The 968,811-nt window shown below is 44.8% G+C and overlaps 9 protein-coding genes and 1 long non-coding RNA gene across 42 annotated transcripts; 4 read left to right on the top strand and 6 right to left on the bottom strand.

The window, feature by feature from the left end:
• Nucleotides 1–5,813: 5,813 nt before the first annotated feature.
• ETS1 (ETS proto-oncogene 1, transcription factor) lies at nt 5,814–217,164 on the bottom strand. Of its 8 annotated transcripts, none has more exons than XM_075839141.1 (12): nt 216,736–217,164; nt 214,015–214,060; nt 207,564–207,650; nt 85,196–85,278; nt 68,382–68,508; nt 21,170–21,289; nt 20,818–21,018; nt 20,494–20,571; nt 19,969–20,217; nt 15,012–15,272; nt 10,002–10,120; nt 5,814–9,056 (listed from the first exon to the last, which is right to left on the bottom strand). In XM_075839141.1, exons 4-12 carry the CDS (start codon nt 85,265–85,267, stop codon nt 8,841–8,843), a joined length of 1,443 nt encoding a protein of 480 aa, XP_075695256.1. In that variant the 5' UTR covers nt 85,268–85,278; nt 207,564–207,650; nt 214,015–214,060; nt 216,736–217,164; the 3' UTR covers nt 5,814–8,840. The 8 variants fall into 8 exon arrangements, with proteins under 8 accessions (XP_075695256.1, XP_075695257.1, XP_075695258.1 ...); XM_075839142.1 differs by having other exon boundaries at nt 216,916–217,164; XM_075839143.1 differs by having other exon boundaries at nt 20,494–20,568; nt 216,736–217,162.
• Nucleotides 152,223–210,863, top strand: FLI1 (Fli-1 proto-oncogene, ETS transcription factor). 2 transcript variants are annotated; one of them, XM_075839149.1, is made up of 9 exons: nt 152,223–152,583; nt 174,871–175,082; nt 182,537–182,685; nt 183,238–183,441; nt 188,188–188,256; nt 201,724–201,789; nt 203,745–203,807; nt 204,352–204,399; nt 207,578–210,863. In XM_075839149.1, the coding sequence occupies exons 1-9, from the start codon at nt 152,551–152,553 to the stop codon at nt 208,102–208,104; spliced, it is 1,371 nt and encodes a 456-aa protein (XP_075695264.1). In that variant the 5' UTR covers nt 152,223–152,550; the 3' UTR covers nt 208,105–210,863. The 2 variants fall into 2 exon arrangements, with proteins under 2 accessions (XP_075695264.1, XP_075695265.1); XM_075839150.1 differs by lacking the exon at nt 152,223–152,583 and adding an exon at nt 152,838–152,962.
• KCNJ5 (potassium inwardly rectifying channel subfamily J member 5) lies at nt 216,693–280,047 on the top strand. Of its 3 annotated transcripts, none has more exons than XM_075839153.1 (5): nt 216,693–216,917; nt 221,387–221,554; nt 222,005–222,048; nt 262,288–263,237; nt 279,386–280,047. In XM_075839153.1, the coding sequence occupies exons 2-5, from the start codon at nt 221,534–221,536 to the stop codon at nt 279,667–279,669; spliced, it is 1,299 nt and encodes a 432-aa protein (XP_075695268.1). In that variant the 5' UTR covers nt 216,693–216,917; nt 221,387–221,533; the 3' UTR covers nt 279,670–280,047. The 3 variants fall into 3 exon arrangements, with proteins under 3 accessions (XP_075695268.1, XP_075695266.1, XP_075695267.1); XM_075839151.1 differs by having other exon boundaries at nt 216,694–216,917; nt 262,285–263,237; XM_075839152.1 differs by lacking the exon at nt 216,693–216,917 and adding an exon at nt 216,934–217,002 and having other exon boundaries at nt 262,285–263,237.
• KCNJ1 (potassium inwardly rectifying channel subfamily J member 1) lies at nt 238,446–239,594 on the bottom strand. Its single transcript, XM_075840615.1, has one exon. It carries the CDS (start codon nt 239,571–239,573, stop codon nt 238,446–238,448), a length of 1,128 nt encoding a protein of 375 aa, XP_075696730.1. The 5' UTR covers nt 239,574–239,594.
• LOC142661695 (uncharacterized) lies at nt 262,958–285,701 on the bottom strand. The gene is made up of 3 exons (XR_012850791.1): nt 285,617–285,701; nt 285,254–285,338; nt 262,958–263,637 (listed from the first exon to the last, which is right to left on the bottom strand). It is a non-coding gene; the product is annotated as an uncharacterized LOC142661695 (long non-coding RNA).
• Nucleotides 285,702–297,811: 12,110 nt separating this feature from the next.
• ARHGAP32 (Rho GTPase activating protein 32) lies at nt 297,812–821,682 on the bottom strand. Of its 18 annotated transcripts, none has more exons than XM_075839129.1 (29): nt 821,609–821,682; nt 719,561–719,636; nt 656,180–656,287; nt 575,331–575,387; nt 567,771–567,938; nt 479,376–479,441; nt 454,748–454,856; nt 432,946–433,052; nt 431,887–431,974; nt 330,287–330,373; nt 327,774–327,911; nt 326,816–326,908; nt 326,607–326,729; nt 326,407–326,484; nt 323,892–323,973; nt 322,181–322,231; nt 321,602–321,676; nt 316,798–316,947; nt 313,636–313,738; nt 313,406–313,550; nt 309,653–309,735; nt 308,691–308,798; nt 307,967–308,112; nt 307,203–307,404; nt 306,604–306,758; nt 306,455–306,529; nt 304,075–305,052; nt 301,864–302,282; nt 297,812–300,382 (listed from the first exon to the last, which is right to left on the bottom strand). In XM_075839129.1, exons 7-29 carry the CDS (start codon nt 454,853–454,855, stop codon nt 298,142–298,144), a joined length of 5,835 nt encoding a protein of 1,944 aa, XP_075695244.1. In that variant the 5' UTR covers nt 454,856; nt 479,376–479,441; nt 567,771–567,938; nt 575,331–575,387; nt 656,180–656,287; nt 719,561–719,636; nt 821,609–821,682; the 3' UTR covers nt 297,812–298,141. The 18 variants fall into 18 exon arrangements, with proteins under 18 accessions (XP_075695244.1, XP_075695245.1, XP_075695246.1 ...); XM_075839130.1 differs by lacking the exon at nt 821,609–821,682 and adding an exon at nt 821,509–821,593; XM_075839131.1 differs by lacking the exons at nt 719,561–719,636; nt 821,609–821,682 and adding an exon at nt 709,375–709,786.
• BARX2 (BARX homeobox 2) lies at nt 590,367–644,101 on the top strand. The gene is made up of 4 exons (XM_075839155.1): nt 590,367–590,553; nt 630,443–630,749; nt 642,074–642,158; nt 643,429–644,101. Exons 1-4 carry the CDS (start codon nt 590,367–590,369, stop codon nt 643,723–643,725), a joined length of 876 nt encoding a protein of 291 aa, XP_075695270.1. The 3' UTR covers nt 643,726–644,101.
• Nucleotides 821,219–852,589, top strand: TMEM45B (transmembrane protein 45B). Of its 3 annotated transcripts, none has more exons than XM_075839156.1 (7): nt 821,219–821,282; nt 834,556–834,811; nt 847,253–847,444; nt 848,077–848,289; nt 851,022–851,206; nt 851,352–851,497; nt 851,731–852,589. In XM_075839156.1, exons 3-7 carry the CDS (start codon nt 847,261–847,263, stop codon nt 851,846–851,848), a joined length of 846 nt encoding a protein of 281 aa, XP_075695271.1. In that variant the 5' UTR covers nt 821,219–821,282; nt 834,556–834,811; nt 847,253–847,260; the 3' UTR covers nt 851,849–852,589. The 3 variants fall into 3 exon arrangements, with proteins under 3 accessions (XP_075695271.1, XP_075695272.1, XP_075695273.1); XM_075839157.1 differs by lacking the exon at nt 821,219–821,282 and adding an exon at nt 821,753–821,777; XM_075839158.1 differs by lacking the exons at nt 821,219–821,282; nt 834,556–834,811 and having other exon boundaries at nt 847,108–847,444.
• Nucleotides 852,590–853,776: 1,187 nt separating this feature from the next.
• On the bottom strand, nt 853,777–880,080 carry NFRKB (nuclear factor related to kappaB binding protein). 2 transcript variants are annotated; one of them, XM_075839119.1, is made up of 26 exons: nt 879,873–880,080; nt 875,946–876,087; nt 874,257–874,458; nt 873,144–873,271; nt 872,872–873,046; nt 872,687–872,788; nt 871,244–871,317; nt 868,472–868,556; nt 866,207–866,393; nt 865,958–866,066; nt 863,339–863,465; nt 863,166–863,231; nt 863,004–863,083; nt 862,824–862,867; nt 862,681–862,741; nt 862,323–862,497; nt 862,134–862,240; nt 860,868–860,991; nt 860,708–860,787; nt 860,029–860,234; nt 859,696–859,951; nt 859,424–859,612; nt 858,324–859,001; nt 857,398–857,504; nt 856,595–856,730; nt 853,777–854,631 (listed from the first exon to the last, which is right to left on the bottom strand). In XM_075839119.1, exons 2-26 carry the CDS (start codon nt 876,078–876,080, stop codon nt 854,506–854,508), a joined length of 3,759 nt encoding a protein of 1,252 aa, XP_075695234.1. In that variant the 5' UTR covers nt 876,081–876,087; nt 879,873–880,080; the 3' UTR covers nt 853,777–854,505. The 2 variants fall into 2 exon arrangements, with proteins under 2 accessions (XP_075695234.1, XP_075695235.1); XM_075839120.1 differs by having other exon boundaries at nt 860,029–860,231.
• Nucleotides 880,081–885,928: 5,848 nt separating this feature from the next.
• PRDM10 (PR/SET domain 10) lies at nt 885,929–915,245 on the bottom strand. 3 transcript variants are annotated; one of them, XM_075839115.1, is made up of 23 exons: nt 914,973–915,245; nt 904,916–905,098; nt 902,620–902,784; nt 901,509–901,568; nt 901,282–901,389; nt 899,096–899,348; nt 898,707–898,948; nt 897,928–898,131; nt 897,706–897,778; nt 897,175–897,292; nt 896,752–896,881; nt 895,950–896,180; nt 893,605–893,952; nt 892,981–893,136; nt 890,977–891,156; nt 890,776–890,886; nt 890,476–890,676; nt 889,485–889,616; nt 889,188–889,358; nt 888,942–889,082; nt 888,675–888,813; nt 887,791–887,891; nt 885,929–887,293 (listed from the first exon to the last, which is right to left on the bottom strand). In XM_075839115.1, the coding sequence occupies exons 2-23, from the start codon at nt 904,982–904,984 to the stop codon at nt 887,105–887,107; spliced, it is 3,522 nt and encodes a 1,173-aa protein (XP_075695230.1). In that variant the 5' UTR covers nt 904,985–905,098; nt 914,973–915,245; the 3' UTR covers nt 885,929–887,104. The 3 variants fall into 3 exon arrangements, with proteins under 3 accessions (XP_075695230.1, XP_075695233.1, XP_075695232.1); XM_075839118.1 differs by having other exon boundaries at nt 888,981–889,082; nt 914,973–915,243; XM_075839117.1 differs by lacking the exon at nt 914,973–915,245 and adding an exon at nt 914,881–914,959.
• Nucleotides 915,246–968,811: the final 53,566 nt, after the last annotated feature.

The raw sequence follows: 968,811 nt of genomic DNA, 5'->3' as shown, positions 1-968,811 counted from the left end.
TTTCTTCTGTTGTATATACAGAGCTAAAGAACCCATTTAGTAACTCTGCCTTCTCTTGATCCCCTGTGATCAACTCCCCATTACCATTATCTAGGGGTCCTACATGTTCAGACCTTGGCTTTTTTGCATTTATATGCTTGAAGAATTTTTTAGGATTTGTTTTACTATCCTTGGCCACCTGCCTTTCATTTTGTATTTTTGCTAATTTTATTACATTTTTACAGATTTTATTAAGCTCTTTATATTTTACAAAGGCTACAGCTGTACCCTCAGATTTGTATTTTTTAAATGCCCTTTTTTTGTCATGTATTGCCCCTTTCACAGAAGGTGTAAGCCATGTGGGGTTTAATTTGAGTCGTTTATACTTATTACCTGTAGGAATAAATTTTGCACTATAATAACTCAAAGTAGATTTGAAAATCTCCCATTTATCATTTGTTCCATTATTTGACATTAGTTCTTCCCAGTCTATATCCTGAATTGCAGCCCTCATCCTGGGGAAATTGGCTTTCTTAAAATTAAATGTTTTTGCCCTCCCAGCCTGCGTTTGTTTTTTACAGTATAGGTAAAATGTAACTATATTATGATCACTGTTACCGAGGTTTTCACGAACATTGACATTCCCAACAAGATCTGCATTATTAGAAATGACCAGATCCAACAGAGCTTCACCTCTAGTCGGGTCTTCCACAAACTGGCCCATAAAATTTTCCTGCAACAGGTTGAGGAAATGTCTCCCCTTTGCAGTTGAAGCCGAACCATGACACCAATTAATATCCCGGAAATTAAAATCTCCCATTATCACTACAGTACCCGCCTGTGCAGCCCGCTCCATCTGTTTATATATCTGACCTTCCATCTCCTCAGTTATATTGGGGGGTCTATAGATTACACCAAAAGTAATTTTTTCAGTGATCACCTCCCTTTCTAGTTCCACCCACAAGGTTTCAACCTCCTCACAGTCTTCACCCACTATTGTCTCTTTCACACTCGCCTTCATATCACTTCTCACATACAGACATACACCACCACCTTTCCTATTTGTCCTGTCTTTACGAAAAAGTGTAAAACCCTGTAGATTTACAGCCCAGTCATGTGAAGAGTCCAGCCATGTTTCAGCAACACCAACTATATCTATATTTTCTTCCAGTATCAAGGCCTCCAGCTCCCCCATTTTGCTTGCTAGACTTCTGGCATTTGTGAACATACACTTTAACTTGCCTGTCAGTTTTTCACTTTTATTATCAGAAATGTGATTTGACATTAATCGGTCCTTTTTATTTACACTGATGTTTTGTAACGAAAGGATCTCCTTATCTTGTTGTCTAGTCCTCTCCCCACATTCTGTTTCTCCCCCCACCAATATAGTCTGACCCCTCTCTAACCTGGCTACCCCTTTTTTTTCTACATTGACCTCCCTCCTCAGCCCTAGTTTAAAAACTCCGCCACCCCAGCTAGAATTCTCTCCCCCAGCACAGCGGACCCCCTTCCATTTAGGTGCAAATCATCTGCAGAATACAGTTTGTACCCCAATGAAAAGTCAGCCCAGTGCTCTAGGAACCCAAATCCTTCTCCTCTACACCAAGACTTCAGCCATGCATTTAACTCCCTAAGCTCCCGCTGTCTTTCCTGTGATGCGCATGGCACAGGCAGTATTCCTGAGAATACAACCTTGGAGGTCCTTCCCTTCAGCTTGTAGCCTAGTTCTTTAAAATTATTCTTAAGGCTCCTCCACCTACCATTTATTCTGTCGTTGGTACCGACATGGACCACGACAGCTGGATCATCACCAGCCCCTCCCAGCAATTTGTCCACCCGTTCCACCACATGCCGAACCCTGGCACCAGGGAGACAGCAAACCATTCGGTTGAGGCGGTCTTGGCGACAAATTATTCTATCCGTCTTCCTGATTATAGAATCCCCTACGACTATCAATTGTCTTGGCTTGCCTGCATTACCATCCCGCCGACTACTAGCTGGGCTGTTCTCCCGGCTGTTAGGGAGATCAGTATCCACTAGGGCTGCCTTTTCTGAGACTGACACCCTCGCATCATCACCCAACCTGGCAATTTTGCTTGGAATACCAGAAACCGGATCGGCCTTCCTTGTCTTTGACCCCTTTCTACTGCCCCTAACTACATTAACCCAGCTACTTACCTGATCCTGCTCACCCATGTCTTCACCCTCCAGTTCTAACCCACTAACTGCATGCTCTGTGAGCAGCAAGCTCCGCTCAAAATTGTCTATCCTCCTCAGTGTTGCATTCTGCTCCTCCAGATCTCTAATACGAGCTTCCAGGTGAACAACATGCTCACATCTGCCACAGAGATATTCACCCTGGAACTCCGGCTCCAGTCGTGTATACATATGACAAACTGTGCACTGAAGAAAACCTCCAATCTTGCTATCCATTATCCAAGTTACACCAAAACAGCGAATAATTGTCAAAGAAAAAGAAGAGTACTTACTGGGGCTTCAACTCCTCTTTTCAACTCCGGTTTTAGAACTCCACTTAGTTCACAAGCCACTTAAACCACCAAGCTCAGAAATATGTATATGTGTGTGTGTGTGTGTGTGTGTGTGTATATATATATATGTGTGTGTGTGTGTATATATATATATATGTGTGTGTGTGTGTATATATATATATATGTGTGTGTGTGTATATATATATATGTGTGTGTGTGTATATATATATATATATGTGTGTGTGTGTGTGTGTGTGTGTGTATATATATGTATATATATATGTATGTGTGTGTGTGTATATATATGTATGTGTGTGTATATATATGTATATATGTATATATATATGTGTGTGTATATATATATATGTGTGTGTGTGTGTGTATGTATATGTATATATATATATATATATATGTGTGTATATATATATGTGTGCGTGCGTGCGTGCGTGCGTGCGTGCGTGCGTGCGTGCGTGCGTGCGTGTATATTGTGCGTGTGTATGCATAATATATATCTGCGTGCGTATATATATATATATCAATGCGTGCGTATATGTATGCGTGCGTGTGTGTGTGTGTATGTATAATATATATGTGCATCTGTTATTATACACACATATATACATTTAATCTATCTATGTGTATGTAGTTTCATATATATACACATACATGTCCTATTTGTACGTTTTTGTGCTGTGGGAGGAAACCGGAGTCCCCGGAGGAAACCCACGCAAACACGGGGAGAACATACAAACTCCATGCAGATCCTTGGTTGGATTTGAACCCAAGACCCCAGAACTGCAAGGCAACAGTGCTAACCACTGAGCCACCGTGCTGCCCAGACTTATGTGTTTCTGAATGTGTATATATAGATAGATCTCTATCTAGCTATCTATCTTGGAGCTTTTGCCCTGAGTTACGCACCTGGGTGTGTCGATGCGTCACTTATGAGAACCAGCAATGCAGCTGAAAGTTACAGGCCGTCGGCCATGAAGAGGTTAAGGGGGGGGGGGTCTTAAGAAGAACTTTTGCATCGCGCCCATGAGCCTTTAGCTAAAGCACTGGCAACTTGTCTGCGCCAAAGTGGAAGTAGTGAAGTGGCGGATGCTCTGGTACCAGGTGTCCTGTCTGCTGCTGTTGTTACAGAACATTAGGGAGTCTCATAGTCATCGTGTGGTGTAAAATATATTATTAGAAGTCTCCAGAATCTGCGGACAGTTACAGAAATGCCTGAAAATAAACTGTGGCCGTGTCATGTTGGGAGTCCTATCCTCTGCACCCTACGCTACAATAGAATTACTAGTGCCCTGTGGTCCATAGTTTTGGGCTGCTTTGTATAGAAACGTTCTTGCAGTGCTGGGAGCTATTTCTGGTGGTGTTGTGTCTTCTGCTCCGGATACATTGTTGCACGTTCCTCAGTAAGTTTGATGTTTATCAGTTCCCATAGTGAACAGTTTACGGTGAATGTAGCACTTTTTGTAGGTTGATTGTTGGCGGGCGGCATAACATACCTAAACAAGGGGCTGCCGATAAATGGATCTGATTTACTGGAAACATCCCTCCTATACGTAGCTGCGTTATCCCTCCTATACGTAGCTGCGTTATCCCTCCTATACGTCGATGCGTTATCCCTCCTATACGTAGATGCGTTATCCCTCCTATACGTCGATGCGTTATCCCTCCCATACGTAGCTGCGTTATCCCTCCCATACGTAGCTGCGTTATCCCTCCCATACGTAGCTGCGTTATCCCTCCCATACGTAGCTGCGTTATCCCTCCCATACGTAGCTGCGTTATCCCTCCCATACGTAGCTGCGTTATCCCTCCCATACGTAGCTGCGTTATCCCTCCCATACGTAGATGCGTTATCCCTCCCATACGTAGCTGCGTTATCCCTCCCATACGTAGCTGCGTTATCCCTCCCATACGTAGCTGCGTTATCCCTCCCATACGTAGCTGCGTTATCCCTCCCATACGTAGCTGCGTTATCCCTCCCATACGTAGCTGCGTTATCCCTCCCATACGTAGCTGCGTTATCCCTCCCATACGTAGCTGCGTTATCCCTCCCATACGTAGCTGCGTTATCCCTCCCATACGTAGCTGCGTTATCCCTCCCATACGTAGCTGCGTTATCCCTCCCATACGTAGATGCGTTATCCCTCCCATACGTAGCTGCGTTATCCCTCCTATACGTAGCTGCGTTATATTCTAGGAGGATTCTGCTCATTACGTCCGTCCTTCCGTGTTCCATCAGCGCATTGGACTTCACCACCTATAAACTGAGATCAGAAAACATTGAACGTGAAAGTCGTCACCAGCTGTAGAAATATTTGTCTTAATTATAAAGCGCTCTTCCGATTTGGCGCCGGGACTTAGGAGTGACGACCGCGTCAGTGACGTATAAGGCGGAGTTCACACTGTGGTTATGTTGTGTTTCTTACATGCACTCTTTTGGTTGATGAGCTGCCATTTAGAGATATTGGAATTTATTTACCCCCCAAAAAACGCTAAAACGGCAGCAGTGAAACGGTAAGGTTATCGTATGACAGGATAGTGTACTCTTGGCAGAAGTCTGTGCCATATTTGTTGGTCTCATTTTTGTTCTGCATTCAGAAGTGGTCAAAATATATAATTTTTTTTTTCTTAATGGGGTCAATGGCACAGTCCAGTGTATATGATGAATGTAGGGAAGAAGTAAAGTGTGAACAGAGCCCGAGGCAATGTCCGCACGCTGAAGGAAAGGCTCTTACATTGTAAACCCATTTAACCAAATAGATGAAATATGCAAATTCACAGTTCAGACCCTTAGACACTGAGCAGAACCTTTTTACAATTAGATCTATGAGAGACCCGAGGGGTCGTATGCACGGGTGTTAACTAGAACGGGACTCCTTGGACCTCGTATGGTTGCCTTGGTAACTGAGCCACCCAGCGTGCACTTGCTTCTCTCCACGTCTGATATAAGATCGAGCAGAACATCGAAATTATGTGACTCATTTGCTGAAAACATTATCTTGGAACTTGTTCACAAGAGCATTCTGGCCTGTAATAAGATGCACAATACTGGGGCCTGCATAGTGTGAACTGGGTCCGATATCCGGAATCTGATGGCGCGTGCTGCAGACGCCACATCCACCTCCATGTAGCTGTACACACAGGCGTGGCCCTATAGGAATGCATTAACACTGGTATTTGGGATCCATGTGATATCGATCTCTTATAGGGTCGTGTACATGGTCTTATTGGACAGATTTACAGCTGTGAACATAATATATAGTTGCACCCCTGACCGAAGGCCACGAGACCCCCCCCCCCCCCCATACAGAACAATAATGAAGGAGCCAGGACTTTCGTATAAATGCTTCATTTAATTAAAACATTTTTAACAGTAAGAAATGAAATTGCAGAATATAGATTCACATACGTAGAAAAATATTTATCAGAATTGATGTTCCTGCATCAGTAAAAACCACAGGGAAATAAAAAAAACAAAACCTCTATTCTAGAATCTGGGTCTGGAGCCCACGTTGTGCTGCAGCACATCCCAGCAGGACCCAGACCCTTTATATCATCATGTTATTCCAGAACATAGAACAGTACATCATGAAATGCTACATTGTCAGTAAAGAGACCGCAAGTCTCATAAATTACAAAAAGGTAGAAATGAACACTAAGAACGACGGATCCACGGAGGAGACACGGAGGCCGCGAGGGGTTCAACACAGAGAGGGGCAGATCAGCCGACACACAGAAAGCTGTTGATCCCTATCCCTGGTATTGGATTGGCGGTGGGACCCGTCTGCCATAGGTTCCTGCTGCAGTTTATTCTTCGTGGCGGCTCGTTCTCTGGGGTTATTTGCTACCTGATAATAATATACACCCATCACTAATATTAATCATCTCCTCGTGGCTCCCGATAGGAAAAGTGCTGCATCCCCTCATGGACATCTGACTAGAGCTGGAAGACCCCAGAGACCTTCTGGGAGGGGGTTGTTGGCACTAAGTCTGTTCTATATAATCAATTATGGATTTGCCATAAAGTGAAAGACTTCTGTGTACTGCGTATGGGCCCCGGGAAAACGAAAGGGACGATGCAAACTGTATGTGGATGAACGACTGTAGGGGGACAGTTGGCAGCACATCCTCAGTTTTCGGTATCACATCTCCAGGTGTAAACAATTATTTTATAGGCTGCATAAAAGATCTGATCAACCATCAAATAAGCGTTTGCCCGTTTGTTGGTGGATCGCGGACATATTTACACAGGGCAATGATTGGGAACGATCAGAAGTTGAACCCCGACCTCCTCTATACGGAGCTCCACAAAGATTAAGAATCGACCATAATAAACGTTCATATAAGGCACCTGCAGCCTCTTATACACGCGATAGTGAAAGGCACAGGAGCCTCCCGATAAACATTCACACGTCAGACTGTGTCCATTGCTGCTACAACCTTCCAAAAACAAGACGCCTGCAGATAAGACGTACGCTACATAAGGAGAAGTCAGCCGCGGCCTCCCTGGGGGTTCACATACTTTGAGTTGTGCTGTGGGGTCTGATAGTCCTCTATGTATGTTCTGCAGGGACCTTGATGTCATTCGCCTCCATATGCTGGACATGATTTGGGCTTAACGTTGATTTGTTGCATAGTATAAAATAAACACTTGATTGTCGTGGGTTTTGCGCCGCTGGGGGAGTTTGGGGAGCCCGGATTATTCCACAACCTGTAACTAAAACATATTTACCCGGCTGGACCCCCCAAAATGGTCCGCTAGTGTCCTGTTATGGCTCCTGCATGCAACCCTGGAGCTGGCGCCCTCAGCAAATGTTTCTCTTATGATTTGTCAACCCCGCTGCACGCAACCCAGTGACACTCGGCCCGTTAGTTTTCACGGACCCATTCACTTTAGGGGGTTTTCACGGACCCGACTTTCCGATCCGCAGAACGATAGGACATGTCCCATCTCTCCATGGATCACGGACGGGACACCGTCGTGTACATGACGCATAAGCATCGTCTTATTAAATGGTGGAGCTGCCCCCTGATCGTCTCTGCAGGAATGGCGGCGTTGCCTTCGCTCTCTATGTTCTGCACTGATACTTAAGTCTAAATGAATCCCCTTTAAAGCACCAGTTTACTCTCATCCCAAACCTGAGGTGCCGACCAAACCAACTAAGGGATTATACAGAGAAAAAGGGAGATTTAAGGAGACAAACATTAATGTCTGAACGTGGAGCAAGTGCGTTATCCGCTGGAGTCATAAGAGGAACTGGTGCTTTAAATAATCATCTTTATTTCTCAGATAAAAAAAAAAATATACAAAAATTACAAACTCAAGTATTCCCGATGCCTTTCAGTCTGCAAAGGGTTAACTGCGGAGGATGCGTGGAATGTATCAGCAGAGCTGCGTTTGTGTCCTCCGTTCCCAGAAGACATTGCAGCAGCATCCACAAATAGCCGCCTCCTATGGAGTGTCCCTAGTTCTGCAGCCCAGCTCCCCACCTTTATAGGGACACCCTGGTCCTCTCATAGACGCGGCTGCCCAGACAGTAAGAAATGGCAGTGTCCTCGCTGCATCCATCAGCGACTGCACAGGATTGTCATAGCAGAGAAATATCGCACATATTAACCCTCTTTGGCACAATGAAAAACCAAAGCAATTGAAATCTGTACAATTAACTTTTACAAAACTTTTTTTTTTCTTTTATAAAACATAAACATATATTTTCTTTTCTATAAAAATACAATCTGGGAATAGGTAAGATGGCAAATAGGACGTGGGTGCAACCATCGTCTCAGAGGCTCAGCAGAAGGCATAAATTAGCGAGTCAGAGTGTCATGGGGGGTGGGGTGCGTTTGGTCCCTACAATTGTGAATTGTGTCCTGAGAAAGATTTGCAACGTTTCTGTAACCTGAAACACTCAGCTTGTGATAAAAAAAAAACATGAAAAACTTAAATATAATACTCCTCGTGTGGCAGCAGCGCTCCTCTGCGGCTAGGACCCCCCTCCACCTGTAGCTGCTTGTGCAGGAATGACCGGACGCTGGAGCTCATGGTCTCCGATTTGCTCTTTCCAGCCGTCGCCTTCAGCCGTCCAGACACAAAACAAGAAGGAAAAGATGAGAAATACTGGCACAAGGTTAGGAATGAATCTGCTCGCTCAGAGGCCATCATGTCGCTGTTCTTCCACTTTATCCCCAAGGAGAGGAAACGACTGACAGATCTTCAGTAACTGAGTCTCTTAGTCAATTTCCACCTCGCAATTGACGGAAACTCCTATTCCCAGAATCCTCTGCGTCCGACTGGGTGTGGGGGGTGGAGTTTAGGTCCCTAGGATTTAGTCTGTTTTTCGCCGTCCCCGGGCCGTGTTCTTATTCATCAGTATCTGGTTTCACATCCAGCATTGCATGAAGCTCTTCCGGCACATATCCCAGGAGGCTTTGCAAATCGCATACAAAGCGGTAGACGTATCGCTTCCCCGCCGTCTTGTGAATGATGTTCTTATCATAGTAATATCGCAGACCACGACTCAACTTCTCGTAGTTCATTTTAGGTTTGTTTTTCCTTTTGCCCCAACGTCTTGCAACCTGTAATAAAGGAAGACGAGTGTAAACCAACCGCAAGCAGTAAAATCACAGCAACTTATAGGAGACCGAGCAGAAGACACGTACAAAGGCATAATCATCATTTATCATTATCCACGGCATGTCTGATCAGCCGGGGACGACTATTGGGACGCTCGGCCACCGCTCCATTCACTTCCTATGGGGCAGCTGGAGAGAACTGAATAGAGTGGTGGCCGAGCATGCAGAGTTTCTCTCCCTTCACATAGGACACTCCGGGACCCTGTAAATAGGTGATAAATCAGGATTAAGAGAAAACACTAATGTATCGTTTTTATTAAATATTTCGTTGAGTTACAACAAATACAACAACGAACCCCACAGACAAAACCCCCATCATTCACAAATGTAGAATCACTTATTGCAATTAACAACGGCCCGTTATATACACAATGCAATATAGAGGCGACGGCGAACAGGAGAACGGACCCCGACGCAGGGAACTTTGGCCTTAGACAACTGCGGAGGGAGAATGCTAAATTTACACCAATGAGTTGCACCCGTGCGGGTCCCGTTTTCACGGATCCCCATAGACTTGAGTCCATCTGTGAAAACGGAACAAAATGGGACATGTTCGATCTGTCAATGGACCCGTCACACGGCGTATACCACGGTCGTCTGAATTCGGCCTAAGAGCACCAAATGGAGACCTCTGTATATGTGGTGACAGCAGTGCCGGAGTATCCGCTCAGGGGCCTCAAACTTGGTGTCCCGTGTGAATCCAGCCAAAGGCTTTGGGCCTAGAACTTCTTCTGGTCAGATGTCTGCATTGAAGGAATTGATGAAATAACAGCAGAATATGCCGTCCTTGTGGCTGCAGGAAAGACAATTCAGGCCCCGTTCACATTTTATTTAAGAGGCCGATCACTGGTCATGTCCATCATGGAGGTGCAGTTTTTGGTCACTTACCTCATCTGGGTCTGAGAGTTTGAACTCCCAGCCGTCTCCCGTCCAGCTGATGAAGGACTGGCAGGACTTGTCTGTAAGGAGCTCTAAGAGGAACTGCCAGAGCTGGATGGGTCCGCTGCCTGGAGAGAAGAGACAAACAGTAAGACCCGGCTGTTGTAAACCCGCAAGATAAAAAGCAATGGAATGTGTTACAACCGTAAATCCAAAATGATAGCCCCGCACCCTCCAACAGATGCAAACATTTTATTGGTTCCACAATCTGGATTTCACGTGTTTCAATAGGAAATATTGTATTGTATTCTGCGACATAAATAACAAACAGGTGCGGGTAGCGCTGGATCTGGCGTATCCTGCACATCAGATAACATCAGGGATAAGTAGTAGTCAGGTGCTCGTCTATGTGACAGGGGCGGCCGCTATTCTATATAGGCAGTGCGGGGGGTGACTATGTATTAACCAGGCAGATTTCTCCATGAATAGGCGACGACCTGCAGAGGAGCTGATTGGACGATCCTCCCGCTGTCACCAAAACAAGAAGAACTAAGAAACTCTTTACCCTCCAGGTGTAAGCGCTGAACGTCTCTCCTAAAAAATAACCAGAGAGGAAACCACAAGGTTTTTCTTTTCCTTTCTAATTTGACAGGTGGACATGTGACTATGATGTCGTGCACGCAGGGGCCCGGGGCGGTTCAGTGCTGGTGCAGTTGAGCTCACACACTTAACACCACATCATCATATCAGTAACGCTGCTCACAATATACATAGAAGTAGAAATCCGTGGACAATCTGCACAGCAGCTCTCGTGCGGCGGCGGCAGAAGATGTAGTGAGATTAACATCAGCACCGGGCTAAGATTTCAGATAAAACATCACACAAGTTAAAGTTCATCTTCCAGGTACATGAGGAAATCGCATGTCACATCAGCGACGTCTCACACAAGCGGCACAGTCGCGCTCAGCTATAGATCGTTGTCATATTAAACCCAACAACAGACCCCGGATCATAGACATAATTCATGTATCAGAATTCATATCCCACGTGATGGACACACAAGACCTCTAGACTATGGAAAGGTTTCCTGACCGGTTTTGCGCATTATATACTGTATACGAGCTCCTCACTCCTGGGAAAGGGAAAATGATAAAAACTGATGCCGCAAAGAAATCCACCTGCACCACAAAGGGGTCAACTGAGAGTTCTCATGGGGAATAAGACCACAACTACTATGGGCAGCTGGAGATGAGGGAAACAACGCTACAAATAATCCAAGATTGTGGCCGGTTGTAACACGATGACATCACAGCCCCTGACGGGATCCTGTCCATTCCAGTTGGGCAGAACAATGCGTCTACTGAACACCAAGGCCATGAACGTCTCTTCACTTCATTACTTAAACATGTGATTGCTCCACGGACCAGACTGGATTCCTGCGCCCTGGTGGTGGTAACTGGCTGGAAAGTCCCCGAGCGACCAGACTGGCTGATAACAGCACACTTGTGTCCCCCGCCTCAACCTCATGACCCCGAACCTGAACAGGGTTCAAAGACTACACGCAGTCATTGGGACTCGCATGCTATCCGTGCACAATGCGGCCTCTGTCACAGAGCAGCCAGGAATGGCGGCCTGATCGAGTAAGTCACATGATAGGAATGTGCCAGCCTCACTGGGGAAAAATGTCGCCCCGTTCTGTAACTGTGGGGAAGGGAACCCGGATTCTAAAAATAAAGCGATACTAGACAGACCCCTCTTCTGTCCCCTTCTTGGGACACTGTCTTGTCTGCAGCTACATAATGGCCACCTTATCATGGAGCCAAACACAGCGTGCTTTAATGGGGAGGCCAAGATGGCAAACAATCACATTCCCAGTGGGGGGTGAGAAGTCTTAAGACCTACAAGGCAGCAACCAATCAGATTGCGCTGCGTCATTAATTGACAATGTGGAGGCCGTTGCTCTACGCGAGGACCGAAATGAATTGTGACCTGTGAACACTTTTGGCTTCGGCCTTCAGGCCACAGCTGTGAGCGCAACGACCCCAAGTCCACGGAGCGCTCGGAGGAGGGAACGGTTCCCAGGCTCACGAGTATTTTCTGTTTAAATAAGAAAATATTTCTTCAGACATCGAGTGCCTGACATGGGCTACACTCCGTCGCCCCCGATGACTCTTACCCTGGACTCCATGTTGAGTTGTTTTCATTTTAACAGCAAAGTGGAAAGTAGAACCTTCCACTATCTACACAAGAGAACCCGTCTCCTGCAGCGATCACAGCGCTCGGGGTTATCCCTGAGATGCTGGTCCCTCATTCCTGATGTACACGAGGACTGAGCATGGGGCAGCACGGTCTCCGATACACAGCGACTATATACAGAGGCACAGCCCAGATTGTCTGCTTCAGGATCTATGTAAACACAATGTCCAAATGTTCTGCTCCATCTGGTGAGAGGAGGCGCAGAGCAGCTTCAGGCAGGGGAAGGAGCCGTCGCAGCCGCCTGGGAATTATATCCACATCCCCATTGTGTACATATTTGTGGCCTGGGAGAGTATATGGATGTATAGTTTGTGTATCTCTGTTGGAAATGTTTAGGAAAAGATTGGTAACCTTGTGTGGTCAGAGGGAGGAGGAGGGAGGAACGCTCTGCAGTTAGTCCAGAGGAGTCCATGATAAATGTGTGTGTCGTACAGAACGGAGACCGGGACGTCATCCTTGCTCCCACTGTGATCGCTCAGAAAAGGAATTATGCAGCATGTCATGCAAGAGAAGACTGGCGATAGAGTAACGAGGGGGCTACAGCGATACACTAACGAGGGGGCTACAGCGATACACTAACGAGGGGGCTACTGGGATACACTAACGAGGGGGCTACAGTAACGAGGGGGCTACAGTAACGAGGGGGCTACAGTAACGAGGGGGCTACAGTAACGAGGGGGCTACAGTAACGAGGGGGCTACAGTAACGAGGGGGCTACAGTAACGAGGGGGCTACTGGGATACAGTAACGAGGGGGCTACTGGGATACAGTAACGAGGGGGCTACTGGGATACAGTAACGAGGGGGCTACTGGGATACAGTAACGAGGGGGCTACTGGGATACAGTAACGAGGGGGCTACTGGGATACAGTAACGAGGGGGCTGCTGGGATACAGTAACGAGGGGGCTGCTGGGATACAGTAACGAGGGGGCTACTGGGATACTCTAACGAGGGGGCTACTGGGATACTCTAACGAGGGGGCTACTGGGATACTCTAACGAGGGGGCTACTGGGATACAGTAACGAGGGGGCTACTGGGATACAGTAACGAGGGGGCTACTGGGATACAGTAACGAGGGGGCTACTGGGATACTCTAACGAGGGGGCTACTGGGATACTCTAACGAGGGGGCTACTGGGATACTCTAACGAGGGGGCTACTGGGATACTCTAACGAGGGGGCTACTGGGATACTCTAACGAGGGGGCTACTGGGATACTCTAACGAGGGGGCTACTGGGATACTCTAACGAGGGGGCTACTGGGATACTCTAACGAGGGGGCTACTGGGATACTCTAACGAGGGGGCTACTGGGATACTCTAACGAGGGGGCTACTGGGATACTCTAACGAGGGGGCTACTGGGATACTCTAACGAGGGGGCTACTGGGATACTCTAACGAGGGGGCTACTGGGATACTCTAACGAGGGGGCTACTGGGATACTCTAACGAGGGGGCTACTGGGATACTCTAACGAGGGGGCTACTGGGATACTCTAACGAGGGGGCTACTGGGATACTCTAACGAGGGGGCTACTGGGATACTCTAACGAGGGGGCTACTGGGATACTCTAACGAGGGGGCTACTGGGATACAGGAGCGAGGAGTAATGGGGGACTATGATGATACATGAACACTTTTGGAGAGAATATTCCACTAAACACCCCACACGCAGCAGACGCCACTTATCGTTTCCTGCCTAATAAAAAGAGATTGGGAGGTGTGAGAATATTTGCAGCCGGATGATACAGTTCACACGGCATATTCTCAGGCGTAACGTGCCGAAATACACTTAAAAACCGCCGGCAAACAGCATCCGATTTATTTAAATAGGAAACACGCTGTAACGCCACTGAAATAAAAAATACAGCGTAAAACATCACGTAGTACAAAAGAAGCTACAAGTCACTTTAAGAGACAAGTTTTCCCATCGACTTCAAAACACGTTCCAAAAATACGTCTCAGATACAAACTGGAAAAGCGCTCGTATTTTTCAGCCTTGACATTTGCCGTGAGAACATGGCAGGAGACGGATCCGGCACAATTACAGCTTATGATTTAATTTGCATATTCGATGGAACTAATAACTCAGGTCAGAGGGCGACCACTTCCACCAATGAGAACAGATAAACGTTTGCTTGCAGGATAGATCAGAACCGATAATTGCGGCTTGTCGACATTTAACACCAGCTCAGAATGGCTGAATATGAGAGTACAGCGTCACCAGCAGCCAATCAGATTGTGGGATGTGACTGGTTGCTATGACGACTCATCAGTTCTCATATATACGGACATAAGCTGCGGTTCTATTCTGTGATATTCTGCAAACATCTTGTGCGTTCTCCATGGCTAACACCTCCGCGCTCCACTTGGGTCTCAGCGCCTCAGATGCTATCACCTCAGTCACACAAAAGGTGTGAAAGTGTCTTACAACGGAAAAAAACAAAAAAACCCTAAAGTTGCTGTTGATGTGGTCTCAGGCGCACCCTCAGGTTTCCTTATCAGAGGCAGAAATCAGGACCTAATTTAAGAAGCTGCAGCGGGGCGTGTGACGCGCTCCTCACCACCCACTCACTACCAGGCAGTTTGCAGCCTCCAGTTCTCGTCTGCCACACAAACTGCAGCTGGAATTTCAGGCATTTAAACATCACGCAGATGAAGCAGGTTGCTGTGCGGCTCACGCCCCATGCCCTGGCATCTTACAGCATTTTTCTGCTTCACTGCACAGCTAACTTTCCCAATATAAGTGCTGGTATGAGCTGTACCTGTGTATCCGGCCAGGGCAGCGGCGGGGATGACCGGCTTGTCCTTGTTCAGCTCGGCTCGGTCTCTCACATAGTCCTTGAATGTCCCTTTGGGTTTGTGGTTGGGCAGTGCAGGTTGGTAGTCCTCTGAGTCAAAGCTGTCGTATGAGGGAACGCGCTGCAGACTGTTATAGGATGACTGACTGCTCCAGGACTGGGTGAGACGGTCACAGCTGTCATGACTCTCAATGCTTTCAAATGACTCCTGTCCTCCGAGCTTACCTGTCCGGATAGAGGAGACCAGATCAATACAGTGTAAATCTCAGACTCCAGGTAACCAGCAGATCCTGAGTCTATGACAGTCGAGAATATGATCATATATAGATTATACAGAGGATGAACTGATATTGAAAAACTGACATTCCAAAAGACACATAGTTTTACATAGGGGCTGCATAGACAAAACAAAAGGATATTTTTAACCTATTTGCAAAGTTGCCATCTCCACTCATATTTGTTACAATTTCACACTCTTTTTAAAATCACAAATCCTAAAAATCAGTAATTCTAGTGTTAAAGAGGCTCTGTCACCAGATTTTGCAACCCCTATCTGCTATTGCAGCAGATAGGCGCTGCAATGTAGATTACAGTAACGTTTTTATTTTTAAAAAACGAGCATTTTTGGCCAAGTTATGACCATTTTCGTATTTATGCAAATGAGGCTTGCAAAAGTACAACTGGGCGTGTTGAAAAGTAAAAGTACAACTGGGCGTGTATTATGTGTGTTACATCGGGGTGTGTTTACATCTTTTACTAGCTGGGCTTTCAGCTTTCAGCCACTTCTCTTCAGAACGCCCAGCTTCTGGCAGTGCAGATCTGTGACGTCACTCACAGGTCCTGCATCGTGTCGGCACCAGAGGCTACAGTTGATTCTGCAGCAGCATCAGCGTTTGCAGGTAAGTAGCTACATCGACTTACCTGCAAACGCCGATGCTGCTGCAGAATCATCTGTAGCCTCTGGTGCCGATGTGTCCTCGCTCGTCTGACACGATGCAGGACCTGTGAGTGAGGTCACAGCGTGATCTCTCGAGAACACGCTGTGTCTGCACTGCCAGAAGCTGGGCGTTGTGAAGAGAAGTGGATGACACTTCTATACACAACGCCCAGCTTGTAAAAGTAGTAAACACGCCCAGATGTAACACATAATACACGCCCCGATGTACGCACATAATACACGCCCCGATGTACACACATAATACACGCCCAGTTGTACTTTTACTTTTCAACACGCCCAGTTGTACTTTTGCAAGCCTCATTTGCATAAATACGAAAATGGTCATAACTTGGCCAAAAATGCTCGTTTTTTAAAAATAAAAACGTTACTGTAATCTACATTGCAGCGCCTATCTGCTGCAATAGCAGATAGGGGTTGCAAAATCTGGTGACAGAGCCTCTTTAAGTGCACAATTATTTACCATGACTAATCTGAATTACATTACTACAATAAGAACAAACAAAACTTCTATCTAGAAATATTTACTAGATAGAAGTTGATCTTGAGTTACATCTTGTGTTATACTCCAGAGCTGCACTCACTATTCTGGTGGTGGAGTCACTGTGTACATACATTACATTACTTATCCTGTACTAATCCTGAGTTACATCCTGTATTATACTCCAGAGCTGCACTCACTATTCTGGTGGTGGAGTCACTGTGTACATACATTACATTACTTATCCTGTACTAATCCTGAGTTACATCCTGTATTATACTCCAGAGCTGCACTCACTATTCTGCTGGTGGAGTCACTGTGTACATACATTACTTATCCTGTACTGATCCTGAGTTACATCCTGTATTATACTCCAGAGCTGCACTCACTATTCTGCTGGTGGAGTCACTGTGTACATACATTACATTACTTATCCTGTACTGATCCTGAGTTACATCCTGTATTATACTCCAGAGCTGCACTCACTATTCTGCTGGTGGAGTCACTGTGTGCATACATTACATTACTTATCCTGTACTGATCCTGAGTTACATCCTGTATTATACTCCAGAGCTGCACTCACTATTCTGCTGGTGGAGACACTGTGTACATACATTACATTACTTATCCTGTACTGATACTCAGTTACAGCCTGTACTATACTCCAGAGCTGCACTCACTATTCTGCTGGTGGAGTCACTGTGTACATACATTACATTACTTATCCTGTACTGATCCTGAGTTATATCCTGTATTATACTCCAGAGCTGCACTCACTATTATGCTGGTGGAGACACTGTGTACATACATTACATTACTTATCCTGTACTGATACTCAGTTACAGCCTGTACTATACTCCAGAGCTGCACTCACTATTCTGCTGGTGGAGTCACTGTGTACATACATTACATTACTTATCCTGTACTGATCCTGAGTTATATCCTGTATTATACTCCAGAGCTGCAATCACTATTCTGCTGGTGGAGACACTGTGTACATACATTACATTACTTATCCTGTATTGATCCTGAGTTACATCCCGTATCATACTCCAGAGCTGCACTCACTATTCTACTGGTGGAGTCACTGTGTACATACATTACATTACTTATCCTGTACTGATCCTGAGTTATATCCTGTATTATACTCCAGAGCTGCACTCACTATTCTACTGGTGGAGTCACTGTGTACATACATTACATTACTTATCCTGTACTGATCCTGAGTTACATCCTGTATTATACTCCAGAGCTGCACTCACTATTCTACTGGTGGAGTCACTGTGTACATACATTACATTACTTATCCTGTACTGATCCTGAGTTACATCCTGTATTATACTCCAGAGCTGCACTCACTATTCTGCTGGTGGAGTCACTGTGTACATACATTACATTACTTATCCTGTACTGATCCTGAGTTACATCTTGTATTATACTCAAGAGCCGCACTCACAAATTTATTGCTTCAGTGTCTGCACTGAACTTATTCTGGAGATTGTCATTCAGCAAAATGTTATCTTTACATTAGGCTCTGTACAGTTATCTGATGTAGAAGAAACTAACTGTCCCCCACATTATAGGAGCTCACGTGTTACAGATGTGTCTGTCCACAAGCTTGCTGACTGTGTCTCATAACAACCAGCAGAATAGTGAGTGCAGCTCTGGAGTATAATACAGGCTCTGATTTAGGATCAGCAAATATATCACTTATTTTTTTAAAACATCTTGTATAAAATCTTGAATTTCACTAAAGCACATACAAAAGGCTCAGAAATGCGCCTGATACAGAACAGGGTACAGTGTATAATATGTTACAGTTCAGACGTTGTTCAAACAATGAAATAACATTACATCAAAAACATCTAAACCCCCCTAAGTCCAGGGACATATTTTTCAAGCAATGCGTCGTGTACAGTTCTATACGGAGTTTAAAAAAGGAGCGCCCACATAACTAGACACCGATTCTTAGCAAGTTTGAGTAACATTTCAAGTTACCAAGCGAACCAGCGACATCCCTGGTCAAGTACCATGAGGTGTAGGTAAAGGGCGCCGTCAGGCTGGAAAAGCTTGCACAAGGCTCCGCGGTGCGTTCTACTTCCAACCTATCCATATAAATACATTTTTCCAGTTGTAGGATGAGGTCCGGAATTGTTGACCTTTGGAGTAAACCAACGAGCCAATATGCTGCGCTTACCTACAACTAAAAACGCATGTAAGGCTTGTGGAGAACTAGTCAGGAAACGCATGAAATAGGAGAGATATTGGGTCTCTATCTGAAGTCAATCCCCATGTGCCTGTTGTGAACACTGTCTTGCCAATACTGAACCAGTTTAGGGCTTGTCCATAACCCATGTAGGAGGTCTGTTTTAGGAGTGTCGGACCTTGGGCATTAGGGTGAGGGGGTATGTTGAAACCACAGATGGCTTTATGAAGAAACTTAAAATGGGTTTCCCATCATCGCTCATTAATATCGGCGTTCCTCACCTTTGACCAGCCTTCAAGAATCTTTTGCGTCAGATCATTGTCTGCACTCCTTATTCCAGGCTTCGAACATTACAGATGTTGTGGATTTGGCCTGCTGATCTCTCAATTTGCCATATAATGAGGACAGGGGTGATTTGATTGGAGGAGAAGCAATTAGGAGATCAAGAGAGTTTTCAAGGCATTCCGTAGATACGTCATGCAGTTGCGATCAGCTATAAGCCGGGTAATGAGGAGTTGGGACATTTTTTGTATCAACTAGTTCTTGAAAAGCCATATAGTGACCTTCAGAGGAATGTATAATGTGATTCAGTTGGAATACGCCCAAGGCGCGCCACTTGCGAAAATGAGGATTCTCCCTCCCTTGCGGAAACTCTGGATAACCTCATAGGCTCATATGTTTAGATATACGTTGCGGGAGCGGAAAAGGGGACCTGATGGTTTTCCAAGCCATGATAGTATCTCAAAATATTACTCTGCGTCTTACAGTGAGTGGAAGTGACCCGAATGCCGTATGTAATGAGGAGGATAGATGCCGGGGAGCCCCCGTCCCTGCCTCTAGGGAATAGTTAGAGTAAAAATTGGAACATTGGAACCAATCAAGGCCGTGTCGGGCAAGACCTGCTAAATTATAACTATGGACATCAGGAAGATTAAGTCCTCCCATATCCTTGGAAACCATAAGTTTCCTCAAAGCTATTCTCGGAGGTTTTCGGGGCCCAATGAAAGAGGTTAAGGCCGATTACTTGGTGTTCAGATCTGGACTAAACCTCCATTGTCTGGGCCACATCACTGGACGACATGAGTCACATGACTACCTTACAACCAATCACATAACACTCATTATCCAGGAAGACACGAGGCCTCGGTTCCCAGCAGCTGATCTAAACTTTCCAAACACATTAATGCACAGGATTCTTTTAAATGGTTTATGTATCTTATGAAATTGTCAGTGATCACCTGCAGACCCTCCCGTCATAAATACTATCAGAATTTCTTACCTCGACTGATCCGTCCCACACACATGTTATCTGGAGACACGACCTCCTGCTTGATGGTGAAGTAGTCTCCCTGAAGCGAGTCGGGCTGTGAAGGGTCTCGGAGGAGGGGAGAAGGGTATTCGGTCTCATATTTCAGAGACAAGAGCTCCTCTGAGCTGATGGGGTGCAGGGTCTGGTAAGATTCTGTGATAAAGCTGGGCTCTGAGAACTCAGATGGTGGGACGCACTGCGGGTGTTCTATGCCGTAACCTGCGATACATGACACTACATCAGTCACATCCTATGATACTATGGAGACTCACGGTTCTGTAGAAGGGGCATGTTGTGGGTGACTGGTATGGAGTTAATGCTCGGATAGGATAGATTCACCCATACAGAGAGCGACTGCCACCTCACAGCAAAAACTGCATGTCAATATGGGTGCTTATAATCTGCATTGCCACTTATGGAAACCTCTATGGACGGGGCATGAGCAAACCTGCAGCGTTCTAGAAGCAGAATCAGATGGACTCCAGTAATACTCACTGATGAAGTAGTCGGAGCTGTATCTGGACTCCGGGTACCCTGGGGCCAGCTCATTCATTTGGTACAATTTTGAGTCTTCTGGGCCAAATGGTGAAAAAGAGAATAAAGAGAAAGAAGGAAACATATTACTGACTATGAAGGGACACAGTGAAGCAGAAGCACTCCTCCGATCTGCATGACATGAGCGAGAATACACCAATTATATCTAAATGACACCAGTGGCCGAAGTTCATACAATGTTTGAGTTCCTACTCCAAGTGAAACCATTATAAGCTCAAAAACAGGGGCCGGGTACACGACCACGGAAATGACATCATAATTTACCTTTCTGTAAGATTTCTATGTGTTCCCATAAGATGTCTCCTACAAAATCTGGCGCCAATTCCAGGAAACATTCCTTCCCGAGGGCGCACAGCGCTGCCCCGCTCATGCGGAACTTCTGGAAGTCGAGACCCTTCAAGGTGAACTCGTTCACTGCCCACGACACCCAGTCCCTGACGTGAGCGTCCGTCCATTCTCGAGGGTCTGGTGGAGAGACAGAAGTGACAATGGTCATAAAGAGCTCTGAACTATGACCGACCCAACGCCCTACCCCAGAGCTGAAGGGAAACCCCACAAAACCTCTTCATTTCTGTTCCATTCTCATCTATAATATGGCTAATAATAGACGTCTCACCGATGGGGATGCCCAGACGTTGCTGCTCCTTGGTGAAGCCGCTGAAGGTGGCCCGGAGAGCCTGAGACATCATCTCCTTACTGCTGGGCGTCAGCAGCGGCACGTCGCCGCACTCCATATCTGCAAAAAAAGAAATAGAAGACTTTACACCCCCTGCAATAATCACTAGCCCCTCCGCTATGGAGAGCTAAGTATCGGCCGAAACCAACAATCTCTGCTTGCTGTCTGTGAAAACCTGTATAGACCTAATACTTCTCACCGCTGTTTGCTTTTTTTTTGCGGTTGTATTGTTTGGACAATCCCCTGTGAGCTAAACACATAAGCAGCACAAAAGTTCCCGAAGTCCCGTTTGTTACTATGTATCAGTGCAGGTAAAACGTCAGCCTGGAGTCCAAGCTGTTTAGCTCGCAGGATGATGCGGATGAGATAAAACTGTAACAAACCCGCACCTGTGACAATTATTAGATCCGTATGGGTTTCCAGAATGTTCCCATTCTCTGGCAGCAAGCAGAGATCTTGGAAATTAGGAATTGAAAGACAAAACATGTGACAATGTTGCAGAATGTTTCATTATAAGATTAAGCTTTATTTACATAAGACTGGAGCCCCTTAATGATACTTTAGTTTCAGGTCTAAGGCTCACAATATAAGCGGATTAGAACATGTGGTATTCGGATGGTAACAGAACGGACTGTAGAGAATGGACTACATCAGGTCACAGATAATACAGTCCTATACACCAAGTGAGAACGTCTTATGAAGACATTGTATCGAGGCCTCGGTGACGCGTCTAATAATAGAGACTCCTTCCAGGAACAGTCCGGCTGCCAAATGTCGAGCGGCTTCTACACAGAACATAACAAACCAGATTTACCTCTAGGAACAAACAATTTGCCAAATCTCAGAGCCAAATCCGGAGTGGAGCATCCTGACACTGCACAGCGCCAAGTACACGTCAGTGCCCCTCACTGTCCAGACTATGCAGGGTTAACCCGAACCTCATGTTTAGGGGGTAAATAATCCACAAGGACTCACAACAAGTTGTCACCACAGTCAGATTATTGTCGCGCCTGCAGCAAACTCCATACAACTAAAGGGGCCGTGTACAAGCGCCGATCTGACCGGGAGGGACAATCAATAATGATCGTTATCTGCGACACACAAGATGGAAATGTCCAATAGAAAACCGTTCCATCGGACGTCACTAATCAACGACTTTACATGTTCCACTGAACAAACACTAGACCAGGCGACGTGCAGCAATCCGCAAGAAAATGATCCCCGGTAGATATCAGCCAGTGGGTAATAGATCGCTGGGGGATCGGGACGGGTGTCCAGTGAGCGGCCTAAAAATTACAAGAAATATAAAAATATGGCAACTTTAATGTCCCCCCAAGAAACCCCCCCCCCCACCCACGAGTATAAGAGACGCCGCACGGTAAGTCTGGAGAGAACAATCTGATTATTACTCGGCTCCGGTCGTGTCTCATCCGCTGCAGGAGAGACCGGTCCTTAGTCAGAGGTCTCCAACATAGGCCATGACCACTGTAGAGAAACTACAAGTCCCAGCATTCCCAACGTGGATCAGGATGGAAAATGTTGATGAGGGGCTTGGGTATAAAAAAAATAGCACATATTTTATAGGGCCGGTCACCCGAACAGCCCAAAACGTATAAATCTCCAGCACTATTATAAGAGGAGCGGCTGATCTCAGTCACACACATAGGGAGCAGCTACACCCCCAGCCTGAAAGGTCATATACCACACACTGTCCACAGTGGGGGTCCCCCAGACATCAGCTAAGATGGACATCACGGCCTCAGACAGGACCAGTCCCCGGAGCGTTGTGGACAGTCGATCTGCAGGATTCCTGGGGAGCGGCTCAGGATCTTCCCGCGGAGCAGTGACTCAGGGCGGCTGCATTTTATCGGTATGAACATGGCACCAGGAATGTTCCTTTGTCCTTAATTAGCCCCTTAACTGTTCTGGACGAGTTTTGAGGACACTGACCCCGGACTGTGCAAAGAATAATCAGATCTGGAGAGACGACTGGACTCTGCAGGAATAAGCTTTTCGGGTTTTCACCCACCCACCTACCTAGTAAGTATGGCCTTCTTAGTGGTTTTGATGTTATCTATGTCCCATTTTTTCTGCTTGTGTTTTTAAATTAGGAACGAAAAGTTCTAGTTCGGGACTCGCAAGGCACTGGGGACCCTTGACGTTGGGTTGCGAGCTTTGCGTATTTCGGCCAAAATAACAACTAATACCCCATGTTTCGTGGATATAGTTTTTACTATGTATACTACTTTTTTTCAGGACGCAGCCGGGTCTTATATGCTGGGAGGGCATGATGTGCTGGCGTTTGGTTTGGCATGCAGAGCAGCCCGCTTTAGCGAACAGTAGCGGCGTTACAAATAGGCTGTTATTCGGCAAGATATGCCATACCTGACGACCGGTACATTATCCCTCCACGTATTACACCTAGTACTGACCCCCCATGTACTATTCACAGCACTGACCCCCCATGTACTATTCACAGCACTGACCCCACACGTACTATTCACAGCACTGACCCCCCATGTACTATTCACAGCACTGACCCCCCCACGTACTATTCACAGCACTGACCCCCCACGTACTATTCACAGCACTGACCCCCCATGTACTATTCACAGAACTGACCCCCCATGTACTATTCACAGCACTGACCCCCCATGTACTATTCACAGCACTGACCCCCCATGTACTATTCACAGCACTGACCCCCCATGTACTATACACAGCACTGACCCCCCATGTACTATTCACAGCACTGACCCCCCATGTACTATTCACAGCACTGACCCCCCATGTACTATTCACAGCACTGACCCCCCCATGTACTAGTCACAGCACTGACCCCCCATGTACTAGTCACAGCACTGACACCCCATGTACTATTCACAGCATTGACCCCCCATGTACTATTCACAGCACTGACCCCCCATGTACTATTCACAGCACTGACCCCCCATGTAATATTCACAGCACTGATCCCCCGTGTACTAGTTACAGCACTGACCCCCCCATGTACTATTCACAGAACTGACCCCCCATGTACTATTCACAGCACTGACCCCCCATGTACTATACACAGCACTGACCCCCCATGTACTATTCACAGCACTGACCCCCCATGTACTATTCACAGCGCTGACCCCCCATGTACTATTCACAGCGCTGACCCCCCATGTACTAGTCACAGCGCTGACCCCCCATGTACTATTCACAGCGCTGACCCCCCATGTACTATTCACAGCACTGACCCCCCATGTACTATACACAGCACTGACCCATGTACTATACACAGCACTGACCCCCCATGTACTATTCACAGCACTGACCCCCCATGTACTAGTCACAGCACTGACCCCCCATGTACTATACACAGCACTGACCCCCCATGTACTATTCACAGCACTGACCCCCCATGTACTATTCACAGCACTGACCCCCCATGTACTATTCACAGCACTGACCCCCCATGTACTAGTCACAGCACTGACCCCCCATGTACTATTCACAGCACTGACCCCCCCATGTACTATTCACAGCACTGACCCCCCCATGTACTATTCACAAAACTGACCCCCCCATGTACTATTCACAGCACTGACCCCCCCATGTACTATTCACAGCACTGACCCCCCATGTACTATTCACAGCACTGACCCCCCATGTACTATTCACAGCACTGACCCCCCATGTACTATTCACAGCACTGACCCCCCATGTACTATTCACAGCACTGACCCCCCATGTACTATTCACAGCACTGACCCCCCATGTACTATACACAGCACTGACCCCCCATGTACTATTCACAGCACTGACCCCCCATGTACTATTCACAGCACTGACCCCCCATGTACTATTCACAGCACTGACCCCCCATGTACTATTCACAGCACTGACCCCCCATGTACTATTCACAGCACTGACCCCCCATGTACTATACACAGCACTGACCCCCCATGTACTATTCACAGCACTGACCCCCCATGTACTAGTCACAGCACTGACCCCCCATGTACTAGTCACAGCACTGACCCCCCATGTACTATACACAGCACTGACCCCCCATGTACTAGTCACAGCACTGACACCCCCATGTACTATTCACAGCACTGACCCCCCATGTACTATACACAGCACTGACCCCCCATGTACTATACACAGCACTGACCCCCCATGTACTATTCACAGCACTGACCCCCCATGTACTAGTCACAGCACTGACACCCCCATGTACTATTCACAGCACTGACCCCCCATGTACTATACACAGCACTGACCCCCCATGTACTATTCACAGCACTGACCCCCCATGTACTATACACAGCACTGACCCCCCATGTACTATACACAGCACTGACCCCCCATGTACTATACACAGCACTGACCCCCCATGTACTATTCACAGCACTGACCCCCCATGTACTAGTCACAGCACTGACCCCCCATGTACTATTCACAGCACTGACCCCCCATGTACTATACACAGCACTGACCCCCCCATGTACTATTCACAGTGCTGACCCCCCATGTACTATACACAGCACTGACCCCCCATGTACTATACACAGCACTGACCCCCCATGTACTATTCACAGCACTGACCCCCCATGTACTAGTCACAGCGCTGACCCCCCATGTACTAGTCACAGCACTGACCCCCCATGTACTAGTTACAGCACTGACCCCCCCATGTACTATTCACAGCGCTGACCCCCCATGTACTAGTCACAGCACTGACCCCCCATGTACTATTCACAGCACTGACCCCCCCATGTACTATACACAGCACTGACCCCCCATGTACTATACACAGCACTGACCCCTATTCATCACATTTATTTATTACATTATTACACAGTTCTGACACTTTCATACATTCACACCCTAGCACTGACACTGACACTGACACTCATTTATCGCACACCTTTGAGCACTTAGTTCGCCCCTCCCCTCAAGACTAGTGGGAGGAGCCATCACTATTTAATGCACCTCCTTCTGCAGCATTTTTTGACCTGTCTGCGTCCTGCTGGGAACGGGTTTTCACCCACCCACCTACCTAGTGAGTATGGCCTTTTTTGTGGTTTTGAGGAATAAGCTGCAGACTATTACACACAGGATATCGGCAGTGTGTGCGCCGGCTATAAACACTATGGTCAGGGGGCGCCGTCCGCCGGGCACAGTCAGAGCTTCACCTCAGGTGGCACCTGTGCCAGGAGCATGTATATAATCCATCCCTTCACATCTGTAATTGGAACAATGGGGGCATTTCAGACAGCAAAAAGACTATGAATGCCACGGACTACGGTGACTATTGCAGGAGACGGGAGGAAGTGGCTGCTGAACTAGGACAAAGTTACGCCCCCTGGTGGCCGCTACTGTGAACATGAATGATTATATACACATTAGATTTAGGATTTTACTTTATGTAAATTTCTTATATACTTTATTTCAATTTCCCACCGTTTTCATCATATTTGCTAGCAGTCAGTGAATAGAAACATTGTCTACAACCACATCTGCATGGCTCCTTATGAGAGATCCGATACACTGTAACAAGTCATGCACCTGTATCATATTTACTGGCCTTCCAATACCAAGCACTGACCCCGGCACAGTATCACATCAATAATTGGTCGCTCGTCGCAGTTCTTCTTAGGCCCTGTTCACACTGGGTTTTTGCAGGATGAAAATTCAGCCTGGAAAAATCAGCTCCATTTTTTTTAAATTGTTTTTTTTTACCTTTCTGCTGCGTTTATTTTTACCTATTTCTTCAACAGACATCGGGAATAACCGTGAGCGTTTTTTTGCTGAAAAATGCGTAAAAAAACGCAGCAAAAAAAATGCATTTATTTCCGTCTCCCATTGATTTCAATGGGGTTTTTGAGGTGGAAACCGCCTCAAGATAGGGCATGACGCTTCTATTTTCCACGAGCGTTCTTTTTTGCTGTGGGAAAAAAAAACCGCCTTCACCTCCCATTGAATTCAATAGTAAGAAATTTCGGCCGTTTTTGCCGCAGTATACTTATACTGGCGTCTTTGTGAGTCCACCCTCACTACACAATGGTCAAGGAAGGGTCATTGCGGGGGGTTACGGTCCTGTCTCAGCTCATCGGGGCTCCTCTCACAACGCTCAGTGGGATTAGAAGATATTACTGGGGATTATCACGGCAGTCGGGCCGCCACTCCATGCCGGATATGAGGAAGCACTTCAGATAAAACACAATGGGTGAGACATTGCTACAAGTGGCTCATGTGGACTCGCCCCCGGCTCCGCGCTTCTCCCACCATGACGGGCCGGGCACTGCCTGCCTCTCGTATACAGACCACTATAACTGACCCCCCGACTCCATATCATGGGCTGATATTGACTGCATTTTGGGGGGTTGGAGTTACCACACGATTTAGAAATAGAGATGATTAAATAGATTCTCTTGTAATTCTAATTCACCCCAAATATTGCAACGACAAGTGAATTGATACCTCAGATGCAGCAATCACTCCGGGGTAATCACAGACAAATACCGGAGGATACGAGAATAATCATTACATTAACAGTACAGTCCACCAGGACCAGAAATAAATATCATTGGTGGCCCCTAAGTCTCGCCGTGCAGGGCCCGAGTCTTGGAGTCCAGTGTAGTCAAGCTTGGGGCCTGCAAATAAAATGTGTTGTGAGCAGCGCTGGTCCGGCCAGACACGTCAGGGTTAAGGTCCGCGCTCTCCACCTCCTATCATTGAGTCATACCCGTGTAACGTGAGACCACCAGTTTGTCGTCACAGCGTGTATGGGAGCCCAGTCACTGCTCCGTCTTCTGCAGCCAGATTGACTGCACTTCCCAAATATTCCCACACTGCCCCATTAACCTCCTCCCCGCCGGCGCTCCTCACGCACAGCACACATGACACATACACTTTAGTAATGTGGGAACCAGATTGGAATGTTTCAGCGCTGGCGCAGCTGAGAGAGGGTTAAAGGGTCTTGTTGGCGGCCCTCTCACATGTGGCTTCAGAAGAGGCAGATTGCAGCACCCAACACAAATTTCTCACACCCCCAGCGGTGCCCCCTTTCATATGGAAGTCATTTCAGTTAGAAGAGCGGCCCCCGTACTGGAATTTCTTCTCACAGTCTTGTTGTGCTGCTCCCTCAGGGAACCAGGGAAAATCTTCTCACCCCCCACAATCAGGACGCCAATATCACAACATCCCATCATGTGGGAAAAACAGACCCGGATATACCCAGGCCCCTCGTCAGCTGGCAGCGGCCGCATCGCTCCAGCCTGGCCGCCATTAATGTCCCATCACGTCTTTCCCAGGATTCAGACTTTGTCATCTCTGGGCTTTGCTTTTCTAAACTGTAAATTGATTGACGTGACCCGGTACCCCAATAACTGAACTCCACCCTGAAGATATTATGTGAATATTGGGGGGGGGGGTTCTCTGTGCTCATCTGCTGCCGGAGCTGACCAGCCGAGGATAATATTCTAAGGCAGATAAACCAATCAATGATATAGAAAGTCGATTGGCGCTCGTTACGTGCTTTTATAAATTATAATTTTTCGTGAATAGTCATTCGTGCGGTCGTTCGTTTCCCCCCTCTCTACGGTTTCCATCACATGATGTCTTTTTACACAAGGGGACGACAAGCGATGACTTTTAGGTCAGCGTTAAAAGATGCGACTGGAAAAAAAACGAGAAGATGACGGTTTCATGCGTTTACACCGTAATTATTGTGTAAGTAATAAACATGGCGGCACAGGGAGGAGAGCCGGAGATTTCTTCGTATACGGACAAAAGATGCCTAAAAACTACAGAACCAGGAGAGGAATTACCACGATTGTTTAGCGACCTGGTTACAGAACCAGGATAGACATCAATGAAAACCTGCCAAAGACACGGCACCGCTCCTCTATGGAGTTATTGCAGCTCAAACTATGTCAGACGTTGCACAATTCTCACGACGCAGCTATAGCCGGCCATACACGAGACGCCATCTTCCCCTCCATTAACAGGACCCTTCACCTCGGCTAGTGGGTCAGGCTGAGCCCAGAGATCGTAGGTAGATCCTGCCTAGAATTACCGAATGTCCACGGCTGACACCCATCACTCCATACTGGACATTACACGAAGTTCTGAACTAACCGACACAAGGGGTTAACGCGGAGGACTGACCGTCAGCGTCTCAGTATCTACAGCATCTCCGACTACACCAGAATGGAAGAGCCGGAAAGATCCCAGGCGCCTGGTGTGTCACGTATGTAACGTGTGCCGGGGGTGAGGTTATTACTCATGTCACAATCAACATCTGTGAAGCGGGCACGGTGAAGCGGGCACGGTGTTGTGGGCAGACGCCCGTCTGACTTCTCTGATATTACAAAGGACGACTCAAAAGGTCCCAAGTTCAGCAGAATATTTTCATGCTTTGTTGATCCAGAAGAAGCTCAGCAGCCGCTCGTTCTCAGATCTCCATCACATAAGGAGAAATTTACATTCAAACTAATTTCTAGATTTCCAATGTGTCGTTTCTCAGGAGTGCAGAAAGTGCTGACAGAGGTCACAGTGGGGGGCAGATAGTTTCTCCTACAGCAGATACCTGTACACTGACTGGTATTAAGAGGACACTTCCCAGAATGCAAATCACCAGAAAAAGCTCCGTACAGACACTGAACAAGCAGGGAGTACTGGAAGATTTCAAGGGTTGTTGAGTATTCGAAAAACACGGCTGCTTTCTTCTAGAAACAGCGCCACACCTGTCCATGGGTTGGTAATGCAGACCAGCTACATTAAAGTGAATGGGGCTGAGCTGCAATGCAGAACACAACCTGTGGACAGATGTGGCACTATTTTTTTAAAGAAAGCGGCCATGTTATTCTATAGAACCCTTTAACGATATTCATTACGTCTGTGTTACTTGGTCACTACTAAAGGAAAGCAGCACTTGTGTAATTCCAGATTTAATATTTCAACAAAATTACTCCATATGGTTTTTATAGTCCCAAAGAACAGTGACCCCGGTGACTGAGACACGTCTGAATCCCAATATACAGTAGACCAGACAGAACAGCCTGAGAAAGAATGAAGCCAGGTGACGACACTTCTCACCAAGGATGAGGATGATGATGGTGGTGAGGACATTTGTCAGTGACACAGAGATGACAGACACGAAGCTCCAGCTCTGTCAAGGTGTGAAACCGCTCCAGGGACGGCCCGGCTCCTGCACCCTCACCCTGACCACAGAGCATGCAGAGCCGGGGACTCTTCTGAGTCTCAGCCCAATAACCCTAATTAAACACCCACACAAAGACTCAGAGCCCATTATACTGGTTGAGTGCACTTTATTGCTTTATTGTACTGAGTAAAAGCCATGAGCCAAGATTCAGGGAAAAGACACAAAGCACAAGGTTTTAAGACCCCATGCACCAAGCCTTAGTCATGTCCCCTTCCAGAGTCACTTGGGGGAATCGTGTTAACTCTATTACCCTGTGCAAATAATTACAAGGTGGTGTCTGCCTCATGGTCTCTTCAGTAGAAAGCGCGGGTGCAAATACTTATGTGGCCACTTCTGCTAGATATAAAACAAATTTTTCTAATCAGACCCCATAGTGATTGCTGCCCCCAACGCCACCATCTAAGGAGGGAATTCTGCACTATTGGGGATGAGCTGCATATGATACAGGGGTCACCACTATATACAGACTGGAGGCCAAGCGTAAAGCTTTCTAAAATAAAGATGTGAGACTGTTCGGGAGGGTCTGTGTAGTTATGAGGATGACCAAACACTGACCAAGAATAGATGACACACATTATACAGAGATCACGGTCCTGACCTCACTGACATGTGCAGATATGTTGAGCAATCCCTGTTCTGGTGGGGAAGATAATGATGACGTCATCAGATTCCGAGATTCCTGAGGAGCGAAATCTGCCCAGTGTTTCCCAATCATCTGCTCCAGCCCCACAGACAGATTAGTGACATAGAGGCGACATAAACGTAAATATAATATCTAGAGCCGAAAATAAATATTATACCGTAAGTAGTAAACCAATGGAGAGTGACAGCCCCTTCATCATCCCAACTACTGCGCCAAGACTGGAGAGTGACAATCCCCTCATCATCCCGACTACTGCTCCAAGACTGGAGAGTGACAATCCCCTCATCATCCCGACTACTGCTCAGAGACTGGAGAGTGACAATCTCCTCATCATCCCGACTACTTCTCCAAGACTGGAGAGTGACAATCCCCTCATCATCCCGACTACTGCGCCAAGACTGGAGAGTGACAATCCCCTCATCATCCAGACTACTGCTCCAAGACTGGAGAGTGACAATCCCCTCATCATCCCGACTACTGCTCAGAGACTGGAGAGTGACAATCTCCTCATCATCCCGACTACTTCTCCAAGACTGGAGAGTGACAATCCCCTCATCATCCCGACTACTGCGCCAAGACTGGAGAGTGACAATCCCCTCATCATCCCGACTACTTCTCCAAGACTGGAGAGTGACAATCCCCTCATCATCCCGACTACTGCGCCAAGACTGGAGAGTGACAATCCCCTCATCATCCCGACTACTGCTCCAAGACTGGAGAGTGACAATCCCCTCATCATCCCGACTACTTCTCCAAGACTGGAGAGTGACAATCCCCTCATCATCCCGACTACTGCGCCAAGACTGGAGAGTGACAATCCCCTCATCATCCAGACTACTGCTCCAAGACTGGAGAGTGACAGCCCCTCATCATCCCGACTACTGCTCCAAGACCGGAGAGTGACTATCCCCTCATCATCCCGACTACTGCTCCAAGACTGGAGAGTGACTATCCCCTCATCATCCCGACTACTGCGCCAAGACTGGAGAGTGACAATCCCCTCATCATCCCGACTACTGCTTAGAGACTGGAGAGTGACAATCCCCTCATCATCCCGACTACTTCTCCAAGACTGGAGAGTGACAATCCCCTCATCATCCCGACTACTGCGCCAAGACTGGAGAGTGACAATCCCCTCATCATCCCGACTACTTCTCCAAGACTGGAGAGTGACAATCCCCTCATCATCCCGACTACTGCTCCAAGACTGGAGAGTGACAATCCCCTCATCATCCCGACTACTTCTCCAAGACTGGAGAGTGACAATCCCCTCATCATCCCGACTACTGCGCCAAGACTGGAGAGTGACAATCCCCTCATCATCCCGACTACTGCGCCAAGACTGGAGAGTGACAATCCCCTCATCATCCAGACTACTGCTCCAAGACTGGAGAGTGACAGCCCCTCATCATCCCGACTACTGCTCCAAGACCGGAGAGTGACTATCCCCTCATCATCCCGACTACTGCTCCAAGACTGGAGAGTGACAATCCCCTCATCATCCAGACTACTGCTCAGAGACTGGAGAGTGACAATCTCCTCATCATCCCGACTACTTCTCCAAGACTGGAGAGTGACAATCCCCTCATCATCCCGACTACTGCGCCAAGACTGGAGAGTGACAATCCCCTCATCATCCCGACTACTTCTCCAAGACTGGAGAGTGACAATCCCCTCATCATCCCGACTACTGCGCCAAGACTGGAGAGTGACAATCCCCTCATCATCCCGACTACTGCTCCAAGACTGGAGAGTGACAATCCCCTCATCATCCAGACTACTGCTCCAAGACTGGAGAGTGACTATCCCCTCATCATCCCGACTACTGCGCCAAGACTGGAGAGTGACAATCCCCTCATCATCCCGACTACTGCTCAGAGACTGGAGAGTGACAATCCCCTCATCATCCCGACTACTTCTCCAAGACTGGAGAGTGACAATCCCCTCATCATCCCGACTACTGCGCCAAGACTGGAGAGTGACAATCCCCTCATCATCCCGACTACTTCTCCAAGACTGGAGAGTGACTATCCCCTCATCATCCCGACTACTGCTCCAAGACTGGAGAGTGACAATCCCCTCATCATCCAGACTACTGCTCCAAGACTGGAGAGTGACTATCCCCTCATCATCCCGACTACTGCGCCAAGACTGGAGAGTGACAATCCCCTCATCATCCCGACTACTGCGCCAAGACTGGAGAGTGACAATCCCCTCATCATCCCGACTACTGCTCCAAGACTGGAGAGTGACAATCCCCTCATCATCCCGACTACTTCTCCAAGACTGGAGAGTGACAATCCCCTCATCATCCCGACTACTGCGCCAAGACTGGAGAGTGACAATCCCCTCATCATCCAGACTACTGCTCCAAGACTGGAGAGTGACAGCCCCTCATCATCCCGACTACTGCTCCAAGACCGGAGAGTGACTATCCCCTCATCATCCCGACTACTGCACCAAGACTGGAGAGTGACTATCCCCTCATCATCCCGACTACTGCACCAAGACTGGAGAGTGACAATCCCCTCATCATCCAGACTACTGCTCCAAGACTGGAGAGTGACAATCCCCTCATCATCCAGACTACTGCTCCAAGACTGGAGAGTGACTATCCCCTCATCATCCCGACTACTGCGCCAAGACTGGAGAGTGACAATCCCCTCATCATCCCGACTACTGCTCAGAGACTGGAGAGTGACAATCCCCTCATCATCCCGACTACTTCTCCAAGACTGGAGAGTGACAATCCCCTCATCATCCCGACTACTGCACCAAGACTGGAGAGTGACAATCCCCTCATCATCCCGACTACTTCTCCAAGACTGGAGAGTGACAATCCCCTCATCATCCCGACTACTGCGCCAAGACTGGAGAGTGACAATCCCCTCATCATCCCGACTACTGCTCCAAGACTGGAGAGTGACAATCCCCTCATCATCCCGACTACTGCTCCAAGACTGGAGAGTGACAATCCCCTCATCATCCCGACTACTTCTCCAAGACTGGAGAGTGACAATCCCCTCATCATCCCGACTACTGCGCCAAGACTGGAGAGTGACAATCCCCTCATCATCCCGACTACTTCTCCAAGACTGGAGAGTGACAATCCCCTCATCATCCCGACTACTGCGCCAAGACTGGAGAGTGACAATCCCCTCATCATCCAGACTACTTCTCCAAGACTGGAGAGTGACAGCCCCTCATCATCCCAACTACTGCTCCAAGACCGGAGAGTGACTATCCCCTCATCATCCCGACTACTGCTCCAAGACTGGAGAGTGACAATCCCCTCATCATCCAGACTACTGCTCCAAGACTGGAGAGTGACTATCCCCTCATCATCCCGACTACTGCGCCAAGACTGGAGAGTGACAATCCCCTCATCATCCCGACTGCTCAGAGACTGGAGAGTGACAATCCCCTCATCATCCCGACTACTGCTCCAAGACTGGAGAGTGACAATCCCATCATCCCGACTACTTCTCCAAGACTGGAGAGTGACAATCACCTCATCATCCTGACTACTTCTCCAAGACTGGAGAGTGACAATCCCCTCATCATCCTGACTACTTCTCCAAGTCTGGAGAGTGACAATCTCCTCATCATCCCGACTACTGCTCCCAGACTGGAGAGTGACAATCCCCTCATCATCCTGACTACTTCTCCAAGCTGGAGAGTGACAATCCCCTCATCATCCTGACTACTGCTCCAAGTCTGGAGAGTGACAATCTCCTCATCATCCCGACTACTGCTCCAAGACTGGAGAGTGACAATCCCCTCATCATCCTGACTACTTCTCCAAGACTGGAGAGTGACAATCCCCTCATCATCCTGACTACTTCTCCAAGTCTGGAGAGTGACAATCTCCTCATCATCCCGACTACTGCTCCAAGTCTGGAGAGTGACAATCTCCTCATCATCCCGACTACTGCTCCAAGACTGGAGAGTGACAATCCCCTCATCATCCTGACTACTTCTCCAAGACTGGAGAGTGACAATCCCCTCATCATCCTGACTACTTCTCCAAGACTGGAGAGTGACAATCCCTACATCATCCTTATTACTGTCCAGACACTGGATCGGGTCACGTAGTGACAACTGAACCACATTTCTTGCTCCAAGTCCATACAAAATTAAACAGAAGCCTCTGTCTGCTGCGTAATGTCCAGGGAGGAAGAAGCAACATGAACGGGGCCAGAACAGACGGGTCCGGTTCTACTGACGGAAACAATGGAGAGTTTATAGGATGAAAATGAAGTGACCAAGCTGACAGGACTGCAGAGGAATGGGAAGTGGAGTCACTTTATCTGGGACTCAATCTGACTTGTAATGAGGACAAAGAGAAGCAATGAGCCCTGTCATCACCCTCTTATCTGCCCCAGGACCACAGACCGGGCGAGGCCCTGATCAGCTCTCATCCACAGATTCTTTACACCTTCCCAGCCCCCACCACATGGACAAAAGACAAAATTCAAATGACGTTCATTATCTAAACACGGCACATTGTAAATTCTGTGACATCATAGAAACAACTAGAGCGAAAATATAAATAATTCCATAATGTAGCGACACCGCTGCAGTTACTGGACCACTCCCATCATCTCCAGCCAGGAGTGATCGAGAACTCTTCCCCATGTGCAGGTGACAGCTCAGGTCTATATCTGTGTGGTCAAAACCTGAAGACATGAGGGAGAAGAGGCCACCACTGATCACACCTCAGAACCCGGACCCTCCTCACTGCCCCAAAACCCTCAGAACCGACGTACAATAAAAAGCTGCAGAGCCTTCAAGTCCCCAGTACACGGAGTGTGAATCTAAGAGGCCCTGCAGCATCTCAGCCATTACCCAGCGCGGACTCTGATGTATCCATGTCTTGTAACATTCAGCCGATCACAAAGAACTAATCAGATTACTGTAATCTCCTTATCTGCAGCCTGAGATTCATGACCCCCACCCCCAGGCAAAATGTGCAGGTCACCCACCAGCTGGAACCACATTCATTACATCCAATTACTGCAAAGACTGGGACCGCAAATGACAGGGGGGGGGGGGGGGATACTCTACACCGTGACCAGAGTCCCCTGCACTGTACCAGCCCCTCATAGGACCCAAAGGGGAGCAACAAGCATCTCAAGAACTAAATGGTGGTGGGAGAATCAGGGCAGTGATGGGTTAATGATGTGTGATGGTGGCAATATCTGGGCAGTGAGGGGTTAATGATGCCCGGTGGTGGCAGTATCCGGGCAGTGAGGGGTTAATGATGCCCGGTGGTGGCAGTATCCGGGCAGTGAGGGGTTAATGATGCCCGGTGGTGGCAGTATCCGGGCATTGAGGGGTTAATGATGCCCGGTGGTGGCAGTATCTGGGCAGCGAGGGGTTAATGATGCCCGGTGGTGGCAGTATCCGGGCAGTGAGGGGTTAATGATGCCCGGTGGTGGCAGTATCCGGGCAGTGAGGGGTTAATGATGCCCGGTGGTGGCAGTATCCGGGCAGTGAGGGGTTAATGATGCAGCATCAGGGCATTGGGCAGCCGGGAGTCTCTGATCGAGTGGCCCTGTGTGTGGGGGATAAGTTTGGGCGCTAGGAGCGGGCACTCACCGGCACAGGAGTACGTCTCATACTCCGGCTTCTCGGTCTTGATGATGGTCAGGGTGGGCTTGATGTCTAGCGCCGCTTTCATGGCTGTGCTCCGGGTGTAGGGTCAGGAATGTGCCGCCCGCCCGTCTATTGTGATCCGCTCTTCTGAGCTCTGTCCTGCCCGAGAGAGAAGAGGGAGAGACGGGCGGGGAGAGGGCGGGGCCTGGTCCTGACATCGGGGCGGGGCTGACACCATGCTAGCCAATGGGCGAGAACACAAACCCTCCAACACTTCTACCATATAACTTTAGAAATACCTTCTAATATCTATCTATCTATCTCATATCTATCTATCTATCTCATATCTATCTATCTATCTCATATCTATCTATCTATCTCATATCTATCTATCTATCTCATATCTATCTATCTATCTCATATCTATCTATCTATCTCATATCTATCTCATATCTATCTCATATCTATCTATCTATCTATCTCATATCTATCTATCTATCTCATATCTATCTATCTATCTATCTCATATCTATCTATCTCATATCTATCTATCTATCTCATATCTATCTATCTATCTATCTCATATCTATCTATCTCATATCTATCTATCTATCTCATATCTATCTATCTCATATCTATCTATCTATCTATCTATCTATCTATCTATCTATCTATCTATCTATCTATCTATCTATCTATCTATCTATCTATCTATCTATCTATCTATCTATCTATCTCATATCTATCTATCTCATATCTATCTATCTCATATCTATCTATCTATCTATCTCATATCTATCTATCTATCTATCTCATATCTATCTATCTATCTATCTCATATCTATCTATCTATCTATCTCATATCTATCTATCTATCTATCTATCTATCTATCTATCTATCTATCTCATATCTATCTATCTATCTCATATCTATCTATCTAATATCTATCTATCTATCTATCTCATATCTATCTATCTATCTATCTCATATCTATCTATCTATCTATCTATCTATCTATCTATCTATCTATCTATCTATCTATCTCATATCTATCTATCTATCTATCTATCTATCTAATATCTATCTAATATCTATCTATCTATCTAATATCTATCTATCTATCTATCTCTATCTATCTATCTATCTATCTCATATATATCTATCTAATATCTATCTATCTATCTAATATCTATCTATCTAATATCTATCTAATATCTATCTATCTATCTATCTCATATCTATCTATCTATCTATCTATCTATCTATCTATCTCATATCTATCTATCTATCTCATATCTATCTATCTATCTATCTATCTCATATCTATCTATCTATCTATCTCATATCTATCTATCTATCTATCTATCTATCTATCTATCTATCTATCTCATATCTATCTATCTATCTATCTATCTATCTATCTCATATCTATCTATCTATCTATCTCATATCTATCTATCTATCTATCTATCTATCTATCTATCTATCTATCTATCTATCTATCTATCTATCTATCTCATATCTATCTATCTATCTCATATCTATCTATCTATCTATCTATCTATCTAATATCTATCTAATATCTATCTATCTATCTAATATCTATCTATCTATCTATCTCTATCTATCTATCTATCTATCTCATATATATCTATCTAATATCTATCTATCTAATATCTATCTATCTAATATCTATCTAATATCTATCTATCTAATATCTATCTATCTCATATCTCTCTCATATCTCTCTCATATCTCTCTATCTCATATCTCTCTCTCGTGGCTCTCTCTCTCTCGTGTCGCGCGCTCTCTCTCGTGTCGCGCTCTCTCTCTCGTGTCGCGCTCTCTCTCTCGTGTCGCGCTCTCTCTCTCGTGTCGCGCGCTCTCTCTCGTGTCGCGCTCTCTCTCTCGTGTCGCGCTCTCTCTCTCGTGTCGCGCTCTCTCTCTCGTGTCGCGCTCTCTCTCTCGTGTCGCGCTCTCTCTCTCGTGTCGCGCTCTCTCTCTCGTGTCGCGCTCTCTCTCTCGTGTCGCGCGCTCTCTCTCTCGTGTCGGGCGCTCTCTCTCTCTCGTGACGCGCGCTCTCTCTCGTGTCGCGCGCTCTCTCTCTCTCGTGTCGCGCGCTCTCTCTCTCTCGTGTCGCGCGCTCTCTCTCTCGTGTCGCGCGCTCTCTCTCTCGTGTCGCGCGCTCTCTCTCTCTCGTGTCGCGCGCTCTCTCTCTCTCTCGTGTCGCGCGCTCTCTCTCTCTCTCGTGTCGCGCGCTCTCTCTCTCTCTCGTGTCGCGCGCTCTCTCTCTCTCTCGTGTCGCGCGCTCTCTCTCTCTCTCGTGTCGCGCGCTCTCTCTCTCTCTCGTGTCGCGCGCTCTCTCTCTCTCGTGTCGCGCGCTCTCTCTCTCTCGTGTCGCGCGCTCTCTCTCTCTCGTGTCGCGCGCTCTCTCTCTCTCGTGTCGCGCGCTCTCTCTCTCTCGTGTCGCGCGCTCTCTCTCTCTCGTGTCGCGCGCTCTCTCTCTCTCGTGTCGCGCTCTCTCTCTCTCGTGTCGCGCTCTCTCTCTCTCGTGTCACGCGCTCTCTCTCTCTCGTGTCGCGCGCTCTCTCTCGTCGCGCTCTCTCTCCCTCGTGTCGCGCTCTCTCTCTCTCGTGTCGCGCTCTCTCTCTCGTATCTCTCTCTCTCGTATCTCTCTCTCGTATCTCTCTCTCTCGTATCTCTCTCTCTCGTATCTCTCTCTCGTATCTCTCTCTCTCTCTCGTATCTCTCTCTCTCGTATCTCTCTCTCTCGTCTCTCTCTCGTATCTCTCTCTCTCGTATCTCTCTCTCTCGTCTCTCTCTCGTATCTCTCTCTCTCGTATCTCTCTCTCGTATCTCTCTCTCTCGTATCTCTCTCTCTCGTATCTCTCTCTCTCGTATCTCTCTCTCTCGTATCTCTCTCGTATCTCTCGTATCTCTCTCTCGTATCTCTCGTATCTCTCTCTCTCGTATCTCTCTCTCTCGTATCTCTCTCTCTCTCGTATCTATCTCTCTCGTATCTATCTCTCTCGTATCTATCTCTCTCGTATCTCCCTCTCTCTCGTATCTCCCTCTCTCTCGTATCTCCCTCTCTCTCGTATCTCCCTCTCTCTCGTATCTCTCTCTCGTATCTATCTACATAATATCTATATATCTCTCTCTTTATCATCTATCGTGTAATACAATACCACTATATATACCCTGTGTAATAATATAATATTGCTATATATACCCCGTGTAATGAATGACGTCGATTAATTGTGCTGAATTTCAGTTTCGGTTATTTTTCGATTAATTGCCAGCCCTAATATATACCCTGTATAATAATATAACACCACTATATATACCCGTGTATTAATACAATACAACTATATACACCCTGTGTATTAATACAATACAACTATATACACCCCGGGTAATAATATAATATCGCTATATATATCCCGTATAATAATATAACACCACTATATATACCCGTGTATTAATACAATACAACTATATACACCCTGTGTATTAATTCAATACCACTATATATACACCTCGTGTAATATTATAATATCGCTATATACCCCCTGTATAATAATATTACTATTTATAATCCTCTTGTGTAATAATATAATATTACTATATACCCCATGCCCTGTGTAGTGAAATCACTCTATACACACCCCTACATAGTGTAATACTATAACACTGCTTATACACCCTGGCTATTATCATAGCTTGTATATATTCACTCCCCGCCCTATGTTATATAATATACAGGTATCACACATGATAGGATTTGATACAGCAGCTCAGAAATCTTAAGATTCACTAGACAGTAGAGACGCACGATGCATCGAAACTTCGATACTGTTTCGATATCGTTATTTCATGTATTTCGATACCAAGCTGTGCGACCGCAGTATAGTAACACATGAATGTATGAGAGCGGAGCTGCGGCCACAGTATAGTAACACATGAATGTATGAGAGCGGAGCTGCGGCCGCAGTATAGTAACACATGAATGTATGAGAGCGGAGCTGCGACCGCAGTATAGTAACACATGAATGTATGAGAGCGGAGCTGCGACCGCAGTATAGTAACACATGAATGTATGAGAGCGGAGCTGCGACCGCAGTATAGTAACACATGAATGTATGAGAGCGGAGCTGCGGCCGCAGTATAGTAACACATGAATGTACGAGAGCGGAGCTGCGACCGCAGTATAGTAACACATGAATGTATGAGAGAGGAGCTGCGACCGCAGTATAGTAACACATGAATGTATGAGAGCGGAGCTGCGGCCGCAGTATAGTAACACATGAATGTATGAGAGCGGAGCTGCGGCCGCAGTATAGTAACACATGAATGTATGAGAGCGGAGCTGGGGCCGCAGTATAGTAACACATGAATGTATGAGAGTGGAGCTGCGGCCGCAGTATAGTAACACATGAATGTATGAGAGCGGAGCTGCGGCCGCAGTATAGTAACACATGAATGTATGAGAGCGGAGCTGTGGGCGCAGTATAGTAACACATGAATGTATGAGAGCGGGGCTGCGGGCGCAGTATAGTAACACATGAATGTATGAGAGCGGAGCTGCGGCCGCAGTATAGTAACACATGAATGTATGAGAGCGGAGCTGCGGCTGTGTAACACAGTCATTGCCCCGCTCCTGAGTCCTGACAAGCGTGCGCTGTACTAATGAGCGGCGGCACTGAAGACCGCACTACAAAACACCCCCATGTTCTGTCTTCAGTGCCTGAATCGCCGCTCATTAGTGCAGCGCCAGCCACATCACCTCATGCTGACCGAGCACGCACTTAACGTCAGGAGCAGGGCAATGGCTATTACACAGCCGCTGCCCCGCTCTTTAACGGCGGAGATCAGAGAAACCTCTCATCTCCGCCGCTATTCCCCTGAATGCTTCGATCATAGCTGACCGAGCATTCAGGGGAAAATGAGAAGGGGGATGCCCCTGGATCGCATCACAGGGAATTCCTGTGACACGATTGAGGGCCATACCATATATGGGTAGACAGCCCAGGGTCCATTGAAGGACCCCAGGGCTGTCTTACCATATTTCCTGTTAGGACATATCTCAGTATGCCCTAACATCTGCCTGTGTACTATCCGCACACAGGCTAATGTACTGGTATATAGATATATACCGGTACATTACATAGTTACATAGTTAGTACGGCTGAAAAAAGACACATGTCCATCAAGTTCAACCAAGGGAAGGGAAAAGGGAAGGAAAAATTTCTACACATAGGAGCTAATATTTTTTTGTTCTAGGAAATTATCTAACCCTTTTTTAAAGCTATCTACTGTCCCTGCTGTGACCAGCTCCTGCGGTGTCTACTGTCCCTGCTGTGACGGCTCCTGCGGTGTCTACTGTCCCTGCTGTGACGGCTCCTGCGGTGTCTACTGTCCCTGCTGTGACGGCTCCTGCGGTGACTATTCCATAGATTCACAGTTCTCACTGTAAAGAAGCCTTGTCGCCCCTGAAGCTTGAACCTTTTTTTCTCCAGACGGAGGGAGTGCCCCCTTGTTTTTTGAGGGGGTTTTACAAGGAACAGGATTTCACCATATTTTTTGTATGTGCCATTAATATATTTATATAAGTTAATCATGTCCCCCCTTAGTCGTCTTTTTTCAAGGCTAAATAGGTTTAATTCTTTCAATCTTTCCTCATAACTTAAATTCTCCATGCCCCTAATTAGCTTCGTTGCTCTTCTTTGTATTTTTTCCAACTCCAGGGCATCCTTTCTATGAACTGGAGCCCAGAACTGGACTGCATATTCTAGATGAGGCCTCACTAATGCTTTGTAAAGTGGTAATATTACATCCCTGTCCCGCGAGTCCATGCCTCTTTTAATACACCACAATATCCTGCTGGCCTTTGAAGCAGCTGATTGACATTGTGCTGTTATTGAGTTTATGATTTACAAGTACACCCAGATCCTTCTCAACAAGTGAATCCGCCAGTGTAGCTCCCCCTAGGACATATGATGCTGCAGGTTGTTGGTACCCAGATGCATAACTTTACATTTATCTACATTAAACTTCATCTGCCAAGTGGACGCCCAAACACTTAGTTTGTTTAAATCTGCCTGTAATTCATGAACATCTTCCATAGTCTGAACTATATTACATAGCTTGGTGTCATCTGCAAAAATAGAAATAGTGCTATTAATCCCATCCTCTATATCATTAATAAATAAGTTGAATAATAGTGGTCCCAACACTGAACCCTGGGGTACACCACTTATTACCGGGGACCATTCAGAGTAGGAATCATTGACCACAACTCTCTGGATACGGTCCTTGAGCCAATTCTCAATCCAATTACAAACTATATTTTCTAAACCTATAGTCCTTAATTTACCCATTAGGCGTCTATGGGGGACAGTGTCAAATGCCTTTGCAAAGTCCAAAAACACTAAATCCACAGCGGCCCCTCTGTCTAGACTTCTGCTCACCTCTTCATAAAAACAGATTAGGTTAGTTTGACAACTTCTGTCCTTAGTAAAACCGTGCTGGCTGTCACTTATAATGCTATTTATTGTCACATAATCCTGTATATAGTCCCTCAATAGCCCCTCAAACATTTTCCCCACGATGGATGTTAAGCTTACTGGTCTATAATTACCCGGGGAAGACATAGAGCCCTTTTTGAAAATAGGCACCACATTTGCCCTGCGCCAGTCCCTTGGCACTATACCAGTCACTAGAGATTCTCTGAATATTATGAAAAGGGGGACAGAAATAACTGAACTAAGCTCTTTAAGAACTCTAGGGTGTAACCCATCTGGTCCCGGGGCCTTGTGCACATTTATTTTATTTAATATAGCTTGGACCATCTCTACATTCATCCAATTCAGTATATCAACTGATATATTAACAGCACTGGCACCGGCTACATCAGCTGCTCCTTCTTCTGTTGTATATACAGAGCTAAAGAACCCATTTAGTAACTCTGCCTTCTCTTGATCCCCTGTGATCAACTCCCCATTACCACTATCTAGGGGTCCTACATGTTCAGACCTTGGCTTTTTTGCATTTATATGCTTGAAGAATTTTTTAGGATTTGTTTTACTATACTTGGCCACCTGCCTTTCATTTTGTATTTTTGCTAATTTTATTACATTTTTACAGATTTTATTAAGCTCTTTATATTTTACAAAGGCTACAGCTGTACCCTCAGATTTGTATTTTTTAAATGCCCTTTTTTTGTCATGTATTGCCCCTTTCACAGAAGGTGTAAGCCATGTGGGGTTTAATTTGAGTCGTTTATACTTATTACCTGTAGGAATACATTTTGCACTATAATAACTCAAAGTAGATTTGAAAATCTCCCATTTATCATTTGTTCCATTATTTGACATTAGTTCTTCCCAGTCTATATCCTGAATTGCAGCCTCATCCTGGGGAAATTGGCTTTCTTAAAATTAAATGTTTTTGCCCTCCCAGCCTGCGTTTGTTTTTTACAGTATAGGTAAAATGTAACTATATTATGATCACTGTTACCGAGGTTTTCACGAAAATTGACATTCCCAACAAGATCTGCATTATTAGAAATGTGTCACTCGATAGCAGGAGACGGGATGATGCCGCACGCACAGCACCAGTATGTCATATATGTGCGATGGGAGCGACCGCCAATGATAACAGGAACGGGGAGCCCTGTGCCTCATTCACTATAGGCGGCCGCATTGCTCCATTCTCCTCTGTTATCAGGAAGAGGTTGGGGCGCAGCCTCCCTTATCGTCCTGCTGGATCATTTCGGGGGCACAGGAGGAGCAGTCGGATCGGATGGAAATGTGATAAAAGTTCCACATGGGAAAAAGCTATAACAAGGCGGGAGCAGCGTTTTCTCCAGTGTGAAATTCAAAGGTGATTGTCTGGACTGGAATAAGTGGTAAAATCAGGACGGTGCCTTCCAAATAGTCCCTGTGCCCTCGATTTACAAGGGGCATCACATCTGACTGGAGAGAGGGGGTCCTATCTATTACCCCAGCACGGGGCAGGTCTGCTGCTCTCCTCAGTCTTTCAAGTGAGAAGCAATTGCTGAGCGAGGCAGCGCAGGGCTCGGGTCACTGTTTTCCTTCTCTAAAAAATCCACTAAATAAGCAGATGGGGGGGGGGGAAACGTTCTGTGAAGTTTGGCAATTGGAACGGCACAAGAGAAAACTTTTCATTTAGTGCCAAGTCTTTTAGCCAGATGCTGAGTACGAGGGAAGTCAGGGCAGCACTCCGACCATCTACACTGACTAAAATAGAATGGAAGGATCACAAGACAGAGGCCGGCGACCGCGATTCCAGTGCCCTGACAGCAGGCGGCGCTGCAGAAATGTCAGGTGACAGCGCATTGTTATATCCAGGTGCATGTCCCAGGAGATCAGACCCAAACCCACAGGTAAAACGCCCACATATCAATACCCAATTATTAATAAACATGTCGTGCAAGAGACAGACATATACACACACACACACACACACACACACACACACACACACACACACACGCACACAGACACACACACACACACACACGAGTTATGCAATCACAGTTATAGGATATTAATAAATGTCTGATCAGTGGGGGTCTCCACCTATCCCAAAAAAAGGGCTCATTCTTAATTATAAAGAATGGAAAATACAAAGAGCGTTTTCTTTCAGTCTCATTCACATATTCTCGGCTGTGAATGGGGTAGGTGTCGTTCTCATGATATAAGGGGGTCCCAGCAGTCAGTCCCCCATCAATCAAATATTTGAAGGATATGCCAAAAATATTCTTAAACTCACCTATACGTGAATTTTCCACTCTGCCATTTTTATGTGGGGGTGGATGGGGAGATAAGCAGCTGCATCTGACGCAGCTGATCTCATGAAAACCGAAGCATTAGATAGTTTATAACCTAAGCTGTGCAATTTACGTTCCCCCTGAGACATTGGATCGCACGCTGACAGTATGTAATGTGTATGTTCCGCATCACTGTGCTGCCGGCCGTATACAATGCGCAGAGAATGTGGGCGATCATCATACAGACAGCTCCACCTCAACATGTCTCAGGTCCAGTGTGGAGAACGAGCGGCAGGCGGGAGGAACATATAGAACATTCTTCCACCTTCACTCCTGCTCTGTTTATGGTTTTCGGGTGGAGGGATCTTTAAATCTTTGCATTCTTCAGTGTAAATCAGCACAAAACTAACACTGGACCTGAAGGAAATATTGCAGGATCAGCTGTAAAACCGTCTGTCCGAGCATTTCATGAGAGCTCCAGCCACAAAATGCAAAACACTGACTCCACCTAATATCTCCAGTGACCCCACAGAGGGAAGGAGCCTAATGTGCCCCACGTGATATACAGTAACTGAGCTCTTCTTGATAATATTGGGCGAGATCTAGGGGGGGGGGGGGGGTCTCACCCAATACCTCCTAACTTTCAAGTATTCGAAAGATGGACGACTCATGCGGCCCCCGAAGCACGCCGTAGCAATTTTTTTTTTATATTTACAGCGCCGAATCGCTGAGCATACACACCCATTTCCCATTGTGCCCCCACACTGTATCATGTCCCAGAAATGACCCCACACCGTATCCTGCCCCCTGTAGAGTATCCTGTCTTCATAGTGCCCCCCACACAATATAATTCCTCCATAGTGTCTCCACACACAGTATAATGCCCCCATAGTGTCCCTGACATAGTATGCCTCCACAGTGCCCCCCACACAGCATAATGTTCCCATAGCACCCCCCACAGCATAATACTCTCATAGTGCCCTCCACAGTATAATACTCCCATAGTGCCCTCCACACACACAGTATAATGTTCCCATAGTGCCCCCACACAATATAATACTCCCATAGTGCTCACACACCGTGTAATACTTCCATAGTGCCCCCACACAGTATAATACCCCCACACACAGTATAATGCCCCCCATAGTGCCCCCACACAGTATAATGCCCCCATAGTGCCCCCACACACAGTATAATGCCCCCATAGTGCCCCCACGCACAGTATAATGCCCCCATAGTGCCCCCACGCACAGTAGAATGCCTCCCCTACACAGTATAATACTCCCATAGTGCCCCCACACAGTAGAATGCCCCCCATAGTGCCCCCACACACAGTATAATGCCCCCACACACAGTATAGTGCCCCCACACACAGTATAATGCCCCTCATAGTGCCCCCACACACAGTATAATGCCACCCATAGTGCCCCCACACACAGTATAATGCCACTCATAGTGCCCCCACACACAGTATAATGCTACCCATAGTGCCCCACACACAGTATAATGCCCCCATACACAGTATTATGCCCTCCATACACAGTATAATGCTCCCATAGTGCCTCCCAAAACAGAATAATACTTCCATACTACACACGCACGCACACACAAACAAACACACACACAAACACACACACACACACACTATAATGTTCCCATAGTGCTTCTCCACACAGTATAATGCCCCCATAGTGCCCACACACACTGTATAATGCCACCCATAGTGCCCCCACACACAGTATAATGCCACCCATAGTGCCCCCACACACATTATAATGCCCCCATAGTGCCCCCACACACAATATAATTCCACCCATAGTGCCCCCACACACACAGTATAATGCTACCCATAGTGCCCCCACACACAGTATAATGCCCCCATAGTGCCCCACACACAATATAATGCCCCCCATAGTGCCCCCCACACACAATATAATGCCCCCCATAGTGCCCCCACACACAGTATAATTCCACCCATAGTGCCCCCACACACACAGTATAATGCCCTCCATACACAGTATAATGCTCCCAACACAGAATAACTTTCATACTACACACACACACACACACACACACACACACACACACACACACACACATTATAATGCTCCCATAGTGCTTCTCCACACAGTATAATGCCTCCATAGTGCCCCCCCCACAGAATAATGACCCAATAGCGCCTCCTAGAAATAATAAAATACTTACTCCCATGACAAATGGAGAAGATCCCTCCGCTCCTCCAGTCTGTGCTGTGTGTGGCTCGGTGCAGACAGACACGATGACATCACTGCATCGGTCCGGTCTTCGCTAAGCCGCTCACGGCAGGTGTTGTAGTGTGAATGGTGGAGCTGGTAGCGGACAGCTCCCTGCTCCACCATTAGATTCAACTGTATCTGTGTCCTGAGGACGCAGATACAGTTGAAACCAGGACGTGCTGCCAGGGCTGGTGGGACATCGCAACATCACTCAGAATACAGGATTGTCCTGCTGGATCTGGGCTGGTCGGGAGGCATGCAATTGTAGCATTTATTGTTAATGACCTAATAAAGAAGACGTATCATATAATTTTCAGGAGCTCAAGACTGCTAACACAACTGAGGGTTTGTTACAATGTATCAATCTAGACAATGCTCTGTAAGCCAAACACATTAGCAGCACAAATTTCTCTTTTGTTCTGATACTTTGCTACAATGTGTTAGTGCAGGTAAGGCTAATCACTTTTTTTGTCTTCATCTAACTTATGCGCTAGGACAAGCTCCCGGGTACACATTAAATGGAGGCTGTGACTTTATAGAATATGGGTAACGGATGCCACGATTAGGCATTGGTTTAATGCATCCGTCACCCATAGACTATAACGCCGTTCATTTAACATACACAATGAAAAAGCTTTTGAAAAGCTCATGACGTGTACGTTTAAAGAATGCTTGTGACAGATGCGGCTGCCATACTGTGGCATCCATCACCCATAGGTTCTCATGTTAAAAAACATATTTCGAGCTTTCCCCAATGTACATGCTCAATGTAAACAAAAGACGAGATGTGAACACAGCCTAATCGTGTAGGAGTGAGTGTCTAGGCTGATTGGCTTCCTCTTGGATGTAAACAAGGAGATTCCATTCACTGACAGCAAGCACAGATCTTAAAAATGATAAAGAGTTGATATAAGAAAGTTGCAGAACCGAACACCATTTTCTCTTTATGGAAGATTTTTTTTAGCCCATTTATATATATTATAATAATAATAATAATAATAATAATAAAAAAATGAATGATGAGGAGAGTTCTAATAGAGACCACCCATCAGATCACCCATCAGACCACCCATCAGATCACCCATCAGATCACGCATCAGATCACCCATCAGATCACGCATCAGATCACCCATCAGATCAGGGTGGGTTCATTTGGAAATATTCAGGATTTCTACAAGGTTTTTACAGTATCTTTGGGTCCAGTAGTAGTAGAAATGCCTCCCCCATCAGCAGGGTCGTGCCCCCTCTCCAATACATGCTTGTTACATTACTGAAAGCAGCCCCCTGAAAGGTCATCAGCAACCCCTGCTCTTCCACTCCCCATCATCTGTTTCTTTGCTGCAGGCTATTTAAACATATGGAGGAGGGATGCTTTTGCAGGCAGCAATCAGCAGCCAGGGGGTTAAACGAGATTCCTCAGCTACAACCCCCTGCAGGGCAGGTGATTAATAGCACTCAGGACTGGGGTCTTATGTGAGGCAGCCCTCCAGCTAATCTTATTAAACCGCCACCAGAAAAAGGCCATAAAATCCTCCATGTGCCCCTCATTCTCATTGTAGTCAGGAGAAGCTGGAGGAGGAAGATCTGCTGCAAGTCACTGGAGAACTGCTGCAAAATTTAACAGAAAATCTTCCTTCACCCAAAACACTCCCAATCCCCCCCCCCATCCAAATCTAAGCTGGACATACACACTGCAATACTTAGCCATGCAATGACTGCCTGACAACGGAGCGTGGATGTGTGTGCCTGACAACGGAGCGTGGATGTGTGTGCCTGACAACGGAGCGTGGATGTGTGTGCCTGACAACCGAGCGTGGATGTGTGTGCCTGACAACTGAGTATGGTTGTGTGTGTGCCTGACAACTGAGTATGGTTGTGTGTGTGCCTGACAACTGGGCGTGGCTGTGTGTCTGACAACTGGGCGTGGCTGTGTGTCTCACAACTGGGCAGAGATGTGTGCGCCTGACATTTGATATGAGTTCTTTTAGGGCTCAGATTGGGATCACTTTTCAGCAATAGGAAATAGTCGCGGTGTCTTCACATGGTGCAGTGTTGGTGCATATTTTTGATTGCAGATTTTTCAGTAGATATAAAGTCCTTTTCAGATGTGTGTGAACATGGACCAAAGCTTTACTCCTTCTTATAAAATGTAGTTGCAAGCGCCAATTGTAGGCCGTTCTCCCATTTATACAGTATACGTGTAATCTGCGCAGATCTGCATTGTGTACTTTGCTTTGTATTTTTTGTCAGTGACCTGCACTGCGTACGGACGACGTTCTCTGAACTAAAAACCATTTATTTATAGATACAACTATAGAACGTCTGCGTCCTGAGAAGAATCTATAGTCTGTCTGCAGGGTCTCCCCAGACAATAATCAGGGAATTATTCTTCGCCATTAGCTCGTCTCTATGGTCCAGAGTCGCGCAGCATGAATGGGGCAGGATCCGGTACAGAGCGTGGAGTGAAAGTGACGCACAGATAGAAATAAATAAAAGGATGAAAGATTTCCCTGTTCGTCACATTACAGCCCTTCAGTGAGGAGTCCAACAATGGCGCACACACAGGCTGAGCCGGGAAAGAATCTATTCTTGTTCCATGTCCCAGGGCGGTGGGGTCTGTGCCCCCTCCTATGACAGGCGGACAATGAATCCCACCCAGACACAGATCACAGACACCCCACCAGGCCCAGAGAAAAGGCTCCGCTCTGCCCAGACAATTAGAGCAGTTGAAAGGACATTTGTTAGTGCCCTCACCAGGCTGCACGTGCCTCCCCAGCAGCTCATTGCCCAGTTAATTAAATAACATGCTCGGCCTAATTACCCCCCCCCCCCAACCGTAGCATTTATCGCACTTTGTGAAGGCCGGACTCCTGGGAGCGCAGAACTAACAAGGTTTCCCAGAGACGGGATTACACCCGATATTAATGATGTGCACGCGACTCTCAGGACGCTACGGCGCGCTAGTGACTACGGTGTGGTGAGCGCCATTTTCCCCAGGTAGAGCACCATTCCAAAACAAAATACAATACATTTCAGAGTTTTTGATGCGTTTTAACGTCTAACTTGCAAATTCAGTGCAAAAGATGTTTAGCAATAAACACAGGAGGAAAGGAATATTCTGGCGCTGGTCGAGTAACGAAAAACGTATCAACCCAACAACACGACGTCTGGCAGCGACGACACAGACTTCATGTCATTTCTTGTACAGAGCTCGATATCATTACATCACATCAGGTAATAGGGGGATCGACAGCCATACAAATCAATCATATATCATCATATATATATATGGCAAGGATGTGGCGTCCAAGGCACAGTTAGCTCCGCCCACAGCCCAACCTGCAAGAAGCCTGTGAGGAAGGAGATGTGAGCGCTCTGTCTGTCTGTTCCTCTATTTGTCTGCGTGTCTATATGTATCTGTATCTGTATATATTTCTGCGCGTGCACCTACTACATTATCTGTACTCAGAAAGTTATCAGTGTCTTATTTGTGGTGTTACATAGGACTGCAGGTAACATCTACTACATTATCTGTACACAGAGTTATCACTGTGTTATCTGTGGTGTTACATAGGACTGCAGGTAACATCTACTACATTATCTGTACTCAGAAAGTTATCACTGTGTTATCTGTGGTGTTACATAGGACTGCAGGTAACATCTACTACATTATCTGTACTCAGAGTTATCACTGTGTTATCTGTGGTGTTACATAGGACTGCAGGTAACACTACTACAATATCTGTAATCAGAGAGTTATCACGGTGTTATCTGTGGTGTTACATAGGACTGCAGGTAAGATCTACATTATCTGTACTCAGAGTTATTACTGTGTTATCTGTGGTGTTACATAGGACTGCAGGTGACATCTATTACATTATAGGGTAACCAACGGAAGGAGGTCCACATCCTTTACCCTGGGTTAATAATCTATTATTCAGCAAACGCTTCCACATTTTTCTTAGGTTTCAAATTTTGGTAATTAGGTTTTAAAATACACTTATATTTTTTTACAAATACTTATTATTTCTTTTGCTAGCAAACCTGTGTAACGGGTAATAACCGAGCAGTCCTGTGCCTCATGGTTGGTATAAATCCCATGTCTATGGCCGGACAGAGGAGGGTTTCACACACTAAGGCCTCATGCACACGACCGTAAAAACTCCCGTTATTACGGGTCGTAATTACGACCCGTAATAACGGGCTCATAGACTTCTATTGGCCACTGGTACCTCCCCGTTTTCTCACGGGAAGGTGCCCGTGACGTTGAAAAAGATAGAACATGTCCTATTTCAGGCCGTAATAACGGCACGGACAATCCATAGAAGTCTATGGAGCTCCCGTAATGACGGGTGGCTACATGTGTGCACCCGTCATTACGGCAGCGTTGCTAAGCGACGTCAGTAAATAGTCACTGTCCAGGGAGCTGAAAGAGTTAACTGATCGGCAGTAACTCAGCACCCTGGACAGTGACTACCGATCAGAATAAACCTGTAAAAAATAAAAATAAAAGACGTTCATACTTCCTGCTTCCTCCAGTCCGGTCTCCCGCCCGTTGCCTTGGTAACGCGTCCCTCTCGACATCCGGCCCGACGTCCTGGAGAAGGGGCTGCCGATTAGTGCAGTGCTATTTTGCCGCCAAAAACGTGCCCGTAAATACGGGTGGAATACGGGTGACACCGGACCCATATTTACGCCAGTATTTACGGGTGGGAAAAAAATACGGTCGTGTGCATGAGGCCTAAGTTTTTGGAATAATGCAGCTGCGGTTTTTGATGCGGTTTATAAAGCCAGAAGTGGATCCAGCAGGGAGGGGAAGATCTTCCTTTATATTTCCCATTCCTTTTAAATCCAATTTGTCTTTAGCTAAAAAAAACAAAAAAAAAACTGCCACAAAAACTGGGATGTGTGAAACCCCCCTATAGGGACTGTGCGGTCAGTACACCCCCTTCATTATACTGCTAATCAGACCTACCAACACCTACAGTCAATGAGGCCTGATAAAACACATGATCTTGTCAGCAGAATTATGCCCCGGCTCATGAGTGGCCCCCCAATATGATGTCTGTATGACATATTGAGCATATGGACTGGGGTGGTTCTGATAGGACATCGCTTTTAAAGGGGCTGTCCAGACATTTATTGATGGTCTATCAATATCAGATCGGTGGGGGTCGGACTCCGCTGATTGATGGGGTAGTGGCGTTTATGGCCGCAGCCTTTTACCAGTTTACCAGTCACAGCGCCGCACATTTCTGTAGTGGCTGTGCCTGGGATTGCAGTTTCGGTCCCATTCAAGTGAGCCGCAATCCCAGGCACAGCCGCTACAGATGTGTACTGCGCTGTGCCTGGTAAACACCGAAGAGGCCGCAGCGACTAACACCACGGCACCATCAAGCAGCGGATTGTCGGGGGCGCCGGGAGTCGGACCCCCACTGATCTGATATTGATGACCTGTCCTAAGGACAGACCATCAATAACAAATGTCCAGACAAGCCCATCCTCTAAATATCAGAGCTACCCTCACATCGTTCCTTTATTGATTATTATAAATAGTTTTTTGGAATCAGATTTATTTATGTTTGGATTTATTAGGTCTGTCTGTTTTTTGTACCTGTCTAATGTACCCACCACCTCTTCCAAACATCTGCGCAATTTAGGACAATTCGAGAGAAGATGTAGAAGTCGACGTGGACCCTTTACAAGTTTAGGGCAATTGTCTGGATTCAGTGTGGCCCAGAGGGAGAATAATGTGCCCCATGTACAATGTATGGTCCAGATTCTGTGGGATGAATAGGCGCGCGGTTATTCGTAGCGGAACGAGTTCCTTTACATTCTGCCAACTTTGCTAATACTTCAGCTTACACTCCCGCAGCTTTTACAATAAGAGATTTATTATATATGAAGATCGAGGACTAGCAGCGAATGCAGAACGTAGAATCTGCAGTGCCATGAACTTGTGCTGAAGATTTGATCAAATACTTTACCCCCTATGAGCGGATGTGACCATCACTGTGATAACATGAAGCTATGGGAAGGTATTGATCCCGTCTGTGAAGACACTTAGTGGACGAGCATTGAGCGCGGCCCCTCTCAGGAGACCCCCAGATTTATCCCAGGCTTTCAGACTAATGGAGTCCTGGCCTCCTGGATATAATGTATGTAAAATACACAACATTGTAACCGCCTGAGATTACCGGACGATGCCGTTATATGAACAACACTACACGACTGACATCACTCCTGTTCTAGACCGCGGAAAGGAGCAAAAATCTATTCATCCGGAACGCTCGATCCCTTGTCTGATACAAGAATCTATTACATGTTCCGCTGCGTCTCCTCATCGTATGCACAACACAAGTTACAACATCTCATCATGACTGGGCAGGAGGGGGCACCGGAATATGAGACGTTATCAGGGGTGGGATAAGGTCGCTAGTGATGGCTCCACAATCAGTGTCTCACGGGTTGGTATAGTTTTATGGGTAATCTGACGGGTTCTGTGGCACCGGCTGCCCTGTGTGCTGTGGCATACATATATATATATACACACACTCAGTAGTGACGTACAGAATAACAGCGAGCGGCTGCCATGTGACGCTGTGGACGTGACACTGGACGTGACGCTCAATGTGAACAAGAACTCGCCAAGAATCACGATTCTTACATTCCTGGGGAACGGAGCCAGGATCGTGTCTGAAGTGAAGCCGCCTGCAGCTATCTATGAGGTGACGGCGGCTCCTGTGTCCTGTACACGTATTTCCAATGTCACCTTTGAGGATCGTCACATTACAAATTATGGGGAAAATTCCGGTATTAATAGAGATGCCGCCAGGGGCAGCAAAACAGCAAGTAAAATGTGTGGGGACATTCCTCGCCAGCGTCATACAAACCACAGATTATAACGGTCCGCACACAGGACTATAAATTGTTGTATAACGTTCTGACGCCAGCTGAGGGGGGGGGGGGGTGCTGCACGTACACGGTAGATGACTCGGACATTGGTGGTGTAGAAATATTGCGCTAATCTGCTGGCTGTCTGATTGAATCCCGTCGGCAGTCTATGGTCCGGAATGATAGGTCTCTGGCGCTGGTGGCTGAACACATGCAATCATTCACTCACATTTTGTTGTTTCATCCGTTTTGTCTGAAAATGTAGAACACGTAGATCCCGCGATGTACGAGTGTGGGGGAGGGGGGTCATTTGTATGATCGGTGCCGTCCACTTTTTACCAATGTGTAGGACCATCTTCAGGTTCTCCTACTGTATGCGAGGATTACTCCCACTGGCAGAAATTCCATTCAGAGTTTATATTTCCTATTGCTTATAGAGCACCAACATATTCCGCAGCGCTTTACAGAGATTGTCAGCACTCACATCAGGCCCTGTCCTCAGTGGGACTTGCAATCTAATTTCCATGAAAAACAATAGTGCTAATTACTGAGCCAACGTGCTGCCTACAGATATATATATATAGTGCACAGAATATTCCCTCATAGCTCACATTATATAGATTATTATACGGCTGGATGCTCCATGTTCTTGCATCTACCCATATGGATAACATATGTGTTACAGGTTCTTGTTGCTTCTAATTCAGTGCTCGATCTATAACATTATAATAAAGTGTTCCCAGGGTCAGTCTGCCCCCCATTATTAGTAAAGCCTGCAATCACTTATCATATAACAAAGAGAAAATACACTGGGAAAAAAAGACGAGTAACGGTAACAATGTATCAGCCAAGAGATAGTGTTCCCCCCCATGGGGATTCCACATCCCCCTGACAAATGAGAGTTTGTGCAGAATATGTGGGCAGTAATAAGATCAATCAGCATCACCCACCTCCAGTCTTATGTGACCCCTGATATTCACTTCCCTCTCATTCATTTCTAGGATATCTATCTGGACAGAAATCTCATGTCCCTTCCAAACTATTGAGCGACTAATGGATTCATTTTTCCCCCTTTACCCAAACCACAATATACCATATATGTACACAGTGACTCTACCAGCAGAATAGTGAGTGCAGTTCTGGAGTAAAATACAGGATGTAACTCAGGATCAGTACAAGATAAGTAACGTAATGTATGTACACAGTGACTCCACCAGCAGAATAGCGAGTGCAGCTCTGGAGTATAATACAGGATATAACTCAGGATCAGTACAGGATAAGTAATGTAATGTATATACACAGTGACTCCACCAGCAGAATAGTGAGTGCAGCTCTGGAGTATAATACAGGATGTAACTCAGGATCAGTACAGGATAAGTAATGTAATGTATGTACACAGTGACTCCACCAGCAGAATAGCGAGTGCAGCTCTGGAGTATAATACAGGATATAACTCAGGATCAGTACAGGATAAGTAATGTAATGTATATACACAGTGACTCCACCAGCAGAATAGTGAGTGCAGCTCTGGAGTATAATACAGGATGTAACTCAGGATACGTAATGTATGTACACAGTGACTCCACCAGCAGAATAGTGAGTGCAGCTCTGGAGTATAATACAGGATATAACTCAGGATACGTAATGTATGTACACAGTGACTCCACCAGCAGAATAGTGAGTGCAGCTCTGGAGTATAATACAGGATGTAACTCAGGATCAGTACAGGATAAGTAATGTTTGTACACAGTGACTCCACCAGCAGAATAGTGAGCACAGCTCTGGAGTATAATACAGGATATAACTCAGGATCAGTACAGGATAAGTAATGTCATGTATGAACACAGTCACTCCACCAGCAGAATAGTGAGTGCAGCTCTGGAGTATAATACAGGATGTATCTCAGGATCAGTACAGGATAAGTAATGTATGTACACAGTGACTCCACCAGCAGAATAGTGAGTGCAGCTCTGGAGTATAATACAGGATATAACTCAGGATACGTAATGTATGTACACAGTGACTCCACCAGCAGAATAGTGAGTGCAGCTCTGGAGTATAATACAGGATGTAACTCAGGATCAGTACAGGATAAGTAATGTTTGTACACAGTGACTCCACCAGCAGAATAGTGAGTACAGCTCTGGAGTATAATACAGGATATAACTCAGGATCAGTACAGGATAAGTAATGTCATGTATGAACACAGTCACTCCACCAGCAGAATAGGGAGTGCAGCTCTGGAGTATCAGTGCAGGATAAGTAATGTAATGTATGTACACAGTGACCCCATCAGCAGAATAGTGAGTGCAGCTCTGGAGTATAATGCAGGATGTAACTCAGGATCAGTACAGGATAAGTAATATATGTACACAGTGACTCCACCAGCAGAATAGTGAGTGCAGCTCTGGAGTATAATACAGGATATAACTCAGGATCAGTACAGGATAAGTAATGTAATGTATGTACACAGTGACTCCACTAGCAGAATAGTGAGAGCAGCTCTGGAGTATAATACAGGATGTAACTCAGGATCAGTACAGGATAAGTAATGTAATGTATGTACACAGTGACTACACCAGCAGAATAGTGAGTGCAGCTCTGGAGTATAATACAGGATGTAACTCAGGATCAGTACAGGATTAGTAATGTAATGTATGTACATAGTGACTCCACCAGCAGAATAGTGAGTGCAGCTCTGGAGTATAATACAGGATGTAACTCAGAATCAGTACAGGATAAGTAATGCAATGTATGTACTCAGCGACTCCACTGTTCCCGCTGCCTAGGCCGAACATTTCCATAGGGCCCTATTGACCAGACGTATGCCAAAAGAGTGTCGAGCATAAGTCTCTGACATAATGTGAACATAGTGTTACGATAATCCCTTGCTCAGCTTCAGAGGGTTGACTATTTTGTAACTCCCAGTTTTCAGGTGACAATAATAAATGAAGCTCGGTACAGGAAAGAACAGATTGTCCTCTGACATGGTGATGACTTTGCACTTTATCGGTAAGACTTTTAGAACATAAATCGCAGACGTAATAGTAAAACAGCCGGTAAAGACAAAGTCCTTGATAATTTGTACCATTCATAGCCTGAGAGCACAAGATTATTAGTACAAGATTATGATTGCCATAAATCTGGGCCTGACAGTGCCCCACTGGGGTTAAAAGGGTGAAACCCCCGTGGGTCAAGCGCACATTTCCCACAGTTTATATAACCCCTTTCCCAGCTCCCCCCCTCACGCCCTGTTCCAAGGAGGAATCTGCCCTAGCGACCGTAAGCCGGAAACTAAAAATATCTCTTGGTTTATAAACACATCTTAATGAGAGCAGAGACAGCCGAGCTCCACCGATAACATCACGTTCATACTTCGGAGGGGTGAGGGGTCTCGGATTCTGATACGGGGCCAGAGCCAAACTGAATAGAAGCTAAATATACAATGGGGAAGGAGCAGGGATCCAGCAGACCGTCCATGTAACAGGCCAACGAGTCCCACCGTGGGCCATGAAACGGAAATAAATGCCAGTATAGGACGGGGATGCCATAAACCACACACCGGCCCCATGAAGCTCAGCTTTATGTCCCCCTCTTATATTACAGGATCTATGGACATACGTAAACCCCATGCGGCACGGACAATGATGGCGCAGAATCTGTATTGTGGGTATAATGGAGTGAAGGCTGCAGATCTAGATACAAATCATACTGTGAATTTACTATTTCTAATCCTAAATAATTTCTTCCCTTCTTATATGGAGGAACTGGTTTACATTAGAAATATCCGTTCACGTGCGGCCCCGTATTTAGACGTTTAAGCAAATTGTAAAAACATAAATGTAAATCTTATCGGGCAGAATCTTCACGTCCATGGCAGCGAACAGAGGGACACGGTCACCGGGCGTCAGACCAAACTTTCCAGGTTCTGTCCTCTTAAAGGTGCAGTGTAACAGTACAGGCGGAGCGGCGTCATGCAGCTGGCCTGGCAGGGAAGGGGTTAGGCCGGAGGTCGGTCTTCGTGTTTATACTGTGTGTAATAGCAGAGCTGGCTTTTGGCAGGCTGATGTGTGAGTGGAGTGCGCACAGCTGGCCGTTACACTGTACCTGTGTATGAATGGGAGATGCTGCAGAGCTCAGAGGGTTCCAGGCGTCGTCCTGTCATGTAAATCTGCACAATGTTAGGAACAGACCACGTTCCAGGCACAAAGATCCAGGTTTGTGTCAGTCAGAGGGAAAGAAGCCGCAATATACCGGAGATTCCAGGTAGACGGAGGAGAGAAGTACAAATGGGAATAACACCAAAGATGCCGTACAGCGGCGTGTGCACCAAGTGTAGAAGATCCGCAAACCATAGGTCTAGTAACTGTGGCCCCTGCACGATCCATGACCTCCCATACAACCAGCTCACTCCTGAAATGCTCTGTGCTGCTGGGAGAGGATGCTGCTCCATTCATTATGTAACTAGTCTAAAAAGTGACAGAATAACAGATCATGAAACGCTTTTCTGCCCCTAATTCTGAGGCCCTAATCTCTGATTCAGAGCTGCACATGGTATCCTGTATCTTGGCCATATGATATTAGTGACGGGATCTGATATTAGTCTGGTACAGGTTATTGCCGAGCGCTCGGACGTATAAATGAATTGGTAGTCACCAGGACAGGCCCCGGAGTCCCACGGTCCGGCTGATCTGGGGGTCACAGCTGATAAAACACGGTCCTATGAAGAAGCGGCAGACACGGCACTACAAGATTATTATCATTACTGCGTGTTTATAAAGCGCCCACATATTTCCATAGAATACATGGGGGGGGGGGGTCTTACTAGAAATGTAAGGATGGGATGTGATAGAAATCATTGTGGGGTGGTATGTAATGGGGGAGGGGTGCAGGCGGTCACAGGGGGTCCTCCTGGTCGGGGTCTTTACGAGCTGTAGTGACATTCCTTCTGGTTATTTCATACATGGGAAGAACTGGAACATGACAGACGACATCTGGAGGCCCCAGTGGCTGCCCGGCGTCTGGAGGGTTAACGTTCCGGGGAGCGGTGGCGGGACACGACTCTCTGGCTTGCTTCAGCGAGGGAAGTGTGTGCTGGGCTGATTAGAGGGAACGCTTCCTTCTTTCCCATAACCTCCAGACCCCCAGTGGCCTGAATGTTTAAAGCCGCGTGCCATGTTTTTCCCTTTATTTTATGCCTGTTTATTTTTGGGGAGGGAGTAGACAATAGATGGGCGCCGCTTCTCTCCCCCTCTTTCCATAAAGCTGAACCTCTGAATTCATGGAACGGTCAAATATTCATTAATTTAATCTGATGTGGAAGATTCCCCCAATATGTACAGATAGTGAGAGTTATCCTCCCAGGCATCATTCAATCACATCAACCTGATATATAGTAGTAAGCGTCTGAACGTAACCCAAGGACCACTCCACCCATCATCAACGTGCCGAGCCGCACAGAGCTACAAGTCTGTTCCGTGTGGGCAGAAATGTCGCATTTATAGGGGGACAGAAAGAATAAAGTGCTGATGTTCGGCCTTTTGTAAATGATGGTGCAATAAAATGTTGTGCAACTTTATATTCGCTCACAAGCTCTGCTTGCTGTCTGTGAATGGAAATATTTTGTTTACATACAGAGGCTAAAAACTGTCCTGACCTAGTCCTTGTCTCACTGCAGCATGGCTCGTTACGTGTCGGGGCTCTTTCTTATAACAACCCCTCCGCTGTTTGTGCCGGGATAAGACAGGACGGGTTGTAAATAATAATGGAATTTAAGCACAAATTCTAGTAGAAAGTTGCAGGACGTTTCCTCGTTCAGTGGATACGTTTCATTTACATAAAACCCCAAAATCTGTTGAAGCTGAAATTCAGAAGACGTTCGTTCTGTGTCCGAGAACAATTCTATTACTTTGTGTTTCCACGTTGAGCTCCAGTTCGCACGACGCGGCAGGGAATGAGGCCCAGGATTGTAGGATGATCTTCCACGTCTCCTCTATTTGGAGAGTCATGAACAATAAGAGGCGGCTGAGGAGGAACATTCGGACATTTTCCAGATTGGGGCTGCTGATTGGATGGGAGTTGAAGAATGCCCCGTGTGGATCAGACGGCCATTATCCTCCTGGAAATCCCATTTTTCATTTAGGGGACCATAAGCACGATCCCGGCTTCATTACCCCCTCCCCAGTCCGCTGAGCGGTCATAGTGACCTCCACAATCACCAGCTGGGACCCGGCACGATCGCGGATTGTGCCCCAGACTATAGTACCTGCCACTGAACTCGACTTCTCTCAGCAATGGCTAAATCCCTAGACATTAGTTATTCCCCGTCGTCCCTCTCAGATTATGGGGCTTTTTATGCTGTATAAGATGAGGGGACGCAGAATGCATCTGTTCCCCGCTCTGTGCGCTTCTTGTGCCAGGGTGATGGGCGAGCATGGCGATGGGGTCACTGCCGCCACATTGGTCTATTCTTGGCCGTGTTCAGATGTGGGAGCGAGTGACGTCCATCTTCAGCTTCAGGTCTATTATACTCAGCGGCTGAACATTTGTGTTGGGATGAAACTTCTCCTCTCTATTATAGCTACATTTTGTACCCCTTCCGTTTGACGTTTCCATTTCTCAGAGTGTAATTTAATGTAACGTTCATAGTCTTGGAAAGTGAAGCATTTTTCTCAGCTTGAACTGTGCTCATTTATATCTTCCCCTCCCCCACACAGGTGTCAGGTGTATAATGGTCCAGTGTCGTACTTGTCAATGATCCATCATGGGACCTGAGTGAGGTCAAAACACGGACTTATATCGCTCCACTTAAGAAGTGTTCAGCCTTGTCCCATGATATATTGGGGTGACGGACTTTATCCTCATGATGCCTGTACCCTCACAGATACGGATGTGATGTATCTGGAACCTTCTATCACTATTCCCTGACTGCTCCTCAATGTCTCGGTGACTTCTGACCTCACCCTAAACCTATCAGCACCCCCTGGTCTGGTTTTCTAGATGGTCCCAGCCCTGTGAGCATCTCGTGTCCTCAGCCCTTCACACAGACTCCCTCCAGCTCCTTCACATGGCTTCTTTCCCACCAGCAACCCCCACTCCTATTCTCCTCACAGCTGCACTACTCCCAGATGAAGCCTCTAATGGAGCCTGCGTCACTTCTAAACACGGCACATCTGGAGAGGGGGCTCAAGTTGAAATGAATGAGCTGCGTGTAGTGTCATCCCTATGGCTGGGAAAAGTCAGCAAGAAAGAGGGGGGGGGGGGGCTTCCATATCAATTTACTCCACCAGCGCTGAAAGGGTCCCAGAAAAAGAGCTGCGTGTAAAAGTGATTCTGCAGCGGTTCACAATTCTCAACTCGCTTACAAGGAGGAATATACCGGAGAAATGACATATAACCGCAGCTGGAGCCAGAGAACGCACGCCTGCGCCCGGAATACACGGCTTACATAAAACATGGATTCCATCAGTCACGTGTGCAGCGTGTTATGTGGATAAATTATCCGATATAGAAACATATGAATAGAACGGAACCACCATTATAAAGTAGATGTGCATACTGGGAAATGCCTTTAGTCCAGCACCCAATAATCCAGAAAATCCAATAATCTTGCACTTGTTTTCAGGACAGACCTGGAATATAATATGGAAGGACTAGTGCGTTTTATAGGCTTTTCTATGGCCATCAAAAAATCCTGAATATTTGATAATCCAGTGCCTATCGGGTCCCATTGATTCACAACGAAAGAAATGTTCTTATATATATATATTTCTATCACAACATGAATGAGGTCTGAGAAGGATCTATATGCAGCGTATATACAGTATATATAATATCAGAAGCAGGAGTGGAGCCGAACTCCTAACACCTGAGCGGACTTTGCTGCGGGTCATCCCGGGCTCCTATAATTCAATGGGCTCAAAAAGTAAAACGTGTTCCAACAAACTGCCCAAAAGTAGAATATGTCTGGCATGAATCGCTCTACTACTAGAACCCGCTCGTGTATTGCACTGAATAAGATGCCGCCACCATAGACGGGCTATAAAAGCTTATAAAGGGCCACAAGATCCAACATTTATCTGTAAAATCACGTCTGGAATCCACTGCCGGTCACGGGCAGCTCCTCCGCTCTCACTTCTTAGGCTCTGTTCACATCTGCGTTGGAGGCTCCAGCCGCAATATTTTTTGTGGTAAAATCACGGACACCACAGCGGAACCCAATGAACCCCGTTATACCTCGATGGGTTCCATTGGTGTCCGTTGTGATCCGGCATTTCATCAATTTTGTTGCTCTGCTACTATAAACAAACGCAGATGTGAACGAGGCCTTATAGATTTTATACTTGCAAGGAATCCACAGGACAAATATAATCTATCGTACGCGCCCCGTGTGTGGCAGACATATACACTATACATATACACTATACATATACACTATACATATACACTATACATATACACTATACATATACACTATACATATACACTATAAATATTGGATTTTACAGTCAGATCCTGACCATTCTAATGAGCTCTGCTGAGAGTCTGTTACCGGACTCTTGTTCTCTCAGAGATAAGCGGCGCCATGTTTAGTGAAAGGTCATATTAATGGGGGGAGTCCAGGAAGAGAGCGGTCAGCTCAATGACCGTGCAGCAATCGACTATCGTATCTATGGTCAGATTATATCCGTGCCCGTGGTTGCTCTGCCTTATGTTGGCATCACCCTCAGTAATTCGGCTAATAACCCTAGTGCCACTCCCTCGTACATTACATGAAGTATTGTGCTTTGTGTAGTCCATGCACTGCCCCAGTCCCTCTTCTGTAATGTCTCGCTCTGCATGGGCCAGGTCCCTAAACTACTCGTCCTGTTTTCTTGGTATTATAACGTAGTATGAGACGATGCTGTGAAGTCATGAATGGGACACAAAGCCTGTGTGTATGAAGCCAGAGATGACCCACTTACAGTCGCCCCGGGCCTTTCCCTCCCCAAAGCCAAACTGATTCATAACCAGTCTTAATGAGCGCACAGAACGGCCCCATTCATATAGCAGAGCCGGGACCCACAGCCTAAACTGCAACAGGCAGAACTGGAGGGGGCTGGGCGCTGGACATCACACTAAAGACAAGAAGAATGGACACTCAGAGATGGAGATGTGACTCTTGTGAAGTCATGTGCAGCTGGATGAGAATCTATAAGGAATTGTCTGCTCGGTCACGTTAACTCCTATAGAGGCCGAGACTCTGAAATCTCATTATCCGCTCCCCACGAGGACTGGCGGCTCCCTGCAGCTATTCCTGAAGACGCTCCACTGGGGGTAACCACAAGCTCCGAGACAGACTCCCCGCACTCTTCATGGTGAAGCTGCAGCTCAATCTGTTATATAGCAGCTTCTAAATGTTTATGGGACGAGTCCTGAAGACCATATACAATGGAATAACGTAGGTCTGCGCAGAAGGAGCGGCGCCCAAGGTCGTAGAGAACCTCCCAATACTGTCCCTAACGCAGGACACCGACAGACAAGTGTAAAAATACGAAATCACCCAATAATAGTTGAGGCAAAGTTTATCTATACAACTGACTATATCTGTTTCTGGGAAAGCAGAGTGACAATCAAGAAGGCCAACAGCTGTCCTAGCATCTAACCTAGTGAGGCGGCTGTAGATCAGGCCACTGTATAACGAGGCCAAGACCGGCCTCACATGGAAACCAAGAAATCGGGAAAGCTGGGTGACGTCCCCTGCAGAATCTGTGCTGGGTGCCAGCGAGATTGTATGGAAGGAGATAAAACCAGGAATCATCCATATAAAATAAGAAGTAACTTGACAATAGAGGACAAAGCCTCAGGCAATGCTGGGAGTTGTGGTATTTACAACCGCTAAAGACAGATATAAGTTGTGACTGTCAAGGAATGCTGGGAGTTGTAGTTTTACAACCATTGGGGAGACCTAAGTTGCGGATGTCGGGGAATGCTGGGAGTTCTAGTTTTACAACTGTTGGAAAGACATAAGTTGTGGCTATCGGAGCATGATGGGAGTAGTAGTTTCACAACCGCTGGAGGGCTGCAGGTTGAAGGCTTCTGTGTAGATGTTACAATTGGAAACATTCTCAATGTGCAGCTGATATGACTAAGTATTAGGAAGCTCAGACCCTCCAGCGACCGCAGGAGATGCTGCTCGGAGAATCTAGGAGATCTGGAAACTCAGAAAAGGAATTGGACGAGTTATAAATAGGATAAAAGGAAAGGAGAAAATTCCGGGTATTTGGCAAGAGCGTCAATGAATGAGTGTGGATGAGTGTGGAGCGTATGAATGAGCGTGAATAGCCGCCATGTCCGGTGTGTCAGTGTGTGACTCGTCTTCGCATGTTAAAGATCCCACTGCTGATCGGGAGAAGCGCGATATTATAGAGGATCCGTGAGAGGATGTGCAGCGGCTTTATAAATAAATGTATCCTTTCAGCAGCCGCTAGAAAGATGGCGATCCCAGATATATTCAGTAATATGGAGGGCGGGTGGAGACGCGCCAGGGAGGGGGGTCTATTAGCGCTTTCTCACAATTGGCGATAATGGTGCATTTTTTTCCCACTGATGTTTTTTCTATAGGAAATCTGCAACTAAGCGTCCATTCCGATGCTGCGGCACGTTTAAAACCGCATGGAAAAACATGCACCCGATCATGTGTTTTTACCGTGCTGCATTTTTAGTTTGCTTTACCTCATTGGACCCTAAGGAGCCCCACACATGAGCGTGTTCGGTCCGTACGTCGGCCGCATTTCCAGGACCGAACACACTGCAGGGAGCCGCGCTCCTATCATCAGTTCTCTATGGCGCCAGGAGTCGCTGCCTCGCTGCGGGAAAACTGTCCCATACCGAATACATCATTACAGATAGATAACTGCGATGATAAAGCCCGGCTCCCTGCAGTGCGTTCGGTCCGGGAAATGCGGCCGACGTGCAGACCACATATCACGGACCGAACGCGCTCGTGTGGGGGCTCCTTGGTTGCAGTTTTTCTATGGAGAATAATAGCAGTGGGTAAAAACATATTCAGTAATCAAAATGACCGCAAAAGAGCCGTGACTAAAAATAAAACTCAGTAGCCCCTGTGCACGTCACTCAGGACACGAGCTGCGTCACGCAGGTTATATACGTTGGTATTTCTTTTTTTTCACAATCGTACGTGTGAACTTCTCTTCACATTTGTCCCCAGGTCCCTGCGGTTTGACGTCGTCTCTTTTCATTAGAACGCTCCGATTTGATACATATCATAGTATCTCGAGGTGACGCATCATTCCGTATATTACCTGGCGGTCAATATGAAGAGAATAGACGTCAGTGCTGTCGCTGCAGCAGGTTCTGCGCTCTGTACAATCACCGACATTACAGGTGCCGGAGACGGATTTAAAAAAAATTGCGGAAATAAAAAATACGAAGGGTTTGGATGTGGTGGGGAATCCTCTCATTCAGGTGCATGTAACAGACTGTAGAAGCGCTGGCATCAGACCGGTCCTCACTATTATATAAAAGATCATACGCTGACGATTCGTGTGCTGCAAAATCCACAAAGCTTTTTATTTTTACAATCATTTTGATGCTGGACCAGCGACGAGTACTTGATAAAGACGATACGTGCAACATAAAAACCGGTGTGGATTTTACAGCACACGAATCGTCAGCGTATGAACTTTTATATAATAGTGAGGACCGGTCTGATGCCAGCGCTTCTACAAGTCTCTATCCGGAGTCTGATAAATGTCTGTAACCTCACGCACCGTTCCTACACCGAGGAATCGTCCACCATGAGGCTTCAAAACGACAAAATGTGGAAGCAGCTTTGTTATCATTGGGAGTTGGATCCAGAGGGGGCACAAGAGCAGCGGCAGGAAAATCACAAACCAAAACTGCCACACAAAAAGACAATAGGGGAGATTTATGAGTACGAGGCCGCAGGAGTAACATCAACCCACCTCTTCATGAATTTTGTGTGCTACAAAGTGACATTGAGACGAGCTACGATTTGGTGCTGATTTCGGCTAAAACTCACGACAGTTTCTGGTGTAAATCATGGTAAATATGTTGAGCCGTGCGTGGCCACGAGACGATATATAATGATAATAATAATAATACTACGACGTGAGTGGCAGAAACGCATCAAGTCACTTTTTTTTGTTTGAGCAAATTGCAAGTTTGATGCATTTGAACATTTTCTACACTGGAGAAAAGCTGATAAATTCCCCAAGTGAGGTGACGCTCATATCCAGAAGTTTTACCAGTTCTACAGTCTGAGTTACAGAACATATATTTTTTTTGCCATTCACATCCAGAGTGATGTTCAAAATGCTGCTGGTTGCCCTTGGAAACAGACATCGGTTTAGCTGCACCCCCCGTCAGCCATGACATTCAGGATTACAGCCGGGTTCCTGTGTGGGTTTGCTGTGTGCCTGATGTAGGATCTGCTCTCGCTGCTGACTGTGACGCTACTTTTGCAGTAGTTCAGCAACGATAACACACACACAACGAGGTAGAAAGAGGAGTAAAACCGAAATCTGCTTTTACAGCGGGAGGACTGACTCACTGACCACAAGATGCTGTTCTGGTGATGAGCGGCTCTGACAACACACAGACAGTACAAGCGACTCCCAGCACGTTACCGCACACATCCACTGCACTGGAATGGACATATAAACGAAGAGGGTCTGACGTCACTACTCCAAATAGATACCAGGCGAGGTTCAGGGAAGAAGAGCCCGATCCTGCACATATTGGGGCATGTGTACCGGGGGGCATGACATCCAGTGCCCACAGTCTTACATACTACAAACAGTTATACACATCACATTAATGTGGGTTATGGCCCTTTAAATATAATTTATGCATAAAGGATTTTTCTGAAAATATATATAAATGTGTCGCTTTATGTAAATGATATAAATATCTGTAATAAAAGCTGTAGGGCAGTACACATAGAGAGCCGCTGGATTAGGCAGCCATGTGACATAATGGTTGAAGCCACTGTGGGAAGAACCTCTGAGCCCCCATGACAACACTCCTTGCTTCGGTACTCTGGTATCTCAGTGTTATCATAGGGCCTGGGCAGTGGCTTACTTTATGGACGAGCCTCATACATAGATCTTTTTTTCATGGACGAGCTGTGTACTTGGCCCGTTGATGCCGGAGATCTCAGCTCAGAGTCCCAATTTTGGCATTATTGATAGCAAATTTATTGAACATTTACTATTTAGTAAAATGATTAAAATAAATAAAAAATAATAATAAAATAAAGTACTTGACGGGAAGAAATGATATCCAATGATGACAAGCAATGTCCCGCTTAATAAAAGTCTGACAATCGTCCCTTTATAAGAATGGATCGCTTATAAAGGGACGCAACTCAATATAAAGACTATGATTAAACTTATTATACACCCCGGACATTGAACATGATCCATTAATATTTAGTGACACATAGGGGCGGGGCTGTGACAACTTCACGTTTGTTTTCATGACTAGGATCGTATTGTCACCATGAGCTGAGCTGCATTGTTGTCTACACTCAATAAGTTTTAGGCTCCGTCAACAGCACAGTGAACAATGAGCCTTCAACTGTAAAACACAAAGTACCAGCACCACAGAGCAGCTGCTGTAAGAAGACAACTAAACCCTAACATGTCACAGTCTACAGTGCAGATCTTCAGCCATCAGTGTTACACCGGCTGCAAACATAATGCACATATGTAACACGTACCTGCTACGTCTGCTCCACATGGAACCTCCTGGATTGTCAGCTCTCTCCACAATGGATCACTCCACTTATGCGAATCGTCATGCAGCGGAAATCCATACGGGATGTAAGGATCCTGGAAACTGGTATTCTGCGAAAACAGAAGAAAAACGGTCATTAAAGGGAGAGGTCCTGTCCGGGGGCCACAGTACAAGACACACCAGGAGGCCACACGTAACAAGTGCAGACATTTATTATGATCAATAAGCTCGTCTGTCATTCAGCACTGGGACTACAGTTTCACGTCCCAACAAGGACAAAGTTTTAGGTGTCACCCCCTCATGTGTGTTTATTCTGAACACTGCAGACCAAATACATAACAGGTGGTCAATGGATTCACTATTTAAATACATATTGTACTTATGTAAACTTCTGGAGTTACAGCCTGCATTATACTAAAGAGCTGCACTAACTACTTATCCTGTACTGATCCTGAGTTACATCCTGTATTATACTCCAGAGCTGCACTCACTATTCTGCTGGTGGAGTCACTGTGTACATACATTACTTATGATGTACTGATCTTGAGTTACATCCTGTATTATACTCTAGAGCTGCACTCACTATTCTGCTGGTGGAGTCACTGTGAACATACATTATATTATCCTGTACTGATCCTGAGTTACATCCTGTATTATACTCCAGAGCTGCACTCACTATTCTGCTGGTGGAGTCACTGTGTACATACATTACTTATGATGTACTGATCTTGAGTTACATCCTGTATTATACTCTAGAGCTGCACTCACTATTCTGCTGGTGGAGTCACTGTGAACATACATTATATTATCCTGTACTGATCCTGAGTTACATCCTGTATTATACTCCAGAGCTGCACTCACTATTCTGCTGGTGGAGTCACTGTGTACATACATTACTTATCCTGTACTGATCCTGTGTTACATCCTGTATTATACTCCAGAGCTGCACTCACTATTCTGCTGGTGGAGTCACTGTGTACATACATTACTTATGATGTACTGATCTTGAGTTACATCCTGTATTATACTCCAGAGCTGCACTCACTATTCTGCTGGTGGAGTCACTGTGAACATACATTATATTATCCTGTACTGATCCTGAGTTACATCCTGTATTATACTCCAGAGCTGCACTCACTATTCTGCTGGTGGAGTCACTGTGTACATACATTATATTATCCTGTACTGATCCTGAGTTACATCCTGTATTATACTCCAGAGCTGCACTCACTATTCTGCTGGTGGAGTCATTGTGTACATACATTACATTACTTATCCTGTACTGATCCTGAGTTACATCCTGTATTATACTCCTGAGCTGCACTCACTATTCTGCTGGTGGAGTCACTGTGAACATACATTATATTATCCTGTACTGATCCGGAGTTACATCCTGTATTATACTCCAGAGCTGCACTCACTATTCTGCTGGTGGAGTCACTGTGTACATACATTATATTATCCTGTACTGATCCTGAGTTACATCCTGTATTATACTCCAGAGCTGCACTCACTATTCTGCTGGTGGAGTCACTGTGTACATACATTACTTATCCTGTACTGATCCTGTGTTACATCCTGTATTATACTCCAGAGCTTCACTCACTATTCTGCTGGTGGAGTCACTGTGAACATACATTATATTATCCTGTACTGATCTTGAGTTACATCCTGTATTATACTCCAGAGCTGCACTCACTATTCTGCTGGTGGAGTCACTGTGTACATACATTATATTATCCTGTACTGATCCTGAGTTACATCCTGTATTATACTCCAGAGCTGCACTCACTATTCTGCTGGTGGAGTCACTGTGTACATACATTACTTATCCTGTACTGATCCTGAGTTATATCCTGTATTATACACCAGAGCTGCACTCACTATTCTGCTGGTGGAGTCACTGTGTACATACATTACATTACTTATCCTGTACTGATCCTGAGTTATATCCTGTATTATACTCCAGAGCTGCACTCACTATTCTGCTGGTGGAGTCACTGTGTACATACATTACTTATCCTGTACTGATCCTGAGTTACATCCTGTATTATACTCCAGAGCTGCACTCACAAATCTGCTAGTTGTTACAAAAAAAGTCAGCAAGCTCGTTGAAATACCTCCTAACAGCTTAGCTGAGCTCCTATAATGAATGGGGAAAGTTTGTATTTCCTATATCTGATTACCGTACAGTTACTGCTGTGAAGATTAAACTTCCCAGAATGCAAATCACCGGAGAAAGCTATGTGCAAGCTATGGACAAGCAACAAATACTTAATTTACATTTTTTCATCTCGTGCCGTGTTTAAAGTCAAAACATTATTGTTCCAGGAAGCTAAATTAAATTATGACACCCCCCCCCCCATAACCTGCAGCGACCAGATATGACTATATACCAGTACTCATCTCAGTACCAATGCACTTCTTCTAGTGTAGCAGCCGAGCAGAAGGCTCCATCACGCTTGTGGTTAGGGGCCGGTGTGCAGTGATGAAGCTTTCATCAGCAGCTCACACAGCGCACAACAATTCACACAACACAAGAGAAGCGGCTTCCTGTTGTTCTGCAGGTGCAGAGGCGACTGATCTGCAGTTTCTGTTTGCCTGACAACTATAAAGCTTCTTTTGGTTACTGTAAAGTAGGTCACTTGTTCTTACAGAGATCATAAGAGGCAGGAAACAGTCAGTGTATTTCTAAATATTAAATGACTGTTATAGAGGTGTGAAGAAGATAGATGTGCCCTCCTCATCTCTCTAATATATATATATATATACACACACACACACACACACACACACACACAGTGAAGGAAATAAGTATTTGATCCCTTGCTGATTTTGTACGTTTGCCCACTGTCAAAGACATGAACAGTCTAGAATTTTTAGGCTAGGTTAATTTTACCAGTGAGAGATAGATTATATTTAAAAAAAAAAAAAAAAGAAAATCACAGTCAAAATTATATATATTTATTTGCATTGTGCACAGAAAAATAAGTATTTGATCCCTTTGGCAAACAAGAATTAATACTTGGTGGCAAAACCCTTGTTGGCAAGCACAGCAGTCAGACGTTTTTTGTAGTTGATGATGAGGTTTGCACACATGTTAAATGGAATTTTGGCCCACTCCTCTTTGCAGATCATCTGTAAATCATTAAGATTTCGAGGCTGTCGCTTGGCAACTCGGATCTTCAGCTCCCTCCATAAGTTTTCGATGGGATTAAGGTCTGGAGACTGGCTAGGCCACTCCATGACCTTAATGTGCTTCTTTTTGAGCCACTCCTTTGTTGCCTTGGCTGTATGTTTCGGGTCATTGTCGTGCTGGAAGACCCAGCCACGAGCCATTTTTAATGTCCTGGTGGAGGGAAGGAGGTTGTCACTCAGGATTTGACGGTACATGGCTCCATCCATTCTCCCATTGATGCGGTGAAGTAGTCCTGTGCCCTTAGCAGAGAAACACCCCCAAAACATAATGTTTCCACCTCCATGCTTGACAGTGGGGACGGTGTTCTTTGGGTCATAGGCAGAATTTCTCTTCCTCCAAAAACGGCGAGTTGAGTTAATGCCAAAGAGCTCAATTTTAGCCTCATCTGACCACAGCACCTTCTCCCAATCACTCTCAGAATCATCCAGATGTTCATTTGCAAACTTCAGACGGGCCTGTACATGTGCCTTCTTGAGCAGGGGGACCTTGCGGGCACTGCAGGATTCTAATCCATTACGGCGTAATGTGTTACCAATGGTTTTCTTGGTGACTGTGGTCCCAGCTGCCTTGAGATCATTAACAAGTTCCCCCCGTGTAGTTTTTCGGCTGAGCTCTCACCTTCCTCAGGATCAAGGATACCCCACGAGGTGAGATTTTGCATGGAGCCCCAGATCGATGTCGATTGACAGTCATTTTGTATGTCTTCCATTTTCTTACTATTGCACCAACAGTTGTCTCCTTCTCACCCAGCGTCTTACTCATGGTTTTGTAGCCCATTCCAGCCTTGTGCAGGTCTATGATCTTGTCCCTGACATCCTTAGAAAGCTCTTTGGTCTTGCCCATGTTGTAGAGGTTAGAGTCAGACTGATCATTGAGTCTGTGGACAGGAGTCTGTTATACAGGTGACCATGTAAGAGCTGTCTATAATGCCGGCACCAAGTTGATTTGGAGCGTGTAACTGGTCTGGAGGAGGCTGAACTCTTAATGGTTGGTAGGGGGTCACATACTTATTTCTCTGTGCACAATGCAAATAAATAGATATCATTGTGACAATGTGATTTTCTGTTTTTTATTTTTATATATAATCTATCTCTCCCTGGTAAAATTAACCTAGCCTAAAAATTCTAGACTGTTCATGACTTTGACAGCGGGCAAACTTACAAAATCAGCAAGGGATCAAATACTTATTTCCTTCACTATATATATATATATATATACACACACACACACACACACACTTGGCAAAATGTTTCATTTAAGGAGATGAGATCGGAAGTGTGGGTTTCACCTCATTAAAGGGTAACTAAATGTTCGACAAACTTCTGACATGTCATATTTTAGATTGTTGGGGGTCTGAGCACTGAGACCCCCGCCATTTGCTAATATGGAGCGGCAGAAGTGCTCGTGTGAGCGCTCAGCCACTTTGTGTCTGTTCGGCTTTTTCCGGAAAGCCGATATATTGCAGTACGGGCTCATAGAATTTCTATTGAGCCCGTACTCCGCTACATTGTTTTACGGAAAAAGCCGAACAGAAACAAAGTGGTTCAGCGCTCACACGAGCACTTCTGCCGCTTAGTTTTAGCGATTGGTGGGGGTCTCAGTGCTCTGACTTCCACCAATCATAACTTCTGACATGTCACAAGTTTGTTGAACGTTTAGTTACCCTTTAAATAAAGGCACACAAAGCCGGGTTACTGACAAATCTTGTTAATCTCAAGAAATATTGGTTAGTGTGTACTAGGATTGTACGATGCATCAAAATATCAATACTATTTAGATACCGTGCACAATCAAACGGTTCAATACCGTTAATTAATATATTTCGATACTATGCTGTGCGGCCGCACAGCTTAGTATCGCGACGCATGAATTTGGTCAGAGCAGGGCTGCGGCTGTGTAATATAGCCATTGTCCCGCTCCTGACAAGTGTGCACGCGTGGTCAGTATGATGTGATGTGGCCGACGCTGCACTAATGAACGGCAGCACTGAAGACAGAGAACATGGCGGGTGCACTGCAAAACACCCCAATGTTGTCTTCAGTGCCGGCACCTCCGCTTATTAGTGCAGCACCGGCCACATCACCTCATGCTAACCATGCACACACACTTGCCCTGCTCTAACGATCAGAGAAACCTCTCATCTCCGCCGCTATTACCTTGAATGTGGAGATCAAAACTAACCACCACCGCAGCATTCAAGGGGAAAATGAGAAGGGGGATCCCTGTGACACGATTGAGGGACATACCATATATGGGCAGACAGCCCAGGGTCCATTGAAGGACCCCAGGGCTGTCTGACCATATTTCCTGTTGTTAGGGCATACTTAGGTATGTCCCAACAACTGCCTGTGTACTATCAGTATATAGATATATGCCAGTACATTAAAGTTAAAAAATTAAAAAAAGTGAAAAAAAAAATATTCAATAAAAAAAATACACCCATTTTTTTTTTTTTTTTACAGTAAACATTCAAATAAAAGTCTCAATACATAAAATATACACATATTCGGTATCATTGCAACCGTCATAACCTGCACAACAAATGTATAGTGTAATTTATGATGTGTACGCTGTAAAAAACTGCTTTCTTTCACTTATTAATGTGAGGCACGAGGTGTGATGAATTTTGAACCTCCATGTGCCTCATGAATAGTTACATCATCATGTACCTCACACCTTAACCAAATGTTATCCATTATGACTGAGGTACATGATGGGGTTAATTACTATTAATGTGAGGCACATGAAGGTTCAAAATTCATCATCATCATCACACCTCGCGCCTCACATCAGAAAACGGAAGAACTTATTTTTTTATCATTGTTGGCAAAGTATCAATTTGGTATTGAGAATCACAATATTACACAAAGTATCGGTATCGAGGTCCAAATTCTGGTATCGTGACATCCTAATGTGAACCATATCTAGAGGCAAAGAACGGTCAGAAGACGTGTAGACGCATGAAGCTGGACTGCCAACATTATTATTACTATTTCAGCTGTGGAACAATTATACACCGCAGCCTCATCACCAGCTGTACCCATAATATACAGGGACAGAGCAGTCAGTGGGCACCCAACTCGTACCCCTGAACAGATAGATGAGAAAATGGATCAGAACAGAAGTTTGCACCTAAACAATGACTGCGACTACAAGTCAGGGGAAAACAAGGAACCAAATTGGTACATTTTAACATGTCCAATCTTCTTGCATCCATTATGATAAGTGGCAGAAGAGATCTCTGGTGGCTGCTTATCTCCCATTCCCTATTGAAATAACATGCCCCCTAGGCCAAGCTATATTTTATTTATGGGAGAGTTGATACTAATAGCGGTCAGGTGACCAAGTCCCCGTCCCACAGCTATCGCTAGATCTACGCCCAGATCATGTCCCTATACTCAGCGTCACTACCAGGGACAGGGGTTGATCTCCTGGAAACATGAAGTCAGGGACGGCAGGAACGGCTCATATAATAAACCATGGAGCCCAACACGACAGAACGAGGAGGATTCCTGAGACCCGTGCCGTCATCAGCGCTGAAAGGGAAACTCCATTTCTGCCGGCAGCTTCCTGTAGTCTTCCCTGTGCAGAGTCATTTGCTTATATTACAGTCACTGATGCGATAACCCAGATTAATACTATTATTAGGTCATACTAATACCCTGAAACCCAGCGTGTAACTGGTTAATATACAGAAACGGTAACATATCTCCATATTACATCCAATCACAGGCTATAAATCATGAAGGGCTCCGCTCTCATCCTGCAGTGGTCCACACACAGTCCCTTCTGGAGGACGGCATTTCCTTCACATCTCCGGGTTACTCAGCAGATGAAATGCAGCAAAGAGCCCAATCCAAACATCTCCTGCCCGGTGTAGACATCTCATCCAGGCTTCGTTCTGTTATCTGTGATACTGATGTTTCTTCACCAGTGACGTCTGAGGTGGTTGTGATCATTACCTGCAGAACTGCAACGCCATAAACCTGTCCCGGTACATTTCTAGGACGGCTCCTGCAGTGTAATAACATTGATATCGCTGCGTTTCTGCACGGCGTGCTCACACTTCGTATTACGATTAGAATCATCCACGTTGGAGGGTTACAGAATCTTTGGCTGTGATTATCCACTTGCGGTTAATGAGACGCTGAAATGCGGCCTTGGAATTGTGGACGTGCTTATAATAAAGACTATGGAACTGATTGAGCAAGAGTCCCAGGGAGCTGCTCCCCCATTTGGGAATCGTGCCAGGTCCTATACGGTGGAGAAGGCGGCCGTGTCCAGCCAAAGTCAAACAACACAGAGGCAAAGAATCTGAACAATGAGCAGCGAAGAATTGGAGCAATGTTTGGCTGCGTTCACATCTGCGCCAGGGTCCTGTTCCAACAGAGCTTTCCATCAGAACGGGACCCTGACTGACACAAACCAAAGGTTGATTTAAATGTGACGGATCCGGTGCCAATGGTTTCTGTTTGTCTCCGTTGTGCAGGGGCTCCGTCATTTTGCTAGAACGAATAGAGCAGTAGACTGCAACACTCAGACAAACGGAAACCATTGGCACCGGATCCGTCACATTTAAATCAACCTTTGGTTTCCGTTTGTGTCAGTCAGGGTCCCGTTCTGACGGAAAAATCAGACGGAACAGGACCCTAGCGCAGATGTGAACCAAGCCTTAGAAGTGAGTCCTGTGGAAAACACTGAGGGGTCAGGGGACAGATCATCTCTCAGGGAAAACAATCAGTGAAGAAAACAGAACAACTAAAACCAGGACAGAGAACGCCCTCCAGGCCTCCGCAGAGCATCGCGGCCGTCCATAAGGTAAACAATGAAGCATCAGGAACCTGAGGACACGTCCGACATGTTCAATGATAACCAGAGATTACAATGCAATTAAATGGATGTGAGTGTCCGGTACAGCAGTACGCTGGGGTCTCATTGTCTCCGGTGACCCCCAATGTCCTCAAGTACGACACAAAGACGTGAATTTTCCTAACCAAATATTTATTGACCAGATCTTATGGCATTTCAGTAAAAAGTGAGGATACATGGGTGTGTGAATTATTCCACCACGATGAATCCTACGTGTAAATTGTTCAATTGCCACCGAATAACCAGACTGAAGAAAATGGCGCCAGAAAACTGATCTTAAAAAGACAAATAAAGACATAGGGCTCTTTTTCACGGGCCAATTATCGGGCAAACGCGCGTTCATCGGCCGATCGTATCGTTTATGCAGCAGAAAAAATTATCGTTATCGGCAGCTCATCTTGGTGTGTAAATAGGGAGAAGCGCTGCCGACATGATAAAAATGTATGGGGACGAGTGATCCGGGTAATGAGCGCTCGTCCCCATACATTACTGATGATCGCTCCTTGTGAAAGAAGCAAGCGAGCGCCGATCAATGAGCGGTCTTGTTGATCGACACTCGTTGTTACAGTCAAAATAGGGCGGTTTAAAAAAAAACTTAACGTTTGATTTCATGGTCCCCAATTTTCAGTTCATGATGCATTGTGGCCATGTTCCCCGCAAATTCCCTTCAAACCCAACATAAAATCGCAACTCTTTCGACAAGCGGATTACCTGAAGTGTTCCTTTCAAATGCTGGCCCAAAACCTCCCCTAAACAATGCAAAACTATGTATTCCCCCCTTCTTGTATCTACCGCCTTACTCAATATAGATGTATAAGTAAATTCACTGTTGCTAGCTAATGGGGCGTGAACGGCAGTGAATATTGCCGGGTGGAGCCGTCTTCACAGCCTCGGACGGCGTCCTATCGGCATATGACAAGTCTTGCTGAGCGTTATCTCGCGTGACCACGCTGGGAGACATCGGCAGGCAGCAGCGGACACCAGAGCCCGCCCCATTGGCTAACTAAAGTGAATTTACATATCGGGCACCAAAAGAACAAGGGGCAATAACTTGGGGGGGAAGGGAGCGGAACAAAAAAAAATGACAATAGAAACAGGGAGGGAGCCGGCTAAAGGTAACGTGTGAAAAATTAGATTTTAGGGCCTAGTGACTGGTTCTTTTTAAGGCGATTTGGTTATTTCTGGAAGTTATAAAACATACGTCTCAGTATAGCGCCGGATAACACAGGGTAGAACACGCTCAGATCCCACCATGACATTGGAGACCACCTGCCCTCCCCCACCTCTATTACCGATGCTCTCAGCCAGGAGAAGAGATGAGATGCTCTGGAAATATTCTGCAGAACATGATTTATCAGTGTTGGTCAGACAGGGGCCGGGTTGACCTTGAGGTTATGCCAATCATTAGTGGTGCAGGTCTACTCAATGGAAGTGTTCGCTAGGTACTGACACAACCCAGGGCCGGACAGAAGGTACAATGTATTTCCTGATTCACTTAAAAATATAACCAAATTACGCAATGGCCAGGAAAGGGTGAAGACGTCTTACTGTGCAGAAATGATGAAGAATCTGCGATTACACAGTAGACAAGTCACCAGAAAGACACGTACAGCACGGCGTGCCCCTACCCAGCGTGAAGAGCCGCTCAGATGTCAATAGAAAAGCTACAAAACTTTACTCACATTCAGAGCCAATTCACAGATTTCTATCTAGATGCCACCACTCCACAATAACAACCACCGCACAGGGAAAAAAATCACTAAACTACAGGTAATAAAATCAATTGTTTTCCTACAATGGACAAAGAATGTTGAATGGGTCATTGTAAGTTACATGATCTCTATGTCTAGGTCAGGTTGGGCAGCGAAACCATCATATCTACTCAATATGGTAATTTCCGATATCGTAATCCACCCCCCTCCACACACACTTGGATAATATCAGCTCTGTTGTTCCCACATTGACTTACGTGACATTACTTATCCTGGACTGAACCCGAGTTTCATCCTGTATTATACTCCAGAGCTGTACTCACTATTCTGCTGGTGGAGTCACTGTGTACATACATTACATTACTTATCCTGTGCTGATCCTGAGTTACATCCTGTATTATACTCCAGAGCTGCACTCACTATTCTGCTGGTGGAGTCACTGTGTACATACATTACATTACTTATCCTGTACTGATCCTGAGTTACATCCTGTATTATACTCCAGAGCTGTGCTCACTATTCTGCTGGTGGAGTCACTGTGTACATACATTACTTATCCTGTACTGATCCTGAGTTACATCCTGTATTATACTCCAGAGCTGCACTCACTATTCTGCTGGTGGAGTCACTGTGTACATACATTACATTACTTATCCTGTACTGATCCTGAGTTACATCCTGTATTATACTCCAGAGCTGCACTCACTATTCTGCTGGTGGAGTCACTGTGTACATACATTACATTACTTATCCTGCACTGATCCTGAGTTATATCCTGTATTATACTCCAGAGCTGCACTCACTATTCTGCTGGTGGAGTCAATGTGTACATACATTACTTATCCTGTACTGATCCTGAGTTATACTCCAGAGCTGCGCTCACTATTCTGCTGGTTGACTCACTGTGTACATACATTACATTACTTATCCTATACTGATCCCGAGTTACAGCTTGTATTATACTCCGGAGCCGTACACACAATTCTGCAGCTTCACAGCTGAAACACTCCAGCATTTCCTGGATATTGAGCTTGCTCTGGTTAATGAGCCAAACCCTGAAGAATAAGTATCCCCAGTAACTGACCGATAATGAACAAGGTTTTTCATGTTTGAGAAAACAACTTTTATAAGAATTCCAGGTAATGAAATGTACAAAAAGGAAAAATATGAAGGGACTTTTTTGATCATTTACCATTCCCTGAACTGACATCAGAACTGTATGAGAGGGCGGCAGCCACCTCGTACAAAACCCACTTCAGTCTCAGCGGAGAATATTAGGGGAATGTGAAAAAGATTCTAAATAGAAACTTCCTGGAAACATTTTTAATGTCAGCAGGAAAACACAATAAACGGTGTTCGGGAATAGGATTATTAAATATGACAGGGGTTAAAAAAAAACATGAGATTTAGTGGCCAGTGTGTTGAAGCGTATATAGACTTTTGCAACCAATTTTCTATTGCTTTAATGTAACTAAAATGAATAATGAAGCAACTTTGCAAATAGTCTGGATTAAAAACCTCCTACAGCTCGTATACAGAGCTGTGTGTCTCCATGGTTACAGACTACAAACAAATGCTGTGTGTAGTCTGATCCTGCAGTCTTGTGTTACTCCCTTTCATCTGTCCCCCAAGTGTGTGCTAGCAATACACATGGGAAAGATGGAAGGGAGTAAAAGCTTTTTAAAAAAGGCTGATGATCGGATGAACGAGCGTTTATACTAACTTAATATAAACGCTCGTTCCAATCGCTGCGCTGTATAAACAGGGCAAAGATCAGCCGATGGACGAGCAAACACTAGTTCATCTGCTGATCGGATCGGCCAAAAAATTGGCGCTAGTCGGCAGCACATCCCCATACTGAACAATCAGTGCTCCGTTTGAAGGGAGCAAACGAGCGCTGATCAACAAAATGTATTGCCTGTATAAAACCACCTTATGTCTTCAGAGTCAAACAACACTGGGAGCCGTTTCCCAATTCTATTATCCGGATGGTTCAGTGTCTGCACAAATTTGAAACTTTACAGTCATCTGATATTGGGAAAACTAACTGCCCCTCTGCATTATAAGAGTCCAGCAAAGCCGTTGGGGTGGTGTCGGTCCACAAGCATGTGATTTTCAATAACTAGCAGAACAGTGAGTACAGCTCAGGAGAATAATACAGGATATAACTCAGGATCAGTACAGGATAAGTAATGTAATGTATGTACAAAGTGACTCCACTAGCAGAATAGTGAGTGCAGCTCTGGAGTATAATACAGGTTGTAACTCAGGATCAGTACAGGACAAGTAATGTAATGTATGTACACAGTGACTCCTCCAGCAGAACAGTGAGTGCAGCTCTGGAGTATAATACAGGATGTAACTCAGGATCAGTACAGGATAAGTAATGTAATGTATGTACACAGTGACTCCACCAGCAGAATAGTGAGTGCAGCTCTGGAGTATAATACAGGATGTAACTCAGGATTAGTACAGGATAAGTAATGTAATGTATGTAGACAGTGACTCCACCAGCAGAATAGTGAGTGCAGCTCTGGAGTATAATACAGGATGTAACTCAGGATCAGTACAGGATAAGTAATGTATGTACACAGTGACTCCACCAGCAGAATAGTGAGTGCAGCTCTGGAGTATAATACAGGATGTAACTCAGGATCAGTACAGGATAAGTAATGTAATGTATGTGCACAGTGACTCCACCAGCAGAATAGTGAGTGCAGCTCTGGAGTATAATACAGGATGTAACTCAGGATCAGTACAGGATAAGTAATGTAATGTATGTGCACAGAGACTCCAGGGTTAATGGAGATTGTCTTTACATGCACGATGATGAGAGGTGGGCACTCGATTTAAGTATTATTCATAATAGACATCTACGTTATAGTAAGATTTTATGTTCCCTATTATTTTTGGCTCAGGTTTCGGTCTGTTGCAATCAGCAGACATCATTTACGGCTTATAACTTTCTTTTGACTAATGACCCCAATTCAGCGGCTGTAATAAACTGGGCTTATTAATATCTCCCTGCATCATTGCTACATAATGAACATTATTATTTATGGGATATTTAACATTTCCTCAAGGCTCAACAGCTGCAAATAAAAGCCAGCTCTTAGATCATGACTTTATAGCTCTTACACTTAGGCACGAAACTACAGATGCTGCAGGACCACTGCTAGGAAAAGCGCCCCCTGCCTCACGTGTCGCTGGACTGTGGTTCCCATGTAACACGTGATAATTTGTGGTGAATTCCGTTAAGTTCTCTCTGATACTTCCACTTGTGTGAGGCTCAGTATAACGTCTCCAGGTTTTTTTCTAGGACTGCATGTTCGTCTCCGATCACACTGGGGTCATGGCTTCCATATTTTTTTTTATCAATACACATGAATGGACAGATGTAAACGTGTGGCATATATCTTTCTGCCATCTGAAGGAGTTAGAAGAGAGAATCACACTTGTATAGCCCAAACACAATGTGAACAGCCCCTCAGGAAGAAATCCTACATATTGGTGAAGGAGAAATGAGAGTGACAGCCAATGCTCCTTAAAGGGGTCATACACTTTAAAAAACCCTGGCCCAAAGGCGGCAATCTGGAAGGTGCAATGATATCCTGCACCGATCATCATGCTCTCCTATGTACAAAAGTATCAGTGTGACATTCTCCAGAGGCCCTAAATATCATTTTCTCACTTTTATAAGAATCCAAAATAGGAGGATTATTACATATCTGGTAATCGAGGATGAAAAAATCCCACCGAAAGTTAACCCTGGCCTTATAAACTATAGAGCAAACAGAAAGGGTAACGGCGATGACAGAAGCATCGACAATAATGTTCCAATAACATCTAAATCAATGTCTTGTGAATTTATACTTTGGGGTCCGTGGCTTCTGGTTTGACTAGGACATCCCCGTATGACATCACATCTGTGAATCATAGGGCTTTAGATATATTGTTCTGCCTATCGGTACAGTCAGGATATGAGCTGAAGGCCTTTTAGTGATAACCTATTATGAACTGCCCGGATTACTCAGTGTTAAACCGCTGTAAGTATTTACACTTTGATTGGTCCGGTCATCCACACGACACGGGGACACGCAGCCAAATACAACACGGCCAATAATGTGGCAGACGCTGGTCTATTTTTACACTGCTCCGAACTTCAATAGTTTATACAAATACACCCTGCCAAAGAAAGCGGTGTGCTCAGACTCAGGGCAGCGTACTAATCTAAACATCATGTGTGTGTGTGTATAGGTATATATGTATGTATGTGTATGTATGTATGTATGTATGTATGTATGTATGTATGTATGTGTGTATGTATGTATGTATGTGTGTGTATGTATGTATATGTGTGTATGTATGTGTGCGTATGTATGTATGCATGCATGTATGCATATGTATGTGTATGTATGTGTATGTATGTATTCACCAGTGTGTGTGTGTATGTATGTATGTATGTGTATGTATGTATGTATGTATGTGTATATGTGAGTGAGTGTGTATGTATATATATGTATATATATATGTATATATATATATATATATATATATATATATATGTGTGTGTGTGTGTGTGTGTGTGTATATGTGAGTGTGTGTATATGTATGTGTTTATGTATGTATGTATGTATATATATGTATGTATGTGCGTACCACACAGCAGTAGCCCTGTACGTGGCGGCCAGAAAGAGCCTGATGGGAGGAGGACAGCTAGCCGGAGCCTGTATAACATGCCAATTTCACCCTTTGCAATATAACAGAAATCTGTGGCAATTCCGCAAGATAATAGGCATGAAGCAGATTTGAAAATCCACAGCCTGTCCTGGAAACTGGGACTGAAAAACTGTGGGAAATACGCCAGGTCTGAACATCTCCTAAAGGGTTTTATATAACTACAGCTCATTCCTTGTATACTGCAAAGTTCTGCAACTTTCTAATTTACTTTGTGTTTTAATTCTTCATCTTTGCAAGATTTCTGCTTGCCGTCAGTGAATTCTTGCTTACATCCAGGGTCTGTAAACCAATCCTGAATGTGTCCAACTGAGACAGCTGCAGAGCTTGATTAAAGACAGAGCACTGATACACTGTAACGAGACATGTAAGCAGTGATGTTTCAGGACAGGTTGTCAGCACAAATGTTTCCATTCACTGACCACAAGCAGATATTGAATACTGCGAGGAACTGAAACACAAAGTATTTAAAAAAGTTTCTGAACTAAAGAATGTTTAAGTCTTATCTACATAAAATCAGAAAACTCCATTAACGTGTACAATCCCTGAGTTACCATCATTGTCCACATATTGTCCTGACATCTTCACGCGTGACCCCGAAATATATAAATAATGCTGGAATACAGGGGATCAATACTGATGATATTTGGGCGGAAACCCCATGAATTTGACCATGTACTATTGGGGTAATAATATTCTTATGGGACAGGACGCTGCTCTCCCCCAGGTCTTAGTAACCCAGTACATAAATAACCTTTATGAGAGAGAATACGGACCCCTCGCCCTCGGCCGGCTATTCTCAGAGCAGAAATAAAGCAACGCTCCAATAATGGAAGAACCGCCCGGACTGAGTGACAGAAGGATAACCAGGCTGTGCTATTACTGCTGCAGGTTTTTAAACAAGACCAAAATATTATCCGCATGACCCTCATAGTGATCCCGGGTACCGGAGCATATTTTATTGGAGCACAATTAATCCTAGACACAAAGGGCATCACCCAGCTGAACTCATCTAGTCTATCATTCTTTACATCTTGACCTAGTCCAGGCTGTATATAGCTCTTATCCACAACCCCAGCAGCTCTGTGACCAGAACTAGATAAGGAAGGTCCTATTCACTGACAGCAAGGAGAGATTCTGAAAATGGCAAAGAATTAAAACACAAAATTATAATAGCAAGTTCCAGAACTCCCATTATACGATGATTCAGGAATATGTGCAGATGATTGGAGGAGCCCTATAAACGTGATTAAATGCCCTCCCCAGTATTTCGTTCAGTCAAACATACCACAAATAACTTAATAAAATCAGTGGCCCCTCCACACAAACCAATGCAAAGATAAGTAATGCCAACCCATTCCCTGCAGTCACTGTCATCACAGCAACACGCACGGCACACGCTGTAAAGGAAGCGTAACCCTGAGGTGTACTGCCCCCTCCTGGATCACAAGTGTAGCGCACACCCTGGAGATCAGACTACATCACCTATGGACTTGTTTGCCCATTGTCTGAATGCACCACATTTCTATGTCACACCCGTGAATCCACATCCAGTGAGCAGAAGAATGAACGATCCAAAAAGCAAAACACAGGACGGGGATGAAATCCCTCTGTGCATGTCGAGTTAATAGAAGATGAAAGACTGGAGCCTCCTGCATGTTACAAGCCCCACCTATGAGGAGCACTGACAAATACCATCATTGCCCAATAGCAGCCATGTTTACTGCCTGTACCCAATGGGCACTAGAATCACCCACAGGTCCCGTCAGCACTAGGGGTAATACAGCAATAAAGGAGTATTTATAGGGGAGCTCAGGCCACCGCACCATCAATCATCCCAGGTCCCTTATATGTGAAGAGGAGCTGCCCCGTGTAGGTTTACACCGCCCATGGCAAAAGTCCCTACAAAAGGCTTTATTTCCGGGGGGTGCACCTATACTGCAAGATACTGATGTGCACATTTGTTTGCGTAGCTACATAATAATATAAACTCCCATAGACATGAGCGGGGAGGTGGATTGTCTTCTGGGGTTCACAGAGCTCTAGGATTGCTGAATGGTGTAAACTAGGATTTCATGTATGCACACAGCGTCTCCACCGTTTATGTAAATGGGGGAAAGTCTTCTCGTAGATTTACAACATAAACATACAGAGCTACAAGCTCAAGTCCTGCTACAGGTAAAGCAAGTTTCCACAGTCATTTCGGGATAGGAGACGCTCACCTGTCCACATTATGACTTGTAAGACTTTGTTATGGGAATCTAATAGTTTTGCACTTACCACGACCACGGAAGGCGAGAGCTGGGACATGGCAGAGCCATCAGCGGCCGAGGAGCTGAAGTCATAATTCATTGCTGGATCACCTGTAGTCAAACAAACCCCATGAGAACCAGCCACAGATGCCTAGAAAACCAGACACACAATCCAAAAAGGACATCAGCCATAAACAATGCCCCCCCCCACATTTACCCCCCCCCCCCCCGCCGTCCTGACTTACACGGCCTAGAATGGAGCTGCTATGGGAGATCCCTCACGGAGCAGTCAGGGAGACAGTGACTCTCATACAGGGAGACGGGATCCCACATCAGACGCCACAGCAGAGAGGAAATGATATTAAATCTGAAGAGTTTTCCTTCCTTCCCCCGTGTCTGACTCGCCTTCCCTCTCCTAAAATACAGGGGGAAGAGGCGCAGGGAGAACGTGCTATCATCACACGATGAGGGTTGTAGTCCACCAGACCAATATAAGGGAATTAAAGGGCAATTGAATATATAATCCAGAATTTCTTACACAAAAGAACAACTAGTGTGAATACGACTTCTCCAGGACTGAAGACATTGAAGATAAAGCTGTGATTGTGGAGGGAAGGTATTTTCCTGCGTACAGAGGACGTCCTGTGGCCGAATTTCATTTAAAAACCTCACAATCATCCTCTCTGCTACTATTAAAGTATCTGAATCTGTTAAGTTGTTGAATTTTTACTGACGTTTGCAAAAAATAAGTCTGTTTCGCACAGGGAAATAGACATTTTGCCTTTACAGTTTTCTCCTATTGAGGTCAATATAATAACTCAGCAAGCCCTAAAAAACCTTTGTATTTGGTGATGCTATGCGTAAATGGAATTTTTCTGTAATAACTACGTGCGGTAAGAACTACGAGCAAACTAAACGGCGTTAAAATTTCCTTATAAAAGACAACTTCTGTGTGGTGCACTGGCCCCTTAAGAGCCCAGTATAGAAACACACATATATATACACATATGACAGTAGAAATAATAGTATATTTATCTTTTACAGTTTTGGGACTGGGGTCACTGTATTTTGTTTGGTCTCATTAACTCTCCACCTATATAAGCTCGCTGGACACCCCATGTCACAACCATGGGTGTCAATATGGAGTTGGCCACCTGTAGGGGTATACTAGTCCTTCTCAATTAATTAGCATATCATCAAAAAGTTAATTTACTTCAGTAATTCCATTCAAAAAGTGAAACTATATTCTATAAATTCATTACATACAGAGGGATCTATTTCCAGCATTGTTTTCTTTTAATGTTGATGATTATGGGAACAGTTACTGAAAACTCAAAATTTAGTCTCTCAGGAAATTAGAATATTATAGAAGCCCAAATTCAAAAATGCTTTTTAATACCGAAATGTTGTCCTATTGAAAATTATGTCCAGTATCTGCCCTCAATACTTGGCCAGAGCGCCTTTTGCATGAATTACTGCATCAATGCGGCGTGGCATGGAGGCGATCAGCCTGTGGCACTGCTGAGGTGTTATCAATGCGACGTGGCATGGAGGCGATCAGTCTGTGGCACTGCTGAGGTGTTATCAATGCGACGTGGCATGGAGGCGATCAGCCTGTGGCACTGCTGAGGTGTTATCAATGCGACGTGGCATGGAGGCGATCAGTCTGTGGCACTGCTGAGGTGTTATCAATGCGACGTGGCATGGAGGCGATCAGTCTGTGGCACTGCTGAGGTGTTATCAATGCGACGTGGCATGGAGGCGATCAGCCTGTGGCACTGCTGAGGTGTTATCAATGCGGCGTGGCATGGAAGCGATTAGCCTGTGGCACTGCTGAGGGGTTGCCAATGCGGCGTGGCATGGAGGCGATCAGCCTGTGGCACTGCTGTGGTGTTATTAATGCGGCGTGGCAAGGAGCCGATCAGCCGGTGGCACTGCTGAGGGATTATAAATGCGGCGTGGCATGGAGGCGATCAGCCTGTGGCACTGCTGTGGTGTTATCAATGCGGCGTGGCATGGAGGCGATCAGCCTGTGGCACTGCGTTGTTGGGTATTGGGGTCTCATCTCCCTCTTGACAATACCCTATAGATTCTCTATGGGGTTTAGGTCAGGCAAGTTTGCTGGCCAATCAGGCGCAGTGATACTGTGGTTATTAGTACTTTCGGCAGTGTGGGCAGGTGCCAAGTCCTGCTGGAAAATGAAATCAGCGTCTCCACAAAGCTTGTCATCAGAGGGAAGCATGAAGTGCTGGGAAATGTGCTGCTAGACGCTGCGCTGACTCTGGACCTGATATAACACAGTGACCAACACCAGCAGATGACATGACCCCCAAATCATCACTGACTGCGGAGACTTCACACTGGACACTTGGATTGACGCCTCTCCACTCTTCCACCAGATTCTGAGACCGAGATTTCAAAATGAAATGCAAAATTAATTTTCAAATGAAAACAGGACTTTCGACTCCATGCCACGCCGCATTGATAACACCTCAGCAGTGCCACATGCTGGTGCCAAGCCGCATTGATGCAGTAATTCATGCAGAGTCGGAGCCCCGAGCAAGTATTGAGGGCAGATACACCTCCTCTGTAGTATTATACCCTCCTCTGTATTATATTCTCCACCTCCTCTGTAGTATTATATTCTCCACCTCCTCTGTAGTATTATATCCTCCTCCACCTCCTCTGTAGTATTATATTCTCCACCTCCTCTGTAGTATTATATCCTCATCCTCTGTAGTATTATATTCTCCTCCTCCTCTGTAGTATTATATTCTCCTCCTCTGTAGTATTATATTCTCCTCCTCTGTAGTATTATATCCTCCTCCTCCTCTGTAGTATTATATTCTCCTCCTCCTCTGTAGTATTATATCCTCCTCCTCTGTAGTATTATATTCTCCACCTCCTCTGTAGTATTATATTCTCCTCCTCCTCTGTAGTATTATATTCTCCTCCTCCTCTGTAGTATTATATTCTCCTCCTCCTCTGTAGTATTATATTCTCCTCCTCCTCTGTAGTATTATATCCTCCTCCTCCTCTGTAGTATTATATTCTCCTCCTCCTCTGTAGTATTATATCCTCCTCCTCCTCTGTAGTATTATATTCTCCTCCTCCTCTGTAGTATTATATTCTCCTCCTCCTCTGTAGTATTATATTCTCCTCCTCCTCTGTAGTATTATATTCTCCTCCTCCTCTGTAGTATTATATTCTCCTCCTCCTCTGTAGTATTATATTCTCCTCCTCCTCTGTAGTATTATATTCTCCGCCTCTGTAGTATTATATCCTCCTCTGTATTATATTCTCCACCTCCTCTGTAGTATTATATTCTCCACCTCCTCTGTAGTATTATATTCTCCTCCTCCTCTGTAGTATTATATCCTCCTCCTCTGTAGTATTACATTCTCCTCCTCCTCTGTAGTATTATATCCTCCTCTGTAGTATTATATTCTCCTCCTCCTCTGTAGTATTATATTCTCCTCCTCCTCTGTAGTATTATATTCTCCTCCTCCTCTGTAGTATTACATCCTCCTCCTCCTCTGTAGTATTATATTCTCCTCCTCCTCTGTAGTATTATATTCTCATCCTCCTCTGTAGTATTATATCCTCCTCCTTCTCTGTAGTATTATATTCTCCTCCTCCTCTGTAGGATTATATTCTCCTTCTCCTCTGTAGTATTATATCCTCCTCCTCTGTAGTATTATATTCTCCTCCTCTGTAGTATTATATCCTCCTCCTCTGTAGTATTATATTCTCCTCCTATGTAGTATTATATTATCCTCCTCCTCCTCTATATTATATTCTCCTCCTCCTCTGTAGTATTATATTCTCATCCTCCTCCTCTGTAGTATTATATTCTCCTCCTCCTCTGTAGTATTACATTCTCCTCCACCTCCTCTGTAGTATTATATCCTCCTCCACCTCCTCTGTAGTATTATATTCTCCTCCTCCTCTGTAGTATTATATCCTCCTCTTCCTCCTCTGTAGTATTATATTCTCCTCCTCCTCTGTAGTATTATATTCTCCTCCTCCTCTGTAGTATTATATTCTCCTCCTCCTCTGTAGTATTATATTCTCCTCCTCCTCTGTAGTATTATATTCTCCTCCTCTGTAGTATTATATCCTCCTCCTCCTCTGTAGTATTATATCCTCCTCCTCCTCCTCTGTAGTATTATATTCTCCTCCTCCTCTGTAGTATTATATTCTCCTCCTCCTCTGTAGTATTATATTCTCCTCCTCCTCTGTAGTATTATATCCTCCTCCTCCTCTGTAGTATTATATCCTCCTCCTCCTCTGTAGTATTATATCCTCCTCCTCCTCCTCCTCTGTAGTATTATATCCTCCTCCTCTGTAGTATTATATTCTCCTCCTCTGTAGTATTACATTCTCCTCCTCCTCTGTAGTATTATATTCTCCTCCTCCTCTGTAGTATTATATTCTCCTCCTCCTCTGTAGTATTATATCCTCCTCCTCCTCCTCTGTAGTATTATATTCTCCTCCTCCTCTGTAGTATTATATTCTCCTCCTCCTCTGTAGTATTATATTCTCCTCCTCCTCTGTAGTATTATATTCTCCTCCTCCTCTATAGTATTATATCCTCATCCTCTGTAGTATTATATTCTCCTCCTCCTCTGTAGTATTATATTCTCCTCCTCCTCTGTAGTATTATATTCTCCTCCTCCTCTGTAGTATTATATTATCCTCCTCCTCTGTAGTATTATATTCTCCTCCTCCTCTGTAGTATTATATTCTCCTCCTCCTCTGTAGTATTATATTCTCCGCCTCTGTAGTATTATATTCGCCTCCTCCTCCTCTGTAGTATTATATTCTCCTCCTCCTCTGTAGTATTATATTCTCCTCCTCCTCTGTAGTATTATATTCTCCTCCTCCTCTGTAGTATTATATTCTCCTCCTCCGTAGTATTATATTCTCCTCCTCCTCTGTAGTATTATATCCTCCTCCTCCTCCTCTGTAGTATTATATTCTCCTCCTCCTCTGTAGTATTATATTCTCCTCCTCCTCTGTAGTATTATATTCTCCTCCTCCTCTGTAGTATTATATTCTCCTCCTCCTCTGTAGTATTATATTCTCCTCCTCCTCTGTAGTATTATATTCTCCGCCTCTGTAGTATTATATTCTCCTCCTCCTCCTCTGTAGTATTATATTCTCCTCCTCCTCTGTAGTATTATATTCTCCTCCTCCTCTGTAGTATTATATTCTCCTCCTCCTCTGTAGTATTATATTCTCCTCCTCCTCTGTAGTATTATATTCTCCTCCTCCGTATTATATTCTCCTCCTCCTCTGTAGTATTATATTCTCCTCCTCCTCTGTAGTATTATATTCTCCTCCTCCGTAGTATTATATTCTCCTCCTCCTCTGTAGTATTATATCCTCCTCCTCCTCTGTAGTATTATATCCTCCTCCTCCTCCTCTGTAGTATTATATTCTCCTCCTCCTCTGTAGTATTATATCCTCCTCCTCTGTAGTGTTATATCCTCCTCCTCCTCTGTAGTATTATATTCTCCTCCTCCTCTGTAGTATTATATTCTCCTCCTCCTCTATAGTATTATATCCTCATCCTCTGTAGTATTATATTCTCCTCCTCCTCTGTAGTATTACATCCTCCTCCTCCTCTGTAGTATTACATTCTCCTCCTCCTCTGTAGTATTATATTCTCCTCCTCCTCTGTAGTATTATATTCTCCTCCTCCTCTGTAGTATTATATCCTCCTCCTCCTCCTCTGTAGTATTATATTCTCCTCCTCCTCTGTAGTATTATATTCTCCTCCTCCTCTGTAGTATTATATTCTCCTCCTCCTCTATAGTATTATATCCTCATCCTCTGTAGTATTATATTCTCCTCCTCCTCTGTAGTATTATATTCTCCTCCTCCTCTGTAGTATTATATCCTTCTCCTCCTCTGTAGTATTATATCCTCCTCCTCCTCTGTAGTATTATATCCTCCTCCTCCTCTGTAGTATTATATTCTCCTCCTCCTCTGTAGTATTATATTCTCCTCCTCCTCTGTAGTATTATATTCTCCTCCTCCTCTGTAGTGTTATATCCTCCTCCTCCTCTGTAGTATTATATTCTCCTCCTCCTCTGTAGTATTATATTCTCCTCCTCCTCTATAGTATTATATCCTCATCCTCTGTAGTATTATATTCTCCTCCTCTGTAGTATTACATTCTCCTCCTCCTCTGTAGTATTACATTCTCCTCCTCCTCTGTAGTATTATATTCTCCTCCTCCTCTGTAGTATTATATCCTTCTCCTCCTCTGTAGTATTATATTCTCCTCCTCCTCTGTAGTATTATATTCTCCTCCTCCTCTGTAGTATTATATTCTCCTCCTCCTCTGTAGTATTATATTCTCCTCCTCCTCTGTAGTATTATATTCTCCTCCTCCTCTGTAGTATTATATCCTTCTCCTCCTCTGTAGTATTATATTCTCCTCCTCCTCTGTAGTATTATATTCTCCTCCTCCTCTGTAGTATTATATTCTCCTCCTCCTCTGTAGTATTATATTCTCCTCCTCCTCTGTAGTATTATATTCTCCTCCTCCTCTGTAGTATTATATTCTCCTCCTCCTCTGTAGTATTATATTCTCCTCCTCCTCTGTAGTATTATATTCTCCTCCTCCTCTGTAGTATTATATTCTCCTCCTCCTCCTCTGTAGTATTATATTCTCCTCCTCCTCTGTAGTATTATATTCTCCTCCTCCTCTGTAGTATTATATTCTCCTCCTCCGTAGTATTATATTCTCCTCCTCCTCTGTAGTATTATATCCTCCTCCTCCTCCTCTGTAGTATTATATTCTCCTCCTCCTCTGTAGTATTATATTCTCCTCCTCCTCTGTAGTATTATATTCTCCTCCTCCTCTGTAGTATTATATTCTCCTCCTCCGTAGTATTATATTCTCCTCCTCCTCTGTAGTATTATATCCTCCTCCTCCTCCTCTGTAGTATTATATTCTCCTCCTCCTCTGTAGTATTATATTCTCCTCCTCCTCTGTAGTATTATATTCTCCTCCTCCTCTGTAGTATTATATTCTCCTCCTCTGTAGTATTATATTCTCCACCTCTGTAGTATTATATTCTCCTCCTCCTCCTCTGTAGTATTATATTCTCCTCCTCCTCCTCTGTAGTATTATATTCTCCTCCTCCTCTGTAGTATTATATTCTCCTCCTCCTCTGTAGTATTATATTCTCCTCCTCCGTATTATATTCTCCTCCTCCTCTGTAGTATTATATTCTCCTCCTCCTCTGTAGTATTATATTCTCCTCCTCCGTAGTATTATATTCTCCTCCTCCTCTGTAGTATTATATCCTCCTCCTCCTCTGTAGTATTATATCCTCCTCCTCCTCTGTAGTATTATATTCTCCTCCTCCTCTGTAGTATTATTCTCCTCCTCCTCTGTAGTATTATATTCTCCTCCTCCTCTGTAGTATTATATTCTCCTCCTCCTCTGTAGTATTATATTCTCCTCCTCCGTAGTATTATATTCTCCTCCTCCTCTGTAGTATTATATTCTCCTCCTCCTCTGTAGTATTATATCCTCCTCCTCCTCTGTAGTATTATTCTCCTCCTCCTCTGTAGTATTATATTCTCCTCCTCCTCTGTAGTATTATATTCTCCTCCTCCTCTGTAGTGTTATATCCTCCTCCTCCTCTGTAGTATTATATTCTCCTCCTCCTCTGTAGTATTATATTCTCCTCCTCCTCTGTAGTATTATATTCTCCTCCTCCTCTGTAGTATTATATTCTCCTCCTCCTCTGTAGTATTATATTCTCCTCCTCCTCTGTAGTATTATATTCTCCTCCTCCTCTGTAGTATTATATTCTCCTCCTCCTCCTCTGTAGTATTATATTCTCCTCCTCCTCCTCCTCTGTAGTATTATATTCTCCTCCTCCTCCTCTGTAGTATTATATTCTCCTCCTCCTCTGTAGTATTATATTCTCCTCTTCTGTGTTATTACTTTAAAGAACTTAATATCATCTTCAAATACTGAAATTATATTCAGTAACCCCTTTGTCAGGTAACGTTCCCCTGGCATCCGCTATACCCAGGTTTCTCCATCAGACTGCCAGATGGTCACTACAGGGTGGCCAAATTACTCATTTGTTAATTTTTTTACTGTTGTAAATATATAATTTTTATCTTTTATTATGTTTCACTGCGCACAGAAGACTTAGCTGGGATCGTAGCTGGAAGGTCTTAGTGCAGAAACTTTACTAGGACCCCATATCCAACAGGTGACACTCTTACATTTAATATAAAACCCACAGTATAAACAATGTAAACATCAACTCATCACTGCAGAGGTAGAAACCCCACAGAAGTGCTGCACCGAAGACGGCAACTCAGATCTTCACAATACCCAGACTTACTAACCGTTATATACTCGCCCTTTATAAGGGTATGGTCACACACGGCAGATTTGTTGCAGAAACTTGTTCCATACATCTGAATAGGGTTTGCACATGCTGCGGAAGCAACACCATTCATATATGGAAGAGTCACAGAAACGTCTGCAGCGTGTGAACGCACCCTTATGATTGCTTAGACTTTCACTGCAGGATGAAACGCTTCCCCGGACATTTGCGGATGGACTGGTCAGTGTTACCCGGGCATTGTGTTCTCTGTTCTTATTCAATAAGCGGACATTGTATAAAGAGGCTGAATCCAGATAAAAGCCAGGCCGGCGGCTGACGTGGGGGTTGCAGGCGGCTGCTGCTCGTGTGTATACGCAGGGTTACCAGCCCAGGTTGATGGTTTTTCACTGTATATTTTCTCGTCTTTTGCTTATTTAAACAAAGAAAACGTCTTGTAGATTTACGATGTAATGGACGGTGAGAGAGACTGGAGCCTCCTGTCCATTCATAAATGACTGCTGCCCAGAAGCCAGCGCCGGACGGGTAAACAGAGGGCCTGGAATGTGCCCAAGCCTCTGTATACTAGCCCCTCAAACATGGAGATTGCCAGCTGGGCAATGGCTGCAGGGGGCGAGCATTGCCAAGTATCATCATCTGCCTCCCACTAAGGGTCCAGTACGGGGTAAAACGCGGCCTAAACATAATCTTATGGATCTTATTCTTAGTTCTGTAACTAAATGCAACGAATAAAAGTGATTCTCTTCTTGTGTCACAATTTATCAGTGACATGGCAGAATCACGTCAACGAGTGCTCCAGATAAAGCGCCAGCGCGAGATTGTATAAAGTGCTACCCCTGATAATTGTGGACTACAGATTTACAAGAACAAGAAGAAACCTGAAAAACAAAAACACATGACAATCACACGAGCCGTCTAATAAGGGATTTTATTTCAGTTCTTGTGGTTCTAATGTCTGGGCCCTGATAGGTCTGAAGTGGAGCTTTGTTTTGAAGCCATTTTCTTGTAATAAGGAAATGCAAGGTATTTTTGTGTTTCACAGGCAGCAAGCAGAGATCTTAACAGAAGGTGAGGAATTGAAGCATTAAGTCTAGGAGAATTATAAGCAATACTCTGATATATAACGGGAGGACATTCTCCCTGATAATTCACCTTGAGTGGATGGTGGAGCTGCTGACAGGTCTCTTGGCGGTCACATCCTGCCCGTCAGCTCCTCTGCCCATGTAATGACGCATTGTCATCCCCTGAGCGCTTATCGGGTCTTATCTCCCTATTGTGAGTGGTGGGTGTTGTGTATTGTAGCCCCGGGATGTGCCCTGTGTCAGTCATTTCTGTGTGTGTGTCAGGAAGCGAGCTGCATTGTGCTCTGCACATTGATGGGCCCTATGAATACACCGCCTGGCAGTGTGCATCTCTCCCTCCATCTTCCCCACCTTTTCCTGCCTCTCTGAACGTCATCACTGCCCCAAACCTCCAGTGCAAAGGAAAATAAACTCATATTAAGTGTCTTTTGTGCCTTTCGGCTCAGACAGCCGGACCCCCTGAATGCTCGGAAGCCCCGTCTGTCTAAAAATAGAAGCGTTTAACTTCGCCTTAGATCCTTGTAGCAGTTTCAGGGCAACATCTGCCGACTGACTTCCTCCATCGAGAGTTTTCTTGGCCTCTGTATCAAAGGCAAAGGGAACAAAAGTCCAAAATTCACATAGAATCTGCACCTTCCGGTGCAAACCTTAACCCCTTCAATGACAACTACAGGATGAAACCTCATCCAATACAGCGACCCCCACTCCGCACCGCCAGACTCCCTCCAAATACAGCAGAATAATGAAGATGTAATGAGGCCTCGTATAGTACCCGGCTCATCTTATGTGTAACTAGATCTGACCACTTATAGCTCTCTGGAACTATTACCATGGGATCCTGGGGAGAGGTCAGACTGTGGAAACTTCTGTGAATGTGGCCCCCGGGAATCCCTTGTGGACCCGTAATGGACGTGTTCAGGGCTGTGGGGAGTGCATGATGCTTTTATTTGCTTTCCATGAGTGATATGATGGTTAACAAGTGGTTAATTGAGAAGAAAAGGGTTAAGAAGTCCTCAAACTTTATCCCTAAACTCTAGAGCCACATTTACCTATAACCTGTTTGGCCACATGAAATGTGACCCGCAAGTCCAGGACTTAAAAACTGCAGTTGACCCATATTTTCATTTCTCCGGTTTGTTTGGCGGGCGTGTGGCGCTGGATCCGTACCTCTTACGTTTCTTCTTCGGGGCGTTGTCGCCAGCAGCAGATTCTTAGCTGTTTTGGATCATGTCTTGTAGAAGAATTCCACAATATGTCATTTACAATGTTCCAGATAAATAGGGGTCATTTCTTCTACCGCAGGTTCATAGTCCCCACTTTACCTCCTCTCCGTCAAGCCATAATTCTGGGCCACATTCCACACTTTATGACAGCAGAACATGTGGATGGAAACACATGTAACGCTGACATATAAACTGACAGAATGTGAAGCGGAGGGGTGGAGGGGTCACTGTACTCCGCAGGGACACAGAGGAAGAGAAACATCTGGGTTTAATCCGCAGATGAACCTCCTCAGCTGACACTTCAGTCTGGCTGGGGTTTGGGATGCTCCTGTATTATTTCATGTGATGTTTTGCAGGAATAGGAGAACCCCCCCCCCCCCCATGGACCCTAAATCCCAGGGTTGACTCTTGTCCAGATAATGAATTCTCTACAGATTAACCCCTTTATGCTCCTGATTATGCAGTACTGCCTTGCACCCATGCAGGAGTTAAACAGTACGACCCTAGAGAGGATCCCATTTCCTCCTAACCTGCAGTCCGTGCCTGGAGCGAACATGAAAATGAAAGACTGAAGCCGTCCCCTTCATTGTATGTCAGCGAGAGTTGTGATATGACCGGTGGAGCAGAGGACCCCCAGCAGCCATGACAGCTTGTTATGATGTGTGGTCAAACCTACAGGTCTGCAGGGGTCTAGTGTCAGGACGTTCACTATAGAAAAGCTTGACATCTGCAAGCCACTGCTCTCAGAGATAAGCGGCACTCATAAACCGAGAACAACCTCCGGCATCTACATTCCCATATAACATAATAATAATACATGCACAGCACATGAGGCTTTCTAAACGTAGAATAATATACAGAGTAATTATGCCCAGATAACAACAACCCTCATCAGTTGGTTGCTATGGGCATCACCTCCACATTTCCTTTGCACAAGTTTTCAGGGTGTTTGACCAGAGCAGAGGTCACATTGAGGTGTTCAGATTCAAGTCATCGTAAATGCAAAGATCAGTCAAAAGACGTCGTCAAAGTACGGACAGATTCATCGGGAAACCACAAGCATGTTCTTACTGGAGCAGTGATGGGAATAATATGATACCAGAGACCCGTCGCTTCACAATACCAAATACTTCATCACATGTTGAGGGAAGGGAAATTTGAATCTACTGTGTTAGGTGAAAAAATCCGCCACTAGGAGGTAGAGCTGGGCAACTAACTGAAAAAAAACTAAATTCAGTGCAATTAAATCGACGTCATCTTGCGAATTTTACCAATAATTTTTTTCCTGGTTTAAACTGTATCTGCATCTTTAGGACGCAGATACAGTTGAATGCAATGGTGGAGCAGGGAGCCGTAAGATCCCTGCTCTACCATTCACTATGTATCGCTGAGCCGCATAGACCAGAGCAGCAGAGCGATCTCCTCCACTCGTCACTGGAATGGGGTTAGGTGAACATGTATATTATTTTTATCAGGCACTATTGGGGATGTGGCGGAAGCGATCGGGCATTATACTGTGAGGGGGCAGCTATGGGGGGCATTATATTGTGTGGGGCAGCTATGGGGGGCTTTATAATATGTGTAGGGCAGTTATAGGAGCATTATACTGTGTAGGGGCAACTATAGGGGGCATTCTACTGTTTGGCGGCAGCAGTGGGGCATTACACTGCGTGGGGGCAGCTATGGGGGCTTTATACTGTGAGGGGGCAGTTACAGGGTCATTATACTGTGTGGGTCGCACTATGGGGGCAATATTCTATGTAGGGGCAGTGTCAGGAGGTATATTTTGTACAGTAGTATACAGCAGGCTCAGGTGATAATTATTAATTCAATGGCGTAGCATTCAAATAGGGGGTGTGGCATGAAAAGGGGTGTGTCCCAAATAATCATTCAATAATAGTAAATCAAGGTTACATGTTCAATTAATCGTAATTTTGATTTAGGCCATAATCGCCCAGTCCTACTAGGAGGCGCTCAGAAGCTGATCGAAGACAGATTTCTAATGGAGCAAAATTGACAGTAAGTCTGTACATCCGTATTTCAGGCCCAGAGAGCAGTCCCGGTCCCTCCGTATGGGTCCGTGCACACAGAACAACCGCATGCAAGAGACCTAAAGAGAATTCTAATACACTCCGCTAGACAAAATTATAAAAGGATCATCCTTGTATTATATTAAATACTGTGAATGACTAAGTTTCCTAATATACAGAGTACATGCAATGTGTGCAAGAACCAGAAATGTGACCGGGGACCTTAAAGTGAACTGAATTTAGTTTCTGGTTACAGTGTGATTTATACTGCGTTTCCAGGGATCAATGAACCAATGAGATGATAGGAAATAACCTGTTCGCTAGGATTCCCGCGTTATGTTCTCACTTGATATAATCCTCATGTACGGATGTGTTCCTGGACAACTTATAATACCAGAGGCCTGAGAAAGTGTCGTGGAAGGCAGTAAAGTGTAATACCAGGAGTAAAATGGAAATGATCTGGTGATGAGGTCTGGAAAGAACAACAAACACTATGGAGAGGAGACATTGTAAAGAATATACTCAACACCACTTTACAGTTCATGTATTAATATAAAAAGTTACAGCACATATTATACTGCAATCACAATTCTTCTGGATGTTATTAAAGTCAGCAAACCTGTGGAAAGACAGTAATGTAATGTATGTACACAGTGACTCCACCAGCAGAATAGTGAGTGCAGCTCTGGAGTATAATACAGGATGTAACTCAGGATCAGTACAGGATAAGTAATGTAATGTATGTACACAGTGACTCCACCAGCAGAATAGTGAGTACATCTCTGGAGTATAATACAGGATATAACTCAGGATCAGTACAGGATAAGTAATGTATGTACACAGTGACTCCACCAGCAGAATAGGGAGTGCAGCTCTGGAGTATAATACAGGATATAACTCAGGATCAGTGCAGGATAAGTAATGTAATGTATGTACACAGTGACTCCACCAGCAGAATAGTGAGTGCAGCTCTGGAGTATAATACAGGATATAACTCAGGATCAGTACAGGATAAGTAATGTAATGTATGTACACAGTGACTCCACCAGCAGAAGTGAGTGCAGCTCTGGAGTATAATACAGGATATAACTCAGGATAAGTAATGTATGTACACAGTGACTCCACCAGCAGAATAGTGAGTGCAGCTCTGGAGTATAATACAGGATCAGTACAGGATAAGTAATGTATGTACACAGTGACTCCACCAGCAGAATAGTGAGTGCAGCTCTGGAGTATAATACAGGATGTAACTCAGGATCAGTACAGGATAAGTAATGTAATCTATGTACACAGTGACTCCACCAGCAGAATAGTGAGTACAGCTCTGGAGTATAATACAGGATGTAACTGTGGATCAGTGCAGGATAAGTAATGTAATGTATATACACAGTGACTCCACCAGCAGAATAGTGAGTGCAGCTCTGGAGTATAATACAGGATGTAACTCAGGATCAGTACAGGATAAGTAATGTAATGTCTGTACACAATGACTCGACCAGCAGAATAGTGAGTGCAGCTCTGGAGTATAATACAGGATATAACTCAGGATCAGTACAGGATAAGTAATGTAATGTATGTGAATAGTGAGTGCAGCTCTGGAGCATAATACAGGATGTAACTCAGGATCAGTACAGGATAAGTAATGTAAGTACACAGTGACTCCACCAGCAGAATAGTGAGTGCAGCTCTGCAGTATAATACAGGATATAACTAAGGATCAGTACAGGATAAGTAATGTAATGTATGTACACAGTGACTCCACCAGCAGAATAGTGAGTGCAGCTCTGGAGTATAATACAGGATGTAACTCAGGATCAGTACAGGATAAGTAATGTAATTTACATAGTGACTCCACTGTTTATGTATAATCATTGATATACACTTAAAAATAAAATGGACTACAATAAATATTATGTACTTGGTCTATGTGGGGCGATCCTCCCCCAGACAAGTGATTATCAGGTCGGTGCAGAGTGGCAGGAACAGAGCAGTATAAGGGATTGAGATCTGTACTTTGTGTCCTCAGTAACTCATACATTGTATCTGAATGTTAATTGTAAGAAACACAAACAAAATATTGTTGAAAAAAAACACGTTCTCGTCTCATGAGATCCTCAGATTACTGAAGCTTTCCAGCATAAACCACTTAATTGAATTGTCTTTGATGAAAGACGGAGAATAAACCTATGGTGGAGGTGAATTCAGGCCACCCAGAGTACAGGAAAATAAATAGGAGGACGAGGACGACCGCTCAATGCTGGAGCTTATTTGTAGAAGAATTAGGCGGGCGCAGGGCAGACACTCGAGAACCTCATATACTCGGCATCAGCTAAACCTCTCCGGGTATAAAGCAAATATTTATTATTGTTATCAATACCTGCGCCATAAAACGTCAACGCCAGTAACGAAGAATCGAGCCAGAGAGATCATACAATGTAACGGACCCGGGCATCACATACAATTATTTACTGGACAAACCCCGTTATACTATATAAATTAGGGCACCGGCGGGCAATGAGTGGGTCAGGACATCCCTCTTGGTCCATTAGCTCAGATGAAAGTGCTGCTTTGCATACAGAGCGTGTCTGACAACCTATAGTTGAACGGATGCAATTAATATAATACATTATATTAATATTTATACTTATTGGGCTTGAGAAAGCGTTGTACGCGAAACGGCTGTAGCCAGACACGGTCCTCGTCCCCCCCCCCCCACACACCGTTTTTATAAAGCATTAAAGATTTTTTTTTACGTCAGACCGGGTGAGTTTTCTCTCTACTTACATTATCTTAATATTTATACTGTATTTGTTATGTGTATGTAACAACTTGTTACTACTATTAATTTCCCTTAGGCCCTATGAACACGAACGTGCTTTTGCGGCCGCAATTCCCCCAAAAATGCACGGGTGAATTGTGGTTCTATTCATTTCTATGGGCCCATGCATGGTTTCCACGGTCCGTGCATGGCCCAGGAGCCCGTACCGCAAAAAGAACGGAGATGTCTTATTACGGCCGTGTTCTGCGGTCCAGGCTCATAGAAAATAATGTACGCGGCGATACACACGGCCAGCGGTTTGCGGGCGGCTCGCGGTTGACACTCCGCTGCCGGCCGACCTGAAAATCACGGCTGTGCACATGGCTACGGTCGTGTGCATGAGGCCTTAGGGGATCAATAAATTTGTTCTGATCTTAAAAGCACCAAAGGGGTTATGTGAACTTCCTGATATATATATTTTTTCCATTCCTCACTATTTTCAAGATCTCTGCTTCCTGTCAGTGAATGGATATGCTTGTTCAAGAGATTAAAAATTTGCATAAACCTGAGGGTTTGTTACAATGCAACAGTAAAAAAACAAAAACCTGTGAGGTGAAAAGCCTCTGGACTCCAGACTAATACATTTCACCTGCTCTGATACATTGTAGCAAACTATAAAGACAGGCAAGAAATGTGTGCTGTTGATGTGCTTTGCTCACAGGATTGTGTAGACTAAATACAACTGTAGCAAACCCTCAGCTGGGAGTTCATTAGGTCAGAATGGGTTCTCAGCTTCCGGATGTAAATAATGAATGTGCACAGATAAAATGCTGAGGAGTTGAGCGAGCCTGCGTCCCCCTCATTGTGCACATAGACACAGAGACTCATCCGTAAAAATATCTGTGCCCGTTACTGCAGCTCGTCCCATTCACTTGCATCGATTGTGCAGCCGCTGTGGATATGTAAACAATGAAGGGGAAACGGCGCTCGCATGATTACCGAGGGCCCTTCATTGTTCTGATCTGCAGGGATCCTCGAGTTCAAAACCCCACCAATCAAACTATTTAAAATATTTGAATCTAATTTTACCTCCATAAATGTAACAATGGTCAATTTTATGGGTTGGATTTGTAACCATGTAACATAAGCGCTTGTGTTTATAGACCAGACACAATACCAGAGGGTCGGGAGCACTTGGCCAATAGTGACCACAATATGGGAAGTTTTAACATAATATCAATAAAACAACACGAAGGGGAGCAACAAAAACCTGGAATTTTAGGAAAGCAAAATTCAAATGGACTGAGGGAAGCGCTGAGTATTGTTGACTGGGATCACGTAATGGTAAATAGGAGACTGAAGATAAATGGGGAGATTATAAAGACATATGACATGAATCGTGTAGTAAGTTTATACCCTCCGGTAACAAAATGTCTAGAAATAAAAGGAGACCAATATGGATGAATATAAAACAGACAAAAACCAAAAACATGCAAAACATCGACGGCTGAGGGCTCAGAAAAGCATTCCAGACTAAGGCCCTGTTCACATCAGCGTTACTTTCCGTTGAGGGGTTCCGTCTGAGGTTTCTGTCGGGGGAAGCTTCCGTTTGCATCATCATTGATCTCAATGGTGACGGAAACTTTGCTAATGGTTTCCGTTTGTCACCGTTGTGAACGGGTTCCGTTGTTTTGACGGAATCATATAGCGGAGACGACTACTCCGCCGGAACCCCTCAACGGAAAGCAACTCTGATGTGAGCACAGCCTTAGGCTCAGTTCACATCTCGTTTCTGAAAAGACTAGACTACGCTTTTCAGGACATGGAAAAAAAAAAGGATAGACCGTCAGCACACAAAACGCATGCACAAACTACACCATTGTGGCGTCCGTCCTGACCATAGAAATCAATGTACACGCTGTGGTACAGGCTTTGACGCTTTTTTCAGTCAAAACGTTCACGTCAGACGTAAAGTAAAAACGAGATGTGAACTTCGCCTTACAAAGATCTCAATAGGAAATGTAAAAATGAAATCATGTTAGCAAAGTGATCTACAAAATTGATTGTCTATCCTCAGGATGGGCCATCAATAGCTGATGGGTCGGGTCCGACTTTTGGGACCACCACCGATCAGCTGTTTTGAAGGGGCTGCAGAGCTCATATGAGTGCTCACTGGGAGTCCTCAACACGTATTTAGCAGCGATAAACAGATATTGCAGCCCTTTCTCCCATTCACTTTGTGGTAAGACCGAGATAAACTGGCAGCATGGGCAAAAACATGGCAGATGAAATGTAATGTTGATAAACGTAAAGTAATGCACCTAGGGCGCAATAATAGCAGCAATGCATATAGATTAAATGGAATAAAACTGGGGATAACGAAACAAGACAAGGATCTGGGTATTCTGGTAACAAATAAGCTGAGCAGCAACACTCAACGTCAAGCAGCAGCTGCAAAAGCAAATAGGTTTTTAGGGTGTATAAAGAGAGATAAAAACTTGTGATTCAAATGTAATACTACCCCTCTATAAATGTAATATCACCTCTGTATAAGTGTAATATTACCCCTCTATAAATGTAATATCACCTCTGTATAAGTGTAATATTACCCCTCTATAAATGTAATATCACCTCTGTATAAGTGTAATACTACCCCTCTATAAATCCCTTTCAAGGCCACATCTTGAATATGGAATTCAGTTTTGAGCTCCACATTGTAAAAAGGACACATGAGAACTGGAGAAGGTTCAAAGGCGGGCGACTAGGTTATTACATGGGATGGGAGGTGTCGCTTACAATGAAAGGCGAGAGAAATTGGGCTTGTTCAGCTTGGAAAAAAGACGTCTTAGGCCTCATGCACACGACCGTATTTTTTCCCACCCGTAAATACTGGCGTAAATACGGGTCCGGTGTCACACGTATTCCACCCGTTTTGCACCAGTATTTACGAACCCGTGCTCGTAAATATGGGTCCGGTGTCACACGTATTCCACCCGTATCTACGAGCACGTTTTTGGCGGCAAAATAGCACTGCACTAATCGGCAGCCCCTTCTCTCTATCAGTGCAGGATAGAGAGAAGGGACAGCCTTTTCTGTAATAAAAGTTAAAGAAATTCATACTTACCCGGCCGTTGTCTTGGTGACGCGTCCCTCTCTTCACATCCAGCCCGACATCCCTGGATGACGCGGCAGTCCATGTGACCGCTGCAGCCTGTGATTGACCTGTGATTGGCTGCAGCGGTCACATGGCCTGAAACGTCATCCAGGACGTCGGGCCGGATGTCGAGAGGGACGCGTCACCAAGGCAACGGGCGGGAGACCGGACTGGAGGAAGCAGGAAGTTGTCGGTAAGTATGAACGTCTTTTATTTTTATTTTTTACAGGTTTATACTGATCGGTAGTCACTGTCCAGGGTGCTGAGTTACTGCCGATCAGTTAACTCTTTCAGCTCCCTGGACAGTGACTATTTACTGACGTCGCTTAGCAACGCTGCCGTAATGATGGGTGCACACATGTAGCCACCCGTTATTACGAGAGCTCCATAGACTTCTATGGACTGTCCGTGCCGTTATTACGGCCTGAAATAGGACATGTTCTATCTTTTTCAACGGCACGGGCACCTTCCCGTGAGAAAACGGGAAGGCACCCGTCGCCAATAGAAGTCTATGAGCCCGTTATTACGGGTCGTGATTACGACCCGTAATAACGGGAGTTTTTACGGTCGTGTGCATGAGGCCTTAGAGGGGATCTTATTAACATGAACAAGTATGTGTGTAGCCAATACAGAGAACTGGCACATGATCTGCTCCTTCCAAGGATTCTACAAAGGACCAGGGGACATTCATTGCATGTGGAAGAAAGACGTGTCATATCAATAGAGGAAAGGGTTCTTTACAGTTAGAGTAGTCAAACTATGGAACGCCCGACCCCAGGAGGTAGTGACGGCAGATACTATGCCAGCATTAACAATAAGGGCGAGATGATTATTTATTGACCAATGTCATTGAGGTTTATAATTAATCGAGCAATGAATGATGGGTAATTGATTGAGAAAGGTTGAACTGGATGGACTGGGGTCTTTTTTTCAACCTGTGTAACTATGTTACAGTGTTAATCTTGTGGCTGTATCGTGGAATCCTGTCTGACCCCGTCCTCTCCTCCATGGCCACTTGTTCCTCATCCCCCTGTATTTCCTTTGTCCTCCTATCTTTCTAACATCTTCTTTTTCCTGATGTTATTTTTAGACTCCTGGATGCTCTGAAGATGCCAAAGAATCTGTGTGTAGAATCTTCTTGCAGGATGCAGGCGGCTCCCCCAAGTCATCTTGCAATACATAACCCATTATCAGTGGTGAAGAACCAGAGGACCTTATCTAAGAGCGTTGACCCAGGCGCTCTCTCGTCATGCATTCAGGAAGGCAATCCATTTTTGCATGGCTCAGATAAGGTTATTTGTGCTTCCGTGACTCACAGCACATGAGACCCCTAAAGTTACAGACAAGATAGAGAAAGAGCTGGAAATAGCGACTGTGAAATTCCCGCATTTTACTGCTCTGTCCAGGAACTTTGCTCCATAAAAATGCTGAGTAACAAAGGATCAAAACCGTGAAATCAATCCTGGACTAACTTCTCACGGGACACGTTCTGATGATTATAGTCCGGCGCTCAGCGACCGCGAAGCCGGGGAACTATCACCTTTATTATAACCGTGTTACCGGCTCTCAGGCCTATATGAATGTGACTGATGTGTGTGATGTGTTCACATTATTATCTCCTTGGTCTTATCCCACATGACATTGGAATGGTAACCTGCTGGAAAATCTCCGGCCTAAGGCAGAGAACAGTCATGTGAGTTCCTCCATCAATGGGCATCCTGCTATGTAATCTGACCCACGCAGAGCATTTCATGTCTGTGAAGTAATAAACGGCCATTAATACATTTCAGCAGATGACATCTCGGGGGGCTATGAGTGGGGGTCCCCGCCGTGCTACGCTGCTGGGTAATACTCCTTTGGTGCTGGTTGATTTCTGTAACTTGGAATCTCTGGCACAGCGCTCACTCCCAAGTGCTGCTGGTTAAAGTGGTGTTCATCAAACGGCAAGAGAGAATTAAAAGAGGAGTTCCCCTTTAAGACTACAGATCTCTATCACCATTTGTGTTTTTGTACTTATCCAGCGGCTGTAGATCGCAATGCTCTGCCTCCCCCCCCCCTTATCAGGGGGCAACAATCAGTGAGATCTTTCTCAATGGGCAGTAAAACTGAAGAAATGGACATCATGTTGGGTATTTGGCCGTTTGTTTTTTATCTTAATCCCATGAAACCAGTCACTGGTGACTTCTTGCCTCATCCCATTACATTCCCTGACTCTGCACTGTATTTACCATCCTGCTTTCCCTACTGCAAGATGAGGATGACACAAATATTGAAATTATGATTTTCCAATTCAAAACCAACATTTATTTGGTCAGGACACTTGTTTAGAATGTGATCAGCGGAGCATGAAAGTGAAACATGTGACAATGATTGACAACTGGTAGAATATACCAGGCAACCAATGATGGAACCGCAGGCGCAGAAAGCGATCATGAACGCTCACCACCATGAGAAGTCAGAGTATGATTAGATTACACCAATTAAAATCTGTCCAATCAGAAAGAAAATTGAACGTAGTTTGTTTTTTTACCATCAGTCATGGGGCAAATGCAGATTAATCGGACTGGAGAAGAAGGCATGCGACCCATAAATCCAGTTATAGACCAGCAGATACCGGACAGTCAGTTTGGTTGGGTTTGGTGTAGCGCCGGCAGTCTGGCGGGAGGAGCAGAGGATACAGCCCACCCATGCCGAGTCCCGGCCCTTCACACAACTTTCTGTAGGGTTTATGAGCGCGCTCCAGATTTCTCCCCGTTCTGTAACAATGACCTTGTGTACACAGAACATTCACAGAAATGGGTTAAAAATTCTTCCAAGAAAATCAACACTCAAAAAAAAAAAAAGGAATTTAGGGAGTTCACATTTCTAGAAGCAAAACACTGTTTTCTCAGATAAAGGTTTCCTGGGCTGCGTCCAGTTATTAAAGAAAATGCCAAAGAGGAAATTGTAATTACACAAACTAAAAAACTCGTTAATGCCGTCGGGCTGAGATAGAAAAAAACTTCTTCAGTGAAAATTTAAGAGGATTTTCTTTTGGAGACTCAACTACTAGAACATACTGGCGGTGACGGCGATGACACTGCACAGAAGATTTAAGATCCCTGGCAGATCCCCAATGCAATATCAATGAAAGAAAATGGCTCTGGACTATCCTAGCCTTGAATAAAATGGAGAGCGCTACATAGGGCATTATATGTGTTAATGTTAGTTTAAAACAGTGTAACACATGTCGGAGCGGAACCTGCAGACATTAGGTGCCTGAGGAAGGATCAGGACCTGCAGACATTAGGTGCCTGACGAAGGACCCTGGACCTGCAGATATTAGGTGTCTTGAGGAAGGATCAGGACCTGCAGACATTGGGTGCCTGAGGAAGGATCAGGACCTGCAGAAATTAGGTGCCTGAGGAAGGATCAGGACCTGCAGACATTGGGTGCCTGAGGAAGGATCAGGACCTGCAGATATTAGGTGTCTTGAGGAAGGATCAGGACCTGCAGACATTAGGTGCCTAACGAAGGATCAGGACCTGCAGAGATTAGGTGCCTGCAAAGATTAGGTGTCTGGCAAAGGATCAGGACCTGCAGATATTAGGTGTCTGAGGAAGGAGCAAGACTTGCAGATATTAGGTGCCTGAGGAAGGAGCAGGACCTGCAGATATTAGGTGCCTGAGGAGGAGCAAGACTTGCAGATATTAGGTGCCTGAGGAAGGAGCAGGACCTGCAGATATTAGGTGCCTGAGGAGGAGCAAGACTTGCAGATATTAGGTGCCTGAGGAAGGAGCAGGACCTGCAGATATTAGGTGCCTGAGGAAGGAGCAGGACCTGCAGACATTAGGTGCCTGACGAAGGATCAGGACCTGCAGACATTGGGTGCCTGACGAAGGATCAGGGCCTGCAGATATTAGGTGCCTGGGGAAGGATCAGGACCTGCAGATATTAGGTGCCTGAGGAAGGATCAGGACCTGCAAATATTAGGTGCCTGAGGAAGGAGCAGGACCTGCAGATATTAGGGGCCTGAGAAGGATCAGGACCTGCAGATATTAGGAGCCTGAGGAAGGAGCAGGACCTGAAGATATCAGGTGCCTGAGAAGGATCAGGACCTGCAGATATTAGGTGCCTGAGGAAGGATCAGGACCTGCAGATATTATGTGCCTGAGGAAGGATCAGGACCTGCAGACATTAGGTGCCTGATGAAGAATCAGGACCTGCAGAGATTAGGTGCCTGACGAAGGATCAGGACCTGCAGATATTTGGTGTGAGGAAGGATCAGGACCTGCAGATATTATGGGCCTGAGGAAGGTTCAGGACCGGCAGACAATAGGTGCCTGAGGAAGGATCAGGAGCTGCAGACATTAGGTGCCTGAGGAAGGATCAGGACCTGCAGACATTAAGTGCCTGAGGAAGGATCAGGACCTGCAGACATCAGGTGCCTGAGGAAGGAGCAGGACCTGCAGACATTAGGTGCCTGACAAAGGATCAGGACCTGCAGATATTAGGTACCTGAGGAAGGCTCTGGTCCTGCAGATATTAGGTGCCTGAGGAAGGATCAGGACCTGCAGATATTAGGTGCCTGGGGAAGGATCAGGACCTGCAGATATTAGGTGCCTGAGGAAGGATCAGGACCTGCAAATATTAGGTGCCTGAGGAAGGATCAGGACCTGCAGATATTAGGTGCCTGAGGAAGGATCAGGACCTGCAAATATTAGGTGCCTGAGGAAGGAGCAGGACCTGCAGATATTAGGTGCCTGGGGAAGGATCAGGACCTGCAGATATTAGGTGCCTGAGGAAGGATCAGGACCTGCAAATATTAGGTGCCTGAGGAAGGAGCAGGACCTGCAGATATTAGGTGCCTGAGAAGGATTAGGACCTGCAGATATTAGGTGTCTGAGGAAGGATCAGGACCTGCAGATATTAGGTGCCTGAGGAAGGATCAGGACCTGCAGATATTATGTGCCTGAGGAAGGATCAGGACCTGCAGAGATTAGGTGCCTGATGAAGAATCAGGACCTGCAGAGATTAGGTGCCTGACGAAGGATCAGGACCTACAGATATTTGGTGTGAGGATCAGGACCTGCAGATATTATGGGCCTGAGGAAGGTTCAGGACCGGCAGACAATAGGTGCCTGAGGAAGGATCAGGAGCTGCAGACATTAGGTGCCTGAGGAAGGATCAGGACCTGCAGACATTAAGTGCCTAAGGAAGGATCAGGACCTGCAGACATTAGGTGCCTGAGGAAGGAGCAGGACCTGCAGAGATTAGGTGCCTGACAAAGGATCAGGACCTGCAGATATTAGGTACCTGAGGAAGGAGCAGGACCTACAGATATTAGGTGCCTGAGAAGGATCAGGATCTGCAGATATTAGGTGTCTGAGGAAGGATCAGGAGCTGCAGATATTAGGTGCCTGAGGAAGGATCAGGACCTGCAGACATTAGGTGCCTGAGGAAGGAGCAGGACCTGCAGAGATTAGGTGCCTGACAAAGGATCAGGAACTGCAGATATTAGGTACCTGAGGAAGGCTCTGGTCCTGCAGATATTAGGTGCCTGAGGAAGGATCAAGACCTGAAGATATTAGGTGCCTGAGGAAGGCTCTGGTCCTGCAGATATTAGGTGCCTGACGAAGGATCAGGACCTGCAGATATTAGGTGTCTGAGGTTTGTTCAGGACCGGCAGACAATAGGTGCCTGAGGAAGGACAACTATCCCTGGGTTTCTCATTATTTCAGCCACCACTACTGCCCAACCAATCTCGAAGCTTAGAGTCCTAAAGGTACCCTATTGTTGTAATACATCTTCTAAGACCCATCTCATTGTTGTCCTCTTTATTGAAATGTAAAATGCTATCTAGTGGCTTCTTAATGAGATCTGCTCTTGGGAAAGCTGAGTGATCCTCAATATATTCACCATTATAGCTCCCAAAGGTGTTTTCTTGCAGTTTTCCAGATTCTTGAACGTAAAATCTGCCCAATATTGCATTGCTTACATCTCATAACTTGTATCAGTGCCTTAAATCGGTATTGCAGTATATTGTTCTATTGACAGGATCATATTAAGCTCAATAGGAGTATAAAGATGGCAGACCCGCTGGCGTCGTGGGGGGGGGGCGGGGTGTTGTCGAAGGGGGACACACAGCGTGACGTCACCCACAGGTCCTTCAACATTGTCATCGGACAAAGAAGATACTTCGGCTCCAGGAGTCCAAAAGGTTAATATGCTCGTCTCTAGGGAGTTTGCTATGCTTACCTGCACATGGAGATGCTGCAGCTGATTCAACTATACCCTCGGACGTCTGGAGCTGATGTGTCTTCTCTCTTCCGACGCCAAGGTTGAAGGACCTGTGGGTGACGTCACGCTGTGTGTCTGCAGTGAAAGAAGCAGGGTGGGAACGATGAGAAGTGCATGACGCTGATTTGTCAGCATCATACACTTCTATTCACAACGCCCAGTTGGTAAAACCAGTAAACACGCCCAGTTGGTAAAAACACAATACACGCCCAGTTGGTAAAACGAGAAAACACGCCCAGTTGACCATTGAAAAGCTCATTTGCATAAATATAAAATTGCTCATAACTTGGGCAAAAATTATCGTTTAAAAAAAAAACCAAAAACTGCTGTTATCTACATTGCAGCGCCGATCACATTCAATAGGAGATAGGGATTTGATAATCTGGTGACAGCCTCTTTAAGGCGTTCATGGTTTTACGTAAATTAAGATTAATTATTGTATCATGAACTGTCTTATAGACTTTGGGAAAAGCGGCCAGTGTAGGGGATACAGACCTCCTCATAAATTTGATGCATCTTCGTCTGTCAATTGCGTCAGAAATGCAAATTTATGCCTGCGCAGGTGTAGATTTGTGCCACAACTTACTCCAGTTTCTGGTGTAAATTATGGTAAATATGTTGTTCCCTCCGAGGCCTCGTCCCTCCCACTAAACCCCGCCGTTATTTCTCACCACTATTGGAAAGTAGAGAAAAAAATATTTAAAAGCACAAATTTTAGTGCAACTATGGTGTGTGCCAAATTTGTGACTTTTTGACGACAGAAAAAACCTTTTGATATATTCTCTGATTAATTTCCTCACCATTTTCAAGACCTCTGCTTGCTGTTTGTAAATGGGAACATTCTTGTTTACATTCATGGCTTGTTACCGTGCATCAGAACTCTCTTGAGTAGGACTAGGTTAGGACTAGGTTAGGACTAGGTTTTCAGCTTCTGGAGGGAATTAAAAAGGTTTCCATTCGCTGACAGCGCAAAGAGAAATTGTTGGGGGGATAAAAATAAGGTTTGTTTGAAAGCTGCAGAACTTATCGCACAATTAGGATTTTATCTACATTGAGCTGAATTCAGACGAACGTGGGGAAACTCGGATGTGAAAAACTGCAGTTTTTCACGTCCGAGTTGCCCCATGTGGGTCCCGTTTTCACGGATACCCATAGACTCGAGTCTATCCAGGGACCTGTGAAAAAGGACGAAAATAGGACAAGTTATATTTTTCAACGGACCCTTCACACGGTCTATTGAAACAACGAGCGTGTGAACGGCCCCATTGAAATACATGCGTCCATGTGACTGCTCTTGTTTTAACGGCCGTCACATGGACGTATACTACGGTCGTCTGAATTCGGTCTTAGATTGTAAAACATCTTCAGGCTGGTTTCCCAAAAAATGTTGCAGTGCCTTCAACGGTGGGGTTGTTGTTTTTTTTTTTGTGGTTTATGATCTATAGTGAAATGTGAAAATGTCTACACACATAACGTTTCGTTTTATGCCGTTTTTTTGGGTAACTGGTGTTTTTATCGAAGCAGCAAGCACTGGGTATACTAGAAGAGCTTTATGGCTCCGTCCAGGGATCAAAGCCTCACAATTGTGTAGAAGATGAAGAGACTTGTGGCCGCGAGAACTTCACTATCCAACATCTCCACTAACAATCAGAAACTAAAATAAAGAGAAGAAAAGGAAAAGCACCAGAGACCAGAACAAGCAGAGGGAACGGGCTACATGAAGGGCTCAGGACTCCGGCCCGTAACTCTGCACTGTACACACCGGCTTTCATCAGGACGGGAACAGACGTTTGACTTCTGTAGGAAAGATTGATCAACGTCTAAACTAAACCGACTTCTAGATGGAGAGAAAGCGGCTTCACCGAGTAGAACCACAGCACCCCCCACTGACCACTACAGCAAAGTACAAATCTACAAAACAGAGGATTTCAGCACTACGGCGATACATCTATATAACGGCTTTTTATTCCGGATACAAATGCACTTAAAGGGGGTGTCCACTAGAAGCGCAACAATGGCCATACATTAGTAAATCAAAAGCGGGGCAGTGAGAGTGAATAGATATATATATACACTTCTTACATACACAGAGTTTATATTCGCTTCTCTGTAATCGACAACAATCTTCCGGATCTCTCGGTGACCACTGCAGATAGCGCAGGATGATGGCGATGTTCAGGGGTCACCCGAGGCATGGACTGTATTATGCAATGGTGCAGGCAGATTTCAACAGAGATCTTATAAACCAGAAAACCAGAAGAAACCGCACAAGGTCCAGATGATTTGAGGTGTGAATTCCACATTGTGTTTCAGTTCCTCTTTAAGACAACAAATACACAATAGTCAGTGAGAAGTTACGGTATAAAGGGGTCGGAGCCGCCCAGTAGAGGACAGTCCTGAATGGAAGGAAACGGTTCTATGTTTAGAAGTCGGAGTCGCTTCTCTTGATGTTCATGGGCCAGACGTTTGTTAGCGCTGGGAGGAAACGTTCCGTCTGAGATTTTCACTGATACGTGAGGTTATGAGCTGCGGCCTGAACCACCAGGGACTGGACGCTCAAGAAAACAAGACTTCAACATCCAGGATTTGTCCCAACTACAAAATTGTGGATTATTTATAGGGCCGGTGGATATCTCTGCAGGAAGCAGAGCATGCGCCTACATATTTATACCGCACAGGGGTCAATAGTTTCTCTTCACAGACCAAACACTCACGTCTCGTCCATACAGAAAGAGAAAATGTCGTCCCCTCAAATTAAAATGTTTTTTATTTTTTTCCATTCAAGTCGCATACTAGGATGTCACGAGTTACTAACAGAATCCATGAAACAGACGGGCCGTAGAACAATACATGATGTGGGTGCAAGACGCAGGATCCTGCCGGAAGATCTCATCCACGATCCTGCCGGAAGATCTCATCCACGATCCAGCCGGAAGATCTCATCCACGATCCAGCCGGAAGATCTCATCCACGATCCTGCCGGAAGATCTCATCCACGATCCAGCCGGAAGATCTCATCCACGATCCAGCCGGAAGATCTCATCCACGATCCAGCCGGAAGATCTCATCCACGATCCAGCCGGAAGATCTCATCCACGATCCAGCCGGAAGATCTCATCCACGATCCAGCCGGAAGATCTCATCCACGAACTAGCCGGAAGATCTCATCCACGATCCTGCCGGAAGATCTCTTCCACGATCCTGCCGGAAGATCTCATCCACGATCCAGCCGGAAGATCTCATCCACGATCCTGCCGGAAGATCTCATCCACGATCCTGCCAGAAGATCTCATCCACGATCCAGCCGGAAGATCTCATCCACGATCCTGCCGGAAGATCTCATCCACGATCCAGCCGGAAGATCTCATCCACGATCCAGCCGGAAGATCTCATCCACGATCCTGCCGGAAGATCTCATCCACGATCCTGCCAGAAGATCTCATCCACGATCCAGCCGGAAGATCTCATCCACGATCCTGCCGGAAGATCTCATCCACGATCCAGCCGGAAGATCTCATCCACGATCCAGCCGGAAGATCTCATCCACGATCCTGCCGGAAGATCTCATCCACGATCCAGCCGGAAGATCTCATCCACGATCCAGCAGCTCTCAGTATATCCAAATATCACAAAGAAGTTTTATTCGCCCAGAAGCAATAATGTCCCAGCACCTTCTACGGAGCCTTTCATTACTTACAGATATTTGGGGGTCCGATCACCCCAACAATTCCTAATATGCAGGTGCCTGTGCGGTGTAAAGATTTGAATCTCCAGTGATTGGAGCCGAGTCTCAGGGCCATGATCTCATTAAGGGTCTATTCACATTTTGCCTTTTTTTGCAGAAATTTTCAAAATAGATCCTTACAGTTCTTGTTAATAAAAAATGCTGTGGCGGTTATGGTGCTTACGTGCCGCTTACAATGTTGTAGTCTGTAGCAAAACCTAAATGTGCAAAATGTGATTGAGAAATAAAGGCTCCCCTTATGTCCCTATAAGTGGGGACGGGTCCCTCAATATGGAGCCAGGTGATGGAACGACCATTGCACAAGGACACAGTCCAGGGGGCTTCATCTTTCAGGGTTCAATACTAGGAATATATCAATAAAACGTGGCTGCAGATACAAGTTACAGCCCTGACGAAGTGTGGAGGACAGCGCAGGAGAGCGGAGGACGGACAGCGCAGGAGAGCGGAGGACGGACAGCGCAGGAGAGCGGAGGACGGACAGCGCAGGAGAGCGGAGGAAGGACAGCGCAGGAGAGCGGAGGACGGACAGCGCAGGAGAGCGGAGGACGGACAGCGCAGGAGAGCGGAGGACGGACAGCGCAGGAGAGCGGAGGACGGACAGCGCAGGAGAGCGGAGGACGGACAGCGCAGGAGAGCGGACGACGGACAGCGCAGGAGAGCAGAGGACGGACAGCGCAGGAGAGCAGAGGACGGACAGCGCAGGAGAGCGGAGGATGGACAGCGGAGGACGGACAGCGCAGGAGAGCGGAGGACGGACAGCGCAGGAGAGCGGAGGACGGACAGAGCAGGAGAGAGGACGACGGACAGCGGAGGACGGACAGCGCAGGAGAGCGGAGGACGGACAGCGCAGGAGAGCAGAGGACGGACAGCGCAGGAGAGCGCAGGACGGACAGCGCAGGACGGACAGCGCAGGAGAGCGGAGAACGGACAGCGCAGGAGAGCGGAGGACGGACAGCGGAGGACGGACAGCGGAGGACGGACAGCGCAGGAGAGCGGAGGACGGACAGCGCAGGAGAGCGGAGGACGGACAGCGCAGGAGAGCGGAGGACGGACAGCGCAGGAGAGCGGAGGACGGACAGCGGAGGACGGACAGCGCAGGACGGACAGCGGGGGCCTGTGATGCACATGGTCAGATTGCGCTGTCGGCTGTGAACATTTAGGGTATGTTCACACAACTTAGCAAAATACGTCTGAAAATACGGAGCTGTTTTCAGGCGAAAACGGCTCCTGATTTTCAGATGTTTTTGTAACAACTCACGTTTTTCGCGGCGTATTTTACGGACATTTTTGGAGCTGTTTTTCAATGGAGTCAATGAAAAACGATTCCAAAAACGTCCCAAGAAGTGACCTGCACTTCTTTTTCGTTACCCTGACGCTGGGTTCCCACGGTGCAGATTTTGCATGCGTTTTTTTTTTTAGCCAAAACCAGAATGTGATCCTGGAGAGCGGACCTATACGGCCTTACTTTATCTATTTCTTCTGTTTAGGTTCCGTTCCTGGTTTTGGCTAAAAAAAACGCATGCAAAATCTGCAGCAAATTTGCACTGTGGGAACTCGGCCTTAGAAACTTTTCCCAGACTTGCTGGTTTTGTGGCATCATGCTGCACACCAGAAAGCTTAGATATACCCTTGATGTGTGTCCCAATAGAGAATTGCAGGGGGGGGGGGGGGGGGGGGTTATCCTACAGCGGTTCAATACTTCCCCATCCCCCATATAAATAAAGCTGTTTAGTCATGACAAACAACAAAAGTCACAATGTAGAAGAAAACTTTATGGATTTCAGTCAATTCTATGTAAACGTCCGAATCATTTATAGTAGTAAAAAAACTATGTAAAAACTACAATTCCCAGCATGTCCTGGCAGCCGCAGGATCTACAGCGTGTATTTTTGTGGCTCTTTTCTTCTCCCAGTGAGGATCATATGGACGAGAAGAATGAGAACACTTCGGCTTCATGCACACGACTGTAGTTTTGTGGCCGTATACTATTCGCCATTGCAGTACGGGCTCATAGGAATCAGTGCACATCATCCGTGCACACAGTCCATGAATTGCGGACGGGCCGCGGATGTCACTCTGTGGCCGCCCGTGCCGTAATCACGGACCGCGCACACGGATACGGTCGTGTGCATGAGGCCTAAAGCAACGATAACAGATGCAAATCACTTTTCATCCAGACCACGGACTGCAATATCAATGATATCAAAATATAATGAAGTAAAGATATCCGTAATATAAGTGACAGCAGCGCCTCCTACTGAGGTGCAGGGGCACTGCTTCTCCCGATATCCAGCTCTGCTACGCGGATTCTGAATGGAGAACATGGATCAATAGCACCGTAAGAACCTACATGTTCATGTCAAAGGGACGGAATAAACTGCTGCCAGACCCCTCTGTCTCCTCCAGACCCCTCTGTCCCCTCCAGACCCCTCTGTCCCCTTCCAGACCCCTCTGTCCCCTTCCAGACCCCTCTGTCCCCTTCCAGACCCCTCTGTCCCCTTCCAGACCCCTGTCTTCTTCTCCAGATTCCTGTCCCCTCCAGTGGCCCAAACCTTACCCCTTATATCTGCCACCCAGGGGTGGGTCAGGTGGCCAATTGTTTCGTCCCATACCTTACATTCTCACAAGGTGTACACTTCACTCCTTGACATGGTCTCTCCACATCTATAACCCAGACGACCACTAGATGGCAGCGCAGGAATAAAAATGGTAAACTGATAACACCAGAGACCCGCAGCCGCACGTTTAGTACATTGAGCACCAGGTCAGTAAAGTGACGGCGCCAATGTCACAGGTTCATAATTAAGATTTAGAAGTCAACATTTTTTTCTGTCTTTCATTATGAGGGTCCGGTAATAAAATAAAACAAATATTTGCAGTGAACCTTCAGTCACTGCCTATAATGACCTGCGGTACGATATATTAGTACATTAGGGCATATGGACGTCATAGATGGGACCCCCTATTATATGACAGAAAGAAGAGCTGCTCTAGCAGGACAAGGTGCGTCCATCCAGTACACAGACGGCCTTCCATTTGAATGGCTGCCATGTAATGCTACATTGTCTCTACAGCTGATCGCCTGGAGCTTCATGAGACGATTTATCTACACAGTCCTGCACAGATGATGTCACAGATGATGTCACAGATGATGTCACCAGAAGCCGCCTGTGGATGTACCCAGCATGTATTTTACTTCATTCTCTCTGGACTTTGTATTACTAAGGCTAAAGGGCCTTTACACCGGACGACAGTCGGCCAGTGCAGTGAGCGCCGATCAACGAGACATCACACGGAGCTATGGATGGGGACGAGCAGTCGTTACTCCGATCACTTGTCCCCATACATTTCTATCATGTTGGCCGCACGTCTCCCTGTTTACACACCAAGATGAGCTGCCGACAACAAGAATATTTTACTTTTTTAAAACGATCCGATCAGCAGACGATTGAGTGTTTGCTCGTTCATCTGCAGATCGTTCCCGTTTACACAGCGTTCTATGAACGATCGTCTGTGCGCGCACGTTTACTCTACGCCTGACGTGCCCATTATGACATGGAGAAAACCGCGTCAGAACGTGCGCCACAGCGTTTATATTGATTTCTATGGACGACGGACGTCTTAATAATGTAGTTTGTGCTTCCGTTCTATCTTTTTTTATTCTCCGTGTCCTGAAACGCGTAGTCTACTAAGCTTTTCAGTACTCTTCCAAAACGTACACCACACGTATGCGTTATTATTTGTATTGAAGTCAATAGCGACGACGCATGAAATCTTAAACCCTTCGTTTGCATAAACCATATACGTTTTTATCACTATATGGAAAATGTGGACTTTACAAAGTTTGATTTAGCTCAAGAACAAAAAAAACGTATACATTTGTGTCCATTCTTCCAAAAACGTATAGAAACTTATACGACGTATACTACAAAAAAAGCGTATGTTACAAAGGCATATGTTTTTGTAACTTTAAAAACGTATACGTCGTCGTATACCACAAACATATGCACAAAACGAGATGTGAACTGAGCCTAAGGTTAAATGCCCTGAAAACTCACACAGGAGTTCTGGAGAGAAGCTGCAGCACAAAGCACCCCCCCCCCCCTCCTCAATCGCGTAGTCTGGGTCACTGAAGGGATCTGTTTGACCACATAGGGTAATAGGGATGCTGGGTAGTGGTCAACACACACGATTAAAGGAGATTTGGGGCTAGTCCTTGTCAACCAGACATACCAAATTAAATAGGAGGAGTTACAGCAGAAGAGCTGCTGCAGGGTAGAGCACAGTGGAAGGGCATAAACACACATAGGGACTTAAAGGGGTTTTCCAGTCTTTACAAATTATTTGCAGGTGGTGTAACTGCAGTAAGATTAGTCACATACAAATGTATGGTCTGTAGCTGAGAAGTCTCCGTGAGCCACATGACCATGTTCCTGGTGTTTATGACCTGGTTGTTTCACATGCTGGGCAGCAGATAGTGCAGAGTAGTGTCAGTGGCAGACAGTGAGAAATTACAGCACTATTATTAATTACACCTTGTAATGGAGGGGCATCTGGCAATATATGTGAGAGGAATCCTGGGAACTGTAGTCCTTTACATAGTAATCCCACTCACAGAAACCCTGGCAGCGTCCACACAAGGACACTGCACTGAGATGGGTAAGATAATGAAGCATCTACGTCTGCACTATGGTGGCATCACCTGGTGACCATTCAGACACATTTAGGTACTTTTCTTTGTTTTTCATAAGCTTGGAAAACCCCTTTGGGCCGGGTTCCCACGGGTCAGATACACTACGTAAAAACTGTGCATCGTATCTGACCCGAACCCTGCAGTACATTCCATCCGAAATAGCGCACAACATTGCGGAGCGGTTTTTAGAACAGAATTTCTGCTGCGGAAAAAAGCGCCGGGGAAACAAAAAAAAAAAAAAAGATCATACTTTCCCCCTCCCTCTTCTCCGTGCGTAGCCGGCCTTCCTGGATGACGCTGCAGCGGTCACATGGGCCGGGTTACGCTCAGAACAGAGGGACGCGTCGCATGAAGGAGGGACTTCTGGGTAAGTTTGATATTTTTTTCTTTCCTGATTTGCGATTTTCACGGCGGATTTGCTGCGACTCCGCCGCAAAAGTCGCAAAGCTTGGCTTTCTGTTGCGGGTTTTGCATCCCCATTGAATTCAATGGGGAAAACCTGCATCAGAAAATCAACCAAAATGCAGCATAAATTGACATGGATTTAAATTCCGCACCGCAGGTCAATTTACTAACGTTTCTGCGTTTTTTTTTCCGCAGCGAGGGCATGAGATTTGTAAAATCTCATCCACTTTGCTGCTACTATATATGCTGTGGAATTTCCAAAGAATTCCGCAGCATTTTCGCTACATGGGAATCCACCCAAGGTGTACGCACGCACGCACGGCGATTCCTCCCTTCCACATTTAAAAATCTCATGAAACAGTATTTCACTCGCAAATCCGATACGTGTGCAGGGGGCCTTAAAGGGGTTGTCCGAGATAAAATGACTGTGTTAATACTTGTAATTTATTAATGTAAATACATTTGTAATATCCTTACGTTTTCCAAAGACGGGTGACGTCACTCTCGGGCCGCTGTGTTGATCTCCAATTATTTTCCGGGTATACAAGTCACTTGTGACGTGCCGTGTATGGGCTGTTCTGTTGTAACACGCCTGCGCGATCCCCGCGGTTATCTTGAGAACAGCAGGGACCGCGCATGCGCGTTACGGGCTGTACAGCCGAACAGCCCATACACGGAAAGTGACGTGTCGCATGCCCGGAAAATAATTGAAGATCAACACAGCGGCCCGAGAGTGACGTCACCCGTCAAGTTCCCCACGGCCGGATCTGGAAACGGGGCCACTTTGGAAAATGTAAGTATATTACAAATGTATTTACATTAATAAATTACAGGCATTAACACAAAGTCATTTTATCTCGGACAACCCCTTTAAGGTCAGACTTTTCTGAGCCTGAAATTGATAACAGGAAACAATGGATTGAAGAAAAAAAATACAAAGTGGGGCTAAAGGTCCAAAAATGCCCCCCTCCCCAGGCTCTTAGCGGTAAGTGCTGAGGCCCGTTAGTCCTGCTTACACAGCTGATGGTCTAAATACCGTGTCAATTTAGATAATAAGGTATTAAACCCCTCGTGCACACGATTTCCCGGCCCGCTGGGACTTCTGCCGTCACTGACATTTATGAAGCTCGGAGTCTCTGCCTCCCCACGGATCTGCTGTTCTGTATCGTATCATTTGGTTCAGCACTAAACAGCAGTTCTGTGAGGAGGCAGAGACTCCCAGCATCATAAAGGTCTAGGACACCTAAGTCTGTACAGTTTTTCAACCTCTGGATATAAACATTAATGTTTCTACTCACTGAAAGCAAGTATAGATCTTGAAAATGTTGAGGAATTGAAAAGCCAAGTGTATTGGAAAGTTCCATAACTTTTCATAAATAATTGATTAAGCTTCATTTACAGAAGACTGGACGAGCTCCATACGAGGCCACAGCTCCGAGTGCCTCATCCCATGGGAAGAGATGACGGGAGACGTCGTCCAAACATGTAAATAAAGGTAATGACGCGGCGGTGTGACGGCTCAGCGATCTCCCTGGGCACAGTCTGTGTTCAGCTTTTGTTGTGGTCTCTAAATCCTGGTAATAACTTAATCCCCATGCAGAATGTGTAAGGGGCTGCGGAGACGTGTGCCGGGGATTAGCTCCGGGGAAAGGGAGGGATGCGGTTTTCTGGCGCGGCAGTCACTCGTCTGCGGTTATAGGAAATGTCCCTTCACTTAATACTCGGCAGAATAAACGTGTCCTGTGTGGCGGGCGCAGCAATCAGAGTTGAAGCCGAGTGGCCAGGCCTAGCGCCCACTGCTGTCCTCTGGTCACATTTAATACTTATTATAAATTCTTAAGAAGCGACATAAAACTATCAATCCCATTATGCGTTACTTCAGGCTCCTACATCGGATAACAATCTGGGTAACCACCACTGATCGCAGCCTATAGGGATTGTCACTCCACTTTTCCCAGACCATGAACGGTAGATTCTGTCATGCAGGGTTACCCATCTCTCCCACCCTGCTACCACTACGTGTTTGTGTCAGTCTTCACTGTAGTTTTGTCATTTGATTTACCAATCAGGAAGTTTAGAGTCAACTCTAATATTCATCAGTCCCCCTGGTAGAGCACGCACCATCAATGCTCCCGGTCAATGAGCGTGACAACAGAACTGCTTAAAAATAACGAAGACGGACTTCACATTTGCTCTCGTATTTCCATTTTTCAGTTCTGTCATAGGAACAGAAAAACGAAAAAAAAACAAAAAAATGCTGCATCCATCATATGACGGACACAGCGACTGAGGGACCATGTTGACTTTAATGTGGTCTGTTGGGTTTCCACCATGGTGTCTGTCATTTTACCGGAAAAAAATAGCGCTGCCTCCAACACAGATGTGAATGAAGCCTAAGGAATCTGAGCGACTGATGAAGAATTACAATGGAAACAGATCTTTTCACCAGAGCGGGTCTGATGCAGGAATATTAGTATTTAGTCTTCCAGCCGTAACGGCCTCCGCTGAGGGGTCGCAGTGGGGTGTTCTGTCTATCACCAGCGTCCGACCTCTGTGACCTGCACGGATCCCAAGAATGACGGAGCCCGGGGGAAGTGGCCACCTCTCCATTTATGGACTACTATTTCTTTTTTTTATACAGTTTATACCCAGAAATCTCCATTTGGAGCCGTATCTTATATCTGACACTTGCTCCTCACCTTCCAGCGGTATCTTGTTAGTTTCGCTCTTGTCCTATTACAAGGTGCACGTCCCCTTTTGATCAGCAGCGTCAATTCATCAACCTAATGATGGGCGACATTAGCAGAATGACAGCAGTGAGGAGATTGTATCCGTGTGCGACCATTTCCTCGTGACGGATCAGAGACCTGAGATTTGATCTCTTTGATTACCAGGATCCAGTGTGGTGCTCCCCTCACATCTCAGCCAGTGAACACATTTCTTCCAGGTTAACATTTCCTGTTGCTCGGGCTCTTGTGTAATTTTTGTGGCACAGACTATTAGGGAAACGTGTGTGAGTGAGATAAGGCAGGAAACTTGGGAATCGGAGGTCCTATAATGTTCCCTGCGGTGCTGAAGAGGCTGCTCTGTAATTAACCCATGAGACCAGACTTCCTCCTCAAGGTGATGTCCAGAATCTCTATCTATCGGAACAACTTGTGCATGTTGCTAAATCCACCCGAGACACTGACGAAATGTAAGAGAAGTCGCTCAGGCAAAACAGGGACAATGGCGAATATGGAGATAACAGATCATTATAATCGCACGGATCTAAGACACAATCATGTATAATGCGTTACTCGGGTTTATCCTTGTGATTTGCCCCCAGTGTACAGAACTGCGTCTCTCTGAGTGGCACAAAACCTTCCAGCTTTATAATATTGTTAGTTTTGCTGTTTTATGGAAACTTTTCTACCAGTTTAGCTCCAAATTTTTGTCCACGAGGCAACTCAGTAGAGCCTATATTGTAATACTCCATACATAGTGTAATTAGGTGCCACACATAATGCTGCCATACAGTATCTATATAACACCATCATACAGCACTCCCATAATACTGCCATACAGTATCTATATACACTACCGGTCAAAAGTTTAGGGTCACTTAGAAATGTCCTTATGTTTGAAAGAAAAGCACAGTTTTTTGTCAATGAAGATAAAATTAAATTAATCAGAAATCCCCTCTATACATTGTTAATGTGTAAATGACTATTCTAGCTGCAAACGTCTGGTTTTTAATGCAATATCTACATAGGTGTATAGAGGCCCATTTCCAGCAACCATCACTCCAGTGTTCTAATGGTACATTGTGTTTGCTAACTGTGTTAGACGGCTAATGGATGATTAGAAAACACTTGAAAACCCTTGTGCAATTATGTTAGCACCGCTGTAAACAGTTTTGCTGTTTAGAGGAGCTATAAAACTGACCTTCCTTTGAGCTAGTTGAGAATCTGGAGCATTACATTTGTGGTTTCGATTAAACTCTCAAAATGGCTAGAAAAAGAGAGCTTTCATGTGAAACTCGACAGTCTATTCTTGTTCTTAGAAATGAAGGCTATTCCATGCGAGAAATTGCCAAGAAAGTGAAGATTTCCTACAACGGTGTGTACTACTCCCTTCAGAGGACAGCACAAACAGGCTCTAACCAGAGTAGAAAGAGAAGTGGGAGGCCCTGCTGCGCAACTGAGCAACAAGACAAGTACATTGGAGTCTCTAGTTTGAGAAATAGACGCCTCACAGGTCCTCAACTGGCAGCTTCATTAAATAGTACCCGAAAAACGCCAGTGTCGACGTCTACAGTGAAGAGGCGACTCCGAGATGCGAGTGGCAAAGAAAAAGCCATATCTGAGACTGGCTAATAAAAGGAAAAGATTAATATGGGCAAAAGCACACAGACATTGGACAGAGGAAGATTGGAAAAAAGTGTTATGGACAGACGAATGGAAGTTTGAGGTGTTTGGATCACACAGAAGAACATTTGTGAGACGCAGAACAACTGAAAAGATTCTGGAAGAGTGCCTGACGCCATCTGTCAAGCATGGTGGAGGTCATGTGGTGGTCTGGGGTAAAGTGGGAGATTTGTACAAGGTAAAAGGGATTTTGAATAAGGAAGGCGATCACTCCGCAACGCCATGCCATACCCTGTGGACAGCGCTTGATTGGAGCCAATTTCATCCTACAACAGGACAATGACCCAAAGCACCTCCAAATGATGCAAGAACTATTTAGGGAAGAAGCCGGCAGCCGGTATTCTATCTGTAATGGAGTGGCCAGCGCAGTCACCAGATCTCAACCCCATAGAGCTGTTGTGGGAGCAGCTTGACCGTATGGTATGCAAGAAGTGCCCATCAAGCCAATCCAACTTGTGGGAGGGGCTTCTGGAAGCATGGGGGGGGGGGGAAATGTCTCCCGATGACCTCAGCAAATTAACAGCTAGAACGCCAAAGGTCTGCAATGCTGGAATTACTGCAAATGGAGCGACGAAAGCAAAGTCTGAAGGAGAAAATCATTATTTCAAATAAAAATCATTATTTCTAACCTTGTCAATGTCTGGACTATATTTTCTAGTCATTTTGCAACTCATTTGATAAATAGAAGTGTGAGTTTTCATGGAAAACACAAAATGGTCTGGGTGACCCCAAACTTTTGAACGGTAGTGTAATACCATCATACAGCACTCACATAATACTGCCATACGGTGCCTATATAGCACCATCATACAGCACTCACATAATACTCTCATGCAGTACCTATATAATACCATCATACAGCACTCTAATGCTGTCATACAGTGCCTATATAATACCATCATACAGCACTCTAATGCTGTCATACAGTGCCTATATAACACCATCATACAGGACTCGATAATGCTGCCATACAGTACCTATATAATACCATCATACAGCACTCACATAATACTGTCATACAGTGCCTATATAGCACCATCATACAGCGCTCACATAATACTCTCATGCAGTACCTGTACATTACCATCATACAGGACTCACATAATACTGTCATACAGTGCCTATATAGCACCATCATACAGGACTCGATAATGCTGCCATAGAGTACCTATATAATACCATCATACAGCACTCACATAATACTGCCATACAGTACCTATATAATACCATCATACAGCCCTCACATAATGCTGCCATACACTGAACACATAACAGTCACATAGTTATCCATACATTGCCTAAATAATATCACAGCGGGCAACATGAGGTAAACGCGTAATGTGTCACTCAGGAGGAGAAGCTGGATGTCCGGGGGGGGGGGGGGTTCTCCAGGATTCATATAATGCACTGCGGCCCTTGACCAGTAAAAGTAGTGGATTTCTTTAGTCCACAGTAATCCGTAGCACATATAGATTATATACATGGAGTAAAGGAGCCACAGCCAGGAGGGAATGAATGTAGTTACACTCTGTAGTGGGACAAGCTCTTGTGGTAACAGAAGGGTGAAAATACCAGAGAAACACGATCCGCGCTCAGTAATTAGACGGTTAATTTTGTAAAGTCTCGTTAAATGAAATGAATTGAATAATTCTGGGCTTTGGGAGTCGGTGCAGCAGTAACCTGAGGATTTGGTAGCTGGGATGGTTTTAATCAAGTTCAGATGCAAACACTACAATGTCTGTGTGTAGAGGATGTAACCCCTTCATGTCCAGAGATCACAGCCTGAAACGCGCTGCTGGAACAACAGAACCCAGTAGATTTGTACCAGAGCCTCCGGCCGGAGCGCCCACAATCTCGTTATGTGCTGACCACACCACAAAATCACTGATATACACAATAATACACACACCCATATATATTCACACACACAATCATACACCAATAAATACACACACAATCATACACACACACACACACACAATCATACACCGATAAATACACACACACAATCATACACCGATAAATACACACACACAATCATACACCAATAAATACACACACAATCATACACACACACACACACACAATCATACACCGATACACACACAATCATACACCAACACACACACACACAATCATACACCGATAAATACACACACACAATCATACACCGATAAATACACACACACAATCATACACCGATAAATACACACACACAATCATACACCGATAAATACACACACACACACAAAATCATACACCGATAAATACACACACACACACAAAATCATACACCGATAAATACACACACAATTATACACCGATCAATACACACACAATCATACACCGATATACTCACACACAGTCATACACCGATATATACACACACAGTCATACACCGATATATACACACACACCGATATATACACACACACACCAGTATATATATATATATATATATATATATATATATATACTCATACACACTCATCATCCCATATATATTCACACACACACAATCATACACCGATAAATACACACACGCAATCATACACCGATAAATACATACACACAGATACACACAATCATACACGATATATATATACACACACACACACGAAATCATACACCGATATACACTCACACACAATCACACACTGATATATACTCACACACACACACACACACACACACACACACACACACACACACACACACACACACACAATCACACACTGATAAATACACACAATCATACACTGATAAATACACACACACAATCACACACTGATATATACTCACACACACTGATATATACTCACAATCATACACTGATATATAATCACAATCATACACTGATATATACTCACACACACAATCAATCATACACTGATAAATACACACACACAATCATAAACGGATAAATATACACACACACACAATCATACACGGATAAATACACACACACACAATCATACACAGATAAATACACACACACACTCATATACAGATAAATACACACACAATCATACACGGATAAATACACACATTCATACACTGATAAATACACAATCATACACTGTTAAATACACAATCATACACTGTTAAATACACAACCATACATTTTGCACCATCATACACTAATACACACACAATCATACACCGATATATACTCACACACAATCATACACTGAAATACACACACAATCATACACGAATACACACACACACACACACACACACACACACAATCATACACCGATATATACTCACACACAATCATACACTGATATATACTCACACACAATCATACACTAATATATACTCACACACAATCATACACGAATACAAACACACACACACACACACACACACACGAATACACACACACACACACACACACACAATCATACACTTATATATATTCACACACACATTCATACACTGATAAATACACACACAATCATGCAAGAATACAAACACACACACACACACACACACACACAATCAAACACGGATAAATACACACAATCATACACTGATAAATACACACAATCATACACACACAACCATACTGTTAAATACCCAACCATACATTTTGCACCATCATACACTAATACACACACAATCACAGAACTGATACACACACAATCATACACTAATATTGCGGTCGAAATTAATTTTTTTGTTGCGATTCGCAAAAAAAAAAAACGCCGCCGAAGGTGCAGTGTTTTTGGCTAAACGCTTCTGCCCCTTTGTTTGAATGATGGTGGGGGTCTCAGCACCTGGACCCCCATGAATCAAAACCTCTGACATGTCTCTATGACATATCAATATTTTTGTTAAAGTGCAGATATTCTGTAACTGAGCAGTAAGGGATCGTTCACAGAACGTTTCAGTGTTAACATTTCGCATCCAATATTCTAAGAACAGATAAAATACCTACATTTTCTATTTAAACAATAATTTGTCGCAGAGGTAACATTTATATTCAGGGAGCGGTTCCAACTCACAGACCTTGCCCCCCCCCCACTTATCTGTTCACTGATTTTGCACATTTGTTTTGTTGCCAGTCTATTTTGCACCATTTTTGCAGCCAAAAAGCCTGAATCTGCCTTAATGTAATTGTAAGATTCATCACAAGTCTTACAAATATCTGGTGGCCACGCACATCCCAGATCGCTGCGTTATGATTGAGGAAACTAGTAAGAGGGTGTGAGGCAGTCAGAGGAGCATGAAATAATTCTCCAGGAGAACACAAACCCTTCCTGTGTATCTTGTACTTTCTCCGCTCGCTGCCCTCAGATGGTTTCAATCAGGCAGTAATTTTCTTTTGGCTAGTAAATCCACATGGGAATGATGTTAGCCACAGGCTTGCTGGCAGCCTGGACCAGTCTAGCTGGGGGGACTGGGAGGCTGGTTTACCTTGACTTATAACATGACATGGGATAACTTTTCAAACTTCTGGGGGACTATGAAGTGCACACAGTGAGGGGGGCAGAGGCGGCGGGACGAGGTCTGGGGGAGATTTCAACAAAAGGTCAGAAATGTCCAGGAAAAAAAAAGGACGTCAAAACACAGATGTGTGTAAATAAAACCATACACCGTCACCGGACGAGCGCGGCCTACCTGACGCTACGCAGCCCCATCAATGCTGCCGGATAATAACGACTCCCACACAACGTCATGGTCTTCTATTACATTATAGTCACTAAGCTGCGTTGTACTTCATCACTGGTATTCTCTTGGCAGACAGTAAGCCATGGCTAATAACATAGTCTGACCGGCCACCAGGTCACATAGTAAGGCCCCATGCACACTGCCGTAACTTTGATCAGCAATTGCGGACCGTATGACACTAGTCTGAACGGAGCCTTAGACCGTAATATTTACGGACAATACCAATTTCTATAGATATTAGGAGTCAGTATATATATATCCTGGGGCTTTGGTGTCCGGGTTCCTGGAATTTGTCCAGCCTTGGGGTGAGAATAATTATACAGGGGAAGAGAGGAGATATAGATATAGTGGGGTGGATACTGGGGGTTGGAGTTCTAATCGAACACAAGCCAATGAGAGCAGCACATTTATCACACGGTCAGCTGATGAACAAGTCCCGGGAACAACTATTGATCTTTTTTCCCTTATTTTCTGTGAAATTTTGCTCCAAATCTGCATTTCGGAGTGTGTGATGAATGTTCGTATGAACCGTCATTAGCTCAGAGGCCTCAATAAATAACCTCATACGCTGCCCCTGACACCCTCCTGCTCAGTCACGTTCAGTGTCTGAAAGTTTAGGAGACCCCAAGAGGAACTGGATATCTGGAATATCTGATGTAATTACAGAAGATCAGTGAAGGGGAAAAAAAATATTACAATAAAAATAGCAATTCTAACAGAAATATATTATATATCTAGCGCCATCACTGTCCGTGGTGCAGTACGCCATGGGGGTTACACATACAGATACTCCTACAAATACACAAATCAGATTGACCCTACATTAATAAGTACAGTAGGAGAGGGGCTCAGCCCTTAGGAGCTTACACTCTAAAGCATTGGTCTCCAATCTATGGTTCTCCAGCTGTCCTAAAACTACAACTCCCAGCATGACTTGACAGCCGGCCACTGGTCTAAGGGAAAGTTCTAATCGAGCTAGAATTCACCGAATATTCTAGACCCATCATCTGCTGATGTGCTTCACACCCCTGATGGAAACAGGTTACATGGTTTGTCGGCAGGTTTGTCGTTTGCCTTTTTCTGTTGGGTAAATCACACTGTCACCATTCACTGCCCTAGCAGAGGTAGAGCTCACAGGGCGGCAGATGTGCATGCAGCTCTCCGCTAATAGAGGGGAGTCCTGAAAGGGGATAAAGGGATTAAAGGTGACAATACACCGTGGAAAGTCGGCCAAATTCTACAACTTCTGCAGGACCAGACAACTATCTAATGTGAATGGGGATGTCCCAACCCTCGGGGAACAAACCTATCTGTGATAAGCGGCTGCCAGAGGAGTCTAGCAACTACTTATTTCCTTCTTCCCATTGAGCCGAGCGTGCACGTGTATGGGGGTATCAGGAGGAATAGATGTCGGCTGAGCTTGCGTATGGAGGAATCGGGAGGAACAGCTGTCGGCTGAGTGTGCACGTGTATGGAGGAGTCAGGATGAACGGCTGTCGGCTGAGCGTGCACGTGTATGGAGAAGTCAGGATGAATGGCTGTCGGCTGAGCGTGCACGTGTATGGAGGAGTCAGGATGAATGGCTGTCGGCTGAGCGTGCACGTGTATGGAGGAGTCAGGATGAATTGCTGTAGGCCGAGCGTACGTGTGTATGGAGGAGTCGGGATGAATTGCTGTAGGCTGCGCGTACGTGTGTATGGAGGAGTCAGGATGAATTGCTGGAGGCCGAGTGTGCACGTGTGTATGGAGGAGTCAGGATGAATTGCTGTAGGCCGAGCGTACGTGTGTATGGAGGAGTCAGGATGAATTGCTGTAGGCCGAGCGTACGTGTGTATGGAGGAGTCAGGATGAATTGCTGTAGGCCGAGCGTGCACGTGTATGGAGGAGTCAGGATGAATTGCTGTAGGCCGAGCGTACGCGTGTATGGAGGAGTCGGGATGAATTGCTGTAGGCCGAGCGTACGTGTGTATGGAGGAGTCGGGATGAATTGCTGTAGGCTGCGCGTACGCGTGTATGGAGGAGTCGGGATGAATTGCTGTAGGCCGAGCGTACGTGTGTATGGAGGAGTCAGGATGAATTGCTGGAGGCCGAGTGTGCACGTGTGTATGGAGGAGTCAGGATGAATTGCTGTAGGCCGAGCGTACGTGTGTATGGAGGAGTCAGGATGAATTGCTGTAGGCCGAGCGTGCACGTGTATGGAGGAGTCAGGATGAATTGCTGTAGGCTGAGTGTGCGCGTGTATGGAGGAGTCGGGATGAATTGCTGTAGGCCGAGCGTACGCGTGTATGGAGGAGTCGGGATGAATTGCTGTAGGCCGAGCGTACGTGTGTATGGAGGAGTCAGGATGAATTGCTGGAGGCCGAGTGTGCACGTGTGTATGGAGGAGTCAGGATGAATTGCTGTAGGCCGAGCGTACGTGTGTATGGAGGAGTCAGGATGAATTGCTGTAGGCCGAGCGTGCACGTGTATGGAGGAGTCAGGATGAATTGCTGTAGGCCGAGCGTACGCGTGTATGGAGGAGTCGGGATGAATTGCTGTAGGCCGAGCGTACGTGTGTATGGAGGAGTCAGGATGAATGGCTGTCGGTTGAGCGTGCACGTGTATGGAGAAGTCGGGAGGAATAGATGTCGGCTGAGCGTGCACGTGTATGGAGGAGTCGGAGGAATGGCTGTATTAGAGACCATAGGACTGTGTCACATTGATGAATAGTATTACACTACAGGTTATAGTGGAGGAGGGGTGACTTCAGGGGGGATTGTTACTGTATATTCCTTATTTCTGTATAGGGCACTTTCTGATATTATTGGGGCAGGTCAGGGTGGGTTCTCTGCTTTAGACATGAATGTATCCCCCACTTTTACGTTATCTTATAATCTGTGCAGAGGGAGGATTTTCTCTCTCCCGCTTTCTGGTCATTTAGCCCCTTCAGAATATTTTTTACATGCAATATGTTGAATCGTCAGACTCTGCAGCTTGTAAGGGATTTCTCAGCTCGCCCCACTTCCTACAAACTGGAGAAGGGGTTAATAATAATGTCCTGAAATGCAGAGGAATGTATAATGTTTTCTTTCCCCCTCAGCTAGCGGTTTTCCTTGCCGAGAGATGGAGGCTGCAGGCGCTCAGACTGACCTCTGACCCTCTCCCCTTAAACACTCTTATTAAGAAACAAAATGTTTCAATATGTTAGAACCAGGCGGAGCAGCAGAGGGCGGCGGGAAGGGGCCCCTCATTTTACACTCCACATTCCCAAAATGTTGTGACATTTCCATATATAATATTTTCATCATCCGCCGCCTCCTGTTCCTTAAAACTAATAGAAATAAAAAGAATCTCAAAAAATACAAACCCTCCATTAGCTGATGTCATATTTTCAGCGGTCCTCATAATAGGAGACCCCCCCCCCCCCATGTTGTGCAGATGAAATTGAACTACAAAGACTTTTTCTTTTTTTTTTCTTCATTTTTCTAGGTTCCAATTTTAGAAATATCAGAACATGAGGTTTGGAGGATTGAAAAATGCCACACACAGCCCTGACCTGGTGTCTCCAGCCGGCACAAGGATCGGAAAGGGGGGAATATACTAAACGTATTACGGTTTTCTGGCGTAACAAAATTGCAACTTTTATTGCTTGCCATAGTTGCGCTAAGATTTGTGACTTTTTACTTCTCTTGGCACTTTCCAATGGCAAAAAAAGTGGATGGGGTTTAGCGGAGGGGGGGGGGGCCTCCAATGGAACGACAGATTTTACCATAATTTATGCCAGAAAATGATGGCGCAAATCTACACCTTCTCATAGCAGGCGTAGATTTGCATTTCTGACGCACGGACAGCCAAAGATGTGCCAAATTTATTCCGAGTACTGAGAGCTGTGCGTGTCTTAATACATTTGGTGCATTTCCCACCGAAGTAAATTAGTTTGACACTTTGAAACGTCCTCATATACGCGCCCGCTGTCTTTATACACACAAAGATGGCAGACTTCACGGACCTGTAGCTTCTTCTATGTTTCTGGACCTTTCTGCTTTTGGATTTCTGCGTGTATTCGGTCTAATAGGGGATCCCACTATTGGGCCTCATTAGGACACTGCAGTTGTTACGACTTTCCTCTTGCCATGTGTGAACTGGACCTACTGTACATATCCACAACTTGCAATTCAATAAATACCTATGAAACATAAATGATACAATAAATCTTATTCTGGGTAGCGCAGTCACGTCACATGCAGAACACCAAAAAGAGAAATCCCACAATAACCCCACATGGAGGTAAAACAAAACTTCATTCACTAACCCATAGACCAGGAAAATGCCATAAATCACAATCCCTCAATAATATAATGTAATGGCTTCAGGAGGGTCCTATTTCCTCACAGACCTATGAGCAGTCCTGGTCACCGTCCACAGACTGAGGCCCCATGCACACATAGCGGATCCGTTGTGGATTTTATGTCTGGATTTGCAGACAGAAAATCTGTAGCGTAAGACTATTGCGAGCAGGTGGACGCAACATAAAAAATCTCATCCACATGCTGCTGACAATTTACCCCACGGAAATCAGCGCATGTTGTGGATTTTCAGATCGGTGGCGTGTTATGGGTACTCTACCTGTGCAGGACAGATATTTGGGCTGGTGCTGTATTTTCCTCACAAAGAATTGCCCACTATGATACATTGATACAACCCCACCGCTGTGCGAGCAGGACTAGGTCAGACAAGGATTTTAGTCTCCAAAGTAAACATCAATTTCCATTCACTGACAGCAAGTAAAATTCATGAGATATAATCTATAATAAATAGGTTTTACTAACATAAGACTGGACACCCTTTGATGTATTGATTATAAATGGGTGGCTTCTCCAGTAAATAGCTTCTACACTCCTAACAAACCCCCCCCCCTTCCAATAAAAAAAACTAAAAAACTAACACACCTGATTCTCAGTTCATGTATGGAAATGCTTTGTCTGTTTTGTGTCCATGGTTAACCCAATAAGACACAGGGGACATTATCTGTGTGACCTGTTGATGTTCGGATATCCTCATTGTAAGCACAGTGCCAGAAGTATCCTGAAAGCCGATGGTTCAATAAGCCAAGTTAAAGGACAAGCGGTTACAAGATTTCCTGTGAGTCTTGCATATTGTTGACAAAGAGAGAGATTAGATGGTTTAACTTTACACAGCGGTCACGCTTGTTGTCCCTACCGAGAAAGAATCAAAGAAACAAAGAACGAAAGACCAGAGAAGACCGGACCCAGAAAGAGTGAAGGGACGGAGAGGTCAGAGCCTGAATCACAGCGCAAAAATGGAGGAATGAGAATCCTTCTTTACATGGACTTAATAGAGAATATACATGTCATCATTTTAATTCTTAAAGGGGTTGTCTAGTTTAGAAATCCTTTTTCCATACACCCTATTAGGGAATTAATGGAGGGGGGGGGGGGGTACTTGCTTCATCTCTTGTAGTGGAGAGCGGTTACATAGAGCGTCTCTCTCTGGAGGACCAGTCCTGTCCGGTATTACACAAACAACAACTTGATATGAAGGGACACTGTGTAATGCTTCATTTCCCCTGTGGTGGCGCTGCAGGAAAAATTGTCCACAGTGGAGAACCCCTTTAAGAATAGGGGGATATTTACTGTACAAAATGTCTCAGAATTGTTACAAATTGTGACAATAAAAATAAATGGATACATTGCGTGCGCCAAATGATGTTATTTTTATACTTGACCGCTTAGAGGATTTATAAAATGTGTCACGTGCATTAAAGACATGCACCATTTTTGGCATAAAGTATCGGTGAATAGTATCTCAGTTATGAGGTGCCATAAGGAACACGCCTAGTGAGAGGCAGCAAATGTATTATACATTGTGTGGCGTTTTATAATAATCCAGGACACGATGTCGCCGCTGTTCATACAGACATTATATTGACTTATACGATAGATACGAGCAGGTCACGTAGAACGTAGTTCAGGGTAGTTCCTGCTAATAATAACGCAGCGATCAATGCTCTTGGGAGAGACGACCGATATTACAGCCGTAGAACTGACTATAAAAGCAGCAGGTACATTACTCACCAATAAGAGATTTTACTACATCAGGTCAACTAGAGACAGGTGTATGGCCGACTGGCGGGCCTGCTCTACACACCGCGCCACCTCTCATCTCATGACGGAGATGTGGAGGGGATTTTAGCTGAAGTTCAAAAACAATTCCACGTATGAAGTTGTGTAATAGATTTTTGTCAATTAGGTTTTGCAATCAAGATGCTTGTTGAGAAAGGGGCAACACTATAAGAGACTATGGAAAAAAAAATCCGAGATCCTGCAGAAAAGAGCAATATCCTGGCATTGCCCCCTCCCCCGCAGTTTACTGGTACACTAAAAATGTAAACGCTATGATCGTAGCATCATCACCAAGGATCTAGAACAAATTTGAAGCAGGAACAGAGCAGATTTCTATATGCTTGAACCAATCATTTTCTATCAGTTTTCACTCCAAATCCCCCGCTTCTATAAACACGGTCATACAGTGTTTGTCTGGCTGCAGCCACCACTAGGGGGAGCTCCCTGCATTTATGGTAATACAGCTACTGTAACTCCCATAGAGGTGAATAGTGAGAGCACATGGGCGGCCACCACTCCATTCATTCTCCGTCTGGATGCAGCGGCCGCGTGATCACATGGGACAAGGACCGGGGATCCCCGTTCTAGAGATAGGTGCAGGTGCAAGAGATGGGACCCACAGTTCTAAGACCTTTATGACATATCCTGCGGATTTCTATGATGGGAATAACCCTTTAAATGTTGTCCTCCTAATGAGATTCCAGTCCTCATTCAGTAGCAGGAGGACGGGACCTTTATATCAGACATTTATGGGGATAACCCATTGAGTGGATGCGCCCCTGTCCACGCTATATACTCACAGAGTTACTTGTTGGCTAAGAATTGACTTGGAGTCTGTATGGGGATTGTTTCTGATTTCATTTTGTAATCCGCCGTTTGGCGCAGGGTTACTGTGCCATTTCCACCCATTGTCATACGGTAAACAGACGACCGGTGCAGAAAATAAACTGGAGGTTTTGTTCTTATGAATGTAAAACAAACACATTGATAACGCAAGTCACATCCTGTTATTAATGTGATTCATTCTGCTTTCATGCCTTCAGTTCGGATTTCGGATTCCTGGACATTATGCAGTCGTCATGTTTCTTTAAATTCTTATAGCGATCAATATTCCCATATAAAAGAGTTCACAAATGCATGAATATACCAAACCAAACCAATAAAAAGTCACGCATGACAATGACAAGGAGTTCAATAAAAACATCAATGTTTTAATAGGTACGTCATTAAAAAACACAGTAAAAAAACCAGAAAACCACGCACAGACCCACAAATCGGAGGATCACCCTGGTAAACTACAAACCGTGCAATCAAAATACATAAAGTATCAGAGAATAGCGCAAACACCGGATATCTGAAAACATATCAAGAACGTCACCAACAGTAACGACCGGGGTAGAAGGAATCAATCCGCGGGAGAGGGATAACGCCCAGGCTGTAGGTGTAAGACAGAAAGGAAAAGGCAACGTGGGAGAAGAGGGAAAAAATGAAGTACCAGGGGATTCACCACGTACGTACGTTTCGCACAAAGTGTTTTGTCCGGACAAAAATTGGTATACTGTTTTTTTTTTGCTGGATAGAATAACCTAGTAGACTACGCTAATCTAGCCAAAGGCATCCAGTAAAAAAACCGTACACTTTAAAAGGGGTTTTCACAGAATCTAATTATCATCTATGAACAGGATCTGTGATCTTTTTCTGAGTGCTGAGACTTCCATTGATCGTGAGAACGGGGATCGGGCGCCGTACTCAACTGTTTCCATCATTCCCATAGACTGCCCATGGCCACTCCATTCATCGTTTTTCCCACTGCGGTTGAGTAGTGAGGAGGAATGAGGGGCTTGGGAACCCCATTCTCATGATCGACGGGAGTCCCAGCACTGGGGCCCCCAATCAGAAAATTATCGCCTATCCTGTGGATAGGTGATAATTTATGATTCTGGGAAAACCCCTTTAAACTTCTGTTTTGTTTTTTTATGACTGATACCACCGTTAGGCATTCATCAAACGGAGACCATTAAATGCAGTGTGAAAAGAACATTTGCGTCACTCACAAGCAATAATGGAATTAGTTGAACATATACATAATAAAAAGCTCATGACGTGTACATTTAAGGCTTCGTTCATATCCGCGTCATGACATGGGTTCCGTCTGAGCTTTCCATTAGGGGAACCCATGAACGGAGCCCTGACTGAAACAAACGGAAACCATAGGTTTCCGTTTGCATCACCATTGATTTCAATGGTGATGGATCCGGTGCTAATGGTTTGTCACCGTTGTGGAAGGGTTCAGTCGTTTTGACGGAATGAATAGCGCAGTCGACTACAGTATTGATTCCGTCAAAATGACGAAACCCTAAAACGACGATGACAAACTGAAACCATTTGCACCGGATCCGTCACCATTGAAATCAATGGTGATGCAAACGGGAACATATGGTTTCCGTTTGTTTCAGTCAGGGCTCCGTTCATGGATTGCCCTGACGAAAAGCTCTGACAACCTCCGATCAGACATTTTGTCAATCCTTAGATGACACCTTTAAGTTATCCATAGAAAAATACAACCCAAAGTTATTCCATAAGCATGTGATATGTTCTCCTGCCACTTCAGGTCACTCGTCAATGGCCAGAGCTGGACAGATTAGTTCTTTTGTTGGACAGATTAGTTCTTTTGTTGGTCTCAAAAACCTGTGTGGACAAGGAGCATTTCCATGGTGCTGTGTGATGTGATGTCATGTGATCCACCGCACTAAGAATAGTCCAGAAACACATAAATCTGCCACCGATTTACCATCCACACACTTATGAATTTATTTAAAGAGGCTCTGTCACCAGATTTTGCAACCCCTATCTGCTATTGCATGTGATCGGCGCTGCAATGTAGATTACAGTAACGTTTTTATTTTTTAAAAACGAGCATTTTTGGCCAAGTTATGACCATTTTTGTAGTTATGCAAATGAGGCTTGCAAAAGTCCAAGTGGGTGTGTTTAAAAGTAAAAGTCCAAGTGGGCGTGTATTATGTGCGTACATCGGGGCGTTTTTAATACTTTTGCTAGCTGGGCGTTCTGATGAGAAGTATCATCCACTTCTCTCCACAACGCCCAGCTTCTGGCAGTGCAGACACAGCCGTGTTCTCGAGAGATCACGCTGTGTCGTCACTCACAGGTCCTGCATCGTGTCTGACGAGCGAGGACACATCGGCACCAGAGGCTACAGTTGATTACTTCTCATTAGAACGCCCAGCTAGTAAAAGTATTAAAAACGCCCCGATGTACGCACATAATACACGCCCCGATGTACGCACATAATACACGCCCACTTGGACTTTTACTTTTAAACACACCCACTTGGACTTTTGCAAGCCTCATTTGCATAACTACAAAAATGGTCATAACTTGGCCAAAAATGCTCGTTTTTAAAAAATAAAAACGTTACTGTAATCTACATTGCAGCGCCGATCACATGCAATAGCAGATAGGGGCTGCAAAATCTGGTGACAGAGCCTCTTTAACTGCAAAGATGAAAACCAAGATGTTTATAAAGGTCTCCATGTTCAAACAGGTTTTTATGGAGTAGACTGGTCCTCCATATATTCTTATCAAAACCATAAGCGGAGATATCGCACACATGGCGCTGCAAAATGATGGGGAAATAGTCCTTCATTCCCATACAGGATGCAGCAGCCAGTAATAACAAATAATTGTTTGCAGCCATTTTCTGTATTGATATTTGTGCTCTCCGGTTGCCAAGTTTAGATGCAGCTATGATTAATGGCATCAGGAGTGGAGTCCGGGCTTCTATGGTGTAAGTTACATGTATGTCTCTAGGTAAGGTTTAAAGGTTCCAGATTTGCAGACATGGGAGGGGGGGGGGGGGTGCATCTTTCTCAATGGCGTTGTATAAAAGCGCATTGTGTTAGCAAGTGATACAGAGAGCAGTTTTATGGTGTAATAGTTGTGCTCGTTGTACAAGTGTGACCAGATGAACATCAAACTGTCTCCCCGGCTGCAGCTGCATTGAATCTGAGAATCTTGTTAATTCATTTTCTGGAATGAAAAACATCTGTTTATATTGAGGTTTCCCCACCTAGGACCCACTTGACTTTTCATTTGAGATAAAAAGAGAGGAAACTAAAAAAGTGACATAGTCCCCGGCCTCATATATCAATAAGACCGTGTTCACATGGGGCGATAAAGTGCCGGCTCTTAACCCCTTCCCGACATTTGCCGTATCCATTTGACGAATGCATGGCACCAGCTCAGAAGCTGAGCCAGTGCCATCATCGCCGGATCTCAGCGGTGTATTACAGCTGACATCCGGCTGTAATAGCGGGGACCGAAATTAGCTTTGATCCCTGCCAATAACCCCTTAAATGCAGTGGTCAACAGCGATCGCTGCATTTAAGGTGTTTGCAGCTCATCGGCACCCCAGCAATGAAATCGCCGGGGTTCCGGGGGCTGCAATGGCAACCGGAGGCCTAATACTGGCCTTCCGGTCTGCCTAGCACGGAAGCCCTTCAGGCCCCGCCCGATAAGAAGTGATCAAAAAGTTGCATGTACCCCAAAATGATACCAATAATAACTACAGCTCGTCCTGCAAAAAAACAGCCCTCATACCGCTACGTCTATGAAAAATAAAATTAGTTAAGGCTCCAATAAGCCAGGAAATAAAAAATATGCAGTTGTGCCGGCCCGAGGGGAACATTTCTTCTGTTTGAAGAGTCAAATTATCTAAATTAGGGAACGGTGGGGCCCAAACATATCTGCTGGAAGCAAGGGCGCCCGTATTATACCAGGACAACACTTCCCAGCAAAAGTCCCCAAACTGCAGAGGTACAGAGTGTGGATCAAGAGGGGGATAAGAAACGACACCATTTATCAGTGCGACACCGGCCTGTGCAGAAAGGATTCCCCACAGCGTAACAAATATTTATGGGTTATTTTATTGTTTTTTTTACCCTATTATACCACCTGACTAGGCCCCTGATATACTCCGCCCAGCTTACATGTACCCCCACATTATAAACTGAAATACCAGTAACACTCGAAACAAAACTACTACCAAGCAAACCCACGCTCCAAAAGCCAAATGGCGCTCCCTTCCCTCTGAACCCTACAGCGTGCTCAAACAGCAGTTTACTTCCACATATATGGAATCACCATACCCGGGAGATCCCGTATAACAATATTTGGGGTGTGTGTCTCCAGTCGCACCACATATTTGCCACTGAAATGTCATATCTAGGGAAAAATTCAGATTTTTTTACTTTGCATCATCCGCAGCGCAATCATTTATGGAAAAGACGTGGAGTGAAAATGCTCACTATACCCCTTAATAAATGCCTTGATGGGTGCACTTTCCCAAATGGGGTTACTTCTCAGGGGTTTCTTTTATCATCATCAGAGCCTCTGCAATTGTGAGCAAATACTTTGTAAATCGCCAAATTAGGCCTCAATTTCACATGGTATTCTCTCACTCCTGAGCCCTGTCAAATGTCCAGGCAAAAGATTAGTGAAACACAGCATAATAATTAGAGAGCTGTCTTGTTATGGTGGCACAAGCTGGGCACCACACATGGGGCATATCTATGGAAAAAATAAAATTTTCACTCTGCAACATCGAGTGCACACTAATACCTGCAAAACACCTATGGGGTTAACATGCTCACTACACCCCCTAGCTGAATACCTTGAGGGGTGTAGTTTCCAAAATGTGGTCACTTCTAGGGAGTTTCCTCTGTTTTGGTCCCACAGGGGCTTTGCAAATGCTACATAACGACCAGAAACCAATCCAGTAAAATCTACACTCCAAAAGCCAAATGCCGCTCCTTCCCTTCTGAGCCCTACTGTGTGCCCAAACAGCAGTTTATGACCACATATGGGGTATTGCCGTACTCGGGAGAAATAGATTTACAAATGTTGGGGTTCATTTTTTCCTTTATTTGTTGAGAAAATGAAACATTTTAAACTAATGCTACATCTTATTGAAAAAAAGGGATTTGTTTTTATTTTCACTGCCCAATTCTAATAAATTCTATGAAACACCTGTGGGGTCAAAATGCTCACTTCACCCCTAGATGTATTCCTCAAGGAGTGTAGTTTCCTAAACAGCGTCACTTTTTAGGCGTTTTCACTGTTTTGTCCCCTCAGGGGCTTTGCAAATGTGACCTGGTTTCTGCAAACCATTCCTGCTAAATTTGAGCTCCAAAAGCCAAATGGTGCTCCTTCCCATCTAAGCCCTGTCGTGTGTCCAAATAGCTTTTTATGACATGTGGGATATTCTTTTACTAGTGAGAAATTGCTTTACAAATTTTGTGGTGCTTTTACCCCTTTAGTCCTCGTGGAAAATTAGCTAAACCAACATTTTCTTTGAAAAAATTTAGATTTTCATTTTCACGGCCTACTTTCAATAATTTCTTCAATAAACCTGTGGGGTCAAAATGCTCACTATACCCCTAGGTAATTTCCTTGAGGGGTGTAGTTTCCCAAATGGGGTCACTTTTGGAGGATTTCCACTGTTTTGGCACCACAAGAGCCCTTCAAACCTGACATGGTGCCCAAAATATAAAGAATACCCCAAAATCCTCTAGGTGCTCCTTTGCATCTGAGCCTTGTGTTTCAGTCCATTACCGCACTAGGTCTACATGTGGGATATTTCCTAAATCTGCAGAATCTGGGCAATAAATATTGAGTTGCATTTCTCTGGTAAAACCTTCTGTGGTACAAAAACAAAATGGATTACAAATAAATTTCTGCAAAAAAAGGAAATTTGTAAATTTCACCTCTACTTTGCTTTAATTCCTGTGAAACGTCTAAAGGGTTAAGAAACTTTCTAAATGTTTTGAATACTTTGGGGGTGAAGTTTTTAAAATGGGGTGACTTATTGGGGAGTTTCTAATATATAAGACCCTCAAAGCCACTTCACAACTGAACTGGCCTCTGTAATAATTGCCTTTTGAAATTTTCTTGAAAATATGAGAAACTGCTGCTAAAGTTCAAAGCTTTGTAACGTCCTAGAAAAATAAAAGGATGTTAAAAAAAAAAAAAAAAAAAAAAAGAATCCATGCCAATCTAAAGTAGACATATGGGGGATGTTAATTGGCGACAGTTTTGGGTGATATAACGGCCTGTCTTATAAGCAGATACATTCAAATTTAGAAAAATGCACATTTTTGCAATTTTTTGCAAAATTTTGGTGTATTTCACAATTAAATACTGAATGTATCGAGCAAATTCCAATGTATCGAGTAAAGTCCAATGTGTCACGAGAAAACAATCTCAGAATCGCTTGGATAGGTAAAAGCATTCTGGCGTTATTACCACATAAAGTGAAACATGTCAGATTTGAAAAATGAAGGTCAAAAGTGGCCAAAGAGGGAAGGGGTTAGTTAATCACACCCCAAACAAGACTTAAAAGAAACGATCGGACTGCTACAATGTACCGTATGCCTTCTTAGATTTATTTCTATTGGAATTGCATTCATGGTAGGACATGAAAACTGTACGTAATACTAAAATATTGTCTAATTTCCCACTGGAGTAAAGGAAGAGTGACAGAAAAAGCCCCCAGTAAATTGACATAGTGGACTGAAGCTGCTATTATTATTACTGCAAGTATGGATATTATACTCCAGAGCTGCACTCACTATTCTGCTGGTGGAGTCACTGTGTACATACATTACTTATCCTGTACTGATCCTGAGTTACATCCTGTATTATACTCCAGAGCTGCACTCACTATTCTGCTGGTGGAGACCCTGTGAGCATACATTACATTACTTGTCCTGTACTGATCCTGAGTTATATCCTGTATTATACTCCAGAGCTGCACTCACTATTCTGCTGGTGGAGTCACTGTGTACATACATTACATTACTTATCCTGTATTGATCCTGAGTTACATCCTGTATTATACTCCAGAGCTGCACTCACTATTCTGCTGGTGGAGTAACTGTGTACATACATGACATTACTTATCCTGTACTGTTCCTGAGTTATATCCTGTATTATACTCCAGAGCTGCACTCACTATTCTGCTGGTGGAGTCACTGTGTACATACATTACATTACTTATCCTGTACTGATCCTGAGTTATATCCTGTATTATACTCCAGAGCAGCACTCACTATTCTGCTGGTGGAGTCACTGTGTACATACATTACATTACTTATCCTGTACTGATCCTGAGTTACATCCTGTATTATACTCCAGAGCTGCACTCACTGTTCACTGGTGGAGTCACTGTGTACATACATTACATTACTGATCCTATACTGATCCTGAGTTATATCCTTTATTATACTCCAGAGCTGCACTCACTATTCTGCTGGTGGAGTCACTGTGTACATACATTACATTACTTATCCTGTACTGATCCTGAGTTACATCCTGTATTATACTCCAGAGCTGCACTCACTATTCTGCTGGTGGAGTCACTGTGTACATACATTACATTACTTATCCTGTACTGATCCTGAGTTATATCCTGTATTATACTCCAGAGCTGCACTCACTATTCTGCTGGTGGAGTCACTGTGTACATACATTACATTACTTATCCTGTACTGATCCTGAGTTATATCCTGTATTATACTCCAGAGCAGCACTCACTATTCTGCTGGTGGAGTCACTGTGTACATACATTACATTACTTATCCTGTACTGATCCTGAGTTACATCCTGTATTATACTCCAGAGCTGCACTCACTGTTCACTGGTGGAGTCACTGTGTACATACATTACATTACTGATCCTGTACTGATCCTGAGTTATATCCTTTATTATACTCCAGAGCTGCACTCACTATTCTGCTGGTGGAGTCAGTGTACATACATTACATTACTTATCCTGTACTGATCCTGAGTTACATCCTGTATTATACTCCAGAGCTGCACTCACTATTCTGCTGGTGGAGTCACTGTGTACATACATTGCATTACTTATCCTGTACTGATCCTGAGTTACATCCTGTATTATACTCCAGAGCTGCACTCACTATTCTGCTGGTGGAGTCACTGTTTACATACATTACATTACTTATCCTGTACTGATCCTGAGTTACATACTGTATTATACTCCAGAGCTGCACTGACTATTCTGCTGGTGGAGTCACTGTGTACATACATTACATTACTTATCCTGTACTGATCCAGTCTATTATATTCTTTACCATTTTCTATTTATGTTTATTTTTATTCTCTGCAGTGAAATAATCCACTGTCTTTAGCTGGAAACCACCAGTAAGTTTTGTTGATGGATACTTTTCATATTAGAGGTCATAATGAACCGTGGGTCTGACCAGCTAATTAACACCTTAAAGGGGTTTTCCCACGAGGGATATTTATGACATATCCACAGGATATGTTATAAATGTCGGATAGATGCGGGTCCCACCTCTGGTACCCGCACCTATCTCTAGGTCAGGCCCCATAACTCCGTTCTACCTCAGTGTGTGTCAGCTGATTTCCGACCATGAAGGTGAAAACAGCGTAGCTCGCTGAGCTACGCTGTTTTCGTAAGCCCCATAGAACTGAATGGTAGTTACGAAAACTTAACTGACATTCACTACTATAGGAGTTACGGAAACAGCGTAGCTCAGCGAGCTACGCTGTTTTCGTAACTCCCGACCATAAAATCAGGAAGTAGGCGGAAGTCAGCGATAGCAGACAAAGCTAGAACGGTGGTTTTAGGGGCCCCCGTTCTAGGGGCCCCAGAGGTGGGACCCGCATTTATCTGACATTTATGACATATCCTGTGGATATGTCATAAATGTCCCTCGTGGGGAAACCCCTTTAACACTCAATGTAACTGGATGATATAGTAGGTTTTCTTATGTTTGCCAAATTATTTAAATACTCATGTTTCTTGAGCTGTACAGTTATGATTAAAATAAACATAGGATCACAATAAGATCTGTCAACAGCACATAGCAAAAAAAACAACACGTTTTTATTTCCAGACTGTGCAGAAAAAAACACACTGAAAAATAAGTTAATGGAACAAATCATGTAATAAAGATAAAGGACACTGCTGACTGTAGAGCTAATGTTACTCTTGGCCAGGACGTCACTTTACGTCTGCAGAAAGTCCTCCCTGCTTCAGTGGAATATATCTCCATGCTAATGTGCAACCTCCGACTCATATCCTCAGCTCTGGCTGTGATCATTTATTTACATGATAGGAAAACCGGGACACAAGAAATCTTCTCCTGTATTCACGGATAGGTGTCCTGACGATCCCGCACAATACACGACAGAGATTCTACATCCGAAATCAGCTCAGGACCCTTCACTGTGTCACTAATATTAACCTCAGGGCCAGACTTCCCAAGACACCCCCTGTCCATATGCACTATTAGGGTGTACTCACACTGGACGAATGAGCTGTGGAATTTCTGCAACGGATGTCATTGCGGAAGACCCACAGCGAATTACCTTTACAGCAAAGAATAGGCACCTACTACAGGCTGATATTGGACAGTCTCTATAGCTGTATAGATAACCGAACACAGTAACCTTATACTACAGTAACAGCTGTTCATCTATCACTACTGACAACCTGCCTGTATATCATGTGTGAGAGGTTGTCACAGCCCCGCCCCCTGTTACTGACATCACTGATATATAATATAATGACATTGTGATCAGACATGAGATCCACACATCTTATATACAGTAGCAGCTATTCATCTATTACTACTGACAACCAGCCTGTATACCATGTGTGAGAGGTTGTCACAGCCCCGCCCCGTCACTGACATCACTGATATATAATATAATTACATGTGATCAGACATGAGATCCACACATCTTATATACAGTGACAGCTATTCATCTATTACTACTGACAACCAGCCTGTATATCATGTGTGAGAGATTGTCACAGCCTCGCCCCGTTACTGAGAGGTTGTCACAGCTCCGCCCCTGTTACTGACATCACTGATATAATATAACTGCATTGTGATCAGATATGAGATCCACACATCTTATATACAGTAACAGCTATAACACCTATTACTACTGACAGCCAGTCTGTATATCGTGTGAGAGGTTGTCACAGCCCCGCCCCCTGTTACTGACATCACTGAACAGTAATTTGTTCTGGATTTAAGTGCTGACCCATAACAATACTAATTCCAGCCAAAAACTATGGGGGATTGGGTGGACACCCAAAAAGTTTCAGGTGTAGCGTATACATCATGTCACTGCAAGCTTTGGGCCGGATATTCACCACCCAATTATCTTACTATGTAGTGTCTGATTGGCAGGGAGTTCGATCCAAATCAAACAAGTTGTATATAACTCCCAAGACATAGGCAGAAGACGCCGGTTTCTTCCCATTTAACACCCCTGCTGGATTGTACATTATATAGTTTTTCCACAACAGTTGCAAAGAATGTAAATAAAGCCGAGTTCGGGGCAACATCTGGATCCCATGTTTGCTGCTTCCAGCTCCAGACTGAGTAAGAGGAGAGCTGTTACCTCCATCTGTCAGATTTCCAGCCCCTCGCAAGTCAGCGGATTGGATTCATTTCCAGAGAACGTGCTGGTTACGTGACCTTTCTGCAAGGATGACAAAACTGATGTAGAAGAAGGAGATTATTTATCTGAGCACGCTCCTCACATAGCTGCTGGAGGGAGGCCTGGAAACATGCACTATAGTCATTATCCCAGAGAAATACTTCTACATTGTGACGGAATTATTTGGTGAACCTCGTAGAAAATGAAGTTAATGAAAAGATATTTAATAAGACAAATGTTATTACGTGTTCCATCAGCACAGCTGGCTTTACACGTAGCGATTCCTCATCCCATTTGAGCAGTTTTTCAGGGTTGCGTGCACTATTGAGTGTTTTCGATAGACCATTGTTAATAAAAAGGACAATGAAATCGAAACCTAATTGTTCCTTTACACAGGGTCGTACAATAAGGGTATGTTCACACGCTTAGCAAAATACGTCTGAAAAACCGGAGCTGTTTTCAAGCAAAAACAGCTCCTGATTTGCAGACGTTTTTCGCGGCGTATTTTACGGCCGTTATTGGAGCTGTTTTTCAATGGAGTCAATGAAAAACGCCTCCAAAAATTTCCCGAGAAGTGACATGCACTTCTTTTTCGAGGCGTCTTTTTACGAACGGATTTTGACAGTGACGCGTAAAATTAAGCCTCGTGGGAACAGAACACCGTAAAGCAGTGGGCAGATGTTTGGAGGCGTAATGGTGCCGTTTTTTCAGGCGTAATTCGAAGCGTAAACTGCCCAAATTACGTCTGAAACCACTGCGTGTGAACATACCCTAAAAGTTTGTAATTTAAAGAAACTGCTTTTCAAATGAAAATTTTCAGCAGAAGAGAGATTTCTGATGCCGATTTTTTGGCTTTCTGGCGATTCTGTAAACTGTATACAACTGTAACAAACCCTCAGCTGTGAAAAGTGTTGTGTCTGCATGGGTTCCCCACCTCTTGATGTCAACTGCTTAAGTGCTGGCGGTCATCTAGACCCAGCACAGTCCTAGCAGAATGGTCACTATACCACGTGGCTGAATTCCCGTCACTGCGTGCAGCCCCAGATATGGTGGGAAAACAGAACATTTTTAAAATGATAGAATCAAATAAAAAACAAATAAGGAAAACACTACTTCCCCCTAAAAACCACCCCACCAGACATTGCCGTAGCACCAGCACCGACCCAATTACCCTAAATTGCACATGTAATTTATCCGAATAAAAGTTAAAAAACCGCAAACTTAAAAAAAAAAAAAAAAAGACGTATTGTGACTTTTGCATTTTTACGTCGTTTTTTGTGCTGTTCCCGCCGCTTACTTATTAAAAAGAGTGGGCGAAGCTTAGCAGAAGGGGACAAGCCGTGATAAGTTTACCGTAACAAATACCAGAAGCTGGTGTCAATTATGGCACAAATCCACACCAGTTCATGGCTGGCTTAGAATTTACTTTCTAGCGCACGGACGGCCAGAGAAGTTCCTAATTTATTAAGAGGTGTGTGCCTCTTAACAAATTAGGTGCATCTTACGCAAGCAATCTTTCTATTAGACTGGTGTATAAAATGCCAGTTCCAACAAACTAAAAAGGCAAATGTGATCGAACAGCAAGCAGAGGTCTTGAAAAATGCTAACAAATCAAAACACAAAATCTATTAATAAGTTGCACGACACAGAAGTTAAGATTCGTTGACTTATAACTGGTTTGGCAGTTTTCCGAATACTTTGAAGACGCCGGATTCCCACCGTCTCATCTTCTTTGCAGGATGGGGAACCTCCTCCCCATTCAGCTGCTACTTTCTTCCAAGTTCGACTCCTTTTATCCTGATATTCACACCCTAAACTCCACCTAGTAATAGATTATAATCTCCCCTGACAGCATGGAACCTGTCACATACATTTCATGAAACAGAGCTACCTGTCCCGTACAGTAAGAGTAAGGTGTGTTCCCCATTAATAGTATTCTAAAAGTATACCCCATACCATGTCTAATCATTAGCAAATATTATGTAAATCAGTCGTTTGGAAGAGTCATGTGTATCCATCAGCTCGGGAAGCAACTCCACCTTCATCTAGTTGATTGGCACATCCGTCCTCAGAGGCTGCAGACGGGAATTGGGCAGAAATAAGGCTGTCAATCAAGAAGTGAAAGGCGGAATGACGCAGACCAGCTAGTTTACATACGGCGCGTCCGCTCTTAAAAATATACCTCATACCTGTGCAATTCCTATTTAAAGAAACAATTAATGGTGATCGACTATCACTACTTTAGTTTACATGACAAGCCTAGCGGTTTGGGGGCAGAAACGAACGTGACAGGTTCCCCCAATCCCAGGTGATCACTGCATAACAGAAAAAGGAGTATTCTCCAGACATTTATTCTCCAGACGTGTATGGCTGAAGAAAAGACACGTGACAATCAAGATTTACGGAGTATTCCCAACTCCAAAGGACATGCCATAAATATTTTAGGCTCTGCTGACATCTGTGTCGGAGACTCACTCCATTGCAATTCCAGCGAAAAAATCTGGAAGAAATAGTACAGCATGATACACTATTTTCTCCGGTATAAAGACGGACACCCTCGCGGAAACCCAACGGAACCCATTTAAGTCAATGGGTTCCACTGGGCGCCGTTAGTGTCTGTGATGCAATGGCACTAGCACTTCTATAAGCTCAGCACGATTGTGAAGTGCTATAGATGCAGGTCCAATATGCCATAAATGTCGGAGTTGTGAATACCCATTTAATCTTGGTGGCTGTCTATCCATTCTTCAGCCTCATATGTGTACACTGCGCATGGTAGGAGTCCTTATATTAACTAAATATCACAGTCATACTTTGGAGTTCTCGTTATTGTGCTAGGACTAGATGACTGAAGACAATACACTAGTTTCCTGCTGCGTACGGGTTATCTAGTAGTGCCCGGTCGCTGCTGCATGATTATCGTGTAAAGCCTCGTCTGTGTGTACAGATTACTGTTAGAAAGATTTCAATCGTTTGTATAGATAATTTTATTTTAAATGCACAAAACTTTGAAGTATCAGGGTATGTTCACACGCTTAGCAAAAAACGTCTGAAAATACGGAGCTGCTTTCAAAGGAAACCAGCTCCTGATTTTCAGATGTTTTTTAATTAACTAGCGTTTTTAATGTCCGTTTTTGGAGCTGTTTTTCTATAGTCAATGAAAAACGGCTCCAAAAACGGCTCAAGAAGTGACATGCACATCTTTTTCGCGGGCGGCTTTTTTTTTTAACGCGCCCGTTTTTTAGAACGGAAAAAAAACGCAGAGTCGGAACAGAACGCCGTTTTTCCCATTGGAATCAATGGGCAGATGTTTGGAGGCGTTCTGCTTCAGATTTTTCAGTCATTGTTCTGCCCGAAAATAAGCCGTGTGAACATACCCTTAGTGTGAAATGGTTCAAATTTCCCATCTATAAATAAAAGAAAAAAACTAAAAGTATTCAGGGTCGCACTTTATTGACAAGGGGAATGGTAACTCCAAGTTGCCAATTTATTCAATTTCCAGGAGGAATAACAGAGGGAAAGCACAATGCAGTGTTCTAATATAAGATGCTCCAAAATTGTTATATTATGAGGAATGCTAAAACAGACATGTCAGGAGAGCTCCTCTTTACCAACTGAAGGGGAGAAGTCAATGCTTCTCTTTACAGAGGACTGTCGTATTGCTATAATGTCTTCTATAATTATAAAATGCAGCATGAAACCCTAAGGGCTTATTCACACGAACGTGTAATACGTCCGTGATACGCGAGTGATTTTCACGCGTGTCGCACGGACCTATGTTAGTCTATGGGGCCGTGTAGACTGTCCGTGAGTTTCACGCAGCGTGTCCCCGCTGCGTAAAACTCATGACATGTCCTATATTTGTGCGTTGTTCGCGCATCACGCACCCATTGAAGTCAATGGATGCGTGAAAATCATGCGCAGCATACGGAAGCACTTCTGTGTGGCGCGCGTGATTCGCACAACAGCAGTAAAAAGTATGAATGAAAACAGAAAAGCACCACGTGCTGCAAACATACAGAGTGTCATAATGATGGCGGCTGCGCGAAAATCACGCAGCCGCGCATCATATGGTGATGACACATGGAGCTGTTAAGTACCTTTAGCGCGCGCAAAACGCAGCATTTTTTGCGCGCGCAAAACGCAGCATTTTTTGCGCGCGCAAAACGCACACGCTCGTGTAAATCCAGCCTAAAGGAGGGAAAATTATCATCAAGTCAGCTCCACATCCCTGCATGACCATGAAGTCACTGAAATGTAGAGGGACAATTCTAGAGCAGACAGTGGAGGTAAACACTCTGGGGGAACTGGTGAAGCCCCTGCTACAGTCCTCAGCCTTCAGAGTACGGATTGTATGATCACTCATCCCTGCAGGGGGTTACAGAGTGGGGGGGGGGGGGGGCTTCTCATTCATATTCTCTGACTATTGTTTTATTAGATACCTGGGTGATCATCATGCACGGAGGCTGCATCATAATGGCAAATACTGTGCAGACAGGTAATACAAGTGATCCCCCCCCCCATAACAGGACTGCTCCCCAGAACCCTGCAGAGATACTCCCCGGGACCCGGAGGTCGCAATACAAGTGCTGCTCCCCAGGAACCCGAGGTCGCAATACAAGGACTGCTCCCCAGGGCACTGTCTCAATACTTGGGCTGCTCCCCAGGAACATGAGGTCTCAATACAAGGGCTGCTCCCCAGGACCCCGAGGTACAAGGGCTGAGGCTGATGTGTTCTCCATCTGAACTACTTCTTGTTTCCAAAGCATCTTCATACAATCTAAACCCTGTGCCCGGGCACAAAGAGAAGCATTCACATACAGGTTATTACACAGCCGGGCCGGCTCTACACACACAGGAGGGGGCTGTACCACCAAACTACAGGAGTCAGCGAGGGAAGAAGAACTGTATCCATCACAGCCGATACAACGATACAATGTATCTACCGCAAGCAGCAATATTTATACCAATGAGGAGGAAAAAGAAAACAAAAAAAACGGATGTCATTCTGATACATGAAACTGCGGAAGATGATCGTGAAAACATTGTGGACGTTTGTTATTTTTAGTAGTAAAGCACCTTTTAGGATAATGATATTAACACTTCATTGTCTGCTTATTCACAAACCAGAGTCTGAATTAACGGTAGTACAGATGGTGTGTTGGGTGGGGGTTTTGCAATGATTGGGGTTTCCTGTTACCCCGATCTTTTCTATATAACCACTATGACTTTACCCTCAATAACCCCGTGTGAGAGCGGAGACTGCCATCAGTAGAGAACCCGGGGTAAAGCTGACAAGGCCCTGAATGATGATCTAGTACAATGGATGGACTGCGCCAGGACGCTATTAGCTCTGTGTATTACAGGTTCAGAACACGTGATTTCATATTATTGAAGAGTTAATAATCCCTGGATCGCCCCCTGTTTGGTGAGGGGCAGGAATTTGGGGGTAAATTGGAAGCAGACCCGCATCAATGACTTCACAGCATCCATTCAGGCGCATCAATGACCCGTGAGCTGCGTCGTTTATGAGCTCCGGGGACATTTCACTACTTTCAGTAAAGAATAAATCTCAGATTTAATTGTAGCACCAAGCGAGGGGCCAAATATCTGGGTAAAGCGCCCTCAGAGGGGGTCAGGGTAATAAGCAGCCCCCAATATAAGTGAGCAGTCATGAGGAGGGGGCATCTTCTACTGGGTGATCAGGTTTATTCCTCCTCATCGATCACTCTATGGGGTCATGAGGGATCCACAAGACAGGGAGGAAAAACTCCTGTCACCGCTGCACTGAAGAACTATAGAGCAACTGTTCTCTGCGACATAAAGATCTTATCGTATAAAGACCACAGATCCCAGCACTGAAAGTGTCAATCATGGGGTCTCCGAGATTTTATCTTATTTCGCCATTTATAATCACTTTTTCTGTTTAATACATATATCTCTGATCATCCTAACCCTCCTGGTTCATCAGTCTTCTCTCTTTCCTGTAGAGCTGCTGAGTGGTGAGGGGGTCCATATGATCACACCTCTGTGTATCGGTCTAGAAAATATATATATATATATATATATATACATATTCTTTAGGGAGTCCCTTCGTGTGTGGGACTTTGGCATTTAAAGTCTGTTCTAATATGTTTTATGACTCCATTCCCCTCAGACACCCACATAACCTCAGAGCGACCTCCATCACCTCCAGATATTCGACCATCAGGCTGAGACTTGTAGTACTTCACAGCTATGTATTGCCTGGTTTTATTATAAACCTTCACAAGCTGCTGAAGGGTTAATGGGCTTTGACTCCACCGTTGATGCTCTAGTGGCCCCAGGCAAGAGGAGAAATGACCCCGCAAGCAGCATCCAGATGTGGCGGACTCTGGGGACCTGGATGCAGACCCCTGGATTGTGGAGCAGACATAAGGAGGGGGGCTGAGTCCCCTTTCCATCTCCCTCCTCCCCCAGTCTACATGGATGGAGACAGACCCTCCCTCCCTTACCTACAGCGACCAGAGCCCCCACACCCCCTGCCCCGCAGCTGCGCTGGAAATTGCACTAGAATTGATGAGGTTAATTTCATGCAGAGGCGGACGAGAAAGAAGCAACGAGAGGCCCAGACCCCAGACAAATGGGTACCTGATGCCCTGAACCCGGAGGACCCTAATCCTATCCCCCTGTACCTGATCCTCGAGGATCTCACCTTATCCTGCACGATCATCACCTTGTTCCTAGTGCCTGATCCTGGAGGACCCTCACTTTGTCCCCTGATCCTGGAGGACCCTCACTCTGTGCCCTGATCCTGGAGGACCCTCACTTTGTGCCCTGATCCTGGAGGACCCTCACCTTGCCCCCCTGTACCTGTCCTGTTGGATCTAACATTGTGGATTACACTGGACAGATATAATGCATCTGAAGAAACTGGTGGAGCACAGAAAGGTCGGTGAGAAATAATAAGAGATCGCGTCCCGTCCACCTCATGTCTGGAGCTTCCACTATAGATCAGGGGGCCACAAGCTTGTACGGGGAGTGATAGAAGTTTCCTTGTAGTTGTAGTGGGGGGGGGGGGGCACAATGCTGCTGATGTGGGGGCTCTTATCTCCGGGCACATATATCCTGTCTGTATGTGATGTAGATGCGCAGGCAGTGACTTCACTTCCCAAAATGACCAAAAAAAGCTTTCATCCGGTGAAGAGTCAGGGGAGGCAGAGACAGAAGGCAGAGGAACAGCGGGGCTGGGGCGCCGTATAACCGGGTCAATGTGCGGGACATCACTGGCCTCTTCTGTATTCAGCTCCCCATGGACGGGACCATCAAGGTAAGAGAGCGCCACGTCTCTGCCGGACCCCCATCACTGACCCTGTACCCCCCTCCTCCGCAGGCTGCCTGTGTACCGATTATTCCGCCTGCCCCTCTCCAGCACCTCCCTGAGGCTACAAGCCCCCGCTTTCCATTAACACCTCCAAATCTGTTGCTCCTCCATCTCTCTTGAACCCCTGACACAGTAATTAGGCAGTCACAGTTTTGTGCAACCCGGCCACTGTGTGGGCGACACACTCCATACACAGCTGGGACTCCGGTACAATGCAACCTCCAGAGTTGCTGTACAAGGTCTGTGCTTTGCTATGTATATAGGTTATGTCCTCTCTCTCAGGTATAGGTCATCACTAATATCTATCAGATTATATATATATATATATCTCTATCTCAATATCATCTATCCCAGATGTATTTAGACTAGATCAGCTGTCCCCTAGGTATATGTCACCATCCTTCTGTCCTATGTATATAGATGATCATCCCCTATATATCTACATGGGGTACAGTGTAGATTAGTAGGACATCACTCTCTTGAGCTTTCTATGCGTTGGTTCTTACATTACTGTATTACTTCTTATATCTTGTGGCATCTCCAGGAGATGAGGTGGGATCATGATGTTCAGTAAAGATCTTGCTGCTCTGAGAACCTATATAATCCCCTTGCGTCGTAAACCATTGACAAGGACAATACTTCATATACCACATCAAATGACTGGTGAGGTTTGTAAAATAGCCACTGGTCTTCAGCCCTAGCAGAATGTGGGCACAACAGACCGCAACGAGCACAAAAGAGGTGGAGAGCAGAGAAGACAAAAAGGGGCAGAGGGCAAACAGTTTAGTAATGGAGAAAAGTATTGGGCCTGGCAGTCAGAGGGGGTGGGGGGGGGGGCAGAGTGCTGCTGGGCCTAGCTAGAAGAGAAAGCAGGACACTGGCACCACTTGCAGGGAGACAGGCAGCACTGGGCATTATTATTATAAGGGGCTGACCACTAAATGTAGTGAAAAGAGGGAGTAGAGCACTGGGCATAGCCAAAAGAAGGTATGGAGTGAGCCCTAGCTACCAGAAGGCCAAAACACTGGCTTAGCAGAGTGGGAGCATAGCACTGTGCCTAGGATAGAGTGGGCAGAACACTGGGCATAGTGGGCAGAACACTGGGCATAGTGGACAGAACACTGGGCATAGTGGACAGAGTGGGCAGAACACGGTACAGAGGGGGCAGCATATTAGGCCTAGGGAAGAGTGGGCAGAACCCTAGGCATAGTGTACAGAGTGGGCAGAACACTGGGCATAGTGGACAGAACACGGGGCATGGTGGACAGAGTGGGCAGAACACTGGGCATGGTGGAAAGAGTGGGCAGAACACTGGGCATGGTGGACAGAGTGGGTAGAACACTGGGCATGGTGGAAAGAGTGGGCAGAACACTGGGCATGGTGGACAGAGTGGGCAGAACACTGGGCATAGTGGGCGCAACACTGGACATCGTGGACAGAACACTGGGCATAGTGGACAGAACACTGGGCATAGTGGACAGAACATTGGGCATAGTGGACAGCATATTAGGCCTAGGGTAGAGTGGGCCGAACGCTGGGCATAGTGGACAGAGGGGGCAGCATATTAGGCCTAGGGCAGAGTGGGCCGAACGCTGGGCATAGTGGACAGCATATTAGGCCTAGGGCAGAGTGGACCGAACGCTGGGCATAGTGGACAGCATATTAGGCCTAGGGCAGAGTGGGCAGAACGCTGGGCAGAGTGGACAGAGTGGGTAGAACACTGGACAGAGCGGGCAGCATATTAGGCCTAGGGCAGAATATGGTTTCTCTTGGCGGTTTGGTGTTTCAGAGTGGGCTGAAGTGCAGGCAGCAGCCCCAGAACTGATGTAGAGCATCAAGCTCTGTCTGTTTCTTTGAGACAAGCAGCAGAGGAAGTTGTCAGTGTAACACATGGCTGTATGCCCACAATGGGTGTGTGAGATGGGGACTCACTGCTGCTTCACCCAGAGCACAATTTACCGTCTATATGAAGCGTACAATAACGGGTCTCGTGATCGCAAAGAAATATTAACAGTCTGTATGTACCTTCATGCACAGCAAAAAGAACCATGTAATGACCCCGACCCGGTTTATAATAACAATACATCCAGATGTGTGCCACAGAAAAATGATCAGAAATGAACCTGCGTTGACATATATTGGGTTTATTTGTGCGCACTGTGTATGTAATTCTGTTTCTATCATAATGAAATCATTTTATAAATGATTAACGTGATAAGTGAGCAGGTGTGGGGTCTGCAGAGGTCATCAGGTTTATTTCATGGTTTCTAAGTCCGTTTACTATGGCAAGGAAATGGTTACGGGGATCTGCATCTAAAAACGCCTGTGCCCACAGACTGAGCTGATGAGAATTGGGCTCGTCTGCGCCTCTGGTACATTGAAATCTGCTGACCTGATGGAAAATACAGTTAAGAAATAACAAACTGCACCAAGTGAAATGTGTGATTAGATCAGTAACTGCAGATATCTCTGAATGACAAAGTGATGTTTTCTTTTAGAAAGTAGCAGATGTGATGGGAGGAATCAGTAAAGGGGGGGGGGGTGCATTTTGGGTAACATTTCCTCAGAAAGGTTTAGGTGCAATGCAGAATGTGTGTTTTGTTCCGTATAGATAAAACCGGTGATAAAATCTCATACATGAACACGTAGTTGACCCTTCTACTTCAGCGGTGCTTAGTCAGCAGTCACATGGGGAAGTTGTGCCGCCATGACTCTTGAGGTTGAGAAGTCCTTGGGTGCAGTCACACACGGCAGATTTTGTTGCAGAAACTTCTGCAACTGAAAACTAGTTAAATTTGTCTGCATGCGGTTGTTTCTGCAGCAGGTGCATCGATTTCTACAAGTTACATTCAGTTGAGTAGAACAGATTTTCAGGTGCAAACATTTCTACAACAAAATTTGTCACATGTGAATCCACCCTTTAAGGACTGCTAAACCTCAAGAGTCATGGCGGCACAACTTCCAATCACTAATACTTCCTCTGGTCAAGGCTGGGATAAAGGATAAATGGATATACCGCTGCCTTGGGTGCCATTAAAGGGGCAACATCTTATGGATTTAGAAAAAAAAAAAAAAATAACCAAACAATGTTTTACCTACTAAAGAAATATAGGGTGGTCAGCCGGCCTTGCGTTAAGAACTACAGATGTCTAGAGGAGGGAAATGTGGAGTATGTATTGTAAATAACACCAGGGATTGGCAGGGAAGAGGCACTTCAGTGAATGACAGTTCATCTGACAAATCCTCCTTCATGGAAGTTATTGAACTTCACGGACCGGTGGTAGTCGTGTCCAGTGTCCTGTCTCCTGCTTCTGATTCATCTATTTGCACCCATGGATGTTTTTGAGGGTTTTATGCAAATGTCTCGCATCTTACATCTTTATTGCACGGGTCATTTGCATGGAACTCACTTAAAAGGTCAATAAATCTGGGCAGGAGAGTATAAATGGCTGCCATGAGTCAGGAGCTACATCTGGGCTCCCAGTCCACCCATGGCCAGGATGCTCCTGTACTCCTGAGCTCATCTTTGCTGCTCACTGAGGATTTTTCTACAGTAAAGGCCCATGTGCAGAGATTATAGAACAACCAGTTTGGTTTGGGTAAGCGCTGATGGAAATATCCTCAAATGTTAAAATTAGAATTTTTTGCTGTGCACACTGGTCTTCAGGAAAAAGGGGGTCCCCTATTTTAGACACCACTAATGGCCATTCTAAGCACCTCACATAAACAATAAAAATGTGTGGACGTAGTGACTCGTCATTGGATATTTGGTTCCATTAAAACTACTTCCAGAGTAAACTCAAGACCCAAATATTCCCACATATCTAGAGACTCTTCAAATGTGTTACTGCAGGGCTGGGATAAATAATTGTAACTGGCCATAAAAGGTCTTAGATTTTGGCCCATTGCAACAATAGGTAACAATTATGTATTGGGAAATATCACGCCAAAAGGTCCTGGGCCGTGTAAACGAGCACCGATCAACTAGACAGCTCGTTAATCGGCGCCCGCTTGCTCCTTTCACATGGAGCTAATATAGGACGAGCCGTTGTTACTCCGATTGCTCATCCCCATACATTATCATCATGTTGGCAGCACGTCGTTGTTTACACAGGGTGATGTGCCACCGACCACATTAATCTTTTACTTTTTAAAAACAAAAACGATCAGCAGATCAACGACTGTTTGCTCATCCATCTGCTGATCGCAGTTATCAGCGACGAGCGTTGTATGAATAATTGGCCTGTGTAAAAGGGGCTTTACTGATGACCAGTAGTTCTTGAAATCACAGAGATTTTCCAGCATTTTGACGTGATGACATGAACAGTGAAGGATTAGACCCCCGCTGTGCTGGTGATGAAGGAGTAGGCCTGGCTCCTGGCCTAAGGTGCAAGATCTGTGTCAGGGCCCCCAACCATCATGTGACATTTATAGTACTGCGTTTTTTTTCATGATGCAGACGACTCTATGGACCCCCCATTGGTAACAACTCCAATCTCTGTACCCCATATAGATGTGCTATTTGCCAAGTACAAATGCAGGGAAATCAGAGCATGCATGTCCTAGTAAAGGACTTTCAGCCCACCATGTAATGCCTATGGCTAGAACAAGAGCTGCAGGATCTAAAGGTGAACAGACATGGAGCCATTTTTACATCAACAGTAACACCTTGCAAGGATTAGACATTAACAATCACAAAAACTAGCTGCCTGGCTACGAGGGGGTCGGGGGCCCTCTGTTATTACCACTAGGACTAGAATGAATAGTCCTATATTGTACTGCAGGTTGAGTGAGGAACATAGATGTTGTACAGGTTGGAACTGTTATAGTCAATAATGATGCTTTTGTTTTACGATGATCCTCACCTTCCTTGAGCTGATGTTCTGTCTTAACGCAACATCTAATGGATGAAGTTTACCAAGGGGCTGCTAAAGAGACAAGCGGCATTCCCAAATTGTTGAGTTCTGTTTCAGAGAAAGACTAGAAATGACACGGACCAATATAAAGCCACTTATCCGGATCAGGATCGCTGAGGTTTCATAATCACTACATTTGGACTTGAGTCAGAGACAGAAGTTTTCCCCACACACTGATTCTAGGATGATGAACTCATCTGAAAGGACTGGAATTGTAAGTTTACATTCTGGAAAACAAATGGAGATTAATTTTTGGTTGTTGGACTTGGCGCTTTAGTCGGGGTGAAAGGGAAAATCTGTAGGAGATCAGCTAAATATAAAATAAAGCTGCAAGAAACTTCTTGTTGTTGGGGAGTGAATGAGAATAATTCACAATCGTCTAGCAGAGTTGATTGTATGAACTGTATGTCCCCCATAGGACCCCTATGAGATCACTGAGCACAGTAGGATATCCAGTAAACCACATGAGAACCTGCAGTATAACAACAGTCAACAAGTTGGAGTTCACAGGTTCTGCGGTTTCCTTTTGTACAGTCTCTACGTTTACTGTTCCATGTGGGACTTTTGGGAATTATATGAATATAAATTAAGAGGTCCGCCACCTCACATACAGCATACACTTTTTTGAAACTTCATTATCAACAATATACACACATATATTATCACTCTATATATATATATATATACACACACACACACACTACCGTTCAAAAGTTTAGGGTCACTTAGAAATTTCCTTATTTTTGAAAGAAAAGCCCAGTTTTTTTCAATGAAGATAACATTAAATGAATCAGAAATCCCCTCTATACATTGTTAATGTGGTAAATGACTATTCTAGCTGCAAACGTCTGGTTTTTAATGCAATATCTACATAGGTGTATAGAGGCCCATTTCCAGCAACCATCACTCCAGTGTTCTAATGGTACATTGTGTTTGATAACTGTGTTAGAAGGCTAATGGATGATTAGAAAACCCTTGAAAACCCTTGTGCAATTATGTTAGCACCGCTGTAAACAGTTTTGCTGTTTAGAGGAGCTATAAAACTGACCTTCCTTTGATCTAGTTGAGAATCTGGGGCATTACATTTGTGGGTTCGATTAAACTCTCAAAATGGCTAGAAAAAGAGAGCTTTCATATGAAACTCGACAGTCTATTCTTGTTCTTAGAAATGAAGGCTATTCCATGCGAGAAATTGCCAAGAAACTAAAGATTTCCTACAACGGTGTGTACTACTCCCTTCAGAGGACAGCACACACAGGCTCTAACCAGAGTAGAAAGAGAAGTGGGAGGCCCCGCTGCACAACTGAGCAACAAGACAAGTACATTAGAGTCTCTAGTTTGAGAAACAGACGCCTCACAGGTCCTCAACTGGCAGCTTAATTAAATAGTACCCGCAAAACGCCAGTGTCAACGTCTACAGTGAAGAGGCGACTCCGGGATGCTGGCCTTCAGGGCAGAGTGGCAAAGAAAAAGCCATATCTGAGACTGGCTAATAAAAGGAAAAGATTAATATGGGCAAAAGCACACAGACATTGGACAGAGGAAGATTGGAAAAAAGTGTTATGGACAGACGAATGGAAGTTTGAGGTGTTTGGATGACACAGAAGAACATTTGTGAGACGCAGAACAACTGAAAAGATGCTGGAAGAGTGCCTGACACCATCTGTCAAGCATGGTGGAGGTCATGTGATGGTCTGGGGTAAAGTGGGAGATTTGTACAAGGTAAAAGGGATTTTGAATAAGGAAGGCTATCACTCCATTTTGCAACGCCATGCCATACCCTGTGGACAGCGCTTGATTGGAGCTAATTTCATCCTACAACAGGACAATGACCCAAAGCACCTCCAAATGATGCAAGAACTATTTAGGGAAGAAGCCGGCAGCCGGTATTCTATCTGTAATGGAGTGGCCAGCGCAGTCACCAGATCTCAACCCCATAGAGCTTTTGTCGGAGCAGCTTGACCGTATGGTACGCAAGAAGTGCCCATCAAGCCAATCCAACTTGTGGGAGGGGCTTCTGGAAGCATGGGGGGAAATTTCTCCCGATTACCTCAGCAAATTAACAGCTCGAATGCCAAAGGTCTGCAATGCTGGAATTGCTGCAAATGGAGCGACCAAAGCAAAGTCTGAAGGAGAAAATTATTATTTCAAATAAAAATCATTATTTCTAACCTTGTCAATGTCTTGACTATATTGCCTTGCAGCACTGGGGTCCTGGGTTCAAATCCAACCAAGGACAACATCTGCATGGAGTTTGTATGTTCTCCCCGTGTTTGCGTGGGTTTCCTCCGGGTACTCCGGTTTCCTCCCACACCCCAAAAACATACCCATAGGGAATTTAGATTGTGAGCCCCAATGGGGACAGTAAAAAAGTGGACCTCTGTACAGCGCTGCGTAATATGTTGGCGCTATATAAGTAACTGAAATAAATAAAAATAAATAAATAAACGTTTCCCCTGTCTGTACTGGCTGGGAGGGCACTAGAGAAGAAGCCAGGAAGGCCAATGGTGCTCATAATGAGTATCAAGACACTAAGTAACTGCACACCTTTGAAGATATAATGTAATATGGTGTTTAATGCAACGGTTAAAATTTTATTTATTTAAAAAAAATGTTAACTTGAGATACAGCTGCTTTGTATCCTAGATATACAAAAAAATGGGACATAGAATATAATTAAAACCACAGAAAAAGGCCATACTCACAGATTAGGTGGTGGGTAAAATACCCGTTCCAAACAGGACGCAACCAGGTCAGAGAATGCTGTTGATGGGAAGTGCCCAGGTGTGTTTAAATAATGATAGCCACTCCCACTAACCTTGAGGGGAGTGGTGTGTTGGGCATGGAAGTAAATGTGTAGTAATAATAAATAATAAAGTACTGTGTATAGTGCACATGTGAGGTATAGGGGACATGATTAAGTGTAGTGTGTAGAGATCAGGGCTGTGAGTGAAACAAAAACGTGAGTGTAGTGTGTAAACATGGAGGCATAGTGTTTGGATAGTGAGGCACAGCATATATCGCCGAATAGCAGCCTATTTATAACGCCCATATTGTAAGAGAGCGGGCTGCCCTGCATGCAGTGCCAAACATCCGCACACCAGGCTATCCCAGCATCATAAGACCTGGGCGCGTCCTGAAAAAAAGTATATACAATGTAAGTAACCATGAGAAAACATGGGGTATTAGTTGTTGTTTTGGCCAAAAAAACGCAAGCTCGCAATCCACGTCACGGATCCCCACACTTGCGAGTCCCTACCTGGAACTTTTCGTTCCAAAATCTAAGAAAAAAAAAAAAAATGGGACATAGAATATAATTAAAACCACAGAAAAAGGCCATACTCACAGATTAGGTGGTGGGTAAAAATACCCGTTCCAAATCCGTACGATCAGCGGGACTGACGGTAAATCGCTGCCTCTGATTTTGTACCTCCAACGAATAGTGATTGATAACAGGTGGATCTTGCATGTCAGAGACACACAGGACCCGCTGTCACCGAAGCCGTCAGTCCCGCTGACCTGACGGATTTGCTTTTCAGAGCAAGATGCAGCTTCTATGTATACAGGATATACAGAAGCTGTATCTCAAAAAGTTTAATTTTTTATTAATAAAAATAAATTACAAAGTTGCACTAAACACCATGATACATTGTTTTAGTAAGTAAACATTTTCAAAAGGTTTCCATAGACTTTAAGCAAAAGAAAGAGTCACTTAAGTTTTATAAATTATTGTTAATCTGGATGTTATAAGTCATTATTGAACTGTTAGGCCCTGTTCACACTGAGTTTTTTTGCAGGCAGAAAATTCTGCCTGGAAAAATCAGCTCCAGTTTTTTTAAAGATGTTTTGCACCAGAGGCATTTGACACGTTTTTTGCCGTATTTTTTTATAACCTATTTCGTCAATAGGCAAAGGAAAAAACCGCAAGTTTTTTTTTTACATAAAACTCGCCAAAAAAAAAGCGTAAAAAACAGTGTCGGCCATTCGTGGCATTTTTTTCAATGGGGTTTTTGAGGCGGAAAACGCCCCAAGATAGGGCACGTTGCTTCTTTTACCCGCGAGCGTTTTTTTCTGCTAGCGAGAAAAAAACCGCCTCCACCTCCCATTGAAAACAATAGGAGGCAATTTCGGCCGTTTTTTGCGGCGGTAATGTAATGTATGTACATAGTGACCAGCAGAATATTGAGTACAGCTCTGGAGTATAATACAGGATGTAACTCAGGATCAGTACAAAATAATATTCTGCGTTGTGAACTCCGTTCATCTGTTTTGTCATAGGATGTAAAAAACGGAATTCAAGGTGTAAAGGATCGGTCACACGATAAGAAAAAAGGTGCCATTGATTTATAATGGGGTACATTGGGTGTCGCCATGGCTGCTGGGAAAAATAGCTCTGCATGCTGCAATATTCTTTCTGATGGAATATGTGATGGCTGCTTTGAATGTGGCCTTCAACGAAGATGTGAACAGAGCCCAAGTAATGTCATGTATTTACAAAGTGCCAACTTTTTACATGGAATAACATAGTAATTTAAGGTAATTTTGTGTGAAAATCTGTTACATCTATGACCATTTTTACACATGGCTATTATGTCTATGATTAATGAACGTCAATCAATAATACAGAGTGCCGATCGGCGCTCATTTGCTCCATTTACATGGAGAAATAACCAGAATATATGGGGATGAATAATTTGGTAATATGATCGCTTGTTCCCATACATTCACATCTAGTCGGCAGCTTATCCCGTCTACACAGGAAGATGTGCTGCCGACAAGCGACCATATTGCAGGCTGCATAAAATAATCAAATATCCGTCAATGGAGCGTTTGTTTGTTTGTTAGCTGATGACTGACCTGTTTACCTAGGACAATGATCGGGAGCGAGCGTTCGTACGGGTTCGCCCAATCATTGGCCTGCGTAAAAAGTGTCTTAACACTCAATAGGAAGTGTCCACCTTCTGATAGAGAAGCTTTTCAATGACACTTAAGTTCCCTGGAACTACAAGGATTTATATCATATTTAGTGCTGCGTCTGGTTGTTCTTTGGCCTGTGTTGTAGGTTACTGATCTATTTCTTATGGGTGTAAAGTGCCGGGTTTTGTGCTGTTTTGGGTACAGAATGTCTCTAGAACCAGAACTGTGGCGCACCCCGGCATTTACCATTCTTGTGAAACAGTCTGTCCGATCCTGAACCTCGCGCAGTATTGAGCATAGAAAAAATTCATCGGGTAGAAAATACACATGGCCTATGGTTTATTAGCGGACCTATTCATGTTGTGTAGCCCATGTAGGGGTTAAACTTCATACGATGAGGCAGGAATTGGCAATTGAAGAGTTAATGTCACTTTAGAAGTCACATTTGCTCTATTATAGTTTGTTCTTCTAGAGTTTGATAGTCTTCTCGCTGCATCCCATGCCGCCTCAGCTGGGTTCCCTTATCAGCAGCAGCGAGACTTCCGCAAGACACATCCAGCTCTTCCTGATCTACTTCCTCTGACAGAACAAAAGGGAACATTTGACCTTCTTTTCCTATGTCCCATCCCATATTAGTCCGACCGCAGCATCGTGAACAATAGGGAGCGAGATTACAGAGTGGCGTCTGCTATGAAAGGAGGCGCAGAGTTTTCGTACCCTGTACATTTTCTATAACAGATGGATGCCTATATATGAATAGGATACTTTATGTGTATGGCAGGACTGGTATAGAAGGAGCAGCGGTTTATGGTGTGAATGGTGGTATAGAAGGAGAAGCGGTAAAATCCGTACTGGATTTTAACCTTCTTAATTCAAACAGCAAGGAAAAAACATTACATATATTTATAGACTCACGCCAGCGTCTGCCACATTGTATGAACAGCAAAGAAGGCGACAATTACAGAGTTTTAATGGTCAAATAATGTAAAAAAAAACAACAAAAAAACAAAAAACGGTGGACAAAATTGTGTGAAAGTTATTAAAAGCCCAATATGTTGTATCAGCCTGAATAGTGGGGTTCAAAAGGATGGGCAGGGGGTTCTTGCTTCAGATATGGGATTCTAATGGGGATGTAAAACCAGGATACTATTACTATGAGACACTAACTCTTCCATCCTTTTCCTGCTATAAAAAGAAATGGTCGGGACCTAAACCACCCCCTTCGCATAGCAATCAGGGTTTCATGACCAATACTATAAGGCTGGGTTCACACTGAGTTTTTTTTACGCGGAAACTGCGCCGAAAAACTCGTCAAAAAATATGCCAGACATTGATTTCAATGGGAGGCAGAGGCGGTTTTCTCGCGGGTAAAAGAAGGGACATGCCCTATCTTCGTGCGGTTACGCCTCTGACCTCCCATTGACATCAATGGAAGGCAGAGAAAGCGTATTTCGCAGCGTTTTATGCCCGCAGCAATCAATAGCCGCGGGCGAAAAACACCGCGAAAATCGGCGTGCAGGCGACTTCCAAACGGAATTTTGAGGCAGATTATCCACCTGCAAAAAACTCTGTGTGATCCCGGCCTAGAACACAACTTTGAGACAATTTGGGTAAGATGCATTGACAAATCCGACCTGTGTAACTATATCACTACAACATTTACATGTAGACTATTTATTGGTTTATATTTGGTTAGACACTTTACTGTTGACTTTTAGGCTAAATACATGTTCATTGACGTCGCAATATTAAGACTTTTTACATTTTTTTCTGATTGGCCAAAATTCTGAACAAAAAGACCCCCCCCCCTCCGTCTATTGCTGAAACAAGAGGACACAGAATATTCAAGCAACTTTTTTTTACTTTTACCTGAAACGGTTGATCAACAGGAAAGTAAATTCCAAACTGGCAACTTCTAAAAACCTTCATTTAGCAAATAAGCCAAGTTTACAACATAAACCCCATCAAACCATTCAACGCAGTCACAATCTATAAAACAAAGCTGCTCTTTTCCATCAAGTGTCAACCAATCACGCAGAAGTGGCCACAAAATGTCACAGATTTACAGCACCTCTAAACCTACTGATAAAGCTGCCAAATACTTGTATGAATTGGTGTTGAGATGATCATTCCTATTCTGCAAGTGAAATTGTATGCAATGACTGGACATTTGCTTCACATGTGCAAAAAGGAGCCAATAATCTTCACCTCAAATCCTGCATTGCAAAATGACACAGTGACTCTGACCGGATGTAAACTGGGTGACATTGTGCAATATGGATGTTACAGAACAGCAGCAAGAGAGATCCCCCATAGAGGCTCAAAAAGTAACGGCTGTCCGAGTAGGGATGACGTCTAGATATGGAGCCAAGAGCAGGATAAAATATCACTGACATTCCTGCTGGAAATGCCCTTTTCAGGGTGGTACCCACAATTTACAGACCTGATCATGGCAAGTGTATAGGGCGCTATATACCTGCAGCTAAGACGCCAGTTGTTAATTATTGTGACTGTAACTGGAAAGCAGTTGTGAAGTTTCTGCTTTCTCACCTCAGCTACATGGAGCAGTGATTCTGGAGTAGATTTGTGCTCCTTACTACGTCTCAAGAGCCAGAAATACGAATAGCTTTATATCCTATTGGAAGCAGCGCTACAGTTCTCTATAGAAACCATGTGCATGTTTACAGACCCTCGCTGGGTTAGGCTGATATGTAGTTGGATCACCGGCCCCATCTGTATGTATTTGAGGTATTTGGATCTTGGTGGAGTTCAAGCAGGGCTACAAGCCCAACTTAAAAATATGAGTCAGTAACTGGAAACGTTCAGCAAAATTATTAGTTATCTTGCACGGAGAGTAACCGCGGCCTCGGATCGTCCTGAAATTTCTAGACTGACGTTTGTGGTTTACAATATCAAAATAACTATCTGCACCATCAACGCTTCACAAACTAGTTTCTCGCTCTCTCTTTTTTCTTCTAAAAATATCAGAGCCACTTCCTGTTTTTTCACCCGACATCTGTAGTAGAGCCATGCACTGAACACAGTTTTATATTTAGCCGCCACTTATGAGGGAGAAGTGTTCTAAGTCCTTAGTTAATACAATAGTTATTCTTAAGATCACAATAAACGTTAGTCTTCTAAGTACAGGAAGAGGCAGGACACCATTAAGTATGAAGCAATATTAGTAATCATCATGTCTGCTCTGCTGGCGAGAATCACATACAATACAAATATCTGCTAGAAGATCTTCAGCCAACAATTAACACCAACAATTCTCCCATTAACATGCATGTTCCCCTTATCCAAATGTGCGAATTAATCCCAATGGAAGAGGGATGGGGGTGCCCGACATTTAGTGCCGCATATTTCATAGGAAGATTACAACAGTCAGATAAAATCCAACCTGCCTCATCTGGGCTCCTAAGAGCCACCCAAGACCCGAGCCACCCAAGACCCGAGCCAACCAAGACCCGAGCCAACCAAGACCCGAGCCAATCAAGACCCGAGCCAACCAAGACCCGAGCCACCCAAGACCCGAGCCAACCAAGACCCGAGCCAACCAAGACCCGAGCCACCCAAGCCAGCCCCTACAGATCTCAGCTTATTGAACAGTTTCATAGATATACCCATCTCAGAAAACTTGTTCCACCCATACTCCATGTGTCTTTATTGTGCAGTGGCAGGATTGATTTTTTTCTAAGGAAAAATGCTGTTCACATTTTCCAGTTGTACTAATTTGAGACATCTAAAAAGGGACAGCAATTTATATACAAAAACAACTTGTGCAACATCATTCAGTCTTAGGCCCTGTACTCTTTTTGACGCGGAAGCCACAGCAAAAAAACGTCCGAAATTGCCTCCCATTGTTTTCAATGGGAGGTGGAGGCGTTTTTTCCCGCAAGTAGAAAAAAACCGCCAGCGGGAAAAAGCAGCATCATGCCCTATCTTGAGGTGTTTTCCGCCTCAAAAACCCAGTTGAAATTATTGGTAGATGAAAAAAAACACTGCGACCGGCCGACGTGTTTTATGTCAAAAACCGCTCATGGTTTTTCCCTTTCCCTGTTGAAGAAATAGATTAAAAAAAAAGGTGTCCCAAAACGCGGCAAAAGCCGCAATATAAAACCGCCTGTGGTGCAAAACCACTTTAAAAAAAAACGTTGCAGATTTTTTCAGGCAAAATTTTCTACCTGCAGAAAAACTCAGTGTGAACATACCCTAACAATGCGGCCCATGTTGTCCTGAGCTTCAGCTCACACCGACATTACACATTAGGGAGACTTGTGCAACATCTTCGTCCTCACAGCAAAATATAGCCGGCAGCAGTGAGACTACACCGGGTGTTATGCCATAGACTCAAATGTATACTGCATAGCAGAAGCCATTATCTGCTGCCTCATCACATACCGTCATATAACAGTAGAATATATCTCATATAAAGGACATGCAGGAGCTCTGTCCGCAGCCTGAACCTCTGCCTATAGGATGGGAGGAAGCGACTGCTACAACTGTATCCCAAATGCCCGAGCCAATACTTCATCATGGTCAGAATGGATGTTCTGAAGGGAATGACATCACCAGGTTTTGTTCTGTGATCGTCCTAATTAAAAAAACATTTATGTGACATTTTTTAGCCATTGTTGCTCAGATCATAGCTGAACCATTGGACAGGCTTTAGTTGGTTACTACACATGCATTATCTGTACGAGTGTTACTACATGTATTAGTCGTAATGAAAACCAAGATAATACCCACGGAGGGATGATCCAATAGTGATAGTACAGTAAATAACATCAAGGTATAATTACACTGTTTGCCTTAAGTTGATAACACTATGAAAAATCTGTAGTAATGACCAAGTAAAACTTGGTGCATTGATCATATACACAGCTAGAAGAACACGACAGAGTGAAAAAATGATCAACTTCAGCAACAAATGTTGAGATATAAACATATATAAATTTTATTATAAATAGACATAACAGAATAAAAAGATGACCAATAAAAAGATGAGTCACACAATGAGAAAGGCGTCAACCTATGCTAGACCAAGAGAATGAATGAGTATAATCAGCATGGTAATGCATATTTACAGCAGGACACCCACAATGTATATCAAAGCCCAAGGGAAACAGCCAAATCATATACGAAGTACATCAAATAGTTGCTGGATGTGAAGTGGTAATCAAGAAGTACAATACTAAATGAAATAAATACATGGTGAATACTCCAGATACACATCACTGGAGAAACGGAGATGAAATGCTGTAAAAACCAAAGGACTGGATCATATCAACCTGCCAATGTAAAATAGCTAACAAATGTAGGAAGGCACATACCAAAGGTCATGCTCTCACAAAGGAACAACGCCCACACCCGACGCGCGTTTCGGCAAATGCCTTCGTCAGGGGTTCTCTTGGTCTAGCATAGGTTGACGCCTTTCTCATTGTGTGACTCAACTTTTTATTGGTCAACTTTTTATTCTGTTATGTCTATTTATAATAAAATGTATATATTTTTATATCTCAACATGTATTAGTCGTAATAGACGACTTGCGGGGTCATTTACAGGGGATGGGAATCTGATCAACGATCGGGTAGAATACGCATCTTATAATGGAGGAGAGTAAAGCCAAGGCGAATGTCTACGTATGCTGCATGCGTTGAGAAAAGCTCCTGACATATAAAAAAGGCATTTATCACCCTTAGGCCGGATTTACACAAGCGTGTGCCTTTTGCGCGCGCAAAAAACGTGGCGTTTTGCGCGCGCAAAAGGCACTTAACAGCTCCGTGTGTCAGCCGTGTATGATGCGTGGCAGTGTGATTTTCGCGCAGCCGCCATCATTATGACACTCTGTTTGTATGTTTGCAGCACGTGGTGCTTTTCTATTTTCATTCATACTTTTTACTGCTGTTGCGCGAATCACACGCGTCACACGGAAGTGCTTCCGTATGCTGCGGGTGATTTTCAATGGGTGCGTGATGCGCAAACAACGCCCAAATATCGGACACGTCGTGAGTTTTACGCAGCGGACACACACTGCGTGAAACTCACGGACAATCTGCACGGCCCCATAGACTAACATAGGTCCGTGCGAGGCGCGTGAAAATCACTCGCGTTGCACGGACGTATTACACGTTCGTCTAAATAAGCCCTTAGGCTATAATGGTATCCGTTTAATAGATACGCCGTGAACTTTCATAAACCTTTTCATGATGTATTCGTTTATAGGAATACCATTATAGACTATAAAACACAGACGCATCCGTCACCCATAGACTATAATAGTGTCTGTTTAACAAATACGTCATGACACGTCGGCTATACTATTCCAAGTTTTTTCCTATTTTTGCGATATATTGGCACATGCCGACCAGAGTCCAAAAGGACACAATAGAGCCCTATGGACACGTGTCGTGTGTACGTCAAGAGCTTTGCCAACGTCCTAAACAAAAAAAGGGACGTGAACCGGACCTGAGCAGCAGTTGTGGCCTCCTCTCTGGTTATTGCCGTGTCCTGGACTGGACGTTGGATTCTTGTAAACATTTCCACATTTTGGCAGAACCTCAGACATAGAACAATAGCTTAAAGTCCACCGAATAAAGAATATCAGGGACTTATCAGCCACTTTAGACTTAGGGCACTTTTACATCTGAACATATGAATACTCGTTCCCGAATGTTCATATACAGGGCAACAATCAGCCGATGATCAAGCGAACGTTTGTTCATGGGCTGATTGTATCGTTTATGCTGCAATAAATATTATCGTTGTCGGCAGCACATGTGTAAACAGGGAGACGTGCTGCCGACATGATGGAAATGTATGGGGACGATAGATTGTAGTAACCTGTCCCCGTACATTACTGATCATTGCTTCTTGTGAAAGGAACAAATGAGCGCCGATCAACAAGCTGCCTTGTTGATCGGCGCTCGTTTTCATGGCCCATTTGGGACCATGTAATAGGGCCATTAGAGGCCTCACACATCAGTCATGTCTGGTCAACACCAGACCGGCCCGTTCTTATCTAAATTCTATGGATGGGATCACCTCCCTTTTTCATGGACTTTTATCCTGAGCAGAGTAAAGAACTCATTTATTGTTTGCCAAAGTCACCCGGGGATATTACATAATATTATAAATGGGAGGAAAACTACAAGTCCTCATAAAAAAAACAAAAAACTGAGGTTGGGAGAAGGGTCAGAAAGAGAAACATTCCCTTTATTTCAATGTCAATTTTTTTTTCTATGTAAACGATGATGGGGGTTATAATCAATCAGCGGTACACTCAGGTGATCGGGGTCACTTTATTATATATACACTTGCCATTTCCCTTTAGAAAGATCTGATTATCAGGAGTCATGTTTTGTGGTTTTGTCATGTTTTAAATTGTATTTAAAGGGGTGCACCATCACACACTATATCCTAAATAACCTTACAACAGGGGACGTGGCAAAAATCTCCAAAATAAAAGTGATCCTTTTATTCCCACATGCAACGTTTCAGCTCAGTGTTAGCCTTGTGAAATGCTTGAGAAAGGCTCACATGGAGCTGAAATGTCACACGTGGGAATAAAAGTATCACCTTTATTTTGGAGTGCTGCCTGACTCTCCATTGTGTACATACATTACATTACTTATCCTTATACTCCACAGCTGCGGTCACTATTCTGCTGGTGGAGTCACTGTGTACATACATTACTTATCCTGTACTGATCCTGAGTTATATCCTGTTTTATACTCCAGAGCTGCACTCACTATTCTGCTGGTGGAGTCACTGTGTACATACATTACTTATCCTGTACTGATCCTGAGTTATATCCTGTTTTATACTCCAGAGCTGCACTCACTATTCTGCTGGTGGAGTCACTGTGTACATACATTACATTACTTATCCTGTACTGATCCTGAGTTACATCCTGTATTATACTCCACAGCTGCGGTCACTATTCTGCTGGTGGAGTCACTGTGTACATACATTACATTACTTATCCTGTACTGATCCTGAGTTACATCCTGTATTATACTCCAGAGCTGCACTCACTATTCTGCTGGTGGAGTCACTGTGTACATACATTACTTATCCTGTACTGATCCTGAGTTATATCCTGTTTTATACTCCAGAGCTGCACTCACTATTCTGCTGGTGGAGTCACTGTGTACATACATTACATTACTTATCCTGTACTGATCCTGAGTTACATCCTGTATTATACTCCACAGCTGCGGTCACTATTCTGCTGGTGGAGTCACTGTGTACATACATTACATTACTTATCCTGTACTGATCCTGAGTTACATCCTGTATTATACTCCAGAGCTGCACTCACTATTCTGCTGGTGGAGTCACTGTGTACATACATTACATTACTTATCCTGTACTGATCCTGAGTTACATCCTGTATTATACTCCAGAGCTGCACTCACTATTCTGCTGGTGGAGTCACTGTGTACATACATTACATATCCTGTACTGATCCTGAGTTACATCCTGTATTATACTCCAGAGCTGCACTCACTATTCTGCTGGTGGAGTCCCTGTGTACACACATTACATTACTTATCCTGTATTATACTCCAGAGCTGCACTCACTATTCTGCTGGTGGAGTCACTTTGTACATACATTACTTATCCTGTACTGATCCTGAGTTACATCCTGTATTATACTCCACAGCTGCGGTCACTATTCTGCTGGTGGAGTCACTGTGTACATACATTACTTATCCTGTACTGATCCTGAGTTACATCCTGTATTATACTCCAGAGCTGCACTCACTATTCTGCTGGTGGAGTCACTTTGTACATACATTACTTATCCTGTACTGATCCTGAGTTATATCCTGTATTATACTCCAGAGCTGCACTCACTATTCTGCTGGTGTAGTCACTGCGTACGTACGTACGTACGTACGTACGTACGTACGTACGTACGTACGTACGTACGTACGTACATAACATTTCACTGTGTACATACATAACATAACGTCAACTGATGCGGAGTTACATCCTGTATTACACAACAGATATGCAGAGACTATTCTGAAGGCTTCAGAGCTAAAATCTCCTTGTTCAGTGTCTGCACATAGCTTGATCCGGAGATTTGCATTTTGGGAAGTGTTGTCTACTGTGTACCGTCATATGACATAGAAAAGACTAACTGCCCTTTGGATTATTAAATTTGGCCAATTTTGTTAGGGCCGTGTCTGAAGACAAGCTTGCCGACTATTTTTTTTATTAGCAATCATCAGAATAGTGAGTGCAGCTCTGGGGGTATATTACAGGCTGTAAGTCATAATCAGCATGAAATCAAAAGGATCAGTACAAAAGTAATGTCATCTATTTACAAAGTGACAACTGTTAACATATGTCAAAATATAATCCACACAAACCGTGTAGACTATTATTCTTCATATAAAAAGCAGCATATTCCACTGGAGAACATAGCGTAGAGTCACAAAAACAGACAAAAAATGCAATAAATGATGAAATAAAAAAGGGGAGAGAGTCCTGCTACTGAGTGCAATAGTGAGTCACACCATACAGTTATTGGGTAAATTGTATTAAAACCGCAAGTTTTTAGCAAGCATTACACAATACATTCATAGTGGGAGTGAAGAGCTTTGCAACTTCTTGACACAGGATCAAACAGAAGTGACTCTAGAAGAGCAGAATACTGAAGATTTAATAAAAAAACTTTATGTTTTTTTTAGTGTAGCTGGAGATTCTTCTGGTTTAGTAGTTAAAATGTCCTGACAAAAAAAAAATAATTGTGAACTTCTTGTTTGTGATGGTAAGATGTACAGCACGGTCAGGGCACTGGTAAAATGTTATTTTTTTTACATTTATGTTTGTACTTTTCATTAATGAAGTAACAATTTCTATGCAATGATGACAAATAAAACGACTCGTGCAATGCATGTATTTATTCTTCTCTAATTACAGTCCCCTTCTTTTACACCTACCTGAATAGTGTTAACATATTTAAAGGGTAACTAAACTTTCAGAAAACCTCTGACACGTCAGAAGTTTTTTTGAAAGTTTAGTTACACTTTAAATTATTTATTTAGCATTAGGCTGGAGGTTCTTGCCCAGCAACAGACCTTGTGACACCAAGATTAGCAAGACCTCTGAGCTTTGGTGTCAGTGTAACATGGTGGTCAACCTGCTATGGGAACAGATAGAGGTACAGATAATACTGCAACCCCATCTCTTCCTGTAAATTATGTAGTTCTGATAGTATTGCCTCCCCGTCTCTTACTGCAAACTATGTAGGTACAGACAGTACTGCCTCCCCCTTTTAAGGCTATGTTCACACGGGGTATTTTGCCGAGTTTTTTGACGCGGAAACCGCGTCGCAAAACTCGGCAGAAACGGCCCGAGAACGCCTCCCATTGATTTCAATGGGAGGCGTCGGCGTCTTTTTCCCGCGAGCAGTAAAACTGCCTCGCGGGAAAAAGAAGCGACATGCCCTATCTTCGGGCGCTTCCGCCTCTGACCTCCCATTGACTTCAATGGGAGGCAGGAGAAAGCGTACTTCCCGCTGTTTTATGCCCGCGGCGCTCAATGGCCGCGGGCGAAAAACGGCGTGCAGGGAGAGGAATATCTGCCTCAAAGTTCCAAACGGAATTTTGAGGCAGATATTCCTCCCCCAAAATACTCCGTGTGAACATAGCCTTAATGTTGTAGGTACAGACAGTACACCCCCCCCCCCCCTAATGATGTAGATACGGATAGTATTGCCTCCCGGTTTCTCATTCTAAATGTGGTAGGTAAACATAGTACTGTCCGACTGTCTCTCCCTGTATATGATGTAGTTCGGATAGTATTGCCTCCCTGTATCTTACTGCAAACTATGTAGGTACAGATAGTACTGCCTCCCTGTAAATGATGTAGGTACAAATAGTATTTCCTCAGCTGTCTCTCCCTGTAAATGTTGTAGGTACAGATAGTACTGCCTCCGTCTCACCCTGTAAATTTTGTAGGTAGACAGTATTCCCGCCCCGTAAATGTAGGTACGGCTAGTGCTGCCTCCCTGTTTCTCATTGTAAACGTGTTAAAGCCAGTACTGCCTCCCTGTAAATTATGTAGGTACAAATAGTACTGCCTCCCTGTTCCTTCCTGTAAATTATGTAGGTACAGATAGTACTCCCTCCCTGTAAATCATGTAGGTACAGATAGTACTGCCTGCCTGTTTCTCACTGTAAATGTGGTAGGTAAACATAGTACTGCCCCAGTGTCTCTCCCTGTAAATGATGTAGGTACAGATAGTACTGCCTCCCAGTCTCTCCCTGTAAACTACGTAGGTACAGATAGTACTGCCTCCCAGTTCCTTCCTGTAAATGATGTAGGTACACATAGTACTGCCTCCCTGTCTCTCCCTGTAAATCATGTAGGTACAGATAGTACTGCCTGCCTGTTTCTCACTGTAAATGTGGTAGGTAAACATAGTACTGCCCCAGTGTCTCTCCCTGTAAATGATGTAGGTACAGATAGTACTGCCTCCCAGTCTCTCCCTGTAAACTACGTAGGTACAGATATTACTGCCTCCGTTTCTCATTGTAAATGATGTAGGTAAACATATTACTGCCTCACTGTCTCTCCCTGTAAATGAGATAGATAGTACTGCCTCCCTGTTTTCCCATGTAAATTATATATTGACAAATAGTACTGCCTTCCTATTTCTCCCAGGTAAATTATGTAGCCACATAAATAGAACAGGGGATAGTATAGCAACATGTGTCTGTGTACTAGCACAATTATGTACAGGAAGGATGTGGGTGACTGAATTTTGATTCTATCACAAAATTCTAAAGCTCTTTCCATTATACTTGGCATTCTGAGAAATCTGGTAATGACATATTGAGATAAAAGGTTGTAAGCTCTACGGGACAGTATTCTCTCTCCTTTTGTATTCTTCGAAGTACACAACATCCAGAAAGTGTAAAGAGCAACAAAACTTATTTATATCAGACACTTGCTGAAGATCAAGAGTGTATAAACCATCTAAACTCTTTGTGCCACAGGAAGCTCTGGCGGTGGTGAGCGACGACCAGTCCCTCTTTGAATCAACGTATGGAGCAGCATCCCATTTACCGAAGGCAGACATGACGGCCTCTGGAAACCAGGACTATGGTCAGCCCCATAAGATCAACGCGATTCCCCCGCAGCAGGAGTGGATCAACCAGCCAATGCGGGTCAACATTAAAAGGGAATATGAGCACATGAATGGATCCAGGTAACACAAGAGTCTTCAGGCCTCAGTATGAGATGATATACAATGTCCATAAGCGTACAGTACTGGGGGTATATAGTACATCTGGAGTTCATAAATAGTAAATATGGTTTAGAGTAGGAAAGATGATTTAACTTTATATATACAAGAGCGACAATTATCTTAAGAGCAGATTAGTTACTGACACGCCAATACGCTCTTACATTCTATCTTTAGACGTTACTGGCCACCATATTAACATGTCACTCAAAACCCTCCAAAGATTACATTCTACGCATAAAGGAGTTCTTAACACTCATCTACCTGCGCACACAGGTTACACTTTATCAACATCAATGTGGAGACTCCTGAGCCTCGTTTAGATAAAGAAAAAGAAAGAGCAACGATTTGTATTACTGAAAAAGTTATTAACGCAGAAATGATAAATAAAGGAATTAAGTCTGTTCCACATAATAGGAAATGCATTTCCAGAATATATAAATGTGTGAAATCAGCAGACGTTAACCTACGCTTTAAAGGATATACCTCTGAGCAGCGTACAGAACGATACTACATTAGAAGTTAAATCACTTTGTACATACATTACATTACGTATCTTGTACTGATCCTGAGTTATATCCTGTATTATACTCCAGAGCTGCAATCACTACTCTGCTGGTGGAGTCACTGTGTACATACATTACATATCCTGTACTGATCCGGAGTTATATCCTGTATTATAGTCCAGAGCTGCACCCTCTATTCTTCTGGTGGAGTCACTGTGTACATACATTACTTATCCTGTACTGATCCTGAGTTACATCCCGTATTATACTCCGGAGCTGCACTCACTATTCTGCTGGTGGAGTCACTGTGTACATACATGACATTACTTATCCTGTACTGATCCGGAGTTACATCCTGTATTATACTCCAGAGCTGCAATCACTATTCTGCTGGTGGAGTCACTGTGTACATACATTACATATCCTGTACTGATCCGGAGTTATATCCTGTATTATAGTCCAGAGCTGCACCCTCTATTCTTCTGGTGGAGTCACTGTGTACATACATTACATTACTTATCCTGTACTGATCCTGAGTTACATCCCGTATTATACTCCGGAGCTGCACTCACTATTCTGCTGGTGGAGTCACTGTGTACATACATGACATTACTTATCCTGTACTGATCCGGAGTTACATCCTGTATTATACTCCAGAGCTGCACTCACTATTCTGCTGGAGGAGTCACTGTGTACATATATGACATTACTTATCCTGTACTGATCCGGAGTTATATCCTGTATTATAGTCCAGAGCTGCACTCACTATTCTGCTGGTGGAGTCACTGTGTACATACATGACATTACTTATCCTGAGTTATATCCTGTATTATACTCCAGAGCTGCACTCACTATTCTGCTGGAGGAGTCACTGTGTACATACATACCAGCACTGCATTTTTTGAGGGCAAAATTAAATTCCACTTGGTTGTAATTTTGCCCAGCTGTGCAGGGAACTGCAGAAGGTCCCATTCACCTGAATGGGTACGTGTTCCAGTTCGCTGCACAGCAGATGGAGAAGGTGTTCCTGTGCAGGCAAAAACAGTGAACGGGCAGCAGCGCTAAAACAGCACTGCAGTCCCTTTATTTTCAGGACTGTGGAGGTCCTAGAGGTCGGATCCCACCAATCAAAGTAAAGCAATATTCGATCACTTTATAAGATGAGAATACCCTGTAAATGATTGTTTATTTGAAGGGGCTACATAGGCTTAGTAGCCAGCTTGTCTGTCAATCTGTACATGACCAGAATTAATTATAGATTTATTTAGAAGTCCGCACTGATACAATGGCTGTTTGTTCAAGTATGAAAGTGTGGGATATCCGCTCTGCGTGTAATCACAGCTCCACATCATCATCTGCCGGATTTGCAGGATATTTTTATGGTCTCTGTTATTTACTCATTTGTACTTGGCTGCTCTCTTGCTATATGGGGGAAAGTTTTGCTTTGACTGAAGAGCACTTATAAGAACGCTTGGTTTTGTCCATGCTGGTGACTGGCAGCTGCCTTTATTACCGTACCCAGATCTTACCACCAGCTCATTGTCCGCGTGGAGCCGTCAATTCAGCCCAGCTGTGGAATTACTATGGCATTGTTGATCGCTTGGCGACAGGTGATGGCTGAAAGTGCCCATCACACTATAAAGCTTATGGGTTAGATGTGTCACGTAAAACATAATGCACAGGGCCGGAGATAGAACGAGGGTCTTATAATGAACAAAAAGCAGGGTCCATGTACCGGGGATTCTAACAATTTAACATCGCTCTATAAAATGCCAGTATGAGAACATATTGTCAGATTAGCCTCATACAATAGGCCGAGTACTATAAAGGTTTACCATTTCCAGTGAATTCATGGGGTGTTGCATTTTTCTGTATTTCCATATGATCCTAGAAAGGCCAAATGAATGAAGATAAAACGGCTGTGATTTGTCGGGCTCTAGTTTCTGGTTATAATGTGAACACCAGAGGTCCCCAAACTTTTCTAGCTCATGAGTCCCTTTCAAATATGAGAGGTGGTGTTGAGCCATACTGAGTAGTTAAAGGTAAATAGTCTAAAACAGGTACGACCAAGGCTAAAGCCACTAGTGTACAATAGTATCTGCAGCTGCCAACTGCTGGGGAGCCACATGCAGGGAGAGGGAAAGCCGTATGTGACTCCCAAGCCACTGACAGGGGACACCACTTCAGACCAATAGAAATTTGCTTGGTTGAAAAATCAGACATGAAATATTAAGATTCAAGAAAGCCTGGGGGACCAGATTCAGGACCCACCACAGACGGCAGGCGAACCTTGCAGTATATTGGCTCCATGCGCCCCAACTGCTAATTTGATAAGAGTGAGGAGCTTAATCACAGATCATCTCCCTCCTGGCACCTCACTGGTGTGAGCTATGGAAATAGCCAGTACATTGCATGTAATCTAACAGACGCTAAGCAGTGTCGTATTCTGTACGCCGTGAGCCCCTAGCAGCTGCACAGTTGCTCATATGGCTGATCAGGGGCGGACATGCGATGTCAGAATGTGAAGTTCTTGCTTCACAATAAAATCTTAAACCCTCTGTAGAAAGCAGATCTCAAACACACTAAAAATACACGTGGAAAAGTGCACAGTACAAGCCTGTGATTTCCAAACAGAGGCCGTCATTGGTAATAGGCTTGCCAAAATATATTAACTTTAACCACTTCCGTGTACAATGTTATTTTGTAGTTGTGTCTCTGCACACCCCGAGAATGGTTCTTCCATAACCCTGCAGGGAAGTGACAAGAGATCTTTGGTCAGCTGCCTGGAAAAACAGTAGCCAAAAGATGAAAACTTAAATTCAAACACATGTTAGTCAACATCTCCTACCCATTGTGCAGATTTGCAGACTAGCACAGACATTCGGAAAAAATTACAGATGAACTGTTAACCCTCTGGAGAGATGAGAAACACATTACAGAGAGAAATCCGCAGCGCTCTGCAGAACAGCTTAGTGATGATGCTGGTGACGAGAACAACTCCATGCAACAAAACGCAGCTGGAGCCGTTCTGACCCTGGAAAAAACCCCACTAATAATCCGCCAGTGACCCTATAACATGACCATTATTCATACACATTCAGGACAGTGTCCTAGGTAGAAAAGTATTCAACTTGTGGAAAATGAAATGGCCATTGTGCAGCCGGTTGTTCTGCAGATTTTTATAGTTTGCTTTGTAAGTGAACCAAGAAAACGTAATATAAAAAACAAAAACAAACATGAATGTGAGATCCGCAGAAGAACTATTGAAGACAAGAGACTTCTAGGATATAAAAAAATATATATAATAACCTAATACACACGAGAAAAGTTTCAAAATAAATGATTCAATTATTACTGTTCAGCACTGCAATGACATTATTAGAAAGCATATTTCTGTGCCATAGTTGTACACTGAACAAACAAGGAACGCTGAGAGCGCACAGATCTGGGGTATTAGGCTACGATCACCGAGCTGGATTTGCAATATGTAATATGAGTTTTTTGCAGGCAATTTTCTGCCTGGAAAAATCAGCTCCGGTTTTTTTAGAAGTGGTTTTGCACCACACGCGTTTTTTGAGGCGATTTTTCCCCGCGTTTTTTTTTTAGCTATTTCTTCAACAGAAAGATGTAATAACTGCAAGCGTTTTTTTTGTCGAAAAACGCATATAATAAAAAAAAAGTGTTTATTTCCGTCTCTCATTGATTTCAATGTGGTTTTTGAGGCGAAAAACGTCTGAAGATAGGGCATGTCGCTTCTTTTTCCCTCGAGCAGGTTTTTTTTTGCTCACGGTAAAAAACCGCCTCCACCTTCCATTGAAATCAATGGGAGTCAATTCCGTGTGAACAGGGCCTAATATTCCAGATGAATATTGCAAATCTAACACAAATTCTTGCCTGATCCGTGGCAGAAACGAAGCGAGTGTCTAGCAGTTCCGCATGAGGATTAGCCTCATTGTCATCCAATAGGGATATACCTCTGATTTATCATGCGGAATCCGCAGACACATTTTTTTTAAATATTAGATATTATTATTGTAATAATTTATTAAATACATAGCTGGTTGGCAACACCCAAGCTCTGCCTGACAACCGTTATCCCTGCTCCTATATCCTCTTCCCCCTCGGCACACAGCCTATCCGCTTAGCTGGCGTGGCACTGCTATATCACCTTAGTACTGGGCTCCACCAGTAGAATAGTGAGTTCAGCTCTGGAGTATAATACATGATATAACTCAGGATCAGTACAGGATAAGTAATGTATGTACACAGTGACTCCACCAGCAGAATAGTGAGTGCAGCTCTGGAGTATAATACATGATATAACTCAGGATCAGTACAGGATAAGTAATGTATGTACACAGTGACTCCACCAGCAGAATAGTGAGTGCAGCTCTGGGGTATAATACAGGATGTAACTCAGGATCAGTGCAGGATAAGTAATGTAATGTATGTACACAGTGACTCCACCAGCAGAATAGTGAGTGCAGCTCTGGAGTATAATACAGGATGTAACTCAGGATCAGTACAGGATAAGTAATGTAATGTATGTACACAGTGACTCCACCAGCAGAATAGTGAATGCAGCTCTGGAGTATAATACAGTATGTAACTCAGGATCAGTACAGGATAAGTAATGTAATGTATGTACACAGTGACCCCAGCAGCAGAATAGTGAGTGCAGCTCTGGAGTATAATACATGATATAACTCAGGATCAGTACAGGATAAGTAATGTATGTACACAGTGACTCCACCAGCAGAATAGTGAGTGCAGCTCTGGGGTATAATACAGGATGTAACTCAGGATCAGTGCAGGATAAGTAATGTAATGTATGTACACAGTGACTCCACCAGCAGAATAGTGAGTGCAGCTCTGGAGTATAATACATGATATAACTCAGGATCAGTACAGGATAAGTAATGTATGTACACAGTGACTCCACCAGCAGAATAGTGAGTGCAGCTCTGGGGTATAATACAGGATGTAACTCAGGATCAGTGCAGGATAAGTAATGTAATGTATGTACACAGTGACTCCACCAGCAGAATAGTGAATGCAGCTCTGGAGTATAATACAGTATGTAACTCAGGATCAGTACAGGATAAGTAATGTAATGTATGTACACAGTGACTCCACCAGCAGAATAGTGAGTGCAGCTCTGGAGTATAATACAGGATGTAACTCAGGATCAGTACAGGATAAGTAATGTAATGTATGTACACAGTGACTCCACCAGCAGAATAGTGAGTGCAGCTCTGGAGTATAATACATGATATAACTCAGGATCAGTACAGGATAAGTAATGTATGTACACAGTGACTCCACCAGCAGAATAGTGAGTGCAGCTCTGGGGTATAATACAGGATGTAACTCAGGATCAGTGCAGGATAAGTAATGTAATGTATGTACACAGTGACTCCACCAGCAGAATAGTGAGTGCAGCTCTGGAGTATAATACTGGATATAACTCAGGATCAGTACAGGATAAGTAATGTAATGTATGTACACAGTGACTCCACCAGCAGAATAGTGAGTGCAGCTCTGGAGTATAATACATGATATAACTCAGGATCAGTACAGGATAAGTAATGTATGTACACAGTGACTCCACCAGCAGAATAGTGAGTGCAGCTCTGGGGTATAATACAGGATGTAACTCAGGATCAGTGCAGGATAAGTAATGTAATGTATGTACACAGTGACTCCACCAGCAGAATAGTGAATGCAGCTCTGGAGTATAATACAGTATGTAACTCAGGATCAGTACAGGATAAGTAATGTAATGTATGTACACAGTGACTCCACCAGCAGAATAGTGAGTGCAGCTCTGGAGTATAATACAGGATGTAACTCAGGATCAGTACAGGATAAGTAATGTAATGTATGTACACAGTGACTCCACCAGCAGAATAGTGAATGCAGCTCTGGAGTATAATACAGTATGTAACTCAGGATCAGTACAGGATAAGTAATGTAATGTATGTACACAGTGACCCCAGCAGCAGAATAGTGAGTGCAGCTCTGGAGTATAATACATGATATAACTCAGGATCAGTACAGGATAAGTAATGTATGTACACAGTGACTCCACCAGCAGAATAGTGAGTGCAGCTCTGGGGTATAATACAGGATGTAACTCAGGATCAGTGCAGGATAAGTAATGTAATGTATGTACACAGTGACTCCACCAGCAGAATAGTGAGTGCAGCTCTGGAGTATAATACATGATATAACTCAGGATCAGTACAGGATAAGTAATGTATGTACACAGTGACTCCACCAGCAGAATAGTGAGTGCAGCTCTGGGGTATAATACAGGATGTAACTCAGGATCAGTGCAGGATAAGTAATGTAATGTATGTACACAGTGACTCCACCAGCAGAATAGTGAATGCAGCTCTGGAGTATAATACAGTATGTAACTCAGGATCAGTACAGGATAAGTAATGTAATGTATGTACACAGTGACTCCACCAGCAGAATAGTGAGTGCAGCTCTGGAGTATAATACAGGATGTAACTCAGGATCAGTACAGGATAAGTAATGTAATGTATGTACACAGTGACTCCACCAGCAGAATAGTGAGTGCAGCTCTGGAGTATAATACAGTATGTAACTCAGGATCAGTACAGGATAAGTAATGTAATGTATGTACACAGTGACCCCAGCAGCAGAATAGTGAGTGCAGCTCTGGAGTATAATACAGGATGTAACTCAGGATCAGTAAGTAATGCATTTAGAAAGTGACTCAGCTGTTTTGCGGACTTTAGAAGTTGGGCTGGTCTTCATATAACTATACGTCTGCAGCCAGATACTAGCCAGTGTGAAAGACAAACTTATTGTTGCTTGCACAGTCACTGAGCATTATTGTGTTTAAGATCTTATATGGATGGTTTCTTTTCTCCATCTCAGGGAATCTCCTGTCGACTGCAGTGTGAACAAATGCAGCAAACTTATCGGATCTGAGAATAATGGAATGACTTACCACAGCTACATGGATGAAAAGAGCGCTCCTCCACCCAACATGACCACCAACGAGAGGAGAGTCATTGTGCCAGCAGGTAGCTCAGTGTTAGAGGTCACTCCACCAATTTCTCTTCTCTAGTCACCAGATATTATAAGTGACCTGGATACAGTAAAGTAATCCAGTACTAGTATATAAATTAGCAAGAGCCCCTCTCTCTCTCTCTCTCTCTCTCCGGAGGACCGCTGGCATCTATGTATTACACATAGGAACCCACTGATTTAATGGAGGTTGAGTAATACGTTACAATTCTCGCAGTTGTCAGGTAATTCTCCATGAGATAATAGCTGGTTACGGGGGGGGGGGGGGCCACTTTAGAGAGACCCTCGCCATAATCTGGACGCTGGGAGACCTGTCCTGGAAAGTGGTCAAAGTGAGCAAATCTTAATAATTTAGCAGCCAATAACCATCAAAGTATGTTGGGAATATTGGACATGTTTCTCCACCTGCTGCTGAGTTAACCATGAAACCCCCAGTCATATTTATTGTGGTATTATATTTGACACTGAAATTCGTATTTATACTTCGTAATGTTAAGTAATATTTACCTGGAGTCCATCATAAATGTATTTCCACCCTCCCTTCACAGATCCCACCTTGTGGAGTCAGGAACACGTGCGGCAATGGCTAGACTGGGCGATCAAGGAGTATGGACTGATAGACATTGATTCATCCCTTTTTCAGAACATGGACGGCAAGGATCTCTGTAAAATGACAAAGGAGGATTTCCAGCGCAGCACAACTCTCTACAACACAGAGGTCCTACTTTCTCATCTCAACTACCTCAGGGAAAGTAAGTGTTCGCTCCAGCGACAGTCATTTTTTGTGAATTTGTTGCATGTCACATACATCTTGCGCCCTTTATGCCAGTGAAAAACAGATGGCAAATTGACACGTGTTCTAAATATTTCCCATAGTCTACAAGAACTTGTTTATTTATGCTTTATTATATGTCACACCTGAACTCGTCACCTCCAGTAATAGTCTGAACTGCTGGGCTTGTCGTTAGACCGGCTACTGGAGCTGCTCATTGAGATTGAGAGCCTTATAGAAAGAGAATACTGTTATTTTCCACCCCTGTACACTGCTGCTGTTAGGTTTGTTATATTACAAATTATTAAAGCGTATCTAACTTTTCACATGACTTTCTCAGAGTCAGCGGTCATATGTGTGTACATGAGGATTAACGCCATTTCTGGCCATTATATGACTTGTATTCTGCATTTTTAGCAGTTTTCCCCCCTGCAGGCTCGAACTCAAATTCTCAGTGGTCTCCGAGCTAGTGGTCAGAGCCTAACTACTATCATGTCTTCTATACACTGCACACATAGAGAGGAGCATCCTGCTCCTCTCTATCTCTATCCATCACATATATAAAAGCTACATCAGCATGGAGGAGATTAAAGAGCAGTAATGAGAAGTGTAGCTGAGAATCCAGCACTGGGGTGAGATAGAACACTCGATGCACACGACCATAAAAATCATCCGCAATTGGGGACCCATTCACTCCTATTGACCGCGGACACCTTCCCCTATATTTATGGGAAAGTGTCTGGGCCGTAGAAGCGTACCGCAAAAAATAGGACATGTCCTATCTTTTGCTTTTTATTGACCATGCTCCCATACTTTGTATGGGAGCACGGTCCAAAAATGCAGGTGGCTGTCTGCGGCCGTCCGTGCCCGCAATCACGGCCTGTGATTACAGGCACAGCCGTGTGCATAAGGCCTTACTAAAAGCTGCAGCAGCGTCTTGGTCTCTGCCTCTCTCTCCTTTCCTCTCAGACTTATGGGCAGCTGTAACCTGATCCTTCAGTAAGTAGATAGTATATCTCCTTTTGAGGAGACGGAAAAAGCAGAACGTTCATTGTAAGCAAAAAGTTAGGAGGGGAGAGCCTGATAATTGGAGAAAGAGGCATTTTTCTCTAACAGAGAAACCTTTACAAGACTGCAAATACATGGCCGTTAAAAACTGATCAAAAACTGATCAACTGTCAGTTTTTCATGGCCATTTTACATCAGTGTGTCTCTAAATTTTTATCCATTTCCAGTCCATCTGTCCGTTTTTCATGGGCGTTAAAAAAAAAAAAAAAACAACAAACAAAAAAAATGGACTTCATTTCTCAGGTTTATGTTTTGTCCCCGACCCCCCTGAAAACACCACAGTGCCCATGTAGATAGTGCTGCAATGTCCCTGTAGATAGTGCCACAGTGTCCACATAGTACCAGTGTCCACATATAAAGTGCCAGTGCCTAACAGTGCCCATTGTAGATAGTGCCACAGTGCCCATGTAGATAGCGCCATAGTGTCCCCTGTAGATAGTGCCACACCCCCCATATAGCTCAACCACCCCTGTAGATAGCACCCCACTCACGTAGATAGCGCCACTGTAGGAGTGGAATCCCTCTGCCCGGGGATTCCTCATAGACTGTGCCCCTGACGTCTCTGTCCATATATGGACAATGATGTCAGGAGAGCAGAATCCCCTGCCAGAGCGTACCAGGGATTCCGCTCCAGGAGTAACCCCTTGACATCACTGTCCACCGGGGTCTGGCAACCGGGGATTCCGCTCCTACAGGAAGCTACAGTGGCGCTATCTACGGGGGATGGGGTGATTTGCTATCTACAAGATTAAAGGATTGTTTTCCTAAAAAACGGCCAGTAAAAACGGATCCATTGACTTCTATGGGAGCCGTCTGGCCGTGAAAATGGACAAAAATAGGACATGTCGTATTTTTTGACAGCCAATATTCACGGGCAGTTAAAAAAAAACGGCCATGTGAATACACCCATAGAATTTCATTGTTCGAAAAACCGTGTGACAGTAAAAAAAATGGCCATCATTTCGTGTGAATGTAGTCTAAGATATATTACAAAGTTACTTATATACACTTGTACTATTGATTTATGCAGTTTGTATAAATTGGTGACCATTTAAGTGATGAGATGCTAGAACAAATGATGGATCTTCTAAAATTATTTATACTAGCATGCTGCAGTCGATTTGCAGTTGTGCCACAATTTTTACAAAACTGGTTTTTTTTTCTAATTTGCCATGATCCGGACATAATCCTGTCATGTGAATACCATCATCCTTGTCACCATCTCGGAGTCTGGTTCTGCCAAACAATTCAACAATCTGTCCCTCTGCTTGATTCAAACATCACATTTTTGCACTTCACCCACCCACACAAAGAGAGCAGGAAATAACTGTGTCTGCCCCCTACTCATGGGTCAAAGCAGACATCTGTGTCCCATGTGCCACAGGTCTGACCAATGTCAAACACTGCTCAACCACTAATGACCCCTGACCTCACTGGGGTCGCCATGTATTGGCAGCAATGTCTGGTGGCACGGTGTACAGATTAACCCTTATGATGATGAGCCTTCGTCTGCAGACATCTCACTAATAATTAATACTTTCCGCTGTGGCATAACAAGTTAGCATTATACTGGCAAGTGTAAAGTATTGGATTATGTTTGGGTCCTTCCTATTCTGTATATATCCAGGACCATATAGATATATATACACATACTCTCCTTGGCTTAGAAGTTCCTTATAAGTTACAGTGGAGATGACGTCCTCTCTCTCGCATAGATGTGCGGCGCTGTAGTATTGCCGACTCCATATTATACAGCAATTACTTCCAGATTTTAGTTTGTGAAATACTGGTGTGACCCAGGGCTCTGCAGTTTCATCTCTTGGGAGGTAGAGCTGTCCATCACAGAACGCTTGTTGGGGCTGACACAATGTCGGGACGTTCTTCCTTATTTTTTCCTCATTTTTGCTCTTTGCCACCAAATCAGATTGTTTTGTAACATTTTCTAGCAATCAGAATGATTTGTAATATTTGTGAACATTAATCTAGCAGACACCCTGAAATGCGTTGTGTACACGGGGGTGGTTACCAGAACAATCACGGCCGTCGTAGTTTAGCTGAATAATCCCATAAACGAGAAACAATATTCAATTAGGATTTATATTTAATTTAGACATTTCGGAGCCCACAATAATTTGTTTCATTTTTTTAAAATTATTTAAAGCGGTAGTCCCATCTGGAAAAAGGCAGCTATATTTAATCTTATTATTGGTTGATCTACTGAGTAGAGGGGAGTCCCGTCCAGGACACCCCCTATATGAGCAGAGCGTCACTTCTGACTCAACGTAACATGGTCACCTATGCATGTGAATGGGCTCCACGTAATACATTTCTCCTGCAGTACTCAGTTCATTCTAAGAAGGGGTAGTCCAGAGAGACCCCCGCGTTAATGTAACTATAACGCTTCCTTTACGTACACGTGAAACGACTGCATTATTTGTCACTGAATCATCATTCAATTATGTATAGTGAATAATCTATGGTGTAGAAGTGTGTGTACAGTGTGTAGGACAAATAAAGCTTTTAAGTCACAAAAAAAAGCAGGCGCAATATAAATATAAAGCTCAGTTTTATTTTGCACCTTTTTGTAAATACAACCGCAGTGTAAAGAATGGGGGTCATCATTATAGTTGTTAACGCAGGGTCATATTAGTGCCATCCAAGCAACAGACATAAAATGGTATCAACTTAAAACATTTATAGACTCAGGCTGTGCTTCTTATGGATCAATAGATATGAGATAGATAGATATGAGAGATAGATATGAGATAGATAGATATGAGAGATAGATATGAGATAGATAGATGGATAGATAGATGGATAGATAGATAAAGATATGAGATAGATAGATATGAGATAGATAGATATGAGATAGATAGATATGAGATAGATAGATATGAGATAGATAGATATGAGATAGATAGATATGAGATAGATAGATATGAGATAGATAGATATGAGATAGATAGATATGAGATAGATAGATATGAGATAGATAGATATGATAGATAGATAGATAGATAGATAGATAGATAGATAGATAGATAGATAGATAGATAGATAGATAGATAGATAGATAGATAGATAGATAGATAGATAGATAGATAGATATGAGATAGATATGAGATAGATAGATAGATAGATAGATAGATAGATAGATAGATAGATAGATAGGATAGATATAGATAGATAGATAGATAGATAGATAGATAGATAGATAGATAGATAGATAGATAGATAGATAGATAGATAGATAGATAGATAGATAGATAGATAGATAGATAGATAGATAGATATGGGATAGATAGATATGAGATAGATATGAGATAGATAGATATGAGATAGATAGATATGAGATAGATAGATAGATAGATAGATAGATATGAGATAGATAGATAGATATGAGATAGATAGAGAGATAGATAGATAGATAGATAAATTAGAAAATGATGCAGAATAAATATGGGTTTATATCATATAGCGTCTACTTTTTCTTATGGCTCAACAGTTTTATCTATAAGTTTTAGGGTCATTAATGGATCAGCATATTATAAGCCGGCAGTGTTCATGACTGGTCATCCTTCTCTAAACTGCCTAATATTCAGCATCATGCATTGCGCTCCTCATCATTAATATGTACATATACTTCCTTTACATGCAGGTAGTTCATCATTGGGCTATAGTGCCCCGCCACACTCAGACCAGTCTTCACGGGTGACTCCTAAGGAGGGTAAGTTAATTCTGCTCTTTCTTCTGATCATGAACTTTGTTGTTGCTTTCGATGCAGAGAACGTCTTACATCAGACGGCAGCTCCGATCTTTCTTCTCTGATCTTATAGTTATTAGTGCAGGTATTGGGAGCTACATCTGAGCGCCGTTTGTAGCACTCCCATGTATCTTCCATGTCAGAGAGAAGCAACAAGACTCCTATCCTCTGGACAGTTTGAAGCATCAGAAGTGGAACCCCAACTTTTTAGACTTTATGATAAGGGGGCCGCCCCTCAGTCTGGAGAAAATATGGTTCAAACTGCACAGATGACAAGTCTTCTTTACTGTGAATCTGTGGAATAGCCGATCGCAGGAGCCGTCACAGCAGGGACAGTAGACGGCTTTATAAAAGGCTTCGATAATTTCCTAGAATGGAAAAGTATCAGCTCCTATCTGAATCCCTTCCTTGGTTAAACTTGAAGGACATGTGTCTTTTTTCAGCCGTACTATGTAACTATATATACTCTTGCTATGCCATAAATATCGTAGATGGGAATACGGCTTTCAGTTTTAGCTCAGTCCTTGGGAGTGCTACTTTCTGACAATGTGGCCCTCGAACGAGAAAAGGTTGTGCAGCCCTGATCTAAAGTCCGTGAGCAGCTCATGAGTGTGGAGATCGGGGCTATTAGATGAACATTCGTCACGTTCATGGTAAAGTTGAGCGCAGACTAAATTTGCAGCAGTTTTGTGTCCTAAGCTTTTTGGTTATTCCAGATCAGCTGCTAAATATGAATGTTCTTGCATTACCAGCGCTCTTTACTTCATTATTTATCATCATAAACTGCAGATTATTGCAGGGACTGCTCTCCTGAAATCTGCAGAACATCTCCATCTATCCCGCATTGATTGACATGTTACAGAACTGAACAGAGATGTCCATCGTGGATAGGAAACGGATAATGCAACGTGCGGCTTGTTTTCAGTCTTGACTACTTCCTTGAGGGTAGGGACACACGTAGTGACCTCCGGGGCGGCAGAACACAACGACCCACCATACAATTATACCACAAATTGTCTTTTTTTTTTAATGATTTTTAATGCATGTAAAGTAATAATCCTTCAAAAACTGCGCCAATGTGTGGTAAAACTGAATGGCAGCACAGTGCTTGGTGGTCCGTGTGTCCCTACTCTAAAACACCACAGTTACTCATGTCATTGGGTTGCAATTTAAGTGGTATTCTAGCAAAAAACATATTACCGATCACTGGATTAGCGATCAATGTTAAATTGGGATCCCCACCTATTGCTAGAACGGGGCATCCTTGTCTCCCTAGTAACACCCAATCATGGTGAGGAGTAGTTTGTATGGCTATTTATGCTACTCTTGTAGCGATCTGTATGATCAGCCGAGATTCTTGAGCAGAATGACCGGCCTCTCATCAGGCAGGGAGACTCGTCCATTGAAGAGAACTCCGGAAGAACAACTCTTACCACATCCTGACTGGTAGAAGCTGAAATCTGCCGGCATCCCCTGCTTGTTCAGTGTCTGTACAGAGCTCGATTTGCATCCTAGGAAGGGTCATGATCCTGAGAATGTATAACATTTTAGCAGAGGATCCTGTGTTCCATTGGATGATTGTATTGTTGGATTTGGGTTTGCATTTCTATGATGTTACACTGTTTATTCTGTACCTGTAGCTGGCATACGTCTAAACCATTTTTTCTTGCAGTTGTTAGATCACAAAGTTTTTCAGAATAATTTTTTCCTCCTTAACCGTCTTCAATAAATCTCCCTACGGTCTGACAGTACGGCTTTGTTAGTAAAAGTAATGAGCCTCTAGCTCTGGATGAGAGCTGAGACTGTGGTCGGGGGGTGGTAAAATGACATCAGAAGATGTCTGGTTCTGTACAGGAGTACAAGCCTCAGGGGAGTCCATAGAGCTGAATTAATAGTGTTAGCTGGCCATGAGAAACAGAACTACCTTCACACGGGACCAGAGGAAAGGAACGAACTTTATTACTAAAAGACTAAATACTTTTTGACAAACCAGGCTCTATCCAGCACGATCTCCCATTATAGGACCAACGCTGCAATATATGCAAACAACCTAGATGGCCACCATAGGGAGAAGTGGCGGGAGCGAATCCTGGAGAACTACGAGCTAATAACTTAGAAAACTTCAGATACATTATCCAGAGTTGCTGTGTCTGGATAGGATCTATTATTTAGATTGAATCCGATGTAAAGGATTAATGGTATTTTCAGCAATAGTCTGCGGAGAGCAGTGCATGTCTGGAGCAGATGACCAGGGAACAGAACATGCCGGGGTTTTATGGTCAGTCACATGAATCTTTGACATTCAATATGGGATTCTGTAATAAAATTGTGTTGCTTAATACAGAGCAGATACAAAGACATTGCTCTGCACCTTCCAGATATTAAACAAGTAATCAGGTGCTTCACGGCTGCAAATAACAGTCAAGCACCGGAATACAAGAGGGATATGTGGTTACAGGTGATAGGATGGAGATCCAGGTCCTTCATAGTAAAAGCTCAGTGTAAATCTCTTCATTAGAACATATCCGTGGCTGATTTTTTGTGGCGGTTATTGCCGCAATTTTGTAAATCACAGAAAAACACAGTGGTTTTTCCACAATTGTGAAAACTGTTGCAAAGACCGCCACAAAAAAAAACCGACTCATGTGAACATATTCTTCGATATCTCCTCAGGGATATTTATCCTGCCAAGTGTGAATAACACTGACCTGCTCTGACCATAGAGGACTCTGCAGTGTTCAGGAGAAGGTGAGCGACAAGTAGGGAAATAATTCCAGGATTGCAGGTTCAGACTTCACACAAGGTTTGTTTGTAGTCAATAGAGACAAAGAAGAGCAACAAATAAAGGCTGTGATCACAAACATATGACATGTAAAAAACAGGCTACAATAATCACAATTTTGAAACGAATACAAGGGGTTAATTCTGAGCTATACGAATGCACAATTACAGTAGCACGAGGTAAATGTGCAGACAGAGGAACCCGGACCGTATGGAGCAATAGTCGCTAACCATCATAAGGGGGCGATCAGAGCACTGAAGGCTGAGACCGTCTGCAATCCGCGCTGTAAATGGGTACATTGTGCTGAGCGCTCAGCCGGCTTCCTGGTTTATAGGGGTTTGTATGGTGCGGGGGTCTTATAACCCGATGTCTCACATAATCACAGCTTATTCCAGATTTAGCGCAAGTTTCTCTTTTGATGCCAATTACAATGCAACTCATCAGAACCTTTAGGGCTCGTCCACACGTAGCGGAATTGCTGCGTATTTTCTGTCCAGAATTACAGATGGAAAATCCGCACCAGAATACAGTATGAGCAAAGTAGGTGAGATTTAAGAAATCTCATCCACACGCTGCGTAAAATTTCCGAGCATTCCGAGTATTTTTCATACCACAGCGTGTCAATTGCTGCTGCGGAAAGTGGACTGAATTGCTGCATTTTTCAGATGTCGTCACCAACTCCCAACATTGAGAAAAATGCAGCAAAATCCGCACCATTTTCTGCAATACAAAATGCAGGAAATGGTGCGGTTTTTCCACAGCGGAAACCCTGCTAGTTGCTGCAGCAATTCCGTTACGTGTGGACAAACATTATGTCCCCTGCACACAGGACGGAAATACTGCGGATTAGAGTTACGGTCATGAAATAGGAACGCCTCATCCACACGCGAAGATGAACATTTTCAGCGCAGACATCGGAGCACGCTGCGTGCGTTCAAACCCCCAGAAGGCTAATTCTCTCTCATTCACTGTGGATTTCACCCTTTTGAATATATAAGGGGCGAAATGCTCCGCACGGGACACGTTCAGATGTTGCTGCAAGTATCCGGAGTGCAGATTTTAGCCTTAAAAAGATAAAAAAAAAAAAAAAAAAAAAAAAGAGACACACCAGAAATCTGCGTAAACTATGGACAGTGAGGAAACGGCACCTAAATCTCCAAACCAACTTTGTAGCGAATGTCCACCATTTAACACTGTAACATTTTTTATTTCCAACATCCTGCGCTAAGGAAATATAGATTTATAGGGGTCGGAGCTCGGTTTTATAGACACAAAGTTCCAAACCTCCTGCTCAGACATGCACCTGGCAACAGCCAAAAAAATACAACACGGCAGATCAACGTTTCCACAAATGTGTCTTTGGTCGGTGCCTGTGACACTTGTTCGTGTCCTGAGAAGGTGCCGACAGTTGGCAGAAAATTGTCTAAGTCGTTCCTTTTTGCCAACCAAAGTCTCAAGTGTGTGGTCAGCTGAACTCAATGGGAAAAAAGCCTGCCAAATAGCGATCCAGATTCACAAAGGGGGCAAATACTTAGTGTTATGACAAAGAAATGGCTGAAGGGACTATGAATCTGTCCTGAGTGGGAAATAGTCCTGGAGGTCTTGGGAGATTATCTTGCCAGTAGAAATACATCCTTAACTTGTACTCATGTCTTCCAATAGTAACTGACGGTTTACGCACTGACAATTGATCACACAAAATGGAAAAAGAAAAAAAATAATTTTACAATTTCTGTTTAACCCCCTAATGACCTGCGATAAGCCTTGGGTGCCATGTATACCACCTGAGAGGCAGCAATGTTGCTTCCATTATTACTCCTGAGCTCCCGGGGTATAGAGAGAAGTCGGGTGTTATTGAATCGGGCACGGCTCTCTTTGTGGCACATGCCATTGTGTGGGGACATTTTCCCTAGTAACGGTGGCCGCTATGTGTGACCATCACCTTTTATTAATGACAGGAGACCTCTCATGCTTCTAAACATATGAGAGGGACTCTCTCCCCGTCATCTGGTTTGGCTACATTTGTGCGCCATTTTCCTACCATGTGACACTTTTGTCTGTTGCAAACTTTCTAGGAAATGAGTATATAATACTAAACGTATAACCCCATCTTTGTGATGGGCATGCACCCTGTGGGTTACTTCATATCGGCCCACCTCTCCTGCAGATTAATCTTTGCCATAGTATTGATGCTGTGAAGGAAACACAATAAGAGCTCACCATCTGTAGATGGAGCCGGCGGAGGGTTTATCATTGCAAATGGTTAAAGAAAAAAAAGAACCTCACACTTGGCCTCATTGCAGGTGCAGCTTTTGTGCCTCACATAATGGGCTCGTGAGCTGAAGTGCCGGCACTCATCCCTCTCCAGCCGCCTCTGTACCTGGATGTGCAGGAGCCCGCACCGTATCAATCAAGGTGCATTAGCAAGACAAAGCTCATCCGTCAGCGTTTTCTCTGGACCAGGCTTTGATGACAACCGACAAAAGGTCCCTTTAGATTGGCCGCATTATGCTTCAGAACATACACAGGCTGCAGCCCGTGCTTTTGTTTCTCGGTGTCCTAGCCCGTCTCCCCCACTATTCTCCGGTCTCTCCTCCATTATGGACCTGTACATCTCTTCTCTTTTGCATTTTAATAGTAAATGACAGGTGCTGAGCGATGTGGCAAATTCAGCTCACAAATTCACCATCGCTTGGGGCTTCATATTGCAGACCGGTCTATTGAAGTAAACTAAATGTTTATCCATCATCGATAACCAAACCTGCCCAAAACTAATGATGATCGGGCAGACACTTGTTATTTTTTTTTACTTTAGTTAAAGGGGTTTTCCAGGACTGCAATATTGATGGCGTATTATTCGGATTGGCTATAAATATATTTGACAGATGAGCAGCATCAAGGGGTCACGGTCCCCTTCATTGTTTACTCAGTCACAGCGCTGTTAGTGGTTGTGCCTGGTACTACAGCTCTGGCCCATTCACTTGAAGAACCGCACTGTCACTAGGACTGAAGGTGAATAGAAATACATAGTATTGGGAGTCCTTTAATTTTTCTGCAGGAAATAATTAAAAAGTTGCCTGGGATTTAATAACTTTCTATGGGGCCAACTTGTCACTGGAGCAGCAGTCAGATCTCATTCACAGCAGCCATTGGTCATAGTAGCGTCCTCCTAGACTGCTGCAGACATTTTCCATCACGGATTTCACAGCATAATGCGGATATTGGTGAAGATTGCATTGAAAAGGGTGAAATAAATGGGGGAAATCCGCAATTTAAACGACATGCTGCAGATTAGAAAATTCGCAGAATCCCTCAATTCCGCACAGATTTTTTTCAGCTCCACATTTATTGTACTGTAAATTGTGGCCGATTTTTAGGTGCAGGATTTGCATTTGAATTGACACTTAAGAGATTGAAGGAAGCTGCTACGTGCCATGTTTTACGAACGTGTCATTGGCTGAGAAGAGAAAGGATTTGAAGTTGAAATAAACCTTTTTCTAAAGGAAAATATGAACTGGTTTTAATTAAAGCGTTTTCTTATAATAAAGCAATAAGACTTCTTTTTTACTTGTGTTATCACCTTAGTGCGACGCACGGTCCGTTCAGTGGAAATACAAGGTCATAATGTACTGACTGGTCACGTCTCCAATGGCACAAACTTGAGAAAAGTGTCCAATACAATAAACTATGCGCCAATCTGCAGAATCACGCGCCGTAATTGTGAGAACGTTTGCTCAAGGCCGTGGATAAGCCAGTGAAGACTATGGTGAGAGGCTACTAGAGGTCTATAGTATCTAAACCTGCAGAACACAGACATCCTATGTGTAACAGCAGGAGGAAAAAGTGAGGTCACCACGTGCAGTCATCGGAGAGGTTATTTTTACCCTGGAAATAACACTCTTCACCGGACTTCGCATTCCACGGGCCGCTATTTGCGCTGTACCTGTTCTATCAATATCTTGCGGTTTGGCAGACTTGTTTATGGGTGGGTGGAACCACTACTTTTGGTAATGCACATTTTTGCCTGACGGTGCCAGCTAAATAACAGATCCCACAGTTTAGAGATTTAGGCCAAAGAGCCACAATGTGCTAAACAGTTGGAGAGGGACTTATTTTCACCAAGAAACCCTTTAATTACAACTGCAGAACGACCAACCAGGAGTAAGAAGCTTTGCCCATGGCGGTTCTCATCTACAGTTACACAATCAGCGAGAGGGGTTTCCTTTACTAATAGGACAAAATCTATTGCGGGATGACAAGAGACCCCCACACAGTTCTGCGACCACTGACCTTACATCACAACCAGTGGTGGGCAACAGGTCACATTATGGTGGTCTCATATGTGGCACTGACTCCATTAATGGGCCACAGATCCCATTCAGCCAACGTGGAGACCGGTGTATGTATAGATATACACATAGGGCTTGTATACAGTCCTATTCATAGTTTGAGTTACTGTAATTCGCCGATCAGCGACTCCCTCTAGTGGCAGGCAGCAGAGAATAATGCCGCTATATCCTGGCCCGCGTGCAGTAAAGAGAGAACACAAGAGTTGTGAGATAATGTCCCCTCTGTTCTCTGTGATCAGTCAGCGCTTCGTATACAGAGGTGCCCCCACCCCATCAGTAACCTGTGTAAGGGCCTGCACCCACTATTCTGGACCTCACAACATGGACGTTAGGCATCTACCATGGAGAGGACACACACTCGGCGAGGACAGCGTAAAAAGAGTCTCACATTAAATTTGCCATACGCCATGTACTGCGCTTCGCAACTAAATCCTCCATTTAAATCGATGTTCATTACAGGAAGCCCGGCCGCGAACCTTCATGATGTCCTCCCCTCTGATTGTAGCTGCGCCACTCGGCATCATACTGGATATAAGCGATGGCAAAACTGCAATTGCACAAAGTCAGACGTCAATCAAACTTTTATTTCGTGTTCCTTTCAGCCGCTCTGCAGTTTTCAGATTACCAGAATACCAATGAACAGCATACAATTATTATCTGCCGCAAATCTCAGGAAACCACGGTGAATGGTTCAAGGTCCATGGGGATAACGTTATGGACTCTGCTCCACCAAAATATGAATGAATATATTTTCCCTGGCTTGACCCCCCCGCCCTCTTCGCTTATTGCCCTAATTTATAATTTCAACCATTCATACACTTTTATCTTCCTTCTTGCCTATACCCCTCCCCCCCCCCCCCCTTTTTGGATCTTTTCGCTCTCCATTTTAATTGTTTTCCTTTGAAATTCCACTGCTAATGTTTTGTCTGATTTCGCTCGCTGACCCACCTCAGCGGCGGGCCACTGTGTTTTTTCACGGGAAGCTGAAAACAAAGACCGGTTGTGTTAAAGTTGGGGGGAGGCAGGAAACTTAACTCACAAGGGACCCTCCCTGTTCTGCCTGTCCCAGAGTCCGACTCCAGCATGTGGAATTAAATCTGACAGCCTGTCTGGGACACGTTCTAAGTAATGATTATCTATCCCCTTTTACCAAGTGAAAGAACCGCTATTTTATTAGGTCTACGCGAATCTTACAGCCAGTTGGGTTCGATTCTCCATTCTTTAAAACAAATCCTGGATCTGCCACTGCCAAAAAAACAATAACTCTGCAACGAGATCTCATTTCATGAACTTTTGTTATATATAAAAAAAAACAAAAAGAAGTAGGATAAAAACTGATGCTACAGAAGCAGAATTACATACCATCATATGTCCGCCTAGACCTAGATTTTAGGAGATCATGACACCAGGAAATGCAGCAAACTACTCAGAATGCCTCCTCAATCTCTGCTTGCTCTCAGAGAACGGAAACATTACTTAGATTCAGAGGCTCAACACGAGTCCTGCTTACACAACTGATGGGCTCCTTTCAATGTTCCATGGTAGGGAAACAGTTTGCTATAAAAAAAAAAAAATTGTACAAATTTCTCCAGTCCTGATAGTTGCTACAATGTATCAGTGACGTTACAATGTATCAGTCTGGGGTTTAGACTGTTTAGCACACAGAGGATTGTGTAGACTGGATACAATTGCAGCAAATTTACAGCTGTGAGAAGTATTAGGTCTGTTCAAGTTTTCAGCCTCTGAAAGCAATAATAATGTTTCCACTCTAACAGCAAGCAGAGATTTTGGAAATAGTTTAGAATTGAAACAAATAGACAGTTGCAGAATCTTTGTACATAAAATCTCTAACATGTCATGTAGTGGTGATATCTGCTCTTCACAAGAGATTGTTTGCACTTTACTAGTCTACATTTATATCCTCACACCATTATAGTGATTATGAATGCACACATCACAGGTACTTTGCCCTTTACATTTCACAAGGGTTAAACCAAATGTGTACGGGTTTTGTTGCTGCAGATATTTAAAATTCAAAGTAAAATGAGGAGTGGATATTTTCCCTTTATTTATGATAGAATTACATTGCCCAACATATGGAAACAGTTCGGTGAGAGCTGGTTGTAAAACACAGAGGCTCTATTCATCTCCCCCTAACTAAAACATATTCTAGCGTTCGCAGAACAGTGGCTCTGAGGGGAACCGCTCTCCTGCCAGCAGTAAGTCCACTGCCCAATAGAGGTTCCTGGGTGGCCAAGTGACGCAAGTAAAAACTGGCCCGAAATGTACCAAATTATCAGCAATATAGTGTCGAAAAATCAGAACTATTAACAATTGACAAGATTTCTTGACTCCGTCCTAAATAGTCAACAGTGCACATAGTATACGGCATGCGTCAGCGAATACTTCTGACATGGTAAAGGTAAAAGACTCGTCCACTCGCTGTTTACAAAACCCATCGTGACATCTTACTCCCCAAACTTGTATCCAGTCTAAACAAGAACAGCATGGAGTCCACAAATTACAGCAGATAAATTGCCACATTAGCTGTAAATGTAATATTGTGTAGTGAATAGTAGCAGCGGCAATATTTTTTTAAAGTTATTTTGCACAATTAACCCCTAGAAAATAAATTCTTATAAAATACTATAGGAAAGTATTTAAAAAAACAGCCGTATGTGTCATGAAAAAATACAACGCAAAAATGCAGGATATTGCTTGAAATCCGTGGTGGATCCGTGGAGAAATTTGCACGATACATTTTTTACAGATTTGCCACCGATTTGATAGCAAAGGTCAAAATCCGCTGTGAAAATCTGTGGCTTCTCGGGACAAGAATGAGAACGCTGGGGATTTAAAAATCTGCAGAATGCTCGGATTTCAGCGCAGGTTTTCATTGCGGTGTTTTATACTGTAAATAGATGCGGATTTGTGGCGCATAATCTGCACCGCAAACCCGCCACGTCTGGTCCCAAGTTATTTAGGACCAAAACGCTCTGGTTGTTAAGGGGTTACACTTAGTTTTGGACTTAAATTATTTTATTTGCAACTTCAGCAAAATCATAAAATGAGGAATCGATCACAAAGGATGAAAAACTGCTGCTGAATCTGTAGTTGTGGCATATAGACCAGCTTATACATCAGACAGCGCTGACCCAGTCACACACTTTCCCACCTTACGTCTCCACTCAAACATTAATTCACACAGGTATTTGGGCTTTTCTTGGATAGGGAGGACGATACCCCATAAGATCACATGCATACACACTTGGTCGTCTGGTATAGCAGTGCTATGTAAGTGGCGCTGCCAGTGATGATACTACATTTCATCAGTGACATGATAAGGATCAGCAGTTTGTAGGGGCTGTGGCATGGCAGAATAAGTTGTCTCCATGCCGCAAGGGCATTGCTCAGTTCTGCATTATACACTACGAGCTATGAAGTGGACATTTATTTAGTGCGGACTGAAGAGTTATGAAGGCTTTAAAGCACAAACACTCATCTTTGATCACTGTGTAACACCTCTCAGGTTTGAGGGCCTCAAATAAAAATTGTCCTGCGCCCCATATTATCCCCCACCCCATAATATAATCAAAGTGCCCAAGAAAAATGTTTTAGAACCAAGGTCAGGACTTCCAATAGGACAGAAACTAAAATGTAGCGCCATCTGCTGGTCATACGGTGCTAGCTCTACGCTCACCACTGCTACAAGCGTCTGAGGGGCCTCAAAGAAAGAATGATTCTACTATGGTGCAGACCGCGGTATTTCGCCAAGCGGTATCTGATGGAAATGTAATCTCACACGCTCTTGTAGGAATTAGAAACAGATGACAACATATGAAATGCTCATTTCTGTTAAAGGAAAATGTAATGCTTCCGGGGAGACATCAAATCCCCCTCTCTCTTGTGCTGCAGCACGTTCCTCAGCGCAGACACTAGAAGCTGCCTTTCCACGGAGTTTGGCTGCCGTCCCTGGCTGTGTCAGGCAGAAACGTTATTTTCTTAAAACGCTCTCTATTTACGTGGGTGGTGTCTGACTCTTTGGCACGGCATGTCCAGTGTATTCTGGCAATTTTCCGTCCCCATTAACTAACTCATTTCTGGATAAAAGAACCGATTGTGGCCATCAGACATACTTTAAAGACATTAGTCTACGACTCGACGTGATCAGTCGCCAGCCATAAGGCGAAGAGCCCGGTCACAAGGACGTACTGTAACTCGCAGTCAGAACACGATGCACAAGAGCAGAAATCCTTTAGGCCTTGGTTTCATTTATAGTAAGATCTAAGCGTTTATGATGTGAATCTCCAGAGTGTTTCTTTCGGCCTCATTGACATGACTGCTTTTAAAATAAAAACCTAAATACGGAGGAGACCAGTGTCGGTGTCCGCCTGCAGTTTTATGACTATTTTCTATAATACATATAATAACAATGAAGGACAAGGCAGATTTTGGCGTTAAGACCACAAAAATATTTTCGTTTTTGCATTGCAGCATACAGAGCCATAACGTCTTTACTGTTCTGTCAGCGGAGCCGTATGGGGGATTGTTTTTTTGTAGGACGAGTTGTATTTTTCACCGTCACCATTATTATAGAATATATAGAACTTATTGATTTACTTTCATCTACTTTTTATTGCAGGTGGGGCTATTACACCTTTGCTTTTTATCCTTTTTACGCTGCTTAATGTGTGCCATAAATAATGAATAAGGCCTCATGCACACGGCCGTGCCCATAATCACGGCCGGCCGCTGACGCCCGCATTCTCGTGCCGTGCACCCATGCAAAGTAGCACAGCTCGTAAAATCTGAAAAGTAGAAACATGCTCCATATTTCCCGGCACGGACACCCTTCTGTAGCTCTAAGGAAAGGTGTCCACTGCCAATAGAACCGGGTGGGTCCGTAATTGTGGACCGTATTGTGGTCCGCAATTACGGCATTTTTTACGGTCGTGTGCATGGGGCCTTACCTTTATTTTATTGGTCAGTACGATCACGGCAATACCAAATATGTAACGTTTTTTTACGTTTTTCTACTTCTGCACAATAATAGCACATTTCGTGGGACTTTTTTCTCCATGTTACCGCATTCCAAGGGCCATAACCATTTCCTTTTTCGATCGCTGCAGCTTTTTTTGTGTGGCGTGAGTCATTTTTTAATAAATTCCTTTTAGAGCACATATAAAATATGAATTACCTTATATTTTTTGTGAAGGAGGAATGAGGAAAAAAAATAATGTTTGGTTATACTCCGTACATAAAGGCATTATTGCCTGGCAGTAATAAACTTTGGCATGGCCTAATAAGCCTATAGCCATGGCAGGCCTGGAGACCTTTGTTAGGCCCCCGGTTGCAATGGGAATCCATCATTGCCGCGCCAATTTAGTGACAGAGGGAGTCCCCTCCCTCTATCTAATCACCTAGATGCCACAATTGCTCTCAGCCGTGGCATCTAAGGGGTTAAACAGCCGTGTTCAGAGTTATCTCCCATCATCCTGGCCATTGCAGCGGGATGTTTGCTATATATTACAGCAGGCTCCTGTGCCCATGTCACCCACTGGTCAAACCAGTGCAGTCAGAATACCGCAACTCGGATGTAATGGTACGTCCATTTGCAGGAATGAGTTAAACATTAAACCAGTTCACCAGGCCCCCCCTCTTATTGAAGCTCCTCCCCTCAGTCTGTGTGTGATCGTTCCCTGATCATCTTTTTCTCACTGGTGATTTGGTTACTTGTAGTTTATAATCATTCTGCTCTAGCGGTAAGGGAAATCAGATCTTCATGCTCCAAACATCTGCTGAGCATGTAAGTATACACAGCATTCAACTTGAACAAGCAGAGCTGCAGTGTAAAGCACAAAGCAGCAGCTAATGCAGACGAAGCAGAACAGTTGATCGTAGCTGTGCACCAATGGAGAAGAGCTAAAAAACAGTCCAGACAGAGGACAATAAACAGAAATATCACCCATGGGATTAGTGGCCTGAATAATGTTTTTAGACATCAACTGGAATTCTTTTATAAGGAAAGTGGCCCCGACATAAGACAGAGGGAGCTCGAAGCTGTGACCCGAATCCATCAGACATTTATAGTGTATCCCAATAACGACAAAACTACGTTATGTTTTCTGTTCCGAACTAATCATATCCTAAGCTTTGTTTCCCTGACAGTGAAAGTTTGGAGTTTGGAGTTACGATACATAAAAGTATTTTGTGTTACTGTAAATTAATAAGATGTTTCCAATCACCTGTAACTAATCCAACAAAACAAAGAGGTCTCATCATGATTTATCGACCCCACAGATCCTTCCTACGATGCTGCCCGGAGATCTGGGTGGGGAAATAACGTCAACTCTTCTGTCACAAAAAGTAAGTGAACCCGCATGGAAACCTGAAGTTTGTGAATAATTAGAAAGAGGCCAGAATGTGGAGATTATATGAGAAATAACGGCTACTAATTTCCAAAGCCACTTCCAAAATAGTCTTAACTTTTAGGGTAGGAACACACACACACACACACACACACACACACACACACACACACACACACACACACACACACACACCGCATACATTGCAGATAATCCGCAGCGTATTACAGTAGCAGCAAAGTGGGTGAGATTTGAACAAATCTCCTCCACACACAGCGGAAAATTATCACCCAAGAAACTTTTCATAAATTGACCTGCGGTGCAGTTTTTTTTAATCTGCAGGATATCATTTTATGCTGAGGAATCGCTGCTCCTCTGTTGCGGGTTTTCCCCCTTTGAATTCAATGGGGAGATAAAACCTGCAACCAACCGCTACGTGTTCTGGATTTTGTGGTGGAAACGCTGTGATTCCGCTGCAAAAATCGCAGAGAATTTGAGGAAAAAAAAAGGTTTTTATTAAATGTGAAATAAATTTAAAAAAAAGCTTATACTTACCCCCGTCCGTAGTCATGGCGACACGTCCCTCTGTTCTGAGCGCAGCCCGGCCTCCTGGAATGAAGTTTCGTCCCATGTGACTGCTGCAGCGATCACGGACTAGTGTCATCACAGGAGGCCGGGCTGTGCTCAGAACAGAGGGACATGTCGCCATGACTACAGCCGGGGGTAAGTATACGTTTTTTTTCCCCTCTGCAGTATTTCCGCAGCAAACATTCTGCCCGAACAACTGAACCACAATTTGGTGCGGTTTTTCAGGCGTAATGCTCTGCAGTTTCCAGGATAGATACGTGGTGTACTTTTACGCAACGTATCCACCTTGTGTATTCCTGCCCTTACAAAGTGAAGCCATTTAGTCCAGTTCCTGAGAGCAGCCTGCAGAGAAGCCCTCACACACAGCCAGATGTTAGCATAAGGTCAATAGGAAGATATTAAAAGCACTACTACCTTTTGGTGGCTTTCCTTTGTCTTGCATTTTTTGGGTCAGTGGTGTTTTTTTGCAATTACAGCATGGGGTGGGTTGAGCGGTTTTTTTCAGACAGTTCGTGGCGTTTCTCTCTCTCAAAGACCTGAATTGTTGTTTTTTTCTATTTAAAAAACAAAACAAAAAAAAAACGCTTCTGTAAATGTGTCTTGCGGTTTTTTATGGCGTTTTTTCATAATAAATCATGTGTTGCAAAGAGGAATATTTAATTCACATGATCTACAATGTGAAAAACGCCACAGAAAAAAATGCATGTCTCAATGCAAGTACTAAAAGTGACTATATTGAAAAAAAAAAAGCTCCATAAAAAACGCACATGCCATTAAAAAAAAAAGCCGCCAATTTTATGCAATAGAAAAAAAACACTAATATTGGTTTTAAATATTGTGCGATTAAAGGGGTTTTCTGTTTTTATATAAAGTTTAATCACTGCTTAATGAAAAGTTCTACAGCTTTCTAATAGGCTTGGTTTTAATTCCTCTCCATTTCAAGAGGTTTGTTTGCTGTCAGCGAATGTGTACACTCTTGTTTACATTCACAGGCTGCAAACGGGTGTATACCTAGTCTTGCTGTCAGCCGAGAAGCGGATATAGTTGTATTCAGTCTAGACAATGCTCTGTGAGCTAAACAGCCCGGACTCTAGACTGATACATTGTAGCAAATTACGAGAGCTTTGTGCGGCTGCTGATGCGGTGTGTAACTCACAGAACATTGCCTACACTGAACGCAACTGTAACCACTACTCAGCCGTATATGCAGGACTAGGTATGAGCTCATTCACTGACAGCAAACAGATCTTGAACACTGATTAATTGAAACACAAAAGTCTATTAGAAAGAACATTTACAGTGATTGAGAAAACCCATTTTAGTATTTGCCTATTTTAAAACATTGATCTCCGTGTTATCTCACAGGTCCCCCTGTGGAAGGAACCCCAAATGTGAATAAGAATGCAGAACAGCAACGTCCACAGCCAGGTATCAACCGCAGAACGAGACAAAAGCGAAGCAGAAGAATGTCCTTACATTCACATGGTTTTCCAGGACTTCTGATATTGAGGACTTATCTTTATGATAGGTCATCAATATCAGATCGGTGGGGGTTCCAAACCCTGGCACCCCCACCGATCAGCTAAATGAGCGCTATGCGACTAAAACTGAGCTGCAGTACCAGACATAGAAACTACTGATTAACCAGGCGCAGCGCCAGACAATCAATGAAGAGGCGGAATCACTCACCACAGAACCGCGACCCCTTCAAGCAGCTGATCTGTGGGGGTGTTGGCAGTCGGACCGCCAGTCTATATTAGCTTCTGCTCCCACCACGTGTAATGGCAGAGTCTATATCCAGACCTCCTGCTGTGTCTGTAGCCAGGCCTTGGATATCTCATTAATAATGATCTTGTCTCCTGTCTGGACAGTGTCCATCTTCAGAAATCACTTTTTACATATTCAGGTAATCTGCAGTAGATGGGGCTGTGCATTCACATTAAACTGATATGTTGCTTGTTCTTCCTTTCAGATCCCTATCAAATCCTGGGCCCCACAAGCAGCAGGTTGGCTAATCCAGGTGAGAATATTCCTAGTGCAGATCCTGGTCAGTAATCACTGGTGTCCTAGTGACCAGTTCAGCCTCTGCTATGATCTAGGCGGATGGTCTGCTGTCATATTTAGAGGGGTTATCAGAGACGTCCCCTCTCCGAACGAAGCCGCCACAGCAATCAGCTGATTTTGCGGGGGAAAGCCGTGGCCAGCCAGACATTTCCCTTGCATCGACCACAGCAGATTTTTAGCCAATTTCGACCGATGCAACGAGCGCCGATCAACAAGACGGCTCATTGATCGGCGCTCGTTTGCGGAGATATGTATAGGGACGAGCGGTCGTTACTCCGATCGCTCTTCCCCATACATTATGCAGCGTTTGCTCGTTCATCTGTTGATCGCTGCCCTGTTTACACATGAACGCTTGTCTGCCCGATAATTGCCCAGAGTAAAAGGGCCTTTACATTAAATGAATGGCTCGAGGCCCCCAGAACAGGCGCTGCTTTTACAGAGAGACTCTCCGCCCTGGCTTATAGAGGGGGTCCCAAGCAGGAGACCTCCACTCAATGATATCCATATGCTGAACAGGACATATAAAGAAAATCCCTGTTTTATGAGGCAACACTTTTAATCTGGAATCAGATGCCAGATTATCAAATGTGACGTATTATAAAACTATACAATACTGTGCAAAGCCCAAAATAAAATGTCACCCCAAAATCTGTTTCTGTTAAAGGGGTTTTCCAGTTCAAGAGGTTGATGGCCTTTCCTCAGGATATCAATATCTCATTGGTCGGGGTCGACTCCCAGTACCCCCCCCCCCCCGCTGATCAGCTGTTCTGAAGGAGCCGCAGCTTTACCTTCATCTCTCACGCTGCTTAATACTGTCAAATGCCAACACTCTCGTAGCGGCGCTTCACAGTCAATGGGAGACGGCTGTAATAATGTGAACTGCCGCTACAAGTGTGTCCGCGATTCACAGTGCGAGCGGTGATGCCTCATGCACACGGACGTGCACGTAATCACAGTTCGTGATCACAGGCACGGCCGGCCGCTAGCGTCCACAGACAGCCATCCGCATTTTCACCCGTGCTCCCATAAAAAGCAGAAGATAGGACATGTTCTATCTTTTGCGGAGGCTTTTTACGGCCCGGACACTTTCCCGCGAATATACGGGAAGGCATCCGTGGTCAATAGATTGCGGACCGTAATTACGGTGCATGGGGCCTAAAGGAAATGAAGGGAAAGCCGCGCTCGTATGGTATGGTGCCGGGAGTCGGACCCCAACAGATCACATACTGATGGCAGAACCTGAGAATAGGCATCAATGTAAGGACTGGAAAATCCCTCTAATCAGAGTAATTTCAGGTCTAGTGAGAGTCCACATTATATTGCAGTTCTATGCTGAAAACAAGTATTTTATTATCAGAAATTCTGGATTATCAAATGCCGGATAAGAGGAATATATCTAGGACTTATAATTTTATCAATTTGTGCTTCTTAAATGACCGTACTTCCGATACTAATCTCTAGAATTGATATCACGTCACCAATGTTTCCAGTCTTATCAGACCTGCATTCTTACAGAGTAATGGACGGGGATTACAGGATTTTTTTCCCCCATGCTCTCAATTTTTATCCAAATATAAACCGGTTTCCCACTATCTGTAGTCCAAATCAGGAATTTACATGAATTAATATTAGGCTTGGACGTACTTCACCTGCTGCATCTGTGCAATACCGGCCACTTCAGGCACTACAGTGTGCAGGCTGCCTGTCTGGAGTAACCAAAACCTTATACTGCCCCCTAGTGACTGCACTGATTTCTGCAGCTCTAGACGTGATCATCTTGATAAAGCGACTACAAGGACAACGAACATACAAGAGCAGCGGTCACGGACGAGGAATACTCACATAGATCCCTATATAAAGGTTTATTTCTCAGCACATCGATGCTGGAAATTTACAGATTTCATTTTCAATAGTTAAAAAAGCAAAACAGATTAAAACCATAGTAAAATCAGCAACAGATTGTAAGCGGTGTAATTACATGGTGAATTATAAAGGGTTTTTCCGGGACTCCCACAAAATGTTTTTTTTTTTTTTTTTTATACCAAGAAGGTGGTGTATACCCACAACGGAGGAGATGAGGCTGCCCTTATTTGCTGCTGCTGAAAGGCGCAACCTTATCTAAATATAATGTCCCCTGCGACATTCTAATATCAAGGCAATCATGTGACCAGAGCACAGGGACAATGTGGTCACATGATGACATCACATGACCCCCCGGTAATGACCTCTACGGCAGGTGACGGGGGAGTTTCAATCTCATCAACAGCGTCAAATATAATATTTTAGACTTTGTAATATTTGTTTTAATATTATATTGTTATACTTTATCCTCTCATATGTAAATAGTTTCTCTATAGTAAGGCGCTGTTCACATCTTGGAGGCTCCGTCGCAGACTTCTGCGGAAACCCATTGGTACTGATCAAAGAAAATGTGCTCCGTCGGCACCGTTGGTTTCCGTCACGTGACTGATCCAGCGGCTCCGTTATTTTGTTGTTCTGCTCCTATGACAGAGCAACAGAAAGCCCTAACACAGATGTGAACAGAGCCCAAGACTGACAAATCATCCCATAACGCCTCACGCACACGACCGTTGTGCCACTCGGGACGTTTTTGAAGGCATCCGAGTGGCACCCAATAGTCTTCATGGACCCATGCACTTTAGTGGGTGAATCTGATCCGTGAAAAATGATCCGAGTCTCCGATCCGAGGAAACATAGGACATGTTCTATCTTTCCTCGGTTCGCTGACGGGACTCGGCTGGCGCACTAAGGCCCCATGCACAGCAACATATTTTTGCGGCCGCAATTCATTTCAATTGGCCCATGCACGCGACCGTGGTTACCACGGTCCGTGTATGGCCCAGGAGCCTGGACCGCAAAAAGATAAGACATGTCTTATTACGGCCGTGTTCTGCGGTCTGGGCTCATAGAAATGAATGCACGTGGCCATGTGCACGGCCCGTCATTTACGGGCGGCTCGCGGGCGACACTCCGCGGCCATCCGAACCGAAAACCACGGCTGTGCTCATGGCTACGGTCGTGTGCATGAGACCTGTGTCTTCTTACTACAACCTGAATACGGAAGCTCATTGATGGGATCGATTATATTACTAAGTGTACCTTGTTTCTTGCAGGGAGTGGTCAGATCCAGTTGTGGCAGTTTCTTCTCGAGTTATTATCGGACAGCGCCAACGCTAGTTGCATCACCTGGGAGGGAACAAACGGGGAATTCAAAATGACAGATCCAGATGAGGTGGCGCGGAGATGGGGTGAAAGGAAAAGCAAACCCAACATGAACTATGACAAGCTGAGCCGGGCACTGAGATATTACTACGACAAAAATATTATGACTAAGGTCCACGGGAAGCGATACGCTTACAAATTTGACTTTCACGGCATTGCTCAAGCTCTGCAGCCCCATCCCACTGAGACGTCCGTGTACAAGTACCCGTCAGAGTTCTCATACATGCCAACCTACCACACTCATCAGCAGAAGGTTAACTTTGTCCCTTCGCATCCTTCATCGATGCCAGTCACGTCTTCTGGCTTCTTCGGTGCAACCTCATCTTACTGGAGTTCTCCAAATGCAAATCTATACCCCAACCCCAATGTCCCACGGCACCCCACCACCCACGTACAGCCGCACCTGGGCTTCTACTAGACTCTATGGTCACCTTGGTGGAATACATCTCATTTTGGGGGGAATAATAAGTGTCCTTAAAGACTAAAGAAATTGAACTCAGCACCACATCAGTATTAATTGTTCTGGTCTCCTCTCCCGGCCTTAGTGGATCTTTATGAGCCAGTATTATTTCAAGCTTGATCCTGCCAGGAAATGCAAGAGTAATTGCTTGGACCCAAGGATGTGATATGGAAGTGGTTTAAGCAGCACACGACATTGATCCGCACAAGCAAATGACTTGCGTCACGGACCTTCTTATCATTTTCTTCGCATTTCTGATCTTTAAACTTTTTGTTGTTGTTGTAAACAGACGACGCACTGGACGGCAATAAGGAAAGACTTCAACCTAACTGGAACGGCATCAATATTAGCGGGTGTATTGCCCATGAGGGAAATGAACGTTCTCCCTTTACTGTAAGGGTCTCCTCCATCAGACTGCACACAATATACACTGCAGGTCACACCAACCAACACGCAAAATAATATACAATATTCTAATTGATTGAAAAGGCTCTAAAGCTTTTTACAAATAAAGCTGCTCGGTCATAAACGAAGAGGATTCACTTTGAAATATAAACCTTATTTCAAAATTTCAGTGTCCTTGAGTTGTCTGAATGCAGCCTGCAGTGTAAAGAATGGTGGATATATAGTCTTGTTGTCAGTGCTACGTCCGGGGTCCTGCCTTTAATCTTTACTAGATGTACTATTATACACCTACATTATATCAACGTGTGAAATTTTGCAAATATTTAGGTTTTTTTCAATAGCGTTACATTCCTTTTCCTGGACATAGTCATGAGAACCAGAGTAACAACCTCCATTCTTTACACTGCAGGCTGCATTCAGAGCATGATACAACATGGAAGTAAGGTTTTTATTACATATCGGTAGTTCTTTTTTTACTTCATGACAAATTTATAAAAACTGGCTTAGAATCTCCTCCTGATTGCTGGATTCAGGCAGGACGTCCCTGGATTTTGTATACAGTGAGGATAGATTTGAAAAGGTTTTGTCAGATGGCAGTAAAAATAATCAAAGGGGAATTAAACACCTAATAATATTTGGGCACAAGGACAGGGAACGGACTGCTAGACTGACGGACACGCACCACACAGAACCTTTATTATCCCAGGCATTTACCTTGTAACATTTCAAAGGATAACTGGGGGATCTGAGGTGGCGGAGATTTGTACACTGGCCTCCTTATAACGTCTATTCAGGACATTGAACACATATTAGGGCCAAAAAGTAAGTTCTGAACCTTGTAAATATGGATTTTATTGCCTTATAAACCAGGACACATTCTGCAGCCACATCATATACTGTACAATCACATTAAATACTGTGGAAACTGAAATTATCGGAACAATTTGTAACAAGAGACACTATGGGGCTATGGGAAAACTGGTGCACAAGGATTTGACTATATTTAGAGAACTGGTTGTTTGTCGGGGATACAGAACATTTTCACGCTCCGGTATGTAACTTTCCGCGGACAGAAGAGAGAACACGCACAATGTTAGGATCAGTTACAGGGACCCCTCCAGTCATCACATTATGTTATGTCGCTGACTTCTCTGTAGGACACCGGTGATGATCGCAACTAATAATTGCAAAATGGAAACATATAAATATATATTTTTTTATGTTATCTGCCATGATGTACCAAATTTTCTAAGTCTCCCCACCTGGGTTGGCGCTTAGTAGCCACGACCGCATTTACCTGCATAACGATTCCTGTATATGGAAAGGGAAATAAAGGGGTGGAGCCTGACAACTAACGGCTGGCGCGGGAAACAGATCAGAATGTAAATTGTGACTACAGGAGGCACAAGCCAATACAATGTGCAGGTGAGGAGCCCGTACAAACACTGTGTGATGACTCAGGGCGCAGGCATACAGCGGAGCCCTGGCCACACAGACTGTAGGGAGTTGTATAGCGTCCGTCAGATTGTGTATGTATGGAGATATTCTTCTCTACACTCCAACAGGAAAAAAAACAAACCTCTGTCCTGTATCCTTCCATATGAAATCAGTGGCATACAGAAGTACAGGACTCATGGACCTCTATGGCGGAATAAAATAGAGCCGTAATACAGGCGTGTGAATGAACCCTAACATTTCATTCTTAACTGGAGTCTTCCTTTAAGTTTCTCAGAACCGGTTTCAAGCGATTTAGCCATTTATCAAAAGGAAATGACATTATTTGCGATGGTTGTTTTTTTATTGTTTTGTTGCTCAGATTTTCACTTGTATTTTATACTGTTCTAATGATTTTGACTATTTGAGCAAACTCAGACCTTGCATATAAAGTTGTATCATGGATGGGTGGGACTGATGTAAGAGTGTTGTGTCCGATGCGCCTCCCCTCCCCACCTCCTCGGATTCACAGACGCTGAGCGTTTGTCAGTGCTGCATCCACACGTACTACAGAACAGGTTTACTGTATAAATTATGAATTATTTTCCTAGATTTCACATCATGAACTTGCTCGCCGAGCCCTCAGAGGTGAAGATATATACAAAGCATATAAACTAAACGAGTAGACCTCGGTCACAGAAATGCAGGATTTTTTTTTAGTTTTCTTACAGAACTGTATTTTGTATTTTGTACAGATGTTCTCAGTTATTTTTCTAATGTTTTTTGAGCGTTTTGTACATTTTGGCTTTTACCTTTGTATGGACATCTACTATTTACAATGAAAATAAGATATAAAATAAAGTATTTTCATATCGGTAGCCGACCTTTGTCTGTTTCTGTAGATTCAACTCAATAAGAGATTTACCATGAACCCACAGGAGTTTACGATGGATATAATCACGTTATCAGATGTATTCATTACTGGAACGTTCATCCTGGGAAACAATCAGCTATAATATATAATATAATAAACTATAATCAGCAATTCTGGTGTAAAGGGAATGATGTGTTCACCAGCCATAATAATGGAAATATGTAGAAAATATTTTATACTCAGCAAGCAGAAAAAGTCATGTTGATATTCCAGGAAAACACATCAAACAAGTATTGATGAGCATTGAACCCTAAAACTAGGAAAGCCCCAACATGGTTTCTGGGAAAGCTGGGTGTCACATAGCGGTCATTATAGCGCCCACAAGGGTTGTCACTCAGCTTTCCCAGACTCCTGAATGTAAATCAGTCTAGTCATGCAATGTTCTGGAAGTATAAGGCCGGAATTGTGTGCGGAAATTCCGCAAAGTTTACGGGAGCAGCAAAGTGGATGAGATTCTGAAAATCTGATGCCCACGCAGCGGAAAAAAACCGCACTGTAAACGTTAATAAATTCACCTGCGGTGCAGAATTTCATTCCGCAGCACGTCAATTTATGCAGCGTTTTTCCTTATTTTCCGTTGCAGGTTTTTCCCATTGAATTCAATGGGGACGCAAAACTCGCAACAGAAAGCCCAGTGTTGCGACATTTGCATCGTATTCACAGTGATTACGCCGCAAAAATCGCAGCTACAGAAAATAATGTGGGCGGTTTTCGGACAGAATGTACTGCGGTTTCCAGGTCAGATACACAGCTTGGTTTTTATGCAGCGTATCCGTCCCGTGGCAACCCGGCCTTAGGATTTGTCCACACGTAACGGAATTGTTGCCGAAAATGTCATCCACCTGCTGCAGAAAAAATCTGCATAGAAAACGTGCATTAATTGACCTGCGGTGCGTTTTTTTAAATTTGCAGTGTCTCTGCACTTTTGTGGGGAGGTAAAAGCCGCAACAAATAGCAAATGTTGCAATTATTACAGTGGAAAAGCTGTGATTTCACCGTAAAAATCACAAATCTGAAAAGATTAAAAAATAAAATTGTTTAAATTTAATTTAAAAAAAAAAGGTCTATACATACCCCCCCTGGCATGGTCATAGTGACGACCCCTTGTTCCACCAGCTGTTCTCTGTGCTGCCCGGCCTCCTGGGATAATGTTTCATCCCATGTGACTGCTGCAGCTAATCACAGGCTATAGCGGTCACATGGGCTGCAGCTAATCACAGGCTGTAGCGGTCACATGGGCTGCATCATCATCACAGGAGGCCGGGCTGCACCGAAACCAGAGGGACATGTCGCTATGGTACCGCCAGCGAAAGTAAATACTGGAATTTATTTTTTTCGTTTTCCTGCTCTTCTTTCCGTAACCGCGACTCCGGACGAAAATCTGCACCACAATTTGGTGCAGTCTTTCGATCGAAATTCTATGTGGGTCCTAGGTCGGATACGCTATGTACATTTACGCAGCGTATCCGACTTCTGTGAACCCTTACTCCATTGCCATATGTAGCTTTCAGGAGCCTAGGACTCCAGCGGGAGCTGCACTTTTACCAACCATGCTGCGAAAATAATCAAACCCAGAAACAGATGACGACTCAAGGTCTTGTCTTTACTGGGGAGGTCCTTGTTTTTTTAATATTAGAGGGGAACATTCTTCAGTACAGATGACCGTGTTGTGGGTCACAGCTGGAAACCAGATGAAGAAGAAAAAAGCGACATTCCTGCATGACCTGATGAAAACCAATCACAACTCACAGCCCAGAACATCATATTTATCAGCTGCTCCTTCAGCGTCTCATCATTTTACCCAGAATTCATACAAGCAGAGGTGGCATCAGCGTCATACTCCCGACAAAAACCGCCAACAATCTGCCGAAATGCACGTGGACGGGGTATATTACGGGGTATATTACGGGGTATATTACGCCCCATTCACATGCTACAGGAGAAATTCCATGCTGAATAATAAATATTTATAGCATGTTTACCTCTATGGGGGTACAATGACGCAAATCCGCGTGCCAATCCACTGGGAAAATCAGAGTTTCACTTGCAGATTTCTTTCACTGATTTGCCAGGTGCAAATCCTGATTGTGTGAACAAACCCTTAGGGCCTGTTCACATCAGCGTTCGGGTTCCATTGAACCTTTTCATCAGAGGAACCGATGAACGGAAACTATCACTTCCGTTTGTATTACTACACCAATGGTAATGCGTCAGTTGCTTTGCGTTCTGTATCGTTTTTTTTTTCCACGGAAACAGTAGCGCAGTCGACAGCACTATTATTATGGTAAAAAAAAAAAAAAAGGGACACTTTAATTAACGGAAACATTCCCTTTGAAATCAATGGTAATGCTAACGGTAGCGATAGATTCCATTCATCGGTTACTCGGGTTGAATGATACCCCAACTCTGGTGTGAACAGGCCCTTACAGTGGCAGGTGGATTTTATGTAGCCAGTAGATGAAATGTAATAGTAATGGATGTGTGTATGTAAAACCTCTGCCACGTGAAGTGAATAACATGGATAGTCTGGCTACAATGGCACCTGACAATGGGATATATTAGGAATGGGGGTATATTAGGGGAGGGGATAAATTTGGCAGCAAGTTATCAGTCGGTTCTTGAAGCTGATGTTGGAAGTAGGTAAAATGGGCAAATGTGTGGATCTGAGCGACTGTGACACGGGATAAATTGTGATGTCTAGACGACTGGGTCATCTCCAGAACGGCCGGTTTTTGGGGTGTTCCTGGTATGCTGTGGTCAGTACTGGCCAAAAGTGCCCCAAGGAAGGACAACCGGTGACTGGAGACAGGGTCATTAACGCACAAAATGATGTACGTGGGAGAGTGGAGGCTGGTCCGTCTGGTCCGATCCCACAGAAGAACCACAAATCACTGATAAAGTCACTGCGGGCTGCGATAGACAGGACACGCAGAGCATCGCAGATCGCTGTATATGGGGCTGTGTAGCTGCAGACCAGTCAGAGCGCCTGTGCTCACCCGACTTCAATGGGCACGTGATCATCAGAACTTATAGATATTATATATAGGCAGATGACGCAGACTACGTGCAGGATACAGGAATTGACAAGCTCTTACCTCCAGCGACCTCGTTCTCCACAATCCGGGATAATTCAGCAATATTCTACAAATAAATAAGTCATTATTAGGAGACAAGAACTAATTACCAAAGATAAACTTATAAAGAAATATTAATGATCACATCAGCCGAGTCACAGCTTTCCATGGTAATAACAGTTCTGTTGTGGGTGTCAGACATGGAAGACTTGACGCCAGTGTGAACAGAGCCTTATACCAGCTAATATTATTTAGCCGGGGCTACATGGCGACTCTGGCCAGGCGACAATAAGTCGCACACAAGTCGAGCGACAAAATAATGTTTGCGATTTGTCTGTGATTTGCTGTTGTACGACTATTTGAGGATGCGATTTGGTCTTACATTAAAGTCGATGCAGGCAAAGTCTGGTCGAAAAAATCCAGCGTGTACGTTTTTTTGCAACTGTTGTGCCGCGGTCTAATTAAGTCACGTGTCATAACGCAGCCACATTCACTACTTGTGATGTCACATTGCGACATTGATTGCGTTACGTGAAGATTGCCAAGTCGCTCTGTAGCCCTAGCCTAATACTGACGGGTCTAATGTCCAAAACAAACAGCGTCACGGCTCCCTACGATGCCGTCAGTTTGGACAATTAGACCCCCGATCAGGCCGGGATTTACGCCCATATTACGCTTGTGTGAAACTGGGATTACTGCCAAATACTAACATTAAGGCCTCATGCACACGACCGTGTTTTTGCGTCCGCAATTCCCCCGCAAATCCACGGGAGAATTGCGGACCCATTCATTTCTATGGGCCCATACACACTATCCGTGTTTTCACGGGTCTCCGCATGTCCGCAAATCCGTGCCGCAGAAACTCAGGACATGTCTTATTACGGGCCGCAAATTCGATGCGGACATGCCAATAGAAGTCAATGGGCCCGTGTAAATTGCGGATACACCTCCGTGTGTCATCCGCAGTTTTGCGGATTTGCGGAAGTGTTGCTAGGCGACGACCTGGAATGAGTTCTGTCGTCATCCTGTTTTACCTAGGCTTTTTTTTTTTCATCCGCATTTTGCGGATTACATACGGATGAACTGCGGATGACATTTCACGGAACACGGTCCTGGAATTTGCGGACCAGAAAAACACTACGGTCGTGTGCATGAGGCCTAAGGGTCCGTTCACACATAGTAGTTCAGGTGCAATTAAAGCCGCATTGAAGAAAACACGATTTGGTGCGTTTTTTGAAGAGGTTGCGTATTGTACCACAACAAAAATGCATCAAATCACAGTAAAAATGCACGCGGGTTTTGGATGTGTTTTTTCAATGCCCTTCTAATTGCACCTCAACTGTAAGTCTCCGTTCACATCCGCGTCAGGGCCCCGTTCGCATCCGCGTCAGGGTTTCGTTCACGTCCGACGGAGCTTTCCTTCATAATGGAACCCTGACTGACACAAGCGGAAACCATAGGTTTCCATTTGCATCACCGTTGATTTCAATGGTGACGGATCCAGTGCCAAGGGTTTCCGTTTGTCTCAGTTGTGTGAGGGTTCCGGCGTTTTGATGGAATAAATACCGTAGTTGACGCCGCTATTCATTCCGTCAGAACCCTTGCACAACGGAGACAAACGGAAACCATTCTCACCGGATCCGTCACCATTGAAATCAGCGGTGATGTGAAGAGAAACCTATGGTTTCCGCTCGTGTCAGTCTGGGCTCCGTCCTGATGGAAACCTCCAATGGAACGTCAGAACGGGACCCGGACGCAGATGTGAACGGAGCCGAAGACAACTACGTTCTACACGACTGACAGAAGGTCTTAGATTGTTCTATTCCCGTCTCTCCTAATAATGAAGATGACCGTTATTAAACGCACACAGACGATATTCTAAAAACAAGCCGCGAGGCCGGAGACGCCATCACTCGTCTACACGTAATGGTAGAATTTATATACTGGAGAGGAGCGTCTGTAGATTGCTATCCCAAAATCCATTCTGATAGCTGATCGGTCGGGGTCCGACTCCCGGGACCCCCGCCGATCAGGTGTTTGTAGTGGGTGCAGCGCTGCGGCCCCTTCGTTTCCTGCTCGCTGGGAGTCGTCCACGCGGATGTAGCGGCGATTCACAGATATTGCAGCATTACATTGAAGTGAATGGGAGAAAAGGCTAAAATACTGAGAATCGCCGCTACATCTGCGTGGAAAACTCCCAGCGAGCGAGAAACGAAGGGGCCGCAGCACTCGTACCAGCGCTGCCCCCGCTACAAAACAGCTGATGAGCAGGGGTCCCGGGAGTCAGACCCCGACCGATCAGCTATTCATGGCCTATCCTGAGGATTTTTTTAGGGACTGGACAATCCCTTTAAAAACATTCAACAAAGCCCCAGACAGGTTTGGCGTCCTCAGGGGTATAACGGGGCAATGGCGATATAGACGGTATATAAATTCTACCATTACGTGTAGACGAGTGATGGCGTCTCCGGCCGCTTGTACGTAGAATATCGTCTGCGTGCGTTTAATAACGGTCATCTTCATTATTAGGATAGACGGGAATAGAACAATCCAAGACCTTCCGTCAGTCGTGGGGAAAATGGGGGTAGTTGTTTTATAGGCTGTTATAGGACGGTGTTTGGTCATAAAATGTACAAGGGCCAATATTTCTATGTCTATTATATTCAAGGTGACATGCGGATTGTGAGATATATCCGTGTGATAATGATGGAGGCGACACATTACCCGCAGCGTTATTCTCACCTCACACTTTACTGTCAGGAGGCAGACACGGCGGCTCACCCGCCAAACCAACCAGTCACCCGCCGCACCTTTCCCGCCAAACCAGTCACCCGCCGCTCCTGATAGGACATTATTAGCCGCAGCTGAGGAGCCGTTACCCAGCAGTCAGTGCGGCAGAGCAGCTCCCGGGCCCGGACTCACCGGTAAGTTCACAGGACGGGAGGGGGACGAGTTCTGGGACTTGTGGTTCTACCTCAGGATGAGGAGCGGCCATTGTGTGTTTTCAGGGTAATAACATTATAATAATCACCGTCACACCCGACAGACAACGCGGCAACAAGCGCCCCCTACCGGTCACACAGGGGAAACCCTGACCACTCATGACTGGACCCCCGATATCCTCATTATCCTGTGACTGGACCCCCCAATATCCTGTGACTGGACCCCCCGATATCCTCATTATCCTGTGTCCGGACCCCGCTATCCTCATTATCCTGTGACTGGACCCCCCAATATCCTGTGACTGGACCCCCCGATATCCTCATTATCCTGTGTCCGGACCCCGATATCCACATTATCCTGTGACTGGACCCCCCAATATCCTGTGACTGGACCCCCCAATATCCTGTGACTGGACCCCCCAATATCCTGTGACTGGACCCCCCGATATCCTCATTATCCTGTGACTGGACCCCCCAATATCCTGTGACTGGACCCCCCGATATCCTCATTATCCTGTGTCCGGACCCCGATATCCACATTATCCTGTGACTGGACCCCCCAATATCCTGTGACTGGACCCCCCAATATCCTGTGACTGGACCCCCCAATATCCTGTGACTGGACCCCCGATATCCTCATTATCCTGTGACTGGACCCCCCGATATCCACATTATCCTGTGACTGGACCCCCCAATATCCTGTGACTGGACCCCCCGATATCCACATTATCCTGTGACTGGACCCCCCAATATCCTGTGACTGGACCCCCCAATATCCTGTGACTGGACCCCCCAATATCCTGTGACTGGACCCCCCGATATCCTCATTATCCTGTGACTGGACCCCCCGATATCCACATTATCCTGTGACTGGACCCCCCAATATCCTCATTATCCTGTGACTGGACCCCCCAATATCCTGTGACTGGACCCCCCAATATCCTCATTATCCTGTGATGTTGGTCGTTGCTGCTGCAGGTGTAATGAATTTGGTGCCACGTATGATCCACGTGAGCGCCCGGCATGTGGCCTGTGTCTGGCGTGTACGTGGATCCGGCCAGGTTCAGCAGACATCACACGGCCCCCCATATACCCTGCTGTAAACCTATGTGGATTCTGTCCCGTTTCCTCAGTGATATTGGGGGAGATTTTTCCAGCGTCTTGTCCTTTGTTGCCCATAGCAACCCCACAGCTTTCATATATTAATGAGCTGAGGTAAAATGAAAGCTGAGCTCTGATTGGTTGCTTTCGGCAACAAAGGACATTCTTATATATGGAAGTTGTTCCTGATAGAAGTGCTGATCCCCCCCTCCCCCCCTCCTCCTCATCATCATTCGCCGCGTGGAGCGCCCGGGTACGACGGCGACGCCTGCGCTCCCTACAACAATATTCAACCGCCACTGAATTCGTATCATGAACGTGTCAATCGCAGTGATCCCAACTACCGTTTAATTTCTCCAACTGTTGCCACACGCAACATATAGACTAAGGGCTCGTCCACACGTAACGGAATTGCTGCAAAAAAATTCTGCAGCATTTCCGTTAAAACTAGGCGACATTCTGCGGAAAAAACGCCCCACGTCCTGTATTTTTTTTACTGCAGATAATGGTGAGGATTTTGCTGCGGTTTTTTCTCGCCCGTGTAATGGTGATTTCTCCTCTGAAAAACACAGCAATTCAGTCCACTTTCCGCAGCAGGAATACGCACCGCAGGTGAAATTCTGCTCTGAAGTTTTACGTAAATGTGTTAAATCTCACCCACTTTGCTGCTGCGTATTTTCCAACCGCAATTCTGGACAGAAAATATGCAGCAATTCCGTTACGTGTGGACGAGCCCTGACTAGAATAAGAGCTCATGCACACGACCGTAGTGGTGTGCCCGGCCCGTGATTGGCGGCTCGGACAGCCACGAAGTGTCACCCGTGAGCCCGCCCGCAAATCACGGGCTGTGCACATTCATTTAAATGACCCTGGCTCCCGGGCAATGCGCGGACCGTGGAAACTATGGTCGTTTGCATGGGCCCATAGAAATGAATGGGGCGGAACTTACAGATTTGCGGGTGAATTGCGGCCGCAAAAACACATTAGTGTACGGCTCATATCAAGACAAAACGCCGCTTCGTGATTTGCTTCCTACAGATCTTCAGAACTCCTGGAGAAATCGTTTCGGCAAAGCCGCGTTTTCCTCTGGATTCTGCGTATCACAGATCAGCTTCCTGTTTAGGATCATGCGGCAGGATTAGGATTATAAATAATTAGTTAACAATAAAGATCTTGACAGGGGACATAACCTTCTTTTGTGTTAGGCTTCGTTCACATCTGCGTCAGGGCTCAGTTTCGTCTGAGCTTTCCGTCGTAACGGAGCCCTGACTGACACAAACGGAAACCATCAACAGTAATAAAACGCATAAAATGATGTGGAAATTTTCTGCAGCAATTCCGTTGTGTGGACAAGCCCTTACTGATGGCTCCTCGTCAACATCTTAACCTGTAATAATATTTGTGTAATGAACGGCCTTTTTAAACCAAAAATATTTGATTGAGTTTTAATTTGAAATTTTGGCAGCGTTGGGGCTCGTCCACACGCTCGACTTGCCGCGTTTCTTCCGGCCGGAGTTTCAGCCGGAAAAACCGCAGCAGTATACAGTAGCAGCATAGTGGATGAAATGTAACAAATCTCATACACACGCTGCGAAAAATTTCCGAGCCTAAATTCACCGGCGGTGCGTAATTGTCAGACCGCAGACTGCCGCGGAAAGTGGACAGAATTGCTGCGTTTTTCATAGGAGACGTCTCCATCTCCTAACATTGGGATAACCGCAGCAAAATACGCACCATTTTCTGCCGCAAAAACTGCAGGAAATGGTGCGTTTTCGACGCAGCAGAAAGCCTTTGACTTTCAATGGAATTGCTGCAGCAATTCCGTTGTGTGTGGACAAGCGTGTTTCACAGATGTGACCCAGCAAATGGATAAGGACCTAACCGCTCAAATTGTGGATTTTTGGTATTCCCTATAGGGTTTATTTGCATGCAATGTCTAGCGCAGCTCACATATTTCTCTTTTTAGGCTCTGTTCACATCTGCGCTATGATTTCCGTTAGTCTGTTACATCAGAGGGACAGAATAATGAGAAGAATGGGAACGCGAGACAGAAGTCAACGGCGCCTGACTGAACCCATTAACTTTTAATGGGTTCTGTCGGGTTACTGTAAAGGTTTTTGCCTTTTTTCGTCAGACAAAATAGCGATGCATGCCGCACTGTTTTGTCCAGCGCAAATTACGGAATCTGCGACAGGGCCTCCGACAAAGATGTGAACAGGGCCTACGTATTCTGGAAACCTCTCCCTGTGCTGTAATGAGTCTCTGACATTATAGCATGTTTTGCAACAGCAAAATTGCTGACGCTTTAAATAGCATGTACACTGAGACCAATAAGGCACAATATTACGCTGCGATCTAGTGCAATAATCACCATGTAACCCAAAAAAAAAATGCATCTTAACACTCTATTAATCTCCCCTTTGTGTGAATTCAAATTACAATTCACTTTAAGATTTACTTTCTGATTTGATATGAGTACCTGGCACCTCACTGATCAGCTGACTGAAGGGCTCCAGCATACGCCACGTCATCTTCATTGTGTACCAGGCATAGTGGCATACGTTTGGTAGTGGCAGTACGTGGTATTGCAACTCGGTACCAGGCAAGGCCACTACTAATGGTACGGCGTTGTGCCTGGTAAACATTGAGAGGGATGCTGAGGTCCGTCAGCTAATCAGTGAGGTTGCCCAAGCAAAGTCCATCAATATTATAGTCCAACTAAATCCTTTTAAGGCTCTGCTCACATTTCTGGTAATGGGGTTTCCATTGACCTCTCCGGTTTTGTTGATGGTAAATATGTACAGTAGAGCCTTATGCACTTGAATGAAAGTTCACACGTTGCAGATTTGATGCAGATCTCACCATTTTTCATTGCAGTTGTGTGCACGAGGCGCTAGTAGTAGAGATTTTCTTTGAGGACGGGTAAATAAGGAACTTTAGGTGGTGTTAAGGATATCTTTACTTGGCACAGAATTATTTGACGTCTTTAGAAGTTTGCAATGCACACGTGTATTTGTACATACATGACGTACTGATTTCAAATCGACCTGAATTTTTTTTGTTGTGCTCTTATTAATTTTTTCATATATAAATAAAATATGGCCAAGATTTACTAATGTATTATGCCAGTTTTCTGATGTAAATGCATTGAAAATATGGCTTTTTGTCCGAACACCCTATTTATAAATGTTTTGAGATGGTGGGTTAGGCTACAGGTAAGTTATTTCTCGACGCCAGTTTCGGCCTGTCCATGTTTTGTGACTACGGCAGACATATTAGCATGGTGTGATAAATTTGCTGCATGCTGTCCTGTCTCTACTTGATTTTAATCCATATTCTTGGCTTTTCAGATCTCAACACAAAGTACCAAAACCAGTGGAGTGGAGTCAGCCAGTCGTGTTTTAGTCAGACTGAACGTGGGAGCGATGTTTATCTGATATGTGTTATAAACTAGAATATGACAAACTGTGGCAATCCCATTACTGAGAGTCCCACTGATGAGAAGCTGCGACCAGAAGGTATGAAAGCTATTGCACAATGACCGTACATGTTACTTTGTGTCTCTGTAACCACTTCACTTACAGATACTTATAGATGTACATAGTAATCCTTCAAATTAGTGGACTTGGTGTGATCCGGAGTCAATAAAGCTGGGGAACCCCAAAAAAGACCTACTATAACAATGCAAATAAAATGGTATATCTTACTTGTGACTCCTAAGTCAAGAATATGGTTGTCTCTGTTACTGAAAGACCTCTGCATGCGGTCAGTGAATGGATACATTCATTGTTTCAATTCATAGATCTTGAAAATGGTGAAGATTTGAAGCACAGTCTATAAGGAAGTTGCAACGATGAAGCTTTATGTATAATCGGAAAAACACTTTTTAAATAATATGATGAAATGTGTCTCCGGTTAATATTTACTTTTTACACCTTTCCTTTTTTTTTTTCTCTCCCCCGTTTTAGAGAATGAAACCACACGCACCGAAACCACTTGGGACCCCAGAATTGTGAGTTGCTATTTTTGATCTTTTCCCATATTTGTAGGTTCCACATAGCAAAATTTAGGGTGTGATAAATTTACCACCTTTTTTAAGATCCATTCTTTATGTAACAAAATTTCACAATAAGTAATCTGACGACGTATGTTCTTCTAGCGTACACCAGAAGTGCTGGTTATGATTAGACTTTATGATTATAAAGCGTTATATAATACAACCCTTTCATGTGCACTTCTGTTATTAAAACCCTTCTAATACACGTAATATATTGCTGCACCTGTATTTTTACATTCATTGTAACTTTTTATTCATGGAAGCCATTAATGTTCATAAGTTGGAAGCCTTAGGCCTCATGCACGCATACCAGATTTTCTGTCCAGAATTGCTGGCAAAAAATCCACAATGGAAGATTTTTGTAGGCAAGTGGATGAGATTTAAAAATTCTCATCCACATTCTGCTGAGCATTTTCTGAGGGGTAATCTGCAGCAAAGTCCTCATGTAACGCACGCAGATTTTGCTGCGGAAAAGCTGCAACAAATCCACTACATGTGTTTGACTGTTCTTAAAGAGGCTCTGTCACCAGATCGGCGCTGCAATGTAGATAAGAGTAACGTTTTTTGTTTTTTTTATAAAACAAGCATTTTTGGCCAAGTTATGACCATTTTTATATTTATGTAAATGAGGCTTTCTAAAGTACAACTGGGCGTGTATTGTGTGTGTACATCTGGGCGTTTTTACTTATTTTACTAGCTGGGCGTTGTGAATGATGCTGACGAATCAGCATCATCCACTTCTCTTCAGAACGCCCAGCTTCTGGCAGGGCAGACACACAGCGTGTTCTCGAGAGATCACGCTGTGACGTCACTCACTTCCTGCCCCAGGTCCTGCATCGTGTCGGACGAGCGAGGACACATCGGCACCAGAGGCTACATTTGATTCTGCAGCAGCATCGGCGTTTGCAGGTAAGTCGATGTAGCTACTTACCTGCAAACGCTGATGCTGCTGCAGAATCAAATGTAGCCTCTGGTGCCGATGTGTCCTCGCTCGTCCGACACGATGCAGGACCTGGGGCAGGAAGTGACGTCACAGCGTGATCTCTCGAGAACACGCTGTGTGTCTGCACTGCCAGAAGCTGGGCGTTCTGAAGAGAAGTGGATGATGCTGATTCGTCAGCATCATTCACAACGCCCAGCTAGTAAAAGAAGTAAAAACGGCCCGATGTAACGAACATAATACACGCCCCGATGTACACACACAATACACGCCCAGTTGTACTTTTACTTTACACGCCCAGTTGTACTTTAGAAAGCCTCATTTACATAAATATAAAAATGGTCATAACTTGGCCAAAAATGTTCGTTTTTAAAAAAAACAAACGTTACTCTTATCTCCATTGCAGCGCCGATCTGCTGCAATAGGAGATAGGGGTTGCAAAATCTGGTGACAGAGCCTCTTTAAAGCGGTTTCCATTACATTTCTTTTCTCAAAGGTTTAATTTTTGCAATTTTAAACAAAAGTAATCGGACCTAAATATGGCAGTTACAACGGGAAAATCACATTCTTTTGACCTATGTGCAGATTATATTCATTCTTTCCACCATTGCCGGCCACCGTGTTCTTCTCTTCCATTTAGATGGAAAACATTGGGGCGATAGACTAATAAGTTAGAACAGGCAGTTAGAAGATTGATCATAATGGGGCAGAATGTATGATAACTTTGGTGCTTCTAGCTACCCATCAGACACTTCTTTTCCTTATACCACCTCTTGGTTGTCTTGGTTTACAGCATTTTTTTGCACCAAAGTGTTACGGCTTTTTTTTGTGCACGGTGGCATGTTTGATGCCACACCTGTTTTTTATAGACCACTCCCCCTTTTGAAGCGAGGCACAAAAGTGTCTAAAAAGTTAGTAAATGTGCTGCACAGCATGGACACCAGGATTCTGGCACATTTTGGATAGTAAATCTGCCCTATTGTCTCTTGGCTGCCAAAACCTGTCTCAGCCGGGCCCAATGACCTGCGTTTCTTATGGATTGAGTATTAGTGTAGCCGGCTCACTGCCTCGTGCGTTCTCCCTGATGTCGATTTAGGGACTGAAATAGCCGACAAAACCTTCTTTGCTGCTCTGCAGTTTCATGATACCGTGTCATTCTAGCTCAGGCCGTATTATCCTCGTAATCTCAAGCCACAGTCTCTCCCACACTAATCAATGGTGCACGTTGGTGATGTCTAATATTAGTTTGGTTGCTGGTACATTTGATTGACGCTTCCTGTAGTTGTCTGACTGGTAATATTCCTGCCATTGATATGTGCTCGTATAATCACACTGAAGCTTTTTTTAAGTATTTGCATTGAAGGAAGTCGTTAAATGTCAGAATGTAATCTATAAAGTCTGACTGCACTATGAGCGCAGGTTTGTCATTAGGTTTACAGACTATCCAGTCATCGGAATTAAAATGATTATTGCAGCTTTCGTGGCTCAAATATTTTTGTGAATTAAGGCGCAGTCACACAACCAATTTTCATGTATTTCGTGCTACAAACTATGTAAAAGTTTTCTTCATCGGAGGAGAAAGGTTGATGCATTCATACAGCTTTAGGGGTCATGGACATGAGAGAGGCCTGTGCATGAAGTCTACACTAGCTCACGGAGCCTCGACGTGTGTCGCTGCTTCCATACAGCACCATAATAGGAGATATTTTCCTCTAGTTAATGCTTCTAGGGGAGAATCCTCCTTATTACAGCGTCCGATAGAACATGCCGTCATTTATTAATGTCAGATTCTGGATTATGGAAGTACAGGCCGCCCACACCTCTATGGCTGCCATATTACTATTCTGTAAAACGTAAAGCTGCTACTGGGCCATAATAGAGCGATGTGCGTGTGCGCCTTGTTGTCGGTCTGTCTTACATCTGTATGTTTCTTGATAAAACCGAAGCTGATTCCATCATTAATTTGTGTTTGATTTTTTTTTATTACCATTTTTTTTCATCGTGGGGCCCATTTTTGTAGGAAGTGCAGTCATATTGGTTGTCTCTTTTTAAATTATCTTCTCCGGAACATGGTAAAATGTTATTAATTCAACTTGCTGATTCAAAAGTGACGAGAAATATGGCTGCACTTCCAGGACTAAGGAAATAGACCGACATATAACTGGAGCGATCACCAGGATACAGAATCACCAGCGAGCTGGCCGCGACCGTGGGATGTCTGTGCGAGCTGGCCGCGACCGTGGGATGTCTGTGCTTAGCCGCTTGACCTGACTACGTCGTTGGGCCACACCAGTTGTCCAGCTCGTGCAGTGTAACTGATGCAGCTTATATCAGGGTAATGTCCTGTCAGAATTAGAAGCCAGTGGCCAGAGGACGGCATTGGCTTTGAGTTCTCGCACCTTTTTATCCACCATAGTTGTAGCATTTACTCTATATCGTTTGGTCACTTCCACGGTGGTGTCTTTCTCCCTTGCTTCATTGGCGCACAGGACATTGCAGATAATATAGCCTTTGGCACACAACACTATTTTTTTATTTTTTGTTCTTTAAATCTTATCCGGTCAGGATCAGTTGTGTGCTGTGGACACATTAGAATTTTTAGAGGGTCCAATGCATACAAAGTACCCACTTATGTGTAAACTAAATATTATTGTTACATGGTGCTTATCGCTCGTCTTCATCTGTAAGTCATAGAAAGCGAGTTTCCCATCAGATAAACGTAACCAGTGTGTATAGAGCGGGCTGAATATTCTGGTAGGATCCAGTTACATCAACTTCTGGCACCGTCTGTAACTGATGTTTGCTCCCAGCTCCTAATTGTCTTAAGGTGGTTTTACATTTGGTAGATATCGGCCTTGTTTAACCACCTATGACATCAATTGGTGCTCGTTTGCGCCTTTCACAAAGCGCAACAATCGCGAGTATGGGGACAAAATATCGTTACTACGATCATTCGTCCCTATGCATTTGCTTTATGTTGGCGTCACATCTCTCTGTTTACACAGTGCTGCCGACTAGTGACCATTTTTTGGGCTGCATGAAAGATGCATTTAGCCGATGAACAAGCATTTTCTCGCTCATCATCAGATCTTTTCTCTGTTTACACAGGCCAATGATTGGAAACATACGTTCATACGAATGCTCATGCACCAGATCATAGGCCTGTGTAAAAAAGACCTTTACTGTCTAATGGCGTTGGTATCTCCATACAGATAGGAGAAACCCCCACCTCTGCTACATACACTAAAGGTAGTATTACACGGCCTGACGTGGGCCGTATAAACGAGCGCCGATCAATGAGACCGCTCGATGATGGGCGCTCGTTTGCTCCTTTCACAAGGGGGACAAGTGCTCGTTACTCCGATCGCTCGTCCCATACGTTTCTATCATGTCGGCAGCGCGTCTCCCTGTTTACACATCAAGATGAGATGCCGACGAAGAGAACGGTTTACACATTTAAAACGATGCAATCAGCTGATGAATGAGCGTTTGCTCGTTCATCGGCTGATCGTTTCCCTGATTACACAGGGTAATTATCGGGAACGCTCGTTTGCCCGATAATTGGCCAATGTAAAAGGGCCTTAACCCCTTCCCTCTTTGGCCACTTTTGACCTTCCTGACAGAGCCTCATTTTTCAAATCTGACATGTTTCACTTTATGTGGTAATAACTCCGGAATGCTTTTACCTATCCAAGCGATTCTGAGATTGTTTTCTCGTGACACATTGGACTTTATGTTACTGGCAAAATTTGCCCGATACATTCAGTATTTATTGTGAAAAACACCAAAATTTAGCGAAAAATTGCAAAAATTAACATTTTTCTCAATTTAAATGCATCTGCTTGTAAGACAGGCAGTTATACCACACAAAAATGTTGCTAACTAACATCCCCCATATGTCTACTTTAGATTGGCATCGTTTTTTGATCATCATTTTATTTTTCTATGACATCACAAGGCTTAGAACTTTAGCAGCAATTTCTCACATTTTCAAGAAAATTTCAAAATGCTATTTTTACAGGGGCCAGTTCAGTTGTGAAGTGGCTTTGAGGTCCTTAGATATTAGAAACCCCCAATAAGTCACCCCATTTTAAAAACTGCACCCCTCAAAGTATTCAAAACAGCATTTAGAAAGTTTCTTAACCCTTTAGACATTGCGCAGGAATTAAGGCAAAGTAGAGGTGAAATTTACAAAGTTCATTATTTTTTTCCAGAAATTCATTTTGAATCCATTTTTTTTGTACCACAGAAGGTTTTACCCAAGAAATGCAACTCAATATTTATTGCCCAGGTTCTGCAGTTTTAGGAAATATCCCACATGTGGCCGTAGCGTGCTACTGGACTGAAGCACCGGCCTCAGAAGCAAAGGAGCACCTAGTGGATTTTGGGCCTCCTTTTTATTAGAATATATTTTAGGCACCATGTCAGCTTTGAACAGGTCTAGTGGAACTAAAACAGTGGAAACCCCCCAAAAGTGACCCCATTTGGGAAACTACACCCCTCGAAGAATTTATCTAGGGGTGTAGCAAGCATTTTGACCGGCCAGTTTTTTTGCAAAAATTTTTGGAACTAGGCCATGAAAATGAAAATCTAAATTTTTTCAAATAAAATGTAGGTTTAGCTAATTTTTTTTCATTTCCAAAAGAACTAAAGTAGAAAAAGCACCACAGCATTTGTAGAGCAATTTCTCCCGAGTAAAACAGTGCCCCACATGTGGTAATAAACGGTTGTTTGGACACACGGCAGGGCTTAGAATGGAAAGTGCGCCATTTGGCTCTTGGAGCTCAAATTTAGCAGAAATGGTTTGCGGAGGCCATGTCACATTTGCAAAGCCCCTGAGGTGACAAAACAATGGAAACCCCCAACAAGTGACCCCATTTTGGAAACTATACCCCTCGAGGAATTTATCTAGGGGTGTAGCAAGCATTTTGACCGGCCAGTTTTTTTGCAAAAATTTTTGGAACTAGGTCATGAAAATGATAATCTACATTTTTTCAAATAAAATGTAGGTTTAGCTAATTTTTTTTCATTTCCAAGAGAACTAAAGGAGAAAAAGCACCATAAAATTTGTAAAGAAATTTCTCCCGAGTAAAACAATGCCCCACATGTGGTAATAAACGGCTGTTTGGACACACGGCGAGGCTGAGAAGGGAAAGTGCGCCATTTGGCTTTTGGAACTCAAATTTAGCAGGAATGGTTTGTGGAGGCCATGTCGCATTTGCAAAGCTCCTGAGGGGACAAAACAGTGGAAACCCCCAACAAGTGACCCCATTTTGGAAACTACACCCCATGAGGGAATTATCTAGGGGTAGAGTGAGCAGTTTTACCCCACAGGTTTTTTAAAGAACTTATTGTAACTAGGCCGTAAAAATGAAAATCTACATTTTTTCAAATAAAATGTAGGTTTAGCTAATTTTTTTTCATTTCCACAAGGACTGAAGGAGAAAAAGCACCACAACATTTGTAAAGCAACTTCTCCCGAGTAAAATAATACCCCACATGTGGTCACAAACATCTGTTTGGACACACGGTAGGGCTCAGAATGGAAGGAGCACCATTTGGATTTTGGAATGGTTTCTGGGTGTCATGTCATATTTGCTGAGCCCCTGTAGTACTAGTACAGTGGAAACACCCCAAAAGTGACACCATTTGGGAAACTGCACCCCCTGAGGAATCATCTAGGGGTATAGTGAAAATTTTGATCCCAAAGGTTTTTTGCTGAATTAATTAGAATTAAGCCATGAAAATGAAAAATATTTTTTTTTTCCAACAAGATGTAGTTTTAGATACACATTTTTCATTTTTACAAGGAATAGAGAAGAAAAAGCACCCCAACATTTGTAAAGAAATTTCTCCCGAGTACGGTAACACCCCATATGTGGTTATAATCGACTGTTTACATATATGGGAGCATTCAGAAGAAAAGGAGCGGTATTTATCTTTTGGAGCGTAGATTTTGCTGGAATGGGTTGCGGATGCCATATTGCATTTGCAAAACCCCTGATGTACCAAACAAAAGTGACCCCGTTTTAGAAACTACACCCCTAAAGGCATTTATCAAGGGATGTAGTGACAATTTAGACTCCACAGGTGTTTTTCAGAAATGAATACGCAGTGGATGGTGCAAAGTGAAAATTGCAATTTCTCCACTGATCTGCCCATTCACCGCACAAGATGTTGTGCCCCTAGAGAATCTTACCCCATAAATTGTTAAGCGGGTTCTCCCGGGCATGGTAATGCCTTACTTGTGGCCATAAATTGCTGTTTGGGCACACTGTAGGGCTAAGAAGGGAAAGACCGCCATTTTGAGCATGGATTTTGCTTGGTAATAGTTCTGTTTGGGGTTTTGCTGGTATTTCAGCTTATAATGTGGTGGCATATGTAATCTGTGCGGAGAACATCAGGGGTATATGTAATCTGTGCGGAGTACATCAGGGTATATGTAAGCTGGGCGGAGTACATCAGGGTATATGTAAACTATGCGGAATACATCAGGGTATATGTAATCTGGGCGGAGTGCATCAGTGTATATGTAATCTGTGCGGAGTCCATCAGGGGATATGTAAGCTGTGCGGAGTCCATCAGGGGATATGTAAGCTGTGAGGAGTACATCAGGGTATATGTAAGCTGGGCGGAGTACATCAGGGTATGTGTAATCTGTGCGGAGTATATCAGGGGTATATGTAATCTGTGCGGAGTACATCAGGGCATAATAGGAGGGTATAATCATGGGGTAAATAATACAATTCTCCATAGGTGTGTGTTACGCTGTGAAGCGATCCGTTATGCACAGGCCGGCGTCACACTGATAAACGGTTTTCTTTCTTATCCCTCCTTTGTAACGCTCTGCACCTTTTGGGGACTTTTTCTCCTTCGTAGTTTGGGAAATATTGCTGGGAAAGTTTTGCGCTGGTATAATACGGGCGCCCTCGCTTCCAGCGGATGTGCTATGTCCATTCCCTTTCCTAGTTCCTAAATACTAGGGCCCTGAAACTGAAGGAATGTTCCCCTCCGACCTGCGCATTGAGATGGTTTTTTCATCACCGCATTACTAGTGCCATAACTTTTTTATTTTTCAGTTGATTGAGCGGTGTGCGGGCTTGTTTTTTGCGAGACGGGCTGTAGATTTTATTGGTACCATTTTAGAACACATACGACTTTTTGATCACTTTTTATTTCATTTTTTGGTAAAGGAAATTACCAAAAACAAGCAATTCTGGAATAGTTTTTTATTGTTTTTTTTTCTCTGCATCCACAGTGCGCCCTAGATTACATGTTAGCTTTATTCTGCGGGTCGATACGATTACGGCGATACCAAATTTATATAGTTTTTTTTATGTATTGCGGCTTTTGCACAATAAAATCACTTTTTTTATAAAATCATTTGTTTTCTGTGTCGACATATTCTAAGACCCATAACTTTATTATTTTTGCGTGCACAAAGTGGTGTCAGGGATTATTTTTTGCGGCACGGATTGGCGTTTTTTATTAGTACTATTTTGGAGTAAATGTGACTTTTTGATCACTTTTTATAGCATTTTTTGGAAGGAGATGTGACCTAAAAACAAAGATTCTGGCGCTGTTTTTCATGTTTTTTTTTACCGCGTTCACCGTGCGGGATAAATTACATAATAGTTTTGTAGTTTGGGTCGTTACGGACGCGGCGATACCAATTATGTATAGTTTTTTTTATTTTTACGGTTTTTCCCATAATAAAATACTTACTATGGGAAAAAAGTCAGTTTAGCTTTATTTTTATTTGAAATGTGTGTGTTTTAATTGTTTTACCACATTTTTATTTACTTTTTTTTACTTTTTTTACTTGTCCCACTAGGGGACATGAGGGCCTGATGCCCCGATCGCTACTCTAATACACTGCACTACATACGTAGTGCAGTGTATTAGCGCTGTCAGTTATTCACTGACAGCAAGCCTATGAGGACTCGCCGCAGGCGGGTCCTCATCGGCTCCCGTACAAGGCAGACTCGGACGCCATTTTCTGGCGTCCGATTGCCACAGCAACCCAGCGATTGCATCACTGGGTTGCCGATCGGGTGAAAACCTATCAGATGCTGCGCTCTATTGAGCGCAGCATCTGAGGGGTTAATCTGCCGGATCGGAGAGTAGCTCCGGTCCTGGCAGTTACAGGAGGGTGCCAGCTGTATAATACAGCTGTCCCCCCGCAGTGATAGTGCCGGCTCTGCTTCTGAGCCCGCACCATCACTGCGCCGTATATATACGGCGCTTTGCGGGAACCACCTCCCGACAGCGCCGTATATATACGGCGTATGTCGGGAAGGGGTTAAGGGTAGGAACACACAGCGTAAACACTGCAGATTTTCTGCAACGTTTTTCATTGCGGCAGCGTGGGGGAGATTTGAACAAATCTCGTCAGCACACAGCGGAAAAAATCAGTCAAAAAAACCATTCATAAATTGACCTGGTGCGTTTTCTTTAAGCCGCGGCATGGTATTTAATGCTGCAGAATCCTTATCTTCTATTGCGGGTTTTCCACATTGAATTAAATGGGGAGGTAAAACCCGCAACAAAGAGCTATGTGTTGTGACTTTTGCAGAAGAAACTGATTCCTCCACAAAAACCGCAAGTGAGAATTTTTTAAATATATTTTTGATTTGCGTAGTAGTCATGGTGACACGATCCTTTATTCTAAGCGCAGCCCGGCTTCCTGGAATGACATTTCATCCCATGTGACTGCAGCAGCGGTCACATGGACTACAGAGTCATCTCAGAAGAGAGGGACGTGTCGCCATGACTACGGCCGGGGTTAGTATGAACTTTTCTGTTTATCTAGTGCCGCTTTACGAAGCTAAAAATTCCGCCCGAAAAACTGCACCACAATTTGGTGTGGTTTTACGGACAGAACGTGCTGCGGGTTCTAGGTTGGATACGCTGTGTAGTTTTGCGCGTCATATCTCACTAGTGTGTTCCTATTCTTATGATCTAAGGTTTCTCTTATTGATCTATAATGTGCATCCTTGGCAGTAAAGTGGTAGTAAGGCTTCCTTCACCTCCTGCTCCAGGGTCCTGTTCCGTCTGAGCTTTCCGTCGGAACGGGACCCTGACTGACACAAACGGAAACCATAGGTTGATTTCAATGGTGACGGATCCGGTGCCGTTTGTCTCCGTTGTGCGAGGGTTCCATAGTTTTGACAGAATCAATAGCGTAGTCGACTGCACAACTGAGATAAACGGAAACCATTGTCACCGGATCCGTCACCATTGAAATCAACCTATGGTTTCCGTTTGTGTCAGTCAGGGTCCCGTTCCGACGGAAAGCTCAGACGGAACAGGACCCTGGCGCAGATGTGAACGAAGCCTAACCTATAATGCAAGGTAAAAAGTACTATGAGATTAAGATATAAACCTGATACCACAGTGAAATCCCGTTCAGTCTGGCGCCTATGGTCCGGAAATCAGGATTTATGTTTTTACTGAAAGGGATCTCTGGTTTCTGTAAATTTAATGTTTTGTTTGTTTTAATTGCATAGTGCAAATGTTTGCTGTTTTTCCCATTTACTTTATGTATCATTTCCTCATGGTTTTCAAGATCTCTGCATGCACCATTGAATGTGACTCTTCATTGTTTACATTTTAAGGAATTATTTCTGGTCATGTGGCGATCAAACTGGTAGATGACTTATGAGAAAAATCTCTTATAAGGGTGCCCATACACGATGCGGCAGCAGCCGAGGACCACATGGCAAAAACTGCATGCTCGCCGCAGATTGCCATGGTTTTGAGGCAAGTACTGGGTGAAGCACATGACCGAGCACCACACTGCTATTACGGCTCGTATACGGGCACCCTCCCTGTGCTACGTGCCGTGCACCTGTGCGATCATCAGGACTAAGGCCCCATGCACATGACCGTAAATGCGGACAGCAATACGGTCCGCAATTACGGACCCGCCCGGTTCTATTGGCCGCGGACACCTGCCTGTATCGCTACGGATAGGTGCCCGTGCCATATAACCGTGCCGGGACTTATGGAACATGTCCTACTTTTCGTTTTTTTCTTTATATGGGAGCACGGCCCGAAAATGCGGCCCGCAGCCAGCCGTGCCCGCAATTGCAGGCCTTGATTACGGGCACGGCCGTGTGCATAATATTGTCCTCTGAAATTTTGTAGCTTATATTGTGGCATCTTCAGTATGGAATCTCCACCATACATCCACACCAATCGACAGCATGCGACCCCGGCTGTAATGTCGCTTTCTTTTAAAACTACTCTATGTCTTGTGGAGGATCTGTAGGCGATGAGAGTCCTTGCTCTTTTTTTTTTCCTGAGCATGCTAGATTATCTGACTGTTATTGGCAACATATTACATGAAAATATTTATTAAACAGGAATATTAAAAGGTAAATTCAGTTCCTATAACATGAAAGTGGTGAATGTAGCATCGTATGAACAGATCAGATACAACCGCAAAGTGTCCTTGAAAAATATTTAACAACATTGGAAACTTTGCTGTCACGTTGAAAAAGAATTGCGCATTTCTCTGCTGACATGCAATGAAGCAATACAGTTATTAGCATTTATTATATGTGTACTATGATTGATCTAGGAAATATATTACAGATATTTGCATGTTACAATGTATACAACTCTTCATACTCAGTGCTACAGCTGCTCTTGAATTTGTATTCACCTTTTTCCAAGATGTCTTAAATTTTTCATCTTCTTGGCATCTTTGGATATTCATGATGCTGGTGTGGAATGGCATGGTCTTGGCTGGAGCGTGCTTATTGTGCTTAAATACATCAAGCTTAGGCCTCATGCACACCAACGTGCTTTTGCAGCCGCAATTCCCCCGAAAATCCACGGGAGAATTGCGGCCCCATTCATTTCTATGGGGCCATGCTCACGACCGTACATGGCCCGGGAGCCCGCACCGCAGAAAGAACGGACATGTCTTATTACAGCCGTGTTCTGCGGTCCGGGCTCATTGAAAATAATGGCCGCGGCCATGTGCATGGCCCGCGATTTGCGGGCGGCTCGCGGCTGACCGTCCGCTGCCAGCCGACCCGAAAATCACGGCCGTGCACATGGCTACAGTCGTGTGCATGAGGCCTTAGTTTTTATTCTTGTTTAGTAATGCCATAGGTATTTGACAGATGGAGATTTGTGACTTAGATCTATTATGTTATCAGTATTGGTTTTGTATATTCTGTACGTTGTATTTAGGCACAAAAAATTAAGAAAATCTAAAAGGTTGATAACATCCGAACACGTTCTGTCATTAAGGTAGTACACCGAGATGACAAATTAATACTTTGTCAATTTCCTTTTGTCATCATTAGTCCGTTTATGGATTAGCAGTCTTGTAGTTTGCAGCGTATTCTACTATGGGGCTATATATATATAAGTAATTACAGAAGTGTAAAATAGATGCAGAGACCTTAGGTTTGCTTTACTCTTTATGACTATAATATTGAATTGTTTAGGTTACAGGTACCATACGTGGCTGACTGTCTCAGCACCTCAAGGTGTAGACGAGATGTGAAGCAACGTAATAAAATCACAAGCTGCTGACCGTGGGATTTCCAATCATGTTTTCGGGTCCTGAGGGCAGTGAAGTCTCTCAAGCTTCTCTTTGTGGCTGTAAACGCCGGTCAATTTGTCAAAACCATTCTAATCATGTCATTTTATGGTGCGTTACTGATCGCACTGTACTAAGAATAACCATTATGGCAGTACATTGAAAACAACGTGATGGCACACAGATGTTCAGATATGATTTTATAGCCACACTTTCCATACAACATCCGTAATGCAATGGCATAAATAATACATAAATGTTAACCTGGGTACAGAACTCCCATAATAACTGAATAGAATGGTTCGTTGGTTTAGAACATTGCGGGACACGAGGTGTTTGGTTTATTAATAATAACTTTTATTTATATGGCGACATCCTGATCTGCAAGCAACTAAAACGACAAAAACAAATGAACAATGAGACAAAAGAAGAGAGTACCCTGCCCATAAGAGCTTACACTCTACAGGAGAGAGGACCATGTTGACCATAAGAGCTTACACTCTACAGGAGAGACCCTGCTGACCATAAGAGCTTACACTCTACAGAAGAGAGGACCCTGCTGACCATAAGAGCTTACACTCTACAGGAGAGAGGACACTGCTGATCATAAGAGCTTACACTCTACAGGAGAGAGGACCCTGCTGACCATAAGAGCTTACACTCTACAGGAGAGAGGACCCTGCTGACCATAAGAGCTTACACTCTACAGGAGAGAGGACCCTGCTGACAATAAGAGCTTACACTCTACAGGAGAGAGGACCCTGCTGACCATAAGAGCTTACACTCTACAGGAGAGAGGACCCTGCTGACCTTAAGAGCTTACACTCTACAGGAGAGAGGACCCTGCTGACCATAAGAGCTTACACTCTACAGGAGAGAGGACACTGCTGACCATAAGAGCTTACACTCTACAGGAGAGAGGACCCTGCTGACCATAAGAGCTTACACTCTACAGGAGAGAGGACCCTGCTGACCATAAGAGCTTACACTCTACAGGAGAGAGGACCCTGCTGACCATAAGAGCTTACACTCTACAGGAGAGAGGACCCTGCTGACCATAAGAGCTTACACTCTACAGGAGAGAGGACACTGCTGACCATAAGAGCTTACACTCTACAGGAGAGAGGACACTGCTGACCATAAGAGCTTACACTCTACAGGAGAGAGGACACTGCTGACCATAAGAGCTTACACTCTACAGGAGAGAGGACACTGCTGACCATAAGAGCTTACACTCTACAGGAGAGAGGACGCCGCTGACCATCAGAGCTTACACTCTACAGGAGAGAGGACCCTGCTGGCCACAAGAGCTTACACTCTACAGGAGAGAGAACCCTGCTGGCCATAAGAGCTTACACTCTACAGGAGAGAGGACCCTGCTGACCATAAGAGCTTACACTCTACAGGAGAGAGAACCCTGCTGACCATAAGAGCTTACACTCTACAGGAGAGAGGACCCCGCTGACCATAAGAGCTTACACTCTACAGGAGAGAGGACCCCGCTGATCATAAGAGCTTACACTCTACAGGAAAGAGGACACTGCTGACCATAAGAGCTTACACTCTACAGGAGTGAGGACCCCGCTGACCATAAGAGCTTACACTCTACAGGAGAGAGGACCCCGCTGACCATAAGAGTTTACACTCTACAGGAGAGAGGACCCTGCTGACCATAAGAGCTTACACTCTACAGGAGAGAGGACCCTGCTGACCATAAGAGCTTACACTCTACAGGAGAGAGGACCCTGCTGACCATAAGAGCTTACACTCTACAGGAGAGAGGACACTGCTGACCATAAGAGCTTACACTCTACAGGAGAGAGGACACTGCTGACCATAAGAGCTTACACTCTACAGGAGAGAGGGCACTGCTGACCATAAGAGCTTACACTCTACAGGAGAGAGGACGCCGCTGACCATCAGAGCTTACACTCTACAGGAGAGAGGACCCTGCTGGCCACAAGAGCTTACACTCTACAGGAGAGAGGACCCTGCTGGCCATAAGAGCTTACACTCTACAGGAGAGAGGACCCTGCTGACCACAAGAGCTTACACTCTACAGGAGAGAGGACCCTGCTGGCCATAAGAGCTTACACTCTACAGGAGAGAGGACCCTGCTGACCATAAGAGCTTACACTCTACAGGAGAGAGAACCCTGCTGACCATAAGAGCTTACACTCTACAGGAAAGAGGACCCCGCTGACCATAAGAGCTTACACTCTACAGGAGAGAGGACCCTGCTGACCTTAAGAGCTTACACTCTACAGGAGAGAGGACCCCGCTGACCATAAGAGCTTACACACTACAGTCGACTGCGCTAGTGATTCCATCGAAAAAACGGAAACCTGCAGGAATGGTGACAAACAGAAACCATTAGCAATGTTTCCGTCACCATTTATATCAATGGTGATGCAAACGGAATCTAAGGTTTCTGTTTGGCTTTCCGTTGAGGAGTTTATTCCAACGGAACCCCTGAATGGAAAGCCAACGCTGATGTGAACAGGCCCTTACCACTATTTATGATTGAAACGAAGAAATTATTGGGGGTTTTGTTTCCTTTTGGAGTTTATATTGCTGCTTCATGTTTATGCATTAATGAAATTCCTGATGATTCATGAGGCCAATGATAACTTTGCACTGCTGCAATCTGTAGATCCAGAAGTATTTTGTGTTATTCGTTGCTTTTAGTCGCCATTTTAAATTGAGTGCTGGTTGAGCATGCGTAATGCTGCTGCGGCGTCGTTCACTTTTATATGGAGCTGAGAGAGATAGCAGAGTACGGAGCTTGACTATCTGTCATTCCCATAGAAAGTGAACAGCGCGGCAGCCCAAATTCTTGACCGCCACTCTATTTAAATGGGTGAAACGGTACATTCGTTTTTTTTTTACAATTTGACTAGAAGCCATCAAACTCCCATATGGCATTTTCTAACACTTTCTTCCCTACAATCTCCTCTCACCTTGGGATATAACGGAACAGGGATTTTCCTATATAATCGTGTTTTGTTTTTTGTTTATTTGTGGGATGGGGGGCACGTCCTGCAGTTAGGAGGCTGTTATCACCGATGTACAAGGCTGCAGGATTTCTAAAGTGCTATGGTTATGCATCCCTCCAACAGAAGTGCAGAACTTTGGATCTTAAAATACTGAGACAGGGAAGATGTTTTCCTTTTTACAACAAATATGTTTACCGTAGCTTGAAGTAACTGCGAAATGAATAGGACCAGCATAGGAATAAATATGTGATGATCTAGGGCATGTAATGTAGTATATGAACACACTATGGCCCACGTTTACTAAGCAGTTTACACCAGTCTTTGGTGAAAACTGCGGCAAAAAAGTTGCACGTTTTAGTCAAACTTATTAAGAAAGTTGGAAAATGGCACAAATAGCAGATGTAGATTTGGCACAAAACACAGTGCGGACCTATATATATATATTTTCCCGTTTTGTGTTCCTTTTTAAAAGAAAATGCCATTGTGTGTCCCTTGTGCGATCACTGGCAATAATATAAATAAATAGGTATCCTGTAAAAAGACGTAACAGTTTTACTCGGAGTATAAATATATTTTGCTTAGCAGATATTGTATCGTTTATTTTGCAACCGTCTTCTCTGCAGTGACTCATGGCCTCTAAGCGCCTGTTCACGCCATACAGCTAAGATCCGATCTATTTAAGTGACAGATATTTATAAAAGCTTTGTAAAGACCTGTCTTGTTACATTTTTGCATTCTCACAGAGAAGTTACACAAATAATCAGTCCTTGCGGACTCTAATAAGTGATTTCTTTTAGCCCCTCAAGGACCTTCTCACACACACAAAAGACACAAAAACTATATAAAATCAAACCTTTTACATTTTAGTTTCATTGTCTTCAGTGGTTTCCGAAATCTCTGTGACCGTAAAGGCTGGGTTGTCATAGCCCCTCTTAAGTTTGGCTTTGGTGTCCTTCTCATTATAGAGACAAAATGCACAATGTGGAGTCTCCACCTCGACAGTCTTGCTGAAGTTACTGAAGTCTACCCGATATTTGCCTTCCTTGGTTTTTGACACGATTGGGGCAAATCTGAATCCCCAGAGCACTTCTTCGGGAGTGTAAGATGTACGGACCTGACAGGTAGCACTTGTCGCCTCCACGGTGCCATCTAAAAAGACCACAAGCTCAAATTCGTGTTGTAGTAAAGTCTCCACGGACATCTCAAAAAAAGGACTGTTTTTATCAATGACATGGTAGATTGTCAGTGGAGAAACAAAAAAGAGGTTCTCGTTTCCAGCATCCACTATGAACTCAATATTTACTTGATCCAGAATAATCGTCTCTCCTTCTGGGGTGAGGGTTGTTTTTAGAAGTTTTCCATAAATATGACTCCCTATCAAAAGGCTCTTCCTTAGATTTGCTACTCTAATGAGTAGACACAGCTTTCCTCCTCTCTTACTTATGACCGCATTCTTGCTGAAAGTTATGGTCTTGCCTCTCTTTTTGGGTCTGGAGATTTTAGCTAGGATGGCTCCACACATGAAAGAGTTAATAATGACCCCCAAAATTGACTGGGCAATCAGCAGGAATATAGCTGTAGCACACTGCTCCGTCACACAACGGTACCCGTAGCCAATGGTCACTTGAGTTTCCAAAGAGAAGAGAAATGAAGAAGTCAGGCCGTTAATATTTACAACACACGGGGTGTGATTAACAGGGGGGTCAAACTCTGGAAGGTCTTTATGTAAGTAGGCGACTGCGTACCACAGCAAACCAAACAGGAACCAACTCCCCAAAAAGGCAGAAATAAAAATGGTCATCTTGTACCTCCATTTCAAGTCCAGAACTGTGGTCCAGATGTCAGCCAGGAAAGCCACCCTAGATTGTTCTTCCACATTCCCAAACTCAATGTTGCATCTTCCGTCCTTGGATACCAGCCGTGCCCGCCGCCGCTTGTTCTCTTTAAGATGGATATTTAACTTCTTCCCCAGGTAAGCGAGCATTCTGGAATGAAGTAACCGCCACCTGCAATGAAAGGGACAATATCAGTCTGATATATTGCTACTGGAAGATAGTACTGCAGATACAGTGTTGACAAAGATTGTGATGGATCAGCGATTGCTTCATGCAATATATAATCCACTGGGATAGACGCCAAAGGAAAAAAAGGTGTTGGATATTGCAGCTCGTCCTGTTTATCCAGAGATTGTTTAAATAAATATCACTTCTCTTTCCCTATTGGGGACGGTATCTGATCTTGTTGGATCTCAAGTGTTACTTAATAGTATAAAATCTATTCTTAATATAACAAGTCACTTTTTGTTCTCTTATTTTATTGTTGAGTAGCAATTTCCATGTAGAATTTGCAATTCTGGACTTAATAGCAAAGTCCGTCCTCAGATCATTTCTCTAGTTACATTATTACTATTCTGTGTGTCCTGGGCATCAGGGAGGGCCGGATAACCAACTGTTGATGAACATCCAAATGATCGCAGAGAATAGTTAAATGAGGGGTGTGTTAATTGACGAGTCTGAGCTTACATAACCTATTTATCATTAAGCTATAGAATGTAGATGTATGGCTTTACCACCAGCACTTCCAGTTTCCTTATCACCATGAGGTGTACCTATAACTATGCACCTAGTGCCACAACACCATCGCCTGCATTCTCCTGCCTGTCCCTAAGGCCATCCGTTGCTGATCTTTCACTGGCACAATCTCATATGGTTTAGGCTTAGTATAGTTCTGTAGCTGCACACAGACTATCTTTTATATTATAATTTCCTTAAAAGCTATGTACACCTTTTGAAAACGTTACTTTTTTTAATTTTTTTAAATAAAAATAATCTATGTTTGGTGATTTTATTTTTACTTTTTGAGATACAGCTTTTTTGTATCCTGTATGCAGAGTTATGAACTTAGATGTGGTCGGTAACAGCTTGATCCTGCTTCTTCGAGAAACACAGGACTCGCTGTCACTGATCCTGTCAGTCCAGCTGACCTGACGGATACAGGTTTCAGCGCAAGATACAGCTGCTCTGTGTACTGTATAGAAAGCAGCTGTATCTCAAAGTAAAAATAATTTGTAATAAAAATGTGAAAACTGCACAAAACACGCTGATACATATGCCATAGCTATATATATATATATATATATATATATATACATACATACATACACACATGTTTTCAAAGGTGTACATAACCTTTAAAGCCAAGTTACAATGCTTTTAGAATATATATATATATATATATATATATATATATATATACATACACACACACACACACACGGGCATGCAGTGGTTTCCAGTCGTTCCCTCTGATACGGGAAAGTATAAAAAGTTCGGTATAGGGGAACACACCCTAAATCCTTTGTTGGGCCACGCTATAAACAGTATGATATAGTGGCCAGGACGACCCGAAAAACTAGCTGAGCACTGATGTCAGTTACCCACCAAATGGGTAGTGTGATACTGTATCACCCCTAGTAGTCTGTATAGAAAACTTAAATTGCCAACTTAAGAATATCATCTGAAATGTTTTTTCTTTATTGTATGTGGCACCCAAAATAAGGCCGCAATAGTATTACAACCGTGGTTTGAGTGAGTAAATCTAGTGTGTTGTGGCTGTATCACCACTGGGTGAAACTGGTCTAACGTGGAAGATTGTCTTAATTCTCAAAGTGAACCTGTCACGTTGATCTTGCGGTTCTATTAGCGGGCAGCATGTTATACAGAAGGATATGTATATTGTATAAAGTGTAAATTACTGCTATAATTCTTATGGGGTTTATATGGAGATGTGCACTCGGGGACCGGTATAAACATTAGAGACACTTCCTTATAACCGACACTAATTACAATACATTATAATTCCTTATGTTATAGTTACCATACATGAACATTTCACACGCTCCGGTCTCTCTCCTGTCAGTGTCTACTCCTCAATCAAGTGCCCCAAGTAAGTTCCCCCTTTACTCTGCCCGGCTCAGGTCTTTTATACCCTTTTGGTGGCTACAGCTGTTTGATCTTCCCTGCTGGAAGACGCCCAGTCTCATCTCCACAATCAAATTAACTTTTAATGAACAGATTAGGCTTCCCCCTCATACAACTTTCTAAAGAAGAATTATCAAGCCAGCTCCGTATCATCCAGTTTTAGCATATCATGACATCCTGAGATTGTCAATTTATTTACTGTTGTCACTTCAAGATGGAGACGTAAACACTATTTAGCATCTGTACCTGCGATACCCCAAGAGCTTTTGATGTGAGAATCCGTATAAACAATGAGTATTTTACATATTGATGAGGTACAATCCACTCAGACATACAACCAAACCCATGACTCTCTCCATCTTGAATTCACATAAATGAAATCGCTTATATTAGGGGTGTCAAACTCATTTTCACCGAGGGCCACATCAGCCTTATGGTTGCCTTCAAGGGGCCGATTGTAATTGTGAGACTGTATAAATGTAACCGCTCGCTTAACTGTTAAGGAGTCGTTACACTTATATTAATCCACAGTGCCCCAGATGGTAATAATGATCACTTAGTGCCCCCTCAGTCACCGTGATCCCACACAGTAATAATGCCCTAGTTGAGCCCCCTGTCGATAGCGCCACACACACAGTCCCCTGTAGGTAGCGCCACACACACAGTCCCCTGTAGGTAGCGCCACACACACAGTCCCCTGTAGGTAGTGCCACACATAGGGCCCAGAGCTCCCCAGGCCACATAGGCCCCAGAGTGGAGAGCAGTAGCTTACCGCACTCCACTCTGCCTGACGTGACTCACATTTAGCAGGTCACGCGGCGGCGGTCTGAGTGAGGTTGGTGCTGGCTTGGGAATTAACCAGTTCAGTCACTGATGTTAGGTCAGGTGACTGGAGTGGTCCACTCCCGGCACTGACCACACTCAGGCTTACTCACTTGGCCACGTCCTTCATATTTTCAGATTGAAAAGATGCTCGTGGCTGCCTACTCTGCCCTTTGAACTGCGCATGTCCTTTTTGGCGCATTCACAGTGCAATGTTTCGGGAGAACTAAATCCCAGATGGTGCTTTTTTTCTGCCGGACACTACGGGCAGCAGAAAAGAACACCTGTAGAAGTCCTGCTGTTGTGGCGCTGAATGTAAAAACCTGATTCAGGTTTTTAGATGCAGCGGACATCGCAGGCACATAAAATGGGGCGGTGGGCTGGATTCTGCCCATGGGCCTCATGTTTGACATGTGTGGCTTATATTATAACAAATATAACATACTATAAGATTTTCACTACTCTAAGGTCTATATTTCTTATACAGTTCTGATTCGTACAGCTCTGATTAATCCTAATTGGCCAATGTACATTGTTTCTTCTTGGGGGTTGTCCAGAAAGTCATTTTAAATTTTTCTTTTTTTTCTTTCTCATCACCTGCCATTTTCCCCCCCTGCAATTTGAAACAGAATTCTGGCGCATTTTGTTTAGTAAATCTCCCCCAATGTTGCTCATATATTCAATGGTAACGTCATCACTACATGTGATTGTTTGTTTCTTATTGAAAACTTTTTGTAAATAAGCGATTAAGAAAAAGGGAAACACAGGATTCCTCTGATTTAAACAAAACGGAACATTATGGTAGACTTAATAATTTTGGCATTAAAGCCCATGTCCACATTTGACCAATTTTCAGTTAAAATAAAATTAATCTACATAAGAGGCTGTCGCTCTTCATGACATTACCTATCCTGTACGAAGTTACATCCTGTATTATACTCCAGAGCTGCACTCGCTATTCTGCTGGTGGAGTCACTGTGTACATACATTACATTACATTACTTATCCTGTACTGATCCTGAGTTATATCCTGTATTATAATCCAGAGCTGCACTCACTATTCTGCTGGTGGAGTCACTGTGTACATACATTACTTATCCTGAGTTACATCCTGTATTATATTCCAGAGCTGCACTCACTATTCTGCTAGTGGTGTCACTGTGTACATACATTACATTACTTATCCTGTACTGATCCTGAGTTACATCCTGTATTATACGCCAGAGCTGCACTCACTATTCTGCTGGTGGAGTCACGGTGTACATACATTACTTATCCTGTACTGATCCTGAATTATATCCAGTATTATACTCCAGAGCTGTACTCACTATTCTGCTGGTGGAGTCACTGTGCACATACATTACATTACTTATCCTGTACTGATCCTGAGTTACATCCTGTATTATACGCCAGAGCTGCACTCACTATTCTGCTGGTGGAGTCACTGTGTACATACATTACATTACTTATCCTGTACTGATCCTGAGTTACATCCTGTATTATACTCCAGAGCTGCACTCACTATTCTGCTGGGGGAGTCACTGTGTACATTACATTACTTATCCTGTACTGATCCTGAGTTATATCCTGTATTATACTGCAGAGCTGCACTCACTATTCTGCTGGTGGAGTCACTGTGCACATACATTACATTACTTATCCAGTACTGATCCTGAGTTATATCCTGTATTATACTCCAGAGCTGCACTCACTATTCTGCTGGTGGAGTCACTGTGTACATACATTACATTACTTATCCTGTACTGATCCGGAGTTACATCCTGTATTATACTCCAGAGCTGCACTCACTATTCTGCTGGGGGAGTCACTGTGTACATACATTACATTACTTATCCTGTACTGATCCTGAGTTACATCCTGTATTATACACCAGAGCTGCACTCACTATTCTGCTGGTGGTGTCGCTGTGTACATACATTACATTACTTATCCTGTACTGATCCTGAGTTATATCCTGTATTATACTCCAGAGCTGCACTCACTATTCTGCTGGTGGAGTCACTGTGTACATACATTACATTACTTATCCTGTACTGATCCTGAGTTACATCCTGTATTATACACCAGAGCTGCACTCACTATTCTGCTGGTGGTGTCGCTGTGTACATACATTACATTACTTATCCTGTACTGATCCTGAGTTATATCCTGTATTATACTCCAGAGCTGCACTCACTATTCTGCTGGTGGAGTCACTGTGTACATACATTACATTACTTATCCTGTACTGATCCTGAGTTACATCCTGTATTATACTCCAGAGCTGCACTCACTATTCTGCTGGGGGAGTCACTGTGTACATACATTACATTACTTATCCTGTACTGATCCTGAGTTACATCCTGTATTATACACCAGAGCTGCACTCACTATTCTGCTGGTGGTGTCGCTGTGTACATACATTACATTACTTATCCTGTACTGATCCTGAGTTATATCCTGTATTATACTCCAGAGCTGCACTCACTATTCTGCTGGTGGAGTCACTGTGTACATACATTACATTACTTATCCTGTACTGATCCTGAGTTACATCCTGTATTATACTCCAGAGCTGCACTCACTATTCTGCTGGTGGAATCACTGTGTACATACATTACATTACTTATCCTGTACTGATCCTGAGTTATATCCTGTATTATACTCCAGAGCTGCACTCACTATTCTGCTGGTGGAGTCACTGTACTTACATTACATTACTTATCCTGTACTGATCCTGAGTTATATCCTGTATCATACTCCAGAGCTGCACTCACTATTCTGCTGGTGCAGTCACTGTGTACATACATTACATTACTTATCCTGTACTGGTCCTGAGTTACATCCTGTATTATACTCCAGAGCTGCACTCACTATTCTGCTGGTGGTGTCGCTGTGTACATATATGACATTATTTGTCTTTCTGCAGGCTCAATTCTGTAGGCTTCCCACCATTTTCTGCTGTCCGTATAGATTCTCTATATATAAACTATGGTGTTCAGAGGTGGACGTACTCTTTTAGCTGCCCATAGACATGCAATAAATAACCATTCCATATTCATGTTATTTTAAAGGGGAGGAGGTGGAGAGAAGTAAAATCCAACCTGTTCGATCATGACATACCTGTTGGGACAGTTCCTACTGTGATTGTTAAGGGATCTCTGCAAAATCAATACCGACTGACATGAAGTGTCCACTGACAGGACGGGTGCAGCAGCTTACACTCCCTGCGTCTTTGCATCTTCCATTCCATATTATCCCATCTTTCCCACTTGTAAAGGCAGTGATTCTCTTTATGATTTGATACAATAAGGAATAGCTGGTTATGCAAATCCCCGGTATATTATACTTAAAACTTATGCGGATACTCGAGCAAGTTCAAGGTGGAAGGGTCAATCTAAAAATGTATAGCAAAAGTATTAACCACGCCGTGTTTGAGTCTAATCATTTCTGTCATATGTAGTCCATTTCAGGGTATCCCGTCCAGACTGTGAACCTCCTAAAACATTTGTGAATGTCCTGATATGTCATTTGTTAATTGTGCCCAGTGTCGGATGCCATTCCCTGCTCCCGTGATGCCCTCTGTCCTCACATGCACATTAATTAATAATTGCATTCAATTGTAAAAGTCAAATAAAACCATAACAGCCACAAAACCCCTCAGTGCAAATTGTGAACAAGATACTTATTAACCAAGTTAATGTTGCATGCTTTTTCTTGGTAAACCTCATTTCTAGTTCCATTCTGCCATGGAAAATTTCTGTTTGTAGCAGTTCTGCGTGGTCTGTCTTATGTTCGCTGCCCCTGATCTGAGTATTGCGGGCACTCCCAGAAATGTAAGAAGCTGTAGGAGGGAATCTGCAGAGACTGTTTTTTCCACCTATGTATTTATCCAATGTTTTAGTCTAGGTTTCAAAACGCCTATCAACATAAATGAGTCAAATAGAACAACACATACCGTAACAACACATAAGCTGAAACCCGCACAGCTAGTTAACCCATCAGGTCAGAGATACGCTGCATTGACGATATCCCTGCTGTTTTGCTTTTTGTCATTGCTGATACAGATGTGTGATTTAATGATGAGTTATGTTTACTCTTCTCACAGTTTATCTGCAGACCTGACATGAGATAGTGAAGCTTGTGTGTTCCATTATTCCCTATGTTGTGTGATATTGGAAAATGTCATTAAATTAGCAGGTACTTTTTGTATAAAAATGCTTTAATGAGACTTAAAGTGAATCTCCTCCCTTTTTATTACCGTGTTTTTAGGTCCAACATTGTGCAGCTCCTCATCCGCTTACATGATAAAATGCTGGTTGCCTGCAGGGTTATAGAATTATATATATTCTGTTACCAAACCTTAGGGGAGAAATCTATCTGTATGGCACGTGTATTTATTTCAGTACTTGTGTTTTAGTTTTATATGTGGAAGGTAGTGCACTATTGCGTAGCTAAAAAAGAAACTGAATGCGCTCCTACAATACTGAAATACAGAGAGAGAAACCTTTTTGTCTTTTTTCCAAGATGTCAACCCCCCGACCTATTGAGGAATTGCAATACAACATTATTCAAGTTTTATTAGATCCAGCACCGTTCCAGGGCGGGAGTGTCGCTAACTTGGGGAATATGATGATGGGTGCTGCTGTGCTTTCCTGAGCCCCCTAGCCTCTTCATTGTAGGCATCATGGGGGTCTCCGCAGTTGGACCCCCAAAAATCAGACGTTTGTGTCTTATCCCATCTATATTTCGTCATCTTTATGGTGGGAGTTTTCCATTGTAATTATTTTTTAGGCAGTCTAATCAGTTGCTCAGCAGCTTCCATATTTTAAGGGCTGTTGCATGACGACGCTGACCCCGACTTGGGGGTGACACGGGCAGATCTCTACAAGGAGGTGATGATGTCACCGTTATTCACTGGCAGCGCGCGTTGTTACACCCTTCATAGAGGGAGTAAGAGGCGTCACAGTGATGCAACCAGGAGTTCTTGTTTTTTTTAACATTTATGTTTTTAAGAATTATCCAGCAGGAAACTTTTTTTTCCTTGATGGACTTCCAGTTATTGTCTTAATGATTTCATCTTATTCTCTTAACAATGTTCACAACTCTGTGTTACTGTGTGCTAAGAAATAAATGTTAGTAATCACCATGAGCAAAGGTGAGCGACCTCTCTGGAAGGTGTACCAAGAAGAAAAACCTCTGCAATCATTAAATTACCCCCTCCCCAAAAGTAGACTCCCAAACAGGGGAAAGGGTGATCTGATTCCTGAAGGAATTTTGAGACAGATTTTTTTCTGCCTGCAAAATACTCCGTGTGAACAGGGCCTTATTATCTTCCCATTGGGAGGCGCTGCAGGAACAATGCTCCCCTTATCGGTAGATTGGGTGACCTAGTCAGACCAGAGTTGGACAATGTGCGGCTAGCCTCAGAGCTGAAAGCAAGTTAAACCTTTTTTTATGCCAACACAAAATAATCCTAACAGCTGTATAGATCTAAAGCAACTGAATCACCAGTCTCCTCTATTATATAAGGTTCCTGCACACGATTTCACTTATCTGAACACATTCATTAAAACACACACATCCTTGTGGATCATCCATTACTCATTGAATTTTTTATTTTTATTTTTTTGGGGCTCAATCTGAAATCTGAAAATACGGCGAATAAAACATTTGATTTGTCTTATCTCCAAGCTTAAAGTGACGAGCGATGGGATTGGTAATGTTGTAGATTCATTGTTAAAAGAGGAATAAGAAGTTTACCAGGTGACGGGTTTGAGGTCACTTTATAGAGAAACTTCATTGTAAAAGTTTTCATCTTAAAATCCTGTCTCCAAAGCTTCTACTAGACGGGTTTATTAAATGTAGTAATTCAGTAATGGCGGCATGTGGAAGACCTTGGTGACTATTTTTTCACTTCACCAGATATTTTATTGATCAGATACACGAAGTTCTAGTTTGGAGCAATGTTAAATGTTATATAAGGATAACTAGGAATTCATTGATGAAATGTTATTGTCAAAACTACTGTAAGGGCTCATTCACAAGGCCGTATTGCAGTTCTGTACAAGATTTAAGTAGCATGAAGCCTCAATACAGCACCAATGGAAGTTTATAGGGCCCTACTGTACCTCTGTATGACTCCTACAGAAGATATATCAATGGTCCGTATACGGTCTACTGTAATCCGCTGTATAATGATCATACCATGACTACCCCCACCATCATCGTCATGACTAATATTAGTCGTCCGTGTATAATCTTCATTGTGACTCCTGCATTGTTATCTTATTTACTTCACCATCAAATAAAACCTTAAAGGCCGTTATGCATCCGTGTGCTGTGCGGGATTTTCACGCACCCATTGACTTCAATGGGCGATAGGTGCGTGAAAAACGCACCAATATAGGACATGCACTGAGTTTTACGCAACGGACACGCGCTGTGTGAAAACTCCTGCATGTGTGAACGGCCCCATTGAAATCAATGGGTCCGTGTGCTGCACGCGATTTCCCTGATTCGCGTTCGTCTGAATGAGCCCTTACAAGACGACATGTCAGTGCTCGGGGAGTGTCACCTGGCCACATCCCTTTATGAGCTGGTGCAGGACTCTTATCTGTGGCCACATGTCCGCTTTAGAGAAGTTGGAAAATACTTCTGTAACTTTATAAGATGACAATTAATGACTTCTCTACTCACCTGGTGATAAGGTTTTTTTTTTGTTTCCTTGATGCTTTTTCCTGTTGTGAATTATTTTTCTTTCCTAGGTCTGTCCTTTTATATACGGGTGTCGGCAAGGTCTGGCTGCTTTATATGCTGGTCCATGCCTAATGGGTCTGGCTCTACAAGAGAGGGTGGAGGTGAAGGGCAGTAATAAACGTTACGGCCTTAACATTAACCATTTCATTGTAGCAAGCTCCGCTGATCTTCACTGAATAATCTGGCAGCAATAACCGCCTTGTAGCACAGGCGGAGTATTATTCTAGTCAGTAGTCCCTAGATGACTGCAGTTTTGAGTTTAGTCTTGCATGTCTTCTGTGCCCACCTTTTATACTCTTATCTGATTCTCTCCATGTATAGTCTTTTAAGGGCCCATTCATACGAACGTGAATCTTGTCCGTGTGCTGTGCATGGAAAACATGTCCTATATTGGTGCGCACCATTGAAGTCAATGGGTGCGTGAAAACCACACACCGCACATAGATGCACATCCGTGTGCAGTGCGTGATGTGCGCATCAATCCCATTTTTTTCTTAAAAATGCTTTGCGAGTGCATGAAAAACTAATGCCGCTCGCAAAGCGCACTTATTTTGTCACGCTCATGTGAATGTAGCCTAAAGATGTGGGTCTCACCAGAATTAGATGCGTCCTAATGTTCTGAAATGCTATTTGCTGGACCACAGATGTCAGTGTCTTACCTCATGTATTCAATAATAATAATCACAATTGAAAGCTGAAGATGTGGTGAAGAGCCGATCTGCGTTTTTTTTTGTTTTTTTTAAAGCATAGAATGGTCTCTGTATCTGCTGCAGCTCAGGATAGCCCCTCCGCATACACTACAGTAAACAAAGAGGGGAGGATTGGACCTGGGATGGATGTTGACCAACGGCGGAGGGACAAAACCCATTCTGCTGCTTCTATACATTTTACTTGCACTCCTTTCTTGCCTTCACCTGGCTTCATAAATATAAAGATCACACTTCTCTTCGGTTTTTTTGTGCTCAGTATATTTGTTGGCCTGGGATAGAGCTATAAACTGGTCTCCACTGTATTCGGTACTTCCGAGGCAATTATGTAAAACTCCGTAAGGATTGTTATTAAGCTGTAGAACGCCGGATGTACGCGGGTCACCTGATGGTAGAACGCAGCAGTTTTTTTTCCAATAACGTTTTTATTGGGTTTTAAACATTAGATTTACAAAAAAATCAAAGGTAAAGACTCCAACATGGAGCAATCTCATATGAAGCTTACACCGCGTATCAAGGGAGTTAGAGATATAAAAACAAAGTCTAACAAAATAGTCAAGAAAATGTAACCACATCCATTCTGCAGGTGAGTGCGACAATCAACGTGTAAGTAGCCCAATCTAGTAATGGAAGTATATTGACAGAGCTATAATTGTATGAAAATAAAATAAGAAGACAAATACTAGACACTCCATTAACCGAGGATTGCGGGCGGAGGAGAAGTGGATGTGGGAGTACGTTTGATCCTGAGCGTAATGTCCAATCTTGCCACTGAAAGTTAAATCTTTCCAAAGTGTGTGCCCTAATAGCCCAGGCTTTTTCCATGAATGAAAAATTAATCTCAGAAGCACAACTAGTAAACCAGAAGACATCAGCACATTTCCACTTACGGGCAATCGTGAGTCTAGCAGCTAAAAGTATATGACAAGTCACAGTTCTACTATGACACGGGGTAAGGTTCATAAAGCATAGGGCCAAACCAGGATCTAAAGGAGCGCGCATATTTAGAACCCGGGTTCCCAATTGTAAAGCAATAACTCAAAGTTGCGGACTAGTCCACACTCCCACCATGTGTGTAGGTACGAGCCTCCCTCTCCACATCCCCCTCCAACACAAATCTGAAATAAAGGGAGAGATTTTTAAGAGGCGGACGGGGGTGAGATACCAACGTAAAATAAGCTTCTGCGACATCTCCCAGTGAACCGAGCTTTTAGAAACTTTTTTTTAAGAAATGCCATAGCTTTAAACTAGCGTTGCACTGGCGATACAAGGTTCAGTTCTAGTTCCCATTTAACCAAATAGGGAGGTTTAGAACGCAACATTTTATTGTCTACCTGCTGCTCTTTAATTCCATCGACGCACATACACACCCAGTACACAGGAACGTGTTCCCCAGCTGAGTGACTGCAGCTATGGACGAAATCTACAACCCTGTACAACGATTGCAGTCTGTGTAATTGTTCTGACTTTTTACATAAAGAAAAGTTTTCTTACGGCCGGTATGGAACTTCGATTTTGTTATTTATGGAAGATGTTGTAACAAAGTCATGATTGTAAAATCTGAAATCACTTTATTGCCAACCTAAGATACCAATACTACAGAATTTGGTTTTCCTTGAAAGCAAACGCACAGTTGCTGCAATATTGAACCAAATTTATTGGGGGTCATCAATCAAATAATCACTTCTAGGCCTATGATGCTGCTCTGTGCTGTTCACACCACCCGTAATACTTAGTGCTGACATTTTTATAAAAGCGTACGTTTTCTTAATAGCAACCAATCCGACTTCAGCTTTTGGTTTTCCAATACAAGTCTAGAAATAAAAGAAGGGATCTGATTGGTTAATACGGAAAATACAAAAACCTTATGCCTGCTCTTGTTTTATGCACGAAGCCTAATGCGTATGCCCCATATTGTCTTCTAATGCCGCCTGCAGCTCTGCTGCCAGCATTGGTTCTGCAGACTTTACAACATGCATTGGTGCCACATCAGTGGGACTGCACCCTTGTTATTTTCTTTCATCGTACTTATACCTGATCCTTATTCTCTGATAGTCGGCATTTAGTTGAACTATGCCATTTATAAATTTCCCATGTAGCCCTCTATCTATCATTCAGCTGTTTTGGGCGCTTGGGTCCACAGTGATTTTGCTTGATAAAGTGTCTGGATAGACATTGCAGTCACTCCACATCCAGCGCTAACAGTGTCAGCAGCTGGGGGAACACGGCTGTCAGTTTTTGATAATAATAGTTGAGGGGTCTCAGTGGGTACCTGCCTCTGCTACATAACATGCTCCTAAGAGTATAGACACGCAACTGCTTTAACTATCGGGGGACTCCGGGCTGTCCCATACAAAGCTACCTTACAAATGTTATACCCATGTTGCTCTGTGACTCTACAAATCCACTTTGGCATAAAGACCGAGGGACTAGTTGTACAGTCTAAGGCCCCATGCACACGAAAGTGCGTTTGTGGCCGCAAATCCCCCGAAAGTCCACGGGACAATTGCGGCCCCATTCATTCCTATGGGGCTATGCACACGACCATGGTTTCCACAGTCCGTGCATGGCCCAGGAGCCCGGACCAAAGAAAGAACGGGCAAGTCTTATTACGGCCATGTGCATGGCCTGCGATTTGCGGGCGGCTCGCCGCTGACACTCCGCCCTGGCCGACCCAAAAATCACGGCCGTGCACATGGCTACGGTCGTGTGCATGAGGCCATAGGATGCCCTGCATGTTTCTGCACAGTGAGAGGGATGGAAAGTAAGAGTGTTGGAAGGGCGTCTCTGACTGCCAGAGAGAACAGAGAGAGGTAGAGGAGCATCTAAGTGACTGGGTGACCGAAAAGCAGCCACATGAGCTGGGAAAATGTCTGACGTTGGTCCTACAACTGAAAGCAGGAGAAGCTTGGATTACACTGGACTGCTTACAAGATGAACATCGCACACAGTTACATCACGTAAAAAGTCCGGCACACATCCAGGCTTTAATTTTTGTCTTGAGGTATTCATTTAACCCTTTCACTGCCAAAGACGTTATAATACGTCATGACTTAAGCTCTATGTGCAATGTTTGTGGTGCAGCACTCATTTGAAGTCAGCAGGATTCAAGGTTACTTGATGGTTCTGTGCCACTGTAGAGGAAAGGGGTGGGGGGGGGGTCTGCACGTGTCCTCTCCCCCTGTACAGCCTCCAGTGACCCTAATGGGGTGATGAAGGAACGTCATGTTCTCACTCCTCTACCCAACAGAGGGATTATATGTTCTCAATCACATTTGAAGGTGGAAAGTTTTTTTTTAATGACCTAGTTAGGCCCCGTGCACACGTCCGTACAGTATATAAAGTCAGTAAATACCGCACAGATGGGCCGCAGAGTGTCTCCCGTATTTGCTGACTGTGCTCACACTAATAAGTATAGGAGCACGGTCCGTAAATGCAAAAAATGGGACGTCCTGTTTTTGGCGGCTTATTTCTACGACCCGGACACACACCTGCAAATAAACGGGATGGTGTCCGAGGCTGATAGAAATGAATGTGTCAGTATTTAATACAAAATTACGGATCCGTAATTGCGGATAAAAACTACGACGTGTGCATTGGCCCTGACTCTTCTAATTACCCCAGGACACTTGTTGACTCTGTGACTCTGATGTTTACCGGCATCTGGACTGCAAAGCTTTTTCCTCTTTAGTTCTGGTGATTGTGCATATACTCGGGCTCTGCTTGGGTCAGACTTTTAGCTGCAAATGTTTTATTTTTGTAGGTAAGAAGTATGGAATTTGTTACAGCAGCGAAGGGGTGTAATAGTGATCTGCTCGGCACCTTTCCTCAAATACACCAGTAATTTCCATAGTTCTTCTCTTTAACTACATCCATGTGGACACTCCAAACTTGGGGGAAAATTTAAAGGGGTTTTATGGGCGCACAATAATGTCCCAACCTTGTTCATTGCGGTGTCTTGGTATTCTCCTGAATGGGGGTGTAGCTGGGTGAGGGGTATGTACTGGGTGATGGAGGTTTAGGTGATGGCAACACACCAAGTTACTCTTCCTTGCCATCAGTATTTAAATACAAGGTTATGACCGCAAACTGAATCTTTTATCCGGGTGAAGGAAGGCTAGCCATGACTCCGGACACAACTATGGTCCAAGAGTGGCGCTGTTTCTGATAGATAGTTGTCCTTTCTTTACGATCATACACAACACCTTTAACCCCTTCCCGACATTTGACGTATTCATACGTCATTGCTGAGTAGAGGGAAGTATGGAACGGGTTCACGCTCGTTAAATGCCGCGGTCAATAGCGACCATGGCATTTAAATCGTTAGAAAGAGGGGGCGACCCCCTTCCAGCAGCTCATCATGCCCCCCATAATGCAATCGCGGGGTGGCGATGGTTGCTATGGCTGCCTGGGGGCCTAATGAAGGCCCCCAGGTCCGCCATCTTTGTGCTCCTACTAAGCCCTGCCTCTGGCCTGTCAGAAAGACGATATACTGCAATACATTTGTATTGCAGTATATAGTGCAAGCGATCCAACGAGCGCTGGTTGTAGTGCCCTTGGGAGACTAAAAAAAAAAAGTTAAAATTAGTAAAAATAAAGTTGTTTATTGTTAGTTTTTTTAATGTAAATTTATTTTATTTTTTTTAAATATTAAGGGTATGTTCACACGACAGCGTCCGTAACGGCTGAAATTACAATTTCAGCCGTAACGGCATGTGCAGGCGCTTGAATGCCGCGTCCATTACGGACGTAATTGGCGCTGCTTTTCATTGGAGTCAATGAATAACGGCTCCAAATACACCCCAAGAAGTGACAGGTCACTTCTTTGACGCGGGCGTCTATTTACGCGCCGTCATGTGAACAGACAAACGTCAGCCCATTGCTTTCAATGGGCAGATGTTTGTCAACGCTTTCAAGCCGCATTTTTCGGATGTAATTCGGGGCAAAAACGCCCGAATTACGTCCATAATTACTGTGTGTGAACATACCCTAAACGTTAAAAAAAAAACTTTTCCAATTTTCCCCCTAGAGCATTTTAAAAAATAAACCTAGTTGGTATCTCCGCATCCATAAAAGTGTGAACTATTACAATATATCATTATTTAACCCGCACCGTGAACGTCATAAAAAAAAAAAAAAAAATGTAAACGCCAGTATCGCTATGTTCTGGTCACCTGATCTCTCACAAAAAATTGAATATAAAAAGTGATTAAAACGTCGCATGTACCCCAAAATGGTATCGTTAAAAACGACAGCTTATCCGGCTAAAAATAAGCCCTCCCCACTTAATCGACAGAAAAATGAAAAATTTATGGCTCTCAGAATTTGGCGACACAAAATAAGTTACATTTTTTACACTTCGGTTTTTACTTGTAAAAGTAGTTCTGGCTTTTGGAAGGGGGGGGACGACAAAAATTAAAATCTGAAAGTTGTTTACGACGGGAAGGGGTTAAATCTTGTTGCACGTGTAGTTCACTTCTGTGCGGTCTTGTATTTCTCAGTCTAGCTTCATTGGGGAAAACATTTTTTGCTAAACTTTTTTACAGCCTCCAACATGGAGGAAGAGCCATCGTGACTAGGAGGCCATCATCTTGGTAAGGATTATGTGCTGGGATAAATGAACACCTTTTCTATGACTTTCCTTCTACCCATGATTTTGCTTCCTGCCGTGGCTCCGGTGCTCTGCGTGTGATGTGTAGTTAGACTTATCACTTCAGGTTGGGAACCATGGAAGCCACACACACCTTTCCCTCGGCAATCACAGGTGATGTGTTATTGAAGGCTGCACCAGGAGTAATGGCCTTCCCCAGACCTGTATAAGGAAGCAAATCATTTCTCATATACTGGTTTGTATTCCTTCAGAAGTAAGGACGGCCTGTCTATGGTTGTGTAATGTGACGTATATTGCTAAATGCTTTCCCAACCTAGATAAAAAAAAAGAGCATGCAGCCCATGTATAGAAGGTTCTCCCATCTCAACCATTGGTGTTTCCCTACTTTTATCTATGTGGAGTTATAAGGCTCAATGTGAAGACCAAACTTTCCATGTATCTTGTGACCCAATTCCTCAATTTGCTTCATGAATTGTGAATGACTTGTTGGGAGTGACCCGTCATGTCCTAGTAGGTTGAGCGGTATATCACGAAGACTGTAACTGTAGGAGGAGGTTCTGGTGCTGATCAGTGCAATTTTTTTTTAATTCAAAACCAAGAGTGGAGGCTGAACAGATGAAAAGTATAAGGATTGAGAATTCTCACTGCGGATGGCTTGAAATCCGCAACAAAAGCTGCACATGTAGAAGTCACTGCAACAAACCTGGAAGGAATCTGCAACAGATCATCTTTAAAAATCGCCATCATGGCCTCAAATCTGTGCTTTTTTTTGTTTTTTTCCTGCAGAGTGTGAGTGGAGCTTTGTAAAACGCCATTCACATGCATTGCACGGGACTTTTGCTGCAGAGTTTTGTTTTTTTTTGTTTTTTTTGTTTTTTACAACAAAAAGGCCATTCCAAAATGAAAAAGCGCATTTTACATTTTGCACTACTGTTTCTACAGTTTAAAACCACTAAGGGTATTCAGGCGGTGCCGTCAAATAATGGGTTTTGCGTTCATTGCGGTAATTAACAGCTATATGACCGCACGGTCTGAATATACCCGAAAGGCTGATGAACCAGGCAGAGCCATTATTGCAGCTTGCAGTTCTGTATTATAGATCTATAGTCACTCCATGTACCGCCATATAGTGCCTCCATACAGCACCATATAACAGATCTTCTCCCCTACATCCATAATATGAAGTCCAATGGAACATGCCACTTGGTGAATTGTGAGGCGTACAGAGGTTCAGTAGGGTCCATGAGTGCCGGATCACAATCTGAGATTCTTCTGAGTGGTAATATGGCTGCGTGCATGAGGCTTTCGTTTTTAAACTCGAAATTATTCACCTGATGAGTACAGTCCCTTCTGGTCTTTAGATGATCGAGTCGGTCTCTGTCCGGTTACAATGTTTACTACAGAACAGATGTGCATCTTCCGGAGAAAGCGCTGACGGGTCACAATTCTCAGTGGTTTTTATGTTTTAGAAAAGGTTAAAGGTGAAGTAACGCACTTGTGAAACATAATATATGGAAGGTCTTGACCTCAATAAATCCAGGATTATGTATAGAAGATGTGACAGTACAGGTGTAAATGAATGCCTTGTTTTTTTGCAAGAGTTTCAGTAAAGATTTCATATCCAAATTTTAGAAGAGGAAAAAAAAACCTGAGAAAATCCCGGCTCTATGGCTATGTTGTCCTTTTATAAAGTCTCGTCGTCTGATGACCGATTCATTTTGACGGGTTGTCTATTTATTTATTTTAAAAAAAACTTCCATATATTCTGTTTGTGAATTCTGAGTTAATAGAGGGGGGTTCTCTGTTTCCTCATCTCTTGGTGGAGACCGGTTACATAGATCGTCTCTGGAGGTCCTGTCCTGCACAGACAACACAGTGATATGAATGGACACTGTGTAATGCTTCATTTCTACTGTGGTGGCGCTGCAGGGAAATTGAACACTTAGGCCTCATTCACACGAGCGTATCCGATTTACACGCGTGAATCGGGTCCTTGTGTGTGGCGTTTTGCATCCAGTGTGCTTTGCGTTATTCACGCACTCGCAAAGCACATTTTTATTTTTTCAACTTCAACGGGCGCGTAGGTGTGTGATAATGCACCAATATAGGACATGCAGTGAGTTTCACGCAGTGGACTCTCGCAGTGTGAATAATCACGCATGTGTGAACGGCCCGATTGAAATCAATAGGTCCGTGTGCTGTGCGTTGTTTCGGCGCACAGCACACGGAAGTGATTCACGCTCATGTGAAGGGGGCCTTACTGGCAGGTCTCCCCACAGATTACAGGTGATCGCTGGGGGTCACAGCAGGGGGACACTTCGTGATCAGCTTATTGTCAAGGGACCCTTCTAACAAGCAGAGATTGTCAATAGAGAACTCCCATAGCGTCTATCCTACAGCCATGTTGTTAGTTCTGGCATTGTTCTCAGGAACCAGGGAGCTCAGGATGAGCAATGCAGGTTCTTACAAACAGAAGAAGTTAAAGTTGTAAATTGTAAGATGCATTTATGCAATAAAATAAAACCCATGAGAACAATGTGACATCTGTGGATGAAGTGTATGGCGCTCCATTGGCCTCGACGTGTGTTTCTGACAAATCCTTGTTGGATCCATTTTTAATGCATCATATTGGAAGCCCAACAGATCTTATGGATTCCTTTTGATTTTAAATAAATCCATTCTTTTTTATTTATTTTTTTTAAATATAATTTTTTCACAGAGTCGAATAGTGTAGCAGAATGCGCATTTCTACCCACCAAAAGCAATGAAAACCTGACACAACGGTGGTAAACGGCTATGTGAACAGAGCCGAATATATGAAAATCAAGAAATGATAAAACCATCCGTAATAGTCGCTCACCTAGATTACTGCCTGGTGGGGAAAAAAAAACCAACATTTTATTTTTATCATTTAGCAAAAAGTGCTGGTTTCTGAATGTTCCCCGCAGGGTTGTGGTGTTTCTGTTTTGTGGCAGGATACAAGGGGGGATCAGACACACAATGTGCTCGTGTTCATACTATCAGCGTGACGCTTATCTGTGGCGCGTGGTCAGGAATGTTCTGCTGTGACGCTGTCCTGGCAGCAGCGAGGACCGGCCTTAGGGTAACCCTTTCACCTCAGGGGATCTGCCGCTGGAGAGGGACAAAGTAAAGGTCCCTCAGGCCACAGGGGGCAGTTAAATCTTTTATTTTGTGTGAATCCTCTCCCATTGTTAACATTTCGCCTCCTTGCTCTCTATGGAGCCTCCTGGGGAAGGGGGGGAGTAGGGAGTGAAAGAGTTAATCCTGCTGCGAGAGGGAGAGGATGGGAATGTCAGAGCAGTAGAGACTGGAAACAGAGGAAGAGACCTCCTGTCACACTTACACCTGTGACACCCCTGCATCCCGCATGTAGGTCTTGTTTACAGTAACTTATTTTGAATGCGTGTGAATGGCACCACTGGCTGATGAGGGCACCACTGACAGGCACCTGCTGATGAGGGCACCGCTGTACCAGCTCTCCTGAATGACAGTAAGCAGTTCCCATAAGGCTGGGTGAGGACTGATTTTATGATTCTTGTAATGTTATATACAAAGCTTTGTGATGTATTTGGGAAATGTGTCCTTGCTGGACAGAGCTGCTTCTTTCTCTCAGCCTTGTACACTGTGTATATGAAGTTGGGCTCTGTTCACACCTCCGTTAGTTCCTTTCCGTCAGGCTTCAATTGCTTTTTGACTGTCAGAATAGAGGAGCAGCCTGCAGTATTGTATCCAAAGATATATATACCTGACGGAAACATGACTGATCCATTATAAGTCGACAAGGAAAGGAAACGGATCAGTCATAACTGTCATTGTTCCCGTAAATCAAGTGTGAACAGAGCCTTACATTATATAATAACATAGGATTCATTTTTCGTGTAGTTATCACATCCCTCCCTCTCCTCTGATCCTCTGGTTTATATAGAATTTCCTCTTCTCTTCTCCTCATTCGAAAAAAGAACCGAGCAAATCTGTCCTGATGGGAGTTTTGCCGCGCTCCCGACCAGTGGAAATAACTCTGCCGTGTACTTGTACTTGTGGTTCACTTTTGGCAAATCAATGTAAAACCGTTGTATTCTGTAGGTGTGGACGGCGGGGCTGGATTTCCTCCTCCTCAGTGATTCTGTTACTGCTGCAGTGATGATGATTCTAGTAGAGCGACCTGTGCGCATTCATTGCTATGAGTGGTGGATGTGTGAACCTCATGAATAATATATATATTCTGTACAGGTAAATGCGAGGCTTTTAGTAAGACTTATCTGCTCTACAGTGTTTGTTACCAGAAATAAAAAAACCTCCTCCTGTATATAGTGGCAGCCCAAGTGCGTCTCCCGGATATCAAGATACTTTGTTTCCTCAGGAGATGATGATCGCTGCCGAGTGACTTCTCTCCCCGCAGTCATTATGTTCACTTGGCCGATCCCAGCACGGATTTTTATGGGGTGTCAAAGGTCAAAATGCAAAGTGGTGTTCTGCTGATTTTTGTTTTTATGTGAAGATTTCCGTGATAAACATATCATTTCCACTTTATGGTTCTTGTCGGTTCCATCATTTTATTGTCTGATGGGTTTTACGTCATTAATGATATTCGTCTTTTGTCTGCTCCGTTATAAATTTTCCATTGTTCCCGATAACCTGTTATCAGCGACTTCTTGTCGATATTCTATATACTACGTACCGCCGGTTTGTGAGATACATTTGTGATGCAATAAATCTCTGCAGGAATGTTTTGGCGCATGAACCAAGGAACCCTTATTTCTTAATATTTTTATTCACACAGGATGACATTTTCCAATTTCGAACATCTTCATCCAGAATATAAATTAAAAGTAAAGGTTAAAAAGTAATAATCAAGATGAGTCCATTGCTCGGTGATTGAGGCCGGTTTCTGCAGTCCTGTAACAATCCATCGATGCCGATATTCCTGTAAATATTCCCAACTGTAATCCGTGCTCCTAAATAACCTACTACAATGAAATGCCTCTCTGTGCCGCCCGTAATATACACGGGTTATGTCTGCACGGCAGATTTCAGCATTTACCGGATATTACTCGATGGGACAGGCAGAGATTTGTCATTTCTGCTCCATAAAGTATAATGCACACAACCGTATTTTCAGCTATCCGTAAATACGGATCCGTAGTCATTGCGTATATGGAACGGTATCCGCAATTACGGTCTGTAGTGCATCCGTATTTGATCCCTACATACGGATCCCTTAAAAAAAGGGGGGGCTGCAAATTATGTCACCAACATGTAGCATAGCAACGCTTCCGTAAATACGCATGGTTTATGGGTGCACATCCGTAGCTGCCCATATTTACGCAAGCGTCCATAGGCTTCTATGGGAGAGTCTGTGCCGTAATTACAGACAAGTATAGGACCGGTTCTATCATTTCAGCACGGACACCCATCGGTAAAAATACGGAAAGGTGTCCGGGGCCAATAGAAATAAATGGGTGCATAATCACGGATGAAAAATACGGTCGTGTGCACGGGGCCTAACTCTGCCCTCACACTGACAATCACACCACAGGGTGGAAACGCGAGACCTATGTATGTGCACGGCTAAAGTTACGCTGCTATTTCTATGGACTTTTTTTAATGTCTGTCAATATATATTTTGTATTTTATTTATTGATTAATTTGTGTAACTGGATGTACTGTAGGAGGGAGATGTTTCTCAATAGTTTTATGGGGTTTTCCTGTCTTATGTGAATAAACCTTAATCCTTGTATGTTTACCAGTTCTGCAACTTTAAGATCTTCAAGTTCTCTCATTGCTGTCAGTGACTGGAAAGCTCTACCTTACGTTGCCTTTGCTAGTTGAATATGATCAAATTTCATTATATCAATGATGTCTTCATTTACCAACAACAAGCAGAGATCTTGAAAATGCCTTGTTACTTTTTTTTATGTAGTCTTTTGTACACATAAGGGTATTGAGTCCATGTCATGGGTCTCTGCAGGTAATGTGAGGACCAGATTTTAATTAAATTACAAGACTTAGGGCCTGTTCACATCACCGTTCGCTTTCCGTTCCGGGGTTCCGTCTGAGGCTTCCGTCGGGTGAGCCCCGCAATGGAGAGTGAAACCACAGCTTCTGCTTCAGTCACCATTGATATCAATGGTGACGGAAACATGGCTAATGGTTTCCGTTCGTCACAATTCCAGCAGGTTTCCAGGTTTTCCGACGGAATCCGTAGCACAGTCGACTCCGCTATTGATTCCGTCATTAAAACGGAAACCTGCCGGAATGGTGACGAACGGAAACCATTAGCCATGTTTCCGTCACCATTGATCTTAATGGTAACGGAAGCTGTCATTTCAGTTTCACTTTCCATTGCGGGGTTCACCCGACAGAAACCTCAGACGGAACCCCGGAACGGAAAGCGAACGCTGATGTGAACAGGCCCTTAGACACGTAAAATGCTAAAATAAAATACAATAAGAGAACGTCTGTTAAATCTGTATGTTGTGTGCAGCCTAGGAATATAATGTTGGCCTCCCCTATAGAACAGCTGCTGTGCGGTAATTACATTCTTTGTTAGACCTAGAAGAGTTGTGCCCCATCGATAATTTGATTCCATCATGTTAGACTTGTTTTTGGTACTGGGGAAATGCAGTTATCTCTGACATCTCAGGAGTGACCATGCTTCAGAATACATTACAGAGATTAGTGATCACGCCGAATCCCTCTGTCATGTATATGTATTAATCTACCATTGACCCGGACACTGAATAAAGATGATCTTTCAAACATTGGTTTCAGTGAATGTTTTCTCTTCTCATTCAGCAGCTACACACCCATCATGGCAAGAGACTTAAGAGTTTCCATGGACCAGGACTTAGACGTTGACATAACTCCCAGGGAGTCTAAAAAGTTACCCAAACGGGCACGAGAAGACGCAGCCTTGACCGTCGATCGATTCCATCCATTCTCTGAGCACAGAAAACCTCGGCAGAGATACATGGAGAAAGACGGCAAGTGTAATGTACACCATGGCAATGTCAAAGAGACCTACCGATACTTCAGTGACCTCTTCACTACCCTAGTGGACCTCAAGTGGCATTTCAGCCTGTTCATCTTCACCCTGGTGTACACAGTTACTTGGCTATTCTTTGGACTGATTTGGTGGCTTATTGCATACATCAGGGGAGATCTTGAACATGTAGATGACAAAAGTTGGGTCCCTTGTGTGGAAAATCTTAATGGCTTTGTGTCTGCGTTTCTCTTCTCCATTGAAACCGAAACCACCATTGGTTATGGATACCGAGTAATAACCGAGAAGTGTCCTGAAGGAATTGTCTTACTGTTAATTCAAGCCATTCTGGGCTCCATAGTTAATGCCATGATGGTTGGTTGCATGTTTGTAAAGATAAGCCAACCTAAGAAACGAGCAGAGACCCTCATGTTCTCGAATAACACAGTCATTTCCCTCAGGGATGGGAAACTATGTCTGATGTTTCGTGTTGGAGATCTCCGAAGTTCTCATATTGTGGAAGCCTCTATAAGAGCCAAACTCATCAAATCCAAGCAGACAAAAGAAGGAGAATTTATTCCTCTGAATCAAACGGACATCAATGTTGGCTTTGACACCGGGGATGACCGCCTCTTCCTCGTCTCTCCACTCATCATTTCACATGAATTCAATGAGAAGAGCCCCTTTTGGGAAATGTCTCGCTCTCACCTGGAAGCTGAGGACTTTGAAATAGTTGTGATTTTGGAAGGCATGGTGGAAGCCACAGGTAAGTCATGTCTGAAGTCTTGATTAAGGATATATAAACCATTACATACACGTTATTAGGGGGAACGGAAGAGCCGATTATAGCACGCGAATTATACGACACGTAGGTTTGAATTCCAGCAGGTCTGATCTTATTTTAGAAGATTTTACGGTTTTCCATTTCTGTTACTTGTATTTAATTCCCTCGACACTCTTGGATGGAGGTCGCCGGCCCTCCTGCAATGTTAGGACTTAGAAACTGTAGTCAATATAGAGGAGTTGAAGAACATCCAGCAAAATATACTAGAACTTCATGATGCTTCTAGGTAGATGTTGCTGTTTTATTATTTTTGTACTTGCCACAAAACGCCTGGATAGTGGTCATTGGCCAAACTAGAAAGCCAGGACTTTGAGGCTGTCAACTGTGAAAGGGAAAAGTAGAAGCAAGAGGTGAGTCATTTGGCTTTATCGGTCTGTTAATAAAATATATATTATAGCGCTGTATCAATCAGATCCCGACTTTGCGTTCAACCTCTTGGAGTGCTGCCTCTCTATATATTTTTATTATTCCACATGATGCATCTTTTAAGCAGAGGTGAACACCCACCGTGTAGTATTTCAGGCTATGTTGTTCAGTATCTAGACGTAAACCTACTAAATGTATGCAGAATGACACCTATTGGCCGTACCATTGCATATGGGGTCCTCGCAGTATTTGGTCATATACTTTTTTTGGCCTATAACTGTATACATCAGTTGTATGGGCCAAATGTGATGTGAACAGAGCCTACAGTCAACCTATATATAACCCTGCTACCTATTACTACTATCGTCACTATATAATAATACTACTATCGTCACTATATAATAATACTACTATCGTCACTATATAATAATACTATCGTCACTATATAATAATACTACTATCGTCACTATATAATAATAATACTATCGTCACTATATAATAATACTACTATCGTCACTATATAATAATACCACTATCGTCACTATATAATAATACCACTATCGTCACTATATAATAATACTACTATCGTCACTATATAATAATACTATCGTCACTATATAATAATACTACTATCGTCACTATATAATAATAATACTATCGTCACTATATAATAATACTACTATCGTCACTATATAATAATACCACTATCGTCACTATATAATAATACCACTATCGTCACTATATAATAATACCACTATCGTCACTATATAATAATACTACTATCGTCACTATATAATAATACCACTATCGTCACTATATAATAATACCACTATCGTCACTATATAATAATACTACTATCGTCACTATATAATAATACTACTATCGTCACTATATAATAATACCACTATCGTCACTATATAATAATACCACTATCGTCACTGTATAATAATACTACTATCGTCACTATATAATAATACTACTATCGTCACTATATAATAATACTACTATCGTCACTATATAATACTACTATCGTCACTATATAATAATACTACTATCGTCCCTATATAATACTACTATCGTCACTATATAATAATACTACTATCGTCCCTATATAATACTACTATCGTCACTATATAATAATACCACTATCGTCACTATATAATAATACCACTATCGTCACTATATAATAATACTACTATCGTCACTATATAATAATACTACTATCGTCACTATATAATAATACTACTATCGTCACTATATAATAATACTACTATCGTCACTATATAATAATACCACTATCGTCACTATATAATAATACTACTATCGTCACTATATAATAATACTACTATCGTCACTATATAATAATACTACTATCGTCACTATATAATAATACTACTATCGTCACTATATAATAATACTATCGTCACTATATAATAATACCACTATCGTCGCTATATAATAATACTACGATCGTCACTATATCATAATACTACTATCGTCACTATATAATAATACTACTATCGTCACTATATAATAATACTACTATCGTCACTATATAATAATACTACTATCGTCACTATATAATAATACTACTATCGTCACTATATAATAATACTACTATCGTCACTATATAATAATACTACTATCGTCACTATATAATAATACTACTATCGTCACTATATAATAATACTACTATCGTCACTGTATAATACTACTACTATCGTCACTATATAATAATACTACTATCGTCACTATATAATAATACTACTATCGTCACTATATAATAATACCACTATCGTCACTATATAATAATACTACTATCGTCACTATATAATAATACCACTATCGTCACTATATAATAATACCACTATCGTCACTATATAATAATACTACTATCGTCGCTATATAATAATACTACGATCGTCACTATATCATAATACTACTATCGTCACTATATAATAATACTACTATCGTCACTATATAATAATACTACTATCGTCACTGTATAATAATACTACTATCGTCACTATATAATAATACTACTATCGTCACTATATAATAATACTACTATCGTCACTATATAATAATACTACTATCGTCACTATATAATAATACCACTATCGTCACTATATAATAATACCACTATCGTCACTATATAATAATACTACTATCGTCACTATATAATAATAATACTATCGTCACTATATAATAATACTACTATCGTCACTATATAATAATACTACTATCGTCACTATATAATAATACCACTATCGTCACTATATAATAATACCACTATCGTCACTATATAATAATACTACTATCGTCCCTATATAATAATACTACTATCGTCACTATATAATAATACTACTATCGTCACTATATAATAATACTACTATCGTCACTATATAATACTACTATCGTCACTATATAATAATACTACTATCGTCACTATATAATAATACTACTATCGTCACTATATAATAATACTACTATCGTCACTATATAATACTACTATCGTCACTATATAATAATACTACTATCGTCACTATATAATAATACTACTATCGTCACTATATAATACTACTACTATCGCCACTATATAATAATACCACTATCGTCACTATATAATAATACCACTATCGTCACTATATAATAATACCACTATCGTCACTATATAATAATACTACTATCGTCACTATATAATAATACCACTATCGTCACTATATAATAATACTACTATCGTCACTATATAATAATACTACTATCGTCACTATATAATAATACCACTATCGTCACTATATAATAATACCACTATCGTCACTATATAATAATACTACTATCGTCACTATATAATAATACTACTATCGTCACTATATAATAATACTACTATCGTCACTATATAATAATACTACTATCGTCACTATATAATAATACTATCGTCACTATATAATAATACTACTATCGTCACTATATAATACTACTATCGTCACTATATAATAATACTACTATCGTCACTATATAATAATAATACTATCGTCACTATATAATAATACTACTATCACTATATAATAATACTACTATCGTCCCTATATAATACTACTATCGTCACTATATAATAATACCACTATCGTCACTATATAATAATACCACTATCGTCACTATATAATAATACCACTATCGTCACTATATAATAATACTACTATCGTCACTATATAATAATAATACTATCGTCACTATATAATAATACTACTATCTCTATATAATAATACTACTATCGTCCCTATATAATACTACTATCGTCACTATATAATAATACCACTATCGTCACTATATAATAATACCACTATCGTCACTATATAATAATACTACTATCGTCACTATATAATAATACTACTATCGTCACTATATAATAATACTACTATCGTCACTATATAATAATACTACTATCGTCACTATATAATACTACTACTATCGCCACTATATAATAATACCACTATCGTCACTATATAATAATACTACTATCGTCACTATATAATAATACCACTATCGTCACTATATAATAATACCACTATCGTCACTATATAATAATACTACTATCGTCACTATATAATAATACTACTATCGTCACTATATAATAATACTACTATCGTCACTATATAATAATACTACTATCGTCACTATATAATAATACTACTATCGTCACTATATAATAATACCACTATCGTCACTATATAATACCACTATCGTCACTATATAATAATACTACTATCGTCACTATATAATAATACTACTATCGTCACTATATAATAATACTACTATCGTCACTATATAATAATACTACTATCGTCACTATATAATAATACTACTATCGTCACTATATAATAATACTACTATCACTATATAATAATACTACTATCGCCACTATATAATAATACCACTATCGTCACTATATAATAATACTACTATCGTCACTATATAATAATACCACTATCGTCACTATATAATAATACCACTATCGTCACTATATAATAATACTACTATCGTCACTATATAATAATACTACTATCGTCACTATATAATAATACTACTATCGTCACTATATAATAATACTACTATCGTCACTATATAATAATACTACTATCGTCACTATATAATAATACCACTATCGTCACTATATAATACCACTATCGTCACTATATAATAATACTACTATCGTCACTATATAATAATACTACTATCGTCACTATATAATAATACTACTATCGTCACTATATAATAATACTACTATCGTCACTATATAATAATACCACTATCGTCACTATATAATAATACTACTATCGTCACTATATAATAATACTACTATCGTCACTATATAATAATACTACTATCGTCACTATATAATACCACTATCGTCACTATATAATAATACTACTATCGTCACTATATAATAATACTACTATCGTCACTATATAATAATACTACTATCGTCACTATATAATAATACTACTATCGTCACTATATAATAATACTACTATCGTCACTATATAATAATACTACTATCGTCACTATATAATAATACTACTATCGTCACTATATAATAATACTACTATCGTCACTATATAATACTACTATCGTCACTATATAATACTACTATCGTCACTATATAATAATACTACTATCGTCACTATATAATAATACTACTATCGTCACTATATAATAATACTATCGTCACTATATAATAATACTACTATCGTCACTATATAATAATAATACTATCGTCACTATATAATAATAATACTATCGTCACTATATAATAATACTACTATCGTCACTATATAATAATAATACTATCGTCACTATATAATAATACTACTATCGTCACTATATAATAATACTACTATCGTCACTATATAATAATACTACTATCGTCACTATATAATAATACCACTATCGTCACTATATAATAATACTACTATCGTCACTATATAATAATACTACTATCGTCACTATATAATAATACTATCGTCACTATATAATAATACTACTATCGTCACTATATAATAATACCACTATCGTCACTATATAATAATACCACTATCGTCACTATATAATAATACCACTATCGTCACTATATAATAATACCACTATCGTCACTATATAATAATACCACTATCGTCACTATATAATAATACCACTATCGTCACTATATAATAATACCACTATCGTCACTATATAATAATACCACTATCGTCACTATATAATAATACCACTATCGTCACTATATAATAATACCACTATCGTCACTATATAATAATACTACTATCGTCACTATATAATAATACTACTATCGTCACTGTATAATAATACTACTATCGTCACTGTATAATAATACTACTCTCGTCACTGTATAATAATACTACTATCGTCCCTATATAATAATACTACTATCGTCACTATATAATAATACTACTATCGTCACTATATAATAATACTACTATCGTCACTATATAATAATACTACTATCGTCACTATATAATAATACTACTATCGTCACTATATAATAATACTACTTTCGTCACTATATAATAATACTACTATCGTCACTATATAATAATACTACTATCGTCACTATATAATAATACTACTATCGTCACTATATAATAATACTACTATCGTCACTATATAATAATACTACTATCGTCACTATATAATAATACTACTATCGTCACTATATAATAATACTACTATCGTCACTATATAATAATACTACTATCGTCACTATATAATAATACTACTATCGTCACTATATAATAATACTACTATCGTCACTATATAATAATACTACTATCGTCACTATATAATAATACTACTATCGTCACTATATAATAATACTATTGTCACTATATAATAATACTACTATCGTCACTATATAATAATACTACTATCGTCACTATATAATAATACTACTATTGTCACTATATAATAATACTACTATCGTCACTATATAATAATACTACTATCGTCACTATATAATAATACTACTATCGTCACTATATAATACTACTACTATCGTCACTATATAATAATACCACTATCGTCACTATATAATAATACTACTATCGTCACTATATAATAATACTACTATCGTCACTATATAATACTACTACTATCGTCACTATATAATACTACTATCGTCACTATATAATAATACCACTATCGTCACTATATAATAATACCACTATCGTCACTATATAATAATACCACTATCGTCACTATATAATAATACCACTATCGTCACTATATAATAATACCACTATCGTCACTATATAATAATACCACTATCGTCACTATATAATAATACCACTATCGTCACTATATAATAATACTACTATCGTCACTATATAATAATAATACTACTATCGTCGCTATATAATAATACTACTATCGTCGCTATATAATAATACTACTATCGTCGCTATATAATACTACTATCGTCACTATATAATAATACTACTATCGTCACTATATAATAATACTACTATCGTCACTATATAATAATACTACTATCGTCACTATATAATAATACTACTATCGTCACTATATAATAATACTACTATCGTCACTATATAATAATACTACTACTATCGTCACTATATAATAATACCACTATCGTCACTATATAATAATACTACTATCGTCACTATATAATAATACTACTATCGTTACCATATAATAATACTACTATCGTCACTATATAATAATACTACTATCGTTACCATATAATAATACTACTATCGTCACTATATAATAATACCACTATCGTCACTGTATAATAATACTACTATCGTCACTGTATAATAATACCACTATCGTCACTATATAATAATACTACTATCGTCACTATATAATAATACTATCGTCACTATATAATAATACTACTATCGTTACCATATAATAATACTACTATCGTCACTATATAATAATACTACTATCGTCACTATATAATAATACCACTATCGTCACTATATAATAATACTACTATCGTCACCATATAATACTACTATCGTCACTATATAATAATACTACTATCGTCACTATATAATAATACTACTATCGTCACTATATAATAATACCACTATCGTCACTATATAATAATACTACTATCGTCACCATATAATAATACTACTATCGTCACTATATAATACTACTATCGTCACTATATAATAATACTACTATCGTCACTATATAATAATACTACTATCGTTACCATATAATAATACTACTATCGTCACTATATAATAATACTACTATCGTCACTATATAATAATACCACTATCGTCACTATATAATAATACTACTATCGTCACTATATAATAATACTACTATCGTCACTATATAATAATACCACTATCGTCACTATATAATAATACCACTATCGTCACTATATAATAATACTACTATCGTCACTGTATAATAATACTACTATCGTCACTATATAATAATACCACTATCGTCACTATATAATAATACTACTATCGTCACTGTATAATACTACTACTACTATCGTCACTATATAATAATACCACTATCGTCACTATATAATAATACTACTATCGTCACTATATAATAATACTACTATCGTTACCATATAATAATACTACTATCGTCACTATATAATAATACTACTATCGTCACTATATAATAATACCACTATCGTCACTATATAATAATACTACTATCGTCACTATATAATAATACTACTATCGTCACTATATAATAATACTACTATCGTCACTATATAATAATACTACTATCGTCACTATATAATAATACTACTATCGTCACTATATAATACTACTATCGTCACTATATAATAATACTACTATCGTCACTATATAATACTACTATCGTCACTATATAATAATACTACTATCGTCACTATATAATAATACTACTATCGTCACTATATAATACTACTATCGTCACTATATAATACTACTATCGTCACTATATAATAATACTACTATCGTCACTATATAATAATACCACTATCGTCACTATATAATAATACTACTATCGTCACTATATAATAATACTACTATCGTCACTATATAATAATACTACTATCGTCACTATATAATAATACTACTATCGTCACTATATAATAATACTACTATCGTCACTATATAATGATACCACTATCGTCGCTATATAATAATACCACTATCGTCGCTATATAATAATACCACTATCGTCGCTATATAATAATACCACTATCGTCGCTATATAATAATACTACTATCGTCGCTATATAATAATACTACTATCGTCGCTATATAATACTACTATCGTCACTATATAATAATACTACTATCGTCACTATATAATAATACTACTATCGTCACTATATAATAATACTACTATCGTCACTATATAATAATACCACTATCGTCACTATATAATAATACTACTATCGTCACTATATAATAATACCACTATCGTCACTATATAATAATACTACTATCACTGTATAATAATACTACTATCGTCACTATATAATAATACTACTATCGTTACCATATAATAATACTACTATCGTCACTATATAATAATACTACTATCGTCACTATATAATAATACCACTATCGTCACTATATAATAATACTACTATCGTCACCATATAATACTACTATCGTCACTATATAATAATACTACTATCGTCACTATATAATAATACTACTATCGTCACTATATAATAATACCACTATCGTCACTATATAATAATACTACTATCGTCACCATATAATAATACTACTATCGTCACTATATAATACTACTATCGTCACTATATAATAATACTACTATCGTCACTATATAATAATACTACTATCGTTACCATATAATAATACTACTATCGTCACTATATAATAATACTACTATCGTCACTATATAATAATACCACTATCGTCACTATATAATAATACCACTATCGTCACTATATAATAATACTACTATCGTCACTATATAATAATACTACTATCGTCACTATATAATAATACTACTATCGTCACTATATAATACTACTATCGTCACTATATAATAATACTACTATCGTCACTATATAATACTACTATCGTCACTATATAATAATACTACTATCGTCACTATATAATACTACTATCGTCACTATATAATAATACTACTATCGTCACTATATAATAATACTACTATCGTCACTATATAATAATACTACTATCACTATATAATAATACCACTATCGTCACTATATAATAATACTACCATCGTCACTATATAATAATACTATCGTCACTATATAATAATACTACTATCGTCACTATATAATAATACCACTATCGTCACTATATAATAATACTACTATCGTCACCATATAATACTACTATCGTCACTATATAATAATACTACTATCGTCACTATATAATAATACTACTATCGTCACTATATAATAATACCACTATCGTCACTATATAATAATACTACTATCGTCACCATATAATAATACTACTATCGTCACTATATAATACTACTATCGTCACTATATAATAATACTACTATCGTCACTATATAATAATACTACTATCGTTACCATATAATAATACTACTATCGTCACTATATAATAATACTACTATCGTCACTATATAATAATACCACTATCGTCACTATATAATAATACTACTATCGTCACTATATAATAATACTACTATCGTCACTATATAATAATACTACTATCGTCACTATATAATACTACTATCGTCACTATATAATAATACTACTATCGTCACTATATAATACTACTATCGTCACTATATAATAATACTACTATCGTCACTATATAATACTACTATCGTCACTATATAATAATACTACTATCGTCACTATATAATAATACTACTATCGTCACTATATAATACTACTATCGTCACTATATAATACTACTATCGTCACTATATAATAATACTACTATCGTCACTATATAATAATACCACTATCGTCACTATATAATAATACTACTATCGTCACTATATAATAATACTACTATCGTCACTATATAATAATACTACTATCGTCACTATATAATAATACTACTATCGTCACTATATAATAATACTACTATCGTCACTATATAATGATACCACTATCGTCGCTATATAATAATACCACTATCGTCGCTATATAATAATACCACTATCGTCGCTATATAATAATACCACTATCGTCGCTATATAATAATACTACTATCGTCGCTATATAATAATACTACTATCGTCGCTATATAATACTACTATCGTCACTATATAATAATACTACTATCGTCACTATATAATAATACTACTATCGTCACTATATAATAATACTACTATCGTCACTATATAATAATACCACTATCGTCACTATATAATAATACTACTATCGTCACTATATAATAATACCACTATCGTCACTATATAATAATACTACTATCACTGTATAATAATACTACTATCGTCACTATATAATAATACTACTATCGTTACCATATAATAATACTACTATCGTCACTATATAATAATACTACTATCGTCACTATATAATAATACCACTATCGTCACTATATAATAATACTACTATCGTCACCATATAATACTACTATCGTCACTATATAATAATACTACTATCGTCACTATATAATAATACTACTATCGTCACTATATAATAATACCACTATCGTCACTATATAATAATACTACTATCGTCACCATATAATAATACTACTATCGTCACTATATAATACTACTATCGTCACTATATAATAATACTACTATCGTCACTATATAATAATACTACTATCGTTACCATATAATAATACTACTATCGTCACTATATAATAATACTACTATCGTCACTATATAATAATACCACTATCGTCACTATATAATAATACCACTATCGTCACTATATAATAATACTACTATCGTCACTATATAATAATACTACTATCGTCACTATATAATAATACTACTATCGTCACTATATAATACTACTATCGTCACTATATAATAATACTACTATCGTCACTATATAATACTACTATCGTCACTATATAATAATACTACTATCGTCACTATATAATACTACTATCGTCACTATATAATAATACTACTATCGTCACTATATAATAATACTACTATCGTCACTATATAATAATACTACTATCACTATATAATAATACCACTATCGTCACTATATAATAATACTACCATCGTCACTATATAATAATACTATCGTCACTATATAATAATACTATCGTCACTATATAATAATACTACTATCGTCACTATATAATAATACTACTATCGTCACTATATAATAATACTACTATCACTATATAATAATACTACTATCGTCACTATATAATAATACTACTATCGTCACTATATAATAATACTACTATCGTCACTATATAATAATACCACTATCGTCACTATATAATAATACTACTATCGTCACTATATAATAATACTACTATCGTCACTATATAATAATACTACTATCGTCACTATATAATAATACTACTATCACTATATAATAATACCACTATCGTCACTATATAATAATACTACCATCGTCACTATATAATAATACTATCGTCACTATATAATAATACTACTATCGTCACTATATAATAATACTACTATCGTCACTATATAATAATACTACTATCACTATATAATAATACTACTATCGTCACTATATAATAATACTACTATCGTCACTATATAATAATACTACTATCGTCACTATATAATAATACCACTATCGTCACTATATAATAATACCACTATCGTCACTATATAATAATACTACTATCGTCACTATATAATACTACTATCGTCGCTATATAATAATACTACTATCGTCACTATATAATAATACTACTATCGTCACTATATAATAATACTATCGTCACTATATAATAATACTACTATCGTCACTATATAATAATACTACTATCGTCACTATATAATAATACTACTATCGTCACTATATAATAATACTACTATCGTCACTATATAATAATACTACTATCGTCACTATATAATAATACTACTATCGTCACTATATAATAATACTACTATCGTCACTATATAATAATACTATCGTCACTATATAATAATACTACTATCGTCACTATATAATAATACTACTATCGTCACTATATAATACTACTATCGTCACTATATAATAATACTACTATCGTCACTATATAATAATACTACTATCGTCACTATATAATAATACTACTATCGTCACTATATAATAATACTACTATCGTCACTATATAATAATACTACTATCGTCACTATATAATAATACCACTATCGTCCCTATATAATACTACTACTATCGCCACTATATAATAATACCACTATCGCCACTATATAATAATACTACTATCGTCACTATATAATAATACTACTATCGTCACTATATAATAATACTACTATCGTCACTATATAATAATACTACTATCGTCACTATATAATAATACTACTATCGTCACTATATAATAATACTACTATCGTCACTATATAATAATACTACTATCGTCACTATATAATAATACTACTATCGTCACTATATAATAATACCACTATCGTCACCATATAATAATACTACTATCGTCACTATATAATAATACTACTATCGTCACTATATAATAATACTACTATCGTCACTATATAATAATACTACTATCGTCGCTATATAATAATACTACTATCACTATATAATAATACTACTATCGTTACCATATATTACTATTATCATTACTACTGATTACTATTATGACCATTACTATATATATATTGCTATCTTTCCTATATATTACTATTATTATTATTACTATTATGACCATTACTATATATATATATTGCTATCTTTCCTATATATTACTATTATTATTATTACTATTGATTACTATTATGATCATTACTATAGATATTACTATCATTACTACAGATTACTATTATTCTCATCTTCTTGCACATGATTTGGCCGGGATGTCCTGCTGTCACCTGGATAAATTCCCCCAATCCTTGGCTGCCGGCAGTGTTCATATTGTGGATCATGCAGATTTCTCTGTTTTCTCCGCACGGTGTTGCCGTATTCTGGACATTGATTGTAATCCCCTCTATATGTCTGAAAGCCGCAATTACTTGTTTTATGTTTCTGTCTTCCGAAGTTTCTTAGTTATGAGCAATAGTTTTACATTCTTTTTTTTTATCTTCTCTTATTTGACATACAGAATTATATTATTTTTTTTTATTGATAGACGGTTATTTACCAAACGGATGCTTTACAGAATAACAGGGGCAAATGTATATTGGATATATTATAGGTTTTTATTTTCTGGGCCAGCAATGCGTCGTTATTATGGGGGTGTAAAGCTTTGGCGGCTGGCACGATGCTGATGAGCCACGTGGGGAAGACGTGGACAGGACAGGACAATGCGTGGTCATTATTTCAGCCTGTTTATTGTTGTAGTTCACAATAATTGCAGGAACACGTCCATGTCATCGGCTTTTACCCAAATAGACAATTGTCCAAAGAATTACCGGAGGTCCGTCTGAGCTGGACAGTCACACTCCACAATATTTTGCTAGTGAATATTTGACTATCGGGACCTCATGATTTTTCACGATTCTTTTGGCACTGCGACGTTACCTTTTTGAATTATTTTGTCTCTGTTTATTACTGTTTTTTATATTGCGCTGGTTTCAATCTTTTCTACTTGTTATTGAATCACTGGACTTTACTCTCTGTTATCTGTCGGTCCATCTCGATATTTAGTGAAAGATGCCCTGTCTGTAATGGCGTAATCCTCATTATTAGTCATCATTAGCATTTCCTAATCCGATTATGTTACTCCAGTTTATCAACCGTGAAATCAATCCTGACTGACCTCACCTGCTGCAAGAATGACCAACGCTTCTCCTGGTTTATTGTGCTACAGAACTTGACATTTAACCCCTTAATGACCAGGCCATTTTGTGCGTTAATGACCAAGGATTATTTTTTGTTTTTTCACTGTTGCATTCGAAGAGTCGTAATAATTTTTTTTTATTCCGTCAATATAGCCGTATAAGGGCTTGTTTTTTGCGGGACGAATTGTGTTTTTCAATTGCATCATTTTTGGGTGCATATAATATATTGATTAACTTTTGTTTTAGGAAAGAATTGAAAGTAAACGGCTATTCCAGCATTGTTTTTCACGTTCTAAATTTACGCCGTTCACTATGCTGCATAAATAACATGTTCCCTTTAGGCTGTGTTCACACAGAGTTTTTTGCAGGAGGAAAATTCAGCCTCAAAGATTTTGCCGCGATTTTCGCCACGTTTTTCGCTCGCGCCCATTGAGTGCTACGGGCAAAAAACTCCACGAAATACGCTTTCTCTGCCTCCCATTGATGTCAATAGGAGGTCAGAGGCGTAAACGCGCGAAGATAGGGCATTTTCGGACAGTTTTTGACGAGTTTTGAGGAGCGGCTTCCGCGCCAAAAAGCTTGTCAAAATACTCCGTGTGAACAGGGCCTTATTCTATGGATCGGCACGATTATGGGGATACCAAATATGTCGAAGTTTTACGTTTTCCTACGTTTGCAAAACAAAAACCCTTTTAAAAAAAATAAAAATACTTGTTTTTGCAGCGCCGCATTTTAAGAGCCATAACTTTAGGTTTTTTTCCGTCAATGTAGCCATATGTGAGCTTGTCTTTTGCGGGACAAGGTGTAGTTTTCATTGGTAGTCATTTGGGGTACATGGGACTTATCGATTTACTTTTATTTTATTTTTTATGGTGGGAATGTGAGAAAAAAATGAATTTTGCCATAGTTTTTAGCGTTTTTATATTGGCTACATTTACTCTACCTGTTACTCCACTGGTACATTTCCATTACTTTTATTGTGACATAGATACTAATGTGAAGCAGGGAACGCGTCTGCGGTGATTTTCATATAACCTGGTTTAGGCACAAGAACCTATAAATCATTATTTGACCCCCCCCCCCCCCCCCCGGGTTAGCTCTAAAACTAACTTTATTCCCTGTTTCAAGGGACATTAAGCAGAGCAATAAATAACCTGCGCAGCACAGGAGCCGGACAACCAATGCTTAACCCCTTCTTTACAGGCAGAAGATTAGACGCCCGTTACATGGAGGATCGATGAGTGGTTGAATAAAAATCACTCATTTATTGCAGTTTGCCTTGATCCAGACTCAAGACCAGTTTATACTTCTAATAGCAGATCTGATCCTTTTCTGGAACCGGCATGTCCCTATATATTATACCGGCTGCTGGAAATGCTATCACTGCCCGCCAGTCCTGACTACTGGTTGGCCATTTTACCATACCCAATAGTCAACGACACTCGTTAAATCTGTCCATCTTGCTGGGTATACCGCGTGCAGCATTTACGGGAGCAGTTTTTGCTTCCATGTTCTGGGCCTGCAGCCTGGGATCTGACCCCAGAACCTCCTTAAATGCCATAGAAATAAATCTTACAGAACTTTGCCAGTAAGATGTTACTCTGCTGGGAATCCCTTCAGCCATAGGTGACAGACATATAGGGACTTTTGTGCGTTGCCACTTTTTAAATGTTTTTTAATTTTTTTTATGATCCTTGTAGGCATGACTTGCCAAGCACGCAGCTCCTATGTGGCTACAGAGGTTTTATGGGGACACCGATTCATCCCAGTCCTTACTCTGGAAAAGGGATTTTATGAAGTGGATTATACAACCTTTCACGACACTTACGAGACCCCCACGCCCACCTGTAGTGCTAAAGAGCTGGAGGAATTACAACGAGGGGATCGTCTCTTCCACCAACTTCACACGCTACAGAGGAACGAGAGAACGCAGAATGGGGCCCCCAGGTCAGAGAAACACAACATGGGAACACAAGCGGATTAAACTGGGAGAAGCTGAATGACTTGTGCTCAAGGACGCTACAAGTCTCCAGCTGGAGGAGATGTGATCTGGTTTCTAGTCTTGGATCCTGACAATCTCTGTCCTGATAGATGCTGGAGAAGACTTGTGGGTGGATGACGTGGACAGCGGAGGTCTTACATCCAGCGGGTCTTCTGTATCCGGACGCCATACATCACGTGGTGACCTCTTTTTTTCTGCTCGTTTTCTTTGCAGCGAGAGGAATAGTCAGTATTTGTACTTCACGAGCACTCAGAAATCCAGTATTCTGGTCCCGATGTTTTTCACTGCAGGAATAGTGGGACGTGTATATCGGGGTAACTTTCACTAATGTTGTAACCATGACAGATTAAAAATATAAAACTTTGCACATTGGAAATAGTTTTTTGTCTTCATGTTGATTTGATTGTTCCCGTGTCCAGGAGATTAGGACGCGGTTCCCAGTCAATGTTTCCTATAAAAACGCCGTACTCACGGAATACATCAATACAACATTATATTTCAATGGTTACATTGTTTTGTTTATTTTTTTTATAAAAAGTAATATTCCAGCTCTCGACGACCTGTGCATTCGACGGGTAACACCATTTTACTTTAAATTCTGCTCCTTTTCATGTTTTAAAAGTTACATTTTAGTCTCTTTTCAGATCTTAGAGATTTTGATACTACAAAGTGGCATACTATGTCATCTGTTCAACAATTTGGCTGTTATTTTCACTTGTTTGGCCCTTTATCCCTATATACATGTAGGACTCTTGATGATGTGATCTGCGGATGATGGGAGGCGTCCACTCTCGCAGGGAAGTTGTTTCAGCCGTGCGTCATTTTCACTGCTCGTTCTAGTCTCATCAACCTTCCTAAAACCACCAGCCAATCTCCTCCTCATAGGGATGAACGGGCACAAAGCAGATATTCATGTTAGTGGAGGGATCTGTAGGTGACAAATATTCATCAAGTTCTATTATAGGTTATTAAATCTCCTTGTTTGTGACCATTTTATTTGCTTGAGTTGACACTTAACAGGGGAGTAGAGATGAGCACATTTTTTCCTTCCGTTTTAGGCCATTTTACCATGATCATAATACGGGGGCTTTTTTGGGCTGGTAAAACCGCCGCAACACCTGAACCTCCTGCGATTCAAGAAAACCGTTGTTTGGCTCCATACACGTTACATTTTTGTCCCACATTTAACATATACGCCAGGAAAAAGCTCCCGACGTATATGTTAAATGTAGGCTGTGACTGACGCCTAACAGTGGCATTCGTGAACTCTCATGACGTATGCATTATAGCCTATGGGTGACAGATGCCACTGTAAGGCATCTGTTAAACACATTTGTTACTTTTAGCCTATAATGGTATCCATGAAACGAATACGTCATGAAAAGCTATTGATAAGATCATGGCGTTTGCAGTGGCATCAATCATCATCCATAGGCTACCATGTTAAAAAAAAAATCCATCCCGCAGATTCCAGTACAAAAAAAATATATATAATTTTTATTTTTTTTGTAATGGAATAACAGAATATACTTCACTGTTCTAATTGTAATTATTTTGTTTGGCAGTATACTGACATGCCGACCAGACGAAGACCGAAAGGACACTCTTTTGGTCTCTGTCTGACAATGGAGTCTTCTGGACAGGTTTGGCGTAGACACCGGGAGCTGGGTAGGTCCCTAACGTTTGTAATACGGCTGCGTAAAAAAGCAACTGTAGTCCGCTCGTGTGAAGTGGCCGTAGAGTTTCTGCTAATTTGCAAATTGGGTCACATTTTCCCAGCCATTTGGATGCATTGTGCAAATTGAGATTGATTTATGGCGAGTTTCAGAGAATCCAAGGCAATCCATTCTCTCACTGTATTCTATGGACTGGCAAACATGCCAATCGGCAAATATGGCAAAACCATTTGCTCCATCTCCTTCATGGGTGTAGCTTTGACAACATAAATGAGTTCCTGCCCCATCACAAGGAACTTCTTGAAATATGAAACCATCAAGGGGTCAACCAAATCCTAGGATCTTCTGTGGGCCGCCTGTGTACCTTGGGTTTTATTTCTGGCTTTGTGCTAGTTGTACCCCTGTCTTCAGGTGTAATACCGTACTGCTTAATAATCGAGTCCTCCAGATTTGTATGTGTGGAGGGTATGAATCCTGCTGAGGATGATGGGGGCTGGTGAGCAGTGTGACAATAAGGCTGGATTCACACGAGCGTGGCGTTTATGCGCACGCAAAAACGTGGCGTTTTGCCTGCGCAAAAGCCACTTAACAGCTCCGTGTGTCATCAGCATTTTCGCGCAGCAGCCATCATGACACTCCGTTTGGATGTTTGTAAACAGAAAAGCACGTGGTGCTTTTCTGTTTTCATTCATACTTTTGACAGCTGTTGCGTGAATCACGCTGTTCGCACGGAAGTGCTTCCGTGCAACATGCGTGGTTTTCACGCACCCATTGACTTCAATGGGTGCGTGATTCGCGCAAAACGCCCAAAGAACGGACATGTCGTGACTTTTCCAGCAGACTCACGCTGAGTAAAAATCACGGACATGTCTGCACGGCCCCAAAGACTAATATAGGTCCGTGCAACTCGCGTGAAAATCACGCGCGTTGCACGGACGTTTTTCCTGTTCGTCTGAATAAAGCCTAACTTCCATCGGCTGTAATGCTCCTACTTGACATTGAGCACCGCAATGTGTATCGTACAATAGGGAACGTTCTGCAGAACACAATCTTATTGGGAGGATGTCTATTTTTTTTGCTGTAAATAGACAAATGTCATCACATGTGGGTGAAATTTATCCATCCGAAACAATTTCCTCCTGTTTGTCTCGCCCACCTCTTGTTTTTTTTTATTGTGCATTTAATGGCATTGAGCCAACCTGTCTATAAGATCTAGTGTGTTAATGGAGGCACTTAAAGGAGGTGGACGGTGACGACCTTCATCGCGGCTGCATCCAGCAATAAGACATGTGCAGGGTTTACTGTGGTGATCCCGGCTCAGTGCTGTGTACACTATATGGTTCTGTAGAAATGACTACGTAGAGCTGGAATATCCTGAAGGACGAGCGGCTTTGTGAGCACAACATAGACCGGATGTGTCCGAGAAAGCTAGAGACGTTTAAGACATGAAAGCTGAGCTGTACTTGGTTGCTACGGGCAACAAGACCAATTTAACCATTCGACTGTTTCGATAAATTAGGTCCAATATCAGTCTAAGTAAAAGGAGAGGGGGGAGTGATTTGCACCTTTTAAAGACCACACTCACTTTTCTCGTGACTCCCCAAATTTTGAAGAGATACAAGAAAAGTCGCAAATTTTACCGCTAAAATGTTTCAAGTGAGGACGAAACCTGCGTACACTGCTTCATAAATGCGGGCCCGTGTCTATATGGATACGTTTTTCTTTTTTTTTTCACCTTATCGTTACATGAAGTAAATTTTGTTTATTTAGATGTTGTTCAAGTAACCAAAATACATAGGGGCAAACTTCTAAAGTGCCATATTGATGAAGCCCCTGCGTCACTTTCTCCGACGCTCATAAATGTGGACGGGGTTTCAAAGCCAAACCAAACACGGCTCCGTTATCAAAGGTGCACTGATGGGTCGTCCTTTGTCTATAATGATGATCGGCCCAATTTTAGCATTTATTCCTCCACAAATGTTTCTGCCGTTGTCTTGTGCACATGAGATGTAGGAAAATGAACGTCTTGTTAGCAGGGAAGAGGCTGCGACGTGCGCGCGGAGCAGATGTTACTATAGTGATGAGAAGTCCTTCATCTCGTCTCGCGGCAGATAATGGATATTAATGTGGATTTTCTTGGCGCTATGTAGTGTAATACTTCACATTCATTCTCGTTGATCGCTGCCGGTTTACACGGCCCACGTCCCGCTGTGTAATAGGCCCCTCAGACTGGCGTCTCATACACCAGTCCTTATCCTGTCTTCATTGCAATAAAATGCGCTACGTTTATTAAGCGTTTCACGGCTCCTAATAAATTTGGCTCATTGTTGACTGTCTGTGCACCAGATACTAATCTCTAGATTTATCTTCTAAATTTATGTGAATTTCCGGCCTAAATTATAGTAACTCTGTTGGAATGACGATGGTCCCTCCAGCATAACTACATCCGCTTTTTTTGCCATTTAAAAGTGGCGAGAGGAGTAAAAAGTTCAACATTTTAGTGCAGATTTAGTCATAAAATTTGCAACTTTTACATGCAAGAAATCTGGCGTAAGTCCCTTAATAAATTACACCCTTTATGTTTCAATACGTCAACTTTTTAAAATCTTTGCTTGCGGTCAGTGAATGGGAACATTTCAATTTACATTCAGAGGCTAAAGACTTGTTTGATGATCTGACTTTGCATAGCTGCAATTTGTTACAATGTATCAGTGTAGGTAAAAGCTGTCAGTCCGTAGTCGGAGCAATAAAACGAATGTTGCTTTGTTTAGCTGGCAGAGCATTAGCTCCGCAGCGACTGACAATCTGCAACATCTGCTTTATGAAGTCAAACGTACGGTTGTTATTGGAGCTGATGTGGAAGGATGGACGCAGAATCTGTAATAGGGCCCCAAACTGCACTAAGCCTCTGGCATTTACAACTACTAAAAATAAAAGTAAGATTTCTTCAAAAAACTTCAGATTTGTGCGCCGAATACTTATTTTTCATTTCAGGGCCCCCAAACTATCATGTCACTTATAGTACTGGTCTCCTCATTTGGGGCAGTGATCATTTAGGCTCTAGGTCCCCACTGAGACCCCTGGATAGAATGTGTAAAATATCATATTTGTGCAGTTCTAGACGTTTCTGATGCATCTTTACATTATAAAGGTTTATATTGCTCTTGTATTTGTATATTTCAGTCCTCGCACCTTCCGCGCAGAGTTACAGCCGCCCCGTATTGCGGTGGGTTTTTCCTAGCGCTGTGAGGAGTTGTGGCAGCGATCCTCAGGACAGATCTGTCTTGTCTTCCTCCCACCTCCCGGTCCACAAGAGGTGTTAAACTTATCTGCAAGTCTGTTAGGAGACATGAGGTGTCACTGCCAGCAGAATGGAGGCACAAAATTCACCCGGGTTCTGCTTTTATAGATTTAAAGGCACAGGCGCACACATCTAGGAATTCTTCAATTTTATTTTTGGGAGGCAGAAGTGGAGCCAGCTGTTTTATTATGTTGCTGTTGAATGGTTTTACCCCTCATGACACTGTACCTGGTCTTTAAGGAGTGACAAGTCACATGGGAATGTTATGGAGGTGCCCGCATGGCAGGTTACCAGTTTATCTCCAACCCAAGGTCATCGCTAAAGAGGGGGCTGAGGTAGCAGTCGCAATGGGCCTGGTGCTTGAGGGGGGCCCAAAAGGTCCCTCAGCCACATAATAAGACACCAGTATTACACATGCCACATGGCAGGTGAGTGCCTGGTATAGATTTTGCGTTGGGGCTCAGGAGCTTCAGGTCACGTCTCTGCTGATACCAGAAGATAAAATAACAGCATTTCTAGAGAATGACGGCGCCTCTTTAAATTGAGAGGATTATTATTGGGTGTAATGTGCGAGCGGACTGCAGTTTACCTAGGAGTGATCGCCGCACTTCTTCTTGTATCTGAATGACCACGTCTTATCTTATGCTTTTTCGGATCCAATTTTTTGCCTTTACCTGTGAATGGCGTTAGAAAGACTTAATTTGCTTGCATTCATTTTACCTTTGATGTGAATCTGCCCTAAGTGTTCCCTTTATACTTCTCCTCTATGTGGAATCCCCTCTTGGGCACCACATAATCTGTACACTTGACTCCTAATTATTTTCCCCTTTGTGCCCCTCTCTTCATGGACTGGCATTATATTGAGTTATGTATTGTTTGCAGTAAAGGTCACACAATGAATGTCTTTCCAAGTCACTGATTTTTACTGCTTCCTCGCCTGTAGGTATTTTACCTGCTCCTGGAGTTTTGTGACGGCTCTTAAAGGGAAGAATTTAGCAAAAACCCTCAGCCCTGGATGGTTCTCAGCGGCGCATGTCAGGATGTCCTTGACTGCGTGAGAACTCGTCTGACCTCACAGGAACGACAAATGTTTCCATGGAAACTCCTGATCCGTGAGCCCAGAACTAAAACCGCCGTGCGCTCGACATCTTCCACTTCACTTTATTCCCATAGAGCGGCTTATTTTATAGACTGAACTGTGTGGTGTTGGGGTTAAAGTTGTCATGCAAAGACTTGTATGGACCCCGATATTCATCCGCACTCTTCTCCATGTCTGGTATTATATTGCCGCCTCATTCAGATGAATACCAAACACAAACCACACGGACAAGGGTGTTAATGGAAAAATTCAGAAATGATGTACCCCTCTAAATACAGAGGAGTGGACGAAGAGCCACCACGTGGTGTGCCAAAATGTAGAACACGGTCCCCTCATCTTCTCTACAAACTGGGACCAGATTGCATCTAGATTTGTTGGGGTTTAAAGTCCACCCAAAAGTGACGTTCTGAAATCTTCCTGAATTCCAGCGTAAGGACATATCCTGTCATCCTGATGCCGTCCCGCTGGTTCGAGTTGTGTCTCGTATTTGGAAAGGTGCGCGGCCAGTCACCGTGATGATTGATCCAGAGTGACATCACCACAGAGGACAGCAACTGGCAGGCGACATGCAGTCCTTATGGACTACTCCCCATAACAAACTCCTCCTAACATTGAGCCTCAGGGGATGCAGTAGACCAGCAGCCGGAGTGAAGTCTATTGGAAAGCTTCTTATTATATTGCCGTTTTAGGCCTATAGAAACCAGGTTTTAGAAGTTTTGAGAACCCGCCTTAAAATGTTGCATCACAGATTTGTAGTATAGGGTCGGGGGTATTCTGTAAAGCATATATAGTCCAAGCTCCCTGACTCCACCGATGGCGACTTCATGCACCTGTAACATAACAGAAGACCATAGACCAAAGCCAAAACAGCATCTTCTATGAGAGCGTAAATGTGGGGGGGGGGGGAGGGGGGACTGTTCTAAAAATGGTGCCGTGAAGTGATGACTTGTACCTCAGTAAACCCCTCACGTTGCTCTGGCGGTCGTGTCTTGGGTGTTATAACCGCTACTTATATTTAATTCTGTGTTTGCCCCTTGATCTTAATGTGAGAAGAATTAGCAGAGATGATGTTTTGCTGAGGGAGACGGGTGTTTTGTGAGGAGGATGATTTGAAGTGTCAGAAGAGAAGGATAAGAAGTGGTTCTAGATATGATATCTGCAGTATATTCCTGATAACAGCCGGGACACTCGTCTCTGGAATGTGAGAATTCGTGGCACCAGCCTCCTCTATCTGACATCGAATCCCAGACCATGAGTGGTGCAAATGTATTAGAATAATAACCTGATAATATACTGGAACCAATAGTCCCATCCAGTGTCGCCATATTCAGTCTGACCCAATGAGCTGGAGCAGTTCCGTCAGTCCAGTGTAGTCTGGTGCAGGATCTTCTGCTGTTTGCTGAATGTGAAGCTGATTTTAACCAAATGTATTAAAGGGATTGTCCAGGATTAGAAAAAAAGATCTGCCGCATCCATCCAGCTGTATCTGGTACTCCAGCGAATAGGACTGAACTGCAATACCAGACATAGACAGACGTGGCGCAGGTTCTGATCCTTTAGGCCTTATTCACACAAACGTGTTTTACGTCCGTGATACGCGTGTAAAAATCATGCGCGTCGCACGGACCTATGTTAGTCTATGGGGCCGTTCAGACAGTCCGTGATTTTCACGCAGCGTAAAACTCACGACATGTCCTATACTTGTCCGTTTTTCACGCATCACGCACACATTGAAGTCATTGGGTGCGTGATAACCGCGCACGGCACATGGAAGCACTTCCATGTGTCGCGCAACAGTAGATAAAGAAATGAAGGAAAAAATAAAAGCACCTCCTTCATTTATTTTTCTAAACTTCAAAACTGCGTGTCATAAGCATGGCATATGCGAGAAAGCCAGGCAGCCAACACAGATGACACACGGAACTGCAACGAGCGCAAAACGCTGCGTGTCAATCCGGCCTTCTTTACAGAAAACTGGAGGACCCCTGTAAACTGTCCGGGGAGATGTTCAATGATTCTGTGTATTTCTTCACAATCTGGTCCAGGCCCAAAGACCATTGTACGGCCTGGAGATGCTGTGACTTGGGCCACCGCTTGTATCTCCGGGGCCTTCGTGATAGGAAATGCTGCAGACTTCTCCTTATTACAGCAGGACCATGGACAGCAGCAGCAGCGGCGTCTCCTCCAATAATGAAGTCTCTGTCACCACCGCAATGTTAAGAGCGGCCACAAGTGTAAGAATCTGTAACTAACGGTCATACCTCACATCTAATGCTAGGACTTCGTTCACACATATGGATTGGACGCAACTTTCACCCCCTTTTACATGACGGGTTAAAATCTGCATTGAAAATCTGCGACATGTGAACTCAATCCAAAGCTTCATACGAGATCAGATAGATCGGCGATTATAGACCGGACAGTCAGTGGAGGTGAATTTATTACAGTTGTGCAGGCGCTAAAGTATCACAGACAACAACGTTCTTTCCGCGGGGAGAAAAGTCCTATTGATTAGTTTGTATTGGATACCAGCAATGTATTCCGCAGCAGTGATCGTAGATTGTAATCACACCCATCATCCCTCCCACCAAACTATTACCCCTATCTCATATACAATGTATTTCTCTCATCCCTCTGTCCACAGGAGCTTACAATGACATTTTTAACTCTCGCACATAGGCCTTGTTTACACAGTGCAGATTTGATGTTGGTTTTGCATGCATTTTTTTTAAGCCACAACCAGAATTAGATCCAGGAAATCAGACCTATAAGGCTAAGGCTTTCATTTCTAAATTTTTTCCTGGTTTTGGCTTAAAAAAAGCAAAATCTGCTGTGTGAACAAGGACGTAACTGGGTCCAGTTTCAGGGAAAGACAAATAACCTATAAATCTGTATGTGGAGTGTAGGAGGAAAACCACCTGAACGCAGGGAGATCATACACGCTCCATGTAGATGTGGCCCCCGGTCAGACTCTGATCTAGGACGCCAGCGCTGCAAGACAACAATTGAGCCACCCACATCGAGTATATTGGTGCCGGTGCCATACAACACAACAAAGCTGCCCGGGAAGTCAGCTGGGCAGAGGCGGCAAACCTCACTATATTCTACAGCACTGCACACAGATGGTAATCACTCCCATCATCACCTTCTAATCCCCCTATATTACTCCCATTATCCCTGTCCCCAGAAGATCACAATCTAGTCTCCCTATTACACACACTGCGACCAGTTACCCTCAGGCTGGATTCACACAGTGTTTTGCTGCGTTTTTGATGCCGATATGAATTCCTTTTTTTTTTTTTTTTTGGTGTGGCCAGATGTTTCATTAACCGGTTCAGGACTGCGCTATTATGAGCATTCCGAACCAGACACGTTTAGGGCCGGTTCCCATCAGCTCAGGCTTTCCGTTCAGGGGTTCTGTTGGAGATTTCCATCGTGGAACCCCTCAAAGGAAAGGCAAACTGAAACCTTAGCTTCCGTTTCCATCACCATTGATATCAAAGGTGACGGAAACATTGCTAATATCGCTGCTTTTATCTTCTCTTCAGGGTCCACGGTAGTCACTGACTGCTGGGACTTGACATTCAGCTGCCCGAACGCTCGGACAGCCACTTAGAACCTGCGCTGTAAATACCCTATGGCGCGGGTTTTAATGCCCCCGACCGCCGTATGTTTATATACAGCCGGCGGTCGGGAACCGGTTAAAGTCTATAGTAAAATATGAAATGCACTACACACAACTGCGTTTTGGTTTGTGGCGTTTTTTTTCCCAAACGCAGCGTGTTCTGGGTATGGCGGTTTTTCAGGTGGTTTTCCCATAGGCTTCTCTATGGAAATTAAAAAAGCCAGAAAATAATTAAGTGCAAAATGACACCGTATAAAAAAACACCACTAGAAAAGCATGTTTCATTTGAATATTTCTGTGTGTGAATGAGGCCTAAGGCGAAGCTCACATGAATCTCCATATTACAGTAGAAGCAGATTGAACAAATCTCATCCACACGCTGGGGAAAAAAAGATGTGCGGAATCTGAGCGGCAGCGCTTATTCTCCGTCTGCCGCGTGTCAATTTTGTCTTGGAAAACGCTGCAGAATGTCCAGATGGAAATGCCACATTATTTACGCTGCGTGTGAACATACCCTTATTCTACCAGTATGTGGTTTGCAGCGTAGTAGGAAATTGTACAACCCAGTGGAAACTTATGAGGACACAGGAGGAACAGAGAAACGCCAGGCAAATGTGAGCGTCCGGGGCGGCTGTGGTTACTGATGGGATGTGACAGCTCCGATACAGACGGACATTCATCAGATAATGGAGCGAGTCCTGGACTTGTAAGTCAATGCTAAACTGCGGCTGAACATCAGGGAGAGGTTGATGAATGAGCGCAGCTCTGAACTCTGATCCGGCTCAAATCACAGGATTCTTATTCATGTAACTGGCAGGATCCTGTGCAGAGGTGACGTCTACTGATGAATATCAAGTGTGCCCGGCTCCTCGCTGCAGTGCTGGCTCCATGTATTGCGGACGCTTCAGTGCAGTGATGGGATCCCAGAGATGAGCGGAGTCCGAGCTACAAAGTACAAAGCTCCGAACATCCTACAAACCGGGGTTATATAATGAACCCGACCTAAAGGCAGCAGAAAGGTGCCAGGTGTTATGTTCCAGCTTCAGTAGTGTAACCGCAGCCTTGGCGAGATGTTTGGGTGGAGTTCTCCTTTATTATGCACATATCATTACTAGTCAGGACTAAATCACTGATGACCGTAAGGGCAAAGCTGCACGCAGAGACCCTGCAGTACCAATAACCTGCTCTGCTGTCCGCCTTATGGTGCCTACATGATGCACCGTGTGTAATGCTTGTAGGGGAGAATACCTCAATAATATGGCATCCAATGGGGCAGCCCGCTATTTTCTGCGATCTGTGAGGGAAAAAAACCTCCATGTGCCCCGTATAGAATCAAAGGCACACAGAGGTAGCGTGGGTCCATAACAGGCTATGGGCCTCATATTATGGATCTGCAATGTGTATGGACCCTAAGGTCTTAGAATTGTGAGAACTTGCATTATAGGGCACATTATAAATGGACGGATCCTATTTATTAGGTTATCTACAAAATACCAAAATGGTTATTCCCATCGACATTTCTGATATATCCATAGCATATGCCACAGATGTCTGATACCTATTTTGAGGGTCACCCCCGAAACCCATCTGGCCTGGTGAGGCGGCCACTGCATCTAGGAGGGGAGTCCATGGAAAAGTGGCCACATGTTACCGAAACCGCAGAGGCCACGTGTCCCTAATGGCAGATCGAGGCAGCCAGAGTTTTATTGAGTACTAGGAGGCGCCCTGCTGATGGTATTGATTGATTGAGATACGCAATCTACTGGTTATGGGGGAGGGCACTCCGGTGGAAGTATTAATTGGGGGTACTTTTCTTGTACTGTTTACGGGCACAGTCTCTTGTCAGTATTGTAAATAAGAGGAACCCTACTTCATGTGTTTATGGGGTGACTCTTACAACACTGTTAACAGGCCACGATGCTTACAAAGGAAAAAAAGTTTGTGTCGCTCCCCAAGTCGGGCTGTTTTCTTACAAGTAGGCAAGATGGAAAAAATATCCCCTGTAACCAACACGTCAAAATCTGTCAGCAGAACCAGGCCTGAAACACTCGGTCATTAAGTGGTTAATACTCTTAGGGCTCATTCAGACAAGCGTGTTCCTCTTCTGTGTGCTGTGTGTTGAAATAACTGACACCACCCGGACCCATTCATTTCAATGGTGCTGTTCACACACGCAGTGACTGTCTGTTGTATGAAACTTACCGCATGTCCTATATTGCTGCGTTTTTGCACAGCTAGTTGCCCATTAAAATCTATGGGTACGTGAAAACCACGGACAGACCACAGTCGTGTTTCACTCATCAGATGCAGAGAAAAGCAGCAAAATAAAAAAATAATTAAAATGTGTTTGCCTGGACGTGAAAAACGCATGCCACACGCAAAGCACATGGACACTAAATGTAATGCTGTGTTTTTTACGTGCGCAAACGACACGCTCGTCTGAATGTAGCCTTAGGTAATGCTCCAGCCACACGTATATAGATCCCCTGCCATTCACGCAGTCTTGTGCAAAGCTGTGTAATACTAAATTGTGGCCAGAAGGTGGCGCCAGAGCACTATAAATAACCAGCCAACCATTTTAGTCTGCTACCATTATATTTCATGACGGGGGTGTTACTATTCTAATCACGCGGCTTAGGCCTCGTGCACACATCCGTATTTTGCTTTAGTATTTAGAAGCCAAAACCAGGAGTGGGTCTAAAACACGGAAGAGGTGCAAATCTTTCCATTATAGGTTTTCTCTGTTTAGGTTCCACTCCTGGTTTTGGCTTCCAAATATTGAAGCAAAATACTGACCAGAATACGGACGTGTGCATGAGGCCTAATATTGCAGAATCAGGGCAGACCTCCCGGCAGTGCAGGCGAGTGTCCCACATAGCTGCGAGTCCGTCCATCCACTGAGGTCAGTCTGAGGAATCTCTTAGGCTTTATGCACACACAAAATCAAAAACGTCTGAAAATACGGAGCTTCAAGGGAAAACCGCTCCTGAATTTGACGTTTTTTAAGCAAACTCGTGTTTTTCACTGCCATTTTTGGAGCTGTTTTTCTATAGTCAATGAAAGAAGTGACATGCACTACTTCGTGGACTTTTTTTTACGCGACCGTTTTTTCAAAACGGCCATGTAAAAAAACGGCCCGTCAGAACAGAACGCCATTTTTCCCATTAAAATCAATGGGCAGATGTTTGGAGGCGTTCAGCATCCGATTTTTCGTCCGTTTACGGCCAAAAATAAGCCGTGTGAAAATTCCCTTCTGGTGGATGAGAGCACTACAGAACTGGCTGCACTTGGTGTGTGAATGATTGGGGTGCCGGCCCTCATTTATGGGGCTGAGCTTATACATGAGCATGTAATGTTATAATAAATGCATATTGAGTCGCTGAAGAAGCAGAATCATAAGTTGGTGTCCGGTTACATCCTGCGCTATATTACATTAGAATCTGTTCAGAACAAAAGCCACGGCGCCATGCTGTATCTGTGGTACAATAAATCCCGACAGACCCCACTGACTTATAATGGGGTCCATCAGGGGTTCTGTAATGGTTTCCTACATTGGCAAGAATAACGCCGCTGTTGCCCTCAAATCTGACTGAACTTCCAATGCAAATGTGAACAGAGCCTTAGATACAAAATGTTATTTCACGTTATTTACGGGAGCTGCTGCTGCTGCCGCCGTATTTTACTGGTCATTAATTGGCCCTGCTCGCTTCTTTCAATAACGCAGCCAGTGGTCATGGGAAACGTTTAATACTGGAGGGGAAGTTGCACTGGATGATGATGGCGCTTTTTTTGAGAGATTTATTTCTACCTATATTCTTAGTTTTTTATTTTCATATTTAAGTCAATGGAGTTAGATTTCTAACATATCAGTTGCCCAAACCCCTCCACACATTCCCTAATATCAGTATTTGGAGCGTTTTCTACACCCTCCCATTGACTTTAATGGTAAAATTACACCTCATGTAAACTACACCGTTTTTAACTTTGAAATCAATGGAAAGCTGTTTGCAAATGTTTTTGAGGTGTCAGGCTGGGTTCACACGACCTATTTTCAGGCGTAAACGAGGCGTATTATGCCTCGATTTACCCCTGAAAATAGGGCTACAATACGTCGGCAAACATCTGCCCATTTACTTGAATGGGTTTGCCGACGTACTGTGCAGACGACCTGTCATTTACGCGTCGTTGTTTGACAGCTGTCAAACGACGACGCGTAAATTGACTGCCTCGGCAAAGAAGTGCAGGGCACTTGTACACATTACATGCGGGGCACTTGTACACATTACATGCGGGGCACTTGTACACATTACATGCGGGGCACTTGTACACATTACATGCGGGGCACTTGTACACATTACATGCGGGGCACTTCTTTGCAACGTAATTTGAGCTGTTCTTCATTGAACTCAATGAAGAGCAGCTCAAGATTTACGAGCGTCACAGACGCCTCACATAATACGAGGAGCATTTACGTGTGAAACGAGGCAGCTGTTTTCTCTTGAAAACAGTCTGTTTTTTCACACGTAAATGCCTGCTATCGTGTGAACATACCCTTATTCGGAGTGTAATGCGATTGTTTTACAAAGGAAAAAACTGCTGTGTGAATATGCCCTTACAAAGAGCTTCTCTTTCTGGGGACCTGCCCTGCATTACACAGACAGCACATATATGAATGGACAATGTGTAATGCTTCATTTCTCCTGTGGTGGCGCTGTAAGGAAATGAAACATCTGGGTCCCAATAACGTTATTCTGCAGGTCAATATGATTACAACAATACCAACATTTATATACATATATATTTTTTTTACTACATTACTACTTAAAAATAAAAAATAAATGACTAGTCGCCATATTGTGAGAGCCATAACCTTCTTTCTTTTTTGGCGATGAAGTAGCGAGTTTTTATTAGTAAAATTGAGGGGTACACATAACTTTTGTGCGTGTGATGGAGTGACATGGCTCCTTCAGATGCTGCCGTTGCTATTTACCCCGGCATCTGAGTAGTTCAATGGCTGGTATCTGAATTATCAGCTGACACCCGCGGCATATGGAGCTGGCTCAGCCTGTGAGTCTGCACAATGCCCCTCTTCAACCTTAGTCAGAAAATGACCTATTGACTTCTATAGTAGTGGGCATGCTCTGTGGCTGAATAAAGCGTCCAGACCAATGTTGCCGTTTCCATCATCAGAATTGATTTGTTTTAGGATCGTAAACAGAATGGATTTCATTATTGATGATTTTTTCTCTATGGGCAGCTTGAGCCTGATGTCCAGGGCATGATGGAGGCTTTCGGCTTTATTGGCTTAGTGTTTACATTATTCCATGCTAGCTCATGTTTTACATGGTTACACCAGACTGAATAATTATTGTTGTGCGATAGGACACTGGGATCCACTGGCGTGAAAAGCAGACTGTAGGATAATGTGACATAGCGCTGGTCCTGTATGTATAGAGCCCGATACGTGATCCATAACAGAAGCCGTCAGAGGAGATCAGTAAATCATGTTGTGTAATTTTCATAGTCCTACATAAGGGTGCGGCCACGTTGCGTTTTTTAAACCTCAGCAAGTCATTTTTCAATGGAAGTCAGAGGTGAGATGTTTCTTATGGACTGACGGCTGCTATTCTGTTACAATGTGTTTTTTGTGCTGTTAGCCGCATCTTCATGATGTCCGACCGCATGCGACTAATGACCGCGCTGCCAATGTTGTTGCTGAGCTGCTTGTGATTTTGCTGACAGTTCTGCAATGCCTTGTAATGACCGATATACCGGCAGCAGCGAACAAACTCCAACACGGGTGAAAACGATGTCCATAAACTGGGCGGAAAACACAACAGAACTGCCGCATTACAGAGACAAAAAACGCAACAGAACTGCCGCATTACAGAGACAAAAAACACAAAAGAACTGCCGCATTACAGAGACAAAAAACACAACAGAACAGCCGCATTACAGAGACAAAAAACACAACAGAACAGCCGCATTACAGAGACAAAAAACACAAAAGAACTGCCGCATTACAGAGACAACAAACACAACAGAACTGCCGCATCACAGAGACAAAAAACACAACAGAACTGCCGCATTACAGAGACAAAAAACACAACAGAACAGCCGCATTACAGAGACAAAAAACACAAAAGAACTGCCGCATTACAGAGACAAAAAACACAACAAAACTGCCGCATTAGAGACAAAAAACACAAAAGAACCGCCGCATTACAGAGACAAAAAACACAACAGAACTGCCGCATTACAGAGACAAAAAACACAACAAAACTGCCGCATTACAGAGACAAAAAACACAAAAGAACCGCCGCATTACAGAGACAAAAAACACAACAAAACTGCCGCATTACAGAGACAAAAAACACAACAAAACCACGTCAATGACGCACCGTGCGGCCTTACCCTAAGATTTCCAATTCCTCACCATTTTTAAGATAATTTTGCATGCTGTCAGTGAATAGTGCTTTCTTGTTTACATCCACTGGCTGAAAACCTGCTCTGACCTAGTGTTGCTTACAAAGCGGTTTGTCAAAGATTAGCCAATTGTCGTTTTGCTAGTAGGAGCAATAAAATACCCCAGACTCCGTTATCAGGGAGAGGAGCGCTCTCCCCCCTCCTCAGTGACTGACGGGCCGCTATGTATGCAGATCCCGAGAGCTCCCCACCTGGATACGCTGTGATCTTTCACTGCTCATATTAGCCAAACAGCACAATATGCGGTCCTGGAAGAAGGCGTAAACGATAATCAATTAGACGAAGCAGGCACCAAATGCGCCAGAGTGGAGCACGCTGTATACTTGGCGCATCGTGTACGACCTGTTAGACACTTTTCTCTTCCTTATACCACTTTTAAATTTGGCTTATTTTGCATCAGAATGTTTCCCAGTATTTTTGCGCATTTTAAGCCACACCCCCTTGTCTCCAAAGGGATGTTCAGTTTTTGGATCAGTATTAAAAAGCGTCTAGTGAGGTACAAGCATCAAAACTGCTTCAAACTGGATCTACAGATTGTACACATTTTGTCAGTAACTCTGCCCCGCTGTTATCCCCAGTTCAGTGCCTGAGGGGTTTGTGTCATGACATGGGTTTTCTTTGGTGTTCTTTGAATCCGTGCCACCCCCTCAGATCCTGCACCCATGTTCTAATTTTACCTGGATTGTTCCTTTAAGCGTTATCAGGAGAGAGGACAGGTCCACTTTAAAATATTTCTACTTTTTAGTAAATACTTATATTCCCCTGAAATACTTATGGAACACTTATCCTAATCCTTAGAACTCTACGTTGTGCCATTCCTCTGTTATTCCTCCTAGAAATTTATGAATAAATTGATAACTGGATGTTACGTGTCCCTACAGTTGCAATATGTCAGCACTGATTGGACTTTGTCTGTAGGGACACACCCCCTACTGGTAACACCCAGTTGTCAATTTATTAATGAAATGATAGGAAGAATAACAGAGGAACCGCACAACACAAAGTTCTAAGAAAAGATGCTCCAGTATTATTAGTACAATGTTTTACTACAAGACATGTCAGGAGAGGCGGCAGCTCAACCTTAACCAAATGATCCCTTTTAAAGATGCTGATCTTGATTTTGTATTGTCAGGATCTTAAGTTGGTAAGAAGTGTCTAACACATTAGGAGCTGTTCACATCCGCGTTGAAGGCTTAATTAGGGCCGAACATATTTGCTCAGCATGCTGCGCTATTGTTTCCAGTAAAACCACAGACTGAACCCATTAAAGTCAAGGGTTCTGGTCGCACATCGGAACTGGCACTGCCAGTATTTTCTGCTCGTCTGACAGAACAAAACTGAAAGACCGACACAGGTGTGAACCTGCCCTTATAAAAACTGCAGCTGCAACATTTCCTCCACTGGGTCCAACAGTCATGAATTATTCAGGCGGAACGTAATAATTGTAAAACTCTGCAATGAGGAGAACTTTATTCCAAGAATACAACAGTCAAAAATAAAGACTTTCTGCAAACCTGATGCCTAAGAAAGAAATAGTCTCTAAATAAGTGGAGTTTAGACAGTAACAAACGATACACAGAACGTTGGTAAGACTTCTTAGTTATGGCTGTTACCTTTGAAAAACTTAAATCGGGGGACAGCTCAGTGTCACCGTTCACTCTTCATTGATCCTTTGCGATCACCAAGGGAAGCCATCATTAATGATCACAGGGTTGTGTTTGTATGATATACACATATGGTGAACGGAGAGAGGGACCGGGACCGGGACCATATCCATCATCCTTCATAACAAACCGGCTATACAAAAGGAAAAATAATCTAAAAATGGGGGGGGGGGGGGGGGGGGGGGGCACGTCAAGAGGCAATAACATGAGACGTACCACAGCGTTAATTATCATCATTATAAATGTCATGTCATATTCACAACAAACCCAATATGGATTAAATAGCAGTTCTTTATTCCTCTGCGTTCCTCCTCACATTTAGGAAGGACACCAATGGGGACGAACGTTACAGGATTAGGACATCACTGTTTACAACATAAAAACGGTCATCTAACGACGGAGTGCAGGAGTGTCGTGTCCATGTGTATTGCTAGTTGTGTATGTACTGAAGTTATTGTGTCGTAATTAGGATTTGGTTTCTTTTTTTTTTTTATTTTGTGTCTTTTGAAAAAATAAAACAGTCCACTGTCCAGCAGGGGGCTGCCTAATACGAATGAAGCTTTCTTTCCATCTTGAACCCTCCCATTATCCCCGGGCAGCGCCTCACTCCGCATGAACTTTTGTCTCTTGCCTCTGCAGGGACAACTCCGCAGCTAGGAAAGCTCCCTGACCCAGTGCAGTCGCATAGGTCCGGCCATGTGGAAGGGGAAAGGCATTTGGGTTAGATTGGCTTGTTGATCGATGGTGGGGTATGGAATGGTAATCTGCCACATTATCGTACTGGGACAGTGCACTGATGGAGCTGTGCAGCTTTCCATGGAGGGTTTGGTAGGGATAGCAGATGGCAGGGTCTCTCTCCAAAGTCTCTGGGTTGTGGCCTCGGAGGCTGTGGCTTCTCTCTGGTTTAGGTGGAGCAGTAGCAAACGGAGTGGCGTCCTCTCTGTAACCGTCTCTGTGCGAGCTGTCAGGGGGTCTGGCAAGTGACCGCTCTTTGTCCTCGGACTGTCTCATTTCTTTGTGATTGAGCCTGAATGGTTCCTGTAGATTCACATTGTATTTACTGTTTGAGGACTGATATGTGGGTGCAGAAGGCAGTGGCATTGTTTTCGAGCTGTATTCAGCAGGAGGGAACGGGGGACCGTTCCGTCCATCAGATGACGGTCTATGTCCAGTATCCTGTTGCGGTGGTGTCCGATGCTCCGAGGTAAAGTCATGCTGTATCCGACTCCTAGTCCCTCCACTCTGCTTCTGGGGTAGGGATGGTTTATCCTGGGGCCCATTTCCATAAGGCGGGAGAGGATGCGCCAGACGTTCATCGGCCTCTGCTCTGGCAGGGTAGCGGACATCTTTAGATTCAGCAACACTAAGAAGCCCGGGGGTTTTTCCAGGGTCAGACCTGCTTCTCAGATGTAGGACATCCAGTCCTGTTATGTCCTCCACTAAGGACGGAGTAACGTTGTCGTACTGAGACATCACAGGTCCCTTAGATCTTTGACGTGTTCGGTTCTCGCGTCTCAGGGACTGTAATCTGTACCGGTCCATATCCTCCATATCCCAGGAGATGTGAAGAGGTCGAGGATGTTCAGGGGGTAAAGCAGGGGGGACGTCTCGGCTAATAAAATTGTGCTCATGCAGACTTCCTCTGGGATATGGTGCCAGCGCTTGTGACCGATACGTGGACTTGGGCTGTAGTCTTGTAGTATAAGAAGCAAAGTCACGACTAGGATAGAGGTGGTACTGACGCAACCGTAATGTGCTGTATGGGTCCATATCATAGAAGGTGCCATCTGAAGAGTAATATGTGGTGCTCCCCGTGAATGGACTGTAGCGATAATGTACCCGTCCATTCTCAAAGTAAGGCTGCAGCTGAGTGACATGATAATCGGAGGAAGAACTGACTGGTGGGCATGGTTTGTACTGGTAGACGGGGCGCGGGCAGTAGGCAGACTCCTCATCTGGAGGAACCTCTGTTCTGGAAATAGGAATTGTACGCATTGGAGGTGGTGGAGGCTGCATAGGCACATGCATGGATTGGACCCGTCTTATGGTCGGATATGGTGGAGCTTCCTCTGAATAAGTACGTTGACTTGGACTCAAGGATGACATATAATCTGGGCGACTCCTTGCACGAGCATGCTGCAGTCCCGGGTGCTTGGCCTGGTTGATGTAGGTGCCATAGAGTGTAGAATTTGAGGCAGGCGTTTCACAGCGGGACATATAGGGTTGTGTTGGCATATGCAGTGGAGCACTGTCCGCCTTGTAACACTTGGGGACTATACATGGTTTAGGATGCACAAAAGCATCAAATGCCTCATTAGGATTCTCTGGTTCCACCTGAGAAGGATATGGGCTTCTGTAGGCAAGTTCTGCGCTCTCAGGCGGAGCAGAGGTTTGATATGAGTGTCTGTATCCATCCCCAATTTCAAGCTTTTCTTCGGTCTTGGGCTGGGAATTATAAGGATGTCGGTAGCTAGCACCTTGCTCCATCAGGCTTTCCGATTTTACATGAGCGGAATAATTGTGCCTGGGCAATGCGTCCTCCAGAGACGATGGCAGGGTGATTGTGCTCAGGAAGGAGTGATAATTGTTGGCCGTTATTGCATCATTATAGTTGGAGTGTAGGGCAGTGGCCAGTCTACTTTCCATGGTTCTCACCGGTGGGGCTGGTGGTCCGCTACTGTGTGTAGGATGGGATGGAAAAGACTCAGAACGCTGGTGAAAGTGACGTCTTGGACTGGGTCGATCCGAGGAAGAGGGTGGAGTACAGAATTCTACAAGGTAGCTGGAGTTGGTCTCACATGGCCCAGAAGGCGGCATCTCTTCAGGGGGAATGGATCCTGGCACCTTGAACACAAATAATCCAGGTGAGAAACATCCAAAAAACTAATCATTTGTATGAATTAAAGCGTACCTAACTGTTCAAAATAAGCCGTCATGATGTGTACATGAGGAATAACACTATCTCTGGCCATTATAGGACTTGTATACGGCTTTATTTAACAGTTTTCCCTTCTGCAGGCTCGCTCTCTAATTCTCTGAGCTAGTGGACGGAGCCTCAGGGTCTGTTCACACGCAGTGTTTTCAGGCGTATTTCGGGGCATTTACGTCTCGAAAAACGCCTGAAAAAAACGGAAGCTGAACGCCTACAAACATCTGTCCATTGAAAGCAATTTGAAAAACAGCATTTAGTTCATATGGGGTGTCTTTTTACACCTCTTTTGGGCTATGTTCACACTGAGTTTTTTGATCAGTTTTTTGACGCGGAAACCGCGCCGCAAAACTCGGCAAAAACGGCCCTAAAATGCATCCCATTGATTTCCATGGGAGGCGGAGAAAGCATATTTTGCGGCGTTTTATGCCCACGGCGCTCAATGGCCGCGGGCGAAAAACGCAGCGAAAATCGGCGTGCAGGGAGAGGAAATTTGAGGCAGAAATTCCACCTGCAAAAAACTCTGTGTGAACATAGCCTAAAAAGAAGTAGCATGTCACTTATTGAGGCGTTTTTTGGAGCGGATTTTCCATTGAACACTGAAAAACGCCTCAAAAGAAGCTCCAAATTAAAAGCAGCTTCATTTTCAGCTTCAAAAACTCCTGAAAATCAGGAGGTTTTCTCTAAAAACAGCTCCGTATTTTCAGACGATTTTGAGTTTGCGTGTGAACATAGCCTCATGGTTATCATGTCTTCTATACACTGCACACATAGAGGAGACTCTGCTCTAACTATCACATATAAAGAAGCTGCTGCATCAGCATGGAGGGGATTACACCACAGCCGTAATGAGCAGTGTAGCTGAGAATCCAGCACTGGGGGGTAATAGAACTCTAACCGGCAGCCTGTGTCGCTTCTCTGTTCCTTCTCCTGCTTCCTCCCTCCCCTCCATAGACTTCTATTGGCAGGTTGTGAAGACCCCTACCTCCTGCAGTCCGTCTCCCCTGCTCTGTAACTAGGGATGGATTTTGCGCGACAACAGGGGTGGGAGAGCAGCGTACAGACTGGGAAGCAACTAGATTTTAACAGTAAATAAAATTGATGGACATCAGGTATACTGTTCGTTGTTTAAATGTACACTAGCACCTCAAACAAGTTTTCACCAAATAATAGGCATATCTATGTGTTCCCATTACACACCCCTTGACTGTTCTGTATCCTTGCCATTGCTCTGACATTACACACTGGTTCTGGTCAGGACTAATATAAAGGTAGGGTAGCATAAAATGTCAATGGCTGCTATGGGCAACGTCCCCATTGATTTCATGTATGACCACATATGTAAAGATCTAATAATACACGGACATGGTGCCAGGACATATGTGCCACACTGTACCTGGGATGAAGGGCTCAGTCCTGGGGTGACCGCGGACGGGCTGTCTCCTGGTAAAGTGCTGAGACTCCTCACTGGACTGTACTGGATGGTGGTGATGGAGAAGGATGATGTGCTGGGGGTGGTCGCTGCAGTGAGGACAGGACTGGTCTCCGGGGATACAGCTGCCGGGGCTGGCATTAGTACAGGAGATGCTGTCTGTGGCAGGAGATCTGGGGGGGGCTCCTCTTCTGGTGGGGGTGGCAGTGGTAACTCCATGAACTGCAGGTAGGGGGATCTCTTTTGACTGGTAGCTTGTTGTGCAGATTCCGCTAATGCCAAAGCCAGCATACGGGCAGCATTTTTGGGAGGAGGGGGAGGAGGAATGAAGGAACCGCTGGTAATGTGGGCAGGATCCAAAGGAGACTCCGCAGCGGATAATCCTGTTAAATAGAAAGAAAAGCGTCATGTTTCATAGCCACTGAAAACATCTGTCTGAATAAGGCCTAAGACTAACATGGAAATTGTCAGTGTGACGGCTGCATGTATTTCTATGGGACTGTTCACACGGCCGTTGTTTTAATGGAACGTGTGAAAGGCCCATGAAAAAAATAGGACAGGTCTTATTTTTGTCAGTTTTCACGGATCCCTCAATAGACTCAAGTGTAAACCGGTCGTGAAAAATTGCAGTTTTGACACCCGTTCATCTGAATCAGGCCGAATACGCAGAACGTTACATAATACATCATATTGCACCGGTTCAAAAACATCCAACCCTCCACTTGCTGTGAATTTAACTAGTTAGAGTGCCTAAGCACCACGTGCAGCAGGGATCTTGGCTCTGGATGGGCAGCAGATGCAGCCGTGGGAACAGAGAACTGTAAATAGCACAGGGTCTTTTCTACTCTAATTCAGTTACTAGTGGAAGATGTAAGAACTCTGCTGTAGTCACGTGATTTCTGACCTGGAGCGGTGGGATGTGCAACCTTTACTAATGACTAATTGTCCGGAAAGAATAAAAACAAATAAAAAATAAAAAAAACAGTACTCCCCTAGCCTTTCCACTGGCGATCCAGCGGCGATGCTCCGGCGGCCCTTCTGCTGATTGCTTGTAGGCAGCGTGTGACCGCTGCAGCGGAGGCCACCGTAGCATCAGCGCTGGAATAAGGGATGGGTGATTCATTAATGCCAGATTAAACTAATTCCACTGTAAGGCTGAATTCCCGGGTGGCATATTTTGACCTCACGGATTTCGACACAGCAAATCCACTACAAAATCTGCATGTTAAGGGCAATCATTTACACAGGAGGGTGTCTCAACTCATTGGGAATTGAATTACACAATATAGTAATACTAATAAAAATACTATATAAAATACATACAAAAAAAATATATATATTAATAAAGGTATTTTGCCAGTGCAATTGAAAGGGAACACTGGATTCATTTCCTCTTCCCTATTAATTGTCGGTATCAATTTTTACACCCATTGAAGGCGACCTAATATATAACAGTCTTGCCCCTTTTTCCTCTTTTCCAATACCCATAACTTTTACTCTTTTTAAATAAGTCGCAAAACTTTATCCGCCAAAAAGTGATTGACGCGCACGGTTGTCCTGGAATAATGAGGATCTTAAAAACAGACATGAAAGTTACTGAAACGTTTTCCTGGCTCGCTGTGCTATGATTTTTCTGTGAATCCTGTTCACTTCTACGGGAGTTCCCGGAAACAGTTTAGCTAAACATTCTCATCTGTTTCCGGAAGACGCAGCCACCCCGTCAGAAAAGTGTTCTGAGCCCTGCGACAGAATGTAGGACGGAGGCCAATTGTAGAGATAAGTGCCGGTCCTAGAGTTGGGACTCGCATCTATAGGACTGTTATGGCATATCCTGTGGAACCCCATTAACTATATACGAATAAGAAATCTCCACGGTCAGAGAAGGTGCTGATGAGCCGCAGCTGCTCCTCTGTACAATGGTCGGTGTGAGGTTTCTGCTGGAATCCTAAATAACTGATCATCGCGCCCCCCCCACGCCAGTCTGTATTACTTTAGAATGAATGTTACATTGTAATTGGTCTGTGTATCCGCTAATGTTACAAAGTACAGAAGGTTCTATCTTCCTCCTGCCGCTGGTTTCATAATTTTGCAGCGTCCTAATAATACAGTTACGTAACAACATAATGACTATACACAAAGTGACCCGGCAGGTTTGGTGCATGAATTACGACATACCTGGGGGTGTAGGTGAGCCGGGGACAAACGTGTTCTCTATTCCTGACAATTCTGCCTTCTCCTGGGATGATCCCGCTCCACGGCTGGTGATGAACTCCTGGTTGCAGGTGTCAGTGAATGAGATGTCCGTGCTGTACACAGCATGTGCGACTTCTGGATAAACTGTCCCTGCAATGTCTTCACTCTCTAATCCAGGGCTGCTCCACTGAGAAGTTACAGCGGTGTCCACAGTCCTGGACGATTCTGCAGCTGCTGATAAAGGAAGGAGCACAGGGGCCATGTCCACAGATCTGCAGGTAACATCGGGAAGAATCCCCAGGTCTCTAGAGCAGTTCTCCTTGCACCATACAAGAGACTGAGCAGCTCCAACACTTCCAATCATTTCTGATACCCGGCTAGGCAGTGAGATAGTGACAGGTTCTGAAATGGTTAATGGTGGAGAGCGGATTGCTTTGCGGCCCACTTTTGGAGAGAAGGCTTGCACCACTTTTTCGGCAAAGGACGGGGCTTTCGGAATCTTCTCAGCGCTGGGACTACGATCAGGTGTTAGAAAGGGACTTCTCATCCGATCCTGGTAAGGGGACATGGGCTCCGAGCTTAGGCCGCTGGCAGAGCGTTGGGGTCCACCTTGTAGCCACTCTCTGCTGCTGCTCAGTGCGGAGTCTAAGCGGAATGTATTGAGAATATCCAGCCTTTCACGGTCTAGTTTGGGTGGACTGCACTGGAAAGACATTGGGTCAAAATCTAAACTGGCCACCCCAATATCGGGGGGACTCAGATCTTCATCTTCATGAGATCGCATGGATAACATGGCGGGCACGTGAATCAATCCCTCATCTCCGTCGCTGTCTTGATCATGAGGCAGATTATCGTACGAGTTGCAGCGGTTACAGCTTTCCAGTAAATCCCCATTATACGAAGCAGAAAGAGCGTCACTACTGGAGCGTGGGCGCCGAGGACGGAAAAGCTTGGACTCCACTGAGAAATGAAGACAAAATCACGGTCAGATCTTCCCAACAATAACCGTAAAGACTTGTCATTTACCCCTCTATCCGGCGCGGAGGTCTGATCACATCACACACAGCAGGTTTGTTGATCCCTCACTGGTCAACCTAATGTTTTCCGCTCTTATGTAAATAAAACCTTCTTGTTAGATACAAGGGCTAAAAACCTGGACAGGGATATCGCCTCTGAATGTTAATAAGTGTCAGATTTATCAATACTAACAATAAAACGGTCTTTGTTGTCCCTAACAATCAGAGCTCAACTTTCAAGTCTTCGGCCCTGTTCACACAGAGTTTTTTGTCGCGGAAAACGTGCCGAAAATGCCTCTCAATAATTTCAATGGGAGCCGGAGACGTTTTTTTCCCACGAGTGCAAAAACTGTCTCGCAGGTAAAAGAAGCGACATGCCCCATCTTTGGGTGTTTATGTCTCTGACCTTTCATCAATAAGAGGCAGATGAAGTGTATTTCGCTGCGCTTATGTCCGTGGCGCTCAATGGCCGTGGGCGAAAAACGCAGCAAACCGCGTGTAGGCAGATCAAAATCTGCCTCAAAATTCCAGATGGAATTTTGAGCCAGAGTTTTCTGTCTGCAAAAAACTCTGTGTGAACAGGGACTTGTACTGCTCAGGAAAAATGAAAAATTCATGGACAGAAAGCAGAGATCTTGAAAATGGTGAGAAATTAAAACACATTAGAGAAAAAGTATCAAAATAGGTGCAAAGGAAAAGTGTTGTTGTTGTCCATAGCAACCAATCAGATTGCACATTTTATGTCTGGGGCCCTTTGAGAAACGACCGCAGCGACCGGATTGGTTGCCTTTGCACCACTTTTGATAAATCTCACCCAACGTATGTTATAAAATATCAGCCCTGTCCCTCGTGGAGTGACATTTACACATGAAGAACAGAAGGTTATTATTCAGGATAAACTAATGAGAAAACAACGAGGGGGGAAGGTGGGGTTAGCAGCAAAATTTACCATAGCAACTAATAAACTGGATGAATCTGTCCTGCAGCGATCACAGTCATATTGGCAGTCGAACCCGGGTGTATGTTGTGCCGGTGACTTTATAATATGTGGATGATGATGTGCGGGGGCAGCACAGACGTGCGGATGATGTGATGTAGGAGAACGCTGCGCTCAGTGCAGTTCTGGTTCAGTCCCTGAATGTGGAATTTTGTTGCACTTTATCCAAAATACAGCACCCCCCACACCCCAAAAAAAAAAAAAAATTCCTTCATGTAACTGCACATTACAGGGTTATTTCTATACCAGGTGAGGTGGATGTCTGTCTGATAGGAATACCCCTCTAACACCAATTATTCTGTTCCTGGGTAACATGACGCCTACGAGAGCCGTGTCAGGGGTGACGTACCTTCAGCAGCCTGCAGGGAACTAAGCGACTCTTCACTTTTGGCCGAGCGCATGGTCCCGGTGTCTCCTCTTCCACCTAAAGAGATGAAAATCCATATTACATAAAACTTTCTTATAGCCCAGATCCCAGCTGAAGCCTCCGGCCCTCACCCGCTAACGCCATGGCCTTCATCTCAGATGGTTCACTTGGGTTCCGGGTCAGTTTCCTCTTAGACATTGAAGAAGACGATGACGACTTTCCAAGGTTGAAGAAGGAGCGCCAACTGCCCACCGGAGACTTCTTCATCTTGGGGGGTGGTCTTTTTCTTACAGGAAAAACAAAGTCACGGTAACTGGATGACAGACATTATACAAAGGAGAAATTTCTATTTCATGAACAATGAGGCTCATTTATAAATACTGTCTAATAGAAAGACTGGCCGTGTTGCCCATAGCAACCAACTGCTCTCTGCCACACTGTGATTGGTTGCTATGGGCAACATGCGATCAGAATCTTTCTATGTTCTGTGGAAGGATATATGGTCATTATGGATATAACAAGTCTATAGTGTTTACATTTTAAGAATCGCCATCATAGCTTTCCTGTAAAGCTGTGGTCTGAAACAAGCTTTTTGGAAACCCCAGCGTGCTTAGAGGTCAGGACATGCTGGAAGTTGTAGTTTCCCCGCTGCTGGTTCCTTTCCTCTACCACTAGGTGGAGCACCGTCCCCATAAGCTACAATGTGTCAGCGATCATCCTGGGTTCTCACCTCTCTGATGGGAAATCAATGACTGTGTGAAACTTGCCCTGCAGAGCGGCTGGTCCTTCTCCCACCTCTATGTATTTACTGTCTGCCACCACGGGGGAGTTTATTTGAGCCTGTGTCCGTGCTTGGGCCTCTTCAAGGCTAAGTAGTTTTGTGGAGGGTGAAGACACAAGGAGAGACTTTGGCCGTGACAGAGAAGTGTGACCTAATAAAAAAAGAGGCAAAAAATAAGATTACATTTCTAGGCATTTACTGTGGAAGAATGAAATGTCATTCAGTATGAATCTGATTTTGGGTGTGTTATGTCAGGGGGAGTAAAAAAGGCTTCAACACAATGTATTGCTAGAAACAGGTCAGGTCTTTTTTTGCTTTCAGTCTTTGGTTTTTGTAGATAAGACAGTGCAAAGAGAGGAGCCGTCCCTGGCTGACCCTCTCCCGACACAGCAGCGTATTCAGGGACTGCACCTATTAATGTGAAGAAATGACATTTCAAGGTAAAACTGTGCTAATAAGCAGCCAATATGAGCAAGCAGAGCTGCAGTGTATAGCATGGGGGAGGTCTGGGCAGCAGCCTCAGTCTCTGAAGTGGAGGTGGATTTCAGACAATAGACAATGCAGCTAAGCTGGAGTCACTGATCATAGCAGAGCTAATAAGCTGGTGTGTATCTGCACATTATATAGAACATACATGTCTGTCATTCCCTCCCCTCCCCTCCCCATCGATAAGTCAGTACACGTCTCCATAGTTTTGTCCTTTATTCAGTCACCTGCTCCTTCTCGTATCACGGAGCTCAGCTTGGCGCTGAAGAGCACCTCCACATGGTTCAGGATGAACTCCACAACCACAGACTGGATCCGCACCTCCATGAAGGCTGCCGTCCCACTGAAACACGCCGACTCAATCTGCTTTGATCTAAAAAATAAAATATTAATGGAAAATCTAATCAGCAAGTGAGATTCACTGCCTGTGGTGACGTCCCCCTCCCCCACCCCAAGAAAGACAAAAGGTTTATGAAAAGATCATTATTTGGCAGAAATGAGTGTTACGTTCAATATTCCCTCGCATCGCCCCATTATCTGATCCTTCTGCCACCCCATAACGGTTATAAAAAATATTTCTAAAAATTTATTTTCCAGAGCGCCAATGAGAGACTATTGATGAAAGCAAACAAATCCCGTCATCACAGGAAGCGGAGATCTAATTATCGCTTGGTTTGGCTGGAGGTGGATCCGCTCTGGGGTTAGGTCTCGGCAGTAATCATATTCTTCCCTGCTCATAACCACATCCCCCATTATTTGACACAGATGTTGTTATAAATCAGCTGCTCCCGCAAAATCACCCGTCACCAGCAATTGTGTAAAATGTGTCATCCCTGCAGACATGGCCTAAATATCACCGGCATAGGAGGAGAAGGAAAGAGAAGGTTCAGAGACGAAGGGAGCCCATCGCCATCCTGCCATGTACCATACCCGGAATTAACGGTCCCATACCGGAGCAGGTTTGGTGCCCAGACGATGGCCAAGTTCTTGGTGTGCATGTTGGTGATGGAGCAGTAAGTTGCCAGTCGAGAGAGGTGACGCATGAGAAATTCCAGTGTCCTGCAAATAACACAAGTGACCGGCGTGTGAGCCTAAATACATTATCCTGCTGACCAGTATGTGTGCCAGGAATATTCTATTGGAGAAATTGGACTTCATTATACGAACTCGCCCGGATATCTGTAAATAAAGTTTAACCATTGCAAAATAAAAACGAACAAAGTACAATTCTAACAAACGCTCTGCTGTGAAAAGTCTTCAGTCAGTACAGATTTTCAGTTAAAAAAAAAAAAAAAAAAAATTCACTGAAAGCAAGCATGGATCTTGAAAATGTCAAGAAATATTAGAAAGTTGCAGAACTATTCATTATCCAGTGATGAAGCTTCATTTACAGGGGACACTGGCCCTTTAACAACATACGTATGATATAACAATATAATCTCAGAAACGGACTCATCTATCAAGAAAAAGTGTCACATGATGTCGTTACATCGTCTAAGTATAAACAATGTCCGAAACCAGCACCGGACGTTATAGGCGACGATTTCCCCAAACCCTTATTACAATGTAACAAATCCTCTGATTGCTCCACAATAAGAGACTCGTCCCCTGGGTGCAATGACTTCTAATGCCTGAGGGGCCGCACAGAGAAGTCGGAGGGGGTCCGCTGATAATAAGGGGTTGAATTCATCCAGTCACTCAAAGGAATTTGCTGCATTTCTGGAGTACGAGGTAGTCACAACATCCGACAGACATGTCCTTTCACGACTGTCCCCCCTCCCCCACATTCCTTCATGCTGAGGGGCCCGCTGAGACGTGGGATGCAGCACCAGCCTCTTCCCTGCCCCCAATGTACAGTAATGTGATAATTACATACAGATCTCCATCATTGACAGGGTGAGATAGGAACTGACCGGTAATGCGGAGGAGGAAGCTGCTGGATGACATCATGGATTTTCACGAGTCGCTCTTCATCAGTTGCAGCCGAGACCGCGTCCTGTAATGTGCAAACAAAAAAAACAAGGCTCAATAACACAGACCTAAACTGCACGACCCCCTTTATGCAGCGTACAATGTTATATTTGCATTTATCAATTAGTACGACTAATTAAACCATCAGAATACTCAGTAAGACGCGATCAGATGGTCAGGGGCCACACACAGTAATATCCCTTCTAAATGCAGAATGATGGGAGAGTTGTGTTTCGTATGCCGGCAGCATCACAGGGAAGATTGAGCCAGAACAACGTCCACCAGTAAAGCTGCAGCCCAATCATCCGCTCCTGGTATGTGGACCGCTCACAGCGCTGGAATCTGCTGCTCCCCCACATTGGATACGAGAATACTTCCAGAGTCGCTCCACTCCTGTTGCTGCCCTGGTGTCTGGATCCTGACTGGCCGACGCTGAAGACGAGTCCAATGGGAGAGGACAGGGAAGATCGCCCTCAATTCCAGAAGATTGATCTGTAAGGTCATCTCCTCCTGCGACTAAGTGCCCTGAACCGTGTGGAAATCAAAAACTTGCCCAGAGAGACTTGTCCCAGCGCGAGAAGATTGCCCCCTGGACAGACCTGAAGTGGCATTGTGATTATGGAACCGCCTCTAAGGTTGAGACCATTCTTTCCCCTGCACCCCCATGCAAAAACGAATAGACAAGCCTACGCTATTCACTGGAAGGAGGACCCAATGGTATAGGGCTAGGAAGATTGCCATCAATCCCGGGAGGTTGATCTGTAAGGCATGGTCTTTGCAGAATAGAATGACGGAGGGCAGTCAAATTATCCACTGCAGACAGAGTCTTCCCTCAAATCAGCCGGCTTCAAACAGGAACTTTAAATCTTGGATAACCTAGGACGTGAGACTTGGTGCAGCGAATCCTCCAAGATATGACGATGCGGCTGTTTACTCTAAACCGAGAAAGACCATACCCAGGCGGATGCAAAGGCTGAGCGCAGAACAGAACCTGCAGATATGAACGTAGACTTAGGCCTCATGCACACTAACATATTTTTTCCCTCCCGCAAATACGGGTCCGGTGTCACCTGTATTCCACCCGTATTTACGGGCACGTTTTCGCTCTATCAGTGCAGGATAGAGAGAAGGGACAGCCCTTTCCGCAGTAAAAGTAAAAGAAATTCATACTTACCGGCCGTTGTCTTGGTGACGCGTCCCTCTTTCGCCATCCAGCCCGACCTCCCTGGATGACGCGGCAGTCCATGTGACCGCTGCAGCCTGTGCTTGGCCTGTGATTGGCTGCAGCCGTCACTTAGACTGACACGTCATCCCGGGAGGCCGGACTGGAGGAAGAAGCAGGGAGTTCTCGGTAAGTATGAACTTCTATTTTTTTTTACAGGTTGATCTATATTGTGATCAGTAGTCACTCTCCCTGGTGCTGAAACAGTTACTGCCGATCAGTTAACTCTTTCAGCACCCTGGACAGTGACTATTTACTGACGTCGCCTAGCAACGCTCCCGTAATTACGGGTGCACACACGTAGTCACCCGTAATTACGGGAGCCCCATAGACTTCTATGGGCTGCCCGTGATGTAATTACGGCCTAAAATAGGACATGTTCGATATTTTTCAACGGCCCGGGCACCTTCCCGTAAGCATACGGGAAGGTACTTGTGGCCAATAGAAGTCTATGGGCCCGTAATTATGGCCCATGATTACGGGCGTTTTTACGTTCGTTTGCATGAGGCCTAATCCTGGGAATCCACTTTCTTGTCCAGAGGGTCACTGAGTAATGCCACATCGGACAGTGGGATTGTGGTGAGCCCTCCTGAAAAGGAAACCTAGAATAATGCATCTTGAAACAGGCAAATTCTCAGCATGCGTCCATAAAATCTCCTCATACTCGCTACTGGCATGAAAGCAAAGCCTGATCCTGAGAAGGGGTAACGGGTCCATCCTGTAGATGAAAGGTGTCCCTGACAGCACGTATGAACTCCTGCATGGCAGCGGACCGTTGTGAGTCCTGCTCAGTTTCTTAATCAGAATCGGAGGTTACATTGGAGGAGGGGGCCTGGTTGGAAAAGTTTCTCCATGGAGGACAAACAGGGCACCCTTGGAGGGAACCTGAAGAGGAGCGTGACTTGTCCCTATGATGTGGCCTACCATGAGGTAGATGGTGTGTTATCAATGAAAAAGGAAGGGACGCGATCTGGGAATTCAATAGACCCAAAGACTAAACCATGTTTTGGGAGAGTCTGGAAATGTCACTTGGGGTCTGAGCAAAAGACCTGATCTATTCAGAAGGTGCCACATCCTGGGGTGGTATTGTGGGTTGCAGACGTTGCGGACAGATGGGGTAGACTGACTGCGTGTTAACGGTTTATTGCAGCCGCTACATTTACATATGGTAGCCGAGGCCGTCTGTGCCAACTGGCTAACGAAGGCAGAGTAACTTGGGGGAGCTGCACCAGTGAGAAATAAATATGAGACCCCTTACAAATAAAAACAAATCAATCAGCCCCTAAAACTGGCTGCATACACCCTTAGTACTAAGTAGCGCCTGTCAGGAGACAGAGGATGAGTTCACTAGATATGTCGGTCTCTGTATCCCTGGAGCGAAGGCAAAATAAAGAAAAGCTCCAAGATGGTGCCGGCACCCGGAATGAGGCAAGCGATGGCACGGTAAGTAGGAAGGACGACTCCTCCAAAACCCAGAAGCCGCGCTTTTGAACATCTACGCCCTCCCTCTCAGGGGGACCTTCCTCAGGGCAGCCTTTAACAGTGGAGGCTGATGGGACGCAGGAGTCATGAGACAGACGGGGGTGGGGCGAGTTACAGAATGTGCAGCCCAGGCCACGGACGAACCGGGCGATCAGCTGAAACATTCAGGCTGCGGCGTTGCCAGAAGTGGCGTAACAACGATAGTCTCGCCACCAACAGGAACCGCAGGAAAACGTCTAAGTAAAGGTGAAAGGTTCCTGGGAGGAGAAAAATAAATGTTTCTCAGGGAGAAAAAATTAATTAAAAAAATCGGTGTCATCATGTTCAGCAAGAAATAACCGCAGTGCCGTTACTGCAATAACGACATGGCCTTACACATACAGGGTCTCCATCCATAGAGAAGGCTAGGCTTCTGCTGGCCCCGTATAGATCGGGTCTCCATCTATAGAAAAGAATTGGCTTTTTAGATGGAGGAGATGGGGAATGGATTTTCATACTCGCCCTCCGCAGTCCTCCTGTTTTTGGGTCATCGCCTCAGTAACCTCGCACCTATAGTGGGGTGACTGGCACTCTGCCTTCAGATGCAGAATATGAGTTAGGTGACCAGCAGTGAGGAAAGTTCAGTCCAGAGCGGCCGCTTTCCCCACACACACGGGGTCTGAACAGGCCGACAACCCACCTGCAGCTAAGAAACAGAGTATTGTACGGAGGTCACGTCCGCCTCCTGCGACAAAAGGCGAAGAACTGAATTATCGAGTGTCCGTGGGAAGTGTATGGCCTGTCAGGGCAGAGCCAAGAATTCTTTGCTGCCTAGTGTCGCCTCCTAGTGGCCGGGCCATGGCATCCCCCAATGATATTAACAAAATAACTTGAAGGTCACGAGCAATATGGCTGCACGTCCATCGTCACTTGTTGCAATAATCGAACAATGTCAGAAAGTAAAAGAAACCTAATGAGCGCTCTGTGGCTGGAACGTCTTGGTGACACTTACTGAGAATTTCTCGTATAACTGGTAGGTGAGGAGAGGATTGGGCAGCTCGCGGAAGTAGAGCTTACAGAGGGAGCCCACGCAGTGGATGTCCTGGATGTAGACGTCTTTAGTCAGGTCTGGGATCTGCTCCGAGTCAAACTCGTGTCTAGAAGGGAGAAGCACAATGGTGAACGTTAGTGGTTGTGAGATCATCTGCAGCACCATCATGTTCTACAGCGACCAGAACTGACCGTAACTTCTGAATATTGGAGGCGATGCCGGACAGCCGGTAGATTCCGTCCACAATTCCATGTTTCTCTATAAACTCTGTGCAGCTCCGGAGGACCTGGGGGACTTAACGGGGGAGAGGAGGAGGAGGAAGACATTAGCGGGAAGAGCAAGCGAGAACAATTCTGTAAATCTTCTCTCTGAAGTCTTCAAAGTGAGACTGAATCATTAAGAGGATTATTGTCCCTCTCCTCTCTCCGTGCCTTAAAGGAACATTAAACTGGCACCTTCTCTACATTTCCCTGGAGGCTTCATTTTCCATTCAGGGTTTACAGGTGGCAATAGATTTTGTAGGCTCGCGCTTCTCTCCTTTGGCTCTGGCTGGCAGGAAATTTGTAATAAAGAGCCTAAGGCTGGATTCACACGAGCACATTACGTCCGTAATGGGCGGAACGTATTTCGGCCACTAATAGCGGACCGAACACAGTGCAGGGAGCCGGGCTCCTAGCATCATAGTTATGTACGACGCTAGGAGTCCCTGCCTCTCCGCGGAACTACTGTCCCGTACTGAAAACATGATTACAGTACGGGACAGTTGTCCGGCAGCGAGGCAGGGACTCCTAGCGTCGTACAGGACTATGATGCTAGGAGCCCGGCTCCCTGCACTGTGTTCGGTCCGGGACTTGCGGCCGAAATACGTTCCGTCCATTATGGACGTAACATGCTCGTGTGAATCCAGCCTTACAAGTCCCATGACGTGATTGCTTGCTCAATTCTGCTCAGAAAATGTTTGCTACAATGTATCAGTGAAGGTAAAATGTATCCAACTGTTTAGCTCACAGAGCATTGGATACAATTGAAGCAAACTCTCAGGCCCAGTTCACACAGTCTTTTGGCGTCGATTTTGATGAAGAAACCACGTCGGAATCAGTGCCAAAAAAAACTAAAATCACCTTGAGAATGAAGTGTTTTTTTTCCCCAGCCACTTGCGGGAATAAAAAGCTGCATGTCCCTTCTTGCCGCGGTTCTGCCTCTGACCTCTCATTGAAATCAATGGGAGGCAGAAAACGCGTTTTTTGCCCACGATCCTTATTGGACGCGAGTGAAAAACGCAGCAAAAACTGCGGCAAGAAAGTGCAGGCAGGTCAAAATCTGCCTCATAATTTCTGCCTGCAAAATATTCTGTGTGAACTAGGCCTTAGGCTCGGTTCACATCTCGGTCGCCATTTCAGTTCTTCTGCTCGGTCTTCGGGGCAGAACAATGAAAATAACGGCAGTGATGGATCCGTGGCCCGACAGAACCCATCGACTTTAATGTGTTCCCTCGGGTTTTCGTCATTGTGTCTGTCGTTTTGTGGCATTTTGGACCAGATCTGTGACGAGCCTCTAATGCAGATGTGAACATCGCCTTATACAGGCTTTTCTGTCATAAGATTGACTAGAATTTTTCTTATGCGTAAGGCTGCGCTCACACCAGCTCTTATATCTTTATTATTTTTCTCTCACAAATATACGGCTGTAGTAACAATGAGAAACATGAAGATCTCAGCTTTACCTATACATTCCCCTACACAGTGTCAGGGCCGTGTACAGCAGTGACCAGGCAGACAAGCGGCTTCTATGGCTGCCATCACAGGTGACAGGTGGTAGCATGCACGTAACAAGTCTGAGCTTTTCCCATTACCCCTGAGGACAAATCTGCGGAGAACAGGACAATGAGTGACTGTGCCCCCTCCCTGTGTCAGCCGCAGGTCTCCAGCACGTGGCAATGCAACAAGGTAAACATGACATCAGATTCCCTCATTACTGTCACCCCAGGAATCCTGCCGAGTGCACGGCCTGACAATGCTGGCGACAGGAGGAGACGCTCCTCTTCCAGGTGTAACTCTCACACCTGGTTTCAGGTTTTCTGCATGTCCCTACTGAAAGCTCCCAGTGATTCTTCCCACAGGGTCACACCCCGTCCCAGGCAGCTCTGCCCTGTAATTACACGTGCGGCTCCAGGTGTTTACCGCTTCTCAACCCTCCTAGTTCCGGCCAAATCACAAAAGATTTGACAACTTGAATGTGGTCACTGCCGCCGCCATCATCATCATCATCATCACTGTGTCCTATCTACGAGGGGTGCAGCCTAGATTACGAGAAGTTGTCAGGCACTGGAAGCTCCGCCAGAGAAACACAAGTGACAGCTCCATTACATCCCAAGACTGCATTATTACTAATTACAGCGACTATTTCTCGTAGGAAAGGCATCGGACTTGTTCTAAATCCACTTCAGAAATCAGCGGTCGGCACCTCGGGGTGCGCAATTCCATTACCGGATTATCTTTACTCCACTGTCCCTTACATGGATATTGCTCTGCCCCTCCCCCGCCTCAGTTATTTCATTACAATGTTTTAGCTCAAGTAAAGTATATTTACCGCATTACATCTTGGGATTCCAGATACTTTCAATTATTTATACTCAAAATTAAAAAAAATAATGAAAATATCGAGAAAGGAAATGTTACAGTACTAAAACCTACACAATGTAAAGGTTCCTCCGTTATAAAGATTCATCATTGCATAACATTTCCGATATTGTATTTCAAATCCAGACCAGGTTCAAGACCTCTGTTTGTGGTCAGTGAATGGGAACATTCTTCTTTATATCAAGAAATTGAAAATCCATATTGACAGTCCTGCTCACGCAGCTGCATTGCTCGTTACAACAGAGAATTCAGATAATCGGTGTCTGCAGCACCTCTGTCGGTTTCACATGATTAGCACAGGTTTTCAAGTGTTTGGATATTAAGTGTTCTAACATTCACTGACAACAAGCAGAAATCTTGAAAAGAGAATTGAATAGACACCCAGAAGCTATTAGAAAGTTGTGTGACGTTTCACGATACAATGACGACGATTTATTGAAGGAAAACGCTTAAAACTCAATGAGAAGAGAAATCAGCGGCTCGATGCTAGGACTGTGAACATGAACTGACTATTATTTTATCTTCATCTGATAATATGAGTTTTGTCCCACCGGCAGAGCTCGCAGCATCGCAGCCCAACCAGGAGAGTAATAATATCACACTGGGATGATAGTAACACCCCCCCCCCACACACACACACCAAAAACCAGACAAAACATCAATGATGCCTGTGCATGGGACTCCTCATCTACTACAACCCCCAGAAGATCTTACCATCCTGGCCAGAGTTCAGCAGATGCTCTCCGAGGTCGCAGCCGAACACACGTTCCCTCAGGATCCCGCGCTGCTTCAGCTTCTGTTTGCTGGGTCTGGACTTCATGAAGGTCCTGAGGAATGTGATGAGTTTGCCGTGTTTTCGGGACACTGCACAGAAAGTATGAAATCCACTTTAGTTAAAAAACCTGGACTTTTACAGACACAGACAGAGATTGTGCAGATGGATGGACAACCCCCCTCCCCCCATTATCAGTTTATAAAGAGTCAATGATTCCAGAGCGGAGGACCCGGCACATCTTATTATTAGGCTGAATCAGGGATATCGCTGGCGGCCGCACATGGGAGGAGGACAACCAGCTATTCATTCATTACCCAAATCTCAGACATGAGAGGCCACCCAGAGCATGTCACTACCAATTACTATAATGAAGAGACCAATATAACAAGTTCATTATCACAGAAATGTCAACACCACATCCAGGAGTCACCAAGACAGGAGCCCGGCGAGACACGAAACGGACAGATGTGAAGGAGATATCAAGGGGTTAAACCATAGGGCCAAACCTGCAATCCACATACGCTAATGTCACAATACTTTATATCCGGCATCTATGAGATTTACCAGGTTTTCATTTTCTAATGTGCACTGTCAGAGTATAGCTACCTGGAAACTGTCAACAAGCAGGTTAGTGAATGCCAACAGATCATATTGTGTGTTCATTATTACTTTTAGCTGGGAGGGCGAACACAAATACCCGAATAGTCGGATCTGAATACAGTATAAATAATGTTTTCGGTATTCTGGCACTAGTGAGCCGGGCTGCAGGGTGGCACTAGTGAGCCGGGCTGCAGGGTGGCACTAGTGAGCCGGGCTGCAGGGTGGCACTAGTGAGCCGGGCTGCAGGGTGGCACTAGTGAGCCGGGCTGCAGGGTGGCACTAGTGAGCCGGGCTGCAGGGTGGCACTAGTGAGCCGGGCTGCAGGGTGGCACTACGTTGTTGGACCGTGCGCCTATTCTTATTACTGTGAGCACGGTCAGCAAAGGCGGGTGACACTCCGCAGGCCCGTCTGTGCGGTATTTACGGACATGTGCATGGGGCCCAAAAGATCTGTAAACAGCAATTTTCTGATGGATTACACAGTGGAAAAATAAATATAAAATAAGTAAAAACAGCAAAACAATGTGATGAAGATCTAGAACAGATGATGATGGATCTGATCACTCCTCCGATTCTGTGGACGAGGTTACAATACACTGATTTAGGGCTCATTCAGACGAGCGTGTTAAAACAACGGCCCTCACACGGACTCCTGTATTTCAATGGGGCCGTGTAAAGGGCCCGTGAAAAAGTAGAACACGTCCTATTTTGCTGCGTGTCACACATTTCCCCACATAGACCCAAATCTATGGGGGATCCGTGAAAACGCATCCCACACGGGTGCACCTCCGACATTAAAAAAAATGCAGTTTTTCACGTGCGAGTTTCGCTCTGCTCGTGTGACTGTGACCTCACAGATCCTTCTACTGCTCTTTGCTGCGGTTTCTGGATAAGCACAGGACATTACAGCCATGACATCTGTGCCCTGCGGCTCCGCTGGGACTTATCTCCTTGTTAATCTTCTGTTGGTTCTTTGTTTTCTGCAGAATGTGTAATTAGTCTTAATGCTGGGGCAGATCGTGTCCTTGGTGCTCGTCACCTGACAGGCGGACACTGACCACACCGGATTACAAACCAAAATGTCCTGAGCTCAGTGATCGCACCGAGGCGGCAATAACTGCAGCGCCGAATCTGTCATTTCTATACCGAGGCAATAAACATGGAAAGGAGATCAAGTCTATGGACGTCCCATGGGATAAGCTACACACATTCTGCCACTTCAATGTCAATTCAGAAATAATTATGCCCGTCCAAGCAAATACACCCCGTCCATAACATCAGAATTATAATAAGTCTGCTGCAGGTCATTGCCGGCACCACAGGAAACATTCATACGTAAAGTTACGACAGGACACATTCTTGGAGCGTGTAGATGTCCCTAAGTGTCTGTGCCAACAGCTGCCATCATAGAAGCCTGGCAGAAGCTGGCACAACGTCACTGCTGGAATCCTGCCCAGTGTCTGGAATCACAGAAACTCCCTCTGTACAATAATCTCATTTAGATCCAGGTGTCTCAGACACGACCCAGAGCCACACTGGAAGCAGCGAGGTATGAAGAGGCGCCCACCACAACCAACCACAAGAGATCACACAGCGGCAGCAATGAAAGTGAAATACAGGAGGATTTACAGCGGGATCAGCCAATGTCGGGGGAGCTGCCTTGTACACGCTGGAATAACGCGCTCACCTGTCCAGCCACAATCATCCTTTACCCCAAATTATTTACACGCCGCGCAGCAGGAGCGACACGTTCCGAGCTCGACAGCTTATAAATAGAATCATCCTTTATTCCATTGTATCTACACACATTCACATCGTGAAAGATTCAAGATGGCTTCTCCCTCCTGGGCTTCTACCAGGCATTGTGGCCCAGTCAGGGGGAATCACTGCTCACATCTGAACCTCCTGGTGAAGATCTCAGGATCATTAGGAGCTGCCTGATATTCTGGAGACTATTCAGTAATGACGCGCTGGTGTAACGACTGCAGCGCAATGTGCGGGGAAAATACTTTTTAGGCTCAGTTCACACTTTGCTGAAGTTTTTGCATGAAATTATTTTTAGCCGAAACTGGGAATTGATCTAAGAAGGATAAAGCATTTCTGCTACGAGACCGGACCTCGTTCACACACGGCAGCTTTTCAATGTAATACCCCCGAGTGGATCTTAAACAGAGAAAGTTTAATAAACCCAATCCCAGTTTTGGCTGCAGAGTGTGCCCACCCCCGGCTCTTATCTCTCTCGGCCCCCTCCTCCGTCTCGCTTTGTGAGCTGCCGTTTATATTCAATTAAGAAACAAACAAAGAGAAAGATGGGAAAAGTTCACAGCAACTTGGAGATCGTCGTCGTACACATGGAAGGGACTTGTGGTCTTACCTGGTCCTTTGTGAGCCGAGTCCCACAGGTAAATCAGCCTCGTCTACAGCACAGACATGCACCAAGTGAGTGACTGAGGGGCTTCTCTCACCTCAGACCCCTTGGACTATGACCGGTCTATCACACACAGTCCCCCTATGCCAGCGGCTCCTCCTGACTTCTGATCACAGCATTTTCCTGTTTCTGGTCTCCACTGCACCCGGCTCAGGTAATTGCTCCTCCTCAGCGCGCGCCCCGGTCACACCTCCGTCTCTGACTCTGCCTTTCTCTTTACCAGGTGTAACGTCTGGAACCACCCCCACCCCTGTGCTGTCTGGCATGGGTCTCCCTGCGCACCCCACCCCCTCCCCAATGAATGGCAGTAAGACAGAGGGCCACTGTTACATCAATCAGAGCGGGTCTGCAGGTTTTATAGTGAGGACAGAGGTTCAGATGTGTCTGTGCCTCCTGTGCATTGTCCTGATCACAGATGCCTGACATTCCTACCTCCCTGTCCATACAACGGCCGGGGTCCAGACATCAGGAATAGACTGAACAGAACCTTACAATTCTCCTGTACAGAAAGTCTGGCGCGGCTAGAAAGGTCAAAGAACAGGGTCCCCTTTAAACTGTAAGCTCTTCCGCCAGGGCCCCTTGTTGTCTTATGTTTATTTCTATATATCGGTTATCAGTATTCGATTTCTCCCTTTTATAAGGTTATAAACGCTCAGATGATGATGGTCATATCCCTGGTGCAGGACTGTGAGGGGATGAGACTTCTGTACAGAAATGAATCAATAGCGGGGCTGAGATAATCACACTGGTGTATAAGACTTCCCTGTATCGTCTATGCTCTAGATAACGTGTCACAATCCGGAGCATGTGAATGGGATTTACATTTGATCTTGTTAGGTTATATTCACACAGTGCAGTTTTGAATCCACAACCAGGAGTGCATTAAAGAAAGTAGAATCTTTCCTATATACTTTCTCTCCCTTTACGATCCACTCCTGGTTGGGACATAAAAAACTGCAGGAAAAAAAACTGCACCAAAACTGCACTGTGTGAATAAGGCCTTAAATTGACCCAATAATCATGAGAAGGAAGGCAGCCTAGTAATTAACTAGAAATTTAACAAAAAACTCTGTCACCCGTCCCCCGTGGATATCATCAGAGCCCATTCTCTCCCCACTATCTCACATACAGGGGTCCTGCAACGTAAATACAGAAACCAACGGCCCCGTGCGGCATCACACGTCTGTTCTGATTTCTTATATAGGAGATATTGTCAGAGCAGAACAGACTCACAGGGAACAGACATCTGTATTATCACGTGGAAGGACATTGACAAAGCCCACGTACATAAAGCAGCCGGCCAGGGCTTCACCGGTCTCTGGCTACTTGTTAGTAGAAAGTTCTAGATCTAGACTATGTCGAAGTTAGAAACTCAGCCCCTGTCCAGAGTCCTGCGGGGAATATGTGGCTCTAGTTCTACAAATGTATTTCCATAGAATCCCATGTAAAATGTCTCACGGACACCTGGGTCGGGGAAGATGGAGACCCCCCCCCCACCTGCAACATATCGGGGGTCAGAAGAATCCATGTGCGAGACCGATGGTCGGCCTTATATGCCATGAACACAACCTCTAGACGATGAAGAGAACGGGGGAACAGCTACTTATTATGCCAGGTGTAATGGGGGACGGACACCATTTCTAGCTCTAGAGGAGCCCCCGCAGGACTCTCAGGGGCTGGTTGTAGAGATACAAGTATATACATGGAAGCGATACCTGAGCTGAGCTTGTAGGGGCTCGGTACCTCAGAAAGGCATTCTAGCCCTGGCCTTACATTATCCATCTCCAAATCTGCAATTGTTTGGGGGAAGGGAGAGGAAGACACATGAGATAATGAAAAACGATGAATATGGAGAAAAAGCAGAGAAACAGATGGAGAGCATGAAAGTGACGAGTGCAGGACAGCCGGACCACGTGTGACACCCCCCCCGGTCATGATCAGTGCAGCAATGTGATCGCATGATGATCTGCATAGAAATGAGTGATGTGTGTGATCATTATCTATGTCTGAATGGAGAGCTACAGCCGGCAGCGTTTATGGGAGACGGTGGAGCAGTAACAGACCCTGCAATTGTTCGGATGAGGACCCCGTGATGTGACACCGCGCAGCATAGCCTATAAGCTGCAATGAAGGACAGGATAGTCTGCAGTCTGCCATGGTCTCCATTCTGCATCCTACCTCTTAATGTCCCCTCTTATAGGTGATCGCCTGCAGCAGACCTGACCCTGGATTCTGGAGCACATGCATTAAAAGAGAGAAGGGGAAAGGGAGAGAGAAAAGACATGGAACCGTACAGGGGGGGAAGTAGCTCCAGGACGCCGGCCTCATTCCGTGTGCAGGGGAGACTGGAGGGAACAGATCACAACAAAGGATTAAAAAGCAAACAAAGCAAAGCAGAACTTTAACCTTTCCTATTGTAGTTTCCCCTCAGAAACAGATCATTTACTGATGTTAATGCAAAGAGCAAAAGCCACAAGAGATTACGAGACAAACCCCCAGAGACATCGCACTACAGACAACACAGAGGGACGGGACGACAGCGGTCACAAGCAAAACGGCAAAAACAAGACAAACGTGGAACACAACCTGCTCCGCTGCTTCTGTGTTAGTACAATGAGGTGCGAGACAAGACACATTCCGGGACCCCGTATAAACTACAGCCGAAAATACACAAACCGCAGCCGCTGCGCCCTATAATCACACGGACAGTCACGCACCCGGGAATTCATCACTCACATTTATCTCCGCTACAATATTTGCTGCAAAGATAAACAGTTACCGGAGAAGTCGTCCTACAGAAGATATTGTGGGGTATTGTGCCGCTCAGGTCTGGCCGGGGTTCATTCTACTAATACCACATACATCCCACCGAGGGACAAAGGGAGTAAATCATTTCCCACAATGAACATTTGTCACATATCCACAGTCTAGGTGATAAATGTATAATCGCTGGGGGCCCCACTACCCACAATCTTCTCCTAACTGCTATCATGCAGTGTTTTAAAAGGAGTGGCGGCGGTGGTGGTGCACGTGCGCTGCCACTCCATTCAAAGCCTATGGGAATGACGTAAACAGCCGAGCGCTGAACTCAGACAGACATTGAATGGCGCGCCCCCAGTGATCACACATTTATATGCTGTGAATAGGTGATAGATATGAATTGTGGGAAAATCACTAATGGTATATTTTTAAACTTTCTAAATGCCACTATTTTCAAGATTTCTACTTGCTGTCAGTGAATAGAAAAATATTGGACCCAAAACAACCCCTCAATTTTAGTCTTGCGCATACAGGTGCAATGATCGGGCACAGTGAAAAGTTGCAGAACTTTTCATTGCACACTAAAGAAGTATCATTAAAGGGAACTGGACACTAGATTTTGGGGCACTAAACTACCAATATGTCGTTATACTGCCGAGATTTAGCGCCCTAAACATGCCCCTCCCAAAACTGTCTAGAAACAAAAAGTTATAAAACAACAAGCGCGGTCTGTAAGTTACCAGAGAGGAGTCCAGAAGTGTCCGGCACATGCTCCGTGCTGACATGAAGCCGCGGCCGCTACACTTCTCGTAACTTACATACAGCGCACGTTGTATTCTAACTTTTTTTTTTTTTGACAAATCGGTCGTTACATGATGGATCATCTTTGAACAAGTTCTGTAATATACGTAAAAAACTGAGGACAAGTATCTGCTATATGACAGGTTCCTGGCTGCCCCTATAACGGCTCCAAATCTACATGGGCTTTCCTACAGACACGCAGGCTGGATGGAGAACGCACCGCAAGATGATGTTTGTGTTTGGTTAGGACTGTAGACTTGTAAGAACACACAACATCACGGAGCACCACAAACATACATGACTTGCGGCGCCAGCTCTGCTACATCCCGACACTTACAAGTATAGGGCACGACCGGCTGAAGACAGGACAGTGACGGACATGTTATAGAATAGGTACAAGACATGTGTTAATACAGACACGTTAACAACACCACAAGCACCCACCTGGTTTGGGGACGGAATTGGTCATTGATTGGGGAACCTTGTCATTGATTAATTCCACACATTCACTGGGGAAAAAACCAACCTGTAGAAAAAAGCATCATATGAATAAGATAAAACGTCCCAGCATTCCCGGCTTCATCAATTATGGAAAGCATCTTCATTAAACCAGGATCAGTACAGGATAAGTAATGTAATGTATGTACACAGTGACTCCACCAGCAGAATAGTGAGTGCAGCTCTAGAGTATAATACAGGCTGTAACTCAGGATCAGTACAGGATAAGTAATGTAATGTATGTACACAGTGACTCCACCAGCAGAATAGTGAGTGCAGCTCTGGAGTATAATACAGGATGTAACTCAGGATCAGTACAGGATAAGTAATGTAATGTATGTACACAGTGACTCCACCAGCAGAATAGTGAGTGCAGCTCTGGAGTATAATACAGGATGTAACTCAGGATCAGTACAGGATAAGTAATGTATGTATACAGTGACTCCACCAGCAGAATAGTGAGTGCAGCTCTGGAGTATAATACAGGATGTAACTCAGGATCAGTACAGGATAAGTAATGTATGTACACAGTGACTCCACCAGCAGAATAGTGAGTGCAGCTCTGGAGTATAATACAGGATATAACTCAGGATCAGTACAGGATAAGTAATGTATGCACACAGTGACTCCATCAGCAGAATAGTGAGTGCAGCTCTGGAGTATAATACAGGATGTAACTCAGGATCAGTACAGGATAAGTAATGTAATGTATGTACACAGTGACTCCACCAGCAGAATAGTGAGTGCAGCTCTGGAGTATAATACAGGATGTAACTCAGGATCAGTACAGGATAAGTAATGTATGTATACAGTGACTCCACCAGCAGAATAGTGAGTGCAGCTCTGGAGTATAATACAGGATGTAACTCAGGATCAGTACAGGATAAGTAATGTATGTACACAGTGACTCCACCAGCAGAATAGTGAGTGCAGCTCTGGAGTATAATACAGGATATAACTCCGGATCAGTACAGGATAAGTAATGTAATGTATGTACACAGTGACTCCACCAGCAGAATAGTGAGTGCAGCTCTGGAGTATAATACAGGATGTAACTCAGGATCAGTACAGGATAAGTAATGTAATGTACACAGTGACTCCACCAGCAGAATAGTGAGTGCAGCTCTGGAGTATAATACAGGATGTAACTCAGGATCAGTACGGGATAAGTAATGTATGTACACAGTGACTCCACCAGCAGAATAGTGAGTGCAGCTCTGGAGTATAATACAGGATATAACTCCGGATCAGTACAGGATAAGTAATGTAATGTATGTACAAAGTGACTCCACCAGCAGAATAGTGAGTGCAGCTCTGGAGTATAATACAGGATGTAACTCAGGATCAGTACAGGATAAGTAATGTAATGTATGTGCACAGTGACTCCACCAGCAGAATAGTGAGTGCAGCTCTGGAGTATAATACAGGATGTAACTCAGGATCAGTACAGGATAAGTAATGTAATGTATGTACACAGTGACTCCACCAGCAGAATAGTGAGTGCAGCTCTGGAGTAGAATAGAGGATGTAACTCAGGATCAGTATAGGATAAGTAATGTAATGTAATGTATGTACACAGTGACGTCACCAGCAGAATAGTGAGTGCAGCTCTGGAGTATAATACAGGATATAACTCAGGATCAGTACAGGATAAGTAATGTAATGTACACAGTGACTCCACCAGCAGAATAGTGAGGAAAGCTTTGGAGTAGAATAGAGGATGTAACTCAGGATCAGTATAGGATAAGTAATGTAATGTATGTACACAGTGACGTCACCAGCAGAATAGTGAGTGCAGCTCTGGAGTATAATACAGGATATAACTCAGGATCAGTACAGGATATGTAATGTATGTACACAGTGACTACACCAGCAGAATAGTGAGTGCAGCTCTGGAGTGTAATACAGGATGTAACTCAGGATCAGTACAGGATAAGTAATGTAATGTATGTACACAGTGACTCCACCAGCAGAATAGTGAGTGCAGCTCTGGAGTATAATACAGGATGTAACTCAGGATCAGTACAGGATAAGTAATGTAATGTACACAGTGACTCCACCAGCAGAATAGTGAGTGCAGCTCTGGAGTATAATACAGGATGTAACTCAAGATCAGTACATAATAGTCTGAATAGGATTCAGTGTTGAGCAGACACTTTCATTAGTTGCCCTGTTCATATCAGCGTTTCCCTTCCGTCTGAGGTTTCTGTCGTGTTAACCCCTCAACGGAAAGGCAAATGAAAACCTTAGCATCCGTTTGCATCACCTTTGATCTCAATGGTGATGGAAACTTTGCTAATGGTTTCCGTTTGTCACCGTTGTGAACGGGTTCCGTTGTTTTAATGGAATCAATAGCGCAGTCGAGTGCTCCGCCGGAACCCCTGCATTGGAAGGGCAACGCTGATGTGAACAGGCCCTAATGGTGACAAATAATTGAACATGAAGATGGATGTATCATCACCTGGAATCCATGCTTTCCCCTCCACCACGTGGTCAGTTCTTTTGGTGGCATATCAATAACAGATACGATGTCTCCAACCTGAAGTAAAATGAAACCATTAATGCTAAAACTGACAAATCTGGAATAGAAGCATCTGCCCCGTTTACATGGGATAGACTGTGGTCCCCACTTGGACCCTGCACCCCAACATCTCCTCTCACCTCAAAGGACAGCTCATCGGCAGCCTGTGCGTTGTATCGCTTGATGACGTGAGCGGCAGCGATGGCCGGAACATTGATGGAGGATTCTTCGTGCACAAGCAAGTGGTTCCCTTTATTATCAATCTAGTGAAGAGGAGAGAGAATGATTTCTGTGTATTCAGCAGAAAGACTTATGCAAATATCAGGGCTGAAAGTCTCAGATTTTCTACCTCCATCCACGTCAGGGCTGGTCCACAGTTGATCTTATTCCCGGCAATGGCTGACAGGCGTGAAAGGTACGCCATCAGCATCTGCGTGACCAGCTGAAACCAGACAGAGAAGTACATAGTATAAACCAATGGACAGCAGTGGCAGGCGCTGGGATCTTCAGAGGGGGGAGGTGCGCTGGGCTGTTCAGAGGAGGGGGAGGGCTCAGCAGTGGGGTGGGGGGGTGCTGGGATCTTCAGAGGGGGGGGGCATTCTGGGATCTTCAGAGGAGGGGGGTGCTGGGCTCTTCAGAGGGTGGGGTGCTGGGATCTTTAGAGGACGGGGAGGGGCGCTGGGCTCTTCAGAGGAGGGGGAGGGCTCAGCAGTGGGGGGGGGGGTGCTGGGATCTCCAGAGGGGGTGCGCTGGGATCTTCAGAGGGGGGGCGCTGGGTTCTTCAAGGGGGGGGGCGCTGGGTTCTTCAGAGGGGGGGGGCGCTGGGATCTTCAGAGGGGGGGGTGCTGGGATCTTCAGAGGGGGGGGGGGTGCTGGGATTTTCAGAGGGTTGGTTTCCCTTACGTCTCTATCCACATTATACATGAGCCCCTCGCTGTCCTGCCCACCCCTCCTGTAAGTGTGACATGAACACTAAGGTCATGGATGTTCCATATAAATGAGCGGCCACGGACGCTGTGAGGGAAATGCAGCCACGTTTTCTTAGTGTGTGGTGTTTACTAACTGCACCGAGTGTGACACAAACAAGAAGGAGACGCACCCACTGACATTTAACCACAAATAGGATTCTTCTCATTAAAAGATCTAAATATAAAGCCGGGTCCTGATGAATAACCGTGTTCTGCAGGTGGCGCTAACAATCCCTGCAGCTGCTGCTCATGTCCATGTGTGACTACTCCACTCATCATTTTATCTGGGGAATATAGATCTAGTGGTTATTACAGACCGCCAATCTGAAGGATCCTTACCTCTGGACTATCCTTCACGGAGTCGGACCGGGGCAGCTCTGAGAGCTGAGAGAAGCGGCGGTCATATATACAGAGATGAAGGTGTTTGTCCAGCACCCGGAAATCTTCATAACTCCGCTTCACTATCCAGCTGCGACCCTGAGAGACCATGGAAATGGGAAAAAACAACATCACAAATGATAAAGTGTTCAAAGACTTGGAGTCCCTAAGAGCGTTTGACCCAACTGGTGGCATTAAGGGTTAAAGATAGGGTTGGTTTTGGCAGGAACAGCACCCCCCACCCCTCCCAATATAAAATTCTTAAATGCTTTCCCATCTGCCCGGTGTATGGCCCTTCTTATAGGGCTGAGGTGATGTCGGCATTTTCATTCCTTCACCAGCGACAGGTTCTCATTTTCAGGGTGCAGTCAAGTGTTCAGTTCTCGGCAGGTGTAAGGGGGTCTCGTTCTCCATAACAGAATTCATAGAATAAACGTCAGGAATATCTGCAAAGCTCAGCACAACTGACAGGTAGAGAATGGAAGAATCAGCGAGCATCGCCCGCATCACACGTGGAGACGGCCAATCCTCCCACCTCCGATCTGACGTGCACGAGCCGCGCAGGGAGAAGAACTGCTCCAGAATCTCCACTGACAGGAGGGGGAAGAAAAGAACCCGAGACTCCACATCTCCGAGCACCCAGCGATCACCGGACAAGGCGGCTCCGCTGGGGGAGATATACACACAGTATATATATATATAGTACAGGGCAGGATACACCGCCTATGCCTCAGCAGCGCTCCTACATACTCCGCCGTCTCCTGCTCAATCTTAGCCCGACTGTTTTTGTCATTATCCACAGAATTACTTTCCGTTATAGATTACCCAGCATGCCACTGACCCACTCACACTCTTCCCATAAGAATAAGTGGTGGCAGACAGGGAGGATGAAGGGTGACAGCGTGTGCAGCAGGGGGTGCTGGGGCTTCCCGACCGTTGTGGTTAGAAGCCAAATAAGACATTAGGGGATTGGAGAAGTCACGTCCGGTAAATCTCGCAGCCGGGTCACCTCAGGAAGGCGATGTCATGTGCTCCTGCATCCCGGAGGAGGTATTGATCTGGCAATGAAGATAAAAGCCTAGAAAAATGGCCTTCAACCTGTCGATCTGTAGCAAAACTACAACTCCCATTCTGCAGCTGTCAGGGCCCGTTGGGAGTTGTAGTTTCTTCACAAGTTGACAGCCACAGATAGACTACCGGCTTAGAAGATGACTGGGCGGCCAGGATGTTGTAAAATAACTTTTGTTCAGTGGCGCCCCCTGCTGTCTCCACAGAATGAGCCAATACAGATGACAGATTTACCAGCTCATTTCAGAGCACAGGATAAAACAGCTTCCAGTGGACAGAGCCCTGTAGAGCAGCACAGAGTATTACCAGCAGCTGTATCTCCGGTGGGTTTTCGGAGTTAACACTTTTATATGTCAGTGCTTTTACCCTGGGAATGTGATTACATTTGTAATGTATTTACCGTATCAAAATTGGCCCCGATTCCCGATGTTGCCATGGGGCACATGACTGGTGACGTCACTCTCTCTGCCCGCTGTGTTTACCAGCCGTATACATATCACGTGATCAAACTGTGGGCGGATTTACACGAGCGTGTGCGTTTGCGCTCGCTAAAGGTACATAACAGCTCCGTGTGTCAGCCGCGTATGATGCGTGGCTGCGTGATTTTTGTGCAGCCGCCGTCATTATGACACTCCGTTTGTATGTTTGCAGCACGTGGTGCTTTTCTGTTTTCAATCATACTTTTTACTGCTGTTGCGCGAATCACGTGCGTCCCACGAAAGTGCTTCCGTGTGCTGTGCATGATTTTCACACACCCATTGACTTCAATGGGTGCGTGATGCGCGAACGCCGCACAAATATCGGACATGTCATGAGTTTTACGCAGCGGACACACGTATATAATATGTATAACAGAACAGCCCACACACGGCATGTCACTAGTGACGTCCCGTATACCAGGCAGAAAATTTTAACAGTTTGACCACGTGATCGGTATACGGCTGGTAAACGCAGTGGGCAGAGAGAGTGACGTCACGAGTCATGGGCCCCACGGCAGCATCAGGAAACGGGGCCAATTTTGATACAGTAAATACATTACAAATGTAATCACATTCCCAGGGTAAAAACTCTGACACATAGAAGTGTTAACTCCGAAAACCCCTTTAGAAACATCTGTGGTATTTCTCCACATACTGTATGGGGGCTGATGTTTACATTGGGGGAGGCCATAAGGGGAGAAGAATATTCCTAAATGATAAAATGGACTTTATCTGTAGACACGGCCACTGATGGTCAACACTAAAAGGCAACGTCATCCTGAACAGCCCCTTTAAGTGAGGAGTCGAATGGATTATATTATATTCAGTCTCTTTCATCACACAAGGTGCAGAAATGGGGCAAGTAGAATAAATGTTAGCAACTGATTTGGACCAGATGGGGGCGCTCTGCTACCTGTCCACCATTACCTGACATGCGACTTGTACCAGGAAGACCAGCTCCTTAGATTCACAGCCGTTTCTGCTTTGTTCACTTTGTTCTTCCGTCAGCGTGAGCTGGAAAGACCAGAAAAGAGACGACAAAGAAAATACAACAGTGAATAATAGGATCAAAAGAGAAATTCATACAAATAAATAAGCCAGCTCGACCTATGAGCTGACACTCTACCAGCTGCTCCCTGCACATGCAAATCATCACTTTATAGGATCCTTAGACGCGGGATGAGGGAGCGCCGGGGCCACAGGTCAGTGGTCTCTTTAGTACAGGGCAGCCGTCCTTTTCTTCTGATACAATGTTACAGATAATGGTGCCCTCTGGACCATCTATATACAGGGGGGGCAGTTTCTATGACAAGTTTATTAAGCTGGTACACGTCACAATATGGTGGCTCCCGGCACCTCACGTGCGATGCTTCATAGAAAGAAGATCCGGACTTCTGCACAAGTAGAATCCAGAGATAATAAACACATTGTAGGGTTTATTAATAGGGATTGGAATGACAAAGTCTGAAAATAATGCGTTCTGGGCGACGTTCCCCTTCATCAGATCACATGGACATTGCAATATTTTTAGACTTGTAAATTTGATCCCGATGAATAAATTCCACAATGTATTTACCACCTCTGGATACGACTTGTGCTATTATTCGGGTAGCGCAGAAGTCCGGGACTTTTTTTTAATGAAGTATCTTCCACGTACAAGTCATCGGTCGCACTGTTACCTCCTACACCAAGTCACGAGGCGGCGGTTGTGTTTACTCTGCATCATCGGAAGCCTTCAAGGAGATCGTGTCACATCTCAAGTGCTTTATTATGCATCTACGTCTTAATAAGAACATCACAGTGAAGTAGACTTGACATCCCCGCCATCTCCTAATAAATGTCAGAGAGAAGCAGCAACGGCTCATCACAACCCGTGCGCTCCATTAAACCCCATCCCACGCGGCTTCTACACACCAAGTAGGTCAAACAACATGACACAAAGTGAACCTCGACCCCCCGAACCCCCAGCACAATGTACAGAAGATCCAATAAAGTCCAGTGAGGACCATCAATGGCTCCAGTGTCATGTAGAGGAGGTCACTGAAGGATGAATCAGCCTATACAGGGTAACAGGAGGTAAGAGAAGTGATGGAGACTTGAGGGGGGTCTATGGAGAAAAAACATAGACCATGTAGTAGAATTGGACCTAAAGGGGGTCATGGGGGAATGAAGCCTTTATACAACACCGTATGGGCACGTGAGGAGCTAAAATCGCACTAGTCTCATATTATAAATTCTACATTAGATGAATCTGGGATCTCACGCTGCGGCTCAGACATTAATGCTGCGCAGCGAAGGAACGAGGACGTGACCCCGGCCATCAAGAAGTCCTGCAGGGCGGCCCTGATCTTAATGAAGAAGCCACATTTACAGAACGTCTCTTCTGACGGAGCTCAAATAACGAAGGGGGAACATTCTATAAACGTGGTTGTGAATATTAAATACAAGGCCGACAGACCGTCCGTACAGGAGAGCGGAGCACAGAATGCAGCTGTATGAGGAGGAGAATCGGACTACATCTCCCAGCATTACCAGTGCCGCACATCGGAGGTCCGGCTTGTTTACCATCTCATTGTGGTCGGCGGATAATGAACCTTTCACTTCCCTTTTTAGGACAGAAATGTTATTTGACTGTAACGATTGTTCAGATGCAGCTGTTGACCAGATGTTGATACCTCCCTAATGGCGGCGATATCTGCGGAGGAGCGGCCATGTTTATATTCAGCGCTATTCATGCTTAGAGCATTGGACAACGCTCCATCTATAATATTATACAGAGATATTACAGCTCACATCTGTATGAAGTCCTGACCACATCACAGTCACTATGGCTGAGGGCAGGGACGGGCCCATCCGCAGATGATATTGGGGTACGTGACTCCCTTATGATTTTAAGAATTGATCAGTGACTGCAATAAGCTGCAAGCAGGGGAAAAACAGATGTTATCATGTCACTGGTTCTCCCATTCTCACAGGAGACCTGACACAGGGAACGGCCAATGAATGGTTCATATTAACTGACCAAACCCCTAATACAAATGTGTTCACACAGCTGCGGAGACTACAACTCCAAGCGGCCAAGAAGGACGAGTCCTGAGCCGGAAGAACAGGCGAAAAGTCAACACAGAGCTCAGTGTCCAAGACAAACTTCCAGTATGGAGGCCCCGGGGAGTAGAGAACAACGAGCCTGGAAGTCAGGTGCAATAACCGGGGTGTATCCCGCCGGCCACGGACCGTCCCATGGATCTATGTACAGAAACGTGTGAGAGAATGTGGAGAGAAGACTTTACACACCAGCTTCTCCCTCACTGTATAGGGGACTGGCCCAGACCACCTACTGATATCCGCAGAATCAAGAGCACAGAACAGATCCTCAGTAACACCCTGGGACTTAACGTTCCCTAGATCGAGAGCGTGAACCTCATCAGTGAGGAGTCCAGACCCTGCATATCATGAAGGCGTTCACATAACGTCAGAAGTGTCAGAACGCGAGCACAAGACGCATGTAGCGCTATGAATACACCATATATATCTATACCACTGCATTGACTCAAGACACGAAGCCCGAGATCCTTTTTTTATTGTAAAGTGGAGTTATTTTCAACAGTTAAAAAAAAAAAGGTACCAACATATATCGGCGGAGCGTTTGCCACATTGATATCTATGGGCTCGTCTATTTATATGTCAGGAAATGCTCCGGACATATGTGATGAACGTTTGCCACATCAAATAAACAGAGTCAATCTCTGACCTACCAGACAAGGCTGTGCCAAGCAACCTCCCGAAGCTGCAAAGATCCAACATTTTAGACGCAAGGGGATGAGAGCAGAATGATAAATGAAGCGCGTTCACAGATCAGATGTTCTCATCATCTCTGCTCAGTGCAATTTTTACACCTTTGATGAGTAATCTCCATCTACAGGCTCCTCATATCACCAACGTCACCTAGAAAGCTGCATCAACAAGCGGGGGCAGGGTATCGAAGGCGAGCGACCTCTCTGCTGTTTATGAGTGGACCCGCATTCTCCACCAAACAAGAGCATTAAGGGACCAACTACACACAAACTGCTGCCATAAAGGATGCACGGCGTCACGTATAGAATTGATATTATCGCGATCCGTACATCTATGTTAACTGACCCAAATAATCCGGCCGGTCGTACACGTATTGTCATATATTAAGGAAAACGAACAGACAATAAGACGACACATAATTACGAAAAGAAAATTGTGGGAAAAGTGCGCAAAGCCTTAATAAATAAGGGATGTTATAACAGGTCCAGATCCATAGAAGAAGCCCTCACACTGAACAGCGAGCCCCTTAACCTTGTGTCCGGCACCATACAACGCGCAGCAGCAGCTCAGCTAGATCATATTAACATTGTGGCCGATTCTACATACAAGGACCTAAGAAACCACGGCGGAGCCGGACACTTGGAGAAGTCGGCTGTGAAAATCAGCTGATTATAGAAGATGAACAACTTTAGAGTAAGGGGTGTATCAGTCCCTCTAATCCGTCTCCCCCCCAGCGTGGTTTCCAGTCATAGATGCCACCAGCAGGGTATGCCTTTACCCTTCCACCCTTGGCCGTATCACTTATTTCCATGAATGGGCTTCAAAAAACAATGAACCCATCATGTAACCCGGCGCTGAGAACAACAGGGTTTTGGTCCATACACAAGAAGTCGATGTCAAACTTAGAGCAAACTGTGTGACAGGACTGGTGGGTAAGGGGATTAACACAGATCAGGTTTGTCCTCAGTGCGGGGGGGGGGGGGGGGGGGGGGGGCTGCTTCTAGAAATCCCAGCGTTACAGAATTAACCTGTGATGTCCTGAACCATCTGATGTGGCAGACACCAGACTAGCGTGACGGTGGAGATGACGTCCTGCTTTGCCTTTACCTGGAGACGTCAGTTCTGACATTGGTTCAAGTCCTGAAGGGAAAGAACGGAATCACTGCCTGCAATAAACCGCAAAAGGCGGAGAATCGACAACCGTGCCCGACATGAAGAGCGTCACCTCCATGTACCAGCAAGTGAAACCAGATGGGCTGTGATTAATGTCCACACGGCTCTTAACGCAGAGGTATAAAGGTATCGGCCCTTCCTCTGACAGCGACCACTGCTCCTTCTACTGATTTGTTTCTTGCTGTGGTATTAGGGGCAAAGCGGATTAGGTCAGAGACTTAAACCAATAAAAGCCGCCCTGCCATAGCCCGGTAAGGTGTTGGTGCGGCCGCTGCTTCTGCACGGCCAAATTCACTGCCCATCAACTGACCCTAAACGTTCCTGGGGGATCACTGGACCAGACACCAAGGTTAACCAGACGAAGCCGCCAATCACATACGTTATATCCATCATTATTAATGAGCACAAACAACGGTCATGGACGCACGATGCTGCAGGAATATCTTACAGTCACACGGTGCAGGACGAGAGCAGATACATCAACACCCCAAAGTTATGAGTGACTGTACCCGAAAGAATAATGGATTTACTTAAGAAACCTTATAGAAGATATCTAGTTGTGGAACACAGAGGGGGGCAATCCAAAAAAACTAAAAACCCAAAGCAAAGGGTTAACAAGACTCTTAAGATGGCACGGGACCCCGAGGTCCATATGGCAGCACTCCGTGTAAACTTCCAGTCTGAAGCACAGGAAATGATGACTAAATGGTTTTAACCCTTCTGAGGTTACAGAGAAACGAGCACATTCCAGAACATTCTCTGGGGCGACAGAAATAATCAAACACAGACGATATCTGGGATCTGTACAATGTCCTGATGATTAGTAGACAGCGATCCACATACAGCACCATTCACACACAACAGATAACGGCACAAGCAGAGCGGTGGCGGATGCGTTTTGCCGGGGTCCAGCGGATGCCGTAGCCCTGGAGATGAATCCTTTGTTTGCCGGGACTCGCATTCTGCCTGGAAGGAGGAGTTTTTTTGTTTCTGATCATTGTCAGAATAAGACAAAGGCTGAGAGGGATGTCACTCACCTCCGGCACAGAGCGCTACTCCCGGTCTGAAGATGGGGCCCCAGGTCTACAATCTGTGTGTTCCCGGTTACAGGAGACATGGAGGAAGCTGAAACCCAATGAAAGTCACGTAACAGAATCTTCCGTTGTGTTAACCCTTCGATACAAGTGGACGGCAGATTGTAGCTTTGTACCTCCTGTGTCCTGCCGGCTGCTCGCACACTGGAAATTTCATGCTCAATTTGTACTATAGAAAATCAGCAGTGATCCCTTTTCTCTTCTAGTCGCTGGCTGCAGGGGTCCCAGAGGACACTCTCCGGAGCGGAGGGAGGGAGGATGGGAGGCGATAGTGAGGATGCTTCTCTGCTCCATCATCTTAGGATGCAGAATATGAGCGGATCCCTCCATCTAGTGACCACCCAGAACACATTACCCCATCGCAGCTTTACATTTCATGAGTATTTAACAATCGCAGATTTGATTTTCATTGGTCTCATGAGCTCATACTCGCTGGAGACGGGTTGTACACAATTACTGGACCAGATCTGAGCTTCAGGCGACGAGAACAGATCTGGGGGGCGCAGGCGGCATGTAGCGGATCACTGCCATTTTTCATTACTTTATTTGACCACTCACACATTGATTATTCGGTCTATAACCGGGTGCTCACAGGATTTCTAGGAAAATAAAAGCTTTAACGTCTCCTGTTTACACGACAACTGGTGATAAATTAGAAGATAAAATCATTAGCAATTTTTCACCAATTTCATTGTAGTGTTGAGTTATTGTGGTCATAGGTGAACTATCTACACGTGATTTATATGTTCAGAACTTATCCCGAGCAATTCCTCTGGGCTGAGTAATGTACGGGGGCTCTCCACACGCTCAGGTACCCGCTGCCAGACTCAGGTGTGCTGCAAAGTAGCACCAGTATAATGCAGCCTAATATCTGACCAATGGGGAGTGACGTAGCAGAGTGAGGTTGGGCTACATGGCGATTCCTCGGTGACCGCCCAGGCGATACCGTCCCCATCACCTTGTATCTCGCCAATTTGCAGCATCAAACTCAGAGCTCAGACGTTGGAAAGTTTTATATGAAGAAATGTTCCATAATCTCTACATGTTACTGCGGCTCCTTCAGGGCTAGAATATGAACGCACGTGCAGCCCCCTCCAACCCAAATCTCCATCCAGGCCTTCGCTCACTCCCAGGGTCTCATTCCAGGTCTTATCCCCCAGACTCAGATCTTTGCATTGTTCTACGGCTCCTGACACCTCCGTCTCACCTTTCTGCCTCCATAAGGCGGCTCTCACCACAGTCCAGACAACGCTAATGTTCTACCTGGTGAAAGTGTCCGGTGGTCTGCCAGGACGCTGCCTCCTTGACTGACTTCATTGTTGGATCTGTTCCAGGTGGAAACACTGAGCGTCTGAGAATTTACAATATAATTGTGAAGAAAAATAGCGTTCTGCTAAAACCATTCCTGAAATAATGCTAAAAACCCCAAATTCAACAACTGCTTTGTCACCAACCAGCGAAGCCCAACAAGGGGGCCGGGTGAACGTGCACGGTAGAGACGCTCCGGCAGTCCGGCAGTCGGTGAGTCACCCGCAGATGATTTTCCACTCTTGGTGCCACGTCAGCTCCGGTGGTTTTGCTCTCTGGAGTAGAACGACGTTACTTTACATCCAGTGCGGATTTGCTGCTTGTATTGTCACTTACACTATAGAAACTTCTCCAGAAACGCCGCGCTCCGACCAGGACCGCACCAATGCGCCGCGATAGACGGGTGACAGGGGAGGTGGACATTTATACAAACACTGAGACCTCTGACCAAACATTGCATTAAAAGTGTCCCCTAGAGGGGGTGGTGGTCTCAGAGGGGTCACTGAATATCTGCAGAGCAATGGAAGAGGCCGTGACGAGTTTCTGCAGCCGGACCCGGGTTACATATATATCCCACCACTAGATGTCACACGTCTGACAATCATCTGATCAGGTCAATATCGAGGGGGGTCACAGCTCAGAGGGTCTCTACGGATGAAGCGTCCACACACGTCACCACGGCTGATAAAATCCACGTTCTCGCCATGTGGATGTCACGAAGATTAGGAACTTGCTTTAACATTTTTCTCATTCGTTACTGATTGTCGCTACAACTGTGGAGTTCAGAGGCGACATCTACAGCCATGAAAAAATATTTGCTGCCCCCCCATCGCAGATATTATTACCGTCCCGATGAAATAATATAGGACTGCTGATTGGGGGTACATTGCCACCGCAGGGGAGGGGGTGTCCCTGATTTGGGGCGTTTTTACTCTACATGTTTAGTGATTTGCGTCCACAACTTTTCTCGTCATTTCACTCTTAGCAATGACTAAAACAAACTTCATTTAAAGTGACGACATGAAATAACAGAACATTTGTAGACAGAGTTTTTGGATTCGGCCTCCTGCGAGGGGATCACTGTGGACCGATGGGAGACGTAGGACAAATGAATCTATTGTAGACACATCTTGATTTTCCTGCTTGGTGCAACATGACCCCAAGATCCCTCCAAAGAGATGAAACTGGAGCCGGAGACCCCATAGATGTGCAGTATACACGGGACCCTCGTAACCCCGTCCTCCAGTCCAGTATAGGGGACACCATTACCTGTAATACATTCAAGATGCCGGCCATAAATATACAGCGCGGTCTCGTCACGGGCGGCTCATCCTTCATGACGGTTCTTATTCTTAGAGGAGTCATTTATGAAACAACAGTCCAGACGGAGGAACGGATCGCAATGGACATACAACAAGCCCAGACTCCCCCTGCTGTGACCGCGCACCCCTGGAGTTGGGTTACCCCGGCGTTAGGTTGTGTGTGACATGAAGTGGTTAGTCATGGACCTCCACCAATTCCACATGGCACCGAGATTGTAAATTCAGAGATGCAAAAGTATTTCATGCGCATCGACAAATCAGCTCAAATTACTCAGAGCGGCGGGGGAGGGGGAGGGGGGGTCTGAGCAGCGGAGATGAATATGATGGAGCACAACCAGGTCGGCTGCTACTAAACTAAACCGGCATACAGTGTGTAGGGGGAGGGGACGCTTAATAATACGGCACACAGTGTGCGGGGGAGGGGACGCTTAATAATACGGCATACAGTGTGTGCGGGGGAGGGGACGCTTAATAATACGGCACACAGTGTGCGGGGGAGGGGACGCTTAATAATACGGCATACAGTGTGTGCGGGGGAGGGGACGCTTAATAATATGGCATACAGTGTGTAGGGGGAGGGGAGGCTTAATAATACGGCAGTGTATGGGGGAGGGGAGACTATTAATAATACGGCAGTGTACGGGGGAGGGGAGACTATTAATAATACGGCAGTGTACGGGGGAGGGGAGACTATTAATAATACGGCAGTGTAGGGGGAGGGGAGACTATTAATAATACGGCAGTGTACGGGGGAGGGGAGACTATTAATAATACGGCAGTGTACGGGGGAGGGGAGACTATTAATAATACGGCAGTGTACGGGGGAGGGGAGACTATTAATAATACGGCAGTGTACGGGGGAGGGGAGACTATTAATAATACGGCAGTGTACGGGGGAGGGGAGGCTATTAATAATACGGCAGTGTACGGGGGAGGGGAGGCTATTAATAATACGGCAGTGTACGGGGGAGGGGAGACTATTAATAATACGGCAGTGTAGGGGGAGGGGAGGCTATTAATAATACAGCAGTGTAGGGGGAGGGGAGGCTATTAATAATACAGCAGTGTAGGGGGAGGGGAGGCTATTAATAATACGGCAGTGTACGGGGGAGGGGAGGCTATTAATAATACAGCAGTGTAGGGGGAGGGGAGGCTATTAATAATACAGCAGTGTAGGGGGAGGGGAGGCTATTAATAATACGGCAGTGTACGGGGGAGGGGAGGCTATTAATAATACGGCAGTGTACGGGGGAGGGGAGACTATTAATAATACGGCAGTGTACGGGGGAGGGGAGACTATTAATAATACGGCAGTGTATGGGGGAGGGGAGACTATTAATAATACGGCAGTGTACGGGGGAGGGGAGACTATTAATAATACGGCAGTGTACGGGGGAGGGGAGGCTATTAATAATACAGCAGTGTAGGGGGAGGGGAGGCTATTAATAATACAGCAGTGTAGGGGGAGGGGAGGCTATTAATAATACGGCAGTGTACGGGGGAGGGGAGGCTATTAATAATACGGCAGTGTACGGGGGAGGGGAGACTATTAATAATACGGCAGTGTAGGGGGAGGGGAGACTATTAATAATACGGCAGTGTACGGGGGAGGGGAGACTATTAATAATACGGCAGTGTACGGGGGAGGGGAGACTATTAATAATACGGCAGTGTGGGGGAGGGGAGACTATTAATAATACGGCAGTGTACGGGGGAGGGGAGGCTATTAATAATACGGCAGTGTACGGGGGAGGGGAGACTTAATAATACAGCAGTGTACGGGGGAGGGGAGGCTATTAATAATACGGCAGTGTACGGGGGATGGGAGACTTAATAATACAGCAGTGTACGGGGGAGGGGAGGCTATTAATAATACGGCAGTGTACGGGGGAGGGGAGACTATTAATAATACGGCAGTGTACGGGGGAGGGGAGGCTATTAATAATACAGCAGTGTACGGGGGAGGGGAGGCTATTAATAATACGGCAGTGTACGGGGGAGGGGAGACTTAATAATACGACAGTGTACGGGGGAGGGGTCTATTTACACGACTGACCCTTCATCTCTTCGGTTTTCGTAGTGACTTCTTCCAGATTGCAGCGTTTGCTTTGTATATTGCGGCCCTCCTCCTCTCACGATTTATAGTCTATAATGTCACAGCCGCCCGTTGTCCACGTCATAGAACAGAATTTGAAAATGTGCAATATTTTTAAGGGTGACATTTTTCTAACAGACATTATACCGCTCTTCTGGGGCATTTCGTTTCAGCCACTTTATTAGAGACGTCGGACGCAGCATAAACGTTTTTGACGATCAGTGTCCGTGTAGATCCACAATTGCATTTGATAACCAGGATTCGCTCCATTTTTGTTTCCGTGCTTGACGAGCCGGGGACAGGATTTCAGAAACGGAGACCCTTGTAGGTTTTCTCATATAATGGTTGGAGTATACGGAGAATGGCGCGATCGAGGAAAAACATCCAGAGAGAGGGATCAGGGGAGGACGCGAAGAATCGTTATATGCCGATGTTGTAACGCTAAATCTGGGAACAGATGAAAAAAATAGATAAAGTGGTAGAAATGATCATCAATACGGGGAATATTCCGGTATAAATCCGTGACATTGAAGCTCCGTCTAACAAGCAGCGGGCGGCTCCGCGGGGTCAGACCTTTAAATATTTAGGTATTGAGGTCTCATCCAATATGTAAAAGACTTGGTAAAAAATAATATCGTTCCACTGATACATAGATTTAAGGGTAAGATTAAAATTTGGAAAAAACTAAAACTAAACATGGCCGGTAATTGCCTTATTAAAAATGGTAATTTTGCCCATTCTATTATATGTTCTCTAATTTTCCAATAAAGGCACCCAAAAAAATATTGAACTCCTCTGTATAGACTTTATTTGGAGAGTATAACTTGGTATTCAGAACCGGACGGTCCGGCCGCACCACATACAGGCGAAGTCCTCGGCAATGTTGGGGGAAAATCCCAGATTTACAAAAAAAAAACTGAAAAAATAAAATCCCAAAATGGTAAAATATAAAAATCTGGGAAATTCTGGAAACAAGATATTCTGGAGAGAGAAAGATATGAAGTCGCCTTCTTATGACGCTGCATCAGGTGTGGGGGAGGGGGGAGAGATGTGGAAGGCCAATAACATCTTCAAGATTTCACCGATTTGGGAAATTAAATGAATATCTTAATTGGTTAAACATTGGAATATATAAATGTCGTCAGTCCTACGGGGTTCTCCTTCACGGAAATGTTACAAAGATTATCGCCAACTCAGGCGGGATGTTAAATATGTTGGGGATATTGTCCCAGGATATGAAGAGATAGAGAAAAACGGGGCTAAAAGAAAGAGGTCCTAATAGGAAGGAGCAAAAAATCCGGCTGATTGGATCGCTCAATTATTTATTTATTCATCAACTTTTGTTTTAGCCAGTGCGGGACATGAGGGGTTAAGGGAGACGATAGAGGAGAAAAAAGATTGGAAATGCTTAATATGTTATAAAAATAAAAAGGATTCTAAAAAAAAAACAAAATAAAAATTTGTATTGTTCTGATGAGCAGGCGGCGTGCCGTTGAAGTCGCCGTTCCTCAGCACGGATGAGATATAACCGCAGACGACTAGTTCCAGCGTCATTACTTCAAAGAAAACAGAAAGACGAGACTCCAGGGGGAAAATAGCGCAAAACTTGGATCACTGAGGAATTGAAAACATCGCCGGGTCAGATGAATCTGGATTTCTGCGGCACCACGCTGATGGGTGGGTCAGAATTTGGCGCGGGCCGCATGAAGCGATGAACCCCCTCCTGTCAGGTCTGAACAGTTCAGGTTGGGGGAGGTGCAGTAATGTTGGGGGACGTTTTCTCGGCACCCCCGGGCTTCTCTGATCCCTGCGGACGGATGTCTGAACAGTGGGGCTTACCTACGCATTGTCAAGTTTATCCCTTCATGGCAGCGGTTTCTGGCAGGACACTTTGGTGGCAATTACGAGCATCAATTTTTTTTCCGCATTGGCCAATATTCTTGCAGAACGACTACAACACCTAGTGGAATCTATGCCACAGAGAATTGCTGCGGTTCTGATACCAAAGGAGGTCCAACGCGCTACTAGTAAAGTATAGTAAAGTGGTCATACCGTGTACGTGCCCCACTCTGAACATCGGGCAGATCCCAGGCCTTAGCCCCTAAAACTGACAGGATCATCATTCCGATCAGTGACGAGATCTTGCAGCGCTGGCCCCAATAATGAAACAGATCACGGTTGGAGGCAGATGGACTTGTGTTGCGCTGATAAAGATAGAGCAGCGGAGGAGGATAGAATTGGGCAGCACATGAAGTAGCCAAGTAAAAAATAGCCCCAATTAAGCGCATAAGATGAAGGAGCAGAGCGGGGGTTCCCTGAAGGGGTTAATGGAGCCAGCCGCAGAGTTAGTCAGCAGGGCTTGACGGCGTGCCGATGGTGGAGTAGGAAGCAGGAATTCCCTGGCATGGAGCACGGAAACCGTTTCACTGTGAAATACTTCCCTTTCCTGGCTGCGGAGCCGTGAGATCGGAGTCCCTCCCTGGATCTTTGCAGTAAATCATCTCTTCTCGCATGGAACAGACGTGATTCATGATGATCGAGGAAACCACATCAGGAAGATTTCTCTCTGTAGGAATGAATGGTTTCCCTGGATTCACCAGTTCATAGAAAGCAATGGGTGAATCGATTCAATTGGTGAACAGACAAAACTTGAATGGGGCAAAATATTCTCTACCCGGGATTTAAATCAATAAAGGCTTTTTTTTTGCAGAAGCCGCTCTAGGACTGCGTCAGGCAGCAGCAATTCTGTAGAGAATCTGCAGCTCATGCTCAAATCCTCCCAACATGTCTGAATTATAGCGGCGGCGGCAAAAAAATCCCCCAACAGCGACATGAAAGAACGAGAGCGAATGATATGAGGCGTTCGATGCAGTGGAGCAAACAGTTAAGTTTAAGGGTTTTTATTTCTCCACCTCTGGACGGGTCACTGCACAAACCTCTATAATAACCCAAGAATCATATTAGAAGCCGTGAGGTGGGAATGTCGCATGCACTGGATATATGACCAATGGAGACTGCGATAGATCCGTCACTGTCCTGTAAGTTCAGCTTCACGATTCTGCATTACAGACACCAAGTCTCCCACTTGTGATGGCTGCGGCACAATATATATTCATTTCCGGGAGTTTAAACAGTTTCCAAGGGATCATTTCCATGTGACAACTATATCTTATCATCATCATCATCGGTCGTGTCACCATAAAATCATTATTGCTCATAGCGACATTTACTTGTACAAAAGCGTTTTTTGCCTTAGCATTTGGCTGATGTGAGAGCGGTCACTGGGTGACAATGAGGGTTCCCCTGGAAATGTTCATCAGATACCATCGATCCTTAGTTGGTGGTTTAAATAATTGTTGCATGTAAATGGGCCAAAATAAAGCAGATAGAGAAGAGATGCTGATGCCAGAGATAGTAGATGCATTTATTCTATACTTCATTCCCATCATACCAAGGATGAGAAAATAAGAAGTCAATATCAAAGGAAATGAGAAGCAAATATCAGAGGAGAAGACGGGATGAGATAAAGAGGAGAGAAGCAAATATTAGAGGAGAAGACGGGATGAGATAAAGAGGAGAGAAGCTGATATCAGAGAAGACGGGTGAGATAAAGAGGAGAGAAGCTGATATCAGAGAAGACGGGTGAGATAAAGAGGAGAGAAGCTGATATCAGAGGAGACGGGAGAGATAAAGAGGAGAGAAGCTGATATCAGAGAAGACGGGTGAGATAAAGAGGAGAGAAGCTGATATCAGAGAAGACGGGTGAGATAAAGAGGAGAGAAGCTGATATGAGAGAAGACGGGAGAGATAAAGAGGAGAGAAGCTGATATCAGAGGAGAAGACGGGAGAGATAAAGAGGAGAGAAGCTGATATCAGAGGAGAAGACGGGAGAGATAAACAGGAGAGAAGCTGATATCAGAGGAGAAGACGGGTGAGATAAACAGGAGAGAAGCTGATATCAGAGGAGAAGACGGGAGAGATAAACAGGAGAGAAGCTGATATCAGAGGAGAAGACGGGTGAGATAAACAGGAGAGAAGCTGATATCAGAGAAGACGGGTGAGATAAAGAGGAGAGAAGCTGATATCAGAGGAGACGGGTGAGATAAAGAGGAGAGAAGCTGATATCAGAGGAGAAGACGGGAGAGATAAAGAGGAGAGAAGCTGATATCAGAGAAGACGGGTGAGATAAAGAGGAGAGAAGCTGATATCAGAGAAGACGGGTGAGATAAAGAGGAGAGAAGCTGATATCAGAGGAGAAGACGGGTGAGATAAACAGGAGAGAAGCTGATATCAGAGGAGACGGGTGAGAGAAAGAGAAGAGAAGCAAAAATCAGAGGAAAAGACGGGTAAGAAAAAAAGAAGAGAAGCTGATATCAGAGGAGACGGGTGAGAGAAGAAGAAAAAAAGCAGATATAAGATTAGAAGATGGATGAGAAACTAGTGTAGGGCGGAGTAAAATATAAAAAATGACGGCAGTCCCAAGACCTCTGTGGGATTCACGGGTGATAGTTGCCGTTTCTTGGCGGATCAGTAGCACAGAACGTGCCCTCTTTAGAGACACAATAGGAGGATCAACCTCCAGGTGTTTTCTACATCAGGTGACTGTTCTATAGACAAGTCTCACACAATGAGGACTACATGTGAGAAGATGACATCTCTGGGACTAAACCTGTGATGAGGAAATTACCCTCACACTCCTATAATACAGAGCAAAATAAAATATTCTGGACCAAGAACAGAACGGATTACTGAGACACCCATTGCTAAAACCCACAACAACCTTCACAAAAAAAGGAACCACAACCTCATGTTCACGGAAGACTCATCACATTCATCTGGACCATAATCTATCGAGTCACTGAGTGCACAATTCTGCTGATCAGTTCTGGAACGCTAGACACAAAGAACAAGATGGGGGGTGAAAGGACGAGCGTCGCCTCCATCTGTCAGGTGCGGCCAGAAAAGTCCCATATGAGAGGTGTTCAGCAGCAGAATTACATTAGAGGTCTATCGACCTTACCCATCGATCTAACCATCATCCTCGAGACGCATCGTGAAAGAAATTCCCCAAGAAAATGGAGTCACTGAAGAACATGCAGAAGCGTCCCAGCCCCTGTACAAGATCACGAGCCTGTTATTTCCATAAAGTCCCTGGAAGTCCCCGATGTAGTTAGGCCTGGTCACTACAATGGGGTTTTTAGAAAACTTTACTACTCAGGACAAGCAATTAAAATGAAGCTTTAAAACACACGATGGCGGGACATGCAGCAGAAGGAAGAGCAAACAAATCAGTTCCTGGTCTCTAGTTTAACCCCTCACTTCTAATATGTTGATAAACCCAATGTAGAAGTTCATCGTCACGTGAATCCCCGCATGAAAGAGAAACTGAGGGAAAATGCAGGACAGACCAGAGGTCTGTATTCCCTGTATAAAGATCCCCGAGTACTGACCTGAGTACAGATGGACAAGACCCGAGAACCTGCCCTTGGCTGCTAGTGCCTAACTTTTCTGGTTGTGGTATGGATTATTTATTTACCTGGCGACTCAAGAACTCGGGCTAATATACAGATCAAGGTTACCTGCGATCCTTATGCAGGGAAGACACAGATCACGCCTTCCCTGCTACACCCGGCCCAAGAATAGAAAAAGGGAAAGAAAACAATATATGTAAATAAAGGTGAATAATAAAAGGATTAAAAGTGAATACAATTGAACCGCACCATCCCCTGAAAAGAGAGGAGACTGGGATATATTTTGTAGGGGGATGGGGTCACAATATTTCAGGATCATCTCGCATCACAAAACCACCGAAATTGAACCACAGCCCAATTTTCATTTGCCCGACCCTCCAACACCTGATGATGGAATTCCGTATACGGCTGCCCAGCACCTGTGTACAGAAGGGAAGCTCCAGCTTGGGAAAGGGCGACTTTTTAAAACGACAACAGAATCTGATGTTGAGTCCGACATATTTTGCATTTTTTTGGTTGAACCAACAAGGGAAACAATGGATGAGAATGTTCGTTCTGCAGATTTCCCTCCAGATATTGGTTCTATCTGGTATAATATGAAAGGTCCAGATTGTAATAAATACAGCGCTCTGTTGGAGCGGGTCCTCCGATGTGCGGCGGGGTCCTCCGATGTGCGGCGGGGTCCTCCGATGTGCGGCGCGGCCCGCTCTGGTTGTGTTCGGTTGATGGTTATTACTTTTCCATCTCAACTTATGCAGGAGCAAAACACAGAAATAGATCATTGTACGTGAGCAATAAAACCGCGCTGCAAAGTACAGACACGACACGGCCAGATTGCAATTTGATCTTTTGTCTCCATTTAAAGGGCCCAGCACACTTATAGCTGAAAACTCCAATCTGAAAACCAGAGGATAAAAGCCAAGTTATTTATGGTTTTCCGATATTTTCTGCGGCTTCCCATGACCCAGAGAATTAAAGAATAAAATAGTGGGACTCCTTCATTGTAGAGGAGGGGGCAGGGAAAAACTCTATCATTGACACCCCCTGCTCGCCCCAATAACATAAAAATGATTAACCCCTTCAGGACACAGATGATTTTTTCATATCTGACACGTGTCACTTTATGTGGTAATAACTCCAGAATGCTTTTACCTATCTAAGCGATTCTGAGACTGTTTTCTCGTGACACATTATACTTTATGTTAGTGAAAAACTTTGGTCGATAAATTCAATATTTATTTGTGAAAACTTAAAATTTTAACGAAAATTTGCAAAAAATTGCATTTTTCTAAATTTAAATGTATCTACTTGTAAAACAGATAGTAATACCACAAAAATAGTTACTAATTAACATCCCCCACAAGTCTACTTTATGTTTCGATGTTTTTTGAACATTATTTTATTTTTATAGGACGTTACAAGACTTAGAACTTTAGCAGCAATTTCTCATATTTTCAAGAAAGTTTCAAAAGGCTGTTATTACAGGGACCAGGTCAGTTCTGAAGTGGCTTTGGGGGCCTTAGAAAGTGCCAATAAATCACCCCATTTTGAAAAGTGCACCCCTCAGAGTATTCAAAACAGCATTCACAAAGGGGTTTTACCTTTTAGGCGTTTCACAGGAATTAAGGCATCGTAGAGGTGAAATTTACAAATAATTTTTTTTTGTGCTGAAATTCATTTGGAATAATTTTTTTTCTGTAACACAGAAGGTTTTACCCGAGAAATGCAACTCAATATTTATTGCCCAGACTCTGCAGGTTTTAGAAATATCCCACATGTGGCTCTAGTGCAGTAATGGACTGAAGCACCGGCCTCAAAAGCAAAGGAGCACCTGGTGGATTTTGGGGCCTCCTTTTTTTAGGAATATATTTTAGGCACCATGTCCGGTTTGAAGAGGTCTTGTGGGGCCAAAACAGTCGAAACCCCCCCAAAAGTGACCCCATTTTGGAAACTACACACCTCAAGGCATTTTTTTTAGGGGTATAGTTAGCATTTTGACCCAAAGTTTTCTTGCAGAATTTAGTGGAATTAGTCTGTGAAGATGAAAATCACCTTTTTTTCTTTGGAAACATAGAATTTTTTCCTTTTTTACAAGGAGAAAAATCACCCCAACATTTGTAAAGCAAGGTCTCCCGATTACAGCAATACCCCATATGTGGTAATAAACTGCTGATTGGACCCACAGCAGGACTCAGAAGGGAAGGAGCGCCATTTGGATTTTGGAGCGCAGATTTTGCTGGATTGGTTTTCAGTGCCATGTCGGGTTTGCAACGCCCCGGAGGGACCAAAAGAGTGGAAACCCCCCAAAAGTTACCACATTTTGGAAACTACACCCCTCAAGGAATTTTTCCAGGGGTATAGTTAGCATTTTGGCCCCAATAGTTTTTGGTAGGATTTAGTGGAATTAGGCCGTGAAAATGAATATCAACATTTTTGTCCACTAAAATGTTTCATTTTTTAATTTTCACAAGGGATAAAGGAGAAAAAGCCGCCCAACATTTGTAAAGCAATTTCTCCCGAGTACGGCGATACCCCACATGTGGTCATACACTTTTTCATTAGAAATTAATTAACCCTTTCAGGACAACCTTTTTTGCGTTCTTATTTTTGTTTTTCACTCCCCGCCTTCCAAGAGCCATAACTTTTTTCTTTTTCCGTCAATAGAGTGATGTGAGGGCTTATTTTTTTGCGGGAAGAGTTGTAGTTTCTATTAACACCATTTAAAGTGCCATAAAATGTACTGGGAATCTGAATTTTATTTTATTAGCGGGTTGAAATTGGAAAAAACTGATTCCTCCATTGTTTTTGGGGTTTTCTTTTTACGTCTTTCACCGTGCGGTAAAACTACAACTTTATTCTGCGTCTCATTACGATTACGGTGATACCAAATTTATGTAGTTTTTTTACATTTTACTACTTTTACAAAGAAAAGATTATTTGTTAAAAAAATAAATTGTTTTGTATCATCACATTTTGAGAGTCAGAACGTTTTTATTGTCACGTGGATTGAGCGCTGCGGGGGCTTATTTTTGGCGGGACGAGCTGTAGTTTTTACTGGTATCATTTTACAACTTCTTGATCACTTTATGAATTTTTTTTTTTTTTTTTTTAGAGCTAAGGTGACCAAAAAACAGAGATTTTGGCGTTTAAAATTCTTTATTTCTTACGGTGTTCACTGTACGCAATAAATTAAGTTTTACTTTATTCTGGGGGTCGGTACGATTACGGCGATACCATATGTAGATCTTGTTTTATGTTTTGCAGCGTTTGCACAATAAAATTACGTTTCTATAAAATAATGTATTTTCTGAGACACGATATTCTGAGCCGTAACTTTTTTATTTTTTAGTCAAAAAAGCTGTGGGCAGTCTTGTTTTTTGCGGGACGGGTTGTAGTTTATTTGTATTATTTTGGAGTAAATGCGACTTTTTGATCACTTTTCATTCTATATTTTGTGAGGAGTGGTGACCAAAAACTAGCGATGCTGGCATCATTTTTCGTTTATTTCGTTTGCGGTGTTCACCGTGCGGGAAAAATAACATTATAGTTTCATAGTTTAGGTCGTTACGAACGCGGTGATACCAAATATGTGTACTTTTATTTAACGTTTTCATTTTTTGCCTATAATAAATTACTTATTATTGGAAAAAAAGCAACCTTATTTTTACATTTTTATAAACTTTTTTGTACTTTTTACAGCTTTTTTTTACCTGCAGCTTTGATCGCTGCTAGAATATACTACACTACCTAAGTAGCGTAATGTATTCCAACGGTCAGTGTGACGTCACATTCACTCTGACAGTAAGCCTACATGGCGGACCCGGGGGCAGCTGACCTCCCGGTTCCCGATGCACACCTTGTCGCTGACAGTGTACATCGGGAACGACACAGTGAGTTCCTGTCACTGACAGGAAGCCAATCAGGACCAGCCGGAGGTTGGTCCTGATGGGCTTCTGTCCATGGCAGAACGGAGGCAATTGTTTGTCTTCCGTTTGCCATGCTAACGATCGGCAAACCCCGCGATTTCAGATCAGGGTCTGCCGATATGCTAGAAACCCCTAAAATGCGGCGATCACAACCAATTGCCGCATTTAAGGGGTTCATTTGCCAAAATCAGCGGTGACAGCTGACCTCCTGGCTCCCAGTGCACACTGTCGCCAACAGTGTGCACCGGAAACAACTCAGTAACTATACGTCCTCGTGCGGGAAGTAACCTCCGTATAGTTACTTACTCGTGCGGATAGGGGTTAACTAAAATCTGAAGACACACAAAATAAAAGTCTAAAAGGATTTTGACTGTCACTAATACTGAATACCATAAATGTAATGATTGTAATAAACAGGCAGATCATGGAGACAATCATTACAAGTTTGTATAAACAATTAGCAAAACCGCATGTGAACTGTGAAGGACGCGTCTGACGAATGGTTTTTCTAGGAGCCTCATAAATGATAAAGTCCCAACAGAAAATCTGAAAACCTTCTGTTCATGATTCCTCTACATACTCAGCTTAAGGCTGGATTCACACGAGCATGTTACGTCCGTAATGGACGGAACGTATTTCGGCCGCAAGTCCCGGACCGAACACACTGCAGGGAGCCGGGCTCCTAGTATCATAGTTATGTACGACGCTAGGAGTCCCTGCCTCTCCGTGGAACTGCTGTCCCGGACTGAAAACATGATTACAGTACGGGACAGTACTGTGGGAATATGAAACATGCAACTAATTGAATTTGTTTTGCGTCTATGAAACAGAAATGAAATTAAACAGGATTCCTACAAGTCTTGTGTATACAGCGTCCCTGCAGACCTGTGTGTCTCTATGGACAGAGCAGGTCATACATTCCCGAGTATTCTGAGCTATCAGAGCAAATACAATCATGTAATAAGAGAGAGATGACACAGGCCCGAGCATGGAAAGACGAGAGGAGAGAGCAGCTTCACAGAGAACACCCACAGAGCCCTGAACCTGCAGCTCCACAAGTAACAAGCCCGAGAAAGTCGGTCTAGAAAGTAAAAGCAGCACTAAGGATGGAGGACTACCAGTTCCCAACCCGTGGATCTACGGACTTGCTTCCAAACTACAGGTCATACTATCTAGGCTACACAGGCTCACAAATGTAAAAGGTCATACTATCAACTATCGGAGGACCATACAGGGACTTGAGGGCTGCTCCCCCTATACGTCTACATGATATACCCCATGGCTTTGGTAGTTGTTCTGTCTGGATGGCATGGGGGATAAAGTGTAGCTAAACATTTGACAAGCTTCTGACATGTCATAGTGAGATATAATAGTGACATGTCAGAAGTTTGGATTGGTGGGGGTCCGAGCACTGAGACCCCAAACCAATCGCTAGAACGAAGCAGCTGAATCGCTCGTGTGAGCGCTCAGCTGCTTCGTGTCTTTTCGGCTTTTTCTGAAAAGCCGATGTATCGGAGTGCGGGCGCATAAACTTTCTATGGAGTCCATGAACCGCTACATTTATTTCCAGAAAAAGCCGAACAGACACGAAGAGGCCGAGCGCTCACTTACAGTGGAAAAACAAGGTGTAAAAGAAATGTAAGAAAATAGAACATAATAATAAAAAAATAAAAGTAAAATAAAGTGCAAAAAAAACAATACACAAAATACCCACCCCAAAAAAAAAAACGCCCCCCCCCCCCGCCGATCCTTGTCGTAACGCTAGCCCTGACCCAATTACCCTAATATAGACATGTAATATATAACAATTTGCTGTAGACAAGGACGATCACAAATAAAAGGTCTATTTTAGGGTAAAACTATGTTATTACCAGAAAAAAACTGCTAAAAAGTAAAAAAGCTTATTTTCTTACTATTATTTTTAAACTTTAAAGAGGCTCCGTCACCAGATTCTGAAATCCCTATCTCCTATTGCATGTGATCGGCGCTGCAATGTAGAGAACAGCAAAGTGGTTTGTTTTTTTTTGAAAAACGATCATTTTTGCCCAAGTTATGAGCTATTTTATATTTATGCAAATGAGCTTTTCAATGGACAACTGGGCGTGTTTTCTCGTTTTACCAACTGGGCGTGTCTTGTGTTTTTACCAACTGGGCGTTGTGAACAGAAGTGTATGACGCTGACAAATCAGCGTCATGCACTTCTCATCGTTCCCACCCTGCTTCTTTCACAGCAGACACACAGCGTGACGTCACCCACAGGTCCTTCAACATTGTCATCGGACAAAGAAGATACATCGGCTCAAGGCGTCCAAAAGGTTAATAATGCTCGTCTCTAGGCCCCATGCACACGACCGTAAAAAACTTCCGTTTTTGCGGACCGCAATTGTAGCCCGCAAAAATGGACCCATTCACTTTCATTGAACGCGGCACCTTTCCGTAGCACTACGGAAGGGTGTCTGTGCCGTGGAAATGTTCCGGAAATTATGGAACATGTCCGTTCTTTTGCATTTTGCGGGCCGTGCTCCCATACTTTGTATGGGAGCACAGCCCGAAAATGCGGCTGTCAGTCGGCGGCCGACCGTGCCCGCAATCGCGGGACGTGATTGCGGGCACGGTCGTGTGCATGGGGCCTAAGGGATTGTTATTTGCACAGTAATAATCTCGGGGTGCGTGTGACGTCTATCACTAGGTCTGTAGATCGCGGCCCATGTTTATAGGTCGTCGTGCATTATATTTTCTCTGATAAACTTGCACTTATGCTTTAAGATGACAAACTGCTCACAAAGTTCATAAAGATGATGTAATATAATCTACCCCTCCCCCTCATGGCATACTTGCACCTTATTACGGTGTTTCCACTTTAGGACCAGCTATCAGTACACCGGCCGCTCATTACAACGGCTCCTTGGAGCCAAGATCTTATAGAGTCATCTACCAGCGGACAAGACTTGGGGGCTCAATTACAAACATCAATCTACACTTGGATCAATACTTCAGTAAAATTAATTACATCCACAAATTGGCAAACACGGATATCCACACGAATACAAATGAGACTGGGAATGCAGAGAGAAAAAACATCTACAGAAAATGCAGTGAAGAAAAAGATAAACAGGTGAACACGGATCTGACACACTGCCCCCTATTATTACACGCTGGATATAATACAGGAGGGACTGTACACACTGATCTGACACACTGCCCCCTATTATTACACGCTGGATATAATACAGGAGGGACTGTACACACTGATCTGACACACTGCCCCCTATTATTACATGCTGGATATATAATACAGGAGGGACTGTACACACTGATCTGACACACTGCCCCCTATTATTACACGCTGGATATAATACAGGAGGGACTGTACACACTGATCTGACACACTGCCCCCTATTATTACATGCTGGATATAATACAGGAGGGACTGTACACACTGATCTGACACACTGCCCCCTATTATTACATGCTGGATATATAATACAGGAGGGACTGTACACACTGATCTGACACACTGCCCCCTATTATTACACGCTGGATATAATACAGGAGGGACTGTACACACTGATCTGACACACTGCCCCCTATTACACCCTGGATATAATACAGGAGGGACTGTACACACTGATCTGACACACTGCCCCCTATTATTACATGCTGGATATAATACAGGAGGGACTGTACACACTGATCTGACACACTGCCCCCTATTATTACACGCTGGATATAATACAGGAGGGACTGTACACACTGATCTGACACACTGCCCCCTATTATTACACGCTGGATATAATACAGGAGCGACTGTACACACTGATCTGACACACTGCCCCCTATTATTACATGCTGGATATAATACAGGAGGGACTGTACACTGATCTGACACACTGCCCCCTATTATTACACGCTGGATATAATACAGGAGGGACTGTACACACGGATCTGACACACTGCCCCCTATTATTACACGCTGGATATAATACAGGAGCGACTGTACACACTGATCTGACACACTGCCCCCTATTATTACATGCTGGATATAATACAGGAGGGACTGTACACACTGATCTGACACACTGCCCCCTATTATTACATGCTGGATATAATACAGGAGGGACTGTACACACTGATCTGACACACTGCCCCCTATTATTACACGCTGGATATATAATACAGGAGGGACTGTACACACTGATCTGACACACTGCCCCCTATTATTACACGCTGGATATAATACAGGAGGGACTGTACACACTGATCTGACACACTGCCCCCTATTATTACATGCTGGATATAATACAGGAGGGACTGTACACTGATCTGACACACTGCCCCCTATTATTACACGCTGGATATAATACAGGAGGGACTGTACACACGGATCTGACACACTGCCCCCTATTATTACACGCTGGATATAATACAGGAGCGACTGTACACACTGATCTGACACACTGCCCCCTATTATTACATGCTGGATATAATACAGGAGGGACTGTACACTGATCTGACACACTGCCCCCTATTATTACATGCTGGATATAATACAGGAGGGACTGTACACACTGATCTGACACACTGCCCCCTATTATTACACGCTGGATATATAATACAGGAGGGACTGTACACACTGATCTGACACACTGCCCCCTATTATTACACGCTGGATATAATACAGGAGGGACTGTACACACTGATCTGACACACTGCCCCCTATTATTACATGCTGGATATAATACAGGAGGGACTGTACACTGATCTGACACACTGCCCCCTATTATTACACGCTGGATATAATACAGGAGGGACTGTACACACGGATCTGACACACTGCCCCCTATTATTACACGCTGGATATAATACAGGAGGGACTGTACACACTGATCTGACACACTGCCCCCTATTATTACACGCTGGATATAATACAGGAGGGACTGTACACACTGATCTGACACACTGCCCCCTATTATTACACGCTGGATATAATACAGGAGGGACTGTACACACTGATCTGACACACTGCCCCCTATTATTACATGCTGGATATAATACAGGAGGGACTGTACACTGATCTGACACACTGCCCCCTATTATTACATGCTGGATATAATACAGGAGGGACTGTACACACTGATCTGACACACTGCCCCCTATTATTACACGCTGGATATATAATACAGGAGGGACTGTACACACTGATCTGACACACTGCCCCCTATTATTACACGCTGGATATAATACAGGAGGGACTGTACACACTGATCTGACACACTGCCCCCTATTATTACACGCTGGATATATAATACAGGAGGGACTGTACACTGATCTGACACACTGCCCCCTATTATTACACGCTGGATATATAATACAGGAGGGACTGTACACACTGATCTGACACACTGCCCCCTATTATTACATGCTGGATATAATACAGGAGGGACTGTACACACTGATCTGACACACTGCCCCCTATTATTACACGCTGGATATAATACAGGAGGGACTGTACACACTGATCTGACACACTGCCCCCTATTATTACACGCTGGATATAATAAAGGAGGGACTGTACACGGATCTGACACACTGCCCCCTATTATTACACGCTGGATATAATACAGGAGGGACTGTACACTGATCTGACACACTGCCCCCTATTATTACACGCTGGATATAATACAGGAGGGACTGTACACACTGATCTGACACACTGCCCCCTATTATTACATGCTGGATATAATACAGGAGGGACTGTACACACTGATCTGACACACTGCCCCCTATTATTACATGCTGGATATAATACAGGAGGGACTGTACACACTGATCTGACACACTGCCCCCTATTATTACATGCTGGATATAATACAGGAGGGACTGTACACACTGATCTGACACACTGCCCCCTATTATTACACGCTGGATATAATACAGGAGGGACTGTACACACTGATCTGACACACTGCCCCCTATTATTACACACTGGATATAATACAGGAGGGACTGTACACACTGATCTGACACACTGCCCCCTATTATTACACGCTGGATATAATACAGGAGGGACTGTACACTGATCTGACACACTGCCCCCTATTATTACACACTGGATATAATACAGGAGGGACTGTACACACTGATCTGACACACTGCCCCCTATTATTACACGCTGGATATAATACAGGAGGGACTGTACACTGATCTGACACACTGCCCCCTATTATTACACGCTGGATATAATACAGGAGGGACTGTACACACTGATCTGACACACTGCCCCCTATTATTACACGCTGGATATATAATACAGGAGGGACTGTACACTGATCTGACACACTGCCCCCTATTATTACACGCTGGATATAATACAGGAGGGACTGTACACACTGATCTGACACACTGCCCCCTATTATTACACGCTGGATATAATACAGGAGGGACTGTACACACTGATCTGACACACTGCCCCCTATTATTACACGCTGGATATAATACAGGAGGGACTGTACACACTGATCTGACACACTGCCCCCTATTATTACACGCTGGATATAATACAGGAGGGACTGTACACACTGATCTGACACACTGCCTCCTATTATTACACGCTGGATATAATACAGGAGGGACTGTACACACTGATCTGACACACTGCCCCCTATTATTACACGCTGGATATAATAAAGGAGGGACTGTACACGGATCTGACACACTGCCCCCTATTATTACACGCTGGATATAATACAGGAGGGACTGTACACACTGATCTGACACACTGCCCCCTATTATTACACGCTGGATATATAATACAGGAGGGACTGTACACTGATCTGACACACTGCCCCCTATTATTACACGCTGGATATAATACAGGAGGGACTGTACACACTGATCTGACACACTGCCCCCTATTATTACATGCTGGATAAAATACAGGAGGGACTGTACACACTGATCTGACACACTGCCCCCTATTATTACATGCTGGATATAATACAGGAGGGACTGTACACACTGATCTGACACACTGCCCCCTATTATTACATGCTGGATATAATACAGGAGGGACTGTACACACTGATATGACACACTGCCCCCTATTATTACACGCTGGATATAATACAGGAGGGACTGTACACACTGATCTGACACACTGCCCCCTATTATTACACGCTGGATATAATACAGGAGGGACTGTACACTGATCTGACACACTGCCCCCTATTATTACACACTGGATATAATACAGGAGGGACTGTACACACTGATCTGACACACTGCCCCCTATTATTACACGCTGGATATAATACAGGAGGGACTGTACACTGATCTGACACACTGCCCCCTATTATTACACACTGGATATAATACAGGAGGGACTGTACACACTGATCTGACACACTGCCCCCTATTATTACACGCTGGATATAATACAGGAGGGACTGTACACTGATCTGACACACTGCCCCCTATTATTACACACTGGATATAATACAGGAGGGACTGTACACACTGATCTGACACACTGCCCCCTATTATTACACGCTGGATATATAATACAGGAGGGACTGTACACTGATCTGACACACTGCCCCCTATTATTACACGCTGGATATAATACAGGAGGGACTGTACACACTGATCTGAAACACTGCCCCCTATTATTACACGCTGGATATAATACAGGAGGGACTGTACACTGATCTGACACACTGCCCCCTATTATTACACACTGGATATAATACAGGAGGGACTGTACACACTGATCTGACACACTGCCCCCTATTATTACACGCTGGATATATAATACAGGAGGGACTGTACACGGATCTGACACACTGCCCCCTATTATTACACGCTGGATATAATACAGGAGGGACTGTACACACTGATCTGAAACACTGCCCCCTATTATTACACGCTGGATATAATAAAGGAGGGACTGTACACTGATCTGACACACTGCCCCCTATTATTACACGCTGGATATAATACAGGAGGGACTGTACACACTGATCTGACACACTGCCCCCTATTATTACACGCTGGATATAATAAAGGAGGGACTGTACACGGATCTGACACACTGCCCCCTATTATTACACGCTGGATATAATACAGGAGGGACTGTACACACTGATCTGACACACTGCCCCCTATTATTACACGCTGGATATAATACAGGAGGGACTGTACACACTGATCTGACACACTGCCCCCTATTATTACACGCTGGATATATAATACAGGAGGGACTGTACACTGATCTGACACACTGCCCCCTATTATTACACGCTGGATATATAATACAGGAGGGACTGTACACACTGATCTGACACACTGCCCCCTATTATTACACGCTGGATATAATACAGGAGGGACTGTACACACTGATCTGACACACTGCCCCCTATTATTACACGCTGGATATAATACAGGAGGGACTGTACACACTGATCTGACACACTGCCCCCTATTATTACACGCTGGATATAATAAAGGAGGGACTGTACACGGATCTGACACACTGCCCCCTATTATTACACGCTGGATATAATACAGGAGGGACTGTACACTGATCTGACACACTGCCCCCTATTATTACACGCTGGATATAATACAGGAGGGACTGTACACACTGATCTGACACACTGCCCCCTATTATTACATGCTGGATATAATACAGGAGGGACTGTACACACTGATCTGACACACTGCCCCCTATTATTACACGCTGGATATAATACAGGAGGGACTGTACACACTGATCTGACACACTGCCCCCTATTATTACACGCTGGATATAATACAGGAGGGACTGTACACACTGATCTGACACACTGCCCCCTATTATTACACGCTGGATATAATACAGGAGGGACTGTACACTGATCTGACACACTGCCCCCTATTATTACACACTGGATATAATACAGGAGGGACTGTACACACTGATCTGACACACTGCCCCCTATTATTACACGCTGGATATAATACAGGAGGGACTGTACACTGATCTGACACACTGCCCCCTATTATTACACACTGGATATAATACAGGAGGGACTGTACACACTGATCTGACACACTGCCCCCTATTATTACACGCTGGATATAATACAGGAGGGACTGTACACTGATCTGACACACTGCCCCCTATTATTACACGCTGGATATAATACAGGAGGGACTGTACACACTGATCTGACACACTGCCCCCTATTATTACACGCTGGATATAATACAGGAGGGACTGTACACTGATCTGACACACTGCCCCCTATTATTACACACTGGATATAATACAGGAGGGACTGTACACACTGATCTGACACACTGCCCCCTATTATTACACGCTGGATATAATACAGGAGGGACTGTACACTGATCTGACACACTGCCCCCTATTATTACACGCTGGATATAATACAGGAGGGACTGTACACACTGATCTGACACACTGCCCCCTATTATTACACGCTGGATATATAATACAGGAGGGACTGTACACTGATCTGACACACTGCCCCCTATTATTACACGCTGGATATAATACAGGAGGGACTGTACACACTGATCTGACACACTGCCCCCTATTATTACACGCTGGATATAATACAGGAGGGACTGTACACACTGATCTGACACACTGCCCCCTATTATTACACGCTGGATATAATACAGGAGGGACTGTACACACTGATCTGACACACTGCCCCCTATTATTACACGCTGGATATAATACAGGAGGGACTGTACACACTGATCTGACACACTGCCTCCTATTATTACACGCTGGATATAATACAGGAGGGACTGTACACACTGATCTGACACACTGCCCCCTATTATTACACGCTGGATATAATAAAGGAGGGACTGTACACGGATCTGACACACTGCCCCCTATTATTACACGCTGGATATAATACAGGAGGGACTGTACACTGATCTGACACACTGCCCCCTATTATTACACGCTGGATATAATACAGGAGGGACTGTACACACTGATCTGACACACTGCCCCCTATTATTACATGCTGGATAAAATACAGGAGGGACTGTACACACTGATCTGACACACTGCCCCCTATTATTACATGCTGGATATAATACAGGAGGGACTGTACACACTGATCTGACACACTGCCCCCTATTATTACATGCTGGATATAATACAGGAGGGACTGTACACACTGATCTGACACACTGCCCCCTATTATTACACGCTGGATATAATACAGGAGGGACTGTACACACTGATCTGACACACTGCCCCCTATTATTACACGCTGGATATAATACAGGAGGGACTGTACACTGATCTGACACACTGCCCCCTATTATTACACACTGGATATAATACAGGAGGGACTGTACACACTGATCTGACACACTGCCCCCTATTATTACACGCTGGATATAATACAGGAGGGACTGTACACTGATCTGACACACTGCCCCCTATTATTACACACTGGATATAATACAGGAGGGACTGTACACACTGATCTGACACACTGCCCCCTATTATTACACGCTGGATATATAATACAGGAGGGACTGTACACTGATCTGACACACTGCCCCCTATTATTACACGCTGGATATAATACAGGAGGGACTGTACACACTGATCTGAAACACTGCCCCCTATTATTACACGCTGGATATAATACAGGAGGGACTGTACACTGATCTGACACACTGCCCCCTATTATTACACACTGGATATAATACAGGAGGGACTGTACACACTGATCTGACACACTGCCCCCTATTATTACACGCTGGATATATAATACAGGAGGGACTGTACACGGATCTGACACACTGCCCCCTATTATTACACGCTGGATATAATACAGGAGGGACTGTACACACTGATCTGAAACACTGCCCCCTATTATTACACGCTGGATATAATAAAGGAGGGACTGTACACTGATCTGACACACTGCCCCCTATTATTACACGCTGGATATAATACAGGAGGGACTGTACACACTGATCTGACACACTGCCCCCTATTATTACACGCTGGATATAATAAAGGAGGGACTGTACACGGATCTGACACACTGCCCCCTATTATTACACGCTGGATATAATACAGGAGGGACTGTACACACTGATCTGACACACTGCCCCCTATTATTACACGCTGGATATAATAAAGGAGGGACTGTACACGGATCTGACACACTGCCCCCTATTATTACACGCTGGATATAATACAGGAGGGACTGTACACACTGATCTGACACACTGCCCCCTATTATTACACGCTGGATATAATACAGGAGGGACTGTACACACTGATCTGACACACTGCCCCCTATTATTACACGCTGGATATAATACAGGAGGGACTGTACACACTGATCTGACACACTGCCCCCTATTATTACACGCTGGATATAATACAGGAGGGACTGTACACACTGATCTGACACACTGCCCCCTATTATTACACGCTGGATAGAATACAGGAGGGACTGTACACACTGATCTGACACCCTGCCCCCTATTATTACACGCTGGATATAATACAGGAGGGACTGTACACACTGATCTGACACACTGCCCCCTATTATTACATGCTGGATATATAATATAGGAGGGACTGTACACTGATCTGACACACTGCCCCCTATTATTACATGCTGGATATAATACAGGAGGGACTGTACACTGATCTGACACACTGCCCCCTATTATTACACACTGGATATAATACAGGAGGGACTGTACACACTGATCTGACACACTGCCCCCTATTATTACACGCTGGATATATAATACAGGAGGGACTGTACACTGATCTGACACACTGCCCCCTATTATTACACGCTGGATATAATACAGGAGGGACTGTACACACTGGTCTGACACACTGCCCCCTATTATTACACGCTGGATATAATACAGGAGGGACTGTACACACTGATCTGACACACTGCCCCCTATTATTACACCCTGGATATAATACAGGAGGGACTGTACACACTGATCTGACACACTGCCTCCTATTATTACACGCTGGATATAATACAGGAGGGACTGTACACACTGATCTGACACACTGCCCCCTATTATTACACGCTGGATATAATAAAGGAGGGACTGTACACGGATCTGACACACTGCCCCCTATTATTACACGCTGGATATAATACAGGAGGGACTGTACACACTGATCTGACACACTGCCCCCTATTATTACACGCTGGATATAATAAAGGAGGGACTGTACACTGATCTGACACACTGCCCCCTATTATTACACGCTGGATATAATACAGGAGGGACTGTACACACTGATCTGACACACTGCCCCCTATTATTACACGCTGGATATAATAAAGGAGGGACTGTACACGGATCTGACACACTGCCCCCTATTATTACACGCTGGATATAATACAGGAGGGACTGTACACACTGATCTGACACACTGCCCCCTATTATTACACGCTGGATATAATAAAGGAGGGACTGTACACGGATCTGACACACTGCCCCCTATTATTACACGCTGGATATAATACAGGAGGGACTGTACACACTGATCTGACACACTGCCCCCTATTATTACACGCTGGATATAATACAGGAGGGACTGTACACACTGATCTGACACACTGCCCCCTATTATTACACGCTGGATATAATACAGGAGGGACTGTACACACTGATCTGACACACTGCCCCCTATTATTACACGCTGGATATATAATACAGGAGGGACTGTACACACTGATCTGACACACTGCCCCCTATTATTACATGCTGGATATAATACAGGAGGGACTGTACACACTGATCTGACACACTGCCCCCTATTATTACACGCTGGATATAATACAGGAGGGACTGTACACACTGATCTGACACCCTGCCCCCTATTATTACACGCTGGATATAATACAGGAGGGACTGTACACACTGATCTGACACCCTGCCCCCTATTATTACATGCTGGATATAATACAGGAGGGACTGTACACACTGATCTGACACACTGCCCCCTATTATTACACGCTGGATATAATACAGGAGGGACTGTACACACTGATCTGACACCCTGCCCCCTATTATTACACGCTGGATATAATACAGGAGGGACTGTACACACTGATCTGACACCCTGCCCCCTATTATTACATGCTGGATATAATACAGGAGGGACTGTACACACTGATCTGACACACTGCCCCCTATTATTACACGCTGGATATAATACAGGAGGGACTGTACACACTGATCTGACACCCTGCCCCCTATTATTACACGCTGGATATAATACAGGAGGGACTGTACACACTGATCTGACACCCTGCCCCCTGTTATTACACGCTGGATATAATACAGGAGGGACTGTACACACTGATCTGACACACTGCCCCCTATTATTACACGCTGGATAGAATAAAGGAGGGACTGTACACGGATCTGACACACTGCCCCCTATTATTACACGCTGGATATAATACAGGAGGGACTGTACACACTGATCTGACACACTGCCCCCTATTATTACATGCTGGATACAGTATAATACAGGAGGGACTGTACACACTGATCTGACACACTGCCCCCTATTATTACACGCTGGATATAATACAGGAGGGACTGTACACACTGATCTGACACACTGCCGCCTATTATTACATGCTGGATATAATACAGGAGGGACTGTACACACTGATCTGACACACTGCCCCCTATTATTACACGCTGGATATAATACAGGAGGGACTGTACACACTGATCTGACACACTGCCCCCTATTATTACACGCTGGATATATAATACAGGAGGGAATGTACACACTGATCTGACACCCTGCCCCCTATTATTACACGCTGGATATAATACAGGAGGGACTGTACACACTGATCTGATACACAGCCCCCTATTATTACACGCTGGATATATAATACAGGAGGGACTGTACAAACTGATCTGACACACTGCCCTCTATTATTACACGCTGGATATAATACAGGAGGGACTGTACACACTGATCTGACACACTGCCCCCTATTATTACATGCTGGATATAATACAGGAGGGACTGTACACACTGATCTGACATACTGCCCCCTATTATTACACGCTGGATATAATACAGGAGGGACTGTACACTGATCTGACACCCTGCCCCCTATTATTACATGCTGGATATAATACAGGAGGGACTGTACACACGGATCTGACACACTGCCCCCTATTATTACACGCTGGATATAATACAGGAGGGACTGTACACACTGATCTGACACCCTGCCCCCTATTATTACATGCTGGATATAATACAGGAGGGACTGTACACACGGATCTGACACACTGCCCCCTATTATTACACGCTGGATATAATACAGGAGGGACTGTACACACGGATCTGACACACTGCCCCCTATTATTACACGCTGGATATAATACAGGAGGGACTGTAAACACGGATCTGACACACTGCCCCCTATTATTACATGCTGGATATAATACAGGAGCGACTGTACTCACTGATCTGACACACTGCCCCCTATTATTACATGCTGGATATAATACAGGAGGGACTGTACACACTGATCTGACACCCTGCCCCCTATTATTACACGCTGGATATAATAAAGGAGGGACTGTACACGGATCTGACACACTGCCCCCTATTATTACACGCTGGATATAATACAGGAGGGACTGTACACTGATCTGACACACTGCCCCCTATTATTACACGCTGGATATAATACAGGAGGGACTGTACACACTGATCTGACACACTGCCCCCTATTATTACACGCTGGATATAATACAGGAGGGACTGTACACACTGATCTGACACACTGCCCCCTATTATTACACGCTGGATATAATACAGGAGGGACTGTACACACTGATCTGACACACTGCCTCCTATTATTACACGCTGGATATAATACAGGAGGGACTGTACACACTGATCTGACACACTGCCCCCTATTATTACACGCTGGATATAATAAAGGAGGGACTGTACACGGATCTGACACACTGCCCCCTATTATTACACGCTGGATATAATACAGGAGGGACTGTACACTGATCTGACACACTGCCCCCTATTATTACACGCTGGATATAATACAGGAGGGACTGTACACACTGATCTGACACACTGCCCCCTATTATTACATGCTGGATAAAATACAGGAGGGACTGTACACACTGATCTGACACACTGCCCCCTATTATTACATGCTGGATATAATACAGGAGGGACTGTACACACTGATCTGACACACTGCCCCCTATTATTACATGCTGGATATAATACAGGAGGGACTGTACACACTGATCTGACACACTGCCCCCTATTATTACACGCTGGATATAATACAGGAGGGACTGTACACACTGATCTGACACACTGCCCCCTATTATTACACGCTGGATATAATACAGGAGGGACTGTACACTGATCTGACACACTGCCCCCTATTATTACACACTGGATATAATACAGGAGGGACTGTACACACTGATCTGACACACTGCCCCCTATTATTACACGCTGGATATAATACAGGAGGGACTGTACACTGATCTGACACACTGCCCCCTATTATTACACACTGGATATAATACAGGAGGGACTGTACACACTGATCTGACACACTGCCCCCTATTATTACACGCTGGATATATAATACAGGAGGGACTGTACACTGATCTGACACACTGCCCCCTATTATTACACGCTGGATATAATACAGGAGGGACTGTACACACTGATCTGAAACACTGCCCCCTATTATTACACGCTGGATATAATACAGGAGGGACTGTACACTGATCTGACACACTGCCCCCTATTATTACACACTGGATATAATACAGGAGGGACTGTACACACTGATCTGACACACTGCCCCCTATTATTACACGCTGGATATATAATACAGGAGGGACTGTACACGGATCTGACACACTGCCCCCTATTATTACACGCTGGATATAATACAGGAGGGACTGTACACACTGATCTGAAACACTGCCCCCTATTATTACACGCTGGATATAATAAAGGAGGGACTGTACACTGATCTGACACACTGCCCCCTATTATTACACGCTGGATATAATACAGGAGGGACTGTACACACTGATCTGACACACTGCCCCCTATTATTACACGCTGGATATAATAAAGGAGGGACTGTACACGGATCTGACACACTGCCCCCTATTATTACACGCTGGATATAATACAGGAGGGACTGTACACACTGATCTGACACACTGCCCCCTATTATTACACGCTGGATATAATAAAGGAGGGACTGTACACGGATCTGACACACTGCCCCCTATTATTACACGCTGGATATAATACAGGAGGGACTGTACACACTGATCTGACACACTGCCCCCTATTATTACACGCTGGATATAATACAGGAGGGACTGTACACACTGATCTGACACACTGCCCCCTATTATTACACGCTGGATATAATACAGGAGGGACTGTACACACTGATCTGACACACTGCCCCCTATTATTACACGCTGGATATAATACAGGAGGGACTGTACACACTGATCTGACACACTGCCCCCTATTATTACACGCTGGATAGAATACAGGAGGGACTGTACACACTGATCTGACACCCTGCCCCCTATTATTACACGCTGGATATAATACAGGAGGGACTGTACACACTGATCTGACACACTGCCCCCTATTATTACATGCTGGATATATAATATAGGAGGGACTGTACACTGATCTGACACACTGCCCCCTATTATTACATGCTGGATATAATACAGGAGGGACTGTACACTGATCTGACACACTGCCCCCTATTATTACACACTGGATATAATACAGGAGGGACTGTACACACTGATCTGACACACTGCCCCCTATTATTACACGCTGGATATATAATACAGGAGGGACTGTACACTGATCTGACACACTGCCCCCTATTATTACACGCTGGATATAATACAGGAGGGACTGTACACACTGGTCTGACACACTGCCCCCTATTATTACACGCTGGATATAATACAGGAGGGACTGTACACACTGATCTGACACACTGCCCCCTATTATTACACCCTGGATATAATACAGGAGGGACTGTACACACTGATCTGACACACTGCCTCCTATTATTACACGCTGGATATAATACAGGAGGGACTGTACACACTGATCTGACACACTGCCCCCTATTATTACACGCTGGATATAATAAAGGAGGGACTGTACACGGATCTGACACACTGCCCCCTATTATTACACGCTGGATATAATACAGGAGGGACTGTACACACTGATCTGACACACTGCCCCCTATTATTACACGCTGGATATAATAAAGGAGGGACTGTACACTGATCTGACACACTGCCCCCTATTATTACACGCTGGATATAATACAGGAGGGACTGTACACACTGATCTGACACACTGCCCCCTATTATTACACGCTGGATATAATAAAGGAGGGACTGTACACGGATCTGACACACTGCCCCCTATTATTACACGCTGGATATAATACAGGAGGGACTGTACACACTGATCTGACACACTGCCCCCTATTATTACACGCTGGATATAATAAAGGAGGGACTGTACACGGATCTGACACACTGCCCCCTATTATTACACGCTGGATATAATACAGGAGGGACTGTACACACTGATCTGACACACTGCCCCCTATTATTACACGCTGGATATAATACAGGAGGGACTGTACACACTGATCTGACACACTGCCCCCTATTATTACACGCTGGATATAATACAGGAGGGACTGTACACACTGATCTGACACACTGCCCCCTATTATTACACGCTGGATATATAATACAGGAGGGACTGTACACACTGATCTGACACACTGCCCCCTATTATTACATGCTGGATATAATACAGGAGGGACTGTACACACTGATCTGACACACTGCCCCCTATTATTACACGCTGGATATAATACAGGAGGGACTGTACACACTGATCTGACACCCTGCCCCCTATTATTACACGCTGGATATAATACAGGAGGGACTGTACACACTGATCTGACACCCTGCCCCCTATTATTACATGCTGGATATAATACAGGAGGGACTGTACACACTGATCTGACACACTGCCCCCTATTATTACACGCTGGATATAATACAGGAGGGACTGTACACACTGATCTGACACCCTGCCCCCTATTATTACACGCTGGATATAATACAGGAGGGACTGTACACACTGATCTGACACCCTGCCCCCTATTATTACATGCTGGATATAATACAGGAGGGACTGTACACACTGATCTGACACACTGCCCCCTATTATTACACGCTGGATATAATACAGGAGGGACTGTACACACTGATCTGACACCCTGCCCCCTATTATTACACGCTGGATATAATACAGGAGGGACTGTACACACTGATCTGACACCCTGCCCCCTGTTATTACACGCTGGATATAATACAGGAGGGACTGTACACACTGATCTGACACACTGCCCCCTATTATTACACGCTGGATAGAATAAAGGAGGGACTGTACACGGATCTGACACACTGCCCCCTATTATTACACGCTGGATATAATACAGGAGGGACTGTACACACTGATCTGACACACTGCCCCCTATTATTACATGCTGGATACAGTATAATACAGGAGGGACTGTACACACTGATCTGACACACTGCCCCCTATTATTACACGCTGGATATAATACAGGAGGGACTGTACACACTGATCTGACACACTGCCGCCTATTATTACATGCTGGATATAATACAGGAGGGACTGTACACACTGATCTGACACACTGCCCCCTATTATTACACGCTGGATATAATACAGGAGGGACTGTACACACTGATCTGACACACTGCCCCCTATTATTACACGCTGGATATATAATACAGGAGGGAATGTACACACTGATCTGACACCCTGCCCCCTATTATTACACGCTGGATATAATACAGGAGGGACTGTACACACTGATCTGATACACAGCCCCCTATTATTACACGCTGGATATATAATACAGGAGGGACTGTACAAACTGATCTGACACACTGCCCTCTATTATTACACGCTGGATATAATACAGGAGGGACTGTACACACTGATCTGACACACTGCCCCCTATTATTACATGCTGGATATAATACAGGAGGGACTGTACACACTGATCTGACATACTGCCCCCTATTATTACACGCTGGATATAATACAGGAGGGACTGTACACTGATCTGACACCCTGCCCCCTATTATTACATGCTGGATATAATACAGGAGGGACTGTACACACGGATCTGACACACTGCCCCCTATTATTACACGCTGGATATAATACAGGAGGGACTGTACACACTGATCTGACACCCTGCCCCCTATTATTACATGCTGGATATAATACAGGAGGGACTGTACACACGGATCTGACACACTGCCCCCTATTATTACACGCTGGATATAATACAGGAGGGACTGTACACACGGATCTGACACACTGCCCCCTATTATTACACGCTGGATATAATACAGGAGGGACTGTAAACACGGATCTGACACACTGCCCCCTATTATTACATGCTGGATATAATACAGGAGCGACTGTACTCACTGATCTGACACACTGCCCCCTATTATTACATGCTGGATATAATACAGGAGGGACTGTACACACTGATCTGACACCCTGCCCCCTATTATTACACGCTGGATATAATACAGGAGGGACTGTACACACTGATCTGACACCCTGCCCCCTATTATTACATGCTGGATATAATACAGGAGGGACTGTACACACTGATCTGACACACTGCCCCCTATTATTACACGCTGGATATAATACAGGAGGGACTGTACACACCGATCTGACACACTGCCCCCTATTATTACACGCTGGATATAATAAAGGAGGGACTGTACACGGATCTGACACACTGCCCCCTATTATTACACGCTGGATATAATACAGGAGGGACTGTACACACTGATCTGACACACTGCCCCCTATTATTACACGCTGGATATAATAAAGGAGGGACTGTACACGGATCTGACACACTGCCCCCTATTATTACACGCTGGATATAATACAGGAGGGACTGTACACACTGATCTGACACACTGCCCCCTATTATTACACGCTGGATATAATACAGGAGGGACTGTACACACTGATCTGACACACTGCCCCCTATTATTACACGCTGGATATAATACAGGAGGGACTGTACACACTGATCTGACACACTGCCCCCTATTATTACACGCTGGATATAATACAGGAGGGACTGTACACACTGATCTGACACCCTGCCCCCTATTATTACACGCTGGATATAATACAGGAGGGACTGTACACACTGATCTGACACCCTGCCCCCTATTATTACACGCTGGATATAATACAGGAGGGACTGTACACACTGATCTGACACCCTGCCCCCTATTATTACATGCTGGATATAATACAGGAGGGACTGTACACACCGATCTGACACACTGCCCCCTATTATTACACGCTGGATATAATAAAGGAGGGACTGTACACGGATCTGACACACTGCCCCCTATTATTACACGCTGGATATAATACAGGAGGGACTGTACACACTGATCTGACACACTGCCCCCTATTATTACACGCTGGATATAATAAAGGAGGGACTGTACACGGATCTGACACACTGCCCCCTATTATTACACGCTGGATATAATACAGGAGGGACTGTACACACTGATCTGACACACTGCCCCCTATTATTACACGCTGGATATAATACAGGAGGGACTGTACACACTGATCTGACACACTGCCCCCTATTATTACACGCTGGATATAATACAGGAGGGACTGTACACACTGATCTGACACACTGCCCCCTATTATTACACGCTGGATATAATACAGGAGGGACTGTACACACTGATCTGACACACTGCCCCCTATTATTACACGCTGGATATAATACAGGAGGGACTGTACACACTGATCTGACACACTGCCCCCTATTATTACACGCTGGATATAATACAGGAGGGACTGTACACACTGATCTGACACACTGCCCCCTATTATTACATGCTGGATATATAATACAGGAGGGACTGTACACTGATCTGACACACTGCCCCCTATTATTACATGCTGGATATAATACAGGAGGGACTGTACACTGATCTGACACACTGCCCCCTATTATTACACACTGGATATAATACAGGAGGGACTGTACACACTGATCTGACACACTGCCCCCTATTATTACACGCTGGATATATAATACAGGAGGGACTGTACACTGATCTGACACACTGCCCCCTATTATTACACGCTGGATATAATACAGGAGGGACTGTACACACTGATCTGACACACTGCCCCCTATTATTACACGCTGGATATAATACAGGAGGGACTGTACACACTGATCTGACACACTGCCCCCTATTATTACACCCTGGATATAATACAGGAGGGACTGTACACACTGATCTGACACACTGCCTCCTATTATTACACGCTGGATATAATACAGGAGGGACTGTACACACTGATCTGACACACTGCCCCCTATTATTACACGCTGGATATAATAAAGGAGGGACTGTACACGGATCTGACACACTGCCCCCTATTATTACACGCTGGATATAATACAGGAGGGACTGTACACACTGATCCGACACACTGCCCCCTATTATTACACGCTGGATATAATACAGGAGGGACTGTACACACTGATCTGACACACTGCCCCCTATTATTACACGCTGGATATAATACAGGAGGGACTGTACACACTGCCCCCTATTATTACATGCTGGATACAGTATAATACAGGAGGGACTGTACACACTGATCTGACACACTGCCCCCTATTATTACATGCTGGATACAGTATAATACAGGAGGGACTGTACACACTGATCTGACACACTGCCCCCTATTATTACACGCTGGATATAATACAGGAGGGACTGTACACACTGATCTGACACACTGCCCCCTATTATTACATGCTGGATATAATACAGGAGGGACTGTACACACTGATCTGACACACTGCCCCCTATTATTACACGCTGGATATAATACAGGAGGGACTGTACACACTGATCTGACACACTGCCCCCTATTATTACACGCTGGATATATAATACAGGAGGGAATGTACACACTGATCTGACACCCTGCCCCCTATTATTACACGCTGGATATAATACAGGAGGGACTGTACACACTGATCTGATACACAGCCCCCTATTATTACACGCTGGATATATAATACAGGAGGGACTGTACAAACTGATCTGACACACTGCCCCCTATTATTACACGCTGGATATAATACAGGAGGGACTGTACACACTGATCTGACACACTGCCCCCTATTATTACACGCTGGATATAATAAAGGAGGGACTGTACACGGATCTGACACACTGCCCCCTATTATTACACGCTGGATATAATACAGGAGGGACTGTACACTGATCTGACACACTGCCCCCTATTATTACACGCTGGATATAATACAGGAGGGACTGTACACACTGATCTGACACACTGCCCCCTATTATTACATGCTGGATAAAATACAGGAGGGACTGTACACACTGATCTGACACACTGCCCCCTATTATTACATGCTGGATATAATACAGGAGGGACTGTACACACTGATCTGACACACTGCCCCCTATTATTACATGCTGGATATAATACAGGAGGGACTGTACACACTGATCTGACACACTGCCCCCTATTATTACACGCTGGATATAATACAGGAGGGACTGTACACACTGATCTGACACACTGCCCCCTATTATTACACGCTGGATATAATACAGGAGGGACTGTACACTGATCTGACACACTGCCCCCTATTATTACACACTGGATATAATACAGGAGGGACTGTACACACTGATCTGACACACTGCCCCCTATTATTACACGCTGGATATAATACAGGAGGGACTGTACACTGATCTGACACACTGCCCCCTATTATTACACACTGGATATAATACAGGAGGGACTGTACACACTGATCTGACACACTGCCCCCTATTATTACACGCTGGATATATAATACAGGAGGGACTGTACACTGATCTGACACACTGCCCCCTATTATTACACGCTGGATATAATACAGGAGGGACTGTACACACTGATCTGAAACACTGCCCCCTATTATTACACGCTGGATATAATACAGGAGGGACTGTACACTGATCTGACACACTGCCCCCTATTATTACACACTGGATATAATACAGGAGGGACTGTACACACTGATCTGACACACTGCCCCCTATTATTACACGCTGGATATATAATACAGGAGGGACTGTACACGGATCTGACACACTGCCCCCTATTATTACACGCTGGATATAATACAGGAGGGACTGTACACACTGATCTGAAACACTGCCCCCTATTATTACACGCTGGATATAATAAAGGAGGGACTGTACACTGATCTGACACACTGCCCCCTATTATTACACGCTGGATATAATACAGGAGGGACTGTACACACTGATCTGACACACTGCCCCCTATTATTACACGCTGGATATAATAAAGGAGGGACTGTACACGGATCTGACACACTGCCCCCTATTATTACACGCTGGATATAATACAGGAGGGACTGTACACACTGATCTGACACACTGCCCCCTATTATTACACGCTGGATATAATACAGGAGGGACTGTACACACTGATCTGACACACTGCCCCCTATTATTACACGCTGGATATAATACAGGAGGGACTGTACACACTGATCTGACACACTGCCCCCTATTATTACACGCTGGATATAATACAGGAGGGACTGTACACACTGATCTGACACACTGCCCCCTATTATTACACGCTGGATAGAATACAGGAGGGACTGTACACACTGATCTGACACCCTGCCCCCTATTATTACACGCTGGATATAATACAGGAGGGACTGTACACACTGATCTGACACACTGCCCCCTATTATTACATGCTGGATATAATAAAGGAGGGACTGTACACGGATCTGACACACTGCCCCCTATTATTACACGCTGGATATAATACAGGAGGGACTGTACACACTGATCCGACACACTGCCCCCTATTATTACACGCTGGATATAATACAGGAGGGACTGTACACACTGATCTGACACACTGCCCCCTATTATTACACGCTGGATATAATACAGGAGGGACTGTACACACTGATCTGACACACTGCCCCCTATTATTACATGCTGGATACAGTATAATACAGGAGGGACTGTACACACTGATCTGACACACTGCCCCCTATTATTACATGCTGGATACAGTATAATACAGGAGGGACTGTACACACTGATCTGACACACTGCCCCCTATTATTACACGCTGGATATAATACAGGAGGGACTGTACACACTGATCTGACACACTGCCCCCTATTATTACATGCTGGATATAATACAGGAGGGACTGTACACACTGATCTGACACACTGCCCCCTATTATTACATGCTGGATAAAATACAGGAGGGACTGTACACACTGATCTGACACACTGCCCCCTATTATTACATGCTGGATATAATACAGGAGGGACTGTACACACTGATCTGACACACTGCCCCCTATTATTACATGCTGGATATAATACAGGAGGGACTGTACACACTGATCTGACACACTGCCCCCTATTATTACACGCTGGATATAATACAGGAGGGACTGTACACACTGATCTGACACACTGCCCCCTATTATTACACGCTGGATATAATACAGGAGGGACTGTACACTGATCTGACACACTGCCCCCTATTATTACACACTGGATATAATACAGGAGGGACTGTACACACTGATCTGACACACTGCCCCCTATTATTACACGCTGGATATAATACAGGAGGGACTGTACACTGATCTGACACACTGCCCCCTATTATTACACACTGGATATAATACAGGAGGGACTGTACACACTGATCTGACACACTGCCCCCTATTATTACACGCTGGATATATAATACAGGAGGGACTGTACACTGATCTGACACACTGCCCCCTATTATTACACGCTGGATATAATACAGGAGGGACTGTACACACTGATCTGAAACACTGCCCCCTATTATTACACGCTGGATATAATACAGGAGGGACTGTACACTGATCTGACACACTGCCCCCTATTATTACACACTGGATATAATACAGGAGGGACTGTACACACTGATCTGACACACTGCCCCCTATTATTACACGCTGGATATATAATACAGGAGGGACTGTACACGGATCTGACACACTGCCCCCTATTATTACACGCTGGATATAATACAGGAGGGACTGTACACACTGATCTGAAACACTGCCCCCTATTATTACACGCTGGATATAATAAAGGAGGGACTGTACACTGATCTGACACACTGCCCCCTATTATTACACGCTGGATATAATACAGGAGGGACTGTACACACTGATCTGACACACTGCCCCCTATTATTACACGCTGGATATAATAAAGGAGGGACTGTACACGGATCTGACACACTGCCCCCTATTATTACACGCTGGATATAATACAGGAGGGACTGTACACACTGATCTGACACACTGCCCCCTATTATTACACGCTGGATATAATACAGGAGGGACTGTACACACTGATCTGACACACTGCCCCCTATTATTACACGCTGGATATAATACAGGAGGGACTGTACACACTGATCTGACACACTGCCCCCTATTATTACACGCTGGATATAATACAGGAGGGACTGTACACACTGATCTGACACACTGCCCCCTATTATTACACGCTGGATAGAATACAGGAGGGACTGTACACACTGATCTGACACCCTGCCCCCTATTATTACACGCTGGATATAATACAGGAGGGACTGTACACACTGATCTGACACACTGCCCCCTATTATTACATGCTGGATATATAATATAGGAGGGACTGTACACTGATCTGACACACTGCCCCCTATTATTACATGCTGGATATAATACAGGAGGGACTGTACACTGATCTGACACACTGCCCCCTATTATTACACACTGGATATAATACAGGAGGGACTGTACACACTGATCTGACACACTGCCCCCTATTATTACACGCTGGATATATAATACAGGAGGGACTGTACACTGATCTGACACACTGCCCCCTATTATTACACGCTGGATATAATACAGGAGGGACTGTACACACTGGTCTGACACACTGCCCCCTATTATTACACGCTGGATATAATACAGGAGGGACTGTACACACTGATCTGACACACTGCCCCCTATTATTACACCCTGGATATAATACAGGAGGGACTGTACACACTGATCTGACACACTGCCTCCTATTATTACACGCTGGATATAATACAGGAGGGACTGTACACACTGATCTGACACACTGCCCCCTATTATTACACGCTGGATATAATAAAGGAGGGACTGTACACGGATCTGACACACTGCCCCCTATTATTACACGCTGGATATAATACAGGAGGGACTGTACACACTGATCTGACACACTGCCCCCTATTATTACACGCTGGATATAATAAAGGAGGGACTGTACACTGATCTGACACACTGCCCCCTATTATTACACGCTGGATATAATACAGGAGGGACTGTACACACTGATCTGACACACTGCCCCCTATTATTACACGCTGGATATAATAAAGGAGGGACTGTACACGGATCTGACACACTGCCCCCTATTATTACACGCTGGATATAATACAGGAGGGACTGTACACACTGATCTGACACACTGCCCCCTATTATTACACGCTGGATATAATAAAGGAGGGACTGTACACGGATCTGACACACTGCCCCCTATTATTACACGCTGGCTATAATACAGGAGGGACTGTACACACTGATCTGACACACTGCCCCCTATTATTACACGCTGGATATAATACAGGAGGGACTGTACACACTGATCTGACACACTGCCCCCTATTATTACACGCTGGATATAATACAGGAGGGACTGTACACACTGATCTGACACACTGCCCCCTATTATTACACGCTGGATATATAATACAGGAGGGACTGTACACACTGATCTGACACACTGCCCCCTATTATTACATGCTGGATATAATACAGGAGGGACTGTACACACTGATCTGACACACTGCCCCCTATTATTACACGCTGGATATAATACAGGAGGGACTGTACACACTGATCTGACACCCTGCCCCCTATTATTACACGCTGGATATAATACAGGAGGGACTGTACACACTGATCTGACACCCTGCCCCCTATTATTACATGCTGGATATAATACAGGAGGGACTGTACACACTGATCTGACACACTGCCCCCTATTATTACACGCTGGATATAATACAGGAGGGACTGTACACACTGATCTGACACCCTGCCCCCTATTATTACACGCTGGATATAATACAGGAGGGACTGTACACACTGATCTGACACCCTGCCCCCTGTTATTACACGCTGGATATAATACAGGAGGGACTGTACACACTGATCTGACACACTGCCCCCTATTATTACACGCTGGATAGAATAAAGGAGGGACTGTACACGGATCTGACACACTGCCCCCTATTATTACACGCTGGATATAATACAGGAGGGACTGTACACACTGATCTGACACACTGCCCCCTATTATTACATGCTGGATACAGTATAATACAGGAGGGACTGTACACACTGATCTGACACACTGCCCCCTATTATTACACGCTGGATATAATACAGGAGGGACTGTACACACTGATCTGACACACTGCCGCCTATTATTACATGCTGGATATAATACAGGAGGGACTGTACACACTGATCTGACACACTGCCCCCTATTATTACACGCTGGATATAATACAGGAGGGACTGTACACACTGATCTGACACACTGCCCCCTATTATTACACGCTGGATATATAATACAGGAGGGAATGTACACACTGATCTGACACCCTGCCCCCTATTATTACACGCTGGATATAATACAGGAGGGACTGTACACACTGATCTGATACACAGCCCCCTATTATTACACGCTGGATATATAATACAGGAGGGACTGTACAAACTGATCTGACACACTGCCCTCTATTATTACACGCTGGATATAATACAGGAGGGACTGTACACACTGATCTGACACACTGCCCCCTATTATTACATGCTGGATATAATACAGGAGGGACTGTACACACTGATCTGACATACTGCCCCCTATTATTACACGCTGGATATAATACAGGAGGGACTGTACACTGATCTGACACCCTGCCCCCTATTATTACATGCTGGATATAATACAGGAGGGACTGTACACACGGATCTGACACACTGCCCCCTATTATTACACGCTGGATATAATACAGGAGGGACTGTACACACTGATCTGACACCCTGCCCCCTATTATTACATGCTGGATATAATACAGGAGGGACTGTACACACGGATCTGACACACTGCCCCCTATTATTACACGCTGGATATAATACAGGAGGGACTGTACACACGGATCTGACACACTGCCCCCTATTATTACACGCTGGATATAATACAGGAGGGACTGTAAACACGGATCTGACACACTGCCCCCTATTATTACATGCTGGATATAATACAGGAGCGACTGTACTCACTGATCTGACACACTGCCCCCTATTATTACATGCTGGATATAATACAGGAGGGACTGTACACACTGATCTGACACCCTGCCCCCTATTATTACACGCTGGATATAATACAGGAGGGACTGTACACACTGATCTGACACCCTGCCCCCTATTATTACATGCTGGATATAATACAGGAGGGACTGTACACACTGATCTGACACACTGCCCCCTATTATTACACGCTGGATATAATACAGGAGGGACTGTACACACCGATCTGACACACTGCCCCCTATTATTACACGCTGGATATAATAAAGGAGGGACTGTACACGGATCTGACACACTGCCCCCTATTATTACACGCTGGATATAATACAGGAGGGACTGTACACACTGATCTGACACACTGCCCCCTATTATTACACGCTGGATATAATAAAGGAGGGACTGTACACGGATCTGACACACTGCCCCCTATTATTACACGCTGGATATAATACAGGAGGGACTGTACACACTGATCTGACACACTGCCCCCTATTATTACACGCTGGATATAATACAGGAGGGACTGTACACACTGATCTGACACACTGCCCCCTATTATTACACGCTGGATATAATACAGGAGGGACTGTACACACTGATCTGACACACTGCCCCCTATTATTACACGCTGGATATAATACAGGAGGGACTGTACACACTGATCTGACACCCTGCCCCCTATTATTACACGCTGGATATAATACAGGAGGGACTGTACACACTGATCTGACACCCTGCCCCCTATTATTACACGCTGGATATAATACAGGAGGGACTGTACACACTGATCTGACACACTGCCCCCTATTATTACATGCTGGATATATAATACAGGAGGGACTGTACACTGATCTGACACACTGCCCCCTATTATTACATGCTGGATATAATACAGGAGGGACTGTACACTGATCTGACACACTGCCCCCTATTATTACACACTGGATATAATACAGGAGGGACTGTACACACTGATCTGACACACTGCCCCCTATTATTACACGCTGGATATATAATACAGGAGGGACTGTACACTGATCTGACACACTGCCCCCTATTATTACACGCTGGATATAATACAGGAGGGACTGTACACACTGATCTGACACACTGCCCCCTATTATTACACGCTGGATATAATACAGGAGGGACTGTACACACTGATCTGACACACTGCCCCCTATTATTACACCCTGGATATAATACAGGAGGGACTGTACACACGGATCTGACACACTGCCCCCTATTATTACACGCTGGATATAATACAGGAGGGACTGTACACACGGATCTGACACACTGCCCCCTATTATTACACGCTGGATATAATACAGGAGGGACTGTAAACACGGATCTGACACACTGCCCCCTATTATTACATGCTGGATATAATACAGGAGGGACTGTACACACTGATCTGACACCCTGCCCCCTATTATTACACGCTGGATATAATACAGGAGGGACTGTACACACTGATCTGACACCCTGCCCCCTATTATTACACGCTGGATATAATACAGGAGGGACTGTACACACTGATCTGACACCCTGCCCCCTATTATTACATGCTGGATATAATACAGGAGGGACTGTACACACCGATCTGACACACTGCCCCCTATTATTACACGCTGGATATAATAAAGGAGGGACTGTACACGGATCTGACACACTGCCCCCTATTATTACACGCTGGATATAATACAGGAGGGACTGTACACACTGATCTGACACACTGCCCCCTATTATTACACGCTGGATATAATAAAGGAGGGACTGTACACGGATCTGACACACTGCCCCCTATTATTACACGCTGGATATAATACAGGAGGGACTGTACACACTGATCTGACACACTGCCCCCTATTATTACACGCTGGATATAATACAGGAGGGACTGTACACACTGATCTGACACACTGCCCCCTATTATTACACGCTGGATATAATACAGGAGGGACTGTACACACTGATCTGACACACTGCCCCCTATTATTACACGCTGGATATAATACAGGAGGGACTGTACACACTGATCTGACACACTGCCCCCTATTATTACACGCTGGATATAATACAGGAGGGACTGTACACACTGATCTGACACACTGCCCCCTATTATTACACGCTGGATATAATACAGGAGGGACTGTACACACTGATCTGACACACTGCCCCCTATTATTACATGCTGGATATATAATACAGGAGGGACTGTACACTGATCTGACACACTGCCCCCTATTATTACATGCTGGATATAATACAGGAGGGACTGTACACTGATCTGACACACTGCCCCCTATTATTACACACTGGATATAATACAGGAGGGACTGTACACACTGATCTGACACACTGCCCCCTATTATTACACGCTGGATATATAATACAGGAGGGACTGTACACTGATCTGACACACTGCCCCCTATTATTACACGCTGGATATAATACAGGAGGGACTGTACACACTGATCTGACACACTGCCCCCTATTATTACACGCTGGATATAATACAGGAGGGACTGTACACACTGATCTGACACACTGCCCCCTATTATTACACCCTGGATATAATACAGGAGGGACTGTACACACTGATCTGACACACTGCCTCCTATTATTACACGCTGGATATAATACAGGAGGGACTGTACACACTGATCTGACACACTGCCCCCTATTATTACACGCTGGATATAATAAAGGAGGGACTGTACACGGATCTGACACACTGCCCCCTATTATTACACGCTGGATATAATACAGGAGGGACTGTACACACTGATCCGACACACTGCCCCCTATTATTACACGCTGGATATAATACAGGAGGGACTGTACACACTGATCTGACACACTGCCCCCTATTATTACACGCTGGATATAATACAGGAGGGACTGTACACACTGATCTGACACACTGCCCCCTATTATTACATGCTGGATACAGTATAATACAGGAGGGACTGTACACACTGATCTGACACACTGCCCCCTATTATTACACGCTGGATATAATACAGGAGGGACTGTACACACTGATCTGACACACTGCCCCCTATTATTACATGCTGGATATAATACAGGAGGGACTGTACACACTGATCTGACACACTGCCCCCTATTATTACACGCTGGATATAATACAGGAGGGACTGTACACACTGATCTGACACACTGCCCCCTATTATTACACGCTGGATATATAATACAGGAGGGAATGTACACACTGATCTGACACCCTGCCCCCTATTATTACACGCTGGATATAATACAGGAGGGACTGTACACACTGATCTGATACACAGCCCCCTATTATTACACGCTGGATATATAATACAGGAGGGACTGTACAAACTGATCTGACACACTGCCCCCTATTATTACACGCTGGATATAATACAGGAGGGACTGTACACACTGATCTGACACACTGCCCCCTATTATTACATGCTGGATATAATACAGGAGGGACTGTACACACTGATGTGACATACTGCCCCCTATTATTACACGCTGGATATAATACAGGAGGGACTGTACACTGATCTGACACCCTGCCCCCTATTATTACATGCTGGATATAATACAGGAGGGACTGTACACACGGATCTGACACACTGCCCCCTATTATTACACGCTGGATATAATACAGGAGGGACTGTACACTGATCTGACACCCTGCCCCCTATTATTACATGCTGGATATAATACAGGAGGGACTGTACACACGGATCTGACACACTGCCCCCTATTATTACACGCTGGATATAATACAGGAGGGACTGTACACACGGATCTGACACACTGCCCCCTATTATTACACGCTGGATATAATACAGGAGGGACTGTACACACGGATCTGACACACTGCCCCCTATTATTACATTCTGGATATAATACAGGAGGGACTGTACTCACTGATCTGACACACTGCCCCCTATTATTACATGCTGGATATAATACAGGAGGGACTGTACACACTGATCTGACACCCTGCCCCCTATTATTACACGCTGGATATAATACAGGAGCGACTGTACTCACTGATCTGACACACTGCCCCCTATTATTACATGCTGGATATAATACAGGAGGGACTGTACACACTGATCTGACACCCTGCCCCCTATTATTACACGCTGGATATAATACAGGAGGGACTGTACACACTGATCTGACACCCTGCCCCCTATTATTACACGCTGGATATAATACAGGAGGGACTGTACACACTGATCTGACACACTGCCCCCTATTATTACATGCTGGATATATAATACAGGAGGGACTGTACACTGATCTGACACACTGCCCCCTATTATTACATGCTGGATATAATACAGGAGGGACTGTACACTGATCTGACACACTGCCCCCTATTATTACACACTGGATATAATACAGGAGGGACTGTACACACTGATCTGACACACTGCCCCCTATTATTACACGCTGGATATATAATACAGGAGGGACTGTACACTGATCTGACACACTGCCCCCTATTATTACACGCTGGATATAATACAGGAGGGACTGTACACACTGATCTGACACACTGCCCCCTATTATTACACCCTGGATATAATACAGGAGGGACTGTACACACGGATCTGACACACTGCCCCCTATTATTACACGCTGGATATAATACAGGAGGGACTGTACACACGGATCTGACACACTGCCCCCTATTATTACACGCTGGATATAATACAGGAGGGACTGTAAACACGGATCTGACACACTGCCCCCTATTATTACATGCTGGATATAATACAGGAGGGACTGTACACACTGATCTGACACCCTGCCCCCTATTATTACACGCTGGATATAATACAGGAGGGACTGTACACACTGATCTGACACCCTGCCCCCTATTATTACACGCTGGATATAATACAGGAGGGACTGTACACACTGATCTGACACCCTGCCCCCTATTATTACATGCTGGATATAATACAGGAGGGACTGTACACACCGATCTGACACACTGCCCCCTATTATTACACGCTGGATATAATAAAGGAGGGACTGTACACGGATCTGACACACTGCCCCCTATTATTACACGCTGGATATAATACAGGAGGGACTGTACACACTGATCTGACACACTGCCCCCTATTATTACACGCTGGATATAATAAAGGAGGGACTGTACACGGATCTGACACACTGCCCCCTATTATTACACGCTGGATATAATACAGGAGGGACTGTACACACTGATCTGACACACTGCCCCCTATTATTACACGCTGGATATAATACAGGAGGGACTGTACACACTGATCTGACACACTGCCCCCTATTATTACACGCTGGATATAATACAGGAGGGACTGTACACACTGATCTGACACACTGCCCCCTATTATTACACGCTGGATATAATACAGGAGGGACTGTACACACTGATCTGACACACTGCCCCCTATTATTACACGCTGGATATAATACAGGAGGGACTGTACACACTGATCTGACACACTGCCCCCTATTATTACACGCTGGATATAATACAGGAGGGACTGTACACACTGATCTGACACACTGCCCCCTATTATTACATGCTGGATATATAATACAGGAGGGACTGTACACTGATCTGACACACTGCCCCCTATTATTACATGCTGGATATAATACAGGAGGGACTGTACACTGATCTGACACACTGCCCCCTATTATTACACACTGGATATAATACAGGAGGGACTGTACACACTGATCTGACACACTGCCCCCTATTATTACACGCTGGATATATAATACAGGAGGGACTGTACACTGATCTGACACACTGCCCCCTATTATTACACGCTGGATATAATACAGGAGGGACTGTACACACTGATCTGACACACTGCCCCCTATTATTACACGCTGGATATAATACAGGAGGGACTGTACACACTGATCTGACACACTGCCCCCTATTATTACACCCTGGATATAATACAGGAGGGACTGTACACACTGATCTGACACACTGCCTCCTATTATTACACGCTGGATATAATACAGGAGGGACTGTACACACTGATCTGACACACTGCCCCCTATTATTACACGCTGGATATAATAAAGGAGGGACTGTACACGGATCTGACACACTGCCCCCTATTATTACACGCTGGATATAATACAGGAGGGACTGTACACACTGATCCGACACACTGCCCCCTATTATTACACGCTGGATATAATACAGGAGGGACTGTACACACTGATCTGACACACTGCCCCCTATTATTACACGCTGGATATAATACAGGAGGGACTGTACACACTGATCTGACACACTGCCCCCTATTATTACATGCTGGATACAGTATAATACAGGAGGGACTGTACACACTGATCTGACACACTGCCCCCTATTATTACACGCTGGATATAATACAGGAGGGACTGTACACACTGATCTGACACACTGCCCCCTATTATTACATGCTGGATATAATACAGGAGGGACTGTACACACTGATCTGACACACTGCCCCCTATTATTACACGCTGGATATAATACAGGAGGGACTGTACACACTGATCTGACACACTGCCCCCTATTATTACACGCTGGATATATAATACAGGAGGGAATGTACACACTGATCTGACACCCTGCCCCCTATTATTACACGCTGGATATAATACAGGAGGGACTGTACACACTGATCTGATACACAGCCCCCTATTATTACACGCTGGATATATAATACAGGAGGGACTGTACAAACTGATCTGACACACTGCCCCCTATTATTACACGCTGGATATAATACAGGAGGGACTGTACACACTGATCTGACACACTGCCCCCTATTATTACATGCTGGATATAATACAGGAGGGACTGTACACACTGATGTGACATACTGCCCCCTATTATTACACGCTGGATATAATACAGGAGGGACTGTACACTGATCTGACACCCTGCCCCCTATTATTACATGCTGGATATAATACAGGAGGGACTGTACACACGGATCTGACACACTGCCCCCTATTATTACACGCTGGATATAATACAGGAGGGACTGTACACTGATCTGACACCCTGCCCCCTATTATTACATGCTGGATATAATACAGGAGGGACTGTACACACGGATCTGACACACTGCCCCCTATTATTACACGCTGGATATAATACAGGAGGGACTGTACACACGGATCTGACACACTGCCCCCTATTATTACACGCTGGATATAATACAGGAGGGACTGTACACACGGATCTGACACACTGCCCCCTATTATTACATTCTGGATATAATACAGGAGGGACTGTACTCACTGATCTGACACACTGCCCCCTATTATTACATGCTGGATATAATACAGGAGGGACTGTACACACTGATCTGACACCCTGCCCCCTATTATTACACGCTGGATATAATACAGGAGCGACTGTACTCACTGATCTGACACACTGCCCCCTATTATTACATGCTGGATATAATACAGGAGCGACTGTACTCACTGATCTGACACACTGCCCCCTATTATTACATGCTGGATATAATACAGGAGGGACTGTACACACTGATCTGACACCCTGCCCCCTATTATTACACGCTGGATATAATACAGGAGGGACTGTACACACTGATCTGACACCCTGCCCCCTATTATTACATGCTGGATATAATACAGGAGGGACTGTACACACTGATCTGACACACTGCCCCCTATTATTACACGCTGGATATAATACAGGAGGGACTGTACACACTGATCTGACACCCTGCCCCCTATTATTACACGCTGGATATAATACAGGAGGGACTGTACACACTGATCTGACACACTGCCCCCTATTATTACACGCTGGATATAATACAGGAGGGACTGTACACACTGATCTGACACACTGCCCCCTATTATTACATGCTGGATATAATACAGGAGGGACTGTACACACTGATCTGACACCCTGCCCCCTATTATTACACGCTGGATATAATACAGGAGGGACTGTACACACTGATCTGACACCCTGCCCCCTATTATTACATGCTGGATATAATACAGGAGGGACTGTACACACTGATCTGACACACTGCCCCCTATTATTACACGCTGGATATAATACAGGAGGGACTGTACACACTGATCTGACACACTGCCCCCTATTATTACATGCTGGATATATAATACAGGAGGGAATGTACACACTGATCTGACACCCTGCCCCCTATTATTACACGCTGGATATAATACAGGAGGGACTGTACACACTGATCTGATACACAGCCCCCTATTATTACACGCTGGATATATAATATAGGAGGGACTGTACAAACTGATCTGACACACTGCCCCCTATTATTACACGCTGGATATAATACAGGAGGGACTGTACACACTGATCTGACACACTGCCCCCTATTATTACATGCTGGATATAATACAGGAGGGACTGTACACACTGATCTGACATACTGCCCCCTATTATTACACGCTGGATATAATACAGGAGGGACTGTACACTGATCTGACACCCTGCCCCCTATTATTACATGCTGGATATAATACAGGAGGGACTGTACACACGGATCTGACACACTGCCCCCTATTATTACACGCTGGATATAATACAGGAGGGACTGTACACTGATCTGACACCCTGCCCCCTATTATTACACGCTGGATATATAATACAGGAGGGACTGTACACACTGATCTGACACACTGCCCCCTATTATTACATGCTGGATATAATACAGGAGGGACTGTACACACTGATCTGACACACTGCCCCCTATTATTACACGCTGGATATAATAAAGGAGGGACTGTACACGGATCTGACACACTGCCCCCTATTATTACACGCTGGATATAATACAGGAGGGACTGTACACACTGATCTGAAACACTGCCCCCTATTATTACACGCTGGATATAATAAAGGAGGGACTGTACACTGATCTGACACACTGCCCCCTATTATTACACGCTGGATATAATACAGGAGGGACTGTACACACTGATCTGACACACTGCCCCCTATTATTACACGCTGGATATAATAAAGGAGGGACTGTACACGGATCTGACACACTGCCCCCTATTATTACATGCTGGATATAATACAGGAGGGACTGTACACACTGATCTGACACACTGCCCCCTATTATTACACGCTGGATATAATAAAGGAGGGACTGTACACGGATCTGACACACTGCCCCCTATTATTACACGCTGGATATAATACAGGAGGGACTGTACACACTGATCTGACACACTGCCCCCTATTATTACACGCTGGATATAATACAGGAGGGACTGTACACACTGATCTGACACACTGCCCCCTATTATTACACGCTGGATATAATACAGGAGGGACTGTACACACTGATCTGACACACTGCCCCCTATTATTACACGCTGGATATAATACAGGAGGGACTGTACACACTGATCTGACACACTGCCCCCTATTATTACACGCTGGATATAATACAGGAGGGACTGTACACACTGATCTGACACCCTGCCCCCTATTATTACACGCTGGATATAATACAGGAGGGACTGTACACACTGATCTGACACACTGCCCCCTATTATTACATGCTGGATATATAATATAGGAGGGACTGTACACTGATCTGACACACTGCCCCCTATTATTACATGCTGGATATAATACAGGAGGGACTGTACACTGATCTGACACACTGCCCCCTATTATTACACGCTGGATATAATACAGGAGGGACTGTACACACTGATCTGACACACTGCCCCCTATTATTACACGCTGGATATATAACACAGGAGGGACTGTACACTGATCTGACACACTGCCCCCTATTATTACACGCTGGATATAATACAGGAGGGACTGTACACACTGATCTGACACACTGCCCCCTATTATTACACGCTGGATATAATACAGGAGGGACTGTACACACTGATCTGACACACTGCCCCCTATTATTACACCCTGGATATAATACAGGAGGGACTGTACACACTGATCTGACACACTGCCTCCTATTATTACACGCTGGATATAATAAAGGAGGGACTGTACACGGATCTGACACACTGCCCCCTATTATTACACGCTGGATATAATACAGGAGGGACTGTACACACTGATCTGACACACTGCCCCCTATTATTACACGCTGGATATAATAAAGGAGGGACTGTACACTGATCTGACACACTGCCCCCTATTATTACACGCTGGATATAATACAGGAGGGACTGTACACACTGATCTGACACACTGCCCCCTATTATTACACGCTGGATATAATAAAGGAGGGACTGTACACGGATCTGACACACTGCCCCCTATTATTACACGCTGGATATAATACAGGAGGGACTGTACACACTGATCTGACACACTGCCCCCTATTATTACACGCTGGATATAATAAAGGAGGGACTGTACACGGATCTGACACACTGCCCCCTATTATTACACGCTGGATATAATACAGGAGGGACTGTACACACTGATCTGACACACTGCCCCCTATTATTACACGCTGGATATAATACAGGAGGGACTGTACACACTGATCTGACACACTGCCCCCTATTATTACACGCTGGATATAATACAGGAGGGACTGTACACACTGATCTGACACACTGCCCCCTATTATTACACGCTGGATATAATACAGGAGGGACTGTACACACTGATCTGACACCCTGCCCCCTATTATTACACGCTGGATATAATACAGGAGGGACTTTACACACTGATCTGACACCCTGCCCCCTATTATTACATGCTGGATATAATACAGGAGGGACTGTACACACTGATCTGACACACTGCCTCCTATTATTACACGCTGGATATATAATACAGGAGGGACTGTACACACTGATCTGACACACTGCCCCCTATTATTACATGCTGGATATAATACAGGAGGGACTGTACACACTGATCTGACACACTGCCCCCTATTATTACACGCTGGATATAATACAGGAGGGACTGTACACACTGATCTGACACCCTGCCCCCTATTATTACACGCTGGATATAATACAGGAGGGACTGTACACACTGATCTGACACCCTGCCCCCTATTATTACATGCTGGATATAATACAGGAGGGACTGTACACACTGATCTGACACACTGCCCCCTATTATTACACGCTGGATATAATACAGGAGGGACTGTACACACTGATCTGACACCCTGCCCCCTATTATTACACGCTGGATATAATACAGGAGGGACTGTACACACTGATCTGACACCCTGCCCCCTATTATTACACGCTGGATATAATACAGGAGGGACTGTACACACTGATCTGACACCCTGCCCCCTATTATTACATGCTGGATATAATACAGGAGGGACTGTACACACTGATCTGACACACTGCCCCCTATTATTACACGCTGGATATAATACAGGAGGGACTGTACACACTGATCTGACACCCTGCCCCCTATTATTACACGCTGGATATAATACAGGAGGGACTGTACACACTGATCTGACACCCTGCCCCCTATTATTACATGCTGGATATAATACAGGAGGGACTGTACACACTGATCTGACACACTGCCCCCTATTATTACACGCTGGATATAATACAGGAGGGACTGTACACACTGATCTGACACCCTGCCCCCTATTATTAGACGCTGGATATAATACAGGAGGGACTGTACACACTGATCTGACACACTGCCCCCTATTATTACACGCTGGATAGAATACAGGAGGGACTGTACACACTGATCTGACACACTGCCCCCTATTATTACATGCTGGATACAGTATAATACAGGAGGGACTGTACACACTGATCTGACACACTGCCCCCTATTATTACACGCTGGATATATAATACAGGAGGGACTGTACACTGATCTGACACACTGCCCCCTATTATTACACACTGGATATAATACAGGAGGGACTGTACACACTGATCTGACACACTGCCCCCTATTATTACACGCTGGATATAATACAGGAGGGACTGTACACACTGATCTGACACACTGCCCCCTATTATTACACGCTGGATATAATACAGGAGGGACTGTACACACTGATCTGACACCCTGCCCCCTATTATTACACGCTGGATATAATACAGGAGGGCTGTACACACTGATCTGACACACTGCCCCCTATTATTACATGCTGGATATATAATATAGGAGGGACTGTACACTGATCTGACACACTGCCCCCTATTATTACATGCTGGATATAATACAGGAGGGACTGTACACTGATCTGACACACTGCCCCCTATTATTACACACTGGATATAATACAGGAGGGACTGTACACACTGATCTGACACACTGCCCCCTATTATTACACGCTGGATATATAATACAGGAGGGACTGTACACTGATCTGACACACTGCCCCCTATTATTACACGCTGGATATAATACAGGAGGGACTGTACACACTGATCTGACACACTGCCCCCTATTATTACACGCTGGATATAATACAGGAGGGACTGTACACACTGATCTGACACACTGCCCCCTATTACACCCTGGATATAATACAGGAGGGACTGTACACACTGATCTGACACACTGCCTCCTATTATTACACGCTGGATATAATACAGGAGGGACTGTACACACTGATCTGACACACTGCCCCCTATTATTACACGCTGGATATAATAAAGGAGGGACTGTACACGGATCTGACACACTGCCCCCTATTATTACACGCTGGATATAATACAGGAGGGACTGTACACACTGATCTGACACACTGCCCCCTATTATTACACGCTGGATATAATAAAGGAGGGACTGTACACGGATCTGACACACTGCCCCCTATTATTACACGCTGGATATAATACAGGAGGGACTGTACACACTGATCTGACACACTGCCCCCTATTATTACACGCTGGATATAATAAAGGAGGGACTGTACACGGATCTGACACACTGCCCCCTATTATTACACGCTGGATATAATACAGGAGGGACTGTACACACTGATCTGACACACTGCCCCCTATTATTACACGCTGGATATAATAGAGGAGGGACTGTACACACTGATCTGACACCCTGCCCCCTATTATTACACGCTGGATATAATACAGGAGGGACTGTACACACTGATCTGACACCCTGCCCCCTATTATTACACGCTGGATATAATACAGGAGGGACTGTACACACTGATCTGACACCCTGCCCCCTATTACATGCTGGATATAATACAGGAGGGACTGTACACACTGATCTGACACACTGCCCCCTATTATTACACGCTGGATATATAATACAGGAGGGACTGTACACACTGATCTGACACACTGCCCCCTATTATTACATGCTGGATATAATACAGGAGGGACTGTACACACTGATCTGACACACTGCCCCCTATTATTACACGCTGGATATAATACAGGAGGGACTGTACACACTGATCTGACACCCTGCCCCCTATTATTACACGCTGGATATAATACAGGAGGGACTGTACACACTGATCTGACACCCTGCCCCCTATTATTACATGCTGGATATAATACAGGAGGGACTGTACACACTGATCTGACACACTGCCCCCTATTATTACACGCTGGATATAATACAGGAGGGACTGTACACACTGATCTGACACCCTGCCCCCTATTATTACACGCTGGATATAATACAGGAGGGACTGTACACACTGATCTGACACCCTGCCCCCTATTATTACATGCTGGATATAATACAGGAGGGACTGTACACACTGATCTGACACACTGCCCCCTATTATTACACGCTGGATATAATACAGGAGGGACTGTACACACTGATCTGACACCCTGCCCCCTATTATTACACGCTGGATATAATACAGGAGGGACTGTACACACTGATCTGACACCCTGCCCCCTATTATTACATGCTGGATATAATACAGGAGGGACTGTACACACTGATCTGACACACTGCCCCCTATTATTACACGCTGGATATAATACAGGAGGGACTGTACACACTGATCTGACACCCTGCCCCCTATTATTACACGCTGGATATAATACAGGAGGGACTGTACACACTGATCTGACACACTGCCCCCTATTATTACACGCTGGATAGAATACAGGAGGGACTGTACACACTGATCTGACACACTGCCCCCTATTATTACATGCTGGATACAGTATAATACAGGAGGGACTGTACACAATGATCTGACACACTGCCCCCTATTATTACATGCTGGATACAGTATAATACAGGAGGGAATGTACACACTGATCTGACACCCTGCCCCCTATTATTACACGCTGGATATAATACAGGAGGGACTGTACACACTGATCTGATACACAGCCCCCTATTATTACACGCTGGATATATAATACAGGAGGGACTGTACAAACTGATCTGACACACTGCTCCCTATTATTACACGCTGGATATAATACAGGAGGGACTGTACACACTGATCTGACACACTGCCCCCTATTATTACATGCTGGATATAATACAGGAGGGACTGTACACACTGATCTGACATACTGCCCCCTATTATTACACGCTGGATATAATACAGGAGGGACTGTACACTGATCTGACACCCTGCCCCCTATTATTACATGCTGGATATAATACAGGAGGGACTGTACACACGGATCTGACACACTGCCCCCTATTATTACACGCTGGATATAATACAGGAGGGACTGTACACTGATCTGACACCCTGCCCCCTATTATTACACGCTGGATATAATACAGGAGGGACTGTACACACGGATCTGACACACTGCCCCCTATTATTACACGCTGGATATAATACAGGAGCGACTGTACTCACTGATCTGACACACTGCCCCCTATTATTACATGCTGGATATAATACAGGAGGGACTGTACACACTGATCTGACACCCTGCCCCCTATTATTACACGCTGGATATAATACAGGAGGGACTGTACACACTGATCTGACACCCTGCCCCCTATTATTACATGCTGGATATAATACAGGAGGGACTGTACACACTGATCTGACACACTGCCCCCTATTATTACACGCTGGATATAATACAGGAGGGACTGTACACACTGATCTGACACACTGCCCCCTATTATTACACGCTGGATATAATAAAGGAGGGACTGTACACGGATCTGACACACTGCCCCCTATTATTACACGCTGGATATAATACAGGAGGGACTGTACACACTGATCTGACACACTGCCCCCTATTATTACACGCTGGATATAATACAGGAGGGACTGTACACACTGATCTGACACACTGCCCCCTATTATTACACGCTGGATATAATACAGGAGGGACTGTACACACTGATCTGACACACTGCCCCCTATTATTACACGCTGGATATAATAGAGGAGGGACTGTACACACTGATCTGACACCCTGCCCCCTATTATTACACGCTGGATATAATACAGGAGGGACTGTACACACTGATCTGACACCCTGCCCCCTATTATTACACGCTGGATATAATACAGGAGGGACTGTACACACTGATCTGACACCCTGCCCCCTATTATTACATGCTGGATATAATACAGGAGGGACTGTGCACACTGATCTGACACACTGCCCCCTATTATTACACGCTGGATATATAATACAGGAGGGACTGTACACACTGATCTGACACACTGCCCCCTATTATTACATGCTGGATATAATACAGGAGGGACTGTACACACTGATCTGACACACTGCCCCCTATTATTACACGCTGGATATAATACAGGAGGGACTGTACACACTGATCTGACACCCTGCCCCCTATTATTACACGCTGGATATAATACAGGAGGGACTGTACACACTGATCTGACACCCTGCCCCCTATTATTACATGCTGGATATAATACAGGAGGGACTGTACACACTGATCTGACACACTGCCCCCTATTATTACACGCTGGATATAATACAGGAGGGACTGTACACACTGATCTGACACCCTGCCCCCTATTATTACACGCTGGATATAATACAGGAGGGACTGTACACACTGATCTGACACCCTGCCCCCTATTATTACACGCTGGATATAATACAGGAGGGACTGTACACACTGATCTGACACACTGCCCCCTATTATTACACGCTGGATATAATACAGGAGGGACTGTACACACTGATCTGACACCCTGCCCCCTATTATTACATGCTGGATATAATACAGGAGGGACTGTACACACTGATCTGACACCCTGCCCCCTATTATTACACGCTGGATATAATACAGGAGGGACTGTACACACTGATCTGACACACTGCCCCCTATTATTACACGCTGGATAGAATACAGGAGGGACTGTACACACTGATCTGACACACTGCCCCCTATTATTACATGCTGGATACAGTATAATACAGGAGGGACTGTACACACTGATCTGACACACTGCCCCCTATTATTACACGCTGGATATAATACAGGAGGGACTGTACACACTGATCTGACACACTGCCCCCTATTATTACATGCTGGATATAATACAGGAGGGACTGTACACACTGATCTGACACACTGCCCCCTATTATTACACGCTGGATATAATACAGGAGGGACTGTACACACTGATCTGACACACTGCCCCCTATTATTACACGCTGGATATATAATACAGGAGGGAATGTACACACTGATCTGACACCCTGCCCCCTATTATTACACGCTGGATATAATACAGGAGGGACTGTACACACTGATCTGATACACAGCCCCCTATTATTACACGCTGGATATATAATACAGGAGGGACTGTACAAACTGATCTGACACACTGCCCCCTATTATTACACGCTGGATATAATACAGGAGGGACTGTACACACTGATCTGACACACTGCCCCCTATTATTACATGCTGGATATAATACAGGAGGGACTGTACACACGGATCTGACACACTGCCCCCTATTATTACACGCTGGATATAATACAGGAGGGACTGTACACTGATCTGACACCCTGCCCCCTATTATTACATGCTGGATATAATACAGGAGGGACTGTACACACGGATCTGACACACTGCCCCCTATTATTACACGCTGGATATAATACAGGAGGGACTGTACACACGGATCTGACACACTGCCCCCTATTATTACACGCTGGATATAATACAGGAGGGACTGTACACACGGATCTGACACACTGCCCCCTATTATTACATTCTGGATATAATACAGGAGGGACTGTACACTGATCTGACACACTGCCCCCTATTATTACATGCTGGATATAATACAGGAGCGACTGTACTCACTGATCTGACACACTGCCCCCTATTATTACATGCTGGATATAATACAGGAGGGACTGTACACACTGATCTGACACCCTGCCCCCTATTATTACACGCTGGATATAATACAGGAGGGACTGTACACACTGATCTGACACCCTGCCCCCTATTATTACATGCTGGATATAATACAGGAGGGACTGTACACACTGATCTGACACACTGCCCCCTATTATTACACACTGGATATAATACAGGAGGGACTGTACACACTGATCTGACACCCTGCCCCCTATTATTACACGCTGGATATAATACAGGAGGGACTGTACACACTGATCTGACACACTGCCCCCTATTATTACACGCTGGATATAATACAGGAGGGACTGTACACACTGATCTGACACACTGCCCCCTATTATTACATGCTGGATATAATACAGGAGGGACTGTACACACTGATCTGACACCCTGCCCCCTATTATTACACGCTGGATATAATACAGGAGGGACTGTACACACTGATCTGACACCCTGCCCCCTATTATTACATGCTGGATATAATACAGGAGGGACTGTACACACTGATCTGACACACTGCCCCCTATTATTACACGCTGGATATAATACAGGAGGGACTGTACACACTGATCTGACACACTGCCCCCTATTATTACATGCTGGATATATAATACAGGAGGGAATGTACACACTGATCTGACACCCTGCCCCCTATTATTACACGCTGGATATAATACAGGAGGGACTGTACACACTGATCTGATACACAGCCCCCTATTATTACACGCTGGATATATAATATAGGAGGGACTGTACAAACTGATCTGACACACTGCCCCCTATTATTACACGCTGGATATAATACAGGAGGGACTGTACACACTGATCTGACACACTGCCCCCTATTATTACATGCTGGATATAATACAGGAGGGACTGTACACACTGATCTGACACACTGCCCCCTATTATTACACGCTGGATATAATACAGGAGGGACTGTACACACTGATCTGACACACTGCCCCCTATTATTACATGCTGGATATATAATACAGGAGGGAATGTACACACTGATCTGACACCCTGCCCCCTATTATTACACGCTGGATATAATACAGGAGGGACTGTACACACTGATCTGACACACTGCCCCCTATTATTACACGCTGGATATATAATACAGGAGGGACTGTACAAACTGATCTGACACACTGCCCCCTATTATTACACGCTGGATATAATACAGGAGGGACTGTACACACTGATCTGACATACTGCCCCCTATTATTACATGCTGGATATAATACAGGAGGGACTGTACACACTGATCTGACACACTGCCCCCTATTATTACACGCTGGATATAATACAGGAGGGACTGTACACTGATCTGACACCCTGCCCCCTATTATTACATGCTGGATATAATACAGGAGGGACTGTACACACGGATCTGACACACTGCCCCCTATTATTACACGCTGGATATAATACAGGAGGGACTGTACACTGATCTGACACCCTGCCCCCTATTATTACATGCTGGATATAATACAGGAGGGACTGTACACACGGATCTGACACACTGCCCCCTATTATTACACGCTGGATATAATACAGGAGGGACTGTACACACGGATCTGACACACTGCCCCCTATTATTACACGCTGGATATAATACAGGAGGGACTGTACACACGGATCTGACACACTGCCCCCTATTATTACATGCTGGATATAATACAGGAGGGACTGTACACTGATCTGACACACTGCCCCCTATTATTACATGCTGGATATAATACAGGAGCGACTGTACTCACTGATCTGACACACTGCCCCCTATTATTACATGCTGGATATAATACAGGAGGGACTGTACACTGATCTGACACACTGCCCCCTATTATTACACGCTGGATACAGTATAATACAGGAGGGACTGCACACACTGATCTGACACCCTGCCCCCTATTATTACACGCTGGATATAATACAGGAGGGACTGTACACACTGATCTGACACACTGCCCCCTATTATTACATGCTGGATATAATACAGGAGGGACTGTACACTGATCTGACACACTGCCCCCTATTATTACACGCTGGATATAATACAGGAGGGACTGTACACACTGATCTGACACACTGCCCCCTATTATTACATGCTGGATATAATACAGGAGGGACTGTACACTGATCTGACACACTGCCCCCTATTATTACATGCTGGATATAATACAGGAGGGACTGTACACGGATCTGACACACTGCCCCCTATTATTACACGCTGGATATAATACAGGAGCGACTGTACTCACTGATCTGACACACTGCCCCCTATTATTACATGCTGGATATAATACAGGAGGGACTGTACACTGATCTGACACACTGCCCCCTATTATTACACGCTGGATACAGTATAATACAGGAGGGACTGCACACACTGATCTGACACCCTGCCCCCTATTATTACACGCTGGATATAATACAGGAGGGACTGTACACACTGATCTGACACACTGCCCCCTATTATTACATGCTGGATATAATACAGGAGGGACTGTACACTGATCTGACACACTGCCCCCTATTATTACACGCTGGATATAATACAGGAGGGACTGTACACACTGATCTGACACACTGCCCCCTATTATTACATGCTGGATATAATACAGGAGGGACTGTACACTGATCTGACACACTGCCCCCTATTATTACATGCTGGATATAATACAGGAGGGACTGTACACGGATCTGACACACTGCCCCCTATTATTACACGCTGGATATAATACAGGAGGGACTGTACACACTGATCTGACACATTGCCCCCTATTATTACACGCTGGATATAATACAGGAGGGACTGTACACACTGATCTGACACACTGCCCCCTATTATTACATGCTGGATATAATACAGGAGGGACTGTACACACTGATCTGACACACTGCCCCCTATTATTACACGCTGGATATAATACAGGAGGGACTGTACACTGATCTGACACACTGCCCCCTATTATTACATGCTGGATATAATACAGGAGGAACTGTACACACTGATCTGACACACTGCCCCCTATTATTACACGCTGGATATAATACAGGAGGGACTGTACACACTGATCTGATACACTGCCCCCTATTATTACATGCTGGATATAATACAGGAGGGACTGTACACTGATCGGACACACTGCCCCCTATTATTACATGCTGGATACAGTATAATACAGGAGGGACTGTACACACTGATCTGACACACTGCCCCCTATTATTACACGCTGGATATAATACAGGAGGGACTGTACACACTTATCTGACACCGTGCCCCCTATTATTACAAGCTGGATATATAATACAGGAGGGACTGTACACTGATCTGACACACTGCCCCCTATTTTTACATGCTGGATATAATACAGGAGGGACTGTACACTGATCTGACACACTGCCCCCTATTATTACATGCTGGATATAATACAGGAGGGACTGTACACACTGATCTGACACACTGCCCCCTATTATTACACGCTGGATATATAATACAGGAGGGACTGTACACGGATCTGACACACTGCCCCCTATTATTACATGCTGGATATAATACAGGAGGGACTGTACACACTGATCTGACACACTGCCCCCTATTATTACACGCTGGATATAATACAGGAGGGACTGTACACACTGATCTGATACACTGCCCCCTATTATTACATGCTGGATATAATACAGGAGGGACTGTACACTGATCTGACACACTGCCCCCTATTATTACATGCTGGATACAGTATAATACAGGAGGGACTGTACACACTGATCGGACACACTGCCCCCTATTATTACATGCTGGATACAGTATAATACAGGAGGGACTGTACACACTGATCTGACACACTGCCCCCTATTATTACACGCTGGATATAATACAGGAGGGACTGTACACACTGATCTGACACCCTGCCCCCTATTATTACACGCTGGATATAATACAGGAGGGACTGTACACACTGATCTGACACACTGCCCCCTATTATTACACGCTGGATATATAATACAGGAGGGAATGTACACACTGATCTGACACCCTGCCCCCTATTATTACACGCTGGATATAATACAGGAGGGACTGTACACACTGATCTGATACACAGCCCCCTATTATTACACGCTGGATATATAATACAGGAGGGACTGTACAAACTGATCTGACACACTGCCCCCTATTATTACACGCTGGATATAATACAGGAGGGACTGTACACACTGATCTGACACACTGCCCCCTATTATTACATGCTGGATATAATACAGGAGGGACTGTACACACGGATCTGACACACTGCCCCCTATTATTACACGCTGGATATAATACAGGAGGGACTGTACACTGATCTGACACCCTGCCCCCTATTATTACATGCTGGATATAATACAGGAGGGACTGTACACACGGATCTGACACACTGCCCCCTATTATTACACGCTGGATATAATACAGGAGGGACTGTACACACGGATCTGACACACTGCCCCCTATTATTACACGCTGGATATAATACAGGAGGGACTGTACACACGGATCTGACACCCTGCCCCCTATTATTACATTCTGGATATAATACAGGAGGGACTGTACACTGATCTGACACACTGCCCCCTATTATTACATGCTGGATATAATACAGGAGCGACTGTACTCACTGATCTGACACACTGCCCCCTATTATTACATGCTGGATATAATACAGGAGGGACTGTACACACTGATCTGACACCCTGCCCCCTATTATTACACGCTGGATATAATACAGGAGGGACTGTACACACTGATCTGACACCCTGCCCCCTATTATTACATGCTGGATATAATACAGGAGGGACTGTACACACTGATCTGACACACTGCCCCCTATTATTACACGCTGGATATAATACAGGAGGGACTGTACACACTGATCTGACACCCTGCCCCCTATTATTACACGCTGGATATAATACAGGAGGGACTGTACACACTGATCTGACACACTGCCCCCTATTATTACACGCTGGATATAATACAGGAGGGACTGTACACACTGATCTGACACACTGCCCCCTATTATTACATGCTGGATATAATACAGGAGGGACTGTACACACTGATCTGACACCCTGCCCCCTATTATTACACGCTGGATATAATACAGGAGGGACTGTACACACTGATCTGACACCCTGCCCCCTATTATTACATGCTGGATATAATACAGGAGGGACTGTACACACTGATCTGACACACTGCCCCCTATTATTACACGCTGGATATATAATACAGGAGGGACTGTACACGGATCTGACACACTGCCCCCTATTATTACATGCTGGATATAATACAGGAGGGACTGTACACACTGATCTGACACACTGCCCCCTATTATTACACGCTGGATATAATACAGGAGGGACTGTACACACTGATCTGACACACTGCCCCCTATTATTACCCGCTGGATATAATACAGGAGGGACTGTACACACTGATCTGACACACTGCCCCCTATTATTACATGCTGGATATATAATACAGGAGGGAATGTACACACTGATCTGACACCCTGCCCCCTATTATTACACGCTGGATATAATACAGGAGGGACTGTACACACTGATCTGACACACTGCCCCCTATTATTACACGCTGGATATATAATACAGGAGGGACTGTACAAACTGATCTGACACACTGCCCCCTATTATTACACGCTGGATATAATACAGGAGGGACTGTACACACTGATCTGACATACTGCCCCCTATTATTACATGCTGGATATAATACAGGAGGGACTGTACACACTGATCTGACACACTGCCCCCTATTATTACACGCTGGATATAATACAGGAGGGACTGTACACTGATCTGACACCCTGCCCCCTATTATTACATGCTGGATATAATACAGGAGGGACTGTACACACGGATCTGACACACTGCCCCCTATTATTACACGCTGGATATAATACAGGAGGGACTGTACACTGATCTGACACCCTGCCCCCTATTATTACATGCTGGATATAATACAGGAGGGACTGTACACACGGATCTGACACACTGCCCCCTATTATTACACGCTGGATATAATACAGGAGGGACTGTACACACGGATCTGACACACTGCCCCCTATTATTACACGCTGGATATAATACAGGAGGGACTGTACACACGGATCTGACACACTGCCCCCTATTATTACATGCTGGATATAATACAGGAGGGACTGTACACTGATCTGACACACTGCCCCCTATTATTACATGCTGGATATAATACAGGAGCGACTGTACTCACTGATCTGACACACTGCCCCCTATTATTACATGCTGGATATAATACAGGAGGGACTGTACACTGATCTGACACACTGCCCCCTATTATTACACGCTGGATACAGTATAATACAGGAGGGACTGCACACACTGATCTGACACCCTGCCCCCTATTATTACACGCTGGATATAATACAGGAGGGACTGTACACACTGATCTGACACACTGCCCCCTATTATTACATGCTGGATATAATACAGGAGGGACTGTACACTGATCTGACACACTGCCCCCTATTATTACACGCTGGATATAATACAGGAGGGACTGTACACACTGATCTGACACACTGCCCCCTATTATTACATGCTGGATATAATACAGGAGGGACTGTACACTGATCTGACACACTGCCCCCTATTATTACATGCTGGATATAATACAGGAGGGACTGTACACGGATCTGACACACTGCCCCCTATTATTACACGCTGGATATAATACAGGAGCGACTGTACTCACTGATCTGACACACTGCCCCCTATTATTACATGCTGGATATAATACAGGAGGGACTGTACACTGATCTGACACACTGCCCCCTATTATTACACGCTGGATATAATACAGGAGGGACTGTACACACTGATCTGACACACTGCCCCCTATTATTACATGCTGGATATAATACAGGAGGGACTGTACACTGATCTGACACACTGCCCCCTATTATTACATGCTGGATATAATACAGGAGGGACTGTACACGGATCTGACACACTGCCCCCTATTATTACACGCTGGATATAATACAGGAGGGACTGTACACACTGATCTGACACATTGCCCCCTATTATTACACGCTGGATATAATACAGGAGGGACTGTACACACTGATCTGACACACTGCCCCCTATTATTACATGCTGGATATAATACAGGAGGGACTGTACACACTGATCTGACACACTGCCCCCTATTATTACACGCTGGATATAATACAGGAGGGACTGTACACTGATCTGACACACTGCCCCCTATTATTACATGCTGGATATAATACAGGAGGAACTGTACACACTGATCTGACACACTGCCCCCTATTATTACACGCTGGATATAATACAGGAGGGACTGTACACACTGATCTGATACACTGCCCCCTATTATTACATGCTGGATATAATACAGGAGGGACTGTACACTGATCGGACACACTGCCCCCTATTATTACATGCTGGATACAGTATAATACAGGAGGGACTGTACACACTGATCTGACACACTGCCCCCTATTATTACACGCTGGATATAATACAGGAGGGACTGTACACACTTATCTGACACCGTGCCCCCTATTATTACAAGCTGGATATATAATACAGGAGGGACTGTACACTGATCTGACACACTGCCCCCTATTTTTACATGCTGGATATAATACAGGAGGGACTGTACACTGATCTGACACACTGCCCCCTATTATTACATGCTGGATATAATACAGGAGGGACTGTACACACTGATCTGACACACTGCCCCCTATTATTACACGCTGGATATATAATACAGGAGGGACTGTACACGGATCTGACACACTGCCCCCTATTATTACATGCTGGATATAATACAGGAGGGACTGTACACACTGATCTGACACACTGCCCCCTATTATTACACGCTGGATATAATACAGGAGGGACTGTACACACTGATCTGATACACTGCCCCCTATTATTACATGCTGGATATAATACAGGAGGGACTGTACACTGATCTGACACACTGCCCCCTATTATTACATGCTGGATACAGTATAATACAGGAGGGACTGTACACACTGATCGGACACACTGCCCCCTATTATTACATGCTGGATACAGTATAATACAGGAGGGACTGTACACACTGATCTGACACACTGCCCCCTATTATTACACGCTGGATATAATACAGGAGGGACTGTACACACTGATCTGACACCCTGCCCCCTATTATTACACGCTGGATATAATACAGGAGGGACTGTACACACTGATCTGACACACTGCCCCCTATTATTACACGCTGGATATATAATACAGGAGGGAATGTACACACTGATCTGACACCCTGCCCCCTATTATTACACGCTGGATATAATACAGGAGGGACTGTACACACTGATCTGATACACAGCACCCTATTATTACACGCTGGATATATAATACAGGAGGGACTGTACAAACTGATCTGACACACTGCCCCCTATTATTACACGCTGGATATAATACAGGAGGGACTGTACACACTGATCTGACACACTGCCCCCTATTATTACATGCTGGATATAATACAGGAGGGACTGTACACACGGATCTGACACACTGCCCCCTATTATTACACGCTGGATATAATACAGGAGGGACTGTACACTGATCTGACACCCTGCCCCCTATTATTACATGCTGGATATAATACAGGAGGGACTGTACACACTGATCTGACACACTGCCCCCTATTATTACACGCTGGATATAATACAGGAGGGACTGTACACACTGATCTGACACCCTGCCCCCTATTATTACACGCTGGATATAATACAGGAGGGACTGTACACACTGATCTGACACCCTGCCCCCTATTATTACATGCTGGATATAATACAGGAGGGACTGTACACACTGATCTGACACACTGCCCCCTATTATTACACGCTGGATATAATACAGGAGGGACTGTACACACTGATCTGACACCCTGCCCCCTATTATTAGACGCTGGATATAATACAGGAGGGACTGTACACACTGATCTGACACACTGCCCCCTATTATTACACGCTGGATAGAATACAGGAGGGACTGTACACACTGATCTGACACACTGCCCCCTATTATTACATGCTGGATACAGTATAATACAGGAGGGACTGTACACACTGATCTGACACACTGCCCCCTATTATTACACGCTGGATATATAATACAGGAGGGACTGTACACTGATCTGACACACTGCCCCCTATTATTACACACTGGATATAATACAGGAGGGACTGTACACACTGATCTGACACACTGCCCCCTATTATTACACGCTGGATATAATACAGGAGGGACTGTACACACTGATCTGACACACTGCCCCCTATTATTACACGCTGGATATAATACAGGAGGGACTGTACACACTGATCTGACACCCTGCCCCCTATTATTACACGCTGGATATAATACAGGAGGGACTGTACACACTGATCTGACACACTGCCCCCTATTATTACATGCTGGATATATAATATAGGAGGGACTGTACACTGATCTGACACACTGCCCCCTATTATTACATGCTGGATATAATACAGGAGGGACTGTACACTGATCTGACACACTGCCCCCTATTATTACACACTGGATATAATACAGGAGGGACTGTACACACTGATCTGACACACTGCCCCCTATTATTACACGCTGGATATATAATACAGGAGGGACTGTACACTGATCTGACACACTGCCCCCTATTATTACACGCTGGATATAATACAGGAGGGACTGTACACACTGATCTGACACACTGCCCCCTATTATTACACGCTGGATATAATACAGGAGGGACTGTACACACTGATCTGACACACTGCCCCCTATTACACCCTGGATATAATACAGGAGGGACTGTACACACTGATCTGACACACTGCCTCCTATTATTACACGCTGGATATAATACAGGAGGGACTGTACACACTGATCTGACACACTGCCCCCTATTATTACACGCTGGATATAATAAAGGAGGGACTGTACACGGATCTGACACACTGCCCCCTATTATTACACGCTGGATATAATACAGGAGGGACTGTACACACTGATCTGACACACTGCCCCCTATTATTACACGCTGGATATAATAAAGGAGGGACTGTACACGGATCTGACACACTGCCCCCTATTATTACACGCTGGATATAATACAGGAGGGACTGTACACACTGATCTGACACACTGCCCCCTATTATTACACGCTGGATATAATAAAGGAGGGACTGTACACGGATCTGACACACTGCCCCCTATTATTACACGCTGGATATAATACAGGAGGGACTGTACACACTGATCTGACACACTGCCCCCTATTATTACACGCTGGATATAATAGAGGAGGGACTGTACACACTGATCTGACACCCTGCCCCCTATTATTACACGCTGGATATAATACAGGAGGGACTGTACACACTGATCTGACACCCTGCCCCCTATTATTACACGCTGGATATAATACAGGAGGGACTGTACACACTGATCTGACACCCTGCCCCCTATTACATGCTGGATATAATACAGGAGGGACTGTACACACTGATCTGACACACTGCCCCCTATTATTACACGCTGGATATATAATACAGGAGGGACTGTACACACTGATCTGACACACTGCCCCCTATTATTACATGCTGGATATAATACAGGAGGGACTGTACACACTGATCTGACACACTGCCCCCTATTATTACACGCTGGATATAATACAGGAGGGACTGTACACACTGATCTGACACCCTGCCCCCTATTATTACACGCTGGATATAATACAGGAGGGACTGTACACACTGATCTGACACCCTGCCCCCTATTATTACATGCTGGATATAATACAGGAGGGACTGTACACACTGATCTGACACACTGCCCCCTATTATTACACGCTGGATATAATACAGGAGGGACTGTACACACTGATCTGACACCCTGCCCCCTATTATTACACGCTGGATATAATACAGGAGGGACTGTACACACTGATCTGACACCCTGCCCCCTATTATTACATGCTGGATATAATACAGGAGGGACTGTACACACTGATCTGACACACTGCCCCCTATTATTACACGCTGGATATAATACAGGAGGGACTGTACACACTGATCTGACACCCTGCCCCCTATTATTACACGCTGGATATAATACAGGAGGGACTGTACACACTGATCTGACACCCTGCCCCCTATTATTACATGCTGGATATAATACAGGAGGGACTGTACACACTGATCTGACACACTGCCCCCTATTATTACACGCTGGATATAATACAGGAGGGACTGTACACACTGATCTGACACCCTGCCCCCTATTATTACACGCTGGATATAATACAGGAGGGACTGTACACACTGATCTGACACACTGCCCCCTATTATTACACGCTGGATAGAATACAGGAGGGACTGTACACACTGATCTGACACACTGCCCCCTATTATTACATGCTGGATACAGTATAATACAGGAGGGACTGTACACACTGATCTGACACACTGCCCCCTATTATTACATGCTGGATACAGTATAATACAGGAGGGAATGTACACACTGATCTGACACCCTGCCCCCTATTATTACACGCTGGATATAATACAGGAGGGACTGTACACACTGATCTGATACACAGCCCCCTATTATTACACGCTGGATATATAATACAGGAGGGACTGTACAAACTGATCTGACACACTGCTCCCTATTATTACACGCTGGATATAATACAGGAGGGACTGTACACACTGATCTGACACACTGCCCCCTATTATTACATGCTGGATATAATACAGGAGGGACTGTACACACTGATCTGACATACTGCCCCCTATTATTACACGCTGGATATAATACAGGAGGGACTGTACACTGATCTGACACCCTGCCCCCTATTATTACATGCTGGATATAATACAGGAGGGACTGTACACACGGATCTGACACACTGCCCCCTATTATTACACGCTGGATATAATACAGGAGGGACTGTACACTGATCTGACACCCTGCCCCCTATTATTACACGCTGGATATAATACAGGAGGGACTGTACACACGGATCTGACACACTGCCCCCTATTATTACACGCTGGATATAATACAGGAGCGACTGTACTCACTGATCTGACACACTGCCCCCTATTATTACATGCTGGATATAATACAGGAGGGACTGTACACACTGATCTGACACCCTGCCCCCTATTATTACACGCTGGATATAATACAGGAGGGACTGTACACACTGATCTGACACCCTGCCCCCTATTATTACATGCTGGATATAATACAGGAGGGACTGTACACACTGATCTGACACACTGCCCCCTATTATTACACGCTGGATATAATACAGGAGGGACTGTACACACTGATCTGACACACTGCCCCCTATTATTACACGCTGGATATAATAAAGGAGGGACTGTACACGGATCTGACACACTGCCCCCTATTATTACACGCTGGATATAATACAGGAGGGACTGTACACACTGATCTGACACACTGCCCCCTATTATTACACGCTGGATATAATAAAGGAGGGACTGTACACGGATCTGACACACTGCCCCCTATTATTACACGCTGGATATAATACAGGAGGGACTGTACACACTGATCTGACACACTGCCCCCTATTATTACACGCTGGATATAATAAAGGAGGGACTGTACACGGATCTGACACACTGCCCCCTATTATTACACGCTGGATATAATACAGGAGGGACTGTACACACTGATCTGACACACTGCCCCCTATTATTACACGCTGGATATAATACAGGAGGGACTGTACACACTGATCTGACACACTGCCCCCTATTATTACACGCTGGATATAATACAGGAGGGACTGTACACACTGATCTGACACACTGCCCCCTATTATTACACGCTGGATATAATAGAGGAGGGACTGTACACACTGATCTGACACCCTGCCCCCTATTATTACACGCTGGATATAATACAGGAGGGACTGTACACACTGATCTGACACCCTGCCCCCTATTATTACACGCTGGATATAATAAAGGAGGGACTGTACACGGATCTGACACACTGCCCCCTATTATTACACGCTGGATATAATACAGGAGGGACTGTACACACTGATCTGTCACACTGCCCCCTATTATTACACGCTGGATATAATAAAGGAGGGACTGTACACGGATCTGACACACTGCCCCCTATTATTACACGCTGGATATAATACAGGAGGGACTGTACACACTGATCTGACACACTGCCCCCTATTATTACACGCTGGATATAATAAAGGAGGGACTGTACACGGATCTGACACACTGCCCCCTATTATTACACGCTGGATATAATACAGGAGGGACTGTACACACTGATCTGACACACTGCCCCCTATTATTACACGCTGGATATAATACAGGAGGGACTGTACACACTGATCTGACACACTGCCCCCTATTATTACACGCTGGATATAATACAGGAGGGACTGTACACACTGATCTGACACACTGCCCCCTATTATTACACGCTGGATATAATAGAGGAGGGACTGTACACACTGATCTGACACCCTGCCCCCTATTATTACACGCTGGATATAATACAGGAGGGACTGTACACACTGATCTGACACCCTGCCCCCTATTATTACACGCTGGATATAATACAGGAGGGACTGTACACACTGATCTGACACCCTGCCCCCTATTATTACATGCTGGATATAATACAGGAGGGACTGTGCACACTGATCTGACACACTGCCCCCTATTATTACACGCTGGATATATAATACAGGAGGGACTGTACACACTGATCTGACACACTGCCCCCTATTATTACATGCTGGATATAATACAGGAGGGACTGTACACACTGATCTGACACACTGCCCCCTATTATTACACGCTGGATATAATACAGGAGGGACTGTACACACTGATCTGACACCCTGCCCCCTATTATTACACGCTGGATATAATACAGGAGGGACTGTACACACTGATCTGACACCCTGCCCCCTATTATTACATGCTGGATATAATACAGGAGGGACTGTACACACTGATCTGACACACTGCCCCCTATTATTACACGCTGGATATAATACAGGAGGGACTGTACACACTGATCTGACACCCTGCCCCCTATTATTACACGCTGGATATAATACAGGAGGGACTGTACACACTGATCTGACACCCTGCCCCCTATTATTACACGCTGGATATAATACAGGAGGGACTGTACACACTGATCTGACACCCTGCCCCCTATTATTACACGCTGGATATAATACAGGAGGGACTGTACACACTGATCTGACACACTGCCCCCTATTATTACACGCTGGATATAATAAAGGAGGGACTGTACACGGATCTGACACACTGCCCCCTATTATTACACGCTGGATATAATACAGGAGGGACTGTACACACTGATCTGACACACTGCCCCCTATTATTACACGCTGGATATAATACAGGAGGGACTGTACACACTGATCTGACACACTGCCCCCTATTATTACACGCTGGATATAATACAGGAGGGACTGTACACACTGATCTGACACACTGCCCCCTATTATTACACGCTGGATATAATAGAGGAGGGACTGTACACACTGATCTGACACCCTGCCCCCTATTATTACACGCTGGATATAATACAGGAGGGACTGTACACACTGATCTGACACCCTGCCCCCTATTATTACACGCTGGATATAATACAGGAGGGACTGTACACACTGATCTGACACCCTGCCCCCTATTATTACATGCTGGATATAATACAGGAGGGACTGTGCACACTGATCTGACACACTGCCCCCTATTATTACACGCTGGATATATAATACAGGAGGGACTGTACACACTGATCTGACACACTGCCCCCTATTATTACATGCTGGATATAATACAGGAGGGACTGTACACACTGATCTGACACACTGCCCCCTATTATTACACGCTGGATATAATACAGGAGGGACTGTACACACTGATCTGACACCCTGCCCCCTATTATTACACGCTGGATATAATACAGGAGGGACTGTACACACTGATCTGACACCCTGCCCCCTATTATTACATGCTGGATATAATACAGGAGGGACTGTACACACTGATCTGACACACTGCCCCCTATTATTACACGCTGGATATAATACAGGAGGGACTGTACACACTGATCTGACACCCTGCCCCCTATTATTACACGCTGGATATAATACAGGAGGGACTGTACACACTGATCTGACACCCTGCCCCCTATTATTACACGCTGGATATAATACAGGAGGGACTGTACACACTGATCTGACACACTGCCCCCTATTATTACACGCTGGATATAATACAGGAGGGACTGTACACACTGATCTGACACCCTGCCCCCTATTATTACATGCTGGATATAATACAGGAGGGACTGTACACACTGATCTGACACCCTGCTCCCTATTATTACACGCTGGATATAATACAGGAGGGACTGTACACACTGATCTGACACACTGCCCCCTATTATTACACGCTGGATAGAATACAGGAGGGACTGTACACACTGATCTGACACACTGCCCCCTATTATTACATGCTGGATACAGTATAATACAGGAGGGACTGTACACACTGATCTGACACACTGCCCCCTATTATTACACGCTGGATATAATACAGGAGGGACTGTACACACTGATCTGACACACTGCCCCCTATTATTACATGCTGGATATAATACAGGAGGGACTGTACACACTGATCTGACACACTGCCCCCTATTATTACACGCTGGATATAATACAGGAGGGACTGTACACACTGATCTGACACACTGCCCCCTATTATTACACGCTGGATATATAATACAGGAGGGAATGTACACACTGATCTGACACCCTGCCCCCTATTATTACACGCTGGATATAATACAGGAGGGACTGTACACACTGATCTGATACACAGCCCCCTATTATTACACGCTGGATATATAATACAGGAGGGACTGTACAAACTGATCTGACACACTGCCCCCTATTATTACACGCTGGATATAATACAGGAGGGACTGTACACACTGATCTGACACACTGCCCCCTATTATTACATGCTGGATATAATACAGGAGGGACTGTACACACGGATCTGACACACTGCCCCCTATTATTACACGCTGGATATAATACAGGAGGGACTGTACACTGATCTGACACCCTGCCCCCTATTATTACATGCTGGATATAATACAGGAGGGACTGTACACACGGATCTGACACACTGCCCCCTATTATTACACGCTGGATATAATACAGGAGGGACTGTACACACGGATCTGACACACTGCCCCCTATTATTACACGCTGGATATAATACAGGAGGGACTGTACACACGGATCTGACACACTGCCCCCTATTATTACATTCTGGATATAATACAGGAGGGACTGTACACTGATCTGACACACTGCCCCCTATTATTACATGCTGGATATAATACAGGAGCGACTGTACTCACTGATCTGACACACTGCCCCCTATTATTACATGCTGGATATAATACAGGAGGGACTGTACACACTGATCTGACACCCTGCCCCCTATTATTACACGCTGGATATAATACAGGAGGGACTGTACACACTGATCTGACACCCTGCCCCCTATTATTACATGCTGGATATAATACAGGAGGGACTGTACACACTGATCTGACACACTGCCCCCTATTATTACACGCTGGATATAATACAGGAGGGACTGTACACACTGATCTGACACCCTGCCCCCTATTATTACACGCTGGATATAATACAGGAGGGACTGTACACACTGATCTGACACACTGCCCCCTATTATTACACGCTGGATATAATACAGGAGGGACTGTACACACTGATCTGACACACTGCCCCCTATTATTACATGCTGGATATAATACAGGAGGGACTGTACACACTGATCTGACACCCTGCCCCCTATTATTACACGCTGGATATAATACAGGAGGGACTGTACACACTGATCTGACACCCTGCCCCCTATTATTACATGCTGGATATAATACAGGAGGGACTGTACACACTGATCTGACACACTGCCCCCTATTATTACACGCTGGATATAATACAGGAGGGACTGTACACACTGATCTGACACACTGCCCCCTATTATTACATGCTGGATATATAATACAGGAGGGAATGTACACACTGATCTGACACCCTGCCCCCTATTATTACACGCTGGATATAATACAGGAGGGACTGTACACACTGATCTGATACACAGCCCCCTATTATTACACGCTGGATATATAATATAGGAGGGACTGTACAAACTGATCTGACACACTGCCCCCTATTATTACACGCTGGATATAATACAGGAGGGACTGTACACACTGATCTGACACACTGCCCCCTATTATTACATGCTGGATATAATACAGGAGGGACTGTACACACTGATCTGACACACTGCCCCCTATTATTACACGCTGGATATAATACAGGAGGGACTGTACACACTGATCTGACACACTGCCCCCTATTATTACATGCTGGATATATAATACAGGAGGGAATGTACACACTGATCTGACACCCTGCCCCCTATTATTACACGCTGGATATAATACAGGAGGGACTGTACACACTGATCTGACACACTGCCCCCTATTATTACACGCTGGATATATAATACAGGAGGGACTGTACAAACTGATCTGACACACTGCCCCCTATTATTACACGCTGGATATAATACAGGAGGGACTGTACACACTGATCTGACATACTGCCCCCTATTATTACATGCTGGATATAATACAGGAGGGACTGTACACACTGATCTGACACACTGCCCCCTATTATTACACGCTGGATATAATACAGGAGGGACTGTACACTGATCTGACACCCTGCCCCCTATTATTACATGCTGGATATAATACAGGAGGGACTGTACACACGGATCTGACACACTGCCCCCTATTATTACACGCTGGATATAATACAGGAGGGACTGTACACTGATCTGACACCCTGCCCCCTATTATTACATGCTGGATATAATACAGGAGGGACTGTACACACGGATCTGACACACTGCCCCCTATTATTACACGCTGGATATAATACAGGAGGGACTGTACACACGGATCTGACACACTGCCCCCTATTATTACACGCTGGATATAATACAGGAGGGACTGTACACACGGATCTGACACACTGCCCCCTATTATTACATGCTGGATATAATACAGGAGGGACTGTACACTGATCTGACACACTGCCCCCTATTATTACATGCTGGATATAATACAGGAGCGACTGTACTCACTGATCTGACACACTGCCCCCTATTATTACATGCTGGATATAATACAGGAGGGACTGTACACTGATCTGACACACTGCCCCCTATTATTACACGCTGGATACAGTATAATACAGGAGGGACTGCACACACTGATCTGACACCCTGCCCCCTATTATTACACGCTGGATATAATACAGGAGGGACTGTACACACTGATCTGACACACTGCCCCCTATTATTACATGCTGGATATAATACAGGAGGGACTGTACACTGATCTGACACACTGCCCCCTATTATTACACGCTGGATATAATACAGGAGGGACTGTACACACTGATCTGACACACTGCCCCCTATTATTACATGCTGGATATAATACAGGAGGGACTGTACACTGATCTGACACACTGCCCCCTATTATTACATGCTGGATATAATACAGGAGGGACTGTACACGGATCTGACACACTGCCCCCTATTATTACACGCTGGATATAATACAGGAGCGACTGTACTCACTGATCTGACACACTGCCCCCTATTATTACATGCTGGATATAATACAGGAGGGACTGTACACTGATCTGACACACTGCCCCCTATTATTACACGCTGGATACAGTATAATACAGGAGGGACTGCACACACTGATCTGACACCCTGCCCCCTATTATTACACGCTGGATATAATACAGGAGGGACTGTACACACTGATCTGACACACTGCCCCCTATTATTACATGCTGGATATAATACAGGAGGGACTGTACACTGATCTGACACACTGCCCCCTATTATTACATGCTGGATATAATACAGGAGGGACTGTACACGGATCTGACACACTGCCCCCTATTATTACACGCTGGATATAATACAGGAGGGACTGTACACACTGATCTGACACATTGCCCCCTATTATTACACGCTGGATATAATACAGGAGGGACTGTACACACTGATCTGACACACTGCCCCCTATTATTACATGCTGGATATAATACAGGAGGGACTGTACACACTGATCTGACACACTGCCCCCTATTATTACACGCTGGATATAATACAGGAGGGACTGTACACTGATCTGACACACTGCCCCCTATTATTACATGCTGGATATAATACAGGAGGAACTGTACACACTGATCTGACACACTGCCCCCTATTATTACACGCTGGATATAATACAGGAGGGACTGTACACACTGATCTGATACACTGCCCCCTATTATTACATGCTGGATATAATACAGGAGGGACTGTACACTGATCGGACACACTGCCCCCTATTATTACATGCTGGATACAGTATAATACAGGAGGGACTGTACACACTGATCTGACACACTGCCCCCTATTATTACACGCTGGATATAATACAGGAGGGACTGTACACACTTATCTGACACCGTGCCCCCTATTATTACAAGCTGGATATATAATACAGGAGGGACTGTACACTGATCTGACACACTGCCCCCTATTTTTACATGCTGGATATAATACAGGAGGGACTGTACACTGATCTGACACACTGCCCCCTATTATTACATGCTGGATATAATACAGGAGGGACTGTACACACTGATCTGACACACTGCCCCCTATTATTACACGCTGGATATATAATACAGGAGGGACTGTACACGGATCTGACACACTGCCCCCTATTATTACATGCTGGATATAATACAGGAGGGACTGTACACACTGATCTGACACACTGCCCCCTATTATTACACGCTGGATATAATACAGGAGGGACTGTACACACTGATCTGATACACTGCCCCCTATTATTACATGCTGGATATAATACAGGAGGGACTGTACACTGATCTGACACACTGCCCCCTATTATTACATGCTGGATACAGTATAATACAGGAGGGACTGTACACACTGATCGGACACACTGCCCCCTATTATTACATGCTGGATACAGTATAATACAGGAGGGACTGTACACACTGATCTGACACACTGCCCCCTATTATTACATGCTGGATATAATACAGGAGGGACTGTACACACTGATCTGACACCCTGCCCCCTATTATTACACGCTGGATATAATACAGGAGGGACTGTACACACTGATCTGACACACTGCCCCCTATTATTACACGCTGGATATATAATACAGGAGGGAATGTACACACTGATCTGACACCCTGCCCCCTATTATTACACGCTGGATATAATACAGGAGGGACTGTACACACTGATCTGATACACAGCCCCCTATTATTACACGCTGGATATATAATACAGGAGGGACTGTACAAACTGATCTGACACACTGCCCCCTATTATTACACGCTGGATATAATACAGGAGGGACTGTACACACTGATCTGACACACTGCCCCCTATTATTACATGCTGGATATAATACAGGAGGGACTGTACACACGGATCTGACACACTGCCCCCTATTATTACACGCTGGATATAATACAGGAGGGACTGTACACTGATCTGACACCCTGCCCCCTATTATTACATGCTGGATATAATACAGGAGGGACTGTACACACGGATCTGACACACTGCCCCCTATTATTACACGCTGGATATAATACAGGAGGGACTGTACACACGGATCTGACACACTGCCCCCTATTATTACACGCTGGATATAATACAGGAGGGACTGTACACACGGATCTGACACACTGCCCCCTATTATTACATTCTGGATATAATACAGGAGGGACTGTACACTGATCTGACACACTGCCCCCTATTATTACATGCTGGATATAATACAGGAGCGACTGTACTCACTGATCTGACACACTGCCCCCTATTATTACATGCTGGATATAATACAGGAGGGACTGTACACACTGATCTGACACCCTGCCCCCTATTATTACACGCTGGATATAATACAGGAGGGACTGTACACACTGATCTGACACACTGCCCCCTATTATTACACGCTGGATATAATACAGGAGGGACTGTACACACTGATCTGACACACTGCCCCCTATTATTACATGCTGGATATAATACAGGAGGGACTGTACACACTGATCTGACACCCTGCCCCCTATTATTACACGCTGGATATAATACAGGAGGGACTGTACACACTGATCTGACACCCTGCCCCCTATTATTACATGCTGGATATAATACAGGAGGGACTGTACACACTGATCTGACACACTGCCCCCTATTATTACACGCTGGATATATAATACAGGAGGGACTGTACACGGATCTGACACACTGCCCCCTATTATTACATGCTGGATATAATACAGGAGGGACTGTACACACTGATCTGACACACTGCCCCCTATTATTACACGCTGGATATAATACAGGAGGGACTGTACACACTGATCTGACACACTGCCCCCTATTATTACACGCTGGATATAATACAGGAGGGACTGTACACACTGATCTGACACACTGCCCCCTATTATTACATGCTGGATATATAATACAGGAGGGAATGTACACACTGATCTGACACCCTGCCCCCTATTATTACACGCTGGATATAATACAGGAGGGACTGTACACACTGATCTGACACACTGCCCCCTATTATTACACGCTGGATATATAATACAGGAGGGACTGTACAAACTGATCTGACACACTGCCCCCTATTATTACACGCTGGATATAATACAGGAGGGACTGTACACACTGATCTGACATACTGCCCCCTATTATTACATGCTGGATATAATACAGGAGGGACTGTACACACTGATCTGACACACTGCCCCCTATTATTACACGCTGGATATAATACAGGAGGGACTGTACACTGATCTGACACCCTGCCCCCTATTATTACATGCTGGATATAATACAGGAGGGACTGTACACACGGATCTGACACACTGCCCCCTATTATTACACGCTGGATATAATACAGGAGGGACTGTACACTGATCTGACACCCTGCCCCCTATTATTACATGCTGGATATAATACAGGAGGGACTGTACACACGGATCTGACACACTGCCCCCTATTATTACACGCTGGATATAATACAGGAGGGACTGTACACACGGATCTGACACACTGCCCCCTATTATTACACGCTGGATATAATACAGGAGGGACTGTACACACGGATCTGACACACTGCCCCCTATTATTACATGCTGGATATAATACAGGAGGGACTGTACACTGATCTGACACACTGCCCCCTATTATTACATGCTGGATATAATACAGGAGCGACTGTACTCACTGATCTGACACACTGCCCCCTATTATTACATGCTGGATATAATACAGGAGGGACTGTACACTGATCTGACACACTGCCCCCTATTATTACACGCTGGATACAGTATAATACAGGAGGGACTGCACACACTGATCTGACACCCTGCCCCCTATTATTACACGCTGGATATAATACAGGAGGGACTGTACACACTGATCTGACACACTGCCCCCTATTATTACATGCTGGATATAATACAGGAGGGACTGTACACTGATCTGACACACTGCCCCCTATTATTACACGCTGGATATAATACAGGAGGGACTGTACACACTGATCTGACACACTGCCCCCTATTATTACATGCTGGATATAATACAGGAGGGACTGTACACTGATCTGACACACTGCCCCCTATTATTACATGCTGGATATAATACAGGAGGGACTGTACACGGATCTGACACACTGCCCCCTATTATTACACGCTGGATATAATACAGGAGCGACTGTACTCACTGATCTGACACACTGCCCCCTATTATTACATGCTGGATATAATACAGGAGGGACTGTACACTGATCTGACACACTGCCCCCTATTATTACACGCTGGATACAGTATAATACAGGAGGGACTGCACACACTGATCTGACACCCTGCCCCCTATTATTACACGCTGGATATAATACAGGAGGGACTGTACACACTGATCTGACACACTGCCCCCTATTATTACATGCTGGATATAATACAGGAGGGACTGTACACTGATCTGACACACTGCCCCCTATTATTACACGCTGGATATAATACAGGAGGGACTGTACACACTGATCTGACACACTGCCCCCTATTATTACATGCTGGATATAATACAGGAGGGACTGTACACTGATCTGACACACTGCCCCCTATTATTACATGCTGGATATAATACAGGAGGGACTGTACACGGATCTGACACACTGCCCCCTATTATTACACGCTGGATATAATACAGGAGGGACTGTACACACTGATCTGACACATTGCCCCCTATTATTACACGCTGGATATAATACAGGAGGGACTGTACACACTGATCTGACACACTGCCCCCTATTATTACATGCTGGATATAATACAGGAGGGACTGTACACACTGATCTGACACACTGCCCCCTATTATTACACGCTGGATATAATACAGGAGGGACTGTACACTGATCTGACACACTGCCCCCTATTATTACATGCTGGATATAATACAGGAGGAACTGTACACACTGATCTGACACACTGCCCCCTATTATTACACGCTGGATATAATACAGGAGGGACTGTACACACTGATCTGATACACTGCCCCCTATTATTACATGCTGGATATAATACAGGAGGGACTGTACACTGATCGGACACACTGCCCCCTATTATTACATGCTGGATACAGTATAATACAGGAGGGACTGTACACACTGATCTGACACACTGCCCCCTATTATTACACGCTGGATATAATACAGGAGGGACTGTACACACTTATCTGACACCGTGCCCCCTATTATTACAAGCTGGATATATAATACAGGAGGGACTGTACACTGATCTGACACACTGCCCCCTATTTTTACATGCTGGATATAATACAGGAGGGACTGTACACTGATCTGACACACTGCCCCCTATTATTACATGCTGGATATAATACAGGAGGGACTGTACACACTGATCTGACACACTGCCCCCTATTATTACACGCTGGATATATAATACAGGAGGGACTGTACACGGATCTGACACACTGCCCCCTATTATTACATGCTGGATATAATACAGGAGGGACTGTACACACTGATCTGACACACTGCCCCCTATTATTACACGCTGGATATAATACAGGAGGGACTGTACACACTGATCTGATACACTGCCCCCTATTATTACATGCTGGATATAATACAGGAGGGACTGTACACTGATCTGACACACTGCCCCCTATTATTACATGCTGGATACAGTATAATACAGGAGGGACTGTACACACTGATCGGACACACTGCCCCCTATTATTACATGCTGGATACAGTATAATACAGGAGGGACTGTACACACTGATCTGACACACTGCCCCCTATTATTACACGCTGGATATAATACAGGAGGGACTGTACACACTGATCTGACACCCTGCCCCCTATTATTACACGCTGGATATAATACAGGAGGGACTGTACACACTGATCTGACACACTGCCCCCTATTATTACACGCTGGATATATAATACAGGAGGGAATGTACACACTGATCTGACACCCTGCCCCCTATTATTACACGCTGGATATAATACAGGAGGGACTGTACACACTGATCTGATACACAGCCCCCTATTATTACACGCTGGATATATAATACAGGAGGGACTGTACAAACTGATCTGACACACTGCCCCCTATTATTACACGCTGGATATAATACAGGAGGGACTGTACACACTGATCTGACACACTGCCCCCTATTATTACATGCTGGATATAATACAGGAGGGACTGTACACACGGATCTGACACACTGCCCCCTATTATTACACGCTGGATATAATACAGGAGGGACTGTACACTGATCTGACACCCTGCCCCCTATTATTACATGCTGGATATAATACAGGAGGGACTGTACACACGGATCTGACACACTGCCCCCTATTATTACACGCTGGATATAATACAGGAGGGACTGTACACACGGATCTGACACACTGCCCCCTATTATTACACGCTGGATATAATACAGGAGGGACTGTACACACGGATCTGACACACTGCCCCCTATTATTACATTCTGGATATAATACAGGAGGGACTGTACACTGATCTGACACACTGCCCCCTATTATTACATGCTGGATATAATACAGGAGCGACTGTACTCACTGATCTGACACACTGCCCCCTATTATTACATGCTGGATATAATACAGGAGGGACTGTACACACTGATCTGACACCCTGCCCCCTATTATTACACGCTGGATATAATACAGGAGGGACTGTACACACTGATCTGACACCCTGCCCCCTATTATTACATGCTGGATATAATACAGGAGGGACTGTACACACTGATCTGACACACTGCCCCCTATTATTACACGCTGGATATAATACAGGAGGGACTGTACACACTGATCTGACACCCTGCCCCCTATTATTACACGCTGGATATAATACAGGAGGGACTGTACACACTGATCTGACACACTGCCCCCTATTATTACACGCTGGATATAATACAGGAGGGACTGTACACACTGATCTGACACACTGCCCCCTATTATTACATGCTGGATATAATACAGGAGGGACTGTACACACTGATCTGACACCCTGCCCCCTATTATTACACGCTGGATATAATACAGGAGGGACTGTACACACTGATCTGACACCCTGCCCCCTATTATTACATGCTGGATATAATACAGGAGGGACTGTACACACTGATCTGACACACTGCCCCCTATTATTACACGCTGGATATAATACAGGAGGGACTGTACACACTGATCTGACACACTGCCCCCTATTATTACATGCTGGATATATAATACAGGAGGGAATGTACACACTGATCTGACACCCTGCCCCCTATTATTACACGCTGGATATAATACAGGAGGGACTGTACACACTGATCTGATACACAGCCCCCTATTATTACACGCTGGATATATAATATAGGAGGGACTGTACAAACTGATCTGACACACTGCCCCCTATTATTACACGCTGGATATAATACAGGAGGGACTGTACACACTGATCTGACACACTGCCCCCTATTATTACATGCTGGATATAATACAGGAGGGACTGTACACACTGATCTGACACACTGCCCCCTATTATTACACGCTGGATATAATACAGGAGGGACTGTACACACTGATCTGACACACTGCCCCCTATTATTACATGCTGGATATATAATACAGGAGGGAATGTACACACTGATCTGACACCCTGCCCCCTATTATTACACGCTGGATATAATACAGGAGGGACTGTACACACTGATCTGACACACTGCCCCCTATTATTACACGCTGGATATATAATACAGGAGGGACTGTACAAACTGATCTGACACACTGCCCCCTATTATTACACGCTGGATATAATACAGGAGGGACTGTACACACTGATCTGACATACTGCCCCCTATTATTACATGCTGGATATAATACAGGAGGGACTGTACACACTGATCTGACACACTGCCCCCTATTATTACACGCTGGATATAATACAGGAGGGACTGTACACTGATCTGACACCCTGCCCCCTATTATTACATGCTGGATATAATACAGGAGGGACTGTACACACGGATCTGACACACTGCCCCCTATTATTACACGCTGGATATAATACAGGAGGGACTGTACACTGATCTGACACCCTGCCCCCTATTATTACATGCTGGATATAATACAGGAGGGACTGTACACACTGATCTGACACCCTGCCCCCTATTATTACACGCTGGATATAATACAGGAGGGACTGTACACACTGATCTGACACACTGCCCCCTATTATTACACGCTGGATATATAATACAGGAGGGAATGTACACACTGATCTGACACCCTGCCCCCTATTATTACACGCTGGATATAATACAGGAGGGACTGTACACACTGATCTGATACACAGCCCCCTATTATTACACGCTGGATATATAATACAGGAGGGACTGTACAAACTGATCTGACACACTGCCCCCTATTATTACACGCTGGATATAATACAGGAGGGACTGTACACACTGATCTGACACACTGCCCCCTATTATTACATGCTGGATATAATACAGGAGGGACTGTACACACGGATCTGACACACTGCCCCCTATTATTACACGCTGGATATAATACAGGAGGGACTGTACACTGATCTGACACCCTGCCCCCTATTATTACATGCTGGATATAATACAGGAGGGACTGTACACACGGATCTGACACACTGCCCCCTATTATTACACGCTGGATATAATACAGGAGGGACTGTACACACGGATCTGACACACTGCCCCCTATTATTACACGCTGGATATAATACAGGAGGGACTGTACACACGGATCTGACACACTGCCCCCTATTATTACATTCTGGATATAATACAGGAGGGACTGTACACTGATCTGACACACTGCCCCCTATTATTACACGCTGGATATAATACAGGAGGGACTGTACACACTGATCTGACACACTGCCCCCTATTATTACATGCTGGATATATAATACAGGAGGGAATGTACACACTGATCTGACACACTGCCCCCTATTATTACACGCTGGATATAATACAGGAGGGACTGTACACACTGATCTGACACCCTGCCCCCTATTATTACACGCTGGATATAATACAGGAGGGACTGTACACACTGATCTGACACACTGCACCCTATTATTACATGCTGGATATAATACAGGAGGGACTGTACACACTGATCTGACACCCTGCCCCCTATTATTACACGCTGGATATAATACAGGAGGGACTGTACACACTGATCTGACACCCTGCCCCCTATTATTACATGCTGGATATAATACAGGAGGGACTGTACACACTGATCTGACACCCTGCCCCCTATTATTACATGCTGGATATAATACAGGAGGGACTGTACACACTGATCTGACACACTGCCCCCTATTATTACACGCTGGATATAATACAGGAGGGACTGTACACACTGATCTGACACACTGCCCCCTATTATTACATGCTGGATATATAATACAGGAGGGAATGTACACACTGATCTGACACCCTGCCCCCTATTATTACACGCTGGATATAATACAGGAGGGACTGTACACACTGATCTGATACACAGCCCCCTATTATTACACGCTGGATATATAATATAGGAGGGACTGTACAAACTGATCTGACACACTGCCCCCTATTATTACACGCTGGATATAATACAGGAGGGACTGTACACACTGATCTGACACACTGCCCCCTATTATTACATGCTGGATATAATACAGGAGGGACTGTACACACTGATCTGACACACTGCCCCCTATTATTACACGCTGGATATAATACAGGAGGGACTGTACACACTGATCTGACACACTGCCCCCTATTATTACATGCTGGATATATAATACAGGAGGGAATGTACACACTGATCTGACACCCTGCCCCCTATTATTACACGCTGGATATAATACAGGAGGGACTGTACACACTGATCTGACACACTGCCCCCTATTATTACACGCTGGATATATAATACAGGAGGGACTGTACAAACTGATCTGACACACTGCCCCCTATTATTACACGCTGGATATAATACAGGAGGGACTGTACACACTGATCTGACATACTGCCCCCTATTATTACATGCTGGATATAATACAGGAGGGACTGTACACACTGATCTGACACACTGCCCCCTATTATTACACGCTGGATATAATACAGGAGGGACTGTACACTGATCTGACACCCTGCCCCCTATTATTACATGCTGGATATAATACAGGAGGGACTGTACACACGGATCTGACACACTGCCCCCTATTATTACACGCTGGATATAATACAGGAGGGACTGTACACTGATCTGACACCCTGCCCCCTATTATTACATGCTGGATATAATACAGGAGGGACTGTACACACGGATCTGACACACTGCCCCCTATTATTACACGCTGGATATAATACAGGAGGGACTGTACACACGGATCTGACACACTGCCCCCTATTATTACACGCTGGATATAATACAGGAGGGACTGTACACACGGATCTGACACACTGCCCCCTATTATTACATGCTGGATATAATACAGGAGGGACTGTACACTGATCTGACACACTGCCCCCTATTATTACATGCTGGATATAATACAGGAGCGACTGTACTCACTGATCTGACACACTGCCCCCTATTATTACATGCTGGATATAATACAGGAGGGACTGTACACTGATCTGACACACTGCCCCCTATTATTACACGCTGGATACAGTATAATACAGGAGGGACTGCACACACTGATCTGACACCCTGCCCCCTATTATTACACGCTGGATATAATACAGGAGGGACTGTACACACTGATCTGACACACTGCCCCCTATTATTACATGCTGGATATAATACAGGAGGGACTGTACACTGATCTGACACACTGCCCCCTATTATTACACGCTGGATATAATACAGGAGGGACTGTACACACTGATCTGACACACTGCCCCCTATTATTACATGCTGGATATAATACAGGAGGGACTGTACACTGATCTGACACACTGCCCCCTATTATTACATGCTGGATATAATACAGGAGGGACTGTACACGGATCTGACACACTGCCCCCTATTATTACACGCTGGATATAATACAGGAGCGACTGTACTCACTGATCTGACACACTGCCCCCTATTATTACATGCTGGATATAATACAGGAGGGACTGTACACTGATCTGACACACTGCCCCCTATTATTACACGCTGGATACAGTATAATACAGGAGGGACTGCACACACTGATCTGACACCCTGCCCCCTATTATTACACGCTGGATATAATACAGGAGGGACTGTACACACTGATCTGACACACTGCCCCCTATTATTACATGCTGGATATAATACAGGAGGGACTGTACACTGATCTGACACACTGCCCCCTATTATTACACGCTGGATATAATACAGGAGGGACTGTACACACTGATCTGACACACTGCCCCCTATTATTACATGCTGGATATAATACAGGAGGGACTGTACACTGATCTGACACACTGCCCCCTATTATTACATGCTGGATATAATACAGGAGGGACTGTACACGGATCTGACACACTGCCCCCTATTATTACACGCTGGATATAATACAGGAGGGACTGTACACACTGATCTGACACATTGCCCCCTATTATTACACGCTGGATATAATACAGGAGGGACTGTACACACTGATCTGACACACTGCCCCCTATTATTACATGCTGGATATAATACAGGAGGGACTGTACACACTGATCTGACACACTGCCCCCTATTATTACACGCTGGATATAATACAGGAGGGACTGTACACTGATCTGACACACTGCCCCCTATTATTACACGCTGGATATAATACAGGAGGGACTGTACACACTTATCTGACACCGTGCCCCCTATTATTACAAGCTGGATATATAATACAGGAGGGACTGTACACTGATCTGACACACTGCCCCCTATTTTTACATGCTGGATATAATACAGGAGGGACTGTACACTGATCTGACACACTGCCCCCTATTATTACATGCTGGATATAATACAGGAGGGACTGTACACACTGATCTGACACACTGCCCCCTATTATTACACGCTGGATATATAATACAGGAGGGACTGTACACGGATCTGACACACTGCCCCCTATTATTACATGCTGGATATAATACAGGAGGGACTGTACACACTGATCTGACACACTGCCCCCTATTATTACACGCTGGATATAATACAGGAGGGACTGTACACACTGATCTGATACACTGCCCCCTATTATTACATGCTGGATATAATACAGGAGGGACTGTACACTGATCTGACACACTGCCCCCTATTATTACATGCTGGATACAGTATAATACAGGAGGGACTGTACACACTGATCGGACACACTGCCCCCTATTATTACATGCTGGATACAGTATAATACAGGAGGGACTGTACACACTGATCTGACACACTGCCCCCTATTATTACACGCTGGATATAATACAGGAGGGACTGTACACACTGATCTGACACCCTGCCCCCTATTATTACACGCTGGATATATAATACAGGAGGGACTGTACACTGATCTGACACACTGCCCCCTATTTTTACATGCTGGATATAATACAGGAGGGACTGTACACTGATCTGACACACTGCCCCCTATTATTACACGCTGGATATAATACAGGAGGGACTGTACACTGATCTGACACACTGCCCCCTATTATTACACGCTGGATATAATACAGGAGGGACTGTACACACTGATCTGACACACTGCCCCCTATTATTACATGCTGGATACAGTATAATACAGGAGGGACTGTACACTGATCTGACACACTGCCCCCTATTATTACACGCTGGATATAATACAGGAGGGACTGTACACACTGATCTGACACACTGCCCCCTATTATTACATGCTGGATATAATACAGGAGGGACTGTACACACTGATCTGACACACTGCCCCCTATTATTACATGCTGGATATAATACAGGAGGGACTGTACACACTGATCTGACACACTGCCCCCTATTATTACACGCTGGATATAATACAGGAGGGACTGTACACACTGATCTGACACACTGCCCCCTATTATTACACGCTGGATATAATACAGGAGGGACTGTACACACTGATCTGACACACTGCCCCCTATTATTACATGCTGGATAGAATACAGGAGGGACTGTACACACTGATCTGACACACTGCCCCCTATTATTACACGCTGGATATAATACAGGAGGGACTGTACACTGATCTGACACACTGCCCCCTATTATTACATGCTGGATATAATACAGGAGGGACTGTACACACTGATCTGACACACAGCCCCCTATTATTACACGCTGGATATAATACAGGAGGGACTGTACACACTGATCTGACACCCTGCCCCCTATTATTACACGCTGGATATAATAAAGGAGGGACTGTACACACTGATCTGACACACTGCCCCCTATTATTACACGCTGGATATAATACAGGAGTGACTGTACACACTGATCTGACACCCTGCCCCCTATTATTACATGCTGGATATAATACAGGAGGGACTGTACACACTGATCTGACACACAGCCCCCTATTATTACACGCTGGATATAATACAGGAGGGACTGTACACACTGATCTGACACACTGCCCCCTATTATTACACGCTGGATATAATACAGGAGGGACTGTACACTGATCTGACACACTGCCCCCTATTATTACACGCTGGATATAATACAGGAGGGACTGTACACTGATCTGACACACTGCCCCCTATTATTACATGCTGGATATAATACAGGAGGGACTGTACACACTGATCTGACACACTGCCCCCTATTATTACATGCTGGATATAATACAGGAGGGACTGTACACACTGATCTGACACCCTGCCCCCTATTATTACATGCTGGATATAATACAGGAGGGACTGTACACACTGATCTGACACACTGCCCCCTATTATTACATGCTGGATATAATACAGGAGGGACTGTACACACTGATCTGACACACTGCCCCCTATTATTACACGCTGGATATAATACAGGAGGGACTGTACACTGATCTGACACACTGCCCCCTATTATTACATGCTGGATACAGTATAATACAGGAGGGACTGTACACTGATCTGACACACTGCCCCCTATTATTACATGCTGGATATAATACAGGAGGGACTGTACACTGATCTGACACACTGCCCCCTATTATTACATGCTGGATATAATACAGGAGGGACTGTACACACTGATCTGACACACTGCCCCCTATTATTACACGCTGGATATAATACAGGAGGGACTGTACACACTGATCTGACACACTGCCCCCTATTATTACACGCTGGATATAATACAGGAGGGACTGTACACACTGATCTGACACACTGCCCCCTATTATTACACGCTGGATATATAATACAGGAGGGACTGTACACTGATCTGACACACTGCCCCCTATTATTACATGCTGGATATAATACAGGAGGGACTGTACACACTGATCTGACACACTGCCCCCTATTATTACACGCTGGATATAATACAGGAGGGACTGTACACTGATCTGACACACTGCCCCCTATTATTACATGCTGGATATAGGTTGAATATTTGTAGTCACAAGGATTTTTCTAACACAAAGAACTAATGATTTAATCCTTACCAGAAATGCTACAACCGTCTATAAATATTCAAAAGACAAATCAACCCATCATTACATCCAATGGCAGATCGTTCCATAGTGTGACTGCTCTTACTGTGAAGGAGTCCCTTCCCTCTGCTCTACATGTAGTGGACAGTCCTTGTTAACCTTCCATATATTTATTTTTATATTTCACAAGGATGAAATAATGAAAACCTTCCTCAGGTTGAAATCCTGATGTCGCGGTGACAGTTTACAGAACTTTGTATTCACATGAAATCTTCCTTCCGGTTTGATTTATCATCAGCTTTCTACGCGTTTACACTGCTCCCTAATGGTCACTGGTGTAACTACCAGCAGGACTATCTGTATCTCAGTGAACCTTGGGATTGTAGATATTCCCTATCCTAAGCATTTATGTAATATCCACAGCGTACGTGATAAAGAGTGGACGGTGGACGGGCTCATCGACTTCCTATTGTACCTGTACAGGAAAGCTGATCAGAAACAATGCGGCACAGCGATCATTTGAGTGTTTCTGTGGGGGTCTCAGTGCTCGGACCCCCACCGATCAAAACTTCTGACATGTCACTATAACATGACAAATGTTTTTTACAGTTTAGTTACCCTTTGAGCGGAGGGGACGGCCACATCTGAATTGTATGCCGAGTGCAGCCGCTGAGAACAGGACCACGGATTCCATCACTTATTATTTTTATAGATCAGATCATTCGTGTTGTGAAGAGCGGAGGGCTGAGACCGGTATATACTCCATGGTCATATATATGGGAAGTGCACGTGTAAACCTTGTACTGTCCATACAAACAGCCCCTTAGGAAACAGTTTGTACTATAAAATCCCATAAGAAAAAGTTCAAATTCTAAAGGACTTCCCAATAAACTCCCAGCATGCCCCGAGGCCGAGCTTTAATGGAAGTCGGATAATTATAATCCACATTAGGGGCAGAGGGGCGGACAGGTCGCAGCTCGCTGCAGCTCTGAGGGGATTGATATCAATGGAAAGCATTCCATTTATTTTCCCTGCACTGCCCCCCCCCCCCCCCATATAAATAACGTCCCGCTCGGCTACAACCCTGGTTCCCGGGAGATCAGGCGATCACTTCTCTCAGGTCAGTGGTTGGTTTAGGAGCCGCTCGCTGTGATTTCTAGATCACTCCTCTCTATTAATCCACTCACTGTAATCGGAGATTTGCCCACTAGCGCAGAGATGCCGCCGGGGTGAGACTTTACTGTTATTTGTTTGCACCTTTGATCTGTCAGTTTCTTACGGAGGGAGAAGCTTAAGAAAAAGTCCAATCTCCAGCTGCATTGTCGGCTGCCTGAGGCCGGGGATTTTACTATAAGCCGCAGTGAGATGACCTTGTGGAATGGACTAGATATGAAGCAGAGGACGCCGGCTGCACGGGAAACACTTCACACCACTTACAGGGGATTTGCCATGAGCGACATTTATGATATATCCACAGAATAAGTCATAGATATTAGATAGGTGCGGGTCCCACCTCTGGTCCCCCGTAAACCTCGTTCTAGCTTCTGGTTCCCACGCTCCCCCCCCCCCCCCGGCCACTCTCTGATTATATGTTCGGGAGTTACGGAAAGGGAGTAACTCGCTGAGCTGCGCTGTTTCTGTGACTCCCATAGAACTGAATAGTAGTTACGGAAACAGCGCAGCTCAGCGAGTTACTCCCTTTCCGTAACTCCCGAACATATAATCAGAGAGTGGCCGTGGGGGGCAGCGTGAGAACAAGAAGCTAGAACGAGGTTTACGGGGGCCCAGAGGTGGGACCCGCACCTATCTAATATCTATGACTTATTCTGTGGATATATCATAAAAGTCTCTCATGCGAAAACCCCTTTAATAAATACAAGATGGCGTCACACGTGTCCGGGAGAGAGTGTAATGTCTGCTGCACTGCGACAGATTATTACAGACAGGTCGGGCAGAGTGCGGAGGTCACAGCGGACGTGGTCTTACCGTCAGTACTGGACGCAGTTTCTTGCCTTATTATTTATTACTCAATTATAGCACCAACAAACTGCACAGCACTGTACTAATGTGTAATCACTGTCCCCAGGAGCTCGCAATCTAATCTTCATATCTCACACACATTGTATCACTCCCATCATCCCTGTCCCCAGGAGCTCGCAATCTAATCTTCATATCTCACACACATTGTATCACTCCCATCATCCCTGTCCCCAGGAGCTCGCAATCTAATCTTCATATCTCACACACATTGTATCACTCCCATCATCCCTGTCCCCAGGAGCTCACTATCTAATCTTTATATCTCACACACAATGTATCACTCCCATCATCCCTGTCCCCAGGAGCTCACAATCTAATCTGCCACACACAGAGACCAATTAACCAATCAATATGATTTTGCGTGCAAGTATACAATAAAACAAACCCTATGAACCATCATGACATTGCGTGCGGCTCGTTCTTACCTGAATGCTGCCGAAGTCCACGTTCTCGTAGTGGAAGTGAGCGCACTCTGCCAGTTTTGGGAAGTGTCCCCTGGTGAAGGATATTCTGCTTGGAAGAGAAATGGAGGATGGAGAGTGAGTGACGTCTCCTGCCCGCAAACAGCAATAGCCTCTAAAACAATGGGACTAAGTCGCGGAGTCGTCCTCGTCTGTAAAACGGCTAAACCTTCACCAGCTGTTTCTTAACTAAATCAGGCTGAGCGGCCCCATCACAGCTCCAACAGGGGGCGCCACCAACATTCCCAGGCTGCTGAATGGCAAATCTGCCAAGTTACACATTAATACAGGAACAGAAGATTTGCTGAACTGGAGGCCATATTGGTGATCACACAACTTTCCCAAGGACAGATCTAACTAAGAAACAGCGGACGACTCCAGGACGGAGATTTGTAGGGGATGTTCAGCGATTCTACCACGTGTGATTCGGAGCGCCCCCATGTCCCTGCGGTTATCTTTTAATCCCAGTGGCCATCTTGCCCTATGTATGTTACTGATCTTCTCTTACAATGTCTGTATCCTTAGGGCATGTTCACACGGCAACGCCAATTACGTCTGAAATTACGGAGCTGTTTTCAGGCGAAAACAGCTCCTGAATTTCAGACGTAATTGCATGTACTCGCGTTTTTCGCGGTGTCTTTTACGGACATAATTGGAGCTGTTTTTCAATGGAGTCAATGACAAACGGCTCCAATTACGTCCCAAGAAGTGACAGGCACTTCTTTTGACGAGCCATCTTTTTACGCGCTGTCTTTTTACAGCGACGCGTAAAATGACAGGTCGTCGGCACAGAACATCGTAAAGCCCAATGAAGGTAATGGACAGATGTGTGTCGGCGTAATGGAGCCGTAAAACGCCCGAATTACGTCTGAAACTTGGACGTGTGAAAATACCCTTAGAGTTCAGCCTCCTCCAGCTTACATACTATAAATGTCGCTGATACCGTTCCATTCACCCGCTGCGCTGCCGGCCAGGAAATACACCGCTGCAATACAGAACGGAGGAGATGGACGCGTGACTCACTTTTTGACGTTCTTGACTTTCATGCTTGCGGTGTGACTGCAGGATCTCATTGGGAGTTCTGTGGCAATGGGAATCTCTCCAGGAACCGGAATATCAGCTCCTCGCGCCTGCCAGGAAGAAGAAACCGCTCTATTAGAAACAACTGACGCAAATTATTTAATATCACGTAATTAACAGACAAGAACTTGTGGTTTTTGAAAATCGCCTGCATCAGGAGGGTGAGAGGCTGAGGGGGACGCATGACGATGACTGGATGCAAATGATAAAACACACAATGTACGAACCATGAAGAAAAGAATGGAAATCTATAAGCACAGGACATAAAGGCCGACCCGGTCACTGCTGCTCCAGCCAGGTCTACAGCTCCGTCATGGTCTGAGGGTACCCCATGTGCAGACACCCTGACAGCACTTCACGTGTTGAGTCCCAGATCCCAATAGATCCTATTCTATGAGACGGAGTGATGTGAACGTCCATCACACTACACCAGGCGGTAAACGCCATAGTGATCTGCTATTTATCATTGAGGTCCACGGGCGACGGACTCAAAAACAAATGCAGAGGATGTCCGTTCTACACTGAATCCTAAATTGTGTTCTTTTCCATGAGGTTCCTTTACAAGATGCGCTAATCTATCCAGTAATAAAATCTGAAACCATTATAAGGAGGAGATGGATCGGAACAGATTATAACGGATCCTGAGAAAGTGGAAGCCGTGACTCCAGAACAGGTTTTAAAATACATTATTGATTGTATTTTATGTATCGTCCCAATGGCCTCAGATATGAAAACGTATCGACAGCAACCAATAAGATTCATACTTTCATTTTATAGCATAGAAGACTTAACACCAAATAGGATGGATTCAGTTTCAATAATCTGCCAGCAGAGGGCAGCAGAGCATCGCATCACAATCAGCGTAGCAGCAATCACGGAGATCGATTAGGTTGCGGGTTCACAGCTGTAAAGTTATAACCACCGATAACATCTCAATTAGAAATACCGCAACGTTGTCTTAGGCCCCATGCCCACGACCCTGGATTTCATCCTTCCGTAAATACAGATCCGCAGTCACTTATAGTCATTCGTAAATCATCCGCAAATACGGAATGGTGTGCGTAAATGCAGTCCGCAGTTTTTCTTTTTGCTTCCGTAAATACGGCTGCATTACGGATGAAGAAAACCACGAATGATATGTAACCTCTGAAATCCTGGCATCACCCAGCATTGCTTCCGTAATTACTGACGCGCCCATAGACTTCTATGGGGAGTCTGTGCCGTAATTACGGACAAAAAAAAGGACATGTTCTATCATTTCTACGGCATGGACACCCAGCCGTAAAAATACGCAAAGGTGCCAAAGCCCAGAGAAATTAATGGGTCCGTAATTATGGACCAAATCTACGGTCATGTGCATGGGGTCCAAATCCACACGATCGCTCGGCAGCGGATAGAACACAGAACCTTCCCTCATCACAATGAAATTGTATCTCAGTGCATCGTGAGATCGGCGATCATTGTCCACCAGGTAGAACCGCCACCCTCAACTTATTTTTTTTCTTAAAGGGGTTTTCCACTTTCTGAAAACTGATGACCTAGATAGGTCATCAGTATATGATCGGTGCGTGTCAGACATCCGGACCCTGCACCGATCCGCAACTCCGGCTGCCTCCGTGCACCGGATATTTGGAACGTGATGCAGTAGTTGGAGCTGGCAGCAGATGGCTCTGACCACTGCAGATCGGCCGCTATTCTTTGACCGGAGCTATCTGCTTCCGGCAACATTGTCCGGCGCCCGGAGGTAGCTTGAGTGCCGGATCGGTGCAGCGCCATGATACAGCGGCCAGCCGCTATCAGCACCACTAGCGCTCGTCAATTCAGTTGCCCAGCACGGCTCAGTGCCTGATGAAGGTCACCTAGACCGAAACGTCGCACTCTGCCACTGGCATTAAAAACAAACACAAAATAAAAAAAATACCTTTTTTTCAAAATTGGTGTGCCGGATACTGTTTTATATTTATGTTTGGGTTGGGCCCCTATCCGTGCAAAACCTCACCCTTCCACGTATCTGGTGCTATCTGAACCTATACACACACGGATCGGTGCAGGATCTGGGTGTAGGACACGCACTGATCATATACTGATGATCAATACGGTGGATAGGTCATCAGTTTTCAGAAAGTGAGAAACCCTTTTAAACTGAAAGTCAGGGAATGCTGGGAGCCTCAGCGGAGTCACCCATGAGAGGGAAACCAGCGCACAGCGACATCACAGGTGGGACAGTCCAAAGACATAACGTGTCAGATGAGAAAACCCAATATGTGGAGCTGCAGGGGATGTGCCCCATCATGTCCATTAGTCAGGACTGGAGGATTATAGAGGACTGGACAGACGGGGAATGAGATGATTTCAGGAGACCTCTATGTTCAGCAGTCACTACAATCATCACTACAGGGACAGCAGCATGTTGTGCTGCAGAGACGTGGACATGTTTACCGTGGCGGCAGTGATGGTAGAGCTGGGGACCGGGGACACGCACCGTTCTGGAGGATTTGATGTAACTCCACAACGTCTGAAGTCTCAAACACAAAGCAAATTTACTGGCCAACAAACCAAACAGAGGAAAATACAGAGAAGAAGAGCCGACACTGCAACCCGCAGTAGAACCAAGACAAAGACCAGCGCACAGTATTAATCCGTCTACATATGATCGAAGAGGTCACTAACCCCACAGTCCAGAGCAGTGGCCGAGATCTGTCTATAATAGTGCTGGAGTGTTATAAGAGGAGCGGCTGATATCAGTCACATATGATGTAATGTCTCTGGAGGATATAATAGTGCTGGAGTGATATAAGAGGAGCGGCTGATATCAGTCACATATGATGTAATGTCTCTGGAGGATATAATAGTGCTGGAGTGTTATAAGAGGAGCGGCTGATATCAGTCACATATGATGTAATGTCTCTGGAGGATATAATAGTGCTGGAGTGATATAAGAGGAGCGGCTGATATCAGTCACACATATGATGTAATGTCTCTGGAGGATATAATAGTACTGGAGTGTTATAAGAGGAGCGGCTGATATCAGTCACATATGATGTAATGTCTCTGGAGGATATAATAGTGCTGGAGTGATATAAGAGGAGCGGCTGATATCAGTCACATATGATGTAATGTCTCTGGAGGATATAATAGTACTGGAGTGTTATAAGAGGAGCGGCTGATATCAGTCACATATATAATGTAATGTCTGGAGGATATAATAGTACTGGAGTGATATAAGAGGAGCGGCTGATATCAGTCACATATGATGTAATGTCTCTGGAGGATATAATAGTACTGGAGTGATATAAGAGGAGCGGCTGATATCAGTCACATATGATGTAATGTCTCTGGAGGATATAATAGTGCTGGAGTGATATAAGAGGAGCGGCTGATATCAGTCACATATGATGTAATGTCTCTGGAGGATATAATAGTGCTGGAGTGTTATAAGAGGAGCGGCTGATAACAGTCACATATATGATGTAATGTCTGGAGGATATAATAGTACTGGAGTGATATAAGAGGAGCGGCTGATATCAGTCACACATATGATGTAATGTCTCTGGAGGATATAATAGTGCTGGAGTGTTATAAGAGGAGCGGCTGATATCAGTCACATATATGATGTAATGTCTCTGGAGGATATAATAGTGCTGGAGTGTTATAAGAGGAGCGGCTGATATCAGTCACATATATGATGTAATGTCTCTGGAGGATATAATAGTACTGGAGTGATATAAGAGGAGCGGCTGATATCAGTCACATATGATGTAATGTCTGGAGGATATAATAGTACTGGAGTGATATAAGAGGAGCGGCTGATATCAGTCACACATATGATGTAATGTCTCTGGAGGATATAATAGTGCTGGAGTGATATAAGAGGAGCGACTGATATCAGTCACACATATGATGTAATGTCTCTGGAGGATATAATAGTACTGGAGTGATATAAGAGGAGCGGCTGATATCAGTCACATATGATGTAATGTCTCTGGAGGATATAATAGTACTGGAGTGATATAAGAGGAGCGGCTGATATCAGTCACATATATGATATAAATGTCTGTAGGTTATTACGGTGCTGGAGTGATATAAGAGGAGCGGCTGATATCAGTCGCATATGATGTAATGTCTCTGGAGGATATAATAGTGCTGGAGTGATATAAGAGGAGCGGCTGATATCAGTCACATATGATGTAATGTCTCTGGGGGATATAATAGTACTGTAGTGTTATAAGAGGAGCGGCTGATATCAGTCACACATATGATGTAATGTCTCTGGAGGATATAATAGTGCTGGAGTGTTATAAGAGGTGCGGCTGATATCAGTCACATATGATGTAATGTCTGGAGGATATAATAGTACTGGAGTGATATAAGAGGAGCGGCTGATATCAGTCACATATGATGTAATGTCTGGAGGATATAATAGTGCTGGAGTGATATAAGAGGAGCGGCTGATATCAGTCACATATGATGTAATGTCTCTGGAGGATATAATAGTGCTGGAGTGATATAAGAGGAGCGGCTGATATCAGTCACACATATGATGTAATGTCTCTGGAGGATATAATAGTGCTGGTGTGATATAAGAGGAGCGGCTGATATCAGTCACATATGATGTAATGTCTCTGGAGGATATAATAGTGCTGGAGTGTTATAAGAGGAGCGGCTGATATCTGTCACACATATGATGTAATGTCTCTGGAGGATATAATAGTGCTGGAGTGATATAAGAGGAGCGGCTGATATCAGTCACACATATGATGTAATGTCTCTGGAGGATATAATAGTGCTGGAGTGATATAAGAGGAGCGGCTGATATCAGTCACACATATGATGTAATGTCTCTGGAGGATATAATAGTACTGGAGTGATATAAGAGGAGCGGCTGATATCAGTCACATATGATGTAATATCTCTGGAGGATATAATAGTACTGGAGTGATATAAGAGGAGCGGCTGATATCAGTCACATATGATGTGATGTCTGGAGGATATAATAGTACTGGAGTGTTATAAGAGGAGCGGCTGATATCAGTCACATATATGATGTAATGTCTGGAGGATATAATAGTACTGGAGTGATATAAGAGGAGCGGCTGATATCAGTCACACATATCATGTAATGGCTCTGGAGGATATAATAGTGCTGGAGCGTTATAAGAGGAGCGGCTGATATCAGTCACATATGATGTAATGTCTCTGGAGGATATAATAGTACTGGAGTGATATAAGAGGAGCGGCTGATATCAGTCACATATGATGTAATGTCGCTGGAGGATATAATAGTGTGACCGCTCTTACAGTAGAGGTTCCATAGTGTGACCTGACCGCTCTTACAGTAGAGGTTCCATAGTGTGACCGCTCTTACAGTAGAGACTCCATAGTGTGACTGCTCTTACAGTAGAGGTTCTATAGTGTGACTGATCTTACAGTAGAGGCTCCATAGTGTAACTGCTCTTACAGTAGAGGTTCCATAGTGTGACCGCTCTTACAGTAGAGGTTTCATAGTGTGACCGCTCTTACAGTAGAGGTTTCATAGTGTGACCGCTCTTACAGTAGAGGCTCCATAGTGTGACTGCTCTTACAGTAGAGGCTCCATAGTGTGACTGCTCTTACAGTAGAGGCTCCATAGTGTGACTGCTCTTACAGTAGAGGCTCCATAGTGTGACTGCTCTTACAGTAGAGACTCCATAGTGTGACTGCTCTTACAGTAGAGGTTCTATAGTGTGACTGATCTTACAGTAGAGGCTCCATAGTGTAACTGCTCTTACAGTAGAGGTTCCATAGTGTGACCGCTCTTACAGTAGAGGTTTCATAGTGTGACCGCTCTTACAGTAGAGGTTTCATAGTGTGACCGCTCTTACAGTAGAGGTTCCATAGTGTGACCGCTCTTACAGTAGAGGTTCCATAGTGTGACTGCTGTTACAGTAGAGGTTCCATAGTGTGACTGATCTTACAGTAGAGGCTCCATAGTGTGACCGATCTTACAGTAGAGGTTCCATAGTGTGACTGCTCTTACAGTAGAGGTTCCATAGTGTGACTGCTCTTACAGTAGAGGTTCCATAGTGTGACTGCTCTTACAGTAGAGGCTCCATAGTGTGACTGCTCTTACAGTAGAGGGTCTATAGTGTGACTGATCTTACAGTAGAGGTTCCATAGTGTGACTGCTCTTACAGTAGAGGCTCCATAGTGTGACTGCTCTTACAGTAGAGGCTCCATAGTGTGACTGCTCTTACAGTAGAGGCTCCATAGTGTGACTGCTCTTACAGTAGAGGCTCCATAGTGTGACTGCTCTTACAGTAGAGGCTCCATAGTGTGACTGCTCTTACAGTAGAGGTTCCATAGTGTGACTGCTCTTACAGTAGAGGCTCCATAGTGTGACCGCTCTTACAGTAGAGGCTCCATAGTGTGACCGCTCTTACAGTAGAGGTTCCATAGTGTGACCGCTCTTACAGTAGAGGTTCCATAGTGTGACCGCTCTTACAGTAGAGGTTCCATAGTGTGACCGCTCTTACAGTAGAGGGTCCATAGTGTGACTGCTCTTACAGTAGAGGTTCCATAGTGTGACTGCTCTTACAGTAGAGGCTCCATAGTGTGACTGCTCTTACAGTAGAGGCTCCATAGTGTGACTGCTCTTACAGTAGAGGTTCCATAGTGTGACTGCTCTTACAGTAGAGGTTCCATAGTGTGACTGATCTTACAGTAGAGGTTCCATAGTGTGACTGCTCTTACAGTAGAGGTCTCTATGATGACGGTGAACCTTTCTTTCCTGTAGACGTGGTAGTCGCCCGTTGTCATGGTTACAGGTATAATAAGATCATTCGACGCTCTCTGTATTTCTACATTGTAATTTGATCGCCGCTCAGCGCCTTTTTTTATAATCCCACAGATCTTGGACGTGATTTGCTGCTTTCCCTTTATTCAGATGATTTGATATTGTATAATAGAAGCTCGTCACTATGCGGAGGTAGCAGATTCATCATGGCGGCCGCGTTTCTTCTATTATAACCAGTGACTGTGGAGGGAGTCAATAATGTGAATAACAGGGGATACCGAGACATTACGGGCCACGTATGAGTGGGATCGCAGGGTCCGCACTACTACACGCGTGGCTTGTGACACTGCAGGACACGACGTCACTGGTCTGGCAGCCATCTGTAAAAACGTTCATAGACAAAACTAAAAACAACCCAAAAAGTGGGCATGAAGGTGCACGGACTACCCAGAAGACACCAGGCCCAGAAGATCAGAACCAGTATAAAGATGGGCTGGGGCCATGTTCCCGACATCGTGCAGCTACAGGATTACCAGCGGCCCAGTATTGAGTCTACACAATCACGACCCTCGAAGTGTTAATCTCCGCCTCGCCATGAACAGCTCCCGATGCCAATAAAACGGAATGTAAACCGAACGTGTGTAAAATGCGGCTTTATCACCCTCCACTATGGGCATCGCCCGTCCCACCTAGCAATTAACCACGCGGGGGCGGAAATGTTTATTACAGAATCAAAACACAAAGGACGGAGGAGATGACAGACCACGCTCTACAGACAACTCCCATCATTGTCAGGACTCCGCACCAGTGACACCAAACCAGAACCATTAATCATACATGATCAGAGTCCAATTCTATTATACTGTATATAAAAGTACACTACAACCCCCAACATGAGCTGACCGCAACCAGAGTGCAAATACATCATACACAGAGCACTACAACCCCCAACATGAGCTGACCGCAACCAGAGTGCAAATACATCATACACAGAGCACTACAACCCCCAACATGAGCTGACCGCAACCAGCGTGCAAATACATCACACACAGAGAACTACAACCCCCAACATGAGCTGACCGCAACCAGAGTGCAAATACATTATACATAGAGCACTACAACCCCCAACATGACCACAACCAGAGCGCAAATATTACATAGTTACATAGTTACATAGTTACATAGTTACATAGTTACATAGTTAGTACGGCTGAAAAAAGACACATGTCCATCAAGTTCAACCAAGGGAAGGGAAAAGGGAAGGAAAAATTTCTACACATAGGAGCTAATATTTTTTTGTTCTAGGAAATTATCTAACCCTTTTTTAAAGCCATCTCCTGTCCCTGCTGTGACGGCTCCTGCGGTGTCTACTGTCCCTGCTGTGACGGCTCCTGCGGTGTCTACTGCCCCTGCTGTGACGGCTCCTGCGGTGTCTACTGCCCCTGCTGCGACCAGCTCCTGCGGTGTCTACTGCCCCTGCTGTGACGGCTCCTGCGGTGTCTACTGCCCCTGCTGTGACGGCTCCTGCGGTGTCTACTGTCCCTGCTGTGACCAGCTCCTGCGGTAGGCTATTCCATAAATTCACAGTTCTCACTGTAAAGAAGCCTTGTCGCCTCTGCAGCTTGAACCTTTTTTTCTCCAGACGGAGGGAGTGCCCCCTTGTTTTTTGAGGGGGTTTTACAAGGAACAGGATTTCACCATATTTTTTGTATGTGCCATTAATATATTTATATAAGTTAATCATGTCCCCCCTTAGTCGTCTTTTTTCAAGGCTAAATAGGTTTAATTCTTTCAATCTTTCCTCATAACTTAAATTCTCCATGCCCCTTATTAGCTTCGTTGCTCTTCTTTGTATTTTTTCCAACTCCAGGGCATCCTTTCTATGAACTGGAGCCCAGAACTGGACTGCATATTCTAGATGAGGCCTCACTAATGCTTTGTAAAGTGGCATTATTACATCCCTGTCCCGCGAGTCCATGCCTCTTTTAATACACGACAATATCCTGCTGGCCTTTGAAGCAGCTGATTGACACTGCATGCTGTTATTGAGTTTATGATTTACAAGTACACCCAGATCCTTCTCAACAAGTGAATCCGCCAGTGTAGCGCCCCCTAGGACATATGATGCATGCAGGTTGTTGGTACCAAGATGCATAACTTTACATTTATCTACATTAAACTTCATTTGCCAAGTGGACGCCCAAACACTTAGTTTGTTTAAATCTGCCTGTAATTCATGAACATCTTCCATAGTCTGAACTATATTACATAGCTTGGTGTCATCTGCAAAAATAGAAATAGTGCTATTAATCCCTTCCTCTATATCATTAATAAATAAGTTGAATAATAGGGGTCCCAGCACTGAACCCTGGGGTACACCACTTATAACCGGTGACCATTCAGAGTAGGAATCATTGACCACAACTCTCTGGATACGGTCCTTGAGCCAATTCTCAATCCAATTACAAACTATATTTTCTAAACCTATAGTCCTTAATTTACCCATTAGGCGTCTATGGGGGACAGTGTCAAATGCCTTTGCAAAGTCCAAAAACACTAAATCCACAGCGGCCCCTCTGTCTAGGCTTCTCCTCACCTCTCATATAAACACTAAATCCACAGCGGCCCCTCTGTCTAGACTTCTGCTCACCTCTTCATAAAAACAGATTAGGTTAGTTTGACAACTTCTGTCCTTAGTAAAACCGTGCTGGCTGTCACTTATAATGCTATTTATTGTCACATAATCCTGTATATAGTCCCTCAATAGCCCCTCAAACATTTTCCCCACGATGGATGTTAAGCTTACTGGTCTATAATTACCCGGGGAAGACCTAGAGCCCTTTTTGAAAATAGGCACCACATTTGCCCTGCGCCAGTCCCTTGGCACTATACCAGTCACTAGAGATTCTCTGAATATTATGAAAAGGGGGACAGAAATAACTGAACTAAGCTCTTTAAGAATTCTAGGGTGTAACCCATCTGGTCCTGGGGCCTTGTGCACATTTATTTTATTTAATTTAGCTTGGACCATCTCTACATTCATCCAATTCAGTATATCAGCCGATATATTAACAGCACTGGCACCGGCTACATCAGCTGCTCTTTCTTCAGTTGTATATACAGAGCTAAAGAACCCATTTAGTAACTCTGCCTTCTCTTGATCCCCTGTGATCAACTCCCCATTACCATTATCTAGGGGTCCTACATGTTCAGACCTGGGCTTTTTTGCATTTATATGCTTGAAGAATTTTTTGGGATTTGTTTTACTATCCTTGGCCACCTGCCTTTCATTTTGTATTTTTGCTAATTTTATTACATTTTTACAGATTTTATTAAGCTCTTTATATTTTACAAAGGCTACAGCTGTACCCTCAGATTTGTATTTTTTAAATGCCCTTTTTTTGTCATGTATTGCCCCTTTCACAGAAGGTGTAAGCCATGTGGGGTTTAATTTGAGTCGTTTATACTTGTTACCTGTAGGAATAAATTTTGCACTATAAAAACTAAAAGTAGATTTGAAAATCTCCCATTTATCATTTGTCCCATTATATGACATTAGTTCTTCCCAGTCTATATCCTGAATTGCAGCCCTCATCCTGGGGAAATTGGCTTTCTTAAAATTGAATGTTTTTGCCCTCCCAGCCTGCGTTTGTTTTTTACAGTATAGGTAAAATGTAACTATATTATGATCACTGTTACCGAGGTTTTCACGAACATTGACATTCCCAACAAGATCTGCATTATTAGAAATGACCAGATCCAACAGAGCTTCACCTCTAGTCGGGTCTTCCACAAACTGGCCCATAAAATTTTCCTGCAACAGGTTGAGGAAATGTCTCCCCTTTGCAGTTGAAGCCGAACCATGACACCAATTAATATCCGGGAAATTAAAATCTCCCATTATCACTACAGTACCCGCCTGTGCAGCCCGCTCCATCTGTTTATATATCTGACCTTCCATCTCCTCAGTTATATTGGGGGGTCTATAGATTACACCAAAAGTAATTTTTTCAGTGTTTACCTCCCTTTCTAGTTCCACCCACAAGGTTTCAACCTCCTCACAGTCTTCACCCACTATTGTCTCTTTCACACTCGCCTTCATATCACTTCTCACATACAGACATACACCACCACCTTTCCTATTTGTCCTGTCTTTACGAAAAAGTGTAAAACCCTGTAGATTTACAGCCCAGTCATGTGAAGAGTCCAGCCATGTTTCAGCAACACCAACTATATCTATATTTTCTTCCAGTATCAAGGCCTCCAGCTCCCCCATTTTGCTTGCTAGACTTCTGGCATTTGTGAACATACACTTTAACTTGCCTGTCAGTTTTTCACTTTTATTATCAGAAATGTGATTTGACATTAATCGGTCCTTTTTATTTACACTGATGTTTTGTAACGAAAGGATCTCCTTATCTTGTTGTCTAGTCCTCTCCCCACATTCTGTTTCTCCCCCCACCAATATAGTCTGACCCCTCTCTAACCTGGCTACCCCTTTTTTTTCTACATTGACCTCCCTCCTCAGCCCTAGTTTAAATACTCCGCCACCCCAGCTAGAATTCTCTCCCCCAGCACAGCGGACCCCCTTCCATTTAGGTGCAAATCATCTGCAGAATACAGTTTGTACCCCAATGAAAAGTCAGCCCAGTGCTCTAGAAACCCAAATCCTTCTCCTCTACACCAAGACTTCAGCCATGCATTTAACTCCCTAAGCTCCCGCTGTCTTTCCTGTGATGCGCATGGCACAGGCAGTATTCCTGAGAATACAACCTTGGAGGTCCTTCCCTTCAGCTTGTAGCCTAGTTCTTTAAAATTATTCTTAAGGCTCCTCCACCTACCATTTATTCTGTCGTTGGTACCGACATGGACCACGACAGCTGGATCATCACCAGCCCCTCCCAGCAATTTGTCCACCCGTTCCACCACATGCCGAACCCTGGCACCAGGGAGACAGCAAACCATTCGGTTGAGGCGGTCTTGGCGACAAATTATTCTATCCGTCTTCCTGATTATAGAATCCCCTACAACTATCAATTGTCTTGGCTTGCCTGCATTACCATCCCGCCGACTACTAGCTGGGCTGTTCTCCCGGCTGTTAGGGAGATCAGTATCCACTAGGGCTGCCTTTTCTGAGACTGACACCCTCGCATCATCACCCAACCTGGCAATTTTGCTTGGAATGCCAGAAACCGGATCGGCCTTCCTTGTCTTTGACCCCTTTCTACTGCCCCTAACTACATTAACCCAGCTACTTACCTGATCCTGCTCACCCATGTCTTCACCCTCCAGTTCTAACCCACTAACTGCATGCTCTGTGAGCAGCAAGCTCCGCTCAAAATTGTCTATCCTCCTCAGTGTTGCATTCTGCTCCTCCAGATCTCTAATACGAGCTTCCAGGTGAACAACATGCTCACATCTGCCACAGAGATATTCACCCTGGAACTCCGGCTCCAGTCGTGTATACATATGACAAACTGTGCACTGAAGAAAACCTCCAATCTTGCTATCCATTATCCAAGTTACACCAAAACAGCGAACAATTGTCAAAGAAAAAGAAGAGTACTTACTGGGGCTTCAACTCCTCTTTTCAACTCCGGTTTTAGAACTCCACTTAGTTCACAAGCCACTTAAACCACCAAGCTCAGAAAGAGCACTACATAGAGCATACATAGAGCACTACAACCCCCAACATGGCCACAACCAGAGCGCAAATACATCATACATAGAGCACTACAACCCCCAACATGACCACAACCAGAGTGCAAATATATCATACACAGAGCACTACAACCCACAACATGAGCTGACCGCAACCAGAGTGCAAATACATCATAGATAGAGCACTACAACCCCCAACATGACCACAACCAGAGAGCAAATACATCATACATAGAGCACTACAACCCCCAACATGAGCTGACCACAACCAGAGTGCAAATACATAATACACAGAGCACTACAAACCCCAACATGACCACAACCAGAGCGCAAATACATCATAGATAGAGCACTACAACCCCCAACATGAGCTGACCACAACCAGAGTGCAAATACATCATACATAGAGCACTACAACCCCCAACATGAGCTGATCACAACCAGAGTGCAAATACATCATACACAGAGCACTACAACCCCCAACATGACCACAACCAGAGCGCAAATACATCATACATAGAGCACTACAACCCCCAACATGACCACAACCAGAGCGCAAATACATCATACATAGAGCACTACAACCCCCAACATGAGCTGACCGCAACCAGAGTGCAAATACATCATACACAGAGCACTACAACCCCCAACATGAGCTGATCACAACCAGAGTGCAAATACATCATACACAGAGCACTACAACCCCCAACATGAGCTGACCACAACCAGAGTGCAAATACATCATACACACAGAGCACTACAACCCCCAACATGACCACAACCAGAGCGCAAGTACAGCATACATAGAGCCCTACAACCCCCAACATGACCACAACCAGAGCGCAAATACATCATAGATAGAGCACTACAACCCCCAACATGAGCTGACCACAACCAGAGTGCAAATACATCATAGATAGAGCACTACAACCCCCAACATGAGTGCAAATACATCATAGATAGAGCACTACAACCCCCAACATGACCACAACCAGAGAGCAAATACATCATACATAGAGCACTACAACCCCCAACATGAGCTGACCACAACCAGAGTGCAAATACATCATACATAGAGCACTACAACCCCCAACATGACCACAACCAGAGCGCAAGTACAGCATACATAGAGCCCTACAACCCCCAACATGACCACAACCAGAGCGCAAATACATCATAGATAGAGCACTACAACCCCCAACATGAGCTGACCACAACCAGAGTGCAAATACATAATACACAGAGCACTACAAACCCCAACATGACCACAACCAGAGCGCAAATACATCATAGATAGAGCACTACAACCCCCAACATGAGCTGACCACAACCAGAGTGCAAATACATCATACATAGAGCACTACAACCCCCAACATGAGCTGATCACAACCAGAGTGCAAATACATCATACACAGAGCACTACAACCCCCAACATGACCACAACCAGAGCGCAAATACATCATACATAGAGCACTACAACCCCCAACATGACCACAACCAGAGCGCAAATACATCATACATAGATCACTACAACCCCCAACATGAGCTGACCGCAACCAGAGTGCAAATACATCATACACAGAGCACTACAACCCCCAACATGAGCTGATCACAACCAGAGTGCAAATACATCATACACAGAGCACTACAACCCCCAACATGAGCTGACCACAACCAGAGTGCAAATACATCATACACACAGAGCACTACAACCCCCAACATGACCACAACCAGAGCGCAAGTACAGCATACATAGAGCCCTACAACCCCCAACATGACCACAACCAGAGCGCAAATACATCATAGATAGAGCACTACAACCCCCAACATGACCACAACCAGAGAGCAAATACATCATACATAGAGCACTACAACCCCCAACATGAGCTGACCACAACCAGAGTGCAAATACATCATACATAGAGCACTACAACCCCCAACATGAGATGATCACAACCAGAGTGCAAATACATCATACACACAGAGCACTACAACCCCCAACATGACCACAACCAGAGCGCAAGTACAGCATACATAGAGCCCTACAACCCCCAACATGACCACAACCAGAGCGCAAATACATCATAGATAGAGCACTACAACCCCCAACATGAGCTGACCACAACCAGAGTGCAAATACATCATAGATAGAGCACTACAACCCCCAACATGAGTGCAAATACATCATAGATAGAGCACTACAACCCCCAACATGACCACAACCAGAGAGCAAATACATCATACATAGAGCACTACAACCCCCAACATGAGCTGACCACAACCAAAGTGCAAATACATCATACATAGAGCACTACAACCCCCAACATGAGATGATCACAACCAGAGTGCAAATACATCATACACAGAGCACTACAACCCCCAACATGACCACAACCAGAGCGCAAGTACAGCATACATAGAGCCCTACAACGCCCAACATGACCACAACCAGAGCGCAAATACATCATACATAGAGCACTACAACCCCCAACATGACCACAAACAGAGCTCAAATACATCATACATAGAGCACTACAACCCCCAACATGACCACAACCAGAGAGCATATACATCATACATAGAGCACTACGACCCCCAACATGAGCTGACCACAACCAGAGTGCAAATACATCATACACAGAGAACTACAACCCCCAACATGACCACAACCAGAGCGCAAGTACAGCATACATAGAGCCCTACAACCCCCAACATGACCACAACCAGAGCGCAAGTACAGCATACATAGAGCACTACAACCCCCAACATGACCACAACCAGAGAGCAAATACATCATACACAGAGCACTACAACCCACAACATGAGCTGATCACAACCAGAGTGCAAATACATCATACATAGAGCACTACAACCCCCAACATGACCACAACCAGAGCGCAAATACATCATACATAGAGCACTACAACCCCCAACATGAGCTGACCACAACCAGAGAGCAAATACATCATACATAGAGCACTACAACCCCCAACAGTAGCGGACCACAACTCAATTACACGTGAAAAACTACAATGACAGGCGGCTTACAGACCAACAGGACGGGCAGTTGGACACATGCAAATGACGAGACACGGAGAACAAAGTGTAACAGAGTAAACAGCTGACAGTGTACACAGGACATGAAGGAGCGGGGAGGGGGGTGTCACGTCCAGGACTGCACAGCCAATTCACCCTACAAGGCGCCCGACCTCCTAGAAAACCCTGAGAACTGGCGGGGAGTCCCATTCACTACACGGTCCCGGGTCACACTAATATTTTTCACTATTTTTTTTAATACAATTAAAAAACTAGGAAATCTGGGTGGGAGTCTCCGCTTTTATGGCTTTTAAACAGTGACACTCAGGACTTAAAGGAACACACCGCAATACCAGGTGTCAGAACCAGGACAGGGACCTTGTACGGATTTTATTTTCTTGTTTAAACGTATTCAAAGGAAATGTAAATATTCAATTCGTAGCTTATTGGCACCTTGCAATCCACTGCGATCTGATAACATAAGACAAGCAGGACTGTGGATGCAGCTTTAGATGTGACTGGAGTATAAATTATGATGTAAATCAGTGCAAGTGAAGGAATGTATTTTCAAGGTTCTCCAGCTTTCTATGCAGAGTAAGGCTGGATTCGCACGAGCATGTTACGTCTGTAATGGACGGAACATATTTCGGCCGCAAGTCCCGGACCGAACACAGTGCAGGGAGCCGGGCTCCTAGCATCATAACTATAATGCTAGGAGCCCGGCTCCCTGCAGTGTGTTCGGTCCGGGACTTGCGGCCGAAATACGGTCCGTCCTTTACGGACCGAACATGCTCGTGTGCGAATCCAGCCTGAGGCCTCATGCACACGTCCGTAGTTTTTATCTGTAATTGCGGATAAAATACTGACACCTATGGTTACGGGAAGGTGTCCAGGCCGTAGAAAGGAGTCACAAAAAATAGGACATGTTCTATTTTTCACATTTATGGACCGTACTCCTATACTTATCACTGTGAGCGCGGTCAGCAAAGACGGATGACACTCCACGGCCCGTCTGTGCGGTATTTACTGTGTATAAAGCACGGACGGGTGCACGGGGCCTAAAATGGTGAAATATTCTTATGAGCGATCAATACTTAAAAAGCAGTGGACACTGGGAGTAGATTCAAACATCATTGAGAACTAATCTAAAAATCCTAAAAACCACAACTCTACAGTACAGAGATACATGACCAAGAACAAACCTCACATACATGACCTGTCCAAGAACAAACCTCACATACATGACCGAGAACAAACCTCACATACATGACCGAGAACAAACCTCACATACATGACCGAGAACAAACCTCACATACATGACCGAGAACAAACCTCACATACATGACCTGTCCAAGAACAATCCTCACATACATGACCGAGAACAAACCTCACATACATGACCTGTCCAAGAACAATCCTCACATACATGACAGAGAACAAACCTCACATACATGACCGAGAACAAACCTCACATACATGACCGAGAACAAACCTCACATACATGACCGAGAACAATCCTCACATACATGACCGAGAACAAACCACACATACATGACCTGTCCAAGAACAAACCTCACATACATGACCTGTCCAAGAACAAACCTCACATACATGTCCTGTCCAAGAACAATCCTCACATACATGACCAAGAACAAACCTCACATACATGACCAAGAACAAACCTCACATACATGACCAAGAACAATCCTCACATACATGACCTGTCCAAGAACAATCCTCACATACATGACCAAGAACAATCCTCACATACATGACCAAGAACAATCCTCACATACATGACCAAGAACAAACCTCACATACATGACCAAGAACAAACCTCACATACATGACCAAGAACAAACCTCACATACATGTCCTGTCCAAGAACAATCCTCACATACATGACCAAGAACAATCCTCACATACATGACCAAGAACAATCCTCACATACATGACCAAGAACAATCCTCACATACATGACCGAGAACAAACCTCACATACATGACCGAGAACAAACCTCACATACATGACCGAGAACAAACCTCACATACATGTCCTGTCCAAGAACAAATCTCACATACATGACAAAGAACAATCCTCACATACATGACCAAGAACAAACCTCACATACATGACCAAGAACAATCCTCACATACATGACCTGTCCAAGAACAATCCTCACATACATGTCCTGTCCAAGAACAATCCTCACATACATGACCAAGAACAAACCTCACATACATGACCAAGAACAAACCTCACATACATGACCTGTCCAAGAACAATCCTCACATACATGACCGAGAACAAACCTCACATACATGACCGAGAACAAACCTCACATACATGACCGAGAACAAACCTCACATACATGACCGAGAACAAACCTCACATACATGACCTGTCCAAGAACAATCCTCACATACATGACCGAGAACAAACCTCACATACATGACATGTCCAAGAACAATCCTCACATACATGACAGAGAACAAACCTCACATACATGACCGAGAACAAACCTCACATACATGACCGAGAACAAACCTCACATACATGACCTGTCCAAGAACAATCCTCACATACATGACCAAGAACAATCCTCACATACATGTCCTGTCCAAGAACAATCCTCACATACATGTCCTGTCCAAGAACAATCCTCACATACATGACCGAGCACAAACCTCACATACATGTCCTGTCCAAGAACAAACCCCACATACATGAAAAAGAACAATCCTCACATACATGACCAAGAACAATCCTCACATACATGACCAAGAACAAACCTCACATTCATGACCAAGAACAAACCTCACATACATGACCAAGAACAAACCTCACATACATGACCAAGAACAAACCTCACATACATGTCCTGTCCAAGAACAAACCTCACATACATGACCTGTCCAAGAACAATCCTCACATACATGACCTGTCCAAGAACAATCCTCACATACATGTCCTGTCCAAGAACAATCCTCACATACATGTCCTGTCCAAGAACAATCCTCACATACATGTCCTGTCCAAGAACAATCCTCACATACATGACCAAGAACAAACCTCACATACATGACCTGTCCAAGAACAATCCTCACATACATGACCAAGAACAAACCTCACATACATGACCGAGAACAAACCTCACATACATGTCCTGTCCAAGAACAAACCTCACATACATGACCTGTCCAAGAACAATCCTCACATACATGACCAAGAACAATCCTCACATACATGACCGAGAACAAACCTCACATACATGTCCTGTCCAAAAACAAACCTCACATACATGACCTGTCCAAGAACAATCCTCACATACATGACCAAGAACAAACCTCACATACATGACCAAGAACAATCCTCACATACATGACCAAGAACAATCCTCACATACATGTCCTGTCCAAGAACAAACCTCACATACATGTCCTGTCCAAGAACAATCCTCACATACATGTCCTGTCCAAGAACAATCCTCACATACATGACCAAGAACAATCCTCACATACATGACCGAGAACAAACCTCACATAAATGACCGAGAACAAACCTCACATACATGACCGAGAACAAACCTCACATACATGTCCTGTCCAAGAACAATCCTCACATACATGACCAAGAACAAACCTCACATACATGACCAAGAACAATCCTCACATACATGTCCTGTCCAAGAACAATCCTCACATACATGTCCTGTCCAAGAACAATCCTCACATACATGACCAAGAACAAACCTCACATACATGACCTGTCCAAGAACAATCCTCACATACATGACCGAGAACCAACCTCACATACATGACCGAGAACAAACCTCACATACATGACCGAGAACAAACCTCACATACATGACCGAGAACAAACCTCACATACATGACCGAGAACAAACCTCACATACATGTCCTGTCCAAGAACAAACCTCACATACATGACCTGTCCAAGAACAATCCTCACATACATGACCAAGAACAATCCTCACATACATGACCAAGAACAAACCTCACATACATGACCAAGAACAAACCTCACATACATGACCAAGAACAATCCTCACATACATGACCAAGAACAATCCTCACATACAAGTCCTGTCCAAGAACAAACCTCAAATACATGTCCTGTCCAAGAACAATCCTCACATACATGACCAAGAACAATCCTCACATACATGACCGAGAACAAACCTCACATACATGACCGAGAACAAACCTCACATACATGACCGAGAACAAACCTCACATTCATGACCAAGAACAAATCTCACATACAAGTCCTGTCCAAGAACAAACCTCAAATACATGTCCTGTCCAAGAACAAACCTCACATACATGACCAAGAACAATCCTCACATTCATGACCAAGAACAAACCTCACATACATGACCAAGAACAATCCTCACATACATGTCCTGTCCAAGAACAATCCTCACATACATGTCCTGTCCAAGAACAAACCTCACATAAATGACCTGTCCAAGAACAATCCTCACATACATGACCAAGAACAAACCTCACATACATGACCAAGAACAAACCTCACATACATGTCCTGTCCAAGAACAAACCCCACATACATGACCAAGAACAAACCTCACATACATGACCAAGAACAAACCTCACATACATGACCAAGTACAAACCTCACATACATGTCCTGTCCAAGAACAATCCTCACATACATGACCAAGAACAATCCTCACATACATGACCAAGAACAAACCTCACATACATGACCAAGAACAAACCTCACATACATGTCCTGTCCAAGAACAATCCTCACATACATGTCCTGTCCAAGAACAATCCTCACATACATGACCTGTCCAAGAACAATCCTCACATACATGACCGAGAACAAACCTCACATACATGTCCTGTCCAAGAACAAACCTCACATACATGTCCTGTCCAAGAACAAACCTCACATACATGACCGAGAACAAACCTCACATACATGTCCTGTCCAAGAACAAACCCCACATACATGACCTGTCCAAGAACAAACCTCACATACATGTCCTGTCCAAGAACAAACCCCACATACATGTCCTGTCCAAGAACAAACCTCACATACATGACCGAGAACAAACCTCACATACATGACCGAGAACAAACCTCACATACATGTCCTGTCCAAGAACAAACCTCACATACATGACCGAGAACAAACCTCACATACATGTCCTATCCAAGAACAAACCTCACATACATGACCAAGAACAAACCTCACATACATGTCCTGTCCAAGAACAATCCTCACATACATGTCCTGTCCAAGAACAATCCTCACATACATGACCTGTCCAAGAACAATCCTCACATACATGACCGAGAACAAACCTCACATACATGTCCTGTCCAAGAACAAACCTCACATACATGTCCTGTCCAAGAACAAACCTCACATACATGACCGAGAACAAACCTCACATACATGTCCTGTCCAAGAACAAACCCCACATACATGACCTGTCCAAGAACAAACCTCACATACATGTCCTGTCCAAGAACAAACCCCACATACATGTCCTGTCCAAGAACAAACCTCACATACATGACCGAGAACAAACCTCACATACATGACCGAGAACAAACCTCACATACATGTCCTGTCCAAGAACAAACCTCACATACATGACCGAGAACAAACCTCACATACATGACCGAGAACAAACCTCACATACATGACCTGTCCAAGAATAAATCTCAAATACATGACTAAGAACAGTCACGAGAATTGCAAACATCCACACAGAGGAGCAATGTGTACAAGACAGTCTGGAGAAAGTTACACAAGGTCACTCTCAGAACAGAAAAAGATAAAGCTACAATACAACCAGCTCTGCTACATGGAAAGAAGAGCTACAACGTATCACAGCCAACTGTGCTAAAAAGATAGAAGTTCCACTGTATTGCCAGCTCTGCTACATAGAGACTGGGTAGGTAGTCAGGGCTATGCGGAGTATCCCTTTTTCTCCGGTGTTTGCAAAGAAAAATATTTAATTTCCTTGCAGCCCAGAAATCTGAACAATTTCCCCAAAGCGATCACTGTGCCGCCTCTTCCCACCACGGTCCTGCTCAGATTTAATTCAGGAAACCAGATGGCAAACTCCAGCACAAGAACAATTTGTGGTATGTGGCTGGAATTATTTGAGACGCCCGGACCCCAACACTGAAATGATGCGGCAGAAGTTATTAACGGATGAACCAGGGGAACGACTTATACAAAAGCACAACTGTGGGGACGGACATGACTTACCATGGCGCTGATGGTCTCCTCCCAGTCCGGCCTCTCCCTGGGGTGAATACTGCGCGGCAGCTCTGGTACAAAGTCATCTTCCTCTAAATGCAGCGAGGACCTCATCATTCTGCAACACGTAAGACAAGTGACGGTTACTGACAAATTGGAGGAGAACGTTCAACGGTTTCATAGGATGCAGGAATTACTCAAGTGGTCAAAAACGGCACAAGTTATAAAAATGGCGCACATAGAATAATACTGTTGGCGTCAGTCGCTAGGATGTTAGATGTGTGGCCGGGGCACATATACACCAGTATTCTGCTTAGAAAACTGCGCACATCTTTCTCTAATTTTAAGACTTCTCTTAGCCACGGTCCTTCCTTTCTTTCTTCACTTTCCAAACTGTTGGGGTTGTTGGGAAAACGTCAAAAATGTAAATTAAATTTGGCGCACTTCATATACAGGATTCTACTTGGCACATTTTTCATACTAAGTTTCCCCCACCGTTTCTCATGTCTGCTGGCAGGGGGCTTCTATGGCGGACACATCCTTTACAACCTGTACCCTTCAGTAACAGGAGTCACCGCTACTACAGGCCCCCAGCTGTCCCGGACTGAACCGCCACTGTGTCCTGACAAACACCCCGTCTGTATCCCCATAAAACCCTGCATGTACCCTGTACCCTCACCACAGGACCCTGTTCAGGGGGTGCATCGATGCTTCGCTCCATCGCACAGTGACCAGTTTGGCCGCTCTTCCCCCAGAGGTTCATTATCTCAGGGTCAGGGATGTTTACAGCTCATCAGAATATTAATATGACAATAACCGGCCCGTCAGGCAGGTGAAGACTCGTAGCCCCTTCCCCAGACTGCAAATACAAGAAATAGCTAGAAATGCTGAGCTTAGCAAAAGAAAGGATCCACGAGAGAGGAGCCCAGAACACCCGACAGAGAGAGGGGCCCGGAACACCCCACAGAGAGTGGGACCCGGAACACCCCACAGAGAGGGGGACCCGGAACACCCCACAGAGAGGGGGACCCGGAGCACCCCACAGAGAGGGGGACCCGGAGCACCCCACAGAGAGGGGGACCCGGAGCACCCCGCAGAGAGGGGGGCCCAGAACACCCCGCAGAGAGGGGGGCCCAGAACACCCCGCAGAGAGGGGGGCCCAGAACACCCCGCAGAGAGGGACCTGGAACCTCTGCACTAAGAGAATAGTGAGTGACCAGCAATACAACCACAGGTAACGGAAACCCATGTGCCATACACACAGCAAGTCATTACCAGCTGAGATCAAGATCTAGATGTAGAAGAGCTTATGGTGTCCCTTCACTCAAAGGCTGCATTATAACTCGGAGTACAGATAATGTAGTAGATGTTACCTGCAGTCCTATGTAACACCATAGAAAACACACAGTGATAACTCTCTGAGTACAGATAATGTAGTAGATGTTACCTGCAGTCCTATGTAACACCACAGATAACATAGTGATAACTCTCTGAGTACAGATAATGTAGTAGTGTTACCTGCAGTCCTATGTAACACTACAGATAACACAGTGATAACTCTCTGAGTACAGATAATGTAGTAGATGTTACCTGCAGTCCTATGTAACACCACAGATAACACAGTGATAACTCTCTGAGTACAGATAATGTAGTAGTGTTACCTGCAGTCCTATGTAACACCATAGATAACACAGTGATAACTCTCGGATTACAGATAATGTAGTAGTGTTACCTGCAGTCCTATGTAACACCACAGATAACACAGTGATAACTCTCTGAGTACAGATAATGTAGTAGTGTTACCTGCAGTCCTATGTAACACCACAGATATCAGGGATTACTCTCGGAGTAGAGATCATGTAGTAGATGTTACCTGCAGTCCTATGTAACACCACAGATAATCATGATATCCCACAAGTTATCCTGGTGTAGCAGAGCTGATTAGTTACCTGCAGTCCTATGTAACACCACAGATAATCATGATATCCCAACAAATTATGCTGGTGTAGCAGAGCTGATTAGTTACGTGTACAGTAGACTCCATGGTCTAGTAGACTCGGGAGGTGACATTATACAATTTTTGTGAGTCACCTGTGGATGTGTCTAGCGTGGAGTCTACAATAACAATAAACATTTAGGAGTTTACTGTCCCTTTAACAAGACGCAGGTGAAGCCACAAATCCAACAACAAGCATTGATGAGATCTCCACCCAAAGGCCTGGAGCAATCACCCCCACTGTTTACGCCTGATGAGTGGAGTGATCCATTCTCTGCTTTTTTTTCATACAAGATCAATTCCACAAATAAGAAACAGTCACTTCTCTGGGTCAGGACACAATGAAGGGTCCAGGTCATATAGTAAATAACCGGTGCTGGTTGTGAACTCGCTATGAGGCCTATTCTTCTGCGCCTCATCCTATTGGCTTTCATGGTTGTATATGGTTTCTATATCATCATTAGCGGAGAATAAGCTTATGGGCGCATAAAGAGGCGACTTCTGTCCCGTGGATTATTCCCACTACAGATGAATAGTGGGCACTTAGTGTTCGGATAATCACCTGCCCAGCGAGGGCACCGCACGCCGCCATCCGTAACCCAGCGCTGGATATGTTTTAGTAGACAACGCGCCTAGAAACGTTTCACTGCTGCTCAAGGTTTACAGTCGGACTTTAAAAGGTCCCACCCTGGGCAGACTGTACGCTGGTCACCTCACACCAGGGCAGACTGCGCGCTGGGCACCTCACACCAGGGCAGACTGCGCGCTGGGCACCTCACACCAGGGCAGACTGTGCACTGGGCACCTCACACCAGGGCAGACTGCGCGCTGGGCACCTCACACCAGGGCAGACTGCGCGCTGGGCACCTCACACCTGGGCAGACTGTGCGCTGGGCACCTCACACCTGGGCAGACTGTGCGCTGGGCACCCTGTGCGCTGGGCACCTCACACCTGGGCAGACTGTGCGCTGGGCACCTCACACCTGGGCAGCGAAGACAAATGTGGAAGAAGTCTGACAATCATTTTTGGCAAAGCCTTTACTACGTACATATAAGAAGCACAAGTTCCCAGCAGTCAGTGGCGCTGTGGCCTCATCTGACTTCTGGGCACGGGGGGCATTTTCCATGGCATCAGTAACTTCTTTTCTAGTGACCACTTTTATCCGGAGAAGATATCTGCTGCTCCCGGAAAACTTCATCTGTGAGTGAAGTCAGGGCAGGAAACACACAAGGTTACCCCCCCAGCATTTATGGGGCGATCAGCAGCCGAGCCCAACTAACTAAAGGGCGAGATTTATCAAAACTGCTGCTAAGGAAAATAGGAGCTTTGTCCAATCACGTTGTTGCTTTGATTTTCTAGAGGGCCTTTAGCAAATGAGGTGGAATCGGTTGCTATAGGTAACTGCGCCACTTTTGCCTTGCGCTAGTTTTGATAAATCTCCCTCAGTGTATGTGCCAGGTGACCACCATCGAGGAGACAGACCAGTGTTCGCAGCTACCTCTAGGACCCTCCATGTAGACGCCGATCATCCGCTGATGACATAAATATCACGTGAAATGGTTTTCATTCATGGACCCTGTGAGGAGCAGTCGGCAGGGAGCATCGAGCCGCCTTTGTCCTACGACCTGAATTGCTTTTGTATTAGAGGGACACAAATTCCACCGTCTCCTCCTCAAATTCCTTCTACATTGTGTGTGAACAAGGCCTCATTGTTGGATGCTGCATTCTGGGTGACGGCTGGGACTGGGCTGTAGTGGCTGATCTGGGATTTCATGCTGGAGGACGAGCAGCTGGCGATCGCTGCTGTACAATGGAGCGGCCGTTACATGCCACACGTCACAGCTGCTCTATGGGCCCCTCCACCTCAGTGACTCATCCTGCAATGCGCCACTTCTAGGTACAGAATCAGGGTAAACGGGTATAAAGGCTGGCACGCAGCGGGCGCCCCGGATTTGTACTCCTGGCTCTGGTCTTATAACCAATTTACAACAAGAAGATCTCAAGAAAATAACCGGAGCCCCACGGGGGATCCAGTCTTGTGTAAGGGTTATCTGTATACGAGCAAAGAATCCCATTATTCTGCATCCAGACAACGAGCCCTCAGCGTAATATTCCTGTCTAGTGACAAGACAGATCTATGGATCCGGATACTCCAGGACATCACCCAGGACCGCAGCACTGGGTGCTAGGGACAAATGCAAAGCAGCCGGTCCCTGGAAGTATTAAATGATGTCTGTGCAAATTGAACAATCTTGGTGGAGAGTATTTTTAAAAGAGACTAGAGATGAAAAAACGCTCCTTAATGTGCATTAAACCTGTGAGAACTTTTTCTTCATCTTTTCCCTCTGCGCTGAGATCTGATCCTTCATGTTGCAGGCCCAAAGCCTGAGGCTGCACCACTGAGAGATTCTGATGGCAGCAGGTCCCCTTCTGGTTCCAGTGTTGTCATGAAGACCTGGTGTGGATCCAGATGACCATCCACATCAATATCCACGTCCTGCCTGGCATTATACGTATATGTGCGGGCGTTGATGTGTTTGGTGCTCTCCGTCTCTGCAGTAAGAGCACGGCAGCGTTTAAGAAGTTCTGTCTCTTTACCCATTTCTGCCGTCCAGAGCCAATGCCGAGTAATCAGAGAGAGACGGGTTCATAGCAACGAGACCGTCAGCCAGGACTCAGCTGAGAGCTACCCCCCCCCCCCCTCATTACGAGGCTTTATATTAGGAGGTTTCTAGGCTTCTTCAGATCACCAGTTATAAAAGGGTTAAGTCTTCCTGCACCCCATGATCTGTGCGGATAGCGGTAACCACAGGGAACACGTTGTGGGGGTGCAGGGTACACCGCTAATTAATGACAATGCGCTATGAGCGAGGACTCGTTATATTCCAGAGGTGTTAATTGAATTAGGAAAGTTTCCACACACATTAGACGGTGGAGCCGCGCGGGTCACCCCCGCGGGTCACCCCCGCACCAGAGGAGAATTATGTTCCTGGAACAGCAGCATTCTGGGTAAATAGAATGGCAATGCACAAAACTGTTCAATAACCGTTGTCGTTAGCCTGAGCGCCAGGAGTGTCTATAGAGGTCCACGATGTGCGGAATATGGAAGACAGGCCACCGAGGACAGAACACGAATACCCCAGGACGAGTCAACAGTCACGGACCACCCAGACATGGACTAATGGTTAGACAGATACCGGTATTTTGTAGCTCGCTGGGTAGCACTACTACGCCGGCGGCGCTGCCAAGCTGAATGGAGCCATCGCAAGTAAAAAATTAGATACAGGAGGGATCCGGCTCCTGACTTCTTTCTGCACTCGATTATTATGGCTGCACGGACGACACACACGGACGGTCAGGGACCAAGAGATACAACTGGGACCACAATACAGCTGGGATTTTCCTGCCATTACAACGTGATCGTTGTTGGGAAGCGGCTTCAGTGACGATGGGGGGGGGGGACACCGAAGAGAAGGGGGGGGGACACCGAAGAGAAGGGGGGGGGGACACCGAAGAGAAGGGGGGGGGGGACACCGAAGAGAAGGGGGGGGGGGGACACCGAAGAGAAGGGGGGGGGGGACACCGAAGAGAAGGGGGGGGGGGACACCGAAGAGAAGGGGGGGGGGACACCGAAGAGAAGGGGGGGGGGACACCGAAGAGAAGGGGGGGAGGACACCGAAGAGAAGGGGGGGAGGACACCGAAGAGAAGGGGGGGGGGACACCGAAGAGAAGGGGGGGGGGACACCGAAGAGAAGGGGGGGGGGGGGACACCGAAGAGAAGGGGGGGGGACACCGAAGAGAAGGGGGGGGACACCGAAGAGAAGGGGGGGACACCGAAGAGAAGGGGGGGGACACCGAAGAGAAGGGGGGGGGACACCAAAGAGAAGGGGGGGGACACCAAAGAGAAGGGGGGGGACACCAAAGAGAAGGGGGGGGGACACCAAAGAGAAGGGGGGGACACCGAAGAGAAGGGGGGGACACCGAAGAGAAGGGGGGGACACCGAAGAGAAGGGGGGACACCGAAGAGAAGGGGGGACACCGAAGAGAAGGGGGGACACCGAAGAGAAGGGGGGACACTGAAGAGAAGGGGGGACACTGAAGAGAAGGGGGGACACTGAAGAGAAGGGGGGACACTGAAGAGAAGGGGGGACACTGAAGAGAAGGGGGGGACACTGAAGAGAAGGGGGGGACACTGAAGAGAAGGGGGGGACACTGAAGAGAAGGGGGGGACACTGAAGAGAAGGGGGGGGGACACTGAAGAGAAGGGGGGGACACTGAAGAGAAGGGGGGGACACTGAAGAGAAGGGGGGGGGACACTGAAGAGAAGGGGGGGGACACTGAAGAGAAGGGGGGGGGGACACTGAAGAGAAGGGGGGGGGGACACTGAAGAGAAGGGGGGGGGGACACTGAAGAGAAGGGGGGGGACACTGAAGAGAAGGGGGGGGGACACTGAAGAGAAGGGGGGGGTGGGACACTGAAGAGAAGGATCACAAACCAAAGAAAAGTCCAGGCCTAACCTCCATTCCTGACAGTCTACAAGTGTAATCCAAAGGAAAATACCGGGGTTGACCGCTGCCATTTCTCAGATCTCCAATTACAGAGGGATTCGATTGTTCCATCAGAAAACCGGTTATTTTTCTCACATACTGAATAAACTCAAGTAACAGAGTACTGATCATACACAACCTGTCTGACACCCCAATACTGCCCCCCTATAGTCACCCGAGAGTCTGACACCCCCAATACTGCCCCCCTATAGTCACCCTAGAGTCTGACACCCCCAACACTGCCCCCCTATAGTCACCCGAGAGTCTGACACCCCCAATACTGCCCCCGTATAGTCACACCAGTCTGACGCCCCAAATACTGACCCCCCTATAGTCACACCGGAGTCTGACCCCTCCAATACTGCCCCCGTATAGTCACACCAGTCTGACGCCCCAAATACTGACCCCCCTATAGTCACACCTGAGTCTGACCCCTCCAATACTGCCCCCTATAGTCACACCAGTCTGACACCCCCAATACTGCCCGATAGTCATCTCGCCCAGGGTACTAGCCCCAGGTTCTGTTCTCTTCTAGACATCCTGCCTCTTCTGTGCCGGCCTCTGCAGACACTGGCAGCGCATCACACACAATGTCCTGGCGGTGGAATGTGCTGCTGAGGTGGGCGATTAAGAGAATCTCCGGGCTACTGTGGAGCAGGTGCCCGCACATAATGCCCCGGCTGAGCTGCCCCCCATGTGCACGACCCCCAGCACTGACCTCTCCAGCTCCTGCAGACGCTCGCTGCTGCCTGATGCCATCCTGCCGGCTGAGGACGGAGCTGCCCGGAGAGCGGGGAGCGCTAGGAAGGCTCCGGTCCCTCCCTCCATGCTGCCGGCCACTAACCCCCGGGGCCGCTCATAGTGCGCTGCCGCCTGCCAGGATCCAGGTGCGGGGCCCGTCCGCTCGGTGTGGTCGTCGCTGCGCTTTCAGCTGCTCGTGTCCGGGGCAGGGAAGGCAGTCAGGGGGCGGGGATCATTGTTCTCTATTACACCACGCGTCCGACCGCACAGCCCGGGCACAGCGGCCGAGAACCAGCGCTCTCCAGGCTCTGCCCCTCACACATACCTGCCCACAAGACGACAAGCCCGGGCAGGCAGAGGCTGCAGCACTAACCCCTCCCGCCGGAGAAAGGAGCTCAGTACAGGAACGAGAGAGGAACTCAGTACGAGAGAGAGGAGCTCAGGAGAGAGAGAGGAACTCAGTACGAGAGAGAGAGAGGAGCTCAGGAGAGAGAGGAACTCAGTACGAGAGAGAGAGAGAGAAGCTCAGTACAGGAGAGAGAGAAGCTCAGTACAGGAGAGAGAGAGAGCTCAGTACAGGAGAGAGAGAGAGAAGCTCAGTACAGGAGAGAGAGAGAGAGGAACTCAGTACAGGAGAGAGAGAGAGAGAGAGAGAGAGAGAGGAGCTCAGTACGAGAGAGAGAAGCTCAGTACAGGAGAGAGAGAGATGAGCTCAGTACAGGAGAGAGAGAGATGAGCTCAGTACAGGAGAGAGAGAGATGAGCTCAGTACAGGAGAGAGAGAAGCTCAGTACGAGAGAGCGGAGCTCAGTACAAAAGAGAGAGAGAAGCTCAGTACAGGAGAGAGAGAGAGAGAGAGGAGCTCAGTACAGGAGAGAGAGAGAGAGATGAGCTCAGTACAGGAGAGCGAGAGAGGAGCTCAGTACAGGAGAGAGAGAGGAGCCCAGTACGAAAGAGAGAGAGAGAAGCTCAGTACAGGAGAGAGAGAGAGAAGCTCAGTACAGGAGAGAGAGAGAGAGAGAGAGAGAGAAGCTCAGTACAGGAGAGAGAGAGAGAGAGAAGCTCAGTACAGGAGAGAGAGAGAGAGAAGCTCAGTACAGGAGAGAGAGAGAGAGAAGCTCAGTACAGGAGAGAGAGAGAAGCTCAGTACAGGAGAGAGAGAGAGAGCTCAGTACAGGAGAGAGAGAGAAGCTCAGTACAGGAGAGAGAGCTCAGTACAGGAGAGAGAGAGAAGCTCAGTACAGGAGAGAGAGAGAGAAGCTCAGTACAGGAGAGAGAGAGAGAGAGGAGCTCAGTACAGGAGAGAGGGAGGAGCTCAGTACAGGAGAGAGGGAGGAGCTCAGTACAGGAGAGAGGGAAGAGCTCAGGAGAGAGAGAGAGGGAGGAGCTCAGTACAGGAGAGAGGGAGGAGCTCAGTACAGGAGAGAGAGGGAGGAGCTCAGTACAGGAGAGAGAGAGAAGCTCAGTACAGGAGAGAGAGATCAGAGAAGCTCAGTACAGGAGAGAGAGAGAGAGAGAAGCTCAGTACAGGAGAGAGAGAGAGGAGCTCAGTACAGGAGAGAGAGGGAGGAGCTCAGTACAGGAGAGAGAGAGGGAGGAGCTCAGTACAGGAGAGAGAGAGAGAGGGAGGAGCTCAGTATACAGGAGAGAGAGAGAGGAGCTCAGTACAGGAGAGAGAGACGGAGGAGCTTAGTACAGGAGAGAGAGACGGAGGAGCTCAGTACAGGAGAGGGAGGAGCTCAGTACAGGAGAGGGAGGAGCTCAGTACAGGAGAGAGAGACGGAGGAGATTAGTACAGGAGAGGAGCTCAGTACAGGAGAGAGAGACGGAGGAGCTTAGTACAGGAGAGGAGCTCAGTACAGGAGAGAGAGAGGAGCTCAGTACAGGAGAGAGAGACGGAGGAGCTCAGTACAGGAGAGAGAAGCTCAGTACAGGAGAGAGAGAGGAGTACAGGAGAGAGAGAGGAGTCACTGTGCACGTACATTACGTGTCCTGTACTGATCCTGAGTTACATCCTGTATTATACTCCAGAGCTGCACTCACTATTCTGCTGGTTGTCATGAGAAAGTCAACAAGCTTGTGGACAGGCCGCTTCCTAACAGCTTAGCTTCTATAATTGTGGCCACAGGTAGTTTTCCACACATCAGGGTTTAGGATCACCACATTGTGACTGGGAGGGCTGTCTGCTGGAAGACAGGACCTAAGAGGGTTTTCCAGGACTTAGCGCAGGGTGGTCGCAGGTTTGTGGGCTGTTGCTCGGCAGTGGATAATGAATCCATGATAGCAGATTGTGTGTGGAGGAAACAGATGATTGGACGAGCTCCTGATAACGTTTATGAAGTTCGGACAGTTGTTGGGTCCTCACAATACCCCTGGTAGCAATGGCCAATCTTATTATTAGAAGAGGGTGCAAATACTTTTGGCCAGGCAATGAACGGTGTTGCCCCCCTCCCCACGACTACAGCCTCAGTTTTGTAGAATTGTTGCATTTTGTCGGCTTTAGTTTGATCACTGAACAGTTCACACAAAGCAAAGATGGAGAAATTGCTCCTTCCCCTTTAAGGTAAAGTTCCCGGGATTATCCGCTCAGAGTCACCTTGTCCTGTGATTATCACAATCCTCTCATCTCCTGGGACATCAGCTCAGAATGACCCCCCCCCCCCCCCCATATTGTCTGCTGGGGACAGTAGTGGAATCAAGTTTCATGTTACAAAATATCAATAAGCAGAGGACCAATCACCTCATCATCCGCACCAGATCTTCCGGGCACAATTACCACCACTGACCGGTCGTTTATAGGTCATTATAGAGCGTATGGACAGGAGCTGTGCGTCTCCATATTATATCTGTGCTACATGTGGGGGGAGGTGGTGGGATCGGAGATTTCCCCAGTCTTCGTTCGCTTTGTCATCAGGTTGCGTGTAGAGATGGTGGCGGATGTGGTCACATGGAGTAGCTTCAGTCAGGTGGTCGTCTGCTGGGATCGGTCGCGGTGATCAGATCAGGGTTATGCAGGAACTGATGCGATCGTGTGAATGTGATCATCGTGAGTCACCGCTCCTCCACCGACACGCAGAATGACAGGGAGCGGCAGCGTTGACTGCCTCTCTACAAATTACACCCTCATAGACTCATGTTCAGAGCAAATTACGACTATTAAGTGTAACTGGCAATTGTGTTAGAGCCGGCGGGGTGCAGCGGGCAGCCTGGGACATGTAAGACACCGGGGCGAGGGGCCTCACTGACCGCATCATAGGATACCATGCAACCAGCTCCACCATACAATGTGCTGGACGAAGAAATCGTTACAGTCCCGGAGGAGCTGGACAAGTGTCTGCTCACATTTCTGAGAGGATCAGGAGATTGATCGTACAGCCTCAGGAGCGCCCCCTCCAGGCAGAGGGATGTTGGTGTAATTTAGTGGTGATATTCTGTACTTATTGACTGAAGTAATTTTGGGATGTGTTCACATGCAGCAGATATCCCCTCCAGACATCTGAATGGGGTGGTTTCTGCTGGAATATAACACAGACCGGGTTTAACGCCTCACTAAAGGGTCCGCCTGTGTAAGCCCTTATGCACACGACAGGGTTTCCCGGCAGTGTGACGGCCATTCAAAAAACATCCGTCACACGGCTGCAGTAGGAACAATAGACCCCAAATGGGGCTATTCACACGACCGATTTTTTGACAGCCGGGAAACCCGGCCGCCAAAAAATGGGACATGCCCTATTTTCGGCCGTTCTCCAGGCCGCCCGGCTCCCATAGAAGTCTATGGGGCCGGGTAATACACGGCCATCACTTGAATGTGCTCCAAGTACGGCTGTGTCTTCCGTCGCTCGCGCTCTCCTTCTCCTCCTCACAGTGCAGAGTGCATGTGAGGAGGGGGAGGGTATGTTTTTGCTCCCTGTAGGAGCAGAATCCCCAATTCCTGGGCACTGCTGTGGCCAGGGATTGGGGATTCCGCTCCAGCAGAAGTCACTGACTTCACTGTGTCCATATATGGACAGTGACGTCAGGCACTTCTGAAGCGGAATCACCGGCGATGTGGCCAGGGATACCGATCGAGGAGAAGTCCCTGCCTTCACTGTCCATATATTTCCCTACAGGAAAGTGTGTGTGTGTGTGTGTGTGTGTGTGTGGGGGGGGGGGGGGGGGGGCATCTATGGGGTGTGACTATGTACACGGGTTCTGTGTAGCACTACCTACAGGGGGGCTGTGTGGCATTGCCTACAGGGGGGGTCTGTGTGGCATTACCTACAGGGGGGCTGGTGGCACGTGGCACTACCTAGAAGGGGGTCTGTGTGGCACTACCTACAGGGGAGCTGTGGCAGTATCTACAGTGGGCTGTGTGTGGCAAAAAATTGACAAATGAAATTCATCCGATTTTAAAACGGACAGGGAAAAAAACGGATGCAAAACGGGTCAAAATTGTCCGTTAAAAACGGACTGCCGACACTCGGACCCCGTTGTGTGGATAAGGCCTAAGACCACTCCTTCATTGTGCCCCGCATGGACCCCCTCACTGCCCTATCACTACACCCAGCACTAGGTCCCAGGCAATTTACTGGGGTTGTTTTGTGATTTCTGTAAAAAAAAAAAGAAAAAACATTCCAACCTCCATCCGCACCGCCATCTGCTGAAATATATGGGTGGTCTTATTTACCCCTTTTCACAGACATGGATTTAGTACTGAACACGAGATCGGACCTGATAGGACATATGACAGGGGTCCAGGAAGCTGAGATCTGAGGAGCTGTTTGTTGTGGTCCTCATACTGGCCATATACTTTCTACCTAACAAAATAACCTCTGTAGGGTAAAGGGGATCCCATCAATAACGGGGGGAGATGGGTCACATGATGGGGGTACATGGTCTTATACGTCACATCAGAGCATAGGATTTATCCACCCCCTACTTCTGCCACATTCACCTGCCAGGAAGATCTTCTATCGTTCCACATTTACATCTGCTCCTGGGAAAGCTGGGTAACAAACAACAAAGACTGGGATCTGGAGGTTAGAAATGTTACCCTGATAAGAGGGCTCAAGATCCAGGAGGAGCAACAGAGGGATGCAGCTCAGATACGGTCACTCCAATACATCATCTTCTCTCCGCTCCTGCTCAGACGCCGCCGGGTAAATCTCTTCTTGTAAAATGAGAAGAAAATGGAACATTTCTCCAGGGAAATCGTCACCACAAGGATCCCACCGGAGCTTCACCTGCTGCAACATTTTTTGATGTTTATTTGCTTGGGGGAGGGGGTGGAGCGGACATGAAAATCAGCGCAGGTCAAACTGGCTGTCACTCAGCTTTCCCAAACTCCTGAATGGTACATCTGCCTAGTGCTGGGGAGGGGTAGATGGTGCAGACACATTGGGTTCACCCTGCTATGCCAAGAAACAGAAATAAAAATAGAATGAATACAATTCTGCACAACCCGACTGGAGACGACGACTTGAAGACTTCGTTTTTTTCCTTTGGGAAGAATTTAAAAAAAAAAGATGACATTCCTTAACCCGGCAGTGAACAGCGGGCACCACATGACATCACACCGCTGATCATACATGGGTAGAACTGCATGGAGATATCACGATGTCACAGCCGCCACCAGAACCGGACACATAATAGTACAGGGGGGTAAAACACATCTCTGCCCGTCACAACCTGGAACCGACGTAACGAGCGAGAAAAAGGAGAGAAAGATGAAGAACGAGTGAAAGCAGCCACACAAATGATCCCGAAAATACGAGGCTGCTGACTCATCCGTGAATCCATGGCATCCCACCGCAAGACACCCACGTCCACGCTCTTATTAACCATCAGCGCCATAGAGCCTGTTACTATGACAATACCGGTGACACGCCAGGAGCGGATCCAGGTTTCATTGATTGTCTCATTGTTTATATTCCATTTACTCTAGAGCGATGGCGGTTCTCAGATCACACACACAGTGTATCACTCCCATCATCTCTGTCCTCAGGAGCTCACAATCTACTCTGCCGGTGTGCGATCACCTGCTCAGGGGATTAAGAGCTCATGGTGTCTTTGAACGTCCCGGTTTAGATGGAGCTCCAGTCCTGAACCCGCAGAGCTCCATAGAGGATCCCTGACTCCTGCAGTTCTGAGGCTCACAAGACGTCACTGTGAGCAGCGAGATGTTCAATTCTAGCTCTGGGATTAGCAAACATTAGTACTCCAGCCCATGGGAGTGTCACCAAGGCCACACATCAGATCAGGTGCATGCCCTTCGGAGCACAGCGGGGAATAACGAGGAGCAGGAGGAGCAGAATTTAGTTCTGGATTCGGCTGATCTTTTCAGGAATGCAGAGGATCATTATAATGGAGATGTGGAAATTGCAGCAGAATAGGCAGCACAAGCCGGCAGTCAGGAGCTGCTCGCACTACAGCCGGCAGTCAGGAGCTGCTCGCACTACAGCCGGCAGTCAGGAGCTGCTCGCACTACAGCCGGCAGTCAGGAGCTGCTCGCACTACAGCCGGCAGTCAGGAGCTGCTCGCACTACAGCCGGCAGTCAGGAGCTGCTCGCACTACAGCCGGCAGTCAGGAGCTGCTCGCACTACAGCCGGCAGTCAGGAGCTGCTCGCACTACAGCCGGCAGTCAGGAGCTGCTCGCACTACAGCCGGCAGTCAGGAGCTGCTCGCACTACAGCCGGCAGTCAGGAGCTGCTCGCACTACAGCCGGCAGTCAGGAGCTGCCCGCACTACAGCCGGCAGTCAGGAGCTGCCCGCACTACAGCCGGCAGTCAGGAGCTGCCCGCACTACAGCCGGCAGTCAGGAGCTGCTCGCACTACAGCCGGCAGTCAGGAGCTGCTCGCACTACAGCCGGCAGTCAGGAGCTGCTCGCACTACAGCCGGCAGTCAGGAGCTGCTCGCACTACAGCCGGCAGTCAGGAGCTGCTCGCACTACAGCCGGCAGTCAGGAGCTGCTCGCACTACAGCCGGCAGTCAGGAGCTGCTCGCACTACAGCCGGCAGTCAGGAGCAGCTCGCACACCAGGAGATTCTATATATATCCACAATCTGCTCTTCCTCTCCCTTCATGCGGTAAAGATGAGAGGAAATACCAATGTGTGCGGGCAGCGCGGCTCATCACCCGCCCACAGACCAGAAGTACACGGTCCTGTCCAGGACAGGACACACCCCAATAGAGAAGTTCGATGTCAATACCTCAAGATCAATGCTTGCAGTCAATAAAAGAAAACATTTTTTTGGCACATCCAGAGACTGAAAACTTGTACAAACGTAATATTCTCTCACAGCTGAATGTTTGTAACAATTGTATCCAGTCTGTACATCATCTGTGAGATAAATACAGCAGCAGCACAAACCGCTCTCCTGTCCTGATAATTTGCTACAATGTATCGGTGCAGGTGCCATGTATAGTCTGGAGTCCAGACCGTTTTATTCACAGAAGATTGTCTAGACAAGAAGCATTTGGCCTCTGGAAGAAACCCAAAATGTTCTCATTCACTAGCAGTAAGCAGAGATCTTGAAGTATTTCAAGTACATTGTTGAAAATGATCACAGAATTGTCCCAATGATTTCATTGTCTGATGGTGATGTCATCAGAGCGACTTCCAATGGAAAGGATTTTTTTTCCCCCACGCGTTTCTCTTTCCATTTTTACTTTACAATCAATGAAACAAGTTTAATATTTCTCCATTCTGTTCCATTGATACATTTATCTCAGGACAATGTTATAGATTCTCCTCTTCCAAGTCTGATCCTCCTGGACTACTTACTAGTGGCTGCAGAGTCGTGTATGTGGCCCCGGGGCCCCCTGCAGATACAGGCGCAGAGCCCCATCACTGCCGCTTGGGTCAGGGTCATAGAGCAGACGCTCGGTACTACGGGCAGCACCGGAGATCTGCAGACTATCACTCCACTGGACGTGCTAGTTATGGAGGGCTCACATATTAGTGGTGTCCAGCCAGCTGTTTTACACAAGTGATGACATTTTGTGCACCGGTCCAGCGTTCATGAATGACCAGGAAACCGCTGCATGTGATGTTCTTCTGTCCGCCGAAAGTAGAAACGTGGCCATAAAATGTCTGCAACTGATGCCAGAAACGATCCTAAAGGAAAGCATGGGATCAGTTTCCCTCCAGTGTTTCTCTACCACGCCGGACAGATGGGACGGGGACATTAGTGGTTATTGCCGTTACCAGCAGTCTAACATTTCTTTCATTTGGGAGTCTTTATATCATTGATCCTTAGGCCTCGTTCACATCAGCGTCAAGTTCCATTTGGGATTTTCGTTCATCCATTTAGTCAGAGGAAGAAATGAACGGAAAGCCAAACGGAAACTATCGCTTCCATCTGAATTACCATGGATTTCAATGGTAATGCTTCTATTGCAAACGGTTTCCGTCCCGTAAGGTTTCCGTTTTTCCAGCGGAAGCAATAGCATAGTCGACTATGGTTTCCGATCTGTTCCTCTGACGGAATGGACAAACGGAACCCAACGCTGACGTGAACGATGCCTTATAGTCTCTCCATCGTCTCATATCAGTCCGTCAAGGATTATCATATCATTATTATATTGGGGGCCAGTAAATAAAGAAGGGAGGAGCAGTCACCCCCACTTTACTGCCACCATTGAGGATGAGGTCTAGGGCTGGTCTGTGACTTGTGAGTGAATCTCCCGAAGCAGAGAAGAAATGAAATCTCAGCAGGTAAACAAAGTATTTGGAGGAATGCGGGGCCCCGAGGGTAAGGGCCGCACCCTTATGTCTTGTAGATTGTACTGACTTTCTAGCAGCAGACCAGCACCAATGAGAACAGGCTCCTGGGAGTAATTACTTAATATCGCTCCAAACATCAAGTCAGTGACACAAGTGAATAGACGGCGTGTAATGGAGGGGATGGAGCGCTGACTGCCGCCTCCAATCAGCGGGGCACTGACCATGTACACGGTGCTGTACAATCAGTACAAGGTACACAGGACGCCCTGTAATCTGCTCAAAGAGGCTTGAATGTGGAATAGCAGAATAGGTAAATGTGGGGAGGGGTATAAGGAAAGGAAAAAAGGACCTGGGAAACCCAGAAACTCTATTGCATCCTCTGAAGTGACTGATAACAGAGAGCAGCTGCTGATTACAGTATTCCTGAGGTCAGTTAAAGGGCCGGTTAAGTCTTCTGTAATAATACAGAACGAAAAGTTGCCATTTTTTGACAGACCTTGTGCCTTAATTTCTTACCATTTTTTGTTTGCCGTCAGGGAATTAGAACACGAATTGTTTACATTCAGAGGCTGAAAACATGTACAGACCTGGTCCTGCTCACACAGCTGGTTTGCTATAGTGTGTTGACAGGAGATTATTTTTTCTGGAAGACACCAAAGGCCCCTCTCCTGCACTTATGTGTATATCAGCTGTGTGATCAGGACTAAGAGTGAATTTCAGAAATTAAAATACTTCTATTCACTGACAACAAGCCGAGATCTGTGAAAACAGCAGGAAGAAAAACAGTCTGAGAAAGTTGGAGGTGGTTTCATCTGGTCTCCTCCGACCCCTCTCGTGATGTTACATTCCTTATTGTTGTGATATTAGGACGTCACATAATACGGGCGTTGACATTTTGCGTTTCGCCCCCAGGATCTCCTCACAGCCCTCGTTTCACCTCCGTTAATGACATCTAATAGAGCAGGTTTTCCAGGTCACGTGCTGCAGACAAGAGTATTACGCGCCACAATGGATGCTATTCACTGACAGCAGCTCCACGAAGAATCAGGGTCACATCACAAGAAAGGGAGAATCCGCCAGATAAGCGCACGTTCCCAGGCAGCGGAGGCAGAGAATTCTCACCCCCTGCCGCACACATGGATCACGAAAGTGAGAAACAGACCCAAAGATGTTCCAGCAAGTAAGAAGCGGGGGAGCAGAAGAGGCCGGAGCACAGAACGGTTACTGGTATATCATCTTACATCTCATTATATATACTCACTGTGTCATCAATCCCATGCACTGCAGCACCAGCCTATTCTTGGTTCATGAACGGAATACCAGCACTGCAGTGAAGACTGACAGTTATACAGGTGAGCCAGTAGAAATGAGGAGGTGTTCATTCTGCAAAAACTCCTGAGAAAGAAAAAGTGGTTTGTAATTTACATTGGATTCTGGGAAAGCAGGGTGACTGCCAACATGGCTGCCATTCCAGCTCCCACAATGCTCTCTGCTTTCCTCCAGGCAGCTGGTTGGAGTCTTCACGGCAGACATATTGGTTGTCATCCGGCTTTCAAAGAGAGAAAAATAGAAAGAGCGGAGAAGAAGTAACAACAATTGTCAGAATAGAAGGACTCGGGGAGCGGTGTTTACTGGGGGAGGGGAGGCTGTCCCAGCAGTCAGGCATCACAGGGACATGTGAGTGACCCCTCCATGAGCTGGCGGGGTGTTACATCCATGGTAATGCGGTCCCGGTTGTCCCTCCGTCTAGTTAGCGGTGGCGTGATCGCTCGGACGTCAGCTCCATGATGAAGACGTCCGGGAAGTAACAGCGGCCTCAGCTACACAAACGCAGATTCCATTTATTCCTCCATCTTCACTCCCTCCCGCGGCGTGCGGCTCCCGGTCCTGAGATGTGAGGCAGGGGAGACGCTTCAATGCGACAGGCAAACTCCATCTCATCTGTTGCTATAGCAGCCGCCCAGCAATGCACAGCAGCCTGCCCTACCAACGCCTGTCAGTCATGATGGCCTGCGCCGGGCGAACACGAAAAACAACCGGCAACATCCTCCAGCATTCAGTAATATACAGTGTGAAGACCAAGAACTACTACAACCATCATCCTCCAGCATTCAGTAATATACAGTGTGAAGACCAAGAACTACAACCATCATCCTCCAGCATTCAGTAATATACAGTGTGAAGACCAAGAACTACAACCATCATCCTCCAGCATTCAGTAATATACAGTGTGAAGACCAAGAACTACTACAACCATCATCCTCCAGCATTCAGTAATATAGTGTGAAGACCAAGAACTACAACCATCATCCTCCAGCATTCAGTAATATAGTGTGAAGACCAAGAACTACAACCATCATCCTCCAGCATTCTGTAATATACAGTGTGAAGACCAAGAACTACAACCATCATCCTCCAGCATTCTGTAATATACAGTGTGAAGACCAAGAACTACAACCATCATCCTCCAGCATTCTGTAATATACAGTGTGAAGACCAAGAACTACAACCATCATCCTCCAGCATTCAGTAATATACAGTGTGAAGACCAAGAACTACAACCATCATCCTCCAGCATTCTGTAATATACAGTGTGAAGACCAAGAACTACAACCATCATCCTCCAGCATTCAGTAATATACAGTGTGAAGACCAAGAACTACAACCATCATCCTCCAGCATTCTGTAATATACAGTGTGAAGACCAAGAACTACAACCATCATCCTCCAGCATTCTGTAATATACAGTGTGAAGACCAAGAACTACTACAACCATCATCCTCCAGCATTCTGTAATATACAGTGTGAAGACCAAGAACTACAACCATCATCCTCCAGCATTCTGTAATATACAGTGTGAAGACCAAGAACTACAACCATCATCCTCCAGCATTCTGTAATATACAGTGTGAAGACCAAGAACTACAACCATCATCCTCCAGCATTCTGTAATATACAGTGTGAAGACCAAGAACTACTACAACCATCATCCTCCAGCATTCTGTAATAGTGTGAAGACCAAGAACTACTACTACAACCATCCTCCTCCAGCATTCTGTAATATACAGTGTGAAGATCAAGAACTACAACCACCATCATCCTCCAGCATCCTGTTATATACAGGCTACAATGTGAAAACCAACTACAACAACCATCATTATCATCCTCCAGCATTATGTTATTTACAGGCTACAGTGAGCAGGGGGAGGGTGGGGGGTACCCCATATTTCAGGGGGGTTTGTGGTTACTGGGGGGGGGGGGGCAGGTTTGCAGTATTGACCACCCCTCCGGATACGTCTCCTGCTCCTCTATTCTCGGGGGGGGGGGGGGGGGGTTCTCGTTCTGGGCCGCGGTTCCTGAACTCCGACTCTCTCACCTGCACGGACAGATCTGAGGAGACCGGAGTAGGGACTGCAATGCAGCAGCCGTGAAATATTTATCTGATGGTGCGGCTCCTGCATTTGTCATACCTGGTACCAGACACGATAAACCGCATGGACTTGGCGCACGCACAAATCACGGCTGAATACGCAGTTGACTGCACAGACGGGGACGCAGCATCTTAGATTTTTAGAGCGTTCTCTAAATACAACTTTGTGTTTCAATTACTCACCATTTTTTAGATCTCTGCTTGCTGCCAGTGAATAGGAACAGAACATTCTATTATTTACATGCAGCGGCTGGTAACCCGTCCTGACCTAATACGTCTCTCTAAAAGATAAATACATCAGCAGCACAAACCTCTCCTGTCCTGATCCGAGCAGGAAGAGACCAGAACAAGCTTTGATGGACTGTTCCCATTCACTGACAGAAAGCAGAAATCTTGAACATGGTAAAGAACTGAAAAAGTATATGGAAAAGTTGTAGAACTTCACCACATGCAGAAATGACGTTTTCAGTAAATAACGATTACTAAACAGCAACATTTCTGAGGACATGAGATCTTATGAAAGTTCCCTGCTCGCCGGGGTTACCATGGTAACCTCCCACAGCAGCACTAAGTGCCGACATTTTTGGTACTAATGATATAACAGTGAGGGGATAGCGATGTGTCACCCCTAATAACCTCCTGGCGGTTAACGCTGCGTTCTCTGACCGGATCTGCTAGAACTGCAAAGTCCAGATAGTCAGTGCTGTGCGAGGCTCCAGGACACTGACCCCCAACATTATATAGAAGAAGGGGTACAATCAAATATGAAGTGGTCTTGTGTGGTGTCTGCGCCCTCCTGCAGCTTTGATTTCTTTGCCTTCACACATTTTTGGTACTCGGGGACTCGATTTGTCTTTACTGTTCATATAAGCGCGGCGCTGCACAGACGCCATTCATGCGTTTACACGGGAATCACAGAGTAACGCTGCCCCTCATCCGCTCCCTATAGACCGGTTATGCATGATGAGATCTGTAGCTGCGGCTTTGTAATAACGCTGAAATCCTCTGCGCTCTGGATTAGGCGCAAGGACTGGAGCATTTCTGGTCACCAATGTAGCGAATGACGATTAGAGAACTACAAGCAAATCTAAGCAATCAAAACCGGAGGACCGCTCGCCATGCACATGATGATGGTGGAGAGGACGGCGGCGTACCGTTATAATCATTCCCATGTTGCTAAACGATCCGCTTCACCCAAAAGAAAAATGTTCCATCGGAGAATTGACCCGTGTGGCGGACGTCATGACAGACTTCAGAGTGCAGGAGGCCGCCATGATTGACCAGAGCCTGAAGCTGCTGCCAAGGCTGGCGGTGATGGCCGTATATCAGTACCTCGGTATTCTTACACAACAGTGAGCTGGCCCTTTAAATGAGCGCAGCCGTCCATATAATGCACGTGTACAGATTTCTGTATTTCGCCGCGGTTCTCCTCTAACCTCCCCGGTCTCAGAACTTAGACCTGTAATTGACAGGAGGCCACTGTGGGAAGGGGACGCATCCTCCATGTCTGTGCTGGGAACGCTCCCCCCCTGTGAATCCCAGGATCCGGCTGAGCCCTTGGGGTTTACACACAGCAGCGGATTCCTCTTCCTTCCATGATGGATAATTGAAGGCCGTGACATTGATATTCCGGGGAGCGGCTCCATCTCTTGCCTGTAACCCCCGATCCTTCACCCCGCCGGGGCCGCTGATCTGTTCTGGGTGGCGAGTCCCATGACCATATTCCGTCTTATAATTCATTCCTGTCACTTTCCTCGTCCAGAATCCTGAAGAGAAAGTCGAATCATTGTAGAATGGAAGGTTCTGCAGCCGTGGCCCCAACGCGTCCACGCCACCAACTACAACGTATTATTAAAGCGATCAGGAGGCTGGATATTCAAACCGCATGGAGGGACTAAAAAAATTCAACAAAGTTTATAAGAAAATATGTAAAAAAATAAAAATCCCAAGAAACAACAAATAACGACACATAATTGGTATTACCGCATTCGGAACAACCCGTAGTATAAAAATTCAGCGTTATGCAGCACGCATTGAACGCCATAAAAAAAAAAAATTCAAAAAACAACGCCTGCGGCTTGTTGATCATTCCACTTCACAAAAAAAAAAAAATATGGAATTAAAAAGTCGTATGTAACCCAGAATGGAACCAATAAAAACCGACAAGACTAAAAAGACTAAAGACCAGTTCACACAGACAGGCAGAAAAAAATCTGCCTTAAAATTTGCGAAGGAATTTAGAGGTAGAATTTGAATCTCCAGCGCAGTTTGAGGCTTTTTCCGCATTTTTGCGGCGTTTAAAAAAAATAAATAAAATCACTCCGTACGAGCGCCGCAGGTATTTTCTGCCTCTCATGGATTTCAATGGTCGGTCAAAGGCAGAAACCACTTGAAAGAGAATGACAATTTTTTTTCTGCGAGTGGCCAATGAGGGAGTTTTAGGGCGGTTTTTGGCGCGGATTCAGACATGGTTTCCACATCAAAAACGACGCGGTGTAAACGGACCCAAAAACCATTTATTGAAGTGATTGTTTTTTAGCAAGAGAAGCAAAGTATGAAAAAGCGATATCAATGTTGTTCAGCTGTAATCACATCGGCCCAAAGAATAAAGTTACATGTCGTTTGTACCGCACGGTGAACGCCATAAAAACAACCCAAAACCAACGGCGTACTGGAAGAAGCACTACGGGGAATCTTTTTTATTTCTTCTCCGCTTGTAACGCAGGTCCGGTAACCGGAAGTGAAAGGGATTCTCTTACCGGGGGATTTATTCTAATGTTATTCGCTCTGAAACCTACAGCGTCTGCGGTGTGGACCGGAGGGCAGTCTCTCTAGACCTGCCCACAGGACACCTCCCACAGGACACCTCCCACAGGACACCACCCACAGGACACCTCCCACAGGACACCTCCCACAGGACACCTCCCACAGGACACCTCCCACAGGACACAACCCACAGGACACCTCCCACCGGACACCTCCCACAGGACACAACCCACAGGACACCTCCCACAGGACACAACCCACAGGACACAACCCACAGGACACAACCCACAGGACACAACCCACAGGACACAACCCACAGGACACAACCCACGGGACACCTCCCACAGGACACATCCCACAGCATAGAAGGAAGTTGCAGAACTTTTCAAGATACTTATCAAGTGCGATTTACATGAAGTCCCATAAGAGATCTATCTGGCCGCAGCCCTCAGAAAGGCATATAGTGGCAGAAAAGTCACAAAAAGTCTTGGGGAGAAAGAAAAGTTGTGCACAAGTTGCTAACGAACCTGTCAGGAGATGACAGTCTGTGTAAAGCCTCAGCCTTAAAGGGGCAGTACACGGGTCAGAGCTGCGGTACAGGTTATGGCTCTTCTGCAGAGCACAAAGTAGTCGGAGCTCCTCCAGCCGGTGAGATTCACATCACGAGATCCGAGGAGCCGCAGCTTTCAGCCAATGTTCTCCACATAAAGGCTCAGCTGGAGGGCAGATTTTCAGCAGCAATTAACTGAATCTTTCCCTGTGAATCGTCTTTCTGAAACACGTGATGAAGAGACCGCGGCTTCCCGATCAACAAGAAACGAATGACAGCAGCGAGAAAACTCAGCCGAAATACTTCAAAGCAACCAACTCTCACAAGTTACCCCACAATGTTACCCCAAATCCCCACAAAATACGCTGAGGAACTTTACAAAGTATTTCCCGTTACCTCAGGTCTTATACACATGCTGAGTGCTAATCACAATTCTACTATTACACCATCATGTATCTCCAGTCACATCCAGAGCTGCAGACACAATTCTACTATGACACCATCATGTATCTCCAGTCACATCCAGAGCTGCAGACACAATTCTACTATTACACCATCATGTATCTCCAGTCACATCCAGAGCTGCAGACACAATTCTACTATTACACCATCATGTATCTCCAGTCACATCCAGAGCTGCAGACACAATTCTACTATTACACCATCATGTATCTCCAGTCACATCCAGAGCTGCAGACACAATTCTACTATTACATCATGTTACTCCAGTCACATCCAGAGCTGCAGACACAATAGCGTTGGTCTCCATGATAATATCATATTCATGGGCTTCACCAGAAAGTATAAATTTCGGTAGGGAAATAAAAAGTACCCAAACATATACTGTGACGTCTCGATAGCTTTCTATGGGCCAAACGTATAACAAAAGAGACTATAGACATCTGGACCCTGGATTCTGATAGCGTTGAGAAGAATCGACTGCCGTTCTATCCTGTGCGGGTACGGTGCACATTATCTTTACGATGAGAGGCGACGTCAGTCTTGCGCAGCTGCGCGCGTTCTTTACGTACCGTTGAGCATTTGTTTTTTCAATCAGGAGTAAAGTGGATGAGCAAAATGTCATGTGACTGGGTCTTTACTGAGTAAATTCTTTGCTTTACACCATCTTGTAGTGACTGTACGTTACATCATGTCTTCTACTCGAGTCACATCCAGAGCTGCATTTATAGTTCTGCTGGTATATTCACATACAGCAGATTTATTGCAGACATTTGTGAATGTCACATCCATCTGAATGGGGTTTGCAAAAATCCCGGCACCTGCTGCAGAAACAGCCCCAGTCACATGTATGGAAGGTTTTGTTTTTTGTTGATTTTTAAAAAAAAAAAAAAAATTCTGCTATCAATCTGTGTGTGAACAGACCCCAATGTGGAATAACTTTGTAAATACTTTGCTTATTCTGTAGTAATCCTGAGTTCCATCCTGTATTATACTGTAGTCACAATGGTAATCTGAGCTCCCACAATGCACTTCACTAACTAAAAAACTGGAGAATTAAGAGTTCAGCTCTGGCTGTGACCGGAGTCTTCCTTTAAATCTGCAGCCAGTTCCTAGGTGGAGTCAGCCTCTTTAGATCAATGGTTCCTAGACTACATCCAATGTAACGCAGCCAACAAGCCTCGGATCGGACAACCTCAGCAAAGTGAGCCCCCACCTGCACGATCAGCCCCCACCTGCACGATCAGCCCCCCACCTGCACGATCAGCCCCCCACCTGCACGATCAGCCCCCCACCTGCACGATCAGCCCCCCACCTGCACGATCAGCCCCCCACCTGCACGATCAGACCCCCACCTGCACGATCAGACCCCCACCTGCACGATCAGCCCCCCCACCTGCACGATCAGCCCCCCACCACGTCTTTAATACGGAGGCACTTACCACAGCTGAAGGGTCCGGCCTCAGCGCTGCGTCTTATTCCTTCATATCCACAAAAATCTCCCACAGCTGAAAAACAAGAAAAAGAATTATCAGAAAAGGAACATTCCAGAGACGTCGGCACAAATAATCATCTCATCTCACCACAAAAACATGAATCTGGACTCCAGATCTGAGAAAAGACCTAAATACGGAGCTGGAGCCGAGAAACCCGCCGCCTGACATCCTGCATTGTTTTCTATTGAGAGGAAGGACATGCGGCTACCGACGGGCCCTTGGAGACAGGGGCCCGGCCTGGTTGGCCATGTCCCCTTTACTAATGGGGGCAGGGGGTCTGGTAGGATTCCCCTCTGCAGAGGAACTGCATGGTGAGCAAACAATGGGTTAAAAGGCCCTAAAATTACCGGTCTAAATGATCTGTTGTATGGAAGATACTTGGCACAGATTCTGCTATACAGGTACAAAAACTGGCGCACGTCTTGAATAAATGCGGAGCATTTTACGCCCGCTCTTGGCCACGCCTCTTTATTGATGTAAATCTCCGCAATGATGGTTAACCCTTTACTTTCGTACCAGTCTCCGCTCAGCGAGACGTATTCCTTCTTTGCCTAGTACATCGTTATCGGTGGATGGTAATGATGGTGTAACGAGGTGACGAGCGGATCGCGTCGCTGGAGGTTCTCCCGCTCCACTGGCGTTTAACAATAACCTTATACTTCAGCGAGCGACCCATCTGCGGAGCGGAGGAGAGGTTAAACGGATGCTTTTTCGTGGCAGCGCTTCAAATCCTCTTGGCTCGTGTCCACTTCAGCAGTCTCCGTCTTCTCATTCGACGACTGCCAAAGGCTGGACTGTGATGTAATGCGGTGGAATAATACGAGGCCAGATTCTGGCAGCGCGGAGCATCCTGTCTGCATATGGGGATTATTCTCGGCTTCTCTCGACCGTCTTTTCTCACGCTCGTAAGGTCACACACAGGGTCCAGGAAGACGTTCTGACAAGTCATCGGGGGTCATTTCTCCTGGTACCACATCTGTTTGTTGGAACATACAAAAAAGAATCAAAAAAAAGAAAAACCCGAAAAAAAAAAAACCTGGAATCAATTTAAAGTTGTAGATTTAGTCAGAAAAAATAAATAAAATGAAGGAGAAGCCGGAGTTCCTACAATAAGACACTCGCTCTGACGTCTCCGGACAGAAAGGTCCATGTAGAATGTAGGACACCCCAGGTGGCCGATGTGCCGAGAGACCATCTAACGGTGCCAGAGATTTTGGAAGATTTTTACTGAGTTCTATGGAAGTTCTTATTCCTGTAGTTCTTCTTTACTCCTTCTCTTCACTTCTCTACTTTCTGGTCTGGACTGGTGGAATCTACACATCAGTTGACCGTGGGATCTTTCTTCGGTCAGATCTAATCATAAACCCCTGAATCCTCGAAGATTGTGAATAACAGTCTGGATCCTGCAGGCTCTGAGCGGCTGCAGTCATTGGTCCACGCTGCTTACTAGTCCTAATGATTATCAGGACCCCATTCTTCCAGGGCTGGATGGAGCCGCAGTCCTCAGGTCGCACAATGAAGGGGCCGATGCCTTCAGACCAATTCTCTGGCTCTCGTATTGGACCAGTTTAAGCCTCCAGGCTCTTCTGCTCAAAACACTTTGTCATCAGACACTTCTAAATACATTTATCCATTTGTCAAGGTGATCTCCGGTGGTGGAAACCGGTTCCCTGGGTCATTTCGGCATATTGCAGCCTCAGCGTGTTACCCGTCATACACAGGGCACAGATGGACACCGCATCCTTCTCCTCATGTATAAAAAGCTTCCGGCTGCTCCACAGTTGTTGGTGGCAATAACCACTGCCCCTCACATCCGATTGTGAGACTGCTCTGCCCATACACAGTGATTGGATGCAAACATTGGGGACCCTCGGGTGGAAAGCCCTCAAAATACAGCTCATCGCACCGTGCACACTTACATGCCAGGTCTGGGCCACTTCCCCTACAAGAGACATTATAACCTGCAGTCTGACATGTGTAACTAACGCCAGCAGCTCCTTCCATCACTACTGCAGGGTTATACGCTTCCGATAGCACGGGATACTGATGCCTTTGTGTTTACTAGTACATTGGAAATCCAAAAATTATACACGGCTGGGAGTTGTAAATTGAGAGCGAACCTAAAGAGCAAGTCCACCTCTAAACACCATATTACAGGTTATATACAGAATGAATCGACCTGAACAGACCAGCAACTATGTAAATACATTTCAAGCCCCATGCAGACAATGAACAAGCAGGGAATGCTGGGAGATATCCGTTGTGAAGCCAGTAGAATAGTGAGTGCAGCTCTGGAGTATAATACAGGATGTAACTCAGGATCAGTATAGGATAAGTAATGTATGTACACAGTGACCCCACCAGCAGAATAGTGAGTGCAGCTCTGGAGTATAATACAGGATGTAACTCAGGATCAGTATAGGATATGTAATGTATGTACACAGTGACCCCACCAGCAGAATAGTGAGTGCAGCTCTGGAGTATAATACAGGATGTAACTCAGGATCAGTACAGGATATGTAATGTATGTACACAGTGACTCCACCAGCAGAATAGTGAGTGCAGCTCTGGAGTATAATACAGGATGTAACTCAGGATCAGTACAAGATAAGTAATGTAATGTATGTACACAGTGACTCCACCAGCAGAATAGTGAGTGCAGCTCTGGAGTATAATACAGGATATAACTCAGGATCAGTACAGGATAAGTAATGTATGTACACAGTGACTCCACCAGCAGAATAGTGAGTGCAGCTCTGGAGTATAATACAGGAGGTAACTCAGGATCAGTACAGGATAAGTAATGTAATGTATGTACACAGGGACTCCACCAGCAGAATAGTGAGTGCAGCTCTGGAGTATAATACAGGATGTAACTCAGGATCAGTACGGGATAAGTAATGTAATGTATGTACACAGTGACTCCACCAGCAGAATAGTGAGTGCAGCTCTGGAGTATAATACAGGATATAACTCAGGATCAGTACAGGATAAGTAATGTAATGTATGTACACAGTGACTCCACCAGCAGAATAGTGAGTGCAGCTCTGGAGTATAATGCAGGATGTAACTCTGGATCAGTACAGGATAAGTAATGTATGTACACAGTGACTGCAGCAGCAGAATAGTGAGTGCAGCTATGGAGTATAATACAGGATGTAACGCAGGATAAGTAATGTATGTACACAGTGACTCCACCAGCAGAATAGTGAGTGCAGCTCTGGAGTATAATGCAGGATGTAACTCTGGATCAGTACAGGATAAGTAATGTATGTACACAGTGACTGCAGCAGCAGAATAGTGAGTGCAGCTCTGGAGTATAATACAGGATATAACTCAGGATCAGTACAGGATAAGTAATGTATGTACACAGTGACTCCACCAGCAGAATAGTGAGTGCAGTTCTGGAGTATAATACAGGATATAACTCAGGATCAGTACAGGATAAGTTATGTAATGTATGTACACAGTGACTCCACCAGCAGAATAGTGATTGCAGCTCTGGAGTATAATACAGGATATAACTCAGGATCAGTACAGGATAAGTAATGTAATGTATGTACACAGTGACTCCACCAGCAGAATAGTGATTGCAGCTCTGGAGTATAATACAGGATATAACTCAGGATCAGTACAGGATAAGTAATGTAATGTATGTACACAGTGACTCCACCAGCAGAATAGTGATTGCAGCTCTGGAGTATAATACAGGATATAACTCAGGATCAGTACAGGATAAGTAATGTATGTACACAGTGACTCCACCAGCAGAATAGTGAGTGCAGTTCTGGAGTATAATACAGGATATAACTCAGGATCAGTACAGGATAAGTAATGTAATGTATGTACACAGTGACTCCACCAGCAGAATAGTCAGTGCAGCTCTGGAGTGGGTGGAGTAGGACGTGTGGAGAGAGCTGCTGAGACTAACGTGCAGGCCTTGGATCCAGGGACTTTCCTTATCCTATCTGCCAAGGCCTCATACCATCTGCCTGGGCTTGGAAAGTACCCTGAGGGGGGTTCCATCCTAGGATGGAGCCTCAGACCTCTACCTCCCGGAGGATGCCAGCGGGGGGTAGAGGGTCATCCCAGCTGGCTGGGAATATGCAAACAGTCGCGGGGGTGAGGAGATCATCTCGGGGCAAGGCTGTCCTGGCTCCCCCTGAGGCTGGAACCCTGGATAAGGGTATGGAGACGCGGTCCGGCAGGGTGATCGAGGTGTTGTCGTCTGGAGAAGGACCAGCACCGTCCGGACATTTGGATGACGGTCGTGTGGAGGAATGGGGACAGCTGAGGACCGGAGAGACGGTGGAGAACTTCAGCTCCCGTCTGGCTATGCGGTTGGAGGAGTATCGGGACCTCAGGAAGTCGCTGCAACGGCTCCGTGCGGACTTGGCGGTCGCCAGAGGAAGGGCTGCAAAATGCACAGGAGGTAAGAGGTCCCGATACCGTTTAAATGTGAAATCCTTGTTGGAGGAAATAAAAGAAGTGGAAGAGAGACGTGAGGAGATTTTGGCAGGCGGAGGGGTGTTTGGAGAAAAGTTAAAAAACGAAGAGAGGTTTGCCGAGATGGCAGCACCTATAAAAATAGAAAGTATGGAGGAAGATACAGCAAAGGAAAATGTGGGGGAGAAAATGGAGCATGAGAATGTAAAGTCCAGAGAAGGCTCAGATTCTGAGGCACCCAGGAGCAGTGAGGAGGAGGAGGGTGGACTCACAGCTGGGAGAAATCAGGAGTGTTTTGAAAATGACAGTGAGCGGCCTCCAGGATTACTCCCACAGATCCGTAATGTGGAGTCGCCGGTATCCTTCCAGGGATTTTTTTTCGGTGCGGAGTTACCCGCAGAGGAGGAAAAGCAAAAGAAAAAAAAATTTAAGAAGAAAAACAAGGAAAAGGAAAAAAAATCTGCTAAAGGTTCATTTAAAATGGTGTATACAGCAAGATCCTTCCTGTGCTCTGAGCCTGATGAAAGTCAGGATCAGAGCGCAGGTCCCGCAAGACCCCCAGCTCAAGCCTCTGCAGTGGGGCTGGAGCGGGAATGCGGGGAGAGTGTTACGGGTCCGGCATTAGAACACGTGGTGGTCAAAATGGCGCCGGACGCCAACCCCTGCAAAGGGGGCGGTACTGGTGGCCTGGTGACGCCAGGGGGTGTGTCCCCGTGTCCGGTGAATGGCGAGCCCGGGAAACTGGTCTTTGATGCGAGTCAGGGGTCGGGAGAACGGGTAAACCAGAAACCGGATGTGGTGTCTGAAAGCCGGAAGTCTGTCGGTGTCGCAGTAAAGCCGTCAGACATTCCGGACAAGGGCGGTCACAGAGGGGGCTCCGGCTCTGTTGGCCACTCCTCTGTGGGAGGGGGGAGTGGTCCGGCGCCGGAGGCGGCTCCAGTGACGTCAGTGGCTCCTTCGTCCGCATCGCTGAAAAGTGGTGTAGGCGACAAGGGGGCTGCTGGCGTCGGGGGCGACGGTGGCCCCTTTCCCAAAAATGTTCAGCACTTAGAACAGATGGAGGTTAATGAGGCGGAGGGCACAGTGGGGACACCGCTTTCTAACATCTGGTGGCGTCCCTGCAAAGGTGCCTGATGATGCGGAGACTGAAGCAGTGTCTACCCACACAAAAAGTACAGAAAAAATACATAACATAGAACCAGGCCTGGCCAGAAGGATGACTGCAGGGGGACCTGGTGGGTTAAATGAAAAAGTTGCGGCTGTGGATGTGGAAACTGCTGGGGGTATGCAGGTGTCTGTAAATAAAGTTGCTGGAGTGTCTGCTGGTAATGGGGTGTTGAGTGCTGTGTCTGTGGGTGGTGGGGATGGGGTATCAACCAGGGGCAATGGGCCTGGCGCTCCTCTTGCTGTGACATCCGGCAGGTCTTATGCTGGTGTGGCAGCGGGGGGACAGCGGGCCCACCCACCTTCATCCTCAAGGTCCGGGGACGGTAACTTGCAACAACGTCTCTTGGACGCTTTAAGAGAGGGAAAGCAAACCCTAACCATAGGGGGAGTGCAGAAGGACCTGTCTTTCTGGATAGACAGATATGGTCTAAATGCCTTCCGAGAGCAACGAGGAGATCAGTGGTCGCTCCCAACAGCCGGGCAGGCTGTAGCCAGGAGGAATGTGGTCCGTCTCCGGTGGCGTGGCAATGATGCGTGCCCTCCCAGAAAGAGGGTGGTGGAGCTGCTGCTGGGGATGGGCTTCAAGGCGAGTGACATCTTTGCCTTGATACATCCTCATGGCTCGGTCGAGTTCGACATCAGCTTTGTTCACCTAGGGGGCCTTGAGGTCTTCTGGGGGAACTACGAGCTGGTGAAGGACGAGCCTGGCTGGCGAGACTTTGCTGCACAAGCAATTTCTCGCCAAAGTGGTCCCAAGAGAGTGACCGTTCTTACCCGTAACGAGTCACTCTCTTGTATAGATATCATGACCTGGTTGGGAAGGTACGGAGAGGTAGTAGAGATGCCACGGAAGAACATGGATGAGTTTGGCATCTGGTCAGGGGCCTGGACGTTCATGGTTAAATTAAAGCGTCTGGGACAGACGGTGTCCCACATACCATCGTCTGCTTTCCTGGGAAGAGATCGGATCCTTGTCTTCTACCAGGGGCAGCCGAAGTTGTGTCACCGGTGTGGCGACCCCTCACATTTGAGTGCAGGCTGCAAGGTGCAGAAGTGTGCTCATTGTGGGGGGATTGGTCATCTAGCCGCATCGTGTGACCGTATTCGCTGCAACCTGTGTGGTGACTTAGGTCACCCGTTCAGTCGGTGTCCTCGCTCTGTTGTCAATGCTTGTTCCAAACCTGCAGAGGATGAGAGGAGGGAGGCCTCCGTGGGTGAGGGTGCGGGCAGGGATGATGGGGCACAGGGGCAAGGGAAGAATGCAAAGAAGGGTCCCCCTTCTCGCCAGAGAAGGGCGGAGAAGCGAAGGAAGGAGAGGATTCGGAGGGCGCTCCAGGAAACTGGGACGACCTCTGATTCGGATCTGGATGCCCCCCCTGAAGCTGATGCCCCTGGGGAGGTCGAATTGAACAAGGAGATGAGGAGGATCCAAAGGGAGCAGAGGGCTGAGGACTCTCAGTCCTCCCACTATGAAAGTGTGGGAGAGGAAGAGAGGACTCAGCCTACAGCAAAAGGGACACCGGGCAAAACCCAAGGGCCAAATACATCTGGCCCCGCCCTGGCCCAGGAAGGTAAATCCTGTACCCCCCTGGTGCGCTCTACTAATCGATACCATGCTCTCGTGGACATTCCAGCCTCTCATACTAAGAGGGAGGGCATGGTAGGGCACCCTAGAGTCGTTGAGCCTCCCCTGCTGCAGGGGCCGTTGCCCCCAGAGGGGGAGGTTGACCCGGTACTTGGGGATGAAGATGGGAATAGGGTGGTGAATATGGACTCCTCAGTTTGCAAGAAGCGAGGCAAAGAAGGGGGGTCCTCATCAGATAGAGGGGGGGGTGGGAAGAAGAAAGCCGTCTAACTCAAACATCCATGATGGCGGCACCCACTCCGTTGACGCTGGCATCAATTAACGTTGCCAGCATTAAGTCAGATAGGGCGAGATTTGCAGCCTTTGATTTTCTTGGCCGAGTTGAAGCCGACATTTAGTTTTTACAGGAGACCAGGCTGTCACTTTTGGCAGACGTCGTTAAATCTAGGAGGGAGTGGCGACGCGGGCCCTCCTACTGGTCTCTTGCGGCTGAGCCCTATAGCGGAGTGGCGGTCCTTTTCACCGCACCGGTAAAATGCCGACGGATGATTGAGTTAGAAATGGGGAGGTGCTTGATCTTAGATGTCCTCATGAGGGGACAGGAATTAAGATTAATCAATATATACGGACCCCAGAGCAAATGGGACCGTAAAAGTCTCTTCATGAGGATTAAGCCTTTCCTTTTTTCAGGTCGACAAGTTATCTTTGGAGGGGACTTCAATACTGTCGTGAGGCCCCGAGATAGAGGAGGTTCCGGAGATAAAAAATTGACCTATGATAGTGTAGCATTAAAAAATATAGTTAGCGATGCTCGCCTGGTGGATATCCACATCAGGCATACCCCAGGCCACTCGGGTTTCACCTATCGTAGAGGTAGTTGTAGGTCTAGCATAGACAGGTTTTTTTTGAAGGAGGAAGCCATCTCTTCACCAGTGTCCGTTGTTGAGGTGGAGTTCCGATCACTGTATGATTATTTTCTCTTTGAACATTGCAGAGTCCCTCCAGATGGGAAGAGGTATATGGAGGCTGAATTCTACTCTCTTGGAAGAAGCGGAGATAAGACAGGCCTTTGAGGATTTTCTTCAGAGCCAGGTACCTTTGTTGGATCTCAGTGGTACTAAGTCTGAGTGGTGGGAGTTGTTTAAAGTCCGGGTGGCAGGATTTTTCCGCAGGCTCTCGAGCCTCAGGTCCATGAGTAGGTACCGCCTATATCAGGAACTGAGGAGGAAACTCGAACATCTGGTCTCAACCGGGGGTAGTGGGGAGGAGATCTCCGTGGTGAAAGCTTTGCTCAGGAGGTGTCAGTATGATAGGCACACATCTTTAGTTCTTGAGAGGGATTTCGGGAGGTACCGCTCGCCCGACCCCTACAGGAACTGTAAGATGTCAGTGAGTCGTAAGGTTGTGACAGGACTGATTGATAGTACAGGATCTCTGAAGAGATCCAAATCAGGGATCTTGGAGGTCGTCAGATCCTTCTACTCGCACCTCTTGGGGAAGCAAGATCCAAACCGAGACGAGATGTCGGCTTTCCTGGCTGAAACCATCCCTGAGCCAGGGGTAGACCCCTCTCTCGGTGTTTTGATAGACTCGATCAAGGAAGAGGAAGTGGGATTGGCGATTGATGGGCTTGCCCTCAAAAAATCGCCAGGGCCGGATGGCTTAACATCCGAGTTTTATAAGACTTTTAAAGGAACCCTAGTTCCCCTCTTGACTGAGGTGTTTAATGAGTGCCTTTCCTCGGGTACTTTGCCAATGTCAATGAGGAGGTCGGCCTTGATCGTTTTATCGAAGGGTAAAGACTCGACCCGTATTGAGAATTGGCGTCCCATAGCGCTGCTCAATACGGACAGAAAGGTTCTCGCAAAGGTGCTGTTTAATCGGCTGGTGAAGTTTGCATCCCGGCTCCTTTCGCCGGTCCAGCATTGCTCTGTTCCAGGCCGCAGCACAATTAGTGCTGTCCTCAGTGTCAGAGAGGCAGTGGAGCAGGGAAATTCTGGTCGGTGGGAGGGGTACATCCTGTCCTTGGACCAGGCCAAGGCTTTTGACCGGGTGGACCACGAGTACCTCTGGTCGGTCCTTCTGAGGTACGGCCTACCGGGGGGGTTTGTCAATTGGCTACAGACCTTATACACTGGGGCTGAGACTTTTGCGCTGGTGAACGGTTGGGTTGGAACCCCCTTTGAGGTTGGGTCTGGTGTCCGCCAGGGTTGTCCCTTGAGCCCTTTGCTATATGCGTTCGCAATTGATCCTTTTCTTAAAAGGATCGATCGTGGGCCATTGGCGGGAGTCGGGGCCGGCCTGGAGGGGCCGGAGGCCACTCAGAGGGTGGTTGCGTACGCAGACGACGTCTCCATTTTTGTCTCCTCGAGAGGGGAGGCAGAGTGGGTGATGTCGGAAGTGGAGCGTTACTCATTGGCATCTGGGTCCAAGATCAACCGGGATAAGTGCAAAAGTCTCTGGCTGGGAGGAGGAGATCCTGGTTTTGATCTCCCGGACACCCTTCCAGAGCCTCAGGGGTCTGCTAAGATCTTAGGAGTCGAATTTGGCCCGGGTGATTACCCAAAGAAGAACTGGGAGGATAGGCTGAATCTAGTTGCCCAGAAGGTCGACCAATGGAAGGGTTGGTCCTTAACCCTGAGGGAAAGGGTTCACTTGGCCAAGGCCTACCTGGTGCCCATGTTGCTTTACCTGGGCAGTGTGTGCATCTTGCCAGAACCTCTCTGGACTCGGGTCTATAGCCTGTTCTTCCAGCTGTTATGGGGGAACAGGCTCAACCTAATCAAGAGGGAGGTTACTTACCTACCAAGGACACTAGGCGGGTTAGGTATGGTTAACCCGGTGGTGTTCCTAGTGAACACCTTTGTTAAGATCAACCTGGCAAACCTCTGGCAAGAGAGGGCTCCTTGGTGGATATCCTCCTGCAGGGGGTGGTTTCGGCCTTTCTTCCAGGAATGGGAGAGAGGAGGGCAAGTGAAAGACCTGCGTACACCTCACGGACATCTCCCGGCTTATGCCACCCTGGTGCTGAAGATTGTTCGCCGGTGGGGTCTGGAGGTGTGGGAGATCAGGACCATGTCGAGAAAATTTCTTGACAGGAGGGTCCTGATGACCCACTTCCAGAAGCCCCTGGCGCTCAAAGACTGCCCAAGTAGTGACCTCGGGGTGGGATTAAAACTTTTAAATTCAGCGAGGATTCCCCAGAAGTTTTGGCATCTGGCTTGGCGTTGCTTCCATGGGAGACTGTATGTGAGGGACAATCTAAAGTGCAGAAGCTCTGATGATCGGGATTGCCCCCGGGAGGAGTGTGGCGGAGTGCTGGAAAGCATGGAGCATTTCCTGCTTCATTGCCCTTTCAATACAGAGGTATACAAAAGGGTGGGAGCCTCCATTGGTTGGCCAGGCCTAACCAGCCTCTCCTATGCTGGGTGGGCCTATGGAGTGTTCGGAGACCTCGGTGGTAGGGACCATTGCACCTTGTTTCTAGTCAGTATAGTGGTCAGGCACTTTATGTGGAATGCACGATGTCTAGTTTCTACCCAGAAGAAAATCCTCCTAGTGGATGAGGTTGTTAGCAATATCATGGGTGACCTGGTGAAGGTGCATTCTTTGGAGGTTGGCAGATTGGGAGCATCCAAAGCCTCTCGTCTTTGGAGGGGCTTTTCCTTTAGGGTGCCTTAATGTGTCTGCCTTCATGAGGGAGGGGGGGGGTCGTCACCGGTGCTCAACTGGAGGTGGGGGTCTGCGTTCCGCTGAGGCACCAAAAAAAAAAAATATAGCGATAGGGCTCGGAATAAGGGAAAGGTGAGGGTCAGCATAGGGTCAGCTTTCAATAGGGTCAAGAAAGGGCTAGTAATAGGGTAAGGAGATAGGGCAAGCGATAGGGAGGGTGCAGCGGTGGACGTGGTACCTTGGCCTCTGGGGGGGTGCTGGGGGGGGCTTTCCCTTCTCTCTATCTGGTAATGGGCTAGGTAAGCACTGGAAGATTTTTGTTTTGTTTAGGATTGAAATGGCAGGAAAAAGGTTTACAAGCGACCGAACTTGGTGCTTTCGGGTACGGTGTATTTTGTATATGGTTTGGTATTTGGACAAGTTGGTGACGTGTATTGTATTATATTGTAGAAATGTTGTTAGAATAGGGATAGACTTAAGGGGGTTAATAGATAGGTTGGGAGGGGGTCGGGGGGGGGGGTTTGCCTGACCCAGCCCCGGACTATGCGGACATGGGAGGACATGGGGCGGGGGGCTGGGCTGGGGTGTTGGGTGTGGTGGTTGGGGCCAGCATCTGGACTATGCGGACGTGAGAGGACATGAGGCGAGATGCTGGCTGGGGTGGTGGAGTTTAGGTAAGAAGGGTAAGGTTAGGGAAAGTCAGGATGTGTATAGTGTGTTTAAAAAAAAAAAAAAAAAAAAAATATTATAAAAATAAAAAATTAGAAAAAAAAAAAAAAACAATTGGGATTAGTATTATTATATTTTGGATTTTTTTGGTTATTATTATTATTATTTTATTATTATTATTATGTTGTTTGATTATTATTATCATTATTATGTTGTTTCTTTAGGCCCTCGGGTGACGCGGGTCGGGGGATTTTCTGTTGGTACTTTTGATTACGTTTATATGATGTTTGTATATATATTCTAGTTATTGTTTAGTTTCGGATGAAGTGTAGATGTAAGTATATAAGAGTGGGGTGTATGTGGCCGGGTCTGGTATCGTTTTCTCTTCTCATATACAGAGATGTATATAAGAAAATTTGTTTATAAGAATTGGGTTGTGACTTTTTGGTTATATGGAATTAGTTATGTATTTGTTTTTCAGTTTATGTTTTGTAAATTTATATAAAATAAAGAGATACAGGATATAACTCAGGATCAGTACAGGATAAGTTATGTAATGTATGTACACAGTGACTCCACCAGCAGAATAGTGAGTGCAGCTCTGGAGTATAATACAGGATGTAACTCAGGATCAGTACAGGATAAGTAATGTAATGTATGTACACAGTGACTCCACCAGCAGAATAGTGAGTGCAGCTCTGGAGTATAATACAGGATGTAACTCAGGATCAGTACAGGATAAGTAATGTAATGTATGTACACAGTGACTCCACCAGCAGAATAGTGAGTGCAGCTCTGGAGTATAATACAGGATATAACTCAGGATCAGTACAGGATAAGTTATGTAATGTATGTACACAGTGACTCCACCAGCAGAATAGTGAGTGCAGCTCTGGAGTATAATACAGGATGTAACTCAGGATCAGTACAGGATAAGTAATGTACACAGTGACTCCACCAGCAGAATAGTGAGTGCAGCTCTGGAGTATAATACAGGATATAACTCAGGATCAGTACAGGATAAGTTATGTAATGTATGTACACAGTGACTCCACCAGCAGAATAGTGAGTGCAGCTCTGGAGTATAATACAGGATGTAACTCAGGATCAGTACAGGATAAGTAATGTATGTACACAGTGACTCCACCAGCAGAATAGTGAGTGCAGCTCTGGAGTATAATACAGGATGTAACTCAGGATCATATTTGTTAAACTACCTATTTAGATATATTGACCGAGCGCGCACGCACACAAAAAAATAGGACGTCTGATTTTTCACGGACCCTTCACACGCTCCGTTGAAACAACGGCCGTGTGAACTGCCCCATTAAAATACGTGAGTCCGTGTGACGGCCGTCCTCTACGTTGGTCTGAATTTGGCCTAAAGTTGCAGCTTGATCTCTTTAAAGGTTTGGAGAACATGACACAGAACGACGACCTCAGAAGGGATCCGAGCAAGGAGGCATAAGGGACTCTATGCTTGTCCCTTAGTTTTATGGTGGCAGACGCCTTTTCTGCAGCGCCGGCAAGTCTGGGGTGGAAGGGAAGCCCACCTGTAGAGAGTAAGGGACGTTTTGGTGTGAAAAGCCCGCAGAGCATTTAGTAAGCCAGGTGAAAGGGGTGGGTGGTGAGCGGTAGAGAAGGGGCAGCTAGGTAGTTAGTCCGCTAGGAGAACAGAGATCGCGACACTACGCTCTGAGAAGGGCGGATTGAGTTGGTTAGCCAAAGTGAGCAAACCACGAGCCATATGGCAGGGTGACCTTGCTAATGGGGAACACGAGCCGTACGGCAGGTTCTCAGGTAAGATCACGGCCCTGGTAGCTGACCAGGATGGCTAACTGTTCCCGGATGGGACCTACCGATGGCAGGCGGGCCTGGTCGGTCTTGCAGTAGGAGGGCCGGGGGAAGCCATACCCCGGCTCAGAGTTTGGTGTTGTGATTGGTCGGGCGCCCCTTATCATGGTTTGTTTATTTGATTAATAAAGCTGGCTGAGATGTGTGGTTATTGCTGGGGGTGGTCAAAGAGTCTAAGGGGTGATCGCATGTCACAGCCTGTCTCCAGCAGCAGCGGGCAGGGATCCCGCCAGTCCTGATCTCCAGGTCCCAACATGTCCTGTTCTGCGCCACGATGAGGTATCAATCTCTAAACTTCTGGGAGGATTTACAAAAATCATGAGAGTATTTATAGCAATGTTATGGGGAAACCACTGTGAGCTCCGCTTCCTTTAGCGGCTTCTGACCCCAGGCCGCGTCAACAACTTCTGCTTTATATTTGACATTAAGAAATCGTCAATAAGGCTAAAAATAAACCTTAAGTGCACGTTAAATAGTTAAACAGATGCGGAGACGTTGTAGACGTGGAATGTGACGGGTCAGCGCTGCGGCTCGATCACAAGGTGCAGCGCGCTCATCACTCGCTAAATACACGGCTTTCTATTAGGGAAAATTGTCCACATCTATAAAAGGCGCATTTTGAAGTTTTGCGTTGAGCGCACAGATCACATATAGGAGGCAGGACAAGGTGAAGCAGACATTCATGGAACATGCCAGAAATATAAAGGACCGGCAGCTCGAAACGTTCTTGTTCTATGAAGAAATGGTAGAGAGACTGTCGTAGAGCTGCCCAAGAACGGCGACTACGAAGAAGAGAGCCAGATATGCCCCAACGCACGACACCCTGGACAATGAGGCCACCGTCCGCCCGGCTATGTGCTGCATACTTTCAGGCCTCAGGTAACGGCAGAGCCGCACTGTGTCGCTGTATGATGCTCCGTCAGGTGCCGTATGGGGAAGCTGCCCCCCTCCCCCACAGCAATGGTTTCTTATTCCTCATACACACAGAGTCCGGTGGAGCAGCCACAATTGCGTTCGTCAGATTTTTACGGAATCCGAAAGAAAAACTACAATATGCGTCTGTATGAAATCATCGGATACAGAGGTGCAGTATAAACGCTATGCACCGGCAGCCCTATTACACTCCATACATTAAAGAGCCGTAATACGGCCGAGCGCATGACTCATCTATTCATCATAGTAATAAGGCCTCATGAACACTTCCGTCAGCCGTTGTACGGCCGCTACTGACTGTTCTGTGAATCACGGGCCGCACGTGGATGGCTTCCGCGTGCAGTCCGTTGTTTCACGGACAAAATCAATAGAAAGGCCGAGACTGTTCCGTCAAAAACGGGCAGGAGTAGGAGCTGTCCTATTTGTGACGGAACGGCCGCACGGTTCCGTTAAAACAACAGAAGTCTGCATGGCCCCATTGTAATGAATGTGTCAGGGGGCAATCAGTTAAAAACAACGGATAACACCCTGACGAAAAACCGTGCGGCCGTTCCGTCACAAATAGGACAGCTCCTACTCCTGCTCGTTTTTGATGGAACAGTCTCGGCCTTTTCATTGATTTTGTCCGTGAAACAACGGACTGTACACGGAAGCCATCCACGTGCGGCCCGTGTTTCACAGAACCGTCATTAGGGGACGTACAATGGCTAACGGAAGTGTTCATGCAGCCTAAGGCCTCATGCACACGACCGTATCCATCAATCACTTCAGAGTGTCACTCGCGAGTCGCCCGCAAATCGCGGGCCGTGCACATGGTCGTATCCATTATTTTCTATGAGACTGGAACGCAGAACACGACTGTAATAAGACATGTCCGTTCTTTCTGCGGACCGTGGAGACCACAGTCGTGTGCATGGCCCCATAGAAATGAAAGGGGCCGCAATTCTCCCATGAATTGTCAGTGGAATTGCAGTCGCAAAAGCACGTTCGTGTGCATGGAGCCTAACAAGAACGACCTAAAAGTAACGAATGATTTGGTATGATGGGTACGCACTGGGTCATAGAGGTGGGTATGTATTGGGGCACACAGGTGGGTATGTATTGGGGCACACAGGTGGGTACGCATTGGGGCATACAGGTGGGTATGCATTGGGGCACACAGATGGGTATGTATTGGGGCACACAGATGGGTATGTATTGGGGCACACAGATGGGTATGTATTGGGGCACACAGATGGGTATGTATTGGGGCACACAGATGGGTATGTATTGGGGCACGGCACATCAAGGTTGCATTTGTTTCTGGACATATGTTATCTGTTTGTTGCCTCTCACCCGGGCTTCTTTGCACTTCTGAAACTTTCTGTGATTATTTATTACTGATCTGCCCATCATCTACGGCAACCAGCACGTTCCACTTTATCTAGGACGTGTGTCTAGAAGTTTTGGACATACGCCGTCATATTTCACTTTATGCGACGCACTCGTCACTGGTCCTTATGTAGTTGCATGATCTATAGCTGATGTTAGATTTAAATACTATTGCATGCCTTTCTAGTTATCTATATACTAGCATGGATACAATTGTGACAACCCCTCAGCTGTGAGAAGTATTAGGTCAGAACAAGTTTTAGATGTGAACACAAGTATCTCACTAGCAGTAGGACTTCCCATAACCTAAAATATATTCTGATCCAGGAGCAGACGATTTACATCACATTGCGAGTCCGCAGGAACCCCCACTGGTGGTGCAGACTGCGCCTTCTCATCTCCTCCACGAAGAGAGACAAATGGTACAAGGGGAGCGCAGGAAAGAAGCACAAACTGTAGAGAGAGCGCTCAGCGACCGTCCTCCAGGGTCAGGACAGACACCAGGACTGGCAGAATCTACCCATTTATTCCATATTCTGAATCCTGACAAGGGCGATATCCACCGCAGTAGTGTACGTGACAGAAGCTGCTGTATTCTCCCTGTCCCGGCCGCAGGGTGACGGATGGAGGCGTCCTGAACAAGGTTAAATGTCTCCCACAAACAAAGAATATTACAGGAGCAACAGTGTGGAGCGAGAGTCTATTCATCTGTTCTATTGTCCCCCTCTCCTCGCCATGAAATGTCTGACAACAGAGAACAATAGATTGTATTCACCTGTCCTACAGTCATCCTCCCCCAGCCTGACATGTCTGATAACAGAGAACAATAGATTGTATTCACCTGTCCTACAATCATCCTCCCCCAGCCTGACATGTCTGATAACAGAGAACAATAGATTGTATTCACCTGTCCTACAATCATCCTCCCCCAGCCTGACATGTCTGATAACAGAGAACAATAGATTGTATTCACCTGTCCTACAATCATCCTCCCCCAGCCTGACATGTCTGATAACAGAGAACAATAGATTGTATTCACCTGTCCTACAGTCATCCTCTCCCCAGCCTGACATGGCTGATAATAGAGAACAATAGATTGTATTCACCTGTCCTACAGTCATCCTCCCCCAGCCTGACATGTCTGATAACAGAGAACAATAGAATGTATTCACCTGTCCTACAGTCATCCTCTCCTGGATTAGCTGATAACAGAGAACAATAGATTGCTTTAAAGCACACAGCAAATGTAGATGATTTAGACTTTAGATTTCAGCTCATGTTTGCTGCTTCGTTATCGGATAATGATCATAGTAACCAGACTGCTCATTTCATTGGTTGCGATCGGTAAAAAAATTTTGCCCCTCATACTGAACTCAATACCCCATAATGACAAGGTGAAAACAGAATTTTATAAACTTTTACAAATTTATTAAAAACTCAAATTTGGAATGGACATAAGTATTCAGACGCTTTGCTATGACATTAAATTTAGCTCCGGGGTCTCCCGTTTCTCTAGATCATCTATTAAATGCTTCTTTACTTTGATTGGATCCACCTGTGGTAAATTCATTTGATTGGACATGATTTGGAAAGACACGCCCCTGTCTATATAAGGTCACACAGCTGACAATGTATATCAGAGCAGAAACCATGCTAGGAGGAGGAAAGAACTGCCTGTAGAGCTCAGAGAGAGGATTGTGTGGAGGAGCAGATCTGGAGAATGGTACAAAAAAACATTTCTGCTGCACCGAAAGTTCCCAGAAGCTCAGTGGCCTCCATAATTCTTAAATGAAAGAAGTTTGGAACCACCGGGACTCTTCCTAGAGCTGTCCGCCCCACCAAACTAAGTATTCAGGGGAGAAGGGCCCCAAAACCAAATGATCACTCTGACTGAGCTCCAAAGATCCTGTGTGCAGATGGGAAAAACTTCCAGAAGGTCGACCGTCACTGCAGCACTCAAACAATCTGGGCTTTATGGCAGAGTGGCCAGAAAGAAGCCTCACCTCAGTAAAAGACACATGAAAGCAGCCTGAAGATTGCGAAAAAAACACCTAAAGGAGTCCTAGGGTATGTTCACACGGCTTATTTACGCATGTAATTCGGGCGTTTTACGCCTGGAATTACGTACGAAAATACGGCTTGAAAGCGTTGACAAACATCTGCCCATTGAAAGCAATGGGCTGACGTTTGTCTGTTCACACGAGGCGTATATTTACACGTCACTGTCAAAAGACGGCGCCTAAATAGACACCCGCGCCCGTGTCATGTCACTTCTTCAGACGTAAATGGAGCCGTTCTCCACGGACTCCATGGAAAACCAGCTCCAGTTACGTCCGTAATGGACGCGGCGTTGAAGCGCCTGCACATGCCGTTACGGCTGAAATGACGGGGCTGTTTTCTCCTGGAAACAGCCCCGTAATTTCGGCCGTTACGGACGCTGCCGTGTGAACATACCCTTAGACTGTGAGAGACAAGATTCTGTGGTCTGATGAAACCAAGATTTAATTTTTGGCCTCAATTCTAAGCATCACGTCTGGAGGAAACCAGTCACTGCTCATCACCTACCCAATACCATCCCTACAATGAAGCATGGTGGTGGTGGTGGGTGCAGCGTCATGTCAGGGGGAAACCAGTCACTGCTCATCACCTGCCCAATACCATCCCTACAATGAAGCATGGTGGTGGTGGTGGCGGTGGGTGCAGCGTCATGTCAGGGGGAGACCAGTCGCTGCTCATCACCTGCCCAATACCATCCCTACAATGAAGCGTGGTGGTGGTGGTGGCGGTGGGTGCAGCGTCATGTCAGGGGGAGACCAGTCGCTGCTCATCACCTGCCCAATCCCATCCCTACAATGAAGCGTGGTGGTGGTGGTGGTGGCGGTGGGTGCAGTGTCATGTCAGGGGGAGACCAGTCGCTGCTTATCACCTGCCCAATACCATCCCTACAATGAAGCATGGTGGTGGTGGTAGTGGTGGAGGTGGTGGCAGTGTCATGCTGTGGGGGTGTTTTTCAGCGGCTGGGACAGGGAGACTGTTGAGGGAAAGATGAATGAAGCAAAGTACAGAGATATTCTTCATGAAAACCTGATCCAGAGTGCTCTGGACCTCAGACTGGGCCGAAGGTTCACCTTCCAACAAGACAACGGCCCTAAGCACACAGCCAAGACAACACAGGAGTGGCTCAGGGACAGCTCTGTGAATGTCCTTCGGTGGCCCAACCAGAGCCCTATCGAACATCTCTGGAGAGACCTGAAAATTTCTGTCCACCGACGTCACCATCCAACCTGACAGAGCTGAGAGGATCTGCAGGGAAGAATGGCAGAAAATCCCCAAATCCAGCAGTGCAAACCTTGTGGTATCAAACCCAAGAAGACTGGAGGCCGATATCACTGCCAAAGGGGCTTCACCGGAGTAAAGGGTCTGAATACTTATGTCAATGCAAGTTTTTAGTTTTTCCTTTTCAATCTTTTCAATAAATTAGCAAAGAACTAACATTCTGTTTTCACTTTGTCATTATTGGGTATTGAGCGCAGAATAATGGGGAAAACTTGAATGTGTTTTTCTTTTAGCACAAGGATCAACGTAACAAATTGTGAAAAAGTGAAAGGATCTGAAGACTTTCCAAATGCATTATTTTTTTGTCAATTCTTTTTTTATTAGAAATTATTACAAATTTTAAAGGTGGTTCCAAAGGGGCAGGACATTTGTCTGCCAAATTGAAAATAACATGTCAACATTTTACACTATGAAGGCAAATGTCAAAAACAATGACATGTATGAAAACTATAAGAATGAAATCCTGCGCCCCCCACCACCCGTGGATCAGAAAAATAAAGATGGGGGGTAGGAAAAGAGATGAAAGTGGAAAAAACGAGGAGAGAAGGGAAAGAAGGAGAGGAAGAGATTAGTAAATCCCGTCATGGCTCCACAACTATGTCAAGAGAGCAATATATTCTGCAAAATTTTGGAAATCCATCCAGAGATGTCAGGTCTTGTAAAATTGATCATGATCATCTGAGAGAGAAGACGACAGGTTTTCCATGGTCATCAGGTCATTGACCTTCGATAACCAGAGTGAAACGGGAGATCTCTGCAGTTTCCACAATTGTATACACATCTTAGCAAATGCAATTAGATGAGTAAAGCCCCTATTACAGCGGCCGGTGCAGCGAGCACCGAACAACGAGATATGGCTGCTCGTATCCTCCTGTCACACGGAGCTATGGATGGGACGAGCAGTCTTTTCTCCGATCACTCGTCCCCATCCATTATCATCATGTCGGCAGCGCGTCTCCCTGTTTACACATGAAAACTATACGACCAGCAGATGATTGTTTGCTCGTTTATCTGCCGATCGCTGCCCTGTTTACACAGCGCAATGATCAGGAACGAGCGTTCTATGAACTAATTATCTGCCCGATGATCGCCTTAATAATTGAACGTTTGTATATCGGCATTGGAATCTCGCACTGATGGAAAAGGAACAATGCAGGGCCCGTTTCCACTGTTAAATCCGTAACTGTGCGGATAACCCGTGTCGCTGTCTCCCAGAAAGACGCCAGAACCTCACAAGACCAAAAAGTATGAAAAACACGTGCCCTCCTCAGAGTTCCATCTGCTACACATGGAGGATTCGTGTGGGAATAAAGCATGTACGCGGATACTGGATGGCATTATATCTGGTCGGCACATCTCACACACTATTCCATGTACTGCAGGTTACCCCCTGGGGCGGCCATCACAGTTTGTATTTTGCAGCTTTTGATTTGAAGTCGGTTGGAAACAAGTCCGGGGTAAGTGCTATAAAAAGCTGCAAATCATACAATTCTGAAGTCACAATTAAGAGGATTTGAGAATTAGCGTCGGGTTGTACATTTCTTGCAGATTATCTGTGTAGAGCTCTGATGAACGCACTGCATCAGAATGAAGATCGGCAGCTGGCCCGGAAAATCATCCAAGATATTCAGTCTTTAAAAGACGACTCAATGGCGCTTACATGACTTGTTACCAGACCGGTGTCTATAATGAGGCCACCAGAGACAAAGATCTGGAGACACAAAGCATGGACGCTGCAGAAAGACATGAGATAAAGAAATTATTTTCTTCTTAATCGGTTTTCACAATTTCATAGAATTCTCTGTAGTCTCAGTGACCTCTGATCCCCAAGTTACATGTTATATAGAGAGAATCTCCAGAAACAGCAGTGTCTTTGTACATACATTACACTTCTCCAGAGCTGCACTCACTATTCTGCTGGTGGAGTCACTGTGTACATACTTTACATTACTTATCCTGTACTGATCCTGAGTTACATCCTGTATTATACTCCAGAGCTGCACTCACTATTCTGCTGGTGGAGTCACTGTGTACATACATTACATTACTTATCCTGTACTGATCCTGAGTTACATCCTGTATTATACTCCAGAGCTGCACTCACTATTCTGCTGGTGGAGTCACTGTGTACATACATTACATATCCTGTACTGATCCTGAGTTACGTCCTGTATTATACTCCAGAGCTGCACTCACTATTCTGCTGGTGGAGTCACTGTGTACATACATTACATTACTTATTCTGTACCGATCCTGAGTTACATCCTGTATTATACTCCAGAGCTGCACTCACTATTCTGCTGGTGGAGTCACTGTGTACATACATTACATTACTTATCCTGTACTGATCCTGATTTACATCCTGTATTATACTCCAGAGCTGCACTCACTATTCTGCTGGTGGAGTCACTGTGTACATACTTTACATTACTTATCCTGTACCGATCCTGAGTTACATCCTGTATTATACTCCAGAGCTGCACTCACTATTCTGCTGGTGGAGTCACTGTGTACATACATTACATTACTTATCCTGTACTGATCCTGATTTACATCCTGTATTATACTCCAGAGCTGCACTCACTATTCTGCTGGTGGAGTCACTGTGTACATACTTTACATTACTTATCCTGTACTGATCCTGAGTTATATCCTGTATTATACTCCAGAGCTGCACTCACTATTCTGCTGGTGGAGTCACTGTGTACATACATTACATTACTTATTCTGTACCGATCCTGAGTTACATCCTGTATTATACTCCAGAGCTGCACTCACTATTCTGCTGGTGGAGTCACTGTGTACATACATTACATTACTTATCCTGTAGTGATCCTGAGTTACATCCTGTATTATACTCCAGAGCTGGACTCACTATTCTGCTGGGGGAGTCACTGTGTACATACATTACATTACTTATCCTGTACTGATCCTGAGTTATATCCTGTATTATACTCCAGAGCTGCACTCACTATTCTGCTGGAGGAGTCACTGTGTACATACATTACTTATCCTGTACTGATCCTGAGTTATATCCTGTATTATACTCCAGAGCTGCACTCACTATTCTGCTGGTGGTGTCACTGTGTACATACATTACATTACTTATCCTGTAGTGATCCTGAGTTACATCCTGTATTATACTCCAGAGCTGCACTCACTATTCTGCTGGTGGAGTCACTGTGTACATACATTATATTACTTATCCTGTACTGATCCTGAGTTACATCCTGCATTATACTCCAGAGCTGCACTCACTATTCTGCTGGTGGAGTCACTGTGTACATATATTACATTACTTATCCTGTACTGATCCTGAGTTATATCCTGTATTATACTCCAGAGCTGCACTCCCTATTCTGCTGGTGGAGTCACTGTGTACATACATTACATTACTTATCCTGTACTACATCCTGGATTATACTCCAGAGCTGCACTCACTGTTAAGCTGGTGGTTATTGGAGTCACTCCGCAAGCTTGTGGACACACACTCCCTAACAGGTTAGCCGAGATGGTGACATCATAGAACGCCAGCACCTCCAGTAACCAGGGATCCCAGAGCACTGAACCAGTTCTAGCGTCAGAGCAGCCATTATACGGATACAACAGGTAAGACGTTCGTATGTGACATGAGAATGGCAGAGAAGAGGGACACGTCCACCCTTGACTCCAGCGCTGCAGAAATCGTTTCTTCTAATTGGGAGTTCCATCTATAAGCAGCAATTCTCGTCATTCCTTAGCGGCAGCACGTGTTATAATGGTGCATTCTTCTTCATGTAGGGCAAACTACTGCTGTAGGAAATGCGATGTTGATACAGCAGTGATTGTAATTGCAAATTTATTTAATCCACTTCACGACAGAAAAACCACTCTAATGTTGCCGGTTATACAACGTCTGATTATGGTTCAGGGGCTTTTTATATGATTGCACGTTGCTGTAAGTGGATGAAAAAAAGCCGAACAGCAACTAGGTATTGAGCAATGAACAGCCAGGAACCAGGTCAGCATAGAGGAGCAGCAGGAAAGAGGCAGGTCAGCATAGAGGAGCAGCAGGAAAGAGGCAGGTCAGCATAGAGGAGCAGCAGGAAAGAGGCAGGTCAGCATAGAGGAGCAGCAGGAAAGAGGCAGGTCGACATAGAGGAGCAGCAGGAAAGAGGCAGGTCAGCATAGAGGAGCAGCAGGAAAGAGGCAGGTCAGCATAGAGGAGCAGCAGGAAAGAGGCAGGTCAGCATAGAAGAGCAGCAGGAAAGAGGCAGGTCGACATAGAGGAGCAGCAGGAAAGAGGCAGGTCAGCATAGAGGAGCAGCAGGAAAGAGGCAGGTCAGCATAGAGGAGCAGCAGGAAAGAGGCAGGTCAGCATAGAGGAGCAGCAGGAAAGAGGCAGGTCAGCATAGAAGAGCAGCAGGAAAGAGGCAGGTCAGCATAGAGGAGCAGCAGGAAAGAGGCAGGTCAGCATAGAGGAGCAGCAGGAAAGAGGCAGGTCAGCATAGAGGAGCAGCAGGAAAGAGGCAGGTCAGCATAGAAGAGCAGCAGGAAAGAGGCAGGTCAGCATAGAGGAGCAGCAGGAAAGAGGCAGGTCAGCATAGAGGAGCAGCAGGAAAGAGGCAGGTCAGCATAGAGGAGCAGCAGGAAAGAGGCAGGTCAGCATAGAGGAGCAGCAGGAAAGAGGCAGGTCAGCATAGAGGAGCAGCAGGAAAGAGGCAGGTCGTTGGAGGTGGTCCATCACAGCAGGACCGGCACCTTGTACCCAGTGTCACATGATCCCATAAAGAATTGCTGCATCTATATCAGCACAGCGACTTAAAAGGGTAACTAAACGTTCAACAAACTCGTGACATGTTAGAAGTTTTGATCGCTGGGGGTCCGAGCAGTGAGACCCCCACCAATCGCTAAAACGAAGAGGCAGAAGTCCTCGTGCGAGTGCTCAGCCGGTTAGTTTCTGTTTGGTTTCTTCCGGAAAGCTGATGTATCGGAGTGCGGGATCATAGACTTTCTATGGAGTCCGTACTCCGCTACATTGATTTCCCGGAAAAAGCCGAACAGAAACGAAGCGGCCGAGCGCTCACATGAGGACTTCTGCCTCTTCGTTTTAGCGATTGGTGGGGTCTCAGTGCTCGGACCCCCAGCGATCAAAACTTTTGACATGTCACTGTGACATGTCAGAAGTTTGTTGAATATTTAGTTACCCTTTAAAGAGGACCTGTCACTAGGAGTGAGTACTGAGAGTCATTAGTTTCATCTGATAGCTACGGTGTCTGAGTCCAGCGGTGTTTGCCCTGTACTTGTGCGTCCCCCCGTTGCTGAGCTATGGACCCCTCTTTATTTAGCAACAAACATGGAAATGACCCGGCGGCTAGCCAAGTGCATTTGGCCATCAGCGATTCTAAATGGGCGGAGCTACCACTGAGCCTCTGACCTATCAGCGTGAGGCGGTTTCCAAACGACAGTCCTAGACCAGCGTCATCGCTTAAGACCACGCTGGCTGAAGACGGACTCCGTGCAGAGGAAGGGGGCCAAACAAAAAACATGAAACGGTCCTGGTTGGTGGTATTAGGCCCATGAAAACGAGCCCCGGCCCAAGACCTGAGGGTCACCGAGCACCAAGTAGAGCCAGGACTATCTATAAAGGGGGCACTGCAGCACTTTATGCCATCTATATAAGCCGTATTTACCACTATGCTTGCAAACTAAGGATGAAACCTCCGACGGAACCCCGGAATGGAAAGCCAACGCCGATGTGAACAGGCCCTAAGATGCTGTTTTCACCTAGGGCAGCATATTCAGCTGACGGATCCGCTTAAAGATGTCATTCAATATACAGGGGGCAAATAGATTCTGACAGATTTCCTGCTGAACATATTTGGCTGTCGCCTGTATGGGGGGGGGGGGGGGCGGAATCAGAATTTCTATGAATGGCCAAGAGGAGAACGAGGTTTCATTGCATAAGGGTTAACAAGGTACAAACATGTAGCCCTCCTCTGCTTAAAGGGGTTTTCCGTAAGTCAAACATTGATGGCCCCTTCTTAGGAGGATCCAACTGCACTATTCAGCGGAACGAAGGGGCTGCGGCTCCTTGAAGGCCCCTTTAAGACGCCATTTTTTGTTTGGTATTTCGGCTTACTGTAAACCCATAAATACCTTATTACTCTTACAGCTGAGGGTCTGCTACAATTGAATCCACTATATGACTCCTGAACTAAACACTAAAAATGTTACCTTGACTGATCTAACAAACTGTTGAGAAATGGGACAGATTTGTGCTGCTGATGTATTTTGCTCACATAGGATTTGCTAACATAGAGTGCAGCTGTAGCAAACCCTCAACTGTGAGTAAGCAAGAATGTTTACATTCACTGGCAGCAATCAGAGATCTTAAAATGGTTCCAAATTACAATATAAAGTATTAGAAATCTGCCAAACTTTCCCTTATGCAATGATTAAACATAAAACCCTTCTTTTGATGCACCAGCCCCTCATTCTCCGGAATCTAAGTATGGACCCATGAGATTAGCTGCCCCTCGCTGCCAGCCGGCACTATGCCAGGCACCACAAGCTGATGAGAAGTGAGATCCCCCCTCCGCCAGTCTAATGTGGCATAAACAATGTGTGCCTGTCATTCTCAGTGGCAGTCACTGGTGCCAGCGTCCCCCCCCCGCACATTCCTGCCTCTGTAGAAAGGACGGTGGGATTTTCTCACAGATTATTCAGGACCTCAGACTCTATTAATCCATTCGCCTGGAGCGTATAAAGTTCTGCTTGTGGTAAGTATTCACACCCGGCGTGATCACACAAGGAATGAACGAAGAGCAAACCATGTGACCTCGCAGTGAGATCATGAGATCCGCCGGCTCATCCCGGACATTTCACTTGTTGTCATCACTTGGTGTAAATATGAGGCGGCTGCCGGGAAGAAACTTATTGTAGTTTTTAGATCATGCCGTTTCCTTGAATCGGTCTCCATCACGTTAATATTTGCCTAAGGCATGGGTGACGAAGTCCAAAATGTGAAAAATGGAATTTTTCAGAGAAATTCTCTCGGGTGAGAAGGTACCAAATCAGATTAGGACAATAAAGAGAAATTAAAAACTGCAAAAACCCTTACACTATTGAAGAAGCGTCCTCAGGGCGCCCCTATAAGTGACCGCAACGTGGCAGCAAGAGGAGCCCTTATATACAGCTCCAGCCACAGGACACTCATAATACAGGTAATAAAAATAAAAAAAACTATATTTCTCATTGTTGTGGGCCCCACCTCTTTGACCCAAACTTATCTTGAGAAAAAGCGTTCCCCCGGCCCCGTCCTCCGTCCTACCTGGCGAGGTGGCTACTGCATCCAGGTGGAGAATGACGGTAGTTACGGAGACAGTAGAGCGCGTGGGGGGGGGGGGGGTATCTCATAAAAGTCTTAGGCCTCACGCACACGGCCCTATTTTTGGTACTCAGTACAAGTCATTTTACGGTCGGGATTTGCGGATTCACCAATACTGGTAAATTGTTGTGGATCATCGAGTCTGGATGACACAACGAATGTGTTTTAGGGGACCTGTGGTTTAGCAGACTGCAAAACCAATACGGTCGTGTGCATGGGGGCATAGATGGGAATACACATTTCGGTGGGGATTTTCCTGGATTGGAGAATGCAACCACTGTGACAGCTCTGGTGGATAGCAGCAGGAAGAGCAGTCAGAGGCACAGGTGCTTGCCACCCACCGGAAGTCCCGGCCACCCAATGATGCGGTGCGTGATAGGAAAATTCTCACGTGTACCACAATTAGCACGCATGTCAAGGGTTCGTCACCTACGGGGTCGCAAAATACGATAATTACAGTGAAAACATGGGAGGAACTGGTCAGCTGGCAAAGAAACTCAGGAGCTACTAAAATATTTCAAATTGTAGAGAAGCAGAAACCCCTCCCCCGCTGTGAAGCCATGTGATCGCACGTGTAGTTGTAGATATGGCTGCCACATGAGGATGTATGTATGTTATACATACATATATAAAATCAGGACTATTCCTGACATTTACATATTCGTCCTCTGTTCACACTGGACTGCACGCACACGGTCATGAACGCTGTCAGTGAACATCTACACAAAAGACGCGCAATCATTTATCAGATTATCACACGTATCGCATCTCCTCCCGGAGTCTGAGCGCTGCCTGTCACCAAGATCACGGATAACGTCCCATGAATTAATACGTCCTGATCGGTTTCTCTGTTACACTTGGAAGAAACAGCCGAGAACGTGCGCAGGATCAAGACGAATCCTAATACTTGTTGGCAGGAAAATGAAGAGATGTTAAGATGATGAATAAAGGAGGACGCGGCGGGAAGCTACATCCAGCTTTTTGTTTCAGGCGAGATAATAATAACTTTCCCTTAAAAAATAAATTGAGAATAAAAGCCAGAGGCGTAAGGAGTGAGCGGCAGAGAAGTGTTTGATGGGAATCATCATGGACAACGGGTCGGAGACAATACGGCGGATCTACAGACAACAGGGACTCCCCGACACCCAGCGGGCAGAACACATTACAGGGGTTGTCCAATCTAATGGAAATAGAACTTAAAAGGCTCCTGTACAAACAAGTAACGCAGATCCGCAGACTATACATTAATATAACGCCCCAATAATCAATATCCCACTTGCTCCCCATTCACACACGACACTTCCTGTTATGCGGCACATCTGTCATGTGTTCGGATGAGTGGAGGTCACATGACAGGAAGTCCATGAGATTCGTCAGGTGATGCTACCGTGGCAACCCCAGAGCAAGCACAATATTCCAATGGCTGCAGTGAGAAGACATAGGACACTTCCCCAAGGAGCAGCACTCAACAATTCAGTCATCCAGAGTCTCGTCTAAAAGCAAAACCAGAATCTCAGGAGAATCAACAAAGTGCAGATTTGCATGGAGCAAAGTAACAAGAAGCAATTTACCACCGATGTTCATGACATTCTGACCGTACTGGTCACCCAGGTAAAAAGAGGACCACGAGGAGATGGAGAAAGACACAAGATCTGACAGATGAAACGATTAGCTGTATATATATCTATCTATATCTCATCAGCAGGTTCATAGTAACTTTCCTAATTATATATATTCGAGAAACACTTTATATATTTTGAGTTTCCCGGTAGGTGACAGGTCATATTTTATTAAAGCTTCTCGGAGATATATCCACAACACGGCGATTTTGTCCGATGGAAAACTTTACGTTTTGGTACCAATTTAATATCAGTTCTTATCTAAAAAGGAGCAGAATCTGTTATATTCACAATCACAATAGTAAAACTACATTTACATGAGGCGACAGAGCAGCAGCATTAGTGACTCCACCAGCAGAATAGGGAGTGCAGCTCTGGAGTATAATACAGGATGTAACTCAGGATCAGTACAGGATAAGTAATGTAATGTATGTACACAGTGACACCACCAGCAGAATAGTGAGTGCAGCTCTGGAGTATAATACAGGATATAACTCAGGATCAGTACAGGATAAGTAATGTATGTAAACAGTGACTCTACCAGCAGAATAGTGAGTGCAGCTCTGGAGTATAATACAGGGTATAACTCAGGATCAGTACAGGATAAGTAATGTAATATATGTACATAGTGACTCCACCAGCAGAATAGTGAGTGCAGCTCTGGAGTATAATACAGGATGTAACTCAGGATCAGTACAGGATAAGTAATGTAATGTATGTACACAGTGACCACCAGCAGAATAGTGAGTGCAGCTCTGGAGTATAATACAGGGTATAACTCAGGATCAGTACAGGATAAGTAATGTAATGTATGTACACAGTGACTCCACCAGCAGAATAGTGAGTGCAGCTCTGGAGTATAATACAGGGTATAACTCAGGATCAGTACAGGATAAGTAATGTATGTATGTACAAAGTGACTCCACCAGCAGAATAGTGAGTGCAGCTCTGGAGTATAATACAGGATGTAACTCAGGATCAGTACAGGATAAGTAATGTAATGTATGTACACAGTGACTCCACCAGCAGAATAGTGAGTGCAGCTCTGGAGTATAATACAGGATGTAACTCAGGATCAGTACAGGAGAAGTAATGTATGTATACAGTGACTCCACCAGCAGAATAGTGAGTGCAGCTCTGGGGTATAATACAGGATGTAACTCAGGATCAGTGCAGGATAAGTAATGTAATGTATGTACACAGTGACTCCACCAGCAGAATAGTGAGTGCAGCTCTGGAGTATAATACAGGATGTAACTCAGGATCAGTACAGGATAAGTAATGTAATGTATGTACACAGTGACTCCACCAGCAGAATAGTGAGTGCAGCTCTGGAGTATAATACAGGATGTAACTCAGGATCAGTACAGGATAAGTAATGTAATGTAGGTACACAGTGACTCCACCAGCAGAATAGTGAGTGCAGCTCTGGAGTATAATACAGGATATAACTCAGGATCAGTACAGGATAAGTAATGTATGTACACAGTGACTCCACCAGCAGAATAGTGAGTGCAGCTCTGGAGTATAATACAGGATGTAACTCAGGATCAGTACAGGATAAGTAATGTAATGTATGTACACAGTGACTCCCCCAGCAGAATAGTGAGTGCAGCTCTGGAGTATAATACAGGATGCAACTCAGGATCAGTACAGGATAAGTAATGTAATGTATGTACACAGTGACTCCACCAGCAGAATAGTGAGTGCAGCTCTGGAGTATAATACAGGATGTAACCCGGGATCAGTACAGGATAAGTAATGTAATGTATGTACACAGTGACTCCACCAGCAGAATAGTGAGTGCAGCTCTGGAGTATAATACAGGATGTAACTCAGGATCAGTACAGGATAAGTAATGTAATGTATGTACACAGTGACTCCACCAGCAGAATAGTGAGTGCAGCTCTGGAGTATAATACAGGATGTAACTCAGGATCAGTACAGGATAAGTAACATCAATATTTACAAGGTTACTAAAGTGGAGATCAAAGGTGATTTAACCTAACGTCTGGCCCCGGGACAGACACAGATATACTCTGCAAGAACAGTATATGGGCCTCCTGATCTCCAATATCTAATCATAAATCACTCTTATTTCTTTCTAACAATCAATCACAGATTCACAGATCTTTAGCTCAGGCATTTACATGCAATCTAATAGACAGGAGGGCTGTTTTTGGTGGAGCCCCTTACCTACTGGGAATTGTGCTGCTGCACAGGTTGCACCAATGCTATGTCCGTCCCCGGTCCGGCGTACACTAAGGAGAACTAATAGGAGTAGGAACAGGCTGGACTCCTCCTTCACTCGGTCAATGTAGAACGACTGAACCGTATACAGAACATATGAAGCGTTGCTTATTTCCAGCAGCTGTCCAATTAGTTTGATTGTCACTCTATGCAAATCTCATCAAGTAAAGATCTTTGAATGGCGGCTTCCTGGGCTCGCTCGTGATGCCAGCTACTCACACTTCTCTTGTTATTTTTCTGGGAAATGCAAAAAAAAAAAAAGAGACTTTTTAAAACAAAAACGTGGTTTCCAGCAACAAGTCCTTGAGTCGTCTTCTTCAGTCAAATTGTTACGGTTCAGACGTAACGTAGAATATATAATGTGTCATCCAGCTCTCCCGGGAACAGACATGACTAAGAAGCAAATAAAAAGATTATATAAAACAGCTCAGCGGAAGACAACGACTCAAGAACTTGTATTTATTGGCGATTTTAGAAAAAAAATTAGAACGGAGAGACTCCACTGACTCTGCCGCAACGAAAAGGGTAATGAAATGCGCCAAACAGGCCGCGCACTGGTCATGCATGTAGGGAGCAGAGTTACACTATATGGAACGATAATGTAATGTGAAGTCAGAGCATGAAATGTAAATGAATTCATGTCTGGAAGCAGCCGCTGCAGAGGGAGGAGCGCAGAGGATTTCAGCTGTGGGAGAACAAGAGACAAATGAGGCAAAAAAACAAAAAAAAAGAAGACTCTGGAACAGAATGAGAGCCAAGACTAGGATTAAGACAGCGAGCCAAGGAAAGTCCAAGAGGAGCGGCCGATATCTGAGGTCCAGGGGCGGCCGATATCACTGCATGGCGTGTTGATTGAAATGGCCACCAATACGGTTCCCATGGGGGTTGTTACTCAGGTTTTCAAGTCTCCTTATTGGCAAGTCTACCAAATTATGAGGCAGGTTTTCCGAGCAAATGCCTGGGAAAGCTGGGTGACAACCCCTTGGGAAGCTGTAATGGTGGCCATATTAAGTTGACGAAATGGTACCAAAGATATGCAGACGTTTGGTCACCTGTGAATGTGACTTTGATTTGACTTTTTGGCTAGTTATGAACCTGGATAAACTTTGTTACCGCTACGTATCTTCATGTACCTCCGGCACAGTCGCCTCCGACATTAAGCTTCACTTTACAGTAAGAGGGAAAATCAAACACATTATAATAACGCAATTCAATATCCAACTGCCGACACTGAGGGCCGATGCACCGGATACGCTCGGCATGGATGGGATTGGGAGGGAGGATATCAGATGAAATCAGCAACGTTCCCGTTACGAGGTATCTTCAGCCTGTGCGCCTTCCCTGACCCTGAAACGTGCAGCCGGCAGGGAAGAGGATTTCGATAAGAACATTATAAATTCTCTATTGTTCTCATTGGCACGATCCTACACTCCTGCATCACTCACAGAAACACCGAGGACTGTGATTCAGCAGATGAGGGGCGTCAATCCACCGCCGAGCTCAGAACGTCGGCTCCAAAAGCCAAAGTCCGACCCTGGGACCCTCAATGTGGGTGATATGTAATGTCAGTGAACAGCAGACTGGACGTATTCTCAATGGCCCAGCGGTTGGTTGGATTCCCACTATGTATCTGGTTTATTTCTTTTTTTGCTCAGGAAAAACCCCAGACCTGGTTATTACGAAATCCCACTGCTGTGAATACCTGCACGCTGCTGGAGCCGCTGCCTTTTAGTAGAAGGGTGTCATGAAAACTGCATAAAAATCCCATGATGGTGTCCTACATGTGGTGCTGCCATGTGGTCTCAAGAGAAGCAGAGCCATTTCCAAAAAACACTTCCAACAAAAAAAAAGCAATTGTTCACCGGCTGCGTAAAGTTGCGCCAATACCTCGTGTATCAGACTAGAATTGTCTCCGTGCTGCGCCACGGCCTTAGACATTTACCTGCCCACTGACTGCTCCCCCTCCAGCATCGGGGTCACACAGGAGCCAAGAATCTACTGCGGAGGGGTCTAAAAATCAAGACCTGAACATTCCCTCCTACAGGTCCCGATCCTTCAATGTGTCTTCTGCTGAAAGTTTAAATACACTCCAAACCTGAAAAGTAGGACTGCAGATCACCAGTCGTCGCTCCCCCCTCACCAAATCCCAATGCCGGGACTCCAGGAGATAAACGCTGCTCTTCTGCAGGGTCCTCACACGATGTAGCGCTAACTTTATAACCATCGCATGATCATCTTTCATGTGCTGCCGGTCTTTAGTCCTGTTCCCGCCGGGGACACAGAGAGGACAAGGGGATGGTTTCTGCCACCGCAGCGGTTTTTCTTAGTATTGGTGACCACCTTGTTCCCTCTTTGTCACAGAGCTGCCTATGGGCAACTAAATCAGATATACAATGTGGGCCCAACAAACAGCTCCCCATATCACAGCTCCCCAAAAAAGAATGGGAATTACAGAAGAGTATGAGCAGCAGGGCCACTGAGATCCCAGATACCAAACATCTGACGACTAGGACCTATGAGCTGTTTCTTAGGACAACCTCGCAGGCAAGAAGGCCGACACGCCAATGATTGCCGACACGACCAAAGGAACAGATAAACAGAATCCCATGATGATTTGGTCTTGTGATTGTGCCACAAAGTTTTGCAAAATTCATCCTTTTAGCCATCTGGGTGCAGGAACCAGACAACTGCCAGCGCCATGATCGGACACGGTTTGCAAATTCACAAAATTGGGGCCAAGTGACCAAATAAAGGCGACATATGCAGATGGATGGTGACTGACACGTACCAGGCCGTCTATGGAGGTGGAAACATAAAATACCTCTATAGGGAATGGTCCTGTATATACTGTGTAATATTTAAGACGTGTCCCAGATTTTTTAGAAGATGTTTGAGACCCATCAGAAGAATTCTCGTCCGGATCGACAGCTCCTCACATAGACAAGTGCGTCTTATAAAAGGTCAAAACTGTCTGTACCTTTCATGTGAAAGAAACAGAAGCTTCCCGGGAGCGCTGTCCTAGAAACTCTCCGGAACGCAGTCATGTGGAGGCTGATCAGAAGCGGACAGGTAGAAATATCCAATTAATTAAGACGGTTCCTGTGGGAGACGCTGAATGAGAGCAGAGCGAGAGGAGACGGGATCCGGAACATCGGTAGTGCCGGCCTGCGGTCACGGATGACCTGCAGCAAAGACCCAGGCACGGCGGACAGTCCGAGAGGCCAAATCCAAATGAATGTCATGAAATAAAAGTATTCGACCTCAGAACAATGACAGACAAGACGGGATATAGAGTCCAGGGTAACGCAGGAAAGCGAATGCTCCGCGATCTCCCCACTTCCTGCTGTAACAACGTGCGGTTATTATAGGTCTTTCTGCGCGCCCGCGCCAATGATCCCTATTCAGGTCCATGAGGGTAGAAGTGACACGCAGTCCGGAAATGTGGACTATAAAGTGTATACAGAGAACTCCCGAACACCATCGGGTTATAAATGGCGCTGCCTCGAGTCCTGACGCCCAGTGTGAAAAGTTCTGACACAGCGGGATCTTCAGTATAAGGCCGGACTCACACGGGCGTGGTCAGTCCGTGATATACAGTCCGCAGGTCGGCCGCATTTCCCGGACTGAGCACACTGCAGGGAGCCGGGCTCCTAGCGCCAAAGTTATCTATGATGCTAGAAGTCGCTGCCTCTCCGCGGAACTACTGCCCCGTACTGAAAACATGATTACAGGACAGGACAGTTGCCCCGCAGCGAGGCAGCGACTTCTAGCGTCAAAGAACGATGACAATAAGAGCCCGGCTCCCTGCAGTGTGCGGAGTCCGGGAAACGCGGCCGACCTGCGGACTGTAGATCACGGACTGACCACGCTCGTGTGAATCCAGCCTTATTAGATGAACTTTTGTACATTGTTTCGTGGCGGCGTTTTACTCGCTGAGCTGAGTCTGCGGGAAGTTGCGTCAGGGATTTCCTGGTAGTAATTGTGTCATACACGGACGCGTCTGTTTATAGGCAGCAGGAAGTGAACGGCTCTGAATGAATGACGGCGTTCTGTGGCGCAATCACATGACGGGAGGGGCAGCATTCCAACACGGCTAATCAGCATTATACTAGAGGTCACCGATCAGACGTATTGTGTAAATAAGAGATAATCATTGTATACGAATGCTGCCGTTTTCTCATTCAATTCCTCATCACTTTCAAGATCTCTGCTTGCATGCATTTTTTTTAAGCCAAAACCGGACTTGGATCCAGGAGATCAGACCTATAAAGCCTTCCATTATATATTTCTTCTGTTATAGCTTAAAAAATACATGCAGATCTGCACTGTCTGCACAAGGCCTTAGGTTAGATTCTCACCAGACAGAAACGCCGCAGGAAAACATGTTGCGTGCGGATTTTGCGGCACATTTAACCCCTTCTACATTGAAAAGGGTGAAATCTGCAGATCCAGGACAGAATGAGCGCGCTCTGATTTCCATTCATATAACGTTTAGTATCGTGTGGAGATTTGTTAAAATCTCATCCCCGCGGCTCGTCCCCTGTGAATCCATTTCTCACATATGTAAACTGGCCGGACTTATTAGGCCGGGTTCACACTGAGTTTTTTTGCAGGTGGAAAATCTGACTCAAAATTAAGTTTGGAATTTTGAGGCAGATTTTGCTCTGCCTGCACGCTGCGAAAATTTAGCGCCATTGAACGCCGCAGGCAAAAAACACTGCAAAATACGCTTTTTCTGCCTCCCATTGAGGTCAGAGGCGTAGGGCATGTCTCTTCTTTTTCCCGCGAGACGGTTTATCCGCTCACGGGAAAAAAAACCGCCTCCGCCTCCCATTGAAATCAATGGGAGGCATTTTCGGCTGTTTTTTGGCGCGTTTTCCGCGTCAAAAAACTCAGTGTGAACTCCCCCTTATAGTAATGGAAACTTCCACCCTCCCCACATCCCTCCTATTGTACGTATTTTTATATCTATGCGACGTCGCCGCTCGCCATTCTCCGCTCATTTATTAGTAAGTCCTGTCCATTCACTTCTATTGGATGAGGCCTGTACGGGCGCAGTCACACCTGCCGTATTTGCTTTGTATTTCCGCAGTGTAAAAATACATTACATTGTAATTCTAGGGGAAAATATAACACGACACAAACGGAGAAATCTGTCTGATCTGCGGAGTATTTCTCCCATAGGACATTATACAGTTTACTCTAGCAGATTTTTACGCCACGGAAATAGAAGACAAATATGCCACGTGTGACTGCACCCTGATACTTTGCAGCGCCTATCTGGCAGTATGGGGGCAGCGTGGCCGCAGAGCTCTGTAGTCATGAGACCTGTGTCCCCCGCCGTGGAGGGAGCGCCTCGTATTACGTACTAATGACTGCTGCCACTTCCCTGTAATGTAAGACGCTCGTTCATAATTTACAGCCGTTATCCATTCCCAGCCCAGGGGTCAGCAGTGCATGCACCAAAACTACCGCCGGGAAAGACGGGACTAAAGCATCTTTGGCTCTAAGGCTGGGTTCACACGAGCACATTAACGTCCGTAATGGACGGACGTATTTCGGGCAGAAGTCCCGGACCAAACTCAGTGCAGGGAGCCGGGCTCCTAGCATCATAGTTATGTACGATGCTAGGAGTCCCTGCCTCGCTGCAGGACAACTGTCCCGTACTGTAATCATGTTTTCAGTACGGGACAGAAGTCCCACGGAGAGGCAGGGACTCCTAGCGTCGTACATAACTATGATGCTAGGAGCCCGGCTCCCTGCACTGAGTTCGGTCCGGGACTTCCGCCCGAAATACGTCCGTCCATTATGGACGTTAATGTGCTCGTGTGAACCCAGCCTTACAGGGACCTCTCTTTTACGGGATGACAGGTGAGTGCGGCCGGACCTCTCGCTGCTCGGGAGTATAACAAGATTCTAAACATTTACCAGCCGCGACCTCGCAGTATCCTGGACGGACCGCGACTGGGCTGAATCACGTAATCTCCGGGGCGGTCGGACTGCAGCCCCTCATTCACACATAAACCCCTGACCATCTCGTCACTGAGGGGGAATTAACCCAAATCAATGCACAAACCGTATCCAGGTGACACCGGGACTCCACACAAACCAGAGACAGTCTCCCTAACAGTTCATGTCATTCATAAAACATTGAAGATTTGTAGACGACGCCGGCAGCGACTGTAATTAGAGGCAATTATCACTAGCAGAGGTGCGAGTATCCCGCGTCACACGTCATCAGGGGGTCCACAAAGGGGCTTTTCCTTCATTAGAAATGAGAACGCATGCTCTACGTGTAGCAGATATTACACATGGAAACCTGATGAGATCCTACAGAAGAAAACGGCCATAGCGTGAAAGAGGGACCGGTCATCGCTACCCACCAATACATTAATAGTTAGATGGAGCAGATCCCTTAATGAGGCCCCCACGTCAGACAGGCCACGGAATCAGAGACCACGGCTGACGTGTAGAATCTATCAGCTATAAGACCAGGTGAGATGGAGACTGTAGCGCTGCTGATGGACGTTTACTCTGGAGTGACAGCTGCAGGCCACAGCATTACATACAACCCCCCGCTCTCATCTGGAGCGTCAGCAGCGCTGCCAAAAGCCTCAGCGCGGTCCTGGCCTACGAGGGTCTCACACAGGGCTGTTTTGGCGGCAGGTGAAGGGATTTCTGCAGGATTAATTCAGATGAATAGGACAGTCGCAGAATCCACCCCAAGAAGCACATAATTCACTGTAAATCCACTGCCCAAAGAACAAGGGCGCATATGTCCCCCACCACGTTTATGAAAGGCCTTCACTACTTTTCATCTTGCTCTGTGAAATATTTAAAAAAGAATCATCAAAAAAAAAAACATAGGAAACTCCTCAGAACGGCCGCGGCAGAATTGTCACGAATACCAGCCATGGCAAAGCGTAAGGAAGGGAAGCGCGTCCAGCGCGACACCTCTGTCCGTGGCCTGAGGTCGGTGTGGACGGAGCGGTTCTCATATGAATAGTGGCGCGGTGCTGAGCAGTACAGCAGTATGGGCGTTTAGTGTAACGTGCGCCACATTGCAGGCCAATCAAGGAACGCAGCTCCGGTTTACCTGGTGTGGCTCACCGCCATTATTTGATGCAGGAAAGCGGCGGAAATGTTTTGTAAACCTATAATTTACCCATCAGCAGCCGCACACACAGCACAACGTCTCATATACCAGGTCAGCTCACCCTGTAATAAACACCGGAGACGACAGCGTTGCTGTAAATTATATCACCATATGGAAAAAAAATGGGGAGCTCTGCTCCCTATAAAACCGAGAGCCCCCCAGTGATCAGCCAGGACTGACGGGGAGGGGTACCGGGCTGGTGATCCAATGCGGAGGAGGCGGTAGGGGCCGCCCGGGGCCGTCTCTCTGCCAGCCTGATCAATATCTGTTTAGCAATGAGGAGGATGAAGCTTTGCTGCTGTAAAGAGGCTTTTAACAGTCAATGCAAGTAAATGAGCGGTCAACAGAACGCAGCTCTGAGGTCAGTGAAGCGAGGACGCGCCGCAGCAATTAAACGCTCACTAAACGATGTTCTGGAAGCAAAAAATAGGACATCAGCAAAAGCGGAAGCCGAATCCCTGCCAAGAAGCAGCTTTTATGTCCTGGCTCCGCGTCTCTGTAGAGGGCTCTCCACAATAATAAAATCTTTTTTTTTTTTTGTCCTCAGGAGATTAGAGTGAGAACGTGACACACCGGCCCCTCCCGGTTTCAGACGTAATTCGGGCCGTTTACGCCTCGAATTCCGCCTGAAAAAACAGCACCATTACATCTCCAAACATCTGCCCGTTGCTTGCAATGGAATTTACGATGTTCTGTTCCCACGAGGCGTAACTTTACGCATCGTTTGCAAAATACGGCGCGTAAAAAGACGCCGCGTCAAAAGAAGTGCAGGTCATATTTCTTGGGACCTTTTTGTAGCCGTTTTTCATTGACCCCTTTCAGGCGAAAACAGCTCCTGATTTTCAGACGTTTTTTTAAGCCACTCGCGATTTTCGCTGCGTCCTGCACTTCTATTGACGAGCCGTCATTTTACGGCCCGTATTTTGACAGCAAAATAAAGGCTCGTGGGAACAGAACATCGTAATTCCCATTGAAAGAAATGGGCAGATGTTTGTAGGCGTATTAGGGGCATTTTTTCAGGCGTAATTCAAGGCGTGTGAACATACCGAGGCTTCACCTGTCTGATGCTCCGTGCTTTATATCACAAGCTCACTGGACACCCATGTGATCACACCACTGGCAATATCCTGGATGTCTTATCTGGTCCCCAAACTATTACTAAAAAAATCTTCAAAAGTCCCTGAGGAAAACTGGGCAGAGGAAGAGATCAGTGCAAGAGCACAGGAAAAATCACCTGTACAGGGTCACTGCTCCCCCTAATTTCCTGCTGCTTCCTTGCTCCCCCTACGTCACCGCTGCTTCCTAGCTCCCCCTACGTCACCGCTGCTTCCTTGCTCCCCTACGTCACCGCTGCTTCCTTGCTCCCCCTACGTCACCGCTGCCTCGCTGCCTCCCTGCTCCCCCTACGTCACCGCTGCCTTCCTGCTCCCCCTACGTCACCGCTGCCTCCCTGCTCCCCCTACGTCACCGCTGCCTCCCTGCTCCCCCTACGTCACCGCTGCCTCCCTGCTCCCCCTACGTCACCGCTGCCTCCCTGCTCCCACTACGTCACCGCTGCCTCCCTGCTCCCACAACGTCATCGCTGCCTCCCTGCTCCCCCTACGTCACCGCTGCCTCCCTGCTCCCCCTACGTCACCGCTGCCTCCCTGCTCCCACAACGTCACCGCTGCCTCCCTGCTCCCACAACGTCACCGCTGCCTCCCTGCTCCCCCTACGTCACCGCTGCCTCCCTGCTCCCCCTACGTCACCGCTGCCTCCCTGCTCCCCCTACGTCGCCGCTACCTCCCTGCTCCCCCTACGTCGCCGCTGCCTCCCTGCTCCCCCTACGTCACCGCTGCCTCCTTGCTCCCCCTACGTCACCGCTGCCTCCTTGCTCCCCCTACGTCACCGCTGCCTCCTTGCTCCCCCTATGTCACCGCTGCCTCCCTGCTCCCCCTATGTCACCGCTGCCTCCCTGCTCCCCCTACGTCACCGCTGCCTCCCTGCTCCCCCACTATCCAAGATGTCTGGAAATAAATGATTCTCCTATGAGCACCGAACCTGAATGCAGAAGGTGGACGGGCTTAACCCTCTCCACTCCAGAAGAGCCTGGCCCAGCTGCACGGTCTCATCTGTCACTGTGTGTACGTCGTCCTCCTCCTCTGCCTCTGTCCAGAGTGCTGCATTCTGATGCTGCTGCTACCGGAGAGGCTTTATTATTGGATCTCAATGCATTTCATTGAGAGGAAGTGAAAAGAGCCTGGAAGAGGCTTTACAAGAGAAAACAGATATGACGGAGGGGGAGCACATTACAATGGGGTCTGGAGAGGAGGGAGGTCAGGTCAGCCAAGAAGCAAAGAAAGACGAAGGTTCCCACAAACTGTGACTATGGAGCACGATGAGTCGGAAAACACGGAGGGGGTGGGGGCCTCGGGAAAGGGGAGCCCTAGCCTTAACCAAGCTTCAGAAATCAAGAGGCCCAGCTCTGAATGTGACTGATGTTCTGCAACATTTACTACACCACAACGACTGTCGGGCAGGATCCTCCAACACATAGAACGGGCACCAACATCTCACACATCCGGCAGTAAATTATGCACCATTGCTGCTAAAAGGAGTAATCCATTGTGTCATAGCTAGAAGGGGTGCGGAGGCTGAAACTACGGGGGCACAGAGGTCACACATAGGAGGACAGAAGTGATTGTACTCACACACAAGATCTCATTCTAAATTCAAATCTTATCCCCAAAAAGCGTAACTGATCAGTGTCTGAATGAGAGCCCGGCCCGGACACTACAGGTGACTGATCAGTGTGCAGAGGAGACCCCGGCCCTGACACTACAGGTGACTGATCAGTGTGCGGAGGAGAGACCCCGGCCCTGACACACCTAGGTGACTGATCAGTGTGCGGAGGAGAGACCCCGGCCCTGACACTACAGGTGACTGATCAGTGTGCGGAGGAGAGACCCCGGCCCTGACACTAAAGGTGACTGATCAGTGTGCGGAGGAGAGACCCCGGCCCTGACACTACAGGTGACCGATCAGTGTACGGAGGAGAGACCCCGGCCCTGACACTACAGGTGACCGATCAGTGTGCGGAGGAGAGACCCCGGCCCTGACACTACAGGTGACTGATCAGTGTGCGGAGGAGAGACCCCGGCCCTGACACTACAGGTGACCGATCAGTGTGCGGAGGAGAGACCCCGGCCCTGACACTACAGGTGACCGATCAGTGTGCGGAGGAGACCCCGGCCCTGACACTACAGGTGACTGATCAGTGTGCGGAGGAGAGACCCCGGCCCTGACACTACAGGTGACCGATCAGTGTGCGGAGGAGAGACCCCGGCCCTGACACTACAGGTGACTGATCAGTGTGCGGAGGAGACCCCGGCCCTAACACTACAGGTGACTGATCAGTGTGCGGAGGAGACCCCGGCCCTAACACTACAGGTGACTGATCAGTGTGCAGAGGAGACCCCGGCCCTGACACTACAGGTGACTGATCAGTGTGCGGAGGAGAGACCCCGGCCCTGACACTACAGGTGACTAATCAGTGTGCGGAGGAGACCCCGGCCCTGACACTACAGGTGACCGATCAGTGTGCGGAGGAGAGACCCCGGCCCTGACACTACAGGTGACCGATCAGTGTGCGGAGGAGAGACCCCGGCCCTGACACTACAGGTGACCGATCAGTGTGCGGAGGAGAGACCCCGGCCCTGACACTACAGGTGATTGATCAGTGTGCAGAGGAGACCCCGGCCCTGACACTACAGGTGATTGATCAGTGTGCGGAGGAGAGACCCCGGCCCTGACACTACAGGTGACCGATCAGTGTGCGGAGGAGAGACCCCGGCCCTGACACTACAGGTGACTAATCAGTGTGCGGAGGAGACCCCGGCCCTGACACTACAGGTGACTGATCAGTGTGCGGAGGAGACCCCGGCCCTGACACTACAGGTGACTAATCAGTGTGCGGAGGAGACCCCGGCCCTGACACTACAGGTGACCGATCAGTGAACATTGTATCTGACATGCTGAGGCCACAGAACTCACTGTTACCGTGTACACACTAGGGTTGCACGATGCATAAAAATCTCGATACTACTTCGATGTTGTGCACCCGCAGACGATTCAACACGGTGAATTCATGTTTTTCGATACTAAGCTGTGCGGCCGGACAGCTTAGTATTGTAATACATGAACTTATTTAGGGACGAGATGCAGCCGGAGTTGCACTAATGAGTTGCGGCCCTGAAGACAGAGAACATGACGCGCGCACTACAGAACACCCCCCATGTTTTCTGTCTTCAGTGTCTGCCGCTCATTATTGCAGCGCCGGCCGCATCAGACCTTTGAGCCTGTGTGATCAGGAGGGGGCCACGGCTGTAATACCCGGATGATCCATTCTAAGGGTGGGGGCCCTATGATCACATCACGAGGAACATAACTTATATGGACAGCCCGGGGTTCATTGAAGGACCCCAGGGGTGTCTGACCAGATTTCCTGTTAGGGCATACTTAGTACACAGGCAGTTATTACCCATCAGAATATAGATATATGCCAACAAAATAAATGTATTCAAAAAACATCATGCACATCGTTTACAATAAACATTATCAGAATAGAAATCCCAGTGTATAAAATATTACACATATCGGGTATCGTTGCGACCGGAAGAACCAGCACTTAATAATTAAACATTAATGTAAATGAACCAAAAACGGCACCTTCATAAAGTCCAACTCGTCCCGTGACAAACCGTCTCATGCGGCTACGTCGAGATAAGATAAGAAACGTTATGAACGCCGGGATGAAAAGAGGGAAAAATACAAAACGGATTCTGTCCTCCTGGATCGTTTTGGTATCGAGAGCCCCAGTATCGGTATCCAAGTCCTAATTCTATCGTGGGAACCCCGGCCCACACACCCAGCGGCTGCACCCGACACTCACCCCTGTGGTTACAGACGTAGAATCTCCAGGGCCTCAGACACGGTAGAAGCTTCTATAAAACCAGTTCTCCGGCTCCCGGCAGCAGATCCCCCCTGGAGGCGGCAGGCGCAGTGCAGCTGTGAGCACGTCCTACATGACAGCCGCGAGGTCCCTGGCACAGCGATCATCACCGGCCCCAAACTCCTCCGTTACAGACGAACGAGCCCATTATCAGAGGACTTCTCCAGTCTCTGCCCTCGCACTGTCCCTGTAAGACCGTTCAGCGGGAGAGAAGGGAAACAATGGAGGAGAGACGGCTCTGCCGCAGATCCTGTGAGGGGGAGGCTCAGGTGACTGCTAAAGCAAACGCTCCGCACCTCTGTTTATCTTCACGGCTTCACCTCTGCTCCATAGGAAATGAAAAACCCTGATAGTTCCTACAGCCTCAGCACCCTCATCAGCACTACTCCAGAGACGCAGGATGCACATGTAGCAGAGCTGGATTTACTGTTTAACTGCTTGGCCCTCCATATATTGTGTATCCTGATAAACCTCTGAGTACAGATAATGTGGTAGATGTTCCCTGCAGTCCCATGTAACAGTGATAAGGCTGAGTACAGATAATGTGGTAGATATCACCTGCAGTCCTATGTAACACCACAGATAACTGAGTACAGATAATGTAGTAGATGTTACCTGCAGTCCTATGTAACACCACAGATAACACAGTGATAACTCTCTGATTACAGATAATGTAGTAGTGTTACCTGCAGTCCTATGTAACACCACAGATAACACAGTGATAACTCTCTGAGTACAGATAATGTAATGGATGTTACCTGCAGTCCTATGTAACACTACAGATAACACAGTGATAACTCTCTGAGTACAGATAATGTGGTAGATGTTACCTGCAGTCCTATGTAACACCACAGATAACACAGTGATAACTCTCTGAGTACAGATAATGTGGTAGATCTTACCTACAGTCCTATGTAACACCACAGATAACACAGTGATAACTGAGTACAGATAATGTGGTAGATGTTACCTGCAGTCCTATGTAACACCACAGATAACACAGTGATAACTCTCGGAGTACAGATAATGTAGTAGATGTTACCTGCAGTCCTATGTAACACCACAGATAACACAGTGATAACTCTCTGAGTATAGATAATGTAGTAGATGTTACCTGCAGTCCTATGTAACACCACAGATAACACACAGTGATAACTCTCAGTACAGATAATGTAGTAGATGTTACCTGCAGTCCTATGTAACACCTCAGATAACACAGTGATAACTCTCTGAGTACAGGTAATGTAGTAGTGTTACCTGCAGTCCTATGTAACACCACAGATAACACAGTGATAACTCTCTGAATACAGATAATGTAGATGTTACCTGCAGTCCTATGTAAGACCACAGATAATACAGTGATAACTCTCTGAGTACAGATAATAGTAGATGTTCCCTGCAGTCCCATGTAACAGTGATAAGGCTGAGTACAGATAATGTATTAGGTGTTCCCTGCAGTCCCATGTAACAGTGATAAGGCTGAGTACAGATAATGTAGATGTTGCCTGCGGTCCCATGTAACAGTGATAAGGCTGAGTACAGATAATGCAGATGTTCCCTGCAGTCCCATGTAACAGTGATAAGGCTGAGTACAGATAATGTAGAGGTTCCCTGCAGTCCCATGTAACAGTGATAAGGCTGAGTACAGATAATGTAGATGTTCCCTGCAGTCCCATGTAACAGTGATAAGGCTGAGTACAGATAATGTAGATGTTCCCTGCAGTCCCATGCAACAGTGATAAGGCTGAGTACAGATAATGTAGATGTTCCCTGCAGTCCCATGCAACAGTGATAAGGCTGAGTACAGATAATGTAGATGTTCCCTGCGGTCCCATGTAACAGTGACAAGGCTGAGTACAGATAATGTAGTGGATGTTCCCTGCAGTCCCATGTAACAGTGATAAGGCTGAGTACAGATAATGTAGATGTTCCCTGCAGTCCCATGCAACAGTGACAAGGCTGAGTACAGATAATGTAGATGTTCCCTGCAGTCCCATGCAACAGTGACAAGGCTGAGTACAGATAATGTAGATGTTCCCTGCAGTCCCATGTAACAGTGATAAGGCTGAGTACAGATAATGTAGATGTTCCCTGCGGTCCCATGTAACAGTGATAAGGCTGAGTACAGATAATGCAGATGTTCCCTGCAGTCCCATGTAACAGTGATAAGGCTGAGTACAGATAATGTAGATGTTCCCTGCAGTCCCATGTAACAGTGATAAGGCTGAGTACAGATAATGTAGATGTTCCCTGCGGTCCCATGTAACAGTGACAAGGCTGAGTACAGATAATGTAGTGGATGTTCCCTGCAGTCCCATGTAACAGTGATAAGGCTGAGTACAGATAATGTAGATGTTCCCTGCAGTCCCATGCAACAGTGACAAGGCTGAGTACAGATAATGTAGATGTTCCCTGCAGTCCCATGTAACAGTGATAAGGCTGAGTACAGATAATGTAGATGTTCCCTGCGGTCCCATGTAACAGTGATAAGGCTGAGTACAGATAATGCAGATGTTCCCTGCAGTCCCATGTAACAGTGATAAGGCTGAGTACAGATAATGTAGATGTTCCCTGCAGTCCCATGTAACAGTGATAAGGCTGAGTACAGATAATGTAGATGTTCCCTGCAGTCCCATGTAACACTGACAAGGCTGAGTACAGATAATGTAGTGGATGTTCCCTGCAGTCCCATGTAACAGTGATAAGGCTGAGTACAGATAATGTAGATGTTCCCTGCAGTCCCATGCAACAGTGACAAGGCTGAGTACAGATAATGTAGATGTTCCCTGCAGTCCCATGTAACAGTGATAAGGCTGAGTACAGATAATGTAGATGTTCCCTGCAGTCCCATGTAACAGTGACAAGGCTGAGTACAGGTAATGTGGAGCCCCTCTTATGTATGAGCCCTGTGCGGAGGCTCCCGGTATTCACCGCCACTCTATCATTACACCCCATTGCGGGCTGTCACCCTGGAGGGGGAGGAGCCCTCTGCTCACCCGCTGACTTCACTGATACACTGCACCGGCCAGGCTGATGCGTCATTTTCCGGGCAGGGCTCACCTGACAGCGGCGGCGGGGCTCTCTGGTCCGGGATGCTGCAGTGTCGTCACCGCTTCATCTCCGCCGTTCTCCCGGTTACACGATGACAGGAGCACGGAGGAAGGTCCGCAGCCAAAATCCTCCCCCAGGGCGGGGGCACGATCCCGGAACACTCCCACAGCGGCGTCCAGCGGGAACCGGACCGATGGGGAGGGAGAAAACACCGGGCACCAGGAGGCTCACTGCGGCCGACGTAACCCCGCCCCTCCGAGCGTCACCTGCGGGGGCCGGAGGCGGTTACCTAGCAACAACGACCTCCCCCCTCCACTGCCATTATAAAGCGTCTGTATATAATGTACAATAACCCCCATCATCATCATCATCATCATCACTACACCCTGTATATAATGTACAACACCCCCATCATCACCACTACACCCTGTATATAATGTACAACACCCCCATCATCACCACTACACCCTGTATATAATGTACAACACCCCCATCATCATCACTACACCCTGTATATAATGTACAACACCCCCATCATCACCACTACACCCTGTATATAATGTACAACACCCCCCATCATCATCATCACTACACCCTGTATATAATGTATAACACCCCCCATCATCACCACTACATCCTGTATATAATGTATAACACCCCCCATCATCACCACTACACCCTGTATATAATGTACTACACCCCGATCATCATCACTACACCCTGTATATAATGTACAACACCCCCCATCATCACCACTACACCCTGTATATAATGTACAATAACCCCCATCATCACTACACCCTGTATATAATGTACAACACCCCCCATCATCATCACTACACCCTGTATATAATGTACAACACCCCCCATCATCATCATCACTACACCCTGTATATAATGTACAATAACCCCCATCATCACTACACCCTGTATATAATGTACAACACCCCCCATCATCACTACACCCTGTATATAATGTACAACACCCCCCATCATCATCATCACTACACCCTGTATATAATGTACAATAACCCCCATCATCACTACACCCTGTATATAATGTACAACACCCCCCATCATCATCACTACACCCTGTATATAATGTACAACACCCCCCATCATCATCACTACACCCTGTATATAATGTACAACACCCCCCATCATCATCATCACTACACCCTGTATATAATGTATAACACCCCCCATCATCATCACTACACCCTGTATATAATGTACAACACCCCCCATCATCATCACTACACCCTGTATATAATGTACAACACCCCCATCATCATCATCATCATCACTACACCCTGTATATAATGTACAACACCCCCATCATCATCACTACACCCTGTATATAATGTACAACACCCCCCATCATCACTACACCCTGTATATAATGTATAACACCCCCCATCATCATCACACCCTGTATATAATGTACCACACCCCCCATCATCACTACACCCTGTATATAATGTACTACACCCCCCATCATCATCATCATCATCACTACACCCTGTATATAATGTACAACACCCCCATCATCATCACACCCTGTATATAATGTACAACACCCCCATCATCATCACTACACCCTGTATATAATGTATAACACCCCCCATCATCATCACTACACCCTGTATATAATGTACAACACCCCCCATCATCACTACACCCTGTATATAATGTACAACACCCCCATCATCATCACTACACCCTGTATATAATGTATAACACCCCCCATCATCATCATCACTACACCCTGTATATAATGTACAATAACCCCCATCATCACTACACCCTGTATATAATGTACAACACCCCCATCATCATCATCACTACACCCTGTATATAATGTATAACACCCCCCATCATCACCACTACACCCTGTATATAATGTATAACACCCCCCATCATCATCACTACACCCTGTATATAATGTATAACACCCCCCATCATCACCACTACACCCTGTATATAATGTACAACACCCCCCATCATCATCACTACACCCTGTATATAATGTACAATAACCCCCATCATCATCACTACACCCTGTATATAATGTACAACACCCCCCATCATCATCACTACACCCTGTATATAATGTACAACACCCCCCATCATCATCACTACACCCTGTATATAATGTACAACACCCCCCATCATCACTACACCCTGTATATAATGTACAACACCCCCCATCATCACCACTACACCCTGTATATAATGTACAACACCCCCCATCATCATCACTACACCCTGTATATAATGTACAACACCCCCCATCATCATCACTACACCCTGAATATAATGTACAACACCCCCATCATCATCACTACACCCTGTATATAATGTACAACACCCCCCATCATCATCATCACTACACCCTGTATATAATGTACAACACCCCCCATCATCATCACTACACCCTGTATATAATGTACAATAACCCCCATCATCATCACTACACCCTGTATATAATGTACAACACCCCCATCATCACTACACCCTGTATATAATGTATAACACCCCCATCATCATCACTACACCCTGTATATAATGTACAACACCCCCATCATCACTACACCCTGTATATAATGTACAATAACCCCCATCATCACTACACCCTGTATATAATGTACAACACCCCCCATCATCATCACTACACCCTGTATATAATGTACAACACCCCCCATCATCACTACACCCTGTATATAATGTACAACACCCCCCCCCATCATCATCATCACTACACCCTGTATATAATGTACAACACCCCCCATCATCATCACTACACCCTGTATATAATGTACAACACCCCCCATCATCATCACTACACCCTGTATATAATGTACAACACCCCCATCATCATCACTACACCCTGTATATAATGTACAACACCCCCCATCATCATCATCACTACACCCTGTATATAATGTATAACACCCCCCATCATCATCACCACTACGCCCTGTATATAATGTACAACACCCCCCATCATCATCACTACACCCTGTATATAATGTACAACACCCCCCATCATCATCACCACTACGCCCTGTATATAATGTACAACACCCCCCATCATCATCATCATCACTACACCCTGTATATAATGTACAACACCCCCATCATCATCACTACACCCTGTATATAATGTACAACACCCCCATCATCACTACACCCTGTATATAATGTACAACACCCCCCATCATCATCACTACATCCTGTATATAATGTATAACACCCCCCATCATCATCACTACACCCTGTATATAATGTATAACACCCCCCATCATCACCACTACACCCTGTATATAATGTATAACACCCCCATCATCATCACTACACCCTGTATATAATGTACAACACCCCCCATCATCATCATCACTACACCCTGTATATAATGTATAACACCCCCCATCATCATCACTACACCCTGTATATAATGTACAACACCCCCCATCATCACTACACCCTGTATATAATGTATAACACCCCCCATCATCATCACACCCTGTATATAATGTACAACACCCCCCCCCCATCATCACTACACCCTGAATATAATGTACAACACCCCCCATCATCACCACTACACCCTGTATATAATGTATAACACCCCCCATCATCATCACTACACCCTGTATATAATGTATAACACCCCCCATCATCACTACACCCTGTATATAATGTACAACACCCCCCCCCCATCATCACTACACCCTGTATATAATGTATAACACCCCCATCATCACTACACCCTGTATATAATGTACAACACCCCCCCCATCATCACTACACCCTGTATATAATGTACAACACCCCGCCATCATCACTACACCGTGTATATAATGTACAACACCCCCCATCATCATCACTACACCCTGTATATAATGTACAACACCCCCATCATCATCACTACACCCTGTATATAATGTACAACACCCCCCATCATCATCATCACTACACCCTGTATATAATGTATAACACCCCCCATCATCATCACTACACCCTGTATATAATGTATAACACCCCCCATCATCACCACTACACCCTGTATATAATGTACAACACCCCCCATCATCATCACTACACCCTGTATATAATGTATAACACCCCCCATCATCACTACACCCTGTATATAATGTATAACACCCCCATCATCATCACTACACCCTGTATATAATGTACAACACCCCCCATCATCATCACACCATGTATATAATGTACCACACCCCCCATCATCACCATTACACCCTGTATATAATGTATAACACCCCCCATCATCACCACTACACCCTGTATATAATGTACAACACCCCCCATCATCACCATTACACCCTGTATATAATGTACAACACCCCCCATCATCACCACTACACCCTGTATATAATGTACAACACCCCCCATCATCACCACTACATCCTGTATATAATGTACAACACCCCCCTCATCACCACTACACCCTGTATATAATGTACAACACCCCCCATCATCACCACTACACCCTGTATATAATGTACAACACCCCCCATCATCATCACTACACCCTGTATATAATGTACAACACCCCCCATCATCATCACTACACCCTGTATATAATGTATAACACCCCCCATCATCATCATCACTACACCCTGTATATAATGTACAACACCCCCATCATCATCACTACACCCTGTATATAATGTACAACACCCCCATCATCACTACACCCTGTATATAATGTACAACACCCCCCATCATCACTACACCCTGTATATAATGTACAACACCCCCCATCATCATCATCACTACACCCTGTATATAATGTACAACACCCCCCATCATCATCACTACACCCTGTATATAATGTACAACACCCCCCATCATCATCACTACACCCTGTATATAATGTACAACACCCCCCATCATCATCACTACACCCTGTATATAATGTATAACACCCCCCATCATCATCACTACACCCTGTATATAATGTATAACACCCCCCATCATCACTACACCCTGTATATAATGTACAACACCCCCCCCCATCATCACTACACCCTGTATATAATGTATAACACCCCCATCATCACTACACCCTGTATATAATGTACAACACCCCCCCATCATCATCACTACACCCTGTATATAATGTATAACACCCCCCATCATCACTACACCCTGTATATAATGTACAACACCCCCCATCATCATCACTACACCCTGTATATAATGTACAACACCCCCCATCATCACTACACCCTGTATATAATGTATAACACCCCCATCATCACTACACCCTGTATATAATGTACAACACCCCCCATCATCATCACTACACCCTGTATATAATGTATAACACCCCCCATCATCATCACTACACCCTGTATATAATGTACAACACCCCCATCATCACTACACCCTGTATATAATGTATAACACCCCCCATCATCACTACACCCTGTATATAATGCACAACACCCCCCATCATCATCACTACACCCTGTATATAATGTACAACACCCCCCCATCATCATCACTACACCCTGTATATAATGTATAACACCCCCATCATCATCACTACACCCTGTATATAATGTACAACACCCCCCATCATCACCACTACACCCTGTATATAATGTACAACACCCCCCATCATCATCACTACACCCTGTATATAATGTACAACACCCCCCATCATCACTACACCCTGTATATAATGTACAACACCCCCCATCATCATCACTACACCCTGTATATAATGTACAACACCCCCCATCATCATCACTACACCCTGTATATAATGTACAACACCCCCATCATCATCACTACACCCTGTATATAATGTACAACACCCCCCATCATCATCATCACTACACCCTGTATATAATGTATAACACCCCCATCATCATCACTACACCCTGTATATAATGTATAACACCCCCCATCATCACCACTACACCCTGTATATAATGTACAACACCCCCCATCATCATCACTACACCCTGTATATAATGTACAACACCCCCATCATCACTACACCCTGTATATAATGTATAACACCCCCCATCATCACTACACCCTGTATATAATGTATAACACCCCCATCATCATCACTACACCCTGTATATAATGTACAACACCCCCCATCATCATCACACCCTGTATATAATGTACCACACCCCCCATCATCACCATTACACCCTGTATATAATGTATAACACCCCCCATCATCACCACTACACCCTGTATATAATGTACAACACCCCCCATCATCACCATTACACCCTGTATATAATGTACAACACCCCCCATCATCACCACTACACCCTGTATATAATGTACAACACCCCCCATCATCACCACTACATCCTGTATATAATGTACAACACCCCCCTCATCACCACTACACCCTGTATATAATGTACAACACCCCCCATCATCATCACTACACCCTGTATATAATGTACAACACCCCCCATCATCATCACTACATCCTGTATATAATGTACAACACCCCCCATCATCACCACTACACCCTGTATATAATGTACAACACCCCCCATCATCATCACTACACCCTGTATATAATGTACAACACCCCCCATCATCATCACTACACCCTGTATATAATGTACAACACCCCCCATCATCATCACTACACCCTGTATATAATGTACAACACCCCCCATCATCATCACTACACCCTGTATATAATGTACAACACCCCCCATCATCATCACTACACCCTGTATATAATGTATAACACCCCCCCCATCATCATCACTACACCCTGTATATAATGTACAACACCCCCCATCATCATCACTACACCCTGTATATAATGTATAACACCCCCCATCATCATCACTACACCCTGTATATAATGTACAACACCCCCCATCATCACCATTACACCCTGTATATAATGTACAACACCCCCCATCATCACCACTACACCCTGTATATAATGTACAATAACCCCCATCATCATCACTACACCCTGTATATAATGTACAACACCCCCCATCATCATCACTACATCCTGTATATAATGTACAACACCCCCCATCATCATCACTACACCCTGTATATAATGTACAACACCCCCCATCATCACTACACCCTGTATATAATGTACAACACCCCCCATCATCACCACTACACCCTGTATATAATGTACAACACCCCCCATCATCATCACTACACCCTGTATATAATGTACAACACCCCCCATCATCATCACTACACCCTGTATATAATGTACAACACCCCCATCATCACTACACCCTGTATATAATGTATAACACCCCCCATCATCACTACACCCTGTATATAATGCACAACACCCCCCATCATCACCACTACACCCTGTATATAATGTACAACACCCCCCATCATCATCACTACACCCTGTATATAATGTACAACACCCCCCCATCATCATCACTACACCCTGTATATAATGTACAACACCCCCCATCATCACCACTACACCCTGTATATAATGTACAACACCCCCATCATCATCACTACACCCTGTATATAATGTACAACACCCCCCATCATCATCATCACTACACCCTGTATATAATGTATAACACCCCCATCATCATCACTACACCCTGTATATAATGTATAACACCCCCATCATCATCACTACACCCTGTATATAATGTACAACACCCCCCCATCATCATCACTACACCCTGTATATAATGTACAACACCCCCCATCATCACCACTACACCCTGTATATAATGTACAACACCCCCATCATCATCACTACACCCTGTATATAATGTACAACACCCCCCATCATCATCATCACTACACCCTGTATATAATGTATAACACCCCCATCATCATCACTACACCCTGTATATAATGTATAACACCCCCCATCATCACCACTACACCCTGTATATAATGTACAACACCCCCCATCATCATCACTACACCCTGTATATAATGTACAACACCCCCATCATCACTACACCCTGTATATAATGTATAACACCCCCCATCATCACTACACCCTGTATATAATGTATAACACCCCCATCATCATCACTACACCCTGTATATAATGTACAACACCCCCCATCATCATCACACCCTGTATATAATGTACCACACCCCCCATCATCACCATTACACCCTGTATATAATGTATAACACCCCCCATCATCACCACTACACCCTGTATATAATGTACAACACCCCCCATCATCACCATTACACCCTGTATATAATGTACAACACCCCCCATCATCACCACTACACCCTGTATATAATGTACAACACCCCCCATCATCACCACTACATCCTGTATATAATGTACAACACCCCCCTCATCACCACTACACCCTGTATATAATGTACAACACCCCCCATCATCATCACTACACCCTGTATATAATGTACAACACCCCCCATCATCATCACTACATCCTGTATATAATGTACAACACCCCCCATCATCACCACTACACCCTGTATATAATGTACAACACCCCCCATCATCATCACTACACCCTGTATATAATGTACAACACCCCCCATCATCATCACTACACCCTGTATATAATGTACAACACCCCCCATCATCATCACTACACCCTGTATATAATGTACAACACCCCCCATCATCATCACTACACCCTGTATATAATGTACAACACCCCCCATCATCATCACTACACCCTGTATATAATGTATAACACCCCCCATCATCATCATCACTACACCCTGAATATAATGTACAACACCCCCCATCATCATCACTACACCCTGAATATAATGTACAACACCCCCCATCATCACCATTACACCCTGTATATAATGTACAACACCCCCCATCATCATCACTACACCCTGAATATAATGTACAACACCCCCCATCATCATCACTACACCCTGTATATAATGTATAACACCCCCCATCATCACCACTACACCCTGTATATAATGTACAACACCCCCCATCATCATCATCATCACTACACCCTGTATATAATGTACAACACCCCCCCCCATCATCATCATCACTACACCCTGTATATAATGTATAACACCCCCCATCATCATCACTACACCCTGTATATAATGTATAACACCCCCCATCATCATCACTACACCCTGTATATAATGTACAACACCCCCCATCATCATCATCATCACTACACCCTGTATATAATGTACAACACCCCCCCCCCCATCATCATCATCACTACACCCTGTATATAATGTATAACACCCCCCATCATCATCACTACACCCTGTATATAATGTATAACACCCCCCATCATCATCACTACACCCTGTATATAATGTACAACACCCCCCATCATCATCACTACATCCTGTATATAATGTATAACACCCCCCATCATCACCACTACACCCTGTATATAATGTACAACACCCCCCATCATCACCACTACACCCTGTATATAATGTATAACACCCCCCCCCATCATCACTACACCCTGTATATAATGTATAACACCCCCCATCATCATCACTACACCCTGTATATAATGTACAACACCCCCCATCATCATCACTACACCCTGTATATAATGTATAACACCCCCCCTCATCATCACTACACCCTGTATATAATGTACAATAACCCCCATTATCATCACTACACCCTGTATATAATGTACAACACCCCCCATCATCACTACACCCTGTATATAATGTACAACACCCCCATCATCATCACTACACCCTGTATATAATGTACAACACCCTCCATCATCATCACTACACCCTGTATATAATGTACAACACCCCCCATCATCATCATCACTACACCCTGTATATAATGTACAACACCCCCCATCATCATCACTACACCCTGTATATAATGTACAACACCCCCCATCATCATCACTACACCCTGTATATAATGTACAACACCCCCCATCATCATCACTACACCCTGTATATAATGTATAACACCCCCCATCATCACTACACCCTGTATATAATGTACAACACCCCCCATCATCATCACTACACCCTGTATATAATGTACAACACCCCCCATCATCACCACTACATCCTGTATATAATGTATAACACCCCCCATCATCATCATCACTACACCCTGTATATAATGTACAACACCCCCCCATCATCACTACACCCTGTATATAATGTACAACACCCCCCATCATCATCACTACACCCTGTATATAATGTATAACACCCCCCATCATCATCACTACACCCTGTATATAATGTACAACACCCCCCATCATCATCACTACACCCTGTATATAATGTACAACACCCCCCATCATCACCACTACACCCTGTATATAATGTATAACACCCCCCATCATCATCATCACTACACCCTGTATATAATGTATAACACCCCCCATCATCATCATCATCACTACACCCTGTATATAATGTACAACACCCCCCATCATCATCACTACACCCTGTATATAATGTACAACACCCCCATCATCATCACTACACCCTGTATATAATGTACAACACCCCCCATCATCATCATCATCACTACACCCTGTATATAATGTACAACACCCCCCATCATCATCATCATCACTACACCCTGTATATAATGTACAACACCCCCCATCAGCATCATCACTACACCCTGTAAATAATGTACAACACCCCCCATCATCATCACTACACCCTGTATATAATGTACAACACCCCCATCATCATCACTACACCCTGAATATAATGTACAATAACCCCCATCATCATCACTACACCCTGTATATAATGTACAACACCCCCCATCATCATCACTACACCCTGTATATAATGTATAACACCCCCCATCATCACCACTACACCCTGTATATAATGTACAACACCCCCCATCATCATCACTACACCCTGTATATAATGTACAACACCCCCCTCCATCATCATCACTACACCCTGTATATAATGTACAACACCCCCCATCATCATCACTACACCCTGTATATAATGTACAACACCCCCCATCATCATCACTACACCCTGTATATAATGTACAACACCCCCCATCATCATCATCACTACACCCTGTATATAATGTACAACACCCCCATCATCATCACTACACCCTGTATATAATGTACAACACCCCCCATCATCATCACTACACCCTGTATATAATGTACAACACCCCCCCCATCATCATCACTACACCCTGTATATAATGTACAACACCCCCCATCATCACTACACCCTGTATATAATGTACAACACCCCCATCATCATCATCATCACTACACCCTGTATATAATGTACAACACCCCCCCCCATCATCATCACTACACCCTGTATATAATGTACAACACCCCCCATCATCATCACTACACCCTGTATATAATGTACAACACCCCCCCCATCATCATCACTACACCCTGTATATAATGTACAACACCCCCCATCATCACTACACCCTGTATATAATGTACAACACCCCCATCATCATCATCATCACTACACCCTGTATATAATGTACAACACCCCGATCATCACCACTACACCCTGTATATAATGTACAACACCCCCCATCATCACCACTACACCCTGAATATAATGTACAACACCCCCCATCATCACCACTACACCCTGTATATAATGTACAACACCCCCCATCATCACCACTACACCCTGTATATAATGTATAACACCCCCCATCATCATCATCATCACTACACCCTGTATATAATGTACAACACCCCCCATCATCATCATCATCACTACACCCTGTATATAATGTACAACACCCCGATCATCACCACTACACCCTGTATATAATGTACAACACCCCCCATCATCATCACTACACCCTGTATATAATGTACAACACCCCCCATCATCACCACTACACCCTGTATATAATGTATAACACCCCCCATCATCATCATCATCACTACACCCTGTATATAATGTATAACACCCCCCATCATCATCATCATCACTACACCCTGAATATAATGTACAACACCCCCCATCATCATCACTACACCCTGAATATAATGTACAACACCCCCCATCATCACCATTACACCCTGTATATAATGTACAACACCCCCCATCATCATCACTACACCCTGAATATAATGTACAACACCCCCCATCATCATCACTACACCCTGTATATAATGTATAACACCCCCCATCATCACCACTACACCCTGTATATAATGTACAACACCCCCCATCATCACTACACCCTGTATATAATGTACAAAACCCCCCCCCCATCATCATCATCACTACACCCTGTATATAATGTATAACACCCCCCATCATCATCACTACACCCTGTATATAATGTACAACACCCCCCATCATCACCACTACATCCTGTATATAATGTATAACACCCCCATCATCACCACTACACCCTGTATATAATGTATAACACCCCCCATCATCACCACTACATCCTGTATATAATGTATAACACCCCCCATCATCACTACACCCTGTATATAATGTACAACACCCCCCATCATCATCATCATCACTACACCCTGTATATAATGTATAACACCCCCCATCATCACTACACCCTGTATATAATGTATAACACCCCCCATCATCATCACTACACCCTGTATATAATGTACAACACCCCCCATCAGCATCATCACTACACCCTGTATATAATGTATAACACCCCCCATCATCACTACACCCTGTATATAATGTACAACACCCCCCATCATCACTACACCCTGTATATAATGTACAACACCCCCCATCATCATCACTACACCCTGTATATAATGTATAACACCCCCCATCATCATCACTACACCCTGTATATAATGTACAACACCCCCCCCCATCATCATCATCACTACACCCTGTATATAATGTACAACACCCCCCATCATCATCACTACACCCTGTATATAATGTACAACACCCCCCCCCATCATCATCATCACTACACCCTGTATATAATGTACAACACCCCCCATCATCATCACTACACCCTGTATATAATGTATAACACCCCCCATCATCATCACTACACCCTGTATATAATGTACAACACCCCCCCCCATCATCATCATCACTACACCCTGTATATAATGTACAACACCCCCCATCATCATCATCACTACACCCTGTATATAATGTACAACACCCCCCATCATCATCACTACACCCTGTATATAATGTACAACACCCCCCATCATCATCACTACACCCTGTATATAATGTATAACACCCCCATCATCACCACTACATCCTGTATATAATGTACAACACCCCCCATCATCATCATCACTACACCCTGTATATAATGTATAACACCCCCCATCATCATCACTACACCCTGTATATAATGTACAACACCCCCATCATCATCACTACACCCTGAATATAATGTACAATAACCCCCATCATCATCACTACACCCTGTATATAATGTATAACACCCCCCATCATCATCACTACACCCTGTATATAATGTACAACACCCCCATCATCATCACTACACCCTGAATATAATGTACAATAACCCCCATCATCATCACTACACCCTGTATATAATGTACAACACCCCCCATCATCATCACTACACCCTGTATATAATGTACAACACCCCCATCATCATCACTACACCCTGTATATAATGTACAACACCCCCCATCATCATCACTACACCCTGAATATAATGTACAACACCCCCCATCATCATCACTACACCCTGTATATAATGTACAACACCCCCCTCATCATCACTACACCCTGTATATAATGTACTACACCCCCCATCATCATCACTACACCCTGTATATAATGTATAACACCCCCCATCATCATCACTACACCCTGTATATAATGTATAACACCCCCCATCATCATCACTACACCCTGTATATAATGTACAACACCCCCATCATCATCACTACACCCTGTATATAATGTACAACACCCCCATCATCATCATCACTACACCCTGAATATAATGTACAATAACCCCCATCATCATCACTACACCCTGTATATAATGTACAACACCCCCCATCATCATCACTACACCCTGTATATAATGTACAACACCCCCCATCATCACTACACCCTGTATATAATGTATAACACCCCCCATCATCATCACTACACCCTGTATATAATGTATAACACCCCCATCATCACTACACCCTGTATATAATGTACAACACCCCCCATCATCATCACTACACCCTGTATATAATGTACAACACCCCCCATCATCATCACTACATCCTGTATATAATGTACAACACCCCCCATCATCACTACACCCTGTATATAATGTACAACACCCCCCATCATCATCATCACTACACCCTGTATATAATGTACAACACCCCCCATCATCATCACTACACCCTGTATATAATGTACAACACCCCCCATCATCATCACTACACCCTGTATATAATGTACAACACCCCCCATCATCACCATTACACCCTGTATATAATGTACAATAACCCCCATCATCATCACTACACCCTGTATATAATGTACAACACCCCCCATCATCACTACACCCTGTATATAATGTATAACACCCCCCATCATCATCACTACACCCTGTATATAATGTATAACACCCCCCCTCATCATCACTACACCCTGTATATAATGTATAACACCCCCCATCATCATCACTACACCCTGTATATAATGTACTACACCCCCCATCATCATCACTACACCCTGTATATAATGTACAACACCCCCCATCATCATCACTACACCCTGTATATAATGTACAACACCCCCCATCATCACCATTACACCCTGTATATAATGTACAATAACCCCCCATCATCATCACTACACCCTGTATATAATGTACAACACCCCCCATCATCACTACACCCTGTATATAATGTACAACACCCCGATCATCACCACTACACCCTGTATATAATGTACAACACCCCCATCATCACCACTACACCCTGTATATAATGTATAACACCCCCCATCATCATCATCATCACTACACCCTGTATATAATGTACAACACCCCGATCATCACCACTACACCCTGTATATAATGTACAACACCCCCCATCATCACCACTACACCCTGTATATAATGCACAACACCCCCCATCATCATCACTACACCCTGTATATAATGTACAACACCCCCCATCATCACCACTACACCCTGTATATAATGTATAACACCCCCCATCATCATCATCATCACTACACCCTGTATATAATGTACAACACCCCCCATCATCATCATCATCACTACACCCTGTATATAATGTACAACACCCCCATCATCACTACACCCTGTATATAATGTACAACACCCCCCATCATCACCACTACACCCTGTATATAATGTATAACACCCCCCATCATCATCATCATCACTACACCCTGTATATAATGTATAACACCCCCCATCATCATCATCATCACTACACCCTGAATATAATGTACAACACCCCCCATCATCATCACTACACCCTGAATATAATGTACAACACCCCCCATCATCACCATTACACCCTGTATATAATGTACAACACCCCCCATCATCATCACTACACCCTGTATATAATGTATAACACCCCCCATCATCACCACTACACCCTGTATATAATGTACAACACCCCCCATCATCACTACACCCTGTATATAATGTACAACACCCCCCCCCATCATCACTACACCCTGTATATAATGTATAACACCCCCCATCATCATCACTACACCCTGTATATAATGTATAACACCCCCCATCATCATCACTACACCCTGTATATAATGTATAACACCCCCCATCATCATCACTACACCCTGTATATAATGTACAACACCCCCCATCATCACCACTACACCCTGTATATAATGTATAACACCCCCCATCATCACCACTACATCCTGTATATAATGTATAACACCCCCCCCCATCATCACCACTACACCCTGTATATAATGTACAACACCCCCATCATCACCACTACACCCTGTATATAATGTACAACACCCCCCATCATCATCACTACATCCTGTATATAATGTATAACACCCCCCATCATCATCACTACATCCTGTATATAATGTATAACACCCCCCATCATCATCACTACACCCTGTATATAATGTATAACACCCCCCATCATCATCACTACACCCTGTATATAATGTACAACACCCCCCATCATCATCACTACACCCTGAATATAATGTACAATAACCCCCATTATCATCACTACACCCTGTATATAATGTACAACACCCCCCATCATCACTACACCCTGTATATAATGTACAACACCCCCCATCATCATCACTACACCCTGTATATAATGTACAACACCCCCCATCATCATCACTACACCCTGAATATAATGTACAATAACCCCCATTATCATCACTACACCCTGTATATAATGTACAACACCCCCCATCATCACTACACCCTGTATATAATGTACAACACCCCCCATCATCATCACTACACCCTGTATATAATGTACAACACCCCCCATCATCATCACTACACCCTGTATATAATGTACAACACCCCCCATCATCATCACTACACCCTGTATATAATGTACAACACCCCCCATCATCATCACTACACCCTGTATATAATGTATAACACCCCCCATCATCATCACTACACCCTGTATATAATGTATAACACCCCCCATCATCATCACTACACCCTGTATATAATGTATAACACCCCCCATCATCATCACTACACCCTGTATATAATGTATAACACCCCCCATCATCATCACTACACCCTGTATATAATGTATAACACCCCCATCATCATCATCATCACTACACCCTGTATATAATGTACAACACCCCATCATCATCATCATCACTACACCCTGTATATAATGTACAACACCCCCCATCATCATCACTACACCCTGTATATAATGTACAACACCCCCCCTCATCATCACTACACCCTGTATATAATGTACAACACCCCCCATCATCATCACTACACCCTGTATATAATGTACAACACCCCCCATCATCATCACTACACCCTGTATATAATGTACAACACCCCCCTCATCACCACTACACCCTGTATATAATGTACAACACCCCCCTCATCACCACTACACCCTGTATATAATGTACAACACCCCCCATCATCATCACTACACCCTGTATATAATGTATAACACCCCCCATCATCATCACTACACCCTGTATATAATGTACAACACCCCCATCATCATCATCATCATCACTACACCCTGTATATAATGTACAACACCCCCATCATCATCACTACACCCTGTATATAATGTATAACACCCCCCATCATCATCACTACACCCTGTATATAATGTACAACACCCCCCATCATCATCACTACACCCTGTATATAATGTATAACACCCCCCATCATCATCATCACTACACCCTGTATATAATGTACAACACCCCCCATCATCATCACTACACCCTGTATATAATGTACAACACCCCCCCTCATCATCACTACACCCTGTATATAATGTACAACACCCCCCATCATCATCACTACACCCTGTATATAATGTACAACACCCCCCATCATCATCACTACACCCTGTATATAATGTACAACACCCCCCATCATCATCACTACACCCTGTATATAATGTACAACACCCCCCATCATCATCACTACATCCTGTATATAATGTACAACACCCCCCATCATCACCACTACACCCTGTATATAATGTACAACACCCCCCATCATCATCATCACTACACCCTGTATATAATGTATAACACCCCCATCATCATCACTACACCCTGTATATAATGTATAACACCCCCCTCATCACCACTACACCCTGTATATAATGTACAACACCCCCCATCATCATCACTACACCCTGTATATAATGTACAACACCCCCCATCATCATCACTACACCCTGTATATAATGTACAACACCCCCCATCATCATCACTACATCCTGTATATAATGTACAACACCCCCCATCATCACTACACCCTGTATATAATGTACAACACCCCCCATCATCATCACTACACCCTGTATATAATGTACAACACCCCCCATCATCATCACTACACCCTGTATATAATGTACAACACCCCCCATCATCATCACTACACCCTGTATATAATGTACAACACCCCCCATCATCACCATTACACCCTGTATATAATGTACAACACCCCCCTCATCATCACTACACCCTGTATATAATGTACAACACCCCCATCATCATCATCATGATATGAAGCTGGGAGGGGGTAGATTCAGCAGACATCCCTCGTACATAACTGCGCTGCCTTCCGGCTACAATCGGCCTTTTCCGCCTCCTTCGTCTGATACTTTCTGACACACAGAAGGGTCGGATCGTTGTCTGTCGGCACCTGCACCCCCAGATCTGACAGACGACTCCCAGCGTGTTTCTTTCTGATTCATTGACCCAGTTGTCTTACACCAATGTGCTGATGGATTCCGTTCATTCCTATAGGATTGTCAGGTCCATATACATTTAATTGATGCCCGATCCCACAAAAAATGTCAATATGCAGCATAACGGGGGGCTAGGTGGGAAATTCATATTTTATTGGGGCCATTAGTAAGGAGAGGGCAGAGGGAGGCTCAGTGCTGAGAGACAGGCACAAGAAGACAATGGATCTGTGGCTCAGGGCACCGATCGAATCACTGGGCGGAACTTTCCTTATTGGTCAGTGTTTGGCCCTTGGTTGGATGAAAACATCTTAGTCCTCCCGCACAAATAATGGACCCATTTACACCCTGTCACTAGGGGCTTACAATCTACTTCTATTATTCTCAGTGTACACATAGTATGGACTGCGCTATTGATGCCAACAAAACAACGGAACCCTTTCACAACGGTGACAAATGGAAACCATTAGCAAAGTTTCCGTCACCATTGGGATCAATTGTGATGCAAACGGAAGCTTAGGTTTCCGTTGAGGGATTCCCCCGATAGAAACCTCAGATGGAACCTCTCAACGGAAGGGCAACGCTGATGTGAACAGGGCCTTATATACTTATCAGGACACAGGAGCACCTGGAAGAATCCCTGCCGGTGGCCACCACTAGGGGGAGCTTTATGAAGAGAGATTCATTATTGAGGGCAATGTATATACTATATACAGTGAGCTCCACCTAGTAGTGACTACAGGCAGCAGAATCTTATGGAACTCTATGGGAGCTGTGTATATCTGTATGTAGTGATTGCAGGCAGCAGAATGTTATCATGTAACTCTATGGGAGCTGTATATATCTATATGTAGTGAGCTCCCCCTAGTGGTGGCTGCAGGCAGCAGAATGTTATCATGTAACTCTATGGGAGCTGTATATATCTATATGTAGTGAGCTCCCCCTAGTGGTGGCTGCAGGCAGCAGAATGTTATCATGTAACTCTATGGGAGCTGTATATATCTATATGTAGTGAGCTCCCCCTAGTGGTGACTGCAGGCAGCAGAATGCTATCATGTAACTCTATATGGGAGCTGTATATATCTATATGTAGTGAGCTCCCCCTACTGGTGGCTGCAGGCAGCAGAATGTTATCATGTTACTATATGGGAGCTGTATATATCTGTATGTAGTGAGATCCCTCTAGTGGTGACTGCAGGCAGCAGAATGTTATCATGTAACTCTATGGGAGCTGTATATATCTATATGTTGTGACCTACATCTAGTGGTGACTGCAGGCAGCAGAATGTTATCATGTAACTCTATGGGAGCTGTATATATCTGTATGTAGTTAGCTCCCCCTAGTGGTGACTGCAGAATGTTATCATGTAACTCTATTGGAGCTGTATATATCTGTATGTAGTGAGCTCCCCCTAGTGGTGGCTGCAGGCAGCAGAATGTTATCATGTAACTCTATGGGAGCTGTATATATCTGTATGTAGTTAGCTCCCCCTAGTGGTGACTGCAGAATGTTATCATGTAACTCTATGGGAGCTGTATATATCTGTATGTAGTGAGCTCCCTCTAGTGGTAACTGTAGGTAGTAGAATCTTATCATGTAACTCTATGGGAGCTGTATATATCTGTATGTAGTGAGCTCCCCCTAGTGGTAACTGCAGGCAGCATTTCATAATTTATGTTTTTAATCTATGTAGGAGATTTAGAGCTCTGTATTAGGAATACAGATCCGGCCGCTATAAAGACATGAGTTTGATTCTAACGTCAGACCTAAAAATGACCTGATGCCTAAAAGTTGCATGGCGTCGTCTAATGTACGCCTCTGTTTTCAAACAGCTTTTTCTGTTGATTTTCATGGAATGTGACAGAACACAAATCATGCCATATTCCATCGTTTTTATAGGGGGAAATTCTACCCCAGAAGCATTCCACCATAGTATAAAGCTGCAGGAACTCAGAGTGCTTCCATACAGGCTTTCTAAAGAATGCAGAGCCAAAAGTCAAGCACTGCCAACAACAATAGTAGTCAAAACTCCTTAGAACATTTCGTAAAAGCACGCAGCGCAGCCACCCTGTGCGTCGCAGTGAATTCTGGGCGAAAAACCACAACAAACTGGTGCAGTTTTATCGCCCAGAAGGTCCGCTGCGGAAAACTGCGGTCTCCTGGGATAACGTTTCATCCCAGGAGACCGCTGCAGTCCGTGATTGGGTATAGCAGCGGTCACATGGGCTGAAACGTCATCCCAGGAGCCTGGCCTGGATGAAGAAACAGACTCCTGGGTAAGTATAAGATTTTTTTTTTCCCTGTGAATAAAATTCCACACCGCAGGTCAATTTCTGAGTGTTTTTTTGCTCAGTATTTACGCAGCGTGTGGATGAGGTTTGTTTTATCTTTGCTGCTACTGTATTTGTTGTATGCAACGTGTGAACTGACCCTAAGGAGGCTTTCTGGTTTTATGTAATTAACATTGAATAATTGTGTAATGAGAAGTTCTGCTACTTTATTATTTATTTTGTGTTTCAATTTCATCATTTTTGGAATCTCTGTTTCTTATCAGTGAATGAGAATTTCTAAAGACTGAAAACCGATCTTGTCCGAATACTTCTGCTGAGGGTTTGTTACATTAATACCGAGGCTAGACCATCCTCTATGTTACCTGCGGTGATACATAGTAACATAGATACATAGTGTAGCAAACTTTCAGGACAAGAGATATTTTTGCTTTTGTGTTTTTTCAGACTGGATACAATTGTAACAAACCCTCAGCTGGCCAAAGAAATAAATATCTGAATAATTTTACAATTATTAGGGTGTGTTCAAATCAGCGTCGGGCTTCCGTTCATCGGTTGCGTTAGACCTTTCTGTTGGAGGAACCGATGAACGGAAAGCCAAACGGAAACCACAGCTTCCGTTTGCATTACCATTGATTTCAATGATAATGTTTTTGTTTAAGTTGGTTTCCGTTCCGTAAGGTTTGCGTTTTTTTCGCGGAACCAATAGCATAGTCGATGTGAAAAAAATGGAAACCTTACAGAACGGAAACCAACTGCAACGGAAGCGTTGCTATTGTAATCAATGGTAATGCAAACAGAAGTTATGGTTTCCGTTCATTGGTACCTCAGACAAAAAGTTCTAACAGAACCCATGAACGGAAGCCGGACGCTGATGTGAACAGGCCCTTAATGATTCTGTATGTGATCTGCGGCTGGTAAATCTGTCCCCTCCAGTGCCGGGCAGCCATTATATGTAAGAACAGTAATCTGTGCAGAATGAGCCGCTCACTGGAGAGCGATTCTTATAAGACTAGGACGCGCATTGCTCCCCCCTTGTAACTCTGATAGGAATCTGAGCGATGGCGCAGCGGCTGTGATGTGGCAGAGGAATCACATTATAATGAGTCACGTACGGCACACAGGATCGCTGCCCACAGACGAGGCTTCCCAGCTGCAGCAGAGATGATTCCACACAAGGGACTATGAGGACAGGAGACGAGCGGCATCATGTAAAGCACAGTTCAAAAACAGACTGAAATCAGCCCCTGTCCCCAGGGAGACAATACAATGACTGCCACAAATCATTGCCTCACACAGACCATACATACAGAGAAATTCCTTTACTCCAGCAGTATTGGATGTGACGGATTATCAGATATTTTAGATTATTGGATGGTCATTGGAGGGATCGAGTACCTCCGGGAAGAAAGGCTTTAAGAAATGTTCTTATGGCAAATCTCCTGTGAGTAAGAGAGCGACAGCCCAAATGTCCCCCTGATGCTCGCGGTATACGCCGCGACCATAATCCCAATTCTATTATTATATTGTGGCTGCAGCGCAGACGTCTTCACAGCGGATTCCTCCTGCCGTCCCTGTCCCCATGTTATACATTCCCAGTCGCCGCCTCTTCACACGGAGAGGGATTCCTGTGGGAATGGCGGTTATGGAGCGTTCTCGGCAGATCACATTTATACATGAATTATTTCTCTCGGCGCTGGTCGCTCTCATATTCCGACAATGTTCGGTTTCTGACAGGCAAAATGAGCAGAAAAAAATGTGAACAGACGACGTCTCCAGTGACTTCGCATAAAAGAAGCGGAGGAGACGTCATCCCCATCTGTGAGGAGCGACACTCTGTATCCATCTGTACGACTGGCCCCGGCTATCTAGAAGCGCGACACCCACGTGACACGAGCGCTGGAAATGTCACATCCTTGGGTGACGGATACAAAGAAAATAATTTCACTAATTATCAATTATTAACACACGAGGACGCAACATTTAAGAAAAACAAATACTGTGAACAGAATGAGACGCATGGGAACTCTCCTACTAGCCTCTATATACAGCTAGCCTCTATAGTCAGGTGATAGCCTCTATATACAGCTAGCCTCTATAGTCAGGTGATAGCCCCTATATACAGCTAGCCTCTATAGTCAGGTGATAGCCTCTATATACAGCTAGCCTCTATAGTCAGGTGATAGCCCCTATATACAGCTAGCCTCTATAGTCAGGTGATAGCCCCTATATACAGCTAGCCTCTATAGTCAGGTGATAGCCCCTATATACAGCTAGCCTCTATAGTCAGGTGATAGCCTCTATATACAGCTAGCCTCTATAGTCAGGTGATAGCCCCTATATACAGCTAGCCTCTATAGTCAGGTGATAGCCCCTATATACAGCTAGCCTCTATAGTCAGGTGATAGCCTCTATATACAGCTAGCCTCTATAGTCAGGTGATAGCCCCTATATACAGCTAGCCTCTATAGTCAGGTGATAGCCCCTATATACAGCTAGCCTCTATAGTCAGGTGATAGCCTCTATATACAGCTAGCCTCTATAGTCAGGTGATAGCCCCTATATACAGCTAGCCTCTATAGTCAGGTGATAGCCTCTATATACAGCTAGCCTCTATAGTCAGGTGATAGCCCCTATATACAGCTAGCCTCTATAGTCAGGTGATAGCCCCTATATACAGCTAGCCTCTATAGTCAGGTGATAGCCCCTATATACAGCTAGCCTCTATAGTCAGGTGATAGCCCCTATATACAGCTAGCCTCTATAGTCAGGTGATAGCCCCTATATACAGCTAGCCTCTATAGTCAGGTGATAGCCTCTATATACAGCTAGCCTCTATAGTCAGGTGATAGCCCCTATATACAGCTAGCCTCTATAGTCAGGTGATAGCCCCTATATACAGCTAGCCTCTATAGTCAGGTGATAGCCCCTATATACAGCTAGCCTCTATAGTCAGGTGATAGCCTCTATATACAGCTAGCCTCTATAGTCAGGTGATAGCCCCTATATACAGCTAGCCTCTATAGTCAGGTGATAGCCCCTATATACAGCTAGCCTCTATAGTCAGGTGATAGCCTCTATATACAGCTAGCCTCTATAGTCAGGTGATAGCCCCTATATACAGCTAGCCTCTATAGTCAGGTGATAGCCTCTATATACAGCTAGCCTCTATAGTCAGGTGATAGCCCCTATATACAGCTAGCCTCTATAGTCATGTGATAGCCTCTATATACAGCTAGCCTCTAGTCAGGTGATAGCCTCTATATACAGCTAGCCTCTATAGTCAGGTGATAGCCTCTATATACAGCTAGCCTCTATAGTCAGGTGATAGCCCCTATATACAGCTAGCCTCTATAGTCATGTGATAGCCTCTATATACAGCTAGCCTCTATAGTCAGGTGATGGCCTCTATATACAGCTAGCCTCTATAGTCAGGTGATAGCCTCTATATACAGCTAGCCTCTATAGTCAGGTGATAGCCTCTATATACAACTAGCCTCTATAGTCAGGTGATAGCCCCTATATACAGCTAGCCTCTATAGTCAGTTGATAGCCTCTATATACAGCTAGCCTCTATAGTCAGGTGATAGCCCCTATATACAACTAGCCTCTATAGTCAGGTGATAGCCCCTATATACAGCTAGCCTCTATAGTCAGGTGATAGCCTCTATATACAGCTAGCCTCTATAGTCATGTGATAGCCTCTATATACAGCTAGCCTCTATAGTCAGTTGATAGCCTCTATATACAGCTAGCCTCTATAGTCAGGTGATAGCCTCTATATACAGCTAGCCTCTATAGTCAGGTGATAGCCTCTATATACAGCTAGCCTCTATAGTCAGGTGATAGCCCCTATATACAGCTAGCCTCTATAGTCAGGTGATAGCCCCTATATACAGCTAGCCTCTATAGTCAGGTGATGGTATTCATGGCCACGAACAATCTGCTGCTTTCAATGTTTAGATGGAGTTCTCCAGGGGTTATCTCAGAAACAAATGGGGGGGGGGGGGGGGGTAGAGATTTGGATTTTAGTCATAAAACGATCTCCTGCCCGCATTATGCTGGGAAATTGCAGATTGTCCGGAGTGACATCACCAAGAAGAAGTGGCAGGAGGCTCGATACGTCATGCAGGCTGAGGGCCAAATACTAAACTGTGGCCCTTCCAAGTAAGATCTCAAATATTCCGTGTAAACAGCGGTGGATACAGAAGGAGCCCATAGCAAAGAACAAAACAAGACCTCTGCTGGTCACACTCCTGGCCTCACACGGGGGCCCTAGTTGGCCCCATCACATACTTTCTAGGTATATTGAGTTGCCTGGGGGAAAAGAAGTGCTGCACATGAGAGAGATGTGGCCTCATAGCAGACCCATTCTAACCACATACAGAAGCGGAAACCTGTACAAACCCAACACTGCTGAAGGTTTGTTACAATTGCATCCAGTCTAGATAGTCCCCTATGAGCTAAGCACATTAGCAGCAGAAATCCCTCTTCTGTCCTGATGTCCAGGGCAGATAGGCTCACAGAGGATTGCCTAGTCAAACCTTCAGCTGGGAGAAATATTAGGTCAGTACAAGAATATTCTCATTCACTGACAGGAAGCAGAAATTATACAAATGTTGGAGACCCATAAAAGAAAAAAAAAACCTTTGATATCTCACAAAATAACTCCGTAGGAAATGTTTCTTGCTCGCTGGGGAGGATTGAGCGTCTGTCTAACGTTAGATCACCCGCTGCCTTTTCCCAACAATGAAAGACACAGGAGAGGAATCAGGAGACAATCGCCCCGTGTGCACGTAACGGCACCAGAAACGGAGAGTCCGTCGTGGGGAGTGCCGGGCTCCTGGAATGTACACGATCGCGTCCTCGCTGTGGTCTCATGTGTGCGCCAAAATCTGAAAACTTCTTCCAGGCCACATGAAACAAGGTTACAGGGAAATAAAACTGCTGACTGAACACGGAGTGCGCCCGGGGCCTGCACAGCATTAACCCCTAAGGGCCTACACTCATCTAATAGCACAGGAGTTTTTTAAGGTCAAGGCTCCTGGGCGAGATTTGACTGCCCCCGTCACAGTAAAAGGTGCCCGACCCCCACCAGCGATGTCACAGTAAAAGGTGCCCGACCCCCACCAGCGATGTCACAGTAAAAGGTGCCCGACCCCCACCAGCGATGTCACAGTAAAAGGTGCCCGACCCCCACCAGCGATGTCACAGTAAAAGGTGCCCGACCCCCACCAGCGATGTCACAGTAAAAGGTGCCCGACCCCCACCAGCGATGTCTTCGTTTCTGGCATCGTCCAGACTCCTGTAAATAAATCTTAATCCTGCTACAATGCAAAGTTCTGAACCTTTCTAATATATTTAGTTCCACATTATTTTCATAATCTCTGCTTGATGTCAGAGAATTGAAACATTCTTGCTTACATCCAGATGCTGTGAACCTGTCCTAACCGAGTCCTGCTGGCACAGCTGATGGGCTCATTACAATGTATAATTTAAATAGAATGTTTGTATTCACCGATAACAAGCAGAGATCCTGACATTTATGAGAAAATCGCATAACCCTTTAATATACGTTGATAAAACTTTATTAACAGCAGGAGTTTCACCCAATAGACAGAATCCGGGAGAATAAAAGGAGCTGCGTTTATCGTTATTTCTGTATAATGTCAGGACCACTGCCCTGTGACAGCGACGACGGCAACTAAAGGAATCCAGGGATTTTCTACAGGAGAAATCTGGACATCAATCTAATGTACAATAATGTTAAGGAGGAGAGCGCCCCCTGGTGGAGAATCAGCACTATGTCCTCCTATTATGACGATGTACCCTGTGTAGGAGTCACCAGAGACATTAGGAGGCTACAACCGTTACATGGAGCAAATTTATATTTAGGAAAAACTATTTCCGCTGTGTGTGATGCTTTTTTATGCCATGAGCTGAGGTCCATCTAAAATCCACAAAAAAGGTGATAAAAGCAGGTCTGTGCTCAGTAAGGGGTCGCCTCCTGCTACTCACTAATTTTCACACTAAAGTCAGAATTGAAACACAGCATATTAGAAAGTTGGAGAACATTCTCCTGCCTGCAGTAACCACTAGGGGGCGCTCACTACATACAGATATATATACAGCTTTCATAGTTACATGATAACATTCTGCTGCCTGCAGTCACCACTAGAGGGAGCTCACTACATACAGATATATACAGCTCCCATAGACTTACATGATAACATTCTCTACCTGCTGCCACCACTAGAGGGAGCTCACTACATAGAGATATATACAGCTCCCATAGAGGTACATGATAACATTCTCTACCTGCTGCCACCACTAGAGGGAGCTCACTACATACAGATATATACAGCTCCCATAGAGTTACATGATAACATTCTGCTGGCCAGACACAGATATAGTCAGCTTTTATTTAACTCAATAATACTTTCGTCTTTAGTGAGCTCTCTCTAGTGGTGGCTGCAGGCAGACAAAATAGTTTAATGTAAATGTATGACTGTGTGAAGGGGCAGTGGATATAAAGGGAATTTCTGGTCTCTGTTTAGAAGGTGCAACTGCAGTAAGATGTGTAACTTACTAATGTGCTGTCTGCAGTCATGTGACCAGGCTTCTGGTGATTGTAGTCATGTGACCAGGCTTCTGGTGATTGTAGTCATGTGACCAGGCTTCTGGTGATTGTAGTCATGTGACTAGGCTTCTGGTGATTGTAGTCATGTGACCAGGCTTCTGGTGATTGTAGTCATGTGACCAGGCTTCTGGTGATTGTAGTCATGTGACCAGGCTTCTGGTGATTGTAGTCATGTGACCAGGCTTCTGATGATTGTAGTCATGTGACCATGCTCTGGTGATTGTAGTCATGTGACCAGGCTTCTGGTGATTGTAGTCATGTGACCAGGCTTCTGGTGATTGTAGTCATGTGACCATGCTTCTGGTGATTGTAGTCATGTGACCAGGCTTCTGGTGATTGTAGTCATGTGACCAGGCTTCTGGTGATTGTAGTCATGTGACCAGGTTTCTGGTGATTGTAGTCATGTGACCAGGCTTCTGGTGATTGTAGTCATGTGACTAGGCTTCTGGTGATTGTAGTCATGTGACCAGGCTTCTGGTGATTGTAGTCATGTGACCAGGCTTCTGGTGATTGCAGTCATGTGACCATGCTTCTGGTGATTGTAGTCATGTGACCAGGCTTCTGGTGATTGTAGTCATGTGACCAGGCTTCTGGTGATTGTAGTCATGTGACCATGCTTCTGGTGATTGTAGTCATGTGACCAGGCTTCTGGTGATTGTAGTCATGTGACCAGGCTTCTGGTGATTGTAGTCATGTGACCATGCTTCTGGTGATTGTAGTCATGTGACCAGGCTTCTGGTGATTGTAGTCATGTGACCAGGCTTCTGGTGATTGTAGTCATGTGACCAGGCTTCTGGTGATTGTAGTCATGTGACCATGCTTCTGGTGATTGTCTACTGCTTGTGTGATGTCTTGTACACTGAACACATGATTATCTCCACTCTCCTCCTCCCTGTAGTACGGGACATCCCACATTACATGCCTCTTATGTCCACTGCTTCCTGCTCTTCCCGCCCACAACAATCCCTAGAATAATAAAATCAACAGGGCTGCACAAAGCTGGGTAAGGTATTAAAAATAAAAAAGAACTACTCCTGAACTATTGTGGCCTCACCTGGTGACCATTCAGACACATACAGGTAGTTTTCTGTAATTTTTTTAATAAGCTTGGAATACCCCTTTAAGCTATTTATCAGTAGGGCACTCCCGTTTAATATATGATTTTTAAGAGAGTAGAAAATTCATGTTTCCTGTTCTTGTAGATATAGGTATATACTGTATATATCAATGTAAAATCGGATTTGTAGCCAACAGAATACATACAATGCTCTGCAGGAACTGTCGTGCCTCAGCGGGCAGCTAGAAAAACATGGACGATCAGCAATGAAGTGACATGAAAATGATTTCGTTAAATAGTTGAACGTAATTGAATTGAGCTGAAAGCATGACGATAAACGCGCTCACAATCAATGCAGTAATTACATTACTTACAAATATTAGATTACTGCAGCTGTCTATGGGGGATAAAACTCTCCATCCAATCTCACAGGAGGTGGCAAAATAAAACCAGTGATAAGGAAATATTTGCAAGTTAAAACCTGATTTTATAATGATTCAGAAGTATTAATATCATGGCTGCAGTACTGCGTGTGGCCAGCAGATGGCTCTTAACCATCACTTATAATAGAACTATATAGGCCTGATTCACACGAGCGTTGCGCATCTCCGACATGAAAAACTGCAGTTTTTCACGTCCGAGGTGCATCCGTGCTCAGCGCTGCGGGACGCGATGTTACGCATCCCCCATAGTTGAGAGTCTATGGGGGATGCGTGAAAAGAACGGACATGTCCTATTTTCACACGGACCCTGCACACGATCCGTTAAAACAACGGCTGTGTGAACGGCCACATTGAATAACAAGCGCTCACTTCCACTCCGGTCCGCTCGTGCCTTGGCCTTAAAGGGCCAGCGCGTGCACATGGGAAACCATCATCATTAACTGCCAATGATTTCCTGGACTATAAGAAGGGCCCTGCCCCTTTGCTCATTGCCTGAGTGTTGTTAGTTTATCCCATGTCAGTCTTGCAAATAGTCCCTTTGTGTTATCCTGTTCCTGCCCTGCTACCTGTATCCCGTATCTGGTGCTGTGTCCTTGTTCCTGAGCCTGTTAGTGTTGGAGTCGTGTCCTACTGCACCAGTGTCATCTGCCACATCCAGTGTTATCCGCCATGCCTGGCGCAACCTGCTGGACCACCTCCATCCGTGCTGAAGCCTCGGCCACTGTCTGGACTATTTCAGATACCCGTGTGCTACAAACTGTTATAAACTCTTGCATAGACTGTGACTAGGCCAGCTGCCTCTCCGCTATAGCGGAGCGGCCTAGTGAGTCCACATACCCTGTGATCGTGACAAATACCACCATACACTGTCCATATAATACCACCATACACTGTCCATAATACCACCATAAACTGTCCATATAATACCCCCATACACTGTCCATATAATACCGCCATACACTGTCCATATAATACCACCATACACTGTCCATATAATACCACCATACACTGTCCATATAATACCACCATACACTTTCCATATAATACCACCATACACTGTCCATAATACCACCATACACTGTCCATATAATACCGCCATACAATGTCCATATAATACAACCATACACTGTCCATATAATACCACCATACACTGTCCATATACCACCATACACTGTCCATATAATACCACCATACACTGTCCATATAATACCACTATACACTGTCCATAATACCACCATACACTGTCCATAATACCACCATACGCTGTCCATATAATACCACCATACACTGTCCATATAATACCACCATACACTGTCAATATAATAACGCCATACACTGTCCATATAATACCACCATACACTGTCCATATAATACCACCATACACTGTTCATATACCACCATACACTGTCCATATAATACCGCCATACATAGATAAATAAGATGCACATTATACCATATTTTCCAAAATTATCATAGTTTTTCCTCCATTTAAAACATGGGCCCCCGTGATTATAGCTCAGCAGAGGCCCCCACAGTAAATACTTGTTCCCCGACATCTCCTTGTTTTGTGATTCAGTTGATGCAGGTCTATGGAGTCCTGTAGATGAAAGGCTTATTTACACGGGCCAATAGATGGCAGAACCAGTGACCGTAAGAACGCCCGTTACTGATTATTAGCTCGTGTAAACATGGCAGCGAACAGTCGATAAACGAGCAAATGCTTGTTCGTCAACTGATTGCATCTTTTATTTAACCCTAAAGTGACCCACTGGTCCCGCGAGAACATTTTAAATATGACGGGGTATATGTAGTAATATAACCTAGTGCCCTCCAGTTGTGCCCCTCTGCTGTGGATCTGCCGCTTTGGGGTCCCCTCTGTGTTGTCCCAATATGTCCTCAGTGCTTCACGGACTAAGACACTAAGATTAAGAGTCTAAAACACTCCCATTGTTCTCAGATTAGCCAGAGTTGCTCATGTGATCTGAGTACAATGGGAGTGTCTTAGACTCAGTCTGTAAAGCGCTGCGGCCATTTCGGGACAACACAGAGGAGACCCCCAAATCGGTAAATCCACAGCAGAGCGGCACAACTGGAGGGCACTGGGTAATATAACTCCAAATAGCCCGTCACATTTATAATTTTGTTCTGGGACTGGAGGCTCGCTTTAAAAAAATCATCGTGTTAGCAGAACAACTCCCTGTGTAAACATGGGATGTGCTGCCGACAACATGAAACAGTAGGAGGACAAAACGATCATTAGCCCCTATACAATTTGCACTGGCCCGTGTAATGTGTCCTTTAAATGAGCACCGATCGACTTGTTACATCTTTGATCAGCGATTGGTATGGGCAGAAATCTGCTTGTGTAAACTGAGCTTAAATGATATTGTCTTAGCCGCCTGGATAAGGGTATCGGTGTTATTTATGTAGGAAGCCGCTTATCTCTGAGGAACCTCACACTACAGGCTTATGCTTAAATAAACATTTGTCTAAAATAGCCTTGTTCCTGCAGATTTCCCCAGGTGAAGGTTTGCATACTGACTGCTACACCTATGTGATTCCTATATATCTATAACAATAGCGAGGGCGCGGCTGGCCTCATGACGAGGAACGTACCAGGACATGGCTCATCACAAATCATCATTAGAGCTCGTGTCACAGGAGCCGACCATATGAACCTGATGGCGATCCCCTCAATCTATGACCTGCAGGAATCAAGTACCTACAAGCCAGACAGATGATCGGCCAAAAGAGGATTTATACGAAGGATCGTTCCCAGTCATTGCCGCGTGTAAACATGGCAGCAATCAGCCGATATACAATAAACGCTTATTTGTTGGTTGATCACATCTTTTATGCTGCCAAAAAATGTATCCTTCGTCGGCAGCACATCTCCCCGTGTAAAGCAGTGATGTGCTGCCGACAAGGCGCAAAATGTATGGGGTCTAAGAATCATATTAAACGACCGCTGCTGGGTTTAAATGACGAAAAACTAGTACTGACATATTATTATCAATTAGCACTTATTACTAGCCGGAAATCTCCTCATGTAAAATAACTCAGGATAAGTAATGTATTGTGTGTACACAGTGACTCCACCAGCAGAATAGGGAGTGCAGCTCTGGAGTATAATACAGGATGTAACTCAGGATCAGTACAGGATAAGTAATGTATGTACACAGTGACTCCACCAGCAGAATAGGGAGTGCAGCTCTGGAGTATAATACAGGATGTAACTCAGGATCGGTACAGGATAAGTAATGTAATGTATATACACAGTGACTGCACCAGCAGAATAGTGAGTGCAGCTCCGGAGTATAATACAGGATGTAACTCAGGATCAGTACAGGATAAGTAATGTAATGTATGTACACAGTGACTCCACCAGCAGAATAGGGAGTGCAGCTCTGGAGTATAATACAGGATGTAACTCAGGATCAGTACAGGATAAGTAATGTAATGTGTGTACACAGTGACTCCACCAGCAGAATAGTGAGTGCAGCTCTGGAGTATAATACAGGATGTAACTCAGGATCAGTACAGGATAAGTAATGTAATGTATGTACACAGTGACACCACCAGCAGAATAGTGAGTGCAGCTCTGGAGTATAATACAGGATATAACTCAGGATCAGTACAGGATAAGTAATGTAATATACGTACACAGTGACTCCACCAGCAGAATAGTGAGTGCAGCTCTGGAGTATAATACAGGATATAACTCAGGATCAGTACAGGATAAGTAATGTAATGTATGTACACAGTGACTCCACCAGCAGAATAGTGAGTGCAGCTCTGGAGTATAATACAGGATGTAACTCAGGATCAGTACAGGATAAGTAATGTATGTACACAGTGACTCCACCAGCAGAATAGTGAGTGCAGCTCTGGGGTATAATACAGGATATAACTCAGGATCAGTACAGGATAAGTAATGTATGTACACAGTGACTCCACCAGCAGAATAGTGAGTGCAGCTCTGCAGTATAATACAGGATGTAACTCAGGATCAGTACAGGATAAGTAATGTAATGTATATACACAGTGACTGCACCAGCAGAATAGTGAGTGCAGCTCCGGAGTATAATACAGGATGTAACTCAGGATCAGTACAGGATAAGTAATGTAATGTATGTACACAGTGACTCCACCAGCAGAATAGGGAGTGCAGCTCTGGAGTATAATACAGGATGTAACTCAGGATCAGTACAGGATAAGTAATGTAATGTGTGTACACAGTGACTCCACCAGCAGAATAGTGAGTGCAGCTCTGGAGTATAATACAGGATGTAACTCAGGATCAGTACAGGATAAGTAATGTAATGTATGTACACAGTGACACCACCAGCAGAATAGTGAGTGCAGCTCTGGAGTATAATACAGGATATAACTCAGGATCAGTACAGGATAAGTAATGTAATATACGTACACAGTGACTCCACCAGCAGAATAGTGAGTGCAGCTCTGGAGTATAATACAGGATATAACTCAGGATCAGTACAGGATAAGTAATGTAATGTATGTACACAGTGACTCCACCAGCAGAATAGTGAGTGCAGCTCTGGAGTATAATACAGGATGTAACTCAGGATCAGTACAGGATAAGTAATGTATGTACACAGTGACTCCACCAGCAGAATAGTGAGTGCAGCTCTGGGGTATAATACAGGATATAACTCAGGATCAGTACAGGATAAGTAATGTATGTACACAGTGACTCCACCAGCAGAATAGTGAGTGCAGCTCTGGAGTATAATACAGGATATAACTCAGGCTCAGTACAGGATAAGTAATGTATGTACACAGTGACTCCACCAGCAGAATAGTGAGTGCAGCTCTGGAGTATAATACAGGATATAACTCAGGATCAGTACAGGATAAGTAATGTAATATACGTACACAGTGACTCCACCAGCAGAATAGTGAGTGCAGCTCTGGAGTATAATACAGGATATAACTCAGGATCAGTACAGGATAAGTAATGTATGTACACAGTGACTCCACCAGCAGAATAGTGAGTGCAGCTCTGGAGTATAATACAGGATGTAACTCAGGATCAGTACAGGATAAGTAATGTAATGTATGTACACAGTGACTCCACCAGCAGAATAGTGATTGCAGCTCTGGAGTATAATACAGGATATAACTCTGGATCAGTACAGGATAAGTAATGTAATGTATGTACACAGTGACTCCACCAGCAGAATAGTGAGTGCAGCTCTGGTACATGTGTAGAGAACTGTAAAAATTCCTTTGACTTTTCATAGCTTTTTTAGGTAAATGTCTTATTTTATGTTCTACTAAGGAGAGCTCATTGAATATTGGAAATACAGCTCCAATTGGACTCATTAATTATTCTGTCTGCAGGGAGCTCCCCATAGTGGTGGCTGCAGGAGATCATGTATGTGGTAGTCGGGGATTTGGATCGCTGACCACTATAAAGATATATTATGGAATTACTCAGCACAGAATTTTGGACCTAAAGACAGAAAGATGTTTATAGTTGTAGATCCCCCTTGAAGGGCGCAGATGAATCTTCTCCTTAATCCATCTGACACTTAAGAACCCATGATGTCAATTCTTCTATTCGGAAGCAGCGGGCACACAAAGCCACCAATGCCCAGACGTCCCCGGTACATAAATGTCAGGAATACATTATAACATATAATCATTGTTTAATTGGAGCTCTGTATCAGAAGAACAGATCTTAGACCTCGAAAAAGATTTGTTGTGGAATTAATCAGCAGAGAATTTTGGACCCATTTACACTCATACATACATGCTTGCTGAATTATAAATGTAAGGTCCATAAACAGCACCGAATAAAGATAAGTTGATTTAAAAAAAAAAAAAAAAATGCTTCTGTTGCTGATCCTGCAGTTACCTCATTGCACCAGTAGATGGAGCTATAATGTAAGTGTTAGCTGTGCAGCCTTCGCTGTTGTTGGTGGATCTTCTGATCATAATCTTGATGTAATGAGATCTCCAGGGCTCACGTCTTCCTATTTTATTATTCAGAAGATTCAACCGCAATGAAGAACAACTGTAAACTTCCGATATCGCATATTGCGTGTAGTGCTCTCCCTATGTACAGGGTATGAGAAAGTGTCAGCGTACATTACACTATAAAGAGGGCACGGGACTCTCTCTGCCACCAGTGGCCCCTGAGAACTGCTCTCTGGGACCACATGACAAGGGACTAAAAGGATCAAAGGGGACCCCAATCCTGACATCCCACCCCACCAGCCCAGGACAGAGGGGTCCAACATTTCCAAAGTGATAAGAGCATTATGCCGTTACCTCCTCACTTGTTTGCTAATGTCGCTGTGATTGTGGGGAGGAGAGGGGTCCGAGTGTTAGGCCGCCGCTTCTCACGCAGTTATGTGCTGGATTATCAGAATTTCTTGAATATCAGATGCTGGATTAAAGGAATTTACCGTGTAATATTAAAGAGTTTTTTTTGCTTTAGACAACAAAAACATTTACATTATTGCCTGTCCAGTGATTAGAGGTGATCACAGGGGTTCCCATCAGGGGGAGCCCACAATCTGCTGCCTCCATGTGGCGAGTAGAACATTTATTCCACAAAGATTTACAATATGAAGGGCGCCTTAATTTCATTCTCCTGCACAGACATCTCAGGTCAGGGATATGACATCACCCAATTTACAATGGACGTTCTTCCGTTTTCTAGTTTATATTTATGTTTTCCATTCTTTACATTATAAAGTGATGTCACTGAACACGGATTATAATGTGATGTCACTGAACACGGATTATAATGTGATGTCACTGAACACGGATTATAAAGTGATGTCACTGAACACGGATTATAATGTGATGTCACTGAACACGGATTATAATGTGATGTCACTGAACACGGATTATAAAGTGATGTCACTGAACACGGATTATAATGTGATGTCACTGAACACGGATTATAATGTGATGTCACTGAACACGGATTATAAAGTGATGTCACTGAACACGGATTATAATGTGATGTCACTGAACACGGATTATAATGTGATGTCACTGAACACGGATTATAATGTGATGTCACTGAACACGATTATAATGTGATGTCACTGAACACGGATTATAATGTGATGTCACTGAACACGGATTATAATGTGATGTCACTGAACACGGATTATAATGTGATGTCACTGAACACGGATTATAAAGTGATGTCACTGAACACGGATTATAATGTGATGTCACTGAACACGGATTATAATGTGATGTCACTGAACACGGATTATAATGTGATGTCACTGAACACGGATTATAATGTGATGTCACTGAACACGGATTATAATGTGATGTCACTGAACACGATTATAATGTGATGTCACTGAACACGGATTATAATGTGATGTCACTGAACACGGATTATAATGTGATGTCACTGAACACGATTATAATGTGATGTCTCTGAACACGGATTATAATGTGATGTCACTGAACACGGATTATAATGTGATGTCACTGAACACGATTATAATGTGATGTCACTGAACACGGATTATAATGTGATGTCACTGAACACGGATTATAATGTGATGTCACTGAACACGGATTATAAAAGGTCTGCACCTGAGGTTGTATTTTAAGCTTGACAAAGACCCTGTGAGGGATGAAACGTTGCAGGTTTTGTGTTGGTGAATAAAATTATATTTTTCTATTGGATCGCTGCGGTTTCCTCCTCCTTATTATGATTTTGTTCTATATGAATCTGACTGGGAAATCTTCTGTATGAAGTCAGACCTATAGGCGGTACCAGGGCCGCCATCAGGGGGGTATTAGGGGTACTGGTGTGAGGGGCCCGGACAAACCTAATTGAAAGGGGGGCCCTGCAATGGGGCCCGTTTTTTTCACCAAAAGAATGTCGTGAGCTGCTGCTGCTGCGGGCCACCTCCCCTCGTCTCGTCATGGGGGGCCGTCAAACCGTCCGCCCGCGTGCACCCGATCGCGCGCACAAGGAAACTCCCGCGCGTGCGCACTCGCGAGCGCGCACCCACGAACGCCCGCACTTGAGAACGCCCGCGCGCACACCCATTAAATCAATGGGAGGCGGTTTTGGAAGTTTTTTGGTGCTGATTCTGATACAGTGTCCGAGTCAATATCAAGGCCCAAAGAATCTGTGAACTGGGCCTTATTGTTAGGGCTTATTCAGACGAACGTGTAATACGTCCGTGCAACGCGCGTGATTTTCACGCGCCTCGCACGGACCTATGTTAGTCTATAGGGCCGTGCAGACTGTCAGTGATTTTCATGCAGCGTGTGTCTGTGTGTCCGCTGCGTAAAACTCACGACATGTCCTATATTTGTGCATTGTTCGCGCATCACACACCCATTGAAGTCAATGGGTGCGTGAAAATCACGCCCAGCACTTCCGCAGCCGTATAAACTATGAATGAAGACAGGCAGCAGCTGCAGGAGCGACATCATAAAAAAGTGCCCTTTTTTTTTTCTCATGTGTGATTTTTGCGGCAGAACCGCAGCATTTCCGCAACAGAGGAGCAGCAATTCCACAGAATAAATTGACATGCTGCGGCTTAAAAAGCCACACTGCAGGTAATTTTTTTTTGCAGCGTGTGAATGAGATTTGTTCAAATCTCATCCACTCGGCTGCGACTGTGATACGCTGTGGATTTACCCGAGCATGTGCTTTTTGCGCGCGCAAAAACGTGGCGTTTTGCGCATGCAAAAGGTCCATAACAGCTCCGTGTGTCAGCAGCGTATGATGCGCGGCTGCGTGATTTTCGCGCAGCCACCATCATTATGACACTCTGTTTGTATGTTTGTAGCACGTGGTGCTTTTCTGTTTTCATTCATAGTTTATACGGCTGCGGAAGTGCTGGGCGTGATTTTCGCGCACCCATTGACTTCAATGGGTGCGTAATGCGCGAACAATGCACAAATATCGGACATGTCGTGAGTTTTACGCAGCGGACTCACGCTGCGTGAAAATCACTGACAGTCTGCACGGCTCCATAGAGTAACATAGGTCCGTGCGAGGCGCGTGAAAATCACTAACAGTCTGCATGACCCCATAGAGTAACATAGGTTCGTGCGAGGCGCGTGAAAATCACGCACATTCCACGGACGTATTACACGTTCGTCTGAATAAGCCCTAACAATAAGGCCCAGTTCAGAGTTTTTGGGCCTTGATATTGACTCGGACACTGCGTCAGAATCAGCACCAAACAACTTCCAAAACCGCCTCCCATTGATTTAATCTGAAATCAATGGGAGCCAGTCGCGGAAAAAAGAAAAAGCAGCATGTCCTTTCTTGCCGCGGTTCTGCCATCGAAATCAATGGGAGGCAGAAAATTCATTTTTCGCTGCGTTTTTTGTCTGCTGTCCTCAATCGCCGCGGGCAAAAAACACGGCAAGATAGTGTGGGCAGGTCAAAATCTGCCTCAAAATTCGGTGCGCGGTTCCAGGCGGTCGCCGGTGCGCATGTGCGGGAGTTTGCGGGTGCGCGCGATCGGTCGCACGGGCGGCGGTGTTTGACGGCCCCCATGCTACCCAGGGCCGCTATCAGGGGGGTATTAGGGGTACTGATGTGAGAGGCCCGGCCAAACCTAATTGAAAGGGGGGACCGCAGCTCATGACATTCTTTTGGTGAAAAAAACGGGCCCCATTGCAGGGGCCTGTTTTTTTTCTACCAAAGGCAAGTCGCGGCAGTTTGCCGGGCCCCCCTTTCAATTAGGTTTGGCCGGGCCTTTCACATTAGTACCCCTAATACCCCCCTGATGGCGGCCCTGGGTACCATGATATAGTGCTGGACGGAGTATCGTTAACAGGCGGTGCCACGGTAGGGGGGCCCAGAAAATTTAGCTGTAGGGGGCCCTGAAATTCCTGATGGCGGCCCTGGGCGGTACAGTAGGGCCCTATAGAGCACAATGGGTGCTGTATTACGGCTTCGTACTACTTGGAGGTTGTACTGAGCTGTAATACGGTCGTATAAATGAACCCCTTAGGCTACATTCAGACGAGCGTAGCTAAGACTGCAGTTTTTCACATCCGAGGTGCACCCGTGCGGGACAAGTTATCATGGATCCCCGATAGACTATGGAGGGATGCCCGTTGAAATAACAGCCCCATTGAAATCCATGAGTCCGTGTGACGGCCGTTGTGGACTACATGCCCGCTCGTCTGAATGTGGCCTTAGTGAATGGGCCCGGAGGGCTGCGAGGATCATACATTCACTGCACGAGTCGTCATTCTGTCCTGGGACGGAACACACAACTTATCTTAGATGAAAAATGTTTGTAGAAGTCGAAACTGCTGGAGTTTATTTCTATGTAAACCTGCCGGCCGCTGATTGACGGCCGCTCAAGATGTTGCCTTTGGGATTAGTAGTGACGGATGGAGATGAACTCCCTGGGTGTCTCTCTGCTGTAGATAATGGAGCCTTGTTGGACACCGGGGGGAAATTATTGCTTAACTTGTTACCTGTGATCACTTTTTTCTGCCATCCAAACATGTATGATGATGTGCTGTCAGTGAGAAGTGACATCGCCTGCAGCCAGCGTCATTTATCAGCAGCACAGAGGATCATTGTTCTCTCACTCACACCTAATGTCAGGTTATTCTACTGGTAGGAGACATCAGAGTAAACGTGGTTTTGGTAACGAGCGCCGATTGGCGTTTGTTTGCTCCATTTACACGGAGCGATCATCGTGGCTATCTGGGGGCCAACAATTGTTAATACGATTCTCCATTTGCATACATTTTGCATATTGTTGGCAGCTCATCCTGTTTACCCGGGGAGATGAGCTGCCATTTTTAACTTGTCAGGCTCCTCCCCCTCGCGGATGCTCCTCCCCTCAATCTTCTACTCACTGCTGATTTAGTTCCTTGTAGTTTATAATCTTCTGTCCTTCCTGTAATGTTATCAGCTCCCAATATACGGACTCCATACTGAGCATGTACACAGAAGCCAATCCCAACAAGCAGAACTGCAGTGTAAAGTATGGGAGAGAGACTTGGCAACTGTCTTAGCTCCCAATGAGACAGAAAAAGGATTTCAAACGACCTCAAACTCCAATAGACAATGCAGTTCAGCTGCAGTCATGGCTCATAACTTTGCACTAGTTTTGAGTTGAGAAGAGAAAACATACAAGAATAAGAGTGCGTTCAGACCCTGCAGTTACGCTGCGATCTCTGTGAAATCTACTTCCATAGGGTTTATAAGGCCACCCCTGGCATCGGCTTTAGTTTCGGCCAGGACCTCGCTGTCGGTGTAGAGCCAGGTTGCTGCCAGGATCACCAGGTTGGCTGGGCATTCAGAGGGGGGGAGGGGTGGTCATACATAGGATGTTTTGTGTGACGATCTCTCTTGGCGCTGGCTGTGTGGTCCGGCTTCTTCTATACGTGTTCTGTTTCTGCGTCCTCCACCCCTGGCTATTGTCGTGTGTGAATGACACCTGCCACTTCTTGTCCTCCTCAGTCAAGGTCTCTGGTATGGGGAGGAAGCCGACTGAGCGGCCATGGAAATTTGTCATAATGACTAAATCTGAATGACACACATAACATGGAAATACTTAATTGAGAGAGAAGCGTCCTAGCACGGCGTAATGAATTAATCCCACATGGCGTCTCACGAGCTGCGGAGCAGGGATTAAATGGGTTAATGTGTCTGTGAGCCTGATGGACATATAAGGGAAGGTTTTAGGGACAGAGTAAATATCCTACAAGCCGGGGAGGGCGGGTGGCACATACTGGGGGGCTTATCAGCGTCCGGCTATGTGCGCAGCGCACCATTGACTAATGCCTTCCATGCACCTTTCACGGTTTGGATCTTATTATATCCAGGACGATATACAAACAAAAGCGCGCGCCTTCACGTCACCGTCACAATTACATTTGCCATTTGAACGAAGGTGTTTCCGTAGATACAGTCATGAGTAGGACAAATATTATTGAATTTTTTTTGACACCACCAAAATACATTTAAATATCAGATCAGACCCGCTCCTCCACAACGAGCGCACATCCATATCCAACCTTACATGACAAGTTAGGGCTGGTTCACACTGGCAGATTTCTGCCCATTACCAGCGCCGATTGATGATATAAAAAGTTGATTGACGCTTGTTAACGGGCACGTACGTTTACACGGGACCATGCTTTCTGTATGGAAAGAATGAATGTTCCTATTCACCTACAGCAAGTAGAGCTCTTGAAATGGTTAGTGATCTAAATAAACTCTATTAGAAAGCTGCAGAACTTTTCATTATACGATGGTTAGGCTTGATTTACATAATAATAGACGAGCCCTCTAATAAACGTACAAATCCTGACACCGTCCACGCCCTTCTTACCAGGGAGAAAAGCAGAATCCTTTCCTGGAAAAGCGTTCGGCATGTACCGCACAGAAACACCACGGGCCAAATCTATGGCAATACAGAAAGCTTGGAGAAAAACCAAATGAAATAGTTCATCCAAGAGGTTAATTAGAGTTGTGAGCAACGCCTGCCCTAATCCACCGCTATTAACCTCTTCTTAACACTTCCATACTTGGAGCAGAGCGACTGCTCTGAAGGTCTATGTTTAGAAAAACCGGGAACACAACCTTGATAAGACTCCCATCTCTGCATGATCTGCGCTAATAATCACCTCATCATTAAAGATGCAGCGTAATCGAATTATTAAGAGGGGTGACGGGGGCCAGTGCATGAAGCCATCGCGTATGGCGAGCAGTCTAGAGACACACAATGATGGGGGCTTCCCTGGAGCAGGAGTCCTGCTAGCCGGTGTGTCCTGTTTGCCTGCGAGTTAGAAAGATGACTCCATTGTAGGGTATATTCATCTTTATAGTGGTCAGCGATCCAAATCCCCGACTACCACATACATGATCTCCTGCAGCCGCCACTAGGGGGAGCTCCCTGCATAACATGTGTACAGTGAACCCAATAATAAATAAGTGTGCAGTGAGCGCCCTCTAGTGGGGGTCGTCCTCTTTTATTAAGTTCTTTTCAGCTGTTTCTTTGTTCCTGGGAAAGCTGGGTGACAATTAATTTAACTGCACTTACTGCTCCACAGAAGAGGGTTATTACCCAGATTTATCAGACTCCCGATAGGCAAATCTTTTAATCTGCTGTGTAGTGATATTCCCAGAAAGAGATATAACTAAGGCTAAGTTCACACTTGCGTTGTATAATCCGTTACTCCGATCAGTTTTTATATTAAAATAACTTATAAAAATGGATCCGTTAAAAAACCCATTGAAATCAATGAGTTGTATTTGTATCCGGTGGCTTCTGTTGTGTTAGGCTTCGTTCACATCTTCGTCAGGGCTCCGTTCCATCTAAGCTTTCCGTCGAAACGAAGCCCTGACTGACACAAACGGAAACCATAGGTTTCCATTTCCATCACCATTTATCTCAATGATGCCAGTGGTTACCTTTGTCTCCGTTGTATAAGGGTTCCGTCGTTTTGACTAAATCAATACCGTAGTCGACTACGCTAATGATTCCGTCAAAACGACGGAACTCTCGCACAACTATGGCTTCCGTTTGTGTCAGTGAGGGCTCCGTTCCGATGGAAAGCTCAGACGGAACGTCGGAACGGAGCCCTGTGTTCACATCAGCATCGCCCTTCCGTTGAGGGGTTTCGTCTGATGTTCCCGTCGTGTTAACCCCTCAACAGAAAGGCAAACGGAAACCTAAGCTTCCGTTTGCATCACCATTGATATAAAAAACGACGGAAGCTAAGGTTTGTTTACCTTTCCGTTGAGGGGCTAACCCGGCAGAAACCTCCGACGGAACCCCTTAGCGGATGGGCGCGCTGATGTGAACACAGCCTTACCATCCGTTTGCATGTTATTTTTATAACAGCCACTATTCTAAAAACGGATCAGAGTAACGGATTATACAACTCAAGTGGGAACTTAGTCTAGAGACAAGTAAACATTTGATTTTGTGTTTGCTTTGTCGCCCTGAAGTAAATGGTTACGTGCTGGTGTACCTGTAGATCGGGCGCGCTGTTTACATATCACATAACATCCAGGATCTGTTTCATTACTGGGTCATTTCCCGCTTGCGTCCTGACGCTGGGACTTGTTGACGGAGCGGCTCAGGCTTTGGTTATGCTGCTGTGTAGAGCACAAGAGCTGCATTCACTTGCAATGTACACCTGAAATAAAGGACATGACACCTATTAGGAAATCCTCGTTCTCCCGGTGACAGCACAGCACGGCGCGGCACAAGGCTTCTTTGTACATTTATGACATCAAATCAGAACAAAAGGTGATTCATCTCCTGGCAGAGAAGATTCTGCCGCTACAATTACATTGTGACAAACAGAAAATGATTTCTTGGAATCAGTCAGTGACTTGTCGCACATCGGGACTGCAGGTGATTAGGCCTCGCAGCTTCGTCCTCCAGCATTTGGATTAACAGTGATCCAGGTGAGAGAGGTCCCTAAACAATGGAGGACTTCTACTCTGCGCCGCCAGTCAATGAATATCGCCCCATGCAATCATGACAATGGGGAGAGTCACTTATGGGATGAAGCGAGAGGAGCGTCACTTCCCTTTCACATCTGCCCACAGTTACCATCAATTGTCCCTAATTGTGAGAATAGAGATACAGCACTGTGGGGAAATAGGTGGGACCGCGCCACGTGAGCCGCCATTGTTTACCGGGAGCATGACATCACTACTCACATCGAATCAAGGCAGTCCTGTGTAGACGACGCTCGATCAATGTGTTGGATTTTGTAGCGATTTTGAATATTTGTTTTCTCTCATTGGGCGGAATTTATTTTTGGCTGTACGCCGCTTTTGAGATGTTAAAAGGGAAAAATTATGGCAATTTCTTTTTCACCATTTAAAGCTTCTCTCGCCATTTTTTCAAAAGTGGAAGGAAAAGTTGGCAGAGATTAGTTGAGCGGGCATGGCTTCCGGCGCACTGACAGATGTACTATCATTTACACCAGAAATTGGCATATACTGTAGCGCAAATCTACGCCTGCTCGTATCAGTGGTAGATTTGACTTCTCTGACGCACGGAGAAGCAGAAATGTATTGCGAGGCGCATTGTGCTCCAGCGCAGTTCAGATTCAGACCAGGGTAAGAACGTTTTAGTAAATTCCCCTCATCGTCTTTTACACGCAGAGGCTGAAAACCTGTCCAACTGACTCAGCCACTGGGTTCATGGGAGGAGAGAGCTCTGATACACTGTAACAAATCGTGCACCTGTCAGTTTTTGATACATAAATTGGATTTGACATATTTTTTTGCCACAATAATTGGTATTTTTTAGACTCTGAGACTGTAGATTTATTTGGGGACACAGTTTTAGGGCTCATACATGTCGCATATTATGGGCCCGTATACACGCCGTGTGCTGCCACTGCAAGAATGGAACACCCCAAACTTATTGTCTTGCAGATTCTCATGGAATATGTCAGAAGAAACCGTCTATGGAGCCACGTTATTCTGACGGGGATCGGTAATAGGGCCACGCACATCCTCCCTGACTCCTGTGTAACAATTTCACTTTTTAGATATGGGGCAAATTTATAAAAACTCTTCTGACCCTTTGAAAATGTTGCACGGGAATAAATAAGTTTGGTGTAGAAGCTATAAATCCCCATTCTTGTTTCTTATACACTCCAAAAAAATCTTCTTACATGTAGCGCAAGGACAAACCGCCAAAAACTGCGCTAAAAAGTGTCAGAGAAGAAAACATTATGAATACGACCCAAGGATGCGCTCGATGGGAAGCACAAGAGACAACGACCCCCAAATGTTGCACTGAGGCTGGAGACGTGTCCTCTGCGGTGCGCGGCTGATTCATGACTCTCTAATCTCTTTCATGCTGAGAGTTCATGACCTTGAATGCTACATAACACCCGGTGACAGCTCCCGCCCTGCAGAACGTTACCTGAGATATGCCGCCCGACCTGTTTACTGGAAAACTATTAGTCCACCTGCGAGCGCTGCATCGTCTCCTGCTGTCACTTTCCTGTTCATGCGTTAAATTTACAATGCGGTTCAGAATTTTTTTTGAGAAGGAGTCGGAGCGAAAGCACAAGGTTTATGGCTCCCCTTTATTAGTGGCAACATATACAGCAATGAAATGGCACCAGCCGAGCCGGAATCACGTCACAGGGTGCCCCATTACCCAATGCACTTATTTATATCTATCTATCTATCTATCTATCTATCTCATATCTATCTATCTATCTATCTATCTATCTATCTATCTATCTATCTATCTATCTATCTCTCTCATATCTATCTATCTCTCTCATATCTATCTATCTATCTATCTATCATCTATCTATCTATCTATCTATCTATCTATCTATCATCTATCTATCTATCTATCTATCTATCTATCTATCTATCTATCTATCTATCTCATATCTATCATCTATCTATCTATCTATCTATCTAATATCTATCTATCTATCTATCTATCTATCTCATATCTATCTATCTCATATCTATCTATCTATCTATCTATCTATCTATCTATCTATCTATCTATCTATCTATCTATCTATCTATCTATCTCATATCTATCTATCTATCTCATATCTATCTATCTATCTATCTATCTATCTATCTATCTATCTATCTATCTATCTATCTATCTATCTATCTCATATCTATCTATCTATCTATCTATCTATCTATCTATCTATCTATCTATCTCATATCTATCTATCTATCTATCTATCTATCTATCTATCTATCTATCTATCTATCTATCTATCTATCTCCTATCTATCTATCTATCTATCTATCTATCTATCTATCTATCTATCTATCTATCTATCTATCTATCTATCTATCTATCTATCTATCTATCTATCTATCTGTCTATCTATCTATCTATCTATCTGTCTGTCTGTCTGTCTGTCTGTCTGTCTATCTCATTTCTCCAGTGCTGAGAACATTTCCATCCATTTGTGTGCCTGATATCAGTTGTTGCTATTACAACGCTGCTGTTTGTCCTGAGCTCGGACTGTAGGGTTTCTGCTCCTATATCTTCTGATCCTGCAGTCAGTCGCTTCTGGATGATTTCAGGGACTGGTCAGTAGAATATGTCGTCCTGTGGCCCATCCATGAGTCTTTCTCTCCATCCATGACTTTCCAGAGAGCTTCATGGGGACCTGCAGCTGCGCGGGAAGATTTCTGATGCTGAAGAACAGACTCGTTCTGTGTAACCTTGTTTTGGAAGCGTTTCTGTGGCGACTGATACACAAACCTGCGGTCTATTGACTTTGGAATGTATATATTTTTCTTGTCATTATTTTCTTGTGTTATGAAGGTGTTTAGATCAATTCTGCCACCAGCTGCATTGTAAAAATAGAAATTGAAAGGTTACACGATGGCGCATTGTGTTTGGTATCATTTCACCTCCTCGCACTCTGGCGCTGTTCAGTCTCCATTATTGATATGCAGCTCTGTGAAGTCTCATTGTGAACACAGCCCTATAGAACATGTACAAAATAAAAAAAAGGAGAAGCCCCAAAATATCCTTTTGTTTTTCTTTCCCGTTGATGTTCTCCTCGGAGCCGGATACCACTTCTGTCATACGGTTTTATATTCTGTATAACGCTCAGCCTGTTTAGCAATGGCGACCAAGGCTCGTAAGGAGGTCGTCTGTAATTGTTCAGTGATGTTAATGGGAAACCACTCCATTGTTGCAGTGTTTGGTTATCAGCCCTGGTGGTGTTTTCTTTGTAATTTTTCCTGTTATTAACTGTGATTGAGCCGGCTTTTGTCTTGACCCCGCTTGATCTTATATATCCGTGTACCGACCTCTGGCCTGACTCTGACCTTGTCTTCTGATTCTGATCACTGGACCTGGCGTTGCTCACCTGTTTCTGAACCAGATCCATTGGTCCACAAAAATGTGTTCACACTCGCCATCTGCAGCCTAACCGTCTATTGATGGACTATCCTGGGGGCCATGACCTGAGAATCCTACTGGCAAAGTCCATACCTCCTTGCGGGGGTTCAGGGTGAAAAACGTAGGATTCCTTAGACTCTGCACCCTAGGTTACCCTTATACCAACTCAAAAACAGTCCCAGTCATTGATTGTTCCTGCCGGCTGCTAAACTACTACTGCATGCAGCTCCTTTCTGACAAGTCTGCATTGTGTCACTGAAGTCTGCTGCAACCAGGGGCGTAACTGGGAAAGACTGGGCCCCATAGCAAACTTTTGACTGGGGCCCCCCCTCCCCTCGGTGTCACACAACCCCCCCTTGTAGATAGTGCCTTTTTTACAGCCCCCCTGTAGATAACGCCATACAGCCCCCTCTGTAGAGAACGCCATACAGCCCCCCCTGTAGAGAACGCCATACAGCCCCCCCTGTAGGGAACGCCATACAGCCCCCCCTGTAGGGAACGCCATACAGCCCCCCCTGTAGAGAACGCCATACAGCCCCCCCTGTAGGGAACGCCATACAGCTCCCCCCCCTGTAGGGAACCCCGTACAGCCCCCCTCCCTGTAGGGAACTCCATACAGCGTCCCCCCCCCTCCAAAAAAAAAGCGACCTACAGTGTGTCCTACAAAAGACATGTATCCCCTCTCCACAGGACATGTATCCCCCCCCTCTCCACAGGACATGTATCCCCCCCCTCTCCACAGGACATGTATCCCCTCTCCACAGGATCCCCACAGGACACGTATCCCCCTCTCCACAGGATCTCCACAGGATAGGGGATACATGTGTGATCGCTGGCAGCGATAAGGAGAACGGGGGACTGAAAGTCCCCTGAACTTCTCCATGACTAACCTCTGACTTCCGGGGTCTGCGCAGCTCACTAAAAATGAAAGGAGCGCTGGTCACGCATGCGCAGAAGCACGACCGGCGCTCCATTCATTTCTCCGGAGCTGCCGACACAGACCCCAGAAGTCCGAGGTTTGTGATGGAGAACTTCAGCGGACTTTCAGTCCCCCGTTCTCCCTATCAATGCCAGCGATCACACATGTATCCCCTGTCCTGTGGAGATCCTGTGGAGAGGGGATACGCGTCCTGTGGAGATCCTGTGGAGAGGGGATACATGTCCTGTGGAGAGGGGATACATGTCCTGTGGAGAGGGGATACATGTCCTGTGGAGAGGGAGGGGATACATGTCCTGTGGAGAGGGGATACATGTCCTGTGGAGAGGGGATTCATGTCCTGTGGAGAGGGGATACATGTCCTGTGGAGAGGGGATACATGTCCTGTGGAGAGGGGGGGATACATGTCCTGTGGAGAGGGGATACATGTCCTGTGGAGAGGGAGGGGATACATGTCCTGTGGAGAGGGGATACATGTCCTGTGGAGAGGGGATACATGTCCTGTGGAGAGGGGATACATGTCTTTTGTTTAATGGCAGAGCGGGAGATACCTCCCTGCTCTGCCGTACTGTTCAGTGGCGTCGCGCTGTAGCAGCCATAGCGGGCCCCGTAGCAGGCGCTATGGCTGCTACGGCGGTAGTTACGCCACTGGCTGCAACTACGCTGTGCTACTCTGCTTCACTGTCTTCAGGACGTCACCCAAGTTCCGAATACCGAAGCATGGGAGCGCCGGCCAGGTACAATCTCTGGAATACAGTCCTTTCTTTCTGTTTCAATATGTCTTTATTAAACAGTTGAGACATCAGAAAATCTATGTGAACAGTTCTACTCGCAGGAAGAAGTAAATAGTTAAAGTCTCAAATAATAATTAAATTAATTCCTATGAGTTTTAACATTTTGAGAAAATGGGATTCAAAATAATATGGATAATAAAAGAAAGGTAAATGAAATAAATATTGTGAAGAACGTCCTTTCTTTCAAACAATTTAGTAGTGAGGATGAGGAAGGGAAACAGGGATCACAGGGGGTGGAGAAATAGGCGCTATCAATGCTTTAATGGTAGGAGAGTTTGTATTGAGAGTCTCTGATCAGCAGGTTTGTTCCTGTACAGTTGGGGAGAGACCGCTCTCTATGTCAGAAGTGTCCAGCGCTGTACAAGTCAGTCTGCCGTTGATTGAGGTGACTAGGGATTGCGGGTCTCCAATTTCTGCATAAAGTGTAACCAAACCTTCTACAAACTTCTGACATGTCATAGTGAGGTGTCCGAGCTCTGAGACCCCCACCGATCACTAAAACGAAGCTACAGAAGTGCTCAGGTTAGCAGTGAGCTGCTTCATTTCTGATTGGCTTTTCCCGGACAGCCGATGTAGCGGTGTACAGACTCAATAGAAAGTCTATGGGCCCGTACACCGCTGCATCGGCTCCGAAAAATGCTGATCAGAAACTAAGCGGCTCACTGCTAACTGAGCACTTCTGTAGCTTCGTTTTAGTGATCGTTAGGGGGCTCAGTGCTCGGACCCCCACCAATCAAATCTTCTGACATGTGCAAAGTTTGTTGACGGTTCAGTTACACTTGAAAGTAGTTCAATTACTCCATCGACCATTTCACGTACCGTTACAACTCGGACTTATAGTCTAATATGGCGCGTTACAGCGTTATCGTCAGATCATCACGGTGACTAAACTAAGAACTGCAGCAATATTGTGACGGATAATTTATGGAGCAAGCACAGAAAGCAGAGAGGTTTTCAAACACAAAATGAGAATGACATTTTTACAAATTGTATTGACAAGTAACACCGGGACGCTGTGTATAGCGGGACGTCTCCGAGGGCCAGACACTTTCTGTATCGCTGGGCATAGTACCATTATAGCTCATGAGCGGGTGCATTCATAGTGGTCAGGGGGCCACATTGCAGCGATCACTATAGCGCCATCCATATGTTTCTACCATCTCACTACTACTGGAAAAGTTGGGTTTGTCCCATCCTGTTTTTTCGCTACGACTCTTGGGTCTTTGGAGATGGTTAGGTTACAAACTGCCCAATGGAGGAGGATAACCCTGTACCCGCTGTGTCTGGGCCCCGAGCAGCCTCTGCTCTGCCTCTTGCTCAGGACGCATTACTATGACTATTATATGTGCACACATTGTATGGTCTGCTGGTACAATGTATAATAGATGCATTTTCATGATGCTAATTGGGCCCAAATATCTGGGGTCTCATGGATAAGGTGACTGGACCATGAACTGTATATGGCTGTGTAGATTATCGGAATCTCATGGGTGACGCAGCCTCCTTACACTCCCTTTTTGCTGGTTTATTTGGGTGCAGAGCTATTTGGAGCTGTTGTTGTGTATTTAGCTTGGAATCACATGTGAGCCGCAATCTGGTGGATTTACACGACTTGTACCATCTGATACTTTGTATTCCCCCTTAAGGATCAGGATTCTGCCCGACTGACACGATCGCTGCCAAGTCTGAATTACCCGGGGAGCAGAGTTACAGTGTGCGCTCCTCCTGAGGTCAGCCTGAGCCTGCACCTGTAGTCTGTTCTAGGAACATTACCCCAGTAGAAATATCTTGTCACATCCTTAACATGCCTTCTCCCGTGGCAGCAGGTCAATCGGAATATCTGCAATCTCCTAGTAAGCGCATGTGTAATGTCCTGAAGGAAATGATTTCTGGTGTATTCATCCCTGCAGAAGTGATCCTGACTCACCTGCCGTCCAGAATCACCCGCCCGTCCATCACCAGATTCACCAACAGCTGGAGGAACCTATGGCATCAAAGAGAGATTCAGAATGACATATACTGGAGAGGTATATATATATATATATCTCTGCATACACACACATTCAGATTAAATGCAGGCTGGGTTTGAAATCTACAAAATACAGTAATGCACTTGCATGGGGCTGATCCTGTTAGAGAGGATTTCTGGTTTGTGTTCTGAGCTTGGTGTAAAACCTTTGGAGCTTGAAATTATGAATGTCATTTATTTTAGTGGTTACCTGGAGTTAAAAAAAAGGTTGCTGTAAATTTCAGGCTGCAATCTTTATTCCTTCATTCATTCTCAGACATCCTAATGCAGTTTACAACTTGCTCCTAGTTTCAGACTTGTCTACAGTAATACAAGCTGGATGGGAGATCTGTGCATCCAGGATGCTGCTGTCTTCACTAGCTCACATGTATAAGCACATCCCTGTACTGCATTCTCCTATTACTGACAATTCGGGATCTCCTCTTCCTTGTGCTGAGAGACACTGATGCTAAGGAGTGTGTGATTTCCCCTCTCCCTATGTTGTCCTCTCTATCTACACTGATACAGTATGATCTGCCCTCTCTGAAGACTTGGATGCTCCCCCACTCTCCACACTCTGATCTGCCCTGTAAAACCTCCGCCCTTCCCTGCTGCTGTCTCTAAAACTGAGAGAAGAGAGGGAGAGAGCAGAGACAGACAGGAGCAGTCTAGTGTCAGGTCTATGTCAGAACCAGCAGCACAGATATCTATGTACAGAAGGTGCACAGACTCTACAGCAGCAAAATAATAGGACATTTCAATAAAGACCAATTAGAAAGTTGTTTAATTATGTATTTAGGAAGCAAATTCACAATAAACAAATATCACAGAAAGGAGTCCAGATCATTGTACAAATGTTTTGTTTCAATTCTTCAACATTTTCAAGTTCTCTGGCTTCTATCAGCTGATGATTTGTTACAGTGTAGAAAATACACTAGGATCTAACCAAAGCAAGAGCACAAATCTGAGTTTGCACTCGGTCGTGTGAATAAGCCCTAAAGGAAAGCCGGGTGACAACAAACATGGACGCCACTATAGCTCCTGCAGAGGTTGTCACCCAGCTTTTCCGGACTCCTGAATGGCAAATTATGAGGAGTGGTTGGTGTATGTATAGTTGGCTGCTTGATCATATTATAATGGAAGATCCTGTGAGTTTGGTCTCAGGTTGATCCTGGTTCGGTGGAGGAGAGCAGTGATGTTGAGCTCTTCACCCTGGACGTGTCTGATGTTTACACAGGATTATTAGGACACATCCGAGGATCCCTGACTTGGCATGAGCTGCACATGACGGCTTGTCTGCGTATCACCGATCCCTGAGGTAGGGCAGGATGATCCGCAGCCGCGCACTTCCTTGTGTGTGATTTATTGTATACACAGATACTATATTATCATGTCCAATTTACACCTTCATTAAACTACGAGCAAACACACCACGCGGCTGATGGGCGATAAGCCTTTGTCCCGATGGTAATTAATACGGGTGTTTCCTTCCTTTTTTTTTTTTTTCTGCTGGTTACATTACTTTTTGGATGATGATAAATCATCACGTTCGATAAATAAGAAGCGGAGGTGCCGGCCTGAACATGTTCTTGGGACCGGCGCCAAAGTCTTATCTTCCTGGTGGAACGTCCATGTGAGGTCAGAACCTGGAAAATAACGAAGGCGACTGGTAAAAACACGACATCTGGATGAAACAAACCATCCTGACTGCATTTCCTGGTTGTCCCCCGTAAATCGGTCTTTTGTCCAACAGACCGACTGATAAAGTTTTGAATAATTGACATAATTGATCTGCCATGTGGGATTATCGGTCATTATAGGGATGATTATTTATCTGAAGATCTTTGATCATATTTTTATACTTTTTTTTAATGCTATCCTCCTATTAGTCATCCTTCTGAAACAGAAAAACTGAAAAAGCGACGCAAGTGTGAACAGAGCCTAATGCTATGGTGCTATTGGTCATCGATCTGCCGGACGGTTTCCAGCTCGCGTCTACAGCTCTACATCGCCACCACGTCTGCTGTGATTAAGACTCTAGTAGCCCGAAACACGACCGCGTCCCGGGGTTAACGTATCAATAAGATGTTTTATGGAACAGACTGATCAGGATTTCTATATCCTGACACTGGAGGAAGACGCTTAACGAGTGGGAAACAGCTCATGGGCCATCCATTTACTCATATTGTGAAGATCCCACTAATGTCGGGCACAGCCCGTCCATATCCCCGATCCTCATCCTGAATGAATCCTTCCATTATGTAATGTGGGATTTAGACAAGACTTTTGACGAGACCGGGGGAGGGGAAACTCCAATATCATCAATGGGAATAAAGGTGAGCACCCCTCCCCCTCCGATAAATCTGTAATAATTTCTGAGCAGTTTGTTGTGATGATGATGACACTGATGATACCGGGGCGAGGGCTCTCATGAGATTATCTGCCATAGAACGGCTGTAATTACACAACTATTTATCTGAGATGAAAATGTCAGGGACTCGTCAAGAGACGTCAATCAGCCTGTAAACACGTAGCGCAAATGACTGTAATTACATCAATACCACGAATTATAACACTGGAGACGGGTTTTTTTCTTCTTTAAATGAAGCTGTTTGTAGAAGACGCCAAAATACTGACAAAAGCAAAGTGAATAGTTGAACATGACAAAGTAATCGCTGGATTTCCGTTTTTTACGGCTTCATTCATTTTTACAGCTCATAACACAAAGTTAGAGACCGGCAGCAGCGGGGAATGGGCATCGTGTGGTGGGAAGTGCGGGCATGAAAACTGCCCTCCCCCGCTCATCCTCTACAGATCTGTATGGCCATTACACATGGGGGCACAGGTCGGACATCACTAGATTTGGGATGGATGATGAGGACGTAATTCTGTTATCATGAAAATGCAGGTAAAGTCATTCCTCAATATCACGGTCGTTCTTACACCCAAATCTCCTCCTCATACACAAGCAGGATGAAATTGGCTAAATAAAGATGAGATTCCCACTGACTGCACTGAAAACGTCCTCAAAACCAATACAAGCTGCGAAACTGCGAGGGGAGGCGGATTATTTACGTATTGATGCACGTGTTTCACCCAGAGGTTAAGAGGTTAACAAAGGAGGAAGACCCCACAGATTGGGCGACGTCTGCTGCCAGCTGGTGGGCTCATTCACCCTGTTCATTAAAGTTGTTAAACCAAACAATAACTCTCATTTTCCTCCAGTCCCAGAGCACAAACAATGTGACTGACTGACGGCTACAAGACGAGCCGCGAACAGAAACACAACATGCAAAATATGACTAATGAGACGGGAAACAAGCTGAACGAGGAGGAAGGGTCTCAGCGCAGCCCCACATCTCCCTCCTGGCAAGAATGGGTTCAACGTTGCGCTCTATTGCTGATGAGGAATAAATATCTAGAAGCCTGAAAGAGGCTTTTCTGCTCCACCAGTTCTCATGCTGGAATCACACACCGATTTCTCACCAATCAGATCTTACAGATACGGATATTGGTCTGATTGGACTTTTTACACACAGATATTGGGTCAGTATAGAATCAATCATCGTCTTCCACACCTTCCCATAATGGAGATGTATGTGCGATATCTCTGAGCTACAATCATGATCATATTGGTGATTCAAGGTTCAAAAATTGTAAGGCCGTCAGATCAGTTTTCTGGCAGATGAGACGGATTTCCATCAGATCAATTGGCCATTAGTGTTTATTCACAGATATGACTCAGACATTTCTGAAACGTAAAATCAGTTCCATTTATCTGAATGTGGTTGTTTCTGCAGCAGGTGCATGAAATTCTGCAAAAAAATCTGCTTTATGTTAATCCACCCTTAGGAGGGGTTCACATAATGCATTTTTTTGTTTTGGTGGTTGAACTTCAAATGAGAGACATGGGAGTGTAATAAAACAAAAAAACGCAACAAAAATACATTATGTGAACGCGGCCGTGCACACATCAATTGAGATTGATATTATTTTGATTGGATCGACATTGGATAAAAATAAGGCGCCACAAACCAGAATGCAGTGAATGTGGATTATTAAATAATTTGCTTTAGCCTTTAAAGTAACAACTGGCCGCAGCATTTTTTTACCTAAAAAAATAAATGTCAATTTAAAAAAAAAACACAAACATCAAGAACAAACCAGCAAAACGGTGAGTGTGAAAACAGCATTAGGGTTAGATTCTGCGCTGAAAATCTGTGACTATTAGGGCATGCCCAGACGTGGCGTATTTCTTCTGCCACTGTCCGCATCAATCCCGCCTAGAACCTGCGTTGCAGATTCTGTTGCGGCTTTGCCTAAATGGGCATTAAATTGATGCGGACTGCGTATTGAGGTGAAGAGGCTTCCCTTCTCTCTATCAGTGCAGGATACAGAGAAGGGACAGCACATACCCTAGTAAAAGTAAAAGAAATTCATACTTACCGGCCGTTGTCTTGGTGACGCGTAATGTATATAAGTGTCCCGCATATAAGGTATATAAGTGTCCCGCATATAATGTATATAAGTGTCCTGCATATAATGTATATAAGTGTCCCGCATATAATGTATATAAGTGTCCCGCATATAATGTATATAAGTGCCCTGCATATAATGTATATAAGTGTCCCGCATATAAGGTATATAAGTGTCCCGCATATAATGTATATAAGTGTCCCGCATATAAGGTATATAAGTGTCCCGCATATAATGTATATAAGTGTCCAGCATATAATGTATATAAGTGTCCCGCATATAATGTATATAAGTGTCCCGCATATAATGTATATAAGTGTCCCGCATATAAGGTATATAAGTGTCCCGCATATAATGTATATAAGTGTCCCGCATATAATGTATATAAGTGTCCCGCATATAAGGTATATAAGTGTCCCGCATATAATGTATATAAGTGTCCCGCATATAATGTATATAAGTGTCCTGCATATAATGTATATAAGTGTCCCGCATATAATGTATATAAGTGTCCCGCATATAATGTATATAAGTGTCCCGCATATAATGTATATAAGTGTCCCGCATATAATGTATATAAGTGTCCCGCATATAATGTATATAAGTGTCCCGCATATAATGTATAGAAGTGTCCCGCATATAATGTATATAAGTGTCCCGCATATAATGTATATAAGTGTCCCGCATATAATGTATATAAGTGTCCCGCATATAATGTATATATGTGCCCCGCATATAATGTATATAAGTGTCCCGCATATAATGTATATAAGTGTCCCGCATATAATGTATATAAGTGTCCCGCATATAATGTATATAAGAGTCCTGCATATAATGTATATAAGTGTCCCGCATATCATGTATATAAGTGTCCCGCATATAATGTATATAAGTGTCCCGCATATAATGTATATAAGTGTCCCGCATATAATGTATATAAGTGTCCCGCATATAATGTATATAAGTGTCCTGCATATAATGTATATAAGTGTCCTGCATATAATGTATATAAGTGTCCTGTATATAATGTATATAAGTGTCCTGTATATAATGTATATAAGTGTCCCGCATATAATGTATATAAGTGTCCCGCATATAATGTATAGAAGTGTCCCGCATATAATGTATATAAGTGTCCCGCATATAATGTATAGAAGTGTCCCGCATATAATGTATATAAGTGTCCCGCATATAATGTATAGAAGTGTCCCGCATATAATGTATATTAGTGCCCCGCATATAATGTATAGAAGTGTCCCGCATATAATGTATATAAGTGTCCCGCATATAATGTATATAAGTGTCCTGCATATAATGTATATAAGTGTCCCGCATATAATGTATATAAGTGTCCCGCATATAATGTATATAAGTGTCCTGCATATAATGTATATAAGTGTCCTGCATATAATGTATATAAGTGTCCCGCATATAATGTATATAAGTGTCCCGCATATAATGTATATAAGTGTCCTGCATATAATGTATATAAGTGTCCTGCATATAATGTATATAAGTGTCCCGCATATAATGTATATAAGTGTCCCGCATATAATGTATATAAGTGTCCTGCATATAATGTATATAAGTGTCCTGCACTTCTTTTGACGAGGCTGTAATTTTACGTGTGGTCTTTTGACAGCGATGCGTAAAATTACAGCTCGTCGGCACAGAACATCGTAAAGCCCATTGAAAGTAATGGGCAGATGTTTGCCGACGTATTGGAGGCGTTTTTTCAGACGTAATTCGAGGCGTAAAACACCTCCATTACGTCTGAAATTAGGTCGTGTGAACCCAGCCTTTCTGTACGATGCCTGCGGATGCCGGTTCTGCAAAACCCCATCCATATGTAGCAGAAAACATCAGCGCAGAATTCAGGGAATGTCAATTCTGCAACTGATTTCACCCTTTGCAATGCAAATTGGTAAAGCCACCGAGAACGTGCCGCGGACAAACCCGTGACGTGGATGAATAGTAAATCTGCCGAGCAGTGATAGCGAGGCAACGTATAATCAGGAAGATTTATCCTTCCAGGAGACTAACAAAAAGTCTAGGTTCAACGGCTTATGTTTGAGGCAGAAAAATACGCAACTGATTTCAAGAGAAAACAACTTCTGAATCCGGCCGTTTTTGCAGATGATTTTTAAAGCGTTTCATCATTTTTGCAAGCGTATTTTGAGGCATTTTTTCGAAGCACTTTTTAAGGTGTCAATGAGAAAAATCATCTCGTAAAACTCTTCAAATGTTTTGAATTCAGCAGCGTAAAATGACGCTTCATATGAAGTGCTCAGTCTATTTCTTATTGAAGTCAATGGGCAGCTGTTTGCAGTATTTTATGTGTTTCAGAGCGTAATGCGAGCAGTTTATGCTCTGAAATCCGTCTGAAAATATGGTGTGTGAACAAGTCCGAATAGGTGAGAACCTCTAGAGAGCCGTGCGCTGGGCAGTAATACTGTAGATGTCGCTATAAACAACATTTGTATACAATTATGCCGCCAAGGATTTACAGCTCGTTTAGGATCAGCATTAAATGCTTCATTGTTGATCTTTTCCTTCATTGAAATCCTCCAATAGTCGTTACATTTGCTCAGTAACAAGAGAATTGTGATAATTGTCCAGTGTGAACAAACGTTAATAACCTCCGTGGTCAGGCGTATAATTACACATTCGTTGATGCTCCTCGCTCTGTGCCGGTGACTTGTCGATGGTTCAGATAGAATTTCATTTCAGTCACTTTAATAGTCCTCAATATAATGGAACTAATTCTGACATTTATTTTTCTCTGTATCAGTTACAATTAGTTTGTACAGAGAAGTCATATCGGAGGTTCACACCAGAGTTTTATTTCTCTTGTTTCACACATAACTAAAATAATGACTTACCAGATATTGATATTATAGTGGTTATAAGCAGTATCATTATTATACATTATTATTATTAGTAGTATTTTATATTATTAATAGCTGTAGTAGTTTTATTATGTTTTATTAGTAATATATATTATTATTTAGTAGTATAATTATTTTAATTGATTTTATTATTTTACATATTTAGTGGTATTATTATATATCATTAATATTTGGATATTATTATTATTTTTATATATATTTCAGTAGTATAATTATATCATGTATATCATTAGTATTTGGATATTATTAATATTATATATTTTTGTAGTATTATTATATATTTTATATAATTAGTATTTGGATATTATTTTTCTTACTTTTATATATTTTTTGTAGTATTATTATTGTCCGTCGTTTCCCCAGGATGCAGCGTGTTTTAGAGCAGTTCTGTCAGGGTGGATCTCATTATTACTATGTATACAAGACCCACAGAAATAGACAGGATCGCTCCCCATTTGATTTGTTTTTGATTTTGTTAAGTGAGAAGTGTCTGTGATACTTTTTTAGTGTCCATAATAAAAAATAAATTTGTCTGTGATTATTTTTGAAGCTGGATACTGTATCCGAGCTCTGTAAAGGTGGATACATTCAGAATACTGTATCTGAGCTCTGTACAGGTGGATACACTGAGGATACTGTATCTGAGCTCTGTACAGGTGGATACACTGAGGATACTGTATCTGAGCTCTGTACAGGTGGAAACACTCATGATACTGTATCTGAGCTCTGTACAGGTGGATACACTCAGAATACTGTATCTGAGCTCTGTACAAGTGGATACACTCAGAATACTGTATCTGAGCTCTGTACAGTTGGATACCCTCGGAATAGTGTATCTAAGCTCCGTACAGGCGGATGCACTCAGGGTACTGTATCTGAACTCTGTGCAGGTGGATACACTCAGGATACTGTTCTGAGCTCTGTACAGGTGGATACACTCAGAATACTGTATCTGAGCTCTGTGCAGGTGGAAACAATCATGAAACTGTATCTGAGCTCTGTACAGGTGGATACCCTCGGAATAGTGTATCTAAGCTCCGTACAGGCGGATGCACTCAGGGTACTGTATCTGAAGTCTGTGCAGGTGGATACACTCAGGATACTGTATCTGAGCTCTGTACAGGTGGATACACTCAGAATACTGTATCTGAGCTCTGTGCAGGTGGATACACTCAGAATACTGTATCTGAGCTCTGTACAAGTGGATACACTCAGAATACTGTATCTGAGCTCTGTACAGGTGGATACACTCAGAATACTGTATCTGAGCTCTGTACAAGTGGATACACTCAGAATACTGTATCTGAGCTCTGTACAGGTGGATACACTCAGAATACTGTATCTGAGCTCTGTACAAGTGGATACACTCAGAATACTGTATCTGAGCTCTGTACAGTTGGATACCCTCGGAATAGTGTATCTAAGCTCCGTACAGGCGGATGCACTCAGGGTACTGTATCTGAAGTCTGTGCAGGTGGATACACTCAGGATACTGTATCTGAGCTCTGTACAGGTGGATACACTCAGAATACTGTATCTGAGCTCTGTGCAGGTGGATACACTCAGAATACTGTATCTTAGCTCTGTACAAGTGGATACACTCAGAATACTGTATCTGAGCTCTGTACAGCTGGATACACTCAGAATACTGTATCTGAGCTCTGTACAAGTGGATACACTCAGAATACTGTATCTGAGCTCTGTACAGGTGGATACACTCAGAATACTGTATCTGAGCTCTGTACAAGTGGATACACTCAGAATACTGTATCTGAGCTCTGTGCAGGTGGATACACTCAGAATACTGTATCTGAGCTCTGTACAAGTGGATACACTCAGAATACTGTATCTGAGCTCTGTACAGTTGGATACCCTCGGAATAGTGTATCTAAGCTCCGTACAGGCGGATGCACTCAGGGTACTGTATCTGAACTCTGTGCAGGTGGATACACTCAGGATACTGTTCTGAGCTCTGTACAGGTGGATACACTCAGAATACTGTATCTGAGCTCTGTGCAGGTGGAAACAATCATGAAACTGTATCTGAGCTCTGTACAGGTGGATACACTCAGAATACTGTATCTAGGCTCCATACAGGTTGATGCACTAAAGATACTGCATCTGAGCTCTTTATAGGTGATACTGATGATACTGTATCCAAGTTCTGTACAGGTGGCTACACTGCGGATACTGTATCTGAGCTCTGTACGGGTGGATACACTCTGGATACTATATCCGAGCTCTGTACAGTTGGATATACTAAAGACACTGTATCTGAGCTCCGTACGGGTGGATATACTAAAGACACTGTATCTGAGCTCTGTACGGGTGGATATACTAAGGATACTGTATCTGTAACTGACCTGTCTATGTTTTTTTGGGGGGACCTGCCAAATGATTAAGGATGAAAAACTCTAGTAGGGAGATGATGAGAAGCTCACAAGAAAAGATATCGCAATATGGAAAGTGGGGGATAGAAAGAGACAGCAAGAGAGCAACAAAGAGGGGAGCGAGAGACACCCACTAATACAGGGGGAGTGACATCCGCATATACAGTCTACATGGACACATACAGGGGGAGTGACATCCACATAGACAGTCTATATGGACACATACAGGGGGAGTGACATCCACATATACAGTCTACATGGACACATACAGGGGGAGTGACATCCTCATATACAGTCTACATGGACACATACAGGGGGAGTGACATCCTCATATACAGTCTACATGGACACATACAGGGGGAGTGACATCCGCATATACAGTCTACATGGACACATACAGGGGGAGTGACATCCACATAGACAGTCTATATGGACACATACAGGGGGAGTGACATCCACATAGACAGTCTACATGGACACATACAGGGGGAGTGACATCCACATAGACAGTCTATATGGACACATACAGGGGGAGTGACATCCACATATACAGTCTACATGGACACATACAGGGGGAGTGACATCCACATATACAGTCTACATGGACACATACAGGGGGAGTGACATCCACATATACAGTCTACATGGACACATACAGGGGGTGTGACATCCACATATACAGTCTACATGGACACATACAGGGGGAGTGCCATCCACATATACAGTCTACATGGACACATACAGGGGGAGTGACATCCACATATACAGTCTACATGGACACATACAGGGGGAGTGACATCCACATATACAGTCTACATGGACACAGGGGGAGTGACATCCACATATACAGTCTACATGGACACATACAGGGGGAGTGACATCCACATATACAGTCTACATGGACACATACAGGGAGAGAGACATCCACATATACAGTCTACATGGACACATACAGGGGGAGTGACATCCACATATACAGTCTACATGGACACATACAGGGGGAGTGACATCCACATATACAGTCTACATGGACACATACAGGGGGAGTGACATCCACATATACAGTCTACATGGACACATACAGGGGGAGTGACATCCACATATACAGTCTACATGGACACATACAGGGGGAGTGACATCCACATATACAGTCTACATGGACACATACAGGGGGAGTGACATCCACATATACAGTCTACATGGACACATACAGGGGGAGTGACATCCTCATATACAGTCTACATGGACACATACAGGGGGAGTGACATCCACATATACAGTCTACATGGACACATACAGGGGGAGTGACATCCACATATACAGTCTACATGGACACATACAGGGGGAGTGACATCCACATATACAGTCTACATGGACACATACAGGGGGAGTGACATCCACATATACAGTCTACATGGACACATACAGGGGGAGTGACATCCACATATACAGTCTACATGGACACATACAGGGGGAGTGACATCCTCATATACAGTCTACATGGACACATACAGGGGGAGTGACATCCTCATATACAGTCTACATGGACACATACAGGGGGAGTGACATCCACATATACAGTCTACATGGACACATACAGGGGGAGTGACATCCACATATACAGTCTACATGGACACATACAGGGGGAGTGACATCCTCATATACAGTCTACATGGACACATACAGGGGGAGTGACATCCTCATATACAGTCTACATGGACACATACAGGGGGAGTGACATCCACATATACAGTCTACATGGACACATACAGGGGGAGTGACATCCACATATACAGTCTACATGGACACATACAGGGGGAGTGACATCCTCATATACAGTCTACATGGACACATACAGGGGGAGTGACATCCTCATATACAGTCTACATGGACACATACAGGGGGAGTGACATCCTCATATACAGTCTACATGGACACATACAGGGGGAGTGACATCCACATATACAGTCTACATGGACACATACAGGGGGAGTGACATCCTCATATACAGTCTACATGGACACATACAGGGGGAGTGGCATCCACATATACAGTCTACATGGACACATACAGGGGGAGTGACATCCACATATACAGTCTACATGGACACATACAGGGGGAGTGACATCCACATATACAGTCTACATGGACACATACAGGGGGAGTGACATCCACATATACAGTCTACATGGACACATACAGGGGGAGTGACATCCTCATATACAGTCTACATGGACACATACAGGGGGAGTGACATCCACATATACAGTCTACATGGACACATACAGGGGGAGTGACATCCACATATACAGTCTACATGGACACATACAGGGGGAGTGACATCCACATATACAGTCTACATGGACACATACAGGGGGAGTGACATCCACATATACAGTCTACATGGACACATACAGGGGGAGTGACATCCACATATACAGTCTACATGGACACATACAGGGGGAGTGACATCCTCATATACAGTCTACATGGACACATACAGGGGGAGTGACATCCTCATATACAGTCTACATGGACACATACAGGGGGAGTGACATCCACATATACAGTCTACATGGACACATACAGGGGGAGTGACATCCACATATACAGTCTACATGGACACATACAGGGGGAGTGACATCCTCATATACAGTCTACATGGACACATACAGGGGGAGTGACATCCTCATATACAGTCTACATGGACACATACAGGGGGAGTGACATCCACATATACAGTCTACATGGACACATACAGGGGGAGTGACATCCACATATACAGTCTACATGGACACATACAGGGGGAGTGACATCCTCATATACAGTCTACATGGACACATACAGGGGGAGTGACATCCACATATACAGTCTACATGGACACATACAGGGGGAGTGACATCCACATATACAGTCTACATGGACACATACAGGGGGAGTGACATCCTCATATACAGTCTACATGGACACATACAGGGGGAGTGACATCCACATATACAGTCTACATGGACACATACAGGGGGAGTGACATCCACATATACAGTCTACATGGACACATACAGGGGGAGTGACATCCTCATATACAGTCTACATGGACACATACAGGGGGAGTGACATCCTCATATACAGTCTACATGGACACATACAGGGGGAGTGACATCCACATATACAGTCTACATGGACACATACAGGGGGAGTGACATCCACATATACAGTCTACATGGACACATACAGGGGGAGTGACATCCTCATATACAGTCTACATGGACACATACAGGGGGAGTGACATCCTCATATACAGTCTACATGGACACATACAGGGGGAGTGTCATCCTCATATACAGTCTACATGGACACATACAGGGGGAGTGACATCCACATATACAGTCTACATGGACACATACAGGGGGAGTGACATCCTCATATACAGTCTACATGGACACATACAGGGGGAGTGACATCCACATATACAGTCTACATGGACACATACAGGGGGAGTGACATCCACATATACAGTCTACATGGACACATACAGGGGGAGTGACATCCACATATACAGTCTACATGGACACATACAGGGGGAGTGACCTCCTCATATACAGTCTACATGGACACATACAGGGGGAGTGACATCCACATATACAGTCTACATGGACACATACAGGGGGAGTGACATCCACATATACAGTCTACATGGACACATACAGGGGGAGTGACATCCACATATACAGTCTACATGGACACATACAGGGGGAGTGACATCCTCATATACAGTCTACATGGACATACAGGGGGAGTGACATCCACATATACAGTCTACATGGACACATACAGGGGGAGTGACATCCACATATACAGTCTACATGGACACATACAGGGGGAGTGACATCCTCATATACAGTCTACATGGACACATACAGGGGGAGTGACATCCTCATATACAGTCTACATGGACACATACAGGGGGAGTGACATCCACATATACAGTCTACATGGACACATACAGGGGGAGTGACATCCTCATATACAGTCTACATGGACACATACAGGGGGAGTGACATCCTCATATACAGTCTACATGGACACATACAGGGGGAGTGACATCCACATATACAGTCTACATGGACACATACAGGGGGAGTGACATCCACATATACAGTCTACATGGACACATACAGGGGGAGTGACATCCACATATACAGTCTACATGGACACATACAGGGGGAGTGACATGCACATATACAGTCTACATGGACACATACAGGGGGAGTGACATCCACATATACAGTCTACATGGACACATACAGGGGGAGTGACATCCTCATATGCAGTCTACATGGACACATACAGGGGGAGTGACATCCTCATATACAGTCTACATGGACACATACAGGGGGAGTGACATCCACATATACAGTCTACATGGACACATACAGGGGGAGTGACATCCACATATACAGTCTACATGGACACATACAGGGGGAGTGACATCCACATATACAGTCTACATGGACACATACAGGGGGAGTGACATCCTCATATGCAGTCTACATAGACACATACAGGGGGAGTGACATCCTCATATACAGTCTACATGGACACATACAGGGGGAGTGACATCCACATATACAGTCTACATGGACACAGGGGGAATGACATCCTCATATACAGTCTACATGGACACATACAGGGGGAGTGACATCCTCATATACAGTCTACATGGACACATACAGGGGGAGTGACAGCCACATATACAGTCTACATGGACACATACAGGGGGAGTGACATCCTCATATACAGTCTACATGGACACATACAGGGGGAGTGACATCCACATATACAGTCTACATGGACACATACAGGGGGAGTGACATTTATAACGTGGAGCGCCTCGGTGACACACGGTGAGAGGCAGGGACAGAAGTGGCAGTCAGATCCTGGGCTGTCATCTCTTCTGCTGCTGACGGCTTCCTCCCTGCACACTGCGCTCACACCATGACCGGCGCACAGCAGCACAGCACGGCAGCACAGCACGGCACGGCGCTCTGATTGACAGCTGCACTTTCCTAAAAAGGGATTGAAATGAAGTTTATATAACAGAAGAGCCGAGACCCCGCAGAGGACACGCAGCTCCCGCCCGGACACCCCCGCAAGCCAAGGAGTCATTACCCGGGCACAACATGCACTGCCAAGCCGAGCTCAGGCTCACCTCCCCCGGACAGCTGAAAGCAGCCAGGCGGCGCTACAAGTCCTTCATGATCGACGAGATTCTGTCCAAGGAGACGTGCGATTACTTTGAGAAGCTGTCGCTTTACTCGGTGTGTCCGTCCCTGCTCGTGCGACCCAAACCCCTGCACTCCTGCTCCGGTAAGAGCCGCCGGTATACTCCCCAGATATACAGATCTATGTGCACGACCTGTGGGATTTATCTATAATATCTATCTATCTATCTATCTATCTATCTATCTATCTATCTATCTATCTATCTATCTATCTATCTATCTATCTATCTCATATCTATCTATCTCATATCTATCTATCTATCTCATATCTATCTATCTATCTATCTATCTCATATCTATCTATCTATCTATCTATCTATCTCATATCTATCTATCTCATATCTATCTATCTCATGTCTATCTATCTATCTCATATCTATCTATCTATCTATCTATCTCATATCTATCTATCTATCTCTTTCATATCCATCAATCTATATCAAATATATTATCTATCTATCTATCTATCCAGATCTATCTATCTATCCAGATCTATCTATCTATCCAGATCTATCTATCTATCTAATATCTATCTTATCTATAATATCCATCTGTCTTTCTAGCTCATAAAATAATCCATCTCTCATATTCATCTATGTACCCAATATATATCTAATATCTCGTCTCTTTCTTTCTTTCTTTCTATCTATCTATCTAATCTATTTCTATCTATCTATCTATCTAATATATACTATCTATCTATCTATCTATTATATTATCTATCTATCTATCTATCTATCTCATAGCTATCTATCTCATATCTATCTATCTATCTATCTATCTATCTATCTATCTATCTATCTATCTCTTTCATATCCATCAATCTATATCAAATATATTATCTATCTATCTATCTAATATCTATCTATCTCTATCAAAAATATTATCTATCTAATATCTATCTATCTAATATCTATCTATCTATCTATCTATCTCTCTCATATCTATGTATCTATGTATCTATCTATCTATGTATCTATCTATCTATCTATCTCTCATATCCATCAATCTATATCAAATATATTATCTATCTCATATCTATCTATGTATCTATCTATCTATGTATCTATCTATCTATCTATCTAATATCTATCTTATCTATAATATCCATCTGTCTTTCTAGCTCATAAAATAATCCATCTCTCATATTCATCTATCTATGTACCCAATATATATCTAATATCTCGTCTCTTTTTATCTATCTATCTATCTATCTATCAATGTATCTATCAATGTATCTATCTAATCTATTTCTATCTAATATATACTATCTATCTATCTAATATATTATCTATTTATCTATCTATCTAATATATTATCTATCTATCTATCTAATATATTATCTATCTATCTATCTATCTATCTATCTATCCATCAATGTATCTATCTAATCTATTTCTATCTAATATATACTATCTATCTATCTATCTATCTATCTATCTATCTATCTAATATATACTATCTATCTATCTAATATATTATCTATTTATCTATCTATCTATCTAATATATTATCTATCTATCTATCTCATATCTATCTATGTATCTATGTATCTATCTATCTATCTATCTAATATCTATCTTATCTATAATATCCATCTGTCTTTCTAGCTTATAAAATAATCCATCTCTCATATTCATCTATCTATGTACCCAATATATATCTAATATCTCGTCTCTTTTTATCTATCTATCTATCTATCTATCTATCTATCTATCTATCTATCTATCTATCTATCTATCTATCTATCTATCTAATCTATTTCTATCTAATATATACTATCTATCTAATATATACTATCTATCTATCTATCTAATATATTATCTATTTATCTATCTACCTATCTATCTCATATCTATCTATCTATCTATCTCATATCTATCTATCTATCTATCTCATATCTATCTATCTATCTATCTATCTATCTATCTATCTATCTATCTATCTATCTATCTATCTATCTATCTATCTATCTATCTATCTATCTATCTATCGTTTTCCAAATAGGCAGCAACTTAATTACTACTGTGCGGGAGGTACCTGGTCCACGCTCCTTGTTATGTCGCAGGCTGCAGTAGTCGATGCTCTGCTTCGTCCTGTTCTGTCATGTACTGTAGTTATGAGGTCAGACTCCATGTGGTTTTACATTGTTTACACTGGGGGCTGCTCAGTGGATTTGATCAGCATTGTGCTTTACTACATATTATACTATTATTATGCTGCGGGGGAGGGGCTGTTTTCATTTTTTGTAAATTCCCAGGGAAAACTCTTATGAATCTCTGCCAGGAATAATGTTAAATAAATGTCAGAATAAAGAGAACCTGGCAACGGTGGAGAGGCTTTATAAGAAATCCTTCTATCTGCTCCCCCCTAGAGCTGACACTTCTCCCTGCAGCCTCCTCTCACCCCTAGAGCTGACACTTCTCCCTGCAGCCTCCTCTCACCCCTAGAGCTGACACTTCTCCCTGAAGCCTCCTCTCACCCCTAGAGCTGACACTTCTCCCTGAAGCCACCTCTCACCCCTAGAGATGACACTTCTCCCTGCAGCCTCCTCTCACCCCTAGAGCTGACACTTCTCCCTGCAGCCTCCTCTCACCCCTAGAGCTGACACTTCTCCCTGAAGCCTCCTCTCACCCCTAGAGCTGACACTTCTCCCTGAAGCCACCTCTCACCCCTAGAGATGACACTTCTCCCTGCAGCCTCCTCTCACCCCTAGAGCTGACACTTCTCCCTGCAGCCTCCTCTCACCCCTAGAGATGACACTTCTCCCTGCAGCCTTCTCTCACCCCTAGAGATGACACTTCTCCCTGCAGCCTCCTCTCACCCCTAGAGATGACACTTCTCCCTGCAGCCTCCTCTCACCCCTAGAGCTGACACTTCTCCCTGCAGCCTTCTCTCACTGCTAGAGCTGACACTCCTCCCTGCAGCCTCCTCTCACCCCTTCTCCCTTCAGCCTCCCATCACCCCAAGAGCTGACACTTCTCCCTGCAGCCTCCTCTCGCCCCAGAGCTGATACTTCTCCCTGCAGCCTCCTCTCACCCCTAGAGCTGACACTTCTCCCTTCAGCCTCCTCTCACCCATAGAGCTGACATTTCTCCCTGCAGCCTCCTCTCACCCCTAGAGCTGACACTTCTTCCTGCAGCCTCCTCTTACCCCTAGAGCTGACACTTCTCCCTGCACTCTCCTCTCACCCCTAGAGCTGACACTTCTCCCTTCAGCCTCCTCTCACCCCTAGAGCTGATACTTCTCCCTTCAGCCTCCTCTCACCCCTAGAGCTGGCACATCTCCCTGCAGCCTCCTCTCACCCCTAGAGCTGACACTTCTCCCTGCAGCCTTCTCTCACCGCTGGAGCTGACACTTCTCCCTGCAGCCTCCTCTCACCCTAGAGCTAATACTTCTCCCTGCAGCCTCCTCTCACCCCTAGAGCTGACACTTCTCCCTTCAGCCTCCTCTCACCCCTAGAGCTGACACTTCTTCCTTCAGCCTCCTCTCACCCCTAGAGATGACACTTATCCCTGCAGCCTCCTCTCACCCCTAGAGCTGACACTTTTCCCTGCAGCCTCCTCTCACCCCTAGAGCTGACATTTCTCCCTGCAGCCTCCTCTCACCCCTAGAGCTGACACTTTTCCCTGTACTCTCCTCTCACCCATAGAGCTGACATTTCTCCCTGCAGCCTCCTCTCACCCCTAGAGCTGACACTTCTTCCTGCAGCCTCCTCTTACCCCTAGAGCTGACACTTCTCCCTGCACTCTCCTCTCACCCCTAGAGCTGACACTTCTCCCTACACTCTCCTCTCACCCCTAGAGCTGACACTTCTCCCTGCAGCCTCCTCTCACCCCTAGAGCTGATACTTCTCCCTTCAGCCTCCTCTCAACCCTAGAGCTGATACTTCTCCCTTCAGCCTCCTCTCACCCCTAGAGCTGACACTTCTCCCTGCAGCCTCCTCTCACCCCTAGAGCTGACACTTCTCCCTGCAGCCTCCTCTCACCCCTAGAGCTGACACTTCTCCCTGCAGCCTCCCCTCGCCCCTAGAGATGACACTTATCCCTGTACTCTCCTCTCACCCATAGAGCTGACACTTCTCCCTGCAGCCTCCTCTCACCCCTAGAGCTGACACTTCTCCCTGCAGCCTCCTCTCACCCCTAGAGCTGACACTTCTCCCTGCAGCCTCCATTCGCCCCTAGAGCTGACACTTCTCCCTGCAGTCTCCTCTGGCCCCTAGAGCTGATACTTCTCCCTGCAGCCTCACACATGAACCTGCTGCTGGAACAGAGGTCACCTCGGAGGTGTTAGCAGTGATTGGAGAGGATTGTGAGCACTTGGTTCTTGTTGAATGAAGAGACCGTTGGGAAATAAAAAACTGCAGCGCACAATTGGGCTTTTGTGTGCGCAGCAACATTTGTGAGTTGTCACTTGTAACAATGCAGCAAGCCGGGCACAGAGCAGGGTCCTCTGCCATGTACACTGGAGCAGGGTCTGTCTCTGCCATGTACACTGGAGCAGGGTTCTGTCTGTCATGTACACTGGAGCAGGGTTCTGTCTCTGTCATGTACACTGGAGCAGGGTTCTGTCTCTGTCATGAACACTGGAGCAGGGTTGTGTCTCTGCCATGTACACTGGAGCAGGGTTCTGTCTCGGTCATGTACACTGGAGCAGGGTTCTGTCTCTGCCATGTACACTGGAGCAGGGTCTGTCTCTGCCATGTACACTGGAGCAGGGTCTGTCTCTGCCATGTACACTGGAGCAGGGTTCTGTCTCTGCCATGTACACTGGAGCAGGGTTCTGTCTGTCATGTACACTGGAGCAGGGTTGTGTCTCTGCCATGTACACTGGAGCAGGGTTCTGTCTCTGCCATGTACACTGGAGCAGCAGGGTTGTGTCTCTGCCATGTAAACTGGAGCAGGGTTCTGTCTCTGTCATGTACACTGGAGCAGGGTTCTGTCTCTGTCATGTACACTGGAGCAGGGTTCTGTCTCTGTCATGTACACTGGAGCAGGGTTCTGTCTCTGCCATGTACACTGGAGCAGGGTTGTGTCTCTGCCATGTAATCTGGAGCAGGGTTCTGTCTCTGTCATGTACACTGGAGCAGGGTTGTGTCTCTGTCATGTACACTGGAGCAGGGTTGTGTCTCTGCCATGTACACTGGAGCAGGGTTCTGTCTGTCATGTACACTGGAGCAGGGTCCTGTCTGTCATGTACACTGGAGCAGGGTTCTGTCTCTGTCATGTACACTGGAGCAGGGTTGTGTCTCTGCCATGTACACTGGAGCAGGGTCTGTCTCTGCCATGTACACTGGAGCAGGGTCTGTCTCTGCCATGTACACTGGAGCAGGGTTCTGTCTCTGCCATGTACACTGGAGCAGGGTTCTGTCTCTGCCATGTACACTGGAGCAGGGTTCTGTCTGTCATGTACACTGGAGCAGGGTTCTGTCTGTCATGTACACTGGAGCAGGGTTGTGTCTCTGCCATGTACACTGGAGCAGGGTTCTGTCTCTGCCATGTACACTGGAGCAGGGTCCTCTGCCATGTACACTGGAGCAGGGTTCTGTCTCTGCCATGTACACTGGAGCAGCAGGGTTGTGTCTCTGCCATGTACACTGGAGCAGGGTTGTGTCTCTGCCATGTACACTGGAGCAGGGTTCTGTCTCTGTCATGTACACTGTAGCAGGGTTCTGTCTCTGTCATGTACACTGGAGCAGGGTTGTGTCTCTGTCATGTACACTGGAGCAGGGTTGTGTCTCTGCCATGTACACTGGAGCAGGGTTCTGTCTCTGCCATGTACACTGGAGCAGGGTTGTGTCTCTGCCATGTAATCTGGAGCAGGGTTCTGTCTCTGTCATGTACACTGGAGCAGGGTTGTGTCTCTGCCATGTACACTGGAGCAGGGTTGTGTCTCTGCCATGTACACAGGAGCAGGGTCCTGTCTCTGCCATGTACATTGGAGCAGGGTTCTGTCTCTGCCATTTACATAGAGAGATTGAATTGGCTTTGTTCATTGAGCTTGGTGCCCATTTTACAGTTCTAGGCATCATATAACGTGCTGTCCCCTGTATACATTCTGTAATAATAGATCAGCGGTTACAGGGATCTGATTTGTTTATGTATATTATAGATTGATCGATACATGAACAAATTTCAAGAATGCGATCAGATTGTGAAAATTAACTCTGTGCGATGATGATAAAATAACAGAGCTGGGAAGTTTTCTGTCAATGATTTGGGTTCATTCATGGCAATGGTCGCTTCTAGGTTAGTACAGGAAATCTCCTCCTGACGTATAAATCATACAGCGGAGATCACAGGAAATTCTAGAAAAAGTTACGTTATAGAAACACGAGATCAGCGCGATCACCCCGGCAGCAGGTTCCCTCTCAGGCTGGGGGCACATCCGTTTAATTGTACATGTGATATACACTGATATCAGGTATTGGCGTTTATTTTGCTGTACGTTTTTCTTTTTGTATTGTATTTGTATCTGTTTTTATTTGCTCTGTTCACATCTGCACTGCTATTTACAATTTTCGGCACCGTCATCGGAGCAGAACAACAGAAATAACAGCAGTGACGTATATGTCGCATGGCGGATACCGATGACGCCCAGTAACTTTAATGGGTTCCGTCAGGTTTCTGACATAGTGTCAGTGATTTTACCAGAAAATATAGTGCAGAGTCCCCTAATGGAGCGTCCAAGACAGACGTGAACATAGCCTTAGTCAGTTTTTATATGATATTCGATTGACAGGACCCACACACTGCGCTGCGTTGATACATGGAGACACGAGGGTATTTTTGTGTCAGAATGAGGGAGATCGACCTGATCCTCACTTTGCTGGTGATGTACTTTGCACTAGTTCGCATCCCAACAAAATAAATAGAATCTGCCCAGGGATCCTTTACTATTCACTTTTATTGTACAATATATTTATCTCAGAACTAACCCCAGTCTGATGTGCTACAAAATACAAGGAGAAAGCACTGCCCAGAGGAGCTGACACTCTACAGTAGTGGTCCCCAACCAGCAATGCAGCCGCCATAGGAGCCCTGGTAATGACCATATGCACTGGCTGGTACAGTGAGACAATATTGCAGACATCTCCATATTTCGATGGTATTCTGGTAGGGTTCCACTTTACGTTGATCTGGAAATGTTTACAATTTCATAATTTCTTGTTTTTCCACATTTAAGATGTCTGTGTGGCTTTTCTGCGTTGAACGTGGTTCACAAGGGTTGGGGGCCTGGTGGGATCAACTTTACCACAAATATGTGTCTTTGGTCGGCGTCTGTCACACTCATTTGTGGGATGAAAAAGGCGCTGACTGTCAGAAAATGGTCTAAATCCGACGTCTGATCGCTCCAAAATCACTAGTGCGTGGCCCGCTGCTTTAGTTGTAGGATTTTCATGTTCTTTGTGGCCCCTTTTCAGTCTTTTAGTCTGTCCTAGACCATTATCTGTAGAGCTCATCAGACCAGGCACACTCTGCCTCTGTCCTGCGTGCGTAGAGTGTTAGCTCATTTGGGCAGATCCGCTATACGATGGAGCTCACATTTTGTATTCTCATTATGGTTCTGTGGCTACATCAATCCTGAGTTTATGAGGGGTGATGCGGCCGTATTAGGGTCTAGTCAGACAAGCCATGTTCACATCCGAGCGCCGAACTGACAGGACTGAACACTGACCCATTAAAGTCAATGAGCTCATTCACCATTAATCAGTGCAGAGAAAATCGCAGCATGCACTACTCAGATTCAATGGGTCCGTGAAAAAAATCAGAGCACACGGATGCCCTCCGAGCGTGGTCCGCTTTTCACTGATGGGTTGCTAGGAGATGTTGAAAAACAAAGCAGTACTTTTTTTTGACGGAAGTGAAAACACTGATGATCACGGATGTTAAAAACTGACACACGGAACGCACTCTGACACAATACGGATCAACTCTGATGGAAAGTTGTCAGTGTTTCCCTGAGGAAACAGACGAGTTTTATAACGCTCGTCTGAATAAAGCCTTAGGGATCTCACCATGGCTGTAAGGCGATGTTCACACAGCAAACTAAAAACAACCGTATAATATGAAGCTGTTTTCAAGGGAAAGTCTCTGATTTACAGCTGTTTTTAAAGCATCAAACGTTTTTTTGATGCGTTTCTTACGGCCGTTTTTGGAGCTATATTTCTATTGAGAAAATAAAAAACGGCTCCAAAAACAGCTCAAGAAGTGACATGCGCTTCTTTTTACAGGGCGGTTTCTTACGTGCTGTTTTTTCAAAAGGCGATGTAAAAAAAGCCTCGTTGGAACGAAATAATAATAATCTTTATTTATAAAGCGCCAACATATTCCGCAGCACTTTACAATTTAGAGAGAACATGAAACAAACAATATCAGACATTACATAGTGACAAAGATCATTTACAATTCAAACCTGAGGAGTGAGGACGCTGATCACAAGAGCTTACAATCTATGAGGAGGAGAGGAGGAGTGAGGACACTGATCACAAGAGCTTACAATCTATGAGGAGAGGAGTGAGGACGCTGATCACAAGAGCTTACAATCTATGAGGAGAGGAGTGAGGACGCTGATCACAAGAGCTTACAATCTATGAGGAGAGGAGTGAGGACGTTGATCACAAGAGCTTACAATCTATGAGGTGAGGAGGAGTGAGGACGCTGATCACAAGAGCTTACAATCTATGAGGAGGAGAGGAGTGAGGACACTGATCACAAGAGCTTACAATCTATGAGGAGAGAGGACGCTGATCACAAGAGCTTACAATCTATGAGGAGTGAGGACCCTGATCACAAGAGCTTACAATCTATGAGGAGGAGAGGAGGAGTGAGGACACTGATCACAAGAGCTTACAATCTATGAGGAGAGGAGTGAGGACGCTGATCACAAGAGCTTACAATCTATGAGGAGAGGAGTGAGGACACTGATCACAAGAGCTTACAATCTATGAGAGGAGTGAGGACGCTGATCACAAGAGCTTACAATCTATGAGGTGAGGAGGAGTGAGGACGCTGATCACAAGAGCTTACAATCTATGAGGAGAGAGGACGCTGATTACAAGAGCTTACAATCTATGAGGAGAGGAGGAGTGAGGACGCTGATCACAAGAGCTTACAATCTATGAGGACATAAGGGAGACACAAAGTGTAACAGTGTTTGTTCTGTACAATGGTCCGGCCATTTTTATACACATGCGGTGGTAACATAAAGCTGCATGAGCCGGTCACCCGTCAGTCTCCGTGTATGACGGACATGAAGAGAAGGAGTGTGAGGGAATCTTATTCTGATGACTGATCTATAAGGGGGGCCATGGGAAGGAGTCAGATCAGGGAATGTTATAGGCCGCTCTAAATAGATGTGTTTTCAGGGCACGTTTATAACTGTGGATATTGGGAATTAATCGGATTGTCTGGGGTAGCACATTCCAGAGGACGGACGTTTTTCCCTTTGAAATCAATGCGGAGATGTTTGGAGATGCTCAGCTTCTGTTTTTTCAGGGCTGTTTACGGCCTGAAAAACGGCTTAAAATAAGCCAGGTGAACATATGTAAACCCCCCGAAAAACATCGGAAAAAAAACGCCCAGTAAAAAGAAGCGCATGTCACTTCATGAGCCGTTTTTGGATCCGTTTTTCATTGACTCAATAGAAAACAACTCCAGAAACGTCCATAAAAAACGCATCAATAAACGCTTTAAAAACGGCTGAAAATCAGAAGCTTTCCCTTGAAAACAGCTCCGTATTTTACAGCTGTTTTTACTTTAGCGTGTGAACAGTGCCTTAGTTTGCCGTGTGAACATACCCTCATACTAACATCTGTAATAAGCGGTTGGCTGGTGGTTTTACACCAGCGCTGATTCATCATGTCGATCAGCGTTCATTTCCTCCATTTACATAGAGCAATGATTGCAAGTATGGGGGCGAGCGATCGTTAATACGGTTGTTTGTCCCTATACGTTTTTCATCTTGTCGGCAGCACATCAATCACCTGGACAACAAGTGACTATTTTTATGGTCAAATAAAAGATACGATCAGCGAAGAATGCGCTTTTGCTTATCATCGGCTGATCACTGTCCTGTTTACGCAGGACAACGATCGGAAATGAGCGTTTGCCTGATCATCGGCCCGTGTAAAAGAGCCTTAATCAGAAAAACTGATGGAAATGCTGGTATGTTGGGCATGGAATCTTTGGGTCTTAAAAACATTTAGCATCAGATAATAAAAAGCTGCTGAGAATGGATATAATGTTCTACAAGAGTCGTCCAATCAGTGTGAGCAGCGCATAAAAAATACAAACGTAAAAATGTGCAGCAAAAAAAGAAGCCCAAAAAAACCTGCCAGTGTGAACGCGCCCTGATGTTTGTCATTGTGACCCGTCCTGTAGTTACACCGGAGAAGGCGACACTGCTCCAAAAATCATCAATAATAACATCTCAGGTCTTCACCTTGTAATGATACAGAATTGACCCAAACCATTAAGCAGGGAGGGCCGGCTCCTGTCATGGGGTTCACGGTTTATATTACTTTGCCCTCATTCTACAATTCAGCATCTGATTGTTGTTTTATTTTTAAAGAACCAACCACGGGAATCGCTGCCCCATCCGACTTCTTGTCCATCATTTCTTCAGTCATTTTGCATCAGTTAAGAAAAAAATAAATCCCCAGAAGCCTCCGCTGTAAATGATTGTTCTAATTCATTGCCAAAATGAATATTGTTTAGAAATAATTATAGGAAATTGTATTTAGAGTTCAGTTTATCAAAGTTTTTAATTCATTTAAATTAAGGAAAACAGTCAGTAATTATTATTTATACAAAAAGATTCTTTACCAAATTCATATTTTGTCCTTGTTTTTTTAACATTTTTATTAAAAGTCATGGAAATTGTTTTACTAATTGCAGTGAATGACGGAATATATTAATATCATTATTATTATCATTATTATCATTATCTCTTCCATTATGTTTGGAAATATTTTTTTAATTTGTTTTAATAAAGAGAAATTAGATATTGTGTTGTGTTTTAAAAAATATATAATATTCAGCATAAATCTAATAAAAAAGAATTTATAATAATACTAATGCTATAGTACTAATAAAACTAATAAAGTAGTAGTAGCAGCAGTAATAATAATAATAATAATAAATCATAAAATAATAATAAATCATAAAATAATAATAATAATAAATCATAAAATAATAATAATAATAATAATAATAATAATAAATCATAAAATAATAATAATAATAAATCATAAAATAATAATAATAATAAATCATAAAATAATAATAATAATAATAATAATAAATCATAAAATAATAATAATAATAATAATAAATCATAAAATAATAATAACAATAATAATAAATCATAAAATAATAATAATAATAATAATAATAATAATAAATCATTAAATAATAATAATAATAATAATAATAATAATAATAATAATAATAATAATAATAATAATAAATCATTAAATAATAATAATAATAATAATAATAATAATAAATCATTAAATAATAATAATAATAATAATAATAATAATAATAAATCATATATAACAGCCATAAACCTTTTCATTCTCATTTTTGTCATTATTTCTTCTCAGTTTTCAGTAACAGGAAATCATTATTTTTTAATGGACACCGACCAATATCTAAACATTTCTGTGACTTTTTGACAGCAATTTATAAAGCCAGCCTATGCAGATCGCTTTGCCTCTATTTCTAGCAGTGAAGCTTTTTATTAAAAAACGTTATTATTTGTTTGTAGTTTTTGTTTTTTTCCGTAAATCGTCATAAAAGATGATACAAAAAGTGCTGATGAGGAAAGAGTTGCAGGAGTTTCCATGGACATTAGCCCGAGCGTGTCATCTGCTCCTGGTTAGTGCCGTGATCCGGTAATGGAGAGGTCCGTGCTGTGTAATGTGCCCGGGGATCAGTGTGGCCCGAGGTTGGTCGTGCAGCGGCTGAGAACAGTCCTCGTTACTGCTGATTATATTCGGGTTTCAGCGCTTTCTGAGTGTAGCCTGTGTCTGGTAAATCTTATATCTCGTATATGCGGTTATACATGATAGAATTAGGGCTTTACTTGGAGGAATTGTCTTTTTCTTTTTGATTCTTGCTTTCCTTTATCGGCGGTGCTCGCTGTACACAGAACACTGCACATGTCTATGTGGATTTGTGCCATAAATTGCCGTCCACCCATTAAAATGGATCATTTATGACAGAGGTGCAATAATAATAAAAATAATATAAATGATATAAACTTATTGTTATTCATGCGATTTATTTTAGATTTTAATCCTTATTATTTTTTATTCAATGCTTCAATTTATGTACAATCCTAATTTTTTTTAAAATCTAAATTCATTTTGTTTCCGCAGTTTTTATACATAAGTCAAAGTGTTGACAATAAATGTTGTGCAATTTATATGAAAAATGGCGATGACGCTTGTACAGTTCACACGTTATTTTTGGGACCTGTCTGAACTGATACAAACTGATCTATTTCTGAATCATTTTGCATATCAGAGACTAGAACGCGTTACATGAGCCATTCATGGTTTGTTGTTTTTTTAATCAGACATATTAAACAAAAATTGTGAGCGCGGCCTAAACACGTTCAGCAGAAGGGCCGGAAATGAATAGAAATAGGAAATCAATAAATCCAAGTTTCAGGTCTCAGCCAAACACAAATTCCGGTTATAAAATCTTAAATCCCAAGGCAATAAATTGTGAATTTGCATCTAAACATTAAGAAGAGAGTGGGATAAATACAGAGAAATCTCATCATTTGTAGCTGCGGGAGAGGAGCTCGGGCCGGGATGGTTTTGGCTGAATCTTCCTAACAATTCTTCACATTCAGAAGGGAATCCTGGACTCGTTCCATCCTTAATTGTTCACGTCCGCTTCATATAGCTGAGAATAAGCTGACGAGCACCGGCCAGCGCGCAGGGGCCGCCATGACACCGTGTACACAAGCTCAGCACAACGGACTGAAGATGAAGCGCAACATCTGCTCGTCCCGTGCATCACACGTTAAATTTAGAACAACTTCATATCTGCGTCGCTGTCACCTGTTCCCCATCTCCGGGGCTGTCCCTTGTTTTGGCTCTAAAAATGTTTTGTGCTGCTGGAAATGTCCTCGTTCAATAATCGCCTCCTATTCCCATTGTCAATACCGAGAAATCAGGGCAAAAAGATAAAAAATCTGTTATAGTCGGAGGGGAAATATTTCAGGAATGGAGAGCTGAGTCACACGTGATAGTACATGATGGGGGATGTAGTCCTGGGTGCTTCTCTGGGACTATCACACTATAAGACTATAATCTGCGCACACAGAAAGACAAGAGTCGCAGCAGTGTGTACAGTGTCCAGTATATAGAATAAGAAATAATCTCCTTCCCTGTTCAGTCGCTTCTCACACATGCAGTTTTGCTGCAGTTTTTTGAAGGGGAAGACACATAAGAGGAGACATTTTGTTGCGTTTGAAAACTGCATGCGGTTTTTAGTCCCCATTCACATTTCGCGTTTTTGCTTTCTGCCGGGCATATACGTTTTTTTTAAATAAAACTTATACAAACCTGTACCATTTACTGTTTATGTCTGTGTTTTATAGCGTGTACATTTAGCGTATACTCATACGTCGGTATACGTCTCTGTCCGTTTTTTACATTAAAAAAAGTATGAACACTGATAGAAAAAAACAAAAGAAAAAAACGGATAGATTTACTGTAAGGAAACGGATACAAGCGTATAGCATTATGTTTTCACACGTCGTCCATTGAGATCAATGCTAAAGAAAACGTTACGTCGCGTTTACCTTTTTTTGAAGTACGGAATAACGCAGCAGACTCCACTTTCAAAAAACAGTATCCAACGCAAACCCTGACAAACATAGAAAAAACGGATGCTATATTGGTCTACGTTTGACCCATTATAGTCGATATATACGCCGAGCTCTACGATTCAATACTTTTTTAGTGTTTAAAAAGATATACGCTCGGCAGACAGCACAAACACCATGTGAATGGGACCTAATGCGGCTGTTCTGTTGTGTTTTTTGTCTCTGTAATGCGGCTGTTCTGTTGTGTTTTTTGTCTCTAATGCGGCGGTTCTGTTGTGTTTTTTGTCTCTGTAATGCGGCAGTTTTGTTGTGTTTTTTGTCTCTGTAATGCGGCAGTTTTGTTGTGTTTTTTGTCTCTGTAATGCGGCTGTTCTGTTGTGTTTTTTGTCTCTAATGCGGCGGTTCTGTTGTGTTTTTTTGTCTCTGTAATGCGGCAGTTTTGTTGTGTTTTTTGTCTCTGTAATGCGGCAGTTTTGTTGTGTTTTTTGTCTCTGTAATGCGGCTGTTCTGTTGTGTTTTTTGTCTCTGTAATGCGGCAGTTTTGTTGTGTTTTTTGTCTCTGTAATGCGGCAGTTTTGTTGCGTTTTTTTGTCTCTGTAATGCGGCAGTTTTGTTGTGTTTTTTGTCTCTGTAATGCGGCTGTGCTGTTGTGTTTTTTGTCTCTGTAATGCGGCTGTTCTGTTGTGTTTTTTGTCTCTAATGCGGCGGTTCTGTTGTGTTTGTTGTCTCTGTAATGCGGCTGTTCTGTTGTGTTTTTTGTCTCTGTAATGCGGCTGTTCTGTTGCGTTTTTTGTCTCTGTAATGCGGCTGTTCTGTTGCGTTTGTTGTCTCTGTAATGCGGCAGTTTTGTTGTGTTTTTTGTCTCTGTAATGCGGCTGTTCTGTTGTGTTTGTTGTCACTGTAATACGGCAGTGCTGTTGTGTTTTTTGTCTCTGTAATGCGGCTGTGCTGTTGCGTTTTTTGTCTCTGTAATGCGGCTGTGCTGTTGTGTTTTTTGTCTCTGTAATGCGGCTGTTCTGTTGTGTTTTTTGTCTCTGTAATGCGGCTGTTCTGTTGTGTTTTTTGTCTCTGTAATGCGGCAGTTTTGTTGCGTTTTTTGTCTCTGTAATGCGGCAGTTTTGTTGCGTTTTTTGTCACTGTAATACGGCAGTGCTGTTGTGTTTTTTGTCTCTGTAATGCGGCTGTGCTGTTGCGTTTTTTGTCTCTGTAATGCGGCTGTGCTGTTGTGTTTTTTGTCTCTGTAATGCGGCTGTTCTGTTGTGTTTGTTGTCTCTGTAATGCGGCGGTTCTGTTGCGTTTTTTGTCTCTGTAATGCGGCTGTGCTGTTGTGTTTTTTGTCTCTGTAATGCGGCGGTTCTGTTGCGTTTTTTGTCTCTAATGCGGCTGTTCTGTTGTGTTTTTTGTCTCTGTAATGCGGCAGTTCTGTTGTGTTTTTTTGTCTCTGTAATGCGGCTGTGCTGTTGTGTTTTTTTTCTCTGTAATGCGGCAGTTTTGTTGTGTTTTTTGTCTCTGTAATGCGGCTGTGCTGTTGTGTTTTTTGTCTCTGTAATGCGGCTGTTCTGTTGTGTTTTTTGTCTCTAATGCGGCGGTTCTGTTGTGTTTGTTGTCTCTGTAATGCGGCTGTTCTGTTGTGTTTTTTGTCTCTGTAATGCGGCTGTGCTGTTGCGTTTTTTGTCTCTGTAATGCGGCTGTTCTGTTGTGTTTGTTGTCTCTGTAATGCGGCAGTGCTGTTGTTTTTTGTCTCTGTAATGCGGCAGTTCTGTTGTGTTTTTTGTCTCTGTAATACGGCTGTTCTGTTGTGTTTTTTGTCTCTGTAATGCGGCAGTTTTGTTGTGTTTTTTGTCTCTGTAATGCGGCTGTTCTGTTGTGTTTTTTGTCTCTAATGCGGCGGTTCTGTTGTGTTTTTTGTCTCTGTAATGCGGCTGTGCTGTTGTGTTTTTTGTCTCTAATGCGGCGGTTCTGTTGCGTTTTTTGTCTCTGTAATGCGGCTGTACTGTTGTGTTTTTTGTCTCTGTAATGCGGCAGTTCTGTTGTGTTTTTTGTCTCTAATGCGGCGGTTCTGTTGTGTTTGTTGTCTCTGTAATGCGGCTGTGCTGTTGTGTTTTTTGTCTCTAATGCGGCGGTTCTGTTGCGTTTTTTGTCTCTGTAATGCGGCAGTTCTGTTGTGTTTTTTGTCTCTGTAATGCGGCTGTGCTGTTGTGTTTTTTGTCTCTAATGCGGCAGTTCTGTTGTGTTTTTTGTCTCTGTAATGCGGCAGTTTTGTTGTGTTTTTGTCTCTGTAATGCGGCAGTTTTGTTGTTTGTTGTCTCTGTAATGCGGCTGTGCTGTTGTGTTTTTTGTCTCTGTAATGCGGCTGTTCTGTTGTGTTTTTTGTCTCTGTAATGCGGCTGTTTTGTTGTGTTTTTTGTCTCTGTAATGCGGCAGTTTTGTTGTTTGTTGTCTCTGTAATGCGGCTGTGCTGTTGTGTTTTTTGTCTCTGTAATGCGGCTGTTCTGTTGTGTTTTTTGTCTCTGTAATGCGGCAGTTTTGTTGTGTTTTTTGTCTCTGTAATGCGGCAGTTTTGTTGTTTGTTGTCTCTGTAATGCGGCTGTTCTGTTGTGTTTTTTGTCTCTGTAATGCGGCTGTTCTGTTGTGTTTTTTGTCTCTGTAATGCGGCAGTTTTGTTGCGTTTTTTGTCTCTGTAATGCGGCAGTTCTGTTGTGTTTGTTGTCTCTGTAATGCGGCGGTTCTGTTGCGTTTTTTGTCTCTGTAATGCGGCTGTGCTGTTGTGTTTTTTGTCTCTGTAATGCGGCGGTTCTGTTGCGTTTTTTGTCTCTGTAATGCGGCTGTTCTGTTGTGTTTTTTGTCTCTGTAATGCGGCAGTTCTGTTGTGTTTTTTGTCTCTGTAATGCGGCTGTGCTGTTGTGTTTTTTGTCTCTGTAATGCGGCAGTTTTGTTGCGTTTTTTGTCTCTGTAATGCGGCAGTTCTGTTGTGTTTTTTGTCTCTGTAATGCGGCGGTTCTGTTGTGTTTGTTGTCTCTGTAATGCGGCTGTTCTGTTGTGTTTTTTGTCTCTGTAATGCGGCAGTTTTGTTGTGTTTTTTGTCTCTGTAAGGGCGGGTTCACACATAGCGGAATTTCACTTAGGGCGGGTTCACACATAGCGGAATTTCACTTAAATTCCGCTGCGGACACTCCGCAGCGTTAATCCGCAGCGGAGCCGTTTCTCCATTGACTTTCACTTTAATTTAGCAGTGTTCGTTTACACGATGCGTACAATTCCGCTGCGGAGCATAGGCTGCGGAGCGGAATTTGGTGTCCGCAGCATGCTCTGTCTGTTGCGGAGCAGTGGCGGACTGGTTGCGGACTCATGGCGGAATTTCTCCATTGACTTCAATGGAGAGTCAAAATTCCGCAATGAAGTCCGCAGATCTTATGTGTGCTGCGGAGCGTATTGTTTTTACTACCATGACATTTCTTCATTCTGGCTGGACCTATGTATTTCTAGGTCTACAGCCAGACTGAGGAAGTCAATGGGGCTCCCGTAATGACGGGAGCGTTGCTAGGAGACGTCTGTAAATAGTCACTGTCCAGGGTGCTGAAAGAGTTACGCGATCGGCAGTAACTGTTTCTGCACCCGGGACAGTGACTACCGATCTCAATATACATGTATCTGTAAAAAAAAATAGAAGTTCCTACTTACCGAGAACTCCCTGCGTCTGTCTACAGTCCGGCCTCCCAGGATGACGTTTCAGTGTAAGTGACGGCTGCAGCCAATCACAGGCCAAGCACAGGCTGCAGCGGTCACATGGACTGGAGCGTCATCCAGGGAGGTTGGGCCGGATGCCGAAAGAGGGACGCGTCACCAAGACAACGGGCGGTAAGTATGAATTTCTTTGACTTTCACTAGGGAAAGTGCTGTCCCTTCTCTCTATCCTGCACTGAATAGGGAGAAGAGAAGCACTTTTCCTGCAGTCCGCAGCGGCCAGTCCGCATCAATTTTCTGCACATTTTGTGCAGATCCGCTGCAGAATCTGCAACGCAGATTCTGTGCGGCATTGATGCGGACAGTTGCGGAGGAATTCCGCCATGTGTGGTCATGCCCTAATGCGGCAGTTTTGTTGTTTGTTGTCTCTGTAATGCGGCTGTTCTGTTGTGTTTTTTGTCTCTGTAATGCGGCTGTTCTGTTGTGTTTTTTTTCTCTGTAATGCGGCAGTTCTGTTGTGTTTTTTGTCTCTGTAATGCGGCTGTGCTGTTGTGTTTTTTGTCTCTGTAATGCGGCAGTTCTGTTGCGTTTGTTGTCTCTGTAATGCGGCTGTTCTGTTGTGTTTTTTGTCTCTGTAATGCGGCTGTTTTGTTGTGTTTTTTGTCTCTGTAATGCGGCAGTTTTGTTGTTTGTTGTCTCTGTAATGCGGCTGTGCTGTTGTGTTTTTTGTCTCTGTAATGCGGCAGTGCTGTTGTGTTTTTTGTCTCTGTAATGCGGCAGTTCTGTTGTGTTTTTTGTCTCTGTAATGCGGCAGTTCTGTTGTGTTTTTTGTCTCTGTAATGCGGCAGTGCTGTTGTGTTTTTTGTCTCTGTAATGCGGCAGTTCTGTTGTGTTTTTTGTCTCTGTAATGCGGCTGTGCTGTTGTGTTTTTTGTCTCTGTAATGCGGCAGTGCTGTTGTTTTTTTTGTCTCTGTAATGCGGCAGTTCTGTTGTGTTTGTTGTCTCTGTAATGCGGCAGTGCTGTTGCGTTTTTTGTCTCTGTAATGCGGCAGTTTTGTTGCGTTTTTTGTCTCTGTAATGCGGCAGTTTTGTTGCGTTTTTTTGTCTCTGTAATGCGGCTGTTCTGTTGTGTTTTTTGTCTCTGTAATGCGGCTGTGCTGTTGTGTTTTTTGTCTCTAATGCGGCGGTTCTGTTGCGTTTTTTGTCTCTGTAATGCGGCAGTTCTGTTGCGTTTTTTATCTCTGTAATGCGGCTGTTCTGTTGTGTTTTTTGTCTCTGTAATGCGGCAGTTCTGTTGCGTTTTTTGTCTCTGTAATGCGGCGGTTCTGTTGCGTTTGTTGTCTCTGTAATGCGGCTGTTCTGTTGTGTTTTTTGTCTCTGTAATGCGGCAGTTCTGTTGTGTTTTTTGTCTCTGTAATGCGGCTGTGCTGTTGTGTTTTTTGTCTCTGTAATGCGGCTGTGCTGTTGTGTTTTTTGTCTCTGTAATGCGGCAGTTCTGTTGTGTTTTTTGTCTCTGTAATGCGGCAGTGCTGTTGCGTTTTTTGTCTCTGTAATGCGGCAGTTTTGTTGTGTTTTTTGTCTCTGTAATGCGGCTGTTTTGTTGTGTTTTTTGTCTCTGTAATGCGGCTGTTTTGTTGTGTTTTTTGTCTCTGTAAGGGCGGGTTCACACATGGCGGAATTTCACTTAAATTCCGCTGCGGACACTCCGCAGCGTTATTCCGCAGCGGAGCCGTTTCTCCATTGACTTTCACTTTAATTTAGCAGTGTTCGTTTACACGATGCGTACAATTCCGCTGCGGAGCATAGGCTGCGGAGCGGAATTTGGTGTCCGCAGCATGCTCTGTCTGTTGCGGAGCAGTGGCGGACTCCTGGCGGAATTTCTCCATTGACTTCAATGGAGATTCAAAGTTCCGCAATGAAGTCCGCAGCTGTCATGCACATGTCATGTGTGCTGCGGATGCGTCTTGCTTTTTTAACTTGACATTTCTTCATTCTGGCTGGACCTATGTATTTCTAGGTCTACAGCCAGACTGAGGAAGTCAATGGGGCTCCCGTAATGACGGGAGCGTTGCTAGGAGACGTCAGTAAATAGTCACTGTCCAGGGTGCTGAAAGAGTTAAGCGATCGGCAGTAACTGTTTCTGCACCCGGGACAGTGACTACCGATCTCAATATACATGTATCTGTAAAAAAAAATGAAGTTCGTACTTACCGAGAACTCCCTGTTTCTGTCTCCAGTCCGGCCTCCCAGGATGACGTTTCAGTGTAAGTGACGGCTGCAGCCAATCACAGGCCAAGCACAGGCTGCAGCGGTCACATGGACTGGTGCGTCATCCAGGGAGGTCGGGCTGGATGCCGAAAGAGGGACGCGTCACCAAGACAACGGCCGGTAAGTATGAAATTCTTTTACTTTCCCTAGGGAAAGTGCTGTCCCTTCTCTCTATCCTGCACTGATAGGGAGAAGGGAAGCACTTTTCCCGCAGTCCGCAGCAGCTAGTCCGCATCAATTTTCTGCACATTTTGTGCAGATCCGCAGCCGTAATCCGCAACCCGGATTAGGTGCGGCATTGATGCGGACAGTTGCGGAGGAATTCCGCCATGTGTGGTCATGCCCTAATGCGGCAGTTTTGTTGTGTTTTTTGTCTCTGTAATGCGGCAGTTTTGTTGTGTTTTTTGTCTCTGTAATGCGGCAGTTTTGTTGCGTTTTTTGTCTCTGTAATGCGGCTGTGCTGTTGTGTTTTTTGTCTCTGTAATGCGGCAGTTTTGTTGCGTTTTTTTGTCTCTGTAATGCGGCTGTGCTGTTGTGTTTTTTGTCTCTGTAATGCGGCTGTGCGGTTGTGTTTTTTGTCTCTGTAATGCGGCAGTTTTGTTGCGTTTGTTGTCTCTGTAATGCGGCTGTTTTGTTGTGTTTTTTGTCTCTGTAATGCGGCAGTTTTGTTGTTTGTTGTCTCTGTAATGCGGCTGTGCTGTTGTGTTTTTTGTCTCTGTAATGCGGCAGTTCTGTTGCGTTTGTTGTCTCTGTAATGCGGCTGTTCTGTTGTTTTTTGTCTCTGTAATGCGGCTGTGCTGTTGTTTTTTTTGTCTCTGTAATGCGGCTGTGCTGTTGTGTTTGTTGTCTCTGTAATGCGGCAGTTCTGTTGTGTTTTTTGTCTCTGTAATGCGGCAGTGCTGTTGCGTTTTTTGTCTCTGTAATGCGGCAGTTTTGTTGTGTTTTTTGTCTCTGTAATGCGGCTGTTTTGTTGTGTTTTTTGTCTCTGTAATGCGGCTGTTTTGTTGTGTTTTTTGTCTCTGTAATGCGGCAGTTTTGTTGTGTTTTTTGTCTCTGTAATGCGGCTGTTTTGTTGTGTTTTTTGTCTCTGTAATGCGGCAGTTTTGTTGCGTTTTTTGTCTCTGTAATGCGGCTGTGCTGTTGTGTTTTTTGTCTCTGTAATGCGGCAGTTTTGTTGCGTTTTTTTGTCTCTGTAATGCGGCAGTTCTGTTGTGTTTGTTGTCTCTGTAATGCGGCTGTGCTGTTGTGTTATTTGTCTCTGTAATGCGGCTGTGCTGTTGTGTTTTTTGTCTCTGTAATGCGGCTGTTCTGTTGTGTTTTTTGTCTCTGTAATGCGGCTGTTTTGTTGTGTTTTTTGTCTCTGTAATGCGGCAGTTTTGTTGTGTTTTTTGTCTCTGTAATGCGGCTGTTTTGTTGTGTTTTTTGTCTCTGTAATGCGGCAGTTTTGTTGCGTTTTTTGTCTCTGTAATGCGGCTGTGCTGTTGTTTTTTGTCTCTGTAATGCGGCAGTTTTGGGGCATGACCACACATGGCGGAATTCCTCCGCAACTGTCCGCATCGATGCCGCACAGAATCTGCGTTGCAGATTCTGCAGCGGATCTGCACAAAATGTGCAGTACATTGATGCGGACTAGCTGCTGCAGACTGCGGGAAAAGTGCTTCCCTTCTCCCTATCAGTGCAGGATAGAGAGAAGGGACAGCACTTTCCCTAGTGAAAGTAAACGATTTTCATACTTACCGGCCGTTGTCTTGGTGACGCGTCCCTCTTTCGGCATCCAGCCCGACCTCCCTGGATGACGCGCCAGTCCATGTGACCGCTGCAGCCTGTGCTTGGCCTGTGATTGGCTGCAGCCGTCACTTACACTGAAACGTCATCCTGGGAGGCCGGACTGGAGACAGACGAAGGGAGTTCTCGGTAAGTATGAACTTATATGTTTTTTTACAGATAGATGTATATTGGGATCGGTAGTCACTGTCCCGGGTGCAGAAACAGTTACTGCCGATCGCTTAACTCTTTCAGCACCCTGGACAGTGACTATTTACAGACGTCTCCTAGCAACGCTCCCGTCATTACGGGAGCCCCATTGACTTCCTCAGTCTGGCTGTAGACCTAGAAATACCTAGGTCCAGCCAGAATGAAGAAATGTCAAGTTAAAAAAGCAAGACGCATCCGCAGCACACATGACATGTGCATGACAGCTGCGGACTTCATTGCGGAACTTAGAATCTCCATTGAAGTCAATGGAGAAATTCCGCCATGAGTCCGCCACTGCTCCGCAACAGACAGAGCATGCTGCGGACACCAAATTCCGCTCCGCAGCCTATGCTCCGCAGCGGAATTGTACGCATCGTGTAAACGAACACTGCTAAATTAAAGTGAAAGTCAATGGAGAAACGGCTCCGCTGCGGATTAACGCTGCGGAGTGTCCGCAGCGGAATTTAAGTGGAATTCCGCCATGTGTGAACCCGCCCTTGTTGTGTTTTTTGTCTCTGTAATGCGGCTGTGCGGTTGTGTTTTTTGTCTCTGTAATGCGGCAGTTTTGTTGCGTTTGTTGTCTCTGTAATGCGGCTGTGCTGTTGTGTTTTTTGTCTCTGTAATGCGGCAGTTTTGTTGTGTTTTTTGTCTCTGTAATGCGGCAGTTTTGTTGTGTTTTTTGTCTCTGTAATGCGGCTGTTTTGTTGTGTTTTTTGTCTCTGTAATGCGGCAGTTTTGTTGTGTTTTTTGTCTCTGTAATGCGGCAGTTCTGTTGTGTTTTTTCCGCACAGTTTATGGACATCGTTTTCACCCGTGTTAGCAGCTGTCTGTCCATAAGAAACATCTCACTATTGACTTCTATTGAAAAATGACTTGCTGCGGTTTAAAAACGCAACATAAACGCAACGTGGCCGCGCCCTTAAACGTTTGCTTTCTTTATAAATCTTTCATGGCTTTGGCTTAAAAAAAAACAACTATAAAAACTGCAACAAAAAACTGCTTGTGTGAATGGCGATTGTATAAAATGAATTATTTCCTGTTTTCAGCAAAGTTATTAATAGTTCACAACTGGATCTCACTTAAAATCCCTGAAAAGAAGAGCGTGGATTCATTTGATAAATCTTAGAAAATCATCTGAAAATGCGTAATATAGTAATATGAATAAGACAGAAATGATGGAATATGCAAAGGTCCATTACTGAAGTGTGCGGTTTTTTTGGTCGGGGGGATGGGAAACACTTTAATATGCACGATAATAATTGTGTTTGTTTTTTCTTGTAAACTAGTAGCGAGGCATCAGTCTGAGCGACACATTCACAGCTGGAGAGAGTCCAAACTGAATATTTCTTACAGCTGAAGGATTTGTTACAACGGTGTTACAAACGAGGTATACAGGCTGGACTCCAGACTGATACAAGTTACCTGCACTGATACATTGTAACAAACCATAAGGACAGGCGAGAGATTGTGATATTGATGTGTTTAGCTCACAGAGGATTGTCTACACTGAATACAATAGTAACAAACCCTCAGCTGTGAGAAGTATTACAGCATCTGGATGCAAGTAATGAATGTTTTAATTCACTGACAGAAAGCTGAGCTCTTGAAAATGGCGAGAAATTAAAGGGGTTATGCGGGCATGCGGAAGTTTTTCATACTGATGACCTATCCACAGCATAGGTCATCAGTATATGATCAGTGGGGTTCCGAGCCCATGCACACGACAGTATTTTCATCTATCCCGAAATACTGTCCGTAAATACGGTCCATATTCCATCCGTATCTACGGATCCGTACAAAAAGAGGTTGCAAATGATGTCATCAACATGTTGCCTAGCAATGTTTCCGTAAATACGGACGGTTTACGGATGCACATCAGAAGACTTCTATGGGAGAGTCCTTGCCGTAATTACTGCCCAGAATAGGACGGGTTCTATCATTTTTTCAGCACGGACACCCATCATTAAAAATACTGAAAGGTGTCCGCGGCCAATAGAAATGAATGGGTCTGTAATTACTGATGACAAATACTGTTGTGTGAATGGGGCCAAAGCAACTGTAACAAAACTTCAGCTGTGAGAAGTACTAGGACAGGTTTATAGCCTCAGGATGCAAGTAATGAATGTCTCCATTCACTGACAGCAAGTTGAGATATTGAAAATGGTGAGGAATAGAAACACAAAGTATATTAGAAAGTTGTAGAACAGTGATTGAGCCTCATTTATATAAAACGAGACATATATATATATATACACGCACATATACAATTACATCCACCACTACTTAGACACATGCCTAGATTCACAGACCAGTGAGCACTAGATGGGCACATTTCCCCGTCAGGATATTTTGGGGGCTTACGTGGTCCGTGTTGTCATCTGTCTTGTGCCGCTGTTATCCAGCTCTGCTTGCCATAATTATAGGGGTTAATGCTGCGCTGTCAATCTCTCTGATGGCCATGTAGAACTATCAGAGGGGCATTGGACACACACAGAGAAATGCTAATTAAGGATTTCAGCCTCAGCGCTGGAGATATAGGAGCAGGTGTCAGTGTCAGCACATCCATATACAGATCATGAAACCGGGTTACAACAAAACTTATGGATGGGGACAGAAAGTCAATGAATTCTGCAGCCCCTCTCAATGTCATGTCCGAGGCCTGGAGTGGGGGGAGGTCCACATGATGTGAACACAACTGCTGCAGTGATATACAAGACACAAATTACAGCAAAACGCTGGCGCTGCCTGTGGTTGTCAGGGCATGCTGGGAGTAGTCGTTTTGCAGCAGCTGCAGCGCCACAGGTTAAAGACCCCTGATCTATGGTAGAGATTTCTCAATGCGACTGCGCCATATATTAACTATGAACATTCTTTATTCTAGTATTAACCCCTTCCCACAATATCATATACGTGGGGGGAGCGGTATATTACCACATATCCATGTACATGGTGGTGGTGGGCTCGCGGCCACAGCCCATACGTGGGTCATTGACAGCAACTCAGCTGGGATCGGACCTCTTCAGACCCGGAATGTAGTACTGTTAAAGGGAAAAGCTCCATTTGTACAACTATGGCCGTCCCAGCGCTCTGATATTACATTACTAGTAGAAATAAATGTGTAAAAGTGATGGGAATATTAAAATAATCAAATAATAACTATACACATTTGATATTCCAATCCCTTGTGAAGACCCGCATAATACAGCTAATAATGATCGGACCCTTCAAGTTAAAGGGTGAACAGCTTAAAAAAAGTATTTATGTATTCTGCAATTTTTAAAAATTCATAGATATTACATGGCAACTTATATGTACCAAAAATGATCGCCCAAAAAATGTGCAAAAAACAAGACGAATAAATAACAAAAATATTATAACTGAAGGAGAAACAAATCAGAGCAAGTCCTGCGGTCCCGACACAAGAATAAAGGGTTAAGCATCGCCAAAAATGAAAGTCGTCGATGTGATTGTGTGCAGAGAAACTTTCAGAAGAAAAAGCTGTAAAACGGGAAATTCCGTCATAATTATTACAATTTTATTTGATTCCTGATGTTTCCGTCCAGATTTGACTTCTTTTGATGGATATTTTGTTAGTAATACAAGAGATAATTAAGATTATTAGAAAGAATGTAAAAAAAATTGACAATATTTTTCCACGTGAAGCGTAAAAAAATTAATATTTTCCAATTTGGAGTTGGAAATAAGACGAAACCTTTTTGTTATTTAATGTAATGAATATACGATATCTTTGTTTGGTTTAAGAGTTTGACATTTATATTAGGAATGAGCTCAATACAAATCCTGAGAAGGTCCTGAGGAGCGGACGTCTTTTCCCTCCGTTTGTGAGATGATGGGTGGGGGTTGGGAATGAGCCCCTCGCTGTAGGACACGTGTGTAATGCTGCGGACGGCTCCGTGTATTCTGCGTATTGTGTGCGGACGAGCGGCTGCTTTCATCTCATGAGGGATCGTTCCCAGAGGCTGCCCAATTCTCCCACAGCTCATGAAGTGTGTGCCGGGGGGAACGCTGTGCGCCATTCACAGGGGGAGGAATCATTCAACATCTTTTCTGTATGGTGTAAAGGGCGGCGATTAGGGAATAAATCCAACAGAAATCATATAATAAACGTAGACACCGGCTGACATTCCGTCACTTTAGCGTCGTCCACACGGAACGGAGTTCCTGCAGAAAATTTCTACAGCCGTTCTGTTAAAAGTAGCCGACCTTCCGCTGCGGAAAAAAAACACAATTTCCTGCATTTTTACTGCAGAAAACGGTGCGAATTTTGCTGCGTTTTTCACAATGTTGGGGGATGGTGACATCTCCGGAAAAACGCAGCAATTCAGTCACTTTCTGCAGCAGGAATTGACACGCTGCGGTATGAAAAATACGTGTCGCAGGTGAATTTCTGGGTGAAATTTTTATGCAGCGCGTTGATGAGATTTGTTAATTCTCACCCACTTTGCTTCTACTGTATTCCGCTGGGTATTTTCCGTCCGCAATTCCGGATAGAAAAAAGGCAGCAATTCCGCTACGTGTGGACAAGCCCTTAGACACGTGCGGCGTTGTGTCCAGTTCCGGAGGCTTCACCTACAAAAATTCAGATAAGAACAAATCCAAAGATGAGTAACCAAATGATACCAGGTCTGAAATGTGTGATGGGAACTTCATAATATGTGCGCTAGAAATACGCATCTCACTGTCCGGGCGGCACGGTTGTGGCAAAATACAAGGAATTTACAAGAATCTGATATAATCCGTATAATAATAACCTGGAGGAAAGAGACGGCCGCGACTGAAACCTTTTAGAGCCGGGGTCATAAATTCCATATTTGCTGAAGCTTTTCAATTGCGGAATTCACGAAAATCTGTAAGAACCTCAGACTAGTTCCACGGGGAATATTTTTTTTAATGTAAATATGTGAAGGATGTAAACCAGGCTAATGGGTGGGGGAGGGGGACACAGGGGAGGATCAGGAGGAATATAGAGGGGGTGATACTCATAGACCGGTATCAGACACATTATTATTCCCAGGTCCCCGATACATTTCACCTTATGTATGTAATCTCTATGAAGGGGGAGGGGGGGTGTCTGCTGGACTCCCCCAATGTCTCTAATTCCAGGGAACGGACATTGAATACAACATGGCGTCTAATTGTAATAAAATGTTCCAGCGGCGGATCTCTGCGGTGCTGGATTTCATTGTTCTGTTCCATCACATGTCAATTCTGGGCCTTGAATAAAGTTTCTTGAAAAGAAACATCAGTGACGCAGCTCCGCAAAGAGAAGTCGCATTCACCTGTAGAGTCGCTTTATAGACTGGGCGCCGTAATAATCGACTTACCTGGAAAAAATATATTAAAGGGCCGGGGTCCAGTTTTCTGTAGGTAAAGTTTCATCATTATGAAAAGTTTTGCTACTTTTTAATGGACTTTTCAGCAGATTATCTAATACTGTCAAATATTAAGACAGCGTAAACGTCTACCAGGCAAAAGATGCGCCAAATTGATCACAGTGGCTCGTGCTAACTATAAATGTGCTACATCTTGCTAGACATGTTACAGACTTTTCCTTATACGATCTCTGGGTTGGCTCACTTTAAGCTAGTTTATTTTTTTTGCGCAAAAATTTGGGCACATGGCAATGCATTTTAAGCCACACCCTTTCTGTTAGGCCACACCCCTTTTATAGACCCTTTTGAAAAGGGTCTAGTGCCAGAATTCTGGTGCAACAACAATAGTAAATCCATTCACTGACAGCAAGCAGACATCTTGAAAATAGTGAGTTAAAACAAAGCCTTGTACAAAGAGGCAGAACATCTCATTATTTAATGACCAAAAAATATTTTGGTCCTTTTGTGTGACTTTTGCTGTTGGGAAATTTCTCTCATCAGGACGGATCATCCTACGTCTCTTAAAGGGACCACACACATTCAATTTCTGACAGATAGCATAAAACCAGTGGGGTCTTCCATCAAATCTCTGATGTCTACGGACGCTTCACTCCCTCCCCTTTTCTCCTCTTCCATTATTTTCTTTGCCACATGAGCTGATGTTAAACAGTGACAGGGATGATGGGAGTGATACACTGTATGTTAGCAATAGGGATAATGCTGGGGGCAGGGATGATGGGAGTATATAAGATGTATATAGGGATATAGGACACTAAGCTCCTGCATCATGGAGGATAGGAGTGATACATTGTGTCTGACTCGGGGATTAGATTGTAAACTCCATGGATGTTGGGAGTGATACATTATATGTCAGGGAGAATAGATTGTGAGCTGCGAGGGACAGTGATGAGGAGATTAGAATGTGTTGGATGATGGGAGTGATGAGTACGGAGGCTGCGCTCGTGCCTTTATGACTCAGCGCTAACAGTTTTTCTCACTGCTCTTCACTTATGAAGATTGAAGTGACAAGTTTATTATATTCAATCATGAAACTCTAATTATATGTTTATCATATTTAATTACGAAAATCCAGCTGTGCATGTTTTATAATTGAATGATGACGAGCTGCAGGAGAGGAATCATTAGCATTATAGCTGCATTTTTCATGGGCACAGAGCGGCTCAGGCTGCAGGTGCGGACATGTCCCCTGGTGGGGCTGGGATCCTCTGCAGAACACGGACTGATCAGAACGATCGCATAGAAAATGTAGATGAAAGGACTGAACCTGAGGTGACGGATTATCAAATATTCGGGATTATTGGACAGTCAGAAAAGTTTATAGAACTCATAGAAAACCCAAAATAAACGACTGAAACTGAATCAGCTGCTGCCGCTCATTATCATTCCAATTGTTCTCGACAGGATTTTACCTTCTTATACGAGGAATAGATCGGTCCACGGCTCCCGCTGATTTCTTTGCACTGTAAGGGCACGTTCACACGTGGCGGAATTGCAGTGGAAATCCTTAGCAGACAGTTTGTCCATTTGTTTCAATACCTTTTTAGTTATCTTCATGCAGACGTTGCGGAAAACTCCACTGCGGACCATAGGCTGCGGTGCAGAATTTCCCCTCCGCAGCATGCACTGTCTGTTGCGGAGAAGAAGCGGAATTTCACTGCAAATTTCAGCCTCTGCAATGCAAAAACTGAAATCTGTGGCAAGTCCGCTGTGATATCTGCAACGTCTGAATTACCTGTCAAATATGCAAATGTTGCTGCAGATTCATTGCGTAACTGCCCCAAATCTGCATCAACATTTGCAGCGGAAAAACTCCGCCACGTGTGACCGTGCCCTAATAGCACGCAACGTATCCACCCTGTGGTGTGCACCAAGCTGTGGGGCAGTTTTTCGCCTGGAATGTCCGCTGCAGAAAACTGCAGCACTTAGCCGGCCGCCTGGGATGACATTTCATCCCAGGAGACGGCTCCAGCCTATGATTGGCTGAAGCGGCGGTCACATGGGATGTAACGTCTCCCCAGGGGGCCGCGCTGGAAGGAGGAACACAGACTTCTGGGTAAGCATCAGACTTTTTTTTTCTTAAAGAGTTGTGTTTTTTGCGGCGGAAAACCCGCAAAAAAATGCAACAACTGCTATTTGTTGCGGGATTTACCTCCCCATTGAATTCACTGGGAAAAAACCCGCAACAAATAAGCAGCGTTTACACAAATACAATTAACATGCTGCGGGATAAAATAAAATTCTGCACCGCAGGTCAAATTCTGAGCAGTTTTTCCATTTAGTATTTACACAGCGTGTGAGATTTGTTTTATCTCATCCACATTGCTGCCACAAATTCCATTGCGGAAAAACTGCAGTATTTATGCAACGTGTGAACTGAACCGAATGGGTGACACGATGCTCATTTTGTCTTTAATGTGCAGCTGTTACTATTTTATTTATTTTTTCTTGTATTTTTCTTACAGTCAGATGGATGAAAACCGCGAAAGATCCGCAAAAATCAGGTCAGGAGGAAAGTGTCATAAATATTCACTTCAGTGTGAGAACAAACTAGTTGGAGTAGTAATTGTAGTAGTAGTTGTAGGATTAGTAGGAGTAGTTGTAGTAGGAGTAGTAGTTGTATGGTTAGTAGTTGTAGGATTAGTAGTTGTAGGGTTAGTAGTTGTAGGGTTAGTAGTTGTAGGGTTAGTAGTAGTTGTAGGGTTAGTAGTAGTTGTAGGGTTAGTAGTTGTAGGGTTAGTAGTAGTTGTAGGATTAGTAGGAGTAGTAGTTGTAGTAGTAGGGTTAGTAGGAGTTGTAGTAGTTGTAGTAGTAGAAGTAGTAGTTGTAGGGTTAGTAGTTGTAGGATTAGTAGTTGTAGGATTAGTAGTTGTAGGGTTAGTAGTTGTAGGGTTAGTAGTTGTAGGATTAGTAGTAGTTGTAGGATTAGTAGGAGTAGTAGTTGTAGTAGTAGGGTTAGTAGTAGTTGTAGTAGTAGGGTTAGTAGGAGTAGTAGTTGTAGGGGTAGTAGGATCAGTAGTAGTTGTAGGAGTAGTAATAGTAGAATTAGTAGTAGGAGTAGTTGTAGTAGTAGGGTTAGTAGTAGTTGTAGGATTAGTAGTTGTATTAGTAGTAGTTGTAGTAGTAGGGTTAGTAGGAGTAGTAGTTGTAGGGGTAGTAGGATCAGTAGTAGTTGTAGGAGTAGTAGTAGTAGAATTAGTAGTAGGAGTAGTAGGAGTAGTTGTAGTAGTAGGGTTAGTAGTAGTTGTAGGATTAGTAGTTGTAGTTGTATTAGTTGTAGTTGTAGGATTAGTAGTTGTAGGGTTAGTAGTAGTTGTAGGATTAGTAGTAGTTGTAGGGTTAGTAGTAGTTGTAGGATTAGTAGTTGTAGGGTTAGTAGTAGTTGTAGGATTAGTAGGAGTAGTAGTAGGATTAGTAGTTGTAGGATTAGTACTTGTAGTAGGAGTAGTAGTTGTAGTAGGGGTAGTAGTAGTTGTAGGATTAGTAGTTGTAGTAGGAGTAGTTGTAGTAGTAGGATTAGTAGGAGTAGTTGTTGTAGGAGTAGTAGTTGTAGTAAGGGTAGTAGTAGTTGTGGGATTAGTAGTTGTAGTAGGATTAGTAGTTGTAGTAGGAGTAGTAGTTGTGGGATTAGTAGTTGTAGTAGGATTAGTTGTTGTAGTAGGAGTAGTAGTTGTAGTAGGGGTAGTAGTAGTTGTAGGATTAGTAGTTGTAGTAGGAGTAGTAGTTGTAGTAGGGGTAGTAGTAGTTGTAGGATTAGTAGTTGTAGTAGGATTAGTAGTTGTAGTAGTAGGATTAGTAGGAGTAGTTGTTGTAGTAGGAGTAGTAGTTGTAGTAGGGGTAGTAGTAGTTGTAGGATTAGTAGTTGTAGTAGGATTAGTAGTTGTAGTAGTAGTAGTAGGAGTAGTTGTTGTAGTAGGAGTAGTAGTTGTAGTAGGAGTAGTAGGATTAGTAGTTGTAGTAGGATTAGTAGTTGTAGTAGGAGTAGTAGGATTAGTAGTTGTAGTAGGAGTAGTAGGATTAGTAGTTGTAGTAGTTGTAGTAGTAGGATTAGTAGTTGTAGTAGGAGTAGTAGGATTAGTAGGAGTAGTAGGATTAGTAGTTGTAGTAGGAGTAGTAGTTGTAGTAGGGGTAGTAGTAGTTGTAGGATTAGTAGTTGTAGTAGGAGTAGTAGGATTAGTAGTTGTAGTAGGAGTAGTTGTAGTAGGATTAGTAGGAGTAGTTGTTGTAGTAGGAGTAGTAGTTGTAGTAGGGGTAGTAGTAGTTGTAGGATTAGTAGTTTAGTAGGAGTAGTTGTAGTAGTAGGGTTAGTAGTAGTTGTAGGATTAGTAGTTGTAGTTGTATTAGTTGTAGTAGTAGGGTTAGTAGTAGTTGTAGGATTAGTAGTTGTATTAGTTGTAGTAGGAGTAGTAGTTGTAGTAGGGGTAGTTGTAGTAGGGGTAGTAGGAGTAGTAGGATTAGTTGTTGTAGTAGGAGTAGTTGTAGTAGTAGGGTTAGTAGTAGTTGTAGGATTAGTAGTTGTATTAGTTGTAGTAGGAGTAGTAGTTGTAGTAGGGGTAGTAGGAGTAGTAGTTGTAGTAGGGGTAGTAGGAGTAGTAGGATTAGTTGTTGTAGTAGGAGTAGTTGTAGTAGTAGGGTTAGTAGTAGTTGTAGGATTAGTAGTTGTAGTTGTAGTAGTTGTAGTTGTATTAGTTGTAGTAGTAGTAGTAGTAGGATTAGTAGGAGTAGTTGTTGTAGTAGGAGTAGTAGTTGTAGTAGGAGTAGTTGTTGTAGTAGTAGTAGTAGTTGTAGTAGGGGTAGTAGTAGTTGTAGGATTAGTAGTTGTAGTAGGAGTAGTAGTTGTAGTAGGATTAGTAGTTGTAGTAGGAGTAGTTGTAGTAGTAGGGTTAGTAGTAGTTGTAGGATTAGTAATTGTAGTTGTATTAGTTGTAGTAGTTGTAGTTGTATTAGTTGTAGTAGTAGTAGTAGTAGGATTAGTAGGAGTAGTTGTTGTAGTAGGAGTAGTAGGGGTAGTAGTAGTTGTAGGATTAGTAGTTGTAGTAGGAGTAGTAGTTGTAGTAGGATTAGTAGTTGTAGTAGGGGTAGTAGTAGTTGTAGGATTAGTAGTTGTAGTAGGAGTAGTTGTAGTAGTAGGGTTAGTAGTAGTTGTAGGATTAGTAGTTGTATTAGTTGTAGTAGGAGTAGTAGTTGTAGTAGGGGTAGTAGGAGTAGTAGGAGTAGTAGGATTAGTTGTTGTAGTAGGAGTAGTTGTAGTAGTAGGGTTAGTAGTAGTTGTAGGATTAGTAGTTGTATTAGTTGTAGTTGTAGTAGGAGTAGTAGTTGTAGTAGGGGTAGTAGGAGTAGTAGTTGTAGTAGGATTAGTAGTTGTAGTAGGAGTAGTAGTTGTAGTAGGGGTAGTAGGAGTAGTAGGATTAGTTGTTGTAGTAGGAGTAGTTGTAGTAGTAGGGTTAGTAGTAGTTGTAGGATTAGTAGTTGTAGTTGTATTAGTTGTAGTAGTTGTAGTTGTATTAGTTGTAGTAGTAGTAGGATTAGTAGGAGTAGTTGTTGTAGTAGGAGTAGTAGTTGTAGTAGGGGTAGTAGTAGTAGTTGTAGGATTAGTAGTTGTAGTAGGAGTAGTAGTTGTAGTAGGATTAGTAGTTGTAGTAGGAGTAGTTGTAGTAGTAGGGTTAGTAGTAGTTGTAGGATTAGTAGTTGTAGTTGTATTAGTTGTAGTAGTTGTAGTTGTATTAGTTGTAGTAGTAGTAGTAGTAGGATTAGTAGGAGTAGTTGTTGTAGTAGGAGTAGTAGTTGTAGTAGGGGTAGTAGGAGTAGGATTAGTAGTTGTAGTAGGAGTAGTAGTTGTAGTAGGATTAGTAGTTGTAGTAGGGGTAGTAGTAGTTGTAGGATTAGTAGTTGTAGTAGGAGTAGTTGTAGTAGTAGGGTTAGTAGTAGTTGTAGGATTAGTAGTTGTATTAGTTGTAGTAGTAGAGTTAGTAGTAGTTGTAGGATTAGTAGTTGTATTAGTTGTAGTTGTAGTAGTAGTTGTAGTAGGGGTAGTAGGAGTAGTAGTTGTAGTAGGGGTAGTAGGAGTAGTAGGATTAGTTGTTGTAGTAGGATTAGTAGTTGTAGTAGGAGTAGTTGTAGTAGTAGAGTTAGTAGTAGTTGTAGGATTAGTAGTTGTAGTTGTATTAGTTGTAGTAGTAGAGTTAGTAGTAGTTGTAGGATTAGTAGTTGTATTAGTTGTAGTTGTAGTAGGAGTAGTAGTTGTAGTAGGGGTAGTAGGAGTAGTAGTTGTAGTAGGGGTAGTAGGAGTAGTAGGATTAGTTGTTGTAGTAGGATTAGTAGTTGTAGTAGGAGTAGTTGTAGTAGTAGGATTAGTAGTTGTAGTTGTATTAGTTGTAGTTGTAGTAGGAGTAGTAGTTGTAGTAGGGGTAGTAGGATTAGTAGTTGTAGTAGGAGTAGTAGTTGTAGTAGGGGTAGTAGGAGTAGTAGTTGTAGTAGGGGTAGTAGGAGTAGTAGGATTAGTTGTTGTAGTAGGATTAGTAGTTGTAGTAGGAGTAGTTGTAGTAGTAGGATTAGTAGTTGTAGTTGTATTAGTTGTAGTTGTAGTAGGAGTAGTAGTTGTAGTAGGGGTAGTAGGATTAGTAGTTGTAGTAGGAGTAGTAGTTGTAGTAGGGGTAGTAGGAGTAGTAGTTGTAGTAGGGGTAGTAGGAGTAGTAGGATTAGTTGTTGTAGTAGGATTAGTAGTTGTAGTAGGAGTAGTTGTAGTAGTAGGATTAGTAGTTGTAGTTGTAGTAGGAGTAGTAGTGGGGTAGAAATGTGATTGATGCTGGAGGACCGGTCACCTCTTCTGACGTGTGATTTAGTAAATAACAGGAGCAACTTTTCTTACAACCCTGCTTTGTGCAGTCCCTCTGATATTCCTCCTAAAAATGTATGAATAAATTGACAACTGAGTGTTACCAGTTGGGGGTGTTTCCCTGCACAGACTGACAATGTCCAATCAGTGCTCACAGTCCTAGACTGTGTAGGGACACGCCCCTTTGACAAGGCGAATAGCCAGGTCCAGTTGTCAATTTATTCATACATTTCCAGGGGGAATAACAGAGGAACAGCGCAACACAAAGTACTAAGAAAACATGCTACAGAATTGTTATTTTATGAAAATAGTCATGCAAGAATACATTTTAAGTTGCATCTTGCAGGGGGCGCAGGGGCGGCAGCTCTGATATAATAATCATAGTGATGGAAATGTTTACAGTTATCACACATGAGCCGCCATTTTTTTACAGAAAGATGGCAGGCGAGCGACAGATACCACTACTGATAACAACGTGTTTAATTGCAGTGAAAATCAGTATTGATCAATTCTAAACAATGATTTTATCATTGATATTCCTGTGAATTTAGACAATGTGCGGTACGAGTTACGGCTGCTTGAAAAATAAACGAATAATAACGATTATCGCTAGGCGTGATTGTGGACTAAGGCAGGATTCACACACATATTGTTGTGATTCTATGGCGTTTTCTCACACCGTTTTTTGAAATGTCATTAACGCTGCCGCCAGATGATAGTGAATGATTCCAAAGTATTTTTGGAGTCAGTGGCGTTTTCCTGGCGTTTTTCTGGCGCTTCTCTATAGGAAATTGGCAGAAAATGGATATTCAAAAAGTTTCAAAATAAAAACGCCATCAAATTCGCTTGTTAACAAAATGTAATATAATAATTATAAGAAATACTGATAAGAATATGAGATCTTAACGGTATATATGAATATTTCTTGTGATCGTGTGACCTGTACATAGGAGTCCCGGGACGCGGGTTATGATGACGGACATTCGCAGCCTCTGTAATCATGATGTATACACTGCGCCCGGATCTCTACACTTCTGTGCACACAATATTACTCATGTGTTACTTTTCATTATAGTATAGAATAATATGAGATAATAGCAGTGACAGTTAGGGCACGTTCACACGTGGCAGAGTTTTTCCGCTGCAAATGTTGGTGCAGATTTGGGGCAATTACGCAACGAATCTGCAGCAACATTTGCATATTTGACAGGTAATTCAGACGTTGCAGATATCACAGCGGATTTGCCACAGATTTCAGTTTTTGCATTGAAGAGGCTGAAATCCGCAGTGACATTCCGCTTCTTCTCCGCAATGTAATGAGCTGCTGCGGAGGGAAAAATCTGCACCGCAGCCTGATTTCCGCAGTTATTTTCTGCAACGTCTGAACTAAGTTTCCTAAAGAAGTATAGAAAGAAATGTAAAAAACCGTCTGCTGCAGAATTCCCCTGCGGACTGTCCGCCACGGAATTCAACAGCAATTCTGCCACGTGTGAATGTGCCCATACAGTAATGTTGCTGCTTAATGACTGCGGCATCTGATCACTCTGTGGTATTTCCCTCCTAGAAAGAGTGGCAAACGCACATACAAAATGCAAAGCCGGTTTATATACGTTGCTGCTTGTGTTAAAAAGTTCTAGGAAGTGTTAAGTACACAGGGAGTTTCTCGGGGGTTGAGTTGCAGGTAAAACAATATTGTGTGTGGAGATATTCATATTCCCCTACAGGCTAACAGCAAACATCTACAATACACCCCAAAATCGCTGTGTTAATCCAGCTTTGGAATTATTGTGTGTTATCTGTGGTGTTACATAGGACTGCAGGTAACATCTACTACATTATCTGTCCTCAGAGAGTTATCACTGTGTTATCTCTGGTGTTACATAGGACTGCAGGTAACATCTACTACAGTATCTGTACTCAGAGAGTTATCACTGTCTTATTTGTGGTGTTACATAGGACTGCAGGTAACATCTACTACATTATCTGTACTCGGAGAGTTATCACTGTCTTATTTGTGGTGTTACATAGGACTGCAGGTAACATCTACTACATTATCTGTACTCGGAGAGTATATCACTGTGTTATCTGTGGTGTTACATAGGACTGCAGGTAACACCACTACATTGCCTGTACTCAGAGAGTTATCACTGTTATCTGTGGTGTTACATAGGACTACAGGTGACATCTACTACATTATCTGTACTCAGAAAGTTATCACTGTGTGTTATCTGTGGTGTTACATAGGACTGCAGGTAACATCTACTACATTATCTGTACTTAGGGAGTTATCACTGTGTGTTATCTGTGGTGTTACATAGGACTGCAGGTAACATCTACTACATTGTCTGTATTCAGAGAGTTATCGCTGTGTTATTTGTGGTGTTACATAGGACTGCAGGCAAGATCTACTACATTGTCTGTATTCAGAGAGTTATCGCTGTGTTATTTGTGGTGTTACATAGGACTGCAGGTAACATCTACTACATTATCTGTACTCAGAGAGCTATCTCTGTGTTATCTGTGGTGTTACATAGGACTGCAGGTAACATCTACTACATTATCTGTACTCAGAGAGCTATCACTGTGTTATCTGTGGTGTTACATAGGACTGCAGGTAACATCTACTACATTATCTGTAATCAGAGAGTTATCACTGTGTTATCTGTGGTGTTACATAGGACTGCAGGTAACATCTACTACATTATCTGTACTCAGAGAGCTATCACTGTGTTATCTGTGGTGTTACATAGGACTGCAGGTAAGATCTACATTATCTGTACACTTGGTTTTTATAAAAAAAAAAATGTTTACCTTTTGAGATACAACTAAGGGTATGTTCACACGCTGTTTTCAGCCGTTTTTCGGGCCGTAAGCGCCCCAGAAAAACAGCTGAAAAAATGGAAGCTAAACACCTCCAAACATCTGCCCATTGAAAGCAATGGGCTGACGTTTGTCTGTTCACACGAGGCGTATATTTACGCGCCGCTGTCAAATGACGGCACGTAAATAGACGCCCGCGCCAAAGAAGTGACCTGTCACTTCTTGGGGCGTAATTGGAGCCGTTATTCATTGACTCCAATGAAAAGCAGCGCCAATTACGTCCGTAATGGACGCGGCGTTCAAGCGCCTGCACATGCCGTTACGGCTGAAATTACGGGGATGTTTCCTCCTGAAAACATCCCCGTAATTTCAGCCGTTATGGACGCTGCCGTGTGAACATACCCTGTCTATGTAGCGTGTGATCGGACATGGACTGCACGGCTATAATAAACGCTTGTGTATTATCCATGCAGGGAGATGGCTGCGAGTCCTCTGCGTTGCGGTGCTGTGTCGGTGGACGTGTAGTGCCATGTAGCTGCCTGCACTCTTCCCTCACTTCACATTGCTCTCTGTGTACAGTGTTTTGGCTGCTCACTGAATCAATCTGCCAAAAAGTGACATCCATTAATCTCCCAAATTCACCCCCTTCACTTCCATAACTGAACAGGTTGTATTTGCCCTGGGGAAAGTTCTGGCAGATTAACCCCTTCAGTGCTGGAAGACGTTAATGTGTTCCTTGTTTGGCCTTGCAGATCCTCAAAGCTGGAGGAGCTGGATCCCGAGTGTCAGGCCTGTAAACAACTGCGGAGAACTATTCAAAAACGCCCCGTCGGAACAGAACGCCATGTTTCCCATTGAAGTCAATGGGCAGATGTTTGTAGGCGTCTTCTTCCGTTTTTTCAGGCATTTTTCAAGGCAAATCCGCCTGAAAACACTCCGTGTGTGCACATACCCTTAGGCTACATTCAGACGCGCGTGTATTTGCACGTGTAAACAACGCAGCGTTTTTCCTACATTTCATGTCCACGCGCTTTGCGTGTGCCACGCGTTTCATACAAGCACTTACATTTTTTTTACATTTATTTCTCTGCTTTTCTTTGTATCTGATGCGTGAAACACGGACAGCACACGGATGTCGTTCATGTGCTGTCCGTGGTTTTCACGCACCTATAGACCTCAATGGGCAACTAGGTGCGCAAAAACGCAGCAATATAGGACATGCAGGGAGATTCAAACAACGGACACGCGCTGCGTGAAAAACAACACCTGTGTGAATAGCCCCATTGATTTGCATGGGTCCGTGTGCTGTCAGTTATTTCTACGCACCGCACACGGACGAGTATTACGCTCGTCTGAATGATGACGCGGGGGGGGGGGGGGGTATCAGTCCTCTCCATAGTGAAGTCACGTTTGGATCACATGAAGTTATAATACATGCTAGGCCATGTGAACCGTCAGAGGCGGCGGGCAGATTTGTTGTTCTTGCTGCGCCTCGGTTCTGTGATGTCGTGTGCCTGTTTTTGTGGCGCACGTTACCGGCATGCGATTTATTATTTGCGTGCGCCAGGAAGAACCTGTAAAAATGGCCGTGATTTTGGCTTGACCTAGTTTTTGACTTTCTAGTGCAAATATTTGTGGCAAACTAAACCAGCTCAAAGCCGGACTCAAGTAAGGATATGTTCACACGCAGAGTCAAGAACGTCTCAAAATGCAGCGAAAATCGCAAGTGGCACAAAAAATTTCTGAAAATCAGGAGCTGTTTTCTCTAGAAAACAGCTCCTGATTTTCAGAAATTTTTTGTGCCACTTGCGATTTTCGCTGCATTTTTCGCGGCGTTTTTTACGGTAGTTTTTGGAGCTTTTTTCTCTATGAAAAACGGCTCCAAAAACATCCCAAGAAGTGTCCTGCACTTCTTTTTCGTGGCCGATTTTTATGCGTAAAAAAACGCAGCTAAAAACGCTCCGTCGGAACAGAACGCCGTTTTCCCATTGAAATCAATGGTCAGATGTTTGGAGGCGTTCTTTTCGGGCGTTTACGGTCCGAAAAACGGCCGAAAATAGGTGTGTGAACAGACCCTTAGAGCGCACGTCTCTCCTGTGGCTTGTTTGCATTTTTCAAAATCAGCAAAGTTTTTTTGTTTGCTCTTTTTATATATATATATATATATTTTTTTTTTTGTTATTTTTATTTGGGGGGGGGGGTGTTTGTTGCTTTGATTTGTCAGTAGACTTGTTCTTGGTCTCCTCTCTCTCTTCGGTGTATTCAGATGTTGTGGTAAAAACACAATTGCATAAAAAAAACGCAGCAAATAGCGTCATTTTTACATTTATTTATACATGGACGTGTGATTTATCCTGAAAACATTTGTTACACCCGCCGGGCCGTGCTGCAAAATAGCAAAATGGACAGAAACTGCGGTAGGTGACAGAATTCGCCAGGGCGGTTACATGCTGCGCCACAACACATTTATTACCAGACGCGCCGGATTAATAAATCACACAATTAAAAACAACTTGTCGCAAACTAAGCAGGCGAACGATACAACACTATTCGTAAATCTTATATGTAAATAAAGCTTTATCAATGTTCAAGATCTCTGCTTGCTGTCAATGATCAGGAACATTCTTATTTTATTCAGAGGCTGAAAACCCGCCCTGACCTAGTCCCGCTCACATAGCTGATCAGTACAGGTAACATGTCTGGAGTCCAGACTGCTTACCTCAGAAAAATTATACTTACCGCTCCTGGGTCCTCTTCACCACCAGGCGCCACCGCACACAACATCCTGACGCTGACCAGCATAAGGGCTTTCCGTGCCGGCCCCACCAATAGTGCTGCTCCGGACTGCAGATTTGCCTGGTCAAGACTGATGCATTAAAACAAACCCTTAGCTGTGAGAAGTATTAGATCTGCACAGGATTATTGAGCTATGGAATGTTAATAAGAATGCTTCCAATCGTGGACAGCAAGCAGAGATCTTGAAAATAGTGAGGAAATGAAACCGATTTTATTAGAAAGTTACAGAATTTTCACTATACAATGATGAAGCTTAGTAAAGTTCTGTAACATTCATAGTTCAGTGTTTTCTAGGACGGACCTTTCTAAACTCTTCCCTTCTGTGTTGACATTGACAGGTTCATCACCGCTCCGATCATATCCTCTTCTCTCGGTCATCAGTCGCCAGCCCGGGGTGCTCAGCCACATGGTCCCCTCCACTTCCTCCTCACCCATCCAGGTTCTGTCTCCTGCACATCTCTCTGCGCCGTGCGCACGCTCTGAGACGCCAGCCAGCGAAGCTCCACAAAGCAGCGAATCAGAACTGGAACAAACAGCTCCGCGTGTCAAGAAGCCGCGTCGTAGCAGAACCATATTCACTGAAAGTCAGCTCATGGGGTTAGAAAAGAAATTCCAGAAGCAGAAATATTTGTCCACTCCAGACCGGTAAGAACATGTGCAGCTCCTGGACCCGTCACATGACATTATTTGCAGTGGCTTCAGACCGTGCAGGATCTATAGTCAGTGGAGTGTTTATTTGTATAGTAAGATAATTCAGCGCCATGCACACGACCGTAGATTTGTCCGTAATTGCGGAGCGTAATTACGGTCCGCAATTACGGATTAATTAATTTCTATTGACCACGGACACCCTCCTGTATATTTGCTATTTGCGGGAAGGTGTCCGGGCCGTAGAAGCCTCATGCACACGACCGTGCTCGTAATTATGACTTGTAATTACGAGCACGGCCGGGCACGGGCAGCCGGCCGCTTTTGCGAGCCGTGCTCCCATTATAAAGTATAGAAGCACGGCCCGTAAAATGAAAAAATAGAACATGTTCTATTTTTTTAACGGCACGGGCACCTTCCCGTGAGAAAACGGGAAGGTACCCGTGGCTAACAGAAGTCTATGGGCCCGTTATTGCGGGTCGTAATTACGACCCGCAATAACGGGTGTTTTTACGGTCGTGTGCAGGGAGATAGGACATGTACTACGGACCCCATACGTCATAGGTTCAAAGGCTTCTCCTACCAGATAAGCGGCAATGTCCGCAGTCCTCCTCCCCCAGCCGCAGGCCCCTCTGACAATAAGTCATTCACTTTAATTTCAGACTGTTTTAACAGACAATGTCTTTGCTCCGTCCGCGTTCTCTGCCAACCTGACTACACTCCAGCTGTTTGTGGCTTAAACGGTTCCCCAGCTGCATGGTGATGTCAGCCCGAAGCATGGCCAAATCCCATATACAGCTCTGGCATCTCAGTTGGCACAAGTACTCGGTATTGAAGATCAATCGGTCCGCCTGTTACCCACATGCCCAAGATCAGAAGCATTTTCACAAAAAGAGAGAAACCGCTGTAGACGGAGACATTTATTATGGGGAATTTCAGGCTTCCAGTGAATGAAATGTCAGATCAAATCTTGTAACAGTAAAACCGCTCAGAACCAACGAATATATTATCAGAAATCCACGTTGGATCTCAGTTCAGGAAAATAGTTTTGGCAGTGTCACTTTCTGCCAAATAGTGTCCAAATAATAGAACTATACAATGATAAATAACAGTACTATATATATATATAGTATAAGGATTTGTTCACACGGCATGTATGTAACAATTTTTTGCCGCTTTTTACGCGATGAAAAACGCGTCGTAAACGCATGCTTTAAGCTTCCCATTGACATCAATGGGAAAACGCATTGTAGTGCATACAACACCTATTTTTTACGCACGCGTGTTTAAAAAAAACGTGCCGTGTAGAAAAAAATTCCTGGCGCATAAAGCGCGCCTAGTTCCCATAGTCAATGGGAGTTCTAATTACGCTCCCAAAAACCTCATCAAAAACGCCTGTACTTTAAAAAGAATTTTTGACGCGTTTACATGTCGTTTTTTGTTTGCGCCATGTGAACAAGGTCATATATCTTGCACACATAATTGTGCATTTGATGGGAGTTGTTTGCTGTGTCCTACATAAATAATGCCGTATAATGAACAGATAACAGCGCCATATAGTGCTGAAATAATAATGCCGTATAATGAACAGATAACAGCGCCATATAGTGCTGAAATAATAATACCGTATAATGAACAGACAACAGCGCCATATAGTGCTGAAATAATAATGCCGTATAATGAACAGATAACAGCGCCATATAGTGCTGAAATAATAATACTGTATAATGAACAGATAACGGCACCATATAGTGCTGAAATAATAATACCGTATAATGAACAGATAACAGCGCCATATAGTGCTGAAATAATAATGCCGTATACTGAACAGATAACAGCGCCATATAGTGCTGAAATAATAATGCCGTATAATGAACAGATAACAGCGCCATATAGTGCTGAAATAATAATGCCGTATAATGAACAGATAACAGCGCCATATAGTGCTGAAATAATAATGCCGTATAATGAACAGATAACAGCGCCATATAGTGCTGAAATAATAATGCCGTATAATGAACAGATAACAGCGCCATATAGTGCTGAAATAATAATGCCGTATAATGAACAGATAACAGCGCCATATAGTGCTGAAATAATAATGCCGTATAATGAACAGATAACAGCGCCACATAGTGCTCAAATAATAATACCGTATAATGAACAGATAACAGCGCCATATAGTGCTGAAATAATAATGCCGTATAATGAAGAGACAACAGCGCCATATAGTGCTGAAATAATAATACTGTATAATGAACAGATAACAGCGCCATATAGTGCTGAAATAATAATGCCGTATAATGAACAGATAACAGCGCCATATAGTGCTGAAATAATAATGCCGTATAATGAACAGATAACGGCACCATATAGTGCTGAAATAATAATACCGTATAATGAACAGATAACAGCGCCATATAGTGCTGAAATAATAATGCCGTATAATGAACAGATAACAGCGCCATATAGTGCTGAAATAATAATACCGTATAATGAACAGATAACAGCGCCATATAGTGCTGAAATAATAATGCCGTATAATGAACAGATAACAGTGCCATATAGTGCTGAAATAATAATGCCGTATAATGAACAGATAACAGCGCCATATAGTGGTGAAATAATAATGCCGTATAATGAACAGATAACAGCGCCATATAGTGCTGAAATAATAATACTGTATAATGAACAGATAACAGTGCCATATAGTGCTGAAATAATAATGCCGTATAATGAACAGATAACAGCGTCACATAGTGGTGAAATAATAATACTGTATAATGAACAGATAACAGCGCCATATAGTGCGGAAATAATAATGCCGTATAATGAACAGATAACAGCGCCATATAGTGCTCAAATAATAATGCCGTATAATGAACAGATAACAGCGTCACATAGTGGTGAAATAATAATGCCGTATAATGAACAGATAACAGCGCCATATAGCGCTGAAATAATAATACTGTATAATGAACAGATAACAGCGCCATATAGTGCTGAAATAATAATGCCGTATAATGAACAGATAACGGCGCCATATAGTGCTGAAATAATACCGTATAATGAACAGATAACAGCGCCATATAGCGCTGAAATAATAATACCGTATAATGAACAGATAACAGCGCCATATAGTGCTGAAATAATAATGCCGTATAATGAACAGATAACAGCGCCATATAGTGCTGAAATAATAATACTGTATAATGAACAGATAACAGCGCCATATAGTGCTGAAATAATAATGCCGTATAATGAACAGATAACAGCGCCATATAGTGCTGAAATAATAATACTGTATAATGAACAGATAACAGCGCCATATAGTGCTGAAATAATAATACCGTATAATGAACAGATAACAGCGCCATATAGTGCTGAAATAATAATACTGTATAATGAACAGATAACAGCGCCATATAGTGCTGAAATAATAATACCGTATAATGAACAGATAACAGCGCCATATAGTGCTGAAATAATACTGTATAATGAACAGATAACGGCGCCATATAGTGCTGAAATAATAATACTGTATAATGAACAGATAACAGCGCCATATAGTGCTGAAATAATAATGCCGTATAATGAACAGATAACGGCGCCATATAGTGCTGAAATAATAATGCCGTATAATGAACAGATAACAGCGCCATATAGTGCTGAAATAATAATGCCGTATAATGAACAGATAACAGCGCCATATAGTGCTGAAATAATAATGCCGTATAATGAACAGATAACAGCGCCATATAGTGCTGAAATAATAATGCCGTATAATGAACAGATAACAGCGCCATATAGTGCTGAAATAATAATGCCGTATAATATACAGATAACAGCGCCATATAGTGCTGAAATAATAATACTGTATAATGAACAGATAACGGCACCATATAGTGCTGAAATAATAATGCCGTATAATGAACAGATAACAGCGCAATATAGTGCTGAAATAATAATGCCGTATAATGAACAGATAACAGCGCCATTTAGTGCTGAAATAATAATGCTGTATAATGAACAGATAACAGCGCCATATAGTGCTGAAATAATAATGCCGTATAATGAACAGATAACAGTGCCATATAGTGCTGAAATAATAATGCCGTATAATGAACAGATAACAGTGCCATATAGTGCTGAAATAATAATGCCGTATAATGAACAGATAACAGCGCAATATAGTGCTGAAATAATAATGCCGTATAATGAACAGATAACAGCGCCATTTAGTGCTGAAATAATAATGCCGTATAATGAACAGATAACAGCGCCATATAGTGCTGAAATAATAATACTGTATAATATACAGATAACAGCGCCATATAGTGCTGAAATATTAATACCGTATAATGAACAGATAACAGCGCCATATAGTGCTGAAATAATAATACCGTATAATGAACAGATAACAGCGCCATATAGTGCTGAAATAATAATACTGTATAATGAACAGATAACAGCGCCATATAGTGCTGAAATAATAATGCCGTAAACTGAACAGATAACAGCGCCATATAGTGCTGAAATAATAATACCGTATAATGAACAGATAACAGCGCCATATAGTGCTGAAATAATAATACCGTATAATGAACAGATAACAGCGCCATATAGTGCTGAAATAATAATACCGTATAATGAACAGATAACAGCGCCATATAGTGCTCAAATAATAATACCGTATAATGAACAGATAACAGCGTCACATAGTGCTGAAATAATAATACTGTATAATGAACAGATAACAGCGCCATATAGTGCTGAAATAATAATGCCGTATAATGAACAGATAACAGTGCCATATAGTGCTGAAATAATAATGCCGTATAATGAACAGATAACAGTGCCATATAGTGGTGAAATAATAATGCCGTATAATGAACAGATAACAGCGCCATATAGTGCTGAAATAATAATACTGTATAATGAACAGATAACAGCGCCATATAGTGCTGAAATAATAATGCTGTATAATGAACAGATAACAGCGCCATATAGTGCTGAAATAATAATGCCGTATAATGAACAGACAACAGCGCCATATAGTGCTGAAATAATAATACCGTATAATGAACAGATAACAGCGCCATATAGTGCTGAAATAATAATGCCGTATAATGAACAGACAACAGCGCCATATAGTGCTGAAATAATAATGCCGTATAATGAACAGATAACAGCGCCATATAGTGCTGAAATAATAATGCCGTATAATGAACAGATAACAGCGCCATATAGTGCTGAAATAATAATACTGTATAATGAACAGATAACGGCACCATATAGTGCTGAAATAATAATACCGTATAATGAACAGATAACAGCGCCATATAGTGCTGAAATAATAATGCCGTATAATGAACAGATAACAGCGCCATATAGTGCTGAAATAATACTGTATAATGAACAGATAACGGCACCGTATAGTGTTGAAATAATAATACTGTATAATGAACAGATAACAGCGCCATATAGTGCTGAAATAATAATGCCGTATAATGAACAGATAACAGCGCCATATAGTGCTGAAATAATAATGCCGTATAATGAACAGATAACAGCGCCATATAGTGCTGAAATAATAATGTCGTATAATGAACAGATAACAGCGCCATATAGTGCTGAAATAATAATACTGTATAATGAACAGATAACAGCGACATATAGTGCTGAAATAATAATACTGTATAATGAACAGATAACAGCGCCATATAGTGCTGAAATAATGCCGTATAATGAACAGATAACAGCGCCATATAGTGCTGAAATAATAATGCCGTATAATGAACAGATAACAGCGTCACATAGTGGTGAAATAATAATGCCGTATAATGGAGATAACAGCGCCATATAGTGCTGAAATAATAATGCCGTATAATGAACAGATAACAGCGCCATATAGTGCTGAAATAATAATACTGTATAATGAACAGATAACAGCGCCATATAGTGCTGAAATAATAATGCCGTATAATGAACAGATAACAGCGCCATATAGTGCTGAAATAATACTGTATAATGAACAGATAACAGCGCCATATAGTGCTTAAATAATAATACCGTATAATGAACAGATAACAGCGCCATATAGTGCTGAAATAATAATACCGTATAATGAACAGATAACAGCGCCATATAGTGCTGAAATAATAATACTGTATAATGAACAGATAACAGCGCCATATAGTGCTGAAATAATAATGCCGTATAATGAACAGATAACAGCGCCATATAGTGCTGAAATAATACTGTATAATGAACAGATAACGGCACCGTATAGTGTTGAAATAATAATACTGTATAATGAACAGATAACAGCGCCATATAGTGCTGAAATAATAATGCCGTATAATGAACAGATAACGGCGCCATATAGTGCTGAAATAATAATGCCGTATAATGAACAGATAACAGCGCCATATAGTGCTGAAATAATAATGCCGTATAATATACAGATAACGGCGCCATATAGTGCTGAAATAATAATACTGTATAATGAACAGATAACAGCGCAATATAGTGCTGAAATAATAATGCCGTATAATGAAAAGATAACAGCGCCATATAGCGCTGAAATAATAATACTGTATAATGAACAGATAACAGCACCATTTAGTGCTGAAATAATAATACTGTATAATGAACAGATAACGGCACCATATAGTGCTGAAATAATAATGCCGTATAATGAACAGATAACAGCGCCATATAGTGCTGAAATAATAATGCCGTATAATGAACAGATAACAGTGCCATATAGTGCTGAAATAATAATGCCGTATAATGAACAGATAACAGTGCCATATAGTGCTGAAATAATAATGTCGTATAATGAACAGATAACAGCGCCATATAGTGCTGAAATAATAATACTGTATAATGAACAGATAACAGCGACATATAGTGCTGAAATAATAATACTGTATAATGAACAGATAACAGCGCCATATAGTGCTGAAATAATAATGCCGTATAATGAACAGATAACAGCGCCATATAGTGCTGAAATAATAATACTGTATAATATACAGATAACAGCGCCATATAGTTCTGAAATAATAATACCGTATAATGAACAGATAACAGCGCCATATAGTGCTGAAATAATAATACTGTATAATGAACAGATAACAGCGCCATATAGTGCTGAAATAATAATACTGTATAATGAACAGATAACAGCGCCATATAGTGCTGAAATAATACTGTATAATGAACAGATAACAGCGCCATATAGTGCTGAAATAATACTGTATAATGAACAGATAACAGCGCCATATAGTGCTGAAATAATAATACCGTATAATGAACAGATAACAGCGCCATATAGTGCTGAAATAATAATGCCGTATAATGAACAGACAACAGCGCCATATAGTGCTGAAATAATAATACCGTATAATGAACAGATAACAGCGCCATATAGTGCTGAAATAATAATGCCGTATAATGAACAGACAACAGCGCCATATAGTGCTGAAATAATAATACCGTATAATGAACAGATAACAGCGCCATATAGTGCTGAAATAATAATGCCGTATAATGAACAGATAACAGCGCCATATAGTGGTGAAATAATAATGCCGTATAATGAACAGATAACAGCGCCATATAGTGCTGAAATAATAATACCGTATAATGAACAGATAACAGCGCCATATAGTGCTGAAATAATAATGCCGTATAATGAACAGATAACAGCACCATATAGTGCTGAAATAATAATGCTGTATAATGAACAGATAACAGCGCCATATAGTGCTGAAATAATACCGTATAATGAACAGATAACAGCGCCATATAGTGCTGAAATAATAATGCCGTATAATATACAGATAACAGCGCCATATAGTGCTGAAATAATAATACCGTATAATGAACAGATAACAGCGCCATATAGTGCTGAAATAATAATGCCGTATAATGAACAGATAACAGTGCCATATAGTGCTGAAATAATAATGCCGTATAATGAACAGATAACAGCGCCATATAGTGGTGAAATAATAATGCCGTATAATGAACAGATAACAGCGCCATATAGTGCTGAAATAATAATACTGTATAATGAACAGATAACAGTGCCATATAGTGCTGAAATAATAATGCCGTATAATGAACAGATAACAGCGCCATATAGTGGTGAAATAATAATACTGTATAATGAACAGATAACAGCGTCACATAGTGCTGAAATAATAATACTGTATAATGAACAGATAACAGCGCCATATAGTGCTGAAATAATAATGCCGTATAATGAACAGATAACAGCGCCATATAGTGCTGAAATAATAATGCCGTATAATGAATAGATAACAGCGCCATATAGTGCTCAAATAATAATGCCGTATAATGAACAGATAACAGCGTCACATAGTGGTGAAATAATAATGCCGTATAATGAACAGATAACAGCGCCATATAGCGCTGAAATAATAATACTGTATAATGAACAGATAACAGCGCCATATAGTGCTGAAATAATAATGCCGTATAATGAACAGATAACGGCGCCATATAGTGCTGAAATAATAATACCGTATAATGAACAGATAACAGCGCCATATAGTGCTGAAATAATAATACTGTATAATGAACAGATAACAGCGCCATATAGTGCTGAAATAATAATGCCGTATAATGAACAGATAACAGCGCCATATAGTGCTGAAATAATACTGTATAATGAACAGATAACGGCACCATATAGTGCTGAAATAATAATGCCGTATAATGAAGAGATAACAGCGCCATATAGTGCTGAAATAATAATACTGTATAATGAACAGATAACAGCGCCATATAGTGCTGAAATAATAATGCCGTATAATGAACAGATAACAGCGCCATATAGTGCTGAAATAATAATAATACTGTATAATGAACAGATAACGGCACCATATAGTGCTGAAATAATAATGCCGTATAATGAAGAGATAACAGCGCCATATAGTGCTGAAATAATAATGCCGTATAATGAACAGATAACAGCGCCATATAGTGCTGAAATAATAATGCCGTATAATGAACAGATAACAGCGCCATATAGTGCTGAAATAATACTGTATAATGAACAGATAACAGCGCCATATAGTGCTTAAATAATAATACCGTATAATGAACAGATAACAGCGCCATATAGTGCTGAAATAATAATACCGTATAATGAACAGATAACAGCGCCATATAGTGCTGAAATAATAATGCCGTATAATGAACAGATAACAGCGCCATATAGTGCTGAAATAATACTGTATAATGAACAGATAACAGCGACATATAGTGCTGAAATAATAATACTGTATAATGAACAGATAACAGCGCCATATAGTGCTGAAATAATAATGCCGTATAATGAACAGATAACAGCGCCATATAGTGCTGAAATAATAATACCGTATACTGAACAGATAACAGTGCCATATAGTGCTGAAATAATAATGCCGTATAATATACAGATAACAGCGCCATATAGTGCTGAAATAATAATACCGTATAATGAACAGATAACAGCGCCATATAGTGCTGAAATAATAATGCCGTATAATGAACAGATAACAGCGCCATATAGTGCTGAAATAATAATGCTGTATAATGAACAGATAACAGCGCCATATAGTGCTGAAATAATAATGCCGTATAATGAACAGATAACAGCGCCATATAGTGCTGAAATAATAATACCGTATAATATACAGATAACAGCGCCATATAGTGCTGAAATAATAATACCGTATAATGAACAGATAACAGCGCCATATAGCGCTGAAATAATAATGCCGTATAATGAACAGATAACAGCGCCATATAGTGCTGAAATAATAATACTGTATAATGAACAGATAACGGCACCATATAGTGCTGAAATAATAATGCCGTATAATGAACAGATAACGGCACCATATAGTGCTGAAATAATAATGCCGTATAATGAACAGATAACAGCGCCATATAGTGCTGAAATAATAATGCCGTATAATGAACAGATAACAGCGCCATATAGTGCTGAAATAATAATACCGTATAATGAACAGATAACGGCACCATATAGTGCTGAAATAATAATACTGTATAATGAACAGATAACGGCACCATATAGTGCTGAAATAATAATACTGTATAATGAACAGATAACAGCGCCATATAGTGCTGAAATAATAATGTCGTATAATGAACAGATAACAGCGCCATATAGTGCTGAAATAATAATACTGTATAATGAACAGATAACAGCGCCATATAGTGTTGAAATAATAATGTCGTATAATGAACAGATACCAGCCATATAGTGTTGAAATAATAATGCCGTATAATGAACAGATAACAGCGCCATATAGTGCTGAAATAATAATGCTGTATAATGAACAGATAACAGCGCCATATAGTGCTGAAATAATAATGCCGTATAATGAACAGATAACAGCGCCATATAGTGCTGAAATAATAATACCGTATAATATACAGATAACAGCGCCATATAGTGCTGAAATAATAATACCGTATAATGAACAGATAACAGCGCCATATAGCGCTGAAATAATAATGCCGTATAATGAACAGATAACAGCGCCATATAGCGCTGAAATAATAATGCCGTATAATGAACAGATAACAGCGCCATATAGTGCTGAAATAATAATACTGTATAATGAACAGATAACGGCACCATATAGTGCTGAAATAATAATACTGTATAATGAACAGATAACAGCGCCATATAGTGCTGAAATAATAATGCCGTATAATGAACAGATAACAGCGCCATATAGTGCTGAAATAATAATACTGTATAATGAACAGATAACAGCGCCATATAGTGCTGAAATAATAATGCCGTATAATGAACAGATAACAGCGCCATATAGTGCTGAAATAATAATGCTGTATAATATACAGATAACAGCGCCATATAGTGCTGAAATAATAATACTGTATAATGAACAGATAACAGCGCCATATAGTGCTGAAATAATAATGCCGTATAATGAACAGACAACAGCGCCATATAGTGCTGAAATAATAATGCCGTATAATGAACAGATAACAGCGCCATATAGTGCTGAAATAATAATGCTGTATAATGAACAGATAACAGTGCCATATAGTGCTGAAATAATAATACTGTATAATGAACAGATAACAGCGCCATATAGTGCTGAAATAATAATGCCGTACTGTTCCCAATGAAAATGACTTCTTTAGTCTTGTGAGCACCATCTGGAACATGGCAGCATATGGTGGTCATTTACTGCATAGAAATTCACCCATTCTGCCCTTAGTACTGACTGATTCTTATTCTTCAGGCTAGACCTGGCTCAGGCCTTGGGGTTGACACAGCTTCAAGTCAAGACGTGGTATCAGAACCGAAGAATGAAGTGGAAAAAAATTGTAAGTTTATGGGAACTACTAAAGCTGCCATAGATGTAAAGATGTTTCATATGATGCCACCAATAATTGCCACATCTACAGAACTACACAATCAATTCTTTGAACTCTTTAATTGATGATTTGAGTTGTTGAGTTTTTGATCATTTATTGTAATTATGCAATTTGAACATCTATTGTTGTGGCCTAAACGTCACTTTGCTGCAGCACTGGACACCGCTCGCGGATTATTTGAATAAGAGACAATAAAAATTGTTGTATTGTTTAAAAGAATCCAATGATAAAAATATTCTATAGAAATGGTTATACGGAGAGGCCTAACAAAGCCCCTGATCCCCAATGCAAAACCTGTAACAGACACCCCCCACCACGCGCCATATATCAAGCACCAGGCCCCGTGTGATTGGCACCGCTGCACCCCTTGTAGCTACACTAATTCTTAGAGGTTCTCCAACGTTAATGACATTGCTAATGCTGCAGTATAAGAAGGGGTTAAAGTCCTGCCCTCCGTTCAGCGGCATGTTAAGGGGTATAAGAACATGGATCTTTCCTGCTCATGCAGAGTATTATTGCGGGCCAGGAATGAGCACCATCAGACCTAATGCTACTCTTAAAGGGGTATTCCCAACTCACACATCAATGGCATATCCAGAGGTAGGAGAACGGGGGTCGACCTCTCCGTTTATTCTCACTGGGCGGGACTTGGGTCGGGGGGCCCCGTTATCTGGAACCCGCACCTATCACACATTTAATGCATATCCTGGAAAGTGAGGGTATGTTCACTCGGCTTATTTTCAGCCGTTTTTCGGCCCGTAAACACCACGAAAAACGGCTAAAAATACGGAGGCTGAACCCCTCCAAACATCTGCCCATTGATTCCAATGGGAAAAACGGCGTTTCGTTCCCACGGGGCGTTATTTTTACACGGCTGTTTGTAAAAACAGCGCGTAAAAGAATGCCCCGTAAAAATGCATGTCACTTCTTGAGCCATTTTTAAAACCGTTTTTCATTGTCTCAATAGAAAAATAGCTCTAAAAAGTCCGTAAAAAACGCATCAAAAAAACGCTTGATGCTTAAAAAACAACTGAAATTCAGGGTCTGGTTTCCCTTGAAAAGCTCGGTATTTTACGGCTGTTTTTAGTTTAGCGTGTGAACATACCCTTAGGGGTACCCTTTAAAAGAGGCAGCATTAATAATGGTCATTCCAGAAAGACAATAACTATGAATCAATGAACATTATGTTTTCAGTAAAACATTATTGACTTTTCCACAGGTCCTCAAGGGTGGGCAGGAGGCGCCCACCAAGCCAAAAGGACGTCCAAAGAAAAATTCTATCCCAACTTCAGAGGAAATCGAGGCAGAGGAGACGATGAATAGAATGGCTCAAGAAGCTCAATGTGAGGTAGAAAAATCTGAAGAGGAGCAAGAAAATGCACCAGAGGAAGATCAGGACGGACAAACACTGGAAAGGAATGAACAAGAAGGCAAAAAGCTGGAGTCAGAATCACCTCCGGTGACGTCCACATCACAGCTCAACACCTCAACAAAGGACAGCGGCTGCTCCAGCTAAAAACAAGGACAACGTGTCCATCAAGAAACTGCGCCAAGCTGCGCCCACAGTCTCCGGGGGTTACCCGCTGCGTGCTCTGGGTTCGTCCTATCTGCAGACCCCGACCCTTAAGGGAATCTTTCCTCCAAGTCCTTTTATCTAGAAGGGAAAAGGTTAAAGCCACATGGAGGAGGGAAGAGAATGGAGGATCTCCGTGACTAATGGGGTCTGTACAGACAAGACTGGGAATTTTTGCTGTGTTTGTAAAACAATTGGACAGTGTATATATAGTGTTCTTTATTTTTGTGCCAGAAACTACAGTGGAAAGGGTGAAAAAAAGCCAAAGCAAAAGGGAAAGAAGCTGTTTTCCCAGTGTAACTTACTTGGGAAAGCTCTCACATGAAGTGCCTCTTTGCATGTTAAATCTTGTAAAACAATCTCTATGTGTTAATTTATGACCGTAGTCATTTAATCTCTTCTCTATTCAGAAATGGGGTTTATATTCCATAAAATGGGCAATAGGAGGATGACATCAGACTGCGCGGAGACGTGTATTCAGGGCTCATACTGTGCACCAGCAGGGAGTCATAGCAGGTCATGAAGAGAGCACAAATATATCCAAAGCGAAGGCTACCGTGTATCTGATCTATAGTATTAGGGAGGTTACTGCTGCAGAGATCATCTATATAAAGCTCACAATGTACTGGATGCTGCAAACATGATGCAAGTGGCTGCCACCAAAGAGTCAACGTAAACTAGAACGCAGGAAAAGTTACTACAGCAACCAATGCACAATATGTAGCAGAGCCTAACCTCAGGTTAATATAGGATAATCAATAGTTAAATGACTGTGGAGGACCGCTCCAGCCACACATTATATATATATATACTGCAACTTTCTAATCGACTTTGTGGTTAGATCCACGTTCAAGATGAAGATGCTTGCTATCAGTGAATAGTGACTTTCTTGTTTACTTCTAGAGGCTAAAGGTCTGTCAAGTACTAATATTCTTACAGCTGAGGTTTTGCTGCAATTCTTTCAAGCCTTGAATATCAATTCTGTTAAACAGCGTGGACCCAAGAAGGTAAAGAACAGGACAGGGATTTGTGCTGCTGATGTGTTCAGCGCATAGAAGATTGTCACATATTATAGAAATGTAACAAACCCTGAGCAGTGAGTAATATTCGGGTGCCCATTCACTTATTGTGCCGCGCAGTTAAATTGCAAATTGCGATGAGGTATTTGGTCGTGTGGCTTATACAGGTGAAACACAATGAAAGTATGTGCTTTATCTGTACAGGCCATGTGGCCAAAAACAAAACCGTGGCAATTCACGGTGAAGCCGCACGCGATTTTTGATTGTGTGGCACACAACAAATATGTGTACAGGCACAAAGTTGATCCCTCACTGACAGCAAGCAGGGATACATACACACAGGAGGAGGAATATTCCCCCATAATGTCCATCTCAGGAATTACGTCCGATTCTCCTCTATCTGTCCGATTCTCCTCTATGTGTCCGATTCACCTCTATGTGTCCGATTCACCTCTATGTGTCCGATTCACCTCTAAGTGTCCGATTCACCTCTAAGTGTCCGATTCACCTCTAAGTGTCCGATTCACCTCTAAGTGTCCGATTCACCTCTATGTGCCTGATTCACCTCTATGTGTCCGATTCACCTCTATGTGCCTGATTCTTCTCTATCTTTCTGATTCACCTCTATGCGTCCGATTCACCTATGCGTCCGATTCACCTCTATGCGTCCGATTCACCTCTATGCGTCCGATTCACCTCTATGCGTCCGATTCACCTCTATGCGTCCGATTCACCTCTATGCGTCCGATTCACCTCTATGCGCCCGATTCACCTCTATGCGCCCGATTCACCTCTATGCGCCCGATTCACCTCTATGCGTCCGATTCACCTCTATGCGTCCGATTCACCTCTATGCGTCCGATTCACCTCTATGCGTCCGATTAACCTCTATGCGTCCGATTAACCTCTATGCGTCCGATTAACCTCTATGCGTCCGATTAACCTCTATGTGCCTGATTCTTCTCTATCTTTCTGATTCACCTCTATGTGTCCGATTCTCCTCTATGCGTCCGATTCACCTCTATGCGTCCGATTCACCTCTATGCGTCCGATTCACCTCTATGCGTCCGATTCACCTCTATGCGTCCGATTCACCTCTATGCGTCCGATTCACCTCTATGCGTCCGATTCACCTCTATGCGTCCGATTCACCTCTATGCGTCCGATTCACCTCTATGCGTCCGATTCACCTCTATGCGTCCGAATCACCTCTATGCGTCCGATTCACCTCTATGCGTCCGATTCACCTCTATGCGTCCGATTAACCTCTATGTGCCTGATTCTTCTCTATCTTTCTGATTCACCTCTATGCGTCCGATTCACCTCTATGCGTCCGATTCACCTCTATGCGTCCGATTCACCTCTATGCGTCCGATTCACCTCTATGCGTCCGATTCACCTCTATGCGTCCGATTCACCTCTATGCGTCCGATTCACCTCTATGCGTCCGATTCACCTCTATGCGTCCGATTCACCTCTATGCGTCCGATTCACCTCTATGCGTCCGATTCACCTCTATGCGTCCGATTCACCTCTATGCGTCCGATTCACCTCTATGCGTCCGATTCACCTCTATGCGTCCGATTCACCTCTATGCGTCCGATTCACCTCTATGCGTCCGATTCACCTCTATGCGTCCGATTCACCTCTATGCGTCCGATTCTCCTCTATGTGCCTGATTCTCCTCTATGTGCCTGATTCTCCTCTATGTGGCTGATTCTCCTCTATGTGGCTGATTCTCCTCTATGTGCCTGATTCACCTCTATGTGTCTGATTCACCTCTATGTGTCTGATTCACCTCTATGTGCCTGATTCTCCTCTATGTGTCTGATTCACCTCTATGTGTCTGATTCACCTCTATGTGCCTGATTCACATCTATGTGGCTGATTCTCCTCTATGTGCCTGATTCACCTCTGTGTCCGATTCTCCTCTATGTGCCTTTTTATAATTCCGTCCAAGTCAAATTAAAGCCAAAAAGAGATAGCAGGACTGAGACGTCAATCCCCGACTTGCTAAATTATAGCTGCACTTCAAAAATGAATCCTTAAAGCCAACCACTAGTCACGTGTGTCACAGATTTATCTGCCACTGACATATTATAAAAGATGTAGGATTCCTGGGAATATATATTACAAGATTCTCCACTGCTATAACTGAAAACATTTTCCTTTGTACAATGAAGTTTTCTGCAACTTTCGTTTTTGTTTATACATTTTTCGCCATTATCATAATTTCTGTTTGCTATCAGTGAATGTTAAGCCATGCTAACCTAGTCCTGCTCACAGAGCCGCAGAGCTTATTAGAAGAAAGAGTTCAGATACACTGTAATGAGGCAGTAGGACATTGTCAGAAAGTTGCAGAACTTTTCATAATACAATGATGGTGCATAATTTACATATAACCAAAAAATCCTATTAGGTCTCTTCAGCATGATAAAAATGACAGTAAAATAAGCATTAGGACTCCAGGGAGGTGACACATCTACCGTTATTACATTACGCGCTGCAGTCGTTTATAACATAAAATTAAGACCCACTCGCAGACTAAAAATCTGTGACGGGTGATTAACGGCCGACAAATGGAAAACACAGTCGGAATCGCACATTTCAGCCGATCTCATGTCTGTGGCGGATTTACATTGATATCACCGTCTGCCAAACATAGCGGCAGCTCCCAGGCTAAAATCTTATCACTGAATCCACATTGTATATTAGAGTTTCCGTTTTCTCTTTGATAAATTGCCTTACAAAAAAATACACTTTAGAGATGCGTCCCACTGGAGCGAATGTCTGATAGTGGATTCATGTGAGCAGACCACTGGTCCTCTGATGACAGATTTATGTATTAGCAGTGTGAATGGAGCCGTGCCAAGCCCGATGTACATGTGACTCCTGTGTATCACTGAATTGTAATAAGATTTATAATAAACTATTTTTAAAGAAAATCTAGAAGTGAAATTTGAAAATATCTGTTCTGTGTATTTTTTTTGCACGAGATGTAGAGCACATTAATGTCAGTGATTGAGGGAGAAAAATGTTAAAATTTAAATATTAATAATTAAGATGTTATTTTTTGTGATCATCTCTGGGGAGAAGTGTTGGTTTTTTTTCTGCCACATTGTTGCATTACTTATCTTTTACTGATCTTGGGTTACTCCAGAGCTGCACTCACTATTCTGCTGGTGGAGTCACTGTGTACATACATTACATTACTTATCCTGTACTGATACTCAGTTACAGCCTGTATTATACTCCAGAGCTGCACTCACTATTCTGCTGGTGGAGTCACTGTACATACATTACATTACTTATCCTGTACTGATCCGGAGTTACATCCTGTATTATACTCCAGAGCTGCACTCACTATTCTGCTGGTGGAGTCACTGTGTACATACATTACATTACTTATCCTGTACTGATCCTGAGTTACATCCTGTATTATACTCCAGAGCTGCACTCGCTATTCTGCTGGTGGTCACTGTGTACATACATTACATTACTTATCCTGTATTATACTCCAGAGCTGCACTTACTATTCTGCTAGTGGAGTCACTGTGTACATACATTACTTATCTAATACTGATCCTGAGTTATATCCTGTATTATACTCCAGAGCTGCACTCACTATTCTGCTGGTGGAGTCACTGTGTACATATATTACATTACTTATCCTGTACTGATCCTGAGTTACATCCTGTATTATACTCCAGAGCTGCACTCACTATTCTGCTGGCGGAGTCACTGTGTACATACATTACTTATCCTGTACTGATCCTGAGTTACATCCTGTATTATACTCCAGAGCTGCACTCACTATCCTGCTGGTGGAGTCACTGTGTACATACATTACTTATCCTGTACTGATCCGGAGTTACATCCTGTATTATACACCAGAGCTGCACTCACTATTCTGCTGACTTCAGAGCTAAAATCTGACAGATCTTACTCTGGTGATTTACATTTCGGGAATTGCTGCCTTTACACCAGGAACTGTAGCATCTTACAGATGAAAATCAAACGTCCCTTTGCATTTTACAAATTTGGCTTAAAGAGGCTCTGTCACCAGATTTTGCAGCCCCTATCTGCTATTGCATGTGATCGGCGCTGCAATGTAGATAACAGTAACGTTTTTATTTTTTAAAAACGAGCATTTTTGGCCAAGTTATGACCATTTTTGTATTTATGCAAATGAGGCTTGCAAAAGTCCAAGTGGGCGTGTTTAAAGTAAAAGTCCAAGTGGGCGTGTATTATGTGCGTACATCGGGGCGTTTTTACTACTTTTACTAGCTGGGCGTTCTGACGAGAAGTATCATCCACTTCTCTTCACAACGCCCAGCTTCTGGCAGTGCAGACACAGCCGTGTTCTCGAGAGATCACGCTGTGACGTCACTCACAGGACCTGTGAGTGACGTCACAGCGTGATCTGGCAGAAGCTGGGCGTTCTGAAGAGAAGTGGATGATACTTCTCATCAGAACGCCCAGCTAGTAAAAGTAGTAAACACGCCCCGATGTACACACATAATACACGCCCAGTTGGACTTTTACTTTAAACACGCCCAGTTGGACTTTTGCAAGCCTCATTTGCATAAATACAAAAATGGTCATAACTTGGCCAAAAATGCTCGTTTTTTAAAAATAAAAACGTTACTGTAATCTACATTGCAGCGCCGATCACATGCAATAGCAGATAGGGGTTGCAAAATCTGGTGACAGAGCCTCTTTAACTGTTAAGGGCTGTCTCTTCACAAACTTGTATGAATAGAACTCTTTTTTTTAAAGGCCCTATGTTTCTTGCTGCAATCAGGATCCATGTCAGATGAATCAAAAAATCTGTGGCAAAGTACAGTACAATACATGTTGAGCTAGTTCATACTTTTGCAGAAATGCCACAGAATTTTTGCAATGCACAGGGTGAAATAAGCTGTAAAATCCATGGTGGAAACGTCAGCTAGGTGTGTACTTACCCCTTAGGGCGGATTCACATGCGGCAGATATTATTGCAGAAATGTGTGCACCTGCTGCAGAAACTCCCCCCCCCCCTCAGATGAATAGTGCTGTTTTACAGTTCTGCAACAAAATCTGCCACATGTGGATCCATGAACAGACACAACGCGGCTCCAGGACACATGGCTGTGATCAGTAGAGAATCGGGCAGTTGCTGTTTATATTCCATTTTATGTATAATTGATCGGGAAAAGCCGAACAGAAACGAAGCGGCCGAGCGCTCACACCAGGACTTCTGCAGCTTCGTTTCAATGATTGGTGGGGTCTCACTGCTCGGACCCCCACCAATCAAAACTTCTGACATGTCACTAGTTTGTTGAACGTTTAGTTACCCTTTAAAGGATTTCCACTCAAAATATTTAAAAATCTTACATTTTGGGTGGCAATCGTCTTTCTACCCTGCGACATAATAGTCTATTGCGGTAAACTTGTCAATTTCCCGATCCACCATACTTTTATTTTGCAGTAATTGCCTGGCTGTCAGCGGGAGCTGGTGGCGGTGGACAGCGGACATCCCAATGCAACGGCAACTAAGGATGTAACGTAGAGTGGATGTCAAAAACACATATTTTTTAAACTGATTTTTAATAACGAGTACCTGTATTTTGGGGGATCTTTGGATGCTTTTTCTTTTCCATGTTTTTTTTTTGCCTCCCATTGAATTCAATGGAATAAATGGCGCGTCCGCCGCACCAAGAATTGACACGACTTTTTTCCAGACATGAGGCTTTATTTTGTTTAGAGACTTCTGAACCTTCTTGTATCATCAGGGTGTAGCTATAATATGAGGTTCGGGCTTTTACATTTTCTGCAACGGTTGAAGGGTCGTATGTGACTTTTTATATAGGGAAAAGGCTATGTATACAATTGAAAGTAAAAAAAATTTTAATAAAAATTACAGCGTGCTTGTTCGAACTTTATAATTAGTTTTTATTAATAATTATTTTTCTTTTTGAGATACAGCTGCTCTGTATCCTGCATACAGAACAGCTGTATAGTTGGCTGAATCACGTACCCGTCAGGTCCCCAAGACTAACGGGTTCTGTGACAGCGGGTCCTGCGTGTCTCTAAGGCCTCGTGCTCACTTCAGTTATTTTCTTCAGTGTGCTGTCCATGGGGCCATTCACACTGCCGTTGTTTTAACGGAACCGTGTGGCCGTTCCAACAAAAATAGGAGAGGTCTTACTCCTGTCCGTTTTTGACGGAACAGTCTCGGCCATTGCATTAATTTTGTCCGTTGAAGCAACGGACTGCACACAGAAGTGATCAGTGTGCGGTCTGTGTTTCACGGATGCGTCAGTAGCAGCCGTACAAAGGGCAACGGATGTGTGCATAAGGCCTAACAGTTCATAACTTAGATATCATAGATTACAGGTGGATCCTGTGTGCCAGAGACCTGCAGGACCCACTTTCACTGAACCCGTCAGTCCCACGGACCTGACGGACTCAGGTCTTAGTTCATGATACAGCTTCTCTGTATACAGGATACAAAGCGGCTGTACGTATCTCAAAAAGTCAACATAATTTGTAATACAAACTAATTATAAAGTTGCACCAAATACACGGATTGACCTTTTTATAAAAATAAAAAAATAAAATCCCGTTCAAAACTTTACATAGCCTTTAAGATTGTGTTGCGCTAGTTTTACAAAGACCACGCGTCGTTTTAGCCTAAGGGTATGTGCACACCATAACGTCAATTACGGCTGAAATTACGGAGCTGTTTTCAGGAGAAAACAGCTCCTGAATTTCAGACGTAATTGCTCGTACTCACGTTTTGTGAGGTGTCAATTACGGCCGTAATTTGGAGCTGTTCTTCATTGAAGTCAATGAAAAACGGCTCAAATTACGTCCCAAGAAGTGTCCTGCACTTCTTTGACGAGGCTGTTATTTTACGCGCCGTCTTTTGACAGCGACGCGTAAAATTACAGGTCGTCGGCAAACCCATTGAAATGAATGGGCAGATGTTTGCCGACATATTGGAGCCGTGTTTTCAGGCGTAATTCGAGGCGTAAAACGCCTGAAAATAGGTCGTGTGAACCCAGCCTTATTCTTAAAGCAAAGTTCTAATATACAGTAAAATCCCAAAAAACACAGCATCCTCAGGATCCCCAAAGAGCTGGACGATGGGCGATTGTGAATCACTGGAAGTTCAGACATGTACAGACATATAATCATTTGCGGACCCTATTGCTGCTGTTGGCCCCATCATTGGTCGCCCTGTGTGTCGGTGGTGGAGCGAGGTCTCTGCGCTCACGTTTATACCGGTCGGTCCACACCCCAGCACTGATCTCCATTCACTGACACTGAGGCTGCAGCGTGGGGACGTGAGAGCAGGGTACACGCCGGTATGCCACTAGTTTGACTGCATGCTGAATTAGTGGTACTTCCAGACCACTGGATTAATGGAATTTCACTCTTCACATTTATTGCCACGTCAGTCACCTCTCATGGTGCGCGGTCATTTCAATCAATATTTCTGATCTATGTTTCCATCCGATGCTATTTACCTGCCCTCAGTAGAAGTCGACGTGATTTATGGATGTAGTGATATTTATGGTTTGCCTCAGCAGGGCGTGATTGAATGTGAGGACCAGCCTTATATACAATACCAAGCCTCACCTCACCGCTTTGTTAAAACTTGTGGATGATGCTCTGGAATAACACTGACACTATTGTGTTCCTCCAAGAAAAGTGACATAAGACGGGTAGAGAACGCCCATGTACAACAACGGCCATGGGAGCGCAACATCAGAGGGAATCAATGTTGTTCTTGGTGGTTCAATTAAACATATCAAAATGTGTCATGTCACCCTGAATAAATGTACAGCAAAGCAGCAGCCAAAGGCCTACATAAAATACCCTGCAGACGCACCGACCTCCCAGGTTATCTCAGTGGGGTAACTTCGCCCTCAAATGTAAAAAGAACGATGCCTGTGGGTGACTGCCCCATTGATCCCCTGACCATCCTCGTCCAGGAGGAGAACGTACGTGAAAACTGATGTATTATAACAAAGTGTAATAACAGGAGGATGTCTGGGCGGCTGACGCAATAACGTCCTCACTTTCCTGCACTGTCTGCTGCAAGGAGCTGAATGTGGGCGGGGCTACTGCAGTGTGATTGACAGCTCTGCTCCGAGGACCTGCTGCACAGTCCTGTGCTGGGAGATCGCTGAAACATCATATATATATATATATGTATAATGTTATTTTATATCTCCTGAAGCCCCACTTTGCAGGTCCGGTGCACGGATTATTACCGTATTACTAGATATTGACTATGCAGGGCTCATACTGTAGATCACCACGTGTTCTGTATTACACAAGTGCCAATTCAAAGATAAGAATTTAAATGTCTTCCCCAGAAAGTAAATTAATTATTTTTTAATGTCTAAAGAATATTTTACTTGGTGCAAAATACTCAGTCCCTGACAAATAAGTGCTAGATCACAGAGTTTTTTGGCGCTGTTTTTGAAGTAGAAACCGTGACGGAAACAGCTAACAAAAAAATGGTTGAAATCGCCTCCCATTGATTTCAATGGGAGGCAGTTTTATCCCGTGAGTGGAAAATAAAGCGTCATGCTCTTCCCGCGTTTCCGTCTCTGATCTCCCATTGACATCAATGGGAGGCAGAGGAAGAGTTTTACACTCACGGTGCTCAATGGCCGCAAAAACAAGGCAAGAAACTGTAGGTTGGTCAATATCTGCCTCAAAATTCCTGAAGGAATCTGCTGGCAAAAAAACTCTGTGTGAACAGGGCCTAAGACCCGAGAGGAGGTAACAGCTGCACCTCTGAATCCTCCTCACATGTCAGTTCTCTATTTATTCTTTTTGTCTCCTTTTTTTGCAGTTGAATTGATATAAATCATATCTCCAGATTCAGACATAAAACAGATCCTTTAAGTGAATATTAACTCTTTTTCTTCTGAAAACAGAAATCACTTACGTCCTAAATCCTTCTCCCCTCACTATGACCCGCTGCCTGTTTGTCAGTCCATAGAAAAAACTATATTGTACAAATCGCAGAGAAACAAGAGCTTTTTACAAATTAGTTTTCTCCATGTTTCAGCTGTGGAGTCAGGAAGAGGTGGGGCTTAACCAGAGGAGGCGGGGCAGATAAAAGGAGCCTCAACTCCGCCCCTTTTCCTAAACCTATTGTTTACACAGATGAGGAGGAGTGGGAGATAAAATGGATGAGACCCGAGAAATAAAGAAGGAGAATATAAAATACTTTTTGATTTTTAGCCTTCAGGAGGGGGTTGTTTAGCTTTTTTGCTCCATTATTCGGCTTCTGATTACAGCTTGGAAAAACTGAAATGCAATAAAATGTATGAGCTATTACTGACCGCAGAAGAGGCGCAAAATAATAAACGCATGAGGTACGTGTGAAGGTGGGAACGCCGGGCGATAGTCACGGCAAATACCATTTAACAAGAGAAAACGCTGCATATTCATTTTATAATCCTATAAACTCCAGTTCACTTGAAAAGAAGAAAAGAATAAAGCGAGTTTTATTACATTCATATGCCCAGATTAATTAAATGTCGACGAAATTGCCCACATAAAAGTTGTCCTTTAATATTAACCCTTAAACTGCTGGCTCGGAGCTAATATCCCATAACAAAACTACAAGGTCAACCTGACATCTATGGAAAGCTGAATGTTAGAGCCGGAAACAAAAGATCCAAGAGAATAATGATTCAATAAACCTGTAGGGACCCCCTCATCCTGGACAGGGACGTTGCCTGGTCAATGATTAGGACTTCTAGGCCTCCAGCAGGTTTCCTGCAAACATGAAGAACAGGCAGTTCCAGCAAGTACCCAGCATGGATGAGGTTAATTATCTCTGGACTGCAGGAATCAGAGAATTGATATTGACACAGACTAACAAGACCAGGACCATGTCGATGGTTAATAATTGTATCATGGAAAGTTTGCCAACTTTCTAATATACCTTGTGTTGCGATTCCTCATCATTTTCAAGATCCCTGCTGTTTGCCAATGAATAGCAACATCCTCAAAGGGGGGGGGGGGGGAACGCAGTTTGGATTAATTTATAATTGTTGAGTAAAATAATAATAATTTAAAAAAAAAGTATAACTTTGCCGTGTTTTATTTCCATAGCAGTGGATCTCAAATCTCCATTCACATAAAGACGAGTATTCTAATAAATGTTGCATTTTCTGAGGTGAGGCTTCCAATGCATGAAGTTTATAGAATCAGGACCTCATGTACATGGATAAGCTGCATGGGAGGCTTTACGGAGGCGCACGGCGTTCACAGAGTCATAGCCAGGACTGTATTGCTGCTTTAGGTGCTGGATTACTGAACTATTCTCCCCTACAAGCAATAATTCCATGGGGGGAGGGGAGACCTGTAAGGACATTCTGTAACGCAGTGGTCCCCAATCTGTGGCTCGGGAATTAGAACCATGCGCTCTCGCTACAATACGACATGTACATTAATAATATTACAGACAAGTGACTGTGCTGGAATACCAAAACTGAAATATTTATGTGCAAATTGCAAATTCATTATTTTGTGTTTCTCTACATTTAATATGTGAACATTTTCTACGATGATAGGGCAGGAGTAAACACAGTAATCGTTTTTCTAAATGACTTTTATTAGCGATGCTGCTTCTAGCAGGAGCAGGGACTGTGTCTAGTCCCTGCTGACGGCAGCTCAAAACGTTGTCGTTAGAGACAGAGCATCCTGCGCGACTCCCTGGCTCCCGTAGGCAGAATGGCCGTGTTGACAGTCCGTGTTGCTGCTAAAAGCAAAAGTTATTTAGAAAACGGATCATCGTGTACCGTCCTGCACTATCAGCGTTTTTCAGTGTAAGTGGCGTTACGCTTTAAGGGCTCATCCACACGCTGCTTATTTTTCATACCACAGCATGTCAATTCCTGCTGCGGAAAGTGGCCAGAATCGCTGCATTTTTCAGAGGAGATGTCACCATCCCCCAACATTGACAAAAACGCTGCAAAATACGCACCATTTTCTACCGTATAAACCGCAGGAAATGGTGCGTTTTTGCAGCAGCAAAATGTCTGTATTTTTCAACGGAATTGCTGCAGAAGTTTTGTGCATTGTGTGTGAACAAGCCCTAAATGTGGCTCACAAGGTATAAAGGGTTGGGGACCGCTGCTATAGAGCATGCCACAATTATATTTCTAACAGATGAAATGGGAGGCAGACTGATGTACAGGAGGGCCCTGTAGAAGTCTATGAGTGCTGTAGCTCCATACATACCCACGTTCATGAGGCCTAAGACACAAGATGACATGTTTGTGAATACTCTGCCCTCCAATGCCGCCTCGGTACTAATTAGAAGTTAATGAGCCTCTTTGACAAGTCCCCGTGTTACTGACCTCGGTGGTGGACTCTCAGAGCCATGATCGGACTGGTCCAGAGTCATGAAGAGGCTGCATGTGGCGAGGACCAGCGCGGGGTCATAGTGAACTTAGTAACACCAATATCTGTATCAAGAGAAAAAGAAACATTTTATTTGTTAGGACAAGGAATAAATGATCACATAGCCCGGTCTACGCTGCACTCAATGCGTGGAGCTGTTAATTACACGGATGTGGATAGTGATTTATATATTTTCGATGACTTGAGTTACGACCCAGTTCTGCGCGCTGTATATTATGCACCCGGCTTGTAATTGATAATTACACAAATCGCCTCCAGCATTTAATTACATAAAAACACTTATTACAGTCACCTCTCAAACCTGGTCGACAGTGTGAAAGTTTGACAATGAGATCGTTGGTCCTGTTCAGATTACACAGGATGGAGAGAGACGGCCATGAAGTTTAGTGCTGCACAATCTGCACTACAGGACTAGAAAGTATCAGCTTATCCAGCGGTCACACGGAGCCGGATTGATTTGTACTTAGGCTTCGTTCACGGGTTCAGTCTGAGCTTTCTGTCAGGGAAATCTATGAACGGAAACTAAACTGAAAACGAAGGGTATGTTCACACGACAGCGCAAAAAACGTCTGAAAATACGGAGCTGTTTTCAAGGGAAAACAGCCCCTGATTTTCAGACGTTTTTTGAGCAACTCGCGTTTTTCGCTGCGTTTTCACGGCCGTTTTTGGAGCTGTTTTCATTGGAGTCTATGGGAAAACGGCTCCAAAAACGTCCCAAGAAGTGTCCTGCATATAATGTATATAAGTGTCCTGCATATAATGTATATAAGTGTCCCGCATATAATGTATATAAGTGTCCCACATATAATGTATATAAGTCTCCCGCATATAATGTATATAAGTGTCCCGCATATAATGTATATAAGTGTCCCGCATATAATGTATATAAGTGTCCCGCATATAATGTATAGAAGTGTCCCGCATATAATGTATAAAAGTGTCCCGCATATAATGTATAGAAGTGTCCCGCATATAATGTATAGAAGTGTCCCGCATATAATGTATATAAGTGTCCTGCATATAATGTATATAAGTGTCCGGCATATAATGTATATAAGTGTCCGGCATATAATGTATATAAGTGTCCCGCATATAATGTATATAAGTGTCCTGCATATAATGTATATAAGTGTCCCGCATATAATGTATATAAGTGTCCCGCATACAATGTATAGAAGTGTCCCGCATACAATGTATAGAAGTGTCCCGCATATAATGTATATAAGTGTCCCGCATATAATGTATATAAGTGTCCTGCATATAATGTATATAAGTGTCCCGCATATAATGTATATAAGTGTCCCGCATACAATGTATAGAAGTGTCCCGCATATAATGTATATAAGTGTCCCGCATATAATGTATAGAAGTGTCCCGCATATAATGTATAGAAGTGTCCCGCATATAATGTATATAAGTGTCCCGCATATAATGTATATAAGTGTCCCGCATATAATGTATATAAGTGTCCCGCATATAATGTATATAAGTGTCCCGCATATAATGTATAGAAGTGTCCCGCATATAATGTATAGAAGTGTCCTGCATATAATGTATATAAGTGTCCCGCATATAATGTATAGAAGTGTCCTGCATATAATGTATATAAGTGTCCCGCATATAATGTATATAAGTGTCCCGCATATAATGTATATAAGTGTCCCGCATATAATGTATATAAGTGTCCCGCATATAATGTATATAAGTGTCCCGCATATAATGTATAGAAGTGTCCTGCATATAATGTATATAAGTGTCCCGCATATAATGTATATAAGTGTCCCGCATATAATGTATATAAGTGTCCCGCATATAATGTATAGAAGTGTCCCGCATATAATGTATATAAGTGTCCCGCATATAATGTATATAAGTGTCCCGCATATAATGTATATAAGTGTCCTGCATATAATGTATATAAGTGTCCCGCATATAATGTATATAAGTGTCCCGCATATAATGTATATAAGTGTCCCGCATATAATGTATATAAGTGTCCCGCATATAATGTATATAAGTGTCCCGCATATAATGTATATAAGTGTCCCGCATATAATGTATATAAGTGTCCCGCATATAATGTATAGAAGTGTCCCGCATATAATGTATATAAGTGTCCCGCATATAATGTATATAAGTGTCCCGCATATAATGTATATAAGTGTCCCGCATATAATGTATATAAGTGTCCTGCATATAATGTATATGTGTCCCGCATATAATGTATATGAGTGTCCCGCATATAATGTATATAAGTGTCCCGCATATAATGTATATAAGTGTCCTGCATATAATGTATATAAGTGTCCTGCACTTCTTTTGACGAGGCTGTAATTTTACGCTCCGTATTTTGACAGCGACACGTAAAATGACAGGTCGTCGGCACAGAACATCGTAAAGCCCATTGAAAGTAATGGGCAGATGTTTGCAGACGTATTGGAGCCGTTTTTTCAGGCGTAATTCGAGGCGTAAAACGCCTCCATTACGCCTGAAAATAGGTCGTGTGAACCCAGCCTTAGGTTTCCATTTGCATCATCATTGATTTCAATGGTGACGGATCCGGTGCAAATGTTTGTCACCGTTGTGTAAGGGTTCTGTTGTTTTGACGGAATGAATAGCGCAGTCGACTAGGGTATTGATTCTGTATTCCAATAATGATCCGAAACGACAAAAACAAAGATTATAGTGATGCCCAAACTCCAACGCAACATTAAACCAATCTAAAGCTCCTCAAGAGCAAAATGGCCACAAGAACAAAACATTTGTACGCTTAAAAGATATATTTATATCATTCCATCTGCCAAGAATACTCCACAGAGAGATCACGATGTACCTGCACGCCTGGAGATCAAATCCTATCAGATACTGTCAATCTGACGCCGTCTGTCTAGTAACTTGTCTTGAAGCTGATCTGTCAGATATTTATGCTGCCCTGTCTGTGCGCAGCAGAGAGGTGACGGACACTCTGATTTCGGCGTGCTGTCGCTTATTAGTTGGAAGAATTTAGAACTATTACTTGTGGCGCAGATCCGTGAGAATAGAAAACATTGCACCGCGGTCCCTCAAGTTACAATATTTTCAACATATGTTTTTTTTCGGGTAATGTCTTTTTCGGGGTCATTGTGACTTAAAACCACATTTAATATTCAATGCCGCAGACAGTCCGGATCTGAGGCGCAAGAGGTTGGATGGAAGATGCAGCCAATCACCATAGGCATTTTACTGGTAAAGCACCTGTATTACTGAAGGACGAGCACTGATTGGCTGTTCAGTAGCACAGTACTACATGTCTTCTACTGCTCTATACCGGTGTCGGGATGAGTTGCTCCTTTGGATCCCATTTCATTTTTCTGGTGCACTGTGTTCAGTACAGACGCTCCCGTTCTCATCATACAAAGCGATTTACAGATTCCAGAAGCTATTTCTGACTTTTATATCTAAGGATTTGCTTCAATCTATATTAGTTATCGCTTAGTCTTATTCTTTGTAGCCATTTTTCAGCTTTGGCAGAAATTACAGGTTTTTCATAGGATTATGGTATCAAGTTACAAATTTTCAATTAACAATGGCCGTGTCGAAATCAGTTAATATTGAAACTTGAGGGACCAGTGTATTGTATTTTATCGGTCCCCTACACTCCTTGTATCGGGATGTACGCTTTTTCTAACCAGCAGAATATAAAAAAAGAAAGACTGACCACAATGTTACTTCTCTGACTGGTGACGTCACAGCTGGTGTAGTGACTGCTGATAATTCTATGCAATGATGAAATGTTTATTAGCAGGTAGATAATGGACAGGGCTGACGGTGTTCTGACCAGGCTCCACCCAGGGTCACGAGCCGTGTGTAACCTCATGACGCACACGGACCCGTTCTGTTCCTGATTCACACAGGGCATCTAGCCAGACAGCTCTAAGAACCCACAGTCCCCTGGTTCATGGAATTATTTACATAAATGTATCATCTGCCGAAATGTCAGGGCCGTTAGCAACAGTTCTTGTATTCATCAGGAGACAACATCTCCATCATCCTGTAAGATCTGCCATTATCATAAACTGATCCTCCATCCTGTCCCCTGCAGATGATATACAGCTACTGCCAAACAGCCATCAATCCTGCTGCTCGGAGCCAAGTCATGTCAGGGCCCGGCTGTTACCATAGGAGACCAGTGTCATATCTGCAAGCAATATGGCGCCAGAAATGACAATGTTCTTATGTTCACATCTGTGTGTTTCCGTTGCTCTGCAAAACAATAAAAATCCCGGAAGAACCGATTCCGCTGCATGAAGAACATCATCGGCACCCGACGGAACCCCATTGTTTTACCGTAAACAATAGGGCAGCAGACGTAACATTGTTTCTTTTGTAAAGTGTCAGTTCTTTTTTTATTAAAACATTGTTGCTTTCTAACGTGTCCACAGCATTGCCACAAATCGCGTCCACAAAGCACAATTATCCGGCGAATTGTTGGATCTGTTGTCGGGGCCGCTCTCCTCTTCTTTCTTCCCCATTCTATTGTCTATTATTCTGCATCCAATACCCGGCTGTAATCCTATTCTACTTAATCTCACAAATGATCATTTAAACACATTCTATTTTAAGGCTATGTAAACTTTTGAGCACATTTAAAAAAAAAACAAAAAAAAAAAAACAACCTATTAGAGGATTTAAAACGACTTTTTAATTGGGTATTTTTATATAAAAAAAATTGTTTTATTCCAGCTTGTATGTATCCTGGATACATAGAATCAGTATCTTGCTCTCAAACCCAAATCCGTCAGGTCAGGACTGATGGGTTCCGCGTCAGCGGGTTTTGCGAGTCTCAGACATGCAGGATCCAGCAGTTATCGATCACATCTAAGTCATGAATTTAGATGTGATCGATAACAGCTGGATCACTTAGGACCTGATGTCAATGAAGCCATAAGTCCTGCTGACCCGACTGAGTAGGGTTTGAAAGCAAGATACATCTTCTATGTGTCCAGGATACACAGAAGCTGCATCTCAAAAAGTAAAAAAAAAATATATGAATCCAATGATCGGGCGATCGAAAGTTCTAACAAATGATCCCTCCTGATCATTGCATTGTGTAAAGATCAGACGATGAATGAGTAAACGCTTCTTTGTTGGCTATTCGGATCTTTTATGTGGCTAGAAAAAATAGTCGGCAGGTCATCTCCCCGTGTAAACAGAGAATGTGCTGCCAACAAGATGCAAAATGTTACAAGCAATCAGATTAACCCCTATATATTCCAATCCTTGCTGTGTTTGAATGGAGCAAACAGGTGCCGATCGACATGCTGTACCGTGTAAAAGGTTCCTAATCTCACAAATGATAATATAAACATATTCTCATAGACTGTTTATAATAATAGAAACAGCAGCGGAGACTTTTACTGGTTTTCTTATATTTCCCCTTTGACTGTGGCTGCTGCAGTACAATATAGCGGGGGCAATGCTCCCCCACGCTGTGCTGCCCGTCTATTGTGCAGAACCGTCATTTTACCTGGACAGTGAGGAGCAGCTCCACAGAATATATTGTAATATTTTCTTTTTCCCTGAACAGGTTCTCTTGGAAATATTACTCAATGGGAGTTTCCATTAAGGATTTAATTAGACAAAGCGTTAATTGTTACACTCTGGATGAACCTCGCGCACTTGTCACGGCTCCAGATTTACTGGCTATTCTCATGGAGTCTCAGGGTGGGTTTTGCCGTCGCAGATATCGGTGAAGACAGGAATGTTCGGGTTTTCCAGGCTCATGTCATTTGCTTCTTTTTTTTAATGCCACATAAAGGCGCCTGAGCTGGGAGGTCCTGGCCATTATTCCCGTATACTGGGAGCTCAGTCCCCACTGACCGCTAGGAAGAGTTTACAGCATGTGGTCCCTGCACATCATCCTATACCTCCTGCAGGATTGTTAGGGCTGCTGTGCAGATATGAGCCGACCCTGAAACTAAGGAACGATGAGTGATATGGGGGACAATAATCGCGGAGATGAAGCCATTTTAGAGCCTGATGTTCAGTATAATCTCCTCGAACGTTTGCTTCATTACTGCCACCAAAGTAAAAACACATCAGAGAAAAAAAATTCACTCAGACATCCCAAATCACTGGGGAAGATTTATAAACAGTAAGGCCTCATGCACGTGAACGTGTTTTTGCAGCCGCAAATCTGCAGGTGAATTGCGATCACATTCATTTCTATGGGCCCATGCACACTTTTGTGGACCGCAAAAAGATAGGACATGTCCTATATGGGACGCAGTTTGTGGTTCAGGCTCTTGAAATGAATGTACACGGCCATGTGCATGACCCGTTATTTGCAGGCGGCCCGCGGATGACACTCCACGGCCATCTGAGCCACAAATCACGGGCCATGCACACCACTACGGTCATGTTTCATTCTACGGACATAATAATTTTTTTTTTGAGTGGCCGAGAACGGTAAAAAGAAACAAAGTATTGAACAAATATGGCGTACGCCATAATTTGTGGTGTTTTAATGCCAGAAAACTGACGTAATGCCGTTAACGAACTTCTCCCAATGTTTCTTTGGCATTTTTTTTAAACCAGTGGTGTTCTTTTGAAAACGTAGCTGGCTCCGGGACAAGGTTTTTCCAATTGTAACAAAAACTGCAAAATAAAAAAAATAAAAATTCCTGATTCTACTCAGATGAATACAATAGGGGTAATGTCAGAAGCTGGTGGAGGTGCAGATGCTACCCGTGATTTATCGTCCTTCTTCACAATGTCCGATTACGCTGTACATGTAGAAGACAATCAGCAAGCACAGGGGCCGCAGGATGTAGGACCAGTGAACGATCTTCAGAAATCTTCAGGGCGAGATCGCTTGACGTGCTCCATATGTTTTTATCCTTATTTTATGAGCTTGAATATTTGTCCTAGTTTTGTAATTATGGAATAAACTTGTGCGACATGTTGAAGGGTATTGGGCGATTGTTCTCGTTTTCATACTGGACATAGGTTCCTCCCAGAGTGGAAGACGTCATTTTATCGGCTGCGTTCACGTGGAACTACTCGTACCATCGGGACCATCTATACCTACACGGGTTGGTGGATTGTCGATCGCTACCCACTGGAACTCTTCTTCATACAGACTACACGTTGGACGTCCTTTGCAGCGCTGTTGAGCGGTAAAACTTTCCTTTTTGCTATTTTCTGTGGATTTCACCAGTTTTTTTCCCTGCTCCGGCTGATAAAACATAGAATTGAGTTGTGAGTTATAGAGCCGGGTGTCTTTCTATTCTTGTGATCTTTAGAAACAGGTCTCCTCCGATGTATCTACAAGTCTCCAACAGGATTTCATTGCCAGTTGTTTGTACCAGTGCTGGTAATGGAGTGGAGGATGGGACGCTGGACTTGGGGACATTATAAAGTATTGACAAGAACGGTTTATGTCCATAGCAACCAATCACAGGTTTCAGGTAAAATTCCATAAAGAAGAAACAAAGACATTCTCATCCTAATCTCGATGGAGGTTTTGTTGCTGCACATTAAATCTTATTTAATTCAAGGATTTAACAGTCGAACATTTTTGATTCCTGCAAATCCTACAAAAGAAAAGAAATAATAGCCTAAAGCGAATCCTGCCACAGAAACACTCAATTCAGGCAAAGGTTAATGATAGAAGGAAATGTAAAGCATCATATATATATATATATATATATATATACACACGTCTGTGCATACATCAGGTGATAACGTACAGCGCAGGGCAGTCAGGTGACAGTATGTAATGTTCTCAGCACATGGACACATCTTCATGGATGACAGGAGACCACGTACAGCCCCCCTGTAGACAGTGCTATACAGTCCCCCCTGTAGACAGTGCCATACAGCCCCCCTGTAGACAGTGCTATACACCCCCCCTGTAGATAGTGCTATACAGCCCCCCTGTAGATAGTGCTATACAGCCCCCCCTGTAGACAGTGCTATACAGCCCCCCTGTAGACAGTGCTATACAGCCCCCCTGTAGACAGTGCTATACACCCCCCCCCTGTAGACAGTGCTATACAGTCCCCCTGTAGACAGTGCTATACAGCCCCCCCCCCCCGTAGACAGTGATATACAGCCCCCCCCTGTAGACAGTGCTATACAGCCCTCCCTGTAGACAGTGCTATACAGCCCCCATGTAGACAGTGCTATACACCCCCCCCTGTAGACAGTGCTATACAGCCCCCCCGTAGACAGTGCCATACAGCCCCCCCTGTAGACAGTGCTATACACCCCCCTGTAGACAGTGCTATACACCCCCCTGTAGACAGTGCTATACAGCCCCCATGTAGACAGTGCTATACAGCCCCCATGTAGACAGTGCTTTACAGCCCCCCTGTAGACAGTGCTATACAGCCCCCCCTGTAGACAGTGCTATACAGCCCCCATGTAGACAGTGCTATACACCCCCCTGTAGACAGTGCTATACAGCCCCCCCTGTAGACAGTGCTATACACCCCCCGGTAGACAGTGCTATACAGGCCCCCTGTAGACAGTGCTATACAGTCCCCCCTGTAGACAGTGCTATACAGCCCCCCCTGTAGACAGTGCTATACAGCCCCCATGTAGACAGTGCTATACAGCCCCCTGTAGACAGTGCTATACAGCCCCCTGTAGACAGTGCTATACAGCCCCCATGTAGACAGTGCTATACACCCCCTGTAGACAGTGCTATACAGCCCCCCTGTAGACAGTGCCATACACCCCCCTGTAGACAGTGCTATACAGCCCCCCCTGTAGACAGTGCCATACAGCCCCCCTGTAGACAGTGCTATACACCCCCCTGTAGACAGTGCTATACACCCCCCTGTAGACAGTGCTATACAGCCCCCTGTAGACAGTGCTATACAGCCCCCCCTGTAGACAGTGCTATACAGCCCCCATGTAGACAGTGCTATACACCCCCCTGTAGACAGTGCCATACAGCCCCCCTGTAGACAGTGCCATACAGCCCCCCTGTAGACAGTGCTATACGCCCCCTGTAGACAGTGCTATACACCCCCCCCCCATAGACAGTGCTATACACCCCCCCCCCGTAGACAGTGCTATACAGCCCCCCCTGTAGACAGTGCTATACATCCCCCCCTGTAGACAGTGCTATACAGCCCCCCCCCCACCTGTAGACAGTGCTATACAGCCCCCCCTGTAGACAGTGCCATACAGCCCCCCTGTAGACAGTGCCATACAGCCCCCCTGTAGACAGTGCTATACAGCCCCCCCTGTAGACAGTGCTATACAGCCCCCATGTAGACAGTGCTATACACCCCCCTGTAGACAGTGCTATACAGCCCCCCCTGTAGACAGTGCCATACAGCCCCCCTGTAGACAGTGCTATACACCCCCCTGTAGACAGTGCTATACACCCCCCTGTAGACAGTGCTATACAGCCCCCTGTAGACAGTGCTATACAGCCCCCCTGTAGACAGTGATATACAGCCCCCTGTAGACAGTGCTATACAGCCCCCCTGTAAACAGTGCCATACAGCCCCCTGTAGACAGCGCTATACACCCCCCTGTAGACAGTGCTATACAGCCCCCCCTGTAGACAGTGCTATACACCCCCCCTGTAGACAGTGCTATACAGCCCCCTGTAGACAGTGCTATACAGCCCCCCCCTGTAGACAGTGCTAAACAGCCCCCCCTGTAAACATTGCTATACAGCCCCCCCTGTAAACAGTGCTATACAGCCCCCATGTAGACAGTGCTAAACAGCCCCCCCTGTAAACAGTGCTATACAGCCCCCCTGTAGACATTGCTATACAGCCCCCCTGTAGACAGTGCTATACACCCCCGTGTAGACCGTGCTATACAGCCCCCCTGTAAACAGTGCTATACAGCCCCCTGTAGACAGTGCTATACAGACCCCCCCTGTAGACAGTGCTATACAGACCCCCCCTGTAGACAGTGCTATACAGCCCCCCTGTAGACAGTGCTATACAGTCCCCCCTGTAGACAGTGCTATACAGCCCCCCTGTAGACAGTGCTATACAGCCCCCCCTGTAGACAGTGCTATACAGCCCCCTGTAGACAGTGCTATACAGCCCCCATGTAGACAGTGCTATACACCCCCTGTAGACAGTGCTATACAGCCCCCTGTAGACAGTGCCATACAGCCCCCCTGTAGACAGTGCCATACAACCCCCTGTAGACAGTGCTATACAGCCCCCCTGTAGACAGTGCTATACAGCCCCCCCTGTAGACAGTGCTATACAGCCCCCATGTAGACAGTGCTATACACCCCCCTGTAGACAGTGCTATACAGCCCCCCCTGAAGACAGTGCTATACAGCGCCCCTGTAGACAGTGCTATACAGCCCCCCCTGTAGACAGTGCTATACAACCCCCCCTGTAGACAGTGCTATACAGCCCCCCCTGTAGACAGTGCTAAACAGCCCCCCCTGTAAACATTGCTATACAGCCCCCCCTGTAGACAGTGCTATACAGCCCCCATGTAGACAGTGCTAAACAGCCCCCCCCCCTGTAAACAGGGCTATACAGCCCCCATGTAGACAGTGCTAAACAGCCCCCCTGTAAACAGTGCTATACAGCACCCCCTGTAGACATTGCTATACAGCCCCCTTGTAGACAGTGCTATACACCCCCGTGTAGACAGTGCTATACAGCCCCCCTGTAAACAGTGCTATACAGCCCCCCTGTAGACAGTGCTATACAGACCCCCGTGTAGACAGTGCTATACAGACCCCCCCTGTAGACAGTGCTATACAGCCCCCCCTGTAAACCATGCTATACAGCTCCCCCTGTAGACAGTGCTATACAGCCCCCCCTGTAGACAGTGCTATACAGCCCCCATGTAGACAGTGCTATACAGCCCCCTGTAGAGAGTGCTATACAGCCCCCATGTAGACAGTGCTATACACCCCCTGTAGACAGTGCTATACAGCCCCCCTGTAGACAGTGCCATACACCCCCCTGTAGACAGTGCTATACAGCCCCCCCTGTAGACAGTGCCATACAGCCCCCTGTAGACAGTGCTATACACCCCCCTGTAGACAGTGCTATACACCCCCCTGTAGACAGTGCTATACAGCCCCCTGTAGACAGTGCTATACAGCCCCCCCTGTAGACAGTGCTATACAGCCCCCCCTGTAGACAGTGCTATACAGCCCCCATGTAGACAGTGCTATACACCCCCCTGTAGACAGTGCCATACAGCCCCCCTGTAGACAGTGCCATACAGCCCCCCTGTAGACAGTGCTATACGCCCCCTGTAGACAGTGCTATACACCCCCCCCCATAGACAGTGCTATACACCCCCCCCCCGTAGACAGTGCTATACAGCCCCCCCTGTAGACAGTGCTATACATCCCCCCCTGTAGACAGTGCTATACAGCCCCCCCACCTGTAGACAGTGCTATACAGCCCCCCCTGTAGACAGTGCCATACAGCCCCCCTGTAGACAGTGCCATACAGCCCCCCTGTAGACAGTGCTATACAGCCCCCCCTGTAGACAGTGCTATACAGCCCCCATGTAGACAGTGCTATACACCCCCCTGTAGACAGTGCTATACAGCCCCCCCTGTAGACAGTGCCATACAGCCCCCCTGTAGACAGTGCTATACACCCCCCTGTAGACAGTGCTATACACCCCCCTGTAGACAGTGCTATACAGCCCCCTGTAGACAGTGCTATACAGCCCCCCTGTAGACAGTGATATACAGCCCCCTGTAGACAGTGCTATACAGCCCCCCTGTAAACAGTGCCATACAGCCCCCTGTAGACAGCGCTATACACCCCCCTGTAGACAGTGCTATACAGCCCCCCCTGTAGACAGTGCTATACACCCCCCTGTAGACAGTGCTATACAGCCCCCTGTAGACAGTGCTATACAGCCCCCCCCTGTAGACAGTGCTAAACAGCCCCCCCTGTAAACATTGCTATACAGCCCCCCCTGTAAACAGTGCTATACAGCCCCCATGTAGACAGTGCTAAACAGCCCCCCCTGTAAACAGTGCTATACAGCCCCCCTGTAGACATTGCTATACAGCCCCCCTGTAGACAGTGCTATACACCCCCGTGTAGACCGTGCTATACAGCCCCCCTGTAAACAGTGCTATACAGCCCCCTGTAGACAGTGCTATACAGACCCCCCCTGTAGACAGTGCTATACAGACCCCCCCTGTAGACAGTGCTATACAGCCCCCCTGTAGACAGTGCTATACAGCCCCCCCTGTAGACAGTGCTATACAGCCCCCTGTAGACAGTGCTATACAGCCCCCATGTAGACAGTGCTATACACCCCCTGTAGACAGTGCTATACAGCCCCCTGTAGACAGTGCCATACAGCCCCCCTGTAGACAGTGCCATACAACCCCCTGTAGACAGTGCTATACAGCCCCCCTGTAGACAGTGCTATACAGCCCCCCCTGAAGACAGTGCTATACAGCGCCCCTGTAGACAGTGCTATACAGCCCCCCCTGTAGACAGTGCTATACAGCCCCCCCTGTAGACAGTGCTATACAGCCCCCCCTGTAGACAGTGCTAAACAGCCCCCCTGTAAACATTGCTATACAGCCCCCCCTGTAGACAGTGCTATACAGCCCCCATGTAGACAGTGCTAAACAGCCCCCCCCCTGTAAACAGGGCTATACAGCCCCCATGTAGACAGTGCTAAACAGCCCCCCTGTAAACAGTGCTATACAGCCCCCTTGTAGACAGTGCTATACACCCCCGTGTAGACAGTGCTATACAGCCCCCCTGTAAACAGTGCTATACAGCCCCCCTGTAGACAGTGCTATACAGACCCCCGTGTAGACAGTGCTATACAGACCCCCCCTGTAGACAGTGCTATACAGCCCCCCCTGTAAACCATGCTATACAGCTCCCCCTGTAGACAGTGCTATACAGCCCCCCCTGTAGACAGTGCTATACAGCCCCCATGTAGACAGTGCTATACAGCCCCCTGTAGACAGTGCTATACAGCCCCCATGTAGACAGTGCTATACACCCCCTGTAGACAGTGCTATACAGCCCCCCTGTAGACAGTGCCATACACCCCCCTGTAGACAGTGCTATACAGCCCCCCCTGTAGACAGTGCCACACAGCCCCCTGTAGACAGTGCTATACACCCCCCTGTAGACAGTGCTATACACCCCCCTGTAGACAGTGCTATACAGCCCCCTGTAGACAGTGCTATACAGCCCCCCCTGTAGACAGTGCTATACAGCCCCCCCTGTAGACAGTGCTATACAGCCCCCATGTAGACAGTGCTATACACCCCCCTGTAGACAGTGCCATACAGCCCCCCTGTAGACAGTGCCATACAGCCCCCCTGTAGACAGTGCTATACGCCCCCTGTAGACAGTGCTATACACCCCCCCCGTAGACAGTGCTATACACCCCCCCCCCCCCCGTAGACAGTGCTATACAGCCCCCCTGTAGACAGTGCCATACAGCCCCCCCTGTAGACAGTGCTATACAGCCCCCCCCCACCTGTAGACAGTGCTATACAGCCCCCCCTGTAGACAGTGCCATACAGCCCCCCTGTAGACAGTGCCATACAGCCCCCCTGTAGACAGTGCCATACAGCCCCCCTGTAGACAGTGCTATACAGCCCCCCCTGTAGACAGTGCTATACAGCCCCCATGTAGACAGTGCTATACACCCCCCAGTAGACAGTGCTATACAGCCCCCCCCTGTAGACAGTGCCATACAGCCCCCCTGTAGACAGTGCTATACACCATCCTGTAGACAGTGCTATACACCCCCCTGTAGACAGTGCTATACAGCCCCCTGTAGACAGTGCTATACAGCCCCCCTGTAGACAGTGATATACAGCCCCCTGTAGACAGTGCTATACAGCCCCCCTGTAAACAGTGCCATACAGCCCCCCTGTAGACAGCGCTATACACCCCCCTGTAGACAGTGCTATACAGCCCCCCTGTAGACAGTGCTATACAGTCCCCCCTGTAGACAGTGCTAAACAGCCCCCCCTGTAAACAGTGCTATACAGCCCCCCCTTGTAGACAGTGCTATACAGCCCCCCTGTAGACAGTGCTATACAGCCCCCCCTGTAGACAGTGCTATACAGCCCCCCCTGTAGACAGTGCTATACAGCCCCCCTGTAGACAGTGCTAAACAGCCCCCCCTGTAAACATTGCTATACAGCCCCCCCTGTAAACAGTGCTATACAGCCCCCATGTAGACAGTGCTAAACAGCCCCCCCTGTAAACAGTGCTATACAGCCCCCCTGTAGACATTTCTATACAGCCCCCCTGTAGACAGTGCTATACACCCCCGTGTAGACAGTGCTATACAACCCCCCTGTAAACAGTGCTATACAGCCCCCTGTAGACAGTGCTATACAGACCCCCCCTGTAGACAGTGCTATACAGACCCCCCTGTAGACAGTGCTATACACCCCCCTGTAGACAGTGCTATACAGCCCCCCTGTAGACAGTGCTATACAGTCCCCCCTGTAGACAGTGCTATACAGCCCCCCCTGTAGACAGTGCTATACAGCCCCCCCTGTAGACAGTGCTATACAGCCCCCTGTAGACAGTGCTATACAGCCCCCATGTAGACAGTGCTATACACCCCCTGTAGACAGTGCTATACAGCCCCCTGTAGACAGTGCCATACAGCCCCCCTGTAGACAGTGCCATACAACCCCCTGTAGACAGTGCTATACAGCCCCCCTGTAGACAGTGCTATACAGTCCCCCCTGTAGACAGTGCCATACAGCCCCCCCTGTAGACAGTGCTATACAGCCCCCCCTGTAGACAGTGCTATACAGCCCCCATGTAGACAGTGCTATACACCCCCCTGTAGACAGTGCTATACAGCCCCCCCTGTAGACAGTGCTATACAGCCCCCCCTGTAGACAGTGCTATACAGCCCCCCCTGTAGACAGTGCTAACAGCCCCCCCTGTAAACATTGCTATACAGCCCCCCCTGTAGACAGTGCTATACAGCCCCCATGTAGACAGTGCTAAACAGCCCCCCCTGTAAACAGGGCTATACAGCCCCCATGTAGACAGTGCTAAACAGCCCCCCTGTAAACAGTGCTATACAGCACCCCCTGTAGACATTGCTATACAGCCCCCCTGTAGACAGTGCTATACACCCCCGTGTAGACAGTGCTATACAGCCCCCCTGTAAACAGTGCTATACAGCCCCCCTGTAGACAGTGCTATACAGACCCCCGTGTAGACAGTGCTATACAGACCCCCCCTGTAGACAGTGCTATACAGCCCCCCCTGTAAACCATGCTATACAGCTCCCCCTGTAGACAGTGCTATACAGCCCCCCTGTAGACAGTGCTATACAGCCCCGCCTGTAAACATTTCTATACAGCCCCCCCCCTGTAGACAGTGCTATACAGCCCCCCTGTAGACAGTGCTATACAGCCCCCCCTTAGACAGTGCTATACAGCCCCCTGTAGACAGTGCTAAACAGCCCCCCTGTAAACATTGCTATACAGCCCCCTGTAAACATAGCTATACAGCCCCTGTAAACATTGCTATACAGCCCCCTGTAAACATTGTTATACAGCCCCCTGTAAACATTGCTATACAGCCCCCTGTAAACATTGCTATACAGCCCCCATGTAGACAGTGCTATACAGCCCCCTGTAAACATTGCTATACAGCCCCCCCTGTAGAAAGTGCTATACAGCCCCAATGTAAACATTGCTATACAGCCCCCTGTAAACATTGCTATACAGCCCCCCCTGTAGACAGTGCTATACAGCCCCCCTGTAAACATTGCTATACAGCCCCCCTGTAGACAGTGCTATACAGCCACCCCTGTAGACAGTGCTAAACAGCCCCCCCTGTAAACATTGCTATACAGCCCCCCCTGTAGAAAGTGCTATACAGCCACCTGTAAACATTGCTATACAGCCCCCTGTAAACATTGCTATACAGCCCCCCCTGTAGACAGTGCTATACAGCCCCCCTGTAAACATTGCTATACAGCCCCCCTGTAGACAGTGCTATACAGCCCCCTTTGTAGACAGTGCTATACAGCCCCCCTGTAGACAGTGCTATACACCCCCGTGTAGACAGTGCTATACAGCCCCCCTGTAAACAGTGCTATACACCCCCCCTGTAGACAGTGCTATACAGACCCCCCCTGTAGACAGTGCTATACAGCCCCCCCTGTAAACATTGCTATACAGCCCCCCCTGTAGACAGTGCTATACAGCCCCCCCTGTAGAGAGTGCTATACAGCCCCCCTGTAAACATTGCTATACAGCCCCCCCTGTAGACAGTGCTATACAGCCCCCCTGTAAACATTGCTATACAGCCCCCCTGTAGACAGTGCTATACAGCCCCCCTGTAGACAGTACTAAACAGCCCCCTGTAAACATTGCTATACAGCCCCCCTGTAAACATAGCTATACAGCCCCCTGTAAACATTGCTATACAGCCCCCTGTAAACAGTGCTATACAGCCCCCTGTAAACATTGCTATACAGCCCCCTGTAAACATTGCTATACAGCCCCCATGTAGACAGTGCTATACAGCCCCCTGTAAACATTGCTATACAGCCCCCCCTGTAGAAAGTGCTATACAGCCCCCTGTAAACATTGCTATACAGCCCCCTGTCAACATTGCTATACAGCCCCCCCTGTAGACAGTGCTATACAGCCCCCCTGTAAACATTGCTATACAGCCCCCATGTAGACAGTGCTATACAGCCCCCCTGTAGACAGTGCTATACAGCCCCCCTGTAGACAGTGCTATACAGCCCCCTTTGTAGACAGTGCTATACAGCCACCCCTGTAGACAGTGCTAAACAGCCCCCCCCCCTGTAAACATTGCTATACAGCCCCCCTGTAGACAGTGCTAAACAGCCCCCCCTGTAAACAGTGCTATACAGCCCCCCTGTAGACATTGCTATACAGCCCCCCCTGTAGACATTGCTATACAGCCCCCCCTGTAGACATTGCTATACAGCCCCCCTGTAGACATTGCTATACAGCCCCCATGTAGACATTGCTATACAGCCCCCCTGTAGACATTGCTATACAGCCCCCCTGTAGACATTGCTATACAGCCCCCCCTGTAGACATTGCTATACAGCCCCCCTGTAGACAGTGCTATACAGCCCCCCTGTAGACAGTGCTATACAGCCCCCCTGTAGACATTGCTATACAGCCCCCCTGTAGTCAGTGCTATACAGCCCCCCCTGTAGACATTGCTATACAGCCCCCCTGTAGACATTGCTATACAGCCCCCCTGTAGACAGTGCTATACAGCCCCCCTGTAGACAGTGCTATACACCCCCGTGTAGACAGTGCTATACAGCCCCCCTGTAAACAGTGCTATACAGCCCCCCTGTAGACAGTGTTATACAGACCCCCCCTGTAGACAGTGCTATACAGACCCCCCTGTAGACAGTGCTATACAGCCCCCCTGTAAACATTGCTATACAGCCCCCCCTGTAGACAGTGCTATACAGCCCCATGTAGACAGTGCTATACAGCCCCCCTGTAAACATTGCTATACAGCCCCCCCTGTAGACAGTGCTATACAGCCCCCCCCTGTAGACAGTGCTATACAGCCCCCCTGTAGACAGTGCTAAACAGCCCCCCTGTAAACATTGCTATACAGCCCCCTGTAAACATTGCTATACAGCCCCCTGTAAACAGTGCTATACAGCCCGCTGTAAACATTGCTATACAGCCCCCATGTAGACAGTGCTATACAGCCCCCTGTAAACATTGCTATACAGCCCCCCCTGTAGAAAGTGCTATACAGCCCCCTGTAAACATTGCTATACAGCCCCTGTAAACATTGCTATACAGCCCCCCCTGTAGACAGTGCTATACAGCCCCCTTGTAAACATTGCTATACAGCCCCCATGTAGACAGTGCTATACAGCCCCCCTGTAGACAGTGCTATACAGCCACCCCTGTAGACAGTGCTAAACAGCCCCCCTGTAAACATTGCTATACAGCCCCCCTGTAGACAGTGCTAAACAGCCCCCCCCTGTAAACAGTGCTATACAGCCCCCCCTGTAGACATTGCTATACAGCCCCCCCTGTAGACATTGCTATACAGCCCCCCCTGTAGACATTGCTATACAGCCCCCCTGTAGACATTGCTATACAGCCCCCCTGTAGACAGTGCTATACAGCCCCCCCTGTAGACATTGCTATACAGCCCCCCTGTAGACAGTGCTATACAGCCCCCCTGTAGACAGTGCTATACAGCCCCCCTGTAGACAGTGCTATACAGCCCCCCCTGTAGACATTGCTATACAGCCCCCCTGTAGACATTGCTATACAGCCCCCCTGTAGACAGTGCTATACAGCCCCCCTGTAGACAGTGCTATACAGCCCCCCTGTAGACAGTGCTATACAGCCCCCCCTGTAGACATTGCTATACAGCCCCCCTGTAGACAGTGCTATACAGCCCCCCTGTAGACAGTGCTATACAGCCCCCCTGTAGACAGTGCTATACAGCCCCCCCTGTAGACATTGCTATACAGCCCCCCTGTAGACATTGCTATACAGCCCCCCTGTAGACAGTGCTATACAGCCCCCCTGTAGACAGTGCTATACAGCCCCCCTGTAGACATTGTTATACAGCCCCCCTGTAGACACTATACAGCCCCCCTGTAGACAGTGCTATACAGCCCCCCTGTAGACAGTGCTAAACTTTCAAGTATCACAAAGAGGGACAATCTATGCGGCGCGCAGTGTCAATTTTTGTCTTTTAAGCCACGCCTCTAATCCCACCCAATCCCCGCCCATACGAACCCGGTTCAGCCCACACAGTATTATACCCCCATACAGTATAATGCCACCATACAGTATAATGCCCCCATAGAGTATAATGCCCACACAGATGCCCCATACAGTATAATGCCCACACAGATGCCCCATACAGTATAATGCCCACACAGATGCCCCATACAGTATAATGCCCACACAGATGCCCCATACAGTATAATGCCCACACAGATGACACATACAGTATAATGCCCACACGGATGATACATACAGTATAATGCCCACACAGATGCCACCATACAGCATAATGCCCACACAGATGCCCCATACAGTATAATGCCCACATGGATGACACATACAGTATAATGCCCACATGGATGACACATACAGTATAATGCCCACACAGATGCCACCATACAGCATAATGCCCGCAGATGCCTCATATAGTATAATGCCCACACAGATGCCACATACAGTATAATGCCCACACAGATGCCACCATACAGCATAATGCCCGCACAGATGCCCCATATAGTATAATGCCCATACAGATGCCACATACAGTATAATGCCCACACAGATGCCACCATGCAGCATAATACTCCCATAGCTGTCCCCACAGTATATTGTCCCCAATAAAGTATAATGCCCCCATGGCTATCCCCACAGTATAATACCCCTCATATACTAAAATGCTCCTATAGCTGCCACAATATCAGCCGCCCTTCCCTACCCAGCCTAATGCCCCATAGTGCCTAATAGAAAAATAATAACATAATTACTTACCTATCCCCGTTCCCACGACAGGTGGAGGATCCTTCTCCTCCGGTCTGTGGTTTGAGTGACTCGGCGCAGGCAGGCGCAATGACGTCACTACATCGCGCCTGCCTGCGCCAAGCCGCTCACGGCAGTGAATGCTACGGTTAGAACGTGGTGGCTGCGGGGGCCCTGCGGGTCCCCCAGGCTTAGGGGCCAGTCGCAATTGCGACCCCTAGACCTACGCTAATACAGTAGCCTATGACAGCAGCGAGATACCTCCCTGCTCTGTCATAGTTTTCAATAGCATCTGCATCCGTAGTTCGCAGACACTATTAAATGTGGAGTCGCTACCGCTGTTGCAGCCATATAGCGGCTGCTAGCTGAGCCTCTGGGCATGACGGGGCCCGTGTCGGCTGGTGGCACGGGCCCCCTCATGCCAAGGGCCCCGTAGCAGTCGCTATATGGCTGCTACAGCGATAGTTACGCCATTGGTAAACTCCAGAACGATCGCATTAGTGCAGCATAATAAAGAAGACAGTCGATATACAGGAAAATATTCTTCTTCTCATTTACACAGAAATCATGCAATACCGGTCTTTATAGTTTTCAGACATAATCAATCTCCATAAACAGCTCACTCTGTAGATAATATATATAGAGAAATTCATTTCTAGTCTCTGTTCTTTATGCATGGCCAAACCACTGGACCAATCTGCACCAAATTTGGCACATAAGTAAATCAGGCGCTTTCTAAAGTTGTACACCGGATTGTAGCTCCCTAGGGTCGATAGTTCTCGACATATTCACAAAAACATTGCTATACAAAAGCAAATATGGTACCAATGGCTTCCACATCAAAGCTCCTCCTCCATATCACATCACATGACCTGTATTAGCCAATAGGAGCTCGCATGTTCTTCATTCTTAGCATGTGAGTGCCATGTGCATGTGAGTGCCATGAATAAGGACACAAGACGTGCCAGAAACACGTAGGCACAATTCAACGGGGTTCATTCTGATCCTTCACCTATCACTCATCTTTGTACTCTGCTACACTACAGAACTATCTCTTTTTAGTTCTTTTTATTATTTTTTGTTACATCAATAAAATTGGAACAGGAGTTCCTTTTTACTCACACTCAGCGCTGGATCTTGGCTCTATTTTTTCCCTGTTGTTCGCCGCTGGCCGTGCGGGAATCCTGGCGCTGTCTGTTCTCAGACACAACTAATGGTGAGCTGGAGGATTACCTCCTCCCTCTTCCCTATTCGTAATTTTCCTGATTGACATACACACAGTTTTACACCGGGTTCCCATAACAATCCAGCCATCTTTCTTTACACGCCGTGAACGGACTGGACGGTTCCGATACTACATTGCACCTATATTGGATTTCACAATTCTCATTAATTGAACCCCTTTGAGACCAGTCATGCCTCCAAAAAGGAGCCCTGCACTTGCACAAAAGACTCCTGTGGCAAAGCGCATGGCTGCTGCCCGAGCTGCTCAATCCTCTCAACAGAACCAAGCCCGTCCGCTGGCTGGCAAGATACGTCACCGCCAACAGCGAGCTGCTGAAACACCCAAGAAGACTCAGGCACAACTACGACTCTCAGCGAGACAGATCTCACGCACAACTGTATGTTGCCTGCTCTAGAGTTGGCTCAGGCAGAAACCTTTACATACTGGCACCGGAGAACAAGGCAGCAAATGTAGTCCACACAGGAGTGATGTCTTAAATTCCTAAGAAATTAGAAGGTTTTTTGCATTTTCATTACTAAATGTTTACAAATTATCTAAATTGTTGAACTGTTTAATGATTTAATGTTTTCTGTATAATGAAATAAATAATCTTTTAGAATAAAAATGTCTGTATTTTGTAGTAAAAGGTTTACTAGAAATAGTAAAGGATAAGTAATGTAATGTCTGTACACAGTGACTCCACCAGCAGAATAGTGAGCACAGCTCTGGAGTATAATACAGGAAATAACTCAGGATCAGTACAGGATAAGTAATGTAATGTATGTACACAGTGACTCCACCAGCAGAATAGTGAGTGCAGCTCTGGAGTATAATACAGGATATAACTCCGGATCAGTACAGGATAAGTAATGTAATGTATGTACACAGTGACTCCACCAGCAGAATAGTGAGTGCAGCTCTGGAGTATAATACAGGATATAACTCAGGATCAGTACAGGATAAGTAATCTAATGTATGTACACAGTGACTCCACCAGCAGAATAGTGAGCGCAGCTCTGGAGTATAATACAGGATGTAACTCAGGATCAGTACAGGATAAGTAATGTAATGTATGTACACAGTGACTCCACCAGCAGAATAGTGAGTACAGCTCTGGAGTATAATACAGGATGTAACTCAGGATCAGTACAGGATAATTAATGTAATGTATGTACACAGTGACTCCACCAGCAGAATAGTGAGTGCAGCTCTGGAGTATAATACAGGATGTAACTCAGGATCAGTACAGGATAAGTAATGTAATGTATGTACACAGTGACTCCACCAGCAGAATAATGAGTGCAGCTCTGGAGTATAATACAGGATGTAACTCAGGATCAGTACAGGATAAGTAATGTATGTACACAGTGACTCCACCAGCAGAATAGTGAGTGCAGCTCTGGAGTATAATACAGGATGTAACTCAGGATCAGTACGGGATAAGTAATGTAATGTATGTACACAGTGACTCCACCAGCAGAATAGTGAGTGCAGCTCTGGAGTATAATACAGGATGTAACTCAGGATCAGTACAGGATAAGTAATGTATGTACACAGTGACTCCACCAGCAGAATAGTGAGTGCAGCTCTGGAGTATAATACAGGATGTAACTCAGGATCAGTACGGGATAAGTAATGTAATGTATGTACACAGTGACTCCACCAGCAGAATAGTCAGTGCAGCTCTGGAGTGGGTGGAGTAGGACGTGTGGAGAGAGCTGCTGAGACTACCGTGCAGGCCTTGGATCCAGGGACTTTCCTTATCCTATCTGCCCAGGCCTCATACCATCTGCCTGGGCTTGGAAAGTACCCTGAGGGGGGTTCCATCCTAGGATGGAGCCTCAGACCTCTACCTCCCGGAGCATGCCAGCGGGGGGTAGAGGGTCATCCCAGCTGGCTGGGAATATGAAAACAGTCGCGGAGGTGAGGAGATCATCTCGGGGCAAGGCTGTCCTGGCTCCCCCTGAGGCTGGAACCCTGGATAAGGGTATGGAGACGCGGTCCGGCATGGTGATCGAGGTGTTGTCGTCTGGAGAAGGACCAGCACCGTCCGGACATTTGGATGACGGTCGTGTGGAGGAATGGGGACAGCTGAGGACCGGAGAGACGGTGGAGAACTTCAGCTCCCGTCTGGCTATGCGGTTGGAGGAGTATCGGGACCTCAGGAAGTCGCTGCAACGGCTCCGTGCGGACTTGGCGGTCGCCAGAGGAAGGGCTGCAAAATGCACAGGAGGTAAGAGGTCCCGATACCGTTTAAATATGAAATCCTTGTTGGAGGAAATAAAAGAAGTGGAAGAGAGACGTGAGGAGATTTTGGCAGGCGGAGGGGTGTTTGGAGAAAAGTTAAAAAACGAAGAGAGGTTTGCCGAGATGGCAGCACCTATAAAAATTGAAAGTATGGAGGAAGATACAGCAAAGGAAAATGTGGGGGAGAAAATGGAGCATGAGAATGTAAAGTCCAGAGAAGGCTCAGATTCTGAGGCACCCAGGAGCAGTGAGGAGGAGGAGGGTGAACTCACAGCTGGGAGAAATCAAGAGTGTTTTGAAACTGACAGTGAGCGGCCTCCAGGATTACTCACTCAGATCCGTAACGTGGAGTCGCCGGTATCCTTCCAGGGATTTTGTTTCGGTGCGGAGTTACCCGCAGAGGAGGAAAAGCAAAAGAAAAAAAAATTTAAGAAGAAAAAAAAGGAAAAGGAAAAAAAATCTGCTAAAGGTTCATTTAAAATGGTGTATACAGCAAGATCCTTCCTGTGCTCTGAGCCTGATGAAAGTCAGGATCAGGGCGCAGGTCCCGCAAGACCCCCAGCTCAAGCCTCTGCAGTGGGGCTGGAGCGGGAATGCGGGGAGAGTGTTACGGGTCCGGCATTAGAGCACGTGGTGGTCAAAATGGCGCCGGATGCCAACCCCTGCAAAGGGGGCGGTACTGGTGGCCTGGTGACGCCAGGGGGTGTGTCCCCGTGTCCGGTGAATGGCGAGCCCGGGAAACTGGTCTTTGATGCGAGTCAGGGGTCGGGAGAACGGGTAAACCAGAAACCGGATGTGGTGTCTGAAAGCCGGAAGTCTGTCGGTGTCGCAGTAAAGCCGTCAGACGTTCCGGACAAGGGCGGTCACAGAGGGGGCTCCGGCTCTGTTGGCCACTCCTCTGTGGGAGGGGGGAGTGGTCCGGCGCCGGAGGCGGCTCCAGTGACGTCAGTGGCTCCTTCGTCCGCATCGCTGAAAAGTGGTGTAGGCGAGAAGGGGGCTGCTGGCGTCGGGGGCGACGGTGGCCCCTTTCCCAAAAATGTTCAGCACTCAGAACAGATGGAGGTTAATGAGGCGGAGGGCACAGCAGGGACACCGCTTATAACATCTGGTGGCGTCCCTGCAAAGGTGCCTGATGATGCGGAGACTGAAGCAGTGTCTACCCACACAAAAAGTACAGAAAAAATACATAACATAGAACCAGGCCTGGCCAGAAGGATGACTGCAGGGGGACCTGGTGGGTTAAATGAAAAAGTTGCGGCTGTGGATGTGGAAACTGCTGGGGGTATGCAGGTGTCTGTAAATAAAGTTGCTGGAGTGTCTGCTGGTAATGGGGTGTTGAGTGCTGTGTCTGTGGGTGGTGGGGATGGGGTATCAACCAGGGGCAATGGGCCTGGCGCTCCTCTTGCTGTGAACTCCGGCAGGTCTTATGCTGGTGTGGCAGCGGGGGGACAGCGGGCCCACCCATCTTCATCCTCAAGGTCCGGGGACGGTAACTTGCAACAACGTCTCTTGGACGCTTTAAGAGAGGGAAAGCAAACCCTAACCATAGGGGGAGTGCAGAAGGACCTGTCTTTCTGGATAGACAGATATGGTCTAAATGCCTTCCGAGAGCAACGAGGAGATCAGTGGTCGCTCCCAACAGCCGGGCAGGCTGTAGCCAGGAGGAATGTGGTCCGTCTCCGGTGGCGTGGCAATGATGCGTGCCCTCCCAGAAAGAGGGTGGTGGAGCTGCTGCTGGGGATGGGCTTCAAGGCGAGTGACATCTTTGCCTTGATACATCCTCATGGCTCGGTCGAGTTCGACATCAGCTTTGTTCACCTAGGGGGCCTTGAGGTCTTCTGGGGGAACTACGAGCTGATGAAGGACGAGCCTGGCTGGCGAGACTTTGCTGCACAAGCAATTTCCCGCCAAAGTGGTCCCAAGAGAGTGACCGTTCTTACCCGTAACGAGTCACTCTCTTGTATAGATATCATGACCTGGTTGGGAAGGTACGGAGAGGTAGTAGAGATGCCACGGAAGAACTTAGACGAGTTTGGCATCTGGTCAGGGGCCTGGACGTTCATGGTTAAACTAAAGCGTCTGGGACAGACGGTGTCCCACATACCATCGTCTGCTTTCCTGGGAAGAGATCGGATCCTTGTCTTCTACCAGGGGCAGCCGAAGTTGTGTCACCGGTGTGGCGACCCCTCACATTTGAGTGCAGGCTGCAAGGTGCAGAAGTGTGCTCATTGTGGGGGGATTGGTCATCTAGCCGCATCGTGTGACCGTATTCGCTGCAACCTGTGTGGTGACTTAGGTCACCCGTTCAGTCGGTGTCCTCGCTCTGTTGTCAATGCTTGTTCCAAACCTGCAGAGGATGAGAGGAGGGAGGCCTCCGTGGGTGAGGGTGCGGGCAGGGATGATGGGGCACAGGGGCAAGGGAAGAATGCAAAGAAGGGTCCCCCTTCTCGCCAGAGAAGGGCGGAGAAGCGAAGGAAGGAGAGGATTCGGAGGGCGCTCCAGGAAACTGGGACGACCTCTGATTCGGATCTGGATGCCCCCCTTGAAGCTGATGCCCCTGGGGAGGTCGAATTGAACGAGGAGATGAGGAGGATCCAAAGGGAGCAGAGGGCTGAGGACTCTCAGTCCTCCCACTATGAAAGTGTGGGAGAGGAAGAGAGGACTCAGCCTACAGCAAAAGGGACACCGGGCAAAACCCAAGGGCCAAATACATCTGGCCCCACCCTGGCCCAGGAAGGTAAATCCTGTACCCCCCTGGTGCGCTCTACTGATCGATACCATGCTCTCGTGGACATTCCAGCCTCTCATACTAAGAGGGAGGGCATGGTAGGGCACCCTAGAGTCGTTGAGCCTCCCCTGCTGCAGGGGCCGTTGCCCCCAGAGGGGGAGGTTGACCCGGTACTTGGGGATGAAGATGGGAATAGGGTGGTGAGTATGGACTCCTCAGTTTGCAAGAAGCGAGGCAAAGAAGGGGGGTCCTCATCAGATAGAGGGGGGGGTGGGAAGAAGAAAGCCGTCTAACTCAAACATCCATGATGGCGGCACCCACTCCGTTGACGCTGGCATCAATTAACGTTGCCAGCATTAAGTCAGATAGGGCGAGATTTGCAGCCTTTGATTTTCTTGGCCGAGTTGAAGCCGACATTTTGTTTTTGCAGGAGACCAGGCTGTCACTTTTGGCAGACGTCGTTAAATCTAGGAGGGAGTGGCGACGCGGGCCCTCCTACTGGTCTCTTGCGGCTGAGCCCTATAGCGGAGTGGCAGTCCTTTTCACCGCACCGGTAACATGCCGACGGATGATTGAGTTAGAAATGGGGAGGTGCTTGATCTTAGATGTCCTCATGAGGGGACAGGAATTAAGACTAATCAATATATACGGACCCCAGAGCAAATGGGACCGTAAAAGTCTCTTCATGAGGATTAAGCCTTTCCTTTTTTCAGGTCGACAAGTTATCTTTGGAGGGGACTTCAATACTGTCGTGAGGCCCCGAGATAGAGGAGGTTCCGGAGATAAAAAATTGACCTATGATAGTGTAGCATTAAAAAATATAGTTAGCGATGCTCGCCTGGTGGATATCCACATCAGGCATACCCCAGGCCACTCGGGTTTCACCTATCGTAGAGGTAGTTGTAGGTCTAGGATAGACAGGTTTTTTTTGAAGGAGGAAGCCATCTCTTCACCAGTGTCCGTTGTTGAGGTGGAGTTCTCCGATCACTGTATGATTATTTTCTCTTTGAACATTGCAGAGTCCCTCCAGATGGGAAGAGGTATATGGAGGCTGAATTCTACTCTCTTGGAAGAAGCGGAGATAAGACAGGCCTTTGAGGATTTTCTTCAGAGCCAGGTACCTTTGTTGGATCTCAGTGGTACTAAGTCTGAGTGGTGGGAGTTGTTTAAAGTCCGGGTGGCAGGATTTTTCCGCAGGCTCTCGAGCCTCAGGTCCATGAGTAGGTACCGCCTATATCAGGAACTGAGGAGGAAACTCGAACATCTGGTCTCAACTGGGGGTAGTGGGGAGGAGATCTCCGTGGTGAAAGCTTTGCTCAGGAGGTGTCAGTATGATAGGCACACATCTTTAGTTCTTGAAAGGGATTTCGGGAGGTACCGCTCGCCCGACCCCTACAGGAACTGTAAGATGTCAGTGAGTCGTAAGGTTGTGACAGGACTGATTGATAGTACAGGATCTCTGAAGAGATCCAAATCAGGGATCTTGGAGGTCGTCAGATCCTTCTACTCGCACCTCTTGGGGAAGCAAGATCCAAACCGAGACGAGATGTCGGCTTTCCTGGCTGAAACCATCCCTGAGCCAGGGGTAGACCCCTCTCTCGGTGTTTTGATAGACTCGATCAAGGAAGAGGAAGTGGGATTGGCGATTGATGGGCTTGCCCTCAAAAAATCGCCAGGGCCGGATGGCTTAACATCCGAGTTTTATAAGACTTTTAAAGGAACCCTAGTTCCCCTCTTGACTGAGGTGTTTAATGAGTGCCTTTCCTCGGGTACTTTGCCAATGTCAATGAGGAGGTCGGCCTTGATCGTTTTATCGAAGGGTAAAGACTCGACCCGTATTGAGAATTGGCGTCCCATAGCGCTGCTCAATACGGACAGAAAGGTTCTCGCAAAGGTGCTGTTTAATCGGCTGGTGAAGTTTGCATCCCGGCTCCTTTCGCCGGTCCAGCATTGCTCTGTTCCAGGCCGCAGCACATTTAGTGCTGTCCTCAGTGTCAGAGAGGCAGTGGAGCAGGGAAATTCTGGTCGGTGGGAGGGGTACATCCTGTCCTTGGACCAGGCCAAGGCTTTTGACCGGGTGGACCACGAGTACCTCTGGTCGGTCCTTCTGAGGTACGGCCTACCGGGGGGGTTTGTCAATTGGCTACAGACCTTATACACTGGGGCTGAGACTTTTGCGCTGGTGAACGGTTGGGTTGGAACCCCCTTTGAGGTTGGGTCTGGTGTCCGCCAGGGTTGTCCCTTGAGCCCTTTGCTATATGCGTTTGCAATTGATCCTTTTCTTAAAAGGATCGATCGTGGGCCATTGGCGGGAGTCGGGGCCGGCCTGGAGGGGCCGGAGGCCACTCAGAGGGTGGTTGCGTACGCAGACGACGTCTCCATTTTTGTCTCCTCGAGAGGGGAGGCAGAGTGGGTGATGTCGGAAGTGGAGCGTTACTCATTGGCATCTGGGTCCAAGATCAACCGGGATAAGTGCAAAAGTCTCTGGCTGGGAGGAGGAGATCCTGGTTTTGATCTCCCGGACACCCTTCCAGAGCCTCAGGGGTCTGCTAAGATCTTAGGTGTCGAATTTGGCCCGGGTGATTACCCCAAGAAGAACTGGGAGGATAGGCTGAATCTAGTTGCCCAGAAGGTCGACCAATGGAAGGGTTGGTCCTTAACCCTGAGGGAAAGGGTTCACTTGGCCAAGGCCTACCTGGTGCCCATGTTGCTTTACCTGGGCAGTGTGTGCATCTTGCCAGAACCTCTCTGGACTCGGGTCTATAGCCTGTTCTTCCAGCTGTTATGGGGGAACAGGCTCAACCTAATCAAGAGGGAGGTTACTTACCTACCAAGGACACTAGGCGGGTTAGGTATGGTTAACCCGGTGGTGTTCCTAGTGAACACCTTTGTTAAGATCAACCTGGCAAGCCTCTGGCAAGAGAGGGCTCCTTGGTGGATATCCTCCTGCAGGGGGTGGTTTCGGCCTTTCTTCCAGGAATGGGAGAGAGGAGGGCAAGTGAAAGACCTGCGTACACCTCACGGACATCTCCCGGCTTATGCCACCCTGGCGCTGAAGATTGTTCGCCGGTGGGGTCTGGAGGTGTGGGAGATCAGGACCATGTCGAGAAAATTTCTTGACAAGAGGGTCCTGATGACCCACTTCCAGAAGCCCCTGGCGCTCAAAGACTGCCCAAGTAGTGACCTCGGGGTGGGATTAAAACTTTTAAATTCAGCGAGGATTCCCCAGAAGTTTTGGGATCTGGCTTGGCGTTGCTTCCATGGGAGACTGTATGTGAGGGACAATCTAAAGTGCAGAAGCTCTGATGATCGGGATTGCCCCCGGAGGAGTGTGGCGGAGTGCTGGAAAGCATGGAGCATTTCCTGCTTCATTGCCCTTTCAATACAGAGGTATACAAAAGGGTGGGAGCCTCCATTGGTTGGCCAGGCCTAACCAGCCTCTCCTATGCTGGGTGGGCCTATGGAGTGTTCGGAGACCTCGGTGGTAGGGACCATTGCACCTTGTTTCTAGTCAGTATAGTGGTCAGGCACTTTATGTGGAATGCACGATGTCTAGTTTCTATCCAGAAGAAAATCCTCCTAGTGGATGAGGTTGTTAGCAATATCATGGGTGACCTGGTGAAGGTGCATTCTTTGGAGGTTGGCAGATTGGGAGCATCCAAAGCCTCTCGTCTTTGGAGGGGCTTTTCCTTTAGGGTGCCTTAATGTGTCTGCCTTCATGAGGGAGGGGGGGGGTCGTCACCGGTGCTCAACTGGAGGTGGGGGTCTGCGTTCCGCTGAGGCACCAAAAAAAAAAATATAGCGATAGGGCTCGGAATAAGGGAAAGGTGAGGGTCAGCTTTCAATAGGGTCAAGAAAGGGCTAGTAATAGGGTAAGGAGATAGGGCAAGCGATAGGGAGGGTGCAGCGGTGGACGTGGTACCTTGGCCTCTGGGGGGGTGCTGGGGGGGGCTTTCCCTTCTCTCTATCTGGTGATGGGCTAGGTAAGCACTGGAAGATTTTTGTTTTGTTTAGGATTGAAATGGCAGGAAAAAGGTTTACAAGCGACCGAACTTGGTGCTTTCGGGTACGGTGTATTTTGTATATGGTTTGGTATTTGGACAAGTTGGTGACGTGTATTGTATTATATTGTAGAAATGTTGTTAGAATAGGGATAGACTTAAGGGGGTTAATAGATAGGTTGGGAGGGGGTCGGGGGGGGGGTTTGCCTGACCCAGCCCCGGACTATGCGGACATGGGAGGACATGGGGCGGGGGGCTGGGCTGGGGTGTTGGGTGTGGTGGTTGGGGCCAGCATCTGGACTATGCGGACGTGAGAGGACATGAGGCGAGATGCTGGCTGGGGTGGTGGAGTTTAGGTAAGAAGGGTAAGGTTAGGGAAAGTCAGGATGTGTATAGTGTGTTTAAAAAAAAAAATATAAAAAAAAAAAAAAAAAAAAATTGGGATTAGTATTATTATATTTTGGATTTTTTTGGTTATTATTATTATTATTTTATTATTATTATGTTGTTGTTTTATTATTATTATCATTATTATGTTGTTTCTTTAGGCCCTTGGTTGACGCGGGTCGGGGGATTTTCTGTTGGTACTTTTGATTACGTTTATATGATGTTTGTATATATTCTAGTTATTGTTTAGTTTCGGATGAAGTGTAGATGTAAGTATATAAGAGTGGGGTGTATGTGGCCGGGTCTGGTATAGTTTTCTCTTCTCATATACAGAGATGTATATAAGAAAATTTGTTTATAAGAATTGGGTTGTGACTTTTTGGTTATATGGAATTAGTTATGTATTTGTTTTTCAGTTTATGTTTTGTAAATTTATATAAAATAAAGAGATACAGGATATAACTCAGGATCAGTACAGGATAAGTAATCTAATGTATGTACACAGTGACTCCACCAGCAGAATAGTGAGCGCAGCTCTGGAGTATAATACAGGATGTAACTCAGGATCAGTACAGGATAAGTAATGTAATGTATGTACACAGTGACTCCACCAGCAGAATAGTGAGTACAGCTCTGGAGTATAATACAGGATGTAACTCAGGATCAGTACAGGATAATTAATGTAATGTATGTACACAGTGACTCCACCAGCAGAATAGTGAGTGCAGCTCTGGAGTATAATACAGGATGTAACTCAGGATCAGTACAGGATAAGTAATGTAATGTATGTACACAGTGACTCCACCAGCAGAATAATGAGTGCAGCTCTGGAGTATAATACAGGATGTAACTCAGGATCAGTACAGGATAAGTAATGTATGTACACAGTGACTCCACCAGCAGAATAGTGAGTGCAGCTCTGGAGTATAATACAGGATGTAACTCAGGATCAGTACGGGATAAGTAATGTAATGTATGTACACAGTGACTCCACCAGCAGAATAGTGAGTGCAGCTCTGGAGTATAATACAGGATGTAACTCAGGATCAGTACAGGATAAGTAATGTATGTACACAGTGACTCCACCAGCAGAATAGTGAGTGCAGCTCTGGAGTATAATACAGGATGTAACTCAGGATCAGTACGGGATAAGTAATGTAATGTATGTACACAGTGACTCCACCAGCAGAATAGTCAGTGCAGCTCTGGAGTGGGTGGAGTAGGAGGTGTGGAGAGAGCTGCTGAGACTACCGTGCAGGCCTTGGATCCAGGGACTTTCCTTATTCTATCTGCCCAGGCCTCATACCATCTGCCTGGGCTTGGAAAGTACCCTGAGGGGGGTTCCATCCTAGGATGGAGCCTCAGACCTCTACCTCCCGGAGCATGCCAGCGGGGGGTAGAGGGTCATCCCAGCTGGCTGGGAATATGCAAACAGTCGCGGGGGTGAGGAGATCATCTCGGGGCAAGGCTGTCCTGGCTCCCCCTGACGCTGGAACCCTGGATAAGGGTATGGAGACGCGGTCCGGCAGGGTGATCGAGGTGTTGTCATCTGGAGAAGGACCAGCGCCGTCCGGACATTTGGATGACGGTCGTGTGGAGGAATGGAGACAGCTGAGGACCGGAGAGACGGTGGAGAACTTCAGCTCCCGTCTGGCTATGCGGTTGGAGGAGTATCGGGACCTCAGGAAGTCGCTGCAACGGCTCCGTGCGGACTTGGCGGTCGCCAGAGGAAGAGCTGCAAAAGCCTCAGGAGGTAAGAGGTCCCGATACCTTTTAAATGTGAAATCCTTGTTGGAGGAAATAAAAGAAGTGGAAGAGAGACGTGAGGAGATTTTGGCAGGCGGAGGGGTGTTTGGTGAAAAATTAAAAAATGAAGAGAGGTTTGCCGAGATGGCAGAACCTATAAAAATAGAATGTGTGGAGGAAGACAGCAGAGCCCCAGACACAGCAAAGGAAATTGTGGGGGAGAAAATGGAGCATGAAAATGTAAAGTCCAGAGAAGGCTCAGATTCTGAGGCACCCAGGAGCAGTGAGGAGGAGGAGGGTGGACTCACAGCTGGGAGAAATCAGGAGAGTTTTGATACTGACAGTGAGCGGCCTCCAGGATTACTTACACAGATCCGTAACGTGGAGTCGCCGGTATCCTTCCAGGGATTTTGTTTCGGTGCGGAGTTACCCGCAGAGGAGGAAAAGCAAAAGAAAAAAAAATTTAAGAAGAAAAAAAAGACAAAGGAAAAAAAATCTGCTGAAGGTTCATTTAAAATGGTGTATACAGCAAGATCCTTCCTGTGCTCTGAGCCAGATGCAAGTCAGGATCAGGGCGCAGGTCCCGCAAGACCCCCAGCTCAAGCCTCTGCAGTGGGGCTGGAGCGGGAATGCGGGGAGAGTGTTACGGGTCCGGCATTAGAACACGTGGTGGTCAAAATGGCGCCGGACGCCAACCCCTGCAAAGGGAGCGGTACTGGTGGCCTGGTGATGCCAGGGGGTGTGTCCCCGTGTCCGGTTAATGGCGAGCCCGGGAAACTGGTCTCTGATGCGAGTCAGCGGTCTGGAGAACGGGTAAACCAGAAACCGGATGTGGTGTCTGAAAGCCGGAAGTCTGTCGGTGTCGCAGTAAAGCCGTCAGACGTTCCGGACAAGGGCGGTCACAGAGGGGGCTCCGGCTCTGTTAGCCACTCCTCTGTGGGAGGGGGGAGTGGTCCGGCGCCGGAGGCGGCTCCAGTGACATCAGTGGCTCCTTCGTCCGCATCACTGAAAAGTGGTGTAGGCGAGAAGGGGGCTGCTGGCGTCGGGGGCGGCGGTGGCCCCTTTCCCAAAAATGTTCCGCACATAGAAAAGATGGAGGTTAATGAGGCGGAGGGCACAGCGGGGACACCGCTTATAACATCTGGTGGCGTCCCTGCAAAGGTGCCTGATGATGCGGAGACTGAAGCAGTGTCTACCCACACAAAATGTACAGGAAAAATACATAACATAGGACCAGGCCTGGCCAGAAGGATGACTGCAGGGGGACCTGGTGGGTTAAATAAAAAAGTTGCGGCTGTGGATGTGGGAACTGCTGGGGGTATGCAGGTGTCTGTAAATAAAGTTGCTGGAGTGTCTGCTGGTAATGGGGTGTTGAGTGCTGTGTCTGTAGGTGGTGAGGTGGTGGGTGGTGGGGATGGGGTATCAACCAGGGGCAATGGGCCTGGCGCTCCTCTTGCTGTGACATCCGGCAGGTCTTATGCTGGTGTGGCAGCGGGGGGACAGCGGGCCCACCCATCTTCATCCTCAAGGTCCGGGGACGGTAACTTGCAACAACGTCTCTTGGACGCTTTAAGAGAGGGAAAGCAAACCCTAACCATAGGGGGAGTGCAGAAGGACCTGTCTTTCTGGATAGACAGATATGGTCTAAATGCCTTCCGAGAGCAACGAGGAGATCAGTGGTCGCTCCCAACAGCCGGGCAGGCTGTAGCCAGGAGGAATGTGGTCCGTCTCCGGTGGCGTGGCAATGATGCGTGCCCTCCCAGAAAGAGGGTGGTGGAGCTGCTGCTGGGGATGGGCTTCAAGGCGAGTGACATCTTTGCCTTGATACATCCTCATGGCTCGGTCGAGTTTGACATCAGCTTTGTTCACCTAGGGGGCCTTGAGGTCTTCTGGGGGAACTACGAGCTGATGAAGGACGAGCCTGGCTGGCGAGACTTTGCTGCACAAGCAATTTCTCGCCAAAGTGGTCCCAAGAGAGTGACCGTTCTTACCCGTAATGAGTCACTCTCTTGTATTGATATCATGACCTGGTTGGGAAGGTACGGAGAGGTAGTAGAGATGCCACGGAAGAACATGGATGAGTTTGGCATCTGGTCAGGGGCCTGGACGTTCATGGTTAAATTAAAGCGTCTGGGACAGACGGTGTCCCACATACCATCGTCTGCTTTCCTGGGAAGAGATCGGATCCTTGTCTTCTACCAGGGGCAGCCGAAGTTGTGTCACCGGTGTGGCGACCCCTCACATTTGAGTGCAGGCTGCAAGGTGCAGAAGTGTGCTCATTGTGGGGGGATTGGTCATCTAGCCGCATCGTGTGACCGTATTCGGTGCAACCTGTGTGGTGACTTAGGTCACCCGTTCAGTCGGTGTCCTCGCTCTGTTGTCAATGCTTGTTCCAAACCTGCGGAGGATGAAAGGAGGGAGGCCTCCGTGGGTGAGGGTGCGGGCAGGGACGATGGGGCACAGGGGCAAGGGAAGAATGCAAAGAAGGGTCCCCCTTCTCGCCAGAGAAGGGCGGAGAAGCGAAGGAAGGAGAGGATTTGGAGGGCGCTCCAGGAAACTGGGACAACCTCTGATTCGGATCTGGATGCCCCCCCTGAATCTGATGCCCCTGGGGAGGCCGAATTGAATGGGCAGATGAGGAGGATCCAAAGGGAGCAGAGGGCTGAGGACTCTCAGTCCTCCCACTATGAAAGTGTGGGAGAGGAAGAGAGGACTCAGCCTACAGCAAAAGGGACACCGGGCAAAACCCAAGGGCCAAATACATCTGGCCCCGCCCTGGCCCAGGAAGGTAAATCCTGTACCCCCCTGGTGCGCTCTACTGATCGATACCATGCTCTCGTGGACATTCCAGCCTCTCATACTAAGAGGGAGGGCATGGTAGGGCACCCTAGAGTCGTTGAGCCTCCCCTGCTGCAGGGGCCGTTGCCCCCAGAGGGGGAGGTTGACCCGGTACTTGGGGATGAAGATGGGAATAGGGTGGTGAATATGGACTCCTCAGTTTGCAAGAAGCGAGGCAAAGAAGGGGGGTCCTCATCAGATAGAGGGGGGGGTGGGAAGAAGAAAGCCGTCTAACTCAAACATCCATGATGGCGGCACCCACTCCGTTGACGCTGGCATCAATTAACGTTGCCAGCATTAAGTCAGATAGGGCGAGATTTGCAGCCTTTGATTTTCTTGGCCGAGTTGAAGCCGACATTTTGTTTTTGCAGGAGACCAGGCTGTCACTTTTGGCAGACGTCGTTAAATCTAGGAGGGAGTGGCGACGCGGGCCCTCCTACTGGTCTCTTGCGGCTGAGCCCTATAGCGGAGTGGCGGTCCTTTTCACCGCACCGGTAACATGCCGACGGATGATTGAGTTAGAAATGGCGAGGTGCTTGATCTTAGATGTCCTCATGAGGGGACAGGAATTAAGACTAATCAATATATACGGACCCCAGAGCAAATGGGACCGTAAAAGTCTCTTCATGAGGATTAAGCCTTTCCTTTTTTCAGGTCGACAAGTTATCTTTGGAGGGGACTTCAATACTGTCATGAGACCCCGAGATAGAGGAGGTTCCGGAGATAAAAAATTGACCTACGATAGTGTAGCATTAAAAAATATAGTTAGCGATGCTCGCCTGGTGGATATCCACATCAGGCATACCCCAGGCCACTCGGGTTTCACCTATCGTAGAGGTAGTTGTAGGTCTAGGATAGACAGGTTTTTTTTTAAGGAGGAAGCCATCTCTTCACCAGTGTCCGTTGTTGAGGTGGAGTTCTCCGATCACTGTATGATTATTTTCTCTTTGAACATTGCAGAGTCCCTCCAGATGGGAAGAGGTATATGGAGGCTGAATTCTACTCTCTTGGAAGAAGCGGAGATAAGACAGGCCTTTGAGGATTTTCTTCAGAGCCAGGTACCTTTGTTGGATCTCAGTGGTACTAAGTCTGAGTGGTGGGAGTTGTTTAAAGTTCGGGTGGCAGGATTTTTCCGCAGGCTCTCGAGCCTCAGGTCCATGAGTAGGTACCGCCTATATCAGGAACTGAGGAGGAAACTCGAACATCTGGTCTCAACCGGGGGTAGTGGGGAGGAGATCTCCGTGGTGAAAGCTTTGCTCAGGAGGTGTCAGTATGATAGGCACACATCTTTAGTTCTTGAAAGGGATTTCGGGAGGTACCGCTCGCCCGACCCCTACAGGAACTGTAAGATGTCAGTGAGTCGTAAGGTTGTGACAGGACTGATTGATAGTACAGGATCTCTGAAGAGATCCAAATCAGGGATCTTGGAGGTCGTCAGATCCTTCTACTCGCACCTCTTGGGGAAGCAAGATCCAAACCGAGACGAGATGTCGGCTTTCCTGGCTGAAACCATCCCTGAGCCAGGGGTAGACCCCTCTCTCGGTGTTTTGATAGATTCGATCAAGGAAGAGGAAGTGGGATTGGCGATTGATGGGCTTGCCCTCAAAAAATCGCCAGGGCCGGATGGCTTAACATCCGAGTTTTATAAGACTTTTAAAGGAACCCTAGTTCCCCTCTTGACTGAGGTGTTTAATGAGTGCCTTTCCTCGGGTACTTTGCCAATGTCAATGAGGAGGTCGGCCTTGATCGTTTTATCGAAGGGTAAAGACTCGACCCGTATTGAGAATTGGCGTCCCATAGCGCTGCTCAATACGGACAGAAAGGTTCTCGCAAAGGTGCTGTTTAATCGGCTGGTGAAGTTTGCATCCCGGCTCCTTTCGCCGGTCCAGCATTGCTCTGTTCCAGGCCGCAGCACATTTAGTGCTGTCCTCAGTGTCAGAGAGGCAGTGGAGCAGGGAAATTCTGGTCGGTGGGAGGGGTACATCCTGTCCTTGGACCAGGCCAAGGCTTTTGACCGGGTGGACCACGAGTACCTCTGGTCGGTCCTTCTGAGGTACGGCCTACCGGGGGAGTTTGTCAATTGGCTACAGACCTTATACACTGGGGCTGAGACTTTTGCGCTGGTGAACGGTTGGGTTGGAACCCCCTTTGAGGTTGGGTCTGGTGTCCGCCAGGGTTGTCCCTTGAGCCCTTTGCTATATGCGTTCGCAATTGATCCTTTTCTTAAAAGGATCGATCGTGGGCCATTGGCGGGAGTCGGGGCCGGCCTGGAGGGGCCGGAGGCCACTCAGAGGGTGGTTGCGTACGCAGACGACGTCTCCATTTTTGTCTCCTCGAGAGGGGAGGCAGAGTGGGTGATGTCGGAAGTGGAGCGTTACTCATTGGCATCTGGGTCCAAGATCAACCGGGATAAGTGCAAAAGTCTCTGGCTGGGAGGAGGAGATCCTGGTTTTGATCTCCCGGACACCCTTCCAGAGCCTCAGGGGTCTGCAAGATCTTAGGAGTCGAATTTGGCCCGGGTGATTACCCCAAGAAGAACTGGGAGGATAGGCTGAATCTAGTTGCCCAGAAGGTCGACCAATGGAAGGGTTGGTCCTTAACCCTGAGGGAAAGGGTTCACTTGGCCAAGGCCTACCTGGTGCCCATGTTGCTTTACCTGGGCAGTGTGTGCATCTTGCCAGAACCTCTCTGGACTCGGGTCTATAGCCTGTTCTTCCAGCTGTTATGGGGGAACAGGCTCAACCTAATCAAGAGGGAGGTTACTTACCTACCAAGGACACTAGGCGGGTTAGGTATGGTTAACCCGGTGGTGTTCCTAGTGAACACCTTTGTTAAGATCAACCTGGCAAACCTCTGGCAAGAGAGGGCTCCTTGGTGGATATCCTCCTGCAGGGGGTGGTTTCGGCCTTTCTTCCAGGAATGGAAGAGAGGAGGGCAAGTGAAAGACCTGCGTACACCTCACGGACATCTCCCGGCTTATGCCACCCTGGCGCTGAAGATTGTTCGCCGGTGGGGTCTGGAGGTGTGGGAGATCAGGACCATGTCGAGAAAATTTCTTGACAGGAGGGTCCTGATGACCCACTTTCAGAAGCCCCTGGCGCTCAAAGACTGCCCAAGTAGTGACCTCGGGGTGGGATTAAAACTTTTAAATTCAGCGAGGATTCCCCAGAAGTTTTGGGATCTGGCTTGGCGTTGCTTCCATGGGAGACTGTATGTGAGGGACAATCTAAAGTGCAGAAGCTCTGATGATCGGGATTGCCCCCGGGAGGAGTGTGGCGGAGTGCTGGAAAGCATGGAGCATTTCCTGCTTCATTGCCCTTTCAATACAGAGGTATACAAAAGGGTGGGAGCCTCCATTGGTTGGCCAGGCCTAACCAGCCTCTCCTATGCTGGGTGGGCCTATGGAGTGTTCGGAGACCTCGGTGGTAGGGACCATTGCACCTTGTTTCTAGTCAGTATAGTGGTCAGGCACTTTATGTGGAATGCACGATGTCTAGTTTCTACCCAGAAGAAAATCCTCCTAGTGGATGAGGTTGTTAGCAATATCATGGGTGACCTGGTGAAGGTGCATTCTTTGGAGGTTGGCAGATTGGGAGCATCCAAAGCCTCTCGTCTTTGGAGGGGCTTTTCCTTTTGGGTGCCTTAATGTGTCTGCCTTCATGAGGGAGGGGGAGTCGTCACCGGTGCTCAACTGGAGGTGGGGGTCTGCGTTCCGCTGAGGCACCAATAAAAAATATAGCGATAGGACTCGGAATAAGGGAAAGGTGAGGGTCAGCATAGGGTCAGCTTTCAATAGGGTCAAGAAAGGGTTAGTAATAGGGTAAGGAGATAGGGCAAGCGATAGGGAGGGTGCAGCGGTGGACGTGGTACCTTGGCCTCTGGGGGGGAGCTGGGGGGGCTTTCCCTTCTCTCTATCTGGTGATGGGCTAGGTAAGCACTGGAAGATTTTTGTTTTGTTTAGGATTGAAATGGCAGGAAAAAGGTTTACAAGCGACCGAACTTGGTGCTTTCGGGTACGGTGTATTTTGTATATGGTTTGGTATTTGGACAAGTTGGTGACGTGTATTGTATTATAATGTAGAAATGTTGTTAGAATAGGGATAGACTTAAGGGGGTAAATAGATAGGTTGGGAGGGGGTCGGGGGGGGGGGTTTGCCTGACCCAGCCCCGGACTATGCGGACATGGGAGGACATGGGGCGGGGGGCTGGGCTGGGGTGTTGGGTGTGGTGGTGGGGGCCAGCATCTGGACTATGCGGACGTGAGAGGACATGAGGCGAGATGCTGGCTGGGGTGGTGGAGTTTAGGTAAGAAGGGTAAGGTTAGGGAAAGTCAGGATGTGTATAGTGTGATTAAAAAATATATATATATAAAAAAAAAAAAAGGATAAAAAATAAAAATAAAAAAAAAATTGGGATTAGTATTATTATATTTTGGATTGTTTTTGTTATTATTATTATTTTATTTGTTATTATTATTATTATTTTATTTGTTATTATGTTGTTTGATTATTATCATCATTATTATGTTGTTTCTTTAGGCCCTTGGTTGACGCGGGTCGGGGGATTTTCTGTTAGTACTTTTGATGACGTTTATATGATGTTTGTATATATTCTAGTTATTGTTTAGCTTCGGATGAAGTGTAGATGTAAGTATATAAGAGTGGGGTGTATGTGGCCGGGTCTGGTATAGTTTTCTCTTCTCATATACAGAAATGTATATAAGAAAATTTGTTTATAAGAATTGGGTTGTGACTTTTTGGTTATATGGAATTAGTTATGTATTTGTTTTTCAGTTTATGTTTTGTAAATTTATATAAAATAAAGAGATACAGGATGTAACTCAGGATCAGTACAGGATAAGTAATGTAATGTATGTACACGGTGACTCCACCAACAGAATAGTGAGTACAGCTCTGGAGTATAATACAGGATGTAACTCATGATCAGTGCAGGATATGTAATGTAATATACGTACACAGTGACTCCACCAGCAGAATAGTGAGTGCAGCTCTGGAGTATAATACAGGATGTAAATCAGATGATAAGTAATGTAATGTATGTACGCAGTGACTTTCAAAATTTCACTTTTAAAACAACATTTCTGTGAACAAAGATTCACCTTCCCTAACATCTCCCAAGATTGAAACTCATCCCGACCACTATGTTTACAACCTTTTATTTGTAATATGAAGCGTTTAGCATCTCTGTATTATGCTTATAAAGAACACAGTGTATTTATTCATAAATCATGATTATAAATGTAACTATTAATATAATTATAAGCTTTAGTTTCAGTCTTGATTATTTACTTTACTTTGTTTTGTTCTGTTGCCAAAACTTATTTCATCCTTCATAGGGACCTGATGCAATTGTTTTATTGTCACTATAATAGAACGACTCATTAGCATGACATAAGCTTCTCATATGTTGTAATGAAGTGACTATTCAGGAGGTAAAAACAATATTTGGGACATTGTTCATCTCCACTGATTTGGAGATATCCACCCATCAGATACACAATCACCTTATGGTTATTGAATATGTATAATGTCTGCTCCCTGGATATGAGCTGGAGAAGATGTTTTATGTTGTATTAATAATTGGTTATTCTATATCTCCAAAATGCAAATTATGTGTAAAATGTCACAGTAAGAAGGGTGCCCAGTCACAATGCGTATTGTACACCACTATTCATTTCTATTGGGTATGATATTAGAATACTATATGTTATGCAGATATCTAGAAGTCTAGGAAGCTGAGATGTGGGATGCTGTTTGACAGGGTCCTCACACTGGGGAGCAGATTAGGCTATTCCAGGTCATGCCTGAACCATGGAGGGTGTCACTGTTAAATCACTTTCCACGACTATAATCCAAGTGTAAATAGGCAATCATTAATGACGAACTTGTGCCTGATTAGTCTCAACACAAAATGCGCTGTGGATCCAGCCTGAAAATTTATACCAGAATCTGCTGCACAATAAATGGATAACATGCGGATTTTGATCCACATTTCACTCATTCCATTTTTTTTACATGACTATGAAAACCTCACTTGCATTGTACTATATATTGATGTGGAATTTCAGTGTGAAATTTGCAACAGAAATTCTGCAACAAAAATCCGATGTGTGAATCTCATCTAATAATAATAAAAAAAACTCTCAGACGACTGATCAGATTGAAGTAAATTGTCCTCTCTCTGGCCGTCTTTAGTACATATCAGATCTATATGACCCGGCTGAACCGCTAGTTTGTCAGTCTGGGACAAGTTCTCTTGGTGCCCATAGCAGGATATTTAAAATGCGGCTAACAGTACAAAAACCACATTGTAATATAATAGCAGCCGTCTGTCCATAGCCAAAATTATACCATTGACTTATATTGAAAAATGACTCGCTGCAGTTCAAAAACGCAACATAAACGCACCGTGGCCGCACCCTCCAGGAAAGCGATGATCAAGCTCCAATGTCTAGTTACACCAAAAAATGTATAGGTAGAACATATTTTTTTTTAACATTTTATCCATAAACTGCGCTCCACCCCTATCTCAATGGCGCCGATGGCAGCCACCTGCTCTGTCTACCTCTTCTAGTATGGAAATAACATTTCCCAGCCATGTGCCCTAAATGCCAGTTCTAGCCACAAGGACAGATAAACAATCTTGAGTATGAAATTCCACCAAAAATTCCACCCCAGATCTCAGCTTCCCAGAGAAGGACTTGGAGAGGTGTTAGGGTTAATACTAACCCCCTTATATTTGTACAGCATTCAGTATTTTCAGGTCTTTAGTGCAGTTTGGGTTGACCTGTGACTTTTTTTTAACCTTTTCAGTCCGTGTGACACAATCGTAACATCCCATTTAACATTAGATGAATACAGGGGTGAGGAGGGCGGGGGTGCAGGTGTTCGGAGCTTTTCCTTTAAACACCTTGTAAGCCTTCCATATGAAATAGATAAATTAATTGGCTCTAATAAGGACGCATGCCCTATGTTTAGTGTGTTGCCAATAATACAAAGCCTGTTGAGTGACTGGAAGCTTGCCAGTATTTAAATCCCCGCCTGCAGCGGATCACACTGTTACCCAGAGTTTGTCATCTACATTTTAAATGAGCATTAGTAATTTTACTGTGTTCTACACTTTTTCCTCACCTTCTATAATTATCTCCACTTTATTTAGCCTTTCAGAGTGATTTATGGGCGGCCTCGAGGTGAAGGGGCTTTTTATTAGTCAGATGGTTTCTCTACGGGTCTATACTGTGGTTAGTTGCACCTTCAATTTGCAGGATTAAAATGATGCAGATCAATCAAATACAACATTATTATAGCAGAAAGCGGAGGGTGCACACGTCGTAGAACCAGGATTATCCTGTAATAAAACATTAAACGTATATGAATGTGCAGCTGGATACAGCAGATAACGATGATTGTGACGAGCAGAGACGACATGTCCACCGCCCGCTGACCCAGCTCCGCCCTGCGCCTGTTGACGGAATGAGATTTCTTGCTGTTTACGTTTAGGAGGGAGGGGGCGAGTAGTTAATTGTAAATATTGCTCATGCTCCCCTCCTGATGAAAGGGAGCGACGAGACGTCAATGCGTCAGCATGTTGTAAGACTGAGCAGGGTTCATGAATTGGACATACAGAACAAGATCCAAAGAAGTCTTCAGAAACTTGAACAGAATGTTGTGAAAATGCATATTGCCAAAGTTCATTCACTTGTTTGACACTCACATATTACAGCAGCTTCCCTTCTGTTTTTTTTTACGATTATCAGACCTGTATTATTGCTCACAGAGGAATGGGATCCACCAAAACATCTATTGGGTAATTCATTTTTTTTTATCGGCCGTCACACGGCTGCATAGAAATCAATGTACTTCTATGGGGCTATTCACACAGCTGTTATTTTGACGGACCATGTGAACGGCCCATGTAAATATAGGACATGTTCTCTTTTAGCCCGTTTTCACAGATCCATCAATAAAATCAAGTCATGGGAGATCTGTGAAATCGGGTCCCTCACGGATGCAAATCGATTTGACACACATAAAGCCTATGAGTATTGCCTACACTGACATATTGTCACAAACCCTCAGCTGGATGAGCAGAACAAGATTGATCCAATTCAGGGACAGAAGATTTTGATAATGGTGAATAAGTGAAACAAAATCGGTTAGAAATTTGTAGAACTTTTCATTATACAATGATTATAGAGGAGCGCTCTCCTCTCTGGATATTTCTGATTTTAGTAAATACTTGTATTCCCCATGAAATAAGAATTCTGGAATATATTTTCTTACAACTCTGGATTTTGACATTCCTCTGTTATTCCTCCTAGAAATGTATGAATTAATTTCCCTTGTCAAAGGGGCGTGTCTCATCCATCAGCACTGATTGGACATTGTCAGTCCGTGTAGGGACACACCCCCAACTGGTATCAATTTATTCATACATTTTCTATGAGTAATAACAGAGGGACTGCACAATGTAGAGAGCTATGAAAAGATGCTCCAGAACAGTTTTTTCATTGGGAATGCAATTATTTAATAAAAACAGACCTGTCAGGAGGGGTGACAGATCCTCTGTAAGATTTCTTTAGAAAAACTCCTTTAGGACTGGCACACTTTTGCAAATAGGGCTAATTACCCAGCACCGTTGTACGGAGGGTCTGTAGACAGGTGGAGGACACTGAAGTCTATGTAAGCTCCCGATCAATGGACATATTGTGCAGACTACACAGGGACTGAACTGCGCATCACAAAATTACGCGGATCTATCAGCACTTCATGCAGATTTAGGATAATATTTATCACATCCCTCAGGTTCAATCCTTGAAGGGAGATTTATTAGTGCAATGTATATTTTAACACAAAGGGTGTTAAAGGAATAATATTCAGATGCTTCATTATGATGAAAACATCAGAAAATCTACTAAAGACCAGGGCCAGACTGAGACATTTTGTAGCACTACCGATTGATTTGAGCTATTGGGTGACAGCTGCAGCCGACAAGATTACATGCAACTCATTGTCCTACTCATCTGGACTGCAGCTGTAGCTCAATTGTTAAAAGTAGCGCTAGAAAAAGTCTAGGTGTAAGCCGTGTCCTAACATTTTGCTTCTTACTCAAGAAGATGATCGACATATTGGGATCCATGATAGATGAGAAATTCTAACCAACACCGCCGTCATGCCGTTCTAACAATTCATCAATTATTCTGAGCCGTTGTCTATAGCTCAGTCCATACATGTAATCCAATAGACAGTAAAAAGCTGCTTTTAAGGTTACAGTGGGGCCCCCACCTACTAGGGCCCTGTGCAGCTGCACAGATTGCACCAATGTTATGTCCGCCCCTGCATCTTTCCATAACTGATTCCTATAATTGCCCCCAATTTCTTCTTTGCGCCCTCAGTGTACACGTTTTCCTGTTGGCCGGGTGCGTCGTCTGACTGGGGGAAGGACTGGATGACTTCTGGACCGCACAAGGGTTTAGTATTCTGTTCATGCACACCCAGGAGAGTGATCATGATCGGACAGATCCACGGCAGCTGCTCGTTCTGATTTTAGACACGTGATTCTACTCGAACTGACGAACATGATGTGCAGCTCCATTTAGATTGGACCTATATAACCATCAGTTAATGCCAATAAACAATAATGTGGCCAAAGAGGATAATGTGAGTTTTCTTGAGTACTAGTCGACCAGTGTGAACTTTTATCTGATATTTTTCTGCAAACATGAGTTTTTCTAGGTGAGTTTGTGAGTGCAGGACAGACTCATTATAAACCTAACGTCGCTTCAGGCCACTGTCCAGAAGCAGAGCACAGTTAACATTAGAGAGAAACTCCCTGCAATGGTCACATTAAATAAGCCCGCTGTCATTGGCATACTCCCAAGTGTGATTGATGACATCCAAGCTATTCCTCTGGAGTCAACACACCCTGACATCAACTCAATCAATCCTGGGTGGCCAAGGCCGTAGTCTAGAGAACTTATTCCTTACAAGAAGGAAGGGGAACATCGTCACTTGAGATTAGGAAAGACAGAGGCATTTATGTTCTACAAGACAAAGCATGAACTCCCTGGATAATTGTGTCTATACCTACAATGCCTTTCTAAAGATTGAGAGATGGCAAAAATGATAGGTCAGATTTCACTCCATAGCTACAAATAAATCTATTTTGAGTCCCTGTGTACATATATTACATTACTTATCCTGTACTGATCCTGAGTTACATCCTGTATTATACTCCAGAGCTGCACTCACTATTCTGCTGGTGGAGTCACAGTGTACATATATTACATTACTTATCCTGTACTGATCCTGAGTTACATCCTGTATTATACTCTAGAGCTGCACTCACTATTCTGCTGGTGGAGTCACTGTGTACATACATACATTACTTATCCTGTACTGATCCTGAGTTACATCCTGTATTATACTCCAGAGCTGCACTCACTATTCTGCTGGTGGAGTCACTGTGTACATATATTACATTACTTATCCTGTACTGATCCTGAGTTACATCCTGTATTATACTCTAGAGCTGCACTCACTATTCTGCTGGTGGAGTCACTGTGTACATACATACATTACTTATCCTGTACTGATCCTGAGTTACATCCTGTATTATACCCCAGAGCTGTACTCACTATTCTGCTGGTGGAGTCACTGTGTACATACATACATTACTTATCCTGTACTGATCCTGAGTTACATCCTGTATTATACTCCAGAGCTGCACTCACTATTCTGCTGGTGGAGTCACTGTGTACATACATTACATTACTTATCCTGTACTGATCCTGAGTTACATCCTGTATTATACTCCTGAGCTGCACTCACTATTTTGCTGGTGGTGTCACGGTGTACATACATTACATTACTTATCCTGTACTGATCCTGAGTTATATCCTGTATTATACTCCAGAGCTGCACTCACTATTCTGCTGGTGGAGTCACTGTGTACATACATTACATTACTAATCCTGTACTGATCCTGAGTTACATCCTGTATTATACTCCAGAGCTGCATTCACTATTCTGCTGGTGGAGTCACTGTGTACATTACATTACTTTACTTTACTTATCCTGTACTGATCCTGAGTTATATCCTGTATTATACTCCAGAGCTGCATTCACTATTCTGCTGGTGGAGTCACTGTGTACATTACATTACTTTACTTTACTTATCCTGTACTGATCCTGAGTTATATCCTGTATTATACTCCAGAGCTGCACTCACTATTCTGCTGGTGGAGTCACTGTGTACATACATTACATTACTTATCCTGTACTGATCCTGAGTAACATCCTGTATTATACTTCAGAGCTGCACTCGCTATTCTGCTGGTGGAGTCACTGTGTACATACATTACTTATCCTGTACTGATCCTGAGTTACATCCTGTATTATACTCCAGAGCTGCACTCACTATTCTGCTGGTGAAGTCACTGTGTACATTACATTAATTATCCTGTACTGATCCTGAGTTACATCCTGTATTATACTCCAGAGCTGCACTCACTATTCTGCTGGTGAAGTCACTGTGTACATTACATTACTTATCCTGTACTGATCCTGAGTTACATCCTGTATTATACTCCAGAGCTGCACTCACTATTCTGCTGGTGAAGTCACTGTGTACATACATGACATTACTTATCCTGTACTGATCCTGAGTAACATCCTGTATTATACTTCAGAGCTGCACTCGCTATTCTGCTGGTGGAGTCACTGTGTACATACATTACTTATCCTGTACTGATCCTGAGTTACATCCTGCATTATACTCCAGAGCTGCACTCACTATTCTGCTGGTGAAGTCACTGTGTACATTACATTACTTATCCTGTACTGATCCTGAGTTACATCCTTTATTATACTCCAGAGCTGCACTCACTATTCTGCTGGTGAAGTCACTGTGTACATTACATTACATTACTTATCCTGTACTGATCCTGAGTTACATCCTGTATTATACTCCAGAGCTGCACTCACTATTCTGCTGGTGAAGTCACTGTGTACATTACATTACTTACACCCTTTATAATAGTCCAGAACTGCACTTACAACTTTGTAGGCTTCAGAGCATGTTCTGGTTGTTTAGTGTAGGCACAGAGTTTGCTTTGGTGATTTGCATTTGTATTCATTTTACACCAGGCAATGTACAGTTATCTGATGTAAGAAAAACAATCTGCTACCTGCGTTATAAGAGCACAACTGTTAGAGCAATTCCATGTGCGTAAACAGCAGACAAACATATTTTATCTACACTGATACACTGTAGCAAACACAGAGCTGTAACTATTAGGTCTGTATGAATATTCCTGTGCACTTACAGTAAGCAAAGAGTTTGAGAATAATGAGGAATTAAAAGCTTCAGTTTATTAGAAATTAGCAGAATTTTTCGTCATATTGGGCTTTAAATACATAAAACCAGAAATCCCCTTTAATTAATCTTCAGCTCTTTAGAGCCATCAGGCCACATAACAATACGTATTGGCCAGAAGTGCATTTATCGGCACACAAATGGTGCAGTCACTTGATAAGTATTCAAGCCTGAGATGCCCCGCAGAAAGAAAGGGCACATTGAAAGGGAGGAGGGCGAGTAACAGAGGCAGGGAGGAAAATCAGGTGGAAACAAGAGTGTTCCTGGCTGGCAAGCAGTGACAGGACTAACACACCCTGTGCCATGTCGGTAGTGTCAAACAATCTTCCTCTGTGAGTCCCATCGCCCAAAGCTCTCTTGCAGGTGTCCCATTTGCTTTCTCCAAAAAAGAAAATGTATTTATTATGCATGAGACTGTGGGTGAACTCTCCCTGGTTATCGCTCAAGCTGTTTATTGCTTGAAATTTAGCTTTAGCAACCGTTCCCTGCAGGGCCAAGTAGTGAGATCACCGCCTTGGCTCAGGTTTCTGGACAGGTTGTCATGTGACAACTTTATAATAAAAGTGCAATTAAATATATAAAGAAGAATAAATCTTCACATCTCCTCCTGCAGACGAATGACAGAAACGATAACGAGGTCGTGCGGCTCCGGCAGCCCAGTCACTATGAGACAAGGTCCATCGAAATAAGGGCCAAGTCCTCAGAAGAGAAATCATGGAATAGATCACGTCTAAAGATTTATTTCTTATTTAATATGTGATTTTTACTATTATATTCAGCTATAAATGATCTCCGATATAATGTTCTCGTGCTGTGCGTTACTTCTTTTGTAGATATAAGGCCTCATACACACAAACGTGTTTTTGAGTCTGCTATTCGGATGAATGCCCGGCACCATTGAAATGATTGCACTTCTTCTGTGTGTATGGTGAGTGGTTGCGGACACTCCGCGGCCCACCGTGCCCGTAGTCACAGGCCGTGTACACGGCTAAGGGTTTAAATAAATAAATAAAACCAAAGTCATCTGACAGATTCTTGTGGGATCATTTCTACGCTATACAATTGTACAAAACTGTATTGACGTCTATCAGTTCAAGCCGTGTGTTTTTTTAATGCTGTGGCCAGATGTTATTATGGTAAAACATGAGAACGTTTTCATACAGTGTTTGGGTTTGTGGCGTTTTTGGGGTCAGTGACCTATTTTTAATTTTTTTTTCAAAACACAGCATGCTTTGGGCATGGTATTCATTGGGGGGGATTTCTTCATAGGCATATCTACAGAACTTCAAAAATTTTGGGAAAAACACATGTACAAAATTACACCATTTTTTTAAAAAAGCAACAAAAATTCCATGTAATAAACATGTTATATATAAAAACAATAAATCGCACTGGTGTTTTTGTAGTAAATGTTTTTATATGTTAAAAAAAAAATAGACCATGACAGACCCATTGACTTTTATGGCACTCCATTGATGAATCACAAAATAAAAATAAACTAGGAGCAGATTTATCAGGGTAATTACGTCTGGCATAAATATGGCCCCTGCACCACCTTCTCCAGATGAAACGTGGCTTATCCAGAAAGACAAAACTCCTGCCCGTAGATTTAACATCTATAATAGAACTTAATAATTGCTTTACCGTCGCCTATTCCCTCATCCAATAGCGACCCCGTGACCCCTGCACCTGATGCAGCTTTCTTGAAAGTTTGACGCATCATCACAGCTGCCCGTCACCACCCGCTGCCTACCCCTCCAGTGTGTGTCAGCGCATCACTCATCACATGGTAGAAAAGGGGCCGGTATGTCAGCGAGGTCTCCATCACGTGTCTAATAGGGGCTGACGTGTTGGATCGTCACCTGTGACAAGTCTGAAAAAGGGATCGGACGAATATTACATCTGTGAGGAGCCGGGCTATAGGTGTTTCATACGTCACTGATGGTAGTAACAGGAGATGATTCTCGCACTATTGTACTAGGGGCAGAACATCTGATGAGTTTATATGATTTACAGAGACCTGACAGATCAGATGGTAATGATACAGTAACGACCAGGGCAGCAGGTACTATGGGGGCCAAGACCCCTCCGAGGTGAGATTAGTGATCACTGCGGACAATAGAAGAGGCAAAGGAAAGTTGAATGCAGATCACTGGGGGCAGGGCCGGCCTTAGGATAGATGGCACACCGTGCAAAATTTAACTTCGGCGCCCCATCCCATCATACAAAAAATGCCTCATAAAAAAGTATAATGCCACCCCACAGTATAATGCCCTTTATAGTGCCCTACAGTATAATGCCCCTGTAGAGCCCCCCACACAGTATAATGCCCCTATAGAGCCCCCCACACAGTATAATGCCCCTGTAGTGCCCCACACACAGTATAATGCCCTATTAGTGCCCCCATACAGTATAATGCCCCCCATAGCTGTCCATACAGTATAATAATATTTAATAATATATTATAACCCCTTTATGGACACAGTATAATGCCCCCTTAGTGGCCCCCACAGTATAATGTCCCCCCTCCCCTGGGTGCCACACACAGCCCCGCCATTGTAGATAGTGCCCCCTGTAGATTCTGCCATTCAGCCCCCCTGTAGATAGTGCCATACAGCCCCCCACCTCCCCCTTGTAGACCGTGCTATACAGCCCCCCACCTCCCCCTTGTAGACCGTGCTATACAGCCCCCACCTCCTCCTTGTAGACAGTGCCATACAGTCCCCCACCTCCTACTTGTAGACAGTGCCATACAGCCGCCCACCTCCTACTTGTAGACAGTGCCATACAGGCCCCCACCTCCTCCTTGTAGACCGTGCTATACAGCCCCCCACCTCCCCCTTGTAGACCGTGCTATACAGCCCCCACCTCCCCCTTGTAGACAGTGCTATACAGCCCCCACCTCCTCCTTGTAGACAGTGCTATACAGCCCCCACCTCCCCTTGAAGACAGTGCTATACAGCCCCCCACCTGCCCCTTGTAGACAGTGTTATACAGCCCCCCACCTCCCCCTTGTAGACAGTGCTATACAGCCCCCACCTCCCCTTGTAGACAGTGTTATACAGCCCCCCACCTCCCCCTTGTAGACAGTGCTATACAGCCCCACACCTCCCCCTTGTAGACAGTGCTATACAGGCCCCCACCTCCCCTTGAAGACAGTGCTATACAGCCCCCCACCTCCCCCTTGTAGACAGTGCTATACAGGCCCCCACCTCCCCTTGAAGACAGTGCCATACAGCCCCCCACCTCCTCCTTGTAGACAGTATCATACAGCCCCCACCTCCTCCTTGTAGACAGTGCCATAAAGTCCCCCACCTCCTCCTTGTAGACAGTGCCATAAAGTCCCCCACCTCCTCCTTTTTGACAGTGCCATACAGCCCCCCCCACCTCCTCCTTGTAGACAGTGCCATACAGGCCCCCACCTCCCCTTGTAGACAGTATCATACAGCCCCCACCTCCTCCTTGTAGACAGTGCCATCAAGTCCCCCACCTCCTCCTTGTAGACAGTGCCATACAGCCCCCCACCTCCCCCTTGTAGACAGTGCCATACAGCCCCCCACCTCCTCCTTGTAGACAGTATCATACAGCCCCCCCACCTCCTCCTTGTAGACAGTGCCATACAGGCCCCCACCTCCCCTTGTAGACAGTATCATACAGCCCCCACCTCCTCCTTGTAGACAGTATCATACAGCCCCCACCTCCTCCTTGTAGACAGTGCCATCAAGTCCCCCACCTCCTCCTTGTAGACAGTGCCATACAGTCCCCCACCTCCTCCTTGTAGACAGTGCCATACAGCCCCCCACCTCCCCCTTGTAGACAGTGCCATACAGCCCCCCACCTCCCCCTTGTAGACAGTGCCATACAGCCCCCCACCTCCCCCTTGTAGACAGTGCTATACAGCCCCCCACCTCCTCCTTGTAGACAGTGCCATACAGCCCCCCACCTCCCCATTGTAGACAGTGCCATACAGCCCCCCACCTCCCCCTTGTAGACAGTGCTATACTGCCCCCCACCTCCTCCTTGTAGACAGTGCCATACAGCCCCCCACCTCCCCCTTGTAGACAGTGCTATACTGCCCCCCACCTCCTTGTAGACAGTGCTATACAGCCCCCCACCTCCTCCTTGTAGACAGTGCCATACAGTCCGCCACCTCCTCCTTGTAGACAGTGCCATACAGCCCCCCACCTCCCCATTGTAGACAGTGCTATACTGCCCCCCACCTCCTCCTTGTAGACAGTGCCATACAGCCCCCCACCTCCCCCTTGTAGACAGTGCTATACTGCCCCCCACCTCCTCCTTGTAGACAGTGCCATACAGCCCCCCACCTCCCCCTTGTAGACAGTGCCCCCAAACAAATAAAACAAAAAAATTTTACTCACCTAGGCCCTGTTTCCGTAATGAACTGAGCTGCTCCACCACGCCGACGGGATCCTTGCGTAGGCCGGGCGCGATCCAGTGACATCACCACGCTCGCCTGCGCAGGGATCCTGTGCCTGATAGGCTGCAGCCCAAATGGCCTGTAGCCTAGTAAATGGCAGAGCAGGGAGAGACCTCCCTGCTCTGCCATAGTGTTCAATAGTATTTGCCTCCTGAGGACGCAGATACAATTAAATGTGGTGTCGCTATCGCCATAGCGGCTACTAGAGGCGTCACCGGGCATGGGGGGCCGGTCCTGGCAGGTGGCACGGGCGCCCTCATGCCCGGTGGCACCATTAGCAGCCGCTATGGCTGCTACAGTTGTAGTTACGCCGCTGAGCAGAGAAGTAGCGGCCGGGTGGAAAGGCAGCTGCAGAGTCGCCGGGCCCGGGCGCTTCAGACACACAAGCAGGGGAAGGGAGCCAGCGTAGCGCCCCCTTCCACCTGAGGGAGTGATGCGCCCTGTGCGATGGCACAGGTCGAACACTCCAAAGGCCGGCCCTGACTGGGAGACCAATGAAGGAGGGAAGACGTACAATACATGATGGAGGCAAAAATAATCATTAGCTTTTCATATCAAAATCTCGCTTGTTGCTGAAGATTGTTATAGTGAAGTGGGGCCCCAAGCCAAGTTTTTCTACGGGCCCCATGTTTACTTGTTACACCTTGTTGCAGATTTTCCCACAGCAAATAATCTGTGCGGCCGTGAATCAGTCATTTAAAATGTTTTGGTTCTTGTTGCTACAAACACATCAGCTATTTGCATAAAATTTGATATTTTTGAAGTTACAGGGAGATCTTATCTGAATCATAATAACGCTATATAATCAGATCAGAGTGATGCTTCCGATTGTAGTTTTACCCTCTTACAGGCTACAGGCGCGGGGGGGGGGGGGAGAGGCGTAGATTCCTGGCGGCTCCTCATCGCTGTGTATTAGAAACAGAAGTGTAAGCAGGACACAGTCATGCAGAATCAATTGGCATCTTAAGCGGTTAACAAAAAGGTGAAAAGTTCATGCCAATACAGGGGTAAGTGTATTTTGGGCTGAAAGATTAGACCGTGCTATTGATTCCATCAAAACGATGGAATCCTTTCACAATGGTGACAAACGGAACCCATTAGCAAAGTTTCCGTCACCATTGAGATCAATGGTGTTGCAAACAGGAGCGAAGGTTTCCATTTGACTTTCCGTTGAGGGGTTAACACGACAGAAACCTCCAACGGAAGGGCCACGCTGATGTGAACAGAGCTGTACAGTAAGTGAACGCTGGACTCCCAGACTCACGGATCTGGAGTGCTGTTTGCAGACCTTTGCTTCTCATGACTGAGTCCCCGCATCGTGTAGGTTGAGTCACAGCAAAGAGCGACTGCGGCTCCTGATCCACAACTGCCGGAATCTGAGCTAAGAATTGGAGCCCTACATTGATGCACTCGTTGTACTAACTGTCCGTCATATTATTGGTAATGTTTAACCCTTTATTACAACAAGTGCGCCGCTGGGAGGTCTGGTATCAATTCTCCACCAGAATCACCAACTCTCTAGGCTCAGTCCAGGAACACAGATGACCAAACTAAAATGCCTTCTATGTTCTTCACTACTTATTTTTAAAGGGGTTCTGTACGTATGAAACAATTTTAAATTGACCATAATCACCTTTATTCTGTACTTCTCTCCTCCTCAATGCTGCAGTGGTAAAAATATCGTGCTTGCTCTGGGGTTGTCAAGGAAACCACGACAGATTCACTTATTCAGAGACTTCCTGTCATGTGACAGAGGGGTCTGTAGGAGGATACAGAGGGGTCCGGAGGATAGAGGGGTACTGAGGATACAGAGGGGTCCGGAGGATAGAGGGGTACTGAGGATACAGAGGGGTCCGGAGGATAGAGGGGTACTGAGGATACAGAGGCGTCCGGAGAATACAGAGGGGTCCGGAGGATACACAGGGGTCCTGAGGATACAGAGGGGTTCGGAGGATAGAGGGGTACTGAGGATACAGAGGCGTCCGGAGGATAGAGGGGTACTGAGGATACAGAGGGGTCCGGAGGATAGAGGGGTACTGAGGATACAGAGGCGTCCGGAGAATACAGAGGGGTCCGGAGGATACACAGGGGTCCTGAGGATACAGAGGGGTCCGGAGGATAGAGGGGTACTGAGGATACAGAGGCGTCCGGAGAATACAGAGGGGTCCGGAGGATACACAGGGGTCCGGAGGATACAGAGGGGTCCGGAGGATAGAAGGGTCCGGAGGATACAGAGGGGTTCGGAGACAGAAATGTCCTGTGCTACTTGCAAAATTGTGAATATCACATGGACAAAGAATCACAGTCGTGTGTACGAGGCCTCAGACCAAACATCGTCAGCTGAATGCAGAAGGAATGGCGCGGCCTCCTGTAAATAAAGTATGATCATCATTCAATGAAAAGTTGTGCCATTTCTAATAAACATCGGGGAAGATTTACTAACAGCATAAACTAAGGCCCCATGCACACAAACGTATTTTTGCAGCCACAATTCACCCCCAAATCTGCGGGTGAATTGCGGCCTCATTCATTTCTATGGGCCCATGCACACGACAGTGCCCGGGAGCCCGGACCGCAAAAAGAACAGACACGTCTTATTACGGCCACATTTTGAGGTCCAGGCTCGTTGAAATTAATGTACACAGCAATGTGCACGACCTGTGATTCGCGGCCGTCCGAGCCGCAAATCACGGCCGCGCGCACCACTACGGTCGTTTGCATGAGGCCTAGGACCCGGCAGTCTGAAGCTGCACCAAATTTATCACAGTAGCACACGCTGTATGATTAATTTGGCGCATATTGCTAGACATTTTTCTCTTCCCCATACCACCTCTTGGTTGGCTTAGTTTTCATTTGGCGCACTTTGGTGCATATAAACCACTCCCCTTCACTGCTAGGCCACACCCCTTCTGCGATAAGTCTATTCTAGTCTTTTTTTGGAAGTGTCCAGCGTGGCGCAAACAGCTGTTCTTGCACCGAATTGTGCATTTTCGAGACATTCTAGATGCATACAGATTAGGAAATCGGCCCCATTGTGCTTTAAAGAGGCTCCGTCACCGCGAGATCACGCTGTGCTGTCACATACAGATGGACATGAATGGAGAGAAGTGTATGACGCTGATTGGTCACTGATTGGTCAGCGTCATACACTTCTCTCCACAACGCCCAGTTGGTCAAAAGTAAAAACACACCCAGTTGTCTATTAAGAAACTAATTAGCATAAATCTAAATTTGTTTATAACTTGCTCAAAAATGATCGTTTTTCAAACTAAAAGCCACTGTTGTTCCCTACATTACAGCGCCGATCACATTATGTAGGAGACAGGGCATTTATAATCTGGTGACAGAGACTCTTTAAATTTCTTAACATATTCAAGATCTCTGCTTGCTGTCAATAAATGCTAACATTATTTACATGCAGAGTCAGATAACCTGTACTCCTATAAGGTTATGTTCACACAGAGATTTTTGCAGAAAATTCTGCCTCAAAATTCCAGATTTTGATCTACCTGCAAGCCGTTTGCCGCGTTTTTTGCTCGCGGCCATTGAGCGCCACGGGCAAAAACGCTTTCTCTGCCTCCCATTGATGTCAATGGGAGGTCAGAGACGTAACAGCCCGAAGATAGGGCATGACGCTTCTTTTTCCCGCGAGACGATTTTTCCGCTCGCGGCATTTTCAGCTGTTTTTTTAATGTGTTTTCCGACGTGGTTTTCACGTCAAAAAAATCTGTGTGAACTGGCCCTTATACTTCTCAACGCTGATGGTTGGTAACATTTGTATCCAGTTTAGACAATTCTCTGTGAGTGAAACACATCAGCAGCACAAATCTTTATCCTATCCTGATAGTTTGTCACAATGTATCAGTGCAGGTCACAGGCTTGGTGTGCAGACAGTTTAGCTCTCAACATTACCATTCACTGACAGCATGCAGATATCTTGAAACTGTTAGAAAGTGAAACAAAGTCAATAAAAAAGATGCAGAACTCATTGTACAGCGATTAGTGTACGAGTGCAAGGAGCAATTTAAAGGGGGCCGGTCACCCCCACTGACATGTCTATGTTAGTAAATACTTGTATTCCCCATGAAATAACAATTCTGGAACATATTTCCTTTAGAACTTTGTTGTGCTGTTCCTCTGTTATTCCTCCTAGAAATTAATGAATGAATTGAAAACTGGGTGATACCATTCCCTTGTCGAAGGGGCGTGTCCCTACAGTCTCACTTGGTCAACACTGATTGGACAGTGCCCAATTGCTAATACCCAGTGGTCAATTTATTCATGGATTTCTAGGAGGAATAACAGCGGAACAGCACAACATAGAGTCCTGGGAAAAGAGGCTCCAGAATTGTTATTTCATGGGGAATACAAGGATTTACTAAGACAGACGTGTCCGGAGGGCGACAGCTCCTAGATCTTTCTAAACATCTTTTTCTTTGCTTCTGGAAGGTTATATTTACATGGCAGATGTTTCATATTGAAAAATCTGCCGTGCAATTGGCGAGAAACCGCGTCAGAAATCCGAGACTGATCCTCAGTTTTCTGTTGTAGTTTTGCAGTAAAAACGGCTGCGTTTCTGCTGACAGAGTAGCCCCAACTCAATGTGGCTAATTTGCCAGAGGTTGCACAACGCAGTTTCCACGGCAGATACTCGGCAGAATCCGCGTTCAGAAGTGACATCCAGCAAGGTGATTTACAATTCTGCCCACTGAAAATTCTGCCCCATCTACACAACGGGGCGGTATTCCGTAAAAGCAACGGAAGGCTTTTTATACGTGTTTTTCACACCAATTTCAAAACTAAAAAGGATGCGTCAGAATCAGCATGTAAATCCTGCTGTGTGAACAGGGCCTAAGGGCATGACCACACATGGCGGAATTCCTCCGCAACTGTCCGCATCAATGCCGCACCTAATCCGGGTTGCGGATTACGGCTGCGGATCTGCACAAAATGTGCAGAAAATTGATGCGGACTAGCTGCTGCGGACTGCGGGAAAAGTGCTTCCCTTCTCCCTATCAGTGCAGGATAGAGAGAAGGGACAGCACTTTCCCTAGTGAAAGTAAAAGAATTTCATACTTACCGGCCGTTGTCTTTATGACGCGTCCCTCCTTCGGCATCCAGCCCGACCTCCCTGGATGACGCGGCAGTCCATGTGACCGCTGCAGCCTGTGCTTGGCCTGTGATTGGCTGCAGCCGTCACTTACACTGAAACGTCATCCTGGGAGGCCGGACTGGAGACAGAAACAGGGAGTTCTCGGTAAGTACGAACTTCATTTTTTTTTACAGATACATGTATATTGGGATCGGTAGTCACTGTCCCGGGTGCAGAAACAGTTACTGCCGATCGCTTAACTCTTTCAGCACCCTGGACAGTGACTATTTACTGACGTCTCCTAGCAACGCTCCCGTCATTACGGGAGCCCCATTGACTTCCTCAGTCTGGCTGTAGACCTAGAAATACATAGGTCCAGCCAGAATGAAGAAATGTCAAGTTAAAAAAGCAAGACGCATCCGCAGCACACATGACATGTGCATGACAGCTGCGGACTTCATTGCGGAACTTTGAATCTCCATTGAAGTCAATGGAGAAATTCCGCCATGAGTCCGCCACTGCTCCGCAACAGACAGAGCATGCTGCGGACACCAAATTCCGCTCCGCAGCCTATGCTCCGCAGCGGAATTGTACGCATCGTGTAAACGAACACTGCTAAATTAAAGTGAAAGTCAATGGAGAAACGGCTCCGCTGCGGAATAACGCTGCGGAGTGTCCGCAGCGGAATTTAAGTGAAATTCCGCCATGTGTGAACCCGCCCTAAGAGGATGTATTGGTGTTTCAGACATTGGGTTTCTTTTATTCTTGATTGTCATGTTTTATTTCATATTTTGTGTTCTTCAGTGTGATTGGAAGGGTTAATTGGTGTTTGTGTCTGCAGGAAGTCAGCTGTAACGCTGCAGGTTTTTTTCAATGGACTGACATCAGGGGCCCATTCATACAAGGAGGCATTAGATCTATGGTGCATTGTAGTAGCTTCTTCCATTCAGTCTTGTGTTTATGTAAGTCTGACATGTTTTGTTAGGACTTTTTAGTGTGATTTCAGGTGCTTTTTACTTCTTTAGTAAATGGCAAAACTTATCACAGCGCCCCCTTGTGGTCATGACTGAAAACAACAATATTTGAGTCAATCAGTGAGCAGCAGTAGCCACAAATGCTGGGAAAAGTTATAAAAATCGAATTATCAACCCCTGCAATAAGACATCATTCACTAATATTTACTAAAAACAAAAAGATAAGTTGACAAAATAAAAAATTATAATAAAAATACGCGCAGAGTAGTAGTATGATCCTATATATGCTGCGCAGTTTATACGCAGCGTATCCGACCCGTGGGAACCCGGCCTTATACAGCATGCTGACATCCGACATGAAATCTCCCAGCGTTGTTTGCGGTTACTGTGGTCCGTACAACAGAATCTGACAAAGGATCAAATGATTGGACAATACAACTTGTTGACCGGCACTTGTTTTCTCCATTCAAACAGAGCAATTATCGCAAGTACTGCCACGAACGTCCGTTAATACAATTGTTCGTCCTCAAACATTTAGCATTTTGTCCGAATTCTCTGTTATCACGGGGAGATGTGCGGCCGACAAGTGACCATTTTTCTGGCTGCATAAGGCCGAGTTCACACAGAGTTTTTTGCAGGAGGAAAATCTTCATCAAAATTCCATTTGGAATTTTGAGACAGATTTTTCTCTGCCTGCCTGCTGATTTACAGCCGCGGCCATTGAGCTTCACGGGCATAAAACGCCGTGAAATACGCTTTCTCTGCCTCCCATAGATGAAAATGGGAGGTCAGAGGCGTAAACGCCCGAAGATAGGGCATGTCCCTTCTTTGCCCCGCGAGCCAGTTTTTCTGCTTGCGGGAAAAAAACGCCTCCGCTTCCCATTGAAGTCAATGAGAGGCATTTTCTGGCGTTTTTTGGCGCGTTTTCCGACGTGATTTCCGTGTCAAAAAACTCTGTGTGAACTGGCCCTAAAAGATCAGGGCAATGATCAGGAACCAGCGTTCGTACGAATAATTGTTCCCCCATTCATTGGCCCATGTATAGGAGTTTAGCTAATCTCATCAGTGGGTCTCCCAGGCCCCCATAGGCATTGGATTGACTAACCTTTAGGCTGGGTTCACACGGTGCATTTTTGTTGCGTTTTTAGCATGCGTTTATTTGTGTTTTGGTAGATAAACTCCAATGTCTACCAATGGGAGTTCACCAACCAAAAACGCAACAAAAACGCACCGTGTGAACCCGGTCTAATAGGCTGTTAGGCATTTATGAGTCATGAATGAGGACACACTGGAAACTTCGTCACACAGGATTTCTTTTGCCTTGCTATAACAAAAACAGTGAGAATACAACAGGCCGAACCTGACAAACCGTTGTTGAATATTAATAACTATGTGACTGTGTTATTGGCTGCCGCAGCGCGAGCATCCGGTAAGACTCGCAGTGAATTAAAGCAAAGACAGAAAAAACGACCCTGGTGACACCTTAGAGCACGGACTGTAGAGTGGGGGAGGGGTGCTACAAAGACTCGCTGACCATCGCTGTATGGACACACATGACTTCTTCACAATGGGAGGAGATGCTGTTCGTTAATCCATTCATGCGCAGCCCGTCCATAAACGCTACAAATGTTCCCGCACAAATATCACAGCTCCTTGGACCTTAACACAAATAATCCCTGTCTGAAAATGTCTCGTCTATTGGACTTGAAAAATGTCCAGAATCCATGTGTCCAATGAAACGTGACTTGTAGGGCGGATTCAGACGTTGCCGTTCAACTGCGATTAAAACACATAACAAAATGCATCCGAAAACTGCATGCATATTTACCCGAATTTTATGTGTTAGGCCTTATTCACACGAACGTGTGCGTTTTGCGCGCGTTGCAGTTCCGTGCGTCATCAGTGTTTGCTGCGTGGCTGCGTGATTTTCATGCATGTGCCATCCTTATGATACGCGGTTTTGATGTTTAGAAAAAGAAATTAATGAAGTGCTTCCGTGTGCCGTGTGCGATTGACTTCAATGGGTGCGTGATGCGCGAAACACGGCCAAGTATAGGACATGTCTGAACGGACTGTCTGAACGGCCCCATTGACTAACATAGGTCTGTGCGTAAAACACGTCCGTGTGAATAAGGCCTTCAATTGCGGTAAAAATACATGCGGTTTTCAGATGTTTTTTATGCGGTTCACACGGTAACGTCTTTATATACACAACTTCACAAACCGTCTTGATTAAAATAACTTTTGTATCTACAGCTTGTAAGCGGACCTGTGTCTCTATGGTTACAGAATACACACAAACCCTGTGTAGCCTGATCCGGCGATCCCACTCCCTATCTGTTCCCTACAATTTGCTAACCTGGTCAATGACTTAAAGGGGTTTTACACCTACTGATGACCTATCCACCGGATAGGTCATTAGTACCTGATCACTGCTCAAGTGAATAGGAGCGGACCTGCAGCGCGGCCGCTATGCAGTGCACGGAGCCAACTGCTTCAGACTTCGTACATAGCATTATGTGCCATAACATCCGGTGCCCACAGGCCACCAGAGCGGCTGAACGGTGCGGGGTCTGTGTGTCGGACCCGCACCGATGATATACTGATGAGGTCATCAGTTGTCAGAAGGTGGAAAACCCCTTTAACAGACATTCTTGTGTCGTGGAAAGCCCCTTTAAGTTTGGGAAGGTTGAGTGACTCCGGGCTATGGCTCCAGTGTAATAATAGGGCTGAATATTTATCTTTACGGATGTAATTGTTTTATTGTTTATTATGTTTCGAGCCTCTCGTGTTGTCATTCACACTCTGATGGCGAGACCTTTAACTATCAGTGGTATCTGTGCGAGCAGCAATTATATCATTATTAGCTGGATAATGAAGCGCACGTTTGTTTCACTTTATAAAATAAAAAAGGAAAACCTGGCGATTGCTACACTTGTTTTCTGTACAATATTTTGGGTGTGACTAGAATGAGAGGTATATCTCAGATCATCATACAGAATGTGTCAGTGAAACACAAGCACAGATAACAATGCCGCATTGTCTTGTAGGGAAATGCACTAATCATGTGTCGTGGGGATGATGAGTGATGTTTAAAGGACATGGAAAGGTTACAGCAGGAGCCTCTACATAGATGACGCCGCGCAGCCCCTACATAGATGACGCCGCGCAGCCCCTACATAGATGATGCCGCGCAGCCCCTACACAGATGACGCCGCTCAGCCCCTACACAGACGACGCCGCGCAGCCTCTACACAGACGACGCCGCGCAGGCTCTACACAGACGACGCCGCGCAGGCTCTACACAGATGACGCCGCGCAGCCTCTACACAGACGACGCCGCGCAGCCTCTACACAGATTATCATTTGCAGCCTCTACACAGATTATAATTTGCAGCCTCTACACAGATGACGCCGCGCAGCCTCTACACAGACGACGCCGCGCAGCCTCTACACAGATTATCATTTGCAGCCTCTACACAGATTATAATTTGCAGCCTCTACACAGATGACGCCGCGCAGCCTCTACACAGATTATAATTTGCAGCCTCTACACAGATGACGCCGCGCAGCCTCTACACAGATTATAATTTGCAGCCTCTACACAGATTATAATTTGCAGCCTCTACACAGATTATAATTTGCAGCCTCTATGCCTTTTCCTCTAGTCCACATTACACACACTATATTACGTATGCGGTTTAGTAATTATGTTTATATTATTTCATGACAAAACATCTTTATTTATAGCTACATTTCTTATCGGCCGGACTACAGATAATCTGCGGCTGCTCTCACACGTTCTGGTATCACGTTTCATCAGTAAAATGCTCAGAAAGCTTCTGTGTATTCCTGATCTAAGGCCCCGTGCAGACGACCCTAAAAAAACTCCGTAATTGCGGACGCGTCCGGTTCTATTGGCCGTGGACACCTTTCCGCATCGCTATGGATAGGTGTCCATGCCGTAGAACCGTGCCGGGAAATATGGAGCATGTCCTACTTTTCGTTTTTTACGTCCCGTGCTGCCATACTTTGTATGGGAGCATGGCCCGAAAGTGCGGCCCGGCCGTGCTAGCAATCGCGGGTCGTGATTACGGGCACGGCCGTGTACATGAGGCCTAATGATGTAACATTTATCAATATAGAGATTATTTCCATGTAAATGTTCTCGTTGTGGAATTAAATGGCGTTGAATAAAATGATCCAGGCCCCGTTAGCCGCTCGCAGGACGGCCGCAGACCGCGCTCTATCGCTCGCTGCTAAACATGTGTCTTGATAAATCACAGGTTTTTTGCTTTCAGCAGAAAGATGCAGATGTTGAGAAATGTGAGAATGGGGGAAATGCCTCCATATATCTTAATGTTGATACTAGGGAAATGGAAAGTGAAGCCCTTTAAATGCGTCCGCACACGGATGGCGTTTACCAGCAGTCGGCTCGGGCTGTATTAGCGCTTGTGTCACACGGTAGCGTTTAATCATTTTAAAGGGGAAAAGTCATTAATCACAAGGCAATAGCAATTACAGCCGAAAGCGTCTGCAGGATCCTCAGAATGTCCGTACTGATGGCGGATCGCAGCCACGTGTGTCCTGTACATGTCACCATGAGTTATCACATTCTTCATCAGTTCAAATGTCAGCAAAGAACAACAACTCTCAAGATGTTTACTTCAATGCTCATCATTTTCACACCTTCCTGCAGGACCTCTCATGCTGTATGTCCATGAAACTCTTCGCACCAAGTTATGGAAGAGAAATCCACCTCATGGTGGAAACATCAGCAACTTTCTAATATACTTTGGGCTTCAAAACTTCACCGTTTTCAACGCCTCTGCTTGCTGTCAGTGAATTGGAACAATCATGTTTACAGCCAAAGGCCGGGTTTACACGAGCGTGTGCATTTTGCGCACGCAAAAAACGTGGCGTTTTGCGTGCGCAAAAGGCACTTAACAGCTCCGTATGATGCGTGGATGCGTTATTTTCACGCAGCCGCCATTATTATGACACTCCGTTTGGATGTTTGTAAACAGAAAAGCACATGGTGTTTACATTCAAAGTTTGACAGCTGTTGCGCAAATCACGCGCGTCCCACGGAAGTGCTTTCGTGAGGCATGCGTGATTTTCATGCGTGAGGCATGCGTGATGCGCGAACAACGCACAAATATAGGACATGTCGTGAGTTTTTCGCAGCGGACTTACGCTGCGCAAAACTCACGGACTGTCTGCACGGCCCTAAAGACTAACATAGGTCCGTACGACACGTGTGAAAATCACGCGCGTTGCACGGACGTAATACACATTCGTGTAAATAAGCCCAAAGGCTGAGAACTGATTCTCATCTAATTCTGCTGTTACAATTATATTTTTCGTTTTGTCAATTCTCTGTGAATTGCGCAGACTCCAGACTGATTAATTATGCCTAAACTGATACATTGAACCAAAATATCAGGACAGGAGAGATTGTTGCTGCTGTTTTATTTAGCTAACGGAGAGGATTGTCTAGACTGAATACAAGTGAAAGAAACCCTGAGCTGTGAGAAGAATTAGGTACTGTCTGGGTTTTCATTCCTTTAGATGTAAATCAGAATGTTTCCATTCACTGACATTGTAAAATTATTACCGTGTAATACAGTTATGGTGCATCAACCTCCGTTCATGAAACATAATAATATTCTCCTTTACTGCCCCTCCCTTTGTGATATTACAGTACAGACTGCGACAGTGCGGCTCAAAAAATGAATGCTCCAAAATCTTACCAGCTTCGAGCTCTCCCACAGTGATACTTTTTACGATTTACTTTCACATAGGATGCTGGGCGTTATGGACACTTTCCTGCAACAAAGGATACATTAATATGAAAAAAATAACATTACAAAAACATAAACGACAGAAAATATTTATGAAAAGTACGGCCCACATTATGCAGTTTACACCGCGGCGATGTGCGACAAATTTCTCGTCACTTGTCAAATTTGGAAACGTGAACGTTGTCTTCGTATAGATGTAGCTCAGGCCACACTTATCGAGAAAAATGGGTGGAGATGGAGCAAATTGTGAAGCAAATCTACACCTGAAGGTTTTACTTTATGACAGTACAAGATTCTCCAATTTGGCACCAATCACTTCAGCAATCTCCTTCACCAGGATACACCAGTCGTAGTAAATGTGGGCCTATCTGTTTGGTGGCGGGAAAAAAAATTACATCTACAGCGAACTCCTGATCTGACTAGACATTTTTGGCGTACAAGAAAACATGCGCTATGAAAACGTGGAGACAGAGAAAAAATGCAAACAATGGCTTTATAAATACAGAGCACGTGCCACGTTCACCTCCGTATCACTCGGTAGAACTGTAAGGGCTCGTTCACACGCAGCGGAATTGCTGCGTATTTTACGTCTGGAATTGCGGACCCAAAATACGCATCAGGATACGGTAGCAGAATAGTGGGTGAGATGTAACAAATCTCATCCACACGCTGCGTAAAAATTCTCAGCAGAAATTGACCTGCGGTGCGTATTTTTCGGACTACAGCTTGTCAATTCCTGCTGCGGAAAGTGGACAGAATTGCTGCGTTTTTCAGGGGAGACGTCACCAACTCCCAACATTGTGAAAAACGCCGCAAAATCTGCACCACTTTCTGCAATAAAAACCGCAGATAAACCTGCGCCTAATATTGCGTTTTGTGATGCGTTTCTAGGTGTGGTTTTTACATTTGGATGCAGGAATAGGAGCAATTTTAATGCTGCTTATTTTGGTGCATTTTTTCTTTTTACAAACTTGTCCGATTCCGAGATGGAAACGCAAGATACATTGACATGAAGTGGATTTTAAAATCCGCACCGCAGGTCAATTTACATGCAGAAAAATTCTGCAACGTGTAAATGATAACTACTTGGGGTTACTTGCTGCTGGTACTGGGGTCAGATTTTTTTCTGCAGCCGGTGGATGACATTTGTTTAAATCTCATATGCTGGAGATTATCCGTCTGAAAATCCGCAGGTAATCTCCCCTATCTAAACCTTTCCTGGCGCGGTCACATGTGGCAGATTTTGTTACAGAAAGTTCTTCTACTGAAAATCCGTTCCATTCATCTGAATGTGGTCGTTTCTGCTGCCACTGTGCGGATTTCTCCAAGTTCCATTCAGATGAATAGAACGGATTTTCAGTAGAAGAACTTTCTGTAACAAAATCTGCCACATTTGACCGCGCCCTAAAGTAGGGCTGGGCGATTATGACCTAAATCAAAATCACGATTAATTGAACATGTAACCTCGGTAGCGATTAATAAACTATTTTTAGGCCACACACCTTTTTGCATGCCACGCCATTAAATATATACCCCCTGAGCCGGCTGTATACTACTGTACATAATATACCCACGAAACTGCCCCCATACAGCCCCAATAGTGCCTAATAAAAATAATAAAATACATACTGGCCTAACCCCGTTTCAACAACGAGCAGAGGAGAACCCCCGTCATCCCTGCATGTACCAGAACACCATCATCTCTGTATATAATAGACAGCCATCTTCCATGTATATAACCTCCATCATCTCTGTATATAACCACAATCATCCCTGTATATAACCCCCATCATCCCTGTATATAACCCCCAAAATCCCTGTATGTAACCCAATCATCTCTGTATATAACCACAATCATCCCTGTATATAACCCCCATCATCCCTGTATATAACACCCATCATTCCCATATATAACTCCCATTATCCCTGTAATTATCATCAACCCTGTATATAACCCTCATCATCCCTGTATATTACACGCATCAACCCTGTATATAACCCCCATCATCCCTGGCCTATAGAAATGAATGGATCCGCAATTTCATCTTAATTACCTGATTCATAATTACGGCAGAAAACTAAGGTCATGTGCATGGGGCATTAGTCATTATTAAATAAATCTGCCCGATGTGTCTCATGTTACTATTGGTTACATACAATACCCGGTCATCGCTGCCCCATGTGTCTCATGTTACTATTGGTTACATACAATACCCGGTCATCGCTGCCCCATGTGTCTCATGTTACTACTCGTTACATACAATACCCGGTCATCGCTGCCCCATGTGTCTCATGTTACTATTGGTTACATACAATACCCGGTCATCGCTGCCCCATGTGTCTCATGTTACTATTGGTTACATACAATACCCGGTCATCGCTGCCCCATGTGTCTCATGTTACTATTGGTTACATACAATACCCGGTCATCGCTGCCCCATGTGTCTCATGTTACTATTGGTTACATACAATACCCGGTCATCGCTGCCCCATGTGTCTCATGTTACTATTGGTTACATACAATACCCGGTCATCGCTGCCCCATGTGTCTCATGTTACTATTGGTTACATACAATACCCTGTCATCGCTGCCCCATGTGTCTCATGTTACTATTGGTTACATACAATACCTGGTCATCGCTGCCCCATGTGTCTCATGTTACTATTGGTTACATAAAATACCCGGTCATCGCTGCCCCATGTGTCTCATGTTACTATTGGTTACATACAATACCTGGTCATCGCTGCCCCATGTGTCTCATGTTACTATTGGTTACATACAATACCCTGTCATCGCTGCCCCATGTGTCTCATGTTACTATTGGTTACATACAATACCCGGTCATCGCTGCCCCATGTGTCTCATGTTACTATTGGTTACATACAATACCCGGTCATCGCTGCCCCATGTGTCTCATGTTACTATTGGTTACATACAATACACGGTCATCGCTGCCCCATGTGTCTCATGTTACTACTCGTTACATACAATACCCTGTCATCGCTGCCCCATGTGTCTCATGTTACTATTGGTTACATACAATACCCGGTCATCGCTGCCCCATGTGTCTCATGTTACTATTGGTTACATACAATACCCGGTCATCGCTGCCCCATGTGTCTCATGTTACTATTGGTTACATACAATACCCGGTCATCGCTGCCCCATGTGTCTCATGTTACTATTGGTTACATACAATACCCTGTCATCGCTGCCCCATGTGTCTCATGTTACTATTGGTTACATACAATACCCGGTCATCGCTGCCCCATGTGTCTATGTGACTGAATAGGCTGGTTACAGATCAGTGAATGTCTCGTTGGTCATTATGCTGCATCGGAGGAATAAATTTGTCTGGTTTGAGATTTTCTTTTGGCGAATTTATAAGAATAACAAGCTAAATCGATCCTCCCATTATATTCTATGAACTGGGAATCTGAGAATCAGGTAAAAAGCTTCGCTCCTCTCCAGTACTGGTTATGGAGTCTTCAAGGAAAGCTCAAAAGAAGCAGATGACATTTATTTTCCAGTACGAATGTTTCCTGCACGGCGATCAGAAGCTGAATTGTTTATCCCTGGGGGGTAGGTATGAACAATCCAGCATTGTCTTGCTCAATTAGATGTCAAAGCTTTTGATAAATTGATGAGCATTAATCTGCCGTAAGGGAAACAGGCGTGAAAGCAGCAACATCCGTGTTATTTTATGGGATTGCGATTCCAACATTGATGTTTCTACACAGAACAGAAAGCTGCACTAGATGCGTGCAGAATACGGAGGGGCTTGTGGAGGTTCCAGTTATCCGTTCCTCCTGGGGTTTAGTCCTCGGTGACTTATACCGGATTTTCCTTCGCGGCTGGCCTTCCACTACAGAGATCACTGCTGCGGTGTAGTGTCCAGAGCGGACTCCTCTGTCACGGTCATCGTCTGAAACATATGTATAGGTGTAGGCCTTGTTTTTTTGCCGCAGAAACCGCGTTGAAAACCGCTGAAATTGCCTCCCATTGATTTCAATAGGAGGCAGAGTTTTTTTTTCCCATAAGCGGGAAAAATGCTCGCGGGAAAAAGAAGCGACATGCCCTTTCTTTGGGCGTTTCCGTCTCTGACCTCCCACGGCCAAAAAACGCAGCAAAAAGCATGCGGCAGGTCAAAAACTGCCTCAAAATGCAAGACGGTATTTTGAGGCAGATTTTTCTGGCTGCAAAAAAACTCTGTGTGAACAGGGCCTAACAGTCCCGTATTGATAAAGCAATCTCCGACCCAGGTAAATACAGATAATGTCAGTGGAGTTAAGGGCTTTTTACACCGGCCGATATTCAGCGAGCGCCGATCAACGAGTCACCGCTGATCAGCGCACGTTTGCTCCTGTCTCACGGAGCTATGGATGGGGAGTAACGACCACTCGTCCCCATCCATAGCTCCGTGTGACAGGAGCAAACGTGCGCCGATCAGCGATGACTCGTTGATCGGCGCTCGCTGCATTGGCTGAATATTATCATCATGTCGGCGGCGCGTCTCCCTGTTTACACACCAAGATGAGCTGCCGACAAATATAATATTTTCATTTTTAAAACGATGCGATCAGCAGATCATTGAGCGTTTACTCGTTCATCAGCTGATCGTTCCCGTTTACACAGGAGAATTATCGGCAACGAGCGTTATATGAACACTCGTCTGCCCGATAATCGTGAAGTGTAAAACCCCCTTTAGTTCCGGTCAGCAGCAGCTGTGATCATGAATTACTGCAGTTACTTTACGCTGGATTCTTACACGGACAGTTTCTGGTCCATACCAATCGCCGATAACAGCAGGTCGATCAGCGCTCGTTCGAGGGCTCTTTTACACTGGCTGAGGCAAACTGTACGGGGGTTAATGATCGTTACTACAGTCGTTCTGTCCCCTCAGTTTACATATTGTCAGCGGCACATCCGGTTGAGGGAGACGTGCTGCCAAGGATGATTTTTAGGGCTGCATAAAAAATGAACGAGCTTTCGTTCGCCCAATCATTGCCCCGTGGGCCTTTAAATGGATTTTCAGGTTTTAGGTAAAGACCAGCGTACAACAAAAAGTTCTGCAACTTTCTAATAGACTTTATGTTTCAAGTTCTCCTTTTCAAGATCTCTGCTTGCTGTCCGTCCTGTCTTGTCTACATCCAGAGGCTAAAAACCCATCCTGACCTGAAATTTTCACAGCTGTGGGTTTCTAACAGCTGAATTGATACAGATTCATCTGCATTTAATCTAGTCCTCCAAGAAGATGGACTCAACTACTACTCACAACAGAGATACTTACTACATTAATAGAAAAACATGGCTGCTTCCTTACAGAAACAGCGCCACACCTGTCCGTAGGTTACGTCTGGTATTGCAGCTCAGCTTTATTAAAGTGAATAGGGCTGAGCTGCGTCTCACATGAAAAAGAAGGCAAAAGAAAATATTTGCATTTCTTTGTGATTTCTTCAGTACAATTAGACTAACCAAATGCCATTCAGCAACATTCCTGACGTGATTCTTCTGCTTCTCCAAACAGCTTTCTTTCTGCTATTTTTGTGTTGCCAGATGTGACAACCATGAGGTGAGTGTGAGGGCAGGTGCTGAGAAAATAACAATGCAATGTTGCTAGGAAACTAACAAGTAAATAACGAAACAGAAATATTAATCGTTCTGTCAAACAATGGAGCGTAAGGCGATCAATCAGCCCTGAGTGACAGTCCACTGAACACTGAACCTAAGCCGGTTTCGAAAGATGTCATCCAAGTTTCAGCCACACTTAATCGTTTTTGATGCTGTGACAAAGTTCAGTAGCTGCTGTACAAGACGTAGCAAAAAGTAAAGAACGTAAGACAATGAAACTGATCAAAATGAAAAGGGGTTTTCTATTTTTATGTAAATGAAATGTAATCACTGTAGAATGAAGAGTTCTACAACTTCTTGTAGTCTTTTTATAAAAATTTCGCACCACTTTTAAGATATTAGTTTGCTGTCAGTGAATGAGAACATGCCTGTTTATATTCAGTGGCTGCAAACATGTACCTACCTAGTCCTGCTCTCAGCTAAGAAGTGGATATCATTGTATCCAGTCTAGACAATGTTCTGTAAGCGAAATACATCAGCAGTGGCTGAACAAATCTCTGTGGTAATTTGCTACAATGTATCAGTCTAGAGTCCGGGCTGTTTAGCTCACAGAGCATTGTCTAGACTGAATACAACTATATCCGCTTCTCGGCTGACAGCAGAACTATGTATGCCTGGGAAAGAGAAATGAAAGTGAGGAGTCGGAACACAAAGTATATGAGAAAGTTGTAAAACTATTCAGTTATAAAATAATGGGGTAATCAGGAACCTGGGGGGGGGGGGGATTGTTATATTCCCACAAGTAGATGTCTATTATTGTAACATTATGATATTTAAAGGGGGTGATTGCCCTAATTTCACTATATTAGGGGGTTGTTAACATGTCTAACATGTTGTTTAAAATGGCTCCAAAGTTACAGAGACCTCGAGCTGAATGGAGTTTAGTAACTGCGCTGGAAGAAATTCGGTTCAGACGGATTATTCACCCCAGTTGTTCTCTGTCGAGCTCTTGTTGCCATGTACCTAGTTTTACCCGATTTTCCAGTATCACCATCCTTACTGCAAGGAGGTGTCCAAGACACTTCTACAGTCCAAAGAAAGCAGGGGAAGTGTCCGTCTCTCATTAGTAAAGCCATGACACAGCCGTCATATCCCGAGGTCACCGAGTGCTACTCCTAGACTGACGTCACTGGATAATCAAGAGATTAATGTGACAGAATTTTGAATAAATGATTACAAGAACTTCCTTATTGCTCCCATTATCTTTAAATTGCAAGATCAGTAATGTTATTACCCGGTGGCCTCACTTTTTTTTCTAGAACTGAATATTTTGGAAATAAAAAGGCAATTTAAATGAATTAGTTGCGAATGTGAATCTCAATGTACATGATCATGTAGAGGAAGCTCCATGGTCGTCCCTCCAGAAAAACAATTATTATATAATTGCCAACATTGGAAACAAAGGCTTTATCAGATGGTAACTCTCATCACAGCTCTGACAGGCGGGTTCACTATGACCTACACACATTAAACAGATAAAGGGGGGGCCTCATGAAGAGAACCCCTTTCTAGATTGCTCAGCTGATCCCTGCAGGTCCAGCTTCAGAATCCGCCAGTGATCAGCTGTTACCGCTGCAGCCAACCACACATTTCTCTTACATCCACTACAGGCCAAATGTAGTATTACACGCTGGCCATTCAAAGGACCATGTCATCCATGGATGAGTTGTGACTCATTGAGGTGGGACCCGAGCAGGAGAACTCTCGCCTAATAGGCCATACAGAAAAGGGTGGTCTTCATGAGACAACCACTTCAGGCAGTTGAAAGTGTGGGTGCTGGAGTGGTAGTGAAGTCACCACAAAATTCTGAGAGGAATATTCTGTCATGATCAAAAAAAATTACGGAAGAGATAAGCAAATATGTTGTTGACATCTACGTTAGGGTAAGGGCTTATTCAGACGAACGTGATTTTCATGCGCGTCGCACGGACCTATATTAGTCAATGGGGCCGTTCAGACTGTCAGTGATTTTCACGCAGCGTATATCCGCTGCGTAAAACTCACATGTCCTATATTTGTCCGTATTTCGCGCATCACGCCCCCATTGAAGTCAATGGGTGCGTGAAAACCGTGCACGGCACACGGACGCACTTCCGTGTGACGCGCGTGATTCGCGCTACAGTAGTCAAAACTATAAATGAAAACAGAAAAGCACCACGTGCTACAAACATACAGAGTGTCATAATGATGGCGGCTGCGCGGAAATCACACATCCACGCATCATATGGTGATGACACACGGAGCTTTTATGGGCGTTTTGCGGTAGTAGCAGCAGCAGCGGCCTGGAGGGAGACGAAAGATGTTGTCTTCAGACGCAGGGATGGAAGTGACGTCACAGCGCGGTCTCGCGAGATCACGCTGCTCAGTGAATCTAGCTTGGGTGTAAGGCAGAGAGGTGTATGATGCGGATTGGCCAGCGTCATACACCTCTTTGTCATACGCCCATTTGGTTGAAAATTAAAAAACGCCCAGTTGGGCATTAAGGACCTCATTTGCATAAATGTTCTAAACGCCATAACTTTGTTAAAAAACATCGTTTTTAAAATAGTAACTACATTCCAGCGCCGATAAACTGATGTAGGAGATAGAGCATTTTTATTCTGGTGACAGAGCCTCTTTAATGTAAAGTGGTAAGAGAGGTATACAATTCTCCCACAGCTTGAAAAATCACTCAGTTTTGTGCTCTTCCGGAGGGAGGTTTCCACCCAATCCATGCGGAAAAGGTAGGATAGTTTTTCTAGGAAGATACGATGTTTAGGGGGGGGTGTTAGTTATCCAGACCTGGAGAATCGCCTTCCTGGCAGCCGCAGAGACAGAGTACAGCAGTTTTTTGTGATGGTTCGGGATATAGAGCATGGAAGGTGGAAGGATCCCAAAGAGACCCCACTTTTGGGTTGAGGGGCATAGTAAAAATTATTTTTAATAAAAACTAATTGTAAAGTTGCACAAAACACACTGATTGACCTTTTTTTTTAAAAAAAAATCCCTTTCAAAGGTTTACATAGCATTTAATGGTAACAAAGACACTGAGAGAGACACGTAGTAGCAGACTTATGATCACTACATCTATAGGGAACCATTGGGGCAGACTTATGATCACTACATCTATAGGGAACCATTGGGGCAGTCTGATGATCACTGTAAATATAGGGAACCATTGGGGCAGTCTGATGATCACTACATCTATAGGGAACCATTGGGGCAGTCTCGTGATCAATGCGCTTATGGTATATTCACACTGTTTGTTCAAATAGTGGTTTATTCCTGCGATTAACGCAAAATTGTCGCAAAATGCTGCTGTTGTGCCGTGATTTAAAAAAAACCTGCTGCATTTTTTTACGCTATTTTGTGGTAATTGTAGCAATAAGCTGCAATTTGACTGAATTGTGGACCGAACTATGTGAATATTCCCCTAATGGAAAAGTTCCAAGAAAAGTTTATGTTCTGCCAAAACACATTTCTAAATTCGCAACAAAACACTGCTCATTACTGCGTCATTTTGAGGCGCATTAATATGAACATTAAAGGACTCGTCCCATCACAGACATGCCCTTTAATCCAAAATCCCTGGAAAACATGTGATTTAGCCCGGGGAAGATTCACCAAGTGTCCCCTGTAGCGGCATCCCAGATGAATGATTGTCTATGAGCAGTTCAAGTCCATGAGTCAGAGCCGCTACTGGTCAGCGATTGTCCTCTCTGACTTATGAACAGGAGACCCCGCTCTCGAACGTTTGTTACCTAACACAGCAACCCCTTTAATAGGACTGTGTGAAATAAAAGTTCTCTCAAACCAACCCTATGAAGAGGTCTCCTTGCCCGGAATCAAACGACACAGTCCTAGAGGAGAGATTCTATACATGGGTTCAGATCTGCGGACTCTCCATCTCCAGTCCATTTTTTGCGGACGTGGTTGGATTTTGCTACGGTAAATCAGTGCGGCTTCTTTATCCGCGCACGGGTTGTGTACAAGTTGAGACATTGTGATTTTATAAGCAGTAGGTGATCTTTTAAGTATTTTTTTTAATTGGTAAACAATGCCAGGGTGAGGCCAGTAACCTAGGAATTAGATCTGTGAGTCATGTGGAGGTGATAGAAATGTAAAGCCAGAGAAGTGTGGTGAGGAGAAAGAGAATCATCTCAACAATCACCTTACATTGATGAACTCCTAATTGGCGACACTCACAGGGTCACCAGTTCTTCAGCATGAACCTATTGACCCTGTTATACGGGCCAATGATCGGGTGATCAAGCGTTCATCAGCCGATCAGTTCATTTATGTGGTCAAAAAAATGGTCGCTAGTCGGCAGCCTCCCTCCATGTGTAAACAGGCGATGTGCTGCCGACAAGATGGAAATGTATCTATGACCCATATTGGGCTGTGTACAAGGACCTTATGTCCATGTGGGTTCTCTAACAGCTTTTATGGAGGCTTCTACAAGGAAATCAGAAAATGTTTTTGTAACGCTGGTGAAATGGTGGAAATATTAAGCTGACCACAAGAGAGTATCAACTGTTGGACAATCCCATCACAAAATAACATCAATCTCCAGCTTCATTGTATCCTTGGAAGTTGCTAACTTGTAGCATAAATGTCAAGTTCAGATTATTTGGACTGAATTTGAAGCATCGAGTATCATTTCACTTCATCACAAAGATCTTATATGTGTTTTATATTTAACTAATAAGGGTATGTTCACATGGAGTGTTTTCAGCCGTTTTTGGGTTGTAAACGTCCTGAAAAATCGGAAGCAGAACGCCTCCAAACATCTGCCCATTGATTTCAATGGGAAAAACTGCGCTCTGTTCTGTTTTTCAAAACGGCCGCGAATAAGAAGTGCATGTCACTTCGTCAGCCGTTTCAGGAGCCGTTTTTCATAGACTCTATAGAAAAACCGCTCCAAAAACGGCCATTAAAAACGCTGCGAAAAACACGACTGAAAATCAAGTGCTGTTTCCCTTGAAAACAGCTCCGTATTTTGAGACGGTTTTTATTTTGTGTGTGAACATACCCTAATTGTATTTTATTTTCTACTACACAATAAATGTTGAGTAAATGTGAATGCAGTGCATGACCTGTCCCAGGATAACAGTAATGTCATTCCTAGAGGAGTTCCGTAGCTACTTCTGAGCTGCCGTATTAACGAGTAGAAGGTTCTGCCCCTGATAGACACAATCATTGAGTCACTAATACCTGGTCATGTCCCACTCTACAAGCAGAGGTGAATAAATCTCCTCCCTGGCTATTCGGAGGGACTGACAGGGATTGACTGCCAGGCAGAGCTGACAGGGGGAGAAAACATGGGTGACAATGGCGACAAGCTACAAATATGCTATGTCCCAGTATACAAGAGAAATACTGTGCACGGTGGCTGCCGGGGTAAGGCTAATATTCGGTGATATTACTACTGTCTTTATTCATTTATCATGGTAAAAAAAGGTCCAGAATTGATAAGGTTTTATATATAGGATTATATGCTATCACTACAGGAACAGATTACATTAGTACTGCACTGAGGTAGGAACCTACATAAAACACGCAGCAGGGGTTTACACTATGATTTCAGGACTACAGAGGGGGTTGTGTTTTCTCTATGATTTTAGGACCACAGCAGTGTGGGGGGGGGGGGTTGTGCTTGCTCTATGATTTCAGGACCACATGGGGAGGGGGTAGTGCTTGCTCTATGATTTCAGGACCACATGGGGAGGGGGTAGTGCTTGCTCTATGATTTTAGGACCACATGGGGAGGTGGTTGTGCTTGCTCTATGATTTCAGGACCACAGTTATTGAGGGGGTTGTGCTTGCTCTATGATTTCAGGACCACATGGGGAGGGGGTAGTGCTTGCTCTATGATTTCAGGACCACAGGGGTTGGGGGTATTGTGCTTGCTCTATGATTTCAGGATCACATGGGGAGGGGGTAGTGCTTGCTCTATGATTTCAGGACCACATGGGGAGGGGGTAGTGCTTGCTCTATGATTTCAGGACCACAGGGGTTGGGGGTATTGTGCTTGCTCTATGATTTCAGGACCACATTGGGAGGGGGTAGTGCTTGCTCTATGATTTCAGGACCACATGGGGAGGGGGTAGTGCTTGCTCTATGATTTCAGGACCACATGGGGAGGGGGTAGTGCTTGCTCTATGATTTCAGGACCACATGGGGAGGGGGTAATGCTTGCTCTATGATTTTAGGACCACATGGGGAGGGGGTAGTGCTTGCTCTATGATTTCAGGACCACATGGGGAGGGGGTAGTGCTTGCTCTATGATTTCAGGACCACATGGGGAGGGGGTAGTGCTTGCTCTATGATTTCAGGACCACAGGGGTTGGGGGTATTGTGCTTGCTCTATGATTTCAGGATCACATGGGGAGGGGGTAGTGCTTGCTCTATGATTTCAGGACCACATGGGGAGGGGGTAGTGCTTGCTCTATGATTTCAGGACCACAGGGGTTGGGGGTATTGTGCTTGCTCTATGATTTCAGGACCACATTGGGAGGGGGTAGTGCTTGCTCTATGATTTCAGGACCACATGGGGAGGGGGTAGTGCTTGCTCTATGATTTCAGGACCACATGGGGAGGGGGTAGTGCTTGCTCTATGATTTCAGGACCACATGGGGAGGGGGTAATGCTTGCTCTATGATTTTAGGACCACATGGGGAGGGGGTAGTGCTTGCTCTATGATTTCAGGACCACAGTTATTGAGGGGGTTGTGCTTGCTCTATGATTTCAGGACCACAGGGGTTGGGGGTTATTCTCTGCATATATCAGGCCTTCTGGCTGGAGACATAGAGGCTTTTCCCATCCACTGATCATCGTACCAGAGCGGCAGCTTCTAAGGTCACTTCACATTTGCACCTGTTGCTGTGTTTGGCAGATGATCACAAGTACAAGCTGACGCTGGTTATCTGCCACAGAGATGTTTGGGCACGCCTGACAATGATCTGATGATCCTTGCAGTATATTCCTTGCGTTGATTATTTTCTGGCCACACATGCGATGATAGTCACTTGACATACGGATAGAATCTGCGCATAACATGATGGACCGGCAGGACTATTGGCACCCACATTGGCACATACACGGTGAGATGCAGAGAAGACCATCCCTGATCTAGACTTTTCTGTGACACATTTTCAATTCCCTTATATCCATTGAACGTTTAGTTACCCTATAAAATATAATCCCACTCTGAACATATTTTTTACATCCTGGGGTGTGAAGAGTTAAATATGGACTTCTTCTCTATTAACCAGAGGGTAGAAACACTATAAAAATCAGACTTTGTGCTGGAGGACACGGTTTTCACAGCATGGGACACGAGTGCCCAGTAATTGCTGGGGGGCTCCAGTGAAAGACCACCCATAATCTGCGGGACACTGCGGATCTAGCACATGTGGTCCAGTTCCAGTAATATTATGGCGAGTTATATTTCGGACTGGAGGGTTTACACATTGACATTTACTATTAGTACTTTATTCTTGATTTGCACCTTTGCTGGGAAGTTGACGAGATAAGAATCACATCCAACCAATATTGGATTGAGCACGAGTCATAAATAAATGGCAGCAATAAAGGCAGAGATGTTATTAACCGATGAAATAATAAACCATTCTTATTTTCACAGATTTTATCTCCATCCAAAACACATAAAAAAACTAAAAAAAACAAACTTTTGATGCTAAAATCAGCGCCAATTCACCCTGCAGACGTGAGGCCATTGTGCTGTGAATGTGTGTGGAGGATGAAAAGGAAACGATCTGGAGATTTACTATAATCAAATATGTGTCAACTGATTGTTGTGTCAGCAAAGATTTCCTATCCTGAAGGAGAAAGCGGACGAGTACACAAGTCACATCTACTGGTTCATCCCACGGATACCCGGCTGCAGGTTCACTTGTGGGTGATAGATCGGCCAGGCACATGGCCGCATTCTCCTCAGCATTGTCCTTCATTGGCTACTTCTGTAATATGGGGGGGGGGCTGTTTATTTAAGGGTATGTTCACACAACCTATTTTCGGGTCGGCCGGCAGCGGACTAACAGCTGCGAACCGCCCGCAAATCACGGACCATGCACATGGCCACGGCCATTATTTTCAATGAGCCTGGACCGCAGAAGACGACCGTAATAAGACATGTCCGTTCTTTCTGCGGTGCGGGCTCCCGGGCCATGCACGGACCGTAAAAACTACGGTCGTGAGCATGGCCCCATAGCAATGAATGGGGCCGCAATTCTCCCGTGGATGCAGAGGGAATTGCGGCCGCAAAAGCACGTTCGTGTGCATGGGGCCTAACTGTGGCAGCAAGAATGCTTGAAAAAAATCTGTGCACAAGCACCAAACGTTCTATACAGGATTTCATTATCACAGTATTAGGCCTTATTCACACAGATGTGTCCATTTTGCGCGTGCAAAAACTGCTGCATTTTGCGCGCGGAAAAGGTCCGTGTCTCATCAGCATATTGTGCGTGGCTGTGTGATTTTCGCACAGCCGGCATCATGATGACACTCTGGTTTTATGTTTACGTGGTGCTTTTCTGTTTTCATTCATTTATTTATTTTACTGCTGTTGCGTGAATCACGCGCGGCACCCGGAAGTGCTTCCGTGTGCCGAGCGCGATTTACACGCACCCATTGACTTCAATGGGTTTGTGCAGCACGAAACACGGGCAAATATAGGACATGTCATGAGTTTCACGCAGCGCACTTACGCTGCATGAAAATCACTGACAGTCTGAACGGCCCCATTCATTAACATAGGTCCATGCGACTCCCGTGAAAATCACGCGCGTAGAACGGATGTATAACACGTTAGTGTGAATAAGGCCTTAGCTTCCGGCCGACAATTATTTCTTCCAACCGGTTTCTCCAGAGATGGATAAAAGTCGTTGTAAGACTCCTCCAGCAGCGACGAGGCTTTGGTGGAAGGAGAGAATCAGGCATCTTATATAACATGCCCGATCTTTCTTTCCTCTGACATCTGCACTTGGGGAAAAGTCTTGTGGTGAAATAAACTGTAAGGCCTTATTCACATGACAGGGATAATCGGCCGTGTTTGGCTGCATTAATATCAATGCATCTCTATGGGGCTAGTCACACGGCCGAATGAAATGTAATGGTTATATAATAAAAACTTCTGCAACTTACTAATAGTGTTTAAATTCTTTACTATTTTCAAGATCATTGCTTGCTGTTCAGTGAATGGAAAAATTCATGTTTCCATCCTGAGGCTAATAACCCATCCAGATCTAAACTTGGCTGAGGATTTGTTACAATTGTATCCAGTCTGGACCATGCCCTGTGAGATGCATAGTCTTGATTTCTTTCTGATACATTTAATCTGCACTGATACATTGTAGCAAACTATCAGGACAGGAGGCAGATTTGTGCTGCTGTATGGAGCTCTCTACAATCTGCCACCACGGGTTTCCTGCTTGCAGCACATCCATCATAGCTTATGAGGTGTAATATACTCCGGTGTATGGGAACTAAACAGTAACCGTTTTTATTTGAATAAAAGAATCTGTGGGAAATGAAGATTTCTGCCCTCTTCACCCTGGTCTTCGTCAGAACTCATTTATAATTCATTTCCTCCTATTACTCTTAAACCAGAATCATGTCAAACAGTATAAATTATATAGAAGTAAAAAATAAAAAATAAATAAATTAAGAATCACTTTCAACACCACAGAGTGACTCATGCCTCTTCTCTTCAATTATTGTAATAGCGTTTATGAATAGAAGTAACAGATTAATACTGACAGAACAGCGCAGCCGCCAGGGGCACATCTGCCGGGAAACATTACAAAAGACTCAGTGGAAACGGGAATGGGAGTTCCTGAGAAAACAAAAAAAGTAACTCATTGATCCACTTAGATCTGGTGCCGCACTCTCTGCTGGCGCCATCTAATGGTCATTATGTGACGAAGCATCCAGGTAATGTACACACGGCAAATGAAAAGCGGCCGTAAAATACGGAGCTGTTTTAATGGGAAAACAGTCTCTGATTGTCAGCCGTTTTTTATACATCAAGCGTTTTTTACGCCCGTTTTTGGAGCTGTTTTTCTATTGAGACAATGAAAAACGGCTCCAGAAGTGACATGCACTCCTTTTTACGGGGCGTTTTTATCATTGAAATCAATGGGCAGATGTTTGGAGGCGTTCAGCCTCCGTATTTTTAGCTGTTTTTCAGGGCGTTTACAGCCCGAAAAATGACCGAAAATAAGCCGAGTGAACATACCCTCATACAACCACTACAGATCTGGGTTACTAAGGGCACATCTTTTTTTTTTTTCCTCCAATTTATGCTCCAGTTATCAAGAAAGTAAAATTTGTGAAGTGAGGAGAATAGAAGAGACAGTACAAAATGATTTACATCTCCATAGAAAGAAAACAAGTGTAATTATATAGATTAGATTCAGGATCTCTGTCATGAAGTAACGTGCGGGGGTCTTATGTAAGGAATTACTGAATCATGAAAACTTCTGCAGCTTTCTAAGGCTAAGGCTTCATAGGCATCTGCGCTACGGCTCCGGTCCTGACAGACAAAAAAGGAAATCATTGATTTCAATGGTGACGGATCCGGCGCCAATGGTTTCCGTTTGTCTTTGTTGTGCAAGGGTTCTGTCGACTGCACAATTGAGACAAACGGAAAGCATTGGCACTGGATCCGTCACCATTCAAATCAATGGTGATGGTTTCCTTTGGTGTCTGCCAGGGCTCCGTTCCGATGGAAAGCTCAGATGGAAGGTCGGCAAGGAGCCCTAGCGCCTTATTCACACCTGCGTTGTATAATCCGTTACACGGATCCATTTTTAGATCAGAATGTATAAAAACTGATCCGTTAAAAAACCCATCAAAACCAATGGGATTTTTAATTGTGTCCGTTAGCCTCCGTTATGTTAGACATCAGGTTTTTTTTTTATGGAGATAAAAGTGCAGATTACAGGACTTTTACTCCGTTCCAAAAAAACAACCATAAACTTATGTCTCACGGATGGGTTATTTTTATCATTGGTATCAATGTGAAACGGATACACACAGGGTTTTTAACTGATCCATTTTTTATCCTTGTTCTGATTTAAAACCGGATCAGAGTAACGTATTAGATAACGCAAGTGTGAATTTAGCCTTATCTAAATGTGTTTCAATTGCTCCCAAATTCAAGATTTGTTTGCGGTCAGTGAATGGAAACATTCTTTTTTTACACTGATTGGCTGAAAACCTGCAGAGATCTAATTTTCTCACTGCTGAGGATTCGTTAGTGAATTAGCGGCAGATTTGTTGCAGAAATGTCTGAATGGAACCTGCAGGAGTGTCTACACTACACATTGAAACAAACCTCTATGTGAGCAGGACTTAGGCCGGATTTACACGAGCGTGTGCGTTTTGCGCGCGCAAAAGGTACTTAACAGCTCCGTGTGTCAGCTGCGTATGATGCGCGGCTAGGTGATTTTCGCGCAGCCGTCATCATTATGACACTCTGTTTGTATGTTTGTAGCAGGTGGTGCTTTTCTCTTTTCATTCATACTTTTTACTGCTCTTGCACGAATCACACGCGTCACACAGAAGTGCTTCCGTATGCTGCGGGTGATTTTCACGCACCCATTGACTTCAATGGGTGCGTGATGCGCGAAAAACGCACAAATATAGGACATGTCGTGAGTTTTACGCAGCGGACACACGTGTACAAAAATCAATGATTGTCTGCACGGCCCCATAGACTAACATAGGTCCGTGCGAGGCGCGTGAAAATCACGAGCGTTGCACGGACGTATTACACGTTCGTCTAAATAAGCCCTTAGGATGGGTTTTCAGCTTCTGCATGCAAACAAAAGGGTTTCCATTCACCGACAGCAAAAAGAGAACTTCTTAGGAATTGATACACGAAGTACATTAGAAAATTGCTGAAGTTTTCTTTAAAGATTTAAAAAACGGTTTTGGTCCGGTGAGGAGAAGGGACGTGCGTGTGATACGTTCAGGTTTTGAGTTGTGAGCGTCTAGAATTGATCTAGGAGGATACTGGAACAAAGAGCCGGAGATCTGAAACTGCAGCAAATCTGTCATGCGTGAAAGTACCCTAATATTTTTGTGATGAAGAGCAAATTGATCTGGGAGAGGTTGATCATGATGTACTTTCTAATAAATTGTCATCGTCATATTTTCGTTAATGCCCTGATTAAAGGGGTAACTTCTCTAATTAACAATTCTTTCAACTTCTATTAGTGCAGGTATAAAATAGTTAACGATAAGTTTAACTAAATTAGCCCCCACCTTGATATATAAAAAGGAGTGTTCTCCACATATTACAGTCCAGCCTCGATGGGATCCAACAGGTGCCGTATTAATGGATATTCTGGATTATCAGTCATAGAAAAGTCTATAAACCTTCAATATCAACATAAAACCGTCTCTGCCGCTCTGCTCGGTCTTCTGCTTCTGTAAAATGTCACATTGTCGTTCTGGACTGGAAACAAGCGCCAGATTATCAAACTTTCTGGATGGTCAAAAGTGGACATGATGTAAACTATTCTGAATGGTCGGGAGGACGGATTTGAAGATTATGAAGTGATCTACAATATTTCATCATATATTATTATATAGAGCATTTTGTATATTAGACTCCAGCGAGTCCAAACACATGTAACCAATAGAGTTTCGTGAAGAAGCTCGAGTCAGACGTTAACGATGTTGTGTTGAGTAAGGGGCTCGCAGCTGGATTATGGCTCTGTTCAGTGCAGAAGACCCCCTACTGTCCGCACAGCTATTGCACGAGCTCTCCAAGCAACATCAACTCAACATGACATTCGCAGACAACCCAAACCTGCGACTTTTCCATCATAGACTTTAATGCAAGTCATGTGCGACTGCGACTCATTTGTGAAGTGGCAGTGATTTTTCTTTTTTTGGGGGGGATGCCAATGCCTAAATCGCATGTGAAGTAAATTGCACTCTAACATAGTCATGCAACATTTTTTGTGGTGCGACCAAAGTTACCATGTAGCCCTAGCCGAAGGACAAAGTCTAATGTGGCGGGGAAAAATATAACACGTGGATTTTACGCAAATGAAATAGGTGGGAAAAATCTGCAGCAGAATGGATATGCTGCGGATTTGACAACTTTTTCAAAACCCATCCACTGGGTTTATCAATTGCTGCGACTGCACTGCAAATCAAAGGCAATTCTGTCAAGTCTGAACGTGGCCTAGTTTACAAGTTTCTATTTCCCATCACTAAATAATAATGAATAAAAACAGTTATTGCAAGTCAATGTACGGAGGAAAAGATAGAAATACAGTTTGGGGATCAGAACTGATGAATCTCAGCTGGATGACAAGCAATGCAGAAATGCTCGTGGATCTATACATTGTACGTGGCCTGACAGGAGAACACACATATAGATCTGGAATCCTAGAATATGATCCAATCACCCAGGCGTGATGTTATATTTAATGCACAGCACACCAAGTTCTATCTGTCAAGACTGGCAACTTGTGCACATTGACAAGTTCTCCTCAGATCTCGCCTGTTTCCCCACATACGGTAATCCCCTGCTTTGTATGTGTCATTGTTATGAATGTGGCGCTTGTGAGGAATTAACGGCAAGGGTTTGGACTAATTGACATACCTCGCTCCTACTTGAACCGCTGCTTAAACTGTTGTATCTTTCAGATCCTGGGGATTGTGCTTCAGAGCAATATTTGGAGGCTGTGACCCCTCCAGTCAGATGCAGTAACAGCTGGACACATATAGCATTAACCCTTCACCTCACATCATTAACAATGAGTATGACGCCGACTGGACTGTGAAGAGCAAGGATGAAATGGCTCCAAAAAGTCATGTGTATAAGGATGTTTATATAAAAACCATGAACGGTCCAGGTTATATTATCTATAGCTGTGAAAACTGGACAGTAAAAAGAGAATTAAGGAAAGTATTGGCCATTTTGAACGTTGGGATCAGTGAAGCGTCAGGGTTTAAAATGCCAATGGCAAATAAGATCTGGAGTAGAGGGAACATAGTGGTTGGCGATTCTCAGCCCTCTATAGGAATGGTACCGCCTCAGAGTCCAAATAAAAGCCGGTAGTCATTCTCCTTCAACATCTCAAGGCGGTATACATAAAAAAAAACGTCTCCTATGGACAGTGCGGAGTGTGAACCAACAAATCACACCAGAAACGAGGAAACAACAATTGCACAACCAACACTGTCAGGAAGAGCAGCGAACGTGGTCCGTCCAGCCAGGAGAGAAAAGTCAGGATAGAAGAGCAGAAGGCTCCGGATCAATAACAAGGAGGATCCCGAGTACCATACAAGGCCACGTACGCTTCATCCTGTTTATACAAGGCCACGCACGCTTCCTCCTGTTTATACAAGGCCACGTACGCTTCATCCTGTTTATACAAGGCCACGTACGCTTCATCCTGTTTATACAAGGCCACGCACGCTTCCTCCTGTTTATACAAGGCCACGTACGCTTCATCCTGTTTATACAAGGCCACGTACGCTTCATCCTGTTTATACAAGGCCACGTACGCTTCATCCTGTTTATACAAGGCCACGTACGCTTCATCCTGTTTATACAAGGCCACGCACGCTTCCTCCTGTTTATACAAGGCCACGTACGCTTCATCCTGTTTATACAAGGCCACTCCTGCTTCCTCCTGTTTATATAACGCCACGCACACTTCATCCTGTTTATACAAGGCCACGCACGCTTCATCCTGTTTATACAACGCCACGTATGCTTCATCCTGTTTATACAACGCCACGCACGCTTCCTCCTGTTTATACAACGCCACACACGCTTCATCCTGTTTATACAAGGCCACGTACGCTTCATCCTGTTTATACAACGCCACGCACGCTTCATCCTATTTATACAAGGCCACGTACGCGTCAGCCTGTTTATACAAGGCCACGCACGCTTCATCCTGTTTATACAAGGCCACGTACGCTTCATCCTGTTTATACAAGGCCACGCACGCTTCCTCCTGTTTATACAACGCCACGCACGCTTCATCCTGTTTATACAAGGCCACGCACACTTCATCCTGTTTATACAACGCCACGTATGCTTCATCCTGTTTATACAACGCCACTCACGCTTCCTCCTGTTTATACAACGCCACACACTCTTCATCCTGTTTATACAAGGCCACGCACGCTTCATCCTGTTTATACAACGCCACGTATGCTTCATCCTGTTTATACAACGCCACGCACGCTTCATCCTGTTTATACAACGCCACGCACGCTTCATCCTGTTTATACAAGTCCACGTACGCTTCAGCCTGTTTATACAAGGCCACACACGCTTCATCCAGTTTATACGCCACGTACGCTTCATCCTGTTTATACAAGGCCACGTACGCGTCTGCCTGTTTATACAAGGCCACGCACGCTTCATCCTGTTTATACAACGCCACGTACGCTTCATCCTGTTTATACAAGGCCACGTACGCGTCATCCTGTTTATACAAGGCCACGTACGCGTCAGCCTGTTTATACAAGGCCACGTACGCTTCATCCTGTTTATACAACGCCACGTACGCTTCATCCTGTTTATACAACGCCACGTACGCTTCATCCTGTTGATACAAGGCCACGTACGCTTCATCCTGTTTATACAAGGCCACGTACGCTTCATCCTGTTTATACAAGGCCACGTACGCTTCATCCTGTTTATACAAGGCCACGCACGCTTCCTCCTGTTTATACAAGGCCACGTACGCTTCATCCTGTTTATACAAGGCCACTCCTGCTTCCTCCTGTTTATATAACGCCACGCACACTTCATCCTGTTTATACAAGGCCACGCACGCTTCATCCTGTTTATACAACGCCACGTATGCTTCATCCTGTTTATACAACGCCACGCACGCTTCCTCCTGTTTATACAACGCCACACACGCTTCATCCTGTTTATACAAGGCCACGTACGCTTCATCCTGTTTATACAACGCCACGCACGCTTCATCCTATTTATACAAGGCCACGTACGCGTCAGCCTGTTTATACAAGGCCACGCACGCTTCATCCTGTTTATACAAGGCCACGTACGCTTCATCCTGTTTATACAAGGCCACGCACGCTTCCTCCTGTTTATACAACGCCACGCACGCTTCATCCTGTTTATACAAGGCCACGCACACTTCATCCTGTTTATACAACGCCACGTATGCTTCATCCTGTTTATACAACGCCACTCACGCTTCCTCCTGTTTATACAACGCCACACACTCTTCATCCTGTTTATACAAGGCCACGCACGCTTCATCCTGTTTATACAACGCCACGTATGCTTCATCCTGTTTATACAACGCCACGCACGCTTCATCCTGTTTATACAACGCCACGCACGCTTCATCCTGTTTATACAAGTCCACGTACGCTTCAGCCTGTTTATACAAGGCCACACACGCTTCATCCTGTTTATACGCCACGTACGCTTCATCCTGTTTATACAAGGCCACGTACGCGTCTGCCTGTTTATACAAGGCCACGCACGCTTCATCCTGTTTATACAACGCCACGTACGCTTCATCCTGTTTATACAAGGCCACGTACGCGTCATCCTGTTTATACAAGGCCACGTACGCGTCAGCCTGTTTATACAAGGCCACGTACGCTTCATCCTGTTTATACAACGCCACGTACGCTTCATCCTGTTTATACAACGCCACGTACGCTTCATCCTGTTGATACAAGGCCACGTACGCTTCATCCTGTTTATACAAGGCCACGTACGCTTCATCCTGTTTATACAAGGCCACGTACGCTTCATCCTGTTTATACAAGGCCACGTACGCTTCATCCTGTTTATACAAGGCCACGTACGCTTCATCCTGTTTATACAAGGCCACGCACGCTTCATCCTGTTTATACAACGCCACGCACGCTTCATCCTGTTTATACAAGGCCACGTACGCTTCATCCTGTTTATACAAGGCCACGCACGCTTCATCCTGTTTATACAACGCCACGCACGCTTCATCCTGTTTATACAAGGCCACGCACGCTTCCTCCTGTTTATACAAGGCCACGCACGCTTCCGCCTGTTTATACAACGCCACATATCCTTCCTCCTGTTTATACAAGGCCACGTATGCTTCCTCCTGTTTATACAAGGCCACGTACGCTTCATCCTGTTTATACAAGGCCACGCACGCTTCATCCTGTTTATATAACGCCACGCACGCTTCATCCTGTTTATACAAGGCCACGTAAGCGTCAGCCTGTTTATACAAGGCCACGTACGCTTCAGCCTGTTTATACAAGGCCACGTACGCTTCATCCTGTTTATACGTCACGCACGCTTCATCCTGTTTATACAACGCCACGCACGCTTCATCCTGTTTATACAACGCCACGCACGCTTCATCCTGTTTATACAAGGCCACGCACGCTTCATCCTGTTTATACAACGCCACGCACGCTTCATCCTGTTTATACAAGGCCACGCACGCTTCATCCTGTTTATACAACGCCACGCACTCTTCATCCTGTTTATACAAGGCCACGCACGCTTCCTCCTGTTTATACAAGGCCACGCACGCTTCCTCCTGTTTATACAACGCCACATATCCTTGCTCCTGTTTATACAACGCCACGCACGCTTCATCCTGTTTATACAAGGCCACGCACGCTTCACCCTGTTTATACAAGGCCACGTACGCGTCAGCCTGTTTATTCAAGGCCACGTACGCTTCATCCTGTTTATACAAGGCCACGTACGCTTCATCCTGTTTATACGTCACGCACGCTTTATCCTGTTTATACAAGGCCACGTACGCTTCATCCTGTTTATACAAGACCACGTACACTTCATCCTATTTAAATTGTCCTCCTCTACAGAACCACGGGTGACGTAACATAGGTATAGTCTTTCATTTGTGAGGGGAAGTCCTTCATAGGGTTTTAGGAGTCAGCTCCGAGCTGCATGAACCCGAGCAGTGATGAATTCTCTCACTTGAAGACTTTTAGATCGGTTTCACATACAGCGCACTGACAAGTTTTTGGTGGCAGTTTTTTTTTTGCAAAAACTGTGTGGAATACAGTGAAATATCAGAATGTCTTACGTAGTGTTAAGGTTTTTGGGGTCAGTGGCGGTTTTATCAAAACGCAACACGGTCTAGGCACAGTGTGTTTTTCTGGTGTTTTTCCCTATAGGCTTCTTTACAGAAGTACAAAATTGGCAGTAAACCACGAAAATGTTTTTTTCAAAAAGCCACTAAAAATACTAAACACTTATGCAGGACAAATAAGAAGATCCCGCTCACTGGACACGATTATGGTGGAAAAAGTAAAAAAGGAAGACGATAACTGGCAGCAAGATGGATGGAGACAATCACAGGAATTGTACACTCGACAGTGAGAAACCACAAGACAGAACATTCTGGAGAAACACAAGTGGGTGCTGGGAGTGGAAACAAAGTTGACCGAACTTAAAGGCTATATAAAACTTTGAAAACTTATATATATATATTTATATAAAGGTCAACTTTATGATTGGTCATAAAGGTCAACTTTAACATATGATTGGTGCAACTTTGTAATCACATTTTATGAAAAATTACTTGTACTTTTTGAGATGCAGCTGCTATGTATCCCGTATACAGAGCAGATGTAACTTTAACTGAATCCTGTATCCATCAGGTCAGCGGACGCTGCGTGTCTCTGAAATGCAGGATCCACCTGTTATTGATCACATTGGGTGACTGAGGACCCCCCGACACTGAACCCATCAGTCCTGCTGACCTGATGGATTCAGCTCTCAGCGCAAGATACAGCTGCTCTGTATACAGGATACAAAGCAGCTGTATCTCCAAAAGGTAAAAATTATTTTTAATAAAATATAATTACAAAGTTGCACAAATCACACTGATACTTCTCAAAGGTGTACATAGGTTTTAATTATACATATGATTTTGTGTTATATTCTTGAATAATTACAAAAGCTTCATGATTTAAAGCTGTGATTTGTGTTATCACAAAGTTTCAATAAACTTGTAAAATTTGGAGCCGGTTTTAATAAGACATAAAATATAAAACATTTCTATAGATAAATCCTCCTCTCTGGACTTTTGGAAGGTGTGCGGTAACTGAATAGAGAAATACGATGGCCATTCCTAGAGTTGGGTGATTTGTTCCTCGGACCTCACGAGCGGAAGTCACAGAAATGATAAAGATTTGTTTTTCAACCAATTAAACATAAAAGCAGTGGAATTCAATTCAATTTTATGGTCATTTCCTTACAATGTAAAAACACTGTCAGATAGGATTGAAATTTGAGGAGTTGGATGAATTATAATTTGAGCCAATGATAAGAGTTAGGGACCATCAAATCCCTCTTCACTTTAGCAGAGAGGAATTAGCGGACACCGAAAAACGGAATAATTCTAGCAGAAAATGACCAAGAGCTCCGTCCAGTCCCATCTTCCGTTTGATCTGACAGATAACAGGGGTAGAGTCATCCAGCCTGGAGTTTGGGAATACAAGGCAATCTAAAAACAAACATTATCACAAGTCAGACTGGAGGGAGAATCTCGCCAGACGTTCACTGCCTTCGGGAAATTGGGATCTTTCCATAAACACAGTAATCAGGAAGAGCGTCGTCAGCAGGCGTGACGCTGGACCAGAAGTAGAAATCTTATGGGTCGATGATAAATGAATCTGATTGCTGCAATAAATGACTCCCCTCTTCTCTCTATTTACCAGTAGGTTCTGCACAATCTGCTCTTTCACTCCTTCCCATTATCAAACTTGGATTTATAGTTTAGTCAAAAATCTGCTGATTGTTTGCACGACTATCTGGATTGTCACAATATTAAATTCTGCACGCTGTATACTGTGTGTAAATCATAAATGTGCTGGAGGTCATGCACGGTGGACTTATTGTATGAAAACTCATGTGGATGGGAAAGACCATTATGATCAGAAGAGTTAAAAGAAGAAGAGTAAGAGAATAACCTGCAAAACGAGGAGCAGAGACACCTGTAAGGACATGTTCACACGTGGAAGATTTCTGCAACTGAAAACACCTTTCATAACGCCGGAAGACTATTTGCAGTTTTCATGACCGTTTTTTAAGCAGATTTTAGTGCCAAAGGATCCAGAGGCTGTGTTCAGACAGGCGGAATATGCTGAGTAAAAACACACAGCGTATCTGTCCTGTGCGTCGCAGGGAATTCTGGTCGAAAAACCGCACCAATTTGAGGTGGTTTTTCAGCTAAAGTGTCCGCTGCAGAAATCCTGCACTGAAAAAAAAAAAGGATACTTACCATAACAATGCATCCCTCCGACGTCCTGCAGCCCTGGGGGTGACGTTTCGTCCGATGTGACCACTGCAGCCTGTGATTGGCCCGATTGGCTGCAGTGGTCACATGGGATGAAACGTCATCCCGGGAGGCCGGACTGGATGAAGAAACAGACTTCTGGGTAAGATTTTTTTCTGAGTTGCGTTTCTTTGTGGCGGAATCGTTTCTTGTCCGCCGCAAAAACACAACAGCTGCTATTTGTCACGGGTTTTACTTCGCATTGAATTCAATGGGGAAAACTTGAAAAAAATATTTTGTATTTAGGCCTTGTTCATAAGACGCAAAAAAAAAAAACCCTGACGTGTAAACGTGTCAAAAACACTAACATTTTTGTAAAGCGTTTTTTACATGTTTATGGCACGTAATTAGGACTTTCATTGACCCCAGGAAGTAGGCAAGTTTTACACGCTAAGAATTTACCTGACACTTCTTCTTTTACACGTTTTTTAAACACGCACGCGGAAAAAAAACATGTCGTATGCATTATAATGCCCTTTTCAATTGATGTCAATGGGAAAATTAAAGCATGCATTTTTTGGCGCGTAAAATGCGTCAAAAACGCATCGAATGCAGGCCGTGTGAACAAGGCTTTATGCAAATAAAATTGACATGCTGCACATTAAAATACCACACGGCAGGTCAATTTCCGAGCGTTTTTTCCGCTCAGCATTTATGCAGCGATTTGTTAAAGTCTCATGGCTTTGCTGCTACTGTACTATGCTGCGGATTTTCCACAACGAATTCCGTTGCAGAAAAGTATTTATGTTACGGGTGAACTGACCCCAAAAAGTGTAAAGGAAAGAGCACAGTAGCAGATACCTCTGCAACAAATCTTCCACTTATGTGAACATGCCCTTAGGCCAGGATCACACGCCATTTTGATGTAGTTTTTGGCTGTTTTTTGAGCCAAAGCGAGAATTAGATCCAAAAGGAAGAAAATGTGTAAAGAAGAGACTGATGTGTCTCCTTTCTTTTGTGTTTGGTTAAAAAAAATATTGACCCAAAAATTGCATGAAAACGGTGTGTGATCCTGGCCGTAATGCCCAACTTATGACTGACTCACTTTCTGACGGACTTTTGGAAATAACCGCCGTGTCCCCCACAACACCCTAAGTCTGGACTCTAGTATATATTATAAGGTCCATCCCCTGCATGTCCATAACAGATTATGTTCAAGTAAAGCCATACTGAACGTCGGCATCATAAATATCGGGTGATGACAATTCTTCTGCTTTGATGGTTTCAATGTCACGGACTCTTCAGATCCGCAGCGCTTCATGTCCGGGTTTCCCTATACTTGTGTGCTTTTAATTCTCGCCTTCATGTCCTCTCTTCGGCAGTTCTGTAGCTGTGGATTAGCTCTGGTGTGACCTCTACATTAGACATGTACTGAATAGCATTAGTACATCATAAAAGCCACTTGCCCACATTTCTCTCATTCCGCCAGATAATCCAAAAAAACATTAGATGCTAAATTTAACCCCTAAATATGCTCCACTGGCCAGTCACACCGGAGACTAGAGATTGTCACCTCTAACAACGCCTGGTAATTGTTTACCGTGTCGCTACAAATAAAAGGGAAGCGACGAGATGTACATTCAGCTCTCGGCGCTTCGGTCAGCATTTGAAGTCTTTAGATAACTTTTTGTCTTCTAACTAATGAGTGTTCGGAAAACCAAGAGAAAAAAACAAAACAAGCGATCCCGAATAGCAGCAGAAATCAACGTAGAATCCGTTCCTATTCCACAAGTCTTGTCAACGTTTCGTTCCGGTCTCTGCTCGAGTCTGTCGTGTTCTTGTCATTTTTCTGCCTTCGCTCATTTTTTAGCTTATATTTTGTTATAACGATTCACGGTTTTATCTTTCTCATCCCCTGTGGTCAAATATTCCACATTGGCGCGTTGCGAAATTGTCAAGAAAGAACTCTGCGATCTCATTGGATCTTACATTTTCTGATAAAGTCAATATTAGAGATGAGTGGCGCTTAGACGCTATGGATCCCATGTAAAAGTGCAGCGCTGATGATGACGTCACACTACTGCTGTGTGAGCTTCTCTCTGCTAGAGGGAATATATGTAGGCGTAAGGATAACCAGGGAAGAGGGAGAGGTACGACAGCATAAAGAGGACCTGTCAGCTATCTTGACAAAAATAATTGTATTCCCCATGTGTTGTGCCGTTCTTCTGTGATTCCTCCTGGAAATATATGGATAAAATGAAAACTGGGTGTTGCCATTCCTTTTGTCAATGGAATTTATCCCTACACACTGTTCAATCAGTGCCGGCAGTATCAGCCTGTGTAGGGCCTACCTATTGACAAGGGAAATGGTATTGCCCAGTTGTGAATTCATGTATACTTTTCCAGGAGGACTAAAAGAGGAGCGACAATGATGAGTTGTAAGAAATAAAATAAAAATTCCAAAATGGTTTCTTTATAAGGAAAACAAGCATTTAGGCCGGGTTCCCACGGGTGGAATATGCTGCGTAAAAATCATACAAAGTATCCATCCTGGGACTCGCAGCACCTTACGTCTGAAAAAAAAAACCGCAGTTTTGGACAGAATTTCCGCTGTGTAAAAAAGCGCTCATGCTTACCCCCTCTCTCCTTTGATGGCCACTCCGGACTCCTACGATGACGTTGCAGGCCATGTGATGCTGCAACACCTGGCTTTCTGTCGTGGGATTTGCATCCTCATTGAATTCAATGGAGAAAACCCATAACAGAATATCAACAAAAACGCAGCATAAATGGACACGCTGCGGAATTCAACTCCACACCGCAGGTCAATTTATTAACGTTTACGTTGGGGTTTTTTTTTTCCGCAGTGTGGGCATGAGATTTTCTAAATCTCAACCACTTTGCTGCTACTGTACGCTACGTGGGATCCCAGCCTTACTAAATCAAATAATGGGTTTTAGCAAAAAGTTATATCAACAAAAAAGAAGGTCCTGTATTGCGTGATATAATTGCTAACAAATGGTTTCCTAGGACAACAGATTACTGCCACAAAAAGGAGCATTCCGCTTATGGTGCCGCGCCTGAGCCGTCTGTGAAGCTACGGTGGCAGCAGCTGTAGCGGACTTCATTCAAGCCGCCAGACATTAATTTAAGGCAATTGTTCCTCGGCAGCTTCCTCTAATCTCCAATTTGTAATTATTGCATCGCAGGTTATTTAGCATTAGAGAAGCCTTCTTTCATAGCTATTTCGAGTATTGACCGCCTGGAAGCTTTAATGGCCGCTGGAGAGGAGGTTGACCCGGCAACCACTTTGGTTGTGCCGTCAGACTGATTGAAGTTGGAAAGGCCATAAAACGGGGTCTCTTTGAGGTAGGCCGCATACTGTACTCCAAGAATAATTGAGCAAATAGTTTATCTGGGTAACCAACAGCTGTAGTGTACAGGAGATTTTCAGAGGATTACGAGCAAGCTGTTAAAGGAGCCTCCCATGGGATCCTCGCAGGAAAACTCCTCATGCTCCTTATAGTTTGATTAAAGGCTCATTTGATTCCCAGTCCTTTGAAGAGGACTGAAGCGCCGGCACAGGACACTGCACTCTGTTCTGTAGATGTTTGAGAAATTGTACAAGGTGATTAAATATATGATTTTATACAATTACATTGAGGCCAAAATAAGCCGTTCTGTCTATACGGGATTCTACATTGCGTATTTCTTCAGCTGTTATGTGGACTACGTGTTATATGAAACGCCATATATTCTTTTGCAGTCACTGTAAAGAAATGGTAACTGACAAGTAAAGAGCAATAAAGACCCGGAGAACATACTGCGAGATTATGGGACTTCTGAGAAAAACAAGTTCATGAAATGCTCCAGAGAATCCCAGTCCTTGACATTGAAAGTATCCATGGTAAATCTAGAATTTCTATACATCAGGCGGCAGCTATTGGAACTCTCTCTGTGGAATTGAAATGAAGACACTGAAGCGTTATTTTTGGAAAGAAATTGTAAAAAAAATTCATAATAAGTAAATAGTAAAATCCTGGACGTCAGATATTTCTTACTGAATCTGTAGATTATATTCACCGTCTGCACATGAAAAAGAGGAGCTAAAAAGTGTAAGATCCAGGAAACGGATTGCACCTAAATGCAGTTAAAGTTCTATAGGGGCTTCCAAGTATCTTGTGTCTATGGCGGCATAAGAAAGATTTCACCATGTTACTTTGTATGATGGGAACATTTTGTCATGCATTTACCTTTAGAGAACGCTAAGCAGAACCGTTATTCAGTCCCTGATATTTGCTTTGTATACAGGGAATTATGCAAACATCCACATCAGCGTGTCCTTGTTTTACTTGCACAGCTCGGCCCTGGTAGCTCGAGGATGAGAACTGCATTACCTAAAACGAAAACCAACGGAAACTGTAACCTTCAGCCAATTGTAAAGAGCAAGCGTGTAAACATGGAGGGACGCGGCCTGGACGCTTGTAGTCTATAAAAAGGGTTGGAAGATGTGCGAGCGCAGATACGAGAGCAAGGCAGAAACTGCGCTAGCCGAGACAGGTAGCAGTGTTGAGCAGAAATGGACCAATAAAGACCAAAATGTTCGAGTGGATCTGCAGTAACAGAGGTGCTTGTGCTCATATCAGCACATTTAGTGTTTGGAAAAGGCTAGCGTCACCCCGATTATCTGCAGCACTTGGTCATGGGCCGGATCAAATAATGTAGATAGATGCCGAGGAACAATCATGAACTACAGAAGTGCTGCTGGCAGCAGGGAGTGATGGCGATATCTACCCCTGGACAGCAGGAAGTAATGGCGATATCTACCCCTGGACAGCAGGAAGTAATGGCGATATCTACCCCTGGGCAGCAGGAAGTAATGGCGATATCTACCCCTGGGCAGCAGGAAGTAATGGCGATATCTACCCCTGGGCAGCAGGAAGTAATGGCGATATCTACACCTGGGCAGCAGGAAGTAATGGCGATATCTACCCCTGGGCAGCAGGATGTAATGGCGATATCTACCCCTGGGCAGCAGGAAGTAATGGCGATATCTACCCCTGTGCAGCAGGAAGTAATGGCGATATCTACCCCTGGGCAGCAGGAAGTAATGGCGATATCTACCCCTGGGCAGCAGGAAGTAATGGCGATATCTACCCCTGGGCAGCAGGAAGTAATGGCGATATCTACCCCTGGGCAGCAGGAAGTAATGGCGATATCTACCCCTGGGCAACAGGAAGTAATGGCGATATCTACCCCTGGACAGCAGGAAGTAATGGCGATATCTACCCCTGGACAGCAGGAAGTAATGGCGATATCTACCCCTGGGCAGCAGGAAGTAATGGCGATATCTACCCCTGGGCAGCAGGAAGTAATGGCGATATCTACCCCTGGACAGCAGGAAGTAATGGCGATATCTACCCCTGGGCAGCAGGAAGTAATTGCGATATCTACCCCTGGGCAGCAGGAAGTAATGGCGATATCTACCCCTGGGCAGCAGGAAGTAATGGCGATATCTACCCCTGGGCAGCAGGAAGTTATGGCGATATCTACCCCTGGGCAGCAGGAAGTAATGGCGATATCTACCCCTGGGCAGCAGGAAGTAATGGCGATATCTACCCCTGGGCAGCAGGAAGTAATGGCGATATCTACCCCTGGGCAGCAGGAAGTAATGGCGATATCTACCCCTTGGCAGCAGGATGTAATGGCGATATCTACCCCTGGGCAGCAGGAAGTAATGGCGATATCTACCCCTGGGCAGCAGGAAGTAATGGCGATATCTACCCCTGGACAGCAGGAAGTAATGGCGATATCTACCCGTGGACAGCAGGAAGTAATGGCGATATCTACCCCTGGACAGCAGGAAGTAATGGCGATATCTACCCCTGGGCAGCAGGAAGTAATGGCGATATCTACCCCTGGACAGCAGGAAGTAATGGTGATATCTACCCGTGGACAGCAGGAAGTAATGGCGATATCTACCCCTGGACAGCAGGAAGTAATGGCGATATCTACCCCTGGGCAGCAGGAAGTAATGGCGATATCTACCCCTGTGCAGCAGGAAGTAATGGCGATATATACCCCTGTGCAGCAGGAAGTAATGGTGATATCTACCCCTGTGCAGCAGGAAGTAATGGCGATATCTACCCCTGGGCAGCAGGAAGTAATGGCGATATCTACCCCTGGGCAGCAGGAAGTAATGGCGATATCTACCCCTGGGCAGCAGGAAGTAATGGCGATATCTACCCCTGGGCAGCAGGAAGTAATTGCGATATCTACCTCTGGGCAGCAGGAATTAATGGCGATATCTACCCCTGGGCAGCAGGAAGTAATGGCGATATCTTCCCCTGGGCAGCAGGAAGTAATGCGATAACGACCCCTGAGCAGCAGGAAGTAATGGCGATAACTACCCCTGGGCAGCAGGAAGTAATGGCGATATCTACCCCTGGGCAGCAGGAAGTAATGGCGATATCTACCCCTAGGCAGCAGGAAGTAATGGCGATATCTACCCCTGGGCAGCAGGAAGTAATGGCGATATCTACCCCTGGGCAGCAGGAAGTAATGGCGATATCTACCCCTGGGCAGCAGGAAGTAATGGCGATATCTACCCCTGGGCAGCAGGAAGTAATGGCGATATCTACCCCTGGGCAGCAGGATGTAATGGCGATATCTACCCCTGGGCAGCAGGAAGTAATGGCGATATCTACCCCTGGGCAGCAGGAAGTAATGGCGATATCTACCCCTGGACAGCAGGAAGTAATGGCGATATCTACCCCTGGACAGCAGGAAGTAATGGCGATATCTACCCCTGGACAGCAGGAAGTAATGGCGATATCTACCCCTGGACAGCAGGAAGTAATGGCGATATCTACCCCTGGGCAGCAGGAAGTAATGGCGATATCTACCCCTGGACAGCAGGAAGTAATGGCGATATCTACCCCTGTGCAGCAGGAAGTAATGGCGATAACTACCCCTGGGCAGCAGGAAGTAATGGCGATATCTACCCCTGGGCAGCAGGAAGTAATGGCGATATCTACCCCTGGGCAGCAGGAAGTAATGGCGATATCTACCCCTGGGCAGCAGAGGGCCTCAAACTTCTTCCTCGGGATGGGCCTTAAGATTTGAACAGATTCTAAATTTGCAATGACTTTTTAATATAATAAAATATTTGACCAGGACTTTGCCGAGGTGAATGTCATCATGGCTTCCTGTCCACTTGCAACCAGCAGCACTTATCTAATCCTCTAATTCAGATTAACATCCGCCATAATCCGAACCTCCCACTCCCGTCTCCAGGATTTCTCTCGTGCTGCTCTGTCCTCTGGAATGCGCTACCCCAGACAATCAGATTAATTCCCAACTTCCAGTTTTAGACGTGCTCTATAACATTCCCTAATCTGACACCTTTCCCTGCCCCCCCCCTTTACATTAGTAATGAGGCCCCCTCATTCAGCAGTATCCCCCACACCCTAATACACTAATACACTTCATGTCTGGCACACACATACACTGGCTGGTGACGGCTCCTGCAGCTTCATGTGTCCTACCCCATGTGTATAAAAGATGGCCGGACCATTGTACTTTAGCATTTTTTACACTTTGTGTCTCCCTTATTTCCTCATAGATTGTAAGCTCTTGCGAGCAGGGTCCTCACTCCTCTTGTTTGAATTGTAAATTAGTTTTGTCAATATGTAATGTCTGATATTGTCTGTACAATGTACCCCCTGAACTGTAAAGTGCTGCGGAATATGTTGGCGCTACATAAATAAAGATTATTATTATCATTATTAATCCTCAATGTATCCTAAAGATCTCAGGTAGAAATCTGCACATGAACATACTTGAAGCTTTTTTGCAAAAGCAAATGTATCAGCAGATAGTGATAGCGTTCAGTGATTCCACTTATAAACAGAGAAGTCACTCAGTCATTAACACCCCCCCCCCCCCACTATTAAGCATCATAAACAGCAGCACTCCAGCAGGTTGATCTCCCGTCAGCTCATCTGTGACCGCTATTGTGCAGGTGAATAACTTTCTAAGTTCCCATCATGTGCTGTGGCTTTAGGACGACGGGACGGAGCAGTGAACAAGCCCTCAGGTTATTTCTGACAACTATCTTCCCGTATATTGAAGTGTGATTGCCTCGATTATTGGAAGCTCCTCTTCATTGGGCGCCTCATAGTAATGTCACCTGGTGCTCAGGGGAAACACTTGTCATTCTTACAAACAACACAGTCATTAAAAGATGTTAAAATATTTCAACTTTCCTGTCAATTCTCAAAAAATGCAACGACTTGTGTTTTAGAACAAAGATATCTTTGTCCGGGTTAAATACAATGTCATTGGTGCACGACTAGAGAGATACGATCTGAGAACAGGCGGAGGCAGGGAGGCAAATCACAACCGTGTAAATAACAAGAAACTCTTTATGGTTTCCTTTTTCACAACACAAAGGTGCAGATTTACTACAGTGTTTGGGTCCAGAATGCGGGGAAAATGGTCAACATTTTGATGGAAACGGCCGCACTTTTGATGTTTGCACCTAATTAGAAACTTTTAAAAAGGGCCACGGAAAGGACGTGCAGCTTAAACCGCACCAAAAAGCAGATCAACAGGTGTTATGAGTCACGTAAGCAATATGAGGGATCATCCCAAAAACGGATGCCGGACCTGTTGTGGCGCGGTTTCTCCCGGATACCTCAGACTTCCATTTGTTTTATCATAAAATAATTGTATTTTATAACATAAGGCAGCATACAAATAAAGCGTTTCAAGGCCGGACTGGGCTGTTCCTCAGATAAGACACTGTATGGTCATGTAAGATGCGCAAAATTATCATACAGCGTGTGCCACTGTGATAAATTTGGCGCATTTTGTGACGGCCTGGTTTAGGTTTTACGCTAACTATTGGGGCGCAGTCACACTTTGCAGATTATTTTGCAGACATTTTTGCGACTGAAGTCACTTCCATTCATCTGAATGTGGTTGTTTTTGCAGCAGGTGCCGAGATTTCAGCACGTTCCATTCAAATGAATGAAAAAGATTTCCAGCCGCAGAAATTGCTGCAACAAAATCTGCCGTGTGTGACTGCGTCCTTAAAAAGCTTTATTAAATGTGGGTCAAAGTATATATTTTTAAAGAAAAAGGAAGACAAGGGGGCGCTCTTCTGTGTAAGGACCTGGTATGGAACTGCTGCATTGGATCTGGGCACGTTTATTCGATCATCGTCTGAGTGAAGATTATTTGACATCACCCAGGTGAGTGGTATTCATTAAGTATACCCTCCATCCACGTCAGGTCTAAACCACACAGGAGTGCCCATCTCTCTCCTGCAGGGGCTCAAGTCCAAAGTGTCCTGACAACAAAGAAAAAAGGTCCAAAGAGGAACTGAACTAATTTACTGACCTGAATAGCGATAGTTCCAGCGCTGTTTTCCTTTTCTTGGCCACCCCCCTCTTCCCAGAGATATGGCCCACTGTTATGTTGACTCCCTATATGCAAATTTTCTGTAGTTAGTCAACAGGGTGTGAACTACCCTCAAGCTGCCTTGTGCTGATTGGCCAGAATCAGAGGCAGGTAAACTAGCTCCAACCTGTTGGCTAACTACAGCATATAGGGAGCCAACACGACGGTGGGCCATATCTATGGAACCGGACGGGAAAGGGGGGAGTGTCAAGAGAATGAAAAGAAACAAGGAAAACAGCTCTGGAATCAGGGAGACAGCGCTATTCAGGCCCATCACTGAGAGTCCTTCCATTATATTCCTCTACACCACACACGAAGCGCTGGGATTTGTGGGATTCTATTTTTTCCATCTAAAGATGGCTATGGTAAAATAGGTGTCCAAATGCCACGGTTTATGGGGGCACTCGGCCAGATGGCGATGTCTGTATATTCTGAAGAAAGGATTTTATCAATCTGTTTTGTTGGTACGAATAATAATCATCTGATTTAGCGCCAAAATCTAGACAGAATTAGCAACAATTTCACCACAATGCATCTGGATGGCTTTTGTTCTACGCCAAAAAAAGAATAATAAAATGACTGCTGAATAATAATAATAACCACGCCGCGGATCTTGCAATTTGTAGCATGTTCACTATTTACGTGGATTCCTTGGTGAAAGGCCAGGGATTCGCGCCAAAGAACTTTAACGGAGCAAATCCACGTGTAAATCTGTGCATTTCAGCTGCAGATTTCCCTGAAAAAAAATGGCTGATTTGCAGATTGCAGATCCTGACCTGGAGAATATGGCTTTATACAGACATGTGGAAAACAGGATTTTAAAAATCAGTCAAGATTATTTAAAAGCAAAGAGGAAGAAAACGTGTGCGGCTGTTCTGTTCTCAATATAAGTATATATAATATAACTCGGAGGACAGAAAAATACGTGGAGCTTCACTGACGGGCTGTTTACTAGACTAGCAAAGTCCAGGTTATTCTCCTAATGATATTAAATTATAACTCATCAAGGATTTACACACGGACGGACATAATGCAGACTGCCATAAACAGCTCCTCTTTTCTGCTGATATCAGCTGATAAAATGTCTATCAGAATTAGCTTTTGGCATTAGATGGTGACAGCTCTGCCATGCATCCGGCGCCTACAACACATCCCCATCCTGCTGTGTGAGCTGCTATTGTCACGAGTGCTCCTCCAGTTCCCTGTAGACATAACTTTGCCATACAAATATATATATATCTATTCTATGTCCCTCCGTTCAGTGGGTCGGCAGGTAAATGCCAGGTGAGATGTCTCACTGCTTGATGCCACCAGAGAACATGGAGATTTCTGCAATCAACTTGGTGGGAAACCTGAATAGGAACGTACAAATAAACCGGGAAAAATTTACTTGGGGAAAGAAAAAAAGAAGCTGCATTAACTCTATGTTCCCACAAACAGGATACGATGCAGATTGTCTGCAACAGAAAATCTGCCGCAGAAACCCAAGAAAAACGCTGGTAAATCTGTCACAAAAATCTGCATCAAATAGTGTGTTTTTCCTGCTCATTCTGCTGCGGAAACGTTTCCCCAGCTGTCTTACCTGCGGATTTAGTGTTAAACATTGATTATAGCAAAGTACATGCGCACCTGCGGATTTCCGCTGCATAAACACTGTAAAAACCGCAACAAAACAAATCTGTTGCGGAATTTATGCTCCCCATTAAAGTCTATGGGCCAAACACGCAGCATCTCCGCACAGAACCCGCAGGATAAATTAACATGAACAATTTCTGTGCATTTTTTTTCCGCATCGAGGGCAGGAGATTTTCTAAATCTCATTCACTTTTCTGCCACTGTAAATGCTGTGGAATTTCCGCATAGAATTCCGTTGCGGAAATTCCGCAGTGTTTACGCTGGTCCATCGGAGGTTAGTGGAGGGAGGTGGCATGTCTTGGACTTCTAAGAATGCTTTTGCATAAGCAAGTCTGTGGTGGTCATTTTGGAAAGACGGGGGACCGGAATGCTGGTACAACAGCAGGATCATTCAGGAGGAGCGCACGTGGTATATGTATAGTCCATTTTTTTCTTTTGACTGGTCCTTTAAAAGGCCTTCTTCATGCAACCGCAGGAAATGGTGCTCTTTTTCCGCAGCGGAAAGCCTTTGACTTTCAACAGAATTGCTACAGAAATTTACTGAAGCAATTCCATTGTGTGGACAAGCCCTAAGAACTCCGCAGCAAATCCAACCCAGACACTGCAGGGAATTTAGACCAAGAGTCCACACCGAATCGTGTTTGATTTGGTGCAGGCTTTTGGCCAGACTTGCCATTGTGGACATCAGATATGGGGAGCAAAAACGATGAGGGGAACATAGAAAAAAAAAAAAGGTCATTGGAGCAGTGAGTATAGATTTTTTTTATTTTATTTTATTTTATTTTTTTCATTTTGAAGTGGAGCATCTTACTTAGATTTTTGGTGCAAATTTGCTGCAGAAATCGCAAGACTTGCTATTTGTTGCAGAATTCCACTATCCCATTAAACACATTGGGGAAAGTCTGCAAGAAATAAGGAACCATTACGCAGCATAAATTGAAATGCTGCAGTTTCAAAAATCTGCATCGCATATCAATTTCTGCACTGAAATTTTCAGCAGCGTGGATGAGATTTTTCGAAACCTGCTACTATAAGGGCCCTGTTCACACAGAGTATTTTTGCAGCCAGATTTTGACCTGCCTGCACTTTCTTGCCATGGTTTTCGCAGCATTCTTCATCCGCTGCCATTGAGCACCGCGGGTAACAAAACACCTTTTCTGCCTCCCATTGATTTCAATGGGAGGTCGGAGGCAAAACCACAGCAAGAAAGGACATGCCGCTTTTTTTCCCCGCGTGTGGCTTAAAGCCGCTTGGGGAAAAAACATCTTTGCCTCCAATTGAAATCAATGTGAGGTGGTTTCGGATGTTTTTTTAATGCTGATTCCAATGTGGTTTCCATTTCAAAATCAGCGCCAAAAAAACTCGATGTGAACTGGGCCTAATACAGTGCGAATTAGTCCACAAATCTGGATGGAAAATCAGCAGCAATTACGCTTCATGTGCAGGAGGCCTTTAAGAGAACCCGTCACCTTCCCATAAAAACTACAGCTGACATTCCTGAGATATCGGTGCCATTAGTTTTGACACTGAAAAAAGCCAACGCTAAAAACGCCACACACATAAAAAACCGCAACAAAACGCTGTGTGAATCCACTCGAATGGGACTAGCAGCAAGCACAGATCTTGAAATGGCGTGGCACTGAAGAACAACATACTTTATATTAGAAAGTTGCAGAACTTTATACAATGATTGGGCTTGGTTTATACAGAAGTGGACTACGCCTATGATAACTAAGGGAGAAGAGTGCGGTTTGAGTTGTGACCTCTGCCTAACACTTCATAAACATTTTAGGATTTACAAGGTCACTGTGACAACCTGTTTGACAAGCAGTAAGTAAACAGTAGGATAACTGACAGTAAATCTTCCATGGGGGCTGCTGCTCCCTTTTGGCTTTGTATCAACAAAACATGTTTAAGAAATATGCCAAATCCATGCGCACCTGAAGGCTGATGTCATCCGGCTCTCCCTTAATATCACATTAGATGTTATTGCGGTAATAAATGAGGGTTTGTGAATTTCTCATCTGACAGTTTTATCTTACATCGGTAGAGGAGGTAGGAAATGCACCTTAATTCACCTCCACACACCTCACTAAGCTATGTATTCTGCACTGGCCCATTCTACAGAGCGACGCACACTAAAAAAGTTACAAGCCTGTTACACTCTGATTCCCACGGGACCGAAATGCTGCAGATTTTCCACGCGCCTGTCCGTCCTAGCCATTTGGATGAGATTTGAATAAATCTTCTCCACTTCCATGTATTGCTGAACATTTTCCGGATGGAGATCAGATCATGCTTCAGGTTTTCATCATCGCAGCATGCGGATTCTGTTACGGCGGTTCACAGAATATTTGAGCACTTTCACTGTAGGTGGTGTGAAATCTGCAGCAAAATATGCACATTTGCTGCACAAACGCTGCGGATACGCTGCAGAATATACGCAGCATTTCTGTCCCACGTGATTCCAGGCTCAGAAGTTGCGGGGTGATAGTATCGACCATCACATGCCAGAAAAATGGTGGAATTACATCCAAAACCTGTCCGATATTGTAATGTCTATGTATTATTACATACACAGATGTTGGGGACTTCACCATTAGCTGCACAGGCTGTAACTACATATACATCTTTGTATGTATCAGAGGCCTCCGGCACACAACCAGATCTAACATCTATTCCACACCAGTGGCGTAGCTATAGGGGTCGCAGCGGTCGCAATTGCGACCGGGCCCCGAAGCCTGGGGGGCCCACGGCCCCCCCACCACATTTTCGGGAGGTTACTTATGTAAAAACGCTGCATAAGCAGCATTAAAGCTGGACAGATGCCGTTTTCTAAAGGACCTTTAATGACGTCATGCCCATGTGACCTGATTCGCCTTTGAGGAACAGAAGCCACGCCCACCGATCAGGTCCTTCTACCACAGTATAGCAGCAGCAGAGTCGGCAGAAGAGAAAGCACGTCCACCTCTCAGGTCCTGGTGAGCGCTTCCTTAACCCCCTCTCTCCCTGCATCCCCCATTGTCTCTTCTTTACTTGTCTCTCCTGACCCCAACTCCTGTAGGGTTTGTTAAGTTTTTTAATTCACCATGCGTTTTGCTGCGATTTTCGTAATTGCGGCAAAAATGGCGCGGTTTTGCCGCGATTTTCGTAATTGCGGCAAAAATGGCGCGGTTTTGCCGCGATTATGAAACTTGCAGCAAACCACACCATTCATATCACAAATTCGAAGATTGCTTAAAAGTAGTACAAGATGCATAAAAACATTAGGCTTAGGGCTTATTCAGACGAACGGGATATATTAGTCCGTGCAACGCGCGTGATTTTCATGCGCGTCGCACGGACCTATATTAGTCTATGGGGCCGTGCAGACAGGTGCGTGATTTTTACGCAGCGTCAATCCGCTGCGAAAAACTCACAACATGTCCGTTCTTTGTGCGTATTTCGCGCATCACGCACCCATTGAAGTCAATGGGTGCGTGAAAATCACGCGCACCACACGGAAGCACTTCCGTGGGACGCGCGTGATTCGCGCAACAGCAGTGAAAAGTATGAATGAAAACAGAAAAGCACCACGTGCTTTTCTGTTTACAAACATCCAAAAACGGAGTGTCATAATGATGGCCACTGGCCTAGCTATAGGGGTCGCAGCGGTCGCAATTGCGACCGGGCCCCGAAGCCAGGGGGGCCCACAGCCCTCCGCACCACATCAATAAAAAGTTACTATAGTAACTCGGGCCGCGGGCCCCTGTTACTATAGTAACAGACTTTACTTACCTTCCTGGTTCCGGATCGCAGCGGAGGTCCTGACGTCAAGCGCTGTGCGCAGCGCATGACGTCACAGCGCTATGCCGCCGCGCACAACATCGAGAGGACAGAACTTCCGCCGCGGCTGAAGAGGAAGGTAAAATTAGTAGCCCTGACTGGCGGAGTCCGACTCCCGGGAACCGCCAATCAGCTGTTTTGAAGGGGCCGCAGCACTCGTACGAGAGCTGCTTCCCCTTCATTCCGTTCACACTGTGAATCGGTGTCGGCGATTCACAGTGTGAGCGAGTAGTGAAATGAAAGGGAAGCAGCTCTCGTACGAGTGCTGCGGCCCCTTCAAAACAGCTGATTGGCCGGTCCCGGGAGACGGACCCCGACACATCAGCTATTGATGGCCTATCCTGAGGATAGGCCATCAATGTTTAGGGACTGCACAACCCCTTTAAGCCTACGATGTAGCAGGCTTAGCGGGCCCATTAGACAGGATCACAGATTGTGTGATACTGTCTGCTGGGCCCTGTATCTAAGCCAATCACATGGTAGGCTTAGATAAATGGCCCATGCGTGATACTGTCTGCTGGGCCCTGTATATAAGCCTACCACACTGTAGGTTTAGATACAGGGCCCCAGCACACAGTAATCTTATACTGTATAAGATTACTGTCTGCTGGACCCTGTATCTAACCCTACCTTGTGGTAGGCTTAGATACAGGGTCCCACAGACAGTATCACACATGGGCCCTTTATCTAAGCCTAACACGTGTTGCTAATCGTTTTTTTTTGTATGTTTTCTTACAGGTTCGGTCGTTGGACTACGCCGGATTCCAGGACTATTTCGATGACGGCTTTTTTTTTTTATTATCAATAAAATGGTTAATGAGGGTTGTGTGGGTTTTTTTTTTATTTCAATAAAATATTTTTTCTATGTCTTTGTGGTTTTTTTTAAAACTATATTACTGCCGCCTTAGTAATGGCCGCCGGCTGATTGACAGCATCCTTTGCTAAGGCGGAGCTTAGTGTTAGCCGGTGCAGAGGCTAACACTAACCCCCATTATTACCCCGGTACCCACCACCACCAGGGGTGCTGGGAAGAGCCGGGTACCATCAGTACTTGACCATCTGTAGTGATGGTCGGCCACTGGGGTGGCCTCAGACTGGTATTATCAGGAGGGGAAAGGCCAAAAACAGTGGCCCTTCCCACCCTGGTAATGCTTTATTGTATCTGGCTGGTTATGAAAAATGGGGGGGACCCCATGTCATTTAAAAAAAATAAAAATTGGAAAGAACGATGTAGGGTCCCCCCCCAATTTTCATAACCAGCCAGATACAACATAGCAGCAGCAGGCAGCATTACCAGGGTGGTAGGCGCCACTGTTTTTGGCCTTCCCCAGCCTAATACTACCAGCCTGCGGCCACCCCGGTGCCTGCCCGTCACTACAGATGGTCGGGTACTGGTTCGTACCTGGCTCTTCCCAGTACCCCTGGTGGCGGTGGGTACCGGGGTAATAATGGGGGTTAGTGTTGGCCTTTGCACCGGCTAACATTAAGCCCCGCCTTAGTAATGGTGGTTGTCAATTAGCCAGCGGCCATTACTAAGGCGGTGATAATAAAGTTTAAAAAGATACAAGCACATAGAAAAAAATATTTTATTGAAATAAAAAAATACAACCCTCATTAAACATTTTATTGAGAATAAAAAACCGCCGTCATTGAAGTCCTCGAATGCGAAGTCCAACAACCGAACCTGTAAAAAAACACAAACACACAAAAATAATCAGTAACACATAAAGAAGCAAAATTATTATTCTTAGCTTTCCTGGGTCCAGCGCTGGAGCCACAATGTCAGCGAGCTGAGTCCTGTATCTAATCCAATCATGTGTGATACTGTCTGCTAGGGCCTGTATCTAATCCTATCATGTGTGATACTGTCTGCTGAGCCACTGTATCTAATCCTATCATGTGTGATACTGTCTGCTGAGCCACTGTATCTAATCCTATCATGTGTGATACTGTCTGCTGAGCCACTGTATCTAATCCTATCATGTGTGATACGGTCTGCTGAGCCACTGTATCTAATACTATCATGTGTGATACTGTCTGCTAGGCCCTATATCTAATCCTATCATGTGTGATACTGTCTGCTGAGCCACTGTATCTAATCCTATCATGTGTGATACGGTCTGCTGAGCCACTGTATCTAATCCTATCATGTGTGATACTGTCTGCTAGGCCCTATATCTAATCCTATCATGTGTGATACTGTCTGCTCAGCCACTGTATCTAATCCTATCATGTGTGATACTGTCTGCTCAGCCACTGTATCTAATCCTATCATGTGTGATACTGTCTGCTGAGCCACTGTATCTAATCCTATCCATAGTTTATAGGGTCGTAGTGCTATAGATATGCTATGCTGTCTCCTATACACACATTTTTTTTGGGTGGACACATATGTATTGGGGCTATTTCCCCTGACATTTTAAGTCCTTAGTGACGCCCCGGCTGCTAGTGCTGCATTGTTGGGTCACTTAGGAGACCCAGCGATGCAACTGAAAGCTGCGGACCGTCGGCCATGAGAAGTTTGCAGGGGGGGGGGGGGGCCCAATAAGAACTTTTGCATCGGGGCCCATGAGCCTTTAGCTACGCCCCTGTTCCACACAGTACCAACTTGGGCCATTCGTACGGCTATATTCTAATATGGTCGTGTACAACAGAGATTGATTTCATTTTTAATCAGCATGAAAAAAAAAAGAAGAAATTGCAGCTTTGCAATACTTTCCCATAGTAGCGGCAGAATTTTACACATGAAGGTTTATGTTTAAAACCTTCTGAGCTGCAAACGCCTCCACAGCTGCTTGCAACCTAATATAGCCGCGTAGCAATGTCATTTACACCGTCAAACGAGTTTTAACAGTTGTCCTATTAATCTCATCATTGTAATTATGGTGCAGACAATGATTATATACTGTACGCTTCATTACGACGAGCGGAGTGTGGCAAAAAATATTATTCCATCAAGCTGAAAACATTCAAACTTCTAGTACATTAGCTTCACGCAGAGTTTTTTACAGGCAGAAAATGTGCCTCAAAATTCTGTTTGGAATTTTAGTGGCGTTTTTCGCCCGCGGCCATTGAGCGCCGCGGGCAAAGAACGCAGCGAAATACGCTTCCTCTGCCTCCCATTGATGTCAATGGGAGGTCAGAGGCGTAAACACCCGAAAATAGGGCATGACGGTTCTATTTCCCGCGAGACAGTTTTTCCGCTCGCGGGAAAAAACGCCTCCGCCCCCCATTGAAATCAATGGGAGGCATTTTCGGACGTTTTTGACGCGTTTTCCGCGTAAAAAAACTCTGTGTGAACGTACCCTTACAGCGAAACAGTCACGGCATTGATCTAACAAATCATACATCTACCCCACGAGTGCTTTCTTAGGGTCAGTTTACACTGAGGTTTTTGTCAGACAGAAAAAATATGCCTCACAATTTCTTCAGGAATTTTGGGGCAGATTTTAAAATTTCCGCTTTTTTTGCTGTTACTTTTAAGTGTTTTTTTAATAAATCAAGTGCAAAAACAAAACAAGCATCACTTTTTTTTGCCTCCCATAGATTTTAATAGAAGGTCAGAGTTGGAAACCGCTCCAGGAAAGAGCATGACACTTTTTTTTTCCTTGAGTGTTCAAAAGTCGCCCAGGAAAAAAAAGCCTCTGAAATCAATAGAGGGCGATCTGAGGTGTTTTTGGCACCTATTCCGGCGCAGTTTCCATGCCAATATCAGTGCCAAATAACGCCATGTGAACTGACCCTTAGAACGAGCAAATCTCTTTAATGTAAATAATGTAAATAAGGCGGAATTGCTGTATAATAAAAACTTTTGAAACTAGGTTCCAGTTTTTCACCATTTTCAAGATTGCGGTCAGCGAGTGGAAACATTCACATCCAGGGGCTGATAACCAAAACGTCTAGAGCGGAGGGTTTGTTAACAATGTCTCCAGTCTAGACAATCCTGTACAAGTTCAAACCAGCGCAGAAAAATCATCGCTAGTTTGCTAGACTGTATCAGTCTGGACTGTTATATTCACAGAGGACGGACTCTAGACTGAATACATTGTATCAAACTCTCAGCTGTGAGAAGAATAATTGGGTTTTCAACTTGAGGTTGTAAGGCTATGACCAAACATGCATCGAAGGCTCCATTAGGGACCTCACAGATGTCGTTGTCTTTGCCAGACATAATAGTGCAGTATAATGCGCTTTTTTTTCCAGTAAAATAATGGACACCATGAGGGAAATAATTTAAGTCAAATGGGCTCCATTGGACAGCGTTGGTTTCCATCATGCGACGGATTCCTTTTTTCATCGTTTTGCCCCTATGACGGAGCAATACAATGGAAAACCCGAACACAGATGTGAACAGAGCCTAAACAAGAAGATTTTCATTCACTCACTGCAATTTAGACCTTAAAAGATGGTGAAATACTGGAACATAAAGTACACAAAGTATAATAAAACGTTGAGATGATTATGATTTATTTACATGAAATTGGAACCCCATTTGAGTACAGATAAAGTTTCCCTTATGGAGAATAAGAAGTCTGTACTCCGTCATCAGCCGTATTTCCCTTTCTTACATCATGACCCTAATTCCTGAGCCTGATTCCACCGAGCAGAGAAAAAAATTCCATTAAATCCCATCCAAGTTCATGTGGCATTTGCAGATGGAGAGTGGCCTCATGATCAGACAGACTGGGCCGACGCCAGGGTGTCGCATTCTGAGGATAGCTCTCGTCTATAGCTGTGTTGCGATGCCACCTGGCCGTGTGAGAACTTCGGGTGACCTCTGGCTGCACTAAAGGAAAAGAAGTAAAAATACAAGAACACCACCATCTATTGTAATTAGAGCACTTGAGTTTGCTTTGTCTGCAGCAGCTATGAGCTTCACTAAATATCCCACTCAGAAGTGAGGACCACCCTGTAGCAAGAAGTGAAGTTCAGCAACTGTTCTGCCAAGTCAAGATGGAATGACAAGTGTAAGAGGAGAGGAATGCAGGTGCTGGTGATAAATCCAATTACAATGGCAATAAAAGTGCGAATTATAAAACAAGGTTTCAGCACAAACGGTCCAACAAGTCGCCTTTGGCGCTAAGTTGGATTCCGTAGAATTCCCAATAATTGAGTCTTGGGCCTCATCCACACAAAAGTGTTTTTACATCCGCAGTTCACCCGAAAATCTGCGGGTGAATTGCGGACCCATTCATTGCTATGGGCCAATGCACACGACCGTGGGCCAGGGGCTTGGACTGCAAAAAGATAGGACATGACTTACTACGGACCGCTCATTGAAATCAATGTCTGCCCAATCTGTGATTGCAAGCGGCCCGCGGATGACAGTCAGCAGCCGTCCGTGCCGCAATCACGGGCTGTACACACAGCTACAGTCGTATGTACGAGGCCTTAGGGCTCATTCACACAAACGTCAAAAGTTTTAAGCACTCAGCTTACAGCGCTAAATGAAGGATGGGGAGCGCAGAGTAACGATACCTGTGTTATCGGCCATGCAAGTTAAATGCCAAGTAATCTGCATTTTGACGTTCATGGCGCCGAAATCGCAAGTGCCACTCTTTGCTTTAATTGACAACACTAGTGGTTTCCTGATTGGATGCTAGAGCCGTCACTCAGAGCAGAGGGGAGGGGCTGGCAGCTTTTAGTGAGGAGAGCCAGGAGCAATTAACTTGATAGGGCAGCCTGCATGGCACTAGCAATCATGGACATCAAAACGTAGATTTCTCGATACAACTGGCATGACTGATAACGGTCATTCTTAGGGTATGTTCACACGAGGGCGTCCGTAACGGCTGAAATTACGGGGATGTTTCAGCCTGAAAACATCCCCGTAATTTCAGCCGTAACGGCATGTGCAGGCGCTTGAATGCCGCGTCAATTACAGACGTAATTGACGCTGCTATTCATTGGAGTCAATGAATAACGGCTCCAATTACGGCCAAAGAAGTGACAGGTCACTTCTTTGACGCGGGCGTCTATTTACGTGCCGTCATTTGACAGCGGCGCGTAAATTACGCCGCGTGTGAACAGACAAACGTCTGCCCATTGCTTTCAATGGGCAGATGTTTGTCAGCGCTATTGAGGCGCTATTTTCGGACGTAATTCGGGGCAAAAACGCCCGAATTACGTCCGTAATTAGTGCGTGTGAACATACCCTTACGCTGCACTCCCCACCCTGTATATAAGGCTGTCAGCTGAGGGCTCAATATTGCTGACCGGTTCCCTTTAACTGTGTGCCCCGTATTGGAATGCTTTCAGGTGATTAGAAAACGGACAGTGCTCAAACATTGGTTATGTTGCTTTATCTCTTATTGGTGAGAACAAGCTTATCTTTAATAATAATCAAGGTTGTCACAGACCCGCCCATTTGTAAGGCATCACTGAATAGTAATACGTTCTCATCAGAGGATTGTACACGGTAACTTGTCTGGTTCTGGGGGTTTCTTGGTAAAGTTTCATCTGAACAGAGTAATAACCATCATCTTATTCTCATAAAACGTAATTCGCTTCACAGAAAGCCGTCTACAGCATCACTGGATTGTCGGCTCTTGTGTTACATCCTGACCTGAGACCGTTTGTATAGATTCGATTGTTACTTCATTCTGAGTTATGTTTTCATTGAGGACTAAGACATAAAAAGAATATTGAGGGACTAAAGACAAAAAAACGGGTGTCTTCCATGCGCTATTGATCGAGGTAGTCAACCATACCATCCAATTTATGTAAAGTCGGAAATAAGTCAGTGGTAAAAAGAATTTATTGGATATAACACGACTGTTTGACAATGAACAGTTTCAAAACCGGACCGGTTTCTTCCTCAGGTAACAATACAGATACGTAACAGGGTGGGGTGTCGGTTAAATAACCGATTAAAAGGTCAAGTGAGGGCAAGAACTACCGGGTCGGGTACACAGGTTGAACAGAGTTGCATATCAAATAATACATATGATTACAAAACAATAGAAATAAGTAAAACGATTAAAAATGTGGGTTTGTGTAATGGTTAAAAACAGTTACTTTTCATATTTTATTTTATAAAAGGGACATATCTGATCATTATATAATAACAATAATCAAACAAAGTAAAATCTATATACACATATGTGTGACTATATATATATATAATGGTCACATAAATGTCATATACACATGTATTTTATCGGATAAACACCACTGTATAAAAAACCTTTGAAAGGTCTTAATTTAAATTTATTTAAAAAAAATTATTTAAAAAAGGGAGTAATTTATTTAAAAAAATAAATTGATAGATCAGATGGAATTCCTGAAATACAAAGCTTTAGACTCCTCCTATGAATTAAAGCAAATAATAGCCACCTACACATGAAGCCGCTCCATTCATCCCCAAACTTACATCATTTCCCTAGAGACTTAAATCATTCACGGCACAAAGAATGACACTTCATTTACACACAAGATTACAGATAATTTCTTCAGGTATTTCCACATCCAATTCCATCATGACTCAGTTATATTCACTACGTTTTAATTAGAAATCCTCTTGTCTCCTAAACAACAAAACCTGTAGATTGTGTAACTTCCCTATCAAACTCGGGCACAACAACAGACAAATCTATACAGATATATACAGCTCCCATAGAGATACATGAGAACATTCTACTGCCTGCAGTCACCACTAGGGGGAGCTCCCTACATACAGATATATACAGCTCCCATAGAGATACATGAGAACATTCTACTGCCTGCAGTCACCACTAGGGGGAGCTCACTACATATAGATATATACAGCTCCCACAGAGTTACATGATAACATTCTGCTGCCTGCAGTCACCAGTAGGGGGAGCTCACTACATACAGATATATACATCTCCCATATAGTAACATGATAACATTCTGCTGCCTGCAGCCACCAGTAGGGGGACCTCACTACATACAGATATATACAGCTCCCATAGAGTTACATGATAACATTCTGCTGTCTGCAGCCACCACTAGGGGGAGCTCACTACATACAGATATATACAGCTACTATAGAGTTACATGATAACATTCTGCTGCCTGCAGCCACCACTAGAGGGAGCTCCCCACATACAGATATATACAGCTCCCATAAAGTTACATGATAACATTCTGCTGCCTGCAGCCACCACTAGAGGGAGCTCCCTACCTACAGATATATACAGCTCTCATAGAGTTACATGATAACATTCTGCTGCCTGCAGCCACCACTAGAGGGAGCTCCCTACATACAGATATATACAGCTCTCATAGAGTTACATGATAACATTCTGCTGCCTGCAGTCACCACTAGAGGGAGCTCACTACATACAGATTTTTACAGCTCCCATAGAGTTACATGATACCATTCTGCTGCCTGCAGCCACCAGTAGGGGGAGCTCACTACATACAGATATATACAGCTCCCATAGAGTTACATGATACCATTCTGCTGCCTGCAGTCACCACTAGGGGGACCTCACTACATACAGATATATACAGCTCCCATAGAGTTACATGATAACATTCTGCTGCCTGCAGCCACCACTAGGGGGAGCTCACTATGTATAGATAGATTGTAAGTTTAAAAAAAACCTGTAATAAATTATGTCAAATATAACCCAATGAAGTCAACTAAGGATGACCCATCACTCACAACATCCACCATTTTCTACATATGGTGACGCGGTGTAATCAGCTCCTGAACAATTCCGATTCTATACTTTCCCAGGGTGCACTGGTTATAGGATTTCAGCAGGTACTGTAAATAGAACTTACCTCTAGGGATGAATCAATCAAAGTCATAAAAGGGGAAAAACTTGGCACAAAGATTTACATTCCTTTTAAATGTAAGTTCTAAATGTCCCTCATAGCAGTCCCTCAAAGCTGCACAAGAAGGAATGTGGAAATGCCGTCATCTTACCACTTATTTTTAATTACAGGTGGGAAATAACATTTTTAAAAGGCTGATTATTTTTACAAGACCAAATGTAATTCCTTCCATAGATTGAAGAGTGGGCTGTCAATTAGATGTGGCATAAATGTGCGATCAGTGGGGGCTGACTGGGGGGCTGACTGCTGCATCTCCAGACGATTACAGGAAGAAAAAAAAAGAAATAGAGGGGTTCACATATGCAGATTATTTTTTCACCTCCTATTCATTTCTATGGAAAATTGGTGGGTTTCCCAACAACTGGACCTTCACTGCACCCACTTATGGCAGAGGATAAGATTGGACAAACCCCCTTAATATGCTCTGTAAAACAACTGATGTATTTCTGGTCTGTTCCTAAAGGGTTTTCCATAGAGAGAAAATTGATGGTCTCTCCTTCGGATAGGCAATCAATATCTAATCAGTGGGGGTCCGACCCTCGGCACCATCAATTTTCTCTCCAGAAAATCCCATTAACCTGTTAAAGACCAATCATGGTACATGTATTTCATAGGAGGGGTTTGTATGGGGCCCATGAGCCCACTCCATACGCTGCGGGAGTCAGCTGTATATTGCAGCTGACGACCTGCTCTAACGGGAGGGTCTTCAGAGAGCCCATTGCTTACAAGAAAATTAAATTACAAGTGATCAAAATTCATAAGAACCCCAAAATGATACCAAAATGACTACAGCTCGTCCAGTATAAAACACACCCCACACAGCTCCATTGACGGAAAAATAAAAAAGTTCTGGATCTCAGAATATGCTGACACAAAAAATAGTTTTTTTTAACAAATATTTTTATGTTTTACTACTTTAGCAAAAAACAAATACAAAATTAACAATATAAATTTGGTATAACCGTAATCGTATTGAGCTGCAGAATAAAGTTAAGGGTCTGTTCACATCAGCATGGTAATGCTTCTGTTTCAGTTTGTTTCTGATCCGAAAAGTCTCCGTTTTTTTCACGAAAACAGTAGCATAGTAGACAACGCTAATGTTTCCGTGACAAAAACGGAAAATTATTAAATGGAACCAAACTAAAACCAACTGAAGCGGAAGCGTTACTATTGAACACAATGGTAATGCAAACGGAATCAATAATTTCCATTTGGCTTTCCGTTCATCTGATGCTCTGACGCAACAGATGAACAGAAACGGAACCCTGGTCTTTCCATACCACCCCACAAAATATATTTTTTTAAAGTATCCCAGTACATTATATAGTACATTAAATGGTGCCATTAACAACTGAAACTCGTCCCACTGAAAAAAGAGCCCCTATGCAGATATGTCAATAGAAAAAAAATAAAAATAAAAAAAGTTATGGTTGTTGGAAGAAAAAGGAAAGAAAAAAAATGCCATGGTCATGGTTAAATCTAGTGTTTACTGCCTGAGCCAAAATATTGGTCACAAGCCCCTTAAATTCAGTTATTGGAACTAAATGATAGAAGCGTGGTAAGCAAAATATATCATTTTGTCCTCTGGCTATTATTGCGGCTGATTGAATTTGCCAAACTCCCACACAATGCAAAAATCAGAGAATTTATAGATATTCTGACCTGAAATGCTCACCTTTAGTCTCAGATATTAAACGTTATGAGCAAAAATAGCTGTTTTTTTTTTGGTTTTTTTTTACATTGTCTGCAATGTCGAGAGTAACAGCAATTATCTGTAATAAAATACATTTTTATATATGTGGCTGTAGGACAATGCAATGAATTCCCTGTATTCAGAAGAATGAGGAATGTAAGAGTTGGCCAAGCAATGCCTGTATCTATAACATAGGAACTCTTTCGTTAAGTCCTTCTTCAAAGTGTAGGTCCCTTGGGGTGAAACAGTGAGAAGCGTCTGCACAAACACAAGGGGAGAGCGACTTTACATAACACGTAGTCCAAGAAGTATGTTGAGAAAGTTAAGATCATTACTTTACATCACGGTCTGCAGTTGTGGGGGCTGTTAAAGGGAGAGATTAACCCCCTTTCCTTATATTTGAAGCTGGGATTAAAGTAAATATGTCATTTATAGCGCACGGTGAACGCCGTTAAAAAAAAAAGAATAAAAAAACATTGGCAGAATTCATGGTTTTTGCTCACCTTGCTTGCCAAAAAATGGAATATGAAGTAAAAAAAAAAAATCTCATGTACCCCAAAATGGTAACATTCAAAACTACAGATTGTCCCGCAACAAATAAGCCCTCACACGGCTCCGGTGGAGAAAAAATTAAAAAGATCTGGCTCTCAGAATATGGCGACACAAAATGTGCAGAGCGTTCCAAAAGCGGATAAAATCGGGCGCAATTTATCAGTAAGACACCGGCCACACATTTGCGGATTATTATTTATCTACCGCATTATTATACCCTCTTATTATACCATGATGTACTCCACACAGCTTACATTTGCCCCCACATTATAAACTAAAATACCATCAATACCGCAAACAGAACTACTACCAAGCAAAATCTGCACTCCAAAAGCCAAATGGTGCTCCCTCCCTTCTGAGCCCTACAGTGTGCCCAAACAGTAGTTTATGTTCACATATATGGCATCGCCATACCCGGCAGAACCCGCTTAACAATTTGAGATATTTGTCTGCAGTGGCACAAACTGGGCATAACTTATTGGGCACTAAAATGGCATCAGTGGAAAATTAAAATTTTCAATTTTGCACCATCCGCTGAGCGTTCATTTCTAATAAATCAAAACCATGTGGGGTCAAAACTACTTGGGGGTTTGTTTTACTATTTGATCTAATTTAATCCAGCAAAATCTGCACTCTAAAAGCCAAATGGCGCTCCTTCGATTTTGAGCTCTGCCACATGTGCCCAAACAGCAGCTTAGGGCCACACATTGGGTATTGCCGTACTCGGGAGAAATTGAGTAACAAATTGTGTGGTGTTTTTTCTCCTATAACCCCTCGTGAAAATAAAACATTGGGAGCTAAAACGACATATTTTTGGGAAAAATAATTTTTTTTTATTTTCACTGCCTAATTCTAATAAAATCTATGAAACACCTGTGGGCTCAAAATGCTCACTACACCCCTAGATGAATGCCCTCCCTGAGAGGTGTAGTTTCCAAAAAGGAGTCACTTCTCAGGGGTTTCTACTGTACTGGTACCTCAGGGGCTCTGCAAATGCGACATGGCGCATAAAAAGCAATCAAGCAAAGTCTGCATGCGAAGTAGCGCTCCTGCCATTCTGAGCCCTGACGTGGGTCCAAACATCAGTTTATGACCACATAGAAATTGCTTTACAAATGTTGGGGTGCTTTTTCTCCTTTATTCCTTGTAAATACTTGAAAATGCTATGTTTTTTCAGAAAAAACAAAGTCGATTTTCATCTTCACAGACTAATTCCAATAAATTCAGCAAAAAAACTGAGGGGTCAAAATGCTAACTATACAACTAGAAAAATTCCTTGAGGGGTGTAGTTTTAAAATTGGGTCACTTTTGGGAGGTTTTCACTGTTTTGGTCCCTCCAGTGCGCTGCAAATGCAACATGGCACCGAAAACCATTCCAGCAAAATCTGCGCTCCAAAATCCAAATGGCGCTCCTTCCATTCGGAGCTCTGCCGTGGGTCTAAACAGCAGTTTATGACCACATATGGGGTATTGCCGTAATCAGGAGAAATTGTGTTACAAATGTTGGGGTGTTTTTTCTCCTTTCTTCCTTGTAAAAATTCAGATTTCCCGAAAAAAATATTTTTTTTCATTGTTACAGATTAATTCAAATAAATTTAGCAAAAAAAACTGTGGGGTCAAAATCCTAACTAAAGACCTAGATACATTCCTTGAGGGATGTATTTTCCAAAATGGGGTCAGTTTTGGGGGGTTTCCACTGTTTTGGCCAAACAAAGTAGACATATGGAAAATGTTATTAATCACTATTTTGTGTGGTATTACTATCTGTTTTACAAGCAAATACATTTACATTTAGAAAAAAAACATAATTTTTGCAAATTCTGTAAATTTTGGTGTTTTTCACAAATAAGCAATGAATTTATCGACCACATTTTTCCACTAACATAAAGTACAATATGTCACGAGAAAACAATATCAGAATCTCTTGGATATGTTAAAGTATTCCAAAGTTATTACCACATAAATTGACACGTCAGATTTGAAAAATGGGGCTGCATCCTGAAGGCCAAAATGAGCTTGGTCCTGAAGGGGCTAAAGAAGGAAAACCAAGAGGTGACATAAAGCTAGAAAAAAAGTGTCTAAAGGTACACCAAAGTTATCATACTACTAGAGCCACTGTGATAAATTTTGCGCATCTAGTCTATTTGCTAGCTGTCTAAATTTAAGACTGTATTAGTAAATCTGCCTCACTGGAGGACTTGATATTTCCATACTGACTATCAGCAAACATCCGGACACTATTTTAACTTAAACAAAAAAACAAATGCCACTAAATCCTGACCTGAACGCCAAATGTGAATGCGATGATCTCATGTGTATGGGGGCTTGCCAATTTAAACATGCCTGATCCTTTATTCCCATTGGGGAAAAGCCTGGGACAGAGGGGCCTGGAGGGGACAGAGGTGCCTGGCATTGGTTTGAATGAAAGGGATTATCTCATTGTAAAAAAATTCAAAAATAGCCACTTTATATATGTTCCAAAAAAATGCAATATCTGGTTAGGTCAGGAGCCAAGATGATATATTTATCAACTCCCCTCCTATACCAGAGACAGCATAACTATATTTTCCTTGCTGATCGCTTCTACCTACAGGTACAATCTATAATTAAAGAGAAAAAGACACAGGGCGCTTTATAGTGCAGCACCTTAGATAAAATTTAAAAAGCAGCACCCAATGTATACATAACAGGTGCACATCAACCAGGTGGGTTTCGTCCGACTCACCCACACTCTGCACAAAGTCCAGCAGAAATCCAACAACATGCGAAGTTTCAGCTGCACAGAACTTGAGAAAGGTTTTGTACAGCAGAAAAGTTGCATGTTAATAACATTTTGCAGAGTTTGGCTCCCGTGTGCCGTCGCCATTTACGAAGGCTTGGATAGCAGCAGATGTAGACAACATATAAATAGTATGTGCAATTACATGAGCGAGAGGATATCATTACAGAAAGTCTGCCCACTGTCCAAACTAAAAATACATTATAAAACACAAATTACATTTTAGGAATCACAGATTGCAAATCAACTAAGCAATAATAAGGAATCTCAGGGTAGCATATGACTTCATACGGCAGCATTTGTAAGCCAAAACCAGGAGTTTCTCCAAAACACGGAAGGTGAAAAGATTTCCATTACAGTATTTCTCTATGTAAGTTCCACAACTGGTTTTGGCTTACAAATACTGATCTAAAATACTGACCTAAATAATGTCGTGTAAAAGAGGTCTTAGGCTTCTTTCACACTAGCGTTAGTAGACGTTTACCTCTCCTCCATCAGCGGAAGAGAAGATCAAAACATTAAACGGAAAGCAACGGTTCCGTTAGAATTACCAGATTTTAATGGTAATTCTTTTGTTTCAGTTGCTTTCCGTTTGTCTCCGTTCACTGGGTTTGCGTTTTTTTTCAAGGAAACAAAAAGTTCTGCAGACTCCACTTTTGCTTCCGTGAAAAAAAAAAAAACTGAAGCCTAGTGAACAGAGACAAACGGACAGCAAGTGAAACAAAAGAATTACCAATGAAATCAATTGTAATTCGGACAGGGCCGTTGCTTTCCTTTAATGTTTCGATCCGGTCTTCCTCTGACAGAAGAGAGGTAAACTTATACGAACGCTAGTGTGAACTTGGCCTTTAGCACATAGGAAAAAATTCAAATGTATTATATGACCTCTCAGGATTAACAATGATATCAAAAGGTCATATTTCTAGTAAGAAGTGACTGGATACATATAAAACAGTACATAAAAAAACATATGCAGTTTAAAAACAGTTTGTGTATAAAGATCTAAAAAATATTTAATATAATGATATATAGTAAAATAAATAATTGCATTCTCTGGTCAGTTTGGACTGATCTTGTCTGGCTACTAAAGCCTAGAAGGGACAAAAACAAAAGAGAATGGATTTGAGGGAATGAGCGGATGATGAGAGTAATCGTTTCAAGCTTCAATCTCAGACATTAGTGTTGGTGGTTATTGTGGTAACTCTATATTCTGTTTAGTGCATTTGTTATAGATTGATTGGAGGAACAGTCGCTTCAGGGTTCCTGGGAGAAAAGCACTAGCAAATCCAGAAATGTACAACTCGGGAGAGAAACTATTTTTTCAGTTCACCAAAAAAAACTATTGAATGAATGAAAACGCAGTAAAGTAACTATCTTGCATTGGATTTTTTCCTCTCTCTCCTCCTCCCCCTAGGGGTATTCTGTATTTGTTTGTTTTTTTGGCGCAGGGGGGTGTTTATCTTCTGTAAAAGTTTTTGGTTTGGTCAAAGTTTTAATATTGGATATCCACTAATAGTGGGTGACAGAGTGGCGAAGGCCTTGAAACTTTAACCAGGCGACTGGTAGTAAGTGGAGTTCAGGTAACTAACATGTTTATAGGTTGGTGGGTTGAATCATATATTTATGTACCAGCCGTTCGTCGGTAGGGGTCTAGTGTCCGGTGAGAATTGAATACAATCTAAGGAATGAAGATATAACATTCTGAAAAACCTCTCCATATATAAGGTGGGATGTGGGTATTAAATGTCTGCTTATTGAGTGGACATCCTCAATAATATCTATCCTCGTTTGCATAGTAGGCCTTCGCTGTGGGCAGGTGACTGCATAGTGGGTCAAGCCGCCTTCCCTGTTTAGGGGTGGCACGAGTGTCTCAACTCTCGGAGACGGCCCCTGTCACTTATACATGTGGGCTAGGGGCTGAGGGGCGGTCTCGCAAAACGGCAGGCACCTGGGATGTGTAACTCTCTGTGTGGCAGCAGCAGACATAAGCCCAATCTCTAGTGGAAAGGATTCATCGTGACTGGGAGGTCGAGGAGAAGGCCAAGTAAAATGACTGGTACTTAACCCATGGAGTGGATATCTGGATGTGGTTGGGTATGATTGGGGACACTGGCCCCTTTGGGCTAAAAATTATTTGAGATTGTAGTTAAAAAAGTGGTCAGATTATAGGTACCACTGCGGCCCACCTGGTTTATGAAGTTTTCTCCACTTAAGCAGGTCGGCCCTATTAGCCAAAAAACACCAGTTGATTCATATAAAAGATTTATTGGTCGATGTGCCTTTCCCTGATCGAGAAGAAATTCAATAAAAATTCAAGTGATAAAAAAACACAACTATCTTGCATTGGGTAAGATGCCACGGATCGGATCTAATTATGGTTAGCCGAAAATGTTTTGATAAAGTTATGTTTAACTGGGTTCTCATTAGTTCTTGGTTCAATCTTCTTGTTTATCAGGCAATCCAGTTGAAATGTTTTTTTATTTAATTTTAGGCTGCTGTAATTAATTGCTAGTACTACTTTTTTTTTTCCATGAAAAAATAGATTGTCTATATATTGGCGGTAGTATAGGATATATTGTTTGTATGGGTCGAGAGGAGGAGATATGTAGAGATTTGAACACCCCATGAACAAATTTGCATAACTTGAGACAAATAGAGTCCCCATAGAAACTGAAGATGTTGTGTGCTAGAAGAAATTGTTTCTGAGAAACGGGCACCATAGGGTCCTGGGAAAGGAAATAGCCAATCAGTAGGACCCCAGGACCCATTGATGCCCGTTGTAAATTACAATAAAAAATAAACATGACCATCATGAACAAACAGAACCATTTTACCCAACTAAAACTTCAATACCAAGCAGAACCTCAAATGGACTGGTTTCAAGTAATGGGAAATATGCCAAATCCCACTGGGGATAAGGAGGGGGACCTTGATTTTGCCCACTATACAAGGAAACTGATCTTTCGTAGGAACTCTCTAAGCCCATACAGACTTTGCAACAAGTAAATTCACTGGATAAATGCGAATGTGTGAATGTGTGAATCATCTGGGATGAAGTTGGGAGTTCCCTGAAACGTGCGTTGGACGTTTTGTTTTATCTCCTGTAGAAAACGAATAACACAGTAGGCAGGAATGGCTCATAGAGCAATGACTGCTGCTAATTCCGGCCTGCCTATGTCACCTGCACACGGACATCGGAGCCTATAGAACTCTGCTCCGATGTCAGTTATCATATAGCAATACAGCCTGTTTGGGCGGGGGGGGGGGCATGGCTGCCTTATAAAGCACGTGCCGTCCGCCTATTAGGATCAGAGCATATACAATCCCACTCAGATACCAGTTAGGCTCTGTTCATAGCTGTATCGTTATTTCCGTTTTTCTGTTCTGACATAGGACACCGTTAAGAGACTGTGTAGCAATATATAGCTTGATAAAGGTTGTTTCTGTGTTTGCCTGAAACGTTAATCATTGGAAACTTGAGTGCTGTCTTTACTCGAGAAAAATATCCAACGCAGAAGTGAACACAGTCTAACTGTGAATACATAATCACTCAGATATACCACATTCACATGACACGGATTAAATGGTGACAGAGGGCCAATAGCGGAGTTGACTGCGCTATTGATTCAGTCGGAAAAACGGAAACCTGCCGTAATGGTGACGAACGAAAACCATTAACAATGTTTCCGTCACCGTTGATATCAATGGTGACTGAAACGGAAGCTGTGGTTTCAGTTTGACTTTCCGTTGCGGGGTTCCCCCGACGGAAACCTCTGACAGAACCCCGGAATGGAAACCCAACGGTGATGTGAACAGGCCCCTACTTCTGGCAAAACGACGGGTCTGGTGCACAACAGAGACAAACAAAAAACATCGGCACTGGATCTGGTTTCCGTCTGTGTCAGTTCAGGGTCCCGTTCTGATGGAAAGCTAAGACGAAACATCAGAACAGGACCCCAAGGCGGATGTGAGCGAGGCCTTATCTCGGCAGATAAGTTACTAAGATTTGCTTTAACTCTCTAGTCTTCTTCTCTCTCCTGGAGAGTGAAGAAGGATAACTGCTAAAGAGTTGCAACAGTGTGTATATATATATATAAATAAAAGTGTATTTTTCCCATTTTTAGTGATTTGTCTGCTCATAATAAAAATTTAAAGCATGGCATTAATTAAACTAATCTAGAAAATTAAAGCCTCATAAGTCTTGTAAAAAAACAAAAACAAAGTAAAAATAGGATATTCAAAGTGGTAGCAAAGTTAGACTGTTTGACCTGGACACAGGGGCAACAATGACCCTTGGTTGTGAAAGGGTTAAATGCTTGAGACTTTTCACTAATTTCGCTTCTTAATACACAGATTGGCTTCTCAGATGCTGCATGAAGCATGAACGATCAGATTAAGTAGTGGAGCCAGTGATGTCACCAGCCGCTCCGCACCCTTTCAGGCTCACACTTGTGACAGATGTCACCAATTTCTATAGATATAACAAAATGAATAATTATTGAACCTGAACAGATCTGGGAAGACGAGCAGCCCGGCCCTGGGACAATTCAAGAAGAATCCCCGTCCCATAGATCAGAGAAATACTAGTTTGGAATTCAATAATGATCTACTATATTTATCTCAATGGCTTTCACTTCCAAACCCCCCACCGGTATCAAATGTAATGGTCCTTTCAAGACAACACTACAAAAGGACACGCATTGTAAATCTGATACTTCAAATATAGTAATGACAAAGCGGCTCCGCGCTGATCAGGCTGTCATTAGACTTACTTCAGCTATGCTTTATAACTCAGAATGGCACAGGCGATATTACTAAAACAATTTGCACTAGTGTTAAAGAGCTGCACATGAGCCACTATTTGTAGTACAATGACCGCATGAGCACGACGCTATGTCAGCTATTCCGTTTATGACTGCAAAATAACCCTTCACATGCCAGGGTGATACATGTAGAATACAGAATTTCATCACTTATATTTTTGTGTGTGTAACTAATATACTCAGTGCCTTGTGAAAGTATTTACCCTCCCCTTCCTTGGTGGGTTTTCCTGTTTTGCTGCATTGCAACATGGAACTAAAATGGATTTTAAATGAGATTTTATGTAACGGACCGGACAAAATTAGTCCAAATTGTTACAGTGGAATGAAAAAAAATCGTTGCGAGTTCATATGAATTCATGCCCTTTGCTATTAAACTCCTGAATAAGATCTGGTAAAGCCAAATAACTTCAGAAGTCACATAATAACTTAGTCCTGTGTGCAATTGAAGTGTCACATGATTTGTCACATGACGTCGGAATAAATAAACTGGTTCTGAAATGCCTCTGATTTTGCAACACTACTAAGGCTAAGTTCACACATCACGAATGTATTGACGATTCTTAATGCAGCTTTTAAACGTTGCAAAACAAATGAGTGAGATCTACGTAAAATCCGCAACAAATCTGCGACGTGTGAGCTTGTCTAAGCAAGAAATATCAAGACGATCAGGATTGGGTTATATATAATATCCAAAACTTTTAACATCCCACGGAACATCATTAAATCCATTGCAACAAAAAGGAAAAGAATATGGCATAACTACAAACTTGACGAGAGTAGGCGCTCACCAGTATAAGATGTACACAGAGGAGATGTAGTGTCTGTATATAGGATCAGTATAAGATGTATACAGGGGAGATGTAGTGTCTGTATATAGGATCAGTATAAGATGTACACAGAGGAGATGTAGTATCTGTATATAGGATCAGTATAAGATGTATACAGGGGAGATGTAGTGTCTGTATATAGGATCAGTATAAGATGTATACACAGGAGATGTAGTGTCTGTATATAGGATCAGTATAAGATGTACACAGAGGAGATGTAGTATCTGTATATAGGACCAGTATAAGATGTACACAGAGGAGATGTAGTGTCTGTATATAGGATCAGTATAAGATGTACGCAGGGGAGATGTAGTATCTGTATATAGGATCAGTATAAGATGTACACAGAGGAGATGTAGTGTCTGTATATAGGATCAGTATAAGATGTACACAGAGGATATGTAGTATCTGTATATAGGATCAGTATAAGATGTACACAGAGGAGATGTAGTGTCTGTATATAGGATCAGTATAAGATGTACGCAGGGGAGATGTAGTATCTGTATATAGGATCAGTATAAGATGTACACAGAGGAGATGTAGTATCTGTATATAGGATCAGTATAAGATGTACACAGAGGAGATGTAGTGTCTGTATATAGGATCAGTATAAGATGTACACAGAGGAGATGTAGTGTCTATATAGGATCAGTATAAGATGTACACAGAGGAGATGTAGTGTCTGTATATAGGATCAGTATAAGATGTACACAGAGGAGATGTAGTGTCTGTATATAGGATCAGTATAAGATGTACACAGAGGAGATGTAGTGTCTGTATATAGGATCAGTATAAGATGTATACAGAGGAGATGTAGTATCTGTATATAGGATCAGTATAAGATGTACACAGAGGAGATGTAGTGTCTGTATATAGGATCAGTATAAGATGTACACAGAGGAGATGTAGTATCTGTATATAGGATCAGTATAAGATGTACACAGAGGAGATGTAGTGTCTGTATATAGGATCAGTATAAGATGTACACAGAGGAGATGTAGTGTCTGTATATAGGATCAGTATAAGATGTACACAGAGGAGATGTAGTGTCTGTATATAGGATCAGTATAAGATGTATACAGAGGAGATGTAGTATCTGTATATAGGATCAGTATAAGATGTACACAGAGGAGATGTAGTGTCTGTATATAGGATCAGTATAAGATGTACACAGAGGAGATGTAGTATCTGTATATAGGATCAGTATAAGATGTATACAGAGGAGATGTAGTATCTGTATATAGGATCAGTATAAGATGTACACAGAGGAGATGTAGTGTCTGTATATAGGACCAGTATAAGACGTACACAGAGGAGATGTAGTATCTGTATATAGGATCAGTATAAGATGTATACAGGAGATGTAGTGTCTGTATATAGGATCAGTATAATGTACACAGAGGAGATGTAGTGTCTGTATATAGGATCAGTATAAGACGTATACAGAGGAGATGTAGTGTCTGTATATAGGATCAGTATAAGATGTACACAGAGGAGATGTAGTGTCTGTATATAGGATCAGTATAAGATGTACACAGAGGAGATGTAGTGTCTGTATATAGGATCAGTATAAGATGTATACACAGGAGATGTAGTATCTGTATATAGGATCAGTATAAGATGTACACAGAGGAGATGTAGTATCTGTATATAGGATCAGTATAAGATGTATACAGGAGATGTAGTGTCTGTATATAGGATCAGTATAAGATGTACACAGAGGAGATGTAGTATCTGTATATAGGATCAGTATAAGATGTACACAGAGATGTAGTATCTGTATATAGGATCAGTATAAGATGTACACAGAGGAGATGTAGTATCTGTATATAGGATCAGTATAAGACGTACACAGGGGAGATGTAGTATCTGTATATAGGATCAGTATAAGATGTACACAGGAGATGTAGTATCTGTATATAGGATCAGTATAAGATGTACACAGAGGAGATGTAGTATCTGTATATAGGATCAGTATAAGATGTATACAGAGGAGATGTAGTATCTGTATATAGGATCAGTATAAGATGTACACAGAGGAGATGTAGTGTCTGTATATAGGATCAGTATAAGACGTATACAGAGGAGATGTAGTATCTGTATATAGGATCAGTATAAGACGTACACAGAGGAGATGTAGTATCTGTATATAGGATCAGTATAAGATGTACACAGAGGAGATGTAGTGTCTGTATATAGGATCAGTATAAGATGTACACAGAGGAGATGTAGTGTCTGTATATAGGATCAGTATAAGATGTACACAGAGGAGATGTAGTATCTGTATATAGGATCAGTATAAGATGTACACAGAGGAGATGTAGTGTCTGTATATAGGATCAGTATAAGATGTATACAGGGGAGATGTAGTGTCTGTATATAGGATCAGTATAAGATGTACACAGAGGAGATGTAGTGTCTGTATATAGGATCAGTATAAGATGTATACAGGGGAGATGTAGTATCTGTATATAGGATCAGTATAAGACGTACACAGAGGAGATGTAGTGTCTGTATATAGGATCAGTATAAGATGTACACAGAGGAGATGTAGTGTCTGTATATAGGATCAGTATAAGATGTACACAGGGGAGATGTAGTATCTGTATATAGGATCAGTATAAGATGTACACAGAGGAGATGTAGTATCTGTATATAGGATCAGTATAAGATGTATACACAGGAGATGTAGTGTCTGTATATAGGATCAGTATAAGATGTACACAGAGGAGTTGTAGTGTCTGTATATAGGATCAGTATAAGATGTACACAGAGGAGATGTAGTATCTGTATATAGGATCAGTATAAGATGTACACAGGGGAGATGTAGTATCTGTATATAGGATCAGTATAAGATGTACACAGGGGAGATGTAGTGTCTGTATATAGGATCAGTATAAGATGTACACAGAGGAGATGTAGTATCAGTATATAGGATCAGTATAAGATGTATACACAGGAGATGTAGTGTCTGTATATAGGATCAGTATAAGATGTACACAGAGGAGATGTGGTGTCTGTATATAGGATTAGTATAAGATGTACACAGAGGAGATGTAGTGTCTGTATATAGGATCAGTATAAGATGTACACAGGGGAGATGTAGTATCTGTATATAGGATCAGTATAAGATGTACACAGAGGAGATGTAGTATCTGTATATAGGATCAGTATAAGATGTACAGAGGAGATGTAGTGTCTGTATATAAGATCAGTATAAGATGTACACAGAGGAGATGTAGTGTCTGTATATAGGATCAGTATAAGATGTACACAGAGGAGATGTAGTGTCTGTATATAGGATCAGTATAAGATGTACACAGAGGAGATGTAGTATCTGTATATAGGATCAGTATAAGATGTACACAGAGGAGATGTATACAGAGGAGATGTAGTGTCTGTATATAGGATCAGTATAAGATGTACACAGAGGAGATGTAGTGTCTGTATATAGGATCAGTATAAGATGTATACAGAGGAGATGTAGTATCTGTATATAGGATCAGTATAAGATGTACACAGAGGAGATGTAGTGTCTGTATATAGGATCAGTATAAGATGTACACAGAGGAGATGTAGTATCTGTATATAGGATCAGTATAAGATGTACACAGAGGAGATGTAGTATCTGTATATAGGATCAGTATAAGATGTACACAGAGGAGATGTAGTGTCTGTATATAGGACCAGTATAAGACGTACACAGAGGAGATGTAGTATCTGTATATAGGATCAGTATAAGATGTACACAGAGGAGATGTAGTGTCTGTATATAGGATCAGTATAAGACGTATACAGAGGAGATGTAGTATCTGTATATAGGATCAGTATAAGACGTACACAGAGGAGATGTAGTATCTGTATATAGGATCAGTATAAGATGTACACAGAGGAGATGTAGTGTCTGTATATAGGATCAGTATAAGATGTACACAGAGGAGATGTAGTGTCTGTATATAGGATCAGTATAAGATGTACACAGAGGAGATGTAGTATCTGTATATAGGATCAGTATAAGATGTACACAGAGGAGATGTAGTGTCTGTATATAGGATCAGTATAAGATGTATACAGGGGAGATGTAGTGTCTGTATATAGGATCAGTATAAGATGTACACAGAGGAGATGTAGTGTCTGTATATAGGATCAGTATAAGATGTATACAGGGGAGATGTAGTATCTGTATATAGGATCAGTATAAGACGTACACAGAGGAGATGTAGTGTCTGTATATAGGATCAGTATAAGATGTACACAGAGGAGATGTAGTGTCTGTATATAGGATCAGTATAAGATGTACACAGGGGAGATGTAGTATCTGTATATAGGATCAGTATAAGATGTACACAGAGGAGATGTAGTATCTGTATATAGGATCAGTATAAGATGTATACACAGGAGATGTAGTGTCTGTATATAGGATCAGTATAAGATGTACACAGAGGAGTTGTAGTGTCTGTATATAGGATCAGTATAAGATGTACACAGAGGAGATGTAGTATCTGTATATAGGATCAGTATAAGATGTACACAGGGGAGATGTAGTATCTGTATATAGGATCAGTATAAGATGTACACAGGGGAGATGTAGTGTCTGTATATAGGATCAGTATAAGATGTACACAGAGGAGATGTAGTATCAGTATATAGGATCAGTATAAGATGTATACACAGGAGATGTAGTGTCTGTATATAGGATCAGTATAAGATGTACACAGAGGAGATGTGGTGTCTGTATATAGGGTTAGTATAAGATGTACACAGAGGAGATGTAGTGTCTGTATATAGGATCAGTATAAGATGTACACAGGGGAGATGTAGTATCTGTATATAGGATCAGTATAAGATGTACACAGAGGAGATGTAGTATCTGTATATAGGATTAGTATAAGATGTACAGAGGAGATGTAGTGTCTGTATATAAGATCAGTATAAGATGTACACAGAGGAGATGTAGTGTCTGTATATAGGATCAGTATAAGATGTACACAGAGGAGATGTAGTGTCTGTATATAGGATCAGTATAAGATGTACACAGAGGAGATGTAGTATCTGTATATAGGATCAGTATAAGATGTACACAGAGGAGATGTATACAGAGGAGATGTAGTGTCTGTATATAGGATCAGTATAAGATGTACACAGAGGAGATGTAGTGTCTGTATATAGGATCAGTATAAGATGTATACAGAGGAGATGTAGTATCTGTATATAGGATCAGTATAAGATGTACACAGAGGAGATGTAGTGTCTGTATATAGGATCAGTATAAGATGTACACAGAGGAGATGTAGTATCTGTATATAGGATCAGTATAAGATGTACACAGAGGAGATGTAGTATCTGTATATAGGATCAGTATAAGATGTACACAGAGGAGATGTAGTGTCTGTATATAGGACCAGTATAAGACGTACACAGAGGAGATGTAGTATCTGTATATAGGATCAGTATAAGATGTATACAGGAGATGTAGTGTCTGTATATAGGATCAGTATAATGTACACAGAGGAGATGTAGTGTCTGTATATAGGATCAGTATAAGACGTATACAGAGGAGATGTAGTGTCTGTATATAGGATCAGTATAAGATGTACACAGAGGAGATGTAGTGTCTGTATATAGGATCAGTATAAGATGTACACAGAGGAGATGTAGTGTCTGTATATAGGATCAGTATAAGATGTATACACAGGAGATGTAGTATCTGTATATAGGATCAGTATAAGATGTACACAGAGGAGATGTAGTATCTGTATATAGGATCAGTATAAGACGTACACAGAGGAGATGTAGTATCTATATATAGGATCAGTATAAGATGTATACAGGAGATGTAGTGTCTGTATATAGGATCAGTAAGATGTATACAGAGATGTAGTATCTGTATATAGGATCAGTATAAGATGTATACACAGGAGATGTAGTGTCTGTATATAGGATCAGTATAAGATGTATACAGAGGAGATGTAGTATCTGTATATAGGATCAGTATAAGATGTACACAGAGGAGATGTAGTATCTGTATATAGGATCAGTATAAGATGTACACAGAGAAGATGTAGTGTCTGTATATAGGATCAGTATAAGATGTATACAGAGGAGATGTAGTGTCTGTATATAGGATCAGTATAAGATGTATACACAGGAGATGTAGTGTCTGTATATAGGATCAGCATAAGATGTATACAGAGGAGATGTAGTATCTGTATATAGGATCAGTATAAGATGTACACAGAGGAGATGTAGTATCTGTATATAGGATCAGTATAAGATGTACACAGAGGAGATGTAGTGTCTGTATATAGGATCAGTATAAGATGTACACAGAGGAGATGTAGTATCTGTATATAGGATCAGTATAAGATGTATACAGAGGAGATGTAGTATCTGTATATAGGATCAGTATAAGACGTACACAGAGATGTAGTGTCTGTATATAGGATCAGTATAAGATGTACACAGAGGAGATGTAGTGTCTGTATATAGGATCAGTATAAGATGTACACAGAGGAGATGTAGTGTCTGTATATAGGATCAGTATAAGATGTACGCAGGGGAGATGTAGTATCTGTATATAGGATCAGTATAAGATGTACACAGAGGAGATGTAGTGTCTGTATATAGGATCAGTATAAGATGTACACAGAGGAGATGTAGTGTCTGTATATAGGATCAGTATAAGATGTACACAGAGGAGATGTAGTGTCTGTATATAGGATCAGTATAAGATGTACACAGAGGAGATGTAGTGTCTGTATATAGGATCAGTATAAGATGTACACAGGGGAGATGTAGTATCTGTATATAGGATCAGTATAAGATGTACACAGAGGAGATGTAGTATCTGTATATAGGATCAGTATAAGATGTATACAGGAGATGTAGTGTCTGTATATAGGATCAGTATAAGATGTACACAGAGGAGATGTAGTATCTGTATATAGGATCAGTATAAGATGTACACAGAGATGTAGTATCTGTATATAGGATCAGTATAAGATGTACACAGAGGAGATGTAGTATCTGTATATAGGATCAGTATAAGACGTACACAGGGGAGATGTAGTATCTGTATATAGGATCAGTATAAGATGTACACAGGAGATGTAGTATCTGTATATAGGATCAGTATAAGATGTACACAGAGGAGATGTAGTATCTGTATATAGGATCAGTATAAGATGTATACAGAGGAGATGTAGTATCTGTATATAGGATCAGTATAAGATGTACACAGAGGAGATGTAGTGTCTGTATATAGGATCAGTATAAGACGTATACAGAGGAGATGTAGTATCTGTATATAGGATCAGTATAAGACGTACACAGAGGAGATGTAGTATCTGTATATAGGATCAGTATAAGATGTACACAGAGGAGATGTAGTGTCTGTATATAGGATCAGTATAAGATGTACACAGAGGAGATGTAGTGTCTGTATATAGGATCAGTATAAGATGTACACAGAGGAGATGTAGTATCTGTATATAGGATCAGTATAAGATGTACACAGAGGAGATGTAGTGTCTGTATATAGGATCAGTATAAGATGTATACAGGGGAGATGTAGTGTCTGTATATAGGATCAGTATAAGATGTACACAGAGGAGATGTAGTGTCTGTATATAGGATCAGTATAAGATGTATACAGGGGAGATGTAGTATCTGTATATAGGATCAGTATAAGACGTACACAGAGGAGATGTAGTGTCTGTATATAGGATCAGTATAAGATGTACACAGAGGAGATGTAGTGTCTGTATATAGGATCAGTATAAGATGTACACAGGGGAGATGTAGTATCTGTATATAGGATCAGTATAAGATGTACACAGAGGAGATGTAGTATCTGTATATAGGATCAGTATAAGATGTATACACAGGAGATGTAGTGTCTGTATATAGGATCAGTATAAGATGTACACAGAGGAGTTGTAGTGTCTGTATATAGGATCAGTATAAGATGTACACAGAGGAGATGTAGTATCTGTATATAGGATCAGTATAAGATGTACACAGGGGAGATGTAGTATCTGTATATAGGATCAGTATAAGATGTATACAGAGGAGATGTAGTGTCTGTATATAGGATCAGTATAAGATGTACACAGAGGAGATGTAGTGTCTGTATATAGGATCAGTATAAGATGTACACAGAGGAGATGTAGTATCTGTATATAGGATCAGTATAAGATGTACACAGGGGAGATGTAGTATCTGTATATAGGATCAGTATAAGATGTACACAGGGGAGATGTAGTGTCTGTATATAGGATCAGTATAAGATGTACACAGAGGAGATGTAGTATCAGTATATAGGATCAGTATAAGATGTATACACAGGAGATGTAGTGTCTGTATATAGGATCAGTATAAGATGTACACAGAGGAGATGTGGTGTCTGTATATAGGATTAGTATAAGATGTACACAGAGGAGATGTAGTGTCTGTATATAGGATCAGTATAAGATGTACACAGGGGAGATGTAGTATCTGTATATAGGATCAGTATAAGATGTACACAGAGGAGATGTAGTATCTGTATATAGGATCAGTATAAGATGTACAGAGGAGATGTAGTGTCTGTATATAAGATCAGTATAAGATGTACACAGAGGAGATGTAGTGTCTGTATATAGGATCAGTATAAGATGTACACAGAGGAGATGTAGTGTCTGTATATAGGATCAGTATAAGATGTACACAGAGGAGATGTAGTATCTGTATATAGGATCAGTATAAGATGTACACAGAGGAGATGTATACAGAGGAGATGTAGTGTCTGTATATAGGATCAGTATAAGATGTACACAGAGGAGATGTAGTATCTGTATATAGGATCAGTATAAGACGTACACAGAGAAGTAGTGTCTGTATATAGGATCAGTATAAGATGTATACAGAGGAGATGTAGTGTCTGTATATAGGATCAGTATAAGATGTACACAGAGGAGATGTAGTGTCTGTATATAGGATCAGTATAAGATGTATACAGAGGAGATGTAGTGTCTGTATATAGGATCAGTATAAGATGTACACAGAGATGTGGTATCTGTATATAGGATCAGTATAAGATGTACACAGAGGAGATGTAGTATCTATATATAGGATCAGTATAAGATGTACACAGGGGAGATGTAGTATCTGTATATAGGATCAGTATAAGATGTACACAGGGGAGATGTAGTATCTGTATATAGGATCAGTATAAGATGTACACAGAGGAGATGTAGTGTCTGTATATAGGATCAGTATAAGATGTAGTATCTGTATATAGGATCAGTATAAGATGTACACAGAGGAGATGTAGTATCTGTATATAGGATCAGTATAAGATGTACACAGAGGAGATGTAGTGTCTGTATATAGGATCAGTATAAGATGTATACAGAGGAGATGTAGTGTCTGTATATAGAATCAGTATAAGATGTACACAGAGGAGATGTAGTGTCTGTATATAGGATCAGTATAAGATGTACACAGAGGAGATGTAGTATCTGTATATAGGATCAGTATAAGAAGTACACAGAGGAGATGTAGTATCTGTATATAGGATCAGTATAAGATGTACACAGAGGAGATGTAGTGTCTGTATATAGGATCAGTATAAGATGTACACAGAGGAGATGTAGTATCTGTATATAGGATCAGTATAAGGGTATGTGCACACACACTAATTACGTCCGTAATTGACGGACGTATTTCGGCCGCAAGTCCCGGACCGAACACAGTGCAGGGAGCCGGGCTCCTAGCATCATACTTATGTACGATGCTAGGAGTCCCTGCCTCTCTGCAGGACAACTGTCACGTACTGAAAACATGATTACAGTACGGGACAGTTGTCCTGCAGCGAGGCAGAGACTCCTAGCATCGTACATAAGTATGATGCTAGGAGCCCGGCTCCCTGCACTGTGTTCGGTCCGGGACTTGCGGCCGAAATACGTCCGTCAATTACGGACGTAATTAGTGTGTGTGCACATACCCTAAGATGTGCACAGAGGAGATGTAGTGTCTGTATATAGGATCAGTATAAGATGTATACAGAGGAGATGTAGTATCTGTATATAGGATCAGTATAAGATGTATACAGAGGAGATGTAGTGTCTGTATATAGGATCAGTATAAGATGTATACAGAGGAGATGTAGTGTCTGTATATAGGATCAGTATAAGATGTACACAGAGGAGATGTAGTGTCTGTATATAGGATCGGTATAAGATGTACACAGAGGAGATGTAGTATCTGTATATAGGATCAGTATAAGATGTATACAGAGGAGATGTAGTATCTGTATATAGGATCAGTATAAGATGTACACAGAGGAGATGTAGTGTCTGTATATAGGATCAGTATAAGATGTACAGAGGAGATGTAGTGTCTGTATATAGGATCAGTATAAGATGTACACAGAGGAGATGTGGATATGTCATAAATGGCCCTTGTGGGAAATCCCCTTTAAATGAGCCAAATTGCTCCGAAATGTTGCCGCAAATAATAATAAAAAAATACCACATTAAGCCATCCAATAGGTGGTAATAAATTAGACGGAGTCTAAAGATGCAGCAATTTTATCATCCAGCATGAGTCAAATTCTAAGCGGTCTAAATTTAAGCCTGTATTAGGCCAGGACCACACACAGTGTTTTGATGCAGTTTTTGACTCTTTTCTATACACCTTTTCTTTCCTTTAGATCCACTTTTGGTTTTGGTTAAAAAAAACTGCATCAAAACTTTGTGTGTGATTTGACCCTTAGTGAATTTGCCCCAAAATATTCAAACCCACAAGAATAACAACCCCCACTCTTCTGGGAAAAGCGGCTACATTCTGACACAGATTCAGGGATTCACCGCTATTCACCCACAAGAGTATTAATGAGATCGGCTCTGATGTTTGCAGATTATGCCTGGCTCACAGAGGATTGCCTTCACCGATAAATGGTAGCAAAACCCACACAGGAGATTTATGCTGGTGATGTGTTTAGCTCACACAGGATTGCCTAAACTGGATCCAACTGCAGCAAACCCTCAGCTGTGAGAAGTAATAAGTGTTCCATCCTTCGAATGTTATTAAAACTATCCCTATTTACTGACAAGCAAGAAAAGATATTAAAAATGGTGATGAATTGCAATGCAATGTCTACTCGAAGGTTGCAGAACGTTTCACTATGTAATGTACAAATTGTACAAAATTGTAATCAGTCTTGGCAATTCCATGTGTTTAATAGCAGCAAATCTTTTTCCTGACCGGAGTTTGCTGCAATGTATAAATGTATTTACAACTGCGAAATGAAAGAATGGCCATTTATAAATCAGACGTTTCAGCAGCCAGTTTGATGATCAGCTTCCTTTACTTATAAAGATATTGACAATTTATTTTTTGTGTGTGTTGTCGTGGCAAAAGTGACAAGAATTTCAGCCGTATTGGCCGTCACCTGTAAATTGTCCCATATTAAAAACTAATTTCCAAACTTTGGCGGCTGCTGTAACTTGTGGTAGAAATCTTTAATATAATTGTACTCGCCTAGCAGCTGTGTGTGCGTGGGACTAGGTCAGGATCCGTATTCAGTCTCTGAATGTAAACAGTATTTTTTACATTCACTGACAACAAGCAAAGATCTAGTAAATGGTGAGGAGTTGAAATATAATATAAATTACAGAGCTGCGAAACTATTCATTATACGAGGATGAAGATTTATTTACATACGGGACAAGCATTTAATTTAAAAAAAAGCAGCGGTAACTGGAGGATTGGTCGGAAAAGTTTTGCCAACAGAAGTGATTTTGATCCTTCCATCATGGATCAAGTTCACTGCAGTGAATGAGGCCTGTCCTGAAACATGGGGGACATGACAGCCGAGAACTTCCATGTGTCAGTGTATTTAACAAGACTAAACGCGGAGTATTTCTCACATTGAGTTGGTAACTATTTTCTGCCACTGCTGTCCTGACAATCGTTCACATGGCAGAAAACACAGCAAATGGGAAGTAAAAGGGCGATCATGTCTGATGGCGAGTTAACCCCTTCCCGCCGCAGCCATTTTTCGGGTTTTCACTTTTGTTTTTTCCTCCCCACCTTCCAAAAGCCGTATCTTTTTTATTTTTCCATCAATATTACCGTATGAGGGCTAGTTCTTTGCGGGACGAGTTGTAGATTTTCACAGCACCATTTATTGTTCCATATAATGTAGTGGGAAACTGAAAAAAATATATTTGTGGGGTGGAATAGGAAAAAAGCAGTGATTCCTCAATCTTTTGGGTGGTTTTGTTTGTACGGCGTTCACCGTGTGGTAAAAACGGCATCTTAACCTTATTCTGCGGGTCAATACGATTACGGCGATACAGAATTTATATTGTTTTTTTTATGTTTTACTACTTTTACAAGGAAAAAACTGATTGTTAAAAATAAAATTACTTTTGTCGCCATATTCTGACAGCCATAACTTTTTTCTTTTTCCGTCGATTTAGCGGTATGAGGGCTTCATTTTTGCAGGACGGGCTGTAGTTTCTATTGGTACCATTTTGTGGCCTCAATACAGCAATTCTGACGTTTTAAATGTTTTATTTTTTTATAGCGTTCACCGTGTGGACTAAATAACGATATATTGTAATACTTCAGACTTTTACCGACACGTCTACCAGTTATGCTCAATTTTTTTTATTTTTTTTACATTGTACTTGAGGAAAAATGGGAAAAGTGTGTTTTCTTTTGAAGTTTTAGTTATTTTTTATAAAAAAAACAACTTTATTTTACAGTTTTTTACTTGTCACACTAGGGGACTTTAACCAGCGATGCTTGCATGATATACTGCAATACTAATGTATTGCGGCATATCGTGATACTGTCTCACAAAGATGGCGGACCTGGTGGCCTTCATCAGGTCCCCAGGCTGCCATGCCAACCAACAGCACCCCCCGATGGCGCCGCTATTCACCACGGTATTTAACAGGTTAAACAAGCGGGATGGCGCTAGTTCCCCTGAAGTTTTGGCTGTAACACACAGCCGACGCACTCGTTGTATGGAGCGGGCTCAGCCTGTGAGACCCCGCTCCATACTCCCCCACCCGGCGTGTGCCGTATATATACGGCGGATGTTGGGAAGGGGTTAAATATAAAGCAATGCCAGGCAGCACTTATACGCAGAGTTTCATTACATGATCGGCACCTTGGCTTAAGCAATGCTCTGCAAAAACGGTTATGAAGAGTTCATGTTCCACAATACAGAATGCTGCTGACAGATTAAGCGCAGATAAAGAGCACAAACGGTGCCAGAATTGTGACCAGTATATAATTCCGGCAACAAAACGAGACACGGTCCCTACATGTTCCAGGTTTATGGCCGGGATCACACCATCAATGCCGTCTTCCAGCACATTATTTTTTTTATTAGTAATAGAACAGAGAATCTAGACGTTACCTGTGAATGAACTGGAATTTATGAATGACCAATCATTCACATCTTATACGATCCCGATTTTTTCTATACATTGATTTTACTGGGGGAAAAAAACAGAAATCTAGAAATAGTCCTGTAACAACTCCAGGTGTTTTTCTGTATGAAACAGTTTTAGGGTTCATTCACATGTTGCGTTGAGGTGAGGTTTATACCGCAACTAAATAGAAATACGCACCTAGTCACCGGAAAACGCTTGCGTTTTTCAGATGTGTTTTTTTAAAGCAGTTTCAATTGCGTGGACCCTTAAAATCCTGAGAGTAATAAAAATGTTACATGATATTCAGCTGCACTGTGTCACCGAAATCTCATTCAGTACAACATCTGGGTCGAAAAGCAAATAAATAATCTGTGTGGTATGTGTGAAGACCAGGATCGCCCCATCTTATGTGGTGCAGCACAAACCACTGCACAAAATACAGTGTAAGGATTTATTAAGACATTGCGGCTGAGATTTTTGATCACATCGTCTGTATACACCCCAAGTTCCCGCTGCACACATAGTATCTTTTCTGCAGATTTTCCGTCTGGATTTGCGGACAGTAAATCCACAGAGTATTACAGTAGCAGATTTTAAAAATCTCATCTATATGCTGCTGAAAAGTTCCATGCAGAAATGTACCTGCGGTGCAGATTTTCGAAACCGCAACATGTCAATTCCTGCTGCTTATTGGTTGCATATTTGTAGTGGACTTTCCCCATTGAGTTCAATGGGAAAGTAAACTTTGCGACAAATAGTAGGTCTAACTATTTGCCTGGGAAAAGCTGGAAATTCACAAGTAGGGCCTCATGCACACGACCGTAGCCATGTGCACATGTTTTTCGGGTCAGCCGGCCGCGGAGCGTCACCCGCAAATCGCGGGCCGTGCACATGGCCGCGTGAATTATTTCCTATGAGCCAGGACCGCAAAACACTGCCGTAATAAGACATGTCCACATCTTTTTGCGGTCCAGGCTCCTGGGCCATGCATGGACCCTGGAAACCACGGTCGTGTGCATGGGCCCATTGAAATAAATGGGTCCGCAATGCACCCGTGGATTTTCGGGGGAATTGCGGCTGCAAAAGCACATTCGTGTGCCTGGGGCCTAAGACGACTCACTGCTCCTGTTGTTCCCATTGTGACGCCTCACTCTTCCCTCTTCCCAGTGCTAACGGCCTCCTGGGATGACGTTTCATTGCATGTGACTGCCTTAGCCAATCACAGGCAACGGTCACATGCGAGGAAACATAATTTCAGGAGGCCGGCAGCGCTGACACTAGCCCTGGGAGCAGTGATGCGTCGCTATGGGAGACCAGGGGGAGGTAAGTATAGACACTTTTTCCTCCCCTCATCTGGTGACCGCAGAAACAATTCAGACTGAAAGTGTGCAGGAGGCCTAACGGCATATTCAGACATGGCGGAATTGCTGTTGAATTTCGCTGCAAACAGTCCGCAGTGCAAATCTGCAGCAGCCGGTTTTTACATTTGTTTCTATATCTTTCTAGGTAGCTTAGTTCAGACGTTGCGGAAAATAACTGTGCAGAATTTAGGCTGTGGTGCAGAATGCACATTTTGTTGCGGAGAAGCAGCGGAATTTCACTGCGGATTTCAGCCTTTGCAATGCAAAAAGTCCACAACATCTGAATTACCTGTCAAATATAAAAATGTTGCTGCAAATTCGCAACGAATCTGCAGCAACATTTACAGCAGAAAAATTCTGCCACGTCTGAACATGCCCTTACAGTTGATAACTTAGATGTGATAGATTACAGCTGGATCCTGCAGGTCAGAGACACACAGGGCCCGCTGACACTGAACCCATCAGGTCCACCGGACTGACAGATTCAGCAAATAGTGAACGATACAGCTGGATCTCAAAAAGTAAAACAAATTTTTAATGAAAACTAATTAAGAAATTACACTAAACACACTAACTAATCTGTTTATTTATTTATTTTAAAAAGCCCTCAAAGGTGTATATAGCCTTTATGGGGTTGATATGCACTAAATATGTGCACATTACACTTATTTGTGTAGATAAAAAATGTAACGGATGGTTTTTCTCATTTCAAATCTGCAGCATGTCAATTAATGCTGCGGAATCTTTGGCTCTTTTGTTGCGGGTTTTCCCCTATTAAATTCAATGGGGAGGTAAAACCCGTAACAAACAGTAAATGCTGCGACTTTTGAGGTGACCGCAGCATTTCCTGTGCAAAAGTCGCAATATTTTCTATTTGCAAAACACCATTTTTTCATTTAAAATTATTTAAAAAAAACTAATACTTACACCCCCTCCCACCCAGGGCGTACATATCATAGAGATATATTTCACTGTTCTCCATACATGTGACTGCTCAATCACAGGCAGCAGCGGTCACATGTCATCCTAGGAGGCCGGCTGCAAGGAGAACAGAGGAACATGTTGCTATGTGATTGGCTGCAGCGGCGGTCACATGTCATCCTAGGAGGCCGGCTGCAAGGAGAACAGAGGAACATGTTGCTATGTGATTGGCTGCATGATATGAAGCGTCATCCCAGGAGGATGAAACATAGACTCCTCGGTAAGTTTATTTTATTTTGTTCTGAGTTCCGTTTTTTGCAGCAGGAACGCTGCAAATCCGCCGCAAAAAAACAGAACAAATGCTATTTGATGTGGGATTTACATCCCATTGAATTCAATGGGGAAATCCTGCAACATATAAGCAGAGTTTACGTAAAGACAATTGACATGCTGCGGAATGAATTCCGTATCCCAGGTTAATTTCTGAGCGGTATTTACACAGCGTGTGGATGGGATTTGTTCAATCTCATCCTCTTTGCTACTACTGTATTTGCTGCGGATTTTCCACAATTAATTCCGTTGTGGAAAATCCGCAGTATTTACGCAATGTGTTAACTGGCCCTTAATGTGACTGTTATGGTATGTTCACACGCTTAGCAAAAAAACTTCTGAAAATACGGAGATGATTTCAAGGGAAAACAGTTCCTGATTTTAAGAAGTTTTTTAAGCAACTCGTGTTTTTCGCTGCGTTTTATAGAGGCCGTTTTAGGAGCTGTTTTTCTATAGTCAATGAAAAACGGCTCAAGAAGTGACATGCACTTCTTTTTTGGGGGCGTTTTTTAACGCGGCCGCTTTTCAAAACTGCAAGTAAAAAAAACTCCCTGTCGGAACAGAGCGCCGTTTTTCCCATTGAAATCAATGGGCAGATGTTTGGAGGCATTCTGCTTCCAATTTTTTGGCCGTTTGCGGCCTGAAAAACGGCCGAAAATAAACCATATGAACGTACCCTTAGAACTGGCGTAGAAAAGTTGTTACAGTTCTACCAAAGCAGATGAAAAAGTTTCAGAATTGTTCATCATACAATGATTACTCTTCATTTGCATAAAACCCCTTTAAGGCAGCCTAACTGTACGTGACAATACTACAATAAGGATAACATGTATTCCACAGTAAGCAGAATCTCCTTCAAAGCTTTAACTTCGTGCACAATTGCTCTCATACAATTCGCCTTTCTAAATATACTCAAACCACCCGCCTGACTTGTCCATTTACACCTTTTTGTTGTTCACTTTCCATTTGTCCTTTTTCCACTTAACAATTTAACAAAGAGTGAACAACAATATGACAAGGCGTTGTAAATCCCCTCCGCACGGTGCATAGTTATGATCCGCTCCCCTCGCACTTCATTCTTCAGCATCAGAAGCTCAACAGCTGCTTCCTAAACCTCCCGAGTCACAAATTGTTCCTGAAACAATACGTCAAAACACCATTAGTGAATTAATCTCCCTCTCACACTCACTCATCCCAGATCACCTTCCATCCATAGGACCCTTTCACTGCCAAACTCTACCCGTAAAGTACTGAGTGTGACGGAAAAGAGGCGTTCTAGAGCAAATGTATCAATCGTGTGGAAAGAACGAAGCAAAGTGTTATCAAGATGCTGCGCTACGCACAATACAGCACACACGTCACTGTTCTAACGCATGTTATTAGGATAAGATCACACGTAGCAGCCGCACTACTGTCCAAAACTATGCCACGATGCGTTTTCAAATGCATTTATGTCTGCACATTTTTTGTAGTTAAAAGAGGGGCCGCTGAGTGTGGCCTCCCCCTGACTCCATCTTTTCTAGTACATTTTATTTAAGAGTATTTACAAGAGTCAGTCACAGCAGAACGGCACCAGTCTTTCATTTTTAACCACTGTGACAAATACCGTAAAAAATGACTCATGTAATTATACCGTAATGTGCCCCCCTACACATAATCATGTAATTATACCGTAATGTGCCCCGCTACACATAATCATGTAATTATACCGTAATGTGCCCCGCTACACATAATCATGTAATTATACCGTAATGTGCCCCGCTACACATAATCATGTAATTATACCGTAATGTGCCCCCCACACATAATCATGTAATTATACCGTAATGTGCACCCCTACACATAATCATGTAATTATACCGTAATGTGCACCCCTACACATAATCATGTAATTATACCGTAATGTGCACCCCTACACATAATCATGTAATTATACCGTAATGTGCACCCCTACACATAATCATGTAATTATACCGTAATGTGCCCCCCTACACATAATCATGTAATTATACCGCAATGTGCCCCCCTACACATGATCATGTAATTATACCGTAATGTGCCCCGCTACACATAATCATGTAATTATACCGTAATGTGCCCCCCACACATAATCATGTAATTATACCGTAATGTGCACCCCTACACATAATCATGTAATTATACCGTAATGTGCACCCCTACACATAATCATGTAATTATACCGTAATGTGCACCCCTACACATAATCATGTAATTATACCGTAATGTGCACCCCTACACATAATCATGTAATTATACCGTAATGTGCCCCCCTACACATAATCATGTAATTATACCGCAATGTGCCCCCCTACACATGATCATGTAATTATACCGTAATGTGCCCCCCTACACATAATCATGTAATTATACCGCAATGTGCCCCCCTACACATGATCATGTAATTATACCGTAATGTGCCCCCCTACACATAATCATGTAATTATACCGTAATGTACCCCCCTACACACGATCATGTAATTATACCGTAATGTGCACCCCTACACATAATCATGTAATTATACCGCAATGTGCCCCCCTACACATGATCATGTAATTATACCGTAATGTGCCCCCCTACACATAATCATGTAATTATACCGTAATGTACCCCCCTACACATAATCATGTAATTATACCGTAATGTGCCCCCCTACACATGATCATGTAATTATACCGTAATGTGCCCCCCTACACATAATCATGTAATTATACCGTAATGTACCCCCCTACACATGATCATGTAATTATACCGTAATGTGCACCCCTACACATAATCATGTAATTATACCGTAATGTGCCCCCCTACACATAATCATGTAATTATACCGTAATGTGCCCCCTACACATAATCATGTAATTATACCGTAATGTGCACCCCTACACATAATCATGTAATTATACCGTAATGTGCCCCCCTACACATAATCATGTAATTATACCGTAATGTGCCCCCCTACACATGATCATGTAATTATACCGTAATGTGCACCCCTACACATAATCATGTAATTATACCGTAATGTGCCCCCCTACACATAATCATGTAATTATACCGTAATGTGCACCCCTACACATAATCATGTAATTATACCGTAATGTGCCCCCCTACACATAATCATGTAATTATACCGTAATGTACCCCCCTACACATAATCATGTAATTATACCGTAATGTGCCCCCCTACACATAATCATGTAATTATACCGTAATGTGCCCCCCTACACATAATCATGTAATTATACCGTAATGTGCCCCCCTACACATAATCATGTAATTATACCGTAATGTGCACCCCTACACATAATCATGTAATTATACCGTAATGTGCCCCCCTACACATAATCATGTAATTATACCGTAATGTACCCCCCTACACATAATCATGCCTCATACAAATGCAAATTAACTAATGAGTCGTAAGTAAAAAAATCACCCTAAGATTCTGTTCACACCAATTTCTGCTTTTCTACTGTGTCAGTATGTTTTTTGTGACTATAATGGACATCACAACGGACACTTTAAACACTCTCATATTCTGGGTATTTTATGCAAAAAAACAAGATCTAGACGTGAACTGTATTCTTTATGGAAGTGGAAGTCAATAGCAAAAGCCCAGCGCAGTGTAGTCATCCTGTCATATCCTTTTTTTGCAGTATACTTTGTGTTAAAACAATTGCTCAACTGTGTGGCAATAAAAGTAATGTTCCTGCTTCAATGATGTAACGTAACAATGTAACCTGCTTCAGAGATCTTAGGCTTCGTTCACATCTGCGTCAGATGCTCCGTTTTAGGGTCCTATGTTGCAGATTTGGCAGGGTCTACTGGAGACAATAATGCAGCCCGACACCCCGACAGAAAGCGGACAGAACCTATTAAAGTCAAAGGGGTTCCATCGCAAGTGACATTGTCCGTTGCGCAACGAAACCGTTCGTTCCGTAATTCCCTTGTTCTGCTTCTCTGATGGAGCAGAACAACGGAACGCATCAACGCAGGTGTGAACGAAGCCTACTGACAATGTATCACTCCTTCTGAGAACACCATCAGTCAAATTCCACAAACAAAATCTCTAGTCTCCTTAAAAAAAAAAAGAAAATTAATAATAATTACTTAGAATGAAACATTTTATCACCAAATGCCAGTACTGGAAAGTCTAAAATGTCAGATATACAGCACTTACTTCCAGGACATAATTGCAAGAAAATCTGGGATTTCACAAGACCAGAAGCAGAAATCTGAAGCATAAAGAACCAAGAATGAGGGAGAGGGTGAGATGAACCAAGCCCACCAGGCGACGAGCACCAGGGTCAGGGTGCTGCTCAACAAATGGAGAATTTAACTGTGGATTAAAAACAGCGGCAGCAGCAAATTTTATGTTCGCAATTTATTTTGTGCCGTCGCCCTGGGAGATCTCTACCCCTATATACAGGTAAGGTTCATATACTCTTCTTTCAAGATTCGATCATTTAGAATATTTGATAATCCGTAATCGGGTGCCACTAATAAGACATTTTGTGTCACCATTATTATTTGGAGATCTAGGACGTGGCATCTCTACAAAACGAGTTTCGCCAGGTCCACAATAAACATGTAACCTGCTTCTTCTTTAATATCTGCTCATTTATTACATACCAATAGACAAAACATATTTTTATTTGAATTGCTCTTCTGTGACAATAAAAAATAACACATTTTTGCCCTCTAACCTAAGGGATCAGCTGAAACTGGAGGGAGGAGAAAAAACGCAATAATAGGAGAGGTTGGTGAAGCGAACCTTTCATCAGGAGGTTTTCACTAATCTCTGTGTTTTAAAAATAGGGGCCTTAACAATGGTGACAACTGCGCAATTTATTTCTGAAACTATTTTATGGCTCTCAATGTAATACAAGCTGCACAGGACAAGACAGTGAAGTTCAAAAGAACACAAGCAGACAATGCGCTATTGTTTTCCCAGCTAATTAGCGAGTCTTATACTCTGTAAATATTTTCCTAGAGGGGGAAGAACACTAAACAGGTTTCATTGCGATATATTAACCTTCTGTTCAGTACAAGGTGATCAAAATGACAGATTACAATAGAAAGAATCCGTTTATAAATACATAAAAAATGTAGGGCACCCGCTTATAAGTGGTAACTGATTTCACTGCTGAATTTTGCAGATAATACACAAAGAAAACCAAAGATCGTTTCCTGTTACATTGTATAATTAGTGAATGAGATAATTTGTTAAATATTTACAGAATATTTGTGTGAATAAAAAAAACGAATTAAAAAATGTGAATGTAACTGGAGCAAAATTAAAATTCACCCCCTAGCCGATGAAAAACCAAACCAAGGAATCCGCAACAAAAATCTACAACAAAGCTCAGTACAATGTGAGCGGCTGTGGTTCTAACTTCACTTACAGCATAAAAAAATCTGCAATATAATCCGTATGAACCACGTGTATTTCATGACAAATTTTGGTGCAGATTTTCAGGCTGGCCCCGCTGTGTAATATTTATGTGATACGTGCACCATGCCTTACAGCGACCGTATATTCCACTGTTTGAGGCAGAAAAATACAAGACTCATTTCACAACCTCTGCATTCAGGCATTTTTTTTTAGCTGATTTTCGAGGCATTTATTATTTTTGCAAGCGTTTAAGCGTATTTTGTAGCGGATTTTAAGGTGTTTTTTTGTAGTGTCAATGGAAAATCAGCTTGAAAAAAGTTTCAAGTGATATATTTGGTTTTTTTTACTGGGCTTTTTTAATTGAGCAGCTTAAAACTCCTCATATGAAAAACAGTGTATTTTTCATTGCAATAAATAGGAAGCTGTTTTCAGGCGTATTTCAAGTGCTTTTAATAGCGTAATACGAGCATTTCACACTCCAAAATATGCCTGAAAAGAAGCCGTGTGAACATGTCCCAGGTCCAGACATGCTGGATATTTTTCATTGCAGATTTTGCTGTAGATTTCTCCTTTTCCATTCCACAATATTTCAGCAACAGAATTGACATGCTGTGGATTCTCTGAATTCTGTGCTAATTTTTTTTCGCTACATGTATATGGGGGTTTTAAAAAATTGTCGAATGGGGGATACACGTGTCCATCCTCTTCCCCCCTCCCCTTATGTCCTATGAATATTGACACTTTTTCAATTTGTCTTTGGGGTAAAATCTCTAATTCTGTCCTCTCTCCAACTAGGATCATTTGAAGTAATTTATACAAATTGTAGATTATATAATATGCAAAATAATGATAGAAGTGTTCAGAGATGCTATTGCCATGGGACATATTGTTGAATTTTTATTTACTTGTTTGTAATGTTTGAAAAAATAAAAAATACATAAATTAAAAAAATAAAAAAAAAATTGCCGAAATCCGCAACAAACATCTGCAACGTCTGAATTCATCCTTATGTCCACAGTGTTATCCATCACAGCAATTCACATATTGTAGATTTTGCATTGGGGCCCCGGAGCCTCAAGTTACTCCCCCGGTTATTATACTCTAATCACATTATTAATAATTACATGTCTTATCGGCAGAAGGGAGTCACAAAGCTCTGTGTATCAGAGACAGGGTCATAACTATAATGCATAGGGTCCCGAAGCAAAGACAATAATGCCCTCCACATATTGTTGACCGTTGAACTAAACTATAGTAAAACCAAGGGAATGCAGATCTTCGCCACAAAGGAGAACCCACACAATAGTGCTCGACAGCAGGAAGGCAGGACTGTGCCTTCTCTCCACAAAAAGGAATCCCATTCCTGCACCTGGGTGAGGCACCATGCACGCGGCCGTAATTTTGATCAAAGTACGGACCCATTCATTTCTATTGCCCATGGACACCTTCCCGTATATTTACAGGAAGGTGTCCGATCCGTACAAATGACCCGTAAAAAATGGGACATGTCCTATTTTTGATTTTACGAATCGTGCTCCCATACTTTATAATGGGAGCACGGCCCACAAATGTGGGTGACTGTCCGCGGCCGGTCGTGTGCAGGGGGCCTGATGAGCCCCTTTAGATTTGACTGCTACAGTGAGAGTTGCACCCATGAATAGAGATACATGTCCCTGTGTCTGTAGCAGATACAGGCCCGGTGATTCCTCTATATTTGCACTAGGATGAGTGTAGCAATCGCACAAAACCTGCAACTGACTACAGATAATAAGCAGGTGGAGTTAAATGTAATGCTCGGCTTTAAAAAGTTCAGTTGATGGCAGCATCGTGATCAATGAAAGAAAGGTTGTCAAGACAAATGAGCTTACGTGGGATTATAAGAAGCTCAGCCTTACAAATAATCACTTTAAAGTGATGATCAGGCAGCCGAGAAGAATTCCGAGACATGAGCAAAGTGCAGGTGAGAATGGACAAACATGGTGAGCCTGTCATCACATCAACAGTAATAAGGTCACCAAACAGAAGACTACAGGAGCCAAAAAGGAGCAAACCACAGGGCACATCCACCCGGAGACCTCCGAGAAGTAACAACATTGTGTTTACCATAGCTACAAAGTCGAGAGCAGCTACGCAAACAAATGTATCAGGAAGACAACGGTGTCCATCCCTGACTAGATTAGGCTATGTTCACACAAAGTTTTTTAAAGAGTTTTTTGACGCGGAAACCACGCCGCAAAACTTGTCAAAAATGGCCCGAAAATGCCTCCCATTGATTTCAATGGGAGGCGGAGGCGTCTTTTTCCCGCGAGTGGTAAAACCGTCTCGCGGGAGAAAGAAGGGACATGCCCTATCTTCGGGCGTTTACGCCTCTGACCTCCCTTTGACATCAATAGGAGGCAGAGAAAGCGTATTTCCCAGCCAAAAAACTGCACCACAATTTGGTGCGGTTTTTCGGACGGAATTCCCTGCAGCTGCCAGGGTAGATACACCGTGTCCCTTTACGCAGCGTGTCTGCCCTGTATGAACTTGCCCGAACACTGCAGGAGTCACAAATAATTGTACAATGTTTTCCTGAGCCAGGTAATACACCTTATTACTAGGAACTGCAACAGTGTGAAGAACAAGTCCAGAAGATACCAGAATATTGCGCTGCCAGATCCATCTTTTAAGAAATGCTTCTATGTTTTGAATGGTCGTCCTGCATTACGGCCAGCTGAACGCATATGGTTGTGTCGTCTCAACGGTATAGAACAAATGTGGTGTGCACACTGAATTACAGAGTTTGTAATATTGGTAGGAACCGCATTCTGCTCAGTGTTTTGACAGGAGGAGTGCTGGACCAATGAGGGGAGTCACCATCTTCAACACAATGGACACAAGAGAATCGGGGTCCGCACTTTCAAGCAAATGCGATCAGTGGCCATACAAAACACAAATAATGTGGAGGGACACGCAAGCAAGCGTTGACTTATTTCCATACACAAATACAATTAAGGGCTCATGCACATGACCGTTGTTTTCTTCAGTTTTTTGTTTTTTTTTATAGCACACAGAACCATTCATTTATATGGGGCCATGCACACATCCACTGGGTCCGCAGAAAAATACGGACAGCACACGGAAGCCACTAGGATCCGTGTTTTGCAGTCCGCCAAATTAAACCGGTTGTAAGAATGACGCCTTAATGGGCTTACCCAAGATTTTTTTTTTTTTTTTAAACGCTTTTCATTAAACTTTCAGAAAAAAACAAAAAAGAAAGTCATACAAATAAACCACTTGTACTCATAACATTATAATGACCACATGAGCAACTAGAGTGTGCGAAAATGAGTAATAACACATTGCATTACCAGGCCGTTACAACTTTGCATTCGCAATAATCAAGAACAAGAAATATGGGCAGGGTATTTCTGAATTAATACTTACTGAAAGCACCACTGACGAGTTAATGAGGCCTATGAATACACAAGGATAGGTGTGATCTCAGGGGAAAGCAAGGACACTGGTGATGTACACCACACATGCCAAACCATTTCTTGGGCGCCCCATATTCTTATATTCAATTTTCTCATATGGGATAGCCGTGTTAACCTGTGATTTCCATTGAGTCACCAAAGGAAAGAATCTGGGTATAGGTGTCATCAGTACATTAGTCAGGACAATACTTCCTCCCAAAATGCCTCTATATATGTGCAGCACCACGCCAGATGCCAACTTTAGGTGATCCCATCTAGTACGCGGCAACCTACCCAATTTATACAGGCGTTGAGGCGACAAGAAACATTGGTGCAAAAAAATAAAAGTTGTGTTATCCTGCCATTCACCACAGTAGAAACATAACGGAGACTCCGAGCCCTTCCCGCAATCACTGGATAAATGGGGACTTTGCACCGTCCGCTTACGTTCTACAGTAAGTAAACGCCGAAAAACAAAACCCCACAAAAGACTGAGACTTTTGCTTTTCCACCCAACAAATAATTTTTTCCAGTATTCCACTACATTATATGGTCAAATAAAAAGTGCAACTCATCCCGCAAAACAAGCCCTCATACGGCTATATTGATGAAAAATTAAAAAAGTTATTGCTTTAGGAACGTGGGAAGGAGAAAATGGAAAAATAGTTGAGGCGGGAAGGGGTTAAAGGACAGGCCGTAAAGTAGAGATCTCCAAGAGATATACTATGAGATATAAAAGTGATTCCACCAATTTATTTAAATACTGACGTTGTCCCGCTAGGAAGTACAAATATAAATAAAATTACTGCAACGTGTGAATATACCCTTTAGCTCACAGAGATTGTCAAAACTGAATACAATTGAAACAAACCCTCAGCTGGGAGCAGGATTTGGTCAGCATGGGTTTGGAGCCTCTAGCTTAAAGCAAGAATGTTTTCACTCACTTCAAGCAGAGGTCTTGAAAATGGTGAGTGATAGAAACACAAAATATATTAGAAATGTTCCGATAATTTTATTATGCATTATCCTGTTATGTTGGAATCACACGGCTGTCGCTTTATCCTTGAACAGATTCTTCAGCAGTCTTGTTATAAATAACACTCTGTGCAATCCTAGGAATAGACAGCCGTCTCCATCTGGTGGACAGAGCGCAGAATTACAAGATCTATTCTTAAAGGGAAGGTGTCATGATTTTATTTTATTTATTTATTATATTGCTTTTAATATATTAAGAAAATTTTTATTTATTTGTGTTCTAATTTTGTACTTTTTGCTGTATTCATACTTTTACTTCTCTATGGGGTCTGCCATTTTTTTTTTCATCTCTGTGTCGATTAACGACACATACAGAGATGCTATACGGCACATACAACCCCACAGAAAATGCGAACGGGAGCCGTTCCATTCTCAGAGACATGCGCCGCTCCCACACAGACCAAAATGAAGCTCGTTGGTAGAGCAAAATCCAGCGCCATTTTCATGCGGACGGGAAGCCGCTGCCGGACAGTAAGATGACGACTTCCGGCCGCGGCTTCCGGCCATATGTTCAACGAAGCGAAGGCGCAAGGAAGAGCGTAGACATTATTAATGGGAAATCATCTGTTTGTAATGCTTTATATGTACTCATTACTTGACTTGCTATTTGTACATATCCTTGATCTAATATGCCATATATTGTAATTAGCAATGTGTGACTGTTTTTATACTTGTTACTGTAACAGTTCTTAATAAAACGAGTTTAAAAAAAAAAAAAGGAAGAGCGTAGACCAGCGGAGGCGGCGGCAGGAGCAGGTAATTTATGTTTGTGTATGATGTGTGTATTATGTTCGTGTATGTTCATGTGTGATACTGTCTGCTGAGCCCTGTATCTAATCCTCCTACACGGTGCATTCGCTCAGAAAATAGCGGCACACAGTGTAGGAGGATTGAAGATATTCAAACCCCTCCTTCTCCTGGCACTAGCCAGAATAAGGGAGGGGGAATTGTGTGAGGTCACTAGAGAGAGTGTCTCCACCCCAAATTTGCAGCATAAATCAATGAGGTTGCTTTACCACAGTGACCATGCTGCCGTTTTGGGAGCTGCTCCCTCTAGTGGCCAGCACATGGAAATGTTATAAATTAGAATCTCATTTATAATATTTTCTGACTTGTGAAAAAAATTAAAAAAATGTAAACAACGTGTAATCACTTATATACTAATTGTTTAACTGAAAAAAAAATTCTAGCGACACATTCCCTTTAAAGGAGTTTTCCCATGAGAGACATTTATGACATGTCCACAGGATATGTCATAAATGTTAGATATATGCAGGTCACACCTCTGGGACCCGCACCCATCTCTAGAATGGGGCTCCTTAAACCCCCATTCTAGATTTATCTGCTATCGCTGCCTCCCGGCCACTTCCTGACTTTATGGTCGGGCGTTACGAAAACAGCGTAACTCGCTGAGCTACGCTGTTTTCGTAGCTCCTATAGTGGTGAATGGCAGTTACGGAAGCAGTGTAGCATGCGAGGTATGCGGTTTCCGTAACTACCATTCAGTTTTATGGGACTTACGGAAACAGCGTAGCTCAGCGAGCTACGCTGTTTTCAGAACTCACGGCCATATAACCTTTTTCATGGTCGGAATTCACCTGAATTAGCCACAACACAGATCGGCAGAACAGGGTTTAGGGGGACCAGAGGTGGGACCCGCATCTATCTGACATTTATGACATATTCTGTGGATATATCATAAATGTCTCTCATGGGAAAACCTAAAAAAATAGGGGTAAAATCACTTCGATTTGGCAAAGTCCAGAAGAATGAGCTGCAATAGTCAGTGCTGATAGATATGTTCTGTCCACTGCGGGTTATTCACAGTGAAACAACGCTGCAGAATAACTGCCACATGTGAACCCAGCCTAAGCATTTACTCCTGGTTCTGTAAAAAAATAAAAAAATGCACTGAGACTACATTGTGTGAACGCAGCTTTGTCAGGTTTTCCTCTTGTGTGTATATTAAATTACTTCTCCAGTTTGTTACTTTGTGACATATCAATAAAAAACAACACGATGCCTTGTGCCCAGATCTTCATAGATGGCTGTGAATCTTGTTGACGTTCCTCAATTTCCACTACGGCATCATGTTCCTCATTCTTGTCGTTATCAATTGTGTTGTTTCTGTTTTAGAGTTTTTCACACGAGTACTTGAGTTTGTTTTTGTGACCTTATGACCGAAGGCGCTCTAATTGACTTCTAGTGATGTTTGCAGCTGATTCCTCCATTTTTCACACTTAGACAACATTCCATCACCGCCGCTGGGGATATATCAAATCCAATTCTGCAATGAACCTTTGTCTCAGCCTAGAGAAACTTTCCAGCTTGGTCTTCAATCCCGGGTAATGCTGTCATACTGGTGTCCCGAATGTCATTTTTACAGGATCCATGATGGATATGACCGGTCCGTTATGTTATGAACCAATTCACTGATCCCTTTACGATCCCTATTTCCACGACAGATAATCAATCCATAAGGTTTTGTTTTTTTGTTGTTTGTTTTTTTTTTTACTGGATAGAATGACAGGGCATGCTACACCATCCTGGCTGTCATAAAGCAACAGAAACCTGATGTAAAAGAGCAAATGCAAGTGTGAACAGAAGGTAACGTACAACATATTTTTAAGCTCTGTTCACACTTACATTCGTTTTTACGGTCTGTTTCAATTGCTTTTTTACAATCAGAATAGTGTAGAATGCTGCAGCATTCTATCCGAAAAAAAACTAAAAAAGGCCAGACCCATTATAAGTCAATGGGGGTTAGGTCATAACACATCTGTCAAACGAGTAATAAAGGGTCCGTCATGTCCACCATGGATCCTGTAAGAAAAAGGAAGCCATAACAACCGTGTAAATATAGCCTTAAGAAATATTAGTTATTGTATAATAAAAAGTTCCGCTATTTTGTATTTAAATTCCTTTACCATTTTCAAGATCTGCTTGCTGTCAGTGACTGAGAACATTAATTCTTTGCACCCTGGGGCTGAAAATCCATCCTGACCTAAACTTTATTTATTCCCTGTTGCTTGTGTAGCACCAACATATTCTGCGCTATAAAGCGATTGACGCCACTCACATCAGCCAACCGATCAAATTATTCCTATATGAAACACACAAAGGCCAGCACATCTTACATAAATGTGGATTAAGGTGGCCATACACTTTGGATAGATGTCGGCCGAACGATCGTTCATCTGGCAGCTCTTTCCCGACTCCCCCATACATATGAACTCTCGGATCGGCTGAGCGTGCACGTGTTTTCAGTAGGGAGAAAGCCAATGTCAAATATCTCTGGTAGAGGCTCATATACTTACCTGCTAACGATCATGCAGATTGTTATTCACACCCTTTTATTTCCGGACATCTGACGTTAGGGGAGGGTCGGGACGCCGCCACACACATAGACGGTCGGCTGACAGACATCTAATGTGCATGGCCAGTTTAGAGTAGATTTAAACACTGAAGATTTTGTTGCAGAAATTTCTGAAATTGAATTTGTTCCATTCATCTGAATAGTGTTCCTTCTACAACAAGCACAAGGATTTCTTGAACGGATTTTCTACAAGATCTGCCACGTGACTGCATCCTGAACTGATAGACATAACGGGAACATTCCGAAACGTGTGCAATTGTGCGAACATTTCCAGGCGTACACCAAATGCACAAACATTGGCACAAGGATGTATGAGAATTTGATGCAATGTCAGCAAGGGGAAACATTGCCAGCCATTACTCTTCAAATCCATTATAACAATATATACAGCAGAGGAGAACCTCAGGAAAGTGGGTTTTTATGGAGGATATAAGGGTGCATTCTCATGTTGTAGATTGTAAATTGTGCTTTTTGCAAACAACATGACTGCAATGTGTGAATAGACACCCCAAGTCCGGGTTCCCATCTGTCTGATACGTTGCTCAAAAACCCGCAGCACATTCCGTCTGAAAAACCGCGCCACATAGATTTTTCAGCCGGAATTTCTGCTGCAATAAGCAGCAAATAAAAAACCCAAAAACAAAAACCAACAACCCATACTTACCTAGGCCGTTGTCATGGTGACGTGTCTCTCCTTTGCGTCCGGCCTCCCTGGATTATGCTGCAGCCTGTGATTGGCTGCAGCAGTCACATGGGATGAAACGTCATCCCAGGAGGCCAGACTGCAGGGAGTTCTGGGTAAGGCCTCATGCACACGACCGTAAAAACACCCGTTATTGCGGGTCGTTATTACGACCCGCAATAACGGGCTCATAGGCTTCTGTTAGCCACGGGTACCTTCCCGTTTTCTCACGGGAAGGTACCCGTGCCGTTAAAAAAGATAGAACATGCCCTATTTCATGCCGTAATAACGGCACGGGCATCCCATAGAAGTCTATGGGGCTCCCGTAATCATGGGTGGCTGCGTGTGTTCACCCGTGATTACGGGAGCGTTGCGAGGTGAGGCGAGGTCAGGGGACTACCCGGTCTGCAGGCCACAGCCCAGTGGCGTAACTACCGCCGGGACTACAATGAAAACTATGGCAGAGCGGGGAGGTATCTCCCCGCTCTGCCATAAACAAAAGACATGTATCCCCTATCCTGTGGATAGGGGATACATGTGTGATCGCTGGCAGCGATAAGTAGAACGGGGGACTGAAAGTCCCCCCATGTTCTCCATGACTCTCACCTCTGACTTCCGAGGTCTGTGTCGGCAACCCCGTAGAAATGAATGGAGCGCCGGTCGCGCTTGTGCGCATGCGTGACCAGCGCGCCTTTCATTTTTATTGAGCTGTGGAAGTCAGGTGAGAGTCATGGAGAACTTGGGGGGACTTTCAGTCCCCCGTTCTCCTGATCGCTGCCAGCGATCACACATGTATCCCCTATCCACAGGATAGGGGATACATGTCTTTTGTCTACACTGTAGGTCGCATCTTTTGGGGGGGTTGGGGACAGGGGCTGTAAGGCGTTCCCTACAGGGGGGGGGGGTCTGTATGGCGTTCCCTACAGAGGGTGGGGCTGTATGGCATTCCCTACAGGGGGGGGCTGTATGGCAGTCCCTACAGGGGGGGGGGGCTGTATGGCAGTCCCTACAGGGGGGGGGGGCTGTATGGCAGTCCCTACAGGGGGGGGGGGGGTTGTATGGCGTTCCCTACAGGGGGGGGCTGTATGGCATTCCCTAAAGGGGGGGGGCTGTATGGCAGTCCCTACAGGGGGGGGGTTGTATGGCGTTCCCTACAGGGGGGGGCTGTATGGCATTCCCTAAAGGGGGGGGGGCTGTATGGCGTTCCCTACAGACCCCCCTGTAGGGAACGCCATACAGGCCCCCCCTGTAGGTGACGCCATACAGCCCCCCTGTAGATAGCGCCAAACAGCCCCCCCTGTAGATAGCGCCATACAGCCCCCTTTGTAGATAGCGCCATACAGCCCCCTTTGTAGATAGCGCCATACAGCCCCCTTTGTAGATAGCGTCAAACAGCCCCCCTGTAGATAACGCCATACAGCCCCCTTTGTAGAGAACGCCATACAGCCCCCCCTGTAGATAGCGCCGAACAGCCCCCCCTGTAGATAACGCCATACAGCCCCCTTTGTAGAGAACGCCATACAGACCCCTTTGTAGAGAACGCCATACAGACCCCTTTGTAGATATCTACAGAGGGGACTGTATGGCGTTATCTACAAAGGGGGACTGTATGGCGTTATCTACAGGGAGGGTTGTATGGCGTTATCTACAGGGGGGGGGCTGTAATAAACCCACTATCTACAAGGGGGGGTGGGGTTGTGTGACACCCAGTGGAGGGGGGGGCCCCAGTCAAAAGTTTGCTATGGGGCCCAGTCTTTCCTAGTTACGCCCCTAACACAGCCCACATTTGTTTTCAGAGTTCAAGAGAAAAACATGGCACTCACTTTTTTACGGATCCGTAAATACGGATGGAATACGGGTGGAATACGGATGCACACGGTACCGTATTTACGGACACGGATCCGTAAAAACGGGTGCAATACGGGTGGAATACGTGTGACCATGGAGCCGTATAAACGGCCGTTTTTACGGATGGTAAAAAATACGGTCGTGTGCATGAGGCCTAAGGCCTCATGCACACGACCGTATTTTTTCCCACCCGTAAATACTGGCGTAAATACGGGTCCGGTGTCACACGTATTCCACCCGTTTTGCACCAGTATTTACGAACCCGTGCTCGTAAATATGGGTCCGGTGTCACACGTATTCCACCCGTATTTACGAGCACGTTTTTGGCGGCAAAATAGCACTGCACTAATCGGCAGCCCCTTCTCTCTATCAGTGCAGGATAGAGAGAAGGGACAGCCTTTTCTGTAATAAAAGTTAAAGAAATTCATACTTACCCGGCCGTTGTCTTGGTGACGCGTCCCTCTCTTCACATCCAGCTCGACATCCCTGGATGACGCGGCAGTCCATGTGACCGCTGCAGCCTGTGATTGACCTGTGATTGGCTGCAGCGATCACATGGCCTGAAACGTCATCCAGGACGTCGGGCCGGATGTCGAGAGGGACGCGTCACCAAGGCAACGGGCGGGAGACCGGACTGGAGGAAGCAGGAAGTTGCCGGTAAGTATGAACGTCTTTTATTTTTATTTTTTACAGGTTTATACTGATCGGTAGTCACTGTCCAGGGTGCTGAGTTACTGCCGATCAGTTAACTCTTTCAGCTCCCTGGACAGTGACTATTTACTGACGTCGCTTAGCAACGCTGCCGTAATGACGGGTGCACACATGTAGCCACCCGTCATTACGAGAGCTCCATAGACTTCTATGGACTGTCCGTGCCGTTATTACGGCCAGAAATAGGACATGTTCTATCTTTTTTAACGGAACGGGCACCTTCCCGTGAGAAAACGGGAAGGCACCCGTCGCCAATAGAAGTCTATGAGCCCGTTATTACGGGTCGTGATTACGACCCGTAATAACGGGAGTTTTTACGGTCGTGTGCATGAGGCCTAAGTATGAATTTTTATTTTTTTTCTGAGTTGCGATTTTTGTGGCGAAATTGCTACGATTTAGCTGTAAAAGTCACAACACTTGGCATGAATTCAATTGGGAAACCCCGCAACAAAAACGCAGCACAAATTAACATGCTGCAGACTAAAAATGCTGCACCGCATGTCACTTTCTGAACAGTTTCACTGCGTTTTTTTTCCGAGGCGTGGGCATGAGATTTTCCAAATCTCATCCACATAATACTTTTGCGGAAATTCCTCAGCGTTTACGCAACGTGGGAACCCGGCCTAAGGCTCTATTCACACATCGTGTATTTGTTGCAGATTTATAAGTGGTTTCAAAAGGAATGAGAACTATAAAGGAAGACTTTATACTTCTGCTGGATCCACTCCTGGCGTAGGCTCAAACATCTGCACCAAAATCTGCAAAAAACACGGGCTGTGTGAATCCGGCCTAGAGTAACAATTTATGAGGGAGAGAACACTATTCCTGGAGTTAATCACCCAGTCGCCACATAAGAGTTTCATTCTGCAGTCGTTAAAAAGAATAATCGCACAAATGACAACACAAAATCACAATTCTGTCAACTTCTCTGCCATTATCTGGAAATAACAGTAAAATAATGACTGTGGTCAAATAAGAGAAGTCAAACAAAGGCAAACAGGTGTCCAGTGCAGACAGGACTGTAACAGAAAGCCCAAGAGCAGAACGAGTTCAACTAAGTTGGGAGGTTGTTATGACTATTGGTCGCGATATCGCACATACCACCGGCATTGTGATGAGTGTTTAATATAAAACGACGCTCGATGCTACTGTCTATAGAGTGACTGCAGCCAAAACATGAGCGCACCTGCCGGCTCACACGCGGCAAGATGGTGGGCAGATGCCCCCTCTATACTGGTCAGGCAAGGTCTGCAGTGAAATCAATGCCATACGGTGGTACAAAGCGGAAACATAAACACACTATTGTTTAGGTTACATGAAAACAAGAAGATACACCCGGTCTCTGGTCACACAAATCATGTTCAGTGCTTTAAATCATATATAAAACGTCCAGGATGAACGTTACATGGAAGATAATAAAAGCGCCATTTAGTACAATTAGGCCATAACCACACGATGATGATTTGTCAGGATTCATCACTCAGGAAAATATCTGTGAAGAATAATGAACGCCCTGACTATAAAATAAAAAAGACGTGGATAAGTGCCAATCAATTACAATGGGATTAATCTGTTTGCGGATCCGTGGGCCAATCCATGTGAGAAATCTGAGTTTCAACTTTGGATTTCAACCACAGATTTTCTTAATGTGTAACTAAACGTTTGACAAACTTCTGACATGTCATTGTGAAATGTCAGAAGTTTGGATTGCTGGGGGTCCGAGCACTGAGACCCCCACCAATCACTAGAACGAAGCAGCTGAAGCGCTCACCCGCTTTGTGTCTGTTCGGCTTTTTCCAGAAAGCCGATGTATCGGAGTCTATTTCACACAAGCGCTTCAGCTGCTTCGTTCTAGTGATTGGTGGGGGTCTCAGTGCTCGGACCCCCACCAATCCAAACTTCTGACATGTCAGAAGTTTGTCAAAAGTTTAGCTGCACTTTAACAATCCACGGTAGCTTTGTTTATGGCAAATATGTGCAGTGTGAACACAGCCTTACCTACAACGCCCTGCTTTACTCTCTGTGCTCTGAGAAGAAGACCAAGTCCGCAGCTCAATGAGAAATTTACTTTAAAAAAAACTGGTCTTGAATGAGCAGACAGATAACAAGACTTCACACACTGCGGGTGCATTACATTAGATGTTTTTGGCCGCACGGTAAAAATCACATAAAAAATCTGGGTCAAAACCGCGTGCGTTTCTGCAATGTGGTTTTCGGCCGCGTGTGTGTTTACAGGTGAAATATTTAATTCACAGCTTCACCTGTAAAAACCGAACTGGGCAAAACCTCATTGGAAACCACAAGCGGTTTTGCCACGATTTTTGATTCCGTTTTTACCACGCAGCCATAAATAAATATTGCAGAATGAAATGACGCTCCTTTAGGGTATGCTCACACTGGGCGGATTAGCCTCAGATTGTCCGTAGCGGATTCCATTGCAGAAAATCTTAAGCGTATTATACAGTAGCAGAAGAGTGGATGAGACCGGAATAAATCTCATCCACACGCTGCGGAAAAAAACGCTGCGAAAACGTCCACAAATTGAGCTGCGGTGTGTTTTTTTTAATTCACGACGTCAATTTATGCTGCGGAATAGTTGCACTTTTGTTGCGGTTCTCCCCCATTGAATTTAATGGGAAGGTAAAAGCCACAACAAATAGCATATGTTGCGATTTTACAACGAAAAAGCTGCGATTCCGCCGCAATAAAACACCTTTTTCTTTTTGTTTAAATTTATTTTAAAAAAAGGTCACCCGTAGAGGTGCATGCGGCTCTCCTGTACCCCTGTATACCTACATGCAGCCTTCTGTACATGGATCTGTATAAGGGAATGATGAGTTCACATGAAGTGGTGCCATCCTGGTATTGCTACGGTCTTCGGTAAATAATTTTTGCAGTTTTGCGAAGGCAGCCCATGGTTGTCTCACCCTAAGGCCTTATTCAGACGAGCGTGTCCGTTTTGCAACCAAAAAAAAGGAGCGTATTTCAGTTCTGCTTGGGTATCAGTGTTCCTGTTTTGGTTTTTTTCCCTCATCATTTCTTTAGCAGCTGGTGTGTGAAAAACACGGACGACACACAGATGTCAATGGGTGAAGTAGTCCGCAAAAAGTGACCAAAATAAGACATGCAGTGAGTTTAAAGCAACGGACACGCTGCGTGAAAAAACAAGGATGTGTGAATAGCCCCATTGAGTTGCATAGGTCCGTGTGCTGTCCGTTTTTTAAACAATCAGCACACAGAAGTATAATATGCTTGTCTGAATAAGGCCTAAGGCTAAGTTCATCCCTAGCATTTGTGCAGTTGAAAAACACGTTGTACAGATGTTACAGTAAGCTTTAAAATCATATTCACACCGTGCACTTGAAAAACAAACAAAAAATCTAGTTTTTGAGGAATTGCTGTGGTTTTTGCCATTGACTTAGCCGCAAAACCGTAGCACGAATGTGTTTTTTGCACTTTTTTTTAAAGAGGTTTTTACTCTACAGCTGCGCAGGGGCCTTTCACGTGTGCACCACAACTCTGCATGTGAATAGGGCCGAATGCCAGTTTTACAGTTTAACCTTTAGAAATTTCAGTCTTTGTGTACCACTAAAGAAATCTGATCATCATCATCCTCATCGGCTGTAAGAACAGAGGTTATACTGCGACCATCCAGTAGGGGGCAGACACAGACTAGCTGATAGATTTACACCTGACCAAGTACAAATATGTATTTTTAGAACCACAGCACCTGGTTAGGCCTCATGCACACTTCCGTTTTTTTCATCAGGGTGTTATCCGTTGTTTTAGCTGATAGCCCCCTGACATTCATTACAATGGGGCCATGCAGACTTCTGTTGTTTTAAAGGAACCGTGCGGCCGTTCCGTCACAAATAGGACAGCTCCTACTCCTGCCCGTTTTTTATGGAAGTCTTGGCCTTTTAATTGATTTGGTCCGTGAAACAACGGACTGTACACGGAAGTCATCCACGTGCGGCCCGTATTTCACAGAACCGTCATTAGCGGCAGTACAACGGCTGACGGAAGTGTTCATGAGGCCTAAAGGGACACTCTTATCCATGGCCTGTGTCTCGTATTGCAGCTCAGCCCCAGACACTTTTTTCTAATCCTGGAAAACTCCAATACAAATGCATGAGACAAAAAATATATATCAGGTTTGAAAAATATTAAGGAACACTGCAGTGAATGAGATGTAAAACATGGCGGTCACACGTCTATCTGCTGTGCGTGCTGATTACGTAATATAAATTGGGGGTGTACGCTCAGATTCCAGCTCCATGAATCCACTCCGAGGTTAACGCTGCACGATAAGACCCGCTGTCCGCACAAAGAAAAAGAATTGCGCTTTACCCATCTATGGAATGTGACGCAGGGCCACGGTTGGGAGGGACAACTAAGAGAACAATATGGTTGCAGAGAATGCCCCTCCATTCCCTGCGCATGTGATTCAGTCTGAAGACAACACATCAACGCCCATCCGGACATGGCACAGGCCACTACAACGAGGGGCACAGTATGGCACTATTCACCTGGGGTCTAGATAATGCCATTCAGCGCGCAGAGGACAGATAAAGATTCTAGTGCTATAGACGGGCACTGTATGGCACCGCTCACATTGACAGTACGGTACCAGCTGAGCACGGTATTACTTTTTCTATATAGAAGGATGGCGATATATTTCCTAAATAATGACGGCAGTGCACAGTACAATGCTGTCAGCTCCGTGCTGCGCCATTCTTGATAAACGTATACCACAGATATCCAGGGTGAGTTCAGGCTACTACTCCTCTCTACCACGACTGTATTTTCAGTGATAATGATGGGAGTTATACTTTTGAAACATGCTTCATCTGTAGGGTTAGGCTCTGTTCACACTAGCGTCATTAAACCTCCCAACCGTCCCGGATTCCAGGCGGTGCCCCGCTGTGCGAGGTGGCTGGGGGTAACGCTGTCAACTGTATCTGTGTCCTCAGGACGCAGATACAGTTAAACCCAATTCTAACGTAGAGAACCATCAGCTCCCTGCTTCAGAATTTCTTCAGATTGGAGGAGCAGAGGGAGCTCCTCCGCTCGCCGAGGACTCCCGGGGCAGTGCTACTTTAAGCGCTGTGCTGGGGAAGCCCTTGACGTCACTGTCCATATATGGACAATGACGTCAGAAGCTACTGCTTGAGCGGAAATCCCCGTTGCCAATGATCTGGCCGGGGATTCCGCTCCTAGAGGAAACCCCTGAGGTCACTGTCCTTATATGGACAGTGACATCAGGGCTTCCCTCTTGGAGCGGAATCCCTGGTCTATGCTCTGCCTGGGGATTCTGCTCAATTGGGAGTCCCAATGGCGTGATCTACAGGGGGGGTAGCGCTATCTTCATGGAAAATTTGGCACTATATAGGGCACTATCTACAGGGTACACTGTGGTGTTATGTACATGGGAGCTATCTACATGGGCAATGGCACTAGGGGCAGCATACTTTATAAGGGCAGCTAGGGGGCATTATACTGTATGAGGGCAGCTATGGGGGCATTATTTTGTATGGGGGCGGCTATGGGGGCATTATACTGTATGGGGGCAGCTATGGGGCATTATACAGTATGGGAGAATCTGTGTGATAATTACACTGTATGGGGCATCTATGGGGGCAGCTATGGGGGCATTATACTGTATGGGAGAATCTGTGTGAGAATTATACTGTATGGTGACATCTGTCTTGGCTTTATACTGTATGGGGCATCTATGGGGCAGTATACTGTGTGGTGGCAGTTATGGGGGCAATATGCTGTATGGGGCAGTTATGGGGGCAGTATACTGTGTGGTGGCAGCTATGGGGTCATTATGCTGTATGAGGCATTATAATATATGGGGCATCTGAGGAATTATACAGTGTGGTGGCAGCTATGGGGCATTATGCTGTATGGGGGCAGCTATGGGGGCATTATGCTGTATGGGGCAGTTATGGGGGCATTATGCTGTATGGGGGCATTATACTGTATGGGGGCAGTTATGGGGGCATTATGCTGTATGGGGGCAATTATGGGGGCATTATGCTGTATGGGGGCAGTTATGGGGGCATTATGCTGTATGGGGCAGTTATGGGGGCATTATGCTGTATGGGGGCATTATACTGTATGGGGGCAGTTATGGGGGCATTATGCTGTATGGGGGCATTATACTGTATAGGGCAGTTATGGGGGCATTATGCTGTATGGGGCAGTTATGGGGGCATTATGCTGTATGGGGGCAGTTATGGGGGCATTATGCTGTATGGGGCAGTTATGGGGGCATTATGCTGTATGGGGGCAGTTATGGGGGCATTATGCTGTATGGGGCAGTTATGGGGGCATTATACTGTATGGGGGCAGTTATGGGGGCATTATGCTGTATGGGGGCAATTATGGGGGCATTATGCTGTATGGGGCAGTTATGGGGGCATTATGCTGTATGGGGGCAGTTATGGGGGCATTATGCTGTATGGGGCAGTTATGGGGGCATTATGCTGTATGGGGGCAGTTATGGGGGCATTATGCTGTATGGGGGCAGTTATGGGGGCATTATGCTGTATGGGGCAGTTATGGGGGCATTATGCTGTATGGGGCAGTTATGGGGGCATTATGCTGTATGGGGGCATTATGCTGTATGGGGGCATTATACAGTGTGGTGGCAGCTATGGGGGCATTATGCTGTATGGGGCAGTTATGGGGGCATTATACTGTATGGGGGCAGTTATGGGGGCATTATGCTGTATGGGGGCAATTATGGGGGCATTATGCTGTATGGGGGCAGTTATGGGGGCATTATTCTGTATGGGGCAGTTATGGGGGCATTATGCTGTATGGGGGCATTATACTGTATAGGGCAGTTATGGGGGCATTATGCTGTATGGGGCAGTTATGGGGGCATTATGCTGTATGGGGGCAGTTATGGGGGCATTATGCTGTATGGGGGCAGTTATGGGGGCATTATGCTGTATGGGGGCAGGTATGGGGGCATTATGCTGTATGGGGCAGTTATGGGGGCATTATGCTGTATGGGGGCAGTTATGGGGGCATTATGCTGTATGGGGGCAGTTATGGGGGCATTATGCTGTATGGGGCAGTTATGGGGGCATTATGCTGTATGGGGGCATTATGCTGTATGGGGGCATTATACAGTGTGGTGGCAGCTATGGGGGCATTATGCTGTATGGGGCAGTTATGGGGGCATTATGCTGTATGGGGGCAGTTATGGGGCATTATACTGTATGGGGGCAGTTATGGGGGCATTATGCTGTATGGGGCAATTATGGGGGCATTATGCTGTATGGGGGCAGTTATGGGGCATTATTCTGTATGGGGCAGTTATGGGGGCATTATGCTGTATGGGGGCATTATACTGTATAGGGCAGTTATGGGGGCATTATACTGTATGGGGGCATTATGCTGTATGGGGGCAGTTATGGGGCATTATTCTGTATGGGGCAGTTGTGGGGGCATTATGCTGTATGGGGGCATTATACTGTATAGGGCAGTTATGGGGGCAGTTATGGGGGCATTATGCTGTATGGGGCAGTTATGGGGGCATTATGCTGTATGAGGGCAGTTATGGGGGCATTATGCTGTATGGGGCAGTTATGGGGGCATTATGCTGTATGGGGGCAGTTATGGGGGCATTATGCTGTATGGGGGCAGTTATGGGGGCATTATGCTGTATGGGGGCAGTTATGGGGGCATTATGCTGTATGGGGGCAGTTATGGGGGCATTATGCTGTATGGGGGCAGTTATGGGGGCATTATGCTGTATGGGGGCAGTTATGGGGGCATTATGCTGTATGAGGGCAGTTATGGGGGCATTATGCTGTATGGGGGCAGGTATGGGGGCATTATGCTGTATGGGGGCAGTTATGGGGGCATTATGCTGTATGAGGGCAGTTATGGGGGCATTATGCTGTATGGGGCAGTTATGGGAGCATTATGCTGTATGGGGGCATTATGCTGTATGGGGCAGTTATGGGGGCATTATGCTGTATGGGGGCAGTTATGGGGGCATTATGCTGTATGAGGGCAGTTATGGGGGCATTATGCTGTATGGGGCAGTTATGGGGGCATTATGCTGTATGGGGGCAGTTATGGGGGCATTATGCTGTATGGGGCAGTTATGGGGGCATTATGCTGTATGGGGGCAGTATGCTGTATGGGGGCAGTTATGGGGGCAGTATGCTGTGTGGGCTGAACCGGGTGTGTATGGGTGGGATTAAAGGTGTGGCTTAAAAAAATCTTCCTGCGCGTGCTGCATCGGTTGTCCCTCTTTGTGACACTTGGCGGGGCGCGTGCTGCATCGGTTGTCCCTCTTTGTGACACTTGGCGGGGCGCGTGCTGCATCGGTTGTCCCTCTTTGTGACACTTGACGGGGCGCGTGCTGCATCGGTTGTCCCTCTTTGTGACACTTGGCGGGGCGTGATGGTTTCACGATGGTCATGATGGATCGGTTATGGTTTTTTTTCTTTATTCCCATTGGCTTATAATCGGTCTGTTAGGTTTTCTCACGTTGTTTTTTCACACTGGATAGAATACCGCCGCACGCTACACGATTCTGGCCTTCAAAAGGAAACCTGGCGAGACAGAACTAACGCAAGTGTGAACAGAGCCATGGCAGTACAATACACGTATATTAGGCATTGCCGCCCCGGTGTAGTGACCGCCAGTCTGTGCGTGATCAATTATCGTTATTTCCATCATGGCAGGCGTAAGGCTGCGGATCAGACGCCATGTTTGTGGGGAACTTCTAGAACCATCTCCTCAGCAGTGAAATCACCTCAGGTGCGGGGGTCACACAATCCTGAGGGGACATACGAGGATGGATTCCCTCTCATGATGACAGTATTTATAGGAACACGCAGGAAATGTACATGACGGCCACATCTCCTGACAGAACTCCTCTGCTGTCATATTTACCACTATTCACACGTGAGCCCTGTGCATAAATGGCCGTATGCCTACCGCACAACAACCTCTGTACTGCCATGTCGTGCTGAACAAGCGTTACCTGTGTCCACACGGATTATATGGCCGGGTACACAGGTATTTTATAAGTACATGTCACAGGATGGCGCCGGCCGCCTCAGCTCCTAACACGCCGCCATTACCTGTGACACCCAGAGCCTCTCACGTCTCCTGCCTCGTCCCGCGCATTTCCCGCCTATACTCCTCCATGAGATTGACAGGCAGGGGGCGTGTCTGGAAGTGATGGTAACTAGGATGAGATCACGTGACCGATACTCCGCGGACCGGTAGGGGCTGCCGCTGGGAGATGCGGTAATAAGTGGGGGGGTGTGTATGGTCTGTGGTCTAGCGCTCCTCTGAGGCGTGTAGCCATCTTCTCCGCTGAGATGTATGTCAGTCATCCTGTGCCTCTCTAAGGCATGTCAGTCATTTACTTGCCTACAGTTCCGAATTTGCCTGGACTATCCCGGCAAATTACTGTGCCGGGACTTGTCCCGGCAACTACTACATTCAATTGTATCCGTGTCCTCAGGACGCAGATACAATTGAATACTATGGCAGAGCAGGAAACTATCCGCTTCCTGCTCTGTCACTCACCCATGCAGCCGACGTCCTGGCCGGGGATTCCGCTTATGGAGCCCCTGACCATATAAGGGTAGTGACGTCAGTGGCACCTCCTGTAGCGGAATCCCCGACCAAAACGACGGCAATGGGAGCCACAATGGCTCTATCTACGGGGAGAATGTGGCATCATCTACAGGGGTTCTGTGTGGCTCTATCTACAGGGGGTCTTTGTGGCTCTATCTACAGGGGGCTGTGTGTGGCATTACTTACAGGGGGCTGTGTAGCTCTATCTACAGGGGGGCTGTGTAGCTCTATCTACAGGGGGGCTGTGTAGCTCTATCTACAGGGGGGCTGTGTGGCTCTATCTACAGGGGGTCTGTGTGGCTCTATCTACAGGGGGCTGTATAGCGCTATCTACAGGGGGGCTGTGTGGCTCTATCTACAGGAGGGCTGTGTGGCTCTATCTACAGGGGGGCTGTGTAGCTCTATCTACAGGGGGCTGTGTAGCTCTAGCTATAGGGGGCTGTGTGGCTCTATCTACAGGGGGGCTGTATAGCGCTATCTACAGGGGGCTGTGTGGCTCTATCTACAGGGGGGAGTGTGGCTCTATCTACAGGGGGGCTGTGTGGCTCTATCTACAGGGGGCTGTGTGGCTCTATCTACAGGGGGGCTGTTTGGCTCTATCTACAGGGGGCTGTGTGGCTCTATCTACAGGGGGGCTGTGTGGCTCTATCTACAGGGGGCTGTGTGGCTCTATCTACAGGGGGGCTGTGTGGCTCTATCTACAGGGGGGCTGTGTGGCTCTATCTACAGGGGGGCTGTGTGGCTCTATCTACAGGGGACTGTGTGGCTCTATACAGGGGGGCTGTGTGGCTCTATCTACAGGGGGGGCTGTGTGGCTCTATCTACAGGGGGCTGTGTGGCTCTATCTACAGGGGGCTGTGTGGCTCTATCTACAGGGGGGCTGTGTGGCTCTATCTACAGGGGGGCTGTGTGTGGCTCTATCTACAGGGGACTGTGGCGCTACCTACAGGGGGCTGTGTGGCTCTATCTACAGGGGGCTGTGTAGCTCTACAGGGGGCTGTGTGGCTCTATCTACAGGGGGGCTGTGTGTGGCGCTATCTACAGGGGACTGTGGCGCTACCTACAGGGGGCTGTGTGGCTCTATCTACAGGGGGCTGTGTAGCTCTACAGGGGGCTGTGTGGCTCTATCTACAGGGGGCTGTGTGGCTCTATCTACAGGGGGCTGTGTGGCGCTATCTACAGGGGGCTGTGTAGCTCTACAGGGGGGCTGTGTGGCTCTATCTACAGGGGGGCTGTGTGTGGCTCTATCTACAGGGGGCTGTGTGGCTCTATCTACAGGGGGCTGTGTGGCGCTATCTACAGGGGGCTGTGTAGCTCTACAGGGGGGCTGTGTGGCTCTATCTACAGGGGGGCTGTGTGTGGCGCTACCTACAGGGGGCTGTGTGGCTCTATCTACAGGGGGCTGTGTAGCTCTACAGGGGGCTGTGTGGCTCTATCTACAGGGGGGCTGTGTAGCTCTACAGGGGGGCTGTGTGTGGCTCTATCTACAGGGGGCTGTGTAGCTCTACAGGGGGGCTGTGTGGCTCTATCTACAGGGGGGCTGTGTGGCTCTATCTACAGGGGGCTGTGTGGCTCTATCTACAGGGGGGCTGTGTAGCTCTATCTACAGGGGGCTGTGTGGCTCTATCTACAGGGGGGCTGTGTAGCTCTATCTACAGGGGGTCTGTGTGGCTCTATCTACAGGGGGGCTGTGTGGCTCTATCTACAGGGGGGCTGTGTAGCTCTAGCTATAGGGGGCTGTGTAGCTCTAGCTATAGGGGGCTGTATGACGCTATCTACAGGGGAGCTGTGTGTGGCGCTACCTACAGGGGGGCTGTGTGTGGCTCTATCTACAGGGGGGCTGTGTAGCTCTATCTACAGGGGGCTGTGTGGCTCTATCTACAGGGGGGCTGTGTAGCTCTAGCTATAGGGGGCTGTATGACGCTATCTACAGGGAGCTGTGCGGCTCTATCTACAGGGGGCTGTGCGGCTCTATCTACAGGGGGCTGTGTGGCTCTATCTACAGGGGGGCTGTGTAGCTCTAGCTATAGGGGGCTGTATGACGCTATCTACAGGGGGGCTGTGTGTGGCGCTACCTACAGGGGGCTGTGTGGCTCTATCTACAGTGGGCTCTATGGCATGTACATCTGGGAGACGCCGATTTCAACATTTACAGTGCGATTATGACAAAGGCCTGGGACAGGCCGAAACGTCCTTAATACATCGCAAGCCAATTTTGTTTGTATCAAGATTACACATATCTTGACAAATACATATATTTATTTGAAAAAAGAAAAAATTAACATCTTTGGAAACCTTCTATCGATGAGAGATTTTTTGAATATATTTGCATATTTGAGTGCTTGGGTTATTTCCTTTTGCTTATATGGTGGGTTGATCCGACCCGAACCCTCACAGCACCTATACATTCTGGCAGGAGTGCAATCCATCAGTTTATTGTCATCCATCATGTACTCGGAGGCATGTGTCATCCATCATGTACTCCTCGGAGGCATGTGTCATTCATCTTGTGCTCCTCGGAGGCATGTGTCATCCATCTTGTGCTCCTCGGAGGCGTGTGTCATCCATCTTGTGCTCCTCGGAGGCGTGTGTCATCCATCTTGTACTCCTCGGAGGTGTGTGTCATCCATCTTGTACTCCTCGGAGGCGTGTGTCATCCATATTGTGCTCCTCGGAGGCATGTGTCATCCATCTTGTGCTCCTCGGAGGCATTTGTCATCCATCTTGTACTCCTCGGAGGCATATGTCATCCATCTTGTGCTCCTCGGAGGCGTGTGTCATCCATCATGTACTCCTTGGAGGCATGTGTCATCCATCTTGTACTCCTCGGAGGCGTGTGTCATCCATCTTGTGCTCCTCGGAGGCGTGTCATCTATCTTGTACTCCTCGGAGGTGTGTGTGTCATCCATCTCGTGCTCCTCGGAGGCGTGTGTCATCCATCTTGTGCTCTTCGGAGGCGTGTCATCCATCTTGTACTCCTCGGAGGTGTGTGTCATCCATCTTGTGCTCCTCGGAGGCGTGTGTCATCCATCTTGTGCTCTTCGGAGGCGTGTCATCCATCTTGTACTCCTCGGAGGTGTGTGTCATCCATCTTGTGCTCCTCGGAGGCGTGTGTCATCCATCTTGTGCTCCTCGGAGGCGTGTGTCATTCATCTTATGCTCCTCGGAGGTGTGTGTCATCCATCTTGTGCTCCTCGGAGGTGTGTGTCATCCATCTTGTGCTCCTCGGAGGCGTGTGTCATCCATCTTGTGCTCCTCGGAGGCGTGTGTCATCCATCTTGTGCTCCTCGGAGGTGTGTGTCATCCATCTTGTGCTCCTCGGAGGCGTGTGTCATCCATCTCGTGCTCCTCGGAGGCGTGTGTCATCCATCTCGTGCTCCTCGGAGGCGTGTGTCATCCATCTCGTTCTCCTCGGAGGCGTGTGTCATCCATCTTGTGCTCCTCGGAGGCGTGTGTCATCCATCTTGTGCTCTTCGGAGGCGTGTCATCCATCTTGTACTCCTCGGAGGCGTGTGTCATCCATCTTGTACTCCTCGGAGGTGTGTCATCTGCAGGCTATACATGAGTTCTCATGGGGCATGAACTATATATAGGGATTACGTCTATTTACAGATTATAATGCTTTTGACACCGAAAAAAATGTTGCACCAAAATAATGTGACAAACAACTTTGCAAAAGGCGCCATATTCGCTTACATGTACTTGTATCTCACGTGACGGCTGTGAGTATGAAATGGCTCCCACAATGGTGGTCACTCCCCTCCTCCACACACAGGCTCCGCCCACGCTGGATGATACTAGGACGTGGCACCGTCTGGATCTAATCATGACACTTACATTATCATTGACTGAGAGTCTTAAAAAGAAAAGGGAATCATTAGTCAATAGAGCGTGACATGCTGCGGACTAGGGGTCTGTTTACACAAGCACTTTTTTCCAAACGCGGTATTTGTGGCGAGCCCACAGTTCGAAAAATGGTGCTGTTTTGCTTTCGACGACTGCAATCGCGGCAAAAAAAGCCACAAGAAATGTCGTATGAGCGCTGACCCCGGCTGCCGGACTGGTTGGACGCTTTCTCTCCATTTTCCTGGTGTTTTCTGGGCGCTTTTCTTTGTTCATTTACAGGATTTATTCCCATTTTTGACTCCTAAGAGCCACAATACATCATGTGAATAAACCCTAAGGCTGCAATCACATTCAACGGGTTTGTTGCGCTGTTGCTGCGTTTTTTGCAGCAAATTTTTGTTAAAAAAAATTACATAAAAAATATTTTCCTGAAGTTTTTACTAAATAATGCGACAAAACCTGCACGTGTGAACTGGACAAGGTTCTGAGGGCCGTTTTCAGTGTTAGATAAATTGCTCATGGCTCTGCCGTGTGATGAGGCCTGAAGTCCTGACGTTCGTTTTTCCATCCATAGTCTGTGATTTCTCACAATACTAATCTGCTGAAATACTCTGTGCTGCTCCCAATGTCTTTGTTAACTGGCCTTTGGCTATTCTATCTCTGCCTGGAAATGAATCATTTCATATAATATAGACGAGTATCAGTCACTGTTTGGAGGTGTCTGAAGATGGTTTTCCGGTTCACGTCCGCCGTCTTTATTCGGACAGATAGGCGGTACATTGTTACACTGACGGACGTGAAGTTTGGTGCCGGTTGTCTGATCCGGGCGGAGGCTTACCTGGGACAAGGTTCCTCAAAACGGAATATTTTGCAATATTTAGAGGAAAAAGACATGGACCGCACAATCCACAATGTATACGTTGATCTGAGCCGCTAGGCATAATTTCTAAACATGAACACGAGGTTCTTAGTTAACATTTTGATCAAACTGTATAAGCCCACTTACCACTTCACGGCGACCTCTTGTAAATTGGGTCCCTACTCTAGCGGTTGCAGCACCGCATGGCGGCCACCGCAGCACCGCACCTGCAGAGGGAGCAACCCAGGGGCCCAAAAGCACCCATACCATCAGACCGTGCCAAGCCTCCTTGGCTCTGGGCTACATCCCCCCACAAATGCAGCACTACAGCAACAGACACCACCACACAGCACCACAACATGTGAACAGATGGAATAAGCTCACCTTACCATGCGCCCCTAGTGGCCGACTGAGAGCACAAGCAAGAGCAGGAACACTTATGAGGTCATTCCTAGACTAGCGGTACATTGTTACACTGACGGACGTGAAGTTTGGTGCCGGTTGTCTGATCCGGGCGGAGGCTTACCTGGGACAAGGTTCCTCACATCTGAATGTTTTCCGCTTCGCAGAAGATTTATATCAAATCCAAAAGAATAAACTTTGTATTTCAATTCCTCACATTTATAAGATCACTGCTTGCTGTTTCATGGAAATGTTCTTGTATACATCCGGAGCTTGAAAATCCCTGCGTACCTAAAGCTCTGTTCACATATGGTTTGTGCCTTCTGTCTGAGGTATATATTGGGAGTATTTTGTGACTTCTATAGCTGACGTATGCCGCTGTATAGAAATACGCATCAGACCACGCTTTCCTGTACAGCTGATAAAGATTTGCAAGCAGCGCCCTACGGATACGTCCAGTGTGTGATCTGGAAGCTTTCCCGGTGTATATGCCAAACGTAAATATGATACGTGAACAAGCTAAGACTTCCTGCAGCTGGGTGTATATGATGTAGGCCGGGGTAAGCACACGTTTGGCCGCTATATGTCAGGCTGCAGCAAGTGCAGTCACAGGGGAGGTCACCTATAAGATCTGCGCAGTTTGATAAGTTTCAGGAACTTCGCTATAAGTTTTGGTGTAATGTCCCTGGAAAGTTCTGTATGGAGCGATGTTCTGCAGCTGCCGGATGTCTCAGGTAAAGCAGACTTTCAGGTTGTAGATCCGGTTCGGACACTTTCCTGTCTGTCCTGCGGTGATGAGAGTAAATCACTTGGGCGCATCCTGTTCTTTTGGTTTTCATTTTTGTAATGCAACATTAAGGGACCGTTCACACGCTGCGTAAATATTGAGTGGAAATACCCTCAGAATTTGGCCTGCGGTGCGTAATTTTATTCCGCAGCGTGTCAATTGTATTTGCATAAACGCTGCTTACTTGTTGCGGGTTTTCCCCAGTGAATTCAATGGGAGGTAAATCCCGCAACAAATAGCAGTTGTTGCGTTATTTGCAGCAGGTTCGCAGCGATTCCACAGCAAAAAACGCAACTCAGAAAAACAAAATCTCATACTTACCCAGAAGTCTGTGTTCCTCCCTCCAGCGCGGCCTCCTGGGATGACGCTTCATCCCATGTGACCGCCGCTGCAGCCAATCACAGGTGGTCTCCTGGGATGAAACATGCTAACAGGTCGGCCAAATGCTGCAGTTTTCTGCAGCGGACTTTCCGGACGATAAATCTGCACCATAGTTTCTCGCCCGGAATTCACTGCGACACACAGGGCGGATAAGCTGCGTGCTATTATGCAGAGTATCCGCCCTCGTGTGAACACAGCCTTAAAGGGTAAGAACACACGGGGCAGCAGCCGATACCACGACGTGGTGGCGACGAATGGCCACATGAATAACAGTGAAATTGTGCAGCCGTTGATTGGGGGACTGGTTTTGGCGTGTGCGGCCCCCGTGTGTTTCTAGTTTTAGAGCCTCGCGCTGCTTTGTGCAGATGTCAGCGTTATTGATTATTCGGCTGTCTGATTGATTCGCCAGCGTGTGGAAATTCAATTCTTAAAGGCTCTTTTACACGGGCCAATGATCGGGTGAACGAGTGTTTGTACGATCGCTCGATCTCGCTGATTGTCCGATGTAGACATGGCAGCGATCAGCTGATGAACAAGCAAACAGTCATCGATCGGATCTTCAATGTGGACAGAAAAATGGTCTCCACGTGTAAACAGGATGTTCTGCCGACAAGATGCAAAATGTATGAGGACCAACGATCGTGGTAACCTGCCGCCATACTCGCAATCATTGCCCATTGAATGGAGTAAAGGAGCGCCCAGCAACATGCTTTATTGTCGATCGGCGCTTGTTTAAGGCTGAATTCACACTGCGTTTTTAGCACGCGTTGTTTTTTTGCTTGATGAACTCATTGAGAGACATGGGAGTTTATCCAGCAAAAAACACAAAACACAAATGCCAAAAACGCACAGTGTGAACGCAGCCTAAAAATGTACACAGGCAGAGTTCTGCGCATAATGAGCGCCGATCGTCAATCTAATAAATCGATCGATACTCAATGAAAACTGCGCAGGGGCGAGAGGTTGTTATTCAATAGTCTGAATATTGTCACATCACAAACCGTGACCAATGATGACCATGATTTTATAGGCTCAACCGAAAAAAAATCGTGTTTTTGGTCGTTTGTCGGCCGATATATCCCCCAATCATTGACCTGTATATATTGGCCTTTAGTCTAGCGCTCCACGGCGACACAGAGCCGCCTGCCATTCATGGTAAAATCCCGGGATTACTGCCACCCAAACCTGCAAGGTCCTAGAAAACAAAGGTGGAAAATCTGCTGTGAATTCTCTACATGTGGACCTGTGGTTTGCTGTGGTGCAGCTTTCTCTTCTTTATTCGGCACATGCTGTCATGCTTTTGTATTGTTTTTTAGGAGCTCCCCGCCCCTCAGGTTTTTTTGCATATTTTATTATCGTGTGTTTCGGGCCACACTGGCATTTAATTGAATGAAACGTATAATGGTCATACAGAAGATTTTGTACAGGCCACGGAGCAGGTTTTTCACAATTTGTTTGGATAGTAGATTTGCAGCCGGTTACCCTCGTATGATGCAGGTGGCATCGCCCTATTGGTTGCTATGTATATCCTGTATATGTCAGGATGTATATATACCCACAGTGCAGTATGTGCCTGTACATGTGTCGCTATAGAGAGTTACATTGTATCAGAGGAGGGGATGATACAAATAATGTTTACAGAACAACAGTGACAACTGCTACATTGTGGATACAATACCTGGAAAGAAGGTGTTCACCTGTTTAACCCGTTCATGACTCACTCAATAAGAAAAGTGCCTTTGAGATGACAACGCTACCTTAAGGGTGACATCTGTGATAAGTTTCTAGAAGGTTGCCTGAGATTGCACTACTTGCACTACAGTAGCCACAATGGGATTAAAAGCATGCTGTAATAATGTGACCACCACTGTCACCAGTAAATATAAAATCTATGAAACTGGGAAATCCGGTGCAGCAACTTGTGTTTTACTCATGTAACCTGCAAAAGAAGGAAAAGACAAAAATAACGTCAACGTGTAATGTTTACAGGGAACGTTTACACCGGCTCCTCTATGTGAAGAAACAGCGACCATTGCATAAGCCTGGCGCTCCATGGCGATATGAACGTAACGTGGATACACCCATATGTGCCATGTACTATACTGCATTCAAATTATGTGATAGAGGGGCTTTTGGGCCCCCTATGGCACCAGCACCCAGATGCAATACAACCTCTGTACCCCAATAGCTACAGTAAGGGCCAGAATTATCTGGGCGGTGACACGATCTCCATGATTTGGGTTTTGCGGCCTCCACGTTGGATTTGACATGAAATACAATTGAAGTTTAGATTTTCAGGTTTAATTCTTGAGGTTGAACAAAAATCTCCTGTGAAAGGTTTAGGAATTGCCGCCATTTTTCTACACGGCCGCCTCATTCCAGGGGCTCAAAAGTAGTTGGACAAATGAACATTCCCAGAATTTTTTTTAATACTTTGTGGAGAATCCTGTGCAGCAATGACGGCCAGAAGTCTGGACCTCACCACACGGCGGTTTCCTCCTTTGTGGGGCTTTGCTCGGCCGTTACTGCAGCGTCTTTACTTGTTGCTTGTTTGTGGCTCTTTCTGCCTTCAGTTTTGTCTTCAGCAGGTGAAATGCTGGATCGGGACCGTCCCCCACCGTGCCATCACACTGCCCCCACCATGCCATCACACCGCCTCCACCATCCACCATCCCATCACACTGCCCCCACCATGCCATCACACCGCCTCCACCATCCACCATCCCATCACACTGCCCCCACCATGCCATCACACCGCCTCCACCATCCCATCACACCGCCCCCACCATGCCATCACACCGCCTTCACCATGCCATCACACCGCCTCCACCATCCCATCACACCGCCCCCACCATGCCATCACACCGCCTCCACCATCCACCATCCCATCACACCGCCCCCACCATGCCATCACACCGCCTCCACCATCCCATCACACCGCCCCCACCATGCCATCACACCGCCTCCACCATCCACCATCCCATCACACCGCCCCCACCATGCCATCACACCGCCTTCACCATGCCATCACACCGCCCCCACCATGCCATCACACCGCCCCCACCATGCCATCACACCGCCACCACCATTCCATCACACCACCTCCACCATGCCATCACACCACCTCCACCATGCCATCACACTGCCCCCACCATGCCAACACACTGCCCCTACCATGTTTTACAGAGGATGTGGTGGCTTTGGATCATGCCCCGTCCCTAGCCTTCTCCATAATTTCTTCTCCTATCATTCTGAGAAGACTTAGAGAAAAAGAAGTCATTACGCCACAGGTATGATAAAAAGTTAACAAATTTTATTAGGACATACAATACAAAATACTGATATATAAAATTCAAAGAAGGATCCGAATAAAGGAAGGAACGCAGTGTGGTGGCTTCAAGAAAAATAGAAGTTGGGGTATTGAGCCCACCAAAACAGAATTCCATGGCAGTAATTCACTGTCTGGTATGGATCACAGGTAGCACAATCTAGATAGTATGATACGAGCGTAACTATAAATTAATGATGACAGCAAAGTTATAAAAATTTACAGAGAAAGAAAGTCACCCAATGACCAAATGTTTCAAAAATTGCTAAGATGCAAAAGATTTTTTTCCTATAGTTAGTTTAAGCTTTAAATAAATAGAAGTAGACCGGGACCAGAGTGTCGTAATGAGAATAGAGTTGCCAGCGAGAGAGTCAGGTGTGCATGGCCCGTATAGATCACAATAGATCTGTATATAACATAAGGAGTATAAAGGTAGGCTTACCCATAAAGATGAACGTTGTAATGGCCCCACACTGCAGCCTGAAATGGTTGCGCCCCATCATTCTGGTCCAGGTTGATCTTAGTTTCGCTTCTTTACATGTTGTTTGGTAAAGTCTGATCCGGTCTTTCTATTCTTGCGGCTGATTATTGGTTGGCACCTTGTGGTGAACCCTCTGTATTTGCTTTCATTAAGTTTTCTCTTTATGGGAGACTTAGATACTGATCCTCCTACTTCCAGGACAGTCTTCACTTGGGTAGAAGTTGTGAAGGGTTTTTTCTTCACCATGGAAAGGATTCTGCGATCATCCACCACTGTTGTCTTCTGCCGATGTCCAGGCCTTTTTCAGTTCACGAGATCACCAGTGCGCTCTTTTTTTTTCAAGAATGTACCGGACTGCTCCTGACATTTGTGCTTCTCTCTGATGGATTTCTACATTTTTTTCAGCCTGACGATGGTCGGTGTCACTTGCATTGAGAGCTCCTCTGACCTCATGTTGTGGGTTCACAGCAACAGCTTCCAAATGTAAATGCCGCACCTGGAATCAACTCCAGACCTCTTACCTGCTTAATTGATGATGGATTAACAAGGGAATAGCCCATTAAACAGCTGAGATAATTCTCCAATTACCTTTGGTCCCTTGAAAAAGAGGCAGCTACATATTAAAGATCTGTAATTCCTAAACCCCTCCTCAAATTAGGATGTGAAGACCCTCAAATTAAAGCTGAGAGTCTGAGAGCACTTTATACCCATACTGATTATATAACTGGATATTCAATATGTTCTGGTAAACAGATAAAATGCCAAAACTTGTGTCACTGTCCAAATACTTCTGGACCGAACTGTAGGTCCCAGCTCACTCACCATTCGCAGCTGTTACCCAGGACGAGGACCACGTTATGCAGGGGCTGGTATCTATGAACTTCAAGTAAATAGTCACCTTAATTATACCGATGGTAATATGGGAACATCAGGTCATTGGGGATCAGCCATTAAAGTAAGTGCCCCTCAGTCTGTACACGACAAGTAACTTACCGCAGCAACCGCAGGATTTTATGGAGTAATTGTGCAGCTTTCCCCTGTACTATTACGACCTCCGCTACCGTGAGCCGCACTAGTAATGCACCTCAAAAAATGGGGCAGAAACAGCACCTTGAAAAATGGTCCGAGTCTCCGATCCGAGGAAAGATAGAACGTGTCCTAACTTCCTCGCATCACTGACGGGACTCGCACACGGTCGCTTGCATGAGGCGTAACTGTATAAATTCCTCTCCATTTTCAGGTACTTTGCTTGATGTCATAGTTTTTGTGATGGTTGCATGGCGGCTCACATGTTTTTTTCCAGCAGGGAAACATTAAAATGATGGTATGTGTTGCGACAATGCCTTGATTTTACCGCGAGTTGCTAGCGTCACCGGAGGCTTAAAAACCATTCCTGACACTACTGTTCACAGCACATAAATTGTGACAATGTATCAGTGTAGGTATTTAGCTCAAAGGATGGACTGCGCACGACCGTAAAATCGTCCGTAATTACGGTCCCATTAGTTTCTATGGCTGACGGGAAGGTGTCCGTTCTGTAGAAACTTGGCGAAAAAAATAGGAAATGTCCTATGTTTTTATTTTATGGACCGTACTCCCATACTTTATAATGGGAGCACAGCCGAGTCATAATTACAGGCACGGAGCCTAATACAGTCAGGGACCCCAGGAGTCCCTTCAGATGTTGCAGTTGAGGTCCGGTTGAGGCTGCATAAAAAAGCGCATCTGAAAACAGCACGCGTTTTTACCGTGATTTGGTGCGTTGTTTGGATTACCGCAACTGCATCGAAAAAGTCACCAAATTGTGGTACAAACGCATGCAGTTTTCTGATGCGTTTTTCATACGGTTTAAACCGCATCTCAAGCGCAGCATCTGAATGACGCCAGGGCCACTTTCACACTTGCGCGTTTTGTTCAGTATTTCTCAGCCAAAACCAGGAGTGGATCCAAAACACGGTGGATGTGCAAATCTATCAGAGAAGGTTCCAGTCCTGGTTTTGGTTATAAATACTGATGTAAATAATATACTGACGTGAAAGTGAGCTGACTAGCTGTGTGAGCAGGACATGGTTTGCAGCCTCTGACAACAAGCAGAGATTTTGAGAATGGTGAGAAATTGAAGCAAAGTATAAAGAAGTGTCCATCCTGCAGATCTACACCGGGATCACACCACGTCGGTCCCTGTGCAGACGCTGCGGCTGTGACTTTTTTTGTATTTTTCGGTGTATTTATCTGAAATGTGTTTTGCTGTTTTTTTTGCCGCAATTGTGAGAATCACGGCCAGGACAAGTGCGATGTAAGTGCCCGGCGTCGCGCTCCTGCAGGTCTGCGTGATTCATCCCTCTCCCCTCTGTGCAGGTGTACGGGATTGGCAGCTACTTTTGCCATCTGTGAGGTTTGGGGCGCTGCCCAGGAGCCCGGTGTCAGGAAGAAACCTGTGGAACGGTCCCAGTGTGTAACACAAGCAGAACTGGTTTTATTGCACTTATGTCGTTCTGTGCAAAGGTCACAGCGAGCGCATACACCTCCCCCAGCCGCCCTGACGTGAGGTGCGGGGATCGTACACCTGTTCCACATCTACCTGCTGAGATCTGAGGAGCGTACACAGTCACAGGTGAGAGCTCGCACGGCCGCACTCTTCTCAGCCTCTTGTGTGGGATTTCTGGCTCTTTGCAAACTCTCCAGTGACTTGTCTGAACCTTCATTATTCTGCTGGTGTCCTGTGTGCGATCCTCGTCTATACCTTCGTGTTACTCCATCTTCACTTTTCTGTATGTCACTTAACTATAGAGTACTTAAGGGGTCACACCGAGCGTAGACGGGTACAGTAATGGGGGAGTCACACTGAGTGTAGACAGGGGTACAGTAATTGGGGAGTCACACCGAGCGTAGACGGGGGTACAGTAATGGGGGAGTCACACCGAGCGTAGACGGGGGTACAGTAATGGGGGAGTCACACTGAGCGTAGATGGATACAGTAATGGGGGAGTTACACCGAGCGTAGACGGGGGTACAGTAATGGGGGAGTCACACCGAGCATAGATGGGTACAGTAATGGGGGAGTCACACCGAGCGTAGACGGGGGTACAGTAATGGGGGAGTCACACAGAGCGTAGACAGGGGTACAGTAATGGGGGAGTCACACCAAGCGTAGACAGGTACAGTAATGGGGGAGTCACACCGAGCGTAGATGGGGTAGGGTAATGGGGGAGTCACACCGAGCATAGACGGGGGTACAGTAATGGGGGAGTCACACTGAGCGTAGACGGGGGTACAGTAATGGGGGAGTCACACCGAGCGTAGACGGGGGTACAGTAATGGGGGAGTCACACCGAGCGTAGACGGGGGTACAGTAATGGGGGAGTCACACTGAGCGTAGATGGATACAGTAATGGGGGAGTTACACCGAGCGTAGACGGGGGTACAGTAATGGGGGAGTCACACCGAGCATAGATGGGTACAGTAATGGGGGAGTCACACCGAGCGTAGACGGGGGTACAGTAATGGGGGAGTCACACAGAGCGTAGACAGGGGTACAGTAATGGGGGAGTCACACCAAGCGTAGACAGGTACAGTAATGGGGGAGTCACACCGAGCGTAGATGGGGTAGGGTAATGGGGGAGTCACACCGAGCATAGACGGGGGTACAGTAATGGGGGAGTCACACTGAGCGTAGACGGGGGTACAGTAATGGGGGAGTCACACTGAGCGTAGACGGGGGTACAGTAATGGGGGAGTCACACTGAGTGTAGATGGGGGTACAGTAATGGGGGAGTCACACCGAGCGTAGACGGGTACAGTAATGGGGGAGTCACACCGAGCGTAGACGGGGGTACAGTAATGGGGGAGTCACCGAGCGTAGACGGGTACAGTAATGGGGGAGTCACACCGAGCGTAGACAGGGGTACAGTAATGGGGGAGTCACACCGAGCGTAGACAGGGGTACAGTAATGGGGGAGTCGCACCGAGCGTAGACGGGGGTACAGTAATGGGGGAGTCAACGAGCGTAGACGGGTACAGTAATGGGGGAGTCACACCGAGCGTAGACGGGGGTACAGTAATGGGGGAGTCGCACCGAGCGTAGACGGGTACAGTAATGGGAGAGTCACACTGAGTGTAGACGGGGTACAGTAATGGGGGAGTCACACCGAGCGTAGACAGGGGTACAGTAATGGGGGAGTCACACCGAGCATAGACGGGGGTACAGTAATGGGGGAGTCACACTGAGTGTAGACGGGGGTACAGTAATGGGGGAGTCACACTGAGTGTAGACGGGGGTACAGTAATGGGGGAGTCACACTGAGCGTAGATGGGTACATTAATGGGGGAGTCACACTGAGTGTAGACGGGGGTACAGTAATGGGGGAGTCACACCGAGCGTAGACGGGGGTACAGTAATGGGGGAGTCACACTGAGCGTAGACGGGTACAGTAATGGGGGAGTCGCACTGAGCGTAGACAGGGGTACAGTAATGGGGGAGTCACACTGAGCGTAGACAGGGGTACAGTAATGGGGGAGTCACACTGAGCGTAGACAGGGGTACAGTAATGGGGGAGTCATGCCGGGCATAGACAGGGGTACAGTAATGGAGTCACACTGAGCGTAGACGGGTACAGTAACGGAGTCATGCCGGGTAGAGGCAGGGGTACACTAATGGGGGAGTCACACCGAGTGTAGACGGGTACAGTAATGGGGGAGTCGCACTGAGCGTAGACGGGGGTACAGTAATGGGAGAGTCACACTGAGCGTAGACAGGGGTACAGTAATGGGGGAGTCATGCCGGGCATAGACAGGGGTACAGTAATGGAGTCACACTGAGCGTAGACGGGTACAGTAACGGAGTCATGCCGGGTAGAGGCAGGGGTACACTAATGGGGGAGTCACACCGAGTGTAGACGGGTACAGTAATGGGGGAGTCGCACTGAGCGTAGACGGGGGTACAGTAATGGGAGAGTCACACCGAGTGTAGACGGGTACAGTAATGGGGGAGTCGCACTGAGCGTAGACGGGGGTACAGTAATGGGGGAGTCACACCGAGTGTAGACGGGTACAGTAATGGGGGAGTTGCACTGAGCGTAGACAGGGGTACAGTAATGGGGGAGTCATGCCGGGCAGAGGCAGGGGTACAGTAATGGGGGAGTCACGCCGGGCGGAGGCAGGGGTACAGTAATGGGGGAGTCACGCCGGGCGGAGGCAGGGGTACAGTAATGGGGGAGTCACGCCGGGCGGAGGCAGGGGTACAGTAATGGGGGAGTCACGCCGGGCGGAGGCAGGGGTACAGTAATGGGGGAGTCACGCCGGGCGGAGGCAGGGGTACAGTAATGGGGGAGTCACGCCGGGCAGAGGCAGGGGTACAGTAAAGGGGGAGTCACGCCGGGCAGAGGCAGGGGTACAGTAAAGGGGGAGTCACGCCGAGCGGAGGCAGGTGACAGGGCTGGTGATTATGAGGGAAGGTGAACTGTTCATAGTGCAGGTGATAATTGCAGTGACTTTTATGGCTGGAGACACAAAGCAGAGGTGTAACTCAGTCCTCCTGCACCCGGGGCAAAGATTCAGTCCCCCCCCCTTCAACTTCTTCCCCGACATCTCCTTCCCTCTCACCATATTTGCTTTCACCACCAATCAATGAGGTGTCTTTTTTTTTTTTCACATCTATTTTTTTTTTCTTTTATATGTAACTCGAGTATAAAACCATTTGTACATTTTACAAGCGATTCTAGTTCTATAAGAGTCACCGTAACAATAAATAAATGAGAGGCCGGTGCCCGACTAACACAGAGACTGATGAAACTATATGGTGAAACAATGAAGGGCCCCCCCTGTAGATAGCACCACACTGCCCCCCATGTAGATAGCGCCACACTACCCCCCCATGTAGATAGCGCCACACTGCCCCCCATGTAGATAGCGCCACACTGCCCCCCATGTAGATAGCGCCACACTGCCCCCCCATGTATATAGCGCCACACTGCCCCCCCATGTATATAGCGCCACACTGCCCCCCCATGTATATAGCGCCACACTACCCCCCCATGTATATAGCGCCACACTGCCCCCCCATGTATATAGCGCCACACTGCCCCCCCATATAGATAGCGCCACACTACCCCCCCATGTAGATAGCGCCACACTACCCCCCCATGTAGATAGCGCCACACTGCCCCCCATGTAGATAGCGCCACACTGCCCCCCCATGTAGATAGCGCCACACTGCCCCCCCATGTATATAGCGCCACACTGCCCCCCCATGTATATAGCGCCACACTGCCCCCCCATATAGATAGCGCCACACTACCCCCCCATGTAGATAGCGCCACACTGCCCCCCCATGTATATAGCGCCACACTGCCCCCCCATGTATATAGCGCCACACTGCCCCCCCATATAGATAGCGCCACACTACCCCCCCATGTAGATAGCGCCACACTGCCCCCCCCATGTAGATAGCGCCACACTGCCCCCCCATGTAGATAGCGCCACACTACCCCCCCCATGTAGATAGCGCCACACTGCCCCCCATGTAGATAGCGCCACACTGCCCCCCCATGTAGATAGCGCCACACTGCACCCCCAATGGATATAGCGCCACACTGCCCCCCCATGTATATAGCGCCACACTGCCCCCCCATATAGATAGCGCCACACTACCCCCCCATGTAGATAGCGCCACACTGCCCCCCCATGTAGATAGCGCCACACTGCCCCCCCATGTAGATAGCGCCACACTGCCCCCCCATGTAGATAGCGCCACACTGCCCCCCCATGTAGATAGCGCCACACTGCCCCCCATGTAGATAGCGCCACACTCCCCCCCATATAGATAGCGCCACACTACCCCCCCATGTAGATAGCGCCACACTGCCCCCCCATGTAGATAGCGCCACACTGCCCCCCCATGTAGATAGCGCCACACTGCCCCCCCCATGTAGATAGCGCCACACTACCCCCCCATGTAGATAGCGCCACACTGCCCCCCATGTAGATAGCGCCACACTGCCCCCCCATGTAGATAGCGCCACACTGCCCCCCCATGTAGATAGCGCCACACTGCCCCCCCATGTAGATAGCGCCACACTGCCCCCCCATGTAGATAGCGCCACACTGCCCCCCATGTAGATAGCGCCACACTGCCCCCCCATATAGATAGCGCCACACTGCCCCCCCATATAGATAGCGCCACACTACCCCCCCATGTAGATAGCGCCACACTGCCCCCCCATGTAGATAGCGCCACACTGCCCCCCCATGTAGATAGCGCCACACTGCCCCCCCATGTAGATAGCGCCACACTACCCCCCCATGTAGATAGCGCCACACTGCCCCCCCATGTAGATAGCGCCACACTGCCCCCCATGTAGATAGCGCCACACTGCCCCCCCATGTATATAGCGCCACACTGCCCCCCCATGTATATAGCGCCACACTGCCCCCCCATATAGATAGCGCCACACTACCCCCCCATGTAGATAGCGCCACACTGCCCCCCCATGTAGATAGCGCCACACTGCCCCCCCATGTAGATAGCGCCACACTACCCCCCCATGTAGATAGCGCCACACTGCCCCCCCATGTAGATAATGCCACACTGCCCCCCCATGTAGATAGCCCCACACTACCCCCCCATGTAGATAGCCCCACACTACCCCCCCCCCTATAGATAGCGCCACACCGATCCCCCATATAGATAACGCCACACAGACCCCCCATGTAGATAAAGCCACACAGACCCCCCATGTAGATAGCGCCACACTTGTACTCATCTAGCACCATTCCTGCAGCAAAAAGAGCAGCTCTGCAGCGTCTGAGACGTGACCCTTTGATGTCGCATGGATTCCCCGTGCAGGCAACACCACTGAGAATGAGGGTGCCCATGCCACCCAGGTCAGCACATTATGGGCCAGGCGGCACAGGCCCCCTCATGAGGCGAGCCCCATAGCAGCTGTAGCAGTGGCATCTGGTAAGTAGCGGCGCCCCCCATTCGTTCCTTCTTGTTGCTCCCGGGGCACATGCCCGGCCTGCCCCTTCTAGCTACGCCCCTGCACAAAGTGCTGAGAATCTGAATCCTAAAAACCACAGGAAATGGTGCGTTTTTGCCGCAGTGGAATGTCTGCGTTTTTCAATGGAATTGTGGCAGAAATGTTGTGTGTGGATGAGCCCTAACACTCGTGCGGATGAACTGTAGACTTCGTGCTGGTTTCAGTTGTCATTGGGGGGGTTACGTGTCGTTTCTGTGACCCCCATATCTGGAGCTTTACATATAAGACCTTGTTCAGACGAGTGGATTTCATGCATTTCAGTTCCCTGTGGAATCAGTTTTTCACGTTTCTCTTATTGCACTTCCTGATTTTATTTTATTTTTTCTCATTTCTTTAGCAGATGATGTGTGAAAAACAGACCGCGCATGTCGTCCGTGCGCTGTCCGTCATTTTCACGCACCCGTAGATTTTCACGGACTGAATAAGCAATGAGGCCTTGTTCAGACGAACGTATTTTACATCCATGTGTTGTCTGTTGAAATAACCGTCAGCACACGGACCTACGCAATTCAATGGGGCTGTTCACATGTTCGTGTTTTTTCACGCACGTCCGTTGTGCGAAACTCCCTGCATGTCCTATATTAGTCCTTTTTTGCGGACCACGTCGCCCATTGAACTCTATGGGTGTGTGAAAAACACGGACAGAACGGACGACATTTGTGCGCTGTCCGTGTTTCACGTACCGGTTGCTAAAGAAAAACAAATAAACCAGGAATTGCAGAAACGCGGACGTGAAGATCTGATGCCACGCGGAACTGAAAGGCATGAAATACACTGCGAACGTAAAACGGACACGCTCATCTGAATAAGATCAAAGTCTGTGCAATGTCACATGACACTGACCAGTCTGAAGTGACGGTGTGCGTATCCTGCCGCGCTTCTTTACAGCGTAAGGGCGGATTTCCATGAACGGGATATACGTCCGTGCAACGCACATGGTTTTCACGCGCGTCGCACGGACCTATGTTAGTCTATGGGGCCGTGCAGACTGTCAGTGATTTTTGCACAGCGTGAGTCCGCTGCGTAAAACTCACGACATGTCCGATATTTTTGTGTTTTTCGCGCATCACACACCCGTTTAAGTCAATGGATGCGTGAAAATCACGCGCACCCCACGGAAGCACTTCCGTCTGACGCGCGTGATTCGCGCAAAAGCAGTAAAAAGTATGAATGAAAACAGAAAAGCACCACGTGCTGCAAACATACAAACAGAGTGTCATAATGATGGCGGCTGCGCGAAAATCACACAAACACGCATCATATGGTGATGACACACGGAGCTGTTAAGTGCCTTTTGCGCACAGAAAACGCACACGCTCGTGTAAATCCGCCCTAAGTCATAAATATGGCGTCTGTCATGAGCACCGGTTTTTCTGGCGTCCTTATGTCGCTTTCATGGAGTCGGATGTGTTTGCGGATTCATACTCCTCGTCCTGGTAGTTGTGGTTATTGGGGGTCATTCACCACATACGCTCTCCTGTGTGTGCAGAAGACGCAGATCCCCGGGGAGCAGCAAGGATTTCAGGAGAATCCAATGTCAGATCTGGGGGGTTGTGCTCCGTGGTTTTCTTGTGGCCGCCGCCGTCTTCCTCGTTCGTTTAGTTGTTGTCACGGCGTCGTCATGGGACATTGTGTTCCTGTTTGTGTTTGATGAACGGATAAAAAGGCTTGAAAAACCGGGTTGTGGTCGGTAAGACGAGCGCAGACGCTGCTGTCCCGTGACTCGCCATGAAGTGACCAAGAAAATCGTCTTCTGCTCCGCTGATAGCATTTATGTTGTAGAACCACAACTCCCAGCATTAGCTGCCTGCCTTTTAGATCTCGCAAGAGTTTTCTGTTTTATATAAAGATCTATTCTTGCTGTCAGTGAATAAGAACATTCTTGTTTACATCCAGAAGCTTAAAAAACTGTACAGACCTAATACTACTCACAGCTGAGGATCTGTTACAGTTGCTTTGTCTAGACAATCGGAAACAAATCTGCAACACAAATCTCCCGCCTGTCTTGACAGTTTGCTACAATGTATCAGTGCAGGTACAAATGTAGCATTGTAGAAGCTCACATTATCTAAACTGGATACAATTGTATCAAACCCTCAGATGTGAGAAGTATTAGGTCAGAATGGGTATTTAGCCTCTAGATGTAATTGCGAATGTTCCCAATGACTGATGGCAAGCAGAGATCTTGAAAATGGTGAGGAATTAAACCGCAAAGTCTGAGAAAGTTCTGGAACTTTTCATTCTATTTCCATAATGGAAACCCCTGTAACTTGATTGTATTATTGTAGGTAGAGGGGTGACCCCCGGATCGTGAGAACGAGGAGGGGTCATGTGATCTCCGCTGCTCGCCTCCTGTTTCCCGTTACACTTTGGCACCATCTGTAGTTACACCAGGAGGTGACTGTGGCGGCTGCACCGCATGTATCGCTGCTGTTCCATAGTAAACGCTTAATCAGGATAATATCGCTCGTCCGCCAGTCACAACCAAAGGCGATATTCATGATATTCTGTCATTCAGCATCTCCCCCTGGAAGTAAAAAATCCCCAGTGAATATAAATATCTGTCGTCCTCTTTTGCCAAGTCTAATTATATCTGCGTCTGGGAAAGCTGGGTGACAACCAAGAGTCCTGACTGCTGAGTCTCCCTACTAAAAATGGGAGTGGGTTAACACGGTAGATTTACCATTCAGAAGTCTGGAAAGCTGGGTGACTGCCCTTAGAAGGCCTTCGCTACATCCACACGTTGCGGAATTTGGTGCAGAAAATCTAACGTAATTCCGCAGGGAAAAATCTGCACCCGAGGGCTCGTCCACACGTAACGGAAGAGCAGACGGAAAATACACAGCAGAATACAGTAGCAGAAAAGTGCGTGAGATTTGACAGATGTCATCCACGCGCTGCATAACATTTCTGTGCCGAAATTCCCATGCGGTGCGTATTTTTCGTTCAGCAGCGCGTCTGTTCCTGCGTTCTTCAGAGGAGATGTTACCATTCATAGACTTGGAAAAAAAAACGCAGCAAAATCCGCATCATTTTCTGCAGCAATTCCGTTACGTGCGGACAATCCCTGTGTTTAGTGACGCGTCGTCGTTCTTGTCGTTGGTTTATTTTTTATGCATTTTTAGCTGCGGTTTTTACATTTTGATTCAGAAAATGTTCTTTGGAAAACTCGAATCATTGCAATCTTATGTATAAATAATTCAACGTCCGTTTATCTTCAGCGACATTCATAATCTCAGGCTTTATTTTTTATAAAGGATTCATCTTCAAATTTAATCTGCAGCACTTTATTATTCTCATCCTAAACTGCTTGAATAGAATTCCAGAATTACAGTGAAGACTGACACACAGGCAACATTGTAGTGGAGAGGGAGCAGGAGTGATGTTCAACAATTTCTGAATTAATAGAGGGGGGGGGGGGGGGTCCTCATTCAGCACCTTATCTATTAACCAGGACCGTCCATACATTCCCCGGACAGCTTTTAATGTAATGCTTCATGTCCACTGTGGAGGCGCTGCAGGGGAATTGAACACTACAGTTGACCACTTGGGTCCCAGCAATAGGACACCCTGTGGTCAGAAAGACGTTGTCCGTAGCGGCCCCTGTAATGTATCTGTGAATCTGACCTCGGCTCCCGCCGTCTCCACGTAACAGAATTGCTGCAGAAATTGCGTATGTTACAGTGTTTTTCCCAATGTTGGGGGATGATAGGCTGGTTATCCACAGCACTCACTAGATCGGAATTACAGCTACTCAATTTCAGCGGGATGCAAATTCCAAGTCCAGTGATCCCTCCTGGACAATCAATTGTAGCAAAAAACTTGAGGACCGCGTCTGTATGGCAAAAGTAAAAAAGTGTTTCTTAACATCCCAATCTCAATAGTGCTACGTGTCGGAGTCTTTATCAAGCTTCCTCCTGCGGGGTCAAAACGTAGCACTATTGAGATTGGGATGTTAAGAAACACTTTTTTACTTTTGCCATACGGCTGCGGTCCTCAAGTTTTTTGCTACAATGTTGGGGGATGGTGACGTCTCCTCTGAAAAACGCAGCAATTCTGTCACATCCCGGAGCAGGAATTCACATGCTACGGTATGAAAAATACGCAGCGCAGGTCATTTTTGGGGCAGAATTTTTACGCAGCGTGTGGACGACATTTGCTACATCTCACCCACTTTGCTGCTACTGTATTCAGCTGCGTGTTTTATATACGCGGCAATTCCGTTACGTATGGACGAGCCAAAACCCTGAGCCTGATGTATAAAAAATCTGCTGCCGACAAACCGCGTCTCCAGTCATTATTGGAAGGTGACATTCAGACGGCAGTGATATACGGAGCGCGGCCGCATTCCCATCTATGATGAGTCCCTGCCTCCCCGCGGGAATACTGTCCTGTACTGAAAACACCATTACAATAAGGGACAGGGCGACAGGGACTCCTAGTAATATAGATGAGAGTCAATGAAAAACGGCTCCAAAAACGTCCCAAGAAGTGATCTGCACCTATTTTTCGCTGCCGTTTTTTACGTGGCCGTTTTTCAAAACGGGCGCGTAAAAAAATGGCCCATTGGAACAGAACGCCGTTTTTCCCATTAAAATCAATGGGCAGATGTTTGGAGGCGTTCTGCTTCCGATTTTTCAGCTGTTTTTGGGGGTTTACGGCCGTGTGAACATACCCTAAGGCCTAAAGCAGATTAGACAAAGAAAGTCTGCACCATCCCGTGTGAATTCAGCCTAAGGCCTCATGCACACTTCCGTTTTTTTCGTCAGGGTGTTATCCGTTGTTTTAGCTGATAGCCCCCTGACATTCATTACAATGGGGCCATGCAGACTTCTGTTGTTTTAAAGGAACCGTGCGGCCGTTCCGTCACAAATAGGACAGCTCCTACTCCTGCCCGTTTTTGATGGAAGTCTTGGCCTTTTAATTGATTTGGTCCGTGAAACAACGGACTGTACACGGAAGTCATCCACGTGCGGCCCGTATTTCACAGAACCGTCATTAGCGGCCATACAACGGCTGACGGAAGTGTTCATGAGGCCTAAGGCTGGGTTCACACTGTGCATTTTTTACCGTGTTTAACATGTTTTTCGGTTTTGATTGATGTTCTCTACCAAACAAAATAGCATTAAAAAAAATGCTGCAAAAAGACACGGGGATTTGTTGCTCTGTATCACAGAAATATTTATCAATTAATCAGCGCAGAATTTTGGGTGGACATTGAAAATAAATAAAAAATGCTACTTTTGTAGTAAATGTTAGGCCTTGTTCACACGGTGCAGATTTTCATGTATATTTTGTATGCATTTTTTTTTTTTTGTAGCCAAAACCACAATTGGATCCAGGAGAGCAGAACTATCGGCCTTCCATGATAGGTTTCTATTATTTGGGCGGGTTCACACATAGCGGAATTTTACTTAAATTCCGCTGCGGACACTCCGCAGCGTTAATCCGCAGCGGAGCCGTTTCTCCATTGACTTTCACTTTAATTTAGCAGTGTTCGTTTACACGATGCGTACAATTCCGCTGCGGAGCATAGGCTGCGGAGCGGAATTTGGTGTCCGCAGCATGCTCTGTCTGTTGCGGAGCAGTGGCGGACTGGTTGCGGACTCATGGCGGAATTTCTCCATTGACTTCAATGGAGAGTCAAAATTCCGCAATGAAGTCCGCAGATCTTATGTGTGCTGCGGAGCGTATTGTTTTTACTACCATGACATTTCTTCATTCTGGCTGGACCTATGTATTTCTAGGTCTACAGCCAGACTGAGGAAGTCAATGGGGCTCCCGTAATGACGGGAGCGTTGCTAGGAGACGTCTGTAAATAGTCACTGTCCAGGGTGCTGAAAGAGTTACGCGATCGGCAGTAACTGTTTCTGCACCCGGGACAGTGACTACCGATCTCAATCTACATGTATCTGTAAAAAAAAATATAAGTTCATACTTACCGAGAACTCCCTGCGTCTGTCTCCAGTCCGGCCTCCCAGGATGACGTTTCAGTGTAAGTGACGGCTGCAGCCAATCACAGGCCAAGCACAGGCTGCAGCGGTCACATGGACTGGAGCGTCATCCAGGGAGGTCGGGCCGGATGCCGAAAGAGGGACGCGTCACCAAGACAACGGGCGGTAAGTATGAATTTCTTTGACTTTCACTAGGGAAAGTGCTGTCCCTTCTCTCTATCCTGCACTGATACAGAGAAGAGAAGCACTTTTCCTGCAGTCCGCAGCGGCCAGTCCGCATCAATTTTCTGCACATTTTGTGCAGATCCGCTGCAGAATCTGCAACGCAGATTCTGTGCGGCATTGATGCGGACAGTTGCGGAGGAATTCCGCCATGTGTGGTCATGCCCTTTTAGTTCCGTTCCTGGTTTTGGCTTAAAAAATACTTGCAAAATCTGCAGCAAATCTGCGCTGTGGGAACAAGGCCTAAACTGTAATTATGATTTTAACATTCAGATTTTGAAATTAAACACAAAACGTAGTGATTTTCACAGACCGGCTTCTCCGCTTTTATATATATATTACACATTACACCTCCTTTCAGGATTCTTCTTTTTGCCTTTGGAAACAGCCAACGGTTTTAGCTCCACTTTGCTGTCAGTTCTTAGGTCACAGGACTATCATCTACGTAACATAGCTGAATTGTGACTGCAGCTCTGGATGTGACTGGAGTATAAAACATGATGTAACTCGAGATCAGTACTGGATAAGGGAAGCGCAGGATTTATTCAGTGACTCAGCGTTATATGGGATGATGTGAATTTCGTATGATCTGTTTCAGCCTCTAATTCTCGAGAAGGACATGTTAATGTATCACTAAGCTCTGCTCCACCTCTTCTTGCTGCTCCTGTGTCTCGTCCTGGAATAATGAGGCTTTTGTTCACTTATTTCCTCCTTTGGTTAATTGTGCGACGCAGTCATTGTGTGATGTTCCCGGTGTCACCGCGCCAATCCTGTCACCTGGGGACGGGCGGATCACGTCTACCCCTCTTATCACTTCGCTGATAACGTTTCTGTTTGTTACAGGAAAATAAATGGCCAATTTCAAAGGTCACGCGCTGCCGGGCAGCTTCTTCCTGGTGTTCGGCCTGTGGTGGTCGGTGAAGTATCCGCTCAAATACTTCAACAGCAGAATCAAGGGAAAATGTCGCAACAACAAGTGTTACAAGCGCCTGGAGCTCATCGAGGGGATAATGAAGGCCGCGTTCGCTCTCGTAGGTAAGGACTGTACCTGTGGTGGTAATTACAACATGACTGGACCTATAACTTCTATAGCATTACAGAGCGGCTGCGTTATATGTGGACGCTGGGGGGTGTAGTGCAATAATGGAATCCTAATAGGCGGCGGCGGCATCCTCGGGTTTAATAGCAGGTGCCCACAGGACGGAGCTGCCCTACCAACCCATCTCTACAGAAAGGCCTCATAGCTCTGCTCTCCTGCACTGTGGGAACCCAGCCTAAGGCCACGTTCAGACGTGGCGGACAGTCCGCAGTGGAATTCTGCAGCAGCCGTTTTTTACATTTCTTTCTATATATTTTTAGGAAACTTAGTGCAGACGTTGCAGAAAATAACAGTGCGGAAATCAGGCTGCGGTGCAGAATTTTCCCTCCCAGCATGCACTGCCTGTTGCGGAGAAGAAGCGGAATTTCACTGCGGATTTCAGCCTCTGCAATGCAAAAACTGAAATCTGTGGCGTCCGCTGTGATTTCTGCAACGTCTGAATTACCTGTCAAATAGGCAAATGTTGCTGCAGATTCGTTGCGTAATTTCCCCAAATCTGCACCAACATTTGCAGCGGAGAAATTCTGCCAGTGTGACCGTGGCCCTAACTCTCTCTCTCTCTGTGCAGGGATGCTGGCCGAGCAGTTTGTCCCGGACGGTCCTCACATGCATCTGGTTAATGGCGAGGAGCACGGCTGGGTGAAGCTGATGAACTGGCAGCACACCACAATGTACTTCTTCTACGGCCTCTCCGGAGTGGTGGACATCTTGACGTACTTCCCACTGAATGTTCCACAAGGTCTGGACCGCCTGTCCTTAGCGATGGCTGTTTTCATTGAAGGTAAGAAAGCTGTTTAACCATTGGCTACAATCATACGTTGCATAAGTTGATGCAGAAAATCTGCATCAAAACCGCAGGTGATTCCGCAGGTAAAATCCACACTTAGGCCCAGTTCACACAGAGTTTTTTTGCGCTGATTTTGATGCTGAGACTGCGTCGTAATCGGCAGCAAAAAAAGCAGCCGAAACTGCCCCCCATTCATTTCAATGGAAGGCGGAGACGTTTTTTTCCGCGGCGGCTTTTTGCAGCATGTTCTTCTATGCGCGGCTCCGCCTCTCACCTCCCATTAATGGGAGGCAGAAAGCGTTTTTTAGCCTGCGGCCGTTGATGGCCACGGGGAAAAAACACTGTGGCAAGAAAGTGCAGGCAGCTCAAAATTACAGATGGGATTTTGAGTGTGATTTTTTCTGACTGCAAAATCCTCAGTGTGAACAGGGCCCTACTAGTGCGGTTTTTCCATTTTGATGCAGATGTTGGTGTAATTTTATTATAAACTTGTCAAATACAATTCTGAGACGGAAACCAAGATAAATTTACCTGTTGTGGCTCCTAAAATCCACACCGCAGTTCAATTTACGTGAAGAAAAATTCTGCAACGTGTAGATAAGATTACTTGGTGTCATTTACTTTGCTGGTGCTGTATTATGCGGCAGGTTTTGTCACAGGAAAATGTGAGCTGCAAATCTGCACGTAATACGCATGGTGTGCACTCAGCCTTAGGGGGGATTCACACGAGCGTGTATTGGGTCCGTGCGTGCCGCGTGGTTTTCACGCTCCACGCACAGACCAATACAAGTCTATGGGGCAGTACAGACAGTCCGTGCTTTTTGCGCAGCGTTTGTCAGCTGCGCAAAAAGCGCGACATGCTCAATATCTCCGCGTATTTCGCGCATCACGCACCCATTGAAGTCAATGGGTGCGTGAAAACCACGCAGGTCGCACGGAAGCACTTCCGTGCGAACCGACTGAAACAGCGCACCAGCTGTCAAAAGGATGAATGTAAACAGAAAAGCACCACGTGCTTTTCTGTTTCCAAACATCCAAACGGAGTGTCTTTGAGATGAGCGAACCCGGACAACCCAACCGAACCGAACTTCACCGGGTTCGGCCGAACTCGTTATGGCCGAACCCGGCAAAAAAAATTCCGGTACGCGACATCAGGAGATAGTCACTGTCCAGGGTGCTGAAAGAGTTAAACAGTTTCAGCACCATGGACAGTGACTTCCGATCCCAATATACATGAACCTGTAAAAAAAAAACGAAGTTCTGACTTACCGATAACTCCCGACTTCTTCTTCCAGTCTGACCTCCCGGGATGACAATTCAGTCCAAGTGACAGCTCCAGCCAATCACAGGCCAAGCACAGGCTGCAGCGGTCACATGGACTGCCGCGTCATCCAGGGAGGTGGGGCCCGATGTCAAGAGAGGCGCGTCACCAAGGACGCGTCACCAAGGCAACGGCCGGGAAGTTCTCGGTAAGTACGAACTTTTTCTTTTTTTTTAACAGGTTGCTGTATATTGTGTTCGGCATTCACTGTCGAGGGTGCTGAAAGAGTCAGGGTATGTGCACACACACTATTTACGTCCGCAATTGACGGACGTAATTCGGCCGGAAGATCCGGACCGAACACACTGCAGGGGGCCGGGCTCCTAGCATCATAGTTATGTACGACGCTAGGAGTCCCTGCCTCTCTGCAGGACGACTCTCCCGTACTGAAAACATGATTACAGTACGGGACAGTTGTCCTGCAGCGAGGCAGGGACTCCTAGCATCGTACATAAGTATGATGCTAGGAGCCCGGCTCCCTGCACCGTGTTCGATCCGGTACTTGCGGCCGAATTACGTCCGTCAATTACGGACGTAATTAGTGTGTGTGCACATACCCTTACTGCCGATCAGTTAGCTCTTTCAGCACCTTGGACAGTGACGGGCGTCGACTAGCCTCATCTCTATGATGGCGGCTGCGCGAAAATCACGCAGCCGCGCATCATACACGGATGACACACGCAGCTGTCAAATTGTACAGTGGAGTTCCCCTTAAAGAGGTTGTAAATTATTTAAGAACCGGTGTTTTTTCGGGTGTGATCAGCTGACAGAAGGTGGAGCTGCATCCAGTGTTTTCTTTATACAGCGGGACTGAAGGATCTGGGCGTGGAGGAGTGATAAATACGATGGCCGCCCTCTCACTGCTTCTCCACCTTTCCTGATGTGCGGTTCCCCTGTGAGCAGCTCCTGGGATAGAGAACGGCGATACCCGAAGCCGTAATAAAAATCAGAGCCCCTTTAATTATTATACGTCTCCTCAGGTGCCGTCCACAACCCCTGGTGGCGCCTCTGCTTTAGAGCCTCCGCCGCAGATCTGGTAAAAAAATGCTGCGCCAATTATTCCGGTAAAATGACTGACACACTAATGGAAACCAGACGGATCTTATTAACTCAATGGATTCCATCAGCGCCGTTCATGTCCATAATGCAATGGCTGCTCTATGACGGAACAGAACGGAAAAAAGGAACGCAGAAGTGAACACGGCCTAAGTCGGATCTGTCACGCGATGGAACCCATTGACTTCTATAATGGGGTCTGTCCGCTCTAACGTCAAAACTAGCGATGCACGCTGCGCTGTCCAGCCAACAAATGCGCCGCAACGGCTAAAGGGGCTGTGTCTGTGTGAACTGAGCCTTACACTGTCGCTTTCTTGCAGCACCTCAGTTTGTTTTATTTTTTTTGCAGGTCTTCTCTTCTATTATCACGTCCAAAACCGTCCACCTCTTGACCAGCACATTCATTCGCTGCTTCTGATCGCCGTGTTCGGAGGTTCCGTCAGTATTATGATTGAAGTGTTTTTGAGGGACAACATCGTGCTTGAAATGTTTCGCTCCAGTCTGGCGATTCTCCAGGGAGCCTGGTTCTGGCAGGTCGGTGGCTGCAGTCACGGATGTAAAACGTAGACCATGAACCGATGCAACGCACGCGTCTTCTTTTTCCTGCCTGGCGGATCCGTTCAGTGCAGGAAACGCGGCGACCTCCTCCGATGTTTCATTCTCTCTCCTTTGCTTGTAGATTGCGTTTGTGCTGTACCCCCTTGGAGGAGCCCCGGAATGGGACCAGAACGACCACGGGAATATCATGTTCATAACCATGTGCTTCTGCTGGCACTACGCCGTGTCCCTGATGATTATATCCGTGAATTATACATGGGTGTACTGGTAAGTGCTTCTGATTTATAGTCTCTCTCATTGTGATCACTGCCATCATCCCTGTCCTCAGAAGCTCACAATGAATCACTCCCATCATCCATGACACATAGGAGTTCCCTTTGACACAAAAAAAAATCACCTTAGTCATGCACTGAACATAAAGGCCAGTTCACACACAGCAGTTTGGTGTTTTTTTGTTTTTTTAAAGTGTAACAGGTAATTCCCCTCGCTGTCCCCCACAGGTGTGTGAGAAGAAACAAGGGTCTGGCTGGAGACGTGACGATCGGCATTAAGAAGTTAAAGCCCAGTATTCAGGGGGAGGCGCAGGCGGCGCTGCTCGCTGCCTCCGATGAGGAATGACGACATCCCCCTCCCTGCAGCTCATTGGGCCCTCAGATCAGTCCCTGATACATTACGACGCCTAGGAGACGACTTCTCTGATTTTTATGATGTCACTGGGTGCGGTGATGACCTCACGGCGGCCGCTGCTCATATATAGGATCCTGCATTAGAGCTGAGGCGGCTTCCAGTATGGACGACGCACTGACATCACATTACACCCCAGTGCAGACTTATCCTGGAGTGACATCAACCTGGAGATTGAGATGAATTGAACGGACTCCAATTTATACGTTTTATACGGTGACGTCGCCTTCTGCGCTCGGGAACAGGGATTTCTGACATTGAGAAAATAAACCCCCCCCCCCGATATGCTGGACTGCGATCCTACCTCCTATTATATGTCCTGATTGGAAATGGACACTGGAATACAAGTCACAGGCTGTTAAATAACCGAGTGATGCCCAATGGATTCCACACATGAGATCGGTCCTCCCACTCATTTTACTAAAGTGGAGGTCTGAGATCAGAAATGTTTGGGGTTTTGTTCCCCTCCAGAAACTGGACCTGATATTCACTTGAATGGGGCGGAGCTGCAATACCAGACATCGCCATGGATAAGAGGGGCGCTGCTTCTTGAGGGACGAAAGAAACCGCTGATCCATCAAATCCAGACAATCCCTTTATATATCTAAAAGTTTTTTTTAATTTTTTTAATTATTCCAATTCACATTATAAATAAAAGTGAGGAAATGTAGTAAATGGTCTCCACGTCTCCTAATTCCTGGATACAGACCGGTCTTCATGATGAAAAAAGCCAACCTATTGCCCCCATATTATACTGTGTGAGATCAGGGGCATCGCTGCACGGGTCGGAGGGGGCGGCACAGTAACAAACCAGTTATTTTTTTATATACGTTTTGTAATTTTCCATTAGACTTTCTGTATTCTCAAAATGTAACCCCTTAATGACCGGCCTATTTTAAACCTTAAATGACCAAGCCGTTTTTTCATCGTCGCATTCCAAGAGCTATAACTTTTTTATTTTTGCGTGGACATCGCTGTATAATTTCTTGTTTTTTGCGGGACAAGTTGTCATTTTTAATAGCACCATTTTGGGGTACATATTGATTAACTTAACTGAAATTTCACCACTCTTTTTTGCGTACCAAATCTACGCCGTTTACCGTGTGGTATAAATAACACAAAAACTTTATTCAGCGAGTTGTAACAATTGCAGCGATACCAAATTTGTATAGATTTTGTATGTTTTGCTACTTTTACACAGTGAAAACACTTTTTTTTCAAAATGTTGTTGTTTTGTGTCTCCATATTTGAAGAGCCATAACTTTATTGTTCCAGCGACGCGGTTGTATGAGGGCTTTTATTTTGCGGGACGACTTGTAGTTTTTATCGGTACCATTTTGGAATAGATGTGACATTTTGATCACTTTTTATCACATTTTTTTAAGGCACGATGCACAGAAAAAAGCAACTTTTGCATTGGTTTTTTATGCCGTTCACCGTGCGGGTGAAATAACGTAACAGCTTTATAGTCGGGGTCGTTACAGACGCGGCGATACCAAATGTGTGCAACATTTTTACTTTGTTTTTTAATAATAAAGCATTTTGTAAGGGGAAAAAGTGTGTTTTTCATGTATTTTTTACTAGTCCTATAAGGAGACTCCGGCATTCACCACAGGCAGACCCTTTCTAGACCCCCGGCTGCCATAAAAGACAGACACTCGGCGATCTTCTCGCCGGGTGTTGGTGGGATGAGGAACTCCCCCCCCCCCCTCCTCCCCCCCCCTCCTCCCTCTCTCTCTCTCTCCCCCTCTCCCCGAAAAAAACTCACATGCAGCGCTCGCTATTCAGCACCGCATCTGAAGGGTTAAACGGGTGAGATCGACATTCATATAGATCGCACCCGTCCGAGCAGGGACCCCCCCCCCCAGCGCTCGGCTGCCTCTGGACATTTAACGGCTCTCTGCTGTTTATTTATTCCGATGCAGCGCCGTGAAAAGGCGTATCAGCGGCCACTAAGGGGTTAAGATCTCTTTTTATCCAGTGGGAACATTTGTTTACTTCCAGTGGAGACCACTCTGATCATGTGATGGACGCAGGTGCAGGGATCGTTACAGTTGCACCCGCGTCCATCACATGACCTTCACAATATAAACACCGCACAATCCTTTTTTGATTCTTAAATATATTTCACATTTACAAGCAAAAGGCAAATATATATTAATTTTTTTTCACCATTTGTTGTTACAGCAGAAAAACATAAAAGTCCAAACACAAATTCTTTCCAAGTCCACCGGGATCTGTACAATTCCTCAGCACCGTCTTCTGAGTTCCACATTGTATTGCTCTTCTGTTCGTCTTCGTTCACACCCGCGCCGCGGTCACGTTCTGATGTTCCGTCTGAGTCGGAGCGGGACCCTGACTGACAAACAGAAACCAAAAGGTTGATTTCAATGGTGACGGACCCGGTGCCGATGGTTTGTTGGTCTCAGTTGTGTCCCGGAGCCGTCGTTTTGCCAGAATGAAAACCGTAGTCGACGGCGAAGCCTCAGGATGCCGGGAAAACCTTGTGTCTTGAGATATTGGACCGCGGAGCTGACGCTCTCTCTCACACATCAGCGGGAGGCGGTCACTATGATGTCAGTATCTCCCAGTCATCGCGGCTCCGTCGCTGGTTTAGGGGGAGGGGTGGTGGTTACGACAACAGTGGACACGGCCTTGGAAGCTGCAGGAGAGGCGGCCGGTTGCAGGTGTGAGGCGGGGACGGTCTGTATTCGCACCTGGCGGAAATTAAACACAAACTTCATTTTTACTAATTAACACAAAAAAGTAAATAAAAAGCCACAGGATCAGATTTAGACCAGACAGTCTGAATATGAACCAAGTGTATAAGTGGACGACGCGGTGACAATTTGGCGCATCTTGCTGGACGATCTTCCGTATACCGACGCTTAGTCGGCTTCGCTTTCAGTTGGTCATTTTAACCCCTCCGCGCACCACGACACGCCATTACATCCTGCTGCGGGGGGTGATGTGTGGAGCGCGCTCTGTCTGCAGCAGGTGTCAGTGGACACCCGGGACTAACGGATGGGAATACAGTGCGCGCTGTTCCTGGCAGTTTAACCCCTCAAACGCTGCAGTCAATTGCGACCACAGCATCTGAGAAGTTGAGGGGGGCCGATGGTTGTCATGGCAGCTCAGGAGCCTAATAATTGGCCCTAGGAGACCCTTCACTCGGCCTCACCCTGCCTGTAAAAAGGACTACACACTGTAATACATTAGTATCGCGGTGTATTGTACCAGCAATCTAACGATGGCGGGGGGAGGGGGGGGGGGCCGTATTACAATACAGCATTTAATGCACACGACGAAAGCCATAGAAAAGCTCGGGCTCTTGGAATGTGGTGAATTTTTTAACAAAAACTTTGTTTTCTTTTATGTTTTACGACTTTAAAAAAAACTATTTGGTATCACCGTAATCGGATTGAGCCACAGAATAAAGTTAAGTTGTTTTTACCACACGGTGAAAGCCGTAAAATCTAAATAAAAAAATTAATTAAAAAAACAATGACGTAAATCGCAGTTTTTTCCAATTTCAGCCTGCAAAGTTTTTTTTCGTTTCCCAGCACATTACATGGCACTTTAAACGGCGCCATTAGAAACTACAACTCCTCCCGCAAACAATAAGCCACGCCCCTTAAAAAAACAAAAACCATTTAGTGAGATACAAACATTTGACCTATTTTTCGACAGGGTCTAGAAAACTGCGACTGTGGCGAGGAGCCCCCCTCATTACAACCAGAGGTGGCCCCGGAAAACGTTACTTTTCAGAGACTTCCCGCATGACACAACAGGCTGCAAACTGCCCCTTTACCAGCAAGCAGTGATACTAACAAAGTTGCGGTTTCAGGCTGCTGCTAAGAATCTGATCGTTTTAAATGGCATACCGGACATGCCAGCGAATGAAAACTTTTGCAAATCATTTTTTTTTTAAAGTGGATCCGTCACCTCAAGATGCCGCACATTACAGGACCGGTCCGGACTTCCATTTGCAAAAATTACACAAAAAAAAAAATATATATATTGTGCAGTTTGGCTAATAGGAGACAAGGAATAGAGCGGATCATAGTGATGAGTTCTGTCAGTCAGGGGTGCAGTCCCCGGGAGCCGCTCCTGTCCTGTAACGGGCCGCTCTTGGCGGTGCTCACATCACCGTGGCCCTCGGAGGTGTCAGTCGTGTGAACCCCTCAGCGGAAAGGCAAACAGAATCCTCAGCTTCTGTCTCCCTGACCATTGATCGCCATGGTGACTGAAACGTTGCTAAATGTTTCCGTTTGTCACTGTTGTGACAGCGTTCCGTCGTTTTGACAGAATCAATAGCGCAGTCGACTGAGAACAATGGTGAGAGAAACGGAAGCCAAGGTTTCAGTTTGCCTTTCCGTTGAGGGGTTAACCCAACAAACCTCAGACGGAACCCCAAAGCGGATGGCAACGCACATGTGAAGAGGCCGTGACCAGCAGGCTGATGACGGATCCGCATTTTAACAGCCGATAATGTCATCAAATAAGCAAAGACCGAAAATATCAGAGCCTGAGAACAGTGACATCTTGTGGTTATAAGAGGGAATTACAGCGCTGTCAACCCTCCTGCATGTTTTGGAATGTTTCATTGTGAAAATGGGTAAAACATCCGGTCAGCAGAACGTCACTTGTCCATGTGATGTTTCCAGGGATTCCTCTTACCTGAGTGGCCTGTCCCTGCTGCTGGAGCTGCTGCAGTTGCTGAGTGGTCAGGAAACTGACGGGTTTGTTACCGGCGATGAGCTTGGTCCCGGCTGGCACAGTGGTCAGGATTATATTCCGTCCCAGTCCACTAATACTAGAGAGAAAAACACAGACATGAGATCATCCCCCCCCTGAACTTCATAGAAAATCCACCTCAACCTGCAATCACGGCCTCTGAGGAGCGCGGCTCCATCTACTACGCCCAGGAACAGCGAGGATTCTGGGAAGACCCCGGGACACTCGTCTTGTACAGTGAAAAGTTCTGACGTCTCTCACATAAAATCACTTCATAAAATCTTCAGCTTCACTCATTTTGGGAGTCGGCGGTTCAGAACATTAATTTCTACAATTCTGATTGAGATCGCAGGACGCGGCCACAGAGCGGAGGCACCGGCACCCGACCCCCCCCCATCCCCCGTCATGCAGCGCCAACGATGTGGTCATGTGACACTTCCTAGTTGAAGGGATATTCCCAAAATGGACAATCACCAACTATCCACAGGGGAGACATTGAATGGAGCGGGGGGGGGGGGGGGGGTTGTGGCGGAGAGATGCTTGACTGCCGCTCCACTCTTCTCACTGGATCTGTCCTCACTATTGGTGGGGGTCTCAGCAGAGAGGCCCCCGGAGTTTAGACAATCGTCACTGACCCTGTAGATGATCGGTCCTGGGACTACCCCTATAACAGTCATTATTCCGCATTGTATCCCTGGTTCGGATTCATGGCTGTTACCGTGGTGACGACTCCAGACAACACTTACTTTGCACCCAAATTGCCTTTGATAATTGGCGCAGCCACAACGCTCTTCCCCTTCATGGGCTGACTGAGCACGGAGAGCGGCACGGTGATCCTCGCTGGAAGTTTTCCCTAAAAGAAGAAAAAAATTTAAATAAAAAACGGGAAAATATCTAATCCAGCCGTTTATTGGCCACATCTCGGCCTTCATCGCTCCCCCAGTGGTCACCCAGCTTTCCCAAACTGCTGAATGTCAAATGCTGCCGCTCAGGTGATTTGGTAGACGGGGTGTTTTTTTTATGCCTCATTTTCGAAAAACAGCACGAAAAAAAGACGCCTGCGAAAAAGAAGTGCAGGTCACTATAGAAAACCGCTCCAAGAACGGCCGTAAAAAACTTCTGAAAATCAGGAGCGGTTTTCCCTTGAAGCTCCGTATTTTACAGACGTTTTTAGTTTAGCGTGTGAACAGAGCCTTATAAAGTGTCGCCATAAATCACGCGGAAATTCAAGGACTCATTACGGACGCTGGCGTAACAAGCCTGTAAATAAACACAAGCGAGCGGATCCCCTCCCCCACTTCTACATGTATTCAATGAACGGTGCGGTACAAAATACATATACACTATATATATATACACACACACACACACACACACACACACACACACACACACACTCTGTGGGAGCGGATGTGAAGACTCCCTTGAGTTTCGTGAATGTGCCCGGCCTCCGCTGTTGTGAATGTGCCCGGCCTCCGCTGTTGTGAATGTGCCCGGCCTCCGCTGTTGTGAATGTGCCCGGCCTCCGCTGTTGTGAATGTGCCCGGCCTCCGCTGTTGTGAATGTGCCCGGCCTCCGCTGTTGTGAATGTGCCCGGCCTCCGCTGTTGTGAATGTGCCGACCTGCTCACCCGAGTCCCACTTCACACCTGCGGAGGCCTCGGTGATCTCACCTGCTGAGCGGTGACCGGAATCTGCCGTACGGCGGCTGCTGCTCCCCCCATAGTGACTCCGGTCTGTGGAGTTTTAGTCCCAATGCTGGTCACAGGCGTCAGGCTTACAGTTGTAGTGGTGTGAACAGGACTGACCAGAGTGGAGGATGCCACAGGGACTGGTTTGGCGGTCACAGTAATACTCTGAGTGGCTGCAGCCTTTTGGGGGACAACGCCGAGTCCTTGCACGATCCGGATGGTGGTGGCAGATTTGGTCTCAGTGCCGGTTGTGACTTTGCTTTTCTGATCGGCTAGAGACATCCCCAGAGCCGGCATCAGTCTGAACCCAGAGCTGCCCGCATCAGATGGTTTAACTTCTGGGGTCATTTTGATTGTAGCAGGAGCCGGGGGGGAGGGGGAGGAAGGGTTCGGGGTCATCTGTAGGAGTCCTTTACTGGAACTAGTTGCTGGGGTGGCAGAAAAAAGTTCTTGCGATAACTTCATGGCTGTAACCTGGGACTTGGCCAACGTGGCCATCATGTCAGGTGTGATTCGTAAAATAGTCTGACCCTTGGCATCAGTGGTGATGGAAGAGGGAGGAAGACGCAGCACATCCTTGCCCTGTATCCGGAGATTGGTGGTGGACAGAGGAAGACTGGAGGACGGGGACTTCATGCCGAGCTGTCCAGACAGCGCCACCTGGTGGTGAAGAGAAAGATTCTATGTAATGTCAGGACACAAGATCAACGAGCCACGGGGACCGGACTGCAGACACTACAGATATAGATTTCTGGTGAATTCTTTATTTAAACTTTTTCCAAAGATTCAATAGAAAGGGGGGGGGGGGATACAGAACTAGAGAGGTGGAATGGGAGAATGAAGATTTTTAAATCAAGACTATTTGGAGTGCAAAAAAAGCCAAAATTTGAAAAGCTGCACCTGAGCTTTACAACCGTTTATGGCAATAACTTTGGACGTTTGCACATTTCTCGCTACATCCCGTCCCCACTCGAGGACATGAGACCCCCACAGGGAAGAGAATGCCCTGGTAGGAAGTGAACGCAGGCGAGAGATCTCGGCCGTCAGGTCAGACCTGTAGATCGGAGCGCCCCCTGCATTACCTGTTTGAGGATGCTTTGGCCAGTGATGCTTTGCAGGATAGTTGGAGCAGAACCTGCGGGAGAACTGGCCACCGGCTTGGAAGCGACAACCGTAGACGAAGCCAAAGTGGTGACAGTAATACCGGCATGAGTGGTCACCGAGATGCCAGAACGAGCAGCCGGCGTAGACTTCACCGGCATGGTCACAATCTAGATTTAAAGAGACAGTAATGAGAATATTCACCCATAACCCTCTGGTGAAAAACGATGTCCAAGACAAGACTCCTCCTGACCTGCGTTAACCCCTTGCTGGCAGAGGAAGTGACCGGCAATCTGACGTGGGACATGGCTGGGGAGAGCGGCTGAGACACAATGGCGGCTTTAGGAGTGGGAGTAACCGTTGCAGGAGCAGTCACTATTCGCACTTGCGGGATTGCTGGAGCGGCGGTTCTTACAGGTACGGGGGTCACGGTGGTCACCTGGCTGGTCACAGGAGTCGTCAGCAATGTGCTCAGGTGAGGTATGGTCGGAGAAGACACCAGGAGAACGCTAAGGAGACAAAGACCCTTTTAATGAAACACAGTGAGAGGTACCAGTCACCTGGCGCCTGTGGGGGGTGGTCTTACCTTTGACTGGATTTTTGGGGCTCTGTCATGCTGCTGGTAACAATTTTGCTGATGGCAGAAGATGTGGAAGGAGACAATGGTGTTGCTGGAAGAGCTGGGGTACTTGGTGTTCCGGGGGTCGGAGGCATGCTGCACTCACTCAGGGTCAGGGGACATGGTTCTGGGGTACCAGCGCTCTTCACTGAGAACTCCTTGCTGCTGGTCTTCTGAGAAAATAATGGAAATACTGTCACATGGAATCTGGAAACCCAGCGATAAATTTATTCACCTAGAAAACGGATCCATCGTCACAATATCATGTATCAGTGTAAACAATCCTGGTGAGCTAAACACAGATCTCTCTGTTCTGATAGTTTGTTACAATGTATCAGTGCAGGTAAAATGTACCAGTCTGTAGTCCAGGTTGTTTGGCTCACAGAGGATCGTTTACACTGGACACAACTGTAGCAAACCCTCAGATGAGTCATTTTAGGTAAGGACCGATTTTCAGCTCCTAGGTAAACAAAAAAATTCATATTCACTGACTGCAAGCAGAGATCTTAAAAATAGAGGAATTTAACCAGAAAGTCTATTAAAAAGTTTCAGAACTTTTCATTATAGGAGGATTAAGCTTTATGTACATGGAGACTTTGTGAAATGTCGGGGGTTACAGATATAAAGGAGAGGTCGTGAAACGTACGATCTTTGACGGAGTCTTCGGCTTCTGCTGCAGCGCTTTCTTAGCTTTGGCCGCTGCCGCCTGAGCCTGGTGGATCCGCTCTGCAAAATAAACCAGAAGTGACAATGTAGGCTGGGACTGCAGCGGGTGAGGTCTAGGACGCTCGGAGTAAAGTTCTTACCAAACTCTTCCTCGCTGCGGTCTCGGTGGAGGTAGATCCACAGCTTGCGGCCGATGTCGTATTTTACACACGGATCCTTCTCATAGTGCAGCCGGTCCAGAGCTCCGCTCACCACCGTGTTAACCTGATGACCACAAAGCAACCACATGAGACGGTGCAAGAAAACCGCACGAGAACAACGCCCAGGGGTCACCGCAGAGCATCTCAGCTGGTAACAAGTAGTCCGGTCCCTGAGCCAGAACCAGCGCTGCGCCCCCGGGGATCACATTTATTCTGCAAATTAGGCTTTTCCTGTAGATTTCTACATAACACCAGAATTCATCACACGAGACGGTCTTTCAATTCCTCACCATTTTCAAGATCTCCGCTTGTTGTCAGTGAATGCTAACATTCACTGTTTAAATCTAGGGGCTGAAAAACTCAACTCCTGATCTAATAGCTCACAGCTGAAGGTTTGGTACAATATCTCCACTCAAGTCAGTCTTCTATGAGTTAAAACACATTAGCAGTACAAATCAATCTCCTGCCCTGTGCCAATGTGTCAGTGCAGGTAAAATGCATCAGGTCTGAAGTCCAGGCTGCTTAGATCAATGTATTTATTCAGCAAACAGAGATCTTGAAAATGGTGAAAAATTGAAACAAAGCTTAGCAGACAGTTGCAGAAGCTCATTATATAGTGATTAAAGGGGAGATCCAGGACTTTAAAAATCTGCAGCAGGGCAGGGGGTGGTATAAAGAAATAACCCAGCAGATAGAGACCCCCTGAAGTGCCCCCCCCCCCGCGCGCTCCATTGCAGAGGCCCCATGCTAAGACGCTCTGGTCCCAGAAGATCCTGAAGCGGTCAGCGGCCATTCATGGCGGCATCGGCACGTGAACGATTAACGGAATGGGATCGCTGCAGAGCTTCCGGGAGCCTCAGCGCCAGACTTTTGTGGAGGGGCAGAGGCACTTCAGGGGGTATCCGCTAGTTTATTACTTTACACCATCCCTTGCGCTGCTGTAGAATTTTAGAAGTCCCGGATAACCCCTTCATGTTGGATTGGCCCTTTAAGTGCTTCCCTCGCAGCTGTATGTAAACAATATGGAAACCGGTGGCCACGTGACATCGTACAATAAGTGGACGCACAGACACCGGCAGACAGCGCGACCATGAAGTCTGCAGACTGTGACCCTGAGGACTGGACTGCGGGTGAAGCAAATCTGACGTTCATGCCCGTGATCACAGCGTGCCGGTTCTAGTCCTGGCCGGCCGCAGCGCAACTCACCTGAGCGCTAGTGACGTCCGGCGCGAGGAACTGGGAGTCTTTCAGCAGCTCACAGATCTCCGCACGTGTCCCTTCTCCATTAGGAAGCCGGGCGGCTGCATCTCGCACTAATGGATAAAGGAGCCGTTACAGGGTCATTACTAATAATATCTACTCTAATGACCCCCCAATCCTCATCTCGCCGCTTACCCAGAGACAGGATGGTGACATAAGCCGGGCGGTCGGAGCGCAGCAGGGAGTGCTCTCGAGCTTTGTTCAGCGACGTTTCTTTGTCAAACACGCCCTTCACGGGACCTACGACCGACTCAAAGCCGTGCATGCGGAACGTGAAGGCTTTGTGAGGCTGGAGATAGCGGTGGCGCTCCTGCGGGCGGGAAAATAAACCAGTGAAGAGACGGCAGGGAAACCGGAGACCCACAACTCAAATAAAAGATTCAAAGAAGAACACGAGGAAACATCCCCCAGAAAGCTACGGAGGAAGCAGAGACCCCTTCACACGATCAGCGTCACACCTGGAGGGGGCGTCACTAGCACCCCAGAGTCTCACCTGCTCCTGGAAGACACGCTTCTCATCCCCAGAACTGGGCCGCACGATGTAGTCCGTCCTCCTAAAACACGACAAGATCCGAGTATAAATACAGAACAACCCCCCCCAACTAACACGAGATAAGCGGCGACCGCGTTACTTACACCCTGGGGACCGGCATTCCCATGTCAGCGTTTTCTTCATTCTCCTGGAGAAGGGAACAGATACCGCGAAAATCATTACAAGTCACATAAAAGGAAGAAAACCGCAGCGACGCCGTCACCCTCAGCGGGGCGACTGCCAGAATTATAATATAATAACCCCATCGTTACCGACGCTCTCACCTTGGGGAATACGTGATCCTTCGTCTCCAACCAGAGGTGAAACAGAGCCACGAGCTCCTTCTCCAAATCACTGGGGGGACCTGAACAACACAGGGAAAATCAGGGCCCCATTCACTGCAACGAGCGGTGGGGGAGGGGAGGCGCGAGGCGTCAGGGACTCACCGAGGCATCGCCACTGCTGGGTTTTCTCCTTGAATTCCACATAAGAAGTGAAGCCGGACGAAGCCCCTGAGAAGAGAATATACAACTAGTGACGCGTTTCACATACATCCGGTCGCTTCGCGTCAGTTTCCTGCAGTCTCAGATGATTGGACCTCAGATTCTGCGTCTCTCACCTTTACTGTCCCCCCCCAGATACAGGAGGGCAGAATGGACGACGTCGCACCAGTTTGGGACTGCCGAGAACCAGCTGTTCAGGGTGCTGGCGGGCGAGGACTGCCAGTGCGACACCTTATCCTCCAACTGCAACACAAATCATCAACATCGCACATTATGACACACCTGACCTGTCAGCCCATGGGGCCCGCTGCACGGAAGACTACAAAGATCTTTGCTTGCTGTCAGCGAGTGGTAAAATTCTTGTGTACATGGAGAGACTAAAACCAGTCCCAGCCGAACAGTTCTCATGGCTGAGGAGCTTGAGATCAGTGAAGGGAAACCACTGCACAAACCTCCCGCCTGTCCAGGACTCCTGGTCTGTTACACTGTGTCAGTGTAGGAAAGAAAGCCAAATTTATAGGCAGTCAATCTATGTTTATGAAGTGTAGGAGGAAACCCACCATTACAGGGGCCGGAGCACCAGATCTCTCATACAGACCCCGAAATCCACGACTCTCCTCCACACAGAGTAAAATGAGAAAATTATTTCTGCCAGCGACCACCGATCAACGAGGAAGAAAAGCTTATAGATACAAACACACTGGGTGGGGATGACGCGTAAAACTACACAGCGCATCTGCCCTCGATCCAGCACGCAATTCTGTCCGAAAAAAACTCACCAAATTGAGGTGGACTAAGGGGCGGGCGGCATGGCGGAAATCCCGCAGCAATAAAAAAATAAAATTATTTTTACTTACCCCCAGCCATAGTCCTGGCGACGCGTCCCTCTGTTCTGAGCGCAGTGCGGCCTCCTGAGATGACGTCGTAGCCTTTGATTGGCTGCATCAGTCACATGTGATGAAATGTCAGTCCAGGAGGCCGGACTGCGCTCAGAATAGAGGATCGTGTCACTAGGACTAAAGTCAGGGGAAGATCAAATTTAAAATAAAATTTGAAATGAATAATTTTTTTTTTTTTTTTTTTTAAGTTTGTGATTTTTGCCACCAAAGATAGAACACACAACACTTTTCCGTGTCGTTTTTACCGTCCCATTGAATTCAGTGGGAAAAACCTGCAACAGAAGAACCGCAATTCCGCAGGTCAATTTATGTACGCTTTTGTCGGCTATGTGTTGATGAGATTTGTTAAAATCGCACTCACACGACTACCCGAAAATCCAGTGTTTACGCCTAGTGTTCCTACCCGACAGTACAGAGGTCAGTGGGAGCTGTATATATCTGTATGTAGTGAGCTCCCCCTAGTGGTGGCTGCAGGCAGCAGAATGTTATCATGTACCTCTATGGGAGATGTATATATCTGTATGTAGTGAGCTCCCCCTAGTGGTGGCTGCAGGCAGCAGAATGTTATCATGTAACTCTGTGGGAGCTGTATATATCTATATGTAGTGAGCTCCCCCTACTGGTGACTGCAGAATGTTATCATGTAACTCTATGGGAGCTGTATATATCTGTATGTAGTGAGCTCCCCCTACTGGTGACTGCAGAATGTTATCATGTAACTCTATGGGAGCTCTATATATCTGTATGCAGTGAGCTCCCCCTAGTGGTGACTGCAGAATGTTATCATGTAACTCTGTGGGAGCTGTATATATCTGTATGTAGTGAGCTCCCCCTACTGGTGACTGCAGAATGTTATCATGTACCTCTATGGGAGCTGTATATATCTGTATGTAGTGAGCTCCCTCTAGTGGTGACTGCAGGCAGCAGAATGTTATCATGTAACTCTATGAAAGCTGTATATATATCTGTATGTAGTGAGCGCCCCCTAGTGGTGACTGCAGAATGTTATCATGTAACTCTTTGGGAGCTGTATATATCTGTATGTAGTGAGCTCCCCCTAGTGGTGACTGCAGAATGTTATCATGTAACTCTATGGGAGCTCTATATATCTGTATGCAGTGAGCTCCCCCTAGTGGTGACTGCAGAATGTTATCATGTAACTCTGTGGGAGCTGTATATATCTGTATGTAGTGAGCTCCCCCTAGTGGTGGCTGCAGGCAGCAGAATGCTATCATGTAACTCTTTGGGAGCTGTATATATCTATATGTAGTGAGCTCCCCCTAGTGGTAACTGCAGAATGTTATCATGTAACTCTATGGGAGCTGTATATATCTGTATGTAGTGAGCTCCCCCTAGTGGTGGCTGCAGGCAGAAGAATGCTATCATGTAACTCTTTGGGAGCTGTATATATCTATATGTAGTGAGCTCCCCCTAGTGGTAACTGCAGAATGTTATCATGTAACTCTATGGGAGCTGTATATATCTGTATGTAGTTAGCTCCCCCTAGTGGTAACTGCAGAATGTTATCATGTAACTCTATGGGAGCTTTATATATCTGTATGCAGTGAGCTCCCCCTAGTGGTAACTGCAGAATGTTATCATGTAACTCTATGGGAGCTGTATATATCTGTATGTAGGGAGCTCCCCCTAGTGGTGACTGCAGGCAGTAGAATGTTATCATGTAACTCTATGCGTGCTGTATATATCTGTATGTAGGGAGCTCCCTCTAGTGGGGACTACAGGCAGCAGAATGTTATCATGTAACTCTATGGGAGCTGTATATATCTGTATGTAATACAATGTAAATAAACCTCTCACTTGTTTCATGGTTCTTACCAGCATGAGACTGGAGGGGCCTTCCACCACCAGAATGTCCAGTAACAGAGTAAAGAAGCTAGCAGAATTCTCACTGATCATTAATGGCGGCTTCACGTCTTCTATGGGTCTACAAAATAAGACAAGGGGAAGATGGTCAGGAAAGATCAATAATTACGAGGCAGCAGAGTCGGGGGAGGGGGCTCTTATCTACTGTTTGGGTTGGGAGATCCACAGAAGAAGCTATCTGAGCGTGCCAAGGAAACTCACTCTTCCTTCACTGCAGTCAGGGTGACGGGTACAGGCGGATCACTGGGCAGCAGCGCTGGCATCATGTCTGCTTCTTCAGTGACTTCTGGGAAATCATCTGGCTCTGTCTTAATAGGTTTCATTTTCTTTTTCTTCCTTTCATCCCGTTCTTTCACTCTTCTCTTCATAGTAGCCAGGTCAAAAAGTGCTGAAAACAAGGCGGCCGCTGATCAAAAAACACCATTCAAAGTATATTCACCTTTTAACATTCTGTACTGATTCGGAGTTACATCCTGTATTATACTGCAGAGCTGCACTCACTATTCTGCTGGTGGAGTCACTGTGTACATACATTACATTACTTATCCTGTACTGATCCTGAGTTACATCCTGTATTATACTCCAGAGCTGCACTCACTATTCTGCTGGTGGAGTCACTGTGTACATACATTACTTATCCTGTACTGATCCCGAGTTACATCCTGTATTATACTCCAGAGCTGTACTCACTATTCTGCTGCTGGAGTCACTGTGTACATACATTACATTACTGATCCTGTACTGATCCCGAGTTACATCCTGTATTATACTCCAGAGCTGCACTCACTATTCTGCTGGTGGAGTCACTGTGTACATACATTACATTACTTATCCTGAGTTACATCCTGTATTATACTCCAGAGCTGCACTCACTATTCTGCTGGTGGAGTCACTGTGTACATACATTACATTACTTATCCTGTACTGATCCTGAGTTACATCCTGTATTATACTCCAGAGCTGCACTCACTATTCTGCTGGTGGAGTCACTGTGTACATACATTACATTACTTATCCTGTACTGATCCTGAGTTACATCCTGTATTATACTCCAGAGCTGCACTCACTATTCTGCTGGTGGAGTCACTGTGTACATACATTACATTACTTATCCTGTACTGATCCTGAGTTACATCCTGTATTATACTCCAGAGCTGCACTCACTATTCTGCTGGTGGAGTCACTGTGTACATACATTACATTACTTATCCTGTACTGATCCTGAGATATATCCTGTATTATACTCCAGAGCTGCACTCACTATTCTGCTGGTGGAGTCAGTGTACATACATTACATTACTTATCCTGTACTGATCCTGAGATATATCCTGTATTATACCCAAGAGCTGCACTCACTATTCTGCTGGTGGAGTCACTGTGTACATACATTACATTACTTATCCTGTACTGATCCTGAGTTATATCCTGTATTATACTCCAGAGCTGCACTCACTATTCTGCTGGTGGAGTCACTGTGTACATACATTACATTACTTATCCTGTACTGATCCTGAGTTATATCCTGTATTATACTCCAGAGCTGCACTCACTATTCTGCTGGTGGAGTCACTGTGTACATACATACATTACTTATCCTGTACTGATCCGGAGTTACATCCAGTATTATACTCCAGAGCTGCACTCACTATTCTGCTGGTGGATATTGGAAACAGTCAGCAAGCTTATGAATTTTTAGTTCGTTTTTCCTACATCAGATGACTGTACAAACCCAGTGTTAAAGGCAATGTAAACCTTTGATGGGGGTTTTTTTTTTTAAATGAACAGGTCAGTGTGATTGGTGTAACTTTATAAAGAGTTTATAAAAAATGTGCTTTACTTTGAGATACAGCTGCTCTGTATTCTCTATGCCTTACAGCTGTATCTAGCACTAAATTCTGCTCCTGTCAGGTCCGCAGAACTGACTGATTCAGGTTAAAGCGAACGATACAGCTGCTCTGTATAAAGAATAAAAAAAAACAAAAAAACAAATTTTTTATAAAAACTATTTATGAAGTTACACCAATCACACGGAGCCGTTTATTAAAAGAGAAAAAAGTAACGCCCTGCAGAGATTTACGTGGCCTTTATGACAACACCGGCCAGAAAGCCACTGAAAGAGCAGGGGAAGCTCCGAAGCTTAAAGCAAGTAATCACATGATCAAAGAGGTGCAGTCAAAGACACTTATAAATACCGCACTCGCATAAAATACCGGTAAATACATGTGGCGCAGTGATGGCGTTTTGCGTAGAGACAGTTTTGGGAGCAATTAATTTGCAGGTTTAAAAAAATAAATAAACACTTCAAAAGTGCAACCTCAAGAAAACGAACAAAAAAAAAAAAAAAAAAGAAGAAGAAGAAGAAGAAGAGCAGTTTTTTTATGTAGTGCGGCGGCCCCGGGTCGTTACCCCCTTTATCCTCATCCAGCTTATTCCGGATATACGGTTATTCCTGCAGTCGCCTGTTACCTGCCAGAGAATTCTTCCTGCCGGCATTAACCCGAGTCATGATGTCATTCACGGTCACGTCTTCCGTCACGAGATCCGGATGATCCTGCAGCAGAGAGACGAGACGTCACGTAATCTACACGGATCTCCCTGCACATTATTGGGGGAATCAATCCTCGTGGCCACTGGTGCAGACAGCGATGGGAACCCCTCAGAACTCACCCATCCATCCATCAGTACAGTGTCACCCATCCATCAGTACACCGCGTCGCCCATCCATCAATCAGTACACAGCGTCGCCCATCCATCAATCAGTACAGTGTCGCCCATCCATCAATCAGTACACAGCGTCGCCCATCCATCAGTACACAGCGTCGCCCATCCATCAATCAGTACACAGCGTCGCCCATCCATCAGTACACAGCGTCGCCCATCCATCAGTACACAGCGTCGCCCATCCATCAGTACAGCGTCACCCATCCATCAGTACAGCGTCACCCATCCATCAGTACACAGCGTCGCCCATCCATCAGTACACAGCGTCGCCCATCCATCAGTACACAGCGTCGCCCATCCATCAGTACACAGCGTCGCCCATCCATCAGTACACAGCGTCGCCCATCCATCAGTACACAGCGTCGCCCATCCATCAGTACACAGCGTCGCCCATCCATCAGTACACAGCGTCGCCCATCCATCAGTACACAGCGTCGCCCATCCATCAGTACACAGCGTCGCCCATCCATCAGTACACAGCGTCGCCCATCCATCAGTACACAGCGTCACCCATCCATCAGTACACAGCGTCACCCATCAGTACACAGCGTCGCCCATCCATCAGTACACAGCGTCCCCCATCCATCAGTACAGTGTCGCCCATCCATCAGTACACAGTGTCACCCATGCATCAGTACACAGTGTCACCCATCCATCAGTACACAGTGTCACCCATCCATCAGTACACAGTGTCGCCCATCCATCAGTACACAGTGTCGCCCATCCATCAGTACACAGCGTCACCCATCAGTACACAGCGTCACCCATCCATCAGTACACAGCGTCACCCATCCATCAGTACATAGCGTCACCCATCCATCAGTACATAGTGTCACCCATCCATCAGTACATAGTGTCACCCATCCATCAGTACACAGTGTCGCCCATCCATCAGTACATAGTGTCGCCCATCCATCAGTACACAGTGTCACCCATCAGTACACAGCGTCACCCATCCATCAGTACACAGCATCACCCATCCATCAGTACACAGCGTCGCCCATCCATCAGTACACAGCGTCGCCCATCCATCAGTACACAGCGTCGCCCATCCATCAGTACACAGTGTCACCCATCCATCAGTACACAGCGTCACCCATCCATCAGTACACAGCGTCACCCATCCATCAGTACATAGCGTCGCCCATCCATCAGTACACAGCGTCGCCCATCCATCAGTACACGGCGTCGCCCATCCATCAGTACACAGCGTCACCCATCCATCAGTACACAGCGTCACCCATCCATCAGTACACAGTGTCACCCATCCATCAGTACACAGCGTCACCCATCCATCAGTACACAGCGTCACCCATCCATCAGTACATAGCGTCGCCCATCCATCAGTACACGGAGTCGCACATCCATCAGTACACGGCGTCGCCCATCCATCAGTACATCGTGTCCCAGTCCTGTTTCTACGAGACTTTGGGGGATTTATTTTTAATGGATTGACGTTTTTTCCGCCAATCTTAAAATCAAAAACATCCCAGTACAACGCGCCTGATTTATTAAATTATAGGCACCGCTGGCCATTCCTGTGCCAGAAAGTAAATTCAGAGATTTGGATCATTTAGGCCAATTTCTGATTTAAATTATGGTAAATTGATCGGCAGAGTAAGCCACGCCCCTTTCATAAAGCCACACCCCCTCTATTAAAAAGTGCTGGGTGCAGTGGAAAAGCGAAAAACTGAAAAAAAACAACCTTGTGGTGTAAACCGGACAGTAAACGCCTTTGATTTCTTTGCGGTACAGGGAACATCCTCACTTTACAGCTCCTATTAGGCCAGGTTCACACACACCGTTTTGAGGCAGTTGTCGGCTCAGTTTTTTTTTTTAGCAAAAGTCAGAAGTGAACCCCCAAAAAAAATAAGACGAAGGCATCTACATTCTTTTTGTCCCACTTCTGCGGTGGCAAAAAAAAAACAAAAAAAAACCTGTGACAAAAACTGCGTGTGTGATCCTGGCCTTACGAGAAGAAGCCGCTCGGTTCACACCAGCAGTCGGCTTTTCATTGCTCTGCTCGATCAGACGACCAAAATATTGGAAAGGCCAAAAGCGCCGATACCGTTACACGATGGACACCACTGGCGGCTGACGGAACCCATTGACTTTAATGGGTTCTGTCAAGTTTCCGTCGGGGGTGTCCGTGGTTTCAGGTATTTTCGGCTTGATCTGCGACAGGGGCCCCTAACGGATCTAACGCAGGTGTGGATGAGGCTGTAGTGGAGTCCAGGGACAGGCAGGATGAGGTTGGGAGTGTTAACCTCACGCAATGGGGCATTTACTAATGCTGCGCACATTTTATACAGTGTAAAGTGGCGTATGTTGTATGATAAATTTGGCGCATCTAGCGGCACGTTATACGCTTTTCATCATACCCCCGCCTGGTTGGCTCAGTTTACACCAGTATTTTTCATTAGCATTTTAAGCCACGCCCCTTTCTGCTGCAAAACGCGATAAAATCCCGTTAGTCAAGAATCTTCTCTCGCGCTGCAGATTGGAGACGACACTCACCGGCTGGTGTTTCCTCTTCTCACGATGTTTTCGCAGCAACAGCTTCAAGTCGCGCTCCGTCAGTTCAACTTTGTCTTTGTTCGATAAAAAATAAAACAAAAAAACAGCGGGTTAAAGTCCAGATCCAAGAACATTTACAATTGTTGGGATATTTAAGGGAAACTCTGGCCAAAACTAAACTTTCCCATGTGCTCCATGTGACCGTCTCTCGCCTGTTATTTATATCTATATATCAGACTGGGACGGTTGCTTAGCAGCGGTGTGACTCGGTGACTACTTTCTCTACTGGAGTCTATGGAGATCTGTGCGTCACCCATTACAGGCTTCAGCCGTTCCTGGACCACACCAGTTTTATCACAGGGGAGGACAGAAACTTCTATCATCAGCTACCACGGATACTTAGTCACACAGGTGTAGAAGAATATAGTGCGGCCTCCCTGTCTGTATACTTATGGAGTCTCAGCTTATTTAGGAGAATATAGAGAGAATGATAATCACAGCGTCCCCCAGCATGAAGAAATGGTATGGTCTTTAGCAGGCAATGTGATGCTGTGCTGAAGCATCAAGAGATTGATAGCAAAGCAGAGAGGAAGAGAAAGCTGGGGAAATCTAAAAAAAAACACAAGATGGGGGCTTTATTAAAGCACAGACAAGGCAGCAGTTCAAAAAGTAAGTCCAGTATATATAAGAGATGTGTAGAGTGTGGTATACAGTCAGGTGGGCAATGCAAAAACTACCAGAGAAAGAAAGCAGGGCAAAAAAAGACGTGTCATAATCCTCAAAAATTTAACCAAAACAGTAACACAACTTTTTATTGACACCAAAAAGACAAACAAGCTAAAAATGTTGCATACAAAAACTCAGGCAGTGACCCATAATAAGATACCGTAAAGTGCGCACCCCCCCCCCCCCAAACTACATCAGACCCGCCGGATACAAACGGCCCGGATAAGAATCCCGCTTCAATACATTTGGTAATTCCTAAAATAAGACAAGAATAAATGTGACATACAATGCAAAGATGCAGGTCGGATCTAGCTGGGGGGGGGGGAGTGCGCACTTTACAGTGGATATAATTACGGATCACGGTGTAAATTTCTGTATACCACGTTTTTATCTAGTTTGTCTTTTTGGTGTCAATAAAAAAAACGTTGTTACGGATTTGATACAATTTGAGGGTCATGTAAATAAACGTTGCCCTGGTGGTTTGTTCTTGGGCACAGACTTTGCACTCCATCGATAGGCGGCGCCTGCCAATTCTTGGTTTTTCATATATTGCATAGGTCGGGAACGCGGACATGGAAAGTTGTTCCCACTGGATCTTCTTTAAGAAATTTTGATTAAAACACAGCCCCCCCCCCGGAGAGTCTTGGCCATGGATGACAACGAAGTTCTGCTGAAGACACATCAGTCCATCATCGATGGAGGACAAGCCCGGCTCACCTGCAGTCTTCATGTCCTGCGTGGAAAGTGTGGAGACCGAGCGCAGAGGAACAGCAGCTCCGGGGGACTGGGTGGGTGACCCCGGTAACCAGGAGCTCAAGTCTAAATATAAAGGGAGAGACTTTATTACATCCACATCTTTGGGCACAGACCACCCACTAATGTCCAGGGCTGCAGACCCTCACCTTCCTCCTCAGAGGAGAGCGTGGCATCTCCGCACTCCTCCTTCACTTCCCGCAGGATCTTCAGGTACCGTCGCTGCGCCCGCCTCTCTCGTTCCTCCGGAGAGTTTCGCAGGGAGGACGGTTTTCTTTTCATCACCGGGTCCAGACCCTTCGTCCTCGCAACATCTAGAAGTTCCTATAAACCCCACAAAACAAAAAGACTTCCCTCTTACAGGGGTGACCCATCCAGAGAGGCGGCACCAACCACGACAGACGGGGAGACGGGTCGTTACCTTCCTGGACGCCAGGATTTGTTTCAGTAGGTTGTGAAAATACGTCTGCTGGGACGTCAGGTACCTCTTGTACTGGGACTTGAGACACAGCTGCCGATACTTCACCACCTCCGGGTTCAAGTGACCGTCTGACATAGAAATAAGGGAGGGGAAGAAAATGTAGGTAACAGGTTTACAGTAATCCCGACGCCCCCTTTATCAACTGGTAGTTAATTTTGGCAATTGGGCCACACAATCCCATATCATATAGAGTAAAGCTTTTTCGTTAAAGGGGTTGTCCAGTCCCTAAAAATTGACGGCCTATCCTCAGTACAGGCCATCAATATGTGATCAATCGGTTTCCGACTGCCGGGACCCCCGCCAATCAGCGGTTTAGAAGGGGCCGCAGTACTCGTGTTCCTGTCACTTGCTCACACCAAATCACCGACACTTGAAGTGGTTGTTCACAGTATTACATGGAGGTGAACGGGGGAAGGGTGTAATACGGAGAACCGCTGCTTCTGCCGTGTCAGCAATTTACAGCGTGAGCAGTAAAGGAAATGAAGGGGAAGCGGCTCTCATACGAGCACTACAGGCCATTCAAAACAGCTGATCGGCGGGGGTCCTGCCAGTCAGACCCCAACCGATCAAATAGTGATGGCCTACCCTGATCATAGGCCATCAATTTTTTTTTAGAGAATGGACAACACCTTTAAATAAGTCAAACTTTAGCAACTTTCTGTTTTTCTATTGCTCAACTTTTTCAAAATCTCTGCTTGCTGTAATTGAATGGAAATAATCATGTTTGGATCCTGGTGCTGACAGTCTGTCCTGTCATTTGACCGCTCTCCTGTTCTGCTACAATGTATCTGAGCAGGTAAAATGACGGTCTAGAGTCCAGGATGTTTATCTCCGAGGATTATCTAGACTGGATACAATTGTACCAAACCCTCAGAAGTGAGAAGTGAAAGGTCAGGATGGGTTGTTAGCCTGGGAAGGTAAATAAGAATATACTCACAGCAAGCAGAGACCTTGAGAAAAGCGAGCCAACGGAAAGACAAAATAAATTAGGGAATTGCCGAAACCTCAATTACACCATCAATGATTATCTGGCAGGTGAGATGATGAACTCACCCCGGAAGAGCTTCTGAGCAACGTGCAGGGGATTCCCGAAGCGGAAGTTCTCCCCCCTGAAGAGGGACTGGACGACCTGCTCCTGCTGCTCCGTGTTGTGCTCTGGGAAGGAAGGAAGAAATTGGCGCAGGTGCTCCCGCTGCGAGTCCGATAAGACGTTCTGCCAGGTGTTCATGCCGACCACGTCAAAGAAGAGCTCAGGCTGAGAACGGAGAAAAACGGAAGTCAAAGTAGAAAGAGATAAACCAGCGATCACTCCCATCATCCTTACCAGGAAGACCATGATTAAGGCTGGGTTCACACCAGCATGTTCAGTCCGTAATGGACGGAACGTATTTCGGCCGGAAGTCCCGGACCGATCACACTGCAGGGAGCCGGGCTCCTAGTATCACAGTCCTGTACGATGCTAGGAGTCCCTGCCTCGGTGCAGGACAACTGTCCCGTACTGTAATCATGTTTTCAGTCCGGGACAGTAGTTCCACGGAGAGGCAGGGACTCCTAGCGTTGTACATAACTATGATACTAGGAGCCCGACTCCCTGCACTGAGTTCGGTCCGGGACTTGCGGCCGAAATACGATTCGTCCTTTACGGACGCAACATGGTCGTGTGAACCCGGCCTTAAGGTCATCCCCACAAATATTCTCTGTAGTGGAATCAGCTCCTGCTCTGCAGCCTCCTGACAGCCGCTCCGCACATTCACAACCCCCACACTCCATCATCAGGAGGAGTCTCCACACATGAACACAATGCAATCGTACTGCAGCCCCCCTGCGTGCTACTGATGTGCTCAGCTCACAGGGGATGGTCTATACTGGATACAATTGTAACAGACCCTCAGCTGCAAAAAGTGTTAGGTCTGTGCAGGTTTCCTGTGTCTGGACTTAAGAGAGTGCTCCCACTTACTGACAGCAAGCAGAGATCTTATACTTTGCATTTTATTTCTGCCCAATTTTTATTAGAAAGTTGTTGGAACCTTTTTACTACAGAGTAATTAACATTTGCGCTGTGTTCACACGTCGACTCAAAAACGGATGAAAATTACGGAGCGGTTCTTAAAGGGAAAGCCTCTAATTTTCAGCCGTTTTTGGAGCGGTTTTTTATTGGCCCAATGAAAAACGGCTCCAAAAAGGGCTCAAGAAGCGACATGCACTTCTTTTTACGGGGCATTTTTTATGCGCCATTTTCCCCATTGAAATCAATGGGCAGACGTTTGGAGGAGTTCATCCCCCATATTCTCAGCGTGTAACATCCCCGCACTATCATCCGACTGGAGGATCCTGATTAACATGGCGCAATAACACCGGGTCACTTCACAGCGGTCTATGACGTCATACAAGAGACCCCTCCTGTCCTCAGACCCCTCATGTGACGCTGCTGCTCGCAGGGAAGGTTCAATCATTAGAAAGATGTCAGCGTGAGATATAGAGCCCGACCTCACAGCGCACGGGGCAGCGACTGCCATCATTGTGGATGGGGGAGGGGATGGGGATCACAGTACGAAGCGCAACAAAGAGGACACCAGACTACAAATGGCTCTATATTATAGGATGAAACCATTACCAAGCCAGGCTGCAGCTCTCAGAGCATGCTGGGGGTTGTAGTTCCACAGCTGCTGGAAGGGGGGGTGAAAATCACAGAATTATACAGAATAGGAGTGGAGTGGGGGAATATATATATATTGTGCTCACGTCCTCCAGCAAATCCTCAGGTAGATCGACTCTCGTTCCCCCCAGTAAACACGGCTCCATGATCCCCGTCCCATCATTGTCCATACACGGCCCCAGGTCCAGGCGATCAGTCACCACAGCGTCCAGGGAATCCATGTCTCCTCTGCCGGAGGGAACACAGGACGTAGATCACAGTCCTGACAAGTGCAAGCGGAAAAATAACCCCCCCCCCCCACCAGGATACAATACCCCCCCCTATATCGCCAGGATACGAATACCCCCCCTATATCGCCAAGATACGATAACCCCCCCTATATATCGCCAGGATACGATACCCCCCTATAACTCCAGGATACGATACCCCCCCTATATCTCGCCAGGATACACTACACCCCCCCCCCCTATAGCTCCAGGATACACTACACCCCCCCCTATATCTCCAGGATACACTACACCCTCCCTATATCTCCAGGATACACTACACCCCCCTATATCTCCAGGATACACTACACCCTCCCTATATCTCCAGGATACACTACACCCCTCCCTATATCTCCAGGATACACTACACCCCTCCCTATATCTCCAGGATACACTACACCCTCCCTATATCTCCAGGATACACTACACCCCTCCCTATATCTCCAGGATACACTACACCCTCCCTATATCTCCAGGATACACTACACCCTCCCTATATCTCCAGTATACACTACACCCTCCCTATATCTCCAGGATACACTACACCCTCCCTATATCTCCAGGATACACTACACCCTCCCTATATCTCCAGGATACACTACACCCTCCCTATATCTCCAGGATACACTACACCCTCCCTATAGCTCCAGGATACACTACACCCTCCCTATAGCTCCAGGATACACTACACCCTCCCTATAGCTCCAGGATACACTACACCCTCCCTATATCTCCAGGATACACTACACCCCCCTATATCGCCAGGATACACTACACCCTCCCTATATCTCCAGGATACACTACACCCTCCCTATAGCTCCAGGATACACTACACCCCCCTATATCGCCAGGATACACTACACCCCCCTATATCTCCAGGATACACTACACCCCCCTATATCTCCAGGATACACTACACCCTCCCTATATCTCCAGGATACACTACACCCTCCCTATATCTCCAGGATACACTACACCCTCCCTATAGCTCCAGGATACACTACACCCCCCTATATCGCCAGGATACACTACACCCTCCCTATAGCTCCAGGATACACTACACCCTCCCTATAGCTCCAGGATACACTACACCCTCCCTATATCTCCAGGATACACTACACCCTCCCTATATCTCCAGGATACACTACACCCCTCCCTATATCTCCAGGATACACTACACCCTCCCTATAGCTCCAGGATACACTACACCCTCCCTATATCTCCAGGATACACTACACCCTCCCTATATCTCCAGTATACACTACACCCTCCCTATATCTCCAGTATACACTACACCCTCCCTATATCTCCAGGATACACTACACCCTCCCTATATCTCCAGGATACACTACACCCTCCCTATATCTCCAGGATACACTACACCCTCCCTATATCTCCAGGATACACTACACCCTCCCTATATCTCCAGGATACACTACACCCTCCCTATATCTCCAGGATACACTACACCCTCCCTATATCTCCAGGATACACTACACCCTCCCTATATCTCCAGGATACACTACACCCTCCCTATATCTCCAGGATACACTACACCCTCCCTATATCTCCAGGATACACTACACCCTCCCTATATCTCCAGGATACACTACACCCTCCCTATATCTCCAGTATACACTACACCCTCCCTATATCTCCAGTATACACTACACCCTCCCTATATCTCCAGGATACACTACACCCTCCCTATATCTCCAGGATACACTACACCCTCCCTATATCTCCAGGATACACTACACCCTCCCTATATCTCCAGGATACACTACACCCTCCCTATATCTCCAGGATACACTACACCCTCCCTATATCTCCAGGATACACTACACCCTCCTATATCTCCAGGATACACTACACCCTCCCTATATCTCCAGGATACACTACACCCTCCTATATCTCCAGGATACACTACACCCTCCCTATATCTCCAGGATACACTACACCCTCCCTATATCTCCAGGATACACTACACCCTCCCTATATCTCCAGGATACACTACACCCTCCCTATATCTCCAGGATACACTACACCCTCCCTATATCTCCAGGATACACTACACCCTCCCTATATCTCCAGGATACACTACACCCTCCCTATATCTCCAGGATACACTACACCCCCCTATATCTCCAGGATACACTACACCCTCCCTATAGCTCCAGGATACACTACACCCCCCTATATCTCCAGGATACACTACACCCTCCCTATAGCTCCAGGATACACTACACCCCCCTATATCGCCAGGATACACTACACCCCCCTATATCGCCAGGATACACTACACCCCCCTATATCGCCAGGATACACTACACCCCCCTATATCGCCAGGATACACTACACCCCCCTATATCTCCAGGATACACTACACCCTCCTATATCTCCAGGATACACTACACCCTCCCTATATCTCCAGGATACACTACACCCTCCCTATATCTCCAGGATACACTACACCCTCCCTATATCTCCAGGATACACTACACCCTCCCTATATCTCCAGGATACACTACACCCTCCCTATATCTCCAGGATACACTACACCCTCCCTATATCTCCAGGATACACTACACCCTCCCTATATCTCCAGGATACACTACACCCTCCCTATATCTCCAGGATACACTACACCCCCCTATATCTCCAGGATACACTACACCCCCCTATATCTCCAGGATACACTACACCCTCCCTATATCGCCAGTATACACTACACCCTCCCTATATCTCCAGGATACACTACACCCTCCCTATATCTCCAGGATACACTACACCCTCCCTATATCTCCAGGATACACTACACCCTCCCTATATCTCCAGGATACACTACACCCCCCTATATCTCCAGGATACACTACACCCCCCTATATCTCCAGGATACACTACACCCTCCCTATATCTCCAGGATACACTACACCCTCCCTATATCTCCAGGATACACTACACCCTCCCTATATCTCCAGGATACACTACACCCTCCCTATATCTCCAGGATACACTACACCCCCCTATATCTCCAGGATACACTACACCCCCCTATATCTCCAGGATACACTACACCCTCCCTATATCTCCAGGATACACTACACCCTCCCTATAGCTCCAGGATACACTACACCCCCCTATATCGCCAGGATACACTACACCCCCCTATATCGCCAGGATACACTACACCCCCCTATATCGCCAGGATACACTACACCCCCCTATATCTCCAGGATACACTACACCCTCCTATATCTCCAGGATACACTACACCCTCCCTATATCTCCAGGATACACTACACCCTCCCTATATCTCCAGGATACACTACACCCTCCCTATATCTCCAGGATACACTACACCCTCCCTATATCTCCAGGATACACTACACCCTCCCTATATCTCCAGGATACACTACACCCTCCCTATATCTCCAGGATACACTACACCCTCCCTATATCTCCAGGATACACTACACCCTCCCTATATCTCCAGGATACACTACACCCCCCTATATCGCCAGGATATGATACCCCCCCTACACAATATATAACCTGACCCTCCATCTCTATCTGCCCCCGGTGTGGCATTGGTCAGGTTCCGGCCCCCCCCGGTGTGGCATTGGTCAGGTTCCGGCCCCCCCCGGTGTGGCATTGGTCAGGTTCCGGCCCCCCCCGGTGTGGCATTGGTCAGGTTCCGGCGCCCCCCCGGTGTGGCATTGGTCAGGTTCCGGCCGGAGCTCTCACCTCCCGGGGTCTCTTCACCTCCTCTCCTCAGTGACATTGATCCCCCCGCACCGGCTCCCTCGGCTCCTAACTTTTCGGAACATCCTGCCCGGTACCGGCTTCCGCTTTCCTTGTCGGAAGTGACCCGGCGGAAGCAAACATGCACACGTGGGAAACACTTCCGCTGTCCATCTTGCAGTACTGTCCGCCCAGATGTAGCGGTGTGCAGGGAATGTCTTCCGCTTATCATTGACGTCATAGCGCGGTGCATGCTGGGAACAAGTGACGCCCCATCAACTTCCAATAGAGGCCCTGCAGGCGGCGCTGTGTCTACTCATCTAGTAATAACCCGGCCGGGAGTCTATGTATGAGTCAGGGGTGTATCTCACATGACAGGATTAGATACACAGCTCAGCAGACAGTATCACACATGATAGGATTAGATACACGGCTCAGCAGACAGTATCACACATGATAGGATTAGATACACGGCTCAGCAGACAGTATCACACATGATAGGATTAGATACACAGCTCAGCAGACAGAATCACACATGATAGGATTAGATACACAGCTCAGCAGACAGTATCACACATGATCGGATTAGATACACAGCTCAGCGGACAGTATCACACATGATCGGATTAGATACACAGCTCAGCAGACAGTATCACACATGATAGGATTAGATACACAGCTCAGCAGACAGTATCACACATGATCGTATTAGACACAGGGCTCAGCGGTCAGTATCTCACATGACAGGATTAGATATACAGCTCAGCAGACAGTATCACACATGATAGGATTAGATACACAGCTCAGCAGACAGTATCACACATGACAGGATTAGATACACAGCTCAGCAGACAGTATCACACATGATAGGATTAGATACACAGCTCAGCAGACAGTATCACACATGACAGGATTAGATACACAGCTCAGCAGACAGTATCACACATGATAGGATTAGATACACAGCTCAGCAGACAGTATCACACATGACAGGATTAGATACACAGCTCAGCAGACAGTATCACACATGATAGGATTAGATACAGCGGCTCAGCAGACAGTATCACACATGATAGGATTAGATACACAGCTCAGCAGACAGTATCACACATGACAGGATTAGATACACAGCTCAGCAGACAGTATCACACAAGATAGGATTAGATGCACAGCTCAGCAGACAGTATCACACATGATAGGATTAGATACACAGCTCAGCAGACAGTATCACACATGATAGGATTAGATACAGCAGCTCAGCAGACAGTATCACACATGGTAGGATTAGATACACAGCTCAGCAGACAGTATCACACATGACGGGATTAGATACACAGCTCAGCAGACAGTATCACACATGGTAGGATTAGATACACAGCTCAGCAGACAGTATCACACAATATAGGATTAGATACCCAGCTCAGCAGACAGTATCACACATGATAGGATTAGATACACAACTCAGCAGACAGTATCACACATGATAGGATTAGATACACGGCTCAGCAGACAGTATCACACATGATAGGATTAGATACACAGCTCAGCAGACAGTATCACACATGATCGGATTAGATACACAGCTCAGTATCACACGATGGAACCTCTAATAACCAGTACAAGGAGTGTGAATAGAGTCTTATTCAAAAATCACCCACAAGCTGCATTGTTTACAGACGGGTGACCCATAATAAGGGGGGATTCACACGAGCGTGTATTCGGTCCGTGCGGGCCGCGTGGTTTTCACGCGGCACGCATGGACCAATACAAGTCTATGGGGCAGTACAGACAGTCCGTGCTTTTTGCGCAGCGTTTGTCTGCTGCGCAAAAAGCGCGACAGGTTCAATAACTCTGCGTATTTCGCGCATCACGCACCCATTGAAGTCAATGGGTGCGTGAAAATCACGCGCACCACACGGGAGCACTTCCGTGGGACGAGCGTGATTCGCGCAACAGCAGTGAAAAGGATGAATGAAAACAGAAAAGCACCACCTGCTTTTCTGTTTCCGAACATCCAAACGGAGTGTCTTTGCGATGAGCGAAGCCGGACAAGCGAACCGAACTTCACCGGGTTCGGCCGAACTCGTTTTGGCCGAACCCGGCAAAAAAATTATCGGTACGCGACGTCAGGAGATAGTCACTGTCCAGGGTGCTGAAAGAGTTAAACTGTTTCAGCACCATGGACAGTGACTACCGATCCCAATATACATGAACCTGTAGAAAAAAAAAACGAAGTTCTGACTTACCGATAACTCCCGGCTTCTTCCTCCAGTCTGACCTCCCGGGATGACAATTCAGTCCAAGTGACAGCTCCAGCCAATCACAGGCCAAGTACAAGCTGCAGCCAATCACAGGCCAAGTACAAGCTGCAGCGGTCACATGGACTGGCGCGTCATCCAGGGAGGTGGGGCCCGATGTCAAGAGAGGCGCGTCACCAAGGACGTGTCACCAAGGCAACGGCCGGGAAGTTCTCTGTAAGTACGAACTTTTTCTTTTTTTTCTACAGGTTTTGCGATATTGTGTTCGGCATTCACTGTCGAGGGTGCTGAAAGAGTTACTGCCGATCAGTTAGCTCTTTCAGCACCTTGGACAGTGACGGCCGTCGACTAGCCTCATCTCTATGATGGCGGCTGCGCAAAAATCACGCCGCCGCGCATCAGACACGGATGACACACGCAGCTGTCAAATGGTTTTTGCGCGCGCAAAACGCAGCGTTGTTTGCGCGCGCAAAAACGCAACGTTCGTGTGTATCTGCCCTAAGGCCGGGTTCACACGACCTATTTTCAGGCGTAAACGAGGCGTATTATTCCTCGTTTTACGCCTGAAAATAGGGCTACAATACGTCGGCAAACATCTGCCCATTCATTTGAATGGGTTTGCCGACGTACTGTGCAGACGACCTGTTATTTACGCGTCGTCGTTTGACAGCTGTCAAACGACGACGCGTAAATGGACTGCCTCGGCAAAGAAGTGCAGGACACTTATATACATTATATGCAGGGCACTTCTTTGCCACGTAATTTGAGCTGCTCTTCATTGAACTCAATGAAGAGCAGCTCAAGATTTACGAGTGTCTCAGACGGCTCGCAAAATGCGAGGAGGAGCATTTACGTGTGAAACGAGGCAGCTGTAAACAGTCTGTCTTTTCACACGTAACTGCCTCTCATCGTGTGAACATACCCTAAGTGCTATCTGTCTCTATGAACACACGACTGTGACCTGCACAATGATGAGCAGCTCTTGAATGCTGAGAGTTGTAGTATCATAACTAGGAGGCCCGAGTCCTACCATAAAGCAGTGACGCCGCAGCTCCAGACAGGACACAGGCTACAAAAACCGGTGCCCACAGATTTATATTCTTTACCCTTTTCTCTCATTTTTTACTTTGCGCTCTTATTACCACCAAGAAACGGTCAACGCGCTGCCGTTAATAACACGCAATGGCCTGTGGTGACGAAACGCGTCGCCTGTACGTTCTATCTGTGGACATCTCATGCCTGGATCTTTCTGTGCACAGCCATGGCTTAGGGTATGTTCACACGAGGTTATTACGTCCGTAAATGGACGGACGTATTTCGGCCGCAAGTCCCGGACCGAACACAGTGCAGGGAGCCGGGCTCCTAGCATCATAGTTATGTACGATGCTAGGAGTCCCTGCCTCGCTGCAGGACAACTGTCCCGTACTGTAATCATGTTTTCAGTACGGGACAGCAGTTCCACGGAGAGGCAGGGACTCCTAGCGTCGTACATATGTATGATGCTAGGAGCCCGGCTCCCTGCACTGTGTTCGGTCCGGGACTTGCGGCCGAAATACGTCCGTCAATTACGGACGTAATGACCTCGTGTGAACATACCCTTACTGACTGCCACCGCCGGACACGCGGCTCCTTTGACGTGACGCGCTCCCTGCCTATTTGCCGCTCCGTATTCTGCCTTCTTTGGCGTGGATGCAATTACCAGCTATCGCCGCCGCTTCACATGCTTCTGACGCGTGGTGTCATTTGCTGCCCTATATGCGGCCTCCCTGGCGTGGATACAACGGATCAGCTCACTATTTGCCACAGATCGGAGACTGCGCGCTACAACGCATTATCTCCGGACTTGTCCCAGGACGCTGACCATTGGCGAGCTGCGTGGGCCTCACTACTTTACAACCCGCAGTGAACTTTCTGCTATTGGAATGGACTTTTCTCGATCCGGCTTCAGTCCACAAACATCGGAAACGTAAATCATCCATCGGGCCAATCATTTGTGCTGGATTATACGGACTGTCCATATTGTGTCGTCTGCGGAGCGTCTAGGATTGCTGTACACGTCATTAATGGGTCACGTGACCTTCTTATATGTCACATCTACCTACAACTTAGTGACACGTTGTCCGGCTGCGCTCACCGCCTGAGCGTCGCACTTATCACGGACGCCGCCATCAGTTTATTATCCTCGCACGTCCTTCAATTACTCATCACCGCTCTATGCTTTATATTATTGGCTGCGCCTGTAATCCTGGTCATATCGGTCACCTGTATCTCTGAGCCGGCCCGGTGCGGTCTGTACTGCTATATATATATATTACCTATGATGCGGTATCTTGTAATATTATGTATTAATAAAAATTTTCTTTTTTTTATTAGTGGAGTGACTTTTAATTACCAGGGTCTCTTTTTGTGGCCACAATTGTCCCGGCGGCACCGTAATATTTGTACTGCACCCTGGCTTACTGTAAGGCTGAACGCACACGTTGCGTAATTTGATGCGGAAAATCCGCAGCTAAAACCATAACCCTTTTTGAGGTGCGTTTGTTACATTTTGATGCGGAGATAGGTGCGGTTTTATGTTGCGGTTTTATGTGCACCGCAGGTCAATTTACATGCAGAACAAATACGCACCGTGCAGATGAGATTTCTTGAACTCTTATTTACTTTGCTGGTACGGTATTACACTGCGCTGCAAATCCACACGTAATACGCAACGCGCGAATTCAGCCTCAGAGATCACATAGTTGTTTTTATTTCTCGAATAAGAAAGATCTGGCTGCAGCCGGCCTGCTTGTTGACTGTCTCCAGAACGCAACATCTGCACCAAGTAAAAACAAACTGTAAAAATAAGGGAAAACAACAACACAGACCATGAAGATGCGTTTAGGCTCCGTTCACACCGGTGTTGCGGGTGTTCGTTGCTCTGCTCTGTCAGAGGAGCAGAACGGAAAACTGGAAGCGATGGTTCCAGTGCACCACGGATACCACAGGCGGCCGACGGAGTCCATTGAATTTAATGGTTTCCGATGGGGTGTCCGAGGTTTTACTGGAAACAATCGTGCAGCTCGCTGGCTGCGCTATAGTGTCCGATAATCTCTGCTGGATCGGTGACGGAGCCTCCAGCGCACATGTGAACAGCCCCTTACATTTGCGGATTATTTCGCCTCACTCAGTGGCGAAGCTTGGCTGGCGGCGGGTTCAGCTCGTCATCTGTATCTCCAGCACAGGAGAATCGCAGAAGCAGCACAGTCTGTGCGCTCAGCTCTGCTGCATTTCAGGACATGTGCTCAAACCTTTGGCCATCCACCCGTAGACCAAGTCAGGCCCGATCACACAAAAACCAGGGCAAATAAGAAGAGGAAGTCCTGAGGAAACGTTGTCCTTACTTTGGCGTGAGGAGTGGGTCTCCTGAATGCAGCGTGACTGTGGCGCGGGTCTCACCCCCTCAGTATACGGGCATCAGTTCCCCAATAATGTTTCCCACCGGAGGTTTAGTAACTTGTAGTTTATGGCCCTTTCTGTAAGGCTTTAGTCCAACGAACGTGTGCGAAATCGAATGTCCGATTCGCAGCCGTGCGGCGCCCCGTGATCCCTCAATAGACCAGTCCTATTTTTTTCACGGGCTCTTCACAGAGTCCTTTAAAACAACGGCCGTGTGAACAGCCCCATAGAAACACAGGCAGCCGTGTGATGGCCGTAAAAACATCCGTCACATGGACCATTTATACGCTGGTCTGAATGAGCCCTCAGCGGCGTGTCCGTTATTTATAAAAGACCCTCAACAAAAGAGACACCACAATGTAATGACTTTCAGTGAACTCATCCATGATGGAAAAGAACTTGTTTAATGCAGCAGGACGGGGCCCGGGTGAAAATAAATAGGTATAAATATACTTGAGAACACGTGGAATATGTTCTCATACATGTCATGTGATAACTGTTAAAATACATTCCTGTCTAAGAAACAAAGAACGGCGACAAACAGGGACCATCTTCTGACTCCGCCCATCCCCCCTCGTGTCCTGATCGTGGACAGACCTACAGTCCGGACTCTTCACAGTATTTTGCACTTTGGGGACAGAGATCACAATCATTTTAGAACTATAATATTATTTTTTTTTACAGAATTGACATCATGTTTGATTGTGGTCAGGGAGACAGAAGGACCGGCGTCACGCCGATGAGGAAGCGCAGACGGGACTGGACGGCCTCGATCACACGAGTAGTATTTATCCGCGCCCCGTTCAGTCCGTCAGTGCACAAAGGCTTTAAGAAAACGCCACCGAGGAGACGCTGCAGGCGGCCAGTATTCTTAATAACCTGCGCACAGCGACTCCCTGAAGACGGGGGGACTCCAGCCGCGTCATCGCACACGAGGGGAACGGGGCCCTTCAGAAATACCTCATGTAAATGAAGACACATACGTCTGAAAATTCGTTTAATGCCAGTCGATAAAACCGAATCCTTCGCATCCTGCAGATTTCTAAAAGAAAAATAGAGAAATGCAGAAGAAAAAAAATAAAATCATAATTTCAACCATTGACATTTGATTCCAGTATATCCAGAGTTACAGCCTCGGGACGACGTGCGCGCGCAGGAAACTAACGGCTGAAGCCTCTTTTTTAAAAACATTTCCACGGTTTCCACTTCGTTCATGAAACGTCCACAGAACCGGGAGGACTCTCTGCCGCCTCCATTAGAAGCCACTGCGGTTACCCATCCAGTCCCTTATTATGTACAGATACGAGGCTTCAGTACATGGAATGAGGAAAGGCAATGCTCGACAACCCCGACCTTTCACCTATGCCCAATGCCAGGATGGGGTCAAAGTGACGGCTCCGAGTGAACCAATCAATGCTGCAAATTGTCACAGTTAAGACTTCTTCCGAGCAGCGAGAGAGAACACAATGTATCGCCACAGGTCATGAGCGCCATCTTGTAATGAAGCGTCTGGTCTGAGCCATCACGTCGGAGACAATGTCAGGGCTTGCCGATGTGCATCTCGCTGCTTCCATTCATGTTGGTGGTGGTGGTGATTATGTATTGTGTGGTTTGAGATGAGTTGGCAGAGGTTTGCTCCATGTGGTCTTGGTTGGTGATCGCCTCCTCTGTTAGCGCGGCCTTCTTCATCTCCAGATCGGTCTGTCCATCAGAAATGACGTAGTGTGTCTAGAAGAGGCAGACAGAGGATCAGTAAGGGAATGTTCACACGGCAGCCTCCGTTACGGCTGAAATTACTGAGCTGTTTTCAGGAGAAAACAGCTCCGGCATTTCAGCCGTAATGGCAATTGCGGGCGCTTTTCGCTGCGTTCATTACGGACGTAATTGGAGCTGTTTTTCTATGGAGTCCATGGAAAACGGCTGCAATTACGTCCCAAGAAGTGACAGGCACTTCTTTGACGCGGGCTTCTTTTTTACTCGCTGTCTTTTGACAGCGGCGCGTAAAAAAAAAATGACCGTCGGCACAGAACATCGTAAAGCCCATTCAAATGAACAAATGAATGGGCAGATGTGTGCCGACGCTTTGGAGCCGTATTTTCAGACATAACTCGAGGTTAAAACGCCCGAATTACGTCTGTTAATAGGGTATGTGAACCCAGCCTTTATCAGGAAGGGCATGAGGTCTATGAGGGGGATTACCGGGACACATTCAGCATCTACATTACCTTAACTTGGCCACTGTTCACCGGGGTAACTGGGGTACCCACAGCCGCCTCCGTAATCACATACTGACCCTGAGGTAACGTCATCATCTGGATCTCAGAAGCTAAAATAGAAGATAAAACATCACAACGTGCCGGTACATTTATATATAATACCAACATATTCTGCGGCGCTGTATAGAGATCGTCATCACTCATGTCGGTCCCTGTCCCCATTGGGCTCAGAATCAAAATCCCGTCTAACCCATCAGTAGGTTTTCAGAGCGTGTTAGAAAAAATGGAGAACCCGGAGGAAACCCAAGAAAACACTGAAAGAACATACAAACTCGGGGCAGAGGGTGACCTTGGCCGGATTCAAACCCAGGACCGACCACTGAGCCACTGGTTAGATACCCTCCCACATAGAGCGACCCATCTATAATCCATTTTCTGATGGCAGATACAGGACAGGTGAGAATGATGGTATCCACAGCACTATATGCCACTTATTGAAGGGTCCTGATCCGGTCCATGGGTTTATCTGACACGTTTCATATTCTCTGCATAGTGGCAATCACTGGTTACAAGGAGAGGTTAGGAGGGGTCATCCCACCACAGCAACTTCTCAGGATAGGTGATAAATGTTTGGTTGCCGGCGGTCCCACGGTTCAAGAGTCAGTTGGACATTTGATAAGTTGTTGTGGTGTGATCAGCCCTTTAAATGTCCCTCCTGCACCAGCAATTATGGCGTCTAATGGCACGGGGCTTTATTCTAATTAAAATAAACCAAAAAACAATCACCATCAGAAAGGCAGAACCAAATACTCAGAGAGGTAAAGGCCTAATGCAGCGTAATGTGTGTTGCTTTAGGACCCAGGAGCCGCCTCATCCCTGCCCAAACAACTTACGGTAACCACGGAAAGAGTTCCATCCGCTCGGCAGGTAGGCGTGTTGCACTGTGGAGTTGGTCTGAGTTTGGGAGTTCGGGGTCTGCATTTGTGACGGACTGACATCTTGCTCTACTTCCTGTGATGATGGACTGAGCGTCTGACAATACACGACCAGAAACAGAGATTTAGCAAAGAGAAAACGCCATCAAATATGAAATTCTGCGTGATGATAGAGAGGCAGGGGAGGCTGACAGCGACATTACAGGAACAGAACTGACAAGTCACCTGAGAGGGGGCCTGGGTGCCCGGGGGAGGCTCAGTCACCTGGATATGCTGCACCTGGATGGCATGCTGACTGTATCCTGTGGATTCCTGCAGCTGCCCCATGTCTACAGTGGAATGCTGGGTCTGGTGGGGTGACGGCGCCTGAGCAGGATAAAAAACATATAGATGTATTATACACACAGCATATTCCTAGGAATGGATTCTTGATGCTAGGAGAAGTAAATGCCACAAGGACACAGATCTTACCTGGGAAACCTGCACGACCTGTAGCTGTATGTGCTGCGGATGCTGCATGCCGGCTGTTGCTTGCGACACTGGAATATACTGTATACGCTGGTAGTCGCCCTGCGCGGTGCGGTATTCTGTCGTCAGAGTCTGTGACAGCTCAGTCATCGCCTGTGTCAGGAGATCTGTTGTCTGTAGGGAAATAGAAGCATTAGAGGTGGAGAGAAGGCAGTTTTATGTAATGAGTCACCACGCGGCAGAGAAGAGACACAATGAATGGAAAGTCAGAACTGATAACATGACTGAAGAGCTACTCACCACCACCGTCTCCCCGCCTGCGCCATCAGCCGTCAGCACTGCCGGGGCCGCACTGATCATGGTGGCCTGCGTGCTGATCGGTAACAGCGCGTACTCCGGATGTTTCTTACGTATATGTTGCACCATCTTGGTCTTAAACAAACAAGGAGTAAGATATTTGATCACATAGCAGGGAATGAGTGCACGTTGCTGTATTACTTGTATTGCTGATTGGATAATGTCCACATACGGGTAGGGACACACTAGGCGGGAACACTGCAGATTTCATTGTGGAAGATTCACAGAATAGCAGCAGTGCGGGTGAGACTTGAACCAATGTCGTCCACACAGCGGGAAAAAAAGGAGTTCATAAATTGACCTGCGGTGCATTTTTTTTAAGCCGCATCATGTCAATTCATGCTGTAAAATTGCGGCTCTTCTGTTGCGGGTTTGAGTTTGAGATAAAACCCACAACAAAGAGCTACGTGTTGCGAACTTTGCGGCGGAAACGACGCAATTCTGCTGCAAAAATTGAAAGTAATAAAAAGCTTATACTTGCCCGCGGTCGTAGCGACGCAATCCTCTCTTCTGAGCGCAATGAAAGGCTGCAGCAGTCACTTGGACTACATCATCATCCCAGGAGGCCGGGTTATGCTCAGAAGAGAGGGACGCGTCGCCAAGACTACAGCAGGGTAAGTATAAACTTCTGCAGCAGACATGCCGTCTGAAAACTTAACCACAATTTGGTCCGGTTTTTCGGACGGAATTCCCTGCGGGTACCGGGGCGGATACGCTGTGTCGTTTTACACAACATATCCATCTAGTGTCTTCCTTTCCTACAACCACACAGTAGAATATAAGGCTGAAGCTACACAGCGACATAAAACCGCAGTAAATCATGGTTACAATGTCACTTGCAACTTTTTCAGCCCAAGTAAATAATTTGTTTTGCGGTGTAGTGTTCCAGCCCAATAGATTAGCACGGTCATGGAAGAGACAAGATCTCGCTCACCTTACTGCTGTATTGCTTGGCACAGTGTGGGCAGCAAACTGGGGGTGTTGCAATTGTCCCAGTTAGTTGAGTGTGAGTGCTTAACATGGGGTCAGGCTCTCCAGGCCCCGCAGGACGGAGCTTCCGAATACTGGGCGGCAGCTCTGCTCCCGGGTGGTTCTTCAGGATGTGCGCTTTCCTCTTGCTGGCACTTTTGTAAACCTGTCCAACAGAAAATCAACCCAGTCAGGAAGTTCTTCTACCATACGGGTGCTGAAGTGCCTCATTTCCTTGGAGGCAAGCAGAGATATTGAGACTCACCTTCTCGCAGTACTGACAATAATAGTCACGGTTGGGTTTGATAATGGGCAACGTCAGCTCAGGAACTTCTTCTATCTTCATTTCTGGATGTCTCTTTGACAAATGATTGACCTGAGAGAGGAGGAGAACAGGTAAGAGCGAATGCCATGAGAACCCTTCATACATAGTGACCAGGAGTGCATCAGAGCACATCTTCCCTACCAGCATGCCCCTTCTCCGGAAGCCCATCATACACACGCGGCATTTGAACATGAAGCTCTCATAGTCGGTGGAGGCGATGCGTGGCTTGAATGCCTTGGTGCGCCCCGTGCGATCTGCCTTCTTGGCTTCTCTCTCTGGATTGTGCATGCGCTGCATGTGTTCCCTCAGCTTGTCCTTTCTCTGAAACAACCAGAAATCTTGTATTAAAAGTAAAAGCTCATCATCCCCAGGGTGCAGCTCCGAGTAAAATTCTTCTATGTAAAGTGAGCCGCTTTATTCATGGGAAAGAGAAAGTGTCCATGTCAGGTTGTGGCAGTTGCGTGGTTTTATCTGAGAAGCAATAAAACTCAATGGTCGTCTTTCCACTATATGGATAGGACGGCTTACAAAGTACGGTTTTTTTATACATGTTCGTAATATTAAAGAGTTATTCCCAGAATCAAAACATATCACCAAGCCACAGGATAGGTGAGAATTTTCTGATTGCTGGGAGCCCCATCGATCGCGACAAAGGGGGTCTCAAACACCCAGATAATCCTCACTGTATTTCCCGCAGTGCGGAGCATCTTGACCGCTGCTGCTCCATTTAATGTCCATGAGAATAACAAACAGCCGAGTGCTGTACTCGGCTGTTAGATGGATTTTTTCTCGCGTGCTGCTGCTCCATTCAATCAAATGTTCCAACCGTGTAGATTTCAGCTTGACTTTCAATTGCCGAGTAGCCTTAAGGGACAGTCACACGCAGCAGATCTTGTTGCAGAAATCCCGGCGCCTGCTGCAAAACCAACCACATTCATATGGATGGAACGGATTTTCAGTCGCAGAAATCTCTGCAACAAAGTCTGTCCCGTGTGACTGCGCCCTTACGAAATCCCCCAATATTTTTTACAGAGTGAGATCAGAGTGAAACTAGATTTTAAGGGTAGGATCACACACGGTGTAAGCACTGCAGATTTTCCACAATGGATGAACTACGGAAAACCCGCAGCGTATTACAGTAACAGCAGTGTGAGATTTCAACAAATCTCGTCCCCACACTGTGGAAAATATCAGCCGAAAAAAAAACGCACAGAAATTGACCTGCGGTGCGTTACTTCAACCGCAGCATGACAATTATTTCTGCGGATACACAACTCTTCTGTTGCGGGTGTACCCATTGAATTCAATGGGGTGCTTAGACCCCGCAACAAAGCAGTGTGTGTTGCGATATTTGCGGTGGAATTACAGCGATGCGGCAAAAAAATAAATAAAAATAAAGTTAAATTTACCCAGAGTTCCCTGCTTCTTCTCCAGTCCGGCCTCCCTGGATGACATTGCAGGCCATGTGACCGCTGCAGCGTCACATGGAAGGCAAAATCATCCCAGGAGGCGGGACTACGCGCCGAGAAGAGGGAGGGGGTAAGTATGAACCTTGTTTTGGGTTTTTTTCCGGCGTCGCTTCACAGCGGAAATTCCGCCGCAATAACGCATCACAATGGGGTGCCATTTTCCGGACCGCATTCCCTGCGGTGTTCAGGGCGGATACGCTGCGCAGCTTAACACACTGTATCCTCACTGAATATGTTGTGTGTGTCCCTACCCTAAAGGGGTTTTCCCATGAAGGAGATTTATGACATGTCCACAGGATATGTCAAATGTCAGATAGATGCGGGTCCCAGAGGAGGGTCCCCTAAGTAGTGAATGGCAGTTACAGAAGCAGCGCAGCATGCGAGCTACACCCATTCCGTAACTACCATTCTGTTCTATGGAACTTACGGAAACAGCGCTCAGCGGTTTTCGTAACTCACGACCATATAACCTTGTTTATGGACGGGATACACCTCATTTGGCCACAACACAGAGCGGCGGAACAGGGTTTAGGGGGCCCCGTTCTGGAGATAGGTGCGGGTCCCAGGTGTGGGATCGGCATCTATCTGACGTATCCTGTGGACATGTTATAAACGTCTCTGATAATGTATAGTGACAGAAATCATTCCCATGCTGTTGGCTCAGACCAGCACTCACCTTAAACTGCTTGCCACACGTAGAACAGAGGAAGTCTTTGCGATCAGAGTGCCTGAGCATGTGCAGACGCAGCTTGTCGGGCCGGCAGAAGGCCTTATCACACTCCGTGCAGCGGTAAATTTTTTCAGAGTGGAAGCTCCGCACGTGTTTCTTCACCTGGTAACGTATATGGTAGTGATCACGAGCGCCAAACATTGACATATTACATTTTCTATTTCTCCTGTTATACTGTAAGATTTTCCAACAAAGAACGGTCACTGCACCGGACGGATTACCAAATAGTTTCATTGATTGCAAATACAGTTGAGGGGATTTTTCAGCCATACGATGACCGCTCTCTCAAGCCCATGTGGTTTTATCCGTTATACCGTCTTGAGAAAGGACATCGTACGGTGGAAACGTCACGTTGACTATTTGCAGTGGTTGATGTGATCGAGAAAACTATTTGGTAATCTGGTAATTCCCTGTTGGACTGTTATTTACTGGGATACGGTGGGGTCTGGAGCCACATGATGAACAGTGAAGTCCATGAATGGTGCGGAGGACCAGATTTATTTTACTCTAATATTATATTATTGCAGTGAGAAGTAAATAATGCAAACGGGAGAAAATCATGATTCTCACCTGAATGAAATCGGAGAAGCGTTTTTTGCAGGTTGGGCAGCTGAACCAGCCGTCCACTACGTGCACCGCAACATGGTCTTTCAGCAGGTCCAAGCGGTCAAACGAGTCGGTGCAGAAGATACAGGAGTAGGTCTTCTGGTCCAGATGGAACTTCATGTGGTTCTCCAGGGAGCTGGTGCTGATGAAGCCCTTGTTGCAGATGTCACAGGTCAGAGGACAATTCCCATCTCGGCCGTGGAAGCGCAAGTGTTGGTCAAGTTTATCCTTTTCCCTGAAGGCTTTCCCGCACTGCAGGCATTTGAACGGTCGGTAGGTCTTTCGAATAAAAAGATGTTGCAGGGCGGCGTTCTGTGAAAAGCCAAACAAACCATCTTTAACTGAAAACGGAGGATTATTGGCCAAGCGAAGACTGAATGGTGGCGGGAGAAGCGTCATGGAAACCTTCAATAGCAAAATAAAATGAAGAAATGTGTTCATGATTTTGGCCGCCCCGCCATTGCAAGCAGCAGGTGTAAGATCCAACCTACCTGCAGCTCCAGCTGACCGGTCCGCATGTGAAGAGAGAAAGAACAGGTTACAGCGGAGAACGTCCCCGGAGACACGGACAAGGCTACGCTCAGGGCCGGGGAGGTTTGAGTGCAAAATGGAATTGTGGAATTCCAGGTTAGATCTAGAAAAGGTGCTGCTGAGTATCTGCGACCGTCAGGACGAGCGCTAAACACCGTACACTACCCCACCGGTTCATAAAGAAGCGCCATCTGCGCCCAACAATGGAAATCCGTCATCTTGCGGTGTGCGCACTTTTAACTGCTTGCAGATTATTGATGATCATGTCGGCATCCTCATAATGATTATCACACGAGAACGGTTACGGTTCACGCGCAAACAGGAGCGGGGCAACGGTGTAACGCACAGAAACCTCTGATCTCCTGCATTTAACCCTTTATATGCCTCCCTTCCCCATCTTTTCTGGTTTGTAACGTTCACACGGCATCATTAGATGTACTGAGGAGTCTTATTATGAGGTTTCTATATAAATATGAAGTGACGGTACTGCAGCTTGGCCGCTATTCTGTGACCGGAGCCGACTGCTTCCGGCATGGATGTCCGGTGCACGCATGCAGCCGATTGGTGCAGGGTCCGGGTGTCAGACTCCCACCGATCGTATACTGATTACCTATCCGGTGGATGGGTCATCAGTTGTACAGTAGTGGACAACCCCTTTAAGGCGTCAAAGACGATATAAATAACAGTATGAATGACCGTATGTATCGTGGGGTTAGGGTTCCCCCTAACCTCGCCAGCAAGAAACAATGCAGGACCCGGAGCACGAGCAATACTTGGAGGGAATCAACATTGTAACACCATGATCCACATGTACTAATAATGACATATTTTGCACCAATGATATTGGAGAGACGTTGGTGAGCATTGCGCCATTTGGAGTGGTCTGTGATTAGTCTCTCCTGCTTTGAGCAGCTGTACATTTGCATCATTTGCTTCTTTTTTGCTTATGCTTTTGATGAATGAGACTAGAACGACGCCAGCAGATTGACCACGGCCACTTTTATCACCTTTTTCATGATAAGACAAATGCTGAAAATTTGGTGCAGTTTTGGACGTGACTTGCAATTTTTGCCAAAATCAGGTGTAAAACTGAAGAATAATTGTGGACCCGCGTCTTTTTAGGAACAACATTCTGTGCGGTTCTTAATAGATCTTTATGGTGTAACTGTGGCTGTGAGGAGAGAAGGGAATCTGGAGATCTTGATCAGAAAATGGAGCCCTGACCCCTATAAATATCATCATTTTGTACCAATTTAGATTAAAAAAATAAGTTGGCGTATCAATGTGTGTTTTGTGTAACTTTGTAAATACATTTTATTAACAATTATTTTAAAGAACAGCTGCTCTGTATTCGGAGCAGCTGTATCTAGCGCTATTCACTGAATCCGTCAGTCCCATGGAACTGACGGCTTCAGTGACAGCGGGTCCTCTGTCTCTCAAGTTTATAACTTAGATGTGATAGTTTACAAGTGGATCTTATGTGTCAGAGACAGGCAGGATCCGCTGTCACTGAAGCCGTCAGTTCTGCGGGACTGATGGAGTCAGTGAATAGCGCTAGATACAACTGCTCTGTATACAGAATAGCTGTATCTAAAAAGTAACACATTTTTAATAAAAAAAGTTCCACAAAACACTCACACCTTTTTATTTGTCATTTTTTTGTTTGCCTTTCAATAGTTTACACAGCCTTTAAGCAGAAAGCACACAATAAAATACTTCTGCCCTATTTTGACATCAATACTTCATGTAATATTATGTAGAGAGAGCACGGTTCATACCCGGATGCGCTTGGCTCGTCGCATGTCTTCAGCGGTCAGGGTGCTTTGATGTGAGGTGGCCTGTATGGGCTGCACAGTTGGAGCAGGCTGTAAGAGTTGGCTCTCTGTTTGGGGATCCTCAGTACTTTGTGTTGTTGGGCCCAAGGATAGTCCCGACTGGTCAAGGCCATTGATTGCGGATGGATTATTGTCCTCAAAGTGCGGTCGCTTATTCTGAAAGTGTAAAAGGTCCTAAAAGAAAGAAAAAAAGATCTCGTGTTCCGGGCTGCTTTGAAAACAATACACAATTAAACAGAAGTATTATGATGCCTGGGCATGGTCTGGCATGTAGAGAATCGCTTCAATAGAAACATTATAAAGACTGATGGGTAACTCGGCAGAATAAACACACATTGTATTATAGTCGAGCTACTTCCGGAATGACCAATTATACCCGGGGTGAAGACAAAGTCAGAAGAATGGGAGACACCGAGTCCAGAGAAGCAGCAGAGCAATGACCACGTACGACCGCCGTGATGCCCGCGACGTGTTACTGGCACGAAACGAGCCGATCCGCAGCATCAAACGTGATCCACACTGCCCCCTGCTGACTAAAATCATGCTAAAGGGGCAATAACCACCCACAGATGTAAATAAAATGTCATATATATTCTCGGCTTTGTAAAACAATAACCACAACAGATCTTCACAAATTTTTTTTCTATGTCCCGAAAAAGTTTTGAATGTAGTGGCAGCCACGGACCGAATCAATGCCATGATCTAAGAAACCGGTCTGAGAACACGAAGCTTTACACACAAGTACCTGACTGCCAAGACCGCACTTCTCTCTGTTCTCGCCTGTAATATCCAAACGCATAAATTTTGGAGGTCTCCCCGGTCTCCTTCCAGGTCCAAATTTCCTCCTTGTCCTGCCTCGGCCACGTCCTTTCGTCCTGTTATTTTAGGGGTACATAAAAGGAATCCACAATGGTCATTTGTGCCAGATTAAAAGACAAAGAGATTTAAAAAAAATACATAAAATCCGCTCGTCTTCTCCTGATAAAATACACATAAACGCAGCATGATGGAGGAGTCTGGATGTGGAAATCTTCCATAACATGAACACGCCACCAGAAGCTCCAGCTCCACAGACCTCACCTACATGCCACATACAATATATACAGCATGAAGCTGCTCCGCTACAACCCAAGGAGAACACACACAAAGCGCCACAGCCACCGGTCACCTGCTGAAGAAGTCCAGCTTCTCGTCGTGGGAATTTAAGTGCTGCTGAAGTTGCTCTGAGCTCATGAAGCGTCGATTACACTCATAACACGGCCAATTCTTCTCTTGCTCCCGTAGAACTAAGGCATGTAAAGAGAACGGCTATTACAGGGACATCCACCCTTCATGGGCACACCACGCTGGTAAATAAGCGGCCCGCAGACATTACACTGCAGCGACACCGCACATTTGACTCGGCTTAACATGCTTTTTATTTGAATAGAGGATAGAGATGAGCAGCTGCCGGACAACTCCAGTGCCGCTTATCTCTAGGAGGGATAGGACAGAATCTGCGTGTCGGATCCTCACAATGTAGTCGTCTACCAGTATATACTGAGCACAGGCCACGTGGTTATTGGTACGGAATAAGTGATTAATCAGCAGCTCAGTCAACACTTTCGTCTATAACCAGAGGTCAGGGATCGAGATGGTGCATGGCCGCAGTCGCATGGCCGCATAGTCGCATGGTCGCATGGTCGCATGGTCGGCTTACCCTTTCTTTCCTCTTGTGAAATGTCATGAATCTTCTGGTGCACAAACTCTGCATAGGACGCAGCAAACCAAACCTATTAAGAGAACAAATCAAACGTTAATCTAGTGATAAATCAGCAATATCCAATCATCTACGGTGCAGCATGTGCTCTATACAGTCAGTGCGTCACCCACGTCTCACACCTCCCCTCCCCCCGTCCCCGATCACAGGGAGGTTTCGTACCCTCAGCTCCTGTTTGGGTTCAATATTCTTGATGGTGGTGTAATAGATGTGCTGTCCGTACTGATACGCCACCAGGTTCTGCTCCAAGTGATTTTGGGCCGGACGTACAAACATCATCCAGTTACAGAGACTTTCCTCAGACAAATCAAACCAAAGATCTTCCTGATAGGTCTCCGGAGACTCCAGGACATGATTTAACAAAACCTAGAAAATAAAACAATATCTCAACACATTATGCGATAGAATGACATCACTGGAGTCCACTTTCCTGTCCTCCATTAATAGCAGTGCCCCCACCACAATGTTCAGGTGCCTACGATGGACTCATCACAGTCACATTCTATACATTTTTCATTAGCAGTGGACTCGATGGATCCCATTCATTCAATTTAGATTTTCTTTTGACATCAGCATTAATCTGTGCGGTCAGAATGTGGCAAGCAGCGAAAGTGTAAATGATGCTATTGGATCTGGTCAAAATAGTGACTCACATTTATAGAAGGGCAAACAAAATGAAAGCCCTTAGTTTCCTTGTTGGAGCATCAGGTGACTATTCTGCACTTTATCCGCAGCATATACATGTAATCCACGCTGCCGACGGCTGGTAACAGGACAGGCATTTCCCCGGCAGCGGTTCCCGGCATCATCAGGTTGGTGAAACATTACTTTCTGCAGAGTAACTCCAAACCTGAGACACATCCGGTCTCCGCGCCGCCCCTGTGTGTCTTGTGACGTCAATAACTTTGTTCATTTTTGCATCATTTTAAGAAATCACGCACCTTCAGATGGATGTAGGTGTCCTTCAGCTCTGACTTTTTAACTAGAGGTCCTTCCAAAGGTCCAAACTGGGTGCGCTTGGGGATACGCCGTTTGGAGTAAACCCCACCGAGGAAGCGATCGATGTAGAGGACGAGCGGCAGACTGGCTCGCGCTCGGGTTAGAACGGGGCGGTTAGGAATTGGATGGAGGGCGCCGTGTTTCGGACACACAGAGGGATGGGCGTTATTGCATTCTTCACACCCTGCAGAACAAAGAAAACATTTGAACAAGTTCAGCCGCCAATGGTTTTGTGCAATTCCATCATTCTGCAGGTCACGAAGCAAATCCGGAGACTCAACGTTTTACAAAAGAGAAATATAAAAGTAATAAATAGTCATTAATAACTCACAGAGATCATTGGGGTCAAAGGGTCGAGGTGGATCTGGTTCCCACTCATCTTCATCAGATTCCTCTCCATCTTCCTCCTCATCATCATCATCATCATCTTCATCATCCTCATCGTCATCGTCGTCATCATCATCCTCGTCGTCGTCATCCTTTGCTTGAGAGTCAGCGCTTGAGCTCTGCAGCGTGGCCATGTCTTCTGTACGTCCCACGCCGTCCACAGGAGGTAAGCGGCTCTCATGCACCGACAACGAGGGCTGCGCACCGGGAAAACACATCACAATCCGCACCATTTATGGCGATTTACGGTACTCGGCAGGCAGCTTCTCTCCGCACTACATCCCACATTCTTGCACATCTTTTTTTTTAAATCAGATATTTTTTATTAAGAAACTAAATTTGTTTTTATATACAAAAATAACAGTATGACAACGAGTAACGAGCCCCCCAATCCTCCCCTCCCTAGGTCTCCGTGCAGTAACACACATTGAAAGGCAGTATTATTCATCAAGAAGATTTGTAACGAGATCTGCAGAATTTTTCCGCACTATCAATTCGGAATTACGCCAAGGAGTCAGCGACACCACATTCTTTTGACCCCCTATGACTACTACATCACCCCCGAGCTTGTCAGAAGTGGGGGGGGGGGGGGTCAGGTCTGGTTCTAAGTAACGCCTGAGGTGCCATTCCCGGCGTCTCCATCCGCGGTCCCATCGTTACGCAGTGTGTCGCGCTTCATACACACACCCCTCTTATCGAGATCACAGAGTTCATTACTCCTACAAATTCTTCTACTGAGGGAAGCGCATCACCCGCCCGGTGTCTGGCAATAATCCTCCTGGCCCGGTATAACCGATAATGGCAGCTCCTCTACGTATCCCAAAAGACCCGTCAAAGGTGCTTTAGAAATCTGTTGATGAAATACTATTCCAATAAGAGGATAATAAAGGGCACGTCCGCAGCAGATGTGACAGATCCGCACCAGTCTCACGGCACCAGGGACACTTCGCATCAGATCTAATACCCATTTTACACATTAGATCTGGCGTGGGATAGACCCTATGAATGGTGATCGGCTATGAGCAGCACTGACAGACCGCTTAGGTGCCAATGCTCCATTCCCAGTCTCATGTGTCATGGGACCCACATCAACCTCCCAGTGCTCCTTTTATCCCAATATCGGGTCGCCTAAAACCTTCAGTAGAAGCCATTTATACGCAAAGGGGATCAAGGTAGGAGAGGTTTCCGCTCTTACAATGTAATCTCACATCTCCGTCCTGCACATGCTTGTAGAAGAGTCTCTATACAGACTTTGAGCCGCTGTAAATACCTATAGAAGACCGCGTGAGGCAAAGAACAGTCCTCTCCTAATTGCTGGCACCATTTGAACCCATCATACGGCTGAAATACATATTTAACACCTCGCTGTACCCGGCCCTCAAAATATGAAACTCCCTGAGAAGGTTGTCCCATACGGGTGTATATCGGGTGTATCCTGAAATATTTCGGAGTGATTTCCACCTCTCCCAGACTCTATGTAAGAAATAAGCGTTGGTAATGTAGGGAATATTAAACTGATCCTACGTGTTTCCAGCGACTCCAGCACGGATCTGCCTCCTAGAACATACTGGAGGGTTTTATAACAAGCGCCTCCTCCCTGGTGTAACTCCCAGCCCTGCAGATGGTGAATTTGTGATGCCATGTACTAGGCCCAGCATGCAGAATAGCCCCCCCCCCCCCGCAATTTTTGACATGTGTATTTTCTCTAGTTTGATACGCGGAGTTCCCTTTTTCCACACAAGGTCTCGGAAGATCCCATGTACAGTCCTGAAAAGAGAAGTCAGAGGTCACCGCTGCATTGTGACTCTCACACATCTTAGGACACATTTCACATCGGGGCTTAAATAAGAAATCCACTGAAACGTGAACCCATGACAGATCAGAGTCACGTCGGAAGATCACATTGGTGGAGTCCAAAACTAAGGCACCAATAACAAAGTCAGTGAGATCTAAAGCTAACAGCGCTGCGCTCCTTTGGCCCGGCATCATTCAAGGCTGGGTCATCAGGCCGCTCCTTCCTTCTAGTGATCGGTGGGTTTAGCGCCCGGACCCCCGCTGTTACCATCATGTATTGCTTGTATTGCCATCTTGATACACATTATCTTTCGGCTGTTCATTTTGCCGTCTTACCTGTTGCACTGGTTCCAACGCCAGGGTTTGACCAGAGTCGGGCACACTGCTCAGCACAGCTAGGTTGGCAGCATTCAAGCTCTGTGACGCCGGCAGCAATACCGTAACCTGCAAGAAAGAACAGGATTGAATACCGACCGGTCGCACTGAACACATCCAGCACACACCGCGCGGCCGCCCAGCAATGAGACACGTCGTTTTCACTTGTGGTAATAAAGGCTCCTGACCTGCTGGGTGGTGGCATCCTGCTGGACATACGCAACCTGAGACTGGTCTGTAAAGAGTGCCTAGAAGAGAACACACATTCCTACTGTTAGGACATCAACGGCTTCTCTAGAAAATCTGTTTTTCCTCACATGCACTGAAGTCAATGGGAAAAAATAAACAAATTATGCAAATGTAGTTTTATTTCCTCAATTAAAAAGGTTTAGCCGCAAAAAAACACAATGTGTGAACACGACCTTAGATTCAGAATCATTCCTATCTGCCTAATAAGATTCCCAACTCAGACATATAAAGGTGTGCGGTACCTGCACCTATCTACAGAACAGGTGTCAACCGGCCTCTGCTCCCACCCCCGGGCCCCTGCTCCCCACCCCCGGGCCCCTGCTCCCCACCCCCGGGCCTCTGCTGCCCACCCCCGGGCCCCTGCTCCCCACCCCCGGGCCTCTGCTCCCCACCCCCGGCCTCACGGTCACCTCTACAGCCTGTGGCTATGCCGTAAATGTCTGATTTGGGAATAAACCTTTACTTTAAAACCTTGTTCACACGGCACTAAAAAAATAAAAAAAGACATGCAAACGTGTCAAAAAACGCTAGCGTTTTTGTAAAGCACTTTTCAAAATACAGGCGTTTTTGTCGCGTTTTTCTACGCATTTTGGTGTGTAATCAGGACTCCCATTGACTATGGGAATTAGGGGCGTTTTACGTGCCAAGAATTGCCCTGACGCTACTTTTTTATTTACACAACACATTTTTAAAACACGCGCGTGTGAAAAAAACGCTTCATATGCATTGTCAATGGGAACCTTAAATCAGGTGTTTTTTTTTCACGTTTTTCGGCAGATTTTGAGCGCCAAAAACCGCTTCAAATACACACCGTGTGAACAGGGCCTAATAAGGAAAAGAACAGAAAATAAACTTCTATATGTCCCTCTGCAAGCTGATAAAAACGAACAGAAATCCTCTCCTGATCCCCACTATTTTGGTAGTTTTTCGCTACGGGGCGAATACTTTATTGCGCATTTTTACCAGGCCGCAGTTATAAAGGAGAAGATCACGGTCAGTTTTGCTGTCAGTTTTTGTTGCATATGAATTTTCTACATTTATTCTCCATACCTGTGAGCCATCTACAGGGTGAATATACACCAGGGTGTGTTCTGAGGCGTCCACTGATGTGAATGAGGAGCCGTCCGATGTGTAAACCACCTGCTGCGGCGGCCGGTCCTGGTCATCACTGTACACAATCTGTGCCACAGCTCCCCCATCTGGAACAAAATGCACCTGCAGACAAAAATAAAATGTATGAGAATGGGAAATGCAATCGATCATGTGTGTGTGTGTGTGTGTGTAGTGTGTATGTGTGTGTATAGTGTATATGTGTGTGTGTGTATGTGTGTGTGTATATGTATGTGTAGTGAATGTGTATGTGTAGTGTGTGTGTGTAGTGTGTGTGTGTATAGTGTGTGTGTGTGTATATGTGTGTGTGTAGTGTATGTGTGTGTGTAGTGTATGTGTAGTGTATGTGTGTGTGTAGTGTATGTGTGTGTGTGTGTGTGTGTGTGTGTGTGTGTGTATATGTATGTGTAGTGTATGTATATGTGTGTGTAGTGAATGTATATGTGTGTGTGGTGTATGTGTGTGTATATGTGTGTGTAGTGTATGTATATGTGTAGTCTATGTATATGTGTAGTGTGTGTATATATGTATGTGTATGTATATGTGTGTGTAGTGAATGTATATGTGTAGTGTGTGTGTGTGTGTGTATATGTATGTGTAGTGTATGTATGTATATGTATGTGTAGTGTATGTATATGTGTGTGTAGTGAATGTATATGTGTAGTGTGTGTGTGTATATGTGTGTGTGTGTATATGTATGTGTAGTGTATGTGTAGTGTGTGTGTGTAGTGTATGTATATGTGTGTGTAGTGAATGTATATGTGTGTATATATGTATGTGTAGTGTATGTATATGTGTAGTCTATGTATATGTGTAGTGTGTGTGTGTGTGTGTATATGTATGTGTATGTATATGTGTGTGTAGTGAATGTATATGTGTAGTGTGTATGTGTGTGTGTGTGTAGTGTGTGTGTGTGTGTGTATGTGTAGTGTATGTATATGTGTGTGTAGTGAATGTATATGTGTAGTGTGTGTGTGTAGGTATAGTGTGTGTGTGTGTGTATATGTATGTGTAGTGTGTGTAGTGTATGTATATGTGTGTGTAGTGAATGTATATGTGTGTGTGGATGTATGTGTAGTGTATGTATATGTGTAGTCTATGTATATGTGTAGTGTGTGTGTGTGTGTGTATATGTATGTATATGTGTGTGTAGTGAATGTATATGTGTAGTGTGTGTATGTGTAGTGTATATGTGTGTGTAGTGTATATGTGTGTGTGTGTATATGTATGTGTAGTGTATGTATATGTGTGTGTAGTGAATGTATATGTGTAGTGTGTGTGTGTGTATAGTGTGTGTGTGTGTATAGTGTGTGTGTGTGTGTGTGTATATGTGTGTGTAGTGTATATGTGTGTGTGTGTGTGTGTGTGTGTGTATATATGTATGTGTAGTGTATGTATGTGTGTGTAGTGAATGTATGTGTGTGTGTGTGTGTGTGGTGTATGTGTGTGTATATGTATGTGTGTGTATATGTATGTGTAGTGTATGTATATGTGTAGTGTGTGTGTAGTGTATATGTGTGTGTGTGTAGTGTATGTATATGTGTGTGTAGTGAATGTATATGTGTGTGTATATGTAGTGTGTGTGTAGTGTGTGTGTATGTATGTGTGTGTAGTGAATGTATATGTGTAGTGTGTGTGTATATGTGTGTGTAGTGTATATGTGTGTGTATATGTATGGTAGTGTATGTATATGTATGTGTAGTGAATGTATATGTGTGTGTGGTGTATGTGTGTGGTGTATGTGTTTGTATATGTGTGTGTATATGTATGTGTAGTCTAAGTGTGTGTGTAGTGTGTGTGTAGTGTGTGTGTATATGTAGTGTATGTATGTGTGTAGTGTGTGTGTAGTGTGTGTGTGTAGCGTGTGTGTAGCGTGTGTGTAGCGTGTGTGTATGTGTGTAGTGTGTGTAGTGTGTGTGTAGTGTGTGTGTGTAGTATGTGTGTAGTGTATGTATATGTGTAGTGTAAGTGTGTACATATGGTATTTCAGAGGGTGCAAACATGCAGGGCGAGGAGACCGACCACAACTATGGAACAAGAAGATCCAGCTTCTAATAACCCCCCAGATACAGGGACACAACGCTCCACGTTACGTTTATTGGACCACCTGAGATGTGGAGTGCGGCAGTTCTGGATTTATCATCAGATGTTGATCGTGGTTCTATTCAAGGGGGAAGGGATTGAATATTTTATTCCCATAGAAATGTGCATGGGAATAAAAAGACAAGTGTGTCACCTGGGCAGTGCTGGCGGGATGGTCGTCTGCAGGAGGCCACACATGAGAACTTTCTTGCTTGGAATCCATTATGAACGAGAAACGCCAAGTCAGCGACTGCTCTTCAGTACGGGATCAGAGTATAACGATCTCATCTGTCCGCAGGGTCTCCACTCCACCGTATAGTCAGTCTGGGCAACATGGCTGCAAGAGAATACAACAATACAGCGGAATGACCCTACAATGATCAGATATATAACACACAAAGGGGCAGATTCATCAAAGTGACCGGCGGACAGGCCGTGCAGCACATTTATCAACGGTTTTAGACATAATCGGCAAGAAAATGGGGCGTGGTCTAGTAAAACGGGGAAATTGCTTTCAATGCGACACCATGAGCCAAAATCGGAAACTAATAATAGGTAGTACAAGGAAGAGTCCAGCTCGATGCGCCAAGTATATCACACAGCGTGCACCAGTCAAATTTGTCGCATTTTCTGACAGACGGGTCTAAGGTCACACGGTCTAAATCTTTCACAGTATTGGGGCGCTTCCTTGAGCCATCCGGTCCACATCCTACTCATGGGTAACGCACTTGGCCTCGGACTTCTTGATGGGATTCTGGGTTGTACAGATTTCCTTTTGGGGAATTTCATCTTCGGTTAATCTTCGTTACACGCGTCCCTCGTCTTCACCATGTACATCACGGCTTATCCGCTTTGTGTGTCTATCGTGTTCTTGATGTACTTCATACAGAGCATCTTCATTGTTGTTACCAGGCATTTTGCATTGCACCACATCATCATCATCATCATTTTTGGACTAGACCTTTTGTGCGCACCAGTCCTAGAATACCCTGCAAATCACACTGGTCTTTAGTGGCTCTTATACAGTCCAATGTCAGGTCGGATCCTCTACTATTTTTTATTGTGTTATTTTGCATGGTGTATTTTTGTGTATCAATAAAGATCGAGATTTTCTATTTTCAGATTATTGGTAGTCTATCGGTAAGTTCACACGGAGGTTGTGGACACGTTTTTTGACACGGAAACCGTGTCAGAAAATGCGTCAAAAAACGGCCGAAAATGCCTCCCATTGATTTCCATGGGAGACGAAGGCGTTTATTTCCTGCAAGCGGAAAACCGTCTCGTGGGAAAAAGCAGCGACATGCCCTATATTCGGGTGTTTACGTCTCTGACCGCTCATTGACATCAATGGGAGGAAGAGAAAGCATATTTCGCGGCGTCTTTGCCCACCAGCGCTCAATGGCCGCAGGCGAAAAATGCCATCAAAAAACGGCGTGCTGGCAGAGCAAAATCTGCCTGCAAAAAACTGTGTGAACAGGGCCTAAGACGCCTTGTGTTCTCTGGTTTTGTCCGCAGTATTAGTAAATCTGCCCCGATGTGTAATTAACCTGCCCTACAAATCACCTCCAGATCTCTTCACTAGTCAAACAATATTAGTGTCTTTAGAAATGCAGCATTACGGTGGCCCTAGAAGCAGACTTGTCATTCAGGAGTCTGGTAAAGCTGAGTGACGGCCCCATAGGGAGTATTGGATACAATCACAGATCCTACAGGCTTTTCCTCCCCTCTTTACAGAACTGGAATACTTGGCTCCTGCGGGAGCTTAAATGGTGCCGTATGAGCTGCCACCCAGCTTTCCCAGACACAGATATAAAAGAAATTCCTGACAAAAGGGAAAGACTCCGGGCCGGATGATTGTCATTTATTTTAGGGGTGATGAAGCTGAAAGCCTCGGTCTGACACGGCTCCTCAGAGATGTGATCGCTCACGTGACTCCTCCGTCTCCCGCATGGGTTAGATCGGATCACTGCGACGGACCGACCCGGCAGAATCTCAGAACTTCATTTCCCCAACCTCACAAAACAGCGCACCTTCCCGCCGTTCCCCAGTTTAATGAGCGGCCGCGCAGCTTCCATCTGACAAGGGCTTTAGATTATGTTGAGTGAAGACTTGTTATTTTTAGACCTCCGCGTAGAACTCGGTTCAGGATGAAATATTTGCAATCTCATTCCACGAGCGAGTCTCCCGCGCGGAGCAGAACCGCTCCATCTGCCGCGTTTAATCACTTGTTTGATGTTGATTGGTTCGGGACAGAAGTGGTCGCGCTCGCACCATTTCATGCAAAACTTGGACTGACGGCAGGCAGAGGAGCAGGGGATGCTGCAAATGCGTCAGATAAACTTGTGGGGCCATCGCAGCTGCCGAGCGGGCCGCTAGATCCTGCGTTATGTCAATCAGCGCTCCTCATAAGGCGATCACACCGATTCACTTCTTGTAACGTGTCAGAGTGGGCCATAAAGCTCTCTGGGGCCCCCCAAAATCAGGAGCCTCATAGGGCTGTACATCAGATGCCGAATATGAAGAGCTCAGTCTCCATTAGAGATTCACCGAAAAGCCATCATTAAACCTACACCGAAGGCGTTTCATAAATAGTGATTCCCCTACATAAACCGATTATCAGGATTCCCAACTGGTCCATCAGCAGAACAGACATGGGAGGGGGGGGGGGGTCGTTCTGCTACTGTCATGACCTCACGCGATTGTCTGCACTGACACATTGAAACAAGGGAGTCAGTCCGACGACAGAATGTTTATTAGGAAACTGCTTTTCATGGCATTGTCGGATACATAAGTAACGTGAGCCGGCAGCCCCGCCAGCCGGGGGACCTGTGACGCCTTGTGCTTGGGGGCTGCAGCGTCAGTGCTGGTTTTGCTGCAGTGCACACACAGGACCCTCGGGTAAGAGGACATTGCGGGATATCTCCTGGAGGCCGCAGCGTGGTCTTTGGCTCCCAGGGTAATCAACATCAGGCGAGGAAGAAAAAAATCATCAGACAAGTGTAAAAAAAAAGCCAAATCCTGCAGGAGCCCCCCACAGAAACTGCCGCCTGCACCTGAGGAGAAGGGAGTAAAACGAGTCAGCCGTCCCTGCATGATGAACGAGGCCGCAAACCACCATCCTGCAGCCCCCGATGTCCCGCTACAGGATCTCTGCGGCGTGGAGGTGAAGCAGAGTATTGATTAGATTTAGACAGGAGATCTGTTCATAAAACATCAGCTGAGAAAAACCATGAAGGGAGCAAATGATTCTCTACCCAGCTGAAGAGCCTGCTGCCTGGACAGGACACGTGGTCTTCTGATGGACTCCCTTCTTAGTCCCCCATATTATTACAGGTCCTGACCATGTAACAGGAGCGCTCCCTACAGTCGTGGCAGCAGAATGGCTAATGTCAGAGCTGTGGGCAATCCTTTGTGTGCCGCTTGTACCACAATCCATAAGATGCCACAGAAATGTGCCCATACGAAGAAACTCCCAGAACAGTCTCTGTTCATTAAACATACAATGTATTGGAAGGGGCAGCAGCCGGAGCGCCTCTCTGCAGCCCTAGGGCCTCGCGCCTCCCTCTCCATTATAAGCACAGGCAGCTCCTGGGCTGATTCATGGCCAGGGCCGGCCCGTGTGTTTAGCTTCACTAGGGGCTCCCTCATTTTTCTCCATCCGTCACGCTTGCACGCCTTCCCATAAATCCTGCTAGGAAGGACGACCATTCATTTCCTCACCATCTTACATACTAGAGAAAGGCGCAGGCCGCACACAAATGTCTGCATCTTAGCAGCGCAGAGGACACCCACATTTCCACCATCACATAGGATTCCTCCAACAGCATCAAGTACGCAGCAAACTATTTATTCTACAATACAGCCGGGTCCAGAGGTATTTGGACAGCGACATAGTTTTTAGCATTCCGTCTCTGTCTCCACTGCCCTCATATCTGTTGTGGAGTACATTCAGCTTTAATTTATGGGGTATAACAAAAATCTTGCATTAACCATTTAGGAATTGCAGCCATTTATTTGTACACAGTCCCTCCATTTTGTCAGGCTCATTAGTAATTGGACAATGACTGATAAGCGGTGCCATAGTCGGGTGTGGACTGTTCCCTCCTTATTTTATGACAAATTAGGGAGATAAAAGATCTGGAGAGTATTCTAGGTGTTAACACGTTCCAAAGACATGTCAATGCAAAAGAAGGCCGCCATCATCCTGCTAAAAAAAAAAACAACCTCAGAGAGCGCAGAAACTTCAGGAGTCGCATAAACAAGACAAAGGCGGGTGAATTGCGGCCCCATTCATTTGAATGGGCCCATGCACACGACCGTCAAGTCTGCAAGCCCCACATGTGTCGCATGTCAAAGCTTTAGGGTATGTGCACACGTAGTGACCAATAACGTCTGAAAATACAGAGCCGTTTTCAAGGGAGAACAGCCCGTTTTTCAGACGTTTTTTGAGCAACTCGCATTTTTCGCTGCGTTTTTCGCGCCGTTTTCTATGTCCGTTTTTGGAGCTGTTTTCATTGGAGTCTATGAGAAAACAGCTCCAAAAAGTCCAAAGAAGTGTCCTGCACTTCTTTTTACGAGGCGTAATTTTATGCGTCGTACGACAATTACGTAAAATTACGCGTCGTGGGAACAATACAGCGTTATACCCATAGAAAGTAATGGACAGATGTTTGACGACGTATTTGAGACGTATTTTCAGACGTAAAACGAGGCAAAAAACGCCTCGTATACGTCTGAAAATAGGTCGTGTGAACCCAGCCTTATAGACAACGTTTCCTCTTACGACACGTTGCTGTAAAACAAACACAATCGTCTTCTATGAACGACCCGGATGACTGTTCTGCTGAAAATTTTGCAGACCAGTTAATAGCAAGCAAGACTGTGAGGGTATGTGCACACACACTAATTACGTCCGTAATTGACGGACGTATTTCGGCCGCAAGTCCCGGACCGAACACAGTGCAGGGAGCCGGGCTCCTAGTATCATAGTTATGTACGATGCTAGAAGTCCCTGCCTCGCTGCAGGACAACTGTCCCGTACTGTAATCATGTTTTCAGTACAGGACAGCAGTTCCACGGAGAGGCAGCGACTCCGAGCGTCGTACATAACTATGATGCTAGGAGCCCGGCTCCCTGCACTGGGTTCGGTCCGGTACTTGCGGCCGAAATACGTCCGTCAATTACGGACGTAATTAGTGTGTGTGCACATACCCTGAAACTGATAAAGCTTTTCTGCTGGACTCTTAGGTGATGATGGAGGCCGCGCTCTCAACTCTGCAATAACCGAAGAAATATTCTGCAAAAAGACCTCGGATAATACCAGCACATTACAGTCCATTGCCACCGAATGGGGTTTTACAAGATTTGGAGCCTGAAGATGTAACTCAAGAGATGAAGGGACGGGACACTCAGGAGAGCACATTCTGGTGGTCACAGACCCCCCGCGAGAACATCGGACATGACTCAGTGACCTGCAAGATGTATTAAGGTTAACCTTTTATCCAAATAGGTTTCCCAAACACGCGTCCCATTTCCCCTGAAGACGTCAGTGTTGGTGAAACATGCCGGATGAGGGGGGTACTTCGTTTTTTTCTGTAATTGCTGCAGACCTGTGTTCACTAAATATATCTCAACGTTGCTCGCCCCCAGCGCTGATAGTGCATAAAGTACAGAAACTCCGGACGCTCAGGATAGATCACATTTCTAAGTAATACGTGAAAGACCACCTATCGCACATGTGAAGGGTAGAGCACAATGCTGTACACCACCTGGGTAAGTATATAGAAAGTGAGGAAAGGGTAAGGGGAAAAGTGTGTGGTCTTGATAATATGTAACTTTTATTAATTTTAATTAAAATGAACAAAATATATTAAAATAAAAAAATTGGGCGGAGCCAGCCGCACCCTCGCCCTGCTCGATACAGACGGAGCGCTTCAGCCGGGGTCCGAATTGTCCGTACCACAGCTGTTTACCGGACGTTTGTCCTGCATCGCTGCATCCGCTACCTAGCTGAGGCGCCGCTGTAGAACACCACAAGTCCCAGCTTAATACACACCAGCCCCAGACGGCATCCACCACATTGCTGCTCCATTCACTAGGGGGCGCCACTGTCTGGAGCTCATACACACAGAGCAGCCTGAAAACCTAAAGGCAGCAGTTCAATCACCTCAATATGGTTATAATGACAGGGATACAATTTTGCTACACTGCTTAGCTGGCCCTAGTATGTGAGTTTGGGGGTCACTCACACACACTCAATTGCACCAAAGGTATTTTAATATATTTTGTTCATTTTAATTAAGACTAATCAGTTACATATTATCAAGACCACACACTTTTCCCGTTCCTCACATTCTATAGATCCCATTTCTACGGCATATTGTCCCAACGCAAGGTCGGCGACAGCCCAGGGATAATGACCAAGAAAGTGTAGTCTAATCCAACATGCAACGTCCCGGCTTACAGTAAGCCTTATTTAAGAATTGTTTTGGGCGTTCTCCTTTGGGACTGCGTGCTGTCCCCGACCTCGCCTCGGGACTTTATGGATGTGTATGGGCCAGTCGGACCCACCAGGTGACGGGCACCAGAGAGGGATTACGAGAGGTGCTGCTTATACCTCAGGGTTAGCTGGGGACCTCGGATGCTGCTGCGGATACATGTCATTACGACACATTGAGAAACAGTTGCTGCAGGTTGCGGTGAATGGATCTCATGCAGACGCGTCAGTCGGGGTTAGAAATTGAACCCTAGCAATAAGTTGTTTCACTTTTTGGTTATTTATTAACAGACAATAGAAGTTATAATTTGGCAGAGGAAGCCATTAATACATATAAGCCCTCCGTGCAGTCCGGACTGTAAGAGCCATTCAGACCATTCCAGAATCCAGTTTGATCTCTAATGCCCCATGTAAACCACCGTAGTTGTCATCCGTAATTACGGATAATCTGCGGATTAATTTCTATTGGCCACGGACACCTTTCTATGAATTTACGGATGTGTGTCCGGGCCATAGAGATGATCCACAAAATATAGAACACGTCCTGTCCCTCTCCGCAGTTGTGCCACAGACTCACCCATAGAAGTCTATTGGCGCGTGCAAAAATTGCAGATGGCTATGGATGTGCATCCGTAACTGCGGAAACATTGCTATGCGACGGAAGGGATTCCCCAAGAAAACGGCGCCTGAGAAATCATGTTTGTAACATGTTCAGGACATAATTTGTTGCCTCCCTTTTTTTTTTGGGCGGATCCGTAAATAGTTGCACTATGGACTGTATTTGCGGACAGCGTGTGACATATTCGGATGACCACAGATTCGTATTTGCAGACAGTAAAAAATACTACGGTCATGTGCATGAGGCACTAAGAGAATATAACCCAAGACGTCCGGTGCCAGCAGCAGATCTCCGGGTCCGGCACTGGGCGGGCGCCATCACTGTGCACGTAGCTTATAGGTCGTCATGCTCCGGTATTGCCGGTGATCGGTGGCTATGGCCGCAGTTGTGCCTACAATCTTCTCCTGGTTGCTTGAGACTAAGGTCACCGAAATAGTAGTAACATATCCCGACCTGACGAGGCGAGAGCTTGTGCTGCAGGCACGTGATAACAATAATCAGCTCCGACCGCACCCCGTGTACCCCGGGCTGGATCTACAACACCCGCAGTGCAGCGTTACAGGCGCCATTGTCTCTAAACACGAGGACGGCAGAACGTGCTGCACACGAGGATTGTACAGGACCAGAAAAACATGGCGGCAAACTTCTAGAAACCGCACACCGGTCCATGGGCCCACTGAGCGAACGGAGCTGCAATACCAGACACAACCTGTGAATAGGTGTGGCACCGTTTTTTGAAGAAAGCCGCCATGTTTTTCTAAGGTTATGTGCACCAGTCGTTTTCCGGCCTATTTTGGGGCGTTTACGCCTCGAAAGACGCCTGAAAAAAAACGGAAGCAGAACGCATCCAAACATCTGCGCATTGATTTCAATGGGAAATACGACGTTCTGTTCAGACGGGGCGTTTTTTTTACGCCTCATTTTCGGAAAACGGCGCATAAAAAGAAGTGCATGTCACGTCTTGAACCGTTTTGAGGCATTTTTCATTAACTCTATAGAAACCGCTCCAAAAACGGCCGTAAAAATGCAGCGAAAATCACGAGTGGCTTAAAAACCGTCTGAAAACCAGGAGCGGTTTTCCCTTGAATACAGGTCTATATTTTCATTTTTTTAGTAAGCGTGTGAACAGAGCCCAATACTGGACACCCCTTTACTGAGCGCAGCCACGACTATTAGAACAGGCTCCTGCGGTTTGGCGCGCTCGTCTCGATCTCTGCAGATTTATTTCACCCTTCTGGAGCCGCAGTGACATCTGCGCAGTAACGACCGGGCCGACGTGTCCAACGTTCTGAGAGAAGAGTCAGTATCACGTATAATGGAGGCGGGGGGCATCCACCTGCTGAGCACCACAGCGCCCGTTTATCCGGCAGATAGTCACGTGACCGCAACGGTGCCGCCATGTTAACCGTCACCAGAACACTGCGCATGTAAAATAGAGCGTCATTTACAGATCAAAGCAACACGGCGGCCGTCGTACGACTGACCGAGCCGGATATACAGCAAGCCGTACAATCATGGGGGAGGGGTGTTATTATACACAGTGATGACATCATTTACTATGTAGTGGATCAGTGACATCGTCTGTGCTACCAAGAAGACGCGCCGCATCAGACTACAGGGTTTGTAGTCTGTAACCATGGAAACACAAGTCAGCGTAGGCAGAACACAGGAGATTTTTCATTGAGACTAATTTGCTACATTTACTCCATCAGGGACATTATATATATTAGGAGAACGGCGCAGCGTCCAACACGGAAACGCTCAACGTGACACAAACATCGGACAGACTGATAGTTATATGGACCCCTGATCGCAGGACCAGACACATGGGGCCCAATGTTATACCATCACCCCCTCCACATGGGGCCCCTTATATATTATACACATCACATGAGGACACATTTGGCCCCATATATTATATACATGACAGGACACATGGGGCCCCTTATATATACATACATCACAGGACATTATGGGGCCCCTCATACATTATACAGGACACATGGGGCCCCTTATATATACACATACATACATCACAGGACATTATGGGGCCCCTCATACAGGTGACAGGACACATGGGGCCCCTTATATACATCACAGGACATTATGGGGCCCCTCATACATTATACAGGACACATGGGGCCCCTTATGTTATATACATCACAAGACATTATGGGGCCCCTCATACATTATACAGGTGACAGGACACATGGGGCCCCTTATGTTATATACATCACAGGACATTATGGGGCCCCTCATACAGGTGACGCATGCGGATCTGTTATTACACACGGAGATCTAGCGGCCTGACATTATATTATTTGCGCCATGTTGATACCCGGGGCCCCCGATGTCCTCATAGACACGAGGGCCCCGCGGTGACATGGAGGAGCAGGACGGCTAAGCTGCAGCTGACAGAATGAAAACGGCGGGAAGTGTCTGAGAGCGGAGGCAGCGGTCAGCCCCATCCTTAGGTGGGTGGGGGGGGACACGGAGGGTAAGGGGCACCCACCGCCCCAATTGCATCTCCACCAGCCGTGTACCCGCCATGTATATCCCGCGACCATCACAGGCCAGACACTCCCGGAGCTTCTCCGCCTCATCCCTGCAGCCGTACCCTCCAAATCCCCGGATTCCCCGCAGCTCCCCCCGGCCGGTGCGGGTAAGATGCGGCGTCCCATCAGCTCTAAGGGGGCGGGGGATGGACTATACCACAACGCGCTGTGCAGTGGGGCGAACGCGGGCGAGAGGCCTACACCACACCGCTCCGGCGGCCGCTCTGCCCGCACCAGTGACACCCGTCACGACTACCAGCTATCCCCATGCCCAGGCCGAAGCGCAAACAGCCTCGGGGTACAGAGGAAGGAAGCTGTGTCGCCATTTTGGGTGGGACTATAACGACAACAACCCCGGCTCCAGCCCACAGCGGGACGAGGAGGAAACCAATATCACCTGAAACGTGCCAGACACGGTGCCCACCGGTTATAACCCCACCCAGACCTACCTCGGGGTATCTGAGAGCCCCCGGCGCCCGGGCCGCCCCGCTCCCGCCTTCTCATTTCTTAATTAAAATCAAAATTCCCAACCCGTTCTTACCTCAGAATGGTAGCTGCAGAGATGGTGGCTTTCCCTTCATTAGCATAATCTGCCTAGCAACCACTGAATAACGACTACTGATTGGTCCCCTTCCTCCGTAGGCAGAAGTAAGATTTTGTCTAATACGTCGGTTTATAAAGACTGTGAATATAACGTGAGAACGCTCCCGAGTCGTGACGGTGTTGATATTAACCGGCATAACGGGACCTTCGGGTATTTCACACTAATTATCCCTATATTTCTCGGGTCGGCCATTGTTGGTATTGAAACGGGTCACTGGCCAATCAGAGATGGCGACACTTGTGCATGTAAACTGGAACTTCAGGCGGTGCGTCCCTAGAGGACACCAGGAGAACTGCAGAATGTTCGTGGTAAAATAACAATGTATCAATGTATGAAGATAAAAGCAGAGGATGATGGGTAATCCCAGAGGTGTAACCTGAAGCTGCTGGGGCCCCGTACAAAATGTGTAATAGGGCCCCACACCTACTATGTGCCATTATAATACTGGTATCTTATGTGGCCCTCCTATAGCTGAGATGTCTGCGCACCTGTGACCCGTCTGTAATAGCCGTATAATGCACCACCATTATATTCCCCGGTGCTGTACGTGGTTAATGATCCGGCCATTATTGCCTCATTCCCCTATTACTTGCACATTCGTCAGGGCAAATTTCATCTTCTATTTTAGCATGGGAACGCGTTGTGGAGTGTGACCCGACTACTGCTCCCAATATCCGTCCATAATCCTCCGGCCCAATGGAGGTCCTAACCTACAGGGAGATAAACCTTCCTGCAACGAAATGCACATGTAGGGGTATGTTCACACGGCCTATTTTCGGCCGTTTTTCCGGCCGAAAAATCGTAAGCAGAACGCCTCCAAACATCTGCCCACTGATTTCAATGGAAAAACTGCTTTCTGTTTCGACGGAGCGTTTTTTGCGGCTTTTTTTACACATAAAAAAACGGCCGCGAAAAAGAAGTGCAGGTCACTTCTTGGGACGTTCTTGGAGGCGTTTTTCATTGACTCTAGCGAAATAAGCTCCAAAAACGGCCGTAGAAAATGCAGCGAAAATCGCGAGTGGCTTAAAAAAGTCTGAAAATCAGGAGCTGTTTTCCCTTGAATGCAGCTCTGTATTTGGAGGCGTTTTTTCTCACTGCGTGTGAACATGGCCTTAAGGTGTAGGATGGATGTGAACGCTGCGCCGGACCCGCCAGAGGATCGTCTGCTAATCTGGGCTGTGACACAGTAATGGGCCCCGACGCTCCGGCAGGAGACGACCCCCTGGAGCGGACTCTGGATCCGGCCTAATTTTATGGGTTGACACAAATAACCTATTAGACCTTATTGAGGATGTGACCCGTGTGCAATGACAGCCACAGAATTCCCATACAAGTAAAGGAGAGACCCGCTGCTATAGAGATCAGTCTAGTTAAACCGGGGGGTTGGGGGTCTGGTTCTTGCAACATAATATGAATTCTATATGGAAACGGGCATAAATGGGGTCACTATGATGGCGCTGTTTATGGAGGCGTGGCCTGTACTCACTATGATGGCGCTGTTTATGGTGGCGTGGCCTGTACTCACTATGATGGCGCTGTTTATGGTGGCGTGGCCTGTACTCACTATGATGGCGCTGTTTATGGAGGCGTGGCCTGTACTCACTATGATGGCGCTGTTTATGGTGGTGTGGCCTGTACTCACTATGATGGCGCTGTTTATGGTGGTGTGGCCTGTACTCACTATGATGGCGCTGTTTATGGTGGTGTGGCCTGTACTCACTATGATGGCGCTGTTTATGGTGGCGTGGCCTGTACTCACTATGATGGCGCTGTTTATGGTGGTGTGGCCTGTACTCACTATGATGGCGCTGTTTATGGTGGCGTGGCCTGTACTCACTATGATGGTGTGGTTTATGGTGGTGTGGCCTGTACTCACTATGATGGCGCTGTTTATGGTGGCGTGGCCTGTACTCACTATGATGGCGCTGTTTATGGTGGTGTGGCCTGTACTCACTATGATGGCGCTGTTTATGGTGGCGTGGCCTGTACTCACTATGATTGCGCTGTTTATGGTGGCGTGGCCTGTACTCACTATGATGGCGCTGTTTATGGTGGCGTGGCCTGTACTCACTATGATGGCGCTGTTTATGGAGGCGTGGCCTGTACTCACTATGATGGCGCTGTTTATGGTGGCGTGGCCTGTACTCACTATGATGGTGTGGTTTATGGTGGCGTGGCCTGTACTCACTATGATGGTGTGGTTTATGGTGGCGTGGCCTGTACTCACTATGATGGCGCTGTTTATGGTGGCGTGGCCTGTACTCACTATGATGGCGCTGTTTATGGTGGCGTGGCCTGTACTCACTATGATGGCGCTGTTTATGGTGGCGTGGCCTGTACTCACTATGATGGCGCTGTTTATGGTGGTGTGGCCTGTACTCACTATGATGGCGCTGTTTATGGAGGCGTGGCCTGTACTCACTATGATGGCGCTGTTTATGGTGGCGTGGCCTGTACTCACTATGATGGCGCTGTTTATGGTGGCGTGGCCTGTACTCACTATGATGGCGCTGTTTATGGTGGTGTGGCCTGTACTCACTATGATGGCGCTGTTTATGGAGGCGTGGCCTGTACTCACTATGATGGCGCTGTTTATGGTGGTGTGGCCTGTACTCACTATGATGGCGCTGTTTATGGTGGTGTGGCCTGTACTCACTATGATGGCGCTGTTTATGGTGGTGTGGCCTGTACTCACTATGATGGCGCTGTTTATGGAGGCGTGGCCTGTACTCACTATGATGGCGCTGTTTATGGTGGCGTGGCCTGTACTCACTATGATGGTGTGGTTTATGGTGGCGTGGCCTGTACTCACTATGATGGTGTGGTTTATGGTGGCGTGGCCTGTACTCACTATGATGGCGCTGTTTATGGTGGCGTGGCCTGTACTCACTATGATGGCGCTGTTTATGGAGGCGTGGCCTGTACTCACTATGATGGCGCTGTTTATGGTGGCGTGGCCTGTACTCACTATGATGGCGCTGTTTATGGTGGCGTGGCCTGTACTCACTATGATGGCGCTGTTTATGGTGGTGTGGCCTGTACTCACTATGATGGCGCTGTTTATGGTGGCGTGGCCTGTACTCACTATGATGGCGCTGTTTATGGTGGTGTGGCCTGTACTCACTATGATGGCGCTGTTTATGGTGGCGTGGCCTGTACTCACTATGATGGCGCTGTTTTTGGTGGCGTGGCCTGTAATCGTGGTTTACATAGAAAGAAATCTCCCTCAATATGATTCTTCAAAGAGGATAAGTAATAATTAAAGACTAGACGGAGTTTCCCTTTGATGCCCCCTCCCCGGTCACTTTCATGAGTCGAGAGAAAAGCAGAAACCGCTGAGGACAATGTTGGCCTGATGCTGAGCTGCAGATCCGTCACCTCGTGTGCGCCGCTAAAATGAGCCACTTGTAGAATATGGAGAATCGGGCAGAGAGGATGCTGAGGGTGATACCAGAGAATGCGGAGGTGACGGGGATCCACGCCATCATCATCATCACTGGACCCGGAGATTATTATGTGATGGTCACAGCGTCCACAGGAGAGCAGAGCTATCGTTTCTTTGTATCTGTGACATGGAGACTATTTATTGATGCAGCTGATCACGGTCGGATCAAATTTAGTGGTGGCCCTGCGCAAATTATCTGATCTGTTGGTAGAAGAACATGGCGGTATGGATCCACGTGTGAATTGCGGTAAAATCTCTATCGTAACTTGGATTGTTCCCCACTGGAAGACTGTGTGTTCAGTATATATTTATGCGTTCTTTCCTTGGCGTTCCGCCCTGTAATCGCCACATCTCCGACCTTTATCCGTTTTTTCCCTGTTTTTTGTGAGTACGCGTGCGAGCCGCGACGGCCGGATCTGCAGACTGTCATGGAAGAATCATATTTATAACCACCACTGCCTGAGAAGAAAGATCCGCCCAACACAGAGAAGCGCACGGCGGCCACCGTCAGATCTGTGACGCCACAGGAAGGGAAGCCGCGATCACACCCAGCGGGAGAAGACCGAGACATGAAGATATAAATGTTCTGTATACGTTTATAGACAACCACGACCTGTCATCCAAACTTAAAGGAACCTTCCTATTTTTATGTAAATAAATCTTAATAATTTAGAATGGAAAGTTCTTAGATTTTGTAATAGACATTGTGTTTCAGATTCCCATAATTTCAACATTTCTGCTTGCTGTCAGTGAATGTGAACATGCTTGCTGTCAGTGAATGTGAACATGCTTGCTTAGTTCCTGGGGCTGAAAAATGGTCTTGACCTAATACTTTTCACAACACAAAATCCTAGGTGGGGGGGGGGGGGTGTTTCAAACTCTACATTAATATTCCCATTCACTCACAGAAAGCAGGGATCTTGAAAATGGTAAGGAATTGAGTCACAAAATCTATTAGAAAGTTGCAGAACTAATCTATATCTGTTTTATCTGCATAAGACGACACCGGCCCTTCTAAAGTATTTTTTAGCAGCGAAAGGGTTATATTAATATAGCTGGTAATGGTCCATAGAAGACGGCTGGCACACCAGTTCTGTCCTTATACAGCTGCCCAGCCGTCACTATTAGGGTATGTGCACACACACTAATTACGTCCGTAATTGACGGACGTATTTCGGCCGCAAGTCCCGGACCGAACACACTGCAGGGAGCCGGGCTCCTAGCATCATAGTTATGTACGACGCTAGGAGTCCCTGCCTCGCTGCAGGACAACTGTCCCGTACTGTAATCATGTTTTCAGTACAGGACAGCAGTTCCACGGAGAGGCAGGGACTCCTAGCGTCGTACATAACTATGATGATAGGAGCCCGGCTCCCTGCACTGGGTTCGGTCCGGTACTTGCGGCCGAAATACGTCCGTCAATTACGGACGTAATTAGTGTGTGTGCACATACCCTTAGGCTACATTCACATGAGCGTATCAGATTGATGCGCATGGAAAACGTGCGTCCGTGTGCGTTGCGTTACGCACCAGTGTGTTTTGCGAGTGACGTGTTATTCACGCACTTGCAAAGCACATCTTTTTTTTTTAATTATTTTAAATTGAATTGGTGCACAAATCACGCACCGCACACGCATCTACATCTGTGTGCGGTGCGCGGTTTTCACACACCCATTGACTTCAATGGGCGTGTAGGTGCGTGGAAAACACACCAATATAGGACATGCAGTGAGCGAATTCACGCATGTGTGAACGGCCCCATTGAAATAAATGGGTCTGTGTGCTGCGCGTCATTTCCATGCGCAGCACACGGATGTTACTCACGTTCGTGTGAATGGGCCCTTAGGCCGAATTCAGACGAGCACGCGTCTCTTCTGATACAACGGCCATCACACGGACGCATGTATTTCAATGGGGCCGTTGTTTTTCGACAGAACGTGTGAAGGGTACGTTGAAGAATAGAACATGTCCTATTTTCTTCCGTTTTCACGGATCCCTCGATAGACTCAAGTCTAATGTAAAAACGGGTCCCGCACGGGGGCAACTCAAACCTGAAAAACATCCGTTTTCCACGTCCGAGTTTGCACTGGTTTGTGTGAATCCGGCCGCATTGTGCCTGTTCAGCGGCAGCGCTCTGAGGATGGGATGTTATGAAGGATGGGACTCTGGGTTTCCAGAGGTATTTTGGCTGTGGACGGGTTATGGTCTTTTGGATGAAACGAGGACAAATATGGGGAAACCCTTTCACAGTCCGCAGTGCCTGCATGGCATCGGGCACCTCCTGCCACACTGCAAGTCTTTCGTTGGAGCAAACTGCATTTGGAGACCGTGTCCTGGGTCAGCGGCACCTCACGTGGTAAATGTGTGACCTCAATATCATATCTGTGCCAAATAGCAACTCACTGCGACGCACCAAGTGGTCAGTCACAATGCTCATGAGCACCACTTGGTGGCAGCAGAGAGCTCATGTGTATTATAACCCCAACCATGGGCAGCATGAAATCCCCACAGACTCCCTCCTCCCAGGGAACCAATGGTGGAGGAAACATGGAGGGGGATTCATCAATATTGTCAGAATAAAACTAGACCAGACAGGCAGAAACTGCACCAAATTCATCACAGTGGCGCTCGCTGGATGATACAGTTGCCGCATCTTGCTAGACAAGTTACGCACTTTAACATATGTCACCTCATCCGTGTTTTGTGCACAAAAAGTCTGCACTATTAACAAGTGTGTTATGACCCCACTCAGCCATGCCCCTTTTTCTAGACACTTTGGATGCCCGGACGAATCAGGTGGCGAGAGCCGTGTTGGGGATGAGGGTTCCCTTCGTTGGTCTGTACTCTTTACTCATTTCCCTATGTGCCTGGTTTTTAGTGCTAATCTGCCCCTCATTGCACTGTTTTCTGGGGCTGCTCGCTGTTCACACATTGGCGCCAGCACTTCCATTGACTGTTTCATGTTTATCTACGAGGATTTTTATACTTTCTAGGAGGGATTTTGTTTATCTTGTCGTCTTGCTTTATGTTTTATTTTATTACGCTTTGATTTATAATAAACATTTAGGCCTCATGCACACGACCGTAGCCATGTCCACGGTCGTGATTTTCAGGTCGGCCGGCAATGGAGTGACACCCGCGAGCCGTCCGCACATGGCCGCCTCCATTATTCCCTATGAGCCTGGACCACAGAACACGGCCATAATAAGACAGATCTGTTCTTCCTGCGGTGCGGGCTCCTGGGTCATGCACGGACCGTGGAAACCACAGTTGTGTGCAGGGGCCCATAGGAATGAATGGGGCCGCAATTCTCCCATAGATTTTCGGGGCCGCAAAAGCACGTTTGTGTGCATGGGCCTTACACTATTTTATATCACATCGATTTTCCTGACTGTTAACAAAACTGTCAAGGGGCCGCAAAACAAGTCTAAAACACGTAATAAATTTGGCGCACACCATGTACACCCCCTTTTTTCCCTGCAATTTGTGCCAAAATTCTGGTTCATTTTACTTAATAAAGTTCCTCCATAATTGTAAGAGAGCCAGGCGCAGGGAGAAGTGTCTGCTGGGGGGCTCCCCTCAGGGGTGGGATCTGTCCGGTTCTCCTGAAAAGTTGTTAAAATTACAGCCAGTTTGCAGAACGGGGAGAGGCTGGATCCTGACCTGATCCCACTGCACTCCCCCGCACCTGTGGCTAGGGGAGCATGAATCTAATGACCGGTTCCCTTTATCCTTCATCCAGCAGGGGGCAGTCTCCTGAGCTCTGCTATACGCAGCGTGCAGTAGTCACGTCCGGTAATTGGGTTCTGTATTTGCTTGTTACGTGGATGACGAGGGGGTGGGGAACCTTTATATTACGTCACCAGCTCCTGGCTGCTTCTCAAGCTCAGTCATTATCACAGGAGTCTGATATCTATCGGTGTATAACTAGTGAAGGCGTCTTGTGTTTGTTTTTTCCAGTTAACAAACCCTCAGCTGTAAGAAGTGATTAGGTCAGGACGGGTTTTCAGTGTTCCCATCCACTGACAGCAAACAGAGAGTGTGAGGAACTGAAACTCAAACTATTGGAAAGTTGCAAAAGTTTCTACAATACAATGATGACTTTATTTACAGGTGACTCGGAAGCCTCTGGGTTTAGGTGATGGAAGTTTCTAAAGAATTTCCATTGGAAACAAAACTCGCTTATGTAACGTGAGTGACTCCTGTGGACGGCGACACGCAGCTGTACGGAGATGTAACCCGTGTCCTCAGTCTATAGTCATGTTGTGTCTGAGCAGATTTCAACATACGAAATTGCACAAGATCCGTTATACGCGATGCAGCAATTCTAAGTCTAGAGTCTCGCGCCATGTTTGGGTTAAATGTGGCGTACACGTCTGCAGTCTGATTGCCGCACGTCCGCCCCAGACTTATGCACCTGTCACCCTATACACACCTGTACAGCTGTATACCTCTGCCACTGACCATCACTAAAAAAAGATAAATCTGTGGCGGCGTCCCGTCGTAGAGGTGCGGCCGCACACGTGCAGATATCGGAATCGTGGCTGCGACATCTTGTACTGAGGACGTGCGCAGGAATCCGGGCAAATGTGAAGCTCCATGTGATCCCAGGAGTTCACGGACACAATGGTGGAAAACTAAGGAGACGTTCATGAGGTTCATTTAGAGGATTTCTGCAGTTCCAGGATATTTAGAATGAAGCTTTATCATTGTACAATACAAATTGCTGTAACTTTCTAATATACTGTGTGTTTCAATTCATCATCGTTTTTAAAATACCTGCTTGCTGTCAGTAAATGGGAACAACATTGTTATTGCAACCCACCCTGTGCCTGGCACAACTGAAGGTTTGCTGCAGTTGTATCCAGTCTAGATGATTCACTAAACAGTCGTGTGCCCAGTCTGACGCATTATACAACCAGCACTGATACATTGTAGCAAACTATCAGGGCAGCACAGGCAGTAGAAGTTTGCAAAACTTTTTATTCTACAATGATGAAACAAACAAACCTGATTATTAAAACTAATCCTGTTCTGGTCGCTGCTGTATTTCCCCCAAAGTTTACAAAGTAAGCAGCTAAATGTGGGAGGGGCTGCAGTGTGATTGACAGCTCCCCTTATGCCACAGTCCTGTGTTGGGAGATCGCTGTGCGCAATTCATGGTTTTCCATATATCTAAGAAGCGATGTCCTTCCTGTCGGAAGAAACATCTCCTGAGGGCTCCGAGTGAAGAATCGCGGCAGATCTGGACCCCATGGTACAGGGGAAGTTTCTTCTCGTAAAGCAGAGTTCTGGTTCCCCCACGTGAAGGTGCTCGGCGTGTTACAAGACAGAGCTGATATTGTAACGAGACCTGGAAGTAAACCATGAAGGTTCCTATAGAATCGCAGCCCGCGGAGATCAGTGTAGAAATGGTAGAACTCGCTGTTCCGGAATACCCCTTTAATGATTGATTCCTAATAGACCAGCGTATTATATGTCCGTTAAAAAAACGGGCAGCGCATGGATCCATGCAATTCAATGCGGCTGTTCACACGTCTGGTTTTTTCACGCCGCGTGTGTCCGTTACGTGAAACTCGCTGCAAGTCCAATTTTGGTCCAGTTTTGCAGATCACGTAGTATATTGAAGTCTATGGGGGCGTGAAAAACACGGACAGGACGCGGACGACATGGGTGTGCTGTCCGTATTTTTCACGCACCAGTTGCTAAAGAAATTAAGAGAAAAAAACAGGAAAACTGATACCACACGGAACTGAAATGCATGAAATACGGTCCGTTCTTTGCGGACGCGAGACTTGTTCGTCTGAATCAGGCCTTAGACTTTATTTACTACGGCCCCCTGATCAACCACTAGGACGTTGCTTTGCACCCCTTAAATGCCGACTCCGAGGAATGATTTGCAAAAAAACAGCTTCCTTGTCAGTGAGGTTCAGCGGCCGTTTCGATTCACCTGGGGAGGTCATGTGACTACTTGTGAGGGGAACACCAGAGCGTCCTTATCATTTCTGACTGTGTGAGGGGGCCACTGACGGACCGGACACGCCATGACTGTATGCCCTTCTGCCTAATCAGCACACGTGGGCAGTAAGTGGGTGTAAATGCCCCCCAATCAGCTTCTCGTGCATCTTATAGAGGACTATGGTGGGTTTGTAGAGAGGTTGGGGCTCTGCCGGGGGCTCTGCTCAGGTCACGGCCTGGAGTGTGTCAGGAATAGAAGCTCCGAGGTGACAATTACTTCTCAATAGCCGCTGATTGAATATCCTCAAGAACACAATGGTGGCTGAGGGGCCGGGAGCGCACACTGAGGCCGCACGCTCCACAAGAAGAAAGGTACCCGGCGCCTCATTGTCAGGTCACCGCAGACAGCAGGAGGGGGAGATTGGTGGCAGTTCTGCTCACATGGGATCATTGTGCGACCACAGGCTCAACCCTGGTGCAAGGAAGAAACGCGGAGGTCGTCGCTGCAGCTTTATCCTTGTCCGTAGACGCCAAGGTCGCCGCTATCTCAATACTCGGTTGATCCATATTTTCCCTTTTTACTATTTGCTCCAGTGCGGTCCATACGGTCCATGCCGCTGAGGTCTGCTGTGCCTCCTGCCTCACTGCTGCCTGTACAGTTCTAGTACCCCCACAGTATGTCCATCACCCACCACCGCGTTTCTCATTCTGCCGTGTCCTGTAAACACAATGGGGCACATTTATTGTGAGTGGCGTCGCTGAGCGTTACCCCGGGAGGAGCGTAGTGTGCGCCGTATCACCATACAGGGCTTCATTTATCAAAGCCGTCAGCCTTGTTACCCACAGTAACCAATCACATGGCAGCAAACTATTTTTTCAGAGCAGTTTGGCGTGCAGCGTCCCCCTCCCCCCGTGCTGCGGAGCTCAATAACACATGAGACTCCTCAGCTCCAGTTACATCAGGTAAATCGTCCATTCACCTTCCCTGAGGCCATGAGTTCTCAGGTAGGAGGAGACATGACACCGGGCCGGGACTCTCCTGACAGGGGAACTTTGTCCTGTGACGTGTCTGTGGTAACTGGGAGATAAGCGGTGACTCAGGTGTGAGCTGGATACCTGTGAGGTGCATAAACTGGGATGGGGGGATGTTGTGATATCACCGATCATAAGGTGACACAGGAAATGCAGCATCCTGAACAGTCACCTCCACAGTCAGGACGTGGTTATGGTGGAGCCATCGCCATCCCATTGTACACACATCCAGGGTGGAGACCGGAGGGGCCATAAGTCACACACATGTCCATGCTCAGTCATATCCCCCAGAGGAAAGGCAATCCAGAGCTGAAAGAAGTGATTGCCATGTAATTATTAATGATGGAGAGTCCCCAGTGTACATCTGATAATGTGGAGAGTCCCCGCTGTACATCTGATAATGTGGAGGGTCCCCGGTGTACATCTGATAATGTGGAGAGTCCCCGGTGTACATCTGATAATGTGGAGAGTCCCCAGTGTACATCTGATAATGTGGAGGGTCCCCGGTGTACATCTGATAATGTGGAGAGTCCCCGCTGTACATCTGATAATGTGGAGAGTCCCCGCTGTACATCTGATAATGTGGAGAGTCCCCGGTGTACATCTGATAATGTGGAGAGTCCCCGCTGTACATCTGATAATGTGGAGAGTCCCCGCTGTACATCTGATAATGTGGAGAGTCCCCGGTGTACATCTGATAATGTGGAGAGTCCCCAGTGTACATCTGATAATGTGGAGGGTCCCCGGTGTACATCTGATAATGTGGAGAGTCCCCGCTGTACATCTGATAATGTGGAGAGTCCCCGCTGTACATCTGATAATGTGGAGAGTCCCCGGTGTACATCTGATAATGTGGAGAGTCCCCGCTGTACATCTGATAATGTGGAGGGTCCCCGCTGTACATCTGATAATGTGGAGAATCCCCGGTGTACATCTGATAATGTGGAGAGTCCCCGGTGTACATCTGATAATGTGGAGGGTCCCCGGTGTACATCTGATAATGTGGAGTGTCCCCGATGTACATCTGATAATGTGGAGAGTCCCCGGTGTACATCTGATAATGTGGAGAGTCCCCGGTGTACATCTGATAATGTGGAGAGTCCCCGCTGTACATCTGATAATGTGGAGGGTCCCCGGTGTACATCTGATAATGTGGAGGGTCCCCGGTGTACATCTGATAATGTGGAGGGTCCCCGGTGTACATCTGATAATGTGGAGGGTCCCCGGTGTACATCTGATAATGTGGAGGGTCCCCGGTGTACATCTGATAATGTGGAGAGTCCCCGGTGTACATCTGATAATGTGGAGAGTCCCCGGTGTACATCTGATAATGTGGAGGGTCCCCGGTGTACATCTGATAATGTGGAGGGTCCCCGATGTACATCTGATAATGTGGAGGGTCCCCGGTGTACATCTGATAATGTGGAGAGTCCCCGGTGTACATCTGATAATGTGGAGGGTCCCCGGTGTACATCTGATAATGTGGAGAGTCCCCGCTGTACATCTGATAATGTGGAGGGTCCCCGCTGTACATCTGATAATGTGGAGGGTCCCCGGTGTACATCTGATAATGTGGAGGGTCCCCGCTGTACATCTGATAATGTGGAGGGTCCCCGCTGTACATCTGATAATGTGGAGGGTCCCCGGTGTACATCTGATAATGTGGAGGGTCCCCGATGTACATCTGATAATGTGGAGAGTCCCCGGTGTACATCTGATAATGTGGAGGGTCCCCGGTGTACATCTGATAATGTGGAGAGTCCCCGGTGTACATCTGATAATGTGGAGGGTCCCCGGTGTACATCTGATAATGTGGAGGGTCCCCGGTGTACATCTGATAATGTGGAGAGTCCCCGGTGTACATCTGATAATGTGGAGAGTCCCCGCTGTACATCTGATAATGTGGAGGGTCCCCGGTGTACATCTGATAATGTGGAGGGTCCCCGGTGTACATCTGATAATGTGGAGGGTCCCCGGTGTACATCTGATAATGTGGAGGGTCCCCGGTGTACATCTGATAATGTGGAGGGTCCCCGGTGTACATCTGATAATGTGGAGAGTCCCCGGTGTACATCTGATAATGTGGAGAGTCCCCGCTGTACATCTGATAATGTGGAGAGTCCCCGCTGTACATCTGATAATGTGGAGAGTCCCCGCTGTACATCTGATAATGTGGAGAGTCCCCGGTGTACATCTGATAATGTGGAGAGTCCCCGGTGTACATCTGATAATGTGGAGAGTCCCCGGTGTACATCTGATAATGTGGAGAGTCCCCGCTGTACATCTGATAATGTGGAGAGTCCCCGCTGTACATCTGATAATGTGGAGGGTCCCCGCTGTACATCTGATAATGTGGAGGGTCCCCGGTGTACATCTGATAATGTGGAGGGTCCCCGCTGTACATCTGATAATGTGGAGGGTCCCCGCTGTACATCTGATAATGTGGAGGGTCCCCGCTGTACATCTGATAATGTGGAGGGTCCCCGGTGTACATCTGATAATGTGGAGGGTCCCCGATGTACATCTGATAATGTGGAGAGTCCCCGGTGTACATCTGATAATGTGGAGGGTCCCCGGTGTACATCTGATAATGTGGAGAGTCCCCGGTGTACATCTGATAATGTGGAGAGTCCCCGGTGTACATCTGATAATGTGGAGGGTCCCCGGTGTACATCTGATAATGTGGAGGGTCCCCGGTGTACATCTGATAATGTGGAGAGTCCCCGGTGTACATCTGATAATGTGGAGAGTCCCCGCTGTACATCTGATAATGTGGAGGGTCCCCGGTGTACATCTGATAATGTGGAGGGTCCCCGGTGTACATCTGATAATGTGGAGAGTCCCCGATGTACATCTGATAATGTGGAGAGTCCCCGCTGTACATCTGATAATGTGGAGGGTCCCCGCTGTACATCTGATAATGTGGAGGGTCCCCGGTGTACATCTGATAATGTGGAGAGTCCCCGATGTACATCTGATAATGTGGAGAGTCCCCGCTGTACATCTGATAATGTGGAGGGTCCCCGCTGTACATCTGATAATGTGGAGGGTCCCCGGTGTACATCTGATAATGTGGAGGGTCCCCGCTGTACATCTGATAATGTGGAGGGTCCCCGCTGTACATCTGATAATGTGGAGGGTCCCCGGTGTACATCTGATAATGTGGAGGGTCCCCGATGTACATCTGATAATGTGGAGAGTCCCCGGTGTACATCTGATAATGTGGAGGGTCCCCGGTGTACATCTGATAATGTGGAGAGTCCCCGGTGTACATCTGATAATGTGGAGAGTCCCCGGTGTACATCTGATAATGTGGAGGGTCCCCGGTGTACATCTGATAATGTGGAGGGTCCCCGGTGTACATCTGATAATGTGGAGAGTCCCCGGTGTACATCTGATAATGTGGAGAGTCCCCGCTGTACATCTGATAATGTGGAGGGTCCCCGGTGTACATCTGATAATGTGGAGGGTCCCCGGTGTACATCTGATAATGTGGAGGGTCCCCGGTGTACATCTGATAATGTGGAGGGTCCCCGGTGTACATCTGATAATGTGGAGGGTCCCCGGTGTACATCTGATAATGTGGAGAGTCCCCGGTGTACATCTGATAATGTGGAGAGTCCCCGCTGTACATCTGATAATGTGGAGAGTCCCCGCTGTACATCTGATAATGTGGAGAGTCCCCGCTGTACATCTGATAATGTGGAGAGTCCCCGGTGTACATCTGATAATGTGGAGAGTCCCCGGTGTACATCTGATAATGTGGAGAGTCCCCGCTGTACATCTGATAATGTGGAGAGTCCCCGCTGTACATCTGATAATGTGGAGGGTCCCCGCTGTACATCTGATAATGTGGAGGGTCCCCGGTGTACATCTGATAATGTGGGGGGTCCCCGCTGTACATCTGATAATGTGGAGGGTCCCCGCTGTACATCTGATAATGTGGAGGGTCCCCGGTGTACATCTGATAATGTGGAGGGTCCCCGATGTACATCTGATAATGTGGAGAGTCCCCGGTGTACATCTGATAATGTGGAGGGTCCCCGGTGTACATCTGATAATGTGGAGGGTCCCCGATGTACATCTGATAATGTGGAGAGTCCCCGGTGTACATCTGATAATGTGGAGGGTCCCCGGTGTACATCTGATAATGTGGAGAGTCCCCGGTGTACATCTGATAATGTGGAGAGTCCCCGGTGTACATCTGATAATGTGGAGGGTCCCCGGTGTACATCTGATAATGTGGAGGGTCCCCGGTGTACATCTGATAATGTGGAGAGTCCCCGGTGTACATCTGATAATGTGGAGAGTCCCCGCTGTACATCTGATAATGTGGAGGGTCCCCGCTGTACATCTGATAATGTGGAGGGTCCCCGGTGTACATCTGATAATGTGGAGGGTCCCCGGTGTACATCTGATAATGTGGAGGGTCCCCGGTGTACATCTGATAATGTGGAGGGTCCCCGGTGTACATCTGATAATGTGGAGAGTCCCCGGTGTACATCTGATAATGTGGAGAGTCCCCGCTGTACATCTGATAATGTGGAGAGTCCCCGCTGTACATCTGATAATGTGGAGAGTCCCCGCTGTACATCTGATAATGTGGAGAGTCCCCGGTGTACATCTGATAATGTGGAGAGTCCCCGGTGTACATCTGATAATGTGGAGAGTCCCCGCTGTACATCTGATAATGTGGAGAGTCCCCGCTGTACATCTGATAATGTGGAGGGTCCCCGCTGTACATCTGATAATGTGGAGGGTCCCCGGTGTACATCTGATAATGTGGGGGGTCCCCGCTGTACATCTGATAATGTGGAGGGTCCCCGCTGTACATCTGATAATGTGGAGGGTCCCCGGTGTACATCTGATAATGTGGAGGGTCCCCGATGTACATCTGATAATGTGGAGAGTCCCCGGTGTACATCTGATAATGTGGAGGGTCCCCGGTGTACATCTGATAATGTGGAGAGTCCCCGGTGTACATCTGATAATGTGGAGAGTCCCCGGTGTACATCTGATAATGTGGAGGGTCCCCGGTGTACATCTGATAATGTGGAGGGTCCCCGGTGTACATCTGATAATGTGGAGAGTCCCCGGTGTACATCTGATAATGTGGAGAGTCCCCGCTGTACATCTGATAATGTGGAGGGTCCCCGGTGTACATCTGATAATGTGGAGGGTCCCCGGTGTACATCTGATAATGTGGAGAGTCCCCGCTGTACATCTGATAATGTGGAGAGTCCCCGCTGTACATCTGTTTTCAATAGTTTTTTATTAAACAGTTTTTTGTAATATAATAATAACACAGACTCGCAGAGTCTCAACTTTTGCATATCAATAATACAATTAAACAAAGTATTAGACCAACATGGTCTCCAATAAATCTCACATTATATATCATTCATGATGTCAACACTTCTGCCAAATATATAGTATATAAATGTCTTCATTACTAACATAGGTAACCAATCTTGACATCACATTGCTTTATAGAGTACCTTAACATGGCCTCTAAGGAAAAAATATAAGAGAGAAAAACAAAACACACACAATAAACAAAAGAAGGATAAGGAGGGGGGGAAGGAAAGGTGTAGGGTAGAAGAGTCTCCTAACCATCTCTATGTATTCACGAAAATGTGTGGTTCCTCCATGGGTCCCAAATGGCATCAAATTTGTCTAATGTACCCGCCAGCTGATGTGTTAGGCGGTCATTAACCATTATCCATGAGATCTTAGCGATCAACATATCCATAGACAACGTGGGTGTTCGCCAGGCCCTAGCAATAGTTATTTTAGCTGCCAGAAACACATATCGGAGAAATTTACATGCGGGGGCCCGAACCTCGGGAATAGGACCGCATAGCAGAGCCGTAATCACATCCCTGGGGGGTTTGACTTGGATCACTGTGTTAATAAGCTGGTATACCTGGTTCCAAAATGTGGCAACCACTGGACACTCCCATAGAATATGCATTAGTGTACCCTCCGCACCACATTGTCTAAAGCAGTGCTTATCCACCAATGGGTTAAAGCGAGCTATACGAGTAGGGACCATATACCATCTCATTAATACTTTATAACCCGCTTCCACCAAGGATGTATTGATAGATAGTTTTGAGGTCGTACATGCCATCTCCCGCCACTGCTCCAATTCCACTCCCGTACCTAGATCATGTTCCCATCGTGTCATGTAAGGGAATTTACCTTCCGGAGTAACCAGATCGGAATATATCGTGGAAATTTTATGTCGTAAGCCAGAAAGCCAACACAGCCGTTCAAAAGTGGTCAATGTGCTGATGTCCCCCCTCCTGGATTTCCAGTTCAACAAGAAGTGGTGTATCTGGATATATCTAAAATGCTCCGATGGGGGCATCGAGTGTGAGTCCTTAAAGTAATCCAGAGTTCTGATGTCCCCCCCTACAAAAAAGTCCTTAATCCTGTAAAACCCCTTATTGAGCCACCACCGGAATTCCATTCTACGCAGACCCGGAGGAAAGGCAGAATTACCCGTGATGGTCATGAGCGGATTATGGGGTGATTTAATATGGAATCTCTTTCTAAGCGAGTCCCACAGCTGTAACATCTGAGAAAGCACAGGGGAGAGAACCGGAGGCCTGTCCGAGGACTCCATCCACAGTAGCGTTTCCAGCGGGAAACTGGTACATGCGGCCGTCTCAATTTGCGTCCACTGGGGACAGTATGGTCTCGCATACATATCTGTAAATTGCGCCAGACGTGCTGCGTGATAGTATTGTTGGATATTGGGAACCCCCAGACCCCCCGCCGTTTTAGGGGTGAATAAAGCCCGCTGTACATCTGATAATGTGGAGGGTCCCCGATGTACATCTGATAATGTGGAGAGTCCCCGGTGTACATCTGATAATGTGGAGGGCCCCCGGTGTACATCTGATAATGTGGAGGGTCCCCGGTGTACATCTGATAATGTGGAGAGTCCCCGGTGTACATCTGATAATGTGGAGGGTCCCCGGTGTACATCTGATAATGTGGAGGGTCCCCGGTGTACATCTGATAATGTGGAGGGTCCCCGGTGTACATCTGATAATGTGGAGAGTCCCCGGTGTACATCTGATAATGTGGAGGGTCCCCGGTGTACATCTGATAATGTGGAGAGTCCCCGGTGTACATCTGATAATGTGGAGAGTCCCCGGTGTACATCTGATAATGTGGAGAGTCCCCGCTGTACATCTGATAATGTGGAGGGTCCCCGCTGTACATCTGATAATGTGGAGGGTCCCCGCTGTACATCTGATAATGTGGAGGGTCCCCGGTGTACATCTGATAATGTGGAGGGTCCCCGGTGTACATCTGATAATGTGGAGGGTCCCCGGTGTACATCTGATAATGTGGAGAGTCCCCGGTGTACATCTGATAATGTGGAGGGTCCCCGGTGTACATCTGATAATGTGGAGAGTCCCCGGTGTACATCTGATAATGTGGAGAGTCCCCGGTGTACATCTGATAATGTGGAGGGTCCCCGCTGTACATCTGATAATGTGGAGGGTCCCCGCTGTACATCTGATAATGTGGAGGGTCCCCGGTGTACATCTGATAATGTGGAGGGTCCCCGGTGTACATCTGATAATGTGGAGGGTCCCCGCTGTACATCTGATAATGTGGAGGGTCCCCGGTGTACATCTGATAATGTGGAGAATCCCCGGTGTACATCTGATAATGTGGAGAGTCCCCGGTGTACATCTGATAATGTGGAGGGTCCCCGGTGTACATCTGATAATGTGGAGGGTCCCCGGTGTACATCTGATAATGTGGAGGGTCCCCGGTGTACATCTGATAATGTGGAGGGCCCCCGGTGTACATCTGATAATGTGTAGAGTCCCCGGTGTACATCTGATAATGTGGAGAGTCCCCGCTGTACATCTGATAATGTGGAGGGTCCCCGGTGTACATCTGATAATGTGGAGCGTCCCCGGTGTACATCTGATAATGTGGAGAGTCCCCGGTGTACATCTGATAATGTGGAGAGTCCCCGGTGTACATCTGATAATGTGGAGGGTCCCCGGTGTACATCTGATAATGTGGAGGGTCCCCGGTGTACATCTGATAATGTGGAGGGTCCCCATGGTGTACATCTGATAATGTGGAGAGTCCCCGGTGTACATCTGATAATGTGGAGGGTCCCCGCTGTACATCTGATAATGTGGAGGGTCCCCGGTGTACATCTGATAATGTGGAGGGTCCCCGCTGTACATCTGATAATGTGGAGAGTCCCCGCTGTACATCTGATAATGTGGAGGGTCCCCGGTGTACATCTGATAATGTGGAGAGTCCCCGGTGTACATCTGATAATGTGGAGAGTCCCCGCTGTACATCTGATAATGACGGAGAGTCCCCGGTGTACATCTGATAATGTGGAGGGTCCCCGCTGTACATCTGATAATGTGGAGAGTCCCCGGTGTACATCTGATAATGTGGAGAGTCCCCGGTGTACATCTGATAATGTGGAGGGTCCCCGGTGTACATCTGATAATGTGGAGGGTCCCCGGTGTACATCTGATAATGTGGAGGGTCCCCGCTGTACATCTGATAATGTGGAGGGTCCCCGGTGTACATCTGATAATGTGGAGAGTCCCCGGTGTACATCTGATAATGTGGAGGGTCCCCGGTGTACATCTGATAATGTGGAGAGTCCCCGGTGTACATCTGATAATGTGGAGAGTCCCCGCTGTACATCTGATAATGTGGAGAGTCCCCGCTGTACATCTGATAATGTGGAGGGTCCCCGGTGTACATCTGATAATGTGGAGAGTCCCCGGTGTACATCTGATAATGTGGAGGGTCCCCGGTGTACATCTGATAATGTGGATGTAACGGCAGGGGGTAGGGAGACGGACAAGTGAGCCCTAATCTACCCGCCACTCTGTCCCTGCCTACTTGCAACGACCCGCCCTAGGCGACGGGGTACAACTGGGCGGCGGTCCCTGCGCTCAGTAAGTGCACGACAAACACGACAAACATACAAGGAACACAAGCAAGGAAAAGGGGCCGTTGCCCACGGCAACACCGTGAGCAACCAGAGTGGTGAACGAGCCGAGTCAAGCCAGGAGTGTGCGATGGATGCTGATTACTGCGTCTGAGCAATAACCTCACATGTGCGATCGTAGGTTTGGACCGGTATGTAAGGAGTACCCCCATTACCCCCATACAGCCTGTGGACTGTCCATGTGTTCTTTTTTTTAAATAGTCACCTGTCCCTTTAAGAGGACTACAACGTTTTTCTGAGACCGCTCGAAGGGTTTATTTGTTCCTGTCATGTACTGTGTATATATATATATATATATATATATTATGCTGCACTATATATTTTATTTTGTCATCGCTTGGACGGCGAGCCATGGCGCCCTGTGGCAGCGTCGTATGTATGAGGTGCTGAACAAGGATTGAGAGTCTTCTGGGGTATAGTGACAGTGGAGGACGGAGTGTGATTACGCTGCGCTGACAGGAGAGGGCAGAGAGGAGTCCATATGAGGAGAAGGCCAAAAGGGCAGAGCGGGTGATTTGCTGGAACTCATTAACACGGCCGTGCCCGTAATCATGGCCCGCGATTGCGGGCACGGGGTCGCATTTTCGTGCCATGCTCCCATAAATAGTATGGGAGCACGGCCCGTAAAAAATGAAAAGTAGGTCATGCTCCATAATTCCTGGCACAGTTCTACGGCACGGACACCTCTCCGTAGCGATACGGAAGGGCGCCCGCGGCCGATAGAACCGGGCGGGTCCGTAATTGGCAACTGTATTACGGTCTGCAATTATGGAGTTTTTTTATGGTTGTGTGCACGAGACCTAAGAGTTAGATGGGGACCTGGTTGCCATTGATAGCGAGCTTGTCCCTCAGCGGGGGAGATGTGACGCGGGCCTATGCAGATCTTAGAAGGAGGTTGTCTGAACAGCCTGGAGCGCCGGTCACATAGCGGACGGCGAACTAGCTAGGTGACAAGGGCCGGCCGTGAGTGAGGGGGGTTTGTCTGTCAGGAATTGAGCCCAGAGCCTCCAGTGTCCCGGGCAGCGGCTCTTCTCATTGAGCTATCCGAAACGCCGGACAGCTCCAGTGCTGAATGTATTGTCCTGGTTCTCCAGATCCTGACACCACCAGTGAAGCTGCACTGTATCGCCAGCCTAAGGGTCTAGTTCTGGGGGCTCTGCTGGGGCTGTGGAATAGTCAGCCCGGGTGTTGGAACCAGTGAGAGGGTGAGTGGTACTGTACTCGAACCTGGGGGAGGCTGCGGGAAGGTCCTGCTGGGATCTGGGAGGATCCGTGTCTCAGTGGGCCGCTTAGATTGCTATAGTGAGGACTGGTGGCCACCCTGTGGGCCTGAGGTGCGGCCCAGTATGTGCAGTCCTGGATCAGACAGCACCGGGTGGAGTATTCAGTGAAAGGGCGGGCATTTAGGAGCAGTCCGCCCTGTTCCCATGGTAACTAAGAGTATGGAAGTGTCCCGGACCAGGTCTGTAGTCCCATAATAAGATTGGCTACCCTATGAAAGTGTTACCGGACGCCAGGAGGAGGGAGACATATTGCCATCTGCGGGTGATGGTGGAGGTTGGGAGTTGGAGTGACACTGTGTGGAGGAAGGATTCCTGGTTAAGTGTCGACATGGGTTGGACATTCTAAAACGTTTTAAGACTTTGTCACATTGTGGGTGCTGCGACCACCGAGATTGTGGGTGCTGCGACCTCCGAGATTGTGGGTGCTGCGACCACCGAGATTGTGGGTGCTGCGACCTCCGAGATTGTGGGTGCTGCGACCTCCGAGATTGTGGGTGCCTCGACCTCCGAGATTGTGGGTGCTGCGACCTCCGAGATTGTGGGTGCTGCGACCACCGAGATTGTGGGTGCTGCGACCTCCGAGATTGTGGGTGCTGCGACCTCCGAGATTGTGGGTGCTGCGACCTCCGAGATTGTGGGTGCTGCGACCTCCGACATTGTGGGTGCTGCGACCTCCGACATTGTGGGTGCTGCGACCTCCGAGATTGTGGGTGTTGCGACCTCCGACATTGTGGGTGCTGCGCCTCGTGAAGATATAACCCTGACACCGCGCATGTCATCCGTATAATCAACCTCAACAATTATCATTGGGTCTGCACTAAGCAGAGGATGAGGTGGGCCTGGGTCCTGGAGGAGCCCCCTGAAGACCCCACTACCACATAAGAGACCAGTGGTGCTATAAAATATGGCCGGTGTAGATCAGTGCCCGGAGGAGGTCCGGTAAACCCCACGGGACACATTTATTCTCATGTGGAGAACCAAACAAGATGGACAGACCCTCTGATGAGAGGACAGCCGCGGCTCCACCTGAGAGACCCCCAACCCCATACAGCAAGAAAAGAAGAAATTCTCAGTATTGTGCCGGTGACTGATAAGAGCAGAAACTCAGCGGGGACTGAATATATCAGCAGGGACTCAGGGGAGCGGGTGTGGGACTTTATACAGATCAAGCGTCCGCACCTAACGCACAAAAACAGCTCCAAAGCTGCCGGGATACGCTGGACATAGCGAATAATAACATCGGGGTGTATGGAAATGAAATGTTCTACAACTCCATAATATACAGCTGAGGGATACTGTGCGCTGTATGTGCGGGTGATTGTATGTGCGGGTGATACTGTGCTCTGTATATGCGGGTGATACTGTGCGCTGTATGTGCGGGTGATACTGTGCTCTGTATATGCGGGTGATACTGTGTGCTGTGTGTGCGGGTGATACTGTGCTCTGTATATGCGGGTGATACTGTGTGCTGTATGTGCGGGTGATACTGTGCTCTGTATATGCGGGTGATACTGTGTGCTGTATGTGCGGGTGATACTGTGTGCTGTGTGTGCGGGTGATGCTGTGTGTGCGGGTGATACTGTGTGCTGTGTGTGCGGGTGATGCTGTGTGTGCGGGTGATACTGTGCGCTGTGTGTGCAGGTGATGCTGTGTGTGCGGGTGATACTGAGCGCTGTGTATATCCGGTGATGCTGCTGGCAGACATGGTTACGCTCCCCCAGCTCTGTGATGTTCTGCAATGATTTCCCGTTTTCCGCTTCGCTGAGCGCACTATGAAGGTTTCTCGCTGCAGGAAAGCAAAAGCATTTTCCCCCGGCGCACAAGTCAGGACGCAGTCACCGCCGCAGCACCGCATGACATCCCGGAGACGCTGATCGTACACACGAGCCAATGCAGCGACGCCTCTATTCAGCTGTTGTATCTGCTTCTGGGAAAGCTGGGTACAATCAGTACGGCCCCCATTACAGATGCCACAGGGTTAATCTCCTTAGTTAAAAAGAAAACACATTTTTGCAGCTTTGATTTTCGGGGTAAACGCTCTTTGAAGCGCCCACAGGCAGTAGATGAGTGACGCCCGGTCGGCAGGTTGTTGTACTGTCATGGCGGCCACGTGTGGCGATTACCTCTGAGCCATCCGACTCCGAACATAGAAGAGAAGACTGAGGACGGACAATAAAGATACAGCGCAGGACGCGGAAACATCCAATCTCTATAAAAGTGGCGCCGTCTTTACCTCAATGCAAAACCGAGGGGTAAAAAAAAGCTTGAAATAACGTTCAAGCCGCCGAGCGCAGTAACGATGCCGGTCAATACAAACAGTAGATGAACAATCCCTCGAAGAGCCGGAGTCCTGGCGCCAGGGTCATCACTCATCAATACAGGTGCCGACTTCTCTGCCTCGTGATGACCCCAGAATTCTATTCACATTATATGTTTACTATAACGGAGACCGCCAGAAGCGTCACGAAAATTTTCCTTTACTGCACTTCAAAAGGCCCAAAGCCTGAGGCTGCACTACTGCCAGGTCACCGAGTGACAGTGTTGAGTGTTTCTGGGGACACTGATAAGGACGCACACACTGTCCCTATGATAACACCAAGAGAAATTAGAACCGGAGGTGTTGTCCTCAGAGTCTCAGTAGTGCAGCCCCAGGTTTGGCCCTTCTCACGCACACACACTGGGGCCAATGAGCTATTAAGAGACTTATAGAGTCTGGTGCTGATAGAGACAAGAGACGAGGAGGGGGGCTTGTCGGGGGTTCTGTGGGGAGGAGGGGGGCTTGTCGGGGTTCTGTGTGGAGGAGGGGGGCTTGTCGGGGGTTCTGTGTGGAGCAGGGGGGCTTGTCGGGGTTCTGTGTGGAGGAAGGGGGCTTGTCGGGGTTCTGTGTGGAGGAGGGGGCTTGTCTGGGTTCTGTGTGGAGGAGGGGGCTTTTCTGGGGTTCTGTGTGGAGGAGGGGGGCTTGTCGGGGTTCTGTGTGGAGGAGGGGGCTTGTCGGGGTTCTGTGTGGAGGAGGGGGGCTTTTCTGGGGTTCTGTGTGGAGGAGGGGGCTTTTCTGGGGTTCTGTGTGGAGGAGGGGGGCTTGTCAGTGTTCTGTGTGGAGGAGGGGGCTTGCCGGGGTTCTGTGTGGAGGAGGGGGGCTTTTCTGGGGTTCTGTGTGGAGGAGGGGGGCTTGTCGGGGTTCTGTGTGGAGGAGGGGGGCTTGTCGGGGTTCTGTGTGGAGGAGGGGGCTTGTTGGGGTTCTGTGTGGAGGAGGGGGTGTTGTCGGGGTTCTGTGTGGAGGAGGGGGGCTTGTTGGGGTTCTGTGTGGAGGAGGGGGGGCTTGTCGAAGTTCTGTGTGGAGGAGGGGGCTTGGGGTTCTGTGGAGGAGGGGGGCTTGTCGGGGTTCTGTGTGGAGGAGGGGGGCTTGTCGGGGTTCTGTGTGGAGGATGGGGCTTTTCTGGGGTTTTGTGTGGAGGAGGGGGCTTGTCGGGGTTCTTTGTGGAGGAGGGGGCTTTTCTGGGGTTTTGTGGAGGAGGGGGGCTTGTCGGGGTTCTGTGTGGAGGAGGGGGCTTGTCGGAGTTCTGTGTGGACCCTCGTTGAAGCGGTGACAGCTGCAGAGTATTGTTGTCTGCTGGGACTGTGTAGATCGCCCGGTTGTGGTGACCAGTGGGCGGGTGAGCGCTGCCGTCCTCACACCCGGGGAGACAGTATAGGGGCCTAGTGAGGGGCCTCGAGGGACCCCTGTAATGGTGGTCTGTGAGGAAGCTGCAGTGAGGACTGGCTGCCCTGTAGGCCTGAGATGTGGCCTGGTGATTGCAGCTCTGGAGACGTCTGGGCTGCCGGCGTGGTCAGAGGGAGCGGCTGGTCATAATCAGGACCCTGCCGTGGTCCCGCGTTGACTAGGAGTATTGGAGGAGGCCCGAGGCAGAGTCCGGAGGTGGAAGTGTCTGCAACGCGTGACTAGAGGAGGAACGTCGCTAATATGTGAGTCAGTGAGCGGTGGCGAGAAAGCAGAACCCTGGAGACGCAGGGACAGGGCCGGACGCAGGGACAAGCAGCGGTGAGACAGCGCCCTGAGAGCAGAGACTGACGTCTGGCAATAAGGCGGGAAATCTGTGGTAACGGTGCGATCCCAGGAGACCTGTACAAGGAGACGTGTGACGTCCTGGAGACTGCGCCATTTTGTGTGTTGTACCCATTACGCTCGCCGTTCCTCATAGAGAAGTAACCGTACGCTTCTAGTGCCGCTGTCTTATCAGCCGTGTTCAGAAAACTCTCTGATCAACAATCATTTGATCTGCGATTAAGTTTTCTTAAAGAAGAAGTACTCCATTATCTATTGCCGGGAGCAGTGGATCAGAGGCTGAGTGCAGTTACATGAAATTTTATACAGCTATTGCTCTGAGTTATCAGGCAAGGACCAACATCTGGAATATCCCCCCCCCCCCGTAGTCAGCGCCCAATGAACCCCTCACTGCCCCTCCCCCACAACGCCGCATTATACAGGAGTCTGTCCCTGCCGTGCTCAGTTCATCCACCACCTCAAACTCCCAACAATAGGTTATAAATATCCCGGCGCTCAGTAGAGGATTGAATGGCGCAGGTGTTGGGCGCCCCCAGAGACTGCGTGGAGAGCCCCGAGGATGAAAGATGGCGGCAGAACAGAGCGACTGTGCAGTGATAATCATCATTCAGCTTCTCACAGGTGCTCAGGTTATACTGGACGTCCCGGCCGCACGCTGCACCTGTAGGGACTGTTACTATAATGATGGGGGTAGGGAAACAGACAAGTGAGCCCTAATCTACCCGCCACTCTGTCCCTGCCTACTTGCAACGACCCGCCCTAGGCGACGGGGTGCAACTGGGCGACGGTCCCTACACTCAATAAGTGCACGACAGACAAACATACAAGGGAACACAGAAGCTAAGGGAAATGGGGCAGTTGCCCACGGCAACACAGTGAGCAACAAGAGTAGTAAACGAGCCGAGTCAAACCAGGAGAGTACGAGGTACCAAACGCAGAGCAGGAGAGTAGTCAGTAAGCCGGGGTCAATATGAAGCAGGGACAAATAGTACAAGAAGCTGCAGCAGGGCCAGGAAACCAAACGAGAAGAATCACAAGCAAAGGAGGAACAGGAAAGGCAGGTATAAATAGACAGAGGGCGGGAGCTAGCTCCGTCTGGCCAGGCTGCGATAGGCTCTCCCACTCCTAAGCCTGCCATCCTGAGTGGTGGAAGATGGAGTCGGTCTCACAGACATAGAAGCAGGTGCAGACTGATTACCTATGGGCGTTGATACAGAAGCTGTGCCTGGCAGATCCTTTACAGTAACATTAGAGTCAACTCCACCTGTCCCACTGATACCAGCAGCGTCTCAAGATTAATATAGAAATAAGAACGGCCTCCGCCAGTCCCATGTAAAGACGCTGAATCTCTGCAACTTACTAATAGACTTTATGTTTCAATTCTGAAACATTTTCAAGATCTCTGCTTACTGTCAGTGATTGGAAACATCCAGAAGCTGAAGCCTGTCCTGACCTAGCCCTGCTCACACAACTTAGGGTTTGTTACAATGTATGAGCGTAGACATTACACTGTAAACCAATACATTTTAGGCTGTGTTCACATGTGCGTTGGAAGTTCAGTCGCAGACCAAGTCAAAAATGGCGGACAAAATAGAGCAGCCGGCAGAGCAATTATGTCCGGTAAAATGACAGACGGATCCGTCACTGACAGGACAGGTGTGAGATTTGTGCTGCTGATGGATTATATTCACTGACAGGCATCATGCTCATGGCTGTATTATGGATCCATGTTATGGCGCCCATAGACGGCACCTCCAGAAAACCTCCGAAATCGTATGGAATCCATGAGAAAAACACCATTGCTGTGGCTTAGAAGTGTTACCGCAGAGCCGGTGATTCCCTATGGCCACGTGTGGCATTCTGGTGGGGGGTTCTGTTCAATGACGGATATTGCACCCCCTACGACGAGGGAGGAGAGGGTTAATAATGACGGTATGTACATACACAACTGTATACATCATGTACCATCCGTGACATTGTATCTGGTGTAATGAGCTGCTCCACGTCCGGTTCAATTCATAAAGTGAAATTAGCGAGACGCTGGCGGTACGATACGCTGACATCGCGGCGCTCTCATCCGTGCATGAACGCCGCTCTTCTATACAACACGGTGAAAACAGAGAAGTGATCTGTCCTTCAATAAGCGCAGCAAGGTCCCAGTCTGTGACACCTGACATCACGGAGACGTCAGCGCCGGTCACGATACTGATCACGCTGCCGCCAGAGCAGCGCAAATCACAAAAATATTGACACCAGTGACATCACATTCACTTTGCTCCAGAATCTCATCACAAAATAATGCGGCCGAAAACACTATGAGGTCAAGGTCACCAGGACGGCAGAGAATCGCTGCTATCAATTATCAGGCAGGTATAAGTGAGAAGAGACCCAGCAGGCTGGCAGGCATTAAATTGTCACAAAAAGATACAAATTTGCAATGAAGCAAAATGGATGCCTTTATTTCCAGTCAAGCTATAGGAATATGTAATGAATATGTAAATAAAATATAACTTTTAATGGTTAGGATTAAATATAATTAGAACAAAGACAAGAATCTAAATCTAAAATTTAGCCAGAGTTCACTGACAGGTGGATTTGTATCGATCAGATACAATCAGTGTGTAGTGTAAACTGTCTGCCTTTGTGTCTCCTACGGCGTCTGCAGAACACCGGGCGACACAATTGAGTGGCGTATATATCTTAGTCAGTGAAGACTCTGAGGTTAAAAATAATATGGAGGCCCCCCCGACATGTTTCGCTGCATACGCAGCGTCTTCAGGGGTTCAAATGGGGCATCTGACGGCGCGTGGAAGGTCCGTCCCTCTTAAGCCCTCGGGCCGCCATGACAGTGGGCGTGGCCAATAAGGGACCAATTGGAGAGGTCAACACAGTCTGGCCGTGATGTGTATGACTGACATCCAGGTCAGCCATACAGTAGTTAGAAAAGAATGCACCAATCACGCAGGGGCAAGCGCGCCTGCGTGGTTTATGTTAAGATGCGATGAAGGAAAATTAGACTAAGTGTGGGGAAACGCGACTGCGCATGTCACCACACTTAGAAAATCGAAAAGTAAATACTGATTGTCAGCGGAGCATTTAGCAAGAAGTGAACGAGAAGGTACATTCCCTATGTGTCTAGGAGATGTATAGGAGGGACCATATAGTAGATAAGAATAGTTCAAAGTGTGAATGTGAAAGATTAAAGTATTAGGACTGTGAGCGCTAAAAGGATATTAAAAAACGTTAAAGGTGTGAGTAAGAAATGACTATCATATATATATAAACATGACAGAAAATAAGTGGCTAGGGTGAAAAATGAAAAAAGTGAGAGGGAGGGGAGAGGGAGGGAAAACCATGATATATGGTATATACTAGGGAAATGATAATAATGTGCAGTACTGGGGAATAAGGGATGAGGTGGCTAGAGTGAGGACATGAAGTGAATATATGAAAATAAGGGGAGGGGGGGGAGGGGGATAAAGTATCGTGTATTGTAAATATATGGTCCTAAAGGAATACAATGGATTTATTGCTGGCATGAGCAAAAAGTCATTTGAATATAAAAAATTAAAATAATAATGGTGCTAAAAGTAAAATCAGATGATAATGAAAATAAAATTAAACATGAAATAATAAGAATGACTAAGGTTGAGAAACGGAACATTGTAAATGATACATAGAGCTTAGTAGCATATGAAATACGCCGTATAAATAAGTAAATAAATTTATTTAAGAAAAATGTCCAAGTTGTCAGAGTATTAATTCATGAGTATCAGTATTTCTTAACTATAGAGTAACACATATAAATAGAACTGTGTAAAGTGGCGATCTGAAGGGAATTTTTCCCAGAATGAAGTAAATATTAAATAGAAGGTATAGTACCTATTAAAGAAAAGCTGTGTAATTGAAGCCTTCATTAAGACCAAGGGGGCTCAATGAGCTCAGCCTATGGATCCAACGGGCTTCTTCTTGAAGTAATTTCCTATCAAGATTACCAGCTCTGGGTCCCAATTGTAATTGGGTGATACCCCAAATTTGGAGATTCTTGGTATTTCCATCATGTATGGATCTGATGTGTCTGGCGAGTGGAGTGTCCTCATCATTAACAACTGTACTTAAATGTTTTGAAATACGTCTTCGTAGTTGCTGTATGGTTTTACCTACATATAATTTCGGACAGGGGCATTGTATGGCATAAACAACTCCACTGCTTTGGCAGTTGATAAATTGTCTAATGGTATAGGATTTACCATCAACGGGATTGATAAAGGACTTGGTGGTTGGCATCAGAGGGCAAAACGAGCATCTGCCACATGGATGAGAGCCTTTAGTGGGAGGAGGCAGCCAAGTGCTTTTTGCAAAGGATGGTTTGGAAAAATGACTGTGCACAAGGTACTCTCTTAGATTTTTTCCCCTGCGATAGGTTATATTAGGTGTATTCGAAATGACCTTGGCAAGATCAGGATCAGCCTGAAGGATAGGCCAGTGCCTTTGGAGTATCCTGTAGATCTGTGGGGAGCACACGTCAAAGTTCCCTATACATCTGATGGTGGAGATATCTTTAACTTTCCTCCTTCCATAAAGTAGCTCCTCTCTAGTGGTCGCTCGAGCCCTCGCATAAGCCCTATGTAAGAATTTCTTGGGATAACCCCTTGCGCGAAATGCGGAGCCAGACAAATTAAATTACCCTGACTCCATTATTCCAACCACATGTGAAGGTGGTATGCAAATCTATAATCTTTCATCTTGTAGATTAAATCCTCACCAAATGACACTTTTACAGAAGGGTCTTTCATATACCCCTACTCCTGGATTTAACGAATTCAATTGGACTAAAGATGTGAATCTATTTGCGCGAAAATTGGCCTTGCATAAATTATTTGGGACTAACTCCTCTCCTATTTCCTCATCTACCTATAATGAGCTGAGAACTTTGACTGATCTAGAGGCACTCCTTGATGAGAATGAATTCGGAGCCATTGCAGCCACTGGCCCCTTTTCATCCTTGCGACCGAAGTCACGCATGACACCACCCTTTTCCTAATATAACCTATCGCAGGGGAAAAAATCTAAGAGAGTACCTTGTGCACAGTCATTTTTCCAAACCATCCTTTGCAAAAAGCACTTGGCTGCCTCCTCCCACTAAAGGCTCTCATCCATGTGGCAGATGCTCGTTTTGCCCTCTGATGCCAACCACCAAGTCCTTTATCAATCCCGTTGATGGTAAATCCTATACCATTAGACAATTTATCAACTGCCAAAGCAGTGGAGTTGTTTATGCCATACAATGCCCCTGTCCGAAATTATATGTAGGTAAAACCATACAGCAACTACGAAGACGTATTTCAAAACATTTAAGTACAGTTGTTAATGATGAGGACACTCCACTCGCCAGACACATCAGATCCATACATGATGGAAATACCAAGAATCTCCAAATTTGGGGTATCACCCAATTACAATTGGGACCCAGAGCTGGTAATCTTGATAGGAAATTACTTCAAGAAGAAGCCCGTTGGATCCATAGGCTGAGCTCATTGAGCCCCCTTGGTCTTAATGAAGGCTTCACTTACACAGCTTTTCTTTAATAGGTACTATACCTTCTATTTAATATTTACTTCATTCTGGGAAAAATTCCCTTCAGATCGCCACTTTACACAGTTCTATTTATATGTGTTACTCTATAGTTAAGAAATACTGATACTCATGAATTAATACTCTGACAACTTGGACATTTTTCTTAAATAAATTTATTTACTTATTTATACGGCGTATTTCATATGCTACTAAGCTCTATGTATCATTTACAATGTTCCGTTTCTCAACCTTAGTCATTCTTATTATTTCATGTTTAATTTTATTTTCATTATCATCTGATTTTACTTTTAGCACCATTATTATTTTAATTTTTTATATTCAAATGACTTTTTGCTCATGCCAGCAATAAATCCATTGTATTCCTTTAGGACCATATATTTACAATACACGATACTTTATCCCCCCCCCCTCCCCTTATTTTCATATATTCACTTCATGTCCTCACTCTAGCCACCTCATCCCTTATTCCCCAGTACTGCACATTATTATCATCTCCCTAGTATATACCATATATCATGGTTTTCCCTCCCTCTCCCCTCCCTCTCACTTTTTTCATTTTTCACCCTAGCCACTTATTTTCTGTCATGTTTATATATATATGATAGTCATTTCTTACTCACACCTTTAACGTTTTTTAATATCCTTTTAGCGCTCACAGTCCTAATACTTTAATCTTTCACATTCACACTTTGAACTATTCTTATCTACTATATGGTCCCTCCTATACATCTCCTAGACACATAGGGAATGTACCTTCTCGTTCACTTCTTGCTAAATGCTCCGCTGACAATCAGTATTTACTTTTCGATTTTCTAAGTGTGGTGACATGCGCAGTCGCGTTTCCCCACACTTAGTCTAATTTTCCTTCATCGCATCTTAACATAAACCACGCAGGCGCGCTTGCCCCTGCGTGATTGGTGCATTCTTTTCTAACTACTGTATGGCTGACCTGGATGTCAGTCATACACATCACGGCCAGACTGTGTTGACCTCTCCAATTGGTCCCTTATTGGCCACGCCCACTGTCATGGCGGCCCGAGGGCTTAAGAGGGACGGACCTTCCACGCGCCGTCAGATGCCCCATTTGAACCCCTGAAGACGCTGCGTATGCAGCGAAACATGTCGGGGGGGCCTCCATATTATTTTTAACCTCAGAGTCTTCACTGACTAAGATATATACGCCACTCAATTGTGTCGCCCGGTGTTCTGCAGACGCCGTAGGAGACACAAAGGCAGACAGTTTACACTACACACTGATTGTATCTGATCGATACAAATCCACCTGTCAGTGAACTCTGGCTAAATTTTAGATTTAGATTCTTGTCTTTGTTCTAATTATATTTAATCCTAACCATTAAAAGTTATATTTTATTTACATATTCATTACATATTCCTATAGCTTGACTGGAAATAAAGGCATCCATTTTGCTTCATTGCAAATTTGTATCTTTTTGCTATCAATTATCATGCTGGACTAGAGATTATAACGGATTTCCCCTAAAATATAAATCCTGGAGACGTTCTCTACCAATAGGAAACCGGGGTGACAACCAATATGGCCGCCACTGCAGCTCCATCTGTATTCAGCAACTATTATTATATTATATTATTACAGGTTCAGCACTGGATGATATTATATTATTACAGGATCAGCGCTGGATGATATTATATTATTACAGGATCAGCGCTGGATGATATTATATTATTACAGGATCAGCGCTGGATGATATTATATTATTACAGGATCAGCACTGGGTGATGTTATATTATTACAGGTTCAGCACTGGATGATATTATATTATTACAGGATCAGCACTGGATGATATTATATTATTACAGGATCAGCACTGGATATTATATTATTACAGGATCAGCACTGGGTGATGTTATATTATTACAGGATCAGCACTAGATATTATATTATTACAGGATCAGCGCTGGATGATGTTATATTATTACAGGATCAGCACTGGATATTATATTATTACAGGACCAGCGCTGGATGATGTTATATTATTACAGCATCAGCGCTGGATGATATTATATTATTACAGGATCAGCACTGGATGATGTTATATTATTACAGGATCAGCGCTGGATGATGTTATATTATTACAGGATCAGCACTGGATATTATATTATTACAGGATCAGCGCTGGATGATGTTATATTATTACAGGATCAGCGCTGGGTGATGTTATATTATTACAGGATCAGCACTGGATATTATATTATTACAGGTTCAGCACTGGATATTATATTATTACAGGATCAGCACTGGATATTATATTATTACAGGATCAGCACTGGATAATATTATATTATTACAGGATCAGCACTGGATATTATATTATTACAGGTTCAGCACTGGGTGATGTTATATTATTACAGGATCAGCACTGGATGATGTTATATTATTACAGGATCAGCGCTGGATGATGTTATATTATTACAGGATCAGCACTGGATGATGTTATATTATTACAGGATCAGCACTGGATGATATTATATTATTACAGGTTCAGCACTGGATGATATTATATTATTACAGGATCAGCACTGGATGATGTTATATTATTACATGTTCAGCACTGGATATTATATTATTACAGGTTCAGCACTGGATATTATATTATTGCAGGATCAGCACTGGATATTATATTATTACAGGATCAGCACTGGATATTATATTATTACAGGATCAGCACTGGATGATGTTATATTATTACAGGATCAGCACTGGATGATATTATATTATTACAGGTTCAGCACTGGATATTATATTATTACAGGTTCAGCACTGGATATTATATTATTACAGGTTCAGCACTGGATATTATATTATTACAGGATCAGCACTGGATATTATATTATTACAGGTTCAGCACTGGATATTATATTATTACAGGTTCAGCACTGGATATTATATTATTACAGGTTCAGCATTGGATATTATATTATTGCAGGATCAGCACTGAATATTATATTATTACAGGATCAGCACTGGATATTATATTATTACAGGATCAGCACTGGATGATATTATATTATTACAGGATCAGCGCTGGGTGATGTTATATTATTACAGGTTCAGCACTGGATATTATATTATTACAGGTTCAGCACTGGATATTATATTATTACAGGATCAGCACTGGGTGATATTATATTATTACAGGATCAGCACTGGTTATTATATTATTACAGGATCAGCACTGAATGATATTATATTATTACAGGTTCAGCACTGGATATTATATTATTACAGGTTCAGCACTGGATATTATATTATTATAGGATCAGCACTGGATATTATATTATTACAGGTTCAGCATTGGATATTATATTATTGCAGGATCAGCACTGGATATTATATTATTACAGGATCAGCACTGGATGATGTTATATTATTACAGGATCAGCACTGGGTGATATTATATTATTACAGGATCAGCACTGGATATTATATTATTACAAGATCAGCACTGGATGATATTATATTATTACAGGATCAGCACTGGATGATGTTATATTATTACAGGATCAGCATTGGATATTATATTATTACAGGATCAGCACTGGATCATGTTATATTATTACAGGATCAGCACTGGATATTATATTATTACAGGACCAGCGCTGGATGATGTTATATTATTACAGCATCACCACTGGATGATATTATATTATTACAGGATCAGCACTGGATGATATTATATTATTACAGGATCAGCGCTGGATGATGTTATATTATTACAGGATCAGCACTAGATATTATATTATTACAGGATCAGCGCTGGATGATGTTATATTATTACAGGATCAGCACTGGATGATATTATATTATTACAGGATCAGCGCTGGATGATATTATATTATTACAGGATCAGCACTGGATGATGTTATATTATTACAGGTTCAGCACTGGATATTATATTATTACAGGATCAGCACTGGATGATGTTATATTATTACAGGATCAGCACTGGATGTTATATTATTACAGGATCAGCGCTGGATGATGTTATATTATTACAGGATCAGCACTGGATGATATTATATTATTACAGGTTCAGCACTGGATGATGTTATATTATTACAGGATCAGCACTGGATATTATATTATTACAGGATCAGCACTGGATGATGTTATATTATTACAGGATCAGCACTGGATGATATTATATTATTACAGGATCAGCACCGGATATTATATTATTACAGGATCAGCGCTGGATGATGTTATATTATTACAGGATCAGCACTGGATGATATTATATTATTACAGGTTCAGCACTGGATGATATTATATTATTACAGGATCAGCACTGGATGATATTATATTATTACAGGATCAGCACTGGATGATATTATATTATTACAGGTTCAGCACTGGATGATGTTATATTATTACAGGATCAGCACTGGATATTATATTATTACAGTATCAGCGCTGGGTGATGTTATATTATTACAGGATCAGCACTGGATATTATATTATTACAGGTTCAGCACTGGATATTATATTATTACAGGCTCAGCACTGGATATTATATTATGACAGGTTCAGCACTGGATAATATTATATTATTACAGGATCAGCACTGGATATTATATTATTACAGGTTCAGTACTGGATGATATTATATTATTACAGGATCAGCGCTGGATGATGTTATATTATTACAGGATCAGCACTGGATGATATTATATTATTACAGGATCAGCACTGGATATTATATTATTACAGGATCAGCACTGGATGATGTTATATTATTACAGGTTCAGCACTGGATATTATATTATTACAGGTTCAGCATTGGATATTATATTATTGCAGGATCAGCACTGGATATTATATTATTACAGGATCAGCACTGGATGATGTTATATTATTACAGGATCAGCACTGGATGATATTATATTATTACAGGATCAGCACTGGATGATGTTATATTATTACAGGATCAGCACTGGATATTATATTATTACAGGTTCAGCACTGGATATTATATTATTACAGGATTAGCACTGGATGATATTATATTATTACAGGTTCAGCACTGGATATTATATTATTACAGGTTCAGCACTGGATATTATATTATTACAGGATCAGCACTGGATATTATATTATTACAGGTTCAGCACTGGATATTATATTATTACAGGTTCAGCACTGGATATTATATTATTACAGGTTCAGCATTGGATATTATATTATTGCAGGATCAGCACTGGATATTATATTATTACAGGTTCAGCACTGGGTGATATTATATTATTACAGGATCAGCACTGGATATTATATTATTACAGGTTCAGCACTGGATATTATATTATTACAGGATCAGCACTGGATGATGTTATATTATTACAGGTTCAGCACTGGGTGATGTTATATTATTACAGGATCAGCACTGGATGATGTTATATTATTACAGGATCAGCACTGGATGATGTTATATTATTACAGGATCAGCACTGGATGATGTTATATTATTACAGGATCAGCACTGGATGATGTTATATTATTACAGGATCAGCGCTGGATGATGTTATATTATTACAGGATCAGCACTGGATATTATATTATTACAGGATCAGCGCTGGATGATGTTATATTATTACAGGATCAGCGCTGGGTGATGTTATATTATTACAGGATCAGCACTGGATATTATATTATTACAGGTTCAGCACTGGATATTATATTATTACAGGATCAGCACTGGATATTATATTATTACAGGATCAGCACTGGATAATATTATATTATTACAGGATCAGCACTGGATATTATATTATTACAGGTTCAGCACTGGGTGATGTTATATTATTACAGGATCAGCACTGGATGATGTTATATTATTACAGGATCAGCGCTGGATGATGTTATATTATTACAGGATCAGCACTGGATGATGTTATATTATTACAGGATCAGCACTGGATATTATATTATTACAGGTTCAGCACTGGGTGATGTTATATTATTACAGGATCAGCACTGGATGATGTTATATTATTACAGGATCAGCGCTGGATGATGTTATATTATTACAGGATCAGCACTGGATGATGTTATATTATTACAGGTTCAGCACTGGATGATATTATATTATTACAGGTTCAGCACTGGATGATATTATATTATTACAGGATCAGCACTGGATGATGTTATATTATTACATGTTCAGCACTGGATATTATATTATTACAGGTTCAGCACTGGATATTATATTATTGCAGGATCAGCACTGGATATTATATTATTACAGGATCAGCACTGGATATTATATTATTACAGGATCAGCACTGGATGATGTTATATTATTACAGGATCAGCACTGGATGATATTATATTATTACAGGTTCAGCACTGGATATTATATTATTACAGGTTCAGCACTGGATATTATATTATTACAGGTTCAGCACTGGATATTATATTATTACAGGATCAGCACTGGATATTATATTATTACAGGTTCAGCACTGGATATTATATTATTACAGGTTCAGCACTGGATATTATATTATTACAGGTTCAGCATTGGATATTATATTATTGCAGGATCAGCACTGAATATTATATTATTACAGGATCAGCACTGGATATTATATTATTACAGGATCAGCACTGGATGATATTATATTATTACAGGATCAGCGCTGGGTGATGTTATATTATTACAGGTTCAGCACTGGATATTATATTATTACAGGTTCAGCACTGGATATTATATTATTACAGGATCAGCACTGGGTGATATTATATTATTACAGGATCAGCACTGGTTATTATATTATTACAGGATCAGCACTGAATGATATTATATTATTACAGGTTCAGCACTGGATATTATATTATTACAGGTTCAGCACTGGATATTATATTATTACAGGATCAGCACTGGATATTATATTATTACAGGTTCAGCATTGGATATTATATTATTGCAGGATCAGCACTGGATATTATATTATTACAGGATCAGCACTGGATGATGTTATATTATTACAGGATCAGCACTGGGTGATATTATATTATTACAGGATCAGCACTGGATATTATATTATTACAGGATCAGCACTGGATGATATTATATTATTACAGGATCAGCACTGGATATTATATTATTACAGGACCAGCGCTGGATGATGTTATATTATTACAGCATCAGCACTGGATAATATTATATTATTACAGGATCAGCACTGGATGATATTATATTATTACAGGATCAGCGCTGGATGATGTTATATTATTACAGGATCAGCACTAGATATTATATTATTACAGGATCAGCGCTGGATGATGTTATATTATTACAGGATCAGCACTGGATATTATATTATTACAGGATCAGCACTGGATGATGTTATATTATTACAGGTTCAGCACTGGATATTATATTATTACAGGATCAGCACTGGATGATGTTATATTATTACAGGATCAGCACTGGATCATGTTATATTATTACAGGATCAGCGCTGGATGATGTTATATTATTACAGGATCAGCACTGGATATTATATTATTACAGGATCAGCGCTGGATGATGTTATATTATTACAGGATCAGCACTGGATGATATTATATTATTACAGGTTCAGCACTGGATGATGTTATATTATTACAGGATCAGCACTGGATATTATATTATTACAGGATCAGCACTGGATGATGTTATATTATTACAGGATCAGCACTGGATGATATTATATTATTACAGGATCAGCACCGGATATTATATTATTACAGGATCAGCGATGGGTGATGTTATATTATTACAGGATCAGCACTGGATGATATTATATTATTACAGGTTCAGCACTGGATGATATTATATTATTACAGGATCAGCACTGGATGATATTATATTATTACAGGATCAGCACTGGATGATATTATATTATTACAGGTTCAGCACTGGATGATGTTATATTATTACAGGATCAGCACTGGATATTATATTATTACAGTATCAGCGCTGGGTGATGTTATATTATTACAGGATCAGCACTGGATATTATATTATTACAGGTTCAGCACTGGATATTATATTATTACAGGCTCAGCACTGGATATTATATTATGACAGGTTCAGCACTGGATAATATTATATTATTACAGGATCAGCACTGGATATTATATTATTACAGGTTCAGCACTGGATGATATTATATTATTACAGGATCAGCGCTGGATGATGTTATATTATTACAGGATCAGCACTGGATGATATTATATTATTACAGGATCAGCACTGGATATTATATTATTACAGGATCAGCACTGGATGATGTTATATTATTACAGGTTCAGCACTGGATATTATATTATTACAGGTTCAGCATTGGATATTATATTATTGCAGGATCAGCACTGGATATTATATTATTACAGGATCAGCACTGGATATTATATTATTACAGGATCAGCTCTGGATGATGTTATATTATTACAGGATCAGCACTGGATGATATTATATTATTACAGGATCAGCACTGGATGATGTTATATTATTACAGGATCAGCACTGGATATTATATTATTACAGGTTCAGCACTGGATATTATATTATTACAGGATTAGCACTGGATGATATTATATTATTACAGGTTCAGCACTGGATATTATATTATTACAGGTTCAGCACTGGATATTATATTATTACAGGATCAGCACTGGATATTATATTATTACAGGTTCAGCACTGGATATTATATTATTACAGGTTCAGCACTGGATATTATATTATTACAGGTTCAGCATTGGATATTATATTATTGCAGGATCAGCACTGGATATTATATTATTACAGGTTCAGCACTGGGTGATATTATATTATTACAGGATCAGCACTGGATATTATATTATTACAGGTTCAGCACTGGATATTATATTATTACAGGATCAGCGCTGGATGATGTTATATTATTACAGGATCAGCACTGGATATTATATTATTACAGGATCAGCACTGGATATTATATTATTACAGGTTCAGCGCTGGATGATGTTATATTATTACAGGTTCAGAATTGGATGATGTTATATTATTGCAGGATCAGCACTGGATATTATATTATTACAGGATCAGCACTGGATATTATATTATTACAGGATCAGCACTGCGTGATATTAATTATTACAGGATCAGCACTGGATATTATATTATTACAGGATCAGCACTGGATGATATTATATTATTACAGGATCAGCACTGGATGATATTATATTATTACAGGTTCAGCGCTGGATGATGTTATATTATTACAGGTTCAGCATTGGATGATGTTATATTATTACAGGTTCAGCATTGGATGATGTTATATTATTACAGGATCAGCATTGGATATTATATTATTACAGGATCAGCACTGGATGATGTTATATTATTACAGGATCAGCACTGGATATTATATTATTACAGGACCAGCGCTGGATGATGTTATATTATTACAGCATCAGCGCTGGATGATATTATATTATTACAGGATCAGCACTGGATGATATTATATTATTACAGGATCAGCGCTGGATGATGTTATATTATTACAGGATCAGCACTAGATATTATATTATTACAGGATCAGCGCTGGATGATGTTATATTATTACAGGATCAGCACTGGATATTATATTATTACAGGATCAGCACTGGATGATGTTATATTATTACAGGATCAGCACTGGATGATGTTATATTATTACAGGATCAGCGCTGGATGATGTTATATTATTACAGGATCAGCACTGGATATTATATTATTACAGGATCAGCGCTGGATGATGTTATATTATTACAGGATCAGCGCTGGGTGATGTTATATTATTACAGGATCAGCACTGGATATTATATTATTACAGGTTCAGCACTGGATATTATATTATTACAGGATCAGCACTGGATATTATATTATTACAGGATCAGCACTGGATAATATTATATTATTACAGGATCAGCACTGGATATTATATTATTACAGGTTCAGCACTGGGTGATGTTATATTATTACAGGATCAGCACTGGATGATGTTATATTATTACAGGATCAGCGCTGGATGATGTTATATTATTACAGGATCAGCACTGGATGATGTTATATTATTACAGGATCAGCACTGGATGATATTATATTATTACAGGTTCAGCACTGGATGATATTATATTATTACAGGATCAGCACTGGATGATGTTATATTATTACATGTTCAGCACTGGATATTATATTATTACAGGTTCAGCACTGGATATTATATTATTGCAGGATCAGCACTGGATATTATATTATTACAGGATCAGCACTGGATATTATATTATTACAGGATCAGCACTGGATGATGTTATATTATTACAGGATCAGCACTGGATGATATTATATTATTACAGGTTCAGCACTGGATATTATATTATTACAGGTTCAGCACTGGATATTATATTATTACAGGTTCAGCACTGGATATTATATTATTACAGGATCAGCACTGGATATTATATTATTACAGGTTCAGCACTGGATATTATATTATTACAGGTTCAGCACTGGATATTATATTATTACAGGTTCAGCATTGGATATTATATTATTGCAGGATCAGCACTGAATATTATATTATTACAGGATCAGCACTGGATATTATATTATTACAGGATCAGCACTGGATGATATTATATTATTACAGGATCAGCGCTGGGTGATGTTATATTATTACAGGTTCAGCACTGGATATTATATTATTACAGGTTCAGCACTGGATATTATATTATTACAGGATCAGCACTGGGTGATATTATATTATTACAGGATCAGCACTGGTTATTATATTATTACAGGATCAGCACTGAATGATATTATATTATTACAGGTTCAGCACTGGATATTATATTATTACAGGTTCAGCACTGGATATTATATTATTATAGGATCAGCACTGGATATTATATTATTACAGGTTCAGCATTGGATATTATATTATTGCAGGATCAGCACTGGATATTATATTATTACAGGATCAGCACTGGATGATGTTATATTATTACAGGATCAGCACTGGGTGATATTATATTATTACAGGATCAGCACTGGATATTATATTATTACAAGATCAGCACTGGATGATATTATATTATTACAGGATCAGCACTGGATGATGTTATATTATTACAGGATCAGCATTGGATATTATATTATTACAGGATCAGCACTGGATGATGTTATATTATTACAGGATCAGCACTGGATATTATATTATTACAGGACCAGCGCTGGATGATGTTATATTATTACAGCATCACCACTGGATGATATTATATTATTACAGGATCAGCACTGGATGATATTATATTATTACAGGATCAGCGCTGGATGATGTTATATTATTACAGGATCAGCACTAGATATTATATTATTACAGGATCAGCGCTGGATGATGTTATATTATTACAGGATCAGCACTGGATGATATTATATTATTACAGGATCAGCGCTGGATGATATTATATTATTACAGGATCAGCACTGGATGATGTTATATTATTACAGGTTCAGCACTGGATATTATATTATTACAGGATCAGCACTGGATGATGTTATATTATTACAGGATCAGCACTGGATGTTATATTATTACAGGATCAGCGCTGGATGATGTTATATTATTACAGGATCAGCACTGGATGATATTATATTATTACAGGTTCAGCACTGGATGATGTTATATTATTACAGGATCAGCACTGGATATTATATTATTACAGGATCAGCACTGGATGATGTTATATTATTACAGGATCAGCACTGGATGATATTATATTATTACAGGATCAGCACCGGATATTATATTATTACAGGATCAGCGCTGGATGATGTTATATTATTACAGGATCAGCACTGGATGATATTATATTATTACAGGTTCAGCACTGGATGATATTATATTATTACAGGATCAGCACTGGATGATATTATATTATTACAGGATCAGCACTGGATGATATTATATTATTACAGGATCAGCACTGGATGATATTATATTATTACAGGTTCAGCACTGGATGATGTTATATTATTACAGGATCAGCACTGGATATTATATTATTACAGGATCAGCACTGGATGATGTTATATTATTACAGGATCAGCACTGGATGATATTATATTATTACAGGATCAGCACCGGATATTATATTATTACAGGATCAGCGCTGGATGATGTTATATTATTACAGGATCAGCACTGGATGATATTATATTATTACAGGTTCAGCACTGGATGATATTATATTATTACAGGATCAGCACTGGATGATATTATATTATTACAGGATCAGCACTGGATGATATTATATTATTACAGGTTCAGCACTGGATGATGTTATATTATTACAGGATCAGCACTGGATATTATATTATTACAGTATCAGCGCTGGGTGATGTTATATTATTACAGGATCAGCACTGGATATTATATTATTACAGGTTCAGCACTGGATATTATATTATTACAGCTTCAGCACTGGATATTATATTATTACAGGTTCAGCACTGGATATTATATTATTGCAGGATCAGCACTGGATATTATATTATTACAGGATCAGCACTGGATATTATATTATTACAGGTTCAGCACTGGATATTATATTATTACAGGTTCAGCACTGGATATTATATTATTACAGGATCAGCACTAGATATTATATTATTACAGGTTCAGCACTGGATATTATATTATTACAGGATCAGCGCTGGATGATGTTATATTATTACAGGATCAGCACTGGATATTATATTATTACTGGTTCAGCACTGGATATTATATTATTACATGATCAGCGCTGGATGATGTTATATTATTACAGGATCAGCACTGGATGATATTATATTATTACAGGATCAGCACTGGGTGATGTTATAATATTACAGGTTCAGCACTGGATATTATATTATTACAGGATCAGCACTGGGTGATATTATATTATTACAGGATCAGCACGGGGTGATATTATATTATTACAGGATCAGCACCGGATATTATATTATTACAGGATCAGCACTGGGTGATATTATATTATTACAGGATCAGCGCTGGATGATATTATATTATTACAGGATCAGCACCGGATATTATATTATTACAGGATCAGCACCGGATATTATATTATTACAGGTTCAGCACTGGATATTATATTATTACAGGATCAGCACTGGATATTATATTATTACAGGATCAGCACCGGATATTATATTATTACAGGATCAGCACTGGATATTATATTATTACAGGATCAGCACCGGATATTATATTATTACAGGATCAGCACTGGATTTTATAATATGGCTGAAGTCTTGGTGTAGAGGAGAAGGATTTGGGTTCCTAGAGCACTGGGCTGACTTTTCATTGGGGTACAAACTGTATTCTGCAGATGATTTGCACCTAAATGGAAGGGGGTCCGCTGTGCTGGGGGAGAGAATTCTAGCTGGGGTGGCGGAGTATTTAAACTAGGGCTGAGGAGGGAGGTCAATGTAGAAAAAAAAGGGGTAGCCAGGTTAGAGAGGGGTCAGACTATATTCGTGGGGGGAGAAACAGAATGTGGGGAGAGGACTAGACAACAAGATAAAGAGATCCTTTCGTTACAAAACATCAGTGTAAATAAAAAGGACCGATTAATGTCAAATCACATTTCTGATAATAAAAGTGAAAAACTGACAGGCAAGTTAAAGTGTATGTTCACAAATGCCAGAAGTCTAGCAAGCAAAATGGGGGAGCTGGAGGCCTTGATACTGGAAGAAAATATAGATATAGTTGGTGTTGCTGAAACATGGCTGGACTCTTCACATGACTGGGCTGTAAATCTACAGGGTTTTACACTTTTTCGTAAAGACAGGACAAATAGGAAAGGTGGTGGTGTATGTCTGTATGTGAGAAATGATATGAAGGTGCTGGTGTATGTCTGTATGTGAGAAGCGATATGAAGGTGGTGGTGTATGTCTGTATGTGAGAAGCGATATGAAGGTGGTGGTGTATGTCTGTATGTGAGAAGTGATATGAAGGCGAGTGTGAAAGAGACAATAGTGGGTGAATACTGTGAGGAGGTTGAAACCTTGTGGGTGGAACTAGAAAGGGAGGTAAACACTGAAAAAATTACTTTTGGTGTAATCTATAGACCCCCCAATATAACTGAGGAGATGGAAGTTCAGCTATATAAACAGATGGAGCGGGCTGCACAGGCGGGCACTGTAGTGATAATGGGAGATTTTAATTTCCCGGATATTAATTGGTGCCACGGTTCGGCTTCAACTGCAAAGGGGAGACATTTCCTCAACCTGTTGCATAAAAATTTTATGGGCCAGTTTGTGGAAGACCCGACTAGAGGTGAAGCTCTGTTGGATCTGGTCATTTCTAATAATGCAGATCTTGTTGGGAATGTCAATGTTCGTGAAAACCTCGGTAACAGTGATCACAATATAGTTACATTTTACCTATACTGTAAAAAACAAACGCAGGCTGGGAGGGCAAAAACACTTAATTTTAAGAAAGCCAATTTCCCCAGGATGAGGGCGGCAATTCAGGATATAGACTGGGAAGAACTAATGTCAAATAATGGAACAAATGATAAATGGGAGATTTTCAAATCTACTTTGAGTTATTATAGTGCAAAATGTATTCCTACAGGTAACAAGTATAAACGACTCAAATTAAACCCCACATGGCTTACACCTTCTGTGAAAGGGGCAATACATGACAAAAAAAGGGCATTTAAAAAATACAAATCTGAGGGTACAGCTGTAGCCTTTGTAAAATATAAAGAGCTTAATAAAATCTGTAAAAATGTAATAAAATTAGCAAAAATACAAAATGAAAGGCAGGTGGCCAAGGATAGTAAAACAAATCCCAAAAAATTCTTCAAGCATATAAATGCAAAAAAGCCAAGGTCTGAACATGTAGGACCCCTAGATAATGGTAATGGGGAGTTGATCACAGGGGATCAAGAGAAGGCAGAGTTACTAAATGGGTTCTTCCGCTCTGTATATACAACTGAAGAAGGAGCAGCTGATGTAGCCGGTGCCAGTGCTGAGGAGCTGATGTAGCCGGTGCCAGTGCTGAGGAGCTCATGTAGCCGGTGCCAGTGCTGAGGAGCTGATGTAGCCGCTGCCGGTGCTGTTAATATATCGGCTGATATACTGAATTGGATGAATGTAGATATGGTCCAAGCTAAATTAAATAAAATAAATGTGCACAAGGCCCCGGGACCAGATGGGTTACACCCTAGAGTTCTTAAAGAGCTTAGTTCAGTTATTTCTGTCCCCCTTTTCATAATATTCAGAGAATCTCTAGTGACTGGTATAGTGCCAAGGGACTGGCGCAGGGCAAATGTGGTGCCTATTTTCAAAAAGGGCTCTAGGTCTTCCCCGGGTAATTATAGACCAGTAAGCTTAACATCCATCGTGGGGAAAATGTTTGAGGGGCTATTGAGGGACTATATACAGGATTATGTGACAATAAATAGCATTATAAGTGACAGCCAGCACGGTTTTACTAAGGACAGAAGTTGTCAAACTAACCTAATCTGTTTTTATGAAGAGGTGAGCAGAAGCCTAGACAGAGAGGTCGCTGTGGATTTAGTGTTTTTGGACTTTGCAAAGGCATTTGACACTGTCCCCCATAGACGCCTAATGGGTAAATTAAGGACTATAGGTTTAGAAAATATAGTTTGTAATTGGATTGAGAATTGGCTCAAGGACCGTATCCAGAGGGTTGTGGTCAATGATTCCTTCTCTGAATGGTCCCCGGTTATAAGTGGTGTACCCCAGGGTTCAGTGCTGGGACCACTATTATTCAACTTATTTATTAATGATATAGAGGATGGGATTAATAGCACTATTTCTATTTTTGCAGATGACACCGAGCTATGCAATATAGTTCAGACTATGGAAGATGTTCATGAATTACAGGCAGATTTAAACAAACTAAGTGTTTGGGCGTCCACTTGGCAGATGAAGTTTAATGTAGATAAATGTAAAGTTATGCATCTGGGTACCAACAACCTGCAGCATCATATGTCCTAGGGGGCGCTACACTGGGGGAGTCACTTGTTGAGAAGGATCTGGGTGTAATAATCTGCAGGCATCATATGTCCTAGGGGGCGCTACACTGGCGGATTCACTTGTTGAGAAGGATCTGGGTGTACTTGTAAATCATAAACTCAATAACAGCATGCAGTGTCAATCAGCTGCTTCAAAGGCCAGCAGGATATTGTCGTGTATTAAAAGAGGCCTGGACTCGCGGGACAGGGATGTAATAATGCCACTTTACAAAGCATTAGTGAGGCCTCATCTAGAATATGCAGTTCAGTTCTGGGCTCCAGTTCATAGAAAGGATGCCCTGGAGTTGGAAAAAATACAAAGAAGAGCAACGAAGCTAATTAGGGGCATGGAGAATTTAAGTTATGAGGAAAGATTGAAAGAATTAAACCTATTTAGCCTTGAAAAAAGACGACTAAGGGGGGACATGATTAACTTATATAAATATATTAATGGCACATACAAAAAATATGGTGAAATCCTGTTCCTTGTAAAACCCCCTCAAAAACAAGGGGGCACTCCCTCCGTCTGGAGAAAAAAAGGTTCAAGCTGCAGAGGCGACAAGGCTTCTTTACTGTGAGAGCTGTGAATCTATGGAATAGCCACCGCAGGAGCTGGTCACAGCAGGGACAGTAGACACCGCAGGAGCCGTCACAGCAGGGACAGGAGACACCGCAGGAGCCGTCACAGCAGGGACAGTAGACACCGCAGGAGCCGTCACAGCAGGGACAGTAGACACCGCAGGAGCCGTCACAGCAGAAACAGGAGACACCGCAGGAGCCGTCACAGCAGGGACAGTAGATGGCTTTAAAAAAGGGTTAGATAATTTCCTAGAACAAAAAAATATTAGCTCCTATGTGTAGAAATTTTTCCTTCCCTTTTCCCTTCCCTTGGTTGAACTTGATGGACATGTGTCTTTTTTCAGCCGTACTAACTATGTAACTATGTAACTATGTAACTATGTAGGTTCAGCACTGGATGATGTTATATTATTACAGGATCAGCACTGGGTATTATATTATTACAGGTTCAGCACTGGATGATGTTATATTATTACAGGATCAGCACTGGATATTATATTATTACAGGATCAGCACTGGATATTATATTATTACAGGATCAGCACTGGGTGATATTATATTATTACAGGATAAGCACCGGATATTATATTATTACAGGATCAGCACCGGATGTTATATTATTACAGGATCAGCACTGGATGATGTTATATTATTACAGGATCAGCATTGGATATTATATTATTACAGGATCAGCACTGGATGATATTATATTATTACAGGATCAGCACTGGGTGATATTATATTATTACAGGATCAGCACCGGATATTATATTATTACAGGATCAGCACCGGATATTATATTATTACAGGTTCAGCACTGGATGATGTTATATTATTACAGGATCAGCACTGGATATTATATTATTACAGGATCAGCACTGGATGATGTTATATTATTACAGGATCAGCACTGGATGATATTATATTATTACAGGATCAGCACCGGATATTATATTATTACAGGATCAGCGATGGGTGATGTTATATTATTACAGGATCAGCACTGGATGATATTATATTATTACAGGTTCAGCACTGGATGATATTATATTATTACAGGATCAGCACTGGATGATATTATATTATTACAGGATCAGCACTGGATGATATTATATTATTACAGGTTCAGCACTGGATGATGTTATATTATTACAGGATCAGCACTGGATATTATATTATTACAGTATCAGCGCTGGGTGATGTTATATTATTACAGGATCAGCACTGGATATTATATTATTACAGGTTCAGCACTGGATATTATATTATTACAGGCTCAGCACTGGATATTATATTATGACAGGTTCAGCACTGGATAATATTATATTATTACAGGATCAGCACTGGATATTATATTATTACAGGTTCAGCACTGGATGATATTATATTATTACAGGATCAGCGCTGGATGATGTTATATTATTACAGGATCAGCACTGGATGATATTATATTATTACAGGATCAGCACTGGATATTATATTATTACAGGATCAGCACTGGATGATGTTATATTATTACAGGTTCAGCACTGGATATTATATTATTACAGGTTCAGCATTGGATATTATATTATTGCAGGATCAGCACTGGATATTATATTATTACAGGATCAGCACTGGATATTATATTATTACAGGATCAGCTCTGGATGATGTTATATTATTACAGGATCAGCACTGGATGATATTATATTATTACAGGATCAGCACTGGATGATGTTATATTATTACAGGATCAGCACTGGATATTATATTATTACAGGTTCAGCACTGGATATTATATTATTACAGGATTAGCACTGGATGATATTATATTATTACAGGTTCAGCACTGGATATTATATTATTACAGGTTCAGCACTGGATATTATATTATTACAGGATCAGCACTGGATATTATATTATTACAGGTTCAGCACTGGATATTATATTATTACAGGTTCAGCACTGGATATTATATTATTACAGGTTCAGCATTGGATATTATATTATTGCAGGATCAGCACTGGATATTATATTATTACAGGTTCAGCACTGGGTGATATTATATTATTACAGGATCAGCACTGGATATTATATTATTACAGGTTCAGCACTGGATATTATATTATTACAGGATCAGCGCTGGATGATGTTATATTATTACAGGATCAGCACTGGATATTATATTATTACAGGATCAGCACTGGATATTATATTATTACAGGTTCAGCGCTGGATGATGTTATATTATTACAGGTTCAGAATTGGATGATGTTATATTATTGCAGGATCAGCACTGGATATTATATTATTACAGGATCAGCACTGGATATTATATTATTACAGGATCAGCACTGCGTGATATTAATTATTACAGGATCAGCACTGGATATTATATTATTACAGGATCAGCACTGGATGATATTATATTATTACAGGATCAGCACTGGATGATATTATATTATTACAGGTTCAGCGCTGGATGATGTTATATTATTACAGGTTCAGCATTGGATGATGTTATATTATTACAGGTTCAGCATTGGATGATGTTATATTATTACAGGATCAGCATTGGATATTATATTATTACAGGATCAGCACTGGATGATGTTATATTATTACAGGATCAGCACTGGATATTATATTATTACAGGACCAGCGCTGGATGATGTTATATTATTACAGCATCAGCGCTGGATGATATTATATTATTACAGGATCAGCACTGGATGATATTATATTATTACAGGATCAGCGCTGGATGATGTTATATTATTACAGGATCAGCACTAGATATTATATTATTACAGGATCAGCGCTGGATGATGTTATATTATTACAGGATCAGCACTGGATATTATATTATTACAGGATCAGCACTGGATGATGTTATATTATTACAGGATCAGCACTGGATGATGTTATATTATTACAGGATCAGCGCTGGATGATGTTATATTATTACAGGATCAGCACTGGATATTATATTATTACAGGATCAGCGCTGGATGATGTTATATTATTACAGGATCAGCGCTGGGTGATGTTATATTATTACAGGATCAGCACTGGATATTATATTATTACAGGTTCAGCACTGGATATTATATTATTACAGGATCAGCACTGGATATTATATTATTACAGGATCAGCACTGGATAATATTATATTATTACAGGATCAGCACTGGATATTATATTATTACAGGTTCAGCACTGGGTGATGTTATATTATTACAGGATCAGCACTGGATGATGTTATATTATTACAGGATCAGCGCTGGATGATGTTATATTATTACAGGATCAGCACTGGATGATGTTATATTATTACAGGATCAGCACTGGATGATATTATATTATTACAGGTTCAGCACTGGATGATATTATATTATTACAGGATCAGCACTGGATGATGTTATATTATTACATGTTCAGCACTGGATATTATATTATTACAGGTTCAGCACTGGATATTATATTATTGCAGGATCAGCACTGGATATTATATTATTACAGGATCAGCACTGGATATTATATTATTACAGGATCAGCACTGGATGATGTTATATTATTACAGGATCAGCACTGGATGATATTATATTATTACAGGTTCAGCACTGGATATTATATTATTACAGGTTCAGCACTGGATATTATATTATTACAGGTTCAGCACTGGATATTATATTATTACAGGATCAGCACTGGATATTATATTATTACAGGTTCAGCACTGGATATTATATTATTACAGGTTCAGCACTGGATATTATATTATTACAGGTTCAGCATTGGATATTATATTATTGCAGGATCAGCACTGAATATTATATTATTACAGGATCAGCACTGGATATTATATTATTACAGGATCAGCACTGGATGATATTATATTATTACAGGATCAGCGCTGGGTGATGTTATATTATTACAGGTTCAGCACTGGATATTATATTATTACAGGTTCAGCACTGGATATTATATTATTACAGGATCAGCACTGGGTGATATTATATTATTACAGGATCAGCACTGGTTATTATATTATTACAGGATCAGCACTGAATGATATTATATTATTACAGGTTCAGCACTGGATATTATATTATTACAGGTTCAGCACTGGATATTATATTATTATAGGATCAGCACTGGATATTATATTATTACAGGTTCAGCATTGGATATTATATTATTGCAGGATCAGCACTGGATATTATATTATTACAGGATCAGCACTGGATGATGTTATATTATTACAGGATCAGCACTGGGTGATATTATATTATTACAGGATCAGCACTGGATATTATATTATTACAAGATCAGCACTGGATGATATTATATTATTACAGGATCAGCACTGGATGATGTTATATTATTACAGGATCAGCATTGGATATTATATTATTACAGGATCAGCACTGGATGATGTTATATTATTACAGGATCAGCACTGGATATTATATTATTACAGGACCAGCGCTGGATGATGTTATATTATTACAGCATCACCACTGGATGATATTATATTATTACAGGATCAGCACTGGATGATATTATATTATTACAGGATCAGCGCTGGATGATGTTATATTATTACAGGATCAGCACTAGATATTATATTATTACAGGATCAGCGCTGGATGATGTTATATTATTACAGGATCAGCACTGGATGATATTATATTATTACAGGATCAGCGCTGGATGATATTATATTATTACAGGATCAGCACTGGATGATGTTATATTATTACAGGTTCAGCACTGGATATTATATTATTACAGGATCAGCACTGGATGATGTTATATTATTACAGGATCAGCACTGGATGTTATATTATTACAGGATCAGCGCTGGATGATGTTATATTATTACAGGATCAGCACTGGATGATATTATATTATTACAGGTTCAGCACTGGATGATGTTATATTATTACAGGATCAGCACTGGATATTATATTATTACAGGATCAGCACTGGATGATGTTATATTATTACAGGATCAGCACTGGATGATATTATATTATTACAGGATCAGCACCGGATATTATATTATTACAGGATCAGCGCTGGATGATGTTATATTATTACAGGATCAGCACTGGATGATATTATATTATTACAGGTTCAGCACTGGATGATATTATATTATTACAGGATCAGCACTGGATGATATTATATTATTACAGGATCAGCACTGGATGATATTATATTATTACAGGATCAGCACTGGATGATATTATATTATTACAGGTTCAGCACTGGATGATGTTATATTATTACAGGATCAGCACTGGATATTATATTATTACAGGATCAGCACTGGATGATGTTATATTATTACAGGATCAGCACTGGATGATATTATATTATTACAGGATCAGCACCGGATATTATATTATTACAGGATCAGCGCTGGATGATGTTATATTATTACAGGATCAGCACTGGATGATATTATATTATTACAGGTTCAGCACTGGATGATATTATATTATTACAGGATCAGCACTGGATGATATTATATTATTACAGGATCAGCACTGGATGATATTATATTATTACAGGTTCAGCACTGGATGATGTTATATTATTACAGGATCAGCACTGGATATTATATTATTACAGTATCAGCGCTGGGTGATGTTATATTATTACAGGATCAGCACTGGATATTATATTATTACAGGTTCAGCACTGGATATTATATTATTACAGCTTCAGCACTGGATATTATATTATTACAGGTTCAGCACTGGATATTATATTATTGCAGGATCAGCACTGGATATTATATTATTACAGGATCAGCACTGGATATTATATTATTACAGGTTCAGCACTGGATATTATATTATTACAGGTTCAGCACTGGATATTATATTATTACAGGATCAGCACTAGATATTATATTATTACAGGTTCAGCACTGGATATTATATTATTACAGGATCAGCGCTGGATGATGTTATATTATTACAGGATCAGCACTGGATATTATATTATTACTGGTTCAGCACTGGATATTATATTATTACATGATCAGCGCTGGATGATGTTATATTATTACAGGATCAGCACTGGATGATATTATATTATTACAGGATCAGCACTGGGTGATGTTATATTATTACAGGATCAGCACTGGATATTATAATATTACAGGTTCAGCACTGGATATTATATTATTACAGGATCAGCACTGGGTGATATTATATTATTACAGGATCAGCACGGGGTGATATTATATTATTACAGGATCAGCACCGGATATTATATTATTACAGGATCAGCACTGGGTGATATTATATTATTACAGGATCAGCGCTGGATGATATTATATTATTACAGGATCAGCACCGGATATTATATTATTACAGGATCAGCACCGGATATTATATTATTACAGGTTCAGCACTGGATATTATATTATTACAGGATCAGCACTGGATATTATATTATTACAGGATCAGCACCGGATATTATATTATTACAGGATCAGCACTGGATATTATATTATTACAGGATCAGCACCGGATATTATATTATTACAGGATCAGCACTGGATTTTATAATATGGCTGAAGTCTTGGTGTAGAGGAGAAGGATTTGGGTTCCTAGAGCACTGGGCTGACTTTTCATTGGGGTACAAACTGTATTCTGCAGATGATTTGCACCTAAATGGAAGGGGGTCCGCTGTG

Source organism: Rhinoderma darwinii, chromosome 10, assembly GCF_050947455.1.
Source record: "Rhinoderma darwinii isolate aRhiDar2 chromosome 10, aRhiDar2.hap1, whole genome shotgun sequence".
In the NCBI taxonomy this organism is placed as follows: Eukaryota; Metazoa; Chordata; class Amphibia; order Anura; family Rhinodermatidae; genus Rhinoderma; species Rhinoderma darwinii.
The sequence above is the reverse complement of the archived record's forward strand: the minus strand, read 5'-3'. Positions and strand labels throughout refer to the sequence as shown.

Excerpts from the sequence above, each read along its gene's own strand:
- KCNJ5 (XM_075839151.1), top strand. The coding sequence starts at position 221,534 with ATGAGAAGCTGCGACCAGAAG. Across the intron at positions 221,555-222,004 it reads TGAGAAGCTGCGACCAGAAG|AGAATGAAACCACACGCACC; the intron begins GTATGAAAGCTA and ends CCCCCGTTTTAG. Across the intron at positions 222,049-262,284 it reads CCACTTGGGACCCCAGAATT|CAGCTACACACCCATCATGG; the intron begins GTGAGTTGCTAT and ends CTTCTCATTCAG.
- PRDM10 (XM_075839115.1), bottom strand. The coding sequence starts at position 904,984 with ATGGATTCCAAGCAAGAAAGTTCTCATGTGTGGCCTCCTGCAGACGAC. Across the intron at positions 901,569-902,619 it reads ACCCTGTAGATGGCTCACAG|GCACTCTTTACAGACCAGTC; the intron begins GTATGGAGAATA and ends GTTCTCTTCTAG. Across the intron at positions 887,294-887,790 it reads TGAACAGTGGCCAAGTTAAG|ACACACTACGTCATTTCTGA; the intron begins GTAATGTAGATG and ends TGCCTCTTCTAG.
- ARHGAP32 (XM_075839121.1), bottom strand. The coding sequence starts at position 462,110 with ATGGAGGGAGGGACCGGAGCCTTCCTAGCGCTCCCCGCTCTCCGGGCA. Across the intron at positions 326,485-326,606 it reads CCGATGAGCTGTCCTTTGAG|GTTGGAGACATCGTATCTGT; the intron begins GTGAGAGGAGAT and ends ATTTTACTTCAG. Across the intron at positions 323,974-326,406 it reads GGGGAAAGCATGGATTCCAG|GTTGGTTTTTTCCCCAGTGA; the intron begins GTGATGATACAT and ends TTTTTTCTACAG.
- FLI1 (XM_075839149.1), top strand. The coding sequence starts at position 152,551 with ATGCATCTGAAGAAACTGGTGGAGCACAGAAAG. Across the intron at positions 175,083-182,536 it reads GAGCACATGAATGGATCCAG|GGAATCTCCTGTCGACTGCA; the intron begins GTAACACAAGAG and ends TCTCCATCTCAG. Across the intron at positions 201,790-203,744 it reads CAACTCTTCTGTCACAAAAA|GTCCCCCTGTGGAAGGAACC; the intron begins GTAAGTGAACCC and ends GTTATCTCACAG.
- ETS1 (XM_075839141.1), bottom strand. The coding sequence starts at position 85,267 with ATGAATTATGACTTCAGCTCCTCGGCCGCTGATGGCTCTGCCATGTCC. Across the intron at positions 21,019-21,169 it reads ACGTCTGGGCATCCCCATCG|ACCCTCGAGAATGGACGGAC; the intron begins GTGAGACGTCTA and ends TCTCTCCACCAG. Across the intron at positions 10,121-15,011 it reads TGCCCTGGCCGGATACACAG|GCAGCGGACCCATCCAGCTC; the intron begins GTACAGCTCATA and ends TCTTCTCTCCAG.
- TMEM45B (XM_075839156.1), top strand. The coding sequence starts at position 847,261 with ATGGCCAATTTCAAAGGTCACGCGCTGCCGGGCAGCTTCTTCCTGGTG. Across the intron at positions 851,207-851,351 it reads AGGGAGCCTGGTTCTGGCAG|ATTGCGTTTGTGCTGTACCC; the intron begins GTCGGTGGCTGC and ends CTTTGCTTGTAG. Across the intron at positions 851,498-851,730 it reads AATTATACATGGGTGTACTG|GTGTGTGAGAAGAAACAAGG; the intron begins GTAAGTGCTTCT and ends TGTCCCCCACAG.
- BARX2 (XM_075839155.1), top strand. The coding sequence starts at position 590,367 with ATGCACTGCCAAGCCGAGCTCAGGCTCACCTCCCCCGGACAGCTGAAA. Across the intron at positions 630,750-642,073 it reads TATTTGTCCACTCCAGACCG|GCTAGACCTGGCTCAGGCCT; the intron begins GTAAGAACATGT and ends CTTATTCTTCAG. Across the intron at positions 642,159-643,428 it reads GAATGAAGTGGAAAAAAATT|GTCCTCAAGGGTGGGCAGGA; the intron begins GTAAGTTTATGG and ends ACTTTTCCACAG.
- KCNJ1 (XM_075840615.1), bottom strand. The coding sequence starts at position 239,573 with ATGCTCGCTTACCTGGGGAAGAAGTTAAATATCCATCTTAAAGAGAAC.
- NFRKB (XM_075839119.1), bottom strand. The coding sequence starts at position 876,080 with ATGGATTCCCTGGACGCTGTGGTGACTGATCGCCTGGACCTGGGGCCG. Across the intron at positions 868,557-871,243 it reads AGAAGAGGAAACACCAGCCG|GATCATCCGGATCTCGTGAC; the intron begins GTGAGTGTCGTC and ends TCTCTGCTGCAG. Across the intron at positions 862,742-862,823 it reads GGAATGCCGGTCCCCAGGGT|GAGGACGGACTACATCGTGC; the intron begins GTAAGTAACGCG and ends GTCGTGTTTTAG.